Source organism: Sminthopsis crassicaudata, chromosome 5, assembly GCF_048593235.1.
Source record: "Sminthopsis crassicaudata isolate SCR6 chromosome 5, ASM4859323v1, whole genome shotgun sequence".
NCBI lineage: Eukaryota > Metazoa > Chordata > Mammalia > Dasyuromorphia > Dasyuridae > Sminthopsis > Sminthopsis crassicaudata.
In genome coordinates this window covers 48,053,749-49,079,513 of record NC_133621.1, presented here as the reverse complement: position 1 = coordinate 49,079,513, position 1,025,765 = coordinate 48,053,749, and the positions used below count along the sequence as shown (strand labels likewise).

Below are 1,025,765 nucleotides of genomic sequence, written 5' to 3'. Positions count from 1 at the left end.
AAATCTCAGAATAAAAATTAAAGTCTTTTTGTTGGGTGTGTGTGTGTGTGTGTGTGTGTGTGTGTGTGTGTGTGAGTGAATGATCCTGTTTCTGTCCTTAACTACATAATTTCTTGTAAGAACACATCTTCACATTAGTACTGAGCCAGACATTTTATTTAGTGTGGATCCAGCTTCTACAAAATATTACCCTCAAAAGAGCTTCATACTTTTATGTGTGCATAGTGCATTTCTGGAGTGGGGGGAAATATATGTGGGGAATTCAACTCTGTCATAATTATCCGACTGGTGATGTGCTTTTCTCCCCCTTGAGAACTGAGCTGTGACATTGAGCCCAGAAAGAAAATTTTTTTTTGCTCTTGCCTCTTCTTTCCCACCCTGCTCTCTGGGGATGACCTAACGAGGATGTTCACTCTTCGAGCCAGGCAAGAGTGAGGCGGGTGGTGTTCTTTGTAAGGCAGCCATTTATTCCCCTTGGAGCTAGACTTAGCACATCAAAACCTTCAGTGTGGCTGATAAATAACTATTGAGGACCAATGACTTCTGCTCTGACAACTGACCCTGCCTAGATTTAAATTGGTGTCCATGAAGCAAATGGTATGGCACTGTATCACACAGAGCTATCAAAAGCTCTCCCTTTGAAGAGCAAACATATTTCCAAGCTTCATGCCACTATGGCCCTAGTTAATCAACTCCCTGGTGCTTTTCTTTATGACCCGAGGCTGTGCAGGAGTTGGTATAACAAAGCTGGTCTCTCCTAGGGGCTGTAATTTTGGTCGAAGTTTTCCTGCTTTGCTTGAGTTTTTCTGTTTCTTAATATTTATGAACGATGCCATTAACTTGATGGCAGATTTGGAAACAAACGGGCAGAGTAAAAATTGTAATTTCATGCAGCATGTGTCCCTGGCAGGTATCTCTCAGTATCCCAGATGACAACATAAACAACAACAATATTTTATTTCCAGTTTTAGATCTGCACGGACAATTAAGAGTCTGAGAGATGGGAAATCACTTGACTCCTGACCAAGGGATAAAATGTGGACTTAGATCACTGGATGGAGAGACAAATAACATGAACTGGAATTCTGTCTCTGTCTCTAACTAACTGTAAACTGTGACAAGTTGTTTTAGGGGGAACTTTCAACCAGGGAACTCCTTCTACCAGTACAGATTGGCAACTGGACTTGAACTAATAGTCTTAGAAAGGGGATTCTTAACTTTATTTGTTTAACAGTCTCTTTTGGTGAGATGCCTTGGAGCCCTTAGAATAGCATTTTTAAATAATTGCAGGAAAAGATAAATTTCAGATGGAGAAAAAATGTAATTTTTCCCTCTCCATGTTTACACAGCTCTTTAAATCTATCAGTGGACCCCAGATTTAGAACACCTGAGCTAGAGAATAGCTAGGGTTACTGACAAAATTCTTGGTAGCTGAAATAGTTGGAATCTGCTTTTTGGACAGTTTCCAATTGTGAGACATGGTGCAGCAGAATGAATAGAAAAGTCTTAGATGCAGACCTTGATTGGATGACTACATTTCATACTTATTAGCTCCTTGGTGATGGCAAGTCATTTTGATTTTTTTTCAACCTCAATTTCCTCACCTGTAAATTGGTGATGTTAATATCTTGTAGGAGTAGCTACCTCACAGAGTTGTTGTGATACGGAAATAAGATAATGGAAAATGTTTTGCTTTATAGACCTATAAAATGCCGGCTAATAATGTCATTCTCAGTGTAAACTCAGTAGGTGTTTAATAAGTGCTTTTTGAGTGAAGGGATGGTCCAGAATGGCTGATGTTTCATAGCCTTTGGTACCTATTGCTAATGTACTGTATTCCTATTGGTTCTAGTTTGGGAGGATTAGGGGAAAACCATAAGACAAATGAAGAAAATAAGCTGAATGGCCTTTCCCCTTTTCTTTGGAAGAAAAGTTTTGGGCCAGAGAGAAATAAACCAGTAATCTCCCCTTTCCCCCTCAAATTAGAGACTCATTGTTTTGCACATAAAGACATGGCTCAAATGTGCTTAATGTATTCCTAGGGAGGACTGAATCCAACCAGCTGTAACATAAAGAATTTAATAAAATAAAACTAAGTTATCTTATCAAGGCTCCTGCTGCTTTTTATAATATAAAAATGAAAATGGGCTTAATTTGATGTTAGCATAATCGAATTCATTACACATATCCAGACGTGGCGTGCTTTGTTTTCCCTGGATGTCACATTGTGGCTTATTCCACTGATCTGAAGGGAAGAAAGCTGTTCACTTGCTAGGAGCCTGTTAACTCATTTGGTACACTAAAATGCCATTTAAGAAAACATAGAAAAAGTGATTTATAAAATGTGAATTTAACCAAATGGCCTCACAATGGCAGAACTGAGTTGATGGCATCTAACAAGCAAACAGTTGATAGTATCTTCCTCTTGTTGATGGTGTGGATGTCTCCAGAAAATAATGATGTTCTAAAGGTATGGATGAGCTAGTTCTTCATTTGACTTGTGTAGCAACTAAGACTCCAAGGCTTTTCTTTATGAGAATTCACATTAAGCTTCTTAGAGAGTTTACATATTTTCTTGCACCCAGAAGTTACAGATTTGCCTCTATGTCCTGACAGGCCAAGTATTCATAGTGAATAGAACAGTAAACGAAAGAATATCTAGTTTTGAATTCTATTTCTGACACTTACAAGAGACTTTAAAGGGATTATTTTCCCTATATCTTAGTTATGTCACTTGTAAAATTGGGATAAAATTACTATAGTAATATATAAACTATATAGTAACATATAAACTATATAATAATATAGTAATTTTCTTATAGGATGGTTATGGATCTAAAATGAGACAGTGTATGTATGCATTGTTGGTGCAATTTAATGATGCTATTCCTTTTGTGATCTTGGTTATTGGGTACTTTTCAAGTTCCTTACTTGTATACTATGGAAATTTCTACAGTAGTTTTGGCAGTAGTTAAGTAAATCGTTTTGAAGACCCCTTATCTCTAGCCTGAAATCATGCTTCCCAAACAGAGAATGATATTTTGGGCTTTTACAATACCTAACAAAGGAGAAAGGAGAAGTGGACTTGAATGCTATGATATAGTAGAATATAAATATCTTGAAGGCAGGGAATGGTTCTTGTTTTGCTTTTAAAATCAGAGCATTTTTTAGTCAATCAATCAATCAACAAGTATTTTATGTAGCTGGAATTGTGGGGATAAAGTCAAAGATCCTCTGGCCTCAAGAACCTTCCACTCTTTGAGGAGAGATAAGTATGTATAGGAAAAGAAAAATTGCCTCTAAATAATTATTGTATTTATAAGAAATCCAATAAATAATTGCTTGTTAAATTGAATCAAATTAATTCCTAGAATGACTGTAGATTGATTTATTCCAAACTCTTGTTGGTGAATTAGTCACCTTTATGAATTTCATTCTAAAGAATAAGAATACTTTTGTGGAATATATAACAAAATCATGGCCCTGCTGGCAGGAAAAATACCCAAAACGAAAACCAGTCAGCAAATATTTAGAAAACTCCTTAATGAGAAATTTAAAATGTTATTTACTCCTGTGGGTTGCCCCCATTGTACTTAGCACCTTGTAGGGATAAATGACAATAGAGCAGTCCTTTAGAAAAATCTCCCTGCCTTCTCCTTGCCCCTCCTGGGTGTCCATGAAGTGCTGTAACCTATGAATTTGTAAAAGTCTGTCCTTCAAAATGCAACTGGGAAAATTGGGCTGAAGGTATTGCACATCTGGGTGATTTTTCAATATGCCACACTTTGGCTTTCAAATACAGCCCACAATCATCTTCCCAGTCTTTTCACTATTTATAATAATGTTACCAGTCCTACTAGCTGGTGTTAATATTATCAAAAGAACAATCAATATTCTGCTCAAATTCCAGAGTCCCAGCACTTAATCCTAAAGCACCCTCCCCAAGAGAAAGTCCTGGACAGTAGTTATAATAAATGACATTTTTAGAATTGATCAAAAAATCATCTCCATGATCTTCCACTGAGTTATTTTCTTGTAATTGAAAAGCTGGGTGCTACTAGAGTTTCTGATTTGTTTTCTTCCCTAGGTGAAAACATGTGGATCTTCGGGGTGTGTGTGTGTGTGTGTGTGTGTGTGTGTGTGTGTGTGTGTGTGTGTATGAAGGCACAAGAAAGTTATTTAGAAAATCAAAATGATTGCTCCTGGATTTCTCCTCTTTGGTTGTGTGATACTCATCACTCTCTTGTTCTGTGCCCAGCATTGTGCTATGCCCTCTGGATCCTTCAGATGGAATAGAAAACATGGCACTTGTCATGAGAAATTTACAGTTTAAGTGGAAAGGGCACATGTGCACAGATGATACAGTATAGAAAGCTTTATTTACTCAATGGTTACATAAGAATTTTCATTTTAAATAAAAGCAAAAGAATTAAAACAGATATATCAATACAGAAGTAGAGCTTAAAGAGGCAAATAAAAGAATTGGTACAGGCAGGTTTTATTGGGCATCCAAAGGCAACTAGAGAGATAATGTCATAGTCAGACATACTTAATTTGCTATTGCCAAAACTTCTTCCATGTTGATGATTGCTGCTCATGGTCCAGCGTCCGTTGGAGAGAATAAAAAAGTAGAGATAAATTCTTATAAGAACCAGACAAGTTCCTCAAGACTTAACCAACAGGAGTTGTGATACCCTGTAATTAGATTACAAATTTGGCTACAGGTAAGGCCAGGAGAAAAGTAGTGGGAAATATGCACAATTAAACATTATGAATGTATTCTTTAAGATGGGAGTGCTTTGGATATGGGGGATAACTAGAATGTGTATAGGACTTTAAGTTTTGTAAAGCACTTTACAAATATTATTTTCTTTGATCCTTACAACTCAGGGAGGTAGTTGCTAGGTGGTATAATAGGTAAGAATATGCAGGGGTTAAAATTAGGAAGATCTTTATTCAAATCCTGAATCTTAAATAAACTGTGAGAGTAAATTCAGCTAGTTTGCTAGCTATATGTTCCTGGGGAAGCTGCTCAGTCTATACAGTGCCATCTATAAAATGGTGATAATAATAGTTACTTTCTTTCAGGATTGTGTAATCTCCCAGGATTTATGCCTGGCACACAGTAAGCCCTACTCTTTTCTATCCTTTCTTTCCTTCCTTTCCCCCTCCTTCCCTTCCCCCTGTAATGTTTCAGAAGACCCTTGCTCTCCCTTCTACAGACCATTGCCTCCACAAAATGGCACCATGCCCCTGAATGTTAGAGGCAAATTCAGTAGTCTAACAAAACACATTATGAAATAATTGTTGGATAGTTCAAGAGAATGCTCTTTTGCTATGTTGACTCTATCTGGCAAAATGCAAATTTACAAAATTACTTCTAATTTATACTCTGACAGGTCAGAGTTGTTAGAAATTAGTGAGTTTTTCTTTCCCCCACCAGAGCAGCAAATGTTTCATTCAGCAATTTTTTTTTTCTGTTAAAATCCAGGTAATAAAAAAGGGCAACATATCTCTTCCTCTCATCCACCAGGTTACTTATTTTTTAGTGGCCTTGAATCTCAATGATTGTTCCACCAAATTCAATATTCATTATTAGGAGACTCTATCTCATTCTTTTCAGGGGTAAAGTTAATTTATCAAATATGCATGCACAATATTTTACCTTTTTTTTTTTCAGATGTGTTTAACAATGCAACTAACCTCCTTGTGGGGAGGCATGCTTTCATGGAGTCATAAAATCATGATTCTAGAAAACCCTAGATTCTAGGGTTAGTTTCTAGGAGCTTTAGTGCTTCTAGATGCAAAACATGAGTCAATCATGAGACATGGCAGTCAAGAAAACATATGTGGCCAGGGAGTGATGGTCTTGTATACTAGGCTCTGAATCCAGTGTTTGAAATATTGTATTAACTTCAGGTTATGACACTTTAGGAAGACCATTGATAAACTGGAAAGTACCCAGAAAAAGATAATCAAATCGGTAAAGAGTTTTAAATTCATGTTGCTTTAAAACTTCAGTTGAAGAAACTGGAGGTGGTTAACGTGAAGAGATGATTTGCACAAGCCTGTGTGTGTGTGTGTGTGTGTGTTTATATTTGTCAGGAGTGGGGAGTGATAAATGTCTTCAAGTCTTTGAAAGGATTTCATCTGAAAGGTTTGTCTTTCTTTTGTTGTAGGAACAAATTTAGTCTTGATATAAGGGAGCACTAATTAGAGCTATCCAAAGTGGAATTAGCTGCCTTAGGAGATAATGAGTTTCCTTTATAAGAGTTCTTCAGTCAGGGCTTAAATGACCACTTAATAAGTAAGGAGAAACAAAATAGTCTTTCTGCTTCTGCAAGCTTTTTGCCATGAGAATGACCAGAATTGACTTTTCTTCTTTCCTCCCTCCCTCCCTCCCTCCCTCCCTTCCCTCCCTTCCCTCCCTCCCTCCCTCCCTTCCTTCCTTCCTTCCTTCTTTCCTTCCTTCTTTCCTTCCTCCTTCCTTCCCTCCCTCCCTTCCCTTCCTTCCTTCCCTTCCTTCCCTTCCTTCCTTCCCTTCCTTCCTTCCTTCCTTCCTTCCTTCCTTCCTTCCTTCCTTCCTTCCTTCCTTCCTTCCTTCCCTTCCTTCCTTCTTTCCTTCCTTCCTTCTTCCTTCCTTCCTTCCTTCTTTCCTTCCTTCCTTCCTTCCTTCCTTCCTTCCTTCCTTCCTTCCTTCCTTCCTTCTTTCCCTCTTTCCTTCCTTCCTTCCTTCCTTCCTTCCTTCCTTCCTTCCTTCCTTCCTTCCTTCCTTCCTTCCTTCCTTCCTTCCTTCCTTCCTTCCTTCCTTCCTTCCTTCCCTCTTTCCTTCCTTCCTTCCTTCCTTCCTTCCTTCCTTCCTTCCTTCCTTCCTTCCTTCCTTCCTTCCTTCCTTCCTTCCTTCCTTCCTTCCTTCCCTCTTTCCTTCCTTCCTTCCTTCCTTCCTTCCTTCCTTCCTTCCTTCCTTCCTTCCTTCCTTCCTTCCTTCCTTCCTTCCTTCCTTCCTTCCTTCCTTCCTTCCCTTCCTTCCTTCTTTCCTTCCTTCCTTCCTTCCTTCCTTCCTTCCTTCCTTCCTTCCTTCCTTCCTTCTTTCCCTCTTTCCTTCCTTCCTTCCTTCCCTCTTTCCTTCCTTCCTTCCTTCCTTCCTTCCTTCCTTCCCTCTTTCCTTCCTTCCTTCCTTCCTTCCTTCCTTCCTTCCTTCCTTCCTTCCTTCCTTCCTTCCTTCCTTCCTTCCTTCCTTCCTTCCTTCCTTCCTTCCTTCCTTCCTTCCTTCCTTCCTTCCTTCCTTCCTTCCTTCCTTCCTTCCTTCCTTCCTTCCTTCCTTCCTTCCTTCCTTCCTTCCTTTTTTCTACTTCTCCCTCTTCCCCTATCTTTAACACATAGAAAATATTCAATAAATGTTGACTTGTGTCATTAATAGGATTCCTCATTGGTGCATATCAAATTAATTTAAAATCCATTATCACACTTCATTTAATTCCTTATAAATTCCTGACAGCATGATTAAAACATACAGGTATACCACTGAGTTTTGTTAATTTAAGCCTATATAACCCTTAACTGAAACTTGAAGAAATAATCTCTTATTGTGGTTACCACACACAGGAGTCAGACAAGGTGTTTTTTAATGAGGATCCTATGAAGCTACTAACATCATGCTTATTTTCAATGTGAAGTGATAATTAACTTGATTGTGCCTATGATACAACACATTCTCCAATTTATCATTTGGATTCATTGCTGTGTATTTTCAATCACCTGAAGTGAAAAACAACTATTTCCCCTCCACTTTTCATGTTGAAAATAGGCTGTTTGTGATCTTGCACAACCAATCCCTATTTAGTAAGCCAATTCATTATTCATTCAATCCACCAATCAGTCAATCAACAAGAATTTAAGTACCAATTGTGAGCCAGACACCAGTGCTGGGGATACAAAGAAAGGAAAAGAAATAATATCATCCAAGCTCTCAGTGAGGATTATGGACATAAAACTATCTACAATTTAGCAAGGTGGCACATTAGAAACAGTGCCACAGGTGGTATAAGTCTAGTGCTAGACTCTAGAATCAGGAAAACCTAAATTCAAATTTGGATTCAGGTAGTTCTAAATGTGTGAGCTTGGACAAGTCACTTAATCTCTGTCTCCTTAAATTTTCTCATCTTGTTCCAGAAACAGCAAGCTTTTGCAAAGACTGAAAGAATAAATAGCATCAAGATGGGTTTATTATAGTTGAGAAAAATGAGAAGAATCCCAGCATCTCTTAAAAGTCCGTTTTTTCTATAATTATCTGATGTTGTGGGTACCATTTCAGTTTTCCTTTCTTGATATTAAAAAAAAATAAGATCAATTTTGGTGCAAGAGAAAAGGTAATAACCTAATCATCACTTTACTTCTCATTGGTTTTATTTGGATTTCTGAACTTGCTACTGTCATTTGTGAATTTTATGGTTTTTATTTTGACTTTAAGAAAGACTAAGAAAGGCCTGTTATATTCATAATAATAACAAAGGTTAGTACATAAATATATATATATATACATAAATATATTTATATGTCATATATACAAATATTATATATACATATATATATACATACATATATAAATGAGTATGTTATATATAGATGTATATAGTTAGGTAGCAGTTTATGGTTTACAAAGTAATTTACCAATATTACTTATTTATCACATAATATACTTAGTTCTGAGAAAGATGCAAAAATTAAATAATAGAAAGTAGTTATTCAAGGAGTTAATTTCTAATAGAAGAGTGTGACATTGATTTTTTTGTATAAAAATAAGACAAAATTTATACATGATGAGTTAGGACAAGGCTTAAAAGAGCATCAAACCAAATGCTAAGGGAAATCTAAAGTATGAAGTATTTGGGACGGCTTCATGGAAGAGATGACATTTCTGATTGATCTTCAAGGAACTGTAGCATTTTAACAAGTGGCAAGGTAAGTGCATCATGAGCAAAAGCACAAAGAAGAAGTATATTAAGTAATACACTTTTGTTGTAGTTATTGTATCTGAAGAGACCTGGTGTGAGAAAGGTAGAAAGGAGTCAAATGGTGCCATCCTAAGGAGTTAGAATTTTATTTGATAGATGATGGAGAAGTCATTAAAAAGTATAGAACAGACCATGATGTAATGGGATGCATATGAATAAGAAACATTAATTTGCCGACCAAATGGAGGATGGCTTGCAGGATGAGAGAATGGAGTAGATATGACATGTCAGGAATCCATTACAATTATTTAGATGAGCAAAAATAAGAACTGAGTATTGAACATTAAATTTTGAGGGATGTGGGAATAAAGAAAAGAAAAGAGTTTAAGATTTAAGATAACCTCAGATAATAATTACTAAAGGACATATAGAAGGTAAAGGGGGAAATCTGGATTTGGAAGAAAGATAAAGCATTTGGGTTTGGATGGGAGATGCTGTTTAGTCACCTGGATAGGCTATTTCATCATCCACTTTGGAAAATTCAGGGATGTGGAAGTCTACTGCATTTGAAATCAAAGTTATAGGATTGAATTAAACCACCAAGCAAGAGACTGTAGAGGAAAAAAAAGATCCCAAAATGAAAAGTTAGAGAGCATCAACAGTAAGAAGTTATATTAAAAGGAGACAAAGAAGACAGGCAAGAAGTGATGGTTAATAAGGAGGGAAAACAGGAAATTGCATTTATCCCAAAACCCATAGGGAAAGGTATATCTGCCAGTAAGAAAGAAGGTATTAACAATGGATAAATGCAGAGTAAATAAAGAGACACACTAAGAAAGGCCTTTAGATTTGGTGATGATGAGTTCATAGATGACTTTTGAGAAAGAAACTGTGATAAAATGCGGGAACAATTCATTTCAGAAACAAATCTCTGGGGAGGAAATGAAGATACTAGCTGTTAATTTTGTCATTGTCTATTTGTTTCAGTTATATCCAAACTCTTTTGGTGTTATCTTGACAAAGTTAGTGGAGTGGTTTGTTATTTCCTTCTTCAGCTTATTTTTACTGATGAGGAAACTGAGGAAAAGAGTGTTAAATGCCTTTCTCAGGGACACAGAGCTAGTGAGGGTCAGAGGTTAAATTTGAAGTCAGGATGATGAGTTTTCCTGACACCAGGTCCAGAGTTTTATCCAATGCAGTACCTAGCTAGTTTTAGAATATGTTCAATGAAGTTTTTAGTGTAAGGGAGAAAAGAAGTGGAACTGTAGGCAGAGGGAAGAGATTTTTATCATTTGCTTTTTAAGTTTAGGAACTCCTAAGCCTGTTTATAAGAAGATGGAAAGCAGCCAGGAAGGATGGGGATAGGGAAGAGGAATAAGTGATGAGAAAGGTGGCTTTGGAATCAAGGGCAATTTAGAACAATTAGGTTTGAAGAGTAATATTGCTCTATATTCATGTGATCTCTATGATTTTTGCATACACCTTTCTTTTCAAAGTGTCTCATGGACTCTTATTAAGGTCTACTCGTTATTTTCTCTCTAATGCCATTACACAACTCTGCACATTTTCTTGTTGGGCAAAACAAATTAAATGAGCATAATGGAATCCTGATTGCTGCTTCATCCCCATCTGGCTTCATCCTCTTTCTTGTCAGTATAAATTGAAGGTTTGTAGGGTGGAGCAGCTAGGAGGATATAATATTAGCCTTGGAATTGGGAGGACCCAAGTTAAATCCAGACTCAGACAATTAATAGCTGTGTGACTCTAAGCAAGTCACTTATTTGTGTTTGCCTCCAAAAAAAGGAAAGAAGAAAGGAAAGAAGGAAGAAAGGAAAGAATGAAGGAAGGAAGGAAAGAAGGAAGGAAGGAAAGAAGGAAGGAAGGAAGGAAGGAAGGAAGGAAGGAAGGAAGGAAGGAAGGAAGGAAGGAAGGAAGGAAGGAAGGAAGGAAGGAAGGAAGGAAGGAAGGAAGGAAGGGGGAACTAAATGGATTGGGTTGGGTACCAGCCAGAAAGCAATCAAAATGTGTATGTTCCACTTCAAGACAATCTTGATGCTTTCTTTACTCATTGACCAATTGGAATTATTTTTCCATTTGATTCTTTCTTTTCCATAGATTTACACAATATGACAGTAAAAAGAATGCTAGATGAGGAGTCGGGAGATCTAGGTTTAGGTGACACCTCTAACACATTAGTTTTGTGATGAGGAGTGAGTCATTAAATCATCCTGAACATGAGTTTCTTCCTCTATAAAAACCTCACAGACCTGTGAGGTATGTGCAATATAAATGTGAGTTGCTATTATTACTGTAGTCTACTGCTAGATAAGTTTCTGGGTATACAATTTCAATTATATCAATGTCTAGAGTAGAAATAGAAACCCTTCTAAAATCATTTGCCAAATTTTCTCATGCATAGGCTTCTAGTTAAGTAATCCATATATCCATATTGTTGATAAAAGCTGTATGTCTTTTTCCCATTTAAATTTTACCAATGGAAGCCAAAGTGCTACTAAAGAGAACACAATATAAATTACTGACTTTTTGGATGATCAACAAGATCTTTCTTCCTTAATTAAAAAAAAAAGTCTTCTGAAAGTATATCTTGTTTTGCATACAGAAGATGCTCTGTGGTACACTTAACCAAGAAAAGTTAGAGTGATTATAAAGTAGCCCTGATTATGGGATATTTAAAGCAAGGGTCTGAGATAAAAAATAATGATCATAGATACAAATTATTGACAGAAACATAACTGTGTCACATGGAATTTATGGAGATATCAGAGGATCTGGGATTTGGGGCAAATAGGAGTTTTGGCACTGAAGACAAATTTAATAGTGAAAAGTGAAGACTAACCCCATCCCTTACCCCTAAACCTCCCCCCCCCAACTCCTGTGGCTGAGAAGGATAGTATGGGCTACCAGCCTCAGTGATTCATCTACTGACTTCAGTGCCCAAAAGAGAGTATTTGGGCTTGGTAGTGTTATGCAGATAACCTACAGTATGATTGGTAAGGTGGTAGAAGAAGGGAGAAAAACCTACTAACCATAAGACCTCTGTGAATGGTGCTATCCCAGGGCCAGAAAGTAAAGGAAGAACAATTATAGAGATGTCACCATCATGGGAGAGATATTGTAAAAATTTGAGAATTAGCTGTAGTTTCCCCAGCCCAAAAAAAGCAAACAATTCAAATTCAACCCAAAGTTCCAATATTATCACATTGAAAAATAGCCTTGAATTTGAGAATTATTATTTCCTGTTTCTTGCTGATAATTGGGGATTTTGCTATGTAATCCCAGTTTCTCTCTTTCTCCCTTAAAACTTGCTTTTTCTCATATCCAAGGTAATAAAAATGAAAATTGCTTAAGCAGCTGAGTTTGTTTTTTGTCATCTGTTATGGAATATCATGACCTTTTTTGGGCTTGATATGTAATTTTGGGTATAAGTAGAACTACTTTTGCTTATAACTTTTTCAGGAAGCATCATGGTAGAGGTTTTAATGTCAGGAAGATTTGCTTTCAAATCCTACCTTTCTCAGTCATTAATTGTGGGACCATAATAAGTCTTTTAACCTCAAAGAGGCTCCATTTCCATAAAATAGAGGTAATAAGACTGGAATCTTAGCCTTGCAAGGATGTAATAAGGATCCATGAAAACACATATATGAAGTAATTTATAGTCATATAAATGTCAACTATTATTATTACATTGTAGCAAACTGGGAGGATGAAGAAGGATGCCTCTGAGTTGTTTTTTTTTTAATTCAATTAAGTTTAGTTGATATTTTGGGAGCATTTTCCATGGTGGAGAAGTTATAGAAATATAACACACACTCTTTGCTTTTATAACTTGTAAAAAGCAAACAATTCAATTTAACTGGACAAATAGGTCTGATGAGCCTATTGTATGCTCTTAGACCATTTTTTGCTAAAGATGGATTAGTAATTATTTGCTTTTCAAAATAAGAATCCTTTAAATAGAGAACTCTCAATTCTTTTAAAAGCATATTTTGGAATTTTTGTTATATTTATTATCTGAAGAAACTCTGCTTCTTAATTTTGTAATATGAGGCAAATGCCTGTGCTGGTCATTACCATACAATGCCATTGTAACATTGATATTGAGGAGAGCATTAGTATCTATTTGGTTTTTGCTGACCTTATCTGTCATGTTCTGGGAACATCTTTTGACCCAAATTAACCAAATTATGTAATAATGAATTGTCTTACAACAAGGTTGGAACTCTATGCCCCCTAAGACATGGCCCTTATGCAAATTCTTACTGGGTTCTTATCTGAATTGGTGTGGGAGAAGAGGGAGGGATAATTTTTGAGGGGACAAGGACTCTGGTGATTGGTCCAGAATGAAAGGAATCATGGAGATGCATCTTGGTTTCCCAGACAACCCATACTCCTCATGCATGTAAGAAAATTGTGTGAATAATTTTATTATCTGATTTCAATTATTGAGTCTTTGTATGATTTTAACTTCTCACAGTTGCTACTTATGTATGTATATATATTGTGTTATTTCTCAAGTAGGATATGTTGTTTCTCAAGTAGGATATAAGATCCTTGAAAGCAAGTACACCTGTAAAAATTTTTGTCCTTGTATCTCCACCTCCTATAGCAGAGCCTTACATAAATATTAATATTCCATCTAAAAGTGCTTAATTAATATTTCTTGAAATTTAAATTAAGTCAGATATAAATGCATCTTTTTCTAAATTACCTTAGGCTAGTAAATGGAAGAGATAGTATTAGAAGTTCTTCTGGTTTGTCAGATCCCTCTCCAAAAGCAGCTGATCCCACTGCTCAGGGGAAGATTTCTGCTGTCCTCTGGCAGGTGAAAAATGGCTCTATGCTCTATGATTGTTTTTCCCAGGATACAGGAAGAAATTTTATTTTAGCTTTTTTAGAAATATAGGACCTGACATTACAAGCAGAAAGCAGCAGATTATTTATGGAAAACAAAGAGTCTTATTTCACAATTGATGATATATAAATTCCAAGATAACTGAATTTTAATATGTGTTGTTTTCTATATTAGTATTTGATCGAATTCTTTCCATTCTTTGCTTTTTATTGATCTATCTGGTTCATTTGCTTGAGAATGACAAAATATCACTTCAAAGGAAAAGTCAGGCCCATGGTTTATTAGAATAAATTTTCAATGTTAGTCATTAACAGATAACCCATAATGTCTTCCATGGGTTTAGCTCCATATCCACACACATCAATATGTATGTTTGCTCTTCAAATGTTTTCTTTCTATAGCATTGATATTCCCATTTCCCATTCATATGGCCTGTTTGGTTTACCTAGCAATTTATTCAGTAACATTTGATGAATGGTTCATCAGATCATTCACATTGTTTATCACTACAATATAGCAGTAGAATGAGCCCCTGGGTTAATTTACAAGAATTTTCATATTGATTTGGACAATGTATTCTAGGTAACAAGGGTTTTAGGCTGCTTTGAATTTACATGCTCATTCTTCCTTTGAGTATTCATTATATAAAGAGAAATAAGATGCTGTATTTATAACAAGGGATGAACAGGCCAGCAGGAAAACAAACAAATGCCAAGATGAAAAGATGAAAATAGAAATTTTCAACAACATTGATTAGTTTGACAAATGGATTCCCCTTTAATCTTAAACCTCTGTTAGTATTATTGTTATTTATTATTATTATTATTATTTATTATACTATTATATAATTATTATATATCACATATATTATATAATAAAATTATATAATTAATTATATAATTATATCATATAATATATATTATTATATAATTATATATATTATATAATAATAATAATAATATTATTATTATTATTATTGTCAACAAACATTACTAAGTACTTAAGACAAGCTGGGTGCTTGGAATATAAAGATAAAAATAAAAATCTTTACTGTTAAATTTTTTTTTATAATAGGGAGAACAAGATATACACGGAAAATACTAAGTCATGCAAAATAATTTGTGGAGTAGAAAGGGGATGATGCTCAAGGACAGCCTGGATAGAGCCCTGGTTTGGAATCAGGAAACTTCATCTTCATGAGTTCATATAAGGCCTCAAATACTTACTATCTGTGTGACCTTGTCACTTAATCCTATTTGTCTCAGTTTTCTCAACTGTAAAATGATCTGGGGGAAGGAAATGGCAAACCACTCCTGTATCTGTGATAAGAAAATCTCAAATGGGGTCATGAAGAGTTAGACATGACTTAAACAATTGGACAACAAAATAATAAGGGGATGATGTTCTCAATTTGTGTCATGTAGGAGATATCACTTGACCTAAGCCTTTGAAGGAAGCTAGAGATAGTAAGAGGCAGAGATGAGGAGAAAGACAACCAAGATTAAATATTTATGTAACACTTTTGAGGAGGGCAGAGCCAGGATGGGAGAGAATAGACAGGTCTTTGAGCTCTTCCTGGCTTTCCTCAGAGCAACACCAGATCAAGCTTCTGAACTGGTTTTGGAGTGACAGAACACAAAAATATTTGAAGTGTAACAAATTTCCAGCAAAAGATATTTTGGAAGAACTTTAGAAAAGATTTATTTCAACCAGTAATAGGGGGAAGGAGGGGAGGCAGCCATGCACAGTCACAGTGCAAGGACTTAGGGCTGCATAGTGTTTGCCCACTGGGGCATTCTACCAGGAGGCTCTAAGCCAAAATACAGCAATATTGGCTACTCTGTCCTGGTTCAGAAGCCAGTGAGTCAGCAGACTAGCTGTGAGACATCCAAAGCAACTACAGAAGGCAAATAGTGAATTCAAAAAAGACCTTAAAAGAAAGTTAAAAGAAAAATGATGAAAGGAAATGAGAGCTTTGCAAGAGAGTTTGGAAAAGGAAAACAGAAATTAACTGAAGAAAACTCCTTAACATAGATTTAGAAAAATGGAAAAAGCATATAACTCCTAACAAAATAGATTTGACAAAATGGAAAAAGAAAGCAACTATTTGAAAAACAGAATTTGGGAAATGGGAAAAACCCCAAAGAACAAAACAACCCATTTAAAAGTTCAATTGGCCAAAAGTTCAATGCAAAAGGAAATTTTTAAAAAGCTAATTTAAGAAAATAATTCACTACAAATTAGACTTGAACAAATGGAAATGAATGACTCAATGAGACATCAAGAAGCAGTCAAACAAGACAAAACAAAAGGGAAAAAAAGAAGAAAATGTACACTATCTGACTTGGAAAATAGATCCAAGACAAATAATCTAAAAATTATTTGACCTTCTGAAAGCCACGATGAAAAAAAAGAGCCTAGAAAACATCTTTCAGGAAATAATCAAAGAAAACTAGAGAGTAAAATAGCCATTGAAAGAATTTACCTATCACCTCCTCAATATGATAGTCTGAAGGAGAAAGGAACTTGGATTGCAACCAGGAATCAACTATCCAGCAAAATTAAGCATGCTATTTCAGGGGAAAATATGAACATTCAATGAAAGAGGAGAATTTAATTTATTTCTAATGAAAAGACCAGAATGAAAGAGAAATTTTGATCTTCAAATACAGAACTAAAGCATAAAAAAGTTAAAAAAAACTATTTCTTTCAAAAGTTAAAAAGTTTATATCCCTATATGAGAAGATATGTTTAACTATTGAGAATTGTATCTCTGTTATAGGTATACTTAGAGAGTGTAGGTACAATTTAATTTTATTGTGATAATATGAAAAAGAATCTGGGACTGAACTGGAAAAAAGAGGATAATGGACATAAAATGGTATAAATTACATCTCATGAAGAAGCAAAAATCATTATAATTGAAGGAAAGAAGCCAGGGGGATGAGCATTGTGTGAACCTTAGTCTCATTAGATTTGGCTCAAAGAGAGAATATCAGACATATTGAGCTTCACAGAGAAATTTGTCTCATTCTATAGGGAAGTAGGAGATAAAAGGGGAAGGCTAGTAAAAGGAAGAATAGAAGTAGAAGGGAAAAGGAGAAGAAAATGGGAGGTGTTATAAAAAGGGAAGAATTGTTTGAGGGAGGTGTGGTCAGAAGCAAAACACTGGAGAAGGAGGAAAGGAAAAAATGAAAGAGAAAAGTATAACTTGAGAAAAATAAGATGGTAAGAAATACAGAGTTATTAATTTTAATTGTAAATGTGAATGGGATAAATTCTCTCATAAAATGGAAATGGATAGCAGAATGGATTAAATTTTTTCCCTACAATACATTGTTTACAAGAAACAACAGATAGTAATATATACAGAGTAAAGGTAAAAGCTTAGAGCAGAATCTATTATGTTTCAACTGAAGTAGAGAAAAGCAGAGATAGCAATCTTGATCTCAGATCAAGTAAAAACAAAAATACACCTAATTGAAAGAGAGAAGAAAAGAAACTATATTATGCTAAAGGGTACCAAGGATAATGAAACAATATCAATATTAAATATATATGCATCAAGTGGTATAGTGTCTATATCCCTAGAGGAGAAGTTAAGAGAGCTGCAAAAAGAATTAGATGGCAAAACTATACTAGTGGAGGATCTCAACCTTGCTCTCCCAAAATTAAATGAATTGAACTACAAAAATAAATAAGAAAGATGTTAAAGAGGTAATAGAATTTTAGAAAAGGTAGGTAAGATAGGCCTTTGCAAAAGATCAAATAGATACAGAAAGGAAGCCTACACAAAAAATGACCATTTATTGGGAAACAAAAATCTCAAAATAATGCAGAAAGGCAGAAATAGAAAATGCATCTTTTTCAGATCATGATGGAATAAAAATTATATGTAATAAAGAGCCAGGGAAAAATAGACCAAAAAGTAATTGGAAACTAAATAATCTAATTCTAAAAAGTGAGTGGGTGAAACATCAAATCATAGACACAATCAATAATTTCATCCAAGACAATAACAATAATGAGATAACATATCAAAATTTATGGGATGCAGCCAAAGCGATAATAAGGGGAAACTTTACTTGCATAAAATAGAGAAAGAGAAGATCAATGAATTGGGCATGCAATTACAAAAGCTAGAAAAAGAACAAATTTAAATCCCCCATTTAAATACCAATAATTTTGCCCAATTGTATGCCAATAAATATGCTAATAATCTAAGTGAAATAGATGAATACTTACAAAAATATAAATTGCCTAAATTAACAGAGAAGGAAATAAATTACTTGATCCCATTATACAAAAAGGAATTGAATAAACTATTAATCAATTCCCTAAGAAAAAATCTCCAGGGCCACATGGATTTAGATGCAAATTTTACCAAACATTTAAAGAACAATTAATGCTAATACTAAGCAAACTATTTGGAAAAATAGGGAAAGAAGCATCCCAACCAAATTCTTTTTTATGACAGATTTGGTGCTGAAAAAACCAGGTAGGGTCAAAATAAAGAGAGAAAATTATAGACCAATTTCCCTAATGAATATTGATGCAAAGATCTTAAATAAAATATTAACAAAGACATTACAGCAAGTTATTCACATCTATGACTAAGCAGAAATCATATCAGGAGTGCAGGGCTGCTTTCATATCAGAAAAATTATTAGCATAATTGACTATATCAATAGCCAAATTAAGAAAAATCTTATGCTCACCTCAATAGATGTGGAAAAAGCATTTGATAAAATCCAACACCCTTTCCTATTAAAAATACTAGTGAGTATAGGAATATATGGAGTTTTCCTTAAAATGATCAGTAACATCTATTTTAAAACCATCAGCAAGCAACATATGTATTGGGGATAAACTAGAACCATTCCCAATAAGATCAGGGATGAAACAAGGTTGCCCACTATCACCATTACTACTCAATATTATATTAGGAATGTTACCTTTGGCAATTAGAGAAGAGAAAGAGATTAAAGGAATTAGAGTAGGTAATGAGGAAACCAAATTATTACTCAGCTAACTTTAGTATCATCCTTGATTTAACATTACTCTTTGCAGATGATTTGATGGTATACTTAGAAAATCCTAGAAAATCAACTAAAAAACTACCAGAAACAATTCATAGCTTTAGCAAAGTTGTGGGATACAAAATAAATCCACATAAATCATCAGAATGTCTATGTTACCAACAAAATACAGCAGCAAGTGATACAAAGAGAAATTCCATTTAAAATAACTGTCGATAATATATTTGGTTGTCTATGTGCCAATGCAAAGTCAGAAACTATATGAACACAATTACAAAATGCTTTCCACACAAATAGAGTCAGATCTAATCATTTGAAAAATATGAAGTGCTCATGGGTAGGCTGAGTGAATATAATAAAAATAACGATACTACCTAAAATAATGTTCTTAGTGACATGCCAGTCAAACTCCCAAAATTTATTTTACAGAGCCAGAAAAAACAAAGTTCATCTGGAAGAACAAAAGATCAAGAATTTCAAGGGAATTAATGAAAAAAAATACAAGTGAATGTGGCCTAGTTGTATCAGACCTAAAACTATACTGTAAAGCAGGGGTCATTACAACCATTTGGTACTGGCTAAGAAATAGAGTAGTCAATCAGTGGAATAGATTAGGTTCACAAGATACAATAGTCAACAACTATAGTAAACTAGTGTTTAATAAACCCAAAGACCCCAGTTTCTAGGATAAGAACTCACTATTTGACAAAAGTTGTTAGGAAAATTGAAAACTAGTATGGCAGAAACTAGACAATGACCCACACCTAACATCCTATACCAAGATAAAGGCAAAATGGTTCATGATTTAAACATAAAAAGTAATACTATAAGCAAATTAGAAAAAAAAAAAACCAGAAGATAGTCTACCTCTCAGATCTGCATGTAAGGAAGGAATTTGTGGCCAAAGAAGAACTAGAGAGCATTATGCAAGGCAAAATAGATAATTTTGATTATATCAAGTTAAATTTTTGTGTGTGTGCAAACAAAACCAATGCAGACAAGATTAGAAGGGAAACAATAAACTGGGGGAAATGTTTATATCCAAGGGTTCTGATAAAGGCCTCATTTCTAAAATATATAGAGAATTGACTCAAATTTATAAGAATCATGAAATTTACCAATTGATAAATAATTAAAGGATATAAACAATTTTCAGATGAAGAAATTAAAACCATTTCTACTCATATAGGTGCTTTAAATCACTATTGATCAGAGGCAGCTAGGTGGCACAGTGGCTAGAGTACCAGCTCTGAATTCAGGAGTACCCGAGTTCAAATCTTCTCTCAGACACTTAGCACTTCCCAGCTGTGTGACCCTGGGCAAGTCACTTAACCCCAGCCTCAGGGGGAAAAAAAGATAAATCACTATTGATCAGAGAAATGGAAATTAAGACAATTCTGAGAAACTACCACACACCTGTCAGATTGGCTAAGATGGCAGGAAAAAATAATAATGAATGTGGGAGGGGAAATGGGGAAAAATGGGGACACTAATAAATTGTTGGTGGAGTTGTGAACTTATCCAACAATTATGAAGAGCAATTTGGAACTATGGCTAAAAGATTATAAAACTGTGTGTATTCTTAGATCCAGCAGTGTTTCTACTAGATCTATATCCCAAAGAGATCTTAAAGGAGGGAAAGAAATCCACAAGTGAAAAAATGTTTGTGGCAGAACTTTGTAGTGGCAAGTAACAGGAAACTGAGTGGATGCCTATCAGTTGGGGAATGGTTGAATAAGTTATGGTATATGAATATTATGGAATATTATTGTTCTATAAGAAATGATGAGCAGGATTATTTCAGAAAGCTCTGGAGAAACTTACATGAACTGATGATAAGTTAAGTGAATAAAATCAGGAGAACATTGCACATGGCAACAACATTATTTGATGATCAGTTCTGATTAATGTGTCTTTCCTTTCAGCAGCGAGGATTCAGGACAGTTCCAAGTCTTGTGATGGAGAGATCCATCTGCCCCCAAAGAGAGGACTGTGGGGATTAAATATGGATCAGAGCATAGTATTTTAATTGTTTTTTGTTCTTTGTTTGCATTTTGTTTTCTTTCTTGTTGGTGTTGTTGTTTTTTTTTTATTTTTATTTTTTTACTTTTTGATCTGATTTTTCTTGTGCAGCATGATCATTTTTGGAAATATGAATAAAAGAATTACCCATGTTTAACATATATTGGATTGCATGGCATCTAGAGGAAGGGTTAGAAGAAAAGAAAGGAAAATTTTGGAACCAGATTTTGCAAGAGTGAATGTTGAAAATTATTTATGTATATGTTTTGAAAATAAAAACCACTTTTCATATATATCATATATCAATAATATAAATATATTATATTTAAAATGCTTTAAGATATTTTGCCTGTGATCTTAGGCAAGTCCTTGTAACCTATTTGGACTTTAGTATTTGTATAGTGTAATGATGAATGGCCCAGGCACTACACCTTATAACTACTAATTGCCTAATGGGTGCTTATGGAGAAATTGCAAAGATAAGCTAAAGCCCAATTTTTGTGTGTATTTAAAAAAAAAAACACAGGAAATTATTTATGACAAACCTAAAGCATAGACTCACATTTTTCTTTATCACCTATTACCCATGTGCAGAAAATATCTAAGTATCTAGATATCCTCTACCTTTTACTTGATATTTTTAAAGGCATGTTAGGAAAGTAAAGTCTGTGTGTCTCTGTGTATGTATGTGTGTGTATTACCAAAAAAAGAAAAAACCAACAATCTATTCATAGTGTCATAGATTTAGAATGGGAGGGGATCTTAGAGATCAACTAGTTTAATAACCTCGTTTTTCTTTTTTTTTTAATTAAAGCTTTTTATTTTCAAAACATATGGATGGATAATTTTTCAACATTAACCCTTGCAAACCTTGTGTTCCAATCCCCCCCCCTTTCCCCCTATTCCCTTCCCTAGATGGCAAGTAATCTAATATATAAATAATCTCATTTTTCAAATAAGAAAAGTGACAACAGAGAAGGGCAATGACTTGCCTAGATATTAAAGGTCAAATGTAGAATTTAAGCCAATATCCTTTAACTTTATATCCAGGCTCTATCAAGACTTTCATTAGATTTGTTCCCAAACACTTATTTTCTCAAGTTATATTCAAATTTTTATCTGACAAAATCTATTTGAAAAACAAAAACAAAAAACACAGTGCTATTTTGGAAGAAAGGGAATACTAGTATTCTAGTGGTTTTGAATAGGAGCTTTCTCCTTTCCCCCAAATGCAGACAGATTTAATTGGATATATGACCTTGCATTCATAATCTGGCTTTATTTCATGATGGAGAGGTAAGAAAGTTGAATCTTTTCTGCTTTTCAAGTAAAATAGTTCTGTCTCGTGTAATACATTCATGAGATTGATCTTTTAAATTGATATAGAAAAATGAAAGAAGAGTTCTCAATGTATATGAATGAATTGTTAGTAAAAGTGTTCTTTGGAATGTATTTACTGAATTGAATCATAAAGGTCTTTCTTCGATTGACCTAGGGTTGATGGAGATTTAAATTGGTTCAACCATTTTGTAATGCAGTTTTGAATTATATAAAAATGTGACTAAAATGTCCATACGTTTTGACCTAGAAGTCATTGACAAAAAGAAAAGTCTCATATTCACCAAAACATTTATTCCAGTGCATTTTTCAGTTTAAAAAGTAACAAAGTTATCCATCCACTGGCAATTGGCTAAACAAGTTATGAAAATGAATGTAATGAAATATTATTGTACTAGATAAATAAAGCCTGAGGATGTTTATATGAGGGGAAATAGTATATGCTAGGCAAGTTAAACCACCATCTTTACATTGATCATTATCTCCTCTCAGAACTTTAGGAGACATTTCAGGATCCTGAGTCCAAGAGCTTTGGGAATAGTTCCTCTAAACCACTATTCTTGTTTCCCACTCAGAACCTATAACCATTATTGAAGAGAGAATCATTGCAGAGAGGGAACCCAATTTTCTATCACCACTGGCAACAACTGCTGACTAATGCCACCAATAGATATTTAACACAGGAATCCTGAAAAATCAAAGCATCCTCCATCCAGGTAAACAACTTGCTTCTAACCCAGATCTCACAGGTCTCACAGTTTATTTCAGGGAACATCTCCTGTTGAGAAGAGGCCAATTATTCCTACCAACTCTCTCTGTCTCTCTCTGTCTCTGTCTCTCTGTCTCTCTCTGTCTCTTCTCTCTCTCTCTCTCTCTCTCTCTCTCTCTCTCTCTCTCTCTCTCTCTCTCTCTCTCTCTCTCTCTCTCTGTCTCTCTCTCTCTCTCTCTGTCTCTTTCTCTCTCTCTGTCTGTCTGTCTCTCTCTTTCTCTCTCTCTCTCTCTCTCTCTCTCTCTCTCTCTCTCTGTCTCTTTCTCTCTCTCTGTCTGTCTGTCTCTCTCTTTCTCTCTCTCTCTCTCTCTCTCTCTCTCTCTCTCTCTCTCTCTCTCTCTCTCACACACACACACACACACACACACACACTCACACACACACACACACACACACAGAGTAGCTGAAGCAGCAAAGCTACTACCATTACTACAAAGCTACTACTACCATCTTCTTTCTACCATCTTAATGGAGACAGTTCAGGATCCTGAACTCAAGTCTTGGAAATTATTGTTTTCAACCCAGTGCCCTCAGTCATCAACCTGGGAAGCAAATCTTGGGGAGATACAGTCTGGGAACTCTGCTTCCTCAGACTTAGAAAGGAAAGATCTTGCCTCTACTGACTCTGATAGTGTCAACTTGATCAATAATAGAAACTGATGTTATTTTGTCAGTGGGAATGACATTAAAAAGTGCATTTTTTCCCCCATTAAAATGTGGGGTTTTTGAGAGTAGGGTGTCTTGATTTTCAATTTGTAGTTTCAGCACTTAGCATAGTGTTTCACACTTTTTGTGAAGCCATATCTGATTCTCTGTGACTTCATTTGGGGTTTTCTTGGCAGAGATACTATTTTTCAGCTCATTGTTAGATAAGGAACTGAGGTAAATGATATTAAATAATTGCTCAGGATCAAAAAGCTAGTAAGTGTTTGAAGCTGGATTTGAACTTATGAAGATGAGTCTTTCTAATTCCAAGTTCACTGCATACTCTATCCATTGTAGCACATAGCTGCACACTTAGTAAACACTTAATAACAGCTTCATTACTTCATTCATATATTGACACAAAGTGAAATAATCAGAATGTAGGGAAAATTACACACACATGTACAAAATTACACAGAATGTAGGAAAATTATCTCCTACAAGATAAGTGAAAACCACTACAACAGTAATTCAAAAAAAACTCATTTATTAAGAACCTACTATAAATGAGAAGACTTAAGTTATTGGAAAAATACTGAGATTGGAAAAGATTGAAGGGCAAAGAAAAAGGGAAGGGCAGAGGATTGGATTTGGATAGATTGTGTCATGGAAAGGATGAACTTAAAGCTGGACAGAGTTTGAGAGATAGTAAAGGATAGAAAGGTCTGGTGTGCTATTGTTCTTAGTGTCATGATGACTTAGACTTGATTAAACATATTTCAGGCACTATGTCTTTAATTAATGGAATTACAAATAAAAAAATAGTCCTTGTTTTTTGAGTTTACAATCTAATTAGGGAAGACAATAGATAAAAGGAAGCTGAAAAGTCAGTGAGGGGTAGACCAAGCATGGGGCATGATGTCCCAGGAAACAAAACAAAGCTGAGCTACTGAAAGAAAATGGAAAATTGCCTAGAAAGTTCTGAAGTTTCATAGCCCTCTATAAAGGAAAGCTTAGGAGAATTGACTGCTCCAACCTTCAGCCCTCTAATCAAAGGAGAGAGAGGCTACTGGGAAAGTTGAGAAGGTGTTGGGTATTAAAAACTGAATCAAATTGCATAGTGATGGGATTTCATCTGATTGGCTTATCATAAGGGAGGAATTATGTTCTGTGGAATCAAAACCAAGCTGAGATGCTGAGGGAAAATGGAGAATTACATCTGGAACTGAATGATACAATATTTTAATGATCAAATTTGGCCCCAAAAATGAGCTATAAGAAGATATCTCCCTTACATCTTTGCAGAGGTGGAGTATGCTGCATACAGTACCATATGGATCTTTCATTATTGCCAATTTTGCTTTCTTTTTATTTTTTTTAATCATAAAGGATTACATTCTGAGAGAGCAGTGTTAGTGACAGATACTGTGGGGAAAATAGCTGATAGAAAAACAAAAGATGCCAAAAAATTTTTTTTTAAAAAGAAGAGGTTTTTTTTTAGTGTTCCTACAGTTGGGAGTAACCATTTTAGTCAATTATGAAAGGCATTTGCAAGAAATTCTAAGAATGGAGAGTACAGGAGAGGATGGCCATTGAACTGATCAATCAATTTCTTTTAAAGTAAGTGATTATATACTATGCCCTGAAACCTTAATCATAAATACATGCACCAATCAACCAAATACTTTAGACAATGAATAAAAAGTCCTTGAAAACAATTGGGTAAACTGGAGTGTTGGGAAATCTGTTCAGGTTAGTTGAGGGATTTAGACAAGCCCTGTGGGTTTTGTATAAAATAACAGGCAAATTCAGAAAGCAAAATTCAAGTGATAAGCCAAGAGAGAGGCATTCTAGCCAAGCCCCTGAAAAGGTGTCTCTTAAAGTGGGGGTAAGGGAAGAGAATCTGAGCTGTAGCTTTGCTTTTTTTCTAGCTGGGTGAGGAATTTTTTGAGCTTTTGTGGGTCTGGAATGTGGACTTCCCATCTTTCCATAAGCATCTTAACATTATCCTTGCAGCACCAGTAGTGTCTTCATTGGTAGCCAAAAACAGATTGGATGTGATAAGTAAAGGCAGTTACAAGGAGCCTAGCAGAAGAGCTACATTATTCTGAAAGGAAATTTCCTGAGTTTCTAGCAAATGGTAGAAAAGGACATCATGTAATAAGAAACTCAGAATTACCTCATTGCCACATGTGGTCTTTAAATGACCATATTTTTCCCTGAATTTTATATGTAATTGTGAGGGATGTTTTGTACCATTATAGTAAATACCTGTTTTGAAAGGGTAATTAAGTTTAGATAACTACCTAAATTCAACGGATAATCAATGGAAAACACACTTGGGGGGAGGTGTCATGCACTCTTGCATTGGAAAGCTATTCTCCACTCCCAACCTCTTAGAGTAATCTACTTTGAGGGGTTTTGGGGGACTGACTTGCCTATTGAGCTAATAACCCTAAAATCTAAATCCATTAAAGAATCATGAAATATGTTAAATAATTTATTAGAAATAGCTTCATTTGGACTTGATTATAATACCTGCAGACAGTCAATATGACATAAGACCAAGGGAACTCAGACATTTTGGAACAGCCCTGTAATCCTAGTGTTAGCTGGAATCCATCAGAAAGTGAGGCCATCTGTTTCTCCCCAAAGAAAAATTATAAAAGCCAATCATAGAGACAGCCAAAAAGAAGCACCTCAGAATTAGATTCTATTCTGGCAAGGTGGAGTCTCTTGTTTACTTAAATTTCAGCAACTTGTCTATTTTTCAACACAGGTGTGGTAGCTACCAGACAAAATGTCAAAATAATCTTCAAATACTTTTCCAAATAATTCATCATGTTTTACGGAAAGCAGAAAATGATATTTGGAGTATTTGTTAATTATAGATTGATTTTGCTAGTATAAAAACTGTCGATATCATTTTCCCAAGTTAGCACAGTTTCTCGGGAAGCCAGAATACTGGGTACTCTGTCTTTTTCCTTTTCTTGGATTGATTTCAATGAAGAACATGGGAATTGACAATGGGATAGTGTGGGTGCTTTCCTATGTTCCTATGGGAGTACACAATCAGGCTAGGAGTCAAATGTTAACATTTATTCTTGCTTCAAAATCTTTTCATAGTCATATTCATTGTAATAGCAAGAATTGGATATCACCAGCTCAGTCAAAAACTGCGACTTGGAAGAAGTCACACATCTGCTTTTTTTTGCTCATATATAAAATGAAGGGATGGGACTAGATCAGAGAATCACAGAGACAGAACTTAGAGGGATCCCAGAGAGTCTCTAGGCCTAAGGCTATTTTCTATTCTAAGATTCAAGAATTCTTTTTCTTTGGTCCTTATAATAAAGTTATGAGCAGGGCTGGCTCAAGAGAAAACATAAGTAAGACACGTTTGCTTTCAGTTACCCACTGATCCACCCTCATTGAGCTTCATTTCCCCTCATTGGTGAGAGCTGCTCCCCTCTCCCTACCACCTCAAGTTAGCACAATCACTGCACATTACTTTGGTTTTTTCTTTGTATTATTTCCATAGTGAATACTTCACAAATATTTGTGAAATAGGAAGGAAGTGTATGTGGAGTAGATAAGAGAACTGGGCTTGGAGTCAGGAAGACCTGAATTTAAATCCAACTTCAGATACTTACTAGTTGTGTGTTCTTGAGCAAACTGTTTAACCTCCCTTATATTCAGTTCCTCATCTATAAAATGGGTGATTCGACATCTATAAAATGGTCCTGTGGTCCTAAGGTATTCTACTTTGGGTAAAGCTGAACCTGACCAGCTCTCAGGGAACTTTAAAGGACATTTAACCCAAAGCTTCTCATTTTACAGATGAAGAAACTGAGACCCAGAGGGGTTAAATAACTGTCCAAAGTAACACAGGTAGTAATTAGCACAGACAAGATTTGAACTCAGATCCTAATTCTAAAATTTCTTTTCAATGTATCAAACTTCCTCTGTACAGGTGTACTTTGCAAATTAGGACATCTAGGAACAGAGAGGTCAGTTAATTACTCAAGGACACAGATCAAATTGATAGCATAATAGGAAATGGAACCTATCTAGAGTTCTTGACTCCTTCTAATCAAAGGACTTTTTACCAAATGACACTTTTTCCCCTGACTCACCTTTGGAGGAGCATTGTTTGGGGACAAAATGGCTGGAATACAGGAAAATCAAAAATTTTAAAATGACAATATACCAAAAAAACTATATTGTAATTAAATCATTTCTGTAATTTCCTTTAGAAGTTTTTTGAAATTTCTAGATAATTTATTAAAGATCATTTAAGAAATAGATAGTCAGCAGTAAATGTCTAGGAAAAGAGGGATTGGCATGGGGAAGAGCTAAGTTTTACATATATATATATAATTATAATAAATTTTGTGTATATATATATATAATTTTCAATAGTAATTTATTTTTCCAAATGTAAAGGTAATTTTCAACCTTCATTTTTGTAAGACTTTATATTCCACATTTTTCTCCCTTCCGTCCTTACATCCACTCTAAGACAGCAAATAATATGATATAGGTTAAATATGTGCAATTCTTTTAAATATATTTTTATAGTCATAGTGTGCAAGGAAAATCAGACTGAAAGGGAAAATCTCAGGAAAAACGAAAACAAACAAAAAAGGGGAAAATACTGTGCTTTAATTCACATTCAGTCTCCATAGTTCTCTCCGGGTGTGGATGGCATTTTAGGATATATTTTCACAGCTACCATTGAATTTAATTGTCAATACTGTTCCAGAAACTACAGTTTTTCAAAAGTATAAAGCAAGTCTAATGCCAATAGGTACTACATTTGAATTTGGCAGCATGTTAAGAAGTTCCACTATAAGAGTTTGCCTCATTTTGAAACAGTCACCACCTCAAGGATCCATTCCTTTTTTGGCATGGCAGCATGCTCAGTCTAGTTCCTTTCCCTGACATCTGCAGAAGGCTTAGACAAAAGACTTCGCATAGAACTTTCTCATTGGTTCATTTATTAGGTGTTTAACTTTTTTCTGTGAGTCTTTTTTTTTTCCTTTTGGAGGGGGAAGGGATTTATTTAAACTGTAATTAATGTCACATTGGCAAGAAGCCTTGCCTGCTTTTGTTAAAATGCACAAGGTTTAATTTTAAAATGTACTATTTTTACATCCAAGTTATTGTTCATGTTTCCTCCAGTACCTCTAGCTCTGTCCCTCTGGGAACTTGAATCATATCCAATAATGTGTTGGCCGTTTTGTGTAGTGGGCCAAGATACATGGGGATCTACAGGTATAATGAAAAGAACAAGATATCTGGTTGGAATGTCCATGAAAAGGCAAATTTTCTTGAAATACCTTTCAAAATTGCTAGCTGGGGTGCCTGACTCACAGGTGTTTAGACACAATCAATCAGTGTGATTTGGGCCTAGAATTGCAATTTTTATGATTATACTTGTCATAATAATACTAATAAAGTGCATGCTCATTGTATTTGGCCCCCCTCTAATCTCTTTAAGGATATAATAGTTTTAAACATTTATTCACTAACTCAACAATGCATCCCTACATTGCCTCTTTTTCTGGTATGACTTTAGAAAGCAACAAAGAAGTTTAACTAGCATAATCAAATGAGATTAAGAGGAAAAGCTTTAACCTTAAAATTAAGAAAATTTTGAAAGGGACAAAGAACAAAACATAGTAAATGGAAAACAAGAGGGAAGCTCCCCTTGGGGTTCTTAAACATTAGAAATTATAGGAACAAAAGAAACTTTCACTGGTTTATTATTTCCAGAAGCTGTTCTCTCTTTGGGGCTGGTGTTTTCAATACTGAAGGCAAAAACACTGAAGTTAGGATGAAGGACCTTGGCTCTGCTGCTTCCTACCTGTGTGACTTTTACCCTCAATGATCCTCAATTTTCTTATCTCTAAAATAGTGGATACCTTGATCTTTGAGCCTCTTTCTGTTCTGACTCTTAGTTATAATGTTTTCATTATCATTATATATATATATGTTATATAATGTTATGTATTATAATATTAAGTAATATTTAATATTAAGCAATATATAAGTATTATATATTATATTAAGTATTAAAATTTGTTGACAAAACACATAAAAATTTAATTTACACAGCAATAAAAATTTGAACAAAAGAAGTATTTGTTTGACATTAATTGCATGTCTGATGAGACACTGACTTTGATTAACTTAAAATCTAGTAATTTTAAAATTAGAGGAATGAGTGGCAGAAAAAAGGAAGACATGCACAAATGGAATCAGAATCTCATGGTGCAGCAAACATAGAGTCAAGAGTCAGGAAGACCCGAAGTTGAATCTAGCTTCAAATTTCTTACCAACTGTGTGACTTAGACCAAGTCATTTAATTTCTGTTTGCCTCAGTTTAGATAAGTGTAAAATAGTGATAATATTAGCATTTAGCACTGGAGGTTGTTGTGAGGATAGTATGAAATATTATTTAGGTAGAAAATTGGTTTTATGAGGATAAAGATATGTAATAAGATTATTTAGCACATAAAAATGTCTTTGATTGTTGTGTCATTTGTATCTAACCTATTTCAATGATCTACCACTCTATTTCTTAGCTAGTGCCAAATGGTTTTGATGACTGCTGCATCATAATTGAATTTTAGATCTGGTACTGCTAGGCCACAATCCTTTGTAATTTTTCCCATTAATTCCCTTGATATCTTTGCCCTTTTATTCTTCCAGATGAATTTTGTTATTATTTTTTCTAGCTTTATAAAATAATTTTTGTCAGTTAATTGTCATAGCATTGAACAAGTGGAGCAATTTAGTTGGATTGTCATTTTTATTGTATTAGCTTGGCCTCTCCATGAATAATTGAATTTTTCCAATTGTTGAGATATGACCTTATTTGTGTGAGAAGTATTTTGTAATTGTGTTCATATAGTTCCCAGGTTTTTCTCAGCAGATAGACACCCAGATATTTTATTTTGTGTACAGTTATTTTAAATGGCATTTCTCGATCTCTTTCTGATTGACTTTGTCAGTAATACATAGAAATGCTAATGATTTGTGTGAGTTTATTTTATAAATAGTTTTACTATTTATAAGCAGTTTTGCTAAATTAATTGTTAATTGCTTCAAGTAGGTTTTTGGATGATTTTCTAGGATTCTCAGTATTCCAACATATTATCTCCAAAGAGTGATAAGTTTATCTCCTCATTGCATTGTCTAATTCCTTTAATTTTTTTCTTTTCTTATTGCTAAAGCCAATATTTCTAGTACAATGTTGAACAATAGTGGTGATAATGGATATCTTTGTTTCATCCCTGATTTTATTGGGAGTACATCTAGCTTTTCTCCATTATAAATAATGCTTACTGTCAGTTTTCAATATATAAAGCATATTTTTTAAGGAAAATTCCTTTCATTACTAAGCACTCTAGTGTTTTTAATAAGACTTGGTGCTGTATTTTGTCAAAAACGTTTTCTGCATCTATTAAGATTATCATATGATTTCTGTTCATTTTGTTATTAATAAGGTCAATTATGGCAATAGTTTTCCTGATAATGAAGCAATCCTACTTTCCTGATATAAATCCCACTTGATCGTAGTGTATTATCCTGATGATTTGTTGTTGTAATGTCTTTGGTGATATTTTATTTAAATTTTTTGCATCAATATTCATTAGGGAGATTGAGCAATAATTTTCTTTCTCTGTTTTGGTTCTTTCAGGTTTAGGTATGAGTATCATATTTGTGACACAGAAGGAATTTGACAGGACTCTCTATATGTTTATTTTCCCAAATAGTTTATATAGTATTGGCATTAATTGTTCTTTCAATGTTTGGTAGAATTAATTTGTAAATCTGTCCGGACCTGCTCACTAAAGGATTTTGATAGTAGCCCAAATCCTGATCATGAGTGAGGAGTAAAGGGGCAGAACTCACAAAGATGGTCAGGCTAGAGTCCATTTGTTCTTTTCTCAGTCTTATATACCCTCATACACACTTACATAACCATAGCACACTGTGCATGCGCTAACTATAGGATACTACCCACATGGGACCACCTAAACAACTTACTATTTATTGTGTGCCGATGTTTCGTCGCCACTTTGGTATAACTACTTTAATTACAACACAGGTTGTCATGCCCACTGTCTTCTCAGAAAAGATGGGGAGCCAAACCAGACACTCAGCAGGGTACCTTTTACTAGACTAAAGGGTCTTATACCTCACCCAGGTTCCCACTCTCTGTGGCCCTCTACAAAATAAATCTGGCCCTGGAGGATTTTTCTTAGGGAGTTCATTGATGGCTTGTTCAATTTATTTTTCTAAAATGGGACTATTTCTTCTTCTGTTAATCTAGGCAATTTATATTATTGTAAATATCCATGCATTTTGATTAGATTGTCATACTTATTGGCATACAGTTGGGAAAAATTGCTCCCATTTATTGCTTTAATTTATTTTTTATTGATAATAAGTTCACCCTTTTCATTTTTGATGCTGGTAATTTATTTTTTTTCTTCCTTTTTCTAATCAAATAAACCAAAGTTTTATCTATTTTGTTGGTTTTTTCATAAAACCAACTCTTAGGTTTTTAAAATTATAGCTTTTTATTTACAAAACATATGCATGGGTAATTTTTCAACATTGACCCTTGGAAAACTTCTGTTCCAACTTTTCCCCTCCTTCCTCCCATTCCCTCCCCTAGATGGCAGATACATGTTAAATATGTTAAAATATATGTTAAATACAACATATGTATACATATTTATACAGTTATCTTGCTGTACAAAGAAAAATCTGATTTAGAAAGAAGATAAAAATAACCTGAGAAGCAAAACAAAAATGCAAGCAGACAAAGACAGAAAGCAACTCTTAGATTTAATAATTAGTTCAACAGTTTTCTTAGTTTCAATCTATTAATCTCTTCTTTGATTTTCAGAATTTATAATTTGATATATAATTGGGGTTTTTACTTTGTTCTTTTTTCTGGCTTTTTAATTTAATTTTTTTTAATGGAAAGTACCTGGCACATAGAAGCTTCTATATTAATGCTTGTTCTTTTCCTGTACACCTTATCTAGTCAGTTCCACTGACTTACTAAAAAAATATATCAAATATTTCTAATAATTATTTTATGGCATTATTTCACATTTGGAATTATTATATGGAGAATTGAAGAGCCAGAGGGAATAATCAATGACAATACTGAGGTTTTTTAGTTTTAATGACTTCCTAATACTTTTAGGCTAAAATAAAACTCCCTCTGTTTATTATTTAAAAATCTTCCCTATCAGATTTCAGCTTGTCTTTAGGGAGTGATTTCATGTTCCCATCTCTCATTCACAATTTGTCCTAGACACTCTGATCTATTTGTGGATATAGCATTCTATTTTCTCACTTACCTACCCTTATACAAAATGTCCCAAGTCCCTAAAATTGGCTCTTTCTCAATCTCAACATAGAAGACTTCCTTCCTGTCTGCCTTCAAGACTTACTCAAGTGCCTCCACTAAAGGAAGGCTTTCAGATCTACTTCAGTTGTAATATGGTAGTATGCACTTATTGCAATTACTTTGTAATCTACATAAACACATATATACAAATTAAGAAAGTATATTGACTTCTCTGTTGTTTTCCTCCAGTAGAAAGTAAGCTGTTTGAACAAAGGGACTGCTTCACATTGTTTTTTGTCTTCATGTTCCCAACACCAAAGCAGCATGTGCTTATAAATGATGAATTGCATGAAATTGTAATGCTGTTTGTTTAAATGGTGAAGGCAAAAACAGATTTTAGTGAGAAGACAATAAGTATTATTTGGGACAGACTGAGTCTTTGGTGTGAGAAATATGATCTAGTCATGTTTATTTTTAATTGAAGCAATATATTTAATTGATATGACTAGAAGGATTCCTGGGCAGGAAGGTGGCAAAATGGATAGACCACCAGGCTTGGAGGCAACAACTCCTAAATTTAAATCTGGCCTCAGAAACTGACTAGTTGTGTGATCCTGGGCAAGTCACTTAGCCCTCTTTGCCTCAATTTCTTATCTAAAAGTAATTTGGAGAAGAAAATGACAAACTACTGTAATATCTTTGCCAAGAAAACCCCAAGTAGGGACATTAAAAGTTAGGTATGAGTAAAGAATAACAAGGGAAGGATTCTTATATTTTCCAAGTTTCATCAGATGAATTCACCTTCCAGGCTACAGATATTTCCCTGGACCCTTCTTCATAAAAAAGAAGGATATGGAATCCTCTGGTATGCAATTCTTTTGACTCTTGCCAGTTTGACTACTGGGAGACTGACTGATGCCTTGGACCATTTTTCAAAAGATTTTTATTCTAAATTGTCCTCTGAAATTGGAGCTTGTTGTAGAAAATAGCAATTGATGATATTGCCATTGCAAATAACACACATTAAAAATGACAAACCCTTTTCCAAAGGCTGTGAAGGGCAATGATTCTCAAATTAGTAAAAGGGGTTTGAGACAGATGAGATCAGCTGTTTTATTCTGGAGATTTATGTTGCCAGAACTATTAACAGTCTCCTCACCAGAAGCGATGATTCCAGCAGCAATGTAAGCATTTAGAGGCAGAAAAGAAAAGCAAAACTAAGGAGGAGACAGATGGGTTTGGAAAAGATGTCTTCTTCTAAGATATATTCCATATGTTCCTCTAAGAGTTGTTCCAGGGAAATTTTTTCTTCCTCCTTTCTCCTAAAAATAAATATTTCTTTAAAAAAAAGTGTTGGGGAGGCGGGTAGGAGGATGAAATTTACCCACTATTGCAAGCTGTTTCCTGTATAGGACATTCCATTTCCCACCTCCGTGCATTTGTCTAAGTAGATGAATCTAGGATGTACTCTTTTCTTACCTTGACTTTGGCTTCCTTCAGAGTACATCTTGTGTGATACTGCCCACAGAAGGCATTTCTTGAATTCCAACACTCTTCCTCCTTTTACAAATTACTTTGTATTACCTTGCATGTATTGTTGTTGGGTTGTTTCAGTTATAATCAATTCTCTGTGACTCCATTTGGGGTTTTCTTAGCAAGGATATTGAAGTGGGTTTGACATTTCCTTCTTCAACTTTTCTTTTCTTTCTTTTTTTTTTTTTTTACAGATGAGGAAACTGAGGCAAACAAGGTGAAGTGACTTGCCCAGAATCACACAGCTAGTAATTGTCTGAGGTCACATTTGAACTCAGGCCTTCCTGAGTCCAGGCACCAGAGCTCTGTCCATTGTGTCACCTGCCCCAACTTGCATTTTTTGCATTGTATCCATTTACTAAAGCACATACTCTATTCTACCAGCTGGATGTAAACTTGAGAGAAAGGAGGTTTTTTTTTCCAATTATAATAATACCTGGCAAATAATAGGCACTTATTAAGAATTTAGTAAATTTAATAGCATATTAAGGTAAAAGAGACTTTTGTTAACAACTATCTAAGTAATCTTTTTACATAACAATCACTCTCTGTAACAAAATTTCATTTGAAAAGGCAAATATGTGATTTGGAAGTATGTTTCAGCTGGAGAAAAACCCTAACATCATTAGCAATCCCCCAGAACCTCATCAGATCATTAACAAGGATTTCCTTAATTAACTACTAAATCACCAATTAAATAACAGTAGATATCTACAGCAAATAAAAAGGCTATTGATTTTAATTCAGTCACAATTCTGTAATGATAGATATTAATCACCTCTAATCATTTAACTTCAAAATATGATTATCTCCACTAGTTAAACATGATGAATACAGAGTAGGAAAAGTGAAATGGTTTTCACCAAGATGAAATGCCAATATTTAGAACTGGAATGTTATACTGTGGAATTTAATTGAAAAATATATGTATATATTATATATAAACATAGTATATATATAATGTAGATTTCAAAAAGAGAGAAAAAAAGAACATATATGCAAATTTTAAAAAGAAAGCTACTATTAAAATTTTTACTTGGAATAATTAAAATTTCTTGGAGATATAATATTATGAGAGCAAGTGGAAAGAATACTTTTAAACGAACAAATGTTCAATACGATTGAAGAGGAATTGCTTTCAAATTATGATAATACGTAAAGCCCTACATATAGAAATTCATCTTTGGCTCAATAATACAATTCAACTAACATTCATTAAATACTTCCCACATGAAAGGTATTATAGTAATCTGGAATATGTACACTACCAAACTTGGATGCAATCTGATTTCATAGATGTGAGTACTTTTTCCATTGGTACACAATGTAATCCATCAACAATTTCTGATCTGGATGAATTGTGCCCCTATCCTTCTCAAAATACTGTTCAAAGAATTCAATAAGTATGCTAGAGTGCTCTTGATATTATATGGACACCAATTTAATATGTGGGTCCTCCATCCATTTTGCCTTACACTCACTGTTTGATTTAATTACTCACTTTTCTATTTATGTATCTTTTTGATGGTATCTTTTACAGGTCATTTTGCATGAAATTTCTTATTGGTAATATGGTCCAATCCATTCGTACTTCTCCATTTTCTCTTCATTGCCATGTAAGTAATGTCCAATATCGATTCCTCAAGGATTATTGCATTTAAAATCTCATAGCCTTATAATATCATTAGAAACTATTGGTGTCAAAATATCTTTTTTTGTTTGTTTGTTTGTTTTTCAGGAAGACTTGAGTTAAATGAATAAATCCTACAATCCCCCCAAACAACCTAGTCTTCATTCTTTACCCTATTCAATTCTTTCTGAATTGGTCGGGTGGCTGGCTGGTTATTGCTGTGAATATGACTCACAAAAGAACTGAAAATACAAGCTGAGGCTATGGAATAAAGGAAGTGATAGCACGTTATTCCCGCAGGGGAACGGCCATATGTTCAGTGAGAAAACAGCAGAGGGGAATCAGCAGAGAGCTGCTCAGCCCAGGCAAACAAAAGTGATTGTCAGTGCAACCAAGAGAACAGACTGATGGAGGACAGCAATGATATATAAATGAAAGCCCAGTGTATAACTATTAGTGTTTCTATGGAAAAGTAAGAAACAGAATTAAAGGGAAGTAGGTGTTCTAGTAGTCCTGAAAACCTAAAAATCTGAGATGCTTGGTTATACATTTATGATCATTGTTCTTGTTCTTATGTGTATTGTAGTGTCCCTTTTGTGTAGAATTTTTTTGGCTTCTCCCACTTGTTCTGTGTATCGTATACCTGTATGTAAGAAAATAACTTATGTTATTTATTTTGTTGGGCTAGTTAATTCCATGTCTTTGGCAGTGAACTACAATGTCTTCTAGTTTGCCTGGTAAAAGAAAGGTTATGGGGTGGTTAGCATAAACTGTGGCTTTGAGTTGGGTGTTCCAGAAGGTGTCTTCCAGTTAGATAGTTTTCACTATTTTTGAGAGTCAGCAGTTGCAGTCATTTTTTTTTAAAGGTCATTGGTGGTGATCTTTCTAACAACCAATTACATTGTTTGTTATTGTTAATAAAGTAGATAGCCAGTGACAGTGATGTTTGTCTAAACCTATCAGAATAGGTTTGAGATTGAGAATGGAGAGAAATCTGATGGGTAGAGATATTTCTCCAAGTTTTATAAATGGAGGGCTTGAAGCTCTATCAGAGCATACTCTTAGATTGCCTTTGAACTCAGTGTGAGAGATTTGATAATGATAGTAAGTAATCAATCAATAAGCATTAAGTGCCTACCTTGTTCCAGGAATTAGACTAAAAATACAAAGAAAGGCAAAAAAGGCAATAAACACAATGTAATCAATAGATATAATCAATAGAACAACTAAAAAGAGAATAAAACAATAATTATTATTTTTTTTAAATCCTTCCTCTCCAACCCTCACCTCCTATCCCATTCTTAGAATTACTCAAATGAGAAGACAGGATCATGTTCTATTTAGATCTCTTTCTCTCAGTCGCTTATCAAAGACAGCCTTGCCAAAATTTTGGAATAAGTCAACCAGCCCACCACTTTTTATTTTATTTTATTTTTACCAGATGGTGACATTTTTCCTTGACAATCATAGCCATTATGTATCTGATCATACATCTGCCAGAGAACATTGGCAACCTGGAAAAGTACAGTACCGGTCTGGTATTTCATAATTTAGTTTTATTTAAAATGATAATGACTCAGTCGTTAGCTCTTGATTTTAAAGTCTTTTTGGTGGGATGGGGGAAGGGAGCAGTGACAGAATATGGATCTATGATCTAATCCATGCAGAGAAATCCCAGTGTGGAAAGTCCTTCCACCAATGCAAATTTCCAACTCAGCTATAACTTAGTATTAAAGCATTATCTGAGGGCACTTAATTTAAAAAAAATGCAGTTGAACAAATGCTTTTCTGTCTTGACTTTGCCTAGTTCCCTGAACTGGACTGAGTGGTTCATGCTCATATTTCTGGTTTCCAGGAAATAGCTTTCATTTGTATTGTTTTTATATTAAATTAAATTATATTTTATGTATTACAGTTTTCCTTCTAATATATTTTTTGTCAATGCCAACCAATAGTACTAATGTTTTTATCTAAACTTATTTATTTAATTGTGGATAAATTAGGAGGCTCAGTGTTAGACATGCCATCAGTTAAGGATAAGGACCCAAATGACTGGAAAATACAAGGAATTTTGAAGTCCAAAGACAGGCTGAAGTGCTAACCCTGCTGTTCACTCTCTTTTGAATGCTAAGTCCTTCCAACTCAGTGAACCTCAGTTTCTCAATTTGAAAATGGACATAATCATAATTATATTGCCTATCTCATAGGACTGTTGCCAGGAAACATTTTGTAATAGTGTTGTAGATTAATTTAATGTAGCAGTCATGGATAGGTTCCTTGGTATGTGTTGCAAGGTGAGAGTATTCATTTTTAGGTGTTCTCAGGAACAAATCAAATCAAAGCCCTGTACCTCAGCCTGCTACTTCACTTATTATTGGGTGCTTTTTAAAATCTGTAACTGTTTTTTTCCCTTTTTTTGTATCCTTAGCATAGAACCTAGCACTACATTATCAAATTACATTATCAAATCTCTCACGGTGCCTTCAAAGGCAATCTTAAGAGTATGCTTTGATCTATTGTAGCATTTTTCTCATTAATTATCTTCAAGTCCCCATCCCCATTTATAAAACTTAGAGAATATCTTTATCCATTAGCATTCTCTCCCCTTTCAGTCTCAAAACTGGTCTTACAGGCTTAGACAAAGACTACTGTTGCTGGTTATCTACTTTAGTAATAGTAACAAATAATGTAATTGGTTGTGAGAAAGATCACCACCAGTGACTTTTAAACAATGAAGTGCAGTTGCTTATTCCTTGAAAAATAGTGGAACTAACAATTCAGTTCCATTAGGACTGCAATCAGGGTCTTAGGAATTTTTTCAATAAGTCTTCTCCATAGGATAAGAATTAAATTCAGTCATTTTAGAAGGATTAATATTAACTCTTATAGTTTTCTCATGTATCAGTGGCAGTTAAATTAGTATGTCTCTTTAGGAAAGATCTTCTCTTGGTCTTCTCTCTGTCCCTCTCACAGATTCTTTCAAAGAACCTCTTTCAAAGATGGTAGATTAACTATTATTCAAGCACAATTAACCAAACAATTAATCAATAAGTATTTCTTAAGCATGTTCCAGATGTTGTTTTGACGTTGGGAAATGCAATGGATAAATAATTCCAACTCACAAGGAGCTCACCTGATAATGTAGAGAGGCAAAAAAGAGCAATAATTATAGATGGAATTCCTCAATATTTGTTTCATAATATTTCATAAAAGTATATTAACAGTAACTAAATTCTCTCTAAGAGGGTGAAATTTAGCTGAGGTTTTAGTGTAAAGCAATACATCAATGTGAGCAATTATTATTACTGAGTGGTCTCCAAGGATATATATTTAGAATTCTGTGACCAAAGGCTAAAGTGCCAGCAATATTTCATTTCCTCCTATTGATTCCAATCAGAGTTATTATTCTGATAATTACATCCACAAAAGAAATTTGAGAAGCCCAAGGCTAAACTTGAAATTTGTTTCTATAGTTCCATGACCCTCTACTGAAATTGAAGAAAGGGTGAAGTATCATAGATGTGACACCATTTCATTACTTGTTCTGAATAATTGGTCACATTGTTAGTTCTTGTCTCTTTACTTAAAGTTATGGCTTTCTCTTGGCTTGGATCCTCTTGGTGCATTTCAAGAAGTAGAATGTACAGTAGATAACATCAGAAGTTATGAGATAATCTTTTTCTCTCACTTTATCCAAGAAAATTTCTAAAATTTAACTAATTTTGTAAATTTTAAACATTTCCCTACATGTTAGATGCATAGTTTTGATCTGCATATTTACCACAGATTTTGTCTTAGGTTGGTAATTTTCTTAAAATTTTGTTTACATTTATAAGTTTAATAAAATCAAACACAACTACCTTAGTAATTCTTTGTATTGTGAAAAAATTATCTAAGGAATTGTTGATATCCTTTTATTATCAATGATGCAGAGAGATGATTAAAAACTAGTTTATTATGCTCAGAGCATAATCTCACTATATACAAAAATCAGTAAGCCCCGAGCAGCAACTTAAACTACAAAACTAGGTTTTGGTTACATAGGCAAGATCTGCACAAGGGAGTCTTATAAAATGCAGAAGACGGTAATGATTTGCACATCAAAGATCAGATTGTAGAAAAGGTAAAATGTGTATCAGGAGAAATAGGATACTAATTGGATCTGTAGCTTATTTCTCAAGCTGGGATTTGTACCTTAACCATTTAATACAAAGGAGATAGTTTAATATCCCAGCTTCATTTCATAGGTTCTACCTACTTATAAGGCTTTTTCATCTCAAGTATATAGCAGTAAGAAAATTAAGTTAGAATTATCTTATTACAATTTAAGTTGAAGAGAGGCTTTGGAGTCAGGATGAACTTGGTAAGTTATCATCTCAATGAAAATGACAAAGCACTCATAATATCTTTGCCAAGAAAAGAGTCCAACAAACTTGAAAACAATTAAATAACAATAAAAAAATATCGTCTTAAAACAGATAATCTCTGGGTTTACCCTAGAGATCACCCTAGTCTCTCTTGAACACTATAATGCCTAGCACAAAGTAGGTCCTTAATAAATGTTAATTGATTGATTGAATTAATGAATTAAACATCGGAACATAAGTGATAAGAACCATGTCCCCTCCACTCACAAAAAGTCAGTTTCCATAGATTAGCACTTAATCACTGGGGATATGTACTCTTACAAGAAATCCATGCTTTCTTCTGATCAGCTTCACTTTCTTCCTACTCTTCTTCTCTTTTTATAGGAGAGAAGTAATTGGACTTATTTTTATTTTCCTCAAGACATTGCTTTTTTTTTTTTTTTTTTTTTTTTTTTTTTTTTTTTTTAAGCAATTCTGTGAGGTGAACCATAGCTTCTTATTGTTGCTATTCAGTTGTGACCACCTGTTTATAATCCTATTTGTGATTTTCTTGGCAAATATGTTGGAATAGTTTACTATTTCCTTTTCTAGTTGATTTTACATATGAGGAAACTGAGATAAAGAGTGTTAAGTGACTTGCCCAGGGTCACACAGCTAGTAAGTGTCTGAGGGTGGATTTGAACTCAGGAAGATGAGTCTTCCTGACTACAGAACAGGTGCTCTATTTACTATATTACCTATCACCCCTTTAGTGAAAATATATATATGTTTTTTGCTATCCAAATTCATGAACCGCCTGAAATCTGTCTAGATCACTGTGTTCTATAGATAGTAAACTATCCTGTACAGGAAGAAAAGTGAATGGATTAGATCATGATCTTCTTGAAGGCAAGGGCTCTCCTTTGCCATTCTTTTCATCCCCAGTGCTTAACATAATTACTAACACATAGAATCTGCTTAATAAATTGGCAGTTAGATGGTGCAGTAGTTAGAGCATAGGGCAGAGGATTAGGAAAACCTGAGTTGATATATTCTCAGAACACTTATTTAGCTCTATGACCAAGTAAGTCACTTAAGCTCTATTTGCCTCAACTTCCTCAATTGTAACACCTACCTCTCATGATTGTTATGAAGATCAGATGAAATAATATTTGTAAAGCACTTAGTAAAGCACATAGTAAGTGAGCTTAATAAATGCTTATTTCCTCCCTTTTTCCTTTAATAAATACTTATTGGTTGGCTAGAAGGAATGGACAAAGAATTCTGCTGGAGAGATAAAGAGAATAATGAAAAGGATGGATGTAAATTATGACAAAGCAAGCTTGGTTATATTGATGCCTAATATTCTATTTATAATAAATAATTTTAGAAAGTGCACTCAGAGTTTTTATATGGTCTTTTATGAGTAATTTTGTCTTATCTTAGCATCAAAGAACTACAGTAGGTACTATTGCCTGAAGGAAGCCTCAGACTCTCATTCTGCCATTTGTTTTTCTCTGTTTGAAGCCCCTCCATTATGTAAATTATTTTGGAATGTTATTTTTATCATCAAAATAGACATATTTTAATTATGATGAGTTCCTCATAAAGTCACTCAAGGTCCTAGCTTTTGATTCTCTGAAAGCCAAGCCTGATGCATTCAAGATGCTTATGAAGATACTCAGAGCACTGATAATATCAGCTGCCTTGTTTTTTTTTTACAGTTTTACCTTTCAGAGATGTCAGACAACATTTGATTTGATGTTCACCACAACTCTCTGAGGGATGATGTTACTCTTTTGATGTGTGAAGTACAGGGAAAGTAAACAGAGTGTCTATATAGCCACTGTGAACTGGATAGGACTAGATTTATGCAGTTAGACCTAAAACAAAGTTTTGGGATTGTCTTGATCTCGCCTTTCTTTCTTGGAGTAGAATGCAGACACTTTATGATTAATCTGGCTTAGTCTTTTCCAGTGAAAGGGATCTTCTGTAGAGTTTGAGAGTAAACTCATCTGCCCTTGGATGGGAAGAATGGAATGACTACAACACCTCTTCTCTTCCCATTGTAGAGAACTAAAGGGAGGACATGGACAGTAGTGACACAAGGGCTAGGCATTATACAGGATGCTTTATAGCTCTGACCCCATTTGATCTTCATAACAACTCAAGGAGATAGATGCTATTATTTTCATCCCCATTTTATGGATGAGGAAGCTGGGGCAATCAGAGATTTAGTGGTTTGTTGAGGATCTCATAGCTATTAAGTGTCTTAGACTGGATCTGAACTCAGTTTTACTGACTCTAAGCACCATGCTCTATCCATTGAACTCCCTAGCTGGCCCCTGAGATTCTTTGACCTGGGATATGTGAATTTTTTTAAAAATTGAAAACATTTTTGTACTACTGGTTCTCTTTGTAATCCTCTATATTTTATTTTATACATTTAAAAACATTATTCCACCAAAGGGTCCTTAGGCTTCATCAGATTGCCCGAGAAAATCCATAATCGCCCAAACAGTAATGACCCCTGATAAAGTTGAAAACATAGACATATTTAAGCTTTTGAATATACAAGAACAGAATAGGGTTATTTTAGGAAGAAGTGAGTTTCCCGGTGTTGGAAATATTCAGTTCAAGGGATGGATGCTAATAATTTGATTCAAGAAGAATTTATTAGGAATAATTTATTAGGAATTATTATTTATAGAGCATTTCATGATGTATTATAAGTCAGTATCACATTTCTCCTAACTTCATGGAACTTATATTCTAGCATATTAATAGAATATATAAGCAAACAAACAAGTATCTGTTCTGAGTGAGATTATATAAGAACACGAGAGATGCTCAACTTTATAGGAGGTTTTTGAGAATTGTACTAACATTATTGGCAAAATTGGGGAAACCTGTTAGGAAGATGATGTTTTAGTTAATGTTTCAGAATCTAGGAACAATATTTTTTAGATATATGGCACACTGATTAAAAAATTATGGAGAATGTAGAAAATGTATGGGAAATGGTGGATAGTCCTATTTGGCAAAAGTACAGAGTGCATAAAGGGTATTTTTGATTGGATGGTATTGATTGGAAAAAATCATTTGTCCTGCCAAAGTTTTATTGTTGTGTCTTTGTCCTATCTTTCTAAATTGGTTTCTTTTCCTTGAATGAGTTGTAATCCTGTCTAATTTCTGTCTTCTAACTGAGCCCTTAGATAAACAATAAATAAATGTCTGCAAATTAAACACGTGACTATAAAATAAAAGAATCTCAGAACTGTAAGGGACTTCAGAAGTTGATTAGTCCAATTGTTTTTGGCAAGACATCTTCCCCTCCACATTTAAAGACCTTCACTGATAAGAATATACTACTGCACCTCCCCAATCCTTCCACATTCGTAAAGATTCAAGTTTGATAAAAAAAAACAATCTATTTTTGAATAACTTTAATTATTATGACATTTTTTCTTCCCTCATGTTTAGCTAGAATCCGTCTTACTGAAACTTTTAAGCATTGTTTCTTCTCTGATCCATTCTAGAAACAACCAAAACAAATCTGCTCTCTCCTTCACTTGACAGTCTTTCAAGTACTTAAAGATAACTTATTGTATCCCCACAAGTTTTATTTTTCTCTGGCTCTTCATCATTGGCATATTTGGTTTCTTCTATATTTTAGATTTATTATGATTGGTTGTTATCTCCCATGTTCTGTACGCTGTGCCTTTCTAAATGTAGTTTAAATTCATATGGTTGACTGCCATTTTACCCTGTTGATTTAAGTGGACTGAAAGTCCACTAAAACTTCTGGATAATTTTCATCCTTTTATGTTTAGCTGTGCCTTCACTGGGCCTGTAAATCTGTAGCTGATTTTTTAAACCACCAAGCAGGTTTTTTTTTTAATTCTTTCTAAATTGTATCTGATTATTTCCAGACTGTTGTTTTCTTTTTGTATCTGGAGTCTTTTGTTCAATGGATTAGCTGTCTTCTCATTTTGAATTGTCTGAAAATTTGATAAGGCTTTATCTAACATCTGATAAAAACTATTTAGCAGAATAACCCAAAGGACAAGTCCCCATGGCAACATATTATAGGAACACTGTTTTTATATGGTGTGTATGTGTATGTGTGTGCTTATGCATGTGTATGATGGTCACAGACTAATATGTTGCTAAATTGAATCTATCCTCCGAGAATCTCAAGATTATTTTTCAAGCTGAAATTTAGTTACATTTGTGTTGCCTCTATTCTGGGGAGGGAATTCCCACGGTATGTTTGCACTGGGATGAAATCACAGGTTTTTGATGTTTTGGCATATTGTGTTGCATCAACTTTTCCAAATACTTTTCTGAAATCTATCTTTTAAAATTTGATATACTAGGAAATTCATATCTTTTGGGATTCTCAATGTGTTCTTTAAATTTTGTGAACAGTTTCTATTGAGTTCATGACAAATATTTGTATGAAAATGAATTAATATAATCAATTTATGAATGGGTATTGCTTTCAAACCAAATATTTGACTCCCCCAAATAGTCATGTAGATATGCTTCTTAATTTCCAAATAACACTACAAAGAATTTTTTTTAAAACAGAAGTTACTTTTTTAACTGATAATTTTATGATAAATGAAAATCATTCGTGAGGGTGGAGCAGAGTCAAATAGCAGGAAAAAGGCAACTATTCACCTGAGCTCTCTCCCAAACTCCTCCAAACACTAAATAATGCCATAAAACTATTTGAGAAGCAGCAGAACCCACAAGAGGATGTGGCAAAATAATTTTCCAAATAACAATAACTTAGAAGATAAATAAGATGTTTGTCACACTTGTTTGAGAATAGATCACAGCCTCAGTCCCAGTAAACCAGAAACAGATCTCAGGAGTCATTGCATCGGAAACAGCAGCTGTGCTTCTGGAGCTCTCAGCTCACAAATAGTAAAGGGTTAAACAAATGGTCAAAAGAAAAAAGATTATGAGGGTTTCTTTGCTCTCACTGAGGTATGACTGTTGCTTTGACCATACTCAGATATGGGTCACAGTCCTGGATGGCAGCCCCAGGACAAAGAAGTGCACTAGCATACCACAGCTTGCACTCAAAGCTATGGCACCCAAAGCATCCAAAAACTCCTTAAAAAGTAGAATTAGCCAAATGGAAAAGGTGGGACAAAAGCTCAATGAAGAAAATAATTCCTTAAAACTTACAATTAAGTAAATTGAGTAAAACTAATGACTTTATAAGAAATCAAGAAGCAATAACACAAAAGCATAATATTGAAAAATATACAAGACAATGTGAAATGTTAGAAAATAATTGACCTGAAAAAAATAAATCCAGGAGAGAGAATTTGAAAATTATTGATAACTTTAAAGCTATTATAAAAAGAGCCTGAATATCATTTTTTCAAGAGATTGTCAAAGAAAATTGCCCTGATATTTTAGAACCATAGGGTAAAATAGAAATTAAAACAATTCATCTTGATCCTAAGGCAGGGACCTGCCCAACCTCTTTCCCAAACCACTCCAAATTCCTTTAAATAATGACTCTAAACAAATTCCAGAACATCAGAATACCCCCAAAGATGGAGTAGAACATTTTCCAGTCAAAAGCAGTTTAGAAGGTCAGCAGAAAAGGTCTGTGATACTAGGATGAGAGCTAGGTCCTGAGTGTAAATCTCACCAGCATAGCCCTAGATCAGGATTCAGATTTGGCCCCAGATAGACCTCTGAATCAGCGGCACTGCTGGCAGCTTCCAGACTTCTCAGCCCAGAGACACCAAAGAGGACCTGGAAGGTCAGCAGAAAAGGTCTGTGGAACCAGAGTGGGAGCCCAGAGCACAATTCCAGCACAGGGCATACCAGCACAATCCTGGACTGGTCCCAGCCCTTTCCTGAATCCTAAGCCCAGCACTGGCCCCATTCAGCAGTGGGACTTCTAAATCAGCAGCAGTGCTGGAGGCTTCTCTTGACCAAGGGACTCCAGGGAGATCTCAGAGGGCAGCAGAGAGAGTCTGTGATTTAGCAACTTCTACATTAAAGGACCGGAGGGTTTGAAATATGAAATTCTGGAGAGCAATGGAGTTAGGATTACAACCAAGAATCACCTACTCAGCAAAACTGAGTATAATCCTTTAGAGAAAAAGGTAGTCAGTCAATGAAATAGAGGATTTTCAAGCATTCATGATGAAAAGATCACAGCTGAATGGGAAATATCACTTTCAAATATATAATTCTGGAAAATCATAAGGAGCTAAACCAAATGATATCATAAGGTACCAAATAAGGTTAATCTGTATACATTCTTATATCCAAAGATGATATTTGTGAGTCATTAGAATTTTCTCATTATTATGGTGGTTACAAGGAGTATTTGTAGACAGAAAGTATAGATGTGAGTTGAATATGAAGAAATAATAGCCTTTTGAAAAATGATAAAATTAAGGGGTGAGAGAAAAATGCCCTGGAAGAAAGAGAAAGGGTGAAGTGGAATGGTGTAGATTATGCCATAAAAAAGAGGCAAGAAAAAGCTTTTACAGTGGAGGAGAAGGATGAGGATCAAAGTAAGGGTAAGGATGTGTGAGTGGACTTTATTCTCATCAGAAATGACTTAGAGAGGATATAGTCAATAGAAATTTATCTTACTCTGCAGGAAAATAGAAGAATGGGATATGGAAAGGGAGGGTAATAAAAGAGAGAACATATTGGGGGAGGGAATGGTCAGTACCAAAACACTTTTGAGGAGGGACAGAGAGAAAGGAAAAAGAGAATAAATGAGGGGGTACAGTTACAATAATAATTGTAAAAACAATTTTAGCAAAATTTTCTGAGAAGTCCTCATTTCTTATACAGAGGGAACTGAGTCAAATTTATTAAAAAAATAAAAACCATGTCTCAATTAATAAATGATCAATAGATATGATCTGTGCTCAAAGAACAATAAATTCATGTATTTCCTTTGACCTAACAACAGCACTATGAGGCATGAATACCAAAAGAGATTCAGAAAAAAAACAAATGGAAAATTACCTATATATACACAAAAAAGTATTCATAGCAGCTCTCTTCTCAGGGCAAAAATGGCTATCAAATGAGGAATGGGTGAAAAAATTGTGGTATATGATTATGATGGAATACTATTGTGCCATAAGAAATGAATAGGATGTTCTCAGAAAAACCCAGAAAGACTTGTGTGAGCTGATGCAAAGTGAAATGTATTGTCCGCAAAGTGACAGCAATACTGTAAGATAATCAGCTGAGAATGACAACTCTTCTCAGGCATACAATGATCCATGACAACTCTACAGGACTTATGATAAAAATATGCTGTTCATCTTCAGAGAAAGAACCAATGGTGTCTGAATACAGATTGAAATATGCTATGTTTATTTTTTTCTTGAGGCGTGTTTTGGTCTAAGATTTTTTTTATAACATGATGATTATTTAAATGTTTTGCATGATTACACAGGTATAAACTATATTGAATCGCTTGCCTTCTCAATGTGAGTAGAATGGGTGAGTAGGGAGGAAAGGAGAGAATTTGGAACTCAAAGTTTTAAAAACAAATGTTAAAACTGGTTTTTACATGTAACTAAAAAATAAAGTACTAAATAAATAATTTATTAAAAACTCATTTGGGAGCAGCCAGGTGGTTCAGTGGCTAGAGTATCAGCCCTGAAATCAGGAGGACCTGAGTTCAAGTCTGATTTCAGACACTTAATACTTCTGAGCTGTGTGACCCTGAGCAAGTCACTTAACCCCAATTGCCTCAGCAAAAAAATTTATTTATTATGTTTTTAAGATTTTTTGTAGCATTTATGATAGTCATAAACATTTTCTCTTGAAACATTAGTAGAGAGTGGCAAAAGCTATCAAAAGAATGATTGGCTGATATTCACTACATTTTTTCTTATGCCCATTTTATACATTTACTAAGAAGAGATATAATAAATCTACATTTATTATGTTTAATAATAATTTAAGTTTAAAAGAGCTTTCTTTAGAAAACAATTTTCTTACATGCAAATTATTAATTACTCTTTGGAATAATTGATTTGGGAATCAGTGAAATGGCACCACAATTCTAAGTTCTAAAGTACAGATCTATACATGATATACATAACCTTGCTCTTGAAGATCATGTTTTATTCAAATGTTAGATTATATGGAATAGAGATTTTCACTCATATACATGTATGTGTATACATACACACATATAGTTTAATATATTATTTGATCCAAATTCCTTCTATAGCTAGGTCTTATCTGCCAGACTAAGGCAAAAGGGATTATCTCTCAAAAGTTCTATGCATTTCTTTTCAGTATATTTGAAGCGAATGTAACTGTCATAAGAAGAGAGGTGATTTGCAGTAAGTCAAGATCAGTGGCATCTATGTACCAACAATGAATTCCTAAACATCCAAATGTTTACTAACCATCACATCCAAATATATGTGTCTAGATTTGCACAGAAAATTCATTCATTTATTCATATATTTAATGAGATATAAGAGCTGGATAGAACTCTAGAAATTAGTTAGATCACCCAATGTCTTTATTTAAAGAAGAAATTGAAGCATTAAATAACTATCTTTCCCCAGGTCGCCCTGGTAGTTAGTGGCAGAGCTTGGATTCAAACCCAGGTTCCCTGATCTTTACATTATATCATGTTGGTTTCCATATCATCCAATCATACCTAAAGGGAGAGATTAGTAGGGAAAATAATGCTTTTTCTTTCCTCTGGTGCAGACATTAATAATTTCTGAAGTTGAAGGAAGGAATAAAGGTATTGGATAGTAAGATAATTGACGAGATATAGGTTGCACTGGGAACAAAGGGGATAGTGATATTGTAAAAGAGAAGAAATGGAAAAAAGTAAGTTGCTGAATATACCCAAATTTGAATCTAGTCTTAATATTTAGATAGTACAGTTCCTCATATTCGATTCCAACGTCTAAAATGCTACTTGAGTAAGATGAATGATTTTCTTAATCATCTGACTCAAATTAGGTAGACGGTGGCAAGTTTCACTGGAAAAACCTCCTTTACTTCTAGAGAAGGAATGAATAACCTTTCTGAGATACTCTGTGACAATATGGCCTCCATCAATCTATGGAATGTAGCAAGACAAGAGAGGTCCTATAAAGGGTACTACCCAGTGTGTCTCTCTGGCACAAAGACATACATTTTGTAACCTTGGGACCACAGATGGTGGTACAGAGAAAATGTATTAAAGTTCCTTAGCTATGAAGACATCAGTCATTTCATCCATGACAGCTTTTTCATGAATAAATTATTGAAAAGGTATATTAATGAAAAGGGTTTTGTACTCTGTAAGAATCACTTTGTAATTAATCTAAAAAGACACTGTCTAAATGTTTAATGCAGTAAAGTGGAAACTGTTACATGATATTTGCATTCATTTTTTAAACGATCTGTCTCCTGATATTTACAATGATGATTAAAATGCACTTATAAAATATGCATCATCGAAGTCTGATGATCTGTTAATATTTTCACATCCATTATTAAAGTTGAAAATTGAATTTATTAGTTTTTCCTGTTAGCAGTCACCAACAGAAATAATACCTATGGGGGGGGAATCCATTCTATTCAGTATTAATATGTCAACGGAACTGTAATCTGGTTGATGTGATTGATAAAGAATACACTTAACTAGTCTGACTCTCAGACAACAGATATCATACAAAATCCAAGTCTATCACTGGATCCATCACTGAATCTTGAAAGAAAATTCCAGTTTAATTCAGTCCACCAAATATTTGTGACATCTGTTTTGTGTCACGCATCATACTAGGTGCTTGGGATATCAAGAGAAAAAAAGCCAGGAATTATCCTCAAGAAGTATGTATGTATTCTACTAGAGAGAACACAATCAAACCCACAGATAAATAAATCTAAATGATCTACAAACTAAAATAAATTATCGGGAAGGCATTAACAGTTTGGGGGACCATAAAAAGGTCTTGTGTAGCAAATAGCACTTGAATTGGAACTTGAAAACAGATTCTAGGTAAGGGAGGCAGCTTCTTCAAAGGCACAAAGGTGGTAAACGGAATGTCATCTAGAAAGAAAGTTCAGTTTAACAGGAATTTAGAATGTGTCATAGGGAATCAATATGAAATAAATTTGAAAAGTTAGTTTGAAGCCAGATTTTGAAGAATTTTATATCTTAAAAAAAGAGTTTATATTTTATCTCATCTATAAGAAGGAGGCAATGAAACTTGTGGAGATGTGACATGGGTCAGTCTTGTGCTTTGAATACATCAATTTGGCAACTATGTGGAGGAAAGAGATTTGAGACAGGGAGCCTAAGTAGGAGGCTATTGCATTAATCCATGGAAGAACTGATGAGGATCTGAATGAGGATTGTCACTATGTGGAGAGAAGGGGATGAATGAAAGAAATGTCATGGCAGTAGAAATGATAAAACTTGCAACTGATTTAACATGTCAGACAGGGAGAAGAAGAGGGGAAGTGATTAAGAATGACTGGGTTGTAAACTACAGGATTGCAAAAGCCTTGACAGAAGTAGGAAAGCAAGGAAAAAAGTTGGGTTTGGGAATGATAGATAATGAGTTCCATTTTGGACAAGTTGGGTTTAATGTGCTTGCAATCCATAAATTCACAGTTAGCCATAACTTGAATAACTTATTTTTTGATCTCCTTAAAGAATTCTGTACTTTTAGAAGGGACAAGAACCACATTAGTATACATATGAGAACTTCAAGGACACTTTATAATGAATTATGTGATCTTATTTTATTAGAAACTTTGCCTTCCGTTACAGGTAAGGTAGAAAATCAGCTTCATTTTGTCTAACTCAATTTTCAAAGTGCAGCAATGTAAGTCTGATAGGTCGGTAGCCGTATTTGTAAATTAAAGATTACTTTAATCTTCAGTGACAGAGATTTATGAAATATTGCTTTAAACTTGTGCTTCATGCGCTAAAGCAAATTGAGTTTATTTTATAGACAAAAGCAATTTGAGAAAAGCCATAGATTATTTTGGCCACTGAAGGGTATAAATTATCCGTAACTAAATTTTGTCAGTCTTGTATGTTGAGCTATTTAGATAAAACATGCTTTTGACATTTATTACAGAATGATACCTTCTCTTCAACTCTTGCTGTCTGTGAAGTTGGGCATGGAATGAATCATTAAGGGAATTAGTAAGCCTTCTCTTGACATAAATAGCATTATACAAGGATGAGGAAATTTTGACTTATTTTTCTAAGTATATTATTGTGAAAAGGAACACACACATTATGTTGAATTTGAGAGATGTCAAAATTTGAGGGATGCCATCTAAGTACATATTTTCATAGAAAAATCATTCTCATAACTTAAAGTTTTTAGTGTATATTCCCATGGGGCATAATACTATGGTGAATTGGAAAAGTAAATCACTCCTTTGGTAATAAGTTCTTGCTTATGGGAAGAAAAATATCATTTTTTTGGCATGTGGGCTGCCTTGTGAATACTCTGCTAATACTTGCACATTTAGGATTCTTTTGGTAAAAAACAAATGTACCCTTTGTGTTTAAGGAATTATACTGGTAGTAATATATAATTCCAGTTCTCAAAGATCTAAATAGAAGAAGAAAGCCAGATAGAGGTATATGGCTATAGATACTGTAATTATTTGTTAAATATAATAGATCCATGAATAAATCCATTATGTGGATCCTTTTTCCAATGGTTCAGATTGCAACCCATACATGTCAGCCATCTTTTGTGTATTTTCCCCACATTTTCCTATAAATTCTCCAAAACAGTTCTTTTCAAAGAAACTGGAACCCTCACTCTAGAATGCTTGACATTATATGGATATTCCATCCATGAAATTGATACTTAATAATACAGAGGGAAAGAAAGATAAAGAAATGGTTGGATTGATTCTTGAGTGATTAGAATTAGATAGAATTATCCTTCAGTACTATTAATAATTAAACATTTAACAAATCAGGTTACATCTATACAACAATGTTCTAAAGCACTTAAGAAATTTGGCACTGCTGAAAAATTGAAGTAATTTCATCTCCACAATTACATTTGATAGCATCAAATGACTCCCCCTTTAGAAATAGATATGATTTTCATCAGTGGAAATGACATGCTTTAACACTACACTGAAAAGACCATAGTAGCTTTCAATCTAACTCCCAGCTAGAATGTCCTTTATGTATTGTCCCCTGAACCTGCATAGTAAGTACTAATACATTTTTTTTTCATGTATTTATTCATTTCTTCATTCATTTGCTCAACAGATCATGGGGATTCTATATAGCAGCTAATTGTAGTCATTTCTCCATTAATCTATTCATCTCTATAATATGCACTAATCAATCAGATTACTAAGTACCTAATATATATAAAACACTATGCCAGAGGTGGGTATTCAGAAACAAAAAAAGAAACAGCCCTGCCTTCAAAGAACCTTCATTCTTTAGGGGAGACATGTTCATCTATATGTATATAGTAGATAATATATGTAACGGGTGCTGCATATGCCAAATACACAGGAGATAATTAAGGCATTTTTTTGTATAGATGCTGGCACAAAGTAGGTCCTTATTAAATGTTTATTGACAAACTACTGAAAAAGATCCTCATATCCAAAGAACTTAGACAAGGTGAACTATGTTGCTAATGGGCTAAGTCTAGGACATGGTGGTTAAAAACCCTTTAGCGGCATAAAGTTTAGGAAAATTGAGTGTTTGTGGTCAAGATGTACTGCACATCGCCTTTAGAAATGAAACTTTTATATCTTGAGTTAATAAGACAACTTTTCAAAACCACCATAAAAACCAAACCCAAATGGATAGAAGCATAATTAGGAGCCTTTGGTTATTTTGCTGCCTCTGAGATACATCTAATTGTACTGTTCATCATGAGATTTATTGGCTGGCTGGTGGGCTGATGGGTAAAAAGGCTTTTGTATGATTATAGATGTTGTATGTGGTTATTAGGATTACATAAGAGTTTTTTCTTACAACAAACCCTGCAAATGGCTCTCACAAGTTGTTCCCTAAGTTAAATTCATCTGTTTTACTTAAAATCCACTAAACTTATTATCTTAAGAGACTTAGCTACATTTTTGCAGGAAGATAATCATGCTCATGTAGCTCTGTCCTTTGATTAACTAACTAATGCTGCTCAAATTCCCCCTTTTAGACTAAGAGGAGTACCAGCTTTGAGGCTTCAGTGTGAAATGTCTATCTTTTCCTCTACTACATGGGGAAGATTGTTTGGTGTGATGGAAAAAGAGCACCAGCTTGGGGTTAAAAGTCCTGGAGTACCATCCCTCCTCTTGATGAGGTTAAAAGGAGATAGCCCAAGATACAAATGATTAACAGGAAATTCCTGACTTAGGAGAGGTTAAAGGAGATAACCTGAGACACAAATGATTAATAGAATTTTACATCCTTAAGAGAAATTCTTGTCTTATTTACAAATCTCTCCGGAACTTCTTGGATAACATATCTATACAAACTTTGTTTCATGACCCTGATTATTTATAAAAAGAATCCACAAAATTCTATTTCTTGCACTTGGTTTATCCTTTCCTTGTGCCCACCAACTCTCCTCTGGGGTCCCTGGCCCTATCTCTTTACTATCAATAAAGACTTTGTTTTAACACAGCATTGAGTAGCGAATTCATTCGCTAACCGGACCCGGCCTATGGTACTTGGGAGAAGAAGAAAGCATTGAACCATCTTTCCCATTTGAACCCCATTTTGTTGTCCTCATCACTCTGACTCTCAATACTGGATGGACCTTTGGTAATCCACATAATTTCCCTTAATTTTTTAGTGAAAATTGAGGGATTTGTGTCAGATGGTCTCTGTTGTTCAACCATGGATTTAATAAAGTCCTATATAAATGCAGACTCCAACACCTGCTGCATTTGTCCAATTAACCAGATTCAGACCTAGTTGAAGGAGAGGATAATCCTTCAGTCATTTTTTTTTTTTTTGAGGCTGGGGTTAAGTGACTTGCCCAGGGTCACACAGCTAGGAAGTGTTAAGTGTCTGAGACCAGATTTGAACTCGGGTCCTCCTGAATTCAAGGCTGGTACTCTATCTACTGCATTACCCAGCTGCCTCCTCCTTCAGTCATTTTCAACAACAGTTGGTGGATATAGCTTGTCAGAAGGACAGTGGAGTATTAAGTTCATTTGAAGTGAGATAGCAAGGTAGAAAGTAGGATTTTTCCTAGGGGAGGATTTCTAGTTGACTTACTGGTAGTTCCTCTCTACTTCACCTTAAAATATCCTTTCTTCCCCCTCCCCTAGATATGAACTGGGAAAAAAACCCTGAATAAATAAGAGTTGGAGGCCCAGTAAATATGCCTTGATATGCTTCTTCCTTTCTTTCCCTCCTCAGGGGATATATGAAGTGGTTGATGTCTTAATTTTAAAGTTACCTATCACTCAATGACTTTACACATTTTCTTCTTTTTCTTTTTTTTTCTTGTGTTTATAAATCTAGGTGACAGTGGAGAAACTGTTAGCTGTAGAATCAGAAAAAAATGAATTAGAATCACTCTTCCCACGATAATATGCTCTCTTCATATTAAACTTGGTTATAGTGTTTAGAGTGTTGGAAAACTCATCTCCCTAAATTCAAATTTGACCTCAGATCCTTACAAATGTGTAGCCTTGATCAAGTCACTTAACTGTTTGCCTTAGTTTCCTCATCTGTAAAATGAGCAAATCACTCCAGTATATTTGTCAAGAAAACTCCAAATGGGATTCATAAGAGTTTGACATGAGTGAAAGTGATTCAATACACACATTAGACTTGACCCTAGTCATTACACTCCTACAAACTAAAATTTTGTCTCTGGGAGTGTGGACTCCTTAATGTCTTCCCCGGCTCATTTCTCCTTCAATGCTTTTGCTTCTGTTCCTCATTTCTAAAAAGCTCTGACATTCTAGTTGTGATTCCTTCCACAAGTTTATGCAAATCTCATCCAGCAGACTGGTTTGCAAATCAGGCCCTAAAAAGTGAATCAAAAATATATTTTTCATGTGATATAGATTGTTTTTATGGATTTGAAAAATAGTAGGAAATTCTGTCTCCCCTACCCCAGTTATTTGAAAGTGAAATTTATACCAATTTCAACTATCTGGAACACAGGGAATAAACTTCAAAATCAACAACAGCAAACTAGAGACTCCTGAATTTTAATAGACATAATGGTCATAAAGATCATGCATTTTATTCCTTAGGAGACAGTAGGGAGCAAACTTTCTTGAGCATCTTATTTTACACCTAGATACATGTATGACATGAGCTGATTGGAGGCAGCAGCAAGGATATTCTGTATGAAAACTGACAATGAAGCAACAAGACTGAAAAACTGTGAAAAGCGGCTATCTCAGTTATGAAAGAACAAGTGTTTGGGGTCACTTGGTGTGAAAGTGAATAAATTTGCACAGTCAAAAACTCCTGAGGGCATCAGTTTATAATAGCCTACTACAGCAATTGATATCCTTAATGACTCTGAGTCATGATGAATTTCAGAAGATGAAATGATTTTAAGTATGCTCTGTTTAAAAGAAAAATCAAGGTTAGAAAAGTTTCCATCAATAATATTTAATGGTTAATGGTTAAATGTCCAAGGAATAAACTGCAGTGATTTAGGGAGTTTACTTATAAATGAGGCTTCATTTACTGATGAAGAAAAGTGAAGTGTTTCTATCAATTTATTAGTTAACCAGAATTTATTTTGTACCTACTATGTGCTAGGTGGGTAGGTAAGTGGTGCAATGGATAGAGCCTGAAGTCAGGAAGATTCATCTTCCTGAGTTCAAATATGGTCTCAGACACTTAGTAGCTGTGTGATCTTGGGCAAGTTCACCCTGTTGGCCTCAGTTTACTCATCTGTAAAAAGATCCATAAAAGGAAATAGCAAACCACTATATTTTGCCAAGAAAACTCCAAACATGTTCATGAAAGTTGGATTTAGCTGAATAATACCTGAAATGTGGCAGGCATTGGATTAAGTGAAAGGCGTATATGACAAATAGTAAATAGTTGTTACCCTCACAGAGTTTATACATTCTCTAGGGGAAAATATCAAGGATACATATAAATATATACAAAATAAAGAGTCAGTAATTTAGAGAATAGGTGCTAGCAATTCAGGGGAGGAGGAACAGAATTATGTAGGGGGTGCTGTTTGAGCTGAGCTTTGCAAAAAAATTAGAGATTTGAAATCCAGGAAGGGATATATTCTCTTTAGTTTACTTAGAGCAGCCCTAAGGTTCCAGATAGAAGATGGAGTTTCCTTTGTGAGAAACAACAATAAGAACAGTTTATTCATTTAACATGAATCAATCGTCTTTGCCTTAAAAATATACAAATAAAAGACTTATAAAAACTGATTAATTTTACTGAAATTAAGACAAGTTGGTGTTGTAAACAAAACTCCAGGCTCAGGAGATTGGTATTTGAATCCTGTTTGTGGCTCCTAGAAACTGTACAAAAATGGGGAAATTCTTCATCTTTCTGAGCCTCAGTGTTCAAATCTGTAAAAAGGGTATAATGATGCATATATGCATGTCTACTTCATATTCCTGATGTGATAAATGTACTGTGTAACACTTCAAGCATTTTTTATTCCTAAATAGCCATTAACCTCTAGCTAAATATGTATAATGCCAGAGTCAAGCCTGTTGCTTTTGGGATGAATACAACCACTATGCAGTTAAAGGCACTAGGCTCATGCTGAAATTATTTAAGAACAGCAACAAATGGCCTTCAGAGAATGCTTTGGGATTTTTCATTTCGATGGGTCAATACCTTGCCTCCCCAGGACCTTTCACTGGAAATGTAATTGCCATTTATCAAGGCAGTTAGTCATATACTAAGGGTCCTGGAGATGCCAGTTCTGGAAGGTCTGCACTGTATTTTTTAGCTGCTATCAGCTATATAACTTAGTGACACAAAGGTTTTATCTTTTTTCTGCATTTTTCTTCTTAACCTTGTACAGGGCTCTTGGTGGATTATAGTTATCTTCATAGCTCTTTCCTGGGCAACAGATGAAAAAGATCTAAGGAGCTATTAGTACATTTTGATCTTAACAAGATATTTGCCATTTCAGAGACAGGGTATTCTAACAGGGTAGACTTCCCCATCCCATCCGCCCCCACCTTTGTGGTCCACAGTTGTCCTTAAAGTCTCTTGTCTTGGTGAAATCTAATAAATTCCGTATTTTGAATAATTAAAATATCTGATAGGCTCTTTATATTTAATATTATGAAATCTATAAAAGATTTTGGACTCCATTTCTCAGCAGTGTGTCTATACAGAAAATTATTACAAACTGGATAATCCAGCAGTGTTTGTAATATAATCAAATGAATTAGTAGCCCATTTTCTCTTAACAACGTTTCTGAAGTTACTTTTACAAAATTAAACAATGTGACTCAAAACCACAATAGGATAACGTCAACCTTCATTTTTTGACACCATCATTTTTTATAGAGACCTCGAATTCCATTGATCTAGGAAACTCCCAGTAAGGAAATGTCCTTTATCAGTTCAGGCTGACATAATTACTTTCCTTATCTGTCTTGACTTAGCAAAAATGTGCTATTATAAATGGAAATAAGAAATACGAATGGACATATTTCATTCACTAAAAATTGCAATGCTTAATTCTTTATGGGGACACAATATGGAATGGTTAGTAAAGGAGAATGCAGGTGTCTTCCTTGGGAAAAGAAGTTTACAGGCATGCTCTTGAATTTCCCAGACTAGGTAATTGTGAAGAAAGGATGACCTAGGGAGGAGGAGGAGTTGACAGCCTGCTAATATAGTATCAGTGCTATTGTAGGGTTCACCACCTAGAGTCTTAGCACTTTGTGAGTCGATGTTGCTGTGTTCACTTTGAAAGTAGAACACTTAAACTGAATTTCCAACTGTTTTGCCAGGAAAATAGAGCTCATACCCTCCCCTTCCACACTTCTGTGCTGAAGCAAATGACAAACAGTTTACAAATTGCCTTTTTTTTTCTTGGTGCTAGAGATGAAAACTCTTTGGCTTTTTTGTTGTCTAGTCTTTCTTAATTTTGTCTCACTCTGTGTGCTATATGTGGTTTTCTTGGCAGAGATACTGGATTGGTTTGTCATTGCCTTTTTATACTACAGATAAAAAATTGAGGCAAATAGAGTTACATGACTTGGGCCTTTTGGCCTCAGTTTACTCATCTATAAAAAGATATGTAGAAGGAAATAGCAAACCACTCTATTATTTTGCCAAGAAAACCCCAAATACAGTTAGTAAGTATCTGAGGTGAGATTTGAACTCAGAATTTCTTGACTAAAGGCCCAGGCCCTAGGCACAGTACCACCAAAAGGCAATAAAGTGGTCTATAAAGGAAGGGATTGACTTTAGCCATCAGAAATTAATTTGAGGATGTGCCATTTTAAAACAAAGGGATTAAGAAAAAAAATGGGAGAATGGAAATAGGAAAAAGCTGGCAAATAATCCAGTTAGGCTGAAACAGGATATTCAAAAGTAGGAGATAAATCTGGAAAGGCAACATGGAGGCATACTGTGTAAGGTTTTGGCTACAATGAGTATAAGTTTATACATTATTATAATTTTTTTTTTTTTTTTTTTTTTTTTTTTTTTTTGCAGAGGCAATTGGGATTAAGTGACTTGCCCAGGGTCACTCAGCTAGGAAGTATCTAAGTCCAGATTTGAACTTAGGCCCTCCTGACTTTAGGACTGTTGCTCTATCCACTGCCCCAGTTTATACATTATTTTGATAGGTTATTAGTGAAGTCCTGGTGGTATTTTAGTGCAGAATGTTGACAACGGGAAGGATTTTTAGACAAAAGCAGAATGATGAATGAGTGGGGAAATAGACTAGAAAGGAAGACTGAAAGGAGGCTAAAAATAATGATAAAAAATTATAAAAAACAGGCTAAAAAAGCCATAGTGATGGCTTTATGCTGGTTGCAGAGAGTAGAAAGGAGGGAATTTATTGACAACATAGGTGAATTCCTTGTTTATTTAGAAATAAAAGAGAAACTGAACCCCATTTCAGTAGAAATGAAATTGGATTAAATTACATGCATTAACTTTATCCTATAATTATAGTATAAACTCTCTGAGGGCAGGATTCTCTAAGTTTTGATTTTGCATCAGAAGTACTTAACATAATCCCTTGAATGTAGAGTAGGGAATAGGGTGGGGGGCAACAGGATGCCTAAGGAGGGGAAAATAGACATGGATTGGAAATAGGACAGGAAACTTTTGTGTGTTAGCAAGGATTAACCTGTGGGTGGCTGTTACACTTCTATCCTGAATAAGATAAGATTCAATCAGAAAGAGAGAGAGAAGAGAGGAAGAGAGAACACTGGGAGAGAAAGACAGAGACAGAGAGAGACAGAAAAAGCAGGAGAGATGGGGATGGGGAGAGAAAGAGAGACAGACAGAGAGAGACACAGAAACACAGAGAGACATAGAGAGAGAAAAGAAAAAGTAGAAAAAGAAGAAGGAGGAGAATGACAAGAAGGAGAAGAAGAGGAAGAGGGGGAGGAAGGAAGGGAAGAGTTAAGAAAAGAAAGGAGAGAAATATAAATTTGTAAATCTAGTTAGATTGCATTTCATCCGGTCTAGATAATTTCTTTGAAATTTAGCATAGAAAAAAACTTTACTAGTCTTACCTGAGAAAACAGTTAGAGGGTGATGTCTTATATGCTTCGGGAAATTGGAGATTATTTGCTTTACTGTCAGAAAAATATCTACCTTCTTAGTCCAAATATGTTTAGTTTTGCACTGAAAAATAATACCAATTATAGGCTGTCCTCAGATTTTATACATGCCAGATTTTGAAAAAAAACTACAGCCTATATTTTCTACTACTTTGTGGGTCATGGGTCCATTGAAGTATTACCCCGCCCCATATATTTTCCACTCTTGAAAATAATTGGCTGCCAAACAATGAATATATTATGAGAGACTCCTTCATAAATTGGCTAGTTGCTTAAGGCTTAACAGTATAAGAACAAAAAAAATTCTTATGGACAATTTTAATTTATACCATAAATAAGAAAGTTATGTGTTTATGATTTTAGTAAAACTTTGATATGGTATTTTACTAAGTGTAATAAAACTGGTTCAAATTATATTGGATTTGAAAACTGCTAAGTGAAGCCTCAAAAGACAAGACAAGCAAAAGTCAATTTCATACTATCTAATTTTTGAACAGAAGAATGCAAAAGCGAGGGTGGGATTCTGGAAAAATTTTATATAGTAACTGAAAGATACTTAACGAAGGATAGTATAACACAGATCCACTTTTGAAGAAATAACCAAAAGAGCTAACTACGTATCATTTGACTTCAATGCCATGCTTCTGTAATAAATGAATAATTTATAAGTAAAGGTAGAGCTAAGGGAGAGATTAAAATACTGCAATTAGCCAGACTAATTGAAACTCACAAATTTTAGCTATTGTGTGAATTTCAGATTAAAATGATGGTCCTCTTTTTATTTATTGTGATTATTTCTCAATGATGCAACGAGTGTTTATTATAAGTTAGCACATATATGTTGCTTTAAAGTTTGCAAAACTCATTGCAACTATCTCATTTTATTCTCACAACTCTGGTAAACAAATATTATTATAATTATTATTACCATTTTACAGATGAGGAAACAGAATCTGAGAGAGGGTAAGTGACTTGCTCAGAATCACACAGTTAGGAAGTTTCTGAGGTTGCATTTGAACTCAGGTCTTCCTGGCTGTAGGGTCAGTGATCTATGGAACCAGCTAGGTGGGGTATATGGATATTACTGTATATATAAGGTATCAGTGATATTTGGTATAAATAGGTGATCTTGCCTTCAGGGAGCTTTCAATCTAGTAAGGGATGTAAGACACTTTGAAACATACAGTACCACATACATACACACAGAGGAAACTTTAGCAGAGTGGAAAGAACAGGCTGAAGGGATGAAGAGCTTGACTCTCAACCTTGAAAGAGCTGTTTGACCTCAGATAAGTCATTTCTCCTCTCTGTGATGCATTTTTTTAAATGAACAGGTTGGATGAGATAATTCCTAAAATCTCTACTAGCTTTGAGTGGGGGAACAAGTATTTATTAAATTCCTACTATGTGCCTGTGTTTATTTTTTTTATTATAGCTTTTTATTTACCAGATATATGCATGGGGAATTTTTCAGCATTGAGAATCGCAAAACCTTTTGTTCCAACTTTTCTCCTCCTTTCCCCCACCCCTTCCCCCAGATGGCAGGTTGACCAATACATGTTAAATATGTTAAAGGGTAAGTTAAATACAATATATGCATACATGTCCATACAGTTATTTTGCTACAAAAGTGAATCAGACTTTGAAACAGTGTACAATTAGCCTGTGAAGGAAATCCAAAATGCAGGTGGACAAACTTAGAGGGATTGGGAATTCTATGTAGTGGTTCATAGTCATCTGCCAGAGTTCTTTCGCTGGTAGACACTGTGTTTAGTACTTTACAATAATTATATCATTTGATCCTCACAACAACACTGGGTGGCAGGTGCATTTACTATCCCCATTTTACAGTTGAGGAAACTGAGGCAAATAGCAAGATCAAGCAGCTAGTGTATGTGTCTGTCTTTCCCTCTCTGTCTGTCTCTGTCTCTCTCTGTATGTGTGTGTCTCTCTGTCTCTGTCTCTCTCTTTTCTCTCTCTCTCTCTCTGTCTCTCCCTCTCCACTCCTTTCTCTCATTTCAAAATTTTTCTTTCTCCATGTCCTCTCTTTTTCTCTCTCACCAGAAGTTATAATTTGTCTTTTTTAAGATAAATTTTTGTTGTTCTTTTGTTTTTGTACTACCTACTCTACCTAATGTATCAATTCCCCTTACTAATCTCAGAGAGCTCTCTTTCATAACAAAGGATAATAAAGAGGAAAAAAAATCTGTTTAACAAAATGAACATAGCAAAAGAACCTGACATTCTATTCTGTTCTCTACCTCTCTCTATAGTTTCTCAACTCTCTCTAAATAAATAGAGGAGGTACCTTCTCATATCTCTCCTTTGCAGTCCAACTTGCTCATAATTTCTCAGTATACAGTTTCAATATTTTTTCTTTCTTACCATTGTTTTCTAAGGCTCCCTTATCCTTCCTTCTCAAGTCTAGCCTGCAGTGTTGTCATGTAAGTAGGAATAAAACCTTACAATGTGAACACAAATCTTACTAAACAAAGGTTGGTGAAAGGACAGATGAATAGCCTTCATACTCTAATCCACTAGTTGTACTATATCAGCTCTGCCCCCCTTTCTGGTTCAAATCTACCCCTCACTTTGGCCATCCAGCCAATTTAACTCTTTGGTTGACATAGTACTATTGATTAATAATGAACACAAAGTCAGCACTGTATAAAAAAGAGAAATGAGAATTAAATGGGGTCATCTTTGTGGGGCATATTAGAAAACTGTAACCAAAAATTATATGACCTCAGAATTGCTTCCATTTAATTATAAGTAATCAGAAAGCCTTCAAGATGGGAAATAATAATATTTTGACATTGTCCTTATAGATTAATAGTTTGGGATATTGTTCTGAAATGTGTAGCAGAAAACCATAAAGTGATTGAAATATAAACAAAAATACCTAACCCCCAAAAGTCAAAACAACATTTGTGTATGTGTGTGTGCGTGTGTGTGTGTGTGTGTGTGTGTGTGTGTGTGTGTGCATTGTCGCATGTTTTTTATTAACTGGCAGTCCTTATTTGGACATTTTGGAAAAATATTTTAATAATCGCATATAAGTTAGATGTCTTCAATAATGTGAATAGGTGGGAAAATATTTTCAATAATTTGAGAAGCTGTGATTTCATTGATGAGTACTCTTTCCATCTGAGCAGACTATGACGTCTCCATGCTCCTCATAGATGGGTGAGTCATTGTGATAAAATAAAAAAATGAAACAAAACAATAACAAAACTCCACAGTTGTTGGCTCACCCTTTGGTGATGAGCCTCTCCAAATTTTGTTGTTTAATTGTTGAAGTTCTGTCTGACTCTTTGTAACTCCATTTGGGGTTTTCTCTGCAATGATACTGGAATAGTTTGCCATTTCCTTTTCTAGATCCTTTTACAGATGAGGAAACAGTCAAACAGGGGCAAGTGACTTGCCCAGGATCACACATCTAGAATGTGTCTGAGGCCATATTTGAACTTGGGAACATGAATCTTTCTGACTTCAGGCCTAGCACTCTATCCAGTGGACTACCAAGCTGTCCAAACTTAATTAAATTAGTCTAATCTTAAATTCATTCTCAGTTAACACATACAATGGCCCATTTTAGCCTAGTAGTATTTGCCAGACCTGTCTCTTTTACCTGTGTGGTCTTCAGGAGGCAAGGATCACTTTCACACCAGGATCTGGGTGGTGTGATACAATACCTTTATAGTCCCAAATTTTTCTGTCATTTTCAAATATCTGCAAACTTAACAGATTTCCTCAATCACATGAAGTGTCAGAACCTGATTTTGAGCTCTGGTCTTCTTGCCTCCCATTTGGTCCCAACATTTTATTGTGACAGCAAGATGATTTTTATATAGCTAATTTAATAACCTTCAAATATAACCTATTTATCCATCCTGGCTTTTGAGACAGAAAGGTATGTTTAAAGGTATTAAGTGATAATTAGTAATTATCAGTTCCTTACATATTTTCTGTAGAGCTGTGGTCAAGGTTGACCCTTGAGGCAATTATAAAGGAAGAAATGCTTCTCTCCAATTTTAAAACCCCTTTTCTTCTATGCAGGTAGACTTTTTTCCCTTTCTTATCTTCAGATCTTCCTTCTATTTTCTTGTCTACATTTCCCTACTTCCAAAACTTATTTCCAAGATGCTTATTATTGTCATGTAGACCCTGGTGGAATGTGTATCATTTGAAACACAAGCATCTTTGCTTTCTGGACAGAATCTCTACTTGCAGAATGACAAGTGTCCCATTTTGATGGAATGTTAGGCAGATGGGGGTGGAGGTTAGAGTAGGAGGAAGGTCTTGCCAGCTCCCATGAAATCACACCACCTACTTATTCTATATAAGCCCAAGACCAGATCAGTCTGCAACACGTGGGAGATGAACTAAAAATTAGCTGAGATTCTCACTACTGAGCTTCCTATGAGCCATTGGACTAATGTAAGAGTTGGGACTTTATTGAGAATTTATATAGGTACTGATTAAAAACAACAACAACAACAACTTCATCAGTAGTTGGACATCCATCCTGTTGAACTTTGAGTACTGACCTAGACCTCTCAGGGGTCAAAATGTCTATCCAGAATCTAAAATATTCTCTTATTTTAAGTTTTTTAAACTTTTTTAAAATTAATTTTATAATTATAACATTTTTTGACAGTACGTATGCATAGGTAATTTTTTACAACATTACCCCTTGTACTCCTTTCTTTTCTGAATTTTTCTCCTCCTTCCCTCCATCCCCTCCCCTAGATGGCAGGCATTCCCATACATATTAAATATATTATAGTATATCCCAGGTACAATATATATGTGCAGAACCGAATTTTGTTGTTATTGTTGTTGTTGCAAAGGAAGAATTGGATTCAGAAGGTATAAATAACCTGGGGAGAAAAACAAAAGATGCTAACAATTTACACTCATTTCCAGTGTTCCTTCTCTGGATGTAGCTGATTCTGTCCATCATTGATCAATTGGAATTGGATTAGCTCTTCTCTATGTTGAAAATTTCCACTTCCATCAGAATACATCCTTATACAGTATCGTTGTTGAACTGTATAATGATCCCCTAGTTCTGCTCGTTTCACTCAGCATCAGTTGATGTAAGTCTCTCCAGGCCTCTCTGTATTCCTCCTGTTGGTCATTTCTTACAGAACAATAATATTCCATAACCTTCATATACCATAATTTACCCAACCATTCTCCAATTGATGGACATCCATTCATTTTCCAGTTTCTGGCCACTATAAAAAGGGCTGCCACAAACATTTTGGCACATACAGGTCCCTTTCTTTAGTATTTCCTTGTGATATAAGCCCAGTAGCAGCAATGCTGGATCAAAAGGTATGCACAGTTTGATAACTTTTGGGGCATAATTCCAGATTGCTCTCCAGAATGGTTGGATTCTTTCACCACTCCATCAACAATGCATCAGTGTCCCAGTTTTCCCACAGCCCCTCCAACATTCATCATTATTTGTTCCTGTCATCTTAGCCAATCTGACAGGTGTGTAGTGGTATCTTAGAGTTGTTTTAATTTGCATTTCTCTGATCAGTAGTGATTTGGAACACTCTTTCATATGAGTGGAAATAGTTTCAATTTAATCATCTGAAAATTGTCTGTTCATATCCTTTGACCATTTATCAATTGGAGAATGGCTTGATTTCTTATAAATTAGAGTCAATTCTCAATATATTTTGGAGATGAGGCCTTTATCAGAACCTTTAATTGTAAAAATGTTTTCCCAATGTATTACTTCTCTTCTAATCTTGTTTGCATTAGTTTTGTTTGTGCAGAAACTTTTTAATTTGTTGTAATCAAAATGTTCTATTTTGTGATCAATAATGGTCTCTAGTTCTCCCTTGGACACAAACTCCTTCCTCCTCCACAAGTCTGAGAGGTAAACCATCCCCTGTTCCTCCAATTTATTTATGATTTAAAATCTTGGACCCATTTTGATCTAATCTTAGTATGTGGTGTTAAGTGTGGGTCCATGCCTAGTTTCTGCCATACTGATTTCCAGTTTTCCCAGCAGTTTTTGTCAAATAATGAATTCTTATCCCAGAAGTTGGGATCTTTGGGTTTGCCAAACACTAGATTGCTATTTTTATTCACTATCTTGCCCTGTGAACCTAACCTATGCCACTGATCAACTAGTCTATTTCTTAGCCAATACCAAATGGTTTTGGTGACTGCTGCTTTATAATATAGTTCTAGATCAGGTACAGCTAGGACACCTTCATTTGATGTTTTTTTCATTATTTCCCTTGAAATTCTCAACCTTTTGTTCTTCCATATGAATTCTGTTGTTATTTTTTCTAGGTCATTAAAATAGTTTCTTGGGAGTCTGATTGGTATAACACTAAATAAATAGATTAGTTTGGGAGTATTGTCATCTTAATTATATTCACTCGGTCTTTCCAAGAGCACTCAATGTCTTTCCAATTATTTAAATCTGACTTTATTTTTGTGGCAAGCGTTTTGTAATTTTGCTCATATAATTCCTGACTTTCCTTTGGCAGATATATTCCCAAATACTTTATACTATCAACTTATTTTGAATGGAATTTCTCTTTGTATCTCTTGCTGTTGCATTTTGTTGGTGATGTATAAAAATGCTGAGGATTTATGTGGATTTATTTTGTATCCTGCAACTTTGCTAAAGTTCTGAATTATTTCTAATAGCTTTTTAACAGAGTCTTTGGGGTTCTCTAAGTATACCATCATATCATCTAAAAATATTCTCCTGAGGTTAGGAGCTTTATACTTAAGCATACTTAAATGAGTTAAATGAATCTTGCTCTAAAATCTGCAGTACTTAGGGAGATGCCTAAAGTTTTCTTTGCAATTGTCAAATAAAAACTGACACAAATATGGTGATCTGCGCATTGTCTCTAGTTTATGAAGTTAATTCCATCCCCTGGATCTGGCATTTGGGATAAATCATTTATAATGATATCAAAAAGTCAGTATGGCATTGTGCAGAGAGTTATGGCTTTCAAGGAAAAATGTCCTGGCTTCAAAGCCTGACTGTTTCATATAATATCTGGAAATTTACTTATCAGACCCTATTAGGGTCCTAGGATGTTCTCTAAGATTAGAATTTACACGGCCCCATTAGTTGAGGGAGTTTCTATCATGAGAATTCATCTCTCATGCATGGACAAAAATCAACATCTCCCAAGATCTTAGTGATAATTTGAGACAATGCCATTTATTTATCAATAATGTTGCAGTACATACAATTTGTTAGGTAAGAAACATTACTATTTCCCTCCTCTCTGTCTCTCTGTCTCTGCTTCTGTCTGTCTGTCTATCTCTGTCCCTTTTTCCCTCCCTTTAATGTTTGGTTAGTTTTCTGGAGGTCTTGGAACCAGCCTTTGAGCAGAGTAATCACCATGAGAATAGCCAGAGATAAATTCAAAATTCTTTATTGTCTCCTTCACAGTCTGCTTCCTTCACTTGGGGCCTGGCTAGTTTTCTGGAGGGCCTTCAGACAGGACTTGGTTTCTGTGGAGAAATGAAGGAGAGCCACCAGGAGCCTGATCAAAGATGGAATGTCTCTTCTCCAGTCTTTGTTGGCTCTTATATACTCTATTATAATTACATCATCATAAGTATCAATCTTGTATTACTATATTAAGTACTAAGAGCATATAAACTGAGTTAACAGATTGTTTCAAGTATGCTTCTCCAGAGTTCTGGCTCTCTATACTTCCCTCTCTTCCTTTCTCTCTCCCCCTCCCTCTTTATTTCCCTTCCTTCCTCCCTCCCTCTCTCTCTTTCTCCCATCCTCCCTCCCTCCTTCTCTCTCTCTTCCTCTCTCTCTTTCTCTCCGTCCGTCCCTCTCTTTCTGTCTCTGTCTCTGACTGTCTCTCTGTCTCTTCTCTCTCTGTCTCTCTCTGTCTCTCTCTCTTTCTCTCAACTTGCACCTAGTCTGGCAGGGCAAGACTTCCAACGACAGTTGCTACAACTCACTACTCTAAAAGTTCTAAGGGGAAACCCTAGTGGATAGCTATTCCCTGTTATCAATGCAGCTCTTAAATCTTTTTTTGTGTTTCCCATTAACAATTTTGTTAGATGACTAAAAACAATACATAAAAGTCATATTATCTCAGCTGATATGTTGGATTATACTATCAAGACTTCTCTAAAGTTACATTGCACTCTTCCTTTTAGAGGACCTTTAAAAGTTTTAAAAGGTAAGGATTTGACTAAATAAAAACAATTATGCATGCCATACTTCTGGTGATTATTGAGTAGAAATAAAAAGAGTACACACATGCCCTTGCTTGTTATAATGAAATAGATACAGTAAAATATTAAAGAGTACTCCAAAATTATAATTAATTTTAAGGAATTATGAGGAGAGTTAAAACAAATAATAGAAATAATAATTAATTTTATTAAGAATAATGACATCAATGAAGCAACATAAATTTTATTTTTTTTAGATTCACACAAAGCAATCCTAAGGGAAACATATGTATCTCTTAAGACTTTTAATTAATCAAAAGAGAAAGAGTAAATCTCTGAATAGAGGACAAAATTAAAATACGAAAACCCCCAAATTTAGAAATTTCAGTTAAAAAACAAAATAAAAATTCTAAAAATAAAAAGGAGAATAAGAAAATAAAAAACAAAACTTTATTAACTTAATAAATAAAACTGAGTTATTTTTTAAAAAGCCAATAAAATAAAATTATGTCAATATAAAAGGTGAAAAATAAGGATCTGCAACAAGACAAAATATAGGATATTGTTAAACATAATTTGTTCAATTATATCACAACAAAAACTATATGACAATAAAAAGGCATTAATAAAATGAGATGAAATCAAGAGGGTAATTCCAGAAATATAAATTTAACAGAACAAGAAATACATAATTTAAACCATCATGTTTCAACAAAAATTAAAATATTATGTTAATAAATGTAGAAAAATGCTTTAACAAAATATGTCTCTATTAAGAAACTAGAAAGAAGGGATAAGTAGAATTTTCTTTAAAATGGTAAATAGCATACTTAAAACCAAGAACATCTATTATATATATATATGTATGTGTGTGTGTGTGTGTGTGTGTGTGTGTGTGTGTGTGTGTGTGATAGAGATAAACTAGGATCTTTCCAAAAAATTAGAAGTGAAACAAGAATGTCTATTGTCACCATTTTAATTTGATATAATATCAGAAATGCTGGCTGTAGTAAAGGACAACCTAAAGAAATTAAGGGAATAAGCATAAGTAGAGAATGAACAAAATTATCACTTTTAGTATATGACATAATGGTCTATTAACCTAATGACCCTTAAAATTAACTAAAATTAATTGAAATAATAACTTTAGCAAACTTGTAGCATATAAAATAAATACACACACACACACACACACATATATATATATATGTATATCATGAACATTTCTATATATTACCAATAAAACCCAGAAAAAAAAATAGAAAAAAATTCCATCTAAAATTAATACTGAATATATAAAATACTTGTAAATGTGATCTTCCAACACACATATAAGAATTATATGATAACAAATACAAACAACTTTTTATAGAAACAGTTAAATAATTGGGAACATACTCATTGCTTATGGGTAGGATGAGGCAATATAAGAAATATATTACTACTTCATAAATTAATTTATTAAATGTCATATGAAACTACCAAGAGATTATCTTATAGAACTAAAAATATTATTTTATATTAATATATCAATTCTGTTATAAATAACAATTATGTCCAATTATACATTGTATATAATTATAATATAAAATTGTATATGATATGCTAATATATAGTTTATATATATTTTAGTTATATATAGTTATATCCTAAATTATATTAAAAGAAAGGTATATGAGAATATCAAGGAAGAAAATGAAAAGAAGTGGCAACAAATGTTGCCAGATCTCAGACAATACAATAAAACAGTAATTTTAAAATAACTTGATAATAGTTTAAAAATAGAAAAATCACTCAGTGGAACAGATTAGCTACACAGCATACAGGTGAAAAATTTGTCTTATACTTTGTTATGTGAAAAACACAAAGACTCCAGATACTAGATAGGACTATTTGACAAAATTTGTTGGAAAAAGTTGGACAGCATGATGAAAGAAATTATATTTAGGCCAACACTTCATACCTTATTCCAAAAGAAGCTACAATTGGATATGTGATTTAGATGTAAAAGGTCACATCATAACCAATTAGAGAAACACAAACAAAAATTACCTCTTAGGTCTTTGTATAGGAAAAAAGTTTATGACCAAACAGGCCATAGCGATGATCACAGAAAATAAAATAGACAATTTTATCTCATAAAATTTAAAAGTTTTGCACAAAAAAAAATCCAAGAATTCTATGATTGAAAAGGAAAGAACTGGAGAAAAATCTTTCCAGCAAGTTTCTCTGATAAAAGTCTTATTTCAAAGATATATAGTGAACTGATTTAGAAAAACTGAAAAAATGGTCTAAAGATTTGAATGGGAAGTTCTCAATGGAAGAAACTGAGACTATCTGTAGCCATAGGTAATAATTCTCCAAATCACTACTAATTTGGGAAATTAAGATTAAAACACTTTTAAAATTTGACATATTATCAATTAGAAGAAATGAAAAAGGGGGAAATTATGACTCTTTGAGAGCCTATAAGAAAATTGGCACATTGATATACTCTTGAATGGATTTGTAAGTAGGTACGACCATTTTGGATAATGATTTGTAATTATATACAAAACAGTGCAAATGTTTCAATTGAACTGTACCACTGCTAGGTCTATATCTCAAAGTAATAAAAAAAAAAAAGGTCATTATATTATTACTATGTGACTCTGGGTAAATCACTTAACTTTTGTTTACCTCAGTTTCCTCATCTATAAAATTAGGATAAATTATAGCTCTTATATCCTTGGGTTGTTGTGAGGATGAAATGAGATAATATTTGTGAAGTGCTTAATGAATCTTACAGCACTATATAGATTCTAGCTGTCACTATTAGTATTTCTTAACTTATTTAATGGATAACACAATGAATTAAATGCTGAAACTAGAGTCTAGAAGACTCATTTTTCTGATTTTAAATCTGTCCTCACTCAGACACTTATTAACTGATGACACAAGGCAAGCCATGGAACTCTGTCTCAGTTTACTTATCTATAAAAAAGGAGCTGGAGAAGAAAATAACTAAGCACTCATATATCTTTGCCAAAAAAAACCCAAATGGGATCATGAAGAATTAGACACGACTGAAACGATTGAACCACAAACAGCAACAAATCACCTAATGGTTTTAATTTGTTACAAGTCACCTCTCACAGAATGGAGGAAATCTGTAAATTTCAGAAAATAGAAAAAAAACATAATGCATCCATAAAACACTGGGAAAAAATTAAACCTGCTTGATAGAAGAATGGATTGCCTTGGCAGGTGATATTTAGCCTGTCTTTCGAGGTCTTCAAGTGGAAGTACGATAAATTATAGTGGAGTTCTTTTAGGTACAGATGAAATGAGATGACCATTTAAATCCTTTCCAAGCTCTCAAAATCATGATTCTGTAATTCTGAATTCCCTACTTTTAAAATGATATCTTGGAATCCAGTCAGCATGGCAAATAGTTTTTTAGAAGAGAGTCACTTAACAAAATAGAAACAGCAGGAACCCAACACATTACTCTACTGCAGCTTTAAAAATAAAATATGGTGTTTAAACCAAATTCCATTTGTTTCTCCTCCAACTTGAAGGTTTGTAAAGAAAGCTGGTGCCAGCTGTCACCTGAAATTTATGGTTAGCTAGGTAGTACCATGAAAGCATACTGATTTTGTACAATTAAAAACTTTTTCACTGTCAATACTCCCAGGACACCTAAAACCTTCAGTAAAAGTGAAAGACAGAAGGGCATGAGGGATGTGATAGATAGCTTGGATTAGCCCAAAGAGTGTCAATCAAGGATGGAACATGAAGACATATGTGAGTCAGACTTTCCCTGTGGCTTATGCTCATTTTAGGCTCAAAACCCTGTTCTGAACCATGCATGCTTCATACTTCTTAGTTTCTTACTTGTTTTTCTTTTCCTAGACTGGAAAGTTCCTCTCTTTATCATCAAGTCATTGGAGTTAGAGCAAAGAAAAGTGTTCGAGACAATCCAATCCAAGAAAAACAGGTTAATTGATTTGACCTTACATTTACTAAATAATGGAGATGGGACTAGAGGCTAGGTTCTCTGATTCTGAATTGAGCATCTTGATAATAAGGAGTTTCAGAGAGATTGAATTTCAGATACAATGGATTTAAAAGCCTTAGGACTTATAACTTTTCCTCTCTCTAAAATAGAAGTCTTCTGCCATAAGAAAATAGAAATTAATATCTCATAACTGAATAATCCCTACATTTCAACAGGATTTTTCAACCTTTATTTCTTTTCCCTACAGTATATCTGTCACTGCCACTATTTCTTCATCAAGATGAAATGATTCTATCAAAATGATCCCTTTCATTTTCTCCCAAGTGCGGCAGTTCCCAATTCCTTGGGGAGGCCTTTTTTGTTATCGGTCCCATGTCTGTCACCTTCCACATTTATTATGCCTGGGGCTTTAAGTCAGACTCAATTTTAGATCCAGACAGCTTATGAGCTTTTCCAAGTTATGCCTTTCCATAGCCCTAGCTACCCATTCATATATTCTACACTGTTCAGAGTTTTGTAGGTGGATCAGTTTTGAGTTAAGGAGGTAAGAGGTGAGAGAGAACTGTTGAGTAGTCAGAGGACAAGGAATAAAAGATAGAGCAGGTACACCTGTTGGTCTTTGCAACATCCCTTCCTTTCTTTATATTCTTTAGATGTCCCCGTATATGGTGACAGCAAAAACTCCACTTCCTTTTGGACAGCTGTGGAATTCGCAACAAAATGGGAGCAGCAAACACAAGAAAATTAGGATCATTCAAGACATTTCCTCTAATCTTCCCAAGTCTGGGATAGCAAGCAATGAACGGTAGAGCACTATAAAAAGTCTTCTCAACTGCATTAATTTCTCCTAACTTTTCATTCCAACTATTAATTATAGCCAGGGGTATAAATGTTTTACAAATGGTTCTTTGAAAAAAATGCACGCATGGGACCCTTGTAGATTTGATCCGCGTTATTATTTTCTCTATAACTTTTATACCTTTGGATGATTTTTGAGATATAAATATTCACAGTAAAATTTTCACAATCAGTTTCTAGTGGTTTCAGCTCGTCCTTGAATACATCAGACCTTTTATTTAGTAATTTCATGCATGTATATATCTGGAATTGTAAATTCCTTAAGAACAGCTATTGTTTGTTGAATTGAACCCTCAGCTCTGTCTTAGTCCTTCATTTCTTTTTTCCCCCTGCATGTTTTCTTTCTCGGTAACCTCATTAGCTCCCATTGATTTAATTACAATCCCTATCCAGATATATTTATCCCTATCAGATATATCTATGCAGCCCCACAGTATCTATATCTATTGGAAATTTCAAATTTTGTGTGTCCAAAACAGAATTTATCTTTCTCCTGGATCCCATTTCTCTTCCAGACTGCCTCATTTCTGAAACATTTTTCTGTTTCTTCTTAATTTAAATGCCATAATTGACTTTCACTCTCCCTCATCCTACATATCCAGTTATTTGCAAATCTGGCCATTTCCATCTTTATAACATCTCTCCCATCTGACCTCTAATTTCTACTCATACAGTCACTACCAGGTTCTCATCACCATTCACCTGAACGATTTCAATAATTAATCCAGAGGTCTGCTAATTAATCCACCTATCTTAAGTTCCTCTGACAGAACAAAATAGCTTCCTTTACTATCTAAATACTGTTTCCCATGAAGGGAATCAAATCATTCTCCCAAGTCCTAAACTACATTTTTTTTCCAATTCCCAGCTCTCATGCCAACCAATTAGACCATGTATAGGGATAGGGTGGATGGAGCAGGAACCTGTGTGACTGCCACTGCCTCTGGTCTATCTCTGCTTGTATCAGACTGGGTTCCACTCTTGTGACACAACTTCTGAGTCCATTTTATTTCTGCCATGGTTTGCTATACGCTTTGCTTATGACACAGGTTCATGTCCCTAAGTTAGTATGCCTTTGTTATTAAAATATTAACATGGGTAAACAGCCAGAGGGCACCATATGACTGATTGTCATTTTCTAGCTCTCCCCCTCTTAATTTTCAAAAGTCCCTTGTGCTTTCCTATCAAGATAACCACCCTCCCTTAAAATGAATCCCAGGTTTTTACCTTCCAAATCCAATTCTTCCTTTGCAACAACAACAAAATTCGGTTCTGCACATATATATTGTACCTAGGATATACTATAAGATATTTAATATGTATGGGAATGCCCGCCTTCCAGGGGAGGGGGTGGAGGGAAGGAGGGGAAAATTCGGGACAGAAGGGAGTACAAGAATAATGTAAAAAATGTTATAATTATAAAATTAATTAAAAAAATAAAAAAAAAATGAATTCCCAGGAGGCAATCCACACAGATGAAGTTGGGACAAAATGCCAGTGAGCTGGCACAAAAATTTGGTATAGGACCGAGAAGTTTCTCCAAGAAATTATCTTTGGCAGTAGGTCCCCACATCACCACAGCTTCTGCTGTGAATTACAGAAATAGTCCGTGGGACTCCTCATCACTTGAAGAAGCCATAATGCTACTGGGGGAAACATGATGTTAATCTGGGAGAAGACAACATGTCCCCGGGGAATATAAAGGAAAGCAAATATGGTGCAATGTAAAGACCATTGACACAGGAGTCAAGAGACTTGAGTTCAACCCCTAAAGCCCTGGAAGTGCCATTGAATAACTGTGTGATCCTGGTTAATTGGTGATTCCCTGAGCATCATTGTCTGCATAGGTAAACTAGAAGAAATGAAGAAGAACGTAGCTGCTGTGATCTCTGAATTCTTCTGGCCTCTAATGCTTAATGATTCTATGGCTGTCAGAGCTGGGAAATGGAAAAAGTGGGTGAGGAAGAAGCATTTTGCTATTTAACTAAAGACATCTAATAGAGCTATTTCTTGAAGTTCTTTGATAACCAGCCTTCTTATATCTTCCTCTTAACATCTGATTTTAGTAATTTGTAGTCAACTTTCTTGCTGATAGCTGCTGTTTCAAACAGTAATGGATGACACTCTTGGCTGCCTTCCATGCAGTAAATAGTAACAGAAGTGGGAGAGGGGGCAGAGTGTGGGGTGAATGAACCATAGTTATATGCCAATGTGTAGTAGTAGATATTCATCAAATGGCAATTACAAATATAGCAATCTGACATTTATGTTTATGTGCATTTTAAAAACAAAAATAAATGTAACCCATGCTCAGGACATTCCCAGGCTTTGGATTGGGTTGATTAACCCCAAAGGATCATATTCTTTTTGGATCATCATATACCTGCTAAAAGTTGCTCTTACAGCCTCAGGGGAAAAATTGCTCTTAAAAATCTCTCTCTCTATGCATGTATATATATATATATATATATATATATATATATATATATATAATATATAATTCCATAAAGGGGTTCATATCTCATACAAGCACTTATGGTATACATTGTATATTAATATGGGAGGTATATATTATATATTGAACACTGAGTATAGAAATTTATCTCACAGAAATTATAAAAGATTTGCAAAAGATTCATAAAAGCCCATAGTTACAGAAATATAAAAGGTACTCAAAGGATACATAGAATCCATAAACAGATAGAGAAAACCCAAAAACAGATATGAGGGGGGGGAGTAATTTCCTTCTGAGGAAAGTAAATTCAGTCTTTTAAGTTGGGGCAGCACTTTCATTTTGATGAATCATAGGAACATAGATTTAGATTTGGGTGGAATTTTAGAGGTTATCTAGTTCAACCCTTTCATTTTTTTGGTGAAGAAAATGAGATCCAGAAAAGTTTGAGTGACTTGTTGGAGATCACACAGTTAGGAAGTGGGAAAATAATTGATCTAGAATTGATCTAGATTCCTAAACTCTTTTCAACTGAGTGATATTACTTGCTTCCTTGTCCTCCTACACAGATCCTTAAGCAGTCCTCCTCAAAGTGTGACACACATAATGGGAATAAAGCCAGAATTCAAACCCAGCTCTCACCTCCAAACTTGACATTCTTTCCACTCTACCAAAAATGTATTTCCCTTACTTTTTCTGATGTTAATTTTTGGCTGTGTTTGAAGTTCTTGTAGGACAGTCTAAGGAGAAAAGTCTAGCAGATAATTATAAGTATAAATCCATTTTTAGAAAAAAAAGATTTATGCTGAAAGTAAAGATTTGTGAGTCAGAGGTCAGGGATGAAGATTTTATCTAAATCCTTAAGGGAAAAAGTGTAGAGACAGAAGAGGAGGGTCAAATTTAGTAGATAGGAAGCAAAGAGAAAATCAATAAAAATGATGACAAAAGGAATAGTTGAAGATGTAAAGAAGAACCATAAGATAACACTACTATGGAAAATCTTGTGAGGCATTTCAAGAAGTCATGGGGATTCAATGGTAGCAAAGGAAACAAAATTATGAAGGTGAATGAGCACTTAGAAAAGGCCATTGGATAGAAGAGGTCAAATAGTATACAACTGGTAGCATCTGGGGGAACAGCTTTTGTAGAATATAAGGGATTCCAGTTTGAAAAGTTTTGAGAAAGTTGAGGTAGGGAGTGTAGATACTTTTAAAGAAGTTTAATAGTGAAACAAAGAATATGATGGTTCAGCATCTTAAGGAGAAAACAGGACCAAGATTTTACTTTTTATATTAGGGAACTTTTGCTCACTTGTAATTCAGAAAGGAGAAATTAAGTGGAGAAGAATGAATTACAAATTCTGAAAAATACAAGGGAAATTGAAAGAATATGATATTTAAACAAGTAGGAATCCAGTAGTTTATATATGCCTTCTCTTTTCAAAGCCATAACTCAGTGAGATAGGAGGGAAGAAGAGAGGATGACTGAAGACAGAAAATTTTAAATGGAAAAGAAACTAATGTTGGAGAACTCTCTCTCTCTCTCTCTCTCTCTCTCTCTCTCTCTCTCTCTCTCTCTCTCTCTCTCTCTCTCTCTCTCTCTCTCTCCCCCTTCCTCCCTCCCTCCCTCCAATAAAATAGGAATCAAAGTCTTTTGTTGAGAGTGTGGGCAGTGATGTTGGTGAGGGATTTGAAGAGGGTGGAAAAAAAAAGTTTAGAACAGATGCTATGAGGACTGGAATAGGGAGTCAACTTGTGATGAATAAAAGAATTGCTAAACAATTCTGAGAGACCAGCTGAGGTTAGATTGCATGGATTTGCCATGGAGCCAGTTGGCCTTGTTTCATGATTTTTCTCCAGCAAAACTGCAGATTAGGAGCAAGAGAACAGAAAACAGGAAGGAGGATATATCCAGGGTTAGGCAATGGTAAAGCAGATACATTGGAAAGAAAAAGGATAAGAGATTTTACAGAGCAGACTTGAAATGGTTGAATGGGATGTCAGAAGGCAAGTGAAGCTATAGAGAGAGCAAGAGAGCAAAAGGTAGACCTAATTGGTCATGATCTCAGTGATGAGAAAGAAAAGCATTAGTAAGAATGATAAAGAGAATTATGTGGGAGGAAAATAGATCATGTTCAGAGAGGGAGATTTCAGTTTGTTGTTTTTGAAGTAGAGCCTTTGATATTGGATATGGGAGTAGGTATTGCCATGTTTTTGTCTTCAAAGAAGGCTTTGGGAGTCAGTGTAAAGGAACTGTGAACCCAGACTATTGTAAGGATCAGTTATGACCATTTGAAACTGGGATAGCATGAAAAATAAAACTGAAATTTATCCAGTGATGTAGTGATATGAAGGGATGTCTGAAAGGTCAAAAGAAGAAATCTTTTGAGGAGATAGTTATCGAAAATGGTCTTGATATACTAATGGAAAATGAGGGAGAAATGTTGGAGAAGTCCTGACCACCTTTGAAAATGGTTTTTTTAAAAAGGGGAATTTAAGGTAGGATTCATTTAAGTCAAGGAACTGGAACAAATATTTGTGAAAAGAATGGAGTATGTAGGAATGTGGATTGTAGGGCATCAGAGCACATAGCAATAAGAGCTATTAGGGGAATAGTTTAGAGAAGTGTGAACTTTAAAAGGATTAAAGTTGATCTGATTAGGCATAAGAATGGGAAACAGAAAAAAAAAAGGAAAGGGTTTACACTTAAAGTGGCAATTAGAGATAATGGGGATGGAATTAATGGTATTTTGTGTCAGGCTTGAGGAAAGTATTAGTAATACGGATGGTGACCATGTTCAGGGGTTGGACCTTTAAAATATTGTGAGACACTGGTGTCTCAAAAGAATTTGTAGACTCAGACCATCTCCAAATCAGGAGGAAAAAATTTTGTTATTATATTTTTATGATTAAATTATAATTATTATAAATTATATTAAGATATTATTATATTTTATTATTATAATACTGTTGTAGTGGGGCTAAATTCCAAAAAGAAACTAGTGAAAAAGTAGAAGATATTTTAATAGATATTTTTATAGGAAAAAAGTGAGAGAAAACTAGGGATTTCATTGATTTTAGAGTTAGAGTTGGGAAGTGGTTAAGTTAGGCATCTCACTCCAGGCCATAAAATGTAAATTAAGACAAGATAGGGAGAACCAGAATTCTTTTGGAGCCTGCCCATAAAATGTAAACTAGGACGAGATAATCTGAAGGCAGAAAAAAATACATCATTCCTAAGACAAAACAACTTGGAGCCTACTGCATTTTCAAGGTCATTATATCAATCATACATCAGGAGCTTTCCAGAGTTAAAAAAATTTCTTGCTTCATTATCCTTGATTAAGGGATAGTTTTCAAATGACATAAATTGTCTCCTACCTGTTTTGAGTACACAGTATAAGGCCTTATCCACCTCCCTCTCTGACCATTTCTACCAGTTTAATTGGTCAACATGCATTGCAGAAGGTAAAGAAGCAACTTTCTATTGTAAAAAGGGCAAAATGCTTTTTCAAAACTGACTCACTCTTTAGAAAAGATGCTTTTCCAGTGATCTTTTGCTCTGCCAAGTAGGAAAGTAGAAGGAGTACTCTATCCTCTAGTCCTCAAAAGGGTGAAGTTGAGTAGGGCTAGATCTTATGAAGGAAAAAAAAAACACTAGGAACATGAGTCAGTAGAAAGGGTTTAAAGACACAGAATTTCTAAAGTTATTCTTTTTCTCATTCTTCTATCTTTCCCTGGTGGACTGGTAACCAGGAGGAGCTCTTTCCTTTTTTTTTTTTTTTTTCCCAGATGAGAAACAAGCAAAAATTGAAGTCTTCTTGGCTCATATTTTGTCTTGGGTGATTCAGGAACAAAATGTCATTTTTTTTTTAACAGTCTTCGTAATTGTTCATGTAAATTGAATAGATACCAACACCCACTACACTTACACCACTCTTTCAAATCATAATAGTTAACTGAAGCCTTGCTTCAGTCCTGATTTTAGTGGGAAAGCTTCTAGGATTTCTCCATTCTAAGCTGCACTAGCACTTAATTTAGATAACTATTTTTGAACATATTAATGGAAGATAGTTTCACTCCTATTTTTTAGTTTTTCTTTTACACATAAATGAATGTTTTATTTTATCAAAAGCTTTTTCTGTATCCATATAATCATTTGCTTCATTATTTTTAATTATTGTGATGATTTATTTTACCAATAATTTTCCTAATATGAAACCTTTCTTCCATCCAACATGATCATAAGGAATATATTTTGTCTTTTGGGTTGTAATCCTTTTATCAAAATTTTATTTAATGTTGCCTCCAAACATATTTGCCTGCATTTCTATTTCTCTGACTTATCCTTACCTGGCTTTAGAATTAGTACCATGTTAAAATTATAGGAGGAATTTAGATGAGCATTTTCTTTCTCTATTTTTAAAAATAGGAGATGTAGCACAGAGATTATTCTCTTTAAAGGCAGGATATAATTAACTTCTAATTCTGTCTGTCTCTGGGCATTTTAAAAAGCTTCCTTAATTTGTCATCCTGGGATGAATAAATGAATGAAAAAGCATTTACTAAGTGTTTACTATGAGTTCAGAACTGTGCTAAGTGCTGGGGATACAAATAGAAAAGCAAGATAAGTCCTTGACCTTACAGAACTTATATTTGACTAGATGAAAGCAAATTGGGAGGAGGATTGTCCAGCAAGGTTTAAAGATGACTAGGAGGTAGCATGGTGGTTTGTTCTGGGCAGGATAAGGTGCATGCTCTTATCTTGGAAGGGCCAAAGGTTCAAGGGGCCAGGTAAATATCTCAATTCCAATGTGATGCACTGGAGAGCAGGCAGCATGGTCTGGAGATTGTTTAGGTCACATGTTTGATGTGTTAGAGACAGGTGGAACAGCTGATGGAATTAGACTTGGAGTCAGGACAGGAGGAAGGAAACAAGCATTTATGAAGCACTTTTTAGGTGCTATGCACTGTGTAACAAGTGATGGATATACAAATACAAGCAAAAAGAAAAAAATTCCTGCCCTAAAGCAGATTTTGTTTTAAGAGGGAAGAGAACCAGAAAAAAAGAGCTAAAAAGGCAGATACTGAGGGAAGTAATTGGTCTGACAGCAGATTCTGAAGTCCAAACCAGGAAGAAGGTGAAGAGGGGAATGGAGTCTTCTCTGGGACCCTCCACAAAAGGGAGGAGGCTCCAGAAGGAACTCATCAATGGGAGAAAGGGATATATTTTATATAAGGATGCTTCAAATTGAAAAGACTGTGGAGGATGAGTTGGGGAGACTTCAGATGCTGAAGGAAGTTCCAGGATGAGACAGTATAAACTAGATGTCTGGAAGGCAGACAGGACTGGAAAGGGGGGAGGGAGATCAAAAGAAAGGACTGAATTAAAATTCTGCCTTAGAGTTTAGTAGCTGTGGGATTGTGGACAAGCCAGTTAATCCCCCCCAGTCTCCCTTTCTTCAATTGTAAAATTGAATAATAATAGAACCTATTTTATAGGGTTGGGTTCCGGACCAAATAGTTCACATCCTAGGGATGACTCTTTACTGGACTTAACTTACTAGCTTTTGTTGACTGGAGTTCCAATGGCTCCTCCAACCTATAGAGATTTTCAGACTCATAACCTGGTCCTTTGGTTCACTTATGGTTAAGAAAGAATTACCGCACATACAAAAAACTCAAACACTACAAGCTGAGGGAGTCAAGGTAGTCTGTCTGGTAGGGCAATCTGGTCACTCCCCTTATCTACAGGCTTTCAGCAATCCTCCCAATTAAAAAAAAATGCCAGGTAAGAGAATGAGAGATCATCAACAAACTATTGGTTATGTACGTTCAGCCCTGATTCAGCAGTTATTCCTAGAAAGGAAACCACCAGAAGTTACCTATGTATGCTCTGAAATTCAGGTAAGAGGCCCTTCTTTACTCATGCTTTAAACAAGTTCATCAAGTCTCCAAATGCTGAGTTGAAACAAAACAAAGAATATTATGAAGTAACTAGGTGGCTGAGTGGATAGAGTACTAGGCCTGAAGTCACTGACTCAAGTTCCTGAGTTCAAATCCAGTCTCAGATGCTTATTTGCTGTGCAATCTTAAGCAAGTCACTTAACTCCAATTACCTCATTTTCCTCATCTGTAAAATTAGCTAGAGAAGGAAATGGCATCTTTGCCAAGGAAACCTCAAATGGGATGAGGAAGAGTTACACATGACTGTGAAGAATAAGAAAGAATATTACCGACCCTCATGGACCAGTATTTCATTCTAATATTATTTAATTTTTTGATTACATATATTTAACATGTATAAGACTGCCTGCCATCTGGGGGAGGGGGTTGGGGGAGGAAGGGAAAAAATCTGAACAGAAGTAAGTGCAAGGGATAATGTTGTAAAAAATTACCCATGCATATGTACTGTCAAAAAAAAAGTTATAATTATAAAATAAAATAAAAATTAAATTAAAAAAATTTGATTACAATAGAGATCTTAGAACTATATTCTTTCATAGTGCATTTAAATAGAATAGGAGTCAGGATAATTAAAATCCCCTATCATTACAACATAACTCCTTCCTTACTGGGTTGATTTTGTTCTATTCTACCAGCTCCATGTTTGGGTGGTCAAAGTCAAAGTAGTGCTAAAGTAACCAGATAGATCAACAAAAGTGGGACCAGAAAAAGTGGGAATATAATCTGCAAGGAGGATAATTAGAGTTTTTTTGAAGACCAGGCTGTGTTGCCATCAGAATTTGCTGACCACTCAACCTTCTCCTTATCACAGTGCATGCTTGTGGCTTGGGCTCTTGGGGAGTTTGTCTGATATCCACTACAACTATTCTAGGATTTTAGTCAGAGTTTGCCCTGGTATTGCCAATTTCTACACTACTATTATATTGTCAACTACTATTGACAACCTAGTTAAGTTAGAACTGGCTGGGGGCACCAGCTACTCTCTTACTAGCATCTGATGTTGATTATCATTATGGTCCCACATCTGTCACCTTCGTGTCAAGAGTCCCTGGTTCTATATTCATCAGACAAATTGGAACTCAATTATTAACGATGGGGTATCAGGTTGTGAGACCAGTGTGTCTGATAGCTTGTAGCTATGTTACCATTGAACATGAAAGTAAGAGAAAAAGATTTGAGTCAGGTTTAGAGAGTAATACCATTGCAGTTGCTACCAATAATATTTTTCAGTCATTGGATAATATTCAAACAGAAGATGAACCCCCGGATTATACCAGGTTCTATCTTATTCTCCCTCTCATTCCCAAAATGTTATTGATCTCAACTGGTTTTAACTATTCTGGTTCTATCAGAATACCCCCTGCTACCTTATTTCACATCTCACTATCTATGGCTCACCACCCCAAGACCTATATGAAATGGCTATGGGACATTGATTTGAGTTTAAAATAATGGAATCACAAACACAAGGCTTCTATTTTCTTTGGAAATAAAAGATTTTGAAAATTAAGAGGGAAATAGCTCTAAAAAGAAGTCTTTTTTTTTTTAAATTGTCAACCCTCTTAAATATTATGATAAAAATTGACAATGGTTCCTTGTGATTTTCAAAATTCTCAAGCATATTAATATTGATAATAATTACTGTTAATCACAATACAAAATCTTTTCATCCCTACACAGCTGTGTGTAGCTGTGGCTACAATTGATTTTCATGAAGTTTTGAAACTACAGGGGGAAAAACAAACTTCAACACCTTTCTGTGCTAAAGAGAAACTTATTATGTATATAAATACTCCCTGTGACTCTGACTTCCTTTCATGAATAGATCTACCAGAGCTCTAGCAGCAGTGTGGTAGGAAGATTGTGGAAAATACTATATTAGCCAGACAGGACCAACATTTTTTTTTTTTTTTTTTTTTTTTTTTTTTGTGATTTGCAGCTTGATTCGGAATAAAGGAAGCATCTTTTCCATTATTCTGTACTAGCAGGATAGATTTGGGATTCTGAGCTAGGTGAAAGAGCAGAATATTTAGAACTAAGATCAAAATTTATATTATGATGGAATTAAAGAAGAAAGGGACCTTACAAGTCAATGAGTCCAACTCTCTGATTTTTGAAAGGATAAGATATATGAATTCCTTGTAGGAAATCCCCCAGTAAAACATCTCCCTATACCAGTGCAACACAACAACACGATACCATTCTGCAGCTCATAGTCTTAGACATTTTCTTGGGAGACCTGGAACTTAAAAGTGCCTTGAGTTCTACAGTGATCATTTGTCACATGAACTCACATGTGAACTCAGGTTTTCCTGACCCTACTGAGCAAGCTATGTATCATTTTCTAGATGATTTTCTAGATTCTCTAGTAAGAATAAATATTTCACCCAAAATCACATGGATAGTAAGTGACAGGATTAAAACTCAGGTATTCCTACCTCCAGATTCATGACCAAAAAGTAGTTTTCCCTCCAGCTAGAGTGAATCTCCAAAAATTTATAAGTTCCTATTTGAATCATGGCTTGCAGGAGTTCCTACTGGGAAAATTTTTAGGGTTCTGATGATAAGGACCACAACTTTAATTTTTTTTCAATAAATGAAATAAAATGAAATCACTCTTATTGGTTATAGCTTCTACCTGGATTCTGTGAACTGGAAAACATTGGTGGATTTATGTGAAGAGGATACTTTTACTCATACATATTTTACCCAGATGAATCAGGCATAACTTGCCAAGCCATTTCTGTCACAGATGAGTAATCCTTTCTGGGCAAAGATAGCAGAAGTGGGTGGGGACAGTCACCAGGTTCTCTTGATTTTACTTTTGAAATGTCACTCATTCCATCCCTGCATCTCTTTTCCTGCTGTCACCGCTTCATTCCAGGCCTTCATCAACTCTTGGTTGGACCATGGTAATTGTTTCTAATGGCCACTGTGAAGCCAGTTTCTCCTCAGTCAAGCCAACATGCATCCTATTTCCAAATTAATCTTCTGAAAATGTATCTATAATTATGTCTCTCCTCGACTCAGAATCCTTCAGTGATTTTCTGCTTACTGCCACATCAAGTCTGAATTTTTCCATGCTTTTCAGGACCTCAGCCCCATTCTAGTCCAACTACCAATCTGAGCTCATTCCCCACTAGTTCCTAACACATACATTTCTGCTCCAATTAGACCCTTCCTTTCCTTGTGCCCAGCCTATTATTGATTATCCCTGCTTTTGTCACTTCACTTTGTTTTCTGGGAAAACGAAACTCACACTGGATTTGTAGTCCAGTGAGGTTGAGTCTTGGCTCCCAAATGTGTTTGCTGAATAATCTTAAAGAAATCATTTAAACTCTCATCATCATCATTTTGTTCATCTGTATAAGAGATAACTATATTATATCCTAAGCTTCACAGGATTACTGTGAGAAAAGTGTATTATGAACCTAAAAGCGCTATACAAATATGGTATTATTATCATCATTTCTAGGATGTAGAAAACTGCTGTTTTCACCCTCAGTGGTGACCCATTCTCCCCAGCCTCCATACTCCCCCACATCATCTGTGCACGTATGTGTCCTGAGGGGTAAACCTGCAGTACTTACTGACTCAGACTTTTCTATCCAATCTTTACTCAGGCTCTATTCTCAGGAGGGAATTTTTTGGTAGGGCTTTGCTCCAAGAACTCCCATGTGCTGTATTTTTGATATGGCACTCTTTTGAATAGACTTCTCTCTCAAATGAGCACTGCTTGAAAGGGGGGGAAGGGTATATGTTGAAAAGTCATATATATATTTATACACACACATACACTGAAAATAAATATATATGTATAATGCTTTACATTCATTTAAATTCACATAAAGATGTTTTATTCATTTTTATCATCATGATTCTCTCTTTCTTCCATCCTTGGCACTTTTATGATAATTACCTTATTAAAAGTACAATTATTGATTGCATTTCAGTTTGCATGCCAGATTTAAATAAGATCAATTCAGTATTAGAAGAAGCATTGAATAAGAGTCAGCCCACCTACCTAATCCCAGAAGAAATTGAATATGAGTGTAGCTCAGTCTTGTAAAAAATCCTATAAAGGTGGCTAAATCTCACTATGAATTGAAGCTTGTGAAGGAATCTAGGGACAACAAAATGAGTTTGTTTTGGAGCTATATGGAGAGAAAATGGAGGCGCAAAGAGGGGGTAGGATCTTTGCCCTGAGACTGATTGGAATGATAATAAATGGCAAAAAAAAAAAATGAAGATAAATCTGTCCAACCTTTTCCTTTTCAGCTTCTTTTTATGTATTCTTAGTTAGACTGTAAGCTTCTTGGGGGGAAGGGGAAACAGGCTGTATTTCTACTTGTATTCTACTTGTATTTGTATTCCTGGTGTTTAGCATAGTACCTTGCACAGAGTAATCACTTATTGAATGTTACTTGTATTTGCTGCTATTACATTTGCTTTGTTTTCTCTCTGAAGGAGAATGGCCTTTGCATTGAAAATGAGAGAACAAAAGTAGCTAAAAGAGAGTTACTATCTCAAAATAAGGAAAGAGATAATAAGAGAGCAACTAGTTAGCCCATGGTGAATTTGAGCCTGTTGGACAAATGAACTCTTATACTTAGCTACTGAAAGTACAGGTTGCTGTTATTGCTGTGCTGTTGTAAATGATATTTGGAAAGTCATGAAAAATGAAAGAGGAACTTTGAGAGTAAAAGAAGGAAAATGTCTTACTTTTCAAAAAAAGAGAACAGACTGGGGCAAACTAGAAGCCATTGACTTTGATACCTGAGCAACATTCTGGAATAGATGATTTAAAATATGGTTGATAAACATCCAGAAAAAGAATGAAACATACCAAATTAAGATATTTTTTTCCTTTTTCTCTTTGGGTAGGGTTTTAAACTGCAATGGTAAATTATAGATATATCTGCCAGGATGCTAACAAATCTCTTTTTTTTTTCTATTTTAATATCTTTTTTTCCCAATATTTTTCCAGGTATATATAAAGACAGTTTTCAACATTCATTTTTAATGTTTCAAATTTTTCTCCCTCCTCTTATCTCTCCCCTCTCCAAGACAGCAAGCAATCAATATGGGTTAAATATGAGCAATTCTTTTAAACATATTCCCATTTCTGTTAAGTTGTGCCACAAAAGTCAGATCAAAAAGGTAAAAACCATGAGAAAGAAAAAAAACACAAGCAAACAAAAAAGAACAAAAAAGAGGCGAAAATACTGTGCTTTGATACACATTTGTTCTCCATAGTTGTCTTTCTGGGTGCAGATAGCATCGTCCATCCCAAATCTAATGAGTTAGCAAATCTCTTGATAAAGTATTTTATACTATTCTTGTTCAGAAGATGGATCTAATAAAACATTTTTGACAGGTTCAGAACTTGTTGAATGGCTGGAATCAGTCATTAACTGTCCTATGTCAAAATTATAGATTTCTATTTGAGTATCTAGAAATCTTCCCTTGTCCTTGCATAATTTTACATTTATTTGTATTCGTCACTTGTTTAAAAGGATAACTAGCACAGTCATCAAATTTGTAGATGAAATAAAGGTGAGAGAGAATTAATATACTTGATGATATGTTAGGATCTAAAAACATCTTGGCATTTTTGAGTACTTGGCTGAACTTAATAAGATGAATTTCAGTAAAGACATATACATATACACAAATACATACAAACATATATATATATAGTTTAATTTTTGTTTTCAATTTCAGATTCTCTTTTTCCACCCCATCTCCCAGGCATTGAAGAAGCAAGAAATATGATATCTATCAAGATAAATATAAAGTCTTTCAGTAGAGTTAAAAAAATACTGACTTCACAGGTACAAGATGGGGGAGGCATGCAAGGAAGCAAATTGTCTGAATAACATCTAGGGGTATAAATGGATTGCAAGTTCAAATGACTCAGCAATGTTATGTGGCAATCAAAAAACTTTAATGGGATTTTAGATAGTATTATGAAAGGCCTGGCTTCTGGAAACAAAGAGGTGTTAGTTGCACTCTACTTTGCTCCTGTCAGAATTCATCTGGAATATCCTTCTCAGCCCTGGATGTCACTCTTTAAGTTCATTGGTGTCAAGAGGATCATTAGCAGGGTGAAAGGCCAGGCCTTGAGTGCATTGGCAGGATGCATTTCAAGGAACCAAAGGCTTTTTTTGCTTGCAAAAAAAAATTAAAGGATATGGATCACTGTGTTCAAATACATGTGAATGTTGTTGTTACAGAGGAGATTTTTGACTTTTCCCCTTTGACATCAGAAATCAGTAGTAGGAGCCAAGAGTGGAAAAGACATAGAGCCTAAATGAGCTTAATACCAGGAAAATCTTCCTAATAATCTAGTGGAATTAGCTGCTTAAGATGATGAGATTCTCTTCCTTGGAGGTCTTCAAACAGAAGCAGAATGACCACTTGTCATGCATGTTGGAGCAAGGATTTCTTTGGGCTGGAATAGATGGCCACTCAGTGCTCTTCCCACTCTTGAGAGTCTGTAATTCTGTGACGATTATTAATTGGTTGCACACGGTTGGCAAATCCCTCCTAATTCTGTTTCTTCATCTATAAAATGCAAATAATAATGCTGCCCTACTTACCTCCTGGGTTGTTATGAACATCAAAAGAGGTAATGCTTATGAGAGTGCTCTGTAAAGAATAATGTTATTGCACAGTAAGAAATGACAAATAATAAGAATTCAAAGAAACTTAGAAAGGCTCATATGAACTTAGGCAGAACTAAGTAATCAGAACAAGGAAAGCAATTTGCATAATGACCAAAATCACATCAAGAAAAAAGCAACATGGAAAGTCTTCATAATTCTAATCAATATTTTATTGTTAATGGAGTTCTGAGATTCAGAGGCCTTTAGATTTAATGTTAGAGTTGGGGTTAGAGCTAGTCCAAATTATACATGACTCTGCCATTTACTACCTAGAACCATATTTGCCAGTTGGAATGGTCAGCTTCGGGACCATTCAGTTCAACCCCCTCATTTTACAAAAGAAGAAATCGGAAAAAAAAATACAAAGATGAAGTGACTTATGTGAAGTCTCACAGAGAGTAAGAGAATCAGGATTGGAATTCAGGTCCTCCAAATCTAGAACCCTTTCTACTACATATCAAAAATGAATTATTTATATTATATATTATTTAAAATCACTTATATTATATATTATTTTAAATGAATTATTTATATTATGTGTTATACATATGTTATTTAAAAGAAGTTGTTTATATTATAAAATAAAAATAAATAATACAAATAAAAATAATTCATTCAGAAATGTACATGCCTGGGAAGTACTCCAAAGATCCTTTTTACAGGAATAAGTATAATTGAGTGTATTGCTATACTGTCACCTAGTGGGGAAGTTACCTATGAGTCAGTAGACCTAGTATGACTTCAGTCTGTCTCCCACACATCCCTATTAAAATAGTGATAGAGGCTCTCTAATGCAAAAATATCACAGAATTACAGGCTAATAGACTTTTCTAGCTGGAAGGGACCTTGGAGCACATGAGGGCATTAGTGATGAAGGTTTTATATCACTGTGGGAAATATATACTTAGTGAGGTGTATGTAACATTGTCTACACACCCAAAGATACCATGCTGTTTTTTATAGGCTTATTGTTTTAAAGTTGGAAAGGGATCTCAGAAACTTTCTGGTCCAGTCCTGACTCATTTATTTTGTAGGTAAAGAAACTAAGGTCCAGCCATGTTAAATGATTTGTTCAAAGTAACCTGGGTGGGAGATGGATGGGGTGGGGGGAGTATGGGGCTCAAAACCTAGTCCTTTGAACCAAAATCTGGGGTTCTTTCTACGATAATACACATTCCTTTTCATGTTTCATAAAATAGCTTTAGAGAAAAGATAGAACAGATACCTGTTTCACAGTTAGACTTTTATGGGGGTGAATCACATGAGTGGGCCATGATAGATATACAAAAAAGAACATCAATGAAATATATTACAAAAGATGCATGGAAAAAAATTCAGCAAATACAAGCAAATAAAGCCATATAGTTAAAATCTTGTTGAGTTTTTTATTTATATTACAGAAGTTCATAGTTTCTTATATAGTCCTCTTTCTTGTAGTAAGGATCAGAAAAGTTATCATATATAAAAATTTTAGAAAGTCTTAAAATTCTTTGTAAATGCTTTTGGTTTTGTTGAGGATGTTTTGTTAGTCTTCCCCCTTTGTTTCCTCTCCTCTTCCTCCCCCCTTTTTTCCCTTCCTTTTTTCCCCTTCTTCTCTTTCCCCTACATCTTTCTTATCTTCCTCACCCTTCATCTTCTTCCCTCCTCCTCCTTCTTTCCTTCCTTTCCATCCTCTTGCCTCCTTCCTCTTTTCCCTCCTCCACTCCTCCTCAACACCTCCTCTTTCTCCTCCCTTTTCTTCCCCTTCTCCTCTCTCCTTCCTCTGGATTACTCAGACCTTTGTGTCCTGTTATGGGAATCACTGTTGTATGGATGGAGAGTAAGTCAAGAATGGCCAAAGCAAGCTCCCTGGCTTTTTCATGCTCCAGTTTCCCCAGTGCTCTTTCTCTTTTATTCCACTTACAGGTCTGAAGGGTAGAAGAAGATAAGGGAGTCATGGAAAATCATTATTTCTTCAGTGTTTTTAGGGGATGGGGCAGAAAGACTGAGTTGTGCCGAGTCTATTACTGAGCTAATCTTAGTCATTTCAAATACTAATTTTCGTGTGAACGATGGAGGTATTTTTAAGGTATAACATTTTTTAGACATTTTTTTCTGAAAAAGGATAATTGAAAATATTGTAGCCATTTTGATGACATGAAACAGGGACAAACTAGTATGACCAGAGAGCCCCTTTTTAGTTTGTTAAAATTTTGCTGTTGGGAGTTAAGAGCTGTGTAATCTTGGTCCAGTCACAACCTGTCAGAGACTCAGTTTCCTCATCTGTAACATTTAGGGGTTGGACCTAGTGACTTTTGAGATCTCTTGCAGCTCTATTCTGTGTTTTGTCTCAGATCTAGAGCTGTGATTTTCACTGGTGAAAGGATCTTCCAATGAAGAAATTCCCTCTGTCCATGAAGACTAACAATTGTTCTATAACTTGAAGTCTTATAGAGCCTGAGATATGAAGAGTTAATGACTTGGCCAAGATCATACAGCCAATGTGTATCATATCCAAAGCGAAATTTGAAACCAGTTCTTCCTGACTTCAAGATTGGCTCCTATACACTGTGCCAGATTGTCTCTCATATTATAGAAATAAATTAAGACAGAAGTCTAATAATAACAAGGAAGAAGCAGCCATGGTTTATTCAGTAGTATAAAAACTTGAGCACTCGAAAACTAAATAAAAAGCTTTATAATACAAAATGATTTTATATATTTTGATCTTCCAGGCTTTTTTAATCTTTTAGGCAAATATTCATAGAAGAATATAGTATTTAAGTTCCTTTCTTCCTACAACCCAATACATTTGGAATAATTATATACTATCTGCCACTTGAATTAAGGTATTAAAATATGAATTTTCTGTCATTTATGGGATCATTTCTATTCAAAAGAATCAGGCTTTTTTTTAAAGCAAGGTAAAGAATGGGTAAAGTATCATATTAACTTCCCTAGTGTAAATTTTCAGTGGTTCTAAACTTGAGAAAATCTTAAAGCTGTAATGCTTGTGAATTTTTTACTGTCCCACAATGAGAACAAAATAGTAGCTCAGCATGAAATTATTATTATATAGTGTATCAGACATATTTCAGTTATCAGAAAGCCACGTATTCCTTCTCCTATAAGTTTCAGTTTCAACTGCATGACTGTCTTGCTTTGTGAAACTAGATAAACCTTTTAATTTCTCTATGCTATCTTATTCCATGTAAAAATAGAAATACTGAATAATATGTTTATGTATATATTTATATACAATATGCATATATATATTTACACTTACATATTTATGTATACATGTACATATGTACATTATTAGACATAATGCACTTTTTTTTACATTTTTCTTTAAAATATCATAAAATATTTTAGTCATTTTGATGATCTGAAACAGAGACAAACTAGTATGACCAGGGAGCCTCATTTTAGTTTGTTAAAATCTTGCTGTTAGGGGTTAAGAGCTGTGTGATCTTGGGCTGGTAACAACCTTTCTGGGAATCAGTTCTTCATCTGCAAAATGAAGGGCTGACTTCTATGATCTCTTCCAGCTCTCTCTCTCTTTCCTTCTCTCTCTCTCTCTCTCTCTCTCTCTCTCTCTCTCTCTCTCTCTCTCTCTCTCTCTCTCTCTCTCTCTCTCTCTTTCTCTCTCTCTCTCTCTCTCTCTCTCTCTCTCTCTCTCTCTCTCTCTCTCTCTCTGTGTGTGTGTGTGTATTTAAAACTTGCCATTTGTATTTGAAAATGTCAATTTTGATGGTGTTATAAACTTTTAGGTATGGCTAAATTACCTGGCATATTATTTATGCCCTTTCCCTTTCCTCTTTGCTTCTCCTCCCCCTCAGTTTAGCAGATGCTTATAATGGCTATCATCAACACATGTTTGTCTGTTGGTTTCACAGGTCCACTGTACCTTACTATTTCTTTAGTATTATTAAAGTTTTTTTTTTATTTTCAAAACATATGCATAGATGATTTTCAACATTCACTCTTGTAAAACCTTGTATTTCAAATTTTTTATCTCTTTTGCCCCACTCCTTCCCCTAGACGGCAGGGAATCCAATATGTGTTAAACATATATAATTCTTCTATACATATTTCTACAATTATCATGTTTGTGCCTTACTGTTTCTAATAATGGAGCACTATCATGGTCTAGCATTGCTATGTTTAAGTAAATCATTGAGATCTCATGATCTGGTCTGGATGTAGGATTCATCATCTGCATAACCTCTTCCCCTTCCACTTTTCAGTTTCCTTTATCTATTAGCTTCTATTAGAAAATTAGCTCCTCAAAGACAGGGATTTTTTTTGTGATTTTCTTTATATTCTCAGAGTTTAGTACAGAGCCGGCCACATAGTAGGAACTTAATATATGTTTAGTGACTGTGACTCTAAACATATTTATTAATCTCCACTGAGTAGTATAATCATTTCATGAATCCATGCTATTTTTGGTGGATATACTTAATTCACTAATCTTTCAGTAATATAATCATATGTTGAATTCTGCCCTACATATTTTATCATCCAAAAGAAGATGACTTGTAATTTTAGATCCTTGTTTTAGTAGATATTTAATAACTGGCTCTTAATATCTCTTTTATCAGTCTCTCTACATATATGTGTATATATATATATACATATGTATAAATATGTGTATAACATAGGTTTTTTTTTTTCTTTTTTTGATGCTGAGGCAATTGGGGTTAAGTGACTTGCCCAGGGTCACACAGTTAGTAAGTGTTAGGTGTCTGAGGGCAGATTTGAACTCAGGTCCTCCTGACTTCAGGACTGGTGCTCTGGTACTACCTAGCTGCCCCATAACATACTTTTAAATAATACTTTTCATTAATAATATTTTCTTCATCACTTTAAATTTAGAAAATCAATAGAATAATAGATCAAGCTTTGATTTGTATAAAGTTTTTACCTGTTTCCATGGTATAATCCACTCTGACAATTTAACAATCAACTCTCTGGAGCCTGTAAGAATTGAGTCCGATACAGCCTTGGATATAAGTGTAGATGGAAATTCACTAAACATAACCCCAGGATATTTTAGGATATTCAGCATGTGGAGGTCACAAGAGAAGGACAAAGCGTAGTGCTGGGTCATTCTTGGTACAATTACTTGTCAATTTGAAGTCATCTCTAAACCTTTGTTAATTATGGATATCATAGGAAATAAGTCACTGTCACCACTTTGGAGAAGGACAAATCAAGACAGATAAAAAAGAGTTGTGATTTACCATGAAATCTTTCCAAGTGAAGGACAGAGGCTGGATTATTATCAATGTTAATATTATTTTACACTTAGAGAGCAGGTGGTGATATGCTCAGCACTTCACCAGCCATTGGGAGTGAAGTTTGACCTATCAAGAAACCAAAGTGTGACAGATTGATGTATGTGGTTCTTTCTAGAGGTCCTTTAGAGGTTGTATGTGTGTCAGGCAATTATCCCTACTTAGCAAAGTAGGATTTTAAGGATTTTAAATGATCAGAATTCCCAGGCAAACTTGGCACACATGCAAGCCTTGATATTCTATCATTACTGTGAAAGAGCACTTATTTTCATCATTGGTGAAAACGCAAAAATAGCTTTGGAATAAAAAAAAAATTGTTATTATTTAAATGCTAACCTTTCTGGGACAAAACCCAAAACAAACAAAATTTATTTCATGTTACATAGTTTACATAGTGATAGAAAAAATGGGATCTTTTATCAAAATGGATTTTGGGAGGAAGGGGAGGAAAGGAAGGAGGGTGATATAATTTCCTAACAGTAGGATAATTCTAAGTGTGAATAAGTCCTTTATCAGTACAGAACATCTATCATTTATATCCTTAATTTTTTGAGATACTTGGAGGTTGTCACTTGTTCCTGTTGACATAGCCAATATGTGTCTCTGATTTTCAGCAGTGCCTCTTTAGCAACAATAACAACCCAAAACACCTCCTTTCCTCCCTCCCTCCTTCCCTCTTTTTCTTCTTCCCTCCCTCCCTCCCTCCTTCTATCCTTTCCTTTATTTTTCTTTCTCTCCTTCCTTCCTTCCTTCCTTCCTTCCTTCCTTCCTTCCTTCCTTCCTTCCTTCCTTCCTTCCTTCCTTCCTTCCTTCCTTCCTTCCTTCCTTCCTTCCTTCCTTCCATTTATTGGATTTTCCCCCCACTCATTCATTTTTAAATTTTGTTATTCCCTTCAAAGGAAATTTGGACCATAAAATCAATGAAGTCTCTCCAAATCCAATCGGGTAATGAGCCTTTGTGAATTTAGCTAGGCTTATTCTTGGCCTACACAAAGCCCATAGTCAAAAGCCGCTATGCCTTAGTTTGGCCCAATAGATGTTTTATTCTCCTAGCATAACTTTCATAAATCTCCACACCAAGATAAGACAATATAGCAGGATTTTAGAGGAGAAGACATATAGCCAGATCCTCAAAAGAGAGGAATTCTCTTATGGTATTTATCTAGTACCACTACACAATGATATCTTGGGGAAGGAGTAGCCTGGCATATTGGATTTAGAATCAGGAAGTAGCTACATGAGTTGGGTAAATGACAATTTCCTTGGGTCTCACATTTCTCATTTATAAAACGAAGGTGTTTGACTACATGGCTTCTGCCACCACTGAATAAAGCTCTGCTAAAGAGGCAGTGCGCCGTAGCACTATGAGCCCTATTTGAAGCAGAATACTGGTATTTTAAGCTCGCAAATAACAATAAATAAATATATGATCTTAACAAGACATCTATCCTCTATGAGACTCAGTTTCCTTATGTGAAAATTAAAGATAATCCTCACACTATCTACTTTACAGAGCTGCTTCAAGGAGAGCATGGAGTGATAGACAAGTGAAAATTTCTTCAATTATTATTAATAATCTGATTAAATGTACACCTAATTCTGGTACCATATTCTAGGATGAGATATACACATACATGAGTAGAAAGGTAGAGGGAGAATATTACAGCCTTCCTGGATGCAAAGATGGGTTTTTAACATTAGATTCGACTAATTAGGTAAGACAATAAACTCAGAAAGACTTGATTTCAAATCCAGCCTAATAGTTACTAGCTGTGTTACCCCTAGCAAATTACCTAATCTGTTTTCTTCAATTTTATAATATGTAGAATAAGGATAAAATAGAACTGCATTACAGGTTGTTGTCAGGATAAAATTAAATAATATTTGTAAAGTGATTAGCATAGTGACTGGAACTTGGTAGTTGCTATATATATGATAGTAGTAGTACTACTAGTAGCAGGAGCAGGAGCAGGAGCAGCACTATGAACAGCAGCACTAGCAGCAGCAGCAGTAGTACAGCAGCAGTATTAATAGTAGTAGAAGTAATATATTATTAGTAGTCGACAACACAAAGATATTTATCTCTCTGTGTCTCTGTCTTTCTTCCTCTCTCTGTCTGACTTTCTTTTTCTGTCTCTGTCTCTCTCTATCTCTCTCTGTCTCTCTCTCTCTTTCTCTCTCTCTCTTTCTCTCTCTCTTTCTCTCTCTCTCTCTTTCTCTCTCTCTCTCTTTCTCTCTCTCTCTCTGTCTCTCTCTCTCTCTGTCTCTCTCTTTCTCTTTCCCTTTCTCTCTCTCTCTTTCCTTTTCTCTCTCTCTCTCTCTCTCTCTCTCTCTCTCTCTCTCTCTCTCTCTCGCTCTCTCTCTCTCTCTCTCTGTCTCTCTCTCTCTCTCTCTCTCTCCAACTCATACACAAAGATATATGTTATTTGACCAGAGTTATGTTGTTCGCCACTCTGAAATGAAACTTCCATTCTGGTTTCCCTGACTTCACAATCTAATCTTATCTATTATGCCTTGATGCTTCTCTGACCATTATAATGTAATTTTAATTATAGGCTCTGCATATTAAATATTTGGTAATCACACAAAATCTTTCCATAGGCCTGTAAAAACATGGCATCATCTTTCGAGTTTGTATTCCATTCCCTTTCAAATGCTGAATTTTGCTTAAATTATACACAGGTTCCAGTAGAGTGACTGCAATAAAAAACTTAGTGATTTAAGAGCAAATGTAGCACATTTTTCACTTTTGACATTTAAATTCTCCATCTTTGTGATTAAAACTTATTAGGATGTTGAAAAAGCATGGGTCAGGATTAAAGTGTGTGGCCCAGGCCTCCCAATACCCAAAAGACTTCAATGGGAATTTTATCTGCAATGAAAGATTTGTAATCTCCATTGATAGTGACCTTCGAAGGAAAAATCAAAGGAATAAATTATTTTGTCAAAATTACCTGGAAAGGCAATGTTTTGAGTGTCACGGGGTAATTTTTGTTCCCCTCCCACCTTATTTTTCTCTTATAATTGTATCAGTTTCTCATTGTTAAAGAATTCCTCATCCCGAGCTACTCTATTATTTCTGGAATTTGTGGAAAGGTCAGTGAGTCTCAGGAGTTGTGATTACTTTTTCTAGTTGACATTTATTGATCTCATTACCTTCATGCTCATATTTCAAAAAACTTTCTTCCTCATTTTGTTACCATTTCAAAGATGACAGAAATGCTGTAGTGTTCACTGTATTAGAACTGTATGTAATTAAAATCTGTACCCCGGGTTTCATCAGAATTTCACTGTCAGAACCTTCGCATGTGTTGTTTATAAATTAGATTGTTATAATTAGACCCCACAATGACTGCAGATAGCTAGACAGAATTTATATTTGAACATATATTTTATTTCTGCTCATAAAAAATGACTGCTATAACATCCGAACCACAAAGCAGTTTGCTGCTACTCAATGACATACTTGAATCTCACTGCTGTTCATATTTTAGACTTAAATGGCCCCTTTTGAAAAAAAGTTTATGTCTTTGTAAAAATGATCCCTTTCTTCTGAAATATCCAGTGCTACAGAATGACAAAGAAATGTGAATAAAATCGCTATCAAATGTGGACACTTTCAAAATATTAGTATATATTAGTATAAGACCATTTTTCTATACGGCAAATATGTAAAAATATATATAGTTTATATTCAATTTTTTCTTTTAAAATATTTTTATTAAAATCTTTTGTTTCTTATTTCATCCTTTCCCCTATCTTATTCAGAGAACCATTACATATGACAGGATTTTTAGAGAGAAAGGTATCAGCACAACTGATTTATACAGTGAAAACATGTACAGTGTTTAACACCCAAGGACCTCCCACTTCCATGAAAGAGTAGTTTGGAAGTATTTTCTCATATTTCTTCATTTGAGTTCTGCTTGATCTCTATAATTTTATTATATTTTTTATTTTTTGTGTGTAAGTGTTCATTCCATTTTCATTATTGGAGATAAGATTGTTCATTTATGTCCACTTACTTCATTCTTCATTAGTTCAGGTAGTTCTTTCCTTGCTTTTCACTAATATGCCATTATAGTGATGTAATACAATTTGTTTAGCCCACCAATCGAAGGACTTTCCTTCCAATTGTTAATCTTTCTTTGTGTATTTCTCTCTCTCTTTTTGTCTATGTCTCTGTCTCTCTCTGCCTTTGTGTCTCTTTCTGTCTCTATCTCTGTCTCTCTCTCCCTCTCTCTCTCCCCTGTCTGTCTCTGTCTCCCTCCATTTCTGGGAACTTTCTTCTTTTTGATGGTTTTCTCATGGTATAAGACCAGTAATGAAGTTTTGGCTCAAATAATATGGACATTTTAGTAAGCTTTATTTGCACAATTCCAAATTGCTTCCCAAAATAGTTGTGCCATTTCATAGCTCCACAAACAATAGATTAATATGCCTATCATTCCACAACCTCTCTGACATTGACTATTGCCATTTTGAGTCTTTTTTTTTTTGGCAATTTGCAGAAAGCTCAAATATTCTACTCTCTTTTCCTATTTCTTTTTCAAATAATTGGGAGCTCCTTTATTCTCACTTGCCTACACAGCAAAAAAGTAAAAAAAAAAAGGGGGGGTCAAGAGATTAAAAAATGAACAAATAATTAGTGTGGGGAGATTTTTTTTTGTAGAGAGTCATCCCATAGGACAAAGAATTTTTAGAGACAAAGGTATCAGAACAACTGATTTATAACAGTGAAAACATGTGCAGTGTTTAACACCTAAAGACCTTTCATTTCCATGAAAAGATAGTTTGGGGGTATTTCCTTTGCAGAAGAATGTGGACCGTCATCCATAGTTATCATACCTTCTGCTGCCTTTCTTCTGGTCATAGTCCCAACTAGAAACAACAGAGGCTGGATCTCATTATTGGTATTTTCTACTGAAACTGGACTCTCAGGTTCTGTCCATGCTTCCCTGCATACTCAGTATAATTCAATTCATCCTCCCTACATCTGTCATGATTTAGTCATCATTGTTCATACCAATAACAGTGACTATTAGAGAAAGCAGAGTATAGTAGAAAATAATAGAATGAGATTTCAGAAGATCCATATTTCAATCCCAGAGCCTATACTTATCCCTACAAACACTTAAACTTTTGTGCCTTTATCTCTAAAGTGGTAGTGATAATACTAATTATAATTACTAGAGAACATTTATATAGTGCTTACTATATGCAAAGTATTGTGCTAAGTACTTTACAATTATTATCTCATTTGATCTTCACAAGAAGCCTGGAAGGGAAGTGCTAGTATTATCCTCATTTTACAGAGGAGGAAACTGAGGCAGAAAATGATTAAATGATTTGCCCAGGATCACATAGCCAGTAAAGAGTTTGAGACTGGATTTGAATTCAGGTTCTTGATTCCAGGCTGAGGGCTCTATCTACTGTGCCACCTTGCTACCCTTAAATACCCAAGTCCTAACTACCTCAAGGTTATTTTTGACAATAACTTTATTAAACTATAGACTGTTATGTAACTGTTATGTTCTATTTTTATTCATAATTTGGACTATTTTGATTAGACCCTAATTAAGCAGTTTGGCAAGAAGCTATAATAGGTAGTAACAAATATTCTTCATGAAATATTTTATTAGACAATTTAATATTTCCATGAAGCAGCTTCCCCAACTCTGCTCTCACCATTGTAAAATATGGTAATTGATTCCAAACTAATGGAAATGAAAAATGGAAAAAATAAAACAAGTTTTATCTGTTTCTTAATGAAACATAATAGAAAAAATGTTTTCCTGATACATTGCAAAGTAGTTTTAGAAGGCAAAAATTACTGAATATTGTTTCTATAAGCCTACAATGATGATATCATAAAAACATTGTTACTACTGCTTAAAATACTTTGGTAGTGTAGACTAACCTGTCCTGTTTTTCTTTAAATCTTACATAAATATGCTGATAGGTATAGAGAGCTTTATCTACATCTTATGAACTTTGTAAGGATTAGGCTTTAGGCTCAGCATCCATAATTTTTTGCTTCATGTCTTCCATACCTCAAAAGATATTTTCAAATCTTTTGAAACTGAAGCTCTTCATATCTGTACATTATTGCCTCTTTGGTATCATTATTGACTTCTTCAAACATGCATTATAGTGCTGATTTAAATGAAGAGAGTCATCGGGTATTTATTTTTTGGAGTGAGAATTGAGAAAACCCTGGATGTTGTCTTTTTTCTAGATCATGAAAACCAAGTTTTCCACAAGGTTTATTATTTCTCCTATAACCATCTGCTTTTGAGAGGTCAAAGTTTCAAAATTACTATTTGCACAATGTGGCAAACTATGCTTCCATGTCACATATGTGTTGCTTGTAGTTAACTATTGTGAAGAATATTGGGTATTTATGATTGAATCTTAAAAGTTGTAATTTTTTCCCAAAAATCATTTAAAGAAATTGTATCATGTGCTGTAGTTTTAGAAAATGACTTTTCAAAAAAATTTTTTGATAATCTTAAAGGTTGCAATGGTTCCTTGGTCTATGGACAGCAATAATGTTCTGTCATTTGGTGGCAAAAATAAGACTTTTGCATTCTCATGCGATGATCCAGTTGTAGTTAGATGACTTAAGACATATGGAAAAAAAAAACAATAAGGCTGTTAATGTGATATTGTTGTCCTTGTAATATTTTTATTAAAGCTTTTTATTTTCAAAATATTAGCATAAATAATGTTTCAACATTGACACTTAAAAAACCTTATGTTCCAAATTTTCCTCTCCTTCCCCCCACTCCCTCCTGTAGATGGCAAGTAATCCAATATATGTTAAACAAGTGAAAATATATGTTAAATGCAATATATGTATATATATTTATACAATAATCTTGCTGCACAAGAAAAGTCAGATCAAAAAGGGAAAAAAATGAAAAAGAAAATAAAATGCAAGCAACAACAACAAAAAGAGTGAAAATGCTATGTTGTGATCCACATTCAGTAATCTCATCATTGGAAAGATCCATGTCCATTATAATTGACCATTACATAATCTTGTTATTGCTGTGTACAATGATCTTCTGGTCCTGCTCATTTCACTCAGCATCAGTTCCTGTAAGTCTCTCCAGGCCTCTCTAAAATCATCCTGCTGGTCATTCTTATAGAACAATAGTATTCCATAGCCTTCATATACCATAACTTATTCAGCCATTCTCCAAATGATGGGCATCCACTCAGTTTCCATTTTCTAGCCACTACAAAAAGAGCTGCCACAAACATTTTTGCACATGTGGGTCCCTTTTCCTCCTTTAATATCTCTTTGGGATATAAGCCCAGTAGAAACAACCTTGCAATATTTTTCAATAATTGGACTAAAATAAAACCTGGTCTTCAGACACTTTCTTATTTGACAACCAAAGAACTGGAAACTGAATGGTTGTAGCTTCTCAGAGCAAGAAGATTTTGAGACTGATAAATTTTCTTCTGCATTGTTGTTTGTTAAGGTGTATTCAGTTTTGTATTTCTCTTTATGACCACATTTGGGGTTTTCTTGGAAGAGACCTGGGAGAAGTTTACCATTTCCTTCTTCACTTCACTTTACAGATGAGGAAAGTGAAGCAAAGAGGATTTACTGATTTGTCCCAAGATCACAGAACTAGTAAATATTTGAGATCAGATTTGAATTCAGGAGTTTTCTGGACTTGAGGCTGCTACCTACCTGCCCTTGAGGCACCTTCTGCATTACATTCCTATAAATATATTAAATGATCTTTAGATATTTTACATCCAAGTTGAGGCTTTTCTTTCTCATATTTGGAGTTTGAGAAGGCCTCCTTGTCTAGACTAAGCCTATTTCATCTACATTAAAATTTGTGTTGATCAGTGTATAAACCTAATGCTTTTTCTTCTTTTATTTTCTTTAAAGCATCTATATATTTAATTGTCCCATGCATAGTCTTCTGAACTGACTTCCTCTCTGCTGGCAGTAAGAGTATCTTCACTCTATATTTCATTTTCATCTTTTTAAACTACTTAAAAGTCTGAAGATTTTGTCCGCATGGCCACTCTGCTAAGAGGAATGGATTTTCTAAACACAGTCAGTCAATAACATTTTTTAATAAGTGACTACTACGTGGCAGGCACTGTGATAAAATGTTGTGGAAACAAAAAGAGGCAAAAGATAGTGTCTGAGTTTGAGGACGTCACCATCTAATGGAGGAGACACCAAACTAACAATATGTATGCCTAAGCATATATGCAGGATAAATAGGAGATAATTAACTGAAAGAAGGCACTGGAATTAAGAAGACTTATAAAAGGTTTCTTGTAGAAAGAAAGATTTTAGTTGGGACTTGAAGAAACATAAAAAACTCAGAAGTGGAGATGAACAAGAAGAGCTTTCCCAGAATTGGGGACAGTCAGAAAAAGTGCTCAGAGCAGTTATGGAGGAGGTTTTTCATGCAACAACAAAGAGTACGTTATCATTGGATTGAAGATTCCATGACAGGGACAAAGATATAAGAAGACTGGAAAGGAAGGGTAGGTTAGGAAGAGCTTTGAATACCATACAGAGGATTTTGTATGTTATTCTGGACATGACAGGGAGTCATTGAAGATTATTTAGTGGGCATGTGTGTGTGTGTGTGAAATGGTATGACATGCACTTTAGGAAAATCATTTTAGTGGCTGATTGGAGGATGGCTTGGAGTGGGGAGAGATGAGGCAGAAAGACCCATTAGCTGCTATTGTAACAATCCAGATGTGCAGTAATGAGACCTGCCTAGACGGGAAAAGGGTAGTCATGGAAGAGAAAAAGGGGGTGGATTTGGGGAATATTGCAAAGGTGAATTCAATAGGTCTTTGGTAGCAGTCTGGATATGGGGACTGAAAGAAAGTAACAATAACTCCAAGTCTGAGGGGACTACTAGAAATATGTTGAAAGCCATACAGTTAAAAATCTATTTTTATCATTGCTTTGTGAGTTTTATAACATCCTGTACCCTAGATTTAGGTATTCCAATATCATATCTTATTTTTTGACTTACTATGACCACTATTCAGGCTATTTCAATTACATAAAATTTTTGTTTTAGTATGATAAGTTGCTGCTTCTTTCTTCTTCCTTTTTTCTCTTCTTTCTTTCCCTTCTCCTTCTCTTCCACCTCCTTCTCTTTCCCTTCTTTCTTCTTTATCCCTCTTCTGTCCCTCCTCCTCTTCCTCTTCCTCCTCTTTCTCATTCCTTATTCCTCTTCTGTCCCCCTCTATCTCCCTTCTTCCTTCTCTTTCTCTTTCTCTTCTTTCTTTGGCAATATTTTTTCTGAAATATTTTTTCCTTTTGTCCATCTTATTAAGGACTCTTTAAAAAATAACACAACTGTTGATAATATGGTACATAGCATATCACATCCACACACAACAATTAGGCAAGTACAGGTTTAAGACCTAGTGACACTGTAATACCTTTGACTGGCTGGTACATGAAGCATTTGTTGAATTTTTCTCAAATTTAATGTGATCTGGTATCATTTTATTTTTTGCACTAAATGAAATTCTGCATCATTTGAATGTGCATTAATCACGATTCAGCAGCATTTATTTTATTAAGTATTTACTTTGTGTAAAAATTGTGCTAATTGCATATATTATAAATATAAATGTAAGATAGTCTCTACTCTTAAGGAGCTCATGATCTCATGAGGGAGAAATCAAATAAGGACATTTTCAGTTGCAAATCGATTGGAAAGCTTTCCTGATCCTTAGTAGGCAATGGCAAAGCAGGTGGTAATCATATCATATCATATTTTTCTGATCATATCACTTTCCGATGTTGAATTGTTTTACAGTATTGAGTTTGGTGACTAGAATTTTCCTTTCTGGATCTTCAGTAATTGGGGCTTTTGCACCTATAGGAGCAGTTGTCAGGCTGCTTCCAAAGGGAAAGGCTTTCTAAGATGATGGCTGAAGATGTGACTCTTCCCAAGGCTATTGGGTTCAGAATCTGAGAAAAGATAATGATCAAGATAGTGATAGTAATTAGACTTGCCTGGCACATGCTGCCTCATACCCTTCCCTTAGGGTACCGGCTGTTCTTCTTCCTTCCCTTCCCTCCTCCCCCCTCATCCCTGGCTGTCCTCCCTGCCCTTTATATAGAAGTTGGTTGGTAAGAGATTTGGGAGAACCAGAAGGGCAGAATGTCGTATATGCAAATCTAGTCGTCTTGTGTGCCATTTTTGCTTAACTTGTTGTTATATGATGTGGCATAGAACTAGAAAACAAATACAGTATATAAAAAGGCAACAATAAGACTTTAAAAAAAACAAATTATTTTAAATTTGGCTTTGGGAACTATTGTTTTAGGAAAGAAAATGTAGCATAGTACAATAGCTTCCACATACAATTTATATTAGAATTTCAAATGACATAAGCTGTCAGAAATTCTCTTAATTTATAGACTCCTTAACACACTTTCTATAATGACATAAAGGCTGAATTCAAACAAATCAGTGTCTAGGTAGAAGACAGAATATTATATTAGCTCACGCACATGTGATGTAATGGCCATGTGTATATCAAAATTTAATTTTGAAGTACAGTTCCATATTTGAATATGGGGTGTAGTTTGCAGGAAATTTATAGTCTCTGAATAAAATTTTGATGGGCATAATATAGCAAGCCTCGTGATTTCACTGTAGTGCCTCATGAAAGCATATATTTTCAAAACCTTTACATAATCAAAAATAGCCCTAGTTTCCTGTCATCTTCAGGAAGTTGAGCATAGAAAAAATGTTCCACTTGAGCAACAGAAGTCTCATCCTCTGATCATTTTATAGTTACAATGTATTATTTATTTAATATTTATACAAAGTGCCCAGAACCCCATTCATATAAAGAGTCATAGAGTTATAGAAGGAAAAAGTATAAATTTATAGATTCATAGATCTAGATCTGGGAAGAATCTGGGGGGCCATTTGGTCCAACCCCCTGATTTACAGATAAAGAAACAGACTCAGAGATATTATTCAATGATTTTTCCAAGGTCACACTTTTTCCTTGAATTTGAGAGCCAGAATTTACATGTCAGACATTTGGGCTGGTATTAGATGCTCTTTCCTTGTATCGCCACTTTCTGCTTTTTATATATATATTCGTATGAGGTCATGTAGTATAAGGGATAGAGAACCAGTCTTGGAGTTAGGAAGACCCTAGCTCAAGTCCTCCTCATACTCATTGTCTGTATGACCACTCGCAAAGTTCATTAACCTATAAGTGAGGGGGGGCAGCTAGGTGGTACAGTGAATAGAGCATCCACTCTGAATTCAAGAAGGACCTGAGTTCAAATCTGGCCTCAGACACTTAACACTTCCTAGCTGTGTGACTCTGGGCAAGTCACTTAACCCCAATTGCCTCAGAAAAACAAAAAACAAAAAAACTTATAAGTGGCCCAGAATACTCTCTTAGGCTATAATATCTATGAGTTGGAAAATGCATCAGTCGAGAGTGTTTCCATGAATTTTGAACTCCAATGGAATTATTTCAGAATATATACATATGTATGCATGTGTAAATATTGTATATATATATGTATGTATGTATATATACATTTGTGTATGTATATATATCTTGGGGATAGAAGGAAATGGGATTCAACTGAATAAATAAATAATTTCACCCTATTAAAATAACTAATAGAACTTTTCTATACTCTGATGCTTTTTACAAGATGAGAACAACTTTACTTAATTAATCAAAGCCATTAAACTAAGTACAGGAAAGGGGGCACCTACATGGCATAGTAGATAGAGCAATGGGTTTGGAATCATGGAGACTTATCTTTCTGAGTTCAAATCTAGCTACAAAAGGAAATCACTGAGTGAGGGGAGGATAGGGCAGGGTGAACCTTTCCCTTAGTCTGCCCTTCCCCTAAGTCCTTAACCAGAAAGCATCCTTATGAACTTCCAAAGTTCAGAATATTTGGGTTTTCCATGTACATCCTAACAATGTCCTTGGAACAAACCTCTTTGCAAACTTTGTTATTATTTGTCACCCTCTTCTCCTTCTATGCTCTTCTTTCTAGGTTTTCTTAATCTTATTCTTTCCTGGTCTTCTTCCTTGCTATAGGACCACTCCTCAATCATTTCTTGATGTTCATCCAAATGCTGCTCACTAAACAGAGGAGTTCTCATCCTTATCCCTATTCTATCCTCCATGACAATTCCATCGGCTCTCACATATAATTGTCATCACTAAGTAGAAGATTCTCAGATTCAGTTTTCCAGCCCCAACTTCTCTAACCTTATGTAATATTTATTGAATATCTGATATATTCAAGGTTCTTTGCTGTGCTAGTCTTGCATGGGATACAAATAAGTAATACAGTCCTTACCATGAGTACCCTGGGGACAAGAGACCCGAAATATGATGAATTAACTAACAATAAAAGATTTAAATAAGAGCTGACTGTGAGAATGGAAGAAATGTCATGAGGCACTATATGATTTATTGCTAAAACAATTGTACAAATGCTTTCAAACATTTTTCAGTGATGCTTGGTTGATATCAGTGTGTATGCAGAAGTGGTACCCAGAACAAGATAAGAAATAACCTCTGATTCTACCATTTTTACACATGAATGAAAGATTATATGCTTCATTTGGTCCCCTGCCCTTGGATATTATTCTATTCAACTATACAATATAAAGAAAGCTTCGGAGGGGGCTGAGCCTCCAGCATAGTTTCCATCCCTCTGTATTCCCATCCCTGTATCGGAGATTTAGCTAATTGCTAAGTTATTTAGAATGGTGAAATTTGTCATTGTATCTTTGGCATTCTTCCTTTAGGAGAATCTACTAGCTTGTTTTAATTCTCTAATACTTTGACACCTAAGAAGGGTCTCAGAGCTTCATGTTGTGTCCCACTTGCCCAGGATGGTCAAGTATACTGCCCTGCCTCATCCTGTCTTCCCTGACCCCCATCCTTTCAATGGGCAACACAGCTCTTCCCTTCCTTCCTAGATATCTAACTTACCTGTCCTGAATTTAATTCATCCAGTGCCCTTTTATTTTGCTAGAAGAGAAAGTATGCTAATAAGTTAAATTAGAAGATTAAATAAGTTTATTTTAAAGTTAAAATAGAATTCTACTAGTTAACACAAAAGGTCACTACCTTTTGCAGATTTGCCTTACTTTATTGTCTTCAGGATTTGCTGTGGAAGAAATAAACCATTTTATTTTAGTCAGCTTTGGGTAATGAACTTTGAATTTAGGACAGACCTCAGTTAATAGAAAGTCTTTACTTAGATAGTCTGGGAGTCTTTTCAGTCTAGAAGAACCTGCCAATGTGTATGTTTTATAGGTATCACTTTCAAGAAGACATGATGAGATAAGGGAGTAGGCCTTTTGGTCTAGGACCCAAAGTATTAATGAAACTAAAATATCTTTTTGTTTTAAATAACAAGTTGATGCGATCAGGAGAGAGATTTTTGTCAAGGCAGACTTTTTAGTGCTTCAAAACAGAAGATCTATTCCTTGCTCTGTTTAATAAAGAGCTGATCAAAGATGGTAGAGGAGTGATAGGGAGTGCTTTTGGGGAGGTAAGATGGCACAGTAAAAAGAGTACTACACACACAATTAGAAAACTTGAGTCTGCCATTTTTAAATCTATGTGCTAATGAATAAGTCACTTTGAACCTCAATTTCTCCTGTGAAAAATGGAGCTAATATTACTTTCCATATCTACCCTGGAAGGTTGTTGTGAGGTTAAATGATTTCATTTATATGTATTAAAGAATTTATATGTAGAATGTGGCCCTCAGGAAGCAGGGTAATTTAATAGATAGAAAGCCCTTTTTAGCTTTAGGATTCTGGATTCAAATTGTACCTCTGTCCTGTATTGTATGATCTTGGGCAAAGTATCACTCAGTGGTCTAGGAAATTCCCTGAAATTATGCATTGCTGAAGACTTAGTTATCTGCACTGGAAAAGAAAGTGTGCCCATTAAATCTTATTTAATTTACCAGTAAAATCACAGATCTACTCTTTCCCATCTCTTTTCCCCCTAGTCCATGACATATATACCATGGGTACCATGAGAATAAGTACATCCTTACTGTCTCAGGCTCTCTGTGAATTGTTTTAGGTATTATGTTTCTAACCCCATTTAGTGCATTCTCTATCAAATAAGATCTATAAGTCCAACAGCAAAGCATTTAATTGAGGCAGAATAGAAAAGTAAACAGAGAAAGCCAAGCAATAGTATCATCCTTTCCCTAATACATGAAGGTATATAATCTCCTAAGGACTCCCATGTTAATACAGAAGGTAACATTCCCCCAAACCAACTAATGCTCTCTAGAATGTAAAATAATATTATGGATTGAACCATCTCTTATGGGCCTGTCACTCAGGGGCAGCTAGGTGGCGCAGTGGATGGAAAACCAGCCTTGAATTCAGGAGGACCCAAGTTCCAATCTGGTCTTAAACACTTAACACTTCCTTGCTGTGTGACCCTGGGCAAGCCACTTAACCCCAGCATCAGGGGAAAAAAATGGAAATAGCTGTTTTCCTTTGATTTTCAGCTCTAATTATTACAGGTCCCCTGGTATGATCCCTGATGCTGCCATCTGCAAGGAAAGTCATCTGATTTTGTAGGAGCTTTTTCTCCCCCAGGATAAGTGGTAGAGTTGTTACTCTCCTGAGATTGTCCTAGGGAAACACAGAGTATATTGTGGTAAGATCTTCCTAAAAAAAGAGCTGAAAATATACTGAGATAGTCGTTATTCTTGCTTCTCTCTCTTAAAGTTTGTATGGAGAAATGTGGCCAAGAATCCAACAAGATACTCAAAAATAAGTAAACCATATGCATTGAGAATTGATGACTAGAGGGAAAAGTTTGTTCAGAGAAGGGTAGAAAATATGTGGGAAAATAAAGTTCAGAATTAAGAGAAGAGAGAGAGGACAGTGGTTGTAGATGTCAAGCACTTAACAGCTATCTTTCCAGACTTTTACTTAAAAAAATTTAGAGCTGCAAAGCACTTCAGACATCATCTAGTCCAACAAGTAAATAATCTGTATATAAATACATACAACAGACACACATAAAACATGTGTGTATATATATATATATATATATATATATATAAAACATGTACAACCTATATATATATATACAATATAGTCTATATATACATGCATACATACATGTAATCTATATATGCATATATGTGTGTGTGAAAGAGAGAAAGGGAGAGAGAGGAGAGAATGGAGAGAAAATTAAAAAAATAAGGAATTAACCAGATTTTCTTAAATGATTTTCTATGAAGGGGTCACATATTCATAGTTACAGTTTTAACTGAATATACTAGCAAATGCAAGATTTTCTACCCTGAATACTATACCCCAAAAGTAACTAAGAGTTAGATATATCATTAGAGATCTTTAATCAACATAAATTTCTCATTCAAATATGATCAAGCAAAATTCCAGAAGTTTGTGTTTCATTTGGATCATAAAATAATATACTATGCTTATGCAACCTGTACCTTTTCTTTTAAAATCAATATGCACTGGTTTTGGTTGTGTGAAACTTTTTTTTTAAAGTATAAACTATTTTTAAAAAATAATCTATATTGTCTACTTTATTTTTAATGATCTTTAAAAAACAGTATCTGCTTATCAACTTCCCGTATATCCATAACTGTGAAATTATTTTCCATTCATAGTATGTATATAGCAATATATAATATAGACACAAATGCAAACATATATATTTATATGTATGTGTATATATGTATTTTGTGTATGTATATGTGTGTGTGCGTGTCTTTACCTATAGTGTGACTTTTATATTTAGCTCATTTGCTTGGAATTTTTTGCATTATATGGTGTTAAAAAAACATTTCTGTTGAATCATTTCCCACTATTTTTAGCTATTCTTGTTTAAGAAAGAATTCCTCCCATAATGAATTGCATTCTTGATTTTATTGAATGCTAAACCACTCTACACATTTGTTTCTAAGTCTTGCTTTTATAATCTATTTCACTGATCTAATGATTTATCTTAAAATTTAGTAGCAAATGTGACAATTCTTTCTTTGTAATGTAATTTGAGATTTACTAAGCTCCCTTTTATTCCTTCAAAAAATAGTTTCCTTTCTCTTCTTGACCTTTTGAACATCTATCTTGGGAGAGCAGTGGAAAGAGGAAAGGTGAGAAACTGAACTTATTATTTCATTAGCAAAGGGAGTGCACTATGAAGAAACCCTTCCATCAACACAGATAAACACACTTCCTCCAAGACATCATCTTGGAGAGTTGTCTGGGGGCAACCTTCTCCAGAGTCATTGAGCCAGTATGGGTCAGAAAGTAGGAACTGAAGCCAGGTTTTCTTGACTTCAAACTCTCTATCCAGTATTCCTTATTGCTTTTTTCTTATAGAAGCAATTCTAGAATTAAAAATGTTATATAATTTTAAAATAAAACACTCCATCATTAACTTTATTATCATAGTAAAAGAGTGCATATTAATTTATGTAGCAAAGCCATTTTTACTATGTTGGCATGATCCATCTATAAACTTGGAGTATCTGTTTCTTTAGTTACTTCTCTATTGATGTAAAATTATTTTGATTGTATCTTTATAAAAACCTCTTGTATGCATCCTGATAAGGGAACTCCCAGATATTAAATGTATTTTAAGTAGAATTTCTCTTTATAGCTTGCTCTCTTGGTTCTAGGTAGTAACATTTTGGAACGGCTGGTAAAGAATTACTTAGGCTTAACTTCCTGACTAGCCCTGTCCATATATTAATACTCACCAGTAATAAGGGGTAGATGAGTCAGAGAGTGTAAGCTTTGGTATCCAATGATACTTGGCTCAGCACTAAAGCTTTAGAAATGTTGCAAGCTCTCTATCATGGCCATCTTTTTTAGATGCTATACCACAAGACCTCCTAAGTCCAAACCCTAGCAGCTTTAACCCAATCAGTTTTGAAAATCTTCCCCATAAATTTCTTGGTGGAGAATTAGCACATACTCACCCACACTGTTTACTTCTCTCCAACCTCTTGGAGTCCTTGGTTTCCTTCAAGACTCAGTTCATTTGTTACCTGCTACATCAGATCTTTTCCTGCTTTCCAGAAGTAAACATCTTCTCTTTGTATATATACCTATATTTGCATATATCATCTCTCTCCTTAGAATGTGTGCTCCTGAAGGGAGAGACTATTTATGTTTATATTTGCATTATCTATATCTGGAACATAGTAGGTGTGTGATTCATGTTTAGTTGATGGCTAGATTGGGTGACCTTGGGGACTTAGATGCTTGGCACTTCTATTTTCTCTGTCTTAAAATGAACTGGAATAGATTTTAGAGGTTACTTATCAGTCACAGTGGGATACACCATAACTTTACTCTAACTTAGTGATGACATTTTAGTCCTCTTTGAGAATGAAGGACAATTACTAATCAACCAAAGTTCAACAACTAACCAACCATTCGACTCCTATATATTTTATATGTTATTTCTTTTGACTCTCATAACAACTCCATTGTGATAGGTGCTGTTATAATCTCCATTTTACAGAGGAGGACAAAGGAGGATCAAAAAAAATTGTGATCTGTCTGGTAATTGAGGCAAGATTTGAATTCAGGTATTCCCGATTCCAACTTTACCATTTTATCCATTGCATTGTCTAACTGCCTAGATTGGATCCATGAATCCAATAATCAATGAGATTGCTTGAATATTAGCTATCCGGCAAGTAGTGACTTATAAGAGGAATTACAAAAGAAATGTTAAAAAGGGGTCTGATGTAATGGGGAGGTAGCTAGATTGGATTTCTGAAGGAATCAAGGTAGAATTTCTGACATTTAGCCAAAAGGGCTACCAGTTTCTTAACCTGCTTATATCTCAGCTCCTTCATCTGTAAAGTGGTGATGGCTACCACCATAGAGTTGCTCTGAGGATCAAAAGAAATAATGTACATAAAAATGCTTTGTAAACCTTAAAGAGCAATATCAATACTAATTTTTATAAATATATATAAATGTAAATATGCACTAGTTATTATTAATCTTATTATTAAATAAACTTGTGACAGTGAATGAGATTATGTACATAAAGTGATTTGTAACTTTTATGTCATTTACATTATTATGCCAAATTATTACATTAACATGCCAAAGGAAAAAGCTTGCAGTTGAATGTGAGACTGGCCAAATCATCCCTGAGGAAAAGATCAAAAGAAACATCTCAAAGAATTATCAGCAATTTGCAGTGAATTAGGAAGTTCTTCTTTACTGGAAGTTTTTAAGTGAATTCTGAATGATGACTTGTTAAGTATTCTATATGTAGTGTGGATTTTTTGAGGGGGCATGTGTTGAACTCAACAGTCACCGAGATATCTTCAAACTCTAAAATTCTGTGGTTCAGTGTTTTTGTGAATTCTATAAGGAGCTGTGTACATGGTGCTGATGGGATGCTGGCATGAATGGAGTGTTCAGACTCGTGATTAGTCAGGGGACATTCTGAGCAGTGGAATAGTTATTGAATTTGAATTAGGCTTAAAATGAAGCAGCTCAAGGGGGAATATTGTTAAGCTGATCAGAACTTCAAACTATGGCTAGACTATAGAATTTCTTTTTTAAAAGATTAATCAACCAATTAATTAATTTTAAACTTTTTAAATAGGATTTTGAGTTTTAAATTTTTCTCCCTCCCTCCTTCATCTCTAGGACGGTAAGTGATTTTATATAGATTATATATGTATAATCATAAAATATAGTTCCATATTAGTCATGTTGTGAAAGAAGCAAAATGAAAGGGGAAAATACCTATAAAACTGAACATAATATGCTTTGATCTGCATTCAGATTCTATCAGTTCTTTCACTAGAGATAGATGGCATTTTCCATCATGAATCTTTTGGTATTTAGAATCTCTCAATAAAAGTTTGTGTGCTTTGTCTGCTAGTTTTCCACCTAGTTTAAGACATGGTGGCAAAATTAACAAGCAATATTTTCCTTTTCTGCTCATAGTAGCCAACATTTTTTTTTATTATTATAGCTTTTTATTTACAAAATACATGCATGGGTAATTTTTCAATATTGACACTTGCAAAATCTTCAGTTCCAAATTTTCTCCTCTTCCCCATTTCTAGATGGCAGATAGTCCAATACATGTTAAATATGTTAAAGTATATGTTAAATCCAATATACATATACATATTTATATAGTTATCTTTCTGCACAAGAAAAAATGGATCTAGAAAGAATGAAAAAGACCTGAGAAGGAAAACAAAAATGCAAGCAAACAATAACAAAAAGAGTGAAAATAGTAGCAAACATTTTTGAGTGGTGGCTAGGGACAAGGTAATGGGTATGTCCTGAGGGATTTTAAAAATTTATCACTTAGGTATGATTCAGATCCTCATGAAGCTTAAAGTCTAAGAATGGTATGTTTACAAATAACTATGGCAAGAAACAGCATAATATATGGGGAGTAGTGTAGCGAGCTGTCGTCTCCAGAAGCTGCCAGATCGCTCTCTGGGAAGAGATCTGCTGTGTCTACTCAAATCTCTCAGACAGATTCTTCTTCCTGTAACAAACCGTTGTCTCCAGGCAGTTGCTGTTAACTCTTGTCCAGAGAAGTGACTTCCCTTCCTGCAGAGAGCTGTGTCAAGCCAGATGTAGTGCAGAGTCTTCTCCTCTTTGACTCTTGTCCTTCTCCAGTCCAATCTGCTCTCCAGGCCCAATGTTGTCTCTTTTATCCTCCCAGAGAATGGGCGTGGGATAATGCAAGGGCTTCTGGGAAGAACCACTTCAGCCAATGAGCTTGCTCCTTCTATCAAGTCAACCTGAGTTCTCACCTTGTAATTGTCCAGACAACCTGAATTCTCACCTTGTCACTGTCCAGACAACCTGAGTTCTCACTTAGTAATCCTAACAGAGTAGGGCTGGATTAAAAGCAGGACCGGTAGCAGCATATGGAACACTCCAAGGCTCTTGGGTTGATGACCATAGGTAACCTTCTTGGAGTCTGAATGGAGGCGATGGTTGAGGTGAAGTCGTAGATTTGACTTGTCTGGTACATGCTATCTTTACCTCAGGTTTTCTCATGTCTATATTGGATTTTCCCATCCTATATTTAGAAGTTGGATAAAGTTATTCTTTTACTTGGGCATTAATAAACAACATGATTCTTATGTTACTGTTATAGATGATGAATACAGAACAAATGTATGATACCATTCAATTGAAGACTATATTTCCTCTGTCTCTCTAACTTTGCTGATAGAAGGAGAGAAAGAATGTAGATCTATGATATCATCAATGTAGGGGACTGGAAAGTCCTTCCCTAGATGCCTACAAGCCACTCTTCTGTGTTGTTTGAATTTTAGAGTCCTTAAAAATTGTGTGATTTGTATATTGATCACTTTACTAGTATGTGTCAGAAAAAGTTCTTGAGCAAAGATTTACTGATTCCAAGGTCATCCATTTCTCGACTCTCATAAGAGGCCTCTCACCACATCTTTAAAGATTCAAATTAGGGCACCTGGATTGCCTGTCTTTCTAGTGGGCATCAAGTAGTACAGTGTCCTCAGGGGAATACAGCAAGAGGAGCACGTGCTTAAAAATTAAAATGCAGATCATGTTTTTTTTTTCTTCATGAAAAGATTGATGTATTAAATATTTATGCAAACACACTAAATTGGCAAGTGTATGAAAACATTATTACATATTCATCACCTTCACATCTCATCATCCAGAAAAAAACACACAAAATCCTTCTTCTTAAAAATAGAATGGATGGCTATAAGGTTTACAAAGTCACACTCTCTAATTTCTCCTGTATTAGAAGGAGAGATATTTGTAGTTTTTCTTAATTCACACAAACAAAATTAATGGTGATGGAAAACACAGATAATTTGTCAAAAATAAAAACAGAGCAGTTTGGCCTCTCTCCAAAATATTCAATGCAAAATAAATATTAATCTGGATCCTGTTAGAAAGAAAGGTTACTTCCTAGAAATAAATCAGTTTTGATGTGGAATATATGTGATTCTCTGAACCTTAGTTCCTTTGTCTGTAAAAGTGGGGGCAAAAATCCCCTGAACCCAGAAATTAATCTGCCTTAAACATAATCTGGAATCAGAAGTCATGGATGGTACATGACTGCACTCTCTCGGAACTTATAGAATACACTACATTAGTTGACCTTTTCATTTTGACTTCTAGCAAAAGTAGGGGAGTGCCTGAGATTAGAGCTCCTGGACAAGTGTGCTTCTGTGACTGCATCTGGTCAGAAGATATAGCATCAGGAGAATGAAGTGACTAGATCTAGTACTTCTGAGACAGGAAAGAAAAACAAGATTATAAGAAAGGATCTTATCCTAGGGTAGAAATAGGACCTAGAAGCCAAGTGAAGCAAAGGCTTGGAGTTTCAAAGACTGCCAGCTTTTGTGAATTCCACTTGGAATGGTAAGCTAGAAGAGAGTTGAGTTTCCTCACTCCATCATTTCCCATTTTTCCTCCCCTCTGTGTTTGCCCAGGAGCCTAAAGGGGCTGTGGTTAGAATTCCCAGAAGCAATACCTGGAATTTGTAAAGGAAATCAGGAAGAGTTCCAAGAGATGGTTAGAGCTGAATTTCTCCATATAGGAATAGTTGAGATCGTTCCCTTTTTACTTTCTTCTACGCACAATAAACTGCAATTGCATCTTGCTAAATGTTGGGATCTATCCCATTACTGGGTAGTAACCTAAGAGGAAAACTCAGATAGGATGGGGGCTCATGAGCTAAGAGTAGATTTAATACTTTAAAATTTGAGTAACATTGTTTCATTTCCTAGCTTAATTTCAGGCTTGGCTAATGAAAGATTATTGAAGCTATTTAGTATCGCTAGTGATGTCTCCATAACTCTAGACATTTTCAGGCTTAGTTCCCTCTTGTGGTCGGTAGTGATCCTGCAGCTTCTTAAGATAAGGTTATTTCAGTTATTGATTGGAGAGTTTAAATAATGAAGTCAGGTGGTCTCATAACTCAAATAGAGTGCAATTCATGGGCAATTCAGATTTTGCACTTCCTTAAATGATACTTAATACAATAACATGCTCTCTTTCTGTAGGAATAAGAAAAGTGATCAAGCTACCCAATTAATGGGCTTTTTATAGGTGGGGACCAATGACCCAAGGACCACCTGAGTATGACATAGGATTGGCTTTCACAGTACTTTTGTTTTCTCCTATTTTCTTTCTTGTTTTCCTTCTGTTTCATCCCTTGAAGAACAGTAAACTCAGTAATTATAAGACTTGGATTTGTCACTGTAAGTAAATCACTTACTTTCTATGGAACTCAGTTTCCTTTTCTGTACAGTGAGAATAAAAGCCCGTTGTACCTACTTTACAAAGAATGTGATAAGCAAGCATCAACATAAACTTCAAAAAGCTATATAAATGTAGTTTAAACTTTTTTATTTTCCTTGCCTTTCTACCTTTTGTATTATTTCAACCCATTTAAATACTTACCTGAGGAAAATGAGATGTACTATAGTCTTTTTTTAAATTTCCAACTTTATTTTTAATAATAGTTTTTAATTTTCAAAATACATGCAAAGATAGTTTTCAACATTCACCCTGGCAAAACTCTTATGTTCCAAGTTTTTCTCCCTCTCTTCCCTGACCCAATATATGTTAAATATATGTAATTCTTCTACATATTTCTATATTTATCATGCTGCACAAGAAAAACTGTTAGGATTCTTACAAGGTGCTAAGTCACTGGAATGGATATAATTATCTAATTTAGCATGGTACTTAATTCTCTAGTTCAGAGTTCATACTTTTCCCACCTTTAAGTGAGCATACTTTTAAGGAGCTCCCACAAGCCCAGGGAGTATCCATAAGCCCATTCTCTGGGAGGATATAAAGAGCCAGGATTCAGGGAAGAAGAGTCAAGATTTCATTCCCACTTCCATGTTCATGCTGTCTGGAGACATTCTGACAAGAGCTCATCGGGGAACCAAGGAGAGAGATAGGCCTCTATTAAAGCCAACTGGGGGTCAGTAAAATTAGTGAGACACAATAGTCAATGATTCTAATAATCTAATATGATAACCCCTCAAACTCCAGCTTCTGGGATAAGAACTCACTAAAAACAGATTCAAAAGGAAAAAAATGAGAAAGAAAGAAAAAAGCAAACAAACAACAGCAAAAATGGTGCAAATACTCTCTTGTGATCCACATTTAGTCCCCACAGTCTTCTTTCTGAATGGAAATGCTCTCTTCATCACAAGTCCATTTCAGGCAACTTAAGTGTAAAAGAAAACTTGGAATCTTACTCTGAACAAAATAGAGCTGTATTTCTTTGCTAGAAATAAAACTAAAACCAAAACTCCCAAACAACTTTTGGCTCTTTTTGAATGTTTTTGTTTTTTCTTAAAAGAAACACCAGAGTACTACAACTTTAAAAACCAAATACCTTCTTGAGTTCAGTTTCTGGGTTGTATAAGATTAGGGGGTTAAGGTAGATTCAAAAGTTCTATTCACCCAATAATTATTAAGAATTTACTACATATTAGAAACTGAGCTAGAACCTAGGATTAAAAATCCCTGCCCTCAGGAGACTTATATTTTACTGAGGGGTCGACTTTTGAAATACCTTTTTTCCATATTTCTTTGTGTCCCTTGTTAACTTTTTTGTTTTCCTCTTCTAACTCCTTCATATCAAATCATTTTGTTTTATTTTGAACTAAGAAATTTAATTCAACAAAAGTATGCATTAGGAATGGCTCTTGACTTTGAGGAGTCTAAGCATGGAGTTTATCGTATTTGGAAAGGTATAGGAGGTAAGTCTTGGTTTTATTGGTATAAGACACTTCTGAATGGGCAAATTCCCTTTCCTGATGCAGGTTAGCACCCTCTCTGCAATTTAGAGTCTTTCAGCTAGGGTTTTTAATGATTTTTCTGTCATGAATTACTTCTCAGCATAATGTTTTAAGGTGAATAAAATAAAATAAGGTACATATGATTACAAAGGAAACCAAATGTTTTGAGTACAAAAATAGTTCATGGATGCCAGTTTTAGAATTGCTGTCTTAGTTACAGTTAGCCAATGAATAAGCATTTATTTAAGCATTTACAATGTGCCAGGGATTGGCCTAAAAGTTGGGGATACAAAGAAAGGCAAGTTAAAGGAATTCACATTCTAGTAGAGGAGAAAACTATGAAATAACTAGGTATGGGAAAGATACATACGAAATAATTGTGAGGTAATCAGAGAGGGGAAGGGACTAGCAGATGGGGGACTGGAAAGGACTCCTTTAGAAGGCAAGGTTTGAGCTGGGTCAGAAAAGGAAATTAAGAAGAAATAAGGATGGGGTATAGTACTTTAGGTCTGGGGGAGAGCCAACAGAGATGAAATGTCCTGTGAAAGGCCTGTGTAGCTGGATTGTAGAGTGAGCAGGGGAGGGAATGTGAAAAGAATTGGAAGGATAAAAAGGGATCATGTTGTGAAGAGCTTTAAATGATTCTCCTTATATAGGAATCTGGAGGTATTAGAGAAATACTTGAGATTCATTGGTTAGAAGGGTACAATAAATGAAGAAATCTTTGCTTAAAAAATCATCATGTCAGGAGTAGGGAAGATGGAGTGGAATGGAAAGAGAATTGAGGTAGGAAGATCAAATAGAAGGCTATGGAAGTCATCCAATTTCGAAATAAAAAAGGGATGTACTAAGGTGGTGGCTGTATGAGTGGAGAGAAGAAGAGGTCAGGAGACATATTTTGAAGATAAAATGTCAACAATGGGCGATGGATTGGACTGGGGTTGAAATGATTTGGCCTGGATTGCACAACTATGTGTCAGGGGTGAACATGCGTTCCTGGAATTGGAAGCTTGTTGTCTGCTCCTTACATTGCATTGCTTCTCCTAGAACACTGGGTAAAATCAAACTTACGACCTTGACTCCTTATAATTTAATTGGTTTGATGTTCAGGTATTAAAGTTTTGGACTTTTTGAGAAGAGAAAATGCAATACTCCCCCACACTTCCCTATATATGCATATCCCTACATCTTTATACATCCCTAAGATTTCATTCGATATTATGCCTTTTACCCAAGGTGAGTTACTATATTACAAACATTTTTTAAACAAGTAATTATTATTATTTTTATTAGGAATGTTTTCCTGGCCATTTTCCCATGCATGATTAATGAATGGTGACTAAAGAACGAGGCCTACAGCTAGAAGAATATAAAAAATGAACCTATGCTAAAATATACAAACAACTTCTACATTTTAAAAGAGCTTTGGTCATTAAATTTGGGAACATAAACTAAATATAAAATTTGGTAGTGCAGCAAATACTTTAGAGCTAGTCTTCACTAGGTGGAGAGAAGCCTGAGTGATCTCCCTTTTCTTTTACTTTTCTCTCTCTATAGTGGAGATCACATGGTGGGAAAAATCCATCATCTCAGAGGCTTCCCCCTCAACTTGCCTTTCCCTTTTTCTCTTATATCATTACCCTGAAATCATCCAGATTTCTCATACGGTTTGAATTGAGTGGGATTCATTAACTGTATTTCTTCTGGTGAGATACAGAACCATCAGCACTTAACATTTGCCTTGCCACTGCCTCCTAAGGTCATCTAAGCATTAACCATATACATTTTCTCTACAGCCTGATGACTCCTGACTTTGTCTCAGATCTAACTATATAGCTTAAGAAACCCTAGTCACCTTTGGTTAGTCCTTAGGAATTCTAGACTTTTCTATATACTCAACAGCTGAATTTTCTTCTATATGTTGGTCTCCCCCAATTGGAGAGGTTCCTTGGAAGGAAGTATTGTGGATTTGGAGTCAGAAGACCTGAATTCAAATCTGCCCTTAGACTCAGTGATCCTGGGCAAATAATTTGACCTCTATCTGCTTCAGTTTCCTCAACTCTAAAATGGGACTTATAATAGAATCTACTTCTCAGAATCATTGTAAGGATCCAATAGTACCTGACACATTTTAGGATTTTAGTCTTATTTCCTTCCTTTTTCAGTGCTTAGAAGAGTTCTTGACACATACTAAACATTGAATACTTTTTCATCCATTATTTGTTATTCATTTACCCTCCCTCCCTCCCTCCCTCCCTCCCTCCCTTCCTTCCTTCCTTCCTTCCTTCCTTCCTTCCTTCCTTCCTTCCTTCCTTCCTTCCTTCCTTCCTTCCTTCCTTCCTTCCTTCCTTCCTTCCTTCCTTCCTTCCTCTCTTCCTTCTTTCCTTTCTTCCCTCCCTCCATAAACTTGAAGTATGTCCCTAGGGAAATATCATTATTTCATAGCAAGATGGACAGCTTCCCAACATGATAGGCTGGTAAAGAAAGTATCTTATGGCCACATGGGAAAAAAGGGCCAGTGGGGAGCAGGGAGAAAGCTATCCAAATGCCTTCAACAGGAAATCAAATTCTGAATTCAATCATGATATTCCTATGTAAAAATCATTCATTTATCTACCTGTATCTAGGGCTGGTTAAACATAATTTTAGTATGACAAGACAGCCTAACAGAAATTGTACCTGAATGTGCATAGCACACGAGGATAAATTTGTTAATCTTTCCAATTTATATCACATGCACAAATTACATTTCAGTGACTGATTGACCTTCGTATGCTTTGCATGTAGAATAAAATATGACCTGATCTGATCATGTAATAAATATAATTGAAATATCAATTTGTATATGGCATGGAAACATAAGGAATAGGCAGTTGAAAGTGTCTCCAGTAGTAATTCAAAATGATCCTGCCACACTATAAAAAAGGAACTATATTAGTAAATTTAATAGTTCAATTGATTCTTCCCTCACTTCAGCAAAAGAAATCTGTCTGCTCTCAGCCCAAAGGAGGAAAATCTCTCTGTTAACACAGCTGGGAGGCCATATTTCTTCTCCCATATTTGAGTACAAGGATGTTACACAAGGGCCCCAGACTAAATGAAAAGTCTAAAAGGAGACATCTGTGTGTGTGTGTGTGTGTGTGTGTGTGTGTGTGTGTGTCTATGTGTAATGGATTATGATCCTGGATACAGGCACATCATGAGACCTTGTTCTCCCTACCTAGCTGTGTTCTATATTGCTTCTGAAATAATTTTTGGAAAAAAAATTGTGCTGTTCAATGCCATGGAAGCAGTCACAGATGCTACCTATTACAAACAGCATTGCCTGCTATTAAGAATGATCTTTTTTTATTTAAATGTCTCTCTTCTTTTTCCTTATTAGTCAGGTGGCAGATTAGATACACCATCTGACTTGGAGTCAGAAGTACTGGAATTGAATCCTTCCTTAGTCACTTATTAACTGTGTGAACATGGGCACGTCATTTAATTTCAGTTTGCCTCAGTTGCCTCAATTATAAAATGGGAATAATAATTATACCTATCACACAGGTATATTATAAAGATAATTAGATATATATTATATGCTTTGCAAATCTTAAGGATCTACACAAATGCTAGCCATTGTTGTTATTATTATTACTATTATTTTCTTAATTATCTCATAAGCAACTTCAGTAGAGAATGTGATACCTGACACCTCTCCCAGGACCTTGAACATAAGGGGGTGCTCAAATACTATTCCTTGACAGTTTGTCCACCATGTGTCTTGGTGCATAAGGTGGGATAGAATGACTTTGAACCTAGGGAAATTGCAATATTTCATTTCATTCACATGGCCAGTGCCTTCCCCAGTGTTATGGGAGAAATCAAACCCATCCAGATTAAAATAAATTGAGTGGAGGAGGTGGAAGAAGAGACGTAGAATGTTCTACAGAGACCTGTTCATGAGGTGAGAGCAGTACCTGCCCTCCAACATACCAATGCAGTGTACTCTAGGAAGAGCTGAAAAGATTAGGGTATGCTAGGTCTAATGGTCTACGAGATTTATTGGATGCTATACTTTTGCTAGTGACACTGACAACTCCATTTTCAGATCCTTGCTATGTATGGTTTTTGTTTTTTGTTTTTTTATTAAATCTTAGTATCAGGACTTTGGAATGGTCAAATCAAAAATCCACACTAAAAAGATAACTCTTGAACAAATTTCTGCCCATGCAAAGTCTCTCCAAAGGAAAAAGATGCCATTGAATGAGAGCTGAGAGCAGCATTTCCCCTTCTCCATATGGATTTATTAGTCATAGACAACTGAATAAAACCTCAGATACCCAGCTGGAGAGTTTCTTGGGCATTTATGATTGGTGAACAACGTTGAAATGACTGTAACTATTTAAGTAGGTTTCCATTCTAAGGTAGTGTTTACTTTTAGAGTTGAAAACATTTAAGGCTCATTGATTCTCTAATTTTGCCCATGGTGGTTTCTTGATTATCCAATATGGCAGGGAAAGAGGGGATCTAGAAAACAGAAGAGCCAAAACTTTTCTTTTAACTCTTGTTTCCTGATCTGTATAATGGGGATAATAACTCTTATTTCACAAGGCTGTTATGAGGATCAAATGAGATAAAATATTTATATACATCTCTATAAAGTTTTTTGCAAACTTTAGTAGTATATATATTATTATTTTGCTGAAAACATAATACACTGGAAGGAACATCAAATCAGAGAATCAGGTTTTAAATTTATCACTTAATCTAAGTGATTTGGGGCAAATGAATGAACTTCAATGACCATTTGTTGAGTACTTAAAGGGTCCTTAACAATTTTATGAAGAGCCCCTTTTCATTGAGTTTAATTAAAGCCAGATCAATATACCCCTGGTTTCTGTGGATATAAATACAAAAATGAAGCAGTTTCTGTCCTCAGGGAGCATATATTTTACTAGGTAGACCAATATGTGCATGGATGTGTGTATATATATATATATATATATATATATATATATATATATATATATATGGATATATGAATATATATATGTATGTACATATACATGCATTCATTGTATACATATATACACATACACATATATGTATGTCTATGCAGGTAGGTAGTGTAGTGTATAAAATGACCAGAACTGGAGTCAAGAAGACTCATTTCTTGAGTTCAAATTAGCTGTGTGATCCTGGACAAGTCACTTAACCCTGTTTGCCTCAGTTTCCTCATCTGTAAAATGAGCTAAAGAAGGAAATGGCAAGGACTCCAGTATCTTTGCCAAGAAAATTGCACGGCAAAGAATTGGCCATGACTGAAAATGACTAAACTGTGAAATGTGTGATATATGTATATATGTGATATATGTGTGTATATACATCTACATACATATTTATATACATACTCACACATGAAGGGGCAAGAAGATAAGTAAATGCTTTGTATGGAGGTAATATATGAGCCAAAAGGTATAAACTTTTATTTTAACTTATAGAAAACCAGCTATAAAGTTCTATTAAATGAGCAACTTTAAAAAAGAACAAAAAAGCCCTACAGATTTATCTCTCTTTCTGAAAGTAGGGATAGAGAAATTGCAGAAAAGAAGTACTCTCATACTGCCTGGTATGAATCCATGAATCCATGGCCAGGGGAAAGCTCAGCAACCATCAGACTCACTCTCTTATTACATCAGTCCCATCTGTCCCCAGTCAATGAAATTATATACATATATACACATACACATATATGTATGTCTATGCAGGTAGGTAGTGCAGTGTATAAAATGACCAGACCTGGAGTCAAGAAGACTCATTTCTTGAGTTCAAATTCAGCTTTAGACACATATTAGCTGTGTGATCCTGGACAAGTCACTTAACCCTGTTTGCCTCAGTTTCTTCATCTGTAAAATGAGCTGAAGAAGGAAATGGCAGCCTTTGGGGGTGGGGAGGGGTTTGTGTGCTGAGAACACCCAATGCTATTCCTACCTACTCCTTAGTACTTTTGTCCTCCTCTGCATTTCTTTTTCTGGCTTCACCAGAGCCATCTTTAGTCTTGATCTGTATCTTGCCACTGGACCCAGATAGTTCTGGAGGGGAAAGTGAGGCAAGTGACCCTTGCCCAGCCCTCCCTTCCTTAAATCCAATTCACTTACATGTCATGGCATCCCCTCTCTGATGTTATGGTCCTCTTCAAGAACAAAGGACAAGCAGCAACAATAATTATAGCTAAAACTAAAACCAAAATCAAATAACCAACAAAACAGTAACAACAACAACAAAAATGCTTTCTCCTCCAAATCAGAATGCAAGAACTTCTCCAGAATGGTGAAGACTTTGACTGCCAGTTTTCAATGAAATTCTTCCAAAACCTTTTCCTGACCTTCTGGAATTGATCTCAATAGGGTTCTATCCAGAGAGGAGGAGGAAGGGTATTGCAAAGCTTAGAAATTGTCTTGTGCAAAAGGAGAAGTGAGAGATGCAATGCTGAGTTCAAGGAATAAGAATAATAACTAACATGTATATAGTGTTATAATATTACATATGTTAGAACAGGTAGTGGATGAGTTTAGCTGTACCAAGCCTGGCATGTTCACTAACTACAGGGCACATTTCACTTTTTGGTTACTGCCGTTTTCCCCTGACGCTTTGAATAACAGACTAAGTAGTTCAAATCTTATCCTAGATTGCTATAGATATTTTATAGATTATATAGATATAGATATAGATAGATTATATAGATATAGATAGTTATTATCCTATTGTTATAGAAAGCCACTGGAAGTTTTTGATCAGAGAAATGTGTTCTAACCTGTGCCTTGGAAGAAGGGAAGATACTGGAAGGGAGCAACCAAGGAGGCTTTTACAATCAAACAAGCAAGAAGGAATGAAAGAACAAATTAGAGTGATGGTGGAGTGGGTGATGAATGTCAGAGATGCCATGTATGAGGAACCAACAAGACTTGGTGACTGATAGAAGGCAGGAGAGGAGAAGGAGGGAAGCGTCAAATATTATTCCTAGGTCATAAAGATAGCTATTGGTTCTATAGGAGTCTCTTCCATGGAAATAGGGAGGAAGTATATTAAGGGTAAGAATGACAACTTTCCATTTGGAATGAACTGAGCCTGAATTTTAGGTTAAAATGAGTTCTGATGAGAGCACAGCTTCGTAATAGACATTTATGGGTGCTTACCTCCTCAATGGAAACCTCAGCCAACTAAGAAGTGAACTAATTAATTTAAGAACTAAAGCCCTAAGTGGAAACTGCAGAGAGGCAGATTTTGGATCCATGTGGAGATGGATTTTCAAACAACTAGAGCTCTCTAAGAGTGAAATGGGCTCCCTCTAGAGAGACCTCATGAGAGCTCTTCTGGCTAAGGCTAGATGACCACTAGTTATAGATATTTTAAAGGGATTCTTAGTTAATTACAGGTCAAATTATAAGGCCTCTGAGACCTCTTCCAACTCTAAGAGTTTGTGATTCTGGGAGCAGGGAGCACGGCAGACTGGGAGGCAGGGTGGTGTTATGGCAAAGCTTTGGGTTCTATCATTTCCTAGGGCCTCCTGGGTTTTGTGTGAATCATTGTGCTTGATTTAAACAGCATTTGGAACATAATTCAATCCTTTCACGATGATTCAGGGTCATAATTTAAAACCCCAATGGTTTTACTGAGAGGAAGATGTAGGCAATTTGGGACATTGGGCTGAATCTGCACTGACCTCTGCACCGATTTCTCCAATAAATCCCCAATAAACGTTTTATTTTTGTTATTTATCTCTTTCTCATAAGAGTGGAGTACAGAATGTGCAGCAGCATGACCTTAGATGCCTCTTTACAAAATTAATTATTGAGGCGATGTTCAAAAAGGCTTTTCCTAACTTTTTTTGCCCTTAAAAATACCCTTATCAGCATTGTCTTTAGTAGTCCCTTTGACTTCAGTGGCATTCAAAGTATCCTATTATTTCAGCATCAGTTGTCACTTCAACCTTTAGGTCAGTTTCAACACACTCTGAATATCACTTGCATTAATTTCGCAGGACAACATGATTATATCACAAGATCACAGATTTAATATTGGAAGTAAAGGTCATCCTTATCTAAGCCTTTCATTTTACAGATGGTAAACTGAGACCTGGCTGATGGATTTTTTTTTAATAACCAAAGATATAAATGGGATTTTTACATTGCTATCTTTTTATTTATTTCTAGATGCTCCAATGTTTAGGCAACACAGATTGGTAGAAATAGCATAAACTCGAGAAGGAGAGAAGGTGACTTCAAAGTCTATCTTTGACAGTTAAGATGTGTGTGATCTTCAGTAAACAAGTCACTTACATTATTTTGGGCTCAATGTCCTCATCTGTAATAGCTGAGATGCCTTCTCAATGTCCTTCAGGTCACATAAAAAAGCTTTTACATACTTACAATGTGCCGGGTACTGTGCTAAGGGCTCAGAATACAAATCATAAGCAAAAAAGAAAGATAGTTCTTCCTCTTCAAGTACTTACATACCAGTGTGGGAAGTCATACCTAAAAGAGAGCTAAAAAAGGCCTGAATGTGAGGAGAAGGAGGAGATGAAAAAGTACCAGGGAGGATGCCTTACCTGCCTACTGGAGAAGTCCAGAGAGAATCCTAGAAAGGAATGAGAAAAAATATGGTTTCTCAGGTTACTTTCTTAAAAATGAGGGTTTCAGGATAAATGGAACCATCAGAAAAAGAAGCCACGAGGAAGCTCCTTCTGGGCTATTTTCCCCTCTATGAACTTTAAAAAATTTCTGCTATATTCAGGAATTTTAGTACCTTCAGGTAAATGTTCATATATGGCTCTGGTGGGCAGGAGGGAATGTATTCCAAACACATGTTTAAGTTAATTTGTATTATTAATATTTTTTCTATCACTTTAAATTTAGACAATCAACAAAACAATCAAACCCTGACTTGTAACATCTGGCTATTTCTGAGGTAAAAATGCTCACAATGAAAATTTAATAATCTCTTAATAGATTGATATGAACTAGTTCCAGCATTGAAAATTTAATAATTTCTCAATAGCCAGGTATGAATTGGTTCCAGCACAGTCCTGCATTTGTAATAGTGAACTAGTATTAGTAATACTACCACTAAGACTACTACTCCTACTATTACAACTATCATAATGTGAATATGCTGAGATTTCTTTATATTTGCATACCTAGAATCTAACATAGTACCAGGTATAGGGTAGGAATTTAATAATTGATTCTTGATTGACTGATATGATGGATACTATTTCTACTATTAGTATTGCTCTTTCTTTTACTACTACTACTACTACTACTACTACTACTACTACTACTACTACTACTACTACTACTACTACAGCTGCTATTGCTATTATTACTAATCTATTACTAGTACTACTATTACTATTATTATAATTGCTACTAATATTACAAGAACTACTACTACTAATAAAACAACCACAACTATTACTATTACTACTACTACTACTACTACTACTACTACTACTACTACTACTACTACTACTACTACTACTACTACTACAGCTGCTATTGCTATTATTACTAATCTATTACTAGTACTACTATTACTATTATTATAATTGCTACTAATATTACAAGAACTACTACTACTAATAAAACAACCACAACTATTACTATTACTACTACTACTACTACTACTACTACTACTACTACTACTACTGGCACTAACAGTGCCAGACCACATAGTAGGAACTTAATAAATAATTCCTGATTGACATTACTGATACAACTTCTTCTCCTCCTCCTCCTCCTCCTCCTTTCTTTTACTTACAACTACAACTACTACTATTGCTGTTATTATTACTACTATTATTACTAGTATCCCTACTACTATTGTTGTTGTTAATTGTATCCATAAAGAAAAATTAGGTTGAATTTTTATTCTCCAAGAATATTGATAAGATGGTGGCTTCCTATACCCAGATGCAAATGGTCAGCCTTAGAGGAAGCAGTGCCAACTCATACAAATAGGAAATGGGATAGTACCCCAACCTTGGGGATGAGGGACTGTCTGGCTCACATTTTCCTTCTGGCATTCCAGCTGTGGCACATAACCGAATCTCATCCAACTCTAATTCTGTGAATACATTTCAATGACATGAAAAGTCACAGCTTGGATGCCAGACCTCTTTGTATCAGATAACCCAGATTTTAGTGCACAATTGTCCACATATCCTAAAGCAGCTGGTTCTGAACCACACAGAATCATCATTACGCCAGTTTTAGACTGAAATAGAACCTGGCAAAAAGAGGAAAAATACTTAAATGTTGGCCAAATTGTTGGCCAAGATGAGTTTATGACAATTTTGTGCATTAGGATGATTCAGTGGGTCATATTCAAAGGTTTCACAGAAATACTTTAGAGTCTTTTGAATATAATAAAAATATTTTATATGTGTCACATGATACAACTTTCTAAAGCACATTTACATAGTCAGAGCTGATATTAGTCATTTTATGAGTAAAAAGATTAAGGCTGAAGGAGACTCAGCAAGAGTATTCATATTCAATAAGGTGAACTTGTAAGATGCATATTAAGGAATTCACATGGAGACCATCAGCAGTAACTACAGCTCAATGCCTGACACATAGTAGGAACTTAACAAGTATCTACTGATTGACTATTCATCATTGGTGAGGTAGTATTGTATAGCTGGTGAAAGCAGAAGAAAGCTCTAGAGTTAGAGCTAGTAAAGGCTTGAGTTTTAATTTTGTCTATAATAGTAGTTGCTTAATTATGGGTAAGTCCCTTGGTGTCTCAGAGCTTTAATTTCTTTGTTTATGAAAATGAGGATGCTGTTTTATAAACTGTAAGATGCTCTAGGAATGTGAGTTGTCATTATTAGAGAAATAATTATTAATAACAATTACTAACATGGGGGATCCAGGTCTTTCCATCCTTTCTATTTCTTCTTTTAACTACTGGGTCAAGGCAACATTTGAAGGACTGGACTGATGATGAGATTGAGTTCAATCTTTCCCACCCAACTGGGAAAATTTAGTTCTGATTAAATCTAGGGGACATTCTTAGTAATCCTACTACTTTCTATTTAGGTAAGATTAGGTGGAAAATAGCTCCTTTTTTCTAGTCTGAGGTAGGGGTGTTCTTGGTAGAGGTGAGTCTCTTTCAATTAAAGTCATTCTCCAACTCCTTATTAGAATATGCTTACTTCTTATTATAATATTCATCCTCTCATTAATTGTTAATTAATCAGACTTGATTTCTGCCTGTCAGGAACACCTATTTTTCCAAGAGTATTTAAAGATCCAGAGGATTCTTAAGGTTTGTTTTTGGCTTCTAAGAATGCTACTAACCTCATTATTAATTACTTGCTAGCCATAAGTAATAATATAATTATTAACTAACCAGAAATTGTGTCTCTTGAACTTTTCATTTGTCTTAACACATAAAATGAGAGACAGCATGAGACACTGTGCTGGATTTTAGGGATGGAAGGGGGAATAACGGTTTGCTGCTCTTAATAAGCTTATAGTTTGACTGAAGATCCAAGATATACTAAAATATATTGGCTGTGCTGCAAGTTTCAAATACTGTCTCCTGATCTCCACTTCATGAAGTCACTTCTTTCAAGACAGCTGGAGAAAAACATCTTCTAGACTAGACCTTTCCAATTTACTAGGGCTCTCTTTACCTAAATACCTTTTATAGATCTACCTTGAATTTATTATTCTGATATGTATTGTGCATATAAAATATATGTACTTGTTGTATTCCCATGATAATGAAAATTCTAATTCTTTATATTTGTATACAAGTGCCAGACATACAATAGGGGTTTAGTAAATGATTGCTGATTGATTGTTCCCATTAACAGGGAATATCCAAATTGAATAAAATATGAGATCTATAGAAAGAAAGAAGTATTTTCAGATAAATTTGGGAAATGAGAAATCCCCAACAGGATTAACAATGATAGATGGTACAAAAATAGGTTAAAGTAGTAAAGCCTATTGAGTTATCAAGAAAAATGATCAAGGAATGATTTAATAATTCTTTTTATCTATAGAAGGATTTTAAGGTATATGACTGTCCATGGTAGAAAATCTAAATGTACTGGATACGAGTTTAATTGAACAAAGGAACATGAGTTTTGTGGAAGCTTTCAAAATCTTCATGTTTGGGGACCAAATATGGAACAATAAGATTGTATATTTGAATATTTTAAAGAAGTTTTTGATCATTCTAACCAACACTTTTTAGGGACAATATAAGTAATCTTTAAAAACAATTCAGCTTCCTAATTTGAAATTATTTTTGATTAATGAACAGGGACTGTATCCTTGACATGCTATTAGAAGTTATGATATAATTAATATTCCTAATTGTTGAGTTGAGGACTGTTTAATTTTAGACTCTGATCATTGCCTGTTGCTTATGCCTGTAAAATATACCCAAGAACAATGTTCTCTCTTCCCTTGGTCCCTCAAAGGGCAGAATAATGGTTAATCAAGTAAAACCCAATGCTATATGCCTTTAAACCTTACCATACACACATATTTCACCTTCTTTTCCCTCCCCCACCTATAGTTGTGCATTGTTTCTTAAACCTTAGAGATTGTATAAGTATTTAACAAATCCTTGGTTTTAATGATTTTTAATATCTTAATATGGGAGGGAAAACAGCACTTTGGATTTGGATCCAAAAGTTCTAGATTCGAATTCTGAATTTGCTGTGTAAGTGACTTCGGACAAACCCCAAGTCTCAGCATCTCATTTTCTTTTTCTGCAAAATGAGACACTGGACTGATGACTTCTAAATTCTCTTGTAGCCCTCAACCTATAATATATTCACATTGCTGTGTGTGGTTTTCAGGAATTGTGATCTCATTTCTTGTGCTGCATCCTCGATATGGATATTCCCAATACAGTTGGACAATTCGTTTTTAAGTTAGAGACCCTAAGAACTGTCTCTAGTAAATAATGTACCTATATGAGTTAATTCTTATTTATTTCCAAGCTCTATAGCAACAGCATTAAAAAAAAACAAAAACATTTCAATAGAGATCAGAAAGTATTTTTCAAATAAATACTCACTTTATTTTTTCTTTAAAAAATGTTTTGGGACTGAAATATTTGAGTCACAATATTTAAAACTTCCAAAGTCTCACAATTAGGTTTCAGGTTTGAGTAATTTTCATTTATTAGTGTTCAGACAGTCTATTGGGTGTTTATCTGCTGTGAAATGACTCCTACGGTTTGTAAGAAAGAGTGTAAATTGCTAATATTGTTTGAACTAGAAGCATCCAGTTAGTATCTATGATACCACTTTTGGGGAAAACAGTTAAAAGTATAAAATGGAATAGACATGGTATTTACTGTATTACTGAAGAAGTCACAGTAACTGACAAATGAAATCGATGGGGGGGGGAGAGGAGGCGGGGTGTAATCATGGAAGTTCTGAAGCGCTAGAGGAGCTAAATTGTCACCTGTTTTTCACTGCTGTTTGCTTTTGGTTCAACGTGCAAGTCATTGTATTTACACCTGGTTTTTTCCGTTAGACACGGTTTAAAGGACCAGTGCTCATCATAAAGAGGGACAATTTTCATGCCCGGAATTTAACTAGGATTTTCACGCAGCAATGAAAAAGGGGGAGGGGAGAGAAGGAAAGGGAAGCCATAGAAAGGGAAGAATCAGGGAAAGGACAGGAAAAGAGGAATGGGAACCTTCAAAAGAATCTCTTTTCTATTAGTCCTCGAGCCTCAGCAGGAGGAGAAATGATAGGGTTCCTCCATCTTTTTTTCCCAGCAGCACCATCAGGGTCAAGTGGAACAGGTACCTCCGCTCTCCAATCAGCCTTGGGCTACAGGAGGTGTTGGGGAGCAGGACAACAACTCCAGGGAAAGGCTTTCCTCGCCTGTCTGGGAAGATCTATTCTCAGAGTCTTTTCTCAGCTCAGTCTGCTCCCTAGTGGTTTTCTTTCCAGTAAATGAGATAATCTCACTTAAATGCCACTTAACTGTGGGCCCATTGCAGAGAGAAGCTAAGAGTGTCTGCGAAGGAATAGCTGTGTGAGAATAAATGCTCGCATTCAACCTGAAGGATGTAAGCAAATGCGTAGAGATGACATTTTACAACCTTTTATAAATATTTGGGGACATAGCGATCTATATCTGCATGGATATCGACTATCGTATACAGGCATTTTCTCTATCCTGTGTGAAACTCTTATAAAGCAAAACAAAACAAAAAACAAAACAAAACAAAACAAAAAAAAAACTACTTAGCTCTGTATACACACACACACACACACACAGAGGCTACCCATACACCACATCTATCTGCCCTATTTAGGACTGTATAGCTCACTCTTGCAGCCAGCTGGGGAGCTGTTGCTTCCTTTGGCTGATGCATCTAAGCGATGCTGGAGGATAGCCACAGAGTTAAGGGGGAACTCCTCCTCCTCTCAGTCTCCCCTCTTTCGCCCGCTCCGCCCCCTCCCCTAGTTACAAATGGGTGGAAAGTTGGCCAAAATGCGGGGCAGAAGGGTAGGATGGTTCCCGGGAAGCGCGCATCCGCTCCCGGGACCCGTCAGCCCGTCTTTCGGCAGTCGGGATACATTCGGGCCATCGCTGTCTTGCCAGCAGCCGATCCTTCCCTTTCCCGCCTCCCCCCAGTTCCCCAACTACTCCCCCCGGGCGTGTCCGGTGGGCTAATGTGAGCCCCGCGCAGGGCTCCAGCAGACTAGGATTCAGCTACGACGTGAACTTACCAAAGCTGTTGGGGAGAAGTACCCGACCCCAACTGGAGTCTTTATCCCTCCGCCCTAATTCTGCTCCCCCCTTCCACCTTCTTCCTCTTCTTCGCCGCCTCCCCGCACCCTAACCCTCCTCCCCCTAGTCCTGAAATTAGCTAAGGTGACAGGGACCGTCTGCAGAATGTGACTAAAAAACAAAAAAAAGGGCTCTCTCAAGGACTCCTGACTACTCACATCTCGGGCAGCTGCCGCTGCCAGCACAGCTGGATTCCCGGGGCGCCACTGCCCCCAGCCCAGCTCAGCACCAGAGAGGCAGCGAAGGGCAGGGGACGACCCTTCCAGAACGTCCTGGTCCCGGGGCCCCTGCGCTGATCTCGGAGCATCCTCGTCTTTAGCTCCTGGGGTTGGCACTCGGTGGGAAGGTTGGAAGAGAGAGGGGCGGAGGGGGGATTACCAAATTCCTCCCAGCTGCAGGAAGTTGTCCTTTAAGGGGTGGGGGGAGGTGGGGGTGGAATAGCGGAGAGGCTGGGTAGCAGGCACACAGTCAGAACAGCATGTGGACTGGCTTCCCCTGTTCCTTCGATGCTCTGTGTTTGCAGCTGCGTCCGCCGCCGCTGCTCCTGCGTCCGCCGCCGCCGCCGCCGCCGCCGCTGCCTTCCGTATAGCCTGCTGTTGGCAGCCGTCTCCCGGGCACTGGCTGGAGAGAGGGGACGGACTACCGCTGCCGCCTTCTCTGCTATATGGTGTCTTCTGGGTGGGGGGGGAGCAGTCGCCGCCGCCGCCGCCGCTGCCGCTGCTCCTCCTCCTCCTTCTCCGTCTGCTGCTGCTGCTGCTACCTCTGGAGCTGGCCCGCATTCATTCCCCCAGCCCGTAGTCTAGTAAGGAGTTGAGACTCTGCGCCTCCCTCCAGGACGCTCGGACACACATGGCTTGTTACCTGGTCATCAGTTCCAGACACCTCAGGAATGGCCATTACCGTGGTATTAAAGGAGTCTTCCGGGGACCCCTGTGCAAGAATGGCTCTCCCTCACCGGTAACTCTCCCCCGAACCCCCTCACACGCACACACTCCTACCCACAGTCAAAATAAACAGAGGGGGAAGAGTGTAATGTGGGTGGCTGTGTATACAAACATGGTACTCGGGGGACCAGCACCTACAGCATCTCTGAACAATGGTCCATACTGGCTGTCGGTGGAGTTTAGAAATCTGCCACGCACAGATAGGGGCATGCGACTGTTTACATTTGTACTCACACCATATGGTTGTCAGGAGCTTGATTTCTCGATGTGTAAATAAGAACGGAATGCGGTGAGCTGCAGGAACCTGGAGGTAGAGATTTGCTTAGGACTCATTCTTAATGGAGATTGTGCCAGTTTGGACCAGTTTGGAAAGTTTGGGTGACACTTCATGTTGTGCCTTAGGAAGATTTACTCTAGGGGGGAAGGGAAAAAAAGAAGAAAAGGTGCTTTGGGAAGAGTATGGATGCATCAGGTCTCAGGCACTGAAAGGTGCTGAGACTTGTAACATGATTTCACCTAGTGTTTTACCATGAGAGTGGAAAAATAAACATGCATTTGTTTGATGTTTTTAGCTCGCAATGATAGAGATTTAATAATTTGGAAGGGGAATGAACATTTAAGGAACTATGCTTCTGGTTAAGTTGAAACTGAGCTTGCTTGGGGGCTCTGATTTAAATGCTAATTATATCCTTGGAAGATGCTATACACTAATGATATTTTAGGCTGCAAATATATTCCAAGAAAATGTAAGTATGAATCATGCAGAAATATTATACCTGCATTCTTAGGAGATAAATGAACTCAAGTAACAATACACTTTGGGTTCAGGGTAGAGAAAGTCAAATGAATGTACAATGAAATAGAGTTTTCGACATTCGTCTCATTTTTCTTTGTAGACAATTTCCAGTATGAACTTTAATGCTTCGTGTGGGTGAATTGATTTTTAGTAAAGTTATATTGAGAAAGCTGTGATTATGTTGGCTATAGACTATACTCGTGAAACTTAAAATATATTTGTGCAAAAAAAGAACAGAAATGTAAGTTTTAAAGGAAAGTATTGCCTTGTAAGGTGCTTATCCACTATAAAAAGTTTAATTTTGCAAACCCCCTCATTCCTTTGAACAAGAGAAGTTAGATAGAGGATATCATGATATGAATCAAAGCTTTGAGTCACAGTTTCTTAAGGTTGGATGATGCTTTTGGTACTTGAGTTTTTATTTTCAAACTCTTTAGATTCCTCCCATTTTTAAAGTCTTTGAGAATTAGAGATCTCATAAGCTTCCTTAGTAAGCTGCTTACATGTTTAACTATTTTCAGTGTCAGCAAAATCATTCTTGTATTAAACTCCAGTCTGTCATATTGTAAATGAAGACCCTTTGTGGGATTTTTCCAGTCTTCAGCCATTCTAATGGTTCTCTTCCAAACACTGCTTTTAATTGGGGGAACCTGGAGCTGGACACGTATTCCAACAAAGCCCTGAGTGGCTCTTTGTATGGAGAGAGGCAGGGATACCTCACTGGTACATCCTATTTCAGCTTGAGTGAGTTCCCTCAGAGAATTGGTACATGCTGCAAGATATGGGTTTCTGGAGTCTGGACCAGGATGTGTGTGTCGGGGACCCTGGTCTTTGGCCACAGATTGGATTCTGCACCCTGCCTAGTTATTTATCAAATGCATATCTTTGAGTAAGGGGAACCTTGGGCAAGAAAATGCAAGAGTATTAAGGCAATGTCTCATCAAACTAGAAACTCTACTGATGATGGGTAGCCAAATAGCATTATCCCATATAAAGAATTAGAGTTTTATCCATTATTGCTCTTGTTTTTAAATTGAAAATGCTAATTTAATAATCCTGTTGACTATCACGCTACGACCTCTTTGTCCCAGATGTACAAATTAGTCTTTCCCAAACTTATTTTTAGTTTGCTTTTACTCCCCAGGCCACAGTCTTTCAGATAATGACAATGAATTCTATTCTGCTTACCATAGACCACCACTCCAATTTGTCAATGTCACTGTTAATTTGAACAGATCTTGGGAGGTTCAGGACATTTGTTCCTCAACTGGATGGCATCTGAAAATGTTGTAAAGGGTATATTATGCATTTTATGGTTCAAGTTATTGATGGAAAGATTATGTAGCATGTGGTCCAGCACTGACCCATACAGATCATCACATAATAGTGTTTTATCCTTACTTTGAAACTGGTCTTCCTTGTTCCCCTTGTGCAATTGTTTTCTGATCTAGATTGTTTTTTCTAGTTTGTTAGTGAGTTCATTTTGAGAGATGGAATTAGAGGTTTTCCTCAAGTCAAACTTTATTTTTCTGTATCTCATTTTAAAGATATTTTTATATTGATTTAATAACCCCCCTCCTCCTTTAAGCCTTTCCCCTTTCTCCCCCTAGTGTTTTTCTTGAAATAGATGTTGTTTTTAGATTTGCAATTGTCATGTCATCCTTTTTCTCTTTAAAAAACATAAACACTATACTGCTCTTATTTTTTTCCTAATTGAAGTACTTTCCTAACCTTCAGCAAATTCTCAGGAATGGCAGGCATACTTTTTAACCTCAGTAAATATTAACCTCTTTTCATGGATGCTCAACAGAGTCTGGCTATATGGCCTCAGCTGGCTTCTCACTCTATCCTACTTGTGCTTGCCATTCCTATTCAAATTTATAACTTTGTTTCCCTGAAAATTAGAGATGATATAAAAAAGGGAAATACCTATAAAATCCCCTATAATAGAATCTCAGAACTAAAATATATACCAACTTACTTTACCAGAGAGAATAACAGAGCCACAATCAAATGTAGACATAAAAATGTGTTTCTTGGATGGTTATTTTAAAAAGAAATATCTGGAAATGCTCCAGATATAAAATGTCGCTCTCTTAAAAATGTACTTTCACAGTTTTCCATTTGCCCCTAGTGTTTGCTAGTGTGGGTTATTATAGTCAAAACTACTGTGCGCAGCATTTTTTTTTTTCTTTCTATGAAGTTATTTCAGAGTATTTACTTCAGAGGACATTTACATTATATTTTTAGTGAGAATTGCAGGGATAATAAAATATTTGGAAGTTATCAAACTATATTCCCAAAGTTAAAGTAAAAGATGGCTCTTCTCGTCCAAGGGTATAACTGCAAAGATTTTCTTTGAAGGTTGAACTTTACTACTTGCTGGGAAGTATGTGTAGAAAGTAAGGCATTTCCCCTTTATTTCTAATATAAACATATTGCTTGAAATTCTGCCATAATATAGAGAAAAGGAAAAGAAAGAAGTTGGGGGATACTATCTATGAAAAATTTTCATTGTTTTAAGAGAAAATTGGAATTCCCTCTTCCCTTCTTCCTTTGTAGATACTTAATTCCATCCTCCACAACCATAGTAACAACTAGCTCACATATTTCTTATTTCTAATTGCCAATAAACCTGAAAAAATAATTGCCTTAGAAGAATCAACAAGTAAGAGAAAAACAACTCCCACAAATTCTCAAGAATTGTTATCAACCTTTAAAATTATGTGCATGCACACACCCTAAAAAGAAACAAAACATACATTTGTTGTATTATTAAAAACTGTCAAAAGACATGTATGGGGAAATCAGTTGTTTAGCATTACATATACTAAGGATGCCTCCTTCTCTTAGTTTTAGAAAGGCAGTAAAAGATAATTTCTAAGGAAAAAAATCCATTCTGAGATAAAACCCACTATTGCAGACCAAGAAAACTCCTTCCCTAATAGATCAGGATTCAGAAAACCAAACACATTTTCTCCACCTTAGGAAATTTAGAGAGAAAAATGCATTATTTCAGTTAATTTGTAATAGTGATCTTTTGATGTGAAAAAACCCAACTTTACTTTCAAATTAATGATCAACAAGAGGCAATGGTTTGGAGGATTAAGAGATGTTGGGATAGTCTCAATATTCCCAGGTAATTCATTAATATTATAAATTGCTAAGTAGATGATGAATTGCATTGTTACAGGAGAGACATTCTCTAAATCTATGAAGTCACAGGGAAAGTGAAATATTACGTTTACTAGATTGAGGTTGGATTTATTTTACTTGATCCATGAAGAGTTAAAAGGAGTAAAGTTATTGAAGCAAAATCTGTATGTGACAAACTTATGTAATGGTCATTGTAACTTGATTCTTTCTCTTTGTGCTTTTTAACTCTACGTTTGGAAGTAAAATTGGGTATCTTCATTTGAAGAATTCTACAACATTATGGCTCAACACCGAGAGAGGGGGTTTTTGGGAGCATGCATCCTTAAGTTCCTAGTTGGGAGTGATGGAGTTTGAGCATCTATACCACCTCTTAGAGGTACTGATGACCCACACTGAGTGCCATCTCTTCCACATGCCCTTACATGAACATCTTCACTGAAAGTGTTCTCAACTAATGTACTGTCTTTTGCCTCCTCTTGTACATAGCTTCTCTTACCTAGTAGAATGAGGTCTTCTTGAAGACAGGCTTTACTCTTTCATTTTTATTCCCAGGACTCAGCACAGTGTTTGGCAGATAGTGAGTGCTTATGAAATATGTGTGTATTAAATCACTACACAAATCAAGCTATATTTTCAGGAGCTCTGATGTGCTTCTAAACCTGAGTGGGGAGCCTCCACCTCTTGTCAACTTTGGGCTTCTCTTAGCCACATGTGAGAGATTTGCAATGTAGTCTTCAAATTCAGATTCCCAGTTTCTATCTTAAAAGGGAATTCTTTCTCTTAAATTGTTGCACATCCTTAGTTTTTGTAAATATGCGAAATTTTGTTTTAAAATACTTCAGATGTTTAATATCAAATATGTGTAAAGTTATAGAATAAAAAACATTATGCTTACCTTGAGGTTGCATCCATCTCACATATATGCCTTTATGTCAGGAAAATTGTGGACTTTAACAATATTCTCCATATTTCTAACTCCTGGTCTGAATTATAGACTTGTTCTTTAGTGTGAACAAACATCTTTTCAAGACATTTCCAAAATGTTCTCAAATTGACACAAACTTCAATGTGCTAAATGTAACTTTAAAGATAGACACTTCTCTCCACTAGTCATTATTATAAAAATATCTCGCTCATAGATGCCACTTTAAAATTTGCAAAGAATTTTGTCTTTATTTCGTGAGAATGACAACAATCATCTGAAGTGGGTACTATTATTCTCTCTATTTATATTGGAACAAAGAGGGAACTGAAACTTAGAAGCAGCAGAGGGACTTGACTAGAATAGGTAAGCACTGAAGGCAAGATTTGACTCTAGCTCTTTATGACTCTAAGCATAATGATCTATCTACAATGTCAAGCTGCTTTAGTGCATCTTCTTTATTTGGATACAGGAATAAATAATGGGGCAGATACATAGTGCAGTGTATAGAACACCAGCCCTGAATTCAGGAGTACCTTAGTATGAAACCAATCTCAGACACTTAACACTTCCTAGCTGTGTGGCCCTGGGCAAATTACTTAACCCCGATTGCCTCAAAAAATAACAAAAAGGAATGGACAAGGTATTCTTCAACCAATACTTTCAATAAAAGAGCTATAATCACTATTTCTAGAGTTATAGGACTCAATTCAAATCCTGCTCCATTCATTATTACCTTGTGACCCTGGGCAAAATTATTTAAGCTTCTTTTCTTTTTATTTCCTAATTTGTAAAATAAATGTGTTGGATTAGATGGCTTCTGAGATCTCTAAATAACTCTACAAACTTATATTTTCAATGCAGTGTGCATGGTTGCAATTGATTAGAAATCTATTATTTTTTCTTATGATAAATATTATATTTTTTTTTCCAACCACATCACTGCAAAACCTCTTCATGCCCTCCAGACCAGCCATGAAACCCTGTTTTTTTTTTTTTTTTTTTTTTTTAATAAAGATTTCTACTTTTGGAAAGTCATAATAGGCATTTAAATGTCTACTCGAAGAATTTCCTTGTCTTTCAGACTTTGCATCCTGCTAGTTTAAGGAAGTTTTTGCTATAGAAAGAATGAAAACTATGTTTCAATGGTGCAATTTGTGAATTTTTAATGAACTACACTGTGTTGTTCCTTATGACAAAGAAATCTGATGCAATAATGTGCTGAGGTTTGTTACTCTTAGGTACTCAATTAAAATAAGTGCTCTGCTCTATGATTCTGCCCTTATAATTTGGAAATAAAATAAAACTAACAAAATCACATGCTGAGTTAATTTATATGCTAAATATGGAATAGCATTAAATGTTGGATTTGATCATTTGTAGCATTAAGCAATCCTACCCTTAAATAGGATGGTCTCATGAATGACTATGTAGTCTTTGATGAATAATGTGTGTTCTGTATTAACAGAGCTGGAAATGCCAGTAGGCTTAAGGCTATGTCAAGAACAAGGAGAATAGTGAATGTTTAAATAACGTTATCACATTTAATTCAGTATGAGCCTGTTTTATTCAGAGCAGCCTCTTTCGTAGAATTTGTTTTGTATTTGTATGTTCGTCGAGTATCAGGTTAAACAAAATGATTTGAATTTGGGTTATAAAATGTTCCCTTTGCTTTAATTTTTTTGATTTCCAATAAAACATATTTCTTTGTAGAAAAAAGTTACAAAATGACACATGTTGAACTAGATACCACTTAGCCTTCCATTTTAAACTAATTTTACTTAAATTATGTTGTAGATGGGTTTAGGAAGAAAATCTTTTTAAACCGAGGGATATTTTCATAAGGCAAGAATAGAAAAGTAGTGAACCATTGTTATTTTAGGCTTTATTCAAGTTAGAAGTATACTATTGTCTATTGCACGTTTTAAGAATATCTTGGAAAATAGGATTTATTGCACTTTTAAAAATAATGTAATGCAAAATGGGTGTTCACTAAATTATTTGTTTTGTTGTTCTCTTCAAGGAAAAATTCAATATGCATGACATTGTCTATGTCAAACTTTCCAATGGAAAAGTCTCATTTATTTCATTCCTGCTGTGTCACTAACAATCTTGAGCCATCTGAATTGCATCACCGATAGGGAAATCTTAAGTCATTTCTTTTCATTCTAGAAGAAGGGGACTAAGAATCTCACTATGTTCAGTCCTAGTCAGATAAATATATTCTGTTCTAGACATCCCATTTTAGAGTGACACTGAAAACTCCATAGTTCCAAAAGAAAGTTACCAGGATGGTGATGACACTGAAAATCAAGCCTTATGAACAATGTTTAAAGGAACTTTGAATGTTTAGCCAGTAAAAAATAAAAAATTGCTTGGGGAAAGTGGGTGTTACAGTTTATATCATTATCTTCAGATTGCTGAAGGAATAGCATCTGTAAGAAATACTAGACTTTATTGTTCAGATAATGTAACTTGGACAAATGGTAGTGATGGTGGTAATGGTGGAACACAGGGATATTGATTTTAATTCCACATGAAGAAGGCTTTAACAATTAGAACAGTTCAGAAATGGAATGTGCTCCTTTAAGAAGTACAGTTATCCCTTCCACATTGCTACTTTCCCCATCATGGTTTCCATATATTACAGGTAGGCATAAGAAGTTAAATTGAAATTTCAGGGAGTTTTGTAGGTGCTGCAATTCCTCATCATGCTTTCCATATGTGGAAGGTAGGCATAAGAAAGTAAATGGGAATTTTGGGGGAGCTTTATAAATGCTACAAATGATACACAAAGGTCAGCAAATGACATAAAAAGTTGAGAAAGTCAAAAATACATATGTTTTATGCATAATATTGTATGATATCAACCCAAATTATACAATAAGTTGCTTTAAACACACCATAAAAGAAAAAAAAAACACTTTTTCTCTGGTATAAAGGGAAGACCAAAATCTTTTATGGGGATTTTCCAGATTGAGAGGGCTCCATGCCCCTAATCCTGGTGATGTGAAAAGAATAACTGTGATGAATTTCCATATTACTGGAAACATTTAAGTAGTGAAAGAATGACCTTATGTTAGAAATGTCTTAAAAGGGGCTTCTGCAAATGATTAGACCGAATGACCTCTAAATTCTTCTTCAATTCGGACAATCCTTCAAGTGCTTGGAAACCTACATTTGAACTTTAGCGTTGGGGCCATTGACCTGGAATGATATACTGGACAACATTGAGATGATTTATTCTGTATATTCATTGTGTTCAGTTATAATTAGGGCTGCCAAATTTTTTATTTGAAGATTGGCAAATTCTTTTGGGTTAATTCCATTTCATTTCTGTGTGGGTGAAGGAATTCAAAGATATTTTAGTTATAAATGGCAATTGTCAGGCTTTGAAAAAAATAGTTATATCCCTCAACTCTTGTTTTCTGTACCTTCTTTATCCAAATTTCCCTTAAGGTAAATGAATTTGTAGGTAAAATGCTAACACTTATGTCCATGGCTCTTTCCAAAGACATCCTCTTCAAAGAACATATATACCCACTGTACTGTAGCTATGCTCTTGGAATTCCCTCCAAACCCACAAAGATTCCTCCAAATTCACAGAAAGTTTCTTTCACAGCTACACTCATTCCTTTCCCCAAAACTATTACTAAATATCTCTCAAATTGCCCCCCAAGAAATGCATATACATGCTCATACTATTCAGTTTCTTACTGACTTGTGAATAATTCTGTGGCCTTCCTTTTGATTTACCAAGCAAAAGATTCTTCCTTTTGCTCAAACTCTAGTGAATCAAAGGAACCACATAAGAAGGAAATGTCTATGGAACATCCAAATTAGGGAGTGAGATTTTTTTGCCTTCTCACATTTTGCCTTCTAAAGTTCAGGGTTTGTTATCATTGTACTGGGAATAAGAAGTAATAAACAATATAGTTTCTATTGTTGTATAGAGTCTATGTTTGCACACTTAAGCCCAAGTGACTTTGTTCTTTCCTTCAGAGCTCAAGAGAAACCTGCTATGTGACTCCTCACAAAGCAGAACATTGGTTACTCATATGTTTATGACAATATATCTGCAAAAAAAAAAAAGTTGCTTTGTGAGGTGTTGCCAGGTATGGTCATGTGGTGTTGGACTAGGTGACAAAGGAGATTCTTTGTCTCAATTGCTAACCTTAATCATTGATTATTAGGCTTTACCTCAAGTCAAACTGAGATCTGTTAAATACCTTAATTTTAAAAAAGCCAAGGTCTCCCACTGCATCCAGGGCCACCTCATGCCATCTTTATCTATGTCTGGCTACTGGACCCAAAGGGCTCTGGAGGGGAAAGTGAGTCAGGTGATGTTGCCCAGTCTTCCCTTACTTAAATCTAATTCACTTGCGTGTCACAGCATTCCATAATCCTCTTCCAGAACTGACTTTAGAGAGTAAAGCTGGTCTGTAATTGGTAAGTTGGAAGACTTGCTCCATCCCTCACTCTGTCCCTGCTCCGTCCTGCAGAAAGAGCATTTGGGGCCAAAGAATCTGGGTAGACATCAAAGTTCTTCTACTTATTCCAGGTATAAACTTAGCTAAATCACTTAAATCTTCTCAGCCTTGTTTTACTCATTTGTAAAGTGATAGGGTAAGATTCAATGATCTTAAAGATCCTTTCTAACCCAAATTCTAAGACTAATGATAATAATAATGCTATTTAATATTTTATAGTACTTAATATATGCCAAACATTGTGCTAAGTACTTTAAAATTATTAGCTCATTTGAATCCTTTTAACAATCCTGGGAAGTTACTGCTATTCTTTTTTCATTTTAACCATTGAAGAAATTGAGACAAACAGAGTATAAGTAACTTGTCCAGGATCATTCAGCTAGCAAATGTCTGAGGCTAGATTTGAAACCAAATCTGGGCCTGTCCCTCTAACCAACCACTTCACTACCTAACTACCCCATAATATTAATGATAGTGATAATAATAAAAATAAATTAATGATAATAAATACACACATGTATAATATAAATATAAATTTAAGGTTTACAAAGCTTTATATACACAACTATCATCTATTTACTTATCCATCTAGATTAAAGGAGACTCTCATATGAAAAAAAATGACCAATTTATTTAACTTTTCTGGGTTCAGTTGCCCCATCCTTATAAAGAAGGAGCTGATAAATGAGCTCGGTGGTCCCTTCCAGTTTGATGATACTATGGTTCTAATTCCAGAGCTCAGTGTTACCCATGGAATGGATGCTATCTAAAGGTGTCAGGCTCATAGCTAGAAGGATAGGAATCATTCGTTCACTTTACATGCTATTTATATACTAAATAGTATTTATATGCTATTGTTGTACAGCTATTTCATTCACGTACCTATTTGGGATTTTCTTGATGGTTTGCCATTTCCTTCTCGGGTTTATTTTACAGATGAGGAAACTGAGGCAAACAGAAATTAAATGACTTGCTTAGAGTAACATAGCTCATAACCATCTGAGACCGAATGACTCAAAATCTGACCTATCACTATATTACCCATAATTTACAATCCCCTTGGATTAAATGCATAGTTAGAAGGAGAGTGATTTTGAAAAGTGACTCTCTGAGAGAGAGGGGCACTCTTTGGAGGATGGTTTATTTTTTATGAGCACAAATCATAATGATGGTATATAGTGCTTTAATACCTACAAAGCACTCTCCTTTCTCTCAAACTGGATCTATCCCTAATTACCTCTGTAACCTTGAACAAACTGTCTAATTTCTTTGGGCCCCAGTTTTCTCATCTAAAAACCAAGAGGCCACCCTTCTCATCTCTTCCAATTCTAAAACAATGAATCTATTGTTTGTCTTTCTATATATTTTTCTACTTAATGGAATATAGGGGAGGGGGAAAGGGAGTTTTACCATTCTGGCTAGATTCCCATTTGGGTAATTTCATTATGTCTAATGAAATTAACTCTATAGTTTCAATAAGACAAACTATTTCTCCTGTGCATCTGTTGATTGTTACAAATATGTTCTATTCTGCCCCCGTGGCAGCTCCATTTCTATGGTATGTGAAGAAAACACTTTCCGTGGGTAATTTTGTGCAGCCGCTTGAAGTCTGGTGGAGTGGGAGCTAGGGTAGGAATGGGGGGGAACAGTCCTTTTATCATGATTATGTTTTTCACTTTAATACCTACAAAGATTCATTTAGTGAATTGCTTCGAGTATAATTTACTGCCTCTTACTAATCGAAACCACAATGTATTTTATTGCATTTCACTGTTTCTGAACATCTTGTGGAAAACACCAGAAGAGAATGAAAATGTGTTGTGCATAAGCTGATGAAGTCCCCACACAGATTAGTTCCATTGTGTTGCCCACTGGCTCATATTTCATAACTGTCAAAGACAGGAAATGAACATTAGGAATTACTGAATCTGCTCTTCCTCTTCTTGTCTTGGTTGGCATGGAGGGCAGAAAAAAAATCATCCCTTGGTTATCACTGCTTGAGACCTTTTACACAAATAGAAAGGATTATCTCTCTGCCTCAATGGCTTTCCCAAAGCAAAAGCATTAAAGCTGCTTCCAAACAGTTGTGATGGAGATGGAGAAGGTAAGGGGAGAGAAAGGACACTATGTCTAGTTTGTCAGAGCCTTGCAACCCCATTCTGTTTTAAATTGTAGTATTCTATTGTCCAATCCTAATACTTTTTTTAAGTGTAAATAAAAGCTGTTAAAAACAGTAAATAACAGCTGTTAAAAACTTAAAAAATAGTATGACTGTTTGACAGCATATGTGAATTCTACCCCTGAAATTGTTCAGAGGAGGGAGATCTATGTCATTATCTCTGCCTATTCCAATTAGAGTTCAGTTTCTTTTAATATCATATACATTTTTCATAAATTCTCCTTAGATGGGAAAGTTCAGACAAATGCCCCCAAAGGTAGAAAATTCCCTTGATAGTTTAAAAAGACATGTGACCTAGACTGAAAGATATTTTATTTTTGATTTAGTTCCTTTATTATCCTCAGGCAAGAGGACTTGGAGTATTTCTAATAGTGTGGTAGCAGTATGAACAATCAGCCAATTTTGTATTCAGTTCCATAATGAATTTCCATTGTTACCATCTCTTCCCATTCAGGTTTAATGGTGCTTTTGAATCAAAGACATATATCTGCCTCTTAACTGGAGGTCTTCTGAATTAAGGTAATTTTTTGGACTGGATTCTTTCTAAATTCACCATCTGTAAAAGATAATTATTCAACTTTCTATTTCACTTCAGTTAGTCTAAGTTATGCTGTTAACCATTTGAAACAAATGTAAAATATTATACCAACTAAATTGATAATGAGTAGATATATATTAATATGACACATGGTTCTATCTGTATTTCATTATCTTCTTTTTAATATGTAGTTGAAATTCAGAGCTCCAACAATCATGTATATTAAGAAGTCAGATCTCAAGTAGTAATGAGTTAATGAGTTAGTCTGTTGCATCTTCATTCCTTAAGAAGAGAAATAAGTTCCACACTTAGGGGCAGATAGTCTGCTTGTTCCAATACCAAACTAGTTATTTAGACTTTTTTACAAAAAAGGTGAACTTTGTTTCAACAAAATATAAACCTGACTATAAAAGTTTTATTATTAATGCATAATTAAAGAGTTCTATAAAAGTAGGTAAGTAAAACCCTAGTGCATGGAACTCTGGATCTGGCAGGAAGACTAAAATTCAAATTCTGCCTCAGATGTTTATCAGCTGTGTGATCTTGGGCAAGATAGTTATTCCTGTTTGCCTCAGTTTCCTCATTTGTAAAATGAGCTGGAGGGAAATGGTAAGCCACTCCAGAATCTTTTCTAAGAAAACTTCAAAAGGGATTAAGAGTCAGACACAATTTAACAATGGCTAAATAATAAAAAAAAGTTTTGGTTATAAGTAAGCATTGTATTTAGGACATATAACTTATTAGAATAAAGGAGTAATAGTCCTGATACCTTTTGCTTTAGCCAGATATCATCAGGAGTTCTTTTCTAAAAGTCACATTTGAGGAAGGATTTGAAAAGATGAAGGGTTTCTAGAGCTAGGCTACCAAGATGGTGGAAAGCCTCAACATCATATACAAGTGGACCATTTGAAATGAACTAATGATGTTTAGTTTAGAGAAGAAAGAGTTAGGTGGGGAACATATATAATTATCTTCAAATGGCTGATTATTACTTCTATGATTTTGGCGGTGGGGGGAGAAGTATGTAGCGATCAATATCCTTTCATTTCAACTTTCTGATTTGTAAAATGGAGTTTGGACAAGAGGGTTTCTGCTTTCCTTCCAGTTCTAGCTTTTTGAACCTATGGATATTTAAAGACATATTGTGAAGAAAAAAGATCAGCTTTCCTCTCTTTGGCTAGGGATGGCAGAAATAGGTGCAATGAGTAGAAGTTGCAAAAATCAATTTGAGCTTTATAGAAGAGAAAATCTCTTATTAATAGGATTTGTCTCAAAATATTTTTAGCTTCTTCTCAAATGTATGGATTTTCCCTCATTTTGAGGTCTCAAACAAAGGCTGGAGGGATTTGTCAGACATATTTACAGAAAGAATTGTTTTTCATCTATGAGATGGACTTGATGGTTGCTGAGATTCCAATCAGATTCTCTGGTTATTTCTCTACACATTTCCCTCATATTCCTCCTTGAATGATGGCAGGAGATTAAAGTAAGGAGAAACTTTGGGATGGAACTATCTTAACTCAAATACTATTGAGGGTAGTATGTAGTCCAGTAGGAGCCCTTTAATTTATATCTATATTTATTTAAATTAAATTTTTAAAAAAGTTATCTTTTCTTTTTTGCTGTTGTTTAATCATTTCAGTTGTGTCTGACTCTTTGTGATACTTTTTGCAATTTTCTTTAGCAAAGATACTGCAGTGATTTTCCATTTTCTTCTCCAGTGTATTTTATAGCTGAGGAAACTGAGGCAAACAGGATTAATTGACTTTCTAGAGTCACACAGCCAATAGGTGTCTGAGGACCTGTTTGAATTCAAAAAGATGAATCTTCTTGACTTCAGGCCAAACATTATCCACTATTCCACCTAACCATCTTATCTTTTCTTTTTATATAATCTCAATTTCCTAACATATTCTTTCCCCACTACTGCAACCAAGGATGCTGTGTAATAAAGTTTCTTAAATAGAGGAAAACAGTTCCATGAAACTTTCCAACATGCAAAGAGACCTAATTTCCTGCTTCTGCAAAACTAGAAAGAGGGGCCTTCTCATATATATTCTTCAAGAATAAACTTTTTGATTTTGCAGTATTTAATTTTGGCTAATTTTTTCCCATTTATATGTCTGCAGTCATTGGGTACATGTGTGTACTTCACTTTGCATCAGCTCTTATTTCTTCCCATTTTTCTCTATATTTATCATATTGCTTGTTCTTTATAATATAGTGATATCCCATTATTTTTAGCTATTTTTTATCCATTTATCGGCTCTTGGTAGTCCAGAAAGGTACCATTTGAAATTTTTATCCATTATTTTATTTACTGGACATGGAACAAATGTTGAGGGATTCTAATTTCAAAGGCTTGTGAGAATCACTAAAGTAGATATTGTCAAAATTCAGGATAATACAATGGCAAGTAAGACAACTTCCCTCTTCTCAGGGGCTGACAGTTTTGGAGGAAGCTCCCAGGAAATGGGAATGAAGTACCTGAAAGCATTTATAAGGGAAAGAGAGACCACGAAGGCACTTCATGTCTGGAGGAGACAGCAGTGATAGTCATAGGGAAAGGGTGAAAATTGGGGAATATTGGAGCTCCCAAGACAAATTTTGTCTGTTTTACAGTTATATTTATGGGCAGACCTGGAGGGTATGCCCAGACTAGTGGACTTCTTGGGGTAATTAATCAAAAGAGAAGGACTTTAAAGGGAGCAGAAAAAGGAAGGAAAAGTTGCTAAAGATAAAATGTAACTACTCCCATATTTTCCTAGGATTGAAGAAGTGTATATATAGATTTAGGCGTGTATGCATACTTTTAAATATGGGGAGAAATTGAGAGCGGTAGGGATAGGAACTAAATTTGCAATTTCACTGGTGTAAGGAACCTTTGGGGAGCTGGTAAGAGCCTATCTTAGAGTGGTGGTATAAAACCATAAAAAAGAGAAAGAGGACTCTAAACTGTATATATTGACTTGGAAAACCACATGTTTATATATGTGCACATATACATGTACATATACATACACATACATATATACATGCACAAATATATATGCATATGTATACATATGCTTTCATGCATATATATGTTTTATTAATATATCAAGATTAAGATCAGATTGGAATGACATATTTGTCAAGTACAGGCTACATATATATATGATATATACTCATATCTCAGTCCTCCATGCTTCAAAGCTAGCTTTCCATTCAAATAGAAACAGATCCCCCAAACCCACAAAAACAATTATCTATTTTGTGGTGCATTTAAATTTTGTTATACATTTCCTGCTTTTAATCCTTTTCCATCCACTCTAGCTGTGAGATAACTCCATTCTATGCTATGCTGATTTTAAAATATAAAACCCTATGCGGAAGGCTGCTGAATTTAAGTTGAATGGGAGCTCTTTCTGTTTCATGTATTTTAATGGATCTTTGATCTCATTAGTACTCCCTCTGGTGGTGGAGATAATAATACACTTTTTTCCCCAGTGATGCTTAGTAATTCCTGTTCATGTTCTAAATCCTCCATTGAATCTGTTTGACATGTTAGAGGCCTTGGTCTAGTTATCCTAACGTTGCTTGGGTACTAGTTCTGCATGCAATCTATCCATCTATTATCTCTTGCTCTTGAGATCTCTATATCCATAGCTCTCTCCAGTGTACCTTCTTTTCTGACTGATAGATCTATATATGTGCACATTCACACATATATGTAAATCACATGTACACATAAACACACCATATATATGTATACATTTTATACATATATATGTGTATGTGCGTATATATATATTATATATATATTATGTATATGTATGTGTGTGTGTGGTTTATGGGTAGGTGTGGTTGGGTATATTTGATGGTTTTATTGTTTCTACAACTTGTTGCTTCTAAGACATCACCAGTAACAATTTGAAGCCCATTTTTACCTACCACTTCCACCTATTCCCCTTTGGGTAATCTGCAATTTTGATTTTTCAGTGATTGTGAAATGATGTGATTTTTTTTTTTTTTTTGCCATATAGCATAACCTGTAGGATATTGGCATGAAAAATAGGGAATTTGTTTTGAGAGAGAAGTTTAGGATTATAGAAAACACTCCACAGTAACTCAAATATGTTTTTTCCTTCTTAATCAATTCTGGGCCCAACTCATTATTCATTTTCTATTTCTGTTCAATGGTGACCAATTCAGTGGGCTTCTCCATTATCCATCTGGCATATAGGGACTCTCAAACTTTTTCCATGTTACAGTGAAATCTTGAGTGCTTGTAAATCTCATTTAGGAGTCTTCATAATTAATATTCCTGTGTTTAATGCACTTAGCACAATGTCATGTGCAAATAGGATCATTTAAAAGATCTTTTCTTCTCTAGGAAATACTCCTTTATTTGGATTCTGCACTAAGTACACTCATGGAAGTGATGAATATCTGGCAAAGATATACTTTTCCTATTTTTGAGCTTTATTATTGGTAATAATACTAAATAAAGTTAACACTATTGCATTAAGAAATCTTATGTAGTTTTCATGTCATGTGTGGGACAGAGGTTGTTGAAGAAGAGACTTGAAGACTGAATTTTGCTTAACCAAGCCAAAAGTTATTTTTTGGTCAATAAAAATGTCAGTGGAATTTTGCATCCTTTGCACGTTCAGTCAGATTTGTGACTCTAAAGATATAGTTTTTTTTTTTTAGAATATCGTATCTTTTGTGAAAACATGCCTATTTCTTTATATTTTATCATGGATTCCATTGTAGAAAGATGTTATAGATTTTGTAAAGGTAAGAAAAGGGATATAGGAATTAATAATTATTGTTGTCCCCATGATATATTTTTGATACTAATGTTACCAATTATTTGATCCCGTTATTCATGATCTTTGCCTCTTTCATACATTTTGAGAATTGATTCCTTATTGTCCTTGAAATTCTGTCATGAACCTTCTCTGTCTGGTTCATTTGCTCTTTATGTTCTCATTGATGTCATTTATACTTCTTCAACCATCTTGGTTAGAGTCCAAATGCAGGATCTTCGCTATCATTGATTAGAAATAAAATTAGTTATAGAAATATTCACAGATATTTTCCATTTTCCATCCTTCAAGTTTCATCTTGGTGTGCTTTTGGGATGAGCTGGCTTCACTGGGTCTCAAGCCACGCTTTCAGCAAATTCATCATTCTTTTATTAAAAGAAACAAAACAAAACACGAATCTTGTGATATAAAATTGTTAGGATAAATGTAGCTTAAATATACAGCAAACTCAGTGAGTCAGCTGGGCGATATGGCAGCCAGGGAAATTGATATAATTTTGGGCTACAATAAGTAGTGCGCAGGTGATAATTACATAAGGAGGTTGATAGCCCTATAATTTTTTTCTGGTAGGACCATATTTCAGATTTGAGCTTCTTGTTTTAGGAAAAGGATTGGCAAGCTAAATAACATCTAGATGAGAACACTCTAGTTAGTTAATGGTTTCAGGTTTTTCTTAGATCAGATGAAGAAATTGGGAAAGTTTATTCTAAAGAGAAGATTTAAGGATAACCTGATTCAAATTCTTGACAAGAACAAAGACTCTTAACCCCAATTGCCTTAGAAAAAAAAAAAAAAAAAAAGAATGAAAGACTATAAGAAAGATAAATCATTCTGCTTAACCCTCAGAGAACACAGCTAGGAACAATGGATAAAAGTCATATGGAGAGGGAGAAGAGGCAAATTTAATTTTGAAATAATAAAAAAAATTCTTAACAACTAGAGAATTCAAAAAGTGGAATGTCCTAATATTATAACACTTATAATAAATAAGAATTTGTAGCTTTGCCCTCTCTGGAGGTATTTCAGCAGAGGCATTGACATTAGATTATGGACAGTGCTTCCTCATTAAAATTAACGTAAAATAAAATCATTGAATTGTCATTCTCCCCTGTCAGTTTTTATTAAATAGTTTATATTCTAATGGTATCACTTTTGGCCACCACATTCCTCTGTTTGGCAAGATCACATATTTATTGGCTGAAGCAATTTCTTGGTTCTTTTGTTTTCATTGTTGTAACAATTGTCTTACGTCATTTAAATTTGATAGAAACTGGTGATCAAGTCCATGTTTATTCCTTTATACATTTTATAGTTTTGGGGCAAATAACTTTTAAGAAATAACTTGTGCTATATTTTAATTTCACTTTGTATCTTTTCATCCTTTCCCTCATAATTTGGTGGTGTTTGTGATGTTGATTCTGTATGTCAATGGTCTGCCTTGAGAGAAGGAGCTGATGTGGAAATAATTCCAAAATAGATGACTAATTATTTCCTTATTATTGAGACAGTTATTTTCATTTTCATATAGCAGTACAGGATATAGCAAGTTTATCGCTTGATTCTCTACTTCAAGAAGTATGATGTGTAGGAATGAGGTTTACTTTTTTTGGTCAAAGTCCATATTTTTTACTCTTCTTCATTTCCCCTCTTTTGCACCAAAGTCAGCACAAATTAAGGTGTGTGTTGATGTAATTTGGTGAGTCTGATTGACACATATGTTTGTTGATTTAACTTGAAAGGTTTGATAAATTGCAAAGATTTAGTAAAGAAAAGTAGAAACACCTAGAGTAGATAGCTTTCTCAAGAAGTTTAGTCTTGAAATGGAGGAGAAATATAGAATAGTAGTCATTGGGGGCGATAAAGGGGACTTTTTTTTTTAAAGGAGAGACATGGCAGCTAGGTGGCACAGTGGATAGAGCACCAGCCCTGAAGTCAGGAGGCCCTAACTTTAAATTTGGCCTCAGACACTTAATACTTTCTAGCTGTGTGACCCTAGACAAGTCACTTAATCCCAACTGCCTTAGCAAAATAAATAAATAAATAAAATTTTTAAAAGGACATGAATCTGTTTTTAGATAGTTGAGAAACAGCCAGAAGATACAGAGACATTCAAGATTAGTGAGGGTACCAACATATGAATGATTATTTAGTGTCTAAAAACTATGATTCTAATTATCTCCCAGACTCATTTCCATCATTCTTACACTATTGCAGCAGAAATTGGAAATGGCAATGCAGGAATAAGGATAATTTTTTTCCCTGTTCTATGGATGCCATGACCAAAGAATTCATTACTCAGAAATCAGTTTCTTAGTGATGTTTTTCTCTCCTTAAATAGACTGGTACCCAGTCAGCAGAACGATCAGAGATTAACTCTATAGATAAAAACAGAGCAATATATGCTGCTTTGAGGACAAGGGTCATCATTTATTAGATGTCACAATTATATGTCAAATCAAGTTTTTTATGTTAGTATTGGTCCATTGGAGATGGAGTATAGAGTTGCAAATAGTTGAGAAGCGGTTCCTAAATTTAACTCCCATTTCTACATACTGGCTAGATGATCCCCAACAAGTCAATTTCTCAGTCCCACAGGAAACTTTCTAAGACTAAAAATGGCTGAAGAGGAACAAATCTGGATAGGAATAAGTAATACTTCACTGGGAGCTTTTTATACTGCTAAGTCTAATAAAACAAAGAAAAAAAAAACCAAAAAACACTTGCTAAATATGCCATATTTAGACATTTGGTTTTTGTCCTGCTCTAGTTTTTCTCTTTGCTTAGGATGAAAGTTCACCTAGTCAGTTTCTGTTAATCATATTGAAAAATCATGAAACCATTACTTTTCTAGTACAAACACAAACCAGAAAATTATTCATAAGCATGTCACTATTAAACAAGTTACTATAGTTAGATTATCATTAATCTCAATTATATGACCAATAATCTACAGTACTCATTTTTGCTTTTTTTTTTCCCCTTCAAGAAAAAACAACTGTAAATCTCTTGATAAAAAGGTGTTGAACATTAGGGTTTACAATACATTAAACTTATCTTTTTAGGTATTGAAAAGTCATATAGTCACATTCATTAGGTACCATTTATTTGGTGCTTGGAACTTGGGATACAAAGATGGTTAGGGAAGAGACTAGGAACAGTCCCTGCCCTCAAAGACTTAAAATCTAAGGAAGGTATACACATTTGATTGAACTTATGAATAGAAAACTTAAGGAGAATCATTCTTTTTTTTTAACTTTTGAAATCATTCAGATAAAGAGCAAATAACAGACTTTTAGGAGAAATAGCCTAGCTTGTCATTTATTGAAAAAGATCACAAAATTCATTTTGATAAATGATGCTAGTTCTAGAGAATAATTGTCTAATTTCTAAAAAGTGAAGACAGTCATATTATCAGATCAATAATGATACCTAAGGCAAGGACAAATCAGTTAATAGAAGTTGTTTAAGCTCTCAGAGATCTGTGCATATGTTTACTAATGAATGAGCCTTTGTTAAAGCAACCTAGACAAAAACAAAAAGGCTCCTTTTTTTTACTTCAAACAAAATCTATACAATGTCTGGTGTTTCAATAAATATTTACTTATATTTTCTCCACCTGCACAATTCTTTTCTTCAGTTTTTCACTTTATGCAATTGAAGTAAACAATTGGGGACCTTTGTGATCCTAATACAGCCTGAAAAGAATTCATTCTCTCCTTCCCTCCCCCCTTCATCTATCCCCTCTCTTTGCTCCTGTCCTTTCATTCTCAGAATTAAACTTAAAAATCTTGTTTGTTTTTGATATAAGATTGAGATAATGGGCTATTGGAAAAGAGCTAGCATTAGAGCTAGGAAGATCTGGATTCAAATCTTCCCCAGTCAACCCTGAGTACTTTTGCTTCATACTGTGACTTGAAAAGAAAGTACTAACCTACATTGGGGGAAGAATTTTTATCACCTGGGAGTTCCCTGTATAAATGAAATCACAGGTGTAGTTCCTTTCCCTAATTATTACAAGGATAAAAAGGTAAAAATACTTCACACAGTAGTTTCAGCTGTAATTCTAGGAAGTATGCCTGGCTGCTACAGTCTTCAGAAATGCTAATTAACCAGGGAAATGCAGGTGATGTTCATCTGCTTGATTATCTTGCTTTTCTGGGGGACCTGTTACAACTACTGATCTCAATCTCTCTTCTCCCACCTCCCTGCATTAGTCACATTTGCCACAGTTTATACTCCCAAAGCAAGATTGCTTTATCATTTCCTCCCTCTCCATACTATAAAACAAAAAGTGTAGTTATCAGTAGCAAAGCTGTGGAGGGTTGGGAGAAAAAGGAGAGATTAGATAAACCAAGATTATATCCGTAGATACATCTCTTAAGCTATACCTATAGGAGCCACGAGCTTAGTCAAAAGGCAATTGAACAATTAGGTAAAGATAGTTGGTGCTTGAATAACACAGAAGGAGCAAGAAGATGCAAAAACAATTCCAGTTTTTTAGACTTTTAAAATATTAATTATTTTCTATAGCAGGAACCATATCTTCTTCACAGTTGATTGAGAGATGAAAAGAATACAAGGTCCCACTGGGTTTGTTGTTTGATTATAAAATTCATTTGACTCACTAGAGCAAAACATAGCCTTAAGGGCTCTTCTCCTACAAGGTATCTCCTTTTTAAGGTCATATGATGTTCCTCAACAGAGAACTTTGTTCAGTGATCCTCTGATATGTAAAAATCAAGTGAAGCATAAGATGAGGATTTATACTTTTGTCAGAGGTATTTGGCCTTGTAATGGAGTTTGTCCCACAGAATTGAAATCCTTCTTTTTGTAGACGGCATTGTGTTGAGTGGATGAAGTCTCAGAACATTATTGAGCCTCAGTAATGTGACCACAACTTGTGTGTGTTTGTAGTTGGATGGACTGACTATCCACTGAAGTCATCCTTAAAGAATATAGACTAAGGCTGGACACTGAAATAATATGTAAACTTCAACAAAGAGAAGTACTCTGTTTGGATTATTATATGAAATTATATGGTCCATTCAGTAATCCCAAACTGCTCCTCTAAGCCAGAGATTCTTAATTTTTTTTTTTACTTATGACCCCTTTTTACCTGAAAAATTTTTATATGAGCCCAAAATATAGTTTTATAAACCCAACACTTACTGATAATAAATCATAATTTCATGATTCCCACATTCAGTAATGAGACCTGTTATGGAATCATGTTCCACAATTTAAGAAGTTAGGCTCTAAATAATGCATCTTTTGTTTTTTAAACACCAGCAGTATCTTGATATTCTATATGTATGCAAGTCAAGGAAATTTTAAAGAATCAAAACTGTAGGTTACTTAAATGGCAAGGGAAAGATAGAGTTAGCAAAAACAGACTTGCATTTAACTGACAATGATATGCCAAAAGTAGTATAAAATATGTTGTCTGGCACATGTATTATCAGAAAAATGGTAATGTGTTGAGATGAGTACATAGATAGAAAGTACTATACAGGTAACCATAAAGTATAATAAAGATTGGGAAGAAGGTCTTCAGCACATCAAGTGGATCCTTTATGTAGGATTTTGGGGAGAAAAAGAATAAAAAATAAGTTTGCTTCATGAGTTATCTTCTTTGCTGATGAGTTCACCCTCACAAATAAAAGCTTGGATTCTTTGAAACAAAAATATACAAGCAGAAATAAAAGGTCAAGAATTGCAAGGGAACTAATGAAAAAAAACTCAGAGGAAGGTGGTCTAAGTGTACCTGATCTAAAGCTATATTATATAGCAGCAGTCACCAAAACCATTTGGTATTGGCTAAGAAATAGACCGGTAGATCAGTGGAACAGATTAGATACAAAGGACAAAAAAGGGTACATCTATAGCAATCTAATCTTTGACAAACCCAAAGATTCCAACATTAGGGATAAAAATTCATTATTCGGAAAAAACTGTTGGGAAAACTGGAAATTAGTATGGCAGAAATTAGATATGGATCCACACTTAACACCATATACCAAGATAAGATCAAAATGGGTCCATGATTTAGGCATAAAGAGGGAGATAATAAATAGATTAGAGGAACAGAGGATAATCTACCTCTCAGACTTGTGGAGGAGGAAGGAATTTATGACCAGAGGAGAACTAGAGATCATTATTGATCACAAAATAGAAGATTTTGATTACATCAAACTAAAAAGTTTCTGTACAAATAATACTAATGCAAACAAGATTAGAAGGGAAGTAACAAATTGGGAAAATATTTTTAAAAACAAAGGTTCTGACAAAGGTCTCATTTCCAAAATATATAGAGAACTGACCATAATTTATAAGAAACCAAACCATTCTCCAATTGATAAATGGTCAAAGGATATGAACAGACAATTCTCAGAGGAAGAAATTGAAACTATATCCACTCACATGAAAGAGTGTTCCAAATCACTACTGATCAGAGAAATGCAAATTAAGACCACTCTGAGATACCACTACACACCTGTCAGATTGGCTAAGATGACAGGAACAAATAATGACAAATGTTGGAGGGGATGTGGGGAAATTGGGACACTAATACATTGCTGGTGGAGTTGTGAAAGAATCCAGCCATTCTGGAGAGCAATCTGGAATTATGCCCAAAAAGTTATCAAACTGTGCATACCCTTTGACCCAGCAGCGCTACTACTGGGATTATATCCCAAAGAAATACTAAAGAGCGGAAAGAGACATATATGTGCCAAAATGTTTGTGGCAGCTCTTTTTGTTGTAGCTAGAAACTGGAAGATGAATGGATGTCCATCAGTTGGAGAATGGTTGGGTAAATTGTGGTATATGAAAGTTATGGAATATTATTGCTCAGTAAGAAATGACCAGCAGGAGGAATACAGAGAGGGTTGGAGAGACTTAAATCAACTGATGCTGAGTGAAATGAGCAGAACCAGAAGATCGCTGTACACTTCAACAACGATACTGTATGAGGATGTATTCTGATGGAAGTGGAAATCTTCAACATAAAGAAGATCCAACTCACTTCCAGTTGATCAATGATGGACAGAGGTAGATACACCCAGAGAAGAAACACTGGGAGGGGAATGTAAATTGTTAGCACTAATATCTGTCTGCCCAGGTTGCATGTACCTTCGGATTCTAATGTTTATTGTGCAACAAGAAAATGATATTCACACACATGTATTGTACTTAGACTATATTGTAACACATGTAAAATGTATGGTATTGCCTGTCGTCGGGGGGAGGGAATAAGGGAGGGGGGGTAATTTGGAAAAATGAATACAAGGGATAATATTATAAAATATATATATATATATAATAAAAAAAAATTTAAAAAAAAATATACAAGCAGAAAGAGAAATCCTTAAGATGTAAGATTTTAAATTTTGAGTAATTTAAAACTTTTTTTTGTTTGTTTGTTTTCAAAGCCTATGTTTCAAGTGGACAAATAAATACTTGTCTTAAAACATGTATTTATTAAGTACCTCTTAAGTGTTTTGGAAAAAGGCATTATTTTATTTTAAAAAAATCTGTTGGTTGTTGAAGAAAATATCCATAATGTTTAAACTTGTAATTTTGATTAGAGTGACATATATAATAAATACCTTTCCTTCTTTTTTGCCCAAAAGTTATCTTGGAGGTTCAATGTAATGTAGTTGAAAGGACTGGGTATAAAAAATATATATATATATATATATATATATATATATATATATATATATATATATATATATATATATATATATATATATAAATAAGTAGATATTTATTGAGCACTTATTATGGAGAGATACCTTGCTAGGCATTAGTCAAAATCTGGATTTTAATTCTCAATTTTCCATTAAATCTTAGCATTTCCTTATTGGTTTCCTCTTTTGCAAAAGGAAAGAATGGACCAGAGGGTGATTTCTTCTAGCTCTAATCTTTTAAAAGAATTTTTTAATCATGGACAGTTTCTAATGATTCTCCTTTTTCTCCCAAATCTTATCTCAGTAGCCTCATTTGTAACAGAAAAACATAGTTAAGCAAAACAAATTGACCATTGTTGACACTTGTCTTGTTCTACATCTCTCAGTATATCAACTCTTCATGAAGAAGGAGGAGAGAACTTTGACCATCAGTCATTTGATATGGTAACTGCATAGATTTCTGTTCTGATTCCTTTTTATGTTGTTGCATTAATTTCACATTTTTCTCATTTTTCTTTAGTTAATTACAAAACAAAGTATGTTATTTAGTTCATTCTTCCAGAAATGTGTAGGATTTCTGTATTTTTTTTCTTTTTACTTCATCCAGAATCTTGACCAAGATGGCAAAAAAAAAAAAAAAAATTAAAATTAAAACTATTCAAATGCAGAAAAAACAGTAAGATTTTTTTTAAAGAGTTCATTGAAGTTTATGAATGACAGGACTGCAAATTTTATTCTTTCATTTTCCGTTACAAAGATGGCATTTGCCTCATTTTTAAGATTGTCACAGAAACAAGTCTATATCATAGCCTTGGGGAATGATGTTGGACATAGACTACTTGATTGAAAGTCCAGCATGACGAGGTCTTTTTTCATTTAAGTTGGGTATGGCTTGCCACTCTGTGAGATGGGGAGAAATTCTAAGGTTGTGGAAACTTTTTATGCTTTAGGTACAACAATACCTTATTAGAGTTATACATACCTTATTTTCAGGCATTTCCCAAATGATGGGCACCCACTTTGATTCCACTTATTTTTCCAGCTCCAAATTTGGGGGTGTATCACATAGAAGGAAAATAGAAAGAAGAGGGGAAGAAATGATATGGAAGAAAAGAGAGAAGAGAGATGGGAAGGAGGAGAGAAGGGGTGGAGAAAGAGGGGAAGGAGAGAAAGGAAGGGAACTAGGAAGAATGAGATAAGAAGGGAAAATAGTTGCATCCTGAATATTTGAATAAAATTGGATTTCTCTAGTACATTTGACTACCAAAATATTTATAGGTATATGTGAATGGGCTAAAAAGATTCTTTCTCCTGAAGAGATGAAGTTTAGGTAGGGGCATGACTGAAGTTGCATAAAGTCTCAAAGGTGAGGTCAAATGGAGCCTTATTAACAGATACCTTGGACAAGACATATTTTTTTCAAACTGAAGTTAATTTTAATATAAATAAGAGGAAGTATTATTTCATACAACCAGATAATAAACTTATAGAAGTTATTATTCCAAGGGCAATACTGGCAGAAAATAGAGATCAATTCTAAAAGAGTTCATGGAGGTCTGGAGAGACTTATGTGAACTGTTGTTAAGTGAAGTGATTAGAACAAAGAGAACTTATACATAGCAATAACAAGATTATAAGATGATCAATTCTGATGGATGTGGATCTTTTCAATGAGGTGATTCAGCCAATTCCAAGTGACTTGTGGTGAAGAGAGCCATCTGCATCCAGAGAGAGGACTGTGGGGACTGAATATGGATCACAACATGTTATTTTCACATTTTTTGTTGTTGTTTGCTTGCTTTTTGCTTTCTTTATCATTTACTTCCCTTTTTGATCTGATTTTTCTTGACTAGCATGATAAATATGGAAATATGTACAATAGAATTGCACATGTTTAACATATATTGGATTACTTGCTATTTAGAGGAGGGAGAAAAAAATTGAAGCAAGGTTTTGTAAGGGTGAATCTATCTTTGCATGTATTTTGAAAATAAAGAGCTATTATTTTTTTTAAAAGTTCATGCATTATCAGCACAATTGGTCATTGTATTGATCAATTACTTTTACAATTTTTTTGTTTTTATAATGGTGGTGTTAGTTGATCAACAAGCATTTATTAAGCATTTACTATGTGCCAGGCCCTATGCTAAATGCTAGAAATATTCCTGCCCTAAGAAGTTTATATTTGAATGGAGAACAAAATATCTAAAAGGAACCCAGAGGGAGGAGAAAATATGATGGAGACAGGAGAAGTTCAGAGGAGGACAGCCTGGAAGACTGATCTGATCACGCTCCTTAAATGGAGGATCTAAGAAGGGCTTTAGGTCAGAGATGTACTGACAAGGTAAGAGCTCCAGGGCTGAAGTGATATTCCAGAATGAATAAGATCCTGGAGCATGATGATGATGAAGTTCAGAGGAGGCAGGATTGTGGGAAATTTCATATGCATGTTTGTGTGCATGTATGCATGCATATATACATTTCTATATGCTATATATTTTTGTGTGTATACACACATAGGCATGCTAATGTATACATATGCACGTGTATATTTATATACACACATATGTTTGTGCACATATGTGTATGAATATACATAGTCTTCTTCATCACATTCAGTTTTCACCAGTTTACCAAAGTCTTTAAAATGGTTTATTATATTGATGCTGTAGGATAAACTTTTATACTTCTGCTTCCTTTACTCTATTCCTTTATATAAATCTTAGCATGCTTTTTGAAAAAAAAATTCAAATCAGAAGTGATCATTTGAAGAATGAAATATATATATATGTAGTATATGTATATGTATGTGTGCATTTGTATCTATGTGTAGAGTACATTATATATGTGTAAATATATATTTACATATATTTACACACACACACATATCTCCTAACTCTCATCTACAGCTATTGAAGAAATTTGTTTTGCTTGACTATGTACCTTGTTTCCTATAAATTTTTGTTTTTCTTTTCCAAGGAATGGATGAGAGGTGGGAGGAAAAGGATTTAAGTTAATAAAAAAAATGAAGACATTTGGGATAGCACAGATATGGAACAATGCATTTACCCTGCATATTATTAGTTTTATTTATTTACTTTGTCACACGAGACCTCTCACAAAGTGGAAATAACCTACAGATCTTTATAATGTAAAATCAACAGAATTTTCTTATATCAAGATTGAACTTTTTAATGAACTTCTGCTTTACTTATTTACTGTGTTTCTGTGTGCTTCAAGGTAGATTTTTTTTTTTTGTTTTGATACAGCAGAACATAAAATCATTAGTGAGTTGCAGTTGCATTTCTCTCTTAAACAAGTTAATTACAAAACAAAGTATGTTATTTAGTTCATTCTTCCAGAAATTCTTCTAGGATTTCTGTATTTTTTTTTTCTTTTTACTTCATCCAGAATCTTGACCAAGATGGCCAAAAAAAATTAAAATTAAAACTATTCAAATGCAGAAAAAAACAGTAAGATTTTTTTTAAAGAGTTCATTGAAGTTTATGAATGACAGGACTGCAAATTTTATTGTTTCATTTTCCGTTACAAAGATAGCATTTGCCTCACTTTTAAGATTGTCACAGAAACAATTCTATATCATAGCCTTGGGGAATGATGTTGGACATAGACTACTTGATTGAAAGTCCAGCATGACGAGGTCTTTTTTCATTTAAGTTGGGTATGGCTTGCCACTCTGTGAGATGGGGAGAAATTCTAAGGTTGTGGAAACTTTTTATGCTTTAGGCTTGTCAGATCAACAAGTGACACATTCTCTGTCTCATTTTATTTTAGCAGTTGTATCACCCTTAAGTTGTCCTTTAGACTCTGTTTTCTTTGTTTATTGAGTAATATGCCAAGGGAGACTGAATCAAAAACCTTGGAAAAATGTCAGAATGGATAATATCTATTACTTCTTGCCAATCCAAATCTTCACTCTGCCCTTGAGGATGCTTAACAGCACTGGTTCACAAGAAATGGTACCCAGATCCCAGAATTTTTCAAAAGCTTTACAAATTCAATTAATTATAAATTTTAAAAAGTTAAACCTAAAACCAATTCTTTTCCCTTTATAAAACATAGACATACTGGAACTCTTCTACTCTTAATTTCTCCTATAAATTTGTATTAAAAAACAATGATGTGTTGGGATCCCATAATAAGATGGAAGAATTATTTTACAATATTGGTTAAAGGTCATTAGAAGCTACAGATTATCTGTCTGACAATATAGTCTTGCACAATTTCTCTCCTTTATTTTTTTAGTCTTATTTGCCAAGTTTCTAAGCCATCTCCTTATCCCCTGGTCAGACGCTAAAATAATATAACTGAGATTATACAGTTGGCTTACAAACCTGATAACTTTTCTTCCTTTTAATTGAATTTTAAGGTTAGAATAGAATTTTAAGGTAAAGGTAATTTTGGATATTAGGGAGAGGATCATGAATTTAGAGCTAGGAGGGAGCCTTGGAGAGCTTCAGGTTCAACTCCATCACTTTTTAAATGAGGAAATAGAGGCACAGATTTATCCTGGAATCACATGGCTAATTAGTGTTTACTTTCTTGTTCAATCATTCTGTGACTCTATTTGGGGTTTTTTATTAGCAGAGATACTGGAGTAGTTGCCATTTCCTCCTCCAGATTATTTTACAAATGAAGAAACTGAGGCAAACAGGGTTAAATGACTTGTCCAAAGTCACATAGCTAGTAAGTATTTAAGGTCAGTTTTGAACTCAGCAAGATGAGCCTTCCTGATTCCTGCTCAGCACTCTATGCATTATGGTGCCCGCTTATATTTATATTGAGATTTAAAGTCTAGATTTGGTCCAGTGCTCTGGTTTCTACATCATTCTGCCTCCTTTTGCAAATGAGGAAACAGAAGTTCAGAGGTATTAAATGATTTATCTAAACTCATGCAGCGAGTAACTGTTAGAGGCAAGAGGCCCTTTTTGGTTTCCCAATACCATAGATTTCTACTAAATTTGGCTTCCTCTCAAAGTAAAGAGATGACTATCCTTTGGTATATGGTATACTAAATTTCATGAATGCTGACCAGCAATCTAGACAGATTTCAATTTTGGCTGGTTATTAAATAGAATTTCAATGAGAGAGAACCTCCATGGCATTCATATTGGATATAATTGTTCTTTGTAGAAAGCTTGCTGATTTGTCATCTGACTGCTGTCACTGCTTTCTCCCCTGGTAGAGTATCAATCTTTCAGGAGACTCAGGTTAAATATGTCATTTATTTAAAATATGCTAGCTCAGGTCATTTAACCCTGAGCCAGTATTTTTAATGTGTTTGGTTTTTAAACATCTATAGCAAATTGTCCATTTATATGTTCATTATTAATGCAGATGATTAAGAGATTGACCTTACCATTGTGATTGTTTTGCTTCTTCTACTTGGAAAGGAAATAAGTTTTTGTTTTAGTTAAAAAAATCAAGAAGTTCAAATTCTAAAAGTACAATAGTAGGCTTTTTATTGGTACTATTTTATTCTGTTAAGAAAAGTATACGGGGGCATCTAGGTGGCGCAGTGGAGAGAGCACCAGCCTTGAATTCAGGAGGACCCGAGTTCAAATGTGGTCTCAGACACACTTCCTAGCTGTGTGACCCTGGGCAAGTTACTTAACCCCAGCCTCAGGAAAAAAAAAAGTATATGTTAATCATATGAACCTGAAGAAAAATGCCATGCTAAAATAGTGGCAAAGTGTATAGAATGCTGAACCTGGAGATATTAAGGAGATATTAGGCTCAAATCAGTTTAAAGCTAGATGCTTACTATGTGACCCTGAGCTAGTCACTTAATCTCTGTTTGCCTTAATCCACTGGAGAAGGAAATGGTTAATCAGTTTATGTCTTTGCCAAGAAAACTCCATGGACAATATCATACATGGAGTTACAGAGTCAGAAATGACTGAATTTTAGAATGCGTAGAGGATTTGTAATTTTGTTAGTCTGGTGCTTCCTTCATTAGATAGGTTACTCTATGTAGATCTTAGTAGATGCTGAAAAAACTTTTGTATCTCAAAAATTTATTTCCCAATGAATACTCTGGACATTGACTTCTCTCTTGACATAGCTGGGCTGGCCCTCAGGTACTAAACATACTGTCTATCCTTGGGCCATACTTGAAGGCTTTTTGATTTTGGAGAGACCTTTGATTTTTATGCTGTATTGGTCTTTGAGAATAGAAGATTACCTCTTTTAAGAAACTAATCTTTAAACTAATATTGAATATTGACTGAAGCATGAATTTTCCACCTTTTTTCCAAGCCTTAATGTACAAAATGACTAATATGGAAATGTTTTCCATAACTGTAAAAACAAAGCAATTTATTAAGCATTTATTAAGCACTAATAATGTGTCAAACATTCTTTTTGGTGGTGGAGATGAATTCAAAGTAGAAGGGAGACCCAGGGTCTTACTGGTTAGAAAACAGAAGAGAAAAACTTAGCAAGAGAAGCTCAGTTATTATTCTTTCTTGCCTGAAATTCACAAATTATGTATTATGTTCATACTCTTTAGTGAATAATGGGTATCGGACAATAAAAGAAATATTAACTAGTGTTGTTGAAGGTAATACCCAGATAATAATTTAGACATAATGGGCTGGAAAATTAGTATGATTAGATACAATTTTTATGACTCACATAAAGTCATACCAAAGTTTGCTTATATTTTGACTAATATGTGTATATTTAGTGGCATTCCTTGTATATCAAGAAGAATTAGTATAGTAGGAATAAAGCCTTGGCAAAAGAATGTCATCATCCAAGAAAACAAGATTTCATCCCGTGGGGATAAACTTTCTCCCTTTGGTCTCTGAATATCACAATCATCTTGACTCTACCATTTATGTTCATGGGCCAGGATCCAGTCACCTTGTTGCCCCTAATTCAACATGTCTTTTCTCCCATTTGACTATAAACTCTTTGAGGGTAGGAATCATCCTTTGCCTCTTTTTAAAAAATCCCCAATGCTTCTTAGTACAGTGCCTGTTACATATTAGATGCTTACTAAAAGTTTAATGATTAATTCCCCTCCAATCCTTATGGGGGTACAATCCACACTCCCTTGGGACCAAACTGATATGTCTCTCAGTGCCAACAAGTGAATTATATTTCAACTATTTTTGACCTAGTTGAAAGAATCCTTAGTTGTATCTCTGATGTGAAGGAAAGTTATCTATAATGTATAGCCATTTGCTGTTAGTTTTAAGTCAAAAGAAGTTAAAAGTTATTCACTTTACTTTTTATATTTTGATATTCTGAACAGGATACATTAAAAATGTTGTCCACACATTTTTTTAATTTAATGGTTCTCTTTCAAAGCATTCTAATCAGCTTAGATTAAGAAGCTTAGTAAAAGAAAAATAGGGATGCGATGGTCTTTTTTTTTTTTTTTAATGTTCTTGACAGCTAAAACCCTTGTCATTCCACTTGACTGGGGACAGGCGTATGAATCTTAATTGGTTTCCCTAGCAGTGAGTTGAGTGATAACTACTTAAGCAATTATAGTCTTACACATGGGCATTTTAAACTTGTTAATTCATGGATAGCTATCCTCAGGCAATCAAAGAAATGGTCCTATGCTTCTCAGGCCATATAGAAAAGTAGGAGGAAGTAAGTGCCTTTATTGTTTGCATTTCTTGTAAACTCTTCTCATTTTGTTAAACTGCCAGCATCAAGCTAATAATGGAGGCAAGGAACAAATTACCTCTAGAGATAAGAGAGCTGTTATCCATAGATTACTCCTATATGTAAAATTAAGAAGCTTTAATATTGTCAGACTTGGATTTAGATCTTTAGTGACATTTGAGAGCAGGGAAGGTAGGATGAAAGACCTTCCTAGAAGCCCCATGTGGAAGTTTTTCAATGGAAGGAAATAGTGAAACAAAAGTACATATTTCCTTCTACATTGAATTTTGATGACAATTTCCAACACTTTTTTGGTTACAAAGGTTTCATGCTAAATATGATTTCTCTTTTTTAATTTGCACACATAATTGCATGATGTTAACCACACAGGCTGACCTGGCAAAAGAAAATTGGAAAGTGTTATTGTACTGGGCTTATGGCACTATGCAGTAATCATTAAGACACTTGATTAGTGATATAAACATAGTTCATTATTTGGTGGGCAAGGAAAGCCATGGTCATTATTTTTCAAGAGTCCATCTTTATTCCAGCAATCAAATTTAATCATTTGATTGGCACTAGAAGGGTATGCATTGGAATTCTGTTAGAGGGTATAGGAATTTTATGCATTGACTTTGCCTAGGAACCATGACATGGTGTGAAAATTTAAGAAAAACTTCGGGGGAGGTCTTTGTACTTTGACAATGAACTAAAGAGCTTTTGAACCCTGAGCACAATGAAGACACATTTTCTGAGTATTTAACTGCAGCAATGTAATAGACAGGGAGAATGGAAACAAATAGAAAATAGAATTCTTGTCATAAAGGATCTTAGGGGTAGTGGTATTGGGATGGGCTACACTTGTGGTTTCACTGGTAGAGAGGAAATCCCATGAAGAAAATTAACTCTTGCCATGAAAATCTATTCTTCTCTCACATTGATTTATCATGTAACTTTGAAAGTGACTTTATATTACTAGGCCTGTGTCTTCATCTCATCTAAATTTTGTATGTCTTTCAGTATGTGCTTTGCAATTGAGTAGAAACCTAATAAATGTTGAATTGTGCTGAATGGAGCACATGATTAAGGATTTGATAGCATTTAAATAAATGATTATAAAAAATCACTTCCAAATCTGCCCATCCTGCTCAATGTTCTTGTATCACCACTAATTGCCCACATTAAGGGATTGACACAATGACTTAAACTAGAAATCTTCCCGATTACTGTTTGGGAGAACCATTGGATGAGCAAGTGTGTTTTGGTTCCAAGAGATTGATACCTTTTCATTTAAACTTCCAGGGCATGTTATAATATGCTGACGAATGGTTACTTTGGCTCATTAGCTAGTCAGTTGACATAATGAGGGAATTTAAAAATTTATAGCCAAGGAGAATTTGGCTTAAATACGTAGGGTTATTCTATCTACCAGATGCTATTGACTTGAATTTTAGTTTCCACTGAATGAGAAAATGAAGATGAGGATTTGTATCATTTTATTAATTTATTTTTACAAACCTTTAATTTTGGTTTATTTTAGTTTATTTTGTTTTTATTTAAGAATTTTCCTTTTGATAAAATATAATTAAGGATCAGAAAATAAATCTTTACTTTCAAATATCTCCATATTTTCTCTAAAACAAAGACCTGTATTTTGAATACTGATTCATTATGGAATATACCTGACTCCAAAAAATTAAAATAAGTATCACTTGGAGGGCAATGGAGGGAACGGGTAGGCGGCAACAGAAAACAGACCAGGAGCTATAAAAAAAATCAGAGTAAAGAATGTAATAAAAAAAAAAGATGGTTGATCATGAATAAGGTCTAAGCAATGGATAGAACATGTAGTATTCATTCTCATAATGCTAAGAGAAAGCAAGGAAGAGTACCTGGATAATGGGTGGATCCCCTTAGTAACTTATCAGAGGAGACAAACAAGATTCACACAAACTGGGTAGTGATCTTGGAACATTTTAGTATTGATTGTGTACTGGAATAACCCCAGAGTATGGGATTCAGTAAGGAATAAACAAATACATGAAGATTTAACTTGGACTTTTATCCAACTTAAAAGGCTGTTTTTTTTCACTAGAAGTTTTTCATAATTATTTTATACAACCTTATTGCAACAGATTTTTTTACTGTATTGTATTGTACTGTATTGTAAATAGTATTTACAAAAAAATATACAACATAAACGACCCGAGTAGTTGTAGAATGGTTAGTTCCGAATATATTACTTTTAGGATTTTAATTACATGGGCATGAATGTTAAAGTCTTAGTTTGATATTCTTTTTAAATTTCCATTTTTGATGTGTTGATTGATTTTGCTAATTTCTTTTCTCCCTTCTCCTCTTCCTCCTCCTTCTTCTTCCTCTACATTCTCCTCTTCTTTCTTCTTCTTCTTCCTTTCTTTTTTAAAATGATGTACTCCAGAGTATTTTTGGCCTTGTGCTATGTTTATGACATCTCTGGACTAAAGCATACTAAATGACATTTTTTTTTTTTTTGGCTTTTCCTCATACCTGAAACATTCTCCCTTCTCAGTTCTGTGATCTTTTACAGGAAGTCTTTCCCAACTCCTCTGAATTCTTAATTCTGTTATTTCTTATTTACTTTGTAAATAGCTTTTATTTTTTGGTATATATTTGTTTGCATGTTGTCTCCTCCATTAGAGTGTAAACTTTTTTTTTTTTTTTAACGACTGTTTATCTCTTTTTGTATCCCCGGGGGTTAGCATAGTGCCTGACACAGTAGAAATTTAATAAATGTTTATTGATTAATTGACTTAAAAATAAATAAATAGCTCTCTGTGAATGAGAAGAGGGACAGAAAGACTCAAGTGACATAAAAATAAAAATTCACAGTAAAAAAATTTATTTAAAAATGATCAACTTTTCATATGGCCACATTCAAATGTTAAGGGAATCATGCTAAATAAAAAACCACCAGGGACTACTGTTAGCTACCAGCGTGATCTCACTCAACAATAAGCATTAGGTCATTTCTCATGCTCATTCTGATGGACATTCCCCCTAATCCCAGAGAGCACTGGGAAAATCCTCATCCTTCTGTGATTAGCATAGAGGGGGTGCCCTCTATCCCTTATCTTTATTCTTTCCCTATGATAATACTGGCTTCATTATACTAAGGAGATGATCTATGTGAATTCGTCTAATTAGTCTGGTCTGACCAAAGTTTCTACCCACAGGGAAACTTACCCTACACTCATTTGCTGTTTTTTAATTGACACTAATCAAGCAGCAAAGGACACATTGTATCATATAGTCACTCTCTCTCTCACACACACACATCTGTGGTTTTTATTTGTGACCACAGAAACAAAAGTAATAAATGAGATACACAGTTGTTACACAGACTGACTGACTGTAGCTCCTCTCCAATAAATGTAGGCAGTCCCTATCAGTCTATAGACATGGCCCCAAACAAGGAGTTTGGGAATATACACAGTTTGAGTGTTCATAGACTCTATTTTCCAAACCTACTGCCTGTATTCACTTCCATGAGGAGTGTTAGGATTACAAGGTGATAACTCAGGTTGTCTAAACAATTCTCTAGCTCAGAATTCACACCTTTAGTTCAAACCTTTAAAAGGAGTTTACACCTTTAGACTTCTGAAAAGGAGTTTACATAATTAAAGGAGTTTACACTTTTAAAAGGAACAAGTTCATTGGTTGAAGTATTTCCCACAAGCCCCTGAGTTCTCACAAGTCCATTCTCTGTGAGGATAAAAGAAGGCAACATTGAGTCTGAAGGGCAGTCTAGACTGGAAGATTGAGTTTAGAAGGCAGTCTGGAAGGAGAGAGTCTGGACTGGGGAAGGACAAGAGCTGGAGGAGATTCAGAGCCAGGATTCAGGAAGAAGAAGAGGCTGGCTGGAGGCTCCAAAAGCCTCCCAAGAAATCTGCACACAGAGAAAAAGGATTCACAGAGAAAAGAAACCTCCTCCCAGAGAAGGATTACAATTGAGAGATGACAGGACATTACATCTTGGCGTCCAACGTGGGGCCAGGACTTATTCTGAGCCCTTCAGAGAAGCTAGCCTGGACCTTGACAGGGGAGCTAGCAAGTGGCTCCAGTATTGGAATGAGCAAGTATGGCCCCATTTAATTTTCTGCTCATGGCCTTGTGGAGGGGAGAAGTATATGGGAGCCAAAGGCTGATTCCTCTTTTGATCATGACCATTCCTCCCCTTCTACCCGCCCACCACTGCCTTGCTGTTGATTGAGCTTTTTAAGTTACTTAATAATAGATTTATATCTGGAATATTATGTAACTTTTTAGTCTAAACTTCTCATTTTATAATTCCGGTTTCATCTTTGTGTACCTGGTTCATCACCTGAGATGTGGATTCATGGATCCCAGCGTTTTCCCAGTTTCCAACAATTCAGCTGCCTTCAGCTCGTGATCCCATTTGGGTGATTGCCTTGGCAAAGATACTGGGGTAGTTTACCATTTCCTTATCCAATTAATTTTATAGATGAGGAAACTGAAACAAGCAGGGTTATATGACTTGTCCATTGTCACACAGCTAGTAAGTGTCTGAATCTGGATTTGACCTCAGGAAGTTGAGTCTTCCTAACTCCAGGTCATCACTCTGTGCTCTGTGGAGCCATCCAGATGCCTCTATATACTAGCACCTACATCAAGGAATTGTATGGTAATATATGTCCTATAGAGAAATGCTTCCAGACTACAAGCAGTGCCTATAACAAAATGTGTCCATATTGACTTAAAAAGGAGGAAAAATGTGAAATAGAGTTGAAGGGGATACAGAGGGAATAAGTAATAAACCTTTCTGGGCATAGGTATATATAATGGTTAATTAACATTTGTATAGTACTTTAAAGTTTGCAAAACACTGTATTTATGTATGATGTATACATAAATGCATGTATACAACACTATACACATATACAAGTACATATGTATGCACATGTGTGTACACACATACATACATATTCACACAAGACAGGACAGATACAATACACATGGATATATATATATATATCCATGTGTATATATATATATATATATATATATATATATATATATATATATATATATATATATATATGAAACCACATTCACAGATATATAATATATATGCATGAATGCACATATGCATATATACATAAATTATTTTATTTGATCCTTATAAAAGCTATTAGAGGTAACTGGTATTAATTTTTCCATTATACCAAGGCTAGGTCACAGAGAGTTTCAGGCAGAGATTTAAAAAATGTCTCAGATTTCAAACTTGGGTCTTTTTGAGTTCATTTCCAGTATTCCCTGCATGCTATACTTTGCAGTTGCACACATACATACATGGCCAGGATGTGTCACTCCTGCCTCTGACCCAGGTGATCAGTTTGCACCAATAGAGAGGTCTTCTCTATCAGAAGTTCCCCATAATAGGGAAATTACACCCCCAGACATAGATGACCTTTGTTCTGGACCCATGATTTCACTAGTATGGGGAACTTCTGGTATAGAAACCCTTCTAAATCTCTGTAAATTTTCCTTAAGGAATGAAAGACTCTGAAAAATTCATTGCTTGGTTTACTGTTATATAGTGGGTATGTGCCTATCCCAGGACTTGACTCTGAGGATATCCCTTTATCCACTATGTCATCAGTTGATAAGCTTTTAGTAAACAATTACTATATACCTAGAACTATCATAAACATGGAAACTTTTTAAAATATGAAAATGAAACAATCCTTATTCTATAGGAACTTATATTCTTCTGGTGAAGATAGCTTGTTCATATAAGTATGCTTTTGAAATTAAATTCAAACATGAATACAAAGTGGTTTTTAGGAAGGAAGGCACTGGAATCTAAGTATATCAAGAAAGGACTTGTATATTCAACAATACTTGACATATGTTTTGGACAAAACTGTGGATTCAATAGTCTCTCTTTTTTCCCCTCTTTCCCTCTTTTTTCCCTCTCTGTCTCCTTCCTGTCATTCTTCCTTTTATTTTTTCCTCCCTCTTCCCTTCCTTCCCTCTCTCCTTTCATTCCCTTTCTTCCTTTTTTCCTTCCTTTCCTTCTCTCCTTTACTTTCTTCCTTTCCTTTCATTCCCTCTACTCTTTCCTTCCCTCCCTCTTTACATCCCTTCTTTTTTCCTTCTCCCCTTTCTTCCTCCTCCCTCCCTCCCTTCCTTTCTCTTCTCTTCTTCCCTCCCTCCTTTCTTTCCCTCCCTCCCTTCCTCCCTCTCTTCCTTTCTTCCCTCTCTCCCTTCCTTCCCTTCTTTCCTTTCCTTCCTTCCTTTCTCTCTCCTTCCTTCCCTTTTCTCCTTTCCTTTCCTTCCTTCTTTCCCTCCTTCCCTTCCCTCAATCCCTCCCTTCCTCCCTTCCTTCCTTCTTCAGGATGTAGTTTAATAAGGGAGAATAGAGGATATTAAATAGGAAAGTAGAGTCCAAGCAGGGTCTTTTGTTGAAATTGTCTTATGGTCAGTAGGTATGTTTTTGGTTTTATTTAACTGTATATTGTCTTGCTGTACTACTCATGCAGGCACACAGAACAGAATTTTAGCTTGCCTTGTCCTCCTGTTAGAGACAGTATTAACCTAAATAGCCACAGCCATTCAGCTTGACATCTTAGTGAGCAAAAGAAATTGTAGCAACAGAGAAAAGAAAAAAAGGCCAATCTCAGCTTTCCCTGGCTGGTTTCTATATGTCCATGTAAAATGCATTATGGTCTACAAGTCCATAAATCATGAATGAGGGACACAATCATTTAATGAAGCAATTGTTCAAAAATTGTCTGAATGGAGGAGGTTGAAAATTTTAATATATGAATTTTCTGTCTTGGGCAGAACCTGAAGCTGGGAATTGCTAGTTTTTCATAATTGGCCACAAGGGGGAGAACTCTTAATTCTCCATGCACACTTTTAATACCATGTGTAAAACCTGAAAGGAATGAGTAAGTTTAAATTTTGTAATATGCTGCCTTATTTCCCTTTCCTTGTGGAAGACAGGCAGATCCCACTGATGAAAACAGACTTAACTATTTGAGTAGAAATGTTGGGAAGTTATAGTGGTCCCATGGAAATAAAAATTATGTCTGTTATGTCATGTTCATGGAAGGATATTGCTGTCATACCAGTAAAGACAACAGAATTTTTTTTGATTCAACAGGGTATCTTTTCCCTTTCAAAGAAAATTAATATGTCATTTACAGAAAAAAACTAAAACACTTTTAAAACTTTCCTGAATGTGAGATGAAAATAAATCACTTTGACCTTCCTTGAATCAAATAAATGTTTTTTCAATAGCAAAATCAATTTTATTAAGGAGAAATTCCATGACATTTTTGTTTGATTCCAATTTTAAATGATGACAATGAATATCAACAATATATATATTCATAATGTTAAAAAGTTGTTGTTTTTTTTTTGTTTTTTTTTTTTTTTGGCTTGACCATTATTTGCTCTAGTACTTGGATTCTGGTAACAATCTTTACAGACATAATGTGCCTCTAAAATTTTTACATGAAACTTTCTGAATTTTAATATTTCTTGGTATTTTGTTCTTATGTCATATGAAATGCTAAATGAGGATCATAATCATAGAATGGAAAGAGAAGTGGGAGATCATGTTGTCTGACCTTTGTTCTACAAACAATCTGAGACAAATAGAAGAAAACTTGTTTGTTCATGGTCAAGAAATACAAAGCAAAAGAGATGAGATTTGAACTCAAATTCTTATTCCATAACAAGCTTACATTTGGCTGTGCCATAATTATAGAGGTATTGACCTCACAGCTATAGAAAACTCTACCAATCTAAGTCATATTCTCCTCCACAATGTGTATTCTTAAGGAATTGCCTGGGACACTGAGAGATTAAATGATTTGTCTTTATATGTTTCAGATGGAGGACCTGAACCCCAAATCTTGCTGACTTGAGAGCAAGCTCTCTGTTATGCTACACAAAAATATTAACATTAATATCAATAATATTATGGATTTGTATAATTCTTTAGACTCTACAAAGAGCTTTCATGTTTATCTGTCCCTTACCAATGTCTCAAATTTGTTAATGGGGAAATGGATGGAGGAAGTTGAGATTTAGCAAGACTCATAAAAGCAGTGAATTGCAGAGAAAAGTTTCAGAACCCCTGAATTGGAGAGCTGGGAGGACCTCAGTGGTTACACACTCCAATCCATATATGAAAGGAATCCCCACTATAACTTAACCAAATATAGAGCTTGCATAGCTTCTGCTTAAAGACCTCCAAGGAAGGGAAACCCACTGTCTTTGAGATGGCCCATCTCACTTTTGGACTTTACTTGCTTGGAAGTGTTTCTTAACATCATTCCTATAATATCTGCAATTATGCTTTTGAATATTGGGTAACTAGAACTTCAACCAAGGTTTTCTGACATGTCATATTTTCTATTCTATTATACTAAAATAGCCATATGACTGATTAAAAATTACTTTAAGCATCCAAATGAAATCTGGCGTAACATTTGTATTAGCTATATGTCTCTGAGCCAGTCATTTAACCTCTTTATGCCTCAATTTCTTCATCTGTAAAGTGGAAATATAATAGTGCCAACTTTCCAGGGTACTATGAGGAAAAATGAGATATCTTTAAAGTGCTTTGTAAACCTCAAAGTTTTTTGTGTTTTGTTTTATTTTTTATAGATGCTAGTTGTCATTCATTCTCATCTTATGTGATTGTCTATGGTGCTTTCCCCTTAATAAATTCTGTAGACTTTCTACAGTGTTATTTAGGACCCCATTTCTATATCTTAACTTTGTGGGTGCCAGTATGAATTGTCTTTCCCCCTTGACTAATAAATTCTGTATAGAAACTCTACAGAGTGACTTAGCACACCATTTCTATGTCTTAATTTTCTTTGGATAACAGGATGAATTATCTAGAATCCCACTTGTATGTCTTAACTTTCTGTGGATACCAGTAAAAATTGTTATCCTGCACAACTACTCAAACTCCTTTTCCTGCATAACATCTTTTTTGTTCCACTTGATTATGGGTAATATGCTGCATGAGTTACATAATGGTATAAGACCTAGAGTTGAATTGAGAGTTGATAAGGTCAAACCTTGGGGTCAAGAAGAATGGGGATCAAATGTTACCTGTGACAAATACTAGCAGTGTGACTCTGGATAAATTACTAAAATTAATGTCCCAGGTAAATTTATAAACTTATTACGTTCTGAGGAAGTTTTTTTCTCTGTAACAATGGAGTTTCTAGGCCAGGAGATCTCTATCCTGATGAAGACCCAAGTCCAGACTTCTGCTCATCATTTCCTTTCTCATCTCCATCATCCTACAAGTATTATCAGCCTGATCTCCACTATTGAGTCTATTGCAGTTGTCACAGACCTGCTTCGAGTATTTTTCTACTCGATTATTTTGAATGCCAGGATTTTCATTTAGTTACAAAAGATCAATCTATATACCTGTCTCTCTGTACAATGAATACTAAACATGAAAATATAGTACCATGGCTCTTTCTGAGTTCCACTGAAGATGTTGCTGAAATAAAAGATGAGTTGTTACTCTTCTCCTTCATTGTATGTAGGACTTTGAGAAATATTCTGTCTTTATCTTGTTGATGCATTCTCACAGAAGAGATTGAAACAAATCTCTGCATGATCCCTATATGCTTGCAAGACTTGCTTGCAATTGATGGGCGTCCATTCATTTTCCAGTTTCTAGCCACTACAAAAAGGGCTGCCACAAACATTTTGGCACATACAGGTTGTGATATCACAGAAAAGTAAAAGTTTTTTTTTAAATTAAAAAAAGTCATTTCAACACAGTATAACAGAGAAATAAGGGCAGATGAAGAAATTTAGATTCAAACTGGTAACTTTTCCTGAGATTTGGAAGCAAATTAAGCAATCAATGGGCAAAGAAATAATTTTAACTGATGTAGATGTGTATGAAATAATTTCCATTTATTTGCAGTAAAATATTATCCTCAAGGATGGTGAAACAAGATCAGAGACAATACATTTTTTTCCATGGTTATTTATCTTAAAGTATCAATGTGGGGACTTGAAGCTTTAGGTATGCTGACTCCCAAGTGTAATGCTCATTTTACTACCCCAATGATGCCTTTCTACAGAAATTAATGTCAAAGGAGAAATAATATATTTCCATTAAGAACTAATTTTATCCAGCAAACTATTCAGGTGCTTTTAGAGATAATCATTGAAGTTGACAAAAGTGCTGCTTTCATTAAAATTAAATAAGCAGATCTGAGTAATATGATAAAATTTGCAAATAAATGTCGACCTTTGTTAAAGAAAAGTTAGGGTTTGAAAAGTGGTCAGGCACAACCAATATTTGATTAATTGCTTTAAAAAGTAGTAAATGGAAGCTGGTAAACAATGACTAATTTCCATTTTATTTGACTATGTCCAGTTAGAAATAACTTCAGCAAAAAGCTAAATAACTAGCTGACAGCCTACCTTCTGGTAGCTTTCAGTGAGCTATTGTGTCCCTTGGCTTTGCAATAAACCATTTGTCTCATTACATTTCTAGATAAACATTCCCGAATAATGCTTATTTATGCAGTCTTGAGACTTATTTGCAAAGGTTATATGGTTGTGGTCTGAATGCAGGGAACTTAGTATGGATTTTTCACATTCAAATCTCCATGGAAATTGGTGAAGAATTGTGATAGAAATGAAATGAGTACATAAAAGCAAGCTTCCCCCTCCCTCCTCTTTGGTTGATGAATACAGAGTATATTTATGTGAATCAATTTTGGGAATGTCAAGAAGGCAACAAAACTCATTAAAAATTTAATTTCTCTTTCTAAATCAAGTTAATAAAAGCAAGCAATGAACAAAAAAATTGAGAAATTTCCTTTTCCTTCTTCATACCCTAAAAGATAAGATATTTTCTGAAATATTTTGACTAGGATAAAGAAAAGACTCATTACTAAGTCTATAAAAATCAGATAAATAAAAGAACTATTTTGTCAATTATTTTATTTATGTCCCAGGAAAATTAGTCTTTAATTAACAAACTAAGCAAAACAAAATTTAAAACATAGCTTGATTCTGTCTTCAAAGTTATACTCATTATTTTATCTATTTTTCCTTTCAAGATCCATTATCTTTAATTATAGTATATTTCTTCAAAAGACTTGTACTTTTTCTCTCATGTCTCAATTATTTTTGTCTTGGTTTCCTATCCTTGGCTTCCTGGTTTTTTTTCTTTAACACTTTAAGATTTTCTTAACAAATGAGAAAACCACATTTGTCCAGTTTTGCTCTAGCAATGAATTTTTCCTTACATGAGGAGTTATATAGTTGTAGTATTGATAACTGTCCATTTAGGTAGTATTTTATTATATAAGTTATATTTTGTGTATGATTGATCAGTTAAATAAAAATGTCTTCAATTTATTAGATTTTGAGAGTGAATAGCCTTAGAAATGTTAATACAGAGGTTCTTTAGACCATGTCACATCTATTTTAAATAGGCTTTTGACAACAGAATCTTACTGACCTTACTGACAGAGAAATTGCCCTATCATTATCGTGCTGATTAATTTGATTTTAGCTATCAGTGATTGTTTTTCATGTTATCATTATGAACACTAAATGATCAATTATTAAGCATCTTCTATGTGTAATAAATCGATTAGTATTTATTAAAATCTTAGTAATAACACAATTCATTGTAAGTACAATGAGCTTACATTCTAATAAGGGAGACAAAATTACACACATGTCACATACTTGTGTATATGTATGTACATGCAGGTACATATGTGTGTACATATAAATATATGCATTTGTGTGCATATATGTATATGTGTGTGTATATATAAACAAAATTGGATAAAAGAAAAAATAGTTAAATATAAGGCAGGTTGAGAAGGAAGTAGATGGGTGAATCAGTAAACATGGAAGAAATGGTACTTTAATTGCATTTTAAGAAAGAGACTATGAGATGGAAGGAAGGCAGGAGTACATAATAGACATGCAGGATGCGAAGATTTAGAAATGAGAGTTGGGATTTCTTCTGTGAGATATAGATATGGCTGGATCACAGAGTTCAGAAAGTAGTATCTAGTGAGATTAGAAGAATAGGTTGGGGCTAGGTTGTATAATTTTGAAAGCTAAATAGAGCAATTTATATTCTTTTCTAGAAGCAACAGGAAACCAGTGTAGGAGAGTTCATATGGTTGGATAAGTGCTTAATAAAAAGTCCTTGGGAAGCATTGTATAGAAGAAGCAGGATGATGAATCTGACAAACAATTGGCTATTGCAATACTCTAGGTGAGAAATGATGAAAGCCAGGACAAATGTGTTTTTATTTGTATGGTTAGAGGGGTGACTGAAGAGAGGTGGCTTAAAGTTAAGAATAGCAAGATCTGGCAATTGTGATTGGCTATGTGAAATGAAGAACATAGAAAGGAGTCCAAGATAATGACAAAATTATTCACCTAGGATGATGGAAGGATGGTGTTATTTCTATAGAAATAAGGATATGTGTGTAAGAGGCAAGAATTTTGGGGAAAGATGAGCACTATTTTTGAATGTTGAGTTGTCTCCAGAACATTGAGTTTGAAATGTCCAATAGGCATTTGATAGTGCAAGATTGAAACAATGGTTAGAGACGCTGGAAGTCGGACATATAGATGGGGGAGATGATAATTAACCCAATGAAATCTAGAGAGGTTACCAAGATAAAGTAAAGGGAAGATGAGAAAAAAGAATATAGGACAGGACCATAAGGATTACCCATACTTAGGGATATAATGTGGATGATCCAACAAGGAAGACGTGGTTTTAAAGGTAGAAGATGAACTGGAAGACTATGTTACAGAAACAAAGAAAGAAAAGAGTATCTAGGTGGAGAGGATGGTCAGTAGAGTCAGAAGCAGCATAAAGTTGAAAAGGACTGAGAAAAAAACAGATTTATAATTTAAGAGATCATCGATAACCTTGAAAAGAAGCTCAGGCAATGAGTGTAGATATGCTTCAAATAGTTTGATTGAGAAAGAAAGAAGAAATAGAAGATGGTACCTTAAAGTGTAGAAGAGCTTAATAAAGTTTTTTTTCCTATTACGTTAAAAATAATTTTAAATATTTAAAAAATTTTGGATTATTCTCAATCTGCACAGTTAGAATATCTTCTCCAGCTTGGTTCAGCTGCTTTGTGAGGAGGAGGAGTGAAAGTGAGAGCTAGAAGTAATATCCTAGCTTGGCTCTGTGGGAGATCAAATAAAGGGAAAAATGCCCCCTATCATCAGAGTATAACTAGATATGTGGTATTCAAACCAAAGCATGAAGGAATATGTAACCTGCTTTTGGAGGATTTCTTCACAATCATTTATTTCTAGGCTGATGATACTAAAAAGTGCTGCAGTCCTTACTCTAGATCTCTTGACATTAGATAGATGACAAAAGATCACTAATGCTTTTCTTTCATTTTTCCTTACTCTTCCTACATGACTGTTTTGGGTACATCTTTTCCAGGTATATATCTCTGTTCTTTTTTTTTTTATACTGTACAATTCTTTCTTGGAAATGTAATGAACTGTGCTGATAGTTACTCTTTGTGACCTACAACTTTAAAAATGTTTTGTTGCTTTTTGTTTTTTCTGTTATCATTTTTGAATAGTCTCTCCCTCAACAACAACAAAAAATCTTGCCTTGATAAAAATAATTTTAACAAGACAAAAGACATTGATTATACTAGAAAACATATGCCTGTTACCATATCTGTGGTGTACCCTTCTCTACAGAGAGCTGATAAAATTCATTATCAGTCTACTGAATAGTCACTGTATTGATAACAGTTCTGAAGTCTTTCACTGTTTCATTTTCTTTTTAAAAAATATTCATTGTGTAAATTATTCTCCCGGTTCCCATGTCTTTAATTCTTCAAAAGCTTGCTATTTCATGATTTTCAGACTATTAGCATCAGCAAAAGAATGTTTAAATTTTGAAAGCTAAAAATCCTGGATCAGTTGTGCCTCTGTAGAGTTATAGTCATTGATTTATTTTTTTTATATTTTATATCAACATTTAACATCAATAATACCAATTTAGTAGCTTTTGTTGTTATTTCAATTATTTTCAATAAGCACCTCAGCACTTTTTATGATATCTGTCCTAAGTCCTCATGAGTATTCCATTGCTCCTTCATTTCTCATTCACTCTTCAATCAAAACAACAAAAATCTTTAATTTTTTATTATATGTCAGACATTATATAAAATAGTAAGTATACTAAAGGAGGCAGAGAATACTTGCCTTCAAGTTAATGTATTTTTTCCTGGTTTTTCATTTTTATTATTACATTATTTCATTAAACTCTATTTGTATTAGTCATAATTGTTGGTTTTAACTGTTTGGAAAAAGGGTTATTTTTGGGTTATAGATTCTTTTTGCAGGCTATTGAAGCCTAAGATAACTTTTTCAGAATAATATTTTAAAATGCATAAAATAAAATCTTTATATAAGATTATAAAGAAAATTAATTTTATTGAAATATAGCTAGAGACCTATTAACTATCTGTGGACCCCTTCTGGCTCTGTGAACTCCTCATTAACAATCCTTAAGATTTAGAGTATCCTATTACATTTCCAAATTATTGGATTCACTCAACAATTATCTTTATTAGGTATTTAGGCTATTGGCATTTTTTGATGATTATGTAAATTTAAACTATAAAACCCATTGTATGCATAACTATCTGAGCATATTCCTAATAAAGTATTACTCTTTACTACCAGATTGCCCTCCCAAGGAATTTCAAAAGTTTATAATACCCCCTATAATATAGGCTGAGTATACTTGTTCCTCCCCAACCTTACTCAACAAACATTAAATCTGACATAATCTAGTTCTTGGGCATTTTAAGTGGTACAGTGGTTAGAATATTAGATCGAGTCAGAAAGGTTAATCTTTTTGAGTTCAAATCTGTTCTCAGAAACTTCCTTGCAATGTCACCTTGGACAAGTTCATTAATCCTGTTTGTCTCACATTCTTTCTCTGTAAAATGATCTGGAAAAAGAAATGGCAAACCCTTCCAGTATCTCCGTCACCAAGAGACCAAAATAACTGAACAATAACAATCTGTCTCATCTTTATTGTCTAAGTCTGAGACTGTGAATAAATGGAAAAATTACTGTCTTAACATATTTTGAAAAATAATTTCATGGCAATTATACAGGTAGTAAAAAGGAAATAAATATAAATTTCTGTGTTGTATGAATTTATTTACTCATATCAGCAAACAAGTGACTATGTTATAAATTATTATTCTATTTCAAATAATTAAAAATGCTCTGGTTATATTGCTTTACTATGTCAATGTGAGTAAAATGATCTAAAGAAATCCATCTTCATCCTAAAGAGGTACGGGGGCAGGCCACACAACTTCTGCATCCAGCGTCACATGAATAGGCTTGTCATACATTCTTAAAAATTCTGCTGGGGTCAAGAAGTCTTCATCTTTGCACAGATACTTTATGATTTCTTCAGGAAGTAGAAGTTCAGGCACAAGGTTGTGAAGGTTGTCTCCTGGTCCCTTAGTGCCCACTTTAACATTCTTTAAAAGGTACATGCCCAGCTTGAGCACCAGAGTGAGGCATTCTGTGACCACCTCGGTTTTAGATTGTGATTGTGTGATATCTTCCAGGTACATCACTGGTACAGTGACCACAGAGGTGTACCATTGCATGAAGAGTCTTGTTGGAATGTTATGAGATATAACTAAAATTTTCAGATCTTGGAGAAAAAATTCTCCTTCATTTTCTTCATGAGAAACATAGTCTTGAAGAATTCGGTAAAGTGTCCCAGTGGAACTTTCCAGGATGTGTAGAATGGTGGTAGGGTATATAAGGAACATTCCAGTAACGTGTTCTCCTAAATGAACCTTGAGTATATATTGATATAGCTGCTCATAATATTCAGTAATCATTTTCTTATCTGCATCTCCTGATAGCTTGCCCACAAGAAATAATCTGTGGAGAAGGAATTTTTTAAATTGTAGTCTTCGTTTCTCTTCCAGAAAATGTAGATAACTTTTTCGTGGAACTTGGGGAACTACAATTTTCTGCTCCTGTCGTCTTCCATGCTTTCCATGGGGGTGTGTTGACCGTCGTCGGGGGTCTTGAGGTACTCCTAAGGCATCACTGTATTCCCATTGGGATCCACGCTGTGCTTGTATGTAGCTTTTCCTTTGAATACTCATCTCATCTTCTCAGTTAGAAACTCAAGTTTGTCACTGTCTGACAAAAAATAAGGAATCATAGAACTCCAGATATTTTATCAAAATTGTTACACAGTAAGAATTTTAACTGTAATGACAATTGATTACTTGATAAATGAGAGGAAATTAAAATAGATGTTCTGTAAAAAGCCTTGCTCAGTCCTCTTCAATTTTAATGGCTTCCTTCTGTGATAACTCTCAATTTATCCTGAATATATCTTTCTTGCTCATAGTTTTTTTCTTTTTTCCTTTTTACCTTTCTTTGTACACTAAGTGCTTAGCATAGTGCCTGGCACATAGTAGGCACTTAATATATGCTAGTTCATCAATACAAAGAATAATAGTTTGATAAACTATTCTGCTCTGTATAGGAGTTCAGGAATAAGTTGAAGGGAAAATTTATTAAAAGAATTGAAAGGCTGCAAACATGGCCACGATCAAGAGCAATATTAACTTGACCTTTTTCCTTTTTCCTCTATAATCATCTTTCCTAGCTATCTTACAAAATTTTCTCAGAATTTGATATCAAAGAAGAATGTGAGTTGTAGACTATATCTCAAAGAGAGAGAATTCCTACCTTTGCAAGTAGATGCTTTTTAGCAGACCTTTCTTTGCTGATGATAATATGCCCTCTGATGTATAATTTTTAGTTTACAACATTAAAAACTAAATTACATTACTGAATTCTTATTATGGAATGACAGAATAATTCAGACGCTGACTTTTGTTACTGATCACTATCCTTGTAATTCTTGAGGTAATTAATTTCATCTATTTTTCCCCTTCTAAATACCTAGGGGTGTTTGTTACATCCTTATTCTCCTGAAAAAAAAACCTTCCCATTTTCCCCTTATTTATACTTTCATTTCTTGTCTTTGTTCTCATATACTTTCAGGCAGGCTTCTTCATTTCCTTTATATATTTTTCTTAGATTCAACTTACCCTTCCACTAATCACCAACTGCCAACATTTCAAAGTATTGTTGGTTGAATCTTAGATTCCATTCCATATATAGATAGATCTTCAGTTGATCAGAAATTCTAGCTAGTTTTAAAGGGCCAGTACTGAAGTGACAGTATCAGTCTTTCCATGAATGTGTACACATGTGCACACAAATATACAAACATAGTTTCATGCTCAGTTGGTGTAGGGAAGCAAGAGTTTCTTTTCTTTGATGGTGGATTTTGGAAGAGTAGTTTTGAGGGCTTAGACAGCATGATACAGTTTGTAATATTCTCTGTGCTGGTACTGGGAAAGTTTTTGGTATCTCTTCATTGCAAAATGTTTTAGAACACATAGGACTAATTCAGGGCTTAAACTGTTAAATGTTGTTGTCATTTATTTAAGATAAATGAGTAGTGTATTTTTTCCCAAGGTAACTGCTCCTATTAAAAATAAAACTATGATTTTGTTGGTAATCCTTATAATTTATATTATTAATCTGCTAATGATTTTCTTAATATTGAATTATCATCATTTCCAGTATGGCTCTAACTTTGTCATTGAGTATTATTTTTTGTATATTTTTCTTTTTAGTTTTGTGAGAATGTAAAGATTTTACTGCACTATTCATTATTGAAAATAACTTATATGCTCTTTATCTTTTTTTGAGTATCAAATGCATAGCTTTTACACAAAGAGTTTTTGGGCAGAGTACTTTGTGTTTTGACAAACGGTTTTTGTAACAGGAATTAACTATTTTTTAAATGTTTCATATGACACTCTTATAAATCCATGCACTCCACAGTTGTTTTCTTTGAAAATTCATTTATGGTTTGCTTTAATTCTTCTTCCAAGATTAGGTAGCTTAAGATAAATATTGGGTTGTTTGGGAATTATTATTTTTTTAAAGTTTCATTCATTAATTTCTTTGTAATGATCAATTTTTCTTGGGAAAAATAGTAACATTTCCTCTCTGTTGTGAATTTATATTATTCATTTTTTATTTCTATAGTTTTACTTTCCTCTCCCATGATCAGATATCAATTTTGAAAGTCTTTAAAAACAATTTTATTTCTGAATTCAATAATCTTTTAATTTTCTAAATTGTTCTATTTCTGAACTAATTTTCAAGATTTTTTTATATCTGATGTTTAGGTCCACTAATTTGTTTTCTAGACTTTTAAAATTGTATTCTCCATTCACTGATGCTCTTTTGAAATTTTATGTTTTCTAAGACATTTTTTCCTGAAGACTGCTTTAATTAAGTTCTCCCAAATTTGGTCTACTTTTATTTTTAATTGTTATTGTTAAATCTAATATAATTGTTTTATTATTTCTATAATATTTTCCTCAACGTACCCATTCAGGAAACCATCATTTCATCACCATTTAGAATTGTCTTTTCCTCATATTTCACTTATTTTTTGTTAATATTATTTTATGGTCTATAAAAATGTTACCATATTTGTAATTTTATATTTTTGATGCCTTTATTCTTTGCCTCAGAATCAGTTTTGGCAACAATACAATATGATGCTGAAAAATATGTATTGATTCCTGTTCAGACAACAATTTGTTCAATTCTAAATTTTTCTTCTTTTTAAGCTCTTTTTTGCGGAGTTATTTAGTTCTGAGATAGGATTACTAAAGTCTGACAACTTATCTTTTGAATTAGTAGCTATGTAGTTTTTAAAAAAAATTCACCTAGATTTTATGAAAGTAAGTATGTACAGCTAATATTTTCATTGTTTATGTTGTCTGTGAGCATAACATAAATTTCACATTTATCTCTTTGACATTATCAGTTTTTTATTATTGCCTCATCCAAGATCCTGATTACAATAATTTTTCCTTTGTTAAAGACACTTCTAAAATATTTCTTATTTTTCCTCTCGTTCTGACTACACATTTGTTTAAAATTGTTGTTTATATGTCTCATATTATTAGTTTTTATTTTATTCCTGTTCCCTAGATGAACTCTAATCAAATACTTTAACCCAATTATTGTCAAAATTTCCTCTTTTATATCTGGATTTCCTTAGTTTGCTTTTTTGATCCCTGCTACTAAGGTTACCTACATTAAATTAAACAACAAGCATTTATTAATCACCTTCTATTGTGCAAGGCTTTGTGCCTAATCTTGAAAATACAAAGACAAGATGAAAAATAGCCCCTGCCCTCAAGATGCCCAAATAGGACATATATCAACAGATAAGAAATTTAGTCCATATTATATTAACATCCTAACTTCCAGCAATGAGCTGAGGACCAATACTGACTGTCTTAAGTGAAATGTAAGAATGTCTTCTCTCAGGTCTGGTAGATGTGTTTAATGAGAACCCAGTACAGTGATATATTTACCATGAATTTTAAAAGAGAAGCTGTTCTACTGTCATGGCAGAAGTTGGAGAACCTAGAAATGGAGAAAAGCTTCAAAGACTACCTAATTTTTTTTCCTGATCTGTTGTGAAAGAAAGGACAGTAATTACAAAACATGTTTCTCTTGGGATGATGTGTTCTTAAGAGATCCAGATTTTCATGTATTTAAGAATATGGAGAAGTGAAGAAATGGAAGGGAAGTTTTAAAAACTAGGATTCTAGAAGATCCAAGGGAAGAAGTGTATGCACAGTAAAGGGGGGAAAAAGAGAAGGTGATAAGCAATAGTGAATGAGGTTTAAGGGAAGTGAACTTTTTAATGTAAGATGGCAAATATCCCCAGTATGGAATATGGCTGAAGGAGAAGGGGTAAGCAGGGAAGGGAATAAACATTTATATAGTGACTACCACATGCCAGCACTGTGCAAAGCCCTTTACAAATATTATTTCATTTAATTTGGAAGCAGGAGCTTCCTTCTTTTAAGAGTTCTGTAATAAGGATAGGGAGCCTACTTATTTTCTCTAAAACTTTAGGAGAAAAAGGAGATTGTATCAGGAATATTAGACTAACTGTCCAGTTCTTTCAGAGCTCATATTCTCTACACTATTCCCTTTTCCTTATCACAGAGTAGCAGAAGATACAAACTTGGAAGACAACACTGTATATAGAGTATGAACTGGCCTGAATCACCTCATTGTTGAGAACAATCATCTCTATCAGAAATGATCATCATATATTGTTGCTGGTGTATACAATATTCTCTTGGTTCTGCTCCTTCATCTAATATCAGTTCATGTAGGTCTCTCCAGGCCTTTCTGAAATCATCCTGCCCATTGTTTCTTATATAACAATAATATTCCATAACATTCATATACTATAATTTATTCAGCCATTCTCCAACTGATGGGTATCCACTCAGTTTCCAGTTCTTTGCCACCATAGAAAGGGTTGCTATAAACATTTTTGCACATGTGGGTCCTTTCCCCTTTTTATGATCTCTTTGGGATACAGGACCAGTAGCAACACTTCTGGATCAAGGGGTATGCAGAGTTTGATAGACCTTAGAAACTCGGGTTCTAAAGGGGAAAACAACACATATTGTTTTATATATAAATATATAAAGAGTAGATGGGAAGCAATCTGAGAGAGAAAGGTATTAGTAATTAGGAGAATCAAGAAAGTTTTGAGTTTTGAAAGCAGCAAAGCCAAGAATTAAATTGAACATTTCACATGTGGGGGACAGAAAAAGGATACAGATTCAGGACATGTAATGTCATGTGAAAGGATTAACAGATAGGCCATTATAATTGTATCAAAGAGCATAAAGAGAGGAGTTTCCTTTACCTGCCAGGTGATTTTATATTTGATCCTGGAGATAATAGGGAGACACTAGAATTTTGAGATGATATGGGAAAACCTAAACTTTAGGAAAATCTTTTTTGTTTTGCATTTGAGAGTTTGGAACGATCAGTGGTCTTTCTAAATAAGTTATCGATTATTTTAAGGAAGAAACTCTCCAAAATAGAGATGGGGAAGGAGCCTTGAGGTTGCAATAATTCAGATAAAGGGTTATTAGGGTCTAGCAAAGATGGCAATTGTGCTACTGGAGAGGAGGAAACATATCTGAAGGTAGAAACAATATTTGACAATGGATTGTCTATACATACAAAATGTATATTCATACAAAAACACTAACACTATATAGCCCTAACAAAATGACACTGAGGCGATGACAAATTTCTGGAGGATATGAGCCTTTGTGACTGAAAGATTTTTTTTTTTGTTCTATAGAGTTAAAAAGAGTAACAGAAGGTCATTTATTGTAAGACCCAGAAAAGAAGTGATAGAGGACAGAAAAGAAAATAAAGTACTCCCTGTAGACACAAGAACCCTTCTGTGCCATTCCCACTATTTCAGATATTTTTCAGGTCCTATCATTTTCCTTCTTTCCGATGCCTTTGTCAGCTACTTTCAAGTTTCCCGACTGCTAAATTAAAAATGTTTGCTTCTGAATTTTGACTTCTGTGCCAGATCTGAAGGTCATTGCAGTTGTATGGAAAGCCCCAGGTTTGAATCAAGGAGATCCAATCATTTTAACAAAGTCCATACCTCAAACTACTCCCTTTTTCAAGACTGATTATTATGACTAAAACATAATAAGAGGTGGGGCTCATTATTATGTTCCCTCTATTTCAAGCCCTAGGAAAATAATAATGTACCCATAGAAACAACCTAAATGCAAGGGGGAATTCTGACAAAATGGCTGAGTGATCATGTACAGCCCAGCTCCCTTTTGTCACCTCAAAATCATAACCAAGGCAACATGAGACATGGGAGCAACAAGGAAACTAAAAGGAAAGGAGCAAAATCCTAGTTGATAAAAATCATCTCTTAGAAAATTGGGGGGGGGAAAGCAAATGAAGAAATGAGTAAGCTAAAGAAAGTGGAGAGCTTTAATGCATCCTATAAACATGCTACTATTAAGGAAAATAATGAGTCTCCAGAAGTAAAATTTCATCCAACACCTTTCACCAAAACATGCTCTGAATCAATTGTGAGCCCACAGCAAGTAGCTTCTGACTTGATAATCAGCCCAATAGTTGAAATGGAAGAACAACTAATATTCATAAAAATGAATGTAAAGACATTGAAAGGAGAGCAGAAAAGGTTGAACACGAGACTTGGCAGTTTGGCACGATCAGTGGTCTTTCTAAACAAGTCATCAGTTATTTTAAGGAAGAAACTCTCTCAAATAGAAAACCAGAATGTGCTAGATCAAATAGCAAAAGAAAATGAAGTCAACAAAAAGAGTATACATGAAAATCTTAGATTTCCTATGGAGGAAAAGAAGAAATCCAAAGGACTGAATTATTTGAAGACTATTGCTGCCTCAGATAAATATGAAAAATCAGATAAAATGAAGGCAATATTTCAGGCAATCACACAAAAGAAATATCCCTGGAATACTGAATTCAGAGGGCACCGTGAATATCAATAGTATCCACAAGGTGACTTCAGAGAGAAACCCTACTATAACATCCTGAAAAAAATAGTTGACAATCTCCAGAGCTTCAGTGAAAAAGAGAGTAGCAGACGTGAAGATACAAGTTACACATCAAAAGGGGTTCATTCAAGCTGTCCTCGTTTACTCATTCATGACTGGAAACAAAAGGAAGACCTAAGAAAACACTAAGTCAAAAAAGAAAATCAAGGGAAATTGGTCATCACTCCAGATTTGCCTTTCCAAAAAAACTGAAAATATTCTTCTATGAGAAAAAGGTGGGATAATTTAAACATATAATTCAACAACTTCCCACCAAAGTAAAATTAAAACAAATTAAAAAGCTCAGTGTTGTAACTTTTGGATTTGTAAACTGACCACAAATCAGATGCATAACAGGGTAAGCAAGACTAAATTCAGGAATCAATGATGATTCAAAGTATTTTGTATGCTACAATGAATGAAAATATTTTTGATGTCCTATCTTTTAAAACAGACATTGAAGAAACATTAAGTAGGTAAAATTTCACATAAGTAGAAAAGATGGAAGGTGGAAAGAATTATCACATTTGGAATTTAGGCTCTATAACTGATGAATAGTGATGTGGGGGTGGGGTACAGTAGAGATAAGGTGGTTCCTAGACCATATCCCTCTCTGCTATTAAGTTAAAGCTAGGAAAGTTTAGAACATATATCAATAGGCAGAATCCTGGAAGCTCTGTGATATGAGTAGGAGAGAAAAAATTATATCTATGAGACTAGATTTAGTTTGGTAGAAGCTCTGCTGTATCTTATGCTGACAAAAACAAAATGATAATGTTGGAATAAAAGCAAAGCTTAATATAACTACAGATGTTAATTGAGGCTATCTTGTAAAGCACAAAGAATGTTGTGGGATGGATTAGAAAACATAACTAGTGACGTGGAATGCACAAGGGGCATATGCAGCCTTAAAGTGAGGACCTAGAAGTGAATCTAAGAAATCATTAGTTCATTCCTAATTTTGGATAAAATAGAAGTTCATACCACATCAAAAAAGGCAAATGAGAAAATCATATTAGGTCTAAAAGCTCCATAAGTATTGAAACAGAATTGGTCTTATACATTTGTAAAAGGAATATCATAGGAAGTGCATACTTGAAAGACTAATGGAAATGTAAAATATTCCAAGACAGTAATATATTAATAGGAGGGGAATTTAATATTCCTCCTTTAGAACTTGACAAAATGCACTAAAGGATAAATAACAAGGAAATTATAGATTTAAACAAACTGTCAGAAAAGGTGGACTTGATAAAGTTATGATGAAAAAGAAACAGACTTTAGAAAATATATTTTTCACAATCATCCAAGATATGTTTTAGAGCAAAAATGAAGAGGGTGGTGCTATAGGCAATATGCTATGTTCAAATTCGACTTAATTTAACACATGGATGGTGTGTCTATGCCCACATTATATTTCTTCATGTTTCTCACCTGGATGTGTATATACCTATTCACTCTCTGGGTTGACTCCTCTACTCCAAATGCTTTCACAAAGGGTACACCCAAATTGTCTTAGAATAACTCTGTTATAGGAGATACATATACTTCTTGTTACTCACTATTGTGACTCTCAACCCATTTGTAACCATCTCCACCCCTGACCCAGTGTGCTGCCATTTATATAAACCAACCATTCATCATGATTACACTTTTAGATCTGAAACATAATCATATAATTAGCAACAAGTTGAGTCTGGTAACATCACTAGAACTCCCAGGTTAAAGTAAATTCAGGAATAATAAATGTATTAAAGTTTACATATAAAACCCTGGGGAGAGGGTTATACTCTCTCTGATGAATACACTTAGTATGAGTGGGCAAAAATGGGCACACACAGAAATTTAACAGAGAAGCCCAAGAAGGAGGAAAACCCCCATGTGTTTTGTTTGTATTTGGACAATAGTCTTGAATATTATTGGTCCATTTGTACAACACAAAGCTCCTCATTGGCTTTCTGATTGTCTGCTTGTTTTCTTCTCAGCTCAACAGAACCTCATTTCTCTCCTTGCTCCTCTCTCTCTCCCTGCCCCTCCCTTCCCTCCTTACCCTCCACTCTCTCCTTTCTCTCTTCTCTCCTCTCTCTCTTCTCTCTCTTCTCTTTCTCTTCTTTCTCTTCTCTCTCCTCTCTCTTCTCTCTCTCTTTTCTCTCTCTTTTTTCTGTCTCTCTCTCTCCCCCCCTCTGTGCCTGTCTCTGTAGTAAATTTTAGAATTTCCCAAAATATCTCTTAATATCTCACTGTGAAAGCCATCTCTTGAAATTAAGAAGAAGAATTGTGAAAGAAAATTAGCCAATACATCAGTCAAGACTATGCTTCATTTCCACAGTCACAACTTCAAAGAAGGGAGGAAGGTACATTTTCACATCTCTTCTAAGTTGCCAAGCAAACTTGGTCATTATGCTTGCCTTATGTTCAGCCACCTGTCTAGGTATTTTTAAAAGGAAAGACTTTTGCTTCAGGACTAAATACAACTTCAGAAACAACAGCTTTTAGGGAAAAGGGGGAGTAAATACAGTTATGATAAGCCATCCTAGCTTTCGAAGGTTAATGTACCATTTATCATTACCATGTCAAAGTAAGGCTTTGCTCAACAGATACATAGAATTAGATGGAAAATTTTCCTTACATGCCATTGAATCCATTTTACACATAAGAAAACTGAGGCCAAGAGAAATTAAGTGACTTGCTCAGAATCATATACCTTGATAACCTGACCTGAAAGTTAGTTCTCTCTACATTGCACCATTTAGCTCCTTTGTATGTTTGGAGACAGCAAGATGAACTATAGGAAAACATGAATCATTGCTTCTAGACAAGCATATTGTCCCATTGTTTTCCCTGCAAATAAGACAGCATTACTTACCCTCTCTCTTTCTCACTCCCTCTCTTTCTACCTTTCCCTATATCTTCCTCCCTCTCCTCTCTCTCTTGCTTAATAATAACTTATTATTATTTTACCATTTAGCCATTATATCTACTATGAGTCTGTTTCCTCTAACTTTCTTGTGTGAGGGTATTGTTATTGTTAATATGTTTAAAATACTATTAACAACAAAAATTTTTCCACAACTTGACTAATATGGATATGTTTAAAATGATTGTACATATTCAGCCATTCCTCAACTGATGGGGATCCATTCAGTTTTCAATTCCTTGCCACCAAAAAAAAACACCAAACAAACAACAACAACAAAAATCCCTGCCATAAACATTTTTGCACATGTGGGTTCTTTCCATTCTTTTGTAGTCTCTTTGGGATACAGACCGAGTAATGACATTAGAGCCTTTTCTGTAAGAGCAACACTGATTTACAAATTCAATTTGCAATCATCCTTAAGAAGAGGTTGAGTCACTCTTAATTTGGGTAGTAGTTAAGTTTAAAGAAGACAAACTAAAAGCTCAACAATCTGGTTATCTCTGGTTACAGAGAGACAGAGAAACAGATACAGAGAGAGACAGAGATTTATACCTATATCTATATAGATATAGATATGTGTGTGTGTGTATATATATATATATATATATATATGTATATGTATATATATATACATGTACTTACATATACATCTAAAGCAGTATTAATATGGATAAATATTTCCATATAATATCGATATATCTCCATATATTGGAGATGTCTCCCTTGCTTGAATATACTCTCTTTTTTTTTTCTTATCTGTAAAATGGGAGTAAAGAAACCTATCTATAAGTTTTGAGGTGGAGTATTGAGATAATATGTGTAATATCCTTTGCTAATTTTAAAATGGACACAAGTAAAAACAAAGTCCATGTAAAATAATGCAAAACAGTTTCTAGAGGGGTGGGAGGGGTCAAGAAAGCTATTATGTTTGAGCTGACATGGCCTGAGTTTTGAAAGGCATTATGGATCCTAAATGCTGGAGGTGAGCAGGGATAGCACTCCAGCCAAAGCAGAGACAGCCCATGCCAAAACATAGGGATGAGATTTAGAATGTCCCAGGTGGGGAATACAAGGTAGCCCATCTCAGTTGGTTCATAGAGGCAATGAGGGGAAAGTAATAGAAGTTAGGACCTTACTATGAAAGGTTCTAGAGCCAAACACAATGTGCAGAAAAGTCTGGTCTTTCATCCTAGAGACAATTGGGAGCCACCTGACCATTTAAAGTGCTTGAGCTGAGGATTGGAGAGAGAGGGCAGTATGGAAGCCAGAAGCTCAATTGGCAGGAGCTGATGGGGGCCTGAGCTAGGGATCTTAATTTTTCCAGTTGAACACGGACACATTGTGTTTTTCTGTTTGTTTTCTCAACTGCTTTTGTTGCCAAGAATTTGGATTCCCCTGGGTAGCTGGTTTGAAGCCTGGTTTTAGAATTTTTCATTGTGTGCTATTAAAAAAAAAACCTTGCAAACTTCAAATGCTTAAGCAAAAGTATAAAAGGAATTTTGAAAAATACAAAATAACCACTGAGCTCCTAATTATGTTTATTTTCACTTTGTTACCAAGTCTATTTTCTGCCTCTTGGACAGACGGCATTGCTATAAGGAGATATGACTTCTTAACACACTTGGCATGTGCTATGTCAGGTGACATTCACACACATTAATTTAATTTTGGATGGCTTTTTTTCCTTTTCCTTGATATATAGAGAAAGTACTTTCTGTACATACTTATACACACAAATCAGCTAGTGCAATATCTTTACCATATAAAAAATCCTTGATAAAATTGCTGAATTTTGAGACAGCTTTAAAATCCATCTTACATGTGACTATAAGTCTCATTACTCTAGGCCTCAGTTTCCTGGTCTGTAACATAGGAAAAATAATATTTATCCTTATTTCTTCACAAGGTCAGTGTGGGGAAAACACTCTGTAAATGCGAAGTGCTAAAACTTAATACGCCATGTAAATAAGATTATGTACTATTCTAAAAATTCCAATTAGTGCATGTAAATAGTCCAGATTATATCTATGATGCTATGTAATATAATCAGTTAGTTAATAAACATAGTTTTTTTCATTCTCCTGAGGTCTAGGAAGGTTAATTGGAAAAGATGGATTTTCTGTCCTCAAGGGGCTTATATTAGAGTAAGAAAGATAAGAATAATCCCTATTACACAGTAATAAGAGATTGCTGGAAGGAGCAAAGAATATAATATATATGTATATAAGTGTGTGTATATATGTGTATACATATATATATTTTTAATGTCTTAGAAACTTTAAATATAGATGCCAATATTTTTCTATAATTATAGAAGTAGCATGGTATAGTTGGAGAAGGAAATGGTCATCCACTCCAGTTTTCTTTGCTAAGAAAATCCCCCCAAATGGAGTCTCAGAGACTGAACAAGAACAGCAAAAGGATTGTATAATAGAAAGGTTGAATTTGTCGTGGGATATGATTCAGATCCCCTCCGATATTTACTACTTGCATGATCTTTGGCAAGTCATGTAATGGCCCCTACTCTTTCCTAAATTTGTAAGAGTATTGGACTAGATAGCCTCATATCATTTTTTAGCTCTAGATGCGTGAATCTATGATTTATTATCTTTATGACCTTAAGAAAGTTATCCAACTTAGTTGTGCCTTAGTTTCCTTATATGTAAAATAAAGGGGTTGAACTAGAGATGATTTGTGAAGTCCCTTTCAAGTCTTTATTTCTTACATAATTATTATTGGCTAACTTAAGTGGATCAAACAATAAATGCTGAACTGGTTCAGAAAGGATAAAGAGGGAGAATCACAGATTATTTTTATAGGATTTAAAATTGGAAACCACTTAGTCTAAATTATTCTAGGCAAGTATTTCTGCTATACCCTAAATGACAAAGGTTTGAGCTTTCAAATATTGAAAAAGAAAACTCCAGCAGGAAAAACTTTGTTGTTGTATTCTTCAGTCATGAATTTATTTCTAACTCCTTGTGATCCCATGGACCATCCATGGGGTTTTCTTGGCAAAGAAACTGGAGGGTGTACCATTTCCTTTTTTTCTTATTTACTATGACTAAAGTAGTCCATTTCTCATTTGAATATCTTTGAGTTTCTAGGTTGGTCTTTCTTCTACCTGGCTAAGTTGGCTAAACTTGCTTTTTTTCAATATCTACTCATTGGGAGCAAGAAGAACAAATTTAAACTCTTGTATATGGCAGTTATTCATTAATCAGCATAAAGTTCTCAATTTCTTCATACCTTTTTTTTCAAAGTCTCTTACTATTTAGGCTAAAACTTGCTAATTCCTTTGATGTTTGTGTAAGTTTTTTTGATTAAAATGGTATAAAATACAGGTAAAACAAAGATCCCTGAGAACCTCTGGAAACCACATTTTGATATAATGAATCAGTGAGGGCCAAAAGTCTTAGGGAAGTTTTTCATGGAACTGTTAGGACTTAATTCAGACTTTGAAAGATGAAGAACATTTGTTAGGTTCAGTAAAGAGAAGAGGACATTCCAGATATAGTGAACCAACATAAAAATAAACAGTTGGAAGTTATTTTGGGAGCTCTTAGAAAATCATGCACAAGAGTAGCAGGTAACATGGTAGAAAGTAAAGGTTACTGGATTTGGAGTTAGAAAATCTAACTCATTTATTCTCATTTTGTTATTTATTTATTCTCATTGGATTGATTCTATCAAATAAATCCATTTTATTATTCTCATTTTAGCTATCCTGCTTAATATCTAAGTGACATTGATAAATTATAGTACCTTTCTGCATAAGTATCCCTGTTGGAAAAATGAAGCAGTTAGCCTGGATAAATGTAATGGTCTCATCCAATGCTAAATATATGTTTTATGCAATCATACATTTTTGACTTGCTTATTGACCTGGTTTTTAAAAAAAGAAAGAGTCCCTCTGGATGTTTGAGCAAAAGAGCCTAGAAATGTGAGGTAGGATCCTGTTATTATGGTCCAGGCATGAAGCAGTTATGGTGGCTGGAAAGAGACTTTCGGATTGTTTTTAAATGACCTTTATTTTTTTTAAGTAGAAACAGTGCAGCTTTGCCACACTCTCAAGATTGTTATCCTTGAAAACTACATCCCAATCTTTTCACATTCAGATTATAAATGTACTATGTGGGAATGTCTACACGCCACATAACATTTAGTGTAAATATTTAAGCTTCCCTCTCCTTACATAAAATTGTATTAAGAGAAGATATTTACCCAATTTATGAAATTTAGGACAAACCTTATGCTTTGAAATAAATCCTCAAATTATAGAAGAAATTGGCTTGTGGGATATTTAAGTGCATATTTCCCTGGGCTAATGGTAATAAAAAGGAATATGGAATTGTGGAAAGGGATTTGATCAGGAATTAAAAAAGACACTTATTAACTTTATGATCTTGTAATGTATGATGATAAATCAAGGAGCATTTTCAAACTTGAGGCTACAAAGAAATATAATATTTTATGATTTGTGAAGTATTTTTATATATTATTGCTTTTGATCATCAAGTCAATTAACTGCTCTGGGTCTTAGTTTCATCATCTATAAAATGAAAGAGCTATATTCAGGGGTTTGTAATGTGCCTCCAATCTCTGAATACTGGGAATTTGTGATGAGATTCTTTAGAGATTCTCAATTGAGCTTGTTTTAAAAAATACTTTTTGAAAACTAAATTTCAGTATAATTGGTTTTCCTTTTTATTTTATGTATTTTATTTTATACATTAAAAAACATGGCTGCCTAGGCTCTACTGACCTGCCAAAAGGGTCTATGATATATTAAAAAATATTAACCTCCATTCTTAGTTATACAAAGTCTCAGTGGCAGGAACTAGGAGAGCAAACTACACTAATGTTTCTTTGTTCCTAAAAAGAAAGGGAGGAAAATAGAATTCACACTATAAACCATTATCATTAATAGTTCTGTTTTTTTTCTAACTTTCTCATTGGAATTTTTGGATTATAGATTCTTGAGTTTATAAAGGTAGGGGAAAAGCCCCTAATTTTCTTTGACCAAAGTGGGACTCAGAGAATGAATTTAGTAAGAAAAAGGGTAAGGTCTCCTTGATCATCATAAAAACTTTAGTTCTTTTTTTCCCTAAAGATTTTTTAATAATAGCTTTTTATTTTCAAAATATATGCAAATAAAGTTTTCAACATTTACCCTTGTGAAACCTTGTGTTCCAAAGTTTTATCCCTCCCTCCATCCCACTCACTCTGTTCCCTAGACAACAAGTAATCTAATATGTTAAACATGAGCAATAATTCCATACATATTTCCATATTTACCATGCTGCATAAGAAAAATCAGATCCAAAAGGAAAAAAAAATGAGAAACAAAACAATAACAACAAAATAGTGAAAATACTATGTTGTAATCCACACTTAGTCCCCACATCCCCACCCTCTGGTTGCAGATTGCTCTCTTCATCACAAGATCATTGGATCCACGTCCATCAGAATTGATCATCATATAATCTTGCTGTTGCCATGTACAATGATCTCCTGATTCAGCTCATTTCACTCAGCATCAGGTCATGTAAGTCTCTCCAGACCTTTCTGAAATCATCCTGGTCATTTCTTACAGAACAATAATATTCCATAACATTCGTATACCACAATTTATTCAGCCATTCCCCCAACTGATGGGCATCCACTCAGTTTCTAAGAACTTTAAAGATGAGTGTATAATGGTCCTCCAATGCAACATATAGTCCCAAATCTTTAAGGGGAACTAGAGAAACTGTATTCCATAAGGATAAGCTTATTAAGTCCTAACTAGAATTCTAGATAAAATTCAGAGAATATGGAATATTCTAATGACTTTCTACAGTGATAAAGTTCATATTTTTTAGCCAGGCATTCAAGGTCCTTATAAGCTTGTGCTGCTATTTTTTTCCAACTTTGATCCCTATATATTTTCTTCCATGAATACTATTCTCCAGCCAAAGAAGAATGCTCTCTGTTCCCCTTCACTCCCCAAATATATTACTCATATAATTTCCTATCCCTGGAATTGCTTTCCTAGTCCTTATCTTTGCCTCTTAATTTCCAGCTCATCCTACACAATCCAACTGAACAATTTTTCCGGACTTTGTGCTTTTGGCATAGTGCTTTATTTTGTATCTCACTATTTACCTCACAGCTATGTGCCAGATATTGTACTAAGTGTTGGGGGGAAAAATATTTTGAATATCAAGTAAAACAATCCCTACCCTCATGGAGATTAGTCTAGCCAGGGGAGATAATGTGCATCCCATGTTGTTTTTCTCTCATTTCAATGATGTCTGACTTTTTTGATGCCATTTTGGGATTTCTTGACAAAGATACTAAAGCGGTTTGCCATTTCCTTTTCCAGCTCATTTTATAGAGGAGGAACTAAGGTAAGCAGGGTTAAGTGTCTTGCCAGGGATCACCCAGCTACTAAGTGTCTGAAGTTAGATTTGAACTCAGGAAAAGAAGTCTTCTTAATTCCTAGCCCAGTGCTCCTTACCTACCCCAATATGTATATTTATAAAAAGGTACATCCATATATATCTACCAAAGGAGAGTCAGGAATTATATGAGCAAAATTACAAAACACTTGCCACAAAAATAAAGTCAGATTTAAATCATTGGAAAGACATTCAGTGCTCTTGGATAGGCCGAGCGAATATAATAAAGATGACAATACTCCCCAAACTAATCTATTTATTTAGTGCTATACCAATCAGACTCCCAAGAAACTATTTTAATGACCTAGAAAAAATAACAACAAAATTCATATGGAAGAATAAAAGGTCGAGAATTGCAAGGGAACTAATGAAAAAAAAGTCAGAGGAAGGTGGTCTAAGTGTACCTGATTTAAAGCTATATTATAAAGCAACAGTCACCAAAACCATTTGGTATTGGCTAAGAAATAGACTAGTTGATCAGTGGCATAGGTTAGGTTCACAGGACAAGATAGTGAATAAAAATAGCAATCTAATCTTTGACAAACCCAAAGATCCCAAATTTTGGGATAAGAATTCATTATTTGACAAAAACTGCTGGGAAAACTGGAAATTAGTATGGCAGAAACTAGGCATGGACCCACATTTAACACCACATACTAAGATTAGATCAAAATGGGTCCAAGATTTAGGCATAAAGAACGAAATCATAAATAAATTGGAGGAACATGGGAAGGTTTACCTCTCAGACTTGTGGAGGAGGAAGGAGTTTGTGTCCAAGGGAGAACTAGAGACCATTATTGATCACAAAATAGAACATTTTGATTACACCAAATTAAAAAGTTTCTGCACAAACAAAACTAATGCAAACAAGATTAGAAGGGAAGTAACAAATTGGGAAAAAATTTTTACAGTTAAAGGTTCTGATAAAGGCCTCATCTCCAAAATATACAGAGAATTGACTTTAATCTATAAGAAATCAAGCCATTCTCCAATTGATAAATGGTCAAAGGATATGAACAGACAATTTTCAGATGATGAAATTAAAACTATTTCCACTCATATGAAAGAGTGTTCCAAATCACTATTGATCAGAGAAATGCAAATTAAGACAACTCTGAGGTATCATTACACACCTGTCAGATTGGCTAAGATGACAGGAACAAATAATGATGAATGTTGGAGGGGCTGTGGGAAAACTGGGACACTGATGCATTGTTGGTGGAGTTGTGAAAGAATCCAACCATTCTGGAGAGCAATCTGGAATTATGCCCAAAAAGTTATCAAAATGTGCATACCCTTTGACCCAGCCATACTACTACTGGGCTTATACCCCAAGGAACTACTAGAGAAGGGAAAGGGTCCTGTATGTGCCAAAATGTTTGTGGCAGCCCTTTTCATAGTGGCTAGAAGCTGGAAGATGAATGGATGTCCATCAATTGGAGAATGGTTGGGTAAACTATGGTATATGAATGTTATGGAATATTATTGTTCTATAAGAAATGACCAACAGGAGAAATATAGAGAGGGTTGGAGAGACTTACATCAACTGATGCTGAGTGAAACGAGCAGAACCAGAAGATCATTATACACTTCAACAATGATACTGTACAAGGATGTATGCTGATGGAAGTGGATTTCTTCAACATAGAGAAGAGCTAATCCAATTCCAATTGATTAATGATGGAAAGAACCAGCTACATCCAGAAAAGGAACAATGGGAAATGAATGTAAACTGTTATTTTTACCTTCTGAATCCAATTCTTCCTGTGCAACAAAAAATTCGGTTCTACACACATATATTGTATCTAAATTATACTGTAATATATTTAACATATATAAGACTGCTTGCCATCTGGGGGAGGGGTTTGGGGGAGGAAGGGAAAAAATCTGAATAGAAGTAAGTGCACGGGATAATGTTGTAAAAAATTACCCATGCATATGTACTGTCAAAAAATGTTATAATTATAAAATAAAATAAAATAAAAAAAAAAAAAAAAAAAAAAAAAAAGGTACATCCATGAAACAAAGTGAGAAGATGGCAGTTATAGGAAGTCATAGATGGGAGGATTAGGAAAGGTTTCAAACAAAAGCTTTGAAGGAAACTAAAGTTAAAGGTGGATATTTTAAAAATCTAATCCTCACCTTAAACTGAAAGTTCTAAGTAAAGGACAATTCTGTGACTGAACTTTTTTTGTCTCTTTATGTCTAGTTCAATAACCTTCGTAGACAGTGAGTGCTTAATAAACATTTGGTGAAAAAATTTGAACAACACATCAGTGGATTATTTAACTGTAATATGGTTATATTTCATCCTCTCTGTCCTAACCAAATTATTCTATGTCTCCCTTCCTATAGATAAGCCTTTTGTTACTCCAGCCTTTGTCCCTTTAGGCTCAGCTGTTCCGATCATTCCTGTCCTCCCATCTCAGTCCATTTTTTTCTATTGGATATCTACCCACCTTTAAAGATTCCCTCAAATCCTGTCTCTTTGAAGAATCCATTTTCTATCCCAGCAGGCTTTTACCTCATTAGGCCTTACAAAAACTGCGTTTGTGTTTCACCTGTTTACTTACCATCTATCATATTATAGCTATTTAGGAGTGTCTTAATTCCCTTCTTGCCTGTAAGCTACATGAGGGCATTGATGTGTGCTTCAACCTGCCCCCCTCCAACACTTTTTTTTATTTGTAGATAAGAAATCACCCATTCGTGTCATTGTATACTTGTTTATTTTCCAAGAAAACATGTTCTGCTTTTTTACATGAACCCTGAAGGAAGCTAGTATTAGTCACCTGTTGTCAGTAGTAGCAGTGCCTAGAAAGCTTGGGAGTTCCTGTTACTAAATAATGCATTAAATAGTCCCCTAGTTCCAAAGGAAGGCAGATCATGAAAATCTACAAAGTAAACCCCCAGTTACTAAGAATCTAAGTAATCAGAATGCTTAAATAACTTTGTTTTTCATTCAGCAATCTTTTACATATACCTAGCCCTATAATCAGATTCATGGTTTACCCCTGAGGTTGTAGAACCATGGCAACTTAATCTTTCAGTGCTCCAGCCAAGTCTTTAAGATTTTAAGTTATAAGTGGGGTGTTGGTCTGCCTCAGTGTTAGGAAGTTCCTAAACCAGGAATTAGCTATGCTAATGAAATATTAGTTCATTTCATTCCTCTTTCATCCAATCAATCGACCAATCAATCAACAAGCAAGCAAACTTTGGCAATACCAGAATCTGTAGTACCTTCTGAATCCTAAAAGAAAAATCCTATTTTTTTCAGTGTAGTTTTAGGGTTTTGTTTTGTTTTGTGAGGCAATTGGTGTTGTGACTTGCTGAAGTCACACACCCGGGAAGTATTAAGTGTCTGAGGCTGTATTTGAACTCAGATCCTCCTTCTTTAGGGCTGATACTCTATCTGCCACACCATCTAGCTGCCCTCTTTTAATTTTTTTAATTGTCTTCTCACTCTTTGAAAATTGCTAATTCAGGGGGCGGAGCCAAGATGGCGGAGAAGAAACACACGACTCAGTGAACGTCCTCACTCCCTCACAACCAATTAGATAAATTAAGTCTCAAAATTAGCTCAGGACTGATAGATACCACAAGGACTGGAAGCACGACTTACCAGCTGAAGAGAATCTGGAGTTTCAACAGGAAAGGTCAGTTCTCAGGGGAGGAATAAGAAAGACCAGCACAGACGGTGGGGTAGGGGCACACTGCGCCCATTGCGCTGGGAGGGGCTCTGGGATCAGAGAAGCCACTGAGGTAAAGGAATCTGGCACAGGCTGTTAGCTCTTCTCTGCTAATTATTTAGCAGTTCAGAAGAGAAAGCCAAAATATTTTAAAACTCAGATTAGATTCCCCCCCCCCACCCTGGGGGCAGACTCGGCACCAGGGGGTGTGGCCTCAGCTCCCTCCTGAGAATAGTTAAGAGACTGACAAGTGGGTGGATACGGCCCAAGGCAACACACACTGCCTAGCTTAGCTGGAGGGAGTGGAACTCAGCTCCAGGAAGTCCCAGAGAAGCGGAACCTTTGAACTAGGGACCGCGGTTTCTGGCAGACACTTCCAGTTTGAGCGCAGGGGCTTCTTACGTCACCTGCTGCAGATACCCACTCCCCACCCGGACACATAGGCTGGGCTTCTTGCTGTCTTCACTATTCTACGCCCTCAAAGCACAGCAGTGCTAATCACCTCTGAGGCGCTTCCAGGGAGGGGGTGGGGAACTCTCTCCCAGAGCTCTCTCTTAGCGCGGGCGCAGGAGCCGCTGCATCCATCCGGTCTGGGAGGAAGCTGGTAAAGAAGTAAATAATTTCCTACCCCAGGGACAGACCCCAAAACATTTTTTAAGTATGAGCAAAAAAGCTAGAAAAACTATAGATTCTTTCTATACAGAGAAAGAGCGGGTACCCAACCCCGAGGAAGTTAACAGCAAAGATTCAGAAGATAACAACCTAAAGGGGAACGATTCCTGCCCCCCATCACATAACTCTCTCCTAGAAGAAGCTCTTAAGAAATTGAGGGAGATCGAAGAAAAATGGGGCAAGGAAAGGGAAGTTATGATAGAGAATAACAACGTCCTGAAATTGGAGTTGGAAAAAATAAAGAATTCACAGGAGATGCAGGGAAACAAAATTAGTGAATTAGAAAAGGTTAAAAAAACACAGGAAAGTAGGATTTCTGAATTGGAAAAGATAAAAAAGTCTCAAGAAAATAGAATTTCTGAATTGGAAAAAGAAAATAATTCTCAAAAAAAAAAAATTAGGGAAATGGAAAAAAATTCAATAGAGCAAAATAATTCATTTAAAAACGAAATTGGGCATTTACAAAAAGAACTAAAAACTGTGAAAGAAGAAAATAACTCCTTAAAAGTCAGGATGGAACAAATAGAAATGAATGATTCACAGAGAACCCAAGAATCAGTCAAACAAAACAAAAAAAATGAGAAGCTAGAGAACAACGTCAAATACTTACTGGGAAAATCTATAGACCTGGAAAATAGATCTAGGAGAGATAATCTGCGGATTATTGGACTTCCAGAAAACTATGACCAAAAAAAGAGCCTAGATTCTATTTTACAGGAAATTATCAAAGAGAACTGTCCAGAGATAATAGAAACAGAAGGGAAAGTAGATGTGGAAAGAATTCATCGAACTCCTTCTGAAATAGACCCTAAAAAAAGAACACCACGGAATATTGTGGCTAAGCTGCAGAATTACCACACAAAGGAGAAAATCCTGCAAGCAGCTAGAAAAAAACAATTTAAATACCAAGGTGCCACAATAAGGGTCACCCAAGATCTGGCTGCCTCCACATTAAAAGATAGAAGGGCCTGGAACCTGATATTCCGAAAGGCAAAAGATCAAGGACTGCAACCAAGAATGAACTACCCAGCTAAGTTTAGCATCTTTTTCCACGGAAGAAGATGGTCATTCAATGAAACAGAGGAATTCTATATGTTTCTAAGAAAAAAACCAGACTTAAACAAAAAATTTGATCTACATCCACAAGACTGAAGAGAAACAGAAAAAGGTACACAGAACCCTTGAGAACTGTAACTCTGTTGTGGGTATATAAAAAATACTCAAGGATAATTTGATTTTACTGATATAAAAGAAAAAAAGGGGGGTGTAGTAAAGGGAAGGAGGTCGGTTCAGAAAAAGGGGAAGGAGTGATAAAAAGAGGGAAACTACATCCCAGGAAGAGACATAGAAAATACACCATATCTGAGGGAACTTAGTGAGGGGGAGAATCATTGTGTGAATCTTACTCTCATCAGAAGAGGCTCAAAGAGTAAATAATTAACATATTTGTTTTTCAGAGAATTTTCTCTCACCTCATTAAAAGGGGGAAGAGGAAAAGGGAAAAGGAAAAGGGGAATAAGTGAAGGGACTTGGAGGGAGGGGGGAGGGATCCTAAAAAAAAAATAAAATAAAATAAAAAAAGAGGGAGGGTTGCGCGTCACAAGGGGGGTCTGTAAATTAAATATCGGGGAGGGGGATCAGGGGGGTCAAGGGAAAAAAGCATAATCTGGGGATAATACGATGGCAGGAAATACAGAATTAGTAATTTTAACTGTAAATGTAAATGGGATGAACGATCCCATCAAACGGAGACGGATAGTAGATTGGATCAAAAAGCAGAACCCTACAATATGTTGCCTACAGGAAACACACTTAAAGCAGGGAGATACATACAGAGTAAAGGTAAAAGGTTGGAACAGAGCCTATTATGCTTCAGGTAAAGCCAAAAAAGCAGGGGTAGCTATCCTTATCTCAGATCAAGCAAAAGCAGAAGTAGATCTCGTTAAAAAAGATAAGGAAGGAAACTATATCCTGCTGAAAGGTAGCATAAATAATGAAGCCATATCAATACTAAACATATATGCACCAAGTGGTATAGCATCTAACTTTCTAAAGGAAAAGTTAAGAGAACTGCAAGAAGAAATAGACAGTAAAACTATAATAGTGGGAGATCTCAACCTTGCACTCTCAGATTTAGACAAATCAAACCACAAAACAAACAAGAAAGAAATTAAAAAAGTAAATAGAACATTAGAAAAACTAGGTATGATAGACCTTTGGAGAAAACTGAATGGCAATAGGAAGGAATATACTTTCTTCTCAGCAGTTCATGGATCCTATACAAAAATTGACCATATACTAGGACATAAAGATCTCAAAATTAAATGTAGGAAGGCAGAAATAATAAATGCCTTCTTCTCAGATCACAATGCAATAAAAGCTACATTCAGTAAAAAGTTAGGGGTAAATAGACCAAAAAGTAATTGGAAACTGAATAATCTCATCTTAAAGAATGACTGGGTGAAAGAGCAAATTATAGAAACAATTAACAATTTCACCCAAGATAATGATAATGATGAGACATCATATCAAAATCTTTGGGATGCAGCTAAAGCGGTAATAAGGGGAAATTTTATATCTTTAGAGGCTTATTTGAAGAAAATTGAGAAAGAGAAGATTAACGAATTGGGCTTACAACTTAAAAGGCTAGAAAAAGACCAAATTATAAACCCCCAACCAAAAATTAAACTCGAAATACAAAAATTAAAAGGAGAAATCAATAAAATTGAAAGTAAAAAAACTATTGAATTAATAAATAAAACCAAGAGTTGGTTTTATGAAAAAGCCAATAAAATAGATAAACCTTTGGTAAATTTGATCAAAAAAAAGAAAGAGGAAAATCAAATTGATAGTCTTACAAATGAAAAGGGGGATCTTTCCACCAATGAAGAGGAAATTAGAGAAATAATAAGGAGTTACTTTGCCCAACTTTATGCCAATAAATTTGATAACTTAAGTGAAATGGATGACTTCCTCCAAAAATATAGGCTCCCTAGATTAACAGAGGAGGAGATAAATTGCTTAAATAGTCCCATTTCAGAAAAAGAAATAGAACAAGCTATTAATCAACTCCCCAGGAAAAAATCCCCAGGGCCAGATGGATTCACATGTGAATTCTACCAAACATTTAAAGAACAATTAGCCCCAATGTTATATAAATTATTTGAAAAAATAGGGGATGAAGGAGTCCTACCAAATTCCTTTTATGACACAGACATGGTACTGATACCTAAACCTGGTAGATCGAAAACTGAGAAAGAAAATTATAGACCAATCTCCTTAATGAATATTGATGCTAAAATCTTAAATAAGATATTAGCAAAAAGACTTCAGAAAATCATCTCCAAGATAATACACTATGATCAAGTAGGATTTATTCCAGGAATGCAGGGCTGGTTTAATATTAGGAAAACTATTAATATAATTGACCATATTAATAATCAAATTAATAAGAACCATATGATCATCTCAATAGATGCAGAAAAAGCATTTGACAAAATCCAACATCCATTCCTACTAAAAACTCTTGAGAGTATAGGAATAAATGGATTATTCCTTAGAATAATCAGGAGTATATATTTAAGACCGTCAGTAAGCATAATATGCAATAGAAATAAACTGCAACCTTTCCCAGTAAGATCAGGAGTGAAACAAGGTTGCCCACTATCACCATTACTATTCAATATAGTACTAGAAACGCTAGCCTCGGCAATAAGAGCCGAGAAAGAGATTCAAGGAATTAGAGTAGGAAATGAGGAAATTAAACTATCACTTTTTGCAGATGACATGATGGTATACTTAGAGAACCCCAAAGACTCTGCTAAAAAGCTACTAGAAATAATTCAAAATTTCAGCAAAGTGGCAGGATACAAAATAAATCCACATAAATCCTCGGCATTTTTATATATCACTAACAAAATGCAACAGCAAGAGATACAAAGAGAAATTCCATTCCAAACAAATGTTGAGAGTATAAAATATTTGGGAATCCATCTACCAAAGAAAAGTCAGGAATTATATGAGAAAAATTACAAAACACTTGCCACAAAAATACAATCAGATTTAAATAATTGGAAAGACATTCAGTGCTCTTGGATAGGCCGAGCGAATATAATAAAGATGACAATACTCCCCAAACTAATCTATTTATTTAGTGCTATACCAATCAGACTCCCAAGAAGCTATTTTAATGACCTAGAAAAAATAACAACAAAATTCATATGGAAGAATAAAAGGTCAAGAATTGCAAGGGAACTAATGAAAAAAAACTCAGAGGAAGGTGGTCTAAGTGTACCTGATCTAAAGCTATATTATATAGCAGCAGTCACCAAAACCATTTGGTATTGGCTAAGAAATAGACCGGTAGATCAGTGGAACAGATTAGATACAAAGGACAAAAAAGGGTACATCTATAGCAATCTAATCTTTGACAAACCCAAAGATTCCAACATTAGGGATAAAAATTCATTATTCGGAAAAAACTGTTGGGAAAACTGGAAATTAGTATGGCAGAAATTAGATATGGATCCACACTTAACACCATATACCAAGATAAGATCAAAATGGGTCCATGATTTAGGCATAAAGAGGGAGATAATAAATAGATTAGAGGAACAGAGGATAATCTACCTCTCAGACTTGTGGAGGAGGAAGGAATTTATGACCAGAGGAGAACTAGAGATCATTATTGATCACAAAATAGAAGATTTTGATTACATCAAACTAAAAAGTTTCTGTACAAATAATACTAATGCAAACAAGATTAGAAGGGAAGTAACAAATTGGGAAAATATTTTTAAAAACAAAGGTTCTGACAAAGGTCTCATTTCCAAAATATATAGAGAACTGACCATAATTTATAAGAAACCAAACCATTCTCCAATTGATAAATGGTCAAAGGATATGAACAGACAATTCTCAGAGGAAGAAATTGAAACTATATCCACTCACATGAAAGAGTGTTCCAAATCACTACTGATCAGAGAAATGCAAATTAAGACCACTCTGAGATACCACTACACACCTGTCAGATTGGCTAAGATGACAGGAACAAATAATGACAAATGTTGGAGGGGATGTGGGGAAATTGGGACACTAATACATTGCTGGTGGAGTTGTGAAAGAATCCAGCCATTCTGGAGAGCAATCTGGAATTATGCCCAAAAAGTTATCAAACTGTGCATACCCTTTGACCCAGCAGCGCTACTACTGGGCTTATATCCCAAAGAAATACTAAAGAGCGGAAAGAAACATATATGTGCCAAAATGTTTGTGGCAGCTCTTTTTGTTGTAGCTAGAAACTGGAAGATGAATGGATGTCCATCAGTTGGAGAATGGTTGGGTAAATTGTGGTATATGAAAGTTATGGAATATTATTGCTCAGTAAGAAATGACCAGCAGGAGGAATACAGAGAGGGTTGGAGAGACTTAAATCAACTGATGCTGAGTGAAATGAGCAGAACCAGAAGATCACTGTATACTTCAACAACGATACTGTATGAGGATGTATTCTGATGGAAGTGGAAATCTTCAACATAAAGAAGATCCAACTCACTTCCAGTTGATCAATGATGGACAGAGGTAGATACACCCAGAGAAGAAACACTGGGAGGGGAATGTAAATTGTTAGCACTAATATCTGTCTGCCCAGGTTGCATGTACCTTCGGATTCTAATGTTTATTGTGCAACAAGAAAATGATATTCACACACATGTATTGTACTTAGACTATATTGTAACACATGTAAAATGTATGGTATTGCCTGTCGTCGGGGGGAGGGAATAAGGGAGGGGGGGTAATTTGGAAAAATGAATACAAGGGATAATATTATAAAATATATATATATATATATATAATAAAAAAAAATTAAAAAAAAAAAAAAAAAAAAAAGAAAATTGCTAATTCATATATGGCATATATATATATATATATATATATATATATATATGCTCTTAATTATCCTCCTCCTGCTCCCAGTATATTGCTTTAATTTAAAAATATCACAACAAACTGTTATATTAATGATATTCTTGAATTTAGTTTTTATAATATCTGTAAGGTTTAATTTACTTGAAGGAAAAACATGTATCATATGGTAATTTTAGAGGAGGTTGTTCCCCATACGAGATAAGTTCACTAAGTAATTGGAAGACACCACTCTATTAAGATGAAATTCAATTAAACACATATTGAATATTGCTTTGTATGGGCTCAGAACTCTGTCTACACTTGCATATATTAGCCTTTGAATTGAGCAGGAAGGAGCTTGCAGCCATTATCACTGACTAAAAAAGTCCCTGTTTCTTCTTGTAAATAAAGGAAGCATATCTGGTGCCTTTTATCATCATTGCCCTTCAATCCTTGACTCTGATCATCCTGATGTTGATATGTTGTGACTTTGCACATGGATCTTGATTTGCCCTAAATCAGGAGTGTGTTGGAATTACTTCTAATGGGCTTTTGTGAATTTGATTGTGATTTAAATTTTCAGAACAAGCATTTTGACCTCAGAAATGGGCAAGTGCTACAACTTGGGACTTAATTTAGTATTGTTTGGTTGATGGTCTGGATTTAAGACAGTGATGAAGAAAATGTTACCATTTCAAGTTAAATTAAAAATTTGTCATACAAACATTTTTCCTCTGAGAGTTTATTGCTAGACATTTGCCCGAATCCCACTTCCCTAATGTCTTTTTGACACTCATTGCTTTTATTTAGATTCTTGGCTAAGGTTAGAGAGCCCTCATTTTTCTTAATTGGTTGATGATAGTTTTCAATTGTGGTTCAGTGATGACTCTTTGCCTTTGAACCTTTGTGGTTATTGGTTCCCTCTTTTCCTTCTTCATTCATGGCAGTCCCTTGTTGACCTCATGATGGAATGCTATTGGATTTTCTATGTACAGATTTAGTATGGCCTAAAGCCTACTATGGTGAAATAAAATACTGGGTTAAATACTGTGGGAAATGCAAAATTATGAGATTTAGTCCTTTATATATTGTGTATGTGTGTGTGTATGTATGTATGTATGTATATATATATATATATGTGTGTATGGGCTCATATACTAACACATACATGAGCTGAAAATACACATGTACACATGCATTGTATACATGTACTCACACACTATGCACATGTATGTGCATATTTTGACATAGAAGGCATATAGAATATATACATCTATGTATATACATATATTTTCAGTTAATATTGTGCATTTAGATAAATCAAATATGGATATAAGTAATACTTTGTTGTTGTTTAGTTTTCTGATTATTTGTGACTTCATTTGGGGTTTTCTTGGCAGAGATACTAAAGTGGTTTGCCATTTCCTTCTCCAGTTCATTTTATACATGAGAAAATTGAGACAAATAGGATTAAATGACTTGCCCAGAGTCACACACAGGTCATATATATCTGAGGCCAGATTTAAAATCAGGTTTTCCTGACCCTAGGCCCAGAGCTCAATTCACTGAGTCACCTTAGCTGCTCTAAATAACAATACAAATCTGTATTTAATCAAGTTCTTTACTGTGTTTCCTGTAGAATTATTTGCTGTAGGCCAGAGTAATTAGGGAGTGTTTAGTGGAGATCTCAGGATAGTAGGAACCTTGGAGATCACTTAATTCAATTCTTTAATTTTGTAGATGAGGAAATTAAGTCCTGGGGAGTCCTTGTGATTTGCCAAGGTCACACAAAAAATATCAGAGACATGCTTGACTTTCAGGTCCCTGAATACAAGACTGTTATTTATTTATTTACTTTTTTTCTTGGCAGTGTCATGAAGGGAACATAAAATTTGCATAGATGGTGTAGGACACTGATACTATACGAAGGGGAATATCAATGAATCAAAGCAGAAGGGAGAGAATAATATTTTTTGTTAAAGGGACAGTGAAGAGATGATCCATGTTGAAACCGAGGGTTATGTTATAAAGGGTTAGGAAATGAGGTTAAATGAGTTACAAGAGGGTATATAATGGAGGTCATAGACAGTCACTTGTAATAGTTGAGATAAATTCTTGGCAATGAAGAGCCCTTGAAAATTTGTGAATGACATGAGAAAAATAATATTTCAGGAAAATTATCCTGATGGGAGAGAATGGAAAGGATTGGAATGGAGAAAAGTTAAGAGAACAGAATGCCGGCTAAGAATTTCTTTGGTTCAGGAATAAGGTTCTGGGCCTACAGGTGACAGCAAAACTAGAGAAGGGATTAATGTATGAAGCATTTTGAGAGACAGGGTAAGCAGCCAAGAAGAGAAGATAAACAATAGTGTAATTGTTGAGAAGAAGACAAGCAGAGTGAGCTTTGAGAAAAGGCCATCAGATTTGACAATTTGGAGATCACTGGCAACTAACAAGAAGGTAATTTCACTTGGGAGAGGAGATAAAAAATAAAGATTGAGAACTAGAGAAATTGCAAGGATTGGTGCAATTTTGACAAATAGGGAAGTTAGGAAGAGGAATTAGTTGTGGGGGGAAATACTGTTAGAAGAGTAACAATCCAGATCCCAATCCATCCATACCAACCGTCTACCTATATATCTACCATGTCTAATGCCTACATTCCTTTTAAGAAAAGTAGTAGATGTGGGACAGTGTCTTACCTAAAATTATTCTTAGAGGGTAGTTTGCTAAAGGTCAACTGTGGAATCCACTAAGGATTCCACTAGGCAAGGGAGTTAAGAAGTTAGAATGTTGGGAGAAAGGTGAGGAATTTTGCAGCTGATTCAGGGACCTGGATTATAGTTAGATTACTAAAGGGCCAAGGGCTGTGAATGGATAGAGTGAAGGAATGAATAAAGGGAATAGTACCGTGGTTTTCAGAGCTATTTAACTTCTGTAGCTGCTTCAGCTACCTGGATTGTAGTTAGATTACTAAGGAGACAAGGCTGTAAATGGATGGAGCCAAGAAGTTAGTAAAGGAAATAGTTTTATTCAGTGCAAGCCCATGATTGACTATTATAGAAGTAGGGTAAGATGCAAATCATATTCATAGTCTCCAGCTGTTGATAACATAGCTTCTGGGTATAAGTAAGGTTCCATTAAAGAGCCCTGGCACTTATTTTGGAGACCACCATCTGAAATGAAGGAGAGGGTTACATCAGAAATATTTATAATTATGATTATAAGCTGTTAAATTTTGAGAATGGTGTTATTAACACATGGAATGGAAATAATTGAGGAAGGCTTGCTTTGTAAAGCAAAGCAGTGACATATTTTAGATATAAAGAATTTGTGGTGACAGAAAAATACCAAAGTAGAAATTTCTTATTGGAAACCTTTCAGTATCAACAGTACCCATTTCCAGGTGAAGTAAAGGAAGATTTTTGGCTGTGCCTGACTCATCTGCTTAAGAATATTCAAAATTACAATAGGGATATCAGTAGAAATTAGAATGAGAAAAAGGTTATTGGATTTTTTTTTCCTAAGACAATTGGGGTTAAGTGACTTTCCCAGGGTCACACAGCTAGGAAGTGTGTCTGAGACCAGATTGAACTCAGGTGCTTCTGACTTTAGGGCTTGTGCTCTATCTACTGCACCACCTAGCTACCTGGGTCATTGAATTTTTGAAAGAAGAAGAGCATTTTTGAGATTTTTAAAATTATATTTTCAGTAAAAGCTTTTAAGAATTAAGGAAGATCACATGAAGAAATAGAGGCAAATTCTATTCTAGTTCCAAACTCTTTCATGAAGTAGTGTCAGTGAAAAGGAGAATAATAAGGCAGTAGCTGGTGAGGAAAATAGGGTAAGATAAGCAAACTTTTAAGTTGGGAAAGCTTGCACATTTTTTAAAGTATCCTTAACAACCTTCTTTTAAGACAGAGGTTCTTAACCTTTACTTGTGCCATGGAAGTTATTTTTTAGCAGTCTGAGACCCATAGACCTCTTCTCAGAATTATCTTTTTAAATGCATAAAATAAAATAAATATGATTCTGGGGAAACCAATTATAAAGAAATATAGTTCTCAAATTATTTTTAAAACTAAGTTCATGGTCCCTAGGTTAAGAGTTTGTGCTCTAAATGATCACAGATATTTTTAGTGATGCTTTGAGCCACAGCTCCTTGTATCACTCAAATTTTCCATACTTCTAGAATTAGCTCATTTTTCTGACATTAACAATAGTCAACAAGTCAGTCTAGTTCAATTAGATGGCCTTATTGCTTTATTGCATTGAATAAATAATAGTCTAAAAGCATATCCCCAATAAATAAACTTAATAAACTGATTCCTGAATGTTGGATAGAACTCACATTTCTTTAGCACTTTAAAATATATAAGGTCACTTCTCTATGGTTATCCTCCCTGTAATATGGATCTCTTTATTCTTACCTTTTTCCTACAGATAAGGATTTGAGGTCTTGCAGGATTTAAGTGGGCTTAAGTATCCATGGTCACATGGACAGTGTGTTTCAGTGGTGAAATGCAGACTTGGCTTTCTCAACTTCCAAGCTGACACTTTTTCTTTATGCTAAAGCTATCAAGTATGTGTTCCACAATACCCCTGAATGCAGAAGAAACAAAATTCAAATAGAATTGAGAAATATTAAACAGAATAAATAAAATAGAGTAGAATATGACTGTGATTACATTTTAAAACTAAGTCAAGAAGGGGTCTATAAGAATCTTGATGTGTGGTTTATGGCCCTGCTTTTTATTTTAGTTTGAGACCTCTGCTTTATATTATGTCGAGTTTTAATACTCTTGTCTTGAAAAACTATGATGTTGAGAAAAAATGCACATATATGTGCCTATACGTATATATGTGTATGTTCATCTTTACATCAATATAAAGTTTATATGGTGATAAAAATGCAATTCATGATACTGCAAAAAACACTTCCTTGGGTTCAATATTAGAAAAAATTATTAGAATAATTGACTATATCAATAACCAAACTAACAAAAATCATATGCTTATCTCAGTAGAAGCAGAAAAAAACATTTGATAAAATCCAACATTCATTCCTATTAAAAACACTAGAGAGTATGTGAAGAAATGGTGTTTTCTTTAAAATGATCAGTAGCATCTATTTAAAACCATTAGAAAAGCATCATTATAATGGGGACAAAGTAGAACCATTCCCAGTAAGTTCAGGGATGAAACAAGATTGCCCACTATATCTATTACTATTCAATATTGTATTAGAAATGCTAACTTTGGCAATAAGAGAAGGCAAGAAGAGAAGATTAAAGGAATTAGAGTAATGAGGAAATAAAATTATCGCTCTTTGCAGATGATATGATGGTATACTTAGAGAACCCTAAATAATCAACTAAAAAACTACTTAGAAACAATTCACAACTTTAGCAAAGTTGCAGGTTAAAAAACAAATCTACAGAAATCATTACATTATTACCACCAAAGTCCAACAACAAGAAATAAAAGAGAAATTCTATTTAAAATAATTCCATAATATAAAATATTTGGGAGTCTATCTGCCAAGGCAAAGTCAGGAACTGTATGAATACAACTACAAGATACTTCTCACACAAATAAAATAAGATAAATTCAACTGGAAAAATTTCAAGTGCTCATGGGTAGGCCAAGCAAATATAATAAAAATGACAATACTACCAAAATTAATCTACCTATTTAGTGCCATACTAATCAAACTCCCAAGACATTATTTTACATATCTAGAAAAAATAATAACAAAGTTCATATGGAAGAACAAAAGAATCAAGAATTTCAAGGGTATTAATGAAAAAAAAAATGTAAGTTAAGGTGGCTAGCTATGCCAGATCTAAAACTATATTACAAAGCAGCAGTCTTCAAAACCATTTGGTATTGGCTAAGAAATAGAGTAATTGATCAGTAAAATAGGTTAGGTTCACAAGACAAAATAGTGACTATAGTAATCTAGTGTTTCACAAATCTAAAGACCCCAGCTTTTGGGATAAGAACTCACTATTTTACAAAAACTGCTGAGAAAATTGAAAACTAGTATGACAGAAACTAGGCATTGACTCACACCTAACATAGTATTCCAAGATAAAGTAGAAATGAGATCATGATTTAGACATAAAGAGTGATACGATAAGCAAATTAGAAGAACATAGGATAGTTTACCTCTCAGATCTGTGGAGAAGGAAGGAATTTGTGACCAAGGAAGAGCTGGAGTTCATTACTGAACACAAAATAGATAATTTTGATTAGATTAAGTTAAAAAGTTTTGGTATAAACAAAACTAAAGCAGACAACATTAGAAAGAAAGCAATAAACTAGGAAAATATTTTATATTCAATGGTTCTTATTAAAGGCTTCATTTATAAAATATATAGAGAATTGACTCAAATTTATAATAGTTCAAGCCATTCTTCAATTGATAAATGGTCAAAAGATCTGAACAGATACCTTTCAGATGAAGAAATTGAAATGATTTCTAGTCATATGAAAAGGGACTCTAAATTACTATTGATCAGAGAAATGCAAGTTAAGATAACTCTGAGGTACCACTACATACATCTCAGACTGGCTAAGATGACAGGAAAAGATAATGATGAATGTTGGAGGGGATGTGACAAAAGTGGGACAGTGAACTGATTCAACCATTCTGGAACAACTTGGCACAATGCCCAAAGAGTTATCAAACTGTGCATACCCTTTGATTCAGCAATGTTTCTAATAGGATTATATCCCAAAGAGATCTTAAAGGAAGGAAAGGGACCCACATCTGCAAAAATGTTTGTGGCAGCCCTTTTTGTAATGGCTAGAAACGCGAAACTGAGTGGATGCTCAGGAGGAGAATGGCTGATTAAATTATGGTATATGAATGTTATAGAATATTATTGTTCTGTAAGAAATGACCAAAAGGATGATTTCAGAAAAGCCAGGAGTAGATACTTACAATCAGGAACTAATGCTAAGTGAAGTGAGCAGAAATCACCAGGAGATCATTATACATGACAACAACATGATCAGTTCTGATAGAAGTGGCTCTCTTCAACAATGAGATAATTCAGGCCAATTCCAGTGGTCATGTATGGATCACAATATAACATTTTCCCTCTTTTTGTTGTTGTTTGCTTGCATTTTATTTTCTTCTAATTATTTTCCTTTTTGTTCTGATTTTTGTATAAATATGTATGCATATATTGGTTTTAATACATGATTTTACCATGTTTAATATATATAAAATATATGATTTCTTGCCATCTAGGGGAGGGGGGGAACAGGGGGGAAAATTGGAAAACAAGGTTTTGCAAGGGTTAATGTTGAAAATTATCCATGCATGTGTTTTGAAAATAAAAAGTTTTAATAAAAATAAAAAATAAAGTATTTTACAAAATAAAAAAAAAATACCCTTTGCTCAACCCCCAAAGAAATTGACAACTTTCTCTTCCTGGAAGTAAATTATCTTCATTTATTCTGTCAGATCATTGATGAGAAAATCATTAAGATACCCAGAGACATATGAAGAAATAGATCCTCATCCTTTCTTACTCCAAACACATGAAAGCTGCAGATTTTGCTCAAGTACAAACTTTCTTTTAGAGAAAACAAATTAATGACTTTGACATTTCTTACTATTAGGGAATTTTGAATAAAGAGGCATAGGGACAGTAAGGTCTTACTTCCCCAAAAATCTTAGCAAGAGAATCAGAATTATTTACACGTGAAAATCTTTATTGGATTTGTCTATTTCATTCATATTTACCAGTTTAGCACCCCTTAAATTTAAACCTCTTTCATACCTCAGCAAAGCTTTTCTTATGTATTTCTTTATGATGTAAGCACAATGATTACCAGTAGAATTATTGATTAAAGGAATTGTATTGGAAACATTAATAAATAAAACCACATCAACTTGAACTTTTAACATAGGTGACAATGTCAAAGTAGTCTTGGAGGTTAGCTATTTTGAGAATTTTCTAAGACTATGGATAGTGAAATATTGAGAGAAAAAAACCTAAATACATCTATTGTTCATAAGTTAACAAAACCATTGATTAAATAAATATTTGCTATATGCAAATGAGATATTGAGATACAAAGTAGCCAGAATATAATTTTTGCCCACAAAGTGCTTACAGTCTAATAGGTAAAACAAGGCAGTAAGATCTCAAATTAATGAAAGTAAAGTTGTCATATTTTTAAACACCCAGTTTCATGAACCTATAAAATCAATGTACAGACCCATGCTGGAAGGGAATGGAGTTCGTTTATATTCTATCTAAGAATCCCTAGATCAGAGGTTCTTTAAAAATATAAGCAAAAATAAAAAAAAATTATTGCTAGAATTTTGGCAAGAGAAAATGGAAAACTTAGACTAGATGGAAACAGAGATAGACATGAAGAGACACTTGAAAGAGATATTAGTGGGGCTAGCAGCATGTCATATGTACAGGAGCTGGATAACAAGAAATTAATACCTCTGAATTTTCAAGCACAAGGGAGAATAGGGATGCTTTTAAAATAATGAGAGGAATCAATGGAATAGATTTGAAAAGAAGATGAATTCATGTTTGAAAGGCCTTTTACATTTGAAATGGTGGTAGTATAGTTAGGTAGAGATGTTAGCTATCTGATGGAGAGTTGGAAAGGCAGAATTGAATGCAAGGAAAGTAGTGGAAATTAGAGATGGACATTTGAGACTCAAATGCAAAGATATCAAATTATTATTTTTAACTATTATTATTTTTTAAAAGAAATTTAGGATGATGATCCATCTATTGGGTACTTATGGTGTTGGTGCTTGAGGAAAGAGAATGTTTGAAACCTCCAGTGTGGTAGAATTTAATAGGGTATCAATTAGAGAGGTTAGATACAACAGGCTAGAAAGAACAGAGGGTGCATGGTACAGATCTGTAATGGGCCAATTGGCCATGGTTAGTGATTTCCTCCAGCAGTTTGGCAACAGGGGCAGATCAATTTAATGATTTGGTTTGAGAGCAAATATAACAGAAGGCTCCAACTAATGAGTTTGAAGGTGGCAGCAATTAAATCATTAAGGAACTTGATCATGGATTCACACTACACAAGGAAATAAATAAAGCCATAAAAGGAAGCTAAGTAGCAAGGTGGATAGACTATTGGGCTTGGAGTCAGGAGAACCCTAGTTCAAATCCAGCTTCAGACACTTCCCAATTGTGTGACTTCAGGAAAGTCACTTAATCTATAAGTGGCTCATGGATCATTTTGATAAAAAGGTGATCTACTGGAAAATGAAATGGCAAACCACTTTAATGTCTTTTCTAAGAAAAACCTCATGGTCAAATGACCATGCAGTCACAAAGAATCGGACACAACTGAATAAATGAACAAAAAGATTGTAGAATAAAGAGAGGCTGAAGCAGCAAAGGTGAGTATATAAAAACACTGAAAGAAAGAGGAGAGAAAGAAAAAAACTGGAAATTGTGGTCAGGAGGGCAGAATTTCAGAGATGATATGGTTTTGGGTGGGAAATATAAGACATGTCCATATAGGTCATTGAATGTCTATTAAACATCTTAAAATCAACACGTCCAAAAGGAACTCGGTTTTTCTCCCCTTAACCTAAGCCTTTATATCCCTCATCTTTTTACTATAACTCAGGGTTTTTAAAATTTTTCCACTCATGACCCCTTTTTACCAGAGAAATATTTATATGACCCTGAATATATAAAATATAGATATAAAGGTATATAAAATAGATGTACAAATCAAACATTTACTAATAATGCATGATAAATTTGCACTCTCTCATATTCAGTTACAAGGTTCTATATGGTGTCAAGACCTCCAGTTTAAAAAGCTTTGCTCTATACAAAACCTTCCAGACTCCTCTTCATTCTAGTGCCTTCTAATTAAGTAGGTATCTTTATCCCAATTTGACTAAGAAATGTATAAAGATGAATAATTAATTCATATTAATTAAACAGCTAATTAATCAGTAATTGTCTGAGGCAGAATTTGAACACAGATTTTCCTGCCTGTGGGGTCAGCTCTGTATCCATTGCGTATCTTGCCTTTTTTTCAACCAATCTGAGAGCTCAATTTCAGTTCCTTAGTTGAAGTGTTTCAGAAGACAAGACCTTTGAAATTTCTAGAGAGAGGTCAACGGTGTAAGACACTTGTTCCTGACTCATTCCTAGTTGTTAGAAATTTGCCTCTAGTGATCTATTTGAGAGCAGGGTCATTCATAAATATTTTATAAGATCCTCTATGCCTTGTAAAAGGAGGAAAAAAAATTCTCCTTGGTCATCTTTTTCCTTTTATGATGTAGATATATAAGTGAACATTTCCATTCTAGTCCCTGTTTGCTTCTTTTGGTTCTCAATTTCTTTGTGAATTAAAAACACAAAATCAATGGTCTTTTAGACTTAAAAGAGCCATGAACTCATTCTTCCCGCTTCCCTTATCTTGCTAAAATTGTGATCTTCAAGGGGAAAAATATCATTTTCTGTAGTTTCCAAGCCCATCTTTTTAGCAACTCTTGGAAGCCGTGATTGCTATTCTTTGTTTTACTTATTAATTTGTCTTAAGTGGTAGAATTTTGCTACCCTCTTTTAGAATTAGACCATGTTTGGATAATAAAATATAAAGTTGGGCAATAAAAAAAGAGCAAGCTAAGTTTATGGCTTATGTGTTAAAATTAAATAGGAAGTGTTTTGTATACTAGGGAGATGGCAAAGTAAAATTAAGCCCCAATATAGAGTGCTGGAGTTAGATTAAATCTGTGATGCATTGTGGTGTGTGAGTGGGAAAGAATGATTTCTGCATATGTTTTATAACATCATGTTGGAAATACTGTTGCTGCGGCAGCAGGATGGGGAATACAATCAGGGTGTCTGAAACCAGCGCCTATTTATCTTAAATTAATCATTTTCTGAGTAGGCAGATGATATCCTGGTGCTGGATGCCAATGCCTTTGTATTCGTGCTGTAGATAAAACTGGAGTTCTCTTGTGTTAGTGAGAGCTGTAAAATATAGGGGGACGCACAGTCTAAATCTTGGTGGAAAATTAACTGCTTTCTCTGCCTGTTCTACATTCTGTAAGATCCTGAAGTTGGCTAATGATTGGGTTTAGGGTAAAAGCATCAGGACCACCGAGGTCAGTTTGCTCTTCAGCCCTAAGGAAGGGAGTAAGGGAATGTTTCCTCCCAAATGAAGGAGAAACTCTCTTTTCCCTCCTTCTTTCTAAGCCTTTACAGAAGCTAGGCTCATGGAAATTACAAGGGAGAGGTGCACCCCTGAAGAGTCTGTTTACTCCTTGAATCAGCTACAGGCTTGGGGCAGTGACTGGCCACGGATGTGACTGGCCACGGATGTCACCAGCCCCATGCCTTTGCTGGAGCTTTGTACCCAAATACATCCTTTTCTCCTCTTATGTCCAATAACAAGGAGTCCTGGGCTGACTGGTGAGAGGGAAGGGAGAGCCATTTAGTGACTGTGGTATTATGAGACAGAGGGCAGCATGATGCAGGGGATTGGGGACCAGCCTTGAGCAAGACAGGGTTACTAAGCTGGGATCTGTGAACTATGTGTATGGTAAAAATACAGACACATTCATCTGTGTGTGTGTGTAATATAGATGCACACACACACACACACACACACACACATATATATATATATATATGATATACACACATATAAATACACATTTCTATAGAACAAATTTATATATGTGCATGTGTATGAACAAACGCATGCGTACACGCGTATAAATTTATTCTATACAAGTATATATATGTATGTATATATATATATATATATATAAATTTATTCTATATAAGTATACACACAGATATATACATATTTTTTCTATAGAATTTCTATTTAGCATATCTATGGCAATAGTATATTCTCTGGGTCTTGCTTTAAACAACTACTGGAAGCTGTGATTATTACTTTACTTATTAATTTCTCTTAAGTGGTAGAATTTTGCCATTCTCTTTTAGAGTCAGGTCACATTTCGATAATGAAATATGAAGTCTTGCACTTAAAAATGAGCAAATTAAGTTTGTGGCTTATACATATATTTGCCATATTATTATTATCTATGATATATGTCTATATGCATATATGTATATATATACACACTCAGCTGCACATAAGTATACACAGATGTGTGCATACATATATCTTTATACACTTATTTGTACATATATATGTGTATGTATGTGTATACTCACACACACACACAATTCCTCTCTCAACAAAATCCGGGATGAAATACAAAATTCTCTGTTTGGTATTCATAATCTTTCATAACCTAGCTGCCCCCTGCCTTTTCAATTTTCTTACAACTCTTCAATCCAGCGAAACAACCCCCTTGTTGTTCCTGAAACAAATACATACACTCATAGATAGATAATGGGTAATGATATTTTAATATAACTGGTTTCCTTTGCTATATTTAGTATATCCTATCCCTTTAAAAACATAACTCTGGGAAGGGGTACATAGAGAGCACCAGACTACTAAAAGGGTCCATTATATAAAAAAAGGTTAAGAAGTCCTCCTCTAATACTTTAGATTGCAGAGAATCTATTGAATTACATGGGTGGAGAGGTTTTCCTCACCTGTGATGAAATCATAGATGCATCACTATGCTTGAGAATCTGGCCTTTCTTTTACTTCTTTTTGTATTCCCAGAGCTTAGACCAATGTCTGGCACATAGTAGGCATCTAATATACATTTATTGACTGACTTGATTATCCCGTTCTTTGATGTAGCAAACAGTATATTAGGTTTGAAGTCCACTTGGGAGACAAGGATCCAATTTCTGGCCCTTCCACCAACTTTCCATGTGGCTGACATTTATAGAACAATTTTTAGAGTACTATTGATGTATTCTCATTATGAACCGGAGTCAAAGGGATGGGGAAAACATGGAGAGAAAAAAGTATTATTTTCTCATCCTCTCTTGCCTTCAGACCTACAATGGTCTGACCAAGGGCATGGTAGAATTACTGGATCATAAAATATTCATTGTAAGTATTGATGCCTCAGAAAATTATGGCAAAGGCTACAACTGGGGCTTGATTTATTGATATGTTGATGGTCAAGACTCAGGAAATAAATTGAATAAATGTTAATGAAATAGAATTAAATGTCTTGGGATTTGGAAAAAAATTGTTAAGCATTTATTTTCCGTTTTCATATCTTTCGCCATATATGTCCATGTATGTGTTTTCTCCAGCATGCTGAGAATTCTGAGTATGTGGTACAAAAATTCCCAGTTAGATAATGAACTTTTGTTCATTCATATTGCCCTGGCCATTATACATGGAGTCATTTTGCCCATAAGAGGGGATTTCCCCCTTTTCATCTTTAACCTACCACATTTTGAGTGGACACCATATTATATAAGATTAAAAAGTCAGTGAGTGCTGCAGCAAAGAGCAAAAAGGGTAAACATGTAGGATACTTAAAAAGCAGAAAAAAGGGGATAAGGTTAAAAAACTTTCCCTAAAAGTGACCCACATGTGCAAAAATGTTTGTAACATCCCTTTTTGTGGTTGCTAGAAACTGGAAACTGAGTGCATGCCCATCAGTTGGAGAATGGCTGAATAAATTGTGGTATATGATTGTTATGGAACATTATTGTTCTGTGAGAAATGACCAGTAGGATGATTTCAGAGAGGTCTGGAGAGACTTACATGAACTGATGCTGAGTGAAATGAGCAGGACTCTTGTTGCCATTATACATGACAACAAGAAGATTGTATGATGATCAATTCTGATGAATGTGGCCCTCTTCAACAATGAGATGATTCAAACCAATTCCAGTTGTTCAGTGATAAAGAGACTCATCTATACCCAGAGAGAGGACTATGGGGCCTGAGTGTGGTTTACAACATAGCATTCTTATTCTTTTTTTTGTTGTTTGCTTGCATTTTATTTTGCTTCTCTTTTTTTCTTGTGTGGCATAATAATTATATAAATATATATGCATATATTGGATTTAACATATATTTCTACCATGTTTAACATATATTAAGCTACTTGCCATCGAGGGGAGGGCATGGGGGAAAAGGGAGAAATTGGGATACAGGGTTTTGTAAGGGCTAATGTTGAAGAATTGCCTATACATAAATTTTGAAAAATAAAAAACTTTAATCAAAAAACAAACAAAAATTTTCCCTACTTGTTGGTGGTCATAGTATAAAGAATTCCTAGAGAATAAAATTCTCCTTAGTAGGCAATAGTCTAAACTAAAGACTTTTGAGTTCCAAGAACAGAGAAAACCTAATCACAATTTTTAGGCTATTTTGAAATATATCTGATTAGAGATTTTAGATCTCTAGCTCCTTGGTATTATCTGAATTATTTTTATGGAGAATTGAAAAATACAACTAAGTTTTCCAGGTGTTAGATATCTGAACTCCTCTTCAATGGTAGAATCCAATCTCCTCTTTCCAGTTTCACCTTCTTAAAACAAAATTTGCAAAGGTAACATTTCTAGGGAAATTTCATTTAGTTTTGGTTTTTTTAGTCCTATTCAACTTTACTGTATGCACTGTGATATCACCTAGTTTCTTTACTTTTACCTAAACATTTCTAAAATATTTTCATCTGTTCTTTTGAGTGAATTGTCCTTGACTTGAGGTTCTTGTTCTGGAAACTGTGAACTTGGATCTAATATTTTAACAAGTACATTTCAATATGATTGTTTTCTTTTTTATTCCTATATCTTTTTTGCACTTAAGAATATTCTGAGAAGGAAGGGATCCCTGACTCAAAAAGCTCTGCTGTAGATGAGATGTCTTCTATCTGTTAAGTGCCATGTTCTGTTTGATTCCATAAAATCTCCAATGTACTCCATCACTGCTTTTAGGAGCCTGAAGTGAAAATTCACAATCTTGACCGTCAAGGAAGTTCTCCAAATTTCTAACCTAAATACCAATTGATACCTTTAATGTCTATTTCTTTTAATTCTATTGTCATACATGCATTATCACAAAAACCATGAAGGTTAATCCATCTTTCCTTAATTTTGTTTATACTCAGTAATAAGAGTTGACTTTTATTTATAAAATTATTTTTAATTTAGAAAGTACTTCATTGAATGTGAATCTTTAAGCAACCCTGGGTTTTGAGGTTTCCCTTAAAGTACAAAGGCTTGAAGTCAGGAATATTTGATTTTTAAATCCAGCCTCACATACTCACTAGCTGGGTGACCTTGGAAAAGTCCTATAATCTTGTTTGCCTCAGTTTCCTCCTCTATAAGGTGAGCTGGAGAAGGAAATGCCAAATCACTCCAGCATTTCTGCCAAGAAAACCTCAAATGGAGCTGATCAGTCAGACATGACCGAACAACAACAAAAAAATAAGATTTAATTTGGCTTCAACCATTTCTAGAGAATACAGGGTATCCCCAAAAATCTTAACACAATATCAATCTATTTAAAACTTCACTACGGTTTGGGATATTCTGTATAGTATATATTATCTCATTCGAGCCTCATTGTGGTAAAGTGCGATTATTCCCATCATGAATTCAAAACTGGCATAACTAAGGCTAAAATGGTAAGCACCTTGCCAAGGTCACCCAACTAGCAATTGTCAGATTTAAACTTATGTTTTCTTATCTCCATATATAATAGAGCTTATTCACTGTGCAGCCTATATATACCTTAGGTTAGTTTTTTTTATCTTCTTTCACAGGATTTTTTTTTCAAACTTGTGTTACCTAGTAGTCAAATATCTTATGTCATTCTTTAGAACTTAAACCTAATTCAATAGTAATTTCTTAGATGGAGGGAAGCAAAGGAGATGGTATCAAGAGGTATTAGCGTCTGGGGAGGAAAGAAGGAAAGACTTCATGCACTTGAGCTGAACTTTAAAGGACACTGGAAGTTCTAAGGTACATTCCTGGAATGGGGGACAGCTGGAGCAAAGTTCTAGAGATATGAGGAGACTTGTCAGGGAGGGCCAATCTAGCTGGAGCACAAAGTCCTATGATGTATAGTATGAATGGAAAGGTAGCTTTGAGTTTCTTTACAATGACTATCCATTTTCTCCTAAGTTCAGAAAATCAGTGAAAGTACAATCTAGTGGCAGCTAGGTGGTGCAGTGGATAGAGCACCAGTTCTGAAGTCAGGAGGACCTGAGTTCAAATTTGGTCTCAGATACTCAACACATTTTTTAGCTATGTGATTCTGGGCAAGTCACTTGATCCCAATTGCCTCTGCAAAAAACAAATAAAAAATTAAAAGAAAACACAATATAGCAAGCATGTCCTGCTACCATATTAAAAATAATTTCTACTCAGCTCATATTTATAATTTAAAACCCATTGGTTGAACCTGCTGAGTTCTGTTCTATGATAAAAGGTTCTCCTCTACCATCCCAACAGCTTACTTATGGCAGTTATAAAAGGAAATAAATATAAAAGGGTCACATCATCCTGCAGTGATACAAGGTATAAGCAAGATCTTTAAGAAAAAAAATATGTAAAAACATAAATTCCCATAGTAACCATAGCATAGTACTTAATAAGTGCTCCACAAGAAATAGAACTTTTATCATTTGGAGACAGAGAACCTAAGTTCAAACATGAACTATAATACAAACTAATCGTCTCCCGTGGACACATTATTGATTCTTCATTCTCAAAGAGCACCAGTGACATCAGGAGGGTGACATCTTGACTTGTGAATGAACTGGATTTAAATGAGGCAGAACTAAGCAGTCATCAGCCTCATTCTCTCCTCCAAAAGCATCGGATCCCAGTGGAAAAATATAATATTTACGATCTCTAAGCCCAAGTTTCCACTTCTATAAAATGAACTTCAAGATCTCTTCCAGATCTAGACCTTTGAGTGTATGGTTCTAAGGGACGTCTTTTGATTTTCAAGTATTGATTTCCTTTTGTAAAATATTTCAGAATAATGCTTAGAATTATAAATTGAGCTCTGGGTCATTGTTTCCCATTTTTGAATATAAAGAATTTGTATTTTATTACTCACCATAGCTTTTGAATACCTAGTCATAGATCCTTAGAGTATTCTTATTTGACAGAGGGGAAAATAGTTTAATAAAATATATTTCAAAATTCATATAATTATTAGCTTAATAAAACATTGTTATGCTATTTATTGATGGCAATCATTTTAATTCAGTTGGAGTTTTTGATCATGCCCATTAAAGTCACTCTTAACTAATATGCCCCTGCTGTTTGGGGAAAATTCATCTGATATTTCATTAACTGAAATGGTTAGACAACTTCTATTATGGTCACTGACATTTCTAGTAATTAATTCATATGATTTGCTTTAATCATTTTGCTCAGATAGAGATAGGGAGAAAAATAAAATAATTACTTATTTTTATAGGACTTCTATAAAACAAATTAAATTGGGTGTTACAGAATACTCAATTTATATCGAGAATATATTTTATATACTGAATTACTCAGTTCAGCTGTCTACAGTGATGACATTTTCAGATCTCTTTGCTTTGTGCTTCACAATGATCAGGAAGTATTTTAAAATATCAGTCTAGTCAAAATTTTATCAATGTTTCCCCTGGATTGAGATTTTGTTTTAATGATATGATTGATGAGTGTTTATCATATGCATTCATGGACATTTAGAAATTTTTCTATTTCAGTCTATGAAAAAACTGAGTAAAATCCTCCATCTTGATACTCAAGCCAAAAAGAAAGAGTGATAGAAAATATGCAGGAGAATGTTGCTGGGCATTGTGGGATGAAAAACAATAAAAAATTCATAGACCATGAGTAACCTCAAACTTTTAAGCCAATCACTCACCAAGCATTTATTAAGTGCCAATTATATGTCAGACATTGTGCTTACATGCTGGGGAGAAAAATACAAAATTTGAATAATTTTTTCTTTTAATAATATTTTATTTTTCCAAATACATGCAAAGATAATTTTCAACATTCATCTTTGCAAAGCCTTGTGTTACAAATTTTTTAATCCTTCCCCTTTCATTGCTCTCTCCAAGACAGCAAACAATCTGATATAGGTTAAACAACTACAATCCTTCTAATGTTGAATTTTTTTTCAAGAAGAAAGTCAGGAAAAGTTATTCATGAAGTATACTGATTAATAAACACACAAAATATATTGGATTTATACATTAAAAGACAAACTTATGCTTGCCAAATAGTCGCTATTTTGGAATCAGAGATCTAAATGTACTCAGATAATTGTCTGCTTTGGACAAAGGTCCAAATCAAAATTAGTAAAGAATAAAAGATAAAAGATGAGATGTTGTATAAGATTAGAACAGCTTCTATGTAACCTATTTAAACAACCTACTCTGAAATGTGGGAAATATAAATTATTGATTAATAATATTTCTTAGAAAAAATAATGAATGCATATATCTATATAAATCAATACAACTAGGACAGCAAAAGTCTCCCAAATCTTATATACTTATACATAATATAGTCACATATATATGCATAGACACATGAGTATATACATATGTATATTTTAGCAAACTTTTAATCTTGGAAAGCAGAGAGAATAGCAATCTAAAGCAACACATAATTCAAATCTAAGCTCATCTACAAAATATTACACCAAAGTATATTAGAAGATTATAATATGCCTTCACACAAATCATAACCATGAGAAGGTATATTAAAAAACCTAAATGAAAATTTAGCATGAGCCAGATAATCTCAAGATAATTTATCAATGAAAGTAGAAGAGGAACAAAAAGTTGCAAAAAAGAAACAGATTGGTCAATGTTTCTATATCCATCCTTTCTTATCTTTAGTGGTAGTTGGACCACCATAATGGAACTTCTCCATCTTGCTACCCAGTGGAGTATATGAAGAAGTGATAAGAAATGAAGTTTATACTTCCAATTTGGATGAAATACTGAGACAGTCTCAAAAGAAAGTCAAGGAAAGTACAAAGCTTTGTGGATTGACAGTAATGATTTATGTGCAGAAAGTAACATCTCCATCAACTGTGATGGACTTTATTTTCCCAACAATGCAGTGATTCAAAGCAATTTCATTATACTTGGGTTGGAAAATGCCATCCATATCCAGAGAGAGACTATGGAGACTAAACATGGATCAAAAAATAGTATTTTAACCTTTTTTTTTTTTCTTCTCATGTTTTTCCCCTTTTAGTCTGATTTTTCTTGTATGACGTGACAAACATGGAAATATGTTTAAAAGAATTACACATATTTAATCTGTCTTGGGGAGGGGAAAGTAATGGAGGAAGGGAGAAAAATTTGGAACACTGTTACAAAAATGAATTTTGAAAACTCTTTACTTGGATTTGGAAAAATAAAATACTATTGAAAATTAAAAAGTAGCATCTCATTGAGGACTTATATAATCAGAAAAGGAAAGTGGCCAATCATATAAAAGAGAATAACAAATGACAGAAGACCAGCCCAGATTTTGTACTGGTATACAGAAATAAGGATAAGGTTTCCATATTATTGGGTAGATACTTTTTAGACTTCTTATCGAAAGACTTGGGTAAGAAATGCAAAAAAAATAAGCTGTGAGTTATAAATATAGTGCTCAAATAGAGGAAATAGTATTCTTGTGAAGTACCCTAAGGATCTCTCTTTGACTTTGTGCTGTTTAACATTTTTATCAATAAGTTAAATAAGTGCAAAGAGATATTTTAACCAAGTTTTCATGAAATCCATCAGGTATAGCTAACACAAAGAATAACTGATTCTGAATCCCAAGTGTTTCACTAGGCTAGAATGTTAGGCTAAATCTAAAATAAATTTTGTTGGAGGAAAAAAATAGAATTTTAAATTTGAGTTCAACAAATCAAGTTCATATCACAATTGATGGAAGGATGACTAGATAGTAGTTCATCTGAAAAATGAAAAAGCCTATTTTATATTAGTAAATTATAATCTCATTTAGATTTCTGATATGGAGGCCAATAAAACTGATTAGCTCTGCTAACTTGGCATCTTTGTCACCTTGGGTAAGTGACAGCTTGTCTGGGCCACAATTTCCTCATTTGTAAAACAGAAGTTTGTGACTAAATGCTCTTTGACATTCATTCCTGCTCTAAAAATCCTGTAGTTAGACCTTTATACCTCTTTCCTTGATCCTTTTAGTGGCAAGAATGCCCAGATGAGAGAAACTGATAAAAATGGTTGAGTTTGAATTTTATTAATTATATTGAGGACTTTCCATGCATTATAATGGTTCAAGAAACTTGCAAAATAATGCTAGTATTTGAATTCCATGGAGATGTATTTAGCCTGGTTCAGAGACAGTATGAATTTATTATTTTCCTATGGATGATCCTCTAAAAATACTGTGAAAAATTTAATCAGTCAAGAAAAATTTTATTAAGTACCAGGCATTGTGGAATATAAAGAAAAGCAAGAGACAGTTCTTGCTCTCAAGGAGCTCCTAGTCTAATAGGAGAAACAACATTTAAACAATTATGTGCATGCAAGACATAAACAGAATAAATTGGGGATGTTTGATAGAGAGAAGGTACTAAAATTGAGGAAGCATAAGAAATACTAATATATATATATATATATATATATATATATTTTTTTTTTTTTTATCACTAGGGAAAGGGATTAGATTGTGATCCAGAAAACTCCTGATTACTTAATCAGGAGCTCCTTCTAATAATATAGATTTGTATGTTTTTCTTTCTATTTCTTTCCCCCTCCCCAAATTTATAATCTTAAACAATTATTTGGGTCAGGGATCCACAAAATGCTGTGGAGAGTAAAATTCAGTCCTCTCCTGTTTTTGTACCCACTGGACTACTCAGTTATGTCTGACTTTTGGCGACCCCCTTTGGGGTTTTCTTGGAAAAGATACTGGCATGGTTTGCCCTTTTCTTCTCCAGCTAATTTTTATAAATTCATATATATGTATATATATATGTGTGTGTGTGTGTGTGTGTGTGTGTGTGTACATATATATATATATATATATATATGTATATAAATATATAAACATTTTATAGATGAGGAATTTGGGGCAATCTAGACTAAGCGATTTGCCCACAGTCACTACCTGGCTCCAGGTATTGTGCTACTTAGTTGCCATGAGTTAAGAATGATGTTACAGTTTTTAAAATACAATAAAATTTTGCTTAAATATTATTTTAAAAATATAAAAATCATCTGTAGTTGGATGTCAGTACCAAAACAAATTGCAAGCTAGATATGATCCCAGACTGCATTTTGATGAATGTTGCCTTAAGGCAATAAGAGTTTATATAACTCTCCTGGGGTCATACAACTTGTATGTTTAAGGTAAAACTTGAATCCAGGTCTTCTTGACTTTGAAGCAAACTCCTTACACTGCGTTGATTATCTTCCATTGCTAACCTAGTGGAAATCTGCAAATCTAATCATTTGGCATTAGATCAGGATTTAAGATTGTTGTGTGAGAGAAAATACATTTAAAAATTAATATAGTCTATGATATATCTTATAAAGGAACCACAGCCAGAGCATGAGCTCCAGAGCAGAGATAAAAATGGCCCATGGCCAGGTCTGGTCACAAAGCCTTTATGGTTTGGGATGGTATTTCTAAGTTTGTGCTCCATTACATGGCCTTCAAGCATGCAGGCTCATCCCCAGATATATTGAGGACTCACAATAAGGTTTCAGTAAAAATTCCACATCTTAAAAAAAAAAGAAACAACACACAAAAAAAAACTATTACCTTTGGGAACAGGTATTGGCTCAGCAGTTTTATAGGTGTGACATTTTTTGAAGGCCTTCTCTAAGCATTTCTACCTGGCTGCTTATGTTTTCTTATTGTCATTTAGAGAAATGCCATTATAAGCATGAGAAGAGTTACTTTTCAGGTAAAGATTGCAATAGATATTAATGGGGGGGAAAAGCTCACAGAGCTATGGAAACGTGACTCATTTTTACAGCCTTTGTTTTTTATTTATTAATAATATGCCAGTTATCGCTAGCCTGCTGGGCTTTGAAGCATTGTTCCACAAGGGAAACCAAAGCAGGGAAAATTTAAAGTTCAGAGAATGAGTTACCTTGAGTGTCAGTGCTGATTGTTATATAAAAAATTAGGGTTTTTTTGTTTGTTTGTTTAAACTGAAGGGGTGTGTGTGTGTGTTGTGTGTGTGGTGTGTGTGAAGAAGCAATCATTCCTTCCAAATCACTAATATTAGAACAAAATTTGCTTGTGATAATATAGAAGTAATAGATAAGAATATAGGTTCTGGTGTGAATTGTCATTATTGTGAATATTCTAGGCTGTGCAGCTCTGCCCTTGGACCCAATCGATCTGATTGAGTTGTCATTCAGATAATGGGATGATCAGATCTCAGTGGGGGTCTCAGATTTATGAGAGAGGCTGTCTACTTAGAGCAGGATAGCTTTCATTGAGTTAAATTCCTTCAATTTATAAATACTGAAGTGAAGTCCAAGGTCATATAGTCATTAAGTGACAGAATTAGAATATGAACTTAGGTTTTCTTTCAAATCCAGAGCTTTTCCCATCAAAACTCATCTCTGAATCCAGACACATTATTTTTGTAGCTGTGGATACATCATTTAATCTTTCTCTGCTCCTTATATAGTTCTCTAGGATGTATCTCTTAAATTTATAGAGAGATTGTGATTGATATGGTAAAGGGAGCTCCAGCACTAGCATTCTCCTACATTGAATGAAATAAATCAGTTAAAACAGGATTTGCAACAAGATGATTCCAAACTTTAGATAATGCTTAGTTTTGTAAAGTGTCTCTCCAATCCTGTTGTTAGATATATCAGCATAGATATGTCTGGTCCTGCTCTCTCTGCTGATCTGAGGTCCAGATCTACTGTAGCTGCCCTCCTTCCAGCTTCAATAAAAACAAGAAGGTTAAATTCAGGAGTGTATTGGGTCATTTAATCAGTAAATATTTATTAAGTACCTGTGGTTGCAAAAAGAGACAAAAACCAGGCTCTATCCTCAAGAAAGTTACATTCTAATGGGGGATTATCACATGGAACATGAAATGGCAGGGCAAGGAAAGTTGTTTAGAATATTAACGTGACATTTCCATGGAACTTTGATGTCTATAAATTTATTTTTCCTAATAACAGTCCTGTGAGGTGAATGGTATACTATTAACTCTTTTTATACATGAGGAGACTGAGATTTATAGACTTTAAATGACTCACAATTGGGAAGTTGGGAATTGCAGATCTAGCATTCAGGTTCAAGACACTCTACTCCACTCTACTCCAACAGCTATTGTTAAATTGATGGCATGCAAAAAATATATTGAACCCAGACAACTCAAAAAGATTCATGATATAAAAGACTGTCATTCAGAGAATTTTAATTTTTTTCTATTTCATTCAAACATTACTTTTATTTGGATTCTTCTTTAATAAATCCATGTTATCTATTTAATAGACCTACCTAATACATATTAGTTGTATTAATTGTATTTATAAGCCTTTTCTCCCCATGAGTATTCAGAAATTAGCAATTATTTTTTCTCAAGTGATTTGTGTCAATTATATAATGATGCTAACTGGAATATGACATGTTGACCACCTATGAAGTAAATTCCTACATGTTATCAAGGATGTAAAATATTGTACAAAGTAAATGGAGACTCCATTCCTGCAAGATCATTAGCATCCTGAAATCAGAAAGGTAGAATAAGGTTGCTGATCCTCTATCTCCCTCAATTTTGGGGAATCTGTACAAAATTTCTTGATATGAGCAACTCCTAGAGAGGAAATCCTCTCCACCTGTGCAGGTTGGCGCTTATTCTGCATCTTGGTTTTAGATGCTTCTTGGGGCCTTGAGAAAATGAGGTACTTGGTTATATTATCATACAATGAGCATGTCTCAGAGGCAGGACTTCTTCACTTTGAAGGCAGCCCCTCCATCCACTCTGCCAAACTGCCTTTCCAGAGACTCTAATATTACCGTTCATTTATATTCACTTGAAAAGCTGTGTTCTGGCTGCATGACTTCACAATTAACTATTCATCTATAGTATTTCCTTTCCTAATTAACATTATCATGGTAGTCATTCCCTTGATTGGCATCCTGTTCACTTCTATTATGTGGTCTTTTACTAATGAGTATTTCCCATCTGGATGAATGTTCTCTAAATGGAATCTTTCTTGAAACAGGAATAATATCCCGTCACAATTTTTTCTTGTTAAACAAAAATGCTTTGTATTCTGTTTCTCATCAGAGTTCCATCATGTAATTATGTTACTTATGCACAAACATTAATACTACTGGAGAAGAATTTTTAAGCGTGATGGGGGTGAGGAGACACTGGGACCTGAATTGGATCTCATCAGATGCAAGAGTCTATAATGCTAAAACATTTGTCTATGGTTCACTTGTTAAACATTCGTTTTATCTTATAATGAAATATCTTCTCAAGAATAGGAAACTGAGGGATCTTAATGAATATCAGTAAATAATTCAGAATAAGAATTGATCAATGAGCATTTTTTTTAAAAAGGAGAGATTTATTTAGTAAAATCTCCCATCATTGGAAACTTTAACTATATTTCTAATGTCAAACAATAATTTATGAATGACAATATAGGTCACACCCATAAAACCACTGAGTCAAAATATGATCAGTTTAGATTGTAAATATATTCAAAAATTTCAAATGTGGATGATTTATTAATCAACTTAAATAAAATACTTAATGATAAACAGGGAATAGAGTAATTATTGAGATATTATTTTACTTGATAATGTTGTACTATCAAAAGAGTCTATTGTAGTGCCTTTATCTGGAAATTATATAGTACAGTAAACTCTGGCATTTGACACTTTTCATTGGACCTCTCTCTTAACTGTACCTCTAAACTAAGAAATACAGAGAGAGTTGATATAATAAAATCCGAGGCATTAGCTTCCAGACAGATTTTAAAGTATTTTTGAATCACTAGGGATTTCAAGTAAATCCAGGATAGTTTTCTTGTTACTAATTTCTATCCTTTGCTAGATCTGCGATTTAATCAATATAGGCTTTTCTTTTAGTAATGCAGATTGCAATGGATTCATGCTTTGAACTTGTATGTCTTTTATTAGTGTTGTCCCATAAATCCTTCCTGAGGATCCAAGTCAGCATGCTGAAGGTCTTTCTTTAGATCTCTTAACTTATATGGATACTTATGAATCACATAAGCAGTTCATCTGTTATCCCCCACTCTCGCTGTGTGCCTGGCCAATATTTTCTACCTCTCCACCTCCATCATAAATCTCTCCAGTGATTTTTTTCATGCCATACTTGGTGTGTAATTCTTCATTTGTAATATTGCAACCTGCTCACCCCCATTGGGCTCCTTTCCATTGCCCTTTGGGCAGCCATCAGCTTTAGTTTTTCAGAGACTATGGTATTCCATGACTCGCAGCCAAACAGATTTTTAAGAGAATATTTTTTAAAAATATATCTTTATTTCAGAGAAATACTTGGGATCATTTAAAAATGCACAATTTCCAAAAATCATTCTAATCTACTTTGCTCTTTCTTTTCAACTCTGGTCCTATTTCATTGTCCATTTGCAGTGGATGCTCAAGTTGATCAAGGATTGACTCCATGATTAGTGCGTATGATTATGTGCCATAGTCTGGACAATGCATTTTCTTCATCTGCATGTTTTTCTTCTGTGGATATCCATGAATTATGGATGTTATTTTGATGTAGTGAACACATGCCTTCTTCAAAAAGTAGAAAACACGGAGAATATCACCATAAATAGGATATTCCTAAATGTCATGGACGTTTTCTATGATGATGTTACTCTCTTATATTCTACCATTGGGGTAAATACCATTAGCAAGCATTAACTTATGTCTTTTGCATGTTTTCCCTTTCTTGATGGAAAGCATTAGAAGAGTGATCAGATTATTTCCCTTGTGAGATCTTTTATGCAGTCTCTTAGATGATTGCCATAGGAAGAATCTACTTCTTGGAGGAGAGCCAGCATTTTGCTAGAATTATTTTTTATTTGTTTTACTTAAATAATCAAAAATCCATGAACACAAAAGCTTTATAGCTTTTGGTCAGTTCTGTGATTGTAGAGATGTGGTTGCCTAATAATATATTGCTTATAGAGGCCCAACTGTTCCTTCCTCAGATCTCATCCAGGATACCCTATGTGTGTGTGGATAATTTTGCACATCTTTGGGTATAATTTTAGTATTGAGTATTTTATCACATTTTAATTCTTGGAAAATATGAATCAGTTGTCCATCCATAATGATTACTGAGTGCCTGCAGTATTTGTCTTTTGTGTTTCCTATAGAAGGTAGTGTTAGAGTGTATCTTTGAAGGAAAGCATCCCTCCCAATTACTAGCACCAATCTCCCCAAAATTATCTTGTATTTATTTTGTGTATGTAAGTGCATATTGTGTCCACTGGCAAGAATGTACTCTCTTTGGAAGCAAGGACTGCTTCATTCTTTGTCTTGTAGCCAGAATACTTAACACTGGACCTGGCACACAGTAGGTGCTTAGTAAATGCATATTGATTAGTTGGGCAAATAGTTCAGATCATCCTGAGGTAGGATCCCAGATTTTTCATCATTTCATCTTCCTGGGGCTCTCTTGAGTGCCATATTCTTACCAAGGTAAGTTGAATGGCATCAGCCAAATGGTTTGATTCAACATCTAGACACCGACTTTACCTTTAGGAGGGAAGCTGATTCCTATGAAGTGGAAAGCTGCCAACTTTTAGAGGACCATCAAGCCTCTATCACAATTATACCCCAAATCTATTATTAATACAACCTTGTAATATGGGTTTCAGCCTGGAACAGACATTTACAAACAGGTCAAAAGCCCTAAAAACCTGGGGGTGGAAATGGGAATCCTGGGACTTTAATTACAGTTGCATGAATGGTAATATGGCAGTTAGATAATAATAGAGTGGTTTAACATCAATTAAAGAAGGTCACTGCAGAATCTTCCTGCATATAATCTGCCCATTTAGGCAGTCAGCTTAGAAAATCATCTGTTTGAGGAAACTGAGACTTTCAAACAACATGCTGTGTTCTCTGGCAGGGATAGTACAGAGATTTGTTGGGGCCTGCTGTTTCCCAAGAAAATATATCAGAAATAATTGCTCTGCCTTGCACAACAGTATAATTTCTAACCTAAATCTGTTGGGAAAACTTGCTTGGTACCTTTTCAAATTTTTATACAGTGTTAGTGTATTATTTTTTGAGCATCTTGCCATTTTTATTATGCAGATTTACCAGCAGAAATGCCAAGGAGAAATTCTTCACAACATTTTAAAGATCCACGGATGACCTGGTCTTTGTGGTAGAGGAAAAGTTTGGACTTTGTATGCCATTTTTGAAGAAATATTTCATGGTGCAGAAATGAAGATTCATTTTAACAAAGGGGGAGCCATATAGAGTTTTTTTTTAATTCTAGAAATCTCTAGCTATTTAGTGAATTGCTGTTAGTTAGCTATTTGGTGAATTGCTGAATTAATAGCCAATGTGTAGTTATAGTGGAAAGATGTAGTAATTTAAGTAATACCCTGAACCTAGCTGATATGTTTCCTGATTTTTTTTTTCTTTTCAATTAACTAGTATTACTTTTTGTCCATTACCTCTCTCCTTATGGAAAAATAAAAAGAAAACTCTTGCAGCAAATATGCATAGTCAATCAAAATAAATTGCTGCCTTGGGCATTAGCCATGTCCAAAAATGCTCAATCTATTTTTGAATCCATTACCTCTCTGTTAGGAGATAGGTAGCCTACTTCATCATCAGTATTCTACAATCATCCATTGTCAATTCATTCATCAGAATTCTTAAATCTTTCAATTGTTTGGCTTTATAATGCTATTATATATATATATATATATATATATATATATATATATATATTTTAATTTATTCTTTTTTGAATTTTTAGATCTTTACCAGTTACATGTAAAAATAATTTGAACATTTGTTTATAAAATGCTGAGTTCCAAATTCTCTCCCTTCCTCCTTCCCCACTCCCATCATTGAAAAGGCAAGAAATTCCATATATATTATACATGTATAGTCATGCAAAACATATTTTTATATTAGTCATGTTGTGAAAAAAAAAATAGACCGGAAAAACCCTTAAGAAAAAATTAATATTAAAAAAAATATGCTTCAATCTGTATTGAGATACTATCAATCTTACTCATACCCCCCTCCTCCCCCCTTCCTTCTTTCTTCCTTCCCTTTTTCCCTCCCTCACTTCCTCCTTCCCTTCTTTTCCTTTACTCTCTCTCCCTCCTCCTTCCCGCTCTCTTCCTCCCCCTCCATTCTCTTCTCTTCTCTTCTTTTCTCTCTCTCTCTCTTTCTCTCTCTCTCTCTCTCTCTCTCTCTCTCTCTCTCTCTCTCTCTCTCTCTCTCTCTCTCTCTCTCTCTCTCTCTCTCTCCTCTCTCTCCTCTCTCTTCTCTCTCTTCTCTCTCTTCTCTCTCTTTTTCTCTCTCTAACTTAATTTTTCTTGAGGATTTTATTTCCATTAGTGTGGGAGATCCATGTTTACTTTCACAACTTGACTTTTTTGAAAATGTTTTGCATAACTTCATATCTGTTTTCTTAATTGTGGGAGGGGATAAGGGAAAGAACCTAGAACTTCAAAATTAAAAAAATATATATTAAAAAGTTTGTTTTGAATGTAACTGAAGAAAAATATTAAATAACTAAAATTTTAAAAAGAAAGAAAAATATATTATCAGTTTTTTATCTGAGGATGGATACCTTTTTTCAATCTAAGTCCTTCAGAGTTGTCTTGTATCATTGTATTGCTGAGAATAGCTAAGTCAATCATAGTTAATTATCTTTCAATATTGCTATTTCTTTATATACAATGCATTTTACTTGGCATCAGCTCATGTAAGTCTTTGCAGATTTTTCTGAGAACATCCTGCTCATCATTTCTTATAGCACAATAGTATCCCATCACAACCACACAGTACAATTTATTCAGTCATTCCCTAATTAATGGGCATCCCTCAATTTTCAACTCCTTGCTAACAGAACATAGTTGCCATAAATATGTCCAACCATCTAAGTCCTTTGCCCCTGTGTTTTTTATGTCTTTTTGGATACAGACCTAGTTAATGGCATTGCTAGGTCGAAAGGTATGCACAGTTCTATAGCCCTCTGGGCATAGCTCCAAATTGCTTTACAAAATGGCTGAATCAATTCAAATCTCTCCCAACAGTGCATTAATGTATAATTTTTTCTATATCCCCTCCACCATTTGTCATTTTCTTTTTCTGCCCTATTAGCCAATCTAGTAGTTATGAGGCAGAACCTCAAAATTGTTTCAATTTGCATTCTTCCAATCAATGATGATTTAGAGCACCTTCTCTAAGGTTATGGTTAGCTTTAATTACTTCATCTGAGAATTATTCGTATCTTTTGATCATCCATCAATTAGGGAATGGCTCCTAGTTTTATAAATTTGACTCCGTTCTCTATGTAATTGAGAAATGAGTTCTGTATCAGAGAAAATCTCTTCAATTTTTTCACAATTACTATTGCTAACTATATTTCTCTCTATTCTGTTCCACTCCAATTCACCATTTGCTCTATTCTCACTCTTCTTTCATTCTTTCCTCCTCAAAAATGTTTTGATTCTCACTATCACCTTCCTCAATCTTCCCTTTCTTCTGTTACCAGCACCTTCTCTTATCCCCATCCCCTCCTACTTTCCAACAGGGTAAGATAGATATCTATATCCAATTGAGTAAGTATGTTACTCCCTTTTTGAGCCAGTTCTGATGGGATTAAGGTTCACTCCCTTGCATCTTCTCTCATCTTCTTCTTTTATGTGAGATAATTAACCCTTTCTACTCCTCCCAGTGCAATTCCTCTTTTTTACCCCTTAACTTAATTAAAATTTTTTAGGCTATCATCCCTTCATATTCAAGTCACCCCTGTGCTTTTGTCTTTATTTATTACTAACTACCCTAATAATAAGAAAATGTTTAACTCATAAACCATCATCTTTCCATGTTTAACTTTATTAAGTTCATTTTGGTTCCCTTTGTTTATTTACCTTTTGATGCTTCTTTTGAGTCTGGTATTTGCAAATCAAAATTCCTGTTCAGCTCTGGTATTTTCATGGAGAATGCTTGAAAATCCTCTATTTCATTGATAATTTATTTCTCCCTCTCCCCCCAAAGAATTATATTAATTTTCCTTTTTACTGGGGAGGTTATTTTTGATTTTAATCCTAATTCCCTTGTCCTCTGGAATCTCTTCCTTCCATCCTTTAATGTAAAAGCTGCTAAATCTTGTGATATCCTGACTGTATTTAAATTATTTCTTTCTTTCTGCTTGCAATATTTTCTACTTGACCTAGGAATTTGGCTGTAATAGTCCTGAGAGTTTTCATTTTGGTATTTCTTTCAGGAGGTAATCAGTGGATTCTTTCAATTTCCATTTGACCCTTTGGTTCTAAAACACCAGAGAAGTTTTCTTTGACAATTTTTGAAAGATAATATGTAGGCTCTTTTTTGATCATGACATTCAGGTAGTCCAATGACTTTTAAATGATCTTCTAGATCTACTTTCCAGATCAGTTGTTTTTCTAGTGAGATATTTCATGTTGTCTTCTATTTTGTTAAAAATTCTTTTGGTTTGTTTTATTGCTTCTTGATTTTTCATAAAGTCCTTAGTTTTCATTTGCTTGGTTCTAATTTTTAAGGAATTATTTTCTTCATGAACTTTTGTATTTTCTTTTCCATTTGGCCAATTCCCCCTTTTAAAGGGTTTTTTCCCCAATTCCATGTAAAGATAATCTTCAACATTCATATTTATATAAGATTTTGAGTTCCAAAAAATTTCCCCTTCCTTTTCCACTTCCTTCCTCTTAAAGATAGCAAGAAATCTGATATAGGTTAATAATGTACAGTTATATTAACATATTTTCATATTAGTCATTTTGTGAAAGAAGAATCAGAACAAAAGGAAAAAACAGAAAAAGAAAAAAAATAGTAGGATCTGCATTCAGATTCTATAGTTCTTCCTTTATATGAGGATTGCATTTTCCATGAGGAGTCTTTTGGAACTGTCTTAGATCATTGTATTGCTGATCATCACACAATATTGCTATTACTTTGTACAATGTCCTGATTTTGCTCACTTTACTCAGCATGAGTTCATATAAGTCTATCCAGCTTTTTCTGAAATGTGCCTGCTCATTATTTCTTATAACACAATACTATTCCATTACATTCATGGATCACAATTTCAGCCGTTGTCCAATTGATGTCATCCCTTTAATTTCCAATTCTTTTTCACCACAGAAAAGAACTGCTATAAACATTTTTTGGTATAGGTGGGTCCTTTTTCCTTTTTATGATTTCTTTAGGATACAGACCTAGTAATGATATTGCTGGATCAAAGGGTATATATAGTTTGGTTGCCCTTTGGGTATAGTTCCAAATTGCTCTCCAGAATGGTTGGACCAGCAGTTAAAACTCCACCAATAGTACAATATCGTTCTAATTTTCCCACATCTTTTCCAACATTTATCATAAAATTCTTTTCTTTCACTTTAGCCAGTTTGATATTTGTGAGATGGTAGCTCAGAGTAATTTTAATTTGCATTTTTCTAATTAATAGTGATTTAGAGCATTTAAAAATATGGCTAGAGATTGCTTTAATTACTTCATCTGAAAACTGCCTGTTCTTTTCCTTTGACCACTTATCAATTGGGGAAGGGCTTGTATTCTTATAAATATATTTTAGAAATGAGGCTTTTATCAGAAACACTGATTGTAACAAGTATTTTCCTACTCTTCTGCTACCCTTTGGATCTTGGTTTTATTGTCTTTCTTTATGAAAAAAAATTACATTTAATGTAATCAAAATTAATCCATTTTGCATTTTATAATGTCCTCTATATTCTGTTTGGTCATAAATTTTTCCCTTCTCCATAAAGAGACAACTAAACTATTCCTTGCTCTCCTAATTTGCTAATGGTATCACCCTTTATGTGTATATCATGTGCCCATTTTGACCTTATCTTGGTATAGGGTATAAGACAATGGCCAATGCCTGGTTTCTATCCTGCTATTTTACAGTTTTTTTCTAGCAGTTTTTGTCAAATAGTGAGCTCTTATCCAAGAAACTGGAGTATTTGGATTTATCAAACACTGTAGTCTTAGTCATTGACTATCCTGTCTTTTATGCTTAACTTTTTCCACTGATCTACCCCTCTATTTTTTAGCTAGCACTAAGTAGATTTTTTTTTTACCTTCAGTGAATTTTTGGGCTTCTTTTTCATTTTTATTTTCTTTAGGTAGGGGTGTGTGTGTGTGTGTGTGTGTGTGTGTGTGTGTATGTGTGTGTGTGTGTGTGTGTGTGTGTGTGTGTGTGTGTGTGTGTGTGTGTGTGTTTTAGAGTCTTTAACTATTTTTCATGATTTTATTCCCTCTCATTGCTCTTTCCAATATTTCTTCAACCTCTCTTACTTGATTTTTGAAATCCTATTTGAGTTCTTGCATGGCCTGAGATTAATTTATATTTTTCTTGAAGGCTTTGGAAGTAGGAACTTTGATTGTGTTATTTTCTAAGTTTGCATTTTGATCTTTTTTGACATAGTAACTTTCTATGACCAGATTTTTTTTTCAGTTGGTTGCTCATTTTCTCAGTCAATTTCTCTACTTTTGACTCTATTAACAAAATAGAGCTCAGCTTCAGGTGGAGGGTACACTGTCTCAAGTTTCAGGGGTTTGATATAGTGTTCTATATATAGATACTTGTAAATTTTCAGTTTTTCCAAGGTGGTATGATCTAAACTTGCAGGGGTTCTCAAACTACTGCCGGATGGCCAGATGCGGCCCGCTGAGGACGTTTATGCAGCCTGCCGGGTTATGGCAAATGGGCTGAAGGGCGAAGACAGAGTGTGAGCTTTTGTTTTTACTGTAGTCTGGCCTTTCAACAGTCTGAGGGACAGTGAACTGGCCCCCTATTTAAAAAGTGTGAGGGCCATTGATCTAAAGAAAGGTGTGTTTATTACTCACCCACCCTGTGCTCTGGCCTGTGAGTGACCACAAGCATTATTTTGTACGCTGGAATTGTGAGGAGGGTCCCTGCTCCACTGCAGCCCCAAGTTCTAGTGGGCTTCTTTTTGCCCTGGGACTAACACCCAAACCTATGACCCATACATGTGTATGGGCAAAGCACCAGAATCTTGTCCCTAGTGCCAGTAAAGATACCCCTGTAATCTCCTTCTGACCAGCTACTCAACCCCTTACTGTCTGTGGGCCATGAGCTCTGGAAGCCACAGCTGCCCCTGAAAATTCAGTGAATTCCAAGATCTGCTCTGGGTTTGTTGGGGCCAGAGCTGTGCTGATCTGGACTGGCCTCACTCTCTGCCAGTCATAACAGACAGTTACACTGACCCTCCGACTTGACTTTGACTGGAAAATTATTTCATCCCATTTAAAAAAAAATGGCACAAATCTATCCCCTTACATTTATATATAAATTTTTTTAGCCATTCTCCAAGTGATGAGCAGTTCTTCAAATTCTAATTTGTTGCTACTATAAAAAGATACCATAAACAATTTTGTTCATATGGGTCTTTTTCTTTTTATTTGATATTTTGGGGGCAGATGTCGAATAGCCTTATAGTTGTGTCAAAAGATATGCACAATTCAGTGATTTTTTTTGGTCATATATCCGAATTGCATATTTATAATGCTTGTATCCCTTCACAACCACATCAGCAATGCACTGACATATTTGTTTTCCTATAGTCCTTCAAATATTTGTCATCTTTCCCCATTTAATGGATGTGAGGTAGAATCTCAGAATTGCTTTAATTTACATTTGTCAAATTATTGATGGTTTTCCAGGAAAATGTTGACTTGGGCTTGGACCTTACTAGAAGCAAGATCATGCCATTACTTCATGCTTATAAAATTCAGAAGTATCATACTTTCGAGAACTTGTGAAAAAATGCTAAAACAAACTATTTTCAAACATTTTAGAGGCATTCTGTCACAAATATTCAATTCACATGCCTATTACAAGTTATTCTTATCCAGTATTCAAGGGAACTAGACAATACTATGTCAACCTCATTCAAACTAACACATATTAAAAAGATTCCTGGAAAGGCAATGGCATATGGCAAAGAAACAAATCTCTAGGGATGGAATTTCTGACTTTAAACCTATACATAGAATATGTATAATGTTGAAAATAGTTGATTTCTTCTTATGAGTTTTAATTTTGTTTTAAGATAAGATACCTGAGTTGAGATGATATAGTTGAGATATTTTAAGGCTTGATAGAGTCACAACCAGAAATAACCCACTATCCCATTTCCACTGCCTTTTTTTTCCTCATTTTGATTTCTAATTTAATTTTTCTTTTCCCCTTTGAGTCTCACTTTCATTTGCGTGGGTTTTTGCAATGGCCGTAGGGCTCTTTGTATATACTTTTAAAAAAGACAGCAGATGGTCTCCAGGGAACACATAAATATGGCTAGAAAATCTAATTGTGTGCACTGGCTAGCCCTTCCATATTCTTTTGTGTTTTGTCATTTGAATAGGGCATTCTTTATCTAGAGCAAAGCAAAAAGGGAAACCAAAAGAACAAAAAATAAGAAAACATGTTCTCAGTTATAAAATATGTAAGATGCAATAATACATTTTACAAAGTTTTTACTATTACTAATAATATTATTATCATTTCTATAACACTTCAAGTTTGGCAAATTCATTTTAAACATATTTCCCCTTTGATCTTCACAACAAATCTGTGAGGTACATGTTATTATTATTTCTATTTTACAGATGAGAAAATTGTAGGGGGGAGAGTTTATAACTTGCCCATAATCACAAGGGTTTAGTGTCTCAGGTAGAATTTGAACTTGGATCTTCCTGACTGCTTTCTATATACTGTGGTGTCTTTAGAGTATAAATGTTAGCTGTTAATATTAATATTATCAGAGTGAAAGATTACTGGATTTGCCCAATTAGTATGGTGGGGATGGGTGGAGGTAGGGGATGAGTTGGGAAGAGTTAGAGGAGAGAGAAGTGAAAGGGGAAGAGGAAAAGAGACTTCTGCATCCTAACACAAATCAGAATAAAGGTGTGTATACAGTAATTAATATCTCCTTTTCCCCTTTGTCCCTTATTTCTTCTTCTTCTACCTTTCCCTCCTCTTAATGCAGCTCTTCCATCTTACAGTGTAGGGAACAGAACCAGATGATTCTAGATCATAGGTTCTTAACTTGAGTTCCATCAAACTAGTTGAAATATGTCTTTTTTGATCATTACTACATGGCAACTAAATCTGTTTTCTTTGCAATCCTATGTGTCATATATTATGTTCTTCTGAGAAGAGTTCCTTTGGTCTGCCAGACTTACCAAGGGGTCTATAAAACAGAAAAATTAGGAGTCCTGGTTGTATTGCATAGATTTCTGTGGGGCAATAAGTAAGGCATTTCACATGAAAAGGTGCTCCAAATCACTACTGATCACAGAAATGTAAATTAAGACAACTTTGAGATACCACTACACACCTGTCAGATTGGCTAAAATGACAGGAAAAGATAATGATGAATGTTGGAGGTGATGTGGGAAAACTGGGACACTGATACATTATTGGTGGAATTGTGAATGCATCCAGCCATTCTGGAAAGCAATTTGGAACTATGCTCAAAAAGTTATCAAACTGTGCATTCCCTTTGATCCAGCAGTGCTACTCCTGGGCTTATATCCCAAAGAGATCTTAAAGAAGGGAAAGGGACCCATATGTGCCAGAATGTCTGTGGCAGCCCTTTGTGTAGTGGCTAGAAAGTGGAAATTGAATGGATGCTCATCATTTGGAGAATGGCTGAATAAATTGTGGTATATGAATGTTATGGAATATTATTGTTCTGTAAGAAATGACCAACAGGATGATTTCAGAGAGGCCTGGAAAGATGTACGTGAACTAATGCTGAGTGAAATGAGGAGAATCAGGAGATCATTATACAAGGTAACAAGAAGACTATACAACGATCAATTCTGATGAGTGACATGGCTCTTCAACAATGAGATGATCCAGGCCAGTTCCAATGATCTCGTGATGAAGAAAGCCATCTACACCCAGAGAGAGGCCTGTAGAACTGAGTATGGAACACAATAAAGCATTTTCACTCTTTCTGTGAATTGTTTGCATTTTATTTTCTTTCTCAGTTTTTCTTTTCCTTCCTTCTTAATCAGATTTTTCTTGTGCAACAAGATAACTATATAAATATGTATACATATATTGGATCTAACATGTATTCTAACATATTTAACATATATTGGACTAATTGCTAGTTAGGGAAGGGGGTGGGAGGAAGGAGGGGATAATTTGGAACAGAAAATTTTGCAAAGGTCAATATTGGAAAAATTACCCATGCATATGCTTTGTAAATAAGAAGCTTTAATAAAAAAATGTAAGGCATTTGAAAAGTATGTGTGCATGAACAGTAAAAACTTTTTGAAAAAAGCATACCCTTCTGATAAAACTTTGTGTAATACTTTGGCCATTGGAATGGGGGTGACAGAGAAAGAATAGAGAGAGCCGGTAAAAGATTATGATGTAGTGGAAAGAGTACATAATTTAAAGTCAGAGGTCCCGAGTTCAGATTTCATCTCTATTGCTTATAATCTATGAAACCTAGGGCAGATGTGTTCACCCCTATGAATACATCAGTCCTTTATAAAATGAGTGGGCATGGCTGAGTGATCCTGGCAGCTCTAAACTCTGAAGAAATTCATTGAAATCCTCCTGGAACATATTCACAATGAAAAAAAGGGGAAAATGAATGCATGATAAATCCTGAAATAGATCTTAAAGCATTGAGGTTGGTAGGAAACTGGTGAATACTACTATCCAAAGACCTCAACTGGAAAAAAAAACAAATTTTAATTTAGCCCAGGATAAGTGAGTACCTCTGACTCTTCAGTTTGAGTGATGAACTATTCAAATATCAGACATCCTAGGGGAAAGTTTTCTGCCAGAAGGAAGAGGACAAATTGATGGTACGAGGTTTCAGAAAGGTTGCAGATGTCAATGGCTTATGTATGATAAGGTTACAGACAAGAAAAGACTTTCAAATGAGAGAATAGCTGTTCAGACAAAGGGACAAAGATTTGTGTAAATGGTGGCAAAAGGGTCAGCTCCACATGAGCAGCTTTCACTTTGGGTTTGGGAAATTGAGAAACCTCTCTTCATTGGGTTAAGGGTGAAGACAACAATCAGGTTTTCTCTTTCTGGGTATCCTGAATAATAGGTATAATGAATCTTGCATTCATAAGGTTGAAAGCATTCTCTAACAGATATAGAAAAACAAAAACAGAAAAAGTCTAAAGTTATTTTTTTCAAATGATATTCATTGGGAAAATATCATATCAGTCCTTAGTAATCTAATCATGATTTTTAGCTTGGGCTTATATGAAAGGAACCCTTACTTTTGAGAAGATGATGTTTTATTATAAAAGGGACATCTCTGGAAAACAGGGCTGAACACTTTAGAAAAGGACAGATTCCTCACTTGCTAGAGTCCACTGCTTATATAAATAACCCATATTCTGAGGGAGAATGATACAACAATAGGACATGGGAATTTTACCACTGAAACAGTCGCTATTCAGTCAATGAACAAGAATTTGTTAATTACTAATTATTTCCAGGTATAGTGCTATATGCTAGGGACATAAATATTTAAAAATTAACTAATCCATATTCATAATGAATTTATACTCTTGTGGGGTGTGTGTGTGTGTGTGTGTGTGTGTGTGAGTGAGTGCATGTAAGTATGAATAAAAATACTGTCTGTCTCTTAAAAGTTAAAAATAATTCACATGTTATATTATATCATGAATATATTAAAATGTAGTTTAATGTGTTAAAGTTTAGTTTAAGTTTAGTGTAGCAGAATAATAGCATTTGGCAGGATTAGGAAAAGTTTCAACAGTAAGTAGGGATAAAATTAAGGTTAGATAAGGAGGATGTGTTTAATTATAATCCCGAGAGTCTCTAGAAACCTTAGAAGAAGAAGATTCTTTATAATAACTTTCTAATAAATCCCTCAAGTTGAATGAATAAAGAATTTATCTTATGTTTACTGTAGACCAGTGTGCTAAGCACAGGGAATACAAATACAAAATGATTCACTTGCCCACAAGGGGACTTAAATTCAAATGGAAAGGCAATTTATTGTAGGAGAGTGGTGATCAGAGATGACAGTTGTGGTCTTAGAAGTAAAAAAAAGATGGTAAGCAAAACAATAGAACAATCCATTGCCATCTCCTTCCAAAGAGAATGGTAGGTTTGATTAAAATTCTCTAACATGATATATAAATTATGGTATATGAATTATGGCATAAGAATAAAGAATAAATGAAGATTTATATTATTAAATTATAATAAAGGCCAAGGTCTCCCATTTCATTTAGGGCAATCACCAGTTGTCTTGATCTATATCTTTCTGCTGGACCCAGATAGCTCTAGAGGGAAAAGTAAAGCAGATAACCTTTCACAACCCTCTCTCACATAAATCCAATTTACTTGCATGTGTAGTATCATTACCTTGATGTCATGGTCCTTTTTAAGAATGAAGAACAAACAACAACCTCTGTGAGTAAAGTTGGCCCCACGAACTGGAAATGGTCAGTTGGAAGACTTCCTTCCCTTCCTCCCTCCCTTCCTCCCTCCCTCTCTCCGTCTTTGACTCCCTCTCTCCCTCCCTCCCTTCTTCTCTCCCTCCTTCCCTTATTCTCTCCCTTTTTTCCTGCCTCTCTCCCTCCTTTTCTTCTTCCTTTCCTACCTCTGTCCACATATGGTATCATACTCTTACTTATAGATGCTCTTAGAAGCAATTTTTCCCTTTTGCACCTTTGAGCCCTCCCAAAATATCTTGGGCTTTACTGGCTACTTTTCTTTCTTAAGGACCATGCCTTAAACCAAAACCAATCTGATTCTAATTAGCCACCCACAGATCCTAGGCCATGCCCCATTAGGTCATTGTTTGAGTCCTGATTGACTCAGATTGACTGTAAATAGCAATAATTTCTGTTTTGGCCAGAAAACCTGAGAGACTTCCCCTCCAAGATACATTTATTTATTTAGATTTTTCTGGACTGATGATAGAGGAAATCCTTTGCCTCAATTGGTACCAAATCACTGAATGGATGTTGCTTCAATCAAACTGAGACTGGTTGTAGACCTTTCCTTAAAAAGGCCAAGATTTCCCATTGCATCCAGGGCCATGTTTTCCTAATCTGTATTGGGCCACTAAATCCAGAAGGTTCTGGAGGGGGCAAATGATACTTGTGATCTTATACAGTCCTCCCTCTCTTAAATCCAACTCACTTTCATGTCAAGGCATTTCCTCCACGATGTCATGGTCCTCTTGCAGAAGGAAGGACAAACAGCAACAAAAGGAAATATAAGGGTACAAAAAATAACAAAATGGATGGTTTTAGGGGAAGCAGAAGAAATTGCATAAACTGAAATAAGCAGAACCAGGAGAACAATTTCTATTATAATTTATATCATAGACAAATAACAGTGAAAGACTTAACTATGGTGAATCCAATGACCAACAAGTAATCAATTCAAGATACAGAAAGAAAAATACATTCTTATGGTCAATTCCCAAAATTCCCAATAAAAGATTTTTATTTTGGCTTGATTTTTCATGTTTTTCGTTTTCAATTTGTTTAAGAGGGGAAGTAGGAGAGAGAAAGACTTAATTGAAAGTTTTTTTTTTTTTTTTTTTTTTTTTAGGTAATAGGTCTCATTATAAATTCAAAGAGCCTTAAAAAGTGCTTAGAGTTTCTTAAATTTAACTTTGAACTTTTTGTGTTATCTGTTACTTTTTGAAGGAGGTAATGGTCATGATTTAGCAAAAAAAATAATTCCAGTTGGGAAAAATGGTCAATAATGAGAAATGGGCTAATGTAGAAGATAATAGATAGATTTATGCAGCAAATGATGTTGTGGCAAACTTGAGAATTCATGATCCAGGAGGCTGGAAGATTAATGAAAAAGTTAATAAGGATATTTAAATCTTAGGCATGGGAGTTGAGAGTTGATGCTGTAGAATATAGAGAGACATTTTGTGATTCTTATATAGAAGAAAAATGTATGAAACTGGCTTTCGAGGGTCATTATTTTTGTGTGAATTGGGGCAAAGAGAGAATAAGTTATGAGATAGCTAAGCCAGGAAACCAATACTTAATTTACATTCAGAATAGCTATTCACTGATACTTTTAAAGTGTTTCTTCATATACATGAAATATGGTGTTAACTTCATTTACATTTTTCTCTTTGGCCTTTCGTCCTTGGGACCATCCTCAGACATTTGATTACTCTTCTTTGAACTTTGTCCAGATTTTTCTTATCTCACCTCAACCACAGACACCTAAAATGACCATAATGGTCTGATAAAAGCTTGGCTAAAGCTGAGAAGAAAAGAAGGGTGTTGTCAATTTAACAGGACCTTTGATCTTGTAGAAAAGTAGTAGAGAGTAGGAAAAAAAATCCATGAGGTAAAATCAAAACATAGGTACTGAAAAATATCCCCACACAAAAAATTAAGTCGTTTGTGTGTTTGCATATTCATGGAAGAACTAAAAAGGTAATATTTTTATAAAATAGGCTTGACTTTTCATTTTTTATAATCACATTTAAACATTAAAGATTTTGATTTCAATCTTTGATTCCTGAGAGAATGAGAAACTAGGCTATCATTAATGAATTTGAGGCATCTTCCTCAGAATTATGTTTGGGAATAAGTGCTTAACTTGCTCTTGGATGTCTCTGTTGCATAGACAGATGGAGAAGGAGATAACTACAGGATTTTTCTTCTGTCAAGTCCCATGTTGTGGCAAACTTGAGAATTCATGATCCAGGAGGCTGGAAGATTAATGAAAAAGTTAATAAGGATATTTAAATCTTAGGCATGGGAGTTGAGAGTTGATGCTGTAGAATATAGAGAGACATTTTGTAAAGATACAAATACAAGCAACCTAATTTTTGCTTGCAGGAAGCTTTCATTCTAACAGGAAAAGAAAACATATAAGGGGGATCTGAAGGTGAGGTGGGGAGGTGATGAGAAGGTAGTAATGGCATAGCTTGAGATGTGCAGAAAATGAAGGTGGGAGCCTGGAACCAAGAAAAAGAACACCTATCAAATATGGCGTGGGTCTAGGATTGTCGTTCCAATCTCATGGAAGATAATGGCCTGAACGGAGTCCAGATGGTGTGATTAGAGATGTTTGAGAACTAATGTGATACTACCACGGTAAAACAAAATCTAAGATTGTAAATCAGGAAGCTCAGAATAGAAAAGAGAACATCATACTTAGAATTAGGAGACTTGGATTAATAATTACTTAGGTATGCCTTGGAAATATAAAGACAAAAATAAAATAGTTCTTACTTTCAGGAAACTTACATTCTATTGGAAAATAACATATACAGAGGTAAGTGAAAATCATACATATGCCATATGTCTGTCTCCATGTGTGTATATGTATATATGTATGTATCTATACACCATACTTTTCCCTCAGTAATTAAAGATATGCATTGTTCAGATCCTTGAAGAGGGACATAATTTAATCTTTAAAAATTTGTCTTTTCAATTTCTTTCATGGTAAATTTCATCATCATCATCACCATCATCAAAGCTAATATTTATGTAGCAAGTGCTATGTGCAAGGCATTTTGCTAAGCACTTTGAAATTATTATTTCATTTGATCCTCACAGCAACCCTGGGATATAGGTGCTATTATTATGTTGTATTATTATGTTGTTATTATATATTATTATATCTTACAATATTATGTTATATAATATTACATCTTATATTATTATGTTATTATTATAAAGAAGGTTACACAAAGAGAAATTGAGTAGCTTGCTTAGGGTCACACAATTAAAAAAGTATCTGAGACTGAATTTGAACTCAGATTTTCCTGACTCCAGTGCCAGTGGTCCCTCCATAGTGTCACCTACCACTTTCCTATCTTTAAATTGAGTAAAAACATTTATCTTGGGATGGGAGGAGTATAAGAGGTGTGTTTGGAGATTCCTTCTGTAGCTAGAATGTTGAGTTTTATCATACTGTGATCTCTTATCCTTCTTATACAACAGCTTATCTATAAATACGTCTTGTATCAGTTCTCATTTTCAAAACGAAATCCAGTATTTTTTTTATTTCACATAGATTCTCAAACTTTTTGGTTGGAAGTCATTTGTCACTTATAAAAAAATGCACTTCCGTAGAACAGCATGACATAGTATGGCTCCTCCTTAATGCTAGTGTCTCCCCTTTGTTGATTATCCCTAGTATATGGTGTCTGTAGCTTTTTAGAGGTTTGTTTTCCAGTTGCCTCCTTCATTAGCCTGTGAGCTCCTTGAAAGCAGAGGCTAGCTTTTGTCTTTGTTTGTATTCCTAGCACTTAGCACAGTTCCAGGCAGGCTTAATGAATGCTTCCTGGCTGATGTTTCAGTGAGGTAGCAGAAACATGGCAAGTAATTGTTCAACAAGACTAGCAGGATTTATGCAGAATATGGAAATACGTCGTTCTTGTGATTACTGTGCATATTACTACTGCAACAGTTTAGATTCTTTCACTCTTAGATCCCATAAATAAAATGTTAGTTTTAGTCCTGACCTCAAGTTCACTCCATCTTGTTCATCAATAGCTGTGCTTAGGATGTTCAGGGCTTTTACAATAAATGCGGGAGGCTGTTTGGGAAAAGAGCTTGTCATATTGACAGCAATGGAAGGGACAGTAGAGAAAGGTCAAAGAGCACATGTGCAGATTTTAGATATGAGTGTAAAGAAAGGAAAGACATGTAGGGGAGATGTGTAACAGAAACTCTTAAAAATAAGGAAAACAATGGGGAATTTGATATTGAAGTCATAAAATTGAATGGATGAATTTGAAAGGGTACTCCTTTTATATATGAAATTATAATTGAGATTACTTTGGGAACTATTTTATATACAAGAGCAAACAAATAGCAAATTACATTCTGGGAAGGAGAAGAATGGAATAGGTGAAAATGATTATAAATGATGAGGAAACATGGCAGAGTAGATGGGGTTTTAGACTTGGGATCAGCTCTAGATTCTCTTTCCATGCTAGAATTCTTGCTGATAGCAGTTTCATGTCAGTCATCAAGAAAGGGAAAATTGATTGAAAAATAACTGGTTTTTTTTTTCATTAGGAATGTTGTTCTTAGAGTCTGAAAATGATGGCAGGATGCTCTGACTCATGTTTAAGATTTCATTGTCTGCAGAATTGGTGCTTTTGAGGTGTGGATGGCTCACATTCCATCATTTAAATTATCTCAGTGTTCCCACTGTGGGCTAATAACATGGTATCAAGACTGACTGCTTTTGAACTTTTGAGAGCAGAAGAGGAACAGAAAGACTTGGGAGAGGTTTTCTGTATTTCTGAGTCATAGAACATTATAGTCTCCAAAAGATTGAAAATGAATATGATGGAAAGGGCAAAGCAGAGGGGCACGGTGGGTGTGAATAGGCTGCAATACTTTACAAACAAGAAATTATGGAAGGGAAATGTGGAAAATATGTCATGTGGAAAATAAATGGGTTGAAATCAGGAAAGGGTTTAATGGAGGAGTAGCATCTGACCTGGCTATTGAAGAAAGGAGTTGATTTCAGTAGGCAGAAGAGTGGGAAGAGACAATTATAGGGATTGTGAATAGTGTGCAGGAATGTGGAAGTGATATGATTAAAAGTGGTATTATAACCTCCAGAAGATTACATTATAGCAGACACATGAATTAACTATAACAGAAAAAAACACATATAGGTTTTAGTCCTTAACGTGGACCAAAAATACATTCACCATCAGATATTTATTTGATACCTACTATGTGCTAGGTACTATAGTAAGCTGGAGGTTACAAAATAAAATACCAAATCTTGTTTCTCGAATATTTTGTGGGATAGATCATATGAAAACAAGCACAAAAGAAGACACAGGGAAATTTGGAGCTGATTAATTATCACAGGGACTAAACTTTCAGATGAGGAAAAAAACTTCTAGTCATATTGAGTTGTCTAGAGTATATTTCAGAGATAATATTTAAAGCCAGGTCTTACTTTCCATTTTTTACATCAGGGCTGCCCTTGTTATATGGTATATTAGTATGATGACCTTTTGTTGAGCAAACTGATAATTTTTTGCCTCATATTTAGCCATGTTGGCTGAAAATATGAATTGGATAATGTTTTTAAATACATGTTTTATTTATGATTTAATGAACCCTCACCATCACTTTTCAATCACTAATCCCCATCCCCAATTCTAAAATTGTCCCTTGGAATAAAGAAGCATGGCAATAAAAGAATCTAGAACATGGACTATAATTTTCAATTTCTTTGTTTTACACCTTACAGTTCATCCTCCTCAGCAAAGGGGAGAGAGACAGTCTTCATTATCTCTCCTTTGAAGTCAAGATTTAGTCATTTCACTGATTAGCATTTTGGCATCTTTCAATAATGTTTTCCTTTAAAATTGTTTGTGGTCTTGGTATTACTTTTTTTTTCTTTGCACAATCCATTATATGTTACTTATCACATCTTTAAAAGTTGCTCTGAAGTCTTCATATTCATCCTTATGGAACAATGATATTTCATTTCTATTTTATATTATATATACATCCATTCCACTTATATATGATATATTTAGTCATTCTTCAATTAATGGGTATTGATTTTGATTCTAATTTTTGATAGTACAAAAACTGAAGTATATTCAAATATAGTTTTAAAAAAAGAATAGAAAATGAGACAAAGAAACACATTTAAATAATAGGAGAAAGATCATCTGGGGAAAGAGATTAAGAAGGAGTTGTTAGATTTATGGTCTGTTGACATAGAAATCTCCATTTACAAATATCCTGACTCTATCCACAGGGAGATTAGATGAATTTAAACAGAAATCTATCTTCTTATCATTAGTGTTAAAATTTAATTAAAATCGAAGGGGAGAAAAAGATTCCCTTGTTTCATTTTGGCCATTTCATTGGCATGGATGTATTCATATGTATATAGGTTAAATGACTTTTTTGTTTGTTTATTTTTACCATTAGGCTATTGACAATATGTCATGATGGTAACTTGTGTATAAAAAGTGACATGGAAAATATTCGGGAAATATATGAGCAGAAAAAGAAATACATTGAGGCTCAGCTCTAGTGATGCATTGGCAACCATGAGATGCTAAAAGGTCCTAGGGGAAGCCCTCAAATATGTTGACTAGAAATTCTAGATTGCATTTATTAGATATAGATAATTACCATGGAAAATGAGGAATGTGTGAATTACACCTGTACTGTTAAAAGGAATATCTGCAACAATGAAATCACAGATTCATAGATACATAAATTGGAAGAATGCATGTATCTATATTTTTACACATGCATAAATACACACATGTGTGCATATGTACATACATGTATGTGTGCATATCAATATATCTCAACATGTGTACATGTACTTATGCACACCTGGATAAATTTCCACTCCCTTTCTACTACCCTACCATTTCTTCTCCTTCCTATAAAAGTGAAGAACTAGCATTTTAATGAGAACATGTCTAAAATATTTATTAAAGTATTTTATTCAATTACACAAAATCTGAGATGAAGTTAAGATGCAGAGTAAAGGCAAGAACTTGCCCAACCTTTCCCTCAAATGCTCCAAATCCCTTTAAATTATGTCTCTAAACAAATTTTAGAGAGTCAGAACACAGAAAAAGATGGAGTAGAATAGTTTCCCAGCCAATGACAATTTAGAAGTTCAGCAGAAAAGGTTTATGACACCCAGGTAGAAGTTCAGTAGGCAGTCCTGGTACAGATTGCACCAGCACAGACTCCTTGCTAGTAAAGCAGGAAAGGGCATAGGGACCTTTGACTTAGCAGCAGCACTAGTAGTTTCTAGACTTCTCAATCCAGACAGAGACACAAAAAATGAGTTGGAAGGAAAAATTTGTCAACGAATGCTTGTGGTCTCTGAAAATAGTTGTCTCTGAAGCTTGGTGTCAACAATGCAACCTCCACCCTAAAAATAGAACGCTATTTTAACAAAGAGTTAAAAGCCAAGTAATAGGCTAGGAAAATAAGCAGACAACAGAAAAAGTTTCTGATCATAGAAAGTTACTGTGGTGACAAGGAAGATCAAAACACATTTAGAAGGTGATAACAAAGTCAGAGCTTCTTCATCCAAAGCCTCCAAGGAAAATAAGAATTGGGCTCAATCTATAAAAGAGGGATTTTGAAAATCAAGAGAGGATAAATTAGGAAGAGAATTGAGAGTGTGCAAAAATAAAAATATAAAGCTAATAAGGAGAATGCCTCAAAGACACAAAATCTAAGCAATCCTCTCCCCCCCAAAAAAATGATTCCATAGCTAAGAATTCTACCAGAAAAGCTTCTAAACATCAGGTTTGGCCATCTCTCTACCTATCTGACTAATAAATTCTAGGCTTTTGTCTAAAAAAGATCTTTATCTTTACTTGCAGTGTTAAACTCAGATTTTGAAAGGTAGTTTTTTCAACCCATTTTATTTGAGAAAACCTGGCATAGCAGACTTTTGGTGTCCAGATGCAAAAGAGTGAAATTCTATTTGGGGCAAGTGAGAAAACAATTAAAAGAAAAAAAAATCTGTCATTCAGAGTTTAGTACTTCACTAATTTCATATCTGATAACTTGGAGTTTGCAGCTCCATGTACTTCTGGCTTATGGGTAGAATAACTAATTGGGCAGTAGATTTTGAAGATAATATAGTTTAGATTTGACAATTTACAAAATGTACAGAAATCTTCCTCCTTCCTAAACAAGAATAGTTTCCAGAATCATCCATTTGCTCACAAGATGCATATCAAGCAAATATGCATAGGCTATTTCCTCTTTTTAATTCCACTTTAGTGCAGAGACAGTAACATTAATGGGAAGGAGACAGGAGGAACAAGATTGAATTTGGACTGGAATAATCTACCCATTTGCAAATGATACTTCTCTGAAAATGGCATAAGAGGCATAATTGCCAATAGATCATTCTTACTTAAAACTAAGAATTAAAGCAAAACAAAACAAACATAAAAAGCTTAGGTTTTGATAGTGCAATGGCTAATATTATTAAAGGCAATGTCAAAGTGCTTTTGAATTTTGGCAGTCATAATTTAAGAAGACAGAGATAATGGATGCAAACACGTCTTCATCTCCGATGATAGCACTAAGGGTCAGTAGTACAACTGATTGTTATATTGGAGATTTTAACTCCTGGGCCTTCTCTACTACAATCCTGTTGATGTGGACTACACTCCTTCCATATATTCTCATCTCATGTGTCCTGCCCATTTCCCCCTTATAAACTAAAAACCTTCAGAAAGAATGCATAAATTTTCTTTATTTCTTTCATTTAAAAAATTTTGTTGAGATTATGAAGATATCAGGTTACATGTCTTCTTAATTTCTCACTTTATAATTTGTCCATTTCTTTTTCCTGTCTACTAATGAATCTTAAATCAAGTAAATTCTGAAAGTTTTTTTTAATGTACCTATTTTTTAATACATACTATGATCTCTGGGGATACAAATAAGGGGGGAAAGCAAAACAAAAGAATTTCACACTCAGGGTAGACAACATGTAAACAACTATATACAGATAAGAAATAGAAGATAAATTAGGGAAAATCTTAGAGGAAGGACACTAAAATTAGGAGGGATGGAAAAATCTTTTTTCAGAAGGTGGAATGTTAGTTGAGAATTGAAGGAAGAGGGAGGCAGAGTTGAGGAAGGAGGATATTACAGACATGGAGGACAAACAAAGAATAGGGAGAAGCAGTTCAGTGTCCTACAAACATGAAGGAGACTAGTATCTTTAGATCACAGATTATATGGGCAGAAGAGTAAGGTGTAAGAAGACTGGAAAGTCAGTGACCAATTTATGAATGATCCAAGACAATCTCAAAGAATTCATGATGAAAAATATCACTGCAAATTATTTCTCCCTCCCTCCCTTTTTCTCTTCCTTCCTTTCTCACGTCCTCCTTCCCTCCCTTCTTCCTCCCTTCTTCTCTTATTCCCTCCTTCCCTGACTCCCTCCCTCTCTTCCTTCCTCTCTTCCTCCCTTCCTTCCTCTCTCCCTCCTTCCCTTTCTTCTTTGTTTCCTTCTTTCCTTCCTCCCTATCTTCCTTCCTTCCTCCCTCTTTCCCTTTTTCTTTGAATTTTCTTGAATAAAATAACCAGTATAGAAATGTTTAACATGATTGTACCTGTATAACCTCTATCTTATTCCTTACCATCTCAGGGAAGGGGAAAAGGAGGGATGAAGGACTAGAATTTGGAACTCAAAAATTAAAAACAAAACCAACAAATTTCAAAATTTGTTTTTACATGTAATTGATGAAAATAAAATATTACTTGAATAATGCTGAGTTGTTTTAATTTCTAATATAATACATATGAGTAGATGTAAAATATGAACCAAAGTTCTTTGCAGATGGAGTGGAGTATGTGTCTACTCAGTAAGAGGTCCTAAAACTAAAAAAAGTTTGACATATGCTACCCTAGAGTGCCATTAATTCTTTCTGGGAATTATTCACTTGCTAATCTGATTATTTGGTATTTCTAGAGGGAAATTCTCTTCCATAGCTCACAAAAAAGAAATGAAGCAAAATTAAAATTCCAGGTAGTACATGTAAAACCTTTGTTGCCTAACACTTATGGTAGGATATTTATATACTTGTGTCTATGATAGGATTATAATTATTATGCAGTACACTTTTTGGTTCTCAGAAAAAAGAAAAAAAACAATGAAATTTGAATATCAACAAGGATACTAAAAATAAAATAAATGGAATAAAGATTATTAAAGTACTTACTGTGAGGAGATACTAGCAGAACAGGTATGATTTTTGAGTCTGGAACTCTTTCAGTCTGTGAAATTTTCAGTGAGAATAATGCTCCACTATACTTTCCATCTCTCCAGGATTAGTGAGAAAAATATCTATCTCAGCATCATTCTCAATTTTTCGGAGTCAAAAGCAACCAGCAAGGGACAGCTAAGTAGTGCAGTGGATAGAGCATCAACCTTGAAGTCAGGAGGACCTGAGTTCAAATCTGACCTCAGACACTTAACACTTCCTAGGTGTGGGACCCTGGGCAAGTTACTTAACCTCTGTTTCCTCAGGGGAAAAAAAAAACCAAGGAGCATTAAGTACTATGTACTAGGCACAGTGCTGAGAACTGGGAATACAAAGAATGAGTGAGCTGAGTATTTATATAATTAAATACTTATATTTATATACATGTATAGATATCTACACATCTAATTATACATATATGTTATATGAACACATGTACATAAAATATTCATGTTTATATGTCTATTATATCTATACTATATACATGTGCATGTCACACATACATGTATAATGTATGTTAAGCCTTTATATATGTGTATAATGTACTACACATATATGATTGCCCAATCATAATTTTAGTCATATAATATACATAATATGTTACAGATAATTATGCATGTTATATCATATAATGCTTTTATAACAATATTCACATTATGAGGTCACATTGGCTCCTTTAACATTTAGTAGTTTAAGGTATAAATGGTTGCCCCTCCTGAGTTTATGTGGAATAATACTAATGTAGTAACTAACTCAGTTACCAAGATGGTTGGGGAATAATGAATCAAATCCTCAGGTTAATAGAGATTAATAAAACCATCATACTATTATAAGACATTTTAAAAATAGAATAAATTTAAATGTATTTCAAGTGCCAATTTTCAAGGAGTTCAATTTAATCTTGATGATTCAGAAGGTACTTCAACATATTTTATTTTTCACTAATAGGTTGTGCCATCTAGAGCTGTCTCTTGCATCTGAGAATTACTGTTCAAATACTGTCTCTGACAATCCTTAGCTAGATTATCTTGGGTCAATCATTTAATACTCTTGAGTCTTAATATTTTCATATTTTAAAATGAGAGAATTGTACTAGATGGCCCCAGGCTCCCTTCCTATTTCAACCCTGATATTACAAAACAATGCTAAGTAATCCAGCACTGAATTAAGAAGCAGGATGTGTTCAGGGACATCATGTAAATCAGTCTATTCTAAATATGTCTTAACCCCCAACCCATAGGTACTTAAACCTAGTGAGAATGAATCACTAAGCATTTTCCATCCCCAAATTTGCTGCCTCATAATCCAGGTCATCCAAGGAGAGTCTGAATGCCCTTTTATTGAGAAGATAAGATTTTGGCAGTCTTAGGCAGGGCACAAATGCATAAAGAAGCTTATTATTTATAGTGTTAATTTTATAGGCACTAATTTTATAGACACTAATGTTGGCTCCTTTATTTTTACTTTATCCATTTTTTACTGTATATGTTGAGGGCAGAATGGAAGAGATTGTGAATATAGATATATTTTTTAAGATCACCACCTAGTAGCACAACCTGTTTGTTGGCTATTCATTTGAATCATGGCAGGCTTTGATCACCAACTTTGGTTGGTTTACTGTTATTGATGTCTACATGACCCTATAAGACCTTCTTATTCTTCTTCTCGATTAATCTCTGATTCTGTACCATATATCTAAAAGCAGGCAAATATGTTGGGTCATTTAGATGTACTTTTGAACTCAGTAGTAGAAAGTGATGAGCTAAGGCTAGATATCAGGGGAGAAATAAAATAAACCTTTGAAATACTGGTTTGAAAAGATACAAAAGTCTCTTCAGATGTCAGTTCTTGCTCATAAAAATGCATGTGTGCTTGTTTCTCGTTGTGTGTGTGTGTGTGTGTGCGACCGCACATGTGCACCTTCCTTTAAATATTTAAGCTAAGAATACAAAAATAAGGCTTTAAAAGGGATTAACAAGAATGATTACCTGAAGGTACTATCTCTAAATATTTGATGCTTTTCTTTTTCTAATTTAATCCCTTCACATACAATTGAAGGACAGAAATTATGCAAGTTTCTCCAAGCAAGAATGTTGATAGGAACATACAGATTGGAGATACCTTCATTTTTTCCCTGTAATTTATAATATATTTTGCAATAGAATAGGCCATATAAAGGAGAGAAATAGATTTCTGTTAAGTAAAAAAAATAAAACTTTAAAAGAAGTTAAATAGAATTACTTATAGATACTGAATGTTAAAAAAAAAAATCACAGTGATGGTATGTGTCAGAACTCCAACTCAGAGCTTCTTGAATCCAGAGCTCTTTCTGAAGTCATACTATCTCTCTGTAATGATGCAAGTATAAAGACCAAGGATTATAAATGATTATCTGTGCTATAATATAAATTACAAAATATATCACTTGATTATCCCGATGGGGAGTTCCTAACATTTTTGTGCCATGGAATTCTTTGGCAAAATGTTGAAGGATATGGATCCCTTTTCAGAATTATATTTTTAGTGCATAAAATAACATACTTAGGATTACTAAAGAAACTGACTTTATTGACACAATTGTCAAAGTGTTAAAAAATAAGTCCTTAGAATAGATTAAAACTCCTATTATAAAGATAAAAGACAGGAACTTAACCTTTCATTTCTTTTGTCTCAGGAAATTTTAGGTGCAGAAATTATCTCCATCAATGAAGGTCAGCATTTTCTTTCCAATTTATAGATTTAGAGAACTCTCTAGAGCAGAAATGTCAAATGCAGCATTAATAATTGGGAAATATTTAATAAAATAAAGAAAAATATAAAAACATAGATAACATTACATTTTAATACTGTCAATATATGGTCCACAGTTATTGCTTGGTAGGTACTATTTTTATCTGAGTTTGACATTTCTGGCCAAGAACACTAAAAGATGGATTTGGAGTTAAAAATAAATGGAATCTAATCCTGCTTTCTGGTTGTGTGAACCTGGGCAAGTCACTTATACTTTGAATATCCCAGAAAACTAGATGACTTCACTACTAAGTCATAAAAAGAAAAATAAAGTTGTGATTGAAATATGTAGAGGGACTTTCTGCACTGGGAGCTTCCCACAGTGACTGAATCACAAATCTCATCACAAAGTTGATTTTGTTTTTCAGTCATGTCTGATTCTTTGTGGACGCCATTTAGGGTTTTATTGGCAAAGATATTGAAGTGATTTGCCATTTCCTTTTTCATCTCAATTTACAGATGGGGAAACTGAGGCAAACAAATGACTTGCTCGGGGGTCACATTTATCTTAAGTAGAATTTGAATTTCTGGCCCAACACTCTAAGCACAGTGCCACTTCGTATCACATAGTTATAACTATATTACCTAGTCATTTCTGTGTAGTTTAAAGGCAATCTGAATTATATAGAATATCTGAATTATCCCATAAGAATGTTTTTTTGGTAACCTCTTACCTAAAATTACATTCAACCATGGATGAAATATCTGAATGAATAAAAGCATTCTTTAAGCACCAACTCTTTGCAAGCACTAACATTGTACAAAGTGCTGATACAAAGGAAAAAGTAAAACAGTTCTTGTTGTGGAAGGGATCATCATCTAATGTTAGAGGAAGTACATAATGGAAAAATTTTAGCAACCAGTTAGATGGAAGGGTCCCATGATTTTAGGACTCAGTAGCAAAACAAATGGTAAGGCTCCTTCTTTAATGTCATTAAACTATGAACTCTTCCTTGAGGAAGAACTTTTCTTTGTATACCCAGTATGCGTAATATATACTAGGAATTTAATAAATGCTTATTGACTTCATGATTATTGTTAATTTATTTCTCTATTGTTAGAAAAAAGTTTCCAAAATATCCTAATAAATGTCTTTGAGCCTTTCTTTATATACAAGCATGTCTTTAATTTCTTTTTATCATAGTAGTAAAAATCTAACAGCACTAAAATCATTTTAAATAATTGTATCTCCATTTCTTACAAAGATCAATTTCACCTGTACCTAGGGTAAGCTATGATTTACAATGTCTAAAAGTCATAAGCCTTTCCTATGGAGAGAGAACATTACCTCTTCAATTTTAATATTTCTTTAATATCCTCTACCTAACTAGGTGGCAGGAGAACAAGTTACCAGTTACAAATGTGCTTTCTCGGTGAGTTGGCTTTTTCATTCTTTCCATTAATGTTCAGTCTTGTTCTCTTGTTAGGTGACTTGAGATGAAAAAAAAAAAAAACAACTCTCAGATGCTACGTAAAGAGAATTTCAAATTGGCAATACTGGTTTTGTGAATCAGGGAATTTTGCACATGGATGATTTTTCTCCCTAGCTTTAATACCATAAAGATGCTAAAAAGGACAAAAGCTAGATGGTTGTTCAGCATACTAGAACTTCAAATATGAGAAAAGCAAATGTCCAGAGCCATTAAAACAGGGGATAAAGTTTCATAGAAATATTATCTAGATCATGTTTTTGCAGTTTCTTTAATTCATTTGTAAATGTGTGAGAGTGGCAACCAAATGTATACAACACAATGTAAACTTGATGTAATTGTAGTGAATATAGTGAATTTTGACCATTCCATTTATTCAGTATCTTTAATCAACAGTAGGAAAAAATTGCCTGAAAAACAGTAAAGAAGGATAAGCTTTTGTAGGAAAAATAATGCAAAGATTGCACCATAAGGGACATATTCATTATAGGCATATATAACTGGGAATCAGACCCCAGACCCTAGTAGTGATGTCATTTCAAGTGATATTTATTAGACACTTAACTTTATTTTATTTTATTTTATTTTTTATTTTTTGAGGCTGGGGTTAAGTGACTTGCCCAGGGTCACACAGCTAGAAAGTGTTAAGTGTCTGAGATCAGATTTGAACTTGGGTCCTCCTGAATTCAGGGCTGGTGCTCTATCCACTGCGCCACTTAGCCACCCCCAACACTTAACTTTCTGATAGAAACTTCAAGGGTTCCATGTCCAAAGCCTGACTTCTCCAGTGGCTCTCCTAGAGATATGCCATAATGCTTCCCATCTGCTGGCAGTGAGCCTTCTCCAATGGTGTCACTGCAGAGCTGGACAGCAAACATTTCCATCAGCCTTTCAACTGCAAGAATGGTCTCTGAAAGTTAATTGGAATAACTGGTTACTTGGGTTGTAGGCAGAGTTAAAAATAGCCTCAAGATGACAGATTGGCCTTTCTGGCAGAAGGAACTCAACTCTGGCTTTTCACTGCAAGGAGAGGTTGCAATGGGGATGCATTGAGAACATGACTGTAATGCTAATTAATTACTTGATTCATCCAGCAAGTAATGAAGGAATAAGTGTTTAGGGGGATGGAACCACTAGGAAGCCCTTTGGAGCTGTGTCCAGAAACATTTGGAATTTCATTAATTGTTTTTGATTTTGTTGTTTTCTTTTGTTTTGTTTTAGACAGAAAATGTGATTTCATTGGCATTGGCCTATAGAGTATTTCCGGTGAGAACACTTCCTTTACCAAATCAGATTACTTACTGCTTTGCAAGTGAAAGTCTGAGTTACTACCCACCATTACGATGCAAACTAAAATGAGACTTTTTTTCAGGGCAGTTAATCCAGTTCACATCTCCCATGAACCCCTCCAAAATCTCCATGCAAGAAATATTTGTGATTATATGAAAACAGGAGTAAAGGAAACTTTGCAGACAGTTGATGGTATAATTATAGGGTTTCCTAATGACAAAGGAGTTAGATAAGGCAATAGTACAACTATGTCTTGAATGATTCATTGATTTACAATGTCTGGGCTTAGAATGGGGAAGACTGGAATACTCAAATACCAAATTCTCTTGACTCTGGGTAGTTCTTTAGCTTCTATAACCTTAATTTGGGATGTGTGTGTGTGTGTGTGTGTGTGTGTGTGTGTGTGTGTGTGTGTGTATGTACCTTTAAGCAGTCTGATTATTCCTACTTTTAGATTAAATTTTACAAATCATAATTGAAGGAAATGCTATATTTCAGTTGGAGGTAAGTGAAAATAAAGATGCATTTTTCCCCATTTAAATTCTGAGTTGGAGGATAGGAGGAGTCCATAGTTTTTAGTTAAGAAGCTTTGTTTTCTGTGCTTCCTCATAATTTTCTAGGACTCATCTCTCAACTCATAGAAAGGTTGGAATTTACATTGATAGAAAAAGTTCCCACAAGACTTCTACCATGCATTCTTATATCTTCGTGATCTAAACAGTACTAATAAGAAAAAAAAAAAAAACTGATAATTTCTTTATTGAACTCTAGTGAAATGCCAAAGAAGAGAAAGAAAATATCCATTAGAATGATTTAAAACAAAAAAAAAAAAATGGGAATTCTTACAAATTTAACAGGGGAAAAAGAAGATATAAGAGAGAAAACAGGCCATTTAATAAATGAAGAGGAACATGAAATTAATGATAAATTTAAATTACTTGGATAATGAGCTAATTTCCTAAACATAGCCATAACAGAAAAATAAAGACAAAGTTGATTTAACCAATTGGGAATTAATAAAATTTTTATGGAAATGACTGTAGCCTAAGAGTAAAGGAGTACCTAGGTTATAAAATATGCGAACTGCTCTTGTCCAGGCTACCAGTACATGATCTTTGAGTCATCTGTTCTCTCCCTTACTTCTAGGGTCCAAATCATTTTCCAAGTCCTATATATTCTACTGTCATTTCTTTTACATTACTTTTTTTCTCTCTACTCACTTGTTGATTACCTAACATCTGGTCTTTATCTACTTCAATGTAGACTATTGCAATAGACTCTTTATTGAGTCCACTTTTTCTCCCCCTCCATCCCAGTTTCCTGGTTCCAATCAATCCTCCCCACAGTTGCCAAAATAATATTTTTTAATTTAATTCAATTTTTAAAATTAATTTTAATTATAACATTTTGTGACAATACATATGCATAGATAATTTTTTACAACGTTATCCCTTATACTCCCTTCTGTTCTGAATTTTCCCCTCCTTCCCTCCACCCCGTCCCCTAGATGGCAGGCATTTCCATACATATTAAATATGTTATAGTATATCCTAGATACAATATATGTATGCAGAATTGGATTTTTTTGTTGTTGTTGTTGCAAAGGAAGAATTGGATTCAGAAGGTTAAAAATAACCTGGGAAGAAAAAAAATGCTCACAGTTTACACTCATTTCCCAGTGTTCCTTTTCTGGGTGTAGCTGATTCTGTCCATCATTGATCAATTGGAATTGGATTAGCTCTTCTCTATGTTGAAGATATCTACTTCCATCAGAATGCATCCTCATACAGTATCATTGTTGAAGTGTATAATGATCCCCTAGTTCTGCTTGTTTTACTCAGCATCAGTTGATGTAAGTCTCTCCAGGCCTCTCTGTATTCCTCCCGCTGGTCATTTCTTACAGAACAATAATATTCCATCATATTCATATACCACAATTTACCCAACCATTCTCCAATTGATGGGCATCCATTCATTTTCCAGTTTCTAGCCACTACAAAAAGGGCTGCCACAAATGCCAAAATAATATTTTTAAGACTCAGATCTAACCATGCTTTTCCTCCATTCAAAAAGCCTTAGTGGCTCCTTATTGCTCTTGGAATTAATCTGCTTTGGCTTTTATAGACTTAAACAATCGAAATCCCACTTACGCTTCCATGTTTACTGCATAGTTCTCTTCTTTATATACTTTATTATCCAGCAAAACTTTCCCTTCTTGCCTATCTCTATAACTTTGCACCCCCTGATACTCACACCTAGAATGCAACCAACCTCTTTTAGCCTCAGCCTTGTAATATCCCTAGTGTTCTTCCAACTTTGGTCCAAGTTTTACCAATCTGGACTATCCTGATTTCCTCAATAGTTGTGCCTTCCTTCACAGGAATTCATTCATACCTTCATACATACATACATACACACATATATAATAACATATAAATAAATATATATGTATGTATATGTATATGTGTGTTTGAGTGTATGGTGTTTTTACTTATTTGTTTTTCTAACCCTCTCCTTGCTTCCTCGCAAGCTTAAAGGAAGGGATTTTCCTTTTTTGCTCTTGTATCCATAGCAGCTAGTAAAGTATCAGATAATGGATAGCACTTACTCAATATTTGATGGGCCTAATCATACACGACAACTACTGAGTTCTTGACCTGGATTTCTAAAATACACATACATTACCTTGACAAGGCTCCTTTGGGACCCACTGGGAGTTTGGATGCCCATCTTCCAGAATTTCCCAGTATACTCACTGATGCCTTTGTCCTAGTAGGATTTTGGTAATTTATAATAATCCACTCTGCAGTTCATCTTAGAACATAAAAACTATAACAAACCAAAATGATTCTCTGAAAGGTCAATATAGAGAGTAAGACTAGCATGAAAGGCTCTGTTTAAATCAAAGACAATTATTTGAAGCTAGTTCAAATGTGACCTAGGATATTTACTTGCTGTATGACTTTGGGCAAGTCATTTTAACTTTGTCTGCCTCAGTTTCCTCACTTATACATGGGGATAATAAGAATACCCACCTCTCAGAGTTGTTGTGAGGATCAAATGAGGTAATATTTGTAAATATTGTAAAATATTTAGTATAGCATATGGCACATAATAGATGCTATACAATTGTTAGACATTATTATTATTAGTTGTAGTAGCATTAGAGACACATTCATCTCTTTAATAAACAGAAGATAATGAAAAGTTAAAGTATATTTTATAGTATAATTCAACATATTTCAATCAATATCTCAAGTATCTATGATTTTATTGCTGCGGTTCCTCCATCCATTCAGAATGTTCTCATCCTTTTTCAATAGATAGTCTCTGACATCATGTGTGGCAAAAAGGGTTTGTTCTCTTTTTCATCGTAGGATAAAATCTACTGATAAGCGTCTCTGACATCACTGAGGCTGGCTCTTGTATAACAAGACAATAATCTTATTTATCAATGGCCATGAGCTTGGAGCCTTTCCATTTGGTAGTAAATACCAGAGATTTTACTTGTTGAATAGCATGTAGTCAGAAACCTTGGGTTATCTCCATACCACATGAGGCATCAGGATAAGATACAAATGGAGGTCTTTAGAAGATACAGTAAAATCTGTGAACTGATCCAATTGCTTTAGAGATTATTCCGGGAATTCTGCCTAAAGAGTTCTAAAACTGTATGTCTTTTGACCTTGCAATACAAGTGTAGATCTGTTTCCCAAGAAGATTAGACAGAAAGAGCATATGTATTCTAAAATATGTATAGGAGCTCTCTTTGCAATACCAAAGAAAGGGAGATTGAGGGTAACCCCATCAATTGCACAATGGCCAAACAAGTTGTCATGTAAGATTGTGGTGGAAGAAATGAGCAGATTAATTTTAGGGAAAAATGCATTAAATAACTAAGTGAAATGAGCAAAGCCAAGAGGATGTTAAATACAGTAACTACAATACAGTTCAAATAATTTAAATGACTAAACTGTTCTGAATATTACAAATATTTAAATCAACAAAAAAGAACCTATGAAGGAACATGGCTGTCCACTTCCAGAGGAAGAACTATGTGCACTATATAGTTTCATATATATGTATATATATATATATATATATATATATATATATATATATATAAAATGTCAAATGTTGGCCTCCTCTAGTGTGGGGTTGGAAGAGATGGAGGGAAATACCTTAGAACTTTAAATGTAACAATAAAAGCAAAATATAGCAATATACTTACTTACCTTTTGGTATTAGAATGTTGTATTGGTGCCTTTTGCTTTTAAGTCATAGTTAATTCTGTAAATATCTACTCAACCATTCTGATAAAACTAAAGCAATACTTACTTAACACAAAAGCAACATCTGATAGGTGCCTTAGTAGTTCTCTGTTTCTCTGATTGCTCTGAAGGAGAAAGTTGGAGGTTAGTTTTCAAGATAGTAAATATTTAAGTGCTAAAAAAATACTTAAGTGCCTATTATGTGCTAGATATTGTGCTTAATATGGGCAACTAGGTGATGCAATGAATAGAGGGTGGACCTGGAGTCAGGAAGACTCTTATTTCTAAGTTCAAATCTGGCCTCAGACTCTTACTAGTTGTATGAGCCTGAGCAAGTCACTTAATCTTGTTTGTCTCAGTTTCTTTATGTGTAAAATGAGTTGAAATAGGAGATAGCAAATCATTATTAGTATCTTTGCCAAGGAAACACCAAATGAAATCATGATGAATCGGACATTACTGAAAAACAAACAAACAAACAAACAAAAACATTCAAGCAAAAAAAAAAAAAAAAAAAAGACAATGAATTTGTGCAAAAAAAATACTGTTACAAATAAGAGGAAAGTCCCTGCCCTAATGGAGTTTACAATCTAATTAGATAGCATATGATAAAGCTGAAAAGGGTCCCAGAGAAAGTGCCCAGCCTACAGGCATGTTGGTGATGGAGTGGGATAAAAAGAGTGAATTAACGAGAAATGAAGAGTTAGCTGGCCATTTAAGCCTTCTTTATATGGAAGCTTTGGGAAGAGATACTTGTTCCAGTCCCCCAATCAAAGAGGCAGAAGCTACCGTGGCATCTGATTAAGTGTGAGTACCAATGCTGAATTACAGAAAGATTGCTTTCCCTGGAAGAATATGCTTCATTATCTGCTCTCCCCAGACTACCAAACCTACTCCTAGCCCAGCCTTTACAGCAATTACTTGAGGGGAAAAATCATCATAAAAAACTGCAGACTCCTTAAGGATATGTCCTGGGATTCTCTAAAAGTCTGTGTATACCTAGTGCCTAATCTAAAATAACCATACAATTGAATAAATGCTTGTTTTTGCTGTAATATAAAGAGACTGAATTATGCAGTGTCCACCCCCAGTTAAAATTTTGAGAGCAACACACACTGATCTGTAAGGAGAGATGAAAGTTATCATCATTAAATATTGAAAAACAAGAAATGGAGGATGACAAGAGAAGCACATCAAGAATAGATAGCTAATAGGAGGAAAAAAGTATAGACAGAAAGCATCAAAATGAGATGTAACTTGGAATCATTGCCTGAAGCATGCAATTGATTATTTGAGGTAAATCTGGGAAATAGTTATGGCTAAATAGGAACAAAAGGACTAAGGCTGCTTTGAGTGGCTCAAGGTATTGATTGAGCATCAAGTGGAAAGTAACATCCCCTCTATCTCTTGTTTTAGCTTGACAGAAGAAGCGTGAGATCAATACTGGGTTACTCATTAATAAAACTAGAAAAATTGGAGGGGGTACTTAGTGAAGAGCACCAAAATTGTTAAAGGGGAGAAAGATCAATTGAAAAAGAAAAATGGGAACTGAATCTTTAGCTCTTGGCCAATAATGATAAGTCAGAGATCTGCTGCTCCTTTCATTTAAGAGAAAAATGCATGATGAAAGAAGTCTTATGATACCTGTGATTGTATGTGTGAAATGAACATGCTCTTAATTTAGAATATACAATTATTCTTATAAAATACCCATGGCTATTTTGCATGAACTTAATTATATTTGGTTCATAAAATTCTAATTTATTTTTCTCCACCTTTATGCTTTATTATCAGTCAACTGACCTTTGTTAAAAATCTACTGTGTACACTTATTTTATATAAGTGACCAATGAGATACAAAGATACAGCATCTGTCCTTATGAAGTTTATAATTCTACAAGGTCTTAGGGAACATCCCCAAATATGTACAGTACCAAGTAGAATATAAAAAGTGCTTAAGGTCCTTCATAGGAGGAAGAAATCATTTCTTGATGATGAAATCAAGAAAGTCTTCATGAAAAGTAGGATTTGAGTTGACCTCCAAAGTCTGACAGAATATCAAGACTTAGAGATGGATGAGAGCATGTCAGTTTAGGGGACTATATAAATATAAGAAAATTAGGGACATGTTCAGTGATAATCAATAGTTCAGTGTCAATTCGAGTAAATCCAGTAAACATTTTGACTTAGAAAACCACAGATTAAATTATCTGTGGTGTGTTATATTTTTTATTTTGCTAAACATTTCCCAATTATATTTTAATTTGGTTTGGACTGAAAGTTGGCTATGTGAAATCCCTGGTGTAGTGGATAAAGGGCTCCTTGGAGCCAAGATGATTGGGTTCAAAATATGTTTCTGACACAAACTGGTTCTGTGTCCTTGATCAAGTGACTTAACATCTTAATCCTCGAGGCAAATTTCTAAAACTATGAAATCGTTAGATTGTAAGCTCATTGAGACCAAGGCCTTTCACTCTTTGTGTATCCCCTGAATTTTAGTACAATGGCATGAAATCACATCCCTCCCTTTTTTATTTTACTATATACCATTCACTGTGATAGATGCTGAGAATACAATGAGATAGAGGATATAATCCTGCCTTGGTGTTTGTAATCTATTAAGGTAAAACAGCTTGTCCATCAACATGTACAAAGTATAAAGGCATTCAGTTTGGTGTATGAATTACTCATAGAAAGGGAGAATGTTTAAGAAAAGCCTTATTCAGAAGATGACATGTATGGAGATGTCAATTTAACAGGAAAATAGAATAAAGGAAGGGAAATTAATATGAAACCAGTCTTTAATAAGGAGGTAACTGGATTACAATGGGCCCTAAATGCCAAACTCAAACAAAAGCATAGAATATGTGAGGAAGATGATAATCTACACATGTTGACCTTATTATTTTGCATTGCAATCATTAATGCACTATAATTCACACCTTGTGTGATATCATTAAGACAATCAACTGTGAAGGAAATTGGAAGGTGGGTTGCAATCTGAGCCAGCACTTGAGACCAAGAAGCATTTTACTCTCATGAAATGTCAGTTTACTTAATTTTTAATTCAATGCAAAAAAAGCATTTTTGAAGTGTCTATTGTGAGCACAGCTGTAATTATATCATTGTTCCAACGCAACTCTCACCTTTTGACATGGTGTCGAGTTCCTGATTTAGAAAGTATGAATGAAAAACTAGTTTGAACTCTAAAAATAAATGACCTTGAACGTAGGATAAAGAATCTGGCCTTTAACAGGAAATGGAACACTTGAAAGTTTGTGGGCCCTGAAGGGATGTCATAAGAGATGAATTAGGACTGTTACAACCTTCAACTTGTTAATTGAGTGGATTTTAATTGAGAGAAATGATTTGGTTTCTGAGGGAGAATGCAACTTGCATTGAGCCAGGAAAGGAAATATAGAAGTTTCAGACAAAAAAGACAACTTTAGTTGAAAGTTTTTCATTAAAACAAACATTTAGGCTAGTAAAATTAGTGAAAGCTTGATCAAGTTAAAGAAGTACAACATTTTTTGGTGGCTGTAACTGACATGCACACTTAGAGACCGGTAAGGGGTTTGATGGCAATAGCTATTCTTCTCAGTTGAATCAGCAGAAGAATCGTACATTTGGTGAAATTTCCTTGTCATAGAATGGAATTTTATTAATAGATTTGAAGAGCTTCAATCTAATTCAAGTTTATATAGCATTGGTTTTGCCTATTGCCTTGCCCCTTTATCTTAATCTAATTTAATTTGGGGAGTGTAGCTTCCTAACCCTAATTATTTTTCAACCATAAACAGATACTTTTTTGGAGTTCTTCTGGCTTCTTCCCTTCTAAGGTTACTTTATTCTATACGTACCTTATGCTATTTTATTTATTGATTATCTCCCTAGCTCAAATGTAAGTTTCTTGAGGGTAGAGACTTTTATCTTTCTATATATCCCCTTTATCATGGAAGCCACTAAATTTTGTGTGATTCTGACTGGCTCCATAATATTTGAATTGTTCCTTTCTGGCTTCTTGAAATATTTTTTTCTTTGCCCTGGAAGATCAGGAAGGGCTTATAATATTCCTGTGAGTTTTCATTTTGGGAACGCTCTTAGGAGATAATTGGTGGATTCTTTCCATTTCTACTTTGTCCTTTGGATTGAATGTCTCAGAGAAGTTTTCCCTGATAATTTCTTGAACTATGATGTCTAAGCTTTTTGTTTGATCAAAAATTTTAAATAGTCCAATAAATTTTAGGTAATTTCTCATTTATCTATTTTCTAGGTCAGTTTTTATCATATATCACATTTTCTTCTATTTTTTCATAATTTTGATTTTGTATTATTTTTATGTCCTCTGAACTCATTAATTTCCACTTGAGCAATTATATTTTTAAGGAACTATTTTCTACAGTGAACTTTCATACCTTTTACCATTTGGACAATTCTGCTTTTAAAAGAGTTCTTTTCTTCAGTGAATTTTTTTTTTAACAATTAAGTCTGTTTTTCAAAGTGTTATTTTCTTCAATGGTTCTTTGTACTTTAAAAATCCCCAACTCTTAATAGCCTTTAAAACTATTTTTTTCTTACATCACTTTCATTTCTTTACCCAAATTTTCCTTTGCTACTCTTATTTTTTTTAACTCTTCCAGGAATTCTTATTTGGCTTGTGTTCACTTATGATTTTTCTTTGGAGGTTTGGTTGTAACTAATTTTACATTATTTTCTTTTAAATTTCTATCTTGGTCTTTCCTGCCCCCATAGTAGCATTTCATGGTGATGTTATTTTTTGTTGTTTGTCCAATTCCCTAATCTATTTTTTACTTTGAACTTTATGTTAAAGTTTGCCTCTGGTTACCTGGGACTGAAAAAGTACTGCCCCAAGCTGCTGAATTTTATGCTGTTGTTTTCTGAGTTACTTCTAAGCTTTTCTAATTTTTTAGTGCTTTCAAAATAATATAATTTGTTGAGAGGTGTTATCATTACTCTCCTTATCTGTATTTTGGGCTTTACTCATGAAGGGTGGCTATGCCCCTGCAACGGCAATCGTTGGTGCTTCTCTCTGCCATGGAACTGTGATCAGAGCTATTGCCAATTTGGACCAATCACAGACATTCTCCTTTGCCCTGAAACTGGCTACTTTCCACTTTGGAAATGGGACCCAGAACTGCTTGTGGTCCATAGAGTTACTAATCAGCACCAGGTGTGCAGGTGTGCCAGCAAAATGTTCTCTATAATCTTTCTGACTAGTCTGATCTCCTTACCATCTCTTGAAGTTGTTGCTGCTGCTGTCTCTAAACTTTATTGCTGGTGATCCCACAGAGTGCATGAGTTGACATCCATCTCTATTAGATCTTTCCTGTAGACTTTCTAAGTTATCTTAGGGAAGAAAATATCTCATTGCAAACCTTTGTTAAATCAGCCCCTCCTAAATTTTATTTAAGCAGTTATTTTGAGAGAAACATTGGAAAAGTTCAGCTGAATGGCTGCATTTAAAGTACCATTCTTAGATCCTTCAGCAAAGACCTGATTTTACTTCAGAATCTTACTAGGTGGGAAGGTCACATGATCTCTCTAAACCTCTCTTTCCTCATCTATAACATAGAGATACACACATATTTATTTATAAATCTTAAAAATGCTATATAGTTTTAGCTATTATCAGTACTTAACATATGGCTGAAATATGAAATGAGCTTAATAAATATGTGATTTAGAGCAGGAAAGAACCTGCAGTCATCTGGTAAAATCTCCTCATTTTCCAGATGATGAGACTGAGCTTGAGACAAGTAAATTTATTGGTTCGAGGTCAAACAGATCATAAATAATATTGTCAAACCTTGACTTAGGTGAGAACTCTTTCTACTATATCAGTCATAGTATTATTGTATTCTATTATTAATCAACTCATCTATTATCACTTAACTTTTCATGTGCTTATTTCTTGTTCTTCTAACTAGATTCTAAGGTATTGAGATCAGAGGTTATATTTTATATTTTATGACTTCTAGAATGACAAACATGTTAATATGAACTTTCTCAAAATGTGATGAATACTAATTAAGAGAATCTTATTGCAGATTGATATACTATTGTTTTATATAATCCACAGACTCAAGTATGGTATTCATAGACAAGACTACTTTTGAGTTAGTAAGACCCATAATCAAAATTCTCTCTGCTACCTATTAGTTCCAGCACTCCATGGACAAGTTAAACTCCGAGAACCTTGAACAGCTCTCCAAAATAAATTACAGATGAATTATCATTGTATCTGCAGAGGAATTTTTCATTCTAATGAATTCACAGGTCTAATTACTCCAATTCCACCAAAAAAAAAAAGGAATGAGAAAATGAATATAGGAACATCTGGACCAGAGGTGGGATTTGGAAAATTTTTTATAGTAAACATTTTGTTATAATGAAGATTTTCAAATGTACTTTGAAATAGATGAAAATTGAATTCTGTGTTAAAAACAATATTTGAATAGTTTTTCTAGATGTTAATGGCTGTATTTTCTCATCTGGTCTCAGAGGAGAAAGTTATTTTAGCAGAGTAGGGAGGTGTCAAATACAATAGAGCCTGAAGTATGTAGAGTGGATATAGAAGCACCTCAGAGACATGATTTGTGTTTGAGACCTGATTCTGAAACCTTTTGACTTGGGTGTCATGGAAGGTCACTCTTGTCAGATTTTTAGGGTTTTGTCTTCGGAGGAGTTTTTATTTTATTTTCGAAGCAATGGGGAACTAATGATGATTTTTGACTTGAGAACAGACACTCAGATCTATGTTTTTTAAATATTAGTTTGATAATTATATGGAGGATGAATTGAGGGAGGTGGTATAGAGAGTAGATTTATAGTGGTAAATGGGTAGAGTTCCTTATATGATCTGATCCCTATTTCTATATATGCAGAGGTATATTTGCATGCATGGTATCTAGGGCAGGTAAGTGTATAGAATGTTGTTCCTAGAAGTCAGAATGACTCATTTTCCAAGTTTAAATCTGTCCACAGATACTCACTAGCTGTGTGACCCTGGACAAGTCACTTAACTTTAGTTTTGCCTTGATTTTCCTCATCTGTAAAATGAGGTAGAAAAGGTAACTTCAATAAATTGCCAAGAAAAGCTTAACAAATTGAAATAGCTAAGCAGCAAAATGTCTCTCACATCTAATATGTAGAGATGTGTGTGTATATATATATATGTATATATATATACACACCGTCTTTTCTTTTTTAGGGTTATCTATAGTTCACTTTAAAAGCTATGATCAATAATGGGGAATTTCTTAATGGAATTTTTATAATGAATTTCTCCAAACAGCTCTATTCATTTGAAAAAGTCCAGATTTGCAGATTATTGTGCTTTACTGTGTAAAGCTATATCAGGGGACATGTCTGTGATGAAAGCTATCACAATTATAGAAATTGCAGCAGACTAAGCTCAGCTACAGGATTAAAATTTGCTAGAATACTATGAGGGAATCTAGATAGAAACTTTTTATGAGTTGCCAATCAAACCAAAGGGATCACATTTTTAAGGTGAAAATTTGTAAGTTGGAATAACATGGTTAATAATGAAATTATTGTTTTGCATTTTTAAAGGGAGAGAAAAATGTAATTTCTTAGTACTGGTTGACTTTTTGTTTCTTAAAGTAGAAGGATGGTCAGCCAGTACCAATTTAATTGAAAAACTATCAGCCACTTAGATCAGCAGTGGAATAGCATCAGAGAGTCATGAGGCTATTGGGCTGAGAGTTTTAAATTCATCATAGTCTTGTGATGAATAACCTTAGGCAACCACTTAGAATTTCTGTACTTTAGTTTCTCACATAAAATGGGGATGATTGTACTCAATCATTATACTCAATTGTACTCAAATTGTACAATTATACAAATTGTACTCAGAAAGATATTGTGAAAATAAAATGTGGTATGTAATTAAAATATATCACAATACAAAAGAAGATACTTTATAAAACTTATTAGGAAGCTTAAAATAATATGCAAAATGAAAACCACTTATTCATACAAAATTATGGCTAATGTTTTAGGGTAAAATTTATAAGTGAAGAAATTATTTTGTAAATCGCCTTTTCCTGTTAAAATGCTTTGAGACAAAAAGTAAAATACTGGGACCATCTGAAGAAATCTAGAAACAATAAGTTTCCCTTTTCAGGAGAGTGGAAGGACCAGTGCCTATTTTTCTCATTTTTTCTCTTCACCTCTAGGGAACATCTTCTGCTTTCTAAAGGAAACTGAACCAGAAGACATTTGACAGTGCACCAAAAGGTGAAGCTCATGGAATTTTGGGAAATGTTGTTTAAAATGATTTGTGGAATAGTACCCTTTTTATGACACTATACTGCTGGTTAGGGCATAAGCTCCTAGAGTTTTCAAGTGATTTTTTTATATTTGTTTTTAGTTCTGAAGTAATCTAAAACAAGATAAATTATCTTGCAGGAGTTTGCTTGGTAACTCCTTTGCAAAGGTAGTATTTTTAGAGATATTGATCCTTTATTGAGGCTAATATCATCCTGAAGGGAAGCCAAGAGCTATACAATACTTTATGATGTTAGAAATAAAGTTGTACATGGAAGATAACAGCAACGATAGCAAAACCCAAGAAATGTGAAAGAAAAAATCAAATGGAGAAGGTTGATTATCTCATTAAAAGGAGATAATTGATGGTTTTTTTTTTTAAATTGTGTTCTGTATACTGAAATAATTAGTACTTGCTATTATGTTCTGTATTGAAAATTATAGTTTATTTTTTATTTTTTTGTTTGTTTGTTTTGGATTCCGGAATTTAAAAAAAAAAAAAAAAAAACTTTTGGGAAGAAGAATACGTTTTTGAATTCCCTACTACTATTGATATGTTTCCTGGAAAAGGGGAGATAGTGACCTCTCCCCAGATATATAGGGTCACATTTTTCATAAAAGGCATTTTTTGTGATGTTAGCTTTTTCTTTATAAAACAAATACAAATATTTATAAATATAGTTGTGATAAACAAAATGGAAAATATTGTACTCTGAGTTAGAGAATTGCATACATAAGTACCTAAATTCAGGCTTTTCTTTTAAAAAAGATGAATAATATTTATTAGGAAGCTAGGTGGTAGAGTGGGTAGAGCGCTGGGCCTGGAGTGAGGAAGATTCATCTTTACAAATTCAAATCTGGTTCTTACTAGTTATATCACCTTGAGAAAATGATTTAACCATGTTAGGCTCAGTTTTCTCATCTGTAAAATGAGCTAGAGAAAGAGAAGGAAAACAATTCCAGTATCTTTGTTCAGAAAATCCCAAGTAGGGTCATAAAGAATCAAACACAACTGAAATGACTAACACATTTCCCCCCCAATATGATTGTGTGAGTTCAATAATTAAGAAAGGAAATATAATTTTCAAATTCTCCAATAAAGGAGCCGGAAGTAGTTTCAAAAAAATCTCTAACCCAGTCCATATGCCTTTAAGTGGTTAGATATATTAAGCCACCAGTGACATAAATCTCTAAGTAATCACTCTCAATTCTTATTACTCCTACTCACACTATTTCCATCCATATAATCATGTTTTTCTCTATTTTCTGAACTCTGTCACACCTTTAACAAAGTGAGCAACCCAAAGAACCTTATTTTTAAAAGATCCAATTATACAGATCAGACAGAAAGATGGACTTTGGACATATACATATATATGTATATATATATATATATATACATACATACATAGTTGTTATCTACATCTAAATCATATATATATATACATACATAGTTGTTATCTACATCTAAATCATATATATATATATATATACACATACATAGTTGTTATCTACATCTAAATCATATATATATATATATACACATACATAGTTGTTATCTACATCTAAATCATATATATATATATGTATATATATATATATATTCTGATTGCATTTGCTTCATTATAGATCACAAGTCTTTAGAGCTAACATCAAGTAATAACAGGTTGTCTCACTGAATTAGTGCTAGAACGATGTGTTTGGGTATAAGTCTAGGGTATAATTTTAAATCTGGGAGAGGAAAGTCATTTATTTCCTTCCCATTTTGCAGTAAATTCTTTCCTGAGTTTATTGACTTGTATAGTAGATGAAGATATACATGGTTTTATGATGAGAAATGCTTTAGACTGACCTCTGAAGAATTGTCCACATAATTGGTGATTTAATGCTGTTTTCATGATTAAAAAGATGCCTATTCTGAATATTGAACCATTGAGCTAAGCATGTGTAGAAGGTAATTAAATAAGATGTCTCAAGAATACCAGATAGGAATTTGAAATGCTGCTCTTTTAATTTCTTTCATCCCCTTTAACATACAAGATATGAGGTCTCTTGGGAAGATTTTTTTTATAATAATCAAAATTACATAAACATTTCACATCTTATTATGGAAAATTTTTCCTCAGAATGTGGACACCAAAACTCCATTGAGTGAAACTCCCTGTGGACATAAACTTTTTATTATTTTTATTAGCTTTAGCTAGTTTATCTTTCCTTTCTAGGGAGCTGCTCCCAATAATTTGTCCTTAATGATTTTCCACTCTGGGCTCCAGAATGCATGGCCACTCCAAATCTTCCTGTCAACAAATACCAGGAACACAGCAAGTCAGTACAGGGACAAAAATGAATGCTTATCACTAGGATGGCAGCATTAACTTTCCATTCACTGCTTTTTAGTAATTCTTTGTACCTGGGAAATTTATTTATATATTAAGGGAAGAATCTTCTGAATGACTGGGATTTTATCATGAAAGTAAAGATCATGAGAGCACACACACTTTGTTTACAGAATAGTATTTTTGAATATATGGAAATTCTTATATATAAGACAAATTAAATTTAGAGCCAATACAAAGTCAGGGAGAGGAAGCCCATTTTTCAGAAAGCATGAGCAATCTCCACCTTTTAAAATGAAGGAAGGAATGAGTGAGACACAAAAGAAGGTGTATTGGGGATGGAACCCAGAGTATAATGGCTTAGAGATTGAGAAGGCAAGGCTATTGTTACAGCTCTAAATATGCATCTAGTTTTCCTATACAGTTTTTTTTTTGGGGGGGGGGGAGAGGATAAAATGCTTCAGTTTTTACAGCATGAATATTTAAATGTTGTCATTAACTACACTTGACTTACACTTAACTATTCTTTCTTTTTCCTTAGAAAACAGTGGAATGTTTTCATTAAAGCTGCCATTTTTTTTAAACATTACCAATTTGACTTTAGGATTTCACTTGTTCTACCAAAGTTTGATAGAAACAAAGAATTCTAAAAATAACTCAGCCCTATAATATCTATTTTCTTATAAGATAATTAAATTTTATAGAGTTGAATATTCAACTGCCCCTCCCTTTTCTGGAATGTATACAAATGCAGAAGGAAGAAAAGAAAATGAATGTATAGTGTAAGATCTCAGGAATGGCTTTTAAAATTAGGGATTTTTTTTCTATCTGTCTACGTGTGTCTGTTCTGTCTTTCTACACACATACACATCTATACATTCTATGTGTTTTTTAAAAAGGAAAATTAGAATTTTAATTTATACCTTTTTCTGTGAATGAATTTTCAAGAGAAATTCTAATGAGTTTTGCATGCTAAATTCTTAATGTCATGATACATAAATCTATTATTTATGTCTCTCTAACTTCATAATGAAATGGGTGTTTAATCCCAACATCTATAAGTAGCAAAGAATGATATCCTGTTGCTTGTAGTGGATTCCCACCTCTATTGAATTTCCAAGTCAAAATTGTCTAGGAAATAAATAATTTAAACACAGGAAGTTTTTTTTGTTTGTTTTGTTTTTTTTTTTTTTTTTTTTTTTTTAGAGAAATGCTTAAATAAATAAAAAAGGTATTTATATTTACAAAAATATTTATAGTGGTTACTTTAGTGGTGGTAAAGAACCGGAAATTGAGAGGGTGCCTGCCAATTGAGGAATAGCTGAACAAATTGTGGTATGTGATTGTGATGGATTATTATTGTGTTATAAGAAATAATGATCAGGATGCTCTCAAAAACATAGAAAAACTTACATGAACTGATGCAAAGTGAAATGAGCAGGAGGAGAACATTGTATGTAGTACATAACAGAAATATTGTGCAAATGATCAACTGTGAATGATTATTATCAGCAAGACAGTGACATAAGGCAATTTTCAAAGGACTTGAGATGGAAAATATTATCTGTCTCCAAAAAAAGGAACTAATAGACTTTAAATGCATATTGACAGATACATTTAAAACTCTCTTTATTTTTCTTTGTTTTTTTGTTTGTTTTGAGATGGAAATATTCTGCATGGTACATGCATGCTATGTATCAAATTGCTTATCTTCTCGAAGAGAGGAAGAGAGACAATGAGGGAGAGAATTTGGAAATAAGAAGTTGTTTTTTAAGTGTTTTATATAATTAGAGGGAAATAAAATATTAACTAAAAAGAGAAGGCTAAACTTTTAAGAATCAAATTTTCATTATTTAAGGGATATTTATTTCACAGTAATTAAACAAGACACTATATTGATAGTAAGAATCTAATAATAAATTATATGATATTTTCTAATTTGATTATGTTCTATTTTTCTTATCTTTATGATAATTTTATTGAGACAATATTTCCAAATAAGTGAGATTTTAATTTTAACCTTAAAGTAAAATTGAAAGTGAAATCTGTATATTAGTTTGGTTAAAAATATTTAACTTGTGGATGATTAAAGGACCCAGTGTTCAGGGAAGTTTTAAAATGTGCCTTTCAGCCAAAAACATTACTTTCTTTTTAAAAGGAAGTCTGAACACATCATTCTATTAATTGCTGAAATCAATACTGATTTTTTCAACAAATTGAATGCCAAAGATATGAAGCTTGACAATATTTTCAATCTATAAGCACATTGTTTCTTAAAACTGTACTGAATAATGATTTTTTGAATTTAATACACATAATATATATATATTTTATAATGTAGATGAATAGTTAGGTAATTAATAATATTAATTATGTACTATGAGATATGAAGAATGAAATCTTTGTCATGATTGTTTAATTATTGCTTAGATTTTCTTGGAATTGAGAAGAATGTGTTAAAAATCCTTTGTTCTGACTATGCAAAGCTATTCTCATTATCATTTATAGCATCATGGGGAGTTGTGTTATTGATCCCAGACTCATGTGTTAGATAGTATACAGAGCAACTAGTACTTAAAATAAAATGTAGGCTGTTCATTATTCTTTCCTATTGAGAATTGAAAAAATATATATAAACTTACATCTGGCCAGTTTCCTATTTAGGTAATCCTGTTTGATTTTTAAAGTAATTACAGAAAAATCTTTAGAGACTGTGAAGCCATGTTTTTTTCCCTTGGCAAGACCGACTGCAGTAACTTATTTAAAGCTACTTTATCCAAAAGTTCCATTTGCATTTAAAAAAGTGATTGAATTTTTATTGACTGAATTCAGTATATAATTTTTTTTTCATTCAGAGATTTGAGATAATTGTTGTTTTGATCAACTAATCAATCAACGTGCATTTAAACTCCTACTATGTGTGGGGAGAAGCATGTAAAACGAATAAAATTATACCAAATTGTATCTGTAGAAATTATCCAGTTCCAGAGAACATGAACTAAATTATTATGTGATTAATAATCTTATAATCAAAAGATTACCACAAAATTGGCAATCCAATTTTCAATATCAAAACAATCTCAAAATCAGGAAAGCCTGGGTTAATTTCTGCATCTGACTTATCAACAAGTCACTTAACTTCTCAAAGTCTCTGGAAAACTCTAATAAGATTATAACTAGAAATGCAATGCCAGTCTGCATTGGTAGATTGAGTTTCCACATCTGGGAGTTGCTTACATCAATTACCTATTAGATCCAGTCTCTGTCTTTACAAACTGTTAATTACATTGGCATAGTGACCTTCCCACAAAGAGAACTTCACATTGTAGATGAATAAATTATTTTGCAATTTATGTCTTGGAAAAATGCCTGAAGGAAATAGAAATTAATTAATTTGTCCAGTTTTATACAGGCAGTAGGAGTCAGAGGCAGAATCCTAATCTTCCTGAGGCTAAAGCTGTCTATCTACACTAGTGGTATCAAACTCAAATCTAAAGCCCGATAGCTATATTATGACTTATAAAACTACACAGTAACACTATAGATATAAATAGAGATTATATATTTAATATATTTTGTTAAACATTTCTCAATTGCATTTTAATCTGGTTCAGGTGAACCTTCATGTTAGCTATCTCCATACCTTATTTTTGTTTGTTTGTTTGTTTGTTTTTTCTATTCTAAGATAAAATTACCTGAAATAAACATTCAAGTTCAGTACCTAAAATTGCAATATAGTCTTTGGTATTCTGCCATATTATGATATCTATATATGCATATATATATGTATATATATATATATTTTTTTTTTAAATCATTAACCTTTTAGAGTATCAGTCATTAGGCACAAAATTTAAAATTCTCCAAAAAGATTTTTTTTAAGTCAATCAATTTTCCTTTCTATGTTAGGTAATCTTGGGGAGCCCAAAGGGGAAAACAACAACTATTTCTATATCTATGTCATATAGAATAACATTTTAATTTTATGTGCCATATACATATATTTAAATGGTACCTGAAAATTTTAATAGAATCTCAAAGTTCTAAAGGACCCCAGATACCCTGCAGTTAACCATAACCTGAACAAGAATGCTTTCCACATAATCCATCAAGAAGTACTTCTTAAGTCATTTATTATACACCAAGCACTGTGCTATGGGCTGAGAATACCAATATAATGAATAAAATAATCCCTTTGAGTAAGGAATTTCCATTCTAACATCCCCAATAACTCATTATCGGTTCCTTTTAAAAACATATAGTGAAGGAAAACCCATTAGCAGTCCATTTCAGCTTGATATAGCTCTAATTATTAGTTTTTTTAAAAAATTAAATGAGGGAAAATCTCTCTCTCTCTCTGCAGCTGTTTTAGCTGTAGCCAATAAGAGTAAATCCAATACCTCCTCTACATAGTGACTCTTCAAATACTTGAAGATAACTATAATGTCCCTCTTCCCTAAGATAAAGGTCCATGAGATTTTTCTTGGAAAAGATATTAGAATGATTTGTCATTTCCTTCTCCTGTGGTAAGCAGAAGTTAAGTGTCTTGCCCTAGGATATACAGTTAGGAAATTTATGAAGCTAGATTTGAATTCTAGTCTTCCTGACTCCAAACCCAATGCTCTTTTGTACCACCCAGCTGTCTCTTTTTATAAAACACACATCTTTAATTATTTTAGCTGATGTTTACATCATATCTCCTCACTGAAATTAAATTTATATTTACAAATTCATTTCCATTATGTCCAATCAAATATACCTAATTGTGTTATGGAACGGAGTGAATTCTCTAATGTTATTTCAGTGGAATTTAAGCCCTGGTAGATATTTAACTGATCCTGTGCTTTTTTACTCTTCCTATTAAAAAGTAAAATATTAATTTTCATTTATAAGCTAGTATGAAGAGTTAGCATAGGTATGGATATAACTGTTTATATGAGCTAAAAGAATCCTTTAGACTCTTTTTTAGTACTAAAAAATGCCCACACACTCAAAGTCTCTCTAAAGAACATGAGGATCAATTGAAACATGGGAGACATTAGCACAGGACTGTTTAGTATGGTATGCCCACATTAAAGAAAGTGCTGCTGTCTATGAACAAAGAAGAATTTCAGTAGGTCAAAAGAAATGTGAGATGCACTAATTTAGGGACATTTCTACTCCAAATGTTTTTGCAGACTATTTGTGTTTGACTTGTGGTAGAGTGTACCATGATCATATTGGTCTAATCATTCATAAACAGACACATTATACCTTGAATCTGACATATTCATGCCATTTTAGTCCTCATCAAGAATGACGATCATAATCACATAATAAGTTAGAGTTGAGTGAATTGAATTACAAATAAATTGACATATCAATTAATTGAAGTACTTTTAAACTTTGATTTGGATATGAAATTTGGGAATATGAATGTTTTTGAATGAATGTTTTTCTCAAAAATTCCCTTTTGAGAGAAAAATGAACAAAGGTTAAGCTGATACATAAGTTAACCTTCTGTGTGGAGATACCACAGAAAGTATTCAGAAACATGCACCAAGGTTCTATTAAAGAATGATAAAATCACAGGATTTGAATGGACCTCAAAGACTATCTAGTCCCATCAGAATCTAAATAGAGGTCTTATATATAAGAACCAAAATGGCAAGGCAGTTCTGTTTGAAGATGTCTAGTGATTAAAAAAAAAAAAACACATTACCTTATTACTCATTACTTTCTAGACAGCTCTAATGGCTAGGACAATTCCCCTCATGTCAAAAGTTAAAATTCACAACTTGGAAACTTCTGCCCTCTGCATCTTCTGTTCTCATGTGAGATCAAAACAAACCTGATCCCTACTCTCCATGATAGCTCTTCAAATTGCAGAAAACAATGATCTATTTTACTTTTCTAAGCTCAGTGTCCCCAGTTTCTTCAGCAGATATTTATATAGAAAGATTGCAAGTGCTCTCACCCTTCTGGTTTCTCCTTCTGGAATACTTGTGATTATCAATATCTTTCCAAAAAAGTAATATCTAGAGCTCAGCACAGTGTCCATATAGGATATCTAGTAGTTCTTGACTACAGGCTGATAATTGTACTATGAGATATTATTTCTATAGCTCCTTAAGGCAGGGATAGCATCAAAAAGAAAGGCAATTATATTGAAGTGCAGTTAGCAGAATACTTATTCAACATGCTCCCAGATTTCAAGTCCTGCTTTTACATTTGTTATCTCATTTAGTCATCTTGATATTTTAACAAGTAGATTCTATTATTATCCCCATGCTATAGATTAGGAAATTGAGATAGAGATGGGCTGTTACTTGCCAAGGGTTATATAGCCAGTAAATATCTGAACCTGGATTTGAATTTTTCTTCCTGATTCCAAGTCCAGTGCTGTCCATTGTACCACCTAGCTGCTTACTTCTCTTGGTAACTCATTGGTCAGATGATGGATATGATCAATCCTTATCCACAGAATGTGTTACATGATGTGGGCAGCTCTCCAACTGTGTGGTGCTCTGGCTGGCGGTTGATTCAGTTCAGTTTAACAGGGGTTTATAAAACAACTTGTGCTTGAATTTATGAGAAAATATTGATTTAAAACACAATGAAGTCATCACACAAATTTTGATTTTTATAGAAGTGATTGTTAGAGAGGAAAGAAGTCATGAATGCTTAGTTTTCATATTCACAAAGGCACACCAAGCAAATATTGCATTTCTTGTTATTAGAGATAAGAGTTTATTAAGTACATCCAAAATTATCTTCATTTTCATTCTTTCCTTTTCTGTAGCAATTCCCAAGGCATAGAATTATATCTGTATCTGCCTTATTGTGTGATGATAGACAATTGTTGCACTGTTCCTAAGGCACTTATTTATGTATATCTTGTCTTAAATAATATAATTCTTCTCTGTGCAACTTCAGCAAATGCTTATTAAATAGCTATTATATTGAACAGTATGCTAAGCATCATGGATACAGAAACAAAAAATAAGAATCTACCCTCAAGGTGTTTATATTCTATTATGGGTGGAGAAATCAAGGGGAGTGTATTCATTTAGATAATTATTTTTAAAAAGTTATTGCAAGATGGGAAAGATGGGGGTTGGAATGCAAATTAGAAAAAATTTAGGCTTCACCCTGTTTTCTATCTATCTTGTCTGTGAACTGTGATAAAAGTAGAGAATGTTTTTAAAGTTCCATTGATGTATTCTCTTTATAAAGTAAAAGCATTTACAGATTACTCTAACTTTGTAAGCATTTTCTTGTAGTTAAGTAAAATTCATCTTAAATCGTATGTAACATTCTATATCTGTAACACCCCCATCTCTATTTTTCAAAATTGAAAAACAAATTTTTTTCTCCTTCCTGCCCCCACCCCAATGGAAAAATATATATTTCTTGTAACAAATATGCATACTCAAACCAAAGTAAAAATGTTTCTATCTCTCCTTGCCAGTGGGATTGCCCTTAAAGCAAATCCCATCTCCAAGAAAATCTAATTGAATGTTTATAAAGAACATTTCAAAATTAGGAAAAGCAATGACAACTATATAGTTCTGTTTTTCAGGTTCATTTTAGGGATTATTTCTTGCTTTCTAAGTGCCTTCCATTGAATCACAGAATCATAGAGTTGTATAGAGACATAAAAAAGCATCTTTCCAAGCTGTATCTAACAAGAATATCCTCTCATACCACATAAATTGTCATTTAGTCTTCCCTTGAAGTCTTCAAGTACAGGAGTACCCCATAGCTCCCCAAACAACCTATTATAAATTTGAATAGTTTTATCATTAGAGTATTTTTTTTTACACATCAAGGCTACATATACTTTTTAAGCAAATTTTTGCTTTCTCCTTGAGACTTTGGTCATTGATGTTAAATTCTCTCATTTGATTAAATTCTCTCAATTTATGTCTCATAAAGGGCATATTGGGGATTGGAAGTGCCAGTACCAAAGCAGTTTTGAGGAGGGACAGGGCAAAAGAAGAGAGAGAATAAGTAGGAAGCAATAGTAATGGTAAAACATTTTCAAAGAAAATTTCTCTTCTCTTGGAAATGATGCGCAGGAAACTATCAGAAAAAAAATCTGAAAAGTTCTCCATGGACAAAGTGAAATATGTCTTATACAAAGCAAAAACAATGTTCTGGAATGACCAGCTGTAAATTACGTTGTTATTCTCAATAGTATACTCATCCACAATTACTCTGAAGGACTGAAGATGAAAAATTCTATCCATACCCAGAGAAAAAACTAATTCAATCGGAATAAAGATCAAAACATTTCTATTTCTCTCTCCATCTCTGTCTTTATTTTCAATTTAGTTTTTCTTGAGAGTTTTTATTTTCATTAGGGTGGGAGATTGATGTTTTCCTTCACAATTTGACTTATGGAAATATTTTACATAACTTTAATGTGGTTTCTTCTTTGTGAATGGGGAGAAGGGAGAGAACTGAGAACTCAAAAAACTTTAAAAACAAATGAAAGAATTGTTTTGAATGTAACTGGGGAAATATTTAATAAATAAAATTGAAATTGAAAAATGAAGGAAGATATTAAAAAAAGAAAAAAATTATATATCTGTTATATTTTGGGAAAGAGAGGAACCAATTAGGAAAATAAATATTCTAGAAACTACATTAATATATTAGATTGACTCAATAATGTAAATCAGATGTTTTGTTTACTTTTGAAAATATTATGATTTAGGATGTTATAAAGGGAAATTGTTATAGAGACTCTAGAATTTAGGAAATAACATTGACCACTTCATCCACATTTGCATTTGGTTCATATAGCAATAGTTTTTATTCAATATAAATTGAAGAAGGTAGTCCTTGATGTGGACTTTAGTGAAGCATGGTGTTTCTTTTATGCAACTAATAAGCATTTTTTCCCTTAATAAAATATTATTTCAAAGTGAAAGGTCTATGGAAAAGCAATTCACATGGATATAGAAGAAAATGATTTTTACTCAACCATTATCTAATTTTATGTAATAGAAGATGCTTTTAGATTGCAAATTATATCAGTATTTTTCCTACTAAAGTGAATATTATTGTAGAAAAATAGTACATTTGGATTTTTTAAAATAACAACCCATCTAGAGTAGAAGCTGACTAAAATAAATAGGGATTCAAGCTTTTGAAATATTTGCAAGGATATTTTCAAGTCTATAAAATTTGGAGATTGTACGTCTAATTTAAAAAAAAAAACAATACAACTTCAGAAATATGTATATTGGCACAACTGTTTATTAACTCAAAGTTGTTAAGAATGTCCATAAAGTGAACTTCCCCTAATCTGTGAACAAATTTATTTTGTATTTTAGATTTAATAATGACCCATTTGATTTTTCATTATCTGAGGTTTCCTGTCTATGGGCCTAATTGACCATAAGCAATTTGACTGGCTTCATGGCCTTTCAATGAGTCCAAACATTGTGTTCTAGTAATCTATCTTTAAATTCTATTTCAATATGTCACTCTAGCCAGGGGAGAAGGCCTGGATTTTTTGTCATATACAAATGAATGAATGAATAAATGAACAAAAAAGCATTGGATAATGGCTGTATGCTAAACTCTATACTAGTTTCTAAAGATACACATATAAAAATTAGATTGTTCCTGACCTTATGGAGCTTATAATTCTAGTAACGATGGTGGTATTGGGGAGGAAGATATCATATGTATAAGGTAATGGTCTACTTAGGAGGATATTTTCACCCAGAATAATATCACAGGGATAATGAATGGAGAAAATCACAGGAGAGTTGATTAATGTGTCATTTCCAGTAAGAATTTATTTGGTTGGGGGCAGCTGGGTGGTGCAATGGATAGAGCACCAGTCCTGAATTCAGGAGGACCTGAGTTCAAATATGATCTCAGACATTTAACACTTCCTAGCTGTGTGACCCTGGGCAAGTCACTTAACCTCAATTGTCAGGGCACACATAAGACTTAACTCCAATTGCCTCAGTAAAAAATAAATACATAAATAATAAAATCTAATTATATTTTCCAAACAAGACGAATGAGAGAAGATGTATTATGGCAGGGCAGATAAGAAAATGGTGGTTGGCCAAGATGGGGATCATTAGGTATAATGGTTCACATGAATTCTCATTCACATACCTATATATTTTAAAACAATCAATGGGAATTTATAGTGTAGTAGGTTGTTTCCCATGATATAATCTCCTGATGACAAATGGAATATAGGATGGATTACAAGAGAATATTTTAGGATGATGTAAAAATATATTGTTGAATATATGTATTTGTCTTTAGATATTCACCAATGTAGATGGAGATATGAACTCTATGGTAGGAAAATGAAGTAGATTAATCTATTTCATATTGAAATTTTGAAATAAAATGATAAGAATATTGTAACAGAAACCAGAATGTATTATCTATTATGCTCACCATTTTCATCACCATCATCAATACTAGCATTTCTGTAGCACTTTAAGGTTTGTGAAGTGCTTTGCATGTTATTTCATTTAATTCTGACAACTCTATGTGCTAAATTCTTACCTCCATTATATCAATAAGGAAATAGAATAGGAAAGATTATGTGGCTTATGTATTGCTACGCAGCTATGATAGGGAGGATGTTAACACAGATTTTCCTTGTTCTAAATTTAACACTCTATCCATTGTGCACCTGGCTTTAATACTTCACAGTTGTACCTTCTTTCTGCTTTCTTGCTTGCTTCCTCCCTCCCTTTATTTCTCCTTCCCTTCCTTTTCTCCTTTCTTCCTTTCTTTTTCTTCATTACTATCATCATAAGTTTTGACTTTTAAAATGTAGTCATTATATAGATTGTTGTCCAGGTTCTGCTCACTTCAATCCATATCAGTTCATACAATTATTACCAAGTTTCTTAGAAACCTTTTCTAATTTCTTATTGTGAAATGATATTTCATTACTTTCATATGCCATAATTTGTTCAACTATTTCTAACTTTATGAGTTCACATTTTATTTCCAGTTATTTGTTATAATAAATAGAACTCCATAGATATGTTTGAATATATAAATCTTTCTCCTATTTAAAAAAATCTCTTTGGGAAATACATATATATATATATATATATATATATATATATATATATATATATATATATATATATATATATATAAAATTTCAGTAGTATCTTACAGGATCAAATGGCATCTAGTTTTGGGGGTATAATTCCAAGTTGATGATCATATTATTTCAAAGGTCTATCAATAGTGTGCATAAGCCAGCTTTCCTCACATAGTTCCTTTAATTTTTTAGTCATCTTTGCCAATAGGATTAGTGAGAGGTTTAACTTCAGAGTTGTTTGAAATGATATTTATTTCATTACTGGTGATATGGAGCATTTTTTCCATGCAACTGCTGGTATTTTGTCATTCTTTTCTTGAAAAATCATCTTTTCTTGTTCTTTCACAAATTGTTTTTAATAGAATGTCTTCTTTTCCTTACTTCCCCACATTCATGTCAACCCCTTGTATATTCTGAACATCAGCCTTTTATCAGTATAATTTCTACAAAAAATGTTGCTAGTCAATTGTTTCCCTGCTAATTCTGACTTTATTGATTATTTTATGCCAAAGTTTAGAAATTCTATCCGACCAATATTGCTCATTTTTATTTCTGGTAGTCCTTTTTATCTCTTATTTGGTCAAGAACTCTTCCTCTATCCATGATTGCGAAATACATTTCCTTCTCTCCCCTTTTTGAATGTAGGTTGTTATGCATTTGGAGATTATTTTAGTATATTGTATTGAATATCTCCCAGACAGCTTTTCAATTCTCCCGACAATTTTTATCAAATAGTAAGTCCTTACCCCAGTGGTTGATGTCCTTGAATTTATTGAACACTGGGCCATTATGTTCATTGCCTTATAGATCCTGTGTGCCTAATGTGTTACATTGATGAACTCTTCAATATTTAAACTAGCACCAAATTGTTTGGATGATTACTGTTTTGTAGCATGTCATATAAAAGATAGTAGAATAAGATCCTTATTTATTCACATATTTTTTCATTATTTCCTTTGAGATCTTTAATCTTTTGTACCTCCATATGAATTGTTATTATTTTTTCTAGTTCTGTAAAGCCTTCTATTGGTAGTTTCATAAAGCATAAAATCTTTAAATAAATGCAGTATTTATAAGTGTTTCCCAACCACAAACATTAATTCTTGTCTATTTGTCTTTTTATAATTATGAAGTCTGCTTGGCTTTATATAATTTCTTTTTTATATTTCTGAAGACTGCTTCTATTTATATAATTTCTGTCTTTGTAAAATACACTTTCAAATATTTTGTATATCCTGTAGCTATTTAAATGGGCCTTTTTGTTAGGTCCTCCTGCTGGGTTTCAATTGGTAATATAAAGACAGACTGATGTTTTTTGTTTGTTTATTTTATTTCCTGATACTTCATTACATTCTAGGTAAGAGAACAAATCTGTATATTATACTATCTGCACATCCTTGTGAGTTAATGCTTTGCAATTATTTTTTACTTTGCTATTCTAAGTTTATAACATTATATATTCCCATTTATAGGACATTTTAAAGTTTGTAAAACTCTTTGCATAAATTAGCCCCTATTTCTTAAATTAATCATGATAAGTGTTACTATTACTGTCATTTTATATGAGGAAACTGAGGGTCAAGGAGGTCTTGGCTTGCTTAGGTAAAAATTACCTGAGGCAAGATATGAGGTGAAGTCTTTGTTAGTTAGCCTTATTTATAATGCCATGTTGACTTCACAAGGTTGTCCAGTATTGTTTTTAGCTTAGAATATATTACATTACATATTGGTCAATGGGATACAGTGGGAAAACCACTAAATTTTGATTTAAAACCATAAATTTACATATGAGCTTTCCCAGTTACAATTTGGGCAACATACTTAACAGACCCTCTATTCCACAGTTTCATCTGTAGAATAAATGAAAGTTGGATTAGTTGATATCTAAATTGGTATCACTTCTAGTTCTTTGTATATATTATATATCCATGATTCCGTGATGACTTCCTATGTGGAGACTGACTGAAAAGTAGATTTCATTTTCTTCTTGTTGAGATTTTTCATTAGCTGTTTCATCCCTGGGTATTTAATTCAGGATCTTTTAAAGCATGGTCTTCAAAGAATAGTCTAAACACTGAAAGTAAATCTCAAATAAGGGAATGTGGGCTTCAATTCAATATAACAAACACCTATTAAAATTAAAAATAAAACCCACTGCCAAAATATAAAAATGTTATCTAACTGAACAGAATGGATGAATTAGGTCACAACTCTAGAAACATCTTTTTTTTCCTCTCAATTGCTTTAACACTTGTAATTTTCATTTTTTTTCCTATTAGCCAATCTTATTGGGATGAGGTAGTGTTTCAGAATTATTTCAATTTGCCTTCCTTCAATCAACAGTGATTTATAACACCTCATATTGCTATAGATAGTTGTGATTACTTCATATGAAAACTATCCCCATCTTGTAATCATTTAGCAATTGGGGAATAATGTTTATTTTTTTTAATTGATTCATTTTTCTATGTTTGAAAAATGAGGCTTATTATTAGAAAAAAACTTGCTTCAAATTTTTCCTAGTTACCATTACAAACTATATTTCTTTCCATCCTATTTCCTGCCTGCCTCATGTCTATGCTTTTCTCTCTTTTCATTCTGTCCCTCCTCAGAAATATTTTGCTTCTGATTATCCATTCTCCAGTTTGCCTGCCCTTCTATCGCAATCCCTTTCTCTAACCTCTTTTACTTCCTACTTTTCTGTAGAGTAAAATAGATTTCTATACACAACTGAGTGTGTTTATTATTCCTCCTTCGAGCCAATTCTAAAGAGAATAAAGTTCACTCACTTTTTTCCTTCCTTTCTGTGGTAAAAGCTTTTCTTTGTCTCTTTTGTGGGAGATAATTTATCTCATTCTATTTTTCTTTTTCCCCTTTTGCTAGTATATTCCTTCATTTAAATTAATACAATAAAATATATTTTTTAGATTTTATCCCTTATTATTCAACTCATATCTCTGTCCTCTGTATACACACACACACATTTCTTATTGCCTTATGAATTAAAAAGTTATTATAAGTTACAGGTATCATCTTCACATAAAAATGTTTAACCCCATTAAGTCCTTTACAATTGCCCTTTCCTCTTTACCTTTTTATGCTTTGGAATTTGTATTTAAAAGTCAAATATTCTATTCAGCTCTTCATCTCTGGTCTTTTAATTAAGAATGCTTGAGAGTGAATCTCTCTATTATGACGTCTATTCTATGTTGTCTTTAACAATAAGAAAAAAAAAGAAATTAAAAGAACTAGAATAGAGAATGAGGAATAAAACTCTCACTCTTTGCAGGTGATATGCTTAGTAAATCCTAAAAAAAATCATCCAAAACCTACTGGAAACAATTAATAGCTTTAGCAAAGTTGTAGGATATAAAATAAACCCACACAAATCATCAGCATTTCTGTATATTACTGATAAAGCCCAAAAATAAATGATATAGAAATTCCATTTAAAATAACTATAGATAAAATAAAATATTTGGGTGTCTACCTGTGAAAAACCCAAGAATTATATGAACACAATTATAAAATACATATCACACAAATAAGGTCAGATCTGAACAATTAGAAATATATCAATTGCTGATGGATAGGTCGAGCTAATATAATTAAAATGATAATTCTACCTAAATTGGTCTACTTGTTCAGAGCCAAACCAAACTGCCAAAATTGTTTTATAGAACTAGAAAAAGTTATAACAAAATTCATCTGGAAGAACCAAAAGTCAAGAATATCAAGGGAAACAATTAAAAAATATAAAGTATAAAGGCTTACCTATGCCAAACCTAAAACTATATTATAAAGCAACTATCATCAAAACCATTTGATACTAGATAAGAAATAGAGTCGTGGACCACTGAAATGGACGAGAGACACACAACACAATAATCAAGTCGTATAGTAATCTAGTATTTGATAACCCCCCCAAATTCCAGCTTCTGCAACAAAACCTCATAATTTTACAAAAATTGCTGGGAAAACTGGAAAATAATGTCCTAGAAACTCAGCATAGATTTACATCTCATACTTTATATACCAAAATAAGGTCAAATGGGTGCATGATTTGTGCATAAAGGATGATAACATAAATAAATTAGGGGATCAAGGGATAACTTATCTATTAGATCTTTGGAGAAGGGAGGAATTTATAACCAAAGAAGAACTAGAGAACATTATGAAAGGCAAAATGAACAACTTTGATTAGATTAAATTAAAAAAGTTTTACCCAAACAAAACCAACAGAAACAAGATAAAAGAAAATACAAAGCTGGGAAAAATCATTATAGCCAATGTTTCTGATAAAAGTCTCATTTCTAAAGTATATAAAGAACTGTGTCAAATTTATATGAATACAAGGCTTTTTCCAACTGATAAATGATCGAGGGATATGAACTAATAATTTTCAGATGAAGAAATTAAAGTTATCTATAGTCATGAAAAATGCTTTTAATATTGATTAGAGAAATGTAAATTAAAACAACTCTGAGGTACTACTTTATATATCTCAGATTGGTTAAAATGACATAAAAAGATAATTATGAATATTAGAGGGAATGGAATACTAATTCATTGTTGATGGTGTGAAACCATTCTGGAGGGCAATCTGGAATCATGTGAAATATTTACTCTTTGATCTGGGAACCCTGGAATTTGGCTTTAATATTCCTAGAAGTTTTTGTTTTGGGATCACATTTGGGAAGTGATTGATAGATTCTTTCAATTTCTATTTTACCCTATGGTTGTGGAATATCAGGGCCATTTTGCTTGATAATTTCATGAAAGTTGATGTGTAGCCTCCTTTTTAATCATACTTTCACATAATCCAATAATATTTAAATGAGCTCTACTGAAGTTATTTTTTAGGTCAGTTGTTTTTCCAAGAATATTTCATATTGTCTTCTTTTTTATATTCTTTTGGTTTGCTTTATTGTTTTTATATTTCTTATAAAGTCTAATTTTTAAGGAATTAATTTCTTCAGTGAGTTTTTATACTAACTTTTCCATTTGACCAAGTCTCCTTTTAAGGAGATTTTTTTTTCTTCAATAAATTTTGTATCTTTTTCCATTTGAACAATTCTGTTGTTCAACATATTCTTTTTCTAATTGGATTTTTATGCCTCCTTGCCATCTTGCCTACTCTATTTTAAGGTATAATTTTCTTTAATATTTTGGTGTGTCTTCTTTACTAAGCTGTTGACTCATTTTTTCATGATTTTCTTGTATCACACTCATTGCTCTTTTCACTTTTTCTTCTAGCTATCTTTCTTGATTCAAAATCCTTTTTGAAGTCTTCCATGGTTTGAGGCCATTTCATATTTTTCTTGACATCTTTGGAAGTCGGAGCTTTAACTTTGTTAGCTTCTTCTATGTCTGTGTGTATGTTTTGATTTTCTTGTCATCATAGTAACTTTTAATGATCAGAGTTTTTCTATTGTTGACTCATTTTCCTAGTCTCTTTCTTGACCTTTTTTCTCTTTGTTAAAATAGGGCTCTGCTTCCAGGAGTTTTGTGCAGAGTTTTCAGAGATATTTCTAGCAACCTTTATATTTTTAGTACTTCCAGGTCGATATGGTGTAAGGAAAGGTGTTTTGGACTGTGAGCAATAACAAGTACTCTTTTTGATTTGGAATTTTGAAGAAGGCAACCACTCCACTTTGGCTATAAGTCCTAGAGTCTTAGCATTCCTTCTTGCTTTGAGACTGCCACCCAGAACTATAACCCATATCTGAATATGAGCAAAGCCACTGAGTCCTGCTTCCATGCTAGTAAAGAGACCTCTGGAGACTGAATGTGGATTGAAGCATACTATATTCATTTTTACTTTGGTTTCTTTCTTGAGTTTTTTTTTTCCCTTTGAGTATTTTTACTACAACATGACAGATATAAAAATATATTTTAAAGGATTGCACATATTTAAACTATATCAGATTGTTTGCTTTCTTGGAGAGGGAGAGGGGGTAAAGAAGAGAGAGAAAATTGGAACACAGAGTCTTACAAAATTTAATGTTGAAAATTATCTTTAGGAAAAAATAAAATACATTTGAGAAAAAATAAGGGCAGGATTGAAACTATTATATTATATTTAATTGATAATTAAAATTAATTGTTTTTGATAGAGATTAATGGTATCATGCGTAATTGTCTTTTTTCCAATTCTTTTAGGAAATGCTCCTTTTTGTCAATTTATAATTAAAACAAAGAATTTTTGTAAACCTCAAAGACATAGTTAATAAAGAAAGTCATAGATTTTCTGCACTTTTGTGATTTGGTTTTGATATAGGAAACTCGATTACAATTTTATTCTGCTGGGTTTCTTATCTTTGGACAATGTATTTTAAAAGGAATGCAGACATCACATTATCAAAATTATTGTTACCATTTGACTTGATAACTTAATTCTGTGTATGTTTTTGTAAAAATCATTTTTCTAGTCTATAAATTCTCATAAAATGAGAGAAAAAAGGTAAAATGCTAGTGTACACATAGTATTTTTTCAGGTTTACAAAATAATTCATACATTGTAGATATAGGAGAAACATGCACATGGTAAGTCACCTCAAATTTTTAGAATAGAAAATAATAAGAATGTGATGAATCTCAGAATTTAAAACATCTCTAAACAAAGACTAATAAACATTTTAAAAGAAAAGATTAATGGAATACTTTGGAGTTTCTAGTATATTTTTTGATAAATGACCTGATGTAAACATTTTAAAAAGTTCATTTCAGAACAATAAGATCAGACTGAAAACCTGCTTTCAGTCTAGAGATGAATCCTTTATCTTTGATCTGGTTGTTCTGTTGATCTGAGTTAGTTGAGGAGGGAACAAACGCAGATACAGTTTTGCTGCAATTGATGTGTTATACTTGACACATTAGGGAATAAGCTGAGTAGAGCCTGCCAGAGAAGTTATTGCTCCAACAAAATTGTTAACAAACAGAATTTATGGGAAACAGAAACTAGAATCTTCAAAGAAAATGAGTCCTGATCAATATAATAAGTTTATTTTTTTTCTTTAATAGTGTTTTATTTTTCCAAATACATACACAGATAGTTTTCAACATTCACTTTTGCAAAACCTTTTGTGAGGTATTTTCTTCCCTCTTCCCCCCTACCTAGGCAGCAAATAATCTGCTATAGGTTAAATATATGCAATTATTCTAATCACATTTCCATATTATTCATGGTGCACAAGAAAAATCAGATCAAAAGGGGAAATACAGAAAGAAAAAATAAGAAAAAGCAAACATAACAACCAAAAGTAAAAATAGTGTACTTTGATCCATATTCAGTCTCTATTATTCTCTCTCTGGATGCAGATGGCACTCTCCATCACAAATCTTTTGGAACTGCCTTAAAAAGATCCAAGTTCATTGCAGTTTACATTATCAGTTTCTTATAAAACCAAATAAAACAAAAACAAAATTTGAAATAAAATCAAGATTGAACTTGGCTTCCAAGTGAAAGCACTAATGCATGTAAATTTATTAATTTTTTCCAATTTAAAAGATTAATCTTCATTATTAGCATTACTTCCAATTTTTAGCATTTTGTTTTCAAAATATATGCATAGTTTTCAGCAAACGCCCTTGCCAAAACTTGTGCTCAATTTTTTTCTCCCTCTCTCCCCTTTCACCCCCTCCACTAGAATGCAAATAATTCAATATAGGTTAAACATCTGCAATTTTTAAAGCATATTTCCACATTTATCATACTGCAAAAATAAATCAGATCAAAAAGGAAAAAATGAGAAAGAAAACAAAATGCAAGCAAAAAAACAATAAAAAAGGTGAAAATATTGTGTTGTGATCCTTATCCAATCTCCATACTCCTCTTTCTGGGTACAGATGCATTTCTTCATCATAACTCTGTTAGAATTTGCCTGAAACACCAAATTGTTGAAAAGAGCCAAGTCCTTAACAGATGATCATCTCATGATCTCTTTGTTGTTGTGTACAATGTTATCTTGGTCCTACTCACTTCTCTTAGCATGAGTTTACAGAGGTCTCCCCAGGCTTTTCTGAAATCATCCTGATGATCTCATAGAACAATAATATTCTATAAAATCCATATCCTAAAACATACGGTCATTCTCCAATTAATGGGCATCCATTCTGTTTCTAGTGTCTTGCCACTACAAAAAGGCCTGCTACAAACATTTTTGCACAGGCCCAATAGAGAGACTTCTAGATCAAAAGGTATGCACAATTTGATAGTCCTTTGGACATAATTTTATATTGCTCTCCAGAATGCTCTCCTATTGCTTTTCTAATCAGGTCAAAAATTTACCAACAGTATATGTTCCAGTTTTTCCTCATCCCCTGAAACATTTATTATTATATTTTCGTGTCATCTTGGCCAGTCTGAGAGGTATGCAGTGGGACTTCAGAGTTGTCTTAATTTGCATTTCTCTAATCAATAATTATTTAGAGCATTTTTCATATGACTAAGAAATGGTTTTAATTTCTTTATCTGAAAATTGTTAATATCTTTCGACTATCAAATTGTGCATACCTTTTGTTTTTGTAATTTACTTATAGTATCACTCTTCATATCTAAATCATGAACCCATTTCCATCTTATCTTGGTGACTAGGATGTTGAGTGTTTGTCAGTGCCTAGTTTCTGCCATACTATTTTCCAATTTTCCCAGTAATTTTTGTCAAATTAGTGAGTTTTTATCCCAGAAGCTGGAGTCTTTGGGTTTATTAAGCACTAGATTACTATAGTTATTGACTATTGTTTCGTGAATTTGACCTATTTCACGGATCAACTTTTCTATTTCTTGGCCAGTACAAAATGGTTTTGATGACTGCTGCTTTATAGTAAAGTTTTAGGTATGGAATAAATAAACCACCCTCATTTGCATTTTTTCATTAATGCCCTTGAAATTCTTGAATTTTGTTCTTCCAGATGAACTTTATTATTTTTTTCTAGCTCTGTAAAGCAATTTCTTGGCAGTCTGATTGGTATGGTACTGAATAAGTAGATTAATTTAGGTAGAATTGTCATTTTTATTATATAAGCTTGGCCTATCCATTAGCACTTGATATTGTTCCAGTTGTGTAGATATGACTTTATTTGTGTGGAAAGTGTTTTGTAATTGTGTTCATATAGTTCCTGACTAGCTAGAGTTCCAAATATTTTATATTATCTACAATTATATTGAATGAAATTTCTTTTTGTATCACTTGCTGCTGGACTTTGTTAGTAACATATAAAAATGCTGATGATTTATGTGGGTTTATTTTGTATACTGCAATTTTATCATCTTCAAAGAGTGATAATTTTGTATCCTCATTTCCTACTCTAATTCCTTTAATTATTTTTCTTTTCTTATTACTAAAATTAACATTTCTAATACACTATTGAATAGTAATTGTGATAGTAGGCAACTTTGTTTCACCCCTGATCATATTGGAAATGGTTTCAGTTTATCTCCATTACATATGATACTTGCTGATGGTTTTCTTAGATAACTGATTAATAATGTATTCAATTTCATCTTCCAATTTTATTGAAGTAAGCATCTACAGATATAAAGTTTCTCTAAGAACTGCTATGGCTGCATCCCATAAATTTTGGCATATTGTCTTATTATTGTCATTCTCTTGGATGAAATTATCACTTGAACTTGTGATTTATTTTTTCACCCACTCTTTCTTTAAAATTAGATTATTTAGTTTCCATTTAATTTTTAGATAATTTTCCTGGCCCTTTATTACACATAATTTTATTGAACCATAATCTGAAAAAAGATGCATTTACTTTTTCTGATTTTCCTCATTTGATTTCGAGGTTCTTATGCCCTAATACATGATCAATTTTTGTTTAGTTTCCATGTATTGCTGAGAAAAAAAAAATATATATATATATATATATATATATTCCTTACTGCCTTTGTTTAGTTTTCTTCAAAAGTCTACTTAATTCTTTTAAAATTCTATTTACCTCTTTAACTTTGTATTTATATTTTGGTTTGATTTATCTAGTTCTTATAGAGTAAGGTTGAGATTATCTCGTAGTATAGTTTTGCTGTCTATTTCTTCTTGTGCCTCCCTTAGCTTCTCCTCTAGGTATTTGCATGCTATACCACTTGGTGATATGTCTTTAGTATTAATATTACTTCATTATCTATGGTACCCTTTAACAAGATGTAGCTTCTCTTCTTACATCTATTATTTTAGATCTATTTTTGCTTTTGCCTGATAGGAAATCAACCCCTGCTTTTTCTTTCTTTCTTTTTTTTTTTACTTTAGCTGAAACATAAGATATTCTACTCTTTTATCTTTCCTCTGTATGTATTATTCTTCTCTAACTGTATTTCTTGTAAACATTATATTGTAGAATTCTGGCTTTTAATCCAGTCTGCTACTTATTTCCATTTTATGGGAGTGATCATCCCATTCATATTCAGAGCTACAGTTACTGACACTCTATATTTCTCCACATTTTATTTTCCCCAAGTTATATTTTCTTTTTCCTTTTCCTGCTCTTCCTTTTACTTCTGACAACCACCTCCTCAATCACCTCTCCTTTTTTGTAGCTGTTCCATCTTTTCTTATCCATTCCCCTTCTATTTCTGTTTTCCTTTCCTCTTTCTATTTCTACTTTCCTATATAGTGAGACACATTTCTCGATCAAACTAAATATGCCGGACATTTTATCTTTGAGTCAGATTTGATTAGATTAAGGTTCTCACAATGTTCACTCCCCCCTCCCTTTTTTTCTTCAATTGTAATAGGTTTTTTTGTCTGTTAGGATGATGTAAATTACCCCACTTTACATCTCCTTTCCTCTTCTTCTAGTACAATCCCTTTTCCCCTGTACAATGAAATCAAATTATAGCTATACCCTATAAATACCCCTAACAAAGACACAGTTCTCAAGAGTTAAATTTATCATCTTCCCATATGCTTTTTTTGAATTCCATATTTGAAGGTCAGATTTTCTGTTCAGCTCTGGTCTTTTCATCAGAAATATGTGAAATTCCCCTACGTCATTGAATATTCATCTTTTTTTCTTGAAAGATAAGTTTAGTTTTGCTGGGTAGTTAATTCTTGGCTACAGTCTAAACTCCTTTTCCTTCTGGAATATTATATTCAAGGCCCTTCAGTCCTTTAAAGTGAAAGCTGCTAGGTCCTGTGTAACCCTGATTGTGGCTTCTCAATCAATATTTGAATTGTTTCTTTCTGGGGGCTTACAGTATTTTCTCCTTATTCTGAAAATTCTGAAATTTAGCTACAATATTCCTTGGAGTTTTCATTTTGGTGTCAATGAATTCTTTCAATGTTTCTTTATTCTCTGGTTCTAAGATGTTAGAGCAGTTTTGTTTGATTTCTTGAAAGTTCCTTTTCTAGGTTCTTTTTTCATCAAGTTTTTCTACTAGTACAATAGTTCTTAGATTGTTTCTCCTGGACCTATTTTCTAGGTCAGTTGTATTCTGATTTGGGACTTTATGTTCTCCTGTATTGTTTCATTTTCTAAAAAAAATTTTGTTTAACTGATTCTTGATGTATCATTGAGTCATTCACTTCCATTTATTAAATTCTAATTTTTAGTGAATTATTTTCTTCAGTTACATTTTTTACCTCTACTTACATTTGGCCAATTGAACTTTTAACTGTGTTGTTTTGTTACTGGATTTTTTTCCCCATTTCATTAGTTCTGTTTTTTTTAGGAAGTTGTTCTCTTTTTCCATTTCACAAATTCTGTTTTTCAAGGATTTTTTTTTCTATTTTGCCAAATCCATTTTTTAAAGAGTTGTATTGTTTTTCCATTTTACCACATCCATTTTTATGGAATTTTCTTCAGATAAGTTCTATCTTTCCTTCTCCAAATTTTTCTGTAAAGCTCTCAATTCCTTTCCCCCTTTTTCTTCTCTCTTTTAAGATATTTTTTGAATTCTGCCAAGAGAGCCTTTTGAGTTGGAGACCAACTCATATCAGCCTTTGAGGCTTCATCTAGAGACTTTGTGCCTTTAGTGACATCAGGGTTTAGGTCTGTTTTTCCCTGTCTCCATAAAAGCTATCTATGATCAGAGCTCTTTTTCCTTTTATTGCTTATTTTTAAAGGCTGAAGTCTGCTCTTAGGGCAAAGAGGAGGTTGCCCCAAGCTTCCTCTACAGGTGACAGTGGCTTCATGCTGCTTAGAGGCTGGGGCTACAGGCTTCCTTTCTGTGCTGGGTGGGTGTGGCCAATTCCAACTTGTAATGCTGGGGTTCAGGGGCTCACTATTTGTCTTCCGTAGTTGTATTGGAGATCTCACAGCTAGTCTGCTGATTCACTGGCTACTGAACCAGGACAGAATAGCCAATGCTGCTGTATCTGCTAAGTCTCAGCAGATTTCAGAAACCCTGGAGGTCTCTTCACTTTGGGTTCCTGCACTGGGCCTACACTGGGCTGCCTCTCTATTGCCCAATTGAGACAGACTTTTCCTGAAGTTATTCCAAAATATCTTTTGCTGGAATTTTGTTACACTCCATATATTTGTGGGTTCTGTCATTCCAAAATTTACAGTGGTTTGATGTGGTGCTGATCTGAGGGAAACTAGCAAGAGCTCAGGCAAAGACCTGTCTACTCTCTACCACCTTGGCTCCACCCCCACGTGAATTTATTATAATAGAAATTAACTTATAATTTTCAGGATTAGTTAAGAATGTTATCCAGTAAGTTATAATTGATTCAAACAATTTCTCATTTTATAGTGGTATATCTTTTAATAACTAGGTTAAAACAGTCATTCACAGGAAATCTAAGAGAATGTCCAGTCAGTATCCTTTGGGGATGAAAAGGAGGGTAAAGAAGGCTTCCAAATTTTAATTATGTCATTTCATTTTGGATTGGATGGACTCTGAGTTTTCTACTAACTCTAAGATTCTGTGATTCAAAGTAGTGGTAACTTAAGGCAATTAATATTTCTGTCCTTATCAATGAAGATCATTACTTTATCTTTTATACAATGTAATCTCCTTGATAGCAACATCTGAACATTTTTGTTCTTTATATACCATGCACCTAGCACAATACCTATATAGCTTATGGTGATGACTTTTTATAAATGGCGGTTTATTGATAAAGAAGTAAAATCCATAAGTGGTTCATGAAACCATTTTAGCCAAAAGCTTCAATATACTTTTTCATTACCAATTATTATTATTGTTGGGGTTTTTTTTGTTTGTTTTTTGTTTTTACCTGAGCTATTAGGAGACAACAAAAAGTAGTATGTTAATTTCGTTTACTGGACCTAAGTTCCTTATACTTGTTGCTAATGGAAAATGAAAGTCCTTTTTGCCACTAGAGGCAAAAAATAAAAATAAAGAACCAAGATAGTTCAACATATTCTGGAGCAGTAGAAATATCAGGGATGTTCACAAATCTTCAGAACAAAAATATTTTAAGTGTAGTTCACACTTAAATAATTATTATTTGTTTGTCTTTATTTTGGTTTTCAGTAGCTTATTACAACTCTTGGTGATGACCTTTTCTTTACTTATCTGGGCTTGATTATCTGAATATGATCAATTTTTGATGTAGACTACATACATACAAATCCTTTCTAATATGGCAAATTCAGACCGTGAAGTCCATTGCCTAGTGACTCTTAGAGTTGTTTGATATTTAATCAGTGTATGAAAGAGAAATGGATGGTTGGCAAATATCTACATTGTTAAATTAATAGTTCCATCAAAATAAGTGTTGCAAAATACTTTCCTTGTAACCCTTTGAGGTAGCTAATAGAAGTACAACATCCTATTTTATAGATGGAGAAACTGAGACTGTGAATAGTAACCTGATATTTTTGCTTTTACAAAGTAAATAGCAGATTTATTATTTGAACCCAGGTTTAACTTTATATCTTTCATTTCTTCCACTATGCTACCTGGCTTCAATGACCCATAGTCTTGATTAAGTCCTAGCTATACCTCTGTAATAACTGTGTAGGCAAATTACTTCAATTCAACAAACATTTATTTTAAGTACCAAATATGGTGGCTATCATAACATTCACATATATAAAGACAAAGGAGCAGATACCCCCTCCTCTGAGCTTTAGTTTCTGCCTCCATTAAAATTAAAGATTTTAACAGAATAGATTGAATATGTGGAAAATTCTCACTCATCTATCCCTTTAAAAAGTGCTATTGCAAATATTGTCATTTTGGCTAATTTATATGTTGCATTATTAATAAAGGATTTTGCACTAGACATTGATTTTCTTTAGCATAATTTGAAAGCTTAAAAGCTCTATGTGTGGAAATTAAAGTTTATGATGTTACTGGTGAGAAGAATGAAGGTAACCTTTTAAAATTAGTTTCAATATTTATTATATTAGTAGAAAACCTTTTTAGAATCATAGATTTCTAGAATTAGATGGGACTTTAAAAGTATATTTAAACTGTTGACTGGGGCAGATATCACAGACATAACATTCACTCAAATGAACGAGTGAACAAAGGAATGAAAAAAATTATTAAGGTATGACCATATGTCATATTTTTATTACAAAGAAGACAATCCCTGCTCTCAAGGAGTTTACATTCTTGTAATAAAGTGAAATATAGAAGAAAGGTAAATGGAGAGAGGAATATTTTGGATAGAAAAGTCAAAGGGAATAGTTATTGGAGTCCTAGGAATATTTAACATGTCATTTCCAATAATGATGTTGTTGATTTGATTACTGTTCTGAGCTAAAATTGGAAAGGGGATGAGTATTAAGCACATTGAAATGACAGCAAGATATTTAGTTAAGTGGGAGACCTGAGACAAGGAAAGGTAAGATGAATGCTCTGTATTTAGAATCTAAGATCACAAATGTGGGAATCACTGTTCTATGAAAGGAGTAGAGTAGTTACAATCACTTGGAAATGGATAGGAAAGATTCTCTAGTTCTTGCTTAAAGACATTAAAAGATAAGACATTAAGATAATTTTATTTGCATTTACTTGAATATGATGAAGTCAGTATGTTTATATTATTCTTTTGAAAGGTTTGCAAAACACTTGATATCTATTTTCTCATTTCATCTATCCAATCCTACAAGTTAGGGACAACTACTATCCTTGTTTTATAGATTAAAAATCTGAAACTTACAGAAGAAAAAAAAATGGCATGTGGGCCACACAGATATGTGACTTAAGTAGGATCCCAACCCATGTCTTCCTGATTTCACATTTATTTTTTCCCCACTTCCTTATGCTTGTCTCTGTTGTAATATTAAAGGATAAAATAATCCAAAACATTATGATGAAATTAGCTGATGTATTTTATGAGAAATAAATGAGGGACTAAATAATCCTTTGTACTGGATTGATGCTTAGTAGAGACTGTTTAATTACATTGAAATAAAATAGGAAGTACAGCTATAATGCAGATGTGTATACATATATTCTAATCATGCTTTGAAAATGTGACTTTAGTTTGTACCTTTATATTAGGTATCCATGCCTATTACCTAAATTTTACCATTATATTACCTAATATTACCATTCCTAAAACCCCCACAAAAATAGATTTTATGAAAAATGTTTTATCATTGCACATAGAAATGAAGTGGTTTCAAGAACAAGGTAGAGTCTGGGCTTTTATATTGTTCCTGTTTGGGGGATAGGAACTTTTCCATTCAACTTTTTGTGAGCAGCATGAATTTATTATAATTATAAAAGAAATGCATTTGAAAAATAGCACATCTAGTCATCAATGTTATTTTTTTCTCCCTGATTTTCATATTCCATTTATAAAAGTTTCTCTTGATATTCTTGGAGAAAAAATGAATAGAAATGTTTTCTGAACTCACCAAACCTATGAGATGGCTGGAGAAGGGCTTGATTGTCGGGCAGAGAATACAATTATATGTGGTCCTTTGACAAAGTGTAAAAGGGCTTTGAACAGATTCTCCTAGAAATTTGACATAATCTATAATTATTCAGTAATAATACATAACATTCTAAATAGAAATGAATTATTTCTAAATAGAAATGAAGTAATATACTATACTCAAGTTTCTTTAAGAGACCAAGCTTCAAGCAGTAAGTAATGTTATAGAGAATAGCTTAAAAAGACCTGATAAAGCTCAGGGGATGCGCAGAGGTGAATAAAATGAACTCTAATAAGGAAAGAAACAAAACAGTTCATTTGTTCAGAAAGCATCTGCAACTGAATTCATGCACTGTTCATTCCTAGAGAGAATTTTGCAGGTGATGGGAGAGTAGTACAGTGAGATTACAGATTGGGTTACTCACATAATAAATAAAGACATTAATAATATTAGTTTTGAAACAATAATCTGAAAGAGATGTATCCCTGACAAAAGTAATATGTTAATTTAACCATAAAATAAAATGAAGATATTAAGTGATATTGACCAATATTTGACAGTGGCATTGGAGTGTGTATTTGTTGCAGCTACAGATGTAAAGGGGCTAATGTCGACAGGGAAAAACAATTAGGATTTTTAATTAATTGAGGGCCTGCTTATACATCTATTGTCAGGGTTAATCATTATCTAGCTTGAATGAATCTAGTTAGTTACGTTAAAGCTTCGTTAAAGCCATCAATTCTCATGAGTAAATGAAATTATTTAAATTTTACAATTTTTTATTTTTCACACCTTCTGCTTCACTTTTTTGGACCATATTCTTATCCTTCTTTAAGATGATCACAGTTAACTATCTTAGGTGTTTCCTTTGCTTCTGATACCTCCCTGCTCTGAGGGATCAAAGAATATTGGATTCAAATTCTTTCTGTGTGATCTTGGACCAGTTAACAATACTTGATCTATTGAATGATGACTTCATTGGTATAAGGAGTCTCCAGGGTAGAAATTCCTTCTGCCAATGTTCGTTGGCAACTCCATAACTTGTAATCTTAGAGAAATACTTGAAACTCTGGGTAGTTGTACAACTTGTCCAAGATTTAAGGCCTATTTTCTGACTCCAATGCTGCTTTATGTCCATAGTCTCCACCCCATTATTTGATGGATAAATGCTGAACTCCCTTGCTTAGCATTTAGGTCCCTCTATTACTTGGCCCCAACTTGCCTTTGTATACGTCCTATTTTTCTTCCCTTTTACATACCCATATTCTACTTGTGGGTTTAGTTTATCCCTCACTTGCCTTCCTTTGTTGTTGGCTCATGCACTATTCTCTTCACCCACAGTGATTTTCCTCCTTGACTCTTTCCACCCGGTTTCCTCTCATCTTTTTAATTTAAATGCTATTTCATTCATGTATTGTCATATTCTTTCTTGTGTTTCAGTTATTTATTCACTTGTTTACTGGACAGTAAATTTAATATAAATAGATATTGTTTTATTCTTTTTGGTATCTTCTACAAGGCCTTGCAGATATGAATATCCAATCATTTTTTGGAATGAATGAATCCTTCCTTTTACATCAAAGATCAAGGGTTCCTTAATGCTTTCATAATATCCAGGGCATAGAGTTTTACTTAAATTTTTAAAAGAATATATTTGCCTGAATGAGTGGAATGGAATTTACTAACACTTACTATATGCTAAGCTCTGTGCTTAGTGCTAAAAATACATGAGGAAAAGTTAGAAAGGCCATGTTTCAAATGAGAAAAGTCTGTCTCAAGGAACTGTGGGGCACAGTGGATAAGATATTGGACTTGGAAAAAAGATCTGACTTCAAAGCCATCCTTAGACCCTTTAGTAGTATAACCATGAACAAATAATTTAACCCCTTTGTGCCTCAGTCACTTCAACTGAAATGAAGAAAGTAGTGAATGAAGAACATTGGAAATCAGAAAGGATTGATGGAATCTAAGAATTCAAACTCATCCTTAAATCTTATGGTTGCTTTTTGATCAAAGGGGGCTTTGTGACAGCTAGAACCTTCCTTTTTAAGGTTAACTTCTATATAATCTATTTTAAAATCTTGTCTCTCATATTTGAATGCAATTTCCTTTAGGGCAGGAACTCTCTTTGCCTTTGTTTGTGTCCTTAATATTTACAATAGGGGCTGGCAAATAAGAGCTAAACAAAAATGTTTTTGATTATGAATAAATAAAACCAATATTTTATACTTTTGAGTTTTATTTATATAAGCATTTATTTAATAATTTTCTCCAGTTAAATTCAAAACAATTTTTTTTACATTTGTTTTCAAGATTTTTGAGTTCTAGGTTCATTCCCTTATCCCCGCCAACAAATAAGAAACCATATGTGAAGTTATGCAAAGCATTTCCATAAAAGTCAAGTTATAAAAGAAAATATAGATCTCCCACCCTGATGAAAATTAAGGAAATTAAGTTAAAAATAAAGAGAGAGAGAAAAACAGAGAATGCTTCAATTTATATACAGACTTAATCAGTTCCTTCTCTGGGTATAGATAAGATTTTTATTATAAGTCCTTCAGAGTAGATGTGGATGAGTATACCTTCAGAGTAGACTTTGTATACAGTATATTTTACTTTGCTCATGAGTATACTATTGATATTTATAATTATTATTGCTAATTGTGTTTCTCCTCATTTATTCTCTCTCTCTCTCTCTCTCTCTCTCTCTCTCTCTCTCTCTCTCTCTCTCTCTCTCTCTCTCTCTCCTTTCACATTGTCCCTCCTTAAAATTGTTTTACTACTGACTACTCCATCCCCCAATATGCCCTCTCTTTTATCACCCTCCCACTCCTTCTCATATCCCATTCCCCTCCTATTTTCTTGCAGAATAAGATAGATTTCTATACCCCTATTGATATGTATATTATTTCCTATTTGAAACAATTCTGATAAGAGTAAGGTTTACTCATTTGTCTTCTCCTTCCTTTCTTTCCCTCTACTGTAAAAGCTTTTTCTTGTCTTTTTTTTATGGCAGATAATTTACCGCACTCTGCTTCTCCCTTTTCCTTTATCCCAGAACATTCCTCTCTCACCCCTTAATTTCATTGTGTTTTTTTTAAAGATATTATTCCTTCATATTCAACTCATATCCATCTCCTATGTCTATACGTTCTAACTGCCATAATAATGAAAATATTCTAATGAGTTATATATATCATCCTTTCACAAAGGTATATAAACAGATAAATCTTATTAATAAGCCCCTTATGATAGCTCTTTCCTGATAACTTCCTTAAGCTTCTCCAGAGTCCTGAATTTGAAAATCAGCCTTTCCATTCAATTCTGGCTTTTTCATCACAAATGCTTGAAAATGCTCTGTTTCATTAAATGAACACCTTTTCCTGTGTGAAGGATTATACTCAGTTTTGCTGAGTAGGTGATTCTTGGTTGAATCTTAGCTCCATTCCTCCATGGAATATCATATTCCAAGACCTCCAGTCCTTTAACGGGCAGCTAAATCTTGTGCTATCTTAACTGTGGCTCCTCTATACTTGAATTATTTCTTTCTGAAAACTTTTGATATTTTTTTCCTTGACCTGGGAGTTCTGGAATTTGTCTACAATATTTCTAGAAGTTTTCATTTTGGGATCTATTTTAGGAGGTGATTGGTAGATTCTTTCAGTTTCTATTTTGCCCTTTGATTCTAGAATATCAAGAGAGTTTTCCTTGATAATTTCTTGAAAGATGCTTCCAGGCTCTTTTTTTGATCCTGACTTTCAGATAGACCAATAATTTTCAAATTATCTGTCCTGGGTCTATTTTCCAGATCAATTGTTTTTTCAATGAGATATTTCACATTTTTTTCTATTTTTTCATTTTTTTTTTTGTTTTTTCTTTATGGTATCTTGATTTCTTATAAGGTCAATAGCTTCCATTTGCTTACTTCTATTTTGTAAGGAATTATTTTGCTCAGTGAGCTTTTATGTCTCCTTTCCCAATTGACCAATTTTGCTTTTTAAAGCATTTTTCTTAGTTTTCTGTATTTCCTTTTGTATCTCTCTCAATTCTTTTCCTAATTTTCCCCTATCTCTTTTACTTGATTTTCAAAATCCCATTTGAGCTCTTCCATAGCCTGAACCCAATTCTTATTTTTCTTGGAGGCTTTGCATGTAGGAGTTTTAATTCTTTGTTAAAGTAGGGCTTTATTTCCAGGATAAAGAAACAGGGTAGCCCCAAGTATCAGGGGTTTTGTGCAGCTGTTTCAGAAATCCTTCTGGGAATCTGACCACAAGCACTCTTTCTTTTTGCTCTGTAGCTGTTAAGTGTGTCCCTGACCCACTTTAGCTGTAAGATCTAATCAGATGGCCAGGGCTCTTCTGACTGGGCCTGTTCTGGGATTGCACACCAGACTCCCACTCTATTGCCACAGACCCTCTTCACTGACCTTCTGAGTTTTCCCTAGTGTCTCCTGGATGAGAGCTCTAGAAGTCTCCAGCATTGCTGCTAATTCACAGGTCCTGCCTAGCTGATGCTGAGATCTGGACCAGAACTGGGGCTGGGCCTGTGTTGGGATTGCCTCCTGGAGTCTGGTGTCACAAATCTTTTTTTGCTGACCTTCCAGATCCTCTTTGGTGTCTCTGGGATGAAGGTCTGGAAGCCACCAGTACTGATTCAGAGGACAGGCCCAGTCTTGGCTGAGGCTGCATTTGGGCCTCCCCCAGGAGTTCTGCCCCAGCATGTTCTGTCCTGGGATTCCCACCTTGTATGTCACAGACCTTTTCTGCTGGGCATCTAAATTGCCTTTGACTGGAAAATGTCCTACTGTGTCACTTGGGTGTTTTTTGCTTTTGCTGAGGCAAGTACAGTCAAGTGACATGTCTAGGGTCACACAGTTAGAAATGTAGATGTTATTAATAACCTGTTTTACAGATGAGCAAACTGAGACAGAGGTTGAATGAGTTGTCAAGAGTTACACAATTATAAATGTCTGAAGCTAAATTTGCACTCAGTTCTTCCTACATTTAGGTCTAGCATTCTATCTAGCTTGTTAGCTGTCCAAAAAACCTCACTGAATTCCCTGATTCTTTATCAGACGAACTACTGTATTCCTATACCTGACCCATCTTGTATTTGTGGAGCTGACTTTTTGAATCAAAGTGCTAGACTTTATATTTATCTTTATTAAATTTTATCTTATTCGGTTTGTTCCAGTTTCTGTTTTCTAGAGTTTTAGATTTCAGTTCTGTTAATCAACATTCTATCTCAGGGTTGTGTCATCTGCAAATTCAATAAGCATTCCATCTATGTTTTATCCAGGTCATTGAGAGGCAGCACAAAGCCAAACACTGATCTTCTGGGACCCTGTACTTGAAGTACCAATAGCAAATTCATTTTAGAGATTGAAATCAGCAAACTCTTTTAGGATGTAAAATTATTTAACTGCTGTCACTTAAGGTGAAAGGGAGGGGGACAATTTCAAAACTTGCCAAGAGTATGCAGATGCTTTGTTCCAGCCTTGGGAAATATCATTTGAAAAAAATGTTATTTGCATGCATTGGGAAGATTATTTCTATATTATTTATCACACAGTTTCTTCCAAAGCAATGGTGAAGTCTGATAAAGTCTGCTTTATAATTTTCAATGTTAAAGGGAATGTATTTTTTTTCATTAGCACTTTGAACAATGTAAAATCAAGTCAAAAATAAACAAGGGTTTCTTAAAAAAGTTATTTTTTTAAAAAAGCCTAGTATTCAAGATGGGAGTAATTCAGAACATATCAAAGCGATTTATTTTCAAACCTATTTAAAGGTGAAGTTTGAGTAATTTAACAACTTTTCTTACAGACATTTAATTCATTTTCCCAAAATCTCATTTTATTTTCTGCTAGGTTAAAAAAAAATCAGCAATAGTAACATATGATGAGCAAATCAAGATATCTTAAAAACCATATTTAAATGTAAATGAATCAGAAATATAGAGATTGCATTTCTCTCACTTTTTCAAAGGCTGTGAAATCTAAGTGACAGTATTTGACAAAATCATTTTAGGATGTTTGTAAAAGATAGAGTCCTTGAGAAAAAAATCTGGTTGAAAAATTAGCTTATCCTTTTGTCCATGGCATCCAGGTTAAAAACCTCTTACCAGCCACTTCAGTCTGCTATCTCTATTAAGAAGTAACATTAGTGGGAACCAATTCTAAAGCTTTATTGTTGCTCATCCTTCATTTTTGAAAAATACTGATGATGTCACAATATTTTAATAAGTGTCCAATGTGTTCATCTGTGGTAAATTAGTCCAGTATGAATTTGGAAGATGCAGGGATAGATTGGGCACACATAGTCCATCAGAATATTTAGAGTGGTAACTATGGATTTATGTAGCCTATTTTCCTTTGTTTCTCTATGATTTTTGGATGAGAAATGGATACAGCATAGAAATAAAGGAAGATATCTGGGGTAGGGGAACAAAGGTGATTGGGTATTACAACTTTTTTGAGTTAAGAAAGATAATGGTAAAACAAGATGAAAAAGATAAACAGTAAAAATATAGATAAAAACCATCAGTAAAAGAAAACTCAAGGTGGATATCTGAAATCAAATTTAATTTAAACAAAGCAGAAGTGGAATGCTGATTTTAAAAGATGTTGATACACAAAAAACATACAAATTTATATGATTTTTAAAGAAAAAAAGGCACAATACTAACCATGATCACCCTAAATTTAAATGGATTCAATTTCCCTATTAAATTAAAGAGCCTAGAGAAAACAGCAAAAAACAATGATTCATCTGAAAATGCATTTAAAATATAGAGTAAAAATTAAGTGAATTTATGTGACTCTAAATAGCCTCTCATATAATCTTAACATATAAAAAGTGACATTTTTAGAAATTGGAGAACTCAAAAACAAGAAAACTATGGAACTGATCAGTTAGAATTATCAAGAAATAAAAATATGTTAAAATAAAAAGTATTATTTGAGGTAGTTTTATAGTAGATAGGAATTATCAGAGATTGTTCATCAAAATTATATACTGGCAAAATCTAAAACTCAAAGTAAAAATTGGATACATATATGCAAAAGTACAAAATACACAAATAAATAATAGAATTCACATAAAGGTAGTTGAAGAAAAATTGCCACAGCAACAATAATAACTCTGGTTATTATATATTTATATAAATTATATCAAGTATTTAAAGAATAATTAATCGCAATGCTACATCATAATAAAAGGCTAAAAGGCAACTGGATTCTGTAAATATAAAAGATAAATATGGTTCTAACATGCAAACTTGGGAAATAAAACAATTTCATTATTGAATAATGGCCAATTTTAAAATAAATTTGCCAGAAATGGACCACAGAAGTATTTTTTGAATATAATATACTATGACCAGATTAATTTGAAGGATGTTTTAATATTATGAAAATAGTAGATTTAATCATGTAAGCAATAAAAAAATAACAGAAAATTACTCAAATGCAAAAAATATCCTCCAATACTATTATAAATCCTTCAGTAACACAAATAATAAAATGATTTGTCTTTAAAAACATAAAACTTGTCATTGAAAGTCCACATTGAAAGTGTCATGTAAATTTACAACCCAAAACTAGTGCATGTCTATTATATTTCCCCTCCTCTGAATATTATCTGACAAAATACTCAAAATCCTAACCATAATAATAGGAAAAATTAAAGCTATAATCATAGACAAAAAGACTATTAAATTATTATTTACTGCTGACACAATGATGTACTTGCCAGAGAATTAGTGAAGAAACAAAGTGAGATAATTAATAGTTTTAGCAAAAATTGTTGATGAATTTATGGATTGGCATTTTACATAACATTTCTGAATAATTTAAACAAAATTTAGTTGAATGGGAGTTGAGAGGGTGAGTCCAGAACCTCAACTATACTGAAGGAAAATTATAAGAACAAACTCTTTCTAAATGTTACAAAATGCAATTCATATAATAGTCATATAGAAAGTACACCAGCCGTTTCAGAAATAAAGGTAGAAAAATAATTGAGGAGTTACTAACTACTTCTAGTTGGGACTGACAATGTAATAAAAATAATAATACTACTCAAATTTATTTTCAGATTCAAACCTATAAATATCAAATTATAAACTAGATAAAAATTACATGATTCATTTGAAGGAAGAAAGATCTGGAACTCAAGGGAATGATGAGAAAGAAAGTATGAATGAACACCAAACATAACCAGAGTTTTATAAATCAGTAGAAAAGAAAATTGTTTGATATCTGTTGAAACACAGAAATGAGAACATTACTAGAGCAAACTAGTGAAGTGAGAAACTTAAGCAATCAAAAAGCTAGAAAAAGGAATGACTTTTTGAGAACTTCTAGTAAAATAGATATAAAACCTGAGGCTATTAACAGAAAAGTAATTATCTTTCAGAGGGTTTGTGAACATAATTTTTAATACTGTTTTTTAAAGTGATTGGTTCCTTTTGACAATACTATGTATTTTAGGTCTGATCTTTAAAAAACATTATTCTGAGGAGTCCAAAGCCTTTGTTGAATTATAAAATTGGTTTATGATACAATAAAGTCAATTGCATATGGCAATAAAATTAAAAAAAAAAAAACATGTGAAGTCAACATAAAGTGTCACCTTACTAGAAAAAATCAGAAAACGGAGGTTCTCAAATAACTTGACTTGTCTCCTCTCCCAAACCCATTTCTCTTCTGAACTTCCCTATTTCTGTCTAGAATATTGTTATCTTTCAATGAACTTAGGTGTCATTCTCAGCTTCTCATACTTAACTCACATATCCAATCAACTACTAATTCCTAACAAAGCTCACCATAATCCACCATAAACCAAAAATATTTCTAACTTTATTACATATTATACTTCTGCACATAATCCATAGCCTAGCCAAAATGATCTTATGACTTTTTCATCTGTAGGTTTTTGTCTCTCTATCATCCTTTGAAATACTGGCTATACTCCATGGTTTAAAATGCTCCTTATGTCCTTTTCTTAGAATCTTTAGTTTCCTTGAAGACAAATTTAAAAGATACTTTCTAAAAGAAGACCTTTTGAACATACAGATATTGATTTCCCCTCAAAAATTATCTGTTTTATGTACTCTTTCCCCCTCCTTCCTCTTCCTCTATCCTCCTCCCTTTTCCTCCCCCCTTTTTCTGTCTCTCTTTCTCTGTCTGTTTCTGTCTGTCTCTTAGACTCTCTGTTTTTGTCTTCTTTATTTATAAAGCTTTTTATTTTCAAAACATATGCATAAATGATTTTCAACATTTATGCTTGGAAGAACTTGTGTTCCACTTTTCCCTCTCCTTTCTCCCATCCCTTCCCCTAGACAGCAAGTAATCTATGTTAAATATGTACAGTTCTTCTATATATATATTTCCACAAATATCATGCTGCACACAAGAAAAATAAGATCAAAAGGAAAAAAAAAATTGAAAGAAAACAAAAAGCAAGCAAACCACAAAAAAGTTGAAAATACTTTGTTGATCCACACTCAATCCCGACAGTGCTCTCTGGATGCAGTTGACTTTCTTGTTGGCCTGCATCACCCTATTGTTGAAAAGAGCCAAGTCCATCACAGATGATCATTGTATAATTTTGTTGTTATTGTATCCATTGATCTCCTGGTTCTACTCACTTCATTCAGCATCTCCAGGCCTTTCTGACATCATCCTGATGATGATCATTTGTTACAGAACAATAATATTCTATAACATTCATATACCATAACTTACTCAGCCATTCTCCAATTGATGGGCATCCATTCAGTTTCCAGTTTCTTGCCACTACAAAAAGACTGCTACAAATATTTTTGCACATATGGGTTCTTTTTTCCTTTTTATGATCTCTTTAGGATACAGGCCCAATTCTCTTCCTTGTCTAATAGGGAATAATAGTTCTTAGCTCACAATTGGCTTGTTGATTGAGACAAGGTACAATTCACAAATTTTAGCTAGGAGGAGAATCTGTCAAACAGGCATTAGAGGTCAGAGAAGGCAAAATTGATAATTTCAACAAAATTTAGTTCAAAAGCTTTTGTATGAATAAAATCAATGATGTTAGAACAAGTAGAGAAATTATGAAAAGATAAAATATTAAAGATGAAAGATTGTTATTCAAGCTATGCAATAAGTGAAGTAAACATATGTCACCAAGGTCTATTCTCTCATAGACATATCATCAATAGACATAACAAATGTTTTTTAAATGAATTTCAAATTATACATAAATATTTGGAAATTTTTAATTTTACTAAGAAGAAAAAATTAAAAATAAAATAATTCTTAGGTTTCAGTGACTTATTGCAAATAGAAAACGATTATAAAAAGAGAAAACAATATTAGAGAGAAGAGAGGTATGTTAATATTGTGTTTGGGACTATAAATTTATCCAGCCATTCTGTTTATTGATTTGGAGTCATGAAAAAATGAGAATTGAACTGCTTATTCTCTTTGATCTATTTATCACATTAGTAGACACAGATCTCAAGGAGACAAAATATAGAATGAAAGGTCTAAATGCACCAAATGATTTATATTGGCTCATTATCATGAATAACAATAGAGGAATGGTAGAACGAACTATTGGAAATCAGTATAATAGAATACAATGAGCAGTAAAAGTTATGACTATGAGGATTTCAGGAAATACAGGAAAATGTATACGATTTAATATGGAATGAGATAAATAGAACTGAATGAATAAAATAGAAAATGACTAAAATTGAGTTAAAATTAATATCATTATAAAAAGAAATATGAACTTTGAGTAAGATGTAAAAATTGAAGGTTCTATTAAAAAATCCTGAAGACCAGCTAAAACACTCTGTCTTGCTAATAGAGTGGATAATACACAGAATATTCTAATTCCTATCAGATGTTGTTATTGTTGCAAATGTTTTTTCATGGTGGTTTTAATTTCTTACAAAGGAATATTTTATCTTTAGGGGAGGAGATTCTCATAAATCACTGTACTGAAATGATAGAAAACATCTATAAAAATGTATATGACACAAAATTCAGACATTTTTGGTGTTTGCATTTTGTTGGGGAAGGCTAGTTTTGTATGTTTATAAGCATATGCAAAAATATGCAAAAGAATGTTTTTGATGGGGTGGGTGGATGCATTGGGAACAGTAGTAAAGTCTTGTAGCTTCAGCAGCTCAAAAATAATAGATAATAGCATTTATATAACACTTTGAGTTATATATACTGCTTTAGAAAGGTCATTTTATCCTCACAACAATTCTGGGAAGTAGGTGATATTAATATCTCCATTTCACAAATGAGAAAACTGAGACAGACAGTGTTGTATTTCAGGCAAGATTTGAACTCAATTCTCTGCTTGGAAGACGCTACCAAATTGTTGTGGGGTTGTGATCTCCATTGGTGGAGAAACCATATACATCAACAAAATCTCAAACTATTGCAGTGTTTAAAATGGTAATTTCTCAATAACAACTTGTCTCCATTTGAGTATATAACATACTATCATTCAGATTTTTCCATTGATGTATTAGATGGATGGAATTTCAGTATATATTTAAAACTGCAAAGTTATGAATGATCTATTAATTGCTGAATTTGAAAGTCTTTTCTCTGTAAGCAGTTTTCTGGATTAAAGAATTCTTGGCTTTATTATTAATCAGCTGAACAATCCTCTTGTACCTAGAACATACAAATAGATATATTTGAGAAGAATCCAACTTATGACAGGCAGCAAAATCTCTAGAGGTTTTGAATCTACAGAAAATGATGAAAATATTCTCTGAATTCATATATACACACGTGTGTTCTGTGTGTGTATCATTTCTTTCCATCTATATCTGTAGCACCTAGCATTCAAATTAATAAGGGTAGAAGAGATAAATGTGATTTTGATAGCTTTTTTCTATTCATTCCAATTGATAATGCAAAGAAATCATTTTAAAAAATAAATTATTTTTTCATTTGTAAGCATTTTTATTTTATTTTGTCTATTTTTTCCCTCTGAATAGCTAAACTTAGAATATATGTTCAATTGGGGGGAGGAAGTATTTCCTCTTTTTATTTTTATTTTTGTATTTATATAAAATTTATAAAAATGTTGTATTTGTTTAAAAATTATTAATTATAGATTTATTATTTTGGGGCTAAGACCAGAAATGGAATGACGTTGTTTTATATTGTTTTTATCTATACCAAAGATAAAGGCAATGTGAATTTTGCAATAAATGCTTTCTTTTCACCTTCTTTTATTCATTTGACAAGTGAAGGATTATGAGTATGAGTAGTTATATAATGTCAGAGAAAAATTCTTGTGTTTGTTGTTTTTTTTTTAATTGTGTTTTTGTTGTTGGTGGTGGTGTTTGTTTCTTTTTGTTATGAAGAGAATGTCCTTAGGAAAGAGAGAAGCCAGAAGAAGGGAAATATCTGGAAATTACTTTGATGTACAAACAGATTATACCAATATATTTTACTTTTTAAAAAAAGAAAGAAAAACCTTTTCCTTTCTTTAAAAAATGTTTTATTTTCATTCCTATCTTTTGTTTTCACATTCACTACTTTCCTTTCTGATTATTTCTCTTCTCCTCCTACCTAGTGAACTATCCCATCTCAAAAAAAAAAAAAAAAAAAAGGTGAATAAGAAAAAGAAAAGAAAAAAATGTCCACAAAATTGAGCAAAAGAACAACAATGGCTGATATTATATGTATATACATAATTGCCTACCTCTGAAAAGCGTGAATGGGGTGGGTGGGTGCACTTTTGTAATTCTTTTCCTGAGCCAGGTTTCTTCAATATAATTACAAAACATGATGCATTTTTGTTTCATTGCTGTTCTTTCCATTTACATTGTTGTAGCTATTCTATATAATTTTTTTTCTGGTTCTGTTTCAGCATTTCCTCCCATGATGTAAACGTGGGGGTTTGTGGTTTTAAGAAACATATTTGCCTTTTGAGAATAAATCTGAAACCATGTTTTTTTTTTTTCTTTTTATGTATCACTCAATAAAGCATCTTTTACCAAGTGTTTGACTTATTTTTTAAAAATTTGCTTAGTCTAGGCTAAAATCCAATTTTTGTTAGTTTAGTGTATTATGATATTGTAATGTTCTTCTCTAAATATGATGTTCTCTGGGAGCAGGTTTTTTGGGGGGCTTCTGGGAGCAGCCTTCATTTCAATTCAGTATAATAATCACCCCCAATGCAGCCAGGAGTTAAAGTCCAAATCTTTTATTCTCTCTTTTTAAGTCTTGTCTCCTTCACTTGGGGCTTGGCTAGTTTTCTGGAGGCCTTCTGTAGTCTAGGTTCTGAGAGCTTAAGCTGCCTTTTCTGGCTTGTGAATCTCCTTGACTGAATCCTGGTTTGAGGGTCAGGACTTCTAGTGGGCTTCTCATTCCTGACTTCTGAACATCCTGGACTCAATCCTGGTTGAGGTTCCTAGCTTATATATGATCTCTTAAAGGTGTGAATGTTATAGAACTCTAATAAGTACTAATTACATTAGTGAACTAGAGAACTGTTAACTACCATGCTAAATTAGATAACTGATTTAGCATCTTGTAAGAATCCTAACATGATATGGTGGGAAAAGGATTTGAGTTTATCTTTTGCATATAACATTTACTAGTTGTGTGATCATAGACAATTCATTCAAATGTTCTGTGCCTCAGTTTTCTCATGTGTAAATTTGGTTGATAATGTCTTAGCCTCTCCTTTGTAGTCCTTTTAGTCAAATTAAAATACACACACACACACACACACACACACACACACACACACACACACACATATATATATATATATATATATATATATATATATATATACACACACACACACACACATATACAGAGAGAGAGAGAGAGAGAAAGACAGAGACAAAGACAGAGCACAATTTACACCTTTTCAATTAGCTCTCATTAGCCAGTGACATGACCATTTGACAATTTAGATTAAGCAGCGAATGTAATAAAAGTTTAATTTATTCACTTACCACTGTTTTGATTTATAAATATAACATTTATCTTTGATTTGACTGTTTTTGCATAGTTTCCTGGTGATATTATATGACTTTGAATAATAGAACATCATGATGTCTGAAGAATTACAATAACCATTAAACCAAAGGAAAATAGAAAAATTTATGACAAGCATGAGCAGATTATGTAGTGATTTTATTTTTGTTTTTGTCCAAAATGTGATTTTTCTCAGTATTGAAATATCTCAGTATATTTATGATCCTGGGGAGTTGCCTGGAAGTCTGGACTTGTCTAAGATCACAATGCCATCATGGGTCAGTGGCTGCTTGGGGACTTGTGTTTTCTGCTATAGGATTGGCTCTTTATGAAAATATACCTAAGCTTTTTTTGGTTACATGAACTCCTTTAAGAATCTGGTTAGGTCTATGGATACCTACTGAGATTTTTAAAAATTGTATCAAATAGGGGGCATGGCCAAGATAGCAGAGAAGATACATGCAAATTTGTAAGCTCCCTTCTTCCCTTATTACCAATTAGTTAAATCAGCCTCAAAAATAACGCCGGACCGATTAAAAACCACAAGAATTAGAAGCACAACTTACCAGCTGAAGAGAATCTGGAATTTCAACAGAAAAGGTTGGTTTCCAGGGGAGGAAAAAAAAGGCCAGCACAGACAGGGTTAGGTACTAGCACACTGTGCCAATCGGGCTGGGGAAAACTCTGGGATCAGAGAAGCCACTGAGATAGAGGAGTCTGACACAGGCTGTTAGCTCTTCTCTGCTTATAAAACAGCAATTTTATAAGTGACCTAATAGATCTTGGCATGGCTGTGCAGACGCCTTCTGCTGCCCGGGGCTTCTCTTTGGGGTAGTTGAGAGCCTGAACAGCAGGGACACAGCCTGAGGCAACCTCTAATCCACAGAGTGTGGGGCTCAGCGTGAGGCAGTGGAATTTTAGCAGCAGCGGAATTCCCAGAGAAGTGGAACTCCCAGAGAAGCGGAACATTTGAAGTAGGAACCACGGTTTCTGGGCAGACACTTCCTGTTTGAGCACAGGGGCTCTTCACATCAGCTGCTGATATCCATGGCCCCACAGGAGGCATTTGCTGGGGTTTGTGACACTTTCACTGTTCAGCCTTAAACCTCAGGGCAGTCGCTAGGCCACACAGCAGGGTCCTTCACTGGGTACTCCTCAGAGCGCAACCATGCTAACCATCTCTGAGGCATTTCTGGGGAAGGGGAAGGGGAAATCTCTTCCAGAGCTCTCTTTTAGCTCAGGCACAGGGTTGTTGCATTCTACCTCTGGTCTGGGAGGAAGCTGGTAAATAAATAAACTTCTTACCCCAAGGGCAAACCCCAACAGATTTTAACAATGAGTAAGAAGCTGAAGAGAACGATTGACACCTTCTACACAAAGAAAGAGCAGGTATCCAACCCTGAGGAAGCTAACAGCAGAGAGTCTCCAGATAACACCCTAAAGAGGAATGATACCTGCCCCCCATCACATAACTCTCTCCTACAGGAGACTATTAAAAAGTTAAGAGAGTTTGAAGAAAAATGGGGAAAGGAAAGAGAAGCTATGATAGAGAATAACAACGTCCTGAAGGCATAAAAACCTCAAAATCAAATGCAGTAAGGCAAAAATAGTAAATGCATCCTTTTCAGACCACAATGCAATCAAAATTACATTTAATAAAAAGCCAGGGGAAAATAGACCAAAAAATAATTGGAAACTAAATAATCTTATACTAAAGAATGATTGGGTAAAACAGCAAATCATAGACATAATTAATAACTTCACCAAGAAAATGACAATAATGGGACATCATACCAAAATGTGTGGGATACAGCCAAAGCAGTAATAAGGGGAAGTTTTATATCTCTACAGGCCTACTTGCATAAAATAGAGAAAGAGAGGGCCAACGAATTGGGCTTACAACTAAAATTGCTAGAAAAGGAACAAATTAAAAACCCCCAGACAAACACAAAACTTGAAATTCAAAAAATAAAAGGTAAGATTAATAAAATTGAAAGTAAAACAAACAAACTATTGAATTAATTAATAAAACTAAGAGTTAGTTCTATGAAAAAACCAACCAAATAGACAAACCCTTAGTAAACCTGATTAAAAAAAGGAAAGAGGAAAAGCAAATTGTTAGTCTTGAAAATGAAAAGGGAGAACTCACCACTAATGAAGAAGAAATTAGAACAATAGTTAGGAGTTACTTTGCTCAACTTTATGCCAATCAATTTGATAACTTAAATGAAATGGAACAATACCTTCAAAAATATAGCTTGCCCAGATTAACAGATGAAGAAGTAAGTAGTCTAAATAGTCCCATCTCAGAAAAAGAAATAGAACAAGCTATTAACCAACTTCCTAAGAAAAAAATCCAGCACCAGGTGGATTTACATGTGAATTCTACCAAACATTTAAAGAACAACTAACTCCAATGCTATGTAAACTATTTGAAAAAATAGGGATTGAAGGAGTCCTACCAAATTCCTTTTATGACACAGACATGATACTGATACCTAAACCAGGTAGATTGAAAACTGAGAAAGAAAATTATAGACAAATCTCCTTAATGAATATTGATGCTAAAATCTTAAATAAGATATTAGCAAAAAGACTTCAGAAAATCATCCCCAGGATAATACACTATGACCAAGTGGGATTTATACAAGGAATGCAGGGCTGGTTTAATATTAGGAAAACTATTAGTATAATTGACCATATTAATAATCAAATTAATAAAACCCATATGATCATCTCAATAGATGCTGAAAAAGCATCTGATAAAATCCAACATCGATTCCTACTAAGAATGCTTGAGAGTATAGGGATAAATGGACTATTCCTTAAAATAATGAGCATATATTTAAAACCTTCAGTAAACATCATATGTAATGGCAACAAACTAGAACCTTTCCTGTAAGATCAGGAGTGAAATAAGTTTGCCCACTATCACCATTACTATTCAATATAGTACTAGAAACTCTAGCCTCAGCAATAAGAGCCGAGAAAGAGATTCAAGGAATTAGAGTAGGTAATGAGGAAATAAAATTATCACTCTTTGCAGATGACATGATGGTATATTTAGAAAACCCCAAAGACTCTGCTAAAAAGCTATTAGAAATAATTCAAAATTTTACCAAAGTTGCATGATACAAAATAAATCCACATAAATCCTCAGCATTTTTATACATTACCAACACAATCCAACAGCAAGAGATACAAAGAGAAATTCCATTCAAAATAACAGTCAATAGTATAAAATATTTGGGAATATATCTACCAAAGGAGAGTCAGGAATTATATGAGCAAAATTACATAACACTTGCCACAAAAATAAAGTCAGATTTAAATAATTGGAAAGACATTCAGTGCTCTTGGATAGGCTGAGCAAATATAATTAAGATGACAATACTCTCTAAACTAATATATTTATTTAGTGCTATACCAATCAGACTCCCAAGAAACTGTTTTAATAACCTAGGGAAAATAACAACAGAATTCATATGGAACAACAAAAGGTCGAGAATTTCAAGGGAAGTAATGAAAAAAAAATTAAATGAAGGTGGTCTAGATGTACCTGATCTAGAACTGTATTATAAAGCAACAGTCACCAAAACCATTTGGTATTGGTTAAGAAATAGACTAGTTGATCAGTGGCATAGGTTAGGTTCACAGGGCAAGATAGTGAATAAAAATAGCAATCTAGTGTTTGACAAACCCAAAGATCCCAAATTTTGAGATAAGAATTTATTATTTGACAAAAACTGCTGGGAAAACTGAAAATTAGTATGGCAGAAACTAGGCATGGACCCACACTTCACACCACATACTAAGATAAGATCAAAATGGGTCTAAGATTTAGGTGTAAAGAACGAAATCATAAATAATCGGAGGAACATGGGATGGTTTACCTTTCAGACTGGTGGAGGAGGAAGGAGTTTGTGTCCAAGGGAGAACTAGAGACCATTATTGATCACAAAATAGAAAATTTTGATTACACCAAATTAAAAAGTTTCTGCACAAACAAAACTAATGCAAACAAGATTAGAAGGGAAGTAATAAATTGGGAAAACATTTTTACAGTTAAAGGTTCTGATAAAGGCCTCATTTCCAAAATATACAGAGAATTGACTTTAATTTATAAGAAATCAAGCCATTCTCCAATTGATAAATGGTCAAAGGATATGAATAGACAATTTTCAGATGATAAAATTAAAATTATTTCTACTCATATGAAAGAGTGTTCCAAATCACTATTGATCAGAGAAATGCAAATTAAGACAACTCTGAGATATCATTACACACCTGTCAGATTGTCTAAGATGACAGGAACAAATAACGATGAATGTTGGAGAGGCTGTGGAAAAACTGGGACACTGATGCATTGTTGGTGGAGTTGTGAAAGAATCCAAGCATTCTGGAGAGCAATCTGGAATTATGCCCAAAAAGTTATCAAAATGTGCATACCCTTTGACCCAGCAGTGCTACTACTGGGCTTATATCCCAAGGAAATACTAGAGAAGGGAAAGGGTCCTGTATGTGCCAAAATGTTTGTGGCAGCCCTTTTCATAGTGGCTAGAAACTGGAAAATGAATGGATGTCCATTAATTGGAGAATGGTTGGGTAAATTATGGTATATGAATGTTATGGAATATTATTGTTCTGTAAGAAATGACCAACAGGAGGAATACAGAGAGGCTTGGAGAGACATCAACTGATGCTGAGTGAAACGAGCAGAACTAGGGGATCATTATACACTTCAACAATGATACTGTATGAGGATGTATTCTGATGAAAGTGGATATCTTCAACATAGAGAAGAGCTAATCCAATTCCAAGTGATCAATGATGGACAGAATCAGCTATACCCAAAAAAGGAACACTGGGAAATGAGTGTAAACTGTGAGCATTGTTTTTTTTTTGTTTGTTTGTTTTGTTTTCTTTCTCTTCCCAGATTATTTTTACCTTGCGAATACAATCCTTCCTTTGCAACAACAACAACAACAACAAAATTTGGTTCTGCACATATATATTGTACCTAGGATATACTATAAGATATTTAATATGTATGGGAATGCCTGCCATCTATGGGAGGGGGTGGAGGGAAGGAGGGGAAAAACTCAGAACAGAAGGGAGTACAAGGGATAATGTTGTAAAAAAATTATCTATGCATATGTACTGTCAAAGAAAATGTTATAATTATAAAAATTAATAAAAAACAAAATAAAACAAAACAAAACAAAAGGAAAAAACAAAAACAAAAAAAACGTCCTGAACTTTGAGTTGGAAAAAACAAGAATTCACAGGAGGTGCAGGGAAACAAAATTTGTGAATTAGAAAAGGTTAAAAAATCACAGGAAAGTAGGATTTCTGAATTGGAAAAGATAAAAAATTCTCAAGAAAGTAGGATTTCTGAATTGGAAAAAGAAAACAACTCACTAAAAAAAAATTAGTGCAATGGAAAAAAATTCAATAGAGCAAAATAAGTCATTTAAAAACTCAATTGGGCACATACAAAAAGAACTAAAAAATATGAATGAAGAAAATAACTCATTAAAAATCAGGACAGAACAAACAGAAATGAATGATTCATTGAGAAACCAGGAATCAGTCAAACAAAACAAAAAACAAAAAACAAAAAAAAAAAAACAAAAAAAAAAAAAAAAAAAAGAAAAGAAAAGAAAAGAAAAGCTGGAGAATGATGTCAAATACTTACTGGGAAAATCTATAGACCTGGAAAATAGATCTAGGAGAGATAATCTGAGGATCATTGGACTTCCCGAAAACTATGATCAAAAAAAGAGTCTAGATTCTATTTTATAGGAAATCATCAAAGAGAACTGTCCAGAGATAATAGAAACAGAAGGGAAAATAGGCGTTGAAAGAATTCATCAAACACCTTCTAAACAAGACCCTAAAAAAAGAACTCCACGGAACATTGTGGCTAAGCTGCAGAATTACCAAACAAAGGAAAAATTATTGCAAGCAGCTAGAAAAAAAACAACTTAAATACCAAAGTGCCACAATAAGGGTCACTCAAGATCTGGCTGCCTCCACATTAAATGATCAAAGGGCCTGGAACCTGATATTCTGAAAGGCAAAAGATCAAGGATTTCAACCAAGAATAAACTACCCAGCTAAGTTTAACATTTTCTTCCATGGAAGAAGATGGTCCTTTAATGAAACAGAGGAATTCCATTTGTTTCTAAGAAAAAAAAAACAGACTTAAAACAAAAATTTGATCTGCATCCACAAGACTGAAGAGAAGCAGAAAAAGGTAAAAAGAACTCTTGAGAAATGTATCTCTGTTGTGGATATAAAGTCCGCATGGATAATTTGATTTTACTGATATAATATTTTTAAAAGGGAAGTAGTAAAGGGAAGGGGATAGTATCAGAAAAAGGGGAAGGAGTGATAAAAAGAGGGAAACTACATCCCAGGAAGAGGCATAGAAAATCTGCCACATGAGAGAATTTAGAGAGCGGGAGAAACATTGTGTGACTCTTACTCTCATCAGAGTAGGCTCCAAGAGTAAATAATTGACATATTTGTTTTTCAGAGATTTCTCTTTCACCTCATTAAAATGGGGGAGAGGAAAAGGGAAAAGGAAAAGGGGAATAAGGGAAGGGGAAGGGACTTAAAAGGAGGGGGAGGGATACTAAAAAGGGAGGGCTGTGCATCACAAGTGCTGTCTATAAATTAAATATTGGGGAAGGGGTTCGGGGGGTCAAGGACAAAAAAAAAAACATAATCCAAGGATAATATGATGTCAGGAAATACAGAATTAGTAATTTTAACTGTAAATGTGAATGGGATGAACTCTCCCATTAAACGGAGGCAGAGAGCAGACTGGATCAAAAGTCAGAACCCTAGAATATGTTGTTTCCAGGAAACACACTTAAAGCAGGGAGATACATACAGAGTAAAGGTAAAAGGTTGGAGCAGAATCTATTATGTTTCAGGTAAAGCCAAAAAAGCAGGTGTTGCCATCCTTATCTCAGATCAAGCAAAAGCAGAAGTTGATCTAATTAAAAGAGATAAGGAAGGAAACTATATCCTGCTAAAAGGTAGCATAGACAATGAAGCCATATCAGTACTAAACATATATGCATCAAGTGGTATAGCATCTAACTTCCTAAAGGAAAAATTAAGAGAGTTGCAAGAAGAAATAGACAGCAAAACTATAATAGTGGGAGATCTCAATCTTGCATTCTCAGAATTAGATAAATAAAAGCACAAAACAAATAAGAAATAAATTAAAAAGGTAAATAGATTATTAGAAAAACTAGGTATGATAGATCTTTGGAGAAAACTGTATAGTAATAGAAAGGAGTATACTTTCTTCTCAGCAGTTCAGGGAACCTATACAAAAATTGACCATATATTAGGACATAAAGATCTCAAAATTAAATGCAGGAAGGCAGAAATAATAAATGCCTTCTTCTCAGATCACAATGCAATAAAAACTACATTCAATAAGAAGTTAGGGGTAAATAGACCAAAAAGTAATTGGAAACTGAATAATATCATCTTAAAGAATGACTGGGTGAAACAGCAAATTATAGAAACAATTAATAATTTCACCCAAGATAATGACAATGATGAAACATCATACCAAAATTTGTGGGATGCAGCTAAAGCGATAATAAGGGGAAATTTTATATCTTTAGAGGCTTATTTGAATAAAATAGAGAAAGAGAACATTAATGAATTGGGCCTGCAACTTAAAAAGCTAGAAAAAGAGCAAATTAAAAACCCCCAACCAAAAACTAAACTTGAAATACTAAAATTAAAAGGAGAAATCAATAATATTGAAAGCAAAAAAAACCCCAAAACTATTGAATTAATAAATAAAACCAAGAGTTGGTTTTATGAAAAAGCCAATAAAATAGATAAACCTTTGGTAAATCTGATCAGAAAAAGGGAAAAGGAAAATCAAATTGTTAGTCTTACAAATGAAAAGGGGGATCTTTCCACCAATGAAGAGGAAATTAGAGAAATAATCAGTTTCTTTGCCCAACTTTATGCCAATAAATTTGATAACTTAAGTAAAATGGATGACTTCCTCCAAAAATATAGGCTTCCTAGATTAACAGAGGAGGAGATAAACTGCTTAAATAGTCCCATTTCAGAAAAAGAAATAGAATAAGCTATTAATCAATTCCCCAGGAAAAAATCCCCAGGACCAGATGGATTTACATGTGAATTCTACCAAACATTTAAAGAACAATTACCCCCAATGTTATATAAACTATTTGAAAAAATAGGGGATGAAGGAGTCCTGGCAAACTCCTTTTATGACACAGACCTAAACCAGGTAGATCAAAAACTGAGAAAGAAAGCTATAGACCAATTTCCTTAATGAATATTGATGCTAAAATCTTAAATAAGATATTAGCAAAAAGACTTCAGAAAATCATCGCCAGGATAATACATTATGATCAAGTAGGATTTATACCAGGAATGCAGGGCTGGTTTAATATTAGGAAAACTATTAGTATAATTGACCATTTTAATAATCAAATTAATAAAAAACATATGATCATCTCAATAGGTGCAGAAAAAGCATTTGATAAAATCCAACATACATTCCTACTAAAAACACTTGAGGAATAAATGGACTATTCCTTAGAATAATCAGGAGCATATATTTAAGACCGTCAGTAAGCATAATATGTAATGGAGATAAACTGGAACCTTTCCCTGTAAGATCAGGAGTGAAACAAGTTTGCCCACTATCACCATTACTATTCAATATTTTATTAGGAATGCTAGCGTCGGCAATAAGAGTTGAGAAAGAGATTCAAGGAGTAAGAGTAGGTAATGAGGAAATCAAGCTGTCACTCTTTGTAGATGATATGATGGTATACTTAGAGAACCCCAGAGATTCTAATAAAAAGTTATTAGAAACAATTCACAACTTTAGCAAAGTTGCTGGATACAAAATAAATCCACATAAATCCTCAGCATTTTTATACATCACCAATAAAATGAAACAGCAAGAGATACAAAGAGAAATTCCATTCCAAACAAATGTCGAGAGTATAAAATATTTGGGAATCCATCTACCAAAGAAAAGTCAGGAATTATATGAGCAAAATTACAAAACACTTGCCACAAAAATAAAGTCAGATTTAAATTATTGGAAAGGCATTCAGTGCTCGAGGATAGGCCGAGTGAATATAATAAAGATGACAATACTCCCCAAACTAAACTATTTATTTAGTGCTATACCAATGAGACTCCCAAGAAACTATTTTAATGACCTAGAAAAAATAACCAAAATTCATATGGAAGAATAAAAGGTCGAGAATTTCAAGGGAATTAATGAAAAAAAAGTCAGATGAAGGTGGTCTAGGTGTACCTGATCTAAAGCTATATTATATAGCAGCAATCACCAAAAGCATTTGGTATTGGCTAAGAAACATACCCGTCTTATCAATGGAACAGATTAGGTACAAAGGACAAAAAAGGATACAACTATAGCAATCTAGTGTTTGACAAACCCAAAGATAACAACATTTGGGATAAAAATTCATTATTTGAAAAAAAAAACTTTTGGGAAAACTGGAAATTAGTATGGCAGAAATTAGATATGGATCCACACTTTACAACCATATATCAAGATAAGATCAAAATGGGTCCATGATTTAGGCATAAAGAATGAGATCATAAATAGATTAGAGGAACAGAGAATAATCTACCTCTCAGACCTGTGGAGGAGGAAGGAATTTATGACCAGAGGAGAACTAGAGATCATTATTGATCACAAAGTAGAAGATTTTGATTACATCAAACTAAAAAGTTTCTGTACAAACAAGATTAGAAGGGAAGTAACAAATCGGGAAAATATTTTTATAGTTAAAGGTTCTGATAAAGGTCTCATTTCCAAAATATATAGAGAATTGACCCTAATTTATAAGAAACAAAACCATTCTCCAATTGATGTCTGTTCATATCCTTTGACCATTTAATTCTCAGATGATGAAATTGAAATTACATCCACTCACATGAAAGAGTGTTCCAAATCGCTACTGATCAGAGAAATGCAAATTAAGACAACTCTGAGATACCACTACATACCTGTCAGATTGGCTAAGATGACAGGAACAAATAATGATGAATGGTGGAAGGGATGTGGGAAAACTGGGACACTAATACATTGTTGGTGGAGTTGTGAAAGAATCCAGCCATTCTGGAGAACAATTTGGAACTATGCCCCCAAAAAATTATCAAACTGTCCATACCCTTTGATCCAGCAGTGCTGCTATTGGGCTTATATCCCAAAGAAATACTAAAGAGGGGAAAGGGACCTGTATGTGCCAAAATATTTGTGGCAGCTCTTTTCATAGTGGCTAGAAACTGGAAGATGAATGGATGCCCATCAATTGGAGAATGGTTGGGTAAATTATGGTATATGAATGTGATGGAATATTATTGCTCTGTAAGAAATGACCAGCAGGAGGAATACAGAGAGGCTTGGAGAGACTTATATCAACTGATGCTGAGTGAAATGAGCAGAACTAGAAGATCACTATACACTTCAACAACAATACTGTATGAAGATATATTCTGATGGAAGTGGATATCTTCAATATAAAGAAGATCCAACTCACTTCCAGTTGATCAATGATGGACAAAAACAACTATACCCAGAGAAGGAACACTGGGAAGTGAATGTAAATTGTTAGCACTACTGTCTATCTACCCAGGTTACTTATACCTTCGGAATACAATACTTAACGTGCAACAAGAAAATTGGATTTACACACATATATTGTATATAGGTTATACTGTAATACATGTAAAATGTATGGGATTGCCTGTCACCTAGGGGAGGGAGTAGAGGGAGGGAGGGGAAAATTTGGAAAAATGAATACAAGGGATAATATTATAAAAAAATTACTCATGCATATATACTGTCAAAAATTATAATTATAAAATTAATTTTAAAAAATAAAGATAATGCCATATCATTCAAAAATGTATCAAATAAAATACCTAGTGTTACAAAGGAATCAATTTATATTAAAATCAAACCATATTAAAATTTATATTAAAAGACAATTTTCAAAGTATATTAAACATGATAGAATCCCAAGGTAAAATACTTTATTAATCTACTCCATTGTTTGGTCTCATCTACAATTTTAAGCATCAGATTGCATAGTGAAAATAAAACATTGATTAAAATATGTAGGACCAGAAAATAAGAGTCTGCCTGCATATAATGAGACTTCAAAACATTAGGTCATTCTGAGTATTATGTAGATATTTCCAAGATACTAAAAAAATAGGAGAAAAGCCTCTAGCAGTTGGGGTTGATAGTCTATGGGAAATGTATGGGGAAACATTGAGATGGAGTTTGTAGGGATGAGATGTGGAAGGATTGGACTCTGCATTAGTGGAAGAAGTATCCACTCATGAATTCATACTTAGAAAATATTGGAGTCTTACACTGAAGTGACTGGTGCAAAATGCAGAGATAGTCTGTTATTGTAAATTAAGAGTTTGTGACAAACAATTTTGATAAAACTCTTTGGTTAGTCAGGAAGTTCATAACATTTTGATACTGATACTGATCGATAGTCCTTTGGGTATAGTTACAAATTGCTTTCCAGAATGGTTATATCTATTCACAGTTCCACCAACAATGTATTAGTGTCTTAGCTTTTCCACATCCCATCCAATATTTATCATTATCTTTTCCTATCATCTTAGCCAATCTGAGGTAAATTTTTTTTCCTATAATTTGTATATTATTACTAATTCTAACTTTTGTGACCAAATTGAATAAAGCCAATTTCTATTCCTTAGTACAACCCTTTAGATTTTTTTTGAGAGGCAAATGGAGTTAAGTGACTTGCCTAGGATCACACAGCTAGTAAGTGTAAGCTAAATGTTAAAGTAAGTGTTAAGATTTGAATTCAGGTCTTCCTGATTCCAGAGTTGGTGCTATATTTACTACCATCTAACTGTCCTATTGAGAAATTGAGGAAGTACAATAGAGGCGATATCAATCCTCCTATATAAAGTGCTTAGAAAGCTTATCTTTTTCCTGAAATTTTAAAAATTAAGGGCCCAAGAATAATATTCAATAACCTTCAGGATGCAATGCACAGCCTCTGTCTCTGTTCTTCTGTTTCTGAGTCTCTCCCTCTTAAAGCCATTTGATGTGTTAAAAACAAACTGGAAATATATGAAGGTAGAAGGCTTGTTTCCAGGATGTTACCTTTTCTGATACTTTTGTTGCTGTGCAATATAACTCTTCTGGAAAACATAATTCATATGTGCATTTTGTAAATGGGAGAAAATAATAAATACTGCATCTTTGATTTTGCAGATGACTGAAAACAATGATCTTAAATTTTGGCAAGCATATCTTTTATTGTCTGATTGAATAAGAGTGAAATTGTGTTTTAAATTCAAGAGACTATGAAAACTTCCCTGTTTGTTCATTTTCCCATCCATCATATATAAGTATTAAATATCTTGAAAAATCCAGGGGAAATTTTCAAGTTTCCTGTTGATCTGAGCAGCTTCCTTCCATCTCCTTTGGGTGTTGATTTCCTCAGTGTCATCCAGAAAATTACTTTTAAAAAGAGAAATGACCATTTGAATGCATTAGAAAAGGGGGAATAATTTTTCATCATTGAGGAAAGAATAAAAGAAATCTAAATATCTTTTTGCTTTTTTATCTCTCTGTTAGTGTGGATATTAAAAACAGCACTTTCTAATTATTGTTCCATCCCATTTTTAATGAAAATATAACATCTGTAAATATATATGTATATATATAATTGAAATATAATAAATATCTCAACTATACAAGATAAACTCCAATTTATCAAGAAATGTTGAATAATATATTCTTCCCAAGTGAATTTCTGATGAATTAAATTACTTTATGGTTATCTTAAGTGAGTATTCTAGCATATGATATATAAAAGATGTCCCCAAAAGTCTTGGTGCAGTTTTGATTTAAAGTCACTAAGACTTTTGGGATAACCTTCATATAAATATGTATATATGGATTTGTTCATATATATATATATATGTAGATGACCAGTATTATGTCATAATATAATAAAAACACACTTAATATCAAACAAACAAAAAGCAGTCTTCTTTGGATGATCTAAATGGCAGTTGAGAATATTGCTTTAACTTGGAGCACATTGTGAATATTGTTTATTGTTATATAGCAATATAGAAATGGTAGGAGTTTGGCAACAGAAACTGTACTGACTTTTCTAGGAAAATAATCCATCTATAGCTTCCTTTACCTTTCTATTAGTGACGCACATCTGTTTTCCCAAAAGGAAAGTCAATCTCCATATGGGACAGGAAGTGCTGGGGAGTGCTGTTAAATGGTACAGTGGACAGAGTGCTGGACCTGTAAACTGAAATTGGGCCTTAGACATGTATTAACTGGATGATTCTAGGCAAGTTACCTAACCCTGTTTGCCTCAGTTTCCCCATCAGTAAAATGAGTCAGAGAAGGAAATGACAAATCAGTCCAGTACCTTTGACAACCCCAAATGGGGTTATGAAGAAGAGGACATGACTGGGTAAGAACAATAACATTTGTGTATTTAATTCTTATTCTTCATCCAAAATGCTATGTTAGAAGAATATAAAGATTGTCCCTCAATGTTAAATGACCATCTTATTTGAGAATGTTTCTCTGTTTTGTGCTTTCCATTTCTCCATATCAAGCTCCATAGTTTTCTGTGGAGTACTCTAATACTGTAGTTATCTCACATTTTGTAAATATCACAAGGCTTTCATTCATTTGTTGAATTTAAGTTACTTTAATTCAGAAGATTTTATGTTTCAAAGACTCAGAGTCTGCCTGATTGCCTCGTTGATGTCCTTATTCCCTGGCAATCAATTTACTTTGATTGATATTTGTCATGTGACCTAGTAAGTTCCCTTCATTTGAGTTTCCATTTGCATTTTTCTCCTCTTTATTTCCTCTGCAATCAATTTGGCCCTGATCGCTATTTACTTCCTGACCTGTTGAGAGAGCAGGTTTGCTTAATGGGACTAATTACCTGCCATGTGTCAATATGTGGCTTTTGTTCTACTGGCACATTTGATGGGGTTTGTCTTTAGATGGCTTCATGTGGATAACTGCCTACTTAATCCATCAGCACGTGATAGGACCTCCCCAATCATGCTGTCTTTAGGTTCCCATGGTGGAGAAGAAATTTATATATTGACAAGAGGTTTGCTTTATCGCAAAAACACCACAGTAACTGGTAAGAGGAAGGAAAAAAAATCTTAAACCAGATAAAAAGTAGAGGAAAGAATCTACTGAGTTGGTAGAAATAGATAAAGCACAAATACAGCCCAAGGCTATCTCAGCATAGAGAAGATTTAACCTGAACATCTAGTTTATCTCTCACCAATGTGGATTTTTTTTTTCTTCCTAAAACTAGGTCACTAAAGACATTCTCTGTTTCCGAAAGTAATTTCTATCACTGGCAATAAACTGGGCAATCTCTTCAAAATTTTTGAGTTTGTGGCATGTGCCCCTAAGTTCAGAATGGTTGGAGATGAAGAGAAAATGCGTGTCTTTAAAACACTGTACTTTTAATATCTCTCAGAGGTATTTGAGGGAATGTTTCCCTGTCTCTTAGATGAGATAAATGCTATGTTTATCCCATTGAACTGTCACATTTCATTGTAATACATGTTTAAGCATGGAGACAACTCCTGACAATAACCAGGAAAGATGGAAATGCAGTTTTCCAAAAACAGCATTTATAATAAATATTTCTGAAAATTATTATTGCAGTTGAATAAAAAAAAAAAACAACAAAAAACGATGAACAGGTATTTTTAGTCTCTGCCTCCAACAGCTCAGAACACATGCTGGGGCCTGCATTGCAGCTCAGAAAATTCAAATCATAATAATAAAAATTAACATTTATAGAGTACTTTAAAATTTTCAAAAAAATTTTGTTAGCTCATTTAAGCTCACAACAACTGTATAAAATAAATACTGGAGTTGGTTTTGTCCCATTTGGGAGAAAATATAATGAGAATATAACTTACAGATGAAAAGATTGAGGATCATAAAAATTGAGACTTTCGTGTGGTCACCCACTTTATTAATGACAGAGGTAATATTAAAATCCAGGGCTTTTTGACTGCAAGACAAGAATTCCATATATGAAACTATACTGACTCTCATCTATGTATCATTGTATATATTCATGTGTCCTTGCAGTTGGTTCTATCAGTATAGTTCCTCCCACAGCCTGCCTGAAGTATAGATCTCCCCTCTGTCAGATATAGTCCAGGTATGATTGAATGATGAGAGTCATTTCATCAACTCTGAGAGCTCTGTGTCTTGCCATGTGAAAATTTTATCAAGGACTCAGCTGTTGTGGTTGTAAAATTAAAAATGTTCCTACAATAAGCCTTTCTTGAATTTTTATTGTGTACACAGTTTCTACAAGGATTAGATGAAGAAGAGAAAAGGCAGTATCTGACTTCTGAGTTATTGTTCTTTGTGAGTGATTGGGAATATCATTGAAGTTGCCTTAGACTCAGTTTTCCCATCTGTAGAAGGAGGTGCTTGGATTAAATGGTCTCTGAGGTTCATTTCAAGTCCTGTGAATGCTGATGTTATTTAGACTTTGCTTTTATAAAATTTAATGCCTAGCTGACCTATTATTACAAAAACAAAAGTTCAAAAATAAATACCAAAACTTACAAATTCTGAAGGAATGTGGAATAAGGGAATATTTGGCATGGGAGTGATATTTACCAATTAATGAGAGGTTTTATGCACTAGGGTTGTGTCAAATACTATACCAGAACCTCAGTATACAAATAAAATAAAATAAAAGTATCTCCCCTCAGGAGCTTATTTATATCTCTATTATCTTCAAATGTTCTCTTGTTTCTCAGGATTTGTCAGGAAAAACTTCCTAGATGGGGTAAATTTAATCTATGTCTAATAAGAATTAATGGAAATAGATTGAAGTAGAGTAGAAATTCCCAACTCAGGACTTTGCATGCCCAAGAGAATCTTGTGATTCGTGTGATATTTTCCTTGAAATTAATAAGTATAACTCTTAGGTGCATGTGCACTGGAAACTCTAGAATTATATTTCCTTAGGGGTTACAAGATTGTTGAAATAAAGATCACAGGGTATAGAGACCTACACAGGAGAGGAATCCCTAACATGGAGAAAATGATGGAAAGGAAGTGGGGGAAATCCACCATAATAAAAGGATAATATGTGAGAATAAACCAGACATGAATGGGAAGAATAAGAATGGCTCTTTATAAACATAGGGAAGCTATTTTTAGAAATAGCAAGAGATGAGGTTGGATGCCTGTAAAGATGTGATGATTGACCACCAGCTTGAATATAATTTTCTCCTACAGGCAATGAACAGATAGACGCCAAAGATTTTTGTGCGAAAAAGTGACATGCTACTTTTTCCATCAGCTTCACTTTGTACTCATAGAGTTACTTGAATGCTCGCCTGATTTTCAAAATCTGTCTCAAATCCTTTCTCTTCCATGAAACTTTTCTCGTCCTCCTAAGCCCAAGTGTCTGTCTTCTGAGTTTATCAACAGTTCATCATGCATGTACCTTATTTTTACTTAGCTGTTTAAATATCTTTCCAGGTAGACTGTGAACTCCTTGAGAGTAAGGACAGTTTTTTTTGCAATTTTTTTCCAATCTCTAGCATTTAGCATAGTTCCTGGAATATAGCAGGCATTAATTTTTTTTTTATATTTGACTTTCCAGGGAAGGAGGAAGGGAATAAGCATTACAGAGTATTTACAATGAGCCAGGAACTGTGCCAAGTTCTTTATAAATATTATTTAATTTGATCCTCTCAACAACTTAGTGAAATAAGCATTGCTGTTATTCCATTTTACAGACATGGAAACTGAGGCAAACAGAGTTACACACCTAGTAAATGTCTGAGAAAGAATATGAATTTAGGTCTTCTTAATTCCAAGCCTAAAATTCTATTCATTACAGTTCAGTCCTCTTTTGCCAGAGAAAACTAAACTAGTCCGTTCAAGGGAGATACAACAGGAAATAGTCACACTAGCAAATAATGTTTGGTTTTTCAATGGAATTATTTTTGTCCTTGGTCAAAAAAAGCATCATTTTGTCTTTTAAAAATTAAATTTATTTAGTTTTTATTTCCCCCTAGTTACATGTAAAAATAATTTTTACATTCACTTTTAAAACTTTGCCAATTTCTCTTCCTCCCTTGAGGAAACACATTGAGAAAGCAAGTGATTTGATATACATCATACATGTGTAATCATGCACAATATTTCCATAATAGTCATGTTATGAGAGAAAAAACAGACTGAAAAACCCATAAGAAAAAATGTTTAAAGTATGCTTCAATCTGTATCTAAACACCATCAATTCTTTCTCTGGGAATTCTATGAGAATAATTATCATTATTTTTCATGATAGATCATTCAGAGTTGTCTTGGATCATTTTATTAATGATAATAGTTGTCATTAACAACTAATCATTTTACAATATTGCTGTTATTTTATGTACAATACATTTCATATTACGTCAACTCATGTAAGTCTTTCTAGCTTTTTCTGAAAGCATCCTGCTCATCATTTCTTATAGCATAGTAATATTATATCATAATCATAGATCACAATATGTTCAGCCATTCCCCAGTTGATGGGCATCCCCTCAATTTCCAATTCTTTGCCCCCTAGAAAATAGCCACTATAAGTATTTCTGTACAGATATGTCCTTTTCCTTTTTTGTTTAAATATCTTTTCTAATATAGACCTAATAGTGATATTTTATTGCTCTTTATTGCTCAGTTTCAAATTGTTCTACAGAATGCTGGAATCAAGTCACAATTCCACCAACAAAACCATAATATCTCATTCCCCTTCCACATCTTCTATAATAGTTGTCATTTCCCTTTTCTTTCCTATTAGCCAACTTAAGAGATATGAAGATGTACCTCAATTTTATTTTAATTTCCATTTCTCCAATTAATAGTGAGTTAGAACATTTTTTCACATTGCTATAGTTAGTTTTGATTACTTTATCTGAAAACTTCATATCTTTCAATCATTTATCAATCATAGAATTACTCTTATTTTTGTAAATATAATTCAATTATCCATATGTTTAAGAAATTATGAATTTATCAGAGAAATGTGCATTTTTCCAGTTACCATAGTAAACTCCATTCCTTCCACTTTTTAATGTTTTGTCTTGTTTTATCCTGTTCCTTTTCAAAAGTGTTTTGCTTCTGACCATCCCTTTCCTGAATCTGTCTTCTCTTGTATCACCCCTCCTGCTTTTCTTATGCCTTTCTGCTCCTTCTTTCCTGTTGGATAAGAAAGATTATTATACCCAATTGAGTGGGTGTGTTATTCCATATTTGAATCAGTTCTGATGACAGTAAGATTCACTACTTCTAAACCTTATCTTCACTCTCTTCCTCTGAACTGTAAAAACTATTTTACTTCTTTTTTGAGTTTTTCTCATTCTACCTCCCCCTTTTCCTTTTTTTTAGTATATTTTCCTTTCATAACTCCTTAATTTTATTTTTAGATATCATCCCTTCATATTCAACTTATACTTGAGCCTTCGGTCTATATATTATCCTTCCAACTTATGAGAAATTCTTGTAAGTTACAAGTATAGTTTAGCTATATAAGAATGTAATATAATGTAATAATTTTTAACCTTATTAAGTCCCTTATGTTTTCCCTTTCCTGTTTACCTTTTTATGCTTCTCTTGAGACTTATGTTTGCAAGTTGAATGTTATATTCAACATTGACCTTTTCATCAAGAATGCCTGAAAGTTCTCTATTTCACTAAATGCCAATTTTCCCTCTAGGATTATATTCATTTTTGCTGGGGAAGTGATTCTTGGTAGTAATCCTAGCCCCTTTGCTCCCTAGAATATTATATTCCAAGCCCTCTGATCCCTTAATATTGATGCTTTTAGATATTGTCTTATCCTGACTGTGGTTCAATGAAACATGAATTGTTTCATTCTGGCAGATTTAAATATTTTCTCTTCGACCTGAAAGCTCTGCAATTTGGCAATAATATTCCTGGGAATTTTTATTTGGGAATCTTTTTCTGGCACAATTGGTGAATTTTTTCAATTTCTATTTGATTTCGGTTCTAAAATACTAGAGCAAATATTTTTGATAATTTCTTAAAAGATGATGTCTAGATTCTTCTTTTGATCATGGCTTTCAGGTAGTCTGTTAATTTTTTAAATCAGCACTCCTGAATCTAGTCTCCAGGTCAGTTTTTTTTTAATGAGTTATTTCATATTGTCTTCTTTTTTATTATTTTGGTTTTGTTTCATTGTTTCTTGATTTCCCATAAAGTCATTAGCTTTCACGTCCTCAATTCTAATTGTTAAGGAGTTCTTTTATTCAGTGATCTTCTCTACCTCCTTTGTATTTGGCCAAATTTACTTTTTAAGGAGTTTTTTATTTTTTCTTCAGTGAATTTTTGTGTCTCTCTATTTAGCTACTTTTGCTTTTTAAAGACATTCTTCTCTTCATTGACTTTGTGTACTTTTACAATTTGGTCTAGTCTTATTTTTAAATATTATTTTATTCAGGTGTGTGTATGTCCTTTACCAAGTTATTAAATTTATGATTTTCTTGTATCACCCTCATTGATCTTCCAAAGTTTCTTCTACCTCTCTTTTTTAATTTTCAAAATCCTTCTTCTGCTCTTCTATGACTCAAGACCAATTCATATTTTTCTTGGAGCTCATGGATGTAGGAGCTTTGATTTTGTCATTTTCTTATAAATGTGTTTTGATCTTCCTTGTCACCATAGTAATATTTATGACCAGAATCTTTTTTTCCCCAAGTTTGCTTATTTCCCCAGCCTTTGGCTCTTAATTCTTTATTAAATAGTCTTATCCTTCCAGGGTAGAAGATTCACTGTCCCAAGCTTCAGGGTTTTTTGTGTAGTTTTTTTTTTTCATAGGTATTTCTAAATCCCTGTATATTTTCCATTTTTCTATGGTGGTAAGATCTAAGGAAAGGTGTTTACTATCTCCTGGCTTATTCTCTCGTCCTTGAGTGACCATTTGAGTGACTTTTTTTTTTCTGACCTGGAACTGTGAGGAGGGTTCCCAGTTTACTGTGGTTGCAAGCTCTTCTGTGCTAATGCTCCTCACTCTGGGACTTCTGTATGCCCTGGATCAGAGTATGGGCAAAGCAACAGAGTCTTGTCTCTGCTAGCTGGTCTCCTTCTTACCAGTTGCTCAGTCTCGTTTCCATCTGTGGGCTGAGTGCTCCACAAGCTGCCACGGCTCATTCAGGGGCTCTCAAGACCTGCTCCTGGTTCACTGTGGCCAGGGCTGTGCTGTGGTGTCCTATGCTCCACTCAGCCTAGTGTGACAGTTTCCTGTAGACTTTTTAAGTTATCTTTACCATTTACACTTAGCATCTACAATGCTACTATGTCTTCCTGCACCCTTCTTCATTTTTAACATGTTTATGATTAAGAATTTGTGACCAATGGAGCAGAAATCATGTTTCACTTTGTTTGAAATGGGCTCAGTCTCTCATAGTGGATTGAATACTGGACCTGAAGTTCCAAACCCACATCCAACACTAATCATATGGGAAACAGCAGGATGTCACTGAAAGAGTGTTGGATTTTGAGTCAAGTTGATCTTAGGTAGAGTTTCAGGTTTTATACCTACTATTTGTCTTATCTTAAGCAATTAACTTAATCTCTGAACTTGAATTCTGTAAAATGAAAAGACTGAACTAGGGGGACCTCCTGTCTGGTGTGACATTTATTATATGTGCTGTTAAATCACTTAACCTTTAGAATATTGTTAAATTCCCAATTCACTCTCTAACAGTGGAAGGAGTTCCTCCCACTGAAATAATCATATATCCTTCATACAATCCCATATTTATATCTCATATAGCAGTATTTAGCATCAATTACTTATTCTACAATTGATAAATTTTCCTAAACAAAATTGCAAAGTCAGGTGCAGAATTGATCTCAATATATATCACAATCGAAAACAAAGATGATGAGGCAACTAGCTGGAGAGAGCACTAACCCCAAAGTTAGAAGGACCTGAGTTCAAATATGGCTCCAGATACTTAACATTTCCTAGCTATGTGATCCTGGGTAAGTCATTCAAGCTGAATTTCCTCATCAAAAAAAGAAAGAAAGAAAGAAAGGTGACCATTTTTTCCCAAAAGAGATCACTCTTCACCAAAATGCTTACTATGAAAGTAATTCATTCATATTCAGATAGATACAAGATACAGTAACTATATACAAAATTGTAAATTTTAGAATATAAAAAGTAGAATGACTTGTGACCATCATATATTTTGTTAAGGACTAAAATTATTTCAATTATTGTTACAGTACATTATATCTTTTTTTACTTGTTTGTTTTTGAGACTAAATCCTCCTATCTCATTCAGGTTAGAAAAATGCAGTATTCCCTATTGCTGACTGGCAGGGCTTTGAGTTCTTCTTTTTCCACTTTAAGCTAGTTTGTTCTTTCTTAGTGAGACTATTGTTCCTTTCTATGAAGCTTATTATATTGCCACCAGAGGTAGTGTGGAAAAATCATAATCTTTAGCTCACCTTAACTTCTGGATTCTTGTGCTCAAGTATTCTAGTGACCTCAGTCTCCCCAAGAAGTAGGGATTACATATTGATGCTACCATACGTGGCCACAGACTACATTTTAGTATAGAACTGGATTTTTTAAAGTGTTGACTTGGCAAACTAGTCAATTATTTTAAAAGGAAGAATCAAGACATTCCATTCAACCTATCACTCTTGATTTTATGAATGCATCAGAAGAAGCTTGGTGGTACAGTAGATGGAGTCCTGGGCCTGGAGTTAAGAAACAATGAGTTTTCAAACTCTGTTTGATGTGGTTTCTTCATCTGTAAAATAGGAGTAATGTGAGGAAAATACTAGCATCTATCTCTCAGGGTTATTATGAGGATCTCAGGAGATAAGATTTATAGCACATAGAATATGCTATATTAATATTAGCCATTGGCTCTTTCAATTATATTATCAGGAGACCACAATTGACAAAATAAATTTTATTATCTATACAGATGCTGCAAAAGGACCAGAATCAAATCACTGAAATCTTTTGATATTTTACAATGAACCGTTGTTTAGCTGTGTTACCAATTTTGTACTTGTGCAGTTGATGTATTTTATTTAACTCACTTATAGGACTTTAAATCTATCCCCGTTAAATATATCTTATTTTCTTTGTGCCATTCTGTCAAAAATTAAAAAAACATCATTAGATTATTCAACACATAATCTTTCCCTCTTCTCCTTTGTGGATTTACAAATTTGACAACCATATGTAATGTCTTCATAGGCTATTAATTTATCATGTTGACAGGATCAGAATCAAGGACAGAGAACCCTGGGGAATCCCATTAAATATCTTTCTTTATGTTGATATTCCAGTAGTCACTTGGTCATTGAATCAGTTCTAAATTCACCTAAATACACCTAACTGTACTCTCCTTCCCATGAAAGACTGATATTTGAAAAGAGAGGTATTATTTTGAAATAGTTCCAAGCTTGCAGATGAAATGTGATAGGATGGTAGATCAGGTTTAAATTAACAGTAATAACTACTATTAACATGGCAGATCAAGATTTGGAGAGTATGTTAAGTGTCATCCATCTCATTTGATTCTCTCATCAATAATATGAGGCAATTATTATTTCTTTCATTGTATTATCTCTATGCAACAGATGAGGAAACAGAATTTTGAGAGAGGTTAAATATTTTGATCAAAGACATACAATTGGTCAGGAGCAGAATTCAAACTCAAATTATTTTGACTTCATGTCTAGAATTTTTGTTACTGTGTCACTTTAAAGAAAAATAATCTAACAATTGGAACTGTCCATCCACAGAAGGGGTACTTGTCCTTGGAAATATTCAAGCCAGAGACCCAATAGTACCTTCATAGTAGTATCATACTCTTGTGGCCCTCACTTTGGTACTTTTGCTCAATTCTTTATATCATTATTGATTAGTAGATAATAACCATATTTTATTTTTTTGACATTAGTGTGATTTGCAATGAATATGTCAAACAGGAAAGCTGCATATTTAGCTAGCCATTAGTTGAATTATTTGTTCCAAAAGAATTCCAAAAGGAACTCATAACTCATATACACTTTATTTTGGCATTTATATTAGGTACATATGCTGATTCTACTAGCTTCTATCTGATTTCCAGAAGGAAGATACAATTCAAACATTCTGTATTTGCAGCAATTCTAGTGTTCCTTTTTAGAAATAAGAAAACAATTTGGGGGAGGCGTGTATATAAATTAGTTATTTTTTGAACTTTGTAGATTTGGCCATTCAATTAGAAAAATAAGAAGGCACTTAGATTTAGCCTGGCAACTTTTTTCCCAGATAGTTCTTATAATACTACATCATTGTTTGGCAGTATGGGTTATATCACCCGTGAAGGTGTCTCTGTAATTAAGAATAGCTAATCATTTTGTCTTTTTGGACTATCAGTGCTGGTACCTGAAACCTGAGTGCACAGGATGCATATTTCAAGCACAGAGAGAGTGCTATTTTTAAAAAAGCCTCTTTAAAGATATGCTAAATGAACTTAGACAAAAACTCTGGACAGAAATTCTACTTCACATCCAGCCAGCAAATAATGAGCACACATTAAGGCCAAATTACATATGTTTGAATTTAATGGCTGAGGCAGCCTATGCTTTTACAAAATAGAAGAAATCATAATGGAAGGAAATGTCCCATGTATCCAGCAGATTGTACTATGGATTTATTGAAAAGTAATTAAATTTCAAAACTTCATTTTTTTTGGAGAGTTCTACTTTTGCATGTCTTGTCACATGAAGAAATTATATCCTTAAATATCAACTGAAGGAAAGGGTGAAAATATTTTTTTTCAGTGGTAGCACTCAGTAATGAAACATTGGAACATTCATAAATACAGGGGAAAGTTGAGAGTGCCAAGAGGAGAGAGAGAGAGATTTATGTATTCATGTATTTATGGAAAAGCAGGGTGGTATTGCAGTGTAGTAGAATGAATATTGTCGTTGGTTTGTGATGAACTGGATTCTGATTCCATCTCTGTCCCTTCTTAACCTGTGTAGTGAAGAACCAGTTTAATTATTTAACAAAGCCTAAAATTTTATCAGATATAAACATACATTATAGAGGAGAGATAAGGCGATGATTATTATTTTCAGCAGCATTGGGGCCAAAGCATCAAATATAGGTACATGTGCCCTATAATAGAATAGTGGGAATTAATATAGATAAGAGAAATAATCACTTTCTGAAGGTACCTACTGGTCCAGCTTTATAAGTCTATTATTACTGTTATATTACAGTATATATTACTGTTTATACCGTATATATTACAATATATAACAGTATATATTACTGTTTATTAAAATTATTTGTGTTTGTGACTTACCTTCCCCCAGACTATAAACCTTGAGGGTCAATGTCTATGTCTTAGGATATTTGAGCTTTGCACCTAAGATATTTTTCTGAATCCAGTGGTAAATAAATAAATGTTTGTTGACTGACTGACTGAATCAAAGTAGTTTGAGCAGCTAAGAAGTTCTATTATATTTGTTTGAAATGTTGTGTTGAAATTCAGAGGTTTTCCAAAGTGTTGACAAAATATGATTCCATGAGGCACAATGAGCCAAAAAAGCTGTTTTTGAAAAAACAAATATTAAAAACCAAAGCCAAAAATCTATTCATTGGTGGAATAGATGAGCTACTCAGACTCCAAATGGTTTCTTGGACTTGTTATCCCATTAATCTGGCATGAAATATGGTTGAACCTTCAACAGTAGATGTAATAGTACAGCCTTATATCATTTAAATTCTCCTAAAGATAGGATAAAGATATGGCAAGTGGGATGGAGACAGTTTAACTTTCTCTGTAAATTTGATTAATTTAACCATAGACATCAAGGCCAACATCCTGGTTTTAAAATCACGAATCAATATCAATTCTGTTTAATTATTCTCTATATCATCTAGGAGAAATCACAATACCTTCCTGGGCTTCCTTTTCCCCAGCTGCAAAGTGATGTACTTGTGCTATGTGATTCTAAAAAACCCTTTTCATATTGGATTTAACATATATTTTTATCATGTTTAAAATATATTGGATAACTTGCCATCTACGAGAGGGGAAGGAGGGGAAAACTGGAACACACGATTTTGCAAGGGTTAATATTGGAAAATAGTGGACTTATTGTCCAGAGCATAAATCTAATTGAGTATTTGCTGGAATTTCTGTTTTCAGAAACATCTGGATGGCATTTATCCTTGCTGTTGGAGAAATCAGTGAAAACCAAGAGTCAACATGGTTCTAAGCATACTAACTCTGAAATTGGAGTTCTTAATCTGGACATTCCTTTAGTCATTTCATGAAGTCTGTGGATCCTTTTGTCAAATAATATTGTTAAATGTGTAGATTGAATTACTTAGGACTATAAAGGAATTTGATAATTACAATTTTTAAAGGTAATATGATCTAAGTTAATAGCCTCAATTCTAGAGTAAGAGGAAGTGGGTTAAAATTTCTTTCTCTGCTTATTGCCTGTGTGACCTTGGAGAAGTCACTTAACATTTCTAGACCCCTATTTTCTCAACTATAAAATCAGGGGTTTGGCTGAGATGACTTTTGAGGTCCATTTCACCTCTAAATCTCATTTTCTGTCAACTGTCATAGAAACTGATAAAGATGGTGGCAAAGGTAATGAAGCTATGAGCCAATTGGTAATATTCTAGCAGAGACTGACTTTTTTAGGATAAGTGATTATGTTAACACCAGAATGTTCTGCTTTCAAAGCATAATCTGTCCTATTTAGTGTGGCTTTCCAGACAGGAGTCCAACCCTATTCTTACCTTGGCAGGAAGCTCCCACCTGACTTTCTAATCTATTTGACCAATAGTACAGTAGAGAGAACATTGGTCAAAGGATTTAGATCCCCCTCCTTTTAATATTTACATCTGTATGAATTCAGGCAAGTTATGTGGCCTGATGTCATCTTCAGAGGGTCTTTCCTGCACCAGTCCCATGATCTTACTCTCTCAAGTGCGTTATCTGTAAGAGGACAATTGTCCTCTTCTAGTGAATTATTAAAACTCGCATATAAGTTTTCATGGTGCACAAAGCACCAACAGAATCAGAGAAAGGTGATAAATAGGTTATTATGATAAATACATTGTTGTTGAAAAGTGGTAGATAACACAAGGCTTTGCAAGGGTCAGTATTGAAAAATTATCCGTACATATGTTTTGAAAATAAAAAGCTTCAAAAAAAAAGGTGTGATAACCTTGTTGGTTGTGCTACTGGTGAAATTGTTTATGGACCCCAGTTCACTTTTTAAAAAATTTATCCATGAAGAAAAAAGTGTAAGTAACTTGGAAGGAATCCAGACACAGTAAAGATTGGAACAGCTGGGAATATACAGCTATTCAAAGTAATGACTAAGAGGGAATAGGAAATTGTTCTTATTATTTTAAAGAGAAAGCACCAATTAGAGAAAGGAATTAATTAACCTGAGATTTATCCAAAATAATAATAGCAAGTAACAACGAGGAAGATGTAGGAAATGTTTTTGATAAAACGTTTTTTTGACTATGAAACTTCAGCACTAAAGAAGAATAACTTATGGAAAGATAACAGATTTTTTCTTCATTTAAGACACTTTAAAACTCAGCTGGATAAACTTCCCAAAGTCTTCCTATATCTCTATAGGAAAGACCAGATAAGCAATTGGAGCTTTCTTTTTTTTTTCAAGTTTCACTGTTCTATAAATATTTTCAGAGAAAGAAACCTAAAAATCGGCTAACAATTTGAACTGAAAGGAAAATGATAGAATACAAAAATAATAGAATTATCTTGGCATCTCAAAGTTGGAAAGGACCTTTGAGGTCATCTAGTTCAGCTTTTGAGAATTGCTTTTCTTTTGGTAAGATCTAGATTGGAAAAAAAGAAAACATTTTTGTCTTGACATTTTTGTTCAGTTGCAATATGATTAGGTGCTTTTGGATTTCTCATGCTGTGAAGTCAGAATTCAGTTTCTCTGCTGATTCATTCTTGTGACGGCTGTTGTACTAAATTTGACAGTGTCTCTATTGTGTTGTCTGGTACTAAACTGAGTTAAGAAATAAGGCTATCTTTTTTCATTGGGGTTACAGTTGGGATTTTGAGCAGGCGTCGAAAATGGGTATGTCAGAACAATGTTAATTAAGTGATTAAGTAATTAAAATTAAGTTCAGGTATTAAAAAATCTGGCAAAATGTCAGAAAATACTAGTGACAGTTTTATAATGAACTCAATACTCATGAGATTATATCAACAATAGTAATAATAACTTTTATAAAGAACTTACTATATGCTAGGCACTGTATTTAATACTTTATGATTATTATGTCATTTTATCTAATGCAATCAATAACATTTAGAGAGACAGTGTTGTGGAATGATAATATGAGAGCTAACCATTAAGTCCAAGAAAGAACATTTCAGCCCTCCTGTGACAAAGATTCCCTGGGTGATCTTGTGCCCAAAGCATGGAACCTCTCAGTCCCCCCACCTCTCAAAACTAGATGAAATTTCTTTGATTCAGTAGGAGTTGTCTAGATTTATGATGAAATCACAGCACTGGACCAAAAATGATAAAATGATCATCAACTTTGATTTTCATGTTTTTGTAGAGTTCATTTCTGACATATATATATATTTGTACAGTAAGGCGAGATTTGTCTGAGTTGCCTGTAATTTTAAGAGAGTAACAAAGCTTAAACTTTGGATGGAAGAAGCTTGTTTAGTAGAAGGGATTATACTGAGGTGTATGTATGTGTATGTAAATAATCAGCTTAACAGGAACGAGAAGATTATGTGATGATCAATTCCAATGGACATAGCTCTTTTCAACAATGAGGTGATTTAGGCCAGTTCTGATGATTTTGGGATGGAGAGAGCCAACTGCATCCAGAGAGCCAACTGCATCCAGAACTTGGGACTGAATGTGGATCACACCATAATATTTTCACCTTTTTTTTGCTGTGGCTTGCTTTTTGTTTTGTTTTTCTTTTTTTTTTTCTCATTTTTTCCCCTTCTTGATTTGATTTTTTTCTTGTGCAGCATGGTAAATATGGAAATATATTTAGAAGAAGTATACATTTTTAACATATATTATTAGATTGCTTGCTGTGCAGGGAAGAGAGTAGAGGAAGAGAGGGAGAAAAATTTGGAAAAAATTGTAAAAGTGATTGTTGAAAAGTATCTTTGTGTATATTTTGGAAGTAAAAAGCAATTATTTTTTAAAAATAAAATAATCAGTACAGAAGTTGACCTTAAAGTTGATAGTATATTAAGTTTCATTAAATTTAATACAATTCAGAAAATATTTATCAAGCACTTATTTTATACAAGACTCTGTGGATGTCAATGTAAAATAACCTACATCTATCTTTATGCATCTTATTGTGTATCGGGTTTAGAAGAGGTAGATCTAGCAAAAATTATAAGTAACAAAAATAAGAGATAGGTATGTTGATTAAAGGAAAGAGTCAGGATATTTGTTCTCAGACCCTGGAGGAAAGCAGAGTTTATTTTAGGGAGATTTAACAGTGTAAATAATTTAAAAGAAGTCCTAAAGCAAATTTGTTTTATTCTCTGTCTCTGATATCTTCCCATCTCATTCAGTTTTTATGTAGATGTATGTTCCTATAGGAGTAACAAATTTGAAATCGGAAGACCCCAGTTCAAATCCCATCTCAAGATACTTATAAGCTGTGTGACTAGGCAAGGGATGTACCTTTTCTCATCTCCTTCCTTCTCTTCCTCCCTCTCTTCTTCCTTCACTTCTTCCCTTTATCCCTTCTTCCCTCCTTCCCTCCTTTTCATTCTTTCTCTTCTTTTTTTTTCATAATTTTCCTTCTGAAGGAAAGATCTTATTCTTAAAATTCTTATGCTTAACCACTTTTACAATGTTTCTAACTTACAAAGAGAAGCCTGATTGGATTTATGCTATACATATGTGTTTTAGGAAAATGGAGCTAATTTTTCAAGAATTATTTTAGTCCAAACGGAAAATAGGGGAAGTCTGGCACCTCTCTTTATCCACATACGGTGACTGAGTTAAAACACTTTTGTCACCTCTTTTCCTTGGCTTGTGGTCACAGAGAAGCAGCTGTCATTTTGACATTGATGCTATGATCTAGAGACATGATGACAATTGTACATTTCTAAGCTTCAAAAATGAAAAGTTTTTCTTTGGTATAATAAGTCTGATTAACAACTCAACTCCCAATCTATTTGTAATTCTAAAAGTCAATCTTGTACCTCCTACAGCCTAACCATTACCCAGATCACTAGAGAAGAAAAATGGTTGCATTTATTTGTATTCTGATGTGTAAGTGCAGTAACCTACTTGAAGTGAAGGCATAACCTTCAAAGAAGTTCAAAAGAGAAAAATACATCTAAAGGCATCAAGTTTTCCATGTTATGATTTGGTCCTTGATGTAGAAAATGGGAACATTAAAAAAATCTGTTCAGTCAGGGTAAGCAGGTAATATTGACTTTCATCAATAAGATGAAACTATTACAATTTGGGGTTTTAAAATAACATACAATTCAGTTCTAGAGAAAGCTGGGATCATAGAGATTGTGTGCTCCTTCTACAAAAATGGACTGAATATCTAAGCCTCAGTAGGCTCTTTCATGTATCTCTGTAGACATAGATATTTACCACCTTCCAGGGGCATATATATTCCCACTCATATAAGTGAATCCTTGGACAACTTCTTGAATATCGCTTTTTCAAAATCTATACATCTTGGTAGCACTTGCTAAAGTATTGTCTTTGATGGTATAACATTTAACTATTCTAGAACTTTTTGCACATCATGGTGCATCATTTTCCTCTGTGACTTTTGTTTTCTTAACTGTAAAATGTAGACAAGACTATAATGGGTATAAAGTACTTTGAAAACTTTAAAATATATATTAGTTATTTTTGTATTATTCTGAAAAAGTGAACTTAAGTTAGATTTGAGTAATTTTCAATTAGAATTGACATAATTAAAATAAGTACATTTGGAACTTTAAGATAGAAAAATAAGTAGTTCAAACTGTCAAATATCTCTTACCTAATATCCCTTATTATGGTTAGTAAATTCTTGCTTTACCAACATTTTTTCTGGGTCAGGTCTGACTTGGGAAAATTCCTTGGTATGTTGTATTTGATATTGAAACAGAACAAACATTTGTAGGCGATTTATCTTAACAAAAGGGAATAAACTTAGTCATAACAGGAGAAGAATATTCAATAAGCATAATATTTGGGGACTCCTGATTCAATTCAGCTCAGTAAAACTTTCAACTTCCCCATTATGTTCCTCCAATTCTTGTTGTTGTTTATCCTTAGTTTTCAAACAGGATCTTGTCATCAGGCTGTTGAAAAGAGCCATATCCATTAGAATTGATTATTGTATAATCTTGTTGCTGTATGCAATAATTTGGTTCTGCTCATTTCACTCAGCATCAGTTTACATAAGTCCCTCCAGGTCTTTCTAAAATCATCCTGCTTATCATTTCTTATAGAACAGTAATATTCCATAACATTCATATACCATAATTTATTCACATTCTCCAACTGATGGACATCCACACAGTTTCCAGTTTCTTGCTACTATGAAAAGGACTTTAAAGAACATTTTTGTATTACTTTGTTTAGCAAAGATCTTAAAAAAGGGAAAGAGATCCACACATGCAAAAATTTTTAAGATCTCTTTGGGATACAAGTCCAGTTTACTAGATTACATTTACTAGATCAAAGGGTATATGCATATGTTTTGAAAATAAAAAGCTTTTTTTAAAAAAAAGAAAGGGCACTTTTTATCTAGAGCCTCAGGACACTTTGCTAAACAAAGTAATCCAAAAATATTCTTTCAAAGAAAATCTTTAGGGTGGTTCTTGTAAACAATTTAGACTTAGAAGTGACAGTGTATGGAGACAGACTATGGATGGAATGATCAGAGAGGAAAAAGAAGAGCATCTTTTATAACCATCATCTTTTGACACAAATCAACTTTTTCTTGGACTTCGTGGATATTTTGGAAGACTATTTTCTGTTTGAAACATCCAGAATCTTGTTCAGTTGGATCCCATAATAATAGAAGAGAAAAAAGGTTGAAATTTATTTAGCTCTAGTCAAAGCCTTTCATTATATAACCAGAAATCTTACTTAGCAAGGAAAAACTACTAAGACAGCTATCTCATATTTATATCTATATCTATATCTATCTATCTATGTTTAGATAGATAGATATTGATATAAATATATAGATGTATATGTGAATACATACCTTTGTACATATATATGAAGAGGCCTTCAAAATGCAAGAAGGAAATCCTGAAGAAGTCATTTCTGCCAACGAAATTTCTTCTTCCTGGGTTTGATTTCTTTGTCTACATGCAGAATGCTTTAAACATGTTTCCTATGTTCCTTAGTGGAGGGGAATGCCCTCCCCCACCCCCTTCTAACTGTCCTCCTCTGCTAATTAAGCTGTCCTCACTGCTGGAGTGAAGGGCATCATATGAAACTGGTCTGCAGGTTATAGTTCTGACAGCTAAGGAAAAAATTGACCCTGGAAATGAAGGAGGCAGTTTTGTAAGAAGCTTTCAAGTGATCATCAAACGTTTGTGGAAAAAAATAAATGAGGCTAACAATCCAAAGCAGCAGTTTCATTGTTTTTTGAAGTCTGAATTTCAAACTGGATGAGTGTAAACAATTATGGTTTGTCTCATCTTTTGTTTTTCCCTTTTATTAGTGTGGATGAAGAACTGACTGACTGTTGATGGAAATGTCGATATTAAATATTTTCCTTTTGTTCCACATAGCTATTAACCTATGTTAACATATTTGTATTGTTTCATCTGTTACAAAACAAACTGTTTCAGTGATGCATATGTGGAATAATAAATGCATGGTATTTTATAGATTAGGTAACAAATGTATAAAACGTGTAAATTGCTAGATTCCAAATAATTATCACCATATATATTATGTAAATTGATGGATAATATATCATTATGAGGTATGTTACCCAGGATTGTTTTGATTTTATATAGTTTATTTTAAATATGACCACAAATAAAAGACATCCCATGTGATTCTCCTGATGAAGCATCCTTTAAATATTGACAATATATCATCAATAAGGGAAACATGGTTCATCAAATTGTTGCCATCAAATTTATGTAGTACTTTAAGGGTTAAAAATTGCTTTCCTCACAAAGCCCGAATGAGGAGATGCAATATTACCTTCATTTTACAAACAAGAAAACTGAGGTCTATAAAGATTAAGGGAATTGTCCAGTTACATAATTAATAAGTAAGAGAAATTACGTTGAAACCATATTTCCAGAATCCATTCCAGTGTTCTTTCCCCCTTTACTGTGGTGACTTATACCACCTCAGGAAATCACAAGAGCCATTAAATGACTTTCGTAAGCCATATTTATCTAGTGTGTTGGCTTTCGTTCAAGGTATCCTGATGCTTCATATTTAGTGTTGAAATGCAATGATATAATCATAGATGATCTAATAGTTCATGGAGAGAACTTTATGTAGCTATGGCATAGCAAGGAGACTCATCAAGATCTGAACATTGGTATAGACTTACTGTCATTTGTCCCATTGAGAAATCTTATTGGTCACCCGAATACATTAGATATGGTAACTTAAAAATCAGTGAAAAATCTTGTAAGTTTGAGAGGCACCGATTCTTTGTAGTTTGGCACTTTATATCCTGGACTAGATATCACATACATTATGATGCATAATTGACCCACCAAAGACCATTGGATTAAAACATAATTTGGAAATAGCAAAATAAATAAAAATACAATAAACACAAATAAAGTTAATATGTTTTTTTACGTCAATATGCCTCCTCCTTGTTGCTGAATTGTTCAGTTGTGTGACTCTTTGTAACTGTGGCTAAAAGCATCTTGTTTGAAGGATAATCTTGCATACTAAATTAATAATAGATAACCCCATACAAATGGTGATGGTGTAACTCTCCTTCTAATGTGGTACCGCATCTGGAAGGTGTATAGTGAATAGATTTTGTGACTTTGAGCAGTATCTCAAGGAATCTTGTGTTGTTAAAATGTGTTCAAATACAGGAAAGTCTTTCCATTCTGGAATCAACAAAACGATTGCTTGTTCCTACTTCTGTGATTGTCCAGCAGTGTCATTTTGCACTATGAGCATTTTGTGATTGCTGACCATGAGCACTCTTATGAGTTCTATATAGTAGGATTGAAAATGTTTGCTGAAGAGAATTAGAATAAAAAATATATTTTTCATTTTAAATTTTTGAGTATCCTTCCTCCTCTAAGCCTTCTGGAGAATCACTCTTTATAACAAAGAATAATAATAATAAAAAAAAAAGGTTCATACTGCATACCAAACACATCATATACAGTGTTTCTCACCCATAGTCCCCTGCTTCCTCAAAGAAAGGAAGAGCTGTATTCTCATATATTTTTGAGGCCAAACTTGCCAGTACAATTTCATAGTATCAATTTCAATTTCTATTGCTTTTATTCTCTTTATATTATCTTGGTCATTTTCTATGTAATTTTCCTGATTTTGATTATTTCACTCTGTGTTACTTAACATTAAGTCTCTCTTTCTTCTCTGCATTTTTCATATTCATTATTTCTTATGTTATAGTATTATTCTATTATTTTCATGTACCAGTGAATTGAATTTTAAAAGAGAAGGATAAGAGCATAACTTGTAAAAAGATAAATGTGTGAAGGATCTAAACATTGCATTTCAGAACCAGGGATTTATAATCAAAGAACTTGTTTTTTCTATCAGCTAAATAGCTTTAGCTACCCAAAAACCAACCTGTGCATAATGAAAAATACTGAAAATAAAAATAAACTATTATTCAATTAACTTAAAAAATAAAAACAGCATAAATCAGACTCCCTATTTTGTACAAGAATCAATAGGGGGAAAATGTAAGCTTCTTTATCATCAACTAATTCAAATTTAATCAGTGGTATGATTCCTACCATTCAGATGACAGGTACTTTTTAACATCTAGTTCTTTGATAAATTTTATTGAGTGAGCTCAATTCATTCAGCAATAACACACATTTTAAAAAAATAAGGTGAGACACTTATTTAAAACTACTACCACTAAAAATGTAGCAATTGATTTACCAAATAGTTTGGCAAATTATCTCTACCAAAGTTTCTGCCAATTTTTTATGAAAGAAAAATTGACTTCATCATAAATGTTTCCTTTTTTGCCTTTTACTTGACTTCATTTTTCCTGAGTGGTTAATGTCAAAAAGGGAAAAGGGGGTCATTATATAATGATGAGGACTATGCAGATGTTTGTTTCAAAGAATGAACAAATCTCAATTACTTTCCCATTTACCTATTGATGTGAATACCACTTCAGTACCATGAATAGGTTTTTCTTTATTCTTTGAACTTTCTTTTATGTGGGCCAATTGGTATAAACTGCCCAATTTGAAATAGTTTGAAACAATTTTGCAATGGGTTTCAAAATATATAGCTCTCTACAATTTTATTTTATATTACACAAAGTTCCTTATGTACAAGTGCATTCCTCCCAAGTCATTCATGTAGAATTTACTTCCTCATCATTGCTTTGTAAGAATCCATAGCTTTTTTCAAAGAAGGTCACCTTATCATTGAGGTCCTTCCTTGATCCCCTTTTCCTTTTGTTCCCTCCCTCTAACCCCCATGAGGGTCCACCATGCTGAGTATTCCTGTGTCAGTATTTCCCATGTAGCACAACCAATGTAAAAATTCTTATGAGACCTTGAGAATGTCTTAAGCATCTCTTTTTCTGATCACCTTATAAGCACTTGCCCTGTGTGAGTTCTTCACAAAATAGTCTTTTTTTTTTGGCGAGTGTACATTTGACCCTCAAACAATATGGCCAGCCCAACAGAGTTGTGCTCTCTGCAGTAGAATTGAATATTTGGCAGTTTGGTTCAATAAAGTACCTTAGTAGCTGGTATCTTATTTTGCCAAATGATCCTCAGAATCTTTCTAAGACAATTCAAATGGAAGTGATTCACTTTTCCTGGTGTAGTCCTGGTGGACTGCACAGGTTATACAGGTGTACAACGAAGTCATAACAAGTGCTCTATAGACCTCCAATCTGGTAGTCAGTTTAATACCTCTCTTCTTTTACACTTTCCTTTAGAGCATCCCAAATACTGAGCTAGTTCTACCAGTGTGTGGGGGGGAGGGATGGGGAGAAGGTCAGACTTTATTATCTCTATTGTAAACTCCTGGAAAGCTCTATTTTGCTCAGAAAGCAAATGCAAGCTAAATGCACAAATTTAGAGAATCCACCTCAAATATTCATAGAGATTATTTATTATATTCATAGAAATTATTATCATCTGTGGTAGAGCATTCCAAACTTGTATTTATCTGATTAGCCATAGACAGACATACTCTCACTTGATTCTAACATAGGGATATCATGTTGATCCTCTTGGAGAATGGACAACAATCACCATCACACTGTCCCTTCCATTTTGAGTAGTTTGCCACTCTTATATAATTTTATATTTACTGAGTTCTGTGCAGATTGTATTCTTGAACTGAATTGAAAGAGAATGTAAGCTTTCAGAGGGCAGGGACCTTTAAAATTTTCCTCTTTCTAGCTCATTTTGCAGATAAGTGTTCACTTCAGTTGAATTCACAGTCTTTCTCACATTAATTTGGAGACTGATAAAAAAGGGCCTGCCAATCATAGGGACAAAATTATAGTTCCTTGAAGCATTAGTATTCCAATTGGCTCAGTCATTGTTTACCCATTTTTATTTACCATCGTCAGTGTGAAAGAAGGAATCAAAACAAAACAAAACATTTAATAATCACTCAATCAGTTAACAAGTATAAAATACCCATTATATGCCAAGTACTATGATAGGTTCTGTTGAACAAAGAATTGCATAATATCTATTCTCAATGAGTTTAGCTTTTGATGGAAGAGACAGCAGTGCATATTAAAATATATACAATATTAAGTGAGTGCATATATATATATATATATATATATATATATATATATATATATATATAGTATTCAAAATAATTGAATACAAAGTAGATTGGGAGGAAGGGCACTAGGAAGTTGGGGGGAATCAGAGGAAATTTTATGCAGAGAATGGTGTTTGAGCTTTCTTTTAAAAAAGAGCAGCTTCTATGAGGTGGAGGTAGGGACAGGTTACTTTCCACACATGGGTAACAGCAATTACAAAGACGTAGAGATGGGAAATGGAACTTTTAGTTGGATGGAAGTACAGGATGGAGTTTGATAATGGATGGAGGCTGAATAGATTGATTGGGGTCAGATTGCCAGGGGCTTCAGAAGCTATGGCTTATCCTAGATGGAATAGGAAGCCACTTGAGTTTATTAAGTAGGTGAGTCACATGGCCAAATCTCTTAGGGAAAATTGCTTTATCAGCAAGTGCATAGAATAGCCTGGATTCATGATTTTAAGCAGGGAGACCAAGTAAGAGGTTGTTGCAGTTATTTGGACAAGAGGTTACAAGTGGACTGCCTGATGTGGTGGTGTGTGTGAAGAGCAGAGGTCAGATGGGGGGAGGGGAAAGAAATCACCTAGTTTTTATGAGTGAGAATAATAATTAGAGAAGAATAAAATACTACCTTGCTGTAGTGAGGGCTCAGTGGAGGATACACACATGAAAAAAAATCACAGTTATTAAACACTTAAACATGCACTGTGCTAAGCTGTGGTTATAGAAAGTGAGGTTCTTCTGATCCTCAAATCGTTTGCAATCTAAAAAGAGAAACAATACCCACGGGGCATCTGTGACTGAGAACACTGATTTACACTGGGAAGTCACAAGTTAAACAAGAGGGAAGTCATTTGACATGCCCTTCCCAGAGGCCAAGGAATTAATCAATAAACATTATCAGTTGACTTCTATGCTCAGGTATTGAACTAAGCATTGGGGATAAAAAAATGAGGCAAATGATAGGTTCTGCCCTCCAAGAACTTAAATAAGAATAAGGTTAATTTGGTGATAATAGTTCCAAGGTCAACTGTAGGGAGGAAAATACCCAAAGGGAATAAACATGCTTTCACTGCCACAAAGCTAAATAGCTCCTCTCCAGCATGATTTCTGGAGTTCACAGAATGGCAGGGAAAACACTGAAATGAGTGCATCTGAAAATATATATTGAATTTATGCATTAAGACTAAAAGTTTCATGTTCATTACATATATGTGCATGTGTGTATGCATATGTGTAGATGTAAATACACACACATACACATATAAATACACATATATGTGCACATGAGGATATATGGAATGCTGTGTCCCAGCCCTACATATAGACACACAATGCATGCATTATATTAAACTTAAATGAGCACATTTGTAATTTTATATATAGTATATGTATATACATATGTATTTGTACATGCATGCATATACACAGTGCTTATATGGATATTCATACAGTTACATATATATTAGTATATATTGTATTTACAACACTTATACACATATATATGTACAAACAAATTATGTTTACTTACATACATATGTATGCAAATAATTTTCCCCATGTGCAAAAACTACCACATGTTAGGGTTCTTCTTGCCAAATCTGCTGTTATATTAAAGAAATTAATGTTTTGGTTTGCTAGAAAATGGCTGACTGGATAATCATTCCTCTTGGTTTGGAGGAAGAATCTTATAATTGATATGGTAGTGTCAGAAGTTCTAAAGTTTGTTCTTTGTCCATTCTTGGAAAAGGAGGGTGCTGTATATTGTTCAATCTGTGGTACTGTCTGTCACTTGCAGGGATGGTGAGCTTCTGCCATTAAGATGCAATAATTTCTGATATAGGAGATGGGTATCTGGCTTGATTGTGTGTTTAGAAGCATATTTTGGAGGTTTTAGAGCTTTTCAGTGGTGGACCTTTCTGCTTTACCTTGCCAATGCCTCTCTTACCAGAATCTTACTTGTTCTGATTTATGAGATAAAGGAACACAAACCTGGAAATCAAAAGGCTTGGAGGCTAGTCCACTTTCTTGCTATTAACTAGGTGTGTGAGCCTGGTGGAGTCAAAGGGCAGGTGGATAAAATGGTTTCAAAGCTTTTGTCTCTTTTATTTACTTCCCATGCAACTTTGGGCAGATCACTTAATCTCTTTTGTATCCTCAATTTCCTTGGATTTATTTCTTAGATTATTTCCCAAATCCCTTCCATTTCTATGCCATAACCACTGTTCTCTGTTTCCACCATAAACCTTACTGTAGCTACCCCTGGAGTCTTTACTTTTTCACTTGTTGCTGTATCAGAAGGAATTTCTTCCCATCAGCAAGGTAGTGCAGAGAAGGAGAAAGGAGACTAGATCTGCAACAGAGGAGAATTGACAGAAGTAATGGGGAAAATAATCTTAATAGTAATATACCTTATGGTTAAATAGACATCTGTAAGCCAGCTGGAACTCTAACCACCATTTATCATACAGTTTCTATGGGGAAAATGTGTACTTACTTTCAAACAACTGACTCTAAAATGAACTCTTGCAACACAACCCATTTGTGGCTTGGAAAATACCCATGCTTTCTTATATCAGCCTCTGCCTGTACTTTTGACAGGGGCAATGGAGTGAAAGTACATGACTTGCCCGTTTTGTAGTATTTTTCAGAGCTCTTAATAAATAAGGGGGAACATGATGGTGGAGAATAATACCAAAAATTTCTCTCTTAGCCCTTACTCACAAATTAAAAAGTACAGGTTCTGAGATTGTAAGAGATACTTTGGTTCCCACTCTTTTCAATAGCTATAACCCACTGACAATGGCTCTAGTTATTATATGAGAGTCTCTTTTTGTAGTACTTTCCATGGAATGACTGTATTTCTTTCTGTAGGACTACTACACATTTATTTCTAAGATAATAAATTATAAACTAAGGTCTGATTTATTCCAGCACACAAACAAAAAAAATAAAAATAAAAATAAGAAGCAATTGCTTCTTTTTATTAGATTACACTTTATATTACAAAAGTAATTCTCAGAAGAATAAAACTTTTTCTATGAGTTTGGAGACGGGGGTGAGTTAGCCTTCCTTCTCTTATTTTTTTTTTTTTTTCTTTTGGACATTTAAACTTCACCCTGCTTCTGCTACTCTTGTTTTTATCCAATGCTCCTTTACTTTCTTATCCTTAGTACTCCTTCCAGCTTCCTGGATCTCATGCCTTTCTTCCTAGTCTCTTGAATATTATTGGGCCTCTATGTATGTTTCGGGAATTCTTTGATGACATCTGCCAGATGTCTTTTCCTCAGACCTCATCCATTCATTTGGTGGAAACTTTGTCCCAACTCTTAACTTAATCAAAACCATGAATTTCAGATTTTGTTGAATCTTTTTTTTATGAATGATTTTTCACTTCCCACTTGGCCCTCCTAATCCAACCACAATTTAAAAGGTAATTATTGAATGCAAGGAATTGTCTTTAGGTGCAAAGATACAAAAAATAAAAATTTTAAAAATTAGTTTTTGCCTTCATGGAATTTTCCTTCTTCTAGGAACTCTCTTTAGGCTCCTATGCTAGAGCACTTTTCCCTAGCTCTGGCTTTGGTACCATGTATACATGAATGTCCTATGTCCAGCTCTGATAATATACCTTCTTTGAATACCTGGAGGCAGCTTCAGCCCTGGTTTTGACAGCAAACTCTGTAAAAGTTGTACAGACACAAAAAAATCTCTGATTTATAAAATAACATGATACACACTGAACCAAGTGAAGGTATTTTTAGCTACCAGCTGTGCAAGCAATAAGTAAAGGACTTTGGGGAGCTAAAAATGTTTGGGATGTGTCAAGTGGGAGCTGGCAAATACCCCGGGGTGAGAAAAGCTCCAGATCGGCTACATCTGGACCACATTTTAAGGGATGCTATTTTTAGGTTATACTTTGATACCATCGGTGATCTAAAGGTATTTCCCAGAAAAGGAGAAGGAAGAGTTTGCTGGAACAAGTTGATTCTCAAAGTCTAATCTTTCTCTAAACCTTTTCCCCCTCAAATGAAGACTAGCATCTTCTAGGTAATTTAATTCATGAGCCACAGCTTAGTCTCAGTCCCCCTGGAGGATAAATGTGGGGGTCCACATATGAATCTGGAAATTTGTTTCAGAATTCAGCTGTTCCTTCATTTGGTTTGCCATGGGGCTTCCTCCTTCTCCTTGATATCCAGATAGGATTACTTATTGGCTTTTCTTTATAAAACCTTGAGATTTGGCTACTTCTAAGTGGTTGGTTTCTATCTGGTGGACATTTTATACCTCAAACTAGGGACATCCTATTCCCAGATTAAGTAGTTGAATAGATTCTCAAACAACTTAAACAGGAAAAAATCAAATATCAGCCCCTTAGTCTGCTTGTTGCCATCAATTCTGTTTCTAATTCTCTTTAAAAAGAAGTGTATGTATACTTGTTTATACGTACATACACCTGTATAGGGGGATCTAGGTGATGCAGTGAATAAAGCGCCAACCTTGGAGTCAGGAAGAATGTTTCTAAGTTCAAATCTGGTGTCAGAAACTTAACTGTGTGACCCTGAGCAACTCACTTAACCCTAATTGCCTCATTTTTCTTGTTTATAAAATGACAATCACTCTATACTAATATTTGCCATAAAAAACTTCAAATGGGGTCACAAAGAGTTGGATGTGACTGATGCAATTGAACAATAGTAAAATATGTATGTGTGTACACAAATATATATGTGTGTGTGTATATATATATATATATATATATATATTATATATTTTTTTATTTTTGCAATTATAAAGGCTCCTTCCCAGTGTCCCTATACTTATTGGACAGCAAAAACAATTAAATATAAATCCTTATAACAACTATACACACACACACACACACACACACACACACACACACACACACATATATATATATACACATAAATATATATATTATCTTTTTAATTAATTGTTATACAGATGGCATTTTCTATCATAAAATTTGTGTTGGTTTACTGAACTGCTGAGAAAAAACAAGTCTTTCAAAGTTGATCATCACACATTCTTGCTATTACTATGTAAAATGTATTCTTGGTTCTGCTTGTTCCTCTCAGCATCAGTGCAAGTAAATCTTTCCAGGTCCTTATAAAATCAGCCTATTCATCATTTTTATAGAAAAATTATTTTCCATTACTTTCACATACCATAACTTATTCAGCCATTTTCTAAATGATGAGCTTCTACTCATTTTCCAATTCTTTGCCACCACAAAAAGAATTGCTACTAACATTTTTGTACATATAAATACGTTTCCCTATTTTATGATTTCTTTGGGATATAGACCTAATAGTGTCATTTCTGGGGAAAAAAATGGTATGCACAATTTAATAGCCCTGTGGGCGTAGTTTCATTTTGCTCACCAGAATAGTTGGATTATTTCTCAACTACACCAGCAATGTATTAATGTCCTTGGTTTCCTACATCTCTTCCAATTTTTATCATCTTTTCCTATCATCTTAGCCAATCTGAGGTGGTACCTCAGAGTTGTTTTAATTTGAATTTCTACAATCAATAGTGATTTAGAGCATTTTTTCATATGACTATAGATGGCTTTAATTTCATTACCTAAAAATTGTCTGTTCATATTCCTAGACTATTTGTCAGTTTGGAAACAACTTGCATATATATACAGTCTTGTACTTCCCTTTTAATTTTATTTGTGTTGATTTTGTTTGTACAAGGCTTTTTTAATTTAATATATCAAAGTTGTCCATTTTGCATTTCATAATGTTCTCTAAATCTTTATAAATTCCTCCCTGCTCCAAAGATCTAAAATGTAAATAATCCTTTGCTCTCTTATTTTGCATATGGTATCACCTTTTATACCCAAATCATGCGCCCATTTTGACCTTATTTTGGTATAGTGTGTGACATGTAGGCCTCTGACGAATTTCTGACTCATTATTTTCCAATTTCCCCAGCATTTTTGTGAAATAGTGAGTTCTTAAACCTGAAGCTAGAGTTTGGGGATTTATCAAATATTAGATTACTATAGTCATTAATTATTCTGTCATGTGTATCTAACCTATTCCAATGACCCACCACTCTATTTTTTTAGTCAGTACCAAATGGTTTTGATGACTGCTACTTAATAATAAAGTTTTAGGTCTGGTGCTGCTAGGCTACCATCTTTTGTATTTTTTTCATTAATTCCCTTGATATTCTTGCCCTTTTGTTCTTACAGATGAATTTTGTTACTATTTTTTCTAGCTTTATAAAATATTTTTGGTAGTTTGGTATGATCCTACATAGTAGACCAATTTTGGTAGAATTGTCATTTTTTACATTATTTTACCCTCCCTATGAGCAATTAATATTAGACTTTAAGAAAGGACAGTCTCACTGGGATGGAAGTGGTATTTAGCTCTGCTCAGACAGAATCTGGGAAAGCCAGAGACAGGATCTTAATTAAATATAGCAGATCAGCAACTGGGATCCTTGGTCCTGGCTTAGTAGTGAAGCAGACCAGTGGGACAACATCCAGTCAGAAGGCAAATTCTGGAAAATCAGGCTGTTTCTTCAGAAGACAAAATATATTATCAAGCAAAATGCATTCCCACACTGTCCATATCCAAACAATGTATATCTTGTTCTATGTTTTAAGTCTATCACATTTCTGGCAAGAGATGATACAGCATTCATCAAAGTTCTCTAGTCTTTCAGTGTTTTTTCTCTAAAATGTTATAATTGTAGGACTTTGTTTTCCGAGTTTAGTTCATTTCACTCTACATAATTTTATATAGAATTCTTTCTGTTTTCTGCTCAACTATCATAATTACTCAGATTATAATGATTCTTTTTAGCATCATTATGTCTGGTTTCTACCTTTGTTCCAAATAAAATTTGAGCTGGGGCAGCATTTTTTTTTTCATTATGTAGGCTTATTCTGGTCCAAGGTCACCAGAAGAAAAATTTTAACCAAATTTAAGAACTTTGGAAGGAAGTCATTATTGCTTTTCTGCTGTGTCTCTAGCAAGCTCTGAAAACTAATAGAAAAGCTAATAGACTAATGCCTTTAAGCTATACACTTAACTGAGGTCTGTTAATTAATAGGCATTTAGTGCCAGTTGAAAATTTAGAAATGATCATTTGAAAAATTGATGCTCACCTTCATCTTCCACAAGTGCCCTGAGTCACAAAACTTTTGCTGACTGTTCCATCTCACATCCATACCTTATGATATAAGGGCTTTAAAAATCATTGATTTCCTAGGCAAAGATATTCAACTTTTAGAACTGAAAATGTTTTGAGTTTTCTTCCCCTTCCTTCTCTCCATTTTAATGTAATTGTGCAGGTAATTTGTTCTCTGTGCCTTAGTTTCTTCATCTATAAAACAAGGGATTAGAGTAAAATAGTGTGTTTTATTCCAAGTATACTTTAGACATCCAAATTCTTATAGTCTCTATGATGGACCAATCTCAGTTTGTTTAGCAGCTTATGGTATAGGGACGCAGAGTTAAGGAGAAGGAGGAGGAATAATAAAATTTCTGGATAGGAAGAGGAAATTATCAATGTTACTTTTTGTGAGACAGAGAATTTTAATTTAAAATATTGAACCAGCTGATGACAATTTTTCTTGGACTAATAATTGGAAAACACTGAATATGAGGGTTATACATTCCCTTGCATATCTATTTTTTCCCCCTGAGGCTGGGGTTAAGTGACTTACCCAGGGGCACACAGCTAGGAAGTGTTAAGTGTTTGAGACCAGATTTGAACTTGGGTCCTCCTGAATTCAAGGCTGGTGCTCTATCCACTGCGCCACCTAAATACCCCTCCTTTGCATATCTAGAATTTTTTCTGATATTATAAATTCTCAGAAGAGAATTTGTTAATCTCTTCTTGATATGATCTGCTTTGATGTTCACTTAGAGTTAAAGTTTTGCTGAGATTTTAATTTCTTTATTTTATGTCATTTTCTTTTATATCACTGTCATTTTCCAGCATATCCTTTTCTCTATCTAGAAAGCCATCCTTTATAGCAAAGAATAAAAGCTCTCTCTGTGTATATGTGTGTGCTTTGAGGAAGGTCAGCAAAACTAATCAGAACATGAACCATATCAAAGAATGTATTCAATGTTCTGAGAATATAAATGCTATTGATTTTTCAACAAACATGGTTCCGGAAATAATTTATAGTTTGAAACAAAGAACAAAACATTAGAAAGTTGGAATGATATAGATCATGTACTCAGAGCTGGAAGGTACCTTAAATGCGATCTGATCTAACTTCCTCATTTTAAAGAAGTGGAATTTATGTGTATTTATACACACATACATATATATTATATATGCCATATTCCACATTTAATATATTCAAATATAATTTATGTGTGTATATAGTCCCTATATAATAATACATTATTCTATATTGTAAGGAAATGTGTTTGAGATATTCTTTGTAATTTATCATAAGATAGTTATTTCAGGAAAAAAAAATTATTTCTTGGTCTCAGAAACAGGAAAATATATAACTCCAAAGTAAACTATAACTTTTTGATGACTAGGAATTTTTCAGTTGCAAATAAAACCAGCTATCATTTCTATGGGCTTTTGTAAAAAAAGAACTTTGCATTAGACACGGATAGCATTTTTAAGTTAAATTCAGTGAAGCTTGGAGTGTACATATAATGATTTTTTTTCAAAGTATGAATTTCTTTCACTTGTTATTTTTTACAGGATTTCTTGGGCAGCTCAGAAAACCTAGTGTCTGAGATTCAGTATCCACTGGGGGATGAATTCAGTTTGTAATAAAATTGAGCAATGTCTTAAATTTTTCAGATTTTTTCTCCTGTCATACCACAAAGAACACAAGTTCTTAGATTACTTTGGAAAAGTTCTGGAAAAGAGGCTTGATTTGATTTGATTGTCTTCTTGGGAAACACTGAAACAATTAAGTGATCTGAAGATAATTGAACAGTTATGTTTTGATCTGTAATGTCTTCTACTTGAAATGTATATATGTCCCAGTGTCTGACTTCATTAGGGTAGATAGTTAAATCTTTGACAGTGTTAAAAATGACTTAACTTGTTCATCTCTAAGATAGATGGATAGTTAGGGAGAAATATACCTTTAAAAATCAGGGCTACTTTCTTTCTAGCTGAATTGGCATTTAGCTATAAATCTAAGCTTATGACTCCCAGAAAATACCCCTGACTATACTTTAAAAAGCCTTCAAATTATTTCTTGTGAATTATCTTTATGATGCATGCATTGAACTTCCATTAACACTAATGAGAATTATTGCATGTGTATGCATGGATGATAGGTCACTTTATTTTATGGTGGCCTGAGGCAGGGAGGAACAGGTAAATGCCCTGGATTTCATGACCTTTTATAGAATATTTACTAGAGCATCCAACATGAAAGGGACAAAGTTGTCACCTGGTCTCTCAGCATTACAGAAGGGTCTCTGCATTCACCATGTGTACATAATATTACATACCTGACAGTAAGGCTTTGGGTTGATCAAATAATATAATATTGTACATCCTAGTAACATACTGTAGATTTTTTATCTCAGCAAGGTAATGACATTGATTTGGAGACATATCAATAGTCACTTCTACCCAATGCCAGTCACTTCTTTTATTTTTGATCACTAATTTAGGAATTCAATAATTACTAATTAAAGAGATTCTATGTCATCTGTTAGTTTTGTCACGGGACTTAGTATTTTATTGGCACACTTTGCCTCAGCAAATCAGTTCTATTATACTCCATAGTGAGAAATACATATAGAGTATAAATCATGCTTGTGCAGGATGTTTCCTTGCCTTTGGGGTTTACTTTTCTGGGAAAAAAAAGAATCCTTTCATTCAGAATGGAAAAAAAAAAAAAAAAACGAGAAATGAAGACTGAGGATATTACTATGTGCATGCTAATTAAGAAGGTAGTAGAGTGATTGAGTGTGATTGTTGTTCAGTTAGTCATATCTGACTGGATAGGACCCCACATGTTTTATCATTGAATTTTCTTGACAAAGAAACTGGAGTTGTTTGCCACTTTCTTATTCAGTGTGTCCTGATTTTTCAGATGGGGAATTGAGGCAAGTTAAATGGCTTATCCAGGGTCAAACAGGTAGTAAATGTCTCATGTTAAATTAGAATTCATATCTTCCTGACTCCAGATCTGATGTTCTACTTATTGCACCATCTCCTGCCTCTGATACCTAGGTGCTATGTCACTGAAGCTATTAGCAGATTTTTAGGCAACTTTCTAGGAAGTAGAAAAAATATTGGACTTAGTACCTGAGCTTGAATACTGGTTTTGTCATTTTCTGCTCATGGAATCTTGAAAAAAAAATGTGTCAATTAGTAAGAAAAAAAAAAAAAAAGGTTTTGTTGGCTTGAGCAACTCCCTACAAAAACAATTGCTACCTAACTTCTTGGATCACTGAACTGGATAACAATCAGAAAATCACTAGATAATAAATCTATAGTGGGAAGGGACTTCAGAAATCACGTAATCCATCCACATCCAGAGAACTATGAAGACTGACTGTGAATCAAAGAATAGTATTTTCACCTTTTCTTGTTGTTGCTGTTTGTTTGCTTGCTTCTTTTTCCTTTCTGATTTTTTTAATCTTTTGATCTGATTTTGTATTAAGTATGACAAATATGGAAAATATTTACAAGAATTAAAACACTTAACTTATACCACAGTGTCTGCTCTCTTGGAGAAGGGGAGGAGAGGGAGAAAAATCCGGAACATAGGATTTTGCAAAGGTGAACGTTGAAAACTATCTTGGCATGAATTTGCATTATCATTAAAAAAGAAGTAGAAATTAAAACTATGGAGAGTATAGAGATTGACAAAAGAATAAAGGAGAAGAGAGCTAAAAACAAAAATGTATACAGTTGTACTCTACAGAAGGACTTCTTAAATTTTTCCACTCGTTACCCCTTTTCATCTGAGAAAATTTTGTGTCCCCAGGAATGTAAAATAGGTATAGAAATAAAATATTAAATGATAATACATTATAATTTTGCAAGCTTCTTATGTTCAGATATGAGACTAGATGGGGTTGTGACCCACAGTTTAAAAAGCTAGGTTTTAAAGGATCTGGAGTAGAATGAAGAGCTATCAGAAAGAACAAAGAGGAATAGTCAGAGAGGGAGGACAACATAGCTACATCAACACTAAGGAAGAAGAGAGACTTGAGAAAAATCAGGCCATTAATAACGTCAAGTTCTATTGATGGTGATTAAGAGATTAATAGCAACCTTTGAGAGAAGTTCTCTAGAATGGTAGAAATGGAAAAATCAAGAAACTTTTTTTTTTCTTTTTCCTTTCCTCCCATTTGATGTACATTAAATAAAAATCAAGATTGAGTATTTTTATTTGAAAATTATATTTTAGCATGAATATTAATGAATATATGTTTATTTTGTTCATTCTCTTTGAATGTATATTTAGTTAAATTCTTGGAATCCATTTTATCTGGTAGGAAAGAAAGAGAGGAAAATTTATAAACATAAGAATATTTTTAAATTATAAATTAAGAATGGGCAGGTAGGTGATGTAGTAGATAGAGCACCAGCCCTGAAGTTAGGAGGATCTGAGTTCAAATGTGGTCTCAGACACTTAACACTTCCTAGCTGTGTGATCCTGGGCAAGTTACTTAACTCCAATCACACAGCTAGGAAGTGTTAAGTTATAAGAAAAGTTACAAGAAAAGAAACTATGTGTTATATATATACATATGTATGTATATATATATATATATATATATATATATATATATATAATGTGTGTGTGTGTGTGTGTGTGTGTGTGTATATATATATATATATATATATATATATATATATATATATATATATATATATATATATATATATATACATATATATATATAAAACAGTTTCTTTTTTTATAAAACTTTGTTAGATTACTTTTACATGGGCTATTTTACTAATTTGCCCAGACAGGTTGAATTCCCCTAAGACTTCTCCAGATTTAAGTTGTGAATGTCCCAATTAAAGCTTGAAGGGTGTGTAAAAGCTGCATTTGGACCAATCAGACTTTTCCTCCTTTTATAAACTGCAAGTGTGGATCACTCACAAAAATGAAAGGATTACCCTTACCTTTTGATAGCCATTGTTACCTACTCCAGTTCAATGAACTGGGGGCAATCAATTAATCACTCTCTTCCCCATAAGCCTCCTTATCAATTCCCTACTACATTTAATTTTAATCATACCAATTCATCACTAACCATTGCTCCATTCTTGCTCTCTGGTGATCATACTTCTCCCTAAGGTCTTCTTTGTATTTAAAGTCCCCTTTGAATTCAGTCCCCTTGAATTCACTCATCTGTTTTATTTTACATTTAACTATATATTACATGTGTATTGTTCAGGGCAAAGAAAAGCCTTTGGTTGAAAAGACCATGGACTTTTAAAATGGTCCAGTCTATCCTCATGGGAAGCCAAGGAAATAATAGTTGGCTATGGTTCCAGTTGTAGGTACAGAGATATTTATTATATTATCTATATTTTTATTTCCAAAATTATTTTCATTCTCTTTCAAGTTTCTTGATTATTTTGTGCCTTTTTATATTCACCCTGAAATCTGCTGCGACATTGACTCCAGCCAAGCTCATTTATAGGGACAATATTAACCTGTATTGATCCAGAGTCATGTAACATTTAAAAGGCAATAATGTTCATTAATGGCATCCTCTCCTGAGAATCAGAATGACAGTTTCATAAGTAAATTCATGGGTCTGATTTGCCATGAATACTGATGTAATCTTTGGCTATTATACTTTCCTGTCTGAAAAAATACAGCCAGAGGTAGAAGGACCTAGGAGATTTAACTGAAAAAATATTATAGTAAAATGTATAGTATTTTAGGGCAAAAATTATTTGATTTTTGTCTCTATGTTATTTGTATATTATAGGCATTTAATAAATGCTTCTTGAGATGAAAAAAATTTTCTTGTGTTATATTCACTGTTTCAGGCAACATTTCTGAAGTTGATGAACATCCTCTGAAAATACATAAAAATGATACCCTTTAAGTTTTTGTAGTTTAAGAAAATTCACTCAAGATTTCCTAACTATTGATTTTTAAAAATCCCATTGGCTTTCTGTCTGCTCAGCTCTCTGAAACCTTACCTGCATGCTGCATGCTCTATTACCTTGTTCTCAGCAGGATGTTGCTGCCTTAACACCTGTCACTTCTGCAAGAACCCGAAGTACTGCCAATGAGGATCAGTAGTGAAAAGGTTTCTGATGGGACTCAGTGTCTCCAGTCTCATTTCTCATTGTTCACCAAGCAATTATCATATGATTTTTAGTCATCAGTGACTTGGATGAAATTCAGAATTTTCTGATGTATGATATCTTAAAAGGTTCAGTCAGTAAGCATTTATTAAACACTTACTATATTCCAGTCTCATTATTCAATATGTCTTTTTTAGTCTTCTTCAATTCAGCCAAACTGGTTTTCTCTCCTTTCTTATTCAGGAACCTGTCTCTTTTCTCCATACCATTTTAATGACCATCTGCAATACTGGTTGCACTTCTTGATATTATTTGCTTGATACAACATATCTTTCCCCCATTAGAATATTAAACTCATTGATCATAAAAGATACAAAAAATGTATGTAACAGCACTTTTTGTTGTGGCAAGGGACTGGAAATTGAGTGGATGTCCATCAATTGTGGAATAGCTAACATTGGTTTATACAAGTTTATACAAGGGTGTGCCACAAGCAATAAAAGCAGACAATGGACCTGCATATACGTCCAAACACACTTTTGTGCACAGTATAAGATTTTACACACCACGGGCATACCCTTTAATCCTCAAGGGCAGGCAATAGTAGAGAGAAGAAACAGAGATATTAAGACACTCCTCCAAAAACAAAAGAAAGGGGGAGCCACAGGTAGCCCTAGGGAACTTCTAAATTTAGTTCTCTATACCATTAATTTTCTAATTTTTCACCAAGATGCACTGGCTCCGGCAGACAGGTTTTATAACCCACCAGAAGGGCAGTGTCCAGTGTGAGCAGCTCCACTGTCCTTAGATAATCGCCAGGTGATGTGGAGAGATCCAGAAAGTGGTGAATGGAAGGGATCAGATAGGTTAACTGCCTGGGGGAGATGGTTTGCTTGTATTTCTTCAGCAGGAGAAGGAATCAGATGGGTGCCAACGAGTCGTATTTGCCTTGTCCATCAGAGAGAGACAGAAAAAGAGAAAGATCTCAAAATAAAGGAGAAAATCTAAGAAACATCTGACACTGAAAGAGCATGGATAATAAGAAGACTGTTAAAGAACTTTAAAACCAGCAGGAATCATTGGACTTCCTAACACAAGATGAGACTAATGGACAATGGAATTATGGACATTTATAAATTTTCAATTTATGATTATTTGATCATGTTATTTGTTATATACTTCTAGCATGTTATTATGTTACTATGTGCTTATGTAATCTATGTAATTATGTGTAATGCCTCCCATATTGATGGATTTATGTTTGAAGGTCATGGCTATCCTATGTTCTAAATCAAAAGAAAGGGGGAGATGTTAGGATTATTAGGTGAGAACTCAGGTTGTCTGGACAATTACAAGGTGAGAACTCAGGTTGACTTGACAGTTCTCTGGCTCAGACCTGTAAAGGGAGTTTACACCTTAGGAATCCTAGAAGGAGCAAGCTCATTGGTTGAAGTGGTTCTTCCCAGAAGCCCTTGCATTATCCCATGCCCATTCTCTGGAGGATAAAAAGAGGCAACATAGAGCTTGGAAAGCAGTCTGCCTGGGGAAGGACAAGAGCTGGAGGAGATTCAGAGCCAGGATTCAGGAAGAAGAAGAGGCTGGCTGGAGGCTCCAGAAGCCTCCCAAGAAACCTGCTCATAGAGGAAAATATTATACAGAAAAGGATTACAACTGAGAGACGATCAGCTCGATACACTTTCCAGTTTTTTTTTTCTGAAATCTACCTGCTAATTATTTTTGTTATATAATAGTATTCCATTAAATTCATTTACCATAATTTATTCAGCCATTCCCCTAAATGATAGGCATATCCTCAATTTCCAGTATTTTGCCACCATGAAAAGGGCTGCTATAAGTATTTTTGTACATGTAGATCTTTCCCCCTTTTTTATCATCTTTTTGGAACTGACCTAATAGTTCTATTGCTTAATCAAAGGGCATGCACAGTTTGGTAGCCCTTTAGATATGGTTCCAAACTGTTCTCCAGGAATGGTTGGATCAGAGGCAGAACTAGGTGATAGAGAGTAGATAGATTTTTGTCTGAGCTCTTCCTGGCTTCCCTCAGAATCAAGATCAGATCAAGCCTCTGAATGAATTTTGGAGGGAGAGAACCCGTAGATATTCAGAGTATAACAAATTTCCAGCTGAAGATATTTTGGAAGAACTTCAAGAAAGGTAACTTCAGGAAAGGTCTGTCTCAATTAGGCAGAGTGGGAGGGGGGGATGCCTAGGATAGGGGCAGGGCAGGGAGGTCTCCAGGCTGGGGGAATCTAGTGGGAGTCTCTTAGCCAAAGTACAGCAGCATTGGCTACTCTGTCCTGCTTCAGGAGTCAGAGGATCATCAGACTATCTGTGAGACCTCCAATAAAACTACAAAAGGGTGTGAGCCCCTGAACCCCAACATAACAAACTGGACTTGGCCACACCTGCTTAGCATGAGAAGGAAGCCTGTAGCACCAACCTTGGGCAACATGGAGTCACTGTCACCTATAGAGGGAGCTTGGCACAATCTCCCCTTTGCCATTAAAGCAGACTACAATCTTTTAAAATGATCAAAAAAGTTAAAAAAAAAAAAAAAAAAAAAAAAAAAAGCTCTGATCATAGACCATAGATAGCTATTGTGGAGACATGGAAGACTAGACCTCCAACCCTGAGGACACTATAGACAAGACATTTCCAAATGAAGCCTCAAGGGGTGATGGGAGTTGCCCTCCAAGGCAAAAGGTTTTCTTGGAAGAACTCAAAAAAGGATCTTTTAAAAATAATAGCCTTTAATTACCATATATATATACATATATATGCAAAGACAATTTTTAACATTCCTCCTTTACAAAACCTTGTGTTTTAAATTTTTCTCCCTCCCTTCCTCTCACTATCTCCCCTAGAGAGCAAGCAATCTCTTGTTCTCTGCATATTAAATATGTTAAACATGTGCAATTCTTCTATACATATTTCCACATTTATCATGTTGCACAAGAAAATCAGATCAAAAAGGAAAAAAATCGAGAAAGAAAACAAAAATCAGGCAAACAACAACAAAAAAAGTGAAAATAGTATGTTGTGATTCACATTCAGTTTATATAGTTCTCTCTCTAGATGCATATGGCTTTTTCCACCACAAGTCTATTGGAATTAGTCTGAACCACATCATTGTTGAAAAGAGTCATGTCCCTCATAATTGATCATCACATAATCTTGTTGTTGCTCTGTAAAATGTTCTCTTGGTTCTATTCACTCCAGTTAATATGTTTATGTAAATATCTCCAGGTCTTTCTGAAATCATCCTTCTCATCATTTGTTAGAGAACAATAATATTCCATAACTTCCCATAACTTATTCAGCCATTCCCCAAATGATGGGCATCCTCTCAGTTTCTAGTTTCTTGCCACTTCAAAAAGGGCTGCCCTAAACATTTGTGTCCATGTGGGTCCTTTTCCTTTTTTATGATCTCTTTGAGATACAGGCCCAGTAGAGACACTGCTGGATTGAAGGATATGAACAGTCAAAAATGATCTTAAAGGAGTTAGAAGAAAAATAGAGAAAGGAATTGAGAGCTTTAAAAAGGTAACACAGAAATTGTCTGAAGAAATCATCCTTAAAAATAGATTTGGTGAAATGGAAAAAAGAAAACAATTCTTTGAAAAACAGAATGCATGAAATGCAAATTGAGAACAACTCCTTAAAATATAATTGGTGAAGTGAATAAAATCCAATATACAACTCATACTAAAGTTCAGTTGGCTAAATACAAAAAGAGGTAAAAAAGAGAACTGAAGAAAACAATTCACCAAAAATTAGAATTGAACAAATGGAACTGAATGACTCAGTGAGATATTAAGAATCAGTCAGCCAAAACAAATGACAAAAATAAAAGAAAATGTAAAATACCTCATTAGAAAACAACTGATCTGAAAAATAGATCTAGGAGAGGCAATCTAGTATTGAATACCTGAAAGCCCTGATGAAAAACAGATCCTAAACAACATCTTTCCAAAAATAATCAAAGAAAATTGCCCTGATGTCCTAGAACCTAGAAGGTAAAAAAAGCCATTAAAATAATCCATTTATTACTTCCCAAAAAAGACCACAAGATGAAAACTCCAAGGAATATTGTAGCTGAATTCCAGAATTATCAGATTAAGTTAAAAATATTGAAAGCAGCTAGAAAGAAACAATTCAAATATTGAGGCGCAATCAGGATTACCCAGAATTTAGCAGCTTCCACTTTAAAGAATAAAAGGGACTGGAACTTGATATTGTGGAGAGCAAAGGAACTTAAACTACAGCCAAGAATCAACTACAGCAAAATTAAGCATTGTATTTTAGGGGAAAAGATGGACATTCCATGAAATGGGGGATTTTCAAAATACAAATACAAAATACAAAACTCAAACCTGAGTATGGAGGGAAAAAGAGGGAGAATATTAAAAAAATCAAAAAGACCATATAGCCTTTTGAACCATGTCAGAAGGGACTTTGGAGAGTATAACGCAAAGATATTTAGAAATAGGAATGCCTTGTTGGTACTAGGGTCTTTCATTGCCCCTAACTTCAGTAACTTAATTATCCTTTATACTTTGTACACAACCTTCTAACCATAAAAAAGTTAAGATTAAGCTGATCTTGTGGCACAAGTTTATAATTTTGGTAAGTAGATTATTCAATTTCTGTATTTTTGTTCAAATCTTCCCTAGGTTTGCTATGTATGGAAGCTAATGGTGATCAATGTTTTCCACTGAGAAAATTAGTTCAGACATGATATTTTTTGCTTTTTTATTATATTACTTTTAATTCATATTACTATGTTAGAATACTTATTTTGCCTTTATTATAAGATCCCTTTTTGTAGATTTTAGAAAACATTTTGAAGGCTTAATCTACTGTACTCATTTCTTATGAAAGGAATGGTTTTTACATTCAAATGATATGCAGCATAATTTACACTGCAAAATGTTTCTGAAAGACAATTTATATGGCCATGGTGGAATGGCATATGTAGATAAACAAAATGGCCATCAGGTATTCACCAGCTGCACTTAGCTCAAAGATTTTTATAAATGCCAATTAATGCAAATGTAAGCAATTCCTACTCTCTTTAACATATTTCAAAATAACTTTTTAAATGACTGAATCTTCAACAAACTGTCCACTATTGCAAGTTCAAAATCTCTAAACATTAAGACTGATTATCTTTGATCTTTGTGTAGATTTCCCATTATTTACTTCGGTACCCAGCTGGCTGTGGGCGGAATCTCATTCCTGGAAATTCATGTCCTGAAAAGCAATGCTTTGGGGAATTATCATTTAGCTCTACAGCCACGGTGTTTCCAGCTCTGAAATGTCATTTGGAGAAGTGACTGAGTGCAGAGGCTAGAAATATTACCATAGCTTGGCAGGGCTGCATAAAGCCCAATTCTCAAATTGATTGGTTCTTGGAATTTCCAATGACTTTCGCATGGGTTTTGCAGGTGGAATCATGATGGTTTTGGCAAAATGCCATGTCTTTTCTAATACAATTATTGTTATTGATATCATTGATATATATCCATCCTCCTCTAAAGCTCCTCACACAACAAATTACTGGCAAGGGTCCAGGCTGAAACACTACTTAGCTGTAATTTTAAAGAGAAAACATATTTGGGTAATAGCAATTTTGCAGTAAAGTTAGGAAGGCAAAGAGCAGAAGAGAAAAGATTGTAGTTCAGAAGCAACAGAATATATTTTCATATTTCTGAAGTTTGCATCTTTAGTATATAGTAACAGTAGTAACAGTATTTTGTATGTGGCACCTAGTGGCACTTAATAAATACAAGGAACTGACTAGTATTGATTAACTGAACCATATTTTCAGCAAGCATTTATTAAGATTTCCTTCATTCCAGGCATTGCTCTAAATGCTAGGAAATACAAAGAAAAGCAAAAACAGTCTCTGTTGTCAAAGAGCTTACATTTTAATGGGGGAGACAACATATAAATAAATGGGTACACATAAATATATGTCATGGAAGATAATTTTTATAGAAAAAGTCATAGTTGTTAACTCTGCTTATTTGGATTTAGTGGGGGATGGAATATGTCCAATAAGTATTGTTGATCTTAAATTGTGTATTAGATTATTACTTCTCTGTCATGAGGTTGGCCACATTTGTCATTATCAACTCTCTGGAATTATGGTTGATTATTAAATCATAATTATTATCTTAAAATATTCATTTTTATAATTAACATTTGAAATTATTCAGTTCTCTTCATTCTGCAACAGTTCATACATCTTTCCATGTCTCTGAAACATTTTCCCCATTTCTTATAACATGGTGTTATCTTATCACATTCATATCCCAAAATTTGTTCATCTATTTTTCAGTTAAATGGCATCCCTTTAGTTTCCTTTTTCTACTACAACAGAAAGTTCTACCATAAATATTTTGTACTTATGGAACCTTTTCATCTTTCTTTGATCTCCTTTGGTTAGTAGTAAAGTTGGCTCACTATTTAGGAGCATATTGTGCATAATTCTAAATTGCTTTCCAGAATGATTGGACCCATTTACAGGTCCACTTATAAGTGCCAGTTTTCCTATAGCTTTCCAACATTTGTCATTTTTTGACAATCTGATGGGTATGTTTCACTAGACTTTTCTTAGATTATATAAGACTCTCCCATTCTCCTTATCATCTTCCCTTCTTTTCTTCCTCTGTCCCTCTTTCCATAAAGATTTTGGAAGGACATGGGAAGCAAAACCAAAAAAACACTTAATAATTGAAAAAATCATTTTAGCTAATGATTGAGATAAAGTAATGGATGGGGAAAAGGATCAATTTATTTTTAGAACTCTAAGTACAAAAGTATTTAAAGTACAAATCTAACAAGAAAAATGCTGTCTCCTTTGAAAAGTTCAGAATGTGTTTTGGAATTTAATTGTTTAAAGATCTGGTTTTAATTTCAATCTAACTGCTTTATTAAAATGAATAAGAATTGATTTTTTTCCAGAAGGGCCAGACAAAGGTAATTTGTCTGTCTCAATAGCCATTTCAAGCAAAATGGGAATGTGGATCGTTTCAGATCATCACCCTCCTTCACTGTTACTTAGTACATTGCTATTAAACTAATAGGAGTATAGGAAACTAGACTTGAAATACATCAGACAGAAGTTATATTTGCCAAGCTGTAATGTGATTACCCTCCCCACCTTCATCGAGAAGCTCTATAAGCTTATTTTTAAAATTCACATTTTTCCCTTTAAAAAATAACTATAGTTGTTTTCTATAAACAGTGGTTGTCTGTATTTTGCTCAAGGAATAAACCTGTAGATCAGCAGAGTTCTCCTTCTGAAAAGGTAATATATTTCCTTATTTCCCTAGTATAATCAACCAACCCAAAATATGCATTGTCACTGTACTAAGTGGGTTCCTGGTAACAAATTGGTAGGGCCGACACAAAAACAGCAGGTAACTAATTATTGCTAAGTAGAAAATGATTTGTCACTGGGAGACATTATACAGTGACTAGATTGGTAGAGATTGGGGGGAAAAAACAAACAACAAACAAAAAAAACCAACACCACGCAGGATTTTACTGATGCAATCTACTTCCTAGTTCCAATCTATTCTAAAGCCATTGTCTGAAAAATGCCACATGAGCCAACAAGATCTTGGAATCTTCCCCAAATGATGAACTGAAGGATAAACAGGTTAAGAGAGTTCACAGCGATAGTTTAGCCCCCTTCAAAGCTCACTGTTGAAAATGTGATACACTCTGGAAATACTGTTAACTGTCTCTTCTCTGGGCCTAAGTATGAATTCAAGGTCCACCATTATCACTAATAGTTGGCCCTGTTCAGAGTTTCTGGACCTCAGTGCCTGATTTTGGTTTACTGTTGTTCAGTAGTTCCTGATTTGGACACTTGCCTGTGGGTTGAATTTGTAATATTGTGCTGGGAATATGACATCCTGTGTTTTTTTTATTTATCTTTCCTGATCACTATTTGATTGACTTAGATCTTAGGTCATTGTTGAAGTAATCACAGTTGGAGCTGAGCTTGCTGTACTGTTTCCTCCTATATTAAGATCTTGATTGATCTCTCAGTTAGTCTCTCATGACTTTGTACCTTCTTACATGTCATGAAAGAATAAGGAATATTTTCCAAGGACTAAACATACTTCAGTCATCAGAGAATTAGCCTGATTTAAACATTTGGAAAGCTAGATTGGACTGTTCATCAAAGGCACACTTAATATCCAGAATAATAAAAGTTTGATTTTAATGAAGATTTTTTAAAAATGCATGTCACACACTAATATGTTTTTAATCTGAAGTTTTTATTCCTTTTTCTTACTTAAGAATATTTTATTTTTTCCATTTACACTTAAAGATAGTTTTCAATATTCATTTTTGTGAGATTTTGAGTTCCAAATTTTCCAGGTTTTTCTGAAATTTATCTATTTATCATTTCTTAAAGAAAAATAGTATTCCATTACTTGCATTTACTACAGCTTATTCAACCATTCCCCAACTGATAGATATCCCCTCAATTTCCAATTCCTTGCCATCATAAAAAAAGCTGCAACAAGCATTTTTGCATATATGGATCCTTTCCTCTTGCATTTGAGTTACTTCAATTCTGCTTTACTCCTAAAGCACAGCAGCCTCTCTGATGAGGGCATGTAGTGCTGGGTGGTCCTGTGCCATTGTCTCCCATTGTCATATATTCAATTCTAAAGTTATTTTTTATTATTATTAAAGCTTTTTCTTTTCAAAACATATGTATGGATAATTTTTCAACATTGATCCTTGTATAGCCTTGTGTTCCAAATTTTCCCCTTCCTCCTCTCACCCCTTCAATAGATGTCAAGTAATCCAAAATATGTTATACATGTTAAAACATGTGTTAAATCCAATATATGTAAACATATTTATACAATTCTCTTGCTGCACAAGAAAAATCAGATCAAAAAGGAAAGAAAATGAGTAAGAAAATGAAATGCAAATGAATAACTTAAAGAGTGAAAGTGCTATGTTGTGATCTACTCTGAGTACCTATAGTCCTCTCTCTGGGTATAGACAGCTCTCTTCATCACAAGATCATTGGAACTGGCCTCAATCATTTCATTGTTGAAGAGCCATATCCATCAGAATTGATCATCAAATAATCTTGTTGTTGCCATGTACAATGATCTCCTGGTTCTGATCATTTCACTCAGCATCAGTTCATGTAAGTCTCTTCAGGCCTTTCTGAAATCTTCCTGCTGGTCGTTTCTTACAGAATAATAATATTCCATAACATTCATATTCCATAACTTATTCAGCCATTCTCCCACTGAGGGACATCCACTGTTTCCAGTTTCTTGCCACTACAAAGAGGGCTGCCACAAACATTTTTGCACATGTGGGTCCCTTTCCCTCCTTTAAGATCTCTTTGGGAAACACTCAGTAGAAACATTGCTGGATCAATGGGTATGCACAGTTTGATAACCTTTGGGCTTTTGTTGGTGGAATTGTGACTGGTTCCAGCTATTCTAGAAAGCAGTTTGGAACTATGGCCACAGAGTTATCAAATGAGATGATTCAATCCAGTTCCAATGATCTTGTGATGAAGAAAGCTATCTATACCCAGAGAGAAGAAGGTGGGAACTGAGTGTGATCACAACATAGCATTCTCACTCTTTTTATTGTTGTTTGCTTGCATTTTATATTCTTTTTTTTTCTTTTTTTTTAACTTTTTGATCTGATTTTCTTGTGCAAGATAATTGTATAAATATGTATGCATATATTAGATTAAATATATATATATACACATATATATATATATATTTCTACTATATTTAACACATATTGAATTACTTGCCATCTAGGGGAGGAGGTGGGGAAAGGAGGGAATTGGAACATAAGGTTTTCTAAGGTTAATGTGGAAAAATTATCCATGCATATGTTTTGAAAATAAAAGGCTTTAATTAAAAAAAATACATTTCACAATTTTCTCAACTGTGTGTCAATCAGGAAAAAAACAAGTGACATCATTTATAGCACATATGGGAGGAAAGAGAAAAGAGAAGGGAAAAGGTATTTATTAAGCATGTATTAGTATTTATTAAGCATGTATTATGTGCTATGTACTATGCTAAAATTTCACATGTATTATCTTACTTGATCCTCACAACAACCCTGGAAAATAGATGAAGTATAGAATATTAAAAGGGTTTTTATGTAAAAAAAGTTTTAAAGTTCAGTTTATGCCAATGAATCTAATTGCTTTGCTTCATTCAAATTTCCCTGTATATTAGTAAGTGCTTAATACATATTTGTGTTGAATTTGTAATTTTAAATTGAATTTTCCCCAACTATTATTGATTAATAAATTAGAGATAGTTGAGCTATGATGTGCTGTTCTGTCCTACTCATCCTTGTTTTTTCATTGATTAGAAGGGTATACGGGTGTTTTGTTTTTACAAAACTTGCACATAACATAAAAATGGGAAAAACTAGCTTATACATAAGAGAAATGAAATGGAATCCAAAAAGTTCTTGATGTGCAGAACACAGCTAGAAAAATTAGATATTTTGGATTAAAGTAAAATTCTGAAGTTAGATTTTTTTAAAATGTGTGGATAGGAGAGCTATTTCTTAATTTAGATTATGAAATAATTAAGTTGTAACTTTTATAGAAGTCACCATTTTGATGTGGTAGTTAAAAATTATTCAATTATGAATGTGGGAGGGAAAAGGGTCAACTGAATCACTTAACCCTCTAAGGCAGTGGTCCTCAAACTTTTAAAATAGGGGGCCAGTTCACTGTCCCTCAGACTGTTGGAGGGCTGGACTATAGTAAAAACAAAAGCTCACCTTCTGTCTCTGCCCCTCAGCCCATTTGCCATAATCCTGCAGGCAGCACAAACTTCCTTAGTGGCCGCATCTGGCCCATGGGCCGTAGTTTGAGAACCCCTGCTCTAAGGGGACAGAAAATGGTTCATTGCTGGATTCCATTTCCCTCTCCTCACACACTCTTGTTAAACTAATTTCTTTTTTGCTAATAGTGTTTACTTTGCTGGAATTACATCCCATCAGATTAGCTTTTTAAGCTCTCCATCCAGAAGAAAGTAGAGAATTGTCCCACATTACTAATTTTACAGTTTATTTTGATCAATCCTGGGCATCATTCATTTTGGGAATGTTTACCATGATGGGGTATATCATGATAGCTATTTCAAGTGCTCCCATCTCAAAGAAAAAAAAAAAAGATTCAGACTACATCTGAATGGCTTTAGATTAAAAATCTGAGATTTGTGGGTGGAGTTATGATGGGTGGACTTTGGCTGGTCAACATAAACCTTTCCAAATGAGTAGAGTCTCTCCAAATGACATTTGACTTGTGAAGCTTCCAGTTCCTCATTAGTAGAAATTAATGAGCTCTCACCAGGAATGATGTAGATAGATTTACTACTGAGTAGGAGATTAGACTGGAGCAGGTGTCCATGCCTGAGATCTATGAATTTATTGCTTAAAGATATTTAATAACTATAATTCATTATATTTATGGCTCTTATATTATTATTTCAGTAGATGTAGTTATTTTCTTTATGTATGTAAAGTCTCAACATATTGCCTAAGTTCTATCCTGATATAATGAAAAGGATTAATTAGGAGGCTTTACTAAGGTATAAAGCATCCCCCAGACAGAGGGCCTCCTGTCCTACAAAGATACTCCCCAGGGAAAAGTACACTTGTTTAGAGTGGCAGACGGCAAAATTCACAGCTCCAAGGAGTTCTTTTGCTGAAACTCCTTCTCTTCCTCTTTATAGGGATCTCCTGAAATCCCCTAGATATGATGTAATTTTCTGCTAGGCTTCTAGAGGCCTGCAGTTTTCTTTCCTCAAAGTACCTGGTTTATTAACCCTGACTCCTGATGTAAACATTGCCTTTGCCTCTATTGTCTTAGGGAATTCATGGGAAATCCCAAATTTTCCACCTTTTGAAGTTCACCAAGTCATTCTCTAATTAAAGGTAGGGAAGGGAAGAGAAAGACATAGAGGATTTCTCGCTCATGAGCATTTCAATCTCAGCGACTCCCTGGAAATGCTTCCACCACTGAGCTGGTCTGCCACTCAAACACTATGTTCACACCTGGTTCATTATTTTATTTAAAAATCCCATAAGGGATGATTGAACCTCTTCAAGAAATCTTAATATAAATTTTGTGTAGCATCAATTAATTTCACCAATTGGATTTAATTCCTTCCAAATTAATTAAACCTTTCACATGCAGTTTGAGCCCTTGATTGATTGATTCAATAGTAGTATTTCTTTGATTCAATGGAGGTATTCCCACCTGATTAAGGTCAATTCTTTAAGTGGGGTTCATGATCTACTCAATTAATCCCCCCTTTCACCTCTGTTCTCAAGTCCTGCCTTTGATACATTTTGGGAGAACAATCCTGGACAAGTGATTTAACCCCTAAGACAACTCTTTGTAAAACTAAATTGAAATTTCTACATGGATAGAATAGTTATTTGCTCTTTTTAATCATACCTTTTGAAATTCACAATTTACAAATAATTTTCAAGGATATTATTTCCCTCGAATTTCTTAGCAAACTACCAAGATAGCCAGGGTAGTTATTATTTTCATTTTAGATATGAAAAAATGAGCCTCAGGTATTACAATGTCTCATTGCTTGTTCTAGACTGTAAATTTCTTGAGGGCAATGGAGTTTAGCTAAATATTATCCTATAACATTACTTTCCATAAATAAATGCTAAACAAATATTTGTTTAGTTGAGATATAAAGAGTTTTATTTCACTAGAAATGCCTATATTCAATCAAATGATGGTTGTGATTACTAACCTAATTTACACAACGGTTTAAATTTTTGTTTTTTCTTAAAACAATTTTACACTTTTTGATTTCATGTGAACTATAAACTTAGTGCATTGACAACAGGGATAGAACTGCTGATTTAGGTATTGTTATTTTCTTCTCGTCACCCTACAAAAATTTCTAGTGACAGGCTAGTCTTCATCTAATTTTGTTTTTCAGGCAGATCAGTTTCATCACGGCGATTTTCACAAGCATTACTTGCTTGACTCTTCCCAATTAGAAGACTGAGCCCATCAGTCATTATCTCCATCTCCCATTTTTATTTCTGCTTTCTGAAACCTTGAAGTATGATTTGTAAACTCATTTGTCTGAATCAAACTTAATCATCAACTATTAGCTATCCTTTTTTTTTTTTTTTTAACAAAGTGATTTTTTTTCCCTTTTATACTCAGGCTTGAATACACTTGCCTTCAAAGATAAATCAACAACAACAAAAAGATGCTAGATGCTAAATCCTGGAGGATAAAAGAGAGTTTTTCAAAGACTTTCCTTTATCTTTTTAATTATTTAAGGATATATAAATGACAGTAAACCTCATATAATTGACCATTTTCCTGAGACATATTTTCCAGAGATTGGCCTACCTACTGCAATTCAACATAAATTAATTGTGTATCACTTCTGTGTAAGCTGTTATATTAGACACTGGGCAAGACAGAAAGAATAGGAAGACATATAATCTCATATCCTCATGGAGTTTACATTCCAATGGGGAAATTAGTATCCATTATTCCCATAATTCCATGACTTTGAGAATTCAATGAATTCTCTTTTACTGTTTAAAGGAGCATTCAGAATATTGTTTATTTCAGTTCTTAAACCTATATTAATCATAAAGTATAGATAGCTTCATATTCAAAGACATGACTATATTTCTTAAAGTTGAATTTTTTTGGTGAGGGATAGAAGGTAGAGGGAAAGTGTGACTTCTCCCACTACAATTCCTAATTGCATAGTTCATTTTTTTACCCTCACCATCCTGGAACACTACTCTGTCCTATTTTTCATCATTTCTGACAACTCTGCTTCATTTTTCTTTATTGCATGATCCACACAGTAAATACCATCTTATCCATTTAAAATTTTTCTTCCTTAAATTTATACATAGGGAGAAAATGTGACTATTTATCTAAATGTTTCTCCACTTAAATAAACATGTGTTGTTATACTTTTTAGTGCCCGGGAAGATCTTCCCCAACCTCAGAAGCCAGTTCAATCTATATGATCTATTGATACCTCAATAAATGCAAGATATCCAAATTCTGGTAATAAAGAAATTTTGTACTTGACAGGCATTTTGCTTCTTTATACATTTCACTTAAATGATTGCAGGAGCTTCTTATGCTTTTGACTCACCAAGGTTTTGCACAGTCCTTGGCACTTAATAATTGAATGATTGGTTGGTTTTATCCTCATTTATTTAAGTTGGTTGGAACAATCTCCTAAAGGGCATTTCACAACTTAATGAAGCTCATTTATTTACTTTTAGGCCATTTGTCTCCAATAAAGCTTTGAGTAAAACCATCCAGGCAACCAGTATGCGGTCTTTATGCCATAACAATATTCATCACTCTAAATGTGACTATATTATAAAATTATGTCCTAACCTTCTTTTTCTCTACCTTTTTTTCACATGAAAACCTTATTACCTCCCATAGGTTTTAATACGAATGTTACTTATTCCATATATTTTAATCCATATCCTACTACTAGCTTTTCCAATTGGATATACAGTAGGCACATTGTGCTTAACATATCCAAAGTCTATTCCTTGCTCACTCTTCTTAAAAACCTCAATATTTCAAATAAAACCTCCCTCATCCTTCTAGTTACCCAAGTTTATAACATTGGAATTATACCTAATTCTTCACTCTTTCTTATAACTAGTAGTCAACTAGTTGTCGAATTGTATTGTTTGTATCTTTTCAACATTTCTTTCATTTGTCTTTTTCTCTTCTCACACAGCTATTTCCCTAATTTATGGCCATATGATTCCTTGTTATTTTAATAGTCCAAAATTACTGAATTGAAATTTTATCTTTTCTTCTCTTATTTATCTTCTACATAGTTTCCAAAGTGATATCTCTCAAGTGTAGATGTGAATATACCATTATTTTCTTAAACTCTAGGGGTTCCCTCTTATCACTAGGATCAAATACAAACCCCCCAACTTGAAATTTAATGTCCTTAAATATTTTACCCTCAGCTATCTGTCTAGGTAATATTACACGTGATTCTGCTTCATTTAACCTAAAATAAGCCAAATTCGTCTTCTTTTCTCCCTCAGGAAAACAACACCCTTATCTCCTATCTCTGTATTTTTATAAGGATTTGCAAAAACATAAGCCAAGGATTCATTCTAATCATAGAATGAATGAATAAAGGAAAGAAAATCATTTTATCATATATTCCAGGCTAAGTTTTGAGGTAATACATGCTAAATGCTGAGATAACAATATTAATAGCAAGACAATTTCTGCTTTTATGAAACTAACAGTCTAATGATGGAAGACAACACGTAGAAGAACATGATGGCAAAAGACAGGAGTTTTGTTTTCATGGTCACTGGGATGATGAATTGATCTCATAATTGTAAGAGAATGGCACACAATTTCCCCAAATAATAGTATATTTAATTACTGTGAGAAAAAAAAAAAAAAAGATTGGAAAGTATGTCTGGAATCAACTGATGGATGGGAGTTGAAGCATAGCCTAATCTGTGGCTAGTTAGATATAATGGAGAAACGGAGATGCTACATTCTTTGTAACAAATCAAGACACCTCTATCCTAATTGGTTTATTAACTGCTGAAGGGACTATGGATTTTGTTTCTGGCTATATAGTCTAGCAAGCGCTGTTTCATTTAGATACATTAAGGGATTCTCTGTCTCTTAAAATTCCAAGATTGCTTCAAAGCTCCAATCAAAAATCATATCTTACATCACCAATGTCGTACTGCCTCTCTGCCCCACTTATTAGTATATCACCCTATTAATTTTCATTTATTTTATGGATAGTTTATATAACTTTTATGTGTACATTATATCTTCCCTGAGAGTAGACAGTAATTTGCTTGATGATTGTTTGATTGAGGCAAAGTACTACAAAAGCAATACTAGTTTTCAAGAATTTTTCTTTGGGAATTTCTAATTTTTCCCTAAATAGACAATACAAGGGAAAGTAAATCAGAAGAATGTAGAAATGAGGGATTTGTAGTAAGCAAAATTCAGCTTATATTTTCCATTGGTGGGGAAAAGAAGGTTTATATTCAGAAGTTGCCATTACAAAACATGAAGTTATTCAGCATTTTCCTAAAAGACTTTATATATTCTAACTACATTGTGTTTGCTGTATTGAGTTTCTGTTTATTTTTTGACATGAATACATAATTACAGTTTTTTTCAATGTTTCATATATCTTATAATAGCCAGTACTGATTCTCTCATTCTCCTGACATAGGTCAAAAATTATCCTTGGAAACAAATGTATTTAATATTTCCTGTAATTCCCTAAATTAATGGCAATTTCCCCTTGAAACACTACAATTTGTAAAAGACTAAAACTTTATTAATGAGAATTTGCATGCATTACCTTGGTGTTTTTTTTTTCAGTTAGTTTAAACACTAAAAACTGGTATCAAGATACTAAGTGGTCCATTTAAACTGGGAAGGTTATAAGTATACCTCTTGTGCTTTATTATTATTTTTCTCTATAAATGGAAATAATAATTGAGATACTGTCTATCTACTATCTCTTCATCTTAAGGAATATGATAAGGAAATTGAGATGCAGTCCTGGTATTAAATAGACCATCATAAACTTAGCTCCCTTTCCATTTTAGTACTTAAGAAACCTTAAAGTAAAAACTATCACATTAAATTTTCTATGGGAATCAGTCTCTTTGTATAAATGAATATATTATTTCTCCACAGAATAGGGGTCTAAAATGGCTTTGTCTACATAACTTGCCTTCTGCACTCAAATGCATTTATACCCTGATACTAGATTGCCTTGTAAATATTGTCAGTACAAGGGAAATGAAATTTTTCTTCATCTAAGATATGAGACTTGAAAAAGGTAAAATGTCCAAGTTCTTAAACAACTCAGTAGATGAAAATCCATTTTGCAGTATTTTTTGCATTATTTATGAAAGAAAATGAAATCATTTTCACATTTTAGATTAAGCTTAATTATAAGAATGTGATTCCAAAGAAAACTAAAGTTTCACCAAAAAAGGAAAAAAAATAAAAGAAATTCAGTTAAAATTTTTGGCAGTATCAAGGGTGATGCATTCAAATCCAAATCACAAAAGAACTGGATTTGAAGTCTAAAGATCTGGGTTCAAATACTGATTCTATATATAGTATAACTGTTGAAAGTATAGTTGAGTCACCTAGAGTGTATGTGTCTGTTCATTTGAGAATGAAAGAATTTAACTTCTCTTCTTATTTTAAATCCTATGATCCTATTGATTAATTTAGCTCCCTTATTCATGCTTTACCCTGAAAGGATCATAGATTAGGAGCTAAAGGAGACCTCATACTTCACAAAATAAAGCTTAATCATTTCACCAATAAAGAACTGAGGCCCAAAGAGGTTAAATGATTTGCTCATAGTTATATAGGTAATAAATCATTCCATTTGTAGCTTGGACTTTTAGTGGCATAATGATCTTAGCATACAATAATCTAAGTAACCCCATATTTAAAGGAAAAGTAGCCTACATATTTGGGCCTAATAAATCAAATTTTCTTTAATGCTGATTTGATTTTTGATTTTAGAAAAAAAGAAAGCTATACAAACATTATTGAAGAGCAGACCCACCTTTTTTAAAGATAGACCACTTCTCATAGCAGTGACACTAATATAAGATCATTGTTTTCTGGCATGTCTGAGGATTTCTACTAACCAACTCAGTGACTGAAACTTTGAATTTTGTGACATAAAATAATAGAAAATAATAAAATATATGGAACATAGTTGACTTGAGCACTTAATTCATGGCGATAAGTGGTAAATTATTCTTTTAATTTTTAAAAAAATTAATATAGAACTATTTTATCATGTTAATAATAAAATAAAAGTTTAAATAATGTGTAATTATTCATTACAGATAATCATTGTTACTAAATCATTCATGATTCACTATTTGCCTACTGTATGACTTAGTGCCTATGCATATATTTTTTTTAAATCCTAATGTTTTATTTGTTCATTCTGTTACTTTTAGATTTACCTTCATTCACAATAGATTTGTTTAAAAGTAGATTTAGGATAGAAGAGACCTTAAAATTAACCTAATACAAGGTCATCTATAGAAAAGGACATTGATGTTGAATGCTTAAGTAACTTGACTAAGGTCATTTCAATAGTAAATGGCATATTATTGGCTGTTATTCAGTGTCTCTTTGAGGGAGAAATTGGCCACATGTGTGAATCACAAAGCCACCCAAAGATGTTACTTTTGATCTCATTAGGCTGTTTTATGTTGTTCTCTTAGATGTCACAGTGTTTACTTCGAGGTATTCAAATGGCAAACCATGTTGTGACATGATGGAACACACCACTCAGTGAATACATTATCACCATCAACTCACATTTTTTAAAGTTAGATACCATATGTCCTTAAAATCTCCTCTATGGAATGTAGATCTATCATGAAAATGTCTGAAATTAAAAGGATCTTAGAGATTTAAATTCCTTATTTTTTCTTTGAGGACTAAGACTAGAAATACCAGGGAGTTTGACATGGTAAGGTAGCCTATAAGTGGCAAACCTGGCACAGAAACTCTGGTTTATATTGCCTCACTCTCAGTATAATATTTCCTCCTTTGTGTGCTGGAGTATTTATTAGCATTCTTTACATGACATGTCCCAATTCTTATTATAAAACCGTGCAAAGTAGAGACAAAAATAATTGTAGATTTGGGATCAGAAGTTCTGGGTTTGACCTTGGACTCTGCGCTCTACTATAGCGTTTGACTTGGCAAGTAATTTCATCTCCCTATGACTCCATTTCCTTATCGATAAAATAAGAAAATTGGTCTCAATGATCTCTATGGCTCCATCTGTCTCTTTTTTCTATGATCCATTATTATTCTTTGTCCCAGACAGAAAAAAGAACTGAATGTCAGGTTAAGTGACTTGCTCTAGTCATAGATCTATTTAGTATAGATATTAGGAGTGGTTTCCCTGATTGAATGTCTAACGTACTGTACTTTGCATTAATTTGCCAAATGGTGGAGATGTGGCGATTCTTCCTTTTTGGATTGGGTGCTTGCAAGATGGGCACTAGCATTCAAATGAGAGCATTGTAAATGGAATCTTAGTTCCTAGATAGAAATGTAGTGGCCAGTCTTGCTTTCCTTCATCTATGACTGGGGGAAAATAAAAAAAGAGATTTCAATCTCTTTTCTAATGTGAATCATTCAAATGCATGGCATTTTCAGCTTAGCCTACTATAATATGGTTTCCATCATTCTAGGCTTTCATCTAGTTCCTGACTTCTCATTTGCATATCTAGATCATTCTCCTTGAAATATTTTCCTTCAGACTGAATATGATTCATAGATTTTTGTTGGGAACTCATAGAAAATGTTTTACGTGTCACAGTGTTTTATGGAAAGTTTACCCTTTGAGGTGTGTTTGGAGAGAAAGACCATTCACATACATAATCTTAGGGATAGTCTTGATAGCAAATCCTACATGACCCGAGTTTTAATTACCCTGGAGATTATCTGTCTTCCTTCCTTTTTACTTTTAACCATTGAGTAGTTTCCAAAAAGTCAAGTGTTAAGGAACTAGGAAAAAGAAAATATCTTAAATAAACTTTCATCACTGCAATTTTTAATCATACAACATTATATTTTAGAGACTTTTGTATTTCAAATGTTTTAGCATAGTTTTTGGCTAACTATGGTATAAGGCATTAAAAAAGGGGCTTGGAGAACACCTTGTTTTCGATATTGCCTCTGAAATATGCCATCTGATTGACCTTGGCAAATTGCTTAATTGTTCTTTACCTCAGTTTCCTCATCTATAAAATGCACTTAAAATGCAACAATATTCCTTTTCTTTCCAAATCTTTGATCTCAGGAAAAAAGATGAGTATTATAGAGGAAAAAAGAAGATAACCCAACAATATCTAAACTACACATTTTCTATGAACTGACATCACGTTAACTTAATGATGTATGAATGCTATATAATTTATTCAAATGAGAAAAATCATTTTACATTGTGTCCATTGCATTTAAATTTTTATTATAAATTTAATAACTGGCAAACATACATGTTATAACAATATTCAAAGAATAGAAGAATAGATCACATATTAAATAATAGATTTCTATTATGAAGTTTTTTTTGAAAGGTATAAATTTGAAAGAAAGGTAACAACATTTTTGTATGTTTTTCCCCTGGATATTTTTTTCTGTCTGTGCATTGATGTCCCTTTTTTCAATCTCTCTCACTATCCATTAACTTAGCACACCGTCCCCATGTAGAAATCTTTCCTTGCACCAAAAAAGTAGAAGCAAACAAATTATCTGAACACAGTATCCCTGTAGGAACATGCATATTTCATTCTATACTTCTTGTCTCTCATCTCTGCCAAAAGAAAGGTTGCATGATTCACCATCAGGTTGATTGGTTACTGGGTTGATGACTCTAAAAGTCTTTCAGTGTTGCTAAGAATTCAGAATCGTTCTCAGCCCCAGTGACAAATTTATAGCACAGGATGAAAGTGACAGAGGTCTGAACTAGAGTGGCAACCATAGAATTAAAAAGAAAGGGATAGATTTTGGGTACAAAATCTAAAAGACATGGGAATTGACTGAGTATATGGCATTAGGGAGGCAGAGAACCTAATGATGACTACAGAGTTACTGAAGTACCAAAGCACATGAGGGTGTGGTACTTGAAAGATTATAATTCCCTAGGTAGAAATAAAGAAGTTTAGAAGAAAGGATAGGTTTTATGGGGAAGATATTTAGTTCTGGTTTTGGACATGTTAAATTTGAGCTGTCTGTGGAACATCTCATTTCAAATATCCAATAAGTAATTGGTGACATAAAAGTGGAATTCAGAAAAGAGATGGGGGTTGAACATATACTATAGATCTGGAAATCATTTTCATGGACATGACAATTAATCCATGGAAACTGCTGATATTATTAAAAGGGAACATACATAAGAGAAAAGGAGAATTCCCATGATGTAGCTTTGCATCTCAAAGTTGGGAACCAGGATGTTATTTTATAGTTTTTTTTTTTAATACTGCCACATTTCATAGTAGTCCCTTTCAACTCATTTCTACTTTCTAAACAAATACAGTGCCATGTTCTTCTCCCTATTTCCAATCTCTGTGACTGGCTATACCCGCCACTTCAAAGTCATGTCTGCATTTCTCTTTTCTCACTTTCCCAAGGCATTTGGTAAGGCTCAGCTCAAATATCAATTTCTGCAGGAAACTTTCCTATCTCTACTCAACTGAAAATGCTTTCCATCAGCATATGTATTTTGTATGTACCTATTTGAATTCATATTGTCTCTTTTATTAGAATTTAAGCTTTATCAGGGTAAGTGCTCTTTTTACTTTTTTTTAACCCTCAGATTTTACCATAGTTCCTCATATATTTGTTGTTGCTCGTTTAATAAAGAAGACAATATGAATTCATATACAGATTTTTCCCTTCTTGGAACTTATCATGCAATTATACATAAGTTTCTTTTCTATATTTTCCTAATGTATATTAAAGCTATTTAAGTGTAACTCTTGAGAAAGTTCTTAGATCAGGCGTTCATAATCTCATGTTTCATTGACCTTTTATCAAGTTTTCTGAAGACTATGAACTCCTCAGAATCACATAGTTAGATGGACAGTGACATGATCATACATGGGCTTTAGGATTCAAGCTGCTTCTAGGAAAAGGATTAGAGTAGAGAGTCAAAGAAGGGAAGACCAACAAGGAAATTCTATGGTCGTTCAGGTGAAAGGTGGCAGTGCTCTGAACTATGTTGGTAGTTTTACAGATAGAATGAAGGGAACACCTTTTGGAAATATTTTGAAAGTAAAACGAGTAAGATTTGATACTCGATTGGACAAGGAGAGGAAGAGGGAAGCCATGTCCAGGTTTGTAGTCTCAGTATCCACCAGGGATTTGAGCTCAGTGCTGTTTCTCACACCTGTTCAGTTACTATTTTAGGTTTTCTACACTATGTAGTATTGGGATGACAGTGACCTTTTTAAAGGTCTTTAAAATGAAAGAATTCTTGAACTGCAGTGTGCAAGGTATAGGCTACAAATGAGATTCTTCGAGAATAGCTTGCTTAGTCAGTTTAGCCTGAATGTCCTCTCCCAAAACTTTCTCTCGTGGGCATAAGATTTAAAAAAAAAGAAGTTTATTCTAGTTGTGTATAATTAATGTCAGGGAACTGTGATCCTGCCTTGACACAGAGTATATCACCAAAAGCTAAAGGTAGGGGAAAAAGTGGTGATGACTCAGCAACTTCTGCCTGAATGAGAAGACAAAAGTCTTTTTAAATTAATGGCTCTCATGCCTTGATGCTGCCCTGCCACATCTCATAAATCTTTCGGGAACCAGATCTCCTGTGAATGGGGAACTTCACAGTCACTTAGGGAATACCAAGCAGTAAATTTTTCAAAAGGGGACTGTTTTTACATTTTCTTTCAGATTTTGCCCTCTACTGCATAAACTCTTAAGGTGAAATTTGATTAAAATATACTCTGCTGACTAGAAAAGCTTGCCTTTGTACATGCTGCCCAGTTTTATCGTCCAGCTCATGGAAGGGCAAATTCTTCCATGTGTTGATTTATACTTTTTCTCCTGGTGATGGAAAGTTTGGAATTAATTGAGAAGAAATAACATCTTTTTAAAAAAACCAACCTGGTTTAATGCAATGGTGGATGTGTTTTTACAAAGGTGACTGAGGTGTTTGCTTTCATGTATAAGAAAATGTTTGAATATTATTAAAATAAGCTGGTAGTATGTGCAAATATTTGTGCAGACATTTCAGATAGGGTGAAACTCCATATTTTAAGAACTTGGCATTTAAAAATACGTAGAGAATTTATCATTACTAAACTCTAAATATTATCAGTATTCCTGTGTTAGCTTTATTTTAACTAATACTAATAGCTAATATTGATATAGCTCTTTGAAGATTGTGAAACATTATATATGTTATATGAGCATTCCATTTAAATGTTGAGCAGGAAGAACTTAATGTTAATAATAGCTATATAGTGACATATGAAAGAGATGTTTTACAGATGTTTCTGATGATATAGACACAGTCTATTAAAGTCATTATTGATTCTGAGAATACATGAAGCTAGATGAAACAAAAAAATCCTAGGATTTAATTCTAGAGATAGAATATTAAATGTGATGGCAAGCAGATGGGCGTTCAGGAATGTTAATAGTACCTGACTGTAATTTTTGTGCTCAAGAAACGTGATGTAATGCTTAATGTCTTGAGATGCTATATATAATCAAATAGTTTCTCAGAACTGGCTCAATTCATAGTCTTTTTTTTAACCTCATTTCCTTTAGAATAAGGAATTTGTCTAATGTAGGTTTGATATCATACATCATACAAATGATCATCTATTTTCTCCCTTTTCATTTTGCCAAATAAAGTTTCAATTTTGATGAAACTTTGACAAGTTCATCTTAGTATGGGTAGGACTGAGAGTTGAGGGATGGGTTATACAGTTCAGAAGATGCTAGCCATATCTGTGGAAAGCACAGGGAGCCTAGAGGGGAAAATCCTCTCTCTTGTTGCTGTGCCTTATGACAATTGTATTTTATAGTCTCAGTCACTTGATGGGAAGGCATTAAAACCATCATGTTGAGTACAATATTTTCTTCTTGAGAGCTGGTTGGTATGTTAAATGTTTGGAATTATAATATAATGGTATCCATTGATCAACATAATATGTTGATCTTTTGGCAAGAGAGGCTGTCTCACTGAGTCTTGGGATACAATATAGTCAGGATGATGATGAAAATGATTGTGTATATGCATATTTATACGTTATGCATATATAATACAATATAATGATTACATATGAATGCATGTACACATATTTACATATATTAATCATAATCAATATATTCTAAGACCCAACTGGACCAATATTATGATGATCAATGAATGCTATTGTATCTCAACTCCAAATGATAATGATGACAGTGTTTGTGCATATATATATACTATAGTAGATATATGATGATATTATGTATGCATATACATATATACTTCTATACATACAGATATATAATCATATTCTGAGACCTAATAAGACAGCTCATTTTGACTTGTATAGCTTTTATAAGATGCTTAAATTATGTCTACAAAGTGCCAGATAGTTGCTAAGCTCTTTTCCCTAATGTCATATCACTTGGTCCACACAAAGTACCCTATGAGGTAGATGATATTTTTGTCCCCCTTTTACAGTAAAGAAACTGAGAGGATATTATCTATATAATTTTAATTTGCTTTGTTAAGCACCTCCCAATATTTTATTCTGTCATATTTAGAAATATTGTGGTCATTTGTCACCTCTGCTGTAAAGCATTTCTGGTGAGGTTCTTCCATTTGTAGTAGAAAAGGCAGAAATGTACATGATCCCAATTGTTCATAATAGTACATATTGGATCACATTTGGTGATGTTTCTCTTACACACAGAGAGACTTAGGGAGAGGAAGAGAAAGGGAGAGAGAGGAGTAGGAGTGGGAGAGGGAGGGAGGGAGGGAAGAGGGGATGCATAGGGGGAGGAAGGGAGGAAGAAAAAGAAAGAAGAATGGAAGGGAAGGAGAAAGAATGAGGGAGTAGGGGAAGGAAGAAAAGGAAGAGGAGAAGAGGAAGAAGGGAGAGCAAGAGAATGACTTTTTCGCTCCCATTATCATTATTTTGAGAAACAGTGGAAGGAAAGAATCCAGTTTTGCTCATAGAGCTTCAGATGGAAAATTCTGCCATTCCTCAATATGATGGCTTTTTATGAAGGCTTTGATGGATTAGGGAAGGCAAAATCTCACATTTTACTCTGATAAATTTATCCTGCATGGAATCTCAGAAGCCTTCCAGGGACTTGTCCAACTAGAATTTCTTCTTTATAGTTCAGCTCCCAGTCCAATTAGACAGAACTTAGTCCATGGAAAATCTATATTTGATCTTTTTTTTTTTAACTTAGCCCAATAAGATTTCCCAACAAATTCTCAAGAAACAACAGTTTCATTAAGTTCCTAAAGTTGTTGAATGGGGGATTATTTCCAAAGATTTAGAAAGGGACCCCATGAATAACACTACCAGTCTGATGAAGGATCAGAAAGCCCACTTATGAGAACCCTTGAGGTCAACTTAGGAAGTCAAATGTATCAGTGGCAATGTACCAAGAATGTCAGCCAGTGCTTTTAACATTCAAAATATGTCCAGACAACTAATTTTCTGTATTGAATATGTAAAGTGATCTATAGTCTCATCTGTGCAGATATTTCCTCCAACAAAGCAGAGTGCTACTTATCCCTATGTACCAATCCTATGCAACTTATCTATGTAGAGAATTGGACTCATTGATTCAATATAAGCATTATCAGGAGTAATTAATGAGTTAATTTTCTTACTCATGAAGGGCATTCCACCGTGACACTCCACAAATAGATATAGTCAGAGAACATGGGCTTGTATCCTTGTAACCTTGGACAAATCATCTAATGCCTTTGAGCTTTAATTTTATCATTTGTATAATAAATACGATAAACTGGAGAAATTTTTGAGGTCCCATCTGACTTTCAGTCCATTATTCCCATGAATTGTGATGTATCCTTACCTTTAAAAGAGGTGCTTATGATCATATGGTCTATATTTCATCTAAGTAATCATTTATTTCTGAGAAGCTAAAGAGTGAGAGGAGATGACATTAAAGAGGGCTGCTCCATAGAAACATGATTAAATATGGAATAGTAGGTATACATGGGTATTAATGTTGCTGGGAATCTAGTACAGTCTCAGCCACTATGAAAAGATTTATCCTTTTAGAGATAAACCAAATGATGCTTTGGAGGGATTTTGCCATGCTGTAGTAGAGTTTCAATTTAACAATCCTTAATTTATTAAGCTCATACTACGTACAAGGCAATATGTGAGCTGCTGGGATACAGATTTTAAAAATGGCCAATAAGTTCAAGGAAGTAATATGCCTTCTACAAAGTACAATACAATACGTGGTGGGGGTGATAGTAGTAATGGTAATGGTGGTAATAAGATAGAAGCAAAGAAGAAAAACCCAAACAGAAAATTTGAGGAGGGAGAGAATATGTTCATCTGGGGATACAAGGAAGACCTCATAGAAACCATAGCATACAAATTGAGCTTCAATGGAAGAAAAGGATTTGGAGTGATGAAGATAAGAAGAAAATACATTGTAGGTAGTAGGACAGTCTAAAATCAGTAAATACCCATTTTACTGAAATTCAGAGTTTATATAAAAGAATGATATAAAATATTGTTAAAAAGGTTATCTATTTTTAATGTGTCAATAGAATTAAAAACATATTATAGGCAATATTATGTGACTTTTCTGTACAAAAGAACATAATTTCAAACAATGAAATCAGAATTGTGAAATTTTCACAAATACTAAGTACAGAGATAAAAATCAAAATTTTTTCCATAAATGTTGCTAAAGACTTGACTTTTTATGGGCAAAAATGAAAGAATAGATCTAATCACTTTACCTTGTTCAAAAATAATTTATAATAATTAAAAGTCCACATGACTGCATAAACTTTGTTTATAACTATGCATATTTAAAGAAATGAATTTCAACATTTAAGATGTCCAGGGCAATGATTCAATCATACCTTCTATGTCTCCATTAGCCTTACTTGCTTGTTAATTCCGATTCATTTTTATATTCAAAATTAGTGTGTTCTTAGCTCTGGTTTTGATTTTCTTATTTGGCATACTTCTGTAAAATTATTTTCAGAAATGTATCCAGTTTATCCTATTTATTATACAAATGATAAAATAAATTTGTATACTGAATACATTCTAATATTACTTAAATAAATATGAATAATTAAAAGCATGTATAAATTCATTGTTTTGCCTGATTTCAAGGACCTTTTCTTATGGGAAAAAGAGTACACATAGGAAGTAGTGGTGAAGAAGAAACTTTGGTACTAAAGATTACAAAGATGGCGAATGGGACAATAGGGAAATTGTGAAGACCGAGATAGCACCCTGGATACCTTAGAATGAGCCGGAGTCAGGATAAGCAAAAGTCCTTGGTCTTTATTCTTGGTCTTTAGAGGTAGAAGTGAATTGGATGGATGCAGGATCTCCACGACCTCTCCTCTTAGTCTACCACCCAAAAATGACTCTGGCTAGTCTTACTCCAGCCCCTAGTCTCTCCTACAATTCTATGTATGCACCAATTATCTTTTTTTTTAATTTTATAGTTATAAATTTTTTTGACAGTACATATGCATGAGTAATTTTTTTTATAACATTATCCCTTGTATTCATTTTTCCAGATTTTCCCCTCCCTCCCTCTACTCCTTCCCCTGGATGACAGGCAATCCCATACATTTTACATGTGTTACAGTATAAACTAGATACAATATATGTGTGCAAATCCAACTTTCTTGTTCCACGTTAAGTATTAGATTCCGAAGGTATAAGTAACCTGGGTAGACAGACAGTAGTGCTAACAATTTACATTCACTTCCCAGTGTTCCTTCTCTGGGTGTAGTTGTTTCTGTTCATCATTGATCAACTGGAAGTGAGTTGGATCTTCTTTATGTTGAAGATTTCCACTTCCATCAGAATACATCCTCATACAGTATTGTTGTTGAAGTGTACAGTGATCTTCTGGTTCTGCTCATTTCACTCAGCATCAGTTGATGTAAGTCTCTCCAAGCCTCTCTGTATTCGTCCTGCTGGTCATTTCTTACAGAACAATAATATTCCATAACCTTCATATACCACAATTTACCCAACCCTTCTCCAATTGATGGACATCCATTCATCTTCCACTTTCTAGCCACTACAAAAAGAGCTGCCACAAACATTTTGGCACATAGAGGTCCCTTTCCCCTCTTTAGTATTTCTTTGGGACATAAGCCCAATAGTAGCACTGCTGGATCAAAGGGTATGCACAGTTTGATAACTTTTGGGGCATAATTCCAGATTGCTCTCCAGAATGGCTGGATTCTTTCACACCTCCACCAACAATGTATTAGTGTCCCAGTTTTCCCACAGCCCCTCCAACATTCATCATTATTTGTTCCTGTCATCTTAGCCAATATGACAGCTGTGTAATGATATCTCAGAATTGTCTTAATTTGCATTTCTCTGATCAGTAGTGATTTGGAACACTCTTTCATATGAGTGGATATAATTTCAATTTCATCATCTGAGAATTGTCTGTTCATATCCTTTGACCATTTATCAATTGGAGAATGGTTTGATTTCTTATAAATTAGGGTCAGTTCTCTATATATTTTGAAAATGAGACCTTTATTAGAACCTTTAACTGTAAAAATATTTTCCCAATTTACTTCCCTTCTAATCTTGTTTGCATTAGTATTGTTTGTACAGAAACGTTTTAGTTTGATGTAATCAAAATTTTCTATTTTGTGATCGATAATGATCTCTAGTTCTCTTCTGGTCATAAATTCATTCCTCCTCCATAGGTCTGAGAGGTAGACTATCCTCTGTTCCTCTAATCTATTTATGATCTCATTCTTTATGCCTAAATCATGGACCCATTTTGACCTTATCTTGGTATATGGTGTTAAGTGTGGGTCCATATCTAATTTCTGCCATACTAATTTCCAGTTTTTCCAACCGTTTTTTTCAAATAATGAATTTTTATCCCAAATGTTGGTATCTTTGGGTTTGTCAAACACTAGATTGGTATAATTGTACCCTTTTTTGTCCTTTGTACCTAATCTGTTCCACTGATTGACTGGTCTATTTCTTAGCCAATACCAAATGGTTTTGGTGACTGCTGCTATATAATATAGCTTTAGATCAGGTATACCTAGACCATCTTCATCTGACTTTTTTTTTTCATTAGTTCCCTTGAAATTCTCGACCTTTTATTTTTCCATATGAATTTAGTTGTTATTTTTTCTAGGTCATTAAAATAGTTTCTTGGGAGTCTGATTGGTATAGCACTAAAAAAATAGATTAGTTTGGGGAGTATTGTCATCTTTATTATATTCACTTGGCCTATCCAAGAGCACTGAATGTCCAATTATTTAAATCTGACTTTATTTTTGTGGCAAGTGTTTCGTAATTTTGCTCATATAATTCCTGATTTTTCTTTGGTAGATGGATTCCCAAATATTTTATATTCTCAACATTTGTTTGGAATGGAATTTCTCTTTGTATCTCTTGCTGTTGCATTTTATTGGTGATGTGTATACACCAATTTTCAAGCCAGCACAGAATAGTGGGAAAGGCCATTTTCCAAGCATATACTAATAGAGTATTGTCCAATCAGTAATTAGCCTTAAGTGCTTGGTTGTCTAACCTCAGTGCATCAACTCAAGAGTTTCAGCCCTTTACAAAAATAGTTGACATAGATAGTGAAAATAAAAGAGAGTTGATTTTACTATAGTTTATGATTATAGACCTAAAGTGGAATGGAACATAAGCATCCTAAAATCAACCTATGGAGAAAATGGGCATCATGCTAAGTAAATAAAGGATGCTTACTGCAGCATTTCTGATATAGCAGTCCAGGGGAGGAAGTTTCTGAAGCCTATGGAAGGAGGGTGAGTAAGAGAAAATTTTCTTGGGCAACAAGACTACTGAAATATCCAGAAAATAGAAAGTGATGTACCTTATTATTTAACTTCTAGGTTGCACAAATATTTTTAAATTACAAATACTGCTGATAAAATATTTTTTCAATATATTACTTTCATTTGGGGGGGAGGGTAACTTTTCCAGGATATTCCCAATAAAGGAAACATTTAAGTACTTACAAAGTATTGTAACTTTTCTGCAGACTTCCAGATTTTATTTTGAAAAAATCCACAATTCTGCCAGTAGTGAATGAATGCATTTGTTTTGCTACAATACTTTTTTTACTTTTAATTATTTTTTTTGCAGTTAATGGGTGTAAATTAATACATAAAAGTTGCTGAATTTGTATTTTTGTAGTACCAGTCAGGTTGAGTATGTTTAAAAAGTATATTTTTAACAATTCTGCTTTGTTTTCATCTCACTGACCATTATTCATTAAGAAGTTAGGATTGCTTTTGAAAATTTTCTTTAGCTGTTTCTTATTTTAAATGTTAATATTTTTATGCTCTTTGACCATAGTTTTCTGTTATGTCTCTTTTAATTTGATTTTTTCTTATAAAAATTTCAAAATACCTAATGCAATCAAATACAGTTATTTATTCCCATTTGTTTCTTCTATTTGTATAGTGATTATCACTGTGGCATGATGGATAAAAGATTAGTTTTGGATACTAGAAAATTTTGTGTTCATCTCTCACTTCCAACTCAAATTAGTTATACAAGTATGTACAAGTTATCTGACATTTCAGTTTTCAAAGAACTCTCTAAGACCATTTGGTTTTGTTCAATAATTTTAAATTATGTCTCATTCTTTGGGAACCCATTGGCATTTTCTTGGCAAAGAAAAATGCAAAGATTTGCTATTTCCTCCTCCATTTTTTTTTACAATAAGGAAACTGAGGCAAAAGGAGTTAAGTGAGTTACTCAGAGTGATACAGCTCATAATAACCTGAGGCCAGATTTGGACACATATAGGCAAATCCTCCTGACTTCAGGACCAGCACTCTATGCACTAAGATACTACCTAGTTGTCCTCTAACACCAATTGATAATCTATATTGATTTGAGGAATTTGCATACCAGGAAATTAATCCCCAAACTGATGAAATCAGAGGTCCAGAAATGTACCACACATAGAAAAATATTATTAGGCAACAAATTTCTGTTCTTTTCACAATTAAGATAAATATATAATTCTCTTGTAGTTACTTTTTATGCTTTATTATGTTACACAATACAATATGGTACCATATATTATGACATTTTTTAATCTATTTTTCTCTACCATATTATATTGTTAATCAAGTTTCCAAATATTTATTTTCAGTAGGTTTATCTTCTTATAGATTTGTATGGATGTCTAGGTACTCGATTCTATTTCATTTATATTTTTTTCCCTTTCTTTCTCCCTTTATCATTTTGTTATAACTTTCTCTTTACTTTTAGGAAATATTCAGTTGTTCCTATGTTGTTCAACTTAAATCTTGAAATTAATTCTCCAATTAATCTTATTTTTTTATCCATAAGCTCTTTACTGAATATAACTTTATTGTGATGTGAATGATAAAGGATAGGCTTCAATTTTTATTTTTGTAAACAAACAATGAATAGCTGAGATATGCATACTATTTTCTGTTCCTATTCAGAAATCAGAAGATACCTGTCATATAAAACTTTTTCTGAAATTCTACTTAGATCTTTCTTATTTATGTTTTAGTTAGATAGTTCTATATCTCATAGAAGTATATAAAGATCCCCAACAATTAGTTTTTCAACATTTTATTTTTAGATACATGTAAAAAATGGTTTTCAACATTTATTTTTATAAGACTTTGTGTTCTAAAATTTTGTCTGATTCCTGCCCTTAATCTCCCCTCTTTCCAAGACAGCAATCAATGTGATATAGGTTAAATATTTAAAAACATTTCCATATTTGTCATATTATGCAAGAAGAATCAGATGTGAAAAGGGAAAAAAATCCATGAGTAAGAAAATAAAACAGGCAAATAAACAAACAACAACAAAAGGTAAACATATTCTGCTGTAATCCACAATTAACTTCATAGTTCTCTCTCAATGTGGATGGCTTGTTCCATCCCAAATTTAAATAATTAGCTTTATTGTCCATTTCTTCCAACAAAATCAATTAAAATCTAAATATTTACATGCAATGTCATTTGGTAAATATACCATATATACTTTTATGAAAATATTATTATCTCATTGTCTATAATGTCGTTATGCATCATATAGTTTTATGTTTATCTCTTTCTATTTTATTTTTTGATTGTTGTCTATCTGAGATTATGAATGCTATCTAGTCAGATAATTGACTTACCTCTGCTTTTTTGAGTTCACTTGAGGGATAATAGATTTTTCCTTGGCCACTTATTTCAATTCTATGTGAATCTGTTTCAAGTAATTTTTATAAACACGCATTTTCCAATTCTGCTTTCTAACCTATTTTTCCACCGTCTTCTATTTTATGGGTAAGTTTACCAGTTATGATTATTCACTCAGTTGTAATGATTAATTTCGTATTTACCTCCATCTTATTCTTTTATTTGTTTCCCTAACCATTTCTTTTTTTAAAAAAATTCCATTAAAAATCAGCAGTATGATCTGCTTCTCTTCCGATATTTCTTTTCTCTTTCTCTTGCTTATGCCCTAATTACAAATTATTACCTTTTATTTTCATTTGTTTCTTTCATTCCCTCTTCATATTCTATTCCTGCAATGTTAGTTTGCTTTAAGGAATTTCTCCCTGAATCCACCTTCAGTCTTCATTTCCTTTCCCCCTTCTTCTTGTCCCTAATTCACTGCTGAGTTTAGTGCAATATATTTGCATTTCTACATTAAATTCTCTCCCTTTCTTTCTTTCTCTACCTCTCCTCTACTTAATCCCCCTTAGTCAGGTTCCAATGAAAATGAAGTTCATGTATAGTGTATTCATTCCAACCTAAGTTTCTCAATGCTTGGTTTGTTTTGTCACACATCTAATTATGGGAGTAATATTTCTCTCTTTCTTATCTCTTTCTTCTCTACTTGATTCTTTTTTTCCTATTTAAAAATATACCTTTCTGTTAAGATTATAAAAATATGCTAAATTATCCTCTGCCCCTTTCCTTATTTATTCCAATTGTAACTCTTTAAACTCTATAAGTTCATTTATTTCTTCTTTCCTTTTTAGAATATAATCAATAAAAATTCATCAATATATAGAGTCTTCTAATTGCATATATGTGTTTACTTTTCTATGTCTCTTTTACTCTGCTTTATCCATTTCAATGCATCTACTCTTGTCTTCTCTGGGAATACTTGAAAGTCCTTTATTTAATTAAAGCCCTATTTCCCCCTTATAGATTTATAATCATCTTTCGAAGATAACTTATCCAAGGATAACTTATCCTTGGTTATAATTTTATATTTTGCTTTCTGGATCATTATATTCAAAGGTTTTTTTTCTCCTTAATGGTAATAGCTGATTTCCTACAATCCTGACTGTGCTTCTTTAGTATTTAAGCTTTTTTTTCTTTTTTACCCCTGGCTATTAACAATATTTTTTTTCCTTCATTGATCTAGAAGTTTTAAGTTTTTGCCATGACATTCCAGAAGTTTTGATTTTGAGACTTCTTTCAGTAGCAGAATGTCTCATGCATTCTTGGCATACATTCTTTCTATTTTTACCATTCTTTTTAGTTCTAATGGATCTGAGCAGTTATTATTTAGGATTCCTTGAGATGTGATATCTAGGTTTTCAATGGTAGATTTTTTAGGTAGTTTGGTGATTATTACATTATGTTTCTTTAACTTATTTTGAAACTCAATTATTTTGATAAGTAATGTGATATAGTTCGGTTTTTTTAAAAACTTTTTCCTTCCCCTAGTATTTTTTGTCTCAAAAAGACATTTATATCTTTCTCATCTTATCCTTTTCAAGGAGTCATATTTCTTATACAGCATTGTTTATTTTCCTTTTGATTCTACACTCTCATTTCCTTTCCCATTCTTTTCTTTAGAGCTCTCATTTTTAAACAATATTTTTTAAAAATTCTTATATCATTTCTTCTAACAATTCTAATATTTACTATAGAACTTCTGTAAATTGTTTACAGACTTTTTGTCTATAATATGGGTTTGTTTCTTGAAGATGCCTTTCTCCTTAATATGTCCTTATCATTCTGTGTATAGATTCTTCTGTATCCATTTGGTCTTAAAGAACAACATTCAGGAATTTAGGTCTAGTGATATTATATGTCCCCTAGAAGTTCCTCATCAGAAGTTCTACTTAGGATATCTTGAGAATTTGATTTGGCTGCTGATAAAAAGCTATTTTATCTTTAGTCTAGTGAGAGGTCACCTTGTGTTAGCAATGCTCATAAGCAGACAGAATTCTCTGCTGTGGGATAAGTCAATATCCCTTCATGGAATTAGCATAAAACGTCTAGCAGAAAGAAAATTGAAAGTGTAACAAATCACATGTAGAGGATGTCATTTTCCCTCTCTATTTGGCTATTGCGAGTACATCTGAGCTATAAAGAGATGCAAATCTTGAAAGCAGATGGCCCGTCTGTTTCTGACTATGTGAATTGTTGAGCATTTGAAGGCAATGTCAATCATGTAAATTGAAATTCAAGAACATTGTATCATCCCATAAGTTTTGTGGTTATGAGCCATTTGTGACTGGGTACCTTAGCTGTTTTTTACTCCATTATTTTTATGGACTAGATCCAAGCATTGAAAGTATCTAATACTTATGAGGATTAATGGCTCCTTTCTGTGTGACACTATTTGTCTTTAAGGAACTCAAGCCTAGTGGTTGGAGATAGCCAATAATCCAAGAGTGATGTCATCTTTCCCAAATCTCCCTAATACTTAGCACCTTAGTTATGGCACTCAGAGGATAGGTCTACATAGAATAAAGGTGAGGGCTGGGAGTCATTTCATGACTCCATGTTGTGCAAGGATACTTTTGGAGGTCATTCTACATGCTTCCCAAGGGATAAAGTTATTATTGCATACTACATAGAGACTGCTTAGCTTTAAATAAAGGAGGTATACGATATTAAAATATGTGCCCAACTTAAGGGTGACATCATACCACCAGTTCTATACCCTGGCCAATGAATGTACACCAATTGAGCTTCCCCCTGCATGGAGGGAAGGAAATTCTTGAGAACAGGGGAAAGAAAATCTTATTGACAATTGCAAAAAAAAAAAAAAAGTAATCATCTTTTGTGGTATTAGCACTCATATCAGAAATCAACTACATTAGTATATGACCAACAGGTTGACCAAAAGGCTCAAAATGAGCATAAGCAGATTGTATATGTAAGGTATTTCAAGGTGAAGGGCACTAGATTAGGAATCAAGAGACTTAAGTTTTTGTCATGGTACTTGCTACTAATTTTGTGAGTTTGAGGAAATTTCTTGGGACCTTTTTGCCTCTAGATTATCTCATCTGTAGAACTCATACAATAATCTCAACCATGCTTGTCATGCAGGGTGGTGTGAAGCTCAAGTAATAGCTCACACGTATGATGTAGTGCTTTTAGATTTTATAAAGCACTTTGCCCGCAATATGGATTTATTATTTCTATTTCACAGATGAGAAAACTGAGGTTTGGATATTTTAAGTGACTTGCCTAGTGATCAAATGTGTAGTAATTGCACATTTGGGCCTTGAATGCAGTTATTCTACCTCTGTAGTCTTTCCATAGGCTAGTAGATTTTTCACTCTTGACTTTGTCATCATTTTAAAAGCTGTTTCTGCTACTATTACTATTCATTACTATGATGAGCTCATTCTGTGAGTTAGCACTCTTGACACTGACCCATTTCTTAGAAGTTGGCGACACTGCTTGTATTCTTCATCACTTACCTGCTCTTGCAAGTATCTTCTAGAACTATTTTTAAAAGTCTATACCAGTGGTCCTCAAACTTTTTAAATAGGGGCCAGTTCACTGTTCCTCAGACTGTTGGAGGGCCGGACTATAGTAAAAACAAAAGCTCACATTCTGTCTCCACCCTCAGCCCATTTGACATAACCCGGCGGGCCACACAAACGTCCTCAGCAGGCTGCATCTGGCCTGTGGGCCGTAGTTTGAGAACCCCTGAATAATTAGTCAATTCCCTGAAAAGCAATCATTTTGTTCAGACAGAATCTTCCTTGCCAAAATCATTTGTTTTGGCAATTAAGCACTAGCAGAAAAGGTTTGGACGATGAATTCTACTTTAGAATTTTAGCACAGAGATCTAACCTAAACCTTTACTAAACATTTGAGTATTTTTCCCTAAAATTTATCTGACTATCTGTCCCTCATCTGCAATAAAGAATAAAAGGGATCTGGAACTTCTTCCCCCACTATTTATAAATCAACAATCTTTCCCTTATTTCTAGTTATAGACTCAAGGACAAAAGTTTTCTTTTTTTTTTCTCTCTCTCTCCTTTCTTTTGTCACATTTGTGAGAATGAAATTATCCTTAAAGAAAGTCAATAATTAGTCAGAATCAAGATAGCAGAATAAAGGCACCTAGGCTCTTACCCAAATCCTTCCAAATACTTTTCAATAATAACTTTAAGCAAATTGTAAAGCAGCAAAAGCCACAAAAAGATGGAATGAAACAATTTTTCCATCCAAGACACTTTAGAATGTCATTAGGAAAGGTTATGTCTGGGTAAGAGTAGATAATAGTACAGACAGAACAAGCTATCTTAGTGTAGACCAGCCCCACCAAATTGGGTGTCACTGAATAAACAATACCAGTGGCTGCTTCTAGAGCTCTCAATCCACAGACTGAGTCAAAGGAGTCAGAAAAACTGCTCAGAAGGAGGTTACAAGAGTTACTTTGCTAGGTCTGAGGTAGGACTCTTGTTGCTTTGGCCATACTAAGATCCAAGTCATAGTCTTAGGTGGCAGTCCCAGACAATGGAGAAGCTACTTTAATAAAGAGTTAAAAGCTGAATAATAAGCTAGGGCAAGTAGTAGAAAGCAAATATATATACATATATATATATATATATATATATATATACCTTCTGATCAAAAAAGTTACTATGGTCACAAGGGAGATCAAAACACACACTTAGAAGATAACAAAGTTGAAGCTCCTACATGCAAAGCCTCCAAGAAAAAAAAATGAATTGGTCTGAGGCCATAAAAGAGCTCAAAAATGAGAGGGAGGGGAAGAATTGGGAAGAGAAATGAAAGAGATGCAAGCATGAGAAAATGCAAATCATGAAAAATGAATCAACAGCTTGCTAAAGGAAACAAAAAATATTAAAGAAAATAACACCATAAAAAACTCATCTTCAGAGTTCATATTGAATTATTGTACTATTGAGAATAGTTAAATCAAGCACAGTTCACCATTTTTACAATACCATTTTACTTTACATGAACTCATGGAAGTGTTGCCAGGTTTTTCTAAAAGTCTCCTGCTCATAATTTCTTATAATACATTAGCCTCATAATTATATACCATGATTTATTCATCCATTCCCCAATTCATGGGCATCCCCTCAATTTCCAATTTTTTGCCACCAGAAAAGAGATGCTATAAATATCTTTGTACATATAAATCACATATCAAAGTCTATCACTAGCTCCAGTGAACTGATAGATAAAGCGCTATGTTTTTGACCTGGCTTTTTAGATCCTCTCTAAACAGACTACATTTTACCTTTTTCAGACTTTTCTTTCTCAATATTGTCCAACCTAAACTTTTCCCTAAATTGAAAATGGCCTGTTCACTGTACCTGATTGTAGTTTGTAATTTCCCACCTCTGTTCTCCATACTTTTTCTTCTGAAATTCCCTTTGCTTAGACAAAATCCAAACCAGCTAAGGATGAACAAAATCTTTCTTTCATTTGAACTCTTATAACATTATTTCATGGTACCCATTTTGCTTCATATTGAGTAAAGTGCTGTAATTAGAGATAGTTTCAACCATCGAGTTCAATTCCAGTGTCAATTATTAGTTGTATGGATTTTAAAAAGTCATATAGTCTATTTTAGCCTCAGTTTCCTCATGTAAAAGTCTACAAAACACTTTACAAATATTATTTTTTGTCCTCAAAACAACTCTGGGAAGTAGGTGCTATTATTATTTCAGTTCAGAAATAAGAAAGCTGAATAGGTAGAGTTCACCATTTGCCTAGGGTCATATAGCTAGCACATGAAATCAACTAGTGTTCTTTTCTCCTTACTCTTTTCCCCTTATCACTTTTTCTTCTTTTTCCTTTCCTCCCATTCTTTTTCTCTTTCCCCTCTTCTTTTACTTTTTATCTCTTTTTTATCCTATTTTTTTCTTAAACTATATTCATATTTGTAGAGAAGCATACTTGAAACAAGGTGCTCAGAGGAGTTGATAAAGACCGTGGTTATCTAGTTTAGCATGGTGATTAATAGTTCTTTAGTTCAATATATGTACTTAGTACTTAATATAGTTCTACAAGATTCACACCTATTCTACAAGATTGACACCTGTGATGATGTAAATATAATAGAGTTATATAAGTGCCAACAAGGACTGAGAGAGAGAGACATTCCATCTCCCACCACTGTGGTGGTGGCCTGTCCTCCTTCATTTCTCCACTGAGACTAAGGCCCGGCTGAAGGGCCTCCAGAAAACTAGCCAGGGCCCCAGGTGAAGAAGACAATAAAGACTTTTGGACTTTATCGCTGGCTATTCTCTGATTACTCAGCTGAAAAGAAGGCTGGTCCCAAGATCTACAAAAAGCTAACTAGAACATTACACTTATTTTGTAAGAAGTTTACATTCAATAATAAAATCATCACTGATTCAGTTTACCTTATCCTCTTAAACTCATGTCTATAATTTTCAGTTATAAATGATGCTCATTTCTCATTATACCCATTGAGGTTACATAAAGTTGCCTGGGAGTCTTCTTTATTTTTTTTTCACCATGGATTTTAAAAATAAAATAACACTTGACATTGATATAGTATTTAAAGGTTCACAAAATACTTGTACATGTGTTATCTTACTATTTCCTTTCCCCTGGAACTCTTCTCATCTCCTTCCAGAACTCTTTCTTGTGTAGTATTTTGAAAAGAGCACTTGCTTAGGTGGTTAGGACAGTGAAGTTATGAACACAGCTCAACTTCTAAGTGCATAAGCCCACTGAAACAAATAATGGGTCCTGGTTTCTACATCTTTAAGAGGTTGAAATATATTATTTCTAGGTTTGGGTTCCTAAAGTGTGTTCATTTGAATCCATGATTCTTCAATCTGACATCAGTCTTGGCATCTTCATAGTTCCATACAGAATCAATAATATTATATGTGTAAAATATATTACAATTTTAAGTGTTATTATTTTTAGAAATAATTTATTCCAATTATTAGTCAGACCTTGATATGTTTGTATTTCATCTAACTCAGCATACAGAAATTTGAACTTTTCATTTCTTTACTTTTACCCTTCAAAGCAACACCTTCTCCTGACTTCCTTAGTTTTACTAAGGTTTAAATCATTTCCCAAATCAAGTAGGTTTAAAAATGCAGTCATCTTTACCCTCTCTCCTTATATTATGCTACCCACACAATCAGTTTTCAAGGTTTCTCTGTTCTTTCAAAGTCTTCCTCATCCAGATCCCTTTTTGACCACTCCTACTAATTTTTTCCATTTCAGGGTATTGCTTTACCCTTTTAGCCCTGTATTATGCTTAGTTCTTGGCAACACATTTTAAAAAGGCATAGACACTAAAGTATGCTGAGTAAAGATTAGCAGGGAAAAGGTAAGAACTATGCCATATGCCCAATGAAAGGTTCATATATGAACTTGAGACATTTAGATTGGAAGAAAGGAGTGTGGATATGATATGCGCCCTCAAAAATTCTAAAAAGTTATCATGTTATAGAAAATTTAGTTTTTTTTTCCTCTTTGGCCCTTGATAGCAGGAGCAAGAAAAATAGTGGAAATTAAATCATCTTGGTTTGCTTATAATTATCCAAAAATGAAATACGCTGTCTATCCCTGGAGGCTTTTCAGTAGAACCTATACAAAAAACAATTATTAGTCAACTTCTATTTATTAAATGTTTACAATATTTCAGAAATTAGTCTCAAACCCTTCAGTAAGTTAGAAAGGGGTCTTCCCCAAGCATGGGAAGACTTCCCCTAGAGAAATCAGCAAGTTAAAATAATTTGTTTTAACAGCCTCACAGGCAGCAGAAGCATGTACTGTGGAATAGTTAGAACTTGATTAGACATAAAAGATGCCAAGTTCATCTACTACATCCTACACCATCATCAATTGTCTTAACTTTGTCTTGCTAGTGGACCTTGATGACTCTGGAATAGAGAACAGGGGCCAATATTTTTTGCACAGCTCTTACTTGCTTAAATCCAATTCATGCATGAATCACTACCACTACTTAACCAATCTTAAAGTCTTCCAGTGGTGGAGAAGAGATGAAGCCTTACATATGGATACACTGAGAGTTATAATCACAATCTTGCATACAGATGGCTCAGGTTGTGTAGGATCATCTTCTCAGTAGACTGAAGTAGTCTTGTCTTTGGGTGTCTGAGTAGCTTTTTTTAAAAGACCACACTGCTCACCTTTTGGTGTGAAGAAGGGGTTAGAAAAAGATGCCCCCAAAATTAGCTGCTTCATCCTTTCTTTTTTCTTTTTTCTCCTGAGGCTGGGGTTAAGTGACTTGCCCAGGGTCACACAGCTAGGAAGTATTAAGTGTCTGAGACCAGATTTGAACTCGGGTCCTCCTGAATTCAGGGCTGGTGCTCTATCCACTGCATTACCTAGCTGCCCTGGCTGCTTTATCCAACCCTGGTTTGTTTCTTATAGTCGGCAGGGATCCCACCATGGGGTGATAATACCAAAAATATACAAGAACTTTTACAAAGATGATTCTATTCACTATCAGTACATAGAATGTGAGCATGCTTATGGACTAGACAAAATCCAGCAAATCTCAAAGATGAATAGCTTTTGTCTTGAGAGAACGCAGCAGGAATCACATTCAAATAATAGTCCTGAGTAAAACTGGGGAATGAAGGCCAAAGTTAGAGCTACATACACATTCCCTTCCCCACTCTCACAGCAGAGTTGCTTCAATTAAGGAAATCACTGTGAAGCTGACATGGGTTATTCAACAGGTCTGTATGTCTACCAAAAAGTGATTAGGCAGCTCATGACAGTGTGACTGTCATGCAGGAAAGCATAATACCACCATCATCATTAATAATGGTGTTCCCATCCTGATAGACCTTGATGAGGTCAAAGAAAAATTATGAATATGTGGAGACACCCATCATTAATGTGCTGAAAAAGAAAAATGTTATTATTCTGGATGACTTTAATGCAAGAGTGGGCACAGACTTCCAGATGTGGCAAGGTGTCCTTGGAAGAAATGGAGTCAGAAACAGCAAAGAAAACATTTACTTCTGAAGACTTCTGATTTTATGGTCTTCTCTTCACCAATCCTGGCTTCCAATTACCCAAGCACAATAAAACTTCATTGATGCACCTTTGCAGAAAATATTGGTATTCAATAATTATAAGAGATAGACAGTCAGGATGTGAATGATGAAGGTACTATATGATACAGAGTGCTGGGCTGACCATTGACTTATCCTTTCTAAGTCAAATATTTACATGTAAAAAATAGGGTGGCCCCAAAACAAAATGATTAACAGAAGACTTAAAGTCAACAGATTAGGACACCTCAGTGGGAACAGTTTATTGCAAATTTGAAGGGAAAGCTGAGCCAACACACAATTGGCAAAAATAGAGCACAAAAGGAATGGTCAGCTTTTAAAGACTTCATTTACTAAGCTGGGTCAGAACACTCATAAGCATCAATATTAGTCTGAAGACATTGATGGAGAAATTCAGAAGCTGCTAAATGAAAAATGAGAACTCTACAGGATTTATCAATAGGATCGTTCATCCTTCTCAAAGAACAGCATTTAACTCCATCAAAAGTGAAATGAAATAGAAGCTTAGAGTGATGCAAAATTCTTGGCTAATGAGTAGATGAAATTCAGTTTTACATGTGTGATAATAGTCCAAAATGTTTTTATGATGCCCTGGAGGCTATTTATATATCAAAGACCTATGATATATCTCGACTGTAGTGTTGATGGAGCCACATTAATTGTGGACTAAATACTTCCATAGTATTCTCAACAAATCATCATCAATCAGTACTGAAGTCATTGATCATTTCAATTCAAATTGAAGTCATTTCTCTCTAGCCAAATTTCCAGTAGACGAAGAGCTTCCACGTGTCATTAAACTCCTCTCATGTGGCAAAATTCCTGATGTGGATTCTATTCCACCAGAGATTTACAAGACAGAAGGCGCACAGCTCGTAAAACAGCTGACTGAAATTTGAGCTATATGGAAAGCAGAGGTTTCCCCCCATAAGTTCAAGTGTTCCTACATTATCCATCTTTATAAAAGCAAAAGAAATAAATTGCCCTGTGACAATCATAGGGTTGAGTCTGTGTCCTTCTTTTAATTATTGTTGGCAAGATTCTTTCTAGAATCTTCCTTCACCTGGAAGATGGTGATCTACCTTAGAGCCACTGTGGTTTCAGAAAGAGCCAAGGAATAGTTGATATGGTGTTTGCTGCTCAATAATTCCAGAAGAAATGCCAAGAGCAAAATAAAATTCTGGACACATTATTCACCAAGATGACTATTGCCTTTGATAGTGTGAGTCATGAGACCTTGTAGGAAATTATGGCAAAATTTGGTTGCCCACAGTTCATAGATATTTTACATCCATTTCATGACAGCATACTTACATGGCTTCTGTGCTTGCTCCCATGCTTTTTAGCGTGGTGTTTTCAACAATATTATCAGACACATTCAAAGAGGACAAAAATGTTATCAAGGTCAGCTACTGCACTGACAGTAAATTATTTAATTTGAAAAATCTACGGTCAAAACTAAAGTGGAAGGAGAGTTAATGCATGATTTTTTGGTCTTGGATAATTGTTTATATCACCTCTGAGGGTGAGATGCAACAAAGTATAGATCAGTTCTCTGTTGTTTGTGGTAATTTTGGCCTGAGGATGAACACCAAGAAAACACAGGTTCTGCACCAACCAGCACCACATCATCCATGCATGGAACCATTAGTTACATGTTAGGTTCTTACTAAGTGCTAATGAAATAATGAGATATTAGGTTCTTACTAATTGCTAAGTCAGTACTTGATAATTCTCTAGTTCCGGCCATGACTGGGAGTTTTACTTGTGAATTTCTGGTGAAGAGCTTGCATGCTTAGGAGGAGCAAGTTCATTCGTTGAAGTAATTCTTCCCAGAAGCCCTTGCATTATCCCACGCCCATTCTCTGGGAGGATAAAAGAGGGCAGTTCTGGGGGAAAAGTGAGTCTCTGCTCTAGACCAGACTTGAGGCAGCTCTCTGCAGGAAGGGAAATCACTTCTCTGGACTAGAGTTAACAGCAACTGTCTGGAGACAGGTTCTCTGCAGGAAGAAGAATCTGTCTGAGAGATTTGAGTTGACACAGCAGATCTCCTCCCAGAGAGCGATCGGCAGCTTCTGGAGACAACAGCACGTTACAGTTACAGAAAATGGAATGATGTTTAATATGGAAGATAAGTTCATTTCCTTTGACAGTGAACTTTTCAGGCAGGGATGTCCACATAATTGATGAGGTTAATGAATGCACTGATAAACCTAACTTAATTTTTGGAAGATTCTGAAGGCAAATGTGGGAGAACAGGAGTATTAGACTGCCTACCAAACTGAAGGTCTACAGAGCCACTGCACTGACCTCATTGTTACATGTCATGAAACTTGAACTATATTTTAGTCTTATGCCACAAAATTGAATTGTTTCTATTTGAATTATCTTAGAAGGATTACCTGGTAAGAGAAGGTACTGGACAAAGAGGCCCTTCCTTGAGCTAATTTGGCCATTATGTACAGCTTAACTGATCAGTATGACTCAGAAACACATTTTTGAATGTCAAATGTAAGTTTTTCTGAAAAACTCTTTACACAGAACTCACACAAGGAGCACTCACACAGTTTTCAGAAAAAGTGATACAAGGACATTCTCAAAGTCTCTCTAAAAAAACTTTATCAGTTGTACAACATGGGAGAAACTGGCACAGGTCCTCCCAACGTGGCACACCTACATTAAAGAAAGTGCTGTATTCTATGAGCAAAGCAGAATCCTAATAGTTCAAAAGAAATGTGAGATGTGCATATGTAGAAATATCTCCACTCCAAATGTCATATGGGCTCTCTTTGCCAGCTGTATGGTACAACCTTCTTAGTTCTTATTAGTTTGATGAGCCACAATTGGATACTTCCATCCCTTGACCCCAACATAGTGATGTCATTTTAGTTTTTCTTTGATAACGAAGGACAACTAAACAACAGCTTCATTAGATATTTCTGAGGGTATAGTGCATCTGGTTTTGCTTGGACTAACTGACCTCTGAGTTACCATCAAGGTTTAGATTTGACCAGATTCTCTTTGACTCCTATCTCTCCTTCCTCTAATCAAGTTTACATTCTACTGCCAAATTAATTTCTCCAAAAATGCAATTTGGACAACAACTGTGTTTTGCTCAGATGTCTTCAGTGACTCCCTCGTGAACAAAGTCCAAATGCTAGACTTGGCATTTATAACTTCCACAGGCTCATTGCTATGTCCCTTTCCCACAATGTGTCCTACCACATCCTTGCAGTGAGGTAATCCTAGTGCTCTGTTTGCAGTCTTATAAACAAAGTCAGTAATTTTCCACTTCATCTCTATATTTTCCCTTCTTCCACCTTTTGAAAATCATATGCTTTAATCCTTAAAGCAAATGGTATCTCTTTTATTGAATCTCTTCTGATGAGATTTGCTAAAAGTTACTTTCCTTTCCTTTTATCTCCTTTATCGTTTATGAACTGTACTACTTATATGGAATTTCACATATTTTGTCTTTCAGCATGCTTATTTCTATACATGCCTTAGTTTGTAGAGATTGCAAAGTCTTGTATTATAGGCAATATTTTCTAAAAATCTTGGTATTCTCCCACAATGTATTATATGTCAAAGCCACTGAATAAATTTAGTTGAATGAGCAAATTAGTTTAAAACTGTTTGGTACCTATAAAATATCAAACAAATAAAAGAATTTTAAAAATGTAAGCCAAAACTTTCATTCAAAATTGCTTAATAATTGCATGTTTAAAATCATATTGGTCTATGGAACCAAAGGATAGCATGTGCAAGATTAAATCCAGAGGAGCTGTCCAACAAATGAATATGGCCAGTAACAGCATATTATGAGTATGTCCAGTAACAGCATATTAGTGGACTATACCATGGAATACTTGACAAATGCACTTTAAATTGATTAACTGCTTCAGAAAGCAGAATTGTTCTGACACATGAAATATATTTTCCAGAAAGCCATCTTTTAGACTTTTTTTTTAATTTGATGCTCTAATTTTATGGGCATTTGTGTATGGGCTCAATATTACATCAAAAATTACCAGACCACATCATTTATTTTGCAATTGCCAATTTAAAATTGAGTTTTTGTTCAGACAGCTGATCTTTCCCCCTAAATTGCTTGTAGTTAGGTGAAAAAGTGTCTGTCTCTTGGCTTTGTGGATCAAAGAGCCCGTAACACAGAAAAATAAAGCTTGCTTGCTACTAATTACATTTTGTGTACAGTGACACAAAATTTATTTTCCATGAGGACTCTATTACCAAAACTTCATTTAGTTACGAGTAATGGAGATTCCAGCAGGCTTAGTCACCCTCTTGTTATTATAATAATGTCTTGCTTTTAAAAGAGAATGACTTTATGTTCAATTTAATTTTTTAAAACATCAAGGTGCATTTACTTTGCCCTGTATGAAGAACTGATGAGTATGCAAGATGAGGTTAATGCAATGAGCAAAATAAATCAATTTCATGTTTCCCATAATGGCCTTAATAGTTTGGCAAACCATATACAAGTTTTTTGTTCGATGGGCATTTCGGCTAATTTGACAGCATGCTTGCCATTAGGCAACAATTACTACCATTAATATGGCATTTCTTCCCCCTTCACTTTTAAATCAGATATAGGGGAAATGAGAGGAAGACAGCAAAGAAGCAATTATGCTGAATGTTCCACTGTGGAGCATAAGTCAAACTCATTTTACTTGTATAGTTTAGGCAACCAATAAATTGAAGGAGATGATACCTTGCCTCAGAACACTTTGCATTTTATTCATTAAAATTACATGTCATCTTCATGAACGTTTGCCAAGAGGGGAAACAATTTTTGAAGAGCTGTGCCTTATAACATAATTGTTTCATTGCAATTCCTTGACCATTCATTATTTTCTACTAATTTTCAAACAAGGGGAAAACTTCCATTTTAAATCACAGAGACATTAGAATTGCCAAAATTGGGTTAGCATTGTGTCTTATATAATTTAGAAAATGGGTGAATCTTCAAAGTTTTATCTTCATATTTGATGTTATATACAGGAAAGAAGAAGATATAGTGTATTTTTTAGATCTCCACTATATTTTTACTTTCTACATTACTACATTTTGCCTCTGCTGTATAATATTGTTCAGTTGTTTCTGTCATGTCCAATTCTTTATGACCCCTCTTGAAGGTTTCTTGGCAAAAATACTGGCGTGGTTTGCATTTCTTTCTCCAGCTCATTTTATAGATGAGAAAACTGGAACAAACAAGGTTAAGTGATTTGCCCAGAGTCACACAGCTTGCCAAGTGTATGAGGCCAGTTTTGAACTCAGGAAGATGACTTCCTGATTCCAGGCCCCGTGCTCTTATTTGTTATGCAACCTAGCTGCAATAATTAAAAGTCAATAATCTATATAATGGAAGAATTTGGATCTTATTATAAAATAAAATCTAAACTGTTGACATTGAAGACCTTCTATAATTTGGATCCTGCCACCATTCCACTATTTTCATTATTTCCTTTTACTTACTCTTTATTACAGTCAACTCATTAAATTGATCTTTTCATAAAAATTATTCCTTCTTTATTTTTATTCCTTTGCTCAGATTATATGCTGCACCTGGATATTCCTATCTTTCTTTGTCTTAGTACTATTCTTGCTGGCCAGTTCTTAAATATCCTTCAATGTCCCTCTCCAATTCCAAATTCTCTATGAAGCCTAACGAGGGATTGTAGAATTTCAAAACCTCAAAAAGGGATCTCAGAGGTAATCTAAGCCAGCAGCCTTATTCTTTGTAGATAAACTGAAGCCCAGAGTGGCCATGATCACCCAGGAAGTAGAAAAGAGAACTGAGATTTGAACTCACTCCTGATTCCAAATTCACTGCCTTCCACTGAAATTTGCTGTACCTGTCTGTCTGTTTCGAGTTTTGTGAGACTTAATGCCTGTAAATCTATAAACATTCACCTATGAAGCTTTTGATGTTATTTTGGGCTACCAAATATGATTAAGGAAAACCAATCAGGAGAGTGGTGCTGGGCCAAATGTAAGAAACAGCTCTTGGTAGCCAGAAACAAGATCCAAAGGATGGAGTATGTGGCAATCAGGATTTAACGCAGAATAGCCTAAAGCTCACATAGAGAATGCTTTGGAAGCCAAACAAGGAAATATTTTTCTCCTCACAGAACCAAGGAGGAAAGAGCTTACAGAAACCCATAACCAGCATTAACAATGTTGAAGGGAGCTATTGTCAGTTCCTTATAGACTTAAATTCCCAGGAAAGGCTTAATTTAAGGATCCAAGAGCAGATATCTGCCAAAAGCCCACGGCTTCTATATCTATAGGGCCACAGGACATAAAGTTACATGTAGAAGGGAACTTGGAGCTATTATAATTTAACATTTTACAGATGAGAAAAAAGAGACACAGAATTAATTGACTAATCTAGAGTCACACAATTAAGGGTGTGTTTGAGGTAGGATTTGGATTTAGGTGTTGACTTCAAGCCTAGTTCTTTACAAAATTACAAAAAAAAAAAAAAAAAAAAAAAGATCCTTGAAGGATGGTCTCATAGCATTCTTCCAAATCAAATTTATTTACTATAAGACTGAAATTTGATATATCATCCAATCCAGACAACTCTGACCATCCAAGTTCTTTAAAAGAACAGGTGGCTAAATAAATGATAGTGAGTCAAGTAAGACCAAGAACTATGTTTTATATGTAGCATCAACATTATCTGTTGAGGATATGTGAACTTGTCAACATTCCCCTTTATTATTTTAAGCCCCTGCAGTATTTAAGAGTGAAATCTTTCAAAAACTTGAAAGGGTCATTTGTTCTTTTCAGAGGGCATAACCAAAGAGACAGAAAGCATAGAATGCTGGAATTGGAAAAGACCTTAGATGTTACTGAGTTCAACCTTTACCCACATCATGAAATTCTGCTTGGAATTCCTGACAAGTGCTTATCCACCCCATGCCCTGAGATCTGCAGTAACTTGGAACTCATTACTATTGAGGCAGTCATTTTTTGGACAGATCTAATTGTCAGGATATTTTGAACTGAAATCTGTCTCCATCTATCTCTAATTCATCATCCTTCCTGCTTGAATTCTTGATGGGGCCAGACAAAAGCAGAACAAAGAAAATTTCTGCTGCCCCAAAACTCCTAAAATATTGGAAGAAATTTGATTATTTCCTTCTAAACCAGAGAACCTTAGCTGTTTCTGTATTATGGACTTCTTTGTCAATGTGAGAAAGCCTAGAGACTCTTTCTTAGTATGTAAATGCCTAAGATAGGATATACAAGATTACTAAGGAAAACAATTACACTGAACATTGTTTAAATAGTTATTTGAACATAATAAATATTATAATATCCTGCATTAGTTATATGAGATAGTTATTATATAATTATTAAAATAAAATTTGATAATTTAAAAAGTTAATTTACAGTTTTGAAAATCCTGCCATCATTCACATCTGGTCTGGGTTAAAAGCCTTCCAGAACTTATAATGGATACCTGGTAAAAGTTACATCTTTTTCCTTTAGGCAAACTTGGAAAGCAAACATGAAGAGAAGAAACAGTAACAGTGAGAAAACCCAGAAAAAAAAAAGCCCTGGACTTACTATTAAATAAACAAAAAATGGGGATGGGAAAGCCACGGGATTGGTGGTTAATTTAAGACTTGCAAAATTTCAATAGCGTCTTGAATCTCATATCTTTAGAATCACTTAATCTATTTATGAAATACCAATTCAATGCTTGAAGCTGTTCTAACACATTTTTACCTTTCAAAATATGACCCTGAGTGTAAAATGTTTGCACTATTGTCTTTCTACCCAGGTAAGAATCCAATTCTTACCATGCAACAAGAAATTTGGTTTTACACACATATATTGTATCTAGGATATACTGTAACACATTTAATATGTATGGGATTGCCTGTCATCTAGGGGAGGGAGTAGAGGGAGGGAGGGGAAAATTTGGAAAAGTGAATACAAGGGATAATGTTGTAAAAAAAAATTACCCATGGACTTCCCGCCAAGATGGCTGCGTGGAGGCAGCCCGCTGCTTGAACTCTGCATTTTCTCTCAGGACTTACTTCATGACAAGCCTCGGAATTAATGCGTGACCTGAAAAGAAACCCACAAATAATCACCAAGAGAAGACATCCTTGAAATTCGCCAGAGAAGGTCTGTGTTTGCTCGGGGGAGGGTCGAACAGACTAGGAGCAGACCGAGGGCAGGCAGCCAGAGTGAGACAGGCAGCTCACACAGGTCAGACCAGAGGGGAGAGGGGTGCAATCTCTTCTGTTTAAGCGAAAAGACTTTTAGCCCAGTGTGGATGTTCCTTCTTGGCAGCAAGCCAGAAGCAGCAGAGAAGGTGTATACACTGGAGGTAAAGAATAAAACCCCAGAAAGCTAGTGTCTCTCAGATTGGCCACCCCCACCCCCACCCGTTGTGACTCAGCTCCTTTTAGAGCCTCAGAGCACAGATGCAGCGCAGCCATCACTGTCCTGTAAGTGCCTCGCTGCTGTCTCCAGCAGTCTGTAGACTGTAACACCATCCAGCCCTAGCCCCTCCAAAAAAAAAAAAAAAAAAAAACAGACCAATTGTTTCTCTTGTCAATCTGTTTTCTTTGATTCCCGCTCTGACAAAATGAACAAAAAATTCAAAAGGGCTCTAACCATTGACAGCTTCTGTATGGAGAGAGAGCAGACTTCAAATACTGAGGAGACTGAAAGCAGATTGTCTCCAGAGGAATCCCCTAAGGGGAATATGATCTGCTCCTCAATACAAAAGAATCTCATAGAGGAAATCAAAAAGGCTCTCACAAGAGAGCTGGAAGAGAAATGGGAAAAGGAAAGGGAAGCTTGGCAAGAGAGCCTGGAGAAGTTATCCAGAGTGGATAAAGAGATCAAATCATTGAGAAATAAAATTAATGAATTAGAAAAGGTAAACAACTTCAAGGAAAACAGGATTAGTGAGCTGGAAAAAGAAAACATTTTAAAAAATTAAAAAATTTAAAACATTTAAAAAATAAAATGAATGAAATGGAAAAAAATTCCATAGAAGATAAAAACTCAATTGGACAATTACAAAAAGATATAAAAAAAGTGAGTGAAGAAAATACATCATTGAAAATTAGACTCAAACAAGTAGAAATCTCAAGGAGAAACCAAGAAGTAGTCAAGCAAAACCCAGAAAAAGGAAACAATTGAAAAGAATGTCAAGTACTTTATTGGAAAGACAACAGACTTGGAAAACAGATCCAGGAGAGACAAATTGAGAATAATCGGACTCCCTGAAAAAAAAAAAATGTGAGGAAAAAAAGAGCTTGGACACTATTTTCCAGGAAATTATCAAAGAGAACTGCCCAGAAGTTTTGGAAACAGAGGGTAAAATAGACATTGAAAAAATTCATCAACCAAGAAAATGACAATAATGAGACATCATATCAAAATGTGTGGGATACAGCCAAAGCAGTAATAATGAGAAGTTTTATATCTCTACAGGCCTACTTGCATAAAATAGAGAAAGAGAGGGTCAATGAATTGGGCTTACAACTAAAATTGCTAGAAAAGGAACAAATTAAAAACCCTCAGACAAACACTAAACTTGAAATTCTAAAAATAAAAGGTGTGATTAATAAAATTGAATGTAAAAAACAAAACAAAAAACTATTGAATTAATTAATAAAACTAAGAGTTGGTTCTATGAAAAAACCAACAAAATAGACAAACCCTTAGCAAATCTGATTAAAAAAAGGAAAGAGGAAAAGCAAATTGTTAGTCTTGAAAATGAAAAGGGAGAACTCACCACTAATGAAGAGGAAATTAGAACAATAGTTAGGAGCTACTTTGCTCAACTTTATGCCAATAAATTCGATAACTTAAATGAAATGGAAGAATACCTTCAAAAATATAGCTTGCCCAGATTAACAGATGAAGAAGTAAGTAGTCTAAATAGTCCCATCTCAGAAAAAGAAATAGAACAAGCTATTAACTAACTTCCTAAGAAAAAAACCCAGCACCAGATGGATTTACATGTGAATTCTACCAAACATTTAAAGAACAACTAACTCCAATGCTATATAAACTATTTGAAAAAATAGGGATTGAAAAAATACCAAATTCCTTTTATGACACAGACATGGTACTGATACCTAAACCAGGTAAGCTGAATACTGAGAAAGAAAATTATAGACAAATCTCCTTAATGAATATTGATGCTAAAATCTTAAATAAAATATTAGCAAAAAGACTTCAGAAAATCATCCCCAGGATAATACACTATGACCAAGTGGGATTTATACCAGGAATGCAGGGCTGGTTCAATATTAGGAAAAATATTAGCATAATTGACTATATCAATAACCAAATTAACAAAAAACATATGATCATCTCAATAGATGCAGAAAAAGCATTTGATAAAATGCAACATCCATTCCTACTAAAAACACTTGAGAGTATAGGAATAAATGGGCTATTCCTTAAAATAATAAGCTGAATATATTTAAAACCTTCAGTAAACATCATATGTAAGGGCGATAAACTGGAACCTTTCCCTGTAAGATCAGGAGTGAAACAAGGTTGCCCACTATCACCATTATTATTCAACATTGTACTAGAAATGCTAGCCTTGGCAGTAAGAGCTGAGAAAGAGATTCAAGGAATTAGAGTAGGTAATGAGGAAATCAAACTATCACTCTTTGCAGATGACATGATGGTATATTTAGAGAATCCCAAAGACTCTGCTAAAAAGCTATTAGAAATAATTCAGAACTTTAGCAAAGTTGCAGGATACAAAATAAATCCACATAAGTCCTCAGAATTTTTATACATTACCAACACAATCCAACAGCAAGAGATACAAAGAGAAATTCCATTCAAAATAATGGTCAATAGTATAAAATATTTGGGAATCCATCTACCAAAGAAAAGTCAAGAATTTTATGAGCAAAATTACGAAACACTTGCCACAAAAATAAAGTCAGATTTAAATAATTGGAAAGACATTCAGTGCTCTTGGATAGGCCGAGCAAATATAATTAAGATGACAATACTCCCTAAACTAATCTATTTATTTAGTGCTATACCAATCAGACTCCCAAGAAACTAATTTAATTACCTAGAAAAAATAACAACAAAATTCATATGGAAGAACAAAAGGTCAAGAATTTCAAGGGAAGTAATGAAAAAAAAATCAAATGAAGGTGGTCTAGTTGTACCTGATCTAGAACTATATTATAAAGCAGCAGTCACCAAAACCATCTGGTATTGGCTAAGAAATAGACTAATTGATCAGAGGCATAGGTTAGGTTCACAGGGCATGATAGTGAATAAAAATAGCAATCTAGTATTTGACAAACCAAAAGATCCCAACTTATGAGATAAGAATTCATTATTTGACAAAAACTGCTGGGAAAATTGGAAATTAGTGTGGCAGAAACTAGGCATGGACACATGCTTAACACCACATACTAAGATCAAAATGGGTCCAAGATTTAAGGATAAAGACTGAGATCATAAATAAATTAGAGGAACATAGGATAGTTTACCTCTCAGACTTGTGGAGAAGGAAGGAATTTGTGTCCGAAGGTGAACTAGATCACAAAATAGAAAATTTTAATTACATCAAATTAAAAAAGCTTTTGCACAAACACAATTAATGCAAACAAGATTGGAAGGGAAGTAACAAATTGGGAAAATATTTTTACAGTTAAAGGTTCTGATAAAGGTCTTATCTCCAAAATATACAGAGAATTGACTTTAATTTATAAGAAATCAAGCCATTCTCCAATTGATAAATGGTCAAAGGATATGAACAATTTTCAGATGATGAAATTGAAACTATTTCCACTCATATGAAAGAGTGTTCCAAATCACTATTGATCAGAGAAATGAAAATTAAGACAACTCTGAGATACCACTACACACCTGTCAGATTGGCTAACATGACAGGAACAAATACTGATGAATGTTGGAGGGGATGTGGAAAAACTGGAACACTGATGCATTGTTGGTGCAGTTGTGAAAGAATCCAACCATTCTGGAGAGCAATCTGGAATTATGCCCCAAAAGTTATCAAACTGTGCATACCCCTTGGTCCAACAGTGCTACTACTGGGCTTATATCCCAAGGAAATATTAAAGAAGGGAAAGGGACCTGTATGTGCCAAAATGTTTTTGGCAGCCCTTTTTGTAGTGGCTAGAAACTGGAAAATGAACGGATGCCCATCAATTGGAGAATGGTTGGGTAAATTATGGAATATGAATGTTATGGAATATTATTGTTCTGTAAGAAATGACCAGCAGGATAAATACAGAGAGGCTTGGAGAGACTTACACGAACTGATGCTGAGTGAAACAAGCAGAACTAGGAGATCATTATACACTTCAACAATGATACTGCATGGAGATATATTCTGATGGAAGTGGATATCTTCAACATAGAGAAGAGCTAATCCAATTCCAATTGATCAATGATGGACAGAATCAGCTACACCCAGAAAAGGAACACTGGGAAATGAGTGTAAACTGTTAGCATTTTTTGTTTTTCTCCTCAGGATATTTTTACCTTCTGAATCCAATTCTTCCTTTGCAACAACAACAACAACAACTTTAAAATTCGGTTCTGCACATATATATTATACATAGAATATACTATAACATATTTAATATGTATGGGAATGCCTGCTATTTAGGGGAGGAGGTGGAGGGAAGTAGGGTAAAATTTGGAACAGAAGGGAGTACAAGGGATAATGTTGTAAAGAATGTTATAATTATAAAATTAATTTAAAAAAACTCAAAAAAAGAAAAAAAATTACCCATGCATATGTACTGTCAAAAATTATAATTATAAAATTAATAAATTAAAAAAAATATGACCCTGTAGAAATTCTAAATGTTCAAGGATTTTATATGGCTCCTGTTTACTCCCAAGTGGTATTTAAAACTGCTCACAAGGCAAGAATCAGCCTATCCAGATTTATTTCATATTATTTTCTTTTGTACACTTCTCTACCCCCTTCACAAACATGATACTTGGTATAGTAGACAATTAATAAGTGTTTGTTGATTTATTGATTGAGTCATTGCATCAAAGCTACCCTAATTGCTAGATAGTAACTGACTTCCTTTGCACAGTCTTCTCCTATCCCTGTTGGAATAGATTTTGTGGGATCTTTCACTTCCTTTATGTCTTAACAGTGGGGAGCCTTATCTGACTACTTTCCTTTTAGAATCCTTTCTTTGTGACTCACCAATGAGAAGCCTTTCTTTATCCCTGAATCATTAGATCTCTTTGCTTTCTTACTTGATTTACTCACTTGTGAACAGTTAGATGTTGCAAATAATAGCTGCTTAATAAATGTTAGTTGAACTGGACTGCATTTAACAATGTCTTTCTGTCTCTTGGAAATCTTTTTTTTTTTTCCTTTTCCCAGTCATCATCTTAGAACAGAAGTCTTGCTAGGAGCTTTTCTTCTGAGCAGTCCTTTTCAGTAACATGGGGAATTGCTAAATAACAACATTTTAGAAAAATTAAATTATAAGAAAATTTACCATGAATAAATTTTTCTAATTCACAATGAAAATGAATGAAGGTTGTCACTCTGATAATGAACCTAGACAGAAATGTGTTACTGTCCTTACCCATTAATTGGTCTGATTGGTTGTTGTCCTTTGTATTCAGAGACGACAAAAATGACATCCAAAATGGCAAGCTGTGTTAAAATTAAGTTAAAGGGTGTCCCACTGTGGCTGAGCAGACCACTATGAGCTACCATTGCTCAGCCATAGGTCAGGCACAGATGATCCATATGTATATTTGAGGGAGAGAAGTCCCTAAATTTGCAGATCTCACATTTCTTTTGAGCCTACTGCAATGCTGTTTTGCTCATAGAGTAGAGTGCCTTTTTTGATACAGGTACACTATGTTGGACGCGCCTTTGTTAACATCTCCTATATCATGCAATCATTTTTAAAGTTCTTCAGAGAGACCTTGAGAGTGTCCTTGTATCACTTCTTCTGACCACCATTCTTGCACGAGTTCTCCAAAATATACCTTTTGACATTTGAACAATATGGTCAGCCCATTGGAGTTTTGCTCTCTGCAGTAGAATTTGGGTGCTTGACAGTTACATTCAAGAAAGAGCATCATTACTGTACCTTATCCTGCCAGATGTTCTTCAGAGACTTTCAAAGACAATTCAAATAGAAGTAACCTCCCTTTTAGAGGAACAATATCAAAGAGAACAGAGAGATGAATATTCTTGAAGGATCATATGGTTATTGTTGATAATTATACTTCGAGAGTACTTCTAAATTATGATTCTAAAGAACTCAAAGATTTCATTTAGTCATAAACTGAGATCATGGAAAGGGCCTGTAATTGGAAAGCATGTGTGCATGGACAGTGAGATGATGGGCAAGAAGATAGCTGATAAGTCAAGAAGCACGACTGTGGGAAATTCATCACTCATCAGGGAAGATCAAGCTCCCTTCTTCTTCACCTACACCAAACAAATATAACCATCACCATTGATTGCAGCCATCTTCCTGCCTAACCTTTGCTCATTACACATATATTCCCATATACTTTTCAGGTGAAAAACAATAATTACATTGCTACTGCTTTTGCTACTGAATAGATATATGGCAATTCATTCCCCTATAGCTTCTCTCACTCTCTCAGTGATCTTTCAAACAATTACTCTACTGGCTACTCTTTCCCTATATGTGTTATACTAGAACATGAGTTTCTTGAGGATGGAGACTGTTTCATATTTTTTTTTTGTATTAGTAACACCAGAAATTAGCACAGTACCTAGAATACAGTAATCGATTAACAAATGCTTTCCATTCACGTTTTTCATTCATTCACTTATCTTGAGCAGTTCCTATTGTACCATTTTTCAATGTTCATTGAATTAGAATGGCTCTCTTCAGATCCTCAACTTGTCCTTGAAATATAAACAGATCCTCAGCTAGGCACTGTGAATCCTCATATTTGAAATATGTCCTAAATATTGTTCCCAAGGAAAACTGGCTAACCTTGATCCTCCTGCATTGCTTATATTTTAACAAGATTTTCTAAAATATCGAGGATGTATTTTGATTAAAGGAAAAACAATATCAATATGGCCTGTATGCCAAATGTTGCTAATCATGTACTTAATTTTGACATAGATACAACTCTTTTAATAGAGTACTTCCATGTACTAAGGTCATACAGATAATTATTTACTTACAGACACAAATTCAGTTATATTGGTAAAAGAGAATTAGAAATGAATAACTTGCTTTAACATGAGAACTATGATAAACTGTTTTTTATTGTTTTGTTACCCCGTTCTTTAAAGAAAAAAAAGTACCACTTTGATTATTATATTACTTGAGTTTGTCCCAGAAACCTTATTTTAAGTGAGTAACCAGAATAGTGCTGCTCACTTTCCTCCCTCTCCATTCCTCACTCTCAGGTGCACACATAGTAAGTGCTTAATAAGTGTTTGTTGACTTGACCAAGATACATGAGTTTAAATTCAACTTTTGACATATTCCCCATGGGACCTTATTCAACTGATTCCTTCATGGTTTTTTATTTTTTTTTTTGCCTTCATTCTCACCATTACAAAGTATGCTACATCTATCCCTCTTAGGAAATTTGCATCTTAATGAATGAAAGCACCATGTATTTATTTCTGAATATGACACACAAAAGCATGGTCTAAACCAGCATACTTAGAATAAAAATGGCCATCACATGGGGACAGATTAAATCTTACCTTATTCAGGAAATGTGAATACTCCTGCCTGTTCTGACTCTGGTCTTAATGTTTGTGAACAAGGGAGATGTTTACTGTTTCATTTGCATATAATGGCATTAGCTATCATCTGTGTGTGTAATTTATAGCCCATTCCCAAAGAGGGGGAGGACATAATGGTGGAGCTGTGTACACAGCATAAACACTTTAATTACAATAACAGAGCCACCAAAACAACCCAGGAAAGTGATGAGGATCAGGCAAAGGCAGACAGTGTGCTTTGTATTTATTAAGAGGTAATTACACATAATACAAAATATTATCTCATGATGTCTTTTGATGCCTTCACAAAGCAATCTTGTTGGGCTTTGGGCCTCCATTTGTATATTTTATTTTCTATGCAAAAGCATGATTTTTTGCAATTATGGAAATAGAGGGCATTAAAAAAAAAAAAAAAGAATGAGCATGGCTACTTCTATAGGAAACTGTGAAAATTTTGTGTAAAAATGAGATAGACTTAGAAGCTGGGAAGAAACCTTTTTCAAAGTAGATAATACAGTAAGGCTGTAATTTGCTTCCATTGTGGATACACATCATTTCCAATAGGCCTCCTTAGTTGGATTGTCTCAAAGCCAGCTTTGTTCAGTCTTCCTGCAGATGATGGTCTCTCCAAGGACCAGCAGAAAGAACTGTGGCTTAGTCACGTCCTCTGAACTCAGAAATGTGAGCAATTCCATTTCTCCTTGATTGGAAAAGGGGGAAATGGTATGCCATTTTAAATAGTGCTGATGGGGGAGTTGCCAAGTATGTTTGGACTCTTTTTCTGAATTCTCCCTCCAAAGCCCTTCATAATACTGCAAAGTTGTGCATTTGCTTAAGTTGTAGAGTATGAGGGAGGGAGAACCACGTACCTCCTCCCCTTCTGCTTTTACTGCCTTACCATAACCAGATTCCCATGATTCCAATGAGCTTTCTTTTCTAGTTAGGGGACAGCTTAACCAAAAACTGGCTTGAGCAGAATTTTCAGAGTGTAGTGAGTCCCAGTGAGAAAAGAATAGTCTCTCTTACGGTTATAACTGGAATGCTACCATTGGTCTTCTCCAATTCTTTCAAAGGAATGCTTCAGGATGGAAGGCAAGTTTGCAGAATCCTGATCACATGACTTTTTGAGACTCAGATTTACTTCAAATGCACTGACTACATTCTCATTGGAGTTCTATGAGAATTATGAGATTAATCTAGGCAATTTCTGAGAAACACTTAACAGTATATTGCCAAGAGCTGGGTTTTGTTATTGAAGAGGGCATGGGGAATACAGGGTAGATTTCTGGATCTGAGAGAAAAAAAGAGTTGGATTCCTATCTTGCCTCAGACACTTAAAGCTATATGAGCTAGGGCCTCTTTGAACCTCAGATCTTCATCTGTGATAATTCCTTTACCATGTCCAAGTCAGCTTTTTAAGATGATAACTGTTAACTGTTGTTTACATGGAAAAGTTTTGTCTTACAGGAATGCTTTATGATTCTCAATTTTTCCTGTTAAAATCAGAATTTCTTTTTTTCTTTAAGAAAATGATTTAATCTATTAAAAAGAGGCTCTAAACACATAGAAATGCTTGAATCTTTTAGAGGAAATAGTGGTTTATAAATATTTAACTTGAGCTATTCTTTACATATGTTCTGTTTTTGCAGTAGAGAAATCTGGTGTCAATTTTCAAATTTCTGCAACTAGAACTTTTATTTACAAATACTTTCATTAACATTGAGAAATTGTTATGATGGAAAGAGCTATTTTATTTTGCACTGAATTTTTTTTTTTGGTTATTTTGTTGAATCTGGCCCATCTTGTTTTCCTTAGATAGCAAAGAACTGAGAAATGGCCTGAATGACTTCCTGCCTCCAGTGCTCTTGAATTTATTAGAATTATTAAGGGAGTCACTCTGCAAGGTAATAATGACTATGCTGATGACAAAAATAATATTAATAGTAGTAATAGTAATAATAATTAGTATTTATATAGCATGCACTTTATATTTAATAAATAATTTAATCTTTACAACAATCTAGAAAGGTTAGTGCTATTATTATCCCCCATTTGATGAAATTGAGGAAGAGAACAAGTGATTTACACAGGATTACAAAGCTTGCAATTGTCTGAAGTCTTGAATTTGACCTCAGGTCTAGCATTCTATCCATTTAGATATTAGCTTGTCTCTATTTTTATAAAATAATATGACATGTAAAGTGCTTTACAATCCTTAAGGTACAATAAAATGCTATTGTTATTATGATCATTAATCATTATTAACATATCAATAACCGCCGCCACTACTTTTATCATCATCATCATCATGAGATAAGGTAACTTTTGAGGACAAACATTAGGGGAAGAAAAGAACTATTCTTTAAATTTTTAATCAGGGCAACCCTTTGCCATTTTTCTTCATACATCACCAACAAAAAGTACCAGCTACCATTGCCACCAAGGCAACCATAGACAAGCAGGGTCACAGAGTCAACATGTTCCAGACATTCCATTTAAGCCCAGGACTTATGACTCTGAGACGAGCTCTCTAAATACTCTGCCTCTTATTCCACCATCACCAGCATCATTACTCATGTTTTTGAAACCCTTTCTGGAAAGCAATAGCCATTGTCTTATTTGAACCTCATAACAAGCCTATGAGTTAAGCACTTCCTCAGAGAAAAGGGAAATTCTGAAAAAATGAAGAGATTTGTTCATGTTCAAACACTTCATAATTTTAGGAGACATGGTTCTAAATCAAGTCCCTTGTTACTTGAAGCTTCCATCTTCTCTTCTTATATCTGTAGTACTTCAGAGTTTATAAGTACTCTTTCCATTCAATCATCCAGATGAGAAATGAAGACATGTTCTGAACTAAACTTCATCCTTAAATGGAGGTTTTGTAATTCATGGTTCCACCCTTCAATCAGAAGGACATAGAAAGTGATAAAGTAGAATATTAAGGCTGAAGGGATCTTGCAGGTTGTTGAGATTTTTCCAATAATGAGCTTCCAGGGACATGGTAGAAAAGTCATTTGTTCCACAGTAGGGTAGCCAGGTAAGAAATTAGGAGGAATGAGGGAATGAAAATAAGTAACATGAGAAGACTGGAGAGGTAGGGAAGTACCCAGATCATCAAGGTCTTTATTCATGAAATGGAAGACTCTATATTTGATTTCAGAGGATTCAGCAAAGTGTAAATGAAACTATTTGTCGCTAGGTGACATGGTGGAAAGAATGACAGACTTCAAATAAGGAAAATCTGACTTTCAATAATCACATATTAGCTATATGATTTAGCCCCTTTTTTTGTTAGTAAAATCAGGATTAACAACAAACTACAGCAACAAAAGCAGCAGCAGTAGCAGCCACCACCACCACCACATGTTTATTATCAACTAATAAATATGAAAAATGCTTTGAAAACCTGAGTATTATATGTATTAAACATTAGCTCTTATTTTCTGAGCCCCAGCAACTAATAGCACCTTCTCCAACCAATAAGAAAATATACTGTATTTACTTTGGATATATTTGTTTGATATTATTCCCTCCCCCTCCCAAAGAAAGAGAACTTTTTTTGCAAGTAGAGACTTTAATTTTTGCTCTGGAATCTCTAGCATCTGATATTTAGTACATGACATATATGTTTTATCTTGAAGAGCTGCTTCTTGACTAATTTTTTTTTCTTTCTGTCTTTGATTTCACCTTAAGATATGTTTGCCTCATCTTGGGTTTTCTCTGGATGAGTGAATAATCTTATTTCTGAGAGATTTAATTCTTTCACCATATGATACCTCTATATTCCTAATTCCTTTAATTTTAGCCACCTCCTATTTAATGTAGTTGATTCTGGAAATTATTTCCAACCCGGTTTGGAACCCATGTTTATATAAAGATTTAATGTCAATGTTAAAGTGAAAATACAGCATTTTGATTCATTTACTTCTATAGAAGTTCCTTTATAAAATTCCCATTAGATAAGTGAAGCTTTCAGTTGTACAGTTTGTCAATGCATTTTGGCTAACCATAAATCTGAAAGTACAAATTATTTATAAAATCAAACCATAAGTACAATCCGTCTAGTAAAATTCTCTTGATAAAAATTCCTACTTATTCTGGTTTTCCTGACTGGGCTTTTCCCCATCAGAATACATACAAATGCCTGCACACATGCACATTCACACACAAACACACTTTTTGTAAATGTCATAGACTTGATTTTGAGTCTCTAACTTTAACTTATTTGATCATTCATTAAAATTCTGATGTAGAAGATTTAGAACAATCAAGAAAAGAAAACCATAAATGACTAAATAGATGAATAGGAGAATGAACATGTTTTCAGAAATACTTGTTTTATATATGCGCACACAGATGTGCATGCACATAGGTATACATACAATTAAATTGAATTAATATCTATGAAAAGCAAACATTATAAATACAAGCTAGATAAATGCATGAGAGCCAAAATATTCTAGAAATATGTGATTTTAATATTATATATATATATATACTTGTACATATATCTGTATAGCAATCTAGACAGATATTAATACAAATAGTTATATTTATTTATTATATATATATATTGAATCTCTTATACATTTAATTGTATATAAATTCTCAATTTACAAAGCCTCCATGCAGAGAGCATTTAGTAGAGTGCCTGGCATGTAATAAGTACTTAATAAATGCTTGTTGACTTGTTAATGTGGTATATGAGTTAAAAATTTCTACCTTGGGAGTTTTGTTCACTTAAAGAGCCATGTATTTAGAATCATTCTTCTAAGGAAAAAACAATACATTTTGACCTAAGCTACTAGATCCTACCTAGCCTGGTGGATTGGATGTTCTAATTTCAAGTTTTAAGGATTTCCTCTCCTTCTTCCTCTGATTCAAATTAGCCTCAGAAATAGTAATTCTATGATTGTACATAATTCACTTAATAGATTTCTCATCTATAAAACATGGATAATAACAATACCTACCTTTTAGGTTGTTCTGAGGATCCAGTGAGTTAATAATAATAAAGTCCTTTGCAAATGTTAGTTGCTTAGTATTGTTATTCCTTCCATAAATTGTTAGTCTGGCTCCTAAAGGCAACAGATAGGGAGAAAAGAAAAGAGTTTCCTAAATAGTATTAACAAAATTATTAACATCTTAAACATTTAATTAGCCTGAAAACATTGTCACTAAGGCAGAGTGGTAAGTCTGCCATGCACATTTCCCATATTTAACTGTCTTTATGGTCCACTTTAAGCATCTTTCATCTAAATAAATATTAGGAAATTGGAGGTAAATATCTGTTGTATTTTTTTCCAAGGTTCATATACTTCTTAGAGGGATTCCTTGGAGATGTCCATTTATCTAGGGACAGCACATATCAAAAAAAAAAAAATTAGAGCCCTTCACATATGACACTTCTATAAGTGTATCTATGCAGATGAATACAATCAGTGCCCAAACTACTATGGTGACCTTGAGAAAGCCTAATGACAGCCCAGTGGTTTCTCCACAAAGGAATATATAATCTCTAATAAAGCACTGTGACTGACCTATCAGCCAGGATGTCTCCAAGATGGGCTTCGGGAAGGGATGTCTGGAACAGTATAACATTCTTTTTGGTGTTTTCAGAGCTCTTTTAAGATCTAAACTGGATGCTTTCCATAATTCCATAATTCTATAACCTGTTCTAATTCTGATTAAAACCTTGTTCCTCTCCATAGACCCTACTTAATCTCCTAATGTGTATTCAGAGTCATCCAAGTCAGTGTTTATTAGATGATGGATAACAAAATACTATGCCCCTGGTAGCATCCCAATATCTGAGCATCTGTGAGGAACAAGCTAACCATGTGGAGTTATCTTGGACAGAATATCCTGTACTGACACCCACAGTTACCTTACACAGTTTGAAAGTTAAACTATAGATGACAACTCCTGAGGCTATCTTGGATAAACAGAATGGCCAAGCCCACCAGTTGATTTGCTGATGTACACAATTAAGTTAGTTAACACACATTTCTCTAGGTCTTTTCCTATAAAAGATGTCCACCTTTCCCCTTGTTAGTTGTGAGTTCATTAGGGACTTTGCCCTATTATTTCTCCTGGAGTTATTATAAAGCTTTGCTCCTTGACCTAGAGATGGTTTGAGTCTTGAAATCATTCTGCACAAACAACTCCCCACCTTCATGACTTGCTGGACCTTATTACTAGCTGCGTCTTTGTTGTTAAATACACCAGTCTGATATTGTTGAAATAATCTCAAGAAGCAGAAACCAATTTTTTTTTCATGATCTTTACTAAGTGATCATAGCTATATATTACCAAGTCATGCATAGGAAAGAGTAAAAAAAATATCATTGGCATAAATAATGTCCAATATTTATATATTTAAAATATTTAAAAGGCTGAATTTTTATTTGGATATTTGAAATTGTTTATTAATGCAGCCTATGGTTACTAAAAATCCATGCCAGTACTTAGCCTTCTGCCTTTAAAAATGACTAGTAGTTTAAGTCTAGATTATATCTGACCTAATCTTGTAATTTAGGCACTTAATCCCTTTGTAGCAGCATTCTCATTTTAATATTTAATCTTCAGAGTTTGGTAATTTTTCTAATACTTATTTTTAATTAATTAGTCATTCACTTATTTGGAGTTAGAGACCCAACTTAGAAATGCTACATATGTTATTATTTCTTCTTAGTGACATTAATTAACATAATTGGGACAGAAACAAATCTCATAATACATATTTATCCTGTTCACTAATTTCTGAAGATTAGTTCTACATATCATAGAATCATGAAATCTCAGAATATGCTGTCTAGCAGACCCCATACCTGGATAAAATCTCCATTGGCATCCCACTAGAGAAATTGGCAGCTGATTTCTACTTAGAAAAAAAAAATCCCACGAAGGAGAGTCTATTGCTCCCAAGGAAGCCTCTTTTAGATTTGAGTAAACCCTAATTATTAGGAAGGGTGTTCTTTTTCCTTCCAAAAAACCCTACATTTGACTCTTAGCAATTTCTACTTCCAGATCTTCCCTTTGGTACTCAGGAGAATAAATTACTCTTTATAGCTAGCATTGGTATTTCAGGTACTCAAAGACAACTGTCACACTTTTCTTAAATTTTTTTCTTAAATGTCTATAGTCCCTTCTGCTGCTCCTCTTTGTAGATAATATTAAGACCCTTCACTCTCCTGATTACTTTCCTCTGGACACTCTTTCAATCTTCCCAAAATGAGTTCCCCAAACTCCTTATCCTCTTCCAGACCCTTTCCAAATAGTGCAGAATTCAGTGAGTTTATCATCTTCCTTGTGGTAGATCCTGCCTTATACTTTTCTTAATGTATCCTAACATGGCATTAGCTTTCCTGGATGGCATAATCATGTTTCATATTGACTTTTCGGTACATTAGAAGCCCTAGATACTTTTTATCTATGCAATTAGATTGTTAATGGATTAGACCACTTAATGTAAAATCAGGAACACTTGCAATCTATAATGCCCTGGGTAGACAATATAACCTCTCTCAGCTTCAGTTTCCTTATCTGTAAAATGGAGATAATAATACCTGTTTCTTAAGATTGATGTGAGAATTGAATGAGATGCAAAATGCTTTGCTCACGTTGAAGGACTATGTAAATGTTAACTGTTATTAAAAGTGTCACTCAAACTGTTAACTTCCCACACCTTTCCTATATTATAGTATTGAGACTCATTTTTTTTTTTTTTGGAACCTAAGACTACATTTATCCCTATTAAGTTTCACCTTAAGATTTGCCTACTACTCTAGTTAGTCAATATTTCTGATTCTGTCATCCCATGTGGATAGCTGAAACTAGATTGGGAAAATCAATTGAGATCACATCACCTCCTAGGAATTGTATCAATCCAAGTGATCCAGCTGGGTATTTGTTGATTTGTTTTATGTAACAGGGACGAGGCTGCCCCTTCTGAGATTTCTACAAATAGGCATTAGAGGTCATGTGAGTCAGTTTATAGAGTTTTGGATTTGCAATTGGGAGGATCTGGTTTTGAATTTTAATTGTAGTATATAGCATGCATTAAAAAAGGTAGCTTTAAAAAGTTCTAAAAGCTTTGGTAAACCTAGCATAAAAGCTGCAATCTTGATTGATCCACTTCAGCTCTGTTTCAACTTACTTAAATATAAAATTGAGATAAAACCTATATGTGCCTAGTCCGCAGAGTTGTTTTGAAATTTACAGAAAGCAATGTTATGCAAAGAACGTTACCGACTTTAAAACACTACATAATAGTAGTTAATATTATTGGGCCTTTAAAGTTAATTTAATCGATTCATTTTTTATTCCAACAAAATAGTATTGAAGTTGATTATAGGTTTAGTGAATTGGAAGAAAGGTAAATGAATGAGATTGAGTAAGCTTAAATGAAGTTAAAGTCAATGGAAGATTTTGAATAGTTCAGAAGTTTTGTGAGAAGTAAAAGTATAGAAAGTGAGTAGGAAATAGTATATGGAGATAATAATAGAGGATAATTTTATTATTAAAATAATTATATTCCATACCCAAGGAAAGAAGTGATTGTATGTAATTATAGATTAAAGCATTCTCTCTCTATCTCTTTCTTTCTTTTTTAACTTAAATCTTCTTGAGGGTTTATATTTTCATTAGGGTAAGAGATAGATGTTTTCTTTCACAACTTGGCTTTTTTAGAATGTTTTGCATAGCTTAACGTGTGGTTTCTTAATTGTGAGTGGGGATAAGGGAAAGAGCCCAGAACTCAAAAATTTTAAAAACAAATGTAAAAACAACTGTTTTGTATATAACTATGGAAAAATATTAAATAAATAAAATTTTTAAAATAATTGTATTTATTGAGTAGACACCTATTTTTAAATCACAAGAGATTTGTCATTGATATCTTGGCTTTAGATTTATTAGGTGAAAAGTAGATTGTGAGTTTGTGAAATGAACAATCATTTTGGGCCTAAATACAATGAGACATAGAAATAACACATTAAGTCACTTTATTTGGAACCAAGAAGATTAACTTATTTGTCCATGTATATTACTTAATTAACATGATGAAGTTCCTCCAAAAGGATTTACAATGACATTCTCTTAGTTATCAGTTTTGCATATTTTTTGCAATTTTTGCCTACTGTCTGTCTAACTATTCTATCTGTTTACCTGTATACCAGTCTATACACCAGTTATCTATTCCCTACTCTTAATAACTCTTCCCATATCCATTCTCCTTTTCTTTCCATTTCTTTCTTGTTTCCTCCAGACAGCAAACCAAGCTGCTTTATCTTAATAGCAATGAGTGGCCACTTTTATTGACCAATTCTTCTGAATCAATGTCTCGTCTCAAAAACCTGCTTTTTTTCTTCTCAGGTAGATTATATACATATAATTTTCCCTTCCTCTTCAATCACATCTCAAGTGTTCTCTCTTCTCATAAGTCAATCAGTTACATGTCATTTAACCCCTCTTATATCTGGACTCATATTCCCAACACAGCATTATGGAAAGACTGCTGGATTTACAATTCGAAAGACCTAGGTCTGAATTCTTCCTCAAATTCATATGAGCAAGCCACTTAAAATCTTCAAGCTTTATTTTCCTCATATATTAAAGAGGGATAATAATTGCATCTACCACGTAGGACTGTAGAGAGGATTACATGGGTTCATGTGTGTAAAATGCTTCAGAAGTCCTAAAGCCCTATATAAATGAGAATTACTGTTATCATTCTTACTGACTCATTTCAGACTTTTCTCTCTTCTTTTCTTCTCTCTTTGTTCAATTACCTCAATAAAAACAACCTCATTAAAATGTCTATTTCTCTCTCCTATTTTCTTCTGTCCTTTTATTTGTTACTTCTTTGAATCTCAGAAACACTTGAATCATGACAGACTTGTATGTGTTGTGCTAATAGCATATTTATATCAAAGAGCAGATATCCATGTTTTTTTTTTAATTAAATGATTCATAATAAAGGAAGAATGCTAGCCACCCTTGAAGCTGTTGAACATACTCAGGAGATTTCTTTAGAATTTCTACAAACTTTTTCATCTGTTTCCTTATCTTTCTTTATATTTATTTTCTCCTAAGCATCAGAATACAAAATATAATTATTTTCATTTAATTATGTTATGTTTAATTGCTAATATTGTAACAGCTTTTTCTAACCATCTTTCATTACAAATGTTGAGTAGTTCAATGACATTAGAGTTGACAGACATTTATTTCCAGCTGGCATATGACCATAATCATTATTACTTCTATGGTGAAATGTTTCATATTCCAAACAACTGTCTAGGAAATAAAGTTTTGAAGCCCAATCTTTCTGTACATTGGAAGCTGTTTATAAGTGTAGGAACGAACAAAACCTGTAGGAGATCTGTTGTAGAAAGAAGGAAACCATTGATAGAACTCAATGATGTCATGCCTTTGGGGGATTGTGTATATGTGTTTATGTATGTTTGTGTGTATAAGTAAAGAATATAGTAGAAAATGTATGTGGAATATATTCCAGTTAAATATTTTTCATCATTCTAGTGCATACAGATATACACACACACAAATTCCAGAAGTGCATTTAGAATTTGTTTTAAAAGAGTATAATTGCTAAATAACAGAGTAGGCAAAGAATGAAACTCAAAGCCAAGAAGATCTGAATTCAAATCCAGCCTCATGATCTTGCTAGCTGTGTGAATGATTCAAGGAAAGATGGTTAACCTCTACGTGCCTCAGTTTCTTTTTCTGTAAAAGAGTTGTGAGGCAGCTAGGTATCACAGTGAATAGAATGTCGTGGCAGAAGTCAAGACATCTTCTTGGATTCAAATATAGCCTCAGCTACTTACAAGTCATGGGAACCTAGGCACTTAATCCTGATTTTCTTAGTTTCTCCATATGTAAAATGAAAGGAAATGGTCAACCATTCCAGGATCTTTGCCAAAAAAACCCCAAAAGGGATTGTGAAGAGTTGGACCCAATTGAAATGACAGCAGCAGAGCTGTTGAATTAACATGTAAAATAGGTTACCATGCTTAAAGATCTATATAAATGCTATCTGTTTGATTGTCTTTTAATTTATCAAGTACTAATTAAGAGAAGCAGTATGCGATAGTAGAAAGTAAGACATTTCTGAAAAGTCAGGGAGATTTGGTTCTGTCTCTAATATGTGACACTCTCAATGCCCAGGCTAACTGTAAAGTTTCATAGCATTTCAATATTTTCATTGGTAGACAGAATTCTTTTACCAGCATGTTTTTTATGCCAATGAAACTACAAGTTAATTTTTAAAAAAAGAATCAAAGAGCCTAATGAAATACTTGAAGTTACAAATTCAACCTTGATTTAAAAAGAAATGTGTACATAAATGGAAAGGACCATATTAGGATGTAAATGAATGTAATGGAAGCCCCCTTGGGAAGTCTTGAAGGAAAGTCTGGGTCTTATATTGTGAAGAACTCTGTTATTGGGTATAGTTTAGATCAGGTGGTCTCTCTACCTCTTAAAATTTGTGATTCTGTGACTTTTAACTCTACCATATAATGGCTCCATGACCTTGATTAAATTACTGAATCATGAAGCCTTCTCTGATTTCCTTAGCTATATGTGATCTCATCCTTTCTTGCATTCCTCATGCCATTTTGTTTAGAAAATTATTTTAGCACAGCATGATGTGGTGAAATCTACTGTTGGTAGAATTGATAGAAAGGTAGCCTAGTTTTTGCATCTATATAATAGTACTTGAATTTTCTACTTCATGAAGTTTTTACAAAAAATGTGTGTGTTTTTCAATTTGAAGTTACATAAATATTAACTATTATTGTTATTAACATTAATATAATAAATTATATAATTAATATTTTATGTTCTATTATACAATGATATTGAAAGTATATCATTATATAATATAATAAATTAATATTAATAAAATAATGCAGTTTTTTCCAAGATAAGGATCATATTGTGGAATACATATTCCTAGTTGTGAATTTATATATATATATATTCCCTAATTGTGAAGAATTTGGAAAAGATAAAGTGACAAGTGTACAGTAAGATATAATCCTGTCTGCCAGGACAGTTTCAAAGCAGGAGACCAAGAATTCTAGCAAAAATTTCAGTCCTTACTGTGAGCACTACTTATTTAATTTATGTGTCAAGATTTCCCAGTTTTGTGTTAAGTCTGGACTTTAGTTTTTGTTTTTGTGAGGAGCTTTCCACAAAACAGAAACTCCCTTCATCATTGATCTCAGGAAAGCATCTCCAACCTCTAATCTCAGAGAGTGCCTGAGATGCAAAAATTCAAATAGAACCAAATCAAGTGATTATCAGGAGGAAAGGAAAAGTGCATTTCCTACTGTAAGTCTCTCTGTTTGTTTTATCAACATTAAGTAAATTTGCAGTTCTTCCCTTAGCTTTTAGAATAGAATAGAATATCCCAAAGTGGCTGTCAAAACATGAGCTAAGAGTCTTGTGGTTCAGTTATACATCATTTCTGATTGAGTTCTTGCAATGTGATTATGAAAAATGGGGTGGCAGAAAGAAAAATAGGTGGAAAGGGGAACATTAGTTTTTGCAAGAGAGTGCCTATCAGCTGCTCTGTGATTATTGCCACTTGGAGTATTGTTTCTCCGCTAGAGAATTCTGTATCTCATTTAATTCTCTAAATAAAAAAGAAGATGGTTGTAATCAAAGGGTTTTTATTGCCTTATGCTAGCTCAAGTTGAAAATCTTGCAGAAAGGAAAAACGAAGGAGTGTTTGAAATTTAAATGACATTTTTGTGAATTGATACATTAAAATATAGGTTTTTTTTCCTTTTTTAAAAAAACATTTAAAATATGTTTGAAATATGTGACAAGAATTAGTAGAGACACTTGGCTACATGTATGGATGTATCTTGGTCTATAAATACATTAAAGTACACATATAGCAATGTTACTAAATAAAAAAAAAATTCTACAATTTTTTGCTGCATAATTTGACATTCTCCTTAATCTAACTGAGAGGAGTATTTCTTTTCTTCTTTCTTTCTTTTTTTTCTTTTTTGTGAGACGATTAGGGTAATGTGACTTGCCCAGGGTCACACAATTAGTAGATGTTGTGTCTAAGGCTGAATTTGAACTCAGCTCCTCCTGACTCCAGAGCTTGTGCTTTATCCACTTCACTATCTAGCTGCCCCAAAGATAAATCTATTTTAATATATGTGTTTTTCATTGGTAATAAGTTATTTATTAAATATTTATTAAATATAATGTATTAGGTATTGAGAATATAAATACAAAAAGTGAAATAATTTCTAACTTCAAGAAGTTTGCAATCTAACAAAGGAGACAAGTATATAATAGAAAATATGAATATATTTATGTAACTAAATAAAATATAAATGTAATATAAAACATAAGTATGTGCACAATTTTGTTGTTGACTTATTTTAATCATGTCCTATTCTTTATGACTCACTTGGGGTTTTCTTGGCAGGAATGGTTTGCCATTTCCTTCTCTAGCTATTTTTCCATGTTAAGAAACTGAGACAAATAGGGTTAAGTAACTTATCCACTTAACAGTTAGTTAAGTGTTTGAGGCCAGATTTGAACTCGGGAAGATGTCTTCCTGATTCCAGCCTTACCCATTCAATACATCATGCTAGCTAGAGACTCAGGTAAATTGAGTTGTTTGGAATTAGGAAATTCATGAATATTACATGTTTTGGAAGGTTTTGTCAGCTGGACTTGAGAAGGGACAATATTCAAGGTATGAGGCAAGGGGTGAGATTCAGTAGTGGACAGCTCACATGTGAAGGTACAGAATTAGTCCAATATGTGAGGAGTCAGGAAATGGAATATTTTGGGTAAAGAAGGGAGAGAAGGACCATTTATTCTAGATTACAGAGTTCAGAGGGAATATAATATTCAGTGAGATTAAAAAAATAGGTTGGACAATATTGTGAAGAGCTAGTGATTGATCAGCAGAAAAAAAGTTCTTTCAACAAGATAGCCATGCTAGATTTCTATACAAGTTTAACTATATTTGACTCATTTCTATTAGCAAAAATTAAGAAATGTTAAATGAAAGGTAAGGTACCACTGCCTAAGCAATAATTGACATGGTGCTTGTGGTTTAGAATGACTAAATGTCTCTTTGGGAGCCAGAAAAAGGATTATAGATAAATTTGCAGAAATGATTTCCAAGATTAGCTTTTCCTTTTCATGCTTTATTTCACTTAATTGACTGCCATGAAAACTTCAGGAGAGTTCAGTTCAGGTGAATAGTTTAGTCACATTGGTCACTGTGGTTTATTGATACTCTTGTAGATGCTGTCAGGGATGGAGTCGAATGTTGCCTCCCTTACTCATCAGCTCATGAGGCAGTATACTTGGTAGTAGGATAGATAGAGATAGTGGGATGTATTCTCTAGCATAAGGCTTAAAGATATATGGGGGTTTGTCATAGAAAATGAGATGGACAGTTTCTAAAACTCAATCATGAAAGCCTATACCAGAGAATCTATAAAGAAAAAAAAAATTAGTATCAATACTATATTCTGTAATTTGGGTGTCTGACATAAATGATAATCATTATTATGCATCACAGCCATTTCTAGCCTAGTGAGATATGGCCAAACTGTCATAATCTTTCACCCTCCAACATGTTTCTCTCTGCCCCAAGATTACTGGTAATGTTTGTAGGAATCTTGAAAAAGGAAAAGGTACTTTAAAATATAGTCTGTGTTAATATTCCATCCCATTTATCTTGGATAATTTCCTTCATGGAATCAATGAGACTCCTTCGAGTGATCTATACTGAAAAGCAAAACTGAATACAAGATGGAGAGGGTGCTTCCCCTTCAATACAAAAAGGATGTTCTTATGAGTGGGTCATTGACTGGATTAGAGAAGAGAATCTTTTTTAGACAAGAGTTAGGCTTTTGTGTACCTTTACTAATCCATTTTTCTAAAAAAGAATATTTTTCCTTGTAATCGCCATTTCAAAAGGCTTACCTCTACCACTTCTTAGTATAAATAGCCTATCAAAGTTCTTCCTTCTGGAAATTGAAATTAAATTATCCCCACTACTTCTAATTTTAGTTCAGAATAGTCTTAGCAAGTTAAAATGTACCATCCTACATCCCAAATAATAAAATCCTTTTAATGGAAACTTGACTGGGAATTTTCTTGATTCCATTTTGGATCAGGGGGTTTATACTAAGCCTTATCTGTTAGTTTTACTGTGCTGATGATAGCAAAATTTTATCAGCAAATGATGACTTACTACTAAAATGTAGCTAAGCACATATTTAAACAATATTTTCTCACTCTTACTTATTAAGCTTATCCTGGCAGTTTGAAACACATTCCATCTAATGAAAGCCACATCATGGTCCCTGAGGAGGATGTTGATAAGTTGAAGACAAACCTACATCATTATTCAAGACCTTGACACTTAGGGGGAAAAGTTTCTGACTGTTGAAAAGGGTAGGTGGTTTACTCCATAGAGTATCAAACTAGTGGTCAATAGAGTTTTAACATCTGTCTCTGATACCCACTTGATGTGTGATTATAATGAAGTTATTTATTTTCTTGAATCTTAAGTTTCTTCATCTGTAAAAGTAGGAGACTGGATTAGATGGTCTCAAGGGTTCCTGTCACATCTGAAATTATGGTACATTATTGAAATTATGCAACTATGGTATACAAGGTGAGTCCCACTTATTAGGTGCTTTTTCCATTGAGAAACCACAGTCCATTCAAGAGAATTTTAGTGTGTGATTGTGAAACAGTAAGGTAGGCTCTTTCACCCCAGGATCAGATGAATGGAAGCTTCAGACCACTTTCCCTCTTTTGGGCCCAAAGAAAGAGCTGGAGTTATTTACCCAAACACATGGCAATGCTGCTCATTGGGGAGCTTAAAAAGGCTGTGGAGCATGGATGCCAATTTTCTACTTACTCAGCTTCAGAAAATGTCAAAAATTCATTTGACAATGTATTTAAATTCAAAGCATTTACAAATGAAATGTTACAAGAAAGGATGTTATGTTGAATGTACCCTAAGGTTTAAGTTCAATGCTGAATTTAGCTAAGCCAAAATGTTAACATACAGTTTTTTTTTTAAGTTTTCATGCAATATTCTTTTATAAGTCTTTTATTAAATATAACATCCAGAATCTAACCTTTCCAAGCTTTCATTTTCTCACCCAACCTTACCCCTAAACATTGTTTATTTCATCTAAATTAAGCTGTTAAGAACTCAAAATTACTATCATTTTCTCATCTTGCTTTTAAGGAAACTTTGAAGTTGTTTATTTTTAATGAATAAAATGTGGCCAAGAAGGCAGGGGACAAGGAGGGAAGCCTCTCAAATTAATTACTTGGCACCCATATTGATAAATGGATGGTGATTTGATTCACTTATGTCTTGAATTGGGGGATGGGAGGCATTTTTATCAGTTTCCTTCCATCTACTCCTACTCACAAAGGCCTGAAAGTTCCCCCTACACCTTGCTCAGGTAACAATGCCTCCTTTTATATCTGTGTCATTGGCTATATCTCTTCTTCTTTCTGACACTTTGTCAAATCATTTCTTCCTTGCACAAGCTACTCCATTTTCCATTTCCAACTCCAAGTATTTTCACTGGCTGTCCTCCATTCCTGGAATTCTCTTTTTCCTATGTTTTTATTTGTACATAGTTGTTTGCCTATTTTCTTAGATAATCTTGATAATAGAAAGTTGTAAAGCTTTTACATGAATAAAAACCATTGAAACTTAGACAAAAGCTACTAATTTGGGGAGAACTTTCATCAAACATCTCTGATAAATTTCCAATATATGATACAAGTTTGTGTGTGTTTATAAGAAATATATAAACTCATAGATGAGCCATCAAAATAAAAATTACAAATTATTAGTGATCATACTACATATATATGTACATATATAATATATGTGTGTATAAAAATATGTGTATATATGTGTGTATATATACATATATGTACATATATGTATATATATAGATATATAGTTTTTTTTCCAAAATAAATTATACTAAGAAGAATGAAAATTAAAACTGCTTTTAAGTTTACTCCATACACAGAAAATTGAAAAAGATCAAAAAGGGTAAAAAGTCGAAAGAATATGAGAGGGCAAGCCTTTGATAGAATGTTGGTGGAAAAATGAATTATATTAAAAAGAAAGATGAAAATATACTTAAGTTTGGCCCATACCTGGAATGCTTTCCAGGCTAAGCATATACCCTAGGTGAAAGAGAAACAAATACACATCTCATATATCCCAAAATATACATAGTGACTTTTTTTGGATGCAATAAATTAGAAACAAAATATCTCCCCTTTCCTATTGTGGCATTTCTCAAAAAAAGAGAGAGAATGTTATATGAATATAATATAATATTATTGCATAGTAGGAAATGATGAATTGGACAAATTCAGAGAAACATGTAAAGACTTTTATAAATTGATGCAGAATAAATGTTATTTAAAATATATTATGACAAAAATATTTATAGAGCTAAGAAAAGTATATAAGCAGGTCTTCGGGCTCACTCAAACACCTATGTATAGACTTATATGTGTGTATGTAAATGTACATATGTATATATAGACATAGACACATATATGAACTGGTATTGAATGAATAAAGTAGAACTTTAAAAATTACATACATATGTATAAGCATATATTTAAATATTATATTTATGTAGCAATTTTAAGTTTACAAAAGAGATCTTAAATTTATTATCTCACTTGATCCCTACAACCACCCTGGGATGTAGATGCTAGTGTATCTTTCCCCTCTTGCTCCCCTTCCAGACTATTAATGATTAACTTAACAAAAACGTATGATTAGACTTGATCTACAACTCACAAGCTTAAGAGGTCAGCCCTCTCTGTAGCTGTGCATGCAGACATGGAAGGTTCAGCATGGCTGAGAGATTCCTCATTTTATAGAAAAGAAAATTGAAACCCAGAGAAATTAGTTAAATGACTCACCCACAACCACATAATTGAAGTGACAGAGAAAAGAATTTGACCCAGGTCCTCCTGCATAAAATCCAGTGATGGCTGCATTGTATTAATGTTAAGGGAAAACATTATTAGATGCATTTTAGTTCTGTGCATATAAAAGCTAATAGATTTTCATTATTGAGAAAAGTTTCCTTCAATAGGAAAGTATGGGATGGGTGTCATTGACTATTTTATTATAAGGAAATTTAATACAATTCCCCAGTCCTCAAAATGGCTTTGACAGAACACCCTGGGGACCTTGCCCTCCCCCTACCACCATTCCCAGCAGGCTAAGATCTTCCAATGTGAAATTATAGGAACAGAAACAGTAACAATAATCACAGCATATAATTTCTACCTCTATATACCAGTTTTAAGGCTCATCACTTAAGATGTAATAATTTGATCTTCATTTAGCACATAGTATGACAAATAATGAAAGTGCTATTATCCCCAAGGAAACAGACTCAGAGAGATTATCTATTTTATATATCTATATATCTGGGTTCATGTAAAAATGTCTCTGGTGAAAAGGAGTCAGGAATGGGAGAAGTTTAAGAAGCCCTGCTCTAGTCCTCAGGGGCTTCCACTTCTCAGTGGCAAACTTAGGCATTTTGATCAGTTCTGACTATCATATTCTTTTCCCTCAAAGCATTGATATTGGACTCATAAGCAAAAGAGCCCACTAGGTTCTATAAGGATGCTTAGGGAGCCAATGATTTATTTAGAAAACTACATATTAACATCATCTATTTCTATTGTGTTTGATCCATTTGAGAACATGGGTGGGGGGGCAGATGGCAACCTATTTGAATGCTCTTTTTTAAAGCACATTGTCCAAACTTCATCTTTACTGCTGATATTCTTGAACACCTTATCAGTTTGTTGGCATATATTGCTTAACTTTTTGGGAATCGGAATGAACCATTGTAATATAAGATCTGAGACTAGTTGATAAACAGAAAATGTTATGAAGTATTTCACAAACTGTAGTTCCTAGAAGAAAAGTATCTTTTACCTATATAAGGAGCCCTTCCAATTAATCAGACTGTATCAGATCTAGAAGGCACTGTAATGACCTCCTAGATCAACCTGTTCTTTTTGCAAAGGAGAAAACTCAGACTTGTCAAGGTTATCTTACTGTCCCAAGGTCAAACTCAATTAATATTGGAAACAACAGTGCAATTTCAGTGTTCCAACTACTAGTCCAGTAGTTCTTTACCTAAGTGTGCCTTCATCCGGGTCCTCTCACTTTTGACTTTACCTATTTCGTAAATTTATAACATAAATTTAAAAATGAAATGCATCTCAAAGGTGATCTAGCTCAGAGGCGCAGTCTGCAAGCCCATATTGACTACAATCAAATAAATCAATATGTAATTAGCAAGATGAAACTATAAAAAATCACAGAGCAACTAGATAGTGCATTGGCTGGAGTACCAGGTCTGGAGACAGGAAGATCTGGGTTCTAATCTAGCTTCAGACATTTACTAGCTGTGTGGCCCTAAGTTTATAGGGCCTGTGTGCTTCAGTTTCCTCACCAGTAAAATGAGCTGGAGAAGAAAATGGAAAACTACTTTAGTATCTTTGCCAAAAAAGCCCTAAATGGGGGTCACAACGAGTTGAAAATGATTGAACAGAAACAAATATAAATCATACATAATATTACATTTTAAAATGAAGTCACAAAGATTCCCTAGGAGCTACTTAGTGACTTCATTTTAAAATGTAATATCATCTATGATTTATCTCTATATAAGATTTAGTAAGTCTGTTTCTATTTTAGCTTGATACCACTGATCTAGTCTGCCCCTGCATTTTACTGATAAAGAAACTGAGCCTCAGAGCAGGACTTGTTAAACTTTTTCTATTCATGACCCCTTTTCATCAGAGAAATTTTTAAATCACTCCAGATATATGGGTATATTAAAAAGGTATACAAATGAAACATTTAATGATAATAAATCATAATTTTTGACTCTCAGGTATATGACCTAATATGGTCATGTGATATAATGATAGTCCACCGTTTATGAAGCTTTGACCTAGAAGAGTTGGGTGATGGCCCAGTGTCACATGAGCAGTAAGTGATGGAGTCAGAATTTGAACCCAGGTTTTCTTTATACATACCAAACACTCATTTCATTGTACCTTAATTCATAAGCCTTATTAACACCTTGGCTTAATGTACTAGTGGTAATTATAGATATTTTAGAAAGGATCTCAAAAGTTATCTTGCCCAGTCCTTATTGAAAACACAAATCAAGTCAACAAAAATCCCTAAGTAGACACTGAACCACTATTGGAATACTTCCCAGGATTGGAAATTCATTATTTTATGAGAGGTTGATAACAAGAGGGTTTTTTTTCCTTTCACTTGGCTATGATTATGGGTCTTCTTTTATATAGGAGAAAGACCTGCCATTTTGTAGAGAAAAGTTGTTAAGGAACTACTTATTATATTAGTAGTAAATATAAAGCAGCAGATACCATAGTTGGCCAACACATTCCTCCTTAGCTTTCTCTGAAAGTTCCAGCCCCCTTGACTTTCCATATAACCATTTCACAAAAGGTATTTTACTATGTTTTTAAATCTATATTTCATTTAGAAATGAAATGTTAGAAGCTCTATGATCAAAGCAAAATAGCAGCACTTTGGGTACTTTCTGGATGCAGATTGAGAGGTAATTGTAAAAAAAAAAAATGAATCAATGCAAACTATAAAACCCATAAATGAAGATTTAATCATCTTTAATGAAAGCAACTCCATTTATTTGTAGATTTCCTTCTAAATTTGGTCATTCTTTTCTTCCTTTATCCTTTCATTCACTTTATTTAATATTTTATGAACCATAGACCTCCATGAATAATTTAGTCACTTTATTATATAAAGTGTGATCTTAAAATTGAAGGAGCTCTTGCAGAACCCTTGGATTACTCATATAGAGAGTGTGAGTTTATATTATGGAATTGGGGGCCTTGTTTTAAATAGCTTCTGGGATTTTTCTTATTTTTTCATATGTGCAAGATTGTTGTGTATTATGTTAGTCTATAATTGTGTTATTCATTGGAAAGAATTGTATAATCATAGTGTGATGATGGCATTCAAGTTACCATGACAACTACTATTGTTTTATCCATTTTGCTTTTTTATGCAGCTGTGAATATTTTTAGTGTTCCTATTATTTGATTGTTTTTTTAAATAAAGAATCTAAACTATAAGTCTTTTTCAAGGAGTAACTTTGCATAATTTTGTAGCATTGCTTCCATTTTTAAATGTGTGAGTCTGGAATACTAAAAAGGAAACTTGAATTTTTTGGTCCTGTGATTGACCTAAACTTCTTCCTATTTTTCTAGGACTTTGGAATTCTTCAACTTCTTTCTTCTTCATGTTCCCTGATTAATCAAGTTTTATCAAATGTTTTCCTTTTAAATGTTTCTTATTTCTTGCCCTTTGGTTCTCTTTCCCAAAAAATGTCCAGGATCATTGACATAGCTATTGCCGATTTATCTTGCCATTGCCAGGTGTAGAGTTGAAAGGGATATAAAAGGACGTCTATTTCATCTATTCATTTTTCCAAATAAGAAAATTAAAACTTGTGGAGATCAAAGTAACCAGCCTGAAGTCAGAGTGATAGGAACATAAAAATGTTGTGTGAACCCATGTCCTTTGTCTTCAGAGGCTTTGTTCAGTCTACTAAGGAGTCAGAATGATATAGTGGAAGAGGTACAGTCTTTACAATCTTTGGAGTCAGAGAACCTGGGACCAAAATTCTGGTTTGGCTTTTGAACCCTGGGCAACTTATTCTATAGGACTCAGTTTCTTCAACTGAAAAATAAGGGAATTGATATAAATGGTCTCTGATTTTTTTTTTCATTCTCTAAATCTAACCTGTTACACCATAGTAGTCTTTTTCACCAATTCATTATACTTTTTACTTATAGAACTTTCTTCAATGATCCTTTTATAGTATTCCCCTCTAGGTCAAATACTTCTGTTGTAGCTAATGTTTATTTGCTCTCTTAACTTGACACTCCCATCTCATCTATCTCATCCCCATCACTCTCTGCTATTGATTTTCAGTTCCACTAAACCAGACAATCAACAGACTTTTAAAGCAAATAAGTAGAAACACAGGCCATGTCTTCAAGGAATTTACTTTGTAATGGGGAGAATGCTTAAAAAAAGATCTGGAATGTTATGGAGGTAGGAAGGGAGGTTCTTGAATGTGAACATGGCATCCAGACACTCAGAAACATAGTCTAGATAAAAATGAAGGATGATAGCCATGGGATCCTTCTTCAAAATGGCTCACCAGTGGAACAATAGCACTCTAGGGTGATAAGCCAAAGATGATAATGGAAGTTCAAAGGCCAGAGGGCAGCTGAGATATGGTGGTCAAGTTCAGAAAGTTAAAAGAAGATCCAGGAGAGGAATAGTTCCTGTTCCCCCATCATTAACTTTGATATTTCCCTCGTGGCCAGAAACAGCCTCTGTCCCATATCTGAATCCATGCCCCTCCATTCTTTGAAGATCCAAAGTAGAATGTGTTTCCATTTGGATGTCATTCTGACTCACTTAATCTAATTTCCTTTAATCCTTCTTTTTTGTTCACTCTTAATTCATGTACTCTCTTATTGATACATTAATTTGCTCTCTTCATAAACAAGGTCATTTTTGTTAACTTATACATTTTCAAAATTCCTACATAAAACATAAGATTTTTATGATGTTTCTATCTAAAAGTGTTCTATGTCCAGTGAGCACTTATCAGTTGACTGCTTCTTAACCAATAACAAATCATAACAAAGCATAATTACTTTACCAGATTTGAATGAGAACTGGTTCTGCTCCCACATCTTTTGATCCAGAAATACCACTGCTAGGTCCATATTCCAAAAACACCTTCACTCTTCCACTACCAAAAAATAAAAAAGAAAAATTATCTATTTGTACAAAAATATTTACATTTACAGTGGCTAAGAATTGGAAGTCAGAGGGATGCCAATCAATTTGGGAATGGCTAAATAATCTATGGTATATAATTGTAATGCAATATTATTGTGCTACAAGAAATAACAAGTGGGATGATTTCAGAAGAACTCAGAAAGACTTATATTAACTGATATATAATTCATATAACTTGGGGAGGAGCAGAAGAGGGAGACAGAGGAGAATAAAATTTGGAATTCAGTTATAAATAAAAACTATTTTTAAAAATAAATGACTCAGTTTGATACTGAAGAGGTGTTATTCAAATCTTTAAAAATGTCCATCATTATTATCTGATATCAAATACATATATTTAAGACTGAAAGAGATAGAAAAGATCATGAAATTTGTGTTCTCTTAAAATGTATATTGAAAGTTAAAAGAATTGATAACAGTCTTAGAATTATAGAGTTAAAAATTTTATAACTCTAAGGGTATCTAGAGGTCTTACAGTTACCCCTTTCATTTAAGAGAGATTGAAATAAAGACCTTCAGAGAGGAAGAGATTTCTTCAAAGTTCATGACTAGAATTCATTTGTAAGATTTCTACTAATTAAAAAACAAAGAACAGAAATAAAATCAATTCAAATCTTACTAAGTGTCAGACAGATTTCTGAGCTCTGAATACAGGTATTCACAGAAAGAAACAAAACATAATCTTGCCCCTCCAGGAATTTATGACATGGATAAAAGTGCTATTGAAAAAAATAAAAAACCAAAAACAAAGGACAGAAAGATCTTGGGAATTCATATTGTGTGACTTTATCTTGGGGTATAATTGCTTGTCACCCCTTTTCCTCACTTATCATTGGCTCTAGTCATCACACATTAGTTCCAGGTGAAGCAAGATTCAGCTAGAGAATAAAGGGAGGAAAATCACTATTAATGGTAACACACTTTAGGGGTTTTGCTACAGGCTGCTGCTAGTCTTTAGTACTCCCCATGTTTTCTGTCTACTAAAATATCCTTATCCTTACTGGGTTGCTTTGTACTGTACAAAGCAGATGACCTGACATCAGCTCCTTGAATACCTCCATCTTTACTTTAACCTATTCCTCCTATTTTCCTTATTTTTATTCTGATCTCAGAGAGATTTCTCTTCTCTAAATGCAAGATTTTTACTTACATTCTGGATCTTTCCCTTTTCTACCTTTTCCAGAACTTTATTTCATTATTTCAATGATTAACCATTTCCTCTCTAAAACTATCTTTTCCTTTCTATTGACCCCTTTCCTTTAGGTTGCAAACATGTTCAGGATTTTTTTTTTTTTTATCATGGGAGAAAAGAATACTATCAAAATCTCTTTCTTGATCTTGCTAAAACTTATTAACATTTAATCTCTTTTCATCTAGTCAATAAAGAGTTCTTCTAAGGATCATCAGATTATATAACTAGAAGAAACCTTATGGACCATACAGTCCAACATCTTCAATATACATATTAAGAAACTGAGTCACAGGAAATTTGAAGGATTTATTCAAGGTAACAAAGGTAATAAATTGCAGATCCTAGATTTGAACCTTGGCCTATTGATGCCAAATCTGACAATTTCTCTAGCACTATGCTGCCATTTAAAATATGAAGTATTCTACCACCACTTCCTGTCCACAAATCCCTTTCTTAGCCCTTAAAATATGATATTTTTATTCCAAGCACTTTAAAAATATTCCTCTTCTCTTTGAGGGTAGAGTGTGTAAGTTTTCACTTAACTTTTAGCCCTAGTACTTACTTATCACGGTACCTGGCACACAGTAATGGTTCAGTATTTTTCAGTCATGCCCATCTCTTTGTGATCTTTTCTGGGCTTTTTTTTGGGCAAAGATATTAGTGTGGTTTGCTATTTCCTTCCATGGCTCATTTTATAGCTAAAAAAACTAAGGCAAACAAGGTTAAATGATTTACCTAGCATCACCCAGTTAATAAGTGTCTGAGGCCAGATTTGAACTCAGAATGAAGTCTGGAGCTAGAAGATTCAAGTTTGAATAGCCCTTCCTTTTTATTTGTGATTTAGAAAAAGGCCGTTTAATTACCTCAGCCTTTGTTGTCTCATTTATAGAATTAGGAGATTATACTAGGTGATCTTTGAAGTCCTTTTTAGCTCTCTGTATTTGTTTCTTCAAATGTAAAACTTAAGATGGATAGACTGGGTCTGAGGCACATAACCCCAGAGTCCATGAAGTTGTTTAAAAAAAAAAAATCAATCTCTATTTCGATCTAATTGGTTTCCTTGATAATCCAATTTATTGTTTCATCCCTTTAAAAGCATTATTCTGTTAGACATGTTTTACATATTGGATTACTTGCTGTCTAGGGAAAGGAGTGGTGGGGGAATAAATAAACAAACAAACAAACAAGCAAAAAAATAAATAGAAGCATTATTCTGTTAAAGGGTCCCCAGGTTTCACTGATTGCCAACAGATTTCATGACACCAAAATGACACAGAGTTCCCAGACCATGGGCTCTTTATGGTCAGTCTTATTTATCTCTTGTACTTCTGTCTTTTATAGCACCTGTCCACATAGTTTGGCACCCTCTAAGCTCTTGTTAATGCTGTGAATGGGTTATTTCAGAGACGGATTTAAACTGAACACATTCATCTAGAATATTTGACTGTTAAGGCTATAACTAAGTATTTATTCCCTTTTGCAAGATCAGGAGTCTGGCTGTCTTTTCTTCTTCCTCCCCCACATCCTTTCTCCATTTCCTCCCTTTCTCTTTCCTTCTTTCCCCTTTCCTTGCTCATTTTATTCTTCCCTCCTCCTTCCCTCTCTCCTCTTCTTTCCTTCTTCCCTCTCTCCCTCCTTCTATTGCTTCCTCTCTCTTTGTCTTCTTTCCTCCCTCCCCCTTCCTTCCTTCCTTTTTTCTTCCCTTCCTCTCTCCCTTTCTTCCTCCCTCTCTCCCTTCCTTCCTTCCTTCTCCCTCCCTTCCTTTCTTCCTCCCTCCCTCCCTTCCTCCCTTCTTCTTTTCTTTCTACTTTCATTGGCTTTGAGGCAGGCTTATCTTGAAAAATGAAATGTCAAACCATTCCATCTCCCAAGAAAATTCCAATTGAGATCACACAAAGTTGGGCACAAATGAAAGAACTCAATAACAACAATTGGCTGATTTAGAATTGAAATTAAGAAGGCCTATGACATTTGTAAATTCTGAGCTTAATACTTAATATCTACAAATCTTAGTTTCCATGTCTGCAAAACCAGTTTGATGAGGTACATATTAAATAGCTCTGCTATTGGTTGTAACTCTCAAATGAGATAGAATGATGTATATCAACTGCATGATATACTTAGAATGCTATGTAAATGCCAATTACTATTAAAGATTATGGATATCATCAGAATTGCTGAATAAACACAAGGATTCTTAGAATAAACAAGGAAAACACATTTGAAAACCAAGTTTGGGCCACCTTCAGTGCATTTGACAGGTTGTCTAAGTTTCAATCCTTTCCACTTGAAGGTTCCATCTTTGGAAAATCTCTTGCTTTTGTTTCTGTTCATTGTACTTTAGACAACAGCAGTGGAATGTGCCTTTGAGATCATATAGAGTTGATATTCACTTTAACCCAGTTTGGGGAAATGGGGTAGTGGTATTTCTAAATGTTTGATTTCAGTGGCTATACCAATTTCCCCAGAAGAGCCATATGACAAAAATATCTTAATTTTTTATCATTTCTTTTATATTTTATTGTTAATAGCATTTTAAATCAATACATTTAGCAATGCAATGTGAAAAAGGTTTTAATTAATTGTATTTCATAATAGATCAGAAGTCTTCCATAATAGTAATTTTCTAGTAGACCAATATTCTTACATTCAAAAGAAAACTATAGTGCCTATACCACATATAAGGATCTCTGAGGATTGCCTCAATTATATTTTAATACACTCAGGAATGTTGTTACTATATAAAGTTACTTGTTGGAGTATTTAATCCTTCTGTACTAGAGTATAATTCACATAAAGACCAGGATTATATTTATTTTTCTATATCCTTTAGTGTCTCACATAGTATTCTGCATGCATTAATGAGTGCTCATTGGATTATTGAGTTGAAAGGAAAATAATTCAACTAAGAAATTTTATTGGGATATGGTGTCAAGAAATATATGCTTTCAATATGACAGATACAAAAATATGTTTAATAGAATTGCACATATTTAATCTATATCAGATTGACTGCTGTCTTGGGAAGGGAAGAGGTAAGAAAAAAAGGGAGAAAAATCTGGAACAGTATTTGATAAAAAATGAATGTTGAAAACTATTTTTATTGTATTTTGAAAATAAAATACTGTTGAAAATTTTCAGAAAAGAAACCGTGTTTTTATCAGAAAAAGCAGTTTTAACTTAGCTATGTTCATGAGTTCAATTAAATAGTCAAAAGTCTGGGGAATTAAAAGGTTACTGCTCCCTGGAGAAAGATTAGTTACCAATGAACAGTTTTGCTCTATAGGTAAGTTTCAAAGTCAGACATCAATTTTGTCAGAAGCCCCAATATTTTCCTTATGTCATGATTCAATTATGTGGTCACATATATTTGAAGAACCAGCTTTACAAAGAAAATGTTTTCTCTTCTGATCTTGAGTGACAATGTGGATATTTTACTTTTCTCTTTCTCTTTCAAGGTTGAATGTTCATAATTTTCCCTTGAGATTTCATATTATTTATTGATTATTTTTCATATTTACTACTCTTAAATATATTTGAAATTGGATGAAGCACTTTAGCTATAAAAGGACAAGTGAATGGTACACTGGAGTGTGTATAAGGCTTGGAGTCAAGAAAGTTCATCTTTGTTGAGTTCAAATTTGTTCCCAGACATTTACTTGCTCTGTAACTCTGTGCAATTCATTTAATTATGCCTCAGTTTCTTTATCTGTAAAAAAGAGCTGGAGAAGGAAATGAATGACAAACAACTACAGCATCTCTGCCAAGAAAATCCCAAATGGAATCATGGAGAGTTGAACACAACTACAGTCAATGAACAACAGAAAAATGGCTCTTTTAATCAGATTACCACCATTTTTGTGTCCAAGTTATACTGACTTATTCATTTCTTCTCTAGCTTCTTAGTAGAAACCTCAATACTAATCCTGTTGTATAAAAGATGACAAAAATCAGACTAAATTGGTGAATTGAGTATCACCCCATTCCAAATTTGTTAATGCTCCCTCCAGTCATTTCATTTCAAGTCAGAAAACAATTTATCTGACTTGTAGAGCCATGGGAGTCATTTAGTGAGGCAGTATTATAAAGGATAGAGTACTATGCTTCATGTTAGCAAACCTGGATTTAAATTCGACATAGAAAATGAGCTAGCTAGTTTGTGAGTACCTAGGAAAGTTACTTAACTATTAATTTCAGGTTTCTCATCTATAAAACAGGAAATGAAAATAACACTTGTTTTACAGAACAGTCATGAGTGTCTAATGTACTCTGTCTAAGCTGAATTTCCCCCAAAAACTTGTATTTTTTATTTTTCCATAATTATTTCCTTATCTATAAAATGGGGATAATAATAGTATCTTTGTATTATTGAAGTTGAAGAACTGTATCAAGTACTTATAAATCCTTAAGTCCATGTAAATGTTAACCATTGTTTACTCATTTGAGCTTTAGTTTCTTTATCTGTAATATGAATATTAAGTACTTACATTTCATGTCTCACCAAGAAGAGTTGTGTTCTTTGAACACTAAAGAGGTATGTTATAGGAATTGTTAATTTATTCATCAAGCATTTGATGAATATCTTCTATTCAATTATCACCATGCTAAGCTGTGTTGGTCCTTAATTCCCTAGATAAAATACATATAAATATTTCTACTGCAAAAATATTGAGGGCTTCTCTATGGATTTATACTTAGTTTCACGTGATAATCCAGCAAAAAAGGATATAACATACTTTAAAGTTTCTTTAGATCCTTTCATAAGCCTCATGCTAAATGTCAATTCCACCAACCTTACCTTTAATGCCCTGGGCATATGGTCCAGAGTTTATTTCCTTGGCGATATTATAGAACATTCCTACTACACTTGATCTTTCTCACTTTCTCCCTTGAATATGAAGGTTTTGTCTGAGAATAAATTGTAAAGAAATCATTGCTCATGTTGACTTCAGATGCCCAGCCCTGCCAAACTATAGCCAGTCACCCAGCCAAATCGACAGTGTCTGGAGCTAGACTTCAGCCCTCCCTATATGGTCTTCTTACCACTGTCTAATGCCTGGATCTTTTCACACTTCAAATGATCCGTTCATAACAGTGAGTTTGTCGATAGCCAGTGGCCATGGGTTTTGTGAGGTTCTTTCCTAATAATAGTCTGTTGACTAGATAGTTATTGCCTAAATCTCATGAAACTCAGCCATGAGTAACTTTTCATCTGTCCAAAGAGCAACATTCACATTATTTTTTTCTCTTGAAAAAAATTCAACCTCATACTTTCCTTTCCAATCTCAGATAACTGTTTATTTTTTCCAGCCAATAGATAAGGGGCAGAGAGCAGAATATTTCATTGCTTTGCTATTGCCAGTGGATGATTGTAGAGATTTCTTTCTTTTTTCCTGTTTCTGTAATAATCTTAGCCTTTTCTTCTCACTGATATTCATCTGCCTCTTTCCCAGGATATGCTGAGAAAACCAGTAAATGGAGTCAAGATATACACATTCTTTACAAGTTGTTAACCAAAGCTCTAACATGGTCAAGCGCTTCATTTTTCTTTCTCAGATAATACCTGGACAGAATGCTTTTTCCTCACAGCCAGCCTAAAGAATCCACAGATAACCCTTGCCACTTAAACTTTTATATAACCAGCCCCACTATCAAAAACGTCCTTATGCCTGCCATTAATCCAGTTTTAGAAGCTTGTTATCCATCCTGGCCCATAAGAGTAGTGAGTCTCTTCAAAATTTCTGTTGTTGCCATGAAATATTCACTATCCTAATCTCATGATTCATCATCAGGTAGATGACCCTCACTTCTCCAAGTGCTATTACCTTCTTTGCATTTCTCTTGGCCAAGTCCTTCTCTCCATTCTTATATCCATCCATCTGAATTCAGGCTCTTATTAAATTTTATTTAGACCTGATAATAGTCCCCTAATTAGTTTTTCTACCTCAGTCTTAGGGTTTCTTAACTTTTTGTGTTGTGGACCCCTTTGAAAAGTCTGGGGAAGTCTACCTTTTTAAGAAAACTATTTAAAGCAAAATAAAACATCCAGGATTATACAGGAAACTCCAAATACCAAGTGATAGTTATCATCTTCATAAAATTTCATGGACCTAAAGTTAAGAATCTCTTCCTCAAGTGTCTCTCCTTTCCAATCCTTTGAGTTAGTTGTCATTCTTAAAAACATTAGATGTCAAACTCTACAGGCAGAGATGAATAAAGGGTAGGGAGATGTCCAAATGGATATCCTGGTGAGATAAATCAGTTTTTTTCTATTAGAAAAAAAGTCATGGTGATGGGGGAGTAAAGAGTTGAATTTAAAAATATATATATAAAACTATTATGTGTTTAAATTGTTTTGCTTTTTTTTAAATCTTTTACAAAAGGAGGATTGTTTTTTTCAAAAACAGCCTACTGCATCAAGGATGATGGAATTGTTACAGAGTTATTGAATAAGACAGTTTCTGCTGCCATGAAACATTACTAAAACATTGGAATATAGGTTACCTCTTACCTCAGGAGAAGAGGTAGCCTAATATTACGAAGGATCCATGACTGACTTCCCTAAAGACATTGTATTTGTTGGGTATCACTAGCTTTACCCTCATTTTGACTTCTGTTTAATATATTTCTATACTAGCTTTCTCTCATGCACCTGTTCGGTGGCTCCAAGGCAGACACGGCAATTTCTCTTTTTCTTGCTAAGTTTTCTTTGTGAAGCATGAATAATATATTAGCTAACTTTCTAGTCCTGATCACCTAAAATATATCTTTTGTTGAAATAAGCCCTAAGCTGCATGATATGGTAAGACTAAGCTTATCTTTTGCAACATTTCCAGGAAACTCGTTTTTTTCCTTCAATTTAAGGGAAAATACTTTTCATTTCATAGTGATATGAATATTTCAAAGAAGGACAAAAAATGTTGTCAAAATGTTGTGGCTTCCTATATGGAAATGATGCCCTGAGACTTATTTGTATACAATACATTTCAAGGAACTGATTTTTTTTAATTATGAGAAGTCTCAGACATAGATGGATTTTAACAAAGTTGTTGTTTTTTCCCCCAAAAGAGAATTCTATCTAAAAAAATATTAAATGGAGTTAGGATATCATTATATCATTCACATATATAAGGATGATACTTGTACATAATTTCAATAACAATAAAAACAATACCTTGCATTTATATAGTACTCTAAGATTTACAAATCACTTTACATGTATTATTCCATTTGGTTTTTCAAAAATCCTTTATGACAATTTAAAATATTTTTCCTTATTTTACAAATGGAAAAACTAGCAATGAGGGAGGTTAAGTGATGTGCAAAGGGTCACAGAGCTAGTAGGTAACTTTTGCACTTAGTAGTAATTAGTAATTAGTAGTAAGGCAACATTTGCACTTGGGCCTTTCTGCCTTCAGATCCAATGTTCTATATACTGCATAAGTAATTTACAAAAAAAATCTCTTTTCCATGTCTCTGTCTTTCTGTCTGACTATCTCTTGGTCTCTGTTCTGTGTGTGTCTCTGTCTCTCCTTCCCTCCTTCCTTCCCTTCCTCCATTTACACACAAACATACCCAGACATATACACACAAATAGAAGTACTATGTTTTCATCTTCTTATCTATAACTCTTTAGTCAAAAAGAATGAAAATATAGTCACTTCCAAGTGAATCTCTTCAGAATGATAGTTATAAGACAAAGTTGTGTATATAAAGAAAAGTGAATTTATACCTCTCTGAAGAAATAGCAATTAAGATTGCCTCAAAGGCTTAAAATGTGAGAGTAAAAGTCAGTTTTCAAATTGAATGAAAAGCCATGTAAGCAGGACTTTCTAAAAAAGGCTGGGATGTAGAAATCAGGACACATCTGAAAAAAGGAAATAATATTTCTCAATACTTTAAGAAATGATGTAATATATTTAATTTCTGATTAGAAAATAAAAATTTTAATAACTTGTGAAAATCAGTTTGAAAGATTTTTCTTTTGCCCAATGGAGGGAAAAATAAACTTTTTTTTATTTCTCTGTAGGAATAAAATCATTTAAAGAAGGAAGGAAAGACTTGCTATTCCAGGGATCAAGGAAGTTTTAGGAGGGATAAGGAATTTGAAGACTTCTATGAGGAGCTGAGCACTCATAGGTTTAGAGCAGAAGAAAACTTCAAAGGAAAGCTAGTTGAAACATCTCATTTTACAAATGAGAAAACTGAGACCCAGAAAGTTTAGGTAACTTTCCCAAGCTTGCAGAAGTATGTGGGGAAGATAAGATTGGGTTTTATGTTCCATGATTCTGCATTCAGTAGGAAAGTATCTCACTTTTGAGTTACTACCTTGCTCTTCTTTGTTTTGCTATATTTTTTTAATCACATAATTATAAATATTTATCAGATTATATCAGAATATATCAGATAATATCAATAAATGTCAGAAATATTTTATATCCGTTTTAATTCTTTGTTGAGACATTATTTTCACATTAGCCTTTAACTGGAAAATATTAATATTCCTTTTATTTAAACATGTAAAAGTAGACTTGGTGTAGAAAATAATTTTAGTTCTGGGAGAAATTTTTTTTTCCTTTTCATCCACTCATTCCTTTTTCATAAATAGTATTCTTTGGGTATAGTAGTGCTGAAGAAAGTCATCCTCAGTACCTTAACTAGGATGGGACAGCTTTGTATTTGCCTCAAGATGGTAAATTTAGAAAATGCTAACAGAGGTTGTTAGCAGCTGGGAGTGCTTCCTTCTTTGTCTATCTCATTATTAACCTGGTCTGGTAACCCTTTACCTTCTATGTCCAGTCCTGTCTTCAGCAATGGCACATCTGGGAGTCAGTCATAGCTCTCATCTATTTTTGTATTTTTTTCCTCTATCCAATCTCACCTGTTATAGCTCAATATATTTCCCTTCTCTCTCAAACTTCTAAGTTTGTGCTCCCGAGAGCAAACTTTCAAGAGTGCTTTCTTTCCAGCCCAACTCTTACCCCTGGAAGTAAAGCATGTTTTCTGTCTTACTGATAATACTTGACAATATAGAAACTTCAGGGTTTCCAGGTACAAACTTTTCCCCTTCCAGTTTATACACTCCAGGGTGAGTTACACCACCCTCTTGCCCACCTGAATATTTTTTCTGCTTATGAGCATGGGCATGATATAGGTCCCCTTATATGGAAGAAAAAGATAGCTATCACAAAAATTTTCCTTTAATTCATGTTATATAATATCTTATAATAATAATGATAAGGATATATATATATATATAATAAAAAGAATAATGATTAGTATTTATAAATTACTTCGAGATTTGTGAAATGCTACATACACATTGCCTCATTTGATTCTCACAATAGCCCATGGAATGTAGATGTTATTTGCATTTTTACAGATGAGGAAACTGAGGCAGACATCAGGTCAGTGACTTGTCCAGGTTTAAACAGCTATTAGGTGTCTGAATTTGACCTTCAGATCTGCATGACTCCAGAGCCAGTATTCTAGCCACAGTCCCATCTGGATACCTATCTTTATTCAGTACTTTTTGATTTTCAAAATGCTCTTATATAACTGACCTTATCTGCTACTACATGTGTGGCTTGACCAAGTTGCTTCTCAATTTCCTTGTTTTTAAGATGAAAGGATTAGATAAGAAATCTGGAAAAGTTCCAACCAGTTTGAAATCTATGAGTCTCCCAACTATCATGTGAAGTGGATCCTTCAAGTATTCTAATTCTCCTTTTATGGATTAGAAAGCTTGCCTCTCTCGACCCTTAAGTGATTGTCCCATGGCTAAATAGCGACCAAGCAGCAGAAGTGCCATTTTCAAACTCAGGTCTTCTTAGCTTCAACCCCATGGCTTTCCCTAACACACACACACACACACACACACACACACACACACATTTTAAAGATAAGCCCTGTACCAGTGATTTATTAATACAAAGAATACCTTCTTTCTATGCAGACCAGCAGCATTTCTGAAATGAATGGGCATAGAGAGTTCCCTAGAACACGTGTCAAATGTGCTTGCCAGTCTTCAACACTGAGTATGGCCCAATTAGTTTAAAATGTAATTGGTAAATGCTTAACAGAATAAATAAAAAATAAAATACAAGTGATTTCAGTCTGTGGCTTTATAAATTAATATGCAACCACAGAGACCTTTATGGAATGTTTAGTGACTTCCATTTCTATTTTCATTTTGACGCCACTGATCTAAAATATTGAGAGGGTAAATGACTTGCATAGGTTCAGACAGCCTTTCAGTCTGAGTATGGGACTTGTACCAAGTCTTCCACTTGATACTCTGCCCTGCTGCTTTTCATATGCCACATTAAAGAAAAACTTAAGGAACCCTTATAATTTGGGACTTATTTTAACCATCTCTTTGATCTGGTATGAAAACTAAAGGAAGCTACATATCTAATAACACATCAAATTCACATTTTCTCTAGACAGGTTAGTAAAAGATGTAGTTTTGTAACTGTAGTATTTTTCTTTTATGGGAATTGAGGTGTATTTTCTTTTGGAAGATTGATTTTTTATATTGGTAGTTTGGTGGGTTTTGCTTAAAATTTTAGTAATTTTCCTAAGTAAAATATAACATTTTTATTTATCAATCTATTTACAAAATTCTTACCTGCTCAAAAGGAGCAAACCCTAATTACTGCTTTAATTATCTATGCAGATAGGATGTTCTAAGTCAGGATGCAAAGGTAATTATGTTAGAAACACTTTGGATAGATTCTGTCAATAACAATGAAAAGAGTTTAATTTCATTTCATTATGTTCAGAAGCCTCCCCAGGGTGCATTTTCTGATTTCTTGCCACAGGAGTCCATTGTACTATTAGCAGAACAAAAGTATGTATTGTTTTTCTTTTATTTTATTAGCTGCTCTGGCTTTTCGTTATGATTATAGCTCAAGAGTTATATGTAGTCATCTCATATGCCATGTAAAGAGTAAACTGAATAAGATATAAATGTTTGGAATCAAAATTTGAAAACACAAAAGATATGTAACAGACCTGGTTTAGAGTGACACACCTTGTGATTTTCACTTTGGGGTACTTTTTTGATCTCTAACTAACATTAGGGTTCTGGATATTTTATAGTCTTTCTTCATTTGTTTATTAAAAGTCTAAATAAAACAGGAGGAAGATAAACTAATATCTTTGATAATACAATTTCAGACAGAAGAGGGAGCTTCAGATTTTGAACTGGGAACCTGTTCAACACCAAAGTTAGGAAGATGAAAAGAATTATTAGTATTAGGATTTATTGGAAAGACTGCTAGATTTAGGGTCAGTGATTCCTTCCTACATCAGAAGTGATCTTATAATCTTTTGTGCAATAATGATAGTGATGGTGATGATAAAATATTGAGTAGCATTTATAAAATCTTTTTAAGAGTTTCAAAGCAATTAGCAAAATGATCTCATTATTGTCACTATAACCTTGTAATGTAGGGGCTATTGGTATCTTTATTTTGCATATTAGGAAACTGAGGCAAACAGAGGTTAAATGCTTTCCTTGGTCCATAGTCACAAAGAAAGTATTTGACATTAGTTTTGCATTCAATCTTTCCTGACTCCAGGCCCAATTTTCCATGTAATGTGCTATTAAGTTATCTTGATTTTGCTCTCTACAACAATACTATGAAATGAGTTCTACACTTATTATTATCCCCATTTTATAGATGAAAAAACTGAGTTTCAGAGGGATTAAGTCACTTATTTATAGACATACAGCTAGGTGAATTTGGGAAGCAATGTAGATCTCTCTTAATCAAAGTTTATCATTACATGCATAATGCTTAGCATACTAGTAAAAATTATCTGGCACTAGGAGATCATTATATACTTCAACAACAGTACTATATGATGATCAATTCTGATGGACGTAGACATCTTCAACAATGAGATGAACCAAACCAGTTCCAATAGAAAAGTAATGAACTGAACCAGCTACATCCAGTGAAAGAACTCTGGGAGATGACTATGAACCACTACATAGAATTCCCAATGCCTCTAATTTTGTCCGCCTGCATTTTGGATTTCTTTCACAGGCTAGTTGTACACTATTTCAAAGTCAGATTCTTTTTGTACAGAAAAACAACTGTTTGGACATGTATACCTACATTGTATTTAACATATATTTTAACATATTTAACGTGTATTGGTCAACCTGCCATCTGAGGGAGGGGATGGAGAGAAGGAGAGGAAAAATTTGGAACAAAAGGCTTGGCAATTGTCAATACTGTAAAATTACCCATGCATATATCTGGTAAATAAAAAGCCATATAAAAGAATTATCTGGCACTAGTATGAAGGTCATACTCAAGGGCAATGATAGTGGTATGGAAATAATCAAGGGAAATATTCTCATGAGGTTATTTTAGTGGTCTAAGTCTGTTGTACTATACTTGATTGGTAGCATTGGAATTACAAAGGACAGGACGGATTCAAAAGATATTAAAAAGACAGAATTGAGAAAATTGGGTCACCCATTGGGTATGAGATACTAGTGTAAAGAAAGAGTCCTAGATGACCCTAAAATTTTAATTCATAAGAAGAGGGAAGTGGTGATGTTTAACATTGATATCTAACATTAAGATTGAAGTCAGCCTTGATTTCTATCATTCCCTCTTATCCTGTCCAATAAATAATTTTGTCTTCTTTCAAGACTCATTTGAATCTTTACCTTATGTAGAAAACGTTTTCTCTGTCTTCACAGTGCCTGGTACTTATACCAAATATATCTGGAATGTAATTAGCCTTTTATTCGTTGTCTTCCCCATTGGAATGAAAGTTTTTTGTCTTTTTTGTGCATCACCAGATATTCACACATTACCTATATCATCATAATAAGAGCTTAATAAATGTCTGTTGACTAATGGCCAGCAATAACTAGTATTCTTATGGTACTTTAAGGTGCAAACCAGTTTAAATGTATTATCATATTTGATCATCATAATAATAATGTAAGGATAGTGCTATAAGTATTATGGTCCTAATAAGACTTTAAGAGAAGAAAAGCAGACTTTCAGCTGTTTGATGTCAGGGAAGATTTGAATTCAGATCTTTCTAGCTCTAAATTCACTATTCTAGCTATTGTATAATGCCAGTCAGAATGCTTAGTGAGGTTTAGAACCAGGAAAGGAGTATGTTTCTGAATATAAGAGAGAAGATAATATGACATGAAGAGGGAGGATTAAAAGTGTGAAATTCTGCCAAAAGGGTCCTTTAGTTTGAGAAATGGGGGGGAGGGAATCTGAATTAGATTTGGAGGTAAGTGTAATGTTTAAAAAGTTCAAGACATATAATTTCTAGGTGATTAGTCATTTTGTTAATAATGCTAGCTTTTTAATAAAAGGTCAGTAGCAGTCTTGAATGCCAAATACAATGATGGCAGTGGGCTTACGGCTCACATACCCTTGTGTCCAACCGTGTTCCTGTGGATGGCAATTAATTTTGATTGGTTAGTAATTAATGGGAGAAAGAATATTATAATTCGACTGAACTTTTACTAAAACTAAGCTGATGACTTTGTACAGCTCTCCCTCACTTAAATCCAGTATACTTTCCTGACATGGGATCACCTCCCTAATGTCATGGCCCTCTTCAAGAACAGAACAGCAACATTAATGAATTTTGATCATCTCATTTACTTCTAGGTTACCCCTACCCTTGAACAATCTATTCAAGGAATTTGTCTCCACCCAAACCTGAGTAGAAGGTTGGGTAAGGTCTGATCAAGATTGTAGAAAATTAATTTAATCTCATTATTGGTAATGTCCTTCAAGAGATTAACTTTGAAATCAGGACTAAAGAAAAGGGAGGTGCTGAATCTTCTCAAATTTTTGGTTATTAATAATAATTTATTTCATAAGGAAATCATTGGTGTTTGGGGGGAAAGGTTTCAGTAGCAGATGGGATAGACAGGGGAAAATGGATGATGAAGAAATGGAGGAATAGGTTATAGACAATTTTTAGGTGGATTGAGTAGAATTTACATTTTTAAAATGATATATGAACATGTATGGTCATCAACATGATATATGAACAGTGGTCATCAAAAGCTGATGGATAAGGAAAGATTAAAAGTGCCTAAGAAAGATTTTTGGAATAAAACCCTGGATGGAGGCCCAATATTTAGTATATATAGTGCCAGTAGATGCTTAATAAATTGAAATGCAAATGTTTTGGGATCAAGGATGCAAAACTCAGGGATGCAGCTAAGGAATTTTGGTGAGTACAGAAAGAGATTGAGGAAGCTGTTCAGATAGTTTGAATCTTTTCTGTGAAATAGTATTAAGCTTCATGAATGAGGGGTATGGGGTGATTGAAGGATTTGAGAGAGGAAAGGAGCTGGACCTGCTGCTATGGTTAATTAAATAAGGAGTCAATAAGGGAGGAGTGGGAGGATTGCTGAGCAAAAAGGAAGGTCCTGCTGATGTTACACTCTATAAAATTTTAGTGAGTGAAAGCTCAATATTTTCTTTCTTCAGGGATGCCCAAGAACAGAATTGGCAAGAGTGATTTTATCATAGTGATCCAGCAATGAAAATTAGAAACAAGAGTGGACAGAGGGATTCCATCATAATGACTAGTGAATCATTAAAATGATAGAAAATAATTAAAAATATGGTGGCAATGAAGCCAGAATGGGAAAGATGATCTTGAGAGAATAGGAAGTAACTTAAGTGCTTGGAAAATGAGATGAAGGACAAACTTTAGTATGATTGAGAAAGTAAGAGAGCTAGAAGGATAGGAGGCTATAATATCAGAGGTGAGCCCATTCTGTGAAATGCTAAGAAGTGATTGTACTCTGGTGTGGTTGAACTGGGGTAGAGGAGGAAATCCTTGATGTTACTTAGGCTGAAACATGGCCAGACTATTAAAGGTATGGATTACATAAGTCTTGAGTCTCTGAGGATCACAGGTCAAGAATTGGAACAACCATGGAAGCCATCTAGTCCAATCATTTCATTTTATATATGAAAGAAATTGAGACTGAGAGAGGTTAAGTGACTTGCTCAAGGTAGCACAGATAATAAGTATCAATGGTTGAATTAGAATCCAGGGTCTCTGGCTCTAGAGTCAGTGTTATTTCCCCTGTACCATATTGCTTTATGATGAAGAGAGGGGATAGGGAAGAGAGTCACATCTCTATCATGTGCTAATTGGAAAAGTTTTAAGAGAGAGCCAGAATAATGTTGGGAAAAAAAATCATGGTAAATGGTCATTGAACTTGCACTTACCTGATGTTTCTACTGCTTAAGATCAAGATTCTCTGAGGGGCTGTGAAAGCAGTGTAAACAAGTAACAACTACAATTCTTGAAGGGAAATGAGGACCACGTTAATGATACACAGACAGCAGATTTTCCTTTTAATCACAAATATATACAACCTGTCCTGCAAATTGCTTCATTGTGGTTTTTATATCATTAGGCAGAGCACTTTTCATATTATCACACATCATCAACCTTCATTGATTCAAATATGGCTAAATAAAACTAACTTCCAGATTTAATTACAAACAACTAATTATTTTTATGTTTAATTAAATTGAATTATATTTCCAGTTGTGGGTTGTTGACTAAAATTAGTTAAGAAAGAGCAGAAACTATTTGTGGTGTAGCGCCCACTATAAAGAGTAACAGTTGAAAGTAAATGCATTGGAAACCATACAAAGGACCCCATTACCAGCTCTTGGGAAATGAATACTTTGTCTTCATAGATCTTTATGGGGACACACATTAACAATTACGCTGTGCTTTTATTTATAAAGGCAATTACAATTCGATGCATCTGCTGATCTGGCTAATGGGAAGATCTCCAGTGAACTATAGCAACTAGAATATTCAAGAGAGTTAAATAATTGCTGATTTTCACATTCAGAGGGCTTGGTGACCCTCTGTCTTATTCAAATACCTTCTACATTACAACCTGGGCCACTGTAGTGGAAATAAAATGGGGGAGGGAGTGTGTGTGTGTATATGTAGCTGTTTGAAGAGAATAGCAAGAACTTGAGTAGGTCATAGTGACCAGAAGGACAGAAATAGATCAAAACAGACATATGGAGAAAGGGAGGGAGACACCCCCTTCAGTGATGGAGATTTCAACTATGCATTTCTCTCCTGGAAAGATAACTTTTGTCTGTATCTTTCCTGCTTCCTTCTTTCTCTTCCTGTGTCTCTCCTCTTCTCTTTTTCTTTCTCTCTTTATTTTCCTGCCACTCGTTTTCTTTTGGTTTTTATAATCTCTAAACATTTGATTGATTGCTACTTTTTTCTGCCTTTAATTGAGTATATTATCTTACCACTCTTTTATATACCTCAGGAAAAATTTGATGATTTCCAGAAGGAATAACTGAGGGAAATGATCTACAAAGATGTAGTGATTTTTCCCATTGTATCATAGGTAGTACATAGTGTGCTTATGACTTGAAGCGGGTCTTTTGATTCCAACTAGAGCAATGTCAAAATGGGAGCTTTAAGTAATATGTAAATTCAGAAAGAATGCTAAGGAAACCGATCATATTTAATGCATATTACCTTACTTTTGAGGTTGATATATTGGAGCACAACTACCATTTTATATGATGAATCTCTTCAGTTTGCTCTCATAACCAAATAGAATCCTTGACATAGTGTGTACTGTTCCTTAGGTATTCATACAAGATGTATAATAAGAAGACATCCAGTTGAATAACATGGATGGTCCCTTTGTTATTAAGCAACAGAAACTGTGGGAAATTTCTCAGATAGTCTTGGTCTTTATTAGTCTCAAGGTAGGAATAGATCTTAGATATTAACTGTCTAGTGCAAAATGTATTCCACTGAGAACTCCTTTAATAATGAGTAACCCAGCTTTCACTTGAATAACCGGTAGTTTGGAACTCACGACCTCCAAAGATATCCCATTCTTTTTTTGGTTACCTTTGAAAACATTAATTTTTGATACTGTATTTTAGCTTTGATTTTACTCTGTAAGTAGTTTTATTCTCTAACCATATTCTCTATTCTAAGAAACAAACTTAAAGTCTTTATATCTCGGTGAGGAAGCTAATGTGTACAAAAGTTCAGTTTCCTTAGATACCAAAGGGTTAAGCTGTCCCACAGTGACTAATATAGATCAAGAAAATAGGTCTGTTCTCAAAACCCTAATAAACTGAACAAATCTATTTCTTTTTCATGTGAGGAATTTTCGAATATTTGAAGATTACCATATTCTGCTAGGCCTTTTCTTCTCCAGCCTAAATATCCCCATGGCCCTCTAGGCACTTCACCAAGCTGCTCACCTTGTTTTGAATAATTATCAGTATCTGTCATACAATGGGTTGCCTATAATTCAATACTGTATTACTATTGTATTAATAAGGGAGAATAAAACAAAACCACTTCTCATCAATATATCTCTCAGTTCAATCTAAGATCACATTATCTTTTTTTAATTACTTCCTCTCAATGTCGACTTATATTGAACTTACAATTCACTAAAATTCCTATTTTCTTACATAGACAATTATTTTCTAGATATATTTCTTCCAAGTTGTATTTGTGCAGTTATTTTAATAACCCATACAGAAAGTTTTGCCCCAGTGTTTCAATCTGTCAGGAGTTTTTGGTAACCTGACTCTGTCATCCAACTCATATACTTTTCCTCCAAGCTTTGGGTCATCTGTAAATTGGACAAGGATGACATCTCTGACAAAGTAGAAGGACATTATCTTGTAACAATTCATCCATCACCATAAAACATTCCAAGGTATTGTCGCTAAAGGTCATTAATGCATATGCCTGTATTTTTTTTATAAAGTAAGCATAGAAATAAAATATATTTTTTAAAATGTACCAAAAAGAGAAAGCTGAACAAAAACTGGGAGGAAAAAAGACGACTTCTAAATGACAGAATGAAGTTATTCTTAATTCTTTGAACATTAATTACACTTAGAGAAAAAATTATCAGTTGTTTTATATAGAGTTAAAAAAGCAAAATCCATCTGAATGAACAAAAGGTCAAAAGATATGAACAGTCAGTTTTCAGATGAAGAAATTAAAAGTATCTATAGTCACATAAAATGCATAGTGATTTACTATAGGTTAGAGGATGACAAATTATAAGCAACTCTGAGATATTACCTCACACCTATCAGATTGGCTAATATCATAGAAAAGGAAAATAAGTGTTAGAAAAGATGCAAAAAAAAATTAGAATACTAATGTATTATTGATGCAGTTGTAAACTGATGCAACTCTTCTGAAGAGCAATTTGGAATTTTACCCAGAGGGTAATAAAACTGTGCATATCCTTTATATAGCAATATTTCTACTAGGCCTGTATCCCAAAAAGATCTTCAAAAAAGGGAAAAATTAAAGTAAACAATTCTCATGGAAAAATAATTCAGATAATATAGACATCATTCATCCATCTATCAATCCATTCATATCCATACATACACAGTTGATTTATATAGTGGCATATATATACAAAGCATTAGCAATTAAATTAATTCAAGGTTGATAAAGGGTAGGAAGTGTTTATTAATCAAATGTTTTAAATAATCTGTTGTTTCTACTTCTTAGGATAATAGGATTATAGATATTGAGGTAGACTTGTAACTTTAACTGATTTGCCACAAGTCACTCAGTAATATAGGACAATGTAAAGATTTGAATTCAGGTCCCTGATCAAGAGAATGGTTCATTCTATAGAGTTTCATTTTATTATTCCACACTTACAACAGTTTACCTTAGGATGCCAACATATTGCAGTTTATTATATATTGCATTTGATCAATTTAAATCAGTTTTTAATCTTTTTTTTTTCTGAAAAAGTAATATCAGTGCTTTGGAAAGCATAAATAATTTAAATAAATTATTTTGCTTTAACTGTTTAAAAAAAATCCACTATTATAAATAACACTATTGTACTTCTCAGCTGCTATAAACAATGAAGATTAAAATTAAATGCTATTCCATTTCTTTGGATTTTTAAGTTGCTGTATTAAGACAATGAGGCCTTCAAAAATTTTAATGAAATTATCTTCCCTTAATTAAAGATGCATTTCTATTTGCGTTTTTGAAGACTGTTTAATTTACTTGAGCTGATTATAAGTATCCCTATTGCTTTTTCTACAGGAATATGAATATTCAAAGTTTATTAGATACCATTTAATGGAGAAAATCATATAGTTCATCAGTATCCATATATTGACATTCATAGTAAAAAGTTGTAGATTCAGGAACTGTGTGTGTGTGTGTGTGTTATTTTAATGCCACCTCACATGTCATGAATATTTAGATAGCTCAAGTTCTCCATTCCTTATGATGTATTAAGAGAAAGGGAGGAAGCCTCCAGCAGGTTGTTAAATTTACAAGATGACAAAAGGCAAAATCACATAGGATGGCTAAGGGTAGATATGTTGCAATCTATCTTATTGGCCAGACCATTGAATCATTATAATCATAGTGTTTTTGTTCTAAATTCTTGTTACCATTTCTTACTTGTGGCAAATATTTAATTTTTAAATAAGTTGATATTTCCAACTGACTTTTTTGAGAACTTTATTAAGTAACTGTATTTTCCTACTTGTTGAAAAATGAAGATAGAAAAAAAAGAGCAACTCTTCATGGAAAATTGAAATTAAAAAAATGTATTCTGTTGAAATGATAACTCTAGTGACTTTCCTTATGATTATTGAAAGCATCTATTTTGATTGGTTTGTACATATTCCAAGTTAATTATAGTAGATCATTGATTGTGTTCACAAATACTGGTATATGTAACATTAATTGTTTCAACGAGTAAAGTTTTTAAAAATCACTAAATTTTAATTCAGATAAAGTAATTAACAATCATTTGTTAACCAGAACAAAAAGACAAAAATTTTACTCCATATAGAAGTCATCAAATCACATCAAAAACAGTCTCTGTTAAAGACTTTATGTGAATTAGTGTAAAATTTTCTAACATTCTCTTTATTTCAAGATGACCAAGATTTGTGGTGTTTAAATTAATGTCCTTTTAAGATTCCATTTTGTTTCAACATCCTTTTCAGCTGGAAAAAAAAAATGTGCTGTATGTACCCTGCTGATTGAAAAGAAACAAAAGAGATTAGATTTCTATTTATAGGAGTAATTAATAGATCTACTAAAAATCTTTAACTTTTGTTTAATATTGATTATAAAAAGGAACATATTGCCACTTATCAGCATTCATAGAAATTTCAATAAGAGTAATATACTTCACCATATGAATTTACCCCACAAAGTAATGTCAGGTAGTAACTGAATTCAAGGATCTCCATGAAAGTATAAAGTGGATTATACTCATATATCCCCCATAATATCTCATAAAATATATGGAACAGGCAACAAACCTGAGTAAGTGCCTTATCAATAAAGGTCAATCTCTGTAGTGCAGCAAATTCAGTCTTTTATGTATAAATGCTTTAAGAAAGCATTTTCAGTGGAAAATGCAACCACTAGTATGTGGAAAGTAAGGGAAACATCTTCCAGCATAGGAATGATTTAACGCTGATATATGATGATCTAAATCATTTGCAGCCATTCTTCTCTGGATATGATAAAATTTCAACATTACCTCCTGGATTTTATTTATGATCACCAATAAGCTATTCCCCAATCATTACCTCTGTTCTGAGTGGACAATCACTTTCTTCTTTCCTCTCAGCATGACATTAAATTTGCCTACATCTTCAGATTTTAAATAAAGAAAGAAATCATGAGATGGTTGTTTTAGAGACAGAGAAGACCTTAGAAATTTCGATACTTTCATTTTAGAGGTGAGGAAACAGTCTAAAGAAGTTTAATGTTTTCTCATAGGTCCCATGGAAAATGTCAGAGTAAGGATTTAAAGCCAAGCCCTCTGATTCCAAACCTACTTTCCCATTTGCCTGCTTAGCCTTATGAGAGCGTAACAGGAAGGCATTCAATTAGGGATTCTTTCCCATTATAAAATGATAGTTGTTCAGCTAGTCAATAAGTGGGTTTTTTCTTTTTCTTTCTTTCTTTCTTTCTTTCTTTCTTTCTTTCTTTCTTTCTTTCTTTCTTTCTTTCTTTCTTTCTTTCTTTCTTTCTTTCTTTCTTTCTTTCTTTCTTTCTTTCTTTCTTTCTTTCTTTCTTTCTTTCTTTCTTTCTTCCTTTCTTTCTTTCTTTCTCTTTCTTTCTTTCTTTCTCTCTCTTTCTTTCTTTTCTTTTCTTTTCTCTTCTTTTCTTTCCTTTTCTCTTTTCTTTCTTTTCTTTTCTTTCTTTTCTTTTCTTTCTTTCCCTTTCTCTCTTCTCTTCTCTTTTCTTTTTTTTTAAGGTGTGCTATGGGCTAGCCATTATGTTAAGCACTAGGGATACAAGGAAACACAGAACTTCAGTTCCTGTCCTAAAGGAATTTACAAATTAATGGAGGAGACAAGGATAGTAGTCAATAATAGCAAAAACAAAATAAAACATTTATTAAATGTCTACCATGTGCCAAGCATTAGGCAAACTGTTGAGGTACAGAAAAGAACAGAAGATTATTCCTGACTTTAAGAAACTCACTCAATCTAATGGGAGAGAGAACAGATTAAAAAGAAATTGAAAAGGGTTTGGAGTTAAGGGGAGTCCCTGGTGGAGGGAGGCATGATAAAGTCAGAGGAGTTCAGCCTCCTGGGTAATATTAAAAGCGCTGTCCCCGGGCATCCTCTTTAAATGAAGAATCTGGCTGGAAGAAATTGCCCATTGGCAACTTTCTGTTCTTTCCAATCAGAGGCAGATGGGGAGGGAGAAAGAGACACCACAGATATAGCAAGAGAAAATTTCGGAGTTGACATGATTTTGCAGGAAAATGCAATTCAAAGTCCAAGAGTCCAGTCAGGGGAGAAATCATGAATTAGTGTGTATATATGTATCTGTAAGATATGAACAGATTAAAAGGAAGGCAATCTCAAAGGTGGAAGATACTGGCAGTTGGGGAGACCAGGAAAGACTTTCCTAAGAAAAGTGGTCCCCCAAAACAGTATTGAAAGGTACAAGGAAAGCTAAAAGACAGAGATAGAGGGGAGATAGAGCAAAAGTCTAGAAATAGGAGATAATTTGTTATATGAAAGGAACTGTAAGAAGACCAGCGTCAGTGCATGAAAATACATGAAAAAATGTAAATTAAAAGAAGACTGTAACATGAAAAGAGTCCAAGTTGTGAAGAGTTTAAATATTAAACAGAGAACTTTATATTTATTTCTATAACTGGGAGCACTGATGTTTACTGATTAGGGAATGGTGTTGTCAGATCCGCATCTTAGGCAGTCCCTTGGCATCTGAGTGGAGGATGAATGGGAGGAGATGATAACTTGAGGCAGGAAGACTGAGTAGAAGGCAAAAGCAATAGTCTAAGGGAGAGGTGATGAGTTTGTATTGGGATGGTGTCTGAGTGAGTGGTGAGATAGAAACAGGTATACAAGATATTTCAAGATTTAGGTCTGGAAGAGAAATTAGAGGTTACTTAAATTTTACTTTATTTTCAGAAAATGGCCCTAAAGATTCATTAAGTCACCCACAGTCACATACATAGCAAACAGCAGATCTGAGATTGGAACCCAAGCCTTCTGATGACAAATCCACTGTTTTACCCTCTGCTGGGCACAGTTCATTGTTCAATATGAACACAACAGAGACATTGACATGCCTTCTGTTATACTTTTGGTGGCAAGCTATTATACAAAATAATTGCAGATAACATATAATTGAATGGGCTTTTTTAAAATCAGAAAATAGGCAATTGTGTATGTGAGATTGCAGAAGCTCAAGTCATGCTGTACGTTAAAGGGATACAGCATGATTTGAGTTATAACAATCTGTCTTCCCCGAAGGTTTGGAGAATACCATTCTCTCCTGGTTTTCCTCCTACCTATCTGACTTCTCTTCCTTCAGTTTCTTTTGCTGAATCCTCATCCACATCATGTCCTTTAAGTGTCTCAGTTCAGTCCTGTGCCATCTTCTCTTCTCTGGCTATACTATTTCACCTGGTGATCTTGTCAGTTCTCATGGATTTAATTCATATCTCTGTGCTGATGATTCCCAGATTTAACTATCTTGCCACAATCATGCCCCCTAGTCTCCTACTTTCTCTATTACTTAAAAAGCATCATCATCCTCACAATTCCTAAGGCTTGCAACCTAGCTGTTATCCCAGAATCCTGACTCTCTTTCATCACTATCCCATATCCAAGATGTTTCCAAGTTCTGTTGATTTTACCCTTACCACATCTCTCAAACATATCCTCCTTCTCTCCTCTAACACTGTCCCCATTTTATAAGCCCTCATCACCTCACTTCCAGATGGTTTCAGTAGCTGCTGGTGAATTTCACAGACTTGAGTCTCTTCCCATTGGTATTCATCTTCCATTCTTCCATTCCAGTCACTTTAGTGATATTCCTAGGTCTGGCCATGTCACATTCCCTTCCTCCCATTTAAACAACTCCAATGCCTCCCTATCACTCAGAATTGAATGCAAAATTCCTTGCTTGGAGTTCAGATCCCTTCCTAGCCTAACTCCTTCCTACCTTTCCAGTCTTCTTGCACCTTACTCTTCAAAAACTCTTCAATCTTCAATCCAGTGGCATTGGCTCCTGAGAATTCCATGATCAAAACACATCATTTTTATTACTGTGCATTTTCTCTATTTGTCCTCTATGCCTGAAACCCTTTCCCTCCTCATCTCTCCCCACTAGCTCCCTTTAAGTCCCAACTATAATCCAATTTTCTACAGGAAGCTTTGCCAATTTGTCTATTATCAATCCTACCCCATCTTAAATATTTCCTCTTTATCCCACACATAGCTTATTTGTGTGTTTTTGCTTGCTTGTTCTCCCCTATTAGATTGTTAGTTCCTTGAAGGCAGGTATATAGTGCATAGTATATAATAGGTGCTTACTAAATGTTTATTGACTCACTGGATTATATATTGTGTAGCTCTCATTAGCAGCATCATTTTCCATCTTTTAAAAACTTTTATTAAATAATATCTACAAACTAATGGCAGTTTGTAAAGTGATTTAACAGTCCCCAGGATTATTCAAAACAAATCAATAACATACACCAAGGCTGCTAGACCAACTCAGGATCTACTAAAGCCATATGCAGTGATGTATTTTTTTAGCTCAAACTGGATTATCAATGAATAACTCTAGTATTCTTATCATTAATAGTGGTTGGACAAAAGAATGCTAAATCTCAATTGTAATGCATGTGAAAATACATGAAAGAAAGAGTAAGCGTTGAGGAAGCTAGATGGCACAGTGAATGGAACTTTACACTTGGAATCAAGAAGGCCTGAATTCAAATGTTTCATCAGACACTTACTCTCTGGGTGACTCCCGGCAAGCCACTTAACTGCTTTCAGCCCCAGTTTTCTCATCTGTAAAATGGGGTAATAATGACATTTACTTCACAAGATTGTTGTACCAAATGACACAGGATATGTTATTTCTTTGTAAACCTTAAAGTGCTATAGAAATGCTGGGATCTGGGACAAAGTCCTGGTTTCCTCAACCTGCTAAAGGCCTTACCAACTACTTTCACTTTATTGATTATCACAAACTCTTGGTTTATGATCTACAAATAATTAAAAGTCAGTAGCAATACTAGAATGTTTGATAAAAAGATGGTATCACTATGGAAAATTGATCTCTTTTTACCAACCTGTCTCCAACACAAAATTTGAGAACAATTGATAAAAAATATTGCATTTTCATGGAGATAATTTAAACCAATTATAGTTCTTCCCAGTCTTAGATCCATTATCTTTTTCAAATAGAACCAAATATGACTTACAAATTAAGAGAGTTGAATCAAAACATCTTATTAATCATTTCATGTATATGGATAACATCAAGTATCTCTACTGAAAAACAAATTAAAGAATTCCATCACCTCATAGAATTTTCCTCAATGAGCTATTAACACGACAGTTAGATTCTATAAGTGTTAACATTTTTAACATAGACAAGGAAAGATAGATACAGAAGGCTTCAGGCTTGAACTTTGAGGTCAAATTTAACCAGTAGATGAAGGCAACCTTTACAAATAGCTTAGTCCCCTTTAGGCAAGTCATTGTAAAATGTTATTAGTTTAAAAAAATGTCTTTGCAAAATGAAACACAGCAGATTTTGAAAGTATTCTAATCAAAACTCAGACAATATCAGGGCCCATCACCTAAGGGAATTATAGAAAGATTAAAACTTTGTCACCAAAAAATAGAAAAGAGAATCAATAGATACTCTGTAAGTATATTCCAAATAAATAAAAGAGAAATATTTTTTGAAGCAAGCAGATCTCCCTTCACCAAAAATAGCTTCTCATGTATAATTCTACCTACCAGGTCATGCAGGCATTTGGTACACAGTCAATTTTTGCAGCCTGCGGTTATGTGTTACATAGTTTATATCATTTCTTTGCAGATTCTATGTTCACCACAAAGTCCTATTTCCTCTGAAACAATTGTTTGTGATTTTAGCTAGTAATGACCTGGTCCTGAATTGCTATCATAAACAGCTCCATTTTAACAAACAAATCTGTATGACAGCCATTTCTTTGCAATTACTTCTTTGTTGACATTCGCTAAGTTTCTACAAGTACACTCTTTAAATATCCTTGAATTGTACTGAAATGGAAACATTCTTATAGAATGAACAATTGCCAGAATTGCACAGAATTAGCATTGTTATGGAGCAGGTAGATGGTGACCTAGTGCACAGAGTGCTGAACATGAAGGCAAGACAAATCTGGTCTCAGACACTATCTGTGTGACCCTAGTTATGTCACTTTACCTTCATTGCCTCCCTTTCCCCATTTTTAAAATAAGCTGAAGGAGGAAATGGTAAATCACTTAGATATCTTTGCCAAGAAAATCGTCATGAAGAGTTACACAAAACTAAAAACAGTGGAACATTAACAACATTTTTACTTGATTGCTCTGTCTACTCTATAGTGTTGCCCAGACACTATAGTGTTGCCCAGACACTATACTTCTGGCTATCTAGAGTTATATTTTGAAGAAGTTAGAATTTTAGAAACTAGAACCATAGTTTTAATGCAGAGAAAAAGACTTTAGTGTTATTAGCAAGGGACTTAGATAGCAAAGTTTTATCCATTAATGCAGCATCATGAACTTCCCATAAGACTTCCTAGATTTAAAAAAAAGGGGGGGAGGATTATGGTTTATTGCCACATAAGAAAGCATAGAATCAAAATCTTCAAACTAATCAATATTCATATGGTCTGAAATAATTGCTGCCTGTAAAACAAAGCCACACCATTTTCCGTCTGTAATAAAATTCAAATCAGAGGCTGGCAAGGTTCCAATGCTTGCTTTGGAGTTAGCAGTTTTCCAACTAATTCTTTACTCCACACAAACTTGATCCCCAGATTCATTTCACTGATGTTCAGAGAGTCATTTTATTACTTCACTTTTCCATTAAGACCTATATTTATAAGACCTCATTCTCCTTTAAGGTGTTTTAAAGTTGCTAATGGTAACTCTGGAGTAGAATACTGATTTGTACAAGTACATTAATACCCTATCCACCAAGACCCTGATAAGTAAGATACTTCTTGAAGGAGAAAAAAAAAAGAAAAAATAAGTATTCTGTTTACCAAGGACTCCTTTTATAACCTGAGAGTGTTCGTCTATATGGGGAATGAAAGAGGAGACAAAGTTGAATACAATTTGAGAGGCTTCTTCTACTTTTCCAATTGTATAAATTATTTAGTACAGTAAATGATGACCCATAAATAGGAACATTAAAGCCAACTTAGATTATCTAAATAAAATAGGTAAGCTTGAAAAATCAAGCAAAAGCCCTACTAGTTACTTTTCCTTCCAGATCCTTTTTGACTCAATGGGCCTTATTCTGTCTTATCCATCTCATGCTACAACCTCTGTCAAGAGATAAAAATTAAGGTATGTAGGCCTTATTTCTATTGCTGTGGGTTCATGGTGATGGTTGAGAAGGAAAGAGAATTGCTTCCATACCTCGTTTATAGGATAGCAACTTTGGACTGGAGTAATTCTAAAGTGTCTTGTTCCAACATGTAGCCACCTAAATCACCATAACTAATACCTTGGTCAAGAGTATAGCATGGTGATTCACAAACTTTCCATAGTGAATTAATTGAAAATAAGGCATATTCGACTTCTGGTGCTCGTTTTATAGCTAGAGGTCCTGAAAGAAAATACTTGTTACTGGTTCTTTATTTAATTAACATGTGATGACCTAGTGGCCTACTGAATAAGAGATCTAAACTTGGAGTCTGGAAAATTTGAATTAAAACTGTGTCACAGTCACTAGTTCTGAGACGCTTTGTGTCTCAGATTCCTCTTGTATAAAGTTGGGATGATAACTATAGCATCTATCACACCAAATTATTGTAAAGGCCAAATGAGGTAACATGCACAGTGCTTTGAAAATATTAAGTACTATGAATTTTTATTCTTATGGAACATAGACCATTATAACAGTACTATCTCTTCCAAAATGGTTCAAATATTTGCTGTTACTATTTTCCATTAATCTTATTTACAAAGCTATTAGCTTTTCCTATACATATATATATATTATATATATTATTTTAAATTAAATGGATTCTGATGCTTGTGCAAAAATTTTGCCCAAGGTGTTTGGGTTTGAATTTTTTAATAGCAATGAACGACATGTCAGGAGCTCCTTCTGATAAGAAAATGAAGAAATTCTAGTATATACATCCAAAACATGCACCCATACTGTACTAACTTTTTGTCTTCTTTGTAGCTTCTGCATAATTTTTGATTTGATAGACATTTGATATCTTGTGGCTGAACTTGGAGGTGTTCCTTGGTTGTTTGATTTCTTATGTCAAAACTTTTTTGTTCTATAATTAATCTAGTAACATAGAAAGCATGCATAAAATAGTTTATCCTATATTTGAAAGTTGGAGAGAGGAAATACAGACATAAAATATTCATATTCAACCTCTACAGCAGTTAAGATTAAGAGTAATGTAATCAACTGCAAACCCATTTGTTCCAAAGACCAAAGGAACTCAATATAAATCTTATTACTTTAGGCAATTCCTTGTCAATTCCCCCTCCCCTTCCATTTATGCTCATTTATTTGTTTTATTTACTATTATTTCCTAAGGTTGTAAAGGTGTGAAATATCTGTTCTTACTTAGACAAAACCCCAGAGCCAGTAATTTAACTTTTCATGCTAAGAAAGGCATGAAAGAAGCAATAGAGATAACAGTCATGAAGATATTTATTACTTGAATGAATGGTTTGGGCTTTTTTTTTTTTTTAACTATGAAGAAGATAGAAGCTCAGTGTCCTGGGATTGACAGAGGGAAATGTTCAAGTTTAAAAATGCTTTATTCCCTGTTGATAAAATATCAAAAAATATGAATGAGCAGTTTTCAGATGAAGCAATTGAAACTATAGAAATGTAAAAATTAAATTGCCATTGATTAGAGAAATTCAGATTAAAACAATTGTGACATACTGTGTTACTTTTATCACATTAGCTAAAATGACAGAAAAGAAAAATGACAAATATTTCAGGGAATATGAGAAAATTGGGAGACTAATGCATTATTGGTAGAGTTGTAATCTAATTCAACCATTCTGGAGAATAATTTGGAACAATATAAAACTGCACATACCATTTGACTTAGAACAGGCCCATATTCCAAAGAGATTTTAGAAAATGGAAAAGAACTTTATATATATATATATGCAGATATGTGTATATATATTATGTATATAAAGCAGCTATTTTTGTGATAGTGGAAATCAAGGGTATGCTCATAAACTTTAAAATGACTGAACAGTTGTGCTACATGATTGTGGTAAAATATTATTATACTGTGAGAAATTATGAGAAGAATGGTTTCAGAAAAACTGCTAAAGGTTTATATGAACTGATGTACAGTGAAGGCAGCAGAACATTGTGCACAATAATAAAAATATTGTGCAATGATTAACTGTGAATGACTTGACTATTCTTAGCAATAGAATTATCTAAGACAATTCCAAAGAATTTATGATGCACTTCCAGAGAAAAAAACTGATGAAGTCAAAGTATAGCATGAAGCATTCTTTAAAATAAAATTTTAAAAATCCTTTCTTTATTTTTGGGGGTTTTTTGTTTGTGTTTTTTTTCATAATCCTACTACTGTGGAAATATGTTTTTCATAACTATACATGTACAACCCATATCAAATGGCTTGCCAATCTTAGGGAGAGGAAGAAGGAAGGGTTGAATGAAAAGAGAAAATTGTGACATAATTTTTTTTATAATGAATGTTAAAAAAATTTTATATGATTGGAAAAATATTGAAAAATAATGTGGAAGGACAAAGCTAAGTTAACTAACATAGGGCATTTAGTTTTTTTCTCAAATAAGGCAAAGAAAATAGGAATAGCTCACTCTTTCTGTTGTTGTTTGCTTGCATTTTCTTTTCTTTTCCAGTTTTTCTCCTTCTTGATCTGATTTTTCTTGTGCAGCAAGATAACTGTATAAATATGTGTATATATATATATGTGTGTGTGTGTGTGCACATATATTGGATTTAACATATATTTTAACATATTTATTTAACATATTTATGTATGAGACTACCTGCCATCTAGGGGAAAAGGTGTGGGGGAAGAAGGGGATAATTTGGACCAGAAAGTTTTGCAAGGGTCAATGTTGAAAAATTACCCATGCATATGTTTTGTAAATAAAAAGCTTTAATTAAAAAAAAAAAAAGAAAATAGGAATAGTGGGATAAAAATGTATTTCAAAGTAAAATTATAATGTTTTCATTTAATTATTGGTATTTTTGAGAGAGATATAATTCATGATAATATATAATTAATGATAATATATAAGATAATTCATGATAAATTATAATGGATGCACATATATGCACATATAAAACACACATATATTATAATTGGTTCCAAAAAAGCATGACTGTAGCTAGTCCTAAAATGAAAATAGAAATTATCCAAAATTAAGAGGTAAATAGGAAGAACATTGGAGTGGGTGGGTGGCAAATGTAATATCATAGGGAGAAAATCAAAGAGGCTAGTTTTGTTAAAAGTTGTGTGTGAGAAGATTAAGTGGGAAATAAATTTAGAAAGATTGATTGAAGCCAGATTGTAAAGATCTTTAAGTGAAAAACATGGAGTTTATAATTATTTTAAGGCAATATGGAACCACTGAAGCTTCCTAAGCAAGGTAGGGGAAGGATCAGACTAAATCAATACTTTAGAAATATCCATATGACTGCTGTAAGGAGGATGGAGAGGGAAGAGAGGGGCAAAAATTAAAATTAAAAAAGAAACTCAACTGTCCTGGTGCAAGCCTTCAACATGCATCACCTGGGCCACATAATGGAATTCTAATTGACTCCCTGCCTCACATTTAATCTCACTCCAATTCATCCTTTATTAAGCTGCCAAAGTGATTTTCCTAAAACATAGGTCTAACTGTGTCAGTCCACTGATCTAACAGTTCCCTATGCCTTTCAAGATAGAATGACAATGATAATAAAAAATGTTATTATTATTATTATCATTAGTGTTTATATAGGACTTTATGATTTTCAAAAAGATTTATATGACAACTCATTTGAACTCTAGATGATTTTATTATGTCCATATTATAGATGAAGAATATGAATCAGAGAAAGATTAATTGTCCAGGTTCACACAGCTAGGGAGGTTCTAAGGTAGAATGTGAACTCTTCTTCCAAGCTTCAATTCTTATAAATCTTATTAATATTACTTATCATGAAGTTTTCTATTTTTCAGGTTCTAGTGTACCAAAATAGATTTAAATTAGAAATCAGGCACTTTTTTCCTATTGAAGAATTGTTATAGAATTAGGAAAAAATTGGTTTTAAATTAATATTCTTTATATGCTATTGGTACAGTTATATAATATAGTTTTAATATGTATATATATATATATATATATATGTGTGTGTGTGTATATACATATACCTGCATGTGTCCCCATATATGTGTGTACACATCTATCTACACCCATATATGCTTATGTATGTGTGCATGTATATATAGAGAGAAGAGGTTGCAAGAACAAAATTTTAAAAGAGAGAAAAATAAAACAAAATTATATATTTTATTCAATAATGTTGAAATTATGCATTTTCTACAATCAGTGTATTAAAACTAGGATCTTATGTTTAAAGGTAACATTTGCAAAAGTTTCATCCAAAATAAGCCAAGAAGGAGGACATGCAGTAAGTGTTTGAGGGAAAATGAGCAGTAGAATTAACAATTTTAAATGAAGGCTATGGTATTGCTGTCTCGTGTAACACAGCAGAGACTACTTAGATGAATATAAAGAATAAAAGGGGGATACTTGGATGCTGCCATAAATCTTTTCAATGGAATGAAAAAAGTTGGGCTGGGAAATAAGGAAGGCTGTAAAAATGTCAGAGAGGCAGTTATATGGGATGTTAACCGTCTAGATATTTACTAGTAAAAGGATACTTATTCTTTGAGAAAGGAGAGAATTATTTCATTATGTTATAAGTCATATGGTCTAGAAGGGCATAGATTATTCTCGATCTAATAACTGGAAATGAGCCATGTATGATGAATAATGCTAAGACCAGAAAGTACCTAAGATCTAGTGAGTGTCATTTGTCAGGTTTGAAAATGCCAATATAGGTCAGAAGACAGGCTAGTAACTAGAAAGAATTGGATGATACAAAAAAGAACATAGGAGAAATGTAGAAGTTTTAAAAACTGGGTGGATTTTTAAAACAAGGCTTGAGAAATATATGGCTTGGGAGAAAGGGAACAGAAAAGCATTTAAAACAAGACTCAATGGCATTAAATTTATTTAAATAAATCATATTACATATTTTTATAAAGAAAATTATATGATGTAGAAAAGAGGTAAATACCTTTGTTACATTTTATTCTTTTAGTAAATGTCACAAACCTAGGGAAAAGCCAATCAAAAGTATAATTTTAAATGTTATCAAAACTAAATAATACTATATAACAGTTATATAGTACCAATTTGTTTTTGTTTGCCCTTCATATTCAAAGGGGACCAAAGATATCACAATGTTGTGGTCAGGGTACAATGTGTTGCACTATGGCTGATCAGTTCATTATGAGCTTGGAAGGCTCTACCAGAGGCTGAACACAAATAGTCCATTTGAACATTTGGGATGGAGATGTCTTCATATCTGTGCATCTCACACTTCCTTTGTGCGACTATAACTGCTTTGCTCATAGAGCACAGTGACTTGCCATGCTGGCAGTCCTCTGCCAGCATCAACCACGTTTCATAGTCAATATTGAAGTTCTTCAGAGAGACATTGAGAGTGTCCTTCTGCAGTTTCTGAGAGTTTGCCCTAATTTCTCTGTTAAATAGTTCTTTAGGTACACATACATTATCATTTGGCCTAATGACCTGTATATTTATATCTATAGCTTTATATCTATATCTATATCTATATATATGTTATACTTTTTGAAATGGAATATGGCCTGACTTCTTATATCTGTTGAATTCTTAGCTATATTTAATTATATAGTTATATATAATTATATGTTATATAATTATGAACTTGAGATAATTAAGTTTTTGATCATTACAAAAAATGTCATGATGTAAGTACTATTATTATTCCTATTTCATAAATGGAAAAACTGAGGCAGAGATGAAAATCTCAAATTATAGGAAAAAAAAGCAGATATGTAAAAAGGCAGATTTATAAGAGAGGAAGATGATAATCTCCTTAAATAGAGCAAAACTTCTTTAATTGTAGGTTGTGAATCCCATATAAGAGTCATGAATGTGGGGGTCATGAAATTATGATTTATTAACAGTAAATATTTGATTTGTATACCTATTTTATATACCTATATACCCAGGGTCATGTAAACATTTCATGGGCAAAAAGGTCAGGTGTGGAAAAAGTTTAAGAAGACCTGAAATAAAGGACTGATTTTCCCTACTCTTAGGAAATGACATAGGAAGCATACTAGGTATGCAAGCATGCATTTAAAATGGCTTAATGTTCTCATATGATGCTTTCAGTCAGATTTAACATTGATTCCTGTTCAGAAATGTTTGCTGCATCACTATTATGTAGAATGCATAGTCCAAGTGCTAAGAAGCAAAGATGACTGTTTTTAGGGGGCAAGTAAACCTGAGTGGTTTTCCAAGTGTGATAGCATCTCTCCCCCTGGCATAATACCCTTAGAGAAAATACTAGTATTAAGAGCAGTTGAAAAAACTTTCTGAAGAACATGGGATTTTAATTAGAACTTAAAGGAAATCACGGAAACCAGTTGAGGAGGGAAATAGCAGACAGTCAGAGTTAGCTGGGAACTCAGAGATAGAGCAACTAGTTTATTCATGGAACAGCAAGAATTTAGTGTCTCTAAATTTAAAAATAAATGCATGTTTCATAAAGCACTGAGTACAAAGAGAAACAAAAAACAATTCTTGTATTTAAGTGGTTTACATTCTACAGCATAATGAGTGGTTTAAAAAAATTAAGTAGGAAGAAAGTAATTTCAAGAGGGAAAGGCTGCTGATAACTGGGGAGAGGTACAGACCTTCATTTGGCCATTCTTTCACTTTACAGATAAGGATACTGAGATTCAGAAATACTTGTGTGACTAACCCACTGTCACGTAGTTAGTTGGTGTAAACCCAAATCTGAAACTAAAGACAGAATCCTTTCCCTTATCCCATGTTATTTTTGTTGATCTGAACAACAACAACAAAAAAATCCATTTGACTTGGAAGAAAAAAAAATGCACATTACAGGCTCTCCTCCAACAATGTGCCTTCTCTGCATATATTAAAGTCTTATGAGAGCTTATGACAGATGTAACCAGAGAGATAACTTTGTTCAGCAATCCACCGAGTATCAAAATCAAGTGAGGTATGAAAAGGAAAGACATATGTTCATCTAATATATTCACTACTGTCAGGTAAAAGATCGTGTGAAGAGTTCAGATGGAAGGAGGATTTCCTATAGGAGTTGTAATTGTTCAGAAGCTGCTGTTGACAGCTGGTATTGCCTCCAGAACCCTAGAAGGCCCTTCTTCAGTGAGATCCAGAGTCACTGGAAACATATTGGGCTAACTTTCCGCACTAGGAAAACATTTATGATTAAATCATTTCATTGCTGAAAACCTCAGTTTCTCCATCTGCAATGGAATGATTTAATCATAATAAATACCTAGGATTGAATCAAAATTCAGGACTTCGGATTAGAATCAGTACTCTACTCATTAGGCTAAATGTCCTATCACAATATCTACCTAAAGAGGTGTTTCTAAGTCCATTTTACTAAAGACAACAGAATGCAAAGCAAAATAGACAGTTTGTTTTCAAACAGTTTTTAAACATTTAAAAAACATTTAAATATTTTTTAAAACAGCTAGTGTGAATATGAATATGTTAAATTAGTCATATTATTCTGAATTTTATTGTATATATCCATTGGGCTGAACCCAATTAAAATATCTTACTGATAATTTATTTTCAAATGGTTCACATTCAAATAAAGGTTTATGGAATTCATTATTTGTACTAATTAGTTCCTAAATGTTTGTTTCCAGACTAGACTCTTTCTAATTAGAATTAGTTTCTTACATGCCTAAAAAGTTGGGTCCAGATAAATTGTTCATGGGTTAATAGTCAGACTATCATAATATGGAAGACAAGTATTTAAGTAGTAGGGCAGGAAGAGAGCAGTATTTACATGTAAATTTGATGAAAGCATCCATCTCTTTCCCATAATGAGATTGCCAGATTGGAACCAATTGGAGTATGAATTCTTATTTTGGAAGAACCAAGCTATTGTTCTAAATAGGACAAAAGGTTGTTGGGTAGCTGACTCTAATTTTATTAAATGTACTTACCATGTCCAGCTGCTTAAAATACCTCCAGTTCCACTAAGGTACTGGTTCCAAGTTCCTCATTCCAACTCTGATCTTTGTTTTTTGGGCTAGTGAGAATGCCCTACAGTATTCTGTAGCCTATTTTTTTAAAAAAATATGTATTTGGAGTCATAGAACCTGAATTTAAATCTTGACCTCATTGTCAATTTTGTGACCATTTCATTTTTCTAAATCTCAGTTTTCTTATCTCTAAAATGGAGGTTTTTCAATCCTTTCAACTGTCAATCCTTGAGCCTGTGATCCCCTATAGTGTATGTCAATGATTTATCCCATCTCCTATTAACACCTTCTGCCTGAGAGCAAGATAAAAGTATAGGTGAAAGTTAAGTGGGTACCACTGTGAAAAATAAAGGACTATCAGAGCAAAGATTCAAGGAGATCATTATTTGAAATAATTAATTGAGATTATGAGTCTGTCTGTGCACATAGAGTATAGGGGGAAATTTAGGCGTTTATCTTGATATTTATCGGGAAGAACACTAGGGGATATTATAGTGCTCTTGGGTAGCTCCATTTGTCAAAGTGGCTGATAATAAAAAGCCAAAGCAATATTACAGTGCCTTTATGTTTTGATTTCTGTCTTTACACTCCTTGCTGACTGGGGTTTGATTGGCAGTAAGAAGGAATTCTTGTTTTCATTAGAAAAGGCTCTGTTAAAGGAATAAGCCTGCACATAATACATCCTGTTGCCCTGGGCATGAGAAAGTACTGTGAACTTTCAAAATGGTTTAGGTAGAGTAAAGGTTAACGGTTCCAGTGACATCTTCATAATTACTGTCATCCGGTTTCTACCTCTATGTTTTATTAATTGTTAAAAGATCATAAACCAGAAAATTTAGTACAAGCTCGAAAAGGAGCTTTTATGATATAACATAATTTTATATTGATACTATCACCATAAAAATGATATGCAGAAACATTTTAATGGATTTCCTTTTTTTTTTTACCTGCATAGATATTTGATCATTATCCTTTATTGTTGTTATATCTGGGAATTGGGTCAATCTTTTGATACTCCTGCTGGGCAAACTTAACCCTGATTTCATCTGAAGAGATACTGAGGATTCTTAAAATTCCCTCTACCTCGGCTTTTATGATACTGTCTCTATCAGGGAGAAGGAAAGGCTGGTGATAGGATATGGTTTAACAAAGATTGGCTACACTCCATTGGTATAAGACAACATGATGTACTTTAACAACCTCCCAGAATTGTTCTCTCATGACCAAATTGCTCTCTGGTGACCAGATGCTCATTCCCCTTGAGTTATGTTGAAAAGGAACCAATATTCATGAAGCTACTTTAGCAGCCACTCTATAGGCATGCAAGGTGGAGGGGGCAAGTGGAAGGATGCAAATTGGATGTTTTTAAACACTAGGTACTCATGAGGAAATCAGGGGGAGCTCTGTAGTGATAATTAAAATCCGATAAAATAACCCACTGCCTACTGTCACCATATTTCTGGATGAAAGTACAATTATCATGTAAGCCTCCTCTAGCTTTAAATCTAGAATTCTGTGAATTCTGCAACATATATTAGATATGTGGGTAGGTGGAGGGGAGGCAAGGGGAATGCAAAATAACACATCAAGTTTTGTAGTAAATTTTAGGAAACATATTTTGCCTTCTTATATGGTAAGTATATATGTACATACACACTTATATAATGTATTTATAATATGTATGTGTATATACACACAAAGTTACGTGCATCAGCATGAGAAACATGCCCACATACATAATGTTTGCATACATATGTGTGTCTGTGCAGATATGCATATGAGGTACATGTATGACATTTATATAACCATGTTTATACACTATATACATATTGAATGGAAAGCTGGTCTTAGATTTAGGATGGCCCACAATCAGCTCTTTTCTCTGATACATACCAGTTTTGTGATTGTAGAGAAATGTTAACCCTTCAGTGTTCTAGATAACTTTCTAAAGCTAAGTTGAAGAAAAGGTGATGCTCTACTTGAGTGGAGAGATTTTTCTTCCTGGGAATGGCCTGTGCCATTGAAATTCCAGAACCAAGGAAACTTGTATCCTGTACATGAGACAAAGCACTAGAATTGTAGCCTAAATGTCCTTGGGTTCAAATTCTATCCATTCCTTTAATTTACTATGTGGCAATGAGCAAGAAACTCAAGCTTACTGAGTCTTAGTTTTTTCATTCCTAAAATGCAAATATTGATATTTGTATGACTTATCTCACACCTTAATTTGAGCTGAGAGTAGCACTTGCCATAGAAAGTATAGACCAGTCAAAAATGGAACCCAGCTTTTAATTCCAAGGTTAGCTGTTTATCTATTTGGCCATATTGCCTTTTAAAAACACTGAAAATGGGCTGGAAGACTTGAGTTTGTGACCTTGGAGAATTCATCCAATGTTTCTAACCCTCAGTTTCCTCACCTGTAAAATGAGGCGCTGGGAAGAGTTCTAGTTCTAGAGCTAGGATGTTGTGTTCCTGTAAATGTCATTGGGGATGAAATAAGGAAGCCAGAGAGGTAACTGGCCAGCTTCTGTTGGGAAGGGATCTCACTTCTTCCTGAGGTCACCAATGCCACTGTTGCATATCTAATACTTGGGCTTCTTCCACTTTCTATCCACTGCTCCAGTTTGTGCCCAAGAACAACCCAGCAACTACTTGAAGGCAGTTAGCATATTCCATCTATACCAAGATTTCCCTTATCGGAGAATTCTTTTTGCCCTCTCCCTTTGGTCTCTTTTCAACTTTACCTATCATACATATCACCGTCGGGTTCAATTTCATAAAATCCTCCCTTGATTCACTAATACTGACAATAATCACAGCAACTCAAATATATTAAATTGTAGAAAGCACTGTCCTCATGGGAATACTAGATTAAAATATATTCAGAAGGTTATTTTCTGGTTTTACAAATGAGGACAATGAGATTCTCTTCATTCTCATAAACTTTTATTGATCTCCTTCCCTTTATTGTCTAATTTACACTTCTCTGACTTTCAAGACCTTTCATAATAGAGTTTTTCCTCATTATTTAAATTTGTTTTTCATCATCTCTAAACATAGATCTTTCCTCAGGGAAGACCCCTTATTCTTGGTTCATGCTATTCCTTCTCCTTGGATTACATTATTCTCCAGCCCATTTATTTCCCATCCATTGTGAATTAGCTCAAATTCAAGAATCATTGCAGTTTCCTAGGACAATTGTAGTACGTACTGATTTTTTACTAGTCTGATTAAATGTCTACTTTTTTGGGGAGGGAGAGGCAGTGGGAGTTAAGTAACTTGCCCAATGTCATACAGCTAGTAGGCATCTGAGACTGGATTTGAACTCGGGTCCTGCTGATTCCAGGGTTAATGTTCTACCTATTGGCCATTTAGCTGCTCCTTTTTGTGTACTTTTTTAAATTAAATTTTATTGATATGCTTTGATTTTCTATCATTTACATTTCCCAATGTATCTTCCCTCCATACCCTTTCCTTCCCAAAGAACCAGCCCTTATAACAGATCATTAAAGAAAAGAAAGTTTAATAAATTAACCAATAAATCAAAAATTATATTATAAAATTTACATTATGCCCAATGTTGCATACTTATAGTCTCCCCCCTTATAAAAATCAAAGAAATCGTATCTTTTCTTTGGATCCAAATATCATCATAATGCTTTTGTAGCTTTCAATTTTATTCTTTTTATTGCCCATACAATATAATTAATTCCTTTAATACTTGGTATTCTTTCATGCTGCCTAGCATATAATGTACATTTATATGAGGATATAATGTGGATGCTTGTGTGTATACACACACACACACACACACACACTTTAAACACACATACATACATGTATATATATATACACATATACATATACACACATATATACTCTTATTTGCTAATTGTTTTGTGTATGTATATATACATATATAAACAATAAAATACATATACATATATACATATATGTATATATGTGTGTATATATATATACATATATATATGTGTATATATATACATATATATATATGTATATATATACACACATATATACCTTTCAATGGCTTCTTATTGCTTTTACAAAAAAAAAAAAAGTCTTTAACCTGCCATTCTGGACTCAATCTACTTTCTTCAGTCTTATTTCATATTACTTCTCGTTTATGTCTTACATTTTAGCTAAAGGTAAATTCCCTGAAATTAGTATTCATTCTACTATATCTGTGTGTTTACAAAGGCTATCTATCCCTCATGCCTTGAAAAGAATTCTTCAGCAGTTTTTTGCCTTTTAGACTCTCTTTTCTTCCAGGTTTAGCTGAAGTAGATTGCTGGTTTTCTCAAATGCTAGTGTTATTCTAATTTGGTATGGTATGATTAAAATACGTATAATGTAAAAATTATGTATAATGTAATAATAATAATAATTATATATATATATACATATATACATATATATCATGCTATGATAAAACACAATGTAGCCTTAAATTACACATGCTCCCCCAGGAATGCTTCTCATGGGCAGGACTATCCGGTTTTGTCTCTGTAGCCCCAGAGCTTGACCTAGTGACTTATCCCTAATACATGAGAAGGATAAAGAAGGCCTATGATTTCACTGGCATATAGAACTCCCAGTGAAAGAAATTCCCTTAATCACTGCCACATGGCATTTTTACTGTAATTTTGCATTCTTAGAGAATGGCCTAGGACAGTGAGAAATGAGATTTGGTTCAGAGTGACAGGGCCAGTGAGATGTGTAAGTGACAGAACTGTAACCTGCATCTTCCTGGCTTTAAAGCATACTCTCTCTCTCCTAAGCCACATTCCCTCTTACATTTGACAAGTGGGTGCTCAGAAACCATTTGCTGAATTGAAATAAGTTATAATATCCCATGGCTTCTTGCAGAAGCTTTCTTCAGTTCTCAAACTAATTCCTAAGGAAAAGATTGATGGTCAGACTTCATTTTCTTCGATTTGGTAACAAAAATTAGTTGCATTTAATGAACTTTAAATATTTGAGGTTAAATTAAAGTGACAGTATCCATTCACCGGCAACAGAGCCCACTTTAGAGAACCTTTGATTGATTATCTATCTTATCAGTTTTCTTGATCAAATTTTCTTCACTAGTCTGTCTTTTGCAGCTCATCTGGCATGTGCCCTCAAGGAATTATTTATTTGGAAAATTGATTAGAGAAAAATGTGAAGGTGAGGAGAAGAGAATGTTTCTCCACATTTTGCAGGAATAATTGTATTATTTGGCATTTTAAAAGTTATATTGTATATCTCCTCTTTTTTTTTTTTTGAGTAGCAGAGAAGTGTTAAACATGTGAGGATATAAATCCTAACATGGCTTGGTTCGGAAAGAAAGAACAATAAATGAATGATAAAAGCCTCGTGCTGAACAGGGCATAAGAAGAGATCTAGCACTGATTCTATCACTGTAATCCTGAGGTCGTCTTTTAAGGTTTCTGTGCCTCAGGTTCCCCATTCATAAAATGAGCATAATAATTTTGCCATAGATACTTTCCAAGGTTGCTGTGAGGACAGATCTTTGCAAACCTGAAAGTATTCTAAGATTCTAAGTTATTTTACTACCAGTGTCTATTCTTCATTCTTTCTAATTCCCCGAAGTCTGAACAACCATTCTGGTTTGTCAGTGGGAATCTGCAGAAATCCCATACTGACAGATATATTTTATAATATGATAATCAGCTTTTCCTATATTCCAGTTTTATATAATTCTCTTCAATTCAGTATCCAAATAATAAGTCCTTATTTATACAACTTATTAATTGAATAGATAGGTGGTTCAGTGGATAGAACATTGTGTCTGGCATCAGGAGAACCTGAGTTCAAATTTGGTCTCAGATACTTACTAATTAATTCTGGACAAGCCATTTAATAGTTGCTTGCCTCAATTTCCTCATCTATAAAATAAAGATAATAATAATAATAGTACCTACCTCTCAGGGTTGTTATGAAGACCAAAGGAAATAATTCTGAAGCACATAGCAAAATGCCTGGCAAAATAATAACTACTCAATGTGTTGTTATTGGTAATGGTGATAGTGGTGGTAGTAGTAGTAGTAGTAGTAGTAGTAGTAGTAGTAGTAGTGGCAGTAATAGTAGTAGTGGCAGTAGTAGTAGTAATAGTAGTAGTGGCAGTAGTAGTTGTAACGTGCTCCCCTGGCAGTTACAATTACTAGTTTGTCCTAGACCCACCAGAGCACCTTTGACCACTGTCCTTTGCAGTGTGAACTCTACCCGGCTCGCCTCCTCTGAGGCCTTCTAAGGTCTCTGGCCACAATCTCTTGAATCTATAGCTTAGTAACCGGTAGCGCACTCAAGAACAACCACATGTAATCTTAAAAGCCTTTATTATACCTACTCACATAATGCCCTGACTGATGCCCTGACTTGTTGGTTCCCGAGTGAACACCTGGTCAGAAGACCCATGTGTTCACTACCAAAATCCTTACCTCTTTCGGCTACCCATCTTGGCTTGGCCACCCAGGCTAGGAGCCAGGGTGAACAGCACGAGGTTAAAGAGGGCGGTTGCTGCCTGCAGTGGGCTTACATAGGGCCTGTGAGGTCACACACACAGCCAATCAGCGAAAGAGTCACCCATTACAAAACTATCTCAATATGGCCAGGATCCCGCCCAAGGGCAGTCCTAATATCCACAGAAATTACTTCTGGGCCTCAATCTCCCGATGCACTGTGTCCGCCCATTTAAAGGGCCCTTACAGTAGTAGTAGTAGTAGTAGTAGTAGTAATAGCAGGAGGAGGAGGAAGAGGAGAAAGAAGAGAAGGAGGAAGAGACAGGGATTACTTCCCAGAAAGACAAATACAAAAATAAAGCAATTTTCTTCTTAAAAGTTCACATCTTACTGAAGAAGAAATGATAAACACTGTTTTCCATACATTTCTTTGATTTCATTAATATCAGTGTTTATTTTTCTTCACAAATTCTAATTATAGTAACATCATGTCGAAGTCATAAACAAATAAAAAATATTTTGTATCATCAGGATCAACAGGACTGCTAAGTCTTCCTTTTGGAGGAGAATAAATTGAATCAAAGAGTTGTTAAATGTTGCATATGGTCACTGAGCGAGCTTATAATTATCAGAGATAGTATTTGAACCCAGATCATTCTGACTGTGTTGGAGAATTTTTGAGATTGAATTTCTAGAAAGTCCAGGAAGAATCTCATCCAGAAGTGAGTCTATAAGACAAAATTTCAAATACAGTTAATGCCAAACTGAAGGAATATTAGTTAGTGTGAAAAATGAAGATTTTGGCCTTTATACGTTTTTCCAACCCTGCTCAAAGTATACAGCCAATAAGCAGCACTCATAATTTGAATGGACTAATGGGAGGCAGTCTATCCCTATAAAATAGTTGGTCTGGGATGTTCCTGGTTGTGTGTTGGGTAAAAAAATTTGTGAGGTTGTGTTTCACTAAACAGTATTATATGAAGCACAGCTTTCTTTTTCAGTTTGAGCAAAATGAAGGCAGTTTTGTGTATTCAGCTTATAGTAGAATGGGAAACATATTTCATATAGCCAATTCTGATAACAAGATTGATTTTCTTTCAGAATTCCAATAGCAGAATTCTATCTACTACCTTTCCACAAAGGAATAATAACAGATATTCATAATGAAACTCCTAAAAATCAAGATCTGTGTCATGTGTGTGTGTTTGTGTGTGTGTGTGTGTCAAATACCATACATCACCAAATCTCAAACACAAGACAGCCATAGCATTGACTGTGAGATTTCCTAAAATTCTTGACTTTATCACTTCTAAAAGTTTCTACAGATATCCCAGGGATATATGATTTAGAAATATGCTAGAGGTGTAGCTAGTTAGTCTACAGAGACTTTAAATGGGAAGAACCAGACATTTTAAGAACTCTTAGAAGTCTGCAAACAGGCCTCTGGAAGTCTATTGTAAAAATTGAGTTCTAAGGGAAAAAATAAAAATCAAGTCTTGATGAAATCTAGGCATATTACAGAGAACTAGGCTTCCTCTAAAATAAAGAAAAGCGAAATATTTGTCCTGGTGGGAAACTCTTAATGTTGTTGTTGTGGATGAACTGGACTAAAAATGGTAAGCTGGACATTTTCCTAATGGTGCAAAAGAAACAAAAACTACAGCATGTCCAATAAGACAAAAGACAAAAAATTTAAAGTCCTCAGGGCTCATCCATAAAATGGGATAGGTCTATAATGAGCAGCACTATGCTTGGAGAAGGAAAAAACAAACAAACAAACAAAAAAAAAAAAAAAAAAAAAAAACAAGCAATGTGCTTCTTACATAAAAGGCTTTTTCTTTCAGTCTTCATGTATAAGAGGCTTGAGTTGTTAAAGTTTCATATTTAAGGTATGGCAGTGCCTAAATCCAATGTTCCTTTGAGGCTAGCGTTGTCCCCTTCTCTAAACTCTAAGGATATCTATTATCTCCTTGCTTTATCGCTTGTTTTCTTAAAATACTTGTAAACATTTTTATACTGTACAAAGTAGAATGAAGTGATTTTTCCCTCCCTGTAATGCTTAATCACACACTTTCCAATAATATTTCCAAACCTGCTCTTTTCTCTCCCTGTAGAGTGCCTTGGAACTTTCAAGAGATAATTTTGTTTTCTAAGGAGAAATTATATGTACAGTGAAAAGGACCCTGGGCTTGCAATCAGGAAAAATCTGAGTTCAAATCCAAACATTCATTCTCTTTAACTCTGAGCTCCCATTTCTTCATTTACAGAATAGTAAAAGTATCTAATGAGATGATATAAAAGTCTTTCTATAAATCTTAAAGTACCATAGAGTTGCAGACTATTAATACTTCAGCAATGAAAAAGCAATATAGTATAAGAGATAAAATTAGAAAGATCTGGATACAAATAAATCTCACCTTTGCCCTTTCTCCATTGAGACCCTTGGGAAGTCATTTAGCCTCAAAAATTGCATGTGGAAGGTAAGTTGGTAGCATGCTTTAAGAGAGTTTCCTAAGATTTCCTCTATCATTGAAATCAGATTCCTCATCTCATTTTTTATTACTCTAATAATAATATTAATGCCATTCTGTGTGAAATCTCTCTACTTCTCTTTGACCCACCCATCTTTGCCTTTTCTCTACCATTGTGGCTCCCTCCTACTTTTTTTCAATGTCTATATTTGATCTACTTTTATTTCCTCTACTCTCAAAAGTTGGCTTCTTCACCAATGTTCTTGATGTCATCCTTTGCTCTTTCCTTCATTATTTTAATTTCATAATACTATAGTAAAGTAAAAAGAGCACTAGAGTTAGAATTGGAGGATCTGGGTTCATATTTCACCTCTGTAACTCTGACCAGGTCTCAACAGTTATTTGAGCTTTAGTCCCTTCATGGATAAAGCTGTCAATTTGGTATTCTTGGGGATTCACAATGTGCCTGTGGTCTATAAGGTTATTTATGTACCATGTTTTATTTAATGGATGAAATTAGCCTGATTTCATTAATTTCTCCAGCAACACTCAGCAGACTAAAAGCAGGAGTAGAGATGATGAATTGTTATGGTGGTACATGTAGAGCAGATACCTAAGCATGAAAGTGACCAGAAGAGGCAATAGCAGAAACTTTAGGTGTCCACTGTCTTGGATAGTAAATCATAAAAATTGTAGTTTATAATTTGCAGCTAAGCATGGATTCAAGGGATTCTAAAATAGAAGAGATGAACTCAGAGAAGAGAAATAGGTCAAATTACTGAAAAGTATAATTAAAGTAAATTGCAGGGGGTAAGAGACAGGAAGAGATAGATGGAGAAAGACTCAAAGGATGTTTTTGGTACCACAAAGAAACTACTACAACTTTAAGACAGCTTCAAAAGAAATTATCAAACAGCTGACAATCACATTGAACTTTCATTTGATCATATGATGTTTCTATCATAGTGATCTCTGCACTGATAATCAAAGAAATCAGGATGGCCATTACTACTGGAAAAAGTGCATCAGTCTAAGTGAAAGCACCCTTCAATTGCCCTATTCTCCTTTATGTATTGTTTCCAATAGAATGGATATGTCCCTGCTTCCATTGACAAATGATCAAAAGATAAGCTGTGCCCAAAGGGCTATAAATTCATGCATATTCTTTGTTATAACAATAATACTATTAGGCATGAATATCTACACTAAGTGATACCTCTGCAAATGCTTCTTTTTCTGGATAATATCAGATGACTATATAGAAGAAAAAGTAATTGAGTATTCCCAAATCTAAAAGAGAGGAGCTGAGGGGGCTGTAGCTACAGTAAAACAATGTTTTATTTTTGTTTTTGATTAATTTTAATTTTTTAGATTATACATGTACATTTATTTTTTTAGATATTTCCATGTGAATCATGTTGGGAAAGAAAAATCAGAACAAAAGGAAATAAATATAACTGAGAAAAAAGGAATAAACACTGCTTCCATCTACATTCAACTTCCATAATTCTCTCTCAGGATGCAGAGGGCAATTTCCATCCCCAGTTTTTGGAATTGTCTTGGATCACTGAATTGCTGAGAAGAGCTAAGTCTATCATAGTTGATCATCATATAATCTTATTGCTGCTATACAATGTTTTCCTGATTCTTATCACTTTACTCAGCATCAGCCCATGAAAGTCTTTCCAGGTTTTTCTGAAATCAGCCTCTTCATCATTTCTTATAGAACAATAATATTCCATTACTTTCATATACAATGGGTCATTCACTCCCATTGAAGGGCATCCACTCATTTTCCCATTCTTTACCACCACAAATAAAGCTGCATTAAACATATTTGCACATGTGGGTTCTTTCCCCTCTTTTATGATCTCTTTGGTATACATACCTAGAAACGGCATACAGCAAAAGAATATTTCATTAAAGAGTTAGCAACAAGATTTACTGTGGGATTACAGTAAAACTCACAACCCACAATTATTTATGAGCAGGTAGATAGATAACTAACTCTATATCTTTATTTATCTATCTGTATCTCATCTACCCGATATATATACTTACATGTATGTATACCTACATATAGGTAAACATACATACATGTTGCATACATTGTGCATACATACACATTCTCAGTTATAATTAGAGTCCATACTGGTATTCTGGAACTACCTCCAGCTGGATAGCAGATTGTTAAATTTTCAATGTGAATGTTTATATCACAGAAATTTTTGCACACCACAAACCAGGGCTTAATTTATTGTTTTGTTGATTGTCTTGACCTAAAGGGATGGAGAAAATTAATGTAGATTAAATTTAAAAGTATATAGCAGGGATTTATTTTGGGGGGAAGAGCATGTAATTTTATTTTTGCCTATATATTTCCCTATGTAAATAAAATCAATAAGAACCCTTTTTAGAAGTCTTTCCATACCGCTTCAGCCACAGAAAGCCATCAGGGCATGATTTCAGCAAGTAACATCAAATGTTTACAATCCTATTAAGGTCAGAATGAGTGAGAGTCTCCATGGTGCCTATAGTAAGTTAGATACACACTGAGCAAGGGATATTAACTCTTTCAAGCCCCCAAGGCCCCCTTCAGTACATTATTGCTTCAGCAACTTGGGCACTGAAGAGAATAAAGTTTAATCAGCGCATTATGTGGAAGGAGAAAAGAACACACTACATTTGGATTCCCTTCGGTCTTTTGTGATCTCAATGGAAATGCTCAATTAAGAGTCTTGGAATGTGTTGATCTTGCTGCTAACTTGCTGTATGCTCTGAGGACATATGTATCAGTCACTGGAAATAATATATTAGGGAGAAAATGAAATTGTTTATGATTTTGGGGAGCTGACTACATTAAATTTGTTTTATACACATTTTGATATGCCATTATTTCTGAAACACTGGGGAAACATATGTAATGAGAACTGGGTTGGAAGTCCACTTTCATCCCATTGGAATATCGGCGAAATCTTGGTTAAATTAATGAGTGAAATATGGTGCTAATATACGTTGGAGGAATATTATTATTTAGCTAAAGATGCATTTTCTTTTCTTTTTGACAATAGTTAACTCTTTGTACCCTTGTCACCATCTAGTAACCAGAGAATTTCTCTGTCTTTGAGAAGTATCTCTTAGTTCCTTCTCAGATGATATGGCTGGAAAGGGATATGATAATTGAGGACTGGGAGGAGGGATTCTAAGTAGCCCCAATCCTTTCTCTCTACCTATTTTTCAGATCCTAAGGAACACATTTAGAAGTGGGCAGAGATTTTCATGAAACCATCACAAATGCATCATGCCCCATTTGCCCAAATTACCTTTTAGATGTGTTCTTCATATAACAGAACTAGAAGTTCATAAATTTACAATTCAGGTTGTATAAGAGAAAATCTCATTTTGTAAATTTTTGTCACTTTTGTGTTAGTGGGCTGTGGAGTTCAGAGCACTAGGACTCAGACAAAAATAGCTTTTCTCACCTTGAGTGGTGCACCAATGGGGCTCCATCTCTGTACTGATCAATGTGTACCTTGATTGGCTCCCTGCTTGCCTTCAGTCCTGCCTCATGAGAATCCTGGAGATTGTGGTGCTCTTTGTACTTGTCAGAGTCCTTTCAGATTGAATTCAATCTCTAATCTTATTATTCACCTTCTGAGCATCAATTCTATTATTATGACTCCAAAAAATAAGTTTCTCTCCAAGCTCCTGTTTTCCCCATACTTGGGCCAGTCTCTTACTATTACACAGAACAAATGATACTTCACCCTGATGCTCTTAAATAGACCTGGGAATTAACTCTATCCTTTTCCTGCCACCTCTTAGGTTGCTCCTTTCCCTTTTGGCCCCCTCAAATCTCCATCTTAATAAAATTTAAGGTGGTCTCCTGTTTACTGTATATTTTGTTTCATGAGGTCAAAAAGAATTGTTCTTTAGGCAACAAGGATAGAATGTTGAACTTGAAGTGAGAAAGATCAGAGTTGAAATATTTCCTTGGACACATACTAGCAGCTCTGTTACCCTCAGTTTCTATATCTGTGAAATTGGGATAATAATAGCACGTACCTCAGAGGATTCTATCAAGGAACAAAGTGCTTTAAAAACCTTTAAGCAGTGTCATCTGGTATACTTCTGTGCAGGGTTGTCTGTCTCCATGAAGCTATCAAAAGATAAAGTAGCCTTGACCATTTCAGTGATAATTCTGAAAAAGTAGTAGCTTTGGGCATTATGATATAAAAGTACTGAGCATGGGCCAAGTTCAATATTCTTCCCAAGGCATTTTTATAATTACATGTGTAAACAAATAGGATGAAAAATTTTTCTCAACTAACTACTTAATAAATGTTAATTGATATGAATTTTTAACAATTAGCATTTATTAAGTAGTTACTATGATCTTACACTGTAAGATCCAACCAGTTCCTTCTCTCAAGGAATTATAATATAATAATATATGATTCACTCTTTTTTATACAAACTGGCTTTTTGAAAAGAGAAAATTCAGAAGATTTATGTTCAAATTCGGCTACCTATATGACAGAGATGAATTACATAACCTTTCTGAGTCTAGTGCAGAGTGTTCTTGGATAATTTTACATGGGATGAAGTTCAGAAATTTTGTTTGTGTAAGTTCTAAGAATTAATGGGTACACTATCACACTGAGGTAGAATAGTGTTGGTACATCAGAACTACCTAGATTTAGGAGCCAGAGCTGCTCCATTTCACACATGGCTCAGTTCACTTTTTCCCATTACCGTATTGTTAGACAGAAAAATGATTTTATTCTCCAAAACTCAAGTTATCTACAGTCCTCAACCCCACCAAAATTAGGGCTCTAACTTCAATTTACAGATGAGGAAATTGTAGCCTATTGAGCTTAAAAGGCTTATTCAAGATGAAATAGAAAGTAAACATCAAGGATTGGATTTTATTTTTCAGTGAATTGTGTACATGGCTTATTAATCAGAGATTGAAAGAGAGAGAGCTTTTAGTAATCAAGAAGCAGTAGTAGTTCTCCTGTATTTTTTTTTTTTTGTTCAAACCAAATCTAGACTAGTAGGTTCTATTCTGATCATTATACTCTAGGTAGTACAACAATGACCTGGAGAATGCCTAAAAGAAGACAACCAAATTTTGAAGGACCCTAAGTTCATTCTTTAGCCTGGAGAGACAAAGGAGAGTAGTGGGGGGAATTCAAGTAGGGATATGTATAGTATTGAACATATAATCACTGAAGAACTACAAGAAACAGAGGTAAAGAATTCAGAGGGTAAAGAAGTAGTTGTAGTGATAAGAAAAGCACCCTTACCAGGTGTTGAAGATGAAACCACATTGAGCAAATCACCTCTACTGAACTTTGGAAAGATTGATGACTTAGTCTCTGGGGATGGGCAGGGATGATGGGGGTTGCCATATGTACCTCTGAAGAGAACTCCTCTGTTGAAAACATCACAAATTCATTAAATAGATAATGAAGGACCTGCATTCATACTGTGAAATTTATTAGGTTTATTAACAACTAAATAATTTAAATTAATACTTTTTTGTTACACCAATATTTAATTAACACTATGATCAAATATAGAATTCTTTGTTTAGAGTTTGAAATCCCTTATATTCCTTTTCAGAATATTTTTATGGCACTATGACACATTACTCCTCTTTGCTTACTTGACATTCTAATGAAATTTGCTCTTCTTCATCCGTGATTTCCCACCTTTTGTCTTTAAAGGCAGAAGATGCCAGTTCATAGACCATCCTTCATGCTGGGATTGTACTCCCTTATCTTAAGACACTAGTATTTATTTATCTACATATATGTTATATCTCATTACATCTAGTTATCTCCTCCCATGGAGAATGTACATATCTTAAAGATTTTTTTTGGTCCTTGTTCTCAGTGTTCATCAGAGATTTTGGTCCATAATAGACACATGATAAATTGCTATTGATTTATATTTCCATTGGCTATTAATTTCAAAAGTATTCAAACTAGAATCCTTCTTTGTATAACATAATATCTTATTGATTTCTAATCATACTAAATAACATGCTGCAAGCTTAGAACATGACAATTTCTGTAAATAGTCATTCATATCATCATTTTATTAGAATGATTAAAAAAAGACAAATATTGACTTTAGAGGGAAAAAGTAATGTGGCTTTTTCATTTCAAGGGAATGAATTGATTTCATGCACAATTTCATTTTCCCTTGTGTTCTTCTTCTGCTAATCTTCACAAATCAAATTACTTGTTCAACATTCATCCTGTGCATTTAGAACATGACTGTCAAAATCAAAGCTTATTTGAAGAATCAGTGCTTTCTCCATTGTGGCCAGTAGTTATCATAAGCGATCCAATTTTGGCGACATGTTTTTCACCCTCTTCAACATTAACTATGGTGTTTGCAAGGATGAATGGATGAGGTTTTTGTTTTCCAGACATAAGGCAAGTAGAAATTAACTTGCAGTTTCCTTTGGGTTGTATACTTAAAGTTCTTGTCTGGCTCTTTTCCACTACATAAAACTTTTGCATCATTAGGCTTTTATTGATGGTGAAGGGTAGTTCTTGGTAGTGATTGATAAAGCTGCGATTGGATCTACTGATAATTGTCTCCTTCTGTTATATTCCATATATATGAATGCAGGGGATTCCAGTTGATTGTGTTTTTGTAGCTTCTAAACATGTGTGGAAGTATAGACCATGTCATGTACAAGGCTCCAAGACAAAGCAACTTCCCGATGCCTTTATGGCACTTAGCAGAAGCCTTGTTTTTCTCCATTGAGAGAAATAATAGAAGAGGCCCACAGCTGCTAATTGACAAGGTAAGTAATAATCCTTTGATTACAGTAGCTAAAGGCTGTTCTCTAATGGATTTTACTTGTCACTTTTAATTCTTTTTAATCTTTGTCTGCATTTCATTAGACCGGCTTTATCATTCTGATGGCCCTCCTGTCGTTATTCTGATTGAGTTAATGGGTTGTCTTCATACCATGGAGATCCTGTATAAAATATAATCGAGGGATATTTATAGTCTTTGGGGACATTTTAAAGATGATTGCTTTTCCAATCAGCTTTTCCTGTTTTTCATGTTATAGATTCATGTGTATGTGAAGGGAATGCGTTTGCATTTTCTCCTTTCATACATGCCCTGAACAAGCGTCTGTTCTAATCTTCCATGACTTAATCTACCTACTAAATATAAGACAGTTGGAGAGGCAGCTAGCAGAGAACCTGTTTTCGTTTCCTGTTCTACCTGTCTGCTGTGGTTTGACTTTTTATTTAAAAGTGAGAGGCTCCCTCTGTGCCACTCAGCTAACAAACAGATGATTCAGGTACTGAAAGAAAAGATTTGTAAAATTTATTAAGGTCTGTTGTAATACTGTACAAGTGTGTTTTGTTTCAAGACCCAAATTGGTGTGTGTTTGTTTTATTTTCCCATCCTATAGAAATAGCAGGTTCAAGCCTTCAGGTATCACTTATTTTTTGAGAAAGAACTTGTGTAAGATCCCCAAAAGCTATCATTGTAGGAAACTAAGAACTTGGGTACAAATGCATGTCCTGTAATCAAATAGGCATTTTTGCTTTACTCATAGGCTAAACATAAGATTGTTTTATAGAGTACACGAATAAAAATCCGAGTAACATGTCTAGCTGCAAGGTAAACATCTAGAATTGGATTTTTCAAGTGTAACCATCAATTCTGTGGGTTCAGTCTAATCCATTCTGGGGACAAATATCTAAGATGCATGTTCAGCTGAACTATTTAACAATGGAACCTGAAATGCTTTTATGCTTGAGATTTTACCAGCAGATGGTAGAATTACAGTATGTGACCTATAAGGCTCTTTCCCCCAAGTTCTATAAAGTATGATCTATTGCATGTTTGTAACAATGAGTTAATTTTGCCGGGAAGCTTGTATAGGAGTAATTCTGTTATGCAGTTATAAAAGGCATTTGTCTTCATATGAAATAGAATTCACGCCAAATTATTTCTTTACTGTGCACAGCAGAGAACCTCAGAAATAAAAGGAGGCAAACTTTTCAAAGAAGTAGGTGTATTATTGATTTTTAGTCTTTACCAGGGAAGTAGCATGGCCTGTTGAAATATACTTGGTAGATTAAATGGATTTCATTTTCAGGAATACAACTAAGAGGATTTAAATTATAGAAACTCTTGTTAGTAAAATATTGAAGTGAATTCTCAGAGTATTGTTTCTCATTTAAAAGTTCAGTAGAAAGATTTGGTAATCTTATATGCATGTTGCTTATTATAACTTTTCTGTTTATGAGCAGTGGAAAAGTACATTAAAAAGAAATATAGGTCGAATGTAATTTTATTTCTACAAAATATGTTTTCTGAATAGACATTTTTTGAATGTGAAAATAATGATGGAGAAAGTTGTTTATTATATTCTGGTTTATTTTGAATAATCCCGACTTGTCGCTTTTTCTCCAAAATTTTCAGTTGAGAGCTTTTTTATGACATAATTTGGTTATTCTATCATATTCTGTGCAGTCTTTTTTTTTTTTTTAAGCACAACAATAAACTAAAAGAAAGATTAACTATACTGAGAGATTTAGCATAGTATATGAATATATTCATGCTCATATGTTACTTTTTTATTATCCTTCTTACTAAGACTGGCTGGTAAGCATTGAGCCTAATTTTCCCTTTTGCTACTAACAACCGCTTCTGCTTTCATTTCTATCCTTCACCTTTTAACATCCACCAATAGAGGAAATATGGAAAGAATGTTTGGCTTCAATTATCAGGAGACCTGCATTGAGCCTTAGCTTATCTTCTACTAAGTGAGACAGATGAAATATGTTTCACGATAGGAAAAATATATTTTAGTGATAAAGACTTGAAAAGATATGTTCTAATAATTGATAGGGAAGACAACCAAGTCGGATCAGATGAGTCAAATGAAATCTGGCACAAAAAAAGGCAAATAGTATTGTTAATTTCCCATATCTGTGCATTTGCACAGATTCTACCCCCTATGCCTGAAATGTACTTGAACTCCATCTCCCTCTCTGTTTCTCAAAAAAATCTTGTCTTCAAGAGACAGCTCAGCTCAGGTGCTAGAGACAGAGACAGAGAAATTGGAGTTAGTCCTTGTGGTTCTATGATCTTCTCTAGCTCAAATCAGTAGTAAATGAATATAAGCAAAGTGATTGAATGGTGGAACTAAGCTAAAATTAGGTTTTGGAAGGGTATGATTGGCAAAAGTAGGAAAAGCAGGGAATTCAAGAGTAGAAAGTAATATATAGTTGAACAGATGCATTAAGGAGTTAAGAATACAGCCAATGCAGGGATATGCCCTGGGATAAAACTGATGTATTGAAGATATTAGAGGTCCCAGTGAAGACAAATAAAATGCTTAAGTTTCATAAGGCAGAGGGAATCATGGAGTGATAAAATGCTATAATGTAATATAGAAAATTTAGGGTTCATGACATAGAAGAGAAATACTTCTGGGTAATTACAAGATATATCATTTCTGTGTGGCCTGAAGTGGAATGGGAGGTAGGTCATAGGAATTTATTAGATTTAGGAACTTGGAAGTTACGGTGTATAAGAATGGTTCAGTATGTATGTTAAAGTCCTCTAGTATAATGGCAGGGATAGAGATGGAGAGATACAATGAGCCAAAGACAGTCCTCGTTAAAGAAGGAAAGAGAATGTCCTTGGAATCACCAGGATTTGGAATAAGTCATCAGTTTGAATGGCACATGTGTCAAAGGTGAGTAGGTTTCTGGCAGAAGGAAGATCTAGAATAGCAATAAACTCAGATAATAGTCTAACTATCACCAAAATCAGTCAGTAAATCAGAATAAAAGTACTATCAGTTATTTTTAAAGTAGTCAAATATACAACAGGAGGGAACCAAGTCTCAAGAGTCCAAGAAGATAAAAGGAGTGAAAAAGAAAAAGGCTTAAGTTGAAAGTAAGTTTGTTAATTATTCAATAGGTATTCTAAAGAATACAGTATAAAGGGCAAGTAGCTCCAGAATGGGAGGTTTGGGAGTTTGGGAGGCTTGGGAGTATAAGCGTGGGCAATTCATGATGAGAAGTTAGATTTGTTACATCCATAGTTGGTTACTTAGAATCTCTGGGATGAGGACTAATCATTTAGGATTGAATCCAAGTAGAATAGTCATATATTGGTGGAGGTCTATTAAGAGAGGCAAATGATTAGATTGTTAAAAGTGCTTTTCTAGGTCTGTGAGACTTCATGGAAGTTGTAAGGTTTGTGTTGTTATTGTTTTCTTTTATTTTTTATTTGTCATTTTTCTTTCTTTCTTTTTTATCTTTGCCTCATAGTGTACAGAACCAGGTCTGGAAAGTTTGAGCAACTAGAAAGTGAGTCTGCAGTTTACGTTTAAAGCACTGCAGAAGACCCTGGAATTCAGAGATCAGAAACATGTAGCCTAGATCTAGGACTGATGTATTCCATGTGCCTACTGTAGCCAATATACTCAAGGTCATAAATGTGTGTTTCAGTATCTGGCTAGTTTGACCCTGGCCCATTTCCTCCATCATGGTAACTTAGTCTGAACTAGTCATACTTTTTAAGAAGAAGAAAACATTCATTCTGCTTGGCCATGCAAAGGAAAGGGACTAGTGAGGAAATGAGATAATATGGTATTGCAGTTAGCTAGAGGATGGAAAGAGACTTTCTATGCCTAAAAGAAAGGCTATCAGAAACTTAGCTGAGAAGTTGACAGAAATTATCAAATACCAGATTAAATCTTATTGATGAAATTGTGGAAAGGGAGATGCACTAATCTTTTATTGTTTAAATATATCCAGGAAAGATATTTGAAATTATGCAAATATAGTGGCTAAAATTTTGATAATCTCTGATGCAGCAATTCCATTGTGAAATCTATGCCATAAGCAGGGCATTAATAAAAAGAAAAGCTTCATATATATGTTTATTTAAAACACTACTTTTTTGTGATAGCAAAGATCTGGAAACAAAGTAGATGTCCAATAACTAGTGAATGGCTAAACAACTAGTGGTAGATGGACATAAAGGGACATAAATGTTGTGAAGCAAATGATAAATATGAATATAGAGAAGCAAGGAGAGACATGCTTGACCTGACTCAAAATGAAGTAAGAACATGCAAAGAAACATGTTTATGGAAAGACTAAACAGAGAAGTTGAAAATGATTATTGCAAAGTTACAAAAAACAAAAAGAAAAGAAAAGAAAAGAAAAAAAAAGTATGGTTCCAAAACAGAGATTAAAGAAAATACTTTCTCTCGTTCCTTTGCAGAGATAGAGTAGGGACCCCTGAGTATGGAACACTATATATATATATATATATATATATATATATATATATGATAAATAAATAGATATATTTCAAGTAAATAGACATATTTCAAATAATAGAATATTTCAAAAGAATAACAGCACAATTAAAATAAGATATTAGGGTAGATATTTGACTTAAAATTATAATTCTCAAAGCATAAATAAAGAACACATGAAATATCATATATAACTTAAAAAGCAAAATAGAGACTTCAATAAAAGAAAAGCTGTGAAAAAGTGACTGTTAAATTTGGAACTCAAAAATAGAGAACTAAAAGAAATTTGGGGAAAACAAAAAATTTAAACAATATTGGAAACATATTAATTCAATCTATAAGCTAAAGTGAAAGATCTTGAAAACAGGATTCATATAAATAGTTTAAGGATAACAAGTATCCCCCCAAAATAATGAACATTCAAAACTCTTATTTGAGTGCTTGGGGAAAAATACAAAAAAAAAAGTCAGAATTTTTAAAGAGGTAATGTGTACTTCTTTGGACAAATGGACAAATAGATAGATGTGCTCAAGATACAATAATAACAACTGAACCAATGGCTGTTGAATTTGAAAATTTCAGGGCTGAAATTCAAAATTTGCAGGCATCTAGTTTAAAAAAAAAGTGAAACAACATCAATTAATTAATGTTTACTTCACAAACTTATAAAATCACGAAAAAAGTTGAAATAGGATATTTCAAAAGACAAAGAGCTCTTTCTGAAATCCAGAATAAAATATCCTGCAAAAATTTACCTAATAATCAATGATAAAGATAAGTCTTCAAAAATATTCAACAGCAACATGAAATATTGATGAATTCTTTCAAAAATAATAATAGCAAATAAAAAGTTGTACAGAACATTGAGATTGCAAACACCATAAAGGAAAAGAAACAGAAGCAACATAAGTATAATTATCAAGAAATGATTAAGCAATAAAATAATTTTCTTCATGTCTCTAGCATGAATTTTTTCCTTTCATTTGTTTTTCATTTGGATTGAAGGATAAATGAAAGCACAAATAAGCATCATAAAGAGATCAAAAGAGAGGAAAGATTTGAGAGTACCTAAATGAAATAGATAATAGGAGATAAAAATTGAATTAATAGTGAATTTCATTCTCTCTTATAACTTAATGTACACATACTTATATGTACAACACATACATATGTGCCAGACATATATGTATTTTGATGCCCAATATACATGTGTTGTGTATACATAAACATATAGTTATATGTATAGTATGTATAAATGCAAGGGGGAGTCAACAATAATGATGATAATGATAGCACTTTAAGTATAGTAAAATGCAGTGAAACTATTATCTCATTCAATCTCCCTGTAACTCAGAGAGGGAAGTACTATTATTATTCCAATTTTATAGATGAAGAAAGTAAGACATAAATTAGGTGAATTTTCCAGGATCATATACTTTAGTCATTGCCTGAAGTTAGATTTGAATTAGAAATACATTCATACATAGGATAATAATGGTATACACTGGTCTTAAGAAAGGGAGTAATTATGTAATAAACAAGAATAGGGACAGGTTTTATGATGGAGATACAAAATGAATCTCACCATACTTCACTAACCCCTGTATATGTTATTATTTCTCTGTGTAAAGTATACTACAAGATAAATAAAAAGAAATATACATATATGTATATATACATATATATATACATATATATACACACACACACACACACACACACACACACATATGTGTCATTTCCAGTAAGAATTTATTTGATTGGGGCAGCTAGATGGTGCAGTGGATAGAGCAACAGCCCTGAAGTCAAAAGGATCTGAGTTGAAATCTGGCCTCCAACACAATACTTTCTAGCTGTGTGACTCTGGGCAAGTCACTTAACCCAATTGCCTCTTTGGGGGGGGGGGGGAGAAAAAAAAGACTAATAAAATTGATAATTACTTTACTCATTTCATTTATAGGAAAAATGCAGGAAATTGAATTGAATTATCACAATCAGGAAAAGTGAATTTTTAAGAAGATAAATGAAAAGAATTATTATAAGTTCTGTATGCAATTATGGGTGTAATTATATATATATATATATATATATATATGAGGGGTGGGTGTGGGTGTGAGTGTATTAAAATATATATACACATATATATTACATTCAATTCTTCATTTTGCATATACATACACATATATGTGCATATGTATATATATAATATAAATATATAGGTGATTACCTAAAAAATAATTATTTAAGAAACCACCAAGCAAGGCATAGAGGTTTCTTTCTTTTTGAACTCAATTTCCTAGTAAAATTGAAGATGGAAAGTAACTACTAAAGAACAGAAACTTTAAACAAATTAACACATTAATCTAAGTTTCAAAAGACTAATTCATACCTATGCTGCACAAATTAATCTCTGTAACTGAGAGAAAATGTAGTTTCAAACTCCTTTTCTGAAATAAATATGATCTAATACCGAAATTAAAGTGGCATAAAGAAGAAAAGCAGAATTGTAGAATAATTAATGAACATTGATGTAACAACCTTTAAATTAAATTTTAGAAAATATTCAAAAAGCATAACTCTGGCCAAATTGATTTTAAAAGAAAATGCAGATTTTATTGAATGTTAGGAAACATTTGCATTAAATGTAAAACCAACTAAAATCCCACTATCATATCAATGGACTTAGAAAAAAGCATTTGACAAAATTCAGCATTCATTTTACATATATTTAGAGGGGCTATTTATAATATTATTAAATATATATATATATATATATATATATATATATATATATATATACATATATATATATACACCTAATATCATCCATCTTTAATTACAATAAAGAAAATTACATTTAGCAACAGAAATCCAAGATGCTACCTCTTTCCCTTGTTATTGAATGTGGTTCCAGAAATGCAAGTTATAAGAAAAAAAAGTTTAAAACAACATAGACTTTGCAAACAAAAAGTAGGAATACTCTTATTTGAATATGACCCACAATGGCTTACTGAGAAGACCTCAATGAATCTACAATAATCAGTTGAAATAATTTTGGATTTATTAGGTAAAACACTGCAAAATAAATTTATAGGAATCATTAGAATTTCTACATAGCAAATACCAAATAAAGGAGAAAATAAGGATTAAGACAAATCCTTTTCTAATTGTCAAACTAAAGAAAATGCTTGGAATGATTTTACTGAGACATGCCAAAGATATTATAAATAAAATTTTAAAAATATTTTAGAAATAAAGGATGATTGCAATAACTGGAAAGAGACAGTCTTTACTCAGCTTTAGGTCACATCAATAGAATGGAAATTTAGCACTATACAAATTAACTTATAAGTTTAATACTATAATAATTTAAAATAAAGGTACTAGTTTATTTTTTCAGTAAATTTATTTTTAAGACACATTGCTTTATGAATCATGCTGGGAGAGAAAAATAAGAGCAAAAGGGGAAAACCATGGGAGAGATTAAAAAAAAAACCCAAAAAAACAAAAAAAGAAGTAAATATAGCATGTGTTGATTTACATTCAGTGTCCTTAATACTTTTTCCAATTGCAAATGGCATTTTCTGTCCAAAGTCTATTGAAATGGCTTTGAATCACTGAAAGACTGAGGAGAACCAAGTCTTTCATAGTTGATTATCATGTATTCTTGCTGTTATTATATATAACATATTCTTGGTTTTCTTGTTTTGCTTTAGATTGTACATCTTTCCAGTCCTTTCTAAAATCAACTTGTTCGTCATTTTTATAGAACAATAATATTCCATTACCTTCATATACCACAACTTGTTCAGCCATTCCCCAATTGATGACATCTATTCATTTTCCAATTCTTTGCTACTACAGAAAGAACCATTACATTTTTGCACATGTGAGTCCTTTTCCCTCTTTTATGTTTTCCTTAGGATACAGACCCAGCAATTGCACTGCTGGGTCAAAGTGTATGGAGTTTTATAGCCCTTTGGGCATAGTTCCAAATTAGTCTCCAGAATGGTTGGAACATTTCATAACTCCACCAACAATGCATTAGTGTCCCAGTTCTCCTACAACCCCTTCAACATTTATCATCATCTTTTCCTATCATCTTAGCCAATCTTAGAAGTGTGACGGTATCTCAGAGTTATTTTAATTTACATTTCTCTAATCAATAATTATTTAGAGTATTTTTTCGTATAATTATAGATGGCTTTAATTTCTTCATCTGAAAAGTGTCTGTTGATATTCTTTGACTATTTATCAAATGAGGAATGATTTATCTTAGAAATTTGACAGAGTTCTTTAGATATTTTAGTAATGAGACCGTTATCAAAAATACTGATTGTAAAGATTTTTTCCCAGCTTTCTACTTTCCTTTTAATCTTATTTCTGTAGGTTTTATTTGTGCAAAAAATTTTAATTTCATTTAATCAAAGTTGTCCATTTATTCCTTTTATAACATTCTCTAGTTCTTCTTTGGTAATAAATTCCTCCCTTCTCCAAAGATCTTATGGTAAATTAATCTCCTTTCTCCTAATTTGTTTATGATATCATCTTTTCTACCCATTTTGATCTTCTTTTGGTATGGGGTGTGAGATGTAGGTCTATGCTGAGTTTCTGACATATTATGTTCCAGTTTTCCCAGCAATTTTTTGCCAAATAATGAATTATTATTCCAGAAGCTGGAGTTTGGGATTTTATCAAATACTAGATTTCCATAGGTCTTGATTATTGTTTCATGTGTATCCCACTGATCTACCACTCTATTTCTTAGCTTGTATCAAATGGTTTTGATGACTGCTGTTTTATAATTAGGTTTGGTACTGCTAAGCTACCATTCTTTGTATTTTTTTTCCATTAAGTTCCTTGATATTCTTGACCTTTTGTTCTTCCAAATGAATTTTGATATTATTTTTTAGTTCCATAAAATAAGTTTTTGGCAGTTTGATTAGTATGGCACTGAACAAGTAGACCAATTTAGGCAGAATTGTGATTATTATTACATTAACTTGGCAGACACATAATCAATTAATATTTTCAAATTGTTTAGATCTGACTTTATTTGTGTAAGAAGTGTTTTATAATTGGGTTTATCTTGGCAAGTAGTAATTTCTTTTTGTCTACAGTATTTTTTTGTCTACAGTAATTTTAAATAGAAATTTTCTTTCTTATCTCTTACTGATGAGCTTTGTCAATGACATACAGCAGTGCTGATGATTTGTGTGGATTTAGTTTATATCAAAGGTAGAAGAGACAACAGAATTTATTTAAAAAAAGAAATGATTCAGAATCTCAATAGAAATAATGGGGGAAATGGATGAATGGAATGATGGAACACTTTCAGATTTCCAGATTATATTTTCAAGCTATAAGGATAAAAAACATTAGACATTAATTTATAAATAATATAACATAAATATAAGCAATAATCAGAAACAAATTAACTCAATAATTTTATGTTAGATAAAACCACAAATATAAGCTACTTGAGAAAGGATTCCCAATTTAGATTTTGGAGGAACTAGGGGAATGTTAAAAAGTTGTTTATTGAAAAATAGATTTAGACCAGCAATTTATGGCATATATCACCATAAATTCTAAAAGAACGAATAAAGTCGATAGAAAAGGTCATACAATTAATGTACAAGCACATATTTTTCCATCATAGCATCATTCTAGAATGTAGTCACTCTCCGCCCACATGTGTATGTAACTTTATGTGCATGTGTAAGTATATATGTATATGTAGTATATACAAATATGTATATATATATACATATTTATCTACATACATACTTGCTCTAGAATAGTGCTTCTTAATTTTTTTACTTGCTATTCCTTCTCACTTGAGAAATTTTTATTTGAAATAAGTACACAAATCAGAAACTTGCAGGAAATAAATCATAATTTCATGAATTCCACATTCATTTGCACAACCCCATATGGGATAGCGACCCACAGTTTAAGCAGCTTTGCTCTAGAAGAGAATTACTTCAGTAGTAGTATCTGTAGGAGGTAAATCATCCTTGCCTGTGAGATACTTTGGCAAAAGTTATTTTTAATACTGTTATTTAAAGAGTTTTCAGATTTTCCTAACTCTCCACAGTGGCCTATCAGATTGCCTAAAAACACTATCATAAGAAAATAATTTGGACAAAGGGCTATGGAATCCGTTGCCAATATGGGTATCTTGGAATGACAGGTAGAAATACCTGTATTAATGACCTAAAAGAAAGGAGACAATGGGCAATACTGGAGGGGGATCTTGAATGAACTGGTGCAATGGACGTCAGACAGAAGATATAGAAAGAACGCAGTTTACCTAAGAGAGATGAGGAGGGAAAAGAAGTAGAAAAGGATGTATTGGGAATGAAATGTAACAAAGGATATTTGTATTTGGGACAAGTGGTTGAAAGCTTATCTTGAGTAGGAAGGGGAGAAGAGCTCTCAGTCTATACTAGCTTTCTGTTTTATCCTCAATATTTTAAAAGTATTACTGATTTTTTTTTGGTTTTTATATTACCCATTCTCAGATATACCTCCGTCCTTCATTTTGATACTTACTTCCCTTGTAACAAAGGGAAAGATTAAGCAAAATCAATTAACCCTAAATGCCCATAAACCCCCATTTAAAGAGTAAAGGTATTTTAAACATCTTCTCCATAATCAAACCAAATCATTGTCATCACAAGACATCCAGTTTTATTTTATAACATGTAATTTAAGTACCTATTCTTTCTTCTGCTTATTTTATTCTGTGCCATTTCATGTACAATTTTCCATGTTGGTATGAATTATGATAGGAACCATTTCATAAAGCACAATGTTACATTCATATAAGATGCTTTGCTTAGTCAATCCCTGAGAGCAATAATAGTAATAGTAATAAGTGATAATAAACATTGTTGTCAATTTTTCACTGACACAAAATGTGATACAGTGGTACATATTGTACCTTTGATCTCTTTTAGATACAAACCCTGCAGTGGGATCTCTGGTCCAAAGGGTATCAACAACAGTTCAGCCACTATTTTCTAATGACTTCAAGTTATTTTTTCATCATGATTGCAATTGCCATCTCTGTCACAAGGGGTAGACTAGTCTGTCTTCCCAAAGTTCCAGCCACAAAATGAGAAAATGGAGGCTGAGCCAAGTTAAGGTGATCTTTCCAGCATTAAGAACAGGATTCAAGTCCAGGTCCTTCTGATTGCAAACCTGATATTCTGTCCCATTCTGCAATTTCATCTAGTTACAGATCCTATATTTTCATTTTTAAATCCAGAACACTTTTTAGTAAACTCTAAGCAACTAGATTATAATTCTTGCCTTTATATTCCCTTTCCTCTACCATTCTCATATAGCTGTTGATGAAATATTTATTTCCTATAATTCATCTTTAACATTTCTGATCTTTAATCTGTACATAAAGCAAAAACCATCTCAGTTGTAGGACAAACTGCCCAAATGCCTCCAAGATGGCCTTGGGCTAAATCCTATATTGGAATTGAAGCTGAATCTTCAACTCAAATTAATGGGAAACGTGAGGGTGCATCTCCAGGTGGAACTTGAGTTTTAGTGTTCCCTGAAGCTATCCCAATTTATCAGCTGAGCCCTCCAGGTTTGCTGCAATTGCTTTTAAAAAGGCTCCATATTTCCTTTCATTTCCTTTTTTATTTTCTATCTCCCCTTGTCACTCGATGACTGACTTTTCTATACTTGGATTAAAAATCAAATCTAGCATCATGGATGTTTATAATATGCATAAATGAGCCAGATGAGGTCTTGAAACAAAATCTCTTAAACTGCAAATTAGACTCCAAAAGGAAGCAGAGAAAATAATGAGAGACAATGAAACCTGATTCAAGGAGAAGAAGGTTTAGGTGACAGGGCCAGCTTACACCAAATCAACTTAAATGGAGCCACACAGAAAATAATTTGTCTGGGAGCAAAGAATCAAACTACTGAATGTTTGTTAAGTGGAACAATGATTTAGCATACTGAAAAGGTAAAAGGTTTGAATTATTTTGGCATATTACCAAAGCTATTGGCAACAAAAAGAGCAGCTGATCTTGAGTATAAATATGATTAAAGTTTGTGGCTTGAGAAAGAGAAGACACTAATCAAAAGAGCTGAAAATCATTATGACATACCATACTGATTATAGTTCTCCCAAAATGTTCTTAACAAAACTTGGAAGGATTTTTATTACATTAGCAAGTATAGTCAGTGAGACAAAATAGAATTGATGCTAAGAGAATTCTTGTAAAGGAATAATTCTTCAGTATAATACATTACCCTGTTTCTCCTCACCCCGAATCCACCTAGTATCAATGATACAAATGCTACATTCCTGAATAATCTTCATCATTATGGTCTTGATTTTTTTAGTGTACCTGGTTCAACATTCAACTTGTTTTCTTTTGATTCTTTGGGAAATCTATGAGTCACATAAGTAGAGAAAGTATTCACAATAATGAAATCAGAGATTTCCCAAAAAATCAGATTATTGATCTTTTGTTTCTCCTTTTTTTCCACATGAACAAGATGTTTTTTGTTCTGGGTATAAATGACATTGACATCTATTATACTATTCCTCAAAAATAAATCATTTTTGCAAGTATGTCACAACCTACATTATATCCATCATATGTGTACTTTCCTTAGTAATTGAGTAAAGTATAATTTCTTCTAAGACTGGTATTCTCATTAATGGTAATCAAGTGGTGTTACTGGGAAAACCTGATGTTTAAAAAAAAAAAGGATAGTGTCTTTAGCATTTAGGCATTTTTGGAATCCTTGAATGTTTCACAAATTAGGATCAGATCAAATTTGTGAAACTTCCAATTTTTTTTCAGGATTCCAATTTTACCTTTCAAATTATTCATATTTGGACCAAGCTAATCATTCATGTATAACATTCACAAATATATATATTTAACTAAGAACAAGTGGTCAGTTTAACTGTATGTCATAATATGGGTAAAGTGTGTGTGTGTGCATGTATGTATTTATATACAAAGAGACACACACATGTATACACAGACATAAATATATATTGCTTGTACATGTATGTGTCTCCATATACATGTGTGTATGTATGCTTAAATAGTTATAGATATATAGGGGAGCTAGGTAGCACAATGGATTGAAAGTCAAGTCTAGAGTCAGGAAGATCTGAATTCACATCCAGCCTCAGCTACTTTCCAGTTTTTTGATCCTTGGCAAGTCGCTCAACCTTGTTTGCCTCATTTCACTCATTTATAAAATAATCTAGAGAAGGAAATAGCAAATAACCCCAATATTTTTACCAAAAATATTCCAAATGAAGTCACATAGATTAGACTAGACACATCTGAAATGACTGAACAACTCTCTCTCTTTATATATACATATATATATGTATACACACATATGTGTGTATGTATAAAATGCATAAAATATATATATATACATATTTATGGTTAAATATATACTTACACATATTTATATAATAAATATATACTTTTAAACACATATACATAAGCTATATACATATATGTGTACACACACACAAACACACATACATACAGACAGTGTTTGTAATATATATGGCCAGTTGAGGATTTTGGTGTTCAATATAGTGAGTACAGGGTCATCTGAAAATGGATTGTGTAAAACTTTGTCATGGAGGAATGAACAAATCATCTGGGAAAGGCTTTGAGTGACACTATAACCTTCCAGTGTTATTCCCTCCTTGATATCTTAAGATCTTAGATCATCGGTAGGTTTATTATATTTTAAGTAGCTTTAGTTAAATTATTTTATAACTTTATGGTTCCTTTAAAGGTAGCCATCTGATTCCCACCTAATTTTCTAGGTGTACTTTCTATCACTGTCCCTCACTAACTCTAGTATACTAATTTCACTGAACCTTAGCTGTTTCCAGATCTCATTACTCCTTGTCTCATGTACATGCTTCAACAGAAGCAATTCCCCATATCTACAATGCTTTCCTCCACATTCATGCTTTCAAACATCCTTCCATTCTTTTAATTTTCCACTCAAGAATGACTTTCTAAGAATTCTTCACCTCTTTCCTCTTCTCCACCAGTCATCAAATGCTCTGTGGCTTCATATTTACTTGTATTTGCTTTCTTGTCTATATAATCCAACTCTCCTACTCAACCAAAGAAGTGGAATCTTTCCATTGGACTCATTGTCTTTGTATTCCTAGCACCTCACGACATAATTTGCACATAATGAATACTTAATGAATGATAGATGAATTTAATTGAGAGCTTTCAGATTTCTGGAACAAAGGAGTTATGGCTTTATCTTTGTTAAAATGCATCTTATTTGATTTAGGAACAGCACCTATGCTGTCAAGATAATTTTATTTGCTGTCACTCACCATATTAACTATACCTCATAGCATCTAAAAATTTGATAGGGGTCCTATGTCTTTATCTGAGTTATTGAAACAAAATTTTAAGTAACCCAAGTACAGGTACAGATCAGTGAGGCACTTTACTAGAGATTTTGATCTAAAAAGACAATTATAAATTATAAACTTTGGTAATGACTATTCAATGTGCATTATCCTTTCCCAATTCTCCTACATTCCAAACTTTCCCCTATTACTATTGAGGGTACCAGTAACCTCCTAGTCACTCAGGCTTGTAAGCTAAGTGTCATCCTAAAGTATTCACTTTCTCAAATCCCATATTTATAACTTGTTGCCCAGTACTGTTAACTTTGCTTTTGAATAATTTTTTTTGTCTATACTCACTTATATATTGTAACACAGCAACCATCCTAACTCATCCTCATGTCTGGACTATTAAAACAGTCTGCTGGTGGTTCTCCATGTCTCAAGTATTTCCCCATTCCATTGCAACTGCTACTTATCTGTCAAATTAATCTTTCTAAGCTGCAGACAATCATATCATGCCCCTATTTAAAAAAACTCAAATGGGAAAAATGTTTTCCTACCACCCATAGAGTGAAATATAAAGCTGTCTTCTTGGCACTCAAACTCTTCACTATCTGACTCCATCCCTTTATTCTTTTTTTTAGATGAATATTTTTAACATATTAATTTATTTTAATACTTTTTCTTTTTAAAATTGTTTTACATTCTTTTACTTACTTCCACTCCCATGTTCTCTGAGAAAGGAAACAGTGATATAAATTACACATTTGAAATCATGAAAAACATATTTCCACATTTATCTGCCCAAAAAACCAAGAAAAATGAAGAAAGTAAGAAAATTATACTTTAATTTGCATTTAGAGTTCATCACTTCTCTCTTGGAGGTGGATAGTATTTTTCAACATGGATCTTTTGGAATTGTCTTGGATCACTGTAAAATGGCCTAGTTTTTCACAGTTAATCATCATTACAATTACTGTTACTTTGCACAATGATCTTCCATTTCTTCTCACTTCACTTTGCATCGGTTCATATAGTTTTTTTTTGCCATGTTTTCTCTGATACCAACCTCTTGTCATTTCTTAGAGCATAGTAGTTCTCTCTTCACAATCAGTTGCCACAGCTGTTTAGCTGCTCTTTGATTGACGAGTTTTCTCTTAGTTTCCAACTTTTTGCCACAAAAAAGAGCTGCTACACATATTTCCATACATATAGATCATTTTCTTTTTTTGGATCTCTTTGGCATAGAAATCCAATAGGGATATTGCTGCATTAAAGAATATGTTGTTATAGATCCTTGGGCAGAGTTCTAAAATGTTCTTCCCATGATTGGACAACTCCACAACTCCACAGAGTACCTTTTTTCCTCATTCCTTCTAGCTTTTGTCATTTTTCATAGCTATGAGGTGGTACCTCAGAGTTCTTTTAATTTATCTTTAATGAATAGTGATTTAGAACACTTTCGATGAATATGAATAATTTTGATTTCTTCTTCTGAAAATTACCTGTTTATAGCTTTTGATTATAACTTGGAGAATAGCTCTTAGGGTTATTAATTTAACTCAATTTCATATTTGGTACCCATTTGAGAAGTGAAGTCTATCAGAAAAGCTTGTAAAATTTTTATATTAATTTATTGTCTAAGTATTTTTAAAGAAAATTTTAATTAAATCTGTTTTTGTTTTTGTTTTGTCTAAGATTATGATTGTTACTCTTGCCTTTTTAAGGCAAGTTTTTTAACTTGAGTTGAAGTTTTCTTAAGCTGGAAAAAGTCCCATCTAAATTTGGGAATTCTGTTGCTCCAAAATTGGAAGAATTCAACCAAGTGGCTCCCCCGAATGCAACATCTTGGTTACCCATCCCCATCCCATTCTTATATTTTATATATTTTGCTAGTCATTGATAATGTCCTCTCCTTGTTTTTCCTTGAACATGATGCCTTCTTCCAACTCTGGGCATTTGTACTTGCTCTCTCCATTCCTAGAAGCCTCTCCTTCATCTATGCCTCCTGATGTCCCTGGTTTCCTTCAAGTTCCATCTAAAATCCCTCCTTTTTCTGCAAGAAACTTTTCATGATTTTCCCAAATTCTAGTAGCTTTCTCCTATGATTATCTCTAATATATTCTGCATATAATTCATTTATGGATATATGTTTTCATATTTCCTCTCATTATAAATGCAAACTTACTGAGCACAGGCACTGTCCTTTGCCATTATTTGAATCCCTATATTACCTGGTACATAGTAGGCATTTAATAAATGTTTATTGACTTACTGACTGATGTAGTCTGTCTTAAATTTTTCAATATTTTCCATAAAACTGTAAGGGGCTACAGAATTGCTTGTTTCTCTAACTACCTTTATTTTAAGATTACTTTGTAAATTGTGCAGGAATATATCTAAATCAGAAGAACATTTGGTTTATTCTCAGTAGAGAATAGCTATTTCTAGTTGTGTCTTTAAGACAGAAAAACACCAACTTAAAAATATCCTAGTTTCATCTTAATGATTGAATTAAACCAAACTTCTTAACCAAAATAATACAGATCAAATTTTAGTGCCACTTTATATAAGCAAATAACAGTTCTACAAATGCCTACTCTGGAATATGGGGATGTAGGCACAAAATATTGAAGGGGTGTGATTAAAGTAGGTCCTTCTCCCCCTTTGGGAAAGTTGGAAGTGATTTCAGGGAAAAGCATATAAGGAAAGGAAATTAAGCTATAGATTTCAAGTTAATACATATCTCATTTATTCAACAAGATATAACAGAGCTAAATGAATAACTTTGCATTTCTTAGGTCTCTGCCTACTGCTTTTAGTGTAATTCATTTCTTCAGTATAGTCAGGAAATACTAGATCCTGGACTTCATGAAACCTAAAAGCATTTTAAAACCAAAGATAGAAAAGAAAGAATTTGACTGGAGAAAACCCACAAGAAGATGAGGCAAGAGACCTCAAACTTATTGGGGAGGAGAAATATTGGCCAAATGCTCCATTGATGATAGCAACAAGTATGTGAAAAGACAGTAAAGATGATGAAATAAATGGTAGTTACCTAATACAAGAACCATGTCAACTGAAGAGGCCCTGTGAATCAAGTGATAGGAGGAAATAAGGAGCCAGCATTGGAGAATGTGTCAGATGTGGCATTTTAAGAGTAGATTAGCCCTCAGTCTACCTCAGAAGATGTAAGAACCTTGAAAACAAGAGACCTGGAATCCTACGACCATAATAGAGAAGGAAACAACCATAGAGCAGATCAATGATTTTTACTTCACTCCACAAAAATAAAGATTCTCATTGGGCACTCCAGAAAGAGAGGCCAAGGGAAGATAATAAATGGGGGAAGACGAGGCAAATGTGGAGAAGAGTAGATGGTTGCTTTTCTGCATTGGTCCTACATTGATTTCAGTTGTCTCACTGAGTGGTGAGCACTTAGGAAGGGGATTGTAGCAGAAGTGGGAGAAGTTGGAAATTCCTCTGACCTTTATGGGAAGGGTCCAGAGAAATGATATGGCCATAGGATTCTGGAGTTTGGTGGGAAGCTAAAGAAAGGTCAAGATTTAAGCTGTCAGCAACTATAAAGTATGTGGTCACATTATAAAACATAATTATTTCTTGAAAAGTTGGGCATTGGGTGCAGCTAAATAGCACAGTGGATAGAGCATCAGTCCTGGAGACGGAAGTACCTGAGTTCAAATCTGGCCTCAGAATCTTAATAATTCCTAGCTGTGTGACTTCAGCAAGTAACTTAACTTTTTATTACCTCACACACACACACACAAATGGATTTTAAAAAGTAGGGCATTAAAAAACACCAAGAAAAATGGGATAAAAGAAAGTAGAAGATAAATGCCTGGATTTTAAAATTTCTCTCTTGTGTACTACATGTTCAATATGCTATATTTAAACAACTTGGCATTTATTAAAGTAAGTTTTCCAGACAAACGCATTTTACTCTTGAATTATTTATCTTTTTTAACTTTGCAAAAAAGCCCAAGAGTATATTATTATCAGGGTGATTCTGCTGTCATATACAATCTATATATCAAGTTTATATAGTAACTAGATTCATGATTTGCTTTTGCTCTGCCAGGAAATTTCCCCCGGGATTCAGATCAGTCAACATTCAGGGACACATGAATCCAGTCTTTTCTCTTTTTTCTTACCAAACAAAAAAAAATCATTAATGAATAAGAAAATGCAGTGCAATTTTAGAAAGAACTCCTTTAATGTCGCAGTTTTGTTAAAGTACATGAGATCGTTCAAAGATGCTGTGTTCGCTTACAGTCACTTACTGAAAATCATGGTAATCTGTATTCATTACATCAAGCAGCCTCTGATGGTAGGCACACTCAGCTCTCAAGAAACAGCTTTTAATGGTGTGCACTTCACCAGTTGGGTGAAGTTGGTATTCAAAGCAGATGCATCGGAAGTGAGGATTTTGCATTTTTATCAGATATGCTTAGTTTATTACCATATTAATTTTCCTTAGAAACTCTTAATATGAAATACTATGCCACATAAAGTTCTGTCTGCTCTAGCTGGGCTTTTGGTATAGCTTTAATGGTCACCCTATATACACTACCTTCTCCTTTAAATTATATGGTCAGTAATTTTTATACCTTTTAAATTTCTTAATCCTTTTCTACTTTTAAAACTACAAAAATCCACCAAATGTATGCCTACAAGAAGTAGGAATTCCTATTTTCAGAAACTGGTTTTCCAAAGAAGGACTAGATATTGAGGCAATAATCTTTGCTTATAAAAGCAGAAAATGACATCTTGATGCTACCATATTAAGGTGAAATAAAAAACACATGCCCTTGCTTCCTCTAATTTGTAGCAAATGATTAGATGTGTAGTATCCTAATTCTAGTAATAATGTGCAAGATGGGATCAGAAGGTTAGGACTAAAAAAGTATCGCAAATGTGATCTAATCTGATCCTAATATTTTTCAGATGGGTAAACTGGGGTTCTATGGAATTAACTTCTGCAAGGCCAAACAGGTAATAAATGGCAGGCTCATGACTCAATGCTAGATTCTCTGTCTTCACAATCAGAGCTCTTTCCACTATCCTACACAGTTCTATGCATTTATCAAGCAATCAGGAATATTTATTGACTGTATATTCTTTTTAATGGAGGGGCAGTCCCTCATTTTATAGAGGAAGCAATTGAGACCCAGTTATATTAGGTGACTTTCCAAAGATCATATACTTAGTCTGTCTGAAAGCTCAGAAGGGATCTTAGTCAAACCCCATCAATTTACAAATGAGGGAAATATGCTGTCAGGAAATGAAATTACTTGTTCAATCACATTAGTTATAAGGACAAAGAATGAAATTTGAACTCAAAGCCAGAACTCTGACTCCAGAAGTGTTCTTTCTTTTATATATATATATATATATATATATATATATATATATATATATATATATATATATATATATATATACATCACAGTGTCTGGCATAATAATAACTACTATTATTGTCCTGAAAATATTTGAAGACAATAATTTATTATCCTTTAGTTCTCTTATTTTCTTGTTTTAATGTCCTTAATTCCTTCATATAATCCTTCTCTGGCAAGCTTTTCTTACCATCCTGTCCCCTTGTTCACTACTAAAATTCAGTGCACTAAACTGAATGTGGAATTCCATATGTGGTGCCACCAGAGCTAAGTTTTGATTTGTGCAAATGACAAATGACAATTCCTGTGAAGTCTTTGCATTCTTCAAATTTTCACTATTCAAAGTTATCAGAATATGTAAAATACAGTAATTTGTTCCAGTCCAATGTAAATATGCAATGAACATTCAAATAATGATGTAGTTTTATGACATTTTTCTGGACATTATTCCTTTTAATGCTTTCCAAAAGAATATTTACTTTTTTAAGGCTGAGATATGATACCATTGAATGCACTTACAGGCTACTAAAATTTACAAATATTTTTTCATGGGATTCTCTTCTATCCAAGATGTCTCCAATAACATTTTTGAGGTTAATATTGTGAACTCTGTGTAGAAGTTTTCATTGCTCCCTATTCATTTTAGTGTTGAAAGAAAAATGCTGCCCAGTGCTTTGCTGAAAGTCTAAGGAAACCATATCATTTCTCTTATCTAATATCCCTTATCCCTTCCCTTTCCCACCTTTTATCACACCAAAAAATGAAACAAAGTAGGTGAAGATTATGTTTTATGATGAACCTGAATTTTGCTTTGAACATACTGAGTTTTAGTGATCACTCATTCTGCTAAAAATTTTTTTGTAATCACAACACTGAGTTCTACAACTTTGTCAGAAATAGAAACAAAGTGCACGGACATATACTTAAGAATAGGGTTTATTAAACTTTTTCCATTCACAACTTCTTTTTACCCAATAAAATTTTACATGGCCCCAGGTATATGCGTAGATAAGATAGGTATACAAATCAAACATTTACTAGTAATAAATATAATTTAATGATCCCCACATCCAGTTACAAGATGCCTTATGAGCTCATGACCCACAGGGTTTTAGAGACTATCCTTTTCTGACTTTTGACTTTGGGCACAATTTTGGTCATTCTCCAGTGCTGCAACCTTTCCCATTCTGCACAATTTATACTGTATCACAGTGACTTGACTTTAGTGTCTAATTTAGATGCTAAAAACCATAGAAGTTGTAGCTGAGGGCTCCAGTATTCACTGAAAGCTTCATAAATGACCTAGAACTATAACTAATTCATGATTTCAAAGGAAGGAGAGGATGGAGTATATTTTTTCCAAGCAGGGATAATAACAGGATTGAATGGTGGATAGAATGAGCGTGACAGGAACATGGGAGAAGGTTAAGGCCATCCTGGCTGAAGAAAAGAATTAATATCTAGTACTTATTGTGAAAGATGATAAAATGGGGTAAAGGCAGGAGTTATATTGTACAAGGTTTTAGATACTTTGCTGTTCATAACTTTGCTGTCATATCTTCATGTCTTCATAGCAAAAAATAATGGACTAATTTGCCATTTTTTTCTCCCTTCAATTTTACAAATGAAGAAACTGAGGCAAATTGGGTTAAGTCACTTACTTTCCCAGGATCATATAGCTCAGTAGTGCCCAGGAACTCAGGTCTTCCTGAGTTAAGTCCCAGTGCTCTATCCCTCACCTTCTTAAATTATGGTTTTTGACCCCAAATAAAATCTCCTAACTGAATGTGGCAGTTGTAGGGATTTATTACCAGTAATTTTATATATATATATATATATATATATATATATATATATATATATATATATATATATATATATATGTACATATATATATATATATATATATATATATATATATATATATATGTACATATATATATATATATATATATATATATATACCTGTATACTCAGGATCACGATCACATAAAAGTTTCTCCAGCAGAAAGGAGTTGCAAGTAAGAAAAGTTTAAGAATTCCTGCTCTATCCATTGTACCACCTAGCCTCCCTACTGAAAACTAGACTGAGGAATTTGGAATTGGGCCTACAAACAATGAGGAAACATTGCATCTTCAGGAACAGGGCACTGGCATTATGGAAGCAGGCTTTTATTTTTTAAGGCTAATCTTGGTTTAATGTCTTACAGTGTAGAATGGATAATAGAGCAGAAAGTAGGATCACCCCAATAATAATAGTCTTGTTTAGGGTTCTGGCAGTGGAATTGGGAGAAAAAAAGAAAAGAGTGGCTATCAGATTTTCATAGAAGAAATGCATCGGTCTTAGTAAGTCAGATAGAATCTAAAGACTCCAAAATTTCAATCTGGGGAACCTGGTAATGTAGTCAATTTTTGTATAACTGAAGAAACTGGAAAAGGAGGTTGTTTATAAGGAAGGAGTTTGTTTTAGTATATATGAGGTTTAAACTTATAATGAAGGTATTAGTGGTAACTAGATTGAGTAGATTGATTTGTGAAAACATTAAGCTTGAGCTCTAGAAAAGTTCCCAGGATGATGATTATAGAAATTGAATAAGAAAGGATATTAAATGTTCTGTTGACCAATTCATAGAAGAACAAGAATCTATGCTACAAAATCCCTTCTGAGTTGTCAGCCATCTTTTACCTGAAGATGTATAGTGATGGAGACCACATCTTCTAAGATGGTCTATTTCATTTTTGAACAGCTTTAGTGTGAAAACATCCTTTCTTTAGTTTTAGTCTCAACCTATAGTTTTTCTGTGACTTATAATTTGGCTCCCATTCTCTGGGGCCAAGAAAAGCAATTCAACTTAGTTCAATTTAATGAACATTTATTAAGCTATTGTGCTAGGTGATGAAAATGAAAAAAATCCAATCCCATCTCCATGAAAGTTACATTATTCAGGTTCTAATTTCTACATGGCAACATTCACGCATTTGAAGATAGTTACTTTTCCCAAAAAATAAATGAATTCTTTTGATTTAAGGTATCCTCATCTGTCACAAACACCAGCTGTTTAAATTTCTTTGGATGCTCTTCAAATTTCAATCAATCAATTAACCAAGAAGCATTTCCTAAGCACCTACTACATGACAGGACCATACTAAGATCTGGAAATACAAAAAAAGTTCAAAGGCAATTCCTGCCATCAAGGAACCCAAGGGAGGAGACAACATACAAACATAGAAAATCTCTGTCTACTCTAAGTCAGAAATAGAAATGGGGTTAGTTCAGCATACCCTGTTGTTGATTAAGTAATAAAGATTCCTATTGGTTGCTACTTTTCTATATTCTTTGAATATCCATTTTAGGATTTTCCTAGGAATTAAAATTGCATATCTTAAGAATTTGCAGCATAGACAAAAGTTCATTCATTGAGAATTTCTAAGATCTCCAGTGATAACATATTTAATTGTGAAGAATTGGGAATATGCAGTTGGTGAAAAAAAAAAGAAGAATTGTATGTTCAATAGCATATAGATAAGTGATTGGAGAGGTAGGAGAATAAAGATACTGTGGAAAAGTGAAATGAAAGAAAGAGATTTTCAAGGAGGAATTCTTGTGTCTAATGCCACAGAAGGTTAAGGAGAATAATCGGTCAAGAGTATCTGGAACTACCTTTAGAAAAGCAGTTTCAATAGTGATGGTAACTATCATACTGAGTTCTAAATAGGGAAGAAGTGCTAAGTAAATTAGGGCAGTAAGTTTAGATCAAGAATTATGGAAGCAAAAGCTTAAAAGGAATATGCTAGAGAGATAGCAGGATCAGATAAAGAAAGGTGTACAAAAAATTGAGGAAACCTATTTATCTTTGAATTTTAAAAGGGAATAAGCCTATAGAGAGAAGGAGACTGAATATGAGAAGGAGCTATGAGATTAGAGGGTTGAAAAATCATCTTATATCTTAGCATGTTTAAGAGAAAAAATAAAATGACACCTAACTAGAATTATAGCATTGGTAAAGATGAAAGGTGTCTACTTAATAGTTGTGATACATTAATAAGTCAAATAAATCAATTGGATATAATTAATTTAAAAAGGGAGCATTGATCAAGAAGAAATATTTTAATCTACTAATAGCCCTTGAAATATTTCATGCATTTGGGGTACAGTGGCTGGCAGAATTCCTGGACTATTACAAAGGAGATGGAGGTATAATTTTTTAATTTAGCTAACTATTTTAAATTTTAGAATAAATTAAAAGTTTGAATTTTATGTTATTGTTTGGAATAGCATTGAGGTAAAATATAGAAATTAGCTCTGTGATTTCATTGGGATAGGGAATGCCATGATCAATAAATCCCTTCTATCAATGTATATTAATATCTTCTCAAGTTCTTAGAATCTTGGAATGATATCTAGAATTCCCTAAGAGGCTGCGGGTCTTGCCCAAGTCCCACTGATAGTTTTTTTGTTTTGTTTTGTTTTGTTTCCCCAGAAATGGGACTAGAGCTCATGACATTCTGGTTCTGCAGCCACCTCTCCACTTCCATGTTGTCTTTTTAGGAATGAGACAGAGGGAGGATCTTTTTGGACTGATTTTTCCCTTCACATATCAAAATGAATAGAGAAAATCTCCTTATACATAACATCAATATACCTAAGATTATTGATGTTTTCACACAATAACAATAATGAAAATAATAAGAGCAATGATAATATCATTTATTTGTTACTTTGGGCATCTGGGTAGGTCAGTAGAGAGATGCACTCTACTGACTCAGTAGTCAGAAATATTTATTTTCCTGAGTCCAAATCCGGCCTCAAACATTTAGCAGCTGTGTGACTCTGGGCAAGTCATTTAACTCCATTTGACTCGGTTTCCTCATATGTAAAATGAACTGGAGAAAGAAATAGCAAACCATTCTAATAGCTTTGCCAAGAAAATCCTAGATAGCAAAGAGTCAGATATGACTGAAATGCATGAACGGCAATATATCTGTTTAAGGTGTTGCAGTGTATCTTACAAATATCTTATTTGATCTTCACATATGCTATTATTTTCACTAGATAGATGGGGAAACCCAGGCAAACAGACATAAAGTGACTTGCTCAAAAGCTCATATATGATTCAAACTCTAGTCTTCCTGCTTTATTTGTCTTTCTTTATCCATTGCAACATCTTGTCAACTACCTTCAAAATTACTGTCTATAAAGAAAATCTTTCTTCTGGATTAGTCAGAGGGTCACCCCAGAAAGGTCACAGAAAATCTCAAATGATGATTGCCTAAATTACTGGATGTGTATTTAATCTGTAGCCAATTATAGCTTTGAATAAAATTGGCTAAATCACCATTTCGGCATATAATTTTCAAACCTATTAGTCTTAAAGCAAGTAAACACTACACAAGTCAAAATTTTCTCATGCTTTTGTTGCTTCATATGTGCCATTCTTGTCTTACCATATTGTTTATAATTTCCATGAGGGCATCTTTGGAGAGTTTGGCACAGACCTATCTCTGTCTCAAAAATCAAATACAATGAGCAGATTAGGTTTATACCAGGAATCCAAAGTTGTTGCAACTGGAAAAAGCAAACATAAAATATCATATTAATGAAAAGAATTTTAATGGTATGATTATATGCATAAATATAGAAAGAAATTAATTAAATACAGCATCCATTTAGAGAAAATGAAAACCAGAAGGAAGCCTTTGGGGTTTAGTGATTAATGGGCAATTATGTTCCCAGGCTTGTTCACAAATTCAGTCTTACCTCCAATGTAAAAAAATAAAATTAAAAAAACAACAACATATAACCCTGTAGAAAGGATATTAGGAAATGTGCATAATAAACTTTGGGTGGAATCATAGTTCTAGAGGAAAATGAATTCAGTTTCAATTCAACACAACATTTTTCCTTTATCACAGTGAAATTAAATATTTTTCATACCTTCAAACTGGACTTTTCCAGTTCCAAGTCCCTGGTGATCATCTCTTTGGTTCTCCAACTAAGACTGGAAATTTAAAGCAGGTATAAAAATATCAGGAAGAGGTTAGAGACCCCTGGAAGAAGAGTTCCATTGGGTTAGGGACAAAGAACTCGTAGGAGGCATAAGACCTTTCTGCCAATGTAAAAATCCCCTGAGAATACTTTTCAGTTTTGGTTCTTTCTTAGGCTAGATTTGAAGTACATGAAAAAGGAGGTTTGCTTTACTCTTTGATTACCACCAATCATAGGATCAACTATTTGGGACCAGTTTTGCTCCAAAGTGTCCTGGAATGAACTTGAGTGAAGATAAGACTGGTGAATGTTAATTTAAATTGAATAAGATATATAATCATATAACACAAAAATAAAGATTCATTTTAAACAAAGATTTTTGTTTGCTTGTTTGTTTTTAATCAGACATGATTTTATTAGTTTAGGGAACATCTGTTTGAAAAATTTCTTTCATGAGATTGGCACCTGCTCTGCAATTTATAATCCCATACACTTGCCAGAAAAACTAGAAGTTTAAGTGACTTATCATAGAACCAGAATGCATTAAAAGCAGGATTTGAAGCACCTTCTTCCTGATTCTTAGGCCAGTCAGAATATGCTAAACTGCTTCTCTCCAAAGCTTATGATTATGTTTTATAGGTATGAAAATAGGACAGGGTTAAATTTGCATTATCTTGCTGCATATGTGGCATAAATATTTGCTTGCTCTCATATGACATAGTTCACTCACTGAATCAGTTTATTTGAAAGGAGTTTAGGTAAACTTGAAGTAGGTCATGGTGTGCAAGAGAAAAACATTGAATTAATAAATTGTCATTGAGCATCATGGATATAAAAATGTCAAATGGTTAAATTTGCATTAATCAGCTGCTCAGTCCAACATCTGAGTAAGAAATAAAAAAATCAGATGCTTTGAAAGCTGCTGTAAATGTATTATTATTTGCATCTAGGAGAAGTATATAAATTAAGGAGGGAGTGATTTTATAGATACATAATGGTAGCAATTTTGAGTTTCTAAATTATTCAGCATATGTTTTAAAGATAAAGTATTGATAAAAAAAACAACAACTCTAGAATAAGAATGTTTGGGGAGGAAATACAAATAAAAAATAAACAGGATTCATTGGAGATGGTGAGAGGGATAAATGAATACTTCAAAATAACTGTTGTTAAAGCAAAGACATCACTAGAATGTGTGTGGGCAAGTGCACATGCTTAGTGGGGTAGGTTTCTTATGCACTTTCTTGTTGCTTTCTTGTCTTTAGAACATTTCACTGATATCATTATGTCGCAGTAAAATATTACCTCTCAATTTATAGTCTTTTAAAATTGGAATTACAATGCATTTATAACCTCTTTCAGAGCATCCAATAGTTTGTTTCTATTGCTTGTCCAGATGTGAACTTAATAAACAAATGATGCAAATTTAACTGTCTTGATATTTTCATCTTCATAATACTCAAGAGCAATTTCTTAAAATCATAGTTTTCCTTTAGTATTAACGGGTGTTACTTTGTGTTATTTAGAATGAAGTAGGCTAAGAAACATACACATACATGTATCCATATACATCTATACACACATGCATATTCACATCCATGCATGTGTGTATATGTAATTATTCTTGTTAACTAGCTACTAACCTGTTATTCCAAATACTTCTGAAGGACAGTAAATATTGTCAGTGTCATTAAATCTAGGACAGAACCTAGATTGTCTCACCCTAATTATTGTTCTTCTAGAATTTAGAACATAGCAATAGGTAATAGGAACAGGCTTACTGCTCTCATATATACAAAAATGTAGATGTACAGATGTACATTCTATTTGTGCATACATATGTTTGTGCTCAAATACATTTAAACATATGTAGAAGAAATATGTTTTGTGGGATCTTAGCATCCCTGATAAGAACAAACTTTCAACTCTCTTGAAAATGGTAAAAATCCATTTCAGGATGATATTTTGTTTCTTTCTTTTAATATTCATCAAATCTGTTGATTATTTTTTCTTTTTGTAAATAGTATTTTATTTTTCCAAATACATATAAAATAGTTTTTTAAAATTCATTTTTATAAGGTTTTGTATTCAATTTTTTTTTACTTTCTTCTTTCCATTCTCCCCAAGGCTTGCTTACTTCTATTTGACTCATGCTTTGACCAACAATGAATAATACTACTCTTGGTAAAAATAAATAAAAATAAAATAAAATAAAATTCCTCTTTGAATCCTTGAATTTGTTGTAGTGTGGTTTCCTTTCTTGAAGAAAAAGTATGAAACTCCACAAAGCAAATGTTTTTACTTGCTTAAGCTATCAAAGCTTTCTTTCTTTCAGCTGCTCTAGTTGTAGATTTTATTTTTCAGTTAGACAAATGGAATGACCTTTCATCTATATTGCTAATTTGTTTTTTCTATTTTCCTGAACCTAAACAAAGTCACTATTATTACAGAAAAGAAACTGAAATAAATGTAAAACTCTAGACAGTAGCTCTCAAACTCAAATTTTAAAAGATCTATAGCATATTTTAGGTTTTTGACTATAAATATATCCATAGACCAAAGATAGGGTCAAACTTGGCTTATTACTGGCATCATTAGTATTTAATATTACTGAGAAACAGTTATTAGAGATACAAAGGCCACAGTCAAAATTTAAAAAAAAAAAAAAAGGTTGAAGGGAGAAAGAACATGTTTATTGAATAAAATATTTGAGCTTCCTGGGGCTCAACATGTACAAGGGTTGTGACATGCATAGTTATTAAGAATCTTAGGTTACTGTGTTAATTAAAAGGATTGGCAAAAGACAAGCTAATTTAATTTTGGCTAACTGAGTATGAAGAAGCAGCTGTGTCAGGGCCTGGAGACTTTAAGCAGCAGTATTTCTAGATCTAATGCTTTTTTATTAATCTTTTCTTGAGACTCTTTTAAGATTTCTTTTTCAATGCCTCTATCTCTACTAGAATGGAAACCACCCTTTTTTAGAAGTGATTATTGGTTTTCAGTCAGCTGAGCCATTATGACCCCATTTGGGGTTTCCTTGGCAGGGCCATTTCCTTCTCCAGCTCATTTTACAGAAGAGGAAACTGAGATAAGCAGAGAGAATTAAGTGACTTGACCAAGGTCACAGTATAAATATCTGATGTTAAATTTGAACTCAGGAAGTTGTTTTCCTAACTCCAAATTGGCATTCTCTATCTGTGGCACCTGCCTGCTTTTTAACAGTGAAGAACTGAAGAACTCAATATAGAATGTGTGTGTCATTTTGCACAGAGAGCTCACCCTTTCTTTTCTTGAAGGGAGAGAGACATGGTTCACCATCACTGCTTCTGAAGTCATTATTGGTTATTGCATTGACCATAACTCTGATCTTTCACTCTTATTTCAGCGTTATTATATTCATCATATAAAATGTTCTCTTTCTTCCTATTTTGGCTTGCTGGTTTTCTCTGAATTCTTCATGCTCATCATTTTTTTGCAGCTCAAATAATGTTCTTTTCTGAATCATCCATCTTCCACAATTGGTTCAATTGATCAATGCTCACTTTCCCTCCAAATTCTTAGCTGCTATAAAAAAAAACTACTACTATAAGTGTTTGGGGACATTTTGGGTTTTTCCCTTTATCTTAAATGTCTCCGTGGTAATATCTTTGGGTTAATAGATATGTACAGTTTAATGACTTTTCTAATATAATTCTAAAAAAGTTTTTCTGAATGATTGAGCCAATCCATAGATCCATCAACAGATTAGTGTTCTCATCTTCCTACAACCTCTTCCCCATTGGCCTTCCTATCTTTTATGTTTCCCAATCCATTCCTTTCCCCAAGCAAAAGAGAAAAACAAACTTTGATTTTCTGATTCACAAAATCAAACATCTCTAGAATAGTTACATGATATATAAACTCTTGAAAGTGAAAAAATTTACAAACATTGTTTTTACAAGGTATAAGAATACTTAAATAAACATTGGTCTAAAGAGTGCACTTAAAGCATCTCTTTGAAATGTAGACTCCATGGGGTCCCAGTTATAAGGCTATAATTGTATTTCCTTTCAATTATCATGTATTTTGTTAAGATCACTCCATTGTAAAGCAAGTTAGAGTGTTCTACCACTGATGCTGATCTTAATTCCTGCTTGGCAGGCCAGTGACTAATTAGCTCCTGTTACAAAAATCTGTTTTTAAATGGATGAGGCTCATGTAACAACCATGGAGAAAAATCACACTTCCAGGGCACAGGCGATTAGTAAATTGTTCATTATTATAGTTCTCATGCGTTTCTTTTGAATTTAAAGTCATATAGATGAGAAGGTACAGAAGTTTTTCCTACCAATTTAACTGTATTATCTGCTGTCATTCTTCGAATGTGGTAATTGATCAACTCTAGGGTATTTTTTAAAAAATTAAATTTTTGCCTTATGAAAGATCTTTTCAATCAGAAACATAAAAGGAGCCATTACTCAAAGAGACAGTCAGTTGGTCAAGTCCAAGTAATTCACTTGATAGAATTAAGGTTAAAAATATGCAAATGGGAATTTCTTTGAATGCTACTACTGATGCTGTAGTTTATTATTGATAGTGGTATAGGCATTATGAAATTATGAAATTTTTGGCCATCCAGGTATTTCTTATTTCCCTTACTACATAAATTTTAAAAATAAGCACATATATGCATAAATATAGACATATGTCTATGTGGTAAAAAAAAGGATGAGATTTTAAAACCTTTTATATTTGAATTCATATTTAGAACATAATGCTTGTCATACCATTAGACTTTAAAAATGACACAGGTTTTGAAAATGTTAAGCTTTTGATATATTCTCAAGATTCATCATCTGTTTTTCCCCCTTTCCCTTTACCCTTTTTAAAATTGAAAGTTTAATATGATTTTATATTTAGTTATTGGCTTGATAGCAAATAAAAAATACTTATTTGTGGGACTAGGTTCAAAGAATAACAAAACATTCACCCTCCCATTTTTCCATATATATTTACGTCCCCATTGTCTCTTACCTGGCTATTATTAGTTTCATAATATATTTTTCCCTTCCTCTTCCACCTCTCTTCTCCAACTTTTCTCAAACTTACCCTCCCAGAATTATTTCATACTATATCCCTCTGTGTATTCCATATTTAAACCAAACTGGATAATATCTCCTTTTGCCATGGACATATATGGGTCTTACTCTATGAGTAGAACGCATTCACTTTTTATTTCTACCTTCAGAAACTTCATTTTCCTTTAAGACTATTTCTTTCATTTTGGTTCCACCAGATAAAATAGTCTCTCCCTTAATAAAGTTTCTTAGAACACTTAGACTACTTTCTTTCTTTGCCCCATCAAAGCTACTTTGCATTGTTCTTATAATATTATCAGTCAAAGGGATGCATAGTGGAAAGAGTCTTGAATTTGGAAATCAGAGGAAAACTGTTTCTAATCCCACTTCTGACATCATATATACAGTCATGGACAAGTCATTGTTTTAGGTTCAGTTTCCTCATCTTTCAAATGGGGATAATGATAGTATCTATATCACAAAATTTTAATGAGAAAAATACACCCACTCCCCACCCCCCCACACACACCCATTCTGTTTGAATGTTCTATCCTTCCCACTTAAAATAGGATTTTTTTCTTTGAGGATAGAGATTGTGACTTAGTTATTTCCGTGTCATCTCCATGCCCCAGCATTGAACTCACATTTTGTTTGTTTATACCTGGTATTCCACCAGTGTAGGGAAACTCCCGGAGTGAAAAATTCCTTCACAAATAAGGGTTAATACTTTAACTTCATTGATATTATTAGAGGGTAGATGATTTGTCCTGATCACATTCTCAGAACTGGCTGATTCCAAGGTCAACTTGAAAGCAACATCATACAGTTGAAAAACAAAACAAAACAAAATAAAATCCAAAAACTTCACAGGGGTTGATGTGAGGGAAGAGGCAATTAGGTTTAGCTACAGTGTGCAAAGTGCTGGGTCAGGAGTCAGGAAGACATCTTCCTGAGTTCAATCTGGACTTAAACCCTTATTAGTTATGTGACCTTGGGCAAGTCATTTAATCCTGTTTGCCTTAGTTTCCTAACCTGTAAAATGAGTTGGAGAAGGAAATGACAAACTGCTTCAGTACCTCTACTGAGAAAACCTCAAATGGAGTCACAAAGCGATAGGACTGAAAAATGACCTAACAACAACCAAAAATGAGATAATATTCATAAAGCATTTTGCCAAACTCAAGGCACTATAGAAAAGCTGGACCTTATACTTATTGTAGTTATGATGATGATGATGATGCTCCTTAAGTATTACAAAAGGCTGAATGTTTCCAGCAAAGTTTAAGTAAATACTATTTCAAAACTCTTTATTATGTATATACTTTATACAAAGCTCTGTCCTAGTTGATGAATTTGCACAGATAAAAACTGAGTAAGATTGCTATCAGAAAGGTTACAATTCTCAAAGGGGATGAGATATATGTGAAACAATGAAATAACTCTAATATGACTAAATATCTGTATAACAGTATAGCATTATTTAGCTGGTATTATAATCCCATTGCTTCTAAAACTATTTAATTTTTATTTTACATGCAGGATAGGAAAAAATGGATTTCAATTCCCTGTGTACAGTGCAACCCCCTTCTTTTTGAAACAACAGGAAAAGAGTCACCACATTCAGCACAGTGGAACAAGGGCACAAAGTTGATTAAAGGAAAACAACTCATGATCTCCTGAGCTTTCAAAGGCAATGTAATGAGTTTCTCGCAGGAAAAATAGCCACCGCATAATGTGCCCCTGGCCCTTTCACTTTTAATATGCTATTAAATTAAGTTCCTTAGGCCTTTAAGCAGAAAGTTCTATCCCAAAGCCACTCAAAAGTTATGGATTATTTCCAGATGATTGTAGTAGTTGGCTGAAATGCCAATGTGTTTAAATTCCCTTTTGCCAGAGATCATAGAATTCTGAGATTCTGTAGGGAACAGCAAAATGTGTCCCCCATATATTTTGTTTACAAAGTACTTTATAGCCCCATAGTAAGTTAAGCATGAGCCCACACATTTTTATACTGGTAATGGTCCCTAAGTATATATGAAAATTTAGGCAAGTAACTTCATGAACATAGTCCTCAAATTCCCATTTTTAAGACAAAGACATTGGACTAGAGCATGAGTTCTTAATCCTGAATACATGACCTTTTGGTCTTAAATAATTTCAATATATAAATACATATATACATACATACATACACATGTGTATTATATATATATATACACACACACATACATTTATATAAAACCCTATACTTTATTTTGCACATTTATTTCTGAGAATGGTCCAGAAGTTTCACCAGAGTGACAAAAAGTGACTAAAAACAAACCAAAATTAATTAGGAACTGCTGGGCTAAAGTTTCTAATTTTTATGAGTTTCTGAGATTCTCTGATAATGACAATAATAGCCCAGAATTCACATGCTAGGTTGCGAAATTCTTCATGTCTCTTAATCCAATAATTGCACTATAGTCTTATCTATGTTGAGAAGGGGAGCAATTTGCAATAATAAATGTGTATTTTAAATAGTTTCTTCAAAGTAGCCCTTTTGTAGCAGAGATTTAGGGGAGAATAAGCTCAATGATTAAGAAATGATGTAAAAGTGTAGCATATGAGTGTGATGCATTATTGCTGGAATGATGACTATCAGGAATCCATTCAAACATGAAAAGACTTATGTGAATGATGCAGAGTGGAAAAAAATGGCACAGAAAGAACAATGTTTTCAATTTCTATGACCATAAAAACAAAGCTGACTTTAAGAAGTAATTGAATTCATCAGAAACATTGGTCAACATTGGCACTAAATGTGTATTATTAATAATAAAAAATTCTATATTTAAATAAATAACAAACCACCAAATGACAATATGAATTATCAGATAGAAATTTGGGGGGTTTCTAGTGTGACTATACTAGCATTTTATATTATGTACTGAATAGGATTTATTAAAAAACACACTTTGTATGACTATACATATGTAAACCATGTCAAATTCAAAATTGCCTTCTTGATGAGGGAAGAGAAGAGAGAATAATTACAACTCAAAAGTCGAAAAAAAGTTAAAATTGTTTTGACGTAATTGTGAAAAAATTAAATTTTAAAGTCATGTGGGTCAAAATGCATGTATCTCTGAGATGAGCAATCACAATGAATGATTTAGATTATAATGGAAAGAATAGCCATCTTTGAACATATGAACAACACATGTGCTTGACTTTTGGCTTTGATTCCTAAAGCAATCTTAGACAAGACATTTCAACTTTATGATTCCCCAGTTCCTTCATTTCGTTTTTTAAAAGTAGAATATTTTATTTATTTTTTAGGTTATACATTTACACTCATTTTTTACATATTTCCATATGAATCATGTTGGAAGAGAGAAAATAAAAACTAAAGGGAAAACACTATGAGGAAAAAGAAGTTAAAATGAGGGAAATGATATGTGTTGATCTACATTCAGTTTCCATATTTTTAGATGCATCCAAAGTTAATTGAGATTGTGTTGGATCACTGCATTAATAAGAAGATCCAAGTCTATCCTAGCTGATCAGCATAAAATTTTGTTTTTTTCTTTGTACAATGTTTTCCTGGTTCTCCTTGCTTTACTCAGAATCAGTTCATATAAATCTCTCCAGGCATTTCTAAAATCAGTCTATTTATCATTTTTATAGAACAATAGGAATAATATTCTATCACCTTCGTATACCATAACTTATTCCCAAACTGATGAGCATCTATATATTTTCCAACTCTTTTCCACCACTAAAAGAGCTTCTACAAACATTTTTGCACATGTGGGTCCAAATGTATACCCAGTTGGATAGCCCTTTGGCCATAATTCCAAATTGTTCTCTAGAAAGATTGGATCAGTTCAAAACTCCACCAACAATGCATTAGTGTCCCAGTTTTCCAATGTCCCCTCCAACATTCATCATTATCTTTTCCTGTCATCGTAGCCATTCTGATAGGTAGGAGATGGTTCCTCAGAGTTATTTTAATTTGCTTTTTTTCTAATCAATAGTGAGTTAGAGCATTTTTCATATGACTAAAGATGGCTTTAATTTTTTCATCTGAAAATTGTCTGTTCATATCCTTTGACTATCAATTGAGGAATGATTTGTCTAAGAAGTTAGAAATTTGAGTCAGCTTTATATATTTTAGAAATGAGGCCTTTATCACAAATGCTGACTATAAAAATTGCTTCCCAGCTTTCTGCTTCCCTTCTAATTTTGGCTACACTGCTTTTGTTTGTGCATTTTTTTTTTGGCTGCAAAAATTGGGGTTAAGTGACTTGCCCAAGGTCACATAACTAGGAAATATTAAGTGTCTAAGGCCAGATTTGAACTCAGGACTTCCTGACTTCAGGAGGTGATTAAAACTTTTAAACTTAATGTAATCAAAATTCTCCATTTTTCATTTCATAATGTTCTTTATTTCTTGTTTGGTCATAAATTTCTCCCTTCTCCAAAAATCTGATAAGTCTCTTGTCCTACTAATGTGCTTATAGTATCACCCTTTATACCTACCTCATGTTCCTTTTTTTTAAATCTTATTTTGGTATGAGTATGAGTATGAGATATAAGTCTATGATGTTTCTTTCATACTATTTTCCAAAGTCCCCAGCAATATTTGTCATACAGATTTCTCTCCCAGAAATAGAAGTCTTTGGGTTTATCAAGCAGTAAAAAAAACTACTCATTGACTCCTATGTCTTGTGTACCTAAAAGTGTTTTGTAATAGTATTCATATAGTTCATGAATTTGTCTTAGCAATAGACATTCAACTATTTTCTTTTGTCTAGCATTGTTTTAAAAGAAATCTCTCTTTCTATCTCTTGCTGCTGGGCTTTGTTGGTAATATATAGAAATGGTGATGATTTGTGGGGGTTTGTTTTATATTCTGCAACTTTGCAAAACATTGTTTCAAGTAGTTTTTGTTGATTTTCTAGGATTCTCTGAATATATGATCATATCTGCAAATAGTGATAGTTTAAGCTCTTCATTGACTATTCTAATATTTTTAATTTCTTTTTATTTTCTTATTGCTAAAATCAACATTTCTAATGCAATGTTAAATAATAGTCATGATAAAGGACATTATTGTTTTACCCCTGATCTTACTGAGAATGCATCTAGCTTTTCCCCTTTATATATAATACTTGTTTATTGTTTTAGATAGATACTTCTAATGATTTTAAGGAAAACTCCATTGAATCCTTTGATCCGAAGTATTTTAAGAGCAATGAGTGCTGTATTTTGTCAAAGCTTTTTCTGTAACTATTGAGATTATCATATGATTTTTGTTAGTTTTCTTATTGATATGGTTAATTATAGTAATAGTGTTCCTGATAATGAACCAGCCCTGAATTCCTGGTATAAATCCCACTTGGTCATAGTGCATTTTCCTGCTGATAAATTGCTGAAAGCTGTTTGCTAATGTTTTATTTTAAAATTTTGCATCAATATTCATTAGGGATATTAGCCTATAATTTTCTTTCTCTATTTTGGCTCTTCCCATTTTATCTATTAGTACAATATTTGTGTCATAAAAGGAATTTGGCAGGACTCTGTCTTCACCTATTTTTCCAAATAGTTTATACAATACAAAAATTAATTGTTTCTTTAAATGTTTGGTAGAATTTACTTATAAATCCATTTGGCCATGAAGATATTTTTCTTCGGGAATCCATTGATGGCTTGTTCAATTTATTTTTATTTCCTCTTTGGTTAATTTGGGTAATTTATATTTACATTTCTATAAATATAAGAAAGGTTAAGTGTCTGAACCCAAATGTAAACTCAGGTCCTCCTGACTTCAGGGCTGGTGCTCTATCCACACCTACCTGCCCCAAATAGATTGACAGATTTGTTGGAAAATAGTTGGGCAAAACAGCTCCTAATTATTGCTTAATTTTATTTGTTGTTTTAATTTCTTCCTCATTTTTTTAAGTTTATTCTTTTTATTTTATGATGCTAGTTATTTGGTTTTCAATTTTTTTCTAATAAAATTAACCAAAGTTTTATCTATTTTGAGTTTTCCCCATAAAACCAAGTTATTTTTATTTATTAATTCCTACTTTGAATTAATTTACTTTGAATTCTATTAATTTCTCCTTTGAATTTCAGAATGTCTAATTTGACATTTAACTGGGTTTTTTAATTCTTTTTTCTAGATATTTTAGTTGACTGCCTAATTTGTTGATCCCCTCTTTATTTGATTCATGTAAATGTTTACAGATAGAAAATTTCTCCTAAAAACTGTTTTGGCTGTATCCCACAAATTTTGATACATTGTCTCATTATTGTCATTCTCTTTCCTTGGCCCTTTATTGAATAAAATTTTTATTGCATTATGATCTGAAAAAATAATCTAAGTTGTCTAAGAAACCACCCTAATTTTGTTCTTGTTTATTTTTTGTAGTTAGATTTATCGAATTCTGAGGGGGGAGTTAAGTGCCCACACTAGTATAGTTTTCCTGTCTAATTCTTCCTGTAACTGACTTCTTTTCTAAGAATTTGGAAACTGCCACTTGGTGCATTTATGCTTAATACTGGTATTACTTCATTGTCTGTGGCACCTTTTAACAAGATGTATCTTCCTTCCTTATCTCTTTTAATTATAACCTTTTTTTTAAATTTTTGCTTTTGCTTTATTTGACATAAGAAATACTACCCCTACTTTTTGCTTGTTTCAGCCAAAGCATAATACATTCTGTTCCAGCCTTTTATCCTTACTCTGCATGTATCCCTTTGTTTCAAGTTTTTTTCTTGCAAACAACATATTATAGGATTCTCATTTTTTAGTCCACTCTGCTATCCACTTCTGTTTGTGTAATTCACATTCCCAGTTGTAATTATGAGCTGTGTTTTATCCTGCATCCTATTTTCTCTCATATATTCCAGCCCCTAGAATCCTTTATTGTGGAAACTTCCAGATTCGGGATAATTCTGACTGTGGCTCCTCAATACTTGATTTTTTTTTTTCTGGCAGCCCACAGTATTTTTTCCTTGACATTATAGTTCTGGAGTTTTGCAACAATGTTTCTTGGAGTTTTCTTTGTGGAATCTCTTTCCAAAGGTGATAGATTGGATTCTTTTGATGACTATTTTGCCCTCTAGTATATCAGGGCAGTTTTCACTGAGAATCTTTGGAAGAATGCTATATTTTTTTGGTAGTTCAGATAGTTCAATAATTCTAAAATTGTCTCTCCTGGATCTATTTTCCAGTTCAACTGTTCTACCAGTGAGTTATTTTACATTGTCTTCCATTTTTTCATTCTTTTTAGTTTGGTTGAGTCTTGATGTCTCATAGAATCATTACTTTCATTTGCTCAGTTCTAGTTTTCTTCAGTTAGCTTTGTATCTCCTTTTTCATTTGATTAATTCTACTTTTAAAGGTGCTGTTTGCTTCAATAGATTTTTTTTTTCATTTGACCAATTATTTTTTTTAAGGAATTGATTTATTTTTCTAAGCTGTTGACTTTCTCTTGTATACTTTTCATTTCTTTTCCCAATTTTTCTTCCACTGCTAGATTTCCACTGTCACCATAGTACCTTTCAATGATTAAGGTTCTTTTATCTTTCTTGCTCATTTTCTTGCTTTCTTTTCTTTTTTAACTATTTCATTACTTTTAAAGTTGAATTCTGTTCCTGGGAATGAGGGGGCATTGTTCTAAACTTGTTGCATGTCTTTTAGCACAGGGGCCCCTCTTATTTGGTGTCTTGTTCATAGCCGTGGAGTGCACTGATACCTTTTCCTGCCTGTTGTTGCCTGGTTTCCCAAGCTGTCCATTTATCTTCTGAAGTGGAACTGGAGGCTGCCCCACTGGTCTGCCTTGCTACTATTTCATTGAGTCAGGACAGGGTATTGGGTGCTGATCTGCTGTGATTAGGACCCTCTCATTGGTTTTCTCATACACTATTTGACCTGTGTTGTCGGACTCCTTTTACCCCAGTGAGACTGACAATTTTTGAAGTTGTTCTCATCTATGTTGAACTGAAAATTTGTTTCATTTAGTTTCTTCCTGGACTCTAGCTCTAGACTGTGTTCAGAGGCTTGGTTCCATGTGGCTTTTGAGGGAAACTGGGAAAGCTCAAGCAGCTTCTTCACTCTGCCATCTTGGCTCCACTTCCTAAGGTCCCAGTTCCCTCATTTTAAAACAAGGAGGTGTCACTTGATGGCATCTGAAGTTCTTTCAGTTCTATCATTCTGTGATATTTTCCCTTAACCACACTCCATAAAATCATAAGATTTTGTACCTGGAAGGGGCCTTAAGGATTAAGTAAACCCAACAAATATGCATTGAAATTCATGTTCTGTGTTAGTCTATGAGAACACAAAGAAATTGATAAAATCTCTGCTCTTATGAACTTATGTTCTATTCAGGGCAGAGGAAAACATGTCTTGCTGGGGCTGGGGTTTGGTGATGTCCACCTACTCCCAGCCCCATACCTCTTGAAGCTCAGTTTCCATGAAATCAGGATTCTAGTTGCCTTGACTGAGTGACTAACAAGAATAAAGCAGGAGATCTGATGTTTTTTGGTAAGAGCTTGCTAATGCTGAAAAATCATTTACTTCCAATTCCTCCATCCCATCTTCTTCTTCAAAGTTGTGATTAGATGACTTGCTTAGGATCACACAGCTAGTGTCAAGTGTCTGAGGTCAGATTTGAACTCGGGTCTTCTGGACTCCAGGCCTAGCACTCTATCCACTGTTTCACTTAGCTGCTTCTCCCAATTCCTTTTTGAAGAAAGAAGAGCATCAGCATTTATACATACATGCATATAAAAATATGTTGATATATGTGTGTTCATATACACACATATGTATGTTTTATGATTTTTTCCCACCCATTACTTTGTAAGAAAAAAAAAAAAAAAAAAAAAACAAACTTCCTACCTACCTCTTCACAAATAAGCTTTGTTTCTTTAGTCCTGTCTTCTTTTCCTCTTTCCTCAGACTTTCCTAGAAGGTAGAAGCAAGGGACATAGCTGCCTGGGAAAACCAACTTTGCTTTTAAGCAGAGCAGGCATTTCCCAAACAAAAAACACTTGCCTCCTGAAATGATACAGCGCAGTTGGTGGGGAGGGAGGTAGAGCTTTTATTATACTGGGTGATTAGCACAGCTGGACAAAGTAGGGGCAAAGTGACTGTGCTGCTGGGGGGCAGAGTTCTGGCTACGGGTGCAGCCATTCCAAGATTTTTTTAAAGACCTATATCCACAGAATAATCTGTCCTTAATCTAGTTCTGTCTGAAGCTCATGTATAAAGCTTTCACTTGCATTAAAACAAAAACCAAAGTCATTTCATGCATGTAGAAAACAATTTTGCAATATTGTTCTATGTACATATAAATAAAAATGTATAAAATGTCTTCCAACATTTTACCACAGAAAATGGTACCACCCAATAGAGAAAGCTCCTTAAGTTTTTAGAAAGCAAGAGTACTGAGCCCAGATATCCAGATGTAAGAAGCTGGCAGTAAGATACTAAAGGAATGTACATTGCTTTTTTTTTTTTTTAATTGATTTTTACTCAACATAATAAGAGAAAAAAAATTAGGTTATTTTTCAAAATTTTTGAACTTCAAGAATCCTCAAGGAAATGGGAATTTTCATATATGAAGTAGGACAGAAAAAGACAATTGCCCAAAAAACTGTGATCATGTGTGTCATTTTTTGCTTATATGTAGTCATTCAATTAGCATTTATCAAGTCTGGTATGTTCCCTGAAGATACAAAGAATAACAAAAAAGTTATCCTCTCTCAAAAATTCAGTCTAATGCCATATATCCAGTTCCACATGTAACTTTCAAAGCTGTGGACTAAGGATTATTTAGCAAGAAGCATAGCAAAGTCAACAGGAAGACATTAAGAGTTGGATCCAAATCCTTTGTCTAATATATAAAGAACTTTGACAAGTCATTTAACCTCTGCCCCCAGATAATTTCCATTAATTATGTACATTAGTAGATAAAGTTTCTCTCTAGGACAAAATTTTCATGGAATACAATATTTCTCAAAGTCCTCAGTTTACTCCTCTGATCTGGCAAATTTAAACAAGATTCCAATCATGTATATAAGAAATGCTGAAGTCACTGAGCATGTCCTACAGATGTCGATAGCCCCACAATATGGGATTAGACTGCATAACACCCATGCATATAATGGATTTCCAAGCTTATTTACAGTTTGCTTCTTAATCCTGAACATCAGTCATTAGAGGCTTTTAACTATTGCTTTGAAAGATAAAATTCCCAGAGGTCTTTCCCTTGTAAATTTATAGCACTGATATTTTTAAGAATTTTGTGTTCTTTTACTTTTTTTTTTAACCTATTTGGTAACAGTTAAAATATCTTTTAGCTATGTCTCTGTGATTTCAAGAGTACAAAAGGCTGCAGATAATTTTATACTTTTTTTTGAGTGGCAACTTTGGAAAATCTTCTTCAACTAGATTCATTTCCTCTTATTAATCTGGCACTTTGATATTCTGTATTCATGCTTGTGGAAGAAAGGCCTGCTTATCCATGAAGTAGTTGTATAAATTAAAAGAATCTGTAGTGGCTACTGCTAATAAACCCAGCTTTCTGACTGGCTTAAGTTGGTTGTACAATTGTCTGACTGCATTAGGGAATCTAAATTATTATTTCCCCCAAAGTAAGGACACCTTATCATAGTGTTCTCACATGTGTGACTACTACAATATCTTTTTTTTTTCTGTTTATGGTTTATTTTATCTAATTTTTAGTTTACTGGATTAAGATCTATTTTTTTTCAATACTTTGATGCCTAAATGGATTGGTGATTTCACTAGGGTGGGTATTTTTTCCAATAATGTAACTCTTGACTCCTTCATGCCTTCTGATCACATTCCATTTCTGTTCATGTTTTCCCATTTATTGTCTATCAGAATTCTATTCCATACTAGAGCCATTGTCTTGTTCTTAAGGATCTCATAAGGTACAAATCTAACACAATAGGAAACCTATCATCTCTCACTTTCAATAATGAACAAACAACTTTCTTGCTCATATCTTCCATTATGATTTTTTTTCTTGGCTTCTTGCATGCAAGTAATAGGAAATAACTCAGCTTACCATGACACCTACCACCCACCCCATGAGACACTTATAGGGTTTTTTTGACTTGTTTATAAACTTGTTCCTTTGAATTTGTGATATATATTTAGTCATATACCATCACCAAAGGAATATTATTTTAAAAGCTGTGGGTTTTGAGAATGGAAGGAAATTGATAAGTCATGTATTTCATCTTTGATACCATCAAGGAACAACTGTGCAACATTTGTTAAAGAAAAAAAATATAGCTATATAGATATAATAGCTCAAATATAAAATGTGTCATGGCTAAAATTTGAAAGAAAACATTATTCCCCTTAGGAAAACATAATAGTGAGGACATGGTAAATAAGGATGTGATTGTGTCTATGGGGGTCTCCCGAAAATTCAAACATCAGCTCTTATAGAAAGCTACCTATGTAAACCCCAGTAGAGATATGAAGTAGGGTGAATAGTGGGATTTTTTTTAAAGTTGTTTTACCATTTTTTGGTCCTAGAACATTCATGAAACACAGCTTCCAAAACAATTTTTCCAGTCGTTTTGTTGTCTGAGTTGTTTGGAGTGAAAAATCTCTGAGGCAGTGCAGCAAACATATAAGAAAAGTCTTTCTATTGTGGTTCTGAATGCTTCCTGTCATTCTGAAGGGAGAGAAGGAGAAAAAAAAAAACTCTTTAAAAAGTACAGAGCTGAATATTTCTTTGGACCAGGTTGTGTTCTCCATCTAATTCCCAAATGTTTTCATAGCATCTGGAAATCTGGAGAAATAGCAAAACAGAAAATGTAAACTCACCAGAATATTAGTTCTCTTAGTGGCTGAATAGTTAAGACACATAATAGTGTGCCAGCTGGCTGCTTCATGTGAGCTCTGAATAGTATGTGGTCCACATACTGGTCTGTCTTAGTCTTATACAAATCTATTCCAATATATTGGAATTATTTGTTTTTAATACTTTTGTCCCCTTCTTCCTACATTATATCCCCAGCAGGAAAGATAAAGCCTGTATGGTAGATAGAATGCTGCCCTAATACTAGGTTCAAATCTTGCCTCTGACTAATACTGGCTTTGGGATCCTTAGGTAATTACTTAACCTTTTAGTACTCTAGGTAGCTCTAAGATTACAGATCATAAAATGCAGGGGGAAAAAAATGTCATTCAGCATAAATAGAGGAAATTCTCCTATAATGATGAAATCAAGGGGAAAGAAAAAACCCAACTCCTATATATATACTAATCTCTGAATGTTGATGCAGCTAAAGGATAGGCAAATATTGTCAGCACCTTCTAAATCTAGACCCTTGAGGCAGAGTCCTGGTTATTCTGCTTTTTTATGACTGCCTACACTTTCTATAAATTGCTTATCTTTTGGGCTATTGTCGTCCAGGTATTAGGCAATGGGATTAAATCTGCTCTCCCCTTATGGGATAAAAAGGAAGTCCATCCAGCTGTGAAGATCTTCTTGATCTCAGTCAACATAGAATTGAAATTGTTTTTTTTATAGCTCTTGTGCAGAGAGGGATGAACAAGCCAAGACATCTAAATACCACCACTCCCTCCTTACTAATTTAAAAGATAATCAAAATGTCTGAAACACAGTGGGAAATCAATTATAAACATGGCTTTGGATTTAGCTGATTTACTTGAAAACCGGAAAGGCGGCCAGCCCCACTCTACAAGTGAAATCTTGAATGGGGCAGACATCTTGAGATGAGTCAGAAGTAATAAAATGGTGTTAGTTGGCATGGCCAGCTCAGTGTCCCTAACATATGTTTGTGGAGATTAAAGGAAGCAGATATGTATACACTGGACAAATGTTGATTAAAGGGTAGACTTCATAACAGTCTGCAAATGTTTGAAGGCTATAATCACAGAGGAGGGGACAGGAAGCCCTGAGCATGGCACCAAATACTACAAATGGGAGCCATCTGATAAAGGGGAATAGGGCGAAACTCAAATGAATGACAGGGGAAATTACTCAGTGGTCAGAACTTTGTGAATGCCAGAATCCCAGAGGAAATTGTCTCCCTAGGGAATGGGAAGTTCTTAAATCACATTAAATTTGAAAAAGCTAAGTATTTTGTGGGTCATATTTTGTATTCAAAGATGACTTTGCTGATGATGGTCTCTACATGTCACCAATCCTTCAACTCTCCAAGAGGAGAGTTTAGTTCAATTAAATAGCCAATTATTAAAGATCAGTATTGTGTGTAATAGTGAATCTGGAGTCAAAGGGCCTGGATGTGACTTTGTGTCACATCTTTGAATCTCAGTTTCTTTTGTTGTAAAATGAGGGGATAGGGTAGATGACCTTTAAAATCCCTTCCATTTATCTGTGATCCAAAATCCTCTTGATTTTTATCTGTTTTACTTTAAACAGATTACCTAGTCTCACTCCCCTTTAATCTTCCTCTGGAACATGAGAAGGCTTGACTAGATGGGGTGTGAGGTCTCTTTTAACTCTAGTTCTATAATATCAAGAGTTAAATACTAGATTACAAAGACATGTCAAAAAATAATTTCTTAAGAAATTTGTCTTTTCCAAAATAACTCCAGCTTCCATAACATATCCAATGTATTTTTTCCCCCTGGGAATTCAGTAAGTAATCCATCAGCATTTAGTCTTTTAACACCAACATCAGAACTTTGCCAGCAAAGACTAAACCTTACATCTTCAATATAAATTAGTCGCTATTAATTGAGCACCTACTATGTGCTCAACAGTCTGTTGGATATGGTAGAAAATATATGTAAATGAAGGTTGAGGAGATCTTAGACATAAAAAACAGAGGATTTATACCTTAGTTAGGCATTTCTTGGATTTAAAGACATATAGAATCATTTGCATTTTTAAATCATTATAGTGCTGAAATATACATGTTGTATAACAAAATTAAATTTTTATAAAGAAAAATTATGAAGACATGATTTGTATTAAAATAAATTACACACACACACACACACACACACACACACACACACACATTTTAAAAATGAATAGTAGTTTAGAAGAGTTCCCAGAATGTGACTGAGATGGTTGGGAATGGAGGGAAAGAAATGTTACATGATACTGAGTAGAATTGCATGCTAGCATGAAGCTAATCGCAAAGTTAGGATACTACTGGTGATACTTTTATAATGAGTAGCTAGAAACATGTTTCACTTACTTGAGGCATATTGGAATGGAACTTGGTATTTAGTGAACTGTACTTACTTCAAAGCACTACGACCTAGTCCCCCTCCTGCTCCTGCTTGCCTAATTGCTGCTTGGTGAACTGGTCTCCATTTTCTCCTCTTTTTAAAGTTTCTTTAATTCCTGTGTACATTTATAATGTGTTTTGTCTCCAGGTAAAGACTAGCTAACTGTTTTTGCATTCTGAATGACTGTTTCCTATAAAGGAATGGGTTAAAAAGAGGAAACAAGATAGAGGAAGACTTCTTCCCTTGTCATAATTAATATTCTGAATTAATTTTCTGAAATTTCAGGGATTAAGATACAGTATGAATCAATGAGACCAATTGTCCTAGAAGCTAAAGAAGAATGAAACAAACAAAAACAATGTAAACCTGAATTAATTTCTCAGGAAACAAAAAAGGGAACTTTGTATAATAATCTTTGCCATCAAGGAATTTACAATCTAAAGGAATAAACAGAATTAATACACATAAATTAATCCATCAGTCAATTAGCATTTCTGGATCAGACATTTTGCTAGGATTCTAAGCAGCAATGGTCATACAACCTAAATGATTAAGTGCAAAATTGTTTGGAAAAATCCATTTTTTTATGAGCTAGGCCTGGTACTTGAGGGGGAATGAAACAAAACATTTTTGGTCATACAATAGTTAACTTTACTTGAAGGATACTCAAAAATCAATGTAACAAATATTTTTATTAGATATGGTCTTATTGTACTTTACTCAGCAGAGAAAACTGTGTTATGTCACTTGGCTGTAAGCCATCCACTGAATCTGTTGCTTCACATGCATGAGTTTAGGAAGCTACATTTAGATGGAGCATTAGTCCACAAAGCTAATTAAATTTTCAGTATAGTTTCTTTTATTTTTAATTGATTTTTGTTGGTTTATTTTTTAAGTAGCCTACATTCCTCACTATATCCTTCTATCTCCTCTCCCAGAAAACCATTATATAAAAAAGAAAAAGAAAGTAGAGAAGAGGGAGAAAAACATCAAAAATGATCAATGTTTTGGAAAAAAAAGTGGACAAAATATGCAGTGTTACATAACTGTAAACTCCATACCTCCACAGAAAGATGAGGAAGCTATTTTCTAATACCTGTTACTTGAAGACATGCTTGTCTATTGTAATTTTCATATGAATATTCATGTGAAATTGTTTTATGATTGCTGTTTCTTTTTATCTTGTAGTTATTGTATATAATAGTTTTCTAATATGGTTTATTTGATTTACCATCATTTCATATAAATCTTTACATGCTTCATTATATTTTTATATTTGCCATTAATTACAATACAGTACAGCAAAAATTTAAACTATATTCATGTGCTATAATTTGTTATTTTTTTAAAATATATTTTTAGAGACAGAGCCAAGATTGTACAATAAAGACTAGGAATTACCAGAGCTTTCCCCAAATACTTCTAAAGACTCTAAAGTTCTAGAGTAGCAGAACCCACAAAAAGATGGAATGACACAATTTTCTAGCCCAAGATAATTTAGAAGGTCAGCAGGAAAAATGTGTTGTACCATGGTAAAAGTAGAACACAGCCCTACACAGTCCATGCCAACATAACCCTAGTATCAAAAAATCAGAAGCAGACCTTGGGAGCCATTGAATCAGCAGTAGCAGCAACAATTTCTGAAGTTCTCAGCCCACAAAATAGTAAGGGGGTCCAACAACTGGTCAGAAGGAGTTTAAAAGAGTAGTTTTGCTAACATTGAGGCAGGACTCTGTTGATTGCCCATATTGGATACAAGTCAGAATTCTGGTTGACAGTCCCAGGGTAAGGAAGAATACTAGCACAGCAGAACTTGTGGATCATAAATGTTGTACAGATTCAGGGCAGAAAATAATACTTGTAATCACACAGAGGGCTGAGCAGGTTGGGAGAGGAGTAAACACTTTTCCTTAAGTCATACTAGAAACTGCAAACTACAGGCGCCTCAAAGGATTTCTGAAAACAACTGCATGAAATCACTGAAGTTTGAGACAATGCATCTCTGACCCCAGAAGCAGAGAGCCATACTTTAACAAAGAGGAAAAAGTAATAAGCTGGGGAAAATGAGCAAACAAAAAATTCTGACTATAGAAAAAGTTATTATGGTTACAAGGAAGTTTAAAGCACACACTCAGAAGAAGATAATAAAGTCAAAGCTTCTACATTCAAAGCTTCCAAGAAAAATATAAGTTAATCTCAGACCATGAAGGAATTCAAAAAGGATTTTGAAAATCAAGTGAGAGAGACAAAATTGAGAAGAGAAATGAGAGTGATACAAGAAACTCATGAAAAACAAGTCAACAGACTTTTTTTTCAAGAAATAATCAAAATGATTAATATTGGTGAAGATGTGAGAAAATGGGGACACAAATGTGTGGTTAGCGGAGTTGTGAAATGATCCAACCATTCTGGAAAGCAATTTGGAACTGTGCTCAAAGGATTATAAAACTGTTCATACCTTTTGATCCAACAGTGTCTCTATTGGGTTTATACTCCAAAGAAATCATAAAAGAGAGAAAAGGACCCACTCCTGCATAATATTTGAACTGGCCCCCCTTTTTTTTTAGTGTGAAAGAACTGGAATTGAGTGTATGTCCATCAGTTGGGGAATGGCCAAATAAGTTATGCTATGAAAGTAATAGAATATTATTGTTCTATAAGGAATGATGAGCAGACTGATTTCAGAAAAGCCTGGAAAGACTTACATAAACTGATGTTAAGTGAAGTGAGCAGAACTAAAAGAATATTGTACACAGTAACAATATTATGAGATGATTAACTCTGATGGACTTGGTTCTTTTCAATGGGGTGATTCACAGCATTTCTAATAATAGATTGGTGATGGAAAATGCCATCTATATCCAGAGAGAGAATTGTAGAGACTGAAAGTGGATCAAGGCAGAGTACTTTCACTTAAAAAGAGAGAGAGAGAGTGAGAGAGAGAGAGAGAGAGAGAGAGAGAGAGAGAGAGAGAGAGAGAGAGAGAGAGAGAGAGAGGGAGGGAGGGAGGGAGAGGGGCAGGGAGGCAGGGAGGGAGGGAGAGAGGGAAGGAGGGAGATTACCAAGGAAAAATTCCATAATATTCTAGAGCAGAGGGTAAAATAGAAATTGAAGGAATCCACTGATCACCTATTGATAGAAATCCCAAAAATGAAAACTTAAAGAAATATTAAAACAAAATTCCAGAGCTCCCAGTAGAAGGAGAAAATATTGCAAGCTCCTAAAAGGAAACAATTCAAATATCACAGAGTCAGGGTCACACAAGATCTAATAGCTTCTATATCATATTAAATGATTAGGGTGCTTGGAGGATATTTTGAAGAGCAAAGGAGGGAGGATTACAAATAAGAATCACTTTCCCCAGCAAAACTGAATGCAGTTTCTTCAGGGAAAAATTGTTCATTTAATGAAACAGAATACTTTCAGATATTATTGAAGAAAAAGCCAAAGCTGAATTGAAGCTTGGACTTTCAAGTATAAACCCAAGAGAAGCATAAAAAAAGTAAAAACAGAAAGGGAATTCTTAAGGGACTTAATAAATTATTTATATTCCAATATTGGGAGTTGATACTTAAGTCATAAGAACTTTCTAAATATTGGACAGTCAGAAGGCATAGATAGATAGACAGACAAAAAGCATAAGTGAGGGTTGAATGTAGTTGAAATTGAGGATAGTATTTCAAAAATATAAAAATTAAAGGGTATGATTGGAATGTTCTGGAAGAAAGGTAAAGGAGCTAGTAGAACTGGGAAAATTAGTTCATTTATAAGAGGCCTAGAAAAAAAATTTACAATGGAGAACAAGGAGGTAAGGGGGAGTGAGTGAACTTTTCTTTAATCAGCCTTAACTGAAAAAGGGAATAACATACATATTTAGTTAGTATAAAAATGTATTTTACCCTACAGGAAAGTAGGAGGGGAAGGGTATAAGAAAAGGAAGGGGGTGATAGGGGGAAAACAGATGGAAGAGAGGGAAGTCTGAAGTACAAAACTTTTGAGGAGGGACAGGTTAAGAGGAGAGAAAGGATAGAATAAATAGGGTGGGCAAATAATATAGAGGAAAATAGAGTTAGGAAAAGTACCTGTTAAAACAATTTTGAGGAAAATTTTTCTGGTAAATGTCTCATTCCTCAAACATATAGAGAAGTAAGTCAGATTTATAAATTGGGAGCCATTCCTCAATTTATAAAAAACAAAATATATGAACAGTTTATAGAAGTTTTCAGATTAAGTAATCAAAGATACTTAAAGCCATATAAAAAGTTTAACTCACTATTGATTGGAAAAATTCAAAGAAAATCAATTTTGAAATATCAGTATTACCTCATACCTATTAGGTTGACTAATAGGTCAGAAAAGGAAAATCATAAATACAATAATCTAGCACAACTCTGAAGGATTTAGAGTGAAACATACTGTCCATCCCCAAAGAACTAAGGGTGCCTGAATACAGATTTAACCATACTTTGTTTTGTTTTTCTTTATTTTATTTGGGAGGTTTTTTGGTCAGTTTTCTTTCACAAAGTGACTATTATGAAAGGTTTTGCATGACTGATTTATTGAATTCTTTGTCTTTTCAGTGAGGGTCTATAAGGAAATAGGGAAGGAGCTAATCTAGAACTCAACATTTTTTAAATGAATATGTAAAGCTGTTTTTGCATGCAATTGGGGAAAAGTAAAATAATAAATAAATGAAATATGCAGCAATATTTTCAAGGAAATTGGTCTATAATTTTCTTTATCTGTTTTATTTCTTCCTAATTTAAGTATCAGCAGCATAGTTGTGTCATAAAAAGTAATTTGGTAGGACTCCTTTGCTTATTTTTTTCAAATTTATATAGTATTGGAAATAATGGTTTTCTATAGATTTGGTAGAATTTTCCTGTAAATCCATCTGGAAATGGAATTTTTTTTCTTAAGGAGTTCATTGATGGCTTCTCCAATTTCTTTTTCTAAAATGGGATTATTTAAATATTTTATTTCCTTTTCTGTTAATCTGATCAATTTATATTTTTGTAAATATTCATCCATTTAAATTAGATTGTCAGGTTTATTGCATAAAATTGGGTAAAATAACTCCTAATATTGTTTTAATTTTTTCTTCATCAATGATTAATTCACTTTTCCTTTTTCATATTTATAATTTGGTTTACTTTTCTTTTTTAAAATCAAAATAGCCAAAGGTTTTTTTATTTTATTGTTTTTCTCATAAAACCAACTTTTAGTTTCATTTATTTGTTTAATAGCTTTTTCAATTTTATTAATATCTCTTTTGATTTTGAAAATTTCTAGCAGTGTTTAATTGGGGATTCTAACTTTATTTTTTATCTAGTTTTTAAAAATTGCATGTCAATTCATTTATCTGCTTTTCCTCTATTTTATACATATAAAGATTTAGAGATAAAAAGATTTTTCCTACATATTGCTTTGTCAGAATCTCATAAAAATTTTGGTGTATTGTCTCATTGTTATTCTCTTTGATGAAATTATTGATTGTTTCTATGAATTGTTGTTTGAACCATTTATTTTTTCTTCTACCTCCCTTACTTGATTTTTAAATACCTTTCCTCCTTGAGGATTTGTATGTAGACATTTTGATATTGTTGTCTCCTGAGTTTAGGTTTTGATTTTCCCTATCACCATACTACATCTCTATGGACAGTAAGTACTCTCTCTGTCTGTCTGTTTCTGTATATTTCCCTGCTTCCTTCTCTCTCCTTTCTCCATCTCCTTTTCTTCCCCACCTCCCTCCTTTCCTCTCCTCCCTGTCTCTCTCTCTCTCCCTGTCTCTCTCTCTCTCCCTGTCTGTCTCTGTCTCTGTCTCTCTGTCTCTCTGTCTCTCTGTCTCTCTGTCTCTCTGTCTCTCTCTGTCTCTCTCTCTCTCTCTCTCTCTCTCTCTCTCTCTCTCTCTCTCTCTCTCTCTCTCTCTCTCTCTCCCCTCTGTTTCTCTGTCTTTCTCTCTATAATTAAAATAGTTTTTATAACATTATCATTTTTAATTATATTAGCAGAGACTAGTCATGAGCACCAACTATTCCCCTAGCTATAAATGTTCTAATTTCTTTAAGGAGTGTTTTGTAATCATGCAATTAATGTAATGTAATTGTGTAAATAGTGTAAAATACAAGCAAGTATTGAGAGCTTTGGTAGATTTGGTAGATTGATCTTATCTTATTCATTTTGCAATTACTTTGAATAGGATTTCTCCTTTTATTGTTGCATCTTAGATTCCATTATAATTGTAGAAACGCTACTGATTTTTATGGGTTTATTTTGAAGTTTGCAATTTTACTGAACTTATCAGCTATTTCCATTTCTTTCTTCATTTTCTAGGATTAGGGAGAGAAGGAGAATTAGAATTTGGAACTTGAAACTTCAAATAAAAATATTTGTAAAATAGAAAAAAAAATAAACTAGAAAGGAGAGACTTAGTTGCATCAATGACCCAGCTAAAAAGCTGTTAGAGTAAATGTATTATAAAAGACCAAGTTTGGAGTAGGCTGGCAGATGTGAGAAAATAGGGTCAATTATTAGAATAAATCAACAAATTTGAGGACTCCATGAAAGATAATACCAAGGCTTGGGGCCTTGGCTCAGGGAGTAGGAATCCTACTGGCAGAGTTCACCTTAGCTTTCTTATATTCCACAATCATCCTACTCCACCAATGAGATTGGGAGTTCTAATAATAATCACTCATTTATATAGTATTCTGAATTTATAAAGTGCTTTTCTTGAACAAGCTTCCCTAAAGCAGGTAATACATGCATCATATCCATTTTAAAGATGAGGAAACTTAAAGAAAAAAAAAAAAAAGAAGCTGGGATTTGCCCATGGTAACATAGCTGGTAAGTGACAGAGTGAAGATTGAAGCTAGGACTTCTTGACTTGAGGGCACTTCCTGATTCTTTCTACACTATTATGGGTATATAGAGAGGGATGGATGGATGGATGGATGGATGGATGGATGGATAGATGGATGATTGGCAACCCTCCCTAAGACAATTCCTAGTATGTCAGTTTGTTCCTTTTAAATTCAGCCTTTGTTTTCTCATCTATATAATGCATATAACTATATCAGAAGGATTATTCTTCCCAGTTTTTGTGGAAATCAAATTAGGACAATACTCAAAGGGTATTTTGTGAAATGGGGTGTGCTATAAATGACTGCTATTCTTATTCAAAATGAAGCACTGCCTGTCTGATTGCTTATTTGGTCTATCTGCTCAGGTGCTTTCCAGTGATTAGTGAATGTCTAGTACAAGTTGTATTTCAGCCTGCCCTTTGGGTCTTTCTACTCACCTTTTCTGGCTGGTCTCAACCAATAGAAATTGCTTAGAGGAGAAAACCAAAGTAGTCCTTCAAGAGAACAATTTTTCCTAATGCAGTTTTTGTGATTCCAATGCTATATCGCCTCAGAGCCTTTATAAGAACAAGGGAGGCATGGGCATCCTGGGTAATGCACTTTAGCAACATAAAAGAGTCTTGGAAAGGAAACTGCAGTGAATGGTAATCTGGTTATATAAAGGAAAGATAAATCATAATGATGTGGTAATTTGAGTTTATATACTGCCTTTCCTTAGGGAACTCCAAGTGTTCTACAGACACTATCTCATTACTTCTTTGAATACCCATGTGAAGGAAGAAGTAAGGGCTGCTTTTTCCAGTTTTCCAGTCAAGGAAACTTGAGATTCACTGATTGTTAGACTTGTCCCTTTCACAGAACAGAGCTGGTAGCATGGAAAGAAATACATCGGTTTTGATCTTTTTTCTCTAGTGTGAATGATTTATTCAGGAAATCAATGTCTGATTCTCTAAAACAACTCATAAATTAGGGGAACTAACTCTTGAGGCTTCTGCCTGATTCCTCCCCTAAAACACACACACACACACACACACACACACACACACACACACACAGAAAGAAAATAGAACTATTTGGTCATTTGCATAGTCTTATATAGATTGCTTAATGAACTTACAGGTCAGGAAGACTCAAGTTTAATTCTTGACTTGGACACTTACTCACTATGTAGCTCTAGACAAATATCTTAATTTCTTTCAGCCTCAATTTGTGTATGTGTAAAATGGGAATGATAATATTACCTGCTTCCACTGTTATGGATCAAATGGGTTAACTTAAATAAAGTACTTTGCATGCCTTATAAAGTGTTATATAAATGCTGGTGATTAACTTATTTGATTTTAGTTCTCTTTATATACTTCCTAATGAAGAATACAAGCTCCTTGAGAGAAGATGTTATTTCACTTTGGACTTTGTATCTCTAACATGGAAAAGAGTTCACATTATTATCCCTAAGATGACTGATAATGAAAAATTATTAAGAGAGATGATTTTTTGCTAAAGTAGGAAAAAAATAAGTGTAGACTAATATTTAAAATGTCAGACTAGAAAAAAGGTCTTAGTTACTGTTATCAAATTGCCCCCCCTTTTTTGTTGTTGTAAGACATGGCTAGCTAGAAAAATAGGGATAAAATAAATTGTAAATGTAAATGATGTAAAATAAATCTAAGGAAATTTAGGGGATATAAAAATAAGTCCTGCACTGCCCTTATTCTGTCCAATCTTCTTTTCAAAGAACAGTAAAAAAAAAAACAGTACTACTACTAGCATCTCTTAAAAAGGGTATAATAATGGACTGCTCATCTTTGTGATTTCCTAGACCATAACTCCCTGTCTCAATCCCCTTTCCTTGTTCTCTTTATATACTCCCTAATAGAGAACACAATCTTCTTGAGGGCAGATACTGATTCGCTTTTGACTTTGTATCTCTACCATATAGCAAGTGCCTGACACCTACTAAATAATTAATAAATGCTTGCCGAATTATGAGCCAAAACTTTTTTGTTAAGTACTTAGAGAGGAAGGCTCTTAACAAATGCTTGATCAATGTACTACATTTATTCTTTAATTTATTCTGAGTAACATGTGAAACACAGGAAGGTACCTGCTCCTTTTCTGCTCAAAGGTTGACTTTTTAATGACATAAAAAGTCTAAAAAAGATGAGCAAATTGTCACCTTGATTTAGACTTGCTCTTCTTCATAACTACTTTAATGCAACTTTTAATACAATATGTTGCCCACCTCATCAACACCAATGTATTAAAGTACTTATTAAGAACTTTAGCAAAGTTAGTGCTTAGTTTGTTGGCATTTGATTCACTAACAGGCCCATACTCAATGTCTATTTAACTCATGTTCCACTGAAATAGTCCTAGGGTGCCCAGGAGAGTCTCTGTGCCTCAATAAAATCTCAGTTGAACACAATAATGGAGGATTGGCTTGAAGCTTCTCAGTCTACTTTGCAAAGACTATGCATCCCTGAAACTAATGTACCATTTACTTAAACTCTTTTTTCTGTTCTCTTATTCTCTCCATGATACCCACTGGTAGTAAACATTTCTTCCGAATTTCCTTCTTAGCAGGCTAAGAATATGTCAAACTTTTCTGTGATTCACTAAATATTCTCAAATTTTTAATGACTTAACAGTGGAAAAAAGTAAAGGAACTTCTCTACCCCCACCAACCCATACACTTTTCCTCAGTGCCCGCTACCTATGTAGCTATTATGCCTATAAAGAAACTCATTTTTCAGAATTCTTCTTGGATTGATATTTGCTCAATTATATTAGCCCAAGGATATGAAAGGCATCTCTTTATTTTTCTCTTGTTCTCTTCAAAAACAAACAGGTGTGGTATCTGATGCAGAAATAGGTGATATTAACACGAAACTTCTATCTTTGCAGTCATTTTCTTTCTACTATCTAACTTCATTTTTAATATGCTTTGCTTATGAAAAAATATATTTTATCTACTATAAGCATCATTCAGTATATTCATGTCTAACAGAAAACATGAATTGGCTCTCCTCCTACTTAGTTGTACTCAATAATGAGAAAGATGACAGAAAAAAGCTTTTTGTATCAGGAATAGGGAGAGAAACTGGGATACGTGTGTGTGCATCTCTGTATATCTCTCAGTCTGTCCTTCTGTCTGTCTCTCTATCCATTCATCCTAACCCGATGTAGCATATGGTAAGAGCAGATTTAGATGTAAATTTTCCTATGTGTAATTTAATACTCATGGCTGACAATTCAGACTAAAGAAAACATCCCAAATAGGGCTACAAACATCATTATCACATCTCTTGAAAATAAGTATCAAACCTTGAGTTTACTGTCTGTGTTGTTTTCATTTATATCTGTTGATCACCCCATTTCATAGTTGTGAGTCTATGGCAACTAGAATCTATAATCATCTTATTGTCTGTGACTATACTGTTTGCTGTCCTATCTAGGGTACATTGTACCTAAATAATGTCTGTGATAAACTGTGCCTTATATTCATCCCATGGCTCTGTATCTGAATTTGTAGTTGAAGACTCCTCAGTGAAGGACAAGGGACATGGTCCAATGAAACTTTCTCTAGTTACTTAGAAATGAGTTGGCGAGTTCTTCCAATTTCAGTTCAAATGTGTCATGACCTGTACCGAGGGTGCAAAATCTCTAAAACAGCCATGTCCAGTCAAGAGCACTGTGGTTGCTGACCTTTAGACATAGTCATCATTTCCCAAACTCTTTAGTGTTCTCTGTGTCCAAGACTTCATTCAGCTTACAACACAGTCCAGTGCATAAGACTTCTCTTGGGAAATATCCTCCAACATAAATACACAAGGGAAATTACCCAGTGCCTCATTGTTCTACTCAGAAGAGGTCTTAGCCTTGCTCTATTATTTTTTTTCCTCCTAGCCAGATTAACAACTATAAACAAACACACACACACACACACACACACACACACACACACACACACATATAGTTTTATATATATATGATAATAAATTAAGTCACAGGATCTTATCTTTATTTGAAAAGGAACAATTGGATTAAAACTAAAAGATAGATAAACAGGAATTTTCATTTCTTCTGTTAGTAACAAGTGCGATATTTCAGATTTTTTTGTTCTATGTATTTTTAAAAAGAATTTCACATCCAAAATAACATAACATTTTCTAAGAAGTAAATAATATTTAGAACTCTTGTGTTTAATATTTTACCAATCTTTTATAAGCCAAAGAGTTTGTGATCTTTTATTTAGACATGGAACAAAAGATTCATAAATAAATTAGAGAACATGAAGGAAAAATGTGATGCCATATTATTTTAATTCTGATATCAGCAAATTGGATCTTTAAAATTGGGTCTTGCTTAGCCTAAGACCACCCAATTGATGCAAGTTCAGAAAATCAATCATATGATCAATGTATTTCTACTTTCCATAAAATAATTAAGTATATTTTTAAAGTAACTAATAGTTTTACAAGATTGAGAAAAACAAGTGATTTTCTTAATACTAATAGCACTTTCAAAACAAGATGGCTTTAATCCAGAAACATGCAGGTACAAAGTTATTTCAATAAGGAAGTTAATTTAAATACCTGTAAGGTCAAATCTCTAATCTGCAAGAATATTTATTCAGTTTCATTTAGGTTAGAACATGTTTTAAATGTTTCTTTTTATTTTCCAATTTAAAGTTGCAAAAGTGAAACATATTTTCCTTTTCCTTTTATTTCCTGCATCCTATGTTGCATTGGTCCCTTTCATGAAGTCTTTGGCAGGCAACCAGAATGAATTGGGATCCTCAACATGCTCTGAATCAGTCTCCAAATAAAGAGATCATTGAGCTTCCAAATGATGTTTAAACTCATTATCTTCCAACAGAGAGACATTAAACCATCATCCCCTAGGAACATTATTACCATAGAACATCTGTAAACATCAGTACGTGGTCAGAGATGTTGATGGAATCTACTTTTTGTGAATTTTAACATGCCCAAAAGATGATCAAGAAAAGAAAATCAATGAGTGTTTGTCAGTAATGAGAATGTAAGAAGGTCTTATAACCTAATCCCTCTTGGAGGGATGTGATAATGTACCTGTCGAACTACAGAATTGCTTCTGAGAGAATCGGGATATGGAGATTATCTAACTATGTGCAAAAGACGTACAGTAATTGAAATCATTAAAACCCAATCTGGAATCTTTACAAGATATTGACAGTCTTGACTAAAGTCTTACTCTATTGCCTCCTTGTGGTGTGGAGATGACCCAGGTTTTCTGAAGTGCAAGTTCTGGGAATTCCTACCAAGACAGAAAGGCTTTAAAGAAGGGACTAATAACAAAGAATAACAACAACAAAAAAAAAAGTCAATGACTTTCATCTATTGGTTGTTGCTTAACATAAGCCCCATTTTAATTCTTTTAAATTGCACTCTGGCAAATTGCAACCTAGGCAATCAGTCAAGCACAAACATTTATTCCAGTCTTCCACCTGCCAAACGATGTCAAGCGATGGGAATACAAAAAAGCTACCGACCTCAAGGAGCTTATACTTTTCTAGGGAAAATAATACAGCAAAAGGCTCTGCCTAGTGGAAAGAGATCCCTTTGGCTCTCTTCCCTCTCTGTCTATCTTAAAGTGAAGAATTTATTTTTGCCTGAAGTAAATAGGAACAGAATGAGTTCGTGAGTTCTTTTTAGAAGGGTTATGATCTTCTTGGTTGAGAGAAATCCCCAAAACAGTTTTTCTCTTAAAAAAAAAAATTCCTATTAAAGAGAATTAATAGCTGGTCATTTAACTAGAATTTATGAAGTACACATTATGCGTGCACTATGTAGACACTATGCTTAGTGATGGGGATACAAAGAAAAGCCAGAAGCTATCTCTGTTTTCAAATAGCTTACAATATAATGAGGAAGACAACATGTGAAAGATTAGTTATAAATAAAGTATGTGCTATATAAATTGTAGATAATCAAAATATAGAGAGCTCTGGCATTAAGATATTCTCACAGAAGGTGGGACTAATGAGATCTAGATAAGGGGTACCTAAATAAAATTAGGTTTAATTGAGGTCTAGTGGCAGGTTTGGGGTACAGGGAGTCAAATGGAACTCTCCTGCACCCCCTTTGGATTCAGTGCAAGGATACAGAGTTAAATGAGTTCTAGTAGTGGCGCAAGAATCCTCTGTAAAGGAATTTACAGGCCCAAAAACCTAAATTGATAAAAAAAAAAAAAAAGGTTTATTGTAGGGTTTGGAAGTAAGGTTAAAGTTTGGTTAGTAAAAGGTGTTAGAGGAAGAGAGAAATACACTAGAAGGTGGTGGACAGAGAGTCTGTGATGCAAAGCATGTTGCTTGCATGTTTCGACCCTCTGCAAAGAGATAATTCCAGCTTGGCTCTTTTATTTGGTTAAAGGGGCCTATGAGTGGAGTCCCAGGTTGAGCTGAGACAGCCCAAGTTAGCTCAGATCCGGATATCTCCCTTTGGAATTCAAAAAGATACTTTTGACCAGGACTTGTATATCAAAGGATGTTGACCATGCCCCAGTCTGAGATTTCCAATTGAATAAGATTACTTATCTGGGTGTTGCCCTTATGGACAGAAGAGTGTTCCCCTTCTAGAGGTCCGAGAGGGTTTGAGACCCTGGGAATCACCCTTCCTTCCACAGATTAAAGGGGACATGATTTCCATCACTCCTATACCACCATAGCCTCCATACATAGAGGTTTGACCATTAGGATAAGCTATATCAATTTCTAAAACCTTGAGACATCTAACCAATTGGACGTTCTTCTTCTCCAGATGGATGGGTCTTTTAAAATCCTCAATGAGTAAGAATTGTTCAACATGATCTTGTGTGGTACAGAAATGTTGAGAGGTCACTATTTAATAAAAAAGCTGGAGAGATCTCTACAAGCAAAGCACAGTTTATTATACATTCTCAGAAGAAGGGCGTCCCCCCACCTCCAGCACACAATCCAAGGGAGGAGGCATCTTCTGGGGCAGGGTTAACACTTTTAATCCCTAATGCAAACACCCCCTCCCACCACTGACCCTCATCCTCATTGCCTGAGGATCTTACATTCTAAATGCAAGATCTACTCAAGAAATTCAGCTTGACCAATAAGTACCTAGTTGCCCATATTTGACTGAAATAGGGAGAAAATGATGTCATGGGAGGATAGTAGAAAGGGGACTTAAGTATGCTCTTGACTCAGTATTCAAAATCCTTCAGGCCTACTCAAACTCTGAAGTAGATGAAGCCTTACTAGATTTTCACAACTGTCTTAAAAGATCTCACCTCATCTCGTTCAGTCTCAATCTATCAAGAAGCCATGACAATATTGAGATTTGTTCCTTTGGGTCAGTCATATGTTTTAAAGAAATAATTTTTACAGTTTTGGACAAAGAACTAGTCTAATCTCCATGAGAGGGAACTGAACTTTAGTAGATAATTATTCATTAAATTCAATCAAGTTTGCCTTCCTGAAAAAATAAGTTGTGGTGTTACATAAAATGCCCACAGCTTCCTTTAAGAAACCTTTTAAAAAATATATCCATAAGAATACAATGCAAGCAGGATAAAGTAGTGGCAAGAATACTTGTGTTAGTACTAGGCAAAAATTTAGATTTAGATTTTATGTCCAATAGCTAGGCTGTGGGACCACAGACACATCTCTTAACTTTTCTAAGACTCAGTTTCCCATTCTGCAAAATGGAGGTGAAATAACAGGAGTGTCTACCTCACAGTATAGTTATGAGATAAAAATTAAACAATATGTGTAAAGAGCTTCACACATTTAAAATATTCTTTACATTTCAATTATAATTATTAAAAGATCATTAAATAATTAATAGACAATACTTCTTCAAAAAAGAAAAATGAGAATTTCATAGACTTGGATAATCTCCAGAAAGGGCAGCCGTGGAATTCTAAAGAGTCAGTCAAACTTGTAAATTTTGGATACTATGGAAACCATGACAACAAAGAAACATGGTTTATTTCTTGGCTCACAAATCAATAAGGCTATGTGTAAGTTACAGGGGGTAGCTATGACATATTGGACACTCTAACTCAGTCCTCTCCCCTTCCTCCTCTGTACATCTATAAACTCTGTGACTATAAAGTCGAAATAATGATTTTGTTTGGCACCCAAGAATGCCAATTTCTTTGCTTTAGAATCACAGCAATTTTCCATTAGTATCTAGCAATTCTTACCTGATTTTCCTAATCTGGGGTTAGTCTGTCAGATATAGATAAACTTGTAAAATCTGTGGACCGGAGCCCTGGCTTTATGCTTTCATGGACAGAGTTCAGTCTTGGGATTGTCTTAGTTATAAATCCTCTTTTTCTCACATCTCTCAATAAGGCTTTTATGTAGGAATATCTGCTTCTGGCACATGTATCTGAGAAACAATGAAAAAAAGGAAGAGATGCTAAGAACCTGTACAAACATAACAATACAAAAATTATAGAAAACATTTCATTTAGTAGAAAAGGCTATATTTGGGGTGAGAAGGAACTGAGTCTGATTTCCCCCTCTGATTTTATTTTTCTGTGACTTTCCTGCCCAATAAGTTTTAATGAATTCACCAATCTTCAATTCTATAAAAAAATGGGTTAGACAATGATATCAAATACTATTACTATTAACCACCACCACCATCACCACTACTAACTAACATTTATATGGCACTTACTACATGCCAGGAACTGTGCTTTATTTTATTATCTCATTTGATCCCACAATAACCATGGGAGGAAGATGCCATTATTATTTTCATTTTACATATAAGGATAATCCATTTTTCTACATGTTCTCTCATTACAAGACTACTATAAAGATCATATCAGTGGAGACAGTGACTTACTTGTGTCACTTTCTTGCCTATCCCACCCAAGGTCAATACTTAGAGGCTTATATTAGTTTTTGCTTTATGGGGGAGGGGGATAAGGGTAGGGGCAGAATGACCTCCATTTATCTCTTTCAGGCCTTTTGAATGCCCACCCAGCAGCCAACCAAAAGCCTATTTCTTCACTCCATTTGGTAAATAAGCTAGAATTATTAAAGTTTATTTGTGACTTCTGATATACAAAGTGAGACCCCTCTAATGCACATTATAACCCACTTCCAGGAGCTTGCCTAAAGGACATCTGGTCCCAGGACAGGACCTTCAAAAAATAAAAAATAAAAAAACTCAAAGGACCAGAAAGTCCTTAAGCAATCAACAACATCCCTGCTTATCTTCCCACCCCCCAAAATCTTCTTTCCCCAGGCGGTTTGCCAAGAAACAAAATAAAGTAATTCTATAGTGCTATGGTATGATTATGGGATTGTAGATATCCCTTCAAGAGAAAACATTGACTCACTTAGAAGTCTATTCCTTTCCCCTTATCCCAAATCTGCAAAACTTGAGTTTAATGAAGGGAATGGTCTGAGTATACTTTGTCTCTTTCCCCAGAGCAGGCTACCCTGGCTGTTTTGTTTCAAAACTTCATACCTCCTTCTCTTCACTCCAGCAGCCTTGATCCAAGAAATTCCCTGTGTGTCTGGAAAACCCAAATTTTGATCTGTCAGCTCCACTCTTGGCAATTAGACTATCATTTTGCTATTGTAACCTTCAGCTATTCCTGGCTCTCCCTTTCCCCCTCTTCTTTCTCCCTCTTCTCTCTCCCATCTCCCTCTCCCCCCATTCCTCTTCTTTACCCTTTCCCCCTTCCCTCTCCTCCCTCCCTCTCTCTCCCCCTTTCTCCCTCCCCCTGCCACTGGTAGAGTTCAAGTGGAAGAAAACTGTCTATGACTCAATAATCATCCTCAAATATGATTTTTAAATAATCATTTATTTTTAACATGGATCATTTAAAAAGAAATGAGTTCCAGTTTCTCTCCCTCTCCCCAATCCCTTCCCCATCCATGGGGAAGACAAGAAATGTGATATCAATTATACATGTGAAATCATATAAAAAGCAGACAAAAAGTGAAAGTGTGAAAACAAAGTGTTTCAATCTGCATTTAGACTCCATCGGATCTTTTTGTCTGTAAGTAGACGGAATTTTTCATTATCTTAAGTCCTTCAGAATTGTCTTGGATCATTGTTTGGCTAAAGAATAGCTGTGAATTCACATGATCATTGTACAAGGTTGTTATTACTATACTATGTATGGTGTTCTCTTGGTTCTGCTCATTTCACTTTTCATCAGTCCATGGAAGTCTTTCCAGATTTTTTTCTGAAAATATCATGTTTGTTATTTCCAATAGAGCAATAGTATTCTCACCTGACACAGACCACAACTTATTCAGCCATTCTGCAATTGATGGAAATCCTTTCAATGTCCAATTCTTTGCTGCCACTAAAACAACTTATGCAAATATTTTTGTACATATAGGAACTTTTTCTTTTTTGATTTTTGATCTCTTTTGGACCCTGTAGTGATATTGCTATGTCAAAGCATTGATAGCTTATGGGCAACTGGGTAGCACAGTGGAAAGAGTATGAACCATTGAATCAAGAGGACTTGAATTCAAATGTGACCTCAGACACTTACTAGCTGTATAAGCCAAGGCAAATAACTCTGCCTCAGTTGTTTTCAATTGTAAAATGGTTTAAAGAAGGAAATGGCGAACCACTATAGTGTCTTTGCTAAGAAAACTCCAAATATGGTCATAATGAGTGGGATATAATTAATCAACTAAACAACACCAAAAAGGGATAGCTTTGATTTCTTCTTCTGAAAACTGCCTGTTCATATCCTTAAACCATTTATCAATTGTAGAATAACTTATATTTTTATAAATTTAGTTCAGTTTTTTATATATTTGAGAAAGGCAAAATGTTTCCTTCCATTTCCTCTGTTGTTTTGTTTGCACAAATTTTTTTAAATTTAATGTATTTGAAATTATCCATTTACCTTCTGTGATCCTCTCAGTTTCTTCCTTGGACATAAATTTTTCCAGTCTTCATATCTCTGATGAATAAAAATTTTTATATGAACCTAATTCGCTTATGACACTGCCTTTTATGTCTTAATCGTATATCCATTTTGACCTCATCTTTGTACACAGTATGAGAGGTTGGTCTATACCTAATTTCTGCCAAACTACTTTTCAGTTTTCTCAGCAGTTTTTGTCAAATAGTGAATTTTTGTCCCAAAAGCTTGAATCTTTGGGTGTATCAAACAATAAATTGCTACAGCAATTCCGACTATGTACTATATACCTATATAATCTATTCTCTTTATCCACTCCTTTATTTCTTCTCTAGTACCATATTGTTTGGATGGTTACCACTTTGAAATACAGTTTGAAATCTAATATTGCTAGACTACCTTCTTTCAATTATTTTTGCATTGAATTATCTTCATATTCTTGACCTTTTGTTCTTCTAGATAAATTTTATTATTATTTATATATTTCTGTAAAATAGTTTTTGTTAGTTTGATTAGTGTAGCACTGAAAAAATAAATTAATTTAGGAAGAATTTTCATTTTTATCATATTGGCTCAGCATGCCCATAACCAATTGATATTTTCTCAATTATTTAGATCTGTCTTTATCTGTATGAAAAATATGTTGTAATGTTTTTCACATAGTTCCTGGGTTTGTCTTGGTGGGCAGACTCCTAAGTATTTTGTGTCATATGAAATTATAAGCGAGGAAAAGTACCCAGTTTTACCTTATTGATGAGGACATCATATAATATATATTATATATATACATATATATAATATATAAATAGATAATAAAATAATGACAATATTAATAAATTAATAAGTTATATATAAATAATAAACTGAGTTTGAGTACTCAGGGCAAAGTGGATTTTACCTTATTGATGAGAACATCATTAATGTCAGAAGGAAAAACCTATCTACATTTACCAGAAATTAAACTTAAACCGCCCCCCCAAAACCTTAATAAGGTATTGACACAGGAAGGTCTTACAAATAAAGGCTAGTCCTTTGTAGCTTGTGGATAGAAATGTTGTGCCCCAGCAAAACAGAACAGACTTCTCTGCACATAATCTTTTTGATTCAGAAATGTGAAGCCCATATAAAAGATACCTATATCCTTAGGAGTATCTGGCCATGGCATGAAGGTCCCACAGCTGAATGATACCTGAAAGCAGGTCAGGGAGAGCTGGGGGCTGGCTGTACCTAAAGCCTTGCTATTGGCAAGTAATTTTTGTCTTGGACTATCACCAGCAAGTGAAATAGAAAGTGAGTCAGTAAGAAGAGACAATTATCAATTTGCCTACTGGCTGGAGAAAAAGTCAAAATGCTACTCCTAAGAAAATTCAGAGCTTCATTTTTATCTTACTCCTAACCCTGCTCACCACAGACAAAAATAAAGTTTAGATGAGGCTGTTTGAGGGATTCTGTAATAAATTTATGTGCCTGGAGAGCTGTGATCAGTAGTTCCTAAGATAAAATGAAAATTAGATCCATAATCCCCTTAAAGAACAAAGAAAGGACCTGGCTTACACAGGAAAACGTTTATAACAGAAATGCAGGCACTTAGGGATTTGCTAATAGAATTTAGAATAATCACACACCACAGACCATTGCTTCAGACAGACAATACCTAGAAGAATCTAATAAATTATATTGTACTGACTGCATCTATTGATGAATTGTTTCTTAAGTGAATTCACCTCAATCTCTTAAGTGTCCTGCTCTATTTTCTCTGATGGATCTCCTAGTTACAGAGCCTCTGTTGTAGCATCCTTTCTTTCCCTCTCTCTACCTCCTCCTCTATATTGCAGAGAACATTTATACCATAAAACATCAATTAAACAGATAAGCACAGGGAATACTTGATCTGTTGAGGTCATTTTCTGGTAACACTTTAGGGGAACTACCAAGTACCTGACCCTAATAGGATTCAGACTAATTTTCTGCCTTTGGCTTAGCACCCATTATTCCAGGGAAGGACTTATCATTCAGTAGCAAGAAAGCTAAAACGTGTGCAAGAGACATTGACCTCAGGCCCCCATTACTTCCTGCTCAGACTACTGTATTAGCCTTTTAACCAGTCTCTTTACCTTACGTCCCTGCATCTTCTGAACTGTTTCACATCACTGCCTGATAAATTAGCCTGTAGCTCTGATCATCTTGCTTATGACCTTTGAAAGGCTTCTCCTTTTTACCAGTCACCTTAAAATCCAAGACCCTCCATCCCTGAGCAATGACTTGCCTTTCTCTTCTAACACTAGCTGTTCAATCCTAAATAAGTCACTTAATTTCTGTCCGCCTCAGTTTCCTCATCTGTAAAATGGGAATACTATTAACACATACATCCCAAGATGGTTGTAAGGATTACATTAAATTTTTATATAACTTTTGGCACAGAGCTTGTCTCATAGTAGGTGCTTATTGTTGTTCTATAATTTTTCAGTTATAGTCAATTCTTTGTGTTCAACTCTTGATGACTTTATTTAGGGTTTTCTTGGCAAAGATACTGGAGTGGTTTGAACTGGGTCTTGGTCAAAAAAAATACTAAGGGGTCAGAAGATTGAATAACTAAGCAAAAAGACATAGAAAAGGATGAAACAAGTTAAGGAGGAGAATTAAGAGAGCACAGTGTGAAAGCAGCCAAGGACACAGAGAACATCCAGCAGAAATGGTTGGTATCTAATATTAAGAGAAGTCGAAGAGGATGAGAATTAAGAAAAGGCCATTGGATTTTTCAGTTAAAATGTCATTGATGTTTTTGGGAAAAGATTCTTCAGAGTTTGGGTCAATAATTCACAAAAGTGATTGTTAAAGTTGGAGATAAGATTAATTCTAATAACATAGCAATTAAAAGAGGACAGATATATAGGAAAATACATTGTGGAGATGGTAGGGTAAGTTACTTATTACTGAAATTGAAGTAGAATCTCAATCTTTAACCATTGCATTCATTAAGTAAAAATGATATGTTTAATCTGTTGGAAAGTTCTTAAAACTTATTCTTACTATCTCATATATCTGATTAGCCCCAGGGAATTTCACCTCTTAAAAATATCTCTCATTTGTTGATTAGTTTTGCTGAATTATGTTTTGTTTTGTTTTGTTTTTCCCCCTCTCTTAAATTTTTATTTAAAAAGATGACTTTCTGGGTAAAGATGATTTGGAATATATTTGAAAATGAAGTTAATATAAAAAGAAAGGGCATTATTTAAAACCAAGAAAAGGAAAAACAAATATTAACCTCATTCTGTGATTTCATTTCCTATTAATGGCATTTTAAACTGGGAGTCATCACCCAGTATGGGGTAGCATATTCAAACAGAGGATCACAAAATTTTGATTTATTATCATTATTTGATTTTTATATCTATTGTGTATTACTGTATAACTATGGTCATGTAAAAATTTCTTAGGTGGAAAGGAGTTGCAAATGGAAAAAGTTTAAGATACCTAGCATAGAGAAAGCACATTTACACCTGTAAAGGAGCTCAAGAAGATTTAGGTTATAGATCTAGCTCTGTTAGACAAGTCACTTAACTTCTGGCCTGCTATTTCATCTGTGAAATTCTGGGGTTTAAAGCACCTTCAAGTTAAGTCTATGATTCTCTATTGCCATTGAGGATGGCTATAAAATTCTAGGGACAGAATTGGGAATTTAAATGATTCCAACAAAGGTATATTGGGAAAGCACAGAAAGAAAAAAAAAATAATGAAGCAGCTTTGATGAGTTTGAAGATACCAGTCTGTTAAGTTCTGCTAAAGCTCATCGTGGGGAAAAAAGGTTTTTCCTGACAATCTGGTATGCACCTTGAGAAATTGTTTTAACTTTTTTTGACCCTTAAGCATTTATTCAATGGCTTACTGCTTCAATACCCAGCATATAGTTAAGGGTCTAAGAAACTCTGATTCATTATTTAATACTTATTAAGATAGAAGAGAATAGATGTGTAATTGAATAATATGATCTGAATCAATATTTGAGAACTACCCCTCATTAGAGAACTTTGAGCTACATATCTTTAAGGGAAAGAAAATTAAACCTAAGTACCCAGAAAGCAGTTGAAATAAAGTGAAATCTTTTCTAGTTGGTTCATCCTTTAAAAAAGAAATTAAATGTAAAGGTCAAGATCCAATGAAGAAGAACCAGATATTTTAGACTTTGGATATTACAATTGATCTAAGTAATGAAGACAATGCCCCTTTGGCATCTTCATCAACCATTGGCTTATCATCTACCTTTATCTATTATGTTTTGTTCATTTATAATCAACTAATGTGTTTGTTTTAGGCACCTATCTCGTGTCAGATATCATACCACAAAGACAAGCATGAAATAGTTCCTGTCTTCAAGGCATTTGCAATTTAGATATTAGAAAATAGAATGTATAATCTGGATATTTATAAAATTAATATGCAAAGAATTAGAAAGATTCTAGAACCTGGAAAATCAGGAAAGGTTTTACATGTCTCAAGCAGTACTTGAAATAATCCTTGAAGAAAAGTAGAAATTCTAAGAGTCATAAGGGAAGAGGAGATACAGGACTGTGAAATATGAAATAGCTACATATAAATACAAAGGAATGAGAGATGAAGTGCTATCCATCAGGAACAGTAAGAAAACTACTCTACTTGGACCATGGAGTGAATAATTCATAAAAATGGATAATTAAGCTAAAAAATAAATTGGGATCAGATTGTGAAAGGCTTCAACTGCTTAACAGAATCATTTATAGAGAGTTGTTATTGTTGTTATTATTAATGCTATTTATTTCCCTCACCACCTTAGACTTTGTTTTACACTGTTGATGCGGTTCCCACAGACATCTCAGAATTAACATGTCCAAAACATTTTTCTCAACCATCCTTTTCTATCTACTCCCATCATCATCAACCTAATTCAGACTTTGATCATTTCTCACCTAGACTCCAATAAAAACCTGCTAATTGATCTTCCTGCCTCTTTTCATTCTAATACGCCTTCCACACAGCTGCTAAGGTGATTTTCCTAAAACTTATATCTGATTATGTCCCTCTTATGCTCATTAAGTACATTGTTTCCATGTTACCTTGAAGATTGTCAATGTACTTAATGAGTATAAGAAAAATGTTAAAGACAAAAAAAAAAAAAAAAAAAAAAAAAAAAAAAAAAAAAAAAAAAAAAAAACAAGACGAAATTGAGAATGAGGTGTAAAGAATGACACTATGAGTATGAGTGTAGTAAATGATATTAAGTATTCTTGAAGAAAATAAGAAAGTTCCTAAGTAAGATGGATTTGGGGAGGGGAGGAAGGGGCTCTGTTTTGATTTTGAGGTATCAATGAGATCAGCATCTATTATGTATAAAACAAAGTCTAAAGTGCTAAGGAAATAAATAGCAGTAATAATAACAAATATAACAACTATGTATGATGCTTTAAAGTTTGCTAAGGGTTTTGCTCATATTTTCTCATTTGACAAAATTTAGACAAAATAATTTCTGTCCTGATTGAACTTATAATCTAATAAAATGATGAAAATAAAATTCAGACAACTATAATATCGATTTCATGACAGGAACATAACTTTTTTCTAGGTGTACTTTCCAAGGTATACTGAATTGGATATTTTTGAAGTGCTTTGAGGAATGAATGGGATCAAAGAAAGTTTTCCCAAAGATGTGACAAATATACTGGGCTTTAAAATATATGGAAGAACTCATCTGGAGAAGGAAAGGAACTCCAAAAATAGTGAAAAACCTGAAAAAACCCCACAGAGGTGAAAATAGCATAGTACTTTGGGGAAACAGAGACTGAACAAGTTTGCTTCAAGGGTTAAATATGTTGAAAGGATTAATGGAAGGTAAAATTTTGGGTGACTCCAGATCATTGCATGCCAGGCAAATGAATCTGAACTTTCCTAAAAATATAGTAGAAAAGCACTAAGTTTTTTTTAAACAGAAAAAATGACTCAATCATAACTATATGTAAGAGTGATTATCCTAGGTTTTATTTTTGAGACTGTATTGAGGAGGAAACAGCTTTTAGAAGATTATTTTAATGGTTCATGTGGGTATTAATGAGGATTGAAACTAAAGTGATAGAAAAGGAAATGGAAAAGGGGACTAGATATGTAATAGGCTACTGAGGTTGAATTAGCAGAATTTGGAAATTAATCGGAAGTTTTATATAAAAGAGATACAAGGATCAAAAATAACATAAACAAAAATGAATATTCCTGCTCGGTGTTTCTAGTTATAGCATTTAATCTAATGAATACTATCAATTTATGCTCAGAGATTTGTCTGATGTTAGCAAAAGTGGGTATTGCTTTTTAAGTATGCTATATCCATGATTTAAAAAAAAAAAAAAACTTATAAGAGGTAAAGAAATGTATGCTTCTCTCACCTCAACATCTTAACACATTTTCCTACTTCCCAATCATAGACAGTTGCAATGTGTGAAGTTCATTTGCAATTCATTTGATTGGTATTCAGAAAATATTTTCTCATAGAAACAATATTATAAATGATAATCAAGTTTAGATCAGCACACAAAGTTATGTTTCATCCATAATAGTGGGCTTTGGTTTTAAATAGCTTCATAAAATCCAATTCAACAAAAATCATTAGCATTTCTGTATAGTATTAGTAAAAGCCATAAAGAAGAAATAAAGGGAAATACCTATTAAATAGCAACAAAATAGATACATGTCTGAAAGTAATCCTGCCAAGGCACACAGAGATCTTATACAAAAAGGTGTGTTGTACAGTGGATACAGTATCTGACCCTTACTTTTATGGGACACTGAGCCAATTACTTAACTTCTGTTTGCCTAAGTTTCCTCATCTGTTGAATGGATAATCACACCTTCTTCATAAGTTTGTTGTGATATCTGTAAAATGCTTAATACAATTTTTGGCACGTAGTAGATATGATATCTTTGTTACTGTTACTACCATCATGTTAATACTCTTGTTACTAATACAATTTTATTTCCCCCATAGAATTAAAGGAAAACAAAAAAATGAATATTCAATATTCATGAATGAGTTATTCCATTGTAGTAAAAATTCTAATAATATCCAAATTAATTTAGATATTTAGTGCTATTTCAATAAAATGACCAAATAGATTCTTTGGAAAGTCAAATATCACAATTATTTGGAGATACAATTTGTAGAATAGAATATTAAGGAGAATATTTAGGCATATAGTAGGAATTAGCAGGGTTTGGCAATACCAAATGTTATTATGTTATAAAGCAATAATCACCAATGTGCTTCAATAAAAAATAAAATAGTTTTTCAAAAAGCCGTTAAATGAAACAGATGAAGGCCAAATATGCAAAAGTCTGTGCTCCAGTAAATCAAAAAATACAGTTTATATTGGAATGAAATCCTTATTTAACAAAGATTAGTAAAACGGTTTATCAGTTTGTTGGGGGGAAAAGACTGAGATCAGCATTCTAGGCTAAAAACAAAATAAATTCTAAACTAAATAGAAATGGAGGTGCCATAAAAATTAGAGGAAAATAAACTTATATTTTTGCCAATAATGAATATGGAATGAATTTTTAAAAAATAAAGATACAAATAAGAATAGGCAATTGTGTTAACATAAAAACATATTTTGAACAAATAAATCCAGTTCATCTAGAATAAAAAATATGGAAAAGGGAAATTGATTTCATTAATAATTTTGACAAAAGTATGATTTCCAAAATATACAATGTATTTATATAAATCAATATAAGTAATTAATGTAAATGAATGATTCTCAAAAGAGAAAATACAAAATGTCTAATCATATGGAAAAAGTACTCACAATTGAAGTAATATGATAATTGCAAAGTATAACAAAATTGAAGTAAAGCGTCAACATGGGAAAAGATGGAAAAAAATGAAAATAAAAGTAGATATTGGCTGGAACATAGGAAACAAACTATGATTCATGGCTAATATGGGTATGAATTTGCCCAACAATTTTCAAAAACAATTTATAACTATCCAAGAAAAATTCCAAATCTGTTTATATTTTTAGTTAATTTTTCCCTAGGTAGCAAAAATCTATTTTCTCCTCTTCCCATTTAAAAAGAAGGAAAAACAAATCTGTTGTAACAAATATGTACTGTCAAGCAAACAAATTCCTGTATTAGTCATGTCAAAAAAAATATAAGTCTCAATCTGCAGCCTGAATCCATCACTACTCTCTCAGGAGGTGGGTCGCATGTTTCATCATGAGTACTTGGGAGTCATGATTGGTCATTGTGTTTATGAGCATCCTTAAATCTTTCAAAGTTTTTGTCCCGAATGTTGATATTTTATCAATTGTTCTTCTAGTTTTTCTTTCTTTATTCTGAAATAGTTTCCAAGTCTGTTTCAGCAACTTAGTAGAATATTAAGAAAACATTGGCTATTTTGTAAGAAGCATTGCAGAGTGAAAAGGCCAAATCAAAAATAAAAATGATACACAAACTGACCACAAACATAAAAGATAGTTGTAAAAGACAGCCAAAGAAGTCTGATATAGTGAACACCTTTATTTTTAAATTGTTGGAATACAGCCCATCTTTTTTAAGAAAAGAAACTACTAATGGATAAAGCTGTGTGTATTGTTAATCTCAATCACTCTTTTATGTGGTTTTGCTTAATTGAGCCTTGTATAGGGTGATTTATTTGTTAAGTGCATGGGAATATGGTTAATTGAGAGTTTGTTTTGTGATATTAGGATACTTGGAAACCTGAACTCTATTGCATAAATGAAAAGTGTTCAGGATGGGACAAGAGATGTTTAATGAAGGCTTACTAGCTTGGGAAAAATTTCTAGTTCAGTATAAATTCATAATCCCATTCCTATAAATTAAAATGAAAACTCTTAATAGTAACCCTAAAGATATGAAGCATTGGAATCCCTGAAAAATTCCTGAAATAAAATTGCCTTTCCTGGGCCCACTGAGATCAACTTGATATGTCTAGGATTTTTAACTCCAAAGCAAGAAGAGGAAAGAAAGAGGATGCAAGAGGAGAAGAAAAGTTGGGAGGATGCTTGTAGCATTCTCTCTCTCAAGAATAAAGAACTTCAATAAGCCACATATAATATGTAATCTAGTTACGTTTTTCCTTTTTGTTACTTTTTTTTTTGGAGTGGGGAAGAGGGTTTTTTCCTGGAAAAATCTAAGCCTATTCATAATTACTGGAGGTGATGGAAAACTATAAAAGATGTGGGCCAGATGTAAATGTCCAGTGTCCTCTTCAAGCAGGGTCTGTCATAATAGAAAGCTGCCACTTCAGGCAATCCACATAGTTCATTCTAATCTGCCTTGTTGAGACGAATGGGTCAACGATAGTTGTCAGGATCCCAGTGGGAAAGAAGTGACATTGTTCCAGAGAGCAGTTCAGTATCAGTTGATAATTATGATATTGCCAAGGACAGTTAAACAAAGAAGGGGACAAGGAGAAGGAGGGGAGAGATCCCCCAGTGATGTCAACAAGAAACTTTCCTTTCTGATGAACCCAGCAGGGGAGACTTCATATAGAAGGGGAAGAGCTAAATTGAGTAGACATTAAGTATTGCCTATCCAACTTTAAAATCTCTTTAATTCAAAAACTTGAATCCTGAAGCACAAATTAATACATCCTAGTTAATAAAAGGGAAATGTCAAGATCTGCCAAGCTAATTAGTGATTTGGCTCTCCTGGCACTATCACTTTCCATCCAAAACAGCAAAGCCTTTTCATTGTTTTTAGCTATCATCTTTCATATTTGAAACTGAAAAACATACTCCTAAAACAAGGCTAGGATGAACACGGTGTCACTTAGGAAGATGTAATGACACTCACCATTTCCCCCAAACCTAGCAATAATGAATAAAATCACTTGATAAGTCTTCTTTGATGTCAGAAAATTACCACACTTCAAGTGTTGTTTTTCCATAGTTTTGAAAAGGTTTCATTAATCACTGTGGAATAATTATATTCCTGCATTGTCCCACAGAGCTGTTCCAAATATAGCTCTCCTCCGAAAGTCCTCTCTATGCTCAAGCCAAAGGGAGGGACTGCTCACTGCCTAAGACTGTACCTTTTGACTTTGTTCCCTGTGCCTGGGATGATTTCCCCTTAATTCTCTACCCATGGTTTAAGAGACAGAATGGAGGAGGGGAGGAAAGGAGGAAAGGAAAGAAAGAGAGAGATAGAGGAGGGGAAGAGGGAGAGGAAGAGAAAAAGAGAAGGAGAGGGAGAGGGAAGGGGTGTGTGTGTGTGTGTGTGTGTGTGTGTGTGTGTGTGTGTGTGTGTGTGTGGTGAAATGGAATATTATACAGATTTATGGAATCTTAGAATTTAGAGGAATCTTAATAACCAGTATCCCTTTTGCAATATACTATATATCAATTTTCAATTATTATTCCTAGTTCTACCTTCTAAGGTCAGTAGGATACGAAAAAAATTGTTAGTGAGAGTAATTAACATAGTTCCCCAATGTTGATATAGTTGCATTGGGAAGGGGAAGGAGAACTTAGGACATAGAACAAATCCCAACTTTAGGTTGCAAACATACACTCACACCAAATCCCAATAGACCTGTCAGTTAACTCAATTAAGACATTTATACAAAAGAATTTGTACAAACCCTCTCAAATAAACACATTATTTTTGCCTGAATACACTCTGCTTCTCTTTAATATGCTACTCTTCAGAGATAACACTGAAAATTTATACTTATCACAGTTTCCCCTTATTGGTTTTCTGAACAGTATTGAGTTCTGGGAAAGTTTGATAGTTTAAGAGTTCAGTGCTCCATCAGGAAAGAAGGCACCTTTGAGATCATCTAGAAAAAGGATCATACAAGGGGAAGCTAGATGGCACAGTGGATAGAGCACCAGCCCTGAAGTCAGGAGGACCTGAGTTCAAATCTGATCTTAGACATTTAACACTTCCTGGTTGTGTGCCCTATCCAACTTTAAAATCTCTTTAATTCAAAAACTTGAATCCTGAAACACAAATTAATACATCCTAGTTAATAACACTTCTTGTCTGTGTGACCCTGGGCAAGTCACTTATAACCTCAATTGTCTCAGTGGGAAAAAAAAGAAAAAGGATCATACAATAATAGATTTAAAGTTGGAGGAGACCAATACTTACAGATGAAGAAACTGAGGCAAAGATAAGTTTATTAACTTGCCCAAAGTCATACAGCTATGTGTCTGAGGCAGGACAGATCTTCTGGATTCTAAATCCAGCACAGTCTCCTTAATATTGGTACCATTCTAATACCATCACTTTACAGATGATGACTCTGACTTTATAATCAGTCTTTTAAAGAAGGATTTTGTTTAATCCAAGAAAAATGTGATTTTGATTCCTGCTCTCCTAAGGAAAATAATTTGGATTCTTTTCTTTATGGTTTTCTTTTTTTATTATTCCATGCAAGGATTGAAGTTTAGTGATATCAATTTTATCCACATTCTATTATTTTCTGTTAATAAAGCAAATGGTTCTAGGGGATGGAGTGTTGTATCCCTATCAGTGGCGACACCTTAGAAAATATTATCAAAAGATCCTGTTTATGGTGCTTTCGTTGCTTTGGCCATGCTTCCACAAAGTTATAAGGACTCTTGTGAAGTAAAACTTTTGATTCAGGAAAAGTAACATTTAGGGCTTTAGTCCCTGAATCTTTGAGAATAGTTTATAGTTACATTTAGATAGAAGCCAAAGTAGTACATAGAACAGAAAGATAAAGGCAGAGCATTTCTAGGAATGATGCTACATGGAAATCTCAATGTTTGTGGTCTCAACAGGGCCAAACCTGAAAATCAAATCTCCAGCCTATAAAATTAATTGCTTTTAATCCCAACCATTGTGTTCAGATGGATTTCTAGAGAGTGTCTGTATTTTATATGAGCAAACAGGAGTTGTAAGGGACCCTGATAACAAGGGAAATCTATTTATCAAATAGTAAAAAGTTCAGTCTATTCTGTTTTCCTTGTTTCTCCTTCTCCTTTCCCCAAAACAAGCATCAAGTTCTTGACATATATATATATATATATATATATATATATATATATATATACACACACAGACATATAAAGGTCTGTAACATACCTTTAATAATATTTCAAAACATGTTCACCTATGTTCTACTACAGTTAAACTACTGTATTAATTGATAGAGACCAAATGTGAGACAAGGGCTTTCCATTTCTTCATTGGGCTTGCAGTCTAAGATTATTTCATGAATGATGTAGTAAAATTCAGGATATAATCAAATTCATAAGAGACATTTTTGTTTGGAGTTCTGTTAATAAAGAATTGCTTAAATCATGAACCTGAGTAATCCATTGTTGTTTAGTAAGCATTTTGGAACCTCTGGTAGAATATTTTTGGAGTAGATTTATTTGGAGTAGAATGTGCATTTTTGAATTTAGAGACTTTCCTTTGTACTGATATGTTCAGTATTTAGCATAGAACATAGTAAGAACTTCATAAATCCTTATTGATTCATTAGTTATGAAATAAATATTACTAGTGGCTCCTAAGTGGTATAACAGAGAGAGGGCTGGATTTAGGGGTAGAAAGAGTTCAAATCCTGCTTCAGACACTTGCTATGTGATTCTGGGTAAATCACTTAGCCCCTCTATCTCAGGTTCTTTATAAAATGATTGCAATAATGACGATATAATAAAAATTAAGTGAGATGCAATTAAAGTGCTATGTTTGCTAATAACTTCTAGCTTAGCTAGGCTTATTATTACTACTAATAATGAAACTTCCTAGATCCAGTAATTTTGAGAGCAAGCAATAATTCTTTTTTTTATTTAATAGTATTGTTTTTCAATTACATATAAAGGTGTTTTTCAACATTCTTTTTAAAAAAGATTTTGAGTTCTAAGTTTTTTTCTCTTTCCTCTGCAATCTGACATCACAATTATATTTGTTAATCAGTAATTCTTTTTTTCTTAATAGTGTTTTATTTTTCCTAATATAGGCAAAGATATTTTCAACATTCACCTTTGCAAAATTTTGTATTTCAATTTTTTCTGCTTCTCTCCCCTTCTCTCTTCTCTAAAACAGCAAACAGTCTGATATAGATTAAACATGTGCAATTCTTTTAAACATATTTGCATATTTATCATGTTGTGCAAAAAAAAAAAAACAGATTAAAAGGGAAAAAAACATGAGAGAAAAAAGTCAAACCACAAAAAGTAAAAACATTATGCTTTAATACACATTCAGTCTTCATAATTTTCTCTTTGGATGTAGATGGCACTTCCCATCACAAATCTATTGTAATTGTTTTAAATCACCTCATTGTTGAAAAGACTCAAGGCTGTCGCATAATTTTATTGTTACTATAGGCAATATTCTCTTGGTTCTGCTTATTTCACTTAGCATCAGTTTGTGTAAGTCTTTCCAGTAAGCAATAATTCTCTGAGCAAATTTCCAATTAATTTCTATTCTTGGATCTAAAAAAAATACAAAAAGGGGCTAAGCTTGGAAAATAAAGTCCTATACAACATTTACTTGACCCAGGATAATTTTCTATCAAATTCCATCTTCTTGGCTACTTGACTCATTACATCATAGATTTGGAGTTAGAGAAAACCTAAGAGGTCACCTAAAATTATTTCCCAGAAACTGTCACCTAGAGATGTGACATGGTCAAATTTCCAAAATTCACATTGGTAGCAAAGTAGTAAAACTAGGTTTTAGAACCAGAACTTCTCAAGTCATGTCAGCAAACATTTATTATTTGTCACTTTCCGTGAGCTGGATACTCTTACTCTGAATCCAACTTCATCATTCTTCAAAAGCTTCCAGAAATGTGTCCTTTACTAAAAGCAGAGCAATGCACCCAGATCCAGGAGCTCAACACATACATAAAACTGCATTTTACAGAGTCTTCAAAACTCATCAGTCTTTACTTTGGTGACTTGTTGGACCTCCAAGAGGACCAAAATGACATTACTATGTTAGACTTGAGTTACAGAGGATCTAACTGTGGCTGATCAGACCAATATGAGCTCAGAATGGTCTGCCACAGACTGGACACAAATAGTCCCCGATGAACATTTGGGGTAGCTCCTCTAATTGTGCACATCTCATAGTCCCTTTGGGCTAGTTCAGTTCTGCTTTGCTGCTAGAGCATGGGGACCTTCACCGCTGAGGGCACGTCATGCTGGGTAGTCCTGTGCTAGTATCTCCCATCTCATAAGATCAATTCTCAAGTTCATAAGAGACCTTGAGTGTCCTTTTACTTTTTTTCCTGAGCATCTTCTTATTGCTTGCCCTGTGTGAGTTCTCCTTAAAGTATTTTTCTTTTTTGGCAAGTGTACATTTGGCATTCGAACAATGTGGGCTGCCCAATAGGAATTGTGCTCTCTGCAGGAGAGTTGGAATGCTTGACAGTTTACTTTGAGAAAGGACCTTGGTGTCTACTATCTTATTTGGTCAGGTGATCTTCAGAATCTTCCTAAGACAATTCAATTGGAAGTGATGGAGTTTTCTTGGCATGGAGCTGATATAACAGACAGGCATTCATTCAACAATAAGATCGGCACAGTGGTTCTGTAGACCTTCAGTCCAGGCTAATAATCCCTCTCCTCTCCCACATTTTCCTTTGGAGCCTCTCAAACATTGAGCTGGCTCTGACAATGTGTATGTCAATCTCATTACGAATGTGGACTGCTAAGGTAAGTGAATTTATCCACAACATTCAAAATTTCACTATTTATTGTAACTTTCTGTCTCTATCTTTGTCTTTATTTCTTTCCGCTATGTGTATGTGTGTGTGTGTGTGTGTATATGTACATAGACATATACATATGTGTGTACATATATACATGTTTGTATATATGTACACACATAGAAAATAAATCTTGCTGAAATATATATATATGTATATATATATACAAAAGAAAGAAAGAGAGAGAGAGACAAGAGAGACACACACATACAGAGAGAAAGTGAGAGACAGAGATAATCTTTTTTTATTCTAGGGATCACAATACAAAAAAAGTTGAAGAATTCCTAATGTAAATAGAAGAAATCTAGAATATCTTCAAGCATTCCATTCCAGTTCTGAATAACTCTAATTTGTAGAAATGCTTTCCTTGTATTAAACTTAAATTTGCTTCTTTGCAACTTCTTTCTTTGGGAGCTAAGGAAAATCAGTGTGTTCATCAATCAATGAGCATTTATTAAGACCTGAAGTAACTATACACTTCACATTTTTGTTGAACTTTGTGAAGATTTTCATGGGCAGAAAAATAATCTTTATGTGGTATCCCTGTAAATTTCTAGAATCTATAACTGTATCCACTAGCAGCACATTTTTCTTTCTTTCCTCTTTTCTTCCATTCTTTCTTTTTGTTTCCTTTTCTTTCTCTCTTTCTTTTTAATTCTTCCTTCCTTCTTTTGTTTCTTTTTCCTTTCCTTTTCTTTCCTTTTTTCTTTCCCTCTTTCTTTCATTCTTCCCTCCTCCCTCCCTCCCTCCCTCCCTCCCTCCCTTCCTTCCTCCCTCCCTCCCTCCCTCCCTCCCTCCTTTCCTCCCTCCCTCCCTCCTTCCCTCCCTCCTTCCCTCCCCCTCCCTCCCTTCCCTCCCCCTCCCTCCCTTCCTTCCTTCCTTCCTTCCTTCCTTCCTTCCTTCCTTCCTTCCTTCCTTCCTTCCTTCCTTCCTTCCTTCCTTCCTTCCTTCCTTCCTTCCTTTCCTTTCCTTTCCTTTCCTTTCCTTTCCTTTCCTTTCCTTTCCTTTCCTTTCCTTTCCTTTCCTTTCCTTTCTTTCCTTCCTTTCCTTTCTTTCCTCCCTTTCTTCTTTCCTCCCTCCCTCCCTCCCTCCCTCCCTTCCTTTCTTTGTTTATTTCTTATTGGATTCTTATTTTCCTTTTCATATTTTTTTTGTACCTGCCATGGTGGATATGTATTTTCTGATTCAGAATGTGCTTTTCTGCATCATGCTATCAAAGGGTTTATTTGCAATTTGAGAACAAGCAGCAAAATCCTAAAGAAAGCATGACTTCATCATGCATGTGAGTCCAGAACCTTCTTACAGCCCTCTTTTTAATTAGTTTAAATTTGCATGCATCTTCTTCCTTCCCTACTACCCCCCAAAGAAAAAAACAAAACAAACAAAACAAAAAAGCAAACTGATTGCAAATCATTAGTCAAGCAAAACAAAGTCCCACCGATACCAACACATTCAAAAGCATAAGTCTCATTCTGAGTATACTTTTCAGTCAGGAGGTGGGTGCATGAAACCATGAGGATGAAACATCTTATCTTCTTTTCTCTGGAATCAAGCTGGTTACTTCATTGATTAGAATCTTTAAGATTGAAGAACTTCTGCTCTCTGAAGAGATCTAGGATAGTTAGTATAAGGTTTGCCAGAATTAAAGTATGATTTTTATGAGAAGAATAAAAAAAGTCCTACTATAAAATTGTTTTAGAGTTCATTGAACTATGCACATTCTATCTTAGGTAAGATGGCAAACGCTGATGTTCACTATTAAGCTGGGTTAAGATCTCAAAAAGAAAATGAGGGACACAAGTACTGATCATTAAATTATACAACTTGTCATAAACTCACTGATTATACTAAGTAGCCTCATTTTTATTACATCTTTAAATACAAACCAAAGAAGCCACCAAAAGACACCTTTTCTAGCAATAATAATAAGGTTTTTTTTTAAGTCGTTAGATACAAATCTTAACATTTAATGATATATAGCACTCATTTAAGCATATCAGAGTTGGTGGTTAATTCCAAAGCATACTGGTCTGGATTTAAGCCTTATTTTCAGGGAAATGATTAGAAGAATTCACATTCTCATTAACAGTCAGCCTGGGTCACAGAGAAAAATAACTGCACCATCAGTCTTTCTTTCAAGATGAACTTCTTCCTTTCATTTGTTTTTATAACTAATATACTAATTACTCCACAGTCACACAGAAGTTCTTCCAGCTAAGAGACCCTAAGTGGTGGTACCCACTGAAATGAGTAGCTGAACACCTGAAGCTCTCACCCAGAATGAGATTCTCTGGGCTGTTTCTTTTTCTAACTTCTCACTAGTTTCAGAAGCTGTTGGATTTAACAGGATTGTGGCCTATATTTTAAGTTACTATATTTTGGGTTTGTAGAGGCAAACTTGGAGCTCATTTCTCTGTGCTGTGTCTCATGTACTATTTGTTTTCGACTTTCTGAATCTTATTCATAGAGCCCCGAGTTAAGTGAGAAAGTAGTTCTTTGTGACTTTTCACACATGTTTCCTCTCCAAGTTTCTCCTTTCTAAGTCCCACACTGATCCAACTTGGGGAAGAGCCAGTGTGAGAGATTGCATTATTTTCCGTTAGAAGCTTTGCATGGAGATAAAAATCTCAATTTGAAATTCAGGATGATTTGGACCTAGCAAAATAGTCGACTGCTAGGCTTAGAGTCAGGAAATTATTGTTCAGCATTTCAATCCTCTCTGACCCTTTATTATCTCATTTGGGATTTTCTTGGCAGAAATCCTGGAATATTTTGCCATTTCCTCCTCCAGCTTATTTTACAGATAATGAAACTGAGTTAAATGGGGTGACTTCCTCAGAGTCACACACTAGTAAGTATCTGAGGCCAGATTTGAACTCATTTGACTCGAAACCTGGCACTCTAGATACTAGTTGCTTCTGTAGAAAGGAAGATATACTTTTAAATCTCATTTTAGAAACCTCCTAAATTTGTGACCCTAGGCAAATCAAGTAACTTTTCTGTGATAATAAATAAAATTCAATTTGATGACCTCTAATATTCCTACTAGCTCTTAATTCTATGAGCCTCTTACCCTACAATTTTTAAGATGTGAAATATATATATATATATATATATATACATATATATATATATATATTGTAATATATTTGTACAATTGAAATTATAGACAGGTTTACTGGCCTTGGACTGTTATGTATTCAGCTTTTCATGGGATTCTACACTGCTTTTATCTTTAAGATTATGGAGTAATTGTGCTCACTTAAATTTCTTTGTGCAAATTTCCTTTATAAAAAGACTAAGCAAAAGTAATGCAAGAATATACTGATCAGTCATTTTAGTGATAATATTATTGACTCTATTAATCAGTAAACTCTGAAAGCAATTTTTTTCATATATTCTTTGGCATATGGATAGTCCTTATAGTGTTTATAGCATTAAAAATGAAAAAAAGAGGAGTACGGTTTAAACATTCTATTCCCCTTCATTTTAATGGGCTTAACTATTTTGTGGCTCAAACTTTACTATCCCTCTTCCCCATTTCCTGGCATGTTGAGAATATTCTTTGAATGTTATTGTCTATATCAAGCTCAAAATAGAAAATTGTATAAAACTAGAAATTATAATGCATAATAACAATCACTGTGCAAATATATGTCTAAACCTACAGACTGAGGCTGACTTCTCACCAAAATTAGCAGTGAAGTCTCATACTAAAAATGGCTCAAGTTGTTTAGAAGCCTCATAGGGAACTTTAACATATATAACATGTATGGGACTACCTGCCATCTAATGAGAAGGGGGTAGGGGGAAGGAGGGGAAAAGTTGGAACAGAAGGCTTTGCAAGGGTCAATGCTGAAAAATTACCCATCTATATATCTTGTAAATAAAAAGCTATAATTAAAAAAAATGTTTAAAAGAAGCCTCATATGGGGGATTCCTGGGATTCTAAGTATGATTTTAGACAAAAGCAAACCTTTGTATGCATATAAAAGGAGATCAAGTTTAAGCATAAGAAGGTTCACACTGAGTTGCTCTTTTAGCAGACTGGATCTAAATCAATAATATATACATATATGTGTATCATATATATATACACATATATACATATATATACATATATACATTATGTAAATATACTATATATACAGTATATATATATTTATAATAAGAATTAATAATAATACTAAAAACTGGTATTTGTATAGTATGTAATATAGTATAGTATAGTATTTGTATAGTATGTAGTAAGTTTGTAAAGTTCGTTATATGCAATATTTCACTGGGGCCTTATAATAGCCTAATAAGATAGCTACACATATATGCATCATTATTTCCTATTTTACAATAAAAGAAACTGAGATTCAGAAAAGTTAAGAGCTTTTACCCTAGTTATATACCTAGTATAAGAGGTAATATTTGAACTGAGATCTTCCTCATGCTATTCATCATTTTATTATACTTTTAGAAATCAATTGCTCTGGTCATAGGGAATAATAGTCACACAGTTTCATTGTTGTTATTGCCTTGAAATGGAACTTGGTTCCATTGATAGAGTAAAGCCCTGAAGAGTAAAGTCACTTTACCAATTTAGATAGCTACCATTTCTACAACTCTTAGAGAATTGCCTGAGAAGTTATGACTTGACTGACATCATAGGAAATAGACCACTTTTACCAAGTTATATTAAAATATAATTGGGAAATATGTAACAAAATAAAAAAGCAATCAAAGATAGATGCCATCATATTTTAAAACTAAGTCAATGTGTAACCCATAGAGATCTTTATGTACAGATTAGTGGCTTCCCATTTCTATTTGAGTTTGACACTGCCATTCTGGAAGACCATAAGAACTAATGGATGAAAGTCTACTTTCATCTTCCAAAATTCCATAATTTAAACCATGGAAGCAATGAGAGAGTGTTTAATACTATATTTGCCTATGTTCATTCAACTTGCTGTTGATGACAGTTCTTAATTAGGATCATTGGAGGAATATTGACAATTAGAATTCACATAATGCATGATTCTGACTTTAAATGACAGAATGATTTAGAGATTGTACAGATGGTAACATAAATAAAAAATGGTTATTATTGATTTTTTATTTTATGTCATAAAATGAATACTATAATTCTAGCTAATTTTGTTACAACTATTATTCTATCAAAGAATACATTATTGCAAAATTAAGAGAATTCCAAATTGGATTCATAGATGGAATTTTCTATACTTAGTCTTTTGGGTGTTTTTCCTTAAGCTATTAAAAAAAAACTTCTGGATGAAACCAAATATGAGTAGATATCATCTCTTTGAAAAAAGTCATACTTTAAAAATCATGTTAATTGCTGAAGGTTTTTGTTGATTGGTTAGTTTTGGTTTGGGGATTTTTGTTTTTGTTTTTTGGTGTATTTATAAAAACTTTGAAGTCAACAAATATTTTATTAATTGCCTATTATGTGGAGGGAGCAGCAAGAGCTGGGCCTGCAGTTAGGAAGACTCATGAACATGAGATAAGAAGGATAACTGGTCATATGCTGAGCAGAAGATTTCATATTTTAACCTAGAGGTAATAAGGAGCCATGGGAGTTTATTGAGTAGGGGACTGATGTAGTCTGACTTGCTATTTAGGAAGAGTAGGTCTGGTAGTTGAATGGAAGATGAGCCAGAGCAGGGAGAGATTTGTTGTGGTAAGGAAACCCACCAATAGACTATCATAATGGTCTAGATGACTATAGATGACAGGCTGGTGGTATATGTAGGAGATGGATTGTGAAGGTAAAGTTAATGAGATCTGATTAGATATGTGGAATGGGAGACAGTGACAAGTCAAGGAATACACTGATTGTCAATAATTCTTAACGGTTCCATAAGAAAGGCAGAATATGGCTATCAGAAAGGTGGAGAGTGGTTCAGCAGCTTTCTGAAATATTAGGTGAAGAGGATGTTTGTCCTTTGTACATGAGTAAAGAAAAATGACCTATGGTCTTTCTAGATACTGGAATGTGAATGATGGAGGGATTTTAGGAGCCATTTCCCTTAGACTTTCTTTCCAAATAGGAAACTGAGTCCTATTGAGATAAATTTCCCAAATTCTTTAAGTAATTATTGATGAAAGTAGAGCCCAAACTTAATCCCATATTTGGCATCCTTTCCAGTAAAGAAAATCTTCCTGGCTTCTTAGTCATGCAAACTTATTATCTTCATGTCATCATTGATTCCTCACTCTTCCTTACTCTATATATCCACCAGATGCTGCCATTCAGATAGTAAACTAATAGCTATATATAGCTGTAGACATAATTATCACAGATATAACCATAGCAAAATAAAAGCCGTTGGTGAATACATGGCAGTGAGTAAGAATGGGGAGTCAATAATGACACTGAGATAGCAAGTTTGGGGGATTGACAAAGCAGGAAGCACTGAACATGGAATTAAGAGACTTACTTTGAGGCAGTTTTGAGTAGCATACCTATATGTTTGCATTTATGAATAAATATATATAAATGCATACACACATTCTTATTAATAGTTTGTGTTCCACTATTAGTCTAAGATTACTATATCATGGCATCTGGTGAGCTAAACTCCTGAGATAGAATTCTGGCTTAGAGTCAGGAAGACTCAACTCCCTGAGTTTGAGTCTAGCCACAGACACTGGCTGTGTGATCCTGGGCAAGTCACTCAACCCTGTTTGCCTATAAAATGAACTGAAGAAGGAAATGGCAAGGACTCCAGTATCTTTGCAAAAAAACAACAACAACAAAGTGAGGGCATGCAGAGTCAGACTTGATTGAAAAAACTAAACAACATCCCCATTACCATTCCCAAGAACAGAATATAAGTTGGACTTCTTGAATTTGAATTTCAAATAAGAACCAATTCTAGCTATTTTATTTTTACTTGGAAGAACATATATGAGCTCTCCCTTTATGACCTTGACTATCTGTAACCTTGGTTTGAGCCACAAAACAATGTTTCTTAAAAGAAAATCAGAACAAAAAATAAAAGGATGAATAAACTAGTGATTAATAGCTCCATTCACAATTAGAAAATGCTCCCACATAGTGTCATCTTCCAGAATGGGTAATTTCCTATATGGTTCTATTTGAATTAAATGTCATCTGCTCAAAGTTAATTCATTGTGGCTTCTACTTCAATTAATTCTCTACTTAGAGAGTCTACAGATTTAATCATTAAAAAAACATGCTATCAATTGGGTAGCTAATAGGGAGTAAACTAGCATAGAACAGGTCTTCCAGTAGGTTGCATGTGGTGCAAAGACTTTAGATAAAATATATTTAACACGGATGCTATCTTCAATGGTTTATAACTCTTTTTTAGACATTTTTGAAATGACTTATTTAAAAATCTCAGGTGAAGCCTAGAAATGACCTAGATACTTCTGTAGCATCAGATCTTTTTAAATTAATACTTTCATGGAAATAAAGGCCACTATGGAATTTTCTAAAGGAAAAAAAAAAGTTAAGTACTTTTAACCTTGAATCAAAGACTTGTTAATATACTGATGCAAACTGCTGGTCGAGCCACAGATACTTATTTCTGATAGACAGGGATCATCTTTCTGAGGTGGAGACATTTTTGTCATTAATTTCAGGTCCTTTTGGTAAATAAATGTGAAACAGGATGAGTTCAAGGGATTAATTGCCGCCCCGGGAGGGCTCATGAAGCAGCATCAAACTGTAATCAGCTCTTGGAATTGTTGTTTCAGGAAGCCCCGGGTCTCTGCGGCTCCTGTAGAAGTGCTCATTACTGTCTGGGTAATGTATTCTCACCAAGTAGCTATAATAGAATTAGCTCTACATTTTATAGGTTATTCATTGGAGGGCAGTTGGGGATGGAATATATTTTATTGGCTGAACAACATGTTTATTTAAACTCTTGGTCTGAGGTACTCCAATCAGAGGCAATTCAGACATTAAAGTTGCATTTTAGAATATTGAAGGGGAGGACACCTATCCATGGTTTCAATTTTAAATAACTATTGAGATATACTTCTTGGTGAGCTCCAGTGGTCATTTTGAACTTATTGGACGTTGCCATGGAATCACTAGATCATAGAATTAGAGCTGGAAACGACCTCTGAGACAGTGAGCCCAAACCTCTTATTTAACAGATGAGGAAACTGAGACAGATTTGTCCAAGTTCCACAGCTACTCTGTGAGCTGTGATCTGAATGTATATCTCTTTCCACTACAGCAAATCTATCTTAAAATGTGCAGTTCTTATAAAGGCAATGATTTAATTAATTCAGTGACCACTTCCTGGTATTCAAGCTTCTTCTAAGAAGCAGATCATCAACTCTTATGTAATTTACTGCCTAGAGACTTATTACACATTATTCTCCTTGGCACAGCCAGTTTTCTAGACACACTGGCTTACTTAGTGTTCCCAATACATGAACTTCCATCTTCACTATTCTGTACAGTCTCTTCTTCCCTTTCACACCTGGAACAGGCTTCCTCTTTAACCTTTCCTCACAAGATCTCTAGTTTTCTTCAAAACTGAGCTCATTACATTCTACACCAGAATTTTCCTTCTCTCTAGATCTTCCTTCCTCGTTGGGGGAATGGGCAGATGAAAACTATTGTTTTAACTGCTCTGATGGCAGCTGGCCTTGGTGCTGTGGAATGCTTAGAACCTTTTGACTTTGGCTTTGCTGCTAAACTAGAAGAGACAGTGGGGCTGACAACTTTGCACAACTCTGTCTTATTTAAACCAATTCATACATGAGTCAAGCCATCACACTGGTATGTCCCTGATCCCCTTTGAAAACAAAAATTGAACAACAAGATCTCTACTTCCCGTATGTCTTTGTATATAGTTTTAAATTATTTTGTATTTACCGATCCGTAATACACATTCCCCCTAAAAGGATGTGAATTCCTTGAGGATCTTTATCTTTGTCTTGTGGCAGAGTACCTGACATATTTGGGGGTTTGGGTGGGCCCTAAACCACCCTCTATTTTTCTGACAACTTTTGTTCCCTTACCAGTTTACAGGATGATATTAATAATAATCATCTTGGCAAGCAATGACAGTGTCTTCCTTGATGTTTCACTCTCTCTTATCCAACATATGTAATATGTTGCCAGATTTTGTTGCTTCCGCTCCTTTCTATCTGCTCTTCTCCACTTTTACTAGCCAACAGCTTGATGTTGACCCCATCACCACTCACCTGCAATAGTCTTGCAATTAGTCTCATACCACACATCTCCATATGTAAGAGCTGGAGTAGAATTGAGATTATCTCTATTGGATGCTCTCCCTGTTCTCCTTCTCCCTCTTCACTTCCTGGCTTCCTTCAAGTTGCAGCTAAAATCACACCTTCTGTAAGATGCATGCCTTATCCCCTTCAATGATAGTGCCTTCCCAGAGATTATCTCCAAGTTAACATGTATTATCTTCTTTGTGCAGAGTTTGTGTTTGTTCTCTCACAGTTATGTGCTCCTTGAGAACAGAGATGGTTGCTTTTCTCTCTATCCCTGGCACTTAGCATAGAGCTTGGAAAGTAACAAGTACTTACTAAATGATTATTTGTTTAAATTGACATGACCTGAGATTTTTATTTTTTATATGGTTTATTTTAACAAAAACAATAAAAAAGACAATAGAAAACATTGTATTATTTTATTATTTTGAATACAAAACAAAATGAAACGGAACAAAAGAGAACATTGTCATGTGCCCAGCGGAACTTCAGGGAGAGTTCAAATATATAACAAGTTATCAGTTCAAGAAAGTATATGTGTGTATAGATTAGTAAAAGAAATTATATTCATGAGTGTCCATCTTTTCTTTACTTCTTTCTAAATTATTCTTTTGTTCACTAATATGCATCTTTTTAATTGTATACCTTTTCTCCCCTTTTCTCTCCCCACCACCCCCAAGCAGGTGTACTAGTTAAGAAAGAATAAATGTTTAAATAGATAGATATATACATACACATACCCACACACTCCCACACGTCTTTCCTGTCCTTGCTGACCTTTTTCTTTAATTCTGTTCCCAACTTGCCTTACTATTACTTAACCTCTTCCCACACCCTTAGCTTCCAGATCAGTCCATCCCTTTCCCCTTTTTTCTGTATAGTTTTTGGAGGATACTATACCCTACTATATATGGTTTTTCCTTTTTAACTCATTATGGATGTGAGTAAATTTTCAGAATAACAAGTTCTCCTTCCCCCCTCTAATGACTCTGTGACTATCCTTCCTCAGTACCTCATTTGTATAATTACTTAACCCTGCCCCAATCTTTCTTTTGAGCTGCCCTATTGTTGATGTCAATCTTAAACATATGGTATTCATTTCCCATTTTAAAAAGAAAAAAAAAAAAAAAAACAATTTGTCTGTGTTGAGTTTCTTGAAACTGATCTTTAATATTGAATTCATATATTAAATTTTCTATTAAGTTTGGGTTTGATTGATAGAAAGTCCTGAAAATCTGCAAGTTCCCTGAATGTCCATTTTTTCCTCATTCCGTATTATAGATAATTTTGCTGGATATGATCAGTCAGTATGATTCCAGGAACTGCAGTCTTTTATTGTGGCTGCTAAGTCCTGTACATTCTAATTGTAGTTCCTTTTTTTTTTTTTTTTTTTTTTCCCTGAGGCTGGGGTTAAGTGACTTGCCCAGGGTCATGCAGCTAGGAAGTGTCTGAAACCAGATTTGAACTTGGTTCCTCCTGAATTCAGGACTGGTGCTCCATCCACTGCGCCACCTAGCTGCCCCTCTAATTGTAGTTCCAGTGTAGTTGAATTTTTTTCTTGTTTCTTGCAAAATTTTCTCTTTATTTTGAGGTAATTTCAAAATTTGGCAATAATTTTTTTTGTGTTTTCCCCAAAGGATCTTATTGAGGTAATGATTGATAGATTTTTTTTTTCTGTTTCTACTTTGCCCCGTTCTATCATTCCAGGATAATTTTCTTAGATTATTTCTTACATTATTATGTCAAGGACATTTTTTTTGTTCACAATTTTTGGGCATTCCAATTATTCTTATATTTTCTCTTCTTGATCTGTTCTCCAGATCTGTTGTTTTTCTTATAAGATGTTTCATATTATGTTCTATTTTTTCATTTTTTTATAATTTTTTTTTATTTCTTGGTCTCTCATAGCTTCACTGTCTTCCCCTTGCCCAAGTCTAATTTTTAAAGAGTTATTTTCATCTTTGAGACTCTGTATCTCCTTTTCTAGTTGATTAACATTTTTTCATAATCTTGGATGGTTTTTATATTTTAAGTTTTTCTTCAGTGTCTCTCATTTAATTTTAAAATTATTTTTTGACTTCCTCTATAAATTCTCTCTGGGCAAGGAGCCATTTCACATTACTCTTTGGGGTAGAAGCTTTTTGTACTGTGATGATCCCTAGTCTTCCCTGTTGCCTTAGTGTGTTTCTATGGTGGGATTCTTCTTAGTTGGTTAATTTTTCAGAGATATTAGTATAAGTACCTCTAATACTAGGGTGGGGGCATCGTGCCTCAAGCTTTTCCTCAGCTTTCCCCTCTGACCAGGACTTCCAAACCAAGAATTCCTCCCTTCAGCAAGTGCCCATAGCCAGCAGCATCCCTGCCCCCTGTCTTTGCACTAAGGCAAAGGGTGCTGCTTCCTTCTCACTCAGGGCCCAGCCCATCCTGGCATTCAGCAGAGGTTACCTTAGTGCTCCCAGACTGCACAAACAATCCAGGATATAAAAGGTTGTGTGGTTCCTGCTGAGGTTCTGGCCATACCCAGCTCACCCCAGGACTCCCCACTTGGTATTTCTGAGAAGCTAGCTTGGAAATGTTTGCACTTCACCTGAATTAATCCCCAGATTTTCTTGGATTGCATCAGGACCCATGTTCTGCCCCAAGTCTTCTTGATTTTCCCCCAGTCTATGGTCTCCTTGAGGACAAATCTGTCCTATTTGTGGGGAAAATCTGGAGACCTTGAAATTTACTAACCTACTTCCCCATCTTCCCAGAATCCTTCCTCTGAGATTTGGTTGCATTGATATAGAACATTGGTTCTCCAGTTTGAGTACCTGAATTTGGATCCAGCCTCTGACATTACTTGAACAATCTTAGGCAATTCACATTACTTCTCTGGGCCATCATTTCCTCATCCATAAAATGAAGGGGTCAGATGAAATGACCTTGGAGCAATCTTCTAGCTCTAAATCAATGATATAAGGATGTAAGGAACTCCTGATGAGGAATTTCCCTTTACCAAAGTATGTCCTCCAAAGTTATGTGTTTTTGTTTTTTGTTTTTTTTTCTTTTCTTAGAGACCTGCTTACAGAGGACATTGAGTGATTTAGCCACACAAATTACACACCTAATGTGTATCAGAAACAGAAATTGAACCTGTCTTTATAATATTAAAAGTCTTCACCCATCTACTATACTACAGTTATTATCACAAGTAAAATGGCAGCTAGGTGGAGCCTGAAGTCAAAGGACTCATCTTCCTGAGTTCAAATCCACCCTCACACACATAGTTGTATGACCCTAGGCAAATAACTTAATCTTGGTTTCCTCAACTATAAATGACCCAGAGAAGGAAATGCTAAACTATTCCAGTGTCTTTGTCAAGAAAACCCCAAATGGGCCCATGAGGTGTTGGACGTGACTGAAAGTGACTGAACAATAGCAATAAAAAATGGGTACAAATTATTCACATACATGAAAAATTCATTATCTACTGTTTACAGTGTACTATGATGAATAATGGGAATACAAGAACAAAAAGAATAAATAAATAAAAGCCTATCCTACTGGCAAAAAAAGCTTAGTAGCCTGCACATAAATATGTTTGATCAAAAGTAGAATGTGATGAAGAAAAAGGATAGATGCAGATAATAAACTCAAGGCACATTTGTGGAAAGATAGAACATTGCCATCTTAGAGCTGGGGATGAGGCAATGAGAATCACAGTTGGCTTCTCTGTATGTAGATCATTAGAGACATGTAGATCCAAAATACAACTTTTGGGTTAATGACTTAGATACAAAAAAGTACATGATTGATCAATTGGTGTGGTTGCAATATACGCTCTTTTGCCTAAGATCTGACACTTTGGAGCATCCAGGAGTCAGTTTCTTAACTCTTTCTTTGAGTTTTTGGTAATTTGGTTTACAGTGGATAGAATACTATATTCTGAGCAAAAATCTGAGCATCAATTCTCAGCTCCTTCACATCTGATCTCTGTCAACTTTGGCCAAGATTCTTTTATTCTCTAGGCCTCCATATCCTCATCTTCAAAATCAGAGTATTGAGACTATATCAGGGGTATGTAACCTAAATTCGACTGAATGGGTGTGGGATCTGTCCAATATCTTAGCTTAAAAAGGCCTCTCCAAGACTCCTGATCTATATTTTGCTACTGCACCCAGATGTCTCTGGAGGGGAAAATGAGGCAGGCAACCTTGCCAGCCCTCCCTCACCTAAATCCAATTTACTTTCATATCATAGCATCACTTCCTGATGTCATGATCCTCTTGGAGAAGGAAGGACAACAATAACAATTGAGATCTGTAAGCCTGAATAGGGGGAAATTACATCTTTAATTAACATTAACCTTTAATTAAAGCCTAGTGTTTCATTCAATGTAAAAATATGTATATTTTATTATGAGAATGAGCCCAAAGGTTTCACTAGTTCCAGAGAAGAAACTGTCTCTTTCACAGATACACACATATACTATTTAAGAACCCCTAGCCTACATGACCTTCTTCCAACTCCAAAATCCTTTAGACTTTTAACTACTTTACAGATATTGCCTGGCTACTTGCTACCAACTTTCTTCTGATTCCCGCCATCCCTTTGCAAATATTTCAGACATTTTATAATTTATTCACTATTGAGAGCAAATGAGAATAAAATGTATTTTTCCTCTATGTTTATTGGCTCCACCAAATATTAATTGAAACTATTACTCTTAAAATCTCCAAATTGATAAATCAGCTTTTAATTTGGGCTCCTGATCAAGTTGAATTCTCCTTGATGACTTTACCTACCACTGTTCTCATAAGGGAGCACAACTAAGAGCAGGAAGTTTTGGAAAGGTGGGAGAACATTAATTTTGACACGGTTTTGAACCTGAAATATCCTGGGAAGCCAGGACAAATGTGATTCATGTTTGTGAAGCATCCCTTAATGCCCTTCACCTTTCCTTCTCTCTCTTGCTACTCTGGCACTTTTCAAGTTCAACTGCTTGCTCTTGGACTATATATCTCTGCCCCTTGCCTTGAGGGGTACAGAATCTGAAAAGAGCTTCTTCCTTGGGGAGTCATACACTCAAACTGTGCCCAATGGGGTCCTACCTCCAAATGACTCGCCTTCAGGCTAAGACATTTTGAGGATGTAGAGGTTTTTTTGTTTTTTTTTTTCCTTTGCATTTTTGGCCCTCTGTGACTTTGTCAGATATATTCTCTTGGATATCTAGGAAATGTGGGGTTCAGCAAAAATCCTTCTACCTGCAGTCCTGAGCCTGCATTAATACTGAATGGGTAAAAAGATGAAAACTCAGGAAGACTGGCTCCTTAAGAGCTGTCTTTTAAAAAACACTAAATGAGCTATTTGATCAAATGCTTTCATTTAATAATAATTAAATTACTCCTATTTAGACAAGCTTTAAAGCCTTATAAAGAAGTTTCTTTTACAACTTAGCAATTATGAATAACCCCATTTTTTAAATGAGAAAAATGAAGTTCAGAGAATTTAAGCACCTTCCTAATGATTATTCAGCTGCTTAGTGTTTGATGTAGAATTCAAACCCTGTTCTTCCAATTCTAAATGCAGTGTTAAGGAATTACAATTTTTACAAGGTCATCAAAGGAAATGATTGATTGAATAGATGCACCAAACCAAATAATGGCATTGTAATGGGGCCTCCATTTCCTCATCTTCAAAATCAGAGTATTGAGACTATATCAGGGGTATTTAACCTAAATTCCACTGAATGGGTGTGGGAGCTATTGAATATCTTAGCTTAAAAAGGTCACAGTCTCCCATTTTCATTTGAGGATACACAACTGGATATTGTGGGAATATGTTGTAACATTGTCAATATTATCATAGGCTGGGTATATATATATTTGGGAAATAAAAAAAATCCTTAGTCCTAAGGACTCAGAGAATAGAATCATGGTTATGAAATACATTTGTGAATAATCAGCTATTAAATTACATATGGTAAGCTTTAGAAGACCCTTCCTACCCTGAAATGTTGTGATAGCAAGAAGTTTTTTTTTAATTGCAATACTGTATAATTGAATAATAAAAATCAATTTAACAAGCATTTATTAAGGCCCTTGCCATTATGTTAAGCACTAGGAATACAAAAATGAAAAAAAAAAAAAAAAAGTTCCTGTCATCAAGAAGCAAGTATTGTGTTGGAAGGGAGGATAAATCATATACAAAGATTTTTAAAAGTGAGCAATAAAAAGAAAATACAAAATGTGTGTGGTTGAGTGTAGTGCTATTACTAGGGGGACTACAAAAGGCCTCATTAATGAGCTGGCACTTGACTTGAAGGATTCTTAGGAGTGGTGTTGAGGAGGGAGAGCACTAGGGTGGGCATGAAGTGTGATAGTCTCTACAAAGGCACTGATGTGGGTGATGAACTCTCATGTACCAAAACCCACAAATAGGCAGGTTAAGTGAAACATGGTGGGAATAGTAGAGGGGGGTAATTTGAAGTAAATTAAAAAGATAGATTAGAGGTAGATTTTGAAAAGTTTCAAATGCCAGAGTTGTATGTTGTTATAAAGGTGAGAGGGATCCCATGGAGCATTTTGCACTATAAAGTGAACATATATTTTATGAAACTGATTTTTTTAAAAAGAGGTTGAGAAAAAAATAGTGAGTAAAAATACTATGGAGGGAAATTCACAAAGAGTAATTCTAACTTTGAATGTGAATGGGATATTTATAGCAGCTCTCTTTGTGGTGGCAAAGAACTGGAAATTGCAGGGATGCCCATCAACTGGGGAATGGCTGAAGAACGTGTGGTGTATGGTTGTGATGGAATATTATTGTGCTGTAAGAAATGATGAGATCAATGATCATAGAAAGATATGGAAGGACTTGCATGAAATGGTGAAGAGCAAAATGAGCAAAACCAAGAAAATACTGTATAGAATAATAGCAATATTATTTTAAGAACAACGTTGGAATGACTAATTTTGACTATTATAAACACACAAACTAAGTATAAAGCACATATGAAGAAAGATACTATCTGCATCCAGAGAAAGAATTGATAAATAGAACTATATATGAAATGATTTTACATATATTTACCCACTTGTGTCTAATGGTAGCCATCTCTATGGTGGGGAGGGAAAAAAAAGAAATTTACATGATAACTTTATTATATAAAAAGATGGCAAGTTGTACAAAATTGATTTGTAGTTTTATGCGCAATCATCTTTTTATCATACTATGGAAATACTTGCTTTATTCCATAGATTAAAAACAAAATACATTTCTTGAAAATTAAAAAGAAAAATTTGATTAGTAGCTAGGTGAAGGCCAGATTGGAAAGAATCTATTGAAGAAGTTCAAGAGAGGTTATGGGATCATGAACAAGGAAGGAGGCCATCAGAGTGGAGAGAATGGGACAGGTATGAGGTTTGTCATGAAGGCAAAGTCAACAGGACATAGAGAGTATTTAAACACGGAGGATGATGGATAGGAAAGATTAGGATATAACTTCCAGATTTAGAACCTGAGGGATGATTAAATTATCCCTGATCTTTTATACTTCTAAATAAACCTGCTTTTAGTTTTTTGAACATTTGAGTTAGAATTTTGAATTTTAGAGCTAGAAAAGATGGTCCTAAATCTCACAAGGTTAATATACTAATGAGATGAAAGAAAGCAACACTTTTCTATTCCCACAGTTGAACACTAGAATTTGTTGTTTCTTAAACCCCAGTATAATTTGGAATCTAGTACTGCTGAGCCTTCTTCCTACCCTTCTTTTTTTCTCCCAATAATTCCCTGGTTATTCTTGATCTTGACTTCATCCAGAAGAATTATGTCATTATTTTTTCTTACTCTATAAAACAATTCTCTGATAGTTTGATTGATATGGTACTGAGTATATAAATTTATATGAGAGCAAGGGCTGTTTTTGCCTTTCTTTTATTCTTATGGCTTAGCACAATACATGTAACATATTGAATACATAATTATTTTTTTAGAAAATGTTGAATTGAACCCTGTTGGAATAGGAGGGGACATGGAATTGTTCATTTGAATAATGGATCTAGATAACATTATGAGCATAAATGTTACTTTTGTACCAAGTTCTTAATCAAAATCAAGTATTTTGGTACAAATATATAGGACAATTAAACAACTAAACAGAAACATAAATGTCTCTGTGAGTGTATGAATAAGAGCTATTTTATTTGTAGAATAAAATATCTCTTCCACAAGTGGAAGCAGACAGTATTGGAGCAGACACTGAATTACTTAGTTGGGCCTTCTCTTCTCTTCTCTTCTCTTCTCTTCTCTTCTCTTCTCTTCTCTTCTCTTCTCTTCTCTTCTCTTCTCTTCTCTCTCTCTCTCTCTCTCTCCTCTTTGTCTTTGTATGTGGTATGTGTGCGTGCCTTTTGGACTCTGTGTCTCTCTCTCTTTTCAGAGAAAAAAAAAACACATCAGATTACTTTGCTATCAAATGACTTTTCTTTTGAAAGTGAATTTCCTTTGAGGATTCTGAGTTTCTATTTGGGTTTAAGGAAGAAGACACCTGGTATAAGAATTGGGCTTTTCATTACCTTAGCTAATATCTTTAAGATCATATATCATAAAATCTGTCTGGTTCTCTTCCTTCCAAAAGTACGTATCTCAAAGTAGGAACTGAAAGTTTGTGCAGAAAAAAAAAAAAATCTTTGTATTGTAGAAGAAAATGTCCAAAGTCAAATACCTTGTAACAAATACTGACCAATTTTCTCTTTTCCGTTGAATTTTTGAATTTTAAAAGACTCGGTTCATTTATTTCTGTGTTATGTGCTAAGACAAATTGCATCATTTGCTTTTGGGAAGAATTCATGTAAATTTTATGCTAGTTATCCTATCTTAGAACATACAACTTTCTTACCCATTTCTCATAATTAGTAATCTCTAGTTAAAACAGTAAGATGTTTAATATAGACTAATGCAACCAGGAGAACCACTAGTGAGGTAACTGGATTGTTTTATTTCATCAATAAACACATCTTTTGAGAACTCAGAAAATCCCTTTTTTAAAGCTGCATTTTGAAAATAATAAGAACTCTTTGCAAAATGATCTCTAAGGAATCAATCAGCCCAAGGACCTTGATAGGTAAGCAAAACCTGCAACCCATTGCCTTTCTTATTTAGGTCTTTTAGTAAAGATCTGATAGATTCTGTCAACCTTGATGACTGTCTCGGAATGTAATTCCAAAGTCACTTATAGCATTTTATTTGCACAAGCACAAATCCCAAAGTCCTGTGATTAAAAAACAAAACAAAATAAAAACAAAAATCAAACAGCCATGAACTCTGTGCTTGATTTTGTTGTGGTGTGATTGGGATCCCCATTTCAAATGCAAAGGCATAGAATCTCCAATCACCACATTAAATGGGAGCTTGACAGGGAATTAACCTCGCCTCTAAGTGTTTAGAATTGATCTCAATTTCCAACTCTTTTTTTTTTTTTTATAAAAAAGTCCTAATTTGGGGAGCATACATAGGTTTTCACAAACCTGAAAAAAGAATCTATTTTCTACCTTATATTTTCCAAAGGATCATGTGCATCTCACCAGCAGATTGCAAATGTGACAGTGCATTATCTCAATTATTGCTTTTATTTACTTTAGAGATGCTCTGGGCTGAGAAGGAAGCAAGGCAGACTAGACAGACTCATTTTCAGACACTTAAAATGATATTCAGTAGTCTGATTCATTCACTCTGCAAGAGACGCTTAGTTCTTTGGTGGTTATGAATACATTCACTAAAGGGGTTATGTTCAAAATGTGCTCCAAGCCAAAGCCATTGTTTGATGCATTGTTATGGCATAAAGGCAATCTTGACCTTTTAAGTCTATATACCAAGTGAAGCAAAAATACTGCAGGACTTACCACAATGGGAAGGCTTTGACTATAGCTTCAGTGATGGTCTTTATCTCTGTAATCTTAATAAAAGTGCCTGATCTTTAGTTTATCAACCTATCATTTCATAAGCATTTTTTTCAACACCCACTATGTTCTAAGTACCGAGTTAATTGCCAGGGATGCAAAGACAAAAAGTCCCTACCCTCAACAAGTTCCTACACTATCAAAGAAGACCATATATCCATACATGGAAATACATGTTACATATATAAAATAAGTAGGAAGGAATAGGGATGAGATGAGGGAAGGATCAAGCTACTGAGAGATGATAAAAGACTCCCAGGTCATTTTAACAAGATGGCAACTACAATAGGGTCATCTTCTTCCTCCATCTCTCACTGGAAGCTTGGACTCTTCCCTTGGTACTTTGGCCTTTGGTAGGACAGTTTTAACCCCATCCTTCTCAAAACAAGGCTTTTTGATTATTTCTTAAACATCTCTACATCATGTCTCTGCCTCCTCTCCTCCCCTCCCCCCGCTTCTCATTCTCCCTTATTTATTGACTTTCACCTTTAGGATATATGTCTTTGAAGGCAGTGACTGTTTACTTGCTTATTTTTGTAACTCAATGGTAACACACATAGGAAGCACTTGGTAAATATTTTATTATTTATGTAATTGATACTGATTGAGTCTTAGATAAAACAGAATCCTGGATGATGGAGGTGAGCACCAGATTATTTTTTACTATTTCTTTGAACTGGTGGCCACTGAGCCTCTTTTTCACCCACTTGATTTCTAAGCCAGGCGTTCACTTCTACAAATCAATAAATAAACTTATATTATGCATTTACTGTATACTAAGTCCTGTGCTGAGCAGTGGGGATAAAAAAGAAAGAAAGAAAGAAAGAAAGAAAGAAAGAAAGAAAGAAAGAAAGAAGGAAAGAAAGAAGGAAAGAAAGAAGGAAAGAAAGAAGGAAAGAAAGAAGGAAAGAAAGAAGGAAAGAAAGAAGGAAAGAAAGAAGGAAAGAAAGAAGGAAAGAAAGAAGGAAAGAAAGAAAGAAAGAAAGAAAGAAAGAAAGAAAGAAAGAAAGAAAGAAAGAAAGAAAGAAAGAAAGAGACAAAAGATAATCCTTTTTCTCAAGGACTTATAATCTAATGTGGGATATGACATGCAAGCTAATACAAAGTGAAATATCTGTAGGATAAATAGAAGATAATTAATAAAGGGAAAACACTGGAATTAAGAGAGGTTGGGAAAGACTTTCCATAGAAAGAGGGATTTTTGAGGGAACTTAAGGGAAGCCTGGGAGGTGAATAACCAGAGTAAAGGAGCTATAGCATTCCAGAGGTAGACTACCAGAAAAATTGCCCAAAGCTGAGAGGTAGAGGGCTTTTATTCATGGAAAAGGCAGGAGACTGGTAATCAGGATAAAAGAATGTGGGCTGGAAGGGTAAAGTGTGTCAGAGGACAGGAGAAAGTACCAGGAGTCTAGGCTAGGAAGGACTTTGAATGCCAAAGGGTTTTGCATTTCGACCTAGAAGCAATAAAAACCCACGGGAGTTTATTGAATAGTGGGGAGGGGGTGTCACATGATCAGACCTATGCTAAAGAAACTCACTTGAGTGGCTGAATGAGGGATAGAGGCAATGGGGAGAGACTGGAGCTAGACAGAGCTCCCTCCTCTCCCCTAGACTGTTGCCATAGTCTAGGTGTGAATTGGCTTGCACCAGGAAGCTTGTAATCTCAAAGGAGAGAAGGAGACATATTTGAGAGATGTTGCAAAAGTAAAATTGAAATGCTGGGTAGCAGCTTGAATATGGGAGTGTTGGAGACAGTGAAGAACCCAGGATGAATTCTACTATGTGAACCTGAGGGACTGAGAGGATAGTATAGTATTCTACAACAAAAAAGGGAGTGGTATTAAGATAACGAGTTTCATGTTGGGTACACTGAATTTAAGACATCTACTGGACATTCATCTCCAGATTTTGTTTTAATTGTAGTAAGTTTATTTAAAACACATTGCTTTATGTATCATGTTGGGAGAGAAAAATCATAGCGAAAAGAAAAAAAAAATATATGGGAGAGATTAAAAAAATAAAAAACAGAAAAAAGAAGTGAACATAGTATGTATTGATTTACATTCAGTCTCCTTAGATTTTTTTCTGGCTGCAGATTCAGCTCCAGATTTCTAAATGGCAATTGGAGATGTGAGATTGAAGGTCAGTGGAGAAGTTGGAGCAGGATACAAGTGTCTGTGGTAATTATCATCATGGTAATTAAATGTTTAAGTGGTGATGAGGTGAAGTAGTTTAGAAAGGAGAAGAATAGAAAGTCCAGGAAGAGCAGGAGCAGGCAGGTGGGAAGGGAACCAGGAGAGAGCAGTGTCCTGAAAACATGAAGAGAAGGAAGAGAGAGTCATCATCAATGGCAAAGGCTGCAGAGAGACCAAGGGAAGATAGAACAAGGAACAGAATAAGGGAAACTCAGGGGATACTTAAAGAACTGAAAAACAGGAAAATCCATAATAAAAAAAAAAGTAAAGTATTGCAATGATGTGTCAGTGAAAGCTGTTAGGAAAGCAAAAGTTGTTTTTTTTTTTTTAAATTCCCTAATATATTCATTATCAATCAGTGAAGGAGACTGCTTTGTTATTAAACCATTTTGTAAATCATTTTTGATTATCCAGGTTGCAAAGGGTCCACACTTTGAAGAGGGTATAGGGCACAAATAATTACCTTTTCTCTCACAGGGATGTCACCTGAACATAGTGCCTCATCAATGCTGATAAAGTGGGAGCAATTGTCCTCCAAATTAGGAGAGTTTCACCTGAATGCAGAACACCTCATCAGGTGTCAGAACAATGCCTGCAGGGTATAAATTAACTATCTCATCAACAGCAAGGCTTTTTGGGCTCTTTAGGAAGATTCTAAAGTTGGATGGAGGGAATGAATGAAATTGTTTACAAGAAGAAAAACACACACACACATACACAGTCCCAGCAACATCCACTCAGTTATATGAATAAAATTAAGTGGCATTAACATCAACCATTTAAACATTCTCCACTATCTCCAGAAAGATAGATTGAAATGAACAGGCAGCATAAACAGCCCTGCGTGGTACAAGAGAAGAAAGTGCTTGAGGACATTATGCAGATGGCAGAAATTCAAAGAATTGTAACAAGGTGGCAGGAGAAAAATTCTGAAATAAGTGTTCTAAGGATTGCACATAACAACCAGGGGAAAGAACACAGCATGTTTTCTGTATGAAATCTTACCTCCCTCTTGGAAAAGCTTTTCCTGATGTGATTGAAACTTTATCTACAAAATTATTATCTTGAGTTTTCCATAAAGTTATGCAGAAGAGATTCATCAGCTGGAGTGGAAAATGAATCTACTTGAAGGAAATAGGAATGGTGTTATGTGTGAGTCTAATGCCTGTCCAGAGACCTCTCCAAAAAGATGAGAGAGTTAAGGTGTTCATTAGAAGAAGAGGGTGGAATTTTAAAGACAATTCCAATTAGGAAGGTGATTGATCACACCAGGAGTTAATAATGATTATGACAAATCCTTTGTGAAACTACATGTCCCAAGGTTTCTTTCAAAAAATACAATCATTATAAAAAGAGAATATAGATTAGAAAGTCTCAGACATTAAAGTCTGATTAGATTATTTTACAATAACAATTGTTCATGTAAGAAAGTAGTTTGAATGTTTCTTATTGTGAGAAATAGGACAATTGATTAAATTTTACTAACCACATCAAATTCCTTAGTTATGATAATAGCATACTGTGAGGAATTGAGCCCACCTGTGTAAAGGTAACCCTTGACACAGAACCACAATTCTTTATTCATATAATCGTTTTAATCCTGAAGTCTCCCAGTAGACTCAGTAGTAGAGAGGGGGTAGTCCTTTCCCCACTCAGAGTTCAAAAGTAAAAATCACAAAATTAAAAAGTTATAAAAGATCTCATTAGCTTTCTATTCTAATTCCTAATCAAATCTGCTGATTGATGAGTACTTTTATGATTTTATCCAAGTCACTGATAAAAATGAGTGATCCCTGAGGTATATTTAGTGAGACATCTCACTAAACTATTGGCGATGACCCTTTAATTGCAGGAATAAACCAGTTCTGAATCCGTATGTTTGAATTATATGAACTTAGGTCATTTCTGCTCCACTGAAAAGAGTACTCAGTTCCCGTTCAAGTACTACTCTAACAGGAAGTATTTAAATACAGAACAGGTTTATTAAAAGGCACAGAAATGAGATGCAAATTTGAGCTTGCTAGCCAGGGAATAGTTATAGACTTCCTTCTTGAATGCAGTTTCCTTGTTTCTCCCTGCCTGGAGAGTTCCATTATACTTGCCATCAAACTCAAGGTACCAGCTAATCAAGTCCTTAGTTATAAACCAGGAATCAATGAAGTGATAGTTGCTTGCCTCCTCCTTTCTGAGATCTGGAATGCCCCTTGCTTTTAGGCTTTGTATCCCTTCAAGATAGCTTTCCATGAAGTTGTTCTTTATCATAAGGGTAGAATAAGCCATCACAAAAAAAAAAAAAAAAAAAAAAAAAAAGGAAAAGGAAAAGAAAAAGGGAAAGGGAAAAAGAAAAAGGGAAAGAGAAAGGGAAAGGGAAAAAGAAAAAGGGAAAGGGAAAGGTGCACAACAGAGCGTCAGGAGGATCTGAATTCAAATCTAATCTCAGAAATTTAATGCTTCCCAGCTGTGTGACCCTGGGCAATTCACTTAACCTTAATTGCCTCAGGGGGAAAAAAAAAAAAAGAAAAAGAGAATACCAGCCATCATCATGATATCTGCTATTTAACCTCTTAACTTTTCTTGAATAAGAAAAATGTCCCTCCCTGAACTTTGGTTGGCTCAGCCACTCCAAAACTGGATTTTAAAATTGTTTCCAGGGAGATAGTAAAAGATAGAAAAGCCTGTTGGCTTTTCCTAATACTCCATCTTAGCTCCTAGATCTCTTTTCACTGTAAAAGTTGTTCTCAATGTGTGGTACAAGGATAGTATTAAGGGTCTTCAGGATCAAAATGATTTTCATAAAAATATCAAAATTTTTCATTTTCAATATGATACCTTTATGATAATTATTGATAATATGACAAATATAAATGACAATCTGATAAAACCCACATAAAAATGTTTTAGGAGGGCCGTTAATAATTTTCCAAAAATTTAAAGGAATCCTGTTCTGAGAGCAAAAAACTTGAAAACTGCTATTCTACACCATACTACTGTTCATTGTCTTTCTCAGTTTAGTATTAATTTAGTATCAGTGAAACTTAAATCAAATTTACTCAAGGGCAGCTCACAAATGGACAGTTTCCCACAAGATTGTGTGAAACTCCATAATAGTTAAAATGACTAAATTTTTAAAAGAAATTCAAAGGCATTAAAAATGTCATTTATTCTCAAATTTGTAAATGGTTCTGGACACAGATGGCTATTTTTTAGCGTGTCCATGGTATCACTTTCTCTTGTTGAAGTCGTGCAAATAAATTTAGACTATGGAAAAGGACAGGCTAAACTGGCTCTACATTTGGTTTGCTGCCATAATAGAACATTTTAAGGATTTATTCCATGTATTTGAGCTGCTTGGTGTAGTTTTCCGTTAGATGAAAATCCAAGGTCATTTACATTTGAAGGAATTAGTTACTAGTTATTGGTCCCTCTCTACAAGTCTACTCACATCATGAACAAAAATCTGAATAATCATCTTTTTTTCTCTCCCTTTCCCTATTACCTTCTGTTTACTCTCTGTGAACAGCCACATTTTCAAGAGTTTTCTATTTTATATAACTCTCACAAAGACTAAAAAGAATACTCCAGAAGCATTTAGAGTTTTAATTGCAAAGAAATGGAAATCTGAAGTCATCTTCTTCAATCCGGTATATTTGATCACTTGCACATTCATTTGTATTCAAAGAAGCATTAGCTTAGAACTTTGGTTTTTTGTTCAATAGACCTGTTTCTGAATAGATTGCTGAAACTGGCTTTAATTTAACTAAATGAAAGCATAGATAATTAGAATTGTTTTTAACAATAGTACTAAATATTGAGGAAAGACCCTCATTTTGCAGGGGGTTCAATCAATCAATATTTATTAAGAGCCTACTGTGTGCCAGCCATCTTGCTTAGCATTAGAGATACAACTGCAATGAATAAAATAATTCCTACTTACATTCTAAGATTGATACAGCAAACATATGTAAATGTATACAAAATAAATATAAAAAGAATAAGTACCAAGTGTTTAATTTCAAATGAGTTTCTAGAGAAAGTCTTAACAATTACAGGGATAACCCATACTGATATCTAAAGTAGTGTTTCAGTTCTATGAAAATATGTAAATCTTTATTATACTTATAGTAAAGATCATTCAACTGTGTTAATGAAGAGCAGTACTATTTGAATATACAGTACTATTCAAGGAAATGTGACTTTCTATCCTACCTCTGATAACTGCTAGCTGTGTGACTCTAGCTAAGTAGCTTAATTTATCTCAGTGTCACTTTGTTTATGTAGAAATTTCTCACTTTTTGGGTATAGGGTTGTAAATATGTTTGTTACAGATCATAATTGGAAGTGGTCAATACCCTTGCTAATCATCTACCATGTTTTGCAATTTGCCAGTCCTGAATGGGAAAACAGACATATCTGATTTACTTCAAAAATTCAGGAAAGAATTATTTAGTGCTTTCTCTGTATTCTGGGTTAGGGACTGAGAGAGGAATAAAGAGAGAATTCATGAGCTTGTCCTATTTATGAGTTTCTATACAATACATAAATAAATTTTTATTTGGATTCTGGTTTGCATTAGGTTTTAATTCTCCATGGAATTAAAGTACCCATTAGTTCTTGAAGGGTATGATAGTGAAATTCAGTCACATATATCCAACCAGACTAATAAAGCATTTTCAGGATGGACCTAGTGATAGACTTTTTTTTCTCCTATCTAAGAACCAGCTTGGATAAGATATTAAAGATTTGATACCAGATTGAGTACAAGATTTTGTGCATAGAAGCTCTCAAATCCTACAGCTCCATAGAAGATTATGGACCCCTTTGGATGTTTGGGAAAGCTTAATAATCCTTCATTTTTTTTCTTTAATAGTATGTTTTCAATACATGTAAAGATAATTTTCAATATCATTTTTGTAAGATTTTGAGTTCCAAATTTTCCTCCCTCTCTCCTTTCACTACCCAAAAAAGCAAGCAATGTAATATAGGTTATACTTGTTCAATCATGTATATCACTCTTAAATGGGTAAAATAATACTTGTGAATGCATAAAACATATAAAAATTTAAATAAATAAAGCAGGTTAAAATACAATTATTTTTAAAAAAGAATTTTTTGTATTCTAGGTTAGAAAGCCCAAGCAGAGAAGAATTACATTGTGCTCCAATAAAAAGAATATATACACCAAAAACAAAAATCAGATTTTTGAAATCTTGAAGTAAATAAGAATATAAGGGTGTAAGTTTTATGGGAATTTAGAGAATGGAAAATTATTTCCAGGAAGGAGAATAGCATAACACTTCAAGAAATAAATTATATTTAGCTTGAATTTTGAAGAATGATTAAAATTATAATAGGTCAGTAAAATAATTTTTACTATAGGGGGACCTAATTAGTGTAGTGGATAGAATACCAGCCCTGAAGTCAAGAGGACCCGAGTTCAAATTTGACCTCAGTCATTTAACACTTCTTGGCTGTGTTGACCCTGGGCAAGTCACTTATCCTCAAGGAAAGATAAGGGAAAGGGAAAAGGAAAGGGAAAAGGAAAGGGAAAGGGAAAGGAAAAGGGAAAGGGAAGGGGAAGGGGAAGAGGAAAGGAAAGGGAAGGACAAAGGAAAAGGGAAAGGGAAAGGAAAAGGGAAAGTTCAAAACTACAGAATGTATATGAGAGTTCACCTACCAAGACAGAAACAGAAAGTATACAAATACAATTGCAAAATTCTTTTTGTAAATATCGAGATGATTGAAGATATATCTGTTTATGGTTATATTGTCTAATGTCAAAAAATGAAAATACTACCTACATTAATTTATAGATTGAATAACATTTTTATCAAACCACAAAGGGTTATTTTTAGCACTATACAAAATTCAAACGGAGGATCAAGACACCAGGGCACATCATTATCACCATCATCAAAAAATTGAAGATCTCCAGCAATGTGGCATATCAGATTTTACTGCAAAGTTGTAATCATCCAAAGTGTTGAATAATGGTTAAATAGAAGAGTTGGTAATTAAGCCCCAGAAGCAAATAAATATAATAGCATAAGGTACATACAATAAAAGTAACTGATATTAGGTTTAGGGGTAAATTCTATTCAACAAAAATTGCTGGGAAAACTGAAGATCAGTTTGGCAGAAATTAGGCCCACAACTCACACTTATTACACCTAATACAACTTGACAGCTGAGAACTATAGTGAGTAGATAGAGCATTGGACCTAAAATAAAAAAAGAAAAGTTCAAAATGACATTAAATACTTCCTAGTGATATGACTCCCTGGGAAGTCACTTAAATTTCTATATGCCTCAGTTTACTAATCTGAAAAATGTAAATAATAATTTTTGTACCCTACCTTCTATGCCTATTGTGAAGATCAATTTAAACATTTTAAAGTGGTTAGTGAAGTTCCTAGCACATAGTAGGCAATAAATGTTTATTACCTTCCATTTCCCATATGACTTAAAGATAAAAAGTTTTTTTTTTAATTAATGAAGAAAGGAGATACACTTCACAATTATGCATAGGTATAGAGTTCTTGAACAAAAACCATTGAGTTGTAAAAGATAATTGGACAATTTTGAGTATATAACATTGAAAATATTTAGTACAAATAAAATCGGTATGGTTAGAATTAGAAAGGAAACAGTTAATTGGGGGAAAAATCTTGGCAGCAAATTTCTTTGATAGTCATCTGAGGAGGAAATTAGAGTATGTGTATATATATATTTGTATGTGTCTGTGCGTCATATAAACAGTTCAAAATTGTACATAGGAAGATTTCAATGAAATACTTTCTATCATTGCTGTTGTTCATCCTTCATTTTTGAAGAGGACCAATGACATCACAAGGTGATGTCTTGACTTGGACATGAATTGGATTAAAGCAAGGCAGAGTTGTACAAAATTGTTAGCTTCAATCTCTCCTTCCAGAGACATCAAAGTCCAGTGACAAGATAAACATGAAGATGATTGACAATGACCTGGACTATTGTGGATGACCTTAAGAGTCTTTGATGATTGGAACCTGTTTGAGCTACCTTCATGGCCACTGAATCAAATTGATCTCATATATTCATTCTGCTGGGGGAAATCTTCACATGGTTGGGATACATATCTCCCCCTTCCTTCACCATCATATTTGAGTACCGTTGGCAGTACCGTTGGCAAGAAAAAGGAAATAAATAATTGTTGAAGAACTGATGAGAGTCAGACACTCTGGTGGAGCTGGTGCAACTGTGAATTTATCCAAAAGTTTTGAAAAGCAATTTGGAAAAATACACCAGAAGTCACTAAATAATGTATATCCTTTGAGCCAGTGATAGCACCAAAAATAGTCAAATAAAGGAAAAGATCCATACCATGCATAAAAACACACAAAGAAAGAATTAAAAGAAGAATATCAATGAAACATTACAAATACACAGAAAGTAGAAGTAAATTCAGAAGACACATTCAAGATAGCTTTATTATTGTTGTTATAATTGTAATATACACTTTGAAAACTATATATAAGTTCCATTTCACATATAAACTTTCTATTCTTTGCACATTGAAATGTTCATATTAATTGATTTTTAAGATCACAGTAAAAAAGGGAATTTCCACAGAGAGAAAGTTTATGCATCTTGTGCATAAATTTATTAGACAGAATGGCCCAATGGATATAGCATCAAATCCCATTTCAAATATTTACTAGATCTTTTGCTCGGGCAAGTTACTTAATTTCTCTGTGTCTCAGTTTCCTTATCTCTAAAATATGATCCTGTGATCCTAACAATGTAAGGCAAGTCATGGCAGTTGAACAATGGTTAAAAAAGAAAAAAAATTGGAGGTGCTTTAAATTACTATTGATCAGAGAAATGCAAAATAAGACAACTCTGAAGTACCACTACACACCTTCAGATTGGCTAAGAGAATAGAAAAAATAATAAATGTTGGAGGGGATGTGGGAAATGTGAGACACTAATGCATTGTTGGTGGACTTGTGAAATGATCCAACCATTCTGGAGAGCAATTTGGAATTGTGCCCAAAGGGCTATTAAACTGTGCATTGTTTTTACTGGGCTTATATCCCAAAGAGATCTTAAAGGAGGAAAAGGGATTCACATGTGCAAAAATGTTTGTTGTAGCCCTTTGTGTGGTGGCAAGGAACTGAGTGGATGCCCATCAATTGGAGAATGACTAAATAAATTATGGTATATGAATGTTATGGAATATTTTTGCTCCATAACAAACAACCAACAAGAACTGATGCTAAGTGAAATGAGCAGAACCAGGAGATGACTTTACTCAGTAACAACAAGACCATAAAATGATAAGTTCTGATGGACGGGACTCTCTTTAGCAATGGAATGATTTGGACCAGTTCCAATGATCTTATGATGAAGAAAGTCATCTGCACTAAGAGAAATGATTGTAGGAACTGAGAGTGGATCACAACATAGCACTTTCACTTTTTTTATTGTTTGCATTTTTTTTTCTAATTTTTCCTTTTTGATTTGATTTTTCTTGTGTAGCAAGATAATTATATAAACAAGTATGCATATATTAGATTTAGCATATATTAGATTTAACATATATTTTACCATGTTTAACATATATTGGATTACTTGCCATCTGGGGGAGGGAGAAAAGGGAAGGAGAAATTAGAACATAAGGTTTTGCAGGGGTTAATTTGAAAAATTATCCCTGTATATGTTTTGAAAATTTAAAAGCTTTAATAAATAAATAAATAGAAATTTTTAGAATAGATTGATTGCATCATTTTCAGGACTAATACAATAAGATGAACAATGACATACACAAAATAGTTTTTTTAATGTTTTATGGAAACATTTTATATATATATATTTATATATATATATATATATATATATATATATATATATATATATATATATATATATATATATTTGCTGTATTTTGTAACTCTCAAGAACATCAGACTCTCCTCTGAGCCATGGCAGAGAAATGAGATTTTTAGACCCATTCAGCAATTACTCAAAGAATGGTTATAATGCACAACTTAATTTATTGCTGGAAATCATGTTGTGTGTTGAGCAAACATTTTCATCAAGCAGCTAGACATTGCAAATTATAAGAGAGAAGGCTATGCTTTCATCAATAGCTATTAATTGTTAATTTAAAAAAAAAGTAGAAGAGGAAAAGTTCTTTCTAATAATGAAAGTGTCATTTTGGCATTAACTCTTGTGTCTGGTGACTTAAGGCATTAAGCTGGGAAAAAGCATGTCAGGAGGTAGTAGATTCGCTCTCTGTTTTAGAAAGCAGAGCCTGTTTATAAAAGTGGAAATGTATGTGTAACATAAGGGGCATTATTTCTAACAAGCTTACTTATACCGTGTATGGCACCATGGAGAGTTGGAAAATAAAGGAGTCAGCAGTAAAGGGCACTGGTGCCCTCCTAGCGCTGTGATTAAGTGCCTGGCTGAGGCTTCCACGTGTTTCTGTAGTTGGATTTTTTTTTTTTTTTATTCAGTTTGCAACACAAAGACTGGTCCCACAAGAATAAAATCTTGTCAGCTGCCTAGTGTATCACTCAGTTGGACGCAGAAAACTACATCTCTTCCCTGTGGGGTGAAATCTAATAGTATGTGACTTTTTCTAGTTATCTTTTTTTTTTCTTTGTTTTTTTTTTTTTTTTTTTTTTTGCTCATAGTGCATGTTTGCATGTATGGAGGAAATTTTGTTTTTTTGGTGATGATCAGATGAAATTTAAATTCAATGCCTGGCAATTAAAGTCCTTTCTTAAATTTTTCAAATGTTCCCTTCTCCTTCCTTTTCCCCTTCCCTTTTTCCCTAAGGTAAATATATTATTAGATACTCTCCATTGTGGTCCTTATATCTTAACCTGGCTGATTTTTATATGCCCTTTATTCTTTTACTTTACTTCTGCTCCTGTTCTTTTGCTCATGAGCTAAATATATCTTGAACATTGTCTCGGTATTTCAGTAAACATTCATACTCAATCTTTGGTCAACAAGCATTTATTAGGCAATTATTGTGTATCAGACACTGTACAAAGTATTTGGAATATGAAGAAAGGTAAAACTAAAACAAAAGAAAAACAATCAACAACAAAAAGAATACACAACATACTCATCCATGCTTTTTTCAGTAAACCACTTGTTGATATCATTCCTGATAATTCTGTTGACAATATTGAGAGTCATGGATGGAATGAGAACATTCATAAGGGATTTTTGAATTGACCAACTGGCTAGATTCAAATAATTTTGATTAAAGAATTAATATAAAATGGGAGCCACCTCCTGGGCTTATGTACTTGTCTTGTATCACATTTTCTGATGAAGGTATTGTGGTGTTACCAAATTTTGGATCTGCAAGAAACTGAAAATGGAAGCTATAAAGTAGGTGATGGAATTTACATCTAGAAATATGATATACCAAAGCAATAAAATAAATGTTATAAAATGAAATTAAAAGGAATGAATTTTAAGAACCTCTATTCATTGAAGGATAAGCATTTTTAAATTCTGCAAAAATCATAGCATGTCCACATTCTTAAAAGTTTTCCCAGAAGGTAACAGTCACTCAGTCACTGCCATATGTATGTGTGTATACACATATGTATACATACACATTATATACATACACACACATGTATATGCACATATATATATATATATATATATACATATATATATATCAACCTAGATATACGTGTGTGTGGCTTTGCCAATCTAAGTTGATTTTTAACCCTTTTGTATCCTCAATGTTTAGCAAAATTTCTGACAGTCAATAATTAACAAATGCTTGTTGATTGAGTTGGAGAGATTTTTAAACCTGGCATAAAACTCTGATATGTAATCACTAAGCATTTATAGAGTGTCTGTTATGTGCTAGGCACTGGAAATAAAAATAAAAAGAAGGAAACAAGCCTTTTTGTGAAGGAGTTTACATTTTCACAGGGAATGGTACTATAGCTGCTACTCACACACCCAGTTGTCATAAGTAATCTTTTGCCCAGAAACACAGCTCTGGATTTCTATAGCTCCTGCTTGGGTTCAGTCTCTCAAAAATCTCTCTTTGACTTGTGCCTAGATGAATGGCATAATTTGAAAAATGTATATTTTAAATTACCTTGAGGGCAAGAATAAGACCAAAAATCAAAGAATTTCCTTGTGATCCTGGAAAAGTTTTAAAAGTGACTTTAAGGAGGATAAAAGATTTGGGCATATAATATTAAATTGTGTTATAAAATATAAGCTTCCCAATAGTTTTTATTGTTTTTTCAAGTTTACTTTTGTACCTCCAAGAATTAGCACAGTGCCTTGTTTATAGTATATAGTAAATACTTAGTAAATAGTTGCTGAGTTGGAAGATGCCATTCAAAATTTTCTGACTGTGAAGGACATGATGTCACTAACAACAACCAAAAAAAAGTTGGGAGATGGTTAAAAATGAATAAGAATCAATCAATCAGTTAACAAAACACTTACAAAGCATTTTCTGTGTGCATAGGGCAGATGTATAAAGAAAAAAGTGAAATCAGTTAATAGTTAACTCAAGGAATTGACATTTTTATGGGGGAGGGAACATGCAAATGAACATAGAAAGCAGATGGAAGATATCCTTAGCTTCTGTAGAAAGTGGCATTTGAGCTAAGCCTAGAAGAAAGCCAGGGAATGACAATAAAGGCCAAAAGCCAATTGAGTATTAAAAGTCAGGGTCAAGAAAAGAGTGCCATGTTTATACAGGGGACTTTTGATAGGCTCAAATTTAAAATAAACACACAAAAAGAAGAATAAATAACCCAGGCAAAATGTATGATATGCCTCATGACAGTTAAAAAAAAATCAGCATGACAGAGACTGCAAAAACCAATGGGAACCCAGAGGTATTTTAAGATACATAATCTCCAAATAATAAAGTAGGCTAATATGTTTAATATATATATTGAATTACTTGCCATCTAGTAGAGAGGATGGAGGGAAGGGAGGGAGAAAAAAATTGGAACAACAAGGTTTTGCAAGGGTGAATGTTGAAAACTATGCATGTGTTTTGAAAATAAAAAGCTTTATCAATTAATTAATTTATTTATTTATTTTCTGAGGCTGGGGTTAAGTGACTTGCCCAGGGTCACACAGCTAGGAAGTGTTAAGTGTCTGAGACCAGATTTGAACTTGGGTCCTCCTGAATTCAAGGCTGGTGCTCTCTCCACTGCACCACCTAGCTGTTCCTCAATTAATTAATTTTAAAATTTTTAAAAGATAAGAGAAGGCTTCTGTTTCTCCAGGAGGACATTACTCTCCAGCAGGAATGGTGGCTCGATTTCCCTTTCCCAACATTGTTGTGACCATCTGACTGGCTTGTTTTCAGCCACATGCTATTCATCAGTCAGAAAGTATTTGTTAAGTGTAGGTTGTTTGCCAGGCTTCCTTGTCATGATAATCATATGTGGGAAAAGGGGGATGCGTTAGCAACTGCTCATGGTCCCTCGAGTGTTCCCTCTCCAGTGTTCTCTATAGTAGCAGCTATATTCCCTCTCAATCAAGATTGTGCAATAGCCTTTGATCTCATTTTGGCACCATAGGATTGGGCAAACAGGGCCAGTGAGCAGGGCTGGGCTTCCTTCCTTCTTTACTTCTCACAGGTTCCTACCAGGCATCTTCTACCTGTCTCAGAGAAGTCCTAAAAGGATCATCAAGCTTTTTCTTCAGTCATAATCTGCTCCTGTTTCTTCTACTCTCACCTTTTTGCTAGTAACACAGGGTTACCTCAACTCCCAACACAGATCCAGAGCCATCATATTCTACTTAGAGGAATAACTTTGGTTTCTAAATACCCCTTACTATCTCCCAAATTTCCTGTCCCTGAGGGAATTTTCCTTCCAAAGACAAGACTCCAGTGGCCCTTCCTTATGCTATGGTTATGGCTTTAAGTTATGGCTCTCAGAGAAGTATAGGGATAGTTCCATAGGACTCTGTCCTAGCCATAAATATTTGGAGCATTGTGCCCAATTGTGGTGCTATTTTAGGTTATACTTTGGGACAGATCCAGAGAAACATAAAGATACTGCATGAGGACTGGCTGAAGTGGAGATAGATTAGCCTGTATTAGTGTAGTTATCTTAATTACTGAGAGAGACTGGATTCATTAAGCAACAATTAAGTCTGACCAAACCTATTCTAGCACTTAGTATAATCCCCATCACATAAAAGGAATTAAATAAATATGTATCAATTGATTAACTAATCTTATTTTCTCTTTTAGATGAGATTATTAGATTGCCACCAGGGGAATGCCTATGTGGATTTCAGCAAGGCATTAGATAAAATCTTTCATTATATCCTTATGTAATAAGTTCAGAAATGCAGATGAAATAACAGATGGTAAAAAAGTTATCATAAAAAGTTTAATGGTTAACGGACCACCATCAACTGTGAGGTAGGCTTCTGAAGGATAGTGAGAAGAGTGTTAAAAACTGAATCAGGGAAATGTAAATTGAGATCCTTGATTTTGAAACTTATTAGATGCATAACAAGCGCAGTTCACTCCTCTGTAAAATGAGCGTAAGATATTTATAAAACTTACATTATGTTGTTATTGTGAAACTTAATTGATATACATAAAAGTGCTTTGTTTCCATTAAAGGGCTATGATATAAACATTAATTATTATTAATAGTAGTAGTAATAATGATAGAAGTTTATAAGACTCTCATGGTTCTATCCTCCTTTAAGTTTTATCAAGATATTCTGATATGCAGATATAATCAGTGATGCTGATAAAAGTGAATCACTAGAGCTCAGGAATTCTGAGCCAGGCAGGTATCTGCACTAAATCTGGCACCACTTTGGGTGGTCCCAGGGAAAAGGGGATCATCAATATACCTTATGGGTACAAAGTAGCCTAGCTCCAAAATAGAGAAGTTCCCATGATGATCAATTGGGCTTATGAGTGGCCACTTTCATCCCTTCCTGGATTAGTTAGAAAGAAGCAATATCAACTTCCTCTCCAAAACAAACAACAAATCAATGACTTAAATGGAGAATGATCATTAAATGTGTGGATGGTTTGAAGCAAGGAAGAATAGTTAATAGATTTGTATAGCTAAATTCAGAATTGGTTGAAATGTTGGGTCATATATAAAAAGATACACTTTTAAAATGATTTTGGTTTTAAAAACTCTATACAAGCATAGGATAGAAGAGAAAGTTGAGTAAATGGCTATTCATTTGAAGGATTTGATTAATTATAAGTTCAATAAGAGTCAATGATGTGATATTTCAGTGACTTCAATGGAACTGTAATCTAGTCCCTTTCCCAGCAATAAGATGATCACTCATCCGTATCTTTTCTTCCTATAAGACTCTTGTCCACATCCTCATAGTGATCCTCCACTGGGGATCCACTTATCATGCTGAGGGCCATCCTTCAATTCTCTCAGATACTGAAAAATACAGTTGAGATCTGTCTTTTGTCTGTCATTCTTTCTATATTAATTCTTTTTGCTTTTTCCATTCAATTTATATTTGTGATCAAATGCCTTTAAGCTAGATCACCTAGAAACTTTTTTCATTAGAAATATGAGGCATCCTAGTCATGTTCATTTCAGATTGTTCACAACTTCTCATCCACAATCTCAATTCTTCAGAGACAATGGAACTCCATGATTTGCAGCTCTATGATCATTGGAAAATTATAAATGTAATTAAGATTAGCTTTTTATTTGGGGGGAATTTGGCATAGTGTATAATAGCTTGGTCCTGAAGCTAGGAAGACTGGAAAAAGGTGGATATGTGGTCTTGAACAAGACCACTAACTTTCTTGGCAGGCCATACAACTTTTGAGACTATAAGTTATAGGGAAGTGACAACTCATATGGGTAGAGAGAATTTCTGCAACATTGAATTGCTTATATCAATAAATTGATAGGTCTAATCCCCTTCATTGTCAATATGCTATTTCTTAAAATTATAAGCAGCATATCCCTTCCCAAAGGCAATCCATCTTGTTTTTTATTCATTCCAATTCACTGTCCATGTCTAGTGTTGACCCCCGATATATGTAGAAATGGACTAGTTCTGTAAGTTATCTATGAAAAGGAGGGCTTTTCTGATACAGATAAAGTTAGATGGACTTTTTGAGTAATAAAAAATCTCTGTAGTGTTCTTAGGCTTGATATTAAGAGGAGCATATGGGGAACCTCACCATCTGTAGGGGATCTCTCTCTGACATTTTCTGTCCTGTACATCCTACTCAAAAATAGAAAATATCTATGTTGAGTATCATTCTCCTTGTGTAATAAGAATCATATTGGTAATTAAGGTAATCGAAGAAAGAGCCTTAAATTGAAGTTTTTGAGATATTCTTTTTTGATTTTAGCATAAGCATGGAAGACATTTTGGTAAAGGACAGTTCTTAAGACTTCTACTACTTCAAAATAGTAAGCAATAATAATAAATAATTCAAAAATTTTTCTTTGTCATCAAATAAAAAGCACATTAAGGTCTTATATTTATGTAACCTTTAGCTGATTATATTTCTCTGAATATATACTATGTTTCCATAAATGTGATTGAGTAGGGTTTCTTAACCTTAGTCCCTTGTGTTGTCTAATGGAGGTTCAGAACCTCTTCTCAGAATAATGGTTTTAAAAGCATTAAACTGTGGGGCAGCTAGATGGCACAGTAGATAGAGTGACCTCAGGGTCAGGAGAACCTGAGTTCAAACCTGGCCTCAGACACAACACTTTCTAGGCAAGTCACTTAACTCAAATTGCTTCAGCAAAAAAAGAAAAAAAAATTAACTATAGTTGAGGTATTAGCTCAGCTCAGTTATTTAGAACTGGACAAGATGATAAGCTGGGTTTTACAAATTTAAGGATGATCTATTCTTCTCTAAAATGCTCATCTTTATATTGCTGTCTTATGAATGGAATTTTTAAAATTCAAATTTTAAATAGATGAACTATAGATTCAAGTTGGATGTACTTACTAATAATTACTGATACCAAAGCCTACATGACTGTAGTGGATTTTGATGTGTAATTGATTTTCTCTTAAGTCCAGTATTCTCATTTGTAGAATGGGAACAGGGGAATAGCTTATATGGTCTCTAGGATTTCCCCTCGCATTATTCTCTAATGTCCCAATAATTTCTCTCTAATTGCTCTCGATCTGGATATTAAGTTATAAATAGCTTATAGCTAGTGTGTGGGAAGATAGAGAAAACAAAAACATACCTTAGTTAATGAGTAGATGGAACTGATTTTCAGGGGTTGATATAAACTGTTGCAATAGCTGTAAATAACATATTTCCCTTATAGCTTTGAAGCAGGCATCCATGGGGATTATTTTGGATATTTTCTCTTTACAGCAATCTTGTGGACTTGGTCTTGTCTTTCTTTCCACTAGTAAAACAGCTGGTCTGACATAAGTCTCCACCTTTTTTTCCTCCATAAGAGCTACTTAGAAATATTCAAGACCGACATGCTTTCTGAGAGATCCTCCTATTATTGTAACAAGCTTTTAAAGGAACTAAGAGCAATGTGAATAGCTTATGGATGAAGGATAGGTAATACATGTTTTCATTAGGTAACATCAAAATGGGGTCAAGACCTTGAAATGGAGATCATGGAATTGATAGTTTTCATTTTTGCCCCTAGGAATGCCTTTCTGAACAAATAAAGCTCCTATTTTAAATAGGCTTACCCTATTTGGACCCATTTTCTCAGCATGAAGTTAATATTTCAAGATCTGAACCATAGCACTTGCATAGAACACATTTCTTCTACAATTGCTAGTTTTCTCTAAGTCTGAAAGTAAATTACCTATTAGAATTTCAATTGATAGAAGCCTGGAACAGCCAATTAGAAATAATGGGGTGCCTTTGTGAGCACAATAACTTTTTAAACATCCCTTGTTATAGAACAAGCAGACCAAATATAGTGTCTTTATTCTCAGGTCTGATAACCAGCATTCAGGAGAAAAGAGGGAATGCCCGCCCTGTTTGTCCTTTATCTGTCTTGCCCTTCTCTAAAAGCAAAATCATTGGCTTTTAACTATTTTAACTCATCCATCACCATAGGGATCGACAGCTCATGCTTTGCATGTTAGACACTGGAAACATAACTCTATAGAAATATAAGAAAATGCACATACGGACATAAATGGAGAATATATTTTCAGTCACTTTTTTCAGACAAAAATTGAACAATGTCTAGGTCAGCTTCCCTAATGGCCACCTACTCTATTAGATAACTCTTACAAATGTTGGATATAATAAATGGCTCCTAATTGAGTAAGTGTCATCAGTAAGTTTCTTGAAAACTTAGCTGCATGACATTTTTCATTGATTTTCCTTATATTAGAAAATGAAATGTCAGGTACTATTAATTGCATTTTCACAATAAGCAGTTACAGCAGGAGTAACAGCTAAATGAAAGCACTTCCTGTCTAATGCACAATGGATGTATTCATTTAAATGTATTCAATTTAGATGAATGTAACATGTCTATATTCATTACCATTATACAGATCTGTAGGCTGAATTGATGGGGTGGTAATTGCCATCTTTATAAATGAGACAGTATTGCAGGTTTCCGGAAGAAAACCCATTTTGGTTTCACATCTCTCACTCCCACACAGTAGCATATTCTATAAGCTCCCTTTTTTTTGCACAGACATTTACCTTTAATTTCTTATTGGCCAAAGCACTGAAGATAGCATCTCTTCACCAGCCCAATATATTGGGTGCACAATTTTGAACAGCAATTTGCTTCTTTAGGGCAGAGAGGACGTAAAAGGAGAGAGGCCGAATAGTTCCATAACCAATATTTTCTTTGCCAAGGGCAATTAGCAGATAATTCCTAACACAGTAATTTGTACATAGTAATCAGTAAATAAATGTTTGTGGATTGTTGAAGTGGAAGAAGTACGAAGTATTTCTGGGATGAAAATGCTATGGTGGGCAAGGAAAGGAATCCTGAGACACTTGTTGAAGCTCTTGCCATGACTGTAGAGTGGCTAAGATAGGAAATGTTACTAGAGGGATGCTATCAATGAACCTGAAATTATCTATCATAGCCTGCCTATATTCCAGCTCGTAAGAGTAATCTATTTATTATGGGGCACATTTCCCCAATCCTGAGATGTTCTTTACCCCCTTACTACTAATGAAAGAGAATAGAAGCTGTCCTCTGATAGGTGAAGTCTCTATCCTGATTAAAAAGTAAAATTGTAAACCAGCTCAAAGCACTTCTGCTCTTTCACTACAAAGTATGTATTTCAAACTTTCCAAGAGCAGCTCCAATGGAGTGAGTCTAACAGCTTTTAACAGAGATCTCAGTTATTCTTTGCAGCTCAAAGGAGATGGTCCTAGTGCCATGGACATGGGAGTTCATTTGCCTATCTACAATTTATTGTTACATTGCCTGTTAAACAACTCAGGGAAGCAATCCTTGACTTGATAAACTTGTATGATGCAGCATTGTATTTGATCAATAAGCAAGCAGGAAATTATATCTTTCTCCCCACCCCACATCCACCATGGCAGACAAGCATAATTAAGCAATAAAGCAATAGCTGCTTCTGTGATTATCTTAAGGTACACCTGGGAACTGCCTCACACCTTTTCTAAAGTGTCTTTCTGGTGGAGGAGCTGCATATTAATTTATGCTGAGGAAGATGATGTTGGTAGGAGAGAATGCTGATGAACAACGGTTTCAGAGCAATGTATATTTCTCAAAAATAATCTCCTATGCTTACCCTCCACCAATTAGAGAGTGCCTCTGATTTATGTGGTTACATAAGCAAATGCTAAACATTTAATTGTCAGTTCATGGGCAGGGGGTTAAAAAAGCAAAGCCCTGGAAACTTGCCGAAAAGTCAGCAATTGTACTTTCAGTCTCAGAAGGAAAAATAAACTGCCACTAAATCCTGCTATCCACAGAAATTTTCACCTATCCATCATATGTATATGTACATGTGTGTGTTTTGTGTGTGTATATATATGTATGTATGTATGTATACACACATATATAGTGTGTGTGTATACATATATACATACAATTATGTCATATGTAGGTTCAGATTTAGGTATCATGATTTTCCCTGCTGTTTAGGGAATCATTATTGCTAGAACAACAGAGATTTATCCCTTTCAAGGCCAGAAAGTCTAGTCACTAGGGACAAAAGATAGACCTGAAATAAGTTGGAAAATTAATGAGTAGTTTCCAGTTCTGTGTTCTCAACTCAAGCAAAGCAGGGAATGTGTGGTTAGAGAAAGAATGCTAAACTAGGAGAACATCTGAAGTCTAACCCTGACCCCAACCCATTATTTACTAGTTGTATTCTAATAGCCAAAACCCTTTAGATCTCAAGTTCTGATGTTCCTCATGAATAAAACAAGAGGGTTGATCAGAGGTTTTTTAAGACCCCTTCTGGATCTAAAGTTTCATGGTTCTGTTGGTTTGAGAGAAAGCTCCTCATCTGAACAGAGGTTTACCTTCTACATTGGATGATGGATGGCAACTACAATCAAGGTAACTCAGGTTCCATCACATCAGAGTCAGAGGTAGAAGGACCTTAGCAATTATGAAGTTCACCCCTTCCAATCAACAGAAACAGTGATATTGAGACTGTGCAGTAGGAATGGGACAGTAAATATTTAACAAGTGACTCTCTTGGGGGGGAGGGGGAGTTCAAACAAACAATTTAAAATTTAATCTGAATTATTAACATTTTCATAAGTCTAAGAATTCAACAAAGCAATAAGTCAGCCCCGATTTGTAGTGCTTGCCAATTTCTATGGTATAAATGCTTACACTGAAAATTTAGCAATGAGTTTTCTGACCCAGCTCCAGTATCCTATTGCTTTAGGTCACAAAGGTAATTAGTTGTAGATTTTTAACCTAGTTTTTTTCATCCTCCCCCTTACCAACTTAGGCATACCTTATTGGGAATGAACTATTACTTAATTATGAATATAATATTTTATTTCAAAACACATGAAAACCATGACAATATTTCTTGAATTCTTTGAACATTGTTGTATTTTGCTTCTTTTATACCACATTTTCTACAGTGTCTGTATTTTTATGTTCCAAATATTTTTCCAATTTAAAAATTACCATACCCTTGGTGAGAATGTCATAAATTCTAAGTTCTGCCTTCTATGGTCTTTATTTATTTATTTATTTTTAATAATTGAGAGCTCTAATTTTCAATTTATTTGATTCCTTATATCTTCTTTTGATTCCTTTCTTTGTTCTTTTTTTCTCCCTCTCTTCCTTCCTCCTTTTTTTTTCCTTTCCTTCCTCTTATTTTCCTTCCTTCCTTTTTTTCTTCTGGAGTTACTTGCTGCTGCTGTCCTACAAGCCTTAGATTCCTTAGAATTATCTATTTGATCAGGATATTTTGGTTCATTTTCCTCCTTTTTTCCTTCTAGCATAATGAATTTCTTTCTCAATTTATCTTCTAACTAGTTAGCATTTTACTTTTTTTTTCTTTTTTTTTTGGCTTGATTTTTTAGAACCTTTTCCCAATTTCCATTGCTTTTCTCTTAATTTCCTCCAAAATCTTTGACCCCTCCCCTCTGTTCATTATTGCACTGACTTCCCTAGGTAGACTTCCTTAGCCTTCTTGAGCTAAGTCCTTTCCTAGAGTAAAATGTTGCAGAAGAGAAATGGGTTCTAGTTCTAAATTTCTCATCTGCTCTCTCTCTCTCTCTCTCTCTCTCTCTCTCTCTCTCTCTCTCTCTCTCTCTCTCTGTCTGTCTGTCTGTCTGTCTCTCTCTTTCCCCCTCTCTCCCCTCCATGCCTGCTTTGTGTGTATAAGATCAAGCAAGTTTTATTGGAGAGCCAGGGTAATAGACCAAGCTAGATTATGCTCAAATTCTTGAAGTAGTCCCTTGAATATAAGAGTAAAAGGTCAAATTTTGGCTTTTATGTAAGAAATATGAATTCAATCCTCAAAGCTCTGAGCTGGTATTACTATCAAAGAAATATGAAGTACAGAATTTGATTTCCAGTTACTTCAGTTTCATAATCTAAGTACATATTCAGTATCACTGGAAATGATAACTCCACCTTGTATCTCTGAAGGCTCCAAGGGACTCGGGAGATTTCATAATTGTTTAGAAAAATGTGATTACTCCTCTTTTTCTCTGAGTAAAGAGAAGGATTAAATAGCATTTATCCTGTTTCATACTGAAGAGGCTGAAAAACAGCATTGCAAAGGGACTTCCGGAGGTCATTCAATGAGTAGAATAACCCCAAACTAAAACCTGATACAGTATCAGAGGCTGTCAGAAATTCTTTCTTTGTCTATGTGACTTGATACTTTGAAGAAAAAGTGAATAATTCAGTCAAAGATCTTATAGTTCTGTTTACTCAATCAACAATCTTTTGTTTCTGTGAGACTGTGGGACAAAAGACTAAATCCTGACTCCACTGTGTGTGAAGTTGGTCTCAATTTCTTCACCCATTAATTGATAGGATTGTACTAGATGTCTTCTAAGATTCTTTCTCTTTCCAAATGTATGATTTTATAACTATCAAATCCCCTGCATAGAAAAACATACTTTTTTTTTTCTAACCCTACTCTTCCAAACATTAATTGTGAAATATAATGACTAGAGAATTCACACAAAATTGCAATAATGAAAAAGAATCACTATTACCAAATCATTTAAAATTAATTTTATTAAGAAAACTATCAAACTAATTGAATAATCCATTTTTCAACCATTCTATGAGTCACTGAAAATGCTTAATAAAAAGTTTTAATTTTAAATGATTTACTTATGTTAATATAAGCTACTAAAACTGGTCTTATTTAGTAATTAGTGAGAATTGTTTGAAAGGACTAGATTGAAAACAACCCATAGGTTATTAATATCAGAGGAATACATCTAAAAATTTCATATTTGGAAAGCATTATTTTATCACTTTCCCTTTTATATTGTTCAAATGAATGATACAGCCAAAAAATTATCATACCCACATCATGGCCAAGGCACTATGCTAGATATTAGACATGTAGAGACAAAAATAAAATAATAAAATCATATATTTATGAGAAAATTAAAAGGAACATTTTGTCCAACCCATACATCAAAAGAATTAACAATAATAGTGGTCACCCTTGCCTTCATTCTACTGGTAAGGAAAAGGTCAGAGACTTACATTTTATTTGGGAACATGAAATTCTCTCTCATTTTTATCACCTTGGTTAGTCTATCAAAAATTGAATATCAGAGTGGAAATCTGTCCACAGAAGAAATATTATTTTAATTTTTCTAAAATGGGTACCCTAGGAATGAGAAAGACTTGGTTCGTCAAATACATACTGGTCATGTTGTAATGCCAGAGAAACTGAGTCAAGATAGAGATTAGATAATTTTTAATATTTTATTTAGAGGGAGAGACTGGACTGGGGGCAAAACAGGATCCATGTTACCCCCAGTGACTAAATTGGACTTGTATCTCAAAATATTCAGCAGGGAGTGAAGAATTCCAGGGATTCTTATAGGGCTCCACCAATCAGGAGAACAAAGACAGACAGGGGTTGAGCATTGGTGAGTGGGAACTTCCAGGAATGGAACATAAAAGTGATAGGTTGGGGGAAAGGAAGGATCATAAGTTCTGATAAATTGGGAGGCTAAGAGCCACTGAGTCTGAGATAGGAGATATACCCCCAGATCTGACATTAACCATCTGTATTTTATGGCTCTATGGAATTTAGTGGTCAGCGTTCCCAGCCCCAATTATATCAGTTCTAATGGTCAGGAAGGGAGGTTGCCATCAGAAAGATTGAGGCAGAACCATTCAGGGAACTGAGGCAGAACAATATGATCACATGTCAAGTTTACAGTGGCCTGTCAGTGGCTGAGGACATTCTCTATGAGTCTAAGTTTTAGATGAATTGTCAATATTCATGGTTGAAATGATTCTCAACACAGAGAATTTTCCATGCTGATAAAATCATAGATACAAATTAAAGTAGATAAATAAATGGATGGATAGACAGATAGATTAGTTAGATAGAAACATTAAATAGATAGGTAGATAGAAAGTTAAACAGATATGGACCTGAACAGATTAATGGATGTTTCCTTGCCCTGGTTATATTGTAATGCTAGAATATACTTTTTTCCCTCTGTTTTTCTTAAAATCCTTTGTTCTACCTTTTATATCAGGTCTGTCTTAATCCTCTCACCATATAACATTAAATCCTTATATCTTATATAGGTTTCTAATATTTTTATACATGAAAATGTTTGTCTCTTAATAGAATGTATGCTCACTGGGGGCAGGAACAGTCCCCTCCCTCCCCCAAGACTTAAGAAAGCCAGGAGGCTGACATGAGAAGGGAGAAAGTTCCAAGAATGATGAATAGCCAATGAATATGCATGATGACAGAAGAAAAAAATATACTGGGAGAAGAAGAGCAAGTGGGTCAGTGTTACTGACTGGATCATAGGCAAATAAAGTGTAAGGAGATTGAAAAGATGGGAACCAAATTATGGAAAAATTTCAAACTTTATAAAGAATTTTATATTTGATCCTGGAGATGGTAGGAAGAAACTGGATTTTGTTCAACAGGAAAGTAATGTGTTTAGATTTGTGCTTTAGGATTATCAATTTAATTGCTAAGTGGAAGATGGAGTAAGGATGGAGACTTTAGCTTATTCCATGTATGAGGTAATGAGACACTGCCTGAGAGTAGAGTCATGCCAGAAAAAAGAAGGGGGCACATAGAAGCAGTGGGACCAAGTGGTGGGAGATAGCTGATTAAGATGGTGTTGTGATCTGACTCATATCCCCATCGTCCTGGGTTTGTAAAAAAGTGAACTTCAGAAGGTGTTTCTCAGGATCTGTTGCTTCTCACCATTGTACAAATCCTTATTACAGCTGAGTTACTCATTCAGCTAATTATCTGAGATCCAGCTTGTGTAAAACTCTATCAAGAACTCTAACCAGAACCTCTGTCTTTGCAGGATGATGCAGAAAAGGAGAAGACCACAGCCAAAGCTCTGGAAGATGTCAAAGCCAACTTCTACTGTGAGTTGTGTGACAAGCAATACCACAAGCACCAGGAGTTTGATAATCACATTAATTCTTACGACCATGCCCACAAGCAGGTAAATGGGAATGGAGTATAACTGCCATGTTTTACTAACCCGTTCAAGGCCACCAAAAAAGTCACCTAACTTTTTAATTACATGAAAATCTATGAAGAAAATACTGTCTTTGGGTTTGATTTTTCTAATCGCATGTCAAATGTTTCCAAATAGGTGCTTTAGCTATAAGGTGTGATGTAATAACTCAACAGACCCTAAAGAAGTTTAAAGTTTAAGGGAAGTAGAATTATATTTTAGAACTCTTCTTTCTTGTGAAGCTTTATAACCTGGGTTCACATAATGGCTATAAAATATAAGAAATAAATATAAGAAAATATAAAATATAAGAAAAATCAAATGTTATTATCAAATTACTAAATATGCTAATTGCTTAAAGCAAAAGCTAGAACTTCCAAAAATAAAAATGGTTTCTATGTAATCTCTCCATAATTATTATAAATATATATAAGATATGTAATATATATAATCCTATATAACATAATGCAAATTATATAATATAAAATTATTATAAATATATATATCAAAAAATCAGCATTTTGAAGTAAAATCCTTGGAACCCTTGTGCTTAATATGAGTTTATACCCCAATTCTGCCACTTCAATTCAATAAATATTTATTAAGTACCTACTATATGCCAGGCACTGTGCCTGAACTGAAGAAAAAAATAGTGAAAATTAGTCCCTGACTTCAAGGGGCTTACAATCTACTGGAGGAGATAACATACAAACAAATGTATACAAAACCAAGACATAAGTGGGATAAACAGGGAAAGCACTAGAATTAAGAGTGTTTAGGGAAAAGCTTCCTATCAAAGGTGGGATTTTAGTTGGGACTTTAAGGAAGCTAGGAATGTCCGTAGTTGGAATGGAGGAGAGAAAACATTTAAAGCATGGGAAACAGCCACAGAGAATGCCCAGAGCTGAGAGATGGACAGTCTTGTTCATGGAATAGTTAGGATTTTGTCACTGGATAGAAGAGTATGTATTTGTCTGGGGTGTGAGGTAATGGGGCCAGAGATCTAGAAAAGTAGGAGGGGGCTAGGTTATGAAAGTCTTTGAAGTTCAAGCAGACATTCCAGGAGCATTTATTTGCTCCTGGAGGCAATATTTATTTTATTGAGTTTATTGAGTAGAGGATGATATGATCAGGTTTGTGTTTTAGGGAAATCACTTTACCCAGTGAATAGAGAAAGAATTAGAATGGGGAGAGATTTGAGGCAGGCAAACCCATTATCAGATTCTTGTGGTAATTGATGCATGAGATGATGAGGGTCTGTATTAAAGGTGTGGAAGTGTCAGAGGAGAAAAGGAAGGAGCATATTTGAGAAAATAATATTATGCTACCTACCTCACACAATTATAAGGATAGCACTTATACTACTATACTCAAGAGGGGCAGAAGTCCCTCATTGCCCCATACAAAGCCTGGTTCATCTCAAATTAGAAAAAACAACTGTCTCAGCTCCCCATTCAATTAGTATATAAAACTGTCTGTCATAATACAAAAAGCCATTTGCTTTCAGCTTCTCCACACATGAGACTAATCCCTATAATCTCCATTTGTCTCACAAAAGGATTTGTTTTCCCCTTCAAGTAGTTCATTTCTGTGTCAGGATTCTCTCAGAATTCAAACTGGTCCATTCTTAAAAATATGTGATTGTGTACTCCCCATACTGGTCTGCTTGGAATGATTTCGTCCTGTTTCAATGTCTGAATCTAGGGGGCAGTGACCTGTGATCTATAGAAGGAATTTAGTTCCATTAATAGGGATAAGCTGGGTGGTTGGATTCAGGTCATGCTGTCTGTTATTTATTATAATTTTCTCCTGTTCCAGTCATGGCCCCAAATAGCCATGGGTTGGGTCTAGTTGAGTGTTTGAATCAGAGAGAAATATGAAAAAAATGATATTAACAGGCTGGACTATCTTGTCTGTGAATTTCCATTTAAAACATTAGCAATGGATGAACAGAGCATGGCAGAACTTAATGCCCACTAGTACCCAGGTGCCAGATAATGGTTCTGCTTCTAACCTGCTTCCTGGCTCCACATCAGCAACTCACATTCAATGACATGGGAAACACAGGACTCTAACAAAGCAGCAGTCATGGAGCCTGCCATGTTCCTTAACTTTACTCTGGGATGCCTCAATTTGTAGCATTTGTCTGGTCTTGTGTCTCTATGGCCTCTTAGAGTAAAAGGATAGAAAACTTCATCCTAGAAGGAATAAGAACACAAATGACCTTCTGTCTATGTTTAGAATGGAATTTCATAAAGGAAATATCTCTACCTGGTACTGTGATTCTTGTTTTCATTCATTCAACAAATATTTATTGATTGGCTACTGAGATCAAGGCACTATAATAAGCAAGGTAAAAACATCTTCTTACATTTGGCTTCTTCTGTATTTTCACATTTGTTGAGTTTTATTGACTTTCATGTAGTTCAAGCTGATAACATGAGTTGAATTATTATTTGTACTAATTGGATGAAAACCAATCAATGGAATTTTGACATTAAAGATGATCCTTGTGGTTGTAGGAGATAAACTCTCACCTGATACAGGGATTTCCTGTACATCATTTAATTCTTCTTGAATAACTTCTAGCCAGGGGCACCTTATCATTTGAGAGCCTAATCCATCTCATTACTGGAAAGCTCTAAGCAATATAGGGAATAATTTGTAACTACAAGAAATGCAAATAGAAGGAATGGAGGAAGAAAAAAGGAAGGAAGAAATGAGGAAGGCAAGAAGGGAGAAAGATATAAAGTTCTTTATATTTATTATTTTAAATAGATAACCAGTTGAACTTCATTGCCAGTTGTTAAATATCAGATCAATCCAACCAAACTGTTCTCTCAGACAACAACCTGGAACAGCAATGAAATGACAGATAACAAAAGTAATAATTTATTTTTGTAATGTGTTTTAAGATTTGTAAAAGCTATATTAGCATGGAGATAGATGGTGTAAATATTAGTGTTACCATTTTGTAGTTATGACAATGGAGAATTTAAGAAATGATGATTTTTTCAGTTTACATGGGTTTCCATGTGTCAGAGCTTGGATTCTAAAACAGTATCCTGACCGCAAATAAAGGATTTAGGTGGATGAGTGGATAAAGTGTCAGATCTGGAGTTAGGAAGACTCATCTTCCTCAGTTCAAAACCAATCTCAGATACTTACTAGCTATGTGATCCTGAGCAAGTCACTTTACTCTGTTTACCTCAGTTTTCTCATCTGTAAAATGAGCTGGAGAAAGAAATGACAAACTACTCTAGTATCTTCTGCACAATGGGAGTCAAAAAGAGTCAAACATAACTGAGACACAACTGAACAGCAACATAGATAAAATACTCTGGAAAGCTCAAAGAAGTTGTGAAGTTTTTTATTTTACTTAGTTTACTGTCTTGCAAAAAACTAATACATAGTTAATGATGAATAAATGAATGAATCACAATATTAGTTATCAACATATCATCTTCTTAGCCTTAGACTAGATTTAGACCAATACTAAATACTATGATTTAAAAGCAGTGGAAATAAAAATCTGCTACTGATACTTGGCCCAGAGTCTATGAACATGTTTCTATTCCCTAACAATTTGGATTTGTTAATTTAGTTTCTTCCTTATGATTCCTGAGAAATTGCCCAATCTAGGTATAAAAATTATAAGATCTGTTATATTTGCTCATACCCAGAACTATTAATTCTTGTACATAGACAGTTTTACATAAGTTCAGTTTCTATAAAAAAAATTAAAAAAATAAAAAAATTCCCCTATATTTTTCTAGGTATAAAAGGTCTAGTACCGCCATAGAGCTATATTTCTTCTTTTAGTAGCCCAATTCCATCATTAATATCTGCTATATAATCAAATACTTATACGTTTAATTTTTCCCTGATAAATGTTGTATAATATCAGTTAGTGACCCTATTGATTTATATAAAAAACATTTTGAATATATTCTCTTTTCTTGTACTCTGAAGATGTTAAAAAATTATTTTTGCCAATTTTTTTCCTCTATTTCATTCAACATTGCTTTTAACCATGCCCAGTTCTCATACAGTAATGACTTATGTTTTGTTATAGTTCTATAATGCCTGAGTTGAATGTTACACCAATCTTTTACCATATAGCAATAGTATTTCTCCTACCATTATTTAAGATTAATTACTGTTGTATTCTACTTCTATGATCTTGGTTTCCAAGATTTAATTTCTTTGAGTACCTATAGGTGTAAGGATCTGGAAAAAGCCCTTGACAATCTATATAAAGTTTAATCTATATAAAGTTTAATGAGGGTAATAATTTTATAACAATGGAATGAACAGAACCCATATACTAAAAGCTATGGAATTTGCATAAGCTCTTCAGTGATATGCTTTGGTGATAAAAGTTGATAATACATTTACTGTATTAACCCAATTACAGAATCTCAGATTCAAAGGGACCAAAGAGACCATTTAACCTGTGACTGACATAGAATCCTTTCTCCAATATCTTCAACAAGCTATCTTCTCATTTAGGTTGAAGAGTTGAACAGAAATTCACTGAATAGTAATATAGAAATATACTGAGGCCATTTATATGTTGTTTCCAAGTCAGCAAGACAATTAATGAATGACCTTAGCTGAGAGAAATAAGAGATCATTGTTGGCTGAAGTAGTATTGGATGATTTCACAGAAAAGATAGAAGTTGAACTCAACTTTGAAGGATGAGAATGATGTGGACAGGTGAAGATTTGGGAAAGAATTCCAGGCAGAAAGCAGAATGGGCATGCTTCTGGCTTTAATTTTATAAGTCTATCTCTAAGAATAAAGAAATAAATCATCAGTGAACTATTAATAGAATATTACATTTGATCATCTATTCCTAGATGTATGATCATAACACTTACTTCATTCTCCTGTTACTTCCACTGAAAATGGATACATTTTATGTTCTAATTTTGACTTGCCTTTATAGTAGGTACACTTCTACTGTTTTTTTCTGAACTCAGATTCATTTTCTTTCAACTTTAGAATAAATTCACCTGCTTTGTCCTCCCTCTAATTTCTTACTATATGATACTCTTGGGAGATGGAGGGCAGTGGCAAAAAAAAAAAAAAAAAAAAAGATTTCTTGCTTGAATCTTTAAATTTCTGTACTTTGTCCCTCACTGTGGATAGTTTTATCCCACAGGATTTCAGGAAGATAAGCTTTCAGTCTTCTGAAATGTACTTGACAGAATTGCTTTATAGCAAATAATGGGTTTTCCTTTGTTTTGTCCATTTAGATTAGTAGTTTTATCTTGATGACAAATTTATTTAAATTGCCATTCCTGATCCAGAAGGTCATCTCTTTTTTTTTCTTTTTTATCAATTGCTCTTATCTGAGAATACAATACTAACTAAAAAACATTCCTTACTTTATATTTGATTCTTTGATGAGGAAAAGGAAATAAAGTGCTGTGTATTCCCTTCTTCTAAGGATTCATTCCTGAGATAAATTAACTTTACCAAGCTAATCATTCAGTGCCAGGTGAGGAAAAGGAGAAATTATCTTTTAGAGGTAAGTAGTTTTCGTTAGGGAGGATTTTCAGCTTTTGGCACTAAAAAATTAAGTATTTTATGACAACATAGAGGAAAAAAGTGTTGGATCTGAAGGCAAGAAAGTATGGATTTTAATCTCACTTCAGATGTTTGATAACTATGTGACTTCAAGAAAGTAATTTAACTTCTTCTCGCCTCATTTCCTTATATGTAATAAGAGGGATCTGAATTCACTGACCTCTAATGCTACTTTTATTTCTGAATATCTAATCCTAAGATTCTAAGTTGCTTTAGGGATTCTTGCATACCCAAAATATATCTTACTCACTGATTCCTGAAATTCCACAATCAGAGATCCACTTATTGGTGGTCAACCTTTCTACAAAGTTCTTTTAAATAGCTCGGTTTCCCATTCCTTCCTCTATTGGCTTCTGAGACATCACACTCTCCTGATTTTCTTCCTGTTACTTGAACTCCCTCTTTTGGTGTCACCTTTTATAATTCATCCTCTTCCTGACTCCATAACAGTGAGACAGTCAAACATTTCCAGACCCTGATTCTGTGCATCTTTGTATACTGAAATAAAATGGCAACTGTAATTGGTTACTCATCTTCAAGGGATCGGACAAAATAAGAGGTAACATTCCAAAAAAGAGAAAGAGAGGAAGGGGTATTCCCATGTTATATTTGAAAAAATAAATGTTGTGTTCATATAAGTTAGGATTCCTTCCAAGGCCATTGTCTTCCCTTTTATCCTCATTTACTCTTAGCTTTATTCCATTTTCCTGTATGGGGAAGATTCTCAGTATTATCAATGAAACTTGAGCCTCAGCTAGAAATAACTTTCTATACTTTTTTATCCAGAGAATATAATGTCTCTATGTTACCAACATTACTCCATTCACCCAAATAAAGAAGGCAAAGAAGAAGTTAGAGAAGCATAGATTGGGATATATTCTACTGTTAGAAAGACAAACTTTAGTGAGGTTGGATTATGCTGCGTCATTCTTTCTCTCACCCATATCCCTAATGACTGATGCATCCTATTGTAAAGAGAAGTGACTGTGTAGTATATGGTTGGGAAATAGAGTGTGCAGTCTCCTCAGCAACAGATCCCATTGCAGCCTTCATACATCAATTGTCATTGTTGAATGACACAGTGATAGCCACTGTAAAAAATATTGTCATCTATACAACTTTTGTGGTAGCTGAGGGGAACCATATAAATTTTTTATCTTTTCATAGCCCTATGTTTCTTGCTGATGTAAATCCAATAACTGTGTTCGTATATGGACAAGAAGGGGGAAAAAAAAACAAAACACTGTTGATGATGCTCTAGTTTTAGTAGCCTGTGCACATAAGCTTTGGTAGTTTTATCTCTGAAAATGAAAGATAGGAGCCTGTGCTCCAGCTCATGATAAATCATTGACTAATGATCAGAATTAACCATTCCTCCCCCAAAATTGTAATGTTCAATGGGGAGAAACATGGGAGAAAACATCCACCTGCAATTATCCCAATTGATTTTGTGATTGTCTCTAGAATCACTGCTTTGATCAAGTTTTAAACTGTTTGCAGTTCAAGGGGAATTTTCCTGTGTTCTTGACACTGAATATTTGAGCAATAATTAGACATTAGCCCATTGTAAAATAATTCTCAGACATATATGCAAATGCCCACAGTCACATATCTCTTTGTGTGTAATATAGTCCTATTGCAATGAGTTCCAAGGCATTTTCCAGATTCTGTAATAGAATGAACATTTACTCTAGACATATAATATTCAATTAAGGGGGTGATCAATTGGGGTTTAGATATCTTTTCCCATACAAATCTTTTTAAAAATGTAATGCTGATAATTTGTGCAATATTATGAATTATACATTAACAAATACACTCTATATTTACATATATATATAATACACATAAATTAATACCTACTAATTAATTGTATTAATGTACATATATTAAGTTTTAAATACTCTACCATCTAATCACCTCAGATTATTGGAACATTCATACTACAATGTGTTTATATTTGGGATATTTTAGATAATGAAAAATTACCCTCAATTCTGGTCAAAGGACATCAGAAATTGTCCAACATTGGAAATATTTTCTCTTTGCAAATAAAGCAATTATCAATACATAAGAAACCAGAAGACATCAACTGCAGATTAACTATTATCATTCTATCTCACATTTGTATGTCACTTAAGTGTTTTCCTTGTGAGATAAGCTAAAATGATAGAAACTTTGAGGTATTACTCTGATTACAGAAAAGGAAACTGAAGCACTATTAATATACACATTATTATAGTGTAATATATAGTTGATCAGACAACCTCTCAAAAATTGAAAGTGATTTAATAATAATGTCATAATTAGAATTTATATGGCACTTAGTATATACCAGTCATTGTGCCAAATACTTTACCAGTATTGTTTCTTTTGATTCTCACAATAACCTTGGGAGGTCCATGCCATTATGATGTCCAGTTTATGATTGAGAAAACTAAAGCATAGATTAAGTGACTTGCCTAGGCCATTCAGTAAGTGAGCATTGAAGGCAGGTTTCAACTCAGGTATTGCTGACTCCAGCCCTGGCTTTCTAGCCACCTCGCCAACCTCTAGATCTATGTTGTTCGATCTTTTCAGTCTTCTTCATGACTGATATAGTTGACCAGTCTTTGCCAAGACTTCCCATGAGAACAAAGTCACCACTTACCCCATAGTGAGCAGAACAACTCCCTTCCAGACTGCACATCCTAGTCTTTGTTGTTGTTGACCCCCATTTGGAGTTTTCTTGGCAACAATATTGGAGTGATTTGCCATTTCCTTCTCCTGCTCATTTTACATCTGAGAAAGCGAGGCAAACAGAGATAAATGACTTGCCTAGCAATTAAATTTCTGAAACTAGATTTGGATTTAGGTCTTCTTTACTTCAGACCTGGCACTTTATAGCCTGTGTGATCTGGTTGCCCAAATCCTACTCTTGGACAACACCAATTATTAGAAAGTTTTTTTTTTCTGATTCCAAGTTCAGTTTGTCCTATAGTTGAAGCATCAGTATGAATGACTGGTCTTCTCATAGTCCTATACGGTTTGCAAGTAAAACCAAATAATATTCATATAAGCACAGAGTAGAAAGGGACTATATAAAACACTGACAAAAGTCATTTCCTCCAAGTCGGGAAACCTGGCCTGAATTTTATCTTTGACATTTACTGGTTGCATGGCTATGGGCAGCTCACTTAAATTCTGTAAGTCTCAGTTTCCCCTTATGAAAATCAGGATATATCTCAAAGTTTCCATCATTATCATCATCATCACTTAAATGACATGTAAATGTGAGATAGGATGATAATATTTAACCTACAGTTTGTGTCTTCTGGTTTCCTACACATTGCTAATATTACACTTACCCTGGTTGCAAAGAGAAAGTATTTCCAGTGCAAGACAATTTCTGACTTCTTTTGACCAGAATTATGGGTAGAGTCTTTCACTTATCTTAAATTACCCAAACATAAACACACTGTAGTGCAAATGTTCCAGTATTCTGAGATAGTTAGATGGTGCAATATTTAGAACACTGGACCTAGAATCAAGATTATCTGAGTTCAAATCTAGCCTCAGGCACTTACTAATTGTGTGACAGGTCATTGACTTCCTTTTGCTTCTTCAGTCTCCTTATTTATAAAATAGAGATAATAACTCCTACCTCACAAGCTTGTTATGAGGATTAAATGAGATAGTTGTGAAAGGGTTCTTAGCTGGGTGTCTAGCTCATATCAGGCAATGCACAACTTATTTCCAGCCCAATAATCCAGTGCATATGTGGTTTCATCAGTGTGAGTATTCCTTTCAGTGATACCAATTTCAATCCAACCATTCTTTTCCTGTGAACTCTCCATAATCACCCATGTCTTCTCCACAGGTCTCTGTCCAACGTGCTGAAGAGCTTCCTTGAATTCTCCTCTATCAAAAAGATAGCAATAATATATGAACGCTATGCATTCTCTTTCTTTCTCAACATGACTGCATCATCATCTTTTTCAATCATAAATTTCTTTGATGACATCTTTTTTATAATACTTTTCTGGAGTAATTCTTTTCTTTGTGATATGGTGATGTCTGCTTATGCTTATTTATATGCATCTGTCTTCACCCTTTGGGTGATCCTCAACTGTAGTAGTGTCCATGAAATTATAACAAATTCAATTTTAAAATAATTCAGTCTTGAAATTAGATTGTATCTCTGTTTAAGGAAAAGGCCCCAAACCACCATCTTAGAGGAAAAATCACTATATATTTTCCTTACAAAACATCTATGATAGGAATTTTGTCATTGTTTTTCTCTTCCCAAATTATAAAATGTTTGATAGTTTTCTAATATAAGGTACTAATTTTCTGAATGTTTGAACTGGAGCTTATTAGTTTGATGGTGTTACCTGATCATTTTCTTTACTTTCCCATGAAATAATTGTATATAATATAACCATGTTTCAGTAGGAGAAACTGAATTATCAAATGCCATTGAACACAGGCTTATGTCTTAAGGCAACAAATTCCAATTTTAAATGTCAACCCAAACAATTCTTTATTTTAATGCCACAAGTCTATGAAGTCCAGTGGGCTTCATTAAAAACTTATAGACCAGGTGCCCCACTGAATTCTTACTTTCTGATCTCAGTAAGCAAAGAAGATAAATTAGCAGTATTCATCTTTAGAAATTGCATGTTGTTTAGAATAATGAGATTCCTTTAATCATTAGTACTTAAGAAATCTCTAGGAAATAATGTGGAGATTCCTTTAAATTTAATGGTGAGATAAGCTAAATTTGTCTTTAAATGTTAGCCACAAAAGACTTACACTTGCTATTCTTTAAAGTGAATGACAATTAACATGCAAATGAGCAATTTAACCCCCTTTAAATTGGAAAAACCCAGGGGACACTTAATTTCATAGTTGTTAATGATGGCCAGATGATTGTAAGACAATTCTTACCATTTCATTATGCAAGGAATTACAGAAATGTAGGATCTGGATTGGAGCATTTAAAATAGAGCTTCAATCAGACAGTTTTGTCAGAAGAAAGAATATTTTCTGTTAGTTTTTTCTGCAACTCAACTTTCTGCTCTGCTGAGAACCCCTCAAGGGCTAGGTTAAGCTGGTGAATTTCTACATCATGGATATATCATAAAATCCTGTTGGCAGGTTGGTCCTGGTCGTAGATTATAATTTTGGTCTCTTTGATAGGTGGAAAGGCAGATAAAGATCCTGTCTAGTGTTCTATATACTTAATTAGTTAATACCTGTTTCAGATCCTATTTCCCTCTTGCCTTGGCCCTGTCCTAGTGATTTAGACCTGGAAAGGCCCTTGATTCAATTCAAACCAACAAGCATTTATTTATTCATTATTATATTATTAAAATATATGAATACATTTTGTAGGTGAATATATAATCCACACATAATCTATGAATGTGTAATTTGCATAGTTATTATAATTATCTATATATTATATTGAACATATATAGATAATTATAATAATATATAATAATTAAAATTTTATTACAATTTATGATATTACATTATGTTGATTATTTATATGTAAGATATCCTGACATAGAGGATAGACATTTGACCTCTGAGTCAGGATAAAGGAAGTCTCTGAGACAATTACCTTGTGACTGAATCCTCAGTACACTCAGATAATGCTATAATATTACATGTTTTAGAAAAGGTACTGAATTGGAATGGTAGAATTTCCTCCCTGGGAGTTCCCAATTCCACTGAAATCACAGTTTTTTATAATAATATTTTATTTTTCTCAATTATATGAAAAGACAATTTTTTAAACATTCATTTATTTAAAAAAATCTTAAATTTTCTGAAATAGTAACAATTTTGATATAGGTTATACATGTGCAATCATGTAAAATATATTTCTATATTAGCAATAATTAACAGATATAGTCCTAAAAAAACAGTATAGTACTGTGTTATATAAGGCCCTGGGTATAAAGTGATGAAGATATAAAAATTGCCTGCCTTAAAGATGTTATATTCTACCCAGAGAATATGACATATTCCTCTAAAAGGTATTTGTTTTTGCTGCTATTCAGTAATGTCAGACTCTTCCTGACCCCATTGGTGCTTTTTTTGGCAGAGATACTGGAATGGTTTCCTTCTCGGGCTCAGTTTTGCTTATTTATTTTATAGATAAGAATGGAGGCAAAAAGGGTCAAGTGGCTTGAACAGTCACATAACAAGAAAGTATGTGAGGCTGAATCTGAACTTCCTTATTCCTCAGCCTGGTGCTCTTTCCACTGCACCACCTGGCTACCTTCACACAAAAAAAGCATAATACATGAAAAATGGTGATTGGGGGATGGTACATTAGGAGTTGAAACTTGAATTAAGCTTTGAAAAAAAATAATGTTTCTGAAGTTCAAAGGTAGGAGGGAACAGATATCTGGCAAGTGCATAGCTCCTGTGAGAGGATACACATAGCATTTGTGTGGGTCTGTATAGACACAGTCCCCCAGACCAGCATGCACTTTGGGTGATGAGGAGATAATGAACCCCTCACTACAGAACTATCCTAGGAGGAAGCCCTATAATATGTTGACAGAATCCCTTTACATTAACGTAGAAATTAAATTGGCCAGAGTCCCATGGCATCTCAGATCTGGGACCATTTCCTCCCTACCCTTCTTGTGGATGAACAGAAAAAAGTGTGAGAATTGTATTTTCAGCTGGCATGGCAGAGGGAAGTCTAGTAATTATTCCCCTCATCATTAATCCCCTTATGTAAACACCTGCTCTTCCACAAAATCCTATGTTAACTAATTAAGGCATTTTATCTCATTACTTATAATAAAGTAGAGATTGGTAACATAAGAATAAAAACATTCACTATGAAACTTAATTGATTGCTACAAGATAAATTTAAGTTAGGAAACACTAAAATTTACTAGTAGCTGCTTGTAGACTTTTTTAGAATATGTTGTGTGCTTTAAATATCTAGGTTTATCAGGCAATTAAAAAACAAAAACAAAAAATAAAATTTGTAAGTGAATACAAAATGGTGAGAAGTAGATGGTACAGGACAGAGGGTCAATTTTATTGTAGAGAAAGAGAACCAGGAGGAAAGTCTGAGTTCAAATCCTGGTTCTGATGCAGACTGGGTACAAGCAAGTCACAAATAGTTTCTTAATGCCCCTTGTTGTTTAATCATTTTTTCAGTCGTGTCTGACTCTTCATGACCCCCATTTGGGGTTTTCTTGGCAAAAACACTGGATCTGCTCATCAGTTCTTTCTCCAGATTATTTTACTGATGAGGAAACTGAGGCAAACCGGATAAGGGACTTACCCAGGATCACACAATTGTGCTCTTCCCTCTGTGCTATTTAGCGGTCCCTCAATATCCCCAGGCAACTTTTTAAGATTATATATGATGACTTACTAGGAGGAAATGGAACACAAAGGAAAGATTCAAAATCTGCCTTTGATGCTACCTACTTGTCTGACCTTGGGAAATCAGTTACCAGTCCTTTATTTCCTTTTTCATAAAATGAGGAATTAGATGAGATAAACTCTTGAGTCTCTTCCAGTGATGGATCTAGGATAGTAGCATATGAATTGATGGAGTCTCCATAGCTGGAGTTCCTCAGATTGATTAAAGCACAAATCTAATCTCTCTCCTCCCTAGAGGAAAAAAAAAGGGAGGGGGAAAGAATTATTTTAAATAATGTATAAATAAGCACAATGGGGTGCGGCAATGTGAAATGAAAACACTAGGACTCTTTCTCCTGATCTCCCATTTTCCTACAGTCAAATACTAGGGGCTGAAGTGGAGGGAGGAGATGTCTTTCTGATAATGCTTGCCTGGGGCCTGGGCTCAGTACTGGTCAGTGTGTTAAGCAAATCAGGGATGCCTTCAACATTTTGTTGAGTTTATATATAATGTACTTGATTTGAATACCCTAAATTCATAGAGCAACCCTTCCCTTCTGTGGTTGGAAACTAAGTTTCAAGAGTTCAAGGTCAAGTTTATTCAGTGTAAAGTATTATGGTTTCTTTTCATACCATTGAGTTTAAGAGAAATAATTTAGAAAATTCTTCATTTTAACCAGACCCTAGTATGTAATTTCTTTATGTGGAAATATCTTTTGTACTTCTTTTTAATTGCCTCAATACATTTTTAAAAATATATTTGAAATCAGAAAAAGAAATAGAATTGACAATAATGTCTAATCAAATCACTTTAATCTGGTTGGAAATCTGTAACATAATACTCACTCACAAATAACTAAACAACCTACCACACTAGGGAAGGTTGGAATCCCATACACAGCCATATCCCATAATGTACATCATGCTTTGGATCATTACACAGTTTGCACACGTAATTTTTTTTATATAAAGAACATATGGTTATTTTTATTATACTTCTATAGAAATATGTTATTCCATAAAATAAAATAATTTTTTTTAAAAAAAGACATGTTGATGTCAAGAAAAAAAATGTCACTGATGGCCAGGTGAATCTGTTTAAAAAGTCCTTGCTGTGCATAGCTTAACAATACTTCTGGTGAGGGTTTCGAACATAGCATTCTTTAAGGCACCTAGAGGGTAGGGTGGATAGAGTGCCAAGCCTAAATACTTACTAGCTGCTTGATCTGGACAAGTCCCTTACTCTTGTTTGTCTCAGTTTCCTTAACTGTAAAATGAACTGGAAAAGGAAAAGGCAAACTATTCCAATATCTTTAACAAAAAAACCTTAAGTGGCATCTTGAAGAATTCAACTGAACCGAACAACACTTGCTCCTTAGACACATATTAAGTTGTCAATAAAGGAACCTGTCTTATTGTAGGAAAGTTTTAGTTATAATAAAGCACTTATTTAATTTGGGATCCCAGTGATCTCCAAAGTCACAATTTGGAATATCCTGTAATGTGGGAAATCTTGATGTGTGTGTGTTATAAGGTCAGTCCAGAGAAGTTTGAGGACTCCTAGAATAATTTTTAATGCATAATACAAAAATAGGATTAGAAAGGAAACTTTTTTTTAAAGTTGTAATTTTTTTCCTAAATAAGTTTGTGGTGTCATTTTCAGTCATGTCTGACCCTTCCAGACCCATTTAGGATTTTCTTGGTAAAGGTACTGGAGTGATTTTCCATTTCTATCTCTAGCTCATTTTACAGATGAGGAAACTGAGGCAAACAGCACTTACCCACAGCTCATAAGTATCCGAGGCTGGATTTTAACTCCAGTCTTCCTGATTCCAGACCTCATTTACCCTCTGAAATCTATCACCAAATCCTTGGGAGTATCTGAGCTCAAGTTAACAACCTCTGTTCTGATGGATGTATACACACATACACACACAGATATTTTATAAATTCCATCCACCAAGAATAAGATTGTTTTTCAACTGATATCTTTTATATTGACTCTTTCCCTCTCATCATCTTTGCCAATTTGTTGTTTCAATTAGCATTCCTCTATTAATAGAGATTTGGTAGGATTATAATGCTCCATGTTCCTGAGAACTTTATTCATATCCTTTGTCTATGATAAGCAGTAGAGAAAGATTCTTGTTCATACATATACACGTGTATATATACATATGTACACATATATGTATATATATATGCATTCAAATTCCCTTTGTATCTGAGATATATTCTCACTACTTGAAATGTTTCTTTCTTATCATAGATATTTCACTTTTATATGTGCAAAAATACCCTTTTCAACTTCTTGTGATTGAAATGATCTGTCTTAACTTTTGTAATTTACTCTGCCCTTTACTTAAGAAGTTTCCCGCACATGACAGGTATGAAGATTCCTATATTCCCTTTGACAAATTTCCCCAGCACCTTGTCAACAAAACCCTCCTTCTAAAAGGTTTTTATTCTTCTTACTAGCAAACAATAGACTATTGATTTCAATGGTTAGAATGATACTTTCAGAGGAACCTTAGAGAGCATACAGTTCTAAGGTATCAAACACATTGCTCCATATCCTATATTCCTGACTGGGCCCAAACTGGATTCAGATATAATGGGGAAATATTGACCAAAACAAATAAAAATATAATAAAATGAATAGTGCATGTTAAAACTAAGTCAATATGCAGCTTTCGGGGATCCTTCCATATGGAATAATGGCTCAGTTTCTGTTTGCCAGCATTGATCTAGTCCAACTGCCTCTATTTACAAATAATAATGATTGGTCTGTCATATTCTGTATAATAAAGAGTCTCTACTCAATGAATTTTTCCTTTGTTTAGCCAATTCTCTTGAGTGATCCTGGATCTCTTTTTAGAGTACTTGACTTTGATCCAACTGTTATCTATACACAGAGACATGTAGAGACCCACACCATCTTCACTAGTTTTAATATACTTTGTAAATGTCAAAGAATACTTTCATTATATTTGAAGTAATTGTTAACATTTGCATAACACTTTAAAGTTTCCTAAGCTATTTGCATAGATTCTCACAATGAGCTTCTCAGAGAAGACTACCAATATTTACTGTCCCCATTTAACAAATGAGAAAAATAGGCCCACAGAGTTTAATTAAACAACTTGCTAATGATAGCACAGAACCAGAATCTAATGAGATAACCTATTCAAAGCACCTTAAAGAATACTATATAAATATTATTATGATTAGTGACTATTGAGAGACAATATTCAGATTCTGGCTTCTTCTGACCCTATTTTCCTACTGAGAGAATACTTAGAGGCCTTTGAGTCTATAGACATGAAGTAGCTTTCCCACAGTCACATATGTAGTAAGTATCTGAACCAAGATTCTAATCCAAGTCTTTTGCCCCCTAAATCCTAAGATAATAGAAGCTTACAAAGTTGATAAGATGTTTAAAAAAACAAAGTACCATTTAAAAATATTAATTTCGGACTTTCAATGTAGTGCAAGAACCAATACAGTTCTAGATAATTGAAGCTGGGAGATGCTCCTAGGATTATAGGTAGTTGAGGAAACTTTGTTGTAAAATAGAAGAAAATAAGACTATTTTGTTCCAGAAATTTACTACACAAAATACATTTTTGATGCTTATTCTGCATTTTGTAATAACTATTTTATTATTTAATTCCATATTATTTTAGGGAGAAAAAGAACACTGAAATAGCTTTATGGTTCTATTAGTCATAGTTTACAAAAAATTCAAAAAAGTTTAAGAAAGGCTAACATAGGTGAAATTGGTCTCTTTTAAATTTGTGTACCTTTGTGGTATCTATTCTCTCTTTCTGTTCAGTGTTAACTATTCCAGGCACCTGGTATCTTTATGCTATGATGTTCTAACAAAGTTTGTCCACTTTGGATAATACCAAGTTCGGAGCTTTTCCTCTCATCAATTAAACAATATTTGTATCAATATGTGAAAATCTCAATGAGGGGGAAAGGGAAAGGGGAGGAGAGTCTGTTTGTTCTGATATGCTAATTCAAGCTAAAATGCAAATGAATGCTAACCCTATATATTTTCTCTACAAATGTCCTCTAGGAGTTACTGGAAATTTCAGACAGGAGGGTAGGCAGATAGATTTCTGAACTAAAATGACAATTTTTGTTTCTTTTCAGTAACAACATGTAGGCTAGCCCTGGAGGAATGGCAAAAGATAAGGAAAATATCTCTAGAGATTCTTTTGAGTCCAATAATTACATTCAGCTTAGATTTAAGGGGGAAAACCATTTTTATCTTATTTTCATTGATGTATTTTGTTTGTGAATATATTTCTGCCCCCTCCCCTCCCAAGTGAGCTGTCTCATAGCAAAGATTAGTCACCGTATCAACAGTATCTAAGAGAATATTTGGTATTCCTTAACCATAAGGAGACATAGTTCTATACTTGTATAGTGATAGGAGAGAGCCTATTTTCTTAACTGTTCTTTGCCTTTTTAATTATCTAGCCTTCAGCTTTTTTTTTTTTTTCTTTTTTTGTGGTTATTCTTTCCATTTACATTATTGTATTCATTGCATGCTTTATTTTCCTGTCTTTGTTTAATTCATCCTGTATTAGTTTGTATTGATCTTCCTCAGCTATTGTGTTATATTAAAATGACACATTTTACTTAGCCATTTCTTGACTAATTCATAACTATATTTTTTCCTTTTTTTTTTTTTTTTTTTTTTTGTTACTACCAAAAGACCTGCTATGAATATTTTGTGTTATATGTAGTACCTTGTTTTCCACATTTGACTCCTTGGGATCTATAAGTTACAGTGGGCCTTCTGGATCATAAAATATGAATATTTGAGTCACTTTTTTGAAGCATTATTTCTGATTATATATAAATCCTTATATCCAACCCAAGATAAAGAAAATTTAAGTGAAGTCCAATAATTGAGCATAAAAATGCAACAGAAGAACACACTGGATTCCTTCTCATGACTTCTACCAGATTCTCATATCCAGATCTCTCTAGTTATCCTGCTACTGATAGGTCTCTAGTCCTTTTCCCTGAAATTTCCTTTCCCCAAAAGACAGATATAGGGCAATGATAGGTCCCCAGGATCTACTCAAAACTGTATATCTAACTGAGTAATGTAGAACAATAAAATTTGTTGACAGGACATTACTAAAATACAGGACCTTGCAAAAATCTACATTCTGTCTCCTTACCTGGTTGACATCCTGACTCCTTAATTGGTCTTGGTAATATTATGCCACAGTTTCCCTGAATTGTTCTGCTTCAGTCCCCCTGGTTGCAACCCCCCTTCCTGACCATGAGGACTGATATAAATTATGGCTAGGAGGCCTGTCCATTAGCATTCCATGGAGCTATAAAATTGCAGATAGTTAATATCAGATAGGGGAGATATATCCTATCTCAGACTGAGTGGCTCCTAGGTATCCCAACTTATCAGGATTTATGATGCTTTCTTATCTTCAACCTGTCAGAACCGAATTATGGTCTGTTCCTGGAAGTTCCCACTCACCAGAGCTCTAACCCCACCATACTTTGTTCTCCTGATTGCTAGAGCCCTATAAGAATCCCTGGAACCCATTACTTGCTGCTGTTTGCTTTGAGACATGACTCCAATCCAGTCCTGGGGCCAATATGGATGTGGTTTTGCCCCCAACACAATCTCTCCCTCTCAAATAAAATATTAAAAACTCTCTAATCTCTATCTTGCCTCAGTTTCTCCACCATTACAGTAAAAGTCACATCCTGAACCTTTTACTTGATGACATCCTACCTGGAAGACTACATTTCTATACTTGACAATCTTATTCTTCCACAGATGCTATTATTTTTCCAACAAAAGCCTCAAATTCCACTCTATAAGCTCTCCCAATTTTCCTATATCTTACTAGACTCTCTTAAAATCTAGTCTATTGACTTTTATGTTAATAAAGTCTTTTGTGACTACAATAGAATCTCCTTGAATTCTTTCAAACTAACTGTGAATGGTGATTTTTAGACACTTAGCTACCACCTTAGTTCAGACCCCTGGCCCTTTTATCTCTTATAATATCTCCAAAATGGTCTCTTTGCTTTCACCTCTCTCTATTCCAGTCCATCCTTCACATAGTTTTCAGTGAGATTTTCCTTATGCACAGATCTGACCCTGCCATTCCTGTAGTTAATACTTTCTTGTGGTCCCTCTTGCTTCTAGAGAAGCTAGATGACAGGGGATAGAATGCCAAGCCTGGAATTAGGGAGACAGCTTCAGGAATCCAAATCTGGCTTTTGACACTTATTAGCTAGGTGACCCTGGCCAAGTCATTTAAACCTGTTTATCTTAGTTCCTCCTTTATAAAATGAACTGAAGAAGGAAATAACAAACCACTTTAGCATCTCTGAAAAAAAATTATCTCATGAATAGTCAGAAATTTCCTCTCTTGTGACTTCTAGTACATTTTCATATACATCATCTCTCTACTTACCCTGCTACTGATAAGTCTCAGTAGCAAATTGCCTCTGAGATAAAATATAAATGTCTCTATGTTCCTGTTATAGATTTTCACAGCTCATCCCCAATTTATTTTCCAATCTTATTATATATTGATCTCATTCATATTTGCTATGATCAAGCTAAATGTGCTTTTTCTCTAGTCTTTAGAACTTTTCACTGGATGTCCATCATTCTTGAAATGTATTCTTTTCTCACCTCTACCCCATAGAACACTTCTCTTCCTTCAAGGTTCATTTTAGACACCATCTCCTCCCTGAAGCTGTTCCTGACCTTTACAACTGCTACTGTCTTCCTCTCTAGTTATTGTATTTCTTTAAATTTATTCTCTATGTATTTAGATATAGACTTATTCCCACCTTCCCCAATTAAAACATAAGCATTTGAGAGTAGAGATGATTTCATTCTTTGTATTTGTATTCCCAGTAGCTGGCACATAGTTGGCATTTAATGCTTGTTGGTTAATTGATGATTTTCTCTGACCTCTATTCTCTGTTTCTTTACAAATGTTCTTGCCCTTATTCCTATGCCTATGGATTCATTTGGCAAATGTTTGCTATTTGGCCTTGTGCTAGGCCTGGGGACACAAAAACCAAACATGACAATTTCCTGCTCACAAGGAGCTTCTACAAAGTTGCCTTGAAAATAGGTGTAGGACTTAATTACTAAATATTAAGCATTTTAAAATACAATTGCAATGAAAATATTCAATCAAGTTAAAATAAATTTTAAACCACTATCATATGGTGTCCCTTCTTCCTTGTCATACTTACCTGGACTAGGAAACTAATAGAAAGTTGGGGTGGGGAAAGGCTTATAGCCTATTCAGTCAAATATCATCAGTCAGATAAAATCCATGAGGATAAATGGGGTGGATAAAAGGACACTTTGGAAGGTTTTTAACTGTCGCTTCTATATTCAGTTGAAACATAGATTGATCATAAATGGTCTTGCCATCTGCCCTGAAACTAAATCTTTTTTGTGTTGTCCCTCCTAATTAGAATGCAAGCTCTTTGAGAGCAAGTATGGGCTCACTTTTCTTTTTTGGCATTCCTAGGAATTAGCCCGGTTCTTGGTATATAACAAAGAACATTACCTAAAAGTTTTCCCATTTTTCTTTGCTAAGTAGTGAGAGGGAAAGGAAGAGAAATTCAGCTTTTTAAAAATTAATAGAAAGCTGAATTTTGGGCTAAGACAATTGAATTAGGGCCTGAAGCAATATTAAACATCATTTTACAGTTGGAAAAACTGAGACCCAGAAAGATTAAATCCTTGAAAACACATAACTGGAAAGCAGAATAGATGAGATTCAAACCACTCTTCTGATTCCTAATCTTTGTCTTTTTTTTTCTTGGAATTCCCATGCAGATTTATATACTTTTTATTTTCTGATTTTTTTTTAAATTTTGGTTTTTTCTCTCTAGGTCTAACTGAAATGACAGGTTTGAACTTCTAAACTTTCTAAACTTCTTTTGCACAAATTAGGATCAGCTTTTCACAATGAATCTTGTAGAGTGAAAGGGAGGATTAAAATGCATTAAGTACTAAGTGATAATAGATGTATGTCTAAAAAGATTTGATGAAAACTCGAGTTTATAAAATAAAGGGGGTTCTAAATACTTCTCTCTGTTCAGCCTTTATATGGACTAGTCTCTATCATACTTCACCAAACTTTTAAAAAGCAATTTGAAATCTCTGACCTGTGAAATGTAACATCTAAATGAACATTCTGAATCTTTATGTATGTGTGATAAAAAGAGAGATGAACCCTTTTGGTGATCTGGTTAATCCTGGGGAACACTTCTTGGAATAATGTTATTAAGTGCAAAAATATATCAGATTACAAAGGAAATCAATTATACTGAAATAAAGATGTAATTATTTCTCCTAGTTTAAATTCATGGACCCCCCATATCTATCCAAAGACCCCTCAGGAGTCCTATGGACCTCAGGTTAAGAACTGATAATTTGATTGAAGGCTATTATATTTTCTAAAATAAAGTTATTGGGGAAAGTTAATCTGCTTCATAAATATACATCCAGTCCTTGCGGGTGGAAGTGGGAAAGGAAAGTGTGTGATGCTGTTAAATGCTGTTTCTGTTTTAACTAGTTTTTGTTAAAAGAGAGAATTGTGTGTTTGTATTGTGAGAAAAGGGAGGGAAGAGAGAATGTAACTGTCTATTTATACAATATAAAAGTAAGAGCCATTATAAAATAAATAAAGAAAGAAAAATAAAGCTTATGGGGAAGAAATGATATTCAAAGAAATATTTAAAAATTACAAACTAGTGAAATGTCCAGGGAATGTATTCCTATTCCTATTAAGGATAAGTTGGAGTTCATTCAGGTGGTTACTTGCCATACAACTTGTAGGCAGCACCACTGGGAATAGAATGCATGCTGGAAGGCTTAGTCCAATACACTTGTTACCACTCCAAAAACAAGAGTTCCTGAAAACCGCCTTCCATCACAATGGCATAATCTCTTCCATTTCATCACGCTAAGGAAAAAGAAATGGCAGTGATGGAGTGGGGGAAAATGGCAGCATCTCAGATCTGATCGCTCTCTGCAGGATCTCCCTATAACTCATTCCCATAATCGCTGCTGCTGCTGGGGGAAAAATGCTGCTTTTGGAGACTGCGGTGGGTCTAGCATCCCTCAGCCTTAATTATGAAATTGTCATAGAAGCAGCAATGCATCTTGTGTCTGCAGTGCCATCCACCATCTGTTTGTACATTGACCTCTGGCAATGGCTACTGGCAAAGACTGAGGAGCCGGCCCTGGAGTGGGAACAGATGCAGTGAATTCTCAGTAGTGCCGAAAACCAAGTTCTTCCCTTAAAATTCTTTTAGGCGAACACTGGCTTTCTTTCTGGTCACATCCTGTACAGGAGATTGTGAATCTTCCTTGGAAGGGAAACCACCAGAATCATTACTAACAGGAGGTAATTTAGACATTTTCACCACTGCTTTGTTTTACTCATCTAGCAATTTGTTAGAGATTTGAATTTTTAAAATAGCTTCTTGATAGTGTCCTCCATAGCATCAATTGATTTCTGGGCCAGTATGAATTATGCACCATATCTGTCAGCCTCCAAATGTATTGAAGAGGACTGAGATTCTGGGGACTTGCTGCTGCTTTTGTAGTTGTTGTTATTCTTCCAGGGAGCTGCTATTGACATTTTTGCATAAGCTAGGGAAAGGAAACAGCAGGGAAGAAAAGGATTTTCACACCTAAATTGGGACCTTTGGGTTCACCTTTCTTCTGAAGAGGAGGAAAGTTAAGATGCAAAACAGTTAAATGTCCTCCTCAAAATCCCATAGTTTAGAAATAACATAATCGGCTTATTTGGTCTGTCTTTGAGCTTGAATCCAGTTGAATTTTTGAATTATCATTTGATTCCTGATTTTTTTTTAACATTACTAATCTAACATCTTCTGGTGTTGGTTGTTCTCCAAACCCTTATTTTCCCTCTTCTCTTTCCCATTTTTCAGCTAAATGTCATAGATACTAGACAGGAAGACCTGAGTTCAAATTCCACTCCAAACACTTACTAGCTATGTGCCCCTAGACAACTCACTTAATTTCTGCCTCATTTTCTTCAATTGTAAAATGAAGATAGTAACAGTGCTTACCTTCAAAAGTTGTTTGATGAAAAATGAGATAATATTGCTTACTCAGTAAATTTATTAATCATAATAAAAGGAAATTTTCATTAGATTAAAAAAAGAGTTGTTTGGATCAAATGAGATATTTGTAAAGTACCCAGTACATGTTAAGTATTTTATAAAGATTTCCTTCATTTCTTCTTAATATAATCTTTGCTTTGGTTATCTTTTTCATGTCTGTGCCTTTAATGATCACTTCTATATACATTTCTTCCAAATCTAAATATTCAGCTCCAAGCTTGCTCCTGAATCCCAATTTTGTGTCTCCTATTACCTGCTGGACATAGGATCAAATGCTTAGAGATGTAGGAGACCTCAGCAATAAGTCGTTCACTTTAAAGTTCTCATTTAACAGATGAAGAAACTGTAGCTCAGAAAAATAAAATTACTTGTCCAATGTCATATAGATAGAACACAAGAGAGTCTGCCTTCAAATTCATCATCTTGTATTACCAGTTAAATATCTTATTGAACTTCAAACACAAAAACTAACTTCCCCATTCTCTCTTCCCCTTTCCAAAAACAAACCTTCTACCTCTGACTTCCCAACTTTTACTGTTCTATAGATGAACCTCTATAGTATTTAATACCATTTTATCAGTCTCCTTGGTGAAAAATCTTTCAAAGGAGTCATCTTTAATTCTTCTTCTTTCTCCCTCCTCCTGCCATCTGGTCCTATTAATCTTATGTAAATTTACTTGACATCTCTTTTATCCTTTACTCACAAGGTTACCAGCTGACCTCAAGCCCTCATCATCTCTTACCTGTATCCTCACTAAGTCTACTTATCCCCAAGCTCTCTACCCCATTTTTCCCAGAACCCCTCAATGAATTTACCTGGTGTACAGGTGTGAACATATCCTTCCTCTGCTCAAAAATATTCACTGACTCTTGTAGGAAAAAAAAATACAAAATCTTCAGCCTAGCACTTGGAGTTCTCTGCAGTTTGTCTCTAACTTGCATTGCTAGTATTATTTCACACTCCTTCCGGAGTTATTCTATAGTCTCTCACTACAGGATGTGTTTACAGGTAATCACCTAGGCTAGGATATGTCCCATTCACATCCATGTCTATTGCAATTCATTTGATTCATCAATATTCAGTACAGGTATCTCATCCTTAGTGAGACTTCCTATTTTTCTGGCAAAAAGTTCTCTCTCTTTCCTTAATTTTTCATAGGAAAATTTTGAAGCTGAATCTCATTCTGCCTTCTACCAAACTTACTTGTACCTATGTTATATTTCTATCCAATGAATTGAAAATAATTTGAGGGCATTGACTGCATAATTTTTCATCTTTTAGTCTGTCGTATGATTCACAGTACTTTCTAATTGATAGGTGTTTAATCAATTTTTATTAGATTTCAATTTAATCAATTAGTTATATTTTAAAAATTAAAAATTTGATTAAATTGTAACTAGCTCAGAAATCATAACTTCCTGTTTCTCCCCATTGCTCATCTTTCAATAACAAACAGTTATGATGATTCTCTCCGATAAGGTTATTTATAAGTCTAGGAACATTTTGACTGCCTAATGTCAGCATCTGTTGTAATAAAGAAAGTAAATAGAATTCCCAGGTGGAAAGAAAAAAAATAAGAAAGAACAAGTAGAATCATGAACCCAAGAGTAAGCTAAGGTCAGAAACATTGGTAAATACAGACCAAATAAGAAGATGTTGTTGCTTCTGTTGCAGCCAGTCATGTAATTGTGGCTCATTTTTACATGGGATTTAAAGGTTTGTGAGACACTTTGTTTACAACCTCTCATTATATGTAGGAATAATACAGTGGGGAATTCTATGGGCATGTAAATTGGCTCTTTTTGGAAGGCTCTAGAAACCAGAAGTCTATGATCTCCTTTTATCATAAAGAACCTCATCAGTGTGAATGATTTTGACTGCCACCTTTGTAAAGAAACAGAGCTGAATAATACCAGAAATGGATCTATATGCCATAATCAAAGTGATTGTAGTCAAGAAAAGAAAAAACCCACAAGAGAACAAAAACCTCTGGAACAGCTTTCTAACTTTAAATGTAAATTTACTCATATCCCTATGTTGTCCTAGTGGGAGAAATTGGAATACTCTTTGCTCCCCACTGCAACTTTCAGACTCTCTCCCTACTAAGATTATTCAGTAACTCTCCCCTTTCTATAGATAGGTTAAAAACTATAGTATTAAAATGTTGACTGTATGGCCATTACTATGATAGTTGGTTGATCTGTTTTTCTTTTTTTTTTCTTTCTTTTTTTTTTTTTTACAAGGAGGACTTAAAGTGGAAGCTAAGTAGTTGGGGAGGGGGAACCTTCATATTAAAACATTTGTCACCAATGATTTTTTTTTAAGTCAGAGCCCCTACCAATGTTACTTTTACCAAACCAACCAGAGGATTTAGCTGTCCAAAGCAAAACACTTATAATAGATTAGATGTCATCATAATAAAATAAATGAAAAGGAACATTCCTTTCATTGAATTAGGGGATCTGCTATCTCTAGAGATAATCACATAGGCAGGAAAAGGACATTTTTTAAGAGTAAAAAATGTATGGCAAGAGCAACACATATTCCAAGGGAAGTGTGACCCTTGGAACACTGCAGTGCTTTTGAAGCTGATGCTGATGTCATCTGCTCCTCTAGTAATGGGATACAAGTTGCTTTCTCCATTGTTGCACAATGCAGATTCTCTGCTAGGCTATCCTCTACTCTGTATTTCCATCTGCTGGCAATGACAATAACCTGTCCTTTTCTATATCTCTTCTGCCTTCTGCTAGTCCTCCCCTGAATTGTAGCTGTTTGATAGTAATAGGCAGCAGTAATAATTAGCAATCTAATACACCTACTGTGTACCAGTTTATAAAAATATTATCTCATTTTGTTCTCTCAACAATCTTCTGAGATAGGTGCTTTTAATATCCCATTTTACAGTTGAGGAAATAGATGTTAACTGACTTGCCCAAAGTCACACAACAATGAAGCGCTTGAGGTCAGAAGTGAGCTCAGGTTTTCCTGACTCCAAGCTCAGGACTCTGTCTAGCTGTCTTATAGACTCCCAAAAAAGGTACCCTTTAAAAAAAATCATAGCTCCAGAGACTATCTCAGCACTTTTGTCATTCAGCCCCAAAACAAGTAATTCAGTCAAAAAGCCCTTTGAGAATCAGAGCTGGCTTTTATAGAGTCTGGTTTCCAATCCTCGAATTCAGTTAAAATAGAATAAGAAAATTCCTTTCAACCTTTTCCAGCTCCCATGATGCCTTTGGCTGTTCCCTGAAAATTATCCTTCAGGAGTGTCATCTAACAACCTGTTAGTAACTTTTGTCCTTCCTGCCAGCCCCAAACTTGATGTAATCACTACACCTTATCCAATGGAAATCCCGGGAAAAATTAAAAAAAAAAAAAAAAAAGAATGGCATCTTCAATCTGAATTCAAATTTGTATTTAAGCTTTTTTGTCCCAAGAGTTCAATTTGCATTATTCCTATTTTGACTGTCAAAAGAGTGACTCCCCATGTGATTGTGAGCAAATCAAGTAAATTCTTTGCTCATTTGCATCACAATTATACAAGTCTTATGGGAGAAACTACAGTACCAGGATGCACTAAAATGTAGAAGTCCCCCTGGTTCTTACATGACAGGATTGAACTGGCAGTTATGTGAGCTGGATACTAACATGGTCATATATTCACTTTTGAAAGAGCACAGGGATGTCAAGTATCAAAAATAATTGCAAAATACTTATTTTATAAGTTGGCATGGAACTATTGGTCAAAGACCCCATGGAAAGGGGATAGAAATTAAAATAAATCAGTCTATGTATATGTATTTTTATGTGTTGGGAGTGCAGAGATATCATTGAGGGAAAATGATAAATGTGATCTACCACACCAGTTCCTACACTTCTTTTTTTATAGCTAACATTTATTTGTTTTTTGCTTTTTGCTGAGGCAATTGGGGTTAAGTGATTTGCCCAGGGTCACACAGCTAGGAAGCATTAAGTGTTTGAGACCAGATTTGACCTCAGGTGCTCCTGACTTGAGCATTGGTACTTTATCCACTTGGCTATATAGCTGCCCCTCCTACACTTCTATAATCCTAAATAGAATTATATTAATAACTAACATAGCTTTGGCACTTATAACAAGTGCCCTGTATTATGCGAAACACTTTGCAATTATTTCCTTTGATCCTGACAACCCCGGGAGGTAGGTGATGTTTGTACCTCCATTTTACGGATAAGGAAACTGAGGCAGACAAAAGTAAAGTGACTTGCCAAGGGTCAGACAGCTAGTAAGTATTTGAAATCAGATTTAAGATCCATCCTTTTTGCCTCTGAGCCCCATGTTCTCACCACTGTGCCATCTAATTCCCTAGGTGTCTTACTAGGGACTCTGTCAAGATTTGTTGACAATTTTTTTTCATGAAAAATAAGTTTCCAAGCCTCACAGGGGTTCTCAAACTATGTTTGTGGCAGCCCCTTTTTGTAGTGGCAAGGAACTGGAAACTGAATGGATTCCCATCAGTTGGAGAATGGCTGAATAAGTTACGGTATAGGAATGTAATGGAATATTATTGTTCTATAAGAAATGATCAGCAGGATGATTTTAGAAAGGCCTGGGGAGACTTACATGAACTGATGCTGAGTGAAACAAGTAGAACCAAGAGAGTATGGTACAGCAACAACAAGATTATGCAATAATCAATTCTGATGAAGTTGGCTCTTTGCAACAATGTGCTGATTTAAGCCAATTCCAATAGACTTGTGATTAAGAAAGCCATCTGCATCCAGAGAGAGGACGATGGGGACTGAATGTGGATCACAATATAGTATTTTTCACCCTTTTCATTATTATTTGCTTGATTCTTTTTTTCCCCTCATTTTTCCCCTTTTAAGATGTTTTTTCTTGTGCAGCATGATACACGTAGAAATATATTTAGGAGAATTTCGCATATTTAACCTATATTGTATTATGTGCTTTATAAGAAGGGGGGAGGAGGTAGAAAAATTTGGAACTCAAGGTTTTTCAAAGGTGAATGTTGAAAGCTATCTTTGCATATATTTTCAAAATTAAAAGCCATTATTAAAAATTTAAAAATTAAATCTTGTCAAATGCTACTACATAATCTACTGATCCAGGCTGATTATCATCCATGTATGATATGATCCAGTTAAATTGATCTTCATACTATTTCTCATGTGTGGCCCTTCATCCCATCACCATATGTTTTTATTGGTTATGCTCCATTCTAGAATATATTTTCTCCTCACTTCTATGTTTTAGAATCTCTAGCTTCCTTCAAGAATCAGCACAAGCAATCACCATCCTCTTTGTGAAGTCTTTTCTGGTATTCCCTTCTAGCCGATAATATATAACTTATATATGCATTGGCTCATCTGGCTAGATTATAAGGGCAGGTATCATTTGATTTTAGAACTTACATATCTAATGCCTAATATAATGAATTCATAGTAAGCACCTAATAGATACTTGTTGATTGTTTGAATAAAAATTTCACACTTTTATTTCATGCATTCTTGCTTCAGGGAGAGATTCAGAATGTGTTAGATATAAAAAGGACAAAACAACATTATAAAAATAATATAAACAATCTCTTAGAAAATGGCTGGTTACTGATGTGAGAAATATCTTAGAATCTATTGACAATCAGATCATCGACTATTTAGAGCAAAGGTCAAAACTAATATAAAACTTGAAGAAAAGATAAAGATGAGGAAAAACATTTTATGCAATTATTGCAGCTCCAAATTGATCTGTTACAAAAGTTACTGACTTCAAGAAAATGGAAAATGGAAAAATTAAAGCCATTGAACCTGACTATTTTTTCTCAGAGGCAAAAGGGACATGATGGAATATGTGAATAAGATGATTATTTGGAAATGTGTGTAGGATAGATTCAAGAAGGAAGAGAGTCCAATTAAAAGTCTTTGCAGTTGTGTAGGCAAGTGGTGATAAGGGACTCAACCTCAGTGTTGTTGACTATGAAAGAAGGAAAAAAGAGGCTAGATGTAAGATCAGAAAAAATATATACTATATTGATTAAGGAATGCTTCTGGAGGAAAAGCAGTTTGGTAAAAATGAGTTTAAACCAAGAGTTGCCAAAGAATGGCCCACTGTATATTTTTGCATTGCTTAGAAACTAAGAAAATGGGTGAGTATGTGTGAGTATGTATGTGTGTTTGTGTGTGTGTGTCTGCACGCACGTGTGCTGATAAATAACAATGTGGAAGGTGGCCTGATGATTTTTTCCATAGACAATAGTTTACTGATCCCTGGTTTAAACGATCAATTTATGTATATAAATAACAAGAATATAAAAAGGTCATATCTTAAATTAATAGTAGAGAATTTGATCACGTACTTTTTGCAGCTTGAACTAAGAAGGCAGGTCTTAATCAAAGAAGGCATAGAAGTAATCATTTTGAATTAATGAAATCAAAAGCTTTTGCATGAGCAAAATTGATATACAAAACTGATGAGAAAGGATGCTATTGTAAAGATGCCAAAGATGGAGGCATCTTTATATAAATTACTTCTAATAAGGTCCTGATATCTAAGATCTATAGTGAATTTACAGAAACATATAAGACCAAGTGTCATCGCTTAATAGATACCAATGAATTACATACATACATTGAAATATATATATGTATATGTATCTATATATACATATACATATATATATATATATTTCAAACAATTATGTAGACATTATAACTAAGGGCCATAGATACAAATATAATGAACGAATGAAAATCTCTACACAATAGATTACATTGCAAAAGAGAAGGCAACAAAGCACATTTATGGGTGTTTGAAGATCAGATATAAAGAGAATAAATACAAATAAATTCAAAGTAGTTTGGGAGAGGAGGCAGTAGCACTAAGGAAGATTAGGAAAAGCTTTGTGTAGAAGGTGTTGATTAGGTTGTGCCTTGAAAGAAGAGAGGAATTCTGGATGTGAATAAATAAACTTTTCAAAAGAAGATTTGTATTAAAAAAAAAAAAGATATATATCAACAACCAAATGGAAAATGCTCCATGTCATTAATAATAAAGGTAAGACAATCAAAACAATGCTAAGAGTTTGATGGCATATCTATCAAATTAGCAAATAGCACCTGAGTGGACTTGAGAGTTGGTTCCACTATTCTGAACTCCAATTATAATTTTGTAAAGAAAGTAACTAAGATATTCATGCCTTTGAACCAGAGATATTCATGTTAGATATATTCCCCAAGGAGGTCAATGACAACAAGTCCATTTGTACTCCATTTACACCAAAATACTGATGAAGATACATTGGTTATAGCAAAGAATTGAAAACAAAGAATATGTCCATCAATTGGGAGAATGACTAAAGAAGTTGGATTTTTCATTGAAGAATACAGTAAAATATGGGTAATTTTCACGAAATAATGAAAAGTAAAGTATGAACCAGGAAAACAATATAAATGTTGGCTATAATAACATAAATGGAAACCATCTCTCCATAAAATAATGTATAAGTATAATGAACAAATTTGGTACTAGAGAAGAGTTTAGAAAAGCCTATTCTTTGTAGAAATGGGACCGTGCTTTTAACCTGTATATTCTGTCAGAGTTGGTTGATGTGTTGGCTAGTTGTGCTGAACTGCTTTTATTCAAGTTTCTTTGTGTGTGTGTGTGTGTGTGTGTGTGTGTGTGTGTGTGTGTTTCACTTTCTTCCTTCCTCCTTTACTCCCTCTTCTTTTTGATACAAGGGATAGCTCTCAGATAGGAGGATGAAGCACATATTTGGAAATAAAAATGATGAAAAATATTAATAGAAATTAATATTTAAAAAGACATTCACTTGAGTATATAAAAAAGAGGACTGGATAAGAAGGAGCATGCAGGATAGATTATTGTTTGGGAATTTTTGCAACACCTTCAATGATTTTTAAGGTGCACTCTACTATAAAATCCCACATTTTTAATATCAGTATTCCCCTGATAATTCTATATGGTTACAGACAGGCAACATTGCTATCTCAGAAGAATCAAAAGTTCTGGCATCCTAAAGGTCAGTGCAATTCCAACACATAATTTTAAGCATATTACCAATGATGACTTACTTAAGGATAATGGTAAGAAACTTACTCAGGTATTTATACATAGAATAGAGAATGGGCTGATTATGTGCTAAGAACAAAGGGTAGGAAGAAAGCCCCAACATCTCCTTGATATCCCCAAATTAAAAGTAGTAGATGGTTTCTAGTGCAGTAGGTGAAAAATTTATGGAGAAGGACAAGAATCTCTGTTTGGGATAGCCAATACATAACAGTGATAGGAAATTTACATTTTTTATTAAATCTCAGGTCTTTGAAGTACCAGATTAATTATTCCAACAGTCTGGCTTTTACACAAAGTACAAATAACTTGGTTGAATTTTTAAGTTAGTATTCAATATAATCATTAATTTTGGAAATGATTCTTTAACCAAATTATTTTCACCATCCAATAGCTAAGGGAGAGGGAAAAGAAGCCTACTTACTCTTTCTATAACCTCTACATTTTGTTTTTTAATTTATAAGAAAAAGAATTGTTTGATTGTAGGAGAGTTGAAGGCAAAAGAACTAATAAGTAGAACCTATGATATAATCAACTTAGACTCTACTTAAGCCTCTCTAATATTAGGACCAATTTTGATATTCTGAAATATGCTGCCTCTTTTTTTTTTTTTTTTTTTTTTTGACAAATTTCTCTGGCATGTTCTCTGATCATGTTTTAAATGAAATTCTGATAACGTTAATAAAGGAAATGAATGCTTTTAGTTGATTCCCAAAGGTTTATACATTCTGCAGCTTTTCAAACCTCTGCTAATCTCATATGGGTCTGGAAAACGGTTTAATGGTTAAATAGACTTTTTCCATGTAGATAATGGCAAAGATGTTCATCACATTTCATTACAATCCTGAAGCCAAGAGTAAACACATGCTTTTCTATTCCTAGTTCAGTTTAGAGAGAAGTTTTGATTGAAAATAGAGTTTAAAAAGAAAATGTCAGCTTCAAAGGGCACATACTGAAGCAGTGACCCTGAGCTACACAATTACAAATCAGTGCTGTTTCACAAGCAAGCCATCACAGAGCAAATCATACCATGACTAATGAAAGGAAAGTAAGAAGTCTCTTCTCTCTTGGTCAAAGAATGCTTTCATCTGGATTTTTAATGACATCTCCTGGGTTACAGATGAAAGCCAAATATAATCAGCTAGGTGGAGTGAGTGGTTAAAGGCTTTTCTTTGCTATAACCAAAGATCTCCATTTGAACAGCAAGGAGTTTTCAAGCTAGCTTAAAATTATTTAAGGTGGCTGAATAATAATGTTGACTATACAGTGTGTTAGAGTTGGAACCATGTTTCAGTTAGGATTTTGTCCTTAATTAACAGTGTGATCTTGGTTGAGCCTCAATTTACTCCTCTGGAAATTAAGGCATTTGAACTAAGCGTGTTTAAGGTTCCTTCCAGTTTTCACCTTCCATGATTTTGAGGGACCTAAGGGACAGAGGAATACTGGAATCAAATTTTTGCCTCGGACATTTAATAGTTTAATGACCATTTGATGACCTTGCCAATCGTTATAAAATGGGAACAGTAATAACACCTTTCAAAGTTGTGAGGATCAAATCAGATAAGAAAGAAGGTGCTTTGCAAATCACAAATGCTAGCTTTGGGGACAATGATGGTTGGTGGTGATCATAATTCTATGAAGTAAATTTTTTCTTTATTCTTTTTTTTTTAATATCAGTAACATTAAAGACAATTATTGTTTATTTACAAAAAGAGGGAAGAAAAATAGTGATCGGTTCTACCTGTCAGAGCAGTAAGATAATTTGCAAGCTTTTATATTGTCAATTCTTGATTGTTGGATAGTCATATTATAGAATAAGTCCCATTTGAAAATATCATTGTGTATACAGAAAATGATAAAGTTGTATTAAGTATAAGCATTTATATCAATTATAGTTTGTCAAGATATGTCAAGTGTGCATCATGAAAATCCCTGTGCATGTGATGAGTTCATCCCTATGGGAAACCCTCAAGGTAGAAACTCCCTCAACTCATATAAATTCCCTCAAGCCATCTAAGACTAAGTAGTTTTGTCCTACAAAGTTGTTTGAGAGGCAGAGAGTTTTAGTGACTTCTTTAGGATCATCTAATTATATAGATGTTGGTATTTTAAATTAGATCTTTTTGAATCTAAGTCCATTCCTCTAACCAATATGTTCTACTGCCAGTATGAAACTCAATGTATGACTTATCTATAACTACTTAGTTCATCCTGGCTAGAGTCCTACCATGAGGAAGTCATGGATTCTGTCAATGTGTAGGTAGGTGAGTTATTCTGTATTTTGAACAAAGATTCTATGACCGTTATTGCTGGCTAGATATTTTCCAGATGTCATAGACTGAGCATCACTAAGACCTGTCAGGAGATCATGGACGACTCATTGCATACAGATATTACCACTCTGACAACCAGGTAATGATAACTCAATGTTGTCATCTATTTTTTTAAAAATTCCCTTTATACATGTACATTTACATGTATATAATTTACAATATGATATATATGTGTATATGTGGATAGAGAAATATATTGCTATCAGGTATGTTTGTATCTCTTAACTCTATCAAACTATCATCTATTGATCAATCTATTTTTGTATCTATTTCTGGGGACTTTCTCTACCAATACAAGTATCAATTGTTCCATGCTTTAGTAAGTAGTCATCACAACTTTCTGAGTCCTGAAACTTCATCCTAGGGCTAGACTTTCATGATGATTACCTCTCTATTTTGCTAAGCTGTTACTTAGTTAACATGTCACCTATCAAGAGCCTGGTAGTTATCTATTGACCCCAAGTTATTCTTCCTCCTTTGCTAGATAGTCTAATACCTAGTTTATAGTGTTGGTTTTTTTTAAATAGCTCAATCCCACCCCTTATGTTATTTGTGTACAATATAATATTGAAATTCTCTTAAGTATTCTGGACACTCAGGTCATGAATTTCAATGACTCCTTTGACTTATTTCATTTTATTTCAGCCACCAAGGATAGTTACATTCTTGGTCTCACCATTACTTGCAAGTGTTCTACTTCCTTGGTCATGAATTTTGATATTCCTCTGCCAATATGAACCTCCTCTCATTCTCCCTCTCTCCTTGGTCCAATCATCTTAATTCTAATTCCTCAGTCTCACCATAGCCTCAATCACCCTTACTTTGGCTTTAATTTTTTATCTTCTCTATCTTAACTCTTCAACTTTACATTGCCTTAAGTTCTCTAATCCTTTGCTCTGTTGTCCTAACTCTGATCATGACTTGAAAAAATTATATAAATTATTCCACTAAAACTCACCCTTTTACATATCTTTGATTTTTCTATTAAGACAATCACCATCCTTTTAATCACCTACTTTGCAACCTCAGTGTCACCATCATCTCTACCTGTTCTGATTGAGCTTTATTTCATATCCAATCAATTTAAAGCCTTATAGATACTATCTTTCACATTGGTTCCATTCTCTTTACTTACCTAGCCAACCTTAGTTTAGGCCCTCAACTCTTCTCATCTATAGAACTGTAGCAGTTCTCTAACTGGTTTTCCTGTTTCAAGTATTTCCCCTCTCCAAACCCTAAACACTATTCATGTCACTAAAAGTTCCAGTGACTCACTTTTGTCTCTAGGATCAAATACATACTCTAATGTTTAGCACTTAAATCCCTTACTTCATCCTTCTTCATCTTTCAATTGCAATCAAAATGGTTCTCTTGCTATTTTACTGGTTTTCTTCTATTCATGGCTTTGCATGGGCCATATTGCAGTCCTAGAACACACTCCAACTTTATCTGGTAAACATGTCTTTTTCCTTCAAAGCTCAGCTCAAACACCATATCCAACATCAAACCCTGGAGAAAAATCAAACTGTGTTGATTAGGCCTATTTCTAATCTAAAAATTGATTATACAATTTCAACTTCACCTATTTTGAGACAATCTTTTTACTGGTCCCTGTTTGACTTTCTTTATCTTATTTTCCACTGAAGCTGTTTAAAGAGAGTTGTTTAAAGAATTTCTCTTTTTTCAAGCATTATTTCATCTTACTCATGAAATAATTAAAAAGAATAGAGAAAAGAAAGGAGAAAATCTTGACAAAGGAAGAGAAAGAAAAAAGAGGGAGTAAGGAAGAAAGGAGGGAAAGAGGGAAGAAAGGAGAGAAGTTGGAAAAAAGAAAAGGAAAAGGAAAACCATTTGCCTGCAAATGGTTTTGCAAAGGAAATCTCAGCACCCTAATTTTAAATAAATAAATAAATATCTAGAACATTAACCAATCTTGCAAAAATAATCAGAAGTAGTATTTTACTGGTCATCTGATCATTATTTAAATGCTTTAGGATTTCAGATCCCAAAATAGATATCCTCCTAATGATTTCAGTATTTTGTTCATTGACTCTTTAGGTTCAGACATAGGCTCCTGCTTTTTCCTTTCTGATGCTACATGAGTTTATCACAGTTATTTTTAGGGAAATGGACTGAATCTATGCTGAACTGAGGTGTTTATTTTTTGACTTGTTCAAAGTTTACACAAGTACATGATTGCACACACAAGTACCCCAGTTCATTTGTCAAAGTCATTGGTGACTTTGTTTTTGTATTCCTTAGGGACAATTTATGAATGAATCCAAGTACATCAAATTCCAGTCATTACTATTTGTTTACATCAGCATTTTCTGTCCTAGACTTTTAATAGGGCCAACTTTAGAGTCACAGGCTACCTTTGATTATATGCGATATATCTAATTTGCCCCCTGCAACTATTGGTGTTTTGTTATTAACTTGAAATAAATCATGTCCAGCTGCATCTTTCATTTAGTGATTAATGTTGAAAAGCTGCATAATTGAGTCCTATGGAGCTTTCAAATAATGCTGCTCATAAATCCAGTTCTTGGAAAACTGCTCTTCCTGCTATATTTCTTCTAAGAGGTGTCCCTCATCATTGCCCCACCCCTCCTTCTATCTTATCAAGGTGACTATTCACTATTGGCTTGGTTAGATTTTTTTTAAGTTGTTTGCAAATGTTAATAATAATTTATTTGCCTCCCAGGAATAGCAACTCTGGACTAATTTTTATTTTACCACGCTAGCAATTTCTAAAGAATTGAATCTCAACAATTCTTACTTCAAATCAGTTGATAACTCATTATTGTTGTTCCCAAACTAATACCAAATGACAGTAGGAACACCTAAGGAAATCTAGACAGCAAATATATGAATATCCAGTGATTTCATTACAGCCAAGACTGTTTTGGTGGATGAAAGATGAATATGTAATGAAGAGACTTCACTTGTTAATGTACCCCCCCCCCATTTTTTTTTTTTAGGAGACTATCAGAAATTTTATACCATGGTAAAAAATATAGCTGTACTAATTGAGTTACTGTAAAGGTATTATGACATTATATGGTATTGAGTTATTCTGCTCTGGTAATGACTATTTTACCCTTTTCATGATATTACAGGGACTTTATTTAGGATGAATACTACAATTAGAGGGCTGCAAGGAAGACATATGAGGAATTTCAAGTTAATTCCTATCTTCCTCCTTTCTTTCTACACTTTCCACCATTGCTGAAGCCAAAAAAAAAGGACATTTCCATGTGTGTTGGTACTATTAGTAATAAAATGTGTGTTTCTAATACTTGTCACAGGTATCGACTTCTTTCCTTGAAGCCTGAAAATAGGCTAGAAATAAATTGTCTTTGTTTCAGTCCTGTGTGACTCTTCATGACCCCATTTGGGGTTTTCTTGGCAAAAGATACTGAAGTATTTTGTCATTTCCTTCTCCAGTTCATTTCACATATGAGGAAATGACTTGCCAAGAGCCACACAGCTATTAAGTGTCACATTTGAACTCAGGTCCTCCTAACTCCAGGTCCGGTACTGTATCTGCTATGTTACCTAGCTGTTCCATGAGAGAGACAGGAGCATAATTTCTCTTTTGACTCCATCATGGCTTTCACTAGAGTTTCTTAGTTAAGTGAAACTCCTCCCTAGACTAATGTTCTTTTTCTAATTCTTCTTCAAACTGTTTTGACACAGTTTAAGTTAATCAACATATCTTTGTCTGACATGATTCCTCCATCATAGGGCCCAAAGAGAGAGAAGATGCATTTTCTATATATGGAGAAGCAGTGGAAACAGAAAGAGCCAACATTTTGCTCAGCAACCAGTCAGGAATTCTAAGTTCTAATTTTGCCTTTACTATTAATTGGGTCAAATATGTATGTGACATTTTTAAAAACATCATTGTTTCTAGACTCCTGACATTTTCATGGTACTTCCAACTATTTGTAAATAGTGACATTCACAAGTAATCAGTCAAGCATTTATTAAGCATATATACCAGGCAGTATGATATGTGCCTGAGGATACTATTGTACTGATTGCATTATTCCTGGGAGTCTCCTAAATGAGATTCACAATCATTCAAGAGTTAACCATCCACAGAGAGGAAAAAAATAGAAATAAGTAGATAAAAATATTTTTTTTATTGCAGCTAGATGGATAGCACTTAAAATTGGACCATTATTACATATGTCTTGGATAGAAAATGAATTGGAACTAAAATTTAATAGGAGAAAGTGAATATGATGGATGGTTTGGGGCATTTTTTTTTAGCACTTTCAGTGATCTTAACATAGAGCCTGTTATCACAAAAACAATAGCACAGACATTTTTATAACAAAATTCCTATGGATGTGAACCATAGAAAATCACAACTTCAAAAAATAAAAAAAAATAAAAATGTGATTCACTTCCAAAGCAGTAGAAAGTTATGTTGTGGATCCAAATAGGTTATAGTATATTGTGAATTATGAATTACAAATGTGCAAAAAAGGAAGAAAACAAGTGTTAATTGAACATTTACCCTGTGTCAGGCACTGTGCTAAACAAATTTACGACTATTATATCATTTGAACTTCATGACAACCCTGAGAAGGAGGTGCTATTAATATCCCCAGTTTACAGTTGAAAAAACTGAGGCATACAGCAATTAAATGACTTGCCCTTAATTATACAGTTAAGTTTTTATGACTGAATTTGAACTCACCCCACTCCACTACTCCTTGAAAAAGGAAGGGGGCCAGTCACATAATCAGAAGGATAGATGATGGAGAAACTGTCTGTATAGGCATTAATATATTTAAAGGCTGCCCATATGGAAAATGTGTTTGAGACCATGTCAAAAATATTAAATAGTTTGAGAAGATATGAGTGGCTTTAATGCTTATATGGCCTTCAATAAGTAATTTCAAATCTCTACACTTGCTTCCTTATTTTCAAAATAAGGGATTTAGACTAAATGACCTTTAAAGTCCCTTTCATCCTTAAGCCATTAATCATGTGATCTCTAATTGTTATTGACCAGGTTTATCAGGGACAGATCTACACATTTGTAAACTCAAAGTGGAAGTTGCGTGAAGGATGGATTGGCTAGCAGTGAGAAAACACTTATATGAGAAGTGTAGCTTCAGGTGATCCCAGAACTTGTGGTCCAGAAAAGTCATGGCTGCCTCAGTTAAGCTAGTAGCCATTTGTTGTGAAGAAGAGGGCAGAAATGCAAGAAATAAGTAGTAGACAGAACAGAAGTGAAGGCTCGATAGAGAGATTTGGAAGTCCTACTGTGAAGTAGGAGTTGAAACTATAAGAGTGAATGATATTTCCAAGAGAGTGAAGAAAAACTCAAGTCAGGAATAAACAATCCAAAAGAGTGAGGGAAGAGACAAGGAGACAGCCAAGTGAGTTGACATTTGGAAGAGGGATTAAACTTCTGGACCTAAAGGCAGAATTCATTACAAAATTAGACGATGTTAAGAAATATTTCTTAATCATTAAATATGTCAATAATTGGGGTGCACTTCCCTAAAGGAAGATAATTACCTCCTTTTTGAAGGCTAGATTACTGTGCATAGAGTATGCTACTGAGTGATTATTTGAGGGATATTTAGTCTAGTTACTGCTATCTCTTTTACATCTGAATTTCTCTGATTCAGCCATTCTTTGAAAAAGGAGGAAGAGGAATTTGGGTAGGGAGAGAACCACAAGAGTATGCTGTTTCTGAAGTACAGAGATAAAGTAATTCAGAAAGAAAGGAAGGAAGGAAGGGAAGGGAAAGGAAGGGAAAGGAAAGGGAAAGGGAAAGGGAAGGGAAGGGAAGGAAAGGAAAGGAAAGGAAGAAAGAAAATAGAGAGAGAGAAAGGGAGGGAGGGAGGAAGGGAGGAAGGGAGGAAGGAAGAAAAGGGAGGAAAGGAAAGAAAGTCAACAGCATCAAATAGTGGTCTAGGATCATGAAGACTGAAAAAAAATTCAAACTATTTATGTCTATATGCACTATGAACTCTAGCTAAATTGTCCTAATTCCAGTATGCCATCTCCCATCTACAAGCTTTCCATTGTTCTTGATGACAAAAATAAATTATTTGTTTATCTCTATTCTTGTAGAAGTATGTGGCTCCAGCTTCCTTCAAAGATTAGCCCATATAACATCTGATCCAGGAAGTTTTTCATGATTTTTAAAATTATTAATCCTTCCTCTTTCTCACATTTTATACACATATTTTTTTTTTTTTCTTTCCAAACCCTTCTCATCTTTAAAATGTAAGTCCATGGAAGCCATGGCTCATTTTTTTTTTTATTTATGCATATTCAGCATTTAACACAGTGCCCTGCACATTATAGGTATAGATGGATAGATGGATAGATGGATGGATGGATGGATGGATAGATAGATAGATAGATAGATAGATAGATAGATAGATAGATAGATAGATGGATGGATGGATGGACGGACGGACGGAAAGACAGACAGACAGACAGATAGATAGATAGATAGATAGATGGATAATAGACAGGATAGATAGATAGACAGACAAGTAGGCAGAATAGATAGACAGATAATAGACAGGATAGATAGGTGGATAGGTAGGTAGATAGATACATACATACAGACCAATGTTCATTGAATGTTGTTGTTTTTTCCCCAAATGAGGGGATTAAAGGTAATGAAGAAAAAGTAAGCAATGAGAATGTAGAGGCAATGGGTATAGACAACTTTTTCAAGACATTTAGCTATGATGAAAAGTAGGATACTGTAAGTGAAAATGGGCTAAAGGGGAGTTAAAATTCAGTTCTTTTAAAGGCTTTACATTTATATCTTTTTTCTTAATGGTTTGAGATGATCATATTTCAGCAGTGCCTGTCACTCTCAGACACTCAACAATAAGAATGTATTGGAATATTGGTCCTGGAAGACTTTCCAGCTGATGGCTTTTGGTTTGATAGTGCTACTGAGAGATCTAATACTTGAAGCACAGCCCACAGAGTACAGATCCCAATTCTCATCAACTATTGACTCTTAGTGTGACATTTGACAAAAGACTTGCTCTTCCTTGGGTCTCATTTTCCAGTTTGCAAAATGAAGGAAAAAATCATTTTTTGACAAATATTTTAAAAACAGCATTTTAGAGACACAGAAAAAAGGGGAAAAGTCTCCAATTAGAAGAAAAATACTGTATCTTTTCTACAGAACAGTCCTATGATTAAATCAGAGGATGAAAGGGAGATTAATGTTTGACTCTGGTGAACATAGTGGTAACAAGCTGGTAAACATGGACTTGAGAAGAAATCTCTTATGGTTTGTTTTTTGTTTTTTTTTCTGGCTAAATTGAGGCATCTGTTTGCTTTCCCTTGAAATTATAGTAGGATGTGTACATTATTAATGCAAAGAGTCAAACTGTAGTATTCAGAGAGTATTGGGATGAAGAGATTATACTGATAAGGCTTCTTCAGTCCCCACTTGCTCTGACAGCTCCAAGCTCATTTGGATGATGAATTTTTTTTTTTAAATGCATGTGTCTATATCTGTGCCTATATGTGTGTGTATATCTGCATATTTCATGTGCACCTGAAACATTCTCTTAATACTGATGAATTTGCATTTGACAATGGATTGATTCCTGTTAAGCTTTCTAGTCTTCAGTCTTGTTCTTTCTCAAGATGGAGCTGATGCTCTGGGATTTATTGAAGTTCATTTCATAGCTCAGAAAGTAGTTTTCAAGCTCTGATATGTAGAAGAGGGCAGAGAACTCTTTTTGGAATTCAGTGGTATTGTAGGAGCATGGATATTTAAAAGGTTCCTAAAAAGTCCCAGATCAGGTATAATATTTCACTGGTTTACATATTTCCTAACTTTTTTCCTCTTTTATTAGGTCTAAAGTAGTGATATTAAGCGAATCTGGCCCTGAGAAAAAGAAATAATGTCATTGCTGATTCTAAGTTCAAATGAAATCTATTGTGCAACATTGAAATATGCTTGGTTGAAAAAGAGAAGGAGAGAGAGGAAAGGAAAGGAAATAAGGGTATAGAAACAAGTTTCCAAGACTATTCTACTTCTGATTTAAGACAAGGTTCATTTTGGGAAGAGGGAAGAATTGAAGTAAAGGGACTAATGATGATGAAAAGGAAAAAAAAATGACAACATATAAAAATGGATGGACTGCTTGATAATTTTAAGATTTTAAATTAAATAACACAATACATGGATCATCTTTCTTGGACCACAGGAAATCACTACAACAGACCCTAGCTATTCTGTAATCTAAGTGCTTATTGGGACTAGTAAAGAGCCTGAGATGGAATCTTCCTTCTGACATCTACTAAGTAAATAAACTATCACTTGAGCTTCTTGATATTCATTTTGCTTATGTGTAAAATGTAGTATAATCAGGATTTATTAAGCCCTTATTGTAGGTTCCTGTAGTGACTCTATTGATTTCTTTTAGTGTAGGAAGAGCTCAGTGGTATGGTTATTCACATATAAACCTGGATATCCTTGTTTTCAGTTAATAAGCACTGAAGAGAACTTGTTTCTAACTCCCATTCCTCTGCTGCAGTGCAGAGCAGTATGAGAAAAACAAAATCTTTGTATCAGACATGCATAGTCAAATAAAAGAAATTCTTACATTAGTCAGGTCAAAAAATTAATTTCGAGTCCATCGCCTCCCTGTCTCTCTTCATCATTGCCCCTCTTGAATATGATACATTCCTGCAGGTAGATATCTAATTGTTCACTAACAATCTCTAAAATGATTCGGTCATATACCACTGCCAGGCTTCTTCTCAAAAGAGATCAAAGAAAGAGGAAAAAGGTCCTATCTGTACAAATGTATTTGTAGTAGCTGTTTTTGTGCAGGTGAAAACTGGAAAATAAAAAGATACCAATCAATTGAGGAATAGCTGAATAAGTTGTGGTATATGGGAGAGATGTAATACTATTGTGCTGTAAGAAAAAAGACAGTGTCAGAGATGTTAAAAAACGTATATGAGCTGAGTAGAGAGAAGGGAGCAGAAATTGAATTACTTATATAAAAGCAACTACACCATAAAAACTAAACAAAAATGATCTGTGAAAGAAGTATGAAGTATGATCAATATAATGATCATTTGTGATTCCAGAGGACTAATGATGAACTTACAATGCAAAGAAAATAGACATATATAATGATACACACAAATATGTATGAACACAACTACACATATGCATAAAACACATATACATACATGTTTGCATTTATATGAGCATGTACATATATATGTCTACAGTCTTCCATTGAGGGATTTTTCCCCTTAATTACAATGCACATTTATTACAATTTCTCTGTGGGGTTTTTTTTTTTTATGAAATGGGGATGGAGAGAACAAATAATTTTGTTAATTAAAAAAAAAATAGAGTGGAAAGAGACTTCTGGAAGCCAAGATGGCAGAGTAAGCATGTTCACCTCTTGACAAATGATCATTCAATGAAATAGAAGGATTTCTAAGTTTCATAAGAAAACCAAAAGTAAATTTAAAAAAAAAATTGACCTCTAAAAATTTGAACTAAGAGAAGCACAAACAGGTAAAAAGGGAAAGGAATAAGGCAATCAACAGAGCTAAACTGTTTATATCCCTACAAGAGAAAATGACACTTGTAATCCTTAATAATTATATCACTATTAGTACAACTAGAAGAAATACACATGGGGAGTAAAATGTGAATATGTGGGAATGATATAAAATTTAATGATGAGAAAGAGTACACTGGATGCAGAAGAAAGGAAAGAGATAGAAAGGTACAAAATATTTCACATGAAGAGTTGTAAAAAACTTATAAGGGAAGGAAAGATGGGACAGTGGACAATGAGCTTCAGTTGAACTTTATTTTCATCTGCATATTTCATCACAGAGAGTATTATCAGTTGCATGTAAATTAGTTGAATGTAAAAATCTACCTTACTCAAGAGGGAAGTAAGAAGGGAGGTGGCAGACAGGAAAAAAAAAAAGTAACACTGATGAAGATGGAAAGAATAAAAGGAGAAACAGGAAGATGAATAGAGTAGAGGGAAATATACAGGTAGCATTTATAACAGTGAAAGTGAATAGGACAAACTCATAAAATGGAAGTGCATAGCAGTGGGTCAAAACTCAGAATAAAAATAAGGAGCCAGAGCAGAATATCTTATGATTCAACTAAAGTTGCTTTTTTTTTTTTTTTTAAAGCAAGAATAGGAATCTTGATCTCAGACAAACAAAAAGCAAAAATAGACCAGACCAGACAGATAAGGAAGGAAACCACATCTTGCTAAAATGTACCATAGACTTTGAAGTGATATCAATACCAAACATATATACACCAAGTAGTAAAGTATCCATATTCTTAAAGAAGTTAAGTGAATTGTTGGAAGAAATTGATAGCTAAACAATACTACTGGGATACCTCAACTGTCTGTTCTCAAAACTTAACAAATCCAACCAAAAATAAACAGGAAAAAAAAACTAAAGAGGTAAATAGAATATGAGAAAAGGTAGATATGATAGACTTTTGGAAGAAACTGAATGAAAACCAAAAGAAATATATCTTTTTGTTAGCAGCATATGGAACCTACACAAAACTGACCATTTAATAGCACACAGAAACCTCAAAATCAGGTATAAAAAGGCAGAAATATTAAATGTATTCCTTTCATAATGCAACAACATTTATATTTATCAAAAGGAAGTGAAAGGATAGATTTAAAACTAATCTGAAACTATTCTAAAGAATCCTTTAAAAAGCCTAAAGAATAAATGGATTAAAGAACAAATCATAGAAATAATAATGTAATTAAAGATAATGATATGAAACAACAGCTGATAATGACAACATGAAACAACAGCCCAAAATGTATGGGATGTAGGCAAAGCAGTAGTTAGAGAAAAAATTATTTCTCTGAATCTTTATATCAACAAAATGGTAAAAGAACAGATCAATACATTAAGCATACATGATCCCCAATTGAGCATACATAATCCCCAATAGAGCACCAAATTAGAAATTCTAAAAATGAAAGATGAGATTAATAAATTTGAAAGTTTAAAACATCAACAAAAATATATTAAGCTAATAAATGAATCTAGGACCTAATTTTATGAAAAAGCAAATAAGATACATAAGTCAATGACTAATTTCATTTAAAAGAAAACCAAATATCCAGTATCAAAAATAAAAAGGTTGAAATCACTACCAATGAAGAAAAAAATAAAGCAATCATTAGGAAATATTTTGTCCAATTACATGGTAACAAATCTGACAATCTGAGCAAAATCAATGAATATTTACAAAAATATAAATTAATAATTTAACAGATCAAGAAATAGCTTAAATAACCCCATCTTGGAAAATGGAATTGAACAAACCTTTAGTGAATCCTCTATAATGAATCAACTAAAAAAGTACTTTTAAAAGTAAACAAGTTTAGCAAAGTTGAAGGATATAAAATAAGCCCACATAAATAATCAGCATTTTTTTATTTGACCAACAAAGCTCAGGAGGAAGAAATAGAAAGTTAGATTCCATTTAAAACAACTTCAAACAATATAAAATATTTAAGTCCACCTTGTCAAGACAAATTCAGAAACTTATATGAATAGACATTCTTAACACGAATAAAGTCAGAACTAGACAATTGTATATTCAATTGTTCATGAGAAGATTGGACCCATAAAACTGACGATTCTATCTAAACTAATTTGCTTATTCAGTGGCATACCAATCAAATTGCCAAACAAACAAACAAAACTATTTGAACTAAAATAATAACAAAAAAATTTATCTGGCAGAGCAAAAAATCAAGAATATCAAGGGAACTAATGGGAAAAAAATACAAAGGAAGATGAAATAGCAATACCAAATCTCTAATAAAGCAGTAACCATCAAAACTATCTAGTACTGGCTAAGAAATAGTAAGGTTGGATCAGTGGAATAAATCAGATATACAAGGCAGAGTAGGCAATGACAAAAAAAAAAAAAAAAATCTAGTGTTTGATAAATCCAAAAATGACAGTTTTGGAATAAAAACTCATTTTTTGGTTAAAAAAAAAACAAAAACAAAAACAAAAACCTAACAACTGGGAAAACAGGAAAACAATAGGATACAAATTAGGTATAGACCAACATCTCTTATCAGACACTAAATGGATGCATAATTTAAATGTAAAGGAGGACACCTTAAGAAAATTAAAAGAGCAAGAAATAATCTTATATATCTGACCTATGAAAATGGAAAATTTTTGATCAAACAAGAAATAAAAAACATGAAATTCAAAATAAATAATTTTGATTATATTAAATTAAAAAAAAACAACTTTTGTATAAATAAAAATCAATGCAACCAAAATTTGAAGGAAAGCAGAAAGAAAGCTAGAAAACAATCTTTATAGCAAGTATCTCATTTCTTAAATACAGAGAACTAAGCTAAATTTATAAGAATATAAGCCATTCTCAAGAGATAAATGTCAAAGGATAGGAACATGCAGTTTTCAGATGATGAAATGAAAGCTATCTATAGACATATGAAGAAATCCTCCAAATCACTTTTGGTTAGCGAAATGCAAACTAAAATAACTCTGAGATATCACCTCACACCTATCAGACCAATATGACAGAAAAGGAAAGTGATAAATGTTGGACAGGATGCAGAAACATGGGGACATTAATGCATTGTTGGTGGAATTATGAATGGAACCAAACCTTGTAGAAAGCAGTTTGAAGCTATACCCAAAGGGTGACCAAACTGTGCATATACTTTGACCTGGTAACCCCTATTCTGCTGGAATTGCCCTGGCAGACTCAGTTTTGGGGATTATTTTTTAGAAAGAACTAGTAATCAGACACCTGTCTTGGGACTGGCAGTCTCTCTGATCTGTTTCTCCACTCCTGTTACCCCAGGTCCTTAATTAGTACTTCAGCATACCTAAAAGGACCTTGCAGATTGGTATCAGGCCTCTAAAAGTTCAGAGTTTGCCTGCCTTGATCTAATTTAGCATACTCTGACTGCTCAGAAATCTGATCTGCAGCCCTGTCCATTCCTCTGGGCAGGGACAGGTGGAGCTACTCCAAGCCTCACCCTTCTCCCCTGGAGTGGGTTGCCCCTCTGAATGGGCAGCACAACTGTCTTGAGCCTTGCTGCTCTGTAAGCAAAAGCTGAATCAAATGCACAAATGACCACAGACCTAACTCACAATGAACTGTCCATCTCAAACTGGATTCTCTGGCTAAGATGCTCCCTGACTGCAGAAGACCTGACATGACTGCAATAGGAAGCCTTTGTGTATTGCTGATTAACTCTGGGGTTATCAGGGAGAGACTTGCTCTTGCCATAAATACTTGCATGGTTCTAGCATTATTTGGTCTATTTACTTCACATAGGGTTGGTCAATTATGGCGCTAAGACCTTCTGGAGGAAGGTAATTCAATGATTTGAATAGTCAGAAGAGAGAGAGTGTGGAATGTTGTGCCACAGTTCCCTTTTAATGTCCTGACCCAATTTTCTTAATTGTCCTATTCAGTTACTCTGCCTCAGGTCCTATTCTGGTACTCTGCCTTCTTAATGTTAGGATAAAGGTCTTATATCTTAGTCCTTAGGCTATAATCATTCCCTCTTAGTGTTTGATGGGATAAAGGTCTTTATCCATTTTAGACATCATTAGAATATCAGGAGTCTCTCCAATACCTCCATTGTTATGTCATCCTAGGTGCCTGCCTCCATTGTGTCATCCTCATCCTAGGTTCCTCCTCCCATTGGTCATCCCCATCCAGGTACCTCCCCCATTATGTCATCATTCTTGTAACCCTATAAAAGAATCTTGTATTTGACATTCAGGGCTGGATTCTTTGAGACGATAGTCTCATTCAGCCCTGGCAAACCCAGGATCCATTTGGTCCCACTAAATCTCTCCCATTTAATAAATTATTAAATACTCTCTAATCTCTATCTTGCTCAGTTTCTCCTGCATTACATTTCCCTAACAAGATGTTATACCTCTCTGTCAGGAATTCTAACCTTATTTCCCAATCCCTGTAATAAATCTATTTTATCAATCTACGTTTTTGGGTCTGTAAATTCTTTTACAGAGAATCACTGTGCCGCCAGAAGGGAGTCCCCCAAACTCCCTACCCTTGCTCTGAATCCCAAGGGGGTGCAGAGGAGCCAAACCTCTCCATTTGGTTCCCTTAACCCCGAACCTGCCACCAGACCTTATCATTTAACTCCCTGATAACCAGAAATTCTAGTCTCATTTTGATTCCCTAAATCTAGACCTTATCAAAGTCACTGTATTATTACTTTTATCTTATTACAAGAAACTTATGACTGAAGTTCAAGTGTTCTGTAAATGTTTGTAATGTTAAACACACACACACAAATCAATAAAACATTTTTAAAAATTCAACCAGAATTCAGAGTACCAAAGGCTATTGCTTCATGCAGAATAATTTTCCACTTAAACCAAGAAGCCCCATTTAAGGAAAGGGCCATGGAGGTGGAAGACATGTTTTCTCCCCTTTCCTTGTGTGTTCTTCTATTGCTAGAGAGAACCTTTATATCATTAAGAAAGGGGAGATTTAAGACATTGTTTCTGATAACCAAAACCAATAAAGTCAAAAGAATATTTATTCAACAGACAAATTTTTCACTTAGCTTTATGGGATGATAAGATTATTCAGCTTCTCTTAATAAGTTCTCAGACTTCTATGTCCTTTGTCTTATCTCCATCTTTTGGTTCTTTGTTCAGCAGCTCTATTGGACATGGAAAGAAGATGCCATAAAAGTCAAAATCTACCTAATTCTGTTCCAAATGTGATTTACAAATTTAATCTTGCATTGTTTTTATTTACTTATTTTGGTCTGGATTTAAATGTTGGTATTGTATTCCTAGTATAGAAAATCCATCCACTGACATACATCAGCAACTCCACTTGATTGTAATTGATTGTACCAAGGAGTTGCAAGTCAGAGGTTGTGATTTGCTCTTGATCATGCAAACTATTACATGACAGAGGCAGAATTTGAAGCCAGTTCTTCCTGTCTCTATGATTCAGTCTTGTGTATCAGCTATCTCTTCCACATTCAATAAATTTCTGTAGCTTCTGGATATTTAGTGCTCTGTTTCATTAAAAAAAAAAAAAAAATCTGACTCAATGACAATGCTATAACTTAACCAAACATCCTAATATTATTACTATCATTATTTTTTCCCATTATTGTTGTCCTCAAGCATTAATCATCTAAGAAGAAAAACAAGTGCCAGAAAAGTGGTTTCTAGTAGGTAGATAAAAGGTTTGTTTTATCTTCAAGTCTCCCCTACACACACACACACACACACACACACACACACACACACACACACACACACACACACACTTTTCTCCACTCATTGCTCCTCCCCAATCTGTTATCTCTGATGCTTTTTTTTGACTTTTCAAGGAAAAGGAACCATTAGGTGAGCAAACACCAAATGAAGTGCCTACCCTAGGGAGGACAGGAACTGTTCTCTGATACTTTGTTTTTCAGCAAATTGTCTGTCTCCATAGATTGTCTGAGAGAAAGGATTTTAATTAAACCATCCATGAAGGTACAGCTAGAAACCATCTGGAACCTCCCCTCTGTTGGGCCAAATAGTTGCTTTCTATTTTACAACCCAATGATTCAGTGATTGTGGAGAGGAGATTTTATCTCTGGAGAAAACCATGAATTTGGGGGAGTGGCAGTACCTGCCTTTCACTCCTGGAAAGACCAAGCAAGTTTTATGTTTGTTTGTTTTTAAATTTTATTTCTTGACTGTCAGATTTTTTCTCTTATTATAACCATTTCATTAATTCCAAGTCCCATTGCTATGCTTGTATCGTAAAACTTATCTCTCAGAGAATGTGATTTTTTTTTTTTTTTTTTTTTTAAATTGGGTTTCCCATCCAGGGAGAAATTGATGAAATGCCAAGAATGCTTTCACTTCAGCATTGAGTCTTCATTAGTAGGCATGGTTCAGATTAAATACCTTTGCCTGTGATATTCTCAGCAGGTAATACTGACCCTAAACTAGGGCATGAAAGACTGGGAGGATGAAGTAGAAATTGAAAGAGCTTTTAAAAATCAATATAATATTAGACTGTGTGAGAAACTGAAATACAAGAAATTGCTCTTAAAGAAACAGTTGGATAGCTGGGTCAAGGGTGTAGGAGGTCGAGTTCTGTTTTATGGACTGAATGTGGAGGGTGTGTCTATCAAGATCCCTTAGCCTAGCAAGAAAAGTTGCAGAGCAGATAATAACCTTCTAAATATAGATAGCATCATGACAAGAGCTACAAAATCTCCTGGGAGGAAGAGAGATTTTTTTTGAGGATGATTTTTTTTTTCTTTCTTTCTCTTAAATTTTTGTTCTTAGGGATCAGAACTTTCCTATGACCTTTTTCATAAAAGATTTGAGGAGATTACTCTCAATTATACTCTATATATCTTTTATGTACATAATAATTTGTGTGATAGTGATGTCTTGACTTGCAAATGGATTTAAGTGAGACAACAACAGTGACTTAGAGAGCAGTAGGAGAAAGAGGTTGGTTCTAGACTATTTTGGGGTTCTGAGAGTTACCTTTTTAATGTAAAACAAATGAGGTCTGCTTAGAGAGACTTAGGACTCAAGAGATAAAAATCTTAATAAATGAAGATCAATTTAGATTCAATATAAAGATGAACTTCCAAATAATAAGAGTATAACCATAAGTTCCAGCCAAGACATTTCCTCTTTAATGAAGAGAATGAGTATTCAGTAGGGTAGAACTAATAAAAGCTCGAAAGAGGAGAGTCTTTTTCTCCTGAGTTTTTTTTTTTTTTTTTCCTGAAGCAATTAGGGTTAAGTGACTTGCCCAGGGTCACACAGCTAGAAAGTATTTAGTGTCTGAGGCCAGGTTTGAAAATTCAGGTCCTTCTGACTTCAGGGCTGGTGCTCTATCCACTGCACCACCTAGCTGCCTCTTCTGAGTTTTGTGTTCAAGAGAAGACACATGTAAATTCAGGATCTCAGAAAAGAGTGCCTAGAAAGAATAAGAAAGAAAGCCTTTAGGAAGAAACCATCATGTACAGAGTGTCTAAAAAGCTTCTCCAAAAAGGAATGGTCTGCTTGTGAAAGGAATATCATCCCTGTCACTGGAAATCTTCAAGCATAGGTTAGTAAATGATTATATGCAAAGGGTGCTAATGACAGGATTCATGCTTTATTAGGGGATTGCTAAGGTGCTTCCTAAATCTGCAGCACTGTGATTTTTGGAATATAGTTTTCCTAAAGACAAGAATTCAATGAAAACAGGAAGTGAATATTTTTTTCCTCCTGAGGCCTTAAAAATATATGTACTCAAACATTTTTAAGAGTTAGATGACAAACTGTATTTGTTAAAGCATAATTTGTAAAATTTGAGAATGATGATTTATTGATTTATAAATATAATTTTTAGAAATTATTTCGAGAAACATATATTAGGCAAGACATTTTTGATTCAGAAAATAAAAGTCTTTTCAATGTTTGTGCCCTCCAACTCTTTCTTCCCCCCTGTTTCAGGATTGGGTTCCTGATTTCAAATCAGCTCCTTTGGAGATCTGCCATGTAGCAGTGGACAAATCATTTAACTTTTACATGTTTATTTCCCCATCTATAAAATGTGGTTAATAATACTGACCCACCTCCCTATCAATGTCCTTTTTTGGTGTGAAAATCAATTAATGCCTGCAAAGCAACTTGAGACCTTTGAAGAAAAGGTACAGAGATGGAAACAGTGATTAATTCTAAGAGGGAAGAAATGGATCAGGTGGAGGAAACCCTTTCCATGTGTGCTTTCAGCTTCAATGATAACAAGCAGTATGTGGGGGGTTGGACAGCACTTGCTTGTTTTTAGTAATAAAAATATCAGAAATACTGCTATTCTAACACATAGAGGCTGAGTGATCCCTTCAATTTCCTTTTTTTAAAATTTATTCTGAGTTGGTTCAGACTTGCAAAATACATGTCATACTTTCTTACTTGAAGGTAATATATTTTTTCTTTAAAATAAAATTTTAGTGTAGCTTCACCTTTCTGATCAAAAACACGGGCAAGGTAATAACTCTGCATGAATGATTCTGGAAAAAAAAAAATCAGCAATTTATCATGTAACTAAGACTACCCAGACTGTTGAGACATATTTTACAAATGCCTGTAATCAAATAGTTTTGCTTTTAAAAGTTAATTAAAAAAAAATTAATTTGGTGGGTTTTTTGGCTTTGTGACCTAGGGGTATGACCCTGCTTTCCCAAAGGGATATATTAGCAAGACACAATTGCTGACCTTGCTAATGAGGCAGATTTGGGGCTTTATGGTAGATTCCATATCTGATATCAGAGGGACGAGTCCAGGAAAAGTCAGAGATCTTCACCAACGAATATCCTAGATCAGGAATCTTCATCATGACAAAGACTTAACACTATCGTGAACTAAAGAGGAATTAATAGTATCAGGAGATCATAGATTTGGAACTAGAATGAATCTTGGAGATCAATGGGTCCAACCTTCTTATTTTACATTTGAGATAACTAAGTCCCTCTAAAAGTCACATAGATAACAATATTCAAACTCTTGCTAACTCTAAATCCTTTCCTCCATTAATAATCTGAATTTTAATACATTGTAAAAGGGAAAGTGGATAGTGAAGAAATTCTATATTTGAAGCATTTAAGGAATAACTTATTTCTAACCTTATCACTACACTGATCTTTCGCTGTACTAACTTTCCCAGATATAGAACAAATGTTTTCCTTCTTGTCTTTGCCAATTTTATCCATCTTTTAGTGTTCAACTGCTTATTAAATACCTGTCTTTCATAGTGCTTGGTTTGGGGCCTACAAAGAAACTAAATATACTGGCTCTTGCCCTTAAGAGACATATTCCATCTATCTTTCTGCTTTCCTTGAGTTTACTTGAAGAAACAATGGAAAATAGATACCTAATTACTTCAATTAACATGCCAGAACTGGCCATGTCTCCATATGGTTTATACCCCAATAGAAAAAAGATTACATAAAGTTTTGAGTTTATATTCTTAGTATCTCACTGCATACTGCTTTATTTCTTGACTATGGAACTATTTAAAACATATGTAAGGCCTTTCTTGTTTATGTATGCATTTCTAATGCTTAGTAAATAGTAAGAATTTAAATGATCAATCCATAGATAGAATGCTGAACTTGGAAGGCATAAATTGAAATTCAGCCTCGGACACTTAGAAGTTGTATGACCTAGGCAAAACCCTTAATCTCTGTTTGCCAGAGTTTTCTTATTTAGAACATGGAATATTTATATCCTAGGGCCATTGTGAGCATAAACCAAGATAGTAATTATAAAGCTCTGTATAAATAATTGTTGTTATTTATTCATCCATTATCCAACTCTCTATCGATGACTGTTTCCATCTATCACAAAATAAGTGCTATTGAGCATACCTTCTGATAATAAGATCATCAAACAAAAAACTAGTAAAAAGCATGATCACAATCATAATCAATTATCTTCTTCTAATAGTTATTATTATGGATTCATAGGCAGCAAAACTTATATTCTACCCCTCAAGAAATAGCTTCTGCAGATAATTTTGTGAAAAGTGGAACATAGTAAATTTGCTGGATATAGAAACTCTTTCTACATTTATAGTCTCTTTTTATTGAATCTCTACCAGATCTCCAGCTATCCTAGATTAATCTTTACTATGCAATCTTGGAACCTTCAGCCCCTGTACTACCTTCAGGAAAAGAATGAACCTTTTATGCCTTTCTTATTGTTTTATTCTCAAGAAAAATATCATTGACTTCTGAATCAGAGGTTCTACGTTCCAAACCCAGCTCTGATGCTGACTCTCTGAATTAAAGAAAGTCACTTAACCTTCTTAGGCCTCAATTTCTGTATGTGTTAAAGGAAAGGTCTGGATTCAATATTGTATAAGATCTCTTTTAGCTCTTTATTACCATATGATCTTAGTTTCCACAAAACATCTCTGATGCTGACTACTTCAGTCTTAAACCCCTGGGAGAAAAAACAAACAAAAAAACAAACAAACAAAAAACCTTTGATGTCAACTATATAAAATTGTCTTCCTAACATAAAAGGCCTTTATAACATAACCTTACCTTACTCTTAAAAACATCTCCTATTACTCCCCATTATAAAGTCTTTGTTTTTCTGTTATCCTGATATCTTTATTCCATTCTAATCAGGTATAACTATTTTTTCTTGGGATTACTTGTGATCTACATAATGTCCATGCTTGAAATTGGTTCTTGTTATTATCACAGGCAATATATGGAAAAGCTTTCACAAAGCTATTGAAGAAAAGATTGGAATTATTTATTAATAATTATATCTTACATTCACAAAGCACTTTACAAATTGTTCATTTGGTCCTCATAACAATCCTAGGAGATAGATGTCATTATTTTCCTTATTTTAAAGGTGAGGAAACTGAGTTATGCATATGTAAAGTGATTTTCCCAGGGTCATACAATAATGTGTTTGAGATTTAACTCAAGCCTTCCTGACTTCAGATCTATCCTATTTCAACTGCCCTACTAATAGAGAAATGTTAAAGATTTTTCTTCTATTATAGTGCAATAAAAATAGTTGAGGACACAGGTATGACCATGCAAATCTAGATCTTATGTTTCTAGTACATAACCTAGAGCTTTATTGATTATAATATGAAATTTGAGCTACATTTGACAAATTCAAAACCTGAAGTCAGAATAAACTTTCCAGATCCCTGTTTGTGTTTTTGCCCCAATGCCTCTTGATTCCCCCAATGTTGTATCTATATCATACCATATTCCAAATTTTCCATCTATAAATCCAACTATATTCTTTCAAAGTATCACAAAATGCTCAAGTTGGAAGAATCTGTAAATGTCACAGGATTTTAGAATCTAAAGTTGGAAGGACCTTAGAAATGATCTAGGTTATCACATTTTATTGATGAAGAAATTAATCCCATCCAATTCTCAACAGATAGTACCAATATCAACTTTAGAGTTCAAGGCTAATGATCATTAACCTTGGACCACACTGTTTCACATTACATCATACCCTCTGTTCTGGTTCCTGATCAATATGCTTTCTGTGGAAACTTCAAGGCAAAAGTTTCCAAGTATTGCTTTTAAAAGATGCCATGAAAAAAGGAGCAAGAAAAGTGTTGTTATTTTTAATTGTGTTCAACTCTTTGTGACACCATTTAAGGTTTTCTTGACAAAGATAGTGAAGTAATTTGCCATTTCTTCTCCAGTTCATATTATAAGTGAGGAAACTGAGGAAATTTACCCAAGGTCAAACAGCCAGTAAGTGTCTAAGGCCACATCTGAACAGGAAAATAAGTCTTCCTGACTCCAAGCTTGTTACTCTACCACTACGCTACTTAGCTGGCTTATGTAAAAATATTGGTCACCAAGTAGGACTAGATTCCCAAGTTCCCTCTCCCAACTCTCATATTATACGATACAAATTAGTTATATGCCATATCTTAAGGGAGCCAGTCTGTGGTTTAACTCCCCCCATGTCATAGGCTTGAAGGATGGCTCTTATAAGAACCCGCTGGGGTCATTCACTTAACCAAGTCTACTAATCAATCTGCATTTGAACAGATGTTTCTTCACTGCTGTGCAATTTCTCATTGCTCCTAGGCTTATCTTCTTGGACCAGGAAGAATGGCTAATTTTGTTTCTATGTAATAGCTCTTGAAAATCTAAAGGCGGATACTATTGACCTTCCTCTCTTTTGTATGTTAAATATCCTTAAATCTGTCATGGTACCAAGGCCTCTTAGCAACCTGATATTTTGCTGTGAACATATTACAGCATTTCAATGTTCTTCCTAAAACATGGCCCTCCAATTTCAACACCATGTCTCATATGGGATCTGAGCAGAGTCCAGGATAACCAGGCAATTATTGTCTTTTTTGTGCACAATATGCCTTGTAAGATCATAGTAGTTTTTTGTGATTCTCATGTGATGATTTTGACTGATTGCAATCCACTAAAATCATCAGGTGTTTTTTTTTTTTTTTTGGTGAGTTATTTTGTGTGTGTTTGTGTGTGTGTGTGTGTGTGTGTGTGTGTGTGTGTGTATTTTATGTAAGGAATACTACCTAGGTATTCCTCCCTCATATTTGTTTTGGGGAGATTTTTTTTTAATCCATGCATAAAATATTACATTTCTTTTTATTACATAGAGATTTATATTTCACTATATAAGAAATGGCATATGAATTGAGCTTTGAGAAAAGAAGGATATTAAGATAAAAATGTGAGAAGGCATTTTAACCCTGGGGCATGCTGGGGATATCTTATGTGGGCTTTATATTTTAAACTGCAGAGTTTATAGCTAATCTAGAAGAAATGGAATTTAGGGGAAGTGATGGGATTGGACAAAAGCTTTAGAAATTGTCTTCTGGGGAAATAAATTAGACATGGAGAAACATGGGGTGGGTAGGCGGATTAATTAGGAAAGAAGTAATGAAGATTTCACTTGGATGGTGACTATTTCAAAAGAGAGAAAAGAATGGGATATGAGAAATAGAGTGGAATTTGAACTGACAAATCTTGACTACATATTGGATATGATATGTGGATTGAAGCAATTGAAGATGCTTTTGAGTTTGAAATCTGGATAACAGATTGGGCCTTCTCTCCATTGTTCAGTATCTATCTCTTAGTCATCTTAAGGAGAAATCCCATAGCTTCTAAAAGCTTCCTCTAACTTTCCACATTACAATAAAATAATTGTAATTTTCTTTATGCTGATGAAAATAACAACTCTCCTAAAAAAGGGTGGTAATTTCTAAATGAATTTGGTAAAATGTCAACATCCAGTTGTTGCATCAACTACCATAAGGTCCCATGTTAAGTCAACAAAACCCAAGGGACCTTCCTGCAAGCTGGACATTAGTGGAGTTGTGTCAGATGGGGCAAACGTCCCTGGTTCAACCTTTATTGCCAATAATAATAGGTCCTGTATAAGAAAACTTTATCAACTCATTACCTCTCTCCACAGTTTCTTTGTGCTTGGGGCAAGCAATAAGATTCCTGAGAGAGCTGGCTAAATTATATTTAGCATTTAGACCTTTGGTATTTGAAACTGTGTATAAACAAAGATGGAGAAGGGATTTAGCCTAAAGGTTTTTGTTTGTTTCTTTTAAAACAGTTTTTTTTTTTTTAACTCCCACACATTTGTGGGCCTGCCAAACAAAACTAAGCTAAGTATGATGTGAACCTATAAATCAGTCCTATAAAATTAATCTCTGTTGTTTGTCATCATTTACCTTTTGAGTCACTGACGATAGATGGTTCCAGTGTGACCAAAGTGGGTATGGATAGGGCACTGTAAGACTCATGGCTGGAGCTGGCTATTAAAATGTAAAAGCTATATTCCACAACAGCATATTTCAACACTAATACAACTTTAGTAGAATCACCTCTTAATGTTTGTTCTATTAACCTTATTCCAGGAAATACATCACCTTTACATTTAAAATAAAAGGATACAATTTTATATCATTTGGCTTATAATTTCCAATCTCCATGCCTTTGCACCTTCATATTACTTGATCCATATCTCTACATTTTTTTTTCCTGCCTGGAATATACCCCTTCTTATCTTTACCACATAAAATCCCTAGTTCCCTTCAAAGATCAGTTCAATGTCACCTCCTACATGAGGTCTTTCTTAACCTTCTCTGTTATTTGTGTCTCTCCTAGAAATATATGTTTTACTTTGTATATCTTTGTACTTATAAGAGTTCATGTTTCTTCCTTGAATAGAATGTTTTCTGAGAGCAAGGATTATTTTGTTTTTTACTTTGTATCCAAGTGGCACATAGTAGACATTTAATTAGATATTTGATTGACATTTAGACAGGCTTTGATTGGAAAAGTAAGGAATGGTAAAGTTTACATAAAGTTATTCTGTCAGCTATTGAGAATCCACAAGAGGGTATATATACTAGAAACTAGACACATTTAAGAATTACTTTTGGCTAGAGTTGGGAATGACTTGGGGGAATTCTCATAAGAATAACAAAAGTATACACACAGATTATTTGTGGCTTCCCATGGTGATAGCATAAAGAAACATTTAGCTATTTCAGGCATAGTTGGTCCTTTGGTTACTAAGTTTTTAACTCAGACTAGACAACATTATTTTCAGTGGTTAACATGGTAGAGTGAAAAAAAGCCCAGACTTTGGAGCCCAGAGTTCTGGGCTGGAGTCAATACTACATTGGATTACAGATTTAGAGGTAAAAGGAATATTCAAGACCATCTGCTCCAATTTAATTTTATAGTCATATGAGAAAACTGAGATTCATCAAAGTTAAGTAATTGATTCAGGATCTGGATTCTAATTCTAACTCCATCATTACTAGATCTACCATTTTTTTCACTTGGAATATAAAGAGGGTTAACTAAATGAACATTAAAAGCTCTTATGATTCTAAGACACTATGATTCTGGCTTGGTAAAACCTTCTATTCCTGGGATTCTGGATTCTGAACCAATATAAAAATTCACAGAATGGATGATGAGCTTAAACACATAGATCTGTTTCTAACCTCACAGAATGAATTTGACTTTTTCATCTTTTCCTGGTACATTGTGTCTACTGCGTTTTCCAATTCAAAATCCATATTCCTAGAATGAATGATGAGGATAAGCATGTAGATCTGTTTTTAAACTCATAGAAAGAATGAATTTGACTTTTCCATTTTTTTTTCCTGGTACATTGTGTCCATTGTTTTTTCTAGTTGATTGGTGTATTTCCAGGAGAGTAAGATGTGAAATTGGTGTTAATTTGGAAAGACATGGGGAGAATTTGGGCCTGCCAACAGACTTATTATTTATTAGTTAGGTATTTTTAGATTGTAAGGAAATGTGGAGAAAGCAGAGCTGCCAATGGGATGTTTTAGAGGGAGAAATTGGAGCTGGCAGGAAATTTATTTATTTTTCATGGGGGATAGCTGAAGAGGAACTGAAGCTTCTCGATGAAAGGATGATAGATATCTCAACTGGGGAAAGTCATAGGGACAAAAAAAGATGTTATCAGAATCACCAAAAGTTTTAGTAACTGTTCAAAGGAAAGAAAGGGAGAGAGGACCCTGCAGTAGAAAAAGTAGCCAGGTGCTCTGTAGGAGGAAAAGGCAGACATAGACCAGAATAGAGACAAAGCTGACCAAAGGCTGGGATTTGGGCCTAATGTTGTCACAAGTGGGATCACAATTTCTGAAATGGAAGGAATTGCCATGACCATTTAGTCAAAAAACTCTCTCTACAAAATACCTGCTAAGTCTCATCTAACTTTTGCTCAAAGACCTCCAATGAGGAGGAAGTCAATACTCACTACCCTTCCCACCCCTCTCTAAGTTGGCACCTTTTAATTTTGAACAATTGTGAAGATGTTTGTTATTTACTCTTTTTTGGTATTTATATCTTTTAAACTTTCATTGTTTCCTAATATTTCTGCCTTGTGGGGTCAAATCAAATGATGCTGTGATAGCATCAGAGATCTCATAATCTATATTCCTGCAATTAGGACTGAAAGCAATCCTACAAGCCATTGAGACCTCATAAAATAGCTCACTGATAGAGTACTAGAATGGAGTCTAATCTCAGCTACTTACCAAGTTATATGACCTCAAGCAAATCAGTTAATGTCTTTCATATTCAGTTTCTTTATCAGTAAAACGGATATAATATTATCACCAATTCACAGAGTATTATCATAAAATGAGGTCATGTATGTAAAAAATGTACTGAAAAATCTTAAAATGACATGTAAGTGTTATTATTTATTAATATTATTATCCCAAACCCACTCATTTTATAGATGGAAAACAGTGAAGATGGGAGAGATTAAATGCCTTGCCTAGTTCTTTTATTAATTTAAATTTTTGACTCCATTCAGTAGTGTGTCAGATGTATTTTTATTTTTCTAAAATGAGAGAATTAAAATTAAAAAACAAATTTAGTTAGCATTTAACTTCCCATAGGTTTCTTTCATTTTTATTAATAGTAATTATTGTGCCAGGCATTATACTGGAAAAGGAGGGGGGACTGGAGTAGAGGAGAAGATCTGTATATAGATTAGCCTTCGTTCTTAGAAGGAAACCTAAACAAAGTTTCCAAAGACATAATTGATGTTTCCATTCCTCTTAGAAAAAAATGCATGAGGTGTCAAAATGAAAAATGCTACAGAAAGATCCTAGCTAAGGTCGGCCCTCTGGAAAGCTATTTTTGAAGAAAGCATTTAGTTTCTTGGCCTGCTCATAGCTGCCAATTGTTAAAGAAGAGCCTGCTTCCTCCCTTTCTCCCCCATTAGATAATTAGAACCAAACTGGTGAGGAGTCCTTTGACAGGTTGTCTATTTCAAGAAAGTATTAAGGTCACACAGAAGTAGTCTTGGGCCAAGAAGAGAGGATTCAACGAAAGAATGCTGGACATAAAGCCATTGGACTTAGGTTCAAATTAGATAAATAGACAGATAGATATAGATAGATTGATAGATATAGATCTCTCTATATTTGGGTCAGTCCCACCCCACTGGTTGGAGTCTGGGAGGGGCAGCTGGCAGAGAACAAGAGAAACAATACAAGGTCAACCTGAGTGATCCTCAGCAAATCATCCCATTTTTCTGGGTGTTCTATTTTCCTCAACTCTAAAATGATAAAATGGGACTATCAGTTGTCAAACTCCCTGTTGTTTTTACTGCCAATACTCAAGAGAGCAGCCTGAACCAGATTAAAACATAATTGGAAAATGCTTAACAAAATTAAAATATATATATATATATATACACACAATATGATATAGTTAATGTGGATTTGTGATTTTCTACATTAGTGCTCTCCTTGAAGGATTTTATTTCTATTTGAATTTGGCACTATAAGGCTGTATGACCTGAGGGTCTCTTCCATAACTATATCTATCAATCTGTGTGAAGATACCAACTGTTTTCTCACACTCTTACAGTTCAAGTCAAGCCTAGAAGACAGAAACATGCTTTTCTTTGTTTTGTACATGTTTTACAAGGTCACAGATAGAAGGATTCTAGAGGATAATTAGTCTTATTTAACAGATAAGAAAACTAAGATCCAGTGAATTTACAGACTTGCCCTAAATCACACAACTGTTTAGTAGTCATGTTCTTTTCAGTTTCAAGTCTGCCAGTATCTCTGAAATTCTGAGTATGATAATTATATATTTTTTGGTTCTATTTACTCCTATAGCATCTTTCCTACATGATTAGAAGGGAGAATGCAGCTAGATTTTTTTTTCCTTTCTATTCTTAAAACAGTTCCCTTTGCTTTGTTGATTACCATTCAAACTGTCAAAAGAAGAAATGGCATCCTTCTTCATGCCCTGCCTCCCCCAATACCCTGCTTGCTTTCTACCCTGCTCTCCACAACAAGTAGAAATGGTTTGTTTTCCCTAATCAATGTATGCCCCACAGTACTTTCTGGTGATTACTGATCTATTACAAGTGTCAATAAATGACATTTTTCAAGTCTATATATATTTTTTAAGTTGAATGTTTTTGCAAAAAAATTCAATCTTCTTCTAATGGGAAAGAAGTTGTCATCATCATAATATTGTTAAGCAATGGAGTTTTACAGAGAGAGTCCTGTTTCTGGGCTCAGGTCCGAATTCTCCTACTTCCTATTTATGTGACCTTGAAAAATTCAATTAAAAAGGTTTTTAAATTTAGGTTTAGAGTTGAAAGGGACCTTTTAAATGGGCCATCTGTTCTAATGCCTTCATTTTATAGATGACAAAAATGAAAAGCAGAAAAGTGAAGTGGCTTGCTCAGTTACATAGGCTTAAATACAGGTTTTTCAATTCCAGATTCAGAATTTGGGGCTAAGGGATAGGAAGCAGAGAATATCAGATTATGAGTACAGTTGCCCTAGATTAAGAGGTCAGTGTAACATTTAATTACCATCAATGATTGGGTGAGCGATGTTACCCTAAGGCAGGACTGACACTCAGCATGGGAATAATTCCTCCAGGCCTATCCCAGAAGAACACCAGTTCTCCATGTTGGCAGCAATGGAGAGCAGGGGGGTTCTGTTAGTGGTCCACTACAGGGCTCTAGGTCCACCTACAGATAATACAATAATGAAATGTGTTTTTTAAGCTTTAGATCATATGTGTAGGCAAACTTTTTATTTCTACAAGTTCTCTTTTTTCCTGAAGGAGGTGCTAGTATATTTTGTGTTTATATTATACCATTAGGTTGACACCATCATTTCCCCTGTGGCTACTTTCTGTTCTCTGTAAACCCTCTTGTCATGAATTCCCACTACCCTTCTCACTTTAAAAGGTTCATATTTATACCTTATTCTTTCCACTGCTGCTTTAGTAGCAATCTGGGATTCTGGGCATAATCATTTGACAACAATTCTCCATGAGTTAACTCTCTCTCTCAAGGAAGAAGCTAATGTTCTTTAAAGGTTTTGACCTTTGTCCTCCAGGTAGGAAATAAGGCATAGCATGATTATTTCACTTGACAGCCAGGGGATTCTGTTATATCTGGATGCTGTCTATTTTCTTTAAATTTGCCCTTGGAAATGAAGACAGAGTAAATGCTTAAAGATTGCAGTGAGAGTTTGAAACCTCTCTGTTTGGGTTAAGATCGACTGACCTTCAAATGCGCTACAAATCTAGGCCTGAGCTCAGAGCTCAGGGGATGTTCATTTGATCTTTGTTGGAAACCTGGTGACATTTGGGGTTAAACATGATTATCTATGCTTAGTAGAGGACCAAAAGGTGTAGAGCTGAGCAGGCAAGGAGTGCCCTGGAATGTAAATACCAAGGCATTTTAGCATTACAGAGTAAACAAATCACTTTAAATACTTTGGGGGCTGTTTTAGCTTGTGAACTGTATACAAAGGCCTGTTACCTGGGTTCTGCCACTCAGGCCTACATTTTTTCCTTTCTTAAATCAAGCAATTTATGTTTCTTCCTTTGGCAAAAAGAGGTAGAAGGAAGTAGGAAAATATGAGTCCACTGAAGGCAAGAATTATTTTTGGTTTTATTGTTGTATTCTTAGCATTTACTGATAATTCATATAGAACAATACACTATATACATAATTATGCATATAAGCATGTGAAAATACATGTGTGTATATAGATTATGTAGCTTATATAATAGATATATCTCAATCCATCCACATATAAAATCTCTGCTTTTATATATATGTGTATATATTTGTACTTCACCTGGACCTGTGATTTTATTACTCAGGGAAATAACTAAACAAATTTCTTCTAAAAATGGAAATTAGTCTAGACTCTCTACTCTTAGTTTCCTGAGGCCTTGAGGTTAAATGACTGGCTCAGGATAATACAGCTAAATATGTCAGAAATGGAATGTGAGCCTGGGCCTTCCTGGTGCTGGAGCTGATCGGCTTTCTATCCATTGTTCCACACACCAACCCTCATATAGTGCCTTGAACTCCAAAGGCACTTGTATACATGCTTTTTAGGATTGCTATTTTTTGAGGAATGAGGGCTTGTATGAAATTGCATACTTTATTAGAAAATCATGGTTGCTATGTTAATGTAAGAGGATTCATGTGAAAGAAGACCAGAATGAAGGAAGGAGGAAGGCAGATCTCTAAGCTCTTTATAGAGCTAGGGAATGAATGAATCTGGGAAGGAAAGATCTTCTGGATTTATGGCCAAAGCAGGAATAACTGCTATTTACATTCAATCTGAATCTAGCAGAATTCAAACAATGATCAAATGGAGCTTGGCCTAGGACCTATTGGTGACCAATTAGAATCTGATTGGTTTTGTTTTAAGGCCTGGTCCTTATGAAAGAAATCTTTTCTTTTCTTTTTACTGAGGCAATTAGGATTAAGTGACTTGCCCAGGGTCACACAGTAGGAAGTGTTAAGTGTCTGAGGTCAAATTTGAACTTGGTCCTCCTGACTTCAGGGCTGGTGCTCTATCACATTGTGCCACCTAGCTGTCCCCCTTATGAAAGATATCTAGCCAGTAAATAAATTAAGAGGGTTCAGACATGCAAAAAAATAATACATGCTTTTAAGAGCATCTGTAGGTCAGGGTATGATACCCTATCTGAACAGAAGGAGGGAAAAAGGGAAGGAAAGAAGGAAGGAAGGAAGGAAGGAAGGAAGGAAGGAAGGAAGGAAGGAAGGAAGGAAGGAAGGAAGGAAGGAAGGAAGGAAGGAAGGAAGGAAGGAAGGAAGGAAGGAAGGAAGGAAGGAAGGAAGGGAAGGAGTCTTCCAAATGTCCAGTTTCAGGCCAGCTTTGCTCACAGAAGTGGTTGTTTGTCTTTTATTCTCCAAGAGGTCCATGACATCAGGAAGATAATAATATGATATGCAAGTGAATTGGATTTAAGTGAGAAAGAGCTCAATAGAGATAAGGAGATTGGTCTGTTAACATCTGCCTGTACTTGAGAGAGAGGTACTTCCTACTGGAAATAGGAAGAAGAAAAACAGTGAGAAGAAAGGACAAAAGAAAGACCTTCATCCTCTTCATTCCAAGAAGGCTACCACACATTCAGGTCAAAATGAAGGAGAACAAGACTTTCAGGTTGAAGAACACACATTATGGTCCTAAATATTTACTCCTTTCATTTTAACTTTTCTTCCCAGAGACTGAAAGAATTGAAACAACGGGAATTTGCTCGAAATGTAGCTTCTAAGTCATGGAAAGATGAGAAGAAACAAGAAAAAGCCCTCAAGCGGCTACATCAGCTGGCTGAATTAAGGCAGCAGTCTGAATGGTGAGAATGAGAAGCTCATATGATACTTTAGAGCTTTGGTTTTCCTTAATGACAACATTATTCAACCAGCTCAAAGCCAAATCATCAAACCCATATAAAGTAGTACCAAATAATAAATGCTTCGTGTGTATATGTATATGTGTAATAGTTAATATTTATGTAATATGGATATGCTTTCAGGTTTACAATGCTTTTCAAAAATAATTTCACCTTCAAAACAACCCTGAGAGATGTATTATCCCCATTTTATAGATAGGTAAACTGAAGCAGATAGTGAGGTGACTTTCTCAAGATAAAAATAGCTGGTAAATATCTGAGGCTAGACTTAATTCAGATTTCCCTGATTCCAGGGGTTATATTCACTATATCATCTAGCCATCTCAATTCAGTCATCCATACACATCCATTCATACACACATATGTACATACATGTAAACATCTATGTGTGTATGTGTGTATCAATCTTTTGTTTTCACCTCACCTTTATTTATTTATTTATTTATTTTTTTTGCTAAGGCAATTGGGGTTAAGTGTCTTGCCCAGGGTCACACAGCGAGGAAGTGTCTGAGGTCACCTCACCTTCATTTCCAAATCGATTGTTCCTATTCCCTTCTTCAGAGATCTCAACAGTATGTGAAGTATCTTATGCTCACAGTCCACTAGCCTTGCAAAGAAGGTAGGGAAGAATAATAAATACTTCTAATATTTAAAGTCCCTAAATTAATTACTTGTCATTTTAGGTTTTTCTCTTCTAAAACTATTCATTTGATCCACCCTTTAAGAAAGAACCAAAGAAATAACAGCATTTAGCTTATTAATCTGACCTAAATTTACATTTTCTTACTATAAATTGAATACTATAATTTACTTGGTTTATTTTATGTCATCAGAAGAAAATTGAATGGTAATATCTCTTTGATTACTCTGTAAATTCTTTAATATCACTTTGTATTCATTCAAACACTTGAGTAAATGTCATTATCAATGGCTGGATGACAAACAGATATGTAATTACTTCATTTACATTTTCTTCTTAGTGCTGGCTAAATTAATAATTATAAGGAAACAAGAGTTATACTAATAAAACATTGCTACTAAGAAATAGAGATTTTATGTCATCCATTGAATATTTCAGAAGAGGAAGTTGTTCCTCCAAACCCATTTTAATTTACAAGCTGATATGTGTGTACCTATAAATCATTATGCAGAACACTAATGCAGCTAATTAATTTACTGCTATCAACCTGATAAATTATAAAATGTATGGCGTTTTCCCAGTAAAAAGTGTTAGTTGCTTAAATGAATGGTAGGCAATCTTTGTAGTAAGTGACTTAATTACATCACCACTAATGGGTAGTCAGATTTCTTTCATAGGAAAAATATCTCTGTTTTGAGGCACTCATTCTATATGAAATTGTAGTTAGCTTTTTGCAATGTGTCAACACAATCTGGAACTTTTAGTCAACTTTTTATACACAGGTCTTTATTTCGATTGCCAGATATTTAAATGGGTCTGGTCTGCATACCAATTTTCAACCAATATCATTAATGGGCTTTGTTTAAATTTTTACCCATGCCTCATTTCATCGTCCTTAACCAGATGTATTTCTTTCAACATGATAAAAACTTAAATGAGACTAACCACCCAATAAAAACAACTGGGGGTTTGGAGGGAAAGTCCATTTGTAAGATATTGTATAAAAGTGGTGGTATGGTTGTTTCTGGGTAGCCAGGGAGCATGATGGTGGATAGAGCCCTGAGTATGGAATCAGGAATGCTCATCTTTATGAGTTCAAATATAGCTTGTGACTTCTAGGCAAGTCACTTAATTGTGCTTGCCTCAATTTCCTTATCTGCCAAATGAACTGGAGAAGATATTTGCAAATCCAGCTGTTATCTTTCCTGAGAAATATTTCCTGCTTCAGACCAAAAAATAGAATTACAGAGATTGATTGCTTCTATGATTATATATGTGATGAGATCCAGTTAGTTTTTACAAACTAATGTTTCATTTATTGTGGTGTCACATTTTTAAATTCATTCTTTCTTTCAACAAGCATTTATTAACCACCCATTCCATGCCAGGAACCATTCTAAGCTCCAAGTACAAAACTGAAAACAAAACAAAACACAAAGTAATATTTTAGTGCTAATCCCCTCCCTCTGGAAATCACTTTAGAACTATTTTGCATATATTTTATTTATTTATATTTATATTCATATTTAATTTTTTGTTTATATTATGTTTCCTTACATTAGATTATAAATTCCTCAAGCCCAAAGTTTCTAGAGGAAGTAAAATTTGAACTGAGATTTGAATGATAGAAATTCTAAACAGCAAAGTTTAGGAGGGAGTACATTATATATATATAGCATACACAAAAGCTTGTAAAAAGAAAATTGAAAGTTTTGAAGGGAATAGCAAGCCTTCCAATAAGAACAGATTATAATAATAGTAATAGTAAATAAATATTTAAGTACCAACTGTGGGCTGCACACTGCACTAAGAGCTAGGTATACGAAAAGAGGGAAAAGACAGTAGCAGTAACAATGACAGTAGTAGTAGTTGTAGTAGCAGCAGCAGCAGCAGCAGCAGCAGCAGCATTTATATCAATTTAAGATTTGCAAAGTACTTTACAAATATCATCTCATTCCATTCTTACAACACTCTAGGAGAAAGAGGGCATTCTAACATTAAATGACTTACTCAGAATTACATAAATAATTTCTAAGTGTCTCAGGAAGAATTTGAACTCAGCTCTTCCTGATTCCAGGTTCAATACTCTCCACTGAGCCACTTAACTGCCTTTGAAAGTATGGAGAAGTATATGAAGGATTATGTTCAGTATACCTAGAAAGGAAGGCCTGAAATTAAATAATTTGAATCAAGTGAACTAAAGAAATGATTAGGAAGGTAAGACTTGGCAGTTAACAAGCATTGGAGTACATACTACACTCCAGGCACAATGCTAAAGTCTGGGGATGTAAAGGCCAAGGTACATTTAAACTGTGCAACATTTAAAGAAAAAGAACACTGGAATGAACATCTAATGGGGAAATATTCCAGAAAAAGATATTTCAGATACTGAGATTCCCTCCAGGAGAAGAATATAAGCTTCCTGAAGGCAAGGCAATTGTTATATTTGTGATCTTTGTATTCTCAGGTCCTTATTGGATTTCACCACTATTAGATATACAACATAATTTATTTTATTTTATTCTCTGACATGTAAAAAGAAAAGAGAAACATCATCAAAAACAAATCAAAAACAAGGAGGGGAGAAATAGAACTGAGATGCCCCCAAACTTCAAGTTAATTAAATAAGTAGAAAAGAAAAATCAATAACCCTTTAGATGCAATTCTTTTTTTTAAAGTTCTTTTATTGGTTCTTCTAAAGATAACTTTTCAACAGTTCCCAGGAAATGACTTGAGATCTTTTAAAAAACCTTCTTGTAATTTTGAAGGAAGATATTCTATGGAAATATGTTAGTTTTTCCTTGGAACTCTAAGAAAATATAAGGTAGAGACCTGGTTATCTTTTATGTATCTGGTTATAATTTTAAAAAAGCTTTTAAAGGTAAACTAATATTAGCTTAGAAGTTGCCATTACAAAGCAGGAAAGTCATGCCTTCTGTTAAACTGAGCAAGGGATCTGTTAGAACAGTCTGGTTAACTGAAATACTAGCAGTATAAAACTTCCCTGAGATGACTCTGGCACTGTTCAAATTTCTATGGTATTGAATTTAATTCCTGAGTCATTGAAATCATATTTGTTACATTTTCAGTGTTTCTGGAAGTGGACCAGTATTTAAAGCACCAAGAGTGGCCCCAGAGAAGCAGTTCCAACAAGAAGTTATCCCATTTAAGGAAGGCAGAAATGCAGGATATGTGAAGAGCTCTGTTCTCCTTAAAGGTAAAAACGTCCCCAGAAGCATTTCTAGCAAACGTCAACTTACACAAAATCAGCGCTCATTTCAAAGTGAAAGACATTTTTTGTTTGGAAGTCGGGTCCTACAACCACTTTCTGATGGTAGCAATCCCTGTCACAGGACTGGCGTCTCTTTCTCCTTCTCCAAAAAAACTCATCTAAAATTGGAGTCCTCTGCATCAGTTTTCAATGAAAACACAGAAGAAACATGTGAATGCACCAAATCACCCACCCACAAAATAAAACAAACAACGGTGAGCTGGAAGGGTTATACTTTTTCAGATGGAGAGAAGCCACACACTGGAGGGAAAATAATAAATAATCCCCGAAGTCATATTGAAAAAATAATCTCCAACACTGTTCCTCTAAGAACTAAAGTTTTAAAGGACAAAAATGACACTCATGATAGGATATTACAGGACTCCATCAACGTCCATTCTTCCATGTCCAAATCTCATATTCATCTTTCAGGTATAGATTTTAATTCTTCATTTGCAGAAAAAGATCATGGAGAAGAAATGAATGAGGTTGAAGACTCTCCAAAAGGTCATAACTATCATCTGTATCAAACAAATACCTTTTGCACACCACAGAACACATATAAGCACAGTGAATATAGGTTATTTGAGTGTCTGAATGAGTTCTCACCATCAACGGGAAAAGAACATTCAATTAAGCTAAATCCTAGCTCCAAAATGGACACCAGAATAAAATCTATTGAAGAAGCAGGGACAGCTAAAAGAAATGTGGAAACATTGGTAAAAGATACATTAATCCATGGAGAAGATTCCAAAGCATTGCCTTTCCTCCATGTGCTCAGTAAAGATGGTAGCACCAACCTCCAGTGGCCCACTGAGCTTCTGTTATTTACAAAAACAAAACCTTGCCTCTCTTATGGCTGCAACCCATTGTATTTTGACTTCAAACATTCTCAAAACACAAAAGGAGCTAATAAACAGAGCGAAGAGAACACAGAATGTTGTATGGAGGCTTCTGGGACTAATAAAGAACAGGAGAGTCAAGCCTCGGGATTAATCAAAGACAAACGGATAGTGATTCAAGAAGATAATCAGTCACTGAAACCAAAGAAAATGAAATGTAATCTTGATGAGAAATGTTCCCTGAAAAAGTATCAATCAGGCCTCAATAACTCTGAGCCAAATGTGAATGAACAGGGAGATAGTGGAAAAAATCCTAAAGTGCCTGCTCATCTCCATGCCTCTAAAAAGGATTGTGTAGTCGAGAGGCATCCATGTCAAACAGAATCCATGGGACCTTTGAAGGACCATTTGCATGGTTGCCAAAGGGTAACTCTGAGCGATACCAGTGAGGTCAAGTGCTTTTCACCCTATGTCTCTAGGACTAAAAAACATAAATCTGCTACATGGGATACTCATTTGAGGTACAAATGTCAAAACCAAGACTCTTGGACATTCAGTTCCAGTCTAGCAGAATGTATCACCACTGCTGCAAGTGATGGTGGGAAGGACTTCCATGAAAATATGAATGAAAATCACCTTCAAGTAGTCCGAGAGTCATCAGAATGCAAAAGGAATGGAAGTTCTGATAGATGTTGGAAATCCTCCTCTCCAAAGTCATCACTGGACAGACAGTCTAGCTCTTCTGACATCTCTCTTTATAGCACAAGTAGCCACAGGAGCACTTGCTCAAGTCAAAGATCCAGTGAAAGTGGCAGAGACGTCTTGTCTTCTGTGTGTAGAAAGGAATGCCATCCCAAGGAATGGCACAAAGAATGGTCAAGTAAGCACAACTTTCTGTCCTGTTCCAATGAGGATGAAAGGAGTAGCCATTCCCTATCAAAAAGTCAGAGAGGGGGAAACTGCAAACTCTGGAGTGGATTTAGAAATGAAAAACAATCAAAATATAGGTATACTCACAACAGGGATAAGTCAAGGCAGGGCAAGACTAGACACTTATGTCTAGGTCCAAAAGCTAGTAAACCTGTGGAGGACCCCAGCCCCCACAGTTGTTTCACAAGACATTCTAGAAGTAGTGACAGGTCCCCTGAAAATCCAGAAATCTGTAACAGAACTTCAGGCTCTTTTTTAAGAGAGAAGACTGATTATCCAGACAGTGGGATTCATGGGGACATAGAAAACCCTTATGGTTCCAACCTGGGAAAAGTAAACCTTGTACCATATACCTCTGACCTGATCAACTGGCCACAGCGAGATGGAGACAGTGGAACTTCAATGATCCCAGAGCTGCACATTTCAGAAGGAGAGAAAACATCACTGACAGCCCTAAGACGGTCAGATGGAGAGCACAGAGAGAAACATCAGGAACAAACAAACAAGGGTGAGGTCTTTTCAGATAGCTGCCAGATGGAAGTGGAGGATCCCTCACAAAGTCACTTTGCAATTAAGTTCCCAGCTCCTGTACATAGCCCACCAGTGTTCCCTTTGTTTGAAGAAACACAGAACATAAATAAAGTTGCCAAGAATAAAGGCAGTTTGATGCAAAGAAGTGTCGAGAGAGACAAGGATGAAGGATCACAGACAAAGAACGACGTTGCTTTGTCAGACATTGGTGATGAGAATAATCTTTTTAAAGGTATAATTCAAATAGGAACAGATTATCGGTCCCCAAACATAAAAATGAACACTGCTCCAAAAGAACAATTGAGCTGCTCAATTAGTGGAACCCAATCTTTTATACAAAGCTCTGACCCAGTACCAAATAATTTCCCTGGTGCTCCACCATCTATTAGGTATTCTAGTGTTGTTAATTCAACAGAGACCAAAGAGGAACAAAAAAATTTAGAGCGACATGATGTAAGCATGGACATGAATGAAGTAGAAGGGAACATCAGCTCTTACTTTGACAGTACTATGCAGAAGTATGGTGAACCAGAACGGGAAGCCTACCACAAATCCATCTCCCCACCTTTAACACAGCAGCCCATCACCTTTACACCTGATGAAATAGACAAATACAGGCTACTTCAGCTGCAAGCCCAGCAGCATATGCAAAAGCAGTACCTGTCCAAACATCTTAAAGCCACAGGCCCCCCTGCCTTCTCCTCTGCCACTGCGATGCCGTCAGTGCCAGTCCATCAGCACACGTCCATTACAACCATCCATCATACTCTTTTGCAACACTTTGCTGTCTCTGCTTCCATGAATCCTCATGGAGGTCACCTCCCTATAGCTCACCTGCATCCCCTCTCTCAAACACACTTTACCCCTATCTCATTTTCACCTCTGACTCCCGCCGTCATCCCTACACACCCCACGTTCTTGGCTGGGCACCCCCTCCATCTAGTCCCTGCTGCCCACATTCACCCGTCCCACTTAGCCCTCCAGCCATTGCCTCACGCTGCCTTTATTCCAACTTTGTTCAGGCCCCATTTGAATCCAGTGACAGCTTCGATCATTCATCTGAATCCTTTAATTCAACCTATGTTTCAAGGGCAAGACTTTTGTCATCATTCTTGCTCTGGTCAAATACAGCAGTTCAATCGAGTAAAAGAAGTGTTAAATGTTTCTGCACACTTGAACTAACAATTACCTCTCAATTTGGGGGGAAGAGGGTGTGTCTTAAGAAGAGATTGTGTCTCCCTACCAAAAGATGTTTGGGAAATGAGGTTTGTGATTGTGGTCAGAATCCAAAGTTGTTGGAACTTGCATTCTAGCAAGATTGGGTTTCATATAAAATTACTAAGCATTTGATCCACATAGTTTTTTCACTTGAAAGAACAATATCCTTAACTTCAAAATAATTTCTTCAAAAAAAGAGGTACAAATGAGGAGGCAATGTTACATTTTGGATAGACTGCTAGGCATAGTATTAACATTTAAGGGAAAAAAATGGCAGCTGGCAAATAACAAACTACATATTTGACATGAACAAGCAATTTGATTTTTTTAATTGAATAGAATAATCAGTCAAATCAGTTCTTTGACTAAATGGTTCTTTGACTAAAATGCTAACAGTTGATTGGTCTCTTAAACTCAAAGAGACTAAAGATCTGTCTCTAGAGGCAAAGGGAAGCGATAAAATTTAAAAGCAATTAATTTGAATCAAGGCATGCATCTTTTGACAAATTTATTGCCTGCATTGACTATATTACTATTAACTTACCATCTTATGCCTAGGTAGAAAAAGACCATATGCAACTGCAAAAAGTTCAGTCAGGGTAATTTCAGATGCCCTACTATTTATCATTTTCTTATGAAAACAAGTATTCACAAATGAGTTATACAAAATAAATTAAAATTGGGATAAAAATCTTTCTTCTATCTAGAATGCCAACAGCACTTATAAAATTACCATCAAGTGTTTTCAAACACAAAGAAAAAATAGTTTAAAGAAACAAGTACTTAATATAGTGTCAAAATAAAGTATTTATGGAGGTAAACCATTAAAATTCTATTTCATTGTTTCACAGTAAATAAAAATTTCTCAGAATCTGAACATGTATCTCAGAATGGTGTAAACATAAAGCAGACTTTACATATGGTTTTCAAAAATAATTGTTTCTAGTCCACAAAATCTAAGCTTTCTCCATGTAGGAATTGTGTAATGGGAAGAATAAGGTCATGAAGGTAAAAAAGAAAATTGTTCAAGTTCTAGTTCATTTATCCTATGATAATAGGTGAGCCACAAAACTTTTCTGAGCCTCAATTTCCTAATCTCTAAAATGTAGATTAGATTTTCTTATCATAAGATTCTTATATTTTGAAACTGGTCCTTTGCAAACTCTGATGTACAATATAAATATGAGTTCTCATATCACCCAATGTTACCCTTTGTTAGGTAGGAAATAATTCTTACATCTCCTTTCTTAAACACATTTTGCCTGTGTCTCATTTTCAACTCTGATTGTGCCATCATCCCTATATATCTCAACCTTTTTTTTTTTTTTTTTTTTTTTTTTTTTTGAGGCTGGGGTTAAGTGACTTGCCCAGGGTCACACAGCTAGGAAGTGTTAAGTGTCTCAGACTAGATTTGAACTCGGGTCCTTCTAAATTCAGGGGCTGGTGCTCTATCCACTGTGCCACCATAGCTGCCCCTATATCTCACCTTCTTAATTAGGTACTCCATTCCCCACCTTTTCCCTACTACCCATTTCCACTTAGCTCTTCAACCACTGACTCATTCTTTATTTATTCCAAGGCCTGATTTGAATCTAGTCATACCTTGGATTATTCATCTGAATCCTTTAGCCAAAAGAACCAATCAGCATAGCAACAACAGCAAAAAATATTTCTTATTCATTGAATGTTCTTTGTACTATCTGAATGAAAAAGTGAATGAAAGAATACCTTGATAAAATCACAAACAAGAGAAATAGAGGTAGTTACCCATTACACAAACCACATGCAAATATATCTTGGGACTAGGGAAGGTGAAAGAACTTAAGAAATTTCTAAAAATCATTAGATACATGAAAAGTTTCTTAAATGGGATAAAACTCAACTTGAAGGGGAGAAGGGACAATTCTAAGGAAGTAGGAAACAATCACAATGCTAAAAATATGGCAAATGGAAGAAGGTGACATAGATGAAGAAAAAATATCATTAGTTTTACAATAGGAACAATTAGTTTTCCAGTAGGAAGTGAAACTGGAAAAAGCAGACCATGTTCCAGAGAGGGGAAAAAAAATTCATCAATTCTAGTGCATTATGATACTACTGATGTTAAGTAAAAGAGACATGTAATGGTCCTTGTTCATTTCATAAAGAGAGGTACAGAAGTGATTTCATGTGTAAACCTGACTTACTGTGGGAACATATATAATCTTCTGCAATTGGATGGAGAGCCTCCATTTACTCTAGCAACACACCACCACCACCCACTTATATTGATTCATGTAGAAATAAATAACATAGTCAAAAGAAGTCTCAGATGAACTGCCAGTGATTTTAAAGGGCTTATAGTCATGGAAAGTGTCTCTTCTTACTTACAAAGCTATGTCTCCGGGACACTTAAAGAATTTTAGAACTTGTGAAGTGGAAAAGACTTTAGTGATCACTTGGTCCAACATTCTCTTTTCTCATTTTACAGACAAGAAAACTGAAGCTTAGAAATATAAAGTGACTTGTTCTCTAATTTATTTCTATTTTCATAAGCCATCAACCATAAAAAAACACATTGTGTTCCTCAACACTGTATATGGAGTCAACTATTCACCTTGAAAATATGAGCATAAAATCCTAATGTATATCTCCTGAAAACTGTTAGGCAAATTTTCCTAATAGTTATATTTCAACTAGCCTACATTTCACTTTCTAGACAGATACTAGATTAAAAGGTAGAAAAATGATTAGAGGTCATATACTCTATCAATTATATTAAACAGTTGAGGAAATTTATTCTGAGAAGGGTTAGATAAGTCATCCAAGGTCATACAAAGAGTAAGTGTAAAAATTGGGATTTGAATCCCAAGTGTACTTCCTCCAAATCTAGGACTTCTTCTTCTCGAGGGTTGAAGAAAGTATATCAGCTAAGGTTCAGTTAGAAAAATTTCTAAGTTTGAGGTGAATGGAGATTTTTTTCCCCCATATATATTTTATTGTTGCCAATTTGACAGGTTTGACAAAAGTAGGTTATATAATTGACAAAGCACATTATTATAAAGTTGTGCTTTTATGCAGGATTCAAAATTAGGTCTCTTTAAGGAATATTTACCATCTGTGCCCCTGTATATATCAGCAGATATGAAAACTTAAACCAGAAATCTTTGAAAGAAGCTTAAGAATTCATTTTACTACCAAAAATGACTCGTTTTTCTGCAGTCTAAAAGGATCTGAAGTTTCACTCCTCCCAGCAGTAGGAGGTTGTGTTATTCCTTTTGGAAGCATAGCAACTTAAGAAATCTTTAATTAGGATCTGTCCCTAGTTAAAGCTGCTAGACCACTTTTTTTTTTTTTTTTTTTTTTTTTTTTTTAAGTGGGGATGAATGGTTGGTGGTAGATCTGGAAGAATGGCTGCATTAGAAAGTCAACAGTTGCCTACATAGAATATTTTAAAGAATATGGTATATTTTGGCACCCATTACTTGACATCTGAAAAATGGATAACTCAATTTAGGAAGAATGTTTTTGGCTGAAATTTACTGAAATGATCATAAATTCCAGAATTTAAGACTCAGGAGAAATTTTCATACCTATCGAGTCCATATTATTCTCAGAAAAGAACCAGTATATTATATTTAACCACTAATTGCCAATTTTTTCCTTGAAAATTAGCAATAAGAAAGATGTATGATCCAACCAATTTCAAGAGAGGCCATTCTACCCACTAACTGCTCCATTTATTAGGGAAATTTTTCTGCTGTCAAGTTTACAGTTGTACTTCTACCTATTGTTCTAGATTCTACTCTCTAGGATCAAACCAGAAAAATCTCCTTTTTTCTTCTTCTACATGATTCTTCTTTAAAGACTCAGACACAGTAATCATATCTGTTCTAGCTTCTACTCCCAATCAAGTATTTTCTTTTCCAGGCTAAATGTTCTTAATTGCTTTGACTGATATTCAAATGATATAAACTCAAGGCTCTTCACCATTTTGCCAGGTCTTTACTGGCCATTGTACTTGTTAATCAATGTGCTTTCTAAACTGTGGCACTCAGAACTAAACGTATTCTAGATGTAGTCTGACCAAGACAGAGAAAAAGGGAGATTATAACTTTCATAAAAATATTTTTTCCTTAATGTAGCTTATATTTTACTTAATGTATTCCAAATGAATTGATAATTTTGGCTGTCCTATCACTAATTTGTATTGAGCTTGCAATTCATTAAAAGCCCCCAGATTTTTTCCGGAACAATATGTCTAAATGTGCCATAAAGGGCAGTTAGGAGAAAAAGTGAATAGACTGCTGGGCTTGGAATCAGGAAGCTCTGAGTTCAAATCTGGCCTCAGACACCACCTCTGTGATTTGGGACAAGCCATTTAACTTGTTTATCTCAGTTTTCTTATCTGTAAAATGAATTGAAGATGAAAAATAGCAAACTATTCCAATATCTTTGCCAATATAACTCCAAACTAGTACATAGATGGTCAGACAAGACTGACACATAGCTAAACAAACAAATCCCAACAATCATATCTACTTCATCCAATGCATGTGAAATTGACTTTTTGAACCCCAGTATAAAACTTTTTTTTTATTTTTCTCTATAAGATTGTTTTATATTCATCCCATCAATTTTTTTGGCATCCAGACTGTGTGACAGTATATTAATTATCTTTCTCAACTTTGATTCATCTGCAAATATGATAAGAAAGGGATATACACTGTCATCCAAGTCATTAATTAAAATATTTTCAACACAGGGATATGCACAGATGTTAAGGGATATTCACTGGATACCTCCTGCCTAGTTAATGTTTAAGCCATTAATGAGTAATGTTTGAGTACAGATATTCATCCATTTTCAAATCCAATAGTATTACCATCCAGTCTACTTTCTTTTTTTATAAGAATAATTTGAGATACTTTATCAAATTTGCTTAAATCTGTGTATATGAATATATATGTATAAATGAGTATATATAGATGGTTTTGTGTATTTATATAGTGTGTATATATCTTATATATTTTACAATTTTTATATCACATATCCATAAAACACTGACATAAAACAAAATTAGTTTAGTTTGCTGTCACTTTTATATGACTTTTTTATAACCTCTACTTCCTTTTCTAGACTGCATCTCTAATAATGAATTCTAGTCCTTTTCCCCAGGATCAAAGTTAAGATCACTAATCTATAGTCTGCAGATGCTTTCCTCCCCCCTCTAAAAACCTACATCCTTCCCCCCTTCTGTGGTAATGAGGTAATTCTCCACTCTTTCAACCATGACTGGCAGTGACTCAGGTAATCACATCTATCATTTCTTTTAGTTCCTTGAGGGTATAACTGATCTGGATCAGGAGCATCATTACTATTTCCTTGTTCTCTTGGTTATCAGTTCTGTACTAGTCATTTTGTTTTGTCCTTTGCCACCCCACATTCATTCTCTTGGTCTGAGAAAAAGAAATAAAATGGTAATTTAGCAGGTGTTATCATCACATTCACACCAACCAGTGATCACATGCCTCCTTTACTCTTTGTATTTTCCACAATATGATTGACCCCACCTTTCTGAACCTTTACTTTCCTCACTAGTCTGAACATTACTAATGCTGGTGTTATTTTTATCAGACTATGTCATGTAATTCTCTTTTTTCTGGGTTCCTTCTTTTGTGTAGAACTTTTAAAAATTTCAGTTGCTTTAAAATCTTCGTACAACCTCCATGATTTCTTCTCCAAAATATTATTTCATTTTTTGTATCTTAAGAATTGTATCTCAAAATCCCTCTTCCCTATGAACTGACTTTCCTAAAGGAAAATTCAGTCAGTAGAATTCCATAAATATCACAAGGACTTTTTGGTGTGTTTTTGTTTTATTTGTTTTGTTTTTTTCTTTAGGCAATTGGAATTAAGTGACTTGCTCAAGATCACTTAGCTAGTAAGTATCTAGTGTTTCAGGCTGGATTTGTACTCAGGTTCTTCTATTCTATGGCTGTCGCTCTTTCCACTGCACTATCTAGCTGCCCAGGCAGACTTTTTAAGATGAAATTTATGATTGGAACAAAAAGAAATGTCCAGAAAAATCTAAGAAATGGGAGAAAAGCATTATTAAGAGGATGCATTCATCTATGAACATGTACAACTTGAATGAAAATATGAGAAAATTATAAGTGATACAATTCTTTGGGAGAACCAGTTCAGTTCAACCCCCCACCCCCCCACACATATACATACACAAACACTGGGCACCCACTATGTGCAGAGTAACCTATAAGAGGGGGAAACATATGCTAATAATATATGAAGAATCACAGAAACACACAAGTGGTATTTATTTACATGATACTTTACAATGGCATCATTTCTGCCTGGGTCAGGGGTAAGAAACATATGTCCTGTGGGCTATATAAAGCCTACAAAATAATTTGGAATGGCCTTGCTAACATTGACAAAGATTTCTCACTGTTTGAGTTAAGTTGATAATTTTGAATGGCCTACAAATGATGTTATACATATTCAAATAGCCCCTGGCAGAATAAAAGGTTTCCCATCCCTGGTCTAGGGTGAATAAGAAAGGTTTGGTTGAAGAAATCATCTTTGGACTCAAAGCATAGATAAGATTTTAATTTACAATAGTGAGGGCAAACACTCCAGTCACTGGAGACAGGAGTAAAATAGAGGAGACTATATGGTTTGCAAGGGGAGAAAGCATATCTAGTTTGGCCACTTAATGTATTCTGAGTTAAGTCTGAAATGGGAGATTAGAAGTAAATTTTAGAGGGCTAAGTGGGATAGGAGTTGATAAAATTTAAAATAAAAATAAGAAATTCAAACTTTACTTTGATATCCTCTATCCTTCCAAACCTGGTTCTTCTCTATTTTTATTGATCAAAACATCTTTCTTCCAGTCACCCAGCCTCAAAACCTCAGAGTCATTTTAGACTCCTCTCTCCTTCCATATCCACTCAGTAGACATCCTGTCAATGCTACCTCTGCTATATATCTCACATTTGCCTCTGTGCCTTTGCACAAGCTAGCTTCCATGCCTGGAATGGTGTCCTTTTCTCTGCCTTATGAAATCCTTTTCTTCCTTCATGTCCCAGCTCAGGTGCTACATTCTCCATAGATGCCTTTCTTTATCCCAAAATCATGAGTAATCTTTCCTTTCTTGAATCTTTCAGACCATTCTGACTTTTCCTATGCTTTAAAAAAACAAACATATTTTATTATATCTTTTTGTTTATCTTATACCCCTCCTTAGGAGTTAAACCTCCTAAAAGAAGAGTATTTATTGTTTAACTTTTATATTTTCAATGCTTATGAACATTATAAATACTTAACAAATGTTATGATTAATTATCAGTCCTGGGAATTATGATGATTAATTGGTCGTTAGTATGTTATATGGACAAAGGAACAAAAGTCTAGGGAAACTAATTAAGAGATAATTACAATATTTCATACAAGAAATAATGAGGATTTACATTAAAAGGGTAGCCGTGAGATTCAAAAGGAAGAGGCAGGTATAATAAATGTTTCAAATATTTTAGAGATATACAGGAGACAGTATATAGTGATAGGTAATGTTTATATAGCCAGAAGAAGGGACAGCTCAAAAAAGACTGATTGTATTAGCTTTATTGCTTGTGAGAATGTAGTTAAATAGAAAAATCAGATGAATTAATAGATTTGGAGGAAAAAGATGGTGAATTCATTTTGGAAAGTTTAACTTTAAAAGAACGGATTTCAAATAGAAATACTTAGTAGCTATTTGATAATTTGAGTTTAAAGTGAAGAAGAAAGAGATATTTTGATTAGAAATATATACTTGCTATCTTTTGCATAGAGATGACAGGTAAACTATGAAAATAGATGATATAATAAACAAAAAGAAAGTAGAGAACAAAAGTTGGCCAAAGATGGACTATTGTGAAATAATTACATTAAGAAGAAAAAGGAGAAACTCAAAGTTAGGATGACTATAAGGAAAAAAGTTAAGAAAAAAGAGTATCAGTAAAGAAGTACTGAAGAAGGGTCAAGGAGAAAGAACATTAAGGGAAACATAATTCATTTGGAAAATGAGATCACTGATACTTTAAGATACTGGAATTCTGAGATACATTTCAGTTCACTATAAGATTTGGTAGAATAAAGGTAGGATAATAAATGGAGGGTTAAGAAAGTAGAAGCAGGGACAGCTAGGTGACACAATGGATAGAGCACCAGCCCTGAAGTCAGGAGGACTTGAGCTCAAATCTGGCCTCAGACATTTCACACTTCCTAGCTCTGTGACCCTGGGCAAGTCACTTAAACCCAATTGCCTCAACAACAACAAAAAAAGGAGACATGCTTAGATTATGTAAAATAATTTGCAATGTCATAAACCTAGCACAGAAAAAAAGGGTTGTAGTAGACATGATGGGTGGGACTTTAATTATTTGGACATCAACTAAAATTTTTACATGTTCTCAAATAGTACCTTTACAAGTTAAATACTTTCCTCTCTGTAACTCATCTCTTTCAAGGATTAATTAGTGGAACTTCTTCTGAAGGCTTCATGACCAGTGTGGAAGAACAATTTAATGAAATGGAAGTCATGAGAACTTTAAGAGAAAATGGCTATGTCATCTCAGAGGTCATGAGAGTACAAGAAAGGAAAAGCAGACATAATTAAATATCCAAATCAAAACTTTGGGGACCAGGAAATTAAATTCCAAAAAGTTCAGAGAAAATATAATCATGATTCATTGGACAATGTCTCTAAAAGCAGAAGATAGCTTGTAATTGATTGGAAATTCTAAAAAGCAGTAGTGATTTCAGAATCATAAAAAACCCGGCAAAGAGAGAAAAGGGACAAGGTATTTAAGTGCACATAAAAATGCACAACTTTTACACAGTACAAAAGATAAAAATATATTATATTTTAAAGAACAAATGTAAATGTTACATATATTCACATGAATAGTTTTATCCTCAAGTTGAGAATGAACTACAATTTGAATTATTGATATAATTTTATTTACAAATTTTAGACCAAAAATGTTTAATCACAGATCGGGTTTGACAACTCACATAGAATATTTTTAAGCCATCTCTCTCTTTATCTCCCTTCAACAATCAATATCTGCAAAGAGTACAAAACTGAAATAATTACTGAGGAAAAGTGTGATTTTTTTTTCTTTGAGATTATGTATAGGATCAATAGTATTTCTTCAGTTATAGATTTGTTTGAATTCACAGGGTTAGACTAGACTAGTTGTTGAAGTCATCCCTACGAATATGTTGAAATGGTAAAAATAAAGTATTTTAAAACACAAAGAAAACACAAGTATATATTCACATACATAGATACTTGTATGTGTACAAATATATATATTACATATATATTTGTATATTATGCATATGTGTCTATGTCTGTGTGTATTCACACACACACAAGATTTCCCTTTACTGGGTTTGGTTGCAAAGCAGACATTTTATACATCTATAATCTCACTATCATCTAAAGATTTAAGAAGCCTCTCCATCCCTTCAGCCTTTTCCAGGACTGAATAGGGTCTGTTTTATAATTTCACAGTAAAACTTTTCTAAAGAGATTAATGTTGTAAAACACTCAATAATAAAACATTTAACAAAAATGACCTACTGTTATATCATCTGTTCATGTGAAATCTTCTGGGTGTTACTTATATAATTTAAAGTATCAAGTATAACCTCTTTCAAAATAAATACTACATAATGTTAATATACACTGTATACTACATTGTTATGGGCACAGTGTGCTAGTGGCTGCTGGGTATTATGGGAGCCACCTACTAATGGATGCTGGGGATCTAATTCTAACCAGCAGAATAGATCCCTTCATGTGAGAGGAGGATGAGAGGTAGTATTCTCTGACCTCTCTCCTCTCTGCCTCCAATTTATTTCATTCCCAATCCACAAGCAAAATCTGAGTCAGTAAAGACTAATTTGTAATTCCTTCAAGTGTGTTAAGATTCACAGTTGTGAAGGCTTTCAGAGAATTGACCTGTCCCTTCACACTTAGGCGTGGTCCTTACCAACACACGTACCCCCTCCTAATACTATAATTGACATCTTACTAATGGGTGAAATTAGGTTCAAAATGATTTTAAATCTCTATAATGCTCTTGGCCTCCTAACACAAGTTATAATTGATATTCAGAAGGAAAACATAGAGTATTGATTTTAATTTTTTGAAAGTTCAATATAAGGGACCAAATCTTCAACATCAGTATATGCAGCTGAAGTAGCTATGTGTGAAATTGACCTGATGAAGTTCAGAATTTATGGATAGTCTAGCAGTCTTCTTGATGAGTTTTAATACCGACTCTTTGAATTGGATGAGCCATTCAAAGTGAAATTTGCCTTCATTAGAAAACATGAATATAATTTAAAAAGCAATCTCAATGCAAGTAGAAATGGTTAATTGGAACTTGATGCTCTCATTGAAACTTCTTCATAATATGGATTGCCCCCCCCCAAAGTAGAATATGAATTTTGCCTCCATCATTTGTATCTAGAGAATTTCAAAAGGTTATATTTTTTGTCTAACAGAATTGATAACAACTACTTTTATTAGTGAAAAACTTGAAGGGTATTTTGTGTACTGTATTGAAGAAGCTATGTTAAAGTGGATTATGTGACCAAATTGGTTTGAGTTCAGAGTACACAAATATTAAGGGTTAAGCCAAAGGGCTTTTCTCCCTTCCCTATCTATTTCTGTATTGGAGTAGCTAAAATAATTCTCTGCACCTAACTTGAGAGATACCTAATTCTTTTTTCCCTTATTCCCTACCCTCTTCTTCTTCCCTTCCCTTCCCTCCATGACTCTTACTTTCAGTTTTACTTAAATACTTTGACATTAACTTTGAAATGTTCTTCAAATTATATCCACATAGTGGTACAATTCACCTCATTTTTAATACAAGGGGTCCCTGTCCATGGTGCTGAAGTGTCCATTTCTTCACTGGGAGAAGGGATTGCTGTAAAATACTATATATGTAAATTTGTTTTGTGTCTCCTCCCCCCCCAATTGATTTCCATATGACTCAATTGATTTTAAAATGTTTATTTTGTATATGAACTGGATAATACTCTGGATAGTATAATATATAAACTAGTAATTCTGTTTTGTATTCTGTACAAAGTGTTTTATATTCTATAGTAGCTAAGTAAATTGCACTATTGTATATGCAATGCAGCTTTTTTTAGGTTATTCAAGAAAATCTTGGGAATGTAGTTAAATGCAATAATATTTTTTTCAATAAAAAGCTTAATGGTATGAGTGTCAGTCACGTATTTTTAATGTAAAGCATACCAAAATATAAACACAAAGTCAAAGGCAAAATGGTGTGGACGTATTCTGTACTTTAATCTGCAGAATTGAAAATTCATTTAATTTATTACTGTATATATTTATATTATATATAATATTAAAATTGAATTTTCTTAGACTATTTCTTAAAATTTTAGTGTTAAAATTGGGTTGTTTCATGGGATCAAAAATAAAAAAAAAATTTACTTAAAAATTCTATGGATGTTTTCTTTGATGAGACATTTTGTGCACATGTGTAGACCTGCTGATTTTTCCATAACACATGATCAATTGCTTTAAAATGACTCTTAACTGTCTCCTCTAAATATTTCAGAACAAATTTTTTTCCAACTCTAATGTAGATATGGAAGATTTCAACATCCACACAATTTTTTTTCTTTCTTTCATTTATTTGTTTTTAAACTAAATACAACTTTTTAAATACTTGAGTGAACCACACACCCAGGAGCAGTAGCTCCTGGAAAAAATCTACTCATAGAGTTACCATCTGAAATTAAGAATGACAGACAGGATAGACTTCTGAACAGACTGGAAAAATAAATGGTAGTCCCATATTATTGCACTGAAACCCTTTTATTCATGGAAGGATTAATTGAATTCACAAATGTGACTTGTTTATGCTTTGATTCATTGAGAAGAAAGACAGCAGCACTTATTGCAGTTACATAGCAATAAATAAACCAGAGCCACTCAGCAGAACTGGCACATTAATAATAAGGCTGGGCTTTTTATAGGATCCTCATGCGCGCATCTCACAAACAAATTAAGCATTGTCTCATAGCCTCCATTTTTATGAAAGGAAGATTTAAAGAGTGCAAGGTTAAGTTCTTTACCCTTGGTTGTAGTACTGAAGCTTCGGAATTGAGAATAAAATCCTACCATCTCATTAATTAATTACCTTCTTTACTCACTACAGAGAAATTTTAGGAATTCCATTCATTATCCTTCTTCCCATCTATTCTACTCTGTCAGTTCTCTTAGTATTTTCTTAGAAATTAAAGTGACAAAGTAAAATATTTAAACATACTTTGTGTGGAGAAAAATGAAATATATTTTGCTTAAAAATCAGCAATTGTTTACATAATTGTCTTGGAGGATAGAGTAAGAAATTCAAATACTGATAAAGCAGAGTGGTAGATTTAGAGTCATTCAAAGTGTCAGCTCTCCACTAGATATTTGGCAAAATTGGACAACTACTTGCTGAGAGAAGTTTAACTTTAATAATTTAATAGTGACTTGAAAACACTAGAGTAAGACAGAGTGGATTAAGTAGGACAGAAATAAACAGGACTAAAGGTAAGAGGCAAAAGATGTTCATACACAGAAAAAGAACATTGGTGACAGATGTGCATGTTTCAACTTTCACTAAACAAATTTCTCAGGAGGCAGAGCAGAACAATAAAACTACCTTCCCTAAATTCTTGTTGGATTTTTCTCACTGGGATATATTGAAATTCTTTGCTATGCTGAAGAATAAGAGAATTGCTAAATCTTCCAATTCTCAGAAACAGTGAACAAGGAAGCCAAACATTTTCAGAGAATCTAAGTTCAATTGATCTTTTCTCTGAGCACATCCTCAAGACATAATGCTATAAAACATCCTTCTCAAACAAAAACCTTGCCTTTATTTTCTGGATTATTTGGGTGTGGGGAAAAAGTGGATATGTATGTGTGTGTATAAATATAAAATATACATTATATATATATACATATTCTATATGTATATTTATAAGTGTGTATGTACACATACATATACTTATGCATTCAAACTTTAAAGCCCTTAGTATTATTGACATTCTTATTTTCTCATTGTAATGATGTATATAAGATAGTCTTTTTTTCTAGAATATTATCTTTGTGATTTTGGGTTAAAAGATAAATTCATATCTAGAAGGCAGCAAGACCTGATTAGCCAACAATACACATGAAAGAGATCTGGAGGTTTTGCATATTGCCACCTCAATTTGAGCCTAAATCTTAATATTGCAGCCCAAGTAGCTACCTTGAAAATAGAGTTCCCAGATTAAAGGAGAGGATTCTCTTGCTCTTTTCCAAGTTTGACCCACACTTAGATTGTGGTGTTTTGTAGTACATTTTAGTGAAGACTATTGGTCAGTTGCCAAGCTTCTGGAAAGCAACCAGGAAGGTGAATGGTGACAAGATTATGGTATATAAAGATCAGTTGAAATAATTGTGATGATTTATCTGGGGAAGAGAATATTTTATGAGTATATGATAGCTTACTTCAAATACTTGAAGGGATAACATTGGAAGATGGATTAAATGGAAACTTCAGAGAGAAAACTTGAAACTTTAGATAAAAAAAGTATTACCCCAAGTCACAAGATAGGAGTTCCACTCATGTAAAGTATACATGCAAAAATGAGACAATCATTTTGAAGGTTAAAACCATAGAAGCATATATCTACAGTTAAAAGAAATCAAATAGGTCATCTAATTCTTACAATAAAGGGTTTTTTTGGTGATATATAGCTGTTCTGATGACATAAGCCCCTAAATCATTGATTGTAGATTTAGATCTGGGAGAGTACTTAGAAATCATTCAGGCCAAATCCTTCATTTTACAGGTGAAGAAACTGAGCCCCAGAGAAGATAAATGACGTGTTCAAATTTATACAGATAATAAGTAGCAAAGCCAACAATCAATATCAAGCTCTTTAAGGCCGAATTCGATGTTTTCCAGGGTACCTCATTGCAACTCTCTACATAAAATGCCACAGAATGAATTTAAGTTGTAAGAGTGATACCTTGACTATTTTCCTTATATCTTTAAGATTCTGTCATTATTTAACAATCTGTTGAGGAACTTTTGGACTCTGGCCAGTCAGTCATTCAATAATCCATTTGTTAAGTTCATTCTATATTCCAAGCACTGTGTTAAGCTCCTACAGTACAAAGAAAGGCCAAAGGAAGTTGCAGCTCTCATTCTAGGAACTTACTGTCCAATTTGTAAGACAACATGTAAACAACCATATACAAACAAGGTAGAGATAGGAAAAAGTTGAGATTGTTTAATAGATAGAAGAAACCATAATTAAAGAGGACCAGAAAGCCATTTTAGAAGCTAATATTTCACCTGAAACTGAAAGGAATCTGGGACACAAGGAAAGAAAAAAAAAATTACAGGCATGGGGAATGATCAGTGAAAATGCCCACAGTAAAAAGATAGGAATACTTTCCCCAAGAAACCACCAATATTCCAATGTCATGGAATATATAAGAAAGAGACATCAAGTTTAAGAAGACTGAAAAGGTAAGAAAGGACTAGGTTATAAAGAGCTCCGAAGGTCAGAATATTTCATATTTGATCCTGAAGTGAAAAGGTACTGGAATTTATTGAAAACATTTTATTAGTTTAGATGTGAAGTGATAAAAGCCTACATCAGAATGATGGTAGTGCCTCAGGAGAAAAGAAGGAATATACTGGAGATGGGGCAAAAATAGAATCTTTTTCCAAGTCACATCCAGGAATGGTGAGTGTCCCCACAGCCCTGTCCTGGAACTTCTTTCTCCTTCAAATTATCTCATTTGGTAATCTTATGATTCACTTATCATTTATATGATGATAATCCTCAAATCTACTACTAATCATTTTTATGCTGATAGATTTTAAATATATCTATCTTCAACTGCCTACTGGCTATTTCAACCTACCTGTCTCCTGATCATCTTAAAGATAACATATCTAAAACTCAACACATTATTTTTCCTCCTCAAATTCTTCTCTAGTTCTAATGTTTTTATGATTGTCAAGGGAACCATCCATCCTGTTGCCAAGTTCTATTGAATGGTGGATGGAGTTTCAACACCAGGGATTCTCCAGACTGACAAAAGCACACATTGCTCTTCCCCTCCACAATATACAAATTAAAATTTTGTCATTGTATGACTTCCTTTTATTCCTATTCTTTTCCACCTCTTTGGGTTGATGCTATTATCAAAAAATCACTCTTTTGGGGAGGATTCTGGAAAGATGGTAGAATAAGATGGTAACTTTCAAGTTTTCCTAATTTCCTCTACAAATAGAACAAATGTGCATTAAATGGGGTGCAACAGGAATCTTCCTTTTACAACCCAAGAAGATGGGAAAAAAAGATTGTAATCTGGGGATTAACCTGTCTGAAGTGCAAATACCTCCAGACTAGCTCCAAAGAAACATTAAGTGGTGTCCTCTCAGGCTAGTTATGGATGGAGCCTCAGCAGGAACCATAGATACTTTTACCTCTCAGACTATTTAGTGAGGGTTCAAGTCTGAAAAGACCGAGTGAACATCAACTGATTGGGTATGCCAGACTGGTGCTGGTGAGATGGGGAGGCATGCTCTGACCAAAAAGGAACCAACACCTCTGTGTGCAGAGGCAGTGGGCAAGTACACTGCTGACTGTGGGCACTTGCAGGAAGGTAGAACTCTTTGTTTGGGGTTCCTGGTCAGAGGAAGAGCTGCGGCACAATTCCCATACACCCTGATTAAATATACTTTGTTAAAAAAATGAATCAACAAAGAAGAAAGAAGCCCACCATTGAAACATATTATGGGAATAGGGAAGACTAGGGTTCATCTTAAGAGGAGGACACTTTAGTTAAAAAAAAAAACCTTCTACCCCAAAGAGTAATATGAAATAGCTCCCTTCCCAGAGAGAATTTATAGAAGTCAAAAAAGAATTCAAAAATCAAACGACAGACACTGAGGAAAAACTAAAAAACCAAAACAAAACAAAAAAACAAAAACCAACAACAACCACAAAATAAATAAAAACCATCCAAGAAAAACAAGAAGCTTATGAAAAAAGTTAACCAATTAGAAAAGGAGGTACAGAGTCTAAAAGATGAAAATAACTCTTTGAAAATTAGAATTGGGCAAGGAGAAGCCAGTGAAGCTGTGAGGCACCAAGAAAGAACAAAATAGATCATAAAGAATGAGAAATTGATCAGAATGTGAAACATTTCATAAGAAAAACAACAGATCTAGAGAACAGATCAGAAAAAGAAAATATAACAATAATTGGACTTCCAGAAAAGTATGATAAAAAAAAGAACCTTGACATAATAAGGCAGGAAATAATCCCAGAAAACTGTCTTGGAGTGATAAGACTTGAGGGGAAAGTAGAAACAGAAAAAATCCACCAAGCACCATTTCAAAGAGATCCTTTGAGAAAAACACACAGGAACATCATTGCCAAATTTCAAAACTCCCAAATCAAAGAGAAAATTTTGCAAGAAATAAGAAAAAAAAATTCAAATATGTTGGAGCTACAATTAGAATTGTATAAGACTTATCAGAAGACTGCATGCCCTGGAATCATATCTATAGACAAGCAAAAGAACTAGGCCTGTGGTCAAAAATATCATATCCAGCAAAATTATCTGTAATTTTGAATGAGAAAAAAATGAACATTCAATGAACTTGCAGATTTTCAGGACTTTCTATCAACCAAACCTGAACTTACAGAAAATTTAATGTATGTGTCAATATGAAAGGTCAATTTTAAGGAACCTAACATGGACAAATTGTTGATTTTTTTTTCATGAGAAAATGTATACTATATGTTTAAGATTCACTTCAACAATAGGGTAGATTAAAAGAATGATTGGCAGACTTGAGGTTATACAAATTAGGTGCATAAAAAATAGATGCAGAAGCATTAAAGGAGGGAGGAGGACTCATAGTTCTGGAAATCTACTCACATCGGGAATGAGTTCAATAGGCAACACTACATAGTTATGTACCATGAAAAATACATGTCATCCAAAATCTATAAAGAAATAAGAGGGGAGAGAAGGATGGATGGGTAATCAAAGGGTGATGGAAGAAGATAAGGGAGAGATCCTTAGGTTGGGAGAGATTAAATAATAGCAAGGCAAGTTATGGAGCAGAATTTAAAGAGGCAGCAGGAAAAGGAAATACATGTGTGTGTATGTGGAGTGTGTGTGGTTGTGAATATGTATATTTCTGTATATATCTACATATGTATATACAAATGAATCTTAACTGTAACTTGCTTGGGGATGGGAGGCTGAAAGGGGGAAAAAGAATAAAGTAAATAAGGTTTGTAGCACAGAACTAATGAACAATTTATAAAGAAGTAAGAAAAATGGATATTCATAAATAAAATTTCTTCTATTTATATACATACATATATATATATATATATATATGCATACACACACTTTTTTGATTTGGTAATTTGTTGTTATATATTTTGAATCCTCCCTGATGTTCTGCTGTACACATGACAGTGTTGTCTTTTATTTTGCTTTATTTTTTTCTTTTCTGTTTTTCTTTTGTTCTGACTGCTTTTTTCCAAATAAAACAAATTTTAAAACAGTGAAAAAAATCACTCTTTTGAATGAATTCATAACTACCAATTATATTTATATTTTGATTGTTTATTTTTTTACCTTGTCAAGCCCTCAAATCTGCAATTTCAAGGAATGATTCCCAATGTGATAACTTCCTTTAGTGATACCAATTATCTTGGACACAGGTTTTAAGAGATTGAGCCAAGATAATTCTAATATTTGATGAATTATCTTCTGATGCTGCACCACTGACTCTCAATGTTTATTACTATTTTCAATCATATATCTTTTCAGAAATATCTCTTAGTGCTAAGAACATGCTTGTTTTATAATCTTTAATAAATGCCTACTTTCCTTCTTCCTACCATAGGGTTCCAGAAGTTTGTGGTATGAGCAGATAATTATGGGGGCAGACCTTGACACATATCATAATTGAAGCTATCCCTGCTTCATTGCAGTTCCACTTCTGGAAGTTTCCTTATTTATTCCAGTTTAAACCATAAATAATCACCCTTTGTTTAGAAAGAATATAAGTCTTTATGCTTAATGACATTTTATTTTTCTTTTGTTCTGAAAAAAAAACAGCAACAATGATCTTGGGCTATGTATAAAATCTGGTTTCATCTATAAAATTAAATATAGTAGACACCTGTATTATATCTGTGTATTATATCAGGCTTTTTAAAACTATTGTAATAGCAACCAAGAATTCTCTAGCCCTTCAAAATTCAAAAACTTTGTCTATCTTCAAAAAAAAATCCTTATGAAGTGAATGGGAGAATTATTTTTATTACTATTTTACTGACATTCAGAGAAATCAAATAACTTGGGCAAAGTCACATGACCAGGCATTGTAGTAGCAATAGTTGTAGCAATAATTAAAAATAATAATACAACAGTTAGCATTTTTCTAGAATTTTTATATTTAGTAAAACACTGTGTACAATATATCGTCAGAGTTAGGATTAAAAACTCCGGTCTTTTCTACTTCCAATGTTCTTTTCATTTCACCATATAGATGATTTTTATGCTAAACTGCATAATTATGGACTTTTCCAGTATTAATAGTTTTCTTGTTATTTATTTATTTTTGAAAATTTATTTTGTTTCTTCTTTCTAAATCCGATTTTCCTTGTGCAACAAGATAATTGTATAAATATGTTTACCTATATTGTATTTAACATATACTTTAATATGTTTAACATGTATAGCAATGCCTGCCATCTGGGGAAGGGGTGGAGGGAAGGAGGGGAAAAGTTGGAACAGAAGTGTTTGCAAGGGTCAGTGTTGAAAAATTACCCATGCTATATTTTGTCAATAAAAAGCTATAATAATAAAAAATATATTAGCTCAAAAATTATTTTGTTTGAAGAACATAATAGACAAAAAGACAAAAAGAAATATAAAATAAAATGAAACAAAACAAAAGAGAACATTATCATGTGCCCAGCAGAATAGGAGGGAGGATTCAAAATATATAGCAACAAAGGAATATATATTTTATATATATATATATATATATATATATATATATATATATATATATATATATATATATATATATATATATATATATATATATATATATATATATATATATATTAGTACAAGAAATTATATTCACAATATATATCTTTCCTATCTCTGCTGACTCTTTTATTAAATTCTGCTCCATAATTTGGCTTACTATTACTTAACCTCTCCCCACTCAGGGACCTCTCCCTTGTCTTCTTCCCTTGCCCTTTGCTTACCCATTAACTCATCCTTCCCCTGTTATTACTTTATAGATTTTTGGAGGGTGCTATACCTGCAGTGTATATAGGTAGTGTTGCCTATTGAACCCATTCTAGTATGAATAGTTTTCCAAGACTACAAGCCCTCCTCTCCCCTCTAATGCCTCTGTGTCTATTCTTCCTCTGCATCTCATTTGTATAACATGATTACTATTTTTACCTTGACTCTGCCAATCTTTCTTTTGAGCTTATCCTATTATTGATGTAAATCTTAAACACAGAGTATACATTTCCCATGTTAAAAAAAAAACAATTTGCCCATGTTTAAGCAGTTTGTCCATGTTGAATTCCTTAAAATTGCTTTTTGATATTGCTTCTTATATGTTAAAATTTTTGTTAAGTTCAGGTTGATAGAAAGTCCTGAAAATCTTCAAGTTCATTGCATGTCCATTTTTTTTCAATGAAAATTATAAGTCATTTTGCTGGATGTGATATTTTTGGCCATAGGCCTAGTTCTTTTGCTTGTCTGTAGATGTGATTTTAAGACATGAAGTCTTTTATTGTAAGTATTGCTAAATCTTATATGATTCCGATTGTAATTTCAATGTATTTGGATTGTTTTTTCTTGTTTCTTGCAAAATTATCTCTTTGACCTGGGGTTTTGGAAATTTGGCAATAAGATTCTTATGTGTTTTAATACCCCCTGTTTAAAAAAATGAATCAGTGCTGAGTGAAATGAATAGAACCAGAAGATCGCTGTACACTTCAATGTTGTATGAAGATGTATTCTGATGGAAGTGGATATCTTCAACATTAAGAAGATCCAACTCACTTCCAGTTGATCAATGATGGACAGAAATAACTATACCCAGAGAAGGAACATTGGGAAGCGAATGTAAATTGTTAGCACTACTGTCTATCTACCCAGGTTACTTATCCCTTCGGAAGCTAATACTTAATGTGCAACAAGAAAATGGGATTTACACACATATATTGTATCTAGGTTATATTGTAACACATGTAAAATATATGGGATTACCTGTCAGGGGGGGAGGGAGTGGAGGGAGGGAGGGGAAAATTTGGAAAAATGAATACAAGGGATAATATTATAAAAAAATTACTCATGCATATATACTGTGGGAAAAATTCTAAATAAAAAAATGAATCAGCAAAGAAGAAAATATCACATCCAGCAAAAAAATTTAAAACCATCCAAGAAAAATAAGATTATAAAAAAGGTTATTCAATTACAAAAGGAGATCTTTAGTTTTCCCTCAGTATTTCTCATTTGATTTTGACTTTTGACTTCTATAAATTCTCTCTGCACAAAGAGCCATTTCATGTTACTCTTTGGGGGAGAAGCTTTTTTTTTTTTTTTTTTTTTTTTTTTTAAACTGAAGTATTCACCTCTTAAGATGAACCCTGGTCTTCCCTGTTCCCATAATAGGTTTCAATGGTGGGGTTCTTTCTTCTTTGCTGATTCATTTTTTTAAACAGGAGGTATTAGTGAAAGCACATTTAATCATGGTGTGTGGGGACTATGTCTCAGCTCTCCACTCTGACCAGGAACCCCAAACCAAGAGCTCCACCCTCCTGCAAGTGCCCACAGCCAGCACTGCCTCTAAACCCTGCTTCTGCATGCACCAGGTGCTGGTTCCTTCTCATCCAGGGCCCCATCTCAGCTACACGATTGGACCTGATTTTCCCAATCAGCCAAAGTTCACTGTCTTCCCAAACTCAACTCCCCCACATGACAAACAGCCAGGGAGGTGAAAGTCTCTCTGATTCCTGCTTAGCTTCAGCTACTATCAGTTAGCCCAAGGGATCCCCACTTGATGCCTCTGGGGAGTTAGCCAAAAGGTGTTTGTGCTTCAGACAGAATAATCCTGGCCTGGGGTCTTTCTTCAGATCTTTTCAGCTTGTATTAGGAGAACTCCTGTTTTTCACCATTCTATGTTTGCCCTGAAGCACAAATTTCTTCTCTTTGTGAGAGAAATTGGGAAAGCTTAAAATTTACCAACCTACTCCAGTATATTCCCAGAATCCTTCTTGTCTTATTATTTAAAAGACCCTTTGAATTTTAAAATTTTGCAATGTAGAATAAATATTTGGGATGTGATTTGCTCTCTTGGCTCAGCTGGAGGAGAAATAGAAGTGCATCCATATTTTGGAAATATGATTTTGAGCAATCACTCATCTCTGATTAGTGCTCATTGTGCCCCTTCTGTCTGAAAATCTACTTTGCTGCTCAAGTCTTTTTGTAGTAGGAAACCAAATTTTCACAGGCTGCTGGTTATTGCATTCCTTAAAGCTCCTTGTTTGCTGCCTAAATTCCTTTAATACCATTCTCCCCAATCTTTTGATGTCCTTTTGGTACTATATATGAAGAGAGAGAGAGAGGGAAAAGAAGAAAGAAAAGAGGAAGAGTGAAGAGAAAGGTAGAGGAGGGATAGAGAGAGGACCAAGGAGAGGGAAAGGAGAGAGGGAAGAGGGAAAGAGCAAGAGAACAAAAAAAGGGGCTATGGGGAAAGTATTGAAAGAAAGGAAAGAAGGGAGAGAAGAAAGGGGAAGAGAGGAGAGAAAAGAGCTTAAAGGATTAGGGAAGTAAGGAGAGGAGGGGAAAGAGAGAGAAAGGGAAGAAAGAATAAATGGAAAGGGAGGAGAGGAGTAGAGAGGAAGCCAATCTTATTTTTGCTTTCCTTCCCTGCTTCTATTGCTCTTTCTGATGCTATTAGGAATTATGGCTGCAAAAATTCTAAAGGGTTATAATGTTAATTTGATACTGTAGTTAAAGAAGTGGTTTCTTCAAAGGCAATAATAGGTAGGAAATAAAGTCAAGCAGAAATTTTAGAAACTATCTAGAGTCGAACTTAGAAGAGTTGTTTCAACTATGACTTGCTCAACATATTGCCCATCAATCAAGCAGTTAACAAAAATATACTAAACTCCTGCAGCATATGACCATGAAGTTTTGACAGTTCCAAAATCAGTGTTAATTACATATATATATCAAACCTCTAGCTCAGGGAGATTGATCCTCCCCTAAAGGTAAGGAAAAGGGACATTGCTTAGGCAATTTCCATACTGTGGAAAAACTTGAAGTTGAGATGAAGGATGAGGATGAGAAGGAATATTTATCTTAGCCCATGATAAACAGTGTGCAGTATCTTTCTAAGTTTCAAAAGATATGACATAAGTTCATATTTTTGAGAAATGCAATAACCTGCCTGAAATGAAGATCAGAGGCAATTCTGAGAGTTTAGTTCATCCAGCCCAGTTAATTTATCTGTCACTTCTACGAAGATTCTGGCAATTCAGCTGTCTTCACTGGCATCATTTAGAGCTGAAATACCAAGAATGTTTACTGATCCTATTTCTATTTCTCATTGAAAAATAAAGCTTTGGGTTTTTTTTCCCTCTTGTTTAACTTTTAAATTATATTGTTGTCTCCAGGAAAATGTGCTTGTTGAGAAAAAATTTTGGTATTAAGTTATCTTTCTTTTACAAATCACCAGAAAATGGAGCAGAAAAAATATCCCATGACATCAGTGATAATATTTTGGGCAAGTTGTCTAAAATCTTTAGGTTCCCATTTCTTCCCCTATGAATGGAAACATTAAAAACTACTCTACAGAACTTACTCAAATTTATTAGAATATGGCATTTCCTAATTGACAATGATCAAAGGATATGAATAGGTAGGTTGCAGATGAACAAATTAAAGCCATCCATAACCATATGGAAAAAATGTGCTATATCACTATTGATTAAAGAAATGCAACTTAAAATAGCTTTGAGGTATCACCTCATACCTATCAGATTGTCTAATATGACAAAAAATAGAAAATGATAAATGTTGGAGATGTGGGAAAATTGGAACACTAATGTATTGGCGGAGTTGTAAACTAAACCAACCATTCTAGAGAGTAATTTGGCCCAAAGAACTATAAAACTGCATACCCTTTGGTCCAGCAGTATCACTACTAGGTCAATATCCCAAAGAAAACATAAAAAGGGAAAAAGGATACACATGGTCAAAAACATTTATAGCAGCTTTTTTGGTGATAATGAAGAATTAGAAATCGAGGGGATGTCCATCAATTGGGAAATAGTTGAACAAGTTGTGATATATGAATATAATGAAATACCACTGAGCTATGAAAAATGATAAGCATGTGAATTTCAGAAAAAACAGGAAAGATGCTGAGTGAAATCAGTGAACCAGGAGAACACTGTACACAGTAACAGCAACATTGTGTAATGATCAACTATGATAGATTTAGCTCTTTTTTAGCAATAAAATATGTAAGATAATAAAAAAAGACTTGTGGTGGAAAATGTTATCCATATCCAGAGAAATAATTAGGGACACATTGAAGCATACTATTTTCACTTTTTTCTCCTTCCTCATGTTTTTTTGTTGTTGTTCTGATTCTTCTTTTAAAACATGACTAATGTAGAAATATGATTAATGTATTGTAAAAAAAATTTAAACTACTCTATTTCCCAATTTTGAGAATAACTAATGAAAATAATTTTGTCTATGGACTATGATTAATATACCTGTTTAAAATTATTCTCATTCTATCTTTTAAATACTTCATGTGATTACATTAACTTTAAAAAATAGCATAGGATCACATTTTTCTGAGCAAGAACAAATCTAGATAATTTAGACCTAAGTCTTGTTTCATTGTTCAGGAATCCACATCTCAGAAAAGAAAAGACAGTAGTAGACTAAGAAAGCTGGCATTCATAATTAGATATTCATTCATTTTATTAAGCACATGTTTTAGGCAGGGCACTATACTAGGCAATGAAAATCAAAAGACAGATGAAACATATGCTCTGTTTTCATGGAGCTTGCAATCTAATGAACAAATAATATATGAAAACAATTATTAAATGAGAAATGATGAATTAAATCCAAAGGCTGAGTCTTGGCAAATCCCCAATATATTTCCAATTGGAAGTGACAGGGAAGAATTCATAGAAGGAACACTTACTTGGGTTTCATTTAAGAGAATGGAGATGGAAGTTGGAGTGCAAGATAGAAGTGATTGCATTGCAGTCATGGGATGTATTATAAGCTAAGGTGAGAGATAAGAGGGCTGGAGGAGAAGAGGAAATAGTTGTTTTCACATTTTAGTTAGAATGTAAAGGGGAGGAATATTATTGTCTATTGGCATTTCTTAAATCTCTTAAGTGGTAGAGCCAATAAACCTCTCCTCAGTATATTTCAAATACATAACATAAAATACACAGAATTACTAAGGAAAACAATTTTATTGAAATGGTCATTTTTTTAAATTGTAGCTTTTTATTTACAAAAATATGCATGGGTAACTTTTCAACATTGACCCTTGCGAAACTTTGTGTTCCAACCTTTCGCCTCCTTTCATATACCCTCTCCCCTAGATGGCAGATAGTCTAATACATGTTAAATATGTTAAAGTATATGTTAAATCCAATACATGCATACATATTTATACAATTATCTTGCTGAACAAGAACAATTGGATCTAGAAAGAAAGAAAAAAACCTGAGAAGGAAAACAAAAATTCAAGCAAACAATAACAGAAAGAGTGGAAATGCTATATTGTGGTCCACATTCATTTCCCATAGTTCTCTCTCTGGGTATAGCTGATTCTCTTCTTTACTGAACAACTGGAACTGGTTTGAATCATCTCATTATCATCAAAATATTTTAGGTTCAGAAAATATGATATAGATTACACTGGAGAAGTAGGTTAGAGTTAGCTTAAGAAGGTCATATATAAGTATGTGTTTAGTGTCCGAGACTGAATTTAAACCTAGATCTTCCTGATTTAGGATTGATGCTATCTAACCCTTCTTTGGTATTTTTCATCAAAATGTAGTATCTTTACCTTATTTTTTAAAAATTAGATCTAAATTCAGTTTTGCTTTGTTCAAGATCATGATTGCTACCCCTGTTGTTTTTTAATATTATGTTCTTTATATATTATATATTATTAATAATATTATATAAATTTTATTGTTATATAAATATAATAATCACTTATTATATTTACATGATATATTCTGCCATAGCCCCTTATTTTTATTCTGTGTATCTCTGCTTCAACTGTGATTTTTGTAAACAATATATTGAATGATTCTGTTTTTTAATCATGTAAAAGAGTTTCTTTTTCTTTTTTTTTGTTCTTTCTTTTTTTTCCCTTGCTGGAAAGAAGGTGAAATGGATAGAAAGTAGATGTTTAGAATAAATAAAAAAAATTAAGTGAACATTGACAATTTTTAGAGATTTATTTTAGTTGAATTATAAAGGAGAAAGCCAAATTGCAAAAAATGGATGAAGAATTAAAGGAGAAAAAATAAAGGCAATACACAGATTTTTTTGTTTCAAGAAATTTGGCTGAGAAATGGAAAAGACATATATATCTATATGTGTGTTTTATGTACATATGTGTGTGTGCGTTTTATAGAGAGAGAAAATAAGAAGATGATAGGGTCTAGCAAAATTTTTCTGATTTATTTTAAGAAAGGGGAAGATGAGCATGTTTGAAGGTACTGGAGAAAGAAGATGATAATAAGGAGAAGTTGAAACTTCTGAAATTTGGGAAATCAGATAGAGGATTTAAGATGAAGCATAATTCTAGAGATACTGAGAAAGAAAGAGGTCTACTTCTTCATGAGAGACCAAGGAAAAAGTTAGAAAGAAAGGTCTCCAAAAAAACTCATCCAAAGAGATGACATTCTGTAATGAAGATCGAAAAAAATACATTTAAGTAGAAGTTGGGACCATAGTAGTTCCCAATTTTAATAATTTTATCCTTTAAGTACTGAACATTCTATTTTCCAATTTGATAAAAAGTATATGTCAACATATATGGATGTATTTAACTGTCTCTATTTAAATCCCTAATTTTGAAATGTGAAACATGAAAAATCATTCCTTAATTGAACATAGTTGGTCAGTGCTACTTTGGAAACAAGATGGAAAAGTAATGTAGCACTCTGATATTACTAATTTTTATAATACTTTTTCAAAATACATGCAAAGATAGTTTTCAATAATCACCCCTGCAAAACTTTGTGCCTCCCTTTTTTTTTTTCTGTCTCCCTTGCCACTTTCCCCTTACCCTAGACAGCAAGCAATCCAATACAGGTAAAACGTGCAATTCTTCTAAACATAGTTTCATATTTATTATTTATATTATTTTTTTTAAGAAAAATCAGACAAGAAGGAAAAAATGAGAAAACAAGAAAGAAATAAGAAAAGAACAAGAAAAACAGCAACCAAATAACAACAATACAACAAAGGTTGTGATCCTATGTTGTGATATACATAGAGTTTCCATAATCCTCTCTCTCCATCACAAGTCTATTAGCATTGGCCTGAATCACTTAATTGTTGAAAAGAGCCAGATCCATCATATTTGATTATCATATAATCATCTTGTTGCTGTGTAAAATGTTCTTTTAGTTCTACTCACTTCACTTATCAGTTCATGTAAGTCTTTTCAGGCCTTTCTGAAATCATCCTGCTGATTGTTTCTTATAGAACAATAAGATTCCATAATATTCATATAACATAACTTATTCAGCCATTTCTCAACTGATAGGTACCCACTCAGTTCCCACTTCCTTGCCACTATAAAAGGGGCTGCTACAAACATTTTTGCACATTTGGGTCCTTTTCCCTTTTTATGATGTCTTTGGGATACAGCCTCAGTAGAGAGATTGATAGGTCAAAGGATATGCCATTTTGATTTTGATATTACTAATTATAATTGATTTTGCATTGGTCTCCTTTGCAGAAGCTTCCCCAATCACTTAATTGCTCCAATTTTAAGCTGTTATCTGCTTTTCTTAACTTTAAGAAGCCAAAATTCGGTTTATTTACAATATTAAATGAGCCAACAATAAAAACAAAAAAAAACATGTACATAAATGCAACAACAAAATCTCACTAGCTAAATGTCTAATTCAACTCTATATTATACAGAAATCATATAATTCGCTCTAAAATCCTCACCTTTGTGAAACTACTTAAGTAATTCAATATAAATTGAGATCCTGGACTAATACATTGTAGATTTAATTACGAAGCGCCTAGCACAAAATCAAGCACTGAGCAAGAGGACTTATAGATTTTTTTTTAATAGGATGATCATGGAATCACACACCCTGTTTTCATTATGCAACATTGACTGATGAACATTACTTGTGAAAGTTGGGTTGCAAGAAGTTAGCTTTGAAGAAAAAAATCTTTAAGATTTTTAAAAGACCTAATACAGGCCTCTGAGAGCCCCTTTGATACAATGAGAACCCTACTAGACAGGCAGTTAGAGAACTGGGGTTTAAACCATGACTTTTGGCTTTATGATTTTGGTCAATTCATTTATCTTATTTAAGTCTCAGTTTGCTCATCTATAAAATATCATTGTTGAATTAAATAATCTCTGAGTTTCTTCTCAATTCTACTTCACCATCTTTAATTTTACAATGAAGAAAGAAAACCCAGAGATGTAATTCAGGCCGCAAAATAAGAATCCAATTCAAACATTGGTGTTTTGCCACTAGTTCAGGGATCATTCTAACACTTATGAAATCATTAAATAAGAGTGAATTTTTCTTTTTAGCAAGGTTCCTTTTAACTTCACCTGTGCCTAAAAATTATAGCTTATTTTATGATCATAGATATTTGTACTACCTTCTAAATTTTCTGTGGGGGTTAGTGTTAGTACACATGAGGTGTGTATGTTATACACTGGTGAGTTCCATTAAAATTTGGCATTTAACTTGCCTTGGCTACTTTATCTTGCTGTAATATCTCACTGTAGGAATAAGACAAAAACAGCTTGCTACACAATAAGGTAAATATTGCCACAAGATAAATGTCAACTTTATGATGAAAATCACTACAAAGGCAGTGTGGTCTGTATATAAACAACAAATCCTCCTTTATCACTTATTTCAAATAATAATTTCTAAAGCATTATAGTCTATGAAATAACTGAGTGGCCTCTAGGCTTATTCTAAAGTCACATTTTCTTCTAAAATATCCACCTCAAGCCCCTAGTAATGCTCTGTTCAATGCAACTTTATGGATATTAGAAGATCTAAAAGAGGTCGAGGTTATTCCTCAAGATTCGGGACTAGGGGGCAAACAAAGAGAAAGAGAAATGTGACGCTCAGAGAGCTGAATCATATGCTTTGCTGGTTAGTATTATTTTCAGGAAGTCCCTTCATGGGTCATTTTTTTACTGCAAAATGAAGGAACCAAATTAAATTATATCTATGATTACTTTCCTTTCCAGTACTTTATGAGTTCATGACTAAGAACACAGTAGGTATGAGAACACAATATGGAATAAGGTCAAAGATAGACATGAGTAGGCAGAATAGTTGTTCACCTATGTAACGAACTTATGGGCATTGGGAAGAATTCTCTAAGTGTGTTTCTAATCTGATAAAAATAGAAAAAGAATTACAACTGGGAGGAAGGGAGGAAGGAAGAAATGAAGGGGAGGAAAAAATGAAGGAAGAAGGATGGAAAAGAGAAGGAAGAAAGAGGAGGGAGGAAGGGAGAAGGGAAAGAGGGAGGTAGGAAGAAAAGAGATAGGGAGAGATGGTAGGAGGGAAGGAAGGAAGAAAGACAGGAATGAAGGAAGGAAAAAAAAAGAAGGAAGGAAGAAAAGAAAGAAGAAAAAAAAAGAAAGAGCTGCCACAACTATTTTTCACATATAGGTCCCTTTCCCTCCTTTATAATCCATTTGAGATACAAATAGAGTAGAAATACTTCTGGATCTGCACAGTTTGATAGTCCTTTGGGAATAGTTCCAAATTGCTTTCCAGCATGGTTGGATCAGTTCATGACTCTACCAACAATGTATTAATGTCTCAGTTTTCCCATATCCCTTCCAACAGTCACCATTAACTTTTCCTATCATCTTAGCCAATCTCAGAGGTGTGTAGTGGTATGTGAGTTGACTTAATTTGCTGTAATAAGGTTTTGAAGTAACTATTATCATCCGCATTTTACAGATGAGGAGTCTGAGATCAGAGAACCTGACTTGCTTCTAGTTATACAGTTCATAATTGCTGAATGCAGTAGAAACCCAGTCTCTTCCTATTTCCAGAACAATTTATTTTCTTATTGTACATACTATAGAAGAACAAGTGTTGGGGATCTTAAAAAATCATTTGGTCCAAATATCTCATTGAACAGATGAAGAAACTGAGACTCAGTGAGGATTCCTGAAATTCCATGATTAAATCTTCATTCCTATATTTGGATTAAGATGTGATTTCTTTTAAAATAAAATTCCAAGACTCAATAGGCATTAAGTACCCGCAATGTACCAGAAATTAAATCCTAAGCATATAAGATCATATTCTAATGACAGAGATAGAATGCAAAAAAGAAAAGACAGCATGGGCATACAAGATCAATGCAGTAATAACAAAAGATAAAAAAAAAAAGCTAGAGAGCTGAGGCAAGGAGGGAGAACACTTCAAGCATAGGAAAAGGAAAAGAATTAGTAGATGGAATGATATTAGCTATAGCAAGGGAGCCATTACCATTGGAGCCTAAAGTACACAGAATACTCAAAGACAGGAAGGAACCAGGTTGTATAGGTCTTTAAATCCCTAAGTGATCTTCACTTTGAGCTTGGAGGTAATAAAGAACCACTGGTGTTTACTAAATACTTGCATAATATGGTTCTAGGTAAAAATTATTTTGGCAGCTGAGAGGAAGATAAATTGTAATAGGGAAAGACTTGAGGCAGGAAGATTAACTGTCAAGACATTGAAATAATTTAGATGTGAGGTGATAAGGGTGTGCATCAGGGTGGCAATTATATAAATGAAATTAAGGGAACACATATGAAATATGTTGTAAAGCTAGAAATGGCAAAACTTCACAACTGATTGGATAATGTAGGGTGAGTGAAGGTGAGGAGTTGAAAATGATATTGAGATTGAAAATATAAATGATTAGAAGTATGGCAATGTCTTTGACAATAATAGGGGGGTTGGAAAGAAGGGAGGTGTGGGGGGAAAACTAATACATTTTATTTGGGCATGTTGAATTAAGGTGTTTATAAGACTCAGTTCAAAATGTTGAGAAATAACTGGTGCTGTGGAACTGGAACTCAACAGAGAGGTTAGAGGGAGATACATATACATATAAACATACACTTTTATGTATATACACACACACATATATATATATATATATATATATATATATATATATAAAATACACACCCACATATATATACATACATATATTCATATATATATATATATATATACATACATATATTCATATGTGCATGTGATTGAACACATAAGGATGATGACTGAGGCAGACAATGAATTCATTTCCGAAAGGAAGGATAATATCCTTAGAGTTCGGGTCTAAGTAAATTGGTAGATAACAGTTACCAGAAACCTGACTGGGACATTAATTTGGATTGAACAAAACCCAAAGGAAGAAAAGTGAGTTGGGGTAATAGAAGCAGAATCTAGAAGTGGCAACGGGCAGGGTATATTATCACCCAGGTTTTTTTGATTTTTGAAATTTTTTCAACATACTACATTGGTTCCCTACAACTGAAGAAGTGAGGTACATAATTAAATATCCTGATAGTTTTCCTAGCTATATGATTACTGTTTCTATTTTAATTTACAGAAAAAAATGAAAAAATTACTTAATATTCATTGAAATCCACAGATCACTTTTTAGTGATGGATTTTTAAAATGGTGTAACATGTAATCTATTCATTTCTCAAAAAATTCCTGCTTCCCTATCCATTCTGTCCCTCCCCCATCAAGACATGACTGACAGAAAGGCACAGGTTTTTGTTTTTTTTTCAAGAAACTTCCCAATGTACTCTTATGAACTTTTTCTACTCAATGGTTATTGTTCTTTTTACACATTGATATAAATAATGAAGAAATAAGGTGATGTGTTAGTGATGATACACACACACACACACACACGCATGAGTGCACACACACACACAAAATTGCAAGGTTCTGATGTGTTCCCAAAAAAAATTCTTGTTAGTTTATGCATAGCACATCACAAAAGTACAAATTTAACTTGCCAGTCCCTCTTAATGATCATGTGCGAGGGGTAACTAAAAGTTCATTTTATCCCTTTCTCTTTGAATTCAGGCTAAAGAACTGAATGTAGATTGCAGAGAGCTAATCAAGGAGAAATAGAACAATAAAAGCAATCTTGAATTTAGTAGTGTCTTATTGAGCATTTTATGAATTTCCTTTGAATTCATGGTGTTCTCATTCAGAAGAAAAATGTATTTTTAAAAATGTATGCTTTGAAAATTTAGAAGCAGTTCTCAGTGATTTGAAATTGTATCTGAACTAACAAAAATTTACATAAAGGTTACAAGTGACTTCAAAGTTATTCCTGAAAAATCAACATTCATTTCCCTCAGTGATTACTAACATTTATCTGATTTTTCCTTTGTTCAAAACAATATTTTAGGTACTACCTGAGGTGAAAAAAAAAAAAAAAGATAAATTTCTTGCCCTCAAGAAACTTGCAGTCTAGAAGAAGACATAACATGTGAATTCCAATAACCTCAATTTAAAACACATATGATGACTATGTAAAAAGAAGGAGAAATGCTTTTCAGCAAGGACAATCCTAAAAGATTTATAGAGGAGGATGCAATTGAGCTGTTTCTGGAAAGATGGTTTCAATAGCTGGAGTGAAGGAAAGAAATATACCCTTAGGGAATCCTGTGATCACAGGCATTGCTACAGGAAATCACAGGCTCAGTTTACTATGATAAGTGTTTCCCATCAAAAGTAACTTTACTAAAATTTTCTTGAGTATTTCTTATTTAAAAATCCCCTCTTAAAATTTGTTTTATCTGGACTCATTCATTGGAATCCAAATTAGCTTTTTTCCCCTCAACTAATTACTTAAGCTAGATATAACTATAATATGTCCTTAGTAAAGATTTCCTCCAGTAGATTGCAAAAGTTCTTTTAAAGCAGGTATTGTTTATCATTAGGTTTTTTTGCTTGTTTGTTTTTGTTGTTGTTGTTTTGGCGGAGGTAATTGGAGTTAAGTGATTGCTGTTTAAGGTCTGATTTGAGCTCAGGTCCTCCTGAATTTAGGACTGATGCTCTATCCACTGCACCACCTAGCTACCCCCTATCATTAGTTTTTTTTTTTTTTCCTTTTTTTGTTTGTACCTTCAACAGCTGGCCCACTGCCTTGGATACACATCAAGAGATACTTAGAAGTCATTGATCTTAATTGAATTTCTCATTTCCCCCAAATCTTCTGAGTTTATCCATGATCATTATAGCCATTCTCTTATCACAACTCATCTTGTGACCCTTACACTATTTATTTCAAAACAAAAATAAGGTTTTGGGGGATCTGAAATTTTGGGGTTTTTTTTGCAGAATTTTTTATGCAGAGTGGAATAATACAGCTGGAAAATTACCCCGAGATGTCAGAGAGGCTGAGAGAAAGAAAAATAATATGAATTAAATCAAAGCAACATTTTACCTTGGTTCAGATCATATAACACAGCACCAAAATGATAGATTATTTTAAGCATTTAACTACAATATTACATATATATATATACACACACACACACACACACACACATATATATATATATATATATATATATATAAAACTAGACTTTTATATATTTCATATTAGTAGGCTGTGCTTTTAAGAAAGTATCATGTCATCTAAAATAATTCTATGGGTTTTCTGGCCTTTACTCACTGTTGGTAAATCAAGAGATGCATACTATTTAGAGAATGCTTATAAAAGAGGCATCCATTCAGAGAGGATCAAAAAGACGTATTTAATTATGCCTGCAAAGTATTACTGAAAGATGTTACAAACAAATGAAGGGAGCAATTTTCTTTTTCTCATTTTTTTTTCCTGAGCAAATAATTTTCCCTAATAGCATCTGGAGCTCCTTTTAGGTGAGATGCAGAGAAATTGTACAGTTAAAAAGGATATCATAGGTTAGCCAGCCCATCTTAAGGAATGAAGCTACTCTAAAATATTCCTGACAAATAGCCATCCAACTTATGTTCCAGGAACTCTCAGGCTACAAAATTCACCGACTCCTAAAACAGTCTAATCCATTTGAAGAGAACTTTAATTATTACAAAATATTTTTATAGTTAGCTGAAATCTCTTTGTAGCATTTCATCTGTTGTCCAACATCCCTTCTAGAGCCAACCAATTCCACTGAACAGATATTTATTAGGCTATTATACATATTTGTCTTGGATGCTACATATATAAAGATATGGATTATAACAGTACCTGCCCTCAGAAGCCTACATTCTATTACATCAAATACAACATGTACACATTTATTGTGATACAAAATGGAAAATTAGAAAGAAAATGGAGACATCCCAACATATAACTAGACAACTATCTCTGAGTTATGTTGTTTATCTTAGAATATCCCTTGAAATATTCGTTGGAGGAGGTGGAGCCAAGATGGTGGAGAGGGCACACGCAACTTTCTAAGCTCCTTTCATACCCTCACTACTAATTACTAAATTCAGCCTCAAAAATAGCACTTGACTGGTAAAATTCACGAAGACTGGAAGTACCACAACTTACCAGCCAAAGATAATCTGGAAGATCGCCAGAAAAGGTTTATCCTGAGTGGCAGGAGCAGGCCAACGAAAGCAGGGAGATAGGAGAGGCTAGCATACAGAGTGGACCAGGGTGGGGGTGGTCTTCATGGCTGGAAAATGTACAGGAAGGACTCTACCACAAGTTGGCTGCTCTGCTTTGGTTGCAAAGCAGTAGACCAGCAGAGAAATTAAAGCCAGAGGTAGAGGGTACGTTAAAAAATGCAAGAACCTAACAGGATCTGACTATACCCACCCAAAACTGGAAGTGAGTGAACCAGAAGAGGCCACAGCACAGCTGTGAAGCATCATTCTGTAGCATGGGGCTTTCGCAAGGGGTAGTCACAAATCTGCATGGCAGGGGGCACAGCTCAGGGCAGTTTCTACTCTGCAAAGCATGGGGCTTGGCCTGGGGCAATAGAACTTCCACAGCTCAACTGTGTTTCCCAGGGCAGAGACACTTCCAGTGCCATGTGGGGCTATTTGCAAGGCAACTGCTAATACCCATAGCAGGCTTTTGCCTGGATAGTGATACTTTTGCTGCTCAGCCTCTAGCCCCAAGGAAGTTGCTAATCCACACAGCAGGTCTTTTCACAGGGCACTTCAGCAGCTCAGGCTGTGATACCCAGACCTGAATCACTTCCTGTGTGGAGCTTTTCCCAGGGCACTTCCGCAGCTTGCCACTTTTTGTAGCCCATTGGCAGGACAGCTACTGTCCATATACCTATCCCTGCTCTGCAGAGGAAGCTGGAAACTTCCTTGCCCTGGAGGCAGACCCTAAGGGCTTTAAAAAATCCAAAAGGACAATCAATAACTTCTATACATAAAGAGAGAAGATTTTCAACCCCGAGGAGACTAACAGCAGACAATCTCCAGATAATTGTTGGTCCCCATCACACAAGGCTCTCCTAGAAGGAACTATAAAAAATCTTAAAAGAGAGCTAGAAGAAAAATGGAGAAAGGAAACAGAAGCTATGCAAGAGAGTAACAACTTCCTGAAATGTGAATTGGAAAAGGTAAAAAACTCCCAGGAAGTGCAAGGAAACAGAATTTGTGAATTAGAAAAGGTAAAGAACTCCCCGGAAATTAGGATTTGTGAATTGGAAAAAGAAAATAACTCAGTAAAAAAAAAATTAGTGAAATGGAAAAAAATTGATAGAGCAAAACAACTCATTTAAAAACTCAATTTGACATACAAAAAGAAGTAAAAAAAAAAAGCTAATGAAGAAAATAACTCAATAAAAATCAGAACTGAACAAATAGAAATGAATGATTCATTGAGACATTGAGAATCAGTTAAATAAAACCAAAAAAATGAAAAATTAGAAAAAATGTTAAATCTACTTGAAAAAAACAGCAGACCTGGAAAATAGATCTAGGAGAGATAATCTGAGGATTATTGGATTTCCTGAAAATTATGATGAAAAAAAAGAGCCTAGATACTATTTTACAGAAAATCATCAAAGAGAACTGCCCAAATGTAATAAAATCAGAAGGTAAAATAGGCATTGAAAGGATTCATTGACCATCTTCTGAAAAAGATCCTAAAATAAAAACTCCAAGGAATATTGTGGCTAAATTTCAGAACTATCAGGCTAAGAAAAAATATTACAAGCAGCTACAGGGGAAAAAATAATAATTCAAATACCAAGGAGCTACAATAAGGATCACTCAAGATCTAGCTGCTTCCACATTAAAAGATCAAAGGGCCTAGAATCTGATATTCTGAAAGGCAAAAGAATTTGAAATGCAGCCAAGAATAAATTACACAACTAAGCTGAGCATTTTTTCCAGGGAAGAAGATGGACATTTAATGAAACAGATGAATTCCATTTCATCAACCAGAACTAAACAAAAAATTTGATCTCCAACCATAGGACTCAAGAGAAGCAGAAAAAGGTAAAAAGAACTCTTGAGAACTGTACTTCTGATATGGATATACATAAAGAGTACATGTATAATTTGATTTTACTGATATAATATAAAAAAGGGAAATAGAAAAGGAAAGGAGATAGTATTAGAAAAAGGGAAAGGTGGAGATAAAAAAGAGGGAAACTATATCCCATGAAGAGGCAAAAAAAACCTATCACATCTGAGGGAATTTAGGGAGGGGGAGGAACATTGTGTGAATCTTCCTCTCATCAGAATTGGCTCAAAGAGAAAATAATTGACATATTTGGTTTACAGAGAAACTTCTCTCAACTCATTAAAAAGTGGGAGAGAAAAAGGGAAAAGGAAAAGAGTAATAAGAGAAAGGTCCAAGAAAGGGGAAAGGATTCAAAGGGGGTGGGAGGAATTCTAAAGAGCGAGAGTTGCAAGAGTTAAGTGGTGCCCATAAGTTTAATACTGGAAAAGGGGGTAAGAGAGGGCAAGAAAAAGAAAAGCATAATCTGGGGATAATAAAAGGCAGGAAATACAGAATTAGTAATTTTAACCATAAATGGGAATAGGATGAACTCTCCCATAAAGTGGAGGCGGATAGCAGACTGTTGTTTACAGGAAATACATTTAAAGCAGGGAGATACATACAGAGTAAAGGTAAAAGGCTGGAGCAGAATCTATTATGCTTCAGGTGAAGTCAAAAAAGCAGGAGTAGCCCTCCTTTTCTCAGATCAAGCAAAAGCAAAAAATGATTTAATTAAAAGAGATGAGGAAGGAAACTATATTTTGCTAAGGGTAACATAGACAATGAAACAATATCAATACTAAACATATATGCACCAAGTAGTATAGCATCTAACTTCCTAAAGGAGAAGTTAAGAGAGTTGCAAGAAGAAATAGACAGCAAAACTATAATAGTGGGAGATCTCAACCTTGAATTCTCAGAATTAGATAAATCAAATCACAAAACAAATAAGAAAGAAATTAAAGAGGTAAATAGAATATTAGAAAAAATAGGTATAATAGATCTTTGGAGAAAACTGAATGGTGACCGAAAGGAGTATACTTTCTTCTCAGTAGTTTATGGAACCTATGGAAAAACCGACCATATATTAGGACATAAAGACTTCAAAATTAAATGCAGGAAGGCAGAAATAGTAAATGTTTTTATTTTGAAATCACAATGTAATAAAAACTACATTCAACAAAAAATTAGGGATAAATAAACCAAAAAGTAATTGGGAAACTAAATAATCTCATCTTAAAGAATGATTGAGTGAAACAGCAAATTATAGACACAATTAATAATTTCACCCAAGATAATGACAATAGTGAGACATCATACCAAAATGTGTGGGATACAGCCAACGTGGTAATAAGGGGAAATTTTATATCTTCAGAAGCTTACTTGAATAAAATAGAGAAAGAGAAGATCAATGAATTGGGCTTGCAACTTAAAAAGCTAGAAAAAGACCAAATTAAAAGCCCCCAATTAAATAATAAACTTGAAATTCTAAACTTAAAAGGAGAAATTCATAATATTGAAAGTAAAAAAACCTATTGAATTAGTAAATAAAACTAAGAGTTGGTTTTATGAAAAAAACTAGTAAAATAGACAAACCTTTGGTAAATCTGATTAGAAAAAAGAAAGAAGAAAATAAAATTGTTAGTCTTAAAAATGAAAAGGGAGAACTTTTCACTAATGAAAAGGAAATTAGAGCAATAATTAGGAGTTACTTTGCCCAACTTTATGCCAATAAATTTGATAATCTAAGTGAAATGGATGACTTATTTTTAGAGATAGTCATCCATTTCACTTAGATTATCAAATTATCCCAGATTAATGGAGGAGGAAGTAAATTGTTTAAATAGTCCCATTTTAGAAAAAGAAATAGAATAAGCTATTAATCAACTCCCTAAGAAAAAACCTCCAGGACCAGATGGATTTACATGTGAATTCTACCAACATTTAAAGAACAATTAACCTCAATGCTATATAAACTATTTGAAAAAATAGGGAATGAAGGAGTCCTACCAAATTCCTTTTATGACACAGACATGGTACTGATACTTGAACCAGGTAGGTTGAAAACAGAGGAGGAAAATTACAGACCAATCTCCCTAATGAATATTGATGCTACAATCTTTTTTTTTTTTTTTTTTTTTTTTTTTTAATTTTTAATTTTATTTTATAATTATAACATTTTTTGACAGTACATATGCATGGGTAATTTTTTACAACATTATCCCTTGCACTTACTTCTATTCAGATTTTTTCCCTTCCTCCCCCAACCCCCTCCCCCAGATGGCAAGCAGTCTTATATATGTTAAATATATTACAGTATAATTTAGATACAATATATGTGTGTAGAACCGAATTTTTTGTTGCACAGGAAGAATTGGATTCAGAAAGTAAAAATAACAGTTTACATTCATTTCCCAGTGTTCCTTTTCTGGATGTAGCTGGTTCTGTCCATCATTAATCAATTGGAATTGGATTAGCTCTTCTCTATGTTGAAGAAATCCACTTCCATCAGCATACATCCTCGTACAGTATCATTGTTGAAGTGTATAATGATCTTCTGGTTCTGCTCGTTTCACTCAGCATCAGTTGATTTAAGTCTCTCCAAGCCTCTCTGTATTTCTCCTGTTGGTCATTTCTTATAGAACAGTAATATTCCATAACATTCATATACCATAGTTTACCCAACCATTCTCCAATTGATGGACATCCATTCATCTTCCAGCTTCTAGCCACTATGAAAAGGGCTGCCACAAACATTTTGGCACATACAGGACCCTTTCCCTTCTCTAGTAGTTCCTTGGGGTATAAGCCCAGTAGTAGTATGGCTGGGTCAAAGGGTATGCACATTTTGATAACTTTTTGGGCATAATTCCAGATTGCTCTCCAGAATGGTTGGATTCTTTCACAACTCCACCAACAATGCATCAGTGTCCCAGTTTTCCCACAGCCCCTCCAACATTCATCGTTATTTGTTCCTGTCATTTTAGCCAATCTGACAGGTGTGTAATGATACCTCAGAGTTGTCTTAATTTGCATTTCTCTGATCAATAGTGATTTGGAACACTCTTTCATATGAGTGGAAATAGTTTTAATTTCATCATCTGAAAATTGTCTGTTCATATCCTTTGACCATTTATCAATTGGAGAATGGCTTGATTTCTTATAAATTGAAGTCAATTCTCTGTATATTTTGGAGATGAGGCCTTTATCAGAACCTTTAACTGTAAAAATTTTTTCCCAATTTGTTACTTCCCTTCTAATCTTGTTTGCATTAGTTTTGTTTGTGCAGAAACTTTTTAATTTGGTGTAATCAAAATGTTCTATTTTGTGATCAATAATGGTCTCTAGTTCTCCCTTGGACACAAACTCCTTCCTCTTCCACAAGTCTGAGAGGTAAACCATCCCATGTTCCTCCAATTTATTTATGATTTCGTTCTTTATGCCTAAATCTTGGACCCATTTTGATCTAATCTTAGTATGTGGTGTTAAATGTGGGTCCATGCCTAGTTTCTGCCATACTAATTTCCAGTTTTCCCAGCAGTTTTTGTCAAATAATGAATTCTTATCCCAAAATTTGGGATCTTTGGGTTTGTCAAAGATTAGATTGCTATTTTTATTCACTATCTTGTCCTGTGAACCTAACCTATGCCACTGATCAACTAGTCTATTTCTTAGCCAATACCAAATGGTTTTGGTGACTGTTGCTTTATAATATATCTTTAAATCAGGTACACTTAGACCACCTTCCTCTGACTTTTTTTTCATTAGTTCCCTTGCAATTCTCGACCTTTTATTCTTCCATATGAATTTTGTTGTTATTTTTTCTAGGTCATTAAAATAGTTTCTTGGGAGTCTGATTGGTATAGCACTAAATAAATAGATTAGTTTGGGGAGTATTGTCATCTTTATTATATTCGCTCGGCCTATCCAAGAACACTGAATGTCTTTCCAATTATTTAAATCTGACTTTATTTTTGTGGCAAGTGTTTTGTAATTTTGCTCATATAATTCCTGACTCTCCTTTGGTAGATATATTCCCAAATATTTGATACTATCGACTGTTATTTTGAATGGAATTTTTTTTTGTATCTCTTGCTGTTGGATTGTGTTGGTAATGTATAAAAATCCTGAGGATTTATGTGGATTTATTTTGTATCCTGCGACTTTGCTAAAATTCTGAATTATTTCTAATAGCTTTTTAGCAGAGTCTTTGGGGTTCTCTAAGTATACCATCATGTCATCTGCGAAAAGTGACAATTTGATTTCTTCATTTCCTACTCTAATTCCTTGGATCTCTTTCTCGGCTCTTATTGCCAAGGCTAGAGTTTCTAGTACTATATTGAATAGTAATGGTGATAGTGGGCAACCTTGTTTCACTCCTGATCTTACAGGGAAAGGTTCTAGTTTATCACCATTACATATGATGTTTACTGAAGGTTTTAAATATATGCTCCTTATTATTTTAAGGAATAGTCCATTTATTCCTATACTCTCAAGCGTTTTTAGTAGGAATGGATGTTGGATTTTATCAAATGCCTTTTCTGCATCTATTGAGATGATCATATGGTTTTTATTAATTTGATTATTAATATGGTCAATTATACTAATAGTTTTCCTAATATTAAACCAGCCCTGCATTCCTGGTATAAATCCCACTTGGTCATAGTGTATTATCCTGGGGATGATTTTCTGAAGTCTATTTGCTAATATCTTATTTAATATTTTAGCATCAATATTCATTAAGGAAATTGGTCTATAGTTTTCTTTCTCAGTTTTCGATCTACCTGGTTTAGGTATCAGTACCATGTCTGTGTCATAGAAGGAATTTGGTAGGACTCCTTCAATCCCTATTTTTTCAAATAGTTTACATAGCATTGGAGTTAGTTGTTCTTTAAATGTTTGGTAGAATTCACCTGTAAATCCATCTGGTCCTGGGGACTTTTTCTTAGGAAGTTGGTTAATAGCTTGGTCTATTTCTTTTTCTGAGATGGGACTATTTAGACTACTTACTTCTTCCTCTGTTAATCTGGGTAAGCTATATTTTTGAAGGTATTCTTCCATTTCATTTAAGTTATCGAATTTATCGGCATAAAGTTGAGCAAAGTAGCTCCTAACTATTGTTCTAATTTCCTCTTCATTAGTGGTGAGTTCACCCTTTTCATTTTCAAGACTATCAATTTGCTTTTTCTCTTTCCTTTTTTTAATCAGGTTTACTAAGGGTTTGTCTATTTTGTTGGTTTTTTCATAAAACCAACTCTTAGTTTTATTAATTAATTCAATAGTTTTTTTACTTTCAATTTTATTAATCTCACCTTTTATTTTTTGAATTTCAAGTTTTGTGTTTGTCTGGGGGTTTTTAATTTGTTCCTTTTCTAGCAATTTTAGTTGTAAACCCAATTCGTTGGCCCTCTCTTTCTCTATTTTATGCAAGTAGGCCTGTAGAGATATAAAACTTCCCCTAATTACTGCTTTGGCTGTATCCCACACATTTTGGTATGATGTCTCATTATTGTCATTTTCTTGGGTGAAGTTATTAATTATGTCTATGATTTGCTGTTTTACCCAATCATTCTTTAGTATAATATTATTTAGTTTCCAATTATTTTTTGGTCTATTTTCCCCTGGCTTTTTATTAAATGTTATTTTGATTGCATTATGGTCTGAAAAGGATGCATTTACTATTTCTGCCTTACTGCATTTGATTTTGAGGTTTTTATGCCCTAGTATATGATCAATTTTTGTATAGGTTCCATGAACTGCTGAGAAGAAAGTATATTCCTTTCTGTCTCCATTTAGCTTTCGCCAAAGATCTATCATATCAAACTTTTCTAGTATTCTATTTACCTCTTTGACTTCTTTCTGATTTATTTTGTGGTTTGATTTATCTAATTCTGATAGTGCAAGGTTGAGATCTCCCGCTATTATAGTTTTGCTATCTATTTCCTCTTGCAGCTCTCTTAATTTCTCTTTTAAGAATTTAGATGCTGCACCACTTGGTGCATACATGTTTAATATTGATACGGCTTCACTATTGATGCTTCCCTTTAGCAGGATATAATGCCCTTCCTTATCTCTTTTAATTAGATCAATTTTTGTTTTTGCTTGATCTGAGATGAGGATGGCTACTCCTGCTTTTTTGGTTTTGCCTGAAGCATAATAGATTCTGTTCCACCCTTTTACTTTTAGTTTGAATGTCTCATCCTGTTTCAGGTGTGTTTCCTGTAAACAACATATAGTAGGATTCTGACTTTTAATCCAGTCTGCTAACTGCTTCCTCTTTATGAGGCAGTTTGCCCCATTCACATTTATGGTTAGAAGGACTAATTCTATATTGCTTGCCATCCTATTAACCCCTGCTTATGCTTTTCCCCTTTCCTTCCCTTTTACCCTCCTATCCAGTATTAAACTGGTAAACACCACTTGCTTTTCACAGCCCTCCCTTTTTAGGATCCCTCCCCCACCTTAAAGATCCTCCCCTTATTTTATCCCTTTTCCTCGAAATTACTGTATTCCCTTCCCCTTAGCTTACTCCTTCCCTTTCACTTTTCAATGAAGTGGAAGAAGTTTCACCATAAATCGAATATGTCTATTGATACACGCTATGTTCATCTCCCTCCTTTCTTTCTCTCAGATATAATAGGTTACCTTTGCCTCTTCATGAGATGTAGTACCACCACTTTATACTTTTTTATGATATAATCTCCTTTCCACCTCTAGTTTTTAAGACAAATTGTACATATGTTCTTTACATATTTTTTTGACAGAAGTATAGTTCTCAAGATTTCTTTTTACCTTTTTTAGAAGTCTCTTGAGTTCTGTATTTGAAGATCAAACCTTTTATGTAGGTCTGGTTTTTTCATCAAAAATAGATGGAATTCATTTATTTCGTTAAATGTCCATCTTCTTCCCTGGAAAACGATGCTCATTCTTGCTGGGTAAGTTATTCTTGGCTGCATACCAAGTTCCTTAGCCTTTCGGAATATCATGTTCCAGGCCCTGCGTTCTTTTAATGTGGACGCTGCTAGATCCTGGGTTATCCTTATTGTGGATCCTCCATATCTGAATTGTTTTTTTCTAGCAGCTTCCAATATCTTTTCCTTTGTCTGATGGTTCTTGAACTTGGCCACTATATTTCTTGGCGTTTTGATTTTAGGGTCCCTTTCAGTAGGTGATCGATGAATTTTCTCAATGTCTATTTTACCCTCTGTTTCCAAAACGTCTGGGCAGTTCTCTTTGATAATTTCCTCGAAAATGGTGTCCAAGCTCTTTTTTTCCTCCCATTTTTCAGGGAGTCCGATTATTCTCAAATTGTCTCTCCTGGATCTGTTTTCCAGGTCTGTTGTCTTTCTGGTAAGGTACTTGACAGTCTTTTCAATTGTTTCATTTCTCTGGTTTTGCTTGACTCCCTCTTGGTTTCTCCTTGAGTCATTCATTTCTACTTGTTCCAGTCTAATTTTCAATGATGTATTTTCTTCACTCACTTTTTTTATATCTCTTTGTAATTGTCCAATTGAGTTTTTATCTTCTATGGAATTTTTTTCCATTGTATCCATTTTATTTTTTAGAGAGCTGATTTCTTTTTCCAGCTCTCTAATCCTGTTTTCCTTGGAGTTGTTTACCTTTTCCAGCTCACTAATCTTGTTTCTCAATGATTTGATTTCTTTATCCATTCTGTCTTTGAATGCATGGGATGACTTCTCCAGGCTCTCTTGCCAAGCTTCCCTTTCCTTTTCCCATTTCTCTTCCAGCTCTCTTGTGAGAGCCTTTTTGATTTCCTCTATGAGGTTCTTTTGTATTGAGGAGCAGCTTATATCCCTCCCAGGGGATACATCTGGGGACATTCTGTTCCTAGTCTCTTCAGCATTTGAAGTCTGCTCCCTCTCCACACAGAAGCTGTCAATGGTTAGAGCCCTTTTGAATTTTTTGTTCATTTTGTCAGAGTAGGAATCAAAGAAAACAAACTGACAAGAGAAACAATTGGTCTGTTTTGCGGGGGATAGGGCTGGATGGTATTAATGGGCTTCCTCTACAGACTGGGGGTAGGGCAGCAGAGAGCCACTAACAGAACAGCAATGACTGTACTGAGTCTGCGCTCTGAGGCTCTGAGAACGCACCGAGTCAGTCCAGGTGGGGGTTGGGGTTGGCCGGGCTCTGAGAGACGCTGGCTTTCTGGGGTTTTAATCTTCACCTCGGTGTTTACACCCTCTCCACCGCTCCTGGCTTGCTGCCAAGACGGAGCATCCACACTGGGGCAAAAGCCCTTTCACAGAAACGGCAGAGATCACACCCCTCCCCCTCCGGTCTGAGCTGTGTGAGCTGCCTGTCTTGCTCTGGCTGTCTGCCCTCAGTCTGCGCCCAGTCTGATTGACCCTCCCCTGAACAAACACAGACCTTTTCTGGCGACTTTCAAGGATGTCTTCTCTTGGTGATAATTTGTGGATTTCTTTCTGGGTCAAGCATTAAGTCAGAGGCTTGTCATGAAGTAAGTTCTGAGAGAAAACGAGGAGCTCAAGCAGCTGTCTGCCTCCACGCCGCCATCTTCTGCAGTCTCTGATGCTACAATCTTAAATAAAATATTAGCAAAAAGTCTACAGAAAATCATCCCCAGGATAATACACTATGACCAAGTAGGATTTATATCAGGAATTCAGGGCTGGTTTAATATTAGGAAAACTGTTAGTATAATTGACCATATAAATAAAAACCATATGATCATCTCAATAGATGCAGAAAAAGCATTTGATAAAGTCAACATCCATTCATATTAAAAACATTTGAGAGTATAGGAATAAATGGACTTTTTCTTAAAATCATCAATAGCATCTATTTAAAACTATCACTAATTACCATATGTAATGGGGATAAACTGGAACCATTCCCAATAAGATCAGGAGTGAAACAAGGTTGTCCACTATCACCATTACTATTCAACACTGTATTAGAAATGCTAGCTTTGGCAATAAGAATTGAGAAAGAGATTAAAGGAGTTAGAGTAGGTAATGAGGAAACCAAATTATCACTCTTTGATGATGATATGATGCTATACTTAGAGAAGCCCAGAGATTCTACTAAAAAAACTATTAGAAATAATTCACACTTTTAGCAAAGTTGCAGAATACAAAATAAACCCACATAAGTCATCAGCATTCTTATACATCACTAACAAAATCCAACAGTTAGAGTAACAAAAAGAAATTCCATTTAAAGTAACTACCAATAGTGTAAAATGTTTAGGAATCTATCTGCCAAGAGAAAATCAAGAACTATATGAGCAAAACTACAAAACACTTTCTACACAAATAAAGTCAGATCAAACCAACTGGAAAAATATTAAATTCTCTTGTATAGGATGAGAAAATATGATAAAGATGACAATACTATCTAAACTAATCTATTTATTTAGTACTATACCAATCAGACTCCCCCAAAACTATTTTAATGACCTAGAAAAAATAACAACAAAGTTCATATGTAAAAACAACAGGTCAAGAATTTCAAGGGAACTAATGAAAAAAAAATCTAATGAAAGTGACCTAGCTGTACCAGATCTAAAACTATATTATAAAGCACTGGTCACCAAAACCATTTGATACTGGCTAAGAAATAGACTGTGGAATAGGTTAGATTCAAAAACAAAATAGTCAAATGACTATAACAATCTAGTGTTTGATAAATCCAAAGACCCCGAATTTTGGGATAAGAACTCACTATTTGACAAAAAATTCCAGGAAAATTTGGAAACTAGTATGATAGAAACTATGCATTGACTCACAACTACCACCATATACCAAGATATGTTCGAAATGGGCTCATGATCTAGACATAAAGAATGATATCATAAACAAATTAGAAGAACACGGGATACTTTATCTCTCAGATATTTGGAGGAAGAAGGAATTTGTGACCAAAGAAGAATTAGAGATCATTATTGATCACAAAATAATTTTGATTATATTAAGTTAAAAAGTTTTATACAAACAAAACTAATGCAGACAAGATTAGAAGGGAAGCAATAAGCCAGGAAAACATTTTTACATACAAAGATTCTGATAAAAGCCTCAATTCTCTAAATATTTTAGAAATGAAACCTTTATCAGAATCTTTGACAGGAAAAGATAATGAGGAATGTTGGAGGGGATGTGGGAAAACTGGGATACTAATACCTTGTTGGTGGAACTATGAACAGATACAAACATTCTGGAGAGCAACTTGTAACTATGCTCAAAAAAATTATCAAAATGTGCATACCCTTTGATCCAGCAGTGTTTCTATTGGACTTATATCCCCAAAGAGATAGATCTTAAAGGAGAGTAAGGGACTCACATGTGCAAAATTGTTTATACCATCCCTTTTTTGTGGCAAAAAAACTGGAAACTGAGTGGATTCCCATCAATTGGAGAATGGCTGGTATAGGAATGTTTGGAATATTAATTTTTTTGTGTGAGAAATGACCAGCAGGAATTGATCCTAAGCAGAACCTAGGAGATCATTATACATGGCAACAAGATTATATGATGATCAATTCTGAGGGACATAGCATTCTTCAATAATGAGATGGTTTGGACCAGCTAGGTGGCGCAGTGGATAGATAGAGGACCAGCCTGAAGTCAGATGGACCTGAGTTCAAATCTGACCCCAGACTCTTAACACTTCCTAATTGTGTGACCTGGCAAGTCACTTAACTCCAATTTGCTCAGCAAAACAAGAATAAAAACAAAATCAATGAAATGATTCAAACTAATTCTAGTTGTTCAATGATGAAGAGAGCCACCTATAACCAGAGAGGACTGTGGGAACTGAATGTAGTTCACAACATAACATTTTCACTCTTTTTCTTATTGTTTGCTTGCATTTTATTTTGTTTCTCTTTTTTTCTTGGAAGCATTATATAATTGTATAAATATGTATGCCTGTATTAAATTTAAGATATATTTCTACCATGTTTAACATAAAAAAAAAGAAACTCAGTTCTTTGTGACTGTATACCAACCAATGTGTTCACTTTCCTACCTAGCCGAAACTCCCAAAAAGAATAGATTAGTCCATCCAAGATAGCTGAATGACATAATTTTTTAAAAATTTAATCTAAGATAATTTCTGGAATGCCTTGATTTCAGATCAAATGGACTTGATCTCCTTTGATCTGACACAGATGAAATCTTGTCAATAGGGATGAGGCTAAATTTAATGAACTCAATTGCCCCTGAAAGGTTACTGCAGCCAGCAGGTTAAGTAAGGCAATAGAAACTGGATCACCATATACCACACTTTTGAGGTTTGATGTATCAGCTCAGTAGTAACTCTACCATATCTTAATGACAGAGAGAAGACTTCTTGGGAAAAAGAATTTGGCAATCATAGAAAGAGGTATTCAAGGCATTGTCTTAATATGCATATATATATGTATATGCATATGTGTATATGCACATATATAAAAATAAACACACATTTCATAAGTACATATATGATTTATATATAATATGCATGATATATTATATTACATATATATTAATCATCATCCAAAAGTCCTATCCTTTGTTTCGTGTCTTTCTCTTTTGGTGGGTGGATAAAATTTCTTTATAATTTGCTGCATCATTAGAAAAAGGAGACCAGAAAGAAATCTTTTTCACATTTCCCTGAGGGCATGAAGTTGAAGTCATTGAGAAGAATATTTTATTATGTCACATGCTAGATATACAGCCAAGTTATTCCCCATAGGATTTCAAATGTAATAATTTTTATGTCTGCTTTCATTAATTTTAGTAATAAATTCTACTAATTATGTCAAACATTAAATTCAATGGATTACTTTGTTGTAAGAAATAGGTACTGGAGGGCCTCTGATTTAGCAAAAAGGTTTTAGGATTTGTTTTGTTTTGTTGATCCCAGAAAACATAAAAACAATTCTCTTTCTTATCAATTTCCAATGGAGATAGAATATGGTGGGGAAATAGACTCCAGAACTGAGACTTGCTCAGGAGACTAATATGGCCAGCTCTCCAGAACTTCCAATTACCTGGGCTTTTTATTTTTCCTGAGACTTACTTTTATTTAAGTACATTTTCTCTTTTAAGGTCCACAACACAGATGGCTCCCTTTGACCACCTGTTTCTGGCCTAACTCTGTGAGTACAGGGATTTTATCAGCTGGCACTGGGGCCACTTCTATTGTGTCTCATCATTTTTGAAGGCTTTTGCTTTTATAGTAATGTGAGTCAGGCCAGCTGGCAATTCATTGCTGAAGTGAACAGTGATGTTATTCCAAAGAGGAATGAATGCCATTAGAGAGTTTCTTTTGTTTTTCCTTTCTTTTCTTTTAAATTTTTTTTAAGCTGTTACCATGTGTGGTGGGAATCAGATGGCCTAGATATTGTTTCTATCCCACTAGATTATTTGCTTTGAGATTCACTTATTAATATACTGACACATAAACTAATGAAAGGAAAATTTCCCATACTTGAAGATGTGCATATTAATTATAGAATTTAGTTCAATAATCCTAAATGCTTTTCCCTCTTCCCCCCCCCCCCATTATATGTTTTACAGAATTATCAGGTAGAAAACACATTTTATAGCACCACTATCTAGAGCCAATAGAAATATCAAAGGTTATCTAGGCCAATCCCTTACTCATCATTTCACAATTGGAACTAGTGCTTTTTCCCTCTTGTACCATGATACTTCTATGGGGAATCTCTCAAAAGAAAAGCAGCAAAAATTTTAGGCCCTGACTACCCACGGTGTGACTTTTTAGGTCTTACATAAGCATTTTTTTTCAAATAACTAGAGAGAACTGTAATTTCTTCATCTGAAAGCTGTCTTTTCATATCCTTTAACCATTTTTCAGCAGGTTAATGCCTTGTCTTCATGTAAATTTGACTTAGTTCTCTCTCTTTTTTTTTTTTTTTTTGAGAAATTGGGATCTTTTATCAGAAACACTAACTGTACAAAATATTTTCCAGCTTTCTACTTTCTTTTTTTGCATTGGCTTTGTGTAAAACCTTAATTTAGTGTAATCAAAATGATCTTTTTTGCATTTTATTGTTCTCTAGCTCTTGTTTGTTCACAAATTCTTCCCTTATCCATAGATATGAAAGTTAAATTAGCCTTTAATTTTCTAATTTGCTTATGCCATATCACTTTTCCTGTCTAAACCATGTACCATTTCAAGCTAATCTAGGTATAATGTGTGAGATATTGGTCTTTTCCTAGTCTCTGCCACACTATTTTTCAGTTTTCTTCTCAGTTTTGGTCAAATAGTAAGTTCTTATCACTGAAACTGGTGTTTTGCATTTTATAACCAATAGATTATTAGAGTCATTAACTATATCTTGTTATCCAACCATTTCCACTGTTCTACCACCACTCTATTTCTTAACCAGTAACAATTAATTTTAATAAGTGCTACTTTATAGTATAGTTTTAAGTTTGATACAAGTAGGCCAACTTTCATTGCATTTTTTTTTCTTTTTCTTTTTTTTCCCCCTGAGGCTGGGGTTAAGTGACTTGCCCAGGGTCACACGGATAGGAAGTGTTAAGTGTCTGAGACCAGATTTGAACTCGGGTCCTCCTGAATTCAGGGCTGGTGCTCTATCCACTGCGCCACCTAGCTGCCCTTTTTTCATTGCATTTTTTATTAATTTCTTTGATATTCTTGAACTTTTGTTCTTCCAGGGAAATTTTATTATTCTTTTAGCTCAATAATTTTTGATAGTTTGATTGGTATGGTCCAGAATAATGGCTACAAATAGAATCATCATACTGAGTATTTTTTTTTTCTTTCCCATTGACTATTTATGCTTTTCTTGAGTCTTGTATTTGAAGATCTATTTAGTTCTGTTCTTTTGATCAAGAAAGTTTGAAAGTACCTTATTGTAATGAATGTTAATCTTCTCTCTTGAAATACTATACTCAATTTTCTTAGGTAGTCGATGCTTAGTTGTAATGCAAAGTCATTTACCTTATGGATTATCATATTCCAAGCCCCCTGAACCTTTTATGTAGAGTTGCTAAATCCTGTGTAATCTTGAATGTGGTTTCACAATATTTAAATTATGTCTTTTCTGGCTACTTGCAGTATTTTTTGTTTGATCTGATAATTCTAGGTATTTAAATAAAATGTTGAAAAAATGGAATAAAATAAAGTAATAATTTGAAAAATATTTGGAAAAACATATTGGGGTATTCATTTTGAGATCTATTTCAGGAGGTGATTGGTAGATTCTTTCAATGACTATTTTATTCTCTGGTTCTAGAATATCAGAGATATTTTCCTTAATAAGTTCTTGAAAGATGCTATTTAAGCTTTCTATTTTAATCATGGGTTTGGGGCATAATTCTTAAATTCTCTCTCTTGGATCTATTTTCCAGGTCAGTTGTTTTTCCAATGAGATATTTTATATTTTCTCCTATTTTTTCATTCTTTTGATTTTGTTTTACTGATTCTGGCTGTCTCATTGAATCATTAGCTTCTACTTGCCCAATTCTAATTTTGAAAGAATTATTTTCTTCAGTTAGCTTTTGTATTTCCTTTTCAATTTCATCAAGTCAACTTTTAAGAGCTTTTTCCTTTAGTGGATTTTTTCCATTTGGACAATTATATTTTTTGTGATGTTTTATTCAATTAATTTTTTTCTTTTCCAAGCTATTGGCTCTTTTTATTAAAAAAAAACTTTTTCCAACATAATTTTCATTTCTCTTCTCAAATTTTCTTACTTAATTTTAAAAATTCTTTTTGAGCTTGTTCAAGAGAACTTTTTGAGTGTGAGACCACTTCATATTCTTTTCTGAGACTTCACATATAGACATTTTTGCAGTGTTACCTATTCTGAGTTTGTGTTTAGATCTTGCCTGTCACCATACTAACTTTCTGTGGTCAGGGCACTTTGATGTTTCTTATCTGTTTTTAAAGCTGAGCTCAGTTTCTGGAGCACAGGGGGCTGCCTCAAAATTCTTAGGCTGGGTACCAGGAGCCTGGTCACTGGCTTTCTACACCAGGGCCCTGGGTGGGGCCTGCCCACTGAACTAGAGTAGAGAACTAGTTGTGCTATTGTGCCAGGGTTCTGGGACTGGCAATTTGCCTTCTGTGATGGGAGGAAAGATTTTATAGCTAGCTTGCTGTGCCACTAGTCTGCTGAGGCAAGACTGAAGGGCTTTAGTTGCTGATGTATGCTATGGCTAAGAGGCTGCTACTGGCTGGATCTTAGGTGCCTGGCACTGACCTTTTTAATCCAAGTGAGTCAGACATTTCCTCCAGCTGTAAAACTGTTTCAATCCATTTTTTTTTTTTTGAGTTTTGTCACTCCAGAATCTATTTAAATGTTTGATTTAATGTTGTTTCTTAGGGAAACTGGGGAGGGTTCAGGCAACGCCCTGCTTTACCTCTGCCATTCAGGTTCTGCTTCATCCTTTTATCATTTCTGACTATAAGTACCACATATCCACAGTCATACAGACTCTTGTTAATAGAGCCACGCCCGCCTATCAGTTTGCTATTTTTCTTTTGGGGAAATAAAAGTAGACAGAAGTAAATGACTTGAGTGACCTTGGGCAAAGCACTTAAGCCATCTGGATCTGTTTTCTGTAAAATGGGACAGTTGAACTAGTAGTGTGGCTATTGCAGACCTAATCCTGTGTCTAAAAACAAAGAGGTCAATAGTCTAGTCTTAAATTTGACATTAATTGGCTGTGAAACATCAGGCTGATGACTTTGTCTCTCAGCACATCAGTTTTCTCACCCATAAAATCAGGATAGTTGGATTGGATAATCCACACAGTCTCTTTCTGACCATACTTTAGGTGATTCCATTATTCTGCATGAGAACACTGTAAGAAGGCCTCAAGTAATGGAGACATAAAGAATCAACCATCCCTAAAATTGTTTTGTGCAGTGGGGTACTGTTGTGTAGAATTATAGATCAATAGGTAGAACAGACTTCAGAGGATTTCTAGTCTGTCTCTCCTTCATTTTGTAGATGAGACAAATGAGGTTGAGGGCAGTTGTGGGACTTCCCCAAGGCCACCCAGGTAGAAAGGAACAGAACTGAGCTCCAAATTAAGACCCTTTACATCCCAATCCAGAACTTTGAATTGTCAAGAGGAAAATACTGTATAAATTTTAAAATGGAGTTTAATAATCACTATTATTCCCATAATTGTTAACATAATTATAGAATTGATGATCTTTTTGCTTACAGAAGGTGTTATGAAAAGTAGTATGATATAATGGAGGATCAGGACTTCTTGGGTAAAAGCCCCATGTGTTATACAAGATCACTGAATGATCAAGTTAACTTCTGCTGTATCAGGACAGGCACATCAAACATGGGGCCAGTGGGAATAGAACCAAATAAAATTATAACTGGGAAATATTTAACAAAAGAAATAAATATAAAATAAAATGCAGATGATGGTAATATGTGGCTTTCTAAATCAATATCCATCAACATATGATTTATTGGGTTATATTTCTTTTGCTGAGTTTGATATTACTACTAGGCAACTGATTTGCTAAGACTACAAAGTTACAAAGATGGTTTCTGCCTAACTGAATTAGTGGAAGGAATTGTATCACCGAGTAGTTCCCAAAAATGATTGTTTAGTCATGTCTAACTTTTCATGACCCTATTAGGTTTTTCTTAGCAAAGATGCTTGAGCAATTTGCTATTTCCTTTTTCAGCTCATTTTACATATGACAGTGTTAAGTGAATTTCTCAGGTTCACACAGTTAGTATGTGTCTGAGATCATAATCGAACTTTGGAAGGTAAGTCTTTATTTAAGGTCCAGTGCTCTTTCTACTATGCCATATAGCTACACCTAATTCTAGTCTAATCCCAACCGGAGGACTAAATTCTGCACTGGCAAAATACAGAATACATGATGATGATTTTTCCTGATTAAATATCCTTTGAGATCTCAGTTGTCAGTATGTAAGTTGTCAGTCTGTTATTGAGAAGGTTTCCCTGGTTATCCTCTTCATAATACCTGGGGAATGTTTTCTCCTTCAAAATGACCTAGACTGTTTTGTCTGGACCTCTCTTTTATCCCCATTATTCCATGTTTTCTAGTATGTTTTGTTGGGCACATCTTGATCATCTTCCTCATCTCTTTGCAATATAATATGAAGTCCTTGTGGTCCGAGAAAATTTAATTTTCAAACTATCTTGCACATAGTAGGTAAGCACTTAATGTTTGTTGATTTTAATTGAATTGTCACATACCATCAGTAAAATATTGAATTGAATTAAATAATGGAAAGTTTCTCCTTGATGCTGAAAGTGATATGTAAATAAGCAAAACAAGCAAATAAAACCTTTAAAGTTCCTAATATATTGAGCACAAATGGAAATTGTAAGAAGTCCCCATAAGCATTGTTTTCATGTGCTATGCCTTTGTTTTTACTCCCATCTCTCTGACTCTCATTCTCTTTTTCTCCAGCTCTTGACTGTGTGGGAGCTTTCATTTCATACATCATTTACAACTCACTGCAATGATTCCACAAAAGTTGGTAGGCTTTGAAAAGTTAATGAGAAAGTCCTAAGCTATGTACATTTGGGAGTTGTGCACATGGAGGACTGTCACTAATTTCATTTTCATCACCCTATTCTGTCAGACAGGTCATGTAACTTTAAATTAGTAAACACCAAATGAAAAGAGAAAACAAAATTCAAGGAAAATAGTTCTCTTTGGATTTTCAATAGCAATCAAGGGCATTTGAATGCTGATAGAGTTTCACCAGCACAAAGCAGCCTCACTGAATCTAGCCAATTCATAAGAGAGTGTATTGCTCACAGCCTGCTCCTGCTAAGACTAATATTTCTCAATCAGCAGAGTTTCTTGTCAGCCAATCTCTTCCTTAACTTAGTAATCTTGGTCAAGGTTAAATATTAAATTTAGATAACACATGGAATAGCACATAATTTGGTAGAGCAAAATGTAACCTTAAATACTCTCTTCTAACAAAACGTATCTCATTCACACATGTAAGATTTTTTGAAAATCTAATCACAGAAATAGCTTTGTGCTTTGTTTATATAATTGTTAATACCATATCTGATGATCTTTTTCAATCCCTTTCTCTTCTGAATAGTTTTTCCTCTCTTGGCTTTTGTGACATTTCTATCCTGATTCTCTTGTTACTTATCAGATCACTTATTCTCAAGTTTCTTTGGAGATTCATCACCCTAATCACATCTCATAGCATCAGGTCTTTCCTAAGTCTTCCACTCCTCTCTCTATATACTTTCTCTCAGTAGCCTAATCAATTCCCATGGATTTATTTATTATCTCACGATATGTCTATCTGTCTGTCTGTCCCTGTATCTCTTCTCCTCTCCACTCCCTCCTCTTCTTTTTTTATCTTCTTTTGCCCTTCCTTCTCCTGTCTCCTTCCTCTCTCTCTGTCTGCTATCACTCTCCATCAGTTGTTGTTCACTTGCTTTAGTCTTGCCTTACTCTTCAGGAGACTATTTGAGGGTTTTCTTGGCAAAGATACTGGAATAGATTGTCTTTTTTTCTACAGCTCATTTTGCAGAAGTGGAAACAGGCAAATAAGGCTCAGTGACTTCTCTAAGGTAACATAGCTACAAAATATCTGAAGCCAAAACTTGAACTCAGTTCTATTAACTGCAGTACCAGCTACCTCATATTAAAGATGATGAAAACAGTGAAATAACATATTGTGAGTCAACAAAGTCCACCTTAGAAGAATACTTATAACTCTGAAAATCTACATTTGCAAAATAATAGTTATTGGTAAGCTGATCAAACACAATTAGATGAGTTGAGAAAATAAATCAACAACATTAAAACAAGTGCAAAAGAAGAAACATTGAATATTTGATTAAATACAGAAAAAAGAAATAAAGAAATTCGATGAGAAATATAGACATATAAAACTACAGAATTTATTTATTAAAAATAAGAAATATAAATGAGATGATTCAGAGCAATTCTAATAAACTTGTGATAGAGAATGCCACATCTAGTGAGAGGACTATGGGGACCGAAGGTGGTATTTTCATCTTTTTGCTGTTTTTTGCTTTTTTTTCCTCTCATTTTTTTCCTTTTTGAGTTGATTTTTCGAGTAGAGCATGATAAATGTGCAAATATGTTTAGAAAAATTACTTATGTTTGCGTATATATATATGCATATATATTCACACAAACATAAGTAATTATATATATATATATATATATATATATATATATATATATATATATATATATATATATATAGGATTACTTTCTGTCTAGGGGAGGGGGTAGATGTGGAGGGAGAAAGAAAAATAAGGAACACAAGATTTTGCAAGGGTGAATGTTAAAAAATATGTTTGCATATGTTTTGAAAAATAAAAGACTAAAAAATTAGGAAGCAAATGTAAATGATTGGCTAGCCTGATTAAGCAAAAGGAGAGAGAAATCAGATTATCAAAAAAAGAACCATATGAGTTCACAACAAGGGAAATAAAAATAATTATCAGAAATGACTACACATAATTACTTGCCACAACTCTGAGAAATGAAAGGAAGTGGAAGAGTATGTAAAAGTCCCAAAATGGGAAAACAACAAAACAAGAAATATAATGAATAGATAAATGAAAGAATGTCTACTGATTATATGACAACACCGTGCAAGGCAGGATCTCAAACAACAGAATATCAGACAAAGACATTGTGGAAGCTATAAATAAATTGTCACAGAGGGGAAAACCCTCCAGGACATATGAATAGACAAGTGAATTCTATAAAAATATTTAAAGTAAAATTAAAACCCATGATATAAAAATTATTCACAAGCACAGAAGGCACTCAATCAAGTTCTTTTTTTCATGGCAAATATACTTCTGATACCTAGACTATGGAGAAAACAAGCAGAGACTGAAAACTATAGACCTGTTTCACTAAGGAATATTTATGAAAATATCTTAAATTGAATTTTTTTCAAAGACTGTAGAAATATATTCAGATTAAAAAAAGAAATATATCCAGAAAACAATTAATTATGATAAGGTAGGTTAATAGAGAAACAAAAATTTTTTTTTTTTTTTTTATAATTATAACATTTTTTGACAGTACATATGCATGGGTAATTTTTTACAACATTATCCCTTGCACTTACTTCTATTCAGATTTTTTCCCTTCCTCCCCCAAACCCCTCCCCCAGATGGCAAGCAGTCTTATATATGTTAAATATATTACAGTATAATTTAGATACAATATATGTGTGTAGAACCGAATTTTTTGTTGCACAGGAAGAATTGGATTCAGAAGGTAAAAATAACAGTTTACATTCATTTCCCATTGTTCCTTTTCTGGATGTAGCTGGTTCTTTCCATCATTAATCAATTGGAATTGGATTAGCTCTTCTCTATGTTGAAGAAATCCACTTCCATCAGCATACATCCTCGTACAGTATCATTGTTGAAGTGTATAATGATCTTCTGGTTCTGCTCGTTTCACTCAGCATCAGTTGATGTAAGTCTCTCCAAGCCTCTCTATATTTCTCCTGTTGGTCATTTCTTATAGAACAATAATATTCCATAACATTCATATATCATAGTTTACCCAACCATTCTCCAATTGATGGACATCCATTCATCTTCCAGCTTCTAGCCACTATGAAAAGGGCTGCCACTAACATTTTGGCACATACAGGACCCTTTCCCTTCTCTAGTAGTTCCTTGGGGTATAAGCCCAGTAGTAGTATGGCTGGGTCAAAGGGTATGCACATTTTGATAACTTTTTGGGCATAATTCCAGATTGCTCTCCAGAATGGTTGGATTCTTTCACAACTCCACCAACAATGCATCAGTGTCCCAGTTTTCCCACAGCCCCTCCAACATTCATCGTTATTTGTTCCTGTCATCTTAGCCAATCTGACAGGTGTGTAATGATACCTCAGAGTTGTCTTAATTTGCATTTCTCTGATCAATAGTGATTTGGAACACTCTTTCATATGAGTGGAAATAGTTTTAATTTCATCATCTGAAAATTGTCTGTTCATATCCTTTGACCATTTATCAATTGGAGAATGGCTTGATTTCTTATAGATTAAAGTCAATTCTCTGTATATTTTGGAGATGAGGCCTTTATCAGAACCTTTAACTGTAAAAATTTTTTCCCAATTTGTTACTTCCCTTCTAATCTTGTTTGCATTAGTTTTGTTTGTGCAGAAACTTTTTAATTTGGTGTAATCAAAATGTTCTATTTTGTGATCAATAATGGTCTCTAGTTCTCCCTTGGACACAAACTCCTTCCTCCTCCACAAGTCTGAGAGGTAAACCATCCCATGTTCCTCCAATTTATTTATGATTTCGTTCTTTATGCCTAAATCATGGACCCATTTTGATCTAATCTTAGTATGTGGTGTTAAATGTGGGTCCATGCCTAGTTTCTGCCATACTAATTTCCAGTTTTCCCAGCAGTTTTTGTCAAATAATGAATTCTTATCCCAAAATTTGGGATCTTTGGGTTTGTCAAAGATTAGATTGCTATTTTTATTCACTATCTTGTCCTGTGAACCTAACCTATGCCACTGATCAACTAGTCTATTTCTTAGCCAATACCAAATGGTTTTGGTGACTGTTGCTTTATAATATAGCTTTAAATCAGGTACACTTAGACCACCTTCCTCTGACTTTTTTTTCATTAGTTCCCTTGCAATTCTCGACCTTTTATTCTTCCATATGAATTTTGTTGTTATTTTTTCTAGGTCATTAAAATAGTTTCTTGGGAGTCTGATTGGTATAGCACTAAATAAATAGATTAGTTTGGGGAGTATTGTCATCTTTATTATATTCGCTCGGCCTATCCAAGAACATTGAATGTCTTTCCAATTATTTAAATCTGACTTTATTTTTGTGGCAAGTGTTTTGTAATTTTGCTCATATAATTCCTGACTCTCCTTTGGTAGATATATTCCCAAATATTTGATACTATCGACTGTTATTTTGAATGGAATTTCTCTTTGTATCTCTTGCTGTTGGATTGTGTTGGTAATGTATAAAAATCCTGAGGATTTATGTGGATTTATTTTGTATCCTGCGACTTTGCTAAAATTCTGAATTATTTCTAATAGCTTTTTAGCAGAGTCTTTGGGGTTCTCTAAGTATACCATCATGTCATCGAAACAAAAAAAATTAATAAGAAAACTCAGAGATGACATTATGTAAATAGAGATCCAGAAAGACAATTTCAAATCTTTCACTTGAGACATACATATTGGTCAATTTGCTTAACTTCTTAGGTCTCTTGATAACTAAGAGTATAAATTATGAGGAATGTGCTAACCCACCTGAGTAGGAGTACTTTATTCATTCTGGAGTTTCTTATACCAGTGAAATCACAGGTCCAGTCTGTATCCTCATTCCTAAACAAAAAATAACTAATAGCTATGGTTTTTAAGGTATGAATAGTGTTTTACATACATTATCTCATTTGATCCTTACACTAATCCTAAAGGATATGATGATGTGACAAGCTCTCTTTCTATAATTTCATGTTCATCAAAATCCATTTATTACAAGTTATCTATTAGGATAATCTATTATTATCCCCATTTTACAGATGAAGAAATAGTGATTTAGATTAAAAATGACTTGCCCAGAATCACATAGGTATTTTTAGGCAAGACAAACTCAGGTCTTCAAATTCAAGCAAATATTTTTTTATTGTGATGTGCTTTATTATACTTCACATATACAGCATTTTTTGTTTTCTTTTTGTTTACAGATTGAAAGCTTGTGATAACCCTGCATCAAGCAAATCTATTGGTGCCTTTTTTGGAATAGCATGACCTCACACCATATTTCTGTGCTATCTTTTGTAATTCTAGCAATATTCCAAACTTTATTATTATTATTATACTGTAATCGTGATCGATGATCAGTGATCTTTGATATTACTATTGTAATTGTTTTGTGGAGTCACAAACTCACCCCCCAAAAAACTTAATTGATAAATTGAATACTATTATTACTCTATAGACCTAATGTTCCCTGGCTCTTCACTCTCCTCTGTCCTCTCTATTCCCTGAGACACAATATTAAAATGAGGTCAATTAATAACCCTACAATGCTCTCTAGTGTTCTAGTGAAAGGAAGAAATGATTGATGTGTCAATTGTCATTGTTACTTTAAGAAATTGCCACAGCCATCCCAACCTCTAGCAACCACAACCCTGATGAGATTCCTATTCACTGAAGGTTCAGTATAGCATAAAAATAAATTTTATATGCATTGAGAATGGGAAAAATGTGACCACTTTATTGCAAAAATAATTTTATTTAGCTCAACTTGCACCAAACCTTCAATATTTCAGTTATGCCTGAAAATACCAACAGTCAAAACAAAATTCCCAATGGGGTTATTTCAAATGATTAAAAAAATGTCTTTGACAAAAGACAACATTCATTTACATAAAAAAACCCATAAAGCATAGATATCAAAGGATCTTGCTTTAATATGATCAGAACTGTCTAAAATTAAGAATGATTGTTTGTTAAGGAGGAGGGTCACATGAGGAGAAATACTAGAAGCTATCCCAGGGCAAATAGAAAAAAAGCAAAGATGGGTCTGTTCCCTTATTGTTTAACTTTAAAATGTAAATTATAACAATAAAAGAACCAAATGAGGGGTGAAAATATTTGCAGGGAAATGACAAACTATCCTTATTTGCAGATGACATTCAGATAATAGAGATCATTAAAAGCTTTATAGATTTACAAAAATCACTATCATGATATTAACAGCAAAACGGCTGTGTGACATAATAGTTAGAGAGCTGTCTCTGAAGTCTGGAAGATCTTTCAAGACCTGTGGACATTGGGCAAATTTTGACTTTTCAGTATTCCAAGCAACTCTTTGAGACATAGTTGCAGAAAAAGTGTGTATCTAAACGAGGAAACAGTATTATCACCTGGCAACTCTCTGTGGCAATGATCAAAGATCTGCTCACCTGGTAGTTCTCTATGCCAATGGCATCAAAGATCCACTCTCTACCTTTATTTTAAGAAAATAAGAGAAATTTCATTTGAAATTTCTAAAAATTACAAATAGGAGCTACAGAGAAATCCTATCATCTTTACTAGTATATGGAATTCCCATGTGATAAAAGTCTCTAGATAAATGCAGCTCAAGCATCCTCTAAATCTCAAAACTTTCAAGTTTTCTAAAACACTGAGAGATTAAGTGACTTACCCAGACTTACAATGGAAGGACTTGAAAGTCAGGTTTTACTAACATTTTTTTTTATTTTTTTTTTTACTATTTTATACTTTCTCAAATTATAAGTTACCTTTTAACCAAGATAAATGAAAACTAAAGACACTGAAAGGATATCTTGTACTCATGCTTGGACCATTCCATGATGAGAAAATGAATTTTCTACCTATATTTATAAATTTTGTGTTATGTCAATCAAAATGCCAGCAGAATACTTTATAGCACTACACAAAACAATAAAACAATTTACGAGAAGAGACAGCTCTATTTAGAGTAACAAAGAGATGAGTATTTCCAGAAACGACTAGGATATAAAAAAGTCATCTATAAAACTTATAAAGAAAAAGCACAATCTACCAATTCAGACATTATAACATGTAAGGATTTTAATATAGAAGCAATATGATTAGAAAATCCTGATAATTCATAAAAAATAAAATCCAAGCTAAGAGTCAGCAATAAATCCAATGACCTTGGGTTCTATTCAAAATTGAACAAAGTTTTGGTAATAGTAAGAATGACTTAAAACAGTAATACAAAAAGGTAAGCACTGAAACTTGGTGGAATGGGATAGATAACTAGATAAAGATAAAGTTAACAGAATAGAAAAAGAGGTAAAGTGTTATTGTATATCAAGAAGATATATCGATGTATGGGAAACCTTTCATCACAGGAAGGAAGCATGGTAGAGGCAATTTGGGTGAAGACCAAGAAAGAAAGACCAAAATGATACTTTCATTTAAATATATTATACATATCTTGGAATGAAGGAGAATGCAGGTCTGATTTAATAATGTGATATAGTACTGATGGGGCATTCAATTCTGCTAGATAAATCTGCTAGAGCATCTTGCTTGATCATTTTTGGCTAGATATGCCAAAACTAGAAACAATGGAACCTAATAACTCAGCTTTCAGTAAGCCTAAGAAAATAAATCACAAATCACAACTATCAAGAAAAAAGTAAATTAAAGCAGCCCTGAAATTTTACTTCATCTCAAACAAACTAGCAAAACTGAGAAAAGATGAGGGCCTTGTTAATGTTGGAGAAGTTGCAAGTACAATAGTACACTATTGGTAGAGTAAGGAATTACTTTCTATAAAACGATTTGGGATTTAGGGGGGAAATTAATCAAGTGAGCCCCAGAAATCCTATTAATGGGAATAAAAAGAGATTTAAGACAAAGGCCCCTTGTATTTTATATTTATATTTACAACTACATTTTTATGATAGCAAACAACTGGAAGCAAAAGAAGTACTACTCCATCATGGGGTGCAACAATTGTCTCCCACTGAGATCACCAGATGTATATGACAGCTCCCCATTCTTAAACACAGAACGCATTCTCTCTGCTCCCATTCTCCTTCCCCTGCTCTTTTCTCTGACAGAGAACTCCTGCCTAGAATACTGACCATTTGTTTAGGCAAGATACCATGAATCAGAGTTAAGACATCCATCACATCACCTTTTAACCATGATCACCAAGCAAGAGGAAGGACCATAAGTACTCACCCAACCTCTTTCCCTCCCAATCCTTATTATTTACACTGAATCATGACTCCCCAAACAACAAGCCATTCTCTTTCCTCAATTTCCTTTATTTTACAACATAGCACTAATTATGTGGATATCAAAGTAGCCGAATCAAAAATTCAAGACTGAACAACATTGATGGAATCATCAATTCCCTGTCCCTTCCACCATTCTCACTATAAAGAGCACTGCTTTCTGCAACAGGAAGAAACCTGACAGGAATAGAAACTAGTAATTAATTAAATAACTCTTGGAACCCTCAATGGAACCCAAGTGTTTCATTTATTTTCTTCAACCATGAACTATAATTAAGACAAACAAACAGCAAGGCATGCAAGCAGTAACTCACCACCAGCTAAAATCAAACCACCTCATTTTCTCAAGAGAGATGAAATGTGGTGGGGGCATAGGACTAATTCCACAATCAGAACTGGGTTCTAGTCAGGCCTCTGGCTCATTAGATATTTTGCCTGTGGAACTCTGGACATATCATTTAGCCTCTTAATGCTTTGGAAAATTTTCTAAGGCAAAGATGTCTTGTCCCCCTGAAATACTTCCAATTGTAGGTGATTAAAATGTAATTAAAATGTTTAACAAAATAAACAAAAATACAACAAAATATAGATATTACATTTTAAAATGAAGTCAATATGCAGATATTTGATCTTAACCCATTGGTTTAAGACTAAGGTTTACAGAACAGTAGGACCATCTGTAGAGGAAATTTCCTCACTCATATACTCCTTACTCCAAAGAAATCAAAAGAATGGATGAAATAAAAAAAGAGTTTCTTCTTAAACTATATACTAAACTAAAACAAAACCAGGAAATCAGAATGTTTTCAGATTCTTGATAAATTAAAGTTCTTAACAAAAATCTTTCTGCTTTTGGTCCTCTCCTTTCTATCTCTATTCCTATATTTTAAAAATGGCTTTCTCTTGCAAAAGAAATAGAAACTCTCCAGTCTATCTTTATGAATCATAAAGAAGATAACATTTTGAAGTCAGAGAGCAAGAGAAACACAAAAAGAATGGAAGGAATCATTTTGAGACTAGACCAGAAAAGACTGTGATGGATATAGAAACTTAAATGGGAAATGTTCCGTATGTGAATCACTGGAATAAATGTTCAAGGCAGCAAGTTTTCACCATCTGTTTTTTTATCTTTCTTTGTTTTTTGTCTTGCAACTGTCTTCTAAGTGAATCTCTGTAACTGTTTAAAGCTGGTTCTGAAAAGATCATGGATATGCCTAAACTTCCCACATAAGAAGGATTAAACACATCACCACAGCCATAAACTTCCAGCTAGCAGAGACCTTAGAGATCTCTTCAAAGTGCCCCATTTCATAAAAGGGAAACTGAGGCCCAGGGACTTTATTAGGATGCTTGAGGTCTTCCAGAGTGAACTGTGTTCTCTCTGGAATATGAGAGTTGTAGTTTTACAGAGACAGAACTTAGGGCTCTGAATCAGGAAGACCTGAGTTCACCAGAGACTAGGCAAGTCACTCAAGCTCTATTTGCTTTGTATCCTTACCTGTAAACTGGAGATAATAATGACACGTCCCAGGGTAGCAAGGTAATCTATAAAGCACTTTGAATAGTATCTGGCAAAGAGTAAGCACTATACAAATTAGCCATTATTAATACTAGCTGTGTGTTCCTAGGCCAGTCATTTGACCCTGATCGCCTCAGTTTCTCCAAAAATAAAATAGGGATAACAGCATTTACCTCCTGGTATGATTGTAAGGGGGTGTGTGCTTATTGCCTTTCCTCTTTTTCCTTTTTCTTCCTTTCCTTCCTTTTTGATTCTTTTATAGCTAGTTTGAAGTCTGAAATAGTTCCTCCAAACCAGGGGTCCCGTCCACCTTCAGCTACAATAAATCCCTCATCATCTCACAGTCAGGTTTCTAAACTAACCCATGGGGAAAACAACATTCTGAACCTCCATTCCTCCATGGGTCTCCCCAAATTCTGATCATTTTTCTAGGTGTTTTTCAAGTCTTTAACATGAAAGTTCTGCAGATACTAGAATTCACAGACCCCCCCTCCCCCACCAAAATAGTTATCCTGTAATTGTGAATAAGACTTATGATTTCAGTGCTTCAGGTAACATCCAGGTGTGTGGAATCTCCTTCTATACTTTCAAGGGGGTAGCTTCTCTGTAACTTCTAGTTCTATATAGTAGCCTAGAGCAAAGTTTCTTAAATTGTAAGTTGCAACCCCATATGGAGTCACAAAACTGAATATGAGGGCCATGAAATTGTGATTTATTAATAAATGTTTGATTGCTATATCTATTTTATATAACCATATATCTGCAGATTCATAAAATTTTCTGAGTGAAAGAGGTCACAAGTGGAAAGTATTTAAAAAGTTGGGACCTAGAGCACCAAATGGTTAAGTGATGATTTGACCAGGTTCACATGACCGATATATATCAAAGCCAAGACTTGAATCCAGATGTTGTTGGCTCTCTAACTACTAGGACATGCTGCTTTCTACTGTTAAATATCACATGTACATATATATGCCAAATAGAGATGACTCTTAGATTACTAAAACTTTAGTACTGAGTTCCTGAAGGGAGCTTAAGAATCCAAACTTGTGTAGGATTTTTATGCATCTACTCAAGTTAATTAATTATATTCTCTCTCCTATTATGAACTCTGGAATAAATAACCAATGAAATCCAGACTCAAGGAGATCTGTTCTCCAACCTTGCCTTTTGAAGTGTCCTTAAAGCTTTGGATTCTAGATCAGTGACATCAAGAGAATCCTGGGAGTCTCTGAAATCCCTTCAAAGGTTCTACATATTCCAAATTAGTTTTTTTTTTCTAATATGGTAAATATCTACAACTCTTTAGACAGAAACAATAATTTTGCATGGTATAAAGATAATGAGAACAAAAGTATGAGAATCACTTTAGAGCAGTTAGAAAATAAAGCAGAAGTTATAAAGTAACTGAAAAGTAAAAAAATAAATTTCCTTACCTTGATCATCTTTCAGGTTTTCTTGTAGTGGTGAGAATTATTATTACATTTTAATGAAAAAAATGCACCCTTGTCTCCAAACTTGAGCATCTCTTCCCTTTCTTTGCTTTGGAACTGTGAAAGAAAGAAAAGGAAGAGGGAAAGTTAGTGATAAATTAAAAAAAAAAAACAAGAGGAGTAGAGAAAAGGGAAAACCTGTACGAGAGAGAAGTAGAGGTAGGAGACAAGGAAAGGAGAAAATGTGAGAAAAAACTGGAGTATTTTCCAGGAAAATTCTCCATTGTAATCAGGGAAAATAATTAAAGTTACCAAAAAAAGAAATATAGTACACCAAAGGCTTAGTGCTAGAAGAAATGTCAAAGGTCATCCGTTCAATAACTGTTTAAAAAACAAAAACAAATGAATTTTAGCCCCAGTTAGGTTGTGATTTTCTCCAAGGTCATGCAATAAGTAGGAGTGTTGGAATTAATTCTAAAAACATGAATTAAGCAATTGCAATATGGCAAGCCCTATGTGAGATGCTAGACATAAAAAGACAAAACTAAAACAGTCCCTTCCCTTTGATTCTCAACTATACAAACAGCATATATAGCATACATTTTTTCACAATGTGTTTTTTTTTTTTTGTTTGGGGGGGAGAATGTTGGGTTTTTTATTTGTTTTTTTTTCCCCCCTGGGGCTTGGAATGATGTGGAAGATTATTTGGCAAAAAAAGCATGCGATAAAAACTACAGATGTCAGTCTTTTCCATTTCATTTCTTGGTTATTTGACTAATCATATGGTTTTATTTTCATAAGTTTAAAGGCAAAAACTTTAGAATAATAAATAAGAGTACCAAAAATCTTGTTACCTCTACAAGTCATTCCAGATGAAAGCTTCATGAAAAAGAAGGCAATCATAGTCATCATCCAAATTCTATAAAATAAATGCCCAAATCTAGCTGCTGGCTTGGTGGCATTGGAATCTTGGAATTAAATGTGAGTGTACCAAATGGATGCAGCTGAGTTTTGCATAGAGCGTTACTGCCCCTTCAAGTCATATATGTCATTCAATCGTGCCTCATTTCTTTTTCTACGAATTTACTGTTTCAGGACAACATAATTCAGTTTAAAAAATGCTATAATCTACAAATCATCAACTTTGATGGCTTGACTGGGCCCCACAAAGGTCATTTGTACAAAGTAGTTTGTGAAAATCATCAGGGAACATTGTTTGGTAATTATATGCTGCATTGCATTCTATCTTGTGACTTTCTTTATTTGTACATTTTGTACATTGCATGTAGAAGCCCCAAAGAAGGAAGCAGGAAAACAAAAAGATCATCTTAGCACGGGCTATTGTCCTATAGTAGATAGAGCTAAATGTTTGTTTGGGTTTTTTGTTTTTGGGGTTTTTTTTTGGGGGGGTGGGAACCAAGAAATTAAAAGTAATTTTTTTTATGAATTTTATATACTATCACACTTCAATTCCATTGATATTCATTAAGCTGCTATAAAGTATAGGTTGTGAGGATGTGTTTGTTTTGGTCTGGATCTGTAATTTTATCAATGTAGAAAGCTCTAAAGTAGGGAGCAGCGCCCAATTCTAAAAGGGGTTTGTCATGATTCCATAGAGTCAGTGATCAATCAATATGTATGGATAGACAATTTCCAAGGTAGCAAATTATTGGAGTTTTTCTTAAATACAAGCACTCCTCCTCAAACATTCTTTCATTGACCTCTTCTTTCTGATATATAATTTTCCATTCTGCCATAAATGAAATCAAAATACAGAAGGAAATTATAACTAAAAGGAAGGACAACTCACAAATTCTTCCTGAGAGGTAGATAATTCCTATTATTGCATGTCAAAAAGAGTAAAATCCCAGGAGAGCAGGGTCAAAGGATATGAGCAAAACAGTTTTAAAATGGATGCCATGAAATTATATTGAGAACGTTTGGTTCCAAATAATAAATGTAAAAAACCCCATTCCCCAATTATTATCAGAAGTGTTCAAAAAAGAAATGAAAATATCATAACTAAATGAAAGAATATTCTAAAGTAAACAATTCTTAGCAAATTAGACAAGATGACAAAATAAAAAGTCAATATTAAAGAAGATTTTAAAAGATGGATTTATTAATACATCGCTAATGAAGATCCAAATTAATACTATTATTCTGGAAAGCAATTTGAAACTATAAAAAAAATAATTAAATTTCTCTCACCCTTTGACCAAAAGATTCCATTATTAGGCATATACTTCAAGAAAGCCAATGATAAAAATAAAAAGTCTTAATTATACCTGTTTACAGCAATACCTTGTTTTTGTAATGACAGAGAAGTGGAAATAAGTAAATGCTCATAAAATAGAGAATGACTAAACAAATTGTCTTACATGAATATAATGCAATATTACTTTAATAATCAATGTATATGAATGACTGAAAAAGGAAAATACAATAATTTCTTAAACAACTACTGTGCTAAGCACCAGAGAAACAAATATAGAAGCAAAGGCAGTCCTCCTCTTTCAAATAACTTACATTAAAATGGAGGGTAGATATGAAGGAACACATCAATACAAATTACAGCAGTGATGGTGAATAGGTCTATAGAGTTATAGAAGTATGCTGTTAAGGAGCAATGACAGAGATGGGATTCTGGGAAGATGTCAAAGTAAGTTAGCAAATTTCCAGATCTTCGGATTTCCCCACAAATAATAGAACAAATTTGTACCTCAGGGTGAACATAGACTGGTTAAAAAAAAATCAAGAGAATTTGAGGTAGAAAAAAGATTCTCCTGGTGCAACCTGAGAAGATCCTAAGAAAGCCCCCAGGCCAGAGATTAACCTGTGTGAAGTGCAAATCATCTCTGCAGCTCTACAGAAACGCCAGTGGGACAGTTGAGGTAGGTTGGGTATGGCTAAAGCCTCAGGGGGAACCACAGAAGCTTTCATCTCCTATTCTGTTTGTGGAGTTGGGGTTTGAGTCCAAAAGACTGAGGGAATCTCCATTGATTAGGAATGCCAGACCCAGTGCGAATGCAAAAGGAGAGGGAGAGGAGTGCAGTTAGGAAGTGGGAGTTTTGCTTTGGTGTTCCACATCAGAGGGGAGAACTGAGGTGAAACTAGAGGCATTTCCCCCACCCATGCCAGCATTAGAGTGGTTACTCTAATACTTCCCATTTAAAAAAATGAATTGGCAAAGAAAGCACTCAACCACAGAAATTTACTAGGGAAACGGGATATCAGAATATGAATTGATCTTCAGAAAAAGATACAAGTAAAATAAAGCTTCTTTTAGCCCAAAGAGTAATGCTAAATGGCTACCTGTCAAGGGAGAATTTATAGAAAAGCTCAAAAAAGAATGTAAAAATCAAATGTGAGACATTGAGGAAAAACTAAAAGACTTAAAATGAAAATCATCCAAGAAAAACAAGATTATGAAAAAAGGTTATCCAACTAGAAAAAGAGATATAGAGTCTTAAAGATGAAAATAACTCTTTAAAAATTAGAATTGGGCAAAGGGAAGTCAGTGAAGCTATTAAAGATTAAGGAATAACAAAGCAGAAAATAAAGAATGAAAAAAATAGAACACAATGTGAAACATTTTATAGGAAAAACAACAGATCTGGATAACAGATCAAGAAGAGAAAATACAATAATAATTATATTAATTTGAAAGCTGTGACCAAAAAAAGAAACTTGACATTATAATGCAGGAAAGTAGAAATGGAAATGGAGAACACATAGAAATATTATTGCTAAATTTCGAAACCTCCAGATTAAAGAAAATTTTGCAAGAAAGAAGGAAAAAAAAAACACAATTTAAGTATGCTGGAGCTACAATTAGAATTGTAGAGGAGTCACAATAAAAGACCACAGGTCCTAGAATCACATATGCCAGTAATCAAAAGAATTAAGCTTAAGGCCAAAAATATCATATGCAGCAAATTATCCACAATATTGAATGGAAAATAAAGGACATTCAATGAACTTGCAAGGTTTTAGGATTTTCAACCAAACTTTTAACTGCAATAGAAAATGAAACATATAAGAGACATTACACAGGATTAATTTCAAGGAACTTAACATGGACAAATTGTTTTCTTTGTGTTTTTATTTTGTTTGTTTTCACACAGAAATGTATACCATATGTTTAAAATCGACATAAGTAATTGTCTCAAAAGAAAGATTTATGCAAATGAGGTACAGAAGAAGAATAGACATAAAAGGATTAGAGGAGGGAGGATGGCTTATAGTTCTGAAAACCTATTCACATCAATAATAAATTAAATAGATAACCCTACATATATCATGCAGGGTATAGCGCCCTACAAAATCTATAAAGAAATAAAGGGGGGAATCAGCTGAGGGGAGCAGCAAAGGGGGGAGGAAGAAGATAGGGGAGGGATTCTTGGGTGGAAGGAGGTTAAGTAATAGGTTAAGTAAAAGAGCAGAATTAAAGTAGAAGAGTTAAGAGAGATAGGAAAGAAGAGATAATATACAAACATTACAAGAGTCAGTAATCAAATTTATTAGAAAAAAATATGGCTAGTAATCATGAATAATCACAAAATCAAAATTAAACATTTGATCAAAAGAGAAATCTATATTATATGTCAGCTATAGTAATATTGGTTTAGATGAAAATTTACACATGGGTAAATGCATGAGTGTGTGTCTGTATATACATATGTGTGTGTATGTATGTATAAATATGTATAAATTATAACTGTGCTTAACTATAATTTGCTTAGGGGAGGTAGGAGAGGGGAAGAAAGAGTAAAAAAAGAATAAAGTTTTAAAAGTTTACTGCAGAGAACAAAAGAACAACCTACAAAGAAGCAAAGAAAAGATGGATACTCATGAATATAATTTTTCTACTATTAAATATCTTTTCTTGAACTAGAAATTTATTGTTACAGATTTTGAGTCCTCCCTGAAGTTCAGTTGGGTACATAACAATGTTCTGTTCTGTTCTTTTTTGTTTTTCTTTTCTGTCTCTTCTTGTTTTCTATTCTGTTTTTTTTTTAAATTAACAGAAAATGAAAAAAAATTGAAAGGCACAATGGCATAGATTCTTTGATCACAGTTTATGATGCAGAACTGAAGATGGCTATGAGAATGTGATTGGTCATAGGAATAAGATGGTTGTGGAGTAAGGAACAAAGAGAAACAAGATGTATATGGTTTTCCTGAAATAGTGAGTACAAAGAACCATAAGAAAATTGAATGGAAATGCAATAAATATACAAAATGTGTATGTGTATATGTATATACATATATGTGTGTGCATATATATGTACACACACACACGCACACACACACACACACACACACCTGGGAAGAATAATAACAAAACAATTTTAAAATGTATGCTACGAAACTATAATAACTATGTGTGGGCCCTCCAAAAATGTAAGAAGCCTCCTTCCCCATTCATCTACAGAAGTAGGAGGAAGTGAGGAGTTATAGGTGAGGAATATTGCAAATAATGTCATGTTTTTAAATATATTAATTGGGTTTTTTCATGGTTTTTCCCTCACTTTAAAAATGCTTTGTTAAAAAAACTCTGGAGAAGAAAAAAGAAGAAATAAAAGGAATTTAAAAGATATTAACAAAACTATATTAAAACAAAAGAAAAATAAATATTTTTGGGTACTTTTTTTGCGCTATACCCTGCATGATATATATGTAGGATTATCTATTTAATCTATTATTGAAGTGAATAGGTTTTCAGAACTATAAGCCATCCTCCCTCCTCTAATCCTTTTGTCTATTCTTCTTCTGTGCCTCATTTGCATAAATCTTTCTTTTGAGACAATTACTTATGTCAATTTTAAAGTAAGTATTTGCAAAGAGACAACTTTGAAGATAACTATTACTTATATGTCAACATATGCTACCCCAGGATGAAGAAGAAAAGATACCTTATGACAAACTTAATAGGATCTTTTAAAGCAAATCAGCATATATATTAAAACTTGATCACTTAAATGCAAAGATAATCACATGGGAAAGGAATGAAAATTACTCTGGGAAACTTGGAAGAAGAAGAAGAAAAAAATCAAAGGCTCATACATTCTATGGAAGCCTCAGGTGTATATTCAAAAAATACTTTCTTAAATAAAAGCAGTGGAAAATACTTTTAAAAAGTGAATTAAGATAGCTCCAAGATGGTGGAAAATAGACAGGCTTTTGACCTCCTGGCTTCCCTTAAATCAACAGCAGATCAAGCCTCTAACCAGGTTTTGGTATGATAGAACACACAAATATTTGGAGTGTAATAAATTTCAAGCAGATGATATTATGGAAGAATTTTAGAAAGTTCTATCTCAGTTAGACAGTGAGGAAGGTTTTCAGGCCAGCACAGGTACAGCGCCGTTCTGGGAGACCCAGGATGAAGAGACTGAAGCCAAAAACAATTAATTAATTAATTAATTAAAATTTAAAAAGCAGAGGCAGCAATCCTTATCTCAGATCAAGCAAAAACAGAAATAGGTCTAATGAAAAGAGATACAGAAGGAAATTATATCTTGCTAAAGGGGACTATATTATCTATAGATAATGAAGTAATATCAATAGTAAACATATATGCACCAAGTGATATAGCATCCAAGTTCTTAGAGAAGTTAAGAGAGCTGCAAGAAGAAATAGAATGCAAAACTATACATGTAAGGGATCTCTCTACTTTGCTCTCTCAGAATTACATAAATCAAACCACAAAATAAAATAAGAAAGAATTTAAGGAGGTAAATAGAATTTTAGAAAAAGTTAGGTAAATTGAATGGAATATGGAACCTACAAAACATTGATCATGTATTAGGGTATAAAAACCTCAAAATAAAATGAAGAAAAGCATAAATAGTAAATCCATCTTCTTTAGATCATGATGCAATAAAATTACAATTATGAAAGATACAGGGAAATAGATAAAAAAAAATTAATTGGAAACTAAATAATCTAATCCTAAAGAAAGAATAGGTGAAATAGCAAATCTTAGACACAATCAATAATTTCATCCAAGAGAATGACAATGAGACAACATACCAAAATTTATGGGATGCAGCAAAGCAGTTCTTAAGGGAAGTTTTATGGCTCTAGATACTTACTTGCATAAAAGAGAGAAAAATAATATCAATAAATTGGACATGCAATTTAAAAAGCTAGAAAAAGAACAAATTAAACCCCCAAATTAAATAGCAAATTTGAAAGTCTGAAAATAAAAAGAGAGATTAAAAAAAATTGAAAGTAAGAAAACTATTGAACTAATAAAAACTAAAAGTTGGTTTTATGAAAAATAATTGAATAGATTCCTTTATTTAATTTGAATAGAAAAAGGAAAGAACATAAAAAAAATTGGAATCAACACCAAATATCATATCACATATACATGCATATAGACACATACATACATACATACACTAAACACTCAAAGGGATCCCTGATATCTCTATTTTTTAAGTTCTTTTCCACAAAATGAACTGTACCCCATCCATGCCTGCCCATTTTATGCAACTCTAGTCCACATTCTTCTAAAAATTCACAATTGGGATCATCCTACTATTCCAGAGGTCATCTTTACTTTCTTCAGGTATTTCATAGATATGAGTGAAGCATTCTGGTGATCCACAGATCATCTCTCACTCTTTTTACCTGACCAGTCCATTGTCACTTCCCACCATATAATTCCTTGATGTTGTTCAGGACAACCATATCTTCTTCAGAATTCTTTATTCATTATATATTTCAGACTTTAGAGATCTAACCTATGCTTCTGCGTTGTCTTCCATATGATACCTCTTTTGTAGTTCTTTGAAACTAAAGTGATATTCTATATCTCACTTCCATCCAGAAATATCAATATAGACTTTTGCTTTCATAAAAAACTAGGAATCAAAAAAAAAAAAAAAAAGAAAAAAGAAAAGAAAAGAACAGAAAACATCCCAAGAGCAATACAGCTCATTCTTCTTCTCTTACTCAACTTCAGGCCTTCCTGATTGTAAATGTGTCCTGTCTGTTCCAGATAGGCATACTACTGGGAAAATTCTATAATATGTACAATCAAATATATGTTGAAATTTAGTGAAAGCTATTTGCTCTTCAGTAATTAAGGGTTATTGTAATCAGGACAATATCATCTGAAAGTAAGAGCATCTGAAGGACTTCACAATTTGTATTTCAATCAAGATGGTGAATACAATTGTCATTCTCAATGTATTTTTGTTTATGGGTCACTAGAAGTTTATTATCAGACTTCTTTGGGATTATTTCTGCTTCTGCATCTTCTAAAGAATCTTAATTATGCCATCACATTTGGAATGTAACATCTCAAATTTTTATATGCTCTATGAGAGAGTAGAAAAAGCACTAAAGGAGATAAACATGAAAAGAACACATAATCTCGGTCAAATATACACAGAGGGCATTCTTGCTGTCAGCTGAAAAGTTCTGAGAATACATTTGGATTGATTCTCAAGATATTTTAGAGAGGGAAAACTGATTCAGGAAAAATTTCTCTCTGACAAAATATATATATATACATATATATATATATATATAGGCATATTCATATATATGCATATGTGTACATATATATATGTGTGTGTATATATATATATATATTTGAAATCTAGTAACCTAGTTCTTTAGGTGTTTTACAAGAAAAAGTATGTATGTATGTGCATATTTGTACACCTAAAGAACTAGGTTACTAGATTTCAAATGTGATGGTTCCACTGTCACTGAGAAGAGTTCCTGATGTAATCTTTTAATGTATTTCTTATTTATTGCTTAATTGTGCTTCTTACAATTTGTCAATAAATATGTAAATATGCAGATTTCTACAAGCTTGACCTCTTCACCTCAGTGCTTCCTATTGTTTATTATGAAAAAACACCGATCACAATCTTCCATCATCCTCCACAAGATCTTTTAAATTAGGTTATATTTACAGCTAGGGTTACTCTTAACTGCTATATCTCTTCATTTGGCAGGAAAATCAAATATTTGCTGGATGAAGCAGCAACTGATTTAAATCTCTTAAGCTTCATTAGGAAATAATGTTACTCTATGCTGATGTTTGTTATTTCATTCATTTCCCATTTGGGAGCAAATTTGGTAGGTCCAATGTCCTATTTGCACTGAGGGTTGATGGTAAAGATATTTTTTCAAATTAAGTGGAATATTAATTTATTTAAAGATAATTGGGAAATTATATGCCATATACCTACTTTTCTATTTTAAGAAAAATTTTACAGGAGAAAAATCATATATATATTTCGATGTCCACACACAGAAACTCATATATATATATGTATGTATTATATGTATATTTATATATATATATATACACATATATACATATATTCACACACACTGTTTGTGTGTGTATATAAACATATATGTACATATATATTTATACATATATACTTTGATGATATCATTAATGAAATTCTGATAAGAAACAATCTGGTCTTCACAAATGATAATCTATAGTAGGCTACATTTCACATTTTTACAGTGACCTAGTTGACTTAAACAGAAAGAGAATACAAAACCCTATTGTAAATATTTTTACTGGCAATAGAAGAATGTGTGTGTGTGTGTGTGTGTGTGTGTGTGTGTTTTACAGAAAAATGCTTTCTTAAAGTCTTTCTTCCAACAAAGTATCTCCCATGCGCATACTAAAATTGTACAACATTCCTTCAAACATGTATTAATAAAGGCCTTTATAACTCCCTACTTAAATACAATGGTCAATGTTGCTTCCAGTGGAGAGATGATAAAATTCACATCTGCTATGAGGTAAGAATGATTAGGGGGTTCTTGAAGATGTCCATATTGATGGATACCCTTGCTATTTAAGTTAACTTTCTTACTAGTTTTTCTTTTTCAAAAGGGAAGGTTTTATCCCATAAGGAATAGAGTATGTGGGGAAAGTACTATAGTGGGGAATGTGGGAACAGAAGTTATCAATAAAAATTTTTTTAAAGCATTACTGGAGGTGTTGGAGAAAAGCCAGGAAGTTTCCTGAGCTCACCCCAGTTTCTCTCAGAAACAACATTAAATAAAGTCTTTAAATGTATTTTGGAGCAATATAATCTACAAAAAGACAGAGTGAACCAATTTTCCAGATTTAGATAACTTAGAACTTCAGTAAAGGACTGCCTTACTTGGATACAAAAAAAAAAAAAAAAAACAAAAAACAAAAACAAAAACAGCACAGCACAGATGCTTTCTGGACAACAGGTGGCTCTTAGTCACAGCACAGATCAGCAGCCAAGACCCTTTCATCCTTGCACAGCAGGCGAGTGGTAAAATAGGTCAGCTGTGAGTCCCCAGGCACAGACTGGAAGACAATTGTCAGCCCAAGAAACTAGTTAACAATGGGCAGAACTAAAGTGGGCCACCCCATCTCAGTGGGAGAGTCACCAGCACCTGAGGTTCCAGTGAATAAAGTTAGTGACCAGACTCCTGGGCCCCAGCACAAGATGTTTGGGACCCCCAGCACAAGATGTTTGGGACCATGCCCCATGTGGCCCAGAGGCAGGACTAGACTTTAAAAGCAAGGAAATAAGCCATGAACTTAGCAATACACAAAAAAGAACCTTAACCATAAAAACTAGTATGGTGACAAGGAAGATCAAAACACAAATTTAAAAGATAATGTTGTCAAAACATCTCCATGCAAAACCTCATCAGGGAATGAGAATTGATTTAAAGTTTCAAAAGCCTTCTTAGAAGAGCTCCAAAGGGATTTTAAGAGTCAAATAAAAGAGGCATTTTTTTTGCAAGAGAAATGAGAAATATACAAGAGAATGTCAACAACTCAGAAAAAAAAAATGAAAACTAAATGATGAAAACTATTCCTTTAAAAACACAATTAGCCAAAATCAAAAACAAAAAATTCCACAGAAGAAAACAACTCCTTATAAAAGTAGAAATGGCTAAATGGAACAGAAGATATGAAAGATCAGACAAACAAAATAAAAAGAATGAAAAAAAATTAGAAGAAAATGTAAAATACTCATTGGAAAAATAAACAACTAGGAAAACAGATGCAAGAAAGATAATTCTTGAGTTATTAGATTATTTAAGATTATTGGACATGATAAAAAAAAAAGAGCCTGCACATCATATTGCTTAAAAGAACCAGAGAGAAAATAGTAATTTCACTAATCACCTTCTAAAAGATCCCAATATGAAAACTTCATGGAATATTGTATTCAGATTCCAGAATTATTAGGTCAAGGAGAAAATACTGCAAACGCCAGAAAGAAATAATTCAAATATTGTGGAATCACAATCAGGATAACACAGAATTTACATTAAAGGATCAGAGGAATTGGAATATGATATTCCATAGGAAAAGGAGCTTAGACTATAAATTAAGAATTAACTATCCAGCTTCAACTGAAGTTTAAAAAAAAAAGGCCGGGGTAGCAATCCTGATCTCAGGAACAAAAGCAAAAATAGGTCTAATTAAAAGAGAGAAGGAAGGAAACTACATCTTGCTAAAGGGTACCATAGATAATGAAGTAATATTAGTGCTAAACATGTATGCAACAAGTGGCCAAATTTGTAAAATAGAAAGCTGCAAACAGAATTAGAGAGCAAAAACAATACTAGTAGAGGATCTCAAACTAGCTTTCTCAGAACTAGCTAAATTGAACCACAAAATAAATAAGAAGTTAAGGAGGCAAATAGAATTTTAGAAACATTATGTATGATAGACCTTTGGAAAAAATTGAATGGAGACAGAAAGGAATATTCTTTTTTCTTGATGGTACATGGAATATTCACAAAAAATTGACCATGCATTAGGGCATAAAAACCTCAAAATCAAATGCAGAAAGACAGGAATAGTAAAAGAATTTGTTTCAAATCATGATGCAATAACATTATATATAATAAAGGGACAGGAAAAAATAGACCAAAAATAATTGGAAACTAAATAATTTAATCCTAAAGAATAGGTGAAATAACAAATCATAGACACAATCAATAATTTCTTCCAAGAGAATGACAAGAGAAGAGACAACATACCAAAATTTAGGGGATGCAATCAAAGCCGTTCTTAAGGGAAGTTTTATTTATCTAGATGCTTACTTGCATAAAATAGAGAAAGAGAAGCTCAATGAATTGTAAATGGAACTATAAAAGCTATAAAAACAACAAATTCAAAACTCCCAAATTCACTACTTAATATAGCAAATTTGAAATTCTGAAAGAGGAGATTAATAAAATTGAAAGTAAGAAAATTTTTTAATTAATAAAACTAAGAATTGGTTTTATGAAAAAACTAAGTACATACACCTTAAGTGAGTTTGAACAGAAAAAGGAAAGAAGAAAATCAGATTGTTAGTATCAAAAACAAAAAGGGAGAACTTTCCACCGAAGAAGAGGAAATTAAAGCAATAATTAAGAGCTATTTTGTCCAACTGTGTGTCAATAAATCTGATAAGGATTTGGATGAAATGGATGAATACTTACAAAAATATAGATTGCCCATATTAATAGAAGAGGAATATAAATTACTTAAATAGTTACATTTATAGAAGGGAAATTGAACAAGCTATTAATCAACTTTATAAGAAAAATTCTCTGGAGTTAGATGGATTTACATGTGAATTCTACCAAACATTTAAAGAACAGTTAATTCAAATTCTATTCAAACTATTTGGAAAAATAGGAGAAGAAGGATTTCTACCTTTTATGAGACAGATATGGTGCTGATACCTAAACCAGGTAGGGTCAAAATAGATTAAGAAAATTATGAACCAATTTCCCTAATCAACATTGATGCAAAAATCTTAAAATATTTGCAAAGAAATGACAGCAAGTTTTCCCAAAGATAATACACCATGACCAAGTAGGATTTATATCAGGAATGCAGGGCTAGCTCAATATTAGGAAAACTATTAGCATAATTGATTATGTCAATAACCAAAACAAAAATTATATGATTATCTCAATATATAACTGAAAAAAGCATTTAACAAAATCCAATACCCATTTCTATTAAAAAAACACTAGGGAATATAGGAATAAATGGACTTTTCCTTAAAATGATCAATAAGGTCTATTTAAAATCATCAGCAAGCATCAGTAATGGGGATAAACTAGAACCATTCCCAATAAGATCAGGGTGAAACAAGGTTGCCCACTATCCCCATTGCAATTTAATATTTTATTAGAAATGTTACCTTTGGTAATAAGAGCAGAAAAAAGAAACAAAAGGAATTACAGTAAATAATGAGGAAACCAAATTATCACTCTTTGCAGATGATATAATGACTACAGCCATCTGTTTGATAAAGCCTAGGACCCCAGATTCTGGGATAAAAACTCAGTATCTTACAAAAATTGTTAGGAAAATTGCAAATTACTATGTCAGAAATTAGGCATTGGCTCACACTTAATTTAGAGAATCATTGAAAATCAACTTAAAAATACACTAGAAACAATTCACAACTTTAGCAAAATTTCAGGTCACAAAATAAATCCACATAAATCATCAGCATTTTTATATATTATCAACAAAATCCAGCAGCAAGAGATAAAAAAATAAATTTCATTTAAAATAACTATTGATAATATAAAATTTTTTGGAGTCTACATGCCAAGGTACAGACAGGAATTATATGAACAAAATTACAAAACGCTCTCTATATAAAGTCATATCTAATCAATTAGGAAAAATATCAAGTTCTCACAGATAAATCCAAGTAATATAATAAAAATGACAATAGTACTTACATTAATCTACATTTTTCAGTGCCATACCAATTAAACTCCCAAAAATATTTTAGAGAACTAGAAAAAATTATAACAAAATTCTTTTAAAAGAACAAAAGGTTAAGAATTTCCAGGGAATTAATGAAAAAAGTGCAAAAATGCAAATGAATATGGCCTAGCTATACCAGACCTAAAACTATATCATAAAGCAGCAGTTGTCAAAACAATTTGGTGTTGGCTAAGAAGTAGTGTGATCAGTGAAATAAGTCAAGTTCATTATATATGTATATAAGATTTCTTAGAACATCTAATACCTTTTCTATACTATAATCCTTTAAATATTTGGAGACACCAGTAATACATATCTCTTCTACCCTTCTCTAACTTACACTAAACATCTCATTTGTTTTAAACATTTATTTTATGACATGATTTTCAAAAACTTCTCAATACTGGATACATTCTCTGAATGCAATTAGGTTTATAGGGGAAAGACAGTTCCTAGTGCTAAATATTTTGTTTTATACCACTCACTGAAAAAATATGACTATGAGATGCCAATTTAAAAAATAATTCTGCAAAATATTTTTAGAGAGCTTTCTAGCATGTGCTCTTCTCTTAACCAACATTCTTTTGGTACTAATTAAAAGTACTATGAATTTGTACAACTTTATTTCTTTTTTAAATAACAGCTTTTATTTTCAAAATATATGCAAAGAGAGCTTTCAACAGTCACCCTTGCAAAACCTTGTATTCTTGTATCCTCCTGACTTCAGGGCTGGTGTTCTATCCATTTGCCACCTCACTGACCCCCAATTTTATTTCTTACAAGTGATATCGCCATGTCCTATCCCACTTTTCTTATTGACCTTTTTTATCGAAGTTCCATTCTCATTCCCATAGGCAGAGTGGAATGGTGGAAGGGAACATTAGTAGTCCTGGAGTCAGAGGATCTGGCTTATAATCTTACAGCCACAAACAATTTGCAAATCACTCTACCTTTGCCTACGACTCAAATTCTTTCTTTGTAGAAGATATACAACTATCTTTGCGTGTCTCTCAGGGTTGGTTGGAAACTGCTGTTTCGGATTTAAAAAGAGGTCAGTCCCTTTGAACATGCTGACCGGTTCTTGCTTCTTCAGTGATAATGGAGATCTCACTAAACAGTCATCTGGACCAGAATCAAAAGGGACAGCTTTGGTACTCCATAGAAAAGGGCCAATAAAAGTTCAGCTTCCTACTAATGATAAAGCAGAACCTATTAGACACCAATTAGCCATGCTGCAGAAAGGACGTTGTCTAAATGAAGCAATTTTATATAGCATGGGATTTGGGATATGCAAGAGGAAGTTTCTCATCATGTCTACCAAGAGGAGGTCAAAGGCAGGATGCTATAGAAAATTTACCAAAAGGAAAGAGTACTTTGTTAGTCAAATTCATTAAAAAAAATCAGGCATAAAATAAGAACTGGCTATACTGTCAGTGTCTCCTGGAGAGAAAGTATGGATCTGAAAGTATGCATAAACTTTTCATGTAATTTCCAAGATTCAAAGATAAGCTCACAAGGATTTCCTCTCCTCTCTAGACCGTAAAACTAAGCAAAACACTGTTCTCCATAGGCTAATAATTCTGGAGTCTCTTTCTCCTCTCTACTCCCAATCCTTCCTTTTTTTTCTCTCCTTTCTCCTTTTTCCTATGCTCTTTTTCCTACAATTGCCTTTACTGTTCCTTGGTTGGTGATTTCAGATTCAGTTTCATTTAATCTTGCTATCTGTACAGGGCAAGTAATAGAGAAGTTAGAACAGATTTAAGGCTATCCAACCCAACCTCTAGCTTCAGACTCTTCAAGTCTTATTTTTGTGTGCAGAGAAGCTTTTCATAACATGACCAGCAGCTTCCAGGGTAGGTACCTGGTGTTGAAAGGTTGATGAAGCAAAACATAATGCTATCCTCATATACACGTGAATGAAGATCTGCTTCTCCATCTTTGGGATGAGTGTTAAAACATGGACATATGTATATACAGAGACTCATAAATCCATGTATACACATGATGACACATGAGATAATTAATAGGCTTTTCTTCTACTTAAGAAAATTTTAGATGTATTTTAATAACAAATTATTACATTTTCCCTAAATAATCTGTGCCCTTTTTATGTGGGGTAATATTAAGATACTCCATTGATATTAAGGATATAGTAAAAGATCTCATTTCTAATTTTTAAACATGCCTGGGATTGTTAAGGGACTGTTAGGGATATTGTTAATGCAATACTGATAAAGTGATGTATGTGCAGATCAAATGAGATTCTGGCATTTTTCCAAAGTCTCTGCCTTTTTTTTTTTTTGGCTACTAATTATCTTATTTAGCATTTTCCTGTTATTCAATCTTAATCTATGAACAAAAAAGTAGTAATTAAGCATCATTAATATTTTTGCTTAATCGATGTATACTCACTTTTCAAGGATGTTGTAGAGGGGCTGGAGGTAAGGTTACATAATCTCTCAGGTTTTGTTCAACATAGAGTTATAACAATCCCATGTAAGTGATTTTTAAAAATGACTAATTCCCTAAATTCCAAACTCTGAGGACATTTGCCACTTATGTTTTCAATGAATGTTTTAGAAAGTAAGTGAAATATATAAGGCCAAGGTTTTAAAAGACTGAATACTATTATCAATATACTCCTAATGCTCCCATAAAGCTATGATCTCATCAATGTGGCTCCCGTTCTTAAAATGAAGATTGCAACTCCAGCATGCCCTGCTAAGCCTGTACTACAGATTACACAAAGGGCCTTAGTCATGTTTTGTTTTTTTTGTTTTTTGTTTTTTTTTTTTGACATACCAATGTAATCCACAGGCTGTCCATTGGGTAGCCTTCATTCTTGCTAGGTTTTAAAAGTCCTTCTTTTTATCCCTTGATTCTGACTACATACTTCATCTTATTCTTTGTGGAAATCTCTATAAACATTAAAATCTATTCTTCTCCACTATCCATTGGATGATTCTTAACTTAATTTTTTATGTGATTACTTATCTGGGGTTCATGAAATTTTATATATATATATATATATATATATATATATATATATGTATATATATATATATATATACATACATATAGATAGATAACTGTACTTCAGAGAAACAATTGGCTTTATTTGTAATCCCATGTATTTTATTTTGTGCATTTCAATATGAAATTCCAAGAATGGGTCCATAGGTTTTAGCAAACTGTCAAGGGATCCATAAGACACTAAAAGTTAAAGAACACTGGTTAAGAGGATGTAGAATTCCAAGTATTCCTGTTGGTGACATATTCTAGGAAGAAGATGCTCATATTTATATCTAAAGTGATATTGAAAGTTCTCTCCTATTCCTCTCTGCTCTCTTCTCACCCCCCCCCAATCCTGAGACATTGATATCTAGGTCTATAAAACATTCATGTACCTTAGATTTAGAAGCAGGAAACTTTTATCCACATCAGAGCTGGTACCAAAATTTCCCTGCCATCAATTACACAGCATCAGCACCAAGTGATTAAAAAAAAACTTCCTGTAAGTTAGTAACGGAATGCTCCCTCAAGGTTGAAAGAATGATCATAAAAATAATCTCCATCAGGGATAGCATGGGAGGAAAACGAATGAGAACAGAATGTCTAAAGAGAGAAAGGGAGGCTAGGTCTTAGCAGAATGACCAGCAAAATGTGTTAAGGATATGATAGAAATCAGTTAAAAGCAAAGAAATATCTTTGTAGAAAAAGACAGAATATAGGAGGGGAGAGAAATCCAGGATAGGGTAGCTCAGCTTGATCCAAGGCCAAAAGAAGGCTCAGTACTGAAAATCAGAGTAAGTTCTGCATTGACCTTAGACAAGACTTTCCACACAATCAGCATGACAGGGATGCAGAGTTATGTATTGATTAGCCTAGCTGAGAATGAGTCACTCTGTCCCAGCAAAGGACAACTAAGCAATAACCAATGGTGACCTTTTCCAGATAGGCTGGGTATTCATAGGATGTTCCATATCACTCCCTGGGTTTGAAACATGAGACAACCATCTAGGGTGTAAACTGGAAAGAAATAATAAAACAGTTGGGCAAACAGACAACAAGCTCTGAGTAGGGTAGCTGGCAAAAGGGCATGAGACTCGCCTAGTATCAAAGCCATAAGCAATATCCTCTCCTTAATCAAAACAGAAACAAGTTAAATTCAGTGGAACAATACCTGAGAGAGTCTTTTTCTCAATGAAATTAAATTTCTCTAGAGGTTTTGCCAAAGGCTAAAGCTTGATATGATATGTAACTATTTTCCCAGAACAGAAACCTCTGGAGACAATGTCCCAGAAAAGCAGATTATTCAGTCCCTTGATATAATTGCTAATGATAGTAAAGAAATTTGATTATAGAATGATTTAAACTCCAATGTTCAAATCAATTCAATTGTGTAAATATTTTTGTAATATGGTCTTCAGCTCACTGGACATTTGTATCTTTAACTCAAATGGTCTACCAAACATATAGATAGGCTTATAACAGCAGATTTTAAATTAATGAGGTCAGAGATTTTATATTATATCCCAGGATCCACAAAAATATCATAGAAAAGCATGCTGGACTTGCTAAAAGATTCAACCATTTTCTAAAAACAAATAAAAAATGTCATTAGGGTAAATAGCAAAAAAGATATTTTTGCATATCATTCAAAATAATTTAGTCATTGGTTTTCCTTCTTTTAAAAGATTTCTGTGTTGAAATAAGATATATATGCAAACATTATTACTCACAGAGAAATATTATTCTCTGTGGCTTTATTTTTCTGGAAAAATATCTTGTCAAAGATTATGTTAGACTATTTCTTTTTAATGCAGAGAATTTGTTGCCATGCTTTTGGCAAGGTAGTCTTCTTCACCCCATTCTCATCTAGCCTCTTAGAGCTTACTTTTACATAGTATGTCAATAAGAGTTTAAAAGTTCTAACTTCACAATAACCACGTGAATCCGGGAGCATCTTAAAGATGAGGAAATTGAGTTTCAGAGAAGTGAAATGTGACACCACTTGCTTGGACATCGTCCTAAAGTAGGCTAGACAATATCTCATTCCTAGACCTCTAGGGATTTTTTTCTTGTTTGTCAGATTTTTGGAAATCTATGTTTTATTGTCTTAAGTACTCAAAGTGCACTTGACCAGTTCACCAGCCAACTTGGATTTCCACTTGGAAGAAGGTTTCTAGTGATAGGGATTTAGCCCTATGCCAATAGTTCTATCAGTGATTTGGATGGATATATGAATATCATCAATCCATGTCAAGCTTAGAACACACAAATTTGGTAGGAATAGCCAGTGTACTAGATTATAGTAAATATTCAAAAAGATCTTGACAAGTTAGAACACTGGGCCAAATGAAATGATAAAATTGCCAATAAATATATCTAATTAATCTTACAGTACCATTAAAAATTAACTCAATTATAGAATGAGGAATATACAATTGGACCAAAAATGTTTCAAGCAATCATTGGAGATTAGAGATCTATACTCCCCAAAGAAGTCCACAGCATGATACAGGAATCTCAGAAGATAACGTGATCTCAGGTTATGTTAAGAAACTCATAACTTTCTGAAAAAAGGAGGTTCTTGACTGACTGTATTCTTCCCAGGCCAGGTCATAACCAAAGTGTTAGTTTTAGTTATTGATTTGTTTAAGTGAAGATCATCAAGTTGAAGGTGACCAGAATATTGAAAGGATTCAAGTTCATGTCACATGAAAATCTGTTAAAAACAGTTAGAGAGAGTGTTGAAGAGAAAACTAATATTGGGAGGGTAAGATTCATGATAACTACATTTCACAGATTTGAAGGGCATGGAGTTCCAGATTTGAGTATCTTAGATATGTTCCAGTTAGCATCAAAGCAATAGGTCAAGATTCCAAAGAGGCAAATTTAGGCTTATTTTAAGAAAACAAATTTCTTAAGAATTAGAGCAATCAAAAGAGAAATAGGCTGCTTTAGGAGGCAACCATTTCTTTCTCTTTGAAGAGTCTTCAAAGAATGGATGATAACTGCTTATTTGTTGTATTATAGAGTAAATTTATCTTCCACTAAGGCTTGGACTAGGGGGTCAGCATGGTTATCTCCAACAAAGAAAAAGAGAAAGGCAGACTTTTGAATATGATTTCCCATCCCTGTTAGTCTCCTGTATCTATTGATTTCATACAGCTCCTTTCAGTGGTAACACAGATGACAGAGTCCCTTGAGGAACAGCAATAGAAAAGCTCATGGCTACATATACCTACATAATTGGCACAACAGCTGAGAGCAGCAGTCAGAGATTGACTCCTGTGAATGGCTTATTATTGCTCAGCAATTGGTCAGCCCTTCTTGACTGTGGATGTTCTTCAATGATTACTTGCTGTCGGGATGTCACCTACTTTGTGGAGTTAAGGCCAAAATAGGGGAAACTATCACAAATATAAATCCATTGCCTGTTTTGAATGGTATACAGAGAAACTACCTTATGCCTCTTATTACCTTCTACACCCTTTTCTCTTCACTTCGTTGACATTTCAAGGGGAGATTTATAAGGAATGAGAAAAAAAACTTTTATTTTGTGGCATAGCAAAAACACACATATGTGGAATCAAAAGGCCTGAGCTCAAGTTCTAGTTCTGACATTTACTGCCTGTGTTATTTTAGGTAAATCATAACTCTCTGCCTCAGTTTCTTGAATTGTAAAAAATATGAGTTGGACTAGATCTCTAAGGCTCCTTTCACTTCTATTACCTATCTTTTTCCTTCCTTGAAATCTATATTCTCATTTTTAAATACCTAGAAAACCTGATTATGAAAATTCATTGCCAATATTATCAGATATCTCTTTCTATTGTAAGTTCTTTCCATATGTAGAGTATTCCATGGATTCCTCAGTTTAACATTGTTATTACTTACTCCATTTTATTACACTATGTTTGATGTCTGGAGGATTATTCTTTTGTGTCAGACTCATATAAAAAGGTCCTTGGTATGAACTTCTTGGGTCTCAGATGAGAAACCAAATAGAGATCATCAGAATCAGAGCTCTGATTATGTCAGAATAAATTGTTACAAATGAATGTAAAGACACATATGTGAAAGAAATAGAGAAACCTGGGAAAACTTCTATGAACTGATGCAGAGTAAGGGGAACAGAATCTGAGAGCAAGTGATACTATAATAACAATATTCCTAAAAACATTTTAAGACTTGAGAATTTTGATCAATTAAATGACTAAGCTGGTTCTAGAAGACTGATGATAAAGGATAGTTGTCTCTTCAAAAGCTTTCATTGTTGCTCAGTCATGTCCAACTTTTCATGATCCAATTTGGACTTTTCTTGAGAAAGATATTGGAGTGTTTGCCATTTTCTTCTGCAGCTCATTTTACAAATGAAGAAATTGAGACAGAGTTCAATGATCTGCCCAGGCTCAAATATTTGGTAAATATTTGTGGCCACATCTGAATTCAGGTCTTCCCAACTCCAGGCCCAGGTCTCTGAGAACCATGAGCTATCTTACCACCCATCTGAAAGAATGGAGAAGGAATGAACATGCTGAATAAGGCACACATGACTAATAAAGGAATAAAGTTTAGTAGATTTGTGTTTTTTTTCCCTCCAGGGGGAAGGAGAAAAAATTGAAAAAAAATTAACCGAAAAATGGGTAGGAGCATGAATCCAATTCTTGTTCTCTTCCTTTCATATATTCATAACAATGGATTCTTTAGAGGCATGCAGCTCCTCAGAGTGAGTTGTACATAGGTTCCTATGTAATGGAAAATCATATCAAGTGCCTTTGGATTTTCAAATAAATTCTGAAAAGCTATCATTTTCACATCACTGAGTTTTACTAGAAGCAGAAAGGTACACATTTATGAAAAAAAAAAGTAATAGCTTTATAGAGAGAAAGAAAAACAAATAAAAAAATGAAAAAAAATGAAAGGAAAAACAAATTGATTCCAGCTGGATACTATTGACTGGTAAGCTCTCCACTGAAAAGATGCTTTTCAGTTGGGAAGTTTTCAGAGCCAGGCCAATGGAATTAGAAAATACATTTTTATTTCATAAATGTTAAGGAGTAAATGCATCCCTGGAGCGTTATTTCTTCCTTTTTACTAGAAGAGAAATGAAACATTTACTCATACAGAAAAGAGAAAGGGAAAAAAGGACACTGATAGGCAGCATTGTAAAGGGATAATCAACTTGATGGGAAGCTAGCTTTGCCAGTGCTCTAAATAGAGTGTTCATTCCTTTTTAGGGTTCCCAGATTCCAGTCCAAATAAAAAGCCCCTTTGTTTCATGAGTACCTTTCCATTAAAAAAAAAAAACACCTTTAAAATGAGTGACAGAAACAAAAGATCATCTCAGTTCTAAATTATTATAATCTGGAAAACAACTGGAGATAAAAAGATATATCATCAAATAAATGGTTTTTAGTTAGTTGATGTGCTATTTCCATAGAGAAGAAACAGACTGTTCTAAGCATCACAATGTTTATGAAGAGAAAAAAAAAATACTTGCATGTGGGCTTCATCAGAAACGACAGGCTACTTTCCCATTGTCCTGAGCCTATCCTCGGTTGAACTCAGATGCAGAAGCTGAAAATACTAAATGACTTCAAAAAGAAACTCAATGGGAAGTCTTGTTTAAAATGTTAAATGCAGCATGGTGTAGAGCAGGAAAGAAGGAGGTGATAGGTTCTGAGCAAGCCTCTGACACTAAAGACCTGCTTATTATCACTGAGCCTGTTTCCTGTCTGTTAAAAGGAATAAGAATAAAAATATAAATGTCAAATAAGCAAATGTAGATAAAAGGAGCTTTTAATCATTAGACACTGTAGAAATGCAGGTAATTATGATTGTTGTCAAGCTGAATATCCTAAATATTTCAACAAGAAAAAATGACAGTGATGAGAGGGAAGAAAGAATATCCAATTTAGCAAATAAAACTAATCCAATCATAAACCAATATTTCCAGGTAGTCTTATCCTTAAATGCCCAGTATATGACAAGGCAAAAGTATTTTAAAAGAAGAACACACGTCAGCACACTGATAGCTTAGCAGGGAATCATTTACTTTTTTGCATTGTGAGATGTACAATGCTTTGTGGGCGCTGACTCTGATTGTGAAGAGAGGGATACAGGACATTTTTTTAAATATAGGACTGACTGAGATTTTTAAAGATAAAGGCATAGAAGAAAGGAAGATTAGGATAATGATAGAGCCAAACTGGGTCCCCCGCAAGTGAGCTCTGAATGGCCGTGGCCATAAGCTTCAAAAAGAGCCTTTTTCCATTGAAGAGAAAAAGGGTTGGCTTTAAAAAAACAAATAAACATTTGAATACATTATGTCAGATACTATGAAATAGAGTAATTTCTATCCTTTTTGTCTATACATCTATAAATATAACAATCATTGGTGTTTCTACAGTCTGTCCCACTACTTGCTGGGAAAAAAAAACATTAGTGAATTAATAGCTTGCATCTGATTTCTGATTTACTGGGAGATGAGGGGTTTACTAAAAGACAATGAACATCTGAATTGCCTCTTTCCCACTCATTCGCTTTTATCTGGGAATGCTAAAGTTTGAAGAACTGGATACAAACTTGTATGGGGAGTTATATTACATGTGTTTATTGCATTTAACTTTATTATGTTTCATGTAAATTAATTAAATGTGGCATTCAGTTTGCACTTGTTATAGGATCATAGATTTAGATCTGGAAGAGACATTAGAAACTATATAATTTAACCTTTTCATTTCACAGTCAGAGTTAAACATTGATTAAGTACCTACTATGTGTCAGGCATTGTGCTAAACTCGGGGGGGGGTATAAAGAAAGATTGGACTTGCAATTTCGTCATAATCATAATTATTAATTTTAGAAATGCTTATTTTATTCCAAAAACAAAAAAATTAAAAAGATTTTATAATAAATATTATACTTACCATCAAGAAATTCTAATCTAATCTAATGAAAGAAGACAATATAAATAGAACTGAAAAAATGGGAAAGGGCAGATGATGCTGTGTGAGTGCATAATAAAGTCCTACTGATGGAGTGGGAAAAGACCTCAGAAGCTGGGAGTTTCTGAGTGGATTTCTTCTTGCAGACTGAGGTTAAGGAAATAATTTAAAGTTAGAGGCATTCCAAAGTAGACTTTCTCACAACTTGGCAGCTCAATGCTTAGAGAATTGAGCCTGGAATCAAGAAGACATATACTCAAATCTGACCACAGACATATATTTTCTGTATGACCTTTGGCAAGTCATTTAACCACTGCTTGCCTCAGTTTCCTCAACTGTAAAATGAGGGTAAGAGCACCTATTTCAAACAAAATAATATAATTACTATATTTATTTAATATTAATGAACATATATTGATTAATATAATAACAAAATAATATTTATGTAGCATAGTGCCCAGCACATTACATTCACTATATAAATGTTTCTCTCTCTCCAACCTCTTTATAGGGTAGTAAAGGACACAACCCTGTATATCTTCAAGGGGAGGGAGGTTGCTATTCTCCTATTTCAGGAATAAGTTGAAATAAATGACTTTCAAATTATCTCTCAGCTTTAAGATTATAAACTCCTTCTATACTGCACCATACCATATTCTCTTTTTGCCTTCCCCAAATCCCGGCCTAGAATATTATGGAATCAGAATTCCAGGATCAATAGAAAAACACAGATGTCAAAGTGTGAGTGTAGAGTTCATTTCCCAGGAAAATATAGCTAATGCTTTCATTACTTCAGAGAAGTCTTAGCTTCAAGGTAACTGTCCTTAAACTCTTGTCCTCATGACTAGTCACATAATGAGCTACAATCTTGATTGTTATCAGATAATTTACAATGGCATACAAGTCTAGATAATATTTTACAATTACTACTTTTTTCATAGTTGATGTCTGAACATATCCTTCTATCATACATCCCCCTTTTAATAAGTAGCATTTAGCTAATAAGGGGTTAATAACATCTAAATAGCATTGTAAGGTTTGCAAAGTGTTTTACAAATAATATCTAATCTTGTGCTCATAATCAACCCAGAAGGTAGGTGCTACTTACCTGTATTTTATAGATGAGAAAATTGAGGCAGAAAAAGTTAAGTTACTCAGCTAAAATCTTTATTAAACACTTACTAAGTATTTGAATCTAAATTTGAACTCGTCTTCTGGATACAAGGTTCAACTGGCTGCCTACTAAACCATCTATCCAAAGTTTAATTTGACCTTTAAATTGTGAATTTCATATCTAATAGTAAAATAAAAGTGATAAAAATATAAACTAAAATAAATAAATGAAAATTATAGAGAAGTTCTGCAATAGCATGTTAATAGTAAAACAAAATAGCACAATGGACAGAGGACCCAACATGCAGTCAGGAAGCCTCAAGTTCAAATCTAGTCTCAGACACATACTAGATATGTGACCCTAGTCAAGTCAATTAATTCTGATTGCCTCACTTTTCCCATAAATTACATGCAGTGGAGAATGAAATGAAAGATATTACAGTATCTTTGCCAAGAAAACTCCAAATGGGGTCACAAAGCAGACAAAATAACAGATAGCATAAAGAATTATTGATTGCAAAACAGAACAATTGAGCTTAATCTCCAGCTTTTGCTTTTGGCTCATGATGTCAATATGAAGGAGGAACCATTTTTCCCAGGGTTTAGAGAGTATAAATGAAATAGCATGTAAATTGCTTTGTAGAGCTAAGGTGTTATTTACATTCTAATTTATATTAATCTCATTGTCATCATCACCATCATCTGTGAACCCCTTCAAACTCTATCATACTACCATCCTTTTTAACACCATTATTGATATTGGGAAAAGAAATGTCTTTTAAAAGACTATATTATTCTAAAAGATGTAATAAATGTCAAAAACTTTTATAAAAGAATTTAAAACTGAGCACATTGAATTAGAGGAATATTTTAATCCAACAATGGAATCCAAGCTAGAGACAAAGAAGCAATTTATGAAATGAAAAATACCAGAGAATTATAATATGAATGAGAGCAGAAAAAACATAAAAATAAAAAAAAAAACTCAATAGCTAATGAGAATGAAATAGATGAAATTTTGAATGTCACCAGACTTAAAAAAATAAATGTCAATGCAGGATAAAGTAAGAGATTTGTAAAAAGAAAATTAAGATACTAAAATTTTAGATTATTAAAGTTCTTAGAAAGTACAGGAAAAGCAAAAAATAAAATTAGATGTCATATATGAAAAAATAATTGCATACAATTTCTCTGAGTGGTCAACAGGTAATAATTCACAATTGGAAAAAGTTCACAGAAAGGCAAAAGCAAAATCTCTAAGACACCTAATTATTAAAAATAAAACTCAAAGACAGAAATTTTTTCAAGCGTTAAGATAAAAACAAATTATTTCTCAAAAACTATTATGAATTTCTTAGCAAAAACATGATAAGGACTATAGAACTGATTTTTAAAATCTGTGAAAAAAGGATGTAATAATAATGGTTCAGAAATAAGAGTGGAATACCTCTGATGAGTACTTTGCTTCAAGGCAGAATAATGCCATTCAATTTTTTTTAAAGACTTGAATTTTTTTAGATAAAGTCCAAATTAATAACATAAAAAACTTTACAAACTCAGAGGGGCAGATGTGGTGGTATTCATTTGTAATCCATCTGATGGAGAACCTGATGTTGGAATACTCCTTGGGATTTCCTCCTATAGCTCCAGGAATGAGGAGCTACTAGGCTGTAAACTGATCTAGGTCAGACATAAATTGAACTCTTAGGCTCATCAGGGCTTTAGACTGGGCTGTGAGTAATTTGGCTAAGAGAGAAAGAACAAGTCTTTTAAGAAAAAAAAAGAAATTGGAGTATTTCAGATCAATAAAATTATAAGTACCCAACAAAAACAAAAGCAATAAAAAAGCTTTTGGCAGCCTATCATTAACCATAGTGGAAATTACAAACTAAAATGTGTTTTTTTAAAGATTTTAAAGAGAAATTAAAGAAAGAAGCAAACTAAGGTTTGGCATTAAATATCATGTAACATTAGTAATACTGTGTAAAATGTACTCAATAATTTTTAATGGATGTATTTACACTCATAGGAGGCACTTGAGAATAACAGATAGAAGCACAGTTTTGGAGTCATAAGGACCTGGCTCCCAGTGCTATTTCTGGCATGTTCTAGTTGTGTAACAGTCAATAACTAGAGTAATCAATTAACAAGCATTCTATCAAGGACAATCCATTTAACTTCTCAGTTCCCCAGGCATTGCTCTAAAACTAAGCCTTCTCTAGTCTAGGACTGTATCATGGGTTAGGAGAAGGGAACTGATGCAAAGGATAGTAATTTCTTAGCCTTAATCACTGAATGGGTGTTGCCTCAGACTGAGACCCATCAAAGACCTTACTTAAGAAGCCCAAGGTCTCCCACTGCATCCAGGGACATCTCCAGTCATCCTGATCTATCTCTGGCCACTGGACCCAGATGGTTTTGGAGGGGAAAGTGAGGCAGGTGATTTTGCACACCCTTCTCTTACTTAAGTCCTATTTACTTGCATGTCATGGCATTGCTTCCCTGATGTCATGATCCTCTCTGAGAATGAAGAACAAAGAATAACAAGACTTCTCTAATCTAGGATGTGTCATGGATCAGCAGAAGGGAAGTGATGTAAAGGATAATAATTCTACATAGGTGCAGCTTGGCCACACTAAGACTATACCCAAAAAGTCAAAGGGGAAAAGGGACACAGAAAATAACCCTTCCCACATGCTGCAATCCCTAGGAAGAAGTCAGAGGAAAGAGTGAAAAGCATAAAAAACAGCGCTCATCCCAGTCCTGATGGGCAACACTGTAAAGAACATTAAGGGAGACGAGGAAGGACTGCAGGTAAGAAGCAATGATGAAGTTGGGAGGTGAAAAGTGAGCCCCATAAAAGAGATGGGACCTGCAGAGGTAAGCGAACCAAACAATACTGGAGTGTGGGGAAGGAATAAGGGTTTATGATGACATGCCTCTTGGGAAATATCTACAGTCTCTGGGAAAAGAAAAAGAGGGAGGAAGAAATTGGTTGTGGCTCAGAGAGGGAACAAAGCCAAATCAGATCATCTTTTGGAGAAATTATTATTATAGACACTAGAAAATAGAACACTGTCTGCCCCTGTTGGGTCCAGGCAAATAGAACAATTTCTTGAAGAATATTGTGTAGAGTAGAATGAAGGCTGTGAGAAGCAAAAGGGCCTTTCTTTGTGGAAAGCTGAACAAAAAATAGAGATAAGAGCATTTGTGCTAATAAGAAATGATGACCAAGTCAATGGTCTTAGAAAAATATAGAAAAAGATTTACTTGAAATAATGAAGAGTAAAATTAACAGAACCAAGTGAACATTATATCCAGTGACAGCAATATTGTTTTAAGGACTTGGGCAAATAACAAGCTTTAAATATTATAAATACCCAAATTAGTTATAAAGACATATAAAGACTGTAATCAGAAAATGAAATGATAAATAGAAATGTGTACAGGATAATTTTACATATATATACCTATTTGTTTCTAATTGTAGCTTTCTCTAGAGCAGGCAGGAGAAAAGCAAAAAAAAAAAAAAGGAAAAGAAAAGAAAAGAAAAATGTAAATAACTTTGTTGTTTATTTTTTAAAATAGCAAGTTACACATAGTAGATTTGCAGCTTCATGTGCAATCTTTTAAAATTATACTGTATTATGGAAATGCTAGTTCTATCCGATAAATTAAACAACTTTTTAAAAAAAATTTTTTTGTTTTTTTTTTTTGTTTTTTTTTGCTGAGGCAATTGGGGTTAAGCAACTTGCCAAGGGTCACACAGCTAGAATGCATTAAGTGTCTGAGATCACAGTTGAACTTAGATCCTCCTGACTTCGGGGCTCTATCCACCTAGCTTCCCATAAACATCTTTTTTAAAAGACTATCATGATGCACTGGAATGGAACAACTCATTGAGAGAAAGTGGGAAAAAAAATCCTGCCAGAAAACAGGTGGCTAAGGGGATAGAAGAAGATGACTTCCAGGAGAAGGTCCAAATCCTTCAACTGCAAGTATAAGCATGATATCAATATGGAAGGAGCACAGAATTTCTGTAGTAATACAACAGAGAAACTGAAAACGTGGATATGGGAAAGGAAATAACTACCTCAGGTTTGCATCCTTGTGACCTCAAACTAGTTGTAGCTCAATTTAAAACTAATGGGATTTTCTGATCTGTATTGGTAGAGATGGCTTCCACAGAGAGAGCTCAGCATACAGATGAAATGATCCCATATTCCCCTGAACCCCACAATCTATGAAAGCACCTTTTAATTCTTAGTATCTTTCAAGGATAAATTCCAACTCTCCCTCCTTCACAAAGTCTTTTCTAATCCTCCCTGAATGAAGGGCCACAACAAAGTACAACTGTCTTTTGTCACCTTAAAACACCAATAATAAGATCCATTAATCTAGATAACAAAAACAAGAAAACAAAGAAAAACAAGGCTATTAGGCTTACTTTACTTTTAATAGGGAAAATTCCTACCCATAAAGACAGAAAAAGTGAGTTCATTAAATTAAAAAAGGGCCCTGATAAAACTTCTCTTCTAAATCTTGCCCCGAAATAATCTTGTACTTATTCTATGTGATTATATATACAGATACTTGATATTCTTACATGTCTATATCCTTTCTCCCTACAATAGAATAAAAACTTCTTGTACATAGAAATTGTTTCATCTTTGTCTTTTTATCTCTGGCACCTAGTACAATGCCTGGAAAAAAATAGGCACTTAATAAAGTCTTCACAATTGACTGGCTGAAAGACAATTCTGGAGAAAGAAAACTATAAATCAATCCTCTTAATGAACATAGATATAAATGTAGTAAATGAAAAATGAAGTAACAGAATATGGCAATCTAATAAAATCTATTCATCATGCCCAAGTAGAAGGTTTTAAATTTTAATTTAATTTCTTTTTTGTAACATTTTAAGTTTCAAACTTTTTGCCTTGTCATGCCACAATATAAAAGACCACCATTTAATACAGATATGTGTCTGTACATATGTATGTAAAAATATATATATATATATATATATAATGTGTGTATGCATGTATTTATATGTTTGTAAAACCCATATAATGTATGTATATATATATATATATATATATATATATATATATATAAAATGTATGTATGTGTGTGTGTGTATATATATATATATATATATATATATATATATATATATATATATATATATATATATATATATATATATATAGAATGTATGTATGTGTGTGTATATATATATATAATTTCCCTAGAGGTAGAAAGCATCTTTCTTCATAGATACTTTCTAGTTTATTTAAACATTCATAATCCTGACAATAGTGTAGTATAGTTAATCTTCAATCAATACTGTAGTTACTATATATAGTGTTTGTTTTTTTTTCTACATGTTTAACTCTTCATAATTTCATGAAAGTATTTTATATTTTTCTAAAATCAATTTGCTCAATTAAGACAACTGAGATACTACTACACACCTGTCAGATTGGCTAAGATGACACTAAAAGATAATGACGAATGTTGGAGAGGATGTGGGAAAACTGGGACACTGATACACTGTTTGTGGAGTTGTGAAAGAATCCAACCATTCTGGAGAGTAATTTGGAACTATGCTCAAAAAGTTACAAACTGTGCATATTCTTTAACCTAGCAGTTTTACTATTGGGATTTATCCCAAAGAAATCTTAAAGAAGAGAAAGGGATCCACATGTGCAAAACATTTTTGTGGCAGCCCTTTTCATAGTGGCTAGAAACTGGAAACTGAATGGATGACCCTCAATTGGAGAATGGTTGGGTAAATTACGGTATATGAATGTTATGGAATATTATTGTTCTGTAAGAAATGACCAACAGGATGATTTCAGAAAGGCCTGGAGAGACTTACATGAACTGAAGCTGAGTGAAATGAGCAGGACCAGGAGATCATTATACCCAGCAATAACAAGATTATGCGATAATCAATTTTGATGATGTGGCTCTCTTCAACAATGAGATGATTCAGACCAGTATTCTAATTGTTCAGTAATGAAGAGAACCATCTACATCCAGAGAGAGAACTATAGGTAATGAATATGAACCACAATATAGCATTTCCATTTTTTCTATTATTGTTTGCTTACATTATTGTTTTCCTTCTCCAATTTTTTTCTTTCTAGAGCTGATACTTCTCGTTTAGAAAGATAACTATATAAATATTTATACATATATTGGATATAACATATACTTTAACATATTTAACATGTATTGGACTACCTGCCATCTGGAGGAGTGGGTGGGGGGAAGGGGAGAAAACAGAAGGTTTTGCAAGGGTCAATGCTGAAAAATTACCCATGCATATGTTTTGTAAATAAAAAGCTATAATGAAAAAAAAATAAAATCAACTTGCTCATTACTTCTCACAGCAACATAATATTCCATTACAACCATATACCACAACTCCTTCTGAATTTAAACCAAGTGGGTAAGGCTAGGTTAATATTTTAAATGTAAACATAATATATCAGCTACAGAAAAATATATTTAATAAAATTCCATAACAATTTGTTGCTAATTTATTTTTAGAAAAATAATACAGTGGGAAGGTAGAGCCAAGATGGTGGAGCAAAGTCGGGAACTCTCCCAACCTTTCTTCCAAAGTGCTCCAAATTCCTTTAGATAATGACTAAACAAATTTTAGAGCATCATAGTACCCAAAAAGATGGGCTAGAACATTTTCCAGCTAAAGTCAGCTTAGAAGGGGAATCCAGTGTGCAAGTTGGGAGTCCTGTTGGAGGCCTGATATTCTGGAAGTGATTTTTAAATGTCAGTATAATAGCAAATAATTAAATGAAAATTTGAACAAAATTGTATGCAGTAAAGAAGCACAAAAATCAAGTGAAAAACAAGTCCTCTATTTTGATTTGTAATAAACACAATAAATGAGATGGAAGGAAATTAACATTGGAAATAAAAAGACCAAACCACTATTATTTGAAGCTGGCATGATAATTTACCTAAGAAATTAAAGAATTTGGATGTCTAAACAAATTGTGATACATAAATGCAATAGATTATTATTGTTCTATAAGAAATGATAAAAGTGGTCAGTATAATCATGAAAAGATTTACATGAAATGATGTAGGCATAAAGTCAGCAGAACCAAGAAAAAAAATCTATTCAACAAAGATAAGTTGAAATTTAAGTTGAAAGAACTACATTTCAAAAAAAATTAATCAAATGTGATGTTGCAAAATTACAAATTCTATATGTACATATATATATATATGTACACATATACATATTTCTTTGTATACACACATGCACACACACAGAGGGAAAGATGCACAGCACACTTTTACATTTAATATGATTTATTAGCATTCTTTCTCCATTGCTTTCTTAAGTCTAGAAATCAACAAAACAATAAATCAAACCCTGATATGTATAGTTTGTCCATTTCCATAGTGAATATCATTAAACCAAAAACATAACAATCCTTTCTTTGCCTTGATTTCACCCTTCTGCAAGGATGAGAGGATCTTGTGTAACATATTACATAGGTTTTGAGAAAAAAAAAATTTTGATTAGCCAATAATATGAAATTTTTTTCTCCTTTTTTGTGTTAAAATATTATTTGCAATCTGGGATGACTCTGACTAGGATTTGGAGTGGGATAATATGAGAAATTATAATGATAAAAATCAATAAAATTTATTTTTAAATGTTAATGGATCAAATGAAATAGCATAGTTAAAATATAATATTTACAGATTTAAATAATAAATAAATTAAATTTATAGATTTAAAACAATATACTCAAAATATGTGCTTATGCTTTTTAAGTAGAACTAGTTCAAAACATAACACAAGGTCTATGGAGAAAAAGAAAAATTTGGGAAGGAAGGCATTTTTAAAAGGATGTGAAGAAAATAATCTTGACTCCAATGATTTTAAAATGGCTATTATTATCAGAGCGTCAATTATTATAAGTGGAATGTAATGCATAAATCAGAATATCAAAATTAGATGCAAATCTATATTTATAAGTGAATATTTTTAGACCTGTTAAAATAATTTTTCTTTTAATAAATATTATCTAGAAAGTATTATACCTATAAGGCAAAAACAAATCTAGATCTATCCTTAACATACTATATTATTTAATTGAATTAATTAAATTTTTATTTGTCACTTAATTGGATTGAACATACAGAATTTTCAATTTTATCTAAATCACATTTAAAAAGCTTATTTTCTCAAAAAAAAGGTAATAGTATTTATCTCAACTGTGGAGGAGTGAGGTATCATCATCTATTGAATAAAAGAGAAATTATAGAGCAAATGGTAAATGGATTGGATTGCATAAAGCCTTTTTAAAATTCTGTACTACAACAAACTATGAATAAAAGAGGATAAAATATATAAAAAAGAGTTTGGCAAAATACCTAAGGCAAATAGAAATATTATATTGAACATACCTAAAGAATTGATAAAACATTCAAAGTATACATATATATATATATGTATATATATATATATATATATATATATATTTCTTTTTTAGCTAAATGGACAAAGTATGAACAAGGAATTATTTAATAAAATAATTCATATAAATTTAAAAAGTGGGGATTTGGAGAAGTGCTCCATTTTCCTGATAATAAAACAGACATTTCTTAAATATTATCTGACACTCAAACTGGAAAAAAAGATAATTTTTAATGCTAAACCTCAAATGCAGCTGAAGCTATGGAATATGAGTTTGCTCATGCATTACAAATTAGAGGAATACTTTTAGAGTGGAATCATATTGAACTATAGGAATTATTTTTATTATTTTCAAAATTAAATATAAAAAATTAATATTTAATTTAATATATTGATAATGGAATATAAACTAAACATTATATAATAGTTATTTTTGTTAAAAAGTTTTATAGCTGCATATAAACATATATAAATACATATACACACATAAACACACTCACTCAAATATGTGTTTATCACTAGATTTTATGTGCCCATCGAGGGGAATATCTGAGCAAAACTAAGTATATTTCTGTGTGTCTTATGATCATCTCAAACTTAACATGTTAAAACTGAAATTAATTGCTTTTAACTAATCACTAAAATCTGCTTTTTTCTATATTATCTTTTGAAGGAGTGTTACATGATTCACTTCATTTCATAACTTTTGTCACCTTGAATTCTTCCCTATCCCTCACTATCAATTTAAGCTCATTTAACATATCTGGCAACTATATCTTTTTCTCTTTTTATCAAATAACCTAATTTGAGGTTCTCATCTTTTAGCTGATAAAATTATGTACCTAATTTGTCTCCCACCTTCCATACTTATTTTTTCAACCTGTCTTCCACTCAGGTGACAAAAACATTACTGTTCAAATATCCTATCTCCCACTAAACAAATGTCTTGTTTAGTTGTTTCGATTCTAACCTTAATTTTTGGGTTTCCCAATTGTTTCCCATTTCCCCTCAAGCTCATTTCACAAATGAGGAAACTGAGGCAAACAGGATTAAGGGACAATGAGGGGGCACATAGCTACTAAGCATTTGAGGCTGGATTTGAACTCAAATATCCTGATTCTGGACCTGGCACCACATCCACTGTACCATCCAGCATCCATGATGAAATGCAAATACTTGGCTTGCCACTTAAGATCTTTCTTCCATCACGCTTTACAAGATTGAAATGTATTTTTAAGCCAAACTGGAGCACTATTCCCAAATTTTGATACTACATCTTCTTCAGTGTGTTCATTCAAGCTATTCACTGGATGTGGAATGAATTCTTCCTTGTCACCTTTCAGAATGCTTGCCTTTTTTTAGAGTTCAACTCTTATAGCAACCCCTCCAGAAACCGTATTCTCCTACCTTCCTTTCTTCCAGGTTATATATATTTTCTTCTTCCTCAGTTTCTTTTTTTTTCTCTTGTATCCATGTTTATTTTATTACACATTAAAAACTAATACATATGGAACTTTGAGGTTGTTTTGTTGCTTGTTGTTGTTGTTGTTGTTGTTGTTTTTAACAGGCATAGTTCAATTTATTTCTTGTTTATTAACAAAAAATGTGGTTGCTACGAGTAGCTGCCTGGGTCCTCTGAACAGACATGAGCGTGAGTTTTCACAAGACTGGTCAGTAAATTTCTGATGGGGAGACTTGGTGAACACAGTCTCCTTTCACAGTCAGGGGTTAGATAGCCATATGTTTTGGAGATGACATCAGGGTAGCTTTAGTACGGTTGCCCAGAATGGCAACACAGCCTCTTGCAGAACTATAGCAGTCAATTCCAGCCATTGTCAGGAGTTTCTTAGGTACAGAAGCTGAGATAAAACCAGTACCTCTACAGGCTTGGATGAGGCAAACCATGATCCACATAGCACAGTGGCCTTGCAGGGCACTGTGTGGGGCTTGCCAGTCTTGTTCCTCCGGTAGCCACATCAGTCAGGAATGATGGACAATTTGGCCAGAATGATGGCACCACAAATATTTGAGGCCATTTCTTTGGAGCACTTGAGATCCAGGCCAACATGGTCATTGTAGTTGCCAATGACTACAAATACCTTGAATCTGATCCCTTGTCCAGATCTAGTTTGTTTCTGCACTGCCATGATCTTCAGAATCTCATTATTCAATGAAGATCTCAGGAAGAAGTCTATGATCTTAGACTCCTTGATAAGAAGAGAGAAAAGATCAATCTTTTCTAAAGATTTGATCATCATATCCTTAACTAACAAGCCCAGCTTAATGACAGGAACCCACCCCTGGGTCTTTCTTCCTCAAATCCCATAGCCCTAGTCCCAACCTTGATAAAAATAATGTAAATAATTGTAATGACATGGTTGGAATAGTTCTGAAATCAGTCATAAAATATGAGTTAGAAACTTAATTCTGCTACTGACTATGGGAATGATTTTGGCCACAATATTTTACTTCTGAGAATGAAGATGATCAGCCTAAATGTTCTCGATGTTTTTTTTTTTTTTTATCAGATTATAGTCCTATGAAAACTAAGTATATAATATATTGTAATAATAGGGGGAAAAGTGAATGTGAACAGTAAGTAGCTTATTCAATTCCAGGGTTTCCCTCACTGTACCCCCAACCTGGTAACAATCAAATGTAGGTGTATTAATTCTCTTTGATAATATAAAGAATGTGTGAAATAAATACATCTAAAAGTCACCCTTAAAAATCCAATGTGAAAGCTTTGCTAATACTGAACACAGCAGCAATAAAATTAAATAGAGGAAGTAATGAAAATTTGTAGCAATTAGCCATATGGAAAAGTCCACTTATTACTTTAAAATAACATAGAAAACTGTCTCTGGGTTTCATTATATTACTGAAGAGTAGGAGCAAAAATTCTGGGAGAACAAATATTTAGGACATACATCTACCCAGTTAGAAAGAATAAGAACTGAATCTCATGAAACCTTTATGTGATAGATCTGATCCAGAAGTACCTGGAGAAATTTCTAGTTCATGATAAGGATCAAAACTTTTGAGTATATTTTGAGCTAAATATCAAACTTTGAGGATTTTCCTATCTTTATAAAGCATCTGAGAGTATGAATATTGATAGAAGTAAACCAGCAAGCTGTCCTCAGTTGACAGTAGTCATCCAGAGAATAAACAAGATAGTGGATTAAAGATAGCTGGTGGCTACTTTTTCTTCAGGTATTCACAATCCTCCGGAAAATGCTCTCAAATATAAGTCTTTTAATGCAGACTGGGCAGTTGAGACTAAAGGGTCAAGATGAATAGTGAACCAACTAGTACTGTATGGCATCAAGGTAAGTGGTTTACAGGGAAACACTAATGAAAAGGCAAGTAAAAGAAAACAAATGATGGAAATAAAGGAGGGAATGGGACAAGGAAAGTAATGTGCAATGAAAGTGAAAAGAAAGGAAAGGAAGGGTAATGTGAAAAGGAAGGAAAGAGTAAAATGAAGAAAAAGAAAAAAAGATGTGAGAAAGGAAAGAAAAGGATTGGGGAAAGAAGAAAAAGGGGAGAGAGTGGGAGAAAATGGGGGTTATGGAAAGAAAAGAAAGAAAATAGAAGAGAAAGTGAAAGGGAAGGAAAAGTACAGTGAAAAGAGGAAGAAGAAGAAGAAGAAGAAGAAGAAGAAGAAGAAGAAGAAGAAGAAAAGGGAAATATTGTTTTTTTAATTTTTTATTTGAAAAAACAAAGAAAAACAAAAGAAATACAAAACAAAGTAAAAACAAAAGAGAACTTTGCAAAATATATAATAACAAATTATTAGATAATTACTAGAGATAAGAAAGTACATGTATTAGTAGAAGAAATTATATTCATGAATTTCCACTTTTTCTTTACTTCCTTGTAAATTGTTCTTTGGTTCTCCATTATGCATCTTATTTACTTTATTATTTGTCTCCCCTTTCATCCCCCCCACCTTCAAGCAGGTTGCAGTTAAGAAAAGATATATTTATATATACATATATAGACAACCACATAGATACATACTCATATATAAAAAAAAACATACACCAGATACACACATATCTTTCCTGTCCTGGATGAGTGATTAAATTCTGCTCCATAACTTGGCTTATTATTACTTAGCTTCTCCCCATTCAGGGATCCCTCCCTTGTCTTCTTTCCTCACCCTTTGCTTCCCCATCACTCTGTCATTTCTCTCATTTCTTTATAGATTTTGCAGGATACTATAGTAGTATTGCCTATTAAAGCCATTCCCAATGTAAACAGGTTTTCAGAACTATGAGTCCTCCCCCTTCTAATGCTTCTGTGAATATTCTTTCATTGCACCTCATTTTTATAATACAGTTTTTTTTACCTTTACTCTGCCAATCATTCTTTTGAGCTACCCTATTATTGAGGTGAATCTTAAACATATAGTACATACAGCAGGGGTTCTCAAACTACAGCCCACGGACCAGATGCAGCCCCACTGAGGACATTTATGGGGCCCCGGATTATGGCAAATGGGCTGAGGGGCAGAGACAGAGTGTGAGTTTATGTTTTTACTGTAGTCCGGCCCTCCCACAATCTGAGGGACAGTGAACTGGCCCCTATTTAAAAAGTTTGAGGACCACTGATATATAGTAGGCAGTGTATATATATATATATATGTATGTATATATATATACATATATATAAAACATAAATAATTTGTCCATGTTTAAACAATTTGTCTATATTAAGTTCCTTAAAATTGATCTTTCATATTGGTTGTTATATATTAAATTTTCTGTTAAGATTGTGTTTAGTTGATAGAAAGTCCTGGAAATCTACAAATTCATTGAATGTTTGTTTTTTCTATTTCAAAATTTTAGATAATTTTGCTGGATTTAATATTTTTGACTACAGACATAGTTCTTTTGATTGTTGGTGGATAGCATTCTGAGACCTGTGGTCTTTTATTGTAGCTGCTGATAAGTCTAGTACAATTCTAAGTGTAGCTTCAGCATATTTGAAATTTTTTTCTTGTTTCTTGAAGACTGTTCTCTTTGATTTGGGCGTTTTGAAATTTGGCAATAATGTTCCCATGTGTTTTCCACAAAAGATCTCATTGAGGTAGTGATCAGTGGATTTTTTGTATTTGTACTTTCTTCTTATATTCTATCACTTCAAGACAATTTTCTTAGATTATTTCCTGCATTATTGTGTCAAGGTTCTCTTTTTGACCACAACTTTCTGGCAGTCCAATTATTCTTATATTTTCTCTTCTTGGTCTCTTTTTCAAATCTGTCATTTTTCTTAAAAAATGGTTCACATTCTGTTTTATTTTCCCATTCTTTATAATCTGTTTTGTTATTTCTTGGTCTCTCACAGCTTCACTGGACTTCCCCTTGCTCAATTTTAAATTTTCAAAGAATTATTTATGTCTTTAAATCTCTGTATTTCCTTTTCTAGCTGATTAACTAATTTTTCTTAATTTTGTTTTTGTTGGATGGTTTTCATTTTTCTTTTAGGGTTTTTTCCTCAAAAATTTTTTTTTGAGTTCTATAATTTCTCTATGGGTAGGGTTACTATTTGGGGTAGAAGGTTTTTTTTTTTTTTTTTTTTTTTTTTTTTTGTTGTTGTTGTTGTTGTTGTTGTTGTTGTTGTTTTTTAACTAAAGTATCCTTCTCTGAAGATGAGCCCTAGTGTTCCCTGTTCCCATAATATGTTTCAATATTTCATTGCCAGTTCATTTTTCTTTTTAATAAGAAATATTAGTATAAGCACCTCGAATTGTAGGTAATGATGCCTCAGTGATGCCTTCCTTTCAGCTCTCCACTTTGACTAGGAACCCTAAACAAAGAGCTCCCTTCTCCAACAGTGGCCCTCCCTCCTTGCCTTTGCATTCAACAGGTTCTGACTAGGGTCACATCTGAGGAACACAGCTGGACCTGAAGTTCCCACTCGGCTGAGGTTCACTTCCTCTTCATCAACTCAAAGCCTTCCTCCACTAGACAAACAGTCTGGGAGGTGAAAGTGCCTGTGATTTCTGCTGAGGCTCCCCATTAGATGTTTCTTGCAGAGTTAGCTAAGGTGTTTCTACTTCACTCAGGTTAATCCTGGACCCAAGGTCTTTCTTCAGATCTTTTTGGATTGTATCAGTCCCCATGATTTTTCATCAGCCTATGTTTGCCCTGAGGCACAAATTTGTTCTATTTGTGGAAGAAATTGGGAAAGCTTTAAATTTACCAACTTACTCTGCCACCTTTCCAGAATCTCCCAAGGGGAAATAAATTAAAAAGTAAAGGGAAAGAAGGGGAAAGGATGAAAAGAAAATGGGAGGCAAAAAGAAAAAAAAGGAAAAAAGGATTGGGAAGGTAGAAGGAAAACAAGAAAGAAAAGAGTAAGAAAATAAAGAGAAAGAAGTAGAATGCTATTTGAATGTGCTTTTCTAATGAAAATATTAGTGAAATTCCCCAGGCAAGTTTTTTTTTTTTCTTTTCTATTAGAGAATCTACACATTGCTTCTAAATTAAAATTCAACAAGCATTTGTTAAGTGCTTACTATGTGTGATTAAAGTAGAGTCTGGTGTATAGTAGGCATTTAATAAATGTCCTTTCAATGACAAACTACAATGTGCCATATTGGACTCTGGAAGAGATCTAAGGAGAAATATAAATGTTTCGTGGAATTGCCATGTTGGATCTCAGAACATACCCATTTTTTTTCCAGTTCAGTATTTTATAGTTTGCTACTTTTCCTTATTTTTGTGTGTGTGTGTTGGGTTTTTTTTTTCCCAGTATTCTGTAAAGTAATGGTCCTGAAGGCCCAAACTCACTTAAAGCAGGGAGGTGTTCTCTTACCATCTCCACCTGCCCGAAGTTTAAATTGTCTCTTAACTATATTTGTTCCATTTCTCATCTGAAGATCATTCTTCTTGATTGAGAACAGCTATCAGTTTGGAATTCATATCTATTCAATATTGTATCCAAATGAATTAAACATCCACCCAAGAAATACAGAAATGAAAATCAAAGACAAAGCAATGAAAACAGCTTAACCTTGAAACTTTTCTGAAATTTCCTCTCAAGGGATTGAAGAAAAGCACAAAACTACTTTTCCTTATATAAAAGAGAACATGAAACAAAAATGCTCAAAACACCCAATTTTTCTGATTGACAGTTTGTTTTTCATTCCCAATTTCGATATAGAAGCAACAGCACCCTCAAAATAACTAGCTTAATGTAGAACAAGTTCTGAACATCCTCTTCTAACTCCCACTCCTCCTGGAGGCTCTGTCCTCAGGACATGGATGCTATATGTCCCCTCAGAGAATAGGAGTACCTTGAGGAGCTGAATAGAGTTTTTTTTTGTGCGTCTGTGCTATAGCTTACAAGGTCCCACCTCTTTAGTTCCCACTATGATTATCAACTGATATCCACTAGCAAGACAGACTTTAATTAGTTTTTAGAAAGAGGTATTTTAGCATGTCAGTATTATCGGTACAAAACATTCCCCCACAAGGCTGTGACACTCTCACACATGCATATTACAGAGCCCAGGGGAAAGCAGGCTCACACTTGGAAAGCAAATGTGCTAAGATAATAATTCACAGCTCCCAGAAGTTCTTTTGCTGGAGTGCTTAAGACATTTCCCCCAGATGCATTGTAGATATGGGACGATCCTCAAATTTACTTTCTTCATGTTGTTCAATCTGTCATTGGCTCCCAATGTAGACACTGCCACTGGGGATAATCTTAGAACACTGAGCAAAAAGCCCAAATCCTCTAGACCTTCCAAAGCTCAGGAGGGGTGGAAGAAGGGGCTGACACTGAAACTGAGAAATCCATCCTCTCTCCAGAGCTTACTGGAACATTTCTTCTTCTTTGCAAAGCATGGAAATCCTAATTCCAACTAACTTGAAGGTTTCATACAAACCCCAGAGAATGGGAACTCCTCAATTTAAACCAGCTTCCTGTCACCCAAGGGAGAGCTCTAGGCTATATTTATATCTAGTGAACCCTCCAATATATGTTCTCTCCTGACAAACACATGAAAGCCCTGCTTCTTATACCTTACTTTATATAGGATGGAGAGTTATTCCAATGATGTACACAATCAACCTTCCTTCTTACACTAAACTATACCAATTACAAAAGCATATCTCTTCTAAAAGTGAAAGGAATGTATATTCTTGACATTCAATGACCTGTGCCCATTTTATTTCAGATGGTTAGGTTAAAACAAAACTGAGGTAGCCAGCCCTAGTGTCAGGAACAGGTAACCTGAAGTCCTGCTTCTGACATGACCTGTAATTGCTGACTAAATTTAACTTCTCAAGACCACAGACAACTCTCTAAAACTAAAGTTGAGCAGTTACTGTTCTTCACCAGTATAAAGAGTTTTCATATTAAGAATGTCTTAAAATAATGAAATTACAAGTCCAGATTGCCTATTCTTTCCATTTTTTTCTACTGACAGCTAGCATTTATTTAGTGATTTGAGATTTGTAAACCATGTACACAGATTATTTCATCTGATCCTTCCAATAACCCTGTAAAGTAAGGAATATTATTCCATTTTTTCAGATGATTAAACTGAAGCAAACAGTAGTAAGTGATTTGTTCAGGACCACCCAGCTTATGCTGAAGCACCATTCCTTCTTATCTAGTTATTGAGAGATAACAGAGGCAGATTAAAAACATGGAATATGTTTGGAAATGTTGGTGGCTTGAGTAGGACACAACTGTATGCTCACTTTACAAACCTTGTTTGGGGACTACTAACCCTTTATGTGTCATTGACCCCTTTGGCAGTCTGGTTAAGTCTATAGAAAGACCCCTTCTCAGAGAACTGTTTGTAAATACATAAAATAAAGTACATCTAACTGTCAAGGCAGCCAATTACATGGAAATTTAGTTAACAAAATATTAAAACAAATAAGTTCAGGAATCTCAGGTTAGATACCTATCCTAGTCAATATCTGTACAGTGTTCCTCTGAATTTCTATCAATAGGAGATGCCAGTGGTTGACACTCAACATCTTCTTTCCTTCTCTTGAGGTAAAGCCTCAGCTATTTCAGGAGCAAATATTCAGAAACCATAGATGCTTAAAATGTTTCATCACAACCAAAAAAGATTTCCTGTTCTCATCAATTGGACTGCCCAATAAGTAATAGGGTGTTTGAGGGATCCCAAACAAGACTAAAAATACTAATTAAGGAGTAATCCAGGATTGGAGATAATAAATAGAACAAAACAAAATGTGTTGCTTTTTACATCTAGGAGATAAATGAAAAGTTTAGAGATAAATTGTCTTATAAGAAACTGCATTTTTCAGCATCACCATCCTGCCACTTTAGAGAGAACTTCATTCATGGTTCCTTATTTTGAACTGAAATTCTCTAATTAAAAATAATAATAACCTGATAGCTCTTTACTTCCCAGACCAAAGTCATCATTGAAATCATTGACTGCTTGCTGGGAAATGAAAAACCAGCATGTTCAATTTTTAACCATCTACAATAAATAGATGGCAAGCAGTTTTAGAAATAAATGGAGGACACTGGGATGAGGGAGAGAATATATTTAGTGGCTAATAATGTTAGATTTGAATTCAGAGAGAAATGAGTTTGAATTCTTCCTCAGGATCTTAGTTGTTATATGACTCTGGGCAAACTACTAGTTCTTTGTCAATCTGTAAATTGAGAGAAATTAATAATATATACATCAGAGGATTGTTGTGAGAATATAATGAGATCATAAAGAATTCTATAGGTCTGGAAGAGGAATGAATTTATGTCCAAAGAAGAACTAGAGATCATTATTGATCACAAAGTAGAAAACCTTGAGTATATCAAATTGAAAAGTTTTTGTACAAACAAAACTAATGCAGACAAAATTAGAAGGGAAACAATAAACTGGGAAAACATTTTTTACAGTCAAAGGTTCCGATAAAGGCCTCATTTCCAAAATATATAGAGAATTGGCTCTAATTTATAAGAAATCAAGCCATTCTCCAATTGATTAATGGTCAAAGCATACGAACAGACAATTCTCATATGAAGAAATTGAAACTATTTCTAGCCATATGAAAAAATGCTCCAAGTCATTATTAATCAGAGAAATGCAAAGTAAGACAACTCTGAGATATTACTACACACCTGTCAGATTGGTTAGAAAGACAGGGAAAGATAATATGCAATGTTGGAGGGGATGTGGGAAAACAGGGACACTGATACATTGTTGGTGGAATTATGAACACATCCAGCCATTCTGGAGAGCAGCTTGGAACTATGCTCAAAAAGTTATCAAATTGGTGCATACCCTTTGATCCAGCAGTGTTTCTACTGGGATTATATCCCAAAGAGATTTTAAAGAAGGGAAAGGGACCTGCATGTGCAAGAATGTTTGTGGCAGCCCTCTTAGTAGTGGCCAGAAAATGGAAACTGAGGGGATGCCCATCAATTGGAGAATGGCTGAATAAATTGTGGTATATGAATAGTATGGAATATTATTGTTCTGTAAGAAATGACCAACAGGATGATTTCAGAAAGGCCTGGAGAGACTTACATGAACTGATGCTGAGTGAAATGAGCAGGACCAGGAGATCATTGGTATCAACAATAATACTACATGATGATCAATTCTGATGGACATGGCTCTCTTCAACAATGAGATGAACCAAATCAGTTCCAGTAGAGCAGTAATGAACTGAACCAGCTCCACCCAGCAAAAAAAACTCTGGGAGATGACTATGAACCACTACATAGAATTCCCAATCCCTCTATTTTTGTCTGCCTGCATTTTTGAGTTCCTTCACAGGCTAATTGTACACTATTTCAAAGTCCAATTCTTTTTGTACAGCAAAACAACTGTTTGGACATGTATACATATATTGTATTTCATTTATACTTTAACATATTTAACATGTATTGGTCAACCTGCCATGGGGGGAGGGGAAAATTAGAACAAAAGGTTTGGCAATTATCAATGTTGTAAAATTACCCATGCATATATCTGGTAAGTAAAAAAAAACCTACTAAATAAAAAAAAATAATTCTACAGGTCTTATGATGCTATTTAAAATTTGACATTATTATTAGTATTAGTTCTAAAAGGATTACCTCCATTCACTCAAGACCCACAACTGGATTTTAGAGACTCGGCTAGAAGGAGAATTGAGCTGATAACAACAGTGTTATAAAGCTTCAAAGTTTCCATGTTTAGTGTCAATAATACATAAGTAATATTTGTGGAAAATTAGATCAGTTTGATAGGAGTTTTTAAAGTTTTTCATGAACAAAAATGAATAATTATCTCAATTCTCCTCTTCTTTAAGTTTATAGCAAAATTCATAATTTCTTATTTTGATGATATAATGTAACAGAGGTGTATTATCTTGGAAATACTTTTTTCAAATTCATCATTTGTTTTTGAGTCTAAAATAGATAATACAAATGGACTTCATTTCAGATGACAACTTCAAATCTCAGTTTCTTGACCACTCTCACCTAGGGAAAATTATTTAACTCCTATGAGTTTCTTTACCTGCAAAATGGGTATACTAATAATATTAATGCTCCTTATCTGTCAGGGACAATTTATGGACAGCTTTTTGTAAACTTCCCACTACTCTCTAAAGGTCAACTCTATAAAATTAAATTTCTCTTGACCTTCAAATTTTAAGAACTGCAGACATGAGCTCTCTTCACAGTGTATACTGCATGGAGTTTAAATCAGGAAGAAAAGTTGGCAGTTATTTACGTTTCATGGCCAAGAAAGAATGAAATTGCAAATGCTAAGCCAGCAATGGGTATAGCTTAAGTAATTAAACTAAAGAAGTTATGTTAAAAATCTAAAAATCTCCCACATATCCCATTCAAAATAATCAGACAGCAACTCCTGAGTAAACAATATCACAGGTACTACCATATTGCATTGTTTCTCCTAGTAATAAGATTGGGGGAATATAGCTTTGTTAATTCATTATATCACCTCCATTCTTCCTTAAAGCTTAGAACCAGATACAAAATAAAGGAAGAGCTTGCTAGAAAATAGCCAGAACAACACACTTTGTCTCCAAATGCATCATTCCTCAACAGACTATGAAACTGGTCATTGGGATTTCCAAGGTCAGGCCCATGCTACAGAGTTCATCCCAAGATTGTAGCCACTGGCTACAAAAACTACAAAGGCTCACTGCTGCTATGATCTTGAATAAGATCAGTTTATACAGATGTATCTGAGATTTTATCAAGATAAGCATTCTCTCCTATGGCACAGATCCATCGATGTCTACTTATCTAATTAACCATGTACTTCCATAGATTCACTATGAATAGTTTGCCCAATATGGTGGTAGTCTGCCTTGAATTGACATAAGGATACCAGCAGAGAATTCTGGCTATTTACCGATTAATTTATCATGTAGTCTTGTTTTATTCAACTTTAGGATGAAGAGGTCAAAAAAGATGACTTTTAAGATTCCTGCTCTAACATACTATGATTTTTTTAAAACTTTATTTCATTTTCCAATTTTGAGATTCTCTCTATTTCTGACTCTGTGACTCTGTCTCTGTCTCTCTTTTCCCCCCACTCTTTCTTTCCCTATTCCTTTCCTTCTTTCCCTTCTTCCCCTTTCTCTCTATCTGTCTCTGTCTCTCTTTTTCTCCTTGAGAATCCTAGATGGCACTTGGCTCTTTGTTATTATGTATAGCATAACTCCATTCCATTAGGAATGTGTACTTATCTCAAAATTTTCAAGTTTCCAAAAATGTCTGGATTCAAATTTACTTTCTTTCAATTTTCAAGTTAATTATTCAAAATGTCCTCAAACTGTCCTAAGAGACAGTCATTAATAGTCTTTTATATAAATGAAAAACAAAACATCTCCATACTATTCCTTAAGTTTTGCCATGGAGTAAGTCCAACTATTTGACCTTTAATCATGTCAATATCTAGGTCCAAAAATGATGCAATGTATGGAGACAATTATGAAGCATTTTCATTAGAGTAAATTTATAATAAATTATAGACTTCATAGTGCCAAAATAATAAATAGGAACATTCTTTATTCCCTATAATTTCAGGCAAGTCGATTTAACAAGCACATTTTAAACACATTTTATATTTGGTTCTAGAGGGACAAAGATGGAAATTGAATAAAAGCTCCAGTCCTCAAGGAACTTATTTTATGCTAAGGGACACTACAATGTCAAATATATAATAACTACAAGATGATTTTAAGGGAACAAAATGCTGGAGATATCTGGCAGAAAGTGACATGTGAGACAAGTTATCTCAGAATTTTAGGAGGCTATGCAAAGGGATAAGAATGAGAGATGACATATAATGTACCTAACCAATACATCTGCTTTACTTAAAATATTCATTTTCTTGGGGGGGAGAAGAAAGATCATAAAGAAAGGTAATGTATAACACTATCATTTCTCCTTCTATATAAAAGTGTATAGTGTATGTTCCCAGGAATAATTTAATTTAAAACTATATGCATACATACACACAGGAATGTTGACAAGGTTTATCATAAATATCCCAGCATTTAAGCTATTTACAAATCAAATACTCAGAAAATAACCATATGATGAAGAGATAATAACAAATGAGAGTTAACACAGTAATGCTGATGAAATGAATATGAAAAACAAAAGTAGAGTGCATTATTTACTGTTTATTTCTTCATTTATTTGGCAGGAAAAACTCCATCATTCCTAAATATCCAAACTGTTCAAATGTGTGTGTTTTTAAATTTTAAAATAGATTTTGAAAGTTAATATCATGTGAGAGAAAGATTTGTGGGTTTCAATCCATGACCTTTTTTATTATTCCAATACTCCATCCTTAGAGGATAATTGTAATCCTTACAGTCATCTAAATGACTTTAATCTATTCCCACATACTTTCATACTTCTTTCTTCCCTTACTATGTTTCTATAGAGTAGGGGATATCTTCCTATATAGGGAGATTTTGCTGTTAAAAATGCTGTTGCTACAACTTATCAGCCTAATGTTACACTGTTCAAGAAGTGAAGCCTTTAGATACAACTAAGATTTTTTCTATGAGAATAATATTTTTTATCAGCTACTCTCAACAATTGATGCTGTTTCTTAACAACACAGAAGAATTGGGAATAAAAAATTAACATATAGAGGCCACACTACAAGACAGCCACAATTTTATACTAGCATAATTACTAAAATGAATTCATTTCCAGAGTATGTGGGAAATGGAGACACAACAAGTCTCATACAATTTTCTCTGGGCTTCTGATGTGATGAGATGTAGTTAAGTATAAAGAATATTTTGAAAATAACAGGAAATACAATGTATATACATCTTTCTTCTGTTTCTTTCAAGTTTTAATCCTAGGTGTATATATGTGTATTAGAGTATGTGTGTGTGTGTATATATATATATATATATATACATATATATGTATATATATACATATATATAAATATATATGAACATTTTTGTGTGCATGTTATATATTATATTCATATGTGCTCTGTGTGCGTATACACATGCATGTGTTCAGTTTTGGTGGGCAAAATTAGATTTTTCAAGTGATGGGGACTAGTATATTTTAGCTTTATGGGGTAAAAATAGTTGAAGGAAGATATTGTGCTGGTCAGTTGATTTTTAATTGTATCCAATTCTTCATGACACCATTTGGGGTTTTGTTGAGTGGTTTGCCATTTCCTTCTCCATCTCCTTTTCTATAATGAGGAAATCAAGGCAAAAAGGCTTATGTGATTTGCCCAGGATCACACAGCTATCACTGAGGCAAGATTTGAACTTAGGAAGAGAATGGTTTCTGACTCCATGCCTGGTACTTTTTCCACTGAACAACCTAAATATTCTAAAGGAAGACACTACCTTCTATCTGTTAAATAAAACACATAATCCTTCAATAGTCACTATGGAAGAGATATTACTGGGTTAGTGCTGGGGAAGATGCAATGTTTAGGTCAGATGTTGTCTCCTACACTTATAGAATTTTGTTTAAAGGGGACATGCTACATGAACAGAAAGCCACAAAACTTATGATTTTTGTACTGTGGGTATTTCCTCCTCAATGTTTCTACACTGTAAGAATCCACCTTTATAATTTAGTATGGCTATGGAGAAAAATATTATGACATGCACTTACCATCTTTTGTGGAATGAGCCACTGATTTTCACTACTCTGCTTTCTGAGATATGACCAAATCTTCTATTCAATTCCATGAAAAATTCATTAAAGATGTACTACCATTATTGTGCTCAGACAACAAACATATAATGCACTACAGTCGTGTACTTTACACCCTTGGGAAGTCCTACAAAAACTTTAAAAAAAACTTTTGATTTGCCAACTACCATCTTCTGTAATGAGTAAAACATGGGAGGGGGGGATGGTATACACATATGAATGTGAAAATCGGGGAGAATGAGATCAGCAAGTTTGTGATATGACATATACTTACCATATGTTGTTAATGTTGCTTCTCTAAATGGCAGATATTGAGCAGATAATTTTAAAATTCATTATTCCTCACTTTACTTGTGAAAGAGGGTTACTGTACTAAGTGACCTCTGAAGCACCTTCCATTTATAACATTCTGTGAATTTATGAGATGTTAAAATGGTTAAAATTTTAAAATATGCTTTCCCCCCTCAATTTGTGCTTCCATGTCATTATGGTCTAATAAGTTTTGATTTTTTGATCCCTATCACATATATCATCTGATATGACAATAAAATTAAAGGCTAAAATTTGATCCCCAAACTCAAACTTGTGCATAGTGCATTAAAAAGTTTATCAAGTAGAATTAAGTTGTCAAGATCTAACCTCTTCCTGAAAACAGATGATGAGGTTGATAAGCTCACCTTCATGTTCTGCTAACCAAAAAGTGGCAGAAAATAATGTTGGACAAAATTTGGGACAAGGGACAGGGATCATATTTTCATTATCTGAAACCATCAGAATGATTCATTGAAAGGTGGCTAGAGAGCTAGCTTCGGAACCTAAGATGTCCTATGGTCAAGTTGGAGCAATAGATTAAATTCTTGGACAGGTTAGAGGAAGACTAGTTCAAAGCCTCAGATACTTACTGAGTTTTATGATCTTGGGCAACTAATTTAATATTTGTTTGCTTCATTTTTCACCACTGCTCAACTGGAATTTGATGCCTTCTTCCCCGAGTTGTTATAAGGGTCAATTGCAATAATATTTGTAAGAGCACTGTAATAATATTTGTAAGAGTACACTGTATTCTATGTCAGGGACAATACATATGCATATTTATCTACATGTATATATGTGTATGTTCACATGTGCCATGTACATATGTACATTTATAGTTTTGTATGTATGTATCTTTATGTAAATACATATGCTTCTACATACAATTTTATGTATATTCATATCACAGGTCTATATGTGTCATATTTGTGTATCATACATACCATAAGAATAATATGTAGTATAGATATAAATGCATATTTATAAATATATATATTACTTTCTTGCAAAAAATACAACTAAGAAACATAAGGCATTTGTATCTCTTTTAATATTTGGATTTTTATCTGTAACTGTCAAGGGGCAGCATAGTATTGGAGAAAGACTTTTGAGTTGAAATCTGAAAAAAACTTTGTCTTACACCCTAGCCATGACACTTTTAAATTCTGTAACTCTTGGAAAATTTCTGTCCTTGACTTTGTATTTCCTCATTTGTCAAACAGGAATAATAATAATAATAATAATAATAATAATAATAATAATAATAATAATAATAATAATAATAATAATATCTAATGAGATTGCTATGAGCAAATTATAATGTAAATGAATTATATTTTAATTGGATATAGATAAGAATATACATTCTACCATAGGATCAAGTTATTTGTTAGAAAGGTTACTTGAGGTTAAGTCACAAATGCCTATGTGAAACTATGATTTGATCATAGTTTTGCTGAAAGAGGTCTAAATAGTGCCCTACTTATTCATTTGGTTTTCTCAAGGACATTAGCCTTTATTCTACTCTCACCCTGACAGATATATTTTAATATTGCACAATAACAACACTTTGCATTTGACTAGTTCTTTATTCTTTACATATAGCACCTTCATAAGGACAGCTTGAAATAAGATATATGAGCAATTTTTATTCCAGTCAAAATTTCCTTCTGTCAGCTTCTCTGCAGCAGTTGAAATTGAATTTCATAGATTTTAGGGAGAAATGGGTATTTGAACTCTACTCGTGGCTATCTAGACAATGGTAAGTGAATAATTAATCAAAATATATGTTGTATCTGAAGTTCTTCTTTTCAGTAATTTTGGAAATAGAGCAATGGTCAATTAATAATGATTCTGCTCAAAAACTATTCCCAGGAAAAATTGAAATTGAATATAATTCTAGCTTTAAAAACAAAACTTATTCTTGTTATCTGGCAGGGGCAAAAGATAAGTCTACTCCATTCTTCAGTGCTGACCATGCGAATTTCCCAACACCCAGGTTAGAATAGGGCAATAAGATTTTCCCTGGATATCAACAACTTCTAAAATGAATTAGCAAAAGAAAATGCCTAGAGCTTTCCCAAAAGTCCAGAGACCCAAAAAGAAACTAAAACTTTAATGAATGAAATATATTTTCTTTTTCTTCCTTTTGGATTCATCTAAAATGCTGTGAGACTTTCTGAATCCCTTTTGGTAATGAGTGAGAAAACTGAGAGCAATGTAAATGGTTATGAGATCAATCATTTGTATTTTAGAAAGCTAAAGCTGGCCAGATGAAAGGGAAAATGTTAGACTCAGAAAAGTGAGTTAGTTTAAATATAGACAGATGGAGAAAGAGCTCATTATTCATCTCTTTAGCAAGTTTCACACACCACCTGGTCTAACTAGAAAACCCTCTTAAGTTAAATATTTTCCCATTGCTTCTACAATCCAATTTAAGTATGCCATAATGTGCTGGTAGGCTCAGTTTCTTCGATCCATATCACACATGTCATTTGATATGCCATTTCTAATAGCACTAAAGGCTAAAATTTGATCATGAACATTAAAATACAATAAAGCCAATGGATAGAAATTTTTCAGGTGTATCCATTTGGCCACATTAAGCTCAACAAAGTGATAGAGCAAAATTTCAACCAAACTGTGGACTAAAAATACGTCTACAATTTAAAACTTTATGAAACTTTAGAAAAGGGTTTACTTTTTCCACCTTTCTCAAATTGTCATTCCTCCCAATGGTAACCATTACATGCTCTCAATTTTTTTGTTTGTTTGCCTATTTTTTTCTACATCTGTGATTTGGTCCATATAAAATATTCTCAGTAGTAAAAACTCTCCACTGTGGCAGACTGTCAACTGATTTTTAACTAAAACTTTTAGAGCAGTGTGCTGGCCACTCAAAGGGCTCCCTCCATGGTTACAAAGCCAGTATATGTCAAATAAGACTTGCACGCAGGTCTTCCTGACTCCAAGACCAAGGTCTATCCTTTATGTCCATTCTTCTTCCTATTGTGCAATTTTAAATACATGAGGAATTAATACTATTAGATATTTAGATGACACAGGGGAGTGCCAGGTCTGAAGTCAGAAAAAAAAATCACTATAAAAGTGATATCCATAAAGGATTTTCAGGAATGGAGCCAAGATGGTGGAGAAAACAGACTTTCTCTGACCCTCTCCTACTACCCTCACACTAATTATGAAATCCAGCATCTGCAAAAATCACAAATATTGAGAGTGCAACAAATTACTAATAGAAGATAAATTTGAAGATCACCAGGAAAAGGCCTGTTTCAATCAGAAATGGTAAGGAGGCAGTCAAGCACAAGCAGTGAGCACAAATGCCAGCACAGATAGTGCAAAGTTCCGTGGTAGTATGGACTCCGAATGGTGGAGAGTCTACAGGGAGAACTCTATCACAGTGTTGGCCATCCTGCCCTGGCTGCAAGCCAGTACACCAGCAGAGAAGTTAGAAAACATCCAACACAAACACAAATGGTAAATAGTAAACCCTGAACACCAGAATCTCATGGAATCTGGCCACACCCACCCAGCATAGGGAATGAGACAGCACTGACCTAAAACTAGAGGAAACTGCAGCTTATAAAGGAAGCTTGGAAAATTTCCTCTGCCCTAAAAGCAGACCTTAATTTTTTTTTTTAAATGAGTAAAAAAGTAAAGAGAACTCTGGAAATGGCCAGCTTTTATGGTGAAAGAAAAGAACAGATTTCAAACCCTGAGGAGACTAAAGGCAGATTGTCTCCAGATGAAGCCTCAAGAGGTGATATAATTGGCTCCTACCACACAAGGCTCTCCTAGAAGAAATTAAAAAGGATTTTAAAAGAGCTAGAAGAAAAATGGGGAAGGGAAATGAAAAGTCTGCAAGAGGGTTTGGAAAAGGTGTAAACATCATTAAAAGAAATATTTGATACAATGGAAAAAGAGAAGAACTCCCAGAAAAACAAAATTTGTGAAATGGAAAAAAAAATTCCATAGAATAAAACAACTCATTTAAAAATTCAATTGGACATATACAAAAAGAAATTTTAAAAAGTAAATGAAGAAAATAAGTCACTAAAATTTAGAATTGAACAAATTGAAATGAATGACTCAATGAGACAAGAATCAGTCAAGAAAAAGCAAAAAATTAAAAAATAGAAAAAATTGTAAAATACCTAATTAGGAAAACAACCTGGAAAATCGATCTAAGAGAGACAATCTAAGAATTATTGGACTCCCTGAAATCCATGATGAAAAAAATAGCCTAGACACCTAGATTTCAGGAAATCATAAAAAAGAACTGCCCAGATGTCATAGAATCAGTAGGTAAAATGACCATTGAAATAATTCACCAAACATTTCCTGAAAGAGACCCCAAAATCAAAACCCCAAGGAATATTGTGGCTAAATTTCAAACCTATTGGACCAAGGAAAAAATATTACAAGCAGCCAGAAAGAAGCCACAATAAGGCTCTTTGAAGGGGCTTAAAATCTGATATTCCAAAAGTCAAAGGAACTTGGAATGGAGCCAAGGATAAATTACCCTGCTAAACTGAGCATTCTCTTTCAGGAAGCAAGATAGACATTGACTGAAATTGGTGAATTCCATTTATTTTTTGATAAAATGACCAGAGCTAAACAAACAAAAAAAAAAATTGACCTCCAAATATAGAACTCAAAAGAAGCATAAAAAGCTAAAAAGAAAAAAAAAAACTCTTGTGAACCATTCCTGTTATGGGTATACATAGAGAATACATGTATAATCTGATTTTGCTGTGATAATATAAAAAAGAAACTACAGATGGAAAGAGGATTGTAACAGAAAAAAAAAAAAAAGCAAAGTGGAGGTAAAATGAGGGAAATTACGTCTCAGGAAGAGGCAATGAAAACCTATTACAATTGAGAGAAAGAAGGAAGATGACAAATATTATATGAATCTTACTGTCATCAGATTTGCCTCAAAGAAAGAATATTAGATAAATTTGGTTTTACTGAGAAACTTCTCTCACCTTATAGAAAAGTGTGATGGGGAAAGGGGAAAATGAAAGGAGTAAACTAAATAGAAGAGAAAACAGAAAAATAGGAAGAAAGTATAAGAAAGGGGGAAGGTCTCTAAAGGAGGAGGACTGCTTGAGACAAGTAGTACTCATAAGTAAAATATTGGGGAGGAGGGAAAGGGGAAAATGAAATAGAAAAGTATAACTTGGGTTAATATGATGGCAGGAAATAAAGAATTCATAGTTTTAACTGTAAATGTGAATGGGGTGAGCTTTCCCATAAAACATAAGCAGATAGCAGAATGGATTAAAAGCCAGAATCCTACAATATGTTGTTTATCTGAAACACATTTAAAGTAGAGCATGATACATACAGAGTGAAGGTAAAAGGCTGGAGCATAATCTATTATGCTTCAGGTGAAGTTAAAAAAAAGCAAGGGTAACCATCCTGATCTCAGATCAATCAAAAGCAAAAATTGATCTAATTAAAAGAGAGAAGGAAGGAACTATATCTTAGCTAAAGGGTACCATAGATAAAGAAGCAATGTCAATACAAAATATATATGCACCAAGCAGTACAGCATCTAAAGTCCTAAAGAACAAGTTAAGAGAACTGCAAGAAGAAATAGACAGCAAAACTATAATAGTGGGAGATCTCAACTTGCCCTCTCAGAACTAGATAAATCAAACCACAAAATAAACAAGAAACAAGTTAAAAAATGAAATAGAACACTAGAAAAGCTAGATATTATATATCTTTGGAGAAAATTGAATGGAATCAGAAAGGATTACAATTTCCTCTTGGCAGTTCATGGGACCTATGCAAAAATTGACCATATATTGGACATAAAGACTTCAAAATCAAATGCAGAAAGGCAGAAATAATAAATGCATTTTTTTCATATAACAATGCAATAAACATTACATTCAATAAAAGGCCAGGGGAAAATGGACCAAAAAGTAATTGGAAACTAAATAATCTCATCCTAGAGAATGAATGGGTGAAACAGCAAGTAATAGATACAATCAATAACTTCGTCCAACAGAATGACAATAATGAGACAACATACCAAAATCTGTGGGATGCATTCAAAATGGTATTAAGGAGAAATTTTATATATCTAGATGCTTACTTGCATAAAATAGAGAAAGAGAAGATTATTGAATTGGGCTTGCAATTACTTCATAAGTGGACAACAATTTTTTGATTGTTTGAAAAGTTTAAAATGAATTCATTATTCCAATAAATATCAAAGAGCCAGCAAGGAAAAAAATAAACATATCAGGCTACAACAATTTATATGTATATCCACACACACAATGGTACAAATACTGGGCACACAAAATATACACACACACAAAATCCTATAAAAACTGAACAAGAATCTCCATGTAAGTTTCAAGGCCCAACTTTATACACTTTGACTTACATTCCCAGAAGAACAGTTTGTTCACCAGAGATGTCAATAGCACATATATAAAAATCTAATGAGTAATGCAAATACTTAACAGACTCTTAGATGAGGAAAAAATGGAAAGAAGATCCATAATTGGGCTCTGAACAAAGCGATCAACTACTAAGTCAAGGGAAAAATTATTATTTAATCCTAGAATCAGGTGCAAAGCAATTTAAAATCACTCCAGAGGAGAATGAGAAAATGGTAACAAACCTGAAATCTAGCACTGAAATGTGTTTTCAGATCCCTATGAAAAGTTGAGATCAAGGCTTTCTGGGGACTGTGAATGGTGTGAGAGAAAGGTCTATAAGTGTAATGAAGAAGAATGTTCAGGTCCAGGGTCAAATTTTATTTTAAATACTTGCTACTCCTATGTCACTTGGCAGATTACTCTCTGGTTTAATTTCCTCATTAGTACATTAAATGATGTAGACTATATGTTGAAAATCCCATCTAATTCTAAATTAAGTGAGAATTGAAATATAGTTACATGAAATGAGCCCTGACTTGACCCCAAATGCCATATAATCAACCTATTGAAGGGCGAGAAAATGGGTGACATTCTACCCTTTTCAAAATAGACAGCCAAGGGACTAATATTAAACACAATCACATCCATTACAGCCATTACAGTTTAACACTCCCCAGCTCCCCCTATTTGCAAGCTCCTAATTTTCCTTCTGCAAAAGTTTATCAAGTTCTCTGGGCAGAATTAACCCAAATCCAACACTAGCATCCATAACAGGGACTATACTTAATGGCAGTGGGAAAATCCTCCTCCCTACCTTACCCAACCTATCTACTATTAAAAAAAATCAGTAATAGAGGTGAAAGATTAAAACTTTTGGAGGCCATTGCTTTCATACATTCCGTACCACAAATACAGGTCTCTCTACTAGATCTTTGGATTCTAAAAATACGACTCTCCAAATTGCCTGATCTTCTCAGATAACCCCATCAGGAGTTTAAAATAAAAAAGACAGTTCTTTTCTTTCTTTAGCAATTGTAACATTGGACCTGATGGGTACAAGTGGGGGCAGAATAAGTGTTTTTGAACAGCAACAGAACATCTCAGTGGGAAGTGACAGGGATCAAATTCCCTTAAATTGAAATTGAGAGATTCAAAACCAGACTGTTCAGAGAAACATTCAGAAAAAATAAGGCCCTCTTTCCTCAGACTTCACAGGAAGAGAGGACGTAAACGTTCCAATTGGAAAGAATGGTGCATAGCAAGAAATCTACTGAAAAACTTAGTTTCATCAATTTTGGTTATCAGTGAAATAGAAGAGGACAGGCCCCCAAGACATCTGTTCCAACTTTGGAATATTCTCTGATGTTTTGCAGTAGGATTCTATTTGGGGTTGTTTTCATTTTCTTTAAGCTAATATTAGAATTCACTTACATTTCTCTGAGTACATAGCAGCCCCAGGCTCTGGCTGAACATCTGCAGGAGGCCATCCTGACGTCCTGGGGACCAAATACTCAGCCCCACTACCGAAAAATGTCCACTTTGCTCTCTCTAAATGTTTCTATGAAGCACAATAAATGTGTCTATAAAAATCATACAGAAAATATCTTACTTTTCTCTAAATCAAATTCACTTCCCATGGTATTTTCAGAGGAGCCTACCCCCTTCTCAGAGAGACATAATTAGGCCAGAAACCTGGACCTCTGTTCTGGCTCTTTTACTTAATAGCTTTGGGGCTTTAGGTAAGTCATCATCTCTGGGAGCCTGTATTTCATTCAATATACTTTTATTATATACATATTATGTGCCTATAACTTGAGAGATGTGAAGACAAAATTGAAATACTGTTTCATACCATGTGGGCACTTAAGGGGTCTCTGGAAAATTTATTGAATTTAAATAGCCCTTTTCCTCAAAATCCTTCCATTTGACCGATGAGGATTGAATGGTTATAAATATTTTATATATGTGTCTGTGTTTGTATATGTATGTGTTTATGTATATGTACATGTGTATATGTGTATATTTATGTGTGTGCATCTCTATGTTTATATCTTTCTCTTCCTCTGTTTATATGCATTTATTTGATATATACATATATATATATATATTTATGTGTATGTGTGTATATATGAGTGTATATATGTATGAGTGTGTATCTTTATGTATATATCTGTTTATTGCTCTTTTCCTCTATATTTATATCTGATGTATCTATTATATGTGTGTATATATGTATGTATTTATATGTATGCATGTATGTATGTATGTATGTATGTATGTGTATCTCTGTGTCCATTCATCTCTTCCTCTATATATGCATCTATCTGATATATATGTATATATGCATTTATGTATGTATATATGTGTATATGTATGGATGTATTTGTGTATATATATATACATACATATATATATATGTATGTGTATATATATATATATATGTGTGTGTGTGCATGTCTATATTTACAGCTGTATGTCTCTCTTCCTCTATATTTATATGCATCTATGCGATATACATGTGTATATGTCATTTATGTCTATATATGTGTATGTATGTATATATGTATAAATATAAATGTGTGAGTTTGTACATTTGTGTATATCTCTGTGTCTGTCTCTCTTCCTCTATATTTATATGCATTTGATATATATATATATATATATGTATGTTTGTATGTATATATTTCTGTTTATATATAAATATATGTATGCACATATATATTTGTGTGTGCCTGCATGCATATGTGCATCTCTGTCTTTCTCTTCATCTATATTTATATGCATCTATCTGGTATACATATACATGTATATTTATGTATACATATGTGTATGCAATTATATGTATCTGTATATATGTATATATGTGTGTCTGTCTCTCTTTTCCTTTATATTTATATGCATCTGATATATATGTGTGTATATATGCATTTATGTTTATATATGTATGTGTGTATATGTGTATGCATCTCTGCCTCTCTTTTCCCATATATTTATATGCATCTATCTATCTGTTATATGTGTTTGTACACATGTAAGTATATGCATATATATAAACAGTTGTATATCTGTAAATACACATAGCTATAGATATTGTACAAATTATTTGTTTTATATTAAATTATTGGATGGTAAATTATTGCATATTACATGGTTTTATGCAGTATAGTATATCATATTATTTTCTGCATGTCATATTATACAAATATATGATATGTAATTATATAAAGGCACCTTTTCACTGACCCTGGCTCATAGCCCAGGAGTCTCTGGACTCCTCCACTACCTCTCCCCAACCATATCCAAGATGTTGGCCAGCCCTGCAGCCTCTCTCGAAGATAGCCCCTTCTCTCCTCTGACTGTGCCCCCTCCCAATACAGGCCCCCATTACTTCTTCTTCACTTGCTGTAATAACCTGGGGTGAGTCTGACTGCCTCAAATTTCCCCCCACTCCAATTCTTCCTCCATTCAGCTACTAAAGTGATTTCCTAAATTCCCGATCTGGTCATGACACTGTTGACTCAAAACTCCAGGAGCAAATACAGAATGCTCCATTGGGCATTTAAACCCCCTCCTCCTTTTATACTCTATTTACACCTTCTATTCCAAATACCCTTTTTGATCCATGATACCGTCCTCCTGGTTATTCAATGAGGAAGGCCCTCCACCTCTTAGCTCTTTCTCTGGCTTCCTCCATCCCTGGAACCTCCTCCCTCCTCCACTCCAGCCACTGACCTACCTGGCTTCCTTTGTAGTTGTTTGTCCTTCGTCCTCAGAGAAGACCGTGACTCAGGAGGGGATGCCATGACATGAAAGTGGATAGGATGTCAATGAGGGAGGCTGGGCCAGGTCACCTGCCTTGTCTTCTCCTCCAGAGCCATCTGGGTCCAGGGGCCAGATCAGGGCAACTGGAGGTGGCCCTGGATGCAATGGAAACCTGGGTCTTTTTAAGCTAAGATCTTTAAAGGGTCTCAATTTGACTGAGGCAATATCCATTCAGTGTTAATGCTAGATCAGAAATGAGGCAAAGAATGGCCTCTTTTACCTAGTATACAGACATATAAACACACAAGTGTATGTATGCACACAGGTGAGAGTAGTTACAAGAAAGGGAGCGATAGAGACATGATAAAAGTTCTAAATGTGTTCCACATCTGAGAAATGGGAATAATTGTACCTCTACTAGTATCTCACGGCATTGTCACAAAGAAAGCACTTCATAGTCCAGCCCTTAGAGCATTAAAGAAATATGAGTTGTTATTTGCAGTTGCTCCTACAACCTAAACTCCGCTGTTTTGCAGCTTCTTTGTGAAATAGCTATTTACACAGTGCCAGGGACTGTGATTTTGGGTCCACTCTGAGACTTAATCCACTGACACATAATCCCTCTGAAACTGCATACATGGTTTTAGAGTTACAATAGATGAAAAATTCATAACTTGCCGTCCAACTGGGCGATTTGTCTCTTTAAACTTAGCCAGGCTCTTCTGCAGACCTGTGAACCATCACAAGAATGGTCAAAGCCTTGCTGACTTGCTCAGACTTGCCAGTTTATATTTCTCTGTCATAGCTGTGGAGCTCCACTACAGGCTTAGCTATCACAGGACTTTATTTGAAGAAATTATCCATTAACAAATGTATACCCTAAATTCTTTCCTGTTTAACCTTCGATTAAATATTACATAAAGTAAAAAATATTTTGTGATATACTCACCAAAATTGATCTATTTAATAAGTGTATAGTTTTATTTATTTATTTTTTTAATGTCAGATTTTCGCCAAGTGAAAAAATATCTGATTACATATGCTTTCATGAGAATTTTTAGGTCAATACACCTAGATCCATTGATTTCTCCATTGTATGGCAGTTCTCTCCTTTGGTATAAACTCTAATTTATTTCTAACATTTGATTCCAGTGATGTTCTTAAGAATCAAAAAAACGTGTGTGTCTTTTCCAGGGTCACACGGTTAAGAAGTAACATAGATAAAATTAGAACTCTCTCCTCAATTCCAGGCCCAGTTCTCTAACTATTATTCTAGGTTGCCTCTCTTTGGGTCACAGAAAAGCAAAATTACTTGGACCTTAAGTCATTTTCAGATAGAAAATGAACTACTTTTCTACAGGTTATTTAAAAAATTAAATTATAACATATGGAACTTATCAAAGGCATATTTAATTTAGATTTATAATTCACTTCAGCTTACATAACATCATTAAGATTGTTGGCCTTTAGATACTCTAAAAGAGATATAATATGTATATAACTTTTTTAGCCTATGTATATTTCTTAGGAATATATGTAGAATTTATGTTTTTTTAGTATAGAATGCCATAAAAATGATTTGAGACTGTTAAAACAAATAATTGTTTATTTGTCACCCAGAAATATATAACTATTAATAAATTGTTGATGTCATTATTAATCTTTGGAAATTAAATGCAAATATGGCATTATTTGGATTAGAAATGGATAAGGAGGGAGAGGGAAGAGAAGCTGAGATTTTCTAAATTCACCATCCAGAATTAGATTCCAATCACACTGCCATTCCTATAACATGGGATAAAGAAAATGAATTATTTTTCTTAATACACTTCAGGAATCAGAAGCCAACAGTATCACAGGACAGTAAGTAAATTTGTGATTGTTAGGCATAATGGTTAGTACATTCAGTTACAGGAAGACTTGAGGGAAGCAGAAAGGATCTTGAGCATTACTTAGAGTCAGTTAGCCAGGTTAATATACACAGGTATCAATAAGTGAAAATTGAGAGCGAGAGAGATCTCAAGCAAACAAAAATGAATGTACACACTGAGAGATATCAGATTATTAAATTGACTTCATTTAAATACCTTTAAATTTATTCATGGGTATGAGTTGCTATTAAGAACCACAATTCTAAAACTATCAAAGGAAGGGAACAGCCAATTTTCATTGGAAATAATTCAAGTTATCAAAAGAAATACAAGAAAATGCTCTAATTAATACTAGATTACGAGAAAATATAGATTAGAACAACACCGAGGTTTTTCTTCACACCCTTCAGATTGGCAAAGATGACCAAAAAAAAAATTGAGAAATGATGGAGGGGCTGTGGAAAAGCAGGTACAGTTATTACACTATTTATATCATTTGACTCATTGATGCTACTTCTAGGACTATATCACAAAGATCAACAAAAGAAGAAAAAGATCCATCCATTTAAGAGCTCTGTTTGTGATGTCAAAGAATAGGAAAATGAGGGGATATCCATCAATTCAGGATCATTTTTCTTTGTAACAGGGATATTGTCTTCCTTGCTTTCTTAACTGGGTGGGTGAGAGAGGAAAGACTGCTCTTCTTTTGGAAAGAAAATACATCTAATTGGAGGATGGACCATTTTATACAAGGAACAACAATCACTAGATTGCAAGTATTTGCAGTAGGGAATAATGTATAAGCAAAATTTGACTCTTTAAACTCAGCTAGGCTCTTTTGCAGACTTGTGAACCATTACAAGCATGGTCAAAGCCATGCTGACTGGGTAGGAAGAGGGCAATTAATGAAGAATTTTAAAAGCCAGAGGATTTTATATTTGACCATAGGTACAATAGGAAACCACTGGAATTTATTGAAATGTAAATGAGAACAATGACAATAACAGCTGACAATAACAAAAACAACAACAAAAGGTTTCCTTGTAAAGGTCAGTCTTAAGCTAAATCTTAAAAGAACTTGAATATTCTGAGTCAGAAGTTAGGAGAAAGTATATTCCAAGCATTAGGAGCAGCCAATTCAAAGGCATAACAAAAGGAGATGGGATGTTATATGTGTGAGAAATGGAGGCCAGTTTGGCTGGAACAAAATCTGTTTGGTGGGGAGAAAAATATACAAAGACTAGCTAGGTGAAAAGGGACTAGTTTGTGAAGAACACTGAAATCCAAATAGCACAATTAATAAACATTTGGTTCTGAAGTAATATAACAACATTGAATATTACTGAGAAATGGAAGAGAAAAAGGTACATTGTTAGACTGCTCATTATAAAATGAACTTTGGCAGCTTTATAAAGAATACATTGTTGTGGACAGAGATTTGTGGCAGAAAAACTAATTAAGAGGTGATTATAATAGTCCAAGTAGAACTCCTGGTGAGGAATTCCATCTATGAAAGAAAATTGGCACCTTCTTTTCATTTTATAATTGTAGATATCACTTAGGGCTCTAAGAAGTTAAATGGATGACCCAGGGTTACATTGCAAGTACATATTAAAAGTAAGATTTCAATCTAAGTCTTCCTGATTTTAAAACCAGCTTTCTATCCACTGTGGCACAAAGCCTCTATGGAGCTTTCACAAATTTATCTTAATAGGCTCAATTCCTCTTAGCAGGATTTTTTCTGGTAAAGTTTAACAGGGAATTAGTTATTATAAATAAGAAAACTCTCCCCCAAAGGCCATCTCTGGCACATCATGGTATGTACATACCTATATGTAGATAGACATGTATATTTTTATACATATTATATATGCGTGTATATGTATCTGATGCAAGGAGTTCTAATAGTAGATTAGCAACTAAATGAACTTGACACTTCACATTGAAATCATATAAATAACTTTATCCCATCTGACAAATGTATATTCTTTTGATGTCTTATGGAAAGGAAATCATGTCTAGCATGAAAAACCCTTAGCAGCAAGTAGAAACATGGATGAGCCGTAACTTTAATTAATTTAATATTTTCCCCAGTTACATTCAAAACTTTTTTTTCCACATTTTTTTTAAATTTTTGAGTTCTAGGTTCTCTCCCTCATTCCCACCTACAATTAAGAAACTGCATGTGAAATTATATAAAACATTTCTACAACAGTCAAATTGTGAAAGAAAACAGATCTCCCACCCTAATGAAAATAAAAACTCTCAAAATAAATTAAGTTATAAAGAAACAAAGAGATAGAGAAAATAATAGAGAATGCTTTGATCTATATTCAGAATCAATCAGTTCTTTCTCTGGATATGGATAGGATTTTTCATCATAAGTCCTCCAGAGTAGGTATGGATGATTATACTACTAAGAATAACAAAGTCATTTACATCTGGTCATCCCAGAACACTGTTATTAATTTGCATACAGTATATTTCAGTTTGTTTATGGAGGATTTTTTAGGGTTTTGTTTCTGTTTTTTTTTTTTTTTCCTGAGAGTGTTCTGCCCATCATTTTCCAGAGAACAATAATATTCCATCAGAGAAACTTGATGAGCTGTAACTTTAAAGAGAAATGTCACCAAAGGGGATAATGGCTATTCTTGCCTTTAAATCATATAGACACGTATTAATCTCAAAACCTGAAAGTTTTCATTCCTCCTTTGAAGTTTAATAATAAAGAATTATAATAATCTTAAATGTCTTCATGTTGATTATTTGTGGCAAATTTTGAGCTTTCATTTCACCTGCAATATTTTTTTTTGGCACTTATTAAGTTCCTTCACACTGTATTAGTGATTGTGAGAAATAGGAAAGAAGCTGTGGAGGGCAAATCACTTATGTCCTGTAGTGACCACGTAGGCCTTCCTCCCTTTTTTAGCATGTTGGCAAAGTGTGAATTACTTAAGCCAAGTGCCCTGCTGCTTCACTGACCCTCTTGGGAGGTTCCTGCCTCAAAATTGGACCTCATGTTTGGGTTCCACACTTCAATCTCAGCTGTACGGGGCCTGAAACCAAATGGAGATATAAGCCAATGACGAGGCACAGATCAAAAATCCTGTGGAAATAATAAAGGAAAGATGGCATTCTTACCAGATAGAAAGGTCAAGAGGAATGACAGCTGGGAATCATGAAATATACTAGTCCCATTATAGTACCTGATCTCTAGAAGTCCTGAGCTCAAAGATGGCCTTTTACACTTTCTAGTTATGTAACCCAGGGTCTTTGTTTGCTTTAGTTTGCTCATCTGCAACAATGGGCATAATAATGGTACATCTTCCCAGAGGTATAGTGAGAATCAAATGAGATAATAATAAAGTACTTATCATAGTTCCTAGAAGATAGCAATGAATTGTTATTCTTATTGTTACCATTATGACTGTACAAATAGCAATAGAAGGCTGGACCCACTTACTTGACTCTGTAGCATCCCCAAGTTAGTGCCCTCTGTGGGGAATGTTCACCCCAAATATCCCCTGGGGAAGGTCAGCCAATCAGAGGAGAGTAAGTTTTATTGCCTTTTATAGGTACCTGGACATTGCATTTTTCATTGGGTTAAATCAGTCACTTGAAACTATGGGATGCTGAGCAAGTCTCTCTCAGCCTCAGTTGATTTCCTTAACTGTAAAATATAGATAATAACAATATTAATTTCACAAGATTATTGTAAAACTCAAATGGCATAACTTGTGAAAAGGACTTTGAAAGCCTTAAAATGCTATGTTAGTGCTAGCATTGTTATCATTATCATTATGTGCCATATGTATTATTTTGTTCACTTTGATGCTTGCATGGGCACTGAGGATCGTTAGGGAAAAAATCAATCAAAAAATGACGTGCTCTCAAAAGAAATCCTTGGTGAAGACAAAATGATCTAAAAAGATGATTTGAGAAGTTCTGAGGACTGAGCCTAACCATGGGTTTTAAAGATATGAAGAACATGCAATGCAATTGACATATAAACATATGAAAATTAGAGGGAAAATATCAACTCTGACTTGTGAGGAACTGATTTTCAGAGCAATGGAAACTTTAAAAAGGGACCATTAGTTCTTGGAGAACTCAGAGAAGACTTAATAGTGAAAGTAAAATAAGAATTGAGCTTTGAAGCATGGAAAGGATATAAAAACACAAGTAAGAATCCCATGGTGAAAGAACAACATGAACAAAAATATGGAACTGGAAAAAGCTATGGTGGCTGTGTGTGTGTGTGTGTGTGTGTGTGTGTGTGTGTGTTTGGAAAAGAAAAGAGACATAGAGGAGGGTAGTGGTACAAGGATTAAAAGGATTTTTTTTTTCCAAAACAAAGTTAACTATAAGTTATATGGAGGACACATAATACAGAAAAGATTGAAAGATGCCTTAAGGGCTTCCAGGTTGGGGAAATAACAAATGTTTTGTGATACAATGGAGGATTTGGAAACTTGGTTTGACCAGTGAAATAGAGGAGAACTTGCCTTTCCTGTTAAACTGGCTTTCTATATTTATCCCCAGAGATTCAAGAAGGGGAGGAACCATTCCTGAAAGAGTCTCCGTTGGAGACTTTTGGAGAGCTCATCATTGAGAAATGTTTTCTTAGATTCCTTAAACATAAATTTGACACATTGCAACTTGAACTCATTGGCCTGTCATAATTTTTAATACAAGTATAAGGGCATCCATCCATTTTTTATGGAGAATCAAAAAAGAAAAACAAAGGAATAATCAGGAGAAAGAATAATGGGGAAGGGGACAAAGAGGAAAGAAGGAAAAGTAGGATGATCAGACAAGGGGTTAGAGAAAGTTGATTTCTGTAAACCCAATCTCCCTCCTCATTTAGAGTTTCTCCTCTGTTTTTAATCACAATACCAATTTTAAAGTGCTACAAGTAGGCATTAATGTAATTTTAGCAAAGGGGTAAATTGGGGAGAACTTATCAGGTCTATTCCATTACTGATTTTCATTATCTTTTCTATTGCCTTTCACATTCAAATTTCTTCATTCCAAGGTACAAAATACAGCTGGTGATTTCCTTTGAGAAAGTTCATTGCTTTGTTACTTTAATGATTCAAAAGGAGAATGTATAATGAGTTGTGCATAACACATGATTATAGAATATTTACTGTGTTTAGCACTGAACAGTACAGAACCAGCTGCAAACATCCAAGGAACGTCACTGTTGTCTCCTTGGAGATTCTAGCTCTCTACCTGGGTAGATTCTCTTCAGAATGGAAATGCTAACAGAACTTGAACTATGATAACAAACCAAGGAAATGGTGTCCCTGAAGTCAGAAGAGTCAGAATTTGATGTAAACAAAATTTTCTATTTTGTGACCAATAATGATCTCTAGTTCTCCTTTGGTCAAAAATTCCTTCCTCCTCCACAAGTCCGAGAGGTAAACTATCCCATGTTCCTCTAATTTATTTATGATCTCGTTCTTTATGCCTAAATCATGGACCCATTTTGATCTTATCTTAGTATGTGGTGTTAAATGTGGGTCCATGCCTAGTTTCTGCCATACTAATTTCCAGTTTTCCCAGCAGTTTTTGTCAAATAATGAATTCTTATCCCAGAAGTTGGAATCTTTGGGTTTGTCAAATACTAGATTGCTATTTTTATTCACTATCTTGCCCTGTGAACCTAACCTATGCCACTGATCAACTAGTCTTATTTCTTAGCCAATACCAAATGGTTTTGGTGACTGCTGCTTTATAATATAGTTCTAGACCAGGTACAGCTAGGCCACCTTCATTTGATTTTTTTTTTTCATTACTTCCCTTGAAATTCTCGACCTTTTATTCTTCCATATGAATTTTGTGGTTATTTTTTCTAGTTCATTAAAATAGTTTCTTGGGAGTCTGATTGGTATAGCACTAAATAAATAGATTAGTTTAGGGAGTATTGTCATCTTAATTATATTTGCTCGGCTTATCCAAGAGCACTGAATGTCTTTCCAATTATTTAAATCTGACTTTATTTTTGTGGCAAATGTTTTGTAATTTTGCTCATATAATTCCTGACTTTCCTTTGGTAGATATATTCCCAAATACTTTATACTATTGACCATTATTTTGAATGGAATTTCTCTTTGTATCTCTTGCTGTTGGATTGTGTTGGTAATGTATAAAAATGCTGAGGATTTATGTGGATTTATTTGTATCCTGCAACTTTGCTAAAGTTCTGAATCATTTCTAATAGCCTTTTAACAGAGTCTTTGGGGTTCTCTAAGTATACCATCATGTCATCTGCAAAGAGTTATAGCTCGATTTCCTCATTACCTACTCTAATTCCTTGAATCTTTTTCTCGGCTCTTATTGCTGAGACTAGTGTTTCTAGTACAATGTTGAATAGTAATGGTGATAGTGGGCAACCTTGTTTCACTCCTGATCTTACTGGGAAAGGTTCCAGTTTATCACCATTACATATGTTTACTGACAGTTTTAAATATATGCTCCTTATTATTTTAAGGAATAGTCCATTTATTCCTATACTCTCAAGTGTTTTTAGTAGGAATGGATATTGGATTTTATCAAATGCTTTTTCTGCATCTATTGAGATGATCATATGGTTTTTGTTAATTTGGTTATTGATATAGTATATTATGCTAATAGTTTTCCTAATATTGAACCAGCCCTGCATTCCTAGTATAAATCCCTCTTGGTCATAGTGTATTATCCTGGGGATGATTTTCTGTAGTCTTTTTGCTAATATTTTATTTAAGATTTTAGCATCAATATTCATTAGGGAGATTGGTCTATTATTTTCTTTCTCTGTTTTTAGCCTACCTGGTTTAGGTATCAATGTTTAGATCAAACATTTGTGTAGATCTGGTTTTTTCATCAAGAATAGATGGAATTCATTTATTTCGTTAAATGTCTGTCTTCTTCCCTAGAAAACGATGCTCATTCATATGGCAACGGATCTGCAACTCAAGTAGTATGCCATTTATTCCTCATATGATCTAGCTTCCACATCAATGAAAGTGAATTTATAAGAGGTCCAATTCATCTATGTTCTTTTGCATCGATTGTAAAGACATTTTGTTAAGTTATTTCACTTGTGTCTGACTCTTTTTTGTGTTGTCTTGGCAAAGATACTGAAATGGTTTGCCATTTCCCTAACTCATTTTGCAGCTGAGCAAACTGAGGCAAACAGGGTTAAATGACTTGCCTTGGGTCACACATCTGGTATATGTCTCAGACTAATTTTGAACTCAGACCAGATTTGAACTCGAGTGTTTCTGATTTCAAGTTTGGTGCTCTATCCACTGTCCTACCTAGCTGCCCAACATTGCATAAGATCAATACCACTAATATATAAAAGACAAATTATTATCTCACCCACCCCACTGTTGTATTCACACTTTATTCTCATTTTCAATGTCTCTTAATATAATTACAATAATTTTGTTCATTATTTTCTAAACTGACTCCTTTTCCCATTGCACTTTTATTAGAATACTTGGAAAAGTAACTTCACCTCAGTTTCCTCATCTGTAAAAAAGTGACTTTAATTAAACTTCCTAAATTATTCTTTAATTAAATCAATTGTCTAATTAATAGTAATACTCAAGATGATTTTTTAAAATAGAGATAGCATGCTATATTGGAGAAAGAGGTGGCCTTGAAACCAGGAAATTTGCCAAATAAAAACTGTATGATTTTGGGCAAATCACCTCTTTTGTGGGCAATTTTCTTTCTATAAATTGTAGGGAAACTGTAATGATAAAGGACGCTTCTTACTCAGACCTCTATAATCCAATGAATTTATAAGTACAGTCTTTATTCCCTAATAATAATAATAATAATTATTGTAATCAGGCTTTATAACCAAGATAAAAAAATCCTTTACATAGATAATATTTGAAGTCTGTTTGAGATTGCTAGGTGACTACTATCATGTCTTTTTAATTATTTTCTCTATATTTAGACTTCAGTGCAGACATCTTTAGTTTTCTGATCAGCCTCATACAAATAGATTATTGATTGACTCACCTATAAATTCTCTCCTCAGAAATTTTCATCTTTCTCCCCTTCCTCCACCTTTAAAATGTAAATGTAGACTTAGCAAAGGTAAAATGTTCAGCAATGCTCATCTTGTTAGTCCTTCACAGGAAACTATCACTCTCATAAAGAGAAGTCGACATGAAGTTCTGGATTGGCTGTTTTTAACATGTAAGATTGGGAAATGAGGATAGCATCCCTCCTTTCTGCCCTCTTCCCACCCTGTGAAATTAGCCTTTGTTGTGCTGGATAGAAGAATGGAAGAGAGGGATAGGTTGTTTTCAAATAGTCTCTGACCAGGGAGGACTTCCCCTTTTTGAGACATTGGTAGGAGAGAAGTGTGTGGCGGCTGGGGTGGGGAGACAGAAGAAAATGCTTTATATCTATTCCCAGTATTTGACCAAACTTGTTTTATCATTTCTCTTTGATTACAAAGAGTTTGGTAAAGAAGAATGAGAAGTTAAGAAGCAGCTAGAAGTTTGATTTTTATATAAGATCTCAAAGGCAGTTGCAACCCTGGGCAATAGGGTTGACCAGCATTTGTTAACAATGGGTCAAAAAAAGGCTGAGGAAGTGATGAAGTAATGGTGGATCAGGAATGGATTCTACCAATAAAGCTTTGCTTGGGATTCCTCAGCAGGCTATAACAGACAGTTCCTACAAGACAAGAGCTAGCAACAAAAATGATAAAGTTCTAGGTTCAGAGCAGCTAGGTGTCTGAAGTGCCAAGCCTGGAGTCAAGAGCTGAATCCAAATCCAGCTGCAGACATATACCATGTGATCCTGGACACATCACTCAGCCTCTGTTTGCCTCAGCTTCCTCACCTGTAAAATAGGGATAATAGGAGTGCCTCCCTCCATGGATTGTTTTAAGGATCAAATGAGATAGTTGTAAATCTTGTACTTCACCTAACCCCTGGCATGTAGTAATAGAGGCATAGAGTTAGTTATTATTATATTATTTATTATTCTTATTCTCATGAACATGATTGACAACAGCACTTTTTTAATGAGCTTGTTTACCTTGTTTATCTTTGCTCCACATAATGACTTGTAGACAATGTAGGTTTGAAGGGTCACAACTATAAGAATATAAGAATATAGATTTAGAGCTTGAACATTATCTCATCCAATCTCTCTCTTTTTTTCCCCAGAAAACTATGGGTCAGAACATCCAAATGATTGCTCATAGTTCACACAGCTAGTAAGTTCTGAACAGGTCAGATCTATCTATTACAACATATTGTATCTGTAACTCTATTTAAAGCTAGAAAAGTCCTTACAGTTCCCCTACTCTAAATTCTCTTGTTTTACAGATCAGGAAACTAAGGTTAGAGCAATTACATAAGTTACCCAATATCACACAGGTAGTTAATGACAGAACCAATATTCAAACACACTAGTTATCCTCTCCATGAGAAGAGAGAACAGAACCTGTGAATTATAAGATTAAAAGTTTAGTACTAGAAAAAGCCTTAGAAATCTGTCAAGTCTAACATCTTAATTTTAAAGAACAGGAATCTGAGGCCCAGATAAAGGAAGTATTTTCCTGAAAATTACATAGGGAGTAATTGGCAGAGGTGGTATTTAAATCCATTTCCTCTGATTCTAAATTCATTACTATTTCTTCTATTCTGTACTATACTGTCTTTCAAATTTCTAGATTATCAAAACAAATGAAATATATCATGAAATTAGACCAGAAATGCTTTAAGCAGGGAATGGAAGTGAGTGAATGAGGGAGCAGGGGAGAAACTAAAGAATCTTAAGAGGCAAAAGACACTCCAAATCTATAACAAAAAGTTAAAAGATAGAAGGATGTGATAAAGAAAAAAAGGAAATATGGAAGAACTTACACACATATTGGGACAGAGCTGAAAGGTGTGACATTAAAAACAAACAAATAAAAAAAACTTTTCAGGCTCTAAGAAATCAAGGAGAATCTATAAGCATCAACTTGAAAAGACAATGGAAAGAAGAAATGAGCAGTGGAATTCTTTGATTCCTAATTGAGTTAGGCAACAAACATTTACTATGTAATAAGCACTAAGGATATAAAAACAAGCAAAAAGAAAGGGTAGGTGCTATTATTACCATTTTATAGATGAGGAAACTGAGGCACACAAAGGTTAAGTCCCTTGCCTAAGCTTATATAAAGTTAAAGTAAAATAATTTTTGCAAATCAGTAATCGTAGATATTGTTTGTTTATATTATATTACAAAGCAAAACAAGCAATCAAAGCATTTGATGACAAAGAAAATGACTCATTTCTCTCAGTGAAAAGTTGGACTACAGATGCAGGATATGGCAAAACCTCTATGACATGGTGAGGAGGCATCGAGGTAGTACAAAACTGGGTAGTTCCAGGTGTCAAGTCAGGAAAACTCATTTTCCCAAGTTCAGATCTGATATCAGGCACTTATTAGCTGTGTGACCCTGGATAACTTGTTCGTGTCTATTTCAAGTTTCTTCATTTGTAAAAGAAACTGGAGAAGGACATGGTAAACCATTCCAGTGTTTTTGCCAAGAAAAGACAAAAAGGCATCACAAAAAGTTGGACATGACTGAAATGAGTGAACAACAACTATAACTACTACTATGTTATGTAGTTGTATGTAGATGAATGGATGGATGGATAGATGGGTAGGTGATTGAATAGAAGGGGTAGGCAAAAAAACCTGTTGGACAGATAGATAGGTAGATAGATAAATAATAGCTAAAATTGATCAGATATCTGATATCTGAAGAGGACTTTGATATAGGATACAATACTAATTTTGAAGAAGATTGTTATAAAATGTATAGAAGGCATGTTATGTCATGAGAATTTAAGAGAGCATATGATTAGACAAATTATTGACAATAAAATGATGGTAAATCTTTCTATTGTTCAAATTGAGACTTTTTAAAATTATGGAAGCAAGAACTTGAGGGGAAGTTCAGTGAAGTGAGTATGAGTCAACTAAATGAATGAAACCCTGGAAATAGAGGCAGGAAGACAAATTCAAATTCAATACAGTTGCTCACTAGTTGTGACTTCAGAGAAGTCAATTAAATCTCTTTTTGCCTCAGTTTCCTCAGCTGTAAAATGAGGATAAGACCTATCTCCCCAGACATGCTAGTTGTCATGATGAAGAAAAGAAAGAAGGATATTTCTCCTTATTTTGCTCCTTGTCTAGTTCTCTTAATAGCAGGGTTGAAGATGTTTCTTTTCTTTTATCTCAATGGTTAGCCACTTAAATCTCCATTAATACCTTCTGACCTTGGAATGAATTTAGTTGGAGTGAATGCTTGCTCCCATTTGGAATAAGAAGTGTACAGTAAAAAAAGAGTTCTGGATTTGGAGACTAAGACCTGCATTTAACTTCCATTTCTGTCACATAGTACCTGTGTGACTTGAGACAAGTGGCTTAATTTCTCAGGGAGTGTTCCCTCATTTATAAAACAAAGAGTCAAGTGGTCCCTTCAGCTCAAAATGTGCCTGTATTAAAATGAATGGATATATGTATGGATAGACAGATGAATGAATGGATGGATGGGATGGACATATATATATATATATATATATATATATATATATATATATGTGTGTGTGTGTGTGTGTGTGTGTGTACACACATATAGATAGATAGATAGATAGATAGATAGATAGATGAATAATATCTCAAATTAATCAGAGACTGCAGTAATTTGAATTCAAATGAGAGAAATTTCCCACATAAACACAAGGTTAAATTTAGAAAAATACTATTTTTCTAGAAAATACCATTTAGAAAAAGATACCTTTTAATGAACTGTCTCCAGCTAAATACAGCTGGGTTTTTTGTTGTTGTTGTTTGTTTGTTTGAATTTTTTGAAGGAGGGAATGCAGGATCTGACAACGCTGGAATAATAATTTGCTTTTAACAGTTGGCCAAGAAAGATTTAGGGCAATTGTAAGGAGACATGAAGAATTGTTCAGGCAACAAAAGAAGTCTGAAAAATAAAAAAAATAATAAAACTGTCTGATGGTAGAAATAGGGAGGTTATTAAAAGAGGAAGTGCATTCTCAAGACTGGGTTTATTTCCATTTTCTGTGGGCTAGTTGGCAACGGCAACCTGCTGAAAGTCTCCATTCGAGACTGTATGCAGGGGACTTTTGATGTGAGCTGTAGGACTCCTGCTCTCACCAATACTCTGTATTAATATTAGATTGTACTGAGATACTTGGCTAGTCGTTCCCTGCAGGGGTCTACATTAAAGTTGCAATCCATTCTAATACTCCTACAGTAGAAATCCCACCAAGTCCTAGAAAGAGGACCCTTTGGATACCCTCAAGTAAATTCTATAAATGGGAATCAAACATTTTGTAAAGTAAAGTATGGCATCACACTGAGTGAGATAAGGAAGTTCCAGAGGTGAAGTGAGAGAAAGGTAATGAGCGCAAAGAAAGAGAAAAAAAGAATTAGGATGCTGTTAAAGGTCAATGATAATAGCTGCCAATTGTTTAGGACTCATAAATCAATCAAAAATATTTATTAGGGGCCTATCTTGCCTGATATTGGGTGAAGTATTTAGATACCAATTTTTTTTTTAGAAAAGTTAAAATTGCCTCTGAAGGATATTACATTCTAAGTTTGTTAAGTTTTCTTGGCAGATAAAGAATTAGCTTTTCCAGCTAATTTTACAGCTGAGGCAAACAGAATTAAATGACTAGCCCAGAGTCACACAGCTAGGAAATGCCTGAGGCTGGATTTAAACTCAGGAAAATGAATCCTTCTGACTCCAGGCCCCACACTTTATCCAGCTAGCCATCTCACTGCCCATACTCTCCACAGGGAGATATAATATGCATACACACAGATATATATGTGTATACAAAATTGATAAAATAATTTACAAGATGTTTTTGGAGAGATGAAAGTAACAGAAAATATAGAAAAGAAAGACTGAGTATTGAAGGAAACTAGGAATTCTAAAAGAAGTGAGGGAAAAAGCAATGAAAAGTAATAAAGAGAAGAAATGGAACATCGTGTTTGAAAAATGGCAGAAAGGCCAGTTTAACTAAACCATTGTGTACATAGAAGTAACCTATAATAAGGATGCAAAATGTAGGCTATGACCAATTTGTGAAGGGCTTTAAATGCCAAGGAAGTTAATATTTGTTCCTAGAGGCAATAGGGGGCCTCTGGAGTTTATTGAATAAGGCAATGACAGGGTACTTAGGAAAACTGCTTTGACAGCTATGTGGAAGGTAAATTGGAGTGAGAAGAGACTTGTAGCATGGAGATTACTTATGAGGCTTTTGCAATAATCCAAGGGAGAGCTAATTAGGGCCTGAACTAGCATGATGATAGGGTACATGAAGAAGAGACAGAAATAAGAGGGGTTGAGTTGAAACTAATCAGAATTGAAAACTGACTAGATATGTAGAGTGAAGAAGAAAGAGTTGGGGATGATACTGAATTTTAGAGCTAGTAAAAGGAATGTTCTCAACAGAAAGAGAAATGGAGGATTGTTCCCATTCCAACAGGAGAATTGATATTTCTAATCTAGAGGTAGGGACATGGATGCAGAAGGAAAGCTAATTTCTAGATTCCTCTCAAGAGGAAAGAAAGCCTTTAAGTTTTATTGACCAACTTAGCCCTTCCCAACTACACTCTAATTACAAAGGCACACACACCCACACACATACAAAATCACAAATTATGTACAGTGACTAAAATCATTTAACTAAAATTATATAGATTATAAGATACAGAAAACATGTCAGATAAATTAAATCTTTAGGGAAAAAATGAATGATCTCACCTATAGTAAGGATAGAGGAAATAATACTCACTTTTCAATAATAACTAGATTTTTAGATTTTAGAGGAAGAAAATGTCCTATTGTCAATGGTTTAGAGGTCTACATATGAACTCTCACAAAATCCTCCCTGGAGCTCCTTTTTCCTCATATGTCTACTGCAGAATATAGCTGATATAGATAGATAGATAGATAGATAGATAGATAGATAGATAGATAGATAGATATTCAACTTAGTCTCTTACAGCAGGTATATGGAATAGAATTCTCTCTACCAATTTTGAGTCATGTCTCACTTTGTATATTTATTTAACAATACAATGCCGTCCTTCTATCTGTCCATGTGAATTAGGTTAAAATGTGTTTTATTTTTATTTATATGAACTTTAATCTATAAAAATATATAATCTTCATATAATCAGATTTAGACACTGATGAGACCTTGAGATCACTTGATTCAAATTTCTCATTTAATAGATGAGGCTCAGAAAAGCTAATTGATTCTTTTCCACCACCTGAAGCTGGGAGGGAGATAAATCTTTCAAGTACTGAATGATAATCTATTTTAAATTTTAAACCTTAGAATCAATGAGGTAGAAAAGAGGCATGCTCTAGGAGGCTGGGATCATGGGGAGCAGAGCCCACTTTGTTCCCTCCAGACTAGTGGCAAAAGAATGAATCCCATTCTATGCTGCCCAGACCCAGAAGGAACACTTTACTGGTCCTGTGCAGCCATCCATCCACCTCTCTTCAGGTGTACTAAGGAGCCTGGGCTGGGAGGTCAGAGAGCCACCTAGTGTCTCACACAGATATTGCGCTCTGGAAAGGAAAAGGGTTAGGTCTTTCTCATCCTAATGCCTAATGCAAAAGCAATAAGGGAAACTACCTGTACTTGCATGTATACACAAGCATCTCTAACAAGGTTTCATCTACTCGCCCCCCCCCCCGAAAATTTCTAACAAGAGAGATTCTTTATTTCTGGGCAACCTATTTCAATTTTGGATAATTAGGAAAGATTTTCATTTCATGAATCTTTCATCTGTGCAAAATATTTATAGCAGCTTTTTTTGGTGAAAGAATTGGAAAATGAATGCATGTCTATCAATCAGGGAATGGTTGGATAAGATATGGTATATAAAAGTAATGGAATATCATTTTTGTATAAAAATGATGAGCAGGTTGATTTTAGAAAAGCCTGGTAAGGTTTGTATGAACTGATGTTGAATGAAGCAAGGAGAATCAGGAAAACATAGTACACAGAAACAGCGGGATTGTTTGATGACCAACTATGCTAGGATTAGTTCTTCTTAGCAGAGTTCATGATCCAAGGCAATTTCAATAAACTTTGGATGGAAAACTCCATCTGCATTCAGAAGAGAAATATAGAGATTGAATGTGGGTCATACATAACTTCTACCAAACACAAACTGTCTTTTTTCTCCTTTTTGTATCCCCAACACTTATAGTGTGGTACATCAGTAGCCACTTAACAAATATTTATTGATGGAACTGATTATTGGAGCAGCCATCTGGACATTTAGATCAAGCCAATATTAATACTTTAACCACCACTGTCTTAGGCTAGCCATTTAACCAGTTCTCATTATACCCAAATGTACTCTCATTGTACAACTGGCTTCTTGTCCATAACAATGTCATGAGGTAGTCAGTAAGATTTATGTGCAAATAAACTATCTTTCTGGATCTACTTGTCAAGTCAGAAAATCTCTAATTAATTTAATAGAAATGATTTATTTTTAGTAAACTCATGTTACAGAATCACTGTCCTCTCACCTCCAAACCAGAAACAGAAATAACAAAAGGAAGATTCAGAGAGAGAATAAGATGATGAAAAAAAAGAAACATTTCATTAAGCAGACATGTCCAAAGGTAAAATGGGTATAACTTCTGTATTTAGTGAATATCTTCTCACTAGAAGTGATTTAGGAGAAAATGACGAATATGAGAAATAAATGAAAAGGGAATGGCAGAAGAATTAGTGATATGAAAAGCACTTTGAACCACACATATCAATTATATGTTTACTGAACATATTTTGTACATTTAATAAATGTTAAATCCATTAAATCTGGATAACACACAGTCATAGATATAGAATTGGAAGAGCTTTCAAAAGCTACCTGTTCTAATATCCTCACTTTACAGAAGAAGAAACTAAAGGTCAGGGAGGTCACATATCTTATCTAAGGTAATGAGGGTAATTAGAAACAGAGGCTAGATTTGAGCCCATTTTTAATCCCAGAGTCTGTGCTCCTTCCAAATGGTTTTATAATAGCTCCTCCTTGATTTGCTTCACATAGGCTACCATATAGATTTGTGACTTTGGTGATCTAACTGAATGTCATGTCCCTTAAGCTTAGAATAATATAATTTGTCTAGATGATTTCTGAGGTCACTTATCTCCTAAATTCTATGAACACAAAGAGAAAATCTATATTAAGCAAGACAATCACAGAAGAATAAAAAATTAAATAACTCACTGGAATCCAAAAATCTGGATATTTTTAAGTGAAGTGATATTTTGAAAGAAGAAAGGAGAGAGGATGAGAAGCTTTAAACTTCAATGCCTTGGAGAAAGAGAGCAAAAAAGTGAGACAACTTTCTGAACACATTTTTGTAAAAATATAAATACAGTTTTATGCTCAGGATTAATTTCATTCAAGACAAAGCAATTCTAGATCAACCTGTCTCCCAGGTACAAACTGTGTGAAGAACTAAAACTTCCTATCATCTGATTTGGTAATGCAACTAAATCTCTAAATACTGGATGCAGATGGCAGAAAGTAGATGCTGTCTGAAACATGTGCTAAGAAAATCTCATTCCAAACATCTTTCCGTAGATAGAATATCTCCTACAGATTTGCTTTGTGTGATTCTTAAGGAATATCTACCCAGATCCACTTCTCTTTATTGATGTTAGTTCACTGTGATGGACCAAAAAGGTATTTTCACTTTCTTAAAAGAAGTCTGTCCTATGGCTAAATTGTTCAGTGCTTGGAGTTTTATGGCAGAGATGACACTTATTTGAAAACCTACATGGCAAAGCTTCAGAACAAGATCAAGGAGTGCTGAACACTATTTTAATGGATAATCAATTGATTATGCAGCCAGATCACAACAGGCATATTGCAATTAGAAGGGGAAATAATCACTGAAGACATGATTTTTTATGGCTTTTTATCCCTGACAAAGAGCCATTGTTGAATATGATAGCAGGGATTGTAAATAAATATATTTATACATATTTATTGTGGCACTAATTGTGTGGCACATTGGAGATGGTATGTAAGGATACAATGTCAGGTAGAATAAAAAACACTTAAGAAGAATAAGAAAATTACTATAGAAGCATTGCAATTTCTAATACTAGCAGATTTTTTTAGGTGAAAGTACAACATAATTAGGGAAAATGTTATCCTCTCAGAAAAGTATCATGGACAAAGAGCTAGCCAAGAAGCAAGAAAAATTAGGTTCGGTACTAACTGTGTGACCTTTGGTTAGCCATTTGACTTCTTAAAATTCTTTTGAACTACCCAATTACTAATTACAATCTTAGATATATGTTTATATTCCCATATATAAAACATAAACAGTTTATCCTTATACAACAGTTCCTTGAAATTAGTCTTTGATGTCTATCTTATATTATTCTTCAATCCGGATGCATTCCCAATAAGATCAGAGGTGAAAAAATGATACCACTATTTACCACTATTATTCAGCTTTGAATAATATTATTCTAGCTATTATTCTAGCATTTCAGCTAGAAATGTTGGCTTTAGCAATAAAAATGAAAAAGAAATTAATGGAATTAGAATAGGTAATGAGGAAATAAAACTATCACTTTTTGCAGTTGATATGTTGACATACTTAGAAAATCATTCAAAAACTTAGCATCAAAACCATTCACAGCTTTCACAAAGTCGCAAGATATGAAATAAACCTACACAAATTATCAGCATTTCTATAGATTACTGACAAAACCCATCATAAAGAGATAGAAAGAGAAATTCCATTTAAAATTATTGTAGGCAAAATAAAATACTTGGCGTTCTAACTGCCAAAACAAACCCAAGAACTATATGAACAAAATTACAAAACACTGCTCATACAAATAAAATTACATCTAAATGAATGGGGAAATATCAATTATCCATGCATAGGCTGAGCTAATATAATAAAAATGACAATTCTGCCTAAATCAGTCTACTCGTTCAATTCTCTACCAATGAAATTGCCAAAACATTATTTTATAGAACTAGAAAAATAACAAAATTCATCTAGAAGAATACAAGGTCAAAATATCAAAGGAATTATTGAAAAAAAATTCAAAAGATGGAGGCTTAGCAATACCAAACCTCAAACTATATTCTAAAGTAGCAATCAGCAAAACCATTTGATATGTCTAAAAAATAGAGTAGTGGATCAGTGGAATAGATTAGATACATATGACATAATAATAAAGGCCTATACCAATGTAGTATTTGATAAACCCCTAAACTCCAGCTTCTGGAATAAAAACTCACTATTTGACAAAAATTGCTTGGAAAACGGGAAAATATGTCTAAAATTCGGCATAGACCTACATCTCACACCCCATACCAAAATAAGATCAAAATGGGCACATGATTTGGGCATAAAGGATGATATTACACATAAATTAGGAGAACAAGGAATAATTTACTTATTAGATCTTTGGAGAAGGGAGGAATTTATGACCAAAAAAGAACTTGAAAACATTATGAAAGGCAAAATGGACAATTTAGATTACATTAAGTTAAAATGTTTTGCAAAAATAAAACCAACAGAAACAAGATTAAAAGGAAAGTACAGTGCAAGTGGGGAAAAATCTTTACAGCCAGAATTTCTGATAAAGGTCTAATTCTTTATATATATATATATATATATATATATATATATATATATATATATATATATATATATATATATGTATGTATACATATATATATATGTATATATATATATATATATACACATATATATATACATATATATATATATTTGTATATATTTGTAGAACTGTGCCAAATTTATAAGGATAAAAGTCATTCCCCAATTGATAAATGAACCAACAATTTTCAGATGATGAAATTAAAGTCATTTGAAGTTATATGAAAAAAAAATGCTCTAAATCACTCTGATTAAAGAAATGCAAATTTAAACAATTCTGAGGTACCATACCTTTCAGATTGGCTAAGATGGTAGGAAAAAAATAATGAGGAATGTTGGAGGGATGTTGGAAAACTGGGACATTAATGCATTGTTGGTGGAGTTGTGAATGGATCCAACCATTCTGGAGAGCAATGTGAAAGTATGCACAAAGAACTATAAATGTGTGAATACCCTTTGACCTAGCAATGCTATTATTGAGTCTGTATTCCAAGGAAATCACAAAGAAAGGAAAAGGACCCACATGTGCAAAAAAAGTTTGTAGTAGCTCTTTTTGTAGAGGCAAAGATTTGGAAAAGGAGTAGATGCCCATCAGCTGGGGAACAGCAGAACAACCTGTGGTACATGAAGATTATGGAATATTATTGTCTATAAAAATAATGAACAAGCTGATATTAGAAACACCTGGACAGATTTACATGAACTGACGCTGAGTGAAACAAGCAGAATCAGGAATACATTGTACACAATTACCACAAGAATGTGTGATGATCAATTATGAAAGGTTTGGTTCTTTTCATTAATTCAGTGATCCAAAGTAATCCCAGTAGACTTTAGATAGGAAATTCTATATGCATCTAGAAAAAGAACTAAGGAGACTATATATAAATTGACACATGCTATGTTTACTTCTTTTTTTCTGTTTTTTTCTCTCTTCCATGGTTTTCCCCTTTTGCTTTGATTTTTCTCTTCCAAAATGGTTAATAAAGTAATGTGTATTAAAAAAATAATTAACTTACTATAATAGTAAAAAAAGAAGTAAAAATTGTGAGTTGAATATGAAGGGATGATATCTAAAAATAATTAATGATAAATTATTAACCTTAAAATAATTAGAGATAAGAGAAGAATGTACTGGGAGAAAGGGAAAGGGAGAGATAGAATGGGGTAAATTATTTCACATAAAAGAGGCAAGAAAAAGCTTTTAGAGAATAGGGGAAAATGAGGGAAGCTGGGATGGAAGCACATAAATCTTACTCTCAGAGTTTGTTCAAAGAGGGAATAATGTATACATTCAGTTGGGTATAGAGATCTATCTTACCATATAGGAAAGTAAGAAAAGAAAATGACAAATGGGGGAAGAGATGTGGGGAAAAATAAGACATTAATACATTATTGCTAGATTTGTCCATTCTATACAGCAATTTGGTACTGGGGAGGAAGGGAGGGAATTTTGAACTCAAAGTTTTAAAAACAAATGTAACCTGTTACTAGAGGAAAATAAAAACAAATATTAAATAAATAAAATGGGTTTTAATTAATGTCAACAAGGATTTCTTAAGGGTTTAGCATGTGATAATTTCTGTGTTAGATGGCGCCCCAAACAATATATGGTCTATAATTAATCAGACAGTGATTTCCTAGTACATTATAATTTCTACTTTACATTTAGGATAATTGTCACTTTAAAAAAAGCAAAACAACAAACTAAAAAACGTAAACCATTCAATATTACAGTAGAAAGATAATGTTGGTTTCTGAATTCCCCTATCAAACCTAGACCAGGTGGCCCAACACCTGGCTCGATAAAGTTGGGAGCTTGTGAAAGAAAGGGCACAGTAAATATGCTAACAAGATTGAAGTCAGAACAGCTGGGAAATGATTAGGGCTCTTTAGCAGAGTAACATGCTTCATTTCTTCCTGGATCTAGGATCGTCCCATACAGCAACAATTCACCTAGAAACTAAGACTTGGGTGTTCTCATGTGTACTTACCCAGAATCCCTTTGTGTTCCCTTCTTATTCCCCTTCCCTGTTCTTTTCTATCTCTAACTCTGTGATTAATGATCACACCAATACTGGCATTACTATGTGAAGTTGAACCCTCAGACTTTTCCTATAACCAGATCTCTATTACTCATTTTCTCCCCTATTTATATGTAACTAACTAACTTGAGGGCAGAGGATTCTCATTTCCTGCTTTTCGGCCTTCTTGCCTTTCTTTTCCCTTCCCTTTCTTTCTCTCTTCATTTCTTCCTTTCCTTCCCTCATTATAGTCTTTCTCCTTCCCTCATTATAGTCTTTCTCCTTCCCTCTGCTACCTTAATGCAGAATATCAAGATCCTCTCATGACAGACACCTAAAGTTCAAACCTTAAGCCTTTGAAATTTGATAGGATCTGACAACTTTTATCATGAGAACAAGGTTAACCCTCACATGACAATTAGACATCTTAGGAGAGGAAACCAATAACACCTTTTTGATTCTCCTTCCCCACTCAAGCATTAATTTGTCACTTAAACTGATCAGGAGATTTTAAAGGAATTTTTGTTCCAGAATCTAGATTCTAAACAAATAAAAGCAACAAATATTTATTGAGTGCCTACACAAATGCAATGCCTTCTGCTCAGTACCTAGGGGAATATGACTTTGACCCTGTGGAAACAAATTAAATTCTTCCCCCTCTCTTCAACTTAGGTATACACTGGATTTTATGTGAAGAACAAACAACCAGCATACATACCTTTCTTTAGTATCCTCTGGGACCAACTACCTATGAAAGTTTGCTTTGCTAAAACTTTAAGGTTTGGTGTTGGAGCTGAGCTGTTCTCTCATACCAGTTTCCCTGGGCAATTCTTTCCCCTTGAAACTGGCTATTCTGTGTCAAACTTCTCATCCAGCAACAAGAAAAAGCCTTTATCTTCCAGATTTTCGTTATGAAACAATAGGAACTTGTTTAATCATGCATTTAAGATAACACCAACTAAATAGCTCTCAGGTAAGTTATAGACCTCCAGATACTTAGGAATGAATTTTTTAAAAGTACATTTTTCCCCAGCACATAGTATGCAGCAGGCAACATCAGGAATACCTTCACTATCCATTTATCAGACACATATGCACTTATGCCTCATTACAAAATTGCTTTCATTAGCAAATATAACATTATTATTCCATAATATTGATAAAAATACAATGCAAAGCACGTTAATGAGAGTGTTTCAGTAGGACCAAGAATTATACTGAATTACTTCTCCCCAGTCAAATATTAGAAAAATATTTAAGAATATCACTAATAACATATACTTTAACATATTTAACATGTATTGGTCTACCTGCCATCTGGGGGAGGAGATGGAGGGAAGGAGGGGAAAAATTGGAACAAAAGGTTTTTTTGCAAATGTCAATGCTGAAAATTACCTATGCATATATCTTGTAAATAAAAAGCTATAAATTAAAAAAAAAGAATATTACTAATTTAGGAAAAGATGCTACTAATATTCAGTCAAATTACACTGTAGAGTTTAGTTAATTTTGTTTTTCTGATGCTTTTTAACAAAACCTTACCAGAGTGCCATCTGAGATACTCAGTCTTAACATCTCTCCTAATCTTGAAATGCCCTATTATACAACCAAGTGTTTAGTTTTTCTTACTTGGAATTTAGGATCACAGGAATGTCTTTCAAAGACTAGCTTTTGTTCCAAAGAGTAGGTTACTAAGAGTTTCTTCAAGGCCTTAGATATGTAGCCCACCTGACTCTCTTCCTAAGACAAGAAGGAAGAAAATTCCCAGGAACTTTTGCATTTTTGGCCTCCTTGCAATAACTTAGCAGAAGGACATTTATATGTGTTATGTCAGAATATGATGGAGTGGATAGAGCTCAGGACAAAGTCAGGAAGGCATGGATTCAAATCCTATTTCAATCACTTACTAGCTATGTGACCCTGGGCTTCAATCTTTCTAGATTTTTAGTCCATCATCTGTATAATAAGGTGGTTGAACTATATGGCTCCAAGGTCCTCACCCACCTCTATATCCCTGACTCTATGAAAATCATAAAAGATTTGCCAGTTTAAGTCTATATTTCCTTCTACTCAGGCAACAGAATACTTCTAATTTACTGATGTTATCATTCATGTTGTCCCATTTATCACTCATTAACACTGTGCCATCAATCTAAGTCAGTAGTGATGATCTCTGTTCATCCATCATGCACAGCTTGCCAACTTTCTCCATTTTTTCTCTTTATTAACTTGATTCTAGAGTCATAGGAAATAGCAAGGGCACAAATGAACCTCCTTGTTTTAATCTCACCTTGATAGTATCATTTCTTTTAAATCATAAAGATATCACCAGTGTCTGCATAAATGTGTCACTTTTATGAAAAAGATATGGATAGCTTTATTATAGAGCTCTACAAAAATTTATGTGCAATTTTTACTTAACCTAGCATTCACTTTTTTGGGGGGAATTCTGTAGCAGCCATTGTTGGTGCAAAATAAAAATGAAACCCTTAAAGGGAGTTCTCATAAGGTTGTGATTATGTAAATACAAAGTAATTTGAGAAGGGAGAGAGACCTAAAAGTTGTAGTTATAATACATCAAAAGCTAGAATGGAATTCACAGTCCATTTAATCCAATCCTATCATTTTACACTCCTAGAAACTTAGTTCAGACCTGAGCAATTAAGCAATTTGAGCAAAATCACACAGAAAATATCAGAGATGGGATTTGAACTCAACCTCTAACTTTGAGCCAATGTTCTTTCCTTTAGCTGTGTGCCCAAAATTGAAGCTGAGCTAAATTATGGAGACTTTCATAGCTCCCTTTGAAAGGGAACTAGAAGTAATAACACTCTAGGAAAGAGAATGATTTTTGAAAATGCTCAAAGGAAGAAGACAGAATGTAGAATCTAAGGAACAACTGCAATCTAATTTGGCTAGAACTAGCATAAATGAAGAGTCATCTGAATTAAAACTAGAAAGTTAGGGTAGTACCATTTTCCATCCAATTAAATAAACCCTTCTGAAGCAACTATTTATTACAACTTTTTATTTTATCCCATAGATACAGAAGGCATTTGACCACATGTCACAAGGTCCGATACTCGTGTAAGGGGGGTACCCAATAAAGACATTCTGAGGAAAGCCAAGAAAGGAGAGATTATTCTAGGGGAAGATGGGGTGGATTGACAATATCAAAATCTGGAGAGAAGTTAAATAAAGTGAAGATAAAGTGAAGATGCAAGATTTGATAACTAAAAACACTAGCATTCTTTCATATTCTTGAAATTGTTTTGTGCTCCTTTGATGGTTTGCATTTGATCAGTTGTATATTTTCTTTCTCTCCTTTGTAGAGGATAGGAACTATTTTTTGCATTTGTATCTCTAGTAGAGATATGAGAGGCTTTTAAATGTTTTTGAACTCAAATATATAAAGTTATTGTTGTTATTTTGTCTTCATTTTCAAAGAGCACCAATGACATCATGAGGATGATGGTTTGACTCTCACATGAATTGTATTTAAGTGATGCAAAGCTACACAAAGTGATCACTCTCTTCTACTGACTTATGGGAGTCCAGGGGCAAGGCAAAAAATCAAAATAACTGGCAATGGCCTCAAAACTAATTGAGCTACTAAAGCAATCATTACATCTGACACACATTCTGATGCTTATATGTTTTCACCAAAAATGAGGAAAGCATTTGGAATCAAGATCAATTACTTTCCTAACTACATTGAAAATTTAGATTTTCTAAATCCAAAAGAAATAGTAGGAAAGGATACAGAAGGTTGTATTCCTAAGAGAAGATGTGACCACAGGAGTGAATATATTGCAAAAATAAAATAAATAGTCTGAACAGAGCTAATAGTTCTACCAAAATAGCTTACTAGTAACTTCTCTTTAATTTTTTCATGATAAAAACTTGGACTAATTAAGTGTCTTGTAAGAAAGCATTGTTAATATATCCTAAGTAATTCTCTACTTCAAGATATTGAATGCATCCCACTCAAAGAATATCAGAAACTGCATTTATCTTGGTATTTAGATCTCCTCCCATCTGCATTTCATGTTTATTTTGTTAGTACTGGCTCTGATTTTTTTTTTCATTGATAGACCAGAGGCAGATTAATGCTTTAGAGAATTTTTGAATGCAATATATAACCACCATGAGATCCCTTATTCCTAAAACATGATTTTAGTTCTAGCAGGGTCAGAAATTACTTCTTGTTCTAATCGATTATTCCAATAGGTTTGAGATGAGGACTTGGATACAGAACTCCAGAACATGAGAAGTAGTCTTTTCTCTGTTGTCACTGTCTTAAACTCTACCTTTGAGACTTATCTCCTTGAAAACAAGATGAGGAAGTGAGTCCAAGGGGAGGCAGAGCTATAAGAGAAAGTAAGGGCTGCCCTAGATTCCAATTATTTTGACTCTAGAAAGATTATTTTGCTTAATGATAACTAAAATAAACCCTAACTGTGAATAAAATTATTCAAATTATGTTGGTTAAAAAACGAAAATGAAAATTAAGCCTGCATTTGAGGGCCATCCTAGAGCAAATATTTAATATGCCATGTTGACAGAGGATAAATTTTTTTTCCCAAACTTCTAGTAAAAACATCATTTTTCTTTTCCTGACAGATTTTTGGGGTAAGATTAGAGAAAGCTATTTTACATTGATTTATTAATAGTCAATCAAGAAAGAAATTATACTCAAGAAAGCAGGAAAATCAGTTTGAAATGTGTTTTTTTTTCCTTCTTTGTTTGGAAAGTTTCCCCATAGGAAGAATTTGGCTTTGTATACGAAATTAACTTCGCCAAAATATAATACCTTTTCTGTATAACAATGAAAGAAAAGATCATACTTCCAGAAAGGGAAGGTGATAATTGATTATCAATATGTAAACTATAGGCCTATTTGGTTTGTGAATTAGTATTATAGCTGTTTTTCTTTTTCCATGGTAATGATGGCAGTTATGTGGGACAATGGACTTGTGGTCAGGGAGGCCTTAGTTCAAATCCAATCTCAAATACTAGGCATCTAAAGACCCTAATTCATTTAATCTTTGTTTATCTCACATAAAATGGGCATAATAATGACATATGTCTCATAGGCTTGTTGTGAGGATCAAATGAGAATATTTAGTTTACAAGTTTAGAAATTTTAAAACTCTATATGAGGTTTTTTTTTCTTACAATTAATAAACTTATATATGTTTTAGTTAAATGCATGTATATAACACCAGGGACAGCTAAGTGATGGAATGGCTAGAGAAGCAAGCCTGAAATCAAGAAGACTCATATTCCTGAGCTTAAATCTTGCCTCATACATTTATTAACTGTGAGACTTAAGGCAAGTCATTTAATTTTTGCCTCAGTCTCCCCATCTATAAAGAAAATGGAGAAGCACTACCTTTTCTGAGAAAACAGAAAATGGGGTCATAAAGAGTCAGAGCCAATTGAAATGACTGAACGATAACTACATAACACCAAGGAGATACAACTATCTTGGTGTTTACTATTTTATTTGATCATAAATCAATTGCCTTATACCTCAAAATATTTCCCATCACCATAAGGCAAACATTCAACTGCATATACAGAAGTGAAATCATTCCCTAGAGAAAAATGAATTCATTTACCACCTTTCCTTCCCATGCTCATCACTTATGGAGGTCCACTCTATGAACCTTCTTTTCCATTAAAAAGTCCTGAAGCAATCTATGATTACCATCAAAAAAGCATCTTTAAGACAACAGTACAAAAGACAAAGTTTATTTAAAATATGACACATCAACTTGTAAAAACAAAACCAAACAAAAAAAAATCACTAACCAGACCCTAAAATGGTTTAATCAATTATTACAGCATTGAACAAAATGACTTTTTGGTAGTCTAAACATCTATATTTTTTTACCAGCACATTATTCATGCATTAAGACAATCTGGTTAATTATCTTGTCATCAATCAGCAAAGAACTAAAAGCCAGCAGGGGAAAATTTAAGGTTATCATTGGTGGCCAAGAAGCCCCTAGATTCTTCTCCCTGTTAGTCTTAGATGACTAGGTTTAGGCACAGTACATTTATTTTCTATGCCCATCAGTTTGTCCTCAAATCAAGGTCATGAGCAATGAGAAACTAAATGTAAAAAAATAGATATGCTATATTCTTACATTCTCATGTGCTAGAGACACAGACATAATTTACTTGGCAATAATAGCAAGCTATCCCAGCCAGTGCAGAAGTACATTCAAGGAGATTGGATCTAGGCTCTGCACAATTAAACAGTGCTACCCACTCAGTGAGGATGCTTTATTGCATCTCATATTTTCATAACAACCTGGCCCTTTGGTAAATTTAAATGAAAGGTTTAGCGGGTACTACAGTGGATGACCTGACTAATGAAATGTTAAATCAAAGGAAGAAAGAAAGGATAACTTATTTAACCACAAATCACTATTCCAGGAAAGCCTAAAAGCATACACAGTGGTTTCAATCCAATCCAAGTCATTTGTCAGTATGGAGAGAAAAAAAAGAAAGAAGCCTCAAATAAATGGATCTTGAAAATATCAGGACATAGTTACACTGTGGTTTTACTATTGAAACAACATTCAAATTCTGAGTTTCAAAGCTATTCTCACATTTCAAGTTTTTCAATACTGTCATGGCAAAAGCAGATTGGAAATTGCTAGCAGAATATTTGCTTTGTTGTGGTCTATGCTAGGAATGACCAAGCTTGAGAGTTTTGCAATGTTTTTCACTACAGATATGGAAGTACACACTGGAGAGGATAATCTGAGAGAAAACAGTCACTGGCAATGCCTATTCCTGGGAACAAAAGAGTAAAAACACCCTCCCTGCTTCTTAATTGCCCTCAAAATAATCCTTAAGACAATAGTACAAAAGGCAAAGCTTATTTAAAATATGACATATCAACTGGTTAACAAAACACTAACCAGCCCTTGAGATAGTTTAATCAATTACTACAGTATTGTACGACAATTGGTAATCTAAACATCTATAATTTTAAAGGATTTTTTTAAACTTTGTGTTTGATTTTTGCTTCAGGTGAAAGATATTTAAATTTGTTTTTTTTTAATCATAATCCTGGGGATGGAGCCAAGATGAGAGTAGACGGGTCTTTGAGCTCTTTTTGGCTTCCCTCAGATCAAGTCTCTGGACTGGTTTTGAAGGGACAGAACCCACAAATATTTGAAGTGTAACAACTTTCCAGCTGAAAATATTTTGGAATAACTTCAGGAAAAGTAGTTTAGCACAAGGGAAAGTGCAAGAACCCAGGATGGAGTGATCTATGCCCATGCCAGGAGAATCTATTGAGAGACTCTTAGCCAAAATAAAGCATGTTTTGCTACTCTATCCCAGTACAAAAGCTAGTGGACCAGCAGAATAGCAACTACAAAAGGCAGATAGTGAGCCTCTGAACCCCAGAACAACACAGTAGTTGTCCACCCCTACCTAGCAAAGAAGGAAGTCAGCAGCACTAGCCCAGGGCAGTGTGAAGCCACTGTTACCTATAGAGAAAGCTTGGGACAATCTCCCTTTAACCCTAAGAACAGATCTCAATCTTTAAAAATGAATACAAAAGCAAAAAAAAAAAAAAAAAAGAGCTCTGACCATAGATAATTTTTATGGAGACAGAAAAAAATAGACCTCAAGCACCAAGGACACTAAAGGCAAAACTTCTTTAGATAATGTCCCAAGGCATCACACAAGGCTGACTTGGAAGGATCTTAAAAAAAGTATTAGAAGAAAAACAGGGAAAGGAATTGAGAACTTTGCAGAAGAATTTAGAAGTACAGAAGTTATCTGAAAAAAAAATCCTTAAAAATAGATTTGATGAAATGGAAAAAGAACATAATTCCTTGAAAAACAGAATTTGTGAAATGGAAAAATAATCCAATGAACAACTCATTTAAAAGTTCAATTGGCCAATTGCAAAAGGAGATTAAAAAAGATAACTAAAGAAAATAATTCATTAAAAATTAGAATTGAACAAATGAAAGTTAATAACTCAATGAGATATCAAGAATCAAAACCACAAAAATATGAAAAAATAGAAGAAAATGTAAAATACCTCACTGGAAAAATAACTGACCTAGAAAATAGATACAGGAGAGACATTTAAGAATTATTGGACTATCTGAAAACCATGATGATAAAAAAGATCCTATATAATATCTTTTAACAAATCATCAAGGAAAACTGCCCTGATATCCTAGAACCAGAGGGTAAAACTAGCCATTAGAAGAATTATCAATCACCTCCTAAAAGAGACCCCAAAAAGAAAACTCCAAGGAATATCGAAGGTGAATTTCAGAATTATCAGATAAAAGAGAATATATTACAAGTAGCCAAAAGGAAACAATTCAAATATCAAGCAACTGCAATCAGGATTTCCCAGGACCAAACATATTAAAGGATCTAAGTGCCTAGAATATGATATTATGGAGGGCAAAGGAGCTTGGACTGCAACCAAGAATCAACCATCCAGCAAAAGTAAACATTGTCTTTCAGGGAAAAATAGACATTCAATGAAATAGGTGAATTTCATTTATGCTTTATGAAAAGACCAGAGCTGATCAGAAAATTTTGATCTTCAAATACAGAACTCAAAAGAAGCATAAAAAGGTAAAAAGGAAAGAAACAAACTGTTTTAAAAGTTAAAAAATAAAAAAAATACATCCCCATATTGGGAAAATGATATGTTTAACTCTTGAGAAATGTATCTCTCTTAGTGGTATACTTAGAGGATGTAAGTATAATTTGAATTAATTGTGGTGATATAAAAAAGAAGCTATAGGTAGAAAAGGGAATATACTTTTCTTAAAGAGGCAAAAAACACTACAGTTGAAGAAAAGAGGGAAGAGAGGTGAGGATTGTGGTAACTTTAATCTCATTGGATTTTGCTCTAAGAGAAAATAACAGATATATTTAGTTTGTCTCACCCTATAAGGAATTCAGAGGGGGAATGGGGAAAGGAATGGGGGAAGCTAATAGAAGGGACGGCAAAAGTGGAAGGGGAAAGGGATAACAAAGGTGGCAGTAGCTGTAAAAAGGGAGGACTATTTGAGAGAGGTAGTGGTCAGAAACAAAACAATGGGGAAGGGAGAAAGGAGAAAGGAAAAAGAATAATATAACTTGGGGAAAATAAGGTAGTGAAAAAACAGAGTTAGTAATTTTATCTCTGAATGTGAATAGGATGAACTCTCACATAAAACAGAAGCAGATATCAGAATGGATTAAAAGCTGGAATCCTACAATATGCTGTTTACAAGAAACACATTTAAAGCAGAGAGATACATACAAAGTAAGGAAAAAGACCTGAGCAGAGTCTATTATGCTTAAGCTGAAGTAAAGAAAAAAAAAAGAAGAAGAAGAAGCAGAAGAAGCAGGGTAGTGATCCTGATCTCAAATCAAGCAAAAACAAAAATAGATCTAATTAAAAGAGATAAAGAAGGAAACTACATCTTGCTAAAGAGTACCATAGATAATGAAATAATATCAATACTGAAAATATATGAACCAAGTGATAACACATCCACATTCCTAAAAGAGAAGGTAGGAGATCTGCAAGAAGAAATAGACAGCAAAACTATTCTAGTGGGGGATCTCAACCTTGATCTAGAAGAACTAGAAAATTAAACCACAAAATTAGTAAGAACTTAAGGAAATAAATAGAATTTTGGAAAAAATTAACTATGATAGTCATTTGGAAAAATTGAATGGAAACAAAGGAATATACTTTTTTTCTTAGTAGTAAATGGCATATTTACAAAATTGACCATGTAATAGGGCATAAAAATCTCAAAATCAAATGCAGAAAGGCAGAAATAGTAGCATCTTTTTCAGATCAGGATGCAATAAAAATTACATGTAATAAAATACCAGGAAAAAAGACAAAAAAAAATTGGAAACAATATAATCTAATCATTAGATTAGATAAATCCTTAAGAATGAGTGAAACAATAAATCATAGACACATTTGATAATTTCATCAACAGAATGATAGTAATGAGAAAACACACTAAAATTTATGAGATGCAGCCAAAGTAGTAGATGTTTACTGGCATAAAACAGAAAAAGAGAAAATTAAAGAGCAAAAAAGCTAGGAAAAGAACAAATTACAAACCTCCAATTACATATCAATTTTTAAAATTGAAAATACAAGGGGAGATTAATAAAACTGAAAATAAGAAAACTATTGCACTAATGAAGTAAAAACTGTTTTATGAAAAAAATAGATAAACTTTTAGTTAATTTAATTAGAAAAAGGAAGGAAGAAAATGAAATTGGTATTATCAAAAATGAAAAGGGTAAACTTTCCACTAATGAAGAGGAAATTAGAACAATAATTAGGACCTATTTTGCTCAACTATATGCCAATAAACCTGATAATCTAAGTAAACTAGATGAATATTTACAAAACCCATAGATTGCCTTGATTAATAGAGGAGGAAACAAATTCCTTAAATAGTTTCATTTTTTGAAAAATAAATGGAACAAACTATAAATCATCTCCCTAGGAAAAAATCTCCAGGGCCAGACGGATTTACATTTGTATTCTATCAAAGAACAATTATTTCCAATACTGTGCAAACTGGAAAAATGGGAAAAGAATGAATCCTACCAATTCCTTTTATGACCCATATATGGCGCTGATATCTAAATCAAATAGGGTCAAAACAGAAAAATAAAATTATAGGTCAATTTCTCTAATGAATATTGATGCAAAAATCTACTGTAAAATATTAGCAAAGAGATTACAGCAAATTATCATGAGGATAATATACCATAACCATATAGGATTTATTCCACAAATGCCTGGTTCAATATTAGGAAAACTATTAGATAGCTCACTATATCAATAACCAAACTAATAGAAATCATATGGTTATTTCAGTAGATGCAGCAAAAAAAAAAATTGTCAAAATCCAACACTCATTTCTATCAATAATGGAATAAATGGAGTTTCCTTAAAATGGTCAGTATTATCTACTTAAAACCACCAGTAAATATCATATGTAAAGGGGATAATAATTCTCAATAATATCAAGGGTGAAACAAGGTTGCCCCCACCATCTTTACAATTCAATATTCTATCAGAAATATTTCTAATACAAAACATTTCTAATATTAGATTTAGCAATAAGGAAACAAACAACAACAACAAAAAATTAAAGGCCCTGGGCAGCTAATCACAAACACCAGTTCAGACATGTCCAGACAAGAGCAGTCTCAGGGTGCCTGTGGAGACTCTGACCACAAACACCAGGGCAGACAGCAGAGAGCCCCGGGGCACTGCTAACAACTCCATGTGGCAGAGCCAGCACCAAGAGTGAATCATCACTGACCCAGCCCCTCAGCTGTGGTTGACCTCTCCCACCCTAAAGACAGAACTTAACGTTTAAAAAATGAGTAAAAAAGTAAAGAAGACTTTAACAATTGACAACTTTTATGGTGAAAGAGAAGAACAGATTTCAAACCCTGAGGAGACTAAAGGCAGATTATCTCCAGATGATGATCCAAAAGGTGAAATAATTTGGTCCCCATCACACAAGGCTCTCCTAGAAGAACTTAGAAAGGATCTTAAAAGAAAGCAAGAAGAAAAATGGGGAAAGGAAATAAAAACTTTGCAAGAGTTTGGAAAAGGCAACACAAAATAGACATTGTGAAATGGAAAAAAATAGCATATAACTCATTAAAAGATAGATTTGATAAACTGGAAAAAGAAAACAATTCCCAGAAAAATAGAATTTTTGTGAAACAGAAAAAGAAAATAATTTCTTTTAAAAATTATGAAAATGAAAAAGAAAATAACTCCTTAAAAACACAATTTGTGAAATGGAAAAAAATTCCATAAAACAAAACAACTCATTCACAAATTCAATTGGAGAAATACAAAAAGAAGTAAAAAAAAAAAAAGTAAATGAAGAAAATAACACACTAAAATTCAGAATTGATCAAATGGAAATAAAGGATTCAATAAGGCAATAAGAAAAAATCAAGCAAAAGCAAAGAAAAAAGAAAAAAAATAGAAAAAATGCAAAATACTTAATGGGGAAAACAACTGACCTGGAAAAAGATCTAGGAGAGACAATCTAAGGATTATTGGACTCCCTAACATACATGATGAAAAAAAGAGCCTAGACGTTATTTTTTGGGAAGTCATCAAAGAGAACTGCCCAAATATCATAGAAACAGAAGGTAAAAGAGACATTGAAAGAATCATTGATCACCTACAGAAAGAGATCCCAAAATTAAAACTCCAAGAAATATTGTGGCCAAATTCCAGAACTATTAGGCCAAGGGAAAAATACTAGAAGCAGCCAGAAAAAAAAAGAAAACAATTCAAATACCAAGGAGCCACAATAAGGATCACTTAGGATCTAGCAGCTTCCACATTAAAGGATTGAAGGGCCTGGAATCTAATATTCTGAAGTCAAAGGAACTTGCTATGCAGCCAAGAATAACACCCAGCCAAACACGAATGTTTTCTTCCAGAGAAGAAGATGGATGTTCAATGAAATAAGTGAATTCTATTTATTTCTGATGAAAAAAAAAAAAAAACAGAGCTAAACAAAAAGTTTGACCTCCAAATATAGGACTCAGGAGAGAGACTCTTGAGAACTGTATTTATGTTATGGGTATACATAAAGAGTACATGTATAATTTGGTTTACTCTTATAATATAAAAAAGGATCTAGAGGTAAAAAGGAAATTATACCAGAAAAAGGGAAAAGTGGAGGTACTACATCTCACAAAGAGGCAAAGAAAACCTATTATAGCTGAGGAAAAAAGGGAGGGGGTTAAACATAGTGTGAAGGGAAGGGACCGGTATGTGCAAAAATGCTTGTGGCAGCCCTTTTTGTAGTGGCTGGAAACTGAGTGGATGCTTATCAATTGGAGAATGGCTGAAGAAGCTGTAGTGTATGAATGTTCTGGAATATTATTGTTCTGTAAGAAATGACCAGCAGCGGGGCAGCTAGGTGGCACAGTGGATAGAGCACCAGCTCTGAACTCAGGAGGATCACATTAACAAGAGTTCTTAATTTTTTATATCATGGACTTCTTTGGCAAACTCTTAAAAACCACAGACCCCTTTCCAGATTTAAAAAAAAAATTATAATTGATTGTGATATAAAGTACCATCCCCATCTAAAGAGAGAATTATGGAGACTTAATATGGATCAAAGCATAATATTTTTTATCTTTTTTGTTATTGTTTGTTTCTTTTTCTTTTTCATATTCTCTCCCTTTTGATCAGATTTTCCTTATGTAGCATGACAAATATTGAATTTAGAAGAAATGCATATGTTTAATTTATATTGCTTGTTGTGGGGGAGAGAGGAGAGAGAGAAAAATTTGGAAAACAAGATTTTGCAAAGGCGAATGTTGAAAACTATCTTTGCATGGATTTGGAAAAATAAAATGCTAAAAAAAAGACCCACAGCCTCTCTCTCTACCAAGAGCTTAGTTTTTGTTTCCTCACTTGAATAGAGTCCATGATAAGCAGTTATTAAGCATCCAGTCTATGGAACAAAGCTAAAATAATATGAATCCCTTTTGTTCTCAAAAAGAAATAAGGCATGGGCATATATAATAAAAAATTTAAATTAGAGTTTAAAGAAATGCTAAATTTCAGATTAAAATTAATGAAAATAAAGATGTAATTGTTTTGCTCAGCCAAAAGCACAGAACTGAAATCTATTCACAGACTATATGAGATAAGAGAGGGAAGGGGCAAGTGGACCATGGATCTAAGTTAAGAACTCCTAGAGTGCTATGTAAGGTTATAATGTGTGGGATCCAGAATCTGTGGATATGCTGGTACATTGGGTAATGGACACTACATAAAGTCCTTCTGTATAAATACATTCTCAAATGACAATAATGCATTCCCAGTCTACACAAGATCACTGTGAAGATCAAAATAGATAATGCATGTAAAAGTGCTTTGGGAACTTTTCTGATAATGTTGAAATAGTTCTAATAAATAAATGTTGATTCCAGGATCAATGTATATTACTCCCTAACTTAATTGATTTGGTCACAAGGATTTAGTCCAAGATAATGATTCTGATTTTGTATTTTTATCTATTTCACTAAATATTTTTACTGGTAACAAAAAATATTTGCCTAGGATCACACAGCTAATAAGCATTTAATGACAGATTTAAACTCAGAAAGACTTGTCATCCTGAGTTATACCTATGTGCTACCCAGTTGCTACCTATTAGCTGTGTAACCCTGAGGAAATTATATAACTTCCCTGCCTCAGTCTCTTCACCTGTAAAATGGGGATAAGAATAGCATCCATTTCCCAGGGTAATTGTGAGGGTAAAATTAGATAATATTTGTAAAGCACTTTAAAAACTTCAAAGCCCCAAATGCTAGCTATTTATTACTGCTGTTGTTATTGTTATTAATATTATTGTTATGGGAAGGTGCTCTCTTAATTGCTTCTTTTCTCTCCCAAATCCTCAATCACTTTCTTACTTTTTCACTTAACTTTAGTCATTCCTTCCCCTATTTCTTGAAATACTCTATAGTTTCAGAGAACTACAAAAATCACTGTTCCATAATGGTACTCTTTTCTCTTCCACTCCTAACTTGGATTCCTCATAGTACCTCCTCACCTGGTTTCCAGATATTATTCATTCTTCAGCTAGACTTCTACATTTAATTTAACTTTCAGTAGAAAACACAGGACCTTCCATATCCTTGTTATTCAAAAGCAGTAACTTTTCTGTTTGTTGTTAGTCTTATTGTTATAGACATATTAAATAATTTATTAGTTCTACCAATTACTAGATGTAATCATACTGGGATTTGTAAGATCAGTCACAAGGTAAAGATATTGAAATGACTGCTTTTTTTCTTACATGAAATGACAAATATAGAAATATATTTAAAATAATTGCACAAATTTAATTCTATATCAGATTGATTACTTTCTTGGGGAGGGAGGAAGTAACCAAGAGAAGGAGAAAAGTTTGGAACACAAAGTTTTACACAAATGAATGCTGAAAACCATCTTTAAATGTATTTGAAAAAGAAAATACTATTGAAAGAAAAAGAAATGACAATACTTGTCTCATGCACATTCATAGCTAATCAGGTCTAGATGTTCCATGTTTCCTCTTTTCCTTCTCTCTGGCTGGCCTCCTATTTTTCAAAGACAGCTTTTTAGAGTCAACCAGCTGGATCTTCATCTAGTTACTAGGTTTTAGGCAAAACATTATGATTTTCAAAGGTGTAGGTGTCTCAGTTCTTCTAGAATTAATATTAACAACCTCTGGATTCTCAAAAAATTCAATTGCTATAGTCTATCACTTTCATTCACTAGTTTTATCTCTCACTATTTTGATTTAATATAACAAGCATTGCCTTTCAGTGTTGCATGCTAGATGTACAGAAATACCTATTTATATATCTAAAATGGCAAAGTTCTCATCCTCAAAAGTCTCATAATCTAGCAGCACAAGGAGATATTTTCAAACATCTATAATAGAATATAATTCTGGTAAAATACATAGGAATAAATGCTTTTCATGCATTCATTTATAGAAAGGGCGAAAAAGAAGATAACAAAATATAAAGAGAGTGAAATTTCTTCTGTCAGTAGAGGGGAGGAAAAGTTGCATGGAGGATGTGGCACCTAATGTGAGACTTGAAAAATAATGAAAGATTTTATCAGCAAAAGATGCAAGGGAAATCTATTTCAGCAATGGTCAACTATAGGGATGTCCAGAAATATAGGAGAGTTAGAGAACACAGAATGGTAAGTAATTGAACTTTAGAGATTGTGAAAGCAAATTTGATAAGTTAAATCTGAAATGGAAAATTGGATCCAGATTATACAATTCTTTGAATGCTAAGCTAAGGCATTTCTATTCCTGGCAATGGGAAGCTGATGAAGGATTTTGAGTAAGGGAGACTAGTCCATTAGGAAAATTACTTTGGCAATAATATGAAGGATATATTAGAGTATATTGGAGAGGGAAGAGACAAGAGGCAGGCTGACCAGTTAAGAAGCTTTTACAAAAGTCCATGGAAAAGTTCATGAGAAATTAGATTAGAGGCAGATAGATTAGAAGCTCTGCAGAAATGAAAAAACATGGTTAAGAGTGGTACTAAAAAGGACTAATCTATAGGATTTGACCATTAATTTATAGGCAATCAAAGATTTAAGGATCAAAGATAATTTGCAGATTTTGAAAATGAGTTACTGTGAGAATAGTTTTATTTTCTTAAAAAAAGAAAATAAAGAAGATAAATTTATGAAGGAAGGTGATGAGTGCAATTTGGAAATGGTTAGTTGAAGGTATACGTGTAATATTCTTTGGAATTGTTTCAGAATTATATCAAAATATGGAAGTAGAGCTCTGGGGAAAGACTAGATAAGTGATTTAGAGTTGACCATCATGTGCATAGAAATGATCACCGGAGCTATGGAAATGGATGAGTTTGCCAAGGGTGATAAATACTGAAAAGATAGCAAGTATGGGCTTTAGAAGAAGCCTCACAGCAGTCCTAGTAATTAATTGTTCCCTAGCCTCTAAAGGAATATCAGAATGATTTCCACATGTTGGCAACAGATAGAGTAAATGTGGGTGGAAGCCAGAATCTAGGTATTCATGACTGAGTATCAAGAGCTATGGAGAATAGAGTATGGAGAATACAGTGTGTATGGAGAGTTAATGTTTGGTTTCGTGATTAACCTGTTTTTGAGAGATGTCAGAAAGAATATAACTGTATGTGTGAGTGGAGATGTTGGCATGGGAATCCCTAGGTGATTTGAAGGTTATAGTTTTTTTTTAAAGAGTCCAAAATGATTGAGAATTAAGTAAATATAGTCAGGCGTTATATATTGTGCATACAGGTAATGAGATTTGTCATGACATCATGGAGATGTCAGTTCTCAGCCCTGAAGTCACTGCATGGGAAAAGAGCTCAACTAGAATAAGCCAAATAAAATGGGATTTGAAGATGTGAGTTTGAGGAATATGAATGAGTCTGTCCCAAAGTGAGATTGAGGAGCATAAAAATGGCCAAAGAAAGAGCCTGGGGAAAATGATTTCTCTATATAAATCCTCTTTATCAGATAAGTTGGTCTATTCAGTTCCTTTTAAATATCTATTCTAACTTCTTACTTTCATGGTTTTTCTTACTCCCATTTCTCCAACTATCTAAACTATATCCATTTCCAAGTCTTAACTCAAGACCTAGTTTCTTCAAAAATGCTCTAAATGACCCTTTGTTCTTTTTATAATAATCATGCTTTTTACAATAATCTTTTACTAATTGATTATATATTAGCATGTGACATTCCTTTTCTTGATATTTTATTTTAAATGAAGTGATTTATTATCTTCCCAGATAGATTATGAGATCTTCAAGGCAGAGATTTAGCTTTCTCAGTGTCTAGGAAAATATTTTGTACATAGATCATTTTATAAGTATTTCAATTGATTTAGAAAACACAGATATTTTAGACAAGTATTTCATTGGTGCCACAGATTTTTTTTTGTCTCAGAAGGCTACCATTTACCCATCTAGACAGCAAAAAAATATCCACTTAAGGAGAATGTATAGCTGCCTAGTTCCATTTCAGCTTCTGCCCCATGATGGGCCACATTTAACTATCTTTTCTACTTAAGAACTTCTGTCTTTTTTGTGACCTTTGACCAAAAGTAAAACACCTGTTTCTTTCCTGAGCTCTGCTAATAGCCCATATTCATAATACTTATGTTGTCTTCACTCTGCTGATAAAGCAACTACATATGTGTTAGTTTGGGTTTGACAGACCCTGAGGCTACAATCAGTTTTTTCTAGGGCATCCACTGAAAAAGAAGCTGAGCTTTTTTTTTTTTTTTTTTTTAAAGATATATTTTTGCCAAAACTATCTCCATTTAATCACAGCACCTGACACTTATATAGTAATTTAAATGTGTTTTGTATACATTCTCTCATTTGAGCTTTGTAGCAATGCTGTGAAGGAAGTCCTGAAGTATTATTATCAATAGTTTGCATTTGAGAAAAGAGGTTAAATGATGTGTTATGATCACAAAACTAACACATGTCAAAGGTAGGATGTAAACCAGGGCTTTCTCGCCTCTAGGTGATATACTACATCACATTGCCTCAGTAGTTATTCTTGTCCTTCCTGCCAGGCAATTACCACCTTTTAGACATCAGCAAGTCACTTCTTAAGAAAACATACTTTATCTTCATTGGATTTCAATGCTTAGCTTCCTCTTCTTGATAAAATGACAGAATAGGGATGAGGTGAATGGAAAGCAAGCTCAATATGAGTTAATGATACAGTATGGAAGCTCTAGTAGTAGACATGATTGCAGGCTAGGTTACAATAAGGGAGAGAATATCCAGAAAGGAAGGTAATAGATCCACTTTACACTGCCTTATTGAAAGCATACCTAGAATATATAGAATTCTTGGCATTTTTAGGAAGAATATTGAAAGGCTGAAGCATTTCAAAAAAGAATATGATTATAATTATGAGGAAATTTGAGGATTATTTGAAAGAAGTCGGGATTTCAGCTCTATTACATATTGGACATTATGTGACATTGGATAAATCATCTACATGTAAAATGAGAGGAATGGATTAGATGGCCTCATAGATAATCTCTTGTACCATAAAACTATGAGACCAGGGAGACAGTGATCTTTAAGTCTCTGAAAGCCTATTTATGTGGAAGAGGAAATCTACTTTCCTTGCAAAATCTCAAAGTGTATCAACTTGATATAATAACTAATCATTTATCCTTAATATTGGGAAAGAGAAAAGAAAAACACTCTTGCTTCCCAAGTGGAATGAGCTGCACAAGATGCTGGTGATTCCTTTTACACTGAATAGAGACTGAATACTTGGGAAGTACATTCTAATAGGGATTCTTGTTCAGGTAAAAGTTAATTTGATAGCCTCTGAGATTACTCCCTACTTGGAGATATCCTAATAACTGTGATTTTTGGAATTCAAGGTGCGTCTGACTTCTTTGCTAGTTAGGTTCCTCTTTCTTATTTTGACAGGTGACATAATAAACTTCATTAACTTGGGAGAAGGTGCCGCCTAATTGCATGGTAAATGCTGCATACCCAAGCGACTTCTTTGTGCTTACCCTCTTGGTGACAAATGAGAGGCAGCCACTGTTCGTATGTTGGTTAGTAACTGAAGGAAGCTGAGACAGCAGTCTTTGTTCCAAATGGTGGTTCCAGCAGCATGCAGAGGTTGATTTGTTTTAATATTCTATAGGCTTTTCATAAAGTTTTAAAGGTTTTTTTTTCCTTCAGAGAGGAGAAAATAGGAAAAGAATGGGAGAAAATCAGAGATGATATTAATGTTCCCCAAAAGACAATTAAGAGAATCTCACTGACTACCAAGTCATATGTCTAACTTCTCATCTTTATAAAATTTTTATGAGAATTTTCTACATGCCTATAAACTGTCTTCATTAGGAAAAAATGAGAACAGGCAGTCTTTTTAAGTTTTATTCACACGCTTTGTTTTATATATCATAGACATTTCTAGATTCCCTTCCAGTTTTCTTTTGTAACAAGTAACAAGTGATAAGTGAAGGGGGGTGGACCTTAGGTTTCATTCCATTCTTTGAATTCTGCAACTATTTAATGAAAGAAGAGTGCATTTCCTTACCTTATCTCAATGATCAAAATCAGTGATTATTAGTTTTATTGCATTTTTTTTCATTTATACTGGAATATAAATAATTTTCCTGGTTTTATCTACTTCCCTTTGCATTAATTCACAAGTCTTTCCTAATATTTATAATTTCTTACAGAAAAACAAATTCCATCCAATTAAAAAATTCCAATTTGTTTTAGCCAATTGAGGAAATTCCAATTGATGGACAGTTTCTTTGCTCCTGAGTTTTTTCTATAGTTGTGACTTTTTTTTTTTTTAGCTCACATGGGACTTCTTTCTATTCGATCTTTTAGTGATTATGTTGTAGGGCAACCTATGAATTAAAGGATATGAACAATTTGGCTAAAGTCTTCCCAGGTCTCAATATGACTAAAGCAATACCCAATAAGTGATTAAGGTTAGATAAGAAATGAGGCAGAGAATGACTTCTTTCAAAATTAATAACAGTACTTTATAAACTATTTGAAAAAATAGTAAAGGGGTCCTACCTAATTCCTTTTATGACACAAATAAGGAGAGGAAAAAACATAGAAAGAAAACTACAGATCAGTCTTGAAAATCAATGAAAAATTTTAAGTAAAACATTAGCAAGGAAATTATAGCAATACTTCACAAAGATTATATATTATGGGCGAGTGATATTTAAACCAGAAATGCAGGACCAGTTCAATATTAAGAAAACTATCAGCATGACTATCCAAAGCAAGACCAAAAACAACAAAAAAATCATATGATTATATCAAAATACAGAATACAGAAATAACCTTTGATGAAATGCAAAACATGGTTCTACTTAAAAACTAGAACTCATAAGAATCACTGGAACCCTTGTTAAATGTGAAAAGTAGTATCTATCTAAAACCAAAAACAAATATCAATAATGAGGATAAACTTGATGCCTTCCTAATAAAATCAATGGTAAAGCCAGATTGCTCATTATAATTCTTATTCAATATTATTAAACATTACAAATAATTATATTACAAATAATTATATTAGACATTAAATAATTTATATTGTTATATTATAAATTAAATAATTATATTATACATTAAATAATCAACTAAAAACTAATTGAAACATTAACAAAATTTAGAAAAAATTGCAGGATATGAAATAAACCCACACAAATTATTTGCATTTCTATATAATGCCAACAAAATTCAATAGAAGAGATAAAGCTATAAAATGATTTTCAAACAAATAAAGATATAAACTTTTGAGAAAATATTAACTGTTCATAGGTAGGCTGAGTGAATATCATAAACATGACAGTTCTGATTAATTTACTTATAACTTCATTCACTGCCATACCAAATCACCAAATAATTATTTTATATATATGGAAAAATAAAATGAAATTCACCCATAAGATCTTAGATCAAAAAGATCAAAAGAATGAAAAAAATGAGTGAACTAGTAGTATATGATTTCAACGTATATAGTAATCGTATCAAAACAATCCATTATTATCTAAGAAATAGAGTGGTGATTCACTGGAACAGAATAACTACACAGTGCCCCATAGTAAATGGCCCCAATAATCTTGATCCCAGTTTTGGGATCAAGAACTCAAAATTTGACAAAAACTTCTGCAAACATTGGAATGGTAATTTGACAACTAAACCAACATCCCAGACAATATGACAAGAAAAACATCAAAATAGATAAATGATTTAGGTAAATATTAATACTATAAGTTAATCAGTTGAGCATGGAAAATATATAGATGTCAAATCTATGGATAAAGGACAAGTTTATGACCTAAGACAAAGAGTATAACAAGAAATAAAAAATATGATTTTTTTATTTCATGAAATTAAAAAGCTTTTGCACAAATGAAACTAATGCAACCAAAATTAGAAGGAAGACAGGAAATTAGGAAGAAAAAAATATTTCACACGTTTCACTGATAAAGGCTTCATTTATCAATTAAGGAAATGAGCCAAATTCATAAAAAAAAATAAGATTCATTCTTCAGTTGAGAAAGGGTGAAATGATAGATATAAAGAGGCATTTTTCAGAAGAAAAAATCAAAAGTACTTATATTCTCTTGCAAATGTGCTCTACATCACTCCTGATTAAAGGACTTGTAATTAAAACAACTCTAAAATACCACCTCATACTCATGAAATGGTCAAACAAACTAAAAGAAAATTATAAATGCAACTCTTTGCAGATGATATGATGGTATACTTAGAGAGCCCCAAAGATTCTGCTAAAAAGCTATTAGAAATAATTCAGAACTTTAGCAAAGTTGCAGGATACAAAATAAATCCACATAAATCCTCAGCATTTTTATACATTACCAACACAATCCAACAGCAAGAGATACAAAGAGAAATTCCATTCAAAATAACTGTCGATAGTATAAAATATTTGGGAATATATCTACCAAAGGAAAGTCAGGAATTATATGAGAAAAATTACAAAACACTTGCCACAAAAATAAAGTCATATGTAAATAATTGGAAAGACATTCAGTGCTCTTGGATAGGCCGAGCAAATATAATCAAGATGACAATACTCCCTAAAATAATCTATTTATTTAGTGCTGTATCACTCAGACTCCCAAGAAACTATTTAATGACCTAGAAAAAAAACAACAAGATTCATATGGAAGAACAAAAGGTCGAGAATTTCAAGGGAAGTAATGAAAAAAAAATCAAATGAAGGTGGCCTAGCTGTACCTGGTCTAGAACTATATTATAAAGCAGCAGTCACCAAAACCATTTGGTATTGGCTAAGAAATAGACTAGTTGATCAGTGGCATAGGTTAGGTTCACAGGGCAAGATAGTGAATAAAAATAGCAATCTAGTATTTGACAAACCCAAAGATCCCAACTTTTGGGATAAGAATTCATTATTTGACAAAAACTGCAGGGAAAACTGGAAATTAGTATGGCAGAAACTAGGCATGGACCCACATTTAACACCACATACTAAGATAAAATCAAAATGGGTCCATAATTTAGGCATAAAGAACGAGATCATAAATAAATTAAAGGAACATAGGATAGTTTACCTCTCAGATTTGTGGAAGAGGAAAGAATTATGACCAAAGAAGACCTAGAGATCATTATTGATCACAAAATAGAAAATTTTGATTACATCAAATTAAAAAGCTTTTATACAAACAAAACTAATGCAAACAAGATTAGAAGGGAAGTAACAAATTGGGAAAATATTTTTACAGTTAAAGGTTCTGATAAAGGGCTCATCTCCAAAATATACAGAGAATTTACTCTAATTTATGAGAAATCAAGCCATTCTCCAATTGATAAATGGTCAAAGGATATGAACAGACAATTTTCAGATGATAAAATTGAAGCTATTTCCACTCATATGAAAGAGTGTTCTAAATCACTATTGATCAGAGAATGCAAATTAAGACAACTCTGAGATACCACTACACACATGTCAGATTGGCTAAGATGACAGGAACAAATAATGATGAATATTGAAGGGGCTGTGGGAAAACTGGGACACTGATACATTGTTGGTGGAGTTGTGAAAGAATCCAACCATTCTGGAGAGCAATCTGGAATTATGCCCAAAAAGTTATCAAACTATGCATACCCTTTGATCCAGCAGTGCTACTACTGGTCTTCTATCCCAAGGAAATACTAAAGAAGGGAAAGGGACCGGTATGTGCCAAAATGTTTTTGGCAGCCCTTTTTGTAGTGGCTAGAAACTGGAAAATGAATGGATGTCCATCAATTGGAGAATGGTTGGGTAAATTATGGTATATGAATGTTATGGAATATTATTGTTCTGTAAGAAATGACCAACAGGATGAATATAGAGAGGCTTGGAGAGACTTATATCAACTGATGCTGAGTATAATGAGTATCATTATACACTTCAACAATACTGTATGAGGATGTATTCTAATGGAAGTGGATATCTTCAACATAAAGAAGAGCTAACCCAATTCCTATTGATCAATGATGGACAGAATAAGCTACGCCCAAAGAAGGAACACTGGGAAATGAGTGTAAACTGTTAGCATTTTTTGTTTTTCTCCCCAGGTTATTTTTACCTTCCGAATCAAATTCTTCCTTTGCAACAACAATAACAACAATAAAATTCGGTTCTGCACATATATATTGTATCTATGATATACTATAACATATTTAATATATATGGGAATGCCTGCCATCTAGGGGAGGGGATGGAGGGAAGGAGGGGAAATATTCGGAACAGAAGGGAGTACAAGGGATAGTGTTGTAAAAAAAATACCTATGTATGTGTAATTTCAAAAATGTTATAATTATAAAATTAATAAAAAAGAAAAGAAAATGACAAATGCAAGGAGGGATATAGTAAAATTGGGACAGTAATGATAGAATTATGAAGTAATAAAACCCTTCTGGAAAACAATTTAAAATTATGCCCAAATGACAATAAAAGTGTGCATACAATTTGACCCAGAAATAGCATGACTAAATCTGCATCCCAAAGAAATCAAAGAAAAGAGGTAAAGATCTATTTGTACAACAATATTTATAATAGTTCTTATGTTAGTGTCAAAGAATTGGAAATTGAGAGCATGCTCATAATCTGGGGAATGTTTGAGCAATTTGTAGTACATGGTTTTGATGTATTACTATTATGCTGTAAGAAATGATAAGAAGATTTCAAAAGGATTATGTGAGTTGATGCAACATGAAACAAGTAAAACCAGGAAAATATTCTATACAATAACAGCAATATTTTAATGACCATCAACTGTGGAAAAACTTTGTTCGATCAAAACAATAATCCAAGATAATTCCAAAGGTTCTATGATGCAAAATACTATCCACCTCAAAAAAAGAACCAATTAACTTTTGATACATATTAAAGCATATTTTTACATTTTTTCCTTTTGTTTTGGCTGTTTTCTTTTGCAACATGGAAATGTTTCATATGACTTCACATATGTAATTGATATATTTCTTCCTTTCTCAATTTGTTGGTGAGGGAGGGAGAGAATTTATAACACATTTTTAAATGAATTTAAATTATTTATATATAATTGAAATTTATTTAATGAAATAAAATATATTTGACAAAAGAGCTATTTTTTTCTTTTTTAGCTTATGTTTTATTATTAAAGATTATTTTCAAAATATATGCATAGATAATTTTCAATATTCACTCTTTCAAAACCTCGGTTCTCAATTTTTTCCTCCACCCACTTCCCTAGACATCAAGTAATCCAATACATGTTAGACACATGCAATTCTCCTATACATATTTCTACAATGATCTTGCTGCACAAGAAAAATCAAATCAAAAAGGAAAAATAATGAGAAGCAAAATAAAATGCAAGCAAACAACAACAAAATGAATAAAAATACTATGTTGTGATCCACTCTCAGTTCCCATAGTCCTCTCTCTGGGTGCAGATGGCTCTCATCATTGCAAAACCATTGGAATTGGCCTGAATCATCTCATTGTTGATGAGAGCCACGTCCATCAGAATTTATTATTGTATAATTTTGTGCTTGCCATGTACAATGATCTCCTGGTTCTGCTCATTTCACTTATCATAAGTTCATGTAAGTCTTTCTAGGCCTTTCTGAAATCATCCTGATCATTTCTTATAAAATAATATCCCATAGCATTCATATACCATTATTGATTCAGTCATTCTCCAACTGATGGGCAATCACTCAGTTTCCAAGTTCTTGCCACTACAGAGAGGGCTGCCACAAACATTTTGTACATGTAGGTTTCCTTTCCTCCTTTTTGATTTCTTTGGGGCACAGGACAACTAGTGACACTGGTAGATCAAAGAATACATCTCTTTGGCCTCTTCAGAATGGTTGAATCTATTCACAACTCCACCAACAATGTATCAGTGTCCTGTTTTTCACATCACCTACAATATTTGTAATTATCTTTTGCTGTCATCTTAGCCAATCTGAAAGGTATGTAGTGCTACCTCAGAGTTGTGTTAATCTTCATTTCTCTGATCAATAATGATTTAGAGCATCTTTTTATATAACTAGAAATTGTTTCAATTATTTCCTATGAAAATTATTCATATCCTATGACTATTGTTGGACAATGGCTTAATTCTTATGAATTTGAGTCAGTTCTCTATATATTTTAGAAATGTGGGCTTTATCAGAACTCTTGAAGGCAAAATTTTCTCCCAGTTTATTGCTCCCCTTCTAATTTTGTCTATATTGGTTTTGTTTGTACAAAGTATTTTAAACTTAATATAATCAAAATTTTGCATTCCATAAAATAGCCCAGTTTTCCTTTGGCCACAAATTATTTTCTTCTACACAAATCTGAGAGGTAGCTTATCCTTTGTGCTTCTAATTTGCTTAAAGTACCCCTCTTTATGTCTAAATCATGAACCCATTCAACCTTATCTTTGTATTAGATGTTAAGTGTGGGTGAATGCCTAGTTTCTGCCATGCTAATTTCCAATTTTCCCAGCAATTTTTGTCTAATAGTGAGCTTTTATCCCAGAAACTGGAGTCTTTGAGTTTATCAAACACTAAATTACTATAGTCATTAACTATTATTTCTTGCCAACCTAACCTAGTCAATGGGTGCATTGACTACTCTATTTCTTAGTCAGTGTCAAATGATTTTGAAAAATTTATAATATAATTTTATATTATATCATAATATAGTTGTACATTGTTTTATATGCTTTATAATATAGTTTTAGGTCTGGTACCACTAGGCCACTTTCACTTTCATTTGCATTTTTTTTCATTAATTCCCTTGAAATTCTTGACCTTTTTTTTTTTCCAGATTACCTTTGTTCTAATTTTTTAGCTCTGTATTTTGGGAGTTTAGTATGACGCTAAAAAATTAGATTAATTTAGATAATATTGTCATTTTTTTAATATTAGCTCGACCTACCCATGATTACTTGATATTTTTCCAATTGATTAGATATGAATTTATTTGTGTGAAAAGGGTTTTGTAATTGTGTTCGTATAGTTCCTGACTTTTCCTTGGCAGGAAGACTCCCAAATATTTTATATTATCTACTGTTATTTTAAATTGAAGTTTTCTTTGTATCTCTTGCTGCTAGGATTTATTGTAATATATAAAAATGCTGATGATTTATATGGTTTTGTTTTGTATCCTGAAACTTTACTAAAGTTGTGAATTGATAAGAGTTATGGCTATTGATTAGTATATAGCTGCTGGATTTTGTCAAATGTTTTTTCTGTAACAGCTGAGATAATCACATGATTTTTATTAGTTTGGTTATTGATATAACTATTATGCTAATAATTTTCCTAACATTTAGCTGTAAAAGGCTGAAACTGAGTTGATGCCCTGAGGTTGGACAACCGAGCACTTAAGGCTAATTACCAAATGGACAATACTCTATTAGAATATACTTGGAAAATGGCACTTTCCACTATTCTGTGCTGGCCCAATCATTTGGTGTATACAGAGAATTGTAGGAGGGACTTCACAGTAGAGTAAAACTAGCTAGAGTCACTTTTTTGGGGGGGGCAGACAAAGAGGAGAGATCGCAGAGATCCTGTACATCCATTCCCTACACTTCTACCCCTAAAGATAAAGAATATCCTGACTCCGGCTGATTCTAAGGTATCCAGGGTACTAACACAGTCATCATATTTAGCCAGTATTCCTAGTACAAATCCTACTTGGTCATAGTGTATTTTCCTGGGGGAAAAGATCTGTTTTTCCAATCTGCACTGTGGCTGTGAATATGAGGACAATATAATCATAAAACTTTGAGGTATCAAAGTTGTAGGTAATCAAAAGAGCAATGGAGCAATTCTTGGTGGATTCAAGAAGGCTATAAATATTTCTTAACATGACTAGCATTCAAGAAATGATATAAGGATATAACTGGGGAAAAGAAATAATGCAATAGTAAACAGAGTTCTATTGATTCTCAAAATGATAGCAGGATACATTCTAAAAGGATTTGAAAAAGAACATGAATCCAAATAACAGAGGATGAAAACACATGAATAAGTCACAATCTAAAACAAAAGAGAGAGTACAGATAGTGATAAATGATGATATTCAATCCATTGAAGTAGCAAAAATTCTCCTCAGAAGCAACAATCTATTCTCTAAGGGATAAATGCCTACTTTTCCTATTTAAGCAAATTTAAAAAAAAACACATTTAACTGCAATAGTATGCAGATGAACAAAAAACAAAATCTCAGAATTTCAGATATGGAAGGTTCCTCAGAAGCTACTGAGATCAATCCAAACCTTACCTTAAACTAATAATATTAGATTTGTGATGTTGGAGACCTTATTATCTAAAATCACGCTAAACAAAGACTGTATAATGAAAATATTAGGAAATACTAAGTGAAATATAGCTTGAACAGATTTCTTCTTATTCTCTCCTGGGAGGTGATGCAAAATTTTCAAATAAAATTTTAAATAATCTCTTTTCAAAGTATTTCTGGCTCAACGGGTTAAAAGGAAGAATTTGAACATTGGAAAGACTCCTAAAATTATCTTTTTTTATCAACAACTATTTGGTATTTTTTAATTGCCTGAATTATCTGTATATTTTTATTGAAGAAAGAATTGGAAGGCAAGAGAGAACTGGATTTGCCAGACCTTTGTTTAAATTCTTCATATAAGAATGTTATCTTTATGAAAGAAATGCCTTATCTTGTAATGCATACTTTTAAAATGAACAAATGATTTCAAAGGGAAATGCCAATTTATGAGCTGAAAGTAGAAATTACACTTTTTCTTACAAGAAATCAGGGAAAAAAGATTCTATTTCTTGCTTCTCTTCTTTTTGCCAATATTTTCAATAATTTTACTTGTTAAGAAAAAAGAACATAAAAGCAGATATTAAAATATGACTTATGTAGAAAAAGAAAAACGGGGACAGAGGCAAAAGAATAAAGCTCTTGAGTTTTTTCACTAGGAAAGACTATTAGTTTAGACTAAGATAGCTACATAGGTACAGTTATTAGGAAGATTTTTTCCTGAGATCAAATCTGGCCTTAAACACTTGCTAGCTGTGTGACTCTGAACAATTCACTTAACTTTGTTTGCCTCAATTTCCTCATTTGTGAAATAATCTGGAGAAGGAAATGGCAAACCACTTCAGTGTCTTTGCCAATAAAACTCAAATGGATCAGAAAGGATGAGCCATGACTGAAAATAACTGAATAACAGCAACAAATATTTCTGGAGTCATGAACAACTATAACAAAAGTCGTTATGTAACTTGCTGGATAGTTTTCAAGAACAATGTTATTTATACATTATTTTAAATTATTTATTAATCGGGGGCGGAGCCAAGATGGCGGAGAAGAAACACACGACTCAGTGAACGTCCTCACTCCCTCACAACCAATTAGATAAATTAAGTCTCAAAATTAGCTCAGGACTGATAGATACCACAAGGACTGGAAGCACGACTTACCAGCTGAAGAGAATCTGGAGTTTCAACAGGAAAGATGACATGATGGTATACTTAGAGAACCCCAAAGACTCTGCTAAAAAGCTACTAGAAATAATTCAAAATTTCAGCAAAGTGGCAGGATACAAAATAAATCCACATAAATCCTCGGCATTTTTATATATCACTAACAAAATGCAACAGCAAGAGATACAAAGAGAAATTCCATTCCAAACAAATGTTGATAGTATAAAATATTTGGGAATCCATCTACCAAAGAAAAGTCAGGAATTATACGAGAAAAATTACAAAACACTTGCCACAAAAATAAAATCAGATTTAAATAATTGGAAAGACATTCAGTGCTCTTGGATAGGCCGAGCGAATATAATAAAGATGACAATACTCCCCAAACTAATCTATTTATTTAGTGCTATACCAATCAGACTCCCAAGAAACTATTTTAATGACCTAGAAAAAATAACAACAAAATTCATATGGAAGAATAAAAGGTCAAGAATTGCAAGGGAACTAATGAAAAAAAACTCAGAGGAAGGTGGTCTAAGTGTACCTGATCTAAAGCTATATTATATAGCAGCAGTCACCAAAACCATTTGGTATTGGCTAAGAAATAGACTGGTAGATCAGTGGAACAGATTAGATACAAAGGACAAAAAAGGGTACATCTATAGCAATCTAATCTTTGACAAACCCAAAGATTCCAACATTAGGGATAAAAATTCATTATTCGGAAAAAACTGTTGGGAAAACTGGAAATTAGTATGGCAGAAATTAGATATGGATCCACACTTAACACCATATACCAAGATAAGATCAAAATGGGTCCATGATTTAGGCATAAAGAGGGAGATAATAAATAGATTAGAGGAACAGAGGATAATCTACCTCTCAGACTTGTGGAGGAGGAAGGAATTTATGACCAGAGGAGAACTAGAGATCATTATTGATCACAAAATAGAAGATTTTGATTACATCAAACTAAAAAGTTTCTGTACAAATAATACTAATGCAAACAAGATTAGAAGGGAAGTAACAAATTGGGAAAATATTTTTAAAAACAAAGGTTCTGACAAAGGTCTCATTTCCAAAATATATAGAGAACTGACCATAATTTATAAGAAACCAAACCATTCTCCAATTGATAAATGGTCAAAGGATATGAACAGACAATTCTCAGAGGAAGAAATTGAAACTATATCCACTCACATGAAAGAGTGTTCCAAATCACTACTGATCAGAGAAATGCAAATTAAGACCACTCTGAGATACCACTACACACCTGTCAGATTGGCTAAGATGACAGGAACAAATAATGACAAATGTTGGAGGGGATGTGGGGAAATTGGGACACTAATACATTGCTGGTGGAGTTGTGAAAGAATCCAGCCATTCTGGAGAGCAATCTGGAATTATGCCCAAAAAGTTATCAAACTGTGCATACCCTTTGACCCAGCAGCGCTACTACTGGGATTATATCCCAAAGAAATACTAAAGAGCGGAAAGAGACATATATGTGCCAAAATGTTTGTGGCAGCCCTTTTTGTTGTAGCTAGAAACTGGAAGATGAATGGATGTCCATCAGTTGGAGAATGGTTGGGTAAATTGTGGTATATGAAAGTTATGGAATATTATTGCTCAGTAAGAAATGACCAGCAGGAGGAATACAGAGAGGCTTGGAGAGACTTAAATCAACTGATGCTGAGTGAAATGAGCAGAACCAGAAGATCACTGTATACTTCAACAACGATACTGTATGAGGATGTATTCTGATGGAAGTGGAAATCTTCAACATAAAGAAGATCCAACTCACTTCCAGTTGATCAATGATGGACAGAGGTAGCTACACCCAGAGAAGAAACACTGGGAGGGGAATGTAAATTGTTAGCACTAATATCTGTCTGCCCAGGTTGCATGTACCTTCGGATTCTAATGTTTTATTGTGCAACAAGAAAATGATATTCACACACATGTATTGTACTTAGACTATATTGTAAACACATGTAAAATGTATGGTATTGCCTGTCGTCGGGGGGAGGGAATAAGGGAGGGGGGGTAATTTGGAAAAATGAATACAAGGGATAATATTATAAAATATATATATATATAATAAAAAAAATTAAAAAAAAATAAAAAAAATTATTTATTAATCATTTATTATGTATCCTTGTGTGTGTATTCAAAGAAAGGCAAAAACAGTTTCTGTCTTCAAAGGATTCATATTCCAATAAGGGCAATATGTGAACAGATAGTTATATACAAAATATATACTTGGAGAAGAGGGGTCCTAGCAGCTGTGGTGGGACTGGGAGGTGCTGAGGTCATGAAGAAAGGTGCCAGTTTTAGTTAAGACTTGAAGCAAACCAAGGATATTAAAGGGTGAAGGTAAAAGTGGGGGAAAGATTTTCAGGTGTAGATGACAGTCGATGCTAAAGCATATAGATGTGAAATGAGAGTATCATGTATGAAGTATGGCACATGGATCAATGTGATAAGTTGTCATGGGTGGAGAAATAATCAGAATAGGGAGACTGAATTTGGAGGATGGACCTGGATGTGAAAAGCTTCAAATACCAGAGAGAGGGGCATTATATTTCATCCATGACCTAATAAGGGAGTCACTGGAATTTTATTGAATATTGAGAGGATGAGGACAGCATAGGATCAAACAAACACTAAAGCCAAGAAAACAACAGAACTTTAGGAATGAGGAGACCACTGAAACCTATCTCAGGTTCTTTAACATAATGATCTTAGACTCAAAGTCTTTGAGTCTTATTATATCATTTTTGACAGTGGAAAATAATATACCATCAAATTTACAACATTTAATTTATTTCTTGTTTTTAAAAAAGCATAATAAACAAAAATGCATGATTACATGGAACTTTAGTTTCTTGGAACAAATTTTAAATACATTTCATAACTTTATAAACTATTTTAATATAAAGGAAAAATATTTCAAGAAAAAAATATGATTTCAAAATCATCAGTAGCATGGAATCTGGTCTAACTATGCTCCAGAGTAAATAGAAATATAAAAATAACTCAATCATTCCTGCTAATTTTAATGCTGCTAATGAAGAAGTTTTCCATAGAATGAGTTTAATAATGTGGAATATTTGTGGATTTGGGCAAGACCATGAATGACAGCACATAAGGATTTTTTATAATGTCTTTTAAAATTAACAAGCTAGACTAAAGACTTGTATTGTCTTTTTATTGTTCAAATTTCAGACATTCAAAGCATTGCAAAGCTGTTTTTTTGTTAAGTGAGGATATAGTCTCCATTTTAAAGATGCTTATAATCCTAAATGTGCAAAGACAATTTGATTCATCTTTAGTTAGAAGAATGTCCATTTATGAATTTGGGAAGAACATTTTCTTGAAAGTGACATAAAATGCTCAGAAAATTGTGTTTTTTATATACAAATAAAAGGCTTCTGCTATTATTATTTTTTTAAATTTACAACATGGTGATGAGACTCAAAGTAGTTAACTAATACCAGTATTCTACATGAATATGAGGTTGCACCAATATTTTAACCCTAATGGTGGTATGTATACTGATATAATAATATGAGCCCCATTATATCATAAAGGAAAAGAATGCTGAAAAATGGAGTTATCCAGCCTGGATTTCAAATAGGACCTCAAATGCTTTATTTTACTGTATGATATTAAATCTCACAGAACCTTAGGGTCTTCATCTATAAAATCAGTGTAATAGTTTTTTTAATAATCTATATCATAGTGATGTTTATGAAATAAATGGATCTGAAAAACTTTAAAGTATACCTGAGTGTGAATAATGTGTGTGCCCGTAGTGCATAGAGAGCTATTTATGGAGATTAGAATATATGAGTTCAAGTCCCACATTTTATACCAGTATTTTGTATTCTTTGATGAATCATTTAATCCTTAAGTACCTTAGACAACTGTCCAAAATGTGTATTATTGATAAAACTAGAAACCCAGAGCAAACTGATTCTTTTTCCCTCTTATTGATATTACATTGTGCAAATCTTGTCCATCTCCTGCCATAATTGCTATTAATGTATATAAGTTGGGAGGGATTAATCTCAGGGAATTTGATATTTTAGGGCTGTAAAATTCTATTTAGAATATTAAATTATTGAATATTTAATTAAAATTATAATATCAGCTGTTTAAATATTCAGGTAGTTGAAATATTATACAAAATATTCTAAATATTTTATTTAAACTATTATGATAATTTTCCAAATAGTTTGACTTTGCAGGGTATTTTATTTCACATATTTAAAAATACTACTCTGATAAGGAATTCATGATATGAAAAAAATATTGACACCTGCTCTAGACCTTTTTATATTGTGTGATAGCAATATAATACTTATATTGATCATTTGCTATTCCTCTCTTTTGATAAATGCTAAGTTCAACTCATTTGGCTGTTGAGAATGATGGTTTCTATATCACTTCTTGTGCACAAATCATCATCATAATACTCAATATGTGTCTCTATCATTTAAGGCACTCAGAATTTTCAGTCATTCATAGTCATATGAATTAGAGAAATATTGTATTTTAATAGATGATCTTTTGCTTCAGAGAACAGCTGGAAAAAGGATAAAAATATTTCATAATATCTCACATGTGAAAAAGTCTTCTTTTTTCCCCACTGTTCATTTTTTGGCCCAGTTCATTATCTGTCTGCAATGTTTATTGGTACCAATGGACATTCCCTTCTTCTACTCTACTATATTTTACTTCTAAAATTTCACCAGCATAAGGACTCCCAGTAAAGACATATTCTCCAACAAAACAGACTAGCATCTTCTCTACAATGTTTATTCTGACAGAATTCCATGGGAAATTAAGAGGTTAATAGGTTTGACTAGCATCACAATGTATATCAGAGGTATCATTGGAATTCAGCTCTTATACAGTCATTGGTTTGCTTTTAATACATCCCATAGTCTAGACAGGAAGCTCTTCATTAACCTTGTTTTTATTGCTGCTTTTTAATGTGGAATGGTAGATCAAAATCTTGTAAATGCTTATAGATCTCATTTAGATCTCAGCCCCCTAAATGTAGTATTCTGGGCTTGATGCAGTCATCATGCTGTCATACTCAAAATGAAACACAGTGGATAGCTCCTCACTTCTAGGTAGGATGATTTCTTTTTCCCTTTCACTAAGATGCATTTTGTGCTCAAGAAATCACAAGAGCAACATTTTTTTTTATTTAAAACATCCCCATATTAGTCATTTTGTACAAAGCAATGATTAAATGGAGAAAAGAAAAATAACATGCTTCAGTCCATACTCAAACAATATCAGCTCTTTCTCTGTAGGGAGAAAGTATACTCCATCATTAAACATTTGGGATTATATTGGATCATTGTACTGCTGAGAATAGTTTAGTCATTCACAATTTTTATTGAACAATTGTAATATTCTTCTCTAAATGGTAATGTTCTCTGGGAGCAGGTTTCTTGGGGGCTTCTGGAGGCAGCCTTTGTTTCAGTTCAGTGTAATTACCCCAAATGCAGCCAGGAATTACAAGTCCAAATTCTTTATTGATTTCAAAATCTTATGTCCTTCACATGGAGCTCGGCTAATTTTTCTTAGAGGCCTTCTGTAGTCTTGGTTCTTCTGTGGCTTGTGAATATCCCAGAGTCAATCCTGGTTGAGGCTCCTAGCTTATATATGCTCTCTTAAAGGTGCGAATCTTGTGGAACTCTTAAATAAGTACTAAGTACATTAGTGAACTAGAGAACTGTTAAGTACCATGCTAAATTAGATAACTGACAGCACCTTTTAAGAATTCTAACAGACAATATTGCTAACACTGTGTACAACATTCACTTTACTATGCATCAGTTCATTAAAGTCTTTTCAATTTTTCTGAAATCATCCTGCTTGTCATTTCTTACTGCACAATAATATTTGATTATAATCATATACAACAACTTGTTTAGGCATTCCCTAACTAATATCCCTTAGGCTTCCAATTCTTAGCCACCACAAAAAAAGAAAAAAAAAACCTGCTAAAATTGTTTTGTACAAATAGATCCTTTTCCTCCTTTTGAATGTCCTTTTGATATAAACCTAACAGTGGTATTGCTGGATTAAAGGGTATGTAGTTTTAAACTTCATATGTGCCTTCTCAAAGGGAGAGAATGCAAAAAGGCAAGATAGAAGCTAGAACTTAAAGTTTTAAAAACAAATGTCAAAAAACTGTAACTGGGAAAAGTAAAATATCAGATTAAAAAAGGGGATAGGCAGTTTTATAGCTCTTTGAGCATTTTTCCAAATTGCTCTCCAGAATGGTTGAATCAGTTAACAATTATTTCAATACAATCAAATTAATATAATAAATTACATTATTAATCTCAAATATGCTAATATCCTTACTAACATCATTGATATTATGCTAATATCATTAGTATTTATGTAATGATTGACAGATTCAGATTGACAAAGAGCTTTATAAATATCATCTACAATAATCCTTAAACGTGGATACTATTATTATTGTTCTCATATTACAGATGAGAAAATTGAGGTGAAGTCCAAGGGACTTCTCTGGGTCAGAGACTAGACTAGATTTAAATTCAGGTACTCCTGACTCCAAATACAGCATTGTATCCCTGGTGCCATATAACTACCTCAAAAAACACAATTACCTATCAATGAAAAAAACCTAATAACTTCAAAGTAGGCTTTCCACTTCTGAAATCTAACTCTGTCCTCTATTTAGATATCACTACTTGTCACATATATATATATATATATATATATATATATATATATATATATATATCAATAATAGATAATGGCTGTAGCTATAGGTATGTTTGTATATATGTAATGCAATCACATATATTGATTGATATGCTATGTACACATCTAGAGAAATATGATTTTAATGGAAATTACAAAATAACTTATTTGCAAGTTATAGTCTTTGAGAGATCCGGCTAAGGCACAAATTGATATTTCCATGGCCATCAGACTAGTTGGTATCTATGAAAGTCAGTACCAATTCAGTTCCAATTGATCAATGATGGACAGAATCAGCTACACCCAGAGAAGAAACACTGGGAAATGAATGTGAACTGTTTGCATTTTTTTTTCTTCCCAGGTTATTTTTACCTTCGGAATCTAATTCTTCCTGTGCAACAAGAAATTTGGTTCTGTACACATATATCGTATCTAGGATATACTGTAACATATTCAACATGTATAAAACTGCCTGCCATCTAGGGGAAGGGGTGGAGGGAAGGAAGGGAAAAATTGGAACAGAAATGAGTGCAAGGGATAATGTTGTAAAAAATTACCCATACATATGTACTGTCAAAAAAAAGTTATATTTGTAAAATAAAAAATTAAATAAAAATAAAAAAAAAGAAAGTCAGTACCTGAAGCCTGTATATTTTATTCAAACACTCTTACTGTATTCCCTATTTTAATATAAGCCTAAATTAAACATAACAAAGTTAATAAATCTGATGCAGAAAATTTTTTAAAAAGTTTATAGGGAATGAGCTATTGTGAATGTTTTTCTGATGGATTATTTTTCACCAACCTATGAGATGTCAGGCAGAAGTTTCTCTTTATGTCTCAGTTTCTCTGTCTATAAAACAAAGATTTTGAAAGAAAAACTCTGTGAGGTCTCTCCAAAGCCTCATATTCCATCATGCAGTGATTCTAAAGACTATGGGATTATTTCTACTAATTCAAGTGGTTCTTGCCATCTCTCCATGGTTAACAGAGAATAGAGATGTTCATCATATCCTTCCTTTGAGAAGAGAGAATAATTTTAATCATATTTACCAAGAACCACTATAAAGCAACATGAGAAATTGGCAGTCATATCAGTCTGCATACAAATTTGCTACAGTATTGAATAATTACTCATCTAACCATCCATTACTGGCAAAAGCAATTAATCTATATGCACACAAATGAGAAGGAAAATAAAACATTTCTGTAAACAGCAAGCAACAATAGCAACAAATGAATATACAGCTTTTCTGAATTTTTTATTTGATACTTTCCAACCTCTGGAGATCTGGGTCACAATAGGAAAGAATAATTTCCCATCCAATCTGCTGAACCATTTCTTCAAACCAATTTCATTTGTCTCTCCTCAGAGAGATGTCTTTAAAATGTGACCCTTATGAGACATTGGTCATCTCTGAGTGAAACTCCTCAAATTGCAAATGGATAAACCTTAGGGTTCAATTGAAATGCACAAAGTCACCATATGAATTTAGCAATAAGAGTAATGCTGGGATGTTTGATGGGCCAGAATGACTAGAGCCAAGGAGATGTCAAATGAAATAGCATGTCACATACTTCAATATGAAATTGCAGGAAACTTAATATAAATTAATGTGTCAGCTCTATAATAAGATAAGAGATCTATATTAAGTAGATGCTGCTTCTTCTAAATTATATTTGCAAATTGAAGCAAGACTAACACCTCTTGCTAGAAAATGCTTTTTGCTTTCATCAGGTGACTGAGAGGCTATCTGTTGCTGGATGCTTTAATGGGGAAAACATGGTTTGGAAAGGAAATATCTTTGCAACCAATCCAATGCTCCTGCTTCTAGAGCCAACAGTCAAGTGGGGGGGGGGTATTAATGTCTTCAACAACAATAGCCATCCCTGGGAAATTAGGCCTTCCAAAGGAAAACAGACATGCAGGCTCATTAGGATAAAGGAGGAAAATCAATGTGTTTCAACACAAGATTGCTGAGACATTTGACCTTTGGGGCAGGAGAAAGAATTTCAAATACATGGTTTGTATGCTGTAATTGGTTCAACCTTATTAGACAATGGTAACTGACCAAATAAACCACCAAGGAGGAAGATTTATAAATTACAAGTCTTCCTGAAAAACATTCTGCCATGATCACAAATACAGAGAAATAAGATATTTCTTTAATTTTATCATCATTTAGGACTATCAAATCTGATTAATGTCATCATCCTCCTTTCTTTGAATTAATACTGATTCAGTGCATATTTTATTGTTTGAATTATTGGAAAAATCAACACTGAAAGACTGGCTTTAACTTTTCTTGAAAAATATTTTGACCTTCATTCTCTTTAAAAGAAAAAAATGTATGTATTATATTGCAAAGGTTGTTTGTAAACCTTTAGATAATGATGTGTTTTTACTTTTTTAATCAATAACTAGGAGCTATATAGAAAGTAGAATTTCTTTGCTTTTCATATTTAAATGTGAAGCTAAACTAATATTTATCATTAAAGTTAGTGGTATAGTGGGAGAGGGTTCAAAGAATGAAGAAATGAAATAGAGCAGAGAAGAGATGATATATAATATTGATTTAGGGTTGCCTTTATTTTGTCTCAGTATCTTTGCCATGTGACAGCACCTTGCACATAGGAGGAATTTCATATATACATGGAGAATTGTATTAAGTTGCATTGTGAGGAGGAGTAAGTAGACTCCCTTGACTTAAGATTCTACAGGGGAATTCAGCTCAAAAGAAATGGGAAGCATTCAAGAAGGAAATTCCGGACACAAAGAGAAAGAATCGCAACAAGGAAGAAAAATCCAAATTGTCCAAAGAAACTAATGTATGCGCAGAGAAATCACAAAAGACTTAAATTTTTAACAAAATTGTACAGAAGATAGAAATAAGAGGAGCTTAAAGAAGATTAAGATAAAACTGTGATGGTAAGAATATTTGTCAGGAGTCCTAAAACTTATAATGAGTCAAGCTGGCAAGGAAAACTAAGCACAACAAAATGAAGTTAAAATTGGAGAAAAAGGAGAATCAGGCAATCCTAGAGCCATTGATTATTCCTGAGCACAGGTGGAACCATTGTACCTGATACAGTCATTTAGGTTAAAGCACAGATAATATTTTTACTAAACTTATTAAATCTTCAGCTCTTGAAAAATGGTGGCATTTTAGAAATTTGAGAAGCACAAGGTTATCATCAATATGCCAATAAAGCTCTAAAAATGCATAATAACAAATAATAATGAGAACCAAATATAAGCACCTAGAAACTTCTCCATTTTACTCCAAAATTACATAGAAAAAAATAATTGGAATTCTGCAAAAACTCTTAAGGGAAACAAGTTAGGGTAGACAGCAACTTGGACTCACAGCAAGAGGTAAGCATAGAACAATATACGGCAAAAATTATATCTTCACGTTCTTCAGCTGAAAAGGCTATAGCAGTCACTAGCCTGGGAATCACACCAATAGGCACTGTGTCCAGCCTAACATTCAGTTATTCTATGCCTAATAGAAAGCCTAGCCAGATAGTCATGAATTATAGTAGGAAACAAAGTAAGACCAGTGACTAGGCAGAATAATGCTCTCTATCACATGCCTAAGATAGAGCAGAGACACAAGGGTAGAAAACTCTATAATAGTTCCTGGGAAGTAAATTACTTGGGATCTTGCAGGAATTTTGCTAATAATTCAACCAATATTTATTTATGATCTCTTAGGGTTACAGTAATAGTTGTCACTAATTCTAGGCTTAGCAATATACAAAGAAGATTTTAAAAAGGAATCAAGACAACAACATACAAAAGTTGAGTTGCTGGGAGAATGTCATCAAGCCATAAATTGCTATAAAACGGAAAAAAATAACACTGTTAGCTATCATATTCTTGGTCAAGCAAGGTCTATACTTACCATCAAAGTTTATGAGAAGGAGCAGATTGTGACTGAAATATAAATCCACAAACCATAAATGAAGGCTGTTGATATGAGCAAGTAGAAGAAAATGCCAAACACAGTAAACAAATAAAAATAACTAGGACTGAGAGAATGCCAAAACACCAATTGAGAAGAAAAAAAGAGCAACTCTATAACAAGCCCGAATAAAAGTTTAAAGAGAATGTCCTTGAAACAAGAATGACAAGATCATCCAGAAGGAAATGAATTAAGAAATTAAAAATATATCTTTAAAAGAAATACTAACTAGGAGGAAAGACAGACAAGAAGAACTAATAACTGAGAACATTTAGTATTATAATTTATTCAAAAATGAGATGTCTGAAATTAAGAATAAGTCAAAAAAAGCAATGACTGAGACAAATATTAAAACAAAATCAAGTGTCTTTTTTTAACAGAGAAAAATGTAAAATATATTCTTTCAAAAAACAGTGTTGTAGTTTACAGGTCAAGGAAAGGAAAAATAAGAATCATCAAACTAGGTTATAGCCATGACCAAAAAAAATAAAGCTTAAATATCATATTTCAAAACATCATTAACAAAATTTGAACATTAAAAGAAGAGGACAAAGTTAAAACAGAAATAGTCCTCTGGTTACCTCCTGAGGTAAATAACAAAACAAAAAATTCTAAGGAATCACAGAGCAAAAACTTAAAGCTTTTAGATTTAATAAAAGCCTCCAAATGAAAACAAAGAATTCAAGTGCAAAGTTACTATATTATGAAAGACTTGATACATACTTATTTTTTAAAAGGTAAAATTTGGAATGGCTTACTCCAAAGCCCAAAAATAAATAAATAAATAACTGACATTGAAGAATCCTTTATTTGCTAAAACTAAATGTAATCATACAGGGGAAAATGGATTTTTAAAGAAATAGATGGCTGCCTGATAAGGTCAGGAATGAGTAGAAATTTTGAAGTACAAATGGAGTCAGAAGAAATTTAGAAAAATAAAGATGTGATCATTGGAGGGTTTAATACAGCAATGAACTGTGCTATAAGAAGGGAAGAATAAACACATATTTTTTTTAAAAGTTAAAAGATAAACAGCGACTCAGGGAATCACTATGCTCTTTTTAATGGCCTTAGGACAAGAAAGAAATTAAAAGGAAATGTACATTCAATGAAAGACAGAAGTAAAATGAAGTAAAAAATCACTATGTTATTAATAGAGGTATGTGAGATGAAGAATATAAAAAACCATGGAGGATTAAGGCAGAAAGGCATGGACATAAGAAATTCCATTTTGTTTTGAACCAGACAATGTAAGGTTGAATATGCTTATATAAATTTTCAGATGGAGAGGGGAGAGGAACAGGGGAGAAAGACAGAACAGAAGGGAAGGAGAAAAAGAGAGAGGAAGGGAGAGAATTTGATACAGAGCTACATTGCACTCAACAAAGAAGTGGAAGAGGGGGATTTAGAGGAAGGGTACAATACTTGAAGGAATTTCAAACAAAACAAATTCTGTCATAACAAAATGAAGAGTGAGATGTGAAAGTAAAGAAAGTAGAAAAAAAGTCAAGGAGTAGAAAAAAAGTAGCAATTAAGTAGAAAAGATCACTGATTCTAAATGACTATTCTAAAGCGAACTCCTCTTTCACCTCTTCTTTTTTTTAAGGAGGGCCAAGAACAAGAAGATTGAAATTATAAGAGGACAGGATAGATTATATAATTAACATCTGTAGCTATGAAATTGGATGTTACAAACATCCATAAAATAGAAATTTAGTAGAATGGAACAGAACATAGAATATAAGAAGTTATTTTTTACAAGAAATATACTTGAAACATAGATTCATACAGAATTAAAATAAGAAGCTAGAGTAAATATATCATGCTTCCTGTGAACTACCAAAAAAACAAAGATATCAATCATCATTTCAAATAAGCCAGCAGTAAAATAGACTAGATAAAAAGAGACAGCAAGGAAATAAGGTTGTTTGAAAAAGCAACAAAGAAATATTCACTGAATGGCCTAGTATTGAAATACTTAAAGACAAATCTTCTGTGATTGGAAGAAAATATATAGTAAAACCAATAATAATAATAATAATTGAAATAAAATTAATAGTTTGTATTATAGATATAGATATATATGTATGTATATGTTTCTTTCAAGTGTGGAAAAAATTAGCAAAAATATAAACAAGACAGAGTCAAAAACTTTAATAATACTTTTGGAAATTCAGATAAGATACAATATTTATGACTATGAAATAGGAACAGAAAGGAGCTTAGCTACTTCTCACCTGAACACAAAAGATTTTTTTCCAAAAATTTACCATTATTTTAGAGATATAAACTTCTCAAAATATAGAAAAGCAGAAATATTAACTACATCTTTACTGACCAAAAGCAATACATTTATATTTAATTAAGGGTCTTGGAAGAAAAATTAAAATTAATTGAAGACTAATGCATTGATGATGTAAAGAACAAATCATAGAAAACATAGGACCTGATATCAAAGAAAATGAAAACAATGAGACAAGACACCAACACTTTTGGGATATGCATAAAGCATCCCTAAGGAAAAGTATATTCATTTCTACACATATTCATAAATAAAAGAGAAGAAAAACATATTGGTAAGTTGAGAGTGCTACTAAAAATACTCTAGAAAAAGAAACAAGGAAAAAGAAAAGCAAACAAAAACCTAACAAAATAAGGTTAAAATTAAAAGAGATTAATAATATTGAATGAAAAAGATCATTGAACTGATAAATAAAGCTATGATCTGTTTCTCTGAAGATAAAAATGAAATAACCAATTAACAAGTCTTATTAGAATATAAAGAGAAAAAACAATTTTATTAAAATAGGAAAATAACTATCTAATCTCACATAAAATTATTTGGAAAAAACAGGAAAATATTCTTCCAAATTATTAACATATAAATATGATCTTGATACTTAATACAGGGAGACACAATTCATAGAAAGAAAGCTATTTACTAATATCCGTAATAAACATTTATTTTAAAATACAAATAGCTAAATTAAGTTAAATAACTGATGAGATATTAATTTATTAGTAAGTCATGAGAACATAACAAAATAGTATAATAATGGCAAAATTATTTATTCAATGTTTTAAAAATCAAAATGCCAAAGATTAAAGCAAAAGAAAAAAGTAATTACACATTTTATACACAGTAACAAAAGAAACAAAAAGGTCAAGAACATCAAGGGAAATTACCTTTAAAATTAGAAAGAAAGGAAGATAAGAGCAACAATTTTCAAACCATACTATGAAGTAGTTATCCTTAAAACTTAATTTTGAGAGAGATCAAGCATATGGAAATAAATAAATCTAGCTGTATGGGGTTTGATATGTACAAAGGTTCTTACTCTTGAAGTAAGGACTTACTATGTAGCAAAATTGTTGGAAGAAGTAGAAATCAGTTTCACAGAAGTTTGTTATAAAGTATCTTAACTATATACCAATTAAGCTCCAAAAGGATGCATGACTTGGATCTAAAACTTTACATTATAAATTAGAGGAGCAAAGATGAAAATTTATATTACAACCATAGATTAAAGAAGTATTCTTGAATGACTAAATAAAGGATGGAGATTATAGAAGAGGAAATGGATACTTTTTGATCACATGAAAAATTATGGTTTTGAGTAAAACCAAAGCAGTTAAAATAATAAGGAAATAAGGCAGGTAGAAAATGTTTGCAGTACATTTCTGTGACAAATGTCTCATATCCAAGATAATTAAGTAACAGATTCAAATTTATAAGAATAAGCAATTCCTCAAAAGGTAAAAGGTCAAAAAATATGAATTGGTAATTTTCAAAGGAAGAAATCCAAAATATCAACAGCCATATGAACAATTTCTCCAAGTGATTAATTAGAGAAATGAAAATTAAAACATTGCTTCACATAAATCAGGTTAGCAAAGTTGACAAGAAATGAAAAATTACAAATATCAGAGGACCTGTTAGGGAAAAATAGCTTTAAAGTGCTGTTGGGGGAGATGTGAATTTGTTTATAAATGTATAAAGTAATTTGGAACTATGCTGAAAAGCCATTAAAAGAAGGATAGGTTCCAGGGGATAGTGAGATAAAAGCCCTGCTGTTTCTGTTCTAGCATGATCAAAATTGGAATAATGTATTCATTTCTGAGAGCCAGTTATTGATAAAGTTGAGAACATCCACAGAAAGGCATTCTGAGAATTATGAGTGTTCATGGCATGGAATGGCTAATTGAAGGAACTAGAGGGAACATGACATATCCTCAAATACTTGATATTTTCCATCTTTTTTCCTCCTCTCTCTCTCATTATCTGGCTTCTTCATTGATAATAGTTCTTTTAAGGCTCAATTCTGAAAACTGTTTCAATTTCCTTCCTTTTGGGAAGTTTTTAGGAGCCTCAGACCTCACCCCAGATGGCTTCTATAGAGATAGAACTGGCTATTCTAGAATGTTTGTCCCCTTTTTTGTCAGGCCAGCTGAATATTGTTATCATAAAGTACCTATTGTATTAATAACAGCAAGCTTCAGAATGATGGGGTAAAGACAGGAATGGTGATGTGCAAAAATGTTTGTGGCAGCTCTTTTTGTAGTGACAAGAAACTGGGAGCTGAGTGGATGTCCATTAATTGCAGAATGGCTGAATAAATTGTGGAATATGAATGCTATGGAATATCTGTAAGAAATTACCAACAAAATGATTTCTGCAAGATCTGGAGAGACTTACATGAACTGATGCAGAGTAAAGTGAGAAGAACCAGGAGAACATTCTACACAGTAACAAGAAGATTATATAAAGATTAATTCTGATGGACGTGGCTCTTCTCAACAATGGGATGATTGAGACCAGTTACAATAATCTTGTGATAATGATAGCCATCTATACCCAGAGAGAGGACTATGGGAACTGAGTGTGGATCACAATATCGCATTTTCACTTCTTTTATTGTTGTTTGCCTGCATTTTATTTTCTCTCATTGTTTTCCTTTTTGATATGATTGTTCTTGTCTAGCAAAATAACTGTATAATTATGTATGCCTTTATTGTATTTACATATATTTTACTATGTTCAATATATTGGATTACTTCCCATTTAAGGGAGGGGGTTGGAGAAAAAAGGGGAAACTGGAACACAAGGATTTGCAAGGGTCAATGGTAAAAAATTATATTTACATATGTTTTGCAAATAAAAAGCTTCAATTAAAAAAAGGAGTTGTGGGAAGAGGAACAACTGGAAGAGATTATAATAACAAGGAAATTGTTGAGTATCTAGATGTTAGGGTATAAAAACATGAATTGGGTTTTGCTGTTCCCCCCAAAGCACAGGAATTGGCATGAAAGGGATTGCTGAGTGAGCTTTAGAGATTAGAGATTAGCCTTCTGTATGTTAATTCATCACAGTATTACATTATTGAGGTTCTTATGTCTTGGGCTGCTTAAGCTGTAAAATTGCCTTCCATGTTGGATGCAATGCTTATTTTAGGCAGTTTTGCAAGTTTCAGAGAATCAGATAAAATATTTAACTCTCCTTCTTATTGGTTAAATTGTCTGCAAGTATCTGAAAGATGCTTTGTGAAATAAAGATAATATTCATGTTTTTCTTTTTCAGATGATTTTTCTTACACAACATGATAATTTTGGAAATATGTTTAGAATAATCACACATGTTTAACATATATTGGATTACTTGCTAAGAATGGGGTGGGGGAAAGGAAGGGGAAAAAATTTAACACAAGGTTTTGCAAAGGTGAATGTTGAAAACTATGCATATATTTTGAAATTTAAAAGCTTTAAAAATAAAACGTGCTACTGGTAAAAACAAAACAAAAAAACAAAACAAGGATCATATTCATACTTTTGGATCACAAATAAAAAAGTAGAAGTAATAAGTAGCTAAAATAATATATGCAAAACACTTAGAACATGCTATATTGGTGGTAGTGTTGAAGCTGTTGTTACTGTTGTCAATCACAACTAACTCTATATAATCTTATTAAGTTTTCCTTACAAATATACTGGAGTAGTTTGGATTTCTTTCTCCAGATCATTTGACAGATGAGGAAATTTAATGAAACTGGGATAAGTGACTTATCCAGAGTCACACAGCTAGTGTCCAAGACCAGATCTGAAGCAGGGGCTTTTTGACTCCAGGTCCAGAGCTCTATCTATTAACACCCCCCGCAGGTGTCCCACTATAACATATAATAGAAACTTTAATTCTTGTTCTCCTCCTCAATTATATGACTCCTAAAATAAAATGATCTTCCTCAGAAGGAAGTTTTTCCCTTCTTTTATTGGGAGTCTTGAAGGAAAAGTTAAATAATCTTTTATTTTTTTAGATTATATATTTAGGTTATTTTTCAGGAATGGGTTGGGCTAAATCACTGCTGAGATCTCCTCCAACTCTTAAATTCCACAATTGGACAAGAGTACCCAATTTTGCATCAAAAATAGTTGATTCAATTTATCATCTGTGTTCCTGTTCCTTAGTACAGTGAGCAGGATTCTACTATTGTTCAACTTTATTCTCAAAGCTAATGCTATCTATCATGGGATGGGTCAGTCTGGTACTAACACTGTCCAACAATTTTTCTTTCCACCGAGCTTTTGGATTATGGTTTGAAAGTAAGTCTGTACTCGTGCTGATGGATGGCCCTTTCACTCTCAATTCTAGGTCCTTGATATGATTTAAAAAAAACCTCCTGAAAGGATGATTATATCAATCTCTTTATTTAAACTTTAAACTTTAACTGAATTGAAGCTTGCCAGTGATGGCCTGATGAATACTAAACAGCATGATCACCATAACATCACCTATAACTCCATCTTCCCTTTTTGGAGCAATTGAGCTTCCGATCTTGCTTTGGCACAAGTCCACACTAGCTTGCATGTTGAAGCATTTTCTCTGTTTCTTGAACACAGCCTTCCACAGTATTCTCCCATCTTAACTTTTCCTCTATACCAAATATTTAGTTTTCTTGCACTTATGTTTAATGTCAGCAACCCTCAATTTTCTTCTGTACACTTGTAGAGTTCCCTCATACATGGGTCACTGAACCATGATCATTAGATAACTCCAGGAACGATCATTTCTGTTCATTTAACACCCGCCAGGTGCATGAAACTGAGCCAGGAGCTTGGCAAGGAATTTAACCTCACTGGGTCAGGTATCCAGGTGGACACAAGGCAAAAAGGATAAATATTAATTACAACTGAACTTTAAAGTAAATTCTGTGTGATTACATGTCCTTTCTTGGCTGGACAATCTTTCTATCTGCAGATGCTCATTTATGTTCATTGTTATTGTAAGTAATAATCAACAGAAATCAAGGAAATTTAAGTACGATTATCAGGAGAGTTCAAAACCGTAACTTCTGATATGTTCTTTAATTACAACAAGGGACAAAGACAAATGAATTAGCTAGTTATTGGAGAACTGATAACATTCCCCAGTTTTCTTCATAATCTAAAAAAAATGAAGTAATTTACCTAATAATTTAATTCTGAACTCTTATTCCTAAAGTCATCAACTACCTCCACAAAAAGTATGTTGCTAGGTGAAACAATAATACAAGGGTCATATGTTATCATAGGAAAAATATTAAGAATGGATGAACTTTGCAATGATATTACAGTGAGAATATAATAATTCTATGATGCACTTCATTTATAATATGACATTATTTTAAAACATTGGAAAAAACAATGTTTTGTTAAGTTGTAAATTTGTTAAGTGGTACCAATCAACATTTCGGTCATTTTAAGTGCTTAGTATGTGCCTAACACATACTGCATTGTGAATACAAAGATAAAAGTGAAATTGTTTTTATCCTAGTAGACCTTATGATCTGGCTGGGGATATAACATTTAGGCACACATAGGACACATGGCAGGCAGAGAAAGAGAAAAAGACAGATAGAAAAGAGAAATAGGAATAAATAATAGGTGTAGAAAGTTAGATAATTATATTCTGATAAATTGGTAAAATTGATTTACCTTGAAAAAAATGATAAAAGGTACTATTCAGGGAGGAGAAGCCACCAGCATATGGGAATATTGGGAAATGATTTCTGTTGAATAGGAGTAATTAACATGAGATATATGGATGTTATGGATAGATTTCAGGGGGCAAATGAAATTGGTAAGAAAAAAGAACTATGCATTTTTATTTTCATTAGTTTCACAAGTCATTTTTCAAAGAAGGACTTCTATTATAGATTTCACCAGACTACAAAAAAGATCCATAATAACAACAAAAATTAAGAATCTTTCATGTGAAAAAATAAAAGTAAAAAGAAGTGAACATATCATGTGTGGATTTACATTCAGTTTTCTTAAATTATTTTGCTAGATATAGATGGTATTTTCTGTGCAAAATCAATTGGCATTGCTTTGGATCACTGAACGACTGAGAGCTTTTCATAGTTGATCATCAAATACTATTGCTGTTGTTGCATCCAATGTATTCCTGGTTCTGCTTGTTTCACTCAGCATCAGTTTGTGTAAATCTTTTCAAGACTTTTTAAAACCAGGTCATTAATAATTTTTTATAGAACAATAATATTCTGTTATCTTCATGTACCACAACTTATTCAGCCATTTCCTAGTTGATGGGCATCCACTCCTTTTTCAATTCTTTGTTATCACAAAAAGAACTGCTACAAACATTTTTGCACATGTGGGTCTTTTTCCCTCCTTTATGATTTTCTTGGGATACGGATCCAGTAATGGCACTGCTAAGTCAAAGGGTATGCATAGTTTTATAGAACTTTGCTTTCCAGAATGGTTGGATCATTTCATAACTCCACTAATAATGCATTAGTCTCCCAGTTTTCCCACATCTTCTCCAACATTTATTATTCTTTTCCTGTTATTTTAGTCAACCTGAGATATGTGAGGTGATACCTCAGAATTGTTTTAATTTCCATTTCTCTAATCAATAGTGATCTAGAGAATTTTTTTATTTAACTATAGATGGCTTTAATTTTGTCATCTGAAAATTGTCTATTCATATCTTTTGATTATTTATCAATGACTTGTATTCTTATAAATCTGACAATTCTTTATGAGACTTTATCAGCAATACAGTCTGTAAAGATTCTTTCTCAGCTTTCTACTTTCCTTTGAATCTTATTTGTTGGTTTTGTTTGTGTAAAAAAAATTTAATTTAATGTAATCCAAGTTATCCATTTTGCCTTTCAAAATGTTCTCTAGTTCTTCTTTGGTCATAAATCCTTCCCTTCTCCAAAAATCTGATAGGTAAATTATTCATTGTTCTCCTAATTTGTTTATGGTATCATCCTTTATGCCCAAAGCATATACCCATTTTGAGCTTATTTTCGTATAAGTGTGAGATGTAGGTTTTTGCCGAGTTTCTGACATATTATTTTCTAGTTTTCCTAGCATTTTTGTCAAATATTCCATTATGATTTCAGAAACTGGAGTTCAGGCGGTTATCAAATACTAGATTGTTATAGGCCTTGACTATTATATTGTGTTTATCTAATGTATTCTACCAATCCACTACCAAATGGTATTGATGTCCCCTGCTTTATAATTTAGTTTTTGGTTGGTTCTGCTAAGTCACCATCCTTTGCTCTCTTTAATTACCTTGATCTTTTTGACTTTTTTTTCTTCAAGATGGATTTTATTATTTTTCTAATTCTCTACAATAATACTTTGGCAGTTTAATTGGTAAGGCACTAAAAAAGTAGAATAATTTAGGCAGAATTGTCATTTTTATTATATTAGCTCAGTCTAACAAGCAATTGATATTTTTCCATTTTCCACTTGTTTAGATCTGATTTTATTAGTGTGAGAAGTATTTTGTAATTATGTTTCTTAGCTTTTGGGTTTGTCTTGGCAGGTAAAACCCCAAGTATTTTATTTTGTCTACAATAATTTTAAATGGAATTTCTCCCTTTATCTCTTCCTGGTGGCCTATGTCAGTAATATGTAGAAATGCTGAAGATTTGTGAGAATATATTTTATATTCTGCAACTTTGCTAAAGCTGTGAATGGTTTTGAGGCTTTTGGATGATTTTCTAGGATACTCCAAGTATATCATGATATCATCTGCAAAGAGTGATGACTTTATTTCCTCATTTCCTATTCTAATTCCTTTATTTATTTTTTCTTTTCTTATTGATAAAGCCAACATTTCTAGTACAATGTTACATTACAGTAGTGAAAAGGGCATTATTATTTCAACCCCTGATCTTATTGGGAATGCAGCCAGCTTCTCTATTACAAATGCTTGCTGTAGGTTTTAGATAGATACTAGTACTATTTATTATTTTAAGGAAAGCATCCTTTATCCTTATGATCTCTAGTGTTTTTTAATAGCTATAGGTGCTATATTTTGTCAAATGCTTTTTCGGCACCTATTGAGATTATCATCTGATTTCTATTGATTTTGTTACTGATATGGCCAATTATGGTAATACTTTTCCTGATATTGAACCAGCCCTCCATTTCTGGCATAAATTCCACTTGGTCATATCATGTTATCCTGCGGATAAGTTGCTGTAATCTCTTTGCTAACATTTTATTTAAAATATCTGCATCAATATTCCTTAGGGAGACAGATTTGTTATTTCCTTTCTCTGTTTTGGCTCTTTGTGGTTTAGGTATCAGTGCCATATTTGCGTCATAGAAGGAATTTGGCAGTACTCTTTCTTTAACTATTTTCCAAATAGTTTACATAGTATTGCAATTAATTGTTCTTTAAATGTTTGATAATATTCATTTGTGAATCCATCTGCCCCTGGACATTTTTTCTTAGGGATCTCATTATGATTTGTTCATTTTCTTTTTCTAAAATGGAACTAGTTAAGCATCATATGTAATGGGGAAAAACTGGAACCATTCCCAGTAAGATCAGAAGTGTAACAAGGTTGCCCACTATCACCATTATTATCCAATACCATATTAGAAATGCTAGTCTCAGCAATAAGAATTGAGAAAGAGATTAAAGGAATTAGAGTAGGTAATGAGGACACCAAATTATCACTCTTTGCAGATAAGATGGTATATTTAGAGAACTCCAGAGATTCTACTGAAAAGCTATTAGAAATAATTCACAACTTTAGCAAAGTTGCAGGATACAAAATAAATCCACATAAATCCTCAGCATTTTTATACATCACCAACAAACTCCAACAACAAGAGATACAAAGAGAAATTCCATTCAAAATAATTGTCAATAGCATAAAATATTTGGGAATCTATCTACCAAAGGAAAGTCAGGAATTACATGAGCAAAATTACAAAACACTTTCCACACAAATGAAGTCAGATTTAAATAATTGGAAAAATATTAAGTATTCTTGGATAGGCTGAGTGAATATGATAAAGATGACGATACTCCCTAAACTAATCTATTTATATAGTGCTATACCAATCAGACTCCCAAGAATCTATTTTAATGACCTAGAAAAAATAAAAACAAAATTCATATGGAAGAATAAAAGGTCAAGAATTTCAAGGGAATTAATAAAAAAAAATCAAATGAGAGTGGCCTAGCTGTACCTGATCTAAAAGTATATTATAAAGCAGCAGTCACCAAACCATTTGGTATTGGCTAAGAAATAGATTAGTTGATCAGTGGAATACGTTAGGTTCATAGAACAAAACAGTCAATAACTATAGCAATCTAGTGTTTGACAAAACCAAAGATACCAACTTTTGGATAAGAATTCATTAAATGACAAAAACTGCTGGGAAAATTGGAAATTAGTATGGCAGAAACTAGGCATGGACCCACACTTAACACCATACACCAAGATAAGATCAAAATGGGTCCATGATTTAGGCATAAAGAACAAGATTATAAATAAATTAGAGGAACATAGGATAGTTTAAGTCTCAGACTTGTGGAGGAGAAAGGAATTTGTGACCAAAGAAGAACTAGAGATCATTATTGATCACAAAATAGAAAATTTTGATTATATCTAATTGAAAAGTTTTTATACAAACAAAACTAATGCAAACAAGATTAGAAGGGAAGCAACAAACTGGGAAAACATTTTTACAGTTAAAGGTTATGATAAAGGCCTCATTTCCAAAATATATATAGAACTGACTCTAATTTATAAGATAAAGCCTTTCTCCAAGTGATCAAAGAATATGAACAATTTTCAGATGATGAAATTGAAACTATTTCAACTCATAGGAAAAGGTGTTCCAAATCACTATTGATTAGAGAAATGCAAATTAAGACAACTCTGAGATACTACTACACACCTGTCAGATTGTCTAAGATGACAGAAAAATATAATGATAAATGTTGGAGGGGATGCGGGAAAACGCTGATGGTTGGTGGAGTTGTGAACAAATTCAACCATTCTGGAGAGCAATCTGGAATTATGCCCAAAAAGTTATCAAACTGTGCATACCTTTTGATCCAGCAGTGCTACTACTGAGCTTATATCCCAAAGAGATACTAAAGAAGGGAAAGGGACCTATATGTGCCAAAATATTTGTGACAGCCCCTTTTGTAGTGGCTAGAAACTAGAAAATAAATGAATGCCTATCAATTGGAGAATGGTTATATGAATTATATATAAATAATGTAGTTTATAATTTTTTTGGTAAATATTAATCCATTTCAGTTAGATTGTCAGATTTCCTGCTTTACAGTTCGCACCCTTTTTATTTTTGATGCTGGTGATTTGGTTTTTTTCTTTGCTTTTTCTGATTAAATTAACCAAAGATTCATCTATTTAATTACTTTTTTTCATAAAACCAAGTCTTAATTTCCTTTATTAATTCAATAGATTTCTTAGTTTCAGTTTTACTAATCTATCTTTTGAGTTTCAGAATTTTTAATTTGGTATTTAATTGGGGGCTTCAAGTTTGTTCTTTTTCTAGCTTTTTAGTTGCACACCTAATTCACTGATTTCTTCTTTATTTTATTCATGTAACTACTTAGAATTATAAAATTTTTCCTAAGAACTGTTTTGTCTGCATCCCATAAGTTTTGGTATATTGTCTCATTATTGTCACTCTCTTGGATGAGATTATGGATTGTTTCTATTATTTATTGTTTGACCTACTCATTCTTTAGAATTAGATTATTTTATATTTTATTGGTTTTTAGTTTATCTTTCCTTAGAAGTTTATTGAATATAATTTTTATTTCATTGTGGTCTAAAAAGGCAGCATTTATTATTTCTGCCTTTTTCTATTTAATTGTGAGGATTTCATATCCTAAAACATGGTCAATTTTTTCTGAAGGTGCCATGTACTGCTGAGAAAACGGTGTATTACTTTCAGTCCCTGTTCAATTTTCTCCAGAGGTCTATCATAATTAGGTTTTCTAGTATACTATTAAGTTTCCTAGTTTTTTCTTGTTTATTTTATGGTTAGATTTGTCTTATTCTGTGAGAGGAAGGTTGAGGTCCCCCACTAGAATAGTTTTGTTGCCTATTACTTTCTGTAACTGGCTTAAAATCTTCTGTAGGAATTTGGATGCTCTACCACTTTTAGTGTTACACTAATTTAGTATTTATACACATTTAGTATTGTTATTCTTTATTGTTTAGGATACCCTTTCTTAGCAAATTGTACTTTCCTTCCTTATCTTTTTTAAAAAGATCTATTTTTACTTTTGCTTTGACCTATATCCAGAAACATTAAATGTAGAAAAATATGACTGAAAGTATCCAAGCTTTTTTATGTTATAAAACAACAACAAAACAATAAAGCAAGTGCTTCAACAGGTTTTTATCTGGTCACAGTGAAAAAAAAGAAAGAAATGAGATAGCCATTAATTCAGATGCATACACCAATGCCAAGAATATGAATAATAAAATGAGCAAGAGACATTATTAAAAAATAAAATAGAATCTTTTATCTAAGTGTTGCTTAAATTGGGTAAGAAAGGAACCTAGGAAATCCTAAAAGGTAGAGAGTAATAAGAAGTACATTCCCTGTAAAAGTGGCTTGGTTTTGTTGGAGAAAGCCAGTTACTAAATTTTCAGCTTGAGCAGTTATACTTTAGAAATTTGCAAACACTACAACCAGTTTGTTTAATTGTTTTCTTTATTGTCTATTGTTTTCTTGATTTTTTTTTGTATCTTGATTAAGAAAGTGAAGCAGGAAATGTTTACAATGCAGATTGAATAAACTTAAAATTGTGCCATAGATACTATTTTTATTTTTGGAGTTACATTCATTAAACACACTCCTGATGTGAAATATGGGAAACAGATCTTGAAAAAGGCAAGGAGTTACTAAATTGTGTATCTTATATGGAAAACAATAAGAAATCTGTTTTGGCTGGATTGTAGTGTGAACAAAAATAAATAAGGGTAATAAAGTTCAAAAGTTAGGCTGGGGGCAGGTTGTGATTGTCTTGAAATGGTAAGATTTATTCCCCTTTCTCTAGTGCTCTCAGTCATTTAATGTCTTTCCTTCATTTTGTCAGTTGCCTGCCACTTAAACATTCCTGTAAAGACAAGTTAAAAATGGCTGTCTTAAGGACTAGTAGAAAGTGTGTGAGTCTAGGCATTTGAAGATCTTCATTCAATTTCCAATTTTGTGACATCCTGCTTGTATGATCTTAGGCAAATCACTTACTTTCTTTGTTATTTCCCTTCAATCCTCACACACACCTTTAAAGCAGGACATTTGACTTGTTGAGGTCTAAGGTGCCTTCAGGAATGAAATTTAGTGAACCATTTTTAAAAAATCAATTCTTGCATGCCAGAGTGGAAAAAAGTACTAGATTTGGTATCTGAGTAATCAGATTAAATCTTGCCTCTGTCATTATTTGCAGGAATCTTTCCTTTACCTCTCTTGGACTCAGGTTCCTCAACTAGAAAATAGATTGTATATTTCTCAAGCAGGTACCTAGCATCTATCTGAGTCATAAATTGGCTGGAATCCACATTAGTGAAGAGACTTCTTCGTGTTGCTGAAATTACAAGTTCTCTATATTTAATGAATTTCAATTTTAAATTTTATGATTTCACTGGAGAAAGCTTGAAGAGTTTTAAATTGCAACTTAAATCTGCCAGAAGTCTTACTTCAAATTAAATTTCCTTAATGAGTCTATTTAAGTTAATAAAATTTGTTATTGTCCAAATGTAAAAGACTTCAGTTTAATCTCTCTTTAGAAACATTTGATGCCAAATTCTTTCTTTCAGCAAAGTCCCAAACTGCATATGTATTGATGAGTTTTTGGCTGTCCTCCAACACCCCCATTTTTAAGCATTGTGTGTGTAATGAGCCTATTGCTAAACTTTATAAGATCTGGGGTGTTTGCAAGCAAATCATATAGCAAACTGAGAAAATTGTGTTGTTTCTCCTAAAATTATACAGTCAGATATCTCAAAGAATGGGCAAAGAATCCCGAAGGTAAATGAGAGGGGGAGAATAAAAAGTTATTGTGACACTTAATCGGTTGAATTTCAAGTATATAAATGCAAATAACAGCAAAGCAAGTTTAATTGAACACACTGATGTTCTATGTTGCTTAATAATCGGTCATTTAACATTTTCTGAGAAGGTGACATTTATGGAGAGCACCAACCCTGTGCTCCTGTTGAAAGTCTTATTGATTGGGCTTTCCATCCTCTACTTTTCAATCAATGTTGGAATAGATTCTAGTGGGGAAACAGACATTAAGCCTACAGTTTTTGTATCACCAGCTCTTTGTCATAGATTCTTCCCTTCACATTGTCAAATTCTTGCTACCTAGACTGAGATTCAAGGACCCCACTTCTTTTGATCACCCTATATTAAATAATTATTTTTATAATTATATTAAATAAGAATTTTATATTATTTATATAAATATTTTATATTATTTTATTATATTTTATTATATTATTTTTATATAAATATTTTATATTATTTTATATTAAATAAGAATTTTCCTCACCTTGAAGTCATTGCTGATCTTCACTGAGGGGCCAATCAAGGAGCCTTGACAAACTTAGAATAAAAACCTTTTAATTCTCTATGCTGAATTTTGCCTCTGTTAGGGTGAAAGCCCAAATGAAGAATCTGCCTTTCAATAGCCCTATAAAAGACTTCTTACTTTTTTCATGATTTTTCCATTGTACGTCCTGCATTCCTCCAATTGTTTCAGCCCTTCCACTACAGTACCTCCACAGAGATTACCTGTTTACCTCTGATTGCCTCTCTGAGACTCAATGTTCCATACTTGAGCCACCTTTTCTTGTCCCCTCAAATACCTCAGCTCATTGCTAAGTGATAATTGATTCATTTGTGTGAATGATGTGTGAATGAGCATGGATGGTTTCATTGGTTGTTCTTTCCAGATAATATGTCAGTATTTTAGAAGGATTCTTTGGGGAAAACAATATCAATAGAAATGAGAAAGCAATAGATTTAGAGTTTTGGACCTTGGCATCAAATCCTGGCTTTTCCATCTACTACCTGTGTGACCCTAAACAAGTTATGAAACCTCTGTGGGGAAACCATATCTAGATAATTCCATGTATACTAATAAAAAATACAATGGCAGTACATACTCAGACACACATACACATGCATATAATCACACAAACCCCTATCTTTACACCTACATCTATAAAATGAGGGTCCTGGTATGGAAGACCCCTGAGGTCTTATTCAACTCTAAAATTATGATGTAATGACCTGAAAAATGAGACTTAGATGTCTAACTCTGCTATTATTCTATAATTCCACAGAAGTCACAACCTATTCAAGATTTAAGATCTGTGAAAAATATTTTATAAATAACCATTTTTACCAAACTAAAAAAAAGTTTAAAGAAGGAAATTGCAAGCCATTCCAGAATCTTTGCCAAGAAAACCCCAAATTGGATCACAAATAACTGAACATGACTAAAAAATAATGGGAAAATAACATGATTCCAAGGGTGGGAATTTTAAGTACCTCAACTAGAACATGAGGAATATATTTTTGGATAGGTAGAAGCATTCATTGACAAAACTGGGCTCAAATTACAGAATAATCAAATTTCAGAGATAGTCCAGCTGCTTAGTTTTAAATTTTACTCACTCCCAAGATGATAACAACAAATTTTGGTGTTTATTCTTAAGATTAGTTGGGAGTCTGCCATACAAATAAATGTAAGAAAGGGGAAAAGTACCAACTACAATGATTTACATTTTTTTTCCTGCATTACTCTCATCTGTAGTCATCAAGAAGTTGCTACATGCCTCAATTTTCCATTATAAAAAACCCCATTCTTTGGCAAAATTAATTCCTTACAATAAATTTGGTATTCAAGTTGCCTAAGGACAGGAATATTCTGTCTCTGAATACCCACATGAAATAACATCTCTAAGTCTCAAAGGAAAACTGAAACAAAAGAACAATTTTCTGTTAAGCCATCTTTATGAAACACAATTATAATTTGCTTTCTAACAAAGGGGTAATCCTCTATTTGTTAATGATTCCATTTCTATAGCGATACATAGGAAAAAGGAATTGTAATGCTTTTATAATTCTTGCTCACATAGCAAAATTTTTTTCCCTTGAATTTGTCTGAAATACAATGGACTTGCAAATGGGTTTGCCAGCCTTTACTAAAGAATTATGGGATTGATCTTGTAGACATCAATCCTAACTACAGAACTCTGCTTTCTGATGATTTGAGAAAAATCAATCACAACTCACTCTTTCTTACCCGGCATTCGCTGACACACTGTTACTTACAAATTTTAAAGTCTTTTTGTGGATATATCTTTGCACTGAAGTATTATTGCTACAATATATTGGTCATTTCAAGGAAATTATTATCTTAGCCAAAGCTAGTCTCTAGAATCTTCTTGAGGTTAAAAAGTAGAATTAAAGAGCCCAGCGCTGATGACAGAATTGTTTAGAAGTATAAAGAAAACATACAATAAAGAAAATGATTATAACTGTTAAGAATTTTTATCTCAATTAAACAATATATAGTATATAGCACTTTGAAGACTGGACTACAAAGCAAACTTAGCATGATACAAAAATTATGCCCCTAGAGTCAGGGGAGTTAGGCTTAAATTCCATATCTGATGCTATATGACCTTGGTCAAATAACAATTTCTTTAGCTCCATAGTTTTCTTAGCTACAAAATGAAGAGATTAGACTAAAAGGTCTATAAGGTCTCTTCCTATTCTAGATGCAGGACTTAAGGAAGATTGTTTATAAATGAGCATTTTTACCAATCTCCAAAAATAGGTTAATTTACATTTGAAATTACTATCAAGTCAAACTTTGCATTCTGTTTTTATGTATACCACACAGCATTATACAAAATGCATAACTCAGAAGTCCTCAGTCACAAAACTTTAATTAATAATACTCAAAATAATTATTCTCAATATGGATATTATTTTATTTTTTTAATTTTATTTATAATTTTTGACAGTATATATGATGAGTAATTTTTTTATAACATTATCTCTTGTATTCATTTTTCCAAATTATCCCCTCCCTCCCTCTACTCCCTCCCCTTGATGACAGGCAATCCCATATATTTTACATGTGTTACAATATAACCTAGATACAATATATGTGTGTAAATACCATTTTCTTGTTGCACATTAAGTATTAGATTCCGAAGGTATAAGTAATCTGGGTAGATGGACAGTAGTGCTAACAATTTACATTCACTTCCCAGTGTTCCTTCTCTGGGTGTAGTTGTTTCTGTCCATCTTTGATCAACTGGAAGTGAGTTGGATCTTCTTTATGTTGAAGATATCCACTTCCATCAGAATCCATCTTCATACAGCATTGAAGTGTATAGAGATCTTCTGGTTCTATTCATTTCACTCAGCATCAGTTTATGTAAGTCTCTCTAAGCCTCTCTGTACTCCTCCTGCTGGTCATTTCTTATAGAGCAATAATATCCCATAACCTTCATATACCATAATTTACCCAAACATTCTCCAATTGATGGACATCCATTCATCTTCCAGTTTCTAGCTACAACAAAAAGAGCTGCCACAAACATTTTGGCACATACAGGTCCCTTTCCGCTCTTTAGTATTTCTTTGGGATATAATCCTAATAACAGCAATGCTGGGTCAAAGGGTATGCACAGTTTGATAACTTTTTGGGCATAGTTCCAAATTGCTCTCCAGAATGGCTGGATTCTTTCACAACTCCACCAACAATGTATTAGTGTCCCAGTTTTCCCACATCCCCTCCAACATTCATCATTATTTGTTCCTGCCATCTTAGCCAATCTGACAGGTGTGTAGTGATATCTCAGAGTTGTCTTAATTTGCATTTCTCTGATCAGTAGTGATTTAGAACACTCTTTCATATGAGTGGATATAGTTTCAATTTCTTCACCTGAGAATTGTCTGTTCATATCCTTTGACCATTTATCAATTGGAGAATGGTTTGATTTCTTATAAATTAGGGTCAGTTCTCTATATATTTTGGAAATGAGACCTTTATCAGAACCTTTAACTGTAAAAATATTTTCACAATTTGTTACTTCCCTTCTAACCTTGTTTGCATTAGTATTGTTTGTACAGAAACTTTTTTAGTTTGATGTAATCAAAATCTTCTATTTTGTGATCAATAATGATCTCTAGTTCTCCTCTGGTCATAAATTCCTTCCTCCTCCACAGGTCTGAGAGGTAGATGATTCTCTGTTCCTCTAATCTATTTATTATCTCATTCTTTATGCCTAAATCATGGACCCATTTTGATCTTATCTTGGTATATGGTGTTAAGTGTGGATCCATATCTAATTTCTGCCATACTAATTTCCAGTTTTCCCAACAGGTTTTTTCCAAATAATGAATTTTTATCCCTAATGTTGGTATCTTTGGGTTTGTCAAAGACTAGATTGCTATAGATGTACCCTTTTTTGTCTTTTGTATCTAATCTGTTCCACTGATCTACCGTTCTATTTCTTAGCCAATACCAAATGGTTTTGGTGACTGCTGCTATATAATATAGCTTTTGATCAGGTACACCTAGACCACCTTCATCTGACTTTTTTTTTCATTAGTTCCCTTGCAATTCTCAACCTTTTATTCTTCCATATGAATTTTGTTGTTATTTTTTCTAGGTTATTAAAATAGTTTCTTGGGAGTCTGATTGGTATAGCACTAAATAAATAGATTAGTTTGGGGAGTATTGTCATCTTTATTATGTTCGCTCGGCCTATCCAAGAGCACTTAATGTCTTTCCAATTATTTACATCTGACTTTATTTTTGTGGCAAGTGTTTTGTAATTTTTCTCATATAATTCCTGACTATTATTTGGTAGAGGGATTCCCAAATATTTTATACTCTCAACATTTGTTTGGAATGGAATTTCTCTTTGTATATCTTGCTGTTGCATTTTGTTGGTGATAATATAAAAATGCTGAGGATTTATGTGGATTTTTTTGTATCCTGCAACTTTGCTAAAATTCTGAATTATTTCTAATAGCTTTTTAGCAGAGTCTTTGGGGTTCTCTAAGTATACCATCATGTCATCTGCAAAAAGTGATAATTTGATTTCCTCATATCCTACTCTAATTCCTTAAATCTCTTTCTCGGCTCTTATTGCCGAGGCTAGCGTTTCTAGTACTATATTGAATAGTAATGGTGATAATGGGCAACCTTGTTTCACTCCTGATCTTAATGAGAAAGGTTCCAGTTTATTTCTATTGCATATTATGCTTACAGACGGTCATAAATATATACTCCTGATTATTCTAAGGAAATAGTCCATTTATTTCTATACTCTCAAGCATTTTTAGTAGGAATGGATGTTGGATTTTATCAAATGGTTTTTCTGCATCTATTGAGATGATCATATGGTTTTTATTAATTTGATTATTAATATGGTCAATTATACTAATAGTTTTCCTAATATTAAACCAGCCCTGCATTCCTGGTATAAATCCCACTTGATCATAGTGTATTATCCTGGGGATGATTTTCTGAAGTCTTTTTGCTAATATCTTATTTAAGATTTTAACATCAATATTCATTGAGGAAATTGGTCTATAATTTTCTTTCTCAATTTTCGATCGACCTGGTTTAGGTATCAGTACCATGTCTGTGTCATAAAAGGAGTTTGGTCGGACTCCTTCATCCCCTATTTTTTCAAATAGTTTATATAACATTGGGGCTAATTGTTCTTTAAATGCTTGGTAGAATTCACATGTAAATCCATCTGGTCCTGGGGATTTTTTTCCTGGGAAGTTGATTAATAGCTTGTTCTATTTCTTTTTCTGAAATGGGACTATTTAAGCAATTTATTTCCTCCTCTGTTAATCTAGGAAGCCTATATTTTTGGAGGAAGTTATCCATTTCACTTAAGTTATCAAATTTATTGGCATAAAGTTGGGCAAAGTAACTCCTTATTTCTCTAATTTCCTCTTCATTGGTGAAAAGATCCCCCTTTTCATTTGTAAGACTAACAATTTCATTTTCCTCTTTCGTTTTCTGATCAGATTTACCAAAGGTTATCTATTTTATTGGCTTTTTCATAAAACCAACTCTTGGTTTTATTTATTAATTCAATAGTTTTTTTTTTTTACTTTCAATATTATTGATTTCTCCTTTTAATTTTAGTATTTCAAGTTTAGTTTTTGGTTGGGGGGTTTTAATTTGGTCTTTTTCTAGCTTTTTCAGTTGCAGGCCCAATTTATTAATCTTCTCTTTTTCTATTTTGTTCAAATAAGCCTCTAAAGATATAAAATTTCCTCTTATTACTGCTTTAGTTGCATCCCACAAATTTTGGTATGATGTCTCATCATTGTCATTATCTTGGGTGAAATTATTAATTGTTTCTATAATTTGCTGTTTCACCCATTCTTTAAGATGAGATTATTCAGTTTCCAATTACTTTTTGTTCTATTTACCCCTAACTTCTTACTGAATGTAGCTTTTATTGCATTGTGATCTGAGAAGAAGGCATTTATTATTTCTGCCTTCCTACATTTAATTTTGAGATCTTTATGTCCTAATATATGGTCAATTTTTGTATAGGACCCATGAATTCTGAGAAGAAAGTATATTCCTTTCTATCACCATTCAGTTTTCTCCAAAGGTCTATCATACCTAGTTTTTCTAATGTTCTATTTATTTTTTTAATTTCTTTCTTATTTGTTTTGTGGTTTGATTTGTCTAAATCTGAGAGTGCAAGGTTGAGATCTCCCACTATTATAGTTTTACTGTCTATTTCTTCTTGCAACTCTCTTAACTTTTCCTTTAGAAAGTTCTATGCTATACCACTTGGTGCATATATGTTTAGTATTGATATGGCTTCATTGTTTATGCTACCTTTTAGCAGGATATAGTTTCCTTTCTTATCTCTTTTAATTAGATCAATTTCTGCTTTTTTTGATCTGAGATAAGGATGGCTACCCTTGCTTTTTTGGCTTTACCTGAAGCATAATAGATTCTGCTTCAACCTTTTACCTTTACTCTGTATGTATCTCCCTGCTTTAAGTGTGTTTCCTGTAAACAACATATTATAGGATTCTGACTTTTGATCCAGTCTGCTATCTGTCTCCATTTGATGGGAGGGTTCATCCCATTCACATTAACAGTTAAAATTACTAATTCTGTATTTCCTGCCATCATATTATCCCCAGATTATGCTTTTTCCCTTGACCCCCCCTGAACCCCTTCCCCAATATTTAATTTATAGACCCCACTTGTGACATACAGCCCTCCCTTTTTTAGTATCCCTCCCCCCTCCTTCCAAGTCCCTTCTCTTATTCCCCTTTTCCTTTTCCATTTTCCTCTCCCCCCTTTTAATGAGGTGAGAGAGAATTCTCTGAAATACAAATATGTCAATTATTTACTCTTTGAGCGTCTTCTGATGAGAGTAAGATTCACACAATGTTTCTCCCCCTCTCTAAATTCCCTCAGATGTGGTATAATTTCCATGCCTCTTCCTGGGATGTGGTTTCCCTCTTTTTATCACTCCTTCCCCTTTTTCTGATACTGCCCCCTTCCCTTTACTACTCCCCCCCTTTTTTATATCAGTAAAATCAAATTATCCATGTGGACTTTCTATATATCCACAACAGAGATACAGTTCTCAAGAGTTCTGTTTACCTTTTTCTGTTTCTCTTCAGTCTTGTGGATGTAGATCAAATTTTTTGTTTAAGTTTGGTTTTTTTTTCTTAGAAACAAATGGAATTTCTCTGTTTCATTGAATGACCATCTTCTTCCATGGAAGAAAATGCTAAACTTTGCTGGGTAGTTTATTCTTGGTTGCAATCCTTGTTCTTTTGCCTTTCGGAATATCAGGTTCCAGGCCCTTCAATCTTTTAATGTGGAGGCAGTCAGATCTTGAGTGACCCTTATTGTGGCCCCTTGATATTTGAATTGCTTTTTTCTAGCTGCTTGCAATATTCTTTCCTTTGTGTGGTAATTCTGTAGCTTAGCCACAATATTCCGTGGAGTTCTTTTTTTAGGGTCTTTTTCAGAAGGTGTTCGATGAATTCTGTTTCACTTTCGGATTGGGGTAGTTCTAGTATCTGGCTTTATATTTTAAAGTGGCTTGATTTCTCTTCTGGACTGCTGTTTTATAAGCAGAGAAGAGCTAACAGCCTGTGCCAGATTCCTCTACCTCAGTGGCTTCTCTGATCCCAGAGTTCTCCCCAGCTCGATTGGCACAGTGTGCTAGCACCTAACCCTGTCTGTGCTGGCCTTTTTTTTTTCCTCCCCTGGGAACCAACCTTTTCTGTTGAAACTCCAGATTCTCTTCAGCTGGTAAGTCGTGCTTCCAGTCCTTGTGTTTTCTATCAGTCCAGCGTTATTTTTGAGGCTGATTTAACTAATTGGTATTGAGGGAAGAAGAGAGCTCACAAAATCTGGCGTATCTTCTCCGCCATCTTGGCTTTGCCCCCTGGATAATATTTTATAGAAAAATAAAGTTAGGCAGTATGATATAGTGGATAGAGAGCTGATTTTTTTTCTTGGAAGATTTCTTTTTTTATTAATTTTATAATTATAACATTTTTGACAGTACATATGCATAGGTGATTTTTTATAACATTATCCGTTGTACTCCCTTCTGTTCCAAATATTTCCCCTACTTCCCTCCACCCCCTCCTCTAGATGGCAGGCATTCCTATACATATTAAATATGTTATATTATATCCTAGGTACAATATATATATATATGTGCAGAACCGAATTTTGTTGTGGTTGTTGTTGTTGCAAAGGAAGATTTGGATTCGGAAAGTAAAAATAACCTGGGGAGAAAAACAAAAAATGCTAACAGTTTACACTAATTTCCCAGTGTTCCTTCTTTGGGTGTAGCTTATTCTGTCCATCATTGATCAATTAGAATTGGGTTAGCTCTTCTCTATGTTGAAGATATCCACTTCCATCAGATTACATCCTCATACAGTATCATTGTTGAAGTGTATAATGATCTCCTATTTCTGCTCGTTTCACTCAGCATCAATTGATGTCTCTCCAAGCCTCTCTGTATTCACCCTGTTGGTCATTTCTTATATAACAATAATATTCCATAACATTCATATACCACAATTTACCCAACCATTCTCCAATTGATGGACATCCACTCATTTTCCAGTTTCTAGCCACTATAAAAAGAGCTGCCACAAACATTTTGGCACATACAGGTCCTTTTCCCTTCTTTAGTATTTCCTTGGGATATAAGCCCAGTGGTAGCACTGCTGGGTCAAAGGGTATGCACAGTTTGATAACTTTTGGGACATAATTCCAGATTGCTCTCCAGAATGGTTGGATTCTTTCACAACTCCACCAACAATGCATCAGTGTCCCAGTTTTCCCACAGCCCCTCCAACATTCAACATTATTTGTTCCTGTCACCTTAGCAAGAGCTGATTTTTGAAGTCAGGAGAATCTAGTTTTGAATTCTGCCTCCAAGGCACAGCCTTTGTATGGTTTGAGACACATAACTTGTCAGTGCTCTGGGCCACTCTTTAAACCTATAACTTACCGAGAAGGTGCTCACAATTAAAATCTCACAAGAACTGAAGCACAAAAAAAAATCTTTAATAGTAGCATAGAACTTTTAAATCTGAAATGGAACATGGTAATCTATTCAAATACCTTAATGTAATATCAGACCTACATATTGGTTAAGTGATTTGTCCAGTCATAACATCAGTAGAAATCAGGTCTTCAACTCTTAATTCTTTATTCTCATCTCTCCTATTACTTTACCTATCAGTAAAAGGTCTACTGTAAATTTGTATTATATCATGCAACGTAGATAAAGTTATTAATCCTTTTGATTAATTTTAGCTGGTTCTTTGGGATTAAATACATAATTATATCAATATTAAAAAGTAAAGAAACAAAAAAATCTAACTCTTTACTGATGCTACTCTCCTATTTTAAACTCAATGAAATAATTCATCAAATATTCTTTCTTTCTATCGGATTTTTTCAAACTTACTGAGTTCATGATCCTCTTACAGTATCTCAGGAATGACACCTCATCTCTACCAAACTTAAAGAAACAAACAAAAATACCTAAACCAGTGATTCCCTTATTTTTCGAAAATCACTTTTGGATAACAGTTTTATTTATCTACCACAGAAGCATCTACATATGTGTCATTCCCCTATTCAATGAACCCAAATTGCTTTCTATTGCCTCTGGAGTTAAATATACATTCTTCTGTTTAGCTTTTTAAGTTTTCTAATTCTAAACCTAACATATTATTCCACCCTCATTATGTCGAATTTAGAATAGCTTAGAAGAAAGAGACAGAAAGCAAAAGGCCAGCTGTTGAAATAATCTGAGAGAGAAGGGTAAGATTACTATTGTGGCAGGAAGAACAGGGAACAGAAGGCAACACTTGGATATATTTCAAAAGATGTGATATGATATGACTTCATGGTAGATTGGATATGGATAATGCAATTTTGGGAAGAATTAAAACGATGCTCATATGTCTATATTGAAAGATAAAAATAATAAAAAGTCAATAGGAATGAAATGAAAAGAAGAATTCATTTGGTTATGGGATGCAAGGGATAGTAAATTCAAATTTATATATATATATATATATATATATATATATATATATATATATATATATATATATGTTATGGAAAGACATTCACATGAAGATATCCCACATAAACTTAAAATACAGGGTTACAATTCAGTGGCAAAATAAGATGTAGACATATAAATCATCATCAGAGGTGGAAAATTAAAATTATCAGCATGAATGACATTCACTGAGAGGGAGAATAGAGAGAGAAGATCAGAAGGTGAAAGCAGCCTAGAGACTTCTAATGATGAAAAAGGGTAAAAAAAAGAAGTAGCAAATGAAACAACAATTTTTCCTCTTTATTTATTCTGTTTTAAATTTAGTTTTAAATTTTTTTCTCCAGATATAAGTAAAAAAAAAAAAAAAAACTATTTTTAACCTTTCTTTTTAAATGAGTTTCAAATTCTCTTCCTTCCTCACTCTCCCCTCCTCAATGAGAAGGCAAACAATTTCATAGTCATGCAAAACATTTCCATGATAGTTGTAAAAGAAAACATAGTCCAAAAAAATAACTTGAAGATAAAGTCAAAAGACACTTCTGTCTATATTCATACAGCATCAGCTTTTTCTCTGGGGTTGGATAGCCTCTTTTATCCTAAATCCTCCAGAGCTGTCTTGGATCAGTGTATTACTGAGAACAGCTAAGTCATTAATAGCTGATCATTCCAAAATATTGCTGTTTGTGTACATAATACAGTTCAATTTGCATCAGCTCATGTAAGTCTTTCTAGGTTCGGGAGCATTCTGCTCATCATTTATGTCACTCGCATAATAATATTCCATCACAATCACATACCAAGATTTATTCAGCCATTCCCCAATTTCCCCTTCATTTCTAATTCTTTGGCCTAGGAAAGACATGGTATAAACATCATTGAACATTATAAGTCCTTTTCCCTTTTTTGTTTTCTTTTTTATCTCTTTGGGAATATAGATCCATTAGTGGTATTACTAGGTCAAAGAGTATACATGATTTATAGCCCCTTTATGCATAGTTCCAAATTACTTTCCAGAATGGTTGAATTAGTTCACAACTCTACAATAGTGCACTGCATTAATGTCTCATTTTGTACAGCATAACAAATATGGAAATATATTTAAAAGGATTTTGCTGATGATGGTAGTAATGATGATGGTTTAGTGGCTCCCAAGACCCATTCCTGTTTTTTTGGACCCTGATTTGTGCTGTCTTGGCTTTTACTCTACTCTCAACCAGGTGCAACGGAACTTTCCTGTGACCTTCTAAGTTGCTTTGGCTTTGCTGGGCTGAGAAGTCAAAAAAGATGCCATCTCCACCATTGATTCAGTCACTTAGAGGTCTGCTTCTGGTTTTCTGGGTCCTGGCCTACATTGGCATGGCTTGTGCTGAAATGCTCTCCACTCCCAATCTGCTGCAATAGAACTTTCCTGCCAATCTTCTAAGTTGTCCTGGACTAGAAAATTATTTCACTCTATTTCCCTTATAATTTGTTTAAAATCATTATTTATAAGTATCTGGAAAAGTGGAAGAAAGCTCAGGTGAGTCCTTGGCTCTGCCATCTTGACTCTCCCTCTCCCCTTCATAGGATAAATATATTTTAAAAGGTAAGTAAAGTGTAGAAGTTAAAGTCTCATGGAAGAAAATTGAGGAAACAAATCAAGAAAGCTACAATATTGATATTTTGGTGCTTCAATAAGTACTTCACTGCTATTTTCAACAACCCTTTGGCTATTAATGTCTGGCAAACTAGAAACAGAGATGTGGTAGGTTCCTTAATATATTTATTACCTTTTTGGAAAAATAGGCATATAGACCTATTCAAAGAGAAACTGACGGAGAGAAGGGACTAGACTTTGATTACATATGACACTGAATTAAATGAATCAAGTCTTCAAGCATTGCCTAAATGAGACCCCTAATCATTCTAGACTGTTCATTTTAATTATCTGCATTAATATTGACAATAATTTCTATTTTTCTTTTTATTTCTAACAATAGTACAGAATATAGTAAAAACATATACTTGGACAAGAATATCAAAAATAAAGATGAAATGCAATAAAAGCACATAACCCACCAAGTATATTTGCCATTACATCAATAGAAAAAAGAAAAGTTAATGATGTTAGTGACAGAATTCTATAATATTACCTTGTATTTACTCTATCTGGTAATAGTATTTCAATAAATATTGTTGATGTGTTGAGTCTATAAGTCTCCTTATAAACTTAAATGATTGAAGCAACATCTTATTACTTAAACTTCCCTTAAGACAGAAGACTTGAAACAGGGAATTTAAGCAATTGCTTTAAGTGATGTAAGTCAGTGGGAGTGCCAACAGTTTAATTCATTCTCTTGATTCAAGTCAGTAATTCCTCTTTTTGCCAGACCAATATTTTTTCATGTAATTTCTGCTGAGTTATTACATTCCTTTTTTTAACATTGTGCCCCCTTCCACTGAAGACTCATAAACATTTTTTGTTCCCCTAACAGGAGAGATTTTTATATTTTCCTGTCATAAAGAATTATAGGACCAGGGAAAATAACAATGGGACATTCCAGAAATATTTTTTTCTCTGATTCTTCTGGCAAGTTGCATCACCTTTATTCCAAGACTTGGTCTACACCCAAAGAAGAAATCTTTCTTAGAACTAAAAGTACACAGGACAACAAACCAGATTAAAAGCAGGACATACCAAACAAACATTTCTCATGTGGAAAATTTGGGTGCTTACAGAGTGGAAAATAACTCCATAAGAGTAATCTTCTACAGCTACAGTCCTGTGACAAATGTACTAAATGGTTTAGAGACAGCAATTACTCTTGCCCAAGTCTTTCCTTCCATACACCATTTTCTTTGGTCAGAAACATCTTTGTATTTCATACTCTTGTTCAATGTTTCTTTTGATAAACAAATGCCAGCTTAATCCTCCCTGATACATGGGCTTTCTTTGGATAAATCATCCTTGTAGCTGTGTTACTTATTCTTAGAGTTTACTGATGTGTCTTCTTTACACTGGAGCACAACTCTGAATTCTCCCAAACAGAAACTCATGGTACTAAAAATGCCAAAGGAATATAAAATCTAAGATGGCAAACACAACTGAGAAAGTTTACAGCCACAAGAATCATTAAATTTATAAACCAATGTCCATTTTTGTTCTCTGTTTTGAAATTTCTATATTCCTTCTTATTTGAAAGTCTTTAAATTATCACAGAATTTCAGCACTGGAAGAGACATCATTATTAGTCAAATTTGACTCATTCTTGAAAAGAAATTACCACTGTAATCTAAATATCAACTATATCCAATTCTTTCAGGAAAATCTTTTGTAATGGGGAACACACTGCTTCTAATGGAAGGCCATTTCACTTTTGGACAGCTCCACATTTTAAGGAGGTTTTACTTGCATGAAGTCTGAATTTGCCCCTTTACAATTTCTACCCATTGCGCCTAGATTTCTCGGGATCCATATGGACTAAATTAAACTCTAAATAACTGTTTTTCAGATAGTTAAAGAGATGTATTATGCATCCTTCATTCCATCCCTTGTAAATATTTTCATCTCTATTCTAAATACCCCACATCCTTCACAAAATTTTCATGGGGCAAGAGCTTGAGATCTCTCATTGTTTTTAGGTCATTGCTCTACACCTTGTAATTGTCCTTCCTTAATTGTGGCATTAAGAATTGAACTTAATATTTCACATAAGGACTTCTCAAAGAAGAGTACAATGGCACTCACATCCACATTTCCAGGATCTATATCTATCTTACTGTGGCCTAAGATTACATTAGCATTCCTGACCATCATACTATACTTTTGATTCATAATGAGCTGGTCTTGCTCTAAAAGTATACCTCAAACAACTGCCTTATAATGAACTCCATAATTAAGAATTTGACATCGTGAACTCAAATTAAAAAAAAAAAACTTTGTATTGATCCATGAGAAATTTTGGTTTTGTACATTTAGTCAAATATTCTAACATGTAAATATTTATGTGATCCAGAATGTTATGCAATGTCAGCTATGCTTTTAACTTTTGTCAACTGCAGATTTGATCTCCATGCCATCTAACCCTAAGTAATTGATTTAAATATTAAGCATCCAAAAATTAAGTATAAATCTCAAAGGCACTTCACCAGATCCCTCTTTCCATGGTCACATGAATCAATTAATAAATACTTTCTTTATTCAGCCATTGAAACAATTGCAAATCTAGCTAATAGTGTTATTATCTCTTCAACTTAAGTAACACAAAATACTTTTTCAACTATGTTGCTAGAATCTAGATAATTATACTTACAGCATTTTCCTGAGTCAAAGATTTTGATTCAAATCCTTTCTCATATATTTAACATGTGACCCAAAATAAGCTATTTCAGATCAGCAAATTGATGTGTTGAATTTAACAAATTCTCATATTCATCCCATTGGCTCATAGCTCTCTAAGATCTTAGGAACTATTTTAGAAGGTTGTCAAAAAAGGAATACAACCAATCTGGCATGAAGTCTGCTTAATGGAACCATCCTGGAGCTTGCAGTTCCCTCCTTCCTTCTCTAAAACATTGCTGCTACTACTCTACCAATCCCTTCTTTAATACTATATGCTAGATTTTTTCCAAAAGTAGAAGTCAACACATGTTCAAAAATGTTTGTAGCAGCCCATTTTGTAGTGGCAAAGACTGGAAACTGAATGGATGAATGTGCTATGGTACATGAATGTTATAGATATTATTGTTCTATAAAAAATGATCAGCAGGATGATTTCAGAGAAGCCTAGATAGTCTTACATGAACTGAAGCTGAGTGAAATGAGTAGAACCAGGAGATCATTGTATAGGCAACAAAAAGATTATATGATGATTAACTCTGATGGATGTGACTTTTTTCAACAATGAGATGATTCAGGCCAATTCCAACACCCACCTGTATCCACATAGAGGAATAAGAGGACTGAGTATGGATTACAAGATAGTATTTTCATTTTTTGTTATTTATTTGCTTTTTTTCCCTTTCTCATTTTTTTCCTTTTTGATCTAATTTTTATTGTACAGAATGATAAATGTGGAAGTATAGAAGAACTGCACATGTTTAACATAAAAAAGAAATAAAAGTAACGCTTAACCCCTGTTCTTTCAGAACTCAAGGAGGCAGTTCACCTTAGATTAGACACCAAAGTTAACTTCATTATTTGAATAGAAGTCATGAGTAAAAGGGATTAGAAATGTTCTACTTGCCCTCAAAGAGAAAAATTGGAAGCAATGACAAGAAGTCATAGAGAGGTAAAATTGGAATCATTGCATTGAAGACCAGGGGAAGAAAGTATTTCTAACAACAAGCTAAAAGTAAACTTTGTTCTCTTAGCAAGTATGCTTTCTCACCAAATGAAGCTTCCATTGAAGGAATATCCATACTGTTAAATCTCAGAAGTCCTTGAAATATTGAAATGATGTATTTATAGATTCATAGATGGAGAAGAAAATTGCAAAAGGACAATGAAATAGCAAACTACCAACATAACTTCAAATGGGATCAAAAAAGAGTCAGACAAGGGGCAGCTAGATGGTGCAGTGGATAGAGCACCAGCCTTGAATTCAGAGGCTGAATCAAATCTGATCCCGAGTTCAAATCTGGTCTCAGACACTTAACACTTCCTAGCTGTGTGACCCTGCGCAAGTCACTTAACCCCAATTGCCTCAGGAAAAGAAAAATCAGACCTGCCTGAAAATAACCTACTCTCTCAGAGGTCATCTTGTCCAACCCTTTCGATTTTTAAATGAGGAAACTAAGACTTGGGGGAGGAGAGGGAGTTTTGATATCCTTGAGTGGTACAGGTAATTATAGAGGCAGTATTGGAAACTGCAATCTCTGTCTCTATAATTACCATTTGTTCCAATACACCACGGCAATATCGAAGCAATAACTGCCATCCAAGGGTAACCAGGTAACACAGTAAATAAAACACCCAGTGCCACTGGGCCTGGAGTCCACGAGACTCATTTTTTTCCTGAGTTCAGACCTCTGACACTTACTAGTTATGTGACCCTGATCAAGTCACTTAATCCAATTTACCTCAATCTCCTTATCTATAAAAATGAGCTAGAGAAGGGAATGGTGAACCACTCTAGTAAATTTTCCAAGAAAACCCCAAATAGTGTTATGAAGAGTCATACACAACTGAAGTCATTGAACAACAATACACAATAATAGTAATGTGCCAACCACTTTGCAAGAAGATTAGGAGTTATAAATATAAATGTAATTACAACTTAGTCTTTGACTTCATAAGAGCATGTAGGCTAGCAGGGGAATACTATAACTAGAATACTATACTCAGAATTATGAAGCAGACTTTCCTATACAAGCATAAGAAATGAATAAGGTTCTATAAGGCCAGATGAGAGAACTACTATTGGAAGAAGTAGAGAAGGCTAAACTTTAATTCCATGAAAACTGGAGGTATAGCCTTCCCTGAACTATCAAAGAATAATCTCCCACAACTGGTTTCATAATGCCTTAAATTTATTTGTTATGCATGAATTTAAAACATGTGACTAGTGCTTTGTTTTTGTTTTATATATTACTTAGCCTTCTTACTACCTTCACCATCAATGTAACCAAGATATATATTAAGAAAATCAAATAGGCACATTATGTTGGATACATTCAGAATTAGGTCTCCTATAAAAATGAATGCAGGTTGTTTCATCATCAACTATATCCAGTCAAGAATTGGTATCACCTTAGTTGGAATACTGATGTCATTTTAGCATTTCAGTATTTAACATTGTTTTCCTTAAAACTATCTTAGTTATTGACCTGTTGTTGTCCTGATTACCATCATTCAGATCCATTTCAAAGAAATCTTCCCAAATTTATCTGATTTCTTCATATTCATTATTTGCTTTGGTGAGAGAATAGCTCACCTTATTTGTTGTTTCTTCTGTTCCATGAAAAACCATATTATTTCCAGTTTTTACTACTATAACATATTATTATGAATATTTCAGTAAATGAAAGTTTTTCCTCTATCTTTGAACTTTTTGATGTAGAATAGGAATTAACAACATACTGTTTGACCTACTGCAATTCAGTTTCCCATAGCTTGTGTCCTTACATGGAGGGATATTTCTTTTCCTATATTCTCTGTTCTTCCTTCCTACGCTTCTTTTGTATACATGTATCATCATGCTGCATATATTGTAAACACTTGCAAATCGGCTAAAATCAGACAAAGAACCTACTTTGAAACTGTTGATAATATAGAATATGGCAGTGATTTAGAAGAAAAAGAATTTTACCAAGAACTGTTACAAAGACATTAAAGTCTATATCATTTTTTTCAAATTCATCACTTCACCAATTCCACTCAGAAGCAATTTCTGCAGTTGAAATATCATCAGAACAAGAATTTCTATCAAGACTTTTTTTTTGATAGACTATAGAACACAACTGCATATTTTGTTTGGCTGCACACATGGGCAAAATATTTTGTTTGGTTATTCTATTGATTGCCACTAAGATTATTCTCTCGTTCTGTTTCAGGTTTCTGGCCAACTCTGAAATGTACTAAAGGTTTATTTTTTTAGACACTTCAAATAGATTATAATCTCATACTTCAATCCAGGTAATCAAAACTTACTGCTCTAAGCTCGTATCTTCTATGAAATGCAGCTTAATCAGAACTTTTAAACTTTGAGCAGAAAAACTGGGTTCAGATTTTGTTTCTGTACTTAATAGACTTGTAACCTTAACAAGGAAGTCATCTTATTTTTCTGAATCTTAGGTTTCATCATAAAGTAGGCACATTTGTCCCACCTACTTCCAAGGATTAATGTAAAAGTCAAAAGGGATCCTGTAAGCTTCTTTGTAAATCTTATGTGCTATATTGTTACTAAGACCCAAGTTCAATGGACCAGGTCCTTGGAATAGTTCATAGTTACTCTATAAGCATGTATTAAGTACTTACCATCTACTAGGTTCTGAGATATTATGATGGAAGTATGAATCAAAGAATTAGAATGATATGATATCGTTAAAAGCACATAATTGAAACCAGGTGAAATGGAAATTTGTAGAGGGATGGAATTCTGAAAAAGTATACTTGAAACAAGGATACTTACAATAGAGTGTTCACTCAGTGGGATTGATGAGATAATGGTTCTCTAGTTCACATATACTTAGTGCTTAATATGGTGATTTAATGGTTCTGTGCTGTAGTGATATAATTTTACTAAGGTATATCAGGTAGGAGAGAACTTGAAATAAGCAGACTGGAGAGAGGACGTGTGTGTGTGTGTGTGTGTGTGTGTGTGTGTGTGTGTGTGTATGTATATATATGAGTGTGCTCAAGCTTAGACTCCAGAATCCAGAGAAAGCTATCTCAAACATTAGAGAAATTCATCCAATGTTCTGATAAGATATATTCTCCCTGAAGTACAATAGGCTATAGAAGCAAATTTTACTTTTTTTTTTCAGAAATAAAATGGGTTTTTAAGGAAAAGAAACATTTCTTCAACAGGCATCCTAAGAAACTACAAAATATCCGTAGTAGGAAGTTTAACTGCTAGATACTCTCTACCTTTAGCCATTTGAGGTGACATATCCCTTAAGAAAAAGCTATCTTGTGTGTACATATGTATATTTAGCATCTATTTATTTCTTGTACATTGCCAGCCCATGCCTACTGAAAAATAGTTCATTGGATCAGCCCAAGAACTTACATTTTTTCAGGTTCTTACTTGAAATTCATGCTATCTGGGAGTTTTTAGAAAGAACTGAATAATAAGAATTGAATTCAATAATTCAACAAACAATTTAAGCTCCTGCTTTATGATATAATGGAGAGAATAACAGTGTTCAAGGAAGAAGGAAAGCCCAGATTTTAATCATGTTTGTGCTACTATGCTATATTACTTCTCATCAGCATAAGATACTCCGACCCTATAAATTATTCCGAGTTTATTTTGTGTCTGTTTTGTATTTAATTATGTGTGAATATGATACATCATATATTGTCTCCATTCCAGGGGTTCACATCCCTAGGGCCTAAAAGGATGTTTAGGGAGGAAGTAGATATAACAATTTATGGACATGACATTATTCAAAGAAATCAGGTTCTACTAGATGCTGAAAATCCAGATTGAGGAGGGAGGTAATAAAACCAGATTAAGCAGTATAATAATGGTGAAGTTTCCTGAAACATAGAGAGGAGAAACAAAATATATTTTTAGAAGATTATGAAGGCACTGGATATGAATAATCCTGAAATCACTCAAGAAACTCAATTACAAAACATCCTAGACAATTACAAACATGTTGAAAAGAGAAAGTGACGGGACATCCTTAATTTGGGACTGAAAATATATTAAGTCTAAAGATAAGCTCTGAATTTCTTTGCAAAGAGGGGGCAACATCCATATTCCCCCAAAAATCAAAACAAGCAAAATTTTTCAAAGGATGAATTAGATTAGATTAAAAGTCTATGGTGGTAGATGTGCCTTAGAACTCAGAATTAAAAGAGATTACAGCAAAACCAGATGTGCAAGGTCCATTTACTGTGATGAGTGAAAAGACAGGATGGTTGTAGAAAGACTTAGGACACAAATCACATTTGTCATTTCATTGAACATTTAGTTAGAGAAAAGAAAACCTTTAGCAGAACTAATGGTTTTTAAAACACCCATCCAGGAGAATAAAACTGGATAAAAAAAAGACATTTTCTCCTACCACTTGTATACAATGACTTTAAAAGGTAGGTTTTACATCATGCATTCAGATATTAAGCTAAAAATCTATATTTGTCTCATCTACTATGTATCTACTATCTGCCAAGAACTGTGGCAAGTGTTTTAAATATTTTTCTCATTTTATTGTCAGAAGAACTGTGGTTAGGTAGGCATTATTATTGCCCTATTTTACATTTGAGGAAACTGAGGCAGATGAAAGTTAAATGACTTACCAAGGCTCAAAAATCTCATGTCTCAGGCTATTTTTTGAACTCAGCTTTTACTGACTCCAGCTTCAGTGTTTTATATCCTCTGCTACTTAGCTTCCTCTAGAATTAGTTTTGGTTGTTTTTAGAGTCTTAGGCACAGAAATTAAAACTAAATGAATATGTAGGTTTTTTCCCCAAGATTTACTTATCATCCAAAATTATTTTCTTAAGTTATGTAGAGATGAAGTATGATATAGGGAATGTAATATCGGAATTTAATTGATAAGACCAAGATCCCACCTCAGACATTTATTAGCTGTATAACTATGGGGAAGTTTTAATCTTTCTAAATCTCATTTGCTTCATTTATAAAATGGTAGTAATAATGGCACCTCCCTCACAGCATCATTAAGAGGAACAAATAAGATATTCCATGTAAAACATTTATAAGCTTGAAAACATTTGTAAAGCTATATAAAAGTAACCAACTACTTTTTGTGAAATGAACTGTATTCTATCCATTTGGATAATCTAAGGCCAGATTTGAAATGACTTGTCCAAAAGTAAAATGGATATCCTAAAGACATATTAATTTCTCCTCTTTGGAGGTTTTCAAGCAGTAGCTGGAAAGCTATTTGTTTAATGTGTAACACCAGAGTTTATTTTTGTATATTAGTTTCAATAATATTTGCTGAAATCTCTCTCAATTCTCAAATTCTATGATTCTACGACTTCTTAAATTGCTAGAACTGTACTGTTCCCTCTGTAGAACAGAGGATAGAGAACAGAACAATTCAGATTAGAGCCTAATAGTGAGGGAGTTATCTAGGATGTCAGAAGATATAATAGTTTTAGAAATGAACACAAGGCAACAATCAGTGGGTCACTCAAAGCAGTGGGATCAGTTATCTAAGGTACCAAGTTTTCAGGGGACAGAGGAAATAACTAATAAAACAAAGGCTAGAAATAGGGACTAAATTTATAATTTCACTGATATAGGAAACTTCTGGCTGATATATTTCTCCAAAGCAGATCTGGACTTTCTTCTACAGAGCTACACAGAGCACGGGTTTTCAATCCCCATCTGCAGTTGCATACCTCCAGCAATACTCACTGCCCAGAAAGGCTCGAACCAGATTGAAATCCAATTGTGATACATAACTGATGAAATGCTATGGTGCTATAAGAAATCATGAGTTCAATTGTCTTAGAAAATATGAAAAGAGCTGTACGGAATATTGAAGAGCAAAATGAAAAGTGACAAGAATACACTATGTATAGTAACAATATTGTTTTAAGAACAACTTTGGGTGAATAAGTCATTTTGACTTATAAATATCTAAATTTACTTATAAAGTATTTGGTTTCCTGCCTCAACTATTCTATATAGTTCCATCTCCAGAAAAGGTAACATCAGGTATAAATGTAGGTGTGGGAGCAGAGAGACCAAAATACATGATTGAAAGGAATAAGTGAAATGTGATTTTCTTTGTCTGATCTGTCAGCTACTGTCAGATGAAATATAAAGACAACTGAATTCAAAATTGGACAACCTGTTTTAGTTTCAGTCTTAGCTACCAGCTAAACTGAAGAAGTCACTAAGTTTTTCTGAGCTCCAGTTATTAACATGAAAAATAAGGATTTTTGGTACATTGTAAGGGATTGGTAAATACTTTTTGATTGATTAATTCAATGATGCTTCCATTAATAAGATTTTAGGTTTTCTAGAACTGTTGCAGTACTACTGTACTGTAAGAGATGTGATTCATCTCTTAATGATCCATGATTTCCTCATAGTAAAAAAAAATAACTTCATACACCAAAAAAATGAGACTCCCCATTCCTTAGGGACTTAGCAATTTGAGAAGATTGTAAAATATTATCTTGGTAAACATATGCTAAAACCATTTTTTATTTGGGAAATTTATGCTAGACTAAGAAAGCAATTTTTAAGATGAAAGGCAGGAAAGGGGAAAGGAAAGTGAGATAAATATATGGCCTTCTCTGCCATATATTTGCAATAGATGCCACAATGGTACAATACAGAATGGAGGGGAGGTTAAGATTCTGATCTGTCCTGGCTTAGCTGAGAGAGAGCAACAGATTAGAATATATCTGAGCTTATGGGGAGGCAATCAGTCAAGGAGTAAGCACTTATTAAACGCCTATTATGTGGCCTTGTACTGGGGATATAAGTTCATAGGATGAAAAAATGACTACTATTAAGAAATTCATATTTTAATGATGGAGGTAAATATACAAAATAAGTAAAAGCAAAAATAAATAAGTCTATATATAACATATAATTATAGGCATGTACATAAATGTATGCACACATTACATGATGTATACAATACTAGTAGTGGAGGGATGAGGAAAGACCACATGGCAAGATCAGAGAGAATAATACATACTCTGATCTGACTAGAATAATTATTTAAACTAATATTTATAGTTCTTTAATATTTGTAAAGCCTCTTTCTTACATATTTTAACTCATTGATGCTCATAACAACCCTGGGAAGTAGATGCTATCATTATCCCTATTTCACAGATGAGGAAACTGAGTCACAGAGTAATTAAGTGTTATATTCAAGACTACCCAGCTAGGAAGAGCCTAAAACATGGATTGAAACTCTCCAGTTTTCCTGATTTCAGATCTTGATTAAATGCTCCCATTTTAAATCATTCTTCATTTCTTTTACAATCCTTTGTTTTATCCCTTCTTATATTATAAAAGACTGAATAATGCAAAATGAACATACATAAGAGAAAGTGGGAAATACTAAGTAACTGCAGCCTGCCATAGACAATCAGGCATATGGGAACCTATTTCCAGATGTAGGGAGCAAAGAACAGCTGCTCCCTTTTCTGTTAGCTTTCTCAATCTGAGCAGTTCATTTGTGAATTCCAATCAGCTTCCTTCTGGAATCCACACTGTAGACACACAATGATTATCCAAAAGAGAATTACTTGTTCCCACTCACTAAAACTCTAATGGGAAGATTGTGTACAGATGGGAAAATAATATATCTCTGAAACTTTCCTAATCAAAAAGATTTGATTTGAAATGTTCACCTGCTAGGAGTCAGAATGCAGGGAGGGAGAAGGAGCTGTGTTGAGTAACACAAGAACTATTCCCTTAATCAAATGAATCTCAACAAGAAAATTTGGGGATGGGAGAGGAAGAGTTCCTAGAATAATACTTATATGAAATAGTATAGTAGCTTTGATATGCAACAGCAAAAATAACTTTGAGCAACTAGAAAGTAGCACATATTAAGGGATATTGATAGATGATCAAAATATCTATGATTTTGTTATATATATCTCAGTATATAAGGGAAAGGATCAGAATGTTTCCAGCTTCCAAATTGGGAAGAACATTATATCCTAAAACAATCAATTTTATTATATCACTCTCTTCCAACCAAATTCAATTAAGTATTTGTTCAATGCTTACATGTACAAGTTCCTGTAATAGGTGAGGATTTAAAAAAATACAGTCTCTGGGCAGCTAGGTAGTGCAGTGAATAGAGCACCAGCCCTGAAATCAGGAGGACCCGAGGTCAAATCTGGTCTCAGTCACTAAACACTTCCTAGCTGTGTGACCCTGAGCAAGTGACCCTGGGCAAGTCACTTTATCCCAATTGCCTCAGCAAAAAAATAAAAATATATAGTCTTTGCCCTCAAAGAGTTTACATTCTATGGATAAAGAGAGGATAGCAGCAAAGAGATTATGTGCTTCTCAATTCAATTCCTTGAAATAAATACTAAAGATGGTTTTCCAATACAGAAAAAAAAAGAGAATACAAGACTTATTAGCATGATTCATCTCTTTCCCTCTTTCCTCTTAGAGAAGAAGGCAAAAACATAAATCCCAGTTCAAATTTAGCTGCCTATCTTACATTTTCAAGTCATAGGTTAGGGTAAATTTTGCCTTTATTTTGAGGAAGTGCCTGGACAAAAATGAAGCTCTATTTCAATCTACATCTATTCTCCAACTTCTATCTCTCTATTTCCAGCATCTTCGGAGAGCCAGAAAACTTTAGCCGGCCCCATGATCTACAGATCAAACTTTAAAAAATGACTTCACTTTGCAGAAATATATTTGGAATAAGACAAGGCAGCAGAAATCTTCTCAGGGAATTTTAATGGCTCTCAAGTCTACTGCAATAATTATCCATGGTGTCCAGGGTAGAAACCCATCCAGAGCCTAGAAAAAATGAGAAATATTTGGGCAAGTATGGATGGCATTATTCAGTAAGCTGGAAGCATACTTTTGTTGTGCTCAGGGAAAGGACTCTCTTTCCAATCTCTAACTGTTCTAAGACTTCCTCTTTTATGTTTTAACTTGCTCTAGTAAAAAGCTGTTGCCTTCCCTGTCAAAATCAACAGCCCCTTTTCTGTACTCTCTCTGTGTATAAAGAGAAAGGTATTTATGAATTAATTAGCTATAAGGGAACAAATTAACAAGATTTGGAAGTTTATCTATATACGTATTATATATGTACATATACATATTCTAAATGGCACAGTGGATAGTGTTATCCAGTGGTCAGGAAGACCTGAGTTCAAACTCAGTTTCAGATATTTATTAACTGTGGGTAAGTCACTTAACCCTGTTGCCTCAGTTTCCTCATCTGTAAAATGATCTGGAGAAGAAAATGGCAAATCACTTCCATATCTTTGCCAAGAAAACTCCAAATGGGATCACAGAGGTGAACACACAGAGTGAAATGACTGAACAATAAAATATGTATGTGTATATATGTATACATTTATATATGTGTGTGTTTATGTTTATACATAAATATGTGTTTTATATAGTAAAATAAATTTATTTTATATCATTTATATGCTTTATATAAGTATATATATATATACACATTATATATATAGTTATATATATATGTATATACATATATATATAACTTTATATATATATATATATATGTATGTATATATATATATATATATATATATATATATATATATAATTATATATAAATACATATAGCTGCGTACAAGCTCTATCATGTGCCCTCTGAAAAGAGGGAGACTGCTGGCTCCAGCACATGTCCACACACATGCACACATATTCGTACAGACACCTGAAGCCAGTGCAGTCTGTGGGTAGTGGGGAAAGCAATTCTCCAGAAGCTCATTCAGAAATGAAACCATAAGATATCTCTTTAGAGTGAATGAAGACAATAAAGACCTCATCGTCCAAATAGCCCAGTAATGGCCCAAGCTCCTGATCACCAGAGATAAACTACAAAGTCGCCACAACCCTCCTTGAATCCCAATTACAGGACCCAGATGCCAGCCTTTGAAAGACATTTCCCTAGCAGCAGGATCTGCTGCCCTGGCAGGCTTTTCAAACGGCTCCTTTGGAAGCTTTGAAGTTGTTTCTGAGTCAGTTATGTGATTAGACTTCTGGGGTGGCCAAGCTTATCTCTCTCCGTGCCAGTCCCAGGACAATGTTGTTTCTTGCAAAGGCAGGTAAATGCACAGTTCCCATTTATAATCTGGGCTGCCTCCTTTCCAACATCTGCAACTGTTTTATTCTCCCCGCCTGTCAAAGCACCTTAAACCACAGGCTTGTATAGAACTAAACCACCAGATTACATAGACAGAATATAAACCCTGGGTGATCCAGAAAGATGGGTTTATTCAGAAGAATTAGTAGCTTTTTTCCCTTCCTCCTGCTCTGATTTGAAGAAGCTCTGATGATCATCCCCACATCTCCCCAGATTTTGTCAGACTGCAAGAAATGAGGTCACTCCCTCAAACGCCTCACAATGAATATTCTAAGGAGACTGTTCAAAGAGAAACAGCAAACATTGGATATAATCTTTACCTTTGCCATCATCACCAGAACGATGCATATTTAATTAAAGCTCATTTTCCCTCTTGTATACTTGAACAACTAAAGTCATTATTTTAAATGCTTGTGATTTTCCAAAGCATTGACACAATCCATAAATATCTGTTGGTGTGGTTGGGTATTGTGCCTTCCTCATGGATATTTAAAAATATTTTGCTTTTGAATAGCCTAAACCCAATCAATTGCTACTTATGCTGTTAGTGACTAAAGTTAATAAAATTTAATAATTAAAAGGTAAGAAAAAGAACGATAAAGGGAAATTGGATTCAGGAAGTTTTTTTCTCTCTTATTTTTGTATTTATATCTACAGTACTTTGCACATAGTAGGCATTTAATAAATGTGTGTTACTTGAGAAATGTAAATTATCCATATGCTCATTAGGAGTGATACTGATGCACAGAAAACTGTGACTAGATCTCATAAACTCTGAAATATCTATAGGAAAAGCATGCTAACCATCAGTGGGGACTTTATATCCACAGATTGAGAAATATCAATGAATCAATCAATCAGGTGGTTACTATGTCAGGCATTGTGCTAAGGTTTGATGATACAAAGGGGAAAAAAGTAAGTAATCCCTGACTTCAATTCATTTACATTCTCATTATCAGATGTTCTTAAAACTTGGAGACATAGGGGGCAGCTAGGTGGCACAGTGGATAGAGAACCAGCCTTGAATTCAGGAGGACCCGAGTTCAAATCTGATCTCAGACACTTAACACTTCCTAGCTGTGTGACCCTGGGCAAGTCACTTAACCCCAGCCTCAAAAAAAAAAAAAAAAAACCAAACTTGGAGACATATTGGAGAAAAGAAGTCAAAAGGATTATTGGAAAGATTTCTTCCCATTGTACAACACTCCCAGATATCGTGAATTCATTTTTCTAGAAGAGTTAACATCTTCAAGAAATGATGATCAATTTATAAAATCACAAAAACTATAACTAAAATATTTTAATGAACAAGAAATAATTGTTTAATGATGGAGAAATAATTTCTGAATCTGCACTATAAGACTATCAATTTGCTAGATACAAAGATCAAAACTGTTAAAAAATTAGAATTAAAAAATAAGAAAATGAAGTATGCTGTTTAATTCATCATATATAAAGTAGGAAATGAATACAAGAACAGAGCTTGACACCAACTATTATAATTTTCTAAGAATGTTTTACTAATGCCATTCATTATAAAAGGAGACTGAAGTAGACTAGCAACAACCACATTGAATATATATTTGTTATCATTACCATGTGAAGAAATATGACAGCCCAGGACACTACCAGTTTAGAATTTTTTCTAAAATCTTATAGAAGATAATGATGGAAATTTGCATAAACAATCACTTCACAAACAGGAAAATACAGTATAAGGAAAATTTGCAGAAAACTTGGCAAGTTATTCAATTGAACTATTATATCGAGAACACTGAAAATTGAAACTAGGACAGCAAATGTGAAAAATGGAAACAATCTGTCAAAATATACAGAGTAAACTAGTAAGATCCCTATACTCAATGTATTATGTGGAAAAGTAAAAACGACATAAAAAATCAAACATAAGAGAGGCATTAAAGAGGGGGTTGCCAAACAGCTAAAATGATGGTCTTATTATTTCCAATAGATGGAAGTAAATTGTAAAATAACAGTAATATTTAACTGTATGCCTGTCTTTCCATTGAAAATATTTTAGGGAATAACCTACATTTGTATTGAGGACATTCTAATGATATTTGACAGTATCTAACATCTCTACTCTTACACAATTGCCTGAAATGTATAGAGAATACAAGATTTTATATAGAATATTATTTGTTGAATGTTTTTAAAAAGCACTTTAACTTTTCTTCAGATTGTATCTCTCTCATACATAAAGAATGTCTGCTAAATTTTAGCGCAGTTTTAAATTTTAATAGTTTGCATTAATATCACAAAAGATTTCTTGAAAGATAAAACAACATAGATAACTTTGTTAGAAAGCACTGTGATAATTAATAATAAATAAGACATAGAATAGGGAGATATATTGTCACTGAATCTTTCACCACTGTCATAAAGAATGTCTAAATAAGAGCACAAATAGAAGGATTCCCTATAGATTTTGGGGACCTTCCAGATACTCTTATTTGTAACTGATTTCTTTCTAGGATGGAACACTGAAGAGATTTCTAAACGAGAATCAGTCATTCAAAATATTCTGGTCTAATTTTTTTACATAAAGAAAATGATGGATAAAAATGTCCATCATTCAGAATATAATAGGCAGTTTGATAGCCAGTCCATAGAATTGGCCCATCACTCCAAAAACCTTATATGCATTATATGAACGCTGAAGAAGTCCTAGAAATGACTAGAAAGAGAAGCTGGGCAGGATTTCTCTTGTGAGGTTACACAGTGCTTTAAATGACCTTGTTTTTCATTGACATAAAAGCCTGTCTTTTCGCCATCAATATTTTTAATACTACAGTTGTGTTGTGAGTAAAAGAATTCTATAGTCTCCAAAGAATTAAAATTTCAGGATGCTAATATTATAGGTATTCATATTACCTACAAAGAAAATATGATGGAAGACACTATCTGCATCTAGAGAAAGAAGTGATAATACATAGAAGCATGTTTAGAATGAGGAGATGCCCATCAGGTAGGAAATGGCTGAAAATTTTGTGGTATGTGATTGTGATGGAATACTATTGAGCTATAAGAAATGATGAGCAGAATTCTCTCAGAAAGACACAGGAAGACCTTTATGAGCTGATGCAAAGTGAAATACACTATGTTCAAAATAATAGCAATATTGTAAGATGATTGCCTATGATTAACTTAGGTATTCTCAGCAATATGATGATCCAGGACAACTCTGAAGAGCTAATGATGAAAAATGTTATCCAAGAGAAATGTGGTGTCTGAATACAAAGTCAAGCATAATTTAACTTTTTTTTTTAAATTTTGTCTATGTTTTCTTTCACAATATGACTATTATGGAAATGTTTTGCATAACTGCACATTTTATATATATATATCAAATTACTTGTCTTCTCAATAAGAGAAGGGGGAGGTAGAAAGAGAATGTAGAACTCAAAGTTTAAAAAAAATAATGTGAAAAATATTTTATGGATAAATTGGGCAAAAAAGTATTAAAATATTTCATCATAATACCAAAGCAGAATTTGTTTGTTCATTCCCCAACTGGGGATGGGCATCGTAGCAATTTTCAATTCTTTGCTATCAGAAAAGGGCTTTTATAAATATCTTTGTACACATAGGTTCTTTTCCTTTTTGTTTTGTTTTTATCTCCTTTGGGATACAGAACTAGCAGTATTGCTACATCAAAAAATACGCATGGTTGGACAGCTTTTGGGGCATAGTTCCAAATTGCTCTACAGAATGGTTGAATCAATTCACAGCTCTACCAACAGTGAGTTACTGTCTCATTTTTCTCACATCCCATGTAGGAGTTTTAAGATTTTTATCTTCTTCTGAATATGTATTTTAATCTTCCTTTTCACCATAGTAACTTTCTATTGATCAAAGGTTTTTTTCCTGTTATTTGCCCATTTTCCCAGCTTATTTCTTGTTTTGTTTATTTTTTTTACCTCTGTTAAAATAGAGCTCTGCTTGTAAAGGGTGCACACTGTCCCAAGATTTAGGGGATTTGTGCAGCTGTTTTCCAGGACCTGTAAAATTTCAGTTCTTCCAGAGTGGTATAATTTAAAGAAAAGTGTGTTTAATACTATCCTGTCTCCTCTGGTCTATAAAAAAATGGGATTATTGTGTTCTGGAAGTTTGAGGAGGGTCACTGCTTCTCTATGACTATAGGCTCTTGTGCATGTATTTTTTCTTGCCCAGGATTATGAGCTGGATTTGAGTAGGAGCAAAGCTACAGAGTCTGGCTTCAGTACCTGTGAAGAGAGCCCTGTGCTCTTTTTTGTTCAGCTATTCAGCACTTTCTATTTGTGGGTTGAGAGATCCAGAAGCAGTCTCTGCAGGTGCTTATTCAGTGACTACCAAGGCTCCTGCTTTGCTGGGGCTTAGGCTATGCTGGTTCAGCCTGGGCAGGACTGTGGTTACTCTCACTGAGAGGTGTTAGACATTTACTGTCTACCTCCTTAGTTTTCATTTGCTGTAAAAATGATTTTACTCTATCCTTTTGTGAGCTCTCCACAGAATTGGAGAAATTGTTTTAGGGCATTATTGAAAAGTGTTTAGGGTGGAGAGTTGGGCAAGAGCTCAGAGAAATAGCTGGCTTTTTTCCACCATCTTGCTTCCATGTCCTAATGGTAGTCATTTCTTTGTCAGTGGGGAAGGAAAAAAAAACTAAAAGGAATAACAAGTCATACATAATAGATTTGCAGTTTTATGTGCAATTATGTATTTTTATTATACTTTACTATCAAAATGCTTGTTTTATCTCATAAATTAAAAATAAAATAAATGAAATATTAAAATTGAGGGGAGCCTCAAAGGGTAATGCAGGGGTGTATGAAAAATATAAGTAGACTCATCTATTAATAATGATTAATAATTAATTTATTATAACTGTAAAAACGTTACCTAAGACATGTATGACCTGAAAAGAGGTGCACTTGTGATATATAATAGCAAGGACCAATGGATGGATAGATAGCCAACATGTTCTAGTGGTATCACTGCAGTCTAAGAAAACCTAAAGGAAGGCTGCTCAGCCATTGGGCAAAACTATCTATTTAGGAGACAAAGAGGATGGCCCTGCTTGCGAGAAAGTACTCACAGTAGCAGAGTGTTTGGCACATGGAAAGCACTTAATACATGTTTATTCATCAATTAAATCTCATAGGAATTGAAGAACTTGAACCTCACACAGTCTAGCAAGCTATTATATTAGGCTGCTATTTCATGATCAGGTCATACATATAGTAGAGTTTTCAACTTCATTTCCCACATTTAGATGAACATTGACCATTATGGGTTTGTCTTGTAGAGCACAAAACAGTAAAGAGACTTTAGACCATATCGTGATTATCAATCTGATGATGATGAAATCTAAAAAAGGGAAGACCAGGATATTTAGTAATTATTTTCAATTATTTGATAGAATTCATTCTGCTTTTGTTCTGGAGAGATGGGTTAGTACAAGAAAATTACACAGTAGATATTAACTCAATATCAAGTATTTTCCTAACAGATTTCAGATTTTTTTGAAGTAGGAGTCCAGACTTGTTTGTGTTTTTTCATCAGTGTAAGGAGTTCTGTACCAGAGAACTCCCTCTATGATAATGCTACTAAATAACACTTCTACAGTTTAATTTCTACAGTTTAGAAAGTTTCTCAGCACACCAAAAAGTTGCCAAAAGCTCAAAAGGCTTATACATGTCAAAAGTGGGTCTTAAACTAAGGTCTTCCTTGGAGGCTGGAGATATCTACTGTGATGGGTCTAGTAGTGCTACATCAGGAGGCTATAAGTTCCACTTTACTGGCCACAGTCAAGGAGAGGCTAGATGAATACTAATTGGAGATATAATCAGCCTCATTCCTCTCTAACCTTTCTTGACCATGCCCCAGTTCAACTTGAATGCCCGCTTAAATCCTATAATTCACATATTGTCAGCATCCTCCAGCTCTGAGGCTTCCTCCTCTGACTAGAACACATCCCATAATCTCCATTTCAGGAGATCACTCAAGCAAGTTATACCTAATGCTTGTCCAGGTTTCAGCTCTCTTCACATCTGGTACCTTTAACAATATTGATCTCATGCTCACATTTCCAGCTTTCTTTTATTTATGATCTTCCTCAATTAGAACTTGATCTCCTTAAGGAGAGGGATTATTTTTCTTTATTAGATTTGTGTTCCCAGTGCTTAGCACAATGCCTGCACATAGTAAGTACTTAATAAAGCTTGTTGAAAAAAAATGTAGATATTGGACTAAATGAAATAAATCTGTGGTTCCTACAAACTTAAAAGTTTTAGAATTCTAAACATTAAAGCATTTTACAAATTTGATTTCTAAAACAAATTTTCACAAATAATGACAAGTATTTTTCATGTGCATACTATATGAGATACAAAGTAAAAAAAAAAGTCCCTACACTCAAGGAACTTACATGTTCACAGATAAGTAAATGCAAGAACTATTCAATGAGAAAGGGCACAGCTAACAAGCAGAGTGATTAAGATAAACCTCTTCAAGGATACAAGAGCAGCAGTTTTGATGGCTAAAGCGCTGGACTTACCTCAGGTCAGATTCTTCTTTATATATTTATTAATTGCGTGGCTTTTAATAAGGCACTTAAACCCCTGAGTATTTACTTTCCCATTGGCAAAATGAGGGGGTTGGAGACCATGGCCACTAAGAGTCCCTTGAGCTCTAAATTGTGGTTCTATTGAAATAAATGAGATCTGAATTGAACCTTGAAAAGATATAGGGGCTCCTAAGGTAGAAGAAGAAGAATTCGTTTTAGTTCAGTTTTTTGACATGTATATCTCCATTTCCTCCAATAGCAAATAGATTCTGACAGTTTAGAATAAGAGTTGCTTTTACTGCCAGAAATTAAAAGGAGGTTTGTTCAACCTGAAGCCCCTTGCCCGGGTCACTCGGGAATTGAGACAATTGCAGGCACGATACACTTAATCTTCAGTAAGGGAAGGCAGTGACCATCAATCTTGCTAATCAGCCCATCCCCTACTAGATTTCTCAGCTTAGTCAGCCTGAGTGGAATATAAACTGATTTTTTGCTCTTATTTGTAGGTAATACAGGAAAGGATAGAAACATGGTGGTGATAAAAGTGTCATGTGGAAAATCTGCCTTAGGGCATTGATAAAATATAGGTGCCAAACTCATATCAACCCAGAAAATAACTAAACAGAGGTACTGGGTCTCCTGAAAATCTGGGAGTGGTTCTTTCATACTCTTCCCTCAGCACTAGTCTCTTTGACCATTCTTTCTATTTTTTTTTCCTTCATTGCCAGACCCCTAATGGAATTGCTCCCCAGTGACCTGGATCTGTCCCTCTTTTCAACAATTTCTAACATCTTCCTGTGACAATCTTTTCCTTCATACATTATCAGTGCCTCTAAGCAGAAAATTCCTAAAGTTCTGCTATTCCAACCACTCTAGTTCCAAAGCCACACCTTCACCTATGTTCAGGACCACTTCAACACGATATACCCACTCAAACTGAACTCATTTGCTTTCTCCCTAAACCTGCTTCTCTTTTTGACTTCACTTTTTCTATGTCATCATCAATCACCCCATTGACCATGTTTATTACCTCATGATTAGGACTCTTGCTGTTCCCTCAATTCTCAAATCCAATAAATTATTAAGTCTGAGTCTCTTTGCAACATCTCTTAAATCTATCCTCTCTCATCACACTAGTTTAAAATCTAATTACCAGCAAGATAGACTACTGTAGCAACTTCTTTAGAGATCTTTATACTTATCCTGTCTCCCTTCTCCAATCCATTCTTCAGTCTGCTACCAGGAAAAAAAATTCCCATGCAGAATTGATCATTTTACCTAAAAGGCAATATGGTGCCACTGAAGATTTTTGAACAAAAGTGTAAATTTAGATACTTGAATTTCCAGGTAATCCAGACCATCTACTATCTGGTATTACCCATTCTTTCCAGCCTTGACTCAGTGATCACAAGTTCAGATTTTACTGAATGGTACAGCTTAATTGTATAACTCCTTTGCCTTAAAATCTGCATTTTACACTCATACCTCTGCCTTTTTTTCAAGCAGTTCTTAGAAAATCCTTGCTTTCTTTTTTAACTCTTGCCCATTTTAAAAATCCCATTATTAATACCTTCTCCTCTAGGAAGTCTTTTTAGATTTCCCCAGTTGGTAACTAACTTCCCCTCCGACCTCACACATTATATCTCCATCCAATGTATTACCCGAGTCCTACATTAAGTCTACTTCTTTTATTGTCCAGTCCTTTTTCAGTCACATCTGACTTTGTTTCCCATTTGTTTTTTACTTGTTTGTTTTCTGCTTCTGACAGATTCTGGAGTGGTTTTCCATTTTTCTCCAAATGAGGAACTGGGAAAAGAAAGCTATGTGACTTACCCAGGATCACAGTTAGCTTCTGAGACTAGATTTAAAACTAAAGAAAATGAGTCTTCCAGACTCCTGACTCAATATTCTATCCATTATTTCACCTAGATTCCCTAAGCTGCATGTAAGTAGGTATTATGTCATAATCAAACTTTTTTTCCCTGTGCTTAACACAGTTTCCTATACACAGTAGACATTATAAATGAGTATTGATGGGTTTTCCTTTATAGGAAAACATGAGAAGTGGTGCTTTATTTCTCTGTGAAAAATTAGATGTATACCTACTAGGCCATAGATTAGCTTACAGAATTTATAGGAAGAATTTTTTTTCAAAAAGGAAGAAAGACTATGTTCTCTCTATTCTCAGTTTCAACATGAAACCAGTATTCTTTTAAAATAGTCAATTCATATTTTTAACAAATATAAATAAAATTTTCCTCTACTTCTGAAGACAAGATTTCATTTTATTTCCCTTGGGAATAAAACTTTCACGCATGTATGAATTCAATTGTGAGACCCTGTTCTTACATTTCAGTCTAGTTAGAGATAACTCTTGTGCTACTTTTCATTATTAAATCATTTGTGCTTTACATATGACTACCACTCCCTATGTTAGTTACTCAATTTCAAGTTATAGTCGATAACAAATTATTTTAATAATTAACAACTTCCCAAGTAGTTCTATAATTTTCTACAATAAAATTAACTTTCATACTATTATATTATCTAATATTACTAGATCTTTTGAAATCAGACTCAATTATGTTACTAATTCCAATTAGTTCTACAAATACATACTAAAATCACAAATAAAAATGTAGGAATATATGTTGATGTATGTGTATGCTCTAGAAACTATGTAAAATAATTACAGAATGATATTAGAAATATTTATATGTGCACATGCATGCATGTACTTAAATGTTAGAAAATTCATGCATACACCTGGACATATGTACATGGATATATGTATGGACATATAAGTATGCATATAATTGAACTTAAATATTGTATCTTCACTCACACTCTCTGGAGGCTGAAATATGGAACATATTTATACACATTGTCCAAGTTAAGCCCCAATAAGTAGTGCCATTTGTCTGATAATATATACCACAATCTTAAGATATTCATCACAGACCCATTACATTCTGAGCTTACTTAGTGTAGGGCTCAGGGACTAGTTTTTGTCTTTGTATTTCCACTGTCTAGCCTGATTTATGGTTGATTGTTATCCTTTGTTATCTCCAAGAGGACCAAAATGCCATCACTATGCTAGAGTTACAGTTAACCTTACAGTGTATTCTACTGTAGATGATCAGATCAATATGAGCTCAGAATACTCTGAACACAAATAGTCCCTATGAACATTTGGGGGGATTCTCATGTATCTTCTGAGCTAATTCAAGTCTGCTTTGCACATCGAGCACAGATTTTCTTTGATGAGGGTTCACCATGCTGGGTGGTCCTGGCCAATATTCCCATGTTATGTAATCAATTCCAAAGTTCTTAAGAGAAGCGTTGAGAGTGTCCCCATATTGCTTTTCCTGGCCACCTTGTGAGAGCTTGCCTTAAGTATGTTCTCCATAAAATACTCTTTTTTGAAAAGCATAACTTGGGCATTTGAATAAAGTGGCCACCAAATGGAGTTGCAGTAGAGTTTGAATGGTTGACAGTTTAGTTCAAGAAAGTATCTCATAAATTCTCTGAGATGTCTAAATCAGAGTATTTATTAAAAACAAAATCTATAGCTTAATTTTAACTTTGCTTTAAATAAAAAAAATTACTGTAGGTGACATTTCAATTCAAAGAAAAATTTTTCAAAATAATTTTAACATTGAGAGCATTTTGTCACTCTACTGTCTCTGAACTAAACATCTCTTTTCCTATCACCAAGACATATAAATTAGCTTCTTTTGGTCAAAAATCTTTGAGCATTTGTACTTCCTCTCCTTCCTTCGCCCCATCTCTACCACTCTGACAATACTTTACCTATAAGCATGTAGTAGATGTTTAAGTCTTTGAATTATTTTTGATTCACTTTGATTTTTCAAAGATTGACTATTCGTTCTAAAACATAAACAGCTAGAAAATAAATTGCTACATTTGTTTTAAATCCAAACTAAAGTTTCAAAGACAAAAATGTGGTTGAAAAACAGACTCACCCTTTTATCTCTGTTTGTTTCAGTTTCCAATCAGAAAAAAAAATGACACTAAATTGAATGCACCTTCTCTGGACATTGTTGTTTCCACAATATCGGATCTTTCCCAACATTCTTAGGATTCTACTTCTGCCAATTTTCCTAGCTCCCTTAGAGCTACTTAGTACTCTAAGTCTGTTTATTTGGAAATCCTGCAGTTTATAGATTTCACTGGTTTGGCTTTTTGCTGAAAAAAATGCTCAACTAAGCTGATTTCTTAAGGAACATTTCTCTTTTGAACAATTTTAAACATTAAAACATATTTTGCAAACAACACATTTACTATAGTTCAACTGCAGCCTCCCTTTAGCATAGATCATAGAAAATATATTCCCATTCCTAGAAAAACAACTCAAGGCAGATTCTACTGAATGTAGGCCAAAATCAATATATTTGTATATGAAAGATAACACTGGGAGTCTAAGAACTTTAAATCCTATTACAGCAAATTAATAGACTCGAAAATATCCAAAGTTTCACAGGTCATCAGTAGTGGGATTAAGAATGCATTCATTTGCTCACAACTCATAATGCTCTGGTATAAGTGAATAAACAAAAAGTCATTGTTTTAAAGAAAATTAAAACATTTTACCCTTTGATCTAGTAGTACCATTATTGAATCCCACATGTGCAAAAATGTTTGTAGCAGCTCTTTTTGTGGTAGCCAAGAACTGGAAAAGAGTGGATGCCATCAATTGGAAAATGGCTGAACAAGCTGTGGTACATGAAGTAATGAGATATTATTGTTCTATAAAAATGATGAGCAAGCTGATTATATATAGGCCTAGAAAGATTTAATGAACTGATGCTGAGAGAAAAAAGTAGAATCAGGAATACATTGTACAGCAAGATCAACTACAAAGGCTTGGTTCTACTCAGTAGTTAAGTGATCCAAAGCAATCCCAATAGACTTTGTACAGAAAATACCATCTACATCCAGAAAAAGAACTAAGAAGACTGAATGTAAATCAACACATGCTAAGTGCACTTCAATTTTCTAATTTTTAAAAAATCTCTCCCATGGTTTTTCCCTTTTGCTCTGATTTCTCTCTCCCAACATGATTCATAAAGCAAGGCATATTAAAAATAAATAAATTTACAATAAAATAATAAAAAAGAAAAGAAAAAATGTATATATTTCTTTATATATATATATATATATATATATATATATATATATATTTCTTCTAGTTATTTCACATACATGCACTTATTATAACAATAGACATGGGCAACCTAGGCATGTGCTTGGAAATTCTTCCAGCAATAGAAGTTGCTCCTTCTCCCTATTTACTAAGCACCAGAATTAACTAGGCCCTTGCTTAATAACAGTAATATCTGTTCAAATTTTCAACCCCCACTTTCTCAGTTAACAATATAGCACTAGAGAAGCCAGCATTGGTTCTGAGAATAATTGAGGTCTGAGAATAAACATAAATATAGTTCAAATACCATTCATAGACCAAGAATATCACTTCAAAACTTCTCACTAAAGTCACAAGAAAGCTAGGAAAATAAGCTAATTTTCTAGTTAACAGTCTACCAGTGAAAATAAGGGATCTCTCTGATCTAAACACAATGGCAGATCCATGTAGGATGAAGAAGTGTCCATTAATTCAGCCTTCTCCACAAAAGCCTGTACTTCAAGAATTTTCTTCATTTTATAGGATTGTTTTTCCATTTTATGTGAGTTTTATATATATATATATATAAACACTAGTTATGTGATACTTAAGTAGCCTCTGTCTCTGTTAATCTTTCCCTTCTTTATTGGTTTTTAAGACATTGTTTTCCTAGTTCTTCTTCTGATCTCATCAACTCCCATGGATTTAATTATCACATCATACAAATTATAATAAGACCCCTAACTTCTCTCTTAAACTTCAATCTTGTATCTCTAATTTCTTGTTGGACACCTAAAACTAGACCTCATCTAATCCAAACTTTACCTCCATAGAAGTTATTTCTACAATATACTCTATAAATGTTTCTCTGGTTCCTAACCTTTAGGGAGAGACAGTACCCATTTCAATAAGGTGCTCCAGGACACTTCTAATTATTAGAAATGACTTCCTCATGTTTGTAAACAATCAGATTTTTTAAAAATTCCATTTATTGCTTCATGTTCTGTTCCCAGGACCAAATAAAATAAACCCATTTCCTCTTTCACACAACAGCCCTCCCAATACTGAAAGATCATGTCCTCCTTTAATTTTAATTCTACAGACTAGATATTGTCAATTGCAATAGCCAATGCAGTCTTTTAAAACTTATTGATCATTATCTTTTTATCATATTTGACAGTAGGTAGCATAACTAATATTTCCCCAGTAATACATCCTATTATTTTTCTTGCTTTGGTTATGAGAAGACTGGGGGGCAGTATACTTTAATTATTTTCTCAGGATTTAGAACGAGTGCAAAGCAGAGTTAGGATGGAAACTCATGTCTTATGATTCAAGGATGTTTTAAACTTCTCCCTGTTGATTCCTGGCTTCTAATTGATGCCCATAGCCTGTTAGTCAACAATAACATTTGGGGGAAAAGAAACACAAATCTGTTTGAGGAGTAAGCTTTATATAACATTCAGAAAAGTGAAAAGACATTCAGATGCAAGGATACTTACCTAGTAATCCTCAATCCATTTTACTTGATGACAGATAATTTGTAAGGAGTCTATGGCCATTTATTTGCTCCCTTAATCTTTTTCTTAATGTTATTTTAATAATGATGTGGGCAACATGTCCCTTCAAGCTTGTTAACATGATGTAATTACCTTGCTACCAAATCTTACTTAGCAATCAAAGTTTAGTTGGAGTCCCTCATCTGCCATAATGCTGTTTTTCCCTGGTGTACTACAATATCCTCCAAACTTGCCTCATTCCTCTCATCATTCTCCTTCCATTCTGTCTTATATTTCACTGTAGCAATAACATAGTCCTGCTCATATCAAGCATCAGAACCAAAATTTTCCATAGATGCTAAATGTCTAACAAAAGAAGTCCAGCTTCCTTAGTCTGACATTTAATATCCTTTACAATTTGACTAAAGGATACTTCTCCAGTCTTTGTTTACTGCTTCTCTGCTATTTGATCCCACAGGCAAAATAGAGCACTCATCATTCCACCTTGCCCATTCCCAACTCTGGGGCCATTCATTGCTCAATCCATTCCCTTCATTCTCAAAGCTTTTTCTTTGCTGAGAAAATCTTACCCTTCCTTGAACATTAAGATTTGACTTTCCCCCATCTAGGAAAATGTCCCCTCCTCCATGTGGAATGAGGAAAAGAGTTGGAATTAGAGTCAGGAAGTTCAAATCCTGCCTCAGAGATTTACTGGAAATGGGACTAGAGCAAGTCACAATGTTTGCCTCAGTTTCCTCATTGGTAAAATAAAGAAGATGGACATAATGGCCTTTTTGTATTTTACTACATGGAATTGATATGTTTTTTCTCTGAATTTCTACAGCCCTTAGTGTTTTTGTTAATGTAGTAAGATCATTCTAGCTCCATTCTCTCTGAGCCAAGCCTGCTATATTACCGAGGTTAAATGTGTGTTCTCTACAGCTAGAGCACCAAACAAGTGTGTTTCTTAGTGGAGGAAGACTGGTGCTCTCGTTTCACTTAATCACTTAACATTAATAAACATAAAAGGGTTTTTATTTTTACACCATTTAAACAAACATACAAATATGTCTTTCTCCCCCATGCACATACATCTCATGCCATACCCTCTCCTATACAATGTCATTCTCAGGATGAATAGGCTCACAATTTAGCTCAGCTGTTATGTAGCTTTGATCACACCCATTTCAAGTATTATGACTGCCAAATCAGGTATTTGTGGACCGGGTCATACCCAAACTTGCCTCCTTGAACATAAGGTCATCTGGGCTTGTGGGAAAGAATGGAAAACATTGGTTTCCTAGAGAAGTTCATCAGTACTGTGTGTCAGTCATGACAGCACGTTGGCACAAATTCTCAATAATGCTCAATGCTCTCATACTTAATCAGAAGTAGGGGAAGGTAACAAAGAAAAAGGAGACACAGAAAGGAAAAGGTGACAATTATGAAGCTAAAAAGGAAGAGGTCTGGAAGAGAATGGGAATTCTAGACCACTCCATCTCCTTCTAGACCACTCTGTCTCTTGGTTAAAAATAGTAGGAAACTTACTGCTCATCCCCCAAAGTCACATTCAATCCCCCTTTTCACATAAATATTTCATGTAAAAGAAACCCCTTCAGAGCACTACAGCTCTCAAGTACTGCTTTCAAGATGACAGATGTTGCTTTGCCCTAAGGAGACAGATTTCACTGACTGCCTCAATATAAGACTTGACCAAGAGAGCTCTGTGATGGATGTCAGCAATAATGGTTATTCTTCGGTTTACCAGAATAAGAGTCAGACAGTGATGAGAGAGGCAGCAACTGCTCCTTAGATAGGTATGGTTTCATGCCAACCTTTCAAAATCCTGTGAGCTGGTTTTAACAGAGGTTGTATAGCTATGTTCCTTGGATATGTGATAGTTTTACTCTATTTAACATTTTATTTTTTCCTATTACACATAAAAAGAATTTTCATATTCTCTTTCTTCAGATTTTGAGTTCCAAATTCTCCTCTCTCCCTCATTGAGAAGGCAAGCAATTTGACCTAGATTATCTATGTGTAGCATGAAAAACACATTTCCACGTTGCCATTATGTGAAAGAAAACATAGACCAAAAACAAATAAAAATGAAGTAAGGGAAAAGTATCTTTGTTCTGCTTTCAGATTCCACCAGTTCTTTCATCATAAGTCTTACATAAATGTCTTGTGTCATTGCACTGCTGAGAATAAGTTCTTCATGGAAGAACATAATGCAATGTTGCTGTTATAATATACAGTGTTCTCCTGGTTCTTCCCATTAAAATTTGAATCAGTTCATGCATGAGAGCATCCTGCTCATCATTTCTTAAAGAACAATAATATTCCATCACAACCATAAAGAACAATTTATTCCACTGCTCCCCCACTGGTGGTCATCCCCCAAATTTCCAATTCTTTGCCATCACAAAAAGAGCTGCTTTCAATATTTTTGTACACATAGTTTCTTTTACTTTTTTTTAATTCTTTGGAACATAGGTCTCAGAGTGGTATTGCTTGGTTAAAGAGTATGCAGAGTCTTTTGGGAATAGTTACAAATTGCTCTCCAGAATGAATGAATCGGTATACACATTCACCAATGGTAAATTAGCATTTTTAATTTTCCCACATCAATTCCAACTTTTTTTCTGTAATGCTAGCCAATTTGACAAGTGAAAGGCAGAAGCATTTATCTCAGCAATGGTGACTCAGAGCATTTTTGATATGACTATAAATACCTTTGATTACTTTGTCTGAAAACTGCCTATTCATATATTTTGACTATCATTTGATAAATGGTTCTTATTTCTTTAAATTTGGCTCCATTTTCTATATGTTTAAGAAATGAAATCCTTATTAGAGAAATTCAGTAAAATTTTTACAATAAGAATTACTATATTTTCATCCTATTTCTGCCTTGTCTATTCCTCTCTCTCTCTCTCTCTCTCTCTCTCTCTCTCTCTCTCTCTCTCTCTCTCTCTCTCTCTCTCTCTCTCTCCTCCCTCCCTCCCTCCCTCCCTTCCTCCCTCTCCCTCTCTCCCTCTCTCCCTCTCTCCCTCTCTCCCTCTCTCCCTCTCTCCCTCTCTTCCTCTCTCCCTCTCTCCCTCTCTCCCTCTCCCTCTCCCTTCCCCTCTCTCTCTCTCTCTCTCTCTCTCTCTCTCTCTCTCTCTCTCTCTCTCTCTCTCTCTCTCTCTCTCTCTCTCTCTCTCTCCTGTTACCCTGTCTGCTACTAAACCATGATAATGTTTTCCAGAAAATTATGGCAAAATAGTATCCAGTAAGCGAATCCATTCACTCATTTTCATACCATGTTCCTCTAGCTAGTCTCTCTAGTAGAAAGCATATGAGTTAATGAACAAGTATTTTGGGATACCTGCCATGTTCTTGAATATAATCTTGGAGGAAGAAAGAGTGAAGGAGAGTAAAATAAAGAGTCTTAGACATCCGAGGAATCTATAAACTCATAAATAGGAATGGAAAAATTATATATATTTATGACGCTACTACAAAAATTTTATAGACATATGTGATCTCATCCATTACACAACAGTACCAGTGATTCAAAGGACAATCTATTAATCTATTCATTTCTTCTCATTCTGTATGATTTCTGCATAAGTTTTTAATTTCTTTCTACTTAATTTCCCAAGAAAGTTCTCATGTTTGTTCGTTCTCTCTCTCTCTCTCTCTCTCTCTCTCTCTCTCTCTCTCTCTCTCTCTCTCTCTCTCTCTCTCTCTCTCTCTCTCTTTCTTTTTCTCTCTCTGTGTGTGTATGTGTGTGTATGTATATAGAGGGCAAGGTTACAACTTTTGCTATTGCATAAAGGAGAAGTGGAAGTAAGTTTTCTATTGATTATCTGTCTCTTGTGCGTTATAAGTTACCCGTTTCCTTTTCTGTTCTTAAAATCTCCTGCCATATCCATTATGGAGATTCATTGCAATTCTTCCTTGGTAAAGTGTTGCAGTCTACCCATATTCATCATTAATCTTTCTATTTCCTTTCTCCAAAAGAGACAGGTTTCATGTAGAAATCATGCTATATCAATTATGCTGATAGCTGGCTCTTCCATAAAGCATAACAGTTTCATTAATTGTTCACACGACACCATGCTTCAAATAAAGAGCAAACAAGGTAGATGGAGGACACATTATGCTTAAAATGTATTAAACACACAACTCTACAGACATTTATTGTTAAGTTCATAATTACCTGTCATTTTAATGAGCAAAATGAATTTGATCTAGAATAAAAAAGGAAAAGATATATCTATATTAAACCTATGAAACTGCATACTCATAGTGACAGCAAACTACTTGTAGCGTCCAAAGTCCTTTCCCCTTTTTCAACAATGAGTTTCCCACTAAATGGAAAGTGCAAATATAATAAATCATTAACACTATCATCTCGTGAGAATCAAACTAGAGGTGACTCAAAGATTTGGATGGCAATATGGGAGGACAAGTTACTATCTCATTATTATTCTTTTACATTCAATGTTCTGTGGATTATTCTGTATGTGGATGTACACTTTTAGTATATTTTTGTAATTATATAAAGCAAACACTTCACTAAAAGCCCCTTGTTATGATTACTTGTCCTTTGTTTCTTCAGGGTGAAAACATTTTACTCCACATGGTTTGGGAATTTGGTATGAGGACAAATATCAAAAGTAGCATACTGACTTTTTAAAATAAATCATTATTATATCCACATGAGAGTGAGGAATAAATTTGTTCACAATAAGGTTCTTATTCCAGTAGAATATAGTTATTGTATTTCAAGTTGGGATCTATACTTATATTATGAAAATTTGGAATCTGTTAGTCAATGAAGAAAGAAAAGCTAATTTATAATTTTGACCACTTAATTATATCTAACTATTCACTAGATGTTAAATTTTTGCAATCTGTGGTGATGTTATACCCTTTCTATGAATTCCATTATATTATCAGCAAACAATCAATATTTCCAGTTAATTAAGTATAACCCCTGGTCCTGAATTGCTACCTCTTTCTGTTACTTAAAAAAATAACTAAATGGCAGGCACATAGTCAATACTTTTTTGTTTATTTTACTTGTCTCTATACATATTAGAGGAATTACATAAACCCTGAACTTTGGGTCCAGATCTGCTGTGGGGATCAAGAAATGCTAAAGAAAATGAGACATTTCTCTATTTAAAAGTGATTGTCAGGAAATGACCACTTGGAAACAGTTTCAATACCTTCATCATCACCATTTTTGTCAGCAGCCTGCCTCTGATTTCCCAGGTTTGAAAACCATGTCTCAGCTGCCTTTCATCCTGGAATCTCCTAGTTCTGGGACTTTCTTACCCTAAAACATCTATTCACCTTTACATCCTTCTCACACTAGAACAGCAAGCTTCTCTCATACCAATTTCCTTCTCCCATTTGTGAGTTCAAGCTACAAGTTCCTAGCTTCAAACTACATATCTTCAAGAACTACAACCTTACCTTTCCCTCCACCATCACCTTGTTTTTCAGCCCCCTTTTCTGTGTTATCATCCTCCATTAGAATGAGAGGGCAATTACTATTTTTATATTTTTATTTATATTCTCAGCACTTAACACCTGATGAGATTTTAATAAATGTTTGTTGCTCCATGTTTCCGCATTTCCTTATATGATGACTTTAACTCACAGCTTTCACTTACTTCAAGTTTTACAGTATAAAAGCACTAGCTTCACAATAATACTGAGAGATATTGAATATAAACTTTGTATCCATCTTCACATGGGGAAATTGAGGCTCAGAGAAACAAAAATAGTCTGGATTCAAACCCAGGTTTTCTAGCTCAATGTTCTGACACTTCCTATGTTCTTTCTTGCACATTAAATATACAATAAATAGTGCAATGCTTATTTATTTTTTTTGCAATTCACACAACATGCAGCAGTAGCAGCCATTTTCATCTGTGTACTGCTTGCATGGTAAGTATTGTCAGACTACTTGTATTTTCTATCTTCTGCAATGGATAACCACCTTTTGAATAGCAGGGAGAGATGGTCCTCTCTACTATTGTTTTCAATGTCCCCGCAATTTATGCTCAGTGAAGTTGTTAACAGACTCACTCATCCTTTTGAAAAAGATGCTTAGGGATGAAATAGAAGCGAAAGTAGTTTCTAAATATAAAATATCCATCAATCAACACTGACCTAATGAGTGACTACTTGTGTACAAAACAGCATTACAGGGAGCCAGAGAAGTAGATAATAATTAAGGCAACTATAATAAGACTTAAGCTGCCCCAAAATAAGGAGAGAGATTAAGGTGCAAAGGCAAACATTAGGGCAAACATTGAAATCTTGGAAGATTTAAAACCCTTTTACAATCCAGGGTTAGTCTGTTATGCCTTAGATCATCAATCCATCAAGTGACAGCTCACTCCTTTTTCTTCAAGCAAATCAATTCAAATTGTCCTTGTAAATTTTCTCCACTAAAGCCTAATTGGATGCAAGGTTACTGAGTGATTTCAATTTGCTGAAAATAAAACGCACACACCAGAACAGCACATTGGCACATGTTTGATCACGGGATGTTGCCTGCACATGCCCACCTCCAAACATTTCAGAAATTAATGTTTGTCATGAAATGTGAGGCTATGAATGAATTAAAAATTGCAGGGATATGAAATGGTTTCAGTTAATTTGAACTGTCAAGCAGCTTCATTATTTTAATAAAGACGTATTACTCCCTTTATGTCCTGTCTCATTACTGGGCTTCTGTTTACAGTATTGCCTACTTGCATCCCTCATTCAGATTAAGTATTGAAAGAAATTCTTGATAAATATGTCTTGCATACTGATGAAGGTAATAACTATTTATGCAGCTCAAATACTGATTATTGATGACCATTAATTTAAGGGATTTGGCTGGGATTGCTGCAGGATTGTTGTTTTTTCTATTATTGAATTAAAATCTACTTTTTATCTGTTTATTAAATTGTTCTTTTTTAGAGATTAAAACTGACTGTTACCTTTGGAATAAGAATAGAATACCAGTAGTCATTTATGTAGAATTTGGTTGCTCAATTTCACTAACAATTCAATGGATCAATAAAATCAAGTCCAAAAAATGGAGGATACAAGGTATATAGCTTAAAGGAAAAAACCCTACTGAATGTATTAATGTCTTTTGTGATTTAATCTGTTTTTCAAAACCCATTGGTCAACTGAAGGATTGTCAGCTGCCATTCATTCTGACATCAGCAATCAATCATTCTTGATTGGTCATGCCAGTAAAATTCTGGGTTAACAAATTTATGATTTCATCTCTCTGAGCATTTGAGGGGAAATGTAAAACACATCATAATTTGGCATTTTATTTTGGATGAAGTCCAGCATTTTGTGTATTATTTAAGCATTGCCCTAAAGGCCCATAAACTGTTCAAGTTAAAAAAAAATCTCAGAGGAAAATCCAGTTTTCCTTTCTTACTGCTCTAACTAGACATATATTTAAATATTAATCCCATGCAAATAAAATTGGAATAAGATATGTATCTCACCCAAATAGTTATATCTAAAGAGGCAAAAACATCCCTTCTAATTGGAAGTGAAAAAATAGTTGGGGGTGGATGAATCCCCCAATGCCTATGAATAGTATTTGCATTTGAGGGAATGAAATGTATATTTTTATTAGAATGGCTGCAGTTTGAACTGAAACCCAGGGGTTGGCTATTACTATTATTATTATTATTATTAATTTTTTTACAAAGTCAAAGCTAAATACAGAAATGGATGCATAAGGATCTGAGGATTTGGGGGTCTTTTAAGTAATGAAAATTCAGACTTATAAGAGCATTGACTTAAACCTGAAAGGGACTTTCACGGTTATAGAATCCAATCCTCCTATTTTATATATAAGGAATCTCAGGGAAGAGAGGTTAAATGATTTCTTTCAGTCATACAGATAGTAAGTGGCAGAGCCAGGATTCAAACTCAGGTACACTGATTTCAAACCAAGGTTTTCCCACTTTATCACATTGAAAAAAAAAACAAAACAAAACTTCATTTATACCCTTTTGATCGATTTCCGATGCTATGTGGATTTCTTCAGGTAGATAAAGTCCAGAAGTGAGGGGCTGTAGAGTGCTGAGAAGCCAAAAATGGAAAAATCAAAACTGACATAGAGGGTAAATAATTTATTGAATAGGATCACATTTCATAACCAAATCTCATGTAATTTTCCACCTTTACTTTTCCTTAAGGTTCAATCTCCTCTCTTCTGGAATATTTGCAAGCAAAGGCAAACAGATCACAATCCCTATAAGACCATAAAACTTCCCCCCAAAAAACATCTTCCAGCAGTATGCCATTCAATTTAATGAGCCTCTATTAAGCAACTAATTCAGTGCCATGACTATTTAAGTGCTTGTGATACAAAAGGCCGAAGGAAACATTTTTAAGATGCTTACATTCTACTAGGGAGGATTTTGTTGTCATCCTTTGGTTCTTTGGAAATAGCTTTTAATGAGAGACTTATTAAACCTTCAGAAGGCTCAAAAATAATGACCTTGCTAATCTAGTTTACCCAGGAATAGTGGATCCTGTCATCTGATATCTGTACTGTTTATCCATTTTAAAACTTCAAATCTACTATCTAAATCCTAGAGTTGATGGGAAAGCTTTTCATCCTTTCCTAGAGTTCTCCTCCTGGAGAATATTCTGCCCTGGGGCCTCTTCTGGTTGGTGACTGACTTTTCCAAGCCACTAATTCACTTCATGCCCAATTGTTCCATTTTTTTTCTCTATACCCTTACCAGCCTTGTCTAATATTAAGAATAACCTTTCTTCCCTCTTCAGAATCCTAGAATCATGAACTATAATCAGAACAATGTTGCTACACTTCCTAGATGGAGAAATACTTTCTTCCTTTATATTCCATCTGTTATCTTTGTACATTTTCTGATCTAAGTCTTCTCTATTAAACCATTAACTTCTTGAGGGAAGAGATTATTTTAATGTGTATTCCTAATTGTTTTACCACACTGTTTAGCACAAAGTGCTCAATAAATGATTTTCATTTATTTATTCTCACCTCAAAAATCCAATAAAGAAGTTGTCAAATTTCATCAAAATAGATCTTGACATTCTCACTTCCTCACTGTTTATACAGCCACAATCTTATTTCAGGATCTCATTCCTATTAGCTAAATTGTTATAATAAACTTCAAATTGTTCATATGGTCTCTATCTTCTCTCCAATCCATTTGCTGAACACCTGCCAAGCTGATTTTTCTAAGATATAGTTCTAACCCATCACTCTCCTGCTAAATTCAGTCTTACTGCAATAGCTTCCTAACATTTCTAGGATTAAATATAAACTTCCCTCTTTATCATCAAAAGCCTTCTAGAACCAGAGTCCAATTTATTATAAGTATAATTCCTCTTTTTGTGCCCTACAATCCAGACAAAGTAGTCTTGATATTACACATCTTATCTCATTTCTTGGCTCCATGCTTTTGAATAGTCTGTCCCCTTTTCCCTGGAATACAATTTATCCACACTTTCATCTCTGAGAAACCCTGGTTTCCTTTGAAGCCCCATTTAAGCATCAACTTATAGTGTTTTTTTCCATCACCAATTTTTTTTAAACTTTATACACACACACACAAGAAGTCCAGGAACCATCTTTAAACAACACGACTGATTCAGACCCCTGTGTCCCAGACTATTCCCACTTCATATTTATGTTCAAGATGATATGTTGTCTTTTATTTTTTATTTCAGCAAAATAGTATCAAATAGTTTTACTTTGAAATCCTCTGTATGTTAGCAAATGGTCAGTGTTTGAAAAGGTAGTACTTGGTGCTAAGAAATACGTGAATTCTTTATTAGTCCAATAGAGAAAATGACATAAGTCTTTCAACTTTAAATTCAACATCAATTACTTTGATAGTTTCCTTTGTGTTTATACATTTAATGTTTTTAAAAGGCACTTAATTAATATGGTAGATAGAATGTTAGACTGTAAGTTAAACCATGCTAGTATATCATTGATTCTTCTAGGTTCTATATAGCTAGAAGAACTTGAATATAAACACTAAAATTTCAGCCTATGTCATTCTTTTACTTGCCCTAAGCAAGTACAGCAATATTAAGTAGGAGTTTGGCTACAAGATGAGATGTTGATGGCAGACTCCTCTCCTGGCAGGCTTTTAGGATTTAGTCCAAGGAAACTTCACTGTTATTCAATTTCTTATCCAATAGTAGAGGAATTGGAGGCTCTAAAACTTGTGTACAACCACACAGGATATAAGTTAAAAAAATGAGATTTTAATCCAGATCCTTTGACTGAAAATTTAGTACCCTTAGCAGTATATCAAACTGCTTTATATCCATTCTCAATGTACTCAAATGACAAAATGTGATGTTATGGAATCAGATTCTACTTGTTAAGGTTTTAACTATATGTTTGAGCATTCTGTGACTAGAAAAGCCAGAGAAGAAGTACCTTGTATTTTTCTGATTCATGGAATGCTAAGACAGTCATTATTTTTAGAAGCTGGCTTCTTCCAGCCCTTCTTTCTACTGAGTTATCAAGTAAGGGTTAAACAGAATCTGAGTAGAGTTCTGGGTGACGTACAAGCTGACAGCAAAAGGGAGTATTAAAAGTTCATGGCAAGTTCTTATTCAAGGACCCAAGACGTAGTGATAAAGATTTGAGTAAAGCAGATCTAGCAAATCACAATTGAAAACAGAAACCTTCTTTCACACTGCCAAACTAGTGTTTAGCACAATATAATACCTCCAGACTTGTTGAACTAAGTTCAGCACTAAGTCTACTACATCAAGAAGGAATATGAAAAACTCTTCTGTGTTGATTAAACAATAAGAATCCCTTTTGTCTTTCAGAGGAGATCATGGGGATGGGATAGCATAAATGCCTCATTAAAGATACCAAAAAAAGGGCCAAAAAGAAAGTGATTGATCTATTTTTGAAGTACTGGAATGATGTAAAACCACCTATGTTCAATATTTAAAATAATGGGAAGACACTTTTTAGAAGGATTGTCTTCGATGGTCTGAAGGTCAAGTTTTAGAAGAATTCTTGTCCATTTTCATACTATGATGAGACATCAGAGCAGAACATGTATAGAAACTTCAAAAAACATCTAAGTAATCCAGATAGGCTACACTTAGTTCACACAGTTTATGCAAATGAGAAAAAGAGAACTTGAAAGCATTAAAAATCTGTTTCTCTCAGAATTGATGGTGGTGATGGTGATAGTGATAACAGGAGGAGGAGGAAAAGGAGGAAGAACAGAAGGTGTCAGTATAATAGCAATAGTATTTACTACTAGTAGTAGTAGGTGTCATCATAACAGTAGCAATAGTATTTAGTAGTAGCGCTATTTGCTAGTAGTAGTAGAAGTGAGAACTAATCTTTATATAGAATGCTAGACAATTTACTTATATTGTTTCATTTAATTGTCACAACAGCCTTGTAAGGTAGGCACTACAATTATTTGCATATTAAAGGTGGTTAAAAAAGATGTTTAAAAAGGCAAGCTTAAATTAAATTTAAAAGGCAGGTTCCATGATATGCCCAGAGTTGTAGCTAGTAAATGGCAGAGACAAGGTTTGAATTCATTTCGTTTTGACTCTTGAGTCCAGGATGCTTTCAACAAGTACACCAAGAAATGCACGTTTTTTTAATAGGCAGTTCTGCATGAACATACTATGTCAAAAAAGTGAGAAAATACATGTTTTGTATAAACCTAATTGCTAGAAAGTTGTTTTTCTCCCCATATTAAGTTTACTTCTGTTTCTTTGCAGATCTTGCCAGCTGTCCACCCCTTTTCCAGGTGATAGCCTTTTAACTGAAGAAAGTACAACTAAGTATTATATTTCAGAGCTGAACACTGTTTATTCCTTATTTATTAATTTTTTTATTTTAAAATATTTTTCTGATTTTAATACCAAGTAAAATAAGCATTTTCATATGCAAAAAGTTGATTTTCCATAAACAGCTTATTGTATAGTTTTTTTTCTTTTTAAATACATAATAAATTGTGTAATATATAACTTTCAAAGCTTACCTAATTATTTATGTTTCCTTCTGACCTTCCTTCTCTTCATTTTCCAAAAAATGCTTTAATAATTCTCCTTTTACTTTTTCACTTTCTTTCTTTCTTTTTTTTTTTTTTTTTTTTTTTTTTTTTTGAGGTGGGGAAGAATTCTATCACTAGCACTCTCTTCCTTCTACTCTCCTTGGCTCCCCAATTTGGGGGGAAGGAGAGAAATAGAAACATGATAGAACTTTTCTAATAAATACATTAAGTAAAACATGACTTCATCTGGGAAGGGGAGAACTTATTTGAAGCTGAAAAGGTGAGCAGAATACACTGGGAATGAGTGGAATCCCATTCAAATGCTCAACAGTTTTTTTTTTTAATCTTATGTTTGAATGTCAAATTTTCTATTCAATTATGATCTTTTCTTTTTTTATTAATTTTATAATTATAGCATTTTTTACAACATTATCCCTTGTACTCCCTTCTGTTCTGAATTTTCCCCTACTTCCCTCCACCCCCTCCCCTAGATGACAGGCATTCCCATACATATTAAATATGTTATAGTATATCCTAGGTACAATATATATGTGCAGAACCGAATTTTGTTGTTGTTGTTGCAAAGGAAGGATTGTATTCAGAAGGTAAAAATAACCTGGGGAGAAAAACAAAAATAATGCAAACAGTTCACACTCATTTCCCAGTGTTCCTTTTCTGGGTGTAGCTGATTCTGTCCATCATTGATCAATTGGAACTGGATTAGCTCTTCTCTATGTTGAAGATACCCACTTCCATCAGAATACCTCTTCATACAGCATTGAAGTGTACAGAGATCCCCTGGTTCTGCTCGTTTCACTCAGCATCAGTTGATGTAAGTCTCTCCAAGCCTCTCTATTCCTCCTGTTGGTCATTTCTTACAGAACAATAATATTCCATAACCTTCATATACCATAATTTACCCAACCATTCTCCAATTGATGGACATCCATTCATTTTTCCAGCTTCTAGCCACTATGTAAAGAGCTGCCACAAACATTTTGGCACATACAGGTCCCTTTCCCTTCTTTAGTATTTCCTTGGACAATTATGATCTTTTCAACAAGAATGCTAGAAAGTCCACTATTCCATAAACATACATTTTTCTGTTAAATAAATTCACTCAGCTTTGCTGGTTGAAATCCTAATTCTTTTGCCTTCTGGAAAATCATGTTACAGTCCCTATGATCCCATGAAAGCTTTTAGATCCTAACTTTGCCTCTATGATATTTTAACTGTAGGGTATTATTTTTTTTGTTGTTTTTTGTTTTTGTTTTTCCTGGAGGTTTGCAATATTTTCTCTTTGGTCTAATATCTCTGGAATTTTGCTATAATGCTCCTGTGAATTTTCATTTTGAGATTTCTTTCTGTATATACTCAATAGCTTCTTTTGATTTTTATTTTACTCTGAATTTAAAGCATCAGGACAATTTTATGTTATAATTTCATGAAATATGATGTCTACATATAACCTATACCAGATTGCTTTCTTGAAAAGGAAGGAGGGAGAAAAATTTGAAACTCAAAATTTTACAAAAATGAATGATGAAAAATGTTTATATATAAGAAAAAATAAAATATTATCAAATACAAAAACAAAAGAAATATGATGTCTGGGTTCTTTTATTGATCATGGCTTTCATGTAGTCTAAAAATGTTTAAGGTATCTCTTCTTGATTTTCCAGGTCAGTTATTTTCTGATGAGATATTTAACATTTTCCCATTTTTCCATAATTTTCACCTTGTTTTATTGTTTCTTGAAGTCTCATGGAGTCATTAGTTTACATTTGCCTAATTATAAATTGCAAGGGATTTTTTTTTTTAGTGAGCTTTTTCATCTCTTTTTTAATTTAGCCAATTTTGTTTTTTAAGGGGTTGTCTTCAGCGTGTTTTTGTTTTGCTTTTACCATTTGGCCAATTCTAGGCGATGCAATGTTTAGAACACAGGATTTGAAGTTATGAAGAAATGAGTTCAAATCTGGCCTCAGATACTTATTAGCTATATATCCCTGAGGAAAACACTTAATCCTACTTGCATCAATTTCCTTATCTGTAATATGAACTGGAGATGGAAATGACAAACCACTCAGTATTTCTGCCAAGAAAACACCAAAAAGGGGTCATCAAGAGTTGGACACTACCAAAATGACTAAACAATAACAAAATCAAGAAATTATTTCTTCAATATTTTTTGTTTCTCTTTTACCAAGTTGCTAATTCTTTTCTCTCTTTTGCATCACTTATTTCCTTTACCATATGTTCATTAATCATTCTTATATCATTCTTTAACTGTATTTAACCAAATGGGCTGAGTTACTATCTCTAATCTGCCATTGTGTCACTCCTAATTCTTGTTTAACATTGATTAATATTGCATAAGCTTTCTTGGTTGCCATATTACTTATTTAATTCACATTCAGCATTTAATTCACCCAAAATTCCAGATTTTTTAAAGAAAAATGTAGTATATTTATGCTTTTATAATTACTCATGATATTGACTTTTTGAACCAGGTATATAAGATTTTACATTTGTCCCCACTAGATTTCATCTTATTAGATTTATCTCAATCTTCTAACCCAATGATAGTAAACTCAAACAGAAACACTGAACCATACATAAGTGTTAAGGACCACACCTAAGTGTGAAACCCAGAAAGCCTGTAAAGGGTTAAAGGGGACTGTATCATTAAGGGGAGGGTCAGTTCTCCAAAAGCCTCCACAGCTGTGAATCATAACAAAATTGAAGGAATTGCAAATCAGCCTTTACTGAGGCAGATGTTACTGTGAATTGGGAATGAAATAAATCAAAGGGAAGAGGAGAGAGGTCAGAGAATGCAACTGCCTCTCAGTCTCCTTGTATGGTTATCATCCTCTCACAGGAAGGGATCTATTCTGCTGATCAGAATAAGATCCCCAATAGCCATTAGCAAGTGGTTCCCATAACACATAAGTATCCCTGTGAGCTGTATGTTTATTTTGTTTAAAAATCATGTATAAATATTACCTTTTTTTAGTTTAGATGTATTTGTTAATTAAGTTTTAATTACATTTCAATCGGGTTTGGGTTGCAAAAATATTTGCTGCAGTTCTTTTTGTAGTGGCAAAGAAATAGAAAATGAGTTGCTACGAAATGACTGAATAAGTTGTGGTATATGAATGAAATGGAATATTATTCTATAAGAAATGATGAGCAGTCTGATTTCAGAAAAGCCTGGAAAGACTTCTATGAACTGTTGCTGAATGAAATGAGCAGAACCAGGAGATCATTGTACACAGAAACAGGTTATATGATGATCAACAGTATGGACTTGGCTCTTACCAACAATGAGATGATTCAAGGCATTTCTAATAGACTTGGGTTGGAAAATGCCATTCTCATCAAGAGAAAAAACTATGGAGACTGGATATGGATCAAAGCACAATATTTTCACCTCTCTTTCTTTCTTTCTCATGTTTTTCTTTTTGGTATGATTTTTCTTGAACAACATGACAGATACAGAATACATTTGAAAGATTTGAAAAATTTAACTTCTATCAGATTGCATGCTGTCTTTGGAGGAGGTGATTTAGGGAGAGAGAGAAAAAATTGGAACACAAATTCTTATAAAATTGAATGTTGAAAACTATCTTTATCTGTATTTGAAAAAAATTAAATACTACAAAATGTGCATAAAATTTACTTGAAATGGACATCTTATTGAACCATCAACAAATGCACAAAAGCCACATATAAGCCAGGATCTGCATCTAGGGACTATATAAAGCAATTTCATGGACAATTAAAATAATTTATAATGAAACATGGCCTATGGATAACAGTCTAAGAAAGAAGATCATGGGGAGATGTAGTTAAATTCAGATTTTATTCATATGTTGAGAGTTGAATTTTTGAGTGGTATAAAAAGATGATTGAAGTTAAGAGTCAAAGGATCCAGTCCAAATCCTAAATGTGTATTACATGTTTAACCTTCAGGAAATCTCTGAGCTACTCTGTAGCTCAATTTCCTTATCTATTAAAAAGTAAGGAATTGGTTTTGACTACCTCTAGGAAACCTTTCAGCTGTAAATTAACCTATATGTGATACCCCGATGGTTCCCTCTGCATAGATGATGCTACCTGTGTATCTAATAATATTGAATTTGTAAATCATTTGTAAATGTCAGACTCCTATTTTCAAAGTGTTTCAACAAAAAAATTTCATGAATAAATACCATGTTAGTTGTTGTAGATATCTTATCCCAAATCAATCCTTCTTATATCATTATATTAAAATAGATTCAGAAATAAAATTCAGAAACCTGAATGGCAGAACATATCCCAGTCTTTACAAGACACTAGTTAATTTATTCTGAAATTCTACCTCTAGTTATGAATGGGCAAATTTTGTATTATTCATCATTGTTGTTCCTTTTACTAAGGTCAATGTAATCAATGCAGCAAAAGGCCAGACTGAAGCTTCTATATACTTGAACTGATGAGCATTTCAACTTTTTTGTTATACTATATTTAAAACATAAAACTTGAACAAGAATAAATTTGTTTTTCTACATGGAATCCTGGTTATAATCATACATATCACAAGGGATATGACCCTAGATCATTAGAGCTAGATGGGTGCTAAGAAATAATTAGAGTTAATCACCTTGGAGTTTTTTTTTAGGTAGATAAATTGAGACCCAGAGAAATTAAATGACTTACCTGGCAACACAAAGTCTCTTAAGTGTAAATACCAGAACTACTATCCAGTTCTCTGATTTTTGAATTTGGTAACACATTCATTAGATTATTAGTTTACTTCCCTCATTCAGAAATAAAATGATCTGACTTCTGTTTTCTTTCTTTGAGATAAAACAAAAAGTGCCAAATAATAATGACTTGCCCATCAACACCACCATGTAGTCAGAACAAATTTATGTGATAGCCCAGGATCTGTCTATGAGAGACAAGTCATAAGAATATTATAACTATCACTAGGTATGAAATGTGTTTGAAAATTTATTTATAATTATTATATTAGAATCCTTACTTTCATTTTAATTAAGGATTTTTAACTATATACTGAACTTCAGAGAAACAGAAGAAATCTCAGAGGTAACTTCGCCTGATCCAACATAAAAGAATTACCGGCAAAATATTGATTTTCATCATATCTGCCTGATGGCAAGTATTATTTTTATTATTTCACATTAAACAGTTCACAATCTATTTTGCCTCCACAAGTTTTTTACTAGATTTTCTAATCTTCTAAGTGATTTATCACAAGTCCAAAGAATAAAAGGCTTTAAAACTGTGGGCCAAAGGAGTCTCAATAGATAGATTAAACAGATTATCTCCCTGGCTCCAGCAGCTCAGTCTTCATGGAAATACCCAAATCAAATAGTTTTACTACATGGGCTATAGCTTACATAATATCCAGTGAACAAAGTAGCATTAAACGATATCTTCTCCTTTATGTCATATCACATGGGATGATCAGACTTCTACTTCCTAGTGCTTTAAAGTGACTCCTGCAAAACACAGAAGGAAATGCTAGCTCTAGTTCTAACTAGAGCAATAGAAAGCTTAGAATTCTGTGTATCTACTATCACACCATCTTAGTTTTTAATTATGTATTAAAATGTTTGATGGACTTATCATAATCCCACAACCATGTTCCACACTGTGGCATTATCTAGAAAACTAGAATTTTTAGACATGTAAGCTTCTTTATGAATTTTCACTGGAGAAAAAGAAAATAATTCCAATCTAAAGGCAAGTTTTTCCTATTTCTCATAACAAGTAGAGTGCCTTTTATACCAATATATACTTAATAAGAAGAGATTATCTCATAGTTTATGTAGAATAATAAGTTCCTCTTGTTATAAAATACTTATTTAAAAAAATTATATTTTAGTCTTTTGAGTCAGAAGGGAAACCAAACCTTAATTTTATGGATGGGGCAGCTCCCATTCAGTAAATTTCTTCTGCTCTGCACCTTATACTTAGAGACTTATGTGAGAGTATTGACTTATTAAGTGCCTAGGCAATAATGTATTAATCAAGAACTTGTTTATTCTTTTCTGCCTATGTCACTCACAGCATGGAAACCAACTTAGTTTAGTCTCTAGTGTTGAATTAAGAGTCAGGAAAAGGTAACATCCATTTCAGACATTACTATTGGTGTAACTCAGGTCTAGTCCTTTAACTTCTCTAAGGCTCAATTTCTACATTTGTCAAGTTGGGATATTATCACTGGGTTATTGTAAGTATCACAAGAGCAAAAATATACAAAACATCCTGCAAATATTAAGGTGATGCATGATGGTTGGTTGTTGTTTGGTTGAAAGTTAGATTTGGCCTATGAACATGATTGTAAGGGAGCATGGAATTATTACTGAATAAATGAGCTCAAGTGGTATGTGAGAGAAATGAATAAAATGTAGTATGGATTAGTTTGTACTGAGTGGAAGTAGAATACTGAGAAATAAAATAAGGGGGGAAAGCATTACATGCTGGCCCTTCCAAATTAGGGAAAGGGGAAATGATTACTAAGACCAGAGAAGGCAAGGAATTCCCAATTTTCACTTTCTCTACAGTTTATGATTGCCACATGGCGGTTCAGGTCCCCAAGAAATAACCACATTTGGAGAAGAATAATAAAGAGAAAGCTCTTGAAGATTGAGTATTCTGATTGACAAAGCAATGAACCTTGCACAGGAAAAGAGCTTTCAGGAGATATCAGTTGAGCCAGTGTAGGCACATAAAAATGCAGAGGTCTATGTTAGAAAGAAGAGGTGAGCTAAAGCAAAAGAAAATTAATCAAATTTTCAGAATCAAAGGGCATTAGGAAACTGTCTGGGAAGGGAGGAGTCAGGCACAAGCTACAATTGTAGGAATTGAAGAAATAAAAGTATTGGAATTGCCATATGTTGGGCTTTCAGTGTGGCCAAGTTATATTAACATTTCTAAGACTAGGTGAAAAGAGACTGAATAAAAACCTCTCTCTCTCTCCCAAATTTCCATAATACCAGAAATCTCAGGATTGATGTTTCCAATGATGAGGCCTTGTCCTAGTCCAATGGCACAGATAGAAGGCAGATGAGAATATGATGTTCCTCAGTAACGGGAGAAGTTTTCCCTGAAATACTCCCTTAGTTGAGGGGAGTCAAAAACCAAGCAGGATAATTTTTTTATGGAGGACGGAGCCAAGATGGTGGGGAGGACACACCTTTCTTTCTGACCTTTTCCCACAATCCTCAAACCAACTACCAAATCCAGACTCTGAATTAGCTCTGGAGCTGCAGAACCCACAAATATTGGGAGAGTAACAAATTACCAGCAGAAGATAATGTTGAAGATCTCCAGAAAAGATCTGTTTCATTCAGGTATGGAGGGAGGTGGGCCAAGCCATACAGAGCTGTAGGGCAATGTGAGCTCTAGGCACAAGAGAATCTACCAGGAGAAATCTACAGGACAGTGGCAGCCACTCTGCCCTGGCTCAAGCCAGCAGATCAGCAGAGAACTGAGAAAACATCCGACACAAACACAAAGGTAAAGAGTGAACCCTGAAAAGCCAGAATCTCACAGGACCTGGCCATGCCCAGCCAGCACCTGAAGTCAGTCAGTACTGCCCAGCTGAGCCTCTGGAAACTTGGACAATCTTCCTTACCCTAAAAGCATATCTCAACTTTTTTTTTAAATGAGTAAAAAAGCAAAAAGAACTCTGACCATAGATATTTTTTTTTTCTGGTGAAAGAGAAGCACAAATTTCAAACCCTGAGGATACTAAAAGCAGCTCGTCTCCAGATGAAGCCCCAAAGGGTGATATAAATTGGTCCCCATCACACAAGGTTCTCCAAGAAGAAATTAAAAAGCATTTTAAAAGAGAGCTAGAAGAAAAATGGGGAAAGGAAAGGAAAACTCTGCAAGAGAGTTTAGAAAAGGAAACACAAAAAATATCTAAAGAAAATTCATTACAAAATAGACTTAGAGGGGCAGCTAGGTGGCGCAGTGGATAGAGCACCAGCTTTGAAGTCAGGAGGACCTGAGTTCAAATCTGGCCTCAGACACTTAAGATTTCCTAACTGTGTGACCCTGGGCAAGTCACTTAACCCCAAATGACTCAGCAAAAAAATAAATAAATAAAATAATAGACTTAGTGAAATGGAAAAAGCATATAACTTCTTAAAAATATTACAAGCAGCCAGAAAAATCAATTTAAAGACAGAGGAGCCACCAAAAAGCTTACCCAAGACCTAACAGCTTCCACCTGGAATCTGATATTCCAAAAGGCAAAGTAACTTAGAATGCAACCAAGAATAAACTACCCCACTAAACTGAGCATTTTCTTCTAGGGAAGAAGATGGACATTCAACAAAACAGGTGAATTCCATTTATTTCTAAAGAAAAGACCAGAGCTTAACAAATATAGAACTCAAGAGAAGCATAAAAAAGTAAAAAGAAAAGAACTATTGAGAACTGTATCCCTATTATGGTATTCATAGAGAGTGTATACATAATTTGATTTTATTGTTATAATATAAAAAGGAAACTAGAGGTGGAAAAGGGGGAAAGTGGAGGTAAATGAGGGAAATTGCATTTCAGGAAGAGGCAAAGAAAACCTATAATAACTGAGGGACAGAAGGGAGGGCATAAACATTGCGTGAATCTTACTCTCATCAGATTTTACTTAAAGAGAGAATATTAGACAGATTTTATTTTATAGACAAACTTCTCTCACCTTATAGGAAAAGTGAGAGTGGAAAGGGTAAAAGAGAAAGAATAGGATAATGTAAAACAAAAATAGCAGGGGAAAAGTATAAAGAATGGGGATGGCCCCTAAAGGGGGAGGGCTGCTTGAAGCAAATGGTACTCATAAGTAAAATACTGAGGAGAAGGGAAAAGGAAAAAAGAAAGAGTAAAGTATAAATTGAGGTAAATAAGATGGTGGGAAATACAGAATTCATAGTTTTAACTGTAAATATGAATGGGGTAAACTATCCCATAAAACTGAAATGGAAAGCAGATTGCATTAAAAGCTAGAACCCTATAATATGTTGTTTACAGGAAACACATTTAAAGCAGTGATACATACAGAGTAAAGGTAAAAGGCTAGAGCAGAATCTATCATACTTCAGGTGAAATTTTAAAAAGGCAGGGATAGCCAAACTGATCTCAGATCAAGCAAAAGCAAAAATTGATTTAATTAAAAAAGATAAGGAAAGAAACTATATTTTGCTAAAAGGTATCATTGATAATGAAGCAATATCAATACTAAACATAAAAGCACCAAGTAGTATAGCATCTAAATTTCTAAAGGAAAAGTTAAGAGAGTTGCAAAAAGAAATAGATAGCAAAAATATAATAATGGGATATCCCAACCTTGCTCTCTCAGAACTAGACAAACCAAACCACAAAATAAATATGAAAGAAGTTAAGGAGGTAAATAGAATACTAGAAAAGTTAGGTATGATAAATATTTGGAAAAAATTGAATAGAGGTAAAAAGGAATACACTTTCTTCTCAGCAATTCATGGGACCTATACAAAAATTGACCATTATATTAAGATATGAAATCTCAAAATCAAACGTAGGAAGTCAGAAATATTAAATGCATTTTTCAGATAATTATGCAATAAACATTACATTCAATAAAAAGGCCAGGGGAAAATAGACCAAACAGTAATTGGAAATGAAGTAATTTCATTCTAAAGAATGAATGGGTGAAACAAAAAATCATAGACACAATTAATAATTTCATCCAAGAGAATGACAATAATGAGACAATATACCAAAATCTTTGGGATGTAGTGAAAGCAATAGTAAGGGGAAAATTTACATCTCTAGATGCTTACTTGCATAAAATAGAGAAAGAGATTAATGAATTGGGCTTGCAACTAAAAAAGCTAGAAAAAGAACAAATTTAAACCCCCCAAATACCAAACTTAAAAATAAAAGGAAAGTAAAAAAAAAAAAACTATTGGATTCATAAATAAAGCTAAGAGCTGGTTTTATGAAAAAAAAAAAAAACAACAAAATAAATAAATCTTTAGTTAATTTGATTAGAAAAAGGAAAGAGAAAAATCAAATTGTTAGTCTCAAAAATGAAAAGGGAGAACTGTCCACCCATGAAGAGGAAATTAGGGCAATAATTAGGAATTATTTTGCCCAAATTTATGCCAACAGATTTGATAACCTAATTGAAATGGAGGAATATCTACAAAAAATACAGATTGCCCAGATTAACAGAGGAGGAAGTAAACTACTTAAATAGTCCTATTTTAGAAAAAGAAATAGAACAAGCTATTAATCAATTCCTTAAGAAAAAATCTCCATGACCAGATGGATTTATATGTGAATTCTACCAAACATTTAAAGAGATTACAGAAAGTCATCCCCAGGATAATACACCATGACCAAGTAGGATTTAATCTTTTGGTATATACAAAAATCATAGGAGGGATTGGGGGTAGAGAAAGACAAGTCAGAGTCATTTTTGGAGGACAATAAGGAGGGCAAGCTGGTGACAAGCCTCCTGGAGATTTGTCTGTCTCTTTTACTTCTCCCCCTAAAGACGAAGGACTTTTGCTGATCCTGACTCTGGGTGATCCTGAGGTCAACAGGTAGCTAACCCAGTCATTACCATAACTGAATGGATGCCCTTCAGCTGGAGAATGGCTGAATAAGTTATGGTATATGAATGTTATGGGATATTATTGTTTTATAAGAAATGACCAGCAGCATGATTTCAAAGAGGCTTGATGGGATCTACATGAACTGATGCTAAGTGAAATGAGCAGAACCAGGAGATCATTATACACAGCAACAAGATTATACCATGATTAATTCTGATGGATGTGGCTCTTTCCAATAATGAGATGATTCAAACCAGTTCCAATTGTTGAGTGAGAAGAGAACCACCTACACCCAGAGAGAAGACTCTGGGAACTGAGAGTTGTTCACAACATAGTATTTTCACTTTGTTGTTTGCTTGCATTTTACTTTGCTTCTTTTTTTTTTTTTTACTGGTTTGATTTGCTTTTTCTTCTGTGGCACGATAATTGTATAAATTTGTATGCGTATATTTTATTTAACATATATTTCTACCATATTTAACATATGTTGGACTAATTGTCATCTAGGGGAGGAGAAGGCAGGAGAATTGGAACACAAGATTTTGCAAGGGCTAATGTTGAAGAATTGTCCATGTGTATGTTTTGAAAAATAAAAAGCTTTTAGAAACTGGAAGAAGAATGGATGCCCATCAGTTGGAGAATGGTTGGGTAAATTATGGTATATGAAGGTTATGGAATATTATTGCTCTGTAAGAAATGACCAGCAGGATGAATACAGAGAGGCTTGGAGAGACTTACATGAACTGATGCTGAGTGAAATGAGCAGAACCAGAAGATCACTATACACTTCAACAACAATACTGTATGAGGATGTATTCTGATGGAAGTGGAAATCTTCAACATAAAGAAGATCCAACTCACTTCCAGTTGATCAATGATGGAGAGAGGTACCTACACCCAGAGAAGGAACACTGGGAAGTGAATGTAAATTGTTAGCACTAATATCTGTCTGCCCAGATTACATGTACCTTCAGAATCTAATGCTTATTGTGCAACAAGAAAATGGTATTTGCACACATGTCTTGTAGCTAGGTTATATTGTAACACATGTAAAATGTATGGGATTGCCTGTCATCGGAGGGGAGGGAGTAGAGAGAGGGGGGGATAATTTGGAAAAATGAATACAAGGGATAATATTATAAAAAATATATAATTAAAAAATTAAAAAAAGAAAAATAAAAAGCTTTAATAAAGAAAAATAAATACATAAAAAAGAAAGAAAAAAAAAGAAAAAAGAAAAATAAAATTAACTTTGATAGACTTTTCATCTAAATAAATCAATCTGTAATAAAGGAAATACAAAGGAGGAGAAGAAAAATAAACTAAGCAGGACAAAATGGACACAAGCCCTAAATAATTCTCAGGACATGGAAAACTATCCTTCTAAAGCTTAACAATGACAAAGAGTGAGCATTTTCAAGGATGATAGTACCTAAGAAAATGGTTATAGTGGAAAGCAGATATATTGGGAAATGGTTACAACTGAGCTGAATAGTCAAGTAGCTACTCACACCAAGTAATGTGAGTGGTAGTCAATATGATCCCCATAAGACTTGTATTTTGGCTGCAATGCCTAAGGGTACCCAATTCAATAAGTATCAGTTCCATGACTTACCTTCCCAGCATTTTGAAAGATAAACATAAGGGATCTTCATGGCATTAATCATCATTCCCCCTCTTCTGATTCTATCTATGGATCACAACAATCATCACTTAAGCTTTGGTATCCTGGATATCCTTTCAATGGAACTTTTAAAAAATATAAGTAGCAAACTCTCATGTCTCAAATCCATAAAAAGCTGAGGTACAACTTGTTGAAACAAAATTTCCCTTCTACTACTTTTTACTCTACTCTCCTATATATGTAGTTCAGCACAATTTTGCCCAAGAAACTATCCTTCTTTCTCTTCCACTATACCTATGCAACACAAATTCCTTTCATTCTAGAAGGTTTCTACTCAGTCAAAACTTAAATTTCTCAGATATATTTCATCTGTAGTTATCTTTCCCTCTATTTCACTATACTAGAGACATTAGGCCTAGACAAAGAGCCAGAATGATGGATCCTTACCAATGCCACACACATGCCCTTCCCTCTGCATGCATAATTCTGTAACCTCTCTTATGGTGAGATTAATTCTATTTATATATTGCCCTGTCATGGAGTATGTAAGTAGTGTGCTTTTTTATATAATATTATAAGCCTGTCATAAACAATGAATTTCTTTCCTCTTTTATTTCTATAAAAAATGTTTCATTATTTTATTTAGACAAGTCCCATGTGTGGGTCTTGATAGATTAGCTTTCTCCCATTTCTTTATGTATTTTGATATAATTTTATATGGAATTTACATTTCTATCTTTTCCAAATTAATTTTGCTATAATATAGTAGTTTGATGATTGTCAAATATTTATTTACTGTTACATTTTAATATTTGTTAATTTAACTTACTAGCTTTTTAAAAACAATCATTGTAGAAAAATTGCCATCTAGTTTCCCCAGCATTTTGTCTATATGACATAGATATCAAGAAAAAGGGGGGAAGATTTATTCCTATAAAAGTATTGATAACTGCTCTTTTTGTGGTGACAAAAAATTGGACATCAAGGCTCATCAGTTGGCAAATGATTAAATAAGTTGCAGCACAGGATCATGATTAAATACTACTTTGTTATAAATGAGCAGGATGGATCCATAAAAACCTGGAAAGATTTAAATAATCTCATGCAAAATAAAGTGAATAGAACCAGGAGAACATTGTACACAATATCTGAAATAATGTAACAACGAACAACTGTGAAAAGCTTAGCTGCTCTGATCAAGACAATGACCCAAGATAATACCAAAAGACACATGATGAAAAATGCCATTTATTGTACTGGGAGAAAGGGAAAAGGAGAAATGCAATGGTTTGAACTGACTACCATAAAAAAGAGACAAGAAAAAGCTTTTACAGTAGAGGGAAAGAGGGGAAGGAGAGGGGACAGAGTGAACATTACTCTCATCAGAATTGTCTGAAATAGGAAATGACATACATATTCAATAGGAATATTGAAATCTATCTTACCTTGCAGGAAAAGAGGAGAGAAATGGAATATGGGAAGGGAGGAAGGTGATAAAAGAGAGAGCATATGGGGGAAGGGAGTAGTCAGGGACCACTTTTGAGGAGGGACAGTATGAAGGTAGAGAGAATAAATGGAAGAAAATACAATTAATGATAGTAATTAATTTTTTTTAAAAATTAATTAATTTCTCTGATAAGCCCTTATTTCTCAAAAAGGGAGAACCGAGTCAAATTTACAAAAAAAGATCCATGGCCCACTTGATAAATGATCAAAAGATATCATCTGTGCCCATTGTCCAGTAACTTCATGCATATCATTTGACTTAACATCATGAATACCAAAAGAGACTAAAATAAATAAGAAAGAAGAAAGAAAGGGAAGGAGGGAGGAAGGGAAGAAGGAAGGGAGGAAGAGAGGAAGGAAAAGGGAAGGAAGGGGAGGGAAAGAAAGGGAAGGAAGGGAAGAAAACTCACTTTCAAGAAGAAAACTGATGAACCTTGAGTGCCAATTGAAGCATATTTTTCCCTATTTTCATATACATATATTCTTTTGCAACATGGCTAAATAAAATATAGTTTTACATTATTTCACATGCATAATTGATATAGAATTAAAGGAAATAATTTGGAATTCACTTTTAAATGGTTGTTTAAAAAAGTTTTAATGCAATTAAGAAACATTTAATGAAAAACAAATACTTTGCCATATACAAAAATATTTTGTATATATTCCCATTGCATATCATTAGTCAAAGATAATTAACAGTTAATATGTTTGATTCTGTTCTTTTTTTCCCCCAACCATGTCAATCATTCCCCTAAATTTTATTTAAGGTTACTATGTCAATCAATCCTTGTTTTTCTTAGAATTCAATTCAAATTATAGCATCTTTATAATGCTTCTTCAAACTTCCAAGCAATAACATTTTCAGTAAGACACATCAAAAAATTATCAAATTCATTTTATCACAGACTTCTAGCAAAATTAACAATAAAATGCTCATCTGAGGCAATATCAAAAATAATAAAAACAGCATGTAATTTACACAGGAACATAGCCAAGCTAAATAATTTTATATTAAATGCCTGATGTGCACTCAGAAATATATGAAACAAATTTGCAGCACTCCCATTAGTCTATTCAAACTCCATTTAGTGCTTATATTTGGATCTATTATTTTTTTACACCTGGACTTGGAGGAAATCTTTCAAAAGTTCCAGATGGAGCTATATATCAAACATATAGTATGTGTTTTAAAAATTTGTCTATCTACATCCTTTCTGGAAAAAAAATCATTCAATCCACCAAAAAGGACTAATTAAATAATATGTCCAAATAACTATATTAAGTATTGGAAATAGTCTCTAAAAGTGTTTTCAAGGAGTTCAAGCATTAAATAAACACTATGTTTAAAGAGCTATACTAAGTAGATAGACTCAAAATAAGAGTGTGTTCAAGGAGTTCACTTTCTATAAAGAAAGATACGGGATTTCAGTTAAAAGTCAAATGGAAAGATCATATGATCTTTAGAGTGAAGAAGTAAAGCAGGAGGCAATGTATTTCTAAAGGCTAAAAGCATGTCCATTTCTGATACCAAACCATTTAATAATGACATTTCTTTTTTGATCTTCTATAAATATGGGATACCAAACGAGTAGGGGCTATATCCAGTCAATCAATAAATATTTATTAATCACCTACCATATGTCTTACACTGCACTTAGTGCTATGTATATAGAAGAGCAAAAGATAATATCTACTCTCAAGGAGCTCATAATTCAATAAGGGAAATGATGGTAGTAGTTAATTCATAACTCCACAGAGGGTAATTCCTCAGATGATGGCTGCAAGATCTTGGTTGGAAGCAGTACCATTTTAGGTTTGTTTTTTTTTTTTTTTTTTTTTTTTTTTTAGTTCATCTCTATTAAAATCACTTAAATGAAGTGTTTCTTATAGTAATGAGATAAATCTTGATCCCCCCCATCTTTCCTTATATTAAACTCTCCATGAAATATGGCTCATTTATTCCTTATCTCCTTTTTTCACTCTATCCCACAATCACTCAATAGCATTTATTAAATGCCTACTATGCACTGTACTAAGTGCTGGGGTTATAAAAAAATGGCAAAAGATAGCCCATGGCCTCATGGAGCTCATAAATTAACAGGGGAAGACAACTTGCAAATAAATACATAACATAAACCACATGCAGGACAAATTGAAATTAATTAGCACAGGGAAGGCACAGGGCAGCTAGATGGAACAGTGAATAGAGCAGTGGCCACAGAGTCAGGAGGACCTGAGTTCAAATTTGATTTCAGATATTTAGCATTTCCCTTGTTTAGAGCAGCATCATTCAAGGTTTTTTTGTTTTTGTTTTGTTTTGTTTTGTTTTTTAACTTTACCTCAATTAGAATATCTTAAAAGCAGTGTTTCTTATAGTGACAAGATAAATCTTGATTTCTTTCCATTTTTCCTTATATTAAACTCCCCAAGAAACATGGCTATGTGATCCAGGGCAAGTCACAGTCCCAATTATCTCAAAAAAGAAGACACTACATATCAGTTGTATGGATAGGGAAACAATTTATGAATAAATAAGAGATAGCAAAATTAGGTTCAAAATAGATATATTCAATGACATTAAAATTTTTGTACAAATAAATGTAGCTAAGATCAGAAGGAAAGCACAAAACTGGGGAATTTTTATAGACAGTTTATCAGATAAAAGTCTTATATCTAAAATATATAAAGAATTTTGTCAAGTCTATAAAAAATATGATCATTCCCCACTGATATATGGTCAATGGATATGAACATGCAATTTTCCAAAGAAGAAATAAGAAAACTTATAATTGTTTGAAAAAAATTATCTAAATTATTATTAGTTAGATAAATGAATATTAAAGCAACCTTATACCTACCAAATTGGTTAAAATGATAGAAAGAAGTAACAAATGTTGTAGGGGATGTGAAAAAATTGGGACACTAATTAATTCTTAGCGGAATTGTGGACTGACCCAGCCATTTTGGAGAACAAACTGGAATTATGCCTAAAGATTTTTAAATTACCTTTGGCAAGGGAATATCAGTATTAGGTCTATTTCCAAAGTTGATTAAGGGAACAAAAAAAAATCTCTATTTCTAAAATGTTTAAAGTAGCTCCCTTGGTGGTGATAAAGAACTGAAAATTACAGGGATGCCCATTAGATAGGGAATGGCTGAGCAAGTTATATAATATAATTGTGACATGATACTATGTACTATAAGAAATAATGATTGATTTTAGAAAAATAGAGAAAGACTTGCATGAAAAAATGAAGATTGAAATTAGCAGAATAAAGATTACACTACACACCATGACAGCAAAATTATTTTATGAATGGCTTTGAGCAAATAAGTAATGTTGAGTATTATAAATATCTAAGTTAATTAATAAAGAAATATGAAGCAAGATGCTATCTGTATCTAGAGAAAGAACTGATATATAGAAATACATATAGAATAGAATATAAACACACACATACACACACACATATACCTATTTGTGTTTCATGGTACCCATCTCTAAAATGGAAGGGAGAAAAGGAAAAAAAAGAAATTTATATAAGAATTTTGTTATATATTTGAAATGAATAGCAAGTTATTATAGTAGATTTCAGTTTCATATATAAACATCTTTTTTATTGCACTATGATATGGAAAAGCTTGTATTATTCCTTAAACTAAAATTTTTTTTAAAAAATAAAGTTTTTAAATGTAGAAAATATAATCTATAGAATTTTTAAAGACTTTTAAAAGATTTTAAGAGAAATTTAAAAGATTTTAAAAATATTTCAAAATATAGAGTTATCAAAATTTAATAAAACAAATATACAGACCCAATGAAATCTATGCCTAGACCTCCTAGGAATCTATGGACCCCGGGTCTATAATTCCTGACCTACTTCATCCCTTTATTTACCAATGAAAAGACTGAGACTTAGTGAATAAAAGGGCTAATTCAAGATTACTTGGATAATGAACAGAAAATGTGCATATATATATATATATATATATATATATATATATATATCTCAGCTGACTATCAATAGAATTGCAGTTTCCAATACAAGATACTTCCCACCTTCATTAAAAGTCCTGTCCCCAGAAGCTAAAAGTCACTGGTGGATTTATAACCCAGCAAATTTATTAGAAATAGCATGACATTTTGGACATATACTAATATGTATTGCTCTACAATCTACCATGAGCAAAGTAATTTACAGCAAAAGAAATAAATTGATAATATGCCTAGTAATACTTGCCCCATGTGGGTTTAATAAATTTTACTAATCTTTGTTCAAAAAAGGAATGTTAGAATATTACTCCATATTTGTGCATGTGGCACTAACATAAAACACTCTCATGTTTCTATAGTTCTGTTTTACTACCAAATTAAATTGTATATAATTATATTATAAAATCATTTGGATCATATAAGGATAAAAGGGGGGTTAATTTGGAGAATAGGAATTTTGTAGCCATGGGTTATGTATGAGCGATACCAACGTGTTCTGATTAATGAAGGGATAGAGAGAATGCACAAAGAGTCTAAGTGCTTTAATGGAAATAATTGTAGTGATATGGTTTTTATGTTAGTCAAAGCAATATTTGTCTCTACTCATTTGTTACTCACTTAAAAAAAAAAAAAACCTAGTTGTAATTGAACTGAAATTGATGAGTCCATTTTCCCCTTGATACACATTCCCATCATCAAACATCAAAGGGATATATGCTTGCATGGTTAAAGAAAGTCCTCTTAGATGTGAAACTGACAGCAAAACCCAGCTCAGATACTTTTAACTGCAAAAATATGACATGTACAAATTGACTACAGTAGTAAAAATGTATAATCATAGCTAATTTATGGGTTGCATTATCTTGTCAGTTTCAGACAAAAAAAAAAAAAAAAAGGTTCTTGGATAAGTCGCTTCAATTCAAATGCAATGATGACACTTTAACATCCAACATGGAGGAAATCAGTATTCAGCATATGAATAATGGACTCGTTTCTACAAAATGCAACACCTAAAAGACATTTGATAAATCTTTGCTAACTGTATTAGTTGATGGATTCAATTTTATTTGATTCAGCAAAGATTTATTTAGCCCTACTGTGTCCAATACTGTCTAGATATTGTAGACATAAAGATAAAACAAGATACAGATACAGTCTCCCCTAATGGTTTGGAATAGGGAATAAGATGTACACTGAAATTCTAATTCAAGTCAGTGTGAGGTAAACACAATAAATAGAGTGATCCAAGAAAAGTGTGTGAGGATATTAAAGCTAGTGAGATCATTTTCAAGAAGGATTCAATTTAATTCGATTCAACAAATATTTTTAAGTGAAAGTTCTATATAGGGGATATCTGGGCAGGCACACAAACAAACCAATTTTAACAGCCAGATATAGGTTATTTCATTCTAAAAGTGTCTAATGAACAGCTGATGTTATGACCAAAGGCACAGGGATGGAAGAGGGTCTGACCAAATGCGGGAAGAATAAGTAGTCTAATAGGACTGAAGTCAAATTATATGGAATTGAACAGTATGAAATAAAACTAAAAGGGATGGGGAAGTCAGATTTTTATGGGTATTGAATTTCAGAATAAGGACTTTAAATTTGCTTTTGTAGCTCATGGAGAACAGTGTATAACCTTTCTAAATAATCATAGTAGTGCTTTAGAAAATTATCCAGGAAGCATTGTGAAGAAATAATGGAATAGGGTGAAGGCTGAGAGAAACAGACCCCCTCAGAAGTCCAGGAAAGAAACAATGAGGACCCAAACTGGATGGGGTTGCTTCTGAAATTGAAAGAAAAAGATGAGCAAATATATGCAAAAATTAAAATCAGGAGAAGTTGACAATTGACTAGATTGATAGATGTATTCATTCAGATATTATCAAGCACCTATTCCATGCAAAATTGACTATGCTGACTGCTAAAGGAAATTTAAAATTTAAATAAGACCTGATCTCTGCCCTCATGGTGCTTACAGTTTAGCTGGGTGAAAAGGCATAAACACAATGGCCTATACACAATATTATATCGTAAGAATATTGTAGAGATAGAATAAAGGAAAAGAGAGAAGACTCAAACTTTGAGATGTCAAGCTTGGGTTATTGGCAGACTGATGATTTCTTTAATATGAATAGAAAAGTCAGGCAATGGACAAGTTTTAGAGGAAATTTTTTTTTGTTTTTTGTCTTTTTGATGAGATGAGTTCAAATTTGGACATAAAAAGTTTAAGGTTCTAATATCACATGAATAAAGCCCAAAAGTTCAAAACATAGGCTAGAAGCTCTACAGACAGATTGAAATATGTTAATATACACACATATTTCTGTATACATGTGTATATATATATATATATATATACACAATTGTATACATATATATTTACATATGTATGTGTGTACATATATATAATTTCAGGTCAATGTGAAGAAACTTATGATTAAACTCATTTTGGTAAATTATATTGTGAGGGAGAGATAGAAGGAAGGGGAAAGAAAGATGAGAGGATAGGGGAAACAGGAAAAGGGAGAGGAAAACAAAAAGGAAAGGAGGGGAAGAAGAGGAATGAGGACAGAAAGACAGTCAAGTCTAAAACATTGGTAGACATTCATCTTTAAGGGGTAGGAGAATAAAAAGGAGCTAGTCATATAGAAAATGGTAAAAGAGAAAGAGAAAGAGAGCAGCAAAATGATAAAGCATTGGAAGCCAAAGGGAAAAAAGATTAATACAGAGTAATCAACAATGTCAAAAGGTACAGAATAACCAAAGGTAAGTATGATAAAAAGCCAATATTCAATTTGGAAGGTCTCTAGTTACACACACATGCACATGTGCACACATGCAGCCACACACAATTGTATTTCTCTTTTTATTCCTAGTGACAGAGTATCTGTCTAATCTAATTTCTCGTTTTAGAGTTTAGGAAACTAAGGCCTAGGAAAGGTAAGTGACTTGTTCAAGATTATATCAGGGCAAGATTTGAACATAGGTCCTTTGACTTCAGAGGTAACTTTTTTTTTCCTATTCCACCACATTGACTATAGAGAATACCATTTAGTAAAATAAAATGGGAGAGAATAAGATAGGTGAGATGAAGTTTGATGAAATAAAATCCCCTTATCTAAAATTATATATTGGGGATGATCTCTAAAATCCTTTATAGCTATGTTTAAGTGTGTACAAGTGGGTGTCTTTTCTGTGAGTCAGTGGAGAGTTAAGGTGGTAGAACGGAATAGAGGAAGAGCAATATTAATCTAGATCAGGAGTTCTCAAACCGCCAGGTTATGGCAAATGGGCTAAGGGATGGAGATAGAGTGTGAGTTTTTGTTTTTACTATAGTCCAGTCCTCCCACAATCTGAGGGACAGTGAACTGGCCCCCTATTTAAAAAGTTTGAGGAACACTGATCTAGACTATGAGTATGATTCTTTATTCAAGAAATTTACAAACTTAAGATTTTAATATTTCTCAGATTTGCTATTGATCTGTTTACTTGCTGATGAGTAACTTTAATTTTTTCTCATTTGAGGGTTGTAAGAACTAGAAATGGAATATATTGGGGAAAGTATTTGTTTAAAATATGACTGTCCTTAGTTTTGTTTTGTTTTATTTTTTAACTTTACAGCAAAGTATGATTTTATAATTCAATTAAAAGACTTTGGGAATTAAAGATTTTATGTCTCAAAAATTCCTTAACTAATTTGGAAAAAAACGTATCATAAGTTATCAATACAATATATCAACAGACACCCAGACAAATATATATCATTTACATAGGACTAAACAATTTTGAAAGCTAAGAGGGAATAATGCAACTTTTAAGATCATAAATGGGAACTTAAGAGAAATCATAATGCCAGAAGAATATAAATGATTGAAATGCTTAGAGTAAATAATGTTATTGTTCAGGGATATCTTTCTAGAAATTATATTGTGTATTAACTGTTATTTCTATATATCTACCCTAAGACACTAAGAATCAGGAATATTGGCAATATTAATTTATTGTAAGAAGAATACAGCAGCTATTCAGTCTTTATCTCCAAAGAGATCAAAAAAGAGAAAAGGATCTACATGTACAAAAATATTTATAGCAGCTCCTTTTATGATGTCAAAGGACTAGAAATAAAAGAGTAGCATCTACTGTGAGATGATTGAACAAGTCATGCTACATGAATATAATGGAATATTATGAGGCTATAGGAAATGATGATGGGAATGGTTTTGGAGAGAAATGGGAGGGCTTACATGAGTTGATACAAAGGAATAGAACAATTTATATAACGTTATAAAAACAATTTTGAAAGATTTAACTCTAATACAATACTAACCATTCATTCAATGGACCAATGATAAAGCAGGGTACCTACTTCCTGAAAAAAGAATTTTATGGACTTAGGATTATAATGAGGCATTTATCTTTTAGACATGAATATCCATATGTGGGGATTTGCTTTACTTACCTATACATATTTGTTATACAAGCTACTGGAGATTTTTGTCATAGTGGAAGGGGGAAGAGAGAAAAGTAAAGGTGTTTTTAATTAAAAATAAAAGTAAATGTAAAAGCTCTATAACTAGAGAGACATTGGTAGATTGGTCACATATCATTTATATTCATCAAGATACAAGTGTGTCTGTTTCCAAGGATCCTCACCAAACAAGACAGAAAAGTTTCCCACTTGAATTTATCTCAAGCTTCAATGGCTGGGTCCTTTCCCTGCATCTTCTTCTGCTCCCCCTCCCTCACCCATTATGCAAAAAGTAGAAGCAAATGGGAAGAAAATGCATGTCCTATATAAAAGAGGTTTCTTTCTAAGCCTCTTCATTTTATTCATTTGTGACAGCATAGGTAGCTAACATTTACTTAAGTATAAAGACTAGAAAAACATATCAAAAAGAAAGGAGCTCCAATAGTTTGGTGCAAAAGTTTTCTTTATCTGTTTTGAAGCTTTGTACCAGAATTTCATTGTTAAATATTTATAATTTAATACGTCTATTTTTACATATGTTTTTCATAAAAAGTATATCCTTAGATGTGTTCTACAAATACTTCCTTGAAATATTAATGACAATGATCAGATGCAAGGTAATTGACTTCAGGATAATAAGGAATTTTATTACACCATTGAAGAAATGTCCATATTACTGCATAATCTGACCCTTAAACTCAGTTACATAAAATATTATTTCAGGTAATTTTTCTTGGATAACATGCCTGGGAGCTGTCTTTTACTATTCAGCATCCTTTTTTGTGGGCATCTAAAAATACATTTGAATGTAATGGTTATGAATCCCAAGAACTTTTGTAACTAAAATCACATTCTTTTCCCACATGTAAACTTTCATCCCAGTAAAAATGGCATATGGAAATCAGATATACCATTGTGTATTTTATCTAACATGGTTTTATAGCTTTTCAAGATAGAAATTTGTGGAAGATAATGAATCATCAATAAGGAGAATCTGCTTTCCACAAGTGGACTACATTCAAGGAAAAAAGAACCTGCTTGTCATCTTCATCATCAGCTGCAAAATCTGTGCTAGGCTTCTTCCTGTGTAACAATACTTTGATGGATCCATATTTCATTGGTGAAGTACTTCTAATAATTAGAAAAATTCCACATGCTCTTCTCCTATGAAATTACTGTCTTTGACTGTTGATAGATCATAATAGAAGACCCACTCAATATGTCTGCAGAAGTTTTCTGCAGTAATCATGGATATGGAGATAATTATTTTCAAATCTTATTTCAGATACATTCTGATTGACTGGGGATCTTTCAGGTTCAGCAAACAATTTTTTAATCTTGTAGATTGCAAAATATAAAGATCTGCATGGGGAGAAACAGTTGTTCTACCAAGGATTCCTGACACAGTAAAGCCAGTTATGGTTAAAACAGTAATGGCAATTTCCCAATCAGGTTGTCTCCCTATTGTCTGTAATTCTCATTATATGACTGGCCTACTTTTGATGTATTCATGATGTCTTGTATGCCATTTGGTGAATTCAAGTTGTTACTAAAATAATGAAATTAATTTATGAACATTTTTTCTACTGCCCTTAAGATTACCTATATTAATTCAGTTTTTAAAATTATCCCCAAAATGACTATCATTTACATTCTTTGACTAAAACTGGTTATTTGATTTTTTATTAAGGATATATTGAAGAACAATTGTATTTGAATTATAATTTTCAAAATATCCTTAAAGGAGAACCTGAATTCATACCCCAGTAAATTATTATTGGGATTTTTATATTGTTTATCCCATAGACCTGAGGTCTCTTCAACTAAAAGTCTTCTTGCATTCAGTTGCTCATCCACCCTACCCCATTTACATAGTAGAAGTTCAAATATGGCCTCAGACATTTTGTTACTTAATCCTGTTTGCCTAAGTTTTCTTGTCTATAAAATGTTCTAGAGAAGGAAATGGCAAACTACTCCAGTGTCTTTGCGAAGAAAACCCCAAATGGCATTAAGAAGAATCAGACACTACTAAAAGTGACTGAACAAGGGAACCTAAAAATGAAAATTTGTGTGGGGAGAGAGGAAAATATTGGAGAATTAACATCTTTAATGCCTAAGAGGATTAATCAAACTATTATTTTAGCTCATATTGCTTCCATAATAACCATCATTTATATAGTACTTTCAAGGTTTGCAAACCACTTTACATGTGCCATCTCTTTTAAACCACACACACACACACACACACACACACACACACACACACACAAAGCTTTGTCTGCTAAGAACTATTTATTTTATAGATGAGCAAATTAAGGCTGAGAAAGGTTAAGTGGTGTTCAGTGTCACACACTATTAAATTGGGTGACAATATGGTCAGACTTGTTTTGCTCCAGAGGAGTACCATCAGAAATGTCCTCCTTGTTAAAAGCCTCTCCAAAAGGTCTTCCTCTTTGTCCCGAAATGAAATATCTGTCTTGAAAGTTATAGAATTTAGGCTTAGCATTTAGTGGCTCATGTTATTCTTTGAAACACAGTTATACCCTACACACATCTATATGGAAATCCATCTTAAATGGAGAAAAATCAATACATGTTTACACTTTAGATTCTTAAAAATTTATAGAAAAGATATTGAGGAAGAGTTTATATGAAAGAATTCATTTGTCTTTATATCATTGTTTACTCTTAAACCAATTTAAAGATCTATAGGGAGTTATTTTGGTATGCCCAATTACCTCTATTCACCATGAATTTAGTTCTGAGCACATCTAGATGAAGGGTTATTAATGATCAATAGCTGTGAAGAAGGGAAATTATTTTATCCAATAAGACTAAACTATGTCAAAAAGCTACCTCTCAGTTGCTATCTCTTACAAACATTCAATTACCATTATCTAACACAAACAGGATTGTCAAAAATGATGGGTTTGTGACTAAAGATGTTTGTCCCTTCAAACTTACTTAAAATAGGCCTATAGGAGGCAAGAAAAAATAATAAAGAGAAGCGAATACTTTCCATTGAAGGTTAGGACTTTAGGTGAGATGTAAGGTAATTAGTTATGTAACTAAAATTAATGTAATCTTCCTCAATTGGGCCTTGGGGCACACTTTTTGGGAGAAATATATTCTGTATCTATGCATATTTGCACAGCTTAACTTTTGTTCATTTTGAATAGGGCTTACAGAAATTCACAGATTTTAGAATAATAATTTAATTTTAAATAATTGTGTTACCTTAAATAAGTTATTCACATTGCCAAATTCTATTAATGTTAAGACTAAAAGTTGAAAAGAAGGTACTTATAAGGATTGGCAGAAGAAATATTTACATTGAAAGTTCCCTAGACCAATGAAGTCACAGGTTGAATATCATCACCCCAAAACCTTGATCTTTTGGGTTTATGGGTCATAACTCATGGAGAAGAGTTGAAAAAAAGGTCTTCACTTTCTTTTTCACATCACTGATTTCAGCGACAATACACTGTCACTATCATGATTATTCAGAGTATAGTTTTCATTTGTTATAATGGCAGAATAACACGAAATGGCCATTCTGGTCCATAAAACAGTTTTTATTCCTGTAATAAGAGACATAATTCTAGATGGATTTACTAAGCTAAAGATATTTATTGAACACCATGAGAATTGTGGGAGATGTAAACAAAGGCATAACATGTTCTTATTCAATAAATTTTTCATGAAATTAGTGAAACAAACCTTTGTCAGATGACTCATTGTAACATCAGTGAAAATCCATTGATAAACATTTATTAATCACTTACTCTGCAACAGGTCTTGTGCTAAATGATCAAAATATAAAAAGTAGCAAGAGATATTTCCAATCCTTTAGGGGTTCACAATTTAATGCAAAGACAAACATGAAAAGTTATGTACAGAATGAATAGAAAATAATTAACAGAAGAAAGGCATTAAAAGACATAAAGTGACTTTGCAGAATAGCAAGGAGATCAATGTCACTGGATCAAAGAATACTTATTCATCAGTAAGGTTTAAGAAGGCTGGACTTTTAATGCCAAACAGAGTTTTCTATATTTTGTCGATGAAACAAGAAGATGTTAGTCTTGGTAAAGACTAAGGGTATTCACTGTGTGAAAGCATGGTAGTATCCAGGGTAATTAATAAAGACTATATTAATAGACTATAAGTTCTGACACGTTCTACCATACTAAGAAGGCACTGAGTAATTTCATGGAATATGTGGTCAGTTTATAACCCAGGGATCATGATAAGCATTTGCAGAAAATATTACAACAAAAAATTTGGTATTCATACCTATGTATAATGTAGTAGATGAGGAAGTAAAGAAATTTATAAAGAATTAGGACCTTCAGTTTAAGTAAAAATATATTTTAATATTTGGTGATTTTAATGCAAATATATACATCTGAAAGTGTGACAAAATATATTGGAAACATGTTCAGAAACAAGAAATGAGAAAAGGCAAAAGTTTATAGGCTATACAGAAATCTCATTCTTATTAATACTTTTTTTTTTATAAAAATAATGTCAAGTTGTGGGTAAACCAATTAATGGTACAAAGCATCAAGCTGATTATATACTAAGAGAAACAATTCTACACCATTGGAGGTCATTTTCCAATCAGATCTTTGCATAGTCAACCCATCAACTTATTAAAGAAATGATAAAAATAAATATCAAAATAGAAGGATTAAAAACAAGAATAATGAAATACAACTGAGTCATCCTCCAATTTTTAAATTATAACTTTTTATTGACGGAACTTATACCTGGGTAATTTTTTACAACATCATTGCTTGCACTCACTTTTGTTCCGACTTTTCCCTTTCCTCCCTCTACCCCCTCCCCTAGATGGCTGGCAGTCTTATACATGTCAATTATGTTATAGTATATCCTAGATACAATATATGTGAGCAGAACCAAATAGTTCTCTTGTTATTTAGAGAGAACTGGATTTAGAAGGTAAAAATAACCTGGGAAGAAAAGCAAAAGTGCAAATAATCTACACTTATTTCCCAGTGTTCCTTTTCTGAGTGTGGCTGATTCTGTCCATCATTGATCAATTAGAACTGAATTAGATCTTCTCTTTGTCGAAGATATCCACTTCCATCAGAATACATCCTCATACAGTGTTATTGTTGAAGTGTATAATGATCTCCTGGTTCTGCTCATTTCACTCAGCATCAGTTGATGTAAGTCTCTCCAGGCCTTTCTGAAATCATTCTGCTGGTCATTTCTTACAGAAAAATAATATTCCATAATATATACCACAATTTACCCAACTATTCCCCAATTGATGGACATTGATTCATTTTCTAGTTTCTAGCCACTACAAAGAAGGCTACCACAAACATTTTGGCACATACAAGTCCCTTTCCCTTTAGTATTTTTTTGGGATATAAGCCTGGTAGTAGCACTGCTGGATCAAAGGATATGCACAGTTTGATAATTGTAAGTTATTTTTGGCTACATACCAAGTTCTTTAGTTTTTCAGAATATCATATTCCAGGCCCTTCGATCCTTTAATGTGGACACTGTTAGATCCTGGGTATTCCTTAATTTTTTCTACCAGCTTGCAGTATTTTTTCCTTCATTTGATGGTTCTGCAATTTGGCCACTATATTTCTTGGAGTTTTGATTTTAGGGTCTCTTTTAGTAGGTGATCGATGAATTCTTTCAATGTTTATTTTACCCTCTGTTTCTAAAACATCTGGGCAGTTCTCTGATAATTTCCTTTTTTTCCATCATGTTTTGCAATTATTCTCAGATTGTCTCTCCTGGATCTATTTTCCAGGTCTGTTGTCTTCCCAAGAAAGTACTTGACGGTTTTGTTTTTTTTTTTTGTTTGTTTTTGTTTTTCCCATTGTTTCATATTTTTGGTTTTGCTTGACTAATTCTTGGTGTCCCCTAGAGTCATTCAATTCCATTTGTTCAATTATGAATTTCAATGATGTATTTTCTTCACTCACTTTTTTTATATCTTTTTGTAATTGTCCAATTGAGTTTTTATCTTCTATGGATTTTTTTCCATTCATCAATTTTATTTTTTAGAGAGCTGTTTTCTTTTTCTAATTCACTAATTTTATTTCTCAATGATTTGTTTTCTTTATCCACTCTGTCTTTAAATGCATTGGATGACTTCTCCAGACTCTCTTATTAAGCTTCCCTTTTCTTTTCCCATTTCTCTTCTAGCTCTCTTGTGAGAGCCTTTTTGATTTTTTCTATGAGAGTTTTGTGTATTGAGGAGCAGATCTTATCCTCCTTTGGGGATTCATCTGGAGACAGTCTGTTTTTAGTCTCCTCAGAGTTTAAAGTCTGCTCCTTATCCATATAGAAGCTATCAATGGTTAGAGTCCTTTTAAATATTTTGCTGATTTTGTCAGATAAGAATCAAAGAAAACAAATTAAGAAGAAAAACAATTGGTCTGCTTTTTTTTTTTTTTTTTTGGGGGGGGGGTGGATGGTGTTACAGGGATTCCTCTACAGACTGTAATGGGCAGCAGCGAGGCATTAGCAGGTCAGCAATGGCTGTGCTGCGTCTGCATTCTGAGACTCTGAGAATGTGCTGAGTCACTGTGGGTGGATGTGTCCAGGTCCCAAGAGACGGTTTATAGTCTACCCCCTGTGTTTTTAGCTTCTCTGCTTGTCTACTTGTTAAAGCTTGCTGTGTTAAAGCTCTCTCTACAGAAAGGCTAAGATCACACCCCTACCCTCTCAGGGCTGTGCAGTGTGAGCTGCCTGCCTTAACTCTGCTGTACTGCTGCTATTTGCCCTCAGCCTGCACCTGATCTAAAACCGTCCTCACCAACAAGCAAAAACAGACCTTTTCTGGTGACTTTCGAAGATATCTTTTCTTGGTAATTATTTGTGGGTTTTGTTTTTTTTTTCAGTCAAGCACTAATTCTGAAGCTTGTCATGAGATAAATTATTCTGAGAGAAAACACAGAGTTTGTCTCCTCTTGTCTTTCCCAATGTCTCCAGCCAGCCAGGTGGAAGTTGGAATGACTGACTCCACCTCCGAGAGTGGGATTATGGGCTTCTGTGTGCTTGGCCCTGAGAGCTTCTTACTTATATGCTCCACACTAAGTATACACCAATCATTTCATCACTAGGAAATCATTATTTGTTATAGGATTAAATCGATGCTAAATTAGATTTAACCATAGTCTCCTCAATTCCACTCAGTACCTTGTTTCAAGTTCTGGCCCATAACATCTCCTTGTAGGATCAGATTAATCATATTGAATTAGATAATTATTGTCTCTATTCATTCCAATGACTTAGCACCTTGTAAGAATCCTAAGACAATTTGACTTAAATACAGTTAATTTATAAAAAATAAGAAATAGAACAAACATTCAAACAGATTATTACAATTTTGTAGTTTTGCTAATTCAGTGACATAAATCAAGCATTACAAGGAGATCCAAAATGCCTGTTTTTACAAGTATTATAAGGCGGAAAGCACTTGTACTCCTTGTGTACCAGAAAATGCAGATTTTTAACTGCAATGTCAGTTTAGAAAATAAACTTATTTGTAAAACATTTCCAAGTATAATTGAGAGGATTATGATTATATTATCTCAAAAAGCAACAAACAGCAACAGACAGAAAAACAAGTTTAGCAAAACCCTGGTGAAAGACCCAATTAAGGAATCATGAGAGTTTAAAGGTGAAACTGAAAGGAAGGCAATGCACTTTAAGAATAGAAAAGATCTGTATACTTTATTCCATAAATAAGAAACAAGCTTATATGTAGGGAATTTACATCCCAAACTTGAAAGAGCTGTATGAGGAAATAGAATTTACCAAAAAAAAGAAACAAAGATGGAAACAGTAGCTGGACTAGATCAATTGGATTCATTCTGGATTTCATAATGTCAAGGATATTTAGAAATCTGTTCTCAAGGTAGATTAAAATGCAAGCGAATATTAAATGTCTGAGGGAAAAAAAATGCATCTTTTTAATAGCTACACTAGTAGCACAGTGGATTGAGCTCTGGACCTGGAATTACGAATAGTTGAATTCAAATCCAATTTTAAAATTAACTAGGTATATAATCCAGGGGCAAATCACTCCACCTCTTTTGCCTCAGTTTCCTAATCTGCAAAATGGGCGTAATAAAAACACCTATTTTAGTATGGTTAAATTAGAGATAGACAATATTCTTTGACAATCTTAATACACTATATAAATACCAACTAATATCATTACTATCACCATTAATCAAAGAAAGCAACTGAAAGAATGGTAATACCTAACCAATAGAGCTATTGTTTCTTCTCTTCAAAAGCATGTAAAAATCAACCTACATATATCCTTGATGAGGGTGTAAGAAGAAGGATAAGATTTTTTTAAATGATACCCTATATATGATGTCTTCATAATCAAATAATTAAACTTAAAGGTACAGAAAATATGAAATCCCACTAGGATTACAACATTTTAATTTTTTTAATTAAAATTTTTTATTTACAAAACATTTAAATTACAAAAATATTTCATTTGCATGGGTAACTTTTAAACATTGAGCCTTGCAAAACCTTTTGTTCCAAATTTTCCCTCCTTCCCCCTAGTCCTTCCCTAGCTGGCAGCTACTCCAATACATGTTAAATATGTTAAAATATATGCTAAATCCAATATATGCATATATATTTATGCAGTTATTCTACTGCACAAGAAAAATCAGATAAAGAAGGAAGAAAAAAACCGAGAAAGAAAACAAAATGCAAGAAAATAACAGAGAAAGTGAGAATGCTATGTTGTTACAAAATCTTATTAAAGAAAACTGGATCTACAAAGCCAATTAATGCAGACAAAACATTCTTCTAATAAGTTGTTATCCATGTGTATGTCAAAATCATAATAGACTCATCGAAATAAGTAATAACAGAGTCAACTTTGTGCAGTGATACTTATTATGAATATCAAGAAGATATAAAATATAGATACCAAAGATGTCTTAAAATAAAAATGTAAAAGATGTCAAATATGGAAATTTTGGATCATTAATTGAAGGTAAAATATATTAAAAAAATCATATGGTTTGACTCTTCCATTGTACAGACAAGGAAGTTGCCTTCCAGAGCAGTCATGTGTCTTTCTTAACACCATACACATATTTAAGTGTCTGATGTGGACATGAAAGATCAGTCTACCGAATTTGATGTGAACTATAATAATTACTAATAAAACCATAAGGATACAAACAGATCTCCTGCCATTTTTATCATGATCTATTATTAGTAGTAATGAAATTGGAACATAAACATTTGAATTATATAACATCAAAACTTTATGTACAATTTAAGGCAATTAAGAAAATAAGTTCAGAAAAGGTAGTTGAGTCATACAAATGACTCCATATTCAGGATGACAATATTTTAAAGTTATTCTGAAATTGGTTTTAAGCTATCTGAAAGAGAAAAAGATTGCAAAGAAATGCTTTAGTAGAATCATTAGGCATGAGGATATAGAAGAATAGTATTGGGGATGGCATCAGCAACTTTATAAATACTTCATCAGCATAGTCTATATAGTAGAACAAAATTATATTTTTAGAAAAAACTATAAAGACAAAAAGGCATCCATTTGTAGATAATTTTATATAGCTGAACAAGTATTTGTATTCACATATTCACATATGGGGAACATAAGATTCTTCTGTAGTTATTCTTTATTGATTAATTAAAGCAGCATCTGAATTAGCAAAACAAAATACAACCTTGAAAGCTCTTCTCAAATAAGGTATTTTTAATATTGACTTTGAAATTATTCACAGTTCTGAGAGATGGAACCAGAGAAATATTTTGCTCTATTATTGTCTCAACATTGACAAAAGAAATATAAATGAAAAATACGTAGTCACAATCTTTATCAGTGATCTGGAAGCTTCCTTCCTACCTACTGCACAAAAAAAAAAAAAAAAAAAAAAAGAATTCTTTGTTGGTGACAAGGGTCTCCAAAGTTCCAGTTGAAAGAAAACATTATATTAATCACATCCATCATCAGTAAAGTTCAAGAAATTTAGTGAAATCTAAGATATTTCATTATTATATCAATAGAGTTAATATAAAGACAAATAACAGATGAGGAAGTGTATATTTCCATGATTATTAAACACGGAAGTATGCATAGCAAAACTTTTTCATAAACTTCTTCTTAAGCATGTCAAATGATGTTGTTCCCTCTTTTGCTTAACAGAGGATAAAACCTCATATTTACTGAGAAATTAAAGGAGAAACCCCCTGAAATTTCACTTCTCTCCTATTCATCCTAAAACATTTTGAAATCATCATCCTCATTCTCTTTTTTATCCTTGTTTTTAAGATTTTCATGGATAAAATCATACCTTCTACTCATACTCTTAGTTTCATCTCATCCCTTCCATCACTCCCTATCACACTCAAATCTCAAATCTTTATTTAGGTTTAGATGTGATTAGCGCTCCCAAGTCCTGGAGGAAAACAAAATTTCATGTGATTCTGTCATTCTTTCACATTCATACTAAATCTCTCTCTCTTCTCAGATTGAACCTGTTTATATACATTATATTCATCACCTGTTTTCTCACACTTAACTTCTCAAGTCTCTTGCTATCTGACATCTGACTTCTTTATGAATTGACTTTTTTTCCCTAAAGTTACCAATGATCTCTTATAGTCCAAACAAAAGGCTTTTTCTTAGTCCTTATCTTTCATGATTTCTTTGTCATTGGAAATTCCTGGAAACTATGTTTTGGGTTCTTGTGGCAATGTTCTTTTTAGTGTACCTTCTATCTTTTTAGCAAGATCACCTCAGTTTCCTTTAGCTGAAAACAAATGAACCCTAGTTCATTTTTCTTTTAATATTATAGAAACCAAGGACTAGAGAGGTTATAATTTACCAAAGCAATTGCAAGAAATAAATAAGACTGTCAATAAAGATTTCATTACAATAAACAATTACTAAATGTCAATGATTGTGCTAAATTGTGAAGATCAAAAAATAGACAAAAGATTGTTATTTTAACAAGGATCTCAGATTCTAATGAGAGAAGCATAATTCATACTCAAATCCCATGACTCTAAAAGTCAGCATTCTTTTCATAAGAACATACAGAAAAAAAATCACTAAATATGAATGCCCTTAATATTCTGTAATATGTTCTCTTTTCTGCCTATACTTTCCTTTGGTGACTTTATCAACTCTTATAAACTGAATTATCTTCATTTCAGAAGTGGAGCCAAAATGGCAGCATAAAGTCAGGAAGCTGCTCAAGGTCTCCCAGTTTCCCTCAAAAACCACATGAAACTGAGCCTCTAAACAGAGTCTGATGGAATGAAATCACTCTGAATCTCAAGGTAGACTGAAAAAAACTTCAGGAAAGTTCAGTCTCATAGGGGTGAAAAGGGTGTTCAGCCAATCTCAGAATAAGTCTGGGAAAGCCACGGAGAAGGTCTCAATCACAGCAAATCAGCAACTAAGACATTCAGTCCTGGCTCAGTAGAAGAGCAAATCAGTCCCAGCTCAGAAGGTAAACTCTGGGAAACCAAACTGTTTCCTGAAAAAAGCAGGCACAGCTCCATCCCTGCAAACACAAGGGACTCCTGTGCTCAAAGACCCAAAGGTACACAGGCAGCTTTGGACAATTCCCCTTTACTCTAGGAGCAGAGCTCAATCATAAAAGTAAAAAAGAGGAAACAGAAAAGAACCTTGACAAGAGAAAGCTACTAGAGTGACAGGGCAGATCAAAACATACTCAGATGAGGACAGAATGTCCACAGAAGAAATATCAAGAGTGAGATAATGTGGTCTCAACCCCAAAGAGGCTTCTTGGAAATGCTCCTTTGAAAGACAAATAAGAGAAGTAGAAGAAAAAAATGAAAAAAAGGAAATGAGAGATATCTATGAGAGAGTCAACAACTTGGAAAAGGAAGGAAAAAATTGTCTCAAGGAAACAACTCCTTTAAAAGTAGAATTAACCAAATGAAAAAGAGATATATTAGCTAACTAAAGAAAATCACACATTAAAAACTAGAATGTGGTAAATGGAAGCTAATGATTCTGTGAGACAGCAAAAATCAGTCAAATGAACTAAAACAATGAAAAACTGGAAGAAAATGTGAAAATGCCTCATTGGAAAAACAATCAACCTGGAAAATATATCCAAAAGAGACAATATAAAAATTATTGGCCTAAAAAAAAAGAGCCTGGATAGCATTCTTTAAGAGATAATTAAGGAAAACTGCCCCAATATTCTAGAAACAGAATTGAAAAAAATGCACTGATTCTTTCACCTTTGGGGAAAGATCCACAAGGAAAATCCCAAGGAACATTGTTGTAAAACTCCAGAACTACAATCTCACAAAAGTAATACAAGCTGTCAGACAAAAAACAATTCAAATATCAAGGAGAAACAGTCAGGATTACCCAGGATCTGGCAGCTTCTACAATAAAGGATCAGAGGGTTGGTAACACCAAATTCCAGAAGACAAAGGACCTGGGGTTACAATGAAGAATTAACTACACAGTGAGATTCAACACCATCTTTCAGAGGAGTTGATGGAGCTTCAGTGAAATAAGGGAATTTCAATCATTTCTATTTAAAAAAACAGAATTAAACAGAAAAAGAAATCTACAAATACAGAAATCAAAAGAGAAACAGAGAAAAGTAAACAGGGGGAAATATATATATATATTATTTATTTATTTATATGTTTTTTATTAATTTTATAATTATAACTTTTTTTGACAGTACATATGCAGAGGTAATTTTTTTTTTTTACAACATTAGCCCTTGTACTCCCTTCTGTTCCGAATTTTTCCCCTCCTTCCCTCCACCCCCTCCCCTAGATGGCAGGCATTCCCATACATATTAAATATATTATAGTATATCCTAGGTACAATATATATGTGCAGAACCGAATTTTGTTGTTGTTGTTGCAAAGGAAGAATTGGATTCGGAAGGTAAAAATAATCTGGGAAGAAAAACAAACAAACAAAAAAATGCTCACAGTTTACACCCATTTCCCAGTGTTCCTTTTCTGGATGTAGCTGATTCTGTCCATCATTGATCAATTAGAATTGGATTAGCTCTTCTCTATGTTGAAGAAATCCACTTCCATCAGCATACATCCTCGTACAGTATCATTGTTGAAGTGTATAATGATCTTCTGGTTCTGTTCATTTCACTCAGCATCAGTTGATGTAAGTCTCTCCAAGCCTCTCTGTATTCCTCTTGTTGGTCATTTCTTACAGAACAATAATATTCCATAACATTCATATACCATAATTTACCCAACCATTCTCCAATTGAAGGACATCCATTCATTTTCTAGTTTCTAGCCACTGCAAAAAGAGCTACCACAAACATTTTGGCACATACAGGTCCCTTTCCCTTCTTTAGTATCTCCTTGGGATATAAGCTCAGTACTAGCACTGCTGGGTCAAAGGGTATGCACATCTTGATAACTTTTTGGGCATAATTCCAGATTGCTCTCCAGAATGGTTGGATTCTTTCACAACTCCACCAACAATGTATTAGTGTCCCAGTTTTCCCACATCCCCTCCAACATTCATCATTATTATTTCCTGTCATCTTAGCCAATCTGACAGGTGTGTAGTGGTATCTCAGAGTTGTCTTAATTTGCATTTCTCTGATCAATAGTGATTTGGGACATTCTTTCATATGAGTGGATATAGTTTGAATTTCATCACCTGAGAATTGTCTGTTCATATCCTTTGACCATTTATCAATTGGAGAATGGTTTGATTTCTTATAAATTAGGGTCAGTTTTCTATATATTTTGGAAATGAGACCTTTGTCAGAACCTTTAACTGTAAAAATATTTTCCCAATTTGTTACTTCTTTTCTAATCTTGTTTGCATTAGTTTTGTTTGTGGAAAAGCTTTATAACTTGATGTAATCAAAGTTTTCTATTTTGTGATCAATAATGATCTCTAGTTCTCCTTTGGACACAAATTTCTTCCTCCTCCACAAGTCTGAGAGGTAAACTATCCTATGTTCCTCTAATTTATTTATGATATCAATATATATTATTTAAAGGTGACATTTTAATATTCCTAGATGGGAAAATGCTATCTTTAAATATTAAGTATTATATTTGTCACAGGGGTAAAAGGGGGCCTCACATGCACTGAGGATGTGGTTTTGAATCGACTCAGATATGATGACATCAAATAAAAATACATTAAGAGGTGAAAAAAAGGTCCATACTTAAAGCAGGAAGGGGAGTTATAACAGGACAATTTGTTTTCCTTAAGAGCCACAAAAAGACCTATCACAATTGAAGGGGAAAAGGAAAGGCAGTGAGCATTGTTGGGAAGCTTGATCTCATCAGTTTTGGTTTCAAGAGAAAAAGACAATCACTCAGCTGGGTAGAGAAATTTATCCAACACTATAAAGTAGTAGGAGGAGAAAAAGAAAAGAAAAGGGAGGGGCAAAATAGAAGGAAGGGCAGAAACTCTGGGGAAAAGATAAGAGAAGGGGGGAAGGAGTGACAAAAAAAATAAAGGAGTGGGTAGAGTGAGTTTAAAAAAAACACTACTAAGAGAAAGGGAAAGGGGTGATAGGAGATAATGTAGTGGGTGGGGTGAGTAAAAGAAAAAACAAAGATAGAATGGAAAAGTATAAACAGGAGAGAAAATAGGAGGGTGGAAAATACAGAGCTAGCAATCATAATTGATTGGGATTAATTCTTCAATAAAATGGAAAGGAATAGCAGAGTGAAATTAAAAAAAAAAAAGAATCCTACAATATGTTGTTTACAGGAAACACATTTGACACAGAGAGACACATACAGAGGGAAGGTAAAAGGCTGTAATAATTTATTATGCTTTACCTGAATTTTAAAAATGTAGAAGTAGCAATTCTGAACTAAGAGCAAAAGTAAAAAATAGATCTTATTAAAAGAGATAAGGAAGGGATGTACTTCTTGTAAAGAGTATCATAAACAATGAACTAGTAATGATAATAAATGTGTATACATCAAGTGGTGGAGGAGTAAAATTCCAAAAGAAGATTTTTAGCAAGTTACAAGAAACAGATAGCAAGAAACTATGAGGAGGGGGGTGAAAATAGTGAAGACACATGTCTTTTTCTGAGCTCTTCTCATGACCCTCAGATTAAATAGAAAATCCAGACTGGGAATTATCTCTGGACTAACAGAATCCACAAATACTGGGAATGTAATAAATTACCAATAATTCATTTTTTTGTTTGTTTGTTTTCTTAAAAAAGCTTTTTATTTTCAAAACATATGCAAGGAGAATTTGACAACATTGACCCTTGCATAACCATGTGTTTTAGATTTTCTCCTCCTTCACCCCGCCCTCTTCCCTAGATGGCAAACAATTCAATATATGTTAAACATGTTAAAATATATGTTAAATCCAATGTGTATACGCATATTTATACAATTCTCTTGTATAAGAGAAATCAGATCAAAAAGAGAAAGTAAATAAGAAAACAAAATCCAAGCAAACAACAACAGAAAGAGTGAGAATACTATGTTTTGATCCACACTCAATCTCCACATCCTCTCTCTGAGTGTAGATGGCTCTCTCCATCACAAAATCATGGGGACTGGCCTGGATCATCTCATTGTTGGAAAGAATCACGTTCATCAGAATTGATAGTCATATAAACTGTGTACAATGATCTTCTTGTCCTGCTCATTTCACTTAGCATCAATTCATGTAAGTTTCTCCAGAACTCTCTGAAAACATCCTGCTGGTCATTTCTTATAGAACAATAATAACCCATAGCATTCATATACCATAATTTATTCAACTATTCTCCAATTGATGGGCTACCACTCAGTTTCCAGTTTCTTGCCACTACAAAAAGGGCTGCCACAAACATTTTTACACATGTGGATCCCTTTCCCTCTTTAAGATCGCTTTTAGATCCAGTAGAAACATTGCTGGGTCAAAAGGTATGCACAGTTTGATAACTTTTTGAGCAAAAAGCATATAACATTTAGAAAATAGATTTGACTATTGGAAAATGGAAATGGAAAAAGAAAACAACTCCCTGAAAAACAGAATTTGTGAAATGAGGAACAAATTCACAGAACAAAACAACTCAACAACTCATCTAAAAATTCAATTGGCCAAAAACAAACAACAACAACAACAACAACAACAAAACAAACAAACAAACAACAAAAAAAAAACTAATGAAGTTAAGTGAAGAAAATAATTCACTAAAAATCAGAACTGAACAAATGGGAAACACATTGTGTGAATCTTACTCTCATAAGATTTGGCTCAAAGAGAAAATATTAGAATATTTAGTTTCACAGAAAAACTTATCTAACCTTATAGGAATTTGAAAGAGAAAAGGAAAAGGAAAGAGGGATGTGAGGTCAGAGCCAAGATGGTGGAGAACATACACACGGATTTGTAACCTCCCTTCTTCCCTCAATACCAACTAATTAAATAAGCCTCAAAAATAATGCTGGACTGATGAAAACCACAAGGATTAGAAGTACAACTTACCAGCTGAAGAGAATTTGTAATTTCAACAGAAAAGATCAGTTCTGAGGCAAAGGGAAAAAATATCGGCACAGACAGGGTTAGGTGCTAGCACACTGTGCTGATTGGGCTGGGGAGAACATTGGGATCAGCAAAGCCACTGAGATAGAGGAATCTGGCACAGGCTGCTAGCTCTTCTCTGCTTATAAAATATCAGATCAAAAGAAAAATCAAGCCACTTTAAAATATAAAGCCAGATCCTTAATCCACCCCAATCTGGAAGTGACCTAACAGATCTCAGCACGGCTGTGCAGCCGCCTTCTGCTGTCCAGGGCTTCTCCTTGGGGTAGTTGAGAGCCTGAACAGGGGGGGACACAGCCTGAGGCAGCCACTAATCCACATAGTGGAGGGCTCAGCCTGAGGCAGTGGAATTCTAGCAGCCTTGGAACTCCCAGAGAAGCAGAACCTTTGAAATAGGGTCTGTGGTTTCCAGGCAGACACTTTTGGTTTAAGCCCAGGGGCTTTTCACGCCAGTTGCTAATATCCACGGCCCCATCAGAGGCTTTGGCTGGGGTTTGTGACACTTTCACTGTTCAGCCTTAAACCTCAGGACAGTCGCTAGGCCACACAGCGAGGTCCTTCACTGGGCACTCCCCGAAGCTGCAGTGGTGCTAACCACCTTTGAGCCATTTCTGGGGAGGGGGAGGGGAACTCTCTCCCAGAGCTCTCTCTTAGCTCAGGCACAGGACTCTGCATCCATCTGGTCTGGGAGGAAACTAGAAAATAAACTTCTTACCCCAAGGGCAAACCCCACACAGATTATTAACAATGAGTAAGAAGCTGAAGAGAACAATTGACACCTTCTACAAAGAGAAAGAATGGGTATCCAACCCCGAGGAAACTAACAGCAGTGTCCAGATAATACCCTAAAGGGGAATGATACATGCCCTCCATCACATAACTCTCTCCTAGAAGAGACTATTAAAAAGTTAAGAGAGTTTGAAGAAAAATGGGGAAAGGAAAGAAAAGCTATGATAGAGAATAATAACATCCTGAAATTTGAGTTGGAAAAAATAAAGAATTCACAGGAGGTGCAAGGAAACAAAATTTGTGAATTAGAAAAGGTAAAAAAAAATCACAGGAAAGTAGGATTTCTGAATTGGAAAAAGAAAATAACTCATTAAAAAAAAAAAGATTAAATGGAAAAAAATTCAACAGAGCAAAATAATTCATTTAAAAACTCAATTGGGCATATACAAAAAGAAATAAAAAATGTGAATGAAGAAAATAACTCTTTAAAAATCAGGACTGAACAAATAGAAACGAATGATTCATTGAGAAACCAATAATCAGTAAAACAAAACAAAACAAAAAAAAAAACCAAAACAAAACAAAACAAAAACCTGGAGAATAACGTCAAATACTTACTGGGAAAATCTATAGCCCTGGAAAATAGATCTAGGAGAGATAATCTGAGGATCATTAGACTTCCCGAAAACTATGACAAGTTATATGACAAGAATTGGATATGCTATGATTATGAAGTGAGAATAGGAATAGAAATTTACATAGTATAGGTAGTACATTGATATCCAGAGGTATTGAAATAATCAGAGACAAGCCTTCCATGGGTAGGTTTTTATGCTCTCTGGAGGACTAATGAAAGGTATGAATAAAAACTTTTTAAAGATGATAGTTATTTTATCCCAAATATAAGGGCAAGCCAAGGGTATGACAAAGGATCTCACATTAAGCTATCATAAAAAGGAGTATTTTATTTCTGAGTATATATACTATTTGTGTCTCTGCTGATACCAAGTAATAATTACATAAGTGTCAGATGTCAGATCATCTCTATCATATAGGAGAAAAGTATAAATATAAAGTGTAGCGTGCTGTTGTCTCCAGAAGCTGCAGATTGCTCTCTGGGAAGAGATCTGCTGTGTCAACTCAAATCTCTTAGACAGATTCTTCTTCCTGTAGTGAACTGTTGTCTCCAGGCAGTTGCTGTTAACTCTTGTCCAGAGAAGTGACTTCTCTTCCTGCAGAGAGCCCCATCAGGCCTGATGTAATGCAGAGACTGCTCCTTGAATCCTGACTCTGAATCTCCTCCAGCTTTTATCCTTCTCCAGGCAGACTGCTTTCCAGGCCCACTGTTGCCTCTTTTATCCTCCCAGAGAATGGGCGTGGGATAATGCAAGGGCTTCTGGGAAGAACCACTTCAGCCAATGAGCTTGCTCTTTCTATCAAGTCAACCTGAGTTCTCACCTTGTAATTGTCCAGACAACCTGAATTCTCACCTTGTCACTGTCCAGACAACCTGAGTTCTCACCTAGTAATCCTAACAATAAAGAATGATATTTTCCATGGAAAAAAAAAAAAAAAAAACGGGAAAAAGTCATTCAAGGTAAAAACAAAAAAACAAAGAATGTAAGAATAATTATGCAGTTAATTATCACATATAATCAAAATTATGACATCTTTTGATTTATAAATAATCCAATAATCATCTATGGAGGCATTACATTTGCCACAGAAAGACAAACTCATTATTAAGGGTAACCACCCTGATTGCTAGAAGGCAACCAAGATAATGAAAGACCATGAAAATATGTTGAGAAAATTGAGAGTATTTGGTCTAGAGAGAGAAACATTGGCAGTGGATAGTGACAAGGTAGGGGGAACAGTATAAACAACAACAGTTTCAAGAATATAAAGATCTTTCATATAATAAAAAGGGAAATGACTTATTTTGTTGCACAGGTCAGAATTAAGAGTAAGGAGGTCTTATAGGAAACAGATTATTTAAGCTTGATATAAAAAAGAAATCAGTAAAAATTAGAACTATCCCAAATATGTGATACGCAAGCTTGTATTCCCTCTCATGAGAGATCTTCCAGAAAAAACTAACATATCATTTATCAGGTTATAAAAGGATTTTTATTCAGTTATGAACTGTACTGAATGACCAGAGACTTTCCTTTCAATTCTGAGATACTCGTACCAATGAACTAGTGTACCCATTTAATACTTTCTTCAAAACCATGATGCTAAATTGCATTTTTCCAATCAAGAAAAATAAAGCTTTCCCTGCCTTTATCCATATATGGATTAATTTCTGAGAAACAGAATTCTCCCACTACTAAGCCAAAAACAACAACAACTTCTTTCAATAAATGACAAAAGAAAAGACAAAACTTCTTTTTTGCTCATATAAAGAAGAGGTTAGGGAAAGCTCTACTTGAATATAGATTTCAGCAGTCAATTGTAATCAAACTAGGCTGCAAACTGAGCTGGTCAGCAGGATTTGGTCCATTGTGAATTGATTAAATGAGGGCCACTGTAACTGTGGGAAGGAAATTGATCCAAAAAGGCAATTTTATTTTATAGATGAAAATTTAATCAGACATGTTCATTTTCATATGACTTCTACTTCCAATATCCTGATTTTTTTTGTTGTTGTTGTCTTCTAAGGTTTACTTTTTGTTTTTGTTTTTGTGGCGGGGAAAGGGTAGAAAGTTACACTATCAAATCATTTATTTGCTATGTCAAAGAAGCACTTTTGAGATATAGGAAGCAGCTTTTTTGTTTTTAATTTTTATTTAACATAGCTTTGGGAAAAAAGACAAGCTAAGTGGGTGCCTGCCATTCTCTATTTGCATATTTTTGTTCTGTAATTCTCTGCACTGGTGATGGGCTGAGTATAATACAATATGTCACTCTTAAACGGGTTGCTACTTCGAGCTGTCACTTTTGATCAGGAGGCACACAGGTTTTCTGTGCACAACTGGCAAATAAAAGTCAGAGAAATAAAAACAATTTCCATTTTCATTTAAAAATTCACAAATGGTGGTGCTTAGAGCAGCATGTGCTGGTTAAGAAAACATGTCTTTCATTTGTCTTCCTTGGTCGAGCACACAATTTGGAGGAGATTGCTGAAAATGCATCTTTCCACTTACAGACCATTTGTGAATGCTGTGAAGACATCCTATAATTAAAACTTAGGATCTGAATCCTCATTTCCCTTTTGCCCTTAACACAACACAACCAAATAGTTCAGAGATGACATTTTTACTCATTGGTTGATGGAAACATTAGGGGTCATCTATTTTAATGACTTGAATTGCTACCTATAATCACTCTGGCCTCTTCCATTCCCTCTGGACAATTGACTCTTCAGGGTAAGTGTGTTGCTATAACCCTTGACATATCAGCAATCTGGACAAAGCTGAAACAATAGTGAGAGAGAATAAGCAGTCATTCATAGCAGGATTCATCAAATTCAAGCTTGCTTCCCTGTCTGCGGCCTCAGAAACTGCTACTATTACCATCTGCTTTTTGAGTTAGACGTCATCACAATCATGGCCAACAATTTTCTATTCAATCTGATGTTTTTAAGAAAAAAACCTTTGTCAACAAAACAGCCCAATGAACCAGAATCTTTCAAATTTTTCAATGGCCACATATTTCTTGAGAACTTTGTGCTACCAAGGTAAGGAATGAAAATAATCAAGATACAGTCTGACTTTGGCAAATATTTCATTACCTATTATTGAATAACTTAGAATTAAAGGTCTTAAAGGGATATATATTACTAAAATTTAATTGTATTCATTTTTACATCATTATTGCATATAAAAATAATCTCACTATACAGTAGCATAAAATCCTCCCTTGTCTCTGTCTCCTTCTCAGTGTGTGTGTATGTGTATACACATATGCATATGCATGTATAGTATACATATTATACATGTATATATAGCATGTATAGTATATACACATATACATGCTATATATACATATATATACATACATACACACACGTGTGTGTGTGTGTTTATACATACAAGTTAAGGAAGACAACTTGATACATTAACTACATCCAACAAAATATGTTATTTCTGTACCATGTGCCATCTTTCTGCCAAGTGGAGGGAATTATGATTCCTCCTAAGCCCATTGAAGCTAGTCATAGCATTGACTGAAGTTCTTATATTTTTCAATGATATTATATTCCTTTACATTACCAAAGGCAATATATAATTTATTCTCTTGATTTATTTTGCATTGTTTCCTCCAAGTGGAAGGTGACTTCTGACAATGCTAAATCTCTATGTCCAATTGGCCATGGATCCTCTACCAGTAGTTTAATCAGATAGCACAATGCTATTTAATGCAGCAAGATTTACCACCTAAATCATGAACTCTTCGGTTGGAGTCCATGAGCTTTTAAAAAATTGATATTATATATTATATATTTTATTTTATGCATTTATAATGTGGTTGTGAAGAGTCTATATAGGTACAGACAGATTGCCAAGGAAGCCAACACACATACACACATACTGAAAAAACATGACCTAAATAAAATACTTCTAATTATTGAGTAATTACTAATATACACATATATATTTATATTTATGTATATATTCATATTTATATCTTTACATATTTGTTTATATTTATATTATTTATAATATATAAATATATAAAAGAATATAAATTAATTATTTAATTATTTATATATTCATATACTATATGCTTGTATATATATACATACACATACACACATATATACATATGTATATGTGTGCACATATATACATATATATATATATATTTTTTTTTTTTTTTTTTTTTTTTGTGAGGAGGGACTGAACAAGCGAGAGAGATTTTCCTCCTTGCAATAGCAGTCAGCAAGCTGAGCAGTCATGGATAGAGTGTTGAGGTACCACTCTTACAAGTTTACCATTTTGAGGATTCCAGAACATAACTATTTCTCATATTCCCAATTCAGACTGATACAGTCTTCTTTGATCTGAGAATTTTTTTTTTGTTCAGTGTCATTCATTGATCATACACCATGTCATAAGAAAAGCAAAAGCTTTTCTTCAGAAGGAGTATTTCTGCCTTAAGGTCATAGTTACAGGCATCATGAGAGACCTAGATTCCTTCATTTGGATCAAAGCTTATTTCAAAGACAGTGATTAAAATATGTTTTTGTACCATCTACACTCACTTGCAACCTTCTTATAACCTCTGAAGTTTATATTTACACTCTCTTTAAGCCTTGAGGCTGAAAAGCATACCCAGACATTTTTAAAAGTGGTCAGAGCAGCTTTTCCACTGACAAAAAATGATCTTAGTTCATGAAAAGGCCAAACAAAGGTTAATAGATTATTTCCATTTTAAGTCCATTTACACTAAATAAAAAACTTTCCAAAAAAAAATTTTTTTTAAAGGGAAAACTAGATTGTGAATAGAAATGCTTATTCCTAAATTATATTCGGATTCAATGTCATGTTTTCAATGTTTTATGGAAACTAGAAAATTTTTTCAAATACAATTGCAGTCTCTGGGAGAACTTCAAGGGTAGAAGCCAAGATGGTGGAGTAAAGTCTGGAAGCTGCTTGAGTTCTCCCAGTTTCCCTCAAAAACCACATGAAACTGAGCCTCTGAACAGTCTGATGGAATTAAATCGCTCTCCAGCTCAAGGTAGACTGAAAAATCTTCAGGAAAGGTCAGTCTCACTGAGGTGAAAAGGGTCTTCAGCCAGTCTCAGAATAAGCCTGGAAAAAGCCAAGGAGAGGGTCTTAATCACAGCAAATCAGCAACTAAGAGCCTCAGGCCTGGCTCAGAGCAGCAGAGCAGGGGGGCACCTTCCAGTCTCAACTCAGAAGGCTACAGAATGTCCACAGAAGAAATCTCAAAGAGTGAGAGATAAATTGATCTCACGCCCAAATAGACTTCTTGGAAATGCTCCTTTAAAAAACTTTAAAAGATAAATAAGAACGGTAGAAGAAAAATGAGAAAGGATATGAGAGGTATGTATGAGAGCGTCAATAGCTTGGAAAAGGAAGGAAAAAAAAAGTCTGAAGAAAACAATTCCTTGAAAAGCAGAATTAACTAAAAGGAAAAAGATATACAAAAGCTAACTGAAGAAAATCACACATTAAAAATGGAACAGGGCAAATGGAACCTAATAACTCTATGAGACAGCAAGAATCAAATGAACTAAAAAAAAAAAAAAAAAAAAAATGTGAATACCTCATTGGAAAAACAGTCGCCCTGGAAAATAGATCTAAGAGACAATTTAAATTTTAACAGCAGTTTAAAAATTATTGGCCTACCTGAAGGCCATGACCAAAAAAAGAATCTGGATAGCATTCTTCAAGAGGGCAATAAAGAAATCTGCCCCCATTTTCTAGAAACAGGGAGAAATACTGATTGAAAGAATCCATTGATCATCTTTAGAAAGACATCCCACAAAGAAACACCCAAAAAATGTTGTTGTGAAACTCCAGAACTACAATCTGAAGGAAAAAATACTGTAAGTTGTCAGATAAAAAATTTAAATATCAAGGAGCAATAGTCATGCTTATCTAGAATCTGGCAACTTCTACAATAAAGGATCAGAGGGCTAGGAATACCAAATTCCAGAAGGCAGAGGACCAGGGATTACAACCAGAATTAACTAAACAGTGAGATTCAGAACCATCTTTCAGGGGAAGTGATAGAGCTTCAATGAAGTAAATGACTTTCAATTATTTCTATTGAAAAAAAAAAACAGAACTAAACAGAAAATAATCTATAAACACAAAACTCAAGAGAAGCATAATAAGGTAAATAGGGGAAACTATATTGATTAAGGATTAAATTATTTAGATCCCTAAATGAGAAAACAATTTCTGTAACTCTATAGATAACTGTATTTATTTCTGGGGAAGACAGAGGAGGACATCTCATGGACTGAGGGTATGGTTGTGAATGATTTGTGATGAAATCAAAAAAAGGATATTAAGGGGTGAAAAAAGTATTTCATGATAAAAGAGAAAAGTGGAGATATAATGGGAAATTGAGTTCACATGAAGAGGTGCAAAAAACCTATTACAACTTAAGGAAAGAAGGGAAGGGGATGAGCATTGTCTGAAGTTAGATCTCATCAGTTTTGCCTCTAAGAAGGAATAACAAGTACTCAAGTAGCTATAGAAATTTATCTAACCTGATAAAGAAGTAGGAGTACAAAAAAAAAAAAAAAAAAAAAAAAAAAAAGTAGGAGTACAAAGAGGAAAGAACAGGGTGGGACAGGATAGAAAGGAGTATATAAGTAGTAGGGGGGAAAAGCAAGAGAAGTAGGGAAGGGTTGGTAGAAAATAAAGTAGTGGTTAGAGTGGATTAAAAAAAAAAACACACTACTAAGAGAAGGGGGAGGGGTAGTAGGAGATAGATCACCTGGTGGGTGGGTTGGGTAAAAATAACAAAAGACTAAGGATAGGGTGGAGAGTATACACAGAAAAGAAAGTAGGATGCAGGGAAATACAGAACTGGTAATCATAACTGTTTGCAAATGAGATGAATCCTCCTATAAAACTGAAATGAATACCAGAGTGGATTGAAAAACAAAATATTACAACATGTTGTTTACATTTAACTTAGAGAGACACAGAGTAAAAGTAAAAGGCTGGAACAGAATTTATTATGCTTTACCTAAAGTCAAAAAAATAGGGGTAGCCATTCTGATCTCAGATAAAACAAAAGTAAAAAATAAATCTTATTATTAAGAGATAAGGAAACAAAGTACATTTTAATAAAGGGCACCCTAACAATGAAATAGTAATGATACTAAATATGTATGCACCAAATGGTAGAGCAGCCAAATTCCTAGAGATGATTTTAAGCCAGTTACAGTAAAAAATAAACAACAAGACTATTCTAGTGGGGGACTTCAACCTGCCCCTATCAGAATCAGACAAATCTAACCACAAAATAAACAAGAAAGAAACTAGGAAGCTTAATAGGATTCTAGAAAACCTAAACATGATAGACCTCTGGAGAAAATTAAATAGAGAAAGAAGGGCATATATCTTTTTCTCAGAAGTACATGGCACCTTCACAAAAACTGACCATGTATTAAGAATAAAAACTTCACAATTAATAGTAAGCAAAAATAGTAAATTCTTCCTTTTCAGACCACAATGCAATAAAAATTATATTCAATACAGGGGTAGGGAAATATTGACTAAAAACCAATTGGAAATTATATAATCTAATTTTTAAAAATGAGTGGATTAAACAACAAATTACATAAATAATCCTATGGGATGCAGCCAAAGAAGTTTTTAGGGAAAATTTTATCTCTAAATAGTTACAAGAATAAAATAGAGAAAGAAAACAATTAAATTAGGCATGCAACTAAAAAAAAAAAAAAAAAAAGCTAGAAAAAGAACAAATTAAAAACCTCCAATTAAATACCAAATTAAAAATTCTGAAACTCAAAGGAGAGATTAAGAAAATTGAAACTAAGAAAACTATTGAATTAATAAATAAAACTAAGAGTTGGTTTTATGAAAAAAAATAGATAAACCTTTGGCTTATGTGATCAGGAATAAAAAAGAATAACAAGCAAATCATAAGTTCATTCTTTTCATTTTTTATCTGATCACCAATGGCAAAGATTAGGAGCTATTTGCCCAACTGTATAGTAGCAAGTCTGACAATCTAACTGAAATGGATGGCTATTTACAAAAATATAAATTACCCAGGTTAACAGGAGAGGAAATAAATTACTTAAATAGTCCCATTTTAGAAAAGACCTCCAAGATTCACAAGTGAATTCTACCAAACATGTAAAGAAAAATGAATTCCAATCCTATGTAAACTATTTGCAAAAATAGGTAAGGAAAGAGTATTGTCAAATTCCTTCCATAGCACAAATATGGGACCTATGGAATATCTAAACCAGGTAGTGCAGAGAACAAAGAAAGAAAACAGAGAAAGTAAATAACAGGCCAATCTCCTAATAAGTATTAATTCAAAAGTTTTAAATAAATAAATTTTAATTTAATTTAATTTAAATAAATTATTAGCAAAGAGATTACAGAAATTTATTAACAAGATAATACATTATGACAAAATGTGATTTATACCAGGAATGCAGTGCTGGTTTGATATCAGGAAAACTATTATCATAATTGACCATATCAATAACAAATCCAACAGAAATCATATAAATCTCAATAGTGGCAGAAAAAGCTTTTCACCAAATATAGCACCCATTCTTGAAAAAAAACAGTATAGAGCATAGGGATAACAGGAGTTTTACTTAAAATAGTAAGTAGTATTTATCTAAAACTAACAGAAAGCATTATTTATAATGTAGAGAAGCTAGATATATTCCCAATAAGATCAGGGGTGAAACAAATATACTCATTATCACCACTATTATGGAATATTGTACTAGAATTGTTGGCTTTAGCAATAAGAAAAGAAAAAAGAAATAAAATTAATTAGAATAGGGAATGAAGAAATAAAACTATCACTTTTTGCAAATCATATCATGATATACTTAGAGAATCCTAGGAAATCATCCAAAAACTTACTCAAAACAATTAACAGCTTTAGCAAAGTTGTCAGATATAAAATCAACCCACACAAATCATCAGCATTTCAAAGAGAGAAATCCCATTTAAGATTATTGTAGACAAAATAAGCTACTTCAGGTTCTACCTGCCAAGACAAACTCAAGAACTGTCTTAACACAATTACAAAACACTTCTTACACAAATAAATTCAGAGCCAAATAATTGGGAAAATATAGATTATTTGTGGCTAGACCCAAACCAATGTAATAAAAATGATAATTCTGCCTAAATTGGTCTATTTGTTCAGTGTCTTACTAAACAAACTACCAAAACATTTTATAGAACTAGAAAAAAATAACAAAACTCTTGTGGGAGAACCAAAGATTAAGAATATCAAGAAATTAATGAAAAAAAAAATACAAAAGAGGGTGGCTTAGCAATACCAAACCTAAAATTATATTATAAAGCAGAAGTCATCAAAACCAGTTAGTCCTGGCTAAGAAATAGAATGGTGAATCAATGTAACAAATTAGATATACATGAAACAATAATCAAGACCAATAGTAATCTACTATAAATTGTATAGGATCCAAATAGAATCTAAACCTCAGCTTCTGGAATTAGAACTCACTATTTGACAAAAATTGTTGGAAAAATGGGAAGATAATGTCAGAAACTTGGCATACACCTACATCTCATACCCCATACCAAAATAAGGTCAACATGATTACATGATTTGGGCATAAAGGATGACACCATAAGTAAATTATCCCTTGTTCTCCTAATTTATCAGATTTTTGAACAAGAGAAGAATTTATGACCAAAGAAGAAGTAGAGAACATTATGCAAGATAAAGTGGACAACTTTGATTACATTAAATTAACAAGTTTTTGCACAAACAAAACTAACAGAAACAAGCTCAAAATGGAAGTATAAAACTGAGAAAAAATCTTTATGAAAGTCTCATTTCTAAAATTTATAAAGAACTTTGTTAAATTTATAACACAAGTCATTCCCCAACTGATAAATGGGTAAGAGATATGAACAGACAATTTTCAGATGACAAATTAAAGCCATATATAATTATATGAAAAAATGTTCTAAACCATTATTGTTTAGAGAAATGCAAATTAAAACAACTATGAGGCACTATCTTATAGCTCTCAGATTGGCTAAGATGACAAAAAAAGATAATGCTAAATGTTGGAGGGGATGTGGGAAAACTGAGGCACTAAAGCATTGTTGGTGGAGTTGTAAAATTATCCAACCATTCTGGAGAGCAATTTGGAACTATACCTAAAGGGCTATAAAACTCTGCATACCTTTTGATTCAGCAGTGCCATTACTGAGTCTATATCCCCAAGCAAAGACACATGTACAATAATGTTTGTAGCAGTCTTTTCTGTTTTAACAAAAGATTGGAAAATGAGTAGATGCCCATCATTTGAGAAATGGCTGAACAAGTTGTGCTATATGAAGGTAATAGAATATTATTGTTCTATAAAAAAATGAACAAGTTTTTTGAGAAAAGCCTGAAAAGATTTACATGAACTGATGCTGAATGAAACAAGCAGAACCAGGAATACATTGTACATAATAATAGCAAGACTACACACTTATCAACTATGAAAGACTTGGTTCTTCTCAGTGGTTCAGTGATACAAAGCAATCCCAATAGATAGAAAATGAAATCTGCATCCAGAAAAAAGAATTAAGAAGACTGAAGGTAAATCAACACATGCTATATTCACTTGGTTTTGTTTTTGTTTTGTTTTTTGCTTTATTTTGTTTTTTTAATCTTTCCCATGATTTTCCCCTTTTGCTCTGAATTTACTCTCAACATGATTCATAAAGCAATGTGTGTTAAAAATAAATTTTAATTTTTAAACTGCATTCTCTTGATAGATAGAAGCTATCTTTCTTTGTGAATTTAATTAGTGGGAGGGATACCAAAATAATAGAATACCATGAAGACATGGATCAAGGTAAAAATTCAGAAGCAAATAATTATTTAGCTCCCATCCCCAGTAATGGAGAAAATTCTCTTCACATTCATCATTTTCCATCATATACTGAGGCCTGCAGAAAAATAAGCAAGTCAAGATAACCAGACCAAAGGGAACCTACCAGTTCTGTCACTCTGAAGCAGCAGAACTTTGCAGCTGGCGGAGTAGTTGAGTCTAACTCTAGTATCCTAGAATTATAAATTAAAATAAAACCAAAGGTATATTGCTTAGACTCAGACTCAGATCAGAAAGTTTATAGTTTAGACCAGAATGGTAATGAGCAGACCCTGTAACAGTAGTAACAGAGGCAAGGGATTGAGCCAATTTAGAAGCAGTAGTTATAGGACGATACCAAATGTTTAAGACAGACTGTAATTCAAAAGTTAGGATAGAATAATATGAATCAAGAATTCAAAGCCTACTTTTCAGGACCAGGAACCAAGTCTGCAGATGAAAGTGAGCATAAGTAAGCAGCAAAGCTAAGATGAGAACTGTTATTTTGAAGGATTCCCAATCTCTATTTACTTTTGAGATATTATGATATCTTTGATCTCATCAAAGTGTTTATTCTTTCAACTGCTATAGATGAAAGATATCAACAAGGCACTAGGAGCTATGTGTGGTACACAACATTCTCAAATGTTGCCTAAACCAATTTTTAAAATAATTGGTAAATTTTTAGCAAACCAAAAATAAAATAAAATATTTGCATTTTGTGGATAAATTCATCCCATTCACATTCTTTGCTATAATTACTTACTGTATATTTCCCTCACTTTATTCCCATCCTTACTCACTCCTCTGCTTTACTTCTATCTAACTTGCCCTCCTATGCTTTAATCTATCCATCCTTCCAAGATGTGCTCCATCATCCTTCTCCCTCCCCATGCTCTATTATTTATCAATTTAGAAAAAATATATATATATAACATATATATATATATATATATATATAACATATATATATATATATATATATATATATATATATATATATATATATATATATATATACACACATATGTATATATTTCCCTCTTAAACTCATTCCTGAAGAGAGTAAGATTTCCGTACTAACCACACTTCCCCTACTAACTTTTTTGTATCAATTTTCCTTCTTTGCCTCATTTGCATAAAAGTTACTCATTTATATCTTTCCCTACAAAGTTTTTTTAAAGCTCAGTCCAAGACTTTTAACTGTGTAAATAAATGACAGTCATATAAATATATATGTATATGTATATGTATATGTATATATATGTATATGTATATATATATATATATATATATATATATATATATATATATATATAATTTTTATAAATAAGAAGTGAATGATCTAACCTTATCAAGTACCTTATAGCTAGTCCTTTATATTTCTCCTGGATTTTACATGTAAAATTTTCCTTAAGTTCTGATATTTGGTCACGAATACATGAGTCTTTCAGTTCGTTAAAGATCCTTTTTATTTTCATTCAGGATTTTACTTAACTTTGCTGGGTAAGCTATCCTCAGTTGTAACCCCAGCTCTTTTGCTCTATGGAGTATACTATTCTGAGACTTAATGATTCTTCAATAGTAGCTACCAGGTCTTGTGTAATCCTTATTGTAGTTCCATTTTTAAATTTCTTTTTTGTTGTTGTTGCTACCAATATTTTCTCCTTAATCTGGAAACTTTGAAATTTGGCTATGACATTTCTATAAGTTTCCCTCTTGAAATATCTTTCAAGTGGTCATCAGTAGATTTTTTTTTCTACTGTTGTTTTGTCTTTTTGTTCTAGAACTTCAGGGAAATTTTTCTTGATAATTTGTTTTAAGATTCTTTTTTTAATCATAATTTTCAAGCAGTTCAACTATTCTTATGTTACCAGATCATTGTGTTTTTTTTCTTGTCCTGAAGAGATGTTTCACATTCTCTTCTATTTTTTTATTCTTTTGATTTTACTTTATTATTTTTTTTTTTTTTTTTGTCTTAAAATACTATTAGTTTTCCTTTGGCCAATTCAATTTTTAAAAGAACTATTTTCTTCTTTAATTTTTTTGGTTCTCTATTTCAAATTGGTTGACTTTCTTTTCATGATTTTCTTAGATTGCCCTTTTTCCCTAATTTTTCCTCTCTTACTTGATTTTAAAGTCCTTTTTAAGTTCTTTTAAGAAATCTTTTTTGAAGGTCAGCTAGGTGGCTCAGTGGATAGAGCACTAGCCCTGAATTCAGGAAGACCCTAGTTCAAATCTGATTTCAGACACTTAATACTTCCTAGCTGTGTGACCCTGGGCAAGTCACTTAGCCCTAGCCTCAGGGAAAAAAAAATCTTTTTGAGATTAGGACCATTTGATGTATCTGATGAAAAGAAGTGATTTTCTTAGCTGGATTTTCTCTTCCTCTGAATACGAACTTTTTATCTTCTCTATCCCTCTAGTAGCAATTTATGATTGGGGTCCTTTTCCTTTTCTTGTTCATTTTTGTGTTTTTTTTTTGTTTTGTTTTATTTATTTATTAATTTATTAATTTATTTATTTTTTAGCAGCTATTAGCATGACCAAGTTATAGTTCCAAAGTATAAGGAATAATGACCTAATTCTCAAGTTCTTCTCACTTATTTTTTGAAGTCTATCCCAACATTTTACCTTCTCCATTCCTAAATTCCACCTATGACCTTATACCCTCTGTTAACTGCACTTTCCCTAGCAGCAGCAGCCCAGCCTGGAATGCATCTTATCAGCACACGTATGGTTGACATCCCTTGACAGTGGAAAGTCCTCCAATCTTTTTCCTGATTTGCCACTGAACCTCCACACTATCTACTACCCCTCAGAATTTGTTATTTGATGTTTGCAATTCATTCTGCTGAACCTCTGCCCCTAGAGGACAGGTAACTTTCCTGGGGTTTTCTTAGGTTGTCTTATCCCAACTTTTGTTTTCTTCTTGTCTACATTTCCTCTGAGGCAATTTTCTGTCTTTTTCTGTGGAGAAAACTTAGAAACAGGAAGTTTTCTGATCTACTCCACCATCTTATCTAAAGTCTTTATGGTAAATTCATTACTGTGCTCTTCTTTTGCAAATGATATATGTTTAACCAAATGGGAGATGTTATGGGTAAAAGCAATGTTTTACTTTTTAGGTCACTACATACTGGTCTGAAATCAGACAGACTGGAATATCTTTGACAAATCCTCAAAACTCTCTTTACTGAAATTATTTTATCTATATAATGAGGAAAATGTTGAAAGTTTTCCCTTCTTTCAGACACAAAGTGTTCCTGGAGACTGCATTTCAAAAAAAATTTCTGGAAGACAAAATTCTAGCTGTACATACACTGTTGCTTTTGGTCAGGTACTGATAGTAAACAAACGAATGTGTAAATAGATGGCAAAAAAAGGAAAATATGAATCTAAGAAATTTTCATTTAACCAAATAGAGAAGTGAGAATTCGGGAAAAGTAAAGGTTACTGGTGTTTAACCTAACAGAAATTGGGGCACTGGATTAAATAATCTATAGAGTACTCTTTCTACCTTCTAAATCTTTGATTCCACAAAGAAGAGTTATTGAGTTTTTGTGGCATAAAATAGGATATCAGGAGACCTAGATTCTAATCCCAGCTCCATTACCATCTCAATGTATAGCCCTGGGCAAATTACTTTAATTTTCTTAATACTTGCCTCATCTCTTAAAATCTGATATGTGGGCTGGATGAAATTGTGTTTTCATTCATGGAAATTGTATGATCATACGATTCTAACACCTATATTTCTAGATATCTAATTTTTATGACACATTATAGGACTGGAATTTTGATTGGGGGAGGGATTTGAGTGGTAGGAAAAGTAGAATAGACGGTCTCATAGTTAAGCACTCGGATTGATTTATAATAATTTTCAATTGAAGTCAAGGAGATTTGAGTTTGAATAATACCCATAGTTATTTAAAACCACACATGTGGAGAAGTCTTAGCTACTAATTCATCTATAAAATGGGAATAATGATAGCACCTACTTCACATTGTTGTTGTGATATCAAAAATATTTAGAGGTTTTTTTAAAGCTTAAAAATTATCTAAATGTTAGTCATGATGACGATTATGATTGATATTGATGGCTACTAGAATTCAGGGTTTCAAGGATGCATGGTTGCTTTTGTTTATTTTCTATTTTGCTCAACATTATCAATTCCTCTACCAGTGAAATCACAACCCTCCTACAATCTATTATTTTGCTGTGGCCCAAAACTCAGCAGCTTGTGCTAGTCTCTAACAGACTGGTTCTAGCATCCTAGAATCATCGATTTAGGACTGGAAGGAAACGTAGATGTCATATCATCTAACCTCCAAGTTTATTCAAGAGTAAATGATTTGCAAAAATTATTCCCAAGTGTATTTTGTTTTCTTTCTCATCTTTTCCTTGTTGATCTTGTTTTTCTTGTGCTGCATAATAATTGTATAAATATATGTACACATATTGGGTTTAACATACATTTTAACATGTTTAACATATATTGGATTACTTGCCATCTAGAGGAGGGAATGGAAGGGTGGGGAGGGAAAATTTGGAACACAAGGTTTTGAAAGGGTCAATGTTGAAAAATTATCCATACATAAGTTTTAAAAAGAAAAAAGAAACAGTTATTAAGCCAAAAAAAATCTCAAATGTAGTGAGTGGCAGAGGCAAGACTCAAACTCAGATCTCTGAATCCACATTCTGTGTTATTAATCATTATATCCATGCCTAAAGTCTTTATATCATGGGTTTGTGGGAAATACTGAAAAGATGGGTTTCCACAGTGTTGCAAATTTTGAGGTAGTATGGGATACTGGGTACCACTGACCAAGAGGTTTTCAGAACGTGAGAGGATGAGAAAAGTTAAGATTCCACAGAACAATTCAGTGATTAATAGAAACTTTGAGCAAACAAGAAATTGGTGGGGGGGGGGGGGTTAGGAAAGCACAGGGAGGGTTCAGCCAACCAGAAAGAGTTTGTGGTTTTAAGAAAAATCACAAACTTAACATAATAGCTCATCCCACCCTAATTAGTTGGGATCAATGACCTGACTAGACCAAATCACTATTGAGCCTGCTTAATAAGCTAACTGAATATTAAACAATACCCCCCAAAGGAGTTTTCCACCATTTTTGAAGATGTGATGTAGGATTAGAAAAGGGGAGCATGTTTATACATATTTAGGGGAAACATGTAATGGGCTTATCAGAAAGATTGTAGCCTGGAAGAAACATACCAATCCATTTTGTGAAGGGAGGAACTGTGCCAAACTAGCAAATGTAAAGGTTCTTACATTTCTGTGTTTCAGTTTCTCTCTTCCTGAAGAGGAATGGGGCTCACTTCTAGACACAAACATTAAGACAATTCCTTAAGATTCTTCCTTAATAAATTATCCTTCACATCTGACTTTCAGCGTCAAGAATATTTCTAACAGGTAGAACTCAGCAGAGCTTGTGTTCTATTGATGCAGTCTTCAAGAACCCATCACCCCCATTACTTCATAAATCACTGATCTGAGAGAATTTTTTCTTCAACTTCAGTGATTTGATAATTACTCCTGGTAATAGTAATATATTCTTTATAAATCTGAAACAAATGGAAATTAAACAAATACATATTAAATTGTCCAACACCACAATCCTTTATCAAGTGCCTATTTTATGCCAAAGTCATGTTAGATGTTGAGGAAAAATGATAAAAAATGGTCCCTGATTTTAAGGTGCTTCTGTTCTACTTGGATCAACTAAACTAAGTTGCCCAGACTAACTTATTACTTAATATATCATTATTTTGATTAGTGGCCCTTAAAATGAATGTGGACCAAGAAATGTTTTATAACTATAACCTAACAGTCATACTAATATTGAAACATTATAATAGTGAAAAATTGGGAGAAATGCTTGAAAGGAAGACAGCTCAGCATTTTTCAAACTTAAATGAAAAGGAAAGTAACGGCATAAGTGGTTCAGTGGAAAAAGATAAAGAAATTACAGTAATTTCATAAACTAAAACTGTGAGATAGTACAGTTAATATCATGTTGACATTCTAATACCAATACAGTGTTCTATAAAGAAATCAAATTTAATTTCCAATGACAGCAAAAAGTTTTTCCATTATAGAGTCAAAATGGAAGGCAGGTAAGTTATTAACTAAAACAAAAATTGATATTAAATATTCTTACTCTTGTTCATTAATAACTAAAGAGACAGACATTTAGGAAGATAGAACTCATGTAACCTAGACAGATAAACATGGGCAAATGTAATTTATCAAAAAAAAAAAACTTTGCAATAACATTCAATAATAACACTGACTCAGAAGACTTTTTTCTGGAAAAAATATACATAGTTGTGTATACATTGTCTCAGGCTGTGAAATCTTTGTGATCAGGAACAATTTTTGGTTTGTTTTCTTTTTGACTTTCTTGGTAGCCCCATAATTTCGCATGTTACCTGACATGTAATAGGCATTTAATAACTTGATGAATTACTTGATGACATCTATGATCATTCCAGTTTCAGAGCATTACAATTACTAGGTAGGTAGGTTTCCCTGACATCATGTTAAAATAATCTTACTTGTAGTGCTTCTTTATTCAATTGTTTATTAATAAGAAAAAAACCTGATGTTAAAAAATTAAATAGTCTACACACAAAGTTCGACTAATAGTCATAAGTAAAAATCTCTAACATAACACAGAAATACAGGGAATATTATGTATTACATTACGGTGTAATTCAGGGAAGTTATCAAGCATTTCATGGATGTGGAGAATTGCTGTCCTCTACACCAATTGGTATAATTGCTCTGATCTTGTCTATTTTTAAATTTTCTTGTTTTTTTTTTTTTCCTAGTGATCAGCTACTATTTCTCTCCCTGCTCTCAGTCTATCTCTTGTGCCTGTCCCTTGTAATATTTTTTTTCTTCAAAAACTTGTAGATATCTTTGAATTCAATGTGTCTATGATTTCACCTACATGGTCATTCTCCCCATGGAAATATAGATTGCTACTCCTCAGTAACTTGGGAGGTTCTTGCTGAGTTTCTGTGACCAGAAATAAAATCCATCTCTCCAAGGGTCAATTTAATTATTAGTTTTTTCAGTTTAGATAGACATTTTTATAATCCAATGGCCAGCCTATTATCAAATCCACTACTTTTTAAGTATGGTAAGACCTATCATAGTTTGTATTCCGCTGTTACTTGCTTCAGGAATGTAGATTCAACTCTATGCTGCCATGAGACATAAGAGAAGGATTTTGAAGTCTCTTAGAATCACAATGTGAGGCTCTGACTAAAGAATCTTTTGTGGTAAAAAAAAAAATGGGCAGGCTTTTGCAAATAGACATCTGTTTTAGTATCTCAGAGACCTTTTCTTCTTAAATGAAATAAGTAGAAGGTACATTCAAGACAACTGAGGTTTATTGGGTGTCCTACCTTTGAAAAAGTGGGAATCCTTCTATATTTAGACACTATTACTGTCTTGTAGCAAAGAAATATTCACAGCTCATTCAAAGAGTTAGGTTTTTTTTTTCTTTTTCCTCTTTGAAAAGCCTGAAGGTCTTTTTATTCTAATTCTATCTCTAGCATGTGAAAATGATTTCTTCTCCATCTTTTTTTTTTTTTTTTTGCTATTACAATATGACTGTTTTTATTATTCCAAATGGCAAGAGTAGTCACTGAAGCAGAAAATAATTGTGCCCCATTCATCCCATACACGGTTGAGAAATTATTTAAGAGAGAAATATTAGAGTTTTAGCAGAACAGCAGTGAATTGACTTGTGTTTTAGATAGTGACTTTCAGATTCAAAGTACCCTGCAGAGCATTACAGAAATGAGTTTGGTGCAAGTGGACCATTGACTGTGCAAGCAAATGTGGAGTCCATTACCAGCTCCACAATTGCTCACAAGGTCTTGGACATTAGAGCTGGATTCTTAGCCATCCAACATTATTATTAAAGAGCATTCTAAGATCCTCAAACAGCTGTGACCAGTAAAAAGAGAGCAGAATGTAGTTTACTCATAGGAATATAGATTTGGTATTTAAAATGTTCTCAGAGGCCATGTAGTTCATTGTAAAGAAGAGTAAACTTGAGACCCAGAGAAGTTGAATAATTTGCTTAAAGTGATGCAGAGCAAATGCCAGAGTTAAAATACAAATCCTGACTTCAACTTCCTAACATACTATACCATAACCACACAATAAAATTCTAATTTTGCATACTTAGTTCATATAGCTCATCAATTATTAGCTTTCTGAATAAAAAGTGCAATATTAGAGGTTCCCAGATTTCAAGTTAAAACGAACCTTGCAGGTAATCTATTCCAAATCCCAAAAGAAGGAATTTGGGTCAAGGAAATAGGTGATTATATTTTTGCATTTGTATGTAATTTTGAGAGGATAAAATGAGAGGGTATTTGTTAAGCATTTTACAGATCTCAAAATGCTTATACATATACATACATACACACACAAATATATATAAATGCTTGTGATGATGCTGATGGCAGTGGTGATGCTGATGCTAATGGCAATGATGATCAATTCTCCCAGACACACAATAGACTCTGAGCAGATGCCGCTAAATTCTATTTTCTTATCCTAGATGTTGTTGGGAGGATATATTGGAAGTGACAGTAGATTTTAATTGATAGTTAAGGAAAAGTTCATGTCATGTAAAACCATGGACAAAAGTTCAGTATTGTATATTAATTTTGTTATTCAGTCCTTTCAATCATGTCTGACTTTTCATGATCCCATTTGGGATTTTCTTGGCAGAGATACTGGAATGGTTTGTCATTTCCCTCTCCAAATAATTTTACAGAATTTGCCATCTAGGGGAGGGGAAGGAGAAAGGAGGGGATAATTTGCAACAGAAGGCTTTGCAAGGATAAATGCTGAAAAAATTATTCATGCATATGTTTTGTAAATAAAAAAGCTTTATTAAAAGTATCTTGGAGAACTCAACTCTATTATAATAAACTTATTATAATAGGAAAAAACAATTTTACAGATGAGGAAACTGAGGCAAACAAGGTTAAGTGGCTTGTCTAGAGTCACATAGTGAGGAAATGTCTGAGGACAAATTTGATCTCAGAAAAAGAGAAGTCTTCCCAACTCCAAATCCAGTGCTCCATGCACTTCATAGCACCACCTACCTTCCACCATTATGTACTAAAGGCAAATATGAATTTCACATTAGATCTTCCATAGAGTAGCCAAAATATTGCTTCTCATCCTTCACAGAGTTAGTTCTTAATTAATATGTGCCTGAACTATGATTTTTATAACTAATATTAGGAAATTTGGGGAAGGAACTTGGGTGATGGACCAAGTTAACTATTATTTGTTTCCTTCTGCATGGTCATAAATATAATAATCTTTAACTGTCAGCAAGGGATTATGATGATTAGACTAATGTAGCTTGTACATTGGTAGTTCCTCAAATTTTACAATAGATTCTGGGCTCCAACTTACCTACTGAATAGGGCATGGAGTCAGGTGACAGTAATTTTTGTTCCTCATATTTTGGTAGGAAAGCAGTAACTATTGCTGGTTGGAAACTGTTGTTTTATATTATTATTAATTTAAACTCCAAATTTTTCTCTACTTCTAGAGGGATTTTTTTTTTTGGGGGGGGAAATCTGAGGGTTTAAAAAATAAACTTGTAAGGACAAAGTGAATATGTTACCTGTGTTATAGGTTAAGGAATAAATGTTCTGTTATTGCCCACAAAGATTGCTTTTCTTATTTGCTTCTTGGGTATATTACTGTAATTCAAAAAGTGATTTTGAAAATAGGGGCAATAAAACTGTTTCGCTCTCCTGCTGTGAAATTCTCCAAGCAAGGCTTTAAGCAGAACCTGCTTATCAAATGGGGAGAGAGAGTGAGAGCCACCTTTTCCTTTCAAAGAAATGGGGGAACTTTTCAAAAGAAGGGGAAAAAAGAGGAAAAGGTTAACAGCGACTTCAGAATAAGGTGGGATAAGTGCTACTATGATCATACATTTTGACAGTTTTATATCCCTATTATCATCAGAAAATCCAAAAGAACCCAAAGTACTCACAGTGAGAGTAGGCACTTGCAAGTCACTCAGCCTAGGAACAGCATCCTGAACCAGGGGAAAAATCATGTTCTATTTGTAGATTTTTGAAATCTTCCTGAGAAATGCTATACTTGAGAACATTCATATTTTTTTTTCAATTTGATGAAGACTGAAATGTACCATATTCTTTGAAATAAGAAAGTCCTTGCTTGCAAATAGAGGTCAGAATAAGCTTTAATTGTCTATTTCCTGGGGTGGGTAAATGGATACTTTTATCAGAAAGATGCTAGCAATCAGATAGATTTTTCTACCCTTTGAGTACATGATTTCTTTCTTCATAAATAATTGAATCCAATTTTGAAATAATTTCTATAAGAAAATGGTTGGTTTTAAGAATGCCCTGTAGCACATGTGCCCATAGAGAGAAAAGTAAAGTCCTTTAATATAGTACTTTAGTCCAAATAAAATAAACTAAAAGCTATCATATGCTGATATGTCTTTAGAATATATCTTCAAATATAGCTGGAGACAGAATGGCAAAAGGGGAAGAATATTGGGCCACTTCTGGAGACAACAGCATGTTACAATTGGCGCCCAACATGGGGCAAGGACTTTTGCTTATCCTGACAAGGACTTATTCCTTCAGAGGCGCTAGACTGGACCATTGCAATTTGGCGCTCGAACAGGGACTTGAACCCTGGACCCTCAGATTACTATAGATTACTGTAGATTACTCTACAATGGGACAATCACTTAACCACTCAACCTCAAATTTCACTTCTCTAAAACAGGTATAATACTAATAGTACTTACCTCTAAAGATTATTGTGAATCTCAAATAAAATAATATATATTGTGTTCAGTAAACCCCAAAGTGATTTATAAATTGTTATAGGATCTGAACTCAGAGGAAACAACAATGAAGCAAAACAAATATATATGTATATATGATTGTAAAATATAGGGACTGAACCAGTGAATTACTTGGAAAAGGAAAAGCCTAGGTGAGTAAATCTCATTTTGGGAGGACAGGTTGTCATCTTCTCTGCACTTGTAATCTTACTGAGTTGCCTAGAACATGGAGAAGTTAGGTTGTGTAAGTTGAAACCACCAGTCAGGGTCCTAAGTAGGAGGAGAACCTGAATACTCATGATTTCAAGATTGACTTTCTATACAGTCTCCAGCATTGTCTTTTTATGAAGAGGAAGTAACTGAAAAAAAAAAAAAGTGGAACTATTTATATCTCAAAATCTTAGCCACAGAGAAGTGATAATCCATCCCCACTTAACTCAGAGCTTCTGGAGAACATTGGGGTTCATGTTGAGGCATTGATACAATTGTAAATAATAGATCAGAATCTACCCAATTATTAGGAGAGGAAATCAGTATTTACAAAAATTATGTAAGTAAATAAAATATAAATAGCGGACCTGTACCAAGATGACTCTTAGAATACTTGATCCAGAAAGGGAATTGCTGTCATATAACAAGACACTGGATTATGCTACTGAGCAGAATTAGAAAAAAATAACTTTACTACGCTGAAAAGTAGGGGAGGCAGAGAAAGCTAAAGCTCCTTCAGATGAAGACCTGAGTTTAAATGCAGTCTCAGACACTTATTAGTTGTGTAACTGTGGGCAAGTCACTTAACCTCATTTACCTCAGTTTCTTCATCTGTAAAATGAACTGAAAAAGAAATCAGCAGAACACTCCATTATTTTCCAAAAAAATCCCAAATTGGGACACAAAGAGTCAGACATGACTGAAAAGACTAAACAACAATAAAAAAAAAAAAAAACCAGATTGCTAACTTGAAGAGCTTTTCCTATTAGTTGCCCCCAGTTATAGTCCTGTCCAATTTTAAGATCACCTCTTGCTTAACTTGAAACTTTTTTTTTCTTTTCTTCAAGGAGTGGGTGGGACTCCTTTGCTCCCTTACTGGTGAACTTAATAAACTTTTAATGGTTTCTAAATTTATGGCATTGAATTTGGGGTTTGGCTTTTTGGGGGGATACTGTTCTATTTCTTATTTGTAGTAGCACCAACACTTTTGCCAGTATGGCATTCCAAACTGGAGAGAAAGGAAGCTTGATGATGACTGCTCTACTCATACAAACAGAATAGGATATTGTCAAATGAAATATTGTTATTTCTAAGTGATGTAGCCCTAAAAATGGGGTGAAATGGAGAATCCCAAGTGGCTTAATCGAGAATAAAAAAACAAAAGATTTGTGGCAATGAAGCATGAATTAAATTAGCCAACTTTGATCTTATTTTTCAGTGGTATGATGAGTCATATGGATATTGTAGGTTCAAGGGGAATATTGATGATCATGCAATTCTGAATCACACCTTGTGGGAAGGATGAGTGAAGATGTTTTCTTAATTATGTATGTTTCACCATGAATCTTTTCTACACTTTTATTATGTAAATAAAACCTTTTATGTTTAATACCTTGTTAGATATAGAGGGGATATATGGGCTGATTTGAGGAAGAAAAATAAACCCAAAATTAAAGTCTCCCTAGATAAGTTCTTAATCTTTTTATGTGTCATGGACCACTTTGTCAGCCTGGGTAAGTATCATATTACTATGGCTTCTTGTCTACATTCATAACTGAAGGAGATCAATGAAAATACAAGACAACCCTTATTTTCCAATTCAAATTCATAGACACCCAGATTAAGAATCTCTGATCTAAATATTTCAAAGGAAAAAAAATACAAGACAAATTTTGTGAGAATGTATCCTAAAATCAGATGACTGATTCTGTGTTAGAATCAGGATTATATCATTTAAAATTTCTTAAGAGTTAATAATTTTTAGAAGATTTTTAGAAGTGCTTCAAATAGTCATTTTATTTAATTTTAAGAATGCTTTAATCTCGGGGGGTGGGGTTTCTCTCTCCCATTTCCTTCTTTGTGAAATCATCAACTAACCTTTTCTCTACCTTCAGATGGTAGGTTTCTTATCCATATTCACACTTTGAGTCTTTTAGAGATGGGATAACCAATATGTATTAAATTCCATGTGCAAATGTGTCTGCCCTTCTGAAAAGTGCTTTATGGAATTGGCTTAAGAATGGGGAAAAGTCTAATTCAGGACCTGTAAAGTAATCTTATACTTGAATTGAACTGTGATCTCAGCCATATGACTACTCACCTACCCAGTACAGATCACATTCCATCTCACCCTGATACTTATTAATTTCCAAATCCTATAAATAAGATCTCCCCAACACATTGGACTATCTCATCTGATTCCTTTAACATCTCATAAAAACCAGAGCAAAACTTGAGCTGTTATCCCTTCATTGCTAAACTTTTTGGGAAAATTTCACTATGCAGTATCTTAATAATTTGTTATTACATTTTATCCCTACAATAACAATGGAATTTCTTTCCTAAAATATGTTTAATCATGGAACCCAATGATGTTTCTCTTTATTTCTCCTTTGAATTATTTTCATTTTAAACAGTATTATTGAAATAACAATACCTGACATTGATTGTTTTAAGGATTTCAGACCTGAGCCTTTTTTTAAAAAAGTTTATATCCAAATACAAAGGAGAGAGTGAATCAGGAGAAAATAATATTAAACTTCACTAGACTGCCAAAGTGGTTCATGATACATAGAAAGATTAAGAATCCCTGACCTAGGAAGATTTTAGTCTGACTTGTTTTCCTTCCTCAAATAGAACCCTATAACCTCTTAAATATTCTAAGTAGTCTTATATATCTCTCATCTTGAATTCTCTTCTGAGATCTAGAGCCACATTGCCGTCTATAAGACATTATAAACTAACTGGAAATTACATGTATAAAATCAAGCTAATTATCTTTAATGCTAATCTCATTTTGTTTTGATTTCAGTGGTTTTTTCTGTAATCATAACTTCCCTAGCTAAACTAGCATTTATCTTCTGACTCTATGACCACTCATATTGAATCAGTACCTAATCTTTCCAATTTCATTCCCAAAACATATCTTACAATCCTACCCTTCTTTATATGTCCTCACCAAAAAAAAGTAGTTATAGAGCAAAGCTTCTTAAATTGTGGTTTACAACTCTCTAATGAATTATAACTAAATGCAGGGTCACAAAATTATGATTTGTTAGGAGCAAATGTTTGATTGTGTATATAGGTATCTAAAACAGGTGTGCCACAGTCACATAAAAATTTCTCAAGCAAAAAGGGATTACGAGTAGAAAAAGTTTAAGAAACCCTTATCTAGCCCTAATTCTTACTTCCTGGACTATTGTGATAGTCTCCTTATAAATGTACTTCCATGCTCTTTCCCTGAGTCAGTGTTTTATATCCCAGTCCATTATTAATGGAAATTTTAAAATTTATACATGCTTTTCAGAGTTATATGACCTGTAGAAAAATTGATCACATGTTCAAGCCTAAGGGATTTCAATATGTAGAAAAAGTTTAATTACTGAACATAGTATTTATGGAAAGTTGACTATTGATATTGTTGATAATCAACAACAGAAATATGAATGAGAACATGTCAGACTAAGTTGAAATCAAATAATAATATCCTAAGTAAAAATTAAGGTCAACATATAAAATTATATTTAGAAGAATAACATAAGATATCTTATCAATATTTATATAATACATTTAAAAGAGAAGTTAGAGGAAAAGTTATATAATTTAATTCTTATATACATAAAAGAGACAAAGGAAGATCTAGTTAATTGTACCCTAAATGGAAAGGAAGAGAAAAAATGGAGAAATATGGAATCTCAAAATAAAGAAACACTTTGAAAATTAAAATTAGAAGTTGAGTCATTAATGATAGTAAAGGATTGATTTAATGATGCATTAATCATAAGACTCATCAAAAAACAAATTCAGTATAATTCAATGAATGTTTTGAAGTGGATACCTTTTGAAAAACATTGTACTAACTGGTCAAATTAAAGATAAAAATACAATAGTCCTTTCCCTAAGGCAACTTATATTCTACTATCTATATATGTATGCCTTACTATGTTTACATTATATTATGTACAATGTGTATACATATAAGTAAATTCAAACTCTATACAAAATAATTTCAAAATCTGAAATTTTGTGCAACTACAACTCTATTTGTTTAATATTTAATGAAATTTTAGGTCACAGGGACTTCACAGTCAATTTCCTTATTTCTAAGTACAAGATTTTAACCATGGCATGTGTTACAGCCTAGCTTTGTTCCATTCCATTGTCCTTTGGGTGAATCTAAATTTCAATTCTTCAGAAACTTAAGTATTCCAAGGCATAGAGTCATATAACAGCAGAAAAATATTGTTATTAAAGAGATGGTCCTTTTATTCAAGGGGGAAAGCTCGAGGTCATAAAAGTACTTTACAATTTCCCAGAAACAATCTATCCCAGTTCTTCTGTTCAATTCTGTGCTCAACACACTGCAAATATATTGAAAACTGTGTTCAAAGAACCATGCAGAAGACTACCTTATTTCCATTTTTCTGCCTAGTGTATCCTGGATCTACAATCCTTCCTAAAAGATTTGAAAGCAAGTTGTCCATAGTCCCCATATGACAAAACTGATTGTGACCATCTTAACCTTTAAGCCTGAAAAGGGGAGAAAAATGAAAAATCCCTTTAAAAAAGTTTCATCTGAAACCATGCATGTACAAGAAGTTAGCCTTTTCGCATAATACCCCCACTACTCTGGCCCTGCTCAGGGCCTTGCAGGTGGCAGAGGATCAAATCTGGAAGCCCTTTAGGAACAGAAAAGCCAGCTCATGCAAATACAAGTTCAACCTTGCAGGACTGCTTTGCAAGTCAAAAGACACCCCTGAGAATTCACTCAGGTTTGGTTACAGGCCAGTGCCTGAGATTTCAGTAGGGTTGAAGAAAAGTGTAATCGCTGTTCATTTTGAAGATGCCTGACACAATGCTATAAGTGAGCACAAAGTCAGTGAGAATCCAGGGGAATTCAAAAATAGCTAGAAATCATCGGCTCTTCTCACTGTGGCGTTCTAACAGGAAGAAAAAATAGTTGAAAAGAATCAAAGATACAACAGAGAAACCACTAATGATCAGAAGGGTTGAGTTACTGAAAACTTAATTCATGTCCCCAAATTAGATTGCTAGAGGAGCCCTGGACCCACAATGGAGCCAGGAGATGAAGCCTTGATAAAAGAAAGAAGCCCCAATTCCTTGCCCATACTAAGATCTAACTAAGCATCAGAGCAAAGTAACAAGTTCCTTGAATTTTTTTTCTTAATGGGCATGAAAGCAGCTACTAATTCTTTTTTTTTTTTTTTTTTCATTTTTAGATCAACCTTTTATTGAGAATGTTTTAAATACTAAAAAAAAATTAACAATGTTCATCATCTGTTCTGATAACCAGTAAATAAAATAAGTGATATATGAGGAGTCAAAATTAAGAGGCTGAAGGATAACTCCCTCATTTCATAATATCATTGCTAAAATCCAGCTCGTAAAGCTATTTTAAATTATCTTGGTAACTTGTCACCCTTTTCTGTTTCTATCCCAATTTATAAATATGATCTATCTTTCTCATTCTATACATAATAGGCATTCAACAAATACTGGTTGGTTGATTCTGTTTTTTTCCAAAATGTCTATTTTTATCTTAACTTTTTCCTCAAAGATTTTTGTAATATAGCAGGTGAACTTTGAAGGTCAGAAGTACTGTGATACAAGAGAATATAAAGTAGCACAAAAGAAGCATAGAGGGAGCCCTATCGAGGTTCTAAAATGAGTACACACCTGGAGATGAGAAATTTTACAAAAAAAGTTAAGATTTCACAAAATCTCAGCACAGGAAAAGACTTCAATGTCTTGCTAGTCCATCTCATATTTGAATAGAATTTTACTCTATAACATTGACAGCAAAAGACTATAAATCCTCTGCTTTTAAAACTTCCAGCAATAAGAAAACTTTCACACATAAATAATCATTAGAAAATTATACATGTATCAAGCCGACATATACATCTTTGAAAGTTTTATTCAAGGACACTGCCACCTTCTGGAAGAGGTTTCTAAATACATAAGAGAGTATGGACATTGGAGCACAAGGACCAAGTGGATAAAGGAATATTCATTGCCAGATCTAAAGGTGCACTTTGATAGACATTCTCTTTAAATTTTACTCAATACTGCAATTTAAAATTTAAACATTTAGCTCAAAAATTGATAGCCTCACTAGCTTAGTTACTATGTCAACCTCATAAGAGAACTTTTGAGGAAGATATGGACAAAAGTTACACAGTATTGGCAGCCATGGATGGAATATGATCTCCATCACTGGGGAGAGCTCCCAACTTGATGAGACCATAGATCCACCTGAGCATTTAAATCTTAGCTGACATCTCCAAAATGATGGTTTGCCTCTGTACTTGCATCAGACATTAGCCTATAACACTAGTTTCCTTAAATTGCAATGTAGAATAAAGTGTTTATACAAACAACAGTTCTTAGAAATTCTAAAGGTGTGTGGATGGGGCACATAATAGCTAAGCTAGGGAGGCTATCAATTTTTGAGTCTTAAGCAATCATTTTGGAATATTTCATCTTTTTCTTTGTTTACCTTTTGCATTAGTTACCTTGCTCTATGTATTTGTTTATAGACATTTTAGTAGGACATGGATTTTATTTTTGCCATTCTTCCTAGATGTCGTGTCCTGGAAATTATCAATTCTTTTCCCTGTCATGTCTCCTCTTTTTCTAACTGAAGAGATAAATTCATAGAAAATTCTACCCCTCATTGAAAGTTCTGTTGATCAGATTTTGAGTTCTTTTTAGTCCCTTTTACAACTATATTTTTAAAACTTGCTTTAGTTTCATATATACAAAAATTTAAACTATACAGAAAAGACTAGCATAACACACAGAGATAACAAATTCAAGGATATTGCTTATTTTACATACATACAAACATTTAGAAACACATTCAACTCATAGTAAAACAGAAAGGAAGAGGGTAAAACAAAAGGAAGAAATGAGAATAGATTTAGGGAAATACTAATTTAAAAAATCTAACATCAGAGAGAATTTCATGAAGAAAGGATAAGAAAAAAAGTTAAGAATCTGTGATTGAGGTATGAGTAAGAGCTAGAACAGATGGGCAGAACAGAAACAGATTACATCAAGCATAAACAACTGAGAACACTTCCCTTCTATAATTCTTGCCATTATAGGGGAGGGTTGTAAACAGAGGAAAAAACCTAACAGAATAGAATAGAGGGAAATAAACACATAAATAAGCATTGCTGAATAGAAAAAAAATAAGGAAAGAACAATGGATTAAAAAGGGAAATTCAATAATATGTCACATAAAAGAAATATTCAAAACAAAAAATCAGATAATTAAAGATGAATTTGGAGCAGATCCTATTATCCTTGAGTTGAACTAAAATGGTTAATGATCCTAATCTCAGAGAAACTAACAGCAAAAAAAAAATAGAATTGAAGATATAAACAACAAACCACATATTTCCATAGATAATGAATTAAAGTCAATACCTGACATATAAGCATGGAATGAAATAAACAAGAAACAGAAACAGACAATAATGGGTCCACAATACACTTTTTGTGGACCTTGACAAATGTAATAACAATAAAGAAGAAAAATTAAGAAAATAAATAGAAATTTTAGAAACAGAAACATAAAATGCTTCTGATGGCTATTTAATGGGAATGAAAAGGAATTTACATATAATCATTGATGTATAGCACTTTTACTACACACACATGTGTGTACATATTATGCATACATACAAATATACACACATTTACATGCATAGAAACCTCACAAAAACAAATAAAGTTATTAAATACATTCTTTATTGACCACAAGGGAATGAAAACTCTATTCAACAAAGGCTAAATGATACAGATGCTAGATAATATAATCTTATTCTTATAATAATGAGAATTGTTAAGCTAATAAAAATGATTGCATCAAAGGAATGGAAAATAATTACATCAAAGATAATTAGATAATATGTCAAAACTTTAGGCAAGCATCCAAAGAATTCCTAAAGATTTCTATTCTATTTAAAAACGTTTTTCAACCAGAAGAAAAATTAATAAAAGAACAAATTAAATAGAAATCCTTCCTTCTCCTTAAAAAAATCTTAAGAAAAATACCAACTAAAAAGATGACACAATAAAAATCTTGAAAATCAAGGCTGAGATTGATAAAATTGAAAGAAAAACTTAATAAATAAAATTAGGAAATAATGTAAAAATTAAAACAAATAAATCATGAGTTGATTTGATTTTTAAAATATGAAAATCATTAATAAGCAGTATCAAAAATGAAAACATATATAATAAATGTACAATATTATCATTTACTATTTACTGATAGATGCCAATAAGTAAGAAAACAAAGAAATATACTTTGTAATATAATTATCAAGAATTTAGCTAAATAATTGCAAAACAAAATTTATGAAAAGCAAGACTTTATTTTTACCAGAGAAACATGAGCTAAAAATTTGGGAAAATATTAATTTATCGTGAGTGACTAAGACAATATAATAAAAATGAAAACCCTACCTAAATTTATTTATTCAGTTCTATACCAATCCAACTACCAAAGGATTCATTTATAGAACTAGAAAACAAAACAAAACAAAACTCATCTGGTGGGGGAAAAAAAAGTTCAAGAAAGTCAAGGGAAATAATGGGAAAAATATGGTATAGCAGTACCATCTTTTTTATTCTAATAAATTCATTTATTTTTAATACACATTACTTTATGTAACATATTAGAAGAGAAAAAAAATCAGAGCAAAATGGAAAACCCATAGGAGAGATGAAAAACAGAAAAAAAAATAAAGAGAACATAGCATGTATTGATTTATATTCAGTCTCCTTATTTCTTTTTCTGGATGCAGATGGCATTTTCTGTCTGAAGTCTATTGGGACTGCTTTGGCTCACTAAACCACTGAGAAGAACCAAGTTCTTGCTCTTATTGTGTACAATGTATTCCTGGTTCTGTTTTTATTTTGCTCAGCATCACTTCACATAAATCTCTCAACCTTTCTAAAAATCAGCTTGTTCATCATTTTTGTAGAACAGTAATATTCCATTATCTTCATATATCACAACTTGTTTAGTCATTCCCCCAATTGACGGGCATCTATTAATTTCCCATTCTTTACTACCACAAAAAGAGCTGCTACAAACATTTTTCTCTCCTTTTAATATTTCCTTGGGATACAGATCCAGGATTGGCAATGCTGAGTCAAAGAGTATGTACTATTGTATAGCCCTTTGGTTATAGTTTTAAATTGCTCTAAAGAATGGTTGGATTATTTCTCAATTCCACAAACAATGCATTAGTGTCCCAGTTTTCCCACATCCCCTCTAACATTTATCATAATCTTTTCCTGTTATTTTAGCTAATCCAAGAGTTGTGAAGTGGTACCTTAAAGTTGTTTTGATTTGCTAATTAATAGTATTAATATTAATTCTAATTAATTAGATTAATTGATTTTCTAATTTATTATTACATTATCATCTAATATAGTAAATGATCAATAATTATCTCTAATTATTGATCTCTAATCAATAATTATTTAGAGCATTTTTCATATAATTATACATCACTTTAATTTCATCATCTGAAAATTGTTGGTTCACATCCTTTATCAATTGGGCAATGATTTTTCTTCTTATAAATTTCACACAGTTCTTTATGTATTTTATTTTATTTTAGAAATAACAACTTTATCAGAAATACTGTCTATAAGGATTTTTCCAAGTTTTGTACTTCCCTTTTAATCTTGTTTCTGTTGGTTTTGTTTATGCAAAAACTTTTTAAAATTTAATATAATCAAAGTTGTCCATTTTGCCTTTCATAATGTTCTCTAGTTCTTCTTTGGTCATAAATTCTTCCCTTCTCCAAAGCTCTGATTTATGCCTTGCTCTCCTAATTTGCTTATGGTATCCTTTATACCAAAAGCATGTACCCATTTTGACCTTATTTTGATATAGGCTATGAGATGTAGGTCTATGCCAATTTCCTAACATTATTTTCCAGTTTTCCCAGCAATTGTTTTTTTTCATTAATTCTCTTGACATTCTTGACCTTTTGTTCTTCCAGATGAATTTTGTCATTATTTTTTTCTGATTCTATGAAATAATTTTTTGGCAGTTTGGTTGTTATGGCACTGAAAAAGTAGATCAATTTAGGCAGAATTATGTTAGTTCGTCCTAGCCATGAGCAATTGAATTTCTTCCAATTGCTTAGATAAGACTTTATTTGTGTGAGAAGTGTTTTGGAATCATGTTCATATGGTTCTTGGGTTTGTCTTGACAGGTAGATCCCCAAGCCTTTTATTTCGTCTACAGTAATATTAAATGGAATTTCTCTATCTCTTGCTAATGGGCTAGCAGTATTATGTCTCAAACTATATCACTAAGCAATAATAATCAACATTTTTGTCCTTGGTGATTAGGGAGAAGGATAGAGGGCAAGGAAAAGGGATAGAGGGAACATAAGCAGGATAGATAAAGGGAAGATAAAGAACAGTGCACTAGGTTCATGCCATACAAAAGCAAACAGCAATAGATTTTTTTCTATCAACCCAGGGACTTGCTATTTGGCAAAAGCTGTTTGAAAAACTAGAAAGAGGCCACACAAAAATTAAATTTAGATCAACGTTGATGCCATATATCAAGACAAGTTCCAAATGAACACATGACCTGATTAAAAAAGGCCACATCACAAACGAATTAGAAAAGCAATAAAAATTACCTTTCAGGTCTCTGAATAGAGAAATGGTTAATGACCATAAAAAGGAGAAATGAGATCTTACATAAAATTAATAAGGTTTTGCAAAAATGAGATAATTGCAACTAACATTCAAAAGAAAAGATTTAACTAATGTGGGGATGGGGGAAGATTTTGTAGTTAAGTCTCACTAATGAAGGTTTTATTTCCAAGATATGCAAAGCACTTATTCAAATTTATAAGCATAACAGTCATTCCCCAAATGATACATGGTCCAAAGTTATGAAGAGGCAGGTTTCAGAGGAAGATATCCAACCTATATGAAGGTTACTCATATGAAATATATTCTAAATAACTACTAATCAAAGACGTGACAATTGAAGTTGACACAGAGGCAGAATTTTATATTTGAAAAGTGGATTAAAAAAGAAAATGAAAAATATTGAAGAAAAATCACTTTAATTTACTATCGGTTGAAATGTAAATTGAAGCAGCCATTCTGGAAAAGAATTAGAATTACATTTCAAAAGTTAATACAATGTGAATTTTGACTTAGTCAAATCACTACTTGATCTATACCTCAGTAAAATCAAAGAGGTAAAGTTCCAATATGTAGAAAAATATTTCCAACAGTCTTTTACTATTGGATAAAGTACTAGAAAACTAGAGGATGCCCATCAATAGGTTCAGTACTAAGCAAATTATAATACATGAATATAACGAAAAAACTACTGATAGAGATAGATGCACTATGAGATGAACAGAATTAGTAAGCAACTTTAGCTATAACAGCATTAATAATAACATTATATCAAAAGGAAATAAAAACTTCGTCCTATGCAATGCTCAAATCTAATTCTAAAGGTTCTACCCCTCTTTAAAACAGAAAGATGAAGAACTAAATATACAGAATGATCTCCATGTTTCAGCTGCTATCCAATACCAGAAGATCTTTCTTTCCCTATGCACTTCTTACCCTTAAAGATCCTTCTGCCTGGCAGGTCCCTACTTCCCTTTGGTGGGCTCTTCCATTTTAAGGAACTTCTCAATACATCCATCTTTTGCTACTTTTTTGACCTATTTCTTAACTCTCCAGACCCTAAAATATAGGAATTAGTTGAATTTCCTTATTCATTATTCATGGCTAGAAGCTTTAGCCAGTAAGCAAAGCTTACTTGAAAAAAATTGATGTTTTGGTTCCTTGATAGAAACACCATTGAGTAACAACACACCAGTGCAAGATATCTGTAAGTAAGAATTCTCTATATCCTTTACCACAGAGGGATAATATGAAAACTCATTATGTGACATCTGTGAAGCAAATTGAGCATTTTGGAGAAATGTTATTTTCATGTATATTGGAAATGTTATTCTTATTGAATAATCTCTGGTGTGACTTAGATTCTATAAAAACTCCTCTTGTTTTTCCTCCTTCAGTTAATGATAAAGTGCCATTAAGACTGCAATTGAAAGGAGATTGAAAGCAGATGTGACATTAAATCGGATTTAGAACAAAAGCGTTCAGGTTGCCTTTCTGAGATGAAATATCAAAATTGGGTAAAACACACAGGGAAAAAAAAAACAATGAAAATAGTTCTATGAAGGAACAAATCGTATTGATATAAATTGGCAAGGGATAATTTTTCAATAAAAATTGAAAACTAGAAAAATGTATATTTTTACACATAGCTCCAAGATCACATAAATGCCAAGAGATATGACAGTTGCTAAAATAAATGTGCTTTTTATGAACAGTAAAGTAGTAAAACAAGCAAAATAGATGCATAAAATGGGTAAATTTTCACTGTATTAGTTATTGCCGCCTCTGGGCAACCATAAATTACAAACTCATTTTTTCCCTTTTTGGGTATTCATGAATACATTTCTGGGCCTGTTCATCCTCCTTCTTTCCTGGTGATTCTACTCTTTGCTGATTTATATGCTTCTTCAAAGTATGTAAATTAAAGGTGAACAGGTTTTTGAAGGGAGAAAAAAATTCAGCAATATCTCAAGAAAATGTAATTTAGTACATATTTGGTGGCATAATTATCAGGCAGATACTCGTTCCTTCTGTAAGCTAAACCTTCATTTTTCAACATTAAACCAAGGGCAAGATTTTATTTCATTTAATGTCTTCCCATAACATTTCCACCTTAGAAGTACAAACCTGCATTTTTTATTTTTATAAAGGAATTGCTATGTGCAAGACATATGCTAAATTCTGGGAATACAAAGACACAAGAAAAAAAAAGTTCCTGTCCTCAAGAACATTACCTCCTAATGAAGGAGGAGAATCCACAAATTGGCAGTTATGAGAAGGGGAAACCATCTCCAGAGCTCTAGCTTCACTACCAAAGCCTTTGACATTGTTAGGTGAACTTCCCAGCATTCCATTTTCCCCATCATGAGGTTGGACAAGATGACATCCTTTATAGCTCTATATCCATGATCTAGTTTGATGGAAGAAGACACTGACGACTGTCAAAATGGATCGTGATTAGAAATATCTTAGTTGAGCTTTTATTTAATTTTTTTAAACTTTACTAATAAGAAGAAAGAAGCTTTTCAAAGTAAAGTAACTTATGTATGGTTATCAAGCAATTATCTAATTATAGTGGTGGGATTTCCAATTCCAAGTTTAATGTTTTTACTACTAGAGCACACAACCTCTTAATTCACTCCAGAAATTGCAGAGTCCTGACTCAGTTTAGCTATAACCATGTACATAACATCTGACTTTTGTGCACAAATATCAACTTCACTTAATCATCTTTCTGAAGATGAAAGGATAAATATAATGCTCCTTAGTCCTCTCAGCGCTAAGACCTTCTAGGTGAATAGATATGGGAAGAATCATCCTGAGTTCAAATCTGGCCTGCATGACCCTGAGCAAGTCACTTGATCCCATTTGCCTCAATTTCCTCTTCTTTAAAATGAGATGAAAAAGGAAATGGCAAACCACTCCAGTGTTTGCAAAGAAAACCCAAATGGGGGGCAGCTAGGTGGTGAAGTGGAAAGAGCACCAACCCTAAAGTCAGAAAGACCTGAGTTCAAATGTGACCTCAGACACTTAACATTTCCTAGCTGTGTGACCCTGGACAAGTCACTTAACCCAATTGCCTCAGAACAAAAAAATCCAAATGGGATCATGAATAGTCAAATAAAACCGAAAATGACTGAAAAGAAAGACATGTACAATTTTATCTTCAACCTGGAAAAAGCAACATTCTAACTAGATTAAAGAACCTCACAGAGAAAGAATTATATTATTGTTATTGTATTACTTTTATTTTTGAGTTTACTGCTGTTCAGTTGTTTCAGTCATGACCCCATTTGGGGATTTTCTTGAGAAAGTTACTGATCAAAGGTTCAAATCTAGCAAACAGTTCTCTTCTCTCATCCTATTTTACAGATAAGGAAATTGAGGCAAATGGGGTTCTGCAATTTTCCCGGTTTCACATAGCAAGTAAGTGTCTGAGACCAAATTTGAACACATGGAGATACGTCTTTCTGTTTCTAAAAGCAGTGTGCTATCCCCTGCATCATCTAGATGCTCCATTCAGCACCACTCAGCCCAAATCATCTGATGTAACACTGGAAGAGAAATGAATCCTAAGTAAAAGGGATAAGAGAAAATTCACCAGGTTCAATGCTGAAAATTGTCTCTTTGAGATATATCAGAACTTCAAGTACGTTTACATGCTCTAGATGGTAGCTGCCAGGAGAATGATGGACTTTGAAAGAAATTTATTCACCTCAAGCTAAATACAAAAGAGGCCCAGGAGATTCTCATTTAAAGAAAGAAAAGTTGTGGAAAAAGTGGGATTCTGGTGTCGCATCTGTTTTAAACCACCTTGACAATCCTTCCTTTGAGAAAGAAGTCCTGGCAATTGATGTCAGCCCTTGCAAAAGACAGCTGATCACCAGGAAAGAAGCTCAACAGCAGCTGACAGCAGCAGCTCATGGAGGAAACCAACTTGCAGCAGATGACAACTAAGCAGAGTAGCAGCATGTGGGAGTTTGGGATGGAGAAGGTAATGGCGGCAATAGAAGGAAGGAGAGAGATTTCAGACAGAGCTAGGAGCCATTGCTAGCAGGACAGCCTGAAGAGGATGAGCTTTCTAGGGAGGATTGTTTCCCCTTCAAACAGAAGTAGACTTTCAATCAAATCTGTGAGATAATAATACCCTTTTGTTAATTAAAAAGGATTCCTTGCTATTAACTTTTTATTTTATTTCACTAAAAGTCTTGGAGGGTGAACATTTTCTTTTGAGAATGTCCACGTTCTTTCTGCTCTTTTACTACTCAAGGCTAGCAAGAACAGGAAAGAGATGCTAAAATCAAAGTCCCATTTTTTATCAGTCTCAGTCCCCTTCAGGAAGCATTTCCTCAGGCTTAGCTGATATATAGCTTAGGGTGAGTAAATTCAATGTGTGTGATATTCTGTGTGCTTTGCCACAGAGACCTGCCTTGGTGAGGATGAAGTACTACTGAAAGCAAAAGAGGCTGATTCTAATAAGACCATGATGTGAAGCTATGCTAAGGGGTCTCAGAATCCTGGGATGGATTTGGGGCAAGTGTAATTGATGAGAAATTTTGTGTGATAAAAGTAACTTCCCATTTAGAGGCATTCAATTTCCAAATAGATCATGCATAAGAATGGGGACTCCTGCCTCTATCTCCTAATTAAGCTCTACCCTGAGGCTGCCATGAGACTTTTTCAGCTGTTACAGCACCCACATCCTAGTTATTCCTCTGTCCCATCCAACTCCCTCAGGAAGCCCAGGAGTAAGGACCACTTCATAGGATCTCAACTAAATGATTAAGGATGCATTTGTAGATTCACTTGAGAAACTATCATTTATAATATAGTTCCTATTTGCAAATAGCTATCTTAAAACTAAATTTTTGGTACTCTGTGGTCAAACCAATGGCTATTCTCATATCTAGTAAGTAGGTGATGTCC

General features: G+C 33.8%; 2 protein-coding genes, 1 long non-coding RNA gene and 1 pseudogene across 6 annotated transcripts; 1 reads left to right on the top strand and 3 right to left on the bottom strand.

Moving 5' to 3' along the window:
- Positions 1-112,728: 112,728 nt before the first annotated feature.
- LOC141542334 (uncharacterized) lies at positions 112,729-132,835 on the bottom strand. Its single transcript, XR_012482128.1, has 3 exons — positions 132,555-132,835; positions 126,165-126,193; positions 112,729-113,829 (listed from the first exon to the last, which is right to left on the bottom strand). It is a non-coding gene; the product is annotated as an uncharacterized LOC141542334 (long non-coding RNA).
- A 103-nt stretch (positions 132,836-132,938) lies between these two features.
- On the top strand, positions 132,939-695,357 carry ZNF804B (zinc finger protein 804B). Its single transcript, XM_074266595.1, has 4 exons — positions 132,939-133,353; positions 623,041-623,184; positions 687,474-687,604; positions 691,391-695,357. The coding sequence occupies exons 1-4, from the start codon at positions 133,246-133,248 to the stop codon at positions 695,055-695,057; spliced, it is 4,050 nt and encodes a 1,349-aa protein (XP_074122696.1). The 5' UTR covers positions 132,939-133,245; the 3' UTR covers positions 695,058-695,357.
- Positions 180,963-182,823, bottom strand: TEX47 (testis expressed 47). Of its 4 annotated transcripts, none has more exons than XM_074266591.1 (2): positions 182,769-182,823; positions 180,963-181,845 (listed from the first exon to the last, which is right to left on the bottom strand). In XM_074266591.1, the coding sequence occupies exon 2, from the start codon at positions 181,806-181,808 to the stop codon at positions 180,963-180,965; it is 846 nt and encodes a 281-aa protein (XP_074122692.1). In that variant the 5' UTR covers positions 181,809-181,845; positions 182,769-182,823. The 4 variants fall into 4 exon arrangements, with proteins under 4 accessions (XP_074122692.1, XP_074122695.1, XP_074122694.1 ...); XM_074266594.1 differs by having other exon boundaries at positions 180,963-181,841; XM_074266593.1 differs by lacking the exon at positions 182,769-182,823 and adding an exon at positions 182,687-182,764.
- A 99,342-nt stretch (positions 695,358-794,699) lies between the features above and the next one.
- On the bottom strand, positions 794,700-898,882 carry LOC141543851 (small ribosomal subunit protein uS5 pseudogene; annotated as a pseudogene).
- Between the last annotated feature and the right edge of the window lie 126,883 nt (positions 898,883-1,025,765).

What these genes read in the sequence shown, in the direction of transcription:
- ZNF804B (XM_074266595.1), top strand. Translation starts at nt 133,246, where the DNA reads ATGGCTTGTTACCTGGTCATCAGTTCCAGACACCTCAGGAATGGCCAT. An exon ending in AGAATGGCTCTCCCTCACCG is followed by an intron (nt 133,354 to 623,040) that starts GTAACTCTCCCC and finishes CTGTCTTTGCAG; the next exon opens with GATGATGCAGAAAAGGAGAA. An exon ending in TTAAGGCAGCAGTCTGAATG is followed by an intron (nt 687,605 to 691,390) that starts GTGAGAATGAGA and finishes TTACATTTTCAG; the next exon opens with TGTTTCTGGAAGTGGACCAG.
- TEX47 (XM_074266591.1), bottom strand. Translation starts at nt 181,808, where the DNA reads ATGAGTATTCAAAGGAAAAGCTACATACAAGCACAGCGTGGATCCCAA.